At 46.0% G+C, this 1,153,433-nt stretch overlaps 1 protein-coding gene across 1 annotated transcript; it reads right to left on the bottom strand.

The window, feature by feature from the left end:
- Nucleotides 1-325,960: 325,960 nt before the first annotated feature.
- Nucleotides 325,961-808,624, bottom strand: BRINP2 (BMP/retinoic acid inducible neural specific 2). The gene is made up of 8 exons (XM_075320160.1): nucleotides 807,923-808,624; nucleotides 775,886-776,181; nucleotides 728,999-729,183; nucleotides 621,870-622,051; nucleotides 414,241-414,346; nucleotides 395,009-395,245; nucleotides 366,875-367,097; nucleotides 325,961-328,372 (listed from the first exon to the last, which is right to left on the bottom strand). Exons 2-8 carry the CDS (start codon nucleotides 776,128-776,130, stop codon nucleotides 327,253-327,255), a joined length of 2,298 nt encoding a protein of 765 aa, XP_075176275.1. The 5' UTR covers nucleotides 776,131-776,181; nucleotides 807,923-808,624; the 3' UTR covers nucleotides 325,961-327,252.
- Nucleotides 808,625-1,153,433: the final 344,809 nt, after the last annotated feature.

The raw sequence follows: 1,153,433 nt of genomic DNA, 5'->3' as shown, positions 1-1,153,433 counted from the left end.
CACCACACCCCACACTCCAGGTAGGCACATCACAGCTAACCACAAATCCTTGTTGCCTTCCTCCAGAGGTTGATGATGCACACCAGGGGGTGGGCCAGGCGGTTGGCTCCGCCCACCAAGGAGCTCACAGCTCTGGAGGCAGGAAGTAACCAGGCAGATAGCCCAGGCAGGGCAAGTGAGAAGAGCTCAGGGAGAGCTGGAGTGAGGAGACAGCTCAGGGAGGAGCAGGAGTGAGGAGCTAAGTGAGAAAGTAAACAACTAAGTGAAAGTGAAGGGAGGAAAGTAGAAAAGGAGGAAAAGCAAGTAAAGTGACAGAAGAGAAAGACAGCCTGAAGGGTCCAGCTTTGTGAGGGCCAGAACAGCAAGGTCAGCAACGGCGGTGACTGTCTGGAGGGGGACCGTTTGGAAGTTCCTGGAAGGACCCCGTTGGCTGTGTGCCCGGTGGTCTGGAGCAGTGTTCCGAAGGACAGTCAGCACCAGGGCAGGGGCCTCTCGGACCCCGGCAAGGCTAGGAGTCGCCAGATTTGCCAAATCCGTCAGTGATGGGGACGCAGATCCCCCAACAACCAAGTCCCGATTGAAGGCAACAGCCCAACCCGTATTGGAGAGACACCGCCACCGCCACGGCACCAGTTTCTCAGGGCCAGTGCCTGCGGGCAAAGTGTAGAGCTCCTCCGGCCCAGATTGCAGCCGGGGAGCGGGTAACCGGAGGGAATCCACCGCTACCATCAGTCAACACAGGTGCAAGGAAGAGGGACATCACCGTCACCTACCGGGAGTGCAGGTGCAGCCGTCTGTGGGACTGTCCTACCAGCCGTTGGTTTACCGTACAAACTGTGTCCGTGTGTCAGGCTGAGTGAGTACCATAGTGCCGCAAGGCACAGCGCTGCCCCCGCGTCCCTGCGCCCTCCAGGCCCTACACTTTACATCTCATCACCGGGCCCCGGGATCACCAACCCCTACCGACAGAGGGGCAACACAACACCTGGCTGCTCCGCATCACCATCCCCGGGACCCCCCACACTGAGCAGCGGTGGTGCAATCACCACAACCGTGGGTGGCGTCACGAACTATAACAATCCCTTCACCCAACAAACACCCCCTTTCACTCACGGGCGAGGAGTGTCGCTCGAGAAACCCCGGGATCCGGCCCACAGCTCGAGCCACCAGGAGCAGCTGCCGGACCCGAACAGAAGGGGTGAGCGCGGTGTGCTGACACCCTCCTCCCCGCCCGCGACAACTTGGCATCACGAACAGGATCTTACCGCTCTGCCGTCAGGTAGAGGTGCGCCTTGTTACCGCCGGAGGTATCCGGCAGAAAAATTTCAGAAGCCGCCATCTTTGGCGCGAAAAGTTCCCGCTCGAGCGTCTTCTCGAGCAGTAGAAGCGCGAAGGCCAAAACTCCGCCCCGAGAGAGGAGGGGCCGGAAAGAGCTAAGGGGGACGAAATGGCGGCTGGCCGCATGTAAGCGCGGCTGGCCGCATGTAAGCGCGGCTATGGAAGCAGGGACGCCAGGACCCTGCGGCCATTTACTGGTTCCTGGAAGAGTCCGCTGCTAAAGATGCTGAGTCCGACCAACAACACCGTGGTCCCCGCGCCTGGCATGGCGGCGTGGGTGGAAGTCAGGACCGTCCAGCAAAGCAGCCGTCTGCAGGTCAAGATGCAGCTCCTCATGGAGGAGTGGGAGGCCGACATGGCAGAAGTGGTGGCGGCCATACGGAGACGCGAGGTGGAGGGAGTCTTGGAAGGGAGGGTAAGTGACCCACGCCCCTGTGCCCCTAGTGGGTCGGTCATCGCGGCTGAGGGACCCGGTCCATACCCGCTCGCCCTGCTACCTCCCCCGCTACCCGTGTTGGCTGCTGCTGCCCCGCCACTAGGCCCGCTACCACCACCACCGGTAGCGGTACCCTGCCAATCCACCCCGGCGGACCGACCTGCAGCAGAAGCTCGTGACCACCCTGATCCGCTTCCATGGAAGGAGCCGAAGGCTGAAGCCGTCAGCAAAGATGCACCGGAGGCATGGCGGGGATGCTGCTGCCAGGAGGCAGAGCAGGCCATGTCACAGCGGGGTCCCTCATTGCTGACGGTGCCGGTCGTAGCCGACACGGTGGGACTCTGGCTGGGCCCGTTCCCCGCACACGCTGAACCGGAGCAAACAGAAAGTGCTCCCGGCTGGGAGCGACGGCAACAGCAGCTGCGCAGGGAGATCGATGCCCGAGAGGGGTGTAGAGCGGATGTGCATGCCCGCATGAATATGGAAGAAGATCGCCTGCAGCAAGCTACCATTGGGGTCCAGAGCGGTGCACCATGTGAAGGTGACACTAGGGTCCCACGAATGAGAATGGACTGTTGAGCCGCAAAAGGGCAGCGGATGCCCACTGCAGCAGTCCCCGTTGGGACCACCATTTTGTTTGTTGGAAAGTTTGAAAATGATAAGGAAAATGAAAATTACCGAGTTTTTCATCTGATTTGCTTGTGATTGAACCGGCAGGAGCTGGCACCGTTGTCCCCGTGGGGACCGTTTAAAGTTTTGCATGGGAACTATCCATGGACAAGCCCGTGAACTTGCAGGGCACCACAAACGTTAAGTGGCTTGTAAATATGTTGGGTACCGTTACCGTTTCCGCTATACCGCCTCCGGAGAGGCAGGTTGGAGGGAGGGCCCTGAGCAGAGCAGGCTAGGGTCCAGCCACCAAAGGAACCGGTGGCCACCCTCTGGAGGGGAAGGACAGATCCCGCTCGGGTAACTTGTGCTGGACTGTGGGTCAAGGGGTGCTGCCTGGGTTTTAGGGGCAGCATCAGGGCCAGGTTGCTTGGGTGGGAGAGAGCGGAAACCGTGACCGTATACCGTTGCAACGTTAAAAGTAAAATGTGCCTCCCGTCTTGGGAAGAGTTTTTGATTAAAAATGTATTTATGTTTGCTTAACCCTGTTATCCCCTTTTTGCAGAAAAATAAAACCGGTGTAGGACGGCAGCCCGCGGACGGTCTGCATTTTGCTAAGGGGGAATGTGTCGCCCTGGGCAAGCCAGGGGACACAGGTCACACACCACCACACCCCACACTCCAGGTAGGCACATCACAGCTAACCACAAATCCTTGTTGCCTTCCTCCAGAGGTTGATGATGCACACCAGGGGGTGGGCCAGGCGGTTGGCTCCGCCCACCAAGGAGCTCACAGCTCTGGAGGCAGGAAGTAACCAGGCAGATAGCCCAGGCAGGGCAAGTGAGAAGAGCTCAGGGAGAGCTGGAGTGAGGAGACAGCTCAGGGAGGAGCAGGAGTGAGGAGCTAAGTGAGAAAGTAAACAACTAAGTGAAAGTGAAGGAAGGAAAGTAGAAAAGGAGGAAAAGCAAGTAAAGTGACAGAAGAGAAAGACAGCCTGAAGGGTCCAGCTTTGTGAGGGCCAGAACAGCAAGGTCAGCAACGGCGGTGACTGTCTGGAGGGGGACCGTTTGGAAGTTCCTGGAAGGACCCCGTTGGCTGTGTGCCCGGTGGTCTGGAGCAGTGTTCCGAAGGACAGTCAGCACCAGGGCAGGGGCCTCTCGGACCCCGGCAAGGCTAGGAGTCGCCAGATTTGCCAAATCCGTCAGTGACGGGGACGCAGATCCCCCAACAACCAAGTCCCGATTGAAGGCAACAGCCCAACCCGTATTGGAGAGACACCGCCACCGCCACGGCACCAGTTTCTCAGGGCCAGCGCCTGCGGGCAAAGTGTAGAGCTCCTCCGGCCCAGATTGCAGCCGGGGAGTGGGTAACCGGAGGGAATCCACCGCTACCATCAGTCAACACAGGTGCAAGGAAGAGGGACATCACCGTCACCTACCGGGAGTGCAGCTGCAGCCGTCTGTGGGACTGTCCTACCAGCCGTTGGTTTACCGTACAAACTGTGTCCGTGTGTCAGGCTGAGTGAGTACCATAGTGCCGCAAGGCACAGCGCTGCCCCCGCGTCCCTGCGCCCTCCAGGCCCTACACTTTACATCTCATCACCGGGCCCCGGGATCACCAACCCCTACCCACGGAGGGGCAACACAACACCTGGCTGCTCCGCATCACCATCCCCGGGACCCCCCACACTGAGCAGCGGTGGTGCAATCACCACAACCGTGGGTGGCGTCACGAACTATAACAATCCCTTCACCCAACAAACACCCCCTTTCACTCACGGGCGAGGAGTGTCGCTCGAGAAACCCCGGGATCCGGCCCACAGCTCGAGCCACCAGGAGCAGCTGCCGGACCCGAACAGAAGGGGTGAGCGCGGTGTGCTGACACCCTCCTCCCCGCCCGCGACACTTATATGCTTCCTCTCCCATGTGTTTTCCTGACTCATGTGCAGTACTTCTATGCTTCCTGTCCCATGTGTTTTCCTGACTCATGTACAGTACGTCTATGCTTCCTCTCCCATGTGTTTTCCTGACTCATGTGCAGTACTTCTATGCTTCCTGCCCCAGATGTTTTCCGGACTCATGTGCAGTACTTCTAGGCTTCCTGTCCTATGTGTTTTCCTGACTCATGTGCATTACTTCTAGGCTTCCTGTCCTATGTGTTTTCCTGACTCATGTGCAGTACTTCTAGGCTTCCTGTCCCATGTGTTTTCCTGACTCATGCACAGTACTTCTATGCTTCCTGTCCCAGATGTTTTCCTGACTCATGTGCAGTACTTCTAGGCTTCCTGTCCTATGTGTTTTCCTGACTCATGTACAGTACTTCTATGCTTCCTATCCCAGATGTTTTCCTGCCTCATGTGTAGTACTTCTATGCTTCCTGTTCCATGTGTTTTCCTGACTCATGTGCATTACTTCTAGGCTTCCTGTCCCATGTGTTTTCCTGACTTATGCACAGTACTTCTATGCTCCCTCACAGATAGGCCCCCACACAACACCTTCCCTCACACAGGTAACACACAGCCGACCTGAAACCCTAGAAACACTCCCCCTTAGTGAAAGATAGGCATACCAGTGGGCGGGACCAGGCGGTTGGACATGCCCACCCCGGGGTCTAGACAGCCCGGGGCGGGAAAACAAACAGATCAGTTTAGTAGTTCAAGTTGAGAGAAGAGTGGGCTGGAGCTAGGTGTAGCTCCAGCAGAGGAGGTTCAAGTTGAATGGTGCCAGGGTCGGAGCCCTGGTGCCCTTGGCTAGGTGGCAGATGGGAAGACGGCTCAGCAGATCCGAGGTGGACCGGGACAGGGTTGTAGCCCGCCGGTACCGACACAGGGAACTAACCCAGAAACCGTAGCACAGAGTGGGTACTCGGACCCTGAAGCCAGGACTGAAACCAGCGGCCTAACTAATTAATTGATTGAGGGAAGGATTATAGGTCCTGTCCCACCTAAAGTCCCTCAAAGAAGACAACAGCCCACTGATAGGGATAAGGCCACCGCCAGGGCCTATAGATCCCACGGGCCAGCGTCTGCGGGCACGGCTCCTTAGGCCACATCCAGCCGGGAGCGGACTCCTGAGTTCCAGACCAGGCAGTCCACCATACACGAAACAAGTGCAGAGGAAAGGACAGTGACCACCAGCCTGGATGGGGGACCTGAATGCAACCGGCCGCGGTGGCCGGCCACGAGCATCTTTGTTTACCAAAAGACTCCTGTGATTCATTTACTGTGAGTAACCAGACATTCCCCCGCACGCCCGGGTGTCCTGGCCCTTGCTATCGCTAACCCTGCACAAAGACACTGGGTCCTGGTGCAACCATCCCTACCCACAGAGGGGTTAACATCCAGCTGCCACTACATCTCCCCCGGTGCGGTGGTGTCCCACCTCACCGCACACCATGGGTGGCGTCTCGAACTTAATACGGCCTAGCCCGTACATCTATGTCCCCCCTTTTATTCGGCGTGTCCGTAAGACCCCCGGGTCCGGAGACCCTCGAGCCACCCCCAGAAGGTCCAGGCAAGAGCAGCGGCGGCTGCTGGCACGGGGGCGGCACATTATATATATATATATATATATATATATATATATATATAAAAATACTTGTGCTAGAAGGGGAGGGTAGAAGACAAAGAGGAACTATGTGTTTGACTTTCCCTTTTTAGATGGGAGGAGCCTTCAACACCTGGCAATACACACCCCCATGACATCACTGTTTAAAGCCAATGATAGGGGAAATGAATCATATAAATAAAGTTATTCGCCAAAAAACCATGATAGTCAATGGAGCTGGGAGCGGATCTGTTGTTATTATAGACTCCTATTATGGACAGAGAAAGAGACACACAAAGAGACCCACACACACAGAAAGAGACACACAAAAAAGAGACACACACAGCTCTGCTTCTGTTTGGCTACAGGTCATTAATAGGAGCTGTGATTGGTTGCTATAGGCAACAAAGGACATTCTTAGTATAAGAAGCTTATGTGTCAGTTAATATGATTTTGGTGGAGAGACGGATGGAGATGTAGGGAGACAGACAGAGAGAGACAGAGAGAGAGACGGATAGAGAGGCACAGAGAGCGACAGATAGACAGACAGAGATAGAGAGATAAAGAGAGCAACAGAGAGCCAGACAGAGAGGCCGACAGGGAAAGAGGCAGAGAGAGACAGACAGCGAGACAGAGAGACAGAGAGAGAGACAGAGAGAAACAGACAGAGAAACAGAGATATAGAGAGATAGACAGATAGACAGAGAGAGAAACATAGAGACAGACAGAGAGACACAAACAGACAGAGAAAAAGAGATAGAGAGAGACACTCATACAGGAAGAGAGACAAACAGAGAGTGGGAGAGAGACAGAGACAGTTACTATCTTGGGCAACGCCGGGTACTACAGCTAATCTTCTATATTAGCTGACCTCATAACCTGTGAGGTCCCTTCCTCTCTTCCTTTTCTTCACTTCTCTCTTACTGGCCGCCCTCATGGAGCAGCATGGCTTGTGACCAACATGGCTGAGTATCATCTCATAAAGGGATAATGTTAACTTGATGGGTGGGCTGTGATATGGTGTGAGTGCTATAGTCAAAGTGGGTGGTATGTAATTATGGGTTTAATGGTGGACTTGTCATGATATTATTTACTGATATTTTCCTGTATTGTAATGTGTATATAATTTAGTATATGGTTTTCATAGTGGTTACATGTGCTAGTATTATATAGTGTATTAAGTGTAGTCTTGTTAGCAAATAAACTTGTTATATTTCATTAATATAACAAAGTGTCTTGAGTCTGCACATGTTTGGGATACACCAGGTAGATAAGGCAAAGCAGTAATAGTAACAGAGAAATTATATCCTTGGGAATATACAGTGCCTACAAGTAGTATTCAACCCCCTGCAGATTTAGCAGGTTTACACATTCGGAATTAACTTGGCATTGTGACATTTGGACTGTAGATCAGCCTGGAAGTGTGAAATGCACTGCAGCAAAAAAGAATGTTATTTCTTTTTTTTTTTTTTTCTTTAAATTGTGAAAAGTTTATTCAGAGGGTCATTTATTATTCAACCCCTCAAACCACAAGAATTCTGTTTGGTTCCCCTAAAGTATTAAGAAATATTTCAGGCACAAAGAACAATGAGCTTCACATGTTTGGATTAATTATCTCTTTTTCCAGCCTTTTCTGACTAATTAAGACCCTCCCCAAACTTGGGAACAGCACTCATACTTGGTCAACATGGGAAAGACAAAGGAGCATTCCAAGGCCATCAGAGACAAGATCGTGGAGGGTCACAAGGCTGGCAAGGGGTACAAAACCCTTTCCAAGGAGTTGGGCCTACCTGTCGCCACTGTTGGGAGCATCATCCGGAAGTGGAAGGCTTATGGAACTACTGTTAGCCTTCCACGGCCTGGACAGCCTTTGAAAGTTTCCACCCGTGCCGAGGCCAGGCTTGTCCGAAGAGTCAAGGCTAACCCAAGGACAACAAGGTAGGAGCTCCGGGAAGATCTCATGGCAGTGGGGACATTGGTTTCAGTCAACACCATAAGTAACGTACTCCACCGCAATGGTCTCCGTTCCAGACGAGCCCGTAAGGTACCTTTACTTTCAAAGCGTCATGTCAAGGCTCGTCTACAGTTTGCTCTGCTCATGATCACTTGGAGGACTCTGAGACAGACTGGTTCAAGGTTCTCTGGTCTGATGAGACCAAGATCGAGATCTTTGGTGCCAACCACACACGCGACTTTTGGAGACTGGATGGCACTGCATATGACCCCAAGAATACCATCCCTACAGTCAAGCATGGTGGTGGCAGCATCATGCTGTGGGGCTGTTTCTCAGCCAAGGGGCCTGGCCATCTGGTCCGCATCCATGGGAAGATGGATAGCACGGCCTACCTGGAGATTTTGGCCAAGAACCTCCGCTCCTCCATCAAGGATCTTAAGATGGGTCGTCATTTCATCTTCCAACAAGACAACGACCCAAAGCACACAGCCAAGAAAACCAAGGCCTGGTTCAAGAGGGAAAAAATCAAGGTGTTGCAGTGGCCTAGTCAGTCTCCTGACCTTAACCCAATTAAAAACTTGTGGAAGGAGCTCAAGATTAAAGTCCACATGAGACACCCAAAGAACCTAGATAACTTGGAGAAGATCTGCATGGAGGAGTGGGCCAAGATAACTCCAGAGACTTGTGCCGGCCTGATCAGGTCTTATAAAAGACGATTATTAGCTGTAATTGCAAACAAGGGTTATTCCACAAAATATTAAACCTAGGGGTTGAATAATAATTGACCCACACTTTTATGTTGAAAATGTATTAAAATTTAACTGAGCAACATAACTTGTTGGTTTGTAAGATTTATGCATCTGTTAATACATCCTGCTCTTGTTTGAAGTTTGCAGGCTCTAACTTATTTGCATCTTATCAAACCTGCTAAATCTGCAGGGGGTTGAATACTACTTGTAGGCACTGTATACAGTATATCTGTGGTGTGGGAATAGCCATCCCTTTTACAAGGTAGCTGTGGTATTTCCCCTTTTACAAAAGCGAGGGTTTCTATAACCCTTTAATAATTTGTAAAAATCACGAGTGGAGCAATTAGAAGAAAAGTATACTTGAAACATGGACACGACCTCTGCATTTTTCACCCACTCCTGGTTTTGTCTTGCAAATACTGATGTAAAATACTGACTGAATGTGGCCTAAGGGGTACTTTGCACACTACGACATCGCAGGTGCGATGCCGGTGGGGTCAAATCGAAAGTGACGCACATCCGGCGTCGCTGTCGACATCGGAGTATGTGAATCCTTTTTACTACGATTAACGAGCGCAAAAGGGTCGAAATCGTATGATCGGTGTAGCGTCGGTCATTTCCATAATTTCGGAAGGACCGATGTTACAATGTTGTTCCTCGTTCCTGCGGCAGCACAGATCGCTGTGTGTGAAGCCGCAGGAGCGAGGAACATCGCCTTACCTGCGTCCCGCCTGCAATGAGGAAGGAAAGAGGTGGGCGGGATGTTTACGTCCCGCTCATCTCTGCCCCTCTGCTTCTATTGGCCGCCTGCCGTGTAACGTCGATGTGACGCCACATGACCCGCCCCCTTAGGAAGGAGGCGGGTCGCCGGCCAGTGTGACGTCGCAGGGCAGGTAAGTGCATGTGAAGCTGCCGTAGCGATAATGTTCGCTACAGCAGCTATCACAAGATATCGCAGCTGCGAAGGGTGCGGGGACTATCGCGCTCGGCATCGCTACCATCGGCTTGCGATGTCGTAGTGTGCAAAGTACCCCTAAAGGTAGCCAGATCCCTGGGCAGTTTAGAATGGTTGGGCCCCTCCTGTGCCTGACAGTTCAGGTGTCATGACACATACTGCGGGTGGAAGAAGTCATGTCGTAGGTAATATGATGAACACACAGGCACTGTAGTTAGCAATGATGAGGAGGGTAGAGAAATCAGTTTGCATAGAAGATTTTTTTTTTATAGACTGCGCTATACATGATAATGGAGGGCACTATTTAATATTGGATGCTGAACATACTAAAGATAACATTATGTAGATTTTAAGAGATTAAATTATGTAATGTGGGAGGCTATACATATCAAGTTTGGATACTACATAATTTGTAACGCTATATATAATAAGGGAGGACCCTACGAAATTCGTAAAGCTATATTTAATAAGTGAGGAACCTATGTAATTTTGTAACTCTATATATAATAAGGGAGGACCCTACGTCATTCGTAAAGCTATATATAATAAGGGAGGACCCTACGTAATTCGCCACACTATATATAAGGGAGGACAATACGTAATTTGTAACGCTATATATAATAAGGGAGGACCCTACATAATTTGTAATGCTATATATAATAAGGGAGGACCTTACGCAATTCGTAAAGCTATATATAATAAGGGAGGACCCTACGTAATTTGTATCGCTATATATAATAAGGTAGGACCCTATGTAATTTTGTAACTCTATATATAATAAGGGAGGACCCTATGTAATTCATAATACTATATATAATAAGGGAGGACCCTACGTAATTCGTAATACTATATATAATAAGGGAGGACCCTATGTAATTCATAACACTATATATAATAAGGGAGGACCCTACGTAATTTGTAACACTATATATAATAAGAGAGGACCCTACGTATTTCATAAAGCTATATATAATAAGGGAGGACCCTATGTAATTCATAACACTATATATAATAAGGGAGGACCCTACGTAATTTGTAATGCTATATATAATAAGGGAGGACCCTACGTATTTCGTAAAGCTATATATAATAAAGGAGGACCCTACGTAATTTGTAACACTATATATAATAAGGGAGGACCCTACGTAATTTGTAACGCTATATATAATAAAAGATGACGCTCTAATTTCCTCAGTACATATAACATTGTGGGTTATAGATAATTTAGTGACAAAATTATATAGTTGGTGGAAGAAGGTTGAACTAAATGGACCGAGGTCTTTTTTTAACCCATGCAGCTATGTAATGAAGTAGTATCTTCATCTTTCCCATACCTTAGGCCGGTGTCACATGCTACGATGTATCGGGCGATATGTCGTCGGGGTCACGTCGTTAGTGACGCACATCCGGCATCGTTAGAGATATCGTAGCGTGTGATAGCTACGAACGACTGTGAATGAGCAAAAATACTCACCTTATCGTTGCTCGTTGACACGTTGTTCATTTTCATAAAGTCGTTCCTCCTTCTGCGCGCCGGTTGCTCATCGTTCCCGAGGCAGCACACATCGCTTCATGTGACACCCCGGGAGCGACGAACACAGCTTACCTGCGTCCCACCGGCAATGCGGAAGGAAGGAGGTGGGTGGGATGTTACGTCCCGCTCATCTCCGCCCCTCCATTTCTATTGGGCGGCCGCTGTGTGACGTCGCTGTGACGCCGAACATCCCTCCCCCTTCAGGAAGAGGATGTTCGCCACCCACAGCGAGGTCGTTCGGAAGGTAAGTACGTGTGACGGGGGTAAACTACTTTGTGCGCCACGGGCAACAAATTGCCCGTGACGCACAAACGACGGGGGCGGGTGCGATCGCTCATGCGATCGCACGATATATCGTCCCGTGTGACGCCGGCCTTTATCTATATTATTGCTTGTGTTTATGCTGTTCTCATTCTCTATGAAGTATCAGATCTGGAATATATTTCCTATACTCTGCACTATTGTGAACTTCTTTACATAGTGCTCTTATCCTATTGTGCCTAACATAAATATGTAACCTTCTGCACACTGTGTTCTAATGTATTGGAGTGAGCTTAGAATTTATTACATACACTTAACAGATACTCTTGAGTAAGGTCCAGATCAGCATCAAAATGTAGCTGGTTGCAATGTCTGCATATCTACATAAGTTGGAATAAATATATCACTATTGTTGAAGCAACAAATCCATTATACACATTTTATATTGTGTGCCGTGAGCGCATGATTGAAATTATGTGGTCCTTCACCTTCTCTATAGCAATAAATCTCTATGCAGTGTGCGGAGTTATAACCTCTTTAATCTGGAGGAAAAAGAAATATCGGGATTAGTTTAGATGGAAGTCAAATTATTGGAGTATTCAGGCTAAAAATACGGTCATGATTTACTGGTTTGAAGAGGGTATGGGTGGAGATGGGAGTGCATAATAGTACCAATGTAATCAATATATAGTATGTCAACTATTTAATCCTTTTTTTAGGAGTTTAAAGGGAGTATTTTAGGAATAAACTAGTTTAAGCCATTGCTGCCCAAGCCAGCGTCACTTTCCTGACAAAACCCAATTTTTTTAAATCTGACATGTTTCCCTTTATGGGATCATTTTTACGCACGGACTTGGGGAAGGTCCAGCATGAGGCAAGACACACAACAATAAGGGGTCCACCAACAACAAAGAAAGGGGTACCTCGGGGACACTTTAACAAAGGTGGGCCCTGGTGCCAGTGAGAGGTAAAGATGGACACCTCCTGCAGTCCTAGCCAGTCCCTATACATGTTCATACCTGTCGCTGAGCAGGAACCTGAAGCCCTGAAACACCCTGCAATAGCCCTTGCTATTGAGTTGGAAGGATCACTAGTCCCACTGCTGCACTAAAATAACAAGCAGGAACGGTGCAACAGACAGGGCAAAGGATAAGCCCAGCTTCCCAGCTGCAGTCAGACACCAGGACTTCAACCTACACCGCTTCACTGCATCAAGGGCTCAGCAGCTCCTTCCACCTTGAGGCCAAGGATCAAAATGGATTCAGAATAAACGGCACCCTCTACTGGAATATGTGATCATATATAGGGGAAGGGAGTGGTCACCAATCGGAAACCAGGAATCAGAAGCTGCTGGAAAGCAAAACTGACATTAACCCTTTCAGTGCCAAAGGAAAGGGAATATGTTTAATGTGAGGAGTCTCAGATGGCAAAGAGAGACTCTGGCCCAGATCCTGTCTCTAGTGACAGAGAGACGGCTGTGACAATAATAACTCTGAAATATTGATTCTGACATTAATTTTTCATGACACATTATACTTTCTGTAAATTTAGATCAATAAGTTATGTGTTTTTTTTTTATGAAAATATCAGTTGATGAAAATGTTGAGAAACTAGCAATTTTCAAACTTTTCATTATTAAGCCCTCTAACCGATATTGATATTATGCAAAATAGTTAATAAAGAACATTTGCTGCGTGTCTTCTGAACGTCGGCATAATTTCTTAAACACTTTATTGTTTTGTTAGGTTCTTAGAAGTACAGGTGAACGGATCTGCGAGATTCAAATCTGACAAATCAAGCGGATTTTACAGGGAAAATCCATTCACTGTGGATTTATTTAATGTGAATTGAATTTTCCTTATGCTGTAGGGTCTTCCCAGACCACAAAGCATATTAATGTGGTATGTAAAGAAAAAAGAAAGAATACAAACCTAACAACTCACCTGTCCGATCATCTCCGCAGCCTGCTATCTAGTCCCTCTCTTATCCCATTACATATATTCCCTTCAGCCGTTTTAGTCCAGGCCCGATGCACCGTGCCATCCGTGCCATCATTCAGACAACGTGTGCCATAATATCAGAAATGACATGAAAATGTTTTGACTACTTAGTTCTTGTTCACAGAGCTAATATGGAGTATAGTGCACAGGATTATATACTAGATCTTAGTAGTGCCCTGCAGATGCCATCTTTTACCATATACACAACAGGTCTGCTCTTGTGCCATGCAAGGTCTCCTAGCTTATCTCACGCTTGATGTGCTGTGGAGTACTGCTCCACAGCAGCTTAAACCTGACATACGCTAGCTGTTTTTAGGCTGAGGGGGCCCAATAAGCATGGATCTCCCCACCCTGGGAATACGAGCCCCCAGCTGACGGCTTTATCATGGCTGGGTATCAAAATAGGGGGGACTGCGTTTATTTTTAAATATTTATTTTAAATCATTTTCTAAATAGCTGCATGTGGTTCTTCTTATTTTGATACACAGCCAAGATAAGCACACAGCTGGGGGCTGCAGCCAGTAGCCGTATGCTTTATCTATTCTGGGTATCATAATATGAGGGAACCCAACGCCAATTTTTCTTCATTTATTTTTAGACAAATATAGACACATAGACGGCGTCTCTGATTGAAAGCAGTCATATACGATGTCGCACAGGGTGGGGGGATGCCTGACTGCAACCAATCACAGACATAGGAACCGCCAGTGGGCAGGGGAAGCAGTGCATATACATGAAGGATAATGAGCGGCCCTGGAAGTAGCGTTACAGCCGCACAGAGACTGGTAAGTATAAAGCTCTTGCTCCGATTCCCCTTTCCCTTCTATCACCATTTTTAAGCACCTGATTTGGGTACCCCTAGACTTATATGGGGACCGATATCCAGCCAGATATCCAGCATCAGTTCTGGGCCCAATCCGGGGTTTGTTTTTTTTAAACCCAGTTGGACCTGCCAATCCTGGGTATCTGTGAGTCTGCCCATCACTAGTTAGAATACTTAAAATGTTTAGCAGTTTCAATGAAATTTACAAAACTTATTTTTTAAGGAGACTTCAATGTTACAGAGGCTTTAAGGTGCTTATAGCTTATAAAACCCAAAACAAGACCTTATTTTAAAAACTAAACCTCTCAAAATATTCAAAACATTCAGAAAGTTTTTTAACCCTTAGGTGGGCTTTGCACGCTGCGACATCGGTAACAATGTGTTACCGACGCTGCAGCGATAGTCCCCGCCTCCGTCGCAGCAGCGATATCTTGTGATTGCTGCCGTAGCGAACATTATCGCTACGGCAGCTTCACATGCACTCACCTGCCCTGCGACGTCGCTCTGGCTGGCGAACCGCCTCCTTACTAAGGGGGCGGGTCGTGCGGTGTCATAACGACGTCACACGGCAGCCGGACAAAAGAAGCGGAGGGGCGGAGATGAGCGAGACGTAAACATCCCGCCCACCTCCTTCCTTCCGCATAGCCGGCCGGGATGCAGGTAAGGCGATGGTCCTTGCTCCTGCAACTTCATACACAGCGATATGTGCTGCCGCAGGAACGAGGAACAACATCGTACCGTCGCAGCAGCGGCATTATGGAAATGTCGGACCCTACACCGATCATACGATAACGACGCTTTTGCGCTGGTTAATTGTATGTAGAAGGCTTTACACACTACGATGTCGACAGCGACGCCGGATGTGCGTCACTTTCGATTTGACCCCACCGACATCGCACCTGCGATATCGTAGTGTGCAAAGCCCGCCTTAAGCTGCTTTACAGCAATTAATATAAAGTGAAAAGAAAACAGTTGGAAATTACTTTCTTTCCACTTACATTTTTGTAGCCTCAATTTTTTTTATTTTCACAAGTGGTAAAGGGAGCAATGGACCCACACAATGTGTTACACAATTTCTCCTAAATGCCATACATGTGGTTAGAAACTACTTTCTGGGTACACAGAAGAGAAAAAGAAGACCTAGCATCACCTTAATCAGGTGCTCAGGAGAAAAGAGGGAAGTACAAAACAAAAATTCACACACGCACCACCAGAAGCAATCGTCTGTAATTATCCGAGGAGGTTTCCCCTACCATTTTCCACTATGAGGACCTTCCCATTCAGCCCAGTCTCCAGACATATCTGATTTTCTCCCCCTATTGATGTAAGCCCTGGAATTGCTATCCGTTCTCTCCACTTATCTGTGTATTTTGACAGATGTGATCCTAGAGGACTTCTGGCCTCTTGTGTCAGCCCCTCACCAGGCTGACACCCCCACCAGATATAAATTACCATATAACGAGTACACGATATGAGCAAGATTTCAGCCTGTTCCCTACCTATAGTTACCTAAAACCTGCCATTGAATTAGTTTTTGAACCTGTAGGTCCACGTTGACTCCTAATAAATAGGTAGAGAACATACACGTGACCACCTTCCCACCAATTTACTGGGACTCCTGCTCATATTGGATTCTCCGACGCAAGGAAGGCCAATAGGCCGAAACGTTGAGTTCTGGCGGACTCTCTGTTATTGTACAGCACCTTTTTTTTCTACACTAATAAAGAAAAAGATCAAGATTAAATGAACTTGTGTCCGTAAATCCTTCTTGGGAAATTATACAGTGTGCCAGAGTTAAATTTTTCTTGGGTAAACAGAAGGGCTTAGAATGGAAGGAATACTGTTTGATTTTTGGCTCACAAATTTGGTTGAAATTTATTATGGACTCCACGTCACATTCGCAGTGTCCTTGTGGTGGCAAAAAAGCAGAAAGCTCCTAAAAATCGCCAGATTTTTGAAACTACGCCTCCTATTTTGGGATGCACTAACTATTTTGAAACCAAAGGTGCTTCACAGTATCTTATATCTGTTATTAGCTAACCTGGTGAAATGAATTTTCTTAGCTGTGGGTTACGGTATGTCGCAAGGACTAGAAGTAATAATGCAATGTAAAAAGACCTGCCAGACAGCATATGGATCAACATGAACTAGGACAGAAGGGTTTGCAAGATGGCAGATTGGCAAATGATTCTGCAGGAGCAGTAGCAATTTATAAAGTAATTAAGTATCCTATTACTCACAGGAAGCATAGAAATTGCAAAGATTAATATCAGGTAACTTGCTTGCAGAGGCAAAGGCGTGAACAACAACAACAACAAATATAAATGTGTAACTTGTGGCTCGTCCAAGCAAAATTAGAAAGTAGAGAAGAGATTGTAATTTGAAGTTGAACAAAACAAAGCTGGCCTCCCATCCAGTGGGCACAGATTAATGACCTGATCGATGGACCACAGTTCTGCAAATCAATTCTTCCATCTCTAATGATCAATTAAGAAGTTCCCAACATCCCCATTAAGTGGGTTCTCCCCTCTATAGCAATTCTGTACCTATTAGCTTTAATGGCATTATAACCACATTACAAGGATGAAAAAGGGGCCTCATTTCACTTTAGGACTGTGGATTTTTCTGTATTATTTTATGGGAACTACATTGCTTTTTCCATGCCTTAGAGATCACAATAACCTCCTATGTTTTCATGGAGAGATGGTTGATGTAAGTGTGCAAGTAGGTGTTTGTTTATTGCAGGATGAGTTGAAATATTCTTTGGTACCAATTTGGGCTCAATAATTCTCATCTTTGGGTGGCAGAATGAACAAAAAACAACAATTGAGCAATTTTATATTTTTTTTTGTCATTCAACATGTGGTACATAGTGGTAAGACAACTTTGTTCATCAGGTCAGTACAATTAAAGCTATACCAAATTTATAATATTTTATATGTTTTGCTACTTGTGCACACTATAAAATTATTCTTTACCTAATATAATTTATTTTTGCATCGCCATATTCTAGGTCCTTTTTTTATTTTTTAACTACAAATTTCTTTGAGTCTGTTTTTTGTGGAATGAGTTGATATTTTCACTAATTACAATTTTTTTTGTTACATATCATTTTTTGGTCACTTTTTATTACATTTTGCTGATTTTATTATTTATTCATTTTTTTACAGTACTTACCGTCAAAATTCAATAATGTGATAATTTTACAGCTTGCATCATTATCAATTATCTGTACTTTATTTTCTTTATGTTTTGTTTTGAAATAAGATATTTTTGTTGGTGAAACATTTTATTAACTTTTTCATATTTTCTTTTTGTATATTTTTACAAACTTTATTACACTTTTTTTTTACTATTTTACTTAGTCCCACTATGGGATCTATGGGATTTGAAGTGTCACTGGTTTGACCACCCGACTAATATGACGCACTACTTTTGTATTCCAGCGTATTGGACCTTTCAATTTTATATGGACAAGACACCAAGTAGACTCTGCTTATGAAAGGGCCTATAGCTGGCATACCCAGAGGTCACTGGTTGGCCTATGGCAGCAGTAGCAACTATCGGCACTCTGATATTGGATTATGTGAATGGAGGCAATGTGATGAAAGACAAAGCCCCCTCACTCTCATAACCATCTAGATGTGGCACTTGCTATTCACTATGGCATCTAAAGGGTTAAACAGCTGACATTGATTCCAGCACAGATTATAGACATTGCAGAAGGGTGTCAGCTATAATATACAGTTGAAACCTGCTATTGATGGTCCCAGCTTTGTTTTGCCTTGTTTGCCCACCGCACTGCGCATGTACTGCAGATGTCAGGAAGGGGTTAAGTCAAGCTTATGTAATTCATCTGCTTTGAAACTGTTTTTAAGATTTATTTTTTAAAATATTTACGGTATGTTATAAAATCTGCCACTAAGCTTTTTATTGGGTTCAGATTTCATGATCTGTGGCAATAACATTTTAGCAGTTTTTTAGCAGTTATCTCAGTATAAATAAAGGCAGGCAATTAATAGTTAACAACTAACATGGCCATTGACCGTTTCTACAGATGTCTCTATGTACCAGCACTCACACAAAGAACTTCAAGAACTTTTTAACTCGTCCACATTTGCCACATATGAGGATTCCACAAGAAAGTTTACTTTTCAGCTGGATTCTTGTAGTTATGAACAGATACTATAACACTGGTAGATGTGGACCCACTTCTTACCATGAAGGGCCCTAAGTAAGTGTCTACCGGATCTTCACTTGAGCCTCTAGTGGTGAGGATGGCCTGGGCTGCCAGTTGACACCAGGTACCACTTGCAGGGCAGTTCCTGGGACTGCAGTAGTTACTGTAACACTGGGAGATGTGGACCCACTGTTTACCCTGAAGGGGCCTAACTTAGTGTCTACTGAGTCTTCATTAAAGCCTCTGGTGGCGAGGATGGCCTAGGCTGCCAGTAGACACTAGGTGTCTCTCACGGGGCAGTTCCCAGAACTAGATCAGTTGACTGATGGGTCAAGGCAGATGTACAAGGTACAAGGGGGTTAGACAGTGGGGTAGTCAAATGGTCCAAGGTTGGGGCAGACAGCTAAGGTTCAGAAGATGAGCGGAGAGAAAAGACAGGAAGAGAAAACAAGCCTAATCGGTAACATGAGTTCAACACTAAAGACACCTTACAGGAAACTTGAGAGATAACTGAACAAGAACCTAGATCAGGCAAGGAATAATGGATGAGGCTGCCTCATAAAGCACGTATTAGAAGGGGATTGGCCTTGGAAGCAGAACTCTGCTGGACAATTTGGATATAAATTCTTTCACAGTCTGGCTGTGCCTCCCTATAGCAGGAAAAACCCACCAGCCACAGGTGAGTTGCATGAAGCCGCTCAGAGGATAGTTCAGACTTAGGGGTGAGCTGTGAGTATAGTGGTGCCAAAAGCTGTGTGAGTCACAGGTGTGAGAATTACAGAAGGCAAAAAGACAATTCTGAACTAGAGCGGAGTATAAAAAATGCTTGTGTAGTGACCCAGCGTAGCCACTACTAGATATCCTCTGAAGGGCCATATGTTTTTTATAATGTTGGACATTATCTGTGCCTTCTGAAGCCTTGCTCTGAGAGTTGTAGCATCCACACTGACCTCTGCTGGCCGTTCTCAAAACTACCTTTGCCTTATATGATAAAAGGAAGTGAAGCAGCAGTGGGGAAATTTCCCGTTCCTCTTCTAACAGGAAAAATGAGAAAGATGTCTGTGGCTGAGGACTCAGGAGGTGAGGACTGAGTTTGGTGGGAGAGGTGTATGAACGCTGGGGTTGGTGGCTACTTCCAGTCACTTATATCCTCAAGTGACTGTCTAGTAAGGAGAAGGAGACTCTCTGTGGAAAGGGAAAATCCAGGCTGCCATTTATTCCAAATCAAGGTTGGCCCCGAACAATAGCAAGATCCAGAAAGCCACAAACTGCAAAAAGCCAAAACAGGTGTAGATGCCTGATGGTAAGATGCTCTCAGAGCTTGGATGAGGGAGAGTTAATCCTTCTGATAAGGAAAGAACTGTAATATAGGGTGTGGAAACTGTTATATGGACCAGCTTATAGTGTGAATTGTCATCATTGCAAGTTATAGGAGTAAAAGTTCCCTCACTTTGTTAATGAAATCTCCAGTGTCTGTGTTTCTTGTGTAATTGCATTCACCCCGGCTTCTTCCTCATGGTATATCATCTAGGTGTCTGCACATGCCAGGAACCCCATGAAAGTCACACCAGACCCGGGAGCGTAGCCACTACCCGTAGCTAGATTGTGGAATCAGCCCCTGTGACCACCTACTTACCTTCCCCTATTACTGAATACGGAATCAATCCCTGCGACCACCTACTTACCTTCCCCTATTACTGAATACGGAATCAATCCCTGCGACCACCTACTTACCTTCCCCTACTCCTGTATTCCCTTTTACATTTGCCTACCAACCTGTGGATTGCTGGAGCCGTTAGAGGCACCGTGACAAGATTAGGCTCCGAGTTCTGAGGCCCGGCATTCCTGCTGGAGGTTGTGGCACTAGCAAGATGCATGATAAACACAATTTGGGGAAGAAAGGCGTAGTTACTGATCTCAGCTAGGCTACAGGGAGAGAGACAGGACAAACTTCTAAAAGGCAAACTGATTACATAGCAGTGCAATAGAAACCATACTATGATAATACAATACAGTATGGATCCCAAGTGGTTGGACATGAGAACTTCAATATACAATAGAAAACACAGAATTGCACTATTCACAATAGGAGACTGACAAAAATCGCCTCCTCCATGACCCTGCATAATGACCTTTGACCAGAGAAGAGTCAATTTCTGTTTACTGGTGACTGTGGTCCATGATATAGTTGTAAAGCACATCGGTAATTGCAGTTAAAGTAAGCTCAGGCAAGACGACCACTCCTATAATCATGTTCAGAATTTTTTTTTAAAAAAAAAACTACAAAAAAACAGACAAAAAATTGTTTCCCTGTCTAATTTTTACTATGAAAATGACTGTAGTTGATACATTCCCTTTAAACATATTTAAAACCCATGGATAGAACATAAGTAATTACGGTTACTTTTTCAAAAACTAAATTTAAGATGTGCAACAATAGTGCTGATGTACGATGCATTAACATTTCATAAATGGTCCCTATTTATTTTTATGGGGACCGACAGATAACGTGCATTGTAAAAACCTCATCCCTAAAGTGCTTCTTTATAGCCCTCTAAGAAGGTAAGAGTCAAAGAGGAGAACAGTGATTAACCTCTCCAATCCAGAGAAAGAAAACAATTCAGCATGACATAGAATACAATGGATTTTAGCCAACTTTGTAGAGAAGTAAAAAAAAAATCCTTATATTAATTTTCTTTGGAAGAGACATTGTTGGAAAAAATGCTGAAATCTTTCAAAATCACAAGGTTTATTTGTGAAAAAAATCCACATCTTTACCATTACATAAAAAAGTAATGAAAATTCCGCTCACATTGACACCATGGGATCCATTATTAACTGTTTTTTGACGGAGCCTTTTTAATCCAGTATTAGTTTTTTCTCTTTCTTATTGTAGAATGGATTAGCATGATTTTGCATTCAACCACTTAAAGTGAATCTGTCAGCAGGCTTTTGCTATGTAAGCAGAAGACAGCATTTTGCAAGGGTTAAAACAGAATTCAGGGATGACTGTCTTGTCATGGGCCGATCTGTTGTTTATTTGCTATGTTTGTTTAACTAGCAGGGCTTCTCATTACTCGGACTACAATGTCTACAATGTCCCGCTCACAGCAGTCTGGCAGGCTCCCTCCTTTGATTCGCAGCTCACTTTCAAGGTATAATCTCTATAGAGAGCTTGGTGTGGACAGAGGCAGCTCTCTCTCAGCTCTGCTACTATCATGGCTCTGTCACGGCTGGGTGACAATCCAGTAGAAGTGAGTTCTAGAAATTCCCAGAGATTGGCAGCACGTGTTGTTATCTGACAGTTTCCTGTTTCTGCAGCTGCGAACTCTATGACCCCGGGAAACTGTCAGTTTTTCCTCTCAGTTGCCAGCCTTTCACTTCCTTTATTAGCCTCACTCTGGGGTGGTTTGGGTGCCTTTTATAATTTGTTCATTGCTGAGCTCTGGAAAGGTAATCTTCTGTTTCTCCAGAATTCTGTGATCAGCTTAGTGTTTTGTCTTTTGCTATTTACCAGGGATCTGGTGATTGCAGCTGTGTTTCCCCTGTATTGCTGGTCCCTTGTGTCTTTCTTTAGTGACAGTGGTGTTGACGAAGAGCTCATACCCTCCATCCTTAGTTAGGGCCCTTTTGCCAGAGTAAGGGAGTGCCCCAGGTACTCTGTTCCAGTGACAGGTGCAGAATCTGTATTGGGTTGGTGAGGGCAGTGAGGGTGAGCTGAAGGTTGTTGTCAGGGGGTCACCATTTTCCCCATTTCCCTAGCTTTAAGACTTTCCTTCACCCTTTTGGTGTGTTGTCCTGTATGGCAGGTATAGTCTTCTTCTGCCATGACAGCTACATGACTTCATCTAAAAATTCTGATTGTGTCAGAACAGCTGAACCCAGTAATCTAAGTGATACATTATTGGATTCAAGCTCTTTTTGCCTATATCATGCTGCTCTCAGATAAGGTAGCAAATACCTGGAGACAGATTTCCTTTAAAGGGGCATTCTCAAAATTGCAAGATATGCAGAAATCACACCCTCCTCTATCCACAGGGTAATGGATAACTTGATCACTGGATGTCCGACGGCTGATACTGGTGTATCATGAAAACCATCCTGTCAACAGGTGTCTTGAAATGAGCGGAGATTCTCATGCTTGGTTTCCACTCCATTCATTGGAAATGATATTTCCAGAAATAGAAAAATTCTAAAAATGAATGGAGTGGAAGGCGAGGATACTCAACTTTGCTGTCTTCCAGACGTGTCTCTGCAGGTCTATTCTCTGGATCATTGGGGTTTCCAGGCGTTCATTTCCAAACGATATGCAGTTATCATTTTTTCTATGAATAGGGGATAATTAGCAATTTTTGTAAAGTAACAGGAACAGTAGACACCAGTTTAGATTTTAAACACAATAACTAAATTACCAAAGTGGCAAAACAGAAAATCACTTAAAAGCTTTTCTCATTTTATTTGTAGCGCTGGTAAATTTGGAATTGGTGCCACATAAGCACAAATTGATTTTGAAACCATTAGCGCATGCAAATAATCTCCGGACGTCTAATTCATGCATAGAGAAATTAACAAATTACAGATGGGTCCACGCTTATCTTAGTAGTGGGACGCTCTCCGGAGACACATTCACCATTCTACCTCATATACCTCTGTCTGAAATTGCTGAGTGCAGGGTCTAAAGGTGATGGAAGAAACAGCTGCTTTGAAAAGATGTTTGGTTTATTGCATATTATACCTCGATTTGGAACATTACTGTTACTAAATTTCCAAATTGGATTGTAATTTGGCACATGTCGAAAAATATTAGAAAAGTGTTCTCTTTTTTCCTAATGCCGGCGTCACACAGTACGATATACCGGGCGATATGTCGTTGGGGTCACGGATTCTGTGACGCACATCCGGCATCATCAGATATATCGTAGCGTGTGACATCTCCGAACGACTGTGAACGAGCAAAAATACTCACCTTATCGTTGCTCGTTGGAACGTCGTTCATTTTCAAAAAGTTTGTCCTCCTTCTGTGCTCCGGTTGTTCATCGTTCCCGAGGCAGCACACATTGCTCCGTGTGACACCCCGGGAACGACGAACGGCAGCTTACCTGCGTCCCGCCTGTAATGTGGAAGGAAAGGGGTGGGCGGGATGTTACGTCCCGCTCATCTCCGCCCCTCCGCTTCTATTCGGCGGCCGCTGTGTGACGTCGCTGTGACGCCGAACGTCCCTCCCCCTTTAGGAAGAGGATGTTTGCCGCCCACAGCGAGGTCGTCCGGGAGGTAAGTACGTGTGACGGGTGTTAACGACTTTGTGCGCCATGGGCAACTAATTGCCCGTGATGCACAAACGACGGGGGCAGATACGATCGCACATAGATCATACCGTGTGACATCGGCCTAAGGCTTGTCCAAGCCTTAGGCATTTTTGAGTGCCAGTGTTTATTTTGAGTGCCTTTTTTAGTTTGTTTTTTTTTGTTGCGTCTTTTATACTGCCGTTTTTAGGGCATCTTTGGTGTCTTGCCATTGACTTGTATTGTGAAGAATAGAATATGCCTGAAAAAAATCAAGCCATTGAAGTAAATTCGGCGGCAAGTTTACGACAGAAAAAAGTCAAGTTTTTCTATTTCTGGACATGTCCTTTAAAGCACAACTCCATCTTTTTTTATTGCACTGCTAGAGTGGTGCTTTAAATGTAAGTCCCCTAGTCCGTTATTATACTCACCTACCGGCAGCTTCACTTTCGATCAGCAGTGTTCTGGTCCGATTCTGGTGATTTGGGATCTGCTGGCAACTCCAGGGTTTCTCGGAGTGCACTGGAGCTCACAACTCAATACAAGTCTATGAGAGCCTCGTTCTGGCCTCATTCTGGATCTCATAGACTTGTATTGAGAGCTTGTGATGTAACTTCTGACTTCTAGCCAGTCAGAAGGCACAGGATCGGAGCATTCCCAAAAAAGCATGAAAATGCCTGAGGGTGACCCAGGGGCAGGGGGCTAAGATGTAGGGTAGGATTCCACTGGCAAGAGACTCGCACGTATCTCGGATCACATCACCCGTCATCGCCTGCCTCTCTTTTGGCAGGAGCGGGTCGGCTGCATCTATTTCTATGCAGCTGAGATGCTACCGTCGGGAAAGAGGCAGGCCATGCTAGGTGATGCGATGCGAGATACGCAAGTGGAAAAGAGCCATTAAAGAGCCACTCCAGTGCTGGAAACAAAACGCTGACTGCAGCCAAAACTGCACCTTGTCAGAGAGAGCCTGGAAATGTCACAAAAATCGCATGTAATTTTAGGTGCGTTTTTGCTGCTTTTTCGGTGCGTTTTTGGTGCGTTTTTCACACCCTGCGTTTTTGCTGCGTTTTTGTGACAAATGTTGACAAAAACGCAGGAAGAATGAACATGCTGCATTTTATTTGTCACAAACCTTTGACAAATAAAACGCTGACAAATAAACTGCAATGTGCGCATGACAAATCTGACTTCTCATAGACTTGGCTGGGAAGTCAAATGTCAGAAAGTTCTGACAACAAAACTGCAGCCAAAAAAGCAGGAAAAAAAGCAGGAAAAAAAGCAGCGTGCGCATGTAGCCAAGCGAGAATAAACACAAATTATGTCAGAATTCTGGTGCCTTCATGCTAAAACTCTCCTCCAGATTTCTTTTCTGGCCTTTTAAGATTTTGTGAAAAAAAATTTGAAAAATTTTAAAACACCAAATTTAAATCAGAAAATTTATATGGTGCTTTTAAAAATATTTTTTTCTCTAATATAGAAGAAATACATGATATACACATTTAACCCTTTCATTCATAGGCACCACATATTAAAGGGATTGTCTGCCTTATCTTTATGTTACCAAATGTATTGGGTACATATATTGTGGCACTTACGAATATATAAGTATTGCATGTTCTACTCCTGAACTTAAAGAGAACCTGTTCACCAGATTTTTCCCTATTAAACTAAAAGAATCCCCTTCTGCAGCTCCTGGGCTGCGTTCTATGAAGGTGCACTTTGGCCCTGACTCCCCTTAGACCCCAAAAATAACTTTATAAAACCTGGCCGTTAGGTATGCTAATTACCTGTGTTGGCCAGATGGGCGGGCTCATTTTCTGCTCCTTTCCCCCTCCTGCCGCTGATCGCCATTATCCTTTCCTGATTGACGTGATGACGCCTCCATTATCATCCTTGTTGCATTTTTAAATCTCGCGCCTGTGGGTACGAGGATGGCGCTGGGAGGTCATGCACAGCGCCGACCATAATCTTGTGCCTGCGCATTTAGCTCACCGGCACGAGCGAGGGCAGCTATATTTTCTGTTCTGCCCGCGATATGGCAGAGCGAACTGCGCCTGCACGAGCCGACATAACTGCACAGGTGCGAGATTTGAAAATGCAACAAGGATGATGACTGAGGCGTCATCATGTTACTCAAGAAAGGAGGACAGCGATCAGCGGCAGGAGGTGGGACAGGAGCAGAAAATGAGCCCGCCCATCTGGCCAACAGAGGTAATTAGCATACCTAAGGGCCACATTTTATAAAGTTATTTTTGGGGCATGGAAGAGGAGTCATGGCCAAGGTGCACCTTCATAGAACGCAGCCCAGGAGCTGCAGAAGGGGATTCTTTTAGTTTAATAGGGAAAAATCTGGTGACAGGTTCCCTTTAATAATACAGCCTTACATAGACTGCACTGTTCTCCTATTTTCAAAATGGCCGACATGGAGGAGCATGTGACCAAAATGTGACCAGCCTCCTCCAATTAAAAATCACTATATTGGAAAGAAATTTTTAATTCAAAACAGGAACAATTATTTCCATTGCTGTGTACGACATAACGCTCTATGATTTCCAGTAGCTGAACTTGGTTCTGTGGTTCTGATCCAATTACTTGAACTGAGTAATGCTGTAATACTAGAAGTACAGAACAGTGCTCTTATGGGTGATAAGTCTCAATAATAAAAAAAAAGTGGCATAATAACACAATAACAATGGTGGGCCCTAGCTGTAGGGAGAGGGGTAAATGGGACACCTCTTATCCTCACCTGCAGCTCTTACTATACTCCTAGCCAGGCCCTATACAGTCTGCGCAACTGTCACCAAGCAGGAATCTGAGACCCTGAGAAAAGCCCTGTAGTTGCACTGGCTAGTGCGTTGGCAGGTGGGAGACGCTAGTTCACCTGCATTAAAGCCATGGCGGCAGACAACAGCCCCGTACACCACCGTATAAGACGATACCCCCGTATAAGACGACCCCCGACTTTTGAGATTTTAAGGGGTTAAACAGTTGTCTTATACACCGGAAAATACGGTAGTAAATATCATAAAAGATAATAGCAAAATGATAAAACAGTATCAAATGAAAATGAGGAATTCTGCGTCCTTATGGAAAATGCCCTCTTTTGCTCTGAAGTACAGAGAAGTTACATCCAATAACCGAGAACGGCAAATAATTCACAAAACAGGGCACATATGAAAGAGAAAATTACAGCCGACTACTTAAGGCAGTGTAAAACAGTAAATAGGATTATAGGAACATTTCATCTCTTTTGAACCTAGCAGGATCTTATATAGGTGACAGTGCCATTAAAATAGTCACACATTTGCATTTTTATGAATCGTACCCAGTGCATCAAAGAGAATCAGTAGTGAAAGCGATAGGGAATTTGCCCCCATGTGTCGCCGTCGTATTTGATTAATTGGGCGAGTTATAAGGGATGAACCAATGCAATTATTAAAATCTAAACTTTCAAATCCTATCTCTCGCCTTCCCTGCTGACGTTCTGCATAAAATACGGCAAGCGCGCTTCATTAGTCGGTCACAATTGATGCAGCCGCAAGCAAAAAAAAAATATATATCGTACTTTTTCTCCTTTCCCTTTTTAATTTTCGTGTGTCGGAGAATACTTTGATACACATACCCAAGAGATTTCTACATCTACCTCCCCAATAATGAAGTAATCAGGGTCCCTTTGTAAGAGAGCAGAATTGCTGGATCTGCGACCGCTCGCTCTCATCTGCAGTGTTTGCATTTTTGTGGACAATTATCTGGTATCTACAATCTTGCTTGTTCCACTGGTTTTATTAATTACAGGGGCTCCTATCATCTGCTAAATATTTCCTTCCCCGACATCTCTCGGCTGTCTGCGATTTTCGTTGCATGACCGTAATGTAATTCGTAGGAAATGTTATCAAAGTCAATGGAACTCTTGACTTACCAAAGTGGGTTAGACATGACTAATGGTAGATGAGGCCAAGATGTGAGGAAGCGGCTACCTCGAGAGACAACTAATAGACTTGCTAACATGCATGTCTCTTCTTGTTTAGCCAATAACTACCCCTGATTATCTTTTTGCCCCAAGGCTCTTCCATGGCATTGAGTCTACCTGTATTTAATCTGCGGCTGCCAAGGAATAGCCGTTGATCTTGCTCGGAATGTTTCATGTCTACTTGTAATTAGGCCTTTAGGACACGAGCTCATTCCTTGACAGAATAATTCCTCTTGGAGATTTCTTTGCTACTTATTTGCTTCATTTTTCCATTATTTACCTCCAACTCTGTTTGCTTATATTGCTTTTCTCTGTAAATTGTGTATACTCCGAGCTTGACACGACTGACCATAAGAAGCAGTGATTCTACAGAAACACGGTAATAAGGACAAAGCAAATGTGCACACAATTCCTCAGCATAATCTTATTTTTCCATTCACTGTACATTGGATGTGAATATTTGCAGACAAAAAATTAGGAACTTAATTTAAGGGATATTATGTGGGTATTTGGGGCGTGGATTCTGTTGATGGACTCAAATAATCCCCACACTCATTTTCAGGGTTCCAATAAATGGGCATGCTCTGTCCTAAAGGGTGCTTTACACGAGACGATCTATCGTGCGATAGATTGTCGGGGTCACGATTTTTGTGACACACATCCGTCATCGCTTGCGAGTCGCGACGTCGAGCTGTGTGACACCTCCGAGCGACGCAGTATTGCTCACAAATCGTGAGTCGTGTACTCGGCGCTCGGTTTCATAATCTCATTTAATTAAAATGGCGCCGGTTGCTCATCGTTCCCAGGGTAGCACACGCCGCTCCATGTGACACCCCGGGAACGATGAACAGCAGCTTACCTCCATCCCGCGGCACCCGCCGGCTATGCGGAAGGAAGGAGGTGGGCGGGATGTTTACGTCCCGCTCATCTCCGCCCCTCCGCTTCTATTGGCCGGCGGCTGGGTGACGTCGCTGTGACGCCGAACGTCCCTCCCACTTCAGGAAGAAGACGTTCGCCGCCCACAGCGAGGTCATCCAGAAGGTAAGTACGTGTGACGGGGGTAAAACGAGTTTGTGCGCCACGGGCAGCGATTTGCCCGTGACGCAAAAACGACGGGGGCGGGTACGATTGATTGTGAAATCGCACAATCGGTCGTCCCGTGTAAAGCAGGCTTTATTCTTAAGAAAAAGGAGGAACAGCAGAGTTTTAAAGGTACAAAGGTTAAAATACAATTTTATTATGGCATATATTTTTAAAAAGGATTACATAATAAAGTGCAATTTGAACATGACATGACAATTTGTTAATATATAGATTAAAGGGTGCTTTTACATGCTGCGACATCGCTACCGATATATCGTCGGGGTTACGTCGTTAGTGACGCACATCCGGTGCTGGTAGAGACATCACAGCGTGTGACACCAAGGAGCGACGATCAACGGTCGCAAAATCGTTCAAAACCAGTGATCGTTGACACGTCGCTCCTTATCTTAATATCGCTGCTGCCACAGGTACGATGTTGTTTGTCGTTCCTGCGGCATCACACATCACTATGTGTGACACCGCAGGAGCGACGAACATCTCCTTACCTGCGTCCACCAGCAATGAGGAAAGAAGGAGGTGGGCGGCATGTTACGTCCTGCTCATCTCCGCCCCTCAGCTTCTATTGGTCGGCCACTTAGTGACACCACAGTGACGTCGCTATGATGCTGAACGCACCTCCCCCTTGAGGGAGGGATTGTTCGGCGGCCGCAGCGACGTCGCTGACAAGGTATGTGCGTGTGACGCTGCCGTAGCAATAATGTTCGCTACGGCAGCGAGCACCAAATGTCGCACGAACAACAGGGGCGGGTGCTATCACGTTCGACATCACTAGCAATCGCTATCGATGTCGCAGCTTGTAAAGCACCCTAAAGTATACAAAAGTATGGAAGTACAGTGGGTGGGCAAAGAGTAGTGGCTGGATATACACCCTATCCTGGCACAACCCGTATCAGAGAGATCCCCGGGTTTAAGAGCGACTAGCATTGAATACTGGGAGGGGGTTGGAGGCAGCAGGATTATTACCTAAGGCGCCAGTTCACACAGCTTGCCGGTGGAAGAGGAGCTCCGCGTGGAGGACCCGACGTACGTTTCACAGGATTATGGTCGCTTATTCATGGGTAAGTGACACATAAGCGACCTTTGTGCCAGGATAGGGTGTATATCCAGCCACTACTCTTTGCTCACCCACTGTACTTCCATACTTTTGTACACTTAATCTATATATTAAGTAATTGTCGTGTCATGTTCAAATTGCACTTTATTAGGTAATCCTTTTTAAGAATATATCCCATAATAAAATTATATTTTAACCTTTGTACCTTTAAAACGCCGTTGTTCCTCCTTTTTCTTATATATATTGAAGTAGGTATGGGTCCAACACCCTTATACATCATTGTGGTTGGCCCTACACTTTGAGTAAAAATGTGCCGCAGGTTTTTTTGTTTAGCATTAATCTGTCCTTACTCTTGCAGCAATTTATGTTAAAGGGTTTTTCCAGGCTTAAAGGGGTGGTCCACTAAGACCTCACGGTCGAAACCGATCAACAGGGTTTGTCCCCATACTGACGGTTTATTTTATGGATTGATTTTCAATAAAAATATTTTTTTATCCTATGAAATCACTGAAAAATATTTCCTTTTTCAATGTGGTTCACTACACAGCATAGTGGCCACATTGATGTAAAGCTCATAAAGAAGGCTTTATTCAAATACCTTGTTTAGTCAATTGTGCCTCTGAGTGGCGCTATTGTGGACCGCTCATCCCCATCACATAACTCCTGGCCTCTGTGACCTCGGAGATCCAGTGATATGACGTCAACTTCCAGTTGACCCAACATCGCCGAGGCCATCCCCAGTCTCCCTGAGTGACTGGTCTGTGGGTGGAGTTTCACCGCTCGTCACAGCCCAGGGTCTTTCTGCTCTCTCCTTTGCTGTAGAGCACCGCAAGCAGGAGCGATGCTAGGCTATGCTGTGTGGGGAAATGCAGCCCACAGCCCAGTCACTCAGGGAGACTGGGGCCGCCTCGATGATGTCAGGTCAACTGGCAGTTGACGTGACATCACCGGATCTCAGAGGTCACGGAGCCCAGGGGGTCACGTGATGCGGATGAGAGGACCACGATAGCGCCACTCAGAGGCAGAATGTACTACACAAGGTATTTGACAAAGGCCTTCTTTATGAGCTTTACATCTATATGGCCACTATACTCTGTAGTGGACCACCTCTTTAACACTAGAACTACTGGACTCGTGACACCTAATAGAACTACATAGTGCGAAGTAGTCAAAATCACTACCTCAGTAGTTCTAGTGTTAATATATCAATGACTTATTCTTAGTATTGAGAACATAGAAAGACATAAAACAGCACCCTATTAAGGGTTGCCTCAAAAAAATGTTTTAGTGTCTTTTTTGCAAATTCACTTTACAATCACACTCTGTTTATTGTGGCTAATGTACATGTATTAATTGTGGTTAATTTGCATGTGTTCATTGTGGTTTATGTACATGTATAATTTCTTGAAAGAACAGGAAGCTAAAGTCTAAAATAGTCCCAGTGTGCCAGTGTGATAGATGTGTATCAGGTAACCATCGCGACCGATACACATCGATTGGCCAGCGTGCTGCCTTTGAGTAGCATCTGACAGAGGAAGTTCCTCCCAGACGCTACTCAAAGGCAGCGCGCTGGCTAATCAGAGGCAAGCGGCTCCTGCCTTTGACGTCAACGCTCTGGCAGTGGAAGTTCCGGCATCGGTCACGATGGTTACCCGATAGACATCTTGTACCGGTGAACTGCAAGACCCAGGAGTCTGGCGATGGAACGGAAGGTAAGGTGAGCATAATGTGTGTGCTTTCGTGTTTGTGCATGTTTGTATGTGTTTGTGTTTGCCTACCATTGTTTTCAACGGTGTTCAAAGGTGTTCGAAAGTGTTCGACGAACGTTCGGCGAACGTTCGACGAACACACCCCAAGTTCGACGAACCGAACTCGAACACTAGGGTAGTGGCTCATCTCTACTCCTCTGTCCTTCACTCATTACCTGTAGTAATGGCACCTGTATGAACTTGTTATCAGTATAAAACACACTTGTCCACAACCTCAAACAATCCACTATGGTGAAGACTACAGAGCTGTCGAAGGACACCAGAAACAAAATTGTAGCCTTGCACCAGGCTGGGAGGACTGAAATTGCAATAGGCAAGCAGCTTGGTGTAATAAAATCAACTGTGGGAGCAATAATAAGAAAATGGAAGACATACAAGACCACTGATAATCTCCCTCGATTTATGGCTCCACGCAAGATCACAAGAACGGTGAGCAAAAATCCCAGAACCACACGGGTGGACCACCGTAACAAAGGCTGCCATCAGTAGCACACAACACCGCCAGGGACTCAGATCCTGCAGTGCCATGTATTCCCCTGCTTAAGCCAGTATATGTCCGAGCCTGTCTGAAGTTTGCTAGAGAGCATTTGGATTATCCAGGAAAGTATTGGGAGAATGTCATATGGTCTGATGAAACCAAAATAGAACTGTTTGGTAGAAACACAGCTCGTCGTGTTTGGAGGAGACAGAATGCTGAGTTGCATACAAAGAACACCATACCTACTGTGAAGCATGGGGGTGGCAACATCATGCTATGGGGCTGTTTCTCTGCATTGGGATGAGGACGACTGATCCGTATACATGAAAGAATGAATGAGGCCATGTATCATGAGATTTTGAGGGCAAACCTCCTTCCATCAGCAAGGGCATTGAAGATGAAAGGTGGATGGGTGCTTTAGCATAATAATGATCCCAAGCACACCACCAGGGCAATGAAGGAGTGGCTTTGTAAGAAGCATATGACGGTCCTGGAGTGGCCTAGCCAGTCTCCAGATCTCAACCCCATAGAAAACATTTGGAGGGAGTTGAAAGTCCGTGGTGCCCAGCGACAGGCCCAAAACAACTGTGCTAGCTACATGGAGGAATGGGCCAACACCACCAATAGTGTGTGCCAACCTTGTGAAGACTGACAGAAAACGTTTGACTTCTGTCATTGCCAACAAAGGATATATAACAAAATATTGAGATGAACTTTTGTTATTGACCAAATCCTTATTTTCCACTATTATTTTCAAAAACAAATCCTGCCAAATCAGACGCGGTGATTTTCTGGATTTGTTTTCTCATTTTGCCTCTCATAGATGTGGTCACCTATGATGTCAATTACAGGCCGACCTCATCTTCTTAAGTGGGAAAACTTGCACAATTGGTGGCTGACTAAATACTTTTTTCCCCACTGTAAATGCAAAAAGCCTTTAAGTAGTTAGCTAAGGGCATAGTATAGATGTTAGTTATATTTGGAATAATGGGCTACTGTAATTATGGAAATCATTTGTAACTTGGACCTTGTGTGGTTCTTGTATTCTCCCAAAACAATCTGTGCAATAGGAATGGCATGGATTAGCAAAGGGTGATGGAATCTGAGATGATGAAGTGACAAGAAGATAAAGCCCTGGCCAAAGGAACTGTTTTAGCTTGTCTACGTCTGTATTAATAAGAAGTCATGTTATACAGACAACGAGAGGCATCATTTATTCAGTTTAAGACTTCATAGGTTACACTTCTCCTCCGGTTGATTGTGTAATATTTCTACAGTTATGCTCATTTTTTCTCATGGTATGTAAACTGATCTCAAGATTTGCTGAACACAAACTGGAGCACGTCAAGTTTCATTCAAGATATTCCTATTAAGCAGCAGCAATCTGAGTAAATTCTGTTAGTGAGAATGGCAAGGAGACAGATTGTCTCTGAGGACTTAGGACATGCCATCTGCCTGTCTCTGACTGGTCTAGCGTCCTTCTGCATTAGGGAAAGAAAAGATATGGAATTAGGAAACACTTTTCTTATTTAAGGAAACTCTTTGGAGTTATCTATGTATCTGTGTGTGTGTGGTCAGAGGCCAGCTTAATCTAAAGCGGGCTTTACACGCTACGACATCGCTACAGCGATCTCATTGGGGTCACGGAATTTCTGACGCACATCCGGTCGCTTTAGCGATGCCGTTGCGTGTGACACCTATGAGGGATTTTGTATCGTCGCAAAAACATGCAATATGGCTCATCAGTGACATGGAGGTCCATTCTTAAATATCGTTACTGCAGCAGTAACAAAGTTGTTCCTCGTTCCTGCGGCAGCACACATCGCTCCGTGTGACACCGCAGGAACGAGGAAGCTCTCCTTACCTGCCTCCCGGCCACAATGTGGAAGGAAGGAGGTGGGCGGGATGTTCGTCCCGCTCATCTTCGCCCCTCCGCTTCTATTGGGCGGCAGTTCAGTGACGCTGCTATGACGTCGCTGTGACGCTGAACGAACCGCCCCCTTAGAAAGGAGGCGGTTCGCCGGTCACAGCGATGTCGCAGGGCAGGTAAGTAGTGTGACGGGTCCGGGCGATGTTGTGCGACACGGGCAGCGATTTGCCTGTGTCACACAACCGATGGGGGCGGGTACGCACGCTGGCGATATCGGTACCGATATCGCAGTGTGTAAAGTACCCTATACATTTGTTGTAGGACCAATTCTTCATTACATTCATTGACTGCACGCAAGAAATATTTAGTAGGTATCCATCATGACATCACCCTGTATATACACATCCATTAAATGTATCCAACAGGCACAGGATGGAACAGAGGACTCCCTATTTCATCTATGATATCAGTTAGATTTCTATTTCTATTATCATGTAGAAGACTATGCTGTTTCACTCACCATAAACATTGGACCCAGGATGAATCCAGAGCCATCAAAAGCTAACTAATCATCTTCACCATCAGAAAAAAAACATTGCTATTAGTGATGGACAAGCGTGCCCGCCACTGCTCAGTCCTCCATTGAGGATCCGGGTGCTCGAGAAGTTCAATACTCAATCGAGTATGCTGGTACTTGGGCGCCATGCTCGAGACCCCGCCCTGCATGTTTGACGGATGAGTTTCAGCCACTAATCATGCGGGGATTGCCTGCCAATCACAGTAATGCCGTAGCCATGTTGGCTACTGGCGTTATTGTGACTGGCTGGCATCGGGTCTTTATAAGATCTGGTGATGCAATGCTTGGAGCACTGTACCCAGAAATAGTGTAGGGAGCTTCTCCTGGAGAAGGGACAGTATGTTATTGTGGCACCCCTGAGGCTTCAGTTGCCACAGAGGTACTGCACCTCAGCCAGAGGTATGGTATTCCATCCTGGGTAAGGAGCTGGTCAATGCCGGTTCATGCAAAAGCACAGCACACTCACTCAGCAACACATAACCAAACATGGTAAGGGAGTTATTATACCCGAACTAAACTGGGGGGTGAAGTCAGCTGAGCGGGAACAGAGGTGTTGTGTGGAGAGAGTTAGTAGTTGGAAGTAGGAGAGGAGGAGTGGAGGAGATAAGACCCGCGGTCTGGAGCTTTTAGGCTATGTGCGCACGTTGCGTAAAAACATGCAGTTACGCTGCGCTTTGTAGCGCAGCGTAACTGCATGCGTCCTGCGGCCCCTGCACAGTCTATGGAGATTGTGCAGGGGCCGTGCGCACGTGGCGTCTAAGAGCGCAGCGCTTCGGCTACTGCCGAAGCGCTGCGCAAAAAGAAGTGACATGTCACTTCTTTCCTGCGCTTTGTCGGCAGCTCCTGCTCTGTCTATGGCAGGAGCTGCAGGCAGAGCGCATGGAATCGGCGCTCACTACGGACATTTCTGCAGCGATCTAAAGCGCACATGTGCTCTTCAGATTGCTGCAGAAATTTCTGCAGGGCTTGTACGCAACGTGCGCACATAGCCTTACCGGTCGGCCCGGGCATAAATAGAAGGGTCCCAGAGCTCACGGTAATTCCTTCACTACCCCATGGTCTCATTCCATATATAATCAACGAGTGGAGGGACATGGTCTCAACACGGGGACTGGTCACCAGGCTAGAGAAGATTAAACCCACAGACTCCCTAGTAAAACCAATGGCTGAGGAGTCTTCAAGCACCGAAGCTACCACCGCACACAAATTCACTGGAAAGTGACCCAAAAAGGACCAACAGGGATAGAGCTTCACACCACCCAATAGGATTCACGGGCACTGGAAAGGGTTCAGTGAGCGAGGGCGCAAGGCAGGAGGGCGAAGCCAGCACAGAAGTCGGCCAGGGAAAGAGTACACTACAGAAAGTTCCACCGGACTCGACCTCCGAACTACCTGGGATCTGCTGGAGCCCATCACGGTGAATCCAGGCACTCCACAGGTGGAACACGGCATGTGTGTAACCAGCTACAGTGAGTAAACATCTATTGACTGCACCCCTGAGTCACTCCATTATTCACCTGCACCCGCCATAATAGACTACTACTACTACCCCCATCCACCCTGGGGCCCAGCTCTACCTGTGGAGAGCTACACCATCTAAGCTACATCACCATGAGCCCCAGAGGTCCCTATCCCGCAGCGGCGGCACCAAACTTGCCGCATACCACAGGTGGTGTCACGAAGCAACCATCATCCCTTATATAAATATTAAATGACACCGCTGGGTTCACGGAACCGGGCCTAGCCACCGCGGCATCCCAACAGCAGCAAAACCAGAACCGCGGCCTTGTAATGACTCACCCCAGGCCCCGGTGCGGCATTATAGCATCACAGTACCTGCTGATGCAACATTAAACCAATAGTCCTTTTCAGGGCTAATTTCAATAGATTCTATTCTAGTTCTATACTAATACTCATAGCTATATTTAGTGTAGGGTTAGTTTCTGGAGTAGGTATATGTATTAGAGGCATTTAGGCAGGGGGTTCAATGCCTTGCATTCCTTGCTGTCACAGACAACCAACAGTCCTTTTCATGGCTAGTTTACATACATTCTGTTCTTTAATAATACAGATCTGAGCTGTAATTAGTGTAGGGTTAGTTTCTGGAGTAGGGATATTGTATTATAGGCATTTAAGCAGGCTTCATTGTCTTGCAGACCTTGCTGTCATGTACAACCAAAAGTCCTTTTCATGGCTAGTGTACATACATTCCATTCTTTAATAATACAGATCTTAGCTGTAATTAGTGTAGGGTTAGTTTCTAGAATAGGAATAGTGTATTAGAGGCATTTAGGCAGTGTTCATTGTAGTACAGTCCTTGGTGCTGCAGCATACATGCAAAGGTTCTTTCAGGTTCAATTTTAATAGATTTTAATCTCTAAAGCCAGCTTTACACGCTGCAATGTATCTTACGATGTGTCGTCGGGGTCACGTCGTAAGTGACGCACATCCGGCATCGTAAGGTACATTGCAGTGTGTAACAGCTACGTGCGATTGCAATTGAACATTAAAACGTTCATCGCACGCACGTCGTTCATTCCTCATGGATTGAACGTCAGATTGTTCATCGTACCCGGGATAGCACACATCACAGTGTGTGACACCCCGGGAACAATGAACAGATCTTACCTGCATCTTGCGGCTCCCGGCCCACAATGCGGAAGGAAGGAGGTAGGCGGGATGTTTACGTCCCGCTCAGCTCTGCCCCTCCGCATCTATTGGACGGCTGCTGCGTGACGTCGATGTGACGTCGAACGTCCCTCCTACTCCAGGAAGTGGACATTCGCCGCCCACATCGAGGTCGTATGGACGGGTAAGAATGTGTGACGGGGGTTAATCGTTTGTGTGGCACGTTCAACAAATTGAACGTGCCGCACATACGATGAGGGCGGTTACGAACACATACGATATCGTATGCAGAATCGTAACATGTAAAGCTGGCTTTACAACACTGCTCTGAGTATGCAAGTAGTCTTTAGGATCTCCCCAAAAAGAAGTACGGGTGTGCACTACCGTCGTGTACCTTGTGCTGGTGCCCGGGAGGAGTGAGACTAGGACGTTCAGAGTCAGCCACTGCGCTGGTTCCTGGGTACTCATGGAGACGAGGTAAGAATCCCAAAGAAGAAATGAGATCACGGCACTCACAGGGAAAATCCAAGCTGTTCTTTATTCAAACCATGAAGTGGAGTAAAACAGTGGTACGAGAGCCGGGTGCTAGCTCCCTCAGAACGACGGCCATTTTGTACCTCCTGGTACTTCTACAGGAGGAAGTACCAGAAGGTACGAAACGGCCGTCGTCCTGAGGGACCTGGCACCCGGCTCTCTTACCTCTGTTTTACTCCACTTCATGGTTTGAATAAAGAACAGCTTAGATTTTCCCTGTGAGTGCCGTGATCACATTTCTTCTTTGGAATAAGTGTTTTGGATCTCCTTCCGCAAGCTTCTCACAATAGTTTCTTGGCTTCCATTTGTAATGTATACCATGATGTTCTGCAAAGCTGACAGACGCCACCAATGTTCAATGTACCCTATTGATTTCCAGTGGGTCCTGTGGTGGTTGTATCACGGTATCCATCATTTTGACGGCTAGAACAAAGCTGCATTCTATTTTTGTTGTAAAATCTGACCGACGTTCCTATGCAAATATGAGTTTGAACATCAACAGTTGATTGTACTTTCCCAATGAATATTGGTGAATTATTTTATCTTCTATGATTCCGAAAATACAACACATTTTACCAATTAATTTTCTCGATCACATCAGGAACGTCCATTAACTGTCACATCAAGTAGATAGATAGTCTGCAGCTCAAAGATGGTCTTAATATGGGGGATATAATCTTGTTTCAAGTGCCCACTCATTAATATGATATTTTATGTCTAATGGCTTTTGTTCAGCAACCTGCGAATTTTCATCAATTACCCTAATTACAAGATTTCAGAATTAATTTTGCAATAGTTAATTCTTGTGCCATACAGATGAAAATGCATGCGAAAGACGAATTAACCTCAATTTAATCAATTCAATTATTTTGTTATATTAAGCATTCACAAAAAGCATTAATGTGCACAGAAAACTGAAAAAATTAATGCTAAAATACAAATTCTACATCAAAGAGATTTGTATGTATTTTTCCGCTATAGTTGAACATTTTCATTAATTTTAAAGGGAATCTGTCAGCAGGTTGTTTCTATGTAATCTGAGAGCAGTATACTGTAGAGACCCTGAATACAATATGTCACTTACTGAGCTGTTGGCTTTAATTTTTATAACATTCCTGTTTTCCTTGCTGCTGATCTAGCAGCACTCTGAATGCTGAGCCCTGTTGTCACGAATCCTATGTGCAGAACATTCTGTATTGTTCTACTATGTTCTCCTGCAGAGCCGGTATATGTTGCCTATGCTGCAGAGTGTTTTGCAGGATGAATGCTCTGCTGGTTGTTTCACAGCAAGGGGTTTCACGCTGTCTTGTGAGGTGCTCTCACAGATGATTCTCGTTTCCGGTGATTACTCTGCTTCATTAGAGAGCATATTAGCTTAGGATGCCGTCAGTCGCACATCATATTTACAGTTGAGCTGTTGGCTCCCATGGTGCTCAGTGTTCAAATCTTGGTCTCTCGACTCTAGACTGCTGTTTCGCCGTCTCTGCTTGTCCTCCCCTGTTTCTGTTGTGACTTGCCGGCTTCTGACCTCGGACTTCATCCTGATCACGTCTTCGCCTGCTCCCTGTATTTTGTATGTATGTATCTCCTAGAACCCGGACCTTCGGCTTGTATCTTGACCTTATCTCTTTCTTGCCCCCCCCCAGGTACTGTCGTGCCCTCCTGGTTTATGATCTCGGTCTGTCTGACTACCGCTCAATTTACTGCATACAAGTAGTGTTTAGCGCCACCTTGTGACAGTCATCATATCTGCCCACAACACTGATTGGTAGCTTTCTGTTTACATTGTAAATTTGCACAAAAGGTGCTAATCAGTGGTAGAGGTATTTACACACAGCAAGATGACTAGGAGGGACAAGTCAACTTGTCCTGCAGTGATAATCTCTAGCTGATAAAACACCTTTAATTAAAACAAAGACAGACAGACTAGTAAGTGACACATTGCTGTAATCAAGGTTTTAGCCCCTATATTCTGCTGTTCTCTGATTACATAACAAAAACCTGCTAACAGATTCCCTCAAAAGGAATCGCAGGCATTTATGGCATATGTAGGGGATATTCACTTCTATGGAAGTTTCTAAAATTGATAAGCAGTCATAGGTTATGCCCCCACAATGATTTCCAGCAAGTGGGTGGGATTTAAAGAAATGTCCTGTTCCCTGTGTCTTTTTTGTTACTCAGCATAAACTGACCTGCGGTGCTTGTTTCAATCCGCAACATGTCAATTTCTCTTGTGGTTACGCTGAGTTTTCAGGGCAGATTTGTCCCATAGACATTCATTATTCGTGGAAAATCCGCAGGTAAAAAAAAATGCAAATGCGTATCTGCTGTTTCAACCGCGTAAATGCATAAAAAGCACATGTAATTTGCACATGACTGTATCAAAAAAAGTTTTGTCAAAGTTAAATTACAGGAAGCATCAAAAACAAAGCTTCATTTAAAGCATGACATATCAACAAAGCCCAAACAAAACCCAGACAAAAGCCACAGCATCAAAGACGCAATAAAAATGCATGTAAAATAAACTAATTTATATAGTAGGTGCAGACTTGCTGCAGAAAGTTTGCACCCACAAAAACGTACCAAAAGCTCATGATGGGAATGTTGCCTAAGTGGTTGCATTGTTTGTGTATTTTGAATTAAAGGGTTCCTCCACAATTTTTATATTGATGACCTATACAGTGGATAGGTGTTAAATATTATGGGGGTCTGACAACCTGCACCTCCACCGATCAGCCATTATCATTGTCAACACTGGTGAATGTTATTGTAGCGCCTCACGAGACCTCAGGGGTTACTCGTCACCGGGCCAGTGGTTTTGTGGGATTGCTGTGCCTGGCCTGACCCAGCTCCGTGGCCCCATCAGCTACATGTAAAGGACAAACGAACGGGTGTCCAGTGTAGAGGAAAATGGAAGGAGGGTGAAGGGTCCCTGGGAAGTGGATCACCGGTTGCAGTGGTGACGGGGGCCCCGGCCTCTTCCGCCGCGGACCCCTCCCGCGAGTTTTACTCTTCCAGGAGCGGTGTTTGGATGGGAATGGGGGATGCTTTGCAGCGCCACCCATGGTGCGCAGCCAGGAATCGGCTGCCGCTGCGAGATAAGCTGGGGGTAAAGTGTGCGGTGGAGTCGGTGTGGTTCGGTTATCTGAGGGCCAGGTACTTCTAGGCTGTCAGCCCACTGCTGCTGGTCCAGGGCACATTCTGCAGGTTTACTTCCATAGGAATAAATCACACTTGGGCCAGCTGTAAAACACTTGAAGTTTACTGCAAACAGTTTCCGCATACCGACATACTTCTCCAGCAGAGAGGCACATATGTGCCGCCCCCGTGGAAGCAGTCGAGCTTCTCGGTGTCTCGAGTGATCCGGGTTCTCAGTGGCTCAAAGGTCTCTGGACCCTGGGGTCGTGCGGCCTCTCAAATGAAAGGGGGTATTTACAAAGGATTATAGAGTTTGTGATGCCACCCATGGTGCGCCGTACCTGGGGTGAATACCGCCGCTAGCGTTGGGGAGTACCCGGGGTGATGACGGGGGAAGCCAGGTGTTGTAACCCTCCACGGGTAGGGGGAATGCCCCGGGACTCAGTGTGGGGGTAAGACCGTGGGAGGCAGGGGTCACTCTTGTACTCACTCAGTCCATTAAGCAGACACCAACAACTGGGTAAACTAAGTCTCTGGACACCGCTGCCGCTGAGGGGAGCTAGTTCAGGTCCCGTCCTTAATGGTGCTGCCTGGTGATCCGTGACCTGCCTCCGGGCACTAAGTTTACCTCTCTGGTGGTCCCAGTAGTGTGAAACTTGCCGGGTCCCGCTCCCCACTATGGTAATTGTGGGAACTTGCTCTCAGGGCTCACGCTTGGGATTTTCTGGCCCGTTTTGGATGGAAAGTCCTATCCCCCTCGTTGTGCTAGTGCCCCAATTCTGGAGTGGTTGGGAACGAATCTTGAAGGCTCCGTTCTCCACGGGTAAATTATCGGGTTGCCTGCAGCTACTCCCTGACCTAGGGTCCATGTACCCCGTCGTGCCTCGGTCCCGGCCCGGTGATGGTGCAAGGCCGCCGGCTGTCCTGCTCGACAGATCCGAGCCCCTTGCCACGATCCCCTGTGACCGGGGGTCCGACTCCTCTAGGCCCAGACCACCGTCTGCAACCTAGAGAGCTTTCGTATGGAAGTCCCCGCTCCTGAACTCCTCAGAGCTCCTCACAGCTCAAAGGCTACTTTCTCACTCCACTGCTACACCACACACACACTGACTACACTACTCACCTCCCCTCCCTGACCCCCCCAGGTGGGCGACTCTATTCCACTCAAGCCGTCCACTAGTGTGTCTGGTGGATGCGGTGCAGGGTGTATCTAGGATTTGATTTGCTCTTGGAGGCAACACCATTTGGTTAGGGACCCATAACCAAGAGAGAGGTGGATACTGCACGGGAGGGTAGATTGTGCAATACCCTGTAATGGCCTGATAGTCCAGGGGCAGCACATATACACTTTACAGGCTTGGTTTCACAGCACAATACAGCTCTTCCTATAACGGCTGTACACAGAGTCCCACCGGCTACCATGGAGCATGACAGTTTTTTTTACTCCAGGTCTAGGCACTTCACTATTCCCTGAAAGGCTATCTTACACCAGGTTGCATCCGAGGATCTCAATCCCACAGTGACAGTGGCTGTCCGAAGGCTAAGCCCCTTACAATAACCACACTCTTCTCTTTAGCCTGCTTGCCATGGGGGTGCTCTTCTGGTTTACTCTCTCCACTTCCAGGTCAGTGCTCTGCTACAGACTGCTTCAGGTCACCAGCTTCTGTCTTCCTCTTGCCCAATCTTCTGCCTAGTACTCTATCCCCTCACCACTCTTTCCACTATGCTACGTTCTTCACTCCTTCTCTAATACTAACTAAAAACCCAGGAACTCCCATCCCCTATACTCTGGGCTGGGCTTCCTTCACTATTCCCTCCTAGCAGACAGCCTAATGCCATCTTGTGGCAGCCTGCAGGACTGTGGCACAACTCACATAAAACTTACACAAATTACTTTACACAATAAATATACATTTGCAATACTACCATTGAAGTCTTTAGGGGAGTACTGACCATAGGTCACCCTCTTACATCTGTGCACTGTTTACCCCTCCTGTATGCTATGTCTGCCCCACTGTGTGCCGTCTCCCCTGCTGTGCTGTGTACCCTTTGTGCTCTGTATTTCCCCCCTGTCCACTCTGTCTCCTCCCGGACATTGTTTACCCCTGTGCGCTGTGTCTGCCCTCTGTGTGATGTATCTTTCTCCTATGCTCTATGTCTCACCACTGTGCACTGTCTCTCCCCCTGTGCGCTCTTTCCCCCCATGCACTGTATCCCCCCATACACTTTCGGCAGCAGAGCAGTGTCACTATACCGATGTGGAGCTCAGCACTGTTGCACAGCTTCTAGCTTCCCAGTTGCAGAAGAAAGTTCCCAGAGCAGATTACAGGGGATAAAAAGCTTTTTACTTCTGAGAACATGAGGTAAAAATATGCAGTCATACAGCATTGCATCAGGAAGAGAAAACAAAACCAGGAAGAACAAAAGACTTTTACAATACAGTGAGTAAGGAAACTTTACACAACATCGCCATCTACTGTTAGATCAGCATAAAGTCGTGCTTCACAGAAAAAAATAAGTCCTCATCTGTTGCATATACCAACAAGCACCATCCACAAGTGACATCACTGGTACTCTGCCGGGGATAGTGACAATGCTCTTCTGCAGGCTTATCATTATTCATAAGCTGGTGACAGTCAGACTCCAGAGGCTGCACTCATCGCACAGGGCATGGAGGGAGGCACTGCACTATGAAGACAGTTACCCCAGGCCCCATACACCAGTAAGTTCTGGGGATGGTGCGTGGATGGTGTCCCCAATGGCGAGGTACCTCTCCCATTTGTCCAGGGCCTTGGAGTGAAGCATGGCACAGATTTTTATACCCCCTCAAGCTCCGTCTTAGGAAAAAAATTGTGCACCACTTTTGTCTGTAGCGATGAAATTTCTACATGTGTGAAAGGTGTTTTGTATTGAATGAAACCATTAATTTTGCTTCTTCAAATTGACGTTCCTGCGGTGCATTTTCTATTTATTCAAGGATATGATAATATGCATTAGAAGCCATACATTAAAACCATATCACTGCGCTGAAGAATATTGATTATCTGGTAATAATGGCACCTGTCAAAGGGTAGAATATATTAGGCAGTAAATGATCAGTCAGTTTTTGACATTGATGTGTTTAAAGCAGGAAAACTGCATTCATAAGGATATGAGCGAATAGTGATGGCTAGACGCCTGGATCATAGCAGCTCCAAAACGGCAGGTATTGTGTTGTACTCCTGGTATATACGTAGAAAGGACAAACATGGACACATGGTTAAGGGAAAGCAATCAAGGTGCCTTTCTCATGTGGATTCCGCCCAGAACCTGCCTACAATACCGCTCAATAATCATTAAAAATCCAGAACAAAGAACAAATACACAGCTATGTCAAAACGACTTGCTGTCCACCTGTTTCATGTTTCTTAACGTACTTTATTCACATCCACCTTCAAAAGCCATAAAACGGCTAAATGAAGTGACCTAGAGGCTATTTTATATATTAAAAAAAGAAGTAAAACAGCCATCCACAAAGCCACTTGAGAAAGTTGTAAAAACGTGACAAAGAAGACACCAGCGTTTTCCTGGAGCATCTTCTGTTTCAAAAACGTTTTGGCTATGGCAGTGACTATAAGACATCATGTACACCTACCTTAATTGGTGCACAAAGGTCACTGATGTACGTAAGGAGTGACAGCTAACCCGTTAAGACCAGTCCTACAGAGGGTTGACTGCTGAAAATGTAAATGGTGGATATGTACTTATACATATATGACATGCTATGTCAGAAGCAAGGGTGCTGACAAAGAGTTACTCCAGTAAAGCACAGCCAGTGGCAAACGGGGTCCCGGTCCCTAGACTAGGAAAAGACTCCAGGACTTTCTAGTAACACCGGAGGCCAGGGTGACTGTGCGCACCTTTGGGCCACAAACAGCACACGACTCAACTGGAAGAGGGCAAGAATAGGATCAGGACGCCAGACAGGCGAAGATCCCTTTGAAGGTCCGTAGGGAGTCAGCACAATCGAGATGACCAGGAAAGGCACATCGGAGGGGTGCACCAGTAATCACCTCTGACCTGCCCGGGATCGGCAGAGGCCCATCACCAGGAATCCCAGCATACCGTGGGAGGATTAAGCTGGCTGTCAACTTGGAACTGGTGCAGTGAGTAAAGGACTGCTGTTGAAAAGTCCCTTGTGTCATCTCCATTCCTCCCGCGTCTCCCCTATCATCATAGACGTTTGATAATTGAATGGTTGCCCCTGTGGTCCTGCTCTACCTGTGGGGAGCAAGATCACCTTAGCTGCGTCATCATCATCTACCCCGGGGAACACGCAGCGCAGCGGCGGCCCACATAGCCGCAAAACCACAGGTGGCGTCACGAACTTTGATTATCTTTAACTACAACCCCCAACATAATCATCATTCCCATAATTGAGAGACACCGCCAGGGTCACGGAGTCGGGCCCCGCCACCGCTGACATCCCCGGACTAGTCCGGCCTGGTTCCGAGTATCACCTAAGGCTCTGGCCGTGTCACTTGCAGATGCTGTCCTTGGTGGGATTCGAACCCAGGACCCCAGCTCTGCAAGACTGAAGTGCTAACCATTGAACCACAGACTGAAGTACTAACCACTGAACCACCATGCCATGCAGTTTCTGTTCAGAAACCTGAAGTTTCCTGATGCAAAGTGAATTAGAATCCTGAAGTCTCATGCACGCGTTGCTTATTTGTGACTTGAAGATTTAGTGTAGATTTTAATCTGCAGCATATCAATTCTTTGAGCATTTTTGTTGCAGAATTAACCCATACTAATGAATGGGGAAACATCAAAACCAATAATGCATGTAAACAAAGTTTCAAAAATGGCCTTCTCACTAGCCAGGGTAAGTTTAGGGCAAGCAAGGGCCTAGGCATGTGATCGGAATTGAGAGTAAGGATCCGTGTAGGGATGTTAGGGAGTGCAGGGATTAGTCTTGGGTGAATAGCAAGAAGTGCCCCGCTTCCCTCTCCCTAGCGCAAGGGCCCACCATTGTACTGTGTTCCCGGTATACACTGTGTTTTGCAGCATTTTCCGGGAGTTCACTTTTACCTGGCGGGACTCAAGTAGTAGAGTAAGAAAGGAAAAGAGAAAGAATGACAGAGAGAGGCAATGAAATGGGGTAGAGAGGAAGGGAGAGAGAAAGAAAGAAAGAAAGAGAGTAAGAAATGAAAAGAGAGTAAAAGAGGAAAAAAGAAAGAAAAAGAGTAAGAAAGGAAAAGAGAAAGAAAAAGAGTAAGAAGAGAAAGAAAGAGTAAGAAACGAAAAGAGAAAGACTGAGAGAGAGGCAGTGAGAGGGGCAGAGAAAGAAAGAGAAAAAGAAAGAGAAAAAGAAAGAATGAGAGAAAGAAAGAAAAGAGAGTAACAAGGAAAGAAAGAAGAAAGAAAGTAACAAATGAAAAGAGAAAAAAAGTAAGAAAGGAAAAGAGAAAGAAATAAATAAAGAAAGAAAAGAGAGTAAGAAGGAAAGAGAGAAAGAAAGTAAAAAAGGAAACAAGAAAAAGAGTAAGAAAGGAAAAGAGAAAGAATGAGAGAGGCAATGAGATTCAGAGAGAGAAAGAAAGAAAGAAAGGAAAAAGGAAAGAAGAAAAGAAAGAAAGAAAAGAGAGCAAGGAGGAGAAAGAAGGAAAGAAGAAAGAAAAATAAATAAAAGAGAGAGAGTAAGAAAGCAAAAGAAAGAATGAGAGGGGCAGAGAGAGCAAGCGAGAAAGAAAGAAAGAGAAAGAAAGAAAGACAACTAGAGTGAGAGGCTTTTGTTGTAGCTCTGGTAATATAGATGCCCCCACTGTCACATTTCAGCATTGTGGTCTCACAAGTGGAGATGACAGTCCCGTCCTCTGTATATGGTGCCCCAGAATAATACAAGCCATTCCATGATACAAATGAATATCCTATTGCCACTGTCTTGACATAATGCCATGTCACAGAGCGGGTCACCTGCCGCACAGCAATTGTTCTGCTTCTGTTGTGCCTTTCTCTTAGCCCACATACCAATTTATTCTCTCCCCTAATTACTCCTTTTTCTCATTCATCCCCTACTTTCTATCATCTTGTTCTCTCTTTATCTTTCCTTCTTTTTCTGATTCTCTTCTTGTATAATGCCTAAGCCGCGCGTTCTCCTTTGTGCAAGACAATTATGTTTCTCTGCTTTTATTTTCTTTCAAAACGCATTATTTACCAAGAAGACAAAAAAAAAGCCACACAAATAAATTAATGGAATGTAGTGGGTAGAATTCACAATGCAGCGGGATTGTGGGGTCGATGTCATGAGACTCATAATGCATAATGCGCTGTTACATTATCTCTGAACGACTGCTCAGTTCAAATAGATGCAATTGAGAATTGACATTTCAAATAGAAGATTGCTGAGTTGCCGCCCTCAAGACAGGGCCAGAAGACTTTGAGTAATTTGTTGCCAGCAACCTGGAGAATTACTATTATGACTTTCAATTAATAGATTAAGTGTATGTTGTTTTTGTGACCCAGCGGGTACAGCTATCTTATGTTGTATGTTTTGCTCTCGTAACAGCAGCATAGGTAAGATGAGGCGGAAAATACAGCAAAGAAAGTCTTTTCGAGTCGACCAAAGGGGCTTTTATTTTTCAAATTCATTATTGCCTTAATCTTTTTACTAATATTTAAAAAAATACCATATTGTGTAATTTAGATGTACATTGAGTTATACCCTATAATATATTGTCCAACTGAATAGTGCAAAATAACAGAGGTTGTAAGAAACTAGATGAGAACAACAAAGATGAGGGGTATTTAAAGGGAATCTGTCACCAGGATTTATACCCTATAAGCTGCGGCCACCACCAGTAAGCTCCTATATACAGCATTCTAGAATACTGTATATAAGAGCCCAGGCCACTGTGTATAATGTAAAAAACACCTTTATTATACTCACCTATGGGGCAGTCCGGTCCAATGGGTGTTGCTGCTCTTGGTCCGGCGCCTCCTCCCCTTGTAGGATCGCCGTCCTCTTGCCCAGCCCCATATGCATGACACGTTCTATGTCATTCACACAGAGGCCTCTGTTGCGCTCCTGCGCATGCACACTTTGATCTGCCATGCCAAAGACAAAACAAAGTACAGTAGTGTGCATGCGCCTGCGGTCTTTGACCTTTACTCGCGCCTGCGCATTGCAGTACATTGCTCTGCCCTCAGCTGGGCAGATCAAAGTGCGCATGAGCAAGAGTGCAATGGAGGCCTCTCTGTGAATGACGCAAAACTCGTCATGCACACAGGGCTGGGCAAACGGATGGTAATCTTACAAGATGTAGGAGGCGCTGGATTGACAGCAGAGACACCAATTGGACTGGACCATCTCCTAGGTGAGTATTATAAAGATCTTTTTTACATTGTACAGCGGGGCCTGGGCTCTTATATATAGTATTCTGGATCGCTGTATAAGAGGGCTCACTGGTGGTGGTCGCAGATTATAGGGGAAAATTTTTTTGACAGGTTCCCTTTAAGCTTTAAGATGGCTGGTGGGAAGGGGCATAGAGTTGGCCATTTATAGTAGGCAACTGTCAGCCTAGTGATGAATTGTCTGACAACTATTTCCTCCGACTTCCCCATAAACAGAAACCTTTGCCTGAAAAGGTTTTTCTCTTTGTTGGAGAGCTGCTTATGGGTCTACCCATAAGCTTGGTCATAAGAGCCCTATTTAGACCTGTCTGGATACCTCACATGGAGCCCTCGTGACAGTTCTTTAAAGGCAACCTGACAGCTCACACATGCTGCCTGATCCATGGTTTGAGTGTATCATACAGTGAGTGAATGATTTAAACCATGAATATGGGACTCTATAATGCTGTAGCGTTTCATAGCAAGACATACTTTAAAAGTTACTGGGGACCAAGTCACACAGGAGACTAGTAGAAAAGGCAGGTCCCACCCCAAGGGGACAAAGACACAGGGGAGACAAGTTGTAAGGGTGTTCCCTGGAGGCTTCTCTCCACCCTTTGCCAGTGACTGACAGGTATCTTCTTGAGTGTGTATAGGCTTGGAACTTGTGAGTCACTAGCAAATGCCGGGGAGAAGCCACCAGGGAACCACCTATTTGACTAGCCTCCCATGTGACTTTGTCCCCGGTGGCTTTTAAAGTATGTCTTTATCTGAAACAGCTTTTTACTATAAAAATGTTGGCATTGTTTCATTGAAGAAAATGGGAGCTTATATTGAGTTAGATCCACCAGCTCTTCTAGATGGAACAACGAGTCTGAGGGGGCCCGGCTTTATTTGCCATTTAGCCCCTGACTGGCCAGCCCGGTTGTGGCATGTTTTTGCCCTCTTTTCCTAGCATATGGGAAAGGGTTAATGATCTTGTTTAATAACCATCCTTCCCTTTTAGTTACGCCTATCTGTTGCAGATATGCCTCCTGGATCCGGACGTGCATTTTCTCCTCCCCTCTCCCCTCCTTGGGGGGTATACATAGCTGTGCCCGAGGCTCTTCCGGCTTTTTTTATCCTGGGTCGAGAGCTTCTCACCCTCCCTCTCTTCTAATTCTTGGTTTGTTTGGTGGTTAATGGTGTTAATGAAATTATGTAATGTACCAATGTAGGTTAAAAATAAACATAAAATAAATGCTTATTTGCAAAAAGTAACTCTAAACACAGTGAGAATGTGAGAAGTAATAAGATGGTTTCTTCCAATCACAGATTTCAACCCCATGATGTTCTAGTAATTCACACTTGTTCTTATGGACTTGTATGTAACTGAAAGGTAGTGTCAATTGTAACGAAAGTCATAATGAGCACCATTTTGTGTTCAAGACAGTAGTAATTTTCCTTCAAAGGCACAAAGTCAATAAGAGGGAGCAAGACACAGAATGATACCACCATTTCAGTTTGCTATTGTATTTTACACTGTGTGCAGAATTATTAAGCAAATGAGTATTTTGATCACATGATACTTTTTATACATGTTGTCCTACTCCAAGCTGTATAGGCTTGAGAGCCAGCTACCAATTAAGTAAATCAGGTGATGTGCACCTCTGTAATGAGGAGGGGTGCGGTGTAATGACATCAACACCCTATATAAGGTGTGCTTAATTATTAGACAACTTCCTTTCCTTTGGCAAGATGGGTCAGAAGAGAGATTTGACGGGCTCTGAAAAGTCTAAAATTGTGAGATGTCTTGCAGAGGGATGCAGCAGTCTTAAAATTGCCAAACTTTTAAAGCGTGATCACCGAAAAAAATCAAGAGTTTCATTGCAAATAGCCAACAGGGTCACAAGCGGCGTGTTTGGCAAAAAAGGTGCAAAATAACTGCCCAGGAATTGAGGAAAATCAAGCGTGAAGCTGCCAAGATGACATTTGCCACCAGTTTGGCCATATTTCAGAGCTGCAACATCACTGGAGTATCAAAAAGCACAAGGTGTGCTATACTCAGGGACATGGCCAAGGTAAGGAAGGCTGAAAAACCACCACCTTTGAACAAGAAACATAAGATAAAACACCAAGACTGGGCCAAGAAATATCTTAAGACTGATTTTTCAAAGGTTTTATGGACTGATCGAATGAGAGTGACTCTTGATGGGCCAGATGGATGGGCCAGAGGCTGGATCAGTAAAGGAGTAAAGGGTAGAGAGCTCCACTCCGACTCAGACGCCAGCAAGGTGGAGGTGGGATTCCAGTATGGGCTGGTATCATCAAAGATGAACTTGTGGGACCTTTTCGGGTTGAGGATGGAGGAAGCTCAACTCCCAGACCTACTGCCAGTTTCTGGAAGACAACTTCTTCAAGCAGTGGTACAGGAAGAAGTCAGTATCGTTCAAGAAAAACACGATTTTCATGCAGGACAATGCTCCATCACATGCATCCAACTACTCCACAGCATGGCTGGCCAGTAAAGGTCTAAAAGATGAAAAAATAATGACATAGCCACATGGTTCACCTGATCTGAATCTCATAGAGAACCTGTGGTCCCTCATAAAATGTGAGATCTACAGGGAGGGAAAACAGTACACCTCTCGGAACAGTGTCTGGAGGCTTTGGTGGCTGTTGCACATAATGTTGATCGTAAATAGATCAAGCAACTGACAGAATCTATGGATGGTCGGCTGCTGAGTGTCATCATAAAGAAAGGTGGCTATATTGGTCACTAATTTTTTTGGGTTTTGTTTTTGCATGTCAGAAATGTTTATTTCTAAATTTAGTGCAGTTATATTGGTTTACCTGGTGAAAATAAACAGTGAGATGAAAATATATTTGGTTCTTATTAAGTTGCCTAATAATTCTGCACAGTAATAGTTACCTGCACAAACATATATCCTCCTAAGATAGCCAAATGTAAAAAAAACCACTCCAACTTCCAAAAATATTAAGCTTTGATATTTCTGAGTCTTTTGGGCTGATTGAGAACATAGTTGTTGATCGATAATAAAAAAAATCCTCTAAAATACAACTTGCCTAATAATTCTGCACATGGTGTATTGCTAAAAAATGCTAATCAGAGAGGTAAATGCTATTTAATCTTTGTCAGATGCTGAGGAGAATGCAGAGTATTTAGGCCCCTTTCATATTGTGTTGTGACCTTCGTTCAGTGGTCCTGCTGGGACTTCCATCCGAACCCCCCACAAAACAAGTTTGTTCCTTCGAATGCTGGTACACAGTGGCACTGCAGTCCGGCAATCCGGCAGCTGGGTCACGGGAGCTCACAGTTTGGGGCTCCCCCGATGCTCTTACTGAACTCAGTTGAACCCGCTGAGCGCACAGCAGTCCCAATAACCATGAACCTTCCCAGTCTGAATATACTAGACCCCAGCTATCTACTTTACCTATCACAAAAAGGTGGGGGACCACACATTTGTTTTTTTTCACTCTGACTGCCAATCACAGTAATGCCAGAAGCAAAGATGGCTACAGCATTACTGTGATTGGCAAGCAATCCCTGCATGTTTAGTGGCTGAAAATCAGGCGTCAAACATGCCGGAAGGGGACTTGAAGCTCATGAGGTGAATTCCAAACTACTCGATTGTAACACCTGCCTGGATCAACAGACTCAGACGGGCTGTAATGGACAGGCTAGAGGGAAGCCACTAACCAAGCAGGACCCCTAGAACCCTGAAACCCTTTAACCCCTATACAGGGAGTTTGAATTGCACAGGGCCCCGGTGATCACTACCTGTGGAAGGCAGCAGTCCGATGAGAGTAGTAGTCAGGAAGGGTCGAACCTGGAAATGCAAAACAGGGACAGAATCACGCAGGCAAGAACGTAATCAGAAAACAAATCAGAGGTGAAAACCGGATCAGGCAGCGAGGTACATAAACAGCAGGCAGGAGGGTAGTCAGGAAAGAAGCAGGAGTCAGAACACCAAAATCACTAAACAGAACAGGGCAGGACAGGAACCAGGAATACAGAACTATCTCTGGCAGTGGTCAGCAGACAGGAGGGGAAATAAGAAGGGTGTGGTGTCTTCCCATTGGTTGTAGCTGAATGATGGTAAATTCACCTGGAAGACACACGCCACCTACAGTCAGTCAGTGGTACAGCCCAGTGGATGTGCGGAGCCTGCACCCACCAGTGCCGCTGGCATTGACTCCTCTCCCATCACCAGCACCATCCACGGCAAGAACACGGCGTCGCCTGGCGATCGGAGTAGAAGTCGCTGGAGTGGACTCCGGTGGTGACGTAACATCGATGAGTAACGAATGTCCCGAATACCTTCATAATTGTGCGAGTAACGAATGGTGCCGAATATATTTTAGATTCGAGATACTGGAAATACTATGCGTTCTGTGCATCGTATGTATGAAAATAAAGTCAGCGGTATATGCCACATATGACAAAATTCGATCAAATAGAAATTGATAAAAATGTAATTGCCTTTATGTAAATACTGATACATTGAATACGGGGAAGGTTAGGAGAGCAAAGTATCAGTGTTCCAATATGAGCTTCCCGCAAAGTATCACTTAAATTAAATATTTATTGTTTAGAAGACATGTAGTGATGCTTAAAACGAAAATGCTACCTCTGAGATCTCATTGCAGTACATTACCTCTTACCAGTTTGTTTTGTGTTCTGACATGACAACATTTCGCTGATGGCACTATTCCAACAGACAAGAGCACTATGAAATGTTACCTTTGGAAGTAATAAGGACAACTACAATAGAAATGTTCTTTTTAAGGAGACCATTTGTCAACTGTTTTATGTAACATATTAGATTTTTTTTATGATGGTCTCCCTTTAGAAAAACTAATTTAAAATGAATGACTTGAAATACATTTAGGATACAAACAATTACATTAGTGAAAGTTGCTGCCTCAAGTAAAAAAATGCACTTCTTCTGCTCGGCTGGACTACATAAAGAGCAGGAACACTGCAAATCAGTGCACCTTAAGGGGGCTTTACACGCTACGATATCGCTAGTGATATCGCTACGAGTGTACCTGCCCCCGTCGTGTGTGCGTCACGGTCAAATCGCTGCCCATGGCGCACAATATCGCTAACACCCGTCACACATACTTGCCTTCCTAGCGACGTCGCTATGTGCGGCGAACAATCTCTTTGTTAAGGGGGAGGTTTGTGCGCCGTCACAGCGACGTCACACAGCAGCCGACCAATAGAAGCGGAGGGGCGGAGACCAGCCGCATTATCGACACACCCACCTCGTTGCTGGAGGACACAGGTAAGCTGTTGTTCGTTGTTCCTGGGGTGTCACACGTAGCGATGTGTGCTGCCTCAGGAACGATGAACAACCTGCGTCTACAACGACCAATGAGATTTTGAAAATGAACGACGTGTCAACGATCAACAATTAGGTGAGCATTTTTGATCGTTAACAGTCGCTCCTAGCTGTTACACGCAACGACGTCGCTAACGACTCTGGATGTGCGTCACGAATTCCGTGACCCCGACGACATATCGTTAGATATGTCGTTGCGTGTAACGGGGCCTTAAGTCATCTATTGGGGTACATGGAATACTTATAAGTAGTGATGAGTAAATAGTAATTATTTGGGTTTGGAATATTTGTAACAAATCTCAAAGCGCTATTCCAGTATCCGTCACGAATAACAAACCTATTGCAAATCAATGGAGATTCCGAGCATTTTTCATCAAGATTTCCCAGAAAAATGCTCCATTTCCCCCATTTGACTTGCAGTACCATCGTTATTCATGAAGAATACTGGAATAGTAGTTTGGGATTCGTTACAAATAATCCAAACACAAATAGTTACTATTCGTCCATCACCATCTATAAGTCTTTATTGGGGACCCATGCACACTCTGTGATGACCCTTTTTTGGCCAAGTTGTGAAGTTATTCCCTATCAATATGATGGGGGATGACTGCTCGATTGCCGTGGCCAGACCACTACAACACCCACTTACCCCCAAAAGGGTTCTGAAGAATATGGTGCTCAGCTAACTCCAGGGGACCCATAGAGAATGAGTGAAACAAAGTTGCAAACACTGTACCCCCATTCCATTCAGACAAGGTTCTTCAGATCTCTTTTCTTAGGATTGATGAGTGTCCCAGCCACTGAATGGAGCTGGGGTGGGATAGGGGTCATGACGGGATGTGGAAACCCTAACTCGTAAAAATGTTTTGCTGACTAGTGGTGTTCCTGTCACAGGGACCTTCTCCGATAACACTCAGTCAACAGAGCGAGAGATGAGTGAACAATCCAAAGAACATTTATTCCAAGTCAATCAGAAGGTCCATAAAATAATCCCCCACAAGGAGGGTAAAATCATCCAGGAATGTAAATGTCCCAGGGATGAGTTACAATCCTCCAGCAGTCCTTTTTTAGGGAAATCGGGGTTTCTCAAGGTCTCTCTGAGGTGCAGGCCACAGCCTCAGCTTCTCCCACAGAGGATAAATCTTACTCCTTCTCTCTTGTCCTTCTCAGCCTGACTGAATAATCTCCCAGGTAAGCAGAGAGGTTGGGTGGATTCTAGGCCCATCTCCCCCAGACCTAAGCTGGGTTCACACATAGCGACAGCAACAACGACGTCGCTGTTACGTCACCATTTTCTGTGACGCAACAGCGACCGTGTAAGTCACTGTTATGATCGCTGCTTAGCTGTCAAACACAGCAAAAGCAGCAGCGATCATAACGACACACGTCGCTGTGCTACATGTGCAGAGAGCAGGGAGCCGCGCACACCGCTTAGCGCTGGCTCCCTGCACTCCTAGCCACAGTACACATCGGGTTAATTACCCGATGTGTACTGCAGCTACATGTGCAGAGAGCAGGGAGCCGCGCACACTGCTTAGCGCTGGCTCCCTGCACTCCTAGCTACAGTACACATCGGGTTAATTACCCGATGTGTACTGCAGCTACATGTGCAGAGAGCAGGAAGCCGGCACTGACAGCTAGAGCAGCGGATGCTGGTAACGAAGGTAAATATCGGGTAACCAGGGAAAGGTCTTCCCTTGGTTACCCGATGTTTACCCTGGTTACAGCTTACCGCAGCTGCCAGATGCCGGCTCCTGCTCCCTGATCGCTTCATTTCGTCGCTCTCTCGCTGTCACACACAGCGATTTGTGCGTCACAGCGGGAGAGCGACGACCAAAAAATGAAGCTGGACATTCAGCAACGACCGGAGACCTCACAGCAAGGGCCAGGTCGTTGCTGGATGTCACACACAGCGTCGGGACGTTGCTGCAACGTCACAGAAAATGGTGACGTAGCAGCGACGTCGTTGTCGTCGTCGCTGTGTGTGACACCACCCCTAGGGACAGAAGCACTGCAGGGGGTAATTAAACTGCAGATAGGACAATGTACACACAAGGCAACACTCCCAACATCTGAACATATACAACCCACCATAACTCACCATCACAGTTCCTTACACTAAAAATATTAGTTCAGTCAATGCAGGGACTCAAGTAAGATTTGTGAGAAGGCAAACTTGGAGGTGCACGCCACTTTGCTCCTCACTTGCTTCATAAAGAGACAAGCACCTTGTAATGACTAAGTTGCCTCAGAGTCTACCCTGTCCCCTCATCAAGGCATGGGAAACACAAAGTTTTGATGTATTGATGCTATTGTTTTACTTTAAAATTCTGCAGCATTTCAGAGAAGACATAAAGTCATGACCAAAAGTGTTGTTACCCTTGAAATTGTTCCATATAAGGAGGAATCTCTCCCAGAAAATTATTGCTGTTACACACAGTTTGTTATACGCATGTTTATTTCCTTTCTGTATATTGGAACAAAACAGAAATGAAAAAAAAGCAAAAAAAAAAAGCAACTTGAACATAATTTCACACAAAACTGCAAAAATGAGCTGGACAAAATTGGTTGCAACCATTTAAAAAAATGTGGGTAAACAACTTTGTTTCAAGCATGTGATTCTCGTTGAAACTCATCTGTGGCAAGTAACAGGTGTGGGCAATATGAAAATCACACCTGAAACCAAATAAAAAGGGAAGAAGTTGACAGTTATTGCATTGTGTGCATCTGTGTGCTACACTAAGCATTGAGAACGGAAAGAGGAGAAGAAAAATGAGGACTTGAGAACCAAAATAGTTTAAAAATTTCAACAATCTCAAGGTTACAGAGATCTTGATGTTCCTTTGTCTACGGAGCGCAACATGCTCAAGAAATTTACAACTCATGGCACTGTAGCTAATCTCCCTGGAGGTGGACGGCAGCTAAAAATTGATGAAAGTTTTCAACGCAGGATAGTCTGGATAGTGAATAAGCAGCCCCAAGCAAATTCCAAAGGAATTCAAGCTGTACCGCAGACTCAGGGTGCATCAGTGTAAGCGCTAACTTATCCGTCAGCATTTTGAATGAAATGAAATGTTATGAAGGAGACCCAGGAGGACCCTACTGGTGACACAGATGCATTAAAAAGATAAATTGCAGTTTGCCAAAATGTATGTGAATTACTAAAATCCTGCTGGGAAAGGATTTTATGTACAGATGAGACCAATATATAGCTTTTTGGTAAAGCACATCATTCTACTGTTTACCTAAAATGGAATGAAAAGAACACAGTACCTATAGTCAAATATGGTGGAGGTTCAAAAATAGTTAGGCGTTATTTTGCTTCGTCTGGCACTGGGTGCTCTTGACTATGTGCAAGGCATCCTGAAATCTGAAGATTACCAAATTATTTTGGGCAGCAATGTAGCACCCAGTGTCAGAAAGATGAGTTTGCATCCTAGGTCATGGGTCTTCCAGCAGGACAATGACCCCAAACATACTTCAAAAAGCTGCAAGAAATGGATGGAAACAAGCACTGGAGAGTTCTGTAGTGGCAGCAATGAGTCCGGATCTAAATCTCATTGAACACTTGTGGAGAGATCTTAAAATTGCTGTTGAGAGAAGACGACTTCAAATATGAGAGACCTGGAGCTGTTTATAAAGAAAAGTCCAAAATTCCAGGTGAGAAGTGTAAGAAGCTTGATGATGGTTATAGGAAGTGATTGATTGCAGTTATTTATTCCAAAGGGTGGGCAACCAAATATTAAGTTGAGGGGGACAATTCTTGGCGTTTTGTGTGAAATTAAGCTCTTCACCTTTTTTCTCTGTATTTTTGTGTTGTTCCAATACACACAAAGGAAATAAACATGTGTAACAATATATGTGTCATTGCAATAATTTTCTGGGAGTAATACTTCATTTTCTGGAACAATTTCTAGGGTGCCAACACTTTGGCTATGACCGTAGCCTGAAGGTGAGCAGGGAATGAGGAGAGAGTCCACTGGGCGTCTCCCTCTGGCTTCTTGCCACTTGATTGACAGGACGTTATTATATATATGTGACGTCCTAGAGCTATGGGGTACTCGGTCCCGGGCCGTATATGTACGGGGATACTGTGTCACAGTTGTGTAATGGCCGATGCCCGGTTCCGTGACCCTGGGGTTCGCTTTTTAAAGGGTGTTATATAAAGGGGATTAAAGAGTTTATATCGTAACGCCACTTGCGGTTATGGTGATGGAACTGCCGCTGCACAGTATTTTACCACTGGGGCTGATGGTGATGGCAGCCTAGATTGTAGGCCCTCCGCAAGTAGGGCCGGGCCCCAGGGTGTGGATGGTGGGATCCAGTGCAAAAAGAAAGCAGACCACACGATGGGGATGCAGTACAGCTGTTGTTTTACTCACGGAGTTGTTGATGCTGCGCGCTGAGGATGGCTGGTTCAGACCCCTGGTTCCTTTTGTTGCAATGCCAGTATGGTAACCAGGTGGCTTCTTTCCCCAGCACCTCTCACTGGTTGGTGGAACTCTGTAGCTTGGACAGTCTGTGGGTCCCCTACTGTCTGTCGGCAGTCTCTCGTCGGCGGGCAGTGTGAACCCTGTAGGATCGGTGTTCTGTTCCAGTCCATGACTCTATCTTTACTGCTGGTGCCCCCAGATTCTTGGGTCAGTGAGGTCCTGGATGATCCCCTCACGGTGCAGGTACTTGTCAGGTAGCCTGAAGCATTCGCCTGACCTAGGGCCCTCTGCCCCGTCGGTGCTCTGGTTCCAGCGGTACCTGGCTGTACCCTCACTGGCAACCACTCTCCTACGCCACCTAGGTCACTGTTACACGACACCGTCTTGAGACACTTCCGTTCCCTTCAACTGTCACTACCGGACTTCCTCTTCTGTCTGTCTGTCCCCTCCCACCTGGACGTCGGCTAGTGGACTGGACTGGCTCCACCCCTGGGTGGCCATCCATTTGGTCCCGGACTAGTCAGTTACCCATGGATGGGAGAGGGAACTGGGGATAATTATGTGTTTTGGTGGTACCGGCACTGGTCTTCGAGGTCCCTGGGGGTAGACCCTGAATCTTTGTCAGGATGCAGTACCTCGTAGTACCCTGATGGGTTCAGGGGTGCTACATATATGCACAGAAGGAACGACCAGTCAATTATGCTGACCTGGGCAGGGACTCGGGAGAGTAGAGGCCTCTATTTCCAGCAACCGGGCTTGTTTTTCAAGCTATATTTTCTCTATAAAACACTGCAGCATTTCAGAGTAAAACATAGCTTTCTGTAATGAGGGAGCCTGTCTAGATTTCATGCAGCCCATGGTTCGGATAACATGATAAGGCTGACAGGCTCCCTTTAAATCTTTTCATACTTTGTTGCAAGAGATATTTATACTGTAACCGGTGATTTAGGTTTGTGGAGCTTTGAACAATAGCAGCCATTTAATTTATGTGCTACGGTTAAATTTGATGCCATTTTTACAACCATCCTGTAATTACACAACATGTGTGCTTTGCTGCGCGGAGTACTAGTCATGTTAAGTATATGAGCTAATTTGATAATTAGTGAGGGGTAAAAAAAAAGGAAATCACTTTCTATGTAAATGTTGGTGTCACCATCTGGGGGTCATTTACAAACTACAGCACATTATCCCCTCTAAAATAATCATTTAGAAAGTTATTGGAGAAGTCCTACCTAATATTGTCACTGGCAAATGAGACATCATGATCTAGTGAGCGCTTGTCAATTCTTTTTAGCTGATTCTTAAGTATTAGATCAGTTTTGGGGAAAATATTTATCCAATTTAGGATTTGATGTGAAATCAGTATATTCAAAGAGATAAGAATAAAAATGCGGATTCTTCCCGTAAGAGATAATTAATAGGGATGATCGAATACCGCAAATATTCGGCAACACCCATATTCATCTAATAGGTCGCCACTATTCGACGATTTGCGAATATTCGCAATGTTAGGGGTACTTTGCACGCTGCGACTTCGCAAGCCGATGCTGCGATGCCGAGCGCGATAGTCCCCGCCCCCGTCGCAGCTGTGATATCCTTGTGATAGCTGCCGTAGCAAACATTATCGTTACGGCAGCTTCACATGGACTCACCCGCTCTGCGACGTCGCTCTGGCTGGCGACCCGCCTCCTTATTAAGGGGGCGGGTCGTGCGGCGTCATAGCGACGTCACACGGCAGGCGGCCAATAGGAGCGGAGGGGCGGAGATGAGCGGGACATAAACATCCCGCCCACCTCCTTCCTTCCGCATATCCTACGGGAGCCGCGGTGACACCGGTAGGAGATGTTCCTCGCTCCTGCGGCTTCACACACAGTGATGTATGCTGCCGCAGGAGCGAGGAACAACATCGGACCGTTGCGTCAGCGTAATTATGGATTACGCCGACGCTACACCGATGATACGATTACGACACTTTTGCGCTCGTTAATCGTATCATCTAGGCTTTACACACTACGATGTCGCATGCGATGCTGGATGTGCGTCACTTTCAATTTGACCCCACCGACATCGCACCTGCGATGTCGTAGTGTGCAAAGCCCGCCTAAGTGTAGGGGAAACCCGAATAGTTGCCGAATAGCAACTATTCGGGCTTCCCATAGACTTACATTGCGCATCGAATATTCACATAGCGGCAAACTATTCGTCAGATATTCGCGAAGCCGAATATTACCGAATATTTGTGATATTCGATCATCCCTAATAATTAAGTTTATGTTTAGGATTTTTTTTTTCTGTATGACTTTTGATTACAAAAAAAAAAGAAGAATGGAGTCAAGAAGAGTAGAGGTAATGTCAAGCTGCCGCTAGGAGGCGCTGGGGTAGAAAGAGCACTCCTGAATGCAGTAAGACAGAAACCCACTAGAGGTCACTAATAGGGATGATCGAATACCTCAATTATTCGGCTTCGTGAATGTTCGACGAATAGGTCGCCGCTCTGCGAATGTTCGATGCACAATGTAAGTCTATGGGAAGCCCGAATAGCTCCAAATAGTTGTTATTAGGGTTTCCCAAAGACTTACATTGCGCATCGAATATTCGCGAATAGTCGAATAGCGGCGACCTATTCGTAAAATATTCGCGCAGCCAAATGTTTGAGGTATTCGATCATCCCTAGTTGCTAACACAAGAGCAGGGATAGTCGATCAGTCAGGGTCTATGCCGGGATGACACGTTTGAACCGAGGAGAAAACAAGCCAAAGTCAAAGAACAGAGCCGAGGTCGGATACCGGGAGAGCAAGTAAGCACAGGGAAGGGGTGCAGGACAGGGAGGAATGGAGGTAAGGTTGTGAAGGAGGAATGGGCAGGAGGGACAGAGGTCAGGACAGGCCAAGTAAATGGAGGTCATTTCAGATTGGGAAAACAAAGATCAGGTCAGGTCAGGCAGGAGGGACTATAATCATGCTTTGCCCCCACTGCACCCCCACATCTGGGGGTCTTACCCTCAGACCCCGCTTCGATTATAATCAACTCTATGCCCACGTGGACTTAGAGAAAGAATGTTTATTCCCTCTGGAAACGTCGGGCTGGAAACATCAAGCTGAATTTTGAACACGCCCCATCACATGACAAGTTACGTTTTACCAGGCAGGAGCCCGTACACTCTAGCTTCTACCCAATCTTCTTCTATAATGGAATTAGCATAAATAACAGATAGGGGAGGACGGATAGGCATGGGTGCGGGCAGCACTATGAATACCCGCCCCAGCTATCAGCTGATCGGCAGCTGCTGCCAATCACAAAGCTGCTCATTTTACAAACTTTACTTGCTTGTGTTTCAAAACCTATACATACGATCTCACAACTACAGGTATGTATAGAATCAGCCTGATAGTCCCAATAGATCACTGACATTAGATTATATATGAAAATCCTGGTGATTGGTGTGCTTTAAGTTCAACAAATGGCCCCTATATAGCCTCTATTCCCAGTTTGCCCACATAATCAAAATTGGCAGAGTTCCCCAACGTATCAACAATTTTAACAAAAGGCCCCTATATATTCCTAGTTCACACAGACAGCCAAGATTGGCAGAGTTCCTGCCCTAGGAACAAAATGATTGTAGTTAACCCATTCTATATGATCTGTATTACAGACAAGTATGTTTAAGTCAAAAGTTGTATAAAGTCACAGAAGAGCCCATAGTTAAACACAATAAGCACTGGCAGATTCCTATCTGTTGGAAAGGAACCACCCCAGACTAAACGCAGGCAAAAACATACAAAGCCACATGAGGTTGCTCATTCCTGGTCTTATGCCACCTTCAAAGGCCATGTTCACACATTACAATTTTGCAGCTTTTTTCTGCAGCTGAAACCTTTTCTCTTGGCAGTAAAAAAGCTGCTTCCAAAAAGGAGCAAAAATGCAGCGTGTGAATGTAGCACCCAGGGATATGGGGTACTCGGTTCCGGGCAGTGCCTCTATTGGGAATGTCACGGTGGTGGCCATTACCCGGTTCCGTGCCCTGGGCCCTTTTTGTAATGGGGATATTTACAGGGGATTGTTGAATAAAGTTTATACATGACGCTACTTGCGGTATTGTGGCTAAATATAGGGAGCCGCTGCTGCAGAATGTCACTACTGGGGCTGATGTTATTGGCAGTATCGTAGTATGGTAGTCCCACCGCAAGTAGGGTTTTGCCCCAGCGTCGGAAGAAGGTAGCCCACACAGATGTTCTGTGCAACTGGTTTACTCACTTTCTGAAGATGTTAACTGTTTGCCTGAGGCCGGCTGGTTTCGCCTCCAGGTCCCCTTCGTCCCAGTGCCAGTTTGGTTCTCTGGTACCTTCTTCCCCTGCACCTGTCTCTGGTAAGTGGGTCCCCGTGGTATAGAACACTGGGGGTCCCCGTTCTGTGGTTTGTCCACTTCTGTCTGCCTGATGGTAGCGTGAACCCTGTGGGGTTGGAGTTTCTGGTCCTGTCCCCGGTTCTCCCTTTGCTATTGAGTCTTCGGATTCTTTGGGGTCAGCAAGGTCCTTGATGGTCCCTTTGCTGTGCAGGTGTTAACAGGTCGGCTTGAAGCTCTTTCCTGTCTTAGGGTCCTGCACCCCGTCGGTGCGTAGTTCCGGCAGTACTCCACCATACTCCACCGGCAACCACTTCTCCTGGGTACCAGGTCATCGTTAACCCGAGTCATGATGTCACTTCTCTTCCACTTTCACACTCCTGCTGTCAACTCTCGTCTCACTACTCTCCACAGTCTGTCCCTCCCACCTGGTCAACTGGTGGACTCTAGGCGACAATCGACTGGTCCCACCCTAGCTGGGTACCATTGTATGGGGGATTGTTGGGGAAAAACTGGGAATACCTGGGATTTTGTTGGAACCGGCACTGGGGTTCTGGGTCCCCAAGGGGGTAGGCCCTGCATCCTTGTAGGGATGCAGAGCCTTGTAGCACCCTGATGGGTTCAGGGGCCCTACATGAACATAGCCAAACAGTAATTTGGGGTAGATGTGGTTGGTGATCATGAACCCTAAACTAAGGCTTTTTCTATAAAGAAGTTATAAAATGAAGTATCCCAAACTTTCTTGCAGCATTTCTGGTAAGTGGAGGCTTTCTCAGATATGAGGAGAATGAAAGTTGCAATCGTTTTATCCTCTGCAATTTCTCTTGCAAGTACAAAAGAACACAAAGCACTCGATTTAAGAGCTCTACTGCTCTGCAGTTTCATCAAAATGTCCCATAGGTCCAGTAAATACAGACATGTTGATTTGTCTTTTCCTTTCTTTTAACTGGTGCTTTTCCCAGAGGTCTCTATGCCTTGCCCTCCTTTGTTATACTTTTTTTTTCCTTTCAGCATAAAAGTTCAATCACTAGTAAAAAAAATAATATAAAATGCAGTGCGGATCATTACACCAAAATCTTTCCTCCCGTCCCACAAAAAAAAAAACAAAAAAAAAAGAACACACAGTTGCATTGTTTTATTCACACTGTACAAGCAAAGTAACAAGAATTTAAAGGGCCACTGGCACTAATATAACGCTAGCTCAACAAACATAAAGTAACTAGTGAAAAAAAAATCTTCCCTTCCCCTCTTTCCTAACCCCTTTTTTTTTCTTTTTTTCTTCTCCTTCCCACTCTGATATACATACTATATATATATATATATATATATATATATATATACTGTATATATCTATATATATATATATATATATATATATATATATATATACAGTATATATATATATATATATATATATATATATATATCTATCCCAATAAAATAATTTGAAAAAAATAAAAAATCTGAAGTCAGTGTGCAGATGAAGTTTTACACTACTGTCCCACGAGGGAATTTTGGTGAGATTTCGATACTGTGCATTTTCGCGGCTTCAATAAATATCAGGAAGTATCAAAAATAAAGCAGCTTTATGTAAAGCATGACATACCAAAAAAGATCCAAAAACGGTAGAGTCAAAAATGCCATAAAAATGAATGTAAAAAAAATGCACACAAAAACGCAATGAAAAAACACAAGCAAAATCATTTACATAATAATGCAGCAATGGTGCAGAAATTCTGCAACATCAAAAGCTTGTGGTGAGAACGTAGGCTTATGGTATGCTCTATTGCTACGAAAAGGCATTTTGCTCCATCGGTATTGAACATAAGATTGTAAATAAATATAATGCACACGTTGGAAAAAACATCCATAGCATGAGTTGACCAGGTCTATCCATCGCGTAAATTGAAATTCACTGAGTGTCAATTTGAACTGCTGATGTCAGCGCACATTTCACTTTTTGCAATGCCGTTCCAAAGGGTTTTCCAATTTTAGAAACCCCCTGTCCCAACTACTTCCTGTCCCAACTTCCCCCTGTCCCAACTGCCTACAGTTGGCTTGAAAAAAGCAAACTGTGCTTTACTTGCCCAGATATCAGTCCTACATCAAACAACACATGTTATAAAGACAATTGTGTTGTGGATTATTCTTTCTTTTATGTGAGGACCTATTGCATCTCCTCCTTTTTCTTGTGATCCATGAGCCCCTCTTTTGGTCTGGGTGTTAGATCGTTCTTAAATTTCTTGGGGTTCACTGTGGGCCAATGCAAGACAGATGGGACGTAAATGGCGTTTCTCCAGAGATGCTGCATTGGCACAATGAATCGAGGCTTGCTGTGGAATAGGATAATGAGAGAATTGCACTTTCATATTACGTTGGATAGGTTTCTGGATCTTTTGGTGCTGGACATGGGTTGGAATGATTTGGGCACTAGAGCTTCAAGCAAGCTAAATTGTGTTAACTAGTACAATTGCCTGAGACTTCCTACCCATTGTCACAGTTCTGATCCATGGTGCTCTGCTCTCCAGCAGGGCCGGTGTTCTGTTTTGCATTTTGCACCAGTCGATGGGTGATTTCCCATTCTCGGTTCCTGCACTGGTGTTGGGATGGGCCTCTCTTCAGGTGCCTTGTAATTGCTTTGCTTCGTTAGGGAGCAACCTTACCTGGAACACTGGCAGTCGTAGTTCCTATCTGCAGTAAGTCATCTGGCTTCCGTTTGTGCTTTGATCTTGTCCTCCTACCCCAGACCAGTTGTTACCCCCATCCTCCTGTGTCCCTGACTCTGATGTTGCTCTCCGGCTCCTGACCTCTGGCTTGAACTTGGCTCCACTTTTTCCCAGTGTACCTTACGTGACTTTTTGGCTTCTGACCTCTGGCTTGTACCCTAACCTTGGCTTTGCTTCTCGCCAGTGTACCTTACATGACTTCCTGGCTTGTGATGTCTGGCTTGTGCTCTGACCTTGGCTTTGCTTCATCCCTGTGTTTCATACGTGACCTCATGGCTCCTGACCTCCGGTTTGTTTGACTTCCCCATCACTAGTTGCATCTGGTGACACCTAGTGGTAGTTCATCACACCCATGTTTGATACTTGTTTGATCAGACATTGTCTTGTGCCTCTCATGTAAACATGCGAGGTCGGTCAAAAGAATTAATAAAGCCCACAGCAAAGTCAAGGTCCGACACTGTGATTTGTAAGTTTCTTCCTAGGAATTTCTTAGGTCTTATGGGGAATCTATTTAACTACAATTGCTATTGATATTTGGGCTTTGGCAGTAATGGAAGGGGTTGAGAAGGCTTTGAGAAGGCAAACTAACAAAGTCAAATAAGAAAACTTGGAATATAATAGAAAAAATATTCATGAAACCTAGCATCACCCTCCACCTTCCAAGTAACATCACAGCTCTCTTAAAGAATCCAAATAATCAAAACACTTGGAAAACCAAATATATCTACCAAATTTATAACGAAGACACAAATCTCCGTAACTTAAAACACTTGGAAAAGTGGAAAATCGAGTTAAAAATCCCAGAAAATCAATTTGAAGAAAGATTTCAAAAGTCATTGGCCACAGTCTACAAAAATATACCTTGCGTTGCTCTTATAGAAACCAATTATAAGATAATAATCCGCTGGTATTACACACCCCATAAATTGCATTTAATTAACCCAGACACCTCAAACAAATGCTGGAGAAACTGTGGAAATTCAGGCAACATAACTCACATATTTTGGTCGTGTCCAAAAATTAAGAAATTCTGGAGAGACATTCAATCACTTATAAGGTCCGTTACACAGCTATAAGGCCCATTACACAGCTAGATGTAACTCTAACTCCAGAATTAGTTCTTCTTCTCTTAAACATTGAAGCGATACCTAAACATTTTAGGCCCATAGTAATACATATTCTACTAGTGTCCACTAGTCTCATTGCATCCAAATGGAAAAGTGAGAAAGCTCCTAATATTCAAGAAGCTAAGGAGAAACTAACTCTACATAAAACTTTAGAGTACTACTATGCCATAAAAAATAATACTCAAACAAAGTACCTCACCAAATGGGACCCATGGCCAGAGCCCAATCACCGACAGACTATATAGCCCAACTGACGTTAAGAAAACACTAACTATATTCGAGAAACACAAGCTCACTAATAATTCCAGGCTTGAAGCTCTAGTCTTTGATACCTCCCTGATCTAAAACTCACTAGAATTATATGTTTCTGATCTTGCAAATTTGCTGGACTGTCTACAGAATCCATGTCAGGAAGTTGTTAATTTTATTTGTTGTTTAGTTATGTTTTGCAAAAACTTAATTCATAAGCAATTCATTTGACCAACAAAATATACTGATTGATGTATCAACACTAACAAACTGGAGGGTCAAAATATGTGCATTTTCTTAACCTTGCTTTACTATCTATACAGTTAGGTCCAGAAATATTTGGACAGTGACACAAGTTTTGTTATTTTAGCTGTTTACAAAAACATGTTCAGAAATACAATTATATATATAATATGGGCTGAAAGTGCACACTCCCAGCTGCAATATGAGAGTTTTCACATCCAAATCGGAGAAAGGGTTTAGGAATCATAGCTCTGTAATGCATAGCCTCCTCTTTTTAAAGGGACCAAAAGTAATTGGACAAGGGACTCTAAGGGCTGCAATTAACTCTGAAGGCGTCTATCTCTCGTTAACCTGTAATCAATGAAGCAGTTAAAAGGTCTGGGGTTGATTACAGGTGTGTCGTTTTGCATTTGGAAGCTGTTGCTGTGACCAGACAACATGTGGTCTAAGGAACTCTCAATTGAGGTGAAGCAGAACATCCTGAGGCTGAAAAAAAAGAAAAAATCCATCAGAGAGATAGTAGACATGCTTGGAGTAGCAAAATCAACACTCGGGTACATTCTGAGAAAAAAGGAATTGACTGGTGAGCTTGGGAACTCAAAAAGGCCTGGGCGTCCACGGATGACAACAGTGGTGGATGATCGCCGCATACTTTCATTGGTGAAGAAGAACCCGTTCACAACATCAACTGAAGTCCAGAACACTCTCAGTGAAGTAGGTGTATCTGTCTCTAAGTCAACAGTAAAGAGAAGACTCCATGAAAGTAAATACAAAGGGTTCACATCTAGATGCAAACCATTCATCAATTCCAAAAATAGACAGGCCAGAGTTAAATTTGCTGAAAAACACCTCATGAAGTCAGCTCAGTTCTGGAAAAGTATTCTATGGACAGATAAGACAAAGATCAACCTGTACCAGAATGATGGGAAGAAAAAAGTTTGGAGAAGAAAGGGAACGGCACATGATCCAAGGCACACCACATCCTCTGTAAAACATGGTGGAGGCAACGTGATGGCATGGGCATGCATGGCTTTCAATGGCACTGGGTCACTTGTGTTTATTGATGACATAACAGCAGACAAGAGGAGCCGGATGAATTCTGAAGTGTACCGGGATATACTTTCAGCCAGATTCGGCCAAATGCCGCAAAGTTGATCGGACGGCACTTCATAGTACAGATGGACAATGACCCCAAGCATACAGCCAAAGCTACCCAGGAGTTCATGAGTGCAAAAAAGTGGAACATTCTGCAATGGCCAAGTCAATCACCAGATCTTAACCCAATTGAGCATGCATTTCACTTGCTCAAATCCAGACTTAAGACGGAAAGACCCACAAACAAGCAAGACCTGAAGGCTGCGGCTGTAAAGGCCTGGCAAAGCATTAAGAAGGAGGAAACCCAGCGTTTGGTGATGTCCATGGGTTCCAGACTTAAGGCAGTGATTGCCTCCAAAGGATTCGCAACAAAATATTGAAAATAAAAATATTTTGTTTGGGTTTGGTTTATTTGTCCAATTACTTTTGACCTCCTAAAATGTGGAGTGTTTGTAAAGAAATGTGTACAATTCCTACAATTTCTATCAGATATTTTTGTTCAAACCTTCAAATTAAACGTTACAATCTGCACTTGAATTCTGTTGTAGAGATTTCATTTCAAATCCAATGTGGTGGCATGCAGAGCCCAACTCGCGAAAATTGTGTCACTGTCCAAATATTTCTGGACCTAACTGTATGTCCTTAAATTTTGTAACGCATGATTTCAAGATTTGTTAACTAGAAAATCTAATAAAAATCATTTGAATAGAGAAGGCTTTGTGCTTGTGTGACGGGCGGGGAGGACGCCACTGCGCTGCGCTCGCTAACGCTCGGGTCCGGCGCTGCTGCAATGACTGCTCGGTGACTCGAGCGGTGGGCCGGATCCGGGGACTCGAGCGGCGCTCTTCGCCCGTGAGGGAAAGGGGTGGTTGGTTTGGGGGATTTTAGTCCGTGACGCCACCCACGGGTTGTGGTGAGGTTGGGCACCACTGCTGCTGGTGACGGGGATCCCGGGAGCAATGGTAGGGATCAGCTGGAATGTTATTTTCCCCCCTCCATGGGTAGGGGTTGGTGGTTCCGGGGCCCGGCTGAGGTGACGGGGAGGCAGGGCTGGCAAGGTGCAGGGCGCCTGGACTGCGCAGTGCGGTGCCGGATGGCACGATGGTACTCACTCAGCCACAAATGTACGCAAAGTCTCTGGTAAACCAAACGGCTGGATGGACGGGTCCCGCAGCCGGCTGCTGTGGTTTCTCCCGGACGGTTGGTGGTGGCTGCCTTTCCCTGCATCTTTGTGTATGTTCGGTCCCGATGGCTTCCCAACGGTAACCCGCTCCCCAGCGTGTATATGTGCCGGAAGAGCCCTTTTGCCCGCAGGCTCTGGCCCTTGGAACTCTAGCTGTGGCGGTAGCTGTATTTCCTTCTACTGGTCGGACGTTTGCCTTCTATCGGGTCTTGGATGTTAGGAAATCCCTGGGGGTCCGGTCACTAATGGATTTGACCTCTTAACGGCGACTCCAAGCCTGGTCGGGGTCCGCAGGCCCTGCCGGTGTGTGCTGGCTTCACTTCGCTCCCCGGTTCGGTACCGGCGGGCCACCGCCAAACCTCGGTCCTACGGTTCCGCGTTGATCTGCCTCTCCTGCAGACAGCCACCACCGTCTGCCAACCTTGCTCTTAGTGCCTGGGCCACACACCCGGACACCGTCAGTTTACTCCTCCACTACTACTTCACTCCTTTCACTTGCACTTCCCTAACTCCTCTGACTTCCTTTTCCCGCCTCCAGGACTGTGAACTCCTCAGTGGGTGGGGCCAACTGCCTGGCTCCACCCCACCTGGTGTGGACATCAGCCCCTGGAGGGAGGCAACAAGGATTTTGTGTCTGGCTGGGGGTGTGTGTTGTAGTACCTGTGACGACCTGGCTAGTCTAGGGTGCCACACTTGTGGCGGGACTCACATGCATAAGCAGTCATGCCTGCTTGCTGTAGTGGAAAAGGAGTGACGTTTTGAAGGAGGTTGAATGCACTGAAGGTTGGGGGAGTTCAGTGCAGGGATTAGTGACTCCCATGTCTTACAAGATTCTTACAGAATTGTAAATGCCTCTGTATTGGGCTAGGTCTTAGTGGCACATTTTGGCAACTTATGGGCAACATTCAATTGGGTGCTGGTGCGGTGTGGCTGGAGGTGGTGTGGAGGAGCTTTTTTGTTGGGGTTAAAAAATGGTTTTGAACCTTTCTGATGATCATATTGATAGGTAATTAATGCGGTTTAATGTTTATATGATGTTTGTTCAATAAATGAGGCTGCTGTGGCCAGTATATCTACCGCAAAGTGTGGTCTTAAGAGTTGGGGCAGAATGGGTCTGCAGATTATTTATGCAAGGCCTTAAAACGGCGTCACACGGTACGATATATCGTGCGATCGCATGAGAGATCGCACCCGCCCCCGTCGTTTGTGAGTCACGGGCAGTTGCCCATGGCGCACAATGTCGTTAATCCCTGTCACACGTACTTACCTCCCTAACGACGTCGCTGTGGGCGGCAAACATCCTCTTCTTGAAGGGGGAGAGACGTTCGACGTCACAGCGACGTCACACAGCGGCCATCCAATAGAAGCGGAGGGGCGGAGATGAGCGCGACGTAACATCCCGCCCACCTCCTTCCTTCCTCATTGCTGGCGGCCGCAGGTAAGATGTGTTCGTCGTTCCCGGGGTGTCATACATAGCGATGTGTGCTTCCTCGGGAACGACGAACAACCGGCGCGCAGAAGAAGGACGACATTATGAAAATGAACAACGTGTCAACAAGCAACGATAAGGTGAATATTTTTGCTCGTTAACAGACGTTCGGAAGTGTCACACGGTACGACATCTTTAACGATGCCAGATGTGCGTCACAAACTCCGTGACCCCGGCGACATATCGTTAGATATATCGTAGCATGTGACGCCGGCCTTTATAGTCAAACATTATAAAGTCATGCAAAAAAAGATGGAAAGTTTGAATAAGACATTCATCCCTGACATACATCTAAAATGATGAATTTGTTAAAGTTTTGTACTGATGTGGGTAGAAATGGTGCCGGTAGATTTGCATGCCTAGCAGTTGTGTTTACTCTGAACTAGAAATTCTCAATCAATATTAGTCTACAAGTCTCTTTTTAGATAATTCAAACACCTAAATAAAACGAAAAGTGTACATCTACTGAAAACAGGCCACAAGCAAGCACCCTGTCGGTTTATTCAATATGGTATGAGTAAGCAGGGCTGCAATCATTGTCTTAATAAGATTGCATTTACAATTTATGGATCACACTACAAAATAAACAACTTGTACAAAAATAAATATGGAAATTAAACTTTTAAACTTAACTCTATAGCTTCATAAAGACCATTTAAAGGGAACCTGTTGTGTAAAAAAAAACACTATTAACTTGCAGACATGGGGTTAATCTGCAGGTTAATAACATTGTAAAACTGCCCAGCTGCTGCACTGATAGGTCGGCTACAGGGAGGAAATGAACTTTACTCCTCTCAGCAGCCTATTGCGTTCATTCATAGAGGCACGGCTGGAGCAGTTTGTAACTTTTATCATAGGTACACTTCAACTGTGATAGACAAAATAAAGAATAAAACTCAAAATACATTCTATTAATTTGCATTTTATTGCATAAAATAAGTATGTTATACAATAGAAAACAGAACTTAATATTTGGTAGAAACCTTTGTTTGCAGTTACAGAGGTCAGATGTTTCCTGTAGCTCTTGACCAGGTTTGCACATGCTGCAGCAGGGTTGTGGCCCACTTCTCCATACAGATCTTCTCCAGATCTTTCAGGTTTCAGGGTTGTTGCTGGGTAATTATCATGCTGTACAAAGGGCTGGTAAGACGTATTACAGCGTATTCCCCACTAGGTGGCAGCAGAGTAGTGAAGGAGAGTCAAAGTAACACTGTAACAGAAACGAGGCTGAAGTACAGCAGAGTAACTTCAGCAGGCAATTCACAGGCAAACCACCACGGGGCAATAGAGTAGTCAAACAGTCAGGGTCTAGCCAGGAAAGTCAAGTAACTACAAAGGGAGGATCAAAATCAGGTCAGAAAACAAAACCAAAGTTGGATGCCGGGAGATCAGGTATGCAGAGGGAAACACAAAGGGCACAGGGAACAGAAGACAAGACCAGAGGATGAGGAGACACAAGCATGGGAAGGAGGATGAACCAGGATGGGTAAACAACTGACAGGAGCGGGAAGTCAGGAACTAGGACAGACGGATGAACGGGGGAGGTAACAGGTCAGGGCACGGTAACAAGGAGTCAGATCAAACAGGAAATCTCACCAGAGCCAGTCACAGGCTGCAGAATAAAACTATAACCAGCACAGGAATGCAAGTGCAGAGGCCATATATAGTGTCTCCTGAAACCAGAATGAGGCTGATGGGAGTTAACCCCTAACATGATTAGGCCGGGTCTGGGAAACTTTGGAGCAGAGAATACTGGTCCTGGATCATGACAGTAACATTGACCTTCAGCTCCATCCAAACATTTGCTTTTGGGTTCAGGTCTGGAGACTGGCTAGGCCACTCCAGGACCTTGAAATGCTTCTTACAGAGCTTCTCCTTAGTTGCACTGCCTGTGTGCTTTGGGTCATTGTCATGATGGAAGACCCAGCCACAACCCATCATCAATGCTCTTACTGAGGGAAGGAGATCGTTGATCAAAATCTCGCGAAACATGGCCCCCATCCATCCTCCCTTCAATATGGTGCAGCACTCCTGTCCCCTTTGGAGAAAAGCATCTCCAAAGTATGATGTTTCTGTGACGCCCTGGAGTAGCCAGGTAGTCACAAACACAACATCACACACACAACCTCCCCTGGTTAGGCAACAACAGTCAAACAAAATCCTTGTTGCCATCCTCCAGGCTTGATGTCCACACCAGGTGGGGCGGAGCCAGGCAGTTGGCCCCACCCACCAAGGAGTTCACAGGCCTGGAGGCTGGAAAAAGCAGTTTTTTTAAGTTTGGAGTTGAAAGTGACAGGAGAGAAACTGTTGGTGTCTGGGTAGGAGCCCAGGCATGTACAGCAAGGTCGGCAGACGGTGGCGGCCATCTGCAGGAGTCGGCGCAGGTCAGCGGAACCGTAGGAGCGAGGACGGGCGGTGGCCCGCCAGTACCGAGCCGGGGAACAGATCTGTACCAAGCACAAAGGCAGGGCCATCAGACCCCGACCAGGCTAGGAGCCGCCGAAAATGGTCAAATCCAACAGTGACCGGGACCCCAGGGGTTCCCTCACACCCAAGACCCGACAGAAGGCAACAGTCCACACAGGATAAAAAGTCACCGCCATAGGCTAGAGATCCAAGGGCCAGCGCCAGCGGTCAAAACGGGCTCCTTCAGTACATACACTCCGGGGAGCGGACTACCAGTGGGAAACCATCAGAGTCAATACATACACAGCGGTGCAGGGAAAGACAGCCACCATCAACCTGTCCGGGGAGAGCAAATACATTGCAGCCGGCTGCGGGACCCGTCCATCCAGCCGTTTGGTTTACCAGAGACTCTGTGAATCTATGCCTGAGTGAGTACAACAATGCCATCCGGCACCGCGCCGCGCTGCCCTGCAACCCTGCACCACGACCCTACTGCCTCCCCGTACCACCACCGGGCCCCGGGATCACCAACCCCTACCCACGGAGGGGGAACCAACACCTAGCTGCTCCCCGCCATCGTTCCCGGGAATCCCCGTCACGAGAAGTGGTGGTGTCCACTGTCACCATGACCCGTGGGTGGCGTCACAAACTATCTCCCCAAAACCACCCAACATCCCTTTTCACTCGGGGGCGAGGAGCGCTGCTCGAGTCTCCGGGTCCGGCCCACCGCTCAAGCCACCGAGCAGCAGCAGCTCCGGACCCGAGCGTAGCGAGCACGGCCCCTCCGCCCGCGACATTTCCACCCCCATGTTTCATGGTTGGGACGGTGTTCTTGGTTTGTTCAAGATTATACAGTCATTCTAACATGTATATACAAAGTAAGTAAATCAGCATGAATGCATCGAAGAGATTTATTCAGCAATCTATACATTTGTATTAATAAATCTGCAGTGGTGTAACTAGAGTGCTATGGGCCCCAATGCAAAATTTGTGAATCAGTGAATCCCACCATGATGTTTTTAAACTTTATCCCTGTAGTAATGTCCCCATTCTGCAATAATGTCTCCTGTCCTGTAGTAATGGTTCCCATTCTGTAATAATGGCCACTATCCTGGCCTCGTTATTTAATAATGTCCTCTATTTTGGTCTCTACCTGTAGTAAGGTGACCCGTCCTGTCATAATGTCCCCATCCTGTAAAAAGGTCCCTAACCCTGGCCCCATCCTTTAATAAAGTTCCCCATAATGGCCCCATCCTTTAATAAATTACCTCATCCTTTAATAAAGTACCCCATTCCTGGCCTTGATTCTTTAATAATGTCCCCATCCTGTTAAAAGGTCCCCAGCCTAGAAGGGCCATTCGCAGTAGTACTGTCTTCCCCGTGATAGTTATGCCACTAGAAATCTGGTGACAAATCCTCTTTGACCCAGCTAGCCTTTTAAGTCTAGATTCACACACACACACTCTCCACTGAGCCCTTTGTTGGGGAATCCCTCCTCAAAGGTGGTTTTGATTGAAACCACAATAGAACCTTGATGGAGCCAATCATTTCAATGAAGCCAACTGAGCAGCTTCACATGCACTTACCTGCCCTGCGACGTCGCTCTGGCCGGCGACCCGCCTCCTTCCTAAGGGGGCGGGCCGTGCGGCTGCCTAAGGGGGCGGGTCGTGCGGCGTCACAGCGACGTCACACGGCTGGCGGCCAATAGAAGCGGAGGGGCGGAGATGAGCAGGACGTAAACATCCCGCCCACCTCCTTCCTTCCGCATTACAGGCGGTACGCAGGTAAGGAGATGTTCCTCATTCCTGCGGCTTCATACATAGCGATGTGTGCTGCCGCCGGAACGAAGAACAACATCGTACCTATCGTTGCAGCGAAATTATGGAAATGACCGACACTACACAGATCACCGATTTTCGACGCTTTTGCGATCGTTTATCGGTGCTTCTAGGCTTTATACGTTGCGACGTCGTTACCGGCACCGGATGTGCGTCACCTTCGATTTGACCCCGACGAGATCGCAGTAGCAATGTCGCAACGTGCAAAGTACCCCTTTACACTTTTTGCGACAGGCACAAAAATGTGATTTGCCACATTTTTCTGATTGCTTGATAAAATAGAAAACTGACAAGCCAGAGGCCAAAGGTTAAAAATGGTGAAAGAGACAGTAAGCGCAAATAGGGTCATATCCCAAAACACTGTCAGCAAAGGAGGGTAGACTTACCCTCACCTGGTGTGGTTGTGAGAGTCACAGCCAATGCAATGGCGTAAATACGGCTGCAAGTGGAGAGGCAGTTCAAATTTGGAGAAAAAAGGGTGAATAGACCGCGCTGTCGTAGAAAGGAGGATCCATGTAAAAGAAATTATTTTTTTTGTCTACGCGTTTCAAAAGCCTTATGGCTTCTTCCTCAGGAAAAATCATATACAACATATACAGTATATATGATTTGTCCTGAGGAAGAAGCCATAAGTCTTTGAAATGCGTAGACAAAATTATTTCTTCTATGGATCTATGGATCCTCTTTTCTACGACAGCATGGTCTATTAACCCTTTTTTTTCAAAATTTCAATTGCATACCAGAGGCAGTGACTCCATCAGCTTCAGTCAAAGGCTCCATCGGGGCTTTAGGCTATGTGCGCACTAGAAAGTGCCTTTTTCTTATGAAAAAAACTGACCCTCTTAAAGAATCCCGCACCCGCGGGAAAAAAACAGCACCAAAACCACAGCGGATTTTGTGCGGATTTACCGCAAGTTGGTCCCCGATGATTTTTACCATTATCTATGGCAAAAACCGCAGGTACCTAGGGAAAAGAAGTAACATGCTCATTAATTCTGCAGCGGAAAATCCACTGATAAATCTTCAGGTATAAAAACAATGTAGTGTGCGCACAGCATTTTTTAAAACCCGTAATATTTGCTGGGGAATGACTGCAGCAATGTTAGGCACATTTTCTGCAGCAAATCCGCGGAAAATCTGCGGCAAAATCCGTGTACGCACATAGCCTTAACGGGGTTTCCATCGGAATACAAGTTTTCATGGATTCCGACACAGACCCTGACGTAGCGCTCAGCAGAGAGCACTGCATGTGAGTGAATCTAGCCGAAAAATACTCTGCAGACTACAGCTGCAATCTCTATAATGTAATTGCGTTGTGGAACACAAATCAATGTATCAGGCGACACTATAGTAAATAATGATACAAAATGACGGAGCAGAGCATTTGACTATAATTGCACCATTAGTACTTGATCTTTGCACCATTGTACATCCCTTTGTGCTTTTAATCCAAAGCTAGAATGGCTCACTAAGCAATCCTTAAAATATCGGCATGTAAAAAACATTTCACTGGCTTCATTTCCCAGCGCCTCCCACGTGGCATAAATGTAATGCAGACGAGAAGCATTGGCAGGCATTCAGTTTTGGTACAGGAGATATTAATTATTTGCATGGGTGGCACGGACAACTGGAAAAGTTTGGAGAGCTCATCAGAATGAAGAGGAGGGTTATGCTGTTTGTGAAAGGCTGCCAGTTCTGCAGTGCCCGCTCTCCTCTAACACTTTACTTGACGGCTGTAAGAGACAGGCAGTGGGAAATAGCTGGGCCTTTTAACCTGAGCATACGGAGGGACCTGACGGGGCGTGAAAATGGCTTCAAGAAACAACTTCTTTTGTGAGAAGTGCGTCATGGTCACTCCAGTTCGTAGACATTTCCCGGCATTCCGCCGTCCTCCTTTGTATTTATATTCTCATCATTTTTTATTATGCATCTCTGATATATACAGTACAGACCAAAAGTTTGGACACACCTTCTCATCTCTAGAACAACTGTTAAGAGGAGACTTTGTGCAGCAGGCCTTCATGGTAAAATAGCTGCTAGGAAACCACTGCTAAGGACAGGCAACAAGCAGAAGAGACTTGTTTGGGCTAAAGAACACAAGGAATGGACATTAGACCAGTGGAAATCTGTGCTTTGGTCTGATGAGTCCAAATTTGAGATCTTTGGATCCAACCACCGTGTCTTTGTAGAAAAGGTGAACGGATGGACTCTACATGGCTGGTTCCCACCGTGAAGCATGGAGGAGGAGGTGTGATGGTGTGGGGGAGCTTTGCTGGTGACACTGTTGGGGATTTATGCAAAATTGAAGGCATACAGAACCAGCATGGCTACCACAGCATCTTGCAGTGGCATGCTATTCCATCCGGTTTGTGTTTAGTTGGACCATCATTTATTTTTCAACAGGACAATGACGCCAAAAACACCTCCAGGCTGTGTAACGGCTATTTGACTAAGAAGGAGAGTGATGGGGTGCTACGCCAGATGACCTGGTCTCCACAGGCACCAGACCTGAACCCAATCGAGATGGTTTGGGGTGAGCTGGACCGCAGAGTGAAGGCAAAAGGGCCAACAAGTGCTAAGCATCTCTGGGAACTCCTTCAAGACTGTTGGAAAACCATTTCCGGTGACTACCTCTTGAAGCTCATCAAGAGAATGCCAAGAGTGTGCAAAGCAGTAATCAAAGCAAAAGGTGGCTACTTTGAAGAACCTAGAATTTAACACATATTATCAGTTGTTTCACACTTTTTTGTTAATTATTTCATTCCACATGTGTTAATTCATAGTTTTGATGCCTTCAATGTGAATATACAATTTTCATAGTCATGAAAATAAAGAATACTCTTTGAATGAGAAGGTGTGTGCAAACTTTTGGTCTGTACTGTATTTTTTTTTTTTTTTATGCCGTAATCTGGTTATAAAGAGTACATGAGGGTACATTCAGTCTTCTTTAATCCGTGCTCCTTAGAAGGGAAGTTCCTCTAATGGAGTTGCAAGAGCTATATTCAGAAATATTATCCCTGCCGAGTAGTATAATCAAATGTCTGTAAAGTCTAGCTCAAGCTGCGTATGTATTTTAATATCTAATTCCTGGAGAATTCCTTATGTAGTGAATTGGGGCATTAGGCAGTATCATGCAGAGGATTTTAATAACCTCCAATCTAGAACCTACAGTTCCTGCCGCTGAGTACTTATCTTGAGAAGCTAAGGTCTTGTTGGATGGAGTATTCGGCTCTCTACGCATTTTTTTTCATGAGTCCTCAGAGTATTAATATCCGAGCCAGTTTCCAAGACACATTACTATTGACCACAGCCATTTTTCCTAAACCTTGTTCCCCAACCGGCTTATGTATGGTTTCTGCAGCCCTATCTAATCTTCTCCATTGTGAAGTTTCTTTTGCAAGTCTCTCTGTAATCTTTTCCTATCCTTATCCAATACTTTTATAAATTCCAGCACCAACTTGTAATGCTTTTTATTCTTACAGTGGAAATATTTCAGCACAAACACATATATGTATTTTTTTTTCATCGAATATGCTGGAAGAGACGTAAATCCTGTTTTCTGTATATAAGCTTGTTACATTGAAAAGTGTTGCATAAACAGGCGCGGGGCTGATTTTTTGCTAATCTTTTTTGGGGATCATATGTTTTGCAATATGCCTTCAATGAATTCTATTTCAATAAAAGAAATCTATGAATTTCTCAGCTGAAGTCTACATGAGAGGAGCATGTATTGTTAATAAATAAAACCGCCATACCGAGCCTAAATAGTGCCTCTATACAAATCCATATATGACTACCATAAAAGTTGTTATGTACCCCACTCCTGGACAGCAGGACTGGAAAGATTTACTCTTGAGAGCACTATATTCTAAGAATGAGGGGCTCCAGCAAACAGGGACCCTTTGCTATCCTCTAAAACAAACCCTACTATGTTACAAAGCAAATTTCATATTGAGGCGGTCCTTCAAGAATGAGATAAAATAGTGTCCTTTGTGTAATGCAAACTGCAGCCCATCCTAATCATGCGTCATTACGGCTGCATTCTGAAGATATATAGCGCCTGAGAACTGTGCATCAATCATAAGAGCTGTATAACACATACCTCAGTTGGAGGCCAAAGCATGGCTCTCAAGTGAAGAAATGTTTTAATCTATGTTGTGCATATAAAGGAAATATTTAGCTTCATCCTCCACTGTTTAATGTAAACTGCAACCCATCCTAATCATGCATCATTACTGCTGCATTCTGAAGATATATAGCTCCTGAGACCTGTGCGTCAATCATAAGAGCTGTATCACACATACCTCAGTTGGAGGCCGAAGCATGGCTCTCAAGTGAAGAAATGTTTTAATCCGTGTTGTGCATGATAAGGAGATCTTTAGCTTCATCCTCCACTGTGTAATGCAAATTGCAGCCCATCCTAATCATGCGTCATTACGGCTGCATTCTGAAGATATATAGCTCCAGAGACCTGTGCGTCAATCATAAGAGCTGTATCACCCATACCTCAGTTGGAGGCCGAAGCATGGCTCTCAAGTGAAGAAATGTTTTAATCCATGTTGTGCATGATAAGGAGATCTTTAACTTCATCCTCCACTGTGTAATGCAAATTGCAGCCCATCCTAATCATGCATCATTACGGCTGCATTCTGAAGATATATAGCTCCAGAGACCTGTGTGTCACTCATAAGAGCTGTAAAAAAGATACTGCTCATTAAGTCAGGGGCACACCTATTGAATTTCAATGTAAAAAAAAAACACCTTTATTAAGTACAAATTGGAACAAGTTAAAAACATTTTCTTAAGAGCTGTATCACACATACCTCCATACCTCAGTTGGAGGCTGAAGCATGGCTCTCAAGTGAAGAAATGTTCTAATCCATGTTATGCATGATAAGGAGATCTTCAGCTTCATCCTCTACTGTGTAATGCAAACTGCAGCCCATCCAAATCATGCATCATTACGGATGCCTTCTGTAGATATATAGCTCCTGAGACCTGTGTGTCAATAATAAGAGCTGTATCACACATACCTCAGTTGGAGGCTAAAGCATGACACTCAAGTGAAGAACTGTTTTAATCCATGTTATGCATGATAAGAAGATCTTTACCTTCATCATCCACCATCAGTCTGATAGCTTTATAGCAGTACATGGACAATGAATACATCCAACTAGAAAACAAATGTTTCCCTTAGTGGTCAACAAGGAAGAGATATATTTCTTCACATATGACAGCTTGTGCTCCCAGCCATTGACTGAGGTATGTTTGATACAGCTCTTAAGAGTTGACACACAGGTCTTAGAAGATATATACGTATTTTCACACTGCAGCCATACTGATACATGACTGGGACAGGCTGCAGTTTGAATTATACCAAGGTTGTAATTTTATCTTCTTCTCGGAGAACCCTTTTGTGGGAAAATATTTTAGCTTTTATAGTGATCATCTCACTTTAACCTGTTTATTTTAGAATTTAAATATTCAGTAAAACAATTGACCATACAAAAGTATTAAAATGTGGTGTCACCAAGTAATTATAATATCCCTGTTCATGGAAAAAGCACAAAAAGAACTATTAAAAACAAATACAAATCTGAAAATGAAAAATGATCAGTACCGGTGGCGGTCATTTTCTCATTGACCTCTTCTGCTTGCATGCTTCCAAATATGTCACAGTGCCTTTCTTTTTTTCCAAAAAGGCAGCTGACTTAAAGGGGTTTTCCCACAAGCAAAGTACAATTTAATTAATAGATCTTGGAATAAAAATAAGTTCCTTAATTAAATATGGTAACAAATAATGTTCCTGTGCTGAGATATTCTTATAAATGTGCCCCTGATATGTGCTGTGTAATGGTTTTGTCTGGCTATGTAGGAACATGGTTGGCACATACTACAGCTCCTGGCCAGGGGTGGAAGCAAAAGAGAATACAGACAGGACAGGACAGCATGGGATTGCTGCTTAATCTTTAATTGAGGTAAAATACTACTCTCCCTGTTTTTAACCCCTTAACGACCGCGGGCAGTAATATTACGTCCTAGCGGTCCTAGTGTTACTGCCTACAGTCTGCTGCCGGCAGCATGCCGCGATCGGCACACATCTCAGCTGATTTTCACAGCTAGATATGTGCCTGCTAGGCACATGCAGAATCGTTATCTGCTCGTGCTGTTTAACCCCTAAATGACGCTGTCAATATGTGACAGTGCCATTATAATCGTGATTGCGGTAAACTTTTACTTACTGCCCGATACCGGAAGTCACATGACGTGATCACGGGACGTCCGGTGGTTGTCATGGTAGCACAGGGTCATATGATGACTCCTGTGCTAGACATATACTACTTTCAGTTTCACTCGGCCCGGAGCCCAGTGAAGCAGAAAGTGAGCGTATCTGCTGATTACAGCTGTGTAGCTGTGATCAGCAGATATGGCAGAGCAATCGGATTGCTGATCGCTATAGCCCCATAGGGGGACTAGTAAAATAAAAAAAAAGTAAAAAAAAGTTTTTAAAAATTAAAAAAAACAAAAAAACCTAAAAGTTCAAATCACCCCCCTTTCGCCCCATTGAAAATTAAAGGGTTAAAAAAAATAAAAAATATACACACATTTGGTATCACCGCATTCAGAAACGCCCGATCTATCAAAATATAAAATCAATTAATCTGATCAGTAAACGGCGTAGCGGCAAAAAAAATCGAAACGCCAAAATAACTTTTTGTGTCGCCACAACTTTTGCGCAAAATGCAATAACAGGTGATCAAAATGTAGCATCTGCGCAAAAATGGTAAATCGTCAGCTCGAGACGCAAAAAATAAGCTGTCACTGAGCCATAGATCCTGAAAAATAAGAACACTATGGGTCACGGAATATGGTGTATAATGTGCACCACTTTTTTCGGACAAACTTCCGATTTTTTTTAACCCCTTATATAAAAGTAAACCTATATATGTTTGGTGTCTACGAACTCGCACTGACCTGAGGCATCACACCCACACATCAGGTCTACCATATAGTGAACACAGTGAATAAAATATCTAAAAAACAATAGTGCTATCACACTTTTTTTGCAATTTTTCTGCATTTGGAATTTTGTTGCCTTTTTCCAGTACACTATATGGTAAAACGTATAGTTTTATTTAAAAGTACAGCTCGTTACGCAAACAATGAGCCCCGACATGACCATATTGACTGAAAAATAAAAAATTATCACCAAAAAAATATAAATGTATGAGAAAACATCCATAAAGGGATATAAATCACCAACAAGAAAAGAAAGGAGGTCCAATAAAAATTCCTGGATAAAGCGCTATACAGCGCGAAACGTGCGTCGGAGAGGGTGCGGGACATCATTCACTTTCATGTAAGATTCCGTAGGTATACCGATTGCTACTCTGTTTCAACTGACTTGGTTGAGCCTTGTATTTTTACAAACACCTTGTGTTATATTACATATATACTTATAGCTGCAGGAATACTGGTATATCTTCATGGTTATTATCATTGCTATGTGAAATTATGGTGTTCCCAAACGTGATTTTGTGAGTTACATTTGACCCAATTATGGGGTTTGGTCTTCCTGAAGACATCCTTGTCTATGTTTTTATATTTTATTAATAAAAGTTAATTTTTATTGGACCTCCTTTCTTTCTTGTTGGTGATTTGAAAAATAAAAAAGTTACGTCTCTCAGAGGAAGAATGGCGAAAAAAAACCGGAAAGCGAAAAATCGGCCAGTCGTGAAGGGATTAAACATGTTTTACCTCACAGATAGCAGCAGCTGCGATCCCATGTCCTAATATCTGTACACTCCCTTTTATCCTCCCCTTGGATAGGAGCTGTGGTATGTGCCATGTTCCGGTGGTATAGTCAGACACAGCCATTACACAGTAGATAAAACGGACACATTTATAAGATTATCTCAGGACAGGAAGATTTAACAGATCCAATTGTCGAACTTAGTTTTATTGACAGATCTATGATAAAAAAGTATTTTGTTCATGGGACAACCTCTTTAAGGCCCATGGGTCTCTTCAGCCCCAGTGGACAAGTGCTTCTGTTATATTACTGTGATAATTTGGTAATGTGTATTCTTAACATGCACTCCTAACAATTTTGGATCCTGATTCTCTGGTGAATACCACTAAACTTTTCCTAGCAGTTGGCAACGAGAGTGTTCCACAAACAACGATATCTCACGGCTAGAGATGAGCTAACCCAAACTGTAAAGTTTGGGGTTCAAACCAAACATGGATTTTAAAAAAAAAAATAGTGTCCGTTTTTGGAGTTCAGGTGCTGTACGTATGCTAACCACTCGATGAGTATTGGGGTGCTCAGATACTCAGATACACTTGGTGCTTGGCCCAGTGAAAGCCGCTTGCAGTCGCTGAATGTCTCAACGTTTTTCGATATAGTGTGTTCAACAAAAAAAAAAGCCAACCCACCCCACCGCCCTTTCTTCTCTGGAAGTGCTCCATTTATGGCTGGTTGTATGTGGTTGAAGAACCGAACTGCCCGATCATTGATGTCCATTGGGGTTCAGGTCAAGTTCGGGTCCCAAACTGGACTTTATCTAAAGCCCAGCCAAACCCGGTGAACCCAAATTTTCAAGAGTCCGCTCATCTCTACTCACGACGCTACTCTACTCATGAATGCCATATAAACAATAAACATTATTCCCTACTTCATTTCTCCCAATGGAATCCACAAAATGAAAAATTTTGAGCAGATTTGACTAGTAAAGAGAATAACATGAGACTTTTTCATCATTTGAATGATGTTTGTCTCCACCTCAATTAATCTTCCCTCCATACAAGGTGAAAGATAACGGATGTGGCGTAGAACTAAGGGGACTCTTGGCCATTTCAATGTGTGGGGCCCATATGTTGAAATGGAGGACACCAGTTATAGTATTAATATAACTAGCAAGTGAGCCTCAGGGCCCAACCATGGGCTGTATATGACTGCAACCTCTATAGCAGTACCCCTATTTATAGGTCAAGCAAAACCGAAAATCTGTATGTCAATTGTAATGACTTCCTTTAGTAGCCAAAATCTGGCTTTACGCTGGCTGGGAGGAAGGGGGAGTTGGTGCAGTCTTGTGTGATTGACAGTTCAGACCAGCAACATTGTTGCACCAATCTTGGTGGATTTTAGTGCAGTGCTTACAAGCTCAATAGGTAAGAACTTGTAAGCACTGATGCAACGCACAAATAAATAAGATACAAATTGACCTCCATCCTTGCAAACGAAGAGGAAGATTAACAACCAGCAGAAAGCCAAGATACTTGTGTGATGCTAGTCACTACTTACGAATAGTATAGACGGAAGGTTAGTCAGACAAACCAGGGTGAGGAAACAGTAGGACACAACAGGGACACAGGGAGTAAGCAAAAACGCAGTCAAGTCACAGGCCGAGGGTCAGAATTCCAGGAGAGTATGTATTAGATTCAGGGAGCAGACAGAGACGTGGTCAGGTAACGGTCCGAGGTCAGAAGCCAGGAGGTAATGGCAAGAACAGGAGCAGGCAGAAAGGAGTTAACCCTAGAATGCGCAACCATAGAAATCAACCAAAAAACAAGTAACCTAGCAGGCCTGCGAGGCCCCAGGTATGCGTTCTGGGGGTTAAATAACGGTCGAGGAACAAGAAACTTAGATCAGAACACAAGCACAAACACAAGCTAACAAGTACAAGTGTAGAACCAGAGAGTACGACTGGCGAGGTTCTGGGAGAGCATGCTCAGTAATGAAACAGAGCAATTACCAGGAAGGTGGAACACCTGCGTTAAAGCACCTTCCAAAACCTACATAGAATCCTGTGCTGTCAAACAACCTGTCAGCTAGTGCTCAAAGAAACACAGCAGAGCATCTTCAAATGCAAGATGCTCTGCAGAAAGGAAACATGTCATTGCTGGCTCTGTAGTTCAGGAAGGTGTGGCAGACCATCACCTGTGTGCAAGATGCTCTGCACAGAGGATTAATGATACTGCAGGCTCTGTATGTCAGCAAAGGCGCAGCACAGCATCACCTGTGTGCAAGATGCTCTGCACAGAGGAATAATGATACTGCAGGCTCTGTAAGTCAAGAAGGCGCAGCAGATCATTACCTGTGTGCAAGATGCTCTGCACAGAGGAATAGTGATACTGCAGGCTCTGTAAGTCAAGAAGGCGCAGCAGATCATTACCTGTGTGCAAGATGCTCTGCACAGAGGAATAATGTTACTGCAGGCTCTGTAAGTCAAGAAGGCGCAGCAGATCATTACCTGTGTGCAAGATGCTCTGCACAGAGGAATAATGATACTGCAGGCTCTGTAAGTCAGGAAGACGCAGCACAGCACCACCTGTGTGCAAGATGCTCTGCACAGAGGAATAATGTTACTGTCTGCAGGCTCTTATCACCTGTGTGCAAGATGCTCTGCACAGAGGAATCCTGACAGCTTGTTTTTCTAAACACCTTGCAATTTTACCCATCTAAGGAGATGAAGAAAAATCGTTTACAGAGCAAATGCATCAAAATAAGTGGAAAAATATTACTATTGGTAAGTAAATTGTAATTAACGTTAATAAAAATCCTGAAAGTACATATAGAAGGATCGTTAAGGCTCCATTTAGAATGACAGCTTCAATTCTGTCACGGAAGTATAGACACAACCACTTAAACTAACCTCATATAAGTAATGACGCATTGTCAATAAGGGCAATCAATAGCTACAGCTCTATTCCATCTTATTGTGTGCACGAAAAAAAACATCCATTATATTTAATATACAAAAATTATGTTGTCATTAAATTTTCAGCTTACACTTAGAAAAAAAAATATCCACTGCAGAAAAGAACCATTCTGTTCCCGTTCACCACAATAAAAGAAGTACCATTGAAACAGCAGTGGCATTGACCTTGTTATGTGCGCTCAATCTGAGCTCTAAACAAAGGGACAAAGATCCCTCCACAGACAATAAGATTACTCTAGACATGAAACATTATTGATATAGCTCTCTCGTAACTACCGGCTGCTTTCTCTGCCTTTACTGATGTAACCCTTTAAGTGCTAAAAAGATAGCATCAGAGCTTGAGACTATATGAAGAGAACTGATGGAGACGACAGAGGGAGAACTGGAGAGAAAAAAATGATTTAGCCATATTGAATTTCTTTTCCATGAATATATATGAATTTCTAAAGTGCAAGCTGGTAATTTAGACGCGCTGCCAGCCGTTATCTAGGGGAGCAGCCGCAGTAGGCGCAGAGAAGTCGAAATCTAGACCATGGTATCGGAGAGGGCCCCTCAGTCACATAAATGACACCAATTGTTTAATTGTCATATGGCAGGACATAATTTATCGAAACTGTTTAACGCACCACTCCAGCAATTATTTTTTACTTCACAGCTGAAGTGGTGCTTTAACGACGAGGGGCTGCTGATAAGTTTTTGGCATACCTCCCAACTTTTAAAGAAGGAAAAGAGGGACAAAGTTTGCGGCGCGCGTAGCGCGCTGCGGCAAATTTTTAGGCCACGCCCCCTAACCACACCCATTTCACAGTCACGCCCATATCCACTCCCCATCCACACCCATTCAGCACAAACACGCAGGCAGCCGGCGGGCCTCCAGCACGGACACGCAGGCAGCCAGCGGGCCTCCAGCACGGACACGCAGGCAGCCGGCGGGCCTCCAGCACGGACACGCAGGCAGCCGGCGGGCCTCCAGCACGGACACGCAGGCAGCCGGCGGGCCTCCAGCACGGACACGCAGGCAGCCGGCGGGCCTCCAGCACGGACACGCAGGCAGCCGGCGGGCCTCCAGCACGGACACGCAGGCAGCCGGCGGGCCTCCAGCACGGACACGCAGGCAGCCGGCGGGCCTCCAGCACGGACACGCAGGCAGCCAGCGGGCCTCCAGCACGGACACGCAGGCAGCCGGCGGGCCTCCAGCACGGACACGCAGGCAGCCGGCGGGCCTCCAGCACGGACACGCAGGCAGCCGGCGGGCCTCCAGCACGGACACGCAGGCAGCCGGCGGGCCTCCAGCACGGACACGCAGGCAGCCGGCGGGCCTCCAGCACGGACACGCAGGCAGCCGGCGGGCCTCCAGCACGGACACGCAGGCAGCCACAGTGAGGCGGCCGGTCGCCTTCACAGACAGGCGGCCGGCCGCCTTCACAGACAGGCGGCGGGCCGCCCGCACAGAGAGGTGGCCAGCCGCCCGCAGAGAGAGGCGGCCGGCCGCCCGCACAATGAGGCGGCGGGCCGCCCGCACAGACAGGCGGCGGGGGGCGCCCGCACAGACAGGCGGCAGGGGGGCGCCCGCACAGACAGGCGGCAGGGGGGCGCCCGCACAGACAGGCGGCAGGGGGGCGCCCGCACAGACAGGCGGCAGGGGGCGCCCGCACAGACAGGCGGCAGGGGGGCGCCCGCACAGACAGGCGGCAGGGGGGCGCCCGCACAGACAGGCGGCAGGGGGGCGCCCGCACAGACAGGCGGCAGGGGGGCGCCCGCACAGACAGGCGGCAGGGGGGCGCCCGCACAGACAGGCGGCGGGGGGCGCCCGCACAGACAGGCGGCGGGGGGCGCCCGCACAGACAGGCGGCGGGCCGACCGCACAGACAGGCTCCGGCCGGGGGTGAGGGGGGAGGGAGGGAAATCAGCGCTGGGGAGATTAGTTTACTGTACCAGCAGCAGCACAGGCAGCGCTCCTCTCTATGCAAGTCTACTAGGATGGTAGGAGGGAAAAGCAGGGAGGCGGAGAGAGAGTGGGTGGGCGGAGCCCGGGAGCCGGCCGTCCCGCCCGTGGCAACGGGACAAACAACGTAAAGCGTGAAAGTCCCGCTGTATCCGGGACGGTTGGGAGGTATGCAGCATGTTAGAATGTGTACATAAGATCCCGCTGGTGGTGGCCGCAGCTTATAGGCCCCAAATCTGGTGACAGGTTCCCTTTAAAGTGAACCTGTCAGGTGCAATATGCACTCAGAGCCAGGAGCAGTTCTGGGTACATATTGCTAACCCCTGCCTAACCGTCCCTGTATACACTAGCATAGATAAAGAGATCAAGAACAAATATTTTTAAAGATCTTATATCTTATGCTAATGAGCGCGGGGACTAATCACAAGGGCGTTACTTCACTTGGCTAGTCGGCTCGCATAGCATGTTAGCATGTTATTACGCCCCTGTGTGAGTACTAACACGCTATATGAGCCGACTAGCCAAGTGAAGTAACGCCCTTGGGACTAGTCCCCGCGCTAATTAGCATAAGATATAAGCTCTTTAAAAATACTTTTTCTATAGATGCCTTTATCTATGCTAGTGTATACAGGGACAGTTAGGGAGGGATTAGCAATATACACCCAGAACTGCTCCTGGCTCTGAGTGCATATTGCACCTGATAGGTTCCCTTTAAAGGGAAACTGTCACCAGAAATTTAGCAAAAAAAATAAAAGATTCCCCTCTGCAGCTCCTGGGATGAATTCTGGAAAGGTTCCTGTTGCTATTGTGCCCCCTTTGAGACCTAAAATAATACTTTATGAAGTCTTACCTTTTTGTATGCAAATCTGTTTTTATGGTCACGGGGGCGGGCTGCCTGGCGTCCGTTATTCCCCCTCCTACCGCTGTACGCCGTCCCCCATTGCTCATTTCCATACATGAGGACGCCTTCCTCATGTAACTGTCCTCCTGAAGTTTTGTGCATGCCCAGTGCCACTCTCGCGGGAGTGAGCACTGTGCAAAGTGTGAACGCTTTTGAGGTGATTGCGCAGGCACGAGATTATGGGCGGCGCTGTGATTGTCATCAGCAGCGTCATCCAAGTACCCACCCATAATCTCGTGCCCACGCTTCTCACTCTGCCTCCACCGTTATGCGCAAGCACTGTCCATATGAACCACGTTACCTATTACCATGGGCGCGAGATTATGGGCGGCGCTGTGATTGTCATCAGCAAAGTCATCCAAGTACCTGCCCATAATCTCGTGCCCGCGCTTCTCACTCTGCCTTCACCGTTATGCGCAAGCACTGGCCATATGAACCATGTTACCTATTACCGTGGGCACGAGATTATGGGCGGCGCTGTGATTGTCATCAGCAAAGTCATCCAAGTACCCGCCCATAATCTCGTGCAAGCAGTAATAGGTAACATGGTTCATATGGCCAGCACTTGCGCATAACGGTGGAGTCAGAGTGAGAAGCGCGGGCACGAGATTATGGGCGGGTACTTGGTTAACGCTGCTGATGACAATCACAGCGCCGCCCATAATCTCGTGCCTGCGCAATCACCTGAAAAAGCGTTCACATGCGCAAAACTTCGGGAGGACAGTTACATGAGGAAGGCGTCCTTGTGTATGTAAATGAGCAATGGGGGACTGCGTAAAGCGGCAGGAGGGGGAATAACGGACGCCAGACAGCCCGCCCCCGTGACCATAAAAACACATTTGCATACAAAAAGGTAAGACTTCATAAAGTATTTTTGTAGGTCTCAAAGGGGGCACAATAACAACAGGAACCTTTCTAGAAGCAGCCCAGGAGCTGCAGAGGGGAATCTTTTATTTTTATTGTGAAATTTCTGCTGACATGTTCCCTTTAACTGGTAGGGGAGCCAGGATAAAGCAGAGCTGAAGCTGTTGGGAAGCTAGGACCCAGCAGCTCTACAGGCAGGAGACCACTGATCGGTAAGCTAATAGAAGCCTGCAGATGCCACTCTGCATAGGTTATTGTCACTGCTATCTGCAGGAGAGAGAAGTGCTGATTGCACGGTCTCCTCAGCTTCCTGACTCCCCGCGTGTCTGCAGCAGTGAGAAGCCGCACACGGGGAATCAGAGAACAGCTGCAGACAAACGCAGGCTCCGGGACTGGGGGGGGTCGGCTCTGGTGCAGGGGGGGGGGGGCTCTGCTGCAGGGGGGTCGCTCTGCTGCAGGGGGTGATTCATACCTCAGCAGCAGTCACAGGAGTAGGTGCGCGCTCGGCTCTGTAATGAATAGTAGAAGGGAGAAACAGCGAGGCGGGGCTACAGTGGGTGGGTGGAGCCGGGACAAACAGCCTCACGGGCGGGACCCGGGATCAAAGGCTCAGAAGAGGGACTGTCCCGCTGTATCCGGGACGGTTGGGAGGTATGGTTTTTGGCTTTGTGATCTTTTTTGGTTCTATGGTAATGAATGTTACATCACATGAAAGCCTTACGTGTCTAATATATGTTTTCAAAATTTTGTGTTTGTTGCTTATGGCAACAGTGTTCTACGCATGCCTCAACTCGTAAAAGTCCTTTTCCCCTAGTGTTATATTCATTTACGGTATTTTCGGCACTGCTATGGTTGGTCTTCTTCAGTCTGTGACCTGCCGGCTGCTCTGGTGTTTCATGGAGCACACCAGAGGTCACAACTCAATACAAGTCTATGAGAGCCTCATTCTGAACTCGTTCTGGCTCTCATAGACTTGCTGTCACTGGTGAGAGACAGTCATGTGGTTTGTGGCTATAGAAAGTCACAGTGTTTGGCTGTGCAAAATGATCTCTGACGTTCTATTGTTCCTGCTGTCAGAATTCATTGTAATAGGTAGCTTTCCTGCTGGATATATATCTCTCCTACTTTAGGACCAGCAGGAGCTCACCTTTCACCCAGCTGCTGATCATCTGTATTCTCTTGGTGCTTAAATACTCCCTTCTCCCCAGAACTGGTTCTGGCGATATTATTCAGTTCATTCTCTCTCTGGTTTCAAGCAGATGCCTTGCTCTCACCTGTAGTATCGTTGCTAAAGCTTGCTGAACTTCTACCTGTGTCATCTATAGATATATATCCTGAGTCATATTGCAAAGGATTGTTGAAAATCCACTTGTGACTTTTAGGATCGCTACTTCCAATAGGTGGCGCTGCGCTAGAGTTTGTCTCCTTTACTGGAGAGACAATTTGAATATTTCTTAGAGGGGCGTGGCAGCTATAAGTCCCCTTACCTGGCAGCCAGACTGGCTTGCAAAGTCTCCTTAAGGAGAATAGTGTTCCCCCGTGGTCCCCACATAGCTTTCTCATGAGCCAGATCAGACACCCCCATACTTTGCACTGACGAGGGGCAAGCACCCCGAAACACCGTGTCTGCAAATTGGGATTCTGATGTGGCTTATATATCCTGAGTCATATTGCAAAGGATTGTTGAAAATCCACTTGTGACTTTTAGGATCGCTACTTCCAATAGGTGGCGCTGTGCTAGAGTTTGTCTCCTTTACTGGAGAGACAATTTGAATCTATAGATAAGTAATTCATGCTTTTCCCCCTGTGTGTCCTCCTTGTGTTTTCCTTCAGTTTTAAGTGGGGTTGACGAGGAGCTCATCACATCCGTTCCCTATTTAGGATCCAGCACTAGGGATACCTAGGGTCAGGTATCCAGCTCAGCGAAAAAGGTGTGAAACCTATCTATTGTGGTGAGGGACTCCAGGGACCAGCTGTAGGTTTGGTCAGGATTCACCATCTCCCCCTTCCCTAGATGCAGGGGTCTCCTTCCCTTACTTTTCGCCGCTTGCTTGGTACTTCCCTGCACCTAGCGTGACACCTGTATTCAAAGCATATAATGTAACTTCTGACTTCTGACCAGTCAGAAGTTAGGATCACAAGATGGCGCAATCCAGAAAAAAGGTGAAGATGCAGAAGAAGGCGTATGCGATAGGGGGCTGTCCACTCTAGTCGTGAACTTGTAAGAGGCTGAACCTATGGTCATGTACCCTTCTGAAAATATCAATAGTTTTATTGCAAAGATGTGATGTAGGACTATTATATGTTAAGTGGTTGTAAGTAATGTTTTAATTCCTGTGGCCGCAAGACTGTCAACGGCACCAGAGGTCGGCATTCTCCTGTTCACTCCAGTATAGCACTAAGTGAGGTTTTAGGTTTGTTCAGCAGACAGCAGGGAAGGAACAGTTATGACATGGTTAACTGCAGAGGCGGCCAACAGTGGGGTGGAGTAAGGGGATTTATAGGAAAAACACAGTGGGGTGGAGTAAGGGGATTTATAGGAAAAACACAGTGGGGTGGAGTAAGGGGATTTATAGGAAAAAACACAGTGGATGGAGTAAGAGGATGTATAGAAAAAACACAGTGGGATGGAGTAAGGTGGATTTATAGGAAAAAAACACAGTGGGGTGGAGTAAGGGGATTTATAGGAAAAACACAGGGTGGTGGAGTAAGGGGATTTATAGGAAAAACATAGTGGGGTGGAGTAAGGAGATTTATAGGAAAAACACAGTGGGTGGAGTAAGGGGATTTATAGGAAAAAACAGTGGGTGGAGTAAGGGGATTTATAGGAAAAACACAGTGGGGTGGAGTAAGGGAATTTATAGGAAAAACACTGTGGGGTGGAGTAAAGGGAGTTATAGGAAAAACATAGTGGGGTAGAGTAAGGGGATTTATGGGAAAAACACAGTGGGTGGACTAAGGGGATTAATAGGAAAAACACAGTGGGGTGGAGTAATGGAATTTATAGGAAAAAAAGTTGGGTGGAGCAAGGTGATTTATAGGAAAAAAACAGTGGAGTGAAGTAAGGGGATTTATAGGAAAAACAAAGTGGGGTGGAGTAAGGGGATTTATAGGAAAAACACAGAGGGGTGGCCTAAGGGGATTTATAGGAAAAGCCGTTGGGTGGAGCAAGGGGATTTATAGAAAAACAGAGTGGGTGGAGTAAGAGGATTTATAGGAAAAACACAGAGGGGTGGCCTAAGGGGATTTATAGGAAAAACACAGGGGGGTGGCCTAAGGGGATTTATAGGAAAAACAAACGGGGGGTGGAGTAAGGGGATTTATAGGAAAAACATAGAGGGGTAGAGTAAGGGGATTTACAGGAAAAAGTAGTTTCCTGTTTGTTGGTTGTTGTGTAGATAGCAATTTATTTATTTTTCTTTTTTTCTTTCTTTTTTTTATGGGCAAATGGGAGTCACTTAAATGCTTATATTTTTAAATATATTTATTATTCAATTTTCGCTTTATTTTTTAATTCCTTTGGTACAGTACTACAGTAAATAATAAGATTGATGATCTTCTATGAAGCCCAACAAGAAGCTAAGCTTCACAGGGATATCAAAATGCCAACTAAGGAGAATTCAGACAGCTACGAGAGCTCATCGATCCTGTGATCGCACACCGGCTGCACCCAAACTATTTCAATGCCACTGTCCGTCATTGACAGTGTGACGCCCTGGGCAAGCCAGGGGTCACAGGTCACAACTCCACCACACCCCACACTCCAGGTAGGCACATCACAGCTAAACTACAAATCCTTGTTGCCTTCCTCCAGAGGCTGATGATTCACACCAGGGGGTGGGCCAGGCGGTTGGCTCCGCCCACCAAGGAGATCACAGCTCTGGAGGCGGGAAGGACCAGGCAGATTAGCCCAGGCAGGGCAAGAGTGAAGTCTAGCTGAGGGCTAGAAAAGAGTAAACAAGCAGTGAAAGTAGAAAAGTGGTAAAGGAGGAAAGCAAGTGAGGTGACAAGCAGGAAGGAAAGCCTGAAGGGTCCAGCTTTGTGCAGGGCCAGAACAGCAAGGTCAGCGACGGCGGTGACCGTCTGGAGTGGGACCGTTTGGAAGTTCCTGGAAGGACCCCGTTGGCTGTGTGCCCGGTGGTCTGGAGCAGTGTTCCGAAAGACAGTCAGCACCAGGGCAGGGGCCTCTCGGACCCCGGCAAGGCTAGGAGTCGCCGAATTTGCCGAATCCGTCAGTGAAGGGGACGTAGATCCCCCAGCAACCAAGTCCCGATTGAAGGCAACAGCTCAACCTGAAGCAGAGAGACATCGCCACCGCCAAGGCACCAGTTTCTCAGGGCCAGCGCCTGCGGGCAAAGTGTAGAGCTCCTCCGGCCCAGATTGTAGTCGGGGAGCGGGTAACTGGAGGGAATCCACCGCTACCACAAGTCAACCATAGGTGCAAGGAAGAGGGACATCACCGTCACCTACCGGGAGTGCAGGTGCAGCCGTCTGTGGGACCGTCCTACCAGCCGTTTGGTTTACCGTACAAACTGTGTCCGTGTCTCAGGCTGAGTGAGTACCCCAGTGCCGCAAGGCACAGCGCTGCCCCCGCGTCCCTGCGCCCACCAGGCCCCGCACCTCACAAACCATCACCGGGCCCCGGGATCACCAACCCCTGCCCACGGAGGGGCAACACAACACCTGGCTGCTCCGCATCACCATCCCCGGGACCCCCGCATTGAGCAGCGGTGGTGAAATCACCACAACCGTGGGTGGCGTCACGAACTATCACAATCCCCGCACCCAACAAACCCCTTTCACTCACGGGCGAGGAGTGCCGCTCGAGAAACCCCCGGGATCCGGCCTACGGCTCGAGCCACCACTGAGCAGCGGCCGCCGGACCCGAGCAGAAGGGGGCGAGCGCGGTGTGCTGACACCCTCCTCCCCGCCCGCGACAACTTGGCGTCACGAACAGGATCTTACCGCTCTGCCGTCTGGTAGAGGTGCGCCTTGTTACCGCGGAGGTATCCGGCAGAAAAATTGCAGAAGCCGCCATCTTTGGCGCGAAAAGTTCCCGCTCGAGCGTCTTCTCGAGCAGTAGAGGCGCGAAGGCCAAGACCCCGCCCCGAGGGAGGAGGGGCCGGAAAGAGCTAAGGGGGACGGAAACAAGATGTCTGCGCCCGACGGAGCCGCTGGAGGAGCGGTGGTCACAGCCGCAGCGGCACCCGCGGATGGGAATGGGCCTGCCCAGGTCCCGGCCGTACCGGCGGGAGGTGCCGCGGCCCCCACGCTCGCTCAGGTCATGCCGTTCTCCTTGCCCTATGCGCCCGGAGCTGCCTGGCTACTGCAGTATGACGGGAAACCGGATGCCCTACAGGCCTTCCGGAAAAAGCTTAACCCGTTGCTAGAGCTGTACCCCCTGACTGATAAGCAACGTGCAGCGATAGTGCTAGGCCAGCTAACCGGTGCGGCGGAGCAGGAAGCGGAGACCTGGGCCGAGGGGGACCGGCTCTCTGTAGCCACCATCTTTGAGAAGCTACAGACTGCCTTCGAGACCCGGACTGAAGCTGAGCTGAGGATGCAGTTTTACCAGTGCCGGCAACGAGCTGGGGATAGCATTCGGGACTATGCTCTACGTCTGCAGACCGCCCTCCGCACGCTGAAGCGGGTGAACCCTATTAATGAGGCGGATAGCAACAAGATGTTAGTGGAGCAATTTGCGCAGGGGATGAGGTCCCCTGAGGATCGTAAACAACTCCGGCTGTGGGCCCTGGAACACCCTGATGTGGACTTTGCTGTGTTAAAGGAGCGGGCCATTAAAGCACTACAGCCCCCAGCTGCCGAAGTTATGGAACCCGCCCCGTGGCCCGTTGAGACGGCTCCCGTTGTGGCGGCCTCAGCCAAACCAACCTCTCCAATACCTGCAGCCCCGAGCAGCACGGTGGAAGAACTGGCAGCCCAAGTCCGTCGTATGGACGGAGACCTTGCCAAAATCCTTGCTGCACTACAACCTCTGACTAGATCTCAGCCTTCAGCACAGATACAGCTTGCTGACAGCCCTGAGGATGTACCCTGGATGCAGCGGAGAGGTGCTAATCCCCCGCGGAGCAGGCCTCCAATCTGCTACAAGTGCCGTAAGCCGGGGCATTACTATCGAGAGTGCCCGTTAAACGAGCAACCCCTGGGGCCCCGGGCCAATCCTCAGGAGTAGAACCCCGTAGCCCCTCGGACTGGCGGGATCGGTATATCGGAGCTCGACCCATCATTCCCGTGGTTGTGGACGGTATACCGGTGATGGCTCTCTTGGACACTGGATCCCAGGTAACCACCATACCATACACATTGTACCAGTGGTATTGGGGGATGGACGAGTTGGCACCCCCAGATACTAGTATAACGCTGATTGCTGCCAATGGACTCCCTTTGACCCAAGTGGGGTATAAGCAGGTGGCCATGACAGTGGGACAAGCTGAACTGCAACACCAGGGTATGATTGTGATCATGAATGAGCCCAGTGATCATAACCCGAAGATAGTGCTGGGAAGCAATGTGATGGAGCACTGTATGGGTGATGTGTTGGCCCTATTGCAACAACTAGCCGCCACGGCGGCAGGGAGCCGACAGAGAGCTGTGCAGCGTGAAATTCGTGCCTTGATGTACCGCCAGCATGTAAATTCAACAGGAGGAGAGATTGGTGGCGTGAGAGTGATGGATGCGGCCCCGTTGCTTGTGCCCCCCAGAAGTGAGATGATGATTTGGTGTAGGGCAGCCGTAGGGCCTCAGGGGCGTGACTACCCTGCCATGATGGAGCCCATACCCTCCGAGCACTGGCCCACCGTAATAGCCGCCCGAGGGGTGGTAGACGTGAAAAAGGGGAGGGTGCCCATGAGGGTGTTGAATTGTGGGGAGGAAGAGGTCAGGCTCCCCCGGTATGCTACCATCGCCAAACTGCTCACCCTAGATCCTCACACCATCCATGAAACCAGTCCCTCAGTTTCCCCACCTGCTACCAGCACTTCCCCACCGCAGGGGGAGGTGAAAGAGTGGCACCAACAGCTACATGTGGGCACTGACGATACCCCTACACATCACAAAGCGGGGGTATACAGGGTGGTGCAGGAGTATGAACAGGTATTCAGTAAGCACCCACTAGACTTCGGGCAGATCAAAGGGGTCCAACATCACATCCCCACTGGTGAACACCCCCCTATCAAAGAGAGGTACCGGCCTATTCCCCCTGCACATTACCAGTGTGCCAAAGATATGTTGAGGAATATGAAGGAGGCAGGGGTCATTCGGGATAGCTGTAGACCCTGGGCCGCTCCGTTGGTACTGGTCAAGAAGAAGGATGGTACCATGCGGATGTGTGTGGACTACCGGAAGATTAATCAGATAACCCACAAAGATGCCTACCCGCTGCCCCGTATTGAAGAATCGTTGGCCGCGCTGCGGACGGCAAATTATTTCTCTACCCTAGACCTCACCAGTGGGTACTGGCAAGTGGCCGTGGCCCCAGAAGACCGGGAGAAGACCGCCTTCACCACCCCGATGGGGCTTTGCGAATTCAATAGCATGCCGTTTGGGCTGTGCAATGCCCCTGGGACCTTCCAACGGCTGATGGAGTGCTGTTTGGGACATTTAAACTTCGAGACCGTCCTGTTGTACTTGGACGATGTGATTGTTTATTCCCAGACGTATGAAGCCCATCTGGAGCACCTGGCCGAGGTGTTCGCGTCCCTTGCCAAGTACGGGATGAAATTGAAGCCCTCTAAATGCCACCTGCTGAAGCCCAGGGTGCAGTATCTCGGGCATGTGGTGAGTGCGGATGGTGTCGCTCCTGACCCTGAGAAGATCACTGCCATCCAGAGCTGGCCGAGACCAACTACAGTAAGAGAAGTAAGGCAGTTCCTGGGTCTGGTGGGGTACTACCGGCGCTTCATCAAGGGGTACACGAAGATGGCTGCCTCCATGCAAGACCTCCTCGTGGGACAGACCAAAGGGGGGAGACCAGCCCCACTGATGTGGGAGGACAGGCATGAGGAGTCCTTCCGTCAGCTGAAGGAGGCTTTGACCGGAGAAGAGGTCCTGGCGTATCCGGACTACGGCTGCCCATTCATTCTCCACACTGATGCCAGCAATGTGGGTTTGGGGGCAGTCCTATCCCAGGTCCAGGAAGGCAAAGAGAAAGTGATTGCCTATGCTAGTCGAAAACTCCGGCCGACCGAAAGGAACCCTGAGAACTATAGCTCTTTCAAACTTGAGCTCCTGGCACTGGTGTGGGCTATCACCGAGCGGTTCCGCCACTACCTGGCCGCCGCAAAGTTCACCGCTTTTACGGATAACAATCCGTTGACCCACCTGGACACGGCCAAACTGGGTGCATTAGAACAGCGGTGGGTAGCCAGACTAGCCAACTACGACTTCACCATCAAATATAGGGCTGGTCGTGTCAACATCAATGCTGATGCCCTCTCTCGAATGCCCCACTTGTCAGAAGGCGAGTGCAAAGATGATGACCTCGAGGAGATCGAGTTGCCTGCATTCCACCGGCCATCAGGTGAGAAGATCCATGTCCATCAACAACGGGTGAATCTGGATCCGCTACCTAGTCAGAAGTGGCAAGAAGCTCAAAATCAGGCGCCTGCGGTCCGCTTGGTCAAGAACCTGGTAGAGCAAGGCGCCGCCGGGATGGACCCTGCCGCCCCAGCGGAGGCCCAACGCTTGTGGAAAGAACGGGCCCGACTGTGCCTGCATCAGGGGAGGCTGTACCGGGAGCTGATTAACCCGAAGACCCACGAGAGGACCCGCCAGCTGGTTATTCCCCAGGCTGATGTGCCCACCGTTCTGCAGGCGTACCATGATGGAGCCGGCCACTTCGGATGGAAGAAGCTGGAGATGCTGTTAAGAGAGCGGTTCTATTGGAGTGGGATGCGGGAATCGGTAGAAGCCTGGTGTCGAGAATGTGGTCCTTGCACGCTGAGGAGGAAGGATGAAGCTAGCCAGAAGGCCCCCCTGCATCCCATCGTTACACACCAACCGTTGGAGCTGGTCGCCTTGGACCATGTGAAGCTCACCCCCAGCCGAAGTGGGTATACCTACGCTCTGACCATAGTGGACCATTATTCTCGGTTCATGGTGGTTGTCCCGGTCAAGGACTTAACCGGCCGTACCGCTGCGAGAGCGTTCCAGGCGTACTTCTGTCGGCCCCATGGATACCCCGAGAGGGTGCTCACCGACCAAGGTCCAGCCTTTGAAGCGGAGGTATTCCATGAGTTTTGTCAGCTGTATGGTTGCAAGAAGATCCGGACCACTCCTTACCATGCCCAGACCAACGGTATGTGTGAGAAGATGAACCATCTAGTCCTGGGTCTCCTCAAGACGTTGCCACTAGAGGAACGGAACCTGTGGCCGGAGAAGCTGCCTGACTTGGTCGATATATACAATAATATCCCGTCCAGCTCGACAAAGTGCACCCCAGCGTATCTGATGAGAGCTCGGCCTGGCCGGCTGCCAGTGGATTTGTAAAATGGGATTGGAAGCCCCAGAGACGCTCCCCGCAACGGCTGAATGGGATGCCCGGCGGAGGGTGCAGTACCGACAGATTCAGGAGTATGTGGAGAAGAACCTGGGTCAGAGTCGAAAACAGCAGGAGCGGCACTTCAATCAGAGAGCGGCTGCCGGGCCTTTCCAGCCTGGAGATGTGGTGTTGAAGCGGAAGAGAAAAACCCACAAGCTGGATGATCAGTGGGAACAAACCCCCTACGTCATTCAGCCCACCGGATGGGAAAATGGAAAGACTTACCAGATCAGTCGCGACCAAGGGGGCACTTTAGCCACGGTTTCTCGGGACCATTTGAAAAGGTGCCCACCAGCCTTGAGGACCATGCCGGAGGTGCCAGCTCCTCCCCCAGCGGAAAAGGAAAAAGAGGTGATCCACACGGTGATGGGTGACTTCCCCGCAGACTGGCCTATGCAGAACGGCGCGGTGATTCTTCCAGTGATACTGTTCCCACAACCTGTGGATGAAGAAGTAGTGGAAGCGGTCAACCGTGAGCCAGAACCGATGCCAGCGCCCAGGGATGAACCTATGCCCAGCTCCCCTATGCCTCCACCTGTCCCACACGAAAGCCGGGAGGTGGAACCAGTTGTTCCCTCTACCCCACTGCCCAGCACCACTGACACCGGGCCCCGAAGGTCCACCCGTTCCAACCTAGGTAGACCCCCACTTAGGTACAGGGAGACCGTTCTGTGATAAAAGGGGTCAGGGAATGTGTAGAGTGAGTTGTGTGTTTGTTTAAAAGTTGAGAATGAAAATGATTGATCCAAGAAGAAGTTACCTGATTGTCTATAGTGATTGAACCGGCCGGAGCCGGCACCGTCGTCCCCGTGGGGACCGTTTAAAAATGCATGGGAATTATCCATGGACAAGCCCGTGAACTTGCAGGGCAACCACAGACGTTAGTGGCTTGTAAATATGTTGGTTACCGTTACTGTTTTCTGCAGGCCGCCTCCGGAGAGGCAGGTTGGAGGGAGGGCCCTCAGCAGAGCAGGCTAGGGCCCAGCCACCAAAGGAACCGGTGGCTACCCTCTGGAGGGCAGGACAGATCCCGCTCGGGTACCGTGTGCTGGACTGTGGGTCAAGGGGTGCTGCTTGGGTTTTAGGGGCAGCATCAGGGCCAGGTTGCTTGGGTGGGAGAGAGCGGAAACCGTAACCGTAAACCGTTGCAACGTTTAAGAAATGTGCCTCCCGTCTTGGGAAGAGTATTAAAAATGTTATATGTTGATTATTCCAAATGTTATCTTTTTCAGAAAAATAAAACCGATGTAGGACGGCAGCCCGCGGACGGTCTGCATTTTGCTAAGGGGGAATGTGACGCCCTGGGCAAGCCAGGGGTCACAGGTCACAACTCCACCACACCCCACACTCCAGGTAGGCACATCACAGCTAAACTACAAATCCTTGTTGCCTTCCTCCAGAGGCTGATGATTCACACCAGGGGGTGGGCCAGGCGGTTGGCTCCGCCCACCAAGGAGATCACAGCTCTGGAGGCGGGAAGGACCAGGCAGATTAGCCCAGGCAGGGCAAGAGTGAAGTCTAGCTGAGGGCTAGAAAAGAGTAAACAAGCAGTGAAAGTAGAAAAGTGGTAAAGGAGGAAAGCAAGTGAGGTGACAAGCAGGAAGGAAAGCCTGAAGGGTCCAGCTTTGTGCAGGGACAGAACAGCAAGGTCAGCGACGGCGGTGACCGTCTGGAGTGGGACCGTTTAGAAGTTCCTGGAAGGACCCCGTTGGCTGTGTGCCCGGTGGTCTGGAGCAGTGTTCCGAAAGACAGTCAGCACCAGGGCAGGGGCCTCTCGGACCCCGGCAAGGCTAGGAGTCGCCGAATTTGCCGAATCCATCAGTGAAGGGGACGTAGATCCCCCAGCAACCAAGTCCCGATTGAAGAAAAAACAAAAAAGCAGCACCAAATGTGCACTACAGCACTAAACATTCCAAACTGTACTTATTTTAAACATTTTGAGATTTTTGGCAAAAAATTGCAATTTCTTGAGCTGCTTCGCCACGTCACGGCAAATCTCATTTGAAGCAGTCCTACACTAAAATATTTTTATAAAATGTGCCATACGGCCTCACATATGAATAGTAGAACTGCTCTTAGCAGCACTCACCTGGTCTATTTCAATCCCGTACCCATGACTGAGTCATGGCTGTGGGCGGGACAGGTCCAAGCAAATGCTGCATGAAGTAAATAGCCTGTGGACAAAGCCTGATGACTTAATGTGATCCTCTCGGACCCCGGCAAGGCTAGGAGTCGCCGAATTTGCCGAATCCGTCAGTGAAGGGGACGTAGATCCCCCAGCAACCAAGTCCCGATTGAAGGCAACAGCTCAACCTGAAGCAGAGAGACATCGCCACCGCCAAGGCACCAGTTTCTCAGGGCCAGCGCCTGCGGGCAAAGTGTAGAGCTCCTCCGGCCCAGATTGTAGTCGGGGAGCGGGTAACCGGAGGGAATCCACCGCTACCACAAGTCAACCATAGGTGCAAGGAAGAGGGACATCACCGTCACCTACCGGGAGTGCAGGTGCAACCGTCTGTGGGACCGTCCTACCAGCCGTTTGGTTTACCGTACAAACTGTGTCCGTGTCTCAGGCTGAGTGAGTACCCCAGTGCCGCAAGGCACAGCGCTGCCCCTGCGCCCACCAGGCCCCGCACCTCACAAACCATCACCGGGCCCCGGGATCACCAACCCCTGCCCACGGAGGGGCAACACAACACCTGGCTGCTCCGCATCACCATCCCCGGGACCCCCGCATTGAGCAGCGGTGGTGAAATCACCACAACCGTGGGTGGCGTCACGAACTATCACAATCCCCGCACCCAACAAACCCCTTTCACTCACGGGCGAGGAGTGCCGCTCGAGAAACCCCCGGGATCCGGCCTACGGCTCGAGCCACCACTGAGCAGCGGCCGCCGGACCCGAGCAGAAGGGGGCGAGCGCGGTGTGCTGACACCCTCCTCCCCGCCCGCGACAACAGTGGCACCTAAATGGTTAAACAGCAGTGATTGGAGCTAACTGTTGTGACTGCTGTTTGATGCAGTTGTCAGCTGTTTCACACAGCAGTCATCTACCCCATACATTCCCCATACATTCATGGCTGAAAGTGTTGGCACCTTTGAAATTATTCCAGAAAATAAGGTACTGCATTTCTCCCAGAAAATTATTGCAATTACACATGTTTGTTTTACACATGTTGATTTCCTTTGCGTGTATTGGAACAACAAAACAAAAAACGAAAAAAAGGCATATTGGACATAATTTCACACAAAAGTCCAAAAATGAGCTCGACAAATTTGTTGGCACCTTTCCAAAATTAAGGGGTAAACAACTTTTGTTTCAAGCATGCGATGCTCGTTCTAACTCAGTTTGATAAATCTGTCCCCAAATTTTCCAAATTAACTGAGCCTTAACAGCAAATTTGTAGACTAGTCAACCTAAATTGCAGATGATTTGTTTTGTGATGTTGCTTGGTGGATATTAATGGGAAACCAAGAAAATTTTGTCTTTGCTTACAGTTTTCGAACTAGTACCTTAGGCCACATGCACTCACCGAGTATTTGGGGAGTTTTTACCTCAATATTTGTAAGGCCATGTGCACACGTTGAGTATTTGGGGAGTTTTTTACCTCAGTATTTGTAAGGCCATGTGCAGACGTTGAGTATTTGGGGAGTTTTTTACCTCAGTATTTGTAAGGCCATGTGCACACGTTGAGTATTTGGGGAGTTTTTTACCTCAGTATTTGTAGCCAAAACCAGGAGTGGAACAATCAGAGGAAAAGTATAATAGAAACTCGTCCACCATTTCTGAATTTTTTTACCCACTCCTGGCTTTGGCTACAAATACTGAGGTAAAAAAAACTCCCCAAATACTCAAGATGTGCACATGGCCTTACAGATACTGAGGTAAAAACCTCCCTAAATACTCAAAGTGTGCACTTCGCCTTTATACTGAGGTGAAAAACTCCCCAAATTCTCAACATATACCACACATTTCCTTACAAATACTGAGGTAAAAAACTCACCAAATACTGAAAATGTGGACGTGGCCCTACAGTGGATGTCTGATATTTGCAAAAACAAGACACTTTGTAATTTATTTCTTTTTAAAAATCCTCACAATTCTCAAGAATAGAGCAATTTTTTATTTTTTATTTTACAGATCGTTGCTTACGTGACTGGCCATCTCTGCAGTTGCAGGTGACTTAACTAAGAAGCACGCACTTGCAAGCTGTTTGGTAAACACCTTGTAAGTGCTGCTTAAGATTGCACAATTCGGGGAGGCAGCTGAACCATGTTGATGGCCTGAAGTGTTAAGCTGGGTTCACACATAGCGACAGCGACAACGACGTCGCTGTTATGTCACCATTTTCTGTGACGCAACAGCGACCTTGTAAGTTGCTGTTATGATCGCTGCGTAGCTGTCAAACACAGCAGAAGCAGCAGCGATCATAACGACACGTGACGCTGTGCTACATGTGTAGAGAGCAGGGAGCCGCGCGCATCGCTTAGCGCTGGCTCCCTGCACTCCTAGCTACAGTACACATCGGGTTAATTACCCGATGTGTACTGCAGCTACATGTGCAGAGAGCAGGGAACCGGCACTGGCAGCGAGCGCGGCGGACGCTGGTAACGAAGGTAAATATCGGGTAACCAGGGAAAGGTCTTCCCTTGGTTACCCGATGTTTACCTTGGTTACAGCTTACCGCAGCTGCCAGACGCCGGCTCCTGCTCCCTGCTCGCTTCATTTCGTCGCTCTCTCGCTGTCATACATAGCGATGTGTGTGTCACAGCGGGAGAGCGACGACCAAAAAATGAAGCTGGACATTCAGCAACGACCGGCGACCTCACAGCAGGGGCCAGGTCATTGCTGGATGTCACACACAGCGATGGGACGTCGCTGCAACGTCACAGAAAATGGTGACGTAGCAGCGACGTCGTTGTCGTCGTCGCTGTGTGTGACACCACCCTTAATCTTCAGCATCAATTCCCCTCTTCTTCTTCAGAATAGGCACCAAGATTTTGGTGCCTATTCTGAAGAAGAAGCAGGAGGGAATCACTTTGAAACGTGTCAATAAAGCACACGGATTTGACCATTATCTTATTCACAGCAGCGCAGATTGAGCCACGTTTGACCAGGTTCCTGTTTGTTTCGTTCAGCCTTCGTTCGTAGACCTTGCGGCAGCTGATAACATTTTTGCACTGGTTGTGGATCACACGACCACATAAGGTGAGCGGCCTGCTTTTTCACCTTTTTCCCTTTCATATTGGGTAAGACCAGCGTCAGACTGGCTACCGCAGGAATCTCCAGTAATGCCAGGCCTGGATTCAGATACCTGCACTGCACTTTGGAGCTCTCACCTGAGCTCCAGCGTGCATCCTAGACTGTACCGCGAGCGCCGAGTGATTGATTCCCCGGCGCTTGCGGTTCAGGACAGCTGCAGACAGGCTGATCTCCGGAGTTCAGGTGAGAGCACCGGAAATCAGCCCGGCCTGTCTGCTGCTGACATGAACTGAACCGCAAGCGCCGGGGAATCAATCACTCGGTGCTCACCGTACAGTCTAGGCTGCACTCTGGAGCTCAGGTGAGAGCTCCGGAGTGCAATGCAGGTACCTGAATCCAGGCCTGGCATTACTGGAGATTCATCCGGTAGCCAGTCCGACGCTGGGTAAGACCCTATTGCGCTTGTTTTTATACACAGATTTATAATCTTCAGAAGTGCACTACCATTCAGCAGGCAGGAAGGCCGGGGTGTGGTGCACATCTGAAGAACAAACAGTACACAACTCCTGTAAGTTTGGTCCACACAAGGTGGATTTCACTACAAATTTATTTTTAAACCAAAGCAAAATGTGCAATGCACCTGTATATTATATCACGTTATCGCAGTGCTTTTCACTCCCTCTACATCGAGAGGGGAGAAAAATTGCACTGAGCATGTTGAGCATTTTAAAATCAACAGCATAGCTAATTTTCTGTGTAGAAAATGCCTCCAGCATGAATGATATTTGTCTAATCTCATCCACTTGTACTGTAATCTGTTTCAGATGTTATCTGCACAATTCCAATGTGTCACAAGGAGATTTTTGCAGGGATTGTCAACTGTCATGGCGGCGTAGGAATCTGTGGAAACTACATTCTACATTCTGGCACTTTGACTGCTAACTTGTCTGCTGTCTGTGATCAGCGCAAAGAGACTTGTGTGTGGACCCTCAAACTTAGGCAATCTAGCAAGTTTTAGTCTCTGCTGGACTGCTTGTTAGTCTCTTTGATCACATGCTGTGGAGGAGCCAGTCACATTTACTCCCCTCCTATACAGTGTGTCCACCCATATCCTGTCCACTGCCATTAACCTGAGAATAGCGGCAGCTATAGGCATAGAAGTGGTGTCTAGGTATAGTAAAGTAGTCATGCGCTACGCAATGAAACCACCTATAGCGCCACTTGGTGGAAAACAACGGAGTTAGCATTTTTATTTTGAAAACGGAACAAGATAGAGAAAAAAATGAATTACAAAGTTGTAGGGCATCATCAATTCAATACGAATCGACACTTTGCATACAGAAATGCTGTGATTAGAACGTGTAAAACTCACAAGGCTGCGGACGTGAAGCGATACCTCATGGAGACCTTCCTACAAGTCATTGGGTATGGTGGCTGCGTGGAGTGGCCTCCACGCTCACCTGACCTGACCCCATTGGACTTCTTTCTGTGAGGTCACATCAAACAGCAGGTGTATGCGACCCCTCCACCAACATTGCAGGACCTACGACGACGTATCACAGATGCTCGTGCAAACGTGTCACCTACCATATTGCACAACGTGCAGCAAGATACAGTATGCTGTGCAGAGTCCAGATGTGCATTGCAGCTGACGGGGGCCACTTTGGGCATCAAAGATAAATGAGTGCCATATGCGTGACCAGCATTTAATGTTTTGGGGGGGTTATGGGTTTCATATCATAGCATTTCTGTATGCAAGGTGTCGATTCGTATTGAATTGATGACGCCCTGCAACTTTGTAATTCACTTTTTTCTCTATCTTGTTCCGTTTTCGAGATAAAAACACTAACTCTGTTGTTATCCACCATGTGGCACTATAGGTGGTTTCATTGCGTAGCACATGGCTTCTTTACTATACCTAGACACCACTTCTATGCCTATAGCTGCCGCCGTTCTCAAGTTAATGGCGGTGGACAGGATATGGGTGGACACACTGTATATGCTAGTTTAACTACTCTATTAATGCCAGTTAGAAGTTACCTGTACTGATCTGGTGAGATGTTGTGGTCCAGACTTATTGGTGGTTGTTGTGCGTTATTGCTGTGATCAGTTTGGTGTTAACCCTTGTTGTCTTTTTGTTGCTGCCTTCCTGCTCTTGCTTTTCTTTTCAGTCTCTTATTGCTTGTTCCCGTGAGTTTGCAGTATGTCTGAGTTTTGGTTTTACCCTTTCTGTTTTAATCTATGTTTCCTGCCCCTTCCTTCCCTGGGTGGGAGGTAGCATATTAGATCTGGTCAGGATGTCGGAGTCTCATACCTTACTATTCTCCTGACCAGAGCTAATATGCTACCTCCCACCCAGGAAGTCTGAGAAGGTGAGAGAGCCAACGTCCCCACCGGCGGAGGGAGGCAAGACAGCACGGGAGTTCCGGTATGGGCACTAAACGAATTCACGAATTCTCAACATCAGAAGCCAGTTCTGACCACGACCGGGCTAACTCAGCAGAGAATGCTTGGGATGAGAATATGCTTGGGTGAACAGGCCAATACCGAAACGGATGTGAAATTGTGGAAGGTAGTCCTGTCCGGTGGTGCTGTCACTTCGCATATGGCGACTCCCTGTAGGTGGGAGGATGAGGAACCAAAGGGGATAGTAATGACTTTTACGCTTGGTACCATGATGGTAGGCCGGGTGGTAGTAAAGGGACAAAACAGCTGTTGAGGAGAAGCAGGAATATATGAGTCTAATGGGGTTCTATACTATAGAATCGTACCACATGATGTGGGCCTGCTGTCTCACATGTGAAGCTGAATGTGTTGGACTTATTGAAAAAGAACTGTTTGCCTCGTTGTCTATCTTCACCTCTAATGGGATCTGGGACATCGGCGATATGCAACCGCCCCAAAGGTATGATCTGCACCTCTCGAACTCTCACATCTAACCAGGTCCATCACACACAATATCCTGGACCATGTGGGGATGGATGGGTCATCTGAAGACCAAGCCTTGACCACACCTACCACCCCGGGCCACTCTCAAATTCGTAGTATCCAGTCTGTTTCGAATCCGCTTGCACAGCTCAATGTGTGGATATCGGCTTGAGAAAACTAAAATGCTATACATCCCTATCTCGTGTTCACTAATTACATTTTTCTGAAATATATTTTGGTTCAGAGCCTCATTAATGCTTTTTCTGCAGGGAAGCTATTATTTATCAGTTCCATTTCTCAGCACAGCATGCTTGCTCTAATCAAATGGACATTACACCCAAAGACTACCTTATCTACATTTACTGTGAAGTTCAGTGCAGCCTATTGTTCCTTACACCCAGGAGCCTCAGCCTGCAGAGTCTGACCATTGTTTATTGAAAGAAGGGCAGTGAACCCCATAGGGGTGAACGGACCCCATGACGATCGGGAGGGTGCCAGGTTAGGAAGGGGTTAATTTGGTTTACATGGATAGGGGATATATGGGGCTATAGGATTGGTGGAAGGGAGCTGTAAGGGGATTGGGAGGGGAGCAAGGAAGGGGTGGGGAGTTTGGGGAGGTATAAGAGAGGGGGTGTACTGTTTACCTCCCCTTTTGTCGCCGGAAAGTTGTGTCCCCAGGACGTATTGCTGCCTGCTGCCATGGCTGCCTTAGCTGAGCTGCTTGAGATGGTGCGTGGGGCCTCCGAGGTAGTCGGGGTGGATGCTCTGCGGCAGCAGCTGGCGGCGGTCTGTGGCCCTGGAGCGGCGCTGCCTGCTGCTCCTGCGCCCGGCCCGTTGCTACGTGCTCGGCGGGCGCGACCGCCGGAGCGCTACTCCCCCAGCTGGAGGGGGAGAATGAGATCAAGGAGCCCCTGCGGGGACCCTCCGGGGAGGCGGAGCCCTTCTACTCACCCAGGGGAGCTGCCGGCCACCGGGAGGAATCCTCGTCGGAATTCCCGCGGGTCGGGGGTGGGCGGAGCCTCGGCGAGGCCCACTTCCGGTCCGCGGCCTGCCCAGCCGCAGACCGGAGCGATGATCACAGCAGCCCCCAGTGATGTGCCGGCTGGGGGTGGCGCTCGGCGTTCCAGACGGTCGGATGAGACTCCCTGCAGGCCGCAGGGGAGAGACACAGGACGGAGGGCTGGAGCGGATGGGAGCGGCGACATGGGGAGATCAGAGGAGGGTTACAGTGGCCCGCAGACGGCGATGAGATCTGTAATCACGGTCCCCCCCAGCGAGGATCGGGCTGGGGGGCGTTCCCAGCGAAGGTCAAGTTCTGCACGGCCTTCCTGCAGTCGGCAGGGAGGGAGCCCACTGAGAGCGACAGGAGAGGTAGCGGCGCAGCAGTCTGTCATGATGTCAGCAAGGAAGGACGGCGGCAGGGCGCCACGGCGGGCAAAGAGGAAGAGGTCCAGCAGGAGTCGCCCGGACGAGCAGGGTGCGGTGACCGTGGGGGTTGATGGCCGCCAGGTGCGTGCTGTCCCCTCGCTGGTCCCCCCTGAGGATTTCGCCAGCTCGTCGGAATCCGGCGAGGAAGAAGGAGCAGCTGCAGCGGCAGGACGGACAGAGCGGCAGCAGGAAGATCGTGGCACGGCTGGTCCGGAGTCGGTGCAACGGCAGCCTGGTGAGCGGACGTCAGAAATGTTGTATTCTGTGGGTAGCGCGGGCGGGGGCGGGGGTTCCGTTGCGGGACGCGTCGCGCAGGGAGTGGGGGCGGTCGGTCAGTCTGGTTTGCCGGGCCCGGAGTTTTGGGGGGAGCTTTTGGGGGTGTTGCAGGGGTTGTCTGCGGAACGGGTTAGTCGGTCTGGGCCTGGGGCCCCGGTGGGGACGTGGGTGGGCCCCACGGAGGTGGTGCAGACGGAGGCGACGGTGCGCGAGGTTGCGACACGGGATCCTACCTCGGCGGTAGGTACGGGACAGGCGGCTGGAGGGGCAGCTGACGTGGGTGCGAGTAAGGAGGTGGAAAAGGAAAAAGAAAAGGAGGATGAGGTTGTGCGTTTGGATGATAGGGCGCGTAGTGAAATTTATGTGTGTTTTGAAGGTCAGTTAGGGGTTCATTTAAAAAAGGAGGTGAGGGAAAAGATTTGGAAAGGGGAGTATGTGGAAATTTTTTCCCTGCTTCCTTTGGAAAAGTTTAATTTGGATAAGGTGAAACCCAGTGACACAAAAAAGGAGAAAGAGGATGAGGAAAAACGGAGGTATCGGTTGATCCCGAGGACGTTTACTAACTGGCTACAGGCCTTTGCGATCTTAGCCAGCGTGATCGGGGAAAAGGAGCCGGAGCATTGTTCCGCCCTATTTGGATATATGGACGCGATAGGAGAAGCGTATAGAGTGTATGGCGGTTTAGGGTGGTTGAGATATGATGAGCAGTTCCGGCAACGGAAGGCTCTGCGGCCGGGTGTCCAGTGGGGCCACAAGGACATTTCTTTGTGGATGCGGTTAATGACGGCTCCGGCTCAGCCCTTTCGAGGGGGTGCCGGGAGCCCGGGTGCGAGTGGCGGGTCCTCGGCTGGACAGAAAAAAGGGGCTTGTTGGCAATATAACGAGGGACAGTGTAAGTTCGGGGCCTCTTGTCGGTTCAAACATGAGTGTTCCGGATGTGGAGGGTCCCACCCTCTGGCCAGGTGCTTCAAGAAAGGAAAAGGAAAGGCGGGGGAGGGGTCTGGAAAAAGGGAGGACGCCAGTGAGGGTAGAGGCGATGCTTCCCTATTTAAATAGATACCCGGATGTTAGGGCGGCGGAGTTGTTGGAACGTGGTTTTACGGAGGGCTTTCGGATTCCGTTTGAATCTGAGGCGCCGGTGTTTCGCCCGGGAAACTTGAGGTCCGCAAAGGAACATCCGGCGGTGGTGAAGGAAAAGCTGCAGAAGGAGATGGAGTTGGGGAGGATGGCGGGCCCCTTCCAGGACCCGCCATTCTCCAACTTACGGATTTCCCCCCTAGGGGTGGTACCTAAGAAGGAGCCGAACAAATTTCGGCTCATTCATCATTTATCTTATCCGGCGGGATTGTCGGTAAATGATGGGATCTCACCAGAGTTGTCGGCGGTATGTTATGTATCGTTCGATAGGGCCTTGGAGCTGGTAAGGGTTGCGGGGCGGGGGGCGCTGATGGCAAAGGCGGATGTAGAAGCAGCTTTTCGTTTACTCCCGGTGCATCCAGAGAGCCTTCATCTCTTAGGGTGTATGTGGGATGGTGAATACTATGTGGATCGTTGCCTGCCGATGGGCTGTTCCATTTCGTGTGCTTATTTTGAGGCATTCAGTACGTTTGTGGAATGGGTAGTCAAGGAGGTGGCAGGAGTCCATTCAGTGATTCACTATTTGGATGACTTCTTTTGCGTGGGTCCGGCGGGCTCTTCGGTTTGCTCCTTGTTGTTGTTTACGTTAGAGCGGATCGCGCGGAGTCTGGGTATTCCGTTGGCAAAAGAAAAAACAGAAGGGCCGGTGACGGCCCTATGTTTCTTAGGTATCGAAATTGATACACTGGCGATGGAATGCCGGTTGCCGGAGGGGAAGCTTTTGGATTTGAAGGCGTCGGTGCGGTTTTTGTCGCAGGCCAAGAAGGTGCGGTTGCGGGATTTGCAGTCAGTGCTCGGAAAATTGAATTTCGCTTGTCGCATTATGCCGATGGGGCGGATATTTAATAGGAGACTGGCGAGCGCAACCGCGGGGGTAAAAGCTCCAAATCACTTTGTCAGAGTGACCAAAGTGATGAAAGGGGATTTGTTGGTTTGGGAGGAGTTCTTGGACCGGTACAACGGTCGGACCCTTTGGATGAGCGAGGCATTGTCCAATAGCCAGTTGGAATTGTATACTGATGCGGCTGGAGCGACAGGTTTTGGGGCAATTTTTCAGACGCGCTGGTGTGTGGGAAAGTGGCCACGGCTTTGGGTGGAAGCAGGTTTGGTGAGGAATTTGGCGCTCCTGGAATTGTTTCCCATCATTGTGGCAATCGAGTTGTGGGGCCCCGTTTTTTCCGGAAGAAGGGTTTGCTTGCATTGTGACAACATGGCGGTGGTGCATTCCATCAATGCACTGTCGGCAAAATCCCCACCGGTTGTGGGGTATTTAAGGCACCTGGTGTTGCGATGCTTGGAGTTGAACATTTGCGTGGTGGCTCGGCATGTGCCAGGGATTCGGAATGAGGTGGCTGATGCGCTATCTCGGTTTCAGTTTTGCAGGTTCAGGAAGCTGGTGCCGGGAGCGGACGCGGATGGAGAACCTTGTCCGGAATGGCTGTGGGACCTGGCATCGGTATAGCATTTGAGGGAATTAGGAGATCGGTGTCTGAGGCTACTTGGTGCCGATATCAGGCGGTGTGGCAAGCTTGGGCAGAGTTGGAGAGAGGGGAATTTTTGGAGTCGGGTTACAAGGGCCGAGTGTTGGGGGTCCTGATGTTAATTAGTGGGGATTTTTCGGCAGGTCGGTCCGTTTCGGTGATTGGTGGCAAGTTGGCGGCATTGGCCTTCTTGTTTCAGATGCAAGGGGTTCGGGACGCGACTAAGGATTTTCTGGTGCGGCAGGCAATGAAAGGTTTTCGAAAGGGGGCCCAGTCGCGTGACATGAGGCGGCCGGTGTCATTGCCATTGTTGGTTCGTTTAGTGGGGTGTTTGGGGGAATTGTGTTCGTCTTCTTATGAGAGGGTGTTGTTTTCAGTAGCTTTTGTATTGGCGTTTTTTGGGGCCTTTCGCATTGGTGAATTGGTCAGCCAGACCAAGCAAGCGATGGGTGGGTTGCTGTTAGAGGATGTAATGCTGGGGGAGGACAGAGTGGAATGTCGCCTTCGCTTTTCGAAGACGGATCAGAGGGGTCGGGGGCGCTTAATAGTGTTGTTTGCTTTACCGGGGCACCAGTTGTGCCCAGTGGCACAAGTGTCTGAGTTTTTAAAGGTGCGGGGCGGTTTTCCTGGCGTTTTTCTTAGACATGTGGACGGATTGGCTTTGTCGAGGTACCAATTCAATGCGGTGCTGAAGATGGCTTTAGCAAGGGTGGGGGAGGAGCCACGTGAGTACGGGTCTCACTCCTTTCGGATAGGGGCGGCGACGGAAGCCGCCAGGTGGGGTTTGAGTGAGGATTGTATCCGGCGGATTGAGAGGTGGGAGTCTTCCAGGTTTCGTTTGTACATTAGGCCTCACTTGGTCAGGTGAGGGTCAGGGGTGGGGGATTCCTGGTTTGTGTTTGATGCTGGTTTGTGGTAATTTTTCTTGTGCTGTTGCTGTTTTTATTCGTGGTTTTTGTATTTTGTAGGTCCGTGCCTTGTGTGGATCCTCGGGCACTCCTATGTGTATTGGGGAGCGTTGCGGGCGGATGTGCGTCGTGACGGTCGGCAGCTTGGAGTGTCGGTGTCGGAAGCCCGAGTAAAGTGGCTCGGAATTCGGGGCATGACTTGGGGTAGAGTGCGCCCAGAGGTGGCTTATTATAGCCGTATGGATCGTGACCCTGATGTGTTAATTTTGCACGTGGGTGGGAACGATTTGGGAGTAAGGTCGGCAAGGGAGTTGAAAAGGGACATAAAGCTGGACCTGTTACATTTGTGGAGGGCGTTCCCGGGCATAGTTATTGTGTGGTCGGACATCATAGCTCGGATGCAGTGGCGTTTTGGTAGGTCGGTGGACCGTATTAATAGGGCTCGGAGCAAGCTGAACCGGGCAATTGGTAGGTTTGTGGCGAGGAATGGAGGGTTGGTGGTACGGCATAGAGAATTGGAGGAGTCCACGGAGCAGTATCTGAGGAGAGATGGGGTTCATCTGACTGATGTGGGTCTGGATTTATGGATGTTGGGTTTGAGGGATGGCCTGGAGCAAGCACTAGGGGTGTGGGGGGCCCGGGCCAAGTAAGGGTGTCACTTGGCCGGTCTGTGGCGGGGTGATAGGTCCGTCTGAGAGGTTGGGAGTACCGACAGTCGGTTTGTTGGTACGAAGTCGCTCAAGGGGAGTGGCTTCGGACTGGATGGGAACTTGTGGGCGGAGGGCCCGCAGGTTCTGGGTAGGGGTAATCAACGATGGAACGTTGTTACCCCTCACCTTGGGCCGGGTGGTCACGGCCGAGGTGGTCCTCTGGGCCGGTTTGGAGGTTACGGCCGGGGGGTTAGGAATGATGGTTGGCCTCTCGGATGGATCTATCGGGGTTTCTGGTTATACGGGTATATATGTATAAGGTTAAGTTAACAATTGAGTGGCATGTTGGGCCACGAGTTTTTGGTATACATATATACGTTTAAATAAAAACTGTGGCCATTCCTGCAATAAAGTCGTGGTTCTCGTCTTTATTTAGGTAGATTGGTATGGGGGTGTTAGCATGGTAACCTGCTTATCCCTTATAGATACGTCAAGAAGGGCAGTGAACCCCATAGGGGTGAACGGACCCCATGACGATCGGGAGGGTGCCAGGTTAGGAAGGGGTTAATTTGGTTTACATGGATAGGGGATATATGGGGCTATAGGATTGGTGGAAGGGAGCTGTAAGGGGATTGGGAGGGGAGCAAGGAAGGGGTGGGGAGTTTGGGGAGGTATAAGAGAGGGGGTGTACGGTTTACCTCCCCTTTTGTCGCCGGAAAGTTGTGTCCCACCCGCCCGCCCTGATATATGTATATGTATATGTTTATAAAAAAAAAAAAAAATAATGATGAAAAGTGATGGTTTTTTCAAAAAAAAAAAAAAAAAATTAAAAAATTAAAAAAAAAAAAAAAAAGAGAACAAAGAAAAGAGGAATAAATGAGAATGCAAGGTTGATTTGCCAATTTTGTTGTTGTCACAGCGGGGTGATAGGTCCGTCTGAGAGGTTGGGAGTACCGACAGTCGGTTTGTTGGTACGAAGTCGCTCAAGGGGAGTGGCTTCGGACTGGATGGGAACTTGTGGGCGGAGGGCCCGCAGGTTCTGGGTAGGGGTAATCAACGATGGAACGTTGTTACCCCTCACCTTGGGCCGGGTGGTCACGGCCGAGGTGGTCCTCTGGGCCGGTTTGGAGGTTACGGCCGGGGGGTTAGGAATGATGGTTGGCCTCTCGGATGGATCTATCGGGGTTTCTGGTTATACGGGTATATATGTATAAGGTTAAGTTAACAATTGAGTGGCATGTTGGGCCACGAGTTTTTGGTATACATATATACGTTTAAATAAAAACTGTGGCCATTCCTGCAATAAAGTCGTGGTTCTCGTCTTTATTTAGGTAGATTGGTATGGGGGTGTTAGCATGGTAACCTGCTTATCCCTTATAGATACGTCAAGCCACGAACAAAAAATATCTTCCTCCATGATCACTCATTTATCTCTGCTATATCCTTCCTGAGAACGGTTCAAAAACATTTACATACATTCATGTGAACATTATTTGTAATTTATTTTATAAGTTCCTTTAAAGAGCATTTTGACCCTCAAAATTAAAGTTTTGACAGCATGGTCCCCCAATAACACAGAGAAAGTTTGACTTTTAGTTTTCGATAGTGTATTTAAAAGGGGCATAGCTACAAGAAGTGCAGAGGTAGTAGACAAATCTGGTACCTATAGCAGCACAATGACCCCTATATCACGAGAAAACATCAGTATCATAAATAGCATATATGCTGGAAGCCTTATTTCAGATTTGCATAGGGACTAAGGATCTTTAACTTACAATGCATACGGCTTACTGTGTCCTACAGCATTCACACAGAGATCTCCGTTGCACTCCTGCATATACGCACTTCTCTCTCCTCGGATAAGTGCAGATCAAAGAATTTTAGTGCGCATGCGCCGGCGGTATTTGACCTTTCTCCGCGCATGCACATTACAATACTTTGCTCTGCAACCAGCAAGGCAGATGAAAGTGCACAGGAGCATAATAGAGACCTCTGTGTGGATCACGTAGAACGCATCATCCACACGGAGCTGAGAAGGAGGACTGCAGTGGAAGGAAGACAGGAGGAGCTGGACCAAGACCATCAACACCCATCGGACCCCACCGCCCCACAGGTGAGTATAATAAAAGATGTTTTTTACATTATACAGAGTAATCTGGGCACTTATATACAGTATTCTAGAATGCTGTATACAGTGTGTCCACCCATATCCTGTCCACCGCCATTAACCTGAGAATGGCAGCAGCTAATGGCATAGAAGTGGTGTCTAGGTATAGTAAAGTATCCATGCACTACGCAATGAAACCACCTATAGCGCCACCTGGTGGAAAACAACGGAGTTAGCATTTTTTTTTTTTTAAAACGGAACGAGATAGAGAAAAAAAGGGAGTTACAAAGTTGTAGGGCATCATCAATTCAATGCGAATCGACACCTTGCATACAGAAATGCTATGATTAGAACATTTAAAACTCACAAGGCTGCGGACATGAAGCTATACCTCACGGAGACCTTCCTACAAGTCATTGGGTATGGTGGCTGTGTGGAGTGGCCTCTACGCTCACCTGACCTGACCCCACTGGTTTTTTTTCTGTGAGGTCACATCAAACAGCAGGTGTTTGCGACCCCTCCGCCAACATTGCAGGACCTACAACGACGTATCACAAATGCTTGTGCAAACGTGTCACCTACCATATTGCACAACGTGCAGCAAGATACAGTATGCTGTCCAGAGTCCAGATGTGCATTGCAGCTGACGGTGGCCACTTTGAGCATCAAAGTTAAATGAGTGCCATATGCGTGACCAGCATTCAAAGTTTTGGGGGGGTCATGGGTTTCATATCATAGCATTTCTGTATGCAAGGTGTCGATTCGTATTAAATTGATGATGCCATGCAACTTTCTAATTCACTTTTTTTTCTGTATCTCATTCCGTTATCGAGATAAAAATGCTAACTCCGTTGTTTTCCACCAGGTGGCGCTATAGGGGGTTTCATTGCGTAGCACATGGCTACTTTACTATACCTAGACACCACTTCTATGCCTATAGCTGCCGCCGTTCTTAAGTGAATGGCGATGGACAGGATATGGGTGGAAACACTGTATAAGGACTGACTATTGGTGGCCACAGCTTATAATGGACAAAGCTGGTGGCAGATTTCCTTTAATAACAGGGTTTGGTAAGGGGATACAACCTCATACACATGGATATACAAATGATGTCTCCAGTTTTATGGAACAGTAATATGGCCCACTATAGACGTCTAATGGTACAACACATTTAATATTTGATTGCAGAAATTTCTGCACCGTTTCTGCATCTCTTGGTAGCAACGTGTGCACACAGCCTAAAGGCCAGTACTTTACCAACTGTATAGAAAAAATACCTCACCACCTTGTAACTTCATTACTGCTTCTAGCATCTTATTCAGGAGACCGGAAAAACCCATCAGCCACAACTGGGTAATAGTATAAGGGGTACTTTGCATGCTGCGACATCGCAAGCTGATGCTGCGATGCCGAGCGCGATAGTCCCCGCCCCTGCTGCGATATCCTTGTGATCGCTGCCATAGCGAACATTATCGCTATGGCAGCTTCACATGGACTCACCTGTCCTGGGACGTCGCTCTGGCCGGCGACCCGCCTCCTTATTAAGGGGGCGGGTCGTACGGCGTCACTGCGACGTCACACGGCAGGCGGCCAATAGGAGCGGAGGGGCGGAGATATATCCTACGGAAGCTGCGGTGACGCCGGTAGCAGATGTTCCTCGCTCCTGCGGCTTCATACACAGCGATGTGTGCTGCTGCTGGAGCGAGGAACAACATCGGACCGTCGCGTCAGCGTAATTATGGATAACGCCGACGCTACACCGATGATACGATTACGACGCTTTTGCGCTCATTAATCGTATCATCTAGGCTTTACACACTACGATGTCGTCTGCGATGCCGGATGTGCGTCACTTTCAATTTGACCCCACCGACATCGCACCTTCGATGTCGTAGTGTGCAAAGTACCCCTAAGTCCAAGAAAAAGAAAAAAACAAATACATTCCAGAATTCCTTAAAATCCCACTTACTTCAAATTCATAAAAACATCTTTACAGGTCAAAGTGAGCAGTCCATGGTGACGTGTTTTAATCTGACGATCTTAATCGTATCATTGTCAGATTGAAACGTGTCAACATGGACTTCTCTCCTTGACCTGTAAAGATGTTTTTATGAATTTGAAAAAAATGGGATTTTACAGAAAGCTGGAAATTATTTTTTTTTAATTTTCTTGGATTTATACTTTACCCACTGTATGCCTATGTATGAATTCCAGTAGAGCAGAGAATTAAAAATTCAGGAAAATGTCAGGAATTTGCCAACCTAAAGGCCGTTTCACACATCCGGCATTTTGCCGTATTGACGGATCCGGCACACTCCAGTACAGTGTTAATACTGTACAATGGCAGCGCGGCAAGCTCCGGTCACATGACAGCATGTGACCAGAGGTTGCCGCGATGCCATTGTACTGTATACACTGTACTGGAGTGCGTCGGATCCGTCAATCCTGGCAAAATGTCGGATGTGTGAAACGGCCCTAACAGGCTTTCATTAGCAGGACCTAGAAAAACCTCTGGTGTTCACCCTTTCATTCATATCCAGGGATCTGGCCTTTGCTGGAGGGACTGCAGGTTCTGTTAGCCAGATGAGCAAATTGAGGGAAGAATGTAGTTAGTATCAAAAAGATAGGGGAAAGGAGCTAAAAGGGTAGCCAAGGGAAAGCAGGATTAAAGTCCAAAAGGCACGGAACTAAAACGAGGCAAAGAGAGGATGCAAAACGTCAAAAATCCAGAGTTTAAAGGGGGTTATTATTAATCTGATGTTGATAATCTATCCTTAGAGTAGGTCCTCATTATCATATTGATGGTGGACTGATACCATACACTCCAACCGAGCAGCTGTAGCAGGTCCAGCATCGGCCGGATGTAAACAGTATGATGGAGCGGAGCATGGATGGCCCATCACACTGTTAAGTGGTCGCTCTCAGGAATTGCAGAACTGCTCCCATTGTTATGAATTGAGCTATTCTAAAGTACATGGTAGTAGCCATTAAACAGAATGATGGAGCAGCCATCCCACTTCATCACAATGTTTACATCTGGCCACTGGCAGATGATCAGTTGGGTGCCATTTGGCGATCTCTCACCAATCTGATAATGATAACCATATCAATAACATTGTTGACCAAAACCCCTTTAAAGGCTATTGCACACAACCGAATTTGTCATCTGAGCGCTATACATGTTTTTCACAGATAGCACTCTGACCTATATCTTATGTGGCTGTTCACATGATCAATTTTTTTTCTTCGAAAAAATTGGTGAGATGTCTGATTTTGATCTGTGTTTTGGATCAAATTCGGGAATCCAAGCCGTCTGCAGAAAACATCGATCTGCACTTGGATGATATCCGAGTGCGGTCCAATTTTCACAGACTGACATAATAATGGAGAAGGTGGAGAAACTTTTTTTATTATCTCCTTCTCCAAGAAAAACTGATCTCTTTGTGATCTGGGATGGATAGTCCTGTCAGTGAGGCGCACTATTGAGCATCAGAGGAGGCACCATCTGTCACGGGTGAGAGACAGTCATGTGGTTTCTGTCCATCGAAGGTCACAGTGTTTGGCTGTGCAAAATGCTCCCTGACTTTCCATTGTTTCTGCTGTCAGTATTCATTGGTATAGGTAGCTTTCCTGATGGATTCATTTCTCTCCTTTTCGTACATAGAAGGAGCTCAATCCCCACCCAGCTGTTGGTTGTCAGTATTCCCTTGGTTTTTAAATGCCCCTTCCTTCCTTTGGACTGTACTGGTGATATTTTCAGTTCCATCAAGCAGGTGGTTTGCTCTTCTCTGTGCTATCGTTGCTGAACGCTCTGCTGTTCTTCTACCTGAGTCTTCTATTGATTAATAGTTCATGCTTTTCCCTCTGTGCCCTCCTTGTGTCTACTATAGTTATTTAGTGGGGTTGACGAAGAGCTCATCGCATCTGTTCCTTATTTAGGGTACAGCACAAGGGATACCTAGGGTCAGGTATCCGGCTTGGCGCATAGGTGCGGAACCTATCTAGGGTGATGAGGGACCCCAGGGACCAGCAGTAAGTTTGGTCAGGGGTCACTATCTTCCCTCTACTTAGACACAGGATTTCCCTTCCCTTCCGCCATACGCTTGGTACTTTCCTGTACCTAGCATGACACCACCCCTACCAATGTTAGTGCTACCAAAAGGAATTGAGAGAGGTGGCATCTAGTAGTGATGACCAGTAATTAAATAAGGCCAAAAATAATTGTTACGGGACCCAGATACTTTTGGTGTCTGAATATTCTCCTTTAGTATATATTTGACTTGCATTTTTGATTCCCTCTATTATTAGATTAGATGCATACAGAGGTCTTGAAGTTTCGATGTACAGGCTTAGCAGCGGTGGTTCTCTGATACTTCGATTGGCCTACAATGCTATTTTGCACGCACAGCACATTTCTCTTAGGAGAGCACATCATCCTTTAGCCATTGACCTTCTATTTGAGACACACACGGTGTATACTATGGTGCACCATACTCTGTACTATCTATTTTAGATTGCTTTTATTTTAGATGTATGAATTCCAACAGAAAAAAAGTATTGTTTTATGTTCCATCAGATAGAAGATTATGGATAGATTTTCTCTTTAGCCTTAAGGCAGAATTCCTCTGTAATATAGAGGAAAAGATGGTGGCAAACACAAGACCTACTGCTCCGTTCAGAGGTGTAACCGAAGGCTTTTAAGTAGTGCAAGTTTAGTGCCTTTGGAACCCCGTCAGACACCAAGGCTCAAATTTCTAGCCATGATTCAGATGGGTACCTTTGAAAAGTTGGCATCCAATGATAAAACTTTCTCTGTGTCCTAAGTGCAAAAATGCCTCAAATGTGTCAGCCAATAACTTTTCACAAGTCTAAACAATTTCCAAAACAGATGTCCTACTAAACTAAAGCCAAAAATTATAAGCTTCTATATTTCTATAGAGCCAAAACATTTTGCGGAACTTCAGACAATTCATGCACAATATTAGACACTAGAAGGTGGCCCGATTCTACGCATCGGGTATTCTAGAATTTACGTATTGTGTAGTTAATGTATGATTTTTGTTATATATATATAGATGTTGTTGTCTGTAGTTCCCAAGTGTTTGTGTAGGGGCTGTACATGTTCTGGGTGTTGTCTGGGTGTGGCGGGGGGTGAGAGCAGTGTTGTATGTGTGTTGCGTTGTGTGTCGTTATTTGTGGAGCGCTGTGTGTCTGTATCGTTGTGTATGTGTGTTGTGCGGTTTGTGTGGGTGTGGGGTGTGTGTGTTTTGGGGGGAGGTATGTTTTGTGCAATGTGTGTGTTGTGCGGTATGTGCGTATATTTGTGTGTGCCGCGGTGTTTGTGTGTTGGGTGTTGTGTGTGTGCAGCGTTGTCTGTGTGTGTGGGTGTCTGTGTAGGGCGGTGTTTGTGGTTCCCAGTGTGTGTGTGGTGTGTTGTGCAGTGCGTGTGTGGCAGTGTGTGTGTGTGTTTTGGGGGGAGGTGTGCACCCCCCATCGTGCTCCATCCCCCATGCTGCGCACCCCCCATCGTGCTCCATCCCCCATGCTGCGCACCCCCCATCGTGCTCCATCCCCACTCCCCATTGTGCTCCATCCCCCATGCTGCGTACTCCCCATCATGCTCCATCCCCCATGCTGCGCATTCCCCATCGTGCTCCATCCCCCATGCTGCGCACCCCCCATCGTGCTCCATCCCCTATGCTGCGCACTCTCCATTGTGCTCCACAGTCACACATCAGACAGTAAACACGCACACATCTGATCGCATACACTCACACACACCCCACTTCTCCCTGTGCCCACCGGTGGGCGGTCCCAGCAGTTGTGCTGCACGCCGTGCTCCTCTGCCGACACTCACAGATCCGATCGCATACACTCACACACACACACTCACACATCAGAACACACTCACACACATCCGATCACATACACTCACACACACACACTCACACATCAGAACACACTCACACACATCCGATCGCATACACTCACACACACACACACTGATGATATCGCACATACGCGCTGACACAATCACAACATCCGGAGATACCACATGCTTCCGGCCATGTGATCCTCTGGCAGGTCCTGGAAGGTCACTGCACAGTATCGCCGCCGAGAAGCAAGCGATATCCCAGGATGTTGTGAGTGTGTGGATGCGATCTGATGTGTGTGTGAGGTGTGTGTGAGAGTGAGTGTGATCTGATGTGTGTGTGTGTGTGTGTCTGTTCTTATGTGTGTGCGTGTGTGTGTGTGTTCCGCCGCTGCAGGACCTTGATGCGCTCACCTCAGGGCGAGAGGCCATTCCGTGTGGGGGGCGGAGCCTGGGCAAGCGGCCAATCCATGCGGGGGGCGGAGCCGAGGCGAGCGGCCAATCCGTGCAGGGGGCGGGGCCATGGCGAATCCGTGAAGCCGAGCGGCCAATCTGTGCGGGGGGGCGGGGCCATGGCAAGCCCAGCGGCCAATCCGCTGTTTGTCACCGTAAGGACATGGCCAATCCGTGCGGGGGGGAATGACCCGAGGCGAGGTGAGCGGCCAATCCGTGCGGGGGGGAGGAGCCGAGGCGAGCGGCCAATCCGCTGTTTGTCACCGTAAGGACATGTGACGGTAAGGACACAATTTTGGAGCAAGACAGACAGACAGACAGACAGAATAAGGCAATTATATATATATAGATTACAGAGCAAAATATAATTCAGCCTTTCTGTCAAGTGTGGAGTATGGAAACCAGATTGTAAAGGGTCAATAGGAGAGTTATCAGAAAGATGGATTCAGAAGAGGATTAGATGACAGTATACCAAGCATTCCAGGAGTTTAGAGATGAAAGGGAGATTAGAGATAGCCCTGTAATTAGCAGGACAGGAATGGTCAAGACTTGGCTTCTTTTTGTAAAGGGATTACAATGGCATTTTTTGAAAGAAGAAGGAAAGATACCAGAGAATAGAGAGAGGTGTCTCTGGAGGAGGTGTGAAGGCATCAGGTCAGAAGGGCATGTAGGATAGTAGTCAAGAATAAGACAGGAGCCAGGAGACTGTCAAAAGCAGAAAGTGAACCGGATGAAATGAGGGCTGGAAGGAGATCTATGCTGTTAGGGGATTGGGAGATAATTGCTAGGGATGATCGAATATCACAAATATTCGGCAATATTCGGCTTCGCGAATATCCGACTAATAGGTTGCCGCTATGCGAATATTCGATGTGCAATGTAAGTCTATGGGAAGCCCGAATAGTTGCTATTCGGCAACTATTCGGGTTTCCCATAGACTTACATTGCGCATTGAATATTCGCAAATAGTCGAATAGCGGCGACCTATTCGGCGAATATGGGTGTTGCTGAATATTTGAGGTATTCGATCATCCCTAATAATTACCTGTTGGATGGTATCAATTTTTTTATGTGGCCAGGTATCTGACAGGGGATTGTACTTTAAAGCCCCTATACACATTAGACTACAGTCAGCCGAACTAGCAGATATTAGTGGGATTAGCCAAAAGCCTAATGTGTATGGGAGCCTCCAAACTTTGCCTTGACAGATAATGTCCAGAAAAAGAAAGGCCAGCATTAGGAATTCTAATGGACAATCCTTATTTGGGAGATAAGCCGCTGCCAAACTCTAATGGAAGTGACTCTCTAAGGCTGGATTCATATGATCGTATGGCATCTGATGCGAGTGGATAGGATGCGATAATAACCTTCAGCTTCCGCTGTGCTGCCAGCGTGAGCCCAGTGTCATGCAACTGTAATTCGATCCTGTGATTGGATCACAGCTGCGGAAGAGAGGGAGGATGTGATTATCGCCCTGCATTCTGGTGTCATCCGAGTGCAGACCGATGTTTCACTCACACCCATAGACTTGTATGGGTGCGAGTGACACGTCTCTCGCTGACAATTGCAGCATGCTGTGACTGTTCACTCATCCAGAATCTGGATGAGAAAAAAGCTGACCATCTGCTCTCCCTCATTGGCTAACATTGGTCCAAGTGCAATGCAAGATTTTCTCGCATTGTACTCATCTGAGTCATACACTGGTGTGATCATAGAGAGAACATAGGAGCACTCAGATGACTTGGGGGTTCCTGTGTATAGTCATTTGACATACAATTACATTAAGTTTAAATTGTATTTATACCCCATGAACTTTTACACTTTTGTTTCACGTTACACTCGCAAACTTTATTTTATGTGATAAATCATCGCAAAGTAGCGCATTATAGTGAAGTGGAAATTAAATGATATATGGTTTTCTAAATACTTAAAATATTAAAAATCAGAAAAATTGTGCTATGCATTTGTATTCACTTCTCCTGAGTCAAATCTTCGTAGGACCATCTTTCACTACAATTACCACTGCAAGTCTTTTCGGGGATGTCTCTACCAGCTTTGCACATCTAGAAGCTGAAATGTTTGCCCGGTCTTCTTTGCAAAATAGTTCTAGCTCAGTGAGATTGGATGGAGGTGTCTATGAACATCAATTTTCAAGTCTTGTGTCAAATGATCAATGAAATTTAGGTCTGGACTGTGACTGGGCCATTCACACACATGAATATGCTTTGATCTAAACTTTTCTAATGTACAGTAGCTCTGCAGTACGTTTAGGGTCATTGTCATGCTGGGAGGTGAATTTACGCCCCAGTCTTTTGTCTTTTGCATGCCTCTAACAGGTTTTCCCCCATGACTGCCATGTATTTAGTTGCATTATTCCACCCATAAACTCTGACTAGTTTTCCTGCCCCTACTGAAGAAAAGCATCCCCACAGCATAATGCTACTACCACCATGTGTGACAGTGGGGATGGTGTTTTCAGAGTGATGTGCAGTGTTTTTTTTCCACCACAAAGTGTTTTGCATTTAGCCCAAAAAGTTTTATTTTGGTCCCATCTGACAAGAGCTCCTTTTTCCACATCCTCGCTGTGTCCCTTACATGAGTTTTTGCAAACTGCAAAAGGGACTTTTATGGCTTGCTTTGAAAAATAACTTTCTCCTGCCATTCTTCCATAAAGGCCAGATTTGTGCAATAATCAACTACCACCTTGCTTGCAACAGTGTATAACATGGACAACTGCTATCCAATATTTTATCAGATAGCCCCCAGACTACAGTTATAGTATGGGGCAGTGCTGACCAGCACTTTATTTCTCAAGCCGATTCAGCATGAGAAAAAAATTGCTGCATGTTGCGATTAGCAGTGTATAGAAAATGGATCACATAACGCATCCAGTTAAGTCTATGGATGTGTGCAAAACATCAGACTACAATCGGATGTCATGCAAGTGCAGTTCGATATATGCCGAAACAAACTGTGGAGAAGATGGAAAAATTAAGTTCTCCATCTTCTCACTTTTGCCCCTATTCTCACATGAGATAGAATCGGATCACAGAATATGAAACTCTGCTCAAACTCTGATAAGAGTTTGAGGCGAGTGATATTAGCATAATCAGGCCAATTATCTCACATGAGAGAATATATGCTTTTGTGACCCCCAACCTAATAGTTATCCTATGGACAGATTCTCCCAATTGGGCTGTAGATCTCTGCGGTTCCTTCAGATGAGCATGGGCCTCTTAGCTACTTCTGTATTTAGTGTTTTCCTTCCTTTGGATGTCATTTTAGGTGGATGACATTGTTTTGGTAGGTTTGCTGATGTGCCATACTCCTCACAATTTTGGATGATGGATTGAGCAGTGGTCTCTAAGATATTAAGAGCCTTGGCTATTTCTTTTTTTTTTTTCTAAAACCTACCATAACTCTGCTTTACTCCTCTCCACAACTTTATCCTTGACCTGTCTGGTGTATTCCTTCATTTTCATGATGCTATTTGATCCATAATATTCTCAAACAAAATTCTTAGGCCTTCACAAGACGGCTGTAGTTATACTGAGAATAAATTACACTCAGGTGGACTCAACTTACTATTTAGATGACTTCTGGAAGCAATTGGTCATTCAGGATTTTATTTTGAGGTATCAGACTAGAGGGGAGCTAAATACAAATGTATGTCACATATTCAGTTTTATGTTTTTAAAATATTTAGAAAACCATATACCATTTCCTTTTCACATGAAATAGACCCACTGAAGTTCGGTTTGGCAGGGTCAGCCAGACTTTAATTTAAATGCAGCTTATGACTCAAACTTGATCTGAACCCCAATGGAAATCACTAAATGGGCTTTTCAGGTCTCCACCCACATGCAGCCAGCCATAAACAGATCACTTCCGGGGGCAGGTGGGTGGGGTTTTTCCCATTTTTATCGGTGCACACTACATTTGATCATACTGTTGTTACCCCAAATGCAAGCCGATCAAACACTGCAAGCGGCTCACACTGGGCTGAGTACCGAGCACACCCAAGCACAGTAATAGTCATGAAAGTGGTGTTCATATGTAAAGCACCCGAACTTCGAACCCAAACTCTGTTTTTTATAAATGTCCGAACACTGAACCTCGGGTGTTCGCTCATCTCTACTTGCTACATTATGTTGGTGTGGTGCCCCTGCGGCTTCAGAAGCCACAGGGTACTGCACCTCACATGAGGTGCGGTATTCATCTCGAATACGGAGGAGGTCATTGCCGGTAAACCACTACAACCCATCCAACACATAGCACGGGAGCTCTCCCACTGGGACTGGGCTATGGTAGGTGCTGGGGTGGCCATCATGAGGTATGGGACCTCTTGCTTATTAGTTGAGCAACCGATGAGGCGGGGCTCCAGCAGGGGAAGTGAGGAGCCAACACACACACTTAGGCATTAGAAAGAAACAGCATCTGCTAAAGGTCGGACTCAGGAACAGTGTCAGGCTACCACCAGAGGGAGCTGGAGCCCTGAGGAAAAGACACTACACAGACCTGAATCAGCATGGAGGTGGACAGGACACACAGTGTGTGTTGGAGCACTGCCCTGCAGAGTCAGCCAGAATACAGAGGCCACGGGGTGTGCGGGGGATGGTCAGGCAGGCCAGGTCATACACAGTACGGTGAGAAAGAAGACTGGAGGAACGAGCAAAAGCGGGGTCGAGGTCAGGACAAGATCAGTACCAAAAGAAGCAACCGAGTGTAGCGGTAGGAGAAGGGGGAACAACTGGGGCTATTGTGGGAAGGAAGGAGGTGGGACGGAACACAGACAGATCACAGGGGAAGGACGGATTAAGAAACACTTAGAGGCACCAACAATCACAGGCAAAGCAGTGCTAAGCTTATAGCCGGCGCTGGTTCACCAGAGATGACAGAATTTAAAGCATCCAAGCTCTGGGAGTGAGGCCCGAGAGAAGGCTCCACCTACTAGCCTTGTGGACGTAAAGGTGGAACCATGACAAATGGAGAAGAAAAGACATGAGTAGCAAGGGGCCCGTGGTCTGGAGCTGGAGGCTCAACCCGGGTTCTTAGGAAGAAGGGGTATCCTAGGGTTCACGGGGAGTGCAACAGGCACCCGGGACCCATTCCATGGCCCAGGAGCTGGGGTGAAGGGAAACCATTGTACAGGACACACAGAAGGAAACACCGGTTTTGACCTCCATACTGTCCAGGATCGACTGGAGCCCATCACAGCAGAGCACAGCACTCCAAGGGCAGAGTGACCTCAGTGAGTAAAAAGAACTTGAACTGCGCCCTTTGTGTCATCCCATCATTGCCAGCACCCTCACCATTGCACCCCTTCTCCATAGGCAACTACTACTCCCACCATCCTCCCTGGGGCCTACCTCGACCTCTGGAGAGCTGCAACACCCAAGCTGCGTCACCATCTGCCTCAGAAGAGAGAAACTTCCAGCAGCGGCGGCTAATAACTGGCCGCATACCACAGGTGGTGTCATGAATAACAACACCCATCATCCCCATCTTTATTGACACCACCAGGGTCACGGAACCGGGCCAGGCCACTGTGACAACCCAAACCTACACCGGCCCGGTGACGAGTAACTCCCCAAGACCCCGTGGGCGCGTCATTGGTATATCACATAAAATTTCAATAAAATACAATTTAGTTTATGGGTATAACATGAAAAAATATGGAAAAGTTCACAAGGTATGAATATTTTTTCAAGGCACCATATTTAATGTGTTTGGGGGCCTTTAGTCTAGGAAGAGAGTGAAAAGTGAAGTGTTGAAGAGTTGTTATATACTGTTGGATAGCAAAGGATGAGGGCCGTGAAATGGGCTTGTTTGGCAAGGTGAAGAACTTAAACATAAATTTGCAGTGAAGGAACTCACTGATGTGACTGATGTGATTTTTCTCTACAGATGTTTAGCACAGGAATATTAAAGGAATGTTAAAATGTTTTGGGGGCAGGCCCAGGGATATTGTTATTTGTGTAATTGTTCTGGGAGTAGGGGGCCCTGCTTCATCTCTGGTACTTTTGAGTATGTTATTGTAAAGCTCTGCATCCAAATTGGGATAGAAAAAGGAGGAGAATGAGGATAAGTACTGTAAATTTTGTCATGGTAGTGGCAAGGTAACTGGAGCAGAGACCTTTAAACTGTCCCACAGACTGGGGTCCCTGCATTGTCCATTATCCTAGAGGTAGGTTTGATAGTACTTAGGTCAGGACCACCAACATAGCCCTAACTCCTGAGTAGCCCTGGTCTTAGAAGCATCCATTTGCCTGCCAGACTCTGCAATGTGAACAGAGCATGGAGTCGCCATGACACCTAGAGAGTAAGGGGCAGAACACCGCATTACAATTTTTCACAAAGACAGATATATACAAATTGTTACGTAGCAGTGAACATCCGGGAGTGGACCCACTGGGCCATACACCAGACTCCACTAGAGGAGCTAACCTCAAGCTAATCCCTATACAGGGGTTGTCAGGCGCAGCCCTAGGGTGCCTAAATGCACGACTGCAAGGACCAGTGATGTCAGCTCATATGGACAGGAGAGACTCTGAAGTCCAAAGTCCATTACGGATGTGGTGGCATAAATGTGGTGGCTCAAAGGTAGTGGAAGCTCAGATGTGACATCACGGACGTGGTGGTAGCTCAGATGTGGCAGCACGGAGATGGTGGTAGCTCAGATGTGGCAGCACCGAGGTGGTGGTAGCAGACTCTAGAAAGAGACACAGATAGCAGGTACAGGACTAGACACAGTGACAAATACGAAACCTGAGAACTAGCAATGCACTACGAATAGGCAATGTTGTTCAGGCACCTCCCCAAAGGGGAGACAGTCTTAATTATCTTCAGACTGATAGCTGACCTCAAGGATCACTTCCAGGTAATGGGATGCTGGCCCTTTAAGAAAGGGGCGTAGCTGCACGCGCACCCTATGGTCACTCCCAGAAGGCCTGCGTGTGGCCTGGAAGCAGGAGGAGGCCACAACAGACCCCGGGGCAGGAGCAATGCGCATGGGTCTGGTGGGCAGGTGAGTAGAGCGGCACCCTCGCCGCGGCCTGGGAGCAGGAGTATGGAGCATGGGGGTGTGCCGTGCCGAGCTGCACAAATTATTTACAGACACAAATATCTAAAATTAAAAACTTACAAACTTTCTTTTCATGATTTATGCATTTTACCTGGGTGATGACCTCTATATTTATCATTTGCATATTTTATCAGGTTTGAGAGAACGTATGGACTTCAAATAGTCCCAATGCAATGTTTTAAAAAACCACAGGTAGTTTTATCTCCCCAAACGAAGCAAAAGATCTTAGTAATCGCTAAGTGCATTTTAACACTGCTTGAATAGTGTGCTTGTGTGGGTGTAAGGGTGATTTATGATGGAGAAGAAGAAGTTCATTGTCTATTAGTACAGAACCGCTAATTGATATCCGATACCATTACATGGATGTCTCCTGGCTAAATTACCCACCAATATACTCGCTTAGAGTATACCTCAGCTCTTAGAACATCATTATCTATAACTGGGGTAGTTATATTGGCATTTACAGAATAGTCACCTATTCTCATTCCCAACCATCTGAATGCAGACAGCCTAGTCGCTTAATCTTCCTGTCTTTCAATGTTCACATAAATGTCACTTCATTCCTGAATCCTTCCATTCCACGGGTTTGCATATTTGATGTATTTTGTTCCATTCCCAAGAGGAAATTAAATACAATATTTATTCAGGAAGAAAAAAGGAGGAAGCTTCCAATGCCTTCTACATAGATCCTGAGCTGAATTGGTCCATTGAATCTGTATATAAAGAAGATCCTTCACAGAACAATGTGGGAGGTGAAAGATTGTAAAACTATTGTCTGCATTAGTATATTCTGCTCTATGGGGGTTCTATGAAAGGTCACGGTTGGGTTTAGTCATATATTGGTAGCGAAAAATATAAAATAGTATGGATACATCTGGCATGAACATATTAGATTGAGGACATTCGAAAGATACGGTCATGAAATTTCCAATTTAAAAATGGAAAACAGATTATAAACATTATAGATGTTCTCATCAGTGAAAAGGGAACCACAAATGTCTTGACACTGGGGTAAATAGTCTAAGGAATCCTGTTCTTCACCCTAGGATTCTGCTCTTAATCTTGTCCCAGTCTGTACAGTAATAGCCAATTGATAGCACATGGTCTGTAGGATTATTTAGAAAGGTGGAGCAAAGTTATGGTTTAAGGAAATACAGAGGATGAGATTAAGAAGGCTAATGTCATGGCACAGACTTTGGAAGATACTGCAGGAGCCAAAACACACAACAACAGGGGGTACACCACGACAAACAAGGGTTACACTTGGGATACTTTAACAACGGAGAGCCCTAGGGCTAGTGAGACCCTGACAAGGTTCCCCATAGCATCTGTCACAATGCCCAAGTTACATGCTGACTGCTTCCCTGGCACTTGAGTCTCCGAGAAGACCTCTAAGCCCCTCATCTCTTCTAAGGACATCACAGTACGTGGCAGGCTCATCCTCTGCTCTCACATTCGGTTCCCACTCTCTCTTTAGAGTCATACTAACCATCAGTCTCTTGAGAGGGTTGTTTGGGTATTCCTTGCAGGGAAACGGATGCCAAACAGACCACATAGACTAAACCCTCTTCTAGGGACGCAGTTGTGGTGCCCCTGAGGCTTCAGTCGCCACAGGGTATTGCATCTCACTTAAGGTGCAGTGCTCATCCCGGGTAAGGAAGAGGTTAACCGCTGGTGTTTATCACATTCACACAACACACACACTTTAGGTGCTTTCCCAGCATAGAAGCCAGCCACTGGGACTTTCCCAGTTGCTAGGACAACTGTCTGGGGAGCAGGGCAGCACTGGGGAAGTAAGGGAACACAGACTTTCACCTCAGAACAGTTACAGACTCAGAACAGTCTGGGACTCGGAAGAACCACGTCACAGGGATTCATCAACACTAATGCGCAGAAAGGAAGGTCTCACAGTCCACAACACCGGTGGTAGCCTCCAAACTATCCAGAATGAACTGGGGCCCATCGCGGCGGAAACCGGCACTCCAAGGGCGATGACTGAACAGTGAGTAAAAGAACTTTAACCACAGCCCTTGTGTCTTCCCTGTCATTGCCAGCGCTGTCGCTCCGGCGCCATCAGCCACTACTACCACCTCCATCATCCTCCCAGGGGCCTAGCTCCACCTTTGGGGAGCTGAAACACCCGAGCTGCGTTACCATCTACCCTGGAAGAGAGCAACATCCTGCAACGGCGGCTACCTCCTCATAGCTGCATACAACAGGTGGCATCACGAGACAACTATTCCCAACTTCTTCCCTGCCATCAACCCCCTTCCTTTATCCCTCCTTCCTTTCATGGACACCTCAGGGCCACAAAGCCGGGCCATGCCGTTGTGACATCCCCAAAGCCCCCTTCATCACCGGCCCGGTGACGAGTAAAGAAACCCTGGCCCCATGGGGTGCTTCACAGTTACACTCAGTCCTTTCTCGCTCAGGACCCTGTGTGTCCGGTGTCCGAGTCTGACCCCGAAGGTATGGCCAAATTACTTCTAATGGGCTTCTGGCCTATTAGGCCTTCTGCAGCCTCAGCTACCCTTCACTTTCTCCTCACTGGGGACTCTCCTGTCCTCTTCCTATTATTTGTCCTTTTTATCTACTACACCCCTTCCTGCAATTAACCCTTTCCTACCCAGAGGATACAAGGGAAGCAGACTGTAGAACATTTCAGTCTAGTGGCCATACAACACATAACATACTCCTTTAATGTACATACACACAGCGCTTTTACCTCTGCGGGGGTGGCAGAGCTTTAGACCCCCTTACAGTTCCATACAAGGACCTGCACAGAAATGGATTTCCGACTTTACATTCTTTAAAGAATGATGACAGCAAACTAAACAGCACAATGTGTCATTGTACAATCAGTTCTATCTCACCAAGTCATGGTCATCTTATCTTCCGGTAGGACATGATACAGGATCTCAAACTGCCATCAGAAAGATCTTGTAACGTAGAATTACAGTGAAGAAAAAAAAAAAAGAAAAAAGGAGCGAAAAAGGTTTTTTTTCACCTTGTTTTACTTAGATGAAATGTTGTTGGGGTTCTTTACAGGTGTCTTTACAAAGAATGTGTATTGTAAAGAGACATAGAAAATGGTGGTCAGCAGAAGACCCCAACTTAATAAACTTTTGGCTCTCAATTGACCAGTTAAGTAAGTGTGATGCCCTGGCCTATCAGGTCGTCACAGGGTATTGTGCAATCTGCCCTTCTGCACAGTATCCAAATCCTCCTTGGTTACGGATCCCTGTCCTTCGGTGTTACTAACAGCAGAGACAGTCAAAACCCTAGGAACACTCTGCTCCACACCCACCAGACACACCGTTGGGGGGCCTGAAGGGAATAGGGCCACCCACTTGGGGGGTTGGTAGGGGAGGTGTTAGAAGAGTGTGCGGTGACTCTCGAGAGGAGAGGTCACAAGTAGATCGAGGAGGTGAGAAGTGTGAGGAGCAAGAGAGAGGAGGTTAGGAGCAGGGCTTCCTCTAGATTACTAGGTGGCAGACGTTGGTCTGGGCCTGGTAGAAGCTGGAACCCTGGTCGCAGGGGATCGTGTCAAGGGGCATGGATCTACCGAGGAGGACAGCCGGCGGCCTTGAGCCATCTCCGGGCAGGGGCCAGGGCACGACGGAGTATGTGGACCTTAGGCCGGGAAGTAGCTTCACACAGCCCGGTAATTTACCCAACGAGGGTGAAGTCTTCAAGATTCATCCTCCACCCGCTCAAAAATCGGGGTACTAGCGCAACGAGGGGATAGGACTTTCCCAAAACATAGTCCAGAAAATCCCAAGCGTGAACCCTGAGAGCAAGCTTACTCCGTTAGCTATACAGGTGAGCGGGACCCGACTAGTTCCACACTACAGGGTCCAAATAGTGAAGAAAGTGCCACGGAAAAGGTCACAGGCTAACAAGCAACACCAAGGGCACGGATCCACGCGTGCTCCCTCACTGCTGCAGCGGTGCTCAGAATTCTGGTTTACAAGGTGTCGGTGTCAGTATTCTTGGACTGAGTGAGTACGCAGAAAACCCTTTCCTCCCCAATGACACCATCATCGGGCCCAAGGGCAAACCCCCTACCCACGGAAGGGTTAAACACCTTGCTGCCATACCACCGCCACCGGGCGCTTCCAAAAGCAGCGGTGGTACTCCATCTTACCATGCACCGTGGGTGGCGTCACAAACTTCTAACTCCCCAGTACATATCTCCCCTTTTAAATTCGAGTGTCCGCACGACCCCTCCCCGGGTCCGGAGACCCCTCGAGCCACTGCGGTCCCGGATCCGAGCGGCTCGGCCGCTGACAGGGGGGCGGTACATAAGCGCCTCACTGTTCCTGGCCCTGAGATGTCACTTGCCTCAGACTAGTGAGATTAAGTTGAATTTCTGAAATTTGCGTCTTCGAGAAAATTTGATTTGCGATTCACAAAAATATAAAAAAAAACTTTGCCTGGCTTCATTCGCCACCCTGGTGAAACATCAGAGAGCGGGCTAATGTCTTTTTGTGTGGTCACGTGGGCCTCCCCATAATGCCCTGTAGCTACAGTATTACGTCTAGCAGATGCTCATACCTTGTACAGTGGTGGTTAGTACCTGAGCCATCACAGACCAGTGTTTCTCAGTGGTGCACAGGTTGTATGGCAGAGTTGTTTTCCATCTTCAGAGTTACAAAGTCTCTGCCTTCCGTAGAGTATAAGCTATTTTGGTTATTGAGGTCCTCTCTCTCTCTTCTGTAGAGTTTAAACTCTTATGGTTAGCATGGTCCTCTCTCTCTCCTGTAGAGTGTATTCTCATATGGTAAGTGGGATACTCTATCTCTTTTATCTGTAGGGTGTAAGCTCCAAGCAGGGTACTCTCTCATATAGAGTGTAAGCTCTTACGGTCAGCGGGATCCTCTCTCTTCTGTAGAGTGTAAGCTCTTATGGTTAGCAAGGTCTTCTCTCCTTTGCTGTAGAGTGTAAGCTCTTATGGTCAGAAAGGTCTTCTCTCCTTTGCTGTAGAGTGTAAGCTCTTATGGTCAGCTAGGTCCTCTCTCTCTCTCTCTCTCTCTAAATTCAGTAGAGTGTAATCTCTTGTGGTCAGGGGGGTCCTCTATCTCTCTTTTCTTTAGAATGTAAGCTGTTATGGTCAACAGGTTCATTTCTCTCTCCTGTAGAGTGAAAGCTCATATGGTCAGGGAGATCCTCTCTCTCTTCTGTAGCGTGTAAGATCTAAAGCCCGCTTTACATGCTTCAATATATCTCACAATCCGTCGTTGGGGTCAAGTTGTAAGTGACGCACATCAACAACGTTAGTGAGGTATGTGCGTGTGACACATACGTGCGATCAGGATTGAACGCAAAACCGTTGATCGCAAACACATCGTATCTTTGTCTAGAATTGAACGTTTTGTTGCACGAACCTAGTCAATTGAAACGTGTGACATCCCTCATACGATTTTGATGTCTGAGGCTATGTGCGCAGGTGTGTGCTCTGCACCACAGCTTAAAAAAGGTCCGCTTCAGAGCGCAGCTGAAAAGCTGCGTTCTGAAGCGCCTCACAATGTCTGTCATTCACTAATCTCTGTCAGTCGGTCACTATCTCTGTCCCTCTCTCTCTGTCCATGTCAGTCTATCCCTCTTACCCCCTCTCTCATACTCACCGATCCCCAGCGCAGCGCTGCACGGCATTCACACTGCTCCGGCGGCTTGTACTATTTTGAAAAAGCCGGCCGCTCATTAAACAATCTCGTATTCCCTGCTTTCCCCGCCCACCGGCGCCTATGATTGGTTGCAGTGAGACACGCCCCCACGCTGAGTGACAGGTGTCTCACTGCACCCAATCACAGCAGCCGGTGGGCGTGTCTATACTGTGCAGTGAAATAAATAATTAAATAATTTAAAAAAACGGCGTGCGGTCCCCCCCAATTTTAAAACCAGCCAGATAAAGCCATAAGGCTGAAGGCTGGTATTCTCAGGATGGGGAGCTCCACGTTATGGGGAGCCCCCCAGCCTAACAATATCAGCCAGCAGCCACCCAGAATTGCCGCATACATTAGATGCGACAGTTCTGGAACTGTACCCGGCTCTTCCCAATTTACCCTGGTGCTTTGGCAAATCAAGGTAATAAGGAGTTATTGGCAGCCCATAGCTGCCAATAAGTCCTAGATTAATCATGTCAGGCGTCTCCCCGAGATACCTTCCATGATTAATCTGTAAGTGACAGTAAATAAACACACACACCCGAAAAAATCCTTTATTAGAAATAAAAAACACAAACATATACCCTCGTTCACCACTTTAATCAGCCCCAAAAAGCCCTCCATGTCCGGCGTAATTCAGGATGCTCCAGCGTTGCTTCCAGCTCTGCTGCATGGAGGTGACCAGAGCTGCAGAAGACACATCCGCTCCTGTCACCTCCACGCAGCAACTGAAGACAGCCGCGCGATCATCTGAGCTGTCACTGAGGTTACCCGCTGTCACTGGATACAGCGGTGGCCGCGGGTAACCTCAGTGACAGCTCAGCTGATCGCGCGGCTGTCTTCAGTTGCTGCGTGGAGGTGACAGGAGCGGATGTGTCTTCTGCAGCGCCGGTCACCTCCATGCAGAAGAGCTGGAAGTGACGCTGGAGCATCCTGGATTACGCCGGACATGGAGGGCTTTTTCAAGCTTATTAAAGTGGTGAACGAGGGTATATGTTTGTGTTTTTTATTTCTAATAAAGGATTTTTTCGGGTGTGTGTGTGTTTATTTACTGTCACTTACAGATTAATCATGGAAGGTATCTCGGGGAGACGCCTGACATGATTAATCTAGGACTTATTGGCAGCTATGGGCTGCCAATAACTCCTTATTACCCCGATTTTCCAAAGCACCAGTGCAAATCGGGAAGAGCCGTTTGGCTTTATCTGGCTGGTTTTAAAATTGGGGGGGACCGAACGCCGTTTTTTTTAATTATTTAATTATTTATTTCACTGCACAGTATAGACACGCCCACCGGCTGCTGTGATTGGGTGCAGTGAGACACCTGTCACTCAGCGTGGGGACGTGTCTCACTGCAACCAATCATAGGCACTGGTGGGTGGGGAAAGCAGGGAATACGAGATTGTTTAATGAGCGGCTGGCTTTTTCAAAATAGTACAAGCCGCCGGAGCAGTGTGAATGCCGTGCAGCACCGGGGATCGGGGATCGGTGAGTATATGAGAGAGGGCTGCTCACTTCAGTCACTTAGGGGATTATCGGTCACCGGTGAGTCATTCACAGGTGACCGCTAATCAGGACGCGACACAGACAGAGCCGCAGCATGACAATGAAGTCGGGTGAAGTTAACCCGAGTTAATTCTGACAGTGCGGCTCTTTCTGTGTCTGCTGTCATCTGCCATTCAGCTCTGCTACATGGCTGTCTGTGTCTGCTGTCAGCGGCCATGTAGCAGAGCTGAATGGCAGATGACATAGTAAAAACGCATCCCTACACATTACACACGCTTGGCAAGTCAATAAATAAAAAAAAAAAAAAGGTGCCCAATGCATACGTCACAGAACACATGATCTAAAGGATCGCACACAAAATTGATCAATTTAACAGACTACTAACGCACGTGTGACAGCAAATGAACGACCAACGTGTGATCTCATAAGATCCCGTATGCAACCTGGGCGTGTCACATCGCAAATGCGATTGTACAACAAATTGCAACGTGTAAAGCAGGCTTTATTGTCAGCAAGGTCCTCTATCTCTCTCAAGTAGAGTGTAAGCTCTTTTGGTCAGTGGTGTCCTTTCTCTTTCTCCTGTACAGTGTAAGCTCTTATTGTTAGCAGGGTCCTCTCTCTCTCTCTCTCTCTCCTGTAGAGTGAAAGCTCATATGGTCGGTGGGATCCTCTCTTTCTCCTGTAGAGTGTAAGCTCTTATTGTCAGCAGGGTGTGCTCTCTCTCCTGTAGAGTGTAAGCTCTTATGGAAGGCAGGGTCCTCTCTCCCCCCTGTAGAGTCTAAGCTCTTATGGTCAGTGGGGTTCTCTATCTCGCCTTTCCCCCACGTGTATTTTCTGAGCAATTTTGAGCTTTCCAGTATCAGGATTCACGCAAATATATTCACTGCAAATTAAATTTGGGGGGAAAATTCAGCAAAACCATCATATTAAATTTTGAAAAGATCCGCTCATCTCTAATTATGATACAATAAAACCTTATTTGAAATTCATGTGTAAATCCCGAACGTTTCTGCTGACCATATAATGTGAATATTGCATAAGAAGACTTTATTATTTAGAACAGAAACTATAAATTCTAACAATGGAATTTGCTCAGAATGGGTTAATCAATTATTCTGTTGTACAGTGTGTATGCAATGTCCTGTGTGGTGAGCATTATACGTCTATCATACAGAGCTATCTGTTATTACTGTATGCCATGTTTTCTTTTGTCTATGAAAATATGTTTTCAGGGCATTGTGTTGAAGGATGGCAGTTGTATTATTATTGCTACAAGGAGGATTAGATGAGATTCAGCTTATATGTCATGTGTAAAGATGAAAATACAAATTGGAATGTGCCTGAATGGTGATCACTTCAGGAGAGGGGGAAACATTGTGATACAGTCTCAAGCTTTGGTCAGGTAATGGTAAAAAAGCATTTATGCTGTAGAGGATACACACTTGCACTACTGTATATTGTTGTCAGGGTGGGTGTGTAATGGATGGCAAGGGAACACAGAAAACCCTATGCAGACCCTAATGTTGGGGTCCCTGAGCTCACCCACACACCCGGAGGTACCCTTGATGGTAGGGAGGTCCGGACCCCCATCCTGGTGCTGACTCCTGTCCTGGCCCTGATTACAAAGTCCCCACCATACCCACCATCGAGGGGACTGACCAGGACGGCGATTCCAAACACCCCACCAACAATGAACAACTGACGGGTAAATCAAAACTGATGCACACCTAAAACCTACACGAAAAAGCAACCAAAGGTGTACAGGAAGGGGTAACAAAAGAAAGGTGAAAGTAGCAAAAACAGACTACTTTCAACAAACCATAACCGACAGCAAACAGCAGCAGCAAGCACCACATCCTCTTTGATCCAGGCTAGCTCCAAACTGAATTGAATAACCACCACACTCTCCAGGAAACAGAGGGCTTATATCCAGGCCGAAAGTGATTAACCGCTGACAGCTGAGCAAGATTGTTGCTACACCAGAAGAAGAGTTAACACTTCAAGTGTCTGAAGGAAAAACACGTTTACAGTGCAAGGTCTCAGATGGTAAGGAAAAAGCTAGGCCTGAGCCTGTCCTAGACATGTGACACATTGTTATGCTACAATTAGAGATGAGCAAATCTACTGAATTTTAAATTCACCACATGTTCCCCCAAAATTTGATTTATGGCGAACAAATTTGTGTGAATGTCAATAGTAGCAAAGGAGAAGGAGAACACAATTTCTCCATCTTGTCCATTCTGTGAGTCTGTGTAAATTGGATTATACGCAGATATGACCCGAGTGAAGACCGATGACTTCCAGCCGCCCATAGACTTGAATGAGTGCGCGCCATCTGATTTGCGCTGTTACTCGCAGCATGCGGCACTTTTTATCTCATCAAGAGCCAGCATCAGAAAAAAAAATTGCTGGTTGGCACTGCCATATAGCATAATATTGGACTTGGTGCTATCCGATAAAACATCAGTTAGCACTCATTCGATAAATACGCTAGTGTGAGCAAGCCCTTAAAGGGAACCTGCCAGGTGTAATATGCACCTAGAACCACGAGCAGGTCTTGGTGCAATTGCTAATCCCTGCCTAACTGTCCCTGTATACACTAGCATAGATAAAGAGATATTTAGAAAAAGTATTTCTAAAGCTCCTTTATGATATGCTAATGAGGCCAGGAACTAGTCACAAGGATGTTAGTTCCTGCGTTCATTCTGCCCTCTTAGCCTGTTACCACGCCCACAGGGGTATGCTAACATGTTATTCAATGCCCACTGCCAAATGTCATCATCGGCAGTGATGCATGTACCTGTGACCATTGCACTGCCTCAGAACGCTGCGCATAAGATCAGGGCACATCTTCAGAATGACCACAGGCACTTTCGGAAGTCCGGGGATAATGTGCACTGAGCCGAAATACAGCGTCGGACGTGGTAGCAGCAGAGGTTAGCATGAGCATACCTCTGACTCTGCGCACTCATTAGCATTTTAGCATACCCACAGTTTACATGCTAAGGGATCCGACTAGCCAAGGGAACTAACGCCCTTGTGACTAGTCCCTGCACTCATTAGCATATAATGAAGGATCTTTAGAAATACTTTTTCTAAAGATCTCCTTATCTATGCTACTAGATACGGGGACAGTTATCCAGGGATTAGCAATATACACCCAGAACTGCTCATGGTTCTGGGTGCACATTACACCTGACAGGTTCCCTTTAAAGAAAATCTGTCAGCAGAACATGACTGTTCAAACCAAACACAAGCATTTAGTGCACCCTTGACCAAGCAGTTCCCACCTACTTTATATCCAACTATCTCTTCCTCTCTTTTTCTTGACTGACAAAAGCCAGAGAAGGGTGAGATAATGAGAAGACAAGTAGGCAGGTAGGTGCACTGAACTGTTTGCCCATGTGAATAATGCAACAAATGCTCATGCTTGGTTTGAACAGTCATTTTTTATTTAGGCTAGTTTCACACTTGCGTTGAACGGCATCCGTTGCATTGCGTTGTGTGACGGATGCAACGGATGCGTTGCATATAGTGGCACAACGGATGCAATTGATCGTACAAAAGAACGCAATCCGTTATAGGTTTTTTTTTCTGACTTTACACATCTGGGCATGCGCAGTTGTGTAAACACGGATGCGTTAACGGAATCCGTCAAATGTCGGATTCTAACGGAATCCATCACCATTGGCATCCATTATGAAAACAACGGACGCCGACGGAATCTGCCGCTCTGTGTCATTTTAACGCACGAATAAACGTTACATGCTTCGTTCCTTCCGCCCAGCATAAGCAACGCAGCATCGGCCAGCGGAAGCAACTCAGGTCCATCAGTCGCAATTCGTCGTCCATACAAGTCTATGGGAAGCAGCGGAATCCGTTAACGGATTCCACTGTTTTCCAAAATGGCGGATTGCGACTGAAGGAAAAAAAAGCAAGTGTGAAACTAGCCTTACAGACTCCATTTAAGGAGTCATATTTTTTTACCTCCACATTCCAAAAGCCCTAACTTTTTTTATAACTTGTTATAGAGTCAGTAGTCTCCCAGATTGTCTATTGTGAATGGGGGCTTAAAGCTGAGAAACTGCTGGTGTCATGTCCCACGACTTGGGAATTGTTCACTCTTTTGCATTACTGGTTATTGTATTTCTGTTCCTAGGTAGCTTTGACTTTCCTTGTATTTTGTCCCTACTTTCTCCCTGTAGCTCTGTGATGTCAGTTTCACGCCCTTCTTCTCCATGTAGTGTTAGTACCAGACATCTTATGTACATGTTGTGTGCTTTCTGGAGAAGAATTACTCTTTGTACCTGTCATCAATACAAGATTTTCAGTTAAAATCATCCCTCTTTTCCTGGAGTCTTCTTGCAATGAGATTGTGGCCGAGTTAACCTATCTGAGGAACTTATATGAACGTGAGTACAGGTCAATACGAAGGTTTCAGTTCATTCACTACCACATTCTACATATCCATGAGTCAGAATAGTTGGAATCCAATGATCCATTTCGTACCAAGCACAATGAGTAAAAATTATATAACTGTATATGATAATGTACATAGGTTGTCGAGGTTGTAGTCACAGTCAAGCACTGGTGCCTGAGGCACTTCCTCATGAATATACAGAGTAAGGCGGGCTTCACATCCGCGGTATTCTGCCGCAATGGATCCAGCACAAATGCGTTTCACTTCCATGCATTTTCTATTGACTCGAGGCAAGTTCCGGTCACATGTGGTTGTGTATGACGCACGCATCCACATGTGACCGGGACTTGCCGCAAGTCCATAGGTAATGCATTGAAGTGAAACACATTTCTGCTGGATCCGGCATTGTGGCAGAATACCGTTGATGTGAAGCCCGCCTAAGAAGACTTTTTTTTTATCATTCAGGCATTGAAAAGTTATGAATAGTGCCCATCTGAAGTGTAAAGTGCTGAGAAATATGACAAGTCTAAAGTCATAAAAATTATTATTTGAATTATTATTGCTTCTTACCTTGTTTTACTTCCTTCTCTGCCAAACCCCATGCTGCAGCACTGTTTCAATGCCCAATTCATGCTCATTTAGAAGCAGCTTTCAACTGCTGCTCAGCAAAGCTCCATATACTATATTTAAGCAGTCTGGGTGTAGGAAGTTTCCTTTCTGCCTCATACACTGTTTCCATACACAAACTGTTTGAACATACTGTAGTGGACAGATCTTGCCGGGCAGCAGTTGAAGGCAGCTTTTAAAGGAGCATAAAATAGACAATGAAACAGCATTACAGTTTAGGAGAGATGGAAGCAAAACAGTATAATTAACTGTATTAAAAAAAATATGTAACTTTGCAAAACCAGAGGATAATTAAATACAAAAAAAATGTAGTTACTGTTTGTGGTCATGAGGGTCTCTTACATATTTTGCATTTGGATTCTGTAATTACTCCTTTGCTTTGTATTCACCTTATGCTCTATTGATAATTGTCTTTCCTTTTGTTTGCATTAATAAAACCCATATTTGTTTACTGATGTTCTGAATAAATGAAATCAACATACTTTTCATGCCGGTGTCTTTCATGTCTGTGATCCTTTTGTTTTGTTTTTTAGTTTTAGAAATTTTTAATAAACTTTGCTTTTAGCATTTCAATTGCACTTAACTTACTGATAAAACATACCGACTGTCATTATGTTTGAAGTTGCCTTGACCTTTGCCTAGAATGAAGTTTGTCTCTAGTCGTTGCCATTTACGCTCCGTGCGACATAGACGTATGCTGCTGGAATAATGCTGCTCATTGAATGGGAAACTTTATTATGAAAACCTGTTTCGTGTAGTGGACACGAGATAATGCAGCGTTTGATGATCTGAGCACTTCAGTGTACCTGCTCTATATATAAATGATTTAAACCCTAATTCATCAAGACTGGCATTGTATAGAACTTTCTTAATGAGGGGCATAAAGGAATAAGATGCACCAAATTCATTAAGGAGTGCATATCATTTATTGCATGTGGTGCATCTTGTCCATGGCACCCGTCTCTCTAGCAGTGTTGTTCCAGTCAGAGACTGGAGTAACATCTATTCCTTAAAGGGAATCTGTCAGCAGATTTTGCTATATAATCTGAAGACAGCATGCTGTAGGGGTTAAGAAACAAAAATCAACTGTGCCTCTCTTATCAGGCTCCGTTATTTTGTTTACTTAAATTAAAGGCTATATCACTGAGTGATTATCACAGATAAGTCTAGCTGGCATGTGCGGGGTAGTCCGGCACCCCCTCCTGTGATTGACACCTCACTGTCAATGCACAATCTCTATAGAGAGCCTGGTGTGGGCAGGACAGCCCCCTTGGCTTAGCTACATGACTAAAGCTTAATATTCTGATTGTATCAAAACGGCTGCAGTCAGTAATCTAAGTGATACATAGTTGGATTCAGAATCTTCTTGCGTACACCATGCTGCTCTCAGATAAGGTAGCAAAAACTTGCTGATAGATTCCTTTTACGCCTGCACTTTTGAAGAATTTGATGGGCGGGTGTAGCCACGCTCTATTCAGCACAGCTTCTCACATAATTTAGCAGAGCTGCCCAAAATTGCAACTTTTTAATTTGTGATTGTTCTGATGAAGGAGTTTTAATCACGTTGAATAAACCACATTTGAGGACTTTGCTCATCTCATTCTTCACACGGCAGTGCAGGCAGATTCACCACCTTGCATTGGTAGCTGTCTATACCCGGGCCTGTAGCTGCTGTGTCCATGCTCTTCTAGTGGTTTGTCTCACACAACCTGGCCAGGTGAGAAGATCGCTGTATGCCATATCACCATCATTTCATAGATAAGACCCTATTATGATTTTGTCTCTCGTGATTCAACATTTTACTTTCAGGAGGATCAAAAAAGATCTTCATTGGCACTGTTAAATCCATTACATCACAACTTCTTCCAAAATATATCAGGGGACCACCCTTGTTTTCTAGAGTTATAACTGCAGACAATAGCAATGCTTAGAAACAAAATCACAAACTGATTAAAGCAATAGAAAGAAACTTTCACCACTTGTCAATAAATTCAATGTTCTTTCTTTATTCTCCAACACTGCAAATGTGATGCCCTGGCCTACCAGGTCGTCACAAGGGTGCCGTGCAATCTGCCCTTCTGCATGGTACCCGCTCCTCCTTGGTTATGGGTCCTTAACCTGACCAAGGACCCATTTAAGTTTCCAGGGGTAACAGGTTATTTGGGTGGGGGTTGTTGGGATCCAGGACATTGGGACTGGACTGTCGCAGGAAGGGACCGCAACGTGGAAGGTTGGGTCCCCGCTGCCATCACAACCGGTGGCGTCCCCCTCCTGACAGATGAACTCTAAGTTTAGTAATGTTAAAGCATAAGTACCTCCCTAATGTGGAATGAACCTATTGAATAAATGTTATTAATGTTAACCTTTCTTTTACCAGTTCAATAAATACTTGGCGTCCTGTAGCTTGCAGACGAGCTACGCTTAACCAAGGGGGAATGTGAAGCACTGGCCTATCAGGTCATCACAAGGGTGCCGTGCAATCTGCCCTTCTGCATGGTACCCGCTCCTCCTTGGTTACGGGTTCTGTCCCTTTGGTGTTGCTAAGAACAGGTATACACAAATCCTGAGGAACACCCTGCACCACACCCGCCAGACACACATTGGGTAGCCTAAGGGGAATAGGGCCGCCCATATGTAGGGATGGTAGAAGGAGGGCCAGAAGTGTCAGGGGAGAGAGAGAGAGGAGTAGTTGGAGTGAAGTGTCAGTGAGCAGTGACAGGAAAGGTCACGCTGCGGAGCTGGGCTCCTGTAACCGTCCCAGGTGCCAGACGTTGGTCTGGCCTGGAAGGAGCTGGAACCACGGTCACAGGGGGTAGTGACAGGGGGCACGGTTCTGCCATGGAGGGCAGACCGGCGGCTGTTACGAACCGGCGCCGCTATAGCCGCAAACAGCCTGCTGCGGTTCCTGTTGCGCCCAGGCGCCGGCTGCCGTTCTTGGCCGTGCCTTGGGTCATCCAGTTGGCTGCTTCTTCCACCACGTCTAAGTGTTGGAGAGGCGGCTAGTGCGCATGCGCGTGCCAATTTACCCCAGCCAGAGTCTAAGCCTGGTGTTTTGCCTAGTGAGCATGCTCAGCCTGATTGTTTCATTTCTGAGACTAAGTCCTCAGTTCAGGCTACTGAGCATGCTCCCACAATTAATCCTAACAGCCTCTTTGCACAGGTACTTAGACTTCGTGCTGTGTCTAAGTTCTGGGATGTGCCTACTGAGCATGCTCAGGCAGATAGTCTGATTTCTGAGTCTGTTGTTCAGGCTACTGAGCATGCTCAGGCACTTAGTGCATCAGAGGCTAGGTCCGGTAAGGACCTCACTGAGCATGTCCGTGAGGTGGCAGGCCCTGATAGGGCACAGGGTGTCAGGTGTCCTGATGACGTGGCCACTCCGGACTGGCTCGCAGAGGCCCGCCCCTATGATCTGACACCTCACTATCGGTCGTCAGACGATGACTGGTGAAGTGTTTGGGGCGTGGCTGCCATGAGGTCATCAGTGACGTGGCAGTTCCGGATAGGCCGCTGGTGACGTCGCTGATGATATGGCACTCTGCTATTGGACCTTGGTGGTTCCAACCTGGGTTTGGGGCAGATCTAGGTTATAAGAGGGGCTGGAGACAACATGGAGGTGCGCAGTCTTCACTCATATTCACTTAGAATTCATGGTGGCATAAGCCTTGTTGGAAGCGGTAGGTAGGGCTAGGCGAACGGTGCCTGTCACGCCAAGATTCGTGGCTCAGCACATGAGGGTCAGGCACCGTGCTTCCTTGCTACCATTCCTGTGGTGCTATAGCAGTCCAGTGGTGTTAACTGGGCTGCGGCTGCTGCATCACCTGTCCAGTTGGGCCTCCTACGCACACGGACAGCATACCTGCTGCGTCACCTGTCCAGTTGTGTCTCCTACGCGCACGGACCGCATACCCCAGGACCCCTGTGGAGTTAACAGGGTGTTCCAGGATTGGGTATGTGAACCTATTATCCTCCTTGGCTTCCCAGTCAACGCTACTGGTGTGATCCCTTGGCCTCACGTGTCCTCTACACACGTGGCCATTCGCGTAGTGACCAGAAACGCTAATCGAAGGACCGCTCCGCCTGTCGTGTCTGACACACATGGCTGACAGGGCGCTGTCGCAGCGGTCTTCTCAGTCAACGCTACCTGGTCACCATCCGGCCTGATGTGTTCCCTGCACACGTGGTCGGGGTTGCGCCAATTCCACCGAAACGCTAACTGGGTTGTCGTCCGGTCTGATGTGTCTCTACACACGTGACCGGTTCCCTGGGTTATCTCAGAGCTATCCAGCTCTATAGTCTCCGCCTAGCCCACAGGGTGCCAGCAGCTCCATTACCATCTGGAGCATGGTGGGCCCTGACTGGCGATTGGGATATATACCCCCTGATCCTAATCTGCCAGTTCCCCCGTAACAGTGGCCTTCTGCTACAACTGGGCAGGGGCCAGGGCACGACGGGGTCCACGGACCCTAGGCTGGGAAGCAGCTTCATGCAGCCCAGTAATTCACCCGATGGGAACGGAATCTTCATGATCCGCTCTCCACCTGCTCCAAAATCGGGGTACTAGCGCAACGATAGGGATAGAACTTCCCAAAACTGTCCAGAAAATCCCACGCGTGAACCCTGAGGGCAAGCTAACTCTGCTAGCCACGCAGGTGAGTGGGGCCCGAGTAGTTCTAGGCGAAAGGGATCCAACAAGTGTAAACACGGTGCCAAGGGACAAGGCTTCAGACCAACCAGCAATGCCAAATAGTGCACGGACCCAATGTGCTTGGACTAATGCCAGCGTCACACGGTACGATCTATCATGCGATCGCACGAGTGATCGTATCCGCCCCCGTCTCATTTGTGCGTCACGGGCAATTAGTTGCCCGTGGCGCACAAAGTCGTTAACCCCCTGTCACATGCACTACCTCCCGGACGACATGGCTGTGGGTGGCGAACATCCTCTTCCTGAAGAGGGAGGGACATTCGGCGTCACAGCGACGTCACACAGCAGCCGGCCAATAGAAGCGGAGGGGCGGAGATGAGCGGGACGTAACATCCCGCGCACCTCCTTCCTTCCGCATTGCCGGCAGTATGCAGGTAAGCTGTGTTCGTCATTCCCGGGGTGTCACACGGAGCGATGTGTGCTGCCTCGGGAACGATGAACAACCGGAGCACAGAAGGAGGACCGACATTTTGAATATGAATGACATGCCAACGAACAACGATAAGATGAGTATTTTTGCTCGTTCACAGTCGTTCGGAGGTGTCACACGGTACGATATGTCACACGATGCTGGATGTGCGTCACTAAGGATGTGACCCCAACGACATATCGCCCGATATATCATACCGTGTGACGCCGGCATAAGGCTGCAGGACGTTCAAGACTTTGGTTTACCTGGTGTCAGTGTCAGCATCTCTGCACTGTGTGAGTACGTCGTGCCCCTTTGCTCCCAAAGGATCCCCAGCCTACCATCACTGAGCCCCGGGACACCTTCCCCTGCCCACGGAGGGGTTAACATCAATTGCTGCCATTCCATCGCTCCTGGTCTCTCCCCTCTCCTATAAAGGCAGCAGCTGTGGTATCCCCATTTTTACCACAAACCGTGGGTGGCGTCACGAACATTATCCAATCCATCCTTTCTACCCCCGTTTTATTTTCGAGAGGCCGCATGACCCCGCCTCGGGTCTGGAGACCCGTCGAGCCACTGCGGATACGGATCCGAGCAGCCCATCGGCTGTCGCGGGGGCGGCACACAAATATGTGGGCTTTCATTGCTAGAATCCTGGAGGGAAATTATATTTTGATATGCAAAATTTTAGTAGCAGCCATTCTCATTTTCTTCTATCATGTCCTTTACACCCACTCACAGGTCTCTACAAGCCCCTTTTTCTATCATACAAATGAAAACCCACAGGTTAGATAATTTTTGGCTGGATTGATAGTACCCATTTTATTTTAGGAACCTGCCAGACATTATCAAAGAATAGGCAAGTCGGATCAATAGGGTGTGCAAATGGCCCTCGTGCCTTAGAGAGATCAAAGACTACTCTACCACATAAAAGTCTTACTGATCTGTCTGAGCCTGGCTGCATGTGGGTGGAGACCCGAACTGCCCATTTAGTGACTTCTATTGGGGTTCAGGTCCAGTCTGGGTCCCAAACCTAACTTTATCTAAAGTCCGGCTGAACCCACCAAACCGACCTTCCACGGGTCCACTCATCTCTACGATTGAGTGAAAGCAGATGAAGAATGAGCAGTTTAAGTTGTGTATAAATCCCATCAACCAGAGATGTCAACCTGGGAGAGGTCTTCACAACATATTCAATGAATAGCAGGTCATGGAAAAAATGGAAGTAGCGTTTTTGAAGGTTGTGGTTAGGACCCCCAACATACTTTAGACCCCAGACCAGACTTTCTATTTACCCTCCACATTCCCATCTTTCACGTCATCTATTTCACCCATAGGCATTCATCACTTTATATCTAAAATAGCTATCAAACTTTTATAGAAGTCATGCGGTTTTACCATTTTTCTGAATTGAAGTGCGACACAAGGTGAAAAGCTGATATGAGCCTATATAAGAGTATATAAGCTCTTTGGGTCCGTAGGGTTATCTCTCCTCTCCCCAACTTGTATTTTCTGAGCAATTTCCAGTATTGAGATTCATGGAAATTTATGAAAACCGAATCACATTTTTCAAAGATATCAAATGCGAATGTAAAAATCTGCTCATCTCTAGTGAAGGGAGTCATAGGCATGAATTTGGCATATAATATGGCAACAAAAGCTAAACAGATAATAGAAAAAGGGGATCTCCAGGAATATAAAAATGGCAACCAATCCTAGTCACATGTAGGATGGGCTGCTTCTTGAAAAAACATTGCTCCCGAGACCTGTGTCTTGACTGATGGGAGTTGCAGTATAAGCATACATCTTGATCTGGGAGAGAAGTGTGTGACAGGAAAAAATTAATCTTTGACTTGGCTGACTGAACATGGAAGACTAAAGGGTGCTTTACACGCTGCGACATCGCTAGCGAACAATATCGCTTACGGCAGCATCACACGCAATTACCTCTTCACCGAAGTCGCTGTGGCCGCCAAACAATCTCTCCTTTACGGGGGAAGTTCGTTAGGCGTCACAGCGGCATCACTAAGCGGCTGCCCAATAGAAGCGGAGGGGCAGAAATGAGCGGCCGTAACATCTCGCCCACCACCTTCCTTCCTCATTGCCAGCGGCCGCAGGTACGGTGATGTTCCTCGTTCCTGCGATGTCACACATAGCGATGTGTGCTGCCGCAGAAACGACGAACAGCCTGCATCCTGCAACAGCAACGATATTTGGGATTAGAATGACGTGTCAATGATCAACGATTATGTGAGTAATTTTGATCGTTAACGGTCTTCCTGCGTTTCACATGCAACGACGTCGTTAACGAGGTCGGATGTGCGTCACGAATTCCGTGACCCCAATGAAATCTCATTAGCAATGTCGTTGCGTGTAAAGCAGCCTTAATGTGGGAGAAAAAAATAATTTGTGCTCGGTCAGCTGAGTAGATTTATTTCTTCTCCTATCACAGCCCTTTTCCTGCAGCTACGGTATGACTGCTTATGACACAGTCAGTTGAAACACAGATCTCAAGAGCATTGTATTTTAGACTGCAGATTGTCTTAACACGTGACTAGGACAGGCTGCCATTTGAAATATGTTATGGAAGCCATTTTATTGCATTCTTGTAGAACCCCTTAAATCATCTTCTACTTCTGTTGTCAAATTACAAGTGACAGCATGCCCTGTTTAGATCAGGAATTGGCATTCTTTGAATTATACAGTCATGGCCAAAAGGTTTGAGAATGACACCAAAATTATGTTTTCACATGATCTGTTGCCCTCTGGTTTTTAATAGTGTTTGTCTGATGTTTACATCACATACAGAAATATAATTGGAATCATATTATGAGAACCAAAAGGTTATATTGACAGTTAGAATGAGTTAATGCAGCAAGTCAATATTTGCAGTGTTGACCCTTCTTCTTCAGGACCTCTGCAGTTCTCCCTGGCATGCTCTCAATCAACTTCTGGACCAAATCCTGACTGATAGCTGTCCATTCTTGCATAAGCAATGCTTGCATTTTGCCAGAATTTGTTGGTTTTTGTTTGTCCACCCGTCTCTTGATGATTGCCCACAAGTTCTTAATGGGATTAAGATCTGGGGAGTTTCCAGGCCATGGACCCAAAATCTCTATGTCTTGTTCCATGAGCCATTTAGTGATCACCTTTGCTTTATGGCAAGGTGCTCCATTATGCTGGAAAAGGCATTGTTGGGCGCCAAACTGCTCTTGGACAGTTGGAAGAAGTTGCTCTTGGAGGACATTCTGGTACCATTCTTTATTCATGGCTGTGTTTTTAGGCAAGACTGTGAGTGAGCCGATTCCCTTGGCTGAGAAGCAACCCCACACATGAATCGTTTCAGGATGCTTAACAGTTGGCATGAGACAAGACTGGTGCTAGCGCTCACCTCTTCTTCTCCTAATAAGCTGTTTTCCAGATGTCCCAAGCAATCGAAAAGGGGATTCATCTGAGAAAATGACTTTACCCCAGTCCTCAGCAGTCCACTCCCTGTACCTTTTGAAGAATATCAGTCGGTCCCTGATGTTTTTTCTGGAGAGAAGGGGCTTCTTTGCCACCCTCCTTGAAACCAGTCTCCGCCTCACAGTGCGTGCAGAAGCACTCACACCAGCCTGCTGCCATTGCTGAGCTAGCTCGGCACTGCTGGTAGTCCGATCCCGCAGCTGAAACAGTTTTAAGATACGGTCCTGGCGTTTGCTGGTCCTTCTTGGGCGCCCTGGAGCCTTTCTGGCAACAATGGAAGCTCTCTCCTTGAAGTTCTTGATGATGCGATAGATTGTTGACTGAGGTGCAATCTTTGTAGCTGCGATACTCTTCCCTGTTAGGCCATTTTTGTGCAGAGCAATGATGGTTGCACGTGTTTCTTTAGAGATAACCATGGTTAACTGAAGAGAAACAATGATACCAAGCACCAGCCTCCTTTTAAAGTGTCCAGTGGTGTCATTCTTACTTAATCATGACTGATTGATCGCCAGCCCTGTCCTCATCAACACCCACACCTGTGTTAATGGAACAATCACTAAAACAATGTTAGCTGCTCCTTTTAAGGCAGGAATGCAATGATGTTGAAATGTATTTTGGGGGTTAAAGTTCATTTTCTTAGCCAGTATTGACTTTGCAAGTAATTGCTGTTAAGCTGATCACTCTTTATGACATTCTGGAGTATATGCAAATTGCCATTAGAAAAACTTAAGCAGTAGACTTTGTAAAAATTAATATTTGTAGCATTCTCAAAACTTTTGGCCATGACGGTAGGTCTACAACTATAAACTAATCTGATAGTCTGAGTCCTATATTTGAAATAGAACAATTATGATACCACTTATATACAGTGCCTACAAGTAGTATTGAACCCCCTGCAGATTTAGCAGGTTTGATAAGATGCAAATAAGTTAGAGCCTGCAAACTTCAAACAAGAGCAGGATTTATTAACAGATGCATAAATCTTACAAACCAACAAGTTATGTTGCTCAGTTAAATTTAATACATTTTCAACATAAAAGTGTGGGTCAATTATTATTCAACCCCTAGGTTTAATATTTTGTGGAATAACCCTTGTTTGCAATTACAGCTAATAATCGTCTTTTATAAGACCTGATCAGGCTGGCACAGGTCTCTGGAGTTATCTTGGCCCACTCCTCCATGCAGATCTTCTCCAAGTTATCTAGGTTCTTTGGGTGTCTCATGTGGACTTTAATCTTGAGCTCCTTCCACAAGTTTTCAATTGGGTTAAGATCAGGAGATTGACTAGGCCACTGCAACACCTTGATTTTTTCCCTCTTGAACCAGGCCTTGGTTTTCTTGGCTGTGTGCTTTGGGTCGTTGTCTTGTTGGAAGATGAAATGATGACCCATCTTAAGATCCTTGATGGAGGAGCGGAGGTTCTTGGCCAAAATCTCCACGTAAGCCGTGCTATCCATCTTCCCATGGATGCGGACCAGATGGCCAGGCCCCTTCGCTGAGAAACAGCCCCACAGCATGATGCTTCCACCACCATGCTTGACTGTAGGGATGGTACTCTTGGGGTCATATGCAGTGCCATCCAGTCTCCAAACATCACGTGTGTGGTTGGCACCAAAGATCTCGATCTTGGTCTCATCAGACCAGAGAACCTTGAACCAGTCTGTCTCAGAGTCCTCCAAGTGATCATGAGCAAACTGTAGACGAGCCTTGACATGACACTTTGAAAGTAAAGGTAACTTACGGGCTCGTCTGGAATGGAGACCATTGCGGTGGAGTACGTTACTTATGGTATTGACTGAAACCAATGTCCCCACTGCCATGAGATCTTCCCGAAGCTCCTTCCTTGTTGTCCTTGGGTTAGCCTTGACTCTTCGGACATGCCTGGCCTCGGCACGGGTGGAAACTTTCAAAGGCTGTCCAGGCCGTGGAAGGCTAACAGTAGTTCCATAAGCCTTCCACTTCCGGATGATGCTCCCAACAGTGGAGACAGGTAGGCCCAACTCCTTGGAAAGGGTTTTGTACCCCTTGCCAGCCTTGTGACCCTCCACGATCTTGTCTCTGATGGCCTAGGAATGCTCCTTTGTCTTTCCCATGTTGACCAAATATGAGTGCTGTTCACAAGTTTGTGGAGTGTCTTAATTAGTCAGAAAAGGCTGGAAAAAGAGATAATTAATCCAAACATGTGAAGCTCATTGTTCTTTGTGCCTGAAATACTTCTTAACACTTTAGGGGAACCAAACAGAATTCTTGTGGTTTGAGGGGTTGAATAATAAATGACCCTCTGAATAAACTTTTCACAATTTAAAAAAAAAAAAAAAAAAAGAAATAACATTCATTTTTGCTGCAGTGCATTTCACACTTCCAGGCTGATCTACAGTCCAAATGTCACAATGCCAAGTTAATTCCGAATGTGTAAACCTGCTAAATCTGCAGGGGGTTGAATACTACTTGTAGGCACTGTGAGATATTATGCAACTTACTTACTGGAGTCCTTACCCTAAAAACGTCTCCTCCCTGTCAAGTATCTACAATATGTCCTGTACGCACAACTGTCTGTGTATCATCCTGAACAAGAAGCTGCAAACAACATTCCACCATTGCACTGACCTTCATAGGTTTATCACGATCTATAAATTAGTGCATCTCAATAAATTAAAATATCACTAAAAAGTTAATTTATTTCAGTGATTCGATACAAAAATGGAAACACATACAGTATATTATATAGAGTCATTACACACAGTGGAATCTATTTCTATATATTATATAGAGTCATTACACACAGTGGAATCTATTTCTATATATTATATAAAGTCAGTACACACAGAGGGCTTTATTCCTATATATTCTATAGAGTCATTACACACAGAGGAATCTATCTCTATATATTATATAGTCATTATACACAGAGGGATCTATCTCTATATATTATATAGTCATTACACACAGAGGGATCTATTCCTATATATTATATAGAGTCATTACACACAGAGGGATCTATTCTTATAATTATATAGAGTCATTACACACAGAGGGATCTATTTCTATATTTTATATAGAGTCATTACACACAGAGGGATCTATTCCTATATATTATATAGAGTCATTACACACAGAGTAATCTATTTCAAGTGTTTATTTCTGTTAATGTTGATGATTATGGCTAACAGCCAATGAAAACCCAAATGTCATTATCTCAGAAAATTAGAATAATTACCACAAAACACCTGGAAAGGCTTCCTAAGCATTTAAAATGGTCCCTTAGTCTGGTTCAGTAGGCTACACAATCATGGGGAAGACTGCTGACATGACAGATGTCCAGAAGGCAGTCATTGACACAATCCACAAGGAGGGTAAGCCACAAAATGTCATTTCTAAAGATGCTGGCTGTTCACAGAGTGCTGTATCCAAGCATATTAATGGAAAGTTGAGTGGACGGAAAAAGTGTGGTAGAAAAAGGTGCACAAGCAACCGGGATAACCGCAGCCTTGATAGGATTGTTAAGAAAAGGATATTCACATTCCAAAATTTGGGGGAGATTCACAAGGAGTGGACCGCTGCTGGAGTCAGTGCTTCAAGAGGCACCACAAACAGGCGTATCCAGGACATGGGGTACAAGTGTCGCATTCCTTGTGTCAAGCCAGTCATGACAGGTTCCTGATTTTGTGATATTCCCTGTTCGGCCTACTATGCTCTGTTTACCCACCTTTTGTACCCCCCAAATATTAACCAATTTGTTTTTGCAATTTTTATTATTTTGCAGTTGCGTTTCTTTACGTGGGAATACCGTCATCTGAGGCTAAGATCCTCATCCAATGTGTTCCTTTGTGTAAGCACAGACGAATTGCTCATTTATAAAACCTCTATATAAAAAAATAGAAAAAAATGAAAATATTACTGTGCTATCAGGTTTAGACTGTGAGAAAGCTTTTAGAATCTATGTTTATTTCAAAAGGTGACTCTGACAATACCAAGTACCATAATGTTTAAAGAAATAGTGAGCCGGTCACCACAGCCAACATGTATTTTAACACCTCCGCAAAGTCTGAAAATGTTAATGGTGACAAATGTTCTATTCATTTTAAAATGCATTCATATTTACGTGCATATTTCTGTTGCAGTGGCGGTTTGTAAGGGATTGTGGGGCTAGAAGAAAGAGACAAGGCTTCTTAGCCGTTCTGAAGAATAAATATACTGTGGTCATAGAAAGGGAGGCAATTGTGGCAATTTCCTATTGTGAAGAAGCAGAAAGACTGAACTCATACTGAACTGTATGTTCTCTTTTGTATAGTATTTTTCACTTTACCTACAGCGTTAATCTACAGTCGCAATCAAAATTATTCAAACCCCGTTGAAAATTAGGTTTATTAGCAACATTTCCCAATTTCTGCTGTTTGCAATAAGTCAATTAAATATAAACACTGTCAAGATTGCCTAGATATTGCAGAAAGAGCTATGATTGACTGCCGCCAGTGTTCTGGAGGAGGCATGTGATCAAAAACCATCAAATGACTACAAAAGACCTACAGCAGTTTACACAGTAAGGCCTGTTTCACTTGTCACATAGACAACGTGGGTTGTCCATGTGCAATCCGTGATCCGTTATACATAATTACACATGGAGATAAAATCACCTGTCCCTGCTCCTGCTGTCTATGGTGCTGAAGAGTCCCGACCGTTGCTGTCTGACCTCTGCAGCTACTTCTGGGTCGACTGTGCCTGCATAAATGAATATGCATGTCAGTAATTGGCTGGGCAGGAAGCTGCAGAGAGCAGAGGCAGAACACAGCATCACTGGAGAAGGTGAGTTTAAAAAGATTTTTATTTTAAATGTTCGTGTTTTTCTGGTACGTTTTTCACAGATCACACCATAGTGTGGTCCGTGGGATATCAGTGATGCCAGAAAAAAATGGACATGTCTCCTTGCAGAGCACACGGACACGCGTGTATATTGCACCGAGACACGGTCAATGAAAAATAAAGAATAAAGAATAAATTCTCTGGGGTTTCTGAGCTACACAGGCAGGTTTGGGTGTCGATCAGCTATATGCTCATTAATGGTCAGGCTAGCAAGCGTTAAACAATGCTAGCCTGCTAGTTACCTCTAGTATCACATGTTGTAGGAAACCTATCACAGTTAGTCCCCTCCTTTATAAGATGGTGTGTCTTCCCACACCAACTATTGTCTTATGCTGTGTTGGTCTGTGTGCTGTTGTGTTAAGGCCACTTTACACGCTGCAATCTCGCTAGCGAGATCGCTGTCGTGCGTACCCAGCCCCATCGTTTGTGCATCAGGGGCAAATCGCTGCCCGTGGCGCACAAAATCGCGCGGACCCGTCACACTACTTATCTGCCTAGCGACGTCGCTGTGACCGGCGAACCGCCTCCTTTCTAAGGGGGCAGTTCGTTCGGCGTCATAGCGACGTCACTAAGCGGGCGCCCAATAGAAGCGAAGGGGCGGAGATGAGCGGGATGTAACATCCTGTCCACCTCCTTCCTTCCGCATTGCCGGCGGCCGCAGGTAAGGTGAGGTTCCTTGTTCCTGTGGTGTCACACATAGCGATGTGTGCTGCCACAGAAACGACAAACTACATCGTACAAGCAGCAGCAACGATAATTGGAAATAGGGAGGCATGTCACCAATTAGCGATTTTGAACGTTTTTGCAACGATTCAAAATCACTCATAGGTGTCACACGCAACGACATTGCTACAGCGGCCGGATGTGCGTCACAAATTCCGTGACCCCAACGAGATCGCTTGAGCGATATCGTAGCGCGTAAAGCGGCCTTTACAGTCCCGCTGGTGATTGTGTTGCTTTGAACTTGGTGTTGTTGTGGAGCAACCCGTTGTCTTATTTCCTTCCTCCTCTTATTTTCCCCCTATGCTCTTATTGCCTTAAACCTCTGTGTGAATGTGCTGTGAGATAGTGTTTTGGATTTCCCTGTTTGTCTATCTCTATTAATGTTATCAGACTACTATTCTAGCCCTCCCCTGGGGTTGGGGGAGGTGGGTATAAGATCAGGGCTGGTCAGGAGCAGGGTCAGGGAGGCAGCTTAGATATCGTCACCTTCAGAGAGAACTCTTAGATAAGGTATAGGAAGAGACTCCCTAGTCTGAGTCCCGTCCCTTGTGCTCTCCGCTTCACCATAACGGAAGCTTGGTGGCTACTCAATGATGCTCTAGGACTGCTTTACTTCTTCAGGTACTGGGGAAACTTGCAGTATGTGGAGGCAAGATGGATTCAACCTAGTATCAAGAAAACATAGGAGAAAACATCATGCTATGTGATGAAGCTGAAGCTTGGACATCCTTGGACCTCCCAACAGAAGAATGTTCCCAATCATACTTCAAACGCCACCAAGGCTTGGATTCATTAGGCCTTCTAGAGGATTCTGATGTGAACTTCACAGTCACAAAGCTTGAACCCCATAGAAAATCTTTATTTGGATTTTAAGAAGGTGGCTACACCACATCAAGCCAAGAATATTAGTGGAAGCCATTGCCCATGAGAAGTGTGCTAAGAGGCCCCATACACAACAAATGGCTGAACAATGGTTTGGCTGATCATGGAGCCAACAGCTATCTCTCCTCCCTACTCGATACAAAAATGTATTTACTCCTTGGTAGCAGATTATATCACCAAGAACACAAATATTGGCAGTCTGAAATCAAACAAGCTGGAGCCTTATCTCTCTTAACATTGCCATTTGGGGAAGAGCTTCTAATGCCCACACACACTTTGGACTGTCGGCTGCGCCGGCCAATGTTGGTAGGTACGGCCAATGTTAGTGAAATATGTATGAGGGGCTTCAGATTCCTCAGGAACACTGCCAGAAAATGGTGTCTGGCTATAAAGCACATTTCAAGCAAGGCATAATAGCCAAAGGTGTAATACTAAGTTATAGAAGTCAAGCTTACGCTGACGTGTAATAGCACAGTAGCATACTTAACACCTGTGATGTCTTAACTGTTTACCTGGCAGCAATAGTATATCACCAATGGCAGCATACTGTACAATTGCTATGGGGCCATGAGCTTACAGGACAAGAGCTGAATGCCCTTGCCCCCTGCCTGGTGTCCTCTCCCAACAACCATAATATATGTGTGGTGAAGTCAAGGGGATTTGTAAGGAACGGGCTCACACACTAACTCTGCTGCACACCTTGCACATGCTCGCTGTTTTATATAGCAGACAGACATTGGGTACTCCTGTGAATAGAGGTACCTCTTCATATAGCAGTTATTCTTAGATCCCTGACCATAACATCTAAATGGTTAGACTGGTGGCTGTCACTGCAAATCTGATTGGTTATTTAATGACAACTAGAGATCCATAGGGGGCCCGAATTAAGATCTTAGCCATTGAGCCCCTGGATTTCTATGTATATCCCTGCCTCATGGACGCAATATAACGTATTTTTTCGTTTTATAAGATGCACCAGATTATGACGCACCCCAAATTGAGAGAAAAAAATATGGGGTTGGTCTTCTAACCTGGTGGTATCTGTTACTGGGGAGGCGTCAGTGGTGGTAGAGTGGGGGTCACAGGAGGTAAGGGTGGTCATGGAGCATGGCATTGCGGCAGGTGTCTCAAATGCTCCACAATGCTGTAAGGCAGAGAAAAGCTTCAGGAACTGTCAGTGGTGCGGGCTTCAAACAAATTGTGCCCGGAGTTAGCACTTGCGCAGATTGAGGTATCGGCTGAATGACGAGCCAAGATCTTATCTGTGCACGTGCCACTTCCGGGCGCCATTTTCATTAAGTCAATATCTAAATTTTATATGCTGGTGCTGGATTTTTTATCTCTATTTTTTGCCATTTTCCTTAAGTCCACTGGTGGGATATCAATGGGTCAGAGGCAGCGCATGCGCAGATGAGATGCAGCCAAGAGCTCCATTTGCGCACGTGCCGACTCCAGGTGCCATTATAGGAAGCCCGCACCACCTGTGTCTTCAGGATGGCCCCTGCCTCACTACCTGTTGCACATAGCAGCGCCGTCCGCCGCAGAGAGCAGCACTGACAGCCACATAGAGCAGGGCCTGCTGCACAGCACCCGCAGCACACAGCCCACAGTATCGCCCCTGCCTCCTGTCACCCTTCTCCACCACCCCCCGGTAAACTACATTTGGATTATAAGACGCACACCTCATCTCCTTCCAAATTTTTGGAAGAAAAAGTGCGTCTTATAATCTGAAAAATACGGTATATAATGTCACTTTGGATGTCATTGTGGCTTAAATTACTGAATCCCACCTATAATGTCCCAGCAGTTCATGCCTAAAAACCACATTTACACAAATGAAGGTGTTATGTCTAACAACAGAATTGTATTTGCAAAAATTGTATCTGGAGCATCATAGTAGTGGGAGTGCAGAGACAATGAGCCAGGAAACATTCTTCCCTTCATCTGAATTTATTATGTAGTGAGTGGCGGTACATGTGTACTTAGTGAATGTGTGTGCATAGGATTTGTGTAGAGATGTATCCATGATCAGCTTGGTCCTCTGTGCTATTTGTGTAAAGCAGCTGTTCTCATTAACTATCTCGGTATCATATTGCAGCCCTCTCGTTGATGGCTACTCTATCTGTACATTGCACACATCTAGCATGTACGCAAAATTCATCTTTATGTTGCTTCTTTAAAGGAAATCTGCCAGCAGGTTTTTGCTACTTCATCTGACAGCAGCATAATGTAGGCAAAGAGATCCTGAATCCAACAATATATCACTTAGATTACGGGGTGCAGCCATTATGCCACAATCCGAATTTTTAGATTTGGCCATGTAGCAGAGCTGAGAGAGCTGTCCTTGCCCAAACCAGGCTCTCTTTAGAGATGACAAGTCCTGCTGCTTAATCAAACATAGCAAATTAAACTGCTTACCCTGCCTTCTGTTAGTTATAACACCTATCTGCAGCAACCACTGAGTGCAACCCAGTGGTGATTACGGATTTTTATTTAATAACTCAGTGTAAGCAAGAAACGTTGATCAACGTATATGAAAAAGTCAGCTATGATCGCTACGATAATATACTGTATAATAATAACATTATTTTCTGCGATCTCCATGGAGGTGGGCCCTTTAAAATTTTAAATGGGGGGTGTTGTGTCCCATGAATGGGAACAACCTGTTGTTTATATTTCTTGCATTGCATATTTTGCCTCCTATCAGGAAATTCCATTTTGTTACTAGGTAGATTAGACTGTACGAAGTTTGTCCCTATGTTCCTCCCTTAGTTGGCTTCTGTATAGAATGCTCCTCCCTTCTCCTTCAGTTTAGTCTAGAGGAACTATTGCTGAAGACACATGTCTACAACCCTGTACAGATTATTTCTTTTCACCTGCCTTTACTTTGTATTTAATACAAGATTCTAGAAGAAAACTACAGCGTTTCTCCTGGTCTTCCTACAAGTCATCGTTGGGCTGAGTTAAAACTATCTGTTGATGCTTTGAGGAGTGAGTACAATCATACAGTTATCTAAGGGACTGATAATTAGAGCGGTTGGGATTCACAGCTTCTAGGAAGAGACAGAATAGGGGGCAAGATGAATTTTGTTTTGGTCGTATATTAAAGGCATTGTCCACCTCCACGGTTGGCACATTTCCAGGGCTCACGTGAGGTTGTGTCATCACGCAACCTAACACCAAATCACCGCCGGCTTCTCTCCCCACCTTTGGACATATGAGTAGTCACTAGGAAGTGAGCCGGCCAGCCACAGCCCTTTCTTCCCATTATGAGGAAGATAGAACCGACAGTTATTTGACAAGGGACTTGTGTAGTCACAGCCTCACATGGTCTAAGGAATGTGAGCACCAACACCACTGGCTCCGCGCCGGCAGCGGAGGTGGATATAAGCTCTTTTATTTTAATGGGGCCAGACATGGGGAATGAGAAGTGCTTGTCATCGTAATGGACAGCACCTTTATAGGAGTTGTACGGGACTATTTATTTTTTTTACTATGGACCTTGATAAGGACATGGTTATGGACTGTTATGAGTATTAAGAATTATATGAAGATATCCAAAAACCAGACTCAAAAATGGCATTTGAACTGTACTCAGATATGGGACTTTCTGGTCAAAAGTGATTCATGCTGACGTACAGACCAAAAGTTTGGACACACCTTCTCATCTCTAGAACAACTATTAAGAGGAGACTTTGTGCAGCAGGCCTTCATTGTAAAATAGCTGCTAGGAAACCACTGCTAAGGACAGGCAACAAGCAGAAGAGACTTGTATGGGCTAAAGAACACAAGGAATGGACATTAGCCCCCGTTGTACGTGCGATATTGTGTGATCGCTGCCGTAGCGAACATTATCTCTACGGCAGCATCACACGCACTCACCTGCTCTGCGACGTCGCTCTGGCCGGCGATCCGCCTCCTTTCTAAGGGGGCAGGTTGTGCAGCGTCACAGCAACGTCACACGGCATCCGTCCAATAGAAGCGGAGGGGCGGAGATGAGCGGCCGGAACATGTCGCCCACCTCCTTCCTTCCACATTGCCGGTGATGTTTGTCGCTCCTGCGGTGTCATATAGCGTGTGTGCTGCTGCAGGAACGACAAACAACATCATACCTGTCGCAGCAGCGATATTAAGGAAATGAGCGATGTGTCAACGAGTTATCACGTTTTTGTGCTCTTGTGTTACACGCTGTGATGTCGGTAACGGCGCCGGATGTGCGTCACTACCGACGTGACCCCGACGATATATCGTTACCGATATCGCAGCGTGAAATGCACCCTTTAGACAACTGGAAGTCTGCAGTCAATGAGCAAAACATCGGCAGTCCAAACACCATCAACAGAGCAGAGCGGAAGAGAAGAAGCTGCCCTGTTGAGTAGACTTTGGCAGAAGGCGCAGAACCACCGGCAGACAACTTTATGCTGGCAGAGATCTACAACAGGCAGAGGTAGAATGGGTAGGTAGTTAGCCACTACCTGCCTGTAATATGGGCTTCACACGGTACAATCTATCGTGCGATTTCATGAGCGGTCATATCCGCCTCCATTGTTTGTGTGTCACGGGCAATTAGTTGCCCGTGGCGCACTAAGTCGTTAAATCCCCGTCACACGTACTTACCTGCTGAGCAACTTCGCTGTGGGCGGCGAACATCCTCTTCCTGAAGGGGGAGGGACGTTCGGCGTCACAGCTACGTCACACAGCCGCCGGCCAATAGAAGCGGAGGGGCGGAGATGAGCGGGACGTAAACATCCCGCCCACCTCCTTCCTTCCGCATAGCCGGCGGGAGCCGCGGGACGCAAGTGAGCTGTTTTCATCGTTCCCGGGGTGTCACACGGAGCGATGTGTGCTGTCCCGGGTACGATGAACAACCGGCGCCATTAAAAATAAACAATTTTTTAAAAATAAGCGACGAGTACACGACTCACGATTTGTGAGCAATTCTGTGTCGCTCGGAGGTGTCACACCAGACGATGTCGTGAACGATGCCGGATGTGCGTCACGAAAACTGCGACCCCGACGATGCATCGGGCGATAGCTCGTCTCGTGTGGCCCATTGTAAAAAAAAATATATAGTCCCATTTAACCCCTTCAACCAAGTTCTTAAAGTTTAGATCATTTAGTTTATACTAGATTTGTTCTATTGTAAAGTGTTAAATAATGTTGAAAGGTCAGGACGTGCATATTATTATTTATGGGTGTAATATATTTGCTTGCTCGTTAATTTACAGCACAATACTATTGTATTTTGAATGACTTTCAAGTCACCTTGTTACGTATCACTATGCCGCTTGATTCTTTCACTTGTTTGGCTTTTTTTTTTACAGTCTCTCTCTTTTTATATATATTTTTTTTTTTTGTAGATGTTCTTACCCCTCCTTCTGAGGGTCCCAGGACCCCTCCAGCAATCTTCTTCCTGCTGCTGCCTCATGCTGTGGATCTCACTCACTGCTTTGATGCACCCACCTTCTGTGTTTCCATGGCAACGGCCTTCATTTTACCAGTCTACCACGCGGTGAAGTTGCAAGATGCTCCCTAAGCTGAGAGTCTGTTCTTCGCAGTCAGTGCTGGAAAGCCTGAAGGGGGGGGGGGGGTGGGGAGACGAACGAATAAAAGGGGGTTACGGAGAAAGTTGAACTAACATACGGAAAGTCAGGGCAAAAGTGTCCGGATACTGCAGTGAGAAAGGCGGAGGTGTGCATTGCAGGCTTCAGGATGCAAAGTATGGGATAAAATACCTGCGATTATGCATCTATATACAGCATTTGTCCTTTAGATTGTTAGCTCTGGTGGACAAGGTTCTTCCTTCACTTGTGTAACCATTGCAAAATGCTGAACTGATTGTGTTCCAGTGCATATAAATGATTATATTTGTCTTATTTTATATTTGCAGACCATTAAAGCACCACTCCAGAGTTTTTTTCAATTCCAGCTCTGGGGTGGTGCTTTAAATGTAAGACTTTGCCCCCCGCCTTATACTCACTGTCCGGTGTCTTCATCTTTTTCTAGTGCCACTCCGGTTGGTCTTAAACGATTTGTGACCTGCCGGCAGCTACAGTGTTTCATAGGGCGCACCAGAGGTAACAACTCAATAAAAGTCTATGAGGGCATCATTCTGGCCTCATTCTGGCTCTCATAGAGTTGAATTGAGCATTTTTGATGTACTTTCTGACTTCCAGCCAGTCAGAAGATACGGGGCCAGAATATGTGCCCTTCCGGCAGCTCCAGAGTGTCAAAGGGCGCATCGGAGGTCACAACTCAATACAAGTCTATGAGAGCCTCATTCTGGCCTTATTCTGGCTCTCATAGAGTTGCAATGAGCATTTGTGATGAAACTTCTGACTTCCAGCCAGTCAGAAGTTACGGGACCAGAATTTGTGATCTGTCGGCAGCTCCATTGTTTCATAGGGTGCACCAGCAGTCACAACTCAATACAAGTATATGAGAGCCTTGTTCTCTTCTTGTTCTGGCTCTCATAGAGTTGCATTAACCATTTGTGATGTACCTTCTGGCTTTCAGCCAGTCAGAAATCACGGGACCAGAATTTGTGACCTGCCAGCAGCTCCAGTGTTGCATAGGGCACACCGGAGGTCACAATTCAAAACAAGTCTATAAGAGCCTCATTCTGGCCTCGTTCCGGCTCTCATAGAGTTGCATTGAGCATTTCTGCTTAAACTTTTGACTTCCAGCCAGTCAGAAGTTACCGGACCAGTATTTGTGACCTCCCGGTAGCTCCAGTGTTTCATAGGGTACACCAGCGGTCACAACTCAATACAAGTGTATGAAAGCCTTGCTCTCTTCTTCTGGCTCTCATAGAGTTGCATTGAGCATTTGTGATGTAACTTCTGACTTACAACTAGTCAGAAGTTATGGAACCAGAGCGACCCCAAAAAAGGTTAAAGCCACCGGAGGGTAATAATCTAATATAATAAGCTCAGTGTATGTGTGTATGTGTATGTGTGTATGTATGTATGTCCGCTAAAGGAATTCGCACTGTCGCATTTACAATCACAAAATTTTGCACAGACACGCCATGTGACTCAGGGAACGTCATAGACTATGTTTTGACCGGAAAATTTAACCCCGCACTTTACAGTTACTCTTCAATAATCCTGCCTCCATTAGAGTCAATGGGGCTGGTTATTATTAGCAGCTCTGATTGGTTGCTATAGGAAATAAAGATATTCATAGTATAAGAAGCTTATGTGTGAGGTACTATGATGTCAGTGGGGAGACAGATAGAGACAGACAAACAAAGAGACAGAGGCAGACAGACACAGACAGGGAAAGAGACAGGCACAGACAGCCAGGGAAAGAGACAGAGAGACAGACAGACAGGGAAACAGACAAACAGACAGACAAACAGAGATAGACAGAGACAGACAGGGAAAGAGACAAACGGGGAAAGAGACAAACTGGGAAAGAGACAGACGATCAAAGAGACAGACGGGCAAAGAGACAGATGGGCAAAGAGACAGACAGAGACAGGCAGACAGGGAAAGAGACAGGCAGAAAGACAGGGAAAGAGACAAACCTGGAAAGAGACAGACAAGGAAAGAGACACAGAGACAGAGAGATGGAGACAAACAGAGACAGACAAACAGGGAAAGAGATAGGCAGCAAAAGAGACAGAGAGAGAAAGACAGATGGGGAAAGAGACAGATGGGAAAGGGACAGACAGGCAGATAGGGAAAGAGACAGATAGGGAAAGAGATAGAGAGACAGACAGACACAGATAGAGAGAGACAAACAGACAGAGAAAGAGACAAACATACACAGAGATAGAGAGACTAATACAGAGACAGACAGAGAGATAGACACAGACAGACAGGGAAAGAGACAGACAGACAGAGAGCTAGTAATAATATATAAGAATAATAATATTTATTAATTTATATAGTGCTATTAATTCCATGGTGCTTTACATACAACAGCAACACTTTCCCCATTGAGGCTCACAATCTGCACTCCCTATCTGTATGTCTTTGGGGTGTGGAGGGAAACTGGAGAACCAGGAGGAAACCCACACAAATACGGGGAGAACATACAAACTCCTTGCAGATGTTGTCCTTGGTGGGACTTGATCCAAGGACCCCAGTGCTGCAAGACTGCAGTGCTAACCACTGAGCCACCGTGCCACCCACGCTAGGTCTAATGCAGGGGACCTAGATTTAAAGCACCACTCCAGCGGTGGAAAAAAAAACCAGCTGAAGTGTTGCTTTAAGTAACTTATAAGAGTACAGAAGGACAAAGCTGTAAACATTGCTAAAACAAAAGATAGCATAGCCTTCAATATAAATATTCAAAAAATCTGCCTTATATCACCCAAATACCTGCTTAATATATTTATTTTGCACGTACAAAGATAAATAAGCAATAATAACTGCATATCCTAGCTCATATATGGAATTTTAGTGCAAAAATCATGGTTATGGTGGTTCTATGGGAATACAAAAAAATAATGAACTGTCTTTATTAATATATAATTCAATACCATTAATTAGTATGTTACACTTGTTTTTATTTAGAATGGTGAATGAAAATGTGTGTTGATAAACTGATAGAAACCTGTTCTAGAATAGGGCAGGTGACTGTGAACATGTGCAGTAGGAATCTCTGCTGCTCTGACCTAGGCAACCTACACCACCTACTGTCAAATGATTTCCCAGTCACAGCATTTAGCATTTAGCATGAGCAGCCTCTTCTTGCCTCAGTCCCCCTATTATCTCCAGAATTAGATCAGACAAAGTGAACAGCAGTGTGAGCAGCCTCTTCTTACCACAGCACCCCTGTTATCTCCAGAATTAGATCAGAAAATCAGGTGGGCAACAGGGTGGGCAGCCTCTTCTTGCCTCGGCCCCCCTGTTATCTCCAGAATTAGATCAGACAAGGTGAACAGCAGTGTGAGCAGACTCTGCTTACCACACTGCCTTTGTAATCTCCAGAATTAGATCAGATAGATAGGGTGGGCAGCAGTTTCAGCAGCCTCTTCTTACCTCATCACTCATGATATCTCCAGAATTAGATCAGACAAGGGGAAAAGCAGTGTGAGCAGCCTCTTCTTGCCTCAGCCCCCCTGTTATCCCCTGAATTAGATCAGACAAGGTGAACAGCAGTGTGAGCAGCCTCTTCTTGCCTCAGCCCCCCTGTTATCCCCTGAATTAGATCAGACAAGGTGAACAGCAGTGTGAGCAGCCTCTTCTTGCCTCAGCCCCCGTTATCCCCTGAATTAGATCAGATAAGGTGAACAGCAGTGTGAGCAGCCTCTTCTTGCCTCAGCCCCCCTGTTATCCCCTGAATTAGATCAGACAAGGTGAACAGCAGTGTGAACAGCCTCTTCTTGCCTCAGCCCCCCTGTTATCCCCTGAATTAGATCAGACAAGGTGAACAGCAGTGTGAGCAGTCTCTTCTTACCACAGCACCCTGGTTATTTCCTGAATTAAATCAGATAGATAGGGTGGATAGCAGTGTGAGCAGTCTCTTCTTACCTCATCACCCATGATATCTCCAGTATTAGATCAGATAGATATGGTGGACAGCTGCATGAGAAACCTCTTCTGACCTCCACACCACTAATAAATCCAGTCTTATATCAGAAAGGCAGCCAACATCATTTTAATTCACAGATGGCTCCCCCAGTTAGGCAGTGGGGAGCCAGCTGTCATTCAGCATGATGTCGGCTGTCCTGCCCCTATCTACAGAGCAGAGCGAAAAAGAAGTTTCTGTTCTGTTGATGAAGCTACTATGTCGCTGGCAGCAGCCGTCTGTGCTGGCGAAGAACGGCGCCGGGCACAACAGGCAGATAGGTTGCAACTACCTGCCTGTTAGTGCACTTTTTTTTTAAAGCTGGGAATAAACCCTTTAACAAGTCTTGTCATATGACTTAAGATAAAAGCCAAACCAGAATCTCAGTTTGCATGTACGGTGTTTCAGGGTATTGTCCTTTGCCAGTGAAAATTATGAGATCTGATTTGGCTAGATAAGAGACTCAAGACTGGGATCTAAGGGATATGTTTCGCCCCAGTCTTACATAGTTACTTAGGTTGAAAAAAGACCTAGGTCCATCTAGTTCAACCTTTTTCCACCAGTTCTACATTTTGTCCTTAAGTCACTTAAAACGAACAATGTTGTGTGTAGTGAGGAAATCATCCAGCCCTGATATAAAAGCTGTTATAGTATTTGCCATTACTACCTCTTGTGGTCGGCATTCCACAGTCTAACTGCTCTAACTGTAAAGAACCCTTTCCTATTTAGCTGCCGGAATCGCTTTTCTTCCATTCACAGTGAGTGCCCCTGGTCCTTAGTACTGTCTTTGGAAGAAATAAACAATAGGATAAAGAGTTGCGCACCAGTCACAATTTATAGGGGAATAATGAAAAGCAGAACTGCTATGGGAATACTAGACTGAAAAATACAATGGACTATCTGAAAAAAGTGAAATACATGAACATGGAATATGCATAACTGCTATGAATAATAGGAATGAGAGATGTTTAGCCATTGTATTGATCAATGTAAAGGAGCCCCAAAACCAACGCCAAGGTAATCTCTATTTTTGGCGTCCCTAACCTACGTGTAACCTCACCAAGCTATATATGTGAAATAAGACACATAGCTATGGGTGGGGCAGGGTTCTCAGACAGAAAATGCTTGGTCCTTTGCTTCCCATACAGAGCAAGTTTTTTAACTGCAGGTGAGGTTACACGTAGGTTAGGGACCCCAAAAATAGAGATTACCTTGGTGTTGGTTTTGGGGCTCCTTTGCATTGATCAATACAATGGCTAAACATCTCTTATATTCCTATTATTCATAGCAGTTATGTACATTCCATTTTCATGTTTTTCACTTTTTTCAGATAGTCCATTGTATTTTTCAGTCTAGTATTCCCATAGCAGTTTTGCTTTTCATTATTCCCCTATACATTGTGATTGGCGTGCAACTCTTTATCCTATTGTTTAGTTGTATATTTTTGAGTCTTGCACCTTGTTCACACCATTGGTGTTCCAGATGCACATTTTTTAATTTGGAAGAAATAAGTCATGTGCCAGTCCTTAAGCCGCTCACCTAGCAAAACCTAGCACCTAGCAGATCTAATACTTTGCACTGATAAGCGGTAATTCCCGGAAACACTGCATCTGCAAATTGAGAAATACATGATTACTTTTGAATTGTAGACATTAAGCTAACTTTCTGCTATGTCTACTTGGCATAATTGTGCATCGGTATCCATGACATCTGTACAAGAGCTTTCTCATCAGTCTCACTTGGCAACAGTTATCTGTTTCAGGGGTGTTCATGCCACGAGGTGAGAGCCAAATTGCGGAGTGGCAGCAAGAAGTGTGGTGAGATTGGCTTTGATAATGAAGCAGGAGTGTGTAGTGACAGTAGGTGATACTCGGGTGTTGGGTCGGAGCAAAGCAACAACAGGCACTAAATATAATTCTCGTATGTCGCTGTGTTACCGTCTGTTCTTCAGTAGTGAGCAGAGCAACACTAAAGGAGAAAACCTGCAATAGTGAGACGTGCGCAAGGAGCTGCAAACACACTGTATATTAAACTGGTATATATATATATATATATATATATATATATATATATATATATATATATATATAAAACACACATATATATGCAGTACAGACCAAAAGTTTGGACACATTCTCATTCAAAGAGTTTTCTTTATTTTCATGAATCTGAAAATTGTACATTTACATTGAAGGCAACAAAACTGTGAATTAGCACATGTGGAATGAAATACTTAACAAAAAAGTGTGCAACAACTAAAAATATGTCTTATATTGTAGGTTCTTCAAAGTAGCCACCTTTTGCTTTGATTACTGCTTTGCACACTCTTGGCATTCTCTTGATGAGCTTCAAGAGGTAGTCACCGGAAATGGTTTTCACTTCACAGGTGTGCCCTGTCAGGTTTAATAAGTGGGATTTCTTGCCTTATAAATGGGGTTGGGACCATCAGTTGTGTTGTGCAGAAGTCTGGTGGATACACAGCTGATAGTCCTACTGAATAGACTGTTAGAATTTGTTTTATGGCAAGAAAAAAGCAGCTAAGTAAAGAAAAACGAGTGGCTATCTTTACTTTAAGAAATGAAGGTCAGTCAGTCCGAAAAATTGGGAAAACTTTGAAAGTGTTCCCAAGTGCAGTGGCAAAAACCATCAAACACTAGAAAGAAACTGGCTCACATGAAGACTGCCCCAGGAATGGAAGATTAAGAGTCACCTCTGCTGCGGAGGATAAGTTTATCCAAATCACCAGCCTCAGAAATCGCAGGTTAACAGCAGCTCAGATTAGAGACTAGGTCAATGCCACACAGAGTTCGTTCTAGCAGCAGACACATCTCTAGAACAACTATTAAGAGGAGACTTTGTGCAGTAGGCCTTCATGGTAAATAGCTGCTAGGAAACCATTGATAAGGACAGGCAACAAGCAGAAGAGACTTGTTTGGGCTAAAGAACAAAAGGAATGGGCATTAGACCAGTGGAAATCTGTGGTTTGGTCTGATGAGTTCAAATTTGAGACCTTTGGATCCAACCACCGTGTCTTTGTGCGACACAGAAAAGGTAAATGGATGGACTCGACATGCCTTGTTCCCACCATGAAGCATGGAGGAGGAGGTGTGATGGTGTGGGGGTGCTTTGCTGGTGACACTCTTGGGGATTTATTCAAAATTGAAGGCATACTAAACCAGCATGGCTACCACAGCATCTTGCAGCGGCATGCTATTCCATTTGGCTTGCGTTTAGTTGGACCATCATTTATTGTTCAAAAGGACAATGACCCCAAACACACCTCCAGGCTGTGTAAGGGCTATTTGACTAAGAAGGAGAGTGATGGGGTGCTACGCCAGTTGACCTGACCTCCACAGTCACCAGACCTGAACCCAATCGAGATGGTTTGGGGTGAGCTGGACCACAGAGTAAGGGCAAAAGGGTCAGCAAGTGCTAAGCATCTCTGGGAACTCCTTCAAGACTGTTGGAAGACCATTTCTGGTGACTACTTCTTGAAGCTCATCAAGAGAATGCCAAGAGTGTGCAAAGCAATAATCAAAGCAAAAGGTGGACTTTGAAGAACCTAGAATATATGACATATTTTCAGTTGTTTCCACAATGTTTTGTTAAGTATTTCATTCCACATGTTTTCACTCATAGTTTTGATGCCTTCAATGTGAATCTACAATTTTCAGAGTCATGAAAATAAAGAAAACTCTTTGAATGAGAAGGTGTATCCAAACTTTTGGTCTGTACTGTATGTACATATACCGTATATATACAGTATGCTGTATATATACAGGGGGGTCCAAAAGTAGGTGGACAGTATGAGCAATAGGGTTATTAAACAGTGTATAAAGTGAAACTGACTCAATTGCCCTTAGCAACCAATCAGATTCCACCTTTCATTTTTCAAAGAGTCTGTGAAGAATGCAAAGTGTAATCTGATTGGTTGGTCAGTTTCCCTTTACACCATGTTTGATAACCCTATTACACATACTGTCCACCTACTTTTGGAACATCCTGTATATATATATATATATATATATATATATATACCGTGTTTCCCCGAAAGTAAGGCCCTGTCTTACATTAATTTTACCCCCAAAAGTCCCACCCTGCCTTACTTTCGGGGGAGGCCTTACATTGGAAAAAAAAATAATTTTTTTTAACAATAAAATTAACATTTATTAACAGGCCGGCAGCCTCCCCATTGTTTCACAGTCTGGCATCCACCCCATCCTCCCCCCTGCAGCCTCCCCATTGTTTGAGAGTCCGGCATCCACCCCATCCTCCCCCCTGCAGCCTCCCCATTGTTTGAGAGTCCGGCATCCACCCCATCCTCCCCCCTGCAGCCTCCCCATTGTTTGAGAGTCCGGCATCCACCCCATCCTCCCCCCTGCAGCCTCCCCATACAGTGGTTCTGCCCCCCACTCTGCCACCACACACACTGACACATACGGTACCGGTACAGCCCCACACGGCACCCACACACATATCGTACCGGTACCGTACACACACACACACACTGACACATACAGCCCCATACAGCCCCATACGGCACCCATACACATACCGTACACACACACACACAGAGAGAGAGAGTTTCGGAACTTACCGTTACTTTCCTTCTGTTCCGATCTCATCTGCGGTGCCGGGCTGACGATTCGGATGCCGGGGACGCTGGACCAATCGGAGCGAGCCTGCAGGCGGTGACGTCGCGGCTGATTCGGCCAATCAGCTGCGAGCCGGCTGACTGGCCAATCACAGCTCGAGCTGATGGCCAGCAGGGAGCCTGTGACGAACAGGCTGATCGGCCAATCAGCATCGAGCAGGAAGGTATCGAGCAGCATCGAGCGGTAAGTTCCTGTACTTTCCCCAGGGACCCCACCCATATGCGGCCATACTGTCCCCAGTGACCCCACCCATAGGCGGCCTTACATTCCCCGGGCCCCCCCGCTACCCTGCCTTACAATCAGGGGGTGCCCTACATTGGCGGACCCCCCCGAAACCCCCACCCTGCCTTACTTTCGGGGGGGTCCTACTTTCGGGGAAACAGGGTATATATATATATATATATATATATATACAAAAATAAAGGGAACACTAAAATACCATTTTGTTGTCTAAGTGCTCCTTTTATTTTTTTTGAGCAATATATATATAGAGGGAGATGTATTATTTTTACAGTATATATAGAGTCATGGCTGAAAGTGTTGGCACAATCGATGTTACTTCAGAAAATACAGTATTTCTACCAGAAAATTATTGCTATTGCACATGTTTTGTTATACACGTTTCTTTCCTTTCTGTGTATTGGAACAATGTGTATTGTAACAATTAAAAAGAAGCAGACACAAAACTCTAAAAATGGGACAGACAAAATTGTTGTCCCCCTCAACTTAATATTTGGTTGCACACCCTTTGGAATAAACAATTGCAATCAATCTCTTCCTATAACCATCCACAAGCTTCTTACGCCTCTCAATTGGAATTTTGGTCTCTTCTTTTGCTCCAGGTCTCTCATATTTGAAGGCGTCTTCTCCCAATAGCAACTTTAAGATCTCTCCACAGGTGTTCAATAGAATTTAGATCCGGACTCATTGCTGCGACTTCAGAGCTCTCCAGCACTTTGCTTCCATCCCTTTCTGAGGAATTCTTGAAGTATGTTTGGGGTCATTGTCATGGTGGAACTTGTGTGATGCCCTGGACCCCAGGGGTCACAGGTAACAACAACACCACACCACACACACACCCCCATCCCTTGTGAGGACACACCCGTCACCCGAGAGGGAGACCTGATGCCTCCCTCAGGGACAGTAGGGCACACCAGGTGGGCGGAGTCAGGCGGAAAGGCGCGCCCACTGAGGAGACTACTGTCCTGAGGCAGGAACTACAAGCAGTTAGTTTTGAGGAGAGTCTGAAGAGAGTTGGAGTTGACAGGAGGTGTGAGGAGAAAAGCTGTCAGGGTCCCAGGTTGGAGCCTGGGATCCCCGTAATGTCAGGCAGGCAGAAGGTGGTGGCCGCCTGCAGGAGTACCGGTATAGTGACCGGCGGAACCGTAGGGACCGGGCTAGGGATGGAGCCCGCTGGCCCTGAACCGGGGAGTCAACCGTTTGCCGGAGCACCAGAAACCGGGTACTCAGACCCCATCCTAGCTTAGAAGCCACTGAGTTTAGGCAAATTCACTGATTGCAGTCTGGACCTCATGGGTTCATCCTCACCCAAAGTCCCGAAAGAAGGCAACAGCCCACCGATACCGAGTGAGAGCCACCGCCAAGGGCCAAACATCCGACGGGCCAGCGCCTGCGGGCAACCGAGGGCTGTTCCAGCAGCTAAACGCCAGGGAGCAGGCTACCACTGCCCAGGCAGGGGAGCCAAAGATCACAACAGAAGGTGCAAGGGAAAGGGGCCACCATCAGCCTCACAAGGGACATAAGCAGCCGGCTGCGGGACCCGACCATACCCGAACCTTGGTTTACCAGTGACTCTGAGTGTGAATTAATAGTGAGTACACCAGTGCCATCCGGGCACAACCCCGCACCGCAGCACAGCACCCTGCACCCCGACAACATCATCGCCCATCCCGCCGGGCGCCGGGACACACCGCCCCTACCCACGGAGGGGCTAACATCCAGGCTGCGCCTTCAACACCGATCCCGGGAGCCCCCTTCACTCCAGCCGCAGCAGTGGTGCATCCCGTCACCACGACCCGTGGGTGGCGTCACGACCCGTACAAAGACAACGCGGCCCCCGGCTGCGAACCTCGTCCCACACCACCACCCCACTGCCTCCCCTTAACAGAGCGACGTGGCCCCCGGTCCGGAGGCGCTCGAGCCACCGACAACCCGAACCCGGACCTCGAGCGACTCGGCCCGGCAAAGGAGCAGCCGAGCCCCTCTCAGGGCGGTACACTTGCATCACATGGTGCCTGCATGGACATTTGTGATCTTACTATTTTAACAGCATACAAGCCTCCTCCACTGCCGTGCAAATTAATAAACCTTGTGATGACATGTTGAGTCCAATATTTTGCCTGGACGTCACCTCTTGGCTTTTGAATGGATGGGCAGATTTCATTTTGTGTTCTTCCAACTGTCATGGCACTCACATGACGCAGTTTGGCAATTTTTGTGGCCGAGAGACCACTGGATAATGGATAATACTGTTTCTCTTTTCTTTGGAAATCTTCTTCATGGTTGCGCCTCAATTCGAACCATTGACGTTTTGCTTGGTAATCAACCTAATAGCACACTGAGCTACTAGGAAATGTGAGGACCAGTTGTAACTTGTAGTATACAGTAAACCAAAAAAAAACCATTTTAATCACCAAGAGCAAAACAGTAACAATGCAATAACATGGCAAGACTATACATGTTAACCAATCATGCACTAAATAGTTGAAAGTCAAATTTATGTATGGCCTCTTTTACATGTTTGTGAAAAGCCACGCACGTTTTTCACGGAAGTGTCAGAGGTGCGTTTTGCCCTTCGTGAGCCGTGTTTATGGGCTACGTGTGTTCTCCGTGTGTTATCCGTCATAACACACGGAGAACGGGAACTTTCTACTCACCTGTCCCTGGCGTCACTGTCTGTGGTGCTGATCTTCGGTCTCCGGTCCTGCCGACTCCCCGTTGCTGCTGCTTCCGGCCGCAGTGAAGCGAATATTCAATTAGCATAATGAGCGGCGGTCGGCAGCAAGTGACAGCAGCGGCAGAGACTGCAGGGCTGGAGAAGGTGAGTAAAGTTTTGTTTTTTTTTCTCACAGACATGTCTTCTCTCCGGTGCGTGTCACATGGAACACATCCGTGTGGTCCGTTTGCATTACGTGTGACACGTTTGCGTTCCGTGTGACACCCGTGATGCCGGAGAGAAAACGGACATGTCGGCGTAAGTACGGAACGGACACACGTTCCGTGCGCAAATACTTACGTGTGTCCAAAACCATAGGAATACCTAGGTCTACGTGTGTACGTGTCTCCGGTCCGTGAGAAAACTGCCAAACACGTACCGGAGGCACGTACGTGTGAAAGAGGCCTATGAGACAGCCAAGATGATTGTCTATAAAATGAAGGGAGTCTCACGTTTGACGCTGTAGTGGATGGTGAGATATGGAGCCTCAAATTCAAAAGTTTAAAACATTGTTACCCTTTTGATCGTCATTGCACAATCATCACTAATGTGTGCGAGTGTATATATATACATATATATATATATATATATATATAGTATATATATATATATATATTATATATCTAATATATAAAGCTCAGTGTGTGTATGTATGTGTGTATGTATGTATCAGAAAGCACAAGAGAGAGGTGTTTAATGCCGCGCCAATGGATCACTTCAGAAGATGTTCAGATCAGTGTCACTTTATTGTCATTCAGGTCGACGCGTTTCTGGAGCATCTGCCCCCTTCATCAGGACCACCAGGAATAGAAATAACATCCAATCTCTTTTCTATTCCTGGTGGTCCTGATGAAGGGGGCAGATGCTCCAGAAACGCGTCGACCTGAATGACAATAAAGTGACACTGATCTGAACATCTTCTGAAGTGATCCATTGGCGCGGCATTAAACACCTCTCTCTTGTGCTTTCTGTTATCTACCGGTTTTTGGTGGCTGCAGCCCTGGATATTTTGATATATGCGATTATAGTAGTTGTGGCTTCTCACAACTACAATTGGTGAGTAGGTTTACTCCCCCCTCCCCACCCCTTACATATTGGGGTAAGACCCTATTGCGCTTGTTTTTTCCACAGCTGTTTTCTCTGTGTATGTATGTATGTAAGTCCGCTAAAGGAATTTGCACCATCGCATTTACAATCACAAAATTTTGCACAGATGCCCTAAGTGACCCAGGGAACGTCATAGACTATGTTTTGACGGGAAAATGTTACCCCATGCTTTACAGTTACTCTCCAAAAATTTGCCTCCATTAAACTGAATGGAGGTGGGAGCTACAGGCTATTAATAGCAACTGTCAGTTGTTGCTATAGGAACAAAATAAACTGTTAGTATAAGAAGCTTATGTGTGAGGTAATATGAGTGGGGAGATAGATAAAAAAAGAGACAGACAGACAGAGACAGATGGGGAAAGAGACAGATGGGCAAAGAGACAGACGAGCAAAGAAACAGATGGGCAAAGAGAAAGCCATGCAAAGAGACAGACCTGGAAAGAGACAGACCTGGAAAGAGACAGACCTGGAAAAAGACAGACGGGGAAAGAGACAGACCTGGAAAGAGACAGACCTGGAAAGATACAGACCTGGAAAGAGACAGACGGGGAAAGAGATAGCCCTGGAAAGAGACAGATGGGCAAAGAGACAAACCTGGAAAGAGACAGATGGGGAAAGACACAGCCCTGGAAAGAGACAGACCTGGAAAAAGACAGCCGGGGAAAGAATCAGCCAGGCAAAGAGACAGCCGAGCAAAGAGACAGCCAGGCAAAGAGACAGATGGTGAAAGAGACAGATGGGCAAAGAGACAGTCCTGGAAAGAGACAGCCCTGGAAAAAGACAGCCCTGGAAAGAGACAGCCCTGGAAAGAGAGAGACGGGCAAAGAGACAGACGGGGAAAGAGACAGACGGGAAAAGAGACAGACAGGAAGAGAAACAGCCCTGGAAAGAGACAGACCTGGAAAGAGACAGACTTGGAAAGAGACAGACGGGGAAAGAGACAGACGGGGAAAGAGACAGATGGAAAAAGAGACAGACAAAGAGACAGATGGGGAAACAGACAGACTGGTTAAGAGAGAGAAAGACAGACACACATAGAGAGACAGACAGAGAGATAGAGAGAGACAAATAGACACAGAAATGAAGACAGATAGACTGATACAAATACAGACAGAGAGATAAAAACAGACAGACAGACAGACATAGACACAGACAGACAAAGAAAGACACAGACAGAGAGACAGACAGCGACTGGGAGAGAGACAGAGAGACAGTTTCTATCCCGGGCAACGCCGGGTACTACAGCTAATTAATATATATATATATATATATATATATATATATATATATATATATGCTCACTGCTGCTACATTCAGAGAGGGATCAGTTTAAACCTAAAAAAAGTGCCCAGTCCTGCCAATCGTTGCACTTTAGTGCTTTGATGCTCTCACCCTCACTGATGTAGACGTTATTGTCTAGCCTGTGGACTCTTGACAACTTATTGGTTCTGAAATATCCTCTAAAATGTTTTACATGGCTGCTGAGGGAGTGTGGGATCAAATATGTTGTAGACCAAAATGTGTACATTGTTTATGCTAGAAAACTGGCTTAAATTGTTAATAAATTCTTACCTACTCCCCAAATGTTTGCCTTTTATTTAAAACCAGGAAACATCTTTTTTTTAAACCTGGCTCAAATGACTCCAATGATCTTTTCTTTGTAGACTGGCATAAGAAACACCAGTCAATAAACGTGGGCCAAAGCCTTTAAAACTTGCTGTGGCTACTGATGCAGATAACGGAATCACTGCTTCTAATCCTGTCTGTTGTTCTATTCCCCTATTGATTTCTTCTTTTCCTACTGTGCTCTACATTAACAAATCCTATTTGTTTTCAGATTACTCTTTGTATAGAGAGAGCCCATCTGTAAATGTCTGCTCTACAATTTGAAGGTTTGGGAGTTTTCCAGTCAAACCGAAACAGTGTTAATTACAGATGATTGCCACCTAAACTATATTTGTATAGTTATTTAAAGGAGTATGGATGTAGAACAGCCGGAAACTAACTGGAACTAAATTGTTCAGACTTGTCCTGGCTCCAGCGCTGAGCACCACATCCTCCGCCTGCCTCGGTTCAGGCAGCTTGACACCACCTGAGTATTTAGGTAGTTGGCACTACCATGGACTGCATCAGAGTACTACGATAACAAAACCACCACTATTTTATCACTGGGCAACTCTGCTATTCATTGTCCAGTTTTGCCTAGACTCTGGGACAAACCTGTCTCTGCCATAACACAGCTTCACAGGCCAGCTCTGCCTGAACTCTTTGGCAAACCAAGCCCTGCTATGGGGGTTACTCCATAAACCACTGTGCCAGTGCCAATTTAGACTATATTAAAACATTAGCTCTGCTACTTTGCCAAGATAACTCTGTTATACTATTGGACCGGTTTTGTATCAGAGTTTCTTTTGTCATTTAGCTCTGCTGCTCTGTATCCTAGTTTCTGAGTCAACCTGCTATATCTCTGTCCACTAACGACCATGACTTCCACTCTGCTTTACTAGTTCCAACAGATTAGTTCTGCTCTTCAAGTTGCCATCGTGATACATCTGCCTCCACTGTTCAAACTTGACCGCTTTTGGCAAGTATCCTAGTTGTGAACTACCTGCATGTTCTGCCTGATGCCAATCTCTGTTGTCTCAGAGCGGTCAAAGATTGCTCAGGCCAGCAATTGTTCGGCTCCATTTGACCTCACGTTAATAGAGCAGCTCTTCATTTTTGAGCTTCTCTTTTGATGGACCATGACTGTTGACGTCATCCTGACTGACCTTGCAAAGAAAAATTAAGAGGGAGTGCTTGTGTAAAGATTCTTACTGACTGTTGGGAATTACTTGGGTGCTTGCACTCACTTGTGCACAACTCTGATAAGATCATATGTCTGCAGATGGAGGGTCTTCACGGTGAGCTGGAGTCACTGGTGCCATCCGGCAATATCAGTTGATAGAGTGGGAACACTGTTTCTTCTGAACGGACAATTGTCTTTGAAGTCACCCGGTGGTGCGGACTGGAGAAGAGCGTCCCTCAGTCTGCAGCGTAGGTGAAGATATCTGCTGCCACGCTATATTCACTCAGAGAACATGGGATTGGTGACTCAACACCACCCGGTAGGGCAACACAGACCTAGATAACTCTGCTTCTGATAGCCTCCAGGTCATGCTGAATGCTGCTGTCAGGGGCTAGGCGTACAACCCACCACCGGTGGAGAATGGTGACCAATAACCTCTGGGATGTCAGTCTGATCGCTTCAGCATCACCGCTCACTCACATAGGATGTAAGTGTATGAGAGGTAGGAGAAAGAGGAAAAAATAGCAGATTAAGGTGAGCAGAAATTACTGACAAGAAGCTAATAGAAAAATAGATTTATTATTATAACGTTACAAAAAAAAACGGACACTACGCATTTCTGGGACAATATGTCCACTTCCTCAGGTGTCTGTCAGCGCCAGGAGTGGTCCATGACCCCAGCCGGCAGAGATCGGCTCCGGGCACAACAGACAGTTAGTTAGCAACCATCGGCCTGTAAGTTCTTTGACTCAATCAAAATCACCAACAAATTATGAGATTCGCATAAAAATAACTTTTATTAAATATAAAACATTAAAAAACAAAGACAGGATGTCTCAAGCAGACAGACCCCTCAAAGGGTAAATACGTATCAACAAATTATTATGTTGGGAACACCAAGTCAACAAATCATGTGAAAATCACCCTGTATAGACAAATTATTATGATGTATATATGAATTAAAGGTATAAATAATGACACGTGTGTGATTATAAAGATATCATGGTTACAATGAACCATAAAAGACTGCTAATTACAATAACAATATACCTACAGGGGAATCGTAGACAAAAGTAATGGCGTCCCACACTCTCTCCAACGCACGTTTCGCACTTGTAGCGCTTCTTCCGGTTTTGGGCACAACAAGCAGGTAGTTAGCAACTATCGGCCTGTAAGTTCTTTGACTCAATAGAAAAATGTAAAATAGTTCTGGATAACCTCTTTAATAATATATAAAAATATAAAATAGTTCCGGATAACCTCTTTAATAATATATAAAAATATAAAATTGTTCCGGATAACCTCTTTAATTATATATAGTATATATGGGATATAGCACTTTAGTTACGTCGACTACCTTTACATACTGTATAAAAGTTGTCGCAACCACAGCAGAAAAGAAAATATAAAACGTCAATGGATAAAAAACTGCATAGGGCAAAAAAATGGGAGAACCATCAAGGTTTCACTTACATTTCCAAAGCTAAATTATATATTCGCAGCTGCTATTTTATACCATGATCCATGAAGGAGAAAGCATTTCATAGGCTGCGAATGCTGATGGAAGATAGAGAAATAATAACAGTGAAGAGTTTCAACAAGTAATAGAGCAGATTGATGGAGGACTATCAAAAGAAGCCTTCACATTAACAGCATTGTGCTGCGCTCTTATAAGACGTTCCTCTGCGTCATGGAATAAAATATTGACAGGAAATATATAGTTCAAAAACAAATTGAATAAGGCCAGGATCCTTCATTTCCAGCATAAAGAACATTTTAGTCATTACCTTCTCACATAGTCTGTATTTCTTTGTTTTTATTTGGTTGCCTAGCGATGGATAGGTTTGTGTTTCCTCTTCTATTTACCTTGGTTTATATTTTTTAAGTACCCGCAGAACTTTTTGATGAGTCACGTTTTCTTCTTCTACATACCTGTTTGCTTATATGGATCCATCTACTTTACAAGTTACTATATGACTTGGACCTTAAAGGGAACCTGTCAGCAGAAATTTTGCACTAAACCTAAAAGATTCCCCTTCTGTAGCTCGCGGGCTGCATTCTAGAAAGGTTCCTATTGGTATTGTGCCTCCTTTTAGACCAAAATAAATACTTTATAAAGTGGTACCTTTTCCTATGCAAATCTTGTTAATCGTACACGGGGGCGGGCTGTCTGGTGTCCGTTATTCTGCCTCCTGCTGCTTTACGCCATCCCCCATCGCTCAATTTCATACTTCAGGACGCCGCCCAGTGCGCCTGAGGTCTTGCGCATGCGCCGTGCCACTCTAGCGGGACTGTGCACTGTGCACAGTGTGACCGCTGGTGACGTGTTGCGCAGACATGAGATTATGGGCGGCGCTGTGATTTTCATCAGCAAGTACCCGCCCATAATCTCGAGCCCGCGCTTTCTCCTCTGCCTCCACCGTTCTGCGCAAGCACTGGCCAGATGACCCCACGTCACCTCTTTCCCATTTTGGTAAGAACAATCCCGCTAGAGTGGCACGGCGCATGCGTGAGACCTCGGGCGCACTGGGCGGCATCCTGGAGTATGTAATTGAGCGATGGGGGACGGCGTAAAGTAGCAGGAGGCATAATAACGGACACCAGACAGCCCGCCCCGTGTACAATTAACAAGATTTGCATAGGAAAAGGTACCACTACATAAAGTAGTTATTTTGGTCTAAAAGGGGGCACAATAACAATAGGAACCTTGCTAGAATGCAGCCCAGGAGCTGCAGAAGGGGAATCTTTTAGGTTTAGTGCCAAATTTCTGCTGACAGGTCCCCTTTAAGTGGTTACTAGAGTTGAGCGAGTTTGCTATACTCATAATGAGTATGAATACTCACGTACTTGCGTATTCAGTCCGAATAGCGTGTGCAATGCAAGTTAGTGGCGAAAACTCGTAAAGTAACGAGTAACTGGAATTCCGCACCATTCGGTACTCGCACGAATAGTACAGCATTCAGGTTACTCATTACTTTGCGAGTTTTTCCCCATTAACTTGCATTGCATATGCTATTCGTAACGAATACGCGAGTATTAGACAGTACTCGTTACGAGTATAGCGAGTACGAATAGCTAGGTACTCGCTCAACTCTAGTGCTTACAAAAGATTTTTGGTGTGGTACAGATATTTTGGACATGATCAAAAGTGTGGTCACAATTCAAAGGTTGGCCATTTTAGAACTGATATTAAAAATGGTGCCATATGGTAATAAATATGTTCTTACCGATATATTATTGTATGAAGGTCTTTGACATTAAAGGGGTAGTTCAATGGTAAAATATTGTTTTTAGACAAGGATTGATTGGAAGTGATAAAGTAAGCTAAATTTACCTTCCAGTGCTCCTGCGGATCCGCTGGCGGAGGTCTGCACTTGCTACGGAACAATGTCTACCCTGTTCATCACACCACCTGATGAAGCTAGCTCTGACTATTGAAACACGTTGTGGCCTGCTAGAGGGATAATAAAAAAGTTTGTTTATTTTATTCTTTACTCAAGTATTTATCTTGCCCCAGCGCTCCACTCGACCGTTTTTACTGCCTTATCTATATGTCTATATCCCACCTGAGGGATTAGCGGCAAGAGCAGCTCCGGGACTTCTTTATCGCCGGCACTCAGCTGAAGGACCTGTGGTTGCCTAGAAACCAGGGAGCCGCATGCCAGGACCTGTGGTGACACACATTTGGTTAAGTCCGGTCACATGACACCACCCGGAAGCACTGCTGGAGCGGCGGCCACGGGGGCCAGTGGAGAACGGATCCCTACAGCACTTACTTTCCACCCTACAAGTCTTACAACCCCAATAGGTGAGCAGCCATTTGGCCTATTTGTGTTTATTTCTCCCATCACCAGGTACTTTCACAGCGCATCCCCTATATATATATTTTTTTTTTCTATACCCCATTCGGAAGTCACAACACCGCATCAATCAGGTGACTAGAAGAGGGTGCAATTGGAGAAGTAATAGATAATGAGCTTTTTTATTCATCTGACCTTGTTGTGACTTCTGAACTAGGCAGATATTGCATCTACAACTGGGGCAGACCTATGGAGCAGCTTGAGTTGTTGCTTAAAGGTAAGTATGCCTATTTACTATTTTTAACCAATCCATGCCTTAAGAATATATTTTACTGCTGAACTATGCCTTACTGGTTGGGCTAGATTTTTGTGGAATAGTTTGCAGCAGACAGACTCATAAGAAACATTGAAGCAAGCAGCACACTCGCTCTGCTTTTGCTCCTTTGGGAATATAATGTTGGTGCAGTGAGGTGTGAAGTGACTCCTACCCAGTCCCTATGAAGGTTCCTCACCTGTCGCCGAGCCGGAATCTGAAGCTCTGAGTCGACCCTACAATAGTCCCTGGCTAGTGAGTGGGTAGGTGACGGACGCTAGCCTCACCGCTGCACAGAAACAACACACTAGGAAAGGAAGACAGGCAGGGGAAAAACACCAAAACAGACTGCTGCAGTCAGCACCAAGACTGCATCTACACCAGAAACTCTAAGAGAGGGTTTCCAGCAGCTCCTTCCTCCTCCAAGACCAGAATCCAAGTGAATCAAGAATAACCAGCACCCTCTGCTGGTAGCCGAGGATATACATTACCTGGGAGTGGTCCCATTTTGGAAACACCTGACCAGGAGTCTGAGGCTGCTAGAAAGCAAGTTGACATTAATCCTCTCTATGCCGAAGGAAAGAAAAGCACATTTAGGCCTCTGCCACACTTACGTGACAAAACGTAATGTTTTTGTCACGTACATGTTAAAGGGGTGGTTTTGTCCCCGTGTGCCGTGTTTATGGTACGTACGTGTTCTCCGTGTGTTATACATAATAACACACGGAAAACGGAAAGTCCCGCCTTACCTGCATCATCCGGCGCTGTCTGTGGTGCTGAATGACAGCGTCCGGCCAAAGCCACGCCCCGCTGACGCTGCTTCCGGCCCCCAGTGAAGGAGAAGTGTTGTTCAAATTCACTGGGGGACGGATGCAGGGGACAGCCATGGCAGAGACTGCAGGTATGGTGGAGGTGAGTATGTGTTTTTATTATTGTTACACTGACACATGTCTTTTTCCGGCGCGTGTCACACGGGCCCGCATCCACACTACATCCGTGTGGTACGGGTGCGGGCCGTGTGACACCCGTGCTTCCAGAGCAACACAGACATGTCAGTGTTTTTTAAAAACGGACACACGTAAGTATGGAACGGACACACGTTCCATTCCTTAATACTTACGTGTGTCCAAAACAATAACAATACATAGGACCACGTGGGCCCGTGTCTCCGGTACGTGAAAAAAAAGGCACACACGTATCGGAGGCATGGATGTGTGTCGCAGGCCTTAAAAAGTAGAGTCTCACCAGGTAAAATGAGACTCAGACTCGGAACCTGTCACTAATCTGTAAAGTAGAAAGACGACCGTGACATAGTCTTTAGGTACCAAACTCCTTTAAACAGGTCTTAAATCTATTTATCTAATTAGCAATCTAAGTAATTTCACAATTTCAGATTGACAATAATATGCCAAGCTGACATTTTCCAAATGTACGGTGCCTACAGTGAAACATGGTGGTAGCAGTGTCCTGATGTGGGGCTGTATGAGCGCTGCTGGAGCTGGAGAGATAAATCTCATTGATGGTATCATGAATTTATAGATGAACTGCTCTATTTAGCAAGAGAAGATGCTACTATCACTCTGTGCCCTTGGTAGATGTGCACTTTTGCAACATGACAATGATCCAAAACAACACGTCTGTTGCATTTCTGAATAACAACAAGGTGAAAGTGATTCAATGTCAAAGTATGTCTTCTGATCTGAACCCAACCGAAACACCTAAATGGAATTCTGAAGAGATGAGTGGAGCATCACCCTCCATCCAGCATCCAGGCTCTAAAAGACATCGTTCTTTAAGAATGCAAAAAGGTAGGCATTGCAATTATGTCGCCAACTTGTTCAGTCCACGTCTGAAAGATTTTGTGTTGTCCTTTATATATATATATATATATATATATATATACACGTATATATATGGGACAACACTGCAGTTATGACACTTTGATACAATGTACAGTGTCAGTGTGCAGCTTGTATAACAGTGTAAATTTGGTGCCCTCTAAATACCTCAACACACAGCCATTAGTGTCTAAACCGCTGGCAACAAAAGTCAGTACACCCCTAAGTGAAAATTACTAAATTGTGCTGAAAAATGTCAATATTTTGTGTGGCCACCATCCTTTTCAAGCACTGCCTTAAAGACGTTATCCACTACCCTAACGCATTTCATATTTTATTCATCAATCGGACTATTGTGTGCCACTTAATGCATCCATACTCTTATTATAGTAATATAAGCCTTTTATCATGCAGATAACATCATTTGGTGTCTATCTGCTGTAGCTCTGATGTTTACAGTCATCATTTCCTCTTTCCAGGCTTACTGTATGCTATTACTACAAGTTCCATCATTTATTGCAGTGGCCCATGAGAGAGCACTTAGCAAACCCCCTCCATTCTCCACCCTGCATTGCTGAAGATATTAACAGATACCAAGTGTCCGAGTGGCCCAGGGTAGGTACCAGCCCATTGCCAGGTGACCAGTACAGGCTAAGCACCATGTTTGTTACCCAAATTTTGTCACCTTATATCTGTCCATGTCAGTGATTAGATTACCTAAATCCTTTGCTTTTGAAATGCAGATCACAGCACTTCACTAGCAAAGGTGTCAGCCACTGCTCTTACTGCCGAATCAAACTGTCAGCTCAGCTTGTGTGAGGTAGACTAATTATCGTTCACTCCAAAACTTTTACACCCACTATCAGGAGCCCATTGACAACTTTCATGTGGCCTGATTTCTGTGCCAGAAAAAGGAAGTATCAGAGGAGGAAAAATAATCTGCATAACGATCCAGTACTATGTGATCCCTGCTGAGATGCACTCATAGAAGCTATGCATCCAATACAAGTATATAACAAAGGGTATTGTTTTTTAGATCTATTATATATGGAAAGGGGGTGAAAAAAATGCCATTGATCATTTATGGGCTTCTAAGTAGTTAAGGTATCATGACCTGTTGCATAACTTGAACACATCTGTATATACTTTATCTAGTAAGAACAAATTACCATCTTGAAATTGGCATGATATAAATGACTGAGAGAAATTTTTCCACCCAACTTGGAGACCCATAGTGTCCCCCCAACATCTTGAAAAGGACTGAAGGTTCAGATTATGCAGTATTCATTAAAAATTTACATCGGCTCATTAATGATTTATCCTGTAACGGTATATACAGCCCTGGCATTTTTATGGTGTCATGTACTAGAAAACTGCACAAGATAGATTGTATGCTGTTCTAGTGCTTGATCTCTGTTCATGCGGTAGGCGGCTCATAGCTGTTCATTACACAAATGGGTCATTTACAGTAGTTCACAATATTGATTGCAGTCAATGAATGCATTAGCCCATTTCAGTTGTGTAAAATTGCCAATTTCTCCATAGCATTTTTCTCTTCATCTTGTGACAGCTTGTCATATATTGTTTTATCTTGAGCACGGCTCCAATGACTGAGGTGTATAAATAGAACGACAATATAAAAACAGAAATCAGTTCTGGGTTTAAAAAAACAATCGCAACTTGAAAAACTCATGGAAGAAGGTGTTAGAATGAAGACATTTGGGGACAATTAGTTTGCTTCAGCTTCGTTCTTCAGGAGCACACGGCTCTCCAGCCTCCCGAACTCCTGCTTGCCAAGAGAGGTGCACTCCTGATGAGAGACAATTCAGACCAGCCCCTAATCCAAGCAGTGCTTTTTCCAATCCGGTAAGAAAAGGCATTTTGCACCATAGAAGAAGACCAGGTTCTCTGAAGCTTGCTAAATTTAGCAACTTTACCAGCTTCAGTGTATAGGGGGCTTTACACGCAGCGTGAAAGCACACGCCCCCGTCGTTTCTGCGTCACGGGCAAATCGCTGCCCGTGGTGCACAATATCGTTCAGAGCCGTCACACGGACTTACCTGCCTAGCGATGTCGCTGTTGCAGGCGAACCGCCTCCTTTCTCAGGGAGGTGGTTCATGCGGCATCACAGCGGTGTCACTAAGCGACCGCCCAATAGAAGCGGAGGGGTGCAGATGAGTGGCATTAAAACATCCCGCCCACCTCCTTCCTTCCTTATTGCCGGCGGCCGCAGGTAAGCTGTAGTTCGTCGTTCCCGAGGTGTAACACGTAGCGATGTGTGCTGCCTCGGGAACGACGAACAACCTGCGTCCTCAACAATCAGCTATTTTTTGAAAATGAAAGACGTGTCAACGATCAACGATAAGGTGAGTATTTTTGATTGTTCACAGTCGTTCATTGGTGTCACATGCAACGACGTCGCTAACGATCCCAGATGTGTGTCACGGAATCTGTGACCCCGGCAATATATTGTTAGATAAGGCCCCGTTACACGCAATGACGTAACGCTGGAGTAACACTTGCTAGTGATTCTTGCGAGAATTGCATTGCATCACCCGGACCTGCCGGCGGCTCTCTTGACTGGAGCAGATCAGCTTCATGTTTGTCTATTCAGCTGCATGCTCCTGCCCAGAGAGCCAACGGCCGGTCCAGGCAGTGCAATGCGATTCTTGCAGATGTGATCCCAGCCTAAGGGGTACTTTACTCGCTGCGACATCGCTACCGATATATCGTTGGGGTCACGTCGTCATCCGGCGCCGGTACGACATCGCAGCGTGTAACATTAATGAGCGACGATCAACGATCGCAAAATCGTTCCAAAAAGGTGATCGTTGACACATTGTTCATTTCCTTAATATCGCTGCTGCCACCGGTACGATGTTGTTCAACGTTCCAGCGGAATCACACATCGCTATGTGCGACACCGCAGGAACGACGAACATCTCCTTACCTGCGTCCACCGGCAATGCGGAAGGATGGAGGTGGGCAGCATGTTACGTCCTGCTCATCTCCGCCCCTCCGCTTCTATTGGCCGGCCGCTTAGTGACGCGGCAGTGACGTCGCTATGACGCCGAACGCCCCTCCCCCTTGAAAGAGGGATTGTTCGGGGGTCATAGCGACGTCGCTGACAAGGTATGTGCGTGTGACGCTGCCATAGCGATAATGTTCGCTACTGCGGCGATCACACAATATTGCACACACGAAGAGGGGGTGGGTGCTATCGCGCTCGGCATCGCTAGCAATGTCGCTGCGTGTAAAGTACCCCTTAGGCCTCAGTTCCACTTGCGCATGGCTTCCAATGCAAAAACATCTGAAGCAATATGCTAATGACCCTCGTCAGCCGAGGGTCATGCAACTGTGATGTGATCTTATGATCGGATTACAGCTGAGAAGAGGAGAGGTGGAGCACTTTCTTCCTCTCCTCAGTGGCTTGTCTCTGCATATATCGCTGTTCGGTCGGATGAGATGCGAGTGCAGTGCGATGCTTCACACTCTCCTATAGACTTGTATGGGGGTGCGTGACCAGAGAATCACTGCCAAACACAGCACGGGGCCATTGACTATAATGGAGCGGTCGGAGTCAGTGTGGGCTCAGTCTTGCACCATTTTCGGGTGTATACATTTTCTGCAGGCGGACACCTAGACGTAGTAGACTGCGGCTCGGTGTCCACCTGCAGAAAACATATACGGTATGCCCAAAAATGGTGCAAGACAGAGCACACGCTGACTCCGACCGCTCCATTATAGTCAATGGCCCCGTCGGCGAATGTGTCCAAAACAGTTTTTTCGGACGGATGCCCCGATGGGATCAGAGAGCATAGGTAAAAGCGCAATGCCTTAATTTGCTGGTTTGGTGGTGGTCTGGTGACTTTGGGGGAATCTCCGGCAATGGAATGTCAGAACCCATTATTTGTTATTGGTATATATCCCTCCCCCTTTTATATTTGAGCTCCCGAGCTGGTGGTTATGGTTGGGAGTAAGTGTCGTTCAGGGGGAGGTTACTGTTATTATTTGTAATCACCAGATTTATGAGGACCCCAGCCAATCTAAGTTATTTCTCAATGTTTTATGTTGTTAAATAAAAGTCTTCTGTGGCCATTTTATCCAACTTGTTGTTAGTGTCTTATGTCTTAAGCCTGCTTTACACGTTACGATTAAGCATACGATATCGTATGCGATCCTAACCGCCCCCATCGTATGTGTGGCACATTCAATTTGTTGAACGCGTCGCACAAACGATTATTTGCCGTCACATGTACTTACCCCTCCATATGACCTCGATGTGGGCGGCGAACGTCCACTTCCTGGAGTGGGTGGGACGTTCAGCGTCACATCGACGTCACGCGGCAGCCGGCCAATAGAAGCGGAGGGGCGGAGATGAGCGGGACGTAAACATCCCGCCCACCTCTTTCCTTCCGCATTGCCGGCGGGAGCCGCGGGACGCAGGTAAGATCTGTTCATCATTCCCGGGGTGTCACACACTGCGATGTGTGCTACCTCGGGAACATTGAACAACCTCACGTTCAATTTTTAGCAATTGAACGACGTGCATGTGATGAACATTTTAATGTTCAATCGCAATCGCACATAGCTGTCACATGCTACAATATAACTTACGATGCCGGATGTGCGTCACTTACGACGTGACCACCACTGACACATCGTAAGATATATTGTAGCGTGTAAAGCCCGCTTTAGTCATGGGTTGGATTTCTGTGGCGGTGTGGGTTAATAACAGAATATATCAGGGTAATGTCACTGTAGCATTAACTATACCAAAGTCATGCCTATGGTTTTGTGAAATGGACCCGTGGGGACTTTGTGTACCGTCATACAAATACTGTGCAGTTGGCTTTGTCTTTTGCATTACCTAGACTTACAGATATTGCAAATCAACTCTAAAGGATCCGGTCTAAGGACCAGGCCAGACATCTGTTGACAAAAGATGGGAGCCCTGTGAACTCCCTCCTAAATTCCAGCATCCGGGGCTCTTTTTTTCATTAGCCAGCTTGCACCGTGTCACATGTGGATCACGCTGAAACTATGACATTGTGCAAGGACAGAGAGTCAACAGAGGAGCCGGGGTTGGTGTCAGGTAAGGGGCGATTAGCAAGGCTCCCGTCACATAGCACCAGATTATTGACTTGACCTCTAGACTGGATCCTGTCAATCAATTAGGAGCATCTCTAGCTAGCACTAGATATGAGCAGACCGGTGGACATTCGGGTGGACATTAGATAAGGTTCAAGTGGAAAGGAATCCGCAGCACTCACTGGTAAAAAAAAACATCCTCCCAAGAGACTGTACAGGGTGGGCCATAAGTATGGATACACTCTGATAAAATGGAAGTGGCTGCTGATATCACCTTGCCGTTTGTGGCATAGTAGTACATGGGAGGGGCCAAACATTTGAGGCCGGGTGACGCCATGGCGGACATCTGCAAAGTCACCATTTTGCATTCAACATTAATATTTTCAATGGGAAGGGGGTCATGTGACACATCAAACAGATAATTGCACAAGAAAAACAATGGTGTGCTCATTTCTAATGTAGCTTTATTCATTATCGAGTTATTGACACATTTGGGACATGGAACAACGACAGTAACCCACTAAAGAATGTGCTCAAAGTTCTGCCCATTGTGTTGAATTGTCAACGCAATTCTCTTCTCCCACTCTTGACACACAGAGAGCAATACCACAGAATAAATGCTACCACAGGCCTGCTGTATCCATTGTTTCAAGTGCCCCACATCCTGGATCCTGGATCTGTCCATTGCTGCAGCCTCAGACACCAGGCACTGTGCATGATCAAGTCACTGCACTTCCGGTTATGCACACTATGAAGCCGGGTGTATGCATCCCAGCTTCAGAGTGGTCTAGTGCGCAAGACCGGAAGTACCGGGACTTCTGATCATGCACATAGCCCAGCATCTAAGGCTGCAGCAACGGACAGGTACGGGTGTCACCGCTGGTAATGACGCTGGAAGTGGGCATTGAATAGCATGTTAGTATACCCCTGTGGGCGTGCTAACATGCTAAGAGGGTGAAATGAGCACAGGAACTATCACCCTTGTGACTAGACCCTGCACTCATTAGCATATCATAAAGGATCTTTAGAAATACTTTTTCTAAAGTTCTCTTTATCTATGTTACTAGATACAGGGACAGTTAGGCAGGGATTAGTTTTATGCACCCAGAACTGCTCGTGGCTCTAGGTACATATTGCATCTGACAGGTTCCCTTTAAGAACTGCACTAAAATAGCTCTTTGTGAGTAAGGGCAAAATATAGCCGGCAGGTTAAATTCTTTATCATAGAAGATTTTCTAAACTTTTAAAACATTGTATATTATGAAAATACAATTCATGTGACAAATGTAAGAAAAATAAGAGGAATTATTTTATTTTATTTTTTTCAATATATTTCCATGGTTTTAAATACCCATGTTTTGTAAAGTGCACCTGGAGACTCGCTTTTTTGAGCACCTGTTATGTCGGTTACTAAGACACCATGAATACATGAGATTATGTATTATTGTTAGGAGGAAAATTTCTAGTATTCAATATGTAAAAAAATATCCAAAAATGAATAAAGTAACCTATGTGCAGGCTAAAGTTTAATTTCATTTTTTTCATTATTATTATTATAATTATTATAATAATAATAATAATAATAATAATAATAATGGATTACAATAATATAACTAAAATGCAGAAAACAGAAAGACTCACATTAATTAATCAACTTGTTCAACAGTTTTCAGGGAGCGGGTGTGGACGTTTTTTTTTTACATAGGTGTAAAAACACCCTACTCTTCTGCCTTGCAAAATATTCACCCTCCTTGGCAGTTTTCATGTTTTCCTATCCCAAAACCTGGAATTTCATTGTTTTTTTTGGGAGGATTTGCACCAGTTCATGTCTACAGGTATGAACATTTGTTTTTCTTTTGATTTTGAAGCAAACATAAGCAAACAACAAATAGGACAAAATAACTCAAAACTTCAGTGTGCATAACTACTCACGCCCCTACAGTTAGTACTTTATAGAGCCACCTTTAGCATCAATTACAGCTGCAAGTCCCTTTGAATAAATTTCTATGAGCGTTCCACATCTTACCACTGGAATTTTTACCCATTCCTTAAGGCAAAACTGCTCCAGCTGCATCACATTGATGGTCGATTTGATGGTGCTCGGGGATCATCAGAGATTGGGATATTTTTTTTATTTTTTTAGAACCCAACCTTGACTTGTACTTCTCAACAACATTGTCTCTGACTTGTTTGGATATCTCCTTCCTCTTCATGGTGTTGTTTGGAGATCTCCTTGGTCTTCAAGGTGTCGTTTGGAGATCTCCTTGGTCTTCAAGGTGTTGTTTGGAGATCTCCTTGGTCTTCAAGGTGTTGTTTGGAGATTTCCTTGGTCTTCATGGTGTTGTTTGGAAATCTCCTTGGTCTTCATGGTGTTGATAGCTACATCCATCTTCCCATCAACTCTGACCAGCTTCCCTGTCTCTGCTGAAGAAAAGCTTCCCAACAACATAATACTGGACGAAGACTCCATAGTGAAACGCGCGTCGAGTGCTGTAGGTTCCTGCATATATACTCTGTTTCTTACTCCTAATGGGTATTATTATTATTGCTTTTTCCCCTTTCCTTTTAAGGCCGGCGTCACACGGGACGATATATTGTGCGATCGCATGATCAATTGCACCCGCCCCCATTGTTTGTGCGTCACGGGCAATTTGTTGCCCGTGGCGCACAAAGTCGTTAAACCCCTGTCACACGCACTTACCTCCCGAACGACTTCGCTGTGGGCAGCAAACATCCTCTTCCTGAAGGGGGAGGGACGTTCGGCGTCACAGCGATGTCACACAGCGGCCGCCCAATAGAAGCGGAGGGGCAGAGATGAGCGGGGCGTAACATCCCATCCACCTCCTTCCTTCCACATTGTGGCGGGACACAGGTAAGCTGTGTTTGTCATTCCCGGGGTGTCATACCGAGCGATGTGTGCTACCTCGGGAACTGCGAACTACCGGCGCGCAGAAGGAGGAACGACTTTATGAAAATGAACGACGTGTAAACGAGCAACGATAAGGTGAGTATTTTTGCTCGTTCACAGTTGTTCGTAGCTGTCACACGCTACGATATCTCTAACGATTCCAGATGTGCGTCACAGAATCCATGACCCCGACGACATATCGCCCGATATATCGTAGCGTGTGACGCCGCCCTGAGGGGGCTTTACACGTTGCGACATCGCTACCGATATATCGACGAGGGTCACATCGTTAGTGACGCACATCCGGCGCTGGTAGCGACATCGCAACGTGTAAATCCTAGGTGCGACGATGAACGAGCACAGAAGCGTACAATATCACTGATCTGTGTAACGTCGTTCATTTCCATAATGACGGTTCGACCGCAGGTACGATGTTGTTTGTCGTTCCTGCAGCTCCACACATCGCTATGTGTAAACCTGCAGGAGCGACAAACATCTCCTTACCTGCGTCCCGATGGCAATGCAGAAGGGAGAAGGTGGGCGGGATGTTACGTCCCGCTCATCTCCGCCCCTCCGTTTCTATTGGCCGGCCGATTAGTGACGTCGCTGTGACGCCGATTGCACCTCCCCCTTGAAGGAGGGATTGTTCAGCAGTCACAGCGACGTTGCCAACCAGGTATGTGTGTGTGAAGCTGTCGTAGTGATAATGTTTGCTACGGCAGCAATCACCACATATCGCATGTGCGACGGGGGCCGGTGCTATCGCGCTGGACATCACTAGCAATTGCTAGCGATGTCGCAACGTGTAAATCCCGCCTAAGTCTTCCACATTGGTGACAATCTGTATAGGACTAGTATCCTCTCTTACATCTTATCGAGTTATCTTAGTGGGCATGAAATCCCTTTATGCCTATTACCTATATATATATATATATATATATTTATATAGTTGAAACCAGAAGTTTAGATACACTATCTTAAAATACACATCTGCATGTTTGTCTCACTATCCGACATGAAATCAGAATAAACCCTTCCCATTTTAGGGGAATTAGGAACCAAAATTATGTATATTTGTCGAATGCCAGAATAATGAGAGGGAGAGAATGTTTTAAGGCATTTTTATTACTTTCTGCAAAGTCAAAAGTTTACATACAGTAAGAGTACTATGCATTGAAACAATATGGGACAGCCCATATGATGATGTTATGTCTTTGGAAGCTTCTGATAGGTTTATTGGCAACATCTGAGTTACTTAGAGACTCACCTGTGGATTTATTTTAATGCACACCTGAAATACACTGCTTCTTTGTGTAACATCATGGGAAAGTCAAAAGAAATCAGCCAAGATCTAAGGAAGAGAATTCTGGACTTGCACAAGTCTGGTTCATTCGTGGCTGCAATTTCCAGATACCTGAAGGTGCCTCATTCATCTGTATAAACAATTATACGCAAGTACAAATTGGATGGGAATGTCCAGCCATCATACCACTCAGGAAGGAGACAGGGTCTGTGTACCAGAGATGAACGTGCTTTGGTCAGCCATGTGCAAATCAACCCAAGAACAAAAGCAAAAGACCTTGTGAAGATGCTGACGAAAGCTGGTAAGATTGTGTCATTTTGCACAGTGAAACGAGTACAGTATCAACATGGGCTGAAAGGCCACTCTGCCAGGAAGAAGCCATTACTCCAAAAGAAACATAAAATAAAACATACCTTTAGTTGGCTTTTAGTAAACACTGACTAATTTTTAGTTTTCAGAGTATTTATTTTCCCTGCGGTTCTTAAAAATTCTATGCACATTCTTTTGATTTTGGTTTAATCAAATCAGCAACAGTTGCTATTTTATATCATAGTTAGCCTTGTATTTATTGTTTTGTTTTGAGACCTTTACAATTATACGTAATTAAAACTAATGCATACTAGGATTTTCTGCTTATTTTTCCCTGTGCTTGTGATTTTTATTCATTTGCATTTTCATAGGTATAATTTACAGGCCCCATTTCAAAGCCTGAAACTGCGCCTCCTCCTACCTTGTGTCACTTAGAAGACTAATTTTGCAGAATAATTTTGGGCTACTTCTGCACCCCCTATAGTCACATCCCAATTCAGACGATATGTAGCAGGAGAGGTTTTTGTAAAGCCATTGGCGGGTGTGATAAGACCTGTGTTCTTGGGGGAATCCGCACCACTTTATTGGTTGATACATAATTTACAAAGATGCAAAGAGACATGAAATTACTTGACAGCCTTGGCATAGCCAACTGGAAATGAACTAGCCATGTGTGAAATGCCTCCATAGAGTCACTGGTGTTCAGACATGCAACATGTGTTCCATTATTGTGGAATTAGCCTTCATCTCACATTCTGGTGACTAATTCTCACTGCAGATGGAATATGATTAATTACTTCAGTCAATTTAGATCTAATAAAAAAAATTAAATGAATTAAATTGATTAATAAGTTGACTGGGATTTAGTTAGTACTGGCAAACTATGAAAGGCATCCTCATTCAAGTTTTGTTTTTATCTTGGAGAAGCTAATGAGGATCTGTTGGCCCCCTATGGCATGTCTGTATGAGTAAATACTGGGATTCCTTTTGAAAGAACAATTTTGTAGAATCTTTTTTTGTTACAATACACTACATTGTGCCATTTCTCTATTACTCCTTCTGGATTTATGTCATTGAAAAAAATTAGTAGATAAAAAAGTCCATAGGAATAATAATAAATTAATAATAAATAATAGGACATGTGATGCATGTGTTTGGTTTTGTTCCGCAACAAACCCCATTTGTCCTGGCTCTTCATGCATCAACATTAGTGGGATGTCCACTTCCTCATCCTTTACTGCACCCATTTTGCATTTTAAATGATATGCGCAGCTAATAGCAGTATTATTAGAGAATAGAATCTATTTAAATTGGACTTTTGGTTGTACGTGTCTGCACCAAGAATTGTAAGGCAATAATCCCTGACTAGATGCCTCTAATATTCTATCCCAACTCCAGCAGCTAACCCTACACTAATTACAGCTAAGAATGATATTATTGTAGAATATAATCTATTGGAATTAGCCCTAGAGAGGACTGTAAGGGGTACTTTGCACGTTGCGACTTCGCTACCAAAATATCGTCGGGGTCACGGTTGTTGTGACGCCATCCGGCACCAGTAGCGACATCGCAATGTGTAAATCCTAGGAGCGACGATGAACGAGCGTGAAACAGTCAAAAATTGCTGATCTGTGTCACGTCGTTCATTTCCATAATGTCACTACATCAGGAGATACGATGTTGTTTGTCGCTCCAGCGGCGTCACACATCGCTATGTGTGAAGCCGCTGGAATGACAAACATCTCCTTACCTGCGTCCCGCCGGCAACGCGGAAAGAAGAAGGTGGGCGGGATGTTACGTCCCGCTCATCTCCGCCCCTCCACTTCTATTGGCCGGTTGCTTAGTGACGTTGCGGTGACGCCGAACGCTCCTCCCCCTTGAAGGAGGGATTGTTCGGCGGTCACCGCGACGTCGCCGAATAGGTGCTGCTGCGATAATGTTCGCTACGGCAGCAATCACAAGATATCGCATGTGCGACGGGGGCGGGTACTATCGCGCTGGACATCGCTAGCCAATGCTAGCAATGTCGCAACGTGCAAAGTACTCCTAAGTTTAATGTTGCGTCAGCAGGTACTGTAACGTTACAACACACTGTCCCTTCTCCGGGAGAAACTTCCTACACTATTTCCGGGTACAGTGCACCGAGCATGACATTACTAGGTCTTATAAAGACCTGATGACACTATGTGGCTGGACATTCATAGCATAGTAATGCCAGTAGAGAACATGGCTACAGCATTACCGTGATTGGCAGGCAATCACAGCATGTTTAGTGGGTGAAAATCAGCTGTAAAAGGTGCGGACGGGGAATCAAGCATGGCACTCAACTACCAGGATACTCAATCTAATACCAAATGTTGAACACCAGGATGCTCGATCATGTGCCGGGCACACTCGTCCATTACAAAACTATATTTATAAATAACATAATTTTCACATTTTCTATTTATCCCATTATCTGTCAAATGGGACCAAGTTTTCTGAAAGTACATTGACCATTTTATGGGAATACCCTAATTCTGGCATCCTGAAACCAACACTAGAGATGGCTTACCCATCCTTATTATACATGGAATTCAACAATAAACCTGCATACTCCGAATAAATGCGAAACCATTAGGAAATATCTATCATTTGTCATGGTTCCTGTAAGACTGTAAGTCATTACACCAGTATGAACCTCGGATAAACCTTACTCTTACCGAGCTGTGAGCTTCATTAGATAGGGTAACCATGTCTATAGAAAAAACCTGTATACCTTGGGATATAATCGTTTCTATTCTTTTGCAGGAATATTATTATCTATGAAGCAACAGATCATGCAGCACAGACTTTACCTTCTATATATTGCTTTTTCCTGTGTGTGAACACAGTCATTTCTATTTAGTGCACATTCTACCATGTCTGTATTTTGTCTGTATATTGTTTGTTAACACGCGTGAAGGAGAGTCCTGAGTACAACTGCCGGCTCGTCATTTAGATTAAATCAGCGTGAATATAGTTGTATAGATACTGCACCTAGACTCCATATTCTTCTATCTATCTATCTATCTATCTATCTATCTATCTATCTATCTATCTATCTATCCCTCTATCTATCTATCCCTCTATCTATCTATCTCTCTATCTATCTATCCATTCTTCTTCTATCTACAGTTACGGTATATGAAAAGTTTGGGCACCCCTACTAATGTTAACCTTTTTTCTTTATAACAATTTGGGTTTTTGCAACAGCTATTTCAGTTTCATATATCTAATAACTGATGGACTGAGTAATATTTCTGGATTGAAATGAGGTTTATTGTACTAACAGAAAATGTGCAATCCGCATATAAACAAAATTTGACTGGTGCAAAAGTATGGGCACCTCAACATAAAAGTGACATTAATATTTTGTAGATCCTCCTTTTGCAAAAATAACAGCCTCTAGTTGCTTCCTGTAGCAGTTAATGAGTTCCTGGATCCTGGATGAAGGTATATTTGACCATTCCTGTTTACAGAACAATTCCAGTTCAGTTAAGTTTGATGGTCGCCGAGCATGGACAGCCGCTTCACGTCATCCCACAGATGTTCAATGATATTCAGGTCTGGGGACTGGGATGGCCATTCCAGAACATTGTAATTGTTCCTCTGCATGAATGCCTGAGTCGATTTGGAGCAGTGTTTTGGATCATTGTCTTGCTGAAATATCCATCCCCTGCGTAACTTCAACTTCGTCACTGATTCTTGCACATTATTGTCAAGAATCTGCTGATACTGATTTGAATCCATGCGACCCTCAACTTTAACAAGATTCCCGGTGTTGGCATTGGCCATACAGCCCCAAAGCATGATGGAACCTCCACCAAATTTTACTGTTTTTTGCCTGAATGCATAACGCCTTTTTGTATGATCAAACAACTCAATCTTTGTTTCATCAGTCCACAGGACCTTCTTCCAAAATGTAACTGGCTTGTCCAAATGTGCTTTTGCATACCTCAGGCGACTCTGTTTGTGGCGTGCTTGCAGAAACGTCTTCTTTCGCATCACTCTCCCATACAGCTTCTCCTTGTGCAACGTGCGCTGTATTGTTGACCGATGCACATTGACACCATCTGCAGCAAGATGATGCTGCAGGTCTTTGGAGGTGGTCTGTGGATTGTCCTTGACTGTTCTCACCATTCTTCTCTGCCTTTCTGATATTTTTCTTGGCCTGCCACTTCTGGACTTAACAAGAACTGTACCTGTGTTCTTCCATTTCCTTACTATGTTCCGCACAGTGAAAACTGACAGTTTAAATCTCTAAGACAACTGTGTTTATGTAGCTATTATGTAAGCAATGTGTTTATGCGTAAAGTATAAGTGTGGCCATCTAGTCGCCGGGTTTTAGGTACTGCTCCCTGGTATAGAGAATAGGTTCTGCCTAGCGACAGGAGTACTATAAGCAGGGAACAGTTAATCTCTGTGGGCCGCCCACAGGAGGAGGATCCAGCTGCAGGGAACAGCCTGACTCCATTCTGGTTTACAAAAATATTTACAGCAGCACTCTAAAAAGCTAAAATATGCAAACATTGAATATAGGATTTTTAGTACTGCATTACTGCTATTGGAAAATATGAGATACTTGGTTTACAAATTGGCCAATACATGTAAATCCGACCGCCAGCGACAAGGTGTATCTCTCTTTGTTGGGATCTTATCCTAATACGCCTCTAAATAATAATAAAATATGATTTTCCCACAAGAGGGGATCTAATGTAAGACATACAGGTATGATTATTTCAGTACTATATTAAGTGTATACTCATATTGATAGGTTAGATATGTCAAAAAGGGTGACAGATTGCCTTTAAAAATGGCAGTTGACTGGTCATTATTTTACTGGTTAGAGAAAATTGAATTTCCCAAAATTTGGATTTGCAACAATCTGCAAATATTAGGCAGTTCTAATGATTACCCCATCCTTACTATCTATTTCTCTGTGCTATCAATGTATCAATTTTGTTATGCATCTATAATCTATTTATATATCTATCTAACATTCAATGTGGAAGGAGAAATGGGCAAGTCCAAGGATGTATTCATCCTTGACAAAGGCCAAATTAGGTTTGCTGATTGTCTCTAAAAACAGCAAGTCTTGTGGTATGTTGTTGGTTGTCGTGGTCAGTACCAACCAAAAGTGGTCCGAGAAAGGACAACATAGATTCACAGGTGTTCAAAACTCATTGATGCTTGTGTGGAGCAAAGGCTAGTCTATCTGGTTGACTCCTACAGAAGAGCTACGGTAGCACAAATTACTGAAAGAGTTGTTGGCTGTGATAGAAAATTCGATTGGTTTCTTTTCCTTCTGGGTTTTCCGTCAAGCGCAGCCACTTCTGACTAGACAATACAATCAAGGTGTCAAGATATATATGGGACGACCAAGGAGAGGTGAGAACATAAGTTTATGAATATTTTTATTCCTTCTTGTTCCTTAGAATCTAGTAAACTGACCAGCCGCTATTTTACTAGATTTGTGCCCGAAATTTGGATTCTCCTGAATCCACAAATTTTGGGAAATCCTAATTGAATTCAGTTTTCTTAAAACTGATTGACTTATCTCCAACATTTAGCTCTGCTACATCTGAATAGGTGCTGCACCTCGATGAATACCACTCACACTATTCCAGATAGAAACCTGTGACAATTTAGGGGTTTCGGTCCCAGTTGAAGTCCTTTACACAAGTTAGGCACTTTGGCACCTGTTAAGGGATCAGAAACTGGATTATATTGTGCAGCAGTCCACTGAGGATTCTAGGATTCGGCTTGAAGAAACCCAGGTTGGGATGATTCGGTTACCCGGCTACGGACCTTGCTGTGCTAGTGAAGGTTTTTACGCTTGTCACTATCCTGTTCCCTGTGGGTGCCTGCCAAAAGCAGAGTGCTGCTGGTTTGAGGTATGTGGCGCTGGAAGCTCCGAAGGCCCAAATATTCTAATCCCTGGTGAGCCAGCAGAAGCGTGAGACTCTGTTGACTGTTACATCGTGTGATTTGCATGGTTTTGTGTTATATGCCTTTGACTGTTTGGGATCCAATAAAGTCTAATTATTGTGGTTCCTGTACCCTGTGTTGTCTGAGTAGAGTTCTGCCCACGGGGAAGGCGTTTAGGTGTTCAGTTGGGATGAGCCCTGGTCCATGCGGTCTTTCTAAAGGGGGCCGGGCCAGAGGACGAGACCACCCACTAACCTCAGTGTCTCCACATGAGAGAACCCACTGACCCCAGTGTCTCCACAAGAGAGCACCCACTGACCCCAGTGTCTCCTCAGGAGACAACCGACTGACCCCAGTGTCTCCACAGGAGAGCACCCATTGACCCCAGTGTCTCCACAGGAGGGCACCCACTGACCCCAGTGTCTCTGCAAAACCGATTGCCTTATCTCCAACATTTAACTCTGCAACATCTGAATAGGTCCTGTGCCTCGATGAATACCATTCACACTATTCAAGAAAGAAACTTGTGACACATTGACACCAACTGCGCACGTGCTCGATTCCTGTTATTAAAGGCGAACATATATTTATAGCGATGGGGAGACAACACCCTGTGTTGTCTGATTAGTGTTCTGCCCACGGGTATGGAGTTCAGGCGTTCAGTTGGGATGAGCCCTGGTCCATGTGGTCTTTCTGGAGGTGGACGGGCTAGCGGATAAGAGCACTCACTGACCCCAGTGTCTCCACAGGAGACCATCCACTGACCCCAGTGTCTCCACAGGAGAGCACTTACTGACCCCAGTGTCTCCTCAGGAGACCATCCACTGGCCCCAATGTCTCCTCAGGAGACCATCCACTGACCCCAATGTCTCCACAGGAGAGCACTTACTGACCCCAGTGTCTCCTCAGGAGACCATGTGGCGCCCCTGACCTGGTCAGGCACCACTGAGTACTGCACCCATGCTGGGGACAGTACAATACAGGTAATCCAGAAGGCTGACCGAGGTGTGACTACACAGGCGCATAGTGATCAGGTCTCACACATGTACTTTTGAGAGGACCCCTGGGGATCCCAGGAGGGGGCAAAGCCTTCACCTCCACTGGAATAGTGGAGGGGGCCAAAAGCCTCCATCTCCACTCAAGGGGTGTGGTAAGAGAGCCTGGTTGCTAGGTGGCGTAGGCAAGAACAGGAGAGGAGGGGTAGTGAGCCGGTTTAGTGCAGAGTCCAGGGAGCTCGGAGCAGAGCAGACCCCCTGGGGCTGTTGCAGTCTAACAGCGCCCGCGCAGTGGCTACCGACGGGGGAGAACGGTCACCTAGAAGTGCTACCCGAAATCCATCTTCAGCTAGAGAGAGAGCAACGGAGTGGGAAGTAAGGAGACTGCTAGGGAGTACCAGGCCCAAACGGGCGGCAGATCCCGGAGCGGGGATAGATCCACCTTTCCTTGCTAAACCTGCCGGTGTGGGGCCCTCAAAGCCCACACCACAACACTACAGAGTCCGCAGCCACGTAGCCACAGTTAGGGCCCATAGTTCACAGGAGGCAAGCAGCCGGAGTGTCCTGGTCCAGGCTACAAGCAAACGGGCCAAAACGAAGGGGAGAGAGGCTTCAGCAACTTCCCTGGGTGACCCCCATAGGGACTAAAAGTCGGGGTTACCCCAAACCACCAAGGGCTAAGGAAGGCGAGTCGGTAGTCACCCTCATCAGTCAGCCTGAAGGACACCTGGTTCCAGCCTGGTTCATCCCAGCTACGCCCGGGTACTCACTCTGCCACCTTCTGTGAGTAAAACCCCTGAAAGACATTCTGTTTGTGTGGAGTTATTCTGCGCCTTGTGGTTCTACACACCTACACAGGGCCCTGGGGCTTGCCTCACTCTCAGGAGGCTATTACAACCGACTGCACCCACCATCAGCCCCAGGCATCCCTTAATCTGCAGTGGCGGTCCCCACTGACCGCAATTCTGAGAGTGGCGTCACGACAAATAGAAGATTTCCTACCGGTGACAGGATCCAGCTGCATGGAGTCCCTGAAGGTAATGCACCGACACAACACCTCTGGGGCTTCACATCTGGCGCTGTGAACAGGATAAGGACTAGACCTGTTCAGACAGGTGACCATGTGCCTGGGCGGTCCGCTTGAAAAATTGGAAGCGCCGCCATATTGCCACCATGAAAAGCGCGCTGAAAAACAACAGCAGCCCGCGCTGGGAGAAGTTACCGCCCACGAAGAGGTGTGGCTACCCAGAGATCCCCTGCAGAGTTCTGACCTCGCAAGTGAAGAGAGCGGAAGCGTTCAGAGACGTCGGGACAGAAAGGGAGCCAGAAGCCTGCTGTGGAAGGAAATGGAGTCTGAACACAGAGACCCAGAGCCAGGCTCCGCTGCCTGGTGGTGTCGGGAGCTTGCCGAGTTCTGCGATCAACTGGAAGCCAGGATCGGAAGGCAGATCAGAGACGGACGTATGGAGTTCCTGGGGATGACCGCGGCGGTTCAGGCCTACGAGGAGAGGGCCACGCGACGAGTGCCAGACCGAGCGGCGACGACTCAGACCCCGATGCTGCTACCGATGGGTGAGTCCAGTGTTGCCCCTGCAAGCACGAGTGCCCCGACCCCTGCTGCCACGCCCGCGGTCCCTGAAGAGGCGCCCGGCACGGCGACGCCGAACCAGGCCGCAGCCACGTCAGGTGCGGCCCGCCAAGCCCAGGCCGCCGCAACGATGCCTTGCCCGGCCCGCAAAGAACCGGCTGCCACCGCGACCCTCATCCGCGCCGCAGGTGTGACGCTGACCCAGGCCGCCGCCATGCTAGGCCCGGCCCGCCGAGACCCCACCGCAGCAGCAACGCTCGTCCGCGCCGCAAGTGAGGTGCTGAACCAGGCCGCAGCCACGTCCGGTGCGGCCCGCCAAGCCCAGATCGCTGCAGCGACGCCCAGCCCAGCCTGCACAGATCCCATCGCAGCTGCGACGCCAATCCAGGCCGCGACAGCGACGCCGATCCAGGCCGCGACAGCGACGCCGATCCAGGCCGCCGCAGCGATGCCCTGCCCGGCCCGCCAAGAACCGGCCATAGTAGCGATGCCCGCTAAGACGCCAGCTGCAACAGCGACGCTGATCCAGGCCGCCGCCATGCCAGGCGCGGCCCGCCAAGACCAGGCCGCCGCCATGCCAGGCGCGGCCCGCCAAGATAAGATTGTATCACCATTTACCCCGGCCTGCAAGGCCAGAGCAGACACCGCTCCCCAGTCCAAGGAGGTCCCTGCTAGGCAGTCTACGCTGGGGGAGGACCCCGACTACCAGAAGCTGAAGGCTGACCTAGAGGCCCAGTTCCCAAAGGAGATGGTGGACCGGTATCTGCTCCCTCCGCATACCCCTCAGAAGACTCCGGCAATGTCCACACCAAAAAGTCCACCGCCCGGGCCAGCTGATGAACACCCATCCCCAGCGCTGCCACAGCAGGAGTGCTCAGAAGAACTAAGGGGGAGAGGAGGCCAGGAAGCTGAGGAGCTGACCCCGGAGCCATCAGCAGTGGATCCATGCCCAGAGCCAGAGATGCTGCCATATTCCCGCTGGGATGAAGAAGACCCGATACCGTCTGCTGAAGAAGATCTGCCCAAAAGCCTCACCTGGGAGTTTGTAAGCTGTACTCTGCAGAATCCAGCCCGCAAGACACGGCGCCGTAGCAGAACACAGTTTTCCCCTGCACCACAGTCTCCAGAGAAGAAAGATGAAATAACGGCCAGAGACTTGAAGGAGAAACGGTTCCTGAGAAGGTCCAACGCCCAGGTCAGAGGACCCCTTTGTCGAGGAGTAGTGGAAGATTTCAGCCTAAAATCAGGATACGGCTTCATAGTAGCACCTGGTATGAAGGAGGGCATTTTTGTCAACAGAAGAGACGTTAGAGCTCATCTGCCCAGAGGACATCCTGGAAGGAACCTAAGGATGGGAGATTCAGTGCAATTTACAATGCATCAAGGAGAAAGAGGCTGGTATGCACTCGATGTGACACCATGTCCTAAAGAAAAAGCAACAGACACAGAAGAAGAAAGGAAAGACAGAGATAGAGAAAGAACAGATAAGGAACCTACTGATGAGACCACCACGGACGATGAAAGAGGTCAAGGAAGCAACAGGTGCCGCAGCCCTACAGGCCCAAGCCCTGGTATGGAGGAATCCACATAAAGTAAAGAAAGAAGTACAGAAGTTACCAGTTTGACAAGTTTGAAGTTTTGCAACGTTAAATGTTCAAGAATGTGCCCACATAAACTAATGTGAGAAATAAACCTTAAGGCTATGAACTGGCTATAGCCACAAACTCTCGCAGTGTAAATAGTTACACCAGAGGGTACCACCACCAGAGCCAGCCTGTTTAGGGGCTTGGCTCGCCTGCAACCAGGGAGCACGTCCGTTTATGGGGCCTTGGCTCGCCTGCAACCAGAGAGCATGCCTGTTTATGGGGCCTGGCTCTCCACCACAAAGAGGGTACCTGGTCAGCACCAACTGTGGAGGCCGCCTCTACATCCTGCCAGAAGAGGCTGAAGGCGCGGCTCCACCATGCCAGGTATACCCTGAAACCACCAGCCCATGAAAGCCGCCTCTACATCCTGCCAGAAGTGGCTGAAGGCGCGGCCAACAAGAGAGGCAGATTGGAGGAAAGGTCTGGGGAAACGGATGGCCCATACCTGGTTACCAAAAGAAACCGGTGACCTGCCTCCTGAGAGGGTTTTGGGTGGGTGAACGGACTTGTGGGTGGAGGGTGGTGATGTATGGTACCTGGTGGTTTTAAAAATGTTTTACATGTTTTAACGTTTTATGTATGCATTTTAAAATGTTGTCTTGCAGCCCGAGGACGTGCTGGTGATAACTAAGGGGGAATGTGGCGCCCCTGACCTGGTCAGGCACCACTGAGTACTGCACCCATGCTGGGGACAGTACAATACAGGTAATCCAGAAGGCTGACCGAGGTGTGACTACACAGGCGCATAGTGATCAGGTCTCACACATGTACCTTTGAGAGGACCCCTGGGGATCCCAGGAGGGGGCAAAGCCTTCACCTCCACTGGAATAGTGGAGGGGGCCAAAAGCCTCCATCTCCACTCAAGGGGTGTGGTAAGAGAGCCTGGTTGCTAGGTGGCGTAGGCAAGAACAGGAGAGGAGGGGTAGTGAGCCGGTTTAGTGCAGAGTCCAGGGAGCTCGGAGCAGAGCAGACCCCCTGGGGCTGTTGCAGTCTAACAGCGCCCGCGCAGTGGCTACCGACGGGGGAGAACGGTCACCTAGGAGTGCTACCCGAAATCCATCTTCAGCTAGAGAGAGAGCAACGGAGTGGGAAGTAAGGAGACTGCTAGGGAGTACCAGGCCCAAACGGGCGGCAGATCCCGGAGCGGGGATAGATCCACCTTTCCTTGCTAAACCTGCCGGTGTGGGGCCCTCAAAGCCCACACCACAACACTACAGAGTCCGCAGCCACGTAGCCACAGTTAGGGCCCATAGTTCACAGGAGGCAAGCAGCCGGAGTGTCCTGGTCCAGGCTACAAGCAAACGGGCCAAAACGAAGGGGAGAGAGGCTTCAGCAACTTCCCTGGGTGACCCCCATAGGGACTAAAAGTCGGGGTTACCCCAAACCACCAAGGGCTAAGGAAGGCGAGTCGGTAGTCACCCTCATCAGTCAGCCTGAAGGACACCTGGTTCCAGCCTGGTTCATCCCAGCTACGCCCGGGTACTCACTCTGCCACCTTCTGTGAGTAAAACCCCTGAAAGACATTCTGTTTGTGTGGAGTTATTCTGCGCCTTGTGGTTCTACACACCTACACAGGGCCCTGGGGCTTGCCTCACTCTCAGGAGGCTATTACAACCGACTGCACCCACCATCAGCCCCAGGCATCCCTTAATCTGCAGTGGCGGTCCCCACTGACCGCAATTCTGAGAGTGGCGTCACGACAAATAGAAGATTTCCTACCGGTGACAGGATCCAGCTGCATGGAGTCCCTGAAGGTAATGCACCGACACAACACCTCTGGGGCTTCACAACCACCCACTGACTCCAGTGTCTCCCCAGGAGACCATCCACTGACCCCAATGTCTCCTCAGGAGACCATCCACTGACCCCAGTGTCTCCACAGGAGAGCACCCACTGACCCCAGTGTCTCCGCAAAATCGATTGCCTTATCTCCAACATTTAACTCTGCTACATCTGAATAGGTCCTGTGCCTCGATGAATACTATTCACACTATTCCAGAAAGAAACTTCTGACACATTGACACCAACTGTGCACGTGCTCGCTTCCTGTCATTAAAGGCGAACATATATTTATAGCGATGGGGAGAGAAGAGATTATTGAGATAGCAGTGGGTGTTAGAAAGTGAAAATGAACTGTATTGTGTAATTCCCTGAGATCAAGGCTACCAGCGGAGCACGAGGTTGATGTCTCAGTTGGTATAAGTTAATTGGAAGCTCTGTGTGTAAGAACAGTCAGGAATGATATGGCGAGATCTGCAGTCTTGCATTATTAAAGTTCACAGTCCGGTATCTGCGCCTGGCTATGAGAACGGCAGGAGGAGCTGTACGGCAGGGTTAAGGTGAATGCGATGAGCTGAGTTTCAGAAATCAGGGCCCAGGAGAGCGATAGGCTGAGCGTTCCCAATGTAATGTTGTATCTCCAGCAAGATTGCAGCATCTGTTGTGTATCAGGAATATACTAACAAGCATTAGGCAAATCAGGCGCTGGCCTTAGGGTGCCTAGAAGTTTGGCGAGCGCCAGACTTGTATCTGCCACTGCTAAATGCTGAAATGTAAATATGTTTCCAGTAAATTGCTCAAGTGTCGTGGGTTTGTGTTGATCTGGCTGGGTTTCCTTTAACTCGATTAAAGTAAAGTTTGTACATTAATCTTCTTTTTTTCCTATTATTTTTACTTCCATTAAAGGAATTTTCCACTTTTTCAAAAGTGGTGCTGAAATGATAGCATAGTAGCAAAGCAACAGAGACTGTGTTCACTCTCCCGGACCCCAGCGCCCACTGTCTGCTGATGCTCTGGTCTCTGTGTTTTTGGCTTCAATAGCTATGAAAAGGTGCCCAGAAAAAGAAAACATCTTGAAATCATTAATCCCCTTCCCAATGCTGTCCATTAGATGATATGTGTAGGGGAGTGCAGCCCCTACTAATGATGTTGCTTTACTGTGGCTCTACGACTTTGTTTTACTGTGGCTTTAAGAGCATAGTTGAGCAAAAAAAGATCGGCACTCGCACAAAATTGTTGCTATTTCTTTTCCTTTTTGTTTTATTCCATTAATCCAAATAATGTGATGCAGTGACGCATTTCGGTCATAAATGCAGACATTTCTCAAACCATGAACATGAAAGGTCTGATTTATGACCAAAACGTGTCACTGTATCGCATTATTTGGATTAATGGAATAAAACAAAAAGGAAATAGCAACAATTTTGTGTGAGTGCCGATCTTTTTTGCTCGATTGATGAGGAGTCCATCCTGGGATTCGAGCACCGCAACATAAGAGTGCCCATCTGTTCTGTGATTATACTGCAGAGCACAATAGAATGGCCCACGTCTCCCCTGCTGTTTTGTGTTTGCTTTGTCTGCCCCGAGGGAAAAGTGCCTGAAGAAGAAGGAAGTGACAGAGAGTTCCGGTAGGCCGAGAAGCAGGCACACCTCAGAGAGTCAGTGTCTGGCCTAGGAGAAGACCTTGCCTGATGAGCCCAACTGCCCGATGGATCGAGGGAAGAAAAGTCTGGCCTCATCCTCCCCGAGTTAAGTGCGCACCACCGCATCATCAAGCCCTAGAGCAGACTGGTCATGCGGACAGTGCTGTGAGTGTATGCCTGGGTGCTACGGTAAGGGAACTATATTAGGCCTCCATAGTCAGAGTGTGGTATCCGCACAGTTCCTTTTGGGGAGACCAGTTAGGATTTAATGTTGAATATATGCATATCGCTATACTGCTGTTAAAACTATACTTTATGTTGTTCTAGTTTGGGCGACCTGGGTAGACACTTCAGCTAAAGAGTATACCTTTGTACTGTGGGTTGTTTTCCTGCCTTTAATTCTTTTCCTCCTCTGCTCAACATCTTGTGTTTGTTATCCCCTGTAAATAAACATTCACCCTGGTTTATCTGCCAATCCGTCTAATCCCGTGACTTACTCTGCATAGCGGTGGGCACTCGGTTCATCGCTTCATATGCACTTGTCCTAATGTTTTTCCACAGTTTGAAGTGCTTTTTATATTCTTCTGAACTAATGCTGAAAAGTGCCTCCAGCTATTTTTCTTAACCTTTTCTACAATCCAAAAATGCTTTCCCTTTAGGTTTTTCTTAATTTCGTGGAATAAGAAGTCAGAAGGTGACAGGTCGGGCATGTAAGGGGGGGGGGGGGGGTTGAGAAACCATTGTCTTGCTGTTTTTCACCAAAAACATGTTGATTTTCATCGCTGTGTAGGCAGGCACATTGTCATGATGAAGCAACCAGTGCCCTAATCGCCTCAATTCAGGTTGTTTTCTTCTCACTGCCTCAAGGAATTGCTTCAGTACTTGCAAATAGCAATTTTGGTTCACTGTGGTGCCTTGAGGAACAAATTCAACATGAGCTACTGCTTTCATGTCAAAAAAACAAACCCTCATGGACTTTCCTTGGCCATGCTTTTTTTGGTCTGGGCAGTGAAGATGTCCTCCACTGGCTGGACTGCTGTTTTGTTTCGGTATCATATCCAAGAGCATTTGGAGGGGGGTATAAAATATAATCACTCTGTCTGCTAGAATAGTTTCTCATGAACGCTACTTGGTCAACTGCACAGGGAGAGTGTCTAGTAAACATACCTAGTGGGATAGGGCAGCACTGCCAACCCACTTGCCTACAGAAAAAAATCCCATTTTTTGGAAGTACCCACTCATATGCAACAACTAGAGAGCATATCACTGCTGCAGCTAATCAATGAATTCAGCAGACGGTACAAGCTGTTGAGCTCAGTGATTGGCTGCAGTGGTGATATGTCCTGTATTTGGGGCTTTACAGCTACAGCTAAAGTAAAAAGACCAGAACAGTGATTGAGAGCCAGCACTTGACCCAGGGAGGGTTAGGACCTGCTGTGTTGGTTACATAACAACTATGCATTCATTTTTGCACCACTATTGTGACAGTGGAAAACACCTTCAGCCTATATTTGCCGCACAAGTGACAGAAAGGGGTGACTAGATGGGAACTCCTGCACTGGCCCTCAGACTAAGTGTACCCTAGGCTATCGGCTATCCCTCAACTCAGAGGTACACTTGAAGGTAGCAAGGTCTGAGCCCCCAGCATCTCCCTTTGTCCTGTCCTTGACACTGATGGTAAGACCCCCACCATAACCCACCACCTAAGGGGAAGGTCTAGGACAGAAGTCAAAAACCCCACCAACAAATACAGACAGACAGAAGTAACAACTAGACTCACACACACCTAAAACAAGCACCAGGTAACTACAAAAGGTGTACAGAGAGGGGTAACAAAGGAAGGAGAAAAAAACAAGACTGGCTACTTTCAGACAGCACAGCAGATAGCAGATCCTCACAGCTCCAGGCCTAGCTCCAGACTAAACTGAATAACCAGCACCCTCTGCTGGGAGCAGAAGGTTTTTATCCAGACCGGAATTGGTCAAAAGAGAAAATAACTGGGTCGGTGTAATGAGCTTACTGCTTGCAAGGAGAACTGACATTAACCCTGCAACTGCCAAAGCAAAAACACACAGTTAATGTGTATGGCCTATGATGATAAACAAGAGTCCAACCTGTCACTAATCTCAAAATGAGAAGACAGTGACAATATTCTATAGAAAGCTTATTTTTATAGTGCTAATAACACACAGCAATGGCCGATGCTTGAAATGTTGTAGTGCTCATATTTTCTTGGAAAGGGTTTTCCCAAAAGTAAAATAAACAATTTTTTTTCCCGAAACAGCACCACTCCAGTGGAAGGGTTGTGTCTGGCATTGCACTACATCTAAATTTTCACAAAACCGGTAGTACTACATACAGCCCATAGACAGAAGTGGTGCTTTTAAAGAAAACAAAACAAAAAAAAAATCATTTTTTTCCTGGACAACCCCTTTGAATGAAAATTTTATATGACAAGACACTATACAGATGAACCATTACTGTTTCCTTAATCTGATTAAGGACTCAAATGTATTATGAAGGAAAAATGTATTGTGACGTAACAAAACTCTAGGCGGGCTGCAATTCACATCACCACCTCTAGGTGGCCATAGAATGGCACATATAGTGTAAGCATCCCCTGACAGAGCACACATAAATCATATTTCTTTGTTTGTTTTAAAGCTGGAAAACTTATGCCACATATCTAGGGTAATGTAGCGTGAAACAAAAAATTAAGGAACTGCACACCTATATATTACGCTCCAGTCTCATAATCTAACTCTACTTAGGTAAGCTGCAGAGAGAGATGAAACCGCGTATTACAACACTGTATCCTGACATGTTGCCTCCAGGCTATACCTGACAGATAAACACACATTATCCTGCCGTACAGCTACCATGGGATCACCCGAAACAAATTCACTAAATATCTTTTTGAGACAACCACCCAAAATTGCATTAAAGCATTATTTTGTCTACTCACCAGTTTCCTGGTGCTCTCCTTATGATTGACAGTTTTGACCACCAGCATGAAGTAGCCAATGGTGCAAAATGTGCTCTCTCAGCTGCCGCAGGCAGAGGCAGCTTTGCCTCTGCAATTTCGGGGGACCACAAGGGCACTGAAGCTGGTCAGATTTAGCAGTCTAGCCACATTCAGATCAGAACTTGCAAGATGCATAGCAAACAGCTTGTAAGCACTGCATTCCTTGTCTAAGAAACCAGCCATCTGTGATAGACTACAGTGCTAGCCAGTAAAGGCAGACAGTAGCGATGAGTGACCACCAGGGGCTGAATGATCATGGTCGCAGGGATCACGACTGCATCCGGTCCCGGAGGGCACAAGTAGCCTGCTGGCCTCAGTCCCTGCTTCAGCTCAATGTGTGTCTGAGGGCTCACATCCAGCTGAAACACACTGCGGTGCAGAGACCTGTCTGGTCCCTGCATTGAGATACATTGTGCTAGCAAACAGAAGGTGGCAGCTTTCAGCGGCTTTGCACTGACTGATGTGGCGCATGACAATAATGACATGCGTTGCCATAGCACAGACGTCGGCTATAGAGGAGGATGCCACATGACGTGGCAGCCGGGCGGGGTGAGTATAGTATATACAAGGAGGGGCCCAGGAGAGGAACATATATACAAGGAGGGGGACAATATATACCAAGAGGGTCCCATGAGGGGGACAGTATATACCAGGATGGGGGACATATATATCAGGATGGGAAAGATACCAAACTGGGGAGCATATATACCAGGATGGGGACATATTTACCAGGAAGTAGCCCAGGATGGGGTATAATAGAACAGGATAGGGGACATTACTACATAATGGGGGGGAACGGCGACACGTATATCTTTATAGGATTTAGAAGCCTAAATGTATACATACATATACATCTGACCAACATGAGTGGATGGGGGGCAGGTCCAAATTTTGCACTGGGGCCCATTGAACTCTAGTTACACCACTGGTGACCACTAAGATGCTTGAGTGCTCTGTACTGGAAACAAGGAGGTTGGACGCTCAGACTGTCTTGACTCGGTTACCGAGTATAATGGAAATTAATGTGGAATTCAAACTTTTTTTCATAGAAGTCTTCCGGAAAAAATTCTTGAGTTTCCCATTGACTTCCATTGTACTCTGTAATCTAGTCAAGCCTGTCTGAGCATCCGATTACTTGTTTTGAGTACTGTGTATGCGAGCATCTTAGTGCTCACTAACAAGCATTAAACAATAGAATTAATCCCTACTGTTGTGAATGTCAGTTATGCTTTTGCTGCTGTGAGGCTCCCACTTGTGGCCGGGGGTGGTTTGGACAGAGACCAGGTGTGTTGAGCAATGGGGGTTTCCATTGCTGACTCTCTGCCTATTTAAACCCTGGTCTGCTGGCAGGCTATGCCGGATGTCAGTTGTTCTTTGTTCACCAGCCTGCTTCATCCTGCTCTAGACCACATCTACCCCAGATAAGTGCTTGGCTCTTTATTTGATGTTTGGTTCTTTTTGCTCTTATCTGAGTTTGTCATTTGCTGTGGTTATTGTCAGTTTATTTGCATGCAGGAATCTTCCCTCTCTGTTGCTTTGCTGGGAAGCTCCCTGCAGCTATGTTTGGAGTATTGCTCCTATAAGTCCATGTGTTTGTTGCTTCTTGAATTTGTATGTTTCCTGCTTTCTGTTCATTGGTAAGACAAGAGCACCTGGTATTAGACGGAGTTCAGATCTAGCGATCTGAGGGCTTTTTGTACTATCAGGTTTTTGGATTTTTGTAGGGTTTTTCTCTGGCCACAATCAGTCCCTTTCCTATCCTGTCCTATTTAGTCAGTAGGGCCTCACCTTTTGCTAATCCTATCATCTATCTGTGTATTGTGTTTTCCTATATCACCACAGTCTTTGAATGTGGGGAGCTTGCTATTCTTTGGCAATCTATTTTCTGAGGCAGAGAGTTATTCCTTCCTTTAGGATAGCTAGTTCTCCGGCTGGGTTCGTGGTGCACAGGATGTTAGTTCACCCCTCGGCTACTTCTAGTGTTAATGGTTAGTAAGGGGATGGCAGCCAGATTAGTTGCCAATGCTCTTGTCACCTTTTACCAATGATTTATGGTGGTCTTCCATGGTTCCAGATCATAACACCCTCCCTTCTAGGGGGCATGGCACTGATGGATACAAAAGTCAGAGGGCCCCTGTGCAAGAACAGTAATTGGGCCCTTTGCAGTGCAATAGCTCATCCTAATTCACAATTATACCTACTTTAGAGGTGGAAATGGGTCCCCTTACCACTTGGGCCCTTGTGTGGCTGCATAGGTTGCACCAAGGACATGTCCACCCCTGGGACACAGGAGCATTTGAATGAGCAGGTCTCAATTGGCCCCCATCGCAATGTAATCGTGGCCCACCGATGGCTAACTATCGCAGCAGGAGGCCTGCTGAAGGCCCCCATTGCTACCATCTTGGTCATCCGGTAAAGCTCACGCATGGACTGAACTTCAAAGAAGAGTGCAATTAATACTGTATATTGCAGTAGGATTAATGCAGTATTTCAGTATATAGTAAAAGAGATTAGACAGGTTCAAGTCCCTTATGGGACCTAAAAAGTTTATAAAACAATGAATTTAAGAAATGTAGGTATTAATTTGAATCATCCACTTTTTGCCCCATTTAAACTAAAGAGTAAAGACATTAAAAGAAACATATTTGCCATCATTGCATCTCTAAAATTCTAGTAAAGATATAAAATTAATTAACCCTTATCATAAACCATGAGAATTATGATTTTTTGGATACTGAGGTACTCTAAAGAAATGCAATATAATCAATATGTCATTTATACATAACTTTTTGGCAGCAACTTGTCCATGAAGTCCACATTTGGCTAAACTTTCAGTAGATGGGTTCCACTGGTTGCTGCCAGTTTTGAGCTGCAGGACATTTTCCGATTTCGAAGAGAAAAAAGTATTATGTATCTTTCATCTGATGCACTAAGCTTTCAAACCGATCACTGCATCTACCATCCTTAACTATGTCTATTTTTTAAAGGGTGGTCTGAAATTAATATTGCTAATATTTAATCCTAAAGGAGCATCTGGAAATCCCCAGTCTGCATTAACATTTTTAACTTGGGACAGACCTTAATGATGCAGTATAACTACCTTGTGACTTGTAGCTGTCTTCAGTGTTGCCATTTTTACGGGGGGACCGGCAGATTAGGACCAGGGGGTATATATCCCAATCGCCAGTCGGGGCCCACCGTGCTCGAGATGGTAATGGAGCTGCTGGCACCCTGTGGGTTAGGCGGAGACTATAGAGCTGGATGGCTCTGAGATAACTCAAGGAACCGGTCACGTGTGTAGGGACACGTCAGACCGGACGACAACTCAGTTAGCGTTTCGGTGGAGCGGATGTTACTCCGACCACGTGTGTAGGAACATGTCAGGCCGGATGGTAACCAGTTAGCGTTGACCGAGAAGACCGCTGCGACAGCGCCCTGTCGGCCACATGTGTAAGACACATCAGGCCGAGCGGTCCTCCGATTAGCATTTCTGGCCACCACTCGACTGGCCACGTGTGTAAAGGACACGTCAGACCAGGTAGTCACACCAGTAGCATTTGACTGGGAAGCCGAGGAGGATAATAGGGTTCACACACCCAATCCAGGAACACCCTGTTAACTTCACAGGGGTTCTGGGGTGCGCTGTCCGTGCGTGTAGAGGGCACAAACGGACAGGTGGCGCAGCAGGTACACTGTCCGTGTGCATAGAGGGTACTCTCGGACAGGTGACGCAACAGGTATTCGGTCCGTGTGCGTAGGAGGCACAACTGAACAGGTGACGCAGCAGCCGCAGCCCAGTTAACGCCACTAGACTGCTCTAGCACAACAGGAATGGTAGCAAGGAAGCACGGCGCCTTGACCCTCATGTGCTGAGCCACGAATCTTGGCGTGACAGGCACCGTTCGCCTAGCCCTACCTACCGCTTCCAACAAGGCTTATGCCACCAAGAACTCTAAATGAAGACTGCGCACCTCCATGTTGTCTCCAGCCCCTTTTATAACCTGGGTCCACCCCAAACCCAGGGTGGAACCACCAAGGTCCAATAGCAGGGTGCCATGTCATCAGTGACGTCACATGCGACCTATCCGGAACCGCCACGTCATTGATGACCTCATGGCAGCCACAACCCAAACACTTCACCAGTCATCGTCTGATGACCAATGGTGAGGTGCCAGATCATAGGGGCGGGCCTCTGCGAGCCAGTCTGGAGGTACCATGTCATCAGGACACCTGACACCCTCTGCCCTATCAGGGCCTGCCACCTCACGGACATGCTCAGTGAGGTCCTTACCGGACCTAGCCTCTGATGCACTAAGTGCCTGAGCATGCTCAGTGGCCTGAGCAACAGGCTCAGAAAGCAGACTATCAGTTTGAGCATGCTCAGTAGGCACATCCCAGAACTTAGACACAGCACGAAGTCCAAGTACCTGTGCAAGGAGGCTGTTAGGGTTAATTGTGGGAGCATGCTCAGTAGCCTGAACTGAAGAAGACTTAGTCTCAGACATAACACAATCAGGCTGAGCATGCTCACTAGGCAAAACACCGGGCTTAGACTCTGGCTGGGGTAAATCTGCGCACGCATGCGCACTAGCCGCCTCTCCACACTTAGACGTGGTGGAAGGAGCAGCCAACTGGACGACCCAAGGCACGACCAAGAACGGCAGCCGGCGCCTGGGCACAACAGGAACCGCAGCAGGCTGCTTGCGGCTATGGCGGCGCCGATTCATAACAGCCATAATGTATAACAAAAAAAGACATTTGCACTCTGAAATGCTAAAGTATCCAAACAACGAATGCATGAATATAGATATGTATTACTGCTTAAAGAAATCTAGGAAAAATTGATTTATTTAGCATACAAAAATGGTAATTTCTATACCTGCCCAGTATCCACGTCAAGGCATATCTCGTATACTGGGAACCTACAGTGAACTGAAGCCTCTCTCTGGGTTCTAATTTTTTTCTCCAGCAGCAGGTTCCCACATGCCCATACACATGAAGGTTTGTAACCCAGAGAGAGGCTTCAGCGCAGTGTAGGTTCCCGGTATATAAAATATGCCTTGACGTGGCTACTGGGCAGATATAGAAATGGCCATTTTTGTATGCTAAATATCTCAATTTTTCTTAGACTTCCTTAAGCACTAATGCATATCTATATTCTTGCATTCAATGTTTACAGGCTTCAGCATTTCAGAGTGCATCTGTTTTTTTTTCTTGTTTTTATACGTCATGTTCAGTTTTGCAGCAATTCAGACTGCATTTTGGGAGTACCGCCAGTCTTTTTGCCATGATATATGACTTGTGATATGTAACTATCTACCACATCTTGACCTTTCTAGCAGAATTTGGCTATCCCTTAGCCAATTTAAAGCCTCCTACACATCCGTTTCTGTTTCAGTTAATGACTGTGGTTCAATCTACATATGAAAATATGATCGTTATCAGCCATGACTATGATTTTATGCAAATATACCTAGAAAAATGTATGCTGTTTTGATATATTGGTTTGATTTAAATTTCACTTTTATGTGTTTACTTTGCATTGTGTTCATTAACAAAAATAAACTATTAAGACTTCTATTTTTTAAAGTATTTCTACTTTGCACGATTTTCTCTACACCTACCTAAAATTTTTGCACAGCATCGTAAATTTAGATACAAATTTGTATGTCAAAATTGCAAGATGGCCACCATCATGGTCAAAAGCATTTACATTTCCTGTATCTCTATAGTTTAAATAATCCCCGAAAATAATCTGATACATCAGTACACTAATATCTTATTAAATACAGCATTTTTTTATTTTTAGATCCCCGTTAGTCACTAATTATTGTTTGAAAATTGGTATTTTAGGATTATTTTTCTCAAAATCTTTTCTATACCAGTATTCTTTAAGTGACTCAGTTTCAGAAATATTGTTTCAATTGCTTCGTACATTAATCCAACCCGTCAATCACATACAGTTCTCTGTATTAAGAGCCTTAGGTTCTGACAGAAAACTCATAACCCCTCATGCTTTCTTCATACCTTAGGTCACCTATATCGCAGTAGGTTCATTTCAAATAGATTTTTCCTATTATTTCCCTTAGCATTTGGCATCATAACCTGAGCTCCAGCTCTTTTCTTCATGTACAAACGTAATTGTGTCATACATGATACATGAAGTGCCGCTAGTGGGATGATAAGCCTCATTGGTGAATTTTCAATAATCATCCGTACAGTATACAGTGCCTACAAGTAGTATTCAACCCCCTGCAGATTTAGCAGGTTTGATAAGATGCAAATAAGTTACATCCTGCAAACTTCAAACAAGAGCAGGATTTATTAACAGATGCATAAATCTTACAAACCAACAAGTTATGTTGCTCAGTTAAATTTTAATACATTTTCAACATAAAAGTGTGGGTCAATTATTATTCAACCCCTAGGTTCAATATTTTGTGGAATAACCCTTGTTTGCAATTACAGCTAATAATCGTCTTTTATAAGACCTGATCAGGCCGGCACAGGTCTCTGGAGTTATCTTGGCCCACTCCTCCATGCAGATCTTCTCCAAGTTATCTAGGTTCTTTGGGTGTCTCATGTGGACTTTAATCTTGAGCTCCTTCCACAAGTTTTCAATTGGGTTAAGGTCAGGAGACTGACTAGGCCACTGCAACACCTTGATTTTTTCCCTCTTGAACCAGGCCTTGGTTTTCTTGGCTGTGCTTTGGGTCGTTGTCTTGTTGGAAGATGAAATGACGACCCATCTTAAGATCCTTGATGGAGGAGCGGAGGTTCTTGGCCAAAATCTCCAGGTAGGCCGTGCTATCCATCTTCCCATGGATGTGGACCAGATGGCCAGGCCCCTTGGCTGAGAAACAGCCCCACAGCATGATGCTGCCACCACCATGCTTGACTGTAGGGATGGTATTCTTGGGGTCGTATGCAGTGCCATCCAGTCTCCAAACGTCACGTGTGTGGTTGGCACCAAAGATCTCGATCTTGGTCTCATCAGACCAGAGAACCTTGAACCAGTCTGTCTCAGAGTCCTCCAAGTGATCATGAGCAAACTGTAGACGAGTCTTGACATGACGCTTTGAAAGTAAAGGTACCTTACGGGCTCGTCTGGAATGGAGACCACTGCGGTGGAGTACGTTACTTATGGTATTGACTGAAACCAATGTCCCCACTGCCATGAGATCTTCCCGGAGCTCCTTCCTTGTTGTCCTTGGATTAGCCTTGACTCTTCGGACAAGCCTGGCCTCGGCAGGCTGTCCAGGCCGTGGAAGGCTAACAGTAGTTCCATAAGCCTTCCCCTTCCGTATGATGCTCCCAACAGTGGAGACAGGTAGGCCCAACTCCTTGGAAAGGGTTTTGGACCCCTTGCCAGCCTTGTGACCCTCCATAATCTTGTCTCTGATGGCCTTGGAATGCTCCTTTGTCTTTACCATGTTGACCAGGTATGAGTGCTGTTCACAAGTTTGGGAAGGGTCTTAATTAGTCAAAAAAGGCTGGAAAAAGAGATAATTAATCCAAACATGTGAAGCTCATTGTTCTTTGTGCCTGAAATACTTCTTAAAACTTTAGGGGAACCAAACAGAATTCTTGTGGTTTGAGGGGTTGAATAATAAATGACCCTCTGAATAAACTTTTCACAATTTAAAAAAAAAAAAAAAGAAATAACATTCTTTTTTGCTGCAGTGCATTTCACACTTCCAGGCTGATCTACAGTCCAAATGTCACAATGCCAAGTTAATTCCGAATGTGTAAACCTGCTAAATCTGCAGGGGGTTGAATACTACTTGTAGGCACTGTAATGATTAATAGAAAAAGCAATATAAAAACAAAAAAAACAACTCCAAAGTCAATATATAGAGTTGAGCGAACCCAAGGTTTGGTGTTCGTACCAAATATAGACTTCACAAAAAAAACAGAGTTTGAAGTTTGGGTGCTCTACGTATGCAAACCACTCGTGAGAGCATTGCTGTGCTCGGGTACGCTCGGTTCTCAACCCAGTGCGTGCCGCTATAACGTCTGCCCTTGACCACAAACTAAAGATGACTGTCACGGACCGACTAGGGCTAGCCACCAAGTCGGCAGGACCTCAAGAACCCTTAAACCCTTTAACCCCAAAACAGAGATTTGGAATTACACAAGGTCCAGGAGATCGCTGCCTATGGAAGGCTGCACTCCTGGAAAGAGTGGTCATCAGGCAGGGTCCAAACCAGGAGGCACAAAGAGGGACAAACTCAGAAGGCAGGAGCCTTCTGAGTTTGTCCCTCTCATGATCATGATCATGAAATCATGATCATGAAATCAGGCAGAGGTCAAAACCGGAGATGGCAGTGAGGTACATAAACAGCAGTCAGGAGGGTAGTCAGGAAAAAAGCACAAGTCAGAACACCAGAATCACTAAACAGAACAGGGCGGGAAAGGAACCAAGAATACAGGACTATCTCTGGCAGTGGTCAGGAGGGAGAATAATAAGGGTGTGGTGTCTTCACATTGAGTATATCTGAATGATGATAACTTCAGCTGGAAGACACACGCCACCTACAATCAGCCAGTGGTACTGCAGGTCCCAGGGAAACCCAGCTTAGTGGATGAGAGAAGCCTTCGCCCACCAGAGCCACTCCTCTCCCATCCCCATCACTATCCATGGTGGGAACATGGGGTTGTCTGGCGATCGGACAGAAGTCGCAGGAGTGGACTCTGGTGGGGACATGACAGCCACTTGCAGTCTCTGAATGGCTCTCACTGGGGGTAACAACAGCATGATCGGATATAGTGTGTAGAAAAAAAAATGGGAAAACCCCCACTGATCCGCCCCTGGAAGTGATCTGTTTATGGCTGGTTGCATGTGGGCGGAGACCTGAACTGTCCAATCAGTGACTTCCATTAGGGTTCAGGTCAAGTCCAGGTCCCAAACCGGATTTTATCTAAAGTCTAGCTGAACACGCCGAACCGAACTTCCATGAGTTCGCTCATCTCTATTCAATAATATAATTAAAAAATAACTTTTATTAAAAATGCAATAAAGTGTAGGTATGCAGACAGAGAGCGGGTTGTATAGATCACAAAGTCAAGTACATAACTAAGAACGATGGTATACAGGATACTGTAATCCCATAAGATGCAGTATTATAGGCACAAAAAAATACCGTGAAGTACTGTATGCAATATACATCATAGTGATGAGCCATATAAGGACAACAGTAGAGTATAAATATATATATATATATACAGTGTGTGTATATATATATATTTGTATATATATATATATATATCTATATATATATGTATATATATATATATATATATAGACACACACACAATATATAGATAGACAGAGAGATATATAAATAATTGCTGTGAGTGTGTATATATTCCTGTGACAAAATATAAAGTCAAAATAGTTGAGTATCATAGACATTATACATAAATATAGTCATGGCTGAAAGTGTTCCTGAAAATGAAGTGTTTCTACCAGAAAATTACTGCAATTACATGTTTTGTTATACACATGTTTATTTCCTTTGTGTGTATTGGAACAACATAAAAAACAGAGGGGAAAAAAAGGCAAATTGAACATAATTTCACACAAAACTCCAAAAATGGGCTGGACAATATTGTTGGCACCATCAACATTATATTTAGTTCCGCAGCCTTTGGAATAAACTGCTATCAATCACTTTCTATAGCCATCAACAAGCTTATTACAACTCTCAACTGGAATTTTTCACTTTTCTTTTGCAAACTGCACCAGGTCTCTCAGATTTGAAGGCGCCTTCTCCCAACAGTAATTCTAAGATCTCACCACAGATGTTAAATGGGATTTAGATCCGGACTCACTGGTACCACTTAAGAACTGTCCAACATTTTGTTTCCATCCATTTCTGGGGGTTTCCTGAAGTATATTTGGGGTCATTGTCTTGTTGGAAGTTCCGTGATCTGGAACATAAACAAAACTTTCTGACTCTGGGCATTACATTGCAAACAAAAATCCTTGAGTAATCTTCAGATTTCATGATATCTTGCACCCAGTGCCAGAGGCAACAAAACAACCCCAAAACTTCCTTGAACCTCCACCATATTTGACTGTAGGTGCTGTGCTCTTTTCTTTGTAGGTCTCATTCCATTTTCAGTAAACAGTAGAATGATGTGCTTCGCAAAAAGTTGTATCTTGGTCTCATTTGTCCATAACATGCATTCTTAGAAGGATTTTAGTTTACCCTCATACAATCTGGCAATTTGAAGTCTAGCTTTTTGATGCCCCTGTCTCAGCAGTGGGGTCCTCATTGGTCTCCTGCTATAGCATTTTATTTCATTCAAATATTGATGGATACTTAACACTGACACTGATGCCCCTGAACCTACAGGACAGCTTGAAATTCTTTGGAACCTGATTGCGGCGGCTTATTCACCATCCGGACTATCCTGCATTGCAACCGTTCGACAATGTTTCTCTGCCATCTATGTCCAGGGAGATTAGCTAAAGTGCCATGTAAGCCTCTTGATTGTGTAGTGCACTGTGGACAAAAGAACATAATTAACCCTGGAAATGAATTGTTACCTTGAGATTATAAATATATATCAACAATTTTGGTTCTCAAGTCCTCAGACAGTTGTCTTCTCCTCTTTCTGTTCTCCATGCTTAGTGTGGCACACACAGACACACACACACACACTCACTCACTCACTCACACAATGCAAATATTGAGTCTACTTCTCCCCTTTTTATCGGGTTTCTGAGGTGATTTTCATATTGCCCACACTTGTTACTTGCCACAGGTGAGTTTGAATGAAGGTCATATGATTGAAACAAAGTTATTTATTCATAATTTTGGAAAAGTGCCAACAATTTTGTCTGGCCCATTGTTGGGGTTTTGTATGAAAACATGTCCAATATGTCTTTTTTTTCTGTTTTTTTATTGAGTTGTTCCAATACACACAAAGATAATAAACATATGTATAACAAAATGTGTAATTGCAATAATCCTTTGGGAGAAATAATTATTTTTCTAAAAGTTTCAAGGATGCCAACACTTTCAGCCTTGACTGTATAAAGAGCATGAGTTATTTATAGCATAAGATATATACTTAAAGGGAACCTGTCATCAGAAATTTGGCTTTCTACCTAAATGTTTCCCCCTCTGCAGCTCGTGGGCTGCATTCTAGCAAGGTTTCTATACTTTTTGTGCCCCCTTTTAAACCAAAATAAATACTTTATAAAACTGTACCTTTTGGTTTGAAAATCTTGTAAATTATCCATGGGGGCGGGCCGTGTGGCGTCCGTTGCTGTATCTTATGCCGTCCCCCATGCTCCAAATCATCCCTCAGGACGACGCCCACTGCGCCCGAGGTCCCGTGCACGCCGGGACACTTGGTGAAGTGGTCGCACGCACGAGAGTATGGGCGGTGCTGTGATTGCATCGCAAGTGCGCGCCCATACTCTCGTGGGCGCGCTCTACCCTCTGTACGTCGCTCAGATCCTCTCCGCTTCTCCTGTAGTGGCCTGCTCCGCTCCTCCCATCTATTTTTTGCTGCAGGGTACGATGGGAAGGAGGTGACATCGGGCCGGCGCAGAACGCTGGAGGCAGTGGGGAAAGGGCGGGCACGAGAGTATGGGCGGGCACTTGCGATGCAATCACAGCGCCGCCCATACTCTCATGCCTGCGACCACGTCACCAGCTGTCCCGGCGTGCACGGGACCTCGGGTGCAGTGGGCGGCGTCCTGAGGGATGATTTGGAGTATGGGGGACGGCGTAAGATACAGCAACGGACGCCACACGGCCCGCCCACATGGACGATTTACAAGATTTTCAAACCGAAAGGTACAGTTTTATAAAGTATTTATCTTGGTTTAAATGGGGGCACAAAAAGTATAGAAACCTTACTAGAATGCAGCCCACGAGCTGCAGAGGGGGAAACATTTAGGTTGAAAGCCAAATTTCTGATGACAGGTTCCCTTTAAGAAATAGATTTCCCTGTCTGTAAGACTCCTGCCGAGACTCGTGTTTTGGCACTATCCTTCTCTGGGGGGTGGCGGCATCCATGGGATGGCAATTTTGAAACAAAGGGGGAATCCAGCTTCCATAATAAAATCTTCAAAATTTATTCCATAAAATCACACGTTTTTTCAATGTAAATCGCCATAATGAAAAGGGTCAGGGATCTCAGGAATCGGCAACACGTTTCGAACTCTAACTGCGTTCTTTGTCAAGCCCTGATGATGGCAATTTATGTAGTGAGTACATCCAATGGTTGCGGCCAAACAGGATTAGGAACATGTTCCATTCAGGAGGACCTGGAAGCATCCCTCAGCCCATATCATGGAGATCAAAATGACATGTGCATATGACTGGGTTGTATGGTCAAGGATCATGCCAATCACAGAGATATGAGCTCCAGAAAAGACCAGGACACTGGGGTCATATGTGTACTGTCCGACCGCTAAACACCAACACATACATAGTAATATGGTGTTACACCACGTTTTTCTTAATTTGTTTAGCTTTTTCTTTTGTTCCAATTATACTGACCTGTGTTGGTGTTTCTACCGTCCAATATATACACATAACTTCCATGCATGACGGCTTTATATACAACATTTATTTTATTTCTCTGTTTGACGAGTACAATCAACGAAAACCATAACCTTAGTAAACAGGTACCTTTATTATAAAGAATATATATGAAAGTGTATTTTCTAAACTGATCAATCCCTTAGGCCATGTGCCCACAGGGCAATGCACCCATGGACTTTGCCGCAGGTTTACCGCAGCTGCTCCCCGGAATCCTCAGCTATCCATTGCTGTGGGATTCAAGCTTTTTGTTGCGGTAAACCTGGGAGACAAGTGCGGAAATATCTGCGGACGCCCCGCCCTCTATCCCCATAGTGGAAAGGTGGGACATCCGCAGATATTTCCATATGAATAATTTACATACATGTGTCACCCCAGGGGTGATGATCCTATTCGGGGACGCCACAGGGCTTCTTTAGTACGGCAACAGGTACTGTCAGTTTTTGTATATGTGTCGTGACGCCACTCACGGTTTGCGGTCAGGGATGTGGATGACCGCCGCTGCAGGTTTTATGAGCATCTGGGGCTGATGGGGTCTGCAGCCAGTGATAGAGCCTCCCGTGAGTGAGGCAGGCCACAGGGGCTTGGGTGAGAAGAGTAGCAGGTCCCGGAATAACTCAGGCTGAGTCCAAAAGTCTTTCAACTGCTTTTTACTCACTTTGATGTTGCTGTGAGCTGACCCGGGCGACGCTTTGATAAACCAGGTAAGAACCAGGGGCTCCTTTGGGCCAGTCTGAGGGTAACCAGTTAGCTCGCCTTCCTAGCACTCTGTGTTCGGATAACCCCCTGACTTGAAGTACCATGGGGGTCTATCCAGGCAGTTGCAACTGCCTTTTCTCCCCTGTGTTTGGCCCATTTGCCGGCAGCGTGGACCAGGTGAGACGGCTTCCAGCTCTGTCTCCTTATGGGTCACTGCGTTGCTGCTGAGGCTCGGACTCTGTATGGTTGGTGAGGTACCTGTAGTTCGGTTCTAGGAAGTTTCGCCCCCAGCATTTCGCCCCCAGCATTTCGCCCCCAGGTACACTTCGCCCCCGAACATTTCGCCCCCAGCATTTCGCCCTCAGGATGTTTCGCCCCCGCACATTTCGCCCCCAGCAGTTTGCCCCGGATATTTCGCCCCCAGACATTTTGCCCCCAGCAGTTCGCCCCCGGATGTTTCGCCACCAGCAGGTTCGCCCCCGGACGTATCGCCCCCGGATGTTTCGCCCCTAGCAGTTTGCCCCCAGATGTTTCGCCCCCAGCAGTTTGCCCCCGGACGTTTCGCCCCCGGATGTTTCACCCCCAGCAGTTTTGCCCCCGGATGTTTCGCCCCCAGCAGTTCGCCCCCGGACGTTTTGCCCCCGGATGTTTCGCCCTCAGCAGTTCGCCCCCGGATGTTTCGCCCCCAGCAGTTCGCCCCCGGACATTTTCCCCCGGATGTTTCGCCACAAGCAGTTCGCCCCCGGATGTTTCGCCCCCAGACATTTTGCCCCGGATGTTTTGCCCCCAGCAGTTCGCCCCCGGATGTTTCGCCACCAGCAGGTTCGCCCCCGGACGTTTCGCCCCCGGATGTTTCGCTCCCAGCAGTTCGCCCCCGGATGTTTCGCCTCCAGGAGTTCGCCCCCGGACGTTTTCCCCCAGATGTTTCGCCCCCAGTAGTTCGCCCCCGGATGTTTCGCCCCCAGCAGTTCGCCCCCAGGACGTTTCGCCCCTGGATGTTTCGCCCCCAGCAGTTTGCCCCCGGATGTTTCGCCCCCCAGCAGTTCGCCCCCGGACATTTTCCCCTGGATGTTTCGCCACCAGCAGTTCGCCCCCGGACGTTTCGCCCCCGGAAATTTGGCCCCAGATGTTTCGCCCCCAGCAGTTCGCTCCCGGATGTTTTGCCCCCAGCAGTTCGCCCCCGGATGTTTCGCCACCAGCAGGTTCGCCCCCGGACGTTTCGCCCCCAGCAGTTTGCCCCCGGATGTTTCGCCCCCAGCAGTTTGCCCCCGGACGTTTCGCCCCCGGATGTTTCACCCCCAGCAGTTCGCCCCCGGATGTTTCGCCCCCAGCAGTTTGCCCCCGGACGTTTTGCCCCCGGATGTTTCGCCCCCCAGCAGTTCGCCCCCGGAAATTTTCCCCCGGATGTTTCGCCACCAGCAGTTCGCCCCCGGACGTTTCGCCCCCGGATGTTTCGCCCCCAGCAGTTTGCCCCGGATGTTTCGCCCCCAGCAGTTCGCCCCCAGCCATTTTGCCCTGGATGTTTTGCCCCCAGCAGTTTGACCCCGGATGTTTCGCCCCCAGCAGTTCGCCCCCGGACATTTTCCCCTGGATGTTTCGCCACCAGCAGTTCGCCCCCGGACGTTTCGCCCCCGGATGTTTCGCCCCCGGACATTTTGCCCCCAGATGTTTCGCCCCCAGCAGTTCGCTCCCGGATGTTTTACCCCCAGCAGTTCGCCCCCGGACGTTTCGCCCCGGATGTTTCGCCCCCAGCAGTTTGCCCTGGATGTTTCGCCCCCAGCAGTTCGCCCCCGGACATTTTGCCCCGGATGTTTTGCCCCAGCAGTTCGCCCCCGGATGTTTCGCCCCCAGCAGTTCGCCCCCGAACGTTTCGCCCCCGGATGTTTCGCCCCCAGCAGTTTGCCTTGGATGTTTCGCCCCCAGCAGTTCGCCCCCGGACATTTTCCCCCTTATGTTTTGCCCCCAGAAGTTCGCCCCCGGATGTTTCGCCACCAGCAGGTTCGCCCCGGACGTTTCGCCCCCGGATGTTTCGCCCCCGCAGTTCGCCCCCGGATGTTTCGCCCCCAGCAGCTCGCCCCTGGACGTTTTCAGATGTTTCGCCCCCAGCAGTTCGCCCCCGGACGTTTAGCCCCCGGATGTTTCGCCCCCAGCAGTTCGCCCCCGGATGTTTCGCCCCCAGCAGTTCGCCCCCGGATGTTTCACCACCAGCAGGTTCGCCCCCGGACGTTTCGCCCCCGGATGTTTCGCCCCCAGCAGTTTGCCCCCGGATGTTTCGCCCCCAGCAGTTTGCCCCCGGATGTTTCGCCCCCAGCAGTTCGCCCCCGGACATTTTCCCCTGGATGTTTCGACACCAGCAGTTCGCCCCCGGACGTTTCGCCCCCGGATGTTTCGCCCCCGGACATTTCGACCCTGGATGTTTCGCCCCCAGCAGTTCGCTCCCGGATGTTTTGCCCCCAGCAGTTCGCCCCCGGACGTTTCGCCCCGGATGTTTCGCCCCCACCAGTTTGCCCCGGATGTTTCGCCCCCAGCAGTTCGCCCCCGGATGTTTTGCCCCAGCAGTTCGCCCCTGGATGTTTCGCCCCCCAGCAGTTCGCCCCCAGACGTTTCGCCCCCGGATGTTTCGCCCCCGCAGTTCGCCCCTGGATGTTTCGCCCCCAGCAGTTCGCCCCTGGACGTTTTCCCCCAGATGTTTCGCCCCCAGCAGTTTGCCCCCGGACGTTTCGCCCCCGGATGTTTCACCCCCGGACGTTTTGCCCCCGGATGTTTCGCCCCCAGCAGTTCGCCCCCGGACATTTTCCCCTGGATGTTTCGACACCAGCAGTTCGCCCAGGACGTTTCGCCCCCGGATGTTTCGCCCCCGGACATTTCGACCCCGGATGTTTCGCCCCCAGCAGTTCGCTCCCGGATGTTTTGCCCCCAGCAGTTCGCCCCCGGACGTTTCGCCCCGGATGTTTCGCCCCCACCAGTTTGCCCCGGATGTTTCGCCCCCAGCAGTTCGCCCCCGGATGTTTTGCCCCAGCAGTTCGCCCCTGGATGTTTCGCCCCCCAGCAGTTCGCCCCCGGACGTTTCGCCCCCGGATGTTTCGCCCCCGCAGTTTGCCCCTGGATGTTTCGCCCCCAGCAGTTCGCCCCTGGACGTTTTCCCCCAGATGTTTCGGCCCCAGCAGTTCGCCCCCGGACGTTTCGCCCCCGGATGTTTCGCCCCCAGCAGTTCGCCCCCGGACATTTTCCCCAGGATGTTTCGCCCCCAGCAGTTCGCCCCCGGATGTTTCGCTCCCAGCAGTTCGCCCCCGGATGTTTCGCCCCCAGCAGTTCGCCCCCGGATGTTTCGCCCCCAGCAGTTCGCCTCCAGGATGTTTTGCCCATTTCGCCTCCGCACATTTCGCCAACAGCAGTTCGCCCACGGATATTTCGCCCCCAGCTTTTTGCCCCCAGATGTTTCGGCCTCAAATTAGGCAGGGAATTTTTGCCTTGTGTTTTAGCCCTAAGACCTCTTTCACAGTAGGCACTTACCCAAGTGCTAAGCACTGGAAAATCGCTAAGAAGATTGCCAATTTTGAATATATAAGTCAATGGCTGGAAAAGCGAGGTGTTGTTTCGGCCAGCTCTTTTTATTTTATTACAGGAGCTATTTTTGAGCACTTAGCGTTCATCAATAGCCTGTATCTTATGGGTCATTACCGAGAGCGCTCACAAAAGCGCTCTCAAAAATGCCAGTAAAGCAAGTGCTTTGGAGTTCTAAAACAGTGGCAGCATAAGGGTGCTTTCACACTTCCGCTACATATGCACTACAGGCCGCCCATTCGCTTCTGTAATGCCGTCGTTCCACTAACCTGCAGCGGAACGAAAAGAAGAAAATGCTCTTCTTTTTGTTCTGACACTGATAGCGCAATGCGGCATTACGAAAGCGAACGGGCGGCTGCAGATCGCGGAACCCAGCCGTTCACTTCTATGGGCAATGCAAGCGGAATGCAAGTATTCCACCAGCATTACCCCGGGGTCAGCTGGATGTCAGATCCAGAGCGGATTGACCTCTGGAGATTTCAGAGATTCTACATACAGATGGAATAAAAGCTAGTCTAATGTAACTTGCAGGACATCTGACCTGCTACTTGTTACATCTGCAACAAAACTTGCAACAAAGCAGGTCAGTGCTGAGTCAGGTAAGGGTAGTTTCACACTTGCATTGGCTTGAATCCGCTGGGTCCGTTGCTGACACATCCGTTATTTTTGTGTTGTCAACGGATGCAACAGGTCCGTTATTTCACAGGAATCCATTAGCTGATTCCTGTGAAATAACGGACCCGTTGCATCCGTTTGGCGTCCGTTAGGCGTCTGTCTAACGGAATGCGTCAGCTCTATTTTTTTATTTTTTTTTTTTTCATTCTGGGCATGCTCAGTAGAAATTAGCGGAATCCAGCGGCGGATTCCGTTATAAAGCACTTTGCATAGTTTGTGGCAAAAACCATGTGTTCAAAGAAGCAGCATGTCAATTGTTTTTGCCATTTTAGGTGCGTTTTGCTAACATTTGAGTCAATGAGAAATGGCAAAAACCAAGAAACTTCAAATTTCCTGCGTTTTACCTGCTTTTTATGTGCAGAAAACATGCGTATTGAACTACCAAAACGCATGCTTTTTGAACATTATAATAATGATTTCATATGTCCCTTTGCACACACACATAGTCTGACAATTAAATTTATGAAAATTACTAATTTTTAGCTATTTTTCTAATAAATAGTATATTACCGCTATAATTTCATTAAATATTTCTATTTCTTAAATTATTTCTAAAATTCTATATCTGTTCCTTTTTTCATTGGGTTTGACTCTTTAATCTTTATTTAGCAGTGTCTTGATGTTCAAAGCGCATGTGAAAAAGCAGGTAAAAAGCGCTGAAAACGCATCTAAAACGCGATAAATATGCATGCGTTTTCAGCGCTAAAATTCAGAAAAAGGCAACTTTGGTCAAATCAATTAAGCCCAAAATGTGCGTTCTGAACTGCAAGTAGGAGAACACAAAGTACGGTCGCAGCCTTAGGGCTAAAACACAAGGCCAAAATTTCCTGCCTAATTTGGGGCTGAAACATCTGGGGGCAAAAAGCTGGGGGCGAAATATCCATGGGCGAACTGCTGTTGGCGAAATGTGCGGGGGCGAAATGGGCAAAACATCCTGGGGGCGAACTGCTGGGGGTGAAACATCCGGGGGCAAACTGCTGGGGGCAAAACATCCAAGGGCGAAACGTCCGGGGGCGAACTGCTGGGGGCGAAACATCCGGGGGCGAACTGCTCGGGGCAAAACATCCGGGGGCAAAACGTCCGGGGGCGAACTCCTGGGGGCGAAACATCCGGAGGCGAACTGCTGGGGGCGAAACATCTTCTTAGCGATTTTCCAGTGCTTAGCACTTGGGTAAGTGCCTACTGTGAAAGAGGTCTTAAGGCTAAAACATCTGGGGGTGAAATATCCGTGGGAAAACTGCTGTTGGCGAAATGTGCGGAGACGAAACATCCGGGTGCGAACTGCTGGGGGCGAAACATCCGGGGGCGAACTTCTGGGGGTGAAACATCCGGGGGCGAACTGCTGGGGGCGAAACATCCGGGGGCGAAACATCCGGGGGCGAACTGCTGAGGGCAAAATGTGCGGGGGCGATATGTGCGGGGGCGAAGTGTACCTGGGGGCGAACTGCTGGGGGCAAAATGCTGGGGGCGAACTGCTGGGGGCGAACTGCTGGGGGCGAAACATCCGGGGGCGAAACATCCGGGGGCGAACTGCTGAGGGCAAAATGTGCGGGGGCGAAGTGTACCTGGGGGGAAACTGCTGGGGGCAAAATGCTGGGGGCGAACTGCTGGGGGCGAACTGCTGGGGGCGAAACTTCCAACTCCCCTGTAGTTCTCCTCACCGGCAGGTTTAGCAGGTAGTTAAAACCGAAGTCTGCTCTAGGGACCTGTTCCCCGTACGTGCCTAGTCACCAGGAGCACCTCTTTACTCTGACTACCAGGTGACCGTTCTCCCCCACCAACTGTCACTACACTGCGCAGGGTCTGACTAGTGGCCACGCGCGTATCCCGTAGCAACCGCCACGCTCCACTAACAGACTGGCTCCCTCCACTCCTTTCCTGACAACCTCTGCACTTTAGCTCCCAGCCCCTCCGCTACACCCATTGATAAGAATTGAAGGCTAGCCCCCTCCGGAGATTACCCAAGGGTCCCATCTAATGGTATGGGGGAACTGGTTGCTATGTGTTTGTGCGTACACACCTCGTTCTGGCCCTTAGGATTACCTGGAAGTACTGTCCCAGCATGGGTGCAGTTTTCAGTGGTGCGTGACCAGGTCAGGGGCGCCACATACAGATATGTGCGGCTGTGGGAAATCCGCAGCATTTACCGCGGCTGCACATACCGCAGCATTGATACAGCACTCCCCAAATCCCATAGGATAACATGGGGAGTGTCTGTACTTGCGTAAACCTGCGGATGTATCTGGAAAATCCAGATAAATTTGCAGGTTTTCCACGGCAAAATCCGCAGGTACGTTGTCCCGTGGGCACATAACCTTAAGGCCGCTTTACACGCTGCGATATCGTGACCGATATCGCTAGCGTGCGTACCCGCCCCCATCGGTTGTGCGACACGGGCAAATCGCTGCCCGTGGCGCACAAAATTTCGCAGACCTGTCACACTACTTACCTGCCTAGCGACATCACTGTGACCGGCGAACCACCTCCTTTCTAAGGGGGCGGATTGTTCGGCGTCATAGCAACGTCACTAAGCGGCCACCCAATAGAAGCGGAGGGGCGGAGATGAGCGGGATGTAACATCCCGCCCACTTCCTTCCTTTCTCATTGCCGGCGGTTGCAGATACGGTGAGGCTCCTCGTTTCTGCGGTGTCACACGGAGCGATGTGTGCTGCCGCAGGAGCGAAGAACTACATCATAGCTGCAGCAGCAACGATAATCGAGATTAGGGGGCCATGTCACCGATTAGCGATTTTGAACGTTTTTGCGACGATTCAAAATCGCTCATAGGTGTCACACGCTACGACGTCACTAACGCGGCCGGATGTGCGTCACAAATTCCGTGACCCCAACAAGATCGCTTGAGCGATGTCGTAGCGTGTAAAGCGGCCTTTACAGTGTACTTTTTGTCTTATTAATTTGGTATATTAGCTACTAAATCAATGACTCTTGATTAATATTCTTAAGCTTTGTGTGTGTTTAAATCATTTCATTTGTATTGCCAAAATGCATCTAAAAAATGAAGTAACAGTAACAGCTCGCGTTCAACCCTTTCGTGACCACTTAAAAAAATAAGTTTGTAAATTTCTTTGAAAAAAATGAAAAATGACTGCTAAAATTTTAAAGCTCCTAACATCCTAACAAAATAAAAGAATATGGTGCTGATGTAAATGAGGTAAATGTTATTTAGTAACTAATTTGTGTGGTTTGACTACCTGAATGAAAAGGATAATCAGATTGAAGGTTTGAAAACTGCTAATTTGTAGATAATGTCAAATTTCTGATATTTTTTTATAAATAAACAGATAAATATTTAGACCTTTGTATACCATGATCATAAAATATAATTTGTCAATAAAAAAACTCTCAAAATCACTGGGTTATATTGAAACACTGCAGAGTTACTGCCAGATAAAGTGACACATGGCCTGGTAACTACAGGGTCAAACCTTTGTCATATAAAGTCTTATATATCTCCACAGTAACAGACTACAGACAGTGTAGTCAGATCCTGCTATCATGTTTTACTTAAAGGGAACCTGTCACCAGATTTGGGGCCTATAAGCTGCGGCCACCACCAGTGAGCTCTTATATACAGCATTCTAACATGCTGTATATAAGAGCCCAGGCCGCTGTGTAGAGCGTAAAAATGACTTTATAATGCTCACCTAAATGGTCGGTATGGTGCAGATGGGTGTTTCTGTTCTCCGGGTGCAGCGCCTACTCTTTCGGCCATCTTTGTCCTCCTTCTTCTGAAGCCTGGGTGCATGACGCGTCCTACATCATCCACACTAGCCGGCATTGAGGTCCTGTGCAGGTGCACTTTGATCTGCCCTGAGTAGGACAGATCAAAGTATTGCAGTGTGCATGAGCAGGACCTCAATGACGGCTAGTGTGTATGACGTAGGACGCGTCATGCACCCAGGCTTCAGAAGAAGGAAGACAAAGATGGCCAAAACAGAAGGCGCCGCACCCGGAGAACTGAGATACCCATCTGACCTATCTGCACCGTACCGACCATTTAGGTGAGTATTATAAACATGCTCTACACAGCGGCCTGGGCTCTTATATACAGTATGTTACTGGTGGTGGCCACATTTTATAGTCACGAAGTCTTCAACTTACAGGATTCTTCATCCCCTTCTCTTCAGTGTCCCAGAAATCCCGTGTGGTGGCTCCTGCGCACAGCAAAATTGAAGACTGTACTCACAGAAGAGCGGAACAGCGCAGGTCCACTAGGGAAGAGAAGGAGATGAGGAATCTTGTATAATGAAGACCGGCTTTTCTTCGGGGCAGCACACGCCCCATAGCCTGGACGACAGAAGATATAAAAGATGATTTTTGCAATACGACCCATCATCCAGGAGGCATATGTGTCGCCCTGGGCAAGCCAGGGGACACGGGTCACAACACCACCACACCCCACACTCCAGGTAGGAACATCACAGCTAACTTACAAATCCTTGTTGCCTTCCTCCAGGAGTTTGATGATGCACACCAGGGGGTGGGCCAGGCGGTTGGCTCCGCCCACCGAGGAGCTCACAACACTGGAGGCAGGAAGTAACCAGGCAGATAAGCCCAGGCAGGGCAAGTGTGAGGAGCAAAAGTGAGAGTCAACAAGCAGTGAAAGTAGTGAAAGTGAAAAAGGAGGAAAGCAAGTGAAGTAACAGAAGAGAAAGAAAGCCTGAAGGGTCCAGCTTTGTGAGGGCCAGAACAGCAAGGTCAGCAACGGCGGTGACTGTCTGGAGGGGGACCGTTTGGAAGTTCCTGGAAGGACCCCGTTGGCTGTGTGCCCGGTGGTCTGGAGCAGTGTTCCGAAGGACAGTCAGCACCAGGGCAGGGGCCTCTCGGACCCCGGCAAGGCTAGGAGTCGCCGAATTTGCCGAATCCGTCAGTGACGGGGACGCAGATCCCCCAACAACCAAGTCCCGATTGAAGGCAACAGCCCAACCTGAACCGGGGAGACACCGCCACCGCCAGGGCACCAGTTTCCCCAGGGCCAGCGCCTGCGGGCAAAGTGTAGAGCTCCTCCGGCCCAGATTGCAGTCGGGGAGCGGGTAACCGGAGGGAATCCACCGCTACCACAAGTCAACATAGGTGCAAGGAAGAGGGACATCACCGTCACCTACCGGGAGTGCAGGTGCAGCCGTCTGTGGGACCGTCCTACCAGCCGTTTGGTTTACCGTACAAACTGTGTCCACGTCTCAGGCTGAGTGAGTACCACAGTGCCGCAAGGCACCGCGCTGCCCCCGCGTCCCTGCGCCCTCCAGGCCCTACACTTCACATCTCATCACCGGGCCCCGGGATCACCACCCCTACCCACGGAGGGGCAACACAACACCTGGCTGCTCCGCATCACCATCCCCGGGAGCCCCGTACAGAGCAGCGGTGGTGAAATCACCACAACCGTGGGTGGCGTCACGAACTATAACAATCCCCACACCCAACAAACACCCCCTTTCACTCACGGGCGAGGAGTGTCGCTCGAGAAACCCCGGGATCCGGCCTACAGCTCGAGCCACCAGGAGCAGCTGCCGGACCCGAGCAGAAGGGGTGAGCGCGGTGTGCTGACACCCTCCTCCCCGCCCGCGACACATACAGGTATGGCTAATTTCACCTTTGTGCTACCTGTATGCCCATATTAATAGCTAAAAAAAACTGAAAAGGGTGACAGATTCCCTTAAAGCTCTCCATGCTTTATGACTGCGGTTTCAGACCACCACACTTCATTTCCTGGTATTGGAATACATTCTTTTCCATCAATAAAGATAACCTAGAGCGTGTTAACCTTTGTAATAAGATTAACCTTTGCTGATCCTCACAAGAATTAGAGATCGCTTTATATAAAATAGAGGAAACTACTGTTACAAGGTGACTTTTATAAATATATCCTCAACAACACTAAGGGGTACTTTACACGTTGCGACATCGCTACTACTATATCGTCGGGGGTCACGTCATTAGTGACGCACATCCGGCGCCGGTAGCGACATCGCAGCGTGTAAGTCCTAGATGGAACAATGAACAAGCACAGAAGCGTACAATCTCGCTGATCTGTGTAACTTCGTTCATTTCTATTATGTCAGATCAACCGTAGGTATGATGTTGTTTGTCGCTCCAGCGGCAGCACACATCGCTGTGTGTAAACCCGCAGGAGCGACAAACATCTCCTTACCTGCATCCCGATGGCAATGCGGAATGAAGGAGGTGGGCGGGATGTTATGTCCCGCTCATCTCCGCCCCTCCGCTTCTATTGGCCAGCCGATTAGTGACGTCGCGGTGACATCGCTGTGACGCCAAACGCACCTCCCCCTTGAAGGAGGGATAGTTCGGCAGTCACAGCGATGTCGCTGAGCAGGTATTTGCGTGTGAAGCTGCCGTAGCTATAATGTTCGCTACGGCAGCAATCAACACATATCGCATGTGCGACAGGGGCGGGTACTAGCCGATGCTAGCGATGTCGCAGCATGTAAAGTACCCGTTATTGTCATTTTCGACAAAATTGCTGCCCAAAATGAAAACATAATGCAACAAAATGTTTAATTATTCATTTACATATGGTACTTTGCGGAACGCGTTGGGGTTTACCTGCCGTAGATGGAGCCGAGTGATAAGAATAGGAGAAATTTCAAAAAAAGAAAATATTCGGTGACATTGTAGCACAATCTGAGTTGAAAGGAAAGTACAAGGTCAGCTAATGCAGAATCGGGGAAACAAATGGAAAATTACGGAGATGTTGCGTTTCACAGAGGTGTAATCAAAGGCCTTACATACGGTAATGTGTCATAAAGCCGGCTCCTAAATGCAGTCCTTTGTTCATTGAATCAAAGGTTATCAGGAGTTTGTACTGTTCGAATTCGCTTTATTTTTGCGATTAATGTTTCCTTTGATAAGAATAATGTGTGCGCTGAATACTGTGGTTTGGGTTACAGAGGAGCAAGTCAACGGAGCCACTTTATTATTTTTTTATGGAAACGCATTTTAAGTTCATTCATATTTGTACCACTTGGGATGGATGTAACAGCTATAGGCCCATTGTGTTCGAGCTGCAATCTCTATAGTGCTTTCTATAATGCGTTTTAGGCCGTAGCTTAGGCTGAAAATCTTATTCTGTACGCCAAAGAATACTTTTACACAATTGTGACAGTTTTATTTTCTGCATAATAGAGTTTTCTTCTAGTTATGATGATTTTTTTTCTATAAGCTTCCTTTTAAAGAATTCAATCCTAGAATTTTTATTTAAAAATAAATGCATATATACTGTATTTTATATGAACTATATTTGAATGCAGATCTAATTTAATATTTTATTTATGTCTGTTGTAAGTGAAAAGCATTTACTGCAATGGGATTCACAAAATGAACTAGATGACCCAAAAAAGCAAAAAAAAATAATACAATTTTTTAGGTGTTTTGCATATCAAAATGGTCATTTTTACACTTGCCCAGTAGCCACGTCATGGCAACCTCATTGTACTGGGTCCTAATGTATATTACTATGTCTCTCTGGGTTTTAAAACCTACATACAGTGCAGACCAAAGGTTTGGACACACCTTCTCATCTCTAGAACAACTGTTAAGAGGAGACTTTGTGCAGCAGGCCTTCATGGTAAAATAGCTGCTCGGAAACCACTGCTAAGGACAGGCAACAAGCAGAAGAGACTTGTTTGGGCTAAAGAACACAAGGAAAGGACATTAGACCAGTGGAAATCTGCGCTTTGGTTTGATGAGTCCAAATTTGAGATCTTTGGATCCCACCACCGTGTCTTTGTAGAAAAGGTGATTCTACATGGCTGGTTCCCACTGTGAAGCATGGAGGAGGAGATGTGATGGTGTGGGGGTGCTTTGCTGGTGACACTGTTGGAGATTTATTCAAAATTGAAGGCATACTTGTGAGGGCCAGGGAGGACTGGTAGGCCCAGGAGGTGGATCCACTGGACCAAGCACCCCACCTGGAGGGCAGGGTACACGGTAGCTGGAGCACTAACGTGGCAGGAACGGGTGCAGGTATCAGGAAGCAAAGACAGGACCAGGTCACTAAGGTCACAGCATACTTTAAGGCAGTAATAGGAAACAGGAACAAAGACCTGAGCACCTAGCTCACAAGACAAGGCATAGAAACACAAGCGATGATCAGGCCCCGCCCACATGGAGAGGCCAGTCTTATATACCCAGCACAGCCTCAGGTCATTTCCTGTTGCAGCAGCGCTGGGGCTATAAGACCAGGTGAGTGGGCGCGGCCCGGTCCTATACAGAACATTAGTCAGAATCAGACTCCTGAGACCAGGAACAGGACTCTGGGGAGCAAGAGTGGCAGCCATGACCGGTGGACACGTGGACTGGATCAGTGGGTAAGGAGTGGTGCTGGGACACGGGGAGCGTGACAGTACCCCCCCTTGAAGCCCCCCTCTCCTCCGCCGAGACAGGAAGGCACACTGAAGAGGGGCAGCAACGTACTTCCGGGACAACCAGGACCAGGCCTCAGGACCGCAATCCACCCAATCGACCAGGAAGGACTGCTTACCCCAGACCGTTTTCATGGCCACTATGTCCCGTATCGGGGAACCCATGTCAGTGGCAAGGGAGGCAACGGAAAGGGAAGGACAGTCAGAAGCAGGACTGGAATCTTGGACGACCGGATCGGGCGTCTCGGACCGGGTATCAGACAATGTCTCATCCTGGGCAGCCGGTGGAGTCAAAGTCTCAACTCTAGAAGACGGTGAAATCAAAGTCTCATCTCCAGAAGATGGTAGAATCAAGGTCTCGGATGCCTGGGACGGTGGAACGTCACTAGATAGCGTAGTCTCTTCTTCAGGATCCTGCAGCTTGACTGAGTCAAGTGCCAGGGGCTGAGGAACAGGCTGCAAGCAGGTTTCGTGGCACAAGGGACTCCAGCAGGTAATCGCGCCAGAGCGCCAACTAATAACAGGGTCATGGAGTTTCAGCCAGGGCAGGCCCAACAGGAGCTCAGGAGCCATCCTCGGGATCACATAGAAGGCGATGGTCTCCGTATACGAAGTGCCAACCTGGAGGTTCACGGGCTCGGTGGTAAACCGGACAGGTTCGTAGAGCGGTTTGCCGTCCACTGAGGCGAACCAGAGAGGCTTCTTCAGTGGGATGACAGGGACCTGGTATTTGTCTACCGTGGCCTGGTGGATAAAGTTGCCTGCTGCCCCAGAATCGATGTGGGCCTCTGATGAAAACCGAGTCCCCTCTGTCGTCACCTGAACCGTCTGTTTAACTGGGACTGAAGGGATTCCGGTGGCAAGGGTGGTGGTTCCCACCATCCCTTGGACCTGGGGTCAACCAGGTTTCTTAGGGCATGTTCGAAGCATATATGAACCGTCTCCGCAATAGAAGCACAGGCCCCGGGCGAGCCGTTCTGCACGGCGTTGCTTGGCTTGGGTCAGACGGTCCACTTGCATGGGTTCTGGCGATAAGTCACGGAAAGGCAGGGACGAGGGAGCGGCAGACCTCTGTGGGGGCAAGATGTGGCAAGGTGGACGCTTCTCCCGGACTATCTCTTTGGTATGCTCCTGAAAACGGAGGTCAATCTGAGTGGCCAGGGAAATCAAAGCGTCCAAGGTTCGTGGAACGTCACGGCCGGCTAGTTAGTCTTTGATGCATCCATAGAGACCCTCCCAAAAGGCGGCCGTTAAGGCCTCATTGTTCCAGCCCAGCTCCGAAGCGAGCGTGCGGAACTGTATGGCATACTGGCTGACTGTTTGGGTCCCTTGGCGTAGCCGGAGGAGCGTAGAGGTCACTGCGGTAGTTCGTCCGGGTTCGTTGAAGGTGCCCCTGAAGGCTTGCAGGAACTCCTGGATGTCGGTGATCATCGGGTCCTCGTTCTCCCACAGGGGGTTAATCCAGGCCAGGTCTTCACCTTCCAGGTGTGACATAAGGAACGCCACTTTAGCCTGGTCTGAGGTGAACAAGTGCGGGAGCAACTGGAAGTGCAAGGAGCACTGGTTCAGGAAGCCTCGGCAGGACTTGTGATCCTCTGCGTAGCGAGGCGGAGCAGCAAGGCGAAGTTGCGATGCTGTAGAGGAACCTGGTTCAGACCTGGAGACTGGTTGCTGCGTGGACGAGGCGGCGGTCTGCAGCGTATATAACTGGTGGTCCACGGACGCCAGGAATTTCAACATCCGGTTCAGGGTTTCACACTGTTGTGCCAGCTCCTGGCGCAGCTCAGCCAGCTCTGATGTTTGCGCTCCAGTGGGATCCATGGCCTGATCATACTGTGAGGGCCAGGGAGGACTGGTAGGCCCAGGAGGTGGATCCACTGGACCAAGCACCCCACCTGGAGGGCAGGGTACACGGTAGCTGGAGCACTAACGTGGCAGGAACGGGTGCAGGTATCAGGAAGCAAAGACAGGACCAGGTCACTAAGGTCACAGCATACTTTAAGGCAGTAATAGGAAACAGGAACAAAGACCTGAGCACCTAGCTCACAAGACAAGGCATAGAAACACAAGCGATGATCAGGCCCCGCCCACATGGAGAGGCCAGTCTTATATACCCAGCACAGCCTCAGGTCATTTCCTGTTGCAGCAGCGCTGGGGCTATAAGACCAGGTGAGTGGGCGCGGCCCGGTCCTATACAGAACATTAGTCAGAATCAGACTCCTGAGACCAGGAACAGGACTCTGGGGAGCAAGAGCGGCAGCCATGACCGGTGGACACGTGGACTGGATCAGTGGGTAAGGAGTGGTGCTGGGACACGGGGAGCGTGACAATACTGAACCAGCATGGCTACCACAGCATCTTGCAGCGGCGTGCTATTCCATCCGGTTTGCGTTTAGTTGGACCATCATTTATTTTGCAACAATGACCCCAAACACACCTCCAGGCTGTGTAAGGGCTATTTGACTAATAAGGTTAGTGATAGGGTGCTACGCCAGATGACCTGGCCTCCACAGTCACCAGACCTGAACCCAATCGAGATGGTTTGGTGTAAAAACATTAAAATTAATACATCTAGTTACCAAATATTTTATAGAAGGACATATAAGTTCACAGTTCTGTTTATGTTGGAGGGCATAGTTTATTAATTAAGTTTTTATAAGGGATAAGTATTAAAATATCTATATTGAGTATACTTGAGTACTGGCATGGAAGGATATTTATATATTCTTCCCGAAGCTTCCCGAAGCTTCCAGAAGGTTACGTAATATGGAACTATATTCAACTATGTTCCACTAGAACACCCTATATGGACTAAACAGCTTTTATATAATACACGATGGAGGGGGCTATTGGTTCGCTCCTCCACATTGCCTGCTGTGAGAAGACTCCTGTGAAAGATGAAGACACGCTGTCCAAGAGATGACACCCCCTGCATTGCCATTCAGGACCCAAAGAAAGATGGGTAAAGACTTCCCATTGATCATTATGGACTAAATGAACTCTTTGTGTAAGCTATCAAAGTATATTATTTTTCCTTCCTGTAACTGAACCCTGGCAACCATTTTTAAATAGATAAAATACATTTATTTTTACATTTTTGAGGTCTTTTCATTCATGCACCTTTACGTATTTGAAGAAAAATATATTTAAGAGTATATTTTTTTTAACATTTGGTGAGCCACCCATTCGTAATTTTTTTGCATTTTTTGTTGTTCCTTCACTTTGCATAAGGGGGGTCAAGTATCTCCTGCAAAGGATCAGGAATCGACAATTTATAAAAAATCACGCAGAACCTAGGAAATACGTATAAGTCAAGTTGCATGAAAGTTTTTTTGAATGAACTTTAAAGTTTTTACAAAGCTACAAGAAGTTAACTTTTGACGTATTTTTGAGCAAGAAAGATAAAGTCAGTCCATAAGAAGTATTGGACGTGCTGAGTAAGGTGAATCAAGTCGTACAGGATCATCCATCAGATCATCTGATCATTTCAGGTAAGAAAATGGATTTTATCTCTTCATATGTTAAGCAAAGTAAAATTCAGTTCACTTATTCAGATATTTCTAATGTGGAAGAGATTTGGTTACGCTTTTATGGGGAATGTGAACTTGAGAATTCACGTATAGAATGTGCAAGGTCTTTTAATAGAGAGAAACAGAAAATCAGAAATGTCTGTCATTTAGTCTATGATTTTCACAAGTTAATCGTAGAAAAGTGTAAAAATGGTGGAAATAGACAACCTGAATTGTCAGGAGAGTCAGTGACAGAGAAATCCGAAGACTGCTTAGAACTTGGAATGTCAGTCAGTGATATTGTGAATTCTGACTGTAATGTTGGCTGTAATTTTGTAAATCAGAATTTTGATAATGGCGGCAGACATGTGCTACGTAATCAATGTCATTTTCAGAATACTGGGAAAGAAGCAGGAAATGACGTAGAGAAGCCAGAAGGGGGAGGAGCCAGAGTGGGAGACGTGCAGAAAGGACACGTGGAGAGAGAAAATGGCGACGATCAGTTTCTAAAAATAGAACAGACAAATTTAGGAATTAGACTTAGAAAGAGTCTATTGGACATATGCAAATTAATTCCCGCATATAATCCTAAAATACATGTTTGCAGAAATTCAGAGATATTTGAAAGTTCCGTTGAGAAGTTAAATTTAACCAATAGTGAGACGAATTCAGTTATTCCGTATGTGGTTACCTCAGCATTTCTTTAGACAATTGGCATTAAAAAAGTCTTCTGACAATGAGACATTTGATTGTTCAAATGATAACGATATCATAAGGCTGAAAAATCTCATCTTCTGTGCAAGGAATGAATCTGATCCAAACTATGAGATGTTGAAGGAATTACAAATTGAACAGAATGAGAGTACGTTCTCATTTATGTCCGTTTTTGAACGTTTGTATAGGGCAGTCATTCCAAATGTCAGATTGGATGGAATGATACGTTTATTCATCAAGAAATTTCATTTCCTTGATAATGCAGCCAGTGCGGTGGCATTAAATAAAAAGTCCCTATTCGAATGTACGACATTTATCGATTTTGTTAGAAAAAGTCAGTCAAAACAGAAATTAATTAGTTCTGAAAAACCAACACGAAAAAGGGAGAGTTTTTGTGAAAAACCAACAGTGTCTCCCAGATCCAAATATTTCTGTGACAAGATGTATGAAATTCGCAGGAAATTTCATGTGAATTATAAATCATACACCCCCCCTCTTTCCTTGTCACCTTCAATGAAAGAGAAAATTGTCACAAAATCTGATACCGATTATCTCAGACAAGCGATTTTTAAAAGCCCTGAAAGACAGAAACAGGTGTCTTGTGCAGATTCTCTCCCCTGGTCACTAGTGAAAGAAAAAAGGTCATCCAGAGAATTTGACAGCCAGCGACAGCTGGGTGGTTTTTCAGAGAAAGACATTTTTTCTCATTTAAGGACAAAAATTGAGTTACAAAATAATTTCAATTCCAATATTCTGGAAATTACTGTAATAAATCGAATCTTGCAAAAATTGAGGTTTGGTCTTTAGCTGGATAAAATGGGATTTCTGGATAAATTAATTTTGCTATTTGATAATCATAATTTTTCATATACAGTGAATATATATATATATATATATATATATATATTAAAAGTAGTGATAGTAAATCAAGGTCATATTTTCATTTAGTCAAATGATAGTTTAATGTTATAAATTAAATAATTTGATCTCTGTATATGAATAATAATATTTAAAATAAAATAATAAGAGAAAGTAACAGATTCTAAGTGTTTCATTTTTATCATAAATATGATAATAATTTTATTCTTTTATTTCCCTCAGAATTTATCAGTAAAGCAGATTGATGAAGTATTAACTTTTTATTTACACATTTGTTCTTGTCCTCAATCAGGTAACATATATTTTATTGGGTAAGGTTAATCGCGAAAGCACGATTAATATTATTATTTTCTCAGGTACCAATTGCCAGAGTATTATTGCTTTAACGTTTCTTTTATGAATATATATATCTTCTATAGAGTTATTAGAAATGTAATCTGAGCTTTGGAGTGTAGTAAAACTGCTTGCTGTTTTGGAATGGTGTTCTTTGCACGTATCAGAGCATGTGACTCGCCACTAAAGCTAATAATAAATGTCTGTCGGTTCCATGGTCAAATGTACAGAAGGTAATACATTGGAATTTGTTTTTTTCGAGAAGTACTTCAAATTAGTAACATAATTTTTGAAATGCGCATAGAATATTGGGAAAAAAAGGGATATGTGTTTGTCAGTTTCTATGTAGAAGTATATGTTAAAGAATATGACAGTCTTGTGTGCATAGATGTGTCTATGAATGATTGATTGTCTGAGCAGCTGCTAAAGTCAAAGTACTTGGATCCAGAGAAAGGAAAAAAAAAAAAAAAAAAAAAAGGGAATTTTTGTTTTAACTTCGAGGTTATAATATATGTATGTATACTATTAGATAATAAGTTATAGTACATAAGTATAAATGAAGGAATTTATACCGGATATATATATCTTATTCTTAGACATTTCTTTAGTATAGAGATATTAGGTTTTTTTATTAAGGGTTTATTCTGAAGCATTTATATACTAAGAGAAGTGTATTATTTGCAAGGTTACATGACTTAATTATTTTTTATTGGTTACTGATAGGTTTGGTAATCTTATAAGATACTGGTAATATTAAGGTTATCTGGTAACATTAAGGTTATGTATTATTAAAGACATAGGTGTTATATACATAGAAGGCTTTATTTTTATTTCAATTTTTTATTTTTATTCCGATTTTCATTTTTCCTTTTATTCCTATTTTTTTATATTAATTATTTTAATATTCACATTTTTAATCAAAATCTAAATTCTACAATTTTTATTTTTTCTTCAGATTTTAAATATCTCAATTGAGAAAACACTTCAATATTTAGTTCAGTAATATCTAATATAAGAATATTACTTTATTAAATATGAATCATATTAAAAGGGAAAAGTTCCACTTTTTTGGAAGAAAAGATACTTCCTTCATCATATATACAATTGTTTACTTTCTGGTAATACATTATTTTTATATTAGTATGTTAACACAATAAGGATGAAGTATTACTTATAGTTACACATTTCCTTATAGTAGGTTATTTAATAAATAATAGACAAATCAAATAAATTAAATTAGAGTAATAAAGATGGAAGATTAAGGTACATCTAGGTTTACCTTCCTATATTTACAAATAATATATATTATATTTTTAATCAATAATAATTTATAATGGGTATTATTGTGTTTTGATGATATCATCCAGTCTTTTTCAAAAGGTTATTTGCTTTGGTTTATAATTTTACAAATGATCTAACTAAAAAGCCACATTGTTGCCTTTCATATTTATAATATGATACATGTTATAGGTACACATTATATTGTTTCATATCTTATATTATATTTTGGTTACATTCAACACATTGCCACCTATGGGTTTGGAAGGGTAATACACCAATGAAAAAAAAAAAAGGTCATTACAAGAGAATACTATTGTCTATACCATTATGCAGTATTTTATCATTCTGAGTATCAATTATATCAATACTTCTACGATAATAATAATGACATGGTATTATAGTATTAGAGTTATGGTACGCTGTGACATTTATTAGTGATAGTTATTGCCATATTTGGTATTTAGATTAGGGAATGAATCAGTCTTCAATCAAGATTATAGAAGATAAAAAGACTTTATAATTATCCTAAAGTTAAAAGGGATTCTGCAAAAAGGTCCAAAAGGTAACGTCTCAAATAAGACTGTGAAACATACAAAATACACTTACCGCGTTTGCACTTCAGAAACACAATAGTCCTATGATTCCAGGATGGACAATGACACATGGTCTGTGCATTAAGACCTCCCTAAAGTTACTAAGAAGAGCAATGACGTGTTAAAGTTAACCCCTGTCGTGCTGACCAAGAACGTCTTAACATCTGTTCCAGGATCTGACACCAGGCAGCATGAGGGAAATTACACTGCACAGACATCAAAGACTTTTGCTATTCTTCTACACTCATGAACTGTGGTTTATCAACATTGGCTATGGACTTTGTAATAAAGAATAAAGTTTATGGACTTTGATCTAACAATGATAAACGCAATATGGGACTGTAAATTGGTAACCATTCATTTTATCAAAGGATTTATTTCTAAGAGACTGTGTTTATGCCGGATTACATCGGAGATAAGAAGACATCAACTCAGAGGACATCTTATGGTGACCGGATTTGTTTTTGCATTTCTTTTTAGGTCTAGCGAAGTATAGTTATATACATTTTTATATGATTGATCAGTCACGGCCTGTCATAACATGAATTCACATTATTATATTATTGAACTTACAACATGAATAATGCAAATTAATTATTATTCATCATTATTATTGATATTAATCCGTTATTGCCAAACAAGGAAAGAAGATTTGTTATTTTATTGATGTATTAATTAATTTTCGGGGTTATTCTACCCGCTTCAAGGGGGAATTGTAAAAACATTAAAATTAATACATCTAGTTATCAAATATTTTATAGAAGGACATATAAGTTCACAGTTCTGTTTATGTTGGAGGGCATAGTTTATTAATTAAGTTTTTATAAGGGATAAGTATTAAAATATCTATATTGAGTATACTTGAGTACTGGCATGGAAGGATATTTATATATTCTTCCCGAAGCTTCCCGAAGCTTCCAGAAGGTTACGTAATATGGAACTATATTCAACTATGTTCCACTAGAACACCCTATATGGACTAAACAGCTGGTATATAATACACGATGGAGGGGGCTATTGGTTCGCTCCTCCACATTGCCTGCTGTGAGAAGACTCGAGGCTGCAAAGATGAAGACACGCTGTCCAAGAGATGACACCCCCTGCATTGCCATTCAGGACCCAAAGAAAGATGGGTAAAGACTTCCCATTGATCATTATGGACTAAATGAACTCTTTGTGTAAGCTATCAAAGTATATTATTTTTCCTTCCTGTAACTGAACCCTGGCAACCATTTTTAAATAGATAAAATACATTTATTTTTACATTTTTGAGGTCTTTTCATTCATGCGCCTTTACGTATTTGAAGAAAAATATATTTAAGAGTATATTTTTTTTAACATTTGGGGTGAGCTGGACCGCAGAGTGAAGGCAAAAGGGCCAACAAGTGCTAAGCATCTCTAGGAACTCCTTCAAGACTGTTGGAAAACCATTTCCGGTGACTACCTCTTGAAGCTCATCAAGAGAATGCCAAGAGTGTGCAAAGTAGTAATGTAAGGAAAAGGTGGCTACTTTGAAGAACCTAGAATATAAGACATATTTTCAGTTGTGTCACACTTATTTAAGTATTTCATTCCACATCTGTTAATTCATAGTTTTGCTGCCTTCAATGTGACTCTACAATTTTCAGAGTCCTGAAAATAAAGAAAACTCTTTGAATGAGAAGGTCTGTCCAAACTTTTGGTCTATACTGTATATGGGCAAAGAGAGACCCACCATTACAGGATAAAAACACATGTGGCTAATGGGGGAGGGGTTCTTTCTATTTTGTCTGTTTGTAATGTGTGTGGATTATGTCCATTTGACTGACCGTGCTTCCAGGTCCCCCTCCCTCATTAGCTACTGGTATTTTTATCCTCACATAATTTATTCTTGATGAGCTGAGCATTTCCCGTGACTGAATATGCCCATTACCTAACCTTGATGTACTGTATATAAAGTCTCTTCATACCACTTGAGTCTGTATCTTGAGATTTGTAATATTTTATGTTGTTGAATAATGTTTCACTACTAGAGATGAGCGAACCGGTCGCGGTTCGGCTCGAGGTGGTTCGCCGAACGGAGGTCTCGTTCGAGTTCAGTTCGTCGAACGTTCGACGAACCGAACTCGAACGTATAGGCTATAATGGGAGGCAATCATAAACACATAAAAATGCATTATAAATGTACACAAACAGTTAATAAACATTGCCATAACACTTACCGGTCCTCGCGATCCCTTCTGCACTCTGTCTCCTGCCGCTATTCCATCCGATGATCGCTGAATCCTCCCGGTGACCTGCACTGCCAGCAGAGATGCAGGACCTATCGTGACGTCAAAATAGCCATGTGACCAGTCACGTGGCTATTATCTCATTGGCTACAGACTGGTCACATGACTATGACACGTCATGTAGGACCTGCGAGTGCATCTCTCCGGTACACGGTGCACATATGTGTATCGCCGTGTACCGGCGACATGCTCTAGCACACGGTCGACTCCCCGTTCCGTTAGGGACCGGCTGACACAGCCGGTCATTAACGGAGATCACCGTTGCCATAGCAACGCAGTTAGCGGTGACGTCACCGCTAACCGCGGCTCCGAGAGCACCGTTGCTATGGTAACACGTCTGTCAGCGTTACCGCTAGCAGCCAGCAGTGATCACTCACGGAGTGAAGGCTGCACGCTGCTGCACGATTGTAGTGAGCATTGTAGTGAGGATGGAGGTTCCCCAGCCCCAAGTGATGAGCGGGTGAATCTCATCCTTCCTCACTACAATCGTCACTACTACTACACTAGAAAGAAAGAAGACAGAAGAGCAGGATCGTGGAGGGCTGACAGGGGGTAATAAAGATGGAGTCTCTAATGTGTCTGTGTATTTATTTCTATTAAAGTATTTTTTCTCTGTGTGGTGTCTTTTTTTTAACCCTTTATTGGAGATTCTTAATGGCCGGGTCAAACGTGCCTGACATTAAGAATCTCTGGCTTAATACTGGCTGGTAAAACAAAGCCAGTATTAACTCATGATTACCCAACAAGCCGCCCGGCTCCAGGGCTGTTGGAAGAGTTGGATACAGCGCCAGATGATGGCGCTTCTATGAGAGCGCCATTTTCTGGGATGGCTGCGGACTGAAATCTGCAGCAGAGGCGCCCACAAACCTCGGGCTAACCTGTGCTGCGGATTCCAATCCCCAGCTGCCTAGTTGTACCCGGCTGGACACAAAAATGGGGCGAAGCCCACGTCATTTGTTTTTTAATTATTTCATGAAATAAGTGAAATAATTAAAAAAAACGGGCTTCCCTATATTTTTGGTTCCCAGCCGGGTACAAATAGGCAACTGGGGGTTGGAGGCAGCCCGTGGCTGCCAGCTGTACCTGGCTAGCATACAAAAATATGGCGAAGCCCACGTCATTTTTTTGGTGGGCAAAAAACTTCTGCATTCAGTCCTGGATGGAGTATGCTGAGCCTTGTAGTTCTGCAGCTGCTGTCTGCTCTTCTCCATACAGACAGACAGCAGCTGCAGAACTACAAGGCAGCCTGCAACCACCCAGAATTGTCACATCCATTAGATGCAACAATGCCGGCACTTTACCCGGCTCTTTCTTATTGCTCTGGTGCAGTGGTACCCTTCTCAAGCTAACTCTAATTTACTGGTTGTGCCACCTACTCATTTGATACAAGATGTCACATAGTGAGGTTTACATAAAAACTAGAAAGCTCTGGCTGCTACAACTATCAATGAATAAACAAAAAACAAATCCATAGATCCCAACTAGAGATCGATTCATTGGACTGCGGTACAGCATCCAGCAACATGGTTTACAGATGACGTGACACCAGTCCTGGCTAATAAAAACCATGCTGGAGATGCCAGAAGGTGGGCAATTTGAAGGCCTCCTGTCCAGCCAACGGGTACCACTGACTTTGATGATGGACTGGAGTTCCATGAATCATTTGACTCATCTCTAGTACCAACAGTCCAGTCCTGGTTATAGAGAGACAGATCTGGATTTGGATCTACATCTTGCATTCTTGGATATCTGCTGAATGTCCCTCACTGCTATCACCCTTCCGACATCTCCTCTTGCTAGGGTTCAAAGAAATTTGGAATGAGTGTGACTGGAGGTCAAAAATTGCCATGGTGCATAGCAAGCCGCATGGTTTGTGCCTCTTTCTCTTTGGTAAAAAGTTGGATGGTATGATTAACTCCATACCTACAGGTTAATAATGTTTTTTACTTGATAGGTTCCCTTAAAGAAGTGGGTCACTCCTTTTCATTACTGGCCACATCAATGTTATATTGAGAAACAAGGTTTTTCTCAAATACCTTGTGTTGCTAATTGTGCCTCTGAGCGGTGCTGTTCTGCCACATCACTCTGTGACCTCTGATGTCTGTTAATGTTGGCCATAAATTTACTTTGATGCAATCTAGTCATGCATCCCTCTTAAACTGTCTGCAGTCCAAATTATGAGTCACTTGTGGTAGCATGCATACCACTCTCTATCACACACACCAGAGACGTACTCGGATATGAATAGAAAGTAAGACTGATTTATTCCGGAAGTTGCACAAACATTTAAACTGACTTATTGGCTAGGTGCCAAGAATACGTAACACGTCTCCTATTGGATAAAATAGAACAGCTTATTCTGTGATATACAATATACTGTAATGTGCTTGCTTCCTCATTTATATTAAGCAATGTCAGCATGATTCACTTGTCACAAGACTCTGTCTGTCTGAGTCCTATGCCAAGAGATATATGTGTGGTACAGTTCAAACACCATCTTAAATCCTGTTCTTTATGGATATCTCCATATAACTCTTATATACTCATAATAGTTCATAATCTTGCCCATAACAATGTCCACTGATGTCACGTCAACTTCCTGTTGACCAGACATCACCTTGGCTGGCCCCAGTCTCCATGAATCACTGAGCTGTGGGCGGTGTTTCACTGCTTGTCACAGCCCAGCATTTCTCCTGCTTGCACACTCTGCAGTGAAGGAGGGAGTGGGCAGAGGCTGGGCTGTGACAAGCGGTAAAACGAAGCCCACAGCCCAGTCACTCATGAAGTCTGCAGCCTGCTTCATTTGATTTGACATCACCGGACATCAGAGGTCACGGAGCCCGGGGGTCACACGATGGGGGCGAGCGTATCGCGATAGCACTGCTGACAGGCACTATTGGCAACACAAGGTATTTGAGAGAAACCTTGTTTCTCAACACAATATCGCTGTGGCCAGTAATGATAAGGGGTGAACCACCGGTTTAATATAAACATTCTTCAAAGTGTGAGTTTGCTCTGTTTTTGGCGTCATTCAGGCAAGAGTTAAAGTTCTATGCCAAGACAGCAACGACTTGTTGTTGAATTTGGTTGTAAATCGGGAAAGAAAAAAAAAATCCAATGAAAGCGAGTATAGTGTATGGGAGATGGGTAGGGGGAGAGTTGGACGCCTTGACGGTGCACACAAAGTAAATGTTTGTGACCGTGCCAGTGCAATTCTCAAATGGCCTGCATTAGTGATAGGTCAGGGATGAAACGTTCTGCAAAAGTCTCTGAAAGAAAAATGACTTGTGGGGTAATCAGTGTGTTTCACTTGCGGACAATACATCTTCTTTTAGGGCACAACTCCAAGATGACAGGCAGCCAGAAATCGCTAACAGGCCCCCCTCGCAATTAACCCTATCCTCGTTTAAAGGACCCGCGTTATCATTTTTTATCCCAGCCGCATGTATAATTAATGTTCGGTTGGAGTGACCTATTAAACATTAAAGCGCTGATAGTGGGAAATATTACGGAGCCAAGGCTCGCTACGGTGCATGATAAATATGTGAAACAGAGACGACTTGGTCAGGAGCCGGAATTGATTGTGCAGTCAGGTGGGAAAATGAAAAAGTGTGCATAAACCTGAACAATTAGTGCATGACCTGCTATGCTGAGGTCTCACGGATAGAAAGTCAGAGGATCACTGAGCCCCAACCATCAGCAAACAAGCCAAGCAGATGAGAGAAAATGCATCAGAAGCTGGCAGAAGCCCTGTGCTCAACGTTACTGACTCTTTATATCATTCACTTTTTAAAAAAAAAAACAAAACAAAAAAAGCAAAAAAAAAAAACAGAATAAGTTAATACAATGATACAGCAGATGTCTCCGGCAGTGAAGGAAGCGGGAATCTGCAAATATTCCTACACAATTACATAGAATAACACATCCAGTTATTCTTATTTACTTCTCTAGATACATTTATAGACATTCAATGAGATTATTTACCTCCTATAAAAAAAAAATACATTTCCAAAAACAACATTTTTTTTTCCTTAAATTTAATGTTTATTTTTAGATTTATTTTTTATTTATTTTTTTAAAAGAGATATATAAAATGTTATGTTAATTTTCTTCTTAATATATTTTTAGATGTGTTCATTGTGTGCCGCCCCCATGCCAGCAGCTGGCGCTGCTCAGATCCGGGCCTTCAGGGGTGGTGGTTCGAGGGTCTCCGGACCCGGGGGTCTCGCAGACACACCGAATAAATGGGGGGACGTAGATGTACAGGCTAGGCCGTAGTAAGTTCGTGACACCACCCACGGTGTGTGGTAAGGTGGGACACCCGGGGGAGATGTTGTGCAGCAAGTTGTTAACGCCCCCGTGTGCAGGGATGATGGCCCCGGGACACGGTGCAGGGGATAGTGACCGCAAGGAGTGTTGGTGTACTCACTGTTAATAAACCACACAAGTCTCTGGTAAACTAAGGTGATGGTGGCCGGTGCCGCAGTCGGTTGCATTCGGGTCCCCCACCCGGCTGGTGGTCTCTATCCTTTTCCTCTGCACTGTTTGTGTAAGGTGGATTTTCCTAGTATGAAACTCAGGAGTCCGCTCCCGGCTGGATGTGGCCTAAGGAGTCGTGCCCGCAGACGCTGCCCCATGGGATCTATGGGCCCTGGCAGTGACCTCTAGTCCTGGCCTCAATCGGTTAATTAACCAGTCCATTTGGTTCCGGGTTATGGCTTCAGGGTCCGAGTACCCCCCTTTGTGCTACGGTTTCCGTGTCGGTTCCCCGTGTCAGTACCGGCAGGCTACAACCCTGTCCCGGTCCACCTCGGTTCCGCTGAGCCGGCTTCTCGTCTCCTGCTGACGGAGACCACCGTCTGTCTCCTAGCCAGTGGCACCAGGGCTCCTACCCTGGTACCGTTCAACTTGAACTTTCCTGCTGGAGCTACACTTCGCTCCAGCCCACACTCCTCTCCAAACTAAACTTCAGACTCAACTCCTCTACTTTCCCGCCCCGGGCTGTCTGGACCCCTGGGTGGGCGTGTCCCAACCACCTGGTCACGCCCACTGGTGTGTCTATCTTTCCCTAAGGGGGGGGTGACTAGGGTTTCTGGTTGGCTGTATGTTTCCTAGTGAGGGAACGGTGTAATGCGGAGGCCTATTTGTGACTACCTTGTTTTGCCAGGGCGTCACATTTGCATAGACAAATAGATAGAGGTTAAGAAATAAAATTCTGGCTGTTTTCCTCCACCACTTGGGAGCTTAGATTTTAGTACAGATTTTATTGTGTGTATATATCTTTATATACTGCTCAAAAAAATAAAGGGAACACTAAAATACCATTTTGTTGTTTAAGTGTTCCCTTTATTTTTTGAGCAGTATATATATGACTGTCATTGTCACGAGTGGCCTAGCTCGGCTCTGTTGCCCCGAGGCGTACAGAAGATGGCTGGGGAAGGATGATGGGGTAGTGGTGAGGTGTTTGTCGTGACGCAAACTGTGGTATGCGGCCAGGGAATGGGTTATCGCTGCTGTCGCTGTCCTCCAGGGCACATGGTAGTAGCAGCCAGGGATGGTATTGTTCTCCACAGGTAGAGCGGGCCCCAAGGAAGATGATGAGCAGAGTAGTAATGGCGTCTCGGAGCAGCAGTACTGGTAATAAAGAGTCAGGTCTATAGCTGCGGTTTCACGTTGTTTACTCACTTTTGTACGATGACGCTCACCCAGGTAATACCGGTCACTTGCTATGATGGGCTCCGTCGAACCCGAATCCATTTAGAGATCAGTCCGGTTTGGTGTTCGGCGGGTTTCTTCTTGTAACGCCTGTCTGTGGATCCTCTGGCTTGAAGCTATGAAGGGACCCTGGGTTTCACGAGATGTACTCTTATTCCTATCTGCAGGTGCCGCGGTCCGATGTGGGACCTGGCTTGAAGCGAGACCCTGGATCCTATATGGCACTGTGCTGTCGGGTGCTGTGTGGTCAGTGAAGCTTGAAACTTTCCCCGTCCAGGCAGATTCTGGAAAACCAATATGAAATATGATTTTCCCTAGGGCCCTGCCGCTCTACATGGTGTCAGTTCCGTGGGGAACAGAGATCCCTTTTGCCACCGCAACCGTGTGAACTTTCTCCTCCTTACCACCGGAGCACCTGTAAGGCACGTCTGCTCCGCTGCTCTCCTGTTGGAGAACTCACTTAACTGCTGTGTTGGCTCCTGGCTCCCCCTGCTGGCTGCTCCTCCCCCCTCCCAGGTCCTAAGCTAGTGGGACTGGGGCCCCTGTTGAGGGCATCCTGTAAATGCCACTCTGTTGGCGACCCCTTTATTACCCGACTCTAGCCCAGTCCCCAGTGGGAACAGGGCAACCTGGTGTGTATTTGAGTGTGTAATGTGGTGAAACCGGGACTGACCTCCTCAGGAAACGGGTTTAGCATTACACCCAATGTTGGGTGCAATACTCTGTGGCGACACATTTATTATACTTTCGGTTAGGAAGACCTCAGAGCATATCATATATTTTTTTATGACAATGGCTCACGGCAATTAAATTTGATGCAAATTGAATTTCCCAGATGATTGGATGATTGTGAGCAAATCCACTGAATTCAAATTCCATCACATACTGTAATCTCTAATAACAATATGAAGATAGCTTTTCTGTTTTGCACGAGATTACTTATGCCCTATCCTCCTCCTCACTGTCCTCTGTGTGGCTGTAAAACAGCTGAGTGCAGCAGAAGCCTCCCTGGGGTGCACTGTATTCCCTAGATTATTAAGCTCAGCCACAGTTTGTAAACCAAACCCCTTATCGGTACTTAGGAGTCGACTTCTGTCAAAAATTGAACAAATCAGTAAAAAAAATAATCCTTGTGTTTCCTCCAAACTGACTGTTTCAGAACTGTGCAGAAAAGTTTAGACTGACAAACAGCAAGGGCACACATTTTTGTGTTTGCTTTTATAACACTGCTCTACATCAATTTTGCTGACTATAAGATAACACGTGATCTCTGTAAATTTAGGCGTGCTGAATCCAAAAATCACATTAGTTTCCTCCAGTCTCGTTCAGTTTTTCCGCAAAGTGCTGTTTACTAAGAAACTGTTACAGTAATAAGGTAATATTATATATAATTTTAATTATCTAATATATAAAGCTGAATGTGTGTATGTATGTATCTATGTGTGTGTGTGTGTGTGTGTGTGTGTGTGTATGTATGTGTGTGTGTGTATGTCCGGGATTGACATCTGCACCGTCACAGCTACAGCCACAAAATTTTGCACACTCACATGTCTGGACCCCAAGAGCGTCATAGGCTATGTTTCAAGGGGAAATTTTAACCCCGCGCTTTACAGTTATTCGCCAAAAAACTTGCCTCCATTAAAGCGAATGGAGCTGGGAGCCAAAGTGCAGCCAGAACTTCAGAAGAATGCACAGCCACGTCCTTATATGAAATGTTGGCGTGTCACAATGCAGCTGGGGAAAGAGACAGACACAGACAGGGAAAGAGGCAGACACAGACAGGGTAAGAAACAGACACAAAGAGACAGACACAGACAAAGAGACTGACAGGGAAAGAGACAGACACAAAGAGACAGAAAGAGATACAGGGAAACAGACAAACAGGGAAAGAAAGGGAAAGAGACAGATAGGGTAAGAGACAGACAAAGACAGGTAAAGAGACAGACAAAGAGACAGACACAGGGAAAGAGACAGAGGGAAAGAGACAGACAGGGAAAGAGAGGGAAAGAGACAGACAGGGAAAGTGACAGAGATAGATAGACAGACAGGGAAAGAGATAGATAGACAGACAGGGAAAGAGATTGAGACAGATGGAGAAAGAGACAGAGACTGTCAGAGACAGACAGCGAAAGAGACAGACAGACAAAGAGATAGAGAGAGACAGAGAGATATATACAGAGGGGGAGACAGACATAATTACATTTATATCTATTTGTTTTGTGTTTTTTGTGTGCAGAATACATTTTTGTTAATACATTCTATTTTGTTAACAGCAGTTATTAATCCGGGCGAAGCTGGGTAGTACGGCTAGTATTATATAAATATGCTGAATATGCTTATACAAATGCTGAATATGCAATTGGTATAACTGATAGGAAGACTGCTGAAAAAGCAGTTAAAAACTGCCGACGTCAGAATCTTATGGCAACTTAAGCGGCGTGAAAACTGATGGCAGCATTCAGTTGTTCAAGAGGCTTACAAGTCGCAGCAATTTCTCTCTGTTAAAAAGGTTTCTTTCGAACATGTCCTTCAACACTTGAACAGTTTGTGGACGTACATGAATGAACCTGATATATTCTGCTACATTTGTGATTATTTTACAACACCCAAACAAAGGACAGAATTATGTGACTTTGTGCTTGAAGCTTATCATACATATTTCAGGATTAAGCTCGGTGACCATAGACACCACATAAAGTGTGTAGGACGTGTCTTGAAAACCTGAGACAATGGACTAAGGGTCAGAGAAAACGTCTCAGCTTTGGCGTTCCAAAGGTGAGTTGAGCGCCTCATAACCATGTTGATGACTGCTACTTCACCCTAAAAAATGTCTCCCTAACAATTAAAATCTATAGAACTATTGCTCTCTTGGTTGGACAATAGATTGTTTTTTTTTTGTATAAAACAAATATATTAAGTGCTATCGCTTCTTCAGAATTACTTAATACTCCTTATATACAACTTTAAAGTCTTTACGCAAACAATTCACAATTTCCCATATTGCATTTTTTTTTTACTTTATACTTCATTTTCCATCACGCCTTTCATTTGGGTAAAATCAGCAAAAAAAATACTTAGGTTAGTAAAAAAAAATGTATACAAATGTAAACCAGTGTAATTTATTTTCATAATTCTATCAAGTACAACCTTTCTTCACCAGTTAAACATTTTCTATAGCTAAATTTCTTATCTCCCACAATACTAGCTTTCTCATTTCCTTTTAATATTTGTTGCCCAAAACTGGATATTATATTCTGGATGTGGAAAAATAATACAATGTGATCACAACATTTTCTCTTTCGCTTTATAGTCACTAAACTCTTATTTGTGTCATGGTTCTGATGCACGGATCATCTTGTGGTGTTATGTTCTGCCATGCTCTCCTGGAGAGTCGGTACTTGCTGTTCCATTATGCAGAGCCTTTTCCAGGTTTGGATGCTCTGCTGTTTGTCTTGAACACCTAAGTACAGGTTGTCTCTTAGCTCTGGGTTTGCTGATCCTGGGAGGTGCCTACGCAGATGCTCCTCATTCCTGGTGATTGCTCTGCTTCATTACGGAGCATGCTCACCTGGAACATCACCAGTTGTACTTCCTGGTTACAGTAGTGCTCTCGGCTCCCGTAGAGTTAGTGATCTGATCTTGACTCTCAACTCTGGACTGTTCTTGACTCTTCTCTGTCTCCCTGCTCTTGTCGTTACCTCCTCTCTTCTGACCTCAAACCTCCTCCTGACCATGTCCCCGTCTGCTCCCTGTATCCTGTATGTACTCTCCTGAAATACTGACCCTCCCTTGGCTTGTATCTTGACCTTGTCTCTGTCTGCTCCCAGTGTTCTCTCGCGACCGCATGTCCTCTGACCTCGGCTTATCTGACTATCTCTCCATACACATTCACGCAAGTAGTGTTTAACACCACTGGGCATCTCAGTTTGCTTTTGCAGCTGCTGCCTGACATTGAGCGCTGCTGCTCAGCTTACTTCTAACCAGAATCCCCAAGTCCTTCGCCTGTTCTTTAATCCTAAGTATGTTTTAATTCAAGGGTAACCTGATTGCGAATACATGTTGCCTGATCCACTTGCAGCACGTATCAGTCGCTGGCTGTATGATTTCAGCCAGGTATCTTTGACTCTCAAACGCTGCCGCATTACAGAGAAAAACACTTTGAAAGCCGCCAGGAAACAAGCCACATGAATGACAAGTTAAAAAAGTGCTGTTTAAAGTATGTTTTTCCTCTAACATCACAATATAACAGAGCTACATAAATCTGGCTAAAATCATACAGATAGTGCCTGATACAGTCTGCATGTATCAGCTGTCAAGTTCCCTTTAAAGTATATGGAGCAATACAATTTCTCTGGCCATGGTGCATTACTCTGCATTTATCAACATTATGCCTCATCTGCCATGTGTTTGCCCATGCAGATATCTTATCTAGATTGTTCTGTAAATTTATACAATCAAGCTCAGTTTTTATTATCCTATAATGTTTTGTGTCATCAGTAAAGACTGGCCTTTTTCTTTTAATCCCATCCACAAAGTTATTAGTAAAGAGATTTAGAAGAGTAGGATCTAAGGCTATGTGCGCACGCTGCGTTTTTTTGACGCTGCGTTTTTGTGCGTTTTTGGCCACTAAAAACGCACAAAAACGCACCCGCGTTGAAAAACCGCATAAAAAAACGCATGCGTTTTTACCGCAATTTGGTGCGTTTTTGGCTGCGTTTTGCTGCATTTTTGATCTCTGCGTTTTGCTGCATTTTTCCAATGCATTGCATGGAGGGAAAACGCAGAAAAACGCAGAAAAGAATTGACATGTCCATTTTTTTTTTCAAGCTCAAAAACGCAGCTTAAAAAAAAAGTTGTGTGCGGACAGCAAAAATGAAAACTCATAGACTTTGCTGGGGAAGCAAAGTCATGCAGTTTTGAGGCCAAAAACGCACCCGAAAGACGCGCAAAAACGCCGCGAAAAACGCACTGTGCGCACATACCAAGAACAAGAAGAGAAAACGACCAAAGAGCCCAAAATGCAATCAGTGAATCTTTATTCAGGTATTGGTGAGTGGCACACTTAGCAAGAGGAACGCTAACAACAGGGTCTCCCAGAAGAAGTGATAATACACTATTATAAATATGGGTATAATATACACAGTATAGAAAATGGTGATACACTATTCCTATGAGGATGATTACAATAGATATGCACAGTGTAGAGAGAGGGTACAACAATAATATCTAGTAAGGACTAAATTGTCATTACCATCCGTTCAAAGGAAAAAAATAGCCAGGGAGATCACAATTATAATCTCAGAAAGTAGATGGAAAGGAGTAATGTGTCAAGAGGACCAACAGTGGCTGGTGTATAAAGTACCCATAATACTGGAATCATATAAAGTCCGAGGGGCAAATGCCCATCACACGGTATACATACCACAAAAGTCCGGGAGACCGAGTAGCAGCGTCCACCCTAGCTGCTACTTGGTCTCCCGGCCAAAAACGCACAAAAACGCAGCGTCAAAAAGACGCAGTGTGCGATCCTAGCCTAATAATGATCCTTGTGGCCTCCACGACTCCCAGCTCAGATCTTTGTGGTCTCCAATGTTGACTTTATCCCTTTTATGGCTCGTTTCTTGTCCCTTATCCAGTTTTTTACCCAAATGTAAATAATGCCCCCTAGTCCCTGCTTCATTGAAAGGCTGTTATGTGATTCAGTATCAAATGTCTTTACAAAGTCCACATATACAATCAGCTACATGACCAACATCCAAATTTGCACTTATCTCCTCATAGACGTGACTTATTTTTCATGAATTCATGCTGGTTGTCCCTTATTATATTGTCTACAATATATTTTTGTAGGAGATGTCTTATAAAGCCTTTAAAAATGTTGCACACCACTCATGTCAAACTAACTGAAGGGTAGTAAGTTGGATCCATCTTCTTACCCTTCTTAAATATCTGTATCACATCAGCCATCTTCCAATCTTGTGGCATCGACAAGAGAGTCTAAGAAGATGAGATACAGTGGTCTGTCAATTACTGAACTCAACTCCCTCAATATCAGTGGATAAATGCCATCTGGCATGGGGGCTTTGTCTATATTTAGTTTGCTTCAGTTACTACTTTCTGAAGGGCAGTAGGTTGGATTCACCTTCTTAGTATTCTTAAATATCGGTATCACAACAGCCATCTTCCAATCTTGTGGCATCGACAAGAGAGTCTAAGAAGATGAGACACAGTGGTCTGTCAATTACTGAACTCAACTCCCTCAGTATTAGTGGATGAATGCCATCTGGCCTGAGGGCTTTGTCTATATTTAATTTGCTCAGTTATGGTATAGTTCAGACTACAAGACTCACTGGACTATAATGTGCATCTAAGTTTTGGAGGAGGAAAAAAAGGAAAGAAAAAATTTGAAGCGAAAAATGTGTTCACAATGCACTGTTATGGGGGATAATCTGCTGCTAACACTGTTATAGGAGTAAAGTCACCCAATTCTGTACTAATGTCCCCCATCCAGGGCCTCTTCTAGGTATATGTGTACCACATCCTGGGCCCCTTCCCAGTATATGTGTCCCCTTTTCTGGTGTATATGTTCCCAATTCTTTACCCACCTGGTATATATGATCCCCATCTTCTACCCCTCCTGGTATATATGTCCCTCACCCTGGTATATATGGTCCTCACCCTGGGCCCTTCCTGGTATATATGATCCCCATCCTGGTATATATGCAACCCACCCTGGACTATCCTGATATATATTTCCCCCATAATTGTATACATGTCCCTCATCCTGTTATATATGATCCCCCTCCTGGTATGCATGACACCCATCCTGGTATATATGTCCTTCATCCTGATATATATACTGTATTTCCCCCATCATGAGCCCATCCTGGTGCATATGCCTCTCATTACACCGCACTGTTAAATAATTCCTCTGATACCCTAATGCTGGCAGCTGACTTCAGCGTGTAAGCGACGGGCAGCGTATGACGTCAATGCCTTGTGCCTCCATTTACATGCTGACGTCAGATGCCAGAATATTCACTTTTCCCCATAACCAAGATTATGCATGTGGGGAGGAAGCCGATGGCTGGGTGATCACATGTGCATGCTATTTAAGAGAATGAATATTCACTGCTCCTCATGCCCATAATCCCACCCACCTCTCCGGATTCAGGGCCGAGATGAGGGTGGGATTATGGGCTTGTGGAGCAGTGAATATTCCTTTTCTTTATTTGCGGGTACACTGTTAGCCCAATCACCGACTCCTGCCTGTTTTGATCCTGCTCCTGCCTCTTGTGACCCGCTCATCCCACTTTCCTCCAAAATTTGTGGGAAAAAATGCGTCTTACAGTCCGAAAAATACGATACTTGTTCTTGTGTTACATGAGTGATATTAGGCGGTAGATCTTGATTACTGCCTTGCTGAATAATGTTTGACACAGGCAGCTTAGGCTGCTTTCACACCTCCGGTTTCTGCAATGCGGCACACTCCGGCACTTTGCAGGAAAATCGCAACCAGTTTTTTTTGCTGCCGGTTGCGATTTTCCTGCATAGATTTTAATTAGTGCCGCATTGTGCCGCATGGCCTTGCGTTCCATCCGGTTTTTGCCGCATGCGGCAGATTTAGCCGATGCGGCGGCCGGATGGAACGTTGCCTGGCACGTTTTTTCGTGCGGCAAAAAAACCCGCATCGCGCCGCATTCGGCCAATGCGGCGCATTTTTCAATGCATGCCTATGGCGGCCGGATGCGGCGCGATGCGGCAATAACCGCATCCGGCCGCCGCATGCGGTTTTTGCCACTGCGCATGCTCAGTAGCATGCTGCAAGCGGAAAAAACCGGACTGGCCGCGAAGGAAAAACTTATGCAAAGGATGCGGTGTTTTCACCGCATCCGTTGCATAGCTTGCACAGCCGGATTGAGCCGCAGAGCTCAAGCCGGATGTGTGAAAGCAGCCTTACTGGTGAAAGTGTGACAAAGCATGTAAGTGCATGTATATCTCATGGTGCTTATACTTGATACTGAATAATGACATAAGTTTTCAAAAAGCTTATTTCCTTTTTTTTTTCATTATTTTCATATCATTAACATTTCCATCAATCCTGCGATTTCCAAAATTCCACAACTTTTGCTTCTTAGGGGTACTTTGCACGTTGCGACATCGCTACTGCGATCTCGTCGGGGTCAAATCGAAAGTGACGCACATCCGGCGCCGGTAACGACGTCGCAACGTGTAAAGCCTAGAAGCACTGATAAACGATCGCAAAAGTGTCGAAAATCGGCGATCTGTGTAGTGTCGGTCATTTCCATAATTTCGCTGCAGCGACAGGTACGATGTTGTTCCTCGTTCCTGCGGCAGCACACATCGCTGTGTATGAAGCCGCAGCAGGAGCGAGGAGCATCTCCTTACCTGCGTCCCGCCTGCAATGAGGAAGGAAGGAGGTGGGCAGGATGTTTACGTCCCGCTCATCTCCACCACTCCGCTTCTATTGGCCGCCTGCCGTGTGATGTCGCTGTGACGCCGCACGACCCGCCCCCTTAGGAAGGATGCCGGTCGCCGGCCAGCGACGTCGCAGGGCAGGTAAGTGCGTGTGAAGCTGCCGTAGCGATAATGTTCGCTGCGGCAGCTATCACAAGATATTGCATCTGCGACGGGGGCGGGAACTATCGCGCTCGGCATCGCTACACTCGGCTAGCAATGTCGCAGCATGCAAAGTACCCCATAGTGTTGAAATTTCAATATTGACGCGTGTATTGTATCTACTTAAAAAACATCCATTTTGTGACTTTTGATGTTTTTTATGTTTTCATTCCAAAATGAGTGGAAACAATCAAAACAAGACAAATACTGTATTTTAAACATTGCTTTCTTCGCACTGTTTATGTTATATGTACTGTATCTGTTTGAGACTAAATCAAATATCTATTGGGAGAAATTGAAGTGTTTCAGATATTTATAAAAATGTAAAGGTGGTGTGACGCAGTAAAGGGTATGGTGGTAGATGGGAGTTATGTTCCTCCTAACATGTGCCTTTGCACTGGTGAGCAGCAGGGAAGAGGTCAATCTCTGTCCTGGATCTTCTCTGCTAATTCAGGTTTTTGAGGCAATGCCCAATGTGCACAGATTAGCACAGCGTAAATAGACAGCCAGAACTTCTCAGTGAGAAGGTGGTTGGGCTGAAGAACTGAAGCAGTCTGTCTGTTGTGTAGGGGAAAAAAAAATATATCAGGGTACGAACCGGAGGTCAGAAGCCAGGAAGTTGAGTAAGGTACACATGGAGAAAGCAGAGTCGAGGTCAGGAAATGAGCCAAAGGTCATAAGCCAGGTGGAATAGTCTAAGCCAGGGGCAGGGAATGAGGAAGGTAACAAACGATCGGGTAGAAAGACAAGATCAGAACAAAGCACATACAGGATCCAGAAAACTCACTGCAGAGCAGGAGCTACAACTAGCGGCATTCCGGGTAAGGTTTCTCCCTAATAAAGCAGAGCAATAACCCGGAATGAGGCGACTGTGAACAGGCCCCTTCCAACACTAGCGCAGGACCCGAAGCCGGGAACAACTAGTCCACCGGAGCACAATACAAAACAGAACATTGGCTCTGCTGGAGAGCAGAGCAACGCGGATCAGAACTATGGCACCTTAGACCACAACCAAGACAAGTAATTTTGGATGATTCACTACCATAGAATTATTAGATTATCCCATCTTAATGTTATGTTACTTGTAGAACTCTGAACATTTGGAAAACTAGTGGGTGGCATACATGAAGTTTACATATGATGATATGAAGAGGTTTGACAATTTAAAGCTTTTAGAATTCTAAATTCTTTATATTCTCATGCACATAAGGGCAAAACAACGGGACAACAAGGACCATATTACACATTCTTCTGTGATACAATTATACAATTACATTTTGAGGTTACTGTGCCAGTAATGACTGTTTCTTGTAAATGGAACAGGTGTTTTGATCAAATTAAAATAGACAGGATCATCCATCGCTGTCATTCTCATACCAGTAAGGTACAGAACAATGTGGCTGATTCATGATAAAAATGCTTTAAAACTGGTGGGAGAAGTTCAGGTGTTATGTTATGATGATGGATGGTGGTAACACGTTCTGCACATGAGTGGATTATAAATCTACGACATTAAGGGGACACGGGGCACTTTGTTCCTTTGGCTGCTATCAGCGGGAATCTGTATGTTCATAAATATAATGTACAAAATATAAATCTGTGCAAAGTTGGCAATTTTCCAAATTTATGATAGACCACCTCCGCCAGATGCTTGTGGCTTATTGCACAGTGGGGGCACATTTGCATTGTTAATTAAAGCAACCAACCATATTTTCAGTTGCACATATCATCAACTGCACCATGGGTTGTTTTAGGTCATTGGTCCCCAACCTCTGGTTTCCTCGCTGTTGCTTGAAGTATCTGTAGCATGAAGATGGTGAAGGAGAACTGTGCTCATTACATGGCAGGCAGGGGTTAAAATGTAAAAGAAATGAAGCAAGATATTGAGGCGTGGACACTAGGTTTGAGCAACATGACTCAACAAATATCAGTATCCATTTTAAATTATTAGAAATTAACTGAATCTGGTGAATTCTAAGAATTTGCAATTGGTTTTGAGTGAATTTCCTTCAGTATAATAGGACCTTTGAAGCAGCCAGGTGAGCTTTCCCATAATGTCTTACAGCTGTCACATCAATTGGTATTACCCAGCCAATCACTAAGGGCTTTGGGCTGTATAAAAGCTGAAGGAGGGAATGCAGCAGCCATTTTTTAGTGAATTTGAATAGTGACACGATGTGAAAGCACACCACATAATAACTACAAACTACAGTCATATGAAAAAGTTTGGGCACCCCTATTAATGTTAACCTTTTTTCTTTATAACAATTTGGGTTTTTGCAACAGCTATTTCAGTTTCATATATCTAATAACTGATGGACTGAGTAATATTTCTGGATTGCAATCCGCATTTAAACAAAATTTGACCGGTGCAAAAGTATGGGCACCATTATCAATTTCTTGATTTGAACCCTCCTAACTACTTTTTACTGACTTACTAAAGCACTAAATTGGTTTTGTAACCTCACTGAGCTTTGAACTTCATAGGCAGGTGTATCCAATCATGAGAAAAGATATTTAAGGTGGCCACTTGCAAGTTGTTCTCCTATTTGAATCTCCTATGAAGAGTGGCATCATGGGCTCCTCAAAACAACTCTCAAATGATCTGAAAACAAAGATTATTCAACATAGTTGTTCAGGGGAAGGATACAAAAAGTTGTCTCAGAGATTTAAACTGTCAGTTTCCACTGTGAGGAACATAGTAAGGAAATGGAAGAACACAGGTACAGTTTTTGTTAAGCCCAGAAGTGGCAGGCCAAGAAAAATAGCAGAAAGGCAGAGAAGAAGAATGGTGAGAACAGTCAAGGACAGTCCACAGACCACCTCCAAAGACCTGCAGCTTCATCTTGCTGCAGATGGTGTCAATATGCATCGGTCAACAATACAGCGCACTTTGCACAAGGAGAAGCTGTATGGGAGAGTGATGCGAAAGAAGCTGTTTCTGCAAGCACACCACAAACAGAATCGCCTGAGGTATGCAAAAGCATATTTGGACAAGCCAGTTACATTTTGGAAGAAGGTCCTGTGGACTGATGAAACAAAGATTGAGTTGTTTGGTCATACAAAAAGGCGTTATGCATGGAGACAAAAAAAACACGGCATTCAAAGAAAAGCACTTGCTACCCACAGTAAAATTTGGTGGAGGTTCCATCATGCTTTGGGGCTGTGTGGCCAATGCCGGCACCGGGAATCTTGTTAAAGTTGAGGGTCGCATGGATTCAACTCAGTATCAGCAGATTCTTGACAATAATGTGCAAGAATCAGTGACGAAGTTGAAGTTACGCAGGGGATGGATATTTCAGCAAGACAATGATCCAAAACACCGCTCCAAATCTACTCAGGCATTCATGCAGAGGAACAATTACAATGTTCTGGAATGGCCATCCCAGTCCCCAAACCTGAATATCATTGAAAATCTGTGGGATGATTTGAAGCGTGCTGTCCATGCTCGGCGACCATCAAACGTAACTGAACTGGAATTGTTTTGTAAACAGGAATGGTCAAATATACCTTCATCCAGGATCCAGGAACTCATTAAAAGCTACAGGAAGTGACTAGAGGCTGTGATTTTTGCAAAAGGAGGATCTACAAAATATTAATATCACTTTTATGTTCAGGTGCCCATACTGAAATAGCTGTTGCAAAAACCCAAATTGTTATAAAGATAAAAGGTTAACATTAATAGGGGTGCCCAAACTTTTTCATATGACTGTACATACAGTTGCACTCTAGAATGCTAACAATGAATAAGGGAACTTTGGTATTGCATTACTGCTATTGGAATATTTTTAAAAAATAGATGCTTAGCTTATGTATTGGCCAATGCATGTGAGCCCAGCCACCAACGACAAGGTGATCTCTAATATATCGGGACCCTTTGCATTACTGCTATAGATATATTTGAAAAAAAGTCAAACTTAGCTTATGTATTGGCCAATACATGTGAGCCCGGTACCAATGACAAGGTGATCTCTAATAACCCAGGATCTTTTGCATTACTGTTATAGGAATATTTGGAAAAAAAGAGATACTCAGCTTATGTATTGGCCAATGCATATGAGCCTGGTAACCAACGACAAGGTGATCTCTAATATACCAAAAAGCCCACCACTTAGCCATAGAGATAACAAAGAAAGACCATAAAACACAGAAAAAACTTTACAGATAGTGAAGAACAATTATCATCAGTTTATCAATTGCCATACAATATACGGTGAGGTTACTTTGACATAACTAAGGCACTGTTTGTGTTAAAAGGTTTGGATATTGTCCTAGGAGACCTTAGAGCATTACATATGTCTTTTCAGGGCAGTTGCAGGTTCCCAGTACTTTTGATTCGCAGTCGATTTACCACAAACCAAATTTTCAGGGAAAATTTTTGGCAAAGCTAGCAAATTTGACTTTGAAAAGATCGGCTTATCTCTGAAGGACACATGTAGTTGCAACATGATAGTTGTATATATGAGGGTGGCAAAAGGGGATGGTTATTTCTTTGGATTCTGGACGGTATGCAATTTTGTAGATAGGGATGAAAACAATTCCAGTATCATGGATCACAAGGGTGGTGACCTAGGGTAATCTGGAGCTTTAGACTTTGGAGAAAACTCTCCACTTGTTTGCCATTTCAATGAAAGTAAAGTGTTTGACGTGCAGAAGAGCCCTAGAGAACGTCAGGAGCTGCATGGTTGGAGAGGTGAGGGCTGCGAAGACGTAACAGTCATAATTTCAGTTTTAACCCTTTGTTTATTATGTTCTTAGATCTGGAGAGACCTCAGAGCCTAATACATTTCATGGCAAATTGGATTTTCTTTGACTAACTTTGATGTGAATCAAATTTTCCATCCGAATTCGAGTGAGTTTGCCAAATTCGATTTTCGACACATTTGTTGATCTCAACCATTTGGCTTTAGTTAGTAAAACTATAGTTGATATATTCCCTTTACTACATGAAGGTTATCATTTTGTTTTCTAGCCGTGGTCTGTGTTACATTTGTTGTTGAAAATTCAGTAGACTCCCCGCAGACTCCAGTCTCCAGCACAAATCCTCTCTCGTCACTCTATCGGTTTTATCGCATTGTATCTATAAATATACGAAGGTACGTAATATAAATTCGATGTACATATCATACGCTCATTTTCATCTGTTGATTTGAAAAGCTTTTGTAGGACGTTCCTATTGTTCCTGCCGAGTTGTGAAACATCTCAATAATGGGAGATTGAATTGTTTTCAGATTCCTCCTCCTATGTATTTATCACATTTTCCATTTAAATCGCAGACGGTGTAGGCAATAGGCCTTCTTCTGATTGTCAGATGCATCTTGGTGTCTACCGTCTCGACTCGTTCCTGCTACGATGCTCAGGGCTGTGATTTGAATTGTCTGGAGCTCGGAATCTTGGGCTAATTAGAGCAAGCTGGAGATTGATGACATGCGTAGAGTGTATATAAATCACATCTAAACATAGTTGGTCTGATAAATGTTTTTTATCACAAAGAATTTATCATCATCCATTACCATGTACGGTACAACTGTGTATTGTGTACTGAAGTGAGAAGGAAAGCGTAATCTGAAAGGAAATATGGGCTACCTAAGGGTTAATTAGTATGAGTGTTCCTCGAGGATTACGTAAGCCATGGGTATTCCCTGCGGTAATCTTTCTTACAGTGGCTCTCCATCACAACCCCAGATATAACCAGAGCTGACCTCCTGACCCATTTCACATGAGATATTTGTCTACTCCTGAACTTCGCACCGACTTGCTGACTAAATTAACCTAAGCGCAATTAGTGATCTGATATAAAACAGCCATTTACATAGATTAGGTCTTTAATGCTATATCAATTCAACCTGAACATTGAGGCTAAACGTAATTACAGAGAAATTTAGCCTTAAAGGAACAGTTTGGACAAAACCCATATATTGTGTATTGTGTAGAGCATGGCCCAAAGGAATGGTGCGTGACCAAGAAACAGTCTATTTCAATCCATGTGTTATGGATTTCCCAGAGAACAGCTTTTCTGAAAGAGTCAGGTGGGAAGGTTTTAAGATAAAGAAAAGTATTGGTGATAACAGCTGTGAAGGCCACCATACATAATAGGAAGCTGACGGTCCATAGAATCATTACCAACAGCTATCTATCTCAAGTCCCCCATAGACAGGAACACTCAGCTCTACTGAGGGCTCCTCTGTTCTCTTTGCGAGAGCCACTGGCAGACTCCTCTGTCCTCTCTCCTTTAGCCTCCTCTGTCCTCCCTTCTTCTGCTTCATGTTTCCTCCCTCCTTCAGATTCCTCTGTCCTCCTTCCTCCAAACTCCTCTTTCCTCTTTCCTCCAGTTTCCTCTGTCCTAGCTCCATTAGTCTCCTCTGTCCTCCTTCCTCCAAACTCCTCTTTCCGCCCTACTCCAGTATCCTCTGTCCTCACCTTTCCTACCTTATCAGTGCTCCCTGATCAAGTCTCCTCTGTCCTCCCTCCTCCAATCTCCTCTGTCCTCCCTTGCATCATCAGTGCCAGACACCTCTGTCCTACTTCCTCCAACTTCTCGGTCCTCCCTCCTACCAACTACTCTGTTCTCCCTCCTACAGACTATTCTATCTTCACTCCTACAAACTATCTTGCCCTCCCTCCATCTTCCTTCTTTGTTCGTTCTCCTACAGACTACTCTCTCCTCCCATTTTCCTCCACCGATCTCTCTCCTACAGACTACTCTGTCTTCCCTACTTCTGCCTCCTTTGTCCTTCCTACTCCTGTCCCCTCCATCTTTCCTCTTTCAGACTCCTCTTTCTTCTCTATTCCTGTCCTCTGTCCGCCCTTCTCTTGACTTGTATGTCTACTCTCCTCCAGACTTCTCTGTCCTCCTTCCTCCTAACTATTCATGCATCAGCTTATTTCCTGGGTGGACAAAACAATTAGCTGCATAAATTCTGCAGCATGGAACCTTCTTCTTCCTGACATCGGGACCACCATACTAATGAAACTATTGGATCCCGTTGATATTGGTGGGTTCAACTTACTTTTGCCTAAAGTGTATGGGGCCCTATAAGCTCTGATTTCCCATCATATTACATAATAATGGAAGGACCAGAAGTTCTGATGGACTGCTGTTATCACATTTCTCTGGTCCAAAATAGTTTTTTTGCAAGGAAAGTGTGAGCAATGCCACCTATCCAAGGCTGCTGAAGGGCTGCAGTGCTTACAAGACAACAATGTCACAGGAGCGCTGGTACACAACGCACCATCATTGCTGGAACTGCGCCAGTCCAGCAAATGATTATATTAGGCTTTTATTTACATGGGCCCCTGTTGCATATAAGAATAGGTTGTCCAAGTAGTTAGCAATCGTTTTATCAGACCATTGTGTTTAGTAGGGTTATAATAAAAGCTGTTATTTAATTGTGATCTACAGAAGTACAAGTTTTAAGGATTAACAATGCAGAAGAGACATAGATTGTGTCTCTCCTGCTGCTCTTTTTGTGTTGAGCATTTGTAACAGTTGGCTAGGAATAAACTAACGAGCATAGGGTAACAACGTTTTGAACTTTTGACTTTCAGGCTCCAAATCTCACCATCCACTACAGCTTAGAATGTGAGACTACCATCATTTTATATTCAAAATAACAGTTGCACTTAAGTAAAGAGAAGGAGAAAAAGCAAGAATGTATATGGTCAACATTGGAATATAAATATGCATTACTGTCTATTTTTGAAAAAATATGAGTTACTTAGCAAATAAAGGTGGCCACATATACTTGTGCCCAGTTACCACGTCAAGGTGTAACTCTCATCTGGGTCCTACTCTAATTTCTATGCCTCTCTTGTCCAATCTGGTATCACATGGTGAGAGCATTTTGCTACTGGCAGATCTACTGCTGTTACTCGAATAACATATTTTTGCTAATAGTGTTGTAAGGGTTAAGCACCCTTTCCTGTCTGGCTGCTGTAGTTTTCAATCTCAGGTGCGGCTCTTTGAGCTCCCTCCCCTTCATTAATTAATGTCATGTGCCTGATCAGCTGATGCCAGTGATAGAAACTTTGTCCTGATTTCTATATGGTCCACTTTAGAAGGAGCCTGTTCTGGACGCGGTGGTATTTGCTGCATTGAAGCTCCCTGGAGTGTTTTCGCTTTTCATGTCTATTTATCCTGTCTGTTTTCCTACCCTTGTGTTTCTGTATTGTAGAGGCGTGACTAGTGATCTTGTCAGCCTACTCACTAGCCAGGGTGAGTTTAGGGCAAAGGAAGACTAAAGGGTGCTTTACACGAGACGATCTATCATGCGATAGATCGTCGGGGTCACGGTTTTTGTGTCGCACATCCGGCATCGCTTGCGACGTCGGGCTGTGTGACACCTCCGAGCGACGCAGTACCGCTCACAAATCGTGAGTCGTGTACTCGTCACTCGGTTTCATAATCTCGTTTAATTAAAATGGCGCTGGTTGCTCATCGTTCCCGGGGTAGCACACGAAGCTCCGTGTGACACCCCGGGAATGATGACCAGCAGCTTACCTCCGTCCCGCGGCACCCGCCAGCTATGCGGAAGGAAGGAGGTGGGCGGGATGTTTACGTCCCGCTCATCTCCGCCCCTCCGCTTCTATTGGCCGGTGGCTGTGTGACGTCGCTGTGACGCCGAACGTCCCTCCCACTTCAGGAAGTGGACGTTCGTCACCCGCAGCAAGGTCGTCCAGAAGTTAAGTACGTGTAACAGGGGTTAAACGAGTTTGTGCGCCACGGGCAGCGATTTGCCCGTGAGGCAAAAACGACAGGGGCGGGTACGATCGATTGTGAAATCGCACAATCGGTCGTCCCGTGTAAAGCAGGCTTTAGGAACGGGATTGGCGATGGGTTGAAAGAACCCTTATAGGGACGTCAAGGAGTGTAGGGTTCAGCCACAGGTGAGTGCAGGTGGTTACCCCACTCCCATCCACATGGCACAAGGTACATCTGTTGTATCATGATCCCTGTGTGCCCTGTGTGTAGTGACACCTACTGGGGGACTTTGGTATCTGGTTTAACCTTGTTAGTCATGTCTATGACAGCAAGGAGCAGTTGCATTCGGCTGTTTTCTTAACCTCGGCTCTGGAGACTAGCATTTACTAGCAGTAGAGATAAGTGGATCGATCTGCGAAGGATCAAGTTCAACTTGTATTTCCTGAAATGCGAATTCCAGTGCTTTGAGATTGGATTTGACTACAGTGACCTGATGGGCCAAGCGGTAAGTTGCCGGTGGAGTACTCACGGAGCCACACACCAACGGGGTACTGAATCTTAGGTCAGGCAGACGCTCCAGGCAGACCTGATAAAATCTGCACAGTAAAGGGACCATCAAGGACCTCACTGACCTTGAAGTTCGAGACACAGTAGCAATGGGAGAACCAGGGACCAGGACCAGAGACTCCGACCCCACAGGGTTCATGCTACCGTCATACGGACTACTGTTAAGAGACTACCAGGAGGGGACCCCCAGCCGCTGCAAGCCACAAGGACCCACCAATCAAAGACAGGTGCAGGGGAAAGAAGCCACCAGGTCAGTAAACCGGCACTGGGATAAAGGGGACCTGCGGTTGAGACCAGCCTTTCGCGGGTGACCAGTTTCCATCTTACTGTGAGTAACGGAACCAGTTACACTGCATCCCCTTGTGTGGCCTACCTTCTTTCAACACCCATCTACCTCAGCCATCCTCTGGGGCCCGACCCTGCTTGTGGAGGGCCTAACATCCAGGCTGCCACTAACATCAGCCCCAGCAGTGAGAACTGTGCAGCGGCGACTCCATTTCCATAGCCGCAAACCGCAAGTGGCGTCACGTGATAACATTTCATTTCATTCCCCTGTAAATATACCCCCTTTTAAAAATGACCCAGGGCCCAGAACCGAGCATTGGCCACCAAGTGACATTCCCCAGTTATACACCGCCCGGGACCAAGAACCCCATAACCTTGGGCGACACAACTGCAGCTGTAACTATTGAATGGCCATCAAGGCTATGGATCCAGACGCTTTTACCACTTTCACTTTTTAATTGTTGGGTGAAGAAATAATTTTGTCATTGCTCTGAATAAGGGTTTGATTGGACCATGAAGCAACAAGAGGGACGTAATTTTAACATTTGAGTGAACTATAACTGGTCCAACTATGGAAAGTTTCTTTGACAAATATAGATAATATTACAATCCAATAAGAAGCGCAGTGTTCACACAGTTCACACTGTACATTTGCTGTTTACTTTTTTGCCTTTGCGCAAGCTGGAAACATGTTACATAAAATTCTCTGGTTTGCTTTTGGCTTTTAAATCTCAAAACAATCCAAAACATCAAACACCCCATGTCAAAGAGATCAGCCGGATCACAAAGCTCATGTACAGAGCTCTTGGAAAATTCCACGCTTCCACAAAACATTCGGAACAATACAATGGACAGGTTTCGTCATAGAATTTGCAGACATTTTTTTTGCAATTTTTGCAACCCTCCTTTGTTTGAAATATTGAATTTTATGGTCAACAATACCAAATGTACTATTTCTCTGCAACCTCTCACAGTTTAAACCCTACTGTACTTTCTTCCATTTTGCACTAGCATACATTAAAAATACACACCTGTTCTTTTATAAAAAAAAAAAAAAAAAAAAAAAAATTGTTGAAAAGTTTTTGCTAATTCAACTTTTAAAAATATAATGTAAACTGTAATTGATGCTGTCACAGAATATGTAATGACAGAACAGGGTCTTCTAGGCTGGTCCTCAGACTCGAGACCCTGCGTCGTCCCCTATCTCAGAGGTAGGCTTGATGGTAGCCAGGCCTGAGCCCCCAGCATGACCCTAACTCCTATCGGAGCCCTGATCTTACTCCCCCTCTCCCCCACCCTTGGGGTGAGCCGTAAACACAATAACAAAAACCCACAGAAACGAAACAGACATGGGAGAATGAAAACTCGTACACAGGGCACTCAAAACAGGAGAGACAATATGTGTACAGGGTTATAAAGAAAAGGGAAGGAAGTAACACACACATCAGGTGAATTACTACACCACGCAAAATAGCAACTACAAATGACCATAAACAGGATCGCCTCAAAGACCAGAATCGCTGGAGCAATGCTGAAGCTATTATCCGCACTGACTGGAAGAAACCAATACCCTAAATAAGAAGGAGTCAACTGCATGAGGCAATTAGCAACCTAAGCTCCTAGTTGCTGCTCACAAGTCCTGCAGGACTGAACACTAGGGAACCTGAATCAGCCGACACCCGACTGTGGCTGAACAATTCAGAAGCCTCAGGTTGCTTGCCAGACTATGTAGTGTGAACTGTGTCCGACAACGACGTGCCACCAAGTACGTGCAGAGCAGAATATCGCATGACAGATACACATACCAGTCTGATAGGTCTAGTAACTTTTCCGATTGCCATGTTGTATTGGCACCCTCTCTTTTTCTGTGAAAAATTCCTCTTCGTTAGCATTCTGGCAGCACTTTATGAGCTGGAACTTCCTTTCACTTAATTCACGGCAGCATTGAAGCTCTATTGTCCAATGGCTTGCATGGCCTGAACTGCAAGTGGGTCTCTTTATTGTGCCTGTTTGCAGGTGTAGGAGCATAAAGATAAAGTTCTGCCCTGTTTTCTAGAGACAGATTATGCTTGACAACATGCAGTGCACAGCAAGTTTCACAAACGGGAAAAATGTAGTCGCCTACATTTTGGAACTACCGTATTTCTCGGACTATAAGACGCAATGGATCATAAGACGCACCCTGGTTTTAGAGAAGGAAAATAGGAAAATAAAATTTTAAGGAAAAAATGAGGTCATGACACACTGTTATGGGGAGAGGATCTGCTGCTCACACTGTTATGGGGGTAATGTCCCCAAATTCTCTACTAAGGTACCCCATCCTGGTAATGATCCTCCTGCCTTGTATATATATGTTCCTCATCCTGGTATAGCCCCCATCCTGCTATATACTGCCAACCTGGTATGTGCTCCCATCCTGCTATATACCCCATCCTGGCATATGGCCGCATCCTGCTATTTACCCCATCCTTGTATATGGCCGCATCCTGCTATATACCCCCATCCTGGTATATGGCCACATCCTGCTATATACCCCCATCCTGGTGTATGGCCGCATCCTGCTATATACCCCATCCTGGTGTATGGCCACATCCTGCTATATACCCCATCCTGGTGTATGGCCGCATCCTGCTATATACCCCATCCTGGTATATGGCCGCATCCTGCTATATACCCCATCCTGGTGTATGGCCGCATCCTGCTATATACCCCATCCTGGTGTATGGCCACATCCTGCTATATACCCCATCCTGGTGTATGGCCGCATCCTGCTATATACCCCATCCTGGTGTATGGCCGCATCCTGCTATATACCCCATCCTGGTGTATGGCCGCATCCTGCTATATACCCAATCTTGGTATATGGCCGCATCCTGTGGCGCACAAAAAAATAAACGTTCATACTCACCTTTCCCCGCTCCACGCAGCATCGCTCGTCCTCCTGTCTGTGCCAGCCACGGCTGTGTGTGGACACGTGCACATAGCGATGACATCTTTGCTGTGCGCACCGCTAGTCTCCACACACAGCCACGGCCGGCAGACAGGAGGACGAGCGATGCTGCAGGGATCGTGGCTGGTGAGTGTACTAATTCACTGCACCCCGCACTGATGATGATGCGCAGGGGGCAGTGACTATAGCCACACATGATCACTCCAGGCTGTAGTTACCAGGGGTGATCACGCGGGCCGGCTCTTTACTATGCGCGCATCCCCCGCCCATCATCCCGCCCACCTCTCAGCGCCGGCTTCACTGCTGAGAGATGATGGGTGGGATGATGGGCGTGCATATGAAATGAGCGGGTCCCAAGTGGTCACGGTAGGCTGCTACAGCATGCTCATTCCCCCGATGACCCGCTCCACCACAACACCCTCATTCCCCGCAGTCCTACATTCAGACCATAAGACGCACCCCCCACTTTCCCCCAACATTTTACAGTCCGAAAAATACGGTATGCTTTTTAAGGGAAGATAACATATTTTATAAAAAGAATGATTTGCAGATTGTCTATTTAGCATCACATTGTTTGTCAAATACGATAAACAATAGATATAATAGATAGATAGATGATAGATTTATCTATGATAGATCAAATTGTTTGAAAAAAAACAGATGAGCAATTTCACTCTAAAAATAAAATTTGCTTTGTATTTTACAATGAAAATTGGACTCACAATTTTTTTTGAGATTTGTTTTGGATAAATGTATCAAACTGGAGATTCAACAATTTTTTAACCTATTTATTATGCTCATGTGTCTAGAACCCAGACTGCAGAAAATAATACTGCACATTCGATTTGGCATTTTATAAATTCGATGTTAAAGGGAATCTGTCACCAGGATTTTGCTCCCCCATCTGAGAGCAGAATAATGTAGGGACAGAGACCCTGATTCCAGCGATGTGTCACTTACTGAGCTGTTTGCTGTCATTTTGATAAAATCATTATTTTCTTTGCTGCAGATCTAACAGTTATACAAAGCTCATGAATATGCTGGACTACCTGGCAGCAGGACAAATAGTCCTGCAATGATAATCTGTTGCTAATTAACAGTGATTTTTATGAAAACTACACTAAGTAGCCCATTAAGTGACTCGTACTGAGCTGTTTGCTGTCATTTTGATAAAATCACTATTTTCTTTGCTGCAGATCTAAGGGGCTCTTTGCACACTACGACATCGCAGGTGCGATGTCGGTGGGGTCAAATCGAAAGTGACGCACTTCCGGTGTCACTCTCAACATCAGTAGAGTGTAAATTGTTTTAACTACGATAACCAAGCGCAAAAGCGTCGGTATCGTATGATCGGTGTAGTGTCGGTCGTCTTAATTATTTTGGCTGCTGCGACGGTACGATGTTGTTCCTCGTTCCTGCGGCAGCACACATCGCTGTGTATGAAGTCGCAGGAGCGAGGAACATCTCCTTACCTGCGTCCCGTCTGCAATGCGGAAGGAAAGAGGTGCGCGGGATGTTTACGTCCCGCTCATCTCCGCCCCTCCGCTTCTATTGGCCGCCTGCCGTGTGACGTCGCTGTGACGCCGCACGACCCGCCCCCTTAGGAAGGAGGCGGGTCACCGGCCAGAGCGACGTCGCAGGGAAGGTAAGTGCATGTGAAGCTGCGGTAGCGATAATCTTCGCTACGGCAGCTCTCACCATGATATCGCAGCTACGACGGGGGCGGGGACTATCGCGCTCGGCATCGCAGCATCAGCTTGCGATGTCGTAGTGTGCAAAGGGCCCCTAACAGTCATACAGAGCTCATTAATTTGCTGGACTACCTGGCAGCAGGATAAGTAGTCCTGCAATGATAATCTGCTGCTGATTAACAGTAATTTTTATCAAAACTACACTAACCAGCCTAGTAAGTGACACATCGGTGGATTCAGGGTCTCTGTCCCAATGTTATGCTGCTTTCAAATGAGGTGGCGAAAACCTGGTGACAGATTCCCTATAATCAAACATATCTATCTATCTATCTATATATATATATATATATATATATATATATATATTTGTATATAAATTGGAGGGAATTAACCAATTTGCCTTTTTTGACGATTCACTCATCTATGTGACTTTTTAATCTTATTGGTCTTCTGATTTCTCCCACGATTTAGGGTTTCTATACGTTTCATCACTTTTCTCAAGATCCATGTGACCCTTTTTAATCCTATTGGTATTCTGATTTCTCCCACGGTTTAGTGTTTTCCATACGTTTCGTCACTTTTTTTTTAAGCTTGTTCCTTTGTGCCGTGGATTCTAGTAGGAACAATCGTATTGTAAGTTGATAATATTCTCCAAGTGTCTGTATCCTCTTTGTATGCTGGAAACAACGTGTACATGAGAAAAAACGAAGCGTAAAGCAGCAGAATAAGGATTCTTCTATAGACTTAATAAATAATAATAAACAAGGAAAATAAAAAATACATCACGCCCTATCTCCGACAAAACTCACAGTCCACAGCAGGTGGGAAATGCCCCCCAGGAAATGAATTGCTTCATTTTTCATGAGTTTTTCATCCACTTTTCATGCATTTATGGCATATATCTATAAGACAAGGAGTAGGACGCAGTCGCATAACACGAGGGACCTGCAAGACAACAAAGCTGGGTTTGCCTCTCCTTATGTCTTGTTCTCGTCATCTCCCAGAGGTCTACATGCTTTCCTCTCCTTAGAGTTTTGTTTTCAAGCTGCTGTTTATTTGCAGGATGTGGAATCAGTCGCTGACAAGAACTCGCCTCCTCCCGCTGACACATTACACTATCTATCATTATGCTAATGTCTTTATGTTAAAGCCACCTGCATCAAGATGTATTGAGGCCTGTTTCCCGCATCAAAGCTATAAATTATTTTGCAATCCGTGGTTGTATCAGTGACATTTTTTTTCTTCTTTTTCTTGTATTTTTTTTTTAGGAGCAGAAATAGCAGCCAACTTGAATGGCAGGTGGCTCAGATTCACGTTTGTCGTTGGGCCGGATGTGATATGTCTTTAGTACTGATCTGGGAGTCTATTCGGTCTCTTAGGAAAAATATGATCCATTGCCCAGGAAAAAAGAAGTATCTAATTACATAATAAAATCCATGGAAGATTGTTCATTGTCAGGCATTGAGGTTGTGAGCCATGCTCGACCCACTGTCTAGTCATGATTGAGGGCTCCTTCAGATGTCTCTCCACAATGGTCCAATCTCAGACTGTGCAATTGTGCAACCTGGGGCACAAGAGATAAGGGACTGTCACGGTCCTCTCTCCTAGAGATTTGTGACAGACTCAGGCTTGGTGTTTCTCTTACACCATCTGAGACCATATAGTTTTCCTTTTGGCGGTGTCAGGGTTAATATCAGTTTTACCTTGCCTGCTGCAAGCTCATTACCCCGGCCCAGGTGTTTTCTCTGATTACCACTTCCAGCCTGGTTAAATACCCCCTGCTTCCTGCATGGGTTGTCGGTTATTCAGATCATTCTGGAGCTTGGCTTGGAGTGGTAAGGAGGTTGAGGTTGAGGTTGAGGTTGAGGTTGAGGTTGAGGTTGAGGTTGAGGTTGAGGTTGAGGTTGAGGTCTGCTGCTGCATATGAAAGTACACTGTGTAGTTACTTTCCCCTTTGCTTTGTTACCTTTCCCTGTGCACCTTTTCTAGTTCCCTGGTGTGGGTCATTGGTGTGCATGTGTTTCTGTTAGAACCCCCTGTCTGTTGTTTTTTGTTGGTGGGGCTTTTGGTTATCTCCGTCCCAGTCTGTCCCCTTGGGTGGTGGGTGTGGATGGGACATTATCATCAGGGCCAGAACAGGTGATAGGGAGAGGCTGGGGGCTCAGACATTGCTACCTTCAAGCATAATTTTCGGTTGACGGTAAGCCCAGGGCACGTCGTTAGCTTGAGGGTAAGCACAGGGACCCCTGTTCAGTCACTCTCCCAACCGGTCATGGACTGCATGATAAGGGGCCCGTTACCACCTCCAAAGTAGGTAAAATTGTATTACGAGGAGCTATTAGACTGCAAAGGGCCCATATTATGTTCTTGCACAGGTGCCCTTTTTGGTCTCTATCCATAAGGGGACTGGCTGCTGCTCTCCCGACCCGAGTGTGACAGCCTCAAACAGATTCATGAAGCTTTCACTCACCGATCAGGAGACCCGCGGCCGGTCTGGGCATTAAGGTCTAAGATCGGACCAGTGTGGATGGAGGTCTGAGCTAGCCCTAAAAGGAAGTGTGGCACCCCTGAGGCTTCAGTCGCTACAGAGGTACTGCACCTCAGCCAGAGGTGTGGTATTCCATCTCGGGTTGTCAAGGGAGAAATTTGGGTAAGACTGCTAATGGAGTCTTCATACAGGGTATCCAGAGACTGGTGCTGTATTAGCTGTATATCAGTGCCGATATTAATGTATCAGACCATGATCACACAAGACATGTTCTCTCTTTGAGCCAGTGTCTCCAACTGAAACTCGTGTATTGGATAGATTCAATTATACAGTATGCATCATTAACCTTGGGACTAAAACACAGAGTTTAGGGAGGATTCCACTCCCTAATTTCTCCCAGCATGTTATGAAATACATCTCTTGTTCATTATACATTCTTTCTGTGTGAAAACTACTGATAAGACTTTTGCTTATTATTATAAAAACTTCCATGTTTGTACATCTGTTCACTTATCCTTGGTAACCCCTTCATGACTATACAGCTTAGAATTATATTATAGGTCTGTGCAATTGCTACATAGACACACAGATAATTATACAACTACATTTACATTTTGATTATTTACATACACAGATATTCTTATTACGTTTGAACAGGCGACCTCCACAGGGTAAGGAGGAGGTCAATCCCGGTTCACAGAAAAGCACAACACCCAGGCTCAGAAACACCACATCAGACATAGCAGAGGGCATGATTATACCCGAAGCCAAGTTGTGTGGTGGAGTCTGCGGATTGGGAACACAGTAACACAAGTGAAAACATTCAGTTAGTTGAAGTGTGGAGAGAGAAAGAGGAGGTAAGTACCGCTCGGCCCGGGCACCAACAGAAAGGGTCCTAGAGACCACAGAATCTCATCTTCCGTGGCCTTGTTCCACACATAATCAACAGGTGGAAGGAATGGGTCACACCACAGGAATTGGGCTCTAGGTTAGAGGAGGATAACCTACGGGCTCTGCTAGCAAAACCAACGGCTGAGGTGTCCTCACGCACCAACGCTACCACCGCCACAAATTCACTGGAAGTTGAGCCTCAAGAACCAGCGGGATAGAGCTTTACGCCATCCCACAGGGTTCATGGGCACTGATACAGGGTTCAGTGAGCGAGGGTGCAAGTTAGGAGGGCGATGCAAGCGCAGAGACGACCAGGAAAGTTACACTTTAAAAAGGTGCACCAGACTCGACCTCCGAACCACCCGGATTGGCTGGAGCACATCCCAGTGCATCCCTGTGTCACTCCGTTATTCGCCTGCGCCCACCATCATAGACTACTACTACTCCCCTCATCCTCCCTGGGGCCCAGCTCTACCTGTGGAGAGCTACACCATGCAAGCTGCGTCACCATCTGCCCCAGAGGTCCCCATCCCACAGCGGCAGCACCTAACTTGCCGCATATCACAGGTGGCGTCACGAATAACTCCCATCATCCCCTACATCTTTATTAAATGACACCGCTGGGGTCACGGAGTCAGGCCTGGCCACCACGGCATCCCAGCAACAGAACTGCGGCCCGGTAACGAGTTGCGTAAGAAGCAATCATCAGAAAATAACCTAATGTTTTTATCATGTCTTTAGCACCGTGTTTTTTTTGTCTCTTTTAGTTATGTCATGTTTTAAATAAAGCTGCTGTGTTTTTGATACTTCCTGGTATAAAACTTTACTGATAGTCATGCGCGGGTTACATGTTTTTACTGTGTTTCCGCAGCACATGTGCTTTTTTTACCTGTGGATTTTCCACATCTAATACAATCCTATGGAGAAAATCTGCACATAAATCTCAGCATATCTGGAAAAGAAATTGATGTTTTGCGGATTTCAAAAGTCTTTGCTGGAACTGTAATACGCAGCATTTTATCTGCAGCGATAACCCACAGCATCAAAAACTCATCTTATGAACGTAGCCTTAGGCCACTTGCACATGTAAGAAGATGGACATACTGCCACGTTCCTCCTTGAAGACATTAGTATTGTTATGGTCTATAACGTCTATCGCAATATGCTTTATCAGAGAAAGATTGTATGCTACTTGATAGTAGGGAGAGTTAAAGTTAATATCTGGGAGTAACCCAGAGTGGGAGGGGCTAAAGTAAAGGGACAGAGACAGTTTCCTGTCAGCAGGATAGATAGGGCCCAGTGTGCCATGGAAACAGACTTAAGGTCGGGTCAGTGAGCAGAGCCACAGGATGTGGGTGTTCTTGATGTGAGTGGAGACCGAAACAGTGGATAGCGTGATCCTGAGTAAAGATAGAGATTTGACCAAAAGACATCTACTGGAAACGGGTCCTGGGATAGGAGTCCAAGCAGTGCGGCCCTGAGTTTATAACTCACAGAGATAACGGGCGAGGATGGAACAGAATGTGAGAAGCAGAGAGTGCCCTGAGCGAGCGTTCTAAGGGGTCAGAAGTAGAAAAGACGGACATATTTACAAAACCAGTTCCTTTAAGAGGGAAGATGCAGAACCACAGGGAGAGAATAGGACTCTCACTAACTGGACTGTAGTAAGGAGCTGGGTTAGGGTGAAGGAAGACGAACCAGTGGAAAAAGAGTATAAGCCAGTTAAGAGAGAGGATTTGAGACTGTGTGTGGAAATGATCCATATTGTGAAGGAAACATTCTATAAGCTGTGTACCCACTATTTACAGTATATAATATACACCAAGTTACTGTCAAGTAAAAACTTTATGTTCAAGTGGTGGCCTCTCTCATTGAATTGTTCAACATCTGGTCCTGGCCAGCCAAAGTCATAGCAAAGCCCCCATAGCACAAGTCCACACACCCAGCCCAGACCCCCACCTTCATGTCACGTGCCAGGGTGTAAGAGACAAGTTCCTCGGCCACGGCTACCATTCTGCACCACGTTACACACACGTTGAGTATTTCGTGAGATTTTTACCTCAGTATTTGTAACCCAAAAGCAGGAGTGGAACAATCAGAGGAAAAGTATAATAGAAACACGGTCACCACTTCTGGATTTATTACCCAGTACTCATTTTTGGCCTACAGTTCCTGAGGTAAAAAACTCACCAAACGTGTGCACGTTCCTTAAGGCTAAATTTCCACCATGAGATTTTGATGCTGTGCTTCTTTTTTATGCTATGTAAAGTGACTGTCACTCTAGGGACTGGGAAGTACCAAGTGAGCGAAGAAAGGGAAGGGGACCCCTGCATCTAGGAAAGGGGGAGATAGTGACCCCTACCAAACCTACAGTTGGTCCCTGGGGTCCTTCACCACCCTAGATAGGATCCGCACCTATGCGCTGACCTGGATACCTGACATTAAGTATCCATAGTGCTGGACCCTAAATTGGAAACTGGTGGAATGAGTTTTTCGTCAACCACCCTAAATGCTAAAAGAAGACACAAGGAGAACACACAGGAGAAAAAGCATGAACATCTTATCCACAGATGACACGGGCAGGAGTTCAGAAATCTTCAGTTACTATAGTACAGATGAAAGCAAACCACCTGCTTGCAATTAGAGCTATAATGAAGTGAATAATATCACCAGCACCAGTCCAGGGAAAAAGGGAGTATTTAAGCACCAAGAAAATACTGATAATCAGCAGCTGGGTGGAAGGCGAGCTCCTGCTGGGTCCAAAAGGGGGAGACATGAAAATCCAGCAGGAAAGCTACCTATACCAATGAATACTAACAACAAGAACAATAGAAAGTCAGGGAGCATTCTGCGCAGCCAAATGCTGTGACCTTCTATTGCCAGAAAGCACATGATCCTCTGTCACCCGTGACACACCCGTGATAGTGACCTGTGGTGCATTTGTAAAATCCACAGCATGTCAATTTTTCTTACACTGTTTTCTCTGCAGATTTTCCCCATAGACTTGCATTGGTTGAAAAAAAAAATCCATAGGTAAAAAATGTACATGAGTTTTTTTGTGCAATTTCGCTGCAGAAATGCATAAAAAATGCATGTACTCCGCATCTAAGAATGTCAATGAAATCCAAATATTAGGAAGTTTAAAGAACAAAGGGGCTTTGGAAGGATCAGACGAATGAGCGGATGATGGGGGTTCAACCTTCTTTTCGTGTCCATTACCGTAATGGCTGCCAACAGATATTTTTCCAAATCGGCCATAAAGTCCCTTATCCGTAGAGGTTAATACGCATTTTGCTACTTTATTTACAATGTATGACGTAAGGAACAATAGCATAATGTGAGATACGCTTGTTCCTTACCGCAATTGAGACTGGCACAGAGACATAATGGGTGCCCTGGTGGCTCTAACTTCCCCTTTAACATTGCCTTCCATCTCTTACTCCGGGTCACAGAGGTAATTTATAAGATTGCCAATAAAGCATCCGTCCCAGAGTAAATGCTCTCGAGAAAGCGGTTTAATCTACAATCAACTCATTGCTGCCGTTAAGGGGCATTGTGTGAATAAACAGGTTATTAAGCAGCAGCAGCGAACACGTGTTCCCCTCCGTGGAGTGACAGGATTCATTGCAGCAGTCATCAGTCATTGACATCCAGACTGATATTTTATTGGCTCTTTGATGGGAGTGATATCTGACTGTATGGATTCAGATGCGCCTCTCGTAGCATCAACATCGAGGAATATTCAGTGTTTTACATAATGACACAGAGTGCAAGGAAAAACATCAGTACGAATATCCGAGGGCTGCGGGAGAGGATTTTACAACTTAATGATTCCATTCCAAGGGTTTTGAGAATATTTTGCATCTGATTGATCAAACATTTTTCACTAGAGCGGAGCGGACCCTTGGACGTTCTGTTCTTTAGATAAAGTTTGGTGTGGGACCCGAACTTGACCGGAACCTCAATGGGAATGACCAACTGGGCAGTTCTTGTCTCCGCCCGTATGCCCAAACATGGAGGTTTGTAGTCCAAATAGTAGCATTTTGCCCAGACACGGATGTTTTTAACCTAGATAGTGGCATTTTAGTAAGGTTCCCGGATTACAGAGATATACCTTGCCGTTGGTTTTCGGGCTTACGTGCATTGGCCAATACATAAACTAAAAATCTCTTTTTCAGTAATGCATTGCCATATTTTCCCTTGTAGATTTTTGGCTTTTTAGTGTGCAGCTGTATGCATTTTATAGTTACTATGTATTTTCGGCTAGCACCTGTTCACATTTGTTGGATGTGCGGGTCAGTTTTTTGGATATTTGTAGTTACCTCTAGTGTGACTTGCGGCTCATATTGGGCTGAGCTCCAAGCATTCCCAACCACAGAAATACTCATGTGAGTGGTGTGAATACGTAAAGCACCCACACTCCAAACTCCAACTCTGTTATTTTGGCAAAGTCTGTACTTGGTATGTACGGGGTGTAACCCCTACGAGAGACTTGAATGTACTGTCTTTAAGGGAACAGGGCTCCCCTGCTGTGTATAATGGACTGACCCACACCTCCATTCTGTTTCTGTGTGCGTGGTTTAGCCCTGAAGTAACACTGAGGGAAAATAGGCCTGAGGGGGAGGGCTGTGAAAAAGCAGTGGTTGTGCCACAGGTATAGAGAGACAAGCCAGGATGTTGCCCAAGGAGAATCCGTTGAACTCAGGATGCTGGAGAAATACAGCGCCAGCTGTGAGAGTTCAGTGAATCGGACCGTAAAAAACTCCAGAGTAGCTCAGTCGGTACCTGACCGAGGAGAAGACGTCACCCAGATGAGTCCAGCTACCCAGTGACACAAGAGAAGAAAAGCTGCTTCGGTTCTGACCCAGAGAAGTGCGCTCCAATGGACTTCATACCCCGAGAGAGAACCAGTTCCCTTGATGGTACTGTGAGTTTTTACTTGTGCGTGCTGGTTAAGATTTTGTGTAGGCCTCCGTAGTTAGAGTACGGTGTCCACACGGTCCCATTACTTAAGGCCAGTTATGTTAGAACACAGAGTAGTGAAGTACAGTATAAGTGTGTATTGTCTACAGTTGTTTGTACTCCCGGGTTTAGGCATCTGCTATCATCCTCTACTCCACCACATCATATCTCGGCCATTTTCAGGGAGAAACTGGCTGACTTACTCTGGTGGGTAGAAGAACTTCTTCCTCTGATCCGTTGTCCTACTCCTCTGGCTGGCTCCATCAGACTGGCATCAAGGGGGGCATTTCAGAGAGGTCCTCGGAGCCTTCAGTGGTTGAATCGGTCCCCGCAGATACCGGATCCACTTCAGGAAGCTCCTCTCACATCTGGTGCTGTACCGTTCCCCACGATATACAGTATATATGGGGATGCATTCTCCATGCCCGCTGCTCCAGGGGCATGATGGTCACTTGCGGCCCAAGGGGTCATCAACCGGATGATGTCCTCCAGCTCTGCCTCACTTCCAGCACAATTCATCTTCTCTAGTAATACGTCTGCACTCAGGTGATGAGGGCACCAAGCTGCTACTTTTCCTGCGTCTGACACCAAAATGGCCCCGACCCATGATGTGACACTATCTTCCGGTGAGTGTGCCCCGTACTCCACTCTCAGTGCTCGAGTAACCAAACACAGAGGGTGGGCGGGGAAAGCAGTGAATATTCATAAAGTTTAATAAGCGGGTCCGGAGAGAGTCTGACTGCAATGATTTCCCTGGCCAATCACAGCCATGATAATAATTGACATGGCTGTGATGGGGCCGGGAGTGGATGGTTTCTGCAAACCAAACAGTTACTGAACAAAACCGAACATTGTTGACTTTAGAGAGATGTGTTTGAGTGTCCAAGCCTGAGTCAAACGGGCCAAGGCTCATACCAAATTTAATATTGGTGAATCTTTTCCGAACAGGTTCGCTCATCCCTGCCCATCATTGGAATCAGACTCTCTGCCCCTACATTATACTGCTCTTAGATTAATTAGCATGATCCTGCTGACAGATTCCCTTTAAAGGGAACCTGTCAGGTCCCATAGGCATTCTAACCTACAAGCAGGGTGATATGTGGCCTAGTAACCCCTTCCTACCCATCCATGTGTTGTAATATTGTGCAATATGATTTTATAAAAAAAGTTTTATAACTTACATGTTCCCTATGTAAATAGGAGAGATCTAGTCCCATGGGCGTTTGCATACTTTGTCTGGTATCACGCCCCTGAGAGAATGATACCATGGATTTACATGAGCAATTTCATCGTTAGTTCCTGGAGATACCGCACGTACACGCTTGCTATTCGCGCAGCTTTCATATCTGGGTGTTTACTTGCCGGCTTTGGACGCGCTCTGCGCATGGTCGAAACCGCAGGTGTCTTCTGACCATTGCGCAGTGCGCTTGTGAAGATGGCAAGTAGACACCCGGATATGAATGCTGCGCGAATGGCAAGCGCACACCCATGGGATCTTCAGGAGCTGACCTGTAAATCCATGGTATCACGCCCACAGGGGCGTGATACCACGGAAAGCTCCTGGAGATACCGCGTGTGCGCGCTTGCCGTTCGCGCAGCCTTCATATCCGGGTGTTTACTTGCTGACATCACAAGCGCACATCGCTCATGTAAATCCATGGTATCACGCCAACAGGGGCGTGATACCACGGAAAGCATGCAAACACCCACAGGGCAATGCGACGTCCAGGGGACTAGTGTACCTCCTACTTACATAGGGAACATGTAGGTTATAAAACTTTTTTTATACATTCATATTACACAATATTACAACACAGGGATGGGTAGTAAGGGGTTTCTAGGCCACACATCACCCTGCTTGTAGGTTAGAACACATATGGGACCTGACAGGTTCTCTTTAAGCTGAATTTGAATTTCAGAAAGTTCTCCGACCACATATATCTAAAGCCTGCTTTACACGAGTCGATCTATCGTGCGATAGCATGAGCGATCGTACCCGCCCCCGTCATTTTTGCGTCACGGGCAAATCGCTGCCCGTGGCGCACAAACTCGTTTAACCTGCATCACACGCACTTACCTTCCGGACGACCTTGCTGTGGGCAACGAACGTCCACTTCCTGAAGTGGGAGGGACGTTCGGCGTCACACGGCAGCCGGCTAATAGAAGCGGAGGGGCGAAGATGAGCGGGATGTAAACATCCCGCCCACCTCCTTCCTTCCATTAAGCCAGCGGGTGCCGTGGGACGCAGGTACGCTGTGTTCATTGTTCCCGTAGTGTCACACGGAGCAACGTGTGATGCCACGAAAACGATGAACAACCGGCACCCATGAAAATAAACGAGATTATGAAAGTTAACGACGAGTACACGATTTGTGAGCGATACTGTGTCGCTCAGAGGTGTCACACGAGACGACGTCGTGCGCCATGCCGGATGTGCGTCACGAAAACCGTGACCCCGACGACATATCGCACAATCTATCGTCTCGTGTAAAGCTTGCATTAGCCAATATTAATAATAGCAATCTAACAAAGAGAAGTTATATGTTGCCCTTATCTTTGCATGTATTACCAGGTGTATGATATTAATGAGGACTTGGAAACAATGTGTTTCGCAGGGTAATCACATTTAAATATGGAGCATGTAATCAATGGGAATAGGATCGCTGATTCTACACAATATACGCTGGATATAGGATACGGCAGCCTATTTTTTTCCGGTGGTGTGGAAGGTACTGACAGCATCACCTGGGAGCTTCTGATGCAGTGGCTGGAGCCTATTTGCCGAGAGATCCCAACACTTCTCATGACTGATGAGTCTCCGCTAACAGCGCTTTGATTTTCTGCCTCATGTTGTTGATGAAATTGAGGCTGACACCTTGTAGTCCATCTAGTTTCCTTTTTCACATCTGCGCCATGGGACCAGTTAAGAAACAAAATGAGCGCCGGTTAAGTAATAAAATGAATATATCCCAGACTGAGTTCCCTTGTGCTTCGAGGAAATTGAGGGGTTAAAATAGCCGGTTCACCAAATGAATACTGCATTTGTTATTTCTTACCTCCCGATAGGGGCCCGCAACAAATTTTTTTTTTATATCCCCATAAATTGAATTTGTATTGGTGAAGGAATGGATTTTAGCGAAATGAATTTGTCTATTTGTAGTAGTAATTAGTGGTTAATCTGTCTCCACCGCCGCACACAAATGCTCAGAATATTTCATCTCTCATTAACAAATACGCTGTGACGTGAATGGGAGAACGCGGATTTGATGAACAATGGCTTTATTACACAACCTTTATTGGAAAACAGCTGGATCATAGCAAGTGTGACATTTTCTGTAAATACTACCTGCTAAGCTTTTGCATTGTGACAAATGATGTTACTGACTGCGGACATGTATAGATTCCAAGTAGCTGTATTTTCCTGGTAACTATAGTTGAATAGATGTGATCTAAATGATGTGGTGGCTTGAGACTGATGAATATAGGCGAATGGAATTGAATTCTATTAGAATTTTAAGAAAAATCTACATTCTAAAAAATGCAAATTTTTGAATAATTAGTTCTGTGCAAATTCTGCAAAATGTTGACTATGCCTTTTTCCGAGCCTAAATGGCCATCAAATGGTTTTTTAAAAGAATCCTTCTACACATCTCACCGTTCATTCTACACATCTCACCGTTCGTTCTACTCATCTTGCCGTTCATTCCGCTCATCTCACCGTTCAGTCTACTTATCTCACCATTCATTCTGCTCATCTCAATGTTCATTCCACTCATCTCACCGTTCATTCTACCCACCTCACAGTTCATTCTACTCATCTCACCATTCATTCTGCGCATCTCACCATTCATTCTGCTCATCTCACCATTCATTCTGCGCATCTCATCGGTCATTCCAGCAGCCCCTGCAAGTGTGACGCCCTGGCTAAACCAGGTAGTCACACACACATATGCTCCGCATAACACCTTCCCTCACAGGGTTACATCAGCCGACCTGAAACCCTAGTCACCACCGTCAGGGAAAGATAGCACACCAGTGGGCAGGACCAAGCGGATGGAGAATGTCCACCTAGGGGTCTAGAGAGCCCACGGCGGAAAAAACAGGGAGTCTAAGTCTGCAGTGAGAGTTGGAGTTCAAGGGTAGAGCTCAAGTTGAGTGGAGTGAGGAGGTGAAACTCTAGTGCAGAGGTGCCGGGGTTGGAGCCCTGGTGCATTGGCTAGGTGGCAGACGACGGTCCGTGTCTAGCAGGAGACAGGAAGACGGCTGTAGGAGATTCAAGATGGCCTGGGAAAGGGTTGGAGCCCGCCGATACCGACACCGGAGAAACGACCCGGAAACCGTGCACAGAGGGGGTACTTGGACTCTGAAGCCAGGACGTGAACCAACGGCCTAGCTAATTAACCAATTGAGGGCAGGATTATAGGTCCTGTCCCAACCAAAGTCCCAAAAGCAGACAACCACCCACTGAGAGGGATAGGGTATCCGCAACACCCATTGAGATCCCACGGGTCAGCGTCAGCGGGCACGGCTCCCAACACTGTTCCACACTGGGAAGTCCAACACAACACAACACAGTGCAGAGGAAAGTGACACAGACCACCAGCCCGGGTGGGGGACCAAAGTACACCCGGCCATGGTGGCCGGCCACCAGCACCTTGGTTAAGTACTGGACTTGTCTGATTTCTTTAACCGTGAGTAAGCTGAAACGCCCTGGTCTAACCAGGCATGCCGGCCCCTGCCATCACCGTCCCCTGCACAAAGCCACCGGGTCCCGGGGCAACCATCCCTACCCACAGAGGGGTTAACAACCAGCTGCCATTCCATCACCCCGGGTGTCCCACAGTGGCAGCAGTGGTGCCATACTTCACCACACACCGTGGGTGGCGTCACGAACTGACTCCGGCAAATTCCGTATAAATACGTCCCCCTTTTATTTGGAGTGTCCGCGTGACCCCCGGGTCCGGAGAGTCCCTCGAAACACACTGCGGGTCCGGATCCGAGCAACCCGGCTGCTTGCCCACAAGCATGGACAGGGAGATGGCCCACATCCTCCAGGAGCAAGAATGTGATATGCACCCTACAAAGAGAAGCAGGCAAAGCCAGGGGACTGTTGACTAGGGAGTGTGGTGCCCGAGCAGCCCAGCACCCCCAGCCTCATTAATGCCCTTGATATGTCCCCTTTAAGTCTTCTTTAGTTCCCCTAAAAAAGTAATGATAGCACCTTCCAAAAGTATTAGTGCCATCTTTGTGAAACCCTCTGCAAAATAATAGTTTATACTTTCCTAATTCGAGCAACAGACTCCCCTTATGTTACATGCTGCAATGTAGTGACAACGTTGTCCCGCTTGAATCAGGATACCGAGGGCTCTTGACTGTAGGGATACACCAGCCTATAGCCAACATGAAGGAAAGCGGTTGGGAGATCTGGCAATCCGGTCACAAGTCTTCGGAGCTACTAACACAACATCATTTCAAACATAAAAGGCAATAATATTCCTTTTTTAGTTTTATACTTTTAATTGTTTGCCCCTAAGAAGTTTTAACCAAGTGCAAAAAGTCTTGTAGCTCCCCGATGAGTCTACTCGTCTATTACACAACACAGTCTTAGACTTTCCAAACTGTACCGATAATGTCAGGTAATAGGGGAACGGTAAATTCCCAGTAGTTAATTTATACATTCATTTATAACAGAAGAAGGACTTGGCACGAAGTTGTAAGCCAATAAACGCCAACATTGCTATTCATGAGAAATATAATTATTTACTAAAACATGTCATGATTACCGCTCCTCTTTAAATACTTTGCAGTGCCCACCGGAGGCACGCTGTCACCTTTGTCGCTCTACCTCAGCAGGGCATACATTTTATTGTACTTTGCGGCACACATCATAAAATTATCCTTAAATTGAGCTTTAAAAAATGTCTTCGGTTATTGTGTTTAACAATACAGTATATTGTATATTTTTATATTATTATTCATGCTGTATTTTTTTTTTTTTAGATATTTTGTGTGATTTTTATTTAATACAATAGGTGAAAAGTCGAGTGTAATTATGTTATTGTGCTGCAGCCTTACAGTACCATGTTACCGGTACTAACCATAAGCCTCCTTTCCATGTGATACACTTACTGCGGCATGACCTCTTCTTTCCACTGAAAGCTCCTTGATTCAATTGTTACTGAATGATACAGAAAGCCCATAATTTGTTCTTGGTGACATTTGTCTTGGTGGCAGCTGAGCGCTAATGGCACAGGGTTGATTTATTAAGGTTTGATCAGCTTTTACTACTGGGCACTCATGCATACACATACACAGCAATGACTGCCTACCGCAATAACTACCTCTAAGAAAGGCTTTTAATGTTCTTATGTTCCATTTGTATGGGTAGATAAGTAAACCTCCGGTTTCAGATGAGTCCAGGTAATGGTTCTTCGTGCTTTCACACTTTGGGGTCAAGATGAGCAATCGTTGTTATAGTAATATGGATGCCGGCCGTGACCCTTTTGACCCAGTTCCCCGGCTTGTCACTCTCTTTTTGTTTTGTAGCAGTCACCTCTTTCCTGCCGTCACAATTCCTTATTCTACAAAGAATTTCATCATGGAACAGCAAAGAAAAAAAGTGATATCTTGGGATCTAACTTTTTTTTTAAAAAAAAAAGTTTCACATTATTGAGAGACACCAATTAGAATAAAATATTTACTGTAGCCAAAAAGTCTTCCAAAAACAAATCTAATTTCTACGTGCACCTAGGAACTCTAGGAGATCTCATTACTGGGTGGCAGAGGAATACGAGATGTGTACTTCTATATTTACCACCAGGGACATGATGGCCGCCCGTCACGGTAGTGTCATGAGCTGTCCAGTTCCACACACATGGATTAATACTTATTAATTAACGTGATTGGTGTCTTCAGGGGGAAAAAGTGACATGTCCAGCTCCTTCCAGCACCACTTCAGCTTTCTTTTTTCAGTGCAACAATGGCGCTCCTACTCTAACAACCCTGAATGTAATATTATACTCACCTTAGTAGGAGGAACATAGTAGTGAAGTGAGAGATATTAAGAACTTTTAATAACTATTGATTAAAAATGGTAGTATCAACAAATCTGAAAAATCCAATCTCATGCACACCTATTGATCAAATCTGCATTACAAATTAAAACACTGCTATGTATGCATGTAGTGGATATCTATCTGGGGATAGTCACAATCAATGAATAAGACAATGGTCGTACTTAAAATCAGAAGAAAATTTCCAATGTATCTACTATATAAAATTAGTGTTGGAAAAGATGATACCCAACAGTGGTTAAAGTGTCTTTCAGTGTTATTATATGGCACACATTAATCCATTTAATCGAAAATATCCCATATTTGTGCAGACATAACTGGAACGATCTTATAGGTGGGTAGAGTTGGCACCAATCACGTTGTAGGTATCCAAGGCACTAGGAAGCCCTAAAAATCCCTCAAACCAAGTGAGATCTGTCTCTTAGGTCTTATAACTCCCACTTTTACAAGGCAGTCCATAGCTATCCCTGTACGCGACCCTACGAGTTTTCTATATGTTTTTCCCAAACTGCCAAAGTCATGCGTTTGGCAATTTTCGGCTGTCCCACAGAGAATGAATGGTGCGCTGCACATGATCAACCTTCACTTCATATACAGCCCTGTTACTACGGTAAGATTGATATGGGGTCCCGGCGATCAGATCCTCAGACAGTTATCTCACATCCTATATATAGGGGATAACTTGTATACTTATGACAATACCTTGAAATGCTGTGTGGTCTAAGGGGAAAACTTGTCTCCTTGCGGAGACCTGACAAACTAGTCTGGCTGCCAGTGAGGAGTCTTATAGCTGCAATGTTCCTCTAGGAAATACATTTCCCAGAGGAGCATTGCAGTTATAAGACTCGTCACTGGCAGCCAGACTGGTTTGTCAGGTCTCCGCTAGTCCCCACTTTAGCTTCTCATACCGCCAGATCAGATCTCATACTTTGCACTGTCGAGGAGCAATCACCCTGAAATACTGTGTCCACAAATTGAAGTTCTGATCTGGCATAAATCCTAAGTCTTATGAGAAGGCTTGTTAAAGGGTCACTTTTGACTTTTAGGATTGCTACTTCCAATAGGTGGCACTAGAGTTCGTCTCCTTCCTCCCTGAAGAGACAATTTTAAATGATATGGACATCATTGGGAACATTTTTTTAATGTCAAGTACCACTTGAATGTTTTTTTTTTCACTACGGGAGTGGTCCTGCTAATCTAAGGTCCATGCCCTTAAAATTATACTCACCCTCCAACATCTTCACCTTCCTTCGGCGTTACTCTGGTGCGGTGGCACCATCCTGTGACCACAACTTTTGACTGGCCAGAAGTCAGACGTTTCATCACAAGATCTCTATGCATCTGTATGAGAGTCAGAATGAGCCCAGGAGGAGGCTCTCATAGACTTACGTTAAGTTGAACCTTAGGCATGCTCCATGAAACACTGAAGCAGCCAGCAAGCCACAAACTACTGGAAACTGACGGGTGCAGCACTAATACAAGGTGAAGATGGCGCCTGTGACTATAACGATAGGGTCAGGGAACTTAGATTATAAGCAACACTTTAGCTAGAAAATAAAAATGCTGGAATGATGTTTTATATGCACTAATTTTGGGGGAAAATATTAATTCTTGGAATAAGTTTTTGTTAAGATGGACTGGTTCACGTTTGCACTTCTGTGTATCACAGTACATACAGTCATATAAAAAAGTTTGGGCACCCCTATTAATGTTAACCTTTTTTCTTCATATTAATTTGGGTTTTTGCAACAGCTATTTCAGTTTCATATATCTAATAACTGATGGACTGAGTAATATTTCTGGATTGAAATGAGGTTTATTGTACTAACAGAAAATGTGCAATCCGCATTTAAATAAAATTTGACCGGTGCAAAAGTATGGGCACCTCAACATAAAAGTGACATTAATCTTTTGTAGATTCTCCTTTTGCAAAAATCACAGCCTCTAGTCGCTTCCTGTAGCTTTTAATGAGTTCCTGGATCCTGGATGAAGGTATATTTGACCATTCCTGTTTACAAAACAATTCCAGTTCAGTTAAGTTTGATGGTCGCCGAGCATGGACAGCCGCTTCAAATCATCCCATAGATGTTCAATGATATTCAGGTCTGGGGACTGGGATGGCCTTTCCAGAACATTGTAATTGTTCCTCTGCATGAATGCCTGAGTAGATTAGGAGCGGTGTTTTGGATCATTGTCTTGCTGAAATATCCATCCCCTGCGTAACTTCAACTTCGTCACTGATTCTTGCACATTATTGTCAAGAATCTGCTGATACTGAGTTGAATCCATGCGACCCTCAACTTTAACAAGATTCCCGGTGCCGGCATTGGTCACACAGCCCCAAAGCATGATGGAACCTACACCAAATTTTACTGTGGGTAGCAAGTGCTTTTCTTGGAATGCCGTGTTTTTTTGCCTCCATGCATAACGCCTTTATGTATGACCAAACAACTCAATCTTTGTTTCATCAGTCCACAGGACCTCCTTCCAAAATGTAACTGGCTTGTCCAAATGTGCTTTTGCATACCTCAGGCGACTCTGTTTGTGGCGTGCTTTCAGAAACGGCTTCTTTCGCATCACTCTCCCATACAGCTTCTCCTTGTGCAAAGTGCGCTGTATTGTTGACCGATGCACATTGACACCATCTGCAGCAAGATGATGCTGCAGGTCTTTGGAGGTGGTCTGTGGATTGTCCTTGACTGTTCTCACCATTCTTCTTCTCTGCTTTTCTGATATTTTTCTTGGCCTGCCACTTCTGGGCTTAACAAAAACTGTACCTGTGTTCTTCCATTTCCTTACTATGTTCCTCACAGTGGAAACTGACAGTTTAAATCTCTGAGACAACTTTCTGTACCTTCCCCTGAACAACTATGTTGAATAATTTTTGTTTTCAGATCATTTGAGAGTTGTTTTAAGGAGCCCATGATGCCACTCTTCATAGGAGATTTAAATAGGAGAACAACTTGCAAGTGGCCACCTTAAATACCTTTTCTCATGATTGGATACACCTGCCTATGAAGTTCAAAGCTCAATGAGGTTACAAAACCAATTTAGTGCTTTAGTAAGTCAGTAAAAAGTAGTTAGGAGTGTTCAAATCAAGAAATTGATAAGGGTGCCCATACTTTTGCACCGGTCAAATTTTTTTTAAATGCGGATTGCACATTTTCTGTTAGTACAATAAACCTCATTTCAATCCAGAAATATTACTCAGTCCATCAGTTATTAGATATATGAAACTGAAATAGCTGTTGCAAAAACCCAAATTATTATAAAGAAAAAAGGTTAACATTAATAGGGGTGCCCAAGCTTTTTCATATGACTGTAGCACTTTGTGTTTGTCTCTGCCTCAGCTTCTAGTCCTCCATTTTATACGATACATTTGTTAGGTAATCTGATCCTTCAGTGAGCTATAGACAGATTTTATCAAGTAATTTAGAGAAGGTTGATAATGTACAAGCATTGATAAATTCCATATTCCTTGATATCTTTTTTCCATAGCCAAAATATCTTGGTGAAATCTCTCACCGTGCTCATCGCTCACGCCTCTGCAGTTTGGTGGAAAAATATAGTCTAGAAGCGAATGTAAGAAATTACCCTTTAAGGACTTTAAGGACATGTTACAGCTAAGATTCTTATATGTTTTGAGGAGAATTTCCACCAACTCTTCATAGTTATTTGCTTTTCAGTTTCCCCAAAAATTAGTTACCACTAATGTGAATGGTACCCATGCAGCCTTACCCTTGCCTTTCAACAAACAGAGAAACTCCTTCTTATCTGTGTGTCCCGCCGGGGGGAAAACCTCAGGCGAATCTGGAATCAGGTCACAACCTCTGAATGACATATTCTTGCTAGTAGTGCTGTAAGGGTTAAGCACCATAGAAGGAAGAACCCACAAATGTTCGGGTCCGGTAGATCCAGCCTGACTTTAAAAAAAAAAGTCCGGTTCAGGACTAGACTTGCACCTGAACATCTGTACAAATGCCGAACCCCATGTGTCTATGGGGACCCGAATATTACTTGTAATGTAAAAGGGTTAAAGCAGGAGAATATACTTATGGAGCCTGTGGTTATAACGTTACTTTTATGTCTGCTCATCAGTCCTTATATATATTCCCTGCTTTCCCCACCCACCGGCGGCTTTGATTTGCTACCGGTAGACCACGCCCCCACCCTCTCTAACAGCACCTGTGATTGGTTGGAATCACAGGCACTGTCTGCGTGCTTATAGTGGAGTGTAAAAACAATAAATGAAAAAATAGTATATGGTCCCCCCCATAGTGATACCAGCACAGATAAAGCCACAACTTCAGGCTGCCGCCCCCAGCCATGGGCTTATCATGGCTGTGTATCAAAACAAGAGGAACCACATGCAGCTTTTTTTAAAAAATAAATAAATAAATAATTAAAAAAACAATGACATGCTGTCCCCCTAATTTTGATACCCAGCGAAGATAAAGCCGACAGGTGGGGGCTAGTATTCTCAGGCTGGAGAAGCTTGATTATTGGGACCCACCAGCCTAAATATAGCAGCCTGCAGCCGCCAAAGAATTACAACATCCATTAGAGGCAACAATCCCGCGCTTTACCTGGCTCTTCCCAATTGCCCTGGTGTGGTGGCAATTGAGTTAATAAAGGGTTAATGACAGCATACAACTGTTATCAAGCACAGAATTAGTGATGGGTAGGGGTTTATGAGACCCCCCCATCACTAATCCTATAAGTTAAAATAAATAAATACAAACACCGAGAAAAATCCATTAATTGAAATAAAATACAGCACCCTCCTTCCACTCTTTATTAACCCCAAACAAAACCTTGACATTCCACCGTAATCCACACAACGTCCCACCACGGTGCTGGCTTTGCTACATTTAGCATGGAAAGACTGAAAACATGTTCGATCTCACCAGGCTCCGGGAAACACTTAAAAGGGGGACCTGGCTGGCAGCAGTGATGTCACTCACTTTACCAGAGGTCATACCCAGGTTCCTATGGTATGACCACTGGTGACCTGAGTACCACACTCTGACTTAAAGTGCAGGGCCATGCCCACACCCCACCAGCTCTTTAACACTGATGGTGCCGGCTGGGGGTCGGAGAGTGCAGGGCAGCCCTGCATCCCCCTCCACCCAGGCCGGTATTGTTAGTGTTAAAGGGGTCTTAAGATAGCGGTAAGGAATAAGGCCTCTTAGTGACCCCCGTTTTAATGTGTATAGGTAATCATTTGCCCCTAAGTCGAAACCCTCATTAACTACGCCTCTGATGGATCTTAACTATGCAAATTGATATCCTTGAAGGTTATTTGACTTTTGGTTTTACTGTTATACTATAGTGTTCCCGTATTGCTTTGAGCCATACATTTTCCTTCTATATTTTGCAGGCCATGATGGACACTTGACTTAAGGGGGCTTTACACACTACGACATCGCTAATGCAAACTCATTGGGGTCACGGAATTGGTGACGCACATCCGGCCGCATTAGCGATGCCGTTGGGTGTGACACCGATGAGCGATTTTGCATTGTTGCAAAAACTTGCAAAATCGCTCATCGGTGACATGGGGGTCCATTCTCAAAAATCGTTACTGCAGCAGTAACGAGGTTGTTCCTCGTTCCTGCGGCAGCACACATCGCTCCGTGTGACACCGCAGGAACGAGGAACCTCTCCTTACCTGCCTCCCGGCCGCTATGCGGAAGGAAGGAGGTGGGCGGGATGTTACGTCCCGCTCAGCTCCGTCCCTCCGCTGCTATTGGGCGGCCGCTCAGTGACGTCGCTGTGACGCCGCACGGACCGCCCCCTTAGAAAGGAGGCGGTTCGCCGGTCACAGCGACGTCGCCGGGCAGGTAAGTATGTGTGACGGGTCTGGGCGATGTTGTGCGGCACGGGCAGCGATTTGCCCGTGTTGCGCAACAGATGGGGGCGGGTACCCACACTAGCGATATCGGGACCGATATCGCAGTGTGTAAAGCCCGCTTTAGGTGTAATGGATAATTTCATTTGGAAGCATTTACATTGTCTTTCTGAACAGTGATTTTTATACGATATGCCTTCTTTGCATTGTCATTGGTACATGGGTTAAAGAGATCATTCACATGTACAGGCAGAATTTTGTGCAATTAAAAAAAATAATCTATGTTTGCTTGTGAATCCTTCTATGCCTATTTTTACTCCAAAATGAACCCACAACCCAGGTAAGGAAATGTATGAACACTAAGAAAATCATAGACAATTATGCAAATGTATTCCTCCGTAGCACAGCAATTATCGTGGATACAGTCTTAGGTCAATTTATACCAAGGTTTATAATCTGAACATGTGCAGTATAATGTATGGTGTTTATCCTGTTTAACATTTCTGCCAACACAATGAAAGACTAAAACCTTCATTGTTACTGACAAAGTAATTGAATTGCCTATGTGTGTCACATAATCACCACCCAAAAAAAACAACCCTATTTTTTTCTTTTCCCCGTGATTTTGTTACATTTGAGTGAGGTTGTATTTTTCATCATCAGTAAATCCCATGATATTACAATACCTGAATCTGCAAAGAGAGTGATATCAGCATAAAGATATAGCATATGTGTACTGAACGTACTAACCACCCCGTGGTCTATCAGACATGTTGGTAAACATACACAAACACGCATTATATATATATATATATATATATATATATATATATATATATATATATATATACACTTATACACACACATACAGTACAGACCAAAAGTTTGGACACACCTTCTCATTCAAAGAATTTTCTTTATTTTCATGACTCTAAAAATTGTAGATTCACATTGAAGGCATCAAAACATGTGGAATGAAATACTTAAAAAAGTGTGAAACAACTGAAATATGTCTTATATTCTAGGTTCTTCAAAGTAACCCCCTATTGCTTTCATTACTGCTTTGCACACTCTTGGCATTCTCTTGATGAGCTTCAAGAGGTAGTCACCGGAAATGGTCTTCCAACAGTCTTGAAGGAGTTCCCAGAGATGCTTAGCACTTGTTGGCTCTTTTGCCTTCACTCTGCGGTCCAGGTCACCCCAAACCATCTCGATTGGGTTGAGGTCTGGTGACTGGAGACCAGGTCATCTGGCGTAGCCCCCCCCCCCCATCACTTTCCTTCTTAGTCCAATAGCCCTTACACAGCCTGGAGGTGTGTTTGGGGTCATTGTCCTATTGAAAAATAAATTATGCTCCAACTAAACGCAAACCGGATGGAATAGCACGCCTCTGCAAGATGCTGTGGTAGCCATGCTGGTTCAGTATGCCTTCAATTTTGAATAAATCCCCAACAGTGTCACCAGCAAAGCACCCCCACACCATCACACCTCCTCCATACTTCACGGTAGGAACCAGCCATGTAGAGTCCATCTGTTCACTTTTTTCTACAAAGAGACGGTGGTTGGATCCAAAGATCTCAAATTTGGACTCATCAGACCAAAGCACAGATTTCCACTGGTCTAATCTTCTTAAGCCCAAACAAGTCTCTTCTGCTTGTTGCCTGTCCTTAGCAGTGGTTTCCTAGCAGCTATTTTACCATGAAGGCTGCTGCACAAAGTCTCCTCTTAATAGTTGTTCTAGGGATGAGAAGGTGTGTCCAAACTTTTGGTCTGTGGTGTATGTATTATAGCAATATGTATATATATATATACACTATATATATATATATATATATATATATATATATATATATATATACAGGTTGGGCCATTTACATGCATACACCTAAATAAGATGGAAGTGGTTGGTGATATCAACTTCCTGTTTGTGGCTCATTAGTATATGTGAGGGGGGAAACTTTTCAAAATGGGTGGTGACCATGGCGGCCATTTTGAAGTCAGACATTTTGGAAGGTGCACTATCACATTCTGGGTGTCAGGTCTGAGCATTCCTACAGTGTCCTGGAAAGTGGATTGGTCATCGTGGGCCAGTTGAATGGCCACCAAGGTTTCCCATTCAATAAGCCCCCCTTAGACTTGTATCTTCACAGTATAGACAATTGCCTTCAGATGACCCCAAAGATAAAAGATGTGCAGCATCTGAAAAAAAGGATACAGGAGACCTGTGCTATCATTTCTTCTGCGGTGTTGCTATCTGTGTCAAGAGTGGGAGAAGAGGGTTGCATTGACAATCCAACACAATGGGCAGCACATTGAACACATTTTTATAAGTGGTCATAAAATTGTAAATACATAATGAACGAATAATGTTACATTAAAACCAGGCACTCCATTGTTTTTCTTGTGAAATTCTCAATAAGTTTGATGTGTTACATGACCCTCTTCTCATTGGAAAAAATAAAGTTGGATCCAAAATGTCCGACTTCAAAATGGCCCCCATGGTCACCACCCATCTTGAAAGTTTTCCCCCTCCTGTGAACTCCTCGGTGGGTGGGGCCAACTACCTGGCTCCGCCCCACCTGGTGTGGACATCAGACCCTGGAGGGAGGCAACAAGGGTTTTTGTTTGGCTGGTGTGAACTATCCAGGGGAGGGGGTGTGTGTGTTGTTATGTCTGTGACTACCTGGCTAGTCCAGGGTGTCACACATGCTGTTGTTTGCAACATCATTGGGTGGCACCTGGAACCAAGGAGGAGATGGATACTGCACGGAAAGGAAAATTGTGCAATACCCTGTGACGACCTTATAGTCCAGGAGCGTCACAGATGGATGCGGCAGCAGCGGCCGGCATGGATACTTGCAACAACTTTTATCATAGCAGACATATATTAATGAGCCACAAACAGGAAATTTATATCACCAACAATTCCTATTTTATTTAGGTGTATCCATATAAAGTGCCCACCTTGTATATGTATATAGTGGGGTAAATAAATACAAATGGTTCTGGACAACTGCTCGCTTGAGTAGTGGGACCTTGCGTGCCCTGTAAGATTTAAATACATGACTGCTTAGTGTGTTACTAACTGTAATCTTTGAGACTGTTGTCCTAGCTTTCATCAGGTCATTGACCAGGTCCTCCATGTAATTCTTTGCTCATTCCTAACCTTTTGCAGAATCATCCTTACACCACAAGGCGAGATCTTGCATGGAGCCCCATACAGAGTAAGATTGATAGAAATTGCGTTTTTTCCATTTTCTAATTATTACACCAACAGTTGTTGCCTTCACACCAAGCTGCTTGCCTATTGTCATGTAGCCCATCCCAGCTAGTGCAGGTCTACAATTTTGTCCCTAGTGTCCTTAAACAGCTGTTTGGTCTTGGCCATGGTGAAGAGGTTGGAGTGTCATTGATTGAGCGTGTAAACAGGTATCTTTTATAGAGGAAACAAGTTCAAACAGATGCAATTAATACAGGTAATGTGTGCAGAGTTGGAGGACTTCTTAAAGATAATATAACAGGTCTGTGAGAGTCAGAATTCTTGCTGGCTGGAAGGTGATCAAATAATTATTTCATGCAATAAATGCAAATTAATTATTTAAAAATCATACCATGTGATTTTTCTGGATTTTTTTTTTACTGGGGGGGGTCTGTCTGTCACAGCTGATATGTACCTACAGCAAAAATTACAGACTTCTCCATTGCAATTGTACACTTTTTGTCATACAGATATTCAGCCAGAAGCACCAAACCCAAACATTTGCGGGTTCGCCCATCTCCCACTCACTTATCCTATGTCCTCAACTGTCGTATGCCACCATGTGTCAGCGTCCCTATCACAAGTGAGAAAGCACCAGAAGAACTGAAGGCTGACTCGGGGGGTTGAGGGACTGCAGCGGAGATGGCGGAACACAGCTGAGGGTGTAAGATAGCGGAGTATTATTATTTGAAGCCCTTTCCAGATTGCAAAAAATGTCTAACAAAATTGCAGTTGGCTATCATTTTCCTGCACAGAAGTTACAGATCAATTTATTAAACTTTACTCTGTATTATACTGTTGTGATGCCCTGGCCTATCAGGTCGTCACAGGGTATTGTGCAATCTGCCCTTCTGTGCAATATCCACCTCCTCCTTGGTTGCGGGTCCCTAACCTTTGGTGTTGCCAAGAACAGGCTAATCAAAATCCTAGGAACACTCTGCACCACACCCACCAGACACACCAGTGGACGGCCTGAGTGGAATAGGGTCGCCCACTTGAGGGGTGGTAAAGGGGAGGTGTCAGGAGTGTCAGGAGACAATCAGTGAAGCAGTGATTCTCAAGAGGAGAGGTCAGGAGCTGGGCTCCTTGAAACTACTAGGTGGCAGACGTTGGTCTAGGCCTGGTAAGAGCTGGACCCCGGTCGCAGGGGATCGTGACAATGGGCACGGACTGTCGAGGAGGACAGCCGGCGGTCTTGTGCCATCACCGGGCAGGGGGCAGGGCACAACGGGGTACGTGGACCCTAGGTCAGGGAGTAGCTTCAAGTGTCCTGACAATTTACCCGATGAGGACGGAGCCTTCAAGATCCGTTCTCCACCCACTCCAAAATCGGGGTACTAGCGCAATGAGGAGGATAGGACTTTCCACTACACGGTCCAGAAAATCCCAAGCTTGAACCCTGAGAGCAAGCTCACCCAGTTAGCCATACTGGGGAGCAGGACCCGATTAGTTTCACTCTAAAGGGACCAACTAGAAGACAAGGTGCCACAGGAAAAGGTCACAGGCCAACAGGCAACACCAACGGGCACGGGACCCAGGTGTGCTCCCTCTAAACAGCAGCGGTCTCCAGAACTTTGGTTTACTACAGTTGTCGGTGTCAGCGTTATTGGACTGAGTGAGTACGCAAGTGACCCCTTACTGTCCCAACGGCACATCCCCGTCACCTTCCCCGAGTCCCGGGGCATCCCCCTACCCGTGGAGGGGTTAAACACCTGGCTGCCGACACCATCGCCACCGGGTACTCCCAATTGCAGCGGTGGTGCTCCACCTTACCACGCACCACGGGTGGCATAATGAACTTTCCACACCATCCCTTGTACATAACCCCCCTTGGTTTGAGGAGCCGCACGCCCCCCGGATCCGGAGCCCTCTCGACCCACCGCGGATCCGGATCCGAGCAGCCTGGCTGCTGACGCGGAGGCGACACACTGTAGCTTGCAGATTGACAGCATATCCAAAGGTTTATACCTTACTACGATACGTGGCATGTGCCACATCAATCTATTTTTTATACTCAGAAAGGTTATCTGAACTATTTCAAACCTGTGTCATTCTCTTTATCTATATCTATAGCCATGGCCAAAAGTGTTGGCAGCCTTGAAATTGTTCGAGAAAATTAAGTATTTCTCCAAGAAAAATATTGCATTGCACATGTGTAGTCATACAATTGTTTATTTCCTTTGTATTTGTTGGAAAAATACAAAATACCAGAGAAAAAAATACAAATTGGACATAATTTTACACAAAATTCTAAAAATGGGCCAGACAAATAATGTTGTCCGCCTCAACTTAATATCTGCTTGCACACTCTTTGGAATAAATAACTGCAATCAATTGCTTCCTATAACCATTTACAAGCTTCTAAAGGGGGCTTTACACGCTGCAACATCGCTAGCGTTCGCACCCGCCCCCGTCGTTTGTGCGTCACGAGCAAATCGCTGCCCGTGGCGTACAAAATCACTAGTACCTGTCACACATACTTACCTTCCTAGCGACGTCGCTGTGGGAGGCGTACCTCCTCCTTTTTAAGGGGGTGGTTCGTGCGGCATCACAGCGACATCACACGGCAGGCATCCAATAGAAGCGGAGGGGCGGAGAGCAGCCACATGAAAGTCACGCCCACCTCGTTGCTGGCTGGACGTAGGTACGTTGCTGTTCGTCGTTCCTGGGATGTCACACGCAGCGATGTGTGCTGCCTCAGGAACGACGAACAACCTGCGTCGACTCCTGAACCAGCAACGATTTTATGAAAATGAACGACGTGTCAACAATCAACAATAAGGTATTTTTTATCATTAGCGGTCGCTCGTACGTGTCACACGCAACAACGTCGCTAACGAGGCCGGATGTGCGTCACGAATTCCGTGACCCAAACGACATCTCGTTAGCGATGTCGTTGCGTGTAAAGACCCCTTAACCCCCTCACCTGGAATTTTGGACTCTTCTTTATAATCTGCTCCAGGTCTCTCACATTTGAAGGCATCTTCTTCCAACAGCAATTTTAGGATCTCTTCACAGGTGTTCAATAGGATTTAGATCTGGATTTTGTCTTACATTTTGGCAACCTGCAGGCTAGCTTTATGTCTCGCTGTCATCAGGGGGTTCCTCCTTGGTCGCCTGCCATAGTGTTTAATTTCATTGAAATGTAAATGGATGACACTGAAGCGCCCTGAGTCTGCAGCACAGCTTGAATTTCTTTGCAACTTTGATTCGGGAAGATTAACCACCAGCCGGACTATCCTGAGCTGCAATATGTCATCAATTTTTTTTTCTCTGTCAACGTCCAGGAAGATTAGCTACAGTGCTATGGGTTGTAAACTTCTTGATTATGTTGCGCACAGTGGATAAAGGAACATCAGTATCTCTGTAAATAGACTTGTAACCTAGAGATTATTGATATTTTTTAAGAATTTTAGTTCTCAAGTCCTCAGACAGTTCTCCATTCCTCTTTCTATTCTCCAGTCTAAGGGGTACTTTGCACGTTGCGACATCGCTAGCATTTGCTGGCGATGCCTAGCGCGATATTACCCGCCCCCGTCGCGGATGCGATTTCTTGTGATAGATGCCGTAGCGAACATTATCGCTACGGCAGCTTCACACGCACTTACCTGCCCTGCGACGTCGCTCTGGCCGGCGACCCGCCTCCTTCCTAAGGGGGCAGGTCGTGCGGCGTCACAGCGACGTCACACGGCAGGTGGCCAATAGAAGTGGAGGGGCGGAGATGAGCAGGATGTAAACATCCCGCCCACCTCCTTCCTTCTGCATAGCCGGTGGAGGCAGGTAAGGAGATGTTCCTCGCTCCTGTGGCTTCACACACAGCGATTTGTGCTGCCGCAGGAACGAGGAACAACATCGTATCTCCTATTGGTGCGACATTATGAAAATGACCGACGCTACACAGATCACCGATTTTCAATACTTTTGCGATCGTTTATCGGCGCATCTAGGCTTTACACGTTGTGACGTCGTTAACGGCGGCGGATGTGCGTCACTTTCGATTTGACCCAGACGATATCGCAGTAGCGATGTCACAGCGTGCAAAGTATCCTTAAGTTGTTGTGCACGGTGCGGATCCACGTTTATGGATCACTACTACACAACCTACTATGTGTTGCTTGGATCGACACCCGCAGTTTGCTATTACTTGTTTGGAATCCGTACACACTTCCAACAAGAAACCAGATTTATCTAAGTAGCTCTGTTCTGTTGGGCGTTGATTGTTTTATTCATCTTTGCTTCTTTAGGAGTTAATGCTGCCTGGAGCAGTGGCTAGCTTCTCAGTGAACCAGGTTTGCTAATCACTTTTTCCAGCTAGTCTCCTCCTACTTAAGTCTGGGGAGTTTTCTGTACCAACGCCGAAGATAGTTTCTGCTTGCAGTTACGAAATCCCGGCGTCCCATGCATTCCTCTATTTGGTGACCTTCTAATCATTGTTTGCGCTGTTTGAGAGTTCCCTGGTGTGAATTACTCCTACCCCTTTTGGATTATTCCCTCCAGTGTCGTATTATTTCTCCTCTGTGGTTATTTGTGGTGTGAGTGTGTTTCAGTTTTATCCCCTTGTCTGTGTCTTTGGGAGGTTATTCCTTTGTGTCCTGCCCATTCCAGGGTTGGTGGTCCAGGGAGAGGTATTACGACATGGCTGGACAGGAGACAGGGCCAGGGTGGTGACCTGGACCTCCCTACAATCAAGGATACCTCCAGGGTAAGGGTGAGCACAGGGCCCACAGTTTAGAGCCAGCTTAGCACCCCTTGGCATGTGTGGCACACAAACACATAATGCAAAGACTGAGTCAACTTTTCCCCTTTTTATCTGGTCTCAGGTGTGATTTTCATATTGCCCACATCTGTTACTTGCCACAGTTGAGTTTGAAAGAGCATCACATGTTGTTTACCCATAATTTTGGAAAGGTGCCAACAATTCCATCAAGCCCATATTTGGGGTTTTGTGCAAAATTATGTATAATTTTGCCTTTTTTGTCCTTTGATCTTTTGTATTGTTTCAATATGCATAAAGGAAATAAATAGGTGTATAACAAAACATCTGCAACTGCAACAATATTTCCTTTTCTGGAACAATTGCAAGGGTGCCAACATTATATATACTGTATATATAAAACCTAAACTGAAAAACAAGTGTTTTATTTGTAGTCTTACTGAAGGTCAGTTCTTCCTCTTCACTCCCCCTCGTTTCTCTTCTCTCTCCGGTTACATATTGCTGGTTGTGTACACGTTGGTGATGGCTTAACCGGTACAATTGACTGGGGATCATTCTGTTGACTTACAGTAATTATCAATTTGATATTAAGCTCTCTTTGTTTCACAAATGGAAATAATATGGATTTTTTTAAAGAACACAGCACACAGTTATGAGAAACAGAGGAAGGTGTATTGCTGGCTGAACATGAGAGGTTTTTGGGAATGCCTCGATCTTTCTAGACAAAGAACAAAAATCAGTTTATAAAAGCAAGGGTGAAAGAACAAGTAATAGACTAAAGGGCACTTTACACGCAGCGATATCGCTAGCGAGCGTACCCGCCCCTATCGGTTGTGCGTGATGGGCAAATCGCTGCCCGTGGTGCACAACATTGCTTACACCCATCACGCATATTTACCTGCCTAGCGACGTCGCTGTGGCCGGTGAACCGCCTCCTTTCTACTAAGTGGCCGCCCAATAGAAGTGGAGGGGCGGAGATGAGCGGGACGAACATCCTGCCCACCTCCTTCCTTCCTCATTGCGGGCGGCCGCAGGTACGGTGATGTTCCTCGTTCCTGCGGTGTCACACGTAGCGATGTGTGCTGTCTCAGGAACAACGAACAACCTGAGTCCTACAACAACACAACAGCAACGATAATCGGGAAAGGAACGACGTGTCAATGATCAACGATTAGGTGAGTAATTTTGATCGTTAACAGTCGTTTGTGCGTTTCACACGCAACGACGTCACGAATTCTGTGACCCCAACGACATCTCGTTAGCGATGTCGTTGCATGTAAAGCGGCCTTAACTTTGCAGATATATTATAGCTCTGAAGGGCTGAGGTTCGATCTTGTAAAGTGGATATTTCACAAAATTTCCCAATACAAACTACATGCATTATTTAATTCAACATTTAGACCTCATGAGGCTGGTGTACTTCCTAAAAAATTATGGCAGAATGACAATATAATCCTTTATGAATGTTTACACTTAGAATATGCCTACTTAGTTGACAGCTCTTCACTGTATCTCCACCTGTTGAAGCCTCTCACTGCTCAGTATAAGCTGCAGCTGTCAGTTAAGCTAGGGGGGCGTAATATAAATATATTTGTAATCATGAGCTTTCCCCCTTTTTCCTAGACTCCAAAAATATTAATTTTAATATCAGAGTAACACAGCCATTCTGATATAGATTTTAAACGCAAGTACGCCAGCCTCATTAGAGCTAAAAGACTGATTTAGGGTCTTTCTTCGCAAGGAACCTGCAAAATATTACTCTATACTCAGGGTTTCTATCATAGAAAGTCACATGATGTGACTCACGCATCAGAAAAAAAAAAAAAAATTAAACACCAGGCCAACGCATTTCCAACCGTTCACTTGTTCTTAATCATAGCAGTATAAAAACAGTAAAGAACAATGTAAATAGGTAAGCTCAGTACCAGGTATAAATAGCACAGGGGCTCAATGAGGCTCAAGATTAAAGGGAATATGTCATCGAGGTGTAAGCAGCAGCCAATTATGTTTTTCTGTGAAACGCTGCAGGGTTTCAGAAAAGGAACATTTTGAACAGCCAGTTGGGGACTATCACAGCATTTTTCACTTTGATCTAGATGCGGAGGAGTGCTGGAGTTAGACTCTCCTGATTTATTTAGAAGTGGATGCTTTTTAATAAGTCTGATATGCTTGACAAAAGGGCAAACTCCTTCTCCGTGAATGCTTCATCACAAATCTTACTCCAGTCCCAGACTGGAGTAAGATTTCTGGTATATGGAATGATGCCACTTGTCCTGAGTGGACAGAGATGGAGTTGCAACACCCCTGTCCAGCCTCAGCTTTACCCACTTTTTCAGAGCTGGGCAAAAATTAGTGTAAGACCATCGAAACTCATAAAAATTTAGAGCAGCCTGGCGTTGTGCCAAAATGTTGCCACTTGAAACTTTTTACATTAGAATGTTTAGGCGTCTCAGCTGACAGGTCTGAACCTTCTCCCTGCCCTGCTCCAGATGACTCACAAATCGCTTTGTGTGTGTGTGTGTGTGTATATGTGTATGTGTATGTGTATGTGTATGTGTATGTGTATGTGTGTGTGTGTGTGTGTGTGTGTGTGTGTGTGTGTGTGTGTGTGTGTGTGTGTGTGTGTGTGTGTGTAGGGAGAGACCTGCCAGTCAAAAAACGGATTGGTTAAGAAGTATTGGGGTACAGAGAAATGGCCTCGGATAAGTCAGCTGAGACACAAAGTAGGTCCCACGTTATCATTATTCTAACCCATTTTTTGCAGTAAATATGGTACCAATAGTGATTTTTTTATTTGTGCCTTATTCATTATTTAATTTCTGCATTTTTTAAGTTAACTTAGCTTCATCTGTTTATTTTTTTTTTCCTTTCCATTATTTTCCTCATACAGATGTTTTACACTTAATCATCACTTATGTCTTTCCAAATTGTCACAATATTATTGTAACACCCACAACGGCATCCCCGTACTGTCTTGCCCCCCTGTCCTGGCAGAGACATCGACTCTCTCACCTGTCTGACCATCCTGCGGTGGTTGCCCCCTCCCTGGTCCATGCTGCTGTCTCCCGGAAGCTGTGCACATCTCACAGGCTTCCTGGTTCTGCCCTAAAGCAACTGGCCACACCCCTTTTCTTAAAGGGTCAGCATACCGTAACCCGGAAGTGCCTCTCAGGTCAGTTGCAGGTACTTAAAGCATCTCTACCCTATGGTAGGTGCCTTGGCAACGCGTTAGAAACATTGCTAGTCCTCAGGACCTTAGTGCTGCAGCTGATATTGTGTTTCCTTCTGCTGCTGATTTGTACCTCTGTTGCATTGTACTCCTTATTTACTGTTGCTGCTGCTACGACTACCTACGCCGGCTGTCTCCTATGATAAAAGTTGCCGCAAGTATCCATGCCGGCCGCTGCTGCCGCATCCATCTGTGACGCTCCTGGACTATCAGGTCGTCACAGGGTATTCCACAATTTTCCTTTTTGTGCAGTATCCATCTCCTCCTTGGTTCCAGGTGCCACCCTATGATGTTGCAAACACCAGCATGCAAATCAGTCACACACACACACACCATTGGGTAGGTCACGTGGAGAAAAGGCCGCCCACCTAAGAGTCAGGCAGACTGGTGGGAGGTGACTGGGCAGTCGTCGGCAGGGCAGCAAGGAGAGTAGTAGCTCTCAAGTAGCTCTAAGGGGGAAGAGCAGGCTGGGGAGTTGGAGCTCCCAGGACAGCAAGGCAGCATCCCTCAGAGTGTGAGGGGCTGAGGGGTAGAAGCTCCAGGAAGGTCGGACTAGACTGGAACACAGCAGAGCAATATCATTGGGAACGGTCACCTGGACGGGCTCCCCTTCTGAGCGGCAGCGATACTCCAGGACTTTTGGATTAACTACATTCTGTGTGTTTACTGGCCTTCCAAAACAGCAAAAACCTCATCCAGCACCACGACTACCAACCGTGAGTTCCCTGCTCCCTGCCTCCCAAACATACATCCCACGGCTTCGCCCACCGTCAACAAGCCCCGGGGCATTCCCCCTACCTGTGGAGGGGTCTAACACTTGGCTGCCCACTCCATCGCCCCCGGGTACTCACAACTGCAGCGGTGGTACTCCACCTTACCACACACCACGGGTGGCACCACAAACTTTAGACACTATCCCCGTTAAATACCCCCTTAATTTGAGTTGACGCAGGACCCCCGGGTCCGGAGACCCCTAGAGCCACCGCGGATCCAGATCCGAGCAGCCCGGCTGCTGCACGGGGGCGGCACACCTCCATCCATCCTGGACGGATCCACTACTCTGCCTGCTGCTTCTTCCAGAGACTGTACTGTGTCTGTGATGCTAGCTGCCAGGGTACCACAGATCCCCTGGGGCTGACCTCTGCTGGCTGCTTACCAACATGTGTACCTGCTGCCACCTTTAGTGGCAGTAGTGAAGATTCGACGGCCGATTCAGTTCGCTCCCCCAAGCAAGTGAACGCTACCTTCGGTCCAGTAGACCCACTAATATAGTCTTCACCATGCAAGCGTAACACATATATACATACTGTATATCCTATACACCACAAGGTTCCAGTGAGTCTTGCATGTCCATAACCGTTTACCCAAGACGCCTCCTTAGGTGGCCTACATAAAACACTTTTGTTGCTAAGTCTTTTTTATGTTTTTACTTCGTTATTTCCATCTTGTCTCTGTGTAAGAAATCTTTAATTGATTAATCTTGAGCCTCATTAAACTCATCTGTGCTGTGACATACCTAGCAATTGAGTGTGCTTACTTATTTATGCTGCTCTTTAATATTTTTTGCACTGCTGTGATTAAGAACCTGTGAAGGGTTTGAAGCGCGTTGGCTCATGTTTCATTTTTTTTTTTTTTTTTTGTGTATAATTTTAATATGGATATAATAAACTAGATGTTTTTATCTCGGAGTGATGCTGGAGAATCTTTCCTTCTACTACTTATAATAAAATGAATGCCATACATGACCCTATTATACCTTTAATATTTCTGATAATATAACCTTATATTGTTACTAATCTTCATTATAACAACTTTTTTGCATCCATTCCTGGCCAAAATTCTCATCAGCTATTGTGCCGCCCTGGCAAAACCAGGGTGTCACAGAGGTCTGCATACATCTTTATGGTGCAGAGCTCACTCTCCCTTGGGGAGTTTTCCACACCAATACACACCAGCCAATCAGGCCCCACTCGCCCCCTCCTCAGGAAAATGGGAGGGGGAGAGAGGAGCTAGGGGAGAGCAGAGTGTAATTTCAGTCAGTCTGCAGGAGGAGAGAGGTCTGGAAGCAACCCCTGCGTGAGGCTAGGAGAAGTGGCAGTGAGGGCCTCAGGAATAGGCCAGCCGCTTCCTGTGTACGGAGCAGACACAGACACAGACACCAGGCAGGAGAAAAACACCCGAATTACACACACGGGTGTGGGACCCGTCCTCACAGAAGCCGTGGGCACCAGTTACCAGCAACTTAGTTAATTCTTGGACTTGTGTCAGTTATTGCCTTATACTGTGAATACTCCTGCACCACCCAGTCTAAGCCGTGGACTGCACCCGTTACTCCCCAATCCATCACACTGGGGTCCCGGGACATCAACACCCTATCCATGGAGGGAAAATCACCACCTTGCTGCCCATTACCATCCCCAGGATCCTGTGACCGGCAGCGGCGGTGCTCCATTACCTCACCGCACACCACGGGTAGCGTCACGGAACATAGACTACCAAATCTCCCCTGTATCTAATGCCCCTTTTGTTGTGGTGCCTGGGATCACAGACCTGGTCACGCCACCGTGATACCTTCAGAAGCAACCCCTTGGCCCAGATCTGAGTACCCCCTATCCCTGAGCGACACACTATTATTCAGTCCTTGTGCGTGGGGTTTTCGGAACCCTGTTCACAACTACTGATCAATGCAATTCATGTAGGAAGGAGTGAAAAAAAATTTCTTCTGAATTCCGCACAGAAAACTGGATGAATTACCCGTACACTGATTAGACCCAGTGATCTGGGCTAAAGATGAAATATAAATTTGCCTGTTCACCCAGATTTTCCCAGAAAATCTTATTCACTGTGAAAATATTCTTTATGGATTTCATGTCCCTTATTTTGCAGTATGGGAAAAAAATGCTAAAAAGGAACGGAGACAGACGGCGCTTTTCTGGGTGCCGTATTTTGTGATCACAAGAAGTGCTTGAATCGTAACGCACTCAACCTGGGGTAAAATGGATCGTTCTCGTAATTCGGGTTGATGGTGGCTGGTTAGCCCACTGCATTGGATTCCTTCTCTGGGCTCTGAGCAGAAAGCAATGAGACAAAAGGAGGAGGGAGCAATGAGGCTGGATTGAGCGCGGACCGCCCGCCTCCTTTTGTCTCAATGTCCCTTATTTTGCTTTCGGGACCCCAGAGCATAATAAATGTAGTATGTATAAAAAAAAACAACAATAAACCTTATACTAACCTCATCACTCATCTCTTTGGCCCCTACGCTCCTCACCATTATTTGTCCTGTCCTCACCGCATCTTAAGATTGTCACTGTTCAAGCTGAAATCCATGCCATGATCTATCACATGCTTGCACAGAATTCTCCCAACGGTCATCAAAGGCTGAAGATTTCAGCTCAAGCTGCGACATTCTGAAAATGTGACAATGTTACGTGCGTGACGAGCAGGGTACACCCGGTACCTGGTAAACCCCCAGAAGATGTAACAACATACAGGAAACATCGGGGTTACAATTCAACGGAGGTCCCTGCCGCTAGAGAGAGAGTTGAGGGGGAACCTCATGAACTCAACTCAAGCTGAATCCTGAGCTCCCTAGCATCCCTATACAGGTTCTCGTAACCTGTCGCTGAGCCAGATACCTTAGGCCCTCAGCTAGCTATCCACTCACCCTGGCTAAGGAGCAGGTTGACAAGAGCACTAGACTTGCCCCTACAATACAGAAAGATAACACCAGCAATACAAACAGGGGACAAAAAAAAGGAAAAATGCTCCAGGCGGCTTCAGTGCAGCAAACACCACAGCTACACACAACATGACAAACTTCTTCTAGAGCAGGCTCCTTACAAAGTGGACTACATAGAAATGAGGATTTAGTTTGTATCACAGACATTATGTGATCAGATCACATGACTTAAATATGGAAGGTGAGTGATCCCAAAGAGCCACACCTGAGATAGGAAGTTACAGCCAGCAGCCAGACAGGGTAGGGTGTTTAACCCAAAAGCACCACAAGCAAAGAGATGTTTATCAAATAACAATAGTGGACCTGCCAGTGGCAAGGCGCTGTGAACTTCTGACACCAGATTCACCCGGGGTCTCCCCCCGGACAGATACACTCATGGCAGACTAGGACCAGACAGGTGACATAGACGAGCTAGAGAATTGGACACCACATTCACCGAATCACCTGGGGTCTCTCGCAGGAGGGATACACTCATAGCAGACGAGGACTGGACAGGTGACAGTCATGCCCGATAATTGGACACCACATTCATCCAGGGTTTCCCCCAGGAGGGATACACTCGGCACAGACGAGGACTGGACAGGTGACAGACGAGCCAGAAAATTAGACACCAGATTCACCCGGGGTCTCCCCCGGATGGATACACTCATGGCAAACTAGGACCAGACAGGTGACATAGATGAGCCAGAAAATTGGACACCACATTCAACCAGGGTTTCTCCTGGGAAAGATACACTTATGAAAGACGAGGAACGGGCAGGTGACATAGACGAGCCAGAGAATTGAACACCACATTCACCTGGGGTCTCTCTCCCAGGAGGGATACATTCATGACAGACGAGGACCGGACAGTTGACACAGATGAGCCAGAGAATTTGACACTACATTCACCAAAGGTCTCTCCCAGGAGAGCTACACTCATGACAGACGAGAAATTGACAGGTGACATAGAAGAGCTAAAGAATTGGACACTACATTCACCTGGAGTCTCCCTCAGGAGAGTTACACTCATGACAGACAAGGAATGGGCAGGTGACGTAGACGAGCCAGAGAATTGAACACTACATTCACCCGGGGTCTCTCCCAGGAGGGATACATTCATGACAGACGAGGATCGGACAGTTGACAGACGAGCCACAAAATTTGACACGACATTCACACAAGGTCTCTCCCGGGAGAGATACACTCATGACAGACGAGGAATTGACAGGTGACATAGACGAGCTAGAGAATTGGACACTACATTCACCCGGGGTCTCTCCCAGGAGGGATACATTCATGACAGACGAGGATCGGACAGGTGACAGACGAGCCACAGAATTTGACACGACATTCACACAAGGTCTCTCCCGGGAGAGATACACTCATTTCAGACAAGGAACGGACAGGTGACATAGACGAGCCAGGGAATTGGACACCACATTCACCCATGGTCTCCCCCGGTAGGGATACATTCAGGACAGACGAGGACCGGACAGGTGACATAGACAAGACAGAGAATTGAGAGATGAAGAGAGTATAAGGATTTTTTTTTAATTCTTAGCATCTTCATGAACTTTTTAGGTCTAAAAAATGGATTCCAGCAGCCGACACTCTACTGAATCCACGCGGAAGTGGATTACAACAAAAGTCTGAATTTTGGCGAATGCAGATATTTGTAACATTCTAGTAGAATTCAATACCTCATTTTTAATCAGGGTAAATCCTCACGCAATAAAATCTGCACATCCACGGAAGAAATCTGAATGTCAGCCCCAGTCTTCTCCCATCAATACATGTAGATTTGCCATAGGCAAATTCGTGAAATGTGAACACACGTAATAAATTTTAACGTGTGCGTTTTGACATTTAACATCTACACTGACATTTATTAGGCTACGACATTAGTCAGAACATGTATTCCTAGTACATAAATGCCACTTTGCCATTGATCAGGAACCGGATAAAACCCCCGGTGTATCAGATTTTATGTTCAGACATTTCCCGTGATTGAATGGACAAAAAATGCGTGAAATCCCAGTTCTGCTGAATAACGTTCACAGATGTTTATTTTTAACAAAGGCTTAGAAGAATAACACCAGGTGCTTCCATATAGCAGAATCTTGTGTAGCCAAAATTATTCACACCCCTGTAATCAGCACCTTCCGTAGCCAACTTTTGCTTGATAATAGAGAAAAGATGCTTCCCATAGTGTTTCATAAGGCTGAGTGTTTAGGGACCGTGTGTAGCGTTTCTGCTGGTACATGCGGTTTAGAATAAATGTGGACTAAATCAGTAATTGGTCAATTGCAAACTCCGGCTGCACAGCTCACTACCTATCCCTACATAGCGCGGAATGCATAAGCAGCAGCTGGAAGGGACCTATTAAAGAACAAAAATGCTAGGAAGTCATTATTATGCGGATTTGTGCTGTCCAGTGTCGGAGTAAATATAGCCCTGTTTTTATTAAGAGTGGAATGAAATCCACACAATGAGAACACTGCTCTCAGAATTGTAACTAAGAGCATTGACTTTAGCATATGAATGCAGAAAAAAAAATCATTGTTTTATACAAAATGCCGGGGGATGCATTATCTCCATTTTTTGCTAAGTGGATGGAAGGGGTTCCATGATGGAAAGTACGGTTTGTAGCCTGGGCTATTTATAATTATTCTTACAGTTCCATATACGATGATTCCATTAGGAGAATGAAGACAATTCCATGTTAGGAGTAAATAGTGAATTGCCATGGGGTCTGGAACATAAAACAAAGCTTAAAACTTGCTTACGTAGGTCAATTGGGTCAAGTGTCTCCATCTCCCTGTAGCTTCTCCATCCCTGGTGTCCTCTGATCAAGTCCCGCTACCCAGTACCATTCTCCCTGACATCCATCCCTCCTGTCTGGTCTGACCTCCATGTCCACCTGCCCCTGGTCCCATTCTGTGTCCTCACCTCCACTCCCTCCTCTGTGCGTACCTGTTCTACCTGACCTCTGTACCTCCTTCCTGATCTGTTCCTGACCATGGTCCCTTTCCATGTCCCATCCTCCGCTCATTCCTCTGTGCGTACCTGTTCTCCCTGACCTCCGTACCTCCTTCCCGATCTGTTCCTGACCATGGTCCCTTTCCATGTCCCGTCCTCCGCTCCCTCCTCTGTGCGTACCTGTCCTCCCTGACCATGGTCCCTTTCCATGTCCCGTCCTCCGCTCCATGCTCTGTTCTTACTTGTTCTCGTGGTCTCCGACCTCGGTTTTGTTCTTTCACTTTTGCTTGCTTACTCCTCCGTACAAAAGTGACATCCCGGCACAGACCTTGGCTGACGGACTATCCCAGCGCTTGTATTAGCGACCTCCGGTGGGCCTCTAGATTCCTGTACTCAGAAGCTCTTTCTCCACCTGAGTCCCAGCACCTCCTGGTGATAGCTTTACATTGTGTCAGCCAATACATAGAGAAGAAGGCGATCTGCCATTAAACAAAGAATTTAGCTGACCCCTATTGCACACTGTTCTGATCATATACCAACACAAGAAATGCTGGTCCGTATTGAGCAGAAGATGAGAAGTGAAAAGATTGAGATGTTGTAGGACAATGACAGTACCCAGCCTAAAGGTTTAAACTGCAAGATTATTGGTAGCGGGCATTTCTAGGATTGCTCTTTTCGCAATAACCGTGCAGTCTAAACTGCCTTCTGGTAGATGAGACTGAAAAGGCGAAAGGCGCAAACCTGACGTCTTATCCTATTGGAACCAGTATAAGAGGGTAGAGGGAATCGCTCACCTGGGTAAGTTGTGTGTCACAACTTTGGTATTATAATATGCTTAGTTAGTGTATATCCAGCTGTTGCAAACCCACAAGTTTAAGTGTCGATCAATAAAGCAAAAGTGAAGGGTTTCACTGCCGCGCTGCCGTAGAAACTCAGGCGGATCATCAATGGCGATCAGTATATTTTATTGTTCATAGTTCTATGCGTTTCAGAGCCAACATTCTCCTTCTTCAGGAACAAACAATAACAATGTATATTATTATTGTTCTTTCCTGAAGGAGAATGTTGGCTCTGAAACACGTGTGATTTGTATATTACCCACATCTGTTATTTGCCACATTTAGTTTAAACAAGCATCACATACTTGAAACAAAGTTGTTTACCCACTATTTTGAAAAGATGCCAACATTTCTGTTAGACCAGTTTTTGGGATTTTGTGTGAAATTATGTAAAATTTGTCAATTTTTCTGTTGTCCCAATAAACACAAAGAAACTAAACATGTGTATAATAAAAAGTGTAGTCACAATAGTTTTCTGGGAGAAATACTTCATTTGCTAGAACAATTTGAAGGGTACCAGCACTTTCGACCAAGACATAATATTTTAGTTTTATTATTTAGATATGCTGAACAGGCAAAAACAAAATACCAAATATGCAATAGGTATGACTAATACGAAGACTGCACTTTTTGGTGTTACTTCTTGTAAAAGTGAGAAAGTTGGTGCTAAAAAAACATCTTTTTGAAAAAAAAACATTTTCAATATGACGACCTAATATTATCAAATACTATGAAATAAAAACCTTAAGGGGTCTAATTTCCAGAATATGGTCACTTGAGGGGGTTCCTACTGTTTAAGTACCTTAGGGGCCCTGCAAATACAACATGGTGCTGGCAATCTATTTGAGACAAATTTACTTTCCAAAATTCAAATATTGCTCCTTTCGTCCGCGCCCTCCTGTTTGTCCAAACAGAGGTTTCTGACTACATGTGGGGTACCACCGCGCTCGTAAGAATTTGGTTAAACTATGGTGTTTAATTTTGGTGTTGCCCTTTGAAAAAGTGAGAAATTTGGTGCTAAAGCAACATTTTTGTGAAAAAAACCCAAAACATTTTCAACATGATGACCTAATGTTATCAAATACTGTGAAGTACCTGTGGGTTTAAAATGCTCAATATACCCCTAAATAAAATCTTTGAGGGGTCTAGTTTCCAGAATGAGGTCACTTGAGGGGGTTCTTGCTGTTTAAGTACCTTACCTTGCCGGCAATCTATTTCAGCCAGATTTGTGTTCCAAAATTCAAATGGTCCTCTTCCGTTCCAAGCCCTCCCATTTGTCCAGAGCATTCTGACCACATGTGGGGTATCAGCGCACTCATACGAAAGTGGGTAACAGATTTTGGTGTCCAATTTGTCATGTCATCCTTTGTAAAAGTCAATAAATGAAGACTAAAGCAACATTTCTAAGTAAAATGTAAATTTATGTATTTTTTCATCCCACTTTGCACCACCTTACTTTGATTTGGAGCATCTGAAGGGTTATTAAACATCTTGTATGGGGATTTTGAGCACTTTGAGGGGTGCAGTTTTTAGAATGGGGTCACTTTTGGGTATTTTCTGTAATCTAGGCCTCTCAAAATCACTTCAAATGTGATGTGGTCCCTACAAAAATGTTTTTTTTAAATTTTGTTGGAAAAATGAAAAATTGTTGATAAACTTTGAACCCTCCTAACAAAAATTATGTTTCAAAATTTGTACTGATGTAAAGTAGAGATGTAGGAATGTAATTTATTAACTATCCTATGTGATATAACTCTCTGGTTTAAGGGCATAAGAATTAAAAGTGTGAAAATTGCAAAATTTAAAAAAAACAAGTGCTAAATGTCCGTTTTTTTCACATGTAAATGCAAAAGATATTGTACTAAATCTACCACTATCATGAACTAAAATATGTCATAAAAAAATAGTCTCAGAATCAATAGGATTCATTGAAGCTTTCCAGAGTTATAACCTCATAAATTGACACTGGTCAGAACTGAAAAAAATGAACTGGTCATTAAGGTCAGAATTGGCTCCGTCACTAATTGGTTAATCAACATTCCTTAATTGTGACAAAATTTGGCATATTGCATTATGTTTTAGTTCATATCTGCAATCAGCATGTCTCATTTGGGTGAAATCAGCAAAGATATTTACAAGTGAATCTCAATATATTAGAATATCAGCAATAGGTTAATTTATTGCAGTAATTCAATATAAAAAGGGAAACATTATATAGAGTCATTACACACAGAGGGATCTATTCCTATATATTATATATAGAGTCATTACACACAGAGGGATCTATTCCTATATATTATATAGAGTCATTACACACAGAGGGATCTATTCCTATATATTATATATAGAGTCATTACACACAGAGGGATCTATTCCTATATATTATATAGAGTCATTACACACAGAGGGATCTATTTCAAGTGTTTATTTCTGGTAATGTTGATGATTATGGCTTACAGCCAATGAAAACCCAAAAGTCATTATCTCAGAAAATTAGAATAATTACCACAAAACACCTGCAAAGGCTTCCTAAGTGTTTAAAATGGTTCCTTAGTCTGGTTCAGTCGGCTACACATTCATGGGTAAAAGGGGTTTTACACGCTGCGACATCGCTATGTTGCGAGCGATAGCACCCGCCCCCGTCGTTGGTGCGATATGTGGTGATCGCAGCCGTAGCGAACATTATCGCTACAGCTGCTTCACACACACATATCTGCTGTGCGACGTCGCTGTGACCGCCGAACAAGCCCTCCTTCAAGGGGGAGGTGCGTTCGGCGTCATAGTGACGTCACTGCGGCATCACTAAGCGGCCACCCAATAGCAGAGGAGGGGCGGAGATGAGCAGCCGGAACATGCCGCCCACCTCCTTCTTTCCTCATTGCCGGCGGCCGCAGGTAATGAGATGTTCGTTGTTCCTGCGGTGTCACACATAGCGATGTGTGCTGCTGCAGGAACGACGAACAACATCGTACTTGCAGCAGCAACGATATTAAGGAAATGAATGACGTGTCAACGAGCAAAGATTTTTCACGTTTTTGCGCTCGTTGATCGTCGGTCATTGGTTTTACACGCTGCGATGTCGCTAACAGCGCCGGATGTGCGTCACTAACGACGATATAGCATTAGTGATGTCGCAACATGTAAAGCCCCCTTAAAACTGCTGACTTGAGAGATGTCCAGAAGGCAGTCATTAACACACTCCACAAGGAGGGTAATCCACAAAAGGTCATTACTAAAGATGCAGGCTGTTCACAGAGTGTTGGATCCAAGTATATTAATGGACAGTTGAGTGGAAGGAAAAAGGTGCACAAGCAACCGGGATAACAATAACCTTGATAGGATTATTAAGAAAAAAATGTTAAAAAAATTGAGGGAGATTCACAAAGAGTGGACGCTGCTGGAGTCAGTGCTTCAAGAGCCACCACACACAGACGTATCCAGGACAGGGGCTACAACTGTCACATTCCTTGCATAAAGCCACTCATGACCAACAAATAATGCCAGAAGTGTCTTACCTGGGCAAAGGAGAAAAAGAACTGGACTGTTGCTCAGTGGTCTAAGGTGTTGTTTTCAGATGAAAGTAAATTTTGGATTCCATTTGGAAATTGCGGTCCTAGAATCTGGAGGAAGAGTGGATAGGCACTGACCTTTTGCGGCTTACCCTCCTTGTGGAATGTGTCAGTCACTGCCTTCTGGACATCTGTCAAGTCAGCAGTCTTCGCCATGATTGTGTAGCCTACTGAACCAGACTAAGGGACCATTTTAAATGCTTAGGAAGCCTTTGCAGGTGTTTTGTGGAAATAATTCTAATTTACTGAGATAATGACTTCTGGGTTTCATTGGCTGTAAGCCATAATCATCAACATTAACAGAAATAAACACTTGAATTAGATCCCTCTGTAATGACTATATAATATATGCGTTTCCCCTTTTTGTATTGAACTAATTAACTTTTTTCAGATATTCTAGATTATTGAGATCCACTTGTAGGTCAGCAGAATTTTTTTTTCAAATATAGAACAGTGAAATAGATGAAAATTTAATCCATAGCATTATTTAAAAAGTTCAGTTTTTTCCTCGTGTCCAAAAAAATTATACGGATGTCCGAGTAAGGCCTAATATTATTATTAATTCTTTATTATTACAGCGTCATTTATTCCATGGTGCTTTACAAGTGTAATATGGTGCTTAGTGTACGTCAGCCCCATTGGGGAATATAGTATAACATAGGTGGAAATCGGGTATATACCGCGCTGATACTCAATAGTGTATAAATATGATTCCTATATTGTTTATACAGGTCTACGCGTTTCAGAGACATCCATCTCCTTCCTCAGGACATCAAAGGAATAATATCATTGTATTGTTCATTTCATGTCCCGAGGAAGGAGACGGATGTCTCTGAAACGCGTAGACCTGTACGAACAATAAAGGAATCGTATTAATAGACTATTGAGTATCAGCGCGGTATATACCCGATTTCCACCTACGTTATACAATATACTCTATACCTCGGGGCTGTGGCTGATACCACTACTGAATGTGTTGCATAGGGGTTGTGACTTTCAAAACCTGAAAAGGTGAGTGTACCGTAATCCCTTTGTGGCTGATATCATTACTGGGTAAGACCTCTCTTCCACAGTAACATCTTCCATTGGAGAATGACATATCTATGAGAGCTAAGCATAGGACATGAATTCCTAGTATGTAAACTGGGCTTGGCATAATACAAATCTAATAAGTTTGTACATGCCAATGAAGGCCGAACTGAAGAACAAGATGAGGTCACATTTCCCAAATGGCGATTCTGATATAAATAGAAGTTATTATAGTAATCTCCGATGTTGGATTACCTTCTATAGCAAACTTTAAGTATTCACTAAACTACCTGCTACTATACAAAATGGAAAGTCATATCCTACACATTCCTTCCTTTTATTGGAAATAAAAGAGACTTTATCATAAAAAATAAGTTCTCTATAGCAAAGGTCATTCTAACTACAATTCAGTGTGTCTGCACTAAAGTGGTCACAGCTGGCCATGGCTTATATAATATGCTTTCAATTCACACAATGTATATGTGAAATAACCATTTTTTTGTATTATATCTAGTATAATACCATAGAATTTAAAGAAATAAAGCATTCCGAATTAGAACTTCTTATAAACGATCTTGGGAAAGTTTTATCCTCAGAGACATATTGTCCCATTGTCCCATTTCTTTACACCCTCAAGAATCCCTTTGTAGTACGAGTACATCAGTTTTGGCTCGTCATTATTTTATTATTTTTTCACGGCCTTCTCTCTTTGCCCATTGTGTTTGAAGTAATAACATTTTGAGCAAATTTCAATTTAATTTTATAATTTTAAATTTTAAACATTTAAATTTTTACATTTTAAATTTAAATTTTTACATTTTAAACAGTGCAAAAATGACTTGGCTAAAGGGTGCTTTACACAGCATGATAGCACCCGCCCACGTCGCTGTTTCGTCATGGGGGTGATCGCTGGCGTAGCGAACAATATCGCTACGGCAGCGTCACACGCACATACCTGCTTAGCGATGATGCTGGAGACACCGAACAATCTCTCCTTTAAGGGGGTGGTTTGTTCGGCGTCACAGCAGCGTCACTAAGCGGCCGCCCAACAGCAGAGGAGGGGCGGAGATGAGTGGCCATACCATGCCGCCCACCACCTTCCTTCCTCTTTGCCAGTGGACGCAGGTAAGGAGATGTTCGTCATTCCTGCAGTGTCACACAGCGATGTGTGATGCCGCAAGAACGACGAACAACCAGCGGCATGCACCACCAACGATATTATTAAAAGGAGTGACGAGTCAACGATCAACGATTTTTGATGTTTTTGCGATCGTTGATTGTCGTTCCTTTTAGTCACACACGATATCGATAACGGCGCTGGATGTGCATCAGTAACGACGTGACCCCGACGATATATTGTTAGCGATATCGTTGTGTGTAAAGTACCCTTTAGAGCAGTAGAGGAATGGAAGGTTCTTAGAAGATGTTGTCATTTTAAGGGTATGTGAACCTCAAGTTGTTTTGCAAGATTTGTCAGAGCAGAACTGGAGAGAACCTCCAAGTTTTTAAGGAGTTTTGAATGTGTGGGGAGGATGTCGAGAGTTTCCGCTTAATTTCTTCTACAAATTCTTTTCGAAAAACTCTGTTCGCGCATACCCAATATACATTTTTACAGAATTTTGAATTATTAGATGGTGTTTGGAATTTGAGACTCCATCCATCAGAGGGGAGCAACAGAGGTGTCTTCTGGAACTGTAGAATCCAACATAGTCCGGTATGACATCGGCAGCATATTAATTCACTATAAATGATACAGTAATACTTTATTCTTGCTGTGGTGGAGGTTCAGGGAAATTGGGAAGTTCTTAATAAGTTCAAAGAGGACTTGTCAGGTTCTCCAAGAAATCAAACTAAAAACTTTGTATACATCCCTGATCCCGGATTCTGGGATGATTTTCTACTATATCCCTGCATTGCGGAGATATTCATATACAGTTAGGTCCAGAAATATTTGGACAGTGACACAATTTTCGCGAGTTGGGCTCTGCATGCCACCACATTGGATTTGAAATGAAACCTCTACAACAGAATTCAAGTGCAGATTGTAACGTTTAATTTGAAGGTTTGAACAAAAATATCTGATAGAAATTGTAGGAATTGTACACATTTCTTTACAAACACTCCACATTTTAGGAGGTCAAAAGTAATTGGACAAATAAACCAAACCCAAACAAAATATTTTTATTTTCAATATTTTGTTGCGAATCCTTTGGAGGCAATCACTGCCTTAAGTCTGGAACCCATGGACATGACCAAACGCTGGGTTTCCTCCTTCTTAATGCTTTGCCAGGCCTTTACAGCCGCAGCCTTCAGGTCTTGCTTGTTTGTGGGTCTTTCCGTCTTAAGTCTGGATTTGAGCAAGTGAAATGCATGCTCAATTGGGTTAAGATCTGGTGATTGACTTGGCCATTGCAGAATGTTCCACTTTTTTGCACTCATGAACTCCTGGGTAGCTTTGGCTGTATGCTTGGGGTCATTGTCCATCTGTACTATGAAGCGCCGTCCGATCAACTTTGCGGCATTTGGCTGAATCTGGGCTGAAAGTATATCCCGGTACACTTCAGAATTCATCCGGCTACTCTTGTCTGCTGTTATGTCATCAATAAACACAAGTGACCCAGTGCCATTGAAAGCCATGCATGGCCATGCCATCACGTTGCCTCCACCATGTTTTACAGAGGATGTGGTGTGCCTTGGATCATGTGCTGTTCCCTTTCTTCTCCAAACTTTTTTCTTCCCATCATTCTGGTACAGGTTGATCTTGGTCTCATCTGTCCATAGAATACTTTTCCAGAACTGAGCTGGCTTCATGAGGTGTTTTTCAGCAAATTTAACTCTGGCCTGTCTATTTTTGGAATTGATGAATGGTTTGCATCTAGATGTGAACCTTTTGTATTTACTTTCATGGAGTCTTCTCTTTACTGTTGACTTAGAGACAGATACACCTACTTCACTGAGAGTGTTCTGGACTTCAGTTGATATTGTGAACGGGTTCTTCTTCACCAAAGAAAGTATGCGGCGATCATCCACCACTGTTGTCATCCGTGGACGCCCAGGCCTTTTTGAGTTCCCAAGCTCACCAGTCAATTCCTTTTTTCTCAGAATGTACCCGACTGTTGATTTTGCTACTCCAAGCATGTCTGCTATCTCTCTGATGGATTTTTTCTTTTTTTTCAGCCTCAGGATGTTCTGCTTCACCTCAATTGAGAGTTCCTTAGACCGCATGTTGTCTGGTCACAGCAACAGCTTCCAAATGCAAAACCAAACACCTGTAATCAACCCCAGACCTTTTAACTACTTAATTGATTACAGGTTAACGAGGGAGACACCTTCAGAGTTAATTGCAGCCCTTAGAGTCCCTTGTCCAATTACTTTTGGTCCCTTGAAAAAGAGGAGGCTATGCATTACAGAGCTATGATTCCTAAACCCTTTCTCCGATTTAGATGTGAAAACTCTCATATTGCAGCTGGGAGTGTGCACTTTCAGCCCATATTATATATATAATTGTATTTCTGAACATGTTTTTGTAAACAGCTAAAATAACAAAACTTGTGTCACTGTCCAAATATTTCTGGACCTAACTGTATGTTGCCTTTGCAGTGTAGTATGTGAAATCTCCACTTGCAGATCAACTAGGCTTTACTTTAGAGTCTTCCGGGGTATTGTGTGTTCCCTTCACAGCTCGGCAGCAGATCTAGCAGTCTCAAAAAGTGTGATTGGCATTGTCTGGAAGGGAGGTAAAGGCATATGAAACACCCAGTTGAACTACAAGCAGAGATTTGACAAACTGGGCTTGAATAGCAACAAATGTGAATATCTCTGCAATGGAGTAGCGCCACGCAAAACAAAAAAGAGAGGAAAAATCAAGGGTCATCAGGGAGTTTTGCAAGATATTTCACTCAAATTTTTTTTAGAAAGTCACAGGTCCTCTTTAATGAGCCCCTAATAGCAAAAATAGAACTGCCCCTTAACAAGATGTCACTTACCATAATTACGTAACTTTTTTACATGTGATTTTTATGATTAAGATGTTTGTCTGGCTCCTGAGACTCTCGATTTCTGAGACATACTTCATTCTTCCCAGTCTCAGTCTTTTAAACCCAGTGAGTGTGGTCCTTAATGGAGATGAATGGACCTGTGGAAGTTTGGGTTCTGCGGGTCCAGCTGAACTTTATTAAAGTTCAGTTCTGAACCCGGCCTTGACCTGAACTTCATTTAGTCACTGATTGGCAGTTTGGGTCTCTGCCCATATGCAGCCAGGCATAAACAGATCCGGGGGAGAGTGGGCGAGTTTTATCAATTTTTTTGGTGTACACTACATCCGAACACGCTGTTGTTACCCTCCATGTGAGCCGATCAAACACTACAAGCGTCTCGCACAGGGCTGAGCACAGAGCATGGCTGAGCACAGAGCATACCCGAGCACAGCGATGCTCGCATGAGTGGTTTGCATGTGTAAAGTACCCGAACTCTGTTCTCTTTTGAAAAGTCTGTGTTTGCTCATCTCTACTCTTTAACTCTTCTCTATGGAAGTCTTTTGTTGACTTCACCAAGTTGTCTAAAAAGACCAGATTTACATACCCGGAAGAGGAGTCTATATCTCAGGAATGGAGAGACACAAGATCAAAAGAAAAACAACTCTGGATTCAGGAGAAAAATTACATTTACACCAAGTAAATTAATACATATATGTGGTGACATGTTCCCTTTAGAGTAAAAATGCAAGTTTTTGTCTAAGATAGGCCTGATTAGACATTGGTTTGGCAAGAGAAGGGGTTAGGGTTCAACCACCTCTGTGTATAAATATGCTGAGTGTAATGTTGTAAAAAAAATACACATTGCCTTCGCACCAATGTTAATCAATGAGTCGGTGCTGATCTGTGAGATTTTCCTCATCTGGCATCTGGCTGAGGAAAGAAATTGCAGCATGCTATGTGTGTGGTTGTGTAAAATGGCCAAGACTCACCAACGCAAGTCAATGGGTGCGAAAGACAAAACAGACGGCACATGGACTATGCATATGCAGTCTGATTGTGACAGATAAATTACGATTAAGTACAGTAGCATAGAACACTGTAAATGGTTCTGTAAATGGTGGAATAATAGTTGCTGAGAACAAATAATGCATTGCATTCGGATGGCATGCACATGTCATATGGATCCTATGTGAAAAAAAAAACCAAAAAAACACTCGCAATGTACTTGCATGACGTAATGAATACCAAATGGTTTTCACTCGCCCTTTTTCTGGATGAAAATTGGTGCTATTTTTTACACGCAGATTTGGGCAAACCCTTTGACAGGCTATTTAACACTAGAACTACTGGACTCGTGACACCTATATAGAAATACATGGTGCAAAGTAGTCAAAATTACTACCTCAGTAGTTCTAGTGTTAAGAAAGGATTGGAAGAGGCCTCATTGGTTACTCAATTCTTGTCTTCATCCCACTACCTCCTTGGGGACTGGTTCCTTATCTTGTGGTATAATCAGAACTGTTCATAAATAGTCCTGGTGGAACATTTGGAAAGAAGAAATCCAATTTTTATAGTGTGTAAATTCAGTATAATTTTGCTGCCATCTGTCGTAGATACACGTAAAAGTTTTTAGTGGTAAAGTCTTATTTTGGATATGCTATAACTGATGACTGATAAAGAAGAGGATCTATCAGGAAGACAGTCCCCTTTAACAACCAATAGAAATACCCTTTAACTATTCCAAAGTGTAAAAAATGTTATTTTCTTATTGACTTACCTTTTGAAAAGCCCAGAAAATTATGGCATCAAGCGAGACAACTCGAATATTTGGCGTTCTTGCACATCTTTTTCCAATTGCTAAAATTTTGATTTTCAGATGTGAATTAGGTTATATGTGTAATAGGAACAGCTCTAGAGAGGGTTACCAAGAATAAGCCTGGCCCAAGCTACTCCGTATCCCAGATCACAGGATTTACCCTGGCCTTCACCCTTTATCTCCTATTCAGGGATCTGGACTTAACAGGGACCTCCGGGTTGGAGCCAAGGACATAGCTGCTGTTCAGGTGGTGTGAGCTGGAAAGAAGAATGGTACTGTAGCCGAGTCAGAACCAGAAGCTCAATTCAGGAACAAAATCTCAAGGCAGAAGATTAGTAAAAAAAAAAAAAAAGCTGTGGTCAGGAATCTTGACAGGAAGCCATAAAGAAGATACTGAGCCTCTCAAGGAGCAAGTCAAACTATAACTGGCAGTGGACAGCAAGACTTCAGGATCTTAAATAGCCAGCAGCCCCACCCCAAAAAAACATCAATTACCGTAACTCTATATTTCCCTTTATGAATGGGACTACATGTCCCAGAGAAGACAAAGCTACAACTGTCGCACCACGTCACTGGCGATGAGAGTTCGGCGCCACCTGGCGACAGATGCAGGAAGGGCAGGCACTGATACCGATGTCACCATAAGAACTTTTGATTCCTAAGTGCTGGAATACTAATTTGATTTTGGATCAACTTTGGTAATGATGCCATTTTTATTTTTTCAATTTTTTTTTAATTTGTAAAAAAAAAAAAAGTTAATAGCACACGATGAATTTCTTCCATAACCTATTTTCTTCAATATGCATATTTTCAGAAAACAAATATTAATATATTGAGGCACCCTATGTATAAACAGATGGTTAATCTAATGTACCTCTTCATGTCAAAACTTGTTCAGCTCCTAAATGGCTAAATTTGTAGTAAAGCAACAGATGCTCCGATGCCCACCTGAGCTATAGGTCACCTCTACTGTCTAACCAAACACACAAGAACCAGATGTAAATAAGGTGGCCTTCAGAAAATAATGGTGGTCATTTATAAAAGCCAGGATATAGCAGAGATAAAACAGATGGAATTTTTTTTTACTGAACTTTAATTATTTTCTTTCCTGTAAAGGACACATAAAAATGTCAGGCAGGGTCTATGTGGCATCTATGTTTCTTTTTAAAGGTCTTTCGTGTCTGTCTTACACATGTGGGAGTTCGATCGGGCTGAGGGCAGAGAAAGTCGATTTTAGAGTGGCTGTCAACATTGGGAAGAATTTCTCAGACTTCTGTAAAAACCAAGTTTGCTCCATATACTAAAGATGTAAAAGCTATAACTAGGTATTTTGTGTAGTGTGACGCCCACCGGACCTCTTCTCATGATGTCATTTGTGTACCGTACATAATGGCAATGCGAGGTCTACTAATCAAAAGAGGCACAAGTAATAGGAGGTTAGCAATGCTCATGTTTGGGGGCCACTGACAACCAACATGGTAGATAGACCAGGGTCCTCCAAATCTTTAGGTTCAACTCAAGTCAGATTGGTGGGATCTTGACACCTCCACTGTCTAGCTGATTGAAGGGTCCGGTACAGCTCTGTACATTGCATAGTGGCTGTGAACAATTCTGTAAGTTGTCTCCATAACATGGAAGCAAAGGAGAGAGAGCTTGCAGTGCCATTCATGGCCACTGAACAGTGTCATGTGGAGGTGTTAATCGGACGAGTGCCAATTTGATAGTAATAACCAATAGTGATGAGCGAATAGTAACTATTCGTGTTCGGATTATTTGTAACGAATCCCACAGTTCTATTCTAGTATTCATCATGAATAACGAATCTAATCCAAGTCAGTGGGGAACCCGAGCATTTTTCTTGCTGTGACAAATACTGGAATAGTACTCAGTGTTCGGTAAGCCTTATCCAAACACGAATAGTTACTATTTGTCCATCTCTTATGAGCAATACTAATTAAAAGTCATCAATTTTAAAGCCCAGGGAAAGGAAAACTCCCTTAAGGAATTCAGTGCTGTCCTATGCAGGCTTTCATGTGTCCCATTAATTTCTGCATAAAGTTTTTGTCAATGTGGGGTGAGGGGCTGTCAAGCTCATTACGGTCTTACTTTTACGGTTTCTTGGCGTTTAGTACTCTTTCCATCCATAGACACTTTTCATAATACATAATTCCTTGGTAAGGTAAGGAGTAATGTAAGGATTTTTCTTTTGATTGACCTCTCCAGAGCAAAGGTGCATTTACACTGAAAAATTCCCATGCATTAGTGTTCTTAAGAACACTCGGATCACAATAATCTTTCAGTGTAAACAGGCTACCAATCGCCTGATAAATGAGCAAAACTCTTGTCCATCAGATGTTATGATCTTTTGGGCAGTACAAAAGATCATCATTCTCGGCATTGCATTGGCTTGTGTTCATGACATTCGCACTGTCGGGAAGAATCGCAGCCAAGGTGCCCTTATCGGTCTATTACAGATCCCTCAGTGTGCATCATTTATTTTGATCTTCCTGTGTAAACAGGCTATTAGACACCCGCCAATGAATAACAGTTTACCAATCGGTGGTCATTGGAGTAGGTCTGTGGAAATGGATCCTTAATTAATCCTGAATAATCTTTTAGTTGGCACCATTCAAGGCTACTGTATATATGGTTGAAATAAATCCATCTTAGCAAATTAGGCTACTCTTGTGTCGACAACACTTCTCAATATAATATAAACTGTATGTTCATAAATCATTAGACACTCTGGTGTGTAGAAATATAGACCTTCTTAAGAAAAAATGACTACAACTATGGATTAAAAAATGCACCAAGAACTTCCCTAAATGCCCTAATTCATTAATGACTAGTAGCGAGTGGGAAATGTCAATTGGACAACATAAAGGCCTACAAAGCTTCCTTTTCTTTATTGAGCCCTGTTTGAGATACAAATATTTGAAAACACATGGCCACAGGTAGCTTATAAATCACCTTATGGCACATTCAAACAAAAAAAGGACTTTACGTGCCGAATGGCTTAGAAAATAACCAATAATCTTTTGTCATGCTCAACAGTGCATAATTAGTTCAACCTGCGTCCATTGATAGAATGTATTTACTATATGCCAATACTGGCTTCTCTTGACCATATTTTCTCTTTTCTAGGCTTCAGACACTTATTTTTAACATAGGCTGTATTCTTGAGAGTCACTCAATGGGCCTCTGTTCCACCGGTACAAATCTGCATTCATTACCAGGTCTACATACAAATTAAATATCACTAAATTGCTTCGGGGACTACAATGCTCCCTTCTTGTGTTGTCTTAAGCCCATACACACGATAAGACCTGGATATTCATAATCACACACTAAACCTTGTGTCCACACAGACACGCTCAGATTGTGTACTTATTCAAAACATCAACACACAATGGTCACTGAAAAGTCTTATATTTTCTTGTGCTTTTTTTGTCAGTTTTTGCAAATTTATGACCTTTATAATGAATGACTAGGCTCCATTAACCCCCTTTTGTACCAGACGAAGCACACTCTTGTAAATGTCACTGGTGACAGTAATAAGGCTTTTTAGGAGATAGTTGTACTGTTAGGTTACACTAACAGTAAGGTATATATGTACCCAGAATTTTTACTTTCTTTCTGAGTAGGTCATATACATTTACATTTGACACTTTTCGAAAATAAAAAAATCCTTATACTACATTTTTTGTGTTCTTTTTATGTGATTTTTTATGTTTGGGCCATCTTGATAAACTGTAAATCCATAAGTGGTCTTCGATATCCATAGACGTAGGGGAATCAAGATGTTTTTCATTTGTTGGTCCATCGGAATATGGCTTTGGCTGTGATATTCTCTAGAGTTTTGTCATCTTGGTGAACTATCACAGCTTGCCCTACTGAGCTCCACACACCAGAATTCATCAAGCCACTGGACATCATTCAATTTGTAGTTTTCACTAGGGTCGTAGTTGAATATTTTTTCTTGACTTCCTTTTTTTTTTTTTTTTACAGTTAACAATTTGTAGTAACTTTTTTTTTACTTTTTCAAAATAACATGAGATGGCAGACCCAGAGAATACAGATGTGGTTTCCAGAATTGACTTCTCAAAAGGAAGACATTGTCCATACGGTAACTTGATGGGCCATATATATCGAAGGAGCAAAAAAAAAAATCCAAGTGGAACCTTTAGCTGCAAAGCTTTGTTGTCTCATATGTAGAGCCATTGGGAAGTTGAGGGCTGAATAAAGCAAGTTGGGCTTGTATTCTTCCCACCTCGTTGCTGCTCATCTTCAGCCGATGTCGCAGCAGGCAGCTAAATAGATCCAATTTACGGGCACCTGGAGGTGATAAGAAATTCACTCGCTTCCTCAGCTCTTGCATTTCAAGCAATGCTATTTCTCTGGACCCAGGTTGGTCAATTTGCTGCGCTAAGCCCCTGATGGCTTCTGGGTCAAAGGGTACACTGTAACCAAAGGCATGAAGACCATCAATACGAACATACTCAGGATCTTCTAATTTATCATCCAAAGTCTGTCTGTCAGTCCATTCTGCTGAATCCTCCTCTCCTTCTTCTTCTTCTTCCAAAGGATTGCTTCTCATGTAAAAGTGAACGGTTTCAAAAAATGACCGCCAGCGGTGGCCTAGTATCAAAGTCCAATTCTGGCAACGGTCTCCTCCCTCCATGTCCCAAGTTTTCTCCCAACTTGGATAACCTTGCTCTCCTGCAGGCAGCAACCAGCTTTCTGAGTGGCTCCCTCCAAATGGATTCACATAAACGGTTACTTGGGGGTCTCTTGTGCCATTTCCGGCAAGACAGAGACGCATTGACAGTCCTAGAAGTAGATGCAGCTGCCTGGGCCAGTGTTTGTTGCTTTTGCAGGTCAGGAGCATACGCTTCCTGCCACCCATTTGAAACCACATGCCAAGCCGCAAATCTCCAGATATAAAGAAAGCTGGAGCTCTTAAGCGACCATCCCGTTTAAGAAGCAAGTATTTCACTTCTAAGTCCTGCAAAGTGCCTTCTGTCCCAAGGTAAGGTTCTGAGGACTCAGGCACTGAAGGCACACACAGGCCTTGAGCTATTAATGTGTATCCAGGGTTGCAACTGGCACACTGGGCAGGGTGAATTGTTGAGCAGAGGGAACACAAGGGTCCAGGTCCTTGGATGCATGGAATGTTTTCCTGGCAGTTGGGATGCTGGAGAGTACAGGTACAGCTATGAGACGCCTCCAAAAACGTGCCAGGGACAAGAGATGCACTGCAGTAGACAAGGGACTGGATGTGGTGCCACCAATAAGAAACCGATCTGGAAAAAAAAACAAAAAGAAAAAAAGTATGTTAATGATATGAAACCAAAAAAACTAAATTATATTATTATTATTTGCGAAGATTGTTTTAAGGTAGCCTGTCAGCTGATTCATGATGCCCAAACATTAATCAGACCCATGCTGTGCGATTGCAGCAATGGATAGTTTTCTTTGAAACGTTCCAGCGTTTTAGAGAGCCAGACAAGACCAACGCCAGAGACACAGTGCAGAGGGAACCACCCTATTCTCATTAGCACAAGGAAGTACAAGAAGCAATTGGAGGAAACTTAAAGGAAGGAGATTCAGATTAGACATTAGGAAAAACTTTCTGACAGTGAGGGCGGTCAGGGAGTGAAACAGGTTACCACAGGAGGCAGTGAGGGCTGTCAGAGAGTGGAACAGGCCACCACAGGAGGCAGTGAGGGCAGTCCAAGAGTGGAACAGGCTACTACGGGATGTAGTGAGCTCTCCATCAATGGAAATCTTCAAGCAGAAGCTGGATAAACATATAGCTGGGATGATTTAGGAAAGCCTGTACTCACAGGGGGGTTGGACCCGATGGCCCTGGAGGTCCCTTCCAACTCTACCATTCTATGATTCGATGCTTCTCCCAGCACCACTTCAGTTGATTGACAGGTCCCTCCCATATTAAGACACCTGTCAATACCCAGTGGAAAGAGCTTGCCGAATCTTCTCACTATAATTTTTTTCTGAAATGCTGAATCGTTTCATACAAAAATGGCTCCAATAGTTCAGCCAGGCCCTGATACATGCTGCCCTTGAAGGTCACTTCAAATATAGCAAGATCATTGGCACTTATAGAGGTTAGATGTCTGGCAACCAAAAGGCACCTAATTGCTTCAATTCAAGATTTCTTCTATTTTAATTTTTTTTCTTAATTTGCTTTGATTTTTTACAATTACCATGTCTGTATCTTATCAGTAGTCATCTCATTATCATTTCTAGCAGGATTACAAAGAAAGCAAACATGTGTATATGTAGATAACAGAAGAACACACTATTGGCAAGAGGTTATGGTTACAGTTCTGAATATGTTGTGCTAGGGTCCGTGGGTGTGAAGCATACTCAGGAACTGAGCCGAATCCACATATGGCACACTCCGGCAGTCTACCATTGCATCTGTGTTACACAGCCGGCATCAACCTTTAAGAAAAGTGACCCGGCGTTAGTGCCAATTACATCTATTTAATTATTTAGATACTGCTATCATTCAGTGACTGACATTCAAACGGAGCAACCAAGACATGATTGCAGGGTGCCGAAGGGTTACAAAGGAAGTCAGGGGTCTGCTCAAGGTTCCCATGGCTGCTATCTTGGTACTCTTGGAAAAGCGGGCTACAGAATACTCTTATAGGTGTCCATCATTTACACTATATATTTCTATATCTTGACTTTTTCTTGCTACGATCCTTCCTTGTTTATGAACATTTTAATATTTTCAGTATTAATAAAATTAAAACTATTTTATACCACTCTTTTGTGTATCAGGTTTCTAGATTTTTACTGTTACTGGATAGGACCACCTTTGCCAGTACTACCTATTTTGCTACCAAAACATAAAAGTAATTAATCTGTAAAATGAACACCGAAAAGAGGAAAAAAAGGCAGAATTACTACTTTTAATCGCTGATAATATCAAAATAGGAGGACAAGGAGTATACATGCCAGAATTTGTTTTTTTAAGAATATAGTTTTTATTTATATATCAAATACATATAATAAAATATATGTGGTAATATGTAGATAAATAGCATAAGGTGCAATAGTGACAAAATATATCCATACACTATGAAAATATGAGGATTATAAGCAGGGTATATGATAAATAAAAAAAAGACCTCCCACAATAAGCTATTAGAGATCCAAGTGGCCCAAGATAGAACAGTTCCCTCAGTGGTGCTGAGGCAAAAGTATTGTTTAAAATATTACATACCAATTTAATGACTAGAAGGGCTACAGGAAAACTGAATTGCTGCTGTCAGGTACCCGACGCGCGTTTCGCCGATCTGGCATGTAACTTTCTCAAAGGGTTATTGTACAATAGCACCATCTACAAATGACCACATACGTGTGCCCGATATATTTGTGTAGAATTTGTTCCATCATTCCAGTCTGACCCCTTACACCACACTATGCAGTGGTCATTCATATGCTGAAACTAATTCTGTCTGGATATTGGATTTAGTATCTGTTATTTTGCCTTCCATTTTCTTTACTAATTATTATATGTACTTGGTATATAAATAACTATACCTATATATAATAAAATAGCTATTTTCTTAAAAAAAATTCTGGCATGTATACTCCTTGTCCTACCATTGTCATATGTTGCTTCGGAGTAGTTGTGCACACTCATCGGGTCATCATTGTATGTTACCCTGGGGCATATTTTGTTTATTATTCTTGGTTTATTTAATTTAATATTTTTAAATCGCTGCAGCAATTAAATTGTGGAATGAAAAAAACATACAAAATAAATATGATAGTGTAAAAACAAAAAAAAATCTAGGAGTGAAAGAGTTAAGCTCGAAAATCATAACCAGAAGAGAAGTGAACCATTTCAATGATTTTATAATGCACTGGCATTATCAAAATATTAATTTCAGAATTTAATACATATATGTGTCTGGAATTATACACATGTCTTGGCTTATCAGATTTTGAGCCTCGGGGCCTGTAATTAAAGAGAAATGATGTTAGACCAGGCGCTTACGCTTTGAGACCAGATGCTTGTGTCCACTTTTCTCCGAACTCGTACAGAGAGCTTTATTCATGAAAGTTGTCGAGAAAAGACATACGCCGCTCGCCAAAAGTGGATTTATGTGTTTACGCCAGTAATTAAAGTAGCTATGCCTCTTTAAAGGTCAGTTTTGAGATAAATATAGCAGCCTGGCTAATTAAATATAACAATGTTAACAGGAAAGGTTGCATTTCATTTAATTTCTTTGCAAATAAGGTGCATATTCCGTTTTTCAAAGCTGTCTCAAATGGAAAGGTTGAAAAGCATTTAGATTGTAAAGCTTAAAAAAAGTCATAAATTATAGTGCCTGGTCCCTAGTGGCTTCTAAAAGGTGGCATGTAATATATCAATGAAATCTAAATATTACAATTCATAGGACGATGAATCACAGAGCCACTTTATTGTTTATAATGTTAGAAGTATTACGAAAGGTCGGCAACACTTCTGTAGAGAGTCCGTGCCTGAGGAAAGGACAGTATTCCTATCACATCACAACCAACCTCAACAGAGAGAGGCAAACACCTTAATTTATACTCAAGAGTGTACTTATTTGGATCCGCTATATAAAGAACAAATATTGTCCAATGTTTAGACTACTCGCGCCATGCCTGACCGTGTTAGACTAGTCTTTGTGTTCAGCGCTCATGTTCTACCTTGGAAAATAAAACACTAATTGGGTCAAAATGTGGAACAAAATCTGTTCTTCAAATTGTGACCCTCGAGGAAGCCCACACAAAACGCGCGTAGGGGTTGCAATAGTACCACCTGTCAACAGGGTATATCATGGGTAAAGGCCCTGTCACACACAGAGATAAATCTGCGGCAGATCTGTGGTTGCAGGGAAATTGTGGACAATCAGTGCCAGCTTTGTGGCTGTGTACAAATGGAACAATATGTCCATGATTTCACTGTAACCACAGATCTGCCAAAGATTTATCTCTGTGTGTGACAGGGCCTTAAGTGCTTTGATGGAACTGTGCTCTATTGACTGTTTATAGGAATGCTTTACTTTTAACTATACACATACAGCACAGTGTCTATGCACATCCCATTGGAAAGATTGTTTCATCTCCCCCTTAGTATTTTTTAACTTATGGTACTATAATTAGTTTGTTTTCTGCACCATGCACTTTGATTTTTTTATGTACTGTTTGTCTTCTGTGCATATATGTTAATATAATTTGTATCATTTTTTTAAATTTTACTTTGTGATTTATTGGCTCCAACTCTGTATAGGTGTAAAATATGCCTGTAATTGCAGCAACCAGAGCTTGCTCTGATCACTGCAGGTTAAAAGGACTCTGTGAGCCAGCACTAAGCACTGGTACATCATGTTGCCGCCAAACACTTAACTGGATCTTCACATATTCTTGTTTTCCATCTATTTCTGGATTTCTTGGGCTCTACGAGGCCAGAGCTATCAAAGAGAGGGAAGGCTGGAGATAGACAGAAAATAAGTAGGTGAGAAGGTGTATTTAACCCCTTCACAACCAAGGATGTACTGTATGTCCTTGTTCGTATTCCTGACTTTGATGCAAACTTAAGAGCTGAGCTCACATCTTTCTCTGTACATGTCAGCTAATCTGATCATTAGATATGTGAAGCTAACGGGCGCAGGTGGATCGGAGTTCCACCCATGCCTGTTAACTACTTAGATCGTGTTGTCACACATTGACAGTGGAGGGGTTGTGGGGGCATCACACTAAGTGAGAGCTGTGGGAACATCATAATGATGGGCCATCATACTATGTCAACAGCTGTGAGGGCCATGGTACCCTGTGTTGGGGGATGTGAAATAGGGGCCATCACACTGAGTGGGAGCCATGATACTATATGTGTGGTAACTATAGTAATATAACTCTGTGGGGAGGCTCTTTAGGGACATCATGATGTGGGGATATACTTTTTTGTTGGCACTATGGGGGTATCATATTGTACATGAGAGGACTGTTGGATGAAATTCTGGGAAGAGGATTTGCTGAGGGGATATCATACTCTGTGTGCGTGGGTGGGGGCATTTTTGGAAGTATCATAGTCTACAATGGCCATGAAAGGATATTGTGGATAACAACACTAAGGGGCATAAGGGTTTTAAAAGGGGCATAATTACTGTGTACATGTCCCAATACCTGTCCCCTCCACTTTTTATAAAAGTTGAGATGTGACCCTGCAAAATATTTCCTGGGGGGGGCGGGGCAAATAGAACTTTTTATTTGGGGCCCTATGATTTCTATGTATGCCTCTGGAGACAGGTAAAAGCGGGGTGAGTATATATATATTTTGTGTTATATGCTGTATGTATTTATATATTTTTTAAAAATGTGTTCCTCCTATACTCAGGGTTCAGCAGAGACCTCAAAGCATAAAATACACAATCGATCCACAACCAGTAATGCAAAACAAATTTGTTGGCCTAACTCGAGCAAATCCGCATAATTCAAACTTATGTAGATCGACTAAGTAATATTTGGTCATATCATCAAGTGACCTATTATACCAAGCAACTATATAGCAAAGAGATATTCAGGAGTAGGTATTATTTTTCCATTAACATCGCCACCTTTGCTTATAGACTGTGTATGGTATTGCAGTTCAGCCTCAAACGTAAAGTGCAATAGAATATGCTGGAGTAATAGAAATAAAAAAAATATTCTTCTTCTTAGTCTTCTTTTTCTTATTTTTTTTTATTATTATTATTATTATGGTTATCAATATTTATTATTATTATTATTATTATTAAGAAATATTGATAACCATAATAAGAATTATGGCTATCAATATTTAATCTTTTTATTTTTAGTCTTATTCTTAATATTATTATTATTATTAATAATAATAAGACTAATAATAACAAGATTAAATATTGATAACCATAATTATTATGGTTATCAATATTTATTATGGTTATTAATATTTATTAATATTATTATCATTTTTATTATTATTGAAAATAATAATAATAATAATAATAATAATAATAATAATATTGATAACCATAATAATAATTATGGTTATCAATATTTAATCTTATTATTAGTCAGTCTTAATAATAATAAATAATAATAATAATAATTTTATTACACAAGTGAAAGCTGCAATGTCAACTTTTTTTTTTCTAATCTATAGAATCTAATTTTATGATTTACAATTAATCATTAGAAAAGTCTGCATTTTATTCGAGGAAAACATTTTTATTTCCGCATTTTGTAATTTTCCATATAGCTGTGCCAGCTCTTATTCTACTGACCTTACATGTTTAGCTTTTATTCTACTCTGTGTTTTCAGATTTTATTTCTTCTTCCGTGCCTTTATGGGTCTGTTCATTCCATTTTAAGCCTGATATTCTTTCTCCAATCTCCCAGGCTCAGTATCCATGAAAATACTAATAAAAAAGTAATATTTCTCAGACAGCTTTAAAGGGCATAAATTCGCCTCTTTTATCTTGTGCCACAGAACGCATGGAATTAGTGACCTCACTGGTGTCAGCATTTTCCACAAAAGCTCAGAGTTAAACATTCTAAGCTCAAAATCAACCCATGACTTTTACTGACACTGGAAAGATGACAGCAACAAATAGACAGGGACTTAGTTGTATTATCCACAGTAACAGAGATTTAGCTGCAAAAAATGTGCTGCTGTATCTTTTTCTAAAGAGCCATTAAAGTGTGAAACAGCCATCTTTTGATAAAGCCGCATATATATTCAAAATGATCCTCTCATATCAGTATTATCCTGACATGGAAACTTAAATGTTGGGATCAGAGAAGTTATTTCTGTTAGAGGTCGACCACTCAACTTTTCAATAGTACTAGATAGTCACAGTCACTCAACTTTTCTCCTACATAGATAGTCACCATGGGTCAATAAGACTTCTGAACTAGTTCACTTGTGTGTAAAGATTTTTGCAGACCATGTATTATGACTGTGTGGGATCTGTCAGTTGTACAAAATCATTATATGTCATCCTATATATATAATATACAGGGGCCCAACTGTACCTCTGAATGTGTTATGGAACATTGATCATCTTAGTCCCAACAGAATGATGTTACCTCTGGCAGCGACACTATTGGTATGAGTCAGTCTTCTGCACAAAATGGTCTGCATGATCAAAAATGGTTATTTTTGGATCAATTTTTAAAAGTCCTTCCTCCCCCTGTAATAATAGAGACAGGGAGATGAAGGACAGGCAGCAGACAGGGGTGGGAATAGCTAGCAAAACCCGACCCACCTATTAGATATTCTGCAGCACCTATCAAACAGATAACAGTGCATTTCACAAACTTTACTAGCCTGTATTTCAGAAACTATACATCCGATCTCACAACTAAAGGTATGTATAGAATCAGCATCATAGCGCCAGTATAGCAGTTTATTTTATATTTTTAAAAAAGCTTGAAAGGAGTTGGCTACAGACCAAGGAGACCTCAGAGCATTAGATATGTCTTTTCATGGAAATTGGAGGCATTACAGTGTTGTGTTTCATGGTGTACCGATTTGCTACTAATCAAATTTTGTGGAAAAAATTGTCAAACTTGATTGATTCAATTTTCAAAAGATTCGACGTTCTCTAATAATATCAACTACAGAATGGCATGGATTAACGTTGTCCATGCATCATGGCCACACATTGGATCATGCCAAGAGTTTATATGACTGCTAGAGTTAATAAATCTCAAGGCACAGAAATAGAGAATCCAACAGAGGAAGAAGTCCAAGGTCCATACTACTGGCAGAAACTGAATAGCAAAATTAATGGAGCTCTTTTATCCTCTCATGATCCACTCGTCATCATAAATGCACTTAGCACGCAATCACCTCCTGTGTCTTGAATCACTTATATGTGGCTCTAAGAGAAGCAATTGAGGTAAATCAGATGAAAGGCATCAAAAATCCGACAAACTGTTTTGAAGATCTTGCCCAGTGATGGTATGATGTTTCATTATAGGCTTTAATGATTGCAATTTCGCATTTATATATAGGATCGGATACTTTAAATGCTAGGAAAGAATGAGCAACATCCAATAATTTATTTATCAACTTTTCTAAAAGAATTTCCCTGATGAAACAAATTTTTACGAACCCAAAGTTATTGGATCATTATTACCCCCCTTCACCCCTGGGGTAATTTTCTATTTTTCATTTTTGTTTTTTGTGCCCCTTCTCCCGAAAGCCATAACTTTTTTATTTTTCCGTCAACCTTGCCATATCAGGTCTTGTTTTTTGCGGGACGAGTTGTACTTTTAAGTGAAACTATAATTTTTACCACATGGTGTACTGGAAGATGGCAAACAATTCCAAGTGCGTAAAATGGCAAAAAACGTGCGATTGCACGATTGTTTTGGGGGTATTTTATTCAGTGTTCACTATATGGTAAAACCGATGCATGAGTGTGATGTCTCAGGTCGGTATGAGTTCGTAGATTCCAAAAATGTATAGGTTTACTTTTATCTAAGGGGTTAAAAAAATTCAGACGTTTGTCCAAAAAAAGTGGTGCACTTTTTGTGCCATTTTCTGCAGCCCTTAGCGTTCTCATTTTTCGGGATATGGGCCTCAGACATGGCTTATTTTTTGCGTCTCGAGCTGATGTTTTTAGCATTACTATTTTTGTACAGATGCTATGTTTTGATCGCCTGTTACTGCATTTTGTGCAAATTTTGCAATGACCAAAGAACGTAATTTTGGAGTTTGGAATCTTTTTGCCGCTACGCTGTTTTCCAATTCGATTTATTGACTTTATATTTTGATAGATTGGGCTTTCTGAACATGCCAGTGATTACCCTTTTGTGATGGTGGAATATGGGGGGGTTGTGTATAATTTTGTGTAGGTTCGTATAGTAGGCGTGGTGCTCTGTCCATTCTATATATTCCTTGCGTGTACATTGTCCTGAATGCAGGTTCATCACCCACTGCCGAGCTTTTGTCCCTAGGTCTGCAGGAGGGGGTTTGGGATCCACCTAAACTCTCTGCTTACCTGGGGGATTTTTCATTCTGGCTGAGAAAGACAAGAGAGAATGAGTTAAGGCCCCATTGCACCTAACGATATATCACCGGGGTCACGGATTCCATGACGCACATCCGGCATCGTTAGCGACGTCGTTGCGTGTGACAACAACGAACGACCGTTAACGATGGAAAATACTCACCTTATCATCCATTGTTGACACGTCGTTCCTTTTAAAAAAATCATTGATTGCTGTGCATGCAGGTTGTTCGTCGATCCCGAGGCAGCACAAATCGCTACGTGTGACGCCTCGGGAGCGACAAACTACAGTTTACCTGCGGCCGCCGGCAATGAGGAAGGAAGGAGGTGGGTGGGATGTTACGTCCCGCTCATCTGTGCCCCTCCGCTTCTATTGGGAGGCCGTTTAGGGACGCCGCTGTCACGCCGAACGAACCGCCCCCTTAGAAAGGACGCGTTTGGCGGACACAGCGACATCGCTAGGCAAGTAAGTAGGTGTGACGGCTCCTAACGATTTTGTGCGCCACGGGCAGCGATTCGCTCGTGACGCACAAACGATGGGGGCGGGTGCCTTCACCAGCGATATCGCTAGCAATATTGCTGCGTGTAACACCCCCTTAAGATTGATCCTCTGAGGGAGAAGCTGACACGCAAGAGAGACTGTGAGAAACCCCAATTTCCCTGGAAAAGGACTGCTGGAGGATTGTGACTCATTTCTGGGACATTTATGCCATTACTGGACTATTTTACCCTCTGTGTGGTGGATTATTTTATGGCCCATCTGATTTTGCTTGGAATAAATGTTTTTTTGATTTTGCACTTATCTCTCGCTCTGTTGATTGTGTGATACTGGAGAAGGACCCCATGACACCCTTTATAATTTAGGACATATCGGTACATCCTCGGTCGTGAAGGGTTTACACAATTGGCTGCTATGGGGTACTTAGAGAGAGGTAGCCTAGTTTTGACTGATCCGATCACTTCTGCTACAGAGCAGCATTACTTCCTTGAGAGGAATGGCAGGGTTTAGCAAACAAGGAGCCAAAGTATTAAAACGAGGATCAAGGAAAGCAGGCGAAACGGGAAACAAGCAGCCGCCCCTTATGTCTTCATTGGACAAATCTTGCATTTCCATTTAGGCCTCTCCTTTTTTTTTTATAGGCATCACGACGAGGATTAATAAAAATGTCCTCAAATCTCACCAAAATTGACTGAGTTTGCGAGAAAGTTGGCAATAAGAAATGCAGGAGGAGAACCTGTAATATCCATATATTAGTGCGTGCCCCCAAATCACGTCCACAACACATTTATTAAAAAAAAAATAAAAAAAATAAATAAAAAAATAAATATAAAGTAGACAACCCCTTTAAAGCATATTTGTGCCTTATATATACGTTATTTGCTGTATGAACTTCACTTTATCTAAAAAGCTGTGCTGAAGTAATACAATTATAGTGACTAAACAGTTAAGTTTACGATATATACTGTTACCGTGATATGTGCCTGTTACTGGTGATTATTGATTTCACATCCAGGCTGATTCATGAATCTCCCAGCCGAGGACACCATCGTGTTTACGATACCATTAAGGTATGTGGTCCTAAGGCATGGCAAGGAGCACCATGTAATGAGGCTGTGAGCCGTAAATTAACCCTTTAGGTATCCACAAAAGTTATATCTTTGACCGTTTTATACGCTGAGATCAATGTTAGTTTCTAATACATTGGCTCGGGATTATTTCTTACTTTTTTTATTCTCTGTTGCAGAAAAGTTTAAAAAAAATGCAAGCAAGATAGGAAAATTTCACAGATTATACAGTATATTATGGCGCTACTCATGGCGCATACAGACTATAGGCCGCTTCACACGCTGAGATATCGTGACCGATATCGCTAGCGTGCGTACCCGACCCCCATCGGTTGTGCGACACGGGAAAAACGCTGCCCGTAGCGCACAACATCGCGCGGACCCGTCACACTACTTACCTGCCTAGCGATGTTGCTGTGACCGGCGAACCGCCTCCTTTCTAAGGGGGTGGTTCGTTCAGCGTCACAGCGACGTCACAGCAGCGTCACCGAACCGCCGCCCAATAGAAGCGGAGTGGCGGAGATGAGCGGGACGTAACATCCCTCCCACCTGCTTCCTTCCTCATTGCGGGCGGCCGCCGGTAAGGTGAGGTTCATCGTTCCTGCGGTGTCACACATAGCGATGTGTGCTGCTACGGGAACAACAAACTACTTCGTACACCGAGCAGCAGTGATATTCGAGAATAGAGGGGCATGTCACCGATGAGCGATTTTGACCGTTTTTGCGACGATTCAAAATCGCTCATGCGGGTCACAAATTCCATGACCCCAACAAGATCGCTTGAGCGATGTAGCAGCGTGTAAAGCGGCCTTATGTCCTGTATTCAGTGTCAGACTGGTATGTCAAGGATCACTCATAACATTGACTTTGAGGGCCTAATGTTCAGCTACATGCATACTGTATATTACATTTCCCTTATTTACAGATTTACTGTCATGCTAGGTACAGGGAAGTACCAAGAGCACAACAAAAGACAAGGGAAGAGAAACCCTGTGTCTAGGGAAAGGGAAGATGGTGACCCATGACTGAACCTAGTGATGGTCCCTGGGGTCCCTCACCACCCCAGATAGGTTCTGCATCAATGCGCCGAGCTAGATACCTGACCCTAGGTATCCCAGTGCTGGGCCCTAAATAGAAAACAGATGGGATGAGCTCTTTATGAACACCACTAAACAACTATAGAAGACACAAGGGGGCACACAGGGAAAAAAGCATGAACTACTTATCTACAACTCAGGTAGGAGTACAACAACGATACCACAGAGGAGTACAAGCCACCTGCTTGCAACCTCAGTTTGAAAGAACTGAAAATATCAACAGCACAGTCCAAGGAAGGAAGAGCTATATAAGCGCCAATACTGATAATCAGCAGCTGGGTGGAAGTTGAGCTCCTGCTGGTTCCAAAAGGTAGAGAGGTTAATCCAGCCAGAAAACTACCTATACCAATGAATACCGACAGCAGGAACAATGGACAGTCAGGGAGCATTTTACGCAGCCAAACATTGTGACCTTCTACGGCCACAAACCACATGACTGTCTGTCACTCGTGACACACTTGTGACACTTACCTGTGCTTCTATATAATAATACACTGGGCAGTTTGGTAAGTGGGTGATCATGAGTAAGCGGAAACTTCTCTAAACACGTAGGTCAGCGATGCTTATGTTTTTTTAATGGTTGAAATAAAAAAAATGTTTTTAATATAAGAAGTCCGGAATGCCATTATATACTACTACTGCAGGAGCTGGATTTTTTTCTTCTTCTCTTGAAGTGCACCATACAGGAACGGAGACCCTAGTTTACAAGGTCTACATTAAAGGGCCTGGCTGCATCCTGTATAAAAATATAATGTGCAGAAAAATGTATATAAAATATATATATATATATGCGGTATTGGTAAATATTTTGGCCAAAATACACAAGCTCACAACCCAAACGTCAAGGGTCCTCATGACCAGCTGAGGGAGGATTCTCCGGTCATGATGTCTGTGTAACCAAACCCCCTTATCCTCTAAAATTAAACACACGGACTGCATGCGACTTGGTTCAAATGGCCACAGCAGCCTTTTTATTGCCTATTGTTTTACAGACTAGTACCTTAGGGACGCCGTCCAACGGGCGACCCAAAACAACCACATAACGGTAACAATAGACAATAACATTTACAATACCCCCCGGGGTAGGCCCAGTCCACTACTACTACTCCCCCTGTCCCCGGCCGCAACACACCGACCCAGAGACGAGGTGCCAATCACCCACGGATTGACCCCCACACTTTGGCAGAACCCCGTGCCTGCCACATCCCGGAAACCGAGAGCCACCATACCAAGACAATGACTCCCGGTCCAGCCACCAATCACTTCCAAACCTCTGGACCAGACCTACCCCCACCGCTACTGTGACAAAAGGTATCCCAATTACCCAAAAACATCTCCCACATGACAACACAAAGGGAGGGTGGGCGGGGATCGTTCGGCGTCCGGAAACAGAAGAGGAGGTAACTCCTTCCTCTCCCAGCTAACCCTTTCCCTGCTCCTCCTCTTCCTCCCCGGCTAAAACCATCCCCCAAAGCCATATTAGGCATATACCACTGTCCCTATTAACCCATCACTCCCTACCTCCCCCTTGGTCATGTCGCCCCTCCCCCCAAGTGGGTCCGTGGCTTTCTTGACCAGCTGAGGGAGGATTCTCCGGTCATGATGTCTGTGTAACCAAACCCCCTTATCCTCTAAAATTAAACACACGGACTGCATGCGACTTGGTTCAAATGGCCACAGCAGCCTTTTTATTGCCTATTGTTTTACAGACTAGTACCTTAGGGACGCCGTCCAACGGGCGACCCAAAACAACCACATAACGGTAACAATAGACAATAACATTTACAATACCCCCCGGGGTAGGCCCAGTCCACTACTACTACTCCCCCTGTCCCCGGCCGCAACACACCGACCCAGAGACGAGGTGCCAATCACCCACGGATTGACCCCCACACTTTGGCAGAACCCCGTGCCTGCCACATCCCGGAAACCGAGAGCCACCATACCAAGACAATGACTCCCGGTCCAGCCACCAATCACTTCCAAACCTCTGGACCAGACCTACCCCCACCGCCACAGGACAGACCACGTGACACCTTACGTGGCCTGGACCCGCCACACACCAAAAGCACGCTCCACACCATCCTGCAGACCCAACGCCCATAAATCCAGACCGACCTCGTTGAGGTGCACACCATCACCCCTCCGAAATCGCCAATCAGCCGGCTCCAAATCCCTGTGCCGTACCACAATCCCACCATTCCTGGTCACAAACCTAGCCACTACCCTATTCACCTGGGCCCTGGCCTTATTAACCTTCTCCACCGACCGAGCCCCTCTCCATGCCAACCTGGTCACTATGTCAGACCATACGACCAGCAAACCAGGATACCGCTTCCACAACTGCAGTAAATCAATCTTTATGTCTCGGATCAAATCCCGCGACGCCCTGGCACCAAGATCATTACCCCCCACATGCAATACCAGCACATCCGGGGGCCGCTCAACTTTACAATGGAAACGAAATTCCGGGACCACCCTGCCCCACTCCATGCCCCGAACTCCGATCCATCGAACAGTCGCCTGCACACGATCCAAACCCAGCTGTCGACCATTCGGGCGGACCTCCGCCCGACGGGCACCCCAAAATACGAAGGAGTGCCCCAAGATCCAGATCAGGCACTTCCCTATAACAAATAAAACAAAACGAAAATATCAAAACCAATAACAGCACAACCACCAACACATCAAAAAACACCCCTTTCCTCAAACCTTCCGCACGTAACCAAAGTCCCATGATGCTACAACAACTGCGGTCTCACATACCGCCGAAAACAAGAAGATTCCCATCTACCAATACGCTTTACCACCTCATCTCCAAGCCCCCAACGGGCTGCCTCCGTTGCTGCACCAATTCGGAATGAATGCGACCCGAATTCCTCCGGGCGCTCCCCCGCGTTACGTAGACTTAGCCGCAGCACCGCCACAAACTGAAACCTCGACAAAAACGACCCATTCAAATGCCGCAACAACGGGCCAGGTAAGCCTCCCCTCACGGCCATAAATCTCTCGACTAAACGCACAGGGCACAATTCCTCTCCTGGAACCGCATATAACACCACCAATCTACCACGGCCCAGCTGATCCATTTTTGACCGGCGAATCCGGCACTCCACCTGACTACTGCTCACTTGCACGTCCTCAAACATCAAACCACCACCCGTCACCCTGGACGGGCTCACCAGCTCGCCTATCCGGAACGCCCCATAAAAAGCGAGACCGAAAGCCGTTGTAAATAGAACCGTCTCGTACACAGACTCACAAATGCCGCTCAGGCCACCCACCATCCGTCTCAACAAACCAAACGATACAGGGCGCCTCTTGTCCCTCTCCCGTACGCCACGGCGAAAGCCCCGCAAAGCCTGACGAACCCGAAAATCCTGTGAAACATCACGCTCCCCTCTCATTTTTAACCAAAATGCCACTGCCGACACCCGATGTGCCACAGCCGATGCCGATCGCCCGGCTGAAAAATCCGTACTCACCAATGACAACAAAGCCACCAAGTAATCCACGCTTTCCCCACCAAACATCAGACGCAACAACTCCTCCCATTCAGCCCACACCTTATCATACCGGCACCAAGTCACCTCGGTCACCGAGTTCCGAATCAAGTCTGAGATCACCGCCTCACCAGATGCCACAAATCCTCGGGGCACTCCACTCCAACTTCGTCCGCCCACGGCAACAGCGCCCGAAACCTGCTGAACTGAAAACGAGACAAAGCATCAGCCACCTCGTTGTCAACACCCGGAACGTGCCTTGCCACTACCTGCACATTCAACTGCAGACATCTCAACACTAAATGCCGCAAATACACCACCACCGGCTCCGACTTAGCAGACAAGTTGTTAATCGCGTGCACCACCGCCTGGTTATCACAATGAAAACACACTTTCCTTCCGGCAAAGTGCGACCCCCATAGCTCCACTGCCACTACAATGGGGAATAGCTCTAACAGAGCCAAATTCCTAACCAAGCCGCTCTCCCGCCACGCCTGTGGCCACTGCCCGACACACCAATGACCTCTGAAGACAGCCCCAAACCCGGCCGACCCCGCCGCATCCGTAAACAGCTGCAACGCCCCGTTAGACGCCACCCTCTCCATCACCAGCGTCCGGCCGTTGAAATGCTGCAAAAATTGATCCCATACTTCCAAATCGTCCCTGATCGCCTTTGTGATCCGCACAAAATGCGCCGGCAACCGTACCCCGGCCGTCGCCGTCGCCAAACGCCTCGCAAACACTCTCCCCATTGGCACAATTCTGCAAGCAAAATTCAATTTTCCAAGCAAAGACTGCACCGCCTTAAGCCGCACCTTCTTCGCCGCTTTTACCCCTGACACTGCGGACCTCAAATCACGGACCTTCTCCGCCGGCAACCTGCATTCCATAGCAATGGTGTCAATTTCAATTCCCAGAAAACACATCACCGGCGCCGGGCCTTCCGTCTTATCCGGCGCCAAAGGAATCCCGAAACTGGCCGCAACTTTTTGCAACGCAAATAGCAAACCCGCACAAACCATCGAACCCGCCGGCCCGACACACAGGAAATCATCCAAGTAATGAATGATGGACGTAAGCCCGGACACGTCCCGAACCACCCACTCAACAAACGAACTAAATGCCTCAAAGTACGAACACGAAATGGAACAGCCCATTGGCAAACAACGATCAACATAATAACTGCCATCCCACCAGCAACCCAACAAATGCTGACTATCTGGATGAACCGGTAACAACCGAAACGCTGCTTCCACATCCGCCTTTGCCATCAATGCACCCCGCCCCGCCGCCCTAACCAGGTCCAACGCCTTATCGAACGACACATAATATACCGCCGACAACTCCGGCGCAATGCCATCATTCACCGATAACCCTTCCGGGTAAGACAAATGATGAATCAGCCGAAATTTATTCCGCTCCTTCTTTGGTACCACCCCCAACGGTGACACCACCAAATTCCCGCACGGCGGGGCGACATAAGGGCCGCCCATCCTGCCCAAAGCCACCTCCCTTTCCAGCTTCTCATCCACCACTTCCGGGTGATCCCGAGCGGAACGCAAATTACGATACGGCGGAACCGATGCATTAACAACCGACGGAATATGAAAACCATCCGAAAAACCAGAACTTAACAACGCCGCCGCCTCCTTGTCCGGATACCTATTTAAAAACGGAACCATCACTTCTACCTTCACCGGCGTCGTCCCTCTTACCAGCCCCATCACCAGCCTTTCCTTTTCCTTTTTTAAAACATTTGGACAAGCTATGTCCCCCCCCACATCCGGAGCATTCATGCTTAAAACGGCACGCCGCTCCAAACCTGCACTGCCCTTCATTGTACTGCCAACACAAACCTTTCTTGAAACTTGCCGGGGACCCGGCCCCCCCCGAACCCCCGGCGCCCCCCCGAAAGGGCTGAGCCGGTGCCGACATCAATCGCATCCATAAGGAAATATCCTTATGGTCCCAACGCATATCTGGCCGCAATGCCTTCCGCTGCCTAAATTGCTCGTCGTAGCGCAGCCACGCCAGTCCGCCATAAACTCGATAAGCCTCCCCTATCGCATCCATGTAGCCGAACAAAGCCGAACAATGCTCCGGCTCCTTCTCCCCGACCACGCTCGCCAAAATCGCAAATGCCTGTAGCCAGTTGGCAAAAGTCCGAGGAATAAGCCTATAACGGCGCTTTTCCTCCTCGTCCTTCTCCTTTTTTGGAATCACTCGGCTTAACCCTATCCAAATTAAATTTCTCCAGGGGAAGCAGAGAAATATCTCCACATATTCCCCTTTCCAAATTTTTTCCCGCACCTCCTTCTTTAAATGGGCCCCCAGCGGGCCCTCAAAACAAACATAAACTTCGCTTTTAGCCCTATCATCTAAGCGCACCACCTCATCCTCCTTCTCCTTTTCCTTCTCCTTTTCCTTCTCCTTTTCCTTCTCCTTTCCCCCCCCCGTCTCACTCCCCCCTTCGCCCCCCCCTCTACTCGCACCCGCTCCGTCACCCCCCGTCGCCGCCGAGGCCCCTAAACCGGCTGCACCCACCCACGCCGCCACCGGCGCCTGGGCCCCCTCCCCCCCCGCTCCCGAAGCCGCCGCCAGCCCCTGCAACAGCCCCAACAATTGACTCCACACTGCGAAACCAGCGGGCGCTGCCGTAGCCGCAGCCGCCCCCCCCCCGAAGCCCCCCGCCAGCGCAGCCCCTGCCGCCTCCGCGGCCGTCTCACCCGACCGCCGCTCGGCGTCTCCCGAGACCGCCGCCTCGCTGTCCTCCGTCTGTCGTCCATCCGACTCCTCCGAACCGAAAGCCTCTTCCCCCTCCTCGCCGCTGGCCTCATCTTCCATCCGACATCCGGGGGGCGCCGCCGCAGCACCCCCCCCACCACGGCCGCCAGACAGGGCCGCCGCGTGGGCAGAGTCATCCCCGCTCCATCTCTTGCCCCGGGGTGACAACCCAGGAGACCGTCCTGTCCCCCGCGCCGGCACCCCGGGCCTCGACCTCTTGCGCCCGCCCCCCTGCCGACTGCAAGGGGCCTCTGGGCCCGGACGACCAGACGCCCGGCTCCGGATCTCAGCCGACGTCGCCTCTGGCCCTCCTGGGCTATTGCAGGCCTCCATCCGCCGAGTCCTCCCGCTCCCACGGGAGACTGCCACATCCGGGGGCTGCACAGCGGTACTGAGTGACCCGGCGGTTGCCGCAGGGCTCCCGCCGTCACTCCTTCTCTCAGCCGCACCGGGGTCAGGCACCGCAGACCCCCCCCCGGCGCCGGACCTACCGCCACGTGCAGCCCCGCGGTCCCCCCGCCGACTGCAGGGGGATCTGCTGGCCTCTCTCCTGCGCCGAGCGCGCTCCCGGCCTGGAGCCGCTGCAGTCTCAGTAACTCCAGCCCGGAGGCCGGGACCGGAAGCAGGCCCCGTGCTGGCCACTCCCACCTCCCGACCGCCGCGGCTGGAACGAAGATTCCTCCCGCCGGCCTCTGCAGCAGCCAGACGCTGCTGCTGCGCTGCACTCTGCGGAGGGTCCCTGGAGGGGCTCTTACATCTCCTCCTCGCCCCCCCCGCGCCCGGGGAATACCTGCGGGGGGGCCGCGACTGGCGCCCGCCGCTGCTGGGGGGACGAGGGGCAAGCGCCGACGGGTTAACCCCGGCAGCCCTGATGTGGGTCTGCACTGCCAGGGGCCCATGCGCTGCGACCGCCGCCTGAATCAGACGCTGGAGCTCCTGAAGATCTGCCATGGAGGTGCACGTGCAGATCGTTCGGCGTCCGGAAACAGAAGAGGAGGTAACTCCTTCCTCTCCCAGCTAACCCTTTCCCTGCTCCTCCTCTTCCTCCCCGGCTAAAACCATCCCCCAAAGCCATATTAGGCATATACCACTGTCCCTATTAACCCATCACTCCCTACCTCCCCCTTGGTCATGTCGCCCCTCCCCCCAAGTGGGTCCGTGGCTTTCTTGTCTTGCCAGACACTGTGCACCTACATGTGAGAATGGTGCCCCATACAAGTCTATTTTGTGTGCAATTTTATCACCAATCATCACTTCCATGTATTGGTAGTTTGTGAGTGGTTGCTCCATTAGTGTTTTGCACCCATGTAGATGTAAGGGGTGGGCAGACCCCTTACAAGGAGGTGCAGTTTCCCCGGAATGTTAATGTGATTTAATAAAAATGTTTTATTGTTAAATGCTTTTACTGTTTTAGGGGATCCCCTAGTGGCCGGGTGGGACGGCTGTCACCACAGAAACAGGGCAGAGGAAAGGAGGAGCCGGCAGCAGAAAGGGGAGGGAGAAGGAGAGTTGAGAAGGAAAAAGTAGAACTAGCAGGCAGTTGTGTCCGGGACGGGAGAGAAGAAGCAGAGAAGGGGCAGAGTGTGGGAGCTGGGTGTATAGGAAAGCCGGAGAGAAGAGGAGAAGGCGGAACCTCAAGTGCGAAGCAGACCGGTGTGGGTCCGGTCTGTGGGTAGCCATAGTGGGAGCCAGGTGAAGCGGATTAGCCGGGCACATCCCCACTGGAGGAGACGTCAGGACAGGTTTTCCCCCCCAGCTAAAGGAAGCGTGAAGCCATCTGTAACTGCCGGTTGTGTGAAGAACTGTGTAATAAAGAATGCCTTTTGTTTGCACCGAATCATGCCTGGAAAGTGTTTGTACGACGGACAACATTTGCACCACCACACTCTGCCCCACCAAGACATCTCCTGTCCCGATAGTGACGGTGGAGCCAGGGGTAAGCCCGAGAGAAAAAGGGGCCATGACTACAACCCCCGAGGCGCCCCTGGCACCCCGTTACATAGACTCCATTTATTAAGGGGTTCTGCTGCATCCTGTTAGTGCATTAGATTCTTTGGCCTGGGCATGTTAAAGGGAACCAATTACCAGGATTTTTGTAAATAACCTAAAGTCAGTGCTATACTGGCACTATCAGGCTGATTCTATACATACCTGTAGTGGTCAGCTCGGATGTTTAGGTTTTGAAACCCAAGAAAGTAAAATTTATAAAATCATAAGCTTCTTGAGTGACAGCAGCTGAGGATCAGATAATATATTCATAGTTATCCCCTCCCTCTGTTAGAATTAACATAAGTATTACACAATCGATTTAGGACCTGTGGTGAGGTCATACCCATGTGACCAGAAGGGGTGGGGCCTCAGCCAACAAAGCTGATACCACGAAGCAACATTTTTCCGTTGGCCGAGAACCCGCCCCTTCTGGTCACATGGGTATGACCTCACACAGGTCCTGCAAGTGAAAAAGTGAATCGATTGTATAATACTTATGCTAATTCTAACAGGGGGAGGGGATAACTACGAATACCCCCCAGATATTATCTGATCCTCAGCTGCTGTCACTCAAGAAGCTGCTGATTTTATAAACTTTACTTTCTTGGATTTGAAAACCTAAACATCCAAGCTGACCCCTACAGGTATGTATAGAATCAGCCTGATAGTGCCAATATAGCACTGGTTTTGGGTTAAATACGGAAATTCTGGTGATTGGTGCACTTTTAGACTGCTGCCTTCTTGTTGCTCCTGCCATGGTAGATGGAGATTGAGATACACGAATAATAAGAAGGTATGACAGTAAACTAAACCGTGCGGTCACATCAAGTGTGCACCACGCACCTAAATAGGATAGGAGGGTGTGACGCTCTGGCCGGGCCAGGTAGTCACAAATAGGGCCCTGCATTACACCTGTTCCTCATAGGTAACATACAGCCAAACATTTAAACCCTAGTCACTCCCCTCAGGGCTTGATGGACACACCAGGGGGCGGAACCAGGCGGTTGGAAGATGCCCACCGAGAAGTTCAGAGAGCCTGAGGCGGGAAAGTAAACAGAACAAGTCTAGAGTTCAAGTTGGAGAGGTGTGTGGGCTGGAGCTGTGTGCAGCTCCAGCAGAGGAGAGAACCCAATTTGAGCAGGTTCCGGGGTAGGAGCCCTGGTACCTTTGGCTAGGAGGCAGACGGCGGTCTCCATCTGCAGGAGACGGGAAGACGGCTCGGAGGAACCGAGGTGGACCGGGACAGGGTTGTAGCCCGCCTGTACCGACCCGGAGAACCATATAGGAAAAAGAAGTCCAGCACAGTCCTCAGAGTGTAGATTTTAAAATCATCGGCGTTTATTCAAGAAAATCCAATAAAAAGATAATGTACAAAGCGGTCAGCAGAAAAATACAAGGGATTACAGGTTATAGCGACCCCATCGAACCGATGGAGTCCCTATAACCTGTAATCCCTTGTATTTTTCTGCTGACCGCTTTGTACATTATCTTTTTATTGGATTTTCTTGAATAAACGCCGATGATTTTAATATCTACACTCTGAGGACTGCGCTGGACTTCTTTTTCCTATATCGTATATTTGGCAGCCAAGCCTTCCATGCGCTGGGTCCATACAGATAGCGGTGAACAGCAACTCGGTGAGCTGAACTTTTTCTTTTTTTTTGGACCCGGAGAACCGACTCGGAAAACGGAGCACAAAATGGGACTACTCAGACCCTGCAGCTAGGTCCAGAAGCTACTGGGGGCTAGCTAATTAACTGATTGCGGCCAGGACTAGAGGTCCTGTCCCACTCAAAGTCCCGACTGAAGTTAGCAGCCCAACGAGGGGGATAAGCAGCCACCGCCACGGCTCAGAGATCCCACAGGCCAGCGTCTGCAGGCAAAGGGCTCCTTAGGCAACCACAAGCCGGGAGCGGACTCCTGAAGTTGCAAGCACAGGCAGTCCACCATCTAACAAAGGTGCGGGAGAAAGACAGAGACCACCAGTCGGGTGGGGGACCAGACTACAGCCGACTGCGGGCACCGACCACCATCACCTTGGTTTACCAGAGACTCGTGTGTTTACTAATAGTGAGTACAACAGCACCCTCCGGTCGCCCATCTCCCTGCACCGCCAAACACTCCCAATGGGTCCCGGGGCCACCATCCCTGCCCACGGAGGGGTTAACAACTTGCTGACGAACATCTCCCCCGGGTGCCTCGTAACTTCAGCGGTGGTGTCCACCTTCACCACATCCAGTGGGTGGCGTCACGAACTTAACACGGCTCCGGCCGTACATCTACGTCCCCAAACCGCAACCCCTCTTTTAGTTGAAGTGACCACGAGACCCCCGGGTCCAGAGACCCTCGAGCCACCCACTGAAGGTCCGGATCCGAGCGGCTCGGCTGCCGAGCACGGGGCGGTACAAGTGTATTATTATTATTATTATTAATTATTATAGCGCCATTTATTCCATGGCTCTTTACAAGTGAAAGAGGGTATACATACAACAATCATTAACAGTACAAAACAGACTGGTATAGGAGGAGACAGGACCCTGCCCGCGAGGGATCACAGTCTACAGGGAATGGGTGATGGTACAATAGGTGAGGACAGAGCAGGTAGCGCAGTGGTGTACTGGACTGAGGGCTATTGTAGGTTGTAGGCTTGGTGGAAGAGGTGGGTCTTGAGGTTCCTCTTGAAGCTTTTCACGGTAGGGGAGAGTCTGATATGCTGAGGTAGAGCATAAAGAATGGTAAAGAGGGTAAAGAATGTTTTCCAAACGAATTAACACATTCTAATAATAATAAATGCGTTTTCGTGGGGTACAGTCCCCTACATTGTACTGTGGTTAGTGTGACCACCGGTTATGGGGCTGACGGACTGCATTTTAGTTTGATAACCAGGTATCTCATAATGAACTGAGCAATTACTCTCTGCATGGGGGAATCTGGATTGCAATGAAATGAAAGGACGCAAAAACATTTACTTTTTATGCCAAGATGAATACATGTTGTAAAAATACAATCTAATTATCATCCGTAATCAATGCGCCATCTCCGGGGCTGATGGAGTAGCTCGGTAATGAGCACTAGGCTGACTCACCGACTTCAAATAAATATGCCATGTGTCTGTCTGTATTGTGTCCGTGACATCTGTCTCTCCGCAGTTAATTGACTTTGTTGTCAACACTCTCTCGAATCCATGGGGTGAGCGCTCGCATTACACCCGGAATTCACTTGTTGTCTTGCTCCGCTCTTTGCCGGCTCCTCTTTTAAAGGTGATGGTGATTACATAATTAAGCTGTAATTAAACCGGAATCTAATTGTGTCTGCCATGATGATGTATCCCATACAGTAGGGGCATCTCAAGGGAAATGCCTCCTCCTCAGAAAGGTCAAAGGGATTTCTGTTTTTCTTGAAAAAAAAAGCATTCGGAGAGCAATTAGGTGCAGAAGACATTGAAGAGCAACAAACCGGCAATGTGCTGCGCTAAACGGAATGTGCCGTATACTGAACATATGCTTAAAGGTGAGATCTTGTTATTGGCATCTGCCTAACAAAACTCTACGGCTACGTAAAACTTAAGGTCTATGTTTTTCTATCTTCCCGGTGTTGTACCTGTGTTCTCGGTAAAAAGCCATTTCCTCTATTAAAAAAAAAAGACTGCAATTATATGTGTTCCAAGAAAAAAAGAGGTCACTGATGAAAACCGACTTCCCTCCACCAGCCACCATTACGGCACTTACTACTTTGTGGTACTAGTGAACAGTTACTTTGAAAGTCATTCTAACAACCGCTCTAACAACAGTAAATTGAGACGTGGGAGTCACTTCTTTTTTTGGTTCCATTTCTCTTTGTGTGTTTTTTGTCTTTTCTGTGCTATTTCATGTCGAATATCCTCCCCCCCCGCTTGTCCTCTTATCTTATTTTTATAGTAGCAATTTTAGCATAGACATTTACAATTCACTATTTTACTGATGTACAGGAAGATTTTTCGTTCATCATCTCTATATCTACTATGCAATATTATATGATTCTCCTGCCCACATATACCTTAAAGGGACCATGTAATATGGAAAAAATGCTATTAACCTGGACTCCTGGAGATATGGGATTAATCTATGGGTTAATAGCATTCTAAACCTGCCTAGTGCTTGCACATGAAACCCTGCTGTTGGGAGGAAATTAACTTTATTCCTCAAGGCAGCTTTTCAAGTTTCAGTCAAGGGGGCGGTGCCAGTGTGAGTTCAGTCACTGCTCTGTGGCTGTCACCACACCACACCCCCGCACTGATTGACAGCAGGTTCTAATGTTGAGCGACTGTCAGTCAGTGTGGGGGACGTGTTTACAGCTACCGCTCTCCATACACAGAGTGGTGACTGAGAATGCACCAGCTCTGCCCCCTTGACTGCCAGGAAGACTAAAGCTAATTTCCTCCTGGCAGCGTAGTTTAATGTGCAGGCGCCAGGTAGGATCAGAATGCTATTAACCTTAAGATTAACCCACATCTGCAGGTTAATAGCAGTTTTCCATGTGACGTTCCTTTTAAATAATAATAAAATAATAATAATAATCTTTATTTCTATAGCGCCAACATATTCTGCAGCGCTTTACAATTCAGGATGATCATATACAAAACAAGTAACAGTTATAGAAAATACAATATTTAGAGGGAAAAAAAGACAACCCTGCTCATGAGAGCTTACAATCTACAATGAGATGAGGGGGGGGGCAAGGTACAAGTGCTTATTTACTATGACAATCCAGCCATCTCATGGGGGATAGATAATGGCTGCCTGGACCAGTTGGCCTGAACCTTGAGATGCATTTGGGTGCCGTGGAGTTTGACGTGGGGTTATGTTCTGAGAAGTTGTGGAAGGACTATGAATTTAGTTCGGGTAGGGAGTGTGATAGACCGCCCTAAAATGATGCGTTTTTAGGGAGCGTCTGAAGCTGAGTAAGTTGTCATTCGGCCTAACGTCTTGGGAAAGAGCATTCCAGAGGATTGGTGCAGCTCGGAAGAAGTCTTGAATCCGGGAGTGGAAGGTTCGAATTAGTGCTGATGTTTGTCGAAAGTCATTTGCAGAGAGTAGAGAACATGTGGGGTGATAGACAGAGACGAGGGCGGAGAACAAGCAGTTTGAATTGGATCCTGTGATATATGGGCAGCCAATGCAATGACTGGCACAGAGCAGAGGCATCCGAGTAGCGATTAGCCAGATAGGTGACCCTGGCTGCTGCATTAAGGATGGACTGTAGAGGAGAGAGTCTAGTTAGGGGGAGACCAATTAATAGAGAGTTACAGTAGTCAAGGCGAGAGTGGATCAGGGCCACGGTGAGGGTTTTAGTCGTTTCCATTGTGACAAAGGGGCGGATTCTAGAGGTGTTCTTGAGGTGCAAGCGGCAGGAGCGGGCAAGAGATTATATGTACCCTTAGGGTGAGCAAACACTGGCGTATAGCCAGCATATAACATGGCTGAGTGCTATCTTATGTTTTAACGAATAGCACTCGGCCCACTGTTATGCTATAGAGCATTGGCAATCAGCCTTTTTTTTCTCATGCCGACTCTGCATAAGCAAAAATATTGCAGCATGCGGCTATTAGCAGCATGCCTCAGATTACTCGCACCCATACAAGTCTATGGGTGCATTCAAAACATCACACTACACTCGGATGACATCCTGTGCAGATACCCTTACTAAAACCTTAAAGGACCTGTACAGTCGAAATCCATAAGTCTGCAGTCGCGCTATATGTCACTCAATGTGACTACATATGTTACGGTTGCTGCGAGCACTGGAGACTAAGTCCAGATTTCTTACTACTGCACATGTGCGAGCGCTGGAGACTAAGTCCAGATTTCTTGCTACTGCACATGTGCGGGTGACATCATCGCTGACACGAGGTCACATGTCTCTGACACCTTCTATGCCGATTGGTCGCTGGTCATGTGCTTGTGATGCCTTGCTCGGTGATAGGCCAGCATGACGTCACTCCTGTCGTTCTGGCAGCGGATTGGCTCTGGTGTCCTCCATCTTGGATGAGGCACAGAGTCTATATAAGACCCTGACACACGCCGCATGGCGCTCAGTCCTCTTGGTTCATGCATAAGAGTAGACGCTCTGTGCGCGTTCCTCTAGGCATTCCTCTGTCTATGCTAGGTGAGCGCTACCGGCAGGGTAGCGTTCTTATACCTTACAGCTTCGGCTGCTGTCCGTATCCTTACCTCTTAGGGGAGCGGACATAGGCAGGTGCCTGAGGCACATGGTCTGGCTGGGCCTTGTGGTTCGACTCGTAGGTGGACGTTGCCGCTAGAGTAACGTTCCTTATACTGCGTCTGGCAGTTGTTCGTATCCTCGCACACTAGGGGAGCGAACAGAGGTAGGAGCTTTGTGCGGCTTACGCTGCTGTTCGTCTCTTTTGCACCACTAGAAGAGCGGACCTAGGCAGGTGCCATATCTAGTGGTTCGTGTCCTCGCACACTAGTGGAGCGAACGCAGGTAGGAGCTTTGTGCGGCTTACGCTGCTGTTCGTCTCTTTTGCACCACTAGAAGAGCGGACCTAGGTAGGTGCCATTTCGCACACATTGCCTTTGTCTCTGTGATTATTAACAGAGATCATTCCACACACCCTCCAAGTAAGGGAGGAATTGCTTTACTTACTTATTATATCCTTCTGTGAGTTAACAGAGGTATTGCACTCTGCCATAGTCTGCAGCAGAGTCTTTGCACGGTGGACCCTGACTGTCTGATACTCCTTTAGGTTATCAGACAGCCCCCCGTAACATTAGGACTGAGCCAAGGGTCTGGCAGTTATGGCAGAATATCAGCAGTTACACCGTTACATACAAGTACTTGAGTCACGGCTCAAGAGTATAGAGGATAAACCTCAGACCATGGTGACATCTGCACATGATCCTCGACTTGCTCTGCCAAACAGATATTCTGGCGATGCCAGATCATGTCGTGGTTTCATTAGTCAGTGTCAGATACACCTAGAGGTCAACTCTTCTCGCTTCTCTACGGAGAGGTCCAGAGTAGGCTTTATCATCTCCTTACTTCAGGACAAAGCCTTAGAATGGGCGACTCCCCCATGGGAGCGCTCTGATGTGGTTACTCTGAGACATCAAGACTTTCTTGATGCTCTTAAGGCGGTATTCATGGGTCCGCAGGTTACCCATGATGCGGCCCTGAGACTGTTAGATCTATCTCAGGGTTCGTTATCCACTAGTTCTTATGCCATTGCTTTTAGAACTCTGGTGGCAGAACTAGATTGGCCAGAGAAGGTGTTGATTCCTATCTTCTGGAGAGGGTTGGCAGGCTATGTCAAGGATGCTCTTGCTACTCGTGAGGTCCCTGCTTCTCTGGAGGACTTGATCACAGTAGCAACGAGGATCGATGTACGCCATAAGGAACGTAGACTCGAGGTCTCTTCCTCACGCCCTAAGCATCGGGCTATTCCAGTTGTTGAGGGTCCACTACCATCTTCCTCAGCATCTGAAACATCTCCCACTCCTATGGAGTTAGGTCATACGTCTTCCAGACTACGCAAGTCTGGTCCTCCTATATGTTACGTATGTCGTCAGGCTGGGCACTATGCTAACAAGTGTCCTAGTCGTCAGGGAAACTCCCTGGCCTAGTAACCATTAGAGGGGGGTTACTAGAGACGTCTTCTGCACCCTCTAAGTGTTGTATCCCAGGTCAGCTCTCGTTATCTGAGAATACATGGCCTATTATGGCTTTTGTGGATTCCGGAGCTGACGGGACTTTTGTGTCCTCAGGATTTGTAAAGGGACACAATATTCCCTCTATCATGTTAGAGGCGCCTATTCCTGTCCGTGTTGTTAATGGAACTATGTTGTCTGACTCCATTACATTGAGGACAGTTCCCTTGCGCCTTTCCCTCTCTCAGGGTCACATAGAGGAGATTTCTTTTCTTGTTTTGCCTGAGGGTATAGACGACATCCTTCTGGGTCTCCCATGGCTTCGGACTCATGCTCCTCACATTGACTGGGAGTCTGACAGCATTATTAGTTGGGGTTCGAAATGTCAGTCCCGATGTCTTCCCTTACCACCTAAGGTCATTGCGGTTGCATCTACTGATCTCTCTCCCATACCTACACCCTATCTGGATTTCGCTGACGTGTTCTCCAAACAGGGTGCTGAGGTTCTTCCACCCCATAGGCCGTATGACTGTGCCATAGACCTTATCCCAGGTTCGGTTCCACCTAAAGGCAGGGTTTACCCCCTGTCGATACCTGAGTCGGAGGCCATGTCGACCTATATAAGAGAGAGTTTAGAGAAGGGGTTCATTCGTAAGTCTGTCTCTCCCGCGGGAGCTGGGTTTTTCTTTGTTCGGAAGAAAGAGGGTGATTTGCGTCCCTGCATAGATTACAGGGGTCTCAACGCAATCACAATAAAGAACAAATACCCATTACCTTTAATTTCGGAGCTCTTTGACAGATTGAGAGGAGCTCAAGTTTTTACAAAGTTGGATCTGCGGGGTGCGTATAACTTGGTACGAATTCGAAAGGGTGACGAATGGAAGACCGCTTTTAACACCCGAGACGGTCACTATGAATACCTCGTCATGCCTTTTGGGTTATGTAATGCACCCGCAGTATTTCAGGACTTCGTAAACGATGTGTTCAGGGATTTACTGTTATCCTCAGTAGTGGTGTATCTGGACGACATCCTGATTTTTTCTCCTGATCTGGAGACTCATCGTCCGGATGTCGTTCGTGTCCTTTCCCGTTTAAGGGAGCACTCATTGTTTGCTAAACTCGAGAAATGTGTATTCGAGCAGTCCTCATTGCCTTTTTTGGGTTACATTATCTCCCAAGAGGGCCTGGCTATGGATCCTGCGAAGCTCTCTGCTGTCCTGCAATGGTCCGAACCTCATTCCTTGAAGGCGGTGCAACGCTTCTTAGGATTCATAAATTATTACAGGCAGTTCATACCCCATTTTTCTACTTTGGTGGCCCCTTTGGTGGCCTTGACTAAGAAAGGTGCTAATCCCAAAGCCTGGTCTACTGAGACATCTCAGGCTTTTGAGGCAGTAAAAAGACACTTTTCAACTGCTCCCGTTCTTCAAAGACCCGATGAGAGTAAGCCCTTCCTCTTAGAGGTTGATGCCTCTTCAGTGGGTGCTGGTGCGGTCTTGTATCAAAAGAACGGTGCAGGTAGAAAAAGGCCGTGTTTCTTCTTTGCGAAAACCTTTTCACCGGCAGAGAGAAACTATACCATTGGGGATAGGGAACTGCTCGCCTTGAGATTAGCCTTGGAGGAGTGGCGTCACTTGCTGGAAGGAGCGAAACATCCTTTCCAGGTCTATACAGACCATAAGAATCTGACGTACTTACAAACCGCTCAGCGTCTGAATCCTCGCCAAGCCCGCTGGTCCTTGTTTTTCTCCCGCTTTCACTTCTCCATCAACTATCTGTCTGGGAGTAAGAATAACAAGGCAGACGCCCTGTCTCGCTCTATGCTTTCTACCCAGGAGGAGATTGACGAACCTCGTCTTATCCTTCCCTCCAGGGTTTTTCATACGCTCTCCCCTGTGACGTTAGACCAAATCCCACCGGGCAAGACCTTTGTTCCGCCTGATCGACAGAATGATATACTGTCATGGGCCCACACCTCAAAGGTGGGTGGGCATTTTGGTATTAGGCGGACACGAGAGTTACTGGAGAGGTGGTATTGGTGGCCACACTTAGCCAGCCACGTCAAGAGATATGTCGGTTCCTGCTACTCGTGTGCTCGCAACCGTCCATTACGGCAGAGACCGGCTGGACTCTTGCATCCTTTACCAGTGCCAGATAGACCATGGGAGGTGGTAGGCATGGACTTTGTGGGTGATCTTCCATGTTCACAGGGACATAGATTTGTGTGGGTCATTACGGACCATTTCTCCCGGATGGTTCATCTCGTACCGTTATCGAGAATCCCATCTTCCAGGGTACTAGCCAAACTATTCCTCAAGCATGTCTTTAGGCTTCACGGGATGCCAGATCGTATCATTTGTGATAGAGGCCCGCAATTTACTTCCCGTTTCTGGCGAGATCTTTGTAGCCTTCTGCAAATTGAGTTGAATCTCTCTTCGGCATACCATCCGGAGACCAATGGTTTGGTTGAGCGTACCAATCAATCTATTATTATATACCTTCGACACTTTGTTGCTGAGAACCACGATAACTGGTCCTCCCTCCTACCCTGGGCAGAATTTGCCCTTAACAATTCGCTGGCTGAGGCCACTGGGCAGACACCGTTCGTACTCAATAATGGGCAACACCCTAGGGTACCGGTACCGTTTCCTGCTGCTGCACCTCCTCCTCTTGTGGCCGACTGGGCAACTAATGCCAGAGAGGTTTGGGATCAGACTCAAGAGTCGATCCAAGCAGCTCAAGACCGTATGAAGACGATGTCCGATCGGTTTCGTCGCCCGGCTCCTGTCTTTTCTCCAGGGGACTTTGTGTGGCTCTCTGCAAAACACGTGAGACTTAGAGTGAGCTCTGTCAAATTTGCTCCTCGCTTCCTGGGTCCTTATGAGGTTCTTCGACAGGTAAATCCTCTAGTCTACCAATTGAAGTTACCCGTCCATCTTAAGATTCATGACAAATTCCATGTCTCACTGCTAAAGCCGGCTATTTTACCTCACGCTCGTGAAGTGCACTCTCCTGCCTCTGATTCCTCTCGCTCTAGCTATGAGGTACGAGCCATAGTTGGTTCTAAGATGGTTAGAGGGCGCAGGTTCTTCTTGATAGATTGGGAGGGTTACGGCCCGGAACATCGCTCTTGGGAGCCTGAGGAGGCTGTCCATGCTCCCGACTTAGTTGCCGATTACCTGCGTCGCCGGGAGGGGGGTCCTTGAGGGGGAGGTACTGTTACGGTTGCTGCGAGCACTGGAGACTAAGTCCAGATTTCTTACTACTGCACATGTGCGAGCGCTGGAGACTAAGTCCAGATTTCTTGCTACTGCACATGTGCGGGTGACATCATCGCTGACACGAGGTCACATGTCTCTGACACCTTCTATGCCGATTGGTCGCTGGTCATGTGCTTGTGATGCCTTGCTCGGTGATAGGCCAGCATGACGTCACTCCTGTCGTTCTGGCAGCGGATTGGCTCTGGTGTCCTCCATCTTGGATGAGGCACAGAGTCTATATAAGACCCTGACACACGCCGCATGGCGCTCAGTCCTTTTGGTTCATGCATAAGAGTAGACGCTCTGTGCGCGTTCCTCTAGGCATTCCTCTGTCTATGCTAGGTGAGCGCTACCGGCAGGGTAGCGTTCTTATACCTTACAGCTTCGGCTGCTGTCCGTATCCTTACCTCTTAGGGGAGCGGACATAGGCAGGTGCCTGAGGCACATGGTCTGGCTGGGCCTTGTGGTTCGACTCGTAGGTGGACGTTGCCGCTAGAGTAACGTTCCTTATACTGCGTCTGGCAGTTGTTCGTATCCTCGCACACTAGGGGAGCGAACAGAGGTAGGAGCTTTGTGCGGCTTACGCTGCTGTTCGTCTCTTTTGCACCACTAGAAGAGCGGACCTAGGCAGGTGCCATATCTAGTGGTTCGTGTCCTCGCACACTAGTGGAGCGAACGCAGGTAGGAGCTTTGTGCGGCTTACGCTGCTGTTCGTCTCTTTTGCACCACTCAAAGAGCGGACCTAGGTAGGTGCCATTTCGCACACATTGCCTTTGTCTCTGTGATTATTAACAGAGATCATTCCACACACCCTCCAAGTAAGGGAGGAATTGCTTTACTTACTTATTATATCCTTCTGTGAGTTAACAGAGGTATTGCACTCTGCCATAGTCTGCAGCAGAGTCTTTGCACGGTGGACCCTGACTGTCTGATACTCCTTTAGGTTATCAGACAGCCCCCCGTAACAACATACTTGTGAATCCTCACATCACGCATACTGTTCACTGTGAGGATTCGCCAGTGTCAGAGCTGGGAACATGTCCCTAAGTATACGTTATGCAGACTACTGGCCAGCATCTGACTAGATGGGAGCAGCCTCGCTCAATGCAAGTGTATTCACGGAGGCTGGAAACAGTCTAGTTGAAGTCTGCATATCACAAATTCACGGCCATGTGACTTCCGCTCCTGCCACTTATACCTGCATATCCTCACAGTGCACAGTGCGTGTGGTGTGAGGATGCACAAGTCTGCACTCACATGGAGTGACACATGAATTATGGATTTACACCAGACAACCTCTAACAGGGCATTGTAGGTAAATTGGAAGTCTAATGTTGGATCACCATTAATTGGTGAGAGCTAAAAGCATCAAACAACAATGTAATTGCCACATTATGCTGCAAAGGTAAGTTAGTTTGAGATTTTGATTTGCATAGAGTAGGCGCTGATGCACTTTGTAATAAAACCTCCATGCTATGCAAATTATGCAGAAATAGTAATTAGTTTAACACATTCTACATCCATAGAGGGCCATTTCTATCTCTGAAAGATCTTGCACATCCATACATTACACCGTAACACTGCTGATTTTAATAGGCATCATGAACTACATTTAATGTGGAGTTACGGAGCAGCCGGGTTCTGCTGTAGGTCACAGCTGCTACATGTTCCAGCATGACAATGTTTGACCAGCTAGTTTTCATAAATTTTTCTATTTAGTAGACCCTTCTAGTTTTATTTTGGTAGACTCTTCTAGTTTAGTTTTAGTAGACTCTTCTAGTTCACTTTTGGTAGACTCTTCTAGTTCACTTTTGGTAGACTCTTCTAGTTCACTTTTGGTAGACTCTTCTAGTTCACTTTTGGTAGACTCTTCTAGTTCACTTTTGGTAGACTCTTCTAGTTCACTTTTAGTAGACTCTTCTAGTTTACTTTTGGTACATCCTTCTAGTTCAGTTTTGGTAGACCCTTCTAGTTTAGTTTTGGAAGACTCTTCTATTTTAGTTTTGGTAGACACTTCTAGTTCAAGGACTCTTCTACTGTAAGGTCAAAATATGAACATAACAATCCACATGCACCGTCTTAGCTATCACTGTAGACGACTTCTCAGATTCCTCAGTAATTACATATGGTCATATTATGTAAAGATTTGTTCACCTTTACCTTGACCTCATTTCACATCACAACCTCCAAGAGTCCACATGAAGAAACTTCTATGATAAACATCTCCAAACAGATTATCTCAAAATCATGTTTATTTTCTAAGCAGGTCTTTTCGAGATGGGACAAGTCAGTAGAAAAAGGAAGGAACCTATGCAAGTGTTCTAAGGAGCTACAATAGCCTATAAAACCAATACAGGCTATGCTGCACTTAAAGGGAATATGTCTCCAGGAAATATGATATCACTTACTGGACTTCTCGGTATAGTTTGCTAGAATACTTGTTTGTCTGATGTATTTGTAGTCGAGCTAAAACCTTTGGACTGTGTATAACCCCACCCATGCCCCTGACTGGCAGCACCCTGTGTACATTGTGAGCAAGCTGCCAATCAATTTGGAGGTGGAGTTATACAGATTAGTATGACTGGTCTGCATGTATGTTCTAGTCTTCTAGTGATAATCTCCTTCTGATAAAATACTGAGTGTACAAAAACTATCGCACACAGCCTAGTAAGTGACACATCTGGAATCAGAGTATCTGTGACGCCCCTGGACTATCAGGTCGTCACAGGGTATTGCACAATCTGCCCTCCAGTGCAGTATCCACCTCCCTCTTGATTATGGGTCCCTAACAAAATGGTGTTGCCTACATCAGCTAATCAAATCCTAGATACACCCTGCACCACACCGACCAGACACACCAGTGTACGGCTTCAGTGGAATAGAGTCGCCCACCTGGGGGGTCAGGGAGGGGAGGTGAGGAGTGTAGTCAGTAGGTCAGGAGAGAGTAGAGAGAGGTCCTCGAGCTGTGAGGAGCTCTGAGGAGGTCGGGAGCGGGGTCTCCCATAAGGAAACTGTCTAGGTTGCAGACGGTGGTCTGGGCCTAGAGGGGTTGGACCCCCGGTCGCAGGGAATCATGGCAAGGGGCTCGGGTCTGTCAAGCAGGACAGCCGGTGGCCTTGCACCATCACTGGGCTGGGACTAAAGCACGACGGGGTACGTGGACCCTAGGTCGGGGAGTAGCTGCATACAACCCGATAATTTACCCGTGGAGAACGGAGCCTTCAAGATTCGTTCCCAACCGCTCCAAAATTGGGGCACTAGCGCAACGATGGGGATAGGTCTTTTCATTCAAAACGGTCCAGAAAATCTCAAGCGTGAGCCCTGAGAGCAAGCTCCCACACTTAGCCACAGTGGAGAGCGGGACCCGACAAGTTCCATACTACCGGGACCACCAGAGAAGTAAACTTAGTGCCAGGAAGCAGGTCACGGATCACCACGCAGCACCATCGGGGACGGGACCCGAACTAGCTCCCCTCAGTGGCAGCAGTGTCCAGAGATTTGGTTTACTCAGTTGTCGGTGTCTGCTTAATGGACTGAGTGAGTACAAGAGTGATCCCTGCATCCCACGGTCTTATTCCCACTCACCGAGTCCCGGGGCATTCCCCCTACCCATGGAGAGTTCTAACACCTCCCCGTTCCATAATCCCCGGGTACTCCCAACTGCAGCGGTGGTACTCCTAATTACCACACACCACGGATGGCGTCACAAACTATATAATCCCTTGTAAATACCCCCTTTATTTGAGCAGCCGCATGACCCCCGGGTCCGAAGACCCTCGAGCCACTGAGAACCCGGATCCGAGCAGCTCGGCTGCTGCCACGGGGGCGGCACATATCAATGCCTATATTATTCTGCTCTTAGAATAAAAAATGGCAACCTGCTAAAAGATTCTCTTAAAGTGGATTTAAAAAAAAAAGAAAAAATAAAGGAATACCGCATCACATGCCACTTTACAGAGGTATTCTTCCCTATTAGTATTGATAGCAGAGGTCCAACTCTGTGACAGGTACCGGAGTTAATTTGAGCTCTTTTCTACACACAATTGACTTTTTCTAGAAGCACTAGGGACCATGTGACATTTATAATACAGGTGTCTCCAGATGTGGCAAGGTGGCCTTTGGACCCTCCAAGATAACAGGGCCCCGATGCGACCGTTGCTTAGGTACCTCTTGTTGTACCATCATTTTGTAAGCAATCTGTAGCCAAAATATTAGCTACTTCTACAGGAACATCTATGGAAACAAGATGGCGTTGCCTCCCACAATTAAATTTTGTCTTTCCAATGGTCTCGAAAATAGGTTAATGGAGGCTTTTTCTCCTCGAGCTTTAAATTCCGCCTTGATGAATTAACACTTTGATTCTGAAATGCAATTTTGTACATTCATTTTAAATTAGGAGCTATAGATTGGCGAGACCTAGAAACATACTGAAATAAAGGAGATAAAACATGTTCCCAAGTGATCTGCTCCCACCACAATGTATAAATCTAATTTACTGTAAAGAAACATCTTTATAGGACCCGGGACTCCCTGGCCATTAATAAAAGCCTTGGATTAGTCAGTTTTTGCTTTCCTGAATTATTACTGGTCAGGTTCTATTGTAAGAACTATATTAGCGGCCTTGGCTCATTTACTTTTAATTATTACATTTTTTTTTAATTTAAATGTTAACATGTACTTTAATATAATAAAATGTTATGTATGCCAAGACGATTAATACCGCGAAGCCGAGAACCTGAGCAATGGATGAGGTTAAGAGTACAGGTAGGGATGTTAAGGTTGCTATAATTATCCTCTTGAAAAAACATTATGGGAACGGAAATTTAACCTTGTTATCTGTAAATCACTAATGAACACATCGCCTTTTCTAATAATACACGAAGGCCGGTCTTCAGTTTATATATTTTAGCCGCGACTATGAGAATCCTTATTTTTCTACTGAACTAAATTAGATAATTAGAAGGTTGTGTGATTTAAGTTCAGCACATGTGGTACAATATTGAAGAACTTTTTTTCCCGCTCGGAACATTTCTCCTTTGTAGTATGGTGCTACGTGGAAGAACCAGAGACTGTCGAATGGACTGTCTATTCTCTATAGTTGGTGTCCCCAACCTGTAGCTCGGGAGCATTGTCGGACTGGCTACCGGAGGAACCCTCCTGGCTGCGGTTACCTGCATTGAACTCCGGAGTACTCACCTGAGCTACGGAGTGCAGCCTGGACTGAACTCAGGTTTGCAGGACTGAACTGCGAGCGCCAACTGATTCCCCGGCGATTGCAGTTCAGTTCATGTCACGACTGCGGACAGGCCGGGCTGAACTCCGGAGCTCAGTTGAGAGCTTTGGAGTTCAGCCTGGCCTGTCCACAGCTGTCATGAACTGAACCGCAATCGCCGAGGATTCAGTCGGCGCTCGCCGTTCAGTCCTGCAAACCCTAAGTTCAGTCCAGGCTGAACTCCGGAGCTCAGGTGAGAGTTCAGGAGTTCAATGCAGGTAACCGCGGCTAGGCCTGATATTACTGGCAATTTTTCCGGTAACCAGTTAGATACTGCACGGGAGCCACATGTCTCGAGGGTCCATGATATGTGGTCGTCTGCCAGCTAGGTGCATTTGCACCAGGTCTTGTAAACAGCTATGAAGAACAGGTCTACAGATGGTGACATTTATGAGTAGCCCCACAAAGAAGAGCTGATCTGAATGGAGGTAGGAACCTCTGGATCTTGGTATACTGCCTCGGTGTGGTGATTTCTGTGGAAAAGCTTTGGCTTTTTATTATGCTTGCTATGGTGGCTCTGGGTGTCAATATTGTGAAGAGAATGAAGCTACGAGGGTAGGAAGGCTAACAACCTTCAGCTGTACAGGTGACCGTTAAATGTCCAGGGTGCTCTGATAAGAAGTTTGCCAAGTGAACTAGAGCATAGCAAAAGAAGATTATCGGCCCTCCTCCCCAAAAATTTTTAAAACGTTTTTCTTCTTTATTTGAACATGGTTAAAAATGCAAAGCCACAGGTTATGTCAACATTGCACCCTTATTCATAGGATGATGTAAGAGGTGGGAACTAAATGGGCCTCGCAACCCTCTCTGAGAGCCCAATATGGCTCTCAAGGTCGGAAAGGTTGAGGACCACTACTCTATAGAACACTTGCCAACTATTGGGAATGCCAGTCCGGGAGACTTGTTGAGCAAAATTTAAATGACCCTGACATTTTTCAAACCATTTCCTTCACTCGTTTTATTGCCCCAATTTCTCACCCTTTGAATGTGTCTTTCAGAGCTAGGCCTACATTCAATGATGGAGCAATCCAAAGTCTTGCACATGAAGCACTGGATGGACGTTTTGGCAGAGCCACAAGATCTGACAATTCTTTATGAAGTCAGGTGGTTCTCCTTTTTTTAAATAGGAGTCTATGACATACTGACAGAGCTCTCAAGCACCCTAATAAATTGAATTTGTTAAAAAATGTCCCAAAAATTTCAGATTCTAGTAAATCTGATCTTTTTGCGGTTCAATTAGAATGAATACTGTAAAATGCCAGACAAACAAATGGTTGCCATTCTTCTTTTGAGGGTCAAGAAGGGATCACAATAAAATAATACATTGTCTTAGGCTATTACCAGTCTGTACACAACTGCTGCTCCACTGTCCTCATTGGTCTTAGGTTAGTTGAGTGCTGAGGACAGTGATTGCCCTCAAGGGGTCTAGTGGCAGATGACACATGTCACTGATGTGAATTACATAGATCATATGGAGGCAGTGTAGGGACAGATGAGGTCTGTCTTCATGACTTTAGGATACCGGGGAACTAAGACTCCTAAGCTGTCCCTCAAGCTAGGGGACGCTATGCTATCCCTAATCTCAGGGATACTCCCATTAGTGGAGACAACTAATTCTCCTTCCTGGCCCTGCTCCTGACCAGTCCTGATCTGATTCCCCTTCCTTTTACCCACAGTGAGGGATGGGACAGGAGTGTGTATAAACCCACACATTAAGGCAGACAAAGGAAAACCAAAACTCTCACACCGCACACCCAGCACACACACCCAGCACACACACCCACCCACAAAGATAAAGACAATAAGAGATTCAGGAGGAAAAACAAGAGCAGGAATGAAGTATAAACAGCAGGGGTAAACTCCACAAACACTCCAAGCAATAAACACAACTTAAGCACAACTTTCACCAAAGAGTTTGGGACACCACACCTCACGGACCAACAGAGAATAAACTATAGCTGGCATAGATAGAAGGATTTCACCAACATAAATAGGAGGGAAGCAGACGTGATAGGTATAACCAAAATACGTGATTAAAGGAGAACGCAAACTAGAAGAAATTAACTCTTACAAGCCTGCTTATGAATTAGCACACATCAGGTGAACACTCAAGTCTGCCTCTGTTGATCCCAGCTACCAGAGACACCATCAGGTAGAGTGTTAGAATCTGCAATTTGAACAGACCCCAATGCCGCCATGACAGTCGGCAAAGTTTGTGCAAAACTCTGTATGACATGGTCCCAGGACAGATAAGTAAAACATTTTTTTTGTATTATTTTTTAACCTCTTCCCTCCTTTCTGTTTTTTAATGCTTTGAAGTTTGAAGGAATGAATTTGTTCCTTTCTCTCATTACAACACTCTGGATATTTGGGAGTTTCTATCAGAAAATAAATAGAAGCCAAATTCTTATAAAGAAATACATTAAAATCATTAGTAGAAATTTTAGACCTTGTCATTAAAAGTGAACCTTCATTCTATATACACATCTCAATACCCAACCTTCAATACAGTTTTTAAATGTCTGATATATGCAAACTTTCACATAACCTAAAGTATGTTAAAAAACAACAAAAAGTCCTTTGTAAGTATGACATTGAGCTTTGATGAACATATACTAGAAAACAATTGCAAGAACTAACCTCTCCCGCAGTAATGTGTACTGAGGCTGGCGAAGGCAGTGTTTGCTCAGATTTATCAAGCGTCGCATTTGGCGTTGAGACTTGGACAGAAGCTGCTTGAAACCCGCTCTTAGCTGCTCGTAGCGCCGGGTGAGGTGGAGGTCTGTGTTCCAAAGTCTTGAAATAGTTGAGATGTTGAGGAAACGGTCTGTGGGCAAACTCTTCAAAAAAGCCCGGAACTCTGCTGTAAAGACAGAAATCATGAAGGTGTTTATTCAAATATCTTCGTGGATTTTTTCAGACTTTTGTATTTATACATTGGATGGTAATTGTACTGAAAGTCAATCTGTGATCAACGAGGATTATCAAAATAAATGACCCACATAAGAATATTCCAGGGGCTGTGTCATCATGATGACAACCCATAATCAAATTGAAGCGGTTGTTGTAGCTGCAGAAAACCCTTGTGGTTGACTGTTATAGACAATGGATGTAGTAGATAGTCATATCTGTTGCACTGTTAAGGGTGCTTTACACGCTGCGACATCGCTAGCCATTCCTAGCGATGTCGACCGTGATAGCACCCGCCCCCGTCGTTCGTGTGACATTTGGTGCTCGCAGCTGTAGCGAACATTATCGCTATGGCAGCGTCACACGAACATACCTTGTCAGCGACGTCGCTGTGACCGCCGAACAATCCCTCCCTCAAGGGGGAGGTGTGTTTAGCGTCATAGCAACGTCATTAAGCGGCCGGCCAATAGAAGCGGAGGGGCGGAGATGAGCGGGACGTAACATCCCGCCCACCTCCTTCCTTCCGCATTGCTGGTGGACGCAGGTAAGGAGATGTTCATCGTTCCTGCGGTGTCACACATAGCAATGTGTGATGCCAAAGGGACGACGAACAACATCGTATCTGCAGCAGCAACGATAGTAAGGAAAGGAGCAACGTGTCAATGATCACCGTTTTTGAACGATTTTGCGATCGTTGATAGTCGCTCCTTGGTGTCACATGCTGCGATGTTGCTACCGGCGCCGGATGTGCGTGACTAACGACGTGACCCCGACGATATATCGGTAGCGATGTCGCAGTGTGTAATGCACCCTTTAGTTGCTCTACTCAAGTTCATAGAGAAGGGACCTTGATGGGAATCCTCCTCTATGACATCCATATTGCCACCTTATGGTATGAGAAAAAGAGGTGCTTACGTCACGTTGAGAGAACCCAAATGAATGGCCTAATCTCATTCAACTTCTAAAAGCCTTAAAGGGGATGCCCACCTGTTCCTTTATTTCAATAAATGTTTTGGGGACCAATTTGTGTGGCACATACTAATATACAGTGGGTACAGAAAGTATTCAGACCCCTTTAAATTTTTTACTCTTTGTTTCGTTGCAGACATTTGGTAAATTCAAAAAAGTTCATTTTTTTTCTCTCAATGTACACTCTGCACCACATACCCCATCTTGACAGAAAAAAATAGAAATTTAGAAATTTTTGCACATTTTTTAAACAAGAAAAACTGAAATATAACATGGTAATAAGTATTCAGACCCTGTGCTCAGACACTCATATTTACGTCACATGCTGTCAATTCCTTGTAATCCTCCTTGAGATGGTTCTACTCCTTCATTCCAGTCCAGCTGTGTTTAATTAAATTGATAGGACTTGATTTGGAAAGGCGCACACCTGTCTATATAAGACCTAACAACTCACTGTGCATGTCAGACCAAATGAGAATCATGAGGTTAAAGGAACTGCCCAAGGAGCTCAGAGACAGAATTGTGGCAAGGCACAGATCTGGCCAAGATTACAAAAGAATTTCTGCAGTACTCAAGGGCCCTAAGAGCACAGTGGCCTCCATAATCCTTAAATGGAAGAAGTTTGGGACCACCAGAACTCTTCCTTGACCTGGCCGTCCAGCCAAACTGAGCAATTGTGGGAGAAGAGCCTTGGTGAGAGAGGTAAGGAAGAACCCAAAGATCACTGTGTCTGAGCTCCATAGATGTTGTAGGGAGAGAAGAGAAAGTTGCACAAAGTCAATTATCACTGCAGCCCTGGACCAGTTGGGCCTTTATAGCAAAGTGGTTGACGGAAGCCTCTCCTCAGTGCAAGACATATAAAGGCCTGCATAGAGTTTGCAAAAAAACACAAAGGACTCCCAGACTATGAGAAATAAGATTCTCTGGTCTGATGAGACAAAGATAGAACTTTTTGCTGATATTTTTTAGCGGTATGTTTGGAGAAAACCAGGTACCTCATCACAGTGAAACATGGTGGTGGCAGCATCATGCCAGTGGGGTATTTTTCAGCTACAAGGACAGGACAACTGGTTGCAATTGAAGGAAAGATGAATGTGGCCAAGTACAGAGATATCCTGGAAGAAAACCTCTTCCAGAGTGCTCTGGACCTCAAACTTGGCCGAAGGTTCACCTTCCAACAAGACAATGACCCTAAGCACACAGCTAAAATAACAAAGGAGTGGCTTGAGAACGACTCTGTGACCATTCTTGACTGGCCCAGCCAGAGCCCTGACCTAAACCCAATTGAGCATCTCTGGAGAGATCTGAAAATGGCTGTCCACCAACGTTCACCATCCAACCTGATGGAACTGGAGAGGATCTGCAAGGAAGAATGGCAGAGGATCCCCAAATCCAGGTGTGAAAAACATGTGCTTGTCCTACAAGTTCTTCACAATAAAATCCACTATCCACATTGATCTTGAGTGCCAAGTTTCTACATCTACTTCAGACAATTTTGGACCCTACTTGAGCACCACCCCAGAAGTGCCGTGTGTATCAACTCAATTGCAGGAGGACAACCTGTGATAATTTTATATTAGAAAGTGCCAAAAATTCATGTCCCCAATACATATATTAAAATAATGATAGATTAGCCATCCCTCCTAGGAACCGGGTGAATTTTCATTTTAGTGAAACTTTTTTGGAAAAAAAATAAATAAAATTTGGTTTGTGTCATCCATTTTTGAGGCTCAAAACATTTTTATTCTTCTGTGGACAGTGTTTGAGGGTTTGTATTTTGTGTGTTGACCTCATTCTAGGGGGAAAGGTTGGGTGATTTAGACTTTAATCATTTTAATTTTTGTGTAATGATCCTTATAGGGGAGTATAAACTGTGAACGCTTAATCGTCTATGCAATACACGGCCGTATTACAGGACTGCAATACATTGTGAAACTGACAATTTCCTATGAAACCCAACCATAGGCTGGTTTTTACGGGAGATTGATCTCACATGGCAAACATGAAGGCCTTCAGAAGACTGGCTGCCATGGCAGAATTGATGGCTGCCATGATAAATCCTGTTCAATGGTGCAGTCACAGTTGACAGTGACATTTAAGAGGTTGTACTGATGCTATATCCAATCATATCAGGTACTGTAGGGAGCGAGTTGAACTTCTAAGCCTGGTAATGCTCGGATTCGGTGGGAACAACTGTAATGAAATAATCAGAGGAAGAACAATAATCCAGCGTAGTCCTTGGATATCCAGATATAATAAAATGTAGCTTTTAATTATAGGTTAAAAATGCATACATGATGCAACATTTGTCACTGCGCATGAAATGTAGTAGGTACAGACCTACGCGTTTCAGCATGCTGTATTAGTTGTGGTCTGACCATGGTGAGACCGACAATAACTAAGGAAGCATGTTGAAATACGTAAGTCTGTACCCAAAGCAATTTATACTGTACAAGAAATATATTAGACCTACGCGTTTCGGTGCGCTGCCTTAGTTGTGGTCTGAGCCCATGGTCAGACTGACAATGACTAACGAAGCATACCAAAATGCTTAGGTATGTAGCTACAGCAATTTACACTATACAACAAATGTAGGAGGTACAGACCTACGCGTTTCAGCGTGCTGCCTTAATTGTGGTCTGAGACCATGGTCAGACAGACCATGACTAAGGAAGCATATTGAAATGCTTAGAAAAAATAAAGTTCAGCTCACCGAGTTGCTGTGATCCGCTGTCTGTCTGGACCCGCGCACGGAAAGTTAGGCTGCCAGATTCACGATCAAAAGGAAAAAAGTCCAGCGCAGTCCTTAGGGTGTAGGTTAAAAATTGTCACATTTATTTAGTAAATTCATTAAAAATGAGTGATATACAGAGCGGTCAGCTGGAAAGGTATATGGGACATTAGATGGACCCCACAGAACTACGCGTTTCAACACATAGTCTTAATCATGTTCAGAACATGATTAAGACTATGTGTTGAAACGCGTAGTTCTGTGGGGTCCATCTAATGTCCCATATACCTTTCCAGCTGACCGCTCTGTATATCACTCATTTTTAATGGATTGAAATGCTTAGGTCTGTACCTACAGAAATTTACAATGTACAAGAAATGTAGGAGGTACAGACCTATGCATTTCAGTGTGCTGCCTTAGTCATGGTCTGAGACCATGGTCAGACAGACCATGACTAAAGGCCGCTTTACACGCTGCGATATCGGTACCGATATCGCCAGCGTGCATTCCCGCCCCCATCGGTTGTGCGACACCGGCAAATCGCTGCCCGTGTCGCACAAAATCGCCCAGACCTGTCACACATACTTACCTGCGTAGCGACGTCGCTGTGACTGGCGAACCGCCTCCTTTCTAAGGGGGCGGTTCGTTCAGCGTCACAGCGACGTCACAGCAGTGTCACTAAACCGCCGCCCAATAGAAGCGGAGGGGCGGAGATGAGTGGGACGTAACATCCCGCCCACCTCCTTCCTTCCGCATTGTGGCCGGGAGGCAGGTAAGGAGAGCTTCCTCGTTCCTGCGGTGTCACACGGAGCGATGTGTGCTGCCGCAAGAACGAGGAACAACTTCATTACTGCTGCAGTAACGATATTTGAGAATGGACCCCCATGTCACCGATGAGCGATTTTGCACGTTTTTGCGACGATGCAAAATCGCTCATAGGTGTCTCACGCAATGGCATTGCTAATGCGGCCGGATGTGCGTCACCAAATCCGTGACCCCAACGACTTCGCATTAGCGATGTCGTAGCGTGTAAAGCCCGCTTAAGGCAGCATGCCAAAATGCTTAGATATGTACCTACAGCAATTTGCACTGTACATGAAATGTAGGAGGTACAGTCCTACGCCTTTCATTTTTCTGCCTTAGTTGTGGTCTGAGACCATGGTCAGACAGACCATGACTAAGGAAGCATGTCGAAATGTATAGGTCTGTACCTACAACAATTTACTCTCTACAAGAAATATAGTATGTACATACCTACACATTTCGACATGCTCCCTTAGTCATGGTCAGTCTGACCATGGTCTCAGACCACAACTAAGGCAGCACGCTGAAAAACGTAGGTCTAATACATTTCTTGTACAGTGTATATTGCTGTAGGTACAGACCTCCACATTTCAACATGCTTCCCTTAGTCATGGTTTGTCTTACCATGGTCTCAGACCATGACTAAGGAAGCACGCGAAAACGCGTAGGTCTATACCTACTACATTTCTTGTGCAGTGTTAATTGTTGTAGGTGCGGACCTATGCGTTTTGGTGTGTTTCCCTAGTCATGGTCAGTTTAACCGTGGTCTCAGATCATGACTATGGAAGCAGGCCAAAACATGTAGGTCTATACCTACTAAATTTCTTGTGCAGTGTCAATTGTTGTATCATGTACTAATTTTTAACCTACAGTTAAAAAATATATTTTATTATATCCAGATATCCAAGGACTACTCCGGATCATTTTTTCTTCCTCTGACTATTTTTCTTCAATTTGACTTTCTCCTTTTTAAGCACCATGACTAAAGCTGGTGTCACACTAAACGACAGCGACAACGACGTCGCTGTTACGTCACCATTTTCGGTGACGTAACAGCGACCTTGTAAGTCGCTGTTATGATCGCTGCTTAGCTGTCAAACACAGCAGAAGCAGCGATCATAAGGTCGCTGTGCTACATGTTCAGAGAGCAGGGAGCCGCGCTTAGCGCTGGCTCCTTGCTCTCCTGCAGCACACATCGGGTTAATTAACCCGATGTGTGCTGCAGCTACATGTCACAGTTCAGAGAGCAGGGAGCCGCGCTTAGCGCTGGCTCCTTGCTCTCCTGCAGCACACATCGAGTTAATTAACCCGATGTGTGCTGCAGCTACATGTCACAGTTCAGAGAGCAGGGAGCCGCGCTTAGCGCTGGCTCCTTGCTCTCCTGCAGCACACATCGGGTTAATTAACCCGATGTGTGCTGCAGCTACATGTCACAGTGCAGAGAGCAAGGAGCCGCGCGCACTGCTTAGCGCTGGCTCCTTGCTCTCCTTGCTACAGTATGCATCGGGTTAATTACCCAATGCGTACTGCAGCCACATGTCACAGTGCAGGAGCCGGCGCTGGCAGCAAGAGCGGAGGCTGGTAACCAGCGTAAACATCGGGTAACCAGGGAAAGGTCTTCCCTTGGTTACCCGATGTTTACGCTGGTTACAGCTTACCGCAGCTGCCAGTGCCGGCTCCTGATCGCTTCATTTCGTCGCTCTCTCGCTGTCACACACAGCGATGTGTGTGTCACAGCGGGAGAGTGACGACCAAAAAATGAAGCTGGACATTCAGCAACGACCGGCGACCTCACAGCAGGGGCCAGGTCGTTGCTGGATGTCACACACAGCGACAGCGACGGGACGTCGCTGCAACGTCACAGAAAATGGTGACGTAGCAGCGACGTCGTTGTCGTCGTCGTTATGTGTGACACCAGCTTAAATTGCCATTGATATAATCAACAGTGACTAGGACTGGGGCAATTGTTCTCTAACCATGAGACTTTCCATGCTGCTCGCCCTGCTCTGGCTTGTTATCACAGACAGAAGGATTAGCAGGTTTGCATCTGCTAATGAATGGGAATAGTCATTTTTGCTGAAATAACAAGGAAAAACAGATGGGTTTACTGCTCTGTTCAGCTCTTCATTGTAGCGGGTTTCTCCTTTAAGTATATGGCGCGTGTCATTTACTCAAAGTAAAAGCAACCATCGTAGGATTTTAACCAATAGGTGGAAATAAACAGATTTATGGAAGCTCACTGACAAGCAAAACAGCCCATTACTACAGAACCCCAAAACCGAAAATAAACTCACTAACATATATTTGTTTTTAAATGTCAGGTGAAGTGAGAGGGTTTCCCATTATTGGATCCCATGAGATCCCATAAAGGATTCATCAATACAGCGACTGAGGATCAGCATTGCCCTTAGGGATACTTTGCACGCTGCGACATCGCTACTGCGATATCGTCGGGGTCAAATCGAAAGTGACGCACATCCGGCGCCAGTAACGTCGTCGCAACGTGTAAAGCCTAGATGCGCCGATAAACGATCGCAAAAGCGTCGAAAATCGGTGATCTGTGTAGCGTCGGTCATTTTCATAATGTCGCACCATTAGGAGATACGATGTTGTTCCTCGTTCTTGCGGCAGCACACATCGCTGTGTGTGAAGCCACAGGAGCGAGGAACATCTGCTTACCTGCCTCCACCGGCAATGCGGAAGGAAGGAGGTGGGCGGGATGTTTACGTCCCACTTATCTCTGCCCCTCCGCTTCTATTGGCCGCCTGCCGTGTGACGTCACTGTGACACTGCACGACCCGCCCCCTTAGCAAGGAGGCGGGTCGCCGGCCAGAGCGACGTCGCAGGGCAGGTAAGTGCATGTGAAGCTGCCGTAGCGATAATGTTCGCTACGGCAGCTATCACAAGATATCGCATGTGCGACGGGGGCGGGTACTATCGCGCTCGGCATCGCTATCATCGGCTAGCGATGTTGCAGCGTGCAAAGTACCCCTTCGTTTCTAGTAGACTCTGTATCCTATATTGGTACAAATTAGAGATAAGGAGATAGATCCACAGAGAATCAACTTCAAATTGGATTCCTTGAAGTTTGAGAGTTGAACATGTACTGCAGCAAAAGCACCTTAATAACAGCCTATTCTTTATTCTTCACATTACAAACAAGGGGGGCAATATTAAAGAGGACCAACCACCAGGATTTTTATATATAAACTAAAGCCAGTGCTATACTGGCGCTATCATGCTGATTCTATACATACAGTCAGGGCCAGAAATATTTGGACAGTGACACAAGTTTTGTTATTTTAGCTGTTTACAAAAACATGTTCAGAAATACAATTATATATATAATATGGGCTGAAAGTGCACACTCCCAGCTGCAATATGAGAGTTTTCACATCCAAATCGGAGAAAGGGTTTAGGAATCATAGCTCTGTAATGCATAGCCTCCTCTTTTTCAAGGGACCAAAAGTAATTGGACAAGGGACTCTAAGGGCTGCAATTAACTCTGAAGGCGTCTCCCTCGTTAACCTGTAATCAATGAAGTAGTTAAAAGGTCTGGGGTTGATTACAGGTGCGTGGTTTTGCATTTGGAAGCTGTTGCTGTGACCAGACAACATGCGGTCTAAGGAACTCTCAATTGAGGTGAAGCAGAACATCCTGAGGCTGAAAAAAAAGATAAAATCCATCAGAGAGATAGCAGACATGCTTGGAGTAGCAAAATCAACAGTCGGGTACATTATGAGAAAAAAGGAATTGACTGGTGAGCTTGGGAACTCAAAAAGGCCTGGGCGTCCACGGATGACAACAGTGGTGGATGATCGCCGCATACTTTCTTTGGTGAAGAAGAACCCGTTCACAACATCAACTGAAGTCCACAACACTCTCAGTGAAGTAGGTGTATCTGTCTCTAAGTCAACAGTAAAGAGAAGACTCCATGAAAGTAAATACAAAGGGTTCACATCTAGATGCAAACCATTCATCAATTCCAAAAATAGACAGGCCAGAGTTAAATTTGCTGAAAAACACCTCATGAAGCCAGCTCAGTTCTGGAAAAGTATTCTATGGACAGATGAGACAAAGATCAACCTGTACCAGAATGATGGGAAGAAAAAAGTTTGGAGAAGAAAGGGAACGGCACATGATCCAAGGCACACCACATCCTCTGTAAAACATGGTGGAGGCAACGTGATGGCATGGGCATGCATGGCTTTCAATGGCACTGGGTCACTTGTGTTTATTGATGACATAACAGCAGACAAGAGTAGCCGGATGAATTCTGAAGTGTACCGGGATATACTTTCAGCCCAGATTCAGCCAAATGCCGCAAAGTTGATCGGACGGCGCTTCATAGTACAGATGGACAATGACCCCAAGCATACAGCCAAAGCTACCCAGGAGTTCATGAGTGCAAAAAAGTGGAACATTCTGCAATGGCCAAGTCAATCACCAGATCTTAACCCAATTGAGCATGCATTTCACTTGCTCAAATCCAGACTTAAGACGGAAAGACCCACAAACAAGCAAGACCTGAAGGCTGCGGCTGTAAAGGCCTGGCAAAGCATTAAGAAGGAGGAAACCCAGCGTTTGGTGATGTCCATGGGTTCCAGACTTAAGGCAGTGATTGCCTCCAAAGGATTCGCAACAAAATATTGAAAATAAAAATATTTTGTTTGGGTTTGGTTTATATGTCCAATTACTTTTGACCTCCTAAAATGTGGAGTGTTTGTAAAGAAATGTGTACAATTCCTACAATTTCTATCAGATATTTTTGTTCAAACCTTCAAATTAAACGTTACAATCTGCACTTGAATTCTGTTGTAGAGGTTTCATTTCAAATCCAATGTGGTGGCATGCAGAGCCCAACTCGCGAAAATTGTGTCACTGTCCAAATATTTCTGGACCTAACTGTACCTTTAGATGTGAGATCGGATGTATACTTTCTGAAATACAGGCAAGTAAAGTTTGTGAAATGCAATGTTATTTGATTGATAGAAGCTACAGAATATGTAATAGGTGGGTCGGGTTTTGCTAGTTATTCCCATCCTTGTCTGTCCTTCCTCCTCCCTCTTTCTTCCTTGTGTAATAATAGAGACAGGGGGAGGAAGGACAGGCAGACAGGGGTGGGAATAACTAGCAAAACCCGATCCACCTATTAGATATTCTGTAGCTGCTATCAATCAAATAACAGTGCATTTCACAAACTTTACTTGCCTATACTTCAGAAAGTATACATCCGATCTCACAACTAAAGGTAAGTATAGAATCAACATGATAGCATCAGTATAGCACTGGATTTTGTTTATATAGGAAAATCCTGGTGGTTGGTCGTCTTTAAACCCCTCATTGCTAATTTAGTATCTCTGATATTTCTCTCTTTCTGTACCGCTCTCTCCAGACAAAGACATTTCAGTATTGTGATTCGTATCAAATGCAATGCAAGTCTAATGCACATTATTATGCTTTGTGATTAGTCTCTCCTTAGAGCGTGATAAACATATATAAAAATATATATTTCCACAAACCTCCCCTGTCCCACCGCACAGCTAAACAACAACAGTACAGGTCAACTTCTTAACGCTCACCTTCTTTGGTCTAGTAACTGGTGAATTACTGGACCACATGTTTCATGTTCGTGACGGGTGTGTCAGGGGTGACAGACAGTCATGTGGTTTATGGCAATAGAAGGTCACAGCGTTTGACTGTGCAAAATGCTTCCTTACTTAATATTGTTCCTGCTGTCAGTATTTATTGTAATAGGTAGTTTCCTGCTGGATTTTCATCTCTTCCCCTTTTGGACCCAGCAGGAGCTCGCCTTCCAACCAGCTGTTGATTATCAGTATTCTCATTGTGCCTAAATACTCCCTTATTCCCTGGATTGGTGCTAGTGATATTGTTAAGTTCATTCTAGCTCTGGTTTTAGGCAACTGGCTTGCTATCATCTGTAGTATCATTGCTGACGCTTACTGAACTCCTGCCTGTGTCATCTGTGGATAAGTATTTCATGCTTTCCCCCCCATTTGTCCCCCTTGTGTCTTCCTTTAGTATTTAGTGGGGTTTACGAAGAGCTCATCCCACCCATTTTCTATATAGGATCCAGCAGTAGGGATCCCTAGGGTCAGGTACCCGGCTTGGTGCATAGGGTGGTGAGGGACCCCAGGGACCAGCTGTAGCTTTGGTCAGGGGTCACCATCTCCCCCTTTCCTACATGCAGGGGTCCCCTTACCTTACCTTTCTCCGCTCGTTTGGTATTTCCGTGACAACTTTTTGTTGGCAGCTTTGGTGGTTTCTAGTGCTGACTAGGAAGCAACGTTACGGCGTTGGCCAACCATCAAGATCATGGCATGGTACAATGTCAGCACAGGAGACACCAAATATGCTGACTGCTGGAGATGCCAAAGTTGGCCAGTGAGGACCACACCGGTCACCGGTCCGGAGAAAACAGGTCAGGGCTTGGTGAATATATATTTTTTTAAATTTATAACCCCCTCTCAAGCATATTTCGATCCAGCAACATGGCCCAATATTGCTTGATTAAAATGGTAGTAAAAAAAAAAAAATCTAAATTTTGGCAAATCCAAAATCTGAGTGAAATTCAAGGTGAATTTGATTTACCTCGAAGCTTTTCGCTTGTCTGTAGTTACAATAATTATGGTAGAAGGTTAATAATTATAGGTTCCTTTATTATCTTTCCGCAATAACAATCCTGGCATGAGAAAGGCTCTGTTATATTTCTATAGAAGTCCTCGTTCCTTGGGGCAGCATAGTAGACATGTTATTCTATAATGAGGTAGTGCTCACTTTTCTTTTTAAAGGAGAAGCCTGGGGGACGTCATGGTAAATTATCCTCCTGTAACTATTTCAATAAGTTTCCCCAGGATATCGGCTGGTCACCTTCACCGTATTCTCAGGCAGGAGATATGAGAAGACATCGTCCTAGACACTTCTAATGTTCTATTCACGCTGTCCCATGCAGCATCCACACGTCTTTAGTCCAAGGCCTTTCCCGAATTGTAGCTGTCAGCTGTCTCCTCGCCATCCCTACGATTTGAGGCACATCGGCATGCTACTGTTGCCGTAGCAACAACTTCCACATTATTAACGGGACAGATGCTAAATGCAGAACCTGTCAGATGCTCTGGGCCCTTATGCTGAACAACAAGAAACTGTTGGAGATAGGTTATCCCCGGAGAGCCTCACAGACATAATGCAAACATGTTCAAAAGGAAATAATGTAAATCTAAATTGCTTAGTTCTCTATTTAAATGATTTCTTTCAAGGTCAAACTCGAAACTAAAACTATGCATGGCTTTCAGCTACCACAGGCTTAAAGTGGATGTCTACTTTGGACAATCCCTACATTTAATAAGGTTCCTTCACAAGCGTTGATCACAAAAGTCTCCCTGTTGAGTATCCAAATGACTAAAGGCCGCTTTATGTGCTGCGACATCGCTAGCGATGTCGCTAGTGATCGCACCCGCCCCCGTCGTGCGTCCGTCACGGGCAAATCGCTGCCCATGGCGGACAATATCGGTATTGCGCGTCACACACATACTTTACTAACGACGTCGCTGTGGCCGGTGAACAAACTTTTTTCTAAGGGGGAGGTTCGTGCGGCTTCACAGCGACGTCACACAGCGGGGCCACCAATTCATAGTATCATAGTATCATAGTTTTTAAGGTTGAAGGGAGACTCTAAGTCCATCTAGTTCAACCCGTAGCCTAACATGTTGATCCAGAGGAAGGCAAAAAAAGTTCAATGGGTGTGGCAAACAAGTTCCAATGGGGAAAAAATTTCCTTCCTGACTCCACATCCGGCAATCAGACTAGTTCCCTGGATCAACACCCTGTCATAAAATCTAATATACATAACTGGTAATATTAAATTTTTCAAGAAAGGCGTCCAGGCTCTGCTTAAATGTTAGTAGTGAATCACTCATTACAACATCATGCGGCAGAGAGTTCCATAGTCTCACTGCTCGTACAGTAAAGAATCCTCGTCTGTGATTATGATTAAACCTTCTTTCCTCAAGACGTAGCGGATGCCCCCGTGTTCCAGTCGCAGGCCTAGGTGTAAAAAGATCTTTGGAAAGGTCTCTGTACGGTCCCCTCATATATTTATACATTGTGATTAGATCCCTCTAAGCCTTCGTTTTTCCAGACTAAATAACCCCAAGTTTAATAACCTGTCTTGGTATTGCAGCCCACCCATTCCTCTAATAATCTTGGTCGCTCTTCTCTGCACCCTCTCCAGTTCAGCTATGTCCTTCTTATATATCGGTGACCAGAATTGTACACAGTATTCTAAGTGCGGTCGCACTAGTGACTTGTACAGAGGTAGAACTATATTTTTTTCATGAACACTTATACCTCTTTTAATACTTCCCATTATTTTATTAGCCCTGGCAGCAGTTGCCTGACACTGTCCACTAAAGTGAAGTTTACCATCCACCCATACACCCAAGTCTTTTTCTGTGTCTGTTTTACCCAGTGTTCTACAATTAAGTACATAATCATAAATGTTATTTCCTCTACCCAAGTGCATGACCTTACATTTATCTACATTAAACTTCAATTGCCACTTCTCAGCCCAATCCTCCAATTTACATAAATCTCCCTGTAATATAAAATTATCCTCCTCTGTATTGATTACCCTGCAGAGTTTAGTATCATCTGCAAATATTGAAATTCTACTCCGCATGCCCCCAACAAGGTCATTTATAAATATGTTGAAAAGAGGCGGGCCCAATACTGACCCCTGTGGTACCCCACTATGAACTGAGACCCAGTCCGAGTACGTACCATTAATAACCACCCTTTGTTTCCTATCACTGAGCCAGTTTTTAACCCAGTTACACATATTTTCCCCTATCCCCATTATTCTCATTTTATGTACCAACCTTTTGTGTTGCACCGTATCAAAAGCTTTTGAAAAGTCCATATACACAACATCCACTGCATTTCCCTGGTCCAGGCTTGAACTTACCTCTTCATAGAAGCTGATCAAATTAGTTTGACAGGATCGATCCCTCATAAACCCATGTTGATACTCTGTCATAAGGTTATTTTTCTTGAGATACTCCAGTATAGCATCTCCCAAGAAACCCTCAAGGATTTTACCAACCGTAGAGGTTAAACTTACCGGCCTATAATTTCCCGGCTCAGTTTTTGTCCCCTTTTTGAATATTGGCACCACATTTGCTATGCGCCAGTCCTGCGGTACCGACCCTGTTATTAAGGAATCTGAGAAGATTAAAAATAATGGTCTATCTATCACAGAACTCAATTCCTGTAGTACTCTGGGGTGTATGCCATCCGGGTCAGGAGATTTGTCAACCTTAGTGATTTCGAGGCGGCGGCGTACTTCCTGCTGGGTTAAGCAGGTAATATTCAAGGGTGAATTTATGGTATCACTGGTCATGTCATCTGCCATGGCATTTTCTTGTATAAAAACCGTAGAAAAAAAAGTCATTCAGCAGGTTGGCTTTACCCTCATCCCCTTCCACCATTTCACCAAGACTATTTTTAAGGGGGCCAACACTATCACTTTTCAGTTTTTTACTGTTAATGTAGTTAAAGAATATTGTAGGATTATTTTTACTTTCTCTCGCAATGAGTCTCTCTGTCTCAAACTTAGCTAACTTAATTTGCTTTTTACATATTTTATTTAATTTTCTATAATTATATAATGCCTCATCACTACCTACCCTCTTTAATTCTTTTAAGGCTTTCTGTTTTTCTTTTATTGCTTCCCTTACAGCTCTATTTAGCCATAGGGGTTTCCTCCTATTTCTAGCATGTTTGTTCCCATAGGGTATATTTTCTGCACAAGCCCTATTCAGGATGTTCATAAAAGTCTCCCATTTGCTTTCTGTACTTTTATTACTTAGTACATCATCCCAGTTTATTGCACTAAGATCATCTCTCAACCGTTTAAAATTTGCTTTCCTGAAGTTTAGTGTCCTTGTAGCCCCTCTACTAGACATCTTACTAAAGAATACATGAAAACTTATTATTTTGTGATCACTATTCCCCAAGTAACCCCCAACTTGTATATTTGATATGCGGTCTGGCCTATTGGTTAGTACAAGGTCTAGTAGTGCTCCCCCTCTTGTGGGGTCCTGTACCATTTGTGAAAGGTAATTATCTTTCATTGTTATCAAAAATCTATTTCCTTTGCTGGAACTGCAAGTTTCTGTTCCCCAATTTATATCAGGATAGTTAAAGTCCCCCATAATAATTACCTCTCCGAGACTCGCTGCTTTATCAATTTGCTTTATGAGGAGATTCTCTACCTCTTCCATAATATTCGGCGTCTTATAACACACCCCTATCAGTATTTTATTATTCATTCTCCCCCCCCTTATCTCCACCCATAGGGACTCTACATTCTCAGTACCCTCACATATGTTGTCACGCAGGATGGGTTTTAAGGATGATTTTACATATAGACACACACCTCCCCCTCGCTTATTTGTACGGTCATTCCTGAATAGGCTATAACCCTGTAAATTAACAGCCCAGTCATAGCTCTCATCCAGCCATGTCTCTGATATCCCCACTATATCATAATTTTCTTCCAACAATATTAATTCTAATTCCTCCACCTTATTTGTGAGGCTTCGGGCATTAGTGTACATGCACGTTACGTATGACTCTGTACCTGTATTCCTGCTTACTGTATTGACTGTCCTAACCCTTCCCCCCGTACCACCCCCAATTTCATTACTTGTGCCCTGGTCACTATCTGCACTACATTCCCCTTCTATAAAGTGAATACCCTCGCCCCCCATTCCTAGTTTAAACACTCCACCAACCTTCTAGCCATTTTCTGCCCCAGCAGAGCTGCACCCTCCCCATTAAGATGCAGCCCATCCCTAGCATAGAATCTGTAGCCAACTGAAAAGTCAACCCAATTCTCCAGGAACCCAAAACCCTCTTTCCTACACCAATTCCTGAGCCACCTGTTAACCTCCCTGATCTCTCTTTGCCTCTTTGGTGTGGCTCGTGGCACAGGTAGTATTTCCGAAAATACCACCTTTGAGGTCCATGCTTTAAGCTTACAACCTAATTCCCTGAAATCATCTTTAAGGACCTTCCACCTACCTCTAACTTTGTCATTTGTGCCAATGTGTACAATGACCGCTGGGTCCTCCCCAGCCCCTCCCAGTAATCTGTCAACCCGATCAGCGATGTGCCGAACTCCAGCGCCAGGAAGACAACACACTGTTCGGCGATCCCTGTCTTTGTGACAGATTGCCCTATCTGTCCCCCTAATAATTGAGTCCCCCACTACCAGTACCTGTCTTGCCTGCCCTGCACTCCTATTCCCCCCCTTACTGGAGCAGACACTCCTCTGGCATTCAGAGGTCATGCCTTGCTGCAGCAATGCTACCCCTGTAATGACATCCCCCTCATCTGCCAAGTTTGCAAACCTATTGGGGTGTGTCAGTTCAGGACTAGCCTTCCTAGCACTTTTCCCTTTACCCCCCTTTCTAACTGTCACCCAGCTACCTACCTCACCGTCCTGCCGCTCCCTACTACGATCCTCCCCCACATTTGACCCAGCAAGCTGCTGCTCAGTGAGCAGCACACTCCTTTCCATATTGCTAAGGCATCTCAGAGTTGCCAGCTGCTCATTTAGATCCAGTATCTGGGCTTCCAAACGTGCAACGTGCGCACATCTCGAACAACAGTATGCACCCTCGAACGGCTTTTCAAGGACTGCATACATGAGACAAGATGTACACTGGATCGCATTAGCAATAGTGGAGCACATTTTCTAATGGGGATAGCACTAAACAAATGTTAAGTAATTAAACAACTAAATACAAACAATTCTACTCACACTTACTTTTGCTCACACTTTGCTCACTCACGCTCACAATGAAGAAGACAGGCTAAAATTTGCGCGCCTAGCGGCACGCGGTTTTCAGAAATCTTCCTTCTGGCTGTAACGGCCAAAACCTGGTTCTCCTTGAGCTCGCGGTGACTCTTCTCTTATCCCAGAAGGCACTGGGAATATGCAAATTATCCTCGCAAGACTCCTTCCCTGGCTTTCAGAAGTCTTCCTTCCGGCTGTAACGGCCAAAACCCGGTTCTCCTTGAGCTCGCGGGGACTCTTCACTTATCCCAGAAGGCACTGGGAATATGCAAATTATCCTCGCAAGACTCCTTCCCTGGCTTTCAGACGTCTTCCTTCCAGCTGTAACGGCCAAAACCCGGTTCTCCTTGAGCTCGCGGTGACTCTTCACTTATCCCAGAAGGCACTGGGAATATGCCAATTATCCTCGCAAGACTGCAAGCAAAAAAATTGAACCGGAGGGGCGGAGAGCAGCCGCAATATCAACACTCCCACCTCGTTGCCGGAGGACGCAGGAACGCTGTTGTTCATCGTTCTCGGGGTGTCACACGCAGCAATGTGTTCTGCCTCAGGAACGACGAACAACCTGCGTCCCAGATGTTCAACGACATTTGGTAAAGGAACGTAGTGTCAACGATATTTGAAGTAAGTGAGATCGTTATCGGTCGTTCGTAAGTGTAACACACAACGACGTCGCTAACGACGCCGGATGTGCATCACGATTTCCATGACCCCAGCGATATCTCGTTAGCGATGTCGTTGCGTGTAACGGGGCCTTTAGTGTAATCTGTGGGTAATTTCAATTTCCCTGCAGCACCCCTACAGGGGAAATAAAACATTACACTATGCCCACTTAAATCAATGGGTTGTTTGTGTAATGCAGGGCAGGAGAGGTCCTCCAGAGTGAAGGCTCCACTCTTTGTACACCTTGTCATAGTGTGGATGGCTTTTACACTTTTTTGATAAAAAATAGTTAAACATTCTGTTCTTTATATTTACTTTTACTATTTAATATTTACTTACAACAGTGTATCTGCTTATTTTGTTTTTATATTACGCTTTGTCTGTCAAATGACCACAGTGTGAACGTGCACCTACACTTTGCCCTTATATCAACATTTGGTCCATCTCATTTCTTTGGTATCAGTTTAGTTTCTTGTACTTTGTACGGACAGGGGCATGGCTCCTGCTTTTTGAGCTAGGTATTTAGTCCATATAGCCTTTTATAGGCAAATGTCTGATCAGATGAGCCTGAGTCTTGCTCTACCCTTGTAAATAGGATTCAAGGATGCAACAGCACAGAAAATAAAGCTCACAGCTGGAGGCTGCAGCCTGCTGCTGCTGTTTTACCCACGCTGGCTATCAATATATGATTGGAGCCTACGTCTCTTTTTTTTAAATATTTTTTTATTTTTAAGCTACTATACAGCAATCTGATTGCAAACAATCACAGACGTGGACACAAGGTGGGGACGTGTATAGCAGTCTGCAACCAATCACAAACACTGGCACAGAGGGAGGGTGAGGGAAGCATTGAATATTCATGAACCTTAACTAATGGGCCCAAAAGAGAGACTGACTGCAGCATGATCCTCCAGGAAGCACAGTATGTATAAGTATCCTTCTCTTACTACCACTTAACTTCCACCACAGCACCCTAGCGCTTACTAAGGCCATTTTACAGCCTTAAATGTCTCGTCACCATTGACTTGTGTGGAGTTTGTAGTTCGGGGTTCAGTTCATCGTCGTTTGCTCGGTGATCCAGATTTTTTTTTACAGTGCTTGTTTGGCAAACCCAAATTCCCACGGGTTCGCTCATCACTAGTGTGATGGTGGGATATGGGGGGCTATGTACCATTTTGCACGGGTTAATGTTTAGGCGTGGTTCACTGTCCATTATTTGTATTGCTTGTGTGTACATTGTATTGTCTGTAGGTAATCACTCCCTGTAGTGTTTGTCCCTAGGTGTGGGGGGAGGTGGGCCTGGAATCCATCTAACCTCTTTGCTTATCTAGAGCTTGGGCAGTCTGTTTGAGAACTTCAAGAGTGAAGCAGGAAGATTGAACTTATGAGGGAAAAGCTGCGGCTCCCTAAAGAGACCTGGACATTTATCGCTTATTGGATTATATTCATATTTCGGGACTAATTTTACCCTCTGTATGGTGGATTATCTTATGGACCGTTTGATTTTCTTAGAATAAATGCTTATTGGATTGTACAGCCATCTCTCGCTCTGTTGATTTGTGTGATATGGGAGAAGGACCCCGTCACAACTAGTTATCAGCAAAGTTCAAATTTTTGATGACTTCTAAGAGCCTATAGATGATTTCTACCCTCTCCAGGATGTGTAGATCTGTGTACATCCCTCCCTGCTGCTATCTCTAACACTGACAAAAGAGACGAGAGAGCAGAAAGTCATCAGAACCAAGAGTAGGGCTTTAATTTGGTAATATTTTTGCAGATCACCTAGCTAGATAAAGGACTTATAGACGCTCTGCCGCAGTAAAATGGTAGACATTTTTAATGAAGGCTAGTTCGATAGCTGCTTCACTTTGTAGTTATAAGTGAATGACTGCAGCGTGTAAAGCAGGCTTTAATGTATCTTACAATGTGTCGGCGGGGTCACGTCGTAAGTGACGCACATCCGGCATCGTAAGGTACATTGCAGTGGGTGACAGGTACGTGCGATTGTGGTTGAACATTAAAACGTTCATCGCATACACATCGTACCTTTCTCTAGAATTGCACGTCAGATTGTTCATCGTACCCGGGGTAGCACACATTGCAGTGTGTGACACCACGGGAATGATGAACAGATCTTACATGCATCCTGCAGCTCCCGGCCCACAATGCGGAAGGAAGGAGGTGGGCGGGATGTTTACGTCCCGCTCAGCTCTGCCCCTCCGCTTCTATTGGCTGGCTGCTGCGTGACGTCGATGTGACGCCGAACGTCCCTCCCACTCCAGGAAGTGGACGTTCGCCGCCCACATCGAGGTCGTATGGAAGGTAAGTACGTGTGAAAGGGGTTAATCGTTTGTGTGGCACGTTCAACAAATTGAACGTGCCACAAATACGATGGGGTCAATGCAAATCGCATGTGATATCATATGCGAAATTGCAATGTGTAAAGCAGGCTTTAGAAAAAACTATATGGAAACATGTACATAGCCTTCAGGTAAACCTCAGGTGTGTTTAGATGCATATTTAATATCCCAGGAGTTCAGGTTTCCTATTAAACTAGGTCAAATTGCACTCCATGTCCACCCTCGGCTGACTGGCTGTATACATTTCTTGTTGTAATGGTGTCACTTGGAAGTGCTATCTCTTGATGCAAAACTGTTTTTGATTCAATCGATCACAGTACAGGTTCCATTTTTCAAGAACAGAATACAAAGGCTGCAGTGTAAAAAGAATTTCTTAGATAGTTTCATAAAGCTCTGATGATATTTTTAGCTGCATGTAGGTACAAGTGATGGGTTATTCGTGAACGATACGGCAAAAGAAGCCGATACCTTTATGTGAATGTTAGAATACGGTACGCTAGCGAGAGCCACTTGCTGTTTTTAAATGTCTCTCACTGGCGGTAAAAGTAAATGTTCTGGCTGTTGATGTGGTCGAAACAATGACCACCAAGAAAAATGCTCTAACATTGCCTATCGGCAATGGGGTGGGGTTGCATCGGGATAGGCATGATTTTTATCATAAATATGTGTTGACGTGCGTATGAACACAAATTTAATAGAGATATGTTTGGGACCCAAAAGAGACGGCTCATTTTTGTGAATGGGGCCATTTGCTCCACATCACCATGGAGTGCTGGACTACCTATGTAATGGTTAATTGTAAAAGGAAAAAAGGACTGAAAAATGTGGGGAGAGGAGAGATCTGAGAGATAACAAGAGGGATTTCATAGGTGATGATGTCATTGTCCGATTCACAGGAAGTCAAAGATTGACTTCCTGTTTATGCTTAAGACCATGTACTGGATTAGTGGTCAGACTGGTGATCAGATGACACAGCTACCAATAATTAAGGGATGTATACATCCATGCAAAAGAGGATGAAATAAATTACACACCTAGAATGATCCTATTGAGATAGAAGTATTTGTAAAAATACAATACGATTCACTTAGAATACTACGTTAAGAAATCTAATAGATGCTGTGGCTGTCTTTTTAAACTCTTGTTAGTTGAATATATGTGAAGATGTTTAAAGAGGTTGTCCAAACCCAAAATTATTTTTTAAGCTAATTTGTGCTGAATTGTAATATAAAACATACCTATAAGTTTTGTTTTTCTGTCTCTGTTTTTCGTTCCTCCTGAATTTCACATCATTCCCTACACTTACTTTGTTTATCTGCAGTTCTACTAAACTTGGCAGCTCCCTGGGTTTGTTTTTCTAGCCTCAAAGACAGAACTGGCACCGTATTCTGCCTATTCACTACATACTCATTGGCTGTCAGTAATCTGCCCCAGCTCTGAGACATTATAAAATTGCACCCTTTAGTGCATGGCATATGGAGCTTATTGTCCAGATTTTTATTAAATCAAACAAATAATTAAATAAGAAGAACATTGTGTGCTCTATCCTTTTTTTGGATGCCAGCCACGATACAGCAAACATCTGGGGGCTGGTATTATCAGGTTGGGAAGTTCCATGGTTATTTGGCCCTTCCCAGCCTAAAAATAGCAGCCTGCAACTTCCTCAGAAAAGGAGTATTACAAATTGCTGCAATTCTGGCATTTCATATTAGCTCTTCCTGATTTCCTTGATGCTTTAATAATCAAAGTAATGGTAGTTGGGGTTGACATCAGCTGTGTAGTGTCCAAAACACAGCTGACATTAAGCCTGGTGTTAGTAATGGAGAGGTGTGTATTAGACACCTCCATTACTAACCCAGTAATAAAAGGAAAAACACACTTATAAATAGTTTATTGAAATAAACACTTTATTTGACCACTATTTAAAAATCCCACGCAGGTCCGATGTAGTCCAGCGAATCCAATAAACAAAGCCTATGGAGCCTCAGTCTAACACTCAATAAACTTTGCAGACAGGCACTTCGAGTCATACTGTGCGAGACCTGGCAAAGCTGAAAAGCGGTGACATCAGTAACAATATCACTCTTCAGACATTGCGGGTCACAATGCATTGTGCGTGTCTCAAACTCTAGACTAGATAACAGATAGATTGGAGGTTTGATTCGTCGAATCAGTTAAGTCATTCCCATTGTGCCTTGCACTGTGGAGTGCACAAGAGGCTGAAGCAGGAGGCAGAGGGCATGTCTGGCAGAGAATAGTTGTAGCTTCATGGGCGGGTCTGGCAGATCCTGGATGCGGCTGCTTCAGAGGCTTCTCTAGCAGAGACTGGGCATGGCTTCAAGGGGTGGATCTTGTAGAGACAAAGTGTGTCTTCAAGGGGTGAACCTTGTAGAGAATGGGTGTGGCTTCAGGGGTAGGTCTGGGAGAGACTGGGCATGGCTTCAGGGGTGGAATCCAGAATCAGGAGCGAGCTGGTCACATGACTAAGGGCGGCATCACACGCTACGATATATCGGGCGATATGTTGTCGGGGTCACGGATTCCGTGACGCACATCTGGCATCGTTAGAGATATCGTAGCGTGTGACAGCTACGAACGACTGTGAACGAGCAAAAATACTCACCTTATCGTTGCTCGTTGACACGTCGTTCATTTTCATAATGTCGTTCCTCCTTCTGTGCTCCGATTGTTCATTGTTCCCGAGGAAGCACACATCGCTCCGTGTGACACCCCGGGAACGACGAACACAGCTTACCTGCGTCCCGCCGGCAATGCGGAAGGAGGTGGGCGGGATGTTATGTCCCGCTCATCTCCGCCCCTCCGCTTCTATTGGGCGGCCGCTGTGTGACGTCGCTGTGACGCTGAACGTCCCTCCCCCTTCAGGAAGAGGATGTTCGCCGGCCACAGCGAGGTCGTTAGGGAGGTAAGTACGTGTGACGGGGGTTTAACGACTTTGTGCGACACGGGCAATAAATTGCCCGTGTCGCACAAACGACGGGGGCGGGTGCAATCACTCATGCGATCGCACGATATATCGTCTCATGTAACGCCACCCTAAGTGTAGTATCTAGGCAATGGTGCAGAATGCTGACTAGGAGTATATCACAAACTGTCAGCATTCTGCAGCCTAGGTGCAAACATAAATTACAGAGAAATCCCAGACAACCACTTTCAATTTCTTCTAATCTACTTTTCATAATCTTTTTATTTCTTTCCGCAAATTACACGAAAGATTGAACTAAGCAAGAAAGTGAAGGCGAGACTTGAGCTTAAATTTTGTAATTAGCAAGTTGTCATTTTTTCTGACACTTGTGGAGCAATTAACTATTGTGTATATGGACAATATTCTGAAATGATTCCGAGTCTGTGCATAATCCCCTTACATAATTCCACTTTCATGTTCGCTAATGCTAATATTCAGGTCTTTCGCGCTGTATCTTCGTCCTTTCTGTGTCGTAAAACTCGCGTGACAATTTGAATGTTTTCGCCAAACTGATCACCACCACGTCAGACCTTTGTCGGGAAATTTATAAACTCGATTTTCTAGTTTCAGCTTTTGTCGCAAACAATTTAGAGTTCACATTTGCCGAGTTCGTATCCCACCCACGGAGCCTAGAAAGTCTCCGGTGTGGCATATACCGCTATGTATATTGCTTTTGACAAGTTCGATATTTTGGTACAAACAAATTCGTGCAGCAAATTCTAACGGTGGGAATTGAAATCAAGGTGTATGTCTCCAATTTAATGCTCTAGCGGACCATTGCCTTGTATGCAAAATATAAAGAGACATACTCACAAAGCGGCCCCGTGCCTGAATTCTACTCCGCCGAGCGTATTAATCAAACGGTGCCATATTTCTACTTGTTTGTGAAATACCCACTGGAAGAGCATAAAAGGACGACTTCAATGTCTGCCTGTTGTCTTCTGAATCGAAAAGCCCCTTTGGTAAATATTTAAAGTTTATTTCAATAAATGTGGCAGTAATTGAAACACTTGCAAAATGAATCAGAGAAGTATATACAGTATTTGGTCGTTTGCATCAATTATCAAGTACAATTGTTTGAAGATAAAGGTGCGTAGTCATAAAAGATTCTCGGATAAATAAGTATCATCTGTTTGCACAAAGCTGATTTATTGCCGTCTAGAGACTCATCTGGTTGATTATCGCTGCATTAAAGGGACCCTGAACCTAAATACTATCTTGTCTCCATGTGCGGGGTGGCTGAATGCAATCCATTGTTCTCAGGCTTGGAAGAAGCCTCTTAAGTTAAGAAAAACATCTGCTTTCTTCCTCCAGATCCTCACCTGACAGATGAAGATTAGAAAAGTGTCTTAAAACCACCCCAATCAGTAAATGTAGCTATAGAATTCTAACGCCATGTCCCCATATTTAAAGGGAACCTGTCACCGCTTTTTTGGACTATAAGCTGCGGCCACCACCACCGGGTTCTTATATTCAGTATTCTAACATGCTGTATATAAGAGACCAGGCCACTGTGTAGAGCATAAACACTTTATAATACTCACCTAAACCGGTCGCTTCGGTGGAGTTGGCTCAGATGGGCGTCTTCGTCCTCCGGTGCCGGAGCCTCCTCTTTCGGCCATCTTCGTCCTCTTTCTGAAGCGTGTGTGCATGACGCATCTACGTCATCCACACTCGCTAGTCCCGTTCATGCGCACTACAATACTTTGATCTGCCCTGCTCAAGACCTGTATGCTGGTGAGTGTGTATGATGTAGACACGTCATGCAACCCGGCTTCAGAAGATGGAGGATGAAGATGGCTGAAACAGACGGCGTCGGCACCGGACGACGAAGATGCCCATTTGAGCCACATTCACTGCAGCGACCAGTTTGGGTGATTATTATAAAGTGCTTTTTTACGTTCTACACAGTGGCCTGGGCTCTTATATACAGCATGTTAGAATGCTGTATATAAGAGCCCGGTGGTGGTGGCCGCAGCTTATAGGGCAAAAAAGTGGTGACAGGTTCCCTTTAAAAAGCTCTTCTCTGTTGCCTTTATTTTTACTTAAATGCATATATTTTGGGCTGATAATTTTTGTAATTCAGTTATATTAAAAATTTTGCACCGTTTGGTATCTGTAGGCTCTTTGTATCTCTAAACACTTAACTTTGATGTGGTCATAAATCAGCTGAGAGGAGCTTAGAAAATGGTAAATAAAGGAGTTACACACTCTGCCATTGGACTGTCAAAACGAGCTCGCTGAGAGATTATCAGTTAGCTCATTCTTCAGCCACAAACAGTGCAACATAGAGGCTATAGAAGGCAAACTTTATAACACACCTAGGGGGCTGTCCGGTTGGTGCACTCGATTCGGCGCCACCTCTATTTTGTGTGATTGCCATGCTCCTGCCCATTCCCGTGTGGATGACACTCCCTATGTCATCCACACAGAGGCCGCCATTGTGCTCCTGCGCATGCGCACTTTGATCTGTCCTGCTGAGGCCAGAGCAAAGTCCTGTAATGTAAACAGGGCCTTATGTGTTTGGGGTTGCCTCAACCCTCTGTAATGGCAATTTTGGGGGAAAAGGAGGATAGTCATGATGAATTTCAAAGCTTTATTATCAAAATTACCAGAGCTTTCTGGCAGCAGTTAATCTATTCCTCCACATCAAAAAGAAACTTTTTCCTGAGTTTCGGGTGAATGAAAAGTATATGGCGTGGCGTGGCAAATAATGAAGAACATATTCAGAGGACGGCTGTTGTACACTTAGGGCACCTTTTTGGTCTGATGTTTGTCAAATCATGGAGGTAAAAGGTTATAAAATGTGCTTAAATCCCTGACAACAAAAAGGCCAACCATATTGGGACTGTGACCACATGTATGAGATTTATATATATGCGGTCACACGCCGACTAGACGTGCACGGCCTCCATCAATATAAGTGAATTGAGTGAGGCCAGACACGTCTAGTCAGAATGTGGCGGGTAGTATGAAAATCACAAATTTGTGGCCACATGACTGCCTGCTCTCAGCTCTAGCATCAGAGAATCCTGACAGTGTGCACACTGCGAGCTGTGACGATTCACAAGTCTGCAGTCACATAAAGTGACTGCAGACGTGTGCCCCAAGGCCGGACAATCCCTTTAACGTTCAAACATTCATTTTTGAAGCTTGTAGCTTCATTATTTACTGTCAGGAACACATGCAAGATATAAGTTTACATGATTGCTGTTACTAATATATACGGGATTAGGCCCATCATCTCGTACATATAGTGGCACTTTAGGTGAGATAATAAGCAAGTGCACATGTAATCACATCCTGTGCCTAATCAGGTCATTCATCAGCTCTGTGACTTGCATGTTTACCTGCCCACATCTGGAGCCCGGAGACTCTGGAACTCTTCAGTTTTGATTTTTTAAAGATGTGAGAATCCAGTAAAAGATATAAGTGAGTTTTATTTTTAGGAGCTCTTGTGCTTCTAAGACTCTACGTCTGATACAGTCATAGTCACTTGTAAAGAAAATGCTTATGTACTTTTGGTTTTCATTATACTGTATTATGCTTTAATGCAAAACTGCATGAAGGCGTCTATAACTGTAAACTGTTGTTGGTGGTGGGAGGACATATCATAATTGTGCCAGATTGTATAATGGGAGAGAGAGAAAGAGAGAGAGAAAGAGAGAAAGAGAGAAAGAGAAAAAGAGAGAGTGAGAAAGAGAGAGAAAGAGAGAGAGAGAAAGAGAGAGAAAGAGAAAAAGAGAAAAAGAGAGAGAAAGAGAGAGAGTGAGAAAGAGAGAGAGAGAGAGAAAGAGAGAAAGAGAGAAAGAAAAAGAAAAGAAAGAGAGAGAAAGAGAGAAAAAGAGAGAAAAAGAGAGAGAGAAAAAGAGAGAAAGAAAGAAAGAAAGAGAGTGAGCAAGAAAGAGAAAGAGAGAGAAAGAGAGAGAGAGAGAGTGAGAAAGAGAAAGAAAGAGAGAGAGAAAGAGAGAGAAAGAGAGAAAGAAAAAGAAAAGAAAGAGAGAGAGAGAAAGAGAGAAAGAGAGAGAGAGAAAGAGAGAGAAAGAGAGAGAAAGAGAAAAAGAGAGAAAGAGAGAGAGAAAGAGAGAAATAGAGAGAAAGAGAAAGAGAGAGCAAGAGAGAGCAAGAGAAAGAAAGAGAGAAAGAGAGAGCAAGAGAGCAAGAGAGAGAAAGAGAGAAAGAGAAAAAGAGAGAAAGAGAGAAAGAGAAAGAGAGAGCAAGAGAAAGAAAGAGAGAAAGAGAGAGAAAGAGAGAGAAAGAGAGAGAAAGAGAGAGAGAGAGAAATAGAGAAATAGAGAAAGAGAAAGAGAGAGAGAAAGAGAGAAAGAGAGAGAGAGAGACAAAGAGAAAGAGAGAGAAAGAGAAAGAAAAGAAAGAGAAAGAAAGAAAGAGAAAGAAAGAAAGAGAAAGAAAGAAAAAGAGAAAGAAAGAAAGAAAGAGAAAGAAAGAGAAAGAAAGAAAGAGAAAAAGAAAAAGAGAAAGAAAGAAAGAGAAAGAAAGAGAAAGAAAGAGAAAGAAAGAAAGAGAAAGAAAGAGAAAGAAAGAGAAAGAGAAAGAAAGAAAGAGAAAGAGAGAAAGAGAAAGAAAGAAAGAGAAAGAAAGAAACAAAAAGAGAAAGAAAGAAAGAAAGAAAGAGAGAAAGAAAGAAAAAATATATGAAAAAGAAAGAGTAGGGAGGGAGGAAGAGAGAAAAGGAAGAAGAAGTGAGTAAGAAATAAAAGGAAGAAAAATCAAATTAAAGAAAGTAAGCGAGAAAAAAAAATAGAAAAAGGAGGAAAGAAATGAAGGTAGGAAAGAAAGAAGGAAGAAAGGAAAGTTGAAAAAGAAAGAAGGAAGAATGATAGATGAGTAAGAAATAAAGGAAGAAAGATCAAATGACGGAAAGTGAGAAAAAGAAAGATAGCAAAGGAAGAAAGAAAGGAAGGAAGGTTGAAAAAAAAATTAAAGAAAGAAAGGAAGGAATAAGGGGAGAAGAAAGAAAGAGATAGAGAATGAAAGCAAGGAATGATAAAGAAAGAATGGAAAGAAGGAAGGAGAGATTAGAGAGAAATAAAGGTAGAAAGCTTAAATGAAAGAAAGTGAGTAAAAGAAAAAGAGAGAAGGAAGGAAGGTAGGAAGGAAAAAAAGAAGCAAGGAAGAAAGGAAGCAAGGAAGGAAACTTGAAAAATAAAGGAAGGAAGAAGTGGAGATGAGAGAAAGAGAATGAAAGGAAGGAGAGATAAAAAAAAGAAAAAGGAAGGAAGGAAGGACGGACGGATGGATGGATGGATGGATGGGAGATTAAAACAATAGCATGACAGAAAGAATTAAAGTGATGAAAAATAGAGATAGGAAGGAAAGAAGGAAAAAAAAGAAAGCAAGAGAAAGTAGGAAAGAAAGAAAGTAGGAAAGAAAGAAAGAAAGAAAGAAAGAGTGCAATAACTCATTATTTCAACATACTCTTTATTGAGAGGGCTCTGATTTTGTCCCCTACCTGACTCCTCAAACTCTTTGTTCTGGCCGGTGGCCTGCTCCTGGGTCTGGGTCAGGCTCTTCTCCAGGATGTGGATGTCTTCCGCTGGACAGTTGCACTGCGGGTAGGCGGCGTCGCAGTGGCACCAGCATTCTCCCGCCTGGCACTCCATCCATCCCTGGGAGTTGCATGAAATGTAGGACAATGCAGCTCTCACAAATCGCACTCGTAAATACTGGGGAAGCAGCGCCTGTAACCCTGGGGATAGAAACACATATTCCCAATTAGTACCGCGATGCACAGACAATGAATTTCTCTGATGTCTTAAAGGTATACATATCAGTGTGGGTGCATTTATCTCTATAGAGCGGACGGGGCATTCATCTCCATATAAACCCTGCTGATATTATTCCTGCGGTTCTTGGAAATAGTGTATGATTTTGGTCCCACAGCCATTGCTAATTAGCAGGCAGTGTAACTATTATTTATGGCCATCACCTATTAAAACCAGGTGCACTCTTTGTACCTATTTCTGTCGACATATTAGAGCAATGGAGAACTCAATAGCTTGTCTGCGATTGGCTGCGGACCAGAAACTTCGGTTAATTACAGCAGCTTGAACATCAATGTCGGATCTAACAAAGCGACCCGGGGAATATCTCCTTTGGTTCTATTTTAAATATAAATAATAAATGCAAAAAGTACAAGTATTTTATTGGTAAACAGCCGCGCATACAATAAATTGGATGCGATTGTGCATTCCTATCAGGTCCGCACTTGCCTGCAAGCAGCTCTGACAGAACTAAATTGTGCTGTGCCTATTTCCCAGTGCCCAGTGTCGGAGAGCGAAGGTGTAAAATAAGCGACTGAGAGAACACAAAGTTTGGAGGGTGTTTTGGGTTAGAGGTCTCATATCGCAGGACCTCTGATTGCAGGCGGGAGTAACAATGCAAAAAGTCCGACATCACTACAAGTTTCATTAATTTTTCAGAGTCTTGTATCCCGGAATCACATCTTGTTCTCTATCTCACAAGAGAGCTCTGTGTTCTGGTTTGCAAACATTTCCTATTTTGTAAAAAAATCCTTTTTAGGCCCCAATCAAAAACTAAGTGGGGGTCATCTACAGATGGTAGCTAGGCGTCTGTGCCAACCTGTTGAAATTGCCTTTTACTGAGGCATTGAACATCTGGAAAAAAAAAACCCTATACCGTTCGAATTGGTCATAAGCCTGGGCCACATGACCGTATTTTTCCGATCCGAAAAAAACGGTCCGATCAGACTCTGACCTGTCATGATCCGAGCCGGAATCTGCCTTGGTAGTGTCACAGCCCCAGCCTGATCATATCAAGGCTTATCCTCTCTCTGTCTCGTTCCTGCTTCTGGCATGCTTTATCTTGGTGCTGCATCTCTTGTGCAGTGCCAGTTATAGTCTATGCCTACAGTGTGTATAGCTGGCTCTGGTGAGTTCCCTGATCCATCCTACCGCATTCCCCTGACTCCCTATCCGTGTCTGTCAGCCCACTCCCGGCCCAGTTCCTCCTACTTTATACCCTTGTGTATTCTGACTTCCTGGTACTTGACTTACGTTCCATCCATGTCTTGGTTCTGTCTCTCCTCTGATATCTCCGTGACTGACCAGCTCCTGACCCTGTGGCTTACTTTTGATGCTGAGTTAGTTCTCCCTTGTAGTTTGTTTGACCTCTGGTTACCGACCCGGCTCTCTGGCTAATCTACTGCCACGTTGTGGTTAGTTTCAGGTACTACTCCTCGTCTGCTATTACTGCAGGGTTACTTGGCTTTATTACCACTCTGCTGCTTCCTAGTGGAGTTTGCGCTGTACTGCTTCAGGACACCACGTAGAACAGCATAACATGACAATTCTTCTTGAACGTGGAGAAGAATGAAAAAAAAACTAATTCTCTATCTTCTACAGTCTGTCAATCCTTGAAAATTAAAGATAGGAAAAAAAGGGGGAAAACCAAGAATTTTTTATTCAGCTAGGTAGCAGTCCCAGTGCATATAGGTGAAGACGTTTCAGTCATGAAGAAATTACCTTCATCAGTTCACGTGCTACTGGATAGGTAACTGCCTGGATGGTAGCGTAGGGTGTAACATTGGTATCCACATAGGGTATCCACATAGGGCACTTACATAGCGTTGGATACCGCTTTTACAACCTACACCACTTCTCCAGGCGGGTCCCTATCCAGTAGGACAGGAATTGATAAACTGATGAAGGTCATTTCTTCATGAACGAAACATCTTGCAACAAAATGCATTGGAACTGCTGCCTAGCGCAATAAAAAAAAAATACATTCTTTTTCACCATTGGGAGTGCCATTTTTTTTCTACTCTTGATTACGGATTTGGTTCCTTCCGTGACACCCCATGAAGGCGCCAGAAGTGCCGTGCTTACAAATTGATGTTAGCCTATAAAAATTATATCACACTCGTGACTCGGATATCATTCAAGTGCGGTCCAATATTCTCAAGGACCCATAGATTTCATTGGCTCAATGCGATCCATTTTTACAGAAGCAAATCACACATGCTGAGATTATTTCCCTCAGACCCTTTATTCAGAAGAAAAAAATGGATATATGCAATACCTTACTATATAACATTGGTCCAAGTGCAATTCAATGTTTTGTTAGAATGCATTCGAACCGAAAATATGGTCATCTATGCAAGTCCTTAAAGGGACTGTCAGCACAGAATTACCTTTCAAGCCAAGTACAAGTGCTTGGTGTCACTCTCCGAATACACACACGAGACACGTGTTCAGACCAATGGACATCTAACGCATGGCAGAAAACACCACAAACCACAACACAAACAAAAGGGGACACTATAACAATGGTGGGCTCCGGTGCTATTAAGAGGGTAAGATGGGACGCCTCTTGCACTCACCTGCAGCTGTCCCTACTCTCCTAGCCAGTCCCTATATAGGTTCTCTCAACCTGACGCCAAGCCAGATACCTGTGGCCCTTAGGGATCCTGTAGACACCAGAGCTAGTGAGCTGGCGGGTGAGGATCGCTAGTCCCACCACTGCACTAATACAACACATGGTTAGGTAAGACAAACGGATGAGAGCAACAAAAAGGATAAAGTCAAACTTTGGGTCAATTAGTCAGCAGAACCTTCTACCAAGGCAGCCAGAATACATATAGATTGTATCATCAGCAAGGATTGCTGGGAAACCTCACTGCTAAACCTAACGGGGCAGGGCTACAAAGCAGCTGCAGCTGACATGCACTCCAATGAGCTGCTGGCAACAAAACTGACATTAACTCATTAAGCACCAAAAGAAGGAAAACTGTGTTTAAATGTAGAGTCCCAGATGGAAATGAGAGACTCATGTCCTAAAACTGTCTCTAAAAAACAGGGAGACGACGGTGACACTCAATTCATCATGATGTGGCCAAACATTTAAGTGCAACTTCCCACCTATTTTTTTTTCCCTCTACCTAACCATCACCCCCTCTTCTTAGATCAACAGCTTTGGCTTTATAGAGCTGGAGAAAGGCACAGAACTGATAGACTCCCTTCATTTCCGCGCATCCACAAATGACCATCACAATTCTTTATTGTATAGCTGTATATTTTAAACTTTGTATTAGTAGTATACTCTTTGTATGGAAGTATCATGTGGCCATTGTAAGTTGATATTATTTGAGCAAACTAAGATTTGTTGCAGTGTGCAACAGCTGCAGACTTATGCCGTGGAGGGACTATCTTGAGCAGGCAGTAGATGGCGCCGTGATAATTTTACTGTTATGTGTGACCTCTTTGTTTTACTTGTGTCACTTCTTCATTGTGTTGTCAATGATAAAGATTATGGTTTTTCTATGTCCCCTGTAAAACAATTAATTCTTCCGCCATGTCTGAGTGCTGAGAATTCTGCTGAAAGCTAAAATCTACAACAGTGTTTGACAAGATGAGGGACTGCATTTTTTACACTGTACTGTTGATGCTTTGCCCCAGGCAAAATCAGAATATAATCCTCTGTGCTTCAATGCAATGAATAGTAAGTAACTGACTGATGTGCCTTTTACAATACTATTAACTACAGAAGTCATATAATTTCCCTATTAGGACTATTAGTGCACAGCAATATCTGCAAACAGCTAAAGCTCAATACTTGGATAAGCAATGAGGAGCTCGGATATACTCGTTACTCGATTGAGCACCGCGGGTGCTCAAGCGCCATGCTCAAGACCCTGTCCCGCTTGTTTTGCAACTGTTTAACAGCCAACCAACATGCGGGGATTGCCTGCCATACGCGGTAATGCTGTAGCCATGTTGTCTACTGGCATTACTGAGATTGGCCAGCCACATCGCGTCATCGGGTCTTATATGAGACCTGGGGGCACTATGCTCGGCACACTGTCCTCTGGAAGCAGTTTAGGGAGAGTTCATCTAGGAGGGAGAGATTAGAATTGATCAGGGATATAGGCAGTGTTTAATAGCTATTGCAGTACATTGTATATTGTACACTTGCACCCTTTAGTGCCTTTTATGTGGCACGAAAGGGTGTTTTTAGCCTTTTTTAGCTGAATAAATAAATAATTTTAAAAAATGGCGTGGGGTCCCCCCTATATTTGATAACCAGTCAAGTTAAAGCAGGCAGCTGGGGGCTGGTATTAGGAGGCTGGGAAGGTCCATGGTTATTTGGCTCTTCCCAGACTAAAAAAAGCAGCCCACAGTTTCCCCAGAATTGGCACATCCATTAGATGGGTCAATTCTGCCACTTTGCCTGGCTCTTACTGATTGCCTTGGTGCGGTGGCAATTGGCTTAATATTTTTGGGAGTTGATGTCAGCTGTGTAATGTCAGCTGCAATCAAGCCCAGGGGTTAGTAACGGAGAGGCATCGATCAGACACTGCCATTACTAATTTACTAATAAAGAAAAACACACACACACAGGAAACATAGTTTTTTTGAATAAAGACTCAACCACCTCATTCACCAATTTATTATCAAAAATGTTTCCACAATATTCCTACGTCATAGTCCATGTTTCCCGAATGCAGCGCCAACTACTGCGAATAGTAGTAATGTACATATTCACCAGCCCTGGGAAGTAACAACAACTCATCAGAGCCGCTGGGTCTCACCAGAGTGTTTTAGTGCTTGCTCATCACTACTAAAGAACCACAAGTGGGAAACGTGAGAGCCACAATTATTATGTATTGCTTACATAGCGCCAACATATTCCTCAGCGCTTTAGAGATGGGATCATCTCTGTCCCCATTGGGGCTCACAATCTAAATTCCATATCAGGATGTATTTGGAGTCTGGGAAAAAACTGGAGAACATACAGAAACCCATGCAAACACGGGGAGAACATACAAATCCTTGAAGATGTTGACCTTGGTGGTATTTGAACCCAGGACCCCAGTGCAGCAAAGCAACTTTGGTAACCCCTGAGCCATCACATCTGTCCAACAAGTCACTGGTTGGGGACTTCAGCTCTATAGCAATCTTCATAACCATTCCAGTTCTGTTAGTATTATCCTTCAAAGGCGATCCTTAAAGGAACTGTCCACTATTTGGACAACCCCTTCTTAAATGCCTGAGTCCTCCAAGTAAAAAAAAGAAAACCTTATGCTCACCTTTACAGCACCATTCCAGAGAAGTCTGCATCACATTTCCGACACTCATGTGACATTGTTATGTCATGTGAGCATTACTTTTGATCAACTGCTGTCTTGACCGTTTAGTCAGCCCTGAAGTCCGCTTTGACGGAACATCGATGAGCAGCAGCTGGTCAGTGACTGCTGAGTGGCTCCAGCGGTCAGATGACATGTATTCTTATGTATTATATAGAGTCATTGTCGCGGGTGGAGGAGGGGACGCCGCGCTCTTTCACTGCTCGGGTCCGGCTGGCACTGCGGCCTGCTGCTGCTGCTCAGTGGCTCAAGCGATGGGCCGGATCCCGGGGACTCGAGCGGCGCTCCTCGCCCGTGAGTGAAAGGGGATTGGGTTTCGGGATAGTTTATTGTCCGTGACGCCACCCACGGTTGTGGTGATTTGTTGACACCACCGCTGCTCTGTATGGGGATCCCGGGGACTGATGACAGGGAGCAGCAAAGTTGTTGGTTCTCCCCTCCGTGGGTAGGGGGTAGTTGTCCCGGGGCCCAGTGATGAGGTGGGTGATGCAGGGCTTGGTGGGGTGCAGGGACGCGGGGGCAGCGCTGTGCCTTGCGGCACTGTGGTACTCACTCAGCCTGAGACGATGACACAGTTCTCGGTAAAACACACGGCTGGAAAGACGGTTCCCACGGACAGCTGCACTTGCTTTTCCCCAGTAGTTGACGGTGACGGTCCCTTTTCCTGCACCTAAGATGATGATGGTTGCGATGGGTTCCCACCGGTAACCCGCTCCCCGACTTGGTTATGGGCCGGAGGAGCCCTACTTTGCCCGCAGGCGCTGGCCCTGAGAAACTGGTGCCCTGGCGGTGGCGGTGTCTCTCTCTAACGGTCGGACTGTTGCCTTCAATCGGGACTTGGTTGTTGGGAGACCCAGAGGTCCCCTTCACTAACGGATTTGGCAAATTCACGGCGACTCCTAGCCTTGCCGGGATCCGAAAGGCCCCTGCCACTGGTGCTGACTGCTCTTCGTATACCGCTCCGGTACCGCCGGGCCACCACCCGTCCGCGGTCCTTCCAGCAACCTCCGAGCAGTCTCCCCTGCAGACAGTCACCGCCGTCTGCTGACCTTGCTGTCTCAGTCCGGGGCACACACCCGGACCAACTTCAGGCTTTCTTAACTGTTGCTTTTTCTGTCACAACTCTTACTGTCCTCCTTTACCACTTCCTTCTCCTTCACTTCCCTGACTTAACTCTCACTCTAACTGCCTGGTTTTCCCGCCTCCAGGGCTGTGAACTCCTCGGTGGGCGGAGCCAACTGCCTGGCCCACCCCCTGGTGTGGACATCAGCCCCTGGAGGAAGGCAACAAGGATTTTTGGTTAGCTTTGGTGTTCCTAACTGGGGTGTAGGGTGTGGTGGTGTTGTGACCTGTGACCCCTGGCTTGCCCAGGGCATCACATTCCCCCTTAGCAAAATGCAGACCGTCCGCGGGCTGCCCGTCCAACACCGGTTTTATTTTCTGAAAAGATAGGGAAAACGGTAACATATATACAATTTATGGCATCATCCCACATCGGGAGGTTCAGTGCTTAAACGTTACAAACATTAACACGGTTAACGGTTACGGTCTCCGCTCTCTCCCACCCAAGTAACCTGGCCCTGATGCTGCCCCTAAAACCCAGGCAGCACCCCTTGACCCCAGTCCTGAACCAGTTACCCGAGCGGGATCTGTCCTTCCCCTCCAGAGGGTAGCCACCGGTTCCTGTGGTGGCTGGGCCCCAGCCTGCTCTGCTGTGGGCCCTCCCTCCAACCTGCCTCTCCGGAGGCGGTAACGGTTGCTGCAACAAACATATTTATTTACAAGCCACTAACGTCTGTGGTTGCCCTGCAAGTTCACGGGCTTGTCCATAGGAGTTCCTATGCAGCTAGATGGTCCCCTCGGGGACAACAGTGCCGGCAACGGCCGGTTCCCAATCACGGTAGACAATCAGGTTACTTTCACGGTAATCATTTTCTCATTTTTGCAAAACTTTTTAAAACTTTCAAAACACACACAGACTGGTGGTCCCTACGGGGACGGTGCAACAGTGCTCCGCTGCCCTTATTCAGAGTCCTCGACATCACCTGAGGGAGGGGGCGCGGCGCTCACACGGGCCTCCTGACTGCCCCTTAACTTCGCATCCAGCGCGAACCACCCCCTCTCCCCACAGTGCCGGGTGTACTGCACGATGTCGCCCGGCATCAGGTTACGGCCAGGGTGCTCTTCAGGCAGGTGGGCATTCACATCCCGCCGGGCTATAAACACTTCGGCCTCCAGGCCCGGTTCATATATAAATCCATAGCCCGGGCGGACATCAAACCGCCTCTCCTGCCCTTCGTACAGCGGGCCCCGGACACGGAAGGTAGCTTGTCTCAGGCTCTCCTTCTCCCGGATCGTACGGGCCACCATCTCCGCCTTCTGTCTCTCTCTTTCACCGATTTCCAGGCCCAGCGGTACCGGCTCCCTGTCCCAGTACGGCGCTGCTGCGAGCTCCGGCGCACGGGTCGGGCCCCGTGGGACATTTTGAACGCTGCCCACTGTTAGGGATCTGGGCGTCAAGTCCTGCGGTGTCTTGGCCTTAGACGCTGCTTTGCATCGGCAACCCGGCGCAACCTCAGCCGAGGTGTGGGGGATGGGCACAGGGGCTTTCCGCGGTTGAGCCTTCGGCACGGAGCGGGTCATCGGCTCCGGCTCGGGGACTTTCTTGGGGGACGCCTCCGGTTCAGTTTTCGGGGCTTTCCAGGGCAGCACCTCCGGTCGACTACTGGCTCCGGCTGCGGGTCGGTCCGCCTGGGCGGAGATGCTGGGTATCGCTACCGGTTGCGGTGGTAGCGGGCCTAGTGGCGGGGTCACGGCTTCCGAGACGGGTGGCGAGGGAGGTAACAAGGCGAGAGGGTTTAGACCGGGTCCCGCAGCCGTGATGACCGGCCCTTCAAGGGCATCGGGGCGTGGGTCACTCACCCTCCCTTCTACAGCTTCCTCCTCGCGTCTCCGCACGGTCGCTATGACATCCGCCATGTCGGTCTCCCACTCCTCCATGAGGAGCTGCATCTTGACCTGCAGCCTTTGGTAGAGCTGCGCGGTCCGGATCTCCACCCACGCCGCGGTTCCCGGCGCGGGGGCTACGGTGCTTCGGGACGGCATCCACATGCTGCTGGCGGCTTCTTCCAGGAACAGGGTGGCTGCAGAGTCCTGGCGTCTCTGCTTTTATAGCCGCGGCTACATGCGTCCAGTCGCCATTCGTTCCCCTTAGCCTCTTTCCGGCCCCTCCTCTATCGGGGCGGGGTCTTGGCCTTCGCGCCTCCACTACTCGAGAAGACGCTCGAGCGGGAACTTTTCGCGCCAAAGATGGCGGCTTCTGAAATTTTTCAGCCGGACATCTCCGGCGGTAACAAGGCGCACCTCTACCCAACGGCAGAGCGGTAAGATCCTGTTCGTGATGCCAAGTTGTCGCGGGCGGAGGAGGGGACGCCGCGCTCTTTCACTGCTCGGGTCCGGCTGGCACTGCGGCCTGCTGCTGCTGCTCGGTGGCTCAAGCGATGGGCCGGATCCCGGGGACTCGAGCGGCGCTCCTCGCCCGTGAGTGAAAGGGGATTGGGTTTCGGGATAGTTTATTGTCCGTGACGCCACCCACGGTTGTGGTGATTTGTTGACACCACCGCTGCTCTGTATGGGGATCCCGGGGACTGATGACAGGGAGCAGCAAAGTTGTTGGTTCTCCCCTCCGTGGGTAGGGGGTAGTTGTCCCGGGGCCCAGTGATGAGGTGGGTGATGCAGGGCTTGGTGGGGTGCAGGGACGCGGGGGCAGCGCTGTGCCTTGCGGCACTGTGGTACTCACTCAGCCTGAGACGATGACACAGTTCTCGGTAAAACACACGGCTGGAAAGACGGTTCCCACGGACGGCTGCACTTGCTTTTCCCCAGTAGTTGACGGTCCCTTTTCCTGCACCTAAGATGATGATGGTTGCGATGGGTTCCCACCGGTAACCCGCTCCCCAACTTGGTTATAGGCCAGAGGAGCCCTACTTTGCCCGCAGGCGCTGGCCCTGAGAAACTGGTGCCCTGGCGGTGGCGGTGTCTCTCTCTAACGGTCGGACTGTTGCCTTTAATCGGGACTTGGTTGTTGGGAGACCCAGAGGTCCCCTTCACTAACGGATTTGGCAAATTCACGGCGACTCCTAGCCTTGCCGGGATCCGAAAGGCCCCTGCCACTGGTGCTAACTGCTCTTCGTATACCGCTCCGGTACCGCCGGGCCACCACCCGTCCGCGGTCCTTCCAGCAACCTCCGAGCAGTCTCCCCTGCAAACAGTCACCGCCGTCTGCTGACCTTGCTGTCTCAGTCCGGGGCACACACCTGGACCAACTTCAGGCTTTCTTAACTGTTGCTTTTTCTGTCACAACTCTTACTGTCCTCCTTTACCACTTCCTTCTCCTTCACTTCCCTGACTTAACTCTCACTCTAACTGCCTGGTTTTCCCGCCTCCAAGGCTGTGAACTCCTCGGTGGGTGGAGCCAACCGCCTGGCCCACCCCCTGGTGTGGACATCAGCCCCTGGAGGAAGGCAACAAGGATTTTTGGTTAGCTTTGGTGTTCCTAACTGGGGTGTAGGGTGTGGTGGTGTTGTGACCTGTGACCCCTGGCTTGCCCAGGGCGTCACATCATTACACACAGAGGGATCTATTCCTATATATTATATAGAGTCATTACACACAGAGGGATCTATTCCTATATATTATATAGAGCCATTACACACAGAGGGATCTATTTCTATATATTATATAGAGTCATTACACACAGAGGAAACTATTTCTATATATTATACAGAGTCATTACACAAAGAGCGATCTATTTCTATATATTATATAGAGTCATTGCACAAAGAGGGATCTATTTCTATATATTTTATAGAGTTATTACACACAGAGGGATCTATTTCTATATATTATATAGAGTCATTACACACAGAGGGATCTATTCCTATATATTATATAGAGTCATTACACACAGAGGGATCTATTCCTATATATTCAATAGTCATTACACACAGAGGGATCTATTTCTATATATTCAATAGTCATTACACACAGAGGGATCTATTTCTTTATATTATATAGTCATTACACACAGAGGGATCTATTTCTATATATTATATAGTCATTACACACAGAGCGATCTATTCATATATATTATATAGAGTCATTACACACAGAAGGATCTATTCCTATATATTATATAGAGTCATTACACACAGAGGGATCTATTCCTATATATTATATAGAGCCATTACACACAGAGGGATCTATTTCTATATATTATATAGAGTCATTACACACAGAGGAAACTATTTCTATATATTATACAGAGTCATTACACAAAGAGCGATCTATTTCTATATATTATATAGAGTCATTGCACAAAGAGGGATCTATTTCTATATATTTTATAGAGTTATTACACACAGAGGGATCTATTTCTATATATTATATAGAGTCATTACACACAGAGGGATCTATTCCTATATATTATATAGAGTCATTACACACAGAGGGATCTATTCCTATATATTCAATAGTCATTACACACAGAGGGATCTATTTCTATATATTCAATAGTCATTACACACAGAGGGATCTATTTCTTTATATTATATAGTCATTACACACAGAGGGATCTATTTCTATATATTATATAGTCATTACACACAGAGCGATCTATTCATATATATTATATAGAGTCATTACACACAGAAGGATCTATTCCTATATATTATATAGAGTCATTACACACAGAAGGATATATTTCACGTGTTAATTTCTGTTAATGTTGATGATTATGGCTTACAGCCAATGAAAACCCAAAAGTCATTATCTCTGAAAATTTGAATAATTACCACAAAACACCTGCAAAGGCTTCCTAAGCGTTTAAAATCGTAAATCTTAAAGCACTGACTCCAGCAGCGTCCACTCCTTGTGAATCTCCCCCAAATTTTTGAAAGGTCTTTTCTTAACAATCCTATCAAGGCTGTGGTTATCCCGGTTGCTTGTGCACCTTTTTCTACCGCACTTGTTCCTCCCACTCAACTGTCCATTAATATTTTTGGATCTAGCACTCTGTGAACAGCCAGCTTCTTTAGCAATACCTTTTGTGCTTACCGTCCTTGTGGAGTGTGTCAATGACTGCCTTCTGGACATCTGTCATGTCAGCAGTCTTCCCCATGATTGTGTAGCCTACTGAACCAGACTAAGGGACAATTTTAAACGCTTAGGAAGGCTTTGCAGGTGTTTTGTGGTAATTATTCTAATTTTCTGAGATAATGACTTTAGGGTTTTCATTGGCTGTAAGCCATAATCATCAACATTAACAGAAATATACACTTGAAATAGATCCCTTTGTGTGTAATGACTCTAAATAATATATAGAATTAGATCACCCTGTGTGTAGTGACTCTATATAATATATAGGAATAGATCCCTCTGTGTGTAGTGACTCTATATAATATATAGGAATAGATCCCTCTGTGTGTAATGACTCTATATAATATATAGGAATAGATCCCTCTGTGTGTAATGACTCTATATAATATATAGGAATAGATCCCTCTGTGTGTAGTGACTCTATATAATATATAGTAATAGATCCCTCTGTGTGTAGTGACTCTATATAATATATAGGAATAGATCCCTCTGTGTGTAGTGACTCTATATAATATATAGGAATAGATCCCTCTGTGTGTAATGACTATATAATATATGTGTTTCCTTTTTGTATTGATTTACTGAAATAAATTTACTTTTTGATGACATTCTGATATATTGAGATGCACTTGTATACCAGCTAAATACAATATTATACATAAATGTCTGATGACTGGGGGTCTAACTAATGGGAACTCCACCGATAACAAGAACAGATGTAGCGCCCTACGGGGTCTAAGGGGTTACTCGTCATTGGGCCAGTGGTTTTCTGGGGTTGCTGTGACTGGCCTGACCCGGCTCCATGGCCCTGTCGGCTACATGTAAAAGACAAACAAGCGAGTGCAAGGTGTAAAGGGGGATGGAAGGAGGGCGAAGGGTCCCTGGGAAGCGTGTCACCGGTTGCAGTGGTGACTGGGGTCTTGGCCCCCTCCGCCGCAGACCCTTCCTGCGACTTTTCCTCTTCCAGGAGCGGTGTTGGATGGGAATGAGGGGTGCTTTGCAGTGCTACCCGTGGTGTGCGACCAGGGATTAGCCACCGCTGTGAGATGTTGCTCTCCTCCGGGGCTGATGTTAATGCAGCCCAGATAGTCCAGCTTCCCAAAGGTGGAGTGAGCCCCAGGGAGGATGAGGACGATGGGGATGGTTGATAGCGCCGAAGTGCGGGGCGGCGGCACCGGCAATGACAAGGACAACAGCGGGGCTGCGGTTCAAAGTTCTTTTGACTCACAGTTCTTAAAGTTCCCCGGAGATGCCACTTTCCGCCACCATGGCTAGACTCCAGCCGGTCCCGGGTGAATCAGAGGCAATCACTGATGCCTGTGAAAATGTGTGAGACCTTCCTCCTTGCACTTGGTTGTGGATTCCCGTGGATTGAAGCAACATGGGGACCTTGCTGTCCATGTTAAGTGTCCCGTCCTGTATGTAGGTGACGCGGGTCCTCGCCGTGGGGCCTGGCTGTAAACCCGACCCCGGATCCTATAAGTCACTGTGCTCCGGGAAAGTGGGTGGTGGGCAATGGGACATGAAATTCCCTACCCCTGCAGATTTGTTAGAGTCCATGAAGGTTCCCCAACCAAGGGCTCTGCACCCAGACTGCGCTGGCACTGTGGGAATGATTAGACTCGACCTCAGCTACCAGGGTCTCCTCTGTCTCACCATCTCCACCGGTCGCCTCTTGCCCTATTCCAGTCTCATTGTTGCAGACTCCGTGCGGTGTTGTGGCCCCTGGTTCTGGGACAACGTCCACCAGTCTCCCGTCCCCGGGACCAGTCTTGCTCGCCTTCCTCTCTTAGGCCCTGTGCGCACTTGCCGGTTTTTGCCGCGGATTTCCTGCAGTTTTGCTGCATGTTTCACTGCATGTTATGTTCATAATATCTCTGCAGTGATTCACCAGCAAAACCTATGGGAAAAAAAATGCTGTGCGCACTATGCGGATTTTGATAGCTGCATGTTTTGCTGCGGGATTCCCGCAGCAAAAACAATTGCATGTCACTTCTTTTCCGCACGTCGCTGCGGGATTTTACTCCATTGATTGCAATGTAATCGTGAAATCTCGCAGGGAATAACGCAGGCAGCAAATTCTGTGCGGTTCATTGCGTTTTCCTGCGTTATTCCCTCCGGTATTTCGCAGTTTACCTGCGGTAATGTTCATCGCTGCCTGCGGTTTGCAGGGAAGTGATGTCATTGTGACAGGAAGAGGAAGCTGAGCCGAGAGTAAATACACACAGATCACAGACACAGAGACATATAGAATACACATAGAAAGCAAACGGACATATAGAAAAAAGAAAACACGTGGGCTCCGCCGTATTTTTACCGTCCAGCCGAGGTAAGCACACAGAGGCGGCCCGGTATTCTCAGGCTGGGGAGGGCGAGGGGCAGGGTTAATGTCCCCCCTCCCGCAGCCGAGAATATTAGCCCGCAGCTGCCCCGGGACTGTCGCATCCATTATGCGGCAGTACCGGAGTGTCCCCAACTCTTCCTGTTGCCGTGATGCGGTGGCAATCAGGGTAATATAAGGAGTTAATGTTGGCGGATCGCCGCCATTAAGTCCAGGGTTGATCATGGCAGCGTCTATGAGACAGCTGACATGATCAACCCGTAAGTAAAGTGAATAAACACACCGAAAAATCCTTTATTTTAAATAAAGCACAAAAGCGCCTGGTTCACCCGTTTATTAACCCCCCCGAAACACACAGCTCCGGCGTAATCCACGTCCTCCGATGCTTGCATCCAGCCGCGACTGACACATACTGAATGCAGCCTCGCAACGAGACAGAGAGGTAACCACAGGGCATTTCCCATGGCCGGTAATGTGAACAAAATATTACCGCTCGGGAGAAATGCAGCGTGTGCTCACAGGCACTCTATCTATTCTTCTATCTATCCCTCTATCTATCCCTCTATCTATTCTTCTATCTATCTGTCTATTTATCTATTTATCTGTCTGCTATCTATCTCAAAAGGAAATTACTTTTTTTTCCCAATGTGCTTTATTGCATTGAATGCATTAAAGCACATGTATCAACCCGCACGCGGCAAAACCGCGGCAATACCGCGAACAATACCGCGGTAAAACCGCAGCAAACCGCATGCGGTTTTTGGGTGCGGTTTGCCGCGTTTTTTTACCGCGGGTGCAGTAATCTTTCAGACCCTGCGGAATTTTCTTAAGAAAATTCCGTTTTCCAGTGCGCACAGGGCCTTAAGGCTGTCTGCTCTCTCCGGCTTCCAGACTGAACTCCAGTTTTTTCACTGTGTCTCTCTTACTCACTCAGTGCCCCCACCCTTGGGATGACTCTTAGTGGCTGTTGCCCTGGTAACCTGGAATCCCCCAGATTGCCTGGCTTCCTGTCCAAGTGGTGACTCATAGCTGGATGTTTTGTAAGTGAGAAAACAACACCAGTGATTAACTCCTTCATCACCCGAGTCCAAGCATCGCACTTCAAATGAAATGCAATGCCCTGTGGCGACTTAAGCCTCAGGGGCGCCACACAGACACGTCATTCATACAGTGGATTTTGGGACCCCCCCATCTATCACACATATATCATCTATCTTATTAATGAGACAATACTTTTATTAAAAAGTGGATCAGAAGACATATACTATTCGCTAGGTTCTACCTTGTCACCAAGCTTTCTTCTTATAGCCATCGTACTAAGTCATCGTTCTGCCAGGGAAAGCTTTGCATACGGTATAAGTTTGGTAGCGTGAAAAATAGCTCGTACTGACTGTCGGGCTACCTTATTACAAGAACTGGACTTTTATTCCCTTGTGTTACTAAATTTTCATTTATCTGCACCTGAATTTTATTAGGAAACTCCTGATATAGCTCCATGTCAACTCTCATAAAACATCATCTTCTCCAGCACCTTCTTATGTTCATAGAATCTCATTACATGGGATTCTGTTGAACAGTTTCCATTTTTTATGATGCTCTCTGGTCGAGCAGTAATTATGCTGTTGTTGGATATCCCGGTATTGATTTCAGCCTGGGTTTTATAATGGAACCTGTGGATATGATCATGGCTGGCTGTGACCTGTGCTATCATTTATGACAAATCCGAGTGGTTTTAGCAACACGAAGAGAACTGCTCCCGGATTTGCCTCCCTCTTTTTTTTTTTTAGAGGGTCAAAATATAGATTCTTTATATACTAGCAAGTACCATAAGAAAATAAGAATGCAATAAAGAAGTGAAATAATAAACAAATACCTTTATAATGGTAATTATAGGATGATGCATTTATAATGTAAACTCCATTAGTGTCAACTGCACTTCATATAACGAGCAGAAAATTGGATGTTCAATAAGCCATAGGATAAAAGCAGACATTACATTAAATGAACCGCAATGGGGGAGCTAGTAAAGAACTAGTATACACCTACAGTATGTCTCACACATATAAAGGCATCATATTGCTTGTCTACAGCAATGACTCAGTGGTGGCTTAGTAGCATAATATAAATTTTATATATATATATATATATATATATATATATATATAAAATTTATATTATGCTACTAAGCCACCACTGAGTCATTGCTGTAGACAAGCAATATGATATATATATATATATATAAGACATATGTGTAATGTGTGTGTGTGTATATATATATATATATATATATATATATATATATATATATATATATATATATATATATATATATATATATATATACACACACACACATTACACATATGTCTTCAACCCTCAACATTGAAATTGCAACAATATATGGACAATTTTGATGACAGGTTTCCTTTAAAACGCACCAATCACCAGGATTTTACTATATAACCTAAAGCCAGTGCTATGCTGGTACTATCATGCTGATTCTATACCTACCTTTAGTTGTCAGCTTGCATGTATAGGTTTTGAAACACAAGCAAGTAAAGTTTGTAAAATCAGCAGCTTGTTGAGTGACAGCAGGACCTTTGACTAAAAGGACCTGTGACTCAGCCAACATAGGAAGCATCATTTTTCTGTTGGCTGAGGCCCCTCCCCTTCTGGTCACATGGGTATGACATCAACACAGGTCCTTTTAGTCACAAAGTAAAACGATTGTATAATTGAATTAGCATAAGTAACAGGGGGAGGGGATAACGATGACTACCCCCCCCCGTATATTATATGATCATCAGCTGCTGTCACCCAACAAGCTGCTGATTTTACAAACTTTACTTGCTTCTGTATCAAAACCTAAACTTCTGAGCTGACCACTAAAGGTATGTATAGAATGAGCCTGATCGTGTCAGTATAGCACTGGTTTTAGGTTATGCACAAAAATCCTGGTGATTGGTGCGCTTTAAAGGGTTATTCCCAACGATTCATGCATGTGGTGAACCAGAGGAGGCACAGTCTGTTATGTGCATGTGCCATTCTTAAAGAGGTATTCCAATCTCAAAGATCCTATCCCAATATGTAGTAGGTGTAATAATAATAATATTAGCAAATACCTTTAATTAGAAATGTAGTATAGTTCTCCTGATATATACTCCTTACCTAATGTGCATGTCATTGCAACTTAGATATCCATGGGTACTACCACGAGCAAATAACTGTCACTATACAAGTGGTCATTACCATGGATACCTAAGCTACAATGCCCTGCACATGAGGTAAGATACATGGCTATATCAGGAGAACTATGCTACATTTCTAATTGGAGGCATCTGCTAATCTTATAATTATTACACCTACTACATATTCAGTGGTGGAGAGTAGAAGTGGGGTTAATGCCATGCTGTCACCAAAAAGGAGGATATGTACAGATATATTGTTGATTTTTTTTTTTTTTTTTGATCCGGAAGAAGGGGACTTGATCCCTGAAACACGTTGACCTATGAAATAAAACACTTAGGGGTACTTTACACGCTGTGACATCGCTAGCATCGGCTAGCGATGTCGAGCGCGATAGCAACCGCCCCCGTCGCACATGCGATATGTGTTGATTGCTGCCATAGCGAACATTATCGCTACAGCAGCTTTCCACGCACATACCTGCTCGGCGACGTCGCTGTGACCGCCGAACAATCCCTCCTTCAAGGGAGAGGTGCGTTCGGCATCACTGCAACGTCACCGCGATGTCACTAAGCGGACGGCCAATAGAAGCGGAGGGGCGTAGATGAGCGGGAGATAACATCCCGCCCATCTTCTCCCTTCCGCACTGCCGTCAGGACGCAGGTAAGGAGATGTTTGTCGCTCCTGCGGGTTTACACACAGTGATGTGTGGTGCTGCAGGAACGAGAAACAACATCGTACCTGCGGTCGATCCGACATTATGAAAATGACCGACGCTACACAGATCACCGATTTTCGACGCTTTTGCGATCGTTTATCGGCGCATCTAGGATTTACACGTTGCAATGTTGTTATCGGCGCCGGATGTGCGTCACTAACGATGTGACCCCGACGATATTTCGGATGCGATGTCGCAATGTGTAAAGTACCCCTTATTCTTGAATCAACAATTTTCATCCTTTTGGCGACAACGCAGCATTAACCCCACTTCTCCTCTCCAGCACTGAAGATTCTTAAACATGGCGCTGCGGCAGCCACCATTGTCTTTATGCATGATTGGTGGTTGTGACTTTCACAACCCTATAAAGGTGAGTTTAATCTCTTGCACACCACATATTTAATATCTGGTAAGACCTTATTTGTCCTCAGCTTTTATCTACTACATATTGGGATAGGATCATGGCGATTGGAATACTCCTTTAAGAATGGCACATGCACATCGTAGACCGTGCCTCCCCTGGTTCACCTCCTGCATGAATCCATGGATTCTTTTCATGTACATTTGGTCAGTTCTTAATCAACAAAATGGTAAATTCAATCGTCGGTAATTAAAGGTAACCTGTCACCGGATGTTTATAATACTTACCTAACGGTTGGTGTGGAGCAGACTGGTCAGATGGTGGGCGTCTCCGGGTCCCGCGCCTCCTCTTTCAGCCATCTTTTTTCTCCTTCTTCTGAAGCTAGTGTGGATGATGCATTCTACATCATCTACACTAGCCGACATTGAGGTCTCGCGCAGGCGCACTACAATACTTTGAAATGCCCTACTCAGGACAGATCAAAGTGCACCTGCGTAGGACCTCAATGTCGGCTAGTGTGAATGACGTAGAACGCGTCATCTGCCCTAGCTTCAGAAGAAGGAGGACAAAGATGGCCAAAAGAGGCGGCACGGACCCGGAGAACGGAGACACCCATCCGACCAGTCTGCTTCGCACCGACCGTTAGGGGAGTATTATAAACAATCGGTGACAGGTTCCCTTTAAATGTAAATTTGGCGTTCTCATAAAGATTCACATTTTCTTTCTGCTATCTTCAGATCTCCTCGCGTTCCCCGATGACAGCCGTTATCAGGTAAGTAACACGGATAATTCAGAAGCCAATATAATGTTATTCTTACCAAGAAGCTGCACTTTGCTCTCAGGACCCATCACTAAAACGGAACTGACAGAGTCCAGGTTGTCGTAGTTACTGCATCCGAGGGGACCGGTCCTCGTCTCCGTTACCTATATAAATGGACATAGGCGTTACAAGCTGACAATTATAAAATTCAATTATTTTTCTGCCATTAAGGACATCAATGATTTGCTTTATCATCCAAATCCCTGACTATTTCACTTGTCTGGTGCCGGTGGCTGACATTGCTTTGACCTAAACACAAATTATGTATGCTTTTCCCAATAGATAAATCAAAGCCGTGGAAAATAAATGACTAATTTCCTTATTCATTTTCGGATTGTTGTGCAATGATGCCTTTTAATGGACTAGCTAGAATTTTTTTTCCACGTATTAAGATGTGGCGGACATCTCCGAGTCTGCATACGGCGCTCCGGATAGTAATGATTAGTAATGTCACAAATAACAGTAAACAACGACGCCAAGTGATACAAAAGGTGAAACGAGTTCCTCTTTTAAGAGGTCACGACGGTGATGAATTATAGGAATTCAATGCCGCTTCGCTAAACCTTCACTGCGCGGCTATGTTACTTTCCGTCAATCACATTGTAACATTATCAGAAATGGATTTTACTTTCTGATTGCTAACCTACCGAAAAGTCAAAGATAAAACATGTTGTTATTTTAAGTCATACAAGGTAAATGAATTTCACAATGCTCCAACATCACTAAACAACTTGGGGAATGTAAGCAAACTTTTAGCCATTTAGTATCAAATTCCCAATAGAAAATTCAACAAGAAAGAGACGTATAAAGAAATTGTGGTTCTAGTGTAAGGAATAAAGCAGGGGCGTTATACTTACCGAGTCTCCCATGCGGCTGTAACTCAACTTCTGGGTCCGCTCATTAACCCTCATGCATATGCACTGCTTTCCCCGCCCACCATTAGTCCTGGCGTCTGTGATTGGTTGCAGTCAGATTGCTGGCCATATCTGTCTTGGGCATGGAGTTCACTAGAGCTACACAGGCGCAGTGGGATGCTCTTCCTCTTCCTCTTCTGTTAGAGAACTTGGGCTTCTCCATCTTCTGTTTCAGGAGGCCCACAGATGCTCCATAGGGTTTAAGTCTGACGACACATGGTCAGTCGAGCACCGTTCTCTCAGTTTCTTTAGCAAGATAGTAGTGGTCTCAGATTTGTGTTAGAAGTTATTATCATTAGGGATGATCGAATACCTTAAATATTCGGCTTCGCGAATATTTGCCGAATAAGTCGGTGCTATTCGACTATTCGCGAATATTCGACGCGCAATGTAAGTCTATGGTAAAACCGAATAACAACTATTGGTACTATTCGGGCTGCCCATAGACTTACATTGCGCATCGATAGCGACGATCTATTCGTCGGATATTTGCGAAGCCGAATATTTGAGGTATTCGATCATCCCTAATTATCATGTTGGAATACAAAAGGGATGTGGTCATGCTCTGCTTCAGTGGGTCACAGAACATGTTGGCATTCATGGTTCCCTCAATGAATTGTAGTTCTTCAAAGCCAGCCGCACTCATGCAGCCCTAAACCATGACACTCCCACCACCTTGCTTGACTGTAGGCAGGACACACTTGTCTTTGTGCTCCTCACCTGGTTAATGCCACACATACACGCAACACCATCTGAACCAAATAAGTTTATCTTGGTCTCATCAGACCACAGGACATGGTTCCAGTAATCTATATCCTTACTCTGCTTGCCTTCAACAAACTGTTTGCATGCTTTCTTGTGCATCATCTTTAGAAGAGGCTTCCATCTGGGGTGACAACCATGAAATGACGTCCAATCAACCTTGCTGCATTTGGTTAAATCTGAGCAGAAAGTATCACCCTGTACACTTCAGAATTCATCCAGCTGCTTCTGTCTTCAGTCAAATCATCAATAACCACTAGTGACCTGGGGCCATTGGGATCCATGCATCCTCAGCCATCACACTGTTTCTGCCATGTGTTACAGTTGATGTAACACATGGCATGCATTAAACCTTGAGCATTTCCAAGTCTATTCTATACTTTCTTCTTACCATCATTCTAGTACAGGTTGATCTTAGTTTCATCTGCCCAAAGAAGTATTTTCCAGAACTAGGCGGCTTCTTTAGATGTGTTTTGGCAAAGTCTAATATGGCCATTATATTTTTAAGGCCGATTAATGGTTTGCACCTCTGTATTTGCTCTCATTAAGTCTTCTCTTTGTGGTAGACATATACTGAAACACTTACTTCAAGGAGAGTGGTCTTCACTTGGGTGTATGTTGTGAAGGGGTTTCTCTTCACCATAGAAGGATTCTGTGACCATTCATCACTGTAGTCTTCAGTGGACATCCAGGCCTTTTGGAGATTCCAAGCTCACTAGTTCACTCTTTGTTTGCAGAATGTACCAAACGGTTGATTTGTCCATTTTTTTACATTTCTACTATCTCTCTGATGGATTTTTTTTCAGCCTAATGATGGTTTGTTTCTCTTCCTTTGAGAGCTTCTTTGACCACATGATGTGAGTTCACAACAACAGCTTCCAAATGCAAATGCCACACCTGGAATCAGTTCCAGACCTTTTACCTGCTTAACACTAGAACTACTGGACTCGTGACACCTATATAGAAATACATAGTGCAAAGTAGTCAAAATGACTACCTCAGTAGTTCTAGTGTTAATTGATGATGGATTAACAAGGGACTAGCCCCTGAATCCAATTAAGGAGCTTCTGAGATAAGTATCCTAAAAACGTTTGGTCCCTTGAAAATTATTTTAACATATTAAAGAGCTATAATTCTTAAACCCTTACTCTAATTAAGACGTGAATACCCTCAAATTAAAACTGAGCTTCTGCACATTAAGTGTGACACCCTGGACTAGCCAGGTAGTCACATACATACCAACATACACACCCCCCACCCTAGACAGTTACAACAGTCAGACAAAAACCCTTGTTGCCTCCCTCCAGGGTCTGATGTCCACAAAAGGTGGGGCAGAGCCAGGCAGTTGGCCCCACCCACCGAGGAGTTCACAGGCCTGGAGGCGGGAAAAGGAGACAGATCAGTCTTGGAGGTGAAAGTGAGAGGAGTAAACACTTGAGGTGTCTAGGTCGGAGCCCAGGCACTGACAGGAAGGTTGGCAGATGGTGGTGGCCGTCTGCAGGAGTTGGTGGAACTCCGCAGAGCCGTAAGGACCGGGGTCGGGCGTCGGCCCGCCGGTACCGGACTGGGGAATGGAGTGAAGCTAAGCACACAGGCAGGGCCATCGGACCCCGACCAGGCTTGGAGCCGCCGTCAATAGTCAAATCCGAATGTGACAGGAACCCCAGGGGTTTCCTAACAACCAAGTCCCGATTGAAGGCAACCGTCCACCCAGAGAGGATATACAGCCACCGCCACAGGCTAGAGATCCAAGGGCCAGCGCCTGCGGGCAAAACGGGCTCCTACGGCACCTATATGCCGGGGAGCGGACTACCGGTGGGCAACCACAGGAGTCAGAACATTTCTAAAAGGTGCAGGGAAAGACAGCCACCATCAGCCGTCCGGGGAGAGCACAACAACAGTCCATCCGGCCGTTTTGCTTTACCAACGACTCTGTCAGTGATTGTCTGAGTGAGTACACCAGTGCCATCCGGCACCGCGCTGCCTCTGCACCCTGCACCCCAGCCCCGTCACTACCACCGGGCCCCGGGATCACCAACCCCCCTACCCATGGAGGGGACAACATCTCAGCTGCACCCTACCATCTCTCCCGGGATCCCCGTTATCAGCAGCGGTGGTGCCATCATCACCACGTCCCGTGGGTGGCGTCACGAACAATCTCCCTAAACAAACTGCCCCCTTTTCACTCGCGGGTAAGGAGCGCTGCTCGAGTCCCCGGGTCCGGTCCACCGCTCGAGCCACAGAGCAGCAGCAGCAGAAGCCCCGGACCCGAGCGTGGCGAGCGCGTCCCCTCCGCCCGCGACATAAGCCAACATTGATTATATAACTGTATCTTGAATATGTTTTTTTACACAGCTAAATGCTCTTTTGCAAAGCCAATACAGTATATGTAGCGCCTCTGAAGCCATCAGGAGCTACAACATACTGCATCCTCACCAGGATACAGGGCCTACCCCCAGGGGTCAAGAATATCAGTGCTGGTAACAACAAAAATTCAAATTAATCCCTGTTTTTCCCCATTCCCAAAGGCTGGTGACAGACTAGCGTAGGACACAGCGGATGGCGACCTAGGGGTGGAGCCGATCCAGTCCACTAGACGACAACCAGGTGGGAGGGTTCAGACAGTGAGTAAGTGGAAGTGAAAGGAGACGTACGCAACCGCACTGACAAGAAAGTGTAACGGTGACCTGAGGGCCCAGGCGGTTGGTTGCCGGTGGAGTACTCCTGGAACCATAGTACCAACGCGGTACAGAGCCCAAGGTCAGGCAAACACTCCAGGAAGACCTTATAAATTCTGCACAATGAGGGGACCATCCAGGACCTCACTGACTGTAAAGTTCGAGACACAGTAGCAACGGGAGAACCGGGGAAAAGGACCAGAGAATCTGACCCCACAGGGTTGAAGCTACCTGTTATACGGACTGAGACTGAAAGACTACCAGGAGGGGACCCCCAGACGCTCCAAGCCACAGGGACCCACCAACCAGAGACAGGTGCAGGGGAAAAGAAGCCACCAGGTCACCACACCAGCACTGGGACTAAAGGGACCTGCGGTCAAGACCAGCATTCCTCGGGTTACAAGCTACAATCTTACTGTGAGTAATGGAACCAGTTACACTGCAATCCCTGGTGTGGTCTACCTTCTTTCCGTGCCCAACAACATCATCTATCCCCTGGGGCCTAGCCCTACTTGCGGAGGACCCAATATCCAGGCTGCCATCAACACCAGCCCCAGTAGTGATAACTGTGCAGCAGCAGCTCCACTAAATAGCCGCAACCCGCAAGTGGCGTCACGACAAAAACATTTACTTCAAATCCCCTGTAAATTTTTCCCCCCAGGGTCACGGAACCGGGCAACGGCCACCCAGTGACATCCCCCCAGGAATACATCGCCCGGGACCCAGTACCCCATAGCCCTGGGAGATACATATATACATATTGTTTGCCATAGGTCATTGATTGGTGACGGAATTTATCTGCAGGAGGTACGTACTCCAGTCCACATATTATGATGTCATATCTAATGCACAGGACGCCAATTGTTTAACGCTGGATAATATTCATTTTCATTACACTTAGGAAATGCTAGGTTGAAATGAGAAAAAAATATAAACCAGCTTGGCATAAATTAGCTTTGTTCACACCTATTCAGACCTGTTCATTCCTACTGTTATTCCAGTTGGAGCGTGCAACAGCTGCAGACTTATATTAGGCAAAATGGAAATGTGTTGCGCAGACAGCAGATGGTGCTGCGCTAATTGTTGTCTGTTAATACTGTACTGGGTGACCTCTCAGGATTGTTTGTGTCTATTCCTAAAATGTAATCCTCCATATTGTGATGATGGAGATGACGGGTGATGAATGTCCCACGTAGAACAGTTAATTCTCCCTAAACGTCTGACTGCTGAATGCTTCTGCCGATATCTGAAATTCCGCAAGATGTCTTGTGCTCAGCTCCAAGACACACAAGAAGACCACAGCAAACAAAAGAGGTACGAACGACTGATACAATGAAGCAATCTATCGTAATATAAGCAGAATAAATGCGGAAAGTAGTGGATATGGAAACTTCTTGGGCCCAAGTAACAATGGACAGAATTTAAACCATACCAGTAAAAGATGTGTTGTAGGTTTCCAGTCTACAAGGAGGAGTGTAATCAATATTGTATAAAGGATTCAGTGTAAAATATTCAAGGTGACAAGGTTGTTATATTGGTTGCAAACAAAGTGATAGCCATTGCCAAAGCGGATAAGGTTTCTGTAAACTCAACACAGTTAAAAGGAACCTGTCACAGCCTTCTAAACTAAAACTAGCTCCTTAAGCAGCGCCTGTGCTGCATTTGTGACGCCCTGGACTAGTCAGGTCATCACAGGGTTCTGCACAATCTTTCTCTCCCAGTGCAGGACTCAACCCCCATGGTTCTGGGTCCCCATCTTGCAGTACTGCCTCCACCAGCATTCACAAATCCTAGTTACACCTCGCACCACACCTGTCAGGCACACCAGTGGGCTGCTTAAGCTGGGATAGGGCCGCAGGGGTCAGGCAGGGAGGTGGGAGGTGACAAGTCAGTTCAGTGGTAGCCCTGGAGTTGTGAGGAGCTCAAGGAAGCTGGGGGTTGGAGCTCCCAGGGGAGAAACAGACTAGATCGCTGACGGTGGTCTGGACCCGGAGGAGTCGGAGACCCGGTCGCGGGAGATTGGGACTGGGTCCTTGGCTAGTCTTGGATAGCCAACAGCCATAGTTCAATAGCCGGGCTGGGACCGAAGGCACGTTACGGTACATGGACCCTAGGTCGGGGAGAAGCTTCAAGCAACACGGCAATTAACCTGCGGAGGACAGGGCCTATATGGACTTTTCCACGAAGCTCAGAGATCGGGGGCACTAGCACAACGAGGGGGATAGGGCTTTCCAAGCAAAGCAGCCCACTGAAATCCCAAGCATGAGCTCCTGAAAGCAAGCTCTTCTGCTACCATTAGTAGTGAGCTGAGCCCGGAACGCTCCAAGTTAACGGGCCATCTGAACACTCTAAAACACGGTGCCAGGAGGCAGGCCACAGACCACCAGGCAGTGCTGCAGGGTACAGGACCCGAACGAGCTCCCCCAAGAGGGCAGCGGCACCCAGAGACTTGGAATACCATGTTGTCAGCGTCTGCTTTCGTGCTGAGTGAGTGTCCCGGGCTTGGAGGACGCCGTCGCTGCTGCGCTCTCGCTAGCGGTCGGGTCCGGCGCTGTTGCGATGGCTGCTTGGTGGCTCGAGCGGTGGGCCGGATCCGGGGACTCAAGCGGCGCTCCTCGCCCGTGAGTGAAAAGGGGTGGTTTGGTTTGGGGATGTAGTCCGTGATGCCACCCACGGGTTGTGGTGAGGTTGGGCACCACCGCTGCTGGTGACGGGGATCCCGGAAGCAATGGTAGGGAGCAGCTGGGATGTTGTTTTCCCCCTCCGTGGGTAGGGGTTAGTGGTCCTGGGGCCCGGTGAGGTGACGGGGAGGCAGGGTTGGTGAGGTGCAGGGTCGCAGGGACAGTGCAGTGCGGTGCCGGATGGCACTGGTGTACTCACTCAGCAACAGATGCACGCAAAGTCTCTGGTAAACCAAACGGCTGGATGGACGGGTCCCGCAGCCGGCTGCTGTGGCTTCTCCCGGACAGTTGGTGGTGGCTGACTTTCCCTGCACCTTTGTGTATGTTCGGTCCCGATGGCTTCCCACCGGTAACCCGCTCCCCAGCGTGTATATGTGCTGGATGAGCCATTTTGCCTGCAGGCTCTGGCCCTTGGAACTCTAGCTGTGGCGGTAGCTGTATTTCCTTCTACTGGTCGGACGGTTTACGCCTCACACTTGCACTTCCCTCACTGATCTGTCTTCCTTTTCCCGCCTCCAGGACTGTGAACTCCTCAGTGGGTGGGGCCAACCGCCTGGCTCCACCCCACCTGGTGTGGACATCAGCCCCTGGAGGGAGGCAACAAGGATTTTGTGTCTGGCTGATGTGCCTGTCTCGGGGTGGGGGTGTGTGTTGCAGTACCTGTGACGACCTGGCTAGTCCAGGGCGCCACATGAGCAGCTATGTTTTCAGTTCAGTTCAGTTGTTTTCTTATATACAGCGTTCTAACATGCTGTATATATATATATATATATATATATATATATATATATATATATGAGCCCAGGCCTGTGTAGAATGTAAAAATGACTTTATAATACTCACCTAAGGGGTGGTGCGGTGCAGACTGGTCAGATGAGTGGCGCCATTCTCAGACTTTCTGAACAGGGCAGATCAAAGTATTTTAGTACGCCTGGTGGTCCGATGAAGAAGCCGGTGGGGGCTTTGAAATGCGTTGAAACAAACCACAGTTGCTAATATTTCTCTTGTTCGTACACATCTAGGGAAGACATATCTGATCTCTGAGAGGGAGGAACCTATCCACAGATAAAGGCTGCATGGGACAAAAAGCTGAAATGATGCAATTATTCCCAACTCTATGCAGCACTCATTGACCAGTATAAAAGACACAGGCAATACTGATCAATGCATACACCATAAGGGCCATTATTTTTGGCATTTTATCCTATTATGATCTGTGCACTGTCTATGAAATATCACTCCTGCATCGAGTCAAATATATTTTTCTTTTTGCTATTAGATTTTTCAGACACAAGTATACCACTGTCATATAGATCCATCTTATTTGGATTCACAGTGTGATGCCCATAGACTGCTGTGGACTCAAACTGACCCATACCATACTTCCATTTACCTCTAATTATTTATTTAGGCATATGTTTTATTTTTTTTTATGGATCGTCAGATCGAAACGCGTCAACATGGACTGCGCTCTCTGACCTGTAAAGATGCTTTTCATGAATTTCAAATAAATGGGATTGTAAGAAATACCACAAAAATGTGTTTTGGGTGTTTTTTTATTTATTTTTTTTTGGGGGGGGATTTATACTATTACCCAGCTGTGGCCGATAGGTTTTTCCGGTCTCCTGAACAAGATGCTAGGAGCGGTAAGGAAGTAACAAGGTAATGAGTTGTTTAATTTTCTGGACTTTGTCTGATTAGCATAGTTGGACAGTTTTCTCAAAGGGACACAAAATGGTAGTGTGCACCTAACCTAACAGTTGGACCTCAGAAATTATATTTTTGTCTGGGCTTGAGTTACATTTCGGCACTGATTCTATGGGACTAAAGGTTAGCAAATCCTGACCGTGGACATTACGTACGCTACCAAGATCGCCCTCAATTGCCAGACCTAGCGAATAGTTTTGTGACCACTAGTGATGAGCGAGCATGCTTGTCACTACTCGGTACTCGCACGAGTATCACTGTACTCGGGCTGCTCGGCGGGGACCGAGTAATCTCGCGATACTCGTGCTTTACTCGTGGTCTTCATTTCTGCATGTTGGCGCTCTTTTGAGAGCCAGCCCTCATGCAGGGATTGGCTGGCAGACCACTGCAATGCCACAGCCCTGTTAGTTGTGGAATTGCAGTGATTGGCCGGCCTGCACAGCGTCACCGAGCCTTTATATAGGCCGGCGCGCTGTGCTCTGCTCACAGCTATTCTGACAGTGAGTGTAGGGAGAGTGTCGCTGATTCAGGGAAAGCTTTGCGGCCCTTTATAGCTTTTTCAGTTGCAGGGCTGCAAACAGTGTGACCAAAAGTCCTTCTCAGGACTATTCTAGTTGTATACAGGCAGGCAGGGTATAGCCAGGTCGGCGTACAGTAGCAGAGTCCTTCTCAGGACTATTGTTGCTATATACAGGCAGGGTATAGCCAGGTCTGAATACAGGCTAGTGACCAAAAGAGTCCTTGTCAGGACTATTGTAGCAGTATACAGGCAGGCAGGCAGGCAGGGTAGTGGTGACCGTATACCAGCCTTCATATCTGGGGCTGGTGTACACAGTGTAAAACAGTCCAGATAGTGTCTGACTTGTCTGTACTGTAATTGTCGCTCCCCAAAAAAACCTGTTAGGTTATTATTGCGTCCGTGCTTGGTTTTTAAAACCGCACGTGTGTGCCTGTTGGTGGCAGCGTACAGGTGCACTGGTGTGCGTTTTTACCAAACTATTATATAACGCACAAGTGTAGTGTATAATACACGTCAGTCAGCAGTGGCTGATAGTGTCAGAGTTCTTAATTTTTGCTCCTAAAACCTGTGTTAGGTTATTATTGCGTCCGTGCTTGGTTTTTAAAACCGCACGTGTGTGCCTGTTGGTGGCAGCGTACAGGTGCACTGGTGTGCGTTTTTACCAAACTATTATATAACGCACAAGTGTAGTGTATAATACACGTCAGTCAGCAGTGGCTGATAGTGTCAGAGTTCTTAATTTTTGCTCCTAAAACCTGTGTTAGGTTATTATTGCGTCCGTGCTTGGTTTTTAAAACCGCACGTGTGTGCCTGTTGGTGGCAGCGTACAGGTGCACTGGTGTGCGTTTTTACCAAACTATTATATAACGCACAAGTGTAGTGTATAATACACGTCAGTCAGCAGTGGCTGATAGTGTCAGAGTTCTTAATTTTTGCTCCTAAAACCTGTGTTAGGTTATTATTGCGTCCGTGCTTGGTTTTTAAAACCGCACGTGTGTGCCTGTTGGTGGCAGCGTACAGGTGCACTGGTGTGCGTTTTTACCAAACTATTATATAACGCACAAGTGTAGTGTATAATACACGTCAGTCAGCAGTGGCTGATAGTGTCAGAGTTCTTAATTTTTGCTCCTAAAACCTGTGTTAGGTTCTTAGTGCGTCCGTGCTTGCATTTAAAAACCGCACGTGTGTGCCTGTCGGTGGCAGCGTACAGGTGCACTTGTGTGCAATTTCCAGAAACTTTGATATAACGCACAAGTAGTGAATATACACGTCAGCAGTGCACAGCATTGCAAAATGCGCAAGGGCATTGGCAAGGAACAAGGAAGTGGACGTGATGGTGGTGCAGGCAGAGGCCGAGGTCGTGGGCAAGCTCTAATTTCGCCACAACAAAGGGCCACATCTAGTCGCTCGCACGTCCTGTCCCAAATTCTTGGGGACCGCAGCAGTACACCGCTCTTGAACCAAGACCAGTGTCAACAGGTTGTTAGTTGGATAGCGGATAATGCTTCCAGTCAGATTGGCACCACCACAAACACTCTGTCTTCCACACGGTCAAGTGTCAGTAGCCGTGATACTGCACCGCACATTTCTGAACCTGATCCTCCTTCCTACCACCAGGCTGAGTACACGTCCTCCTCGGACATTAATGATCCCACACTTGGACACTCGGAAGAGCTGTTCACGTTTCCATTCACACATTCTGGCCTCTCGCCAGCTCATATTGAAGTGGGTCATGAGGAGATCGTCTGTACAGATGGCCAAATATTTGAGCAGCCACGTTCTCACGAAGTTGGCAACGTGTCTCAACAAGTGGTGGACGATGATGAGACACAATTGTCAGCAAGTCAGGAGGAGGAGCAGGGTGCGGAAGAGGAAGACGACGTGGTGGATGATCCAGTAACTGACCCAACCTGGCAGGAGGATATGCAGAGCGAGGACAGCAGTGCACAGGGGGAGGGAGGCGTAGCATCACAACAGGCAGTAAGAAGCAGGGTGGTGGCCCCAGGCAGAAGTCAGGCAACCGTTCCCCGGAACAACACGACGACACAAGGTGCCTGTACAAATGTTAGGTCTTCACGAGTCTGGCAGTTTTTTAAGTTGGATCCAGATGATTCAAAAAAGGCCATTTGCAACACCTGCCGTGCCAGCATCAGCAGGGGTACCAAAACTAGCAGCCTGACCACCACCAGCATGATCAGGCACATGTCAGCCAAGCACCCGACTTTGTGGGAAGTACAACAGAGTCGAGGAGCAGTGCTTGCTGATGTCACTGCTACGTCTTCGCTGGTTGTGCATGCGAGCCAATCCTCTGTCCATGCTGCCTGCGAACAAGCCTCCTCCACTCCTGCACCTGCAGTTGCCTACGCAGAAAGAACACCATCATCAAGCACGTCCTTGTCCCAGCGCAGCGTTCAGTTATCCATTCAGCAAACCTTTGAACGCAGGCGCAAATACACTGCCAACACCCCACATGCCACAGTTCTAAATGCTAACATTTCGCGACTGCTTGCGCTGGAAATGTTGCCTTTTAGGCTGGTGGAGACAGAAGCATTCCGTGACCTGATGGCGGCAGCTGTCCCACGTTACTCGGTCCCCAGCCGCCACTATTTCTCCCGGTGTGCCGTCCCCGCGTTGCATAACCACGTGTCACAAAACATCACACGTGCCCTGAACAACGCTGTTTCACCCAAGGTCCACCTAACCACAGACACGTGGACAAGTGCTTGTGGGCAAGGCCGCTACATCTCGTTGACGGCACACTGGGTTAATATTGTGGAAGCTGGGACCCAGTCTGAGCGAGGGACGGAACACGTCCTTCCCACACCAAGGTTTGCAGGCCCTACCTCAGTCAGTGTTTCACCCACACTCTACAGCTCCGGAATGTCATGCTCTTCAGCCTCCTCCTCCTCCTGCGCATCCTCATCCACTGTGCCCTCCACACCAGTCACAAGCTGGAAGCACTGCAGCACTGCCTCGGCGAAGCGGCAACAGGCTGTGCTGAAGCTAATCTGCATAGGTGACAAACCCCACAATGCAGAAGAGCTGTGGACAGCTCTGAAACAGCAGGCAGATCACTGGCTCACACCTCTGAACCTAAAGCCAGGAAAGGTCGTTTGTGACAATGGCCGGAACCTGGTGGCGGCTTTGAGGCGAGGCCAGCTGACACATGTTCCATGCGTGGCCCATGTGCTCAACCTCGTGGTTCAGCGGTTTATAAAGTCATACCCAGAGCTGTCTGATCTGCTGGTAAAAGTTCGCCGCCTGTCTGCACATTTTCGAAAGTCACCTACTGCTTCAGCCGGCCTTGCCGGCTTTCAGCGCCGTTTGCATCTTCCGGCTCACAGACTGGTGTGTGATGTCCCCACGCGTTGGAATTCAACTCTGCACATGTTGGTCAGGATATGTGAGCAGAAGAGGGCAGTTGTTGAGTACCTGCATCACCTAAGCCGTCGGGAAATGGGTCAAACTCCACACATAACACCTGAGGAGTGGAGATGGATGTCAGACCTATGTACCATCCTCCAAAACTTTGAGGACTCCACCAAGATGGTGAGTGGTGATGACGCCATTATTAGCGTCACCATACCGCTACTCTGCCTTCTAAAACGGTCCCTGCTGAAAAACAAACATGATGCATTGCAGGCGGAGCGCGATGAGTTGCAGCAAGAAACAGTAGTGGGTGTGGGTGATAACACACAGCCCAGCCTCGTCTCATCACAACGTGCAGTGGAGGACTATGACGAGGAGGAGGATGAAGACATGGAGCAACTCTCCGGCCAAATTGAGGATATGACATGCACACCAGTCATATCCTCGATTCAGCGTGGCTGGCCAGAGGACAGGGTAGATGAGGAGGAGGAGGAGGAGGAGGAGGAGGAGGACAGCATGTTCAGTCATCTTGTTGGTCAGGCTACTGAAGTCCTGGCTGTTAAGAGTCTGGCGCACATGGCTGACTTTATGGTAAGCTGCCTGTCTCGTGACCCTCGCGTTAAGAACATCTTGGCCGACAATCATTACTGGTTGGTAACACTGTTAGACCCACGCTACAAGGAGAACTTTTTGTCTCTTATTCCCGTGGAGGAGAGGTCAACCAAAATGCAGCAGTTTCGGAAGGCCATACTCACGGAAGTAGGCAAAGCATTCCCCTCACAAAACGCTAGCGGCATAGGTCAGGAATCAGTGGACAACCGAGGCGTACAGCCGAGAGAGGCACAAGTCCAATCCGCCAGAGGTAGGGGAACAGTCTTTAAGATGTGGGACAGTTTTCTCAGCCCCTCACGTACCACAGCCCCTGAGGTGCGGGGTAGTGCCACAAGAAATCCTAAGTTTGCCCAGATGCTGAAGGAGTACCTTGCAGATCGAACAACTGTACTCCGACATTCCTCTGTGCCTTACAATTATTGGGTATCCAAGCTGGACACGTGGCATGAATTGGCTCTCTACGCCTTGGAAGTCCTGGCCTGCCCTGCTGCTAGCGTTTTGTCAGAGCGTGTTTTTAGTGCCGCAGGTGGAATCATTACAGATAAACGCACCCGCCTGTCAACTGAAAATGCTGACAGGCTGACTCTGATAAAGATGAACAAGGGTTGGATTGGGCCAGACTTCACCACACCACCAGCAAATGAGAGCGGAATTTAAAGTTTGCCATGTACCTCCACTCACCCATGGGTACACTTCTCGACTTTGGATAATCGCTGGACTGCTCCTCCTTCTCCTCATGCGCCATCATGATGACCGTTACAATAGTTAGGTCTTTGTTTCAGGTATACCCCCAGTGGTAAATTTTTTCGCCCATTCTTTGCAGAATGGACATTACAACGACAGGAGACCCGCTCCTTTGCAATGGGAACAATGTTTTGAGGCCCTCATGCACGTCTCTACCCAGGGACAACGTGGAGCCTCCCAATTTTTGGCTGCCCTGCCTAAGGGCTATACTGAAATACACCCACTTCCTTAAAATGGACACTTAATGTTTTGAGGCCCTCATGCACGTCTCTACCCAGGGACAATGTGGAGCCTCCCAATTTTTGGCTGCCCTGCCTAAGGGCTATACTGAAATAGACCCACTTCCTTAAAATGGACACTTAATGTTTTGAGGCCCTCATGCACGTCTCTACCCAGGGACAATGTGGAGCCTCCCAATTTTTGGCTGCCCTGCCTAAGGGCTATACTGAAATACACCCACTTCCTTAAAATGGACACTTAATGTTTTGAGGCCATCATGCACGTCTCTACCCAGGGACAATGTGGAGCCTCCCAATTTTTGGCTGCCCTGGCAAAGGGCTATACTGAAATACACCCACTTCCTTAAAATGGACACTTAATGTTTTGAGGCCCTCATGCACGTCTCTACCCAGGGACAATGTGGAGCCTCCCAATTTTTGGCTGCCCTGCCTAAGGGCTATACTGAAATACACCCACTTCCTTAAAATGGACACTTAATGTTTTGAGGCCATCATGCACGTCTCTACCCAGGGACAACGTGGAGCCTCCCAATTTTTGGCTGCCCTGGCAAAGGGCTATACTGAAATAGACCCACTTCCTTACAATGGGCACTTCAGGTTTACAGGCCATAATGCACGGCTCTATCCAGGGACAATGTGGAGCCTCCCAATTTTTGGCTGCCCTGGCAAAGGGCTATACTGAAATAGACCCACTTCCTTAAAATGGACACTTAATGTTTTGAGGCCCTCATGCACGTCTCTACCCAGGGACAATGTGGAGCCTCCCAATTTTTGGCTGCCCTGCCTAAGGGCTATACTGAAATACACCCACTTCCTTAAAATGGACACTTAATGTTTTGAGGCCATCATGCACGTCTCTACCCAGGGACAATGTGGAGCCTCCCAATTTTTGGCTGCCCTGGCAAAGGGCTATACTGAAATACACCCACTTCCTTAAAATGGACACTTAATGTTTTGAGGCCATCATGCACGTCTCTACCCAGGGACAACGTGGAGCCTCCCAATTTTTGGCTGCCCTGGCAAAGGGCTATACTGAAATAGACCCACTTCCTTACAATGGGCACTTCAGGTTTAAAGGCCATCATGCACGTCTCTATCCAGGGACAATGTGGAGCCTCCCAATTTTTGGCTGCCCTGCCTAAGGGCTATACTATAATACACCCACTTCCTGACAATGGACACTTAATGTTTTGAGGCCCTCATGCACGTCTGTATGCAGGGGCATTGGTGAACCTCACAATTTTGGACTGCCCTGGCAAAGGAAAATACTACAAAGACTCACTTCCTCAAAATGGGCACATTAGACTCAAGAGGCCTTCATGTACGTCTCTTCTCAGGGACATCGGAGTGCCACACAATGTTTTCACGTAAAATCTTTCATGTATTAATCTCAAAAAGTAACATACACCAGATCTATCTCACTATTGGGTATGTGCCCTTAACATTTCCGCCATGAAAAATCATTTTGGGGTCATTTTGGAAGGTTTTCTGGTGAGTCCGTAAAAATGGCGTAAAACGCGGACAAAATTGTTCACAGCTGTGACTTTTGAGTGATAAATGCTTCAAGGGGTCTTCCCCATGCTGTTGCCATGTCATTTGAGCACTCTTCTGAGACTTTTGTGCCATTTTTAGGGTTTCTCCATGCTGCCGGGAGGTCATTTCACAAAAATACTCGGGTCTCCCATAGGATAACATTGGGCTCGTTGCTCGGGCCGAGTACACGAGTATCTTGGGAGGCTCGGCCCGAGCTTCGAGCACCCGAGCTTTTTAGTACTCGCTCATCACTAGTGACCACCAGTATGTTCATGGTCATGTGCCATCTACATTCTCATCCCTTTTAATCAATGTTCTAGAAAAGAATCAGTGTCAAAATGTAGCTCTGAAAGGCCTTGGTGGTATCAAGCGATGGCCTTTGATTAAGTAATGTGTACATGCAAGCGAGGCCACCGCTCTATTCCACCATTTCAGAGCCTCGTTGTTGGAATTGGTGGTGGTCTAAGCAGTAGGACCTCCAACAATCATCAAGTTATCCCCGATCCTGTGGGTAGACATCTTGCGAAGGTGATAACATTTTATTGGCGAGAAGTTCTAAGTTATGTCTAGATTACGTTGGTGAAAAATTTCAGAAGACTACCGGCTTTTCTGCCGTTGAGTAGCGGTAAATACAGTTGCGAATTAGATGTTCGCTCGCAACTTTGTGATAGACATATACTGAAAAACTTACTTCAAGGAGAGTGGTCTTCACTTGGGTGTATGTTGTGAAGGGGTTTCTCTTCACCATAGAAGGATTCTGTGACCATTCATCACTGTAGTCTTCAGTGGACATCCAGGCCTTTTGGAGATTCCAAGCTCACCAGTGTAGTGCAGAATGTACCAAACGGTTGATTTGTCCATTTCTTACATTTCTACTATCTCTCTGATTGATTTTTTTTCAGCCTAATGATGGTTGGTTTCTCTTCCTTTGAGAGCTTCTTTGACCACATGATGGGAGTTCACAACAACAGCTTCCAAATGCAAATGCCACACCTGGAATCAGTTCCAGACCTTTTACCTGCTTAACACTAGAACTACTGGACTCGTGACACCTATATAGAAATACATAGTGCAAAGTAGTCAAAATGACTACCTCAGTAGTTCTAGTGTTAATTGATGATGGATTAACAAGGGAATAGCCCCTGAATCCAATTAAGGAGCTTCTGAGATAAGTATCCTAAAAACTTTTGGTCCCTTGAAAATTATTTTAACATATTAAAGAGCTATAATTCTTAAACCCTTACTCTAATTAAGACGTGAATACCCTCAAATTAAAACTGAGCTTCTGCACATTAAGTGTGACGCCCTGGACTAGCCAGGTAGTCACATACATACCAACATACACACCCCCCACCCTAGACAGTTACAACAGTCAGAAAAAAACCCTTGTTGCCTCCCTCCAGGGTCTGATGTCCACAAAAGGTGGGGCAGAGCCAGGCAGTTGGCCCCACCCACCGAGGAGTTCACAGGCCTGGAGGCGGGAAAAGGAGACAGATCAGTCTTGGAGGTGAAAGTGAGAGGAGTAAACACTTGAGGTGTCTGGGTCGGAGCCCAGGCACTGACAGGAAGGTTGACAGATGGTGGTGGCCGTCTGCAGGAGTTGGTGGAACTCCACAGAGCCGTAAGGACCGGGGTCGGGCGTCGGCCCGCCGGTACCGGACTGGGGAACGGAGTGAAGCTAAGCACACAGGCAGGGCCATCGGACCCCGACCAGGCTTGGAGCCGCCGTCAATAGTCAAATCCGAATGTGACAGGAACCCCAGGGGTTTCCTAACAACCAAGTCCCGATTGAAGGCAATCGTCCACCCAGAGAGGATATACAGCCACCGCCACAGGCTAGAAATCCAAGGGCCAGCGCCTGCGGGCAAAACGGGCTCCTACGGCACCTATACGCCGGGGAGCGGACTACCGGTGGGCAACAACAGGAGTCAGAACATTTCTAAAAGGTGCAGGGAAAGACAGCCACCATCAGCCGTCCGGGGAGAGCACAACAACAACACTGCAGCCGGCTGCATGACTCGTCCATCCGGCCGTTTTGCTTTACCAACGACTCTGTCAGTGATTGTCTGAGTGAGTACACCAGTGCCATCCGGCACCGCGCTGCCCCTACACCCTGCACCCCAGCCCCGTCACTACCACCGGGCCCCGGGATCACCAACCCCCCTACCCACGGAGGGGACAACATCTCAGCTGCACCCTACCATCTCTCCCGGGATCCCCGTTATCAGCAGCGGTGGTGCCATCATCACCATGTCCCGTGGGTGGCGTCACGAACAATCTCCCTAAACAAACTGCCCCTTTTCACTCGCGGGTAAGGAGCGCTGCTCGAGTCCCCGGGTCCGGTCCACCGCTCGAGCCACAGAGCAGCAGCAGCAGCAGAAGCCCCGGACCCGAGCGTGGCGAGCGCGTCCCCTCCGCCCGCGACATAAGCCAACATTGATTATATAACTGTATCTTGAACATGTTTTTTTACACAGCTAAATGCTCTTTTGCAAAGCCAATACAGTATATGTAGCGCCTCTGAAGCCATCAGGAGCTACAACATACTGCATCCTCACCAGGATACAGGGCCTACCCCCAGGGGTCAAGAATATCAGTGCTGTTAACAACAAAACATTCAAATTAATCCCTGTTTTTCCCCATTCCCAAAGGCTGGTGACAGACTAGCGTAGGACACAGCGGATGGCAACCTAGGGGTGGAGCCGATCCAGTCCACTAGACGACAACCAGGTGGGAGGGTTCAGACAGTGAGTAAGTGGAAGTGAAAGGAGACGTACGCAACCGCACTGACAAGAAAGTGTAACAGTGACCTGAGGGCCCAGGCGGTTGGTTGCCGGTGGAGTACTCCTGGAACCATAGTACCAACGCGGTACAGAGCCCAAGGTCAGGCAAACACTCCAGGAACACCTTATAAATTCTGCACAATGAGGGGACCATCCAGGACCTCACTGACTGTAAAGTTCGAGACACAGTAGCAACGGGAGAACCGGGAAAAAGGACCAGAGAATCTGACCCCACAGGGTTGAAGCTACCTGTTATACGGACTGAGACTGAAAGACTACCAGGAGGGGACCCCCAGACGCTCCAAGCCACAGGGACCCACCAACCAGAGACAGGTGCAGGGGAAAAGAAGCCACCAGGTCACCACACCAGCACTGGGACTAAGGGGACCTGCGGTCAAGACCAGCATTCCTCGGGTTACAAGCTACAATCTTACTGTGAGTAATGGAACCAGTTACACTGCAATCCCTGGTGTGGTTTACCTTCTTCCGTGCCCAACAACATCATCTATCCCCTGGGGCCTAGCCCTACTTGGGGAGGACCCAATATCCAGGCTGCCATCAACACCAGCCCCAGTAGTGATAACTGTGCAGCAGCAGCTCCACTAAATAGCCGCAACCCGCAAGTGGCGTCACGACAAAAACATTTACTTCAAATCCCCTGTAAATTTTTCCCCCCAAGGTCACGGAACCGGGCAACGGCCACCCAGTGACATCCCCCCAGGAATACATCGCCCGGGACCCAGTACCCCATAGCCCTGGGAGATACATATATACATATTGTTTGCCATAGGTCATTGATTGGTGACGGAATTTATCTGCAGGAGGTACGTACTCCAGTCCACATATTATGATGTCATATCTAATGCACAGGACGCCAATTGTTTAACGCTGGATAATATTCATTTTCATTACACTTAGGAAATGCTAGGTTGAAATGAGAAAAAAAAATAAACCAGCTTGGCATAAATTAGCTTTGTTCACACCTATTCAGACCTTTTCATTCCTACTGTTATTCCAGTTGGAGCGTGCAACAGCTGCAGACTTATATTAGGCAAAATGGAAATGTGTTGCGCAGACAGCAGATGGTGCTGTGCTAATTGTTGTCTGTTAATACTGTACTGGGTGACCTCTCAGGTTTGTGTCTATTCCTAAAATGTAATCCTCCATATTGTGATGATGGAGATGACGGTTGATGAATGTCCCACGTAGAACAGTTAATTCTCCCTAAACGTCTGACTGCTGAATGCTTCTGCCGATATCTGAAATTCCGCAAGATGTTTTGTGCTCAGCTCCAAGACACACAAGAAGACCACAGCAAACAAAAGAGGTACGAACGACTGATACAATGAAGCAATCTATCGTAATATAAGCAGAATAAATGCGGAAAGAAGTGGACATGGAAACTTCTTGGGCCCAAGTAACAATGGACAGAATTTAAACCATACCAGTAAAAGATGTGTTGTAGGTTTCCACCAGTCTAGAAGAAGGAGTGTTATCAATATTGTATAAAGGATTCAGCGTAAAATATACAGCGCCTGTGCTGTATTTGTGATGCCCTGGACTAGTCAGGTCATTACAGGGTTCTACACAATCTTTCTCTCCCAGTGCAGGACTCAACCCCCATGGTTCTGGGTCCCCATCTTGCAGTACTGCCTCCACCAGCATTCACAAATCCTAGTTACACCTCGCACCACACCTGTCAGGCACACCAGTGGGCTGCTTAAGCTGGAATAGGGCCGCCGGGGTCAGGCAGGGAGGTGGGAGGTGACAAGTCAGTTCAGTGGTAGCCCTTGAGCTGTGAGGAGCTCGAGGAAGCTGGGGGTTGGAGCTCCCAGGGGAGAAACAGACTAGATCGCGGATGGTGGTCTGGACCCGGAGGAGTCGGAGACCCGGTCGCGGGAGATTGGGACTGGGTCCTTGGCTAGTCTTGGATAGCCAACAGCCACAGTTCAATAGCCGGGCTGGGACCGAATGCACGTTGCGGTACATGGACCCTAGGTCGGGGAGAAGCTTCAAGCAACACGGCAATTAACCTGCGGAGGACAGGGCCTATATGGACTTTTCCACGAAGCTCAGAGATCGGGGGCACTAGCACAACGAGGGGGATAGGGCTTTCCAAGCAAAGCAGCCCACTGAAATCCCAAGCATGAGCTCCTGAAAGCAAGCTCTTCTGCTACCATTAGTAGTGAGCTGAGCCCGGAACGCTCCAAGTTAACGGGCCATCTGAACACTCTAAAACACGGTGCCAGGAGGCAGGCCACAGACCACCAGGCAGTGCTGCAGGGTACAGGACCCGAACGAGCTCCCCCAAGAGGGCAGCGGCACCCAGAGACTTGGAATACCATGTTGTCAGCGTCTGCTTTCGTGCTGAGTGAGTGTCCCGGGCTTGGAGGACGCCGTCGCTGCTGCGCTCTCGCTAGCGCTCGGGTCCGGCGCTGTTGCGATGGCTGCTTGGTGGCTCGAGCGGTGGGCCGGATCCGGGGACTCAAGCGGCGCTCCTCGCCCGTGAGTGAAAAGGGGTGGTTTGGTTTGGGGATGTAGTCCGTGATGCCACCCACGGGTTGTGGTGAGGTTGGGCACCACCGCTGCTGGTGACGGGGATCCCGGAAGCAATGGTAGGGAGCAGCTGGGATGTTGTTTTCCCCCTCCGTGGGTAGGGGTTAGTGGTCCTGGGGCCCGGTGAGGTGACGGGGAGGCAGGGTTGGTGAGGTGCAGGGTCGCAGGGACAGTGCAGTGCGGTGCCGGATGGCACTGGTGTACTCACTCAGCAACAGATGCACGCAAAGTCTCTGGTAAACCAAACGGCTGGATGGACGGGTCCCGCAGCCGGCTGCTGTGGCTTCTCCCGGACAGTTGGTGGTGGCTGACTTTCCCTGCACCTTTGTGTATGTTCGGTCCCGATGGCTTCCCACCGGTAACCCGCTCCCCAGCGTGTATATGTGCTGGATGAGCCATTTTGCCTGCAGGCTCTGGCCCTTGGAACTCTAGCTGTGGCGGTAGCTGTATTTCCTTCTACTGGTCGGACGGTTTACGCCTCACACTTGCACTTCCCTCACTGATCTGTCTTCCTTTTCCCGCCTCCAGGACTGTGAACTCCTCAGTGGGTGGGGCCAACCGCCTGGCTCCACCCCACCTGGTGTGGACATCAGCCCCTGGAGGGAGGCAACAAGGATTTTGTGTCTGGCTGATGTGCCTGTCTCGGGGTGGGGGTGTGTGTTGCAGTACCTGTGACGACCTGGCTAGTCCAGGGCGCCACATGAGCAGCTATGTTTTCAGTTCAGTTCAGTTGTTTTCTTATATACAGCGTTCTAACATGCTGTATATATATATATATATATATATATATATATATATATGAGCCCAGGCCTGTGTAGAATGTAAAAATGACTTTATAATACTCACCTAAGGGGTGGTGCGGTGCAGACTGGTCAGATGAGTGGCGCCATTCTCAGACTTTCTGAACAGGGCAGATCAAAGTATTTTAGTACGCCTGGTGGTCCGATGAAGAAGCCGGTGGGGGCTTTGAAATGCGTTGAAACAAACCACAGCTGCTAATATTTCTCTTGTTCGTACACATCTAGGGAAGACATATCTGATCTCTGAGAGGGAGGAACCTATCCAGAGATAAAGGCTGCATGGGACAAAAAGCTGAAATGATGCAATTATTCCCAACTCTATGCAGCACTCATTGACCAGTATAAAAGACACAGGCAATACTGATCAATGCATACACCATAAGGGCCATTATTTTTGGCATTTTATCCTATTATGATCTGTGCACTGTCTATGAAATATCACTCCTGCATCGAGTCAAATATATTTTTCTTTTTGCTATTAGATTTTTCAGACACAAGTATACCACTGTCATATAGATCCATCTTATTTGGATTCACAGTGTGATGCCCATAGACTGCTGTGGACTCAAACTGACCCATACCATACTTCCATTTACCTCTAATTATTTATTTAGGCATATGTTTTATTTTTTTTTATGGATCGTCAGATCGAAACGCGTCAACATGGACTGCGCTCTCTGACCTGTAAAGATGCTTTTCATGAATTTCAAATAAATGGGATTTTAAGAAATACCAGAAAAATGTGTTTTGGGTTTTTTTTATTTATTTATTTTTTTGGGGGGATTTATACTATTACCCAGCTGTGGCCGATAGGTTTTTCCGGTCTCCTGAACAAGATGCTAGGAGCGGTAAGGAAGTAACAAGGTAATGAGTTGTTTAATTGTCTGGACTTTGTCTGATTAGCATAGTTGGACAGTTTTCTCAAAGGGACACAAAATGGTAGTGTGCACCTAACCTAACAGTTGGACCTCAGAAATTATATTTTTGTCTGGGCTTGAGTTACATTTCGGCACTGATTCTATGGGACTAAAGGTTAGCAAATCCTGACCGTGGACATTACGTACGCTACCAAGATCGCCCTCAATTGCCAGACCTAGCGAATAGTTTTGTGACCACCAGTATGTTCATGGTCATGTGCCATCTACATTCTCATCCCTTTTAATCAATGTTCTAGAAAAGAATCAGTGTCAAAATGTAGCTCTGAAAGGCCTTGGTGGTATCAAGCGATGGCCTTTGATTAAGTAATGTGTACATGCAAGCGAGGCCACCGCTCTATTCCACCATTTCAGAGCCTCGTTGTTGGAATTGGTGGTGGTCTAAGCAGTAGGACCTCCAACAATCATCAAGTTATCCCCGATCCTGTGGGTAGACATCTTGCGAAGGTGATAACATTTTATTGGCGAGAAGTTCTAAGTTATGTCTAGATTACGTTGGTGAAAAATTTCAGAAGACTACCGGCTTTTCTGCCGTTGAGTAGCGGTAAATACAGTTGCGAATTAGATGTTCGCTCGCAACTTGAAAGACAAGAAGAATAAGGTGTAAAATAAGACGATGCCATTCACCTCCCTGCAATACATATTTACAGTAGTACTAGGCTCAAGACAACACTTAGTCAAAGTGCACCATTAAGAACGATGATGAAACTGACTTATTGTCATCATTAAATGTAGTAAGACATTCATGTTTACACTGAACAATAAGATATAAGAATTCACGGTTTAAGCTTTTGTTCTCCTTCTATTTATACAGTTTACAGAACAGAAAGAGTAATACCCATCACTCATATCGCCATGGAAATCTATGTGATGATTGAAAATGATGGAAGCACTAATCCGGTTGCTATGGAACTTGTACAAATTATGCTTTTAGTTTAGGGATGTGAGCAAAGGAGAAGCTTATGAAAATAGGAGAATTTTGTAAAGTTGTGAGACTTTTGCGAAAGTGTGATAAGTGCCCCATCCTACTGAAAGTCTGGAGGCTCAGTGAGGATGAGGGTCAAATATTATTAAAGAGGTAAAACTTTATCTTTGTATGGAAAAATATAGGAAGGTTGTGATCTACATCCACTCCCAAATCTTACTTTTTTGGGTCACCGGCATAGATTTGTGTAAGACTTCTTTCTTTTCCCTCTATAAGGCTGACCCTTAAAGTCAGCTAAATAGGAAAGGATTCTTTACAGTTAGGGGCACTTTGCACGTTGCAACATCGCTACCGAAATATCGTCGGGGTCAAGGTTGTTGTGGCGCACATCCGGCGCCGGTAGCCACATCGCAATGTGTAAATCCTAGGAGCGACGATGAACGAGCGTGAAACAGTCAAAAATCGCTGATCTGTGTCACATCGTTCATTTTTATAATGCCGCTCCAGCTGCAAGTACGATGTTGTTTGTCGCTCCAGTGGCGTCACACATCGCTGTGTGTGACGCCGCTGGAACGACAAACATATCCTTACCTGCCTCCAGTGACAATGCAGAAGGAAGAAGTGGGCGGGATGGTACGTCCTGCTCATCTCTGCCCCTCAGCTTCTATTGACCGGCCGCTTAGCAACGTCGCGGTGAAGCCGAACGCACCTCCCCCTTGAAGGATGGATTGTTCGGCGGTCACTGTGACGTCACCGACCAGGTATGTGCGTGTGAAGCTGCCGTAGCGATAATGTTCGCTACGGCAGCAATCACAAGATATCGCATGTGCGACGGGGGCGGTTGCTATCGCGCTGGACATCGCTAGCCAATGCTAGCGATGTCGCAGCGTGTAAAGTACCCCTTAGAGTAGTAAGATTGTGGAATGCCCTACCACAAGAGGTAATAATGGCTGACACTCTAATTTTTAAAAATAGGGCTGGATGATTTCCTCAGAAAACACAATATTGACGGTTATAAAGGATTTAGTGAAAAAATGTATAATTGGTGGAGAAAGGTTGAACTAGATGAACCTAGGTCTTTTTTCAACCTATGTAACTTTATAAAGTGGGTTTCCAGGGATTAGGATAAATCATCAATATCTATCAGATCAGGAGGCTTACAACCCTCTAGTCCCACCAATCAGCACTATTCAAGCTTCCCGCGTAAGTAAAAGGAATGAAAACAGATCTGCATTACACAAGAACACTCACTAGATGGCGTACTATGTCCCGCCTCTGTGCTGCCCAGTAGCGGATCGAACCGCTCGGGTTCGTGTCGCAGCTTGAGGGTCTCCGGACCCGGGGGCTTGGGGCCACTTCTAAAACATAAGGGGGTATGTACAGGGGAGGTATAGTTCGTGACGCCACCCGTGGTGTGCGGTAAGGAAAGGATACCGCCGCTGCCCTTGGGAGCACCCGGGGTGATGGAGTGGGGCAGCAAGGTGTCGTTGCCCTCCATGGGTAGGGGAAGGCCCCGGGACTCGGTGTGGTGCCGTGGGATGCAGGGGTCACTCAGGTACTCACTCAGTCAATAAGCAGACGCTGACAACCGGGTAAACCAATTCTCGGGGTATTGCTGCCGCTTGACGGGAGCTCGTCCGGGTCCCGTCCCCTATAGTGTCGCCTGGTGATCCGTGAACTGCCTCCTGGCACTAAGTTTAACTTCAACATGGTGTGTGGGAGCCTGCTCTCAGGGCTCACACTTGGGATTTTCTGGACTGTATGGTTGGTAGGTCTTATCCCCCTCGTTGAGCTAGTGCCCCGATTCTGGAGCGGGTGGGAACAGATCATAAAGGCTCCGTTCTCCTCAGGTTAATTGCCGGGTTGCCTGAAGTTTCTCCCCGACCTAGGGTCCGTGTACCCCGCTGTGCATTCGGTCCCGGACCGCTGATAGTGCAAGGCTGCTCACCGTCCTCCTAGACAGGTCCAGGCACCTTGCCTCAATCTCCGGCGACCGGGGGTCCGACTCGTCTAGGTCCAGACCACCGTCTGAAACCTAGGCAGCTTCTTTTGGGAGCCACCATTCCCAACCTCCTCTGAGCTCCTCACAGGTCGAGGGCTACTTCCTCCTCTAATTTCACTGACCAACTCCTCACTCGACTGACTACACTCCTCACCTCCCCTCCCTGACCCCCCAGGTGGGCAACTCTATTCCACTCAAGCCGTCCACTGGTGTGCCTGGTGGGTGTGTTGCAGTGTGTATCTAGGATTTGATTTGCTGTTGGAGGCGACACTATAGGTTAGGGAACCAGAACCATGAGGGACATTGAATACTGCATGGGAGGACAGGTTGTGCAGTACCCTGTGACGACCTGATAATCCAGGGGCATTACACCTCTGTACTTCTGACCTCCACAGGATTTGATGTTGATAACCTATTCTAATGGCCACTCTAGTCAAGAGATAAAAGTAGACCCAACCTGCCAATTTTGGTAAGATCAGCCAACCATGCAATGTTCATAGGGTTTTCTGACTTCTCCCCTACAGATGATGTCAAGGGCAAGCAAACTGAATTTTAATGGCTAATATTTTTGTATTGCACAGAGATTAGGGGCTTCCTAATACGGTAGATAACACAGGTAGAGTCATTGTTGGAAGTGTTGGCACCCTTGAAATTATTCCAAAAATTCGGAAATTAAAGTTTTTCTCACAAAAAAATTATTGCAATTAAATATTTTGTTATAAACACATTTATTTTATTTGTATTGAAGCAAGAAAAAAAAACAAAGGCAAATTAGAGATTATTTCACAAAAAAAAATAGTCTGGACAAAAATGTCACTTTTCTAAAATGGGAAGTAAACTACTTTGTATCAGGCATGTGATGCTCGTTCAAACTCACCCGTGGCAAGTAACAGGTGTGGGCAATATGAAAATCCCACCTGAAACCAGATAAAAAGAGGAGAAGTTGACTCAGTCTATACTACTGTAAGCATACAGAAAGAGAAGAAGAGAACTATCTGAGGACTTGAAAACCAAAATAGTTGAAAAATATCAACAATCTCAAGGTTACAAGTCCATCTCCAGAGATCTTGATATTCCTTTATCCATGGTGCACAACATAATTAAGAAGTTTACAACCCATGACACTGTCGCTAATCTCCCTGGTTGTGGACAGCAGAGAAAAATTGATGAAAGCTTACAACGCAGGATAGTCTGGATGGTCCAATAGCCCCAATCAGGTTCCAAAGAAATCCAAGCCATCCTGCAGGCTCAGGGTGCATCAGTGACAGCGCAAACTAATTGTCCATATTTTTATTCAATTAATTGCTATGGTATGAGACCTAGTAGGACCACGCTGCTGAAACAGACATAAAAAAGCTAGCCTACAATTTGACAAAATGTATTAGAGTAACCAAAATTCTTTTGGGAAAGTATGTTGTGGACAGATGAGACCAATATATAGCTTTTTGGTAAAGCACATCATTCTACTATTTACTGAAAACAGAATGAGGCCTACAAATAGAACACAAGACCTACAGTCAAATATGGTGGAGGTTCAAAGATGTTTTGGGGCTGCTTTGCTACTTCTGGCACTGGGTGCCTTGGCTGTGTGCAAGACATCATGATATCTGAAGACTACCAAAAGATTTTGGGTGGCAATGTAATTCCCAGTGTCAAAGTTAGGTTTGCATTCAAGGTCATGGGTCTTTCACCAGGACAATTAATTGGGGTTACACAGATTAGCCCGGTCTTGTGTGCAACCCGTGTAATCCCTAATTACTTAAAAAACACAACTGTGGGCCTAAAAGCCGACTTGCAGCAACCAGTCGGAAATGGCTTATTAAATTATATTCAGGGGTGGACATATCATTGGTGCAACAAGTTCAGCCACACATGGACTCAATAGGTAAAGGAGCCCATTTACACTCCCAAAACAGGTGGTATTGTGCATTATGAGGAGCTATTGGACGGCAAAGGTTCCATATATTGGTCTTGCACAGTAGTTTTCTTCTGTCTGAGCCCATCAGTGATTATCGCTGTATACTCGTGCAGTATATCTATGAAATGCTCACCCTTAAGGGTGCTTTACATGCTGCGACATTGCTACCGATATATCATCGGGGTCACGTCATTAGTGACGCACATCCGGCGCTGGTAGCGATGTCGCAGCGCGTGACACCAAGGAGCGACGATCAACGATCGCAAAATCATCCAAAAACGGTGATCGGTGACACGTCGCTCCTTTCCTTAATATCGTTGCTGCTGCAGGTACGATGTTGTTCGTCGTTCCTATGTGTGACACCGCAGGAACGACAAACATCTCCTTACCTGCGTCCACCGGCAATGAGGAAGGAAGGAGGTGGGCGGCATGTTCTGGCCGCTCATCTCCGCCCCTTCGCTTCTATTGGCTGGCCGTTTAGTGACGTCGCGGTGACGCCGAACGCACCTCCCCCTTGAAGGAGAGATTGTTCGGCGGTCACAGCGACGTCGCCGACCAGGTATGTGCGTGTGACGCTGCCGTAGCGATAATGTTCACTACAGCAGCGATCACCACATATCGGCCGTACGACGGGGGCGTGTGCTAACGCGCTTGACATCGATTGCAATCGCTAGCGATATCGCAGCATGTAAAGTACCCCTTAGAGTTTAGCTCCTTCCTCAAATCCTTGACATAACACTGCAGGCTGTGCACAATGTAACTAGACATAAGAATTTTTATTTTTTTTTTATATAAAAAAAGGTCGTCCATATAAATTAATTCCTTTCCGGGCACATTTTACTTTTTATTCTAAACAAGGTTCTCAATCATTTTCAGTAACTTACATTTAGAAAATAACAGAGGCATAAAATGAAATTAATATTAGGGCACGGCGGCGATGCCTACCCTACAGGGCCGCGGTGGAAACAGCAGCTTTGTGTTTTATGGAGGAGAAGGTGATCTTTCTCATTGGAGTAGTTAAATACACAAGGAAACAAGTGTAGTTATTATTTGTGCGCATTAGGGATTGCAGCATTAGCAGCATGAATAATTTAATGAAAGTAATAAACACAATAAAAAATGCACCGAGAACCTAATATTAAAATACTTAAACGGTTCTCTATCTAAAACTGAAAAATTAACCATGTACTGGCTGTGGGCAATAAACAAATGATGTGTTAGCCCTATCTGATATGATTTGTACTCCCATTCGTTTTAAAATAAAAATTGCGGACCAATTTTCTTTTTCTTTGACCTTCACATCGTAGTGTCCCTCTGTTATTCCCACTGGAAATGTATAAATTAACTTGGTGCTATTGCTCCTCTTGTCAATGGGGGCGTGGCCAGACACACTGACACTGTCCAATCCGAGGTGACCATGTATTCAACAGAAGCAGCTGGCAGTATATTACTAAGGCCTCCTTCACACATCTGTGTGTCCAGTAAATGTGGCGTGCATTTTCACATGTACTAGAGACAAGTTCACACGTATACTCATGAAAATAGGTGTTAATTTTCACACTTCTTGATTATCATGGGAACCGTGTGTTCCTGTGAGCCACACATGTGATCCATAGGGAGACATGTCCGTTTTTCCAGCATCACAGATGACAAGGGTCAATAGAAATGTATGGGTCCATGAAAAACACATACAGCACATGGAAGGCATCAGTGTAACATCCGTTTGACATGGACCAGAATCAAAGAATTACTGTCAAGTAAGTGACAGAAAGGGGTGACTGGATGGGAGCCCCTGCACTGGTCCTCAACCGAAGCATAACCTAGGCTATCCCTAAACCCAGACGTATGCTTGAAGGTAGCAAGGTCTGAGCCCCCACCGTCTCCCTATCTCCTGTCCTTGACCTTGATGGTAAGAACCCCACCACAACCCACCACCCAAGGGGAAGAGCAAGGACAGAAGTCAAAAACCCAACCAACAAATACAGACAGACAGAAGTAACAACAAGACTCACGCACACCTAAAACCGGCACTAGGAAGCTACAAAAGGTGTACAGGGAGGTATAACAAAGGAAGGAGAAAGTAACAAAATTGGCTACTTTCACAGACCACAGCAGCAGCAGACAGCAAAAGCCAGATCCTAACAGCTCCAGGCCTAGCGCCAGACTAAGCTGAATAACCGGCACCCTCTGCTTGGAGCAGAGGTTTTTTTTATCCAGACTGAAAGGGCTCATAAGAGAAAACCCCTGGGCAGGTTTAATGAGCTTGCTGCTTACAAGGAAAATTGACATTAATCCTGCAACTGACAAAAGAAAAATACACGTTTAATGTGTTTGGCCTCAGAAGATAAACGAAAGTCTAATGCTGAGCCTGTCACTAATCTCAAAATGAGAAGACTGTGACAATTACTGACTTTTAAGTGTTAAAGATAGAGTGAAATAATAGATCAATTTTACAGCTATTAACCAAAAAAATAAATGTCCATGATTAATTGGCCCTCCCCATCCTAAAAATAGCAGCATGTGTGTGTGCGTGTGTGTGTGTGTTTTTGTAGAACAGTTACTGGGCTAGTAATGGGGTGTCTGATAGTTGCCTCTCCATTACTAACCCCTGGGATTGATGCCTGCTGACACTACACAGCTGACATCAACCCCATAAATCAATATCCCGATTCCCACTGTACCAGGGTAATTGGGAAGAGGCAGTCAAAGGACAAGAATTGGCACCTTTAATGTGTTGTGCCACATCTGGGGATGCTGCGGGCTGCTATTTTTAGGCTGGGAAAGACCAAATAACCGTGGACCTTCCCAGCCTGATAATATTAGCCCCCAGCTGTCTGCTTTACCTTTGCCGCTTATTAAAAAATGGAGGGAATCTCTCGCCATTTTTTTCATTTACTATTTATTTGGCTAAAACCTGTAAAATCTATTATTTATCTATCATCTACTTATATTTGAACATTTTTAAACACATAAAAAAAACATTTAGTTCAGCGTCATGTATTCTTTTCTGGTACGTGTCACACGAATGGTCAAAACGGAACATGCCACATGTGTTTTTTTTAAAATAGACATGTAAAGGGAGCCTGAGGGTTCGGTTACACTTGCGTTTTGTACGGACGTGTGCAATCCAATAAAACATTGGATTGCTCTCCCTCTAGTGCAAAACTATGGGGCAGTGTCCATCTGTGATTGATTTCTCATACCATAGCAGCATGCGGAATGAATCGCAGCATGCTGCGTTTGACAGTGATTCTCGGCTCACGCGCCCCCATGCAAGTCTATGGGAGCACGTTATAACATCGCACTGCACTCGCATGTCATCCAACCGCAGTGCGATGTACCCAGAGACAGGCCGGGGTGGAGATGGGGAAAAAGTGCTCCCTCCCTCTTCTCCGCATCTGTGATCCGATCGCAAGATCACATCACAGTCGCATGACCCTCGGCTAATGCTGGAAGCAGAGGGTCATTAGCATATCGCTTCCGATGATCTCGCATGAGAAGCTATGCACAAGTGGAACCAAGGCCTAAGAAGAATGCTCACATTGCGATGCTACTAATTGTTTCACCACAATCCTGTAATGGGATTTACCCCTTTGTGACATTGTTACAGTGTAGGGTGATGCAGTGTAAGGTTAAGGGCTCATTCAGATATCAAATTTCTATGTATGAGAGCTATACATGGTTTTCACAGATTGATAGTCTATGAGGTCATTCACATGTGAGTGATTTTTTTTTTCCCCCGGACCGTGTGAAAAATTGCAGGGACATGTCCAATTTTGATCCCAATCCGCAATACAAGTCTAAAGGCCCCGTCACACGAAGCGATATCGATAACGATATCGCTAGCGAGCGTACCCGCAACTCGCTGCCCATGGCGCACAAAATCGTTAGGAGCCGTCACACATACTTACCTGAATAGTGACGTCGCTGTTGCCGGCGAACCGCCTACTTTCTAAGGGGGCAGTTCGTGCGGCGTCACAGCGGCGTCACTAAGCGGCCGCCCAATAGAAGTGGAGGGGCGGAGATGAGCGGCCGTAACATCCCGCCCACCTCCTTCCTTACTCATTGCCGGCGGCCGCAGGTAAGCTGTAGTTTGTCGTTCCCGAGGTGTCACACGTAGCGATGTGTGCTGCTGCAGGAACGACGAACAACCTGCGTCCTCAACAATCAACGATTTTATGAAAATGAACAACGTGTCAATGATCAACGATAAGGTGAGTATTTTTGATCATTAACGGCCGCTCGTTGGTGTCACACGCAACGACGTTGCTAACGAAGCCGGAAGTGCGGCACGAAATCCGTGACCCCGGCGATATATCGTTAGATACGTCACTGCGTGTGACGGGGCCTTTAGGCTCCAGTTTTCTCGCACTGTCAAAAAGGAGACGTTGGATAACATTTTTTATTTTTATTTTTTTTCTCCATATATGAGAAAAAGTGATGACACTTGGACCATACTGTGATTCAGTCTGTTTTTCTCGTACGTAGAAAAATCAAACATCATGATGGCGTTTAAAAAAAAAAAATAAAATAAATAATAATATACAGTGTGTGTATATATTTATATATATATATATATATATATATATATATATAATCATTTATTTATTTTTTTTTGGTCTCTTTGGGCTGCTGTAGCAATGGGTGGAATGTTGCGAGCTGCTAATTAACACATTAGTGTTGCAATTTCTCAAGTTGTAATGATTTTACTTGTAGGATTGTTATTTACTAGGTTGGTTTACAGATTAATATATTGTAAAACTATAGAATTTACAGTGGATCTGTCCTGTTGGACATTCTGCCTCGGCGATGATCGACAGGTTGTAAATCAGAAGACGCTGAGCAGATCGATATAAAGCTTTATGGAAAAGATTCATTATAATTAATCATTGAAATCTATAAACCATTACATGTTGTGTAGAATCAATGAATACGAAAAAAATATTATTGTTTTTTATTATTGAAAAAACATGGAGAAAGTAAAAAATATATCTACCCAGTTATAAAATTTGCCCACAAATTGGGAAGCCATTTTTAATTTGACAAATCTGCAAATGTTTTAGGCCCCCTTCACACGTCAGTGATTCCGGTACTCATAACGCCATTTTCATACCATAATCATGGAAATACGTAAACCTATTAAAATCAATGGGTCTGCACACACATTAGTTTTTTCACTTGCTTCCAGGACCACTCATTATGCTCATGAATATCACTGCACCACAGAACCGGAGACAGCAGCGCCAAGGACAGATGAGTAAAAAGTTCCAGCTCTCTGTGTGCTATCAGGGATAGCACACGGAGAACATACATGTGAAAAAATCATGGAACATGGAGGGCCAAAAGTACCTTTAACACGGTCCGTGAAACACACTTTTGTGTTTCACGAACTTGTGAAACAGGCCATAGATAGAAATTATGTTGTGAAGTTCACAATCAATGCCTATTACTCTTGCTGTTTTTGTCTCTTATTAAGAACTGACTAGTGATGAGCGAGTACTAAAATGCTCGGGAGCTCGAGGCTCGGGCCGAGCATCCCAAGATACTCGTGTACTCGGCCCGAGCACCGAGCCCAATGTTATCCTATGGGAGACCCGAGTATTATTCTGAAATGACCCCGGCAGCATGTAGAAACCATAAAACTGTAAATTAAAAAAAAAAACGTGCGTTTGTGTGTAAGCGTGCATATATATATACACGTGGAGTGGAGTGCGGGAGGGGCCGTAGCCGAGCGGGGAAGTGTCGGGCTAAAGGCACGGTCATGCTGTGAGGGCCGGCCAATCACTGCAATTCCACAAGTAACAGGGCTGTGGCATTGCAGTGGTCTGCCAGCCAATCCCTGCATAAGGGCTGGCTCTAAAAAGAGCGCCAACATGAAGACCACGAGTACAGCACGAGTATTGCGAGATTACTCGGTGCCCGCCGAGTAGCCCGAGTACAGTGATACTCGTGCGAGTACCGAGTACTGACAAGCATACTCGCTCATCACTAGAACTGACATTTAATTGTACATACAGTAATTAACCACTTTAAGGCCTTGAGGTCAAAGTTACTTATTTTTCTTTTTTTATATATTTTTTTTTTTGTTTTGGTTTGATTTTTTTTCCTGAACAAGTTGCATTTTAATAGCACCCATTTGGGATAACTATATTGTGCCAAAAAATGTGGCTATTTTTTTGGGAAGGGGGCATCACAAGAACAACAGTTGTCCAATTTTATTGTATTTTTACAATGTTTAATGTGAGGGATAAGTGTCAAGTAAAAGTCATAACGGTTCAGGTGACATGCAGATAGGTCCCGGCCCTATCTGCCTGAGTGTCCTTCCTCCTCTCTCCTTCTTCCCCCTGGAATAACAGAGACAGTGGGGAGGAAGGGCAGGCAGCAGACAGGGGCGGGAATAACTAGCAAAACCCGATCCACCTATTAGATATTCAGTAGCTGCTATCAATCAAACAACAGTGCATTTCACAAACTTTACTTGCCTATACTTCCGAAAGTATACATCCGATCTCACAACTAAAGGTATGTATAGAATCAGCATGATAGCGCCAGTATAGCACTGGCTTTAGTTTATATAGGAAAATCCTGGTGGTTGGTCCTGCTTAAATAGCTATCTGAGACCTAATGAGATGGGTGTACTTCCTTTTAAAATCTATGTAAGAATGCCTTTGTAATCCTGACATTCAAAAAAGTGTGTTCAAATCTGATGAGAAAATGTTTACAAAGCATTATACAGTCATTTGGACATTAATTTTCCAAGTAAGTACACGAGGTTCACCAGGTCTAAGAGATCTATTTAGTAATGTATACAGTCGGTATTGTGAATTTTGGTAAAAATAAACACTTAATGAAATAATAGGAACCAAAGATGCCTATTATGAAGCATAAGTATTGCCTGTTACCACTTTTATGCTAAAACACTTTATTTTAGGTTGGAGTCATAGTTGTGTGTGACTCACATGAAGATCGCGTTGCATTGCCCGGACCGGCCAGCGGCTCTCATGACAGGAGTGGCTCGGCTTCATATATTTCTATGCAATTGACATGGTCCTTTCAGAGGAGCTGCCAGGCGAGGCGAGGCAAGGCGAGGCGATGCGATGCGATGCGATGCGATGCGATCCTCGCGCGAGTCTCAAACAAGACTGACTTCAGATGACAATTCTGTACTTGAAAATTTTGCCATTGAAACAAATACACATCCAGGCCAAAAGTATCAATCATAGCTGTCTGTTAATTACTGTATGGATAGGTAATTTGCTTTCACTTGGTAAATAGCTATAGAGAAGACAAAGGAGTATTTCTAATCTCTAAGATCCTATCCCAATAATATAAGCAAATACCTCCAATTAGAAATGTTATATAGCTCTCCTGATAGAGCCATGTCTCTTACCTCATGTGCAGGACATTGCAGCTTAGGTATCCATGGTTACATCCAATCAAATAGTGAGTTAGTTAGTTGTGGTCATAACCATGGAAACCTAAGCTGCAATGTACTGCAGATGAGGTAAGATACATGGCTATATCAGGAGACCTATACAACATTTCTAATTGGAGGTATTTGCTAATATTATTATTATTACACCTACTACATATTGGGATAGGATCTTGGAGATGGGAATTCCCCTTTAAGTTTCAGTCATACATGGTCCCTGGTGCCACATATGAAGACACCAAGAACATAACTTGCACATGGTCGGTCAATTTGCATCTGGGCTTGTGAGTTTGACATGTGATGAGATATTTTCAACTCAGTTTTGAACCCTATGAAAGTTGCACAACAGTAATGTAAAACTGTAACGAGATGTGGTATGACAACTCATAAAGAACAATGATAAAGACAACAGATGGTAAATTACCGGAATGATAGACTCTACTAAAGACGATGCATGGAGAGGGCTTTGTGCTTTGATGCTTTTCTATCAAACCATAAGAATGTGAGACGCCAGCAAATTCTTGACAGCGCAGATAAAGACGTCAAGATTTTGGATTGTGCCCAAAGGTGACAGAAGATGAACTCAAGTGTCCATCACACCTGAAGAAGAGCATGTCCTCTGTAAGAGGTCCTCGGAGGTTATAGAGAGGTGTTCTGATGAGGCAGAGGAACATGGCTGATACTGTAAAATTAGAAATTCTTGGCATAAGGTGGTAAATAACGTTTAGATTTCATTGTCGTGGGTCTTGTAGCTCCTAGTTCCTTGTGTACAAAAAACATTGAAGAAAACTTACCTGACAAGGATTGATTGCAATAAGTTGAATATATAGCTCTCATCTTCTCTGTTCACGGGAAAGAACAATAGGAACTCTAAGGACAGTCTGGTTTATTATATATCTCCATAAGAGGTAAGCTCGAAATTACAAGTCTACAGACAAAGCATTGATAGCAATGGGATTTGTTGGAAGGTCAACTCTGCTGAATTGTTGATGAGATCAGTGTATGGAATCTTAAGGAAGGGTCAAGAGTACAAAGAGGATGTAAGGGCGACAGAAATAAGATGAGATTTTTAAGAAGTGTGGATGATTCAGAACATTGCAAGTCAAATATCGGAGATTTTTTAAACAAAAAAGAACAAACTTCGGCTAACCTAGAGACCAAGATAGGATGGCACACCTAGAAACCAGGATAGGACAGCACACCAAGAGACCAGGATAGGACGGCACACTGAGAGACCAGGATAGGACAGCACACCGACACCCCAGGATAGGACGGTACACCTAGAGACCAGGATAGGACGGCACACCTAGAAACCAGGATAGGACAGCACACCAAGAGACCAGGATAGGACGGCACACCGACACCCCAGGATAGGACGGCACACCTAGAGACCAGGATAGGACGGCACACCTAGAAACCAGGATAGGACGGCACACCTAGAAACCAGGATAGGACGGCACACCTAGAAACCAGGATAGGATGGCACACCTAGAAACCAGGATAGGATGGCACACCAAGAAACCAGGATAGGACGGTGCACCTAGAAACCAGGATAGGATGGCACACCAAGAAACCAGGATAGGACGGCACACTGAGAGACCAGGATAGGACAGCACACCAAGAAACCAGGATAGGACGGCACACTGAGAGACCAGGATAGGACAGCACACCGACACCCCAGGATAGGACGGTACACCTAGAGACCAGGATAGGACGGCACACCTAGAAACCAGGATAGGACGGCACACCTAGAAACCAGGATAGGATGGCATACCTAGAAACCAGGATAGGACAGCACACCAAGAAACTAGGATAGGACGGTGCACCTAGAAACCAGGATAGGACGGCACACTGAGAGACCAGGATAGGACAGCACACCGACACCCCAGGATAGGACGGTACACCTAGAGACCAGGATAGGACGGCACACCTAGAAACCAGGATAGGATGGCACACCTAGAAACCAGGATAGGATGGCACACCTAGAAACCAGGATAGGATGGCACACCTAGAAACCAGGATAGGACAGCACACCAAGAAACCAGGATAGGACGGTGCACCTAGAAACCAGGATAGGATGGCACACCTAGAAACCAGGATAGGATGGCACACCTAGAAACCAGGATAGGACAGCACACCAAGAAACCAGGATAGGACAGTGCACCTAGAGACCAGGATAGGACGGCACACCTAGAAACCAGGATAGGACGGCACACCTAGAGACCAGGATAGGACGGCACACCTAGAAACCAGGATAGGACGGCACACCTAGAAACCAGGATAGGATGGCACACCTAGAGACCAGGGTAGGACGGCACACCTAGAAACCAGGATAGGACGGCACACCTAGAGACCAGGATAGGACGGCACACCTAGAGACCGGGATAGGATGGCACACCTAGAGACCAGGATAGGACGGCACACCTAGAGACCAGGATAGGACGGTACACCTAGAGACCAGGATAGGACGACACACCTAGAAACCAGGATAGGATGGCACACCTAGAGACCAGGATAGGACGGCACACCTAGAGACCAGGATAGGATGGCACACCTAGAGACCAGGATAGGACGGCACACCTAGAAACCAGGATAGGACGGCACACCTAGAGACCAGGATAGGACGGCACACCTAGAAACCAGGATAGGATGGCACACCTAGAAACCAGGATAGGACGGCACACCTAGAAACCAGGATAGGACGGCACACCTAGAGACCAGGATAGGATGGCACACCTAGAGACCGGGATAGGACGGTACACCTAGAGACCAGGATAGGACAGCACACCTAGAGACCAGGATAGGACGGCACACCTAGAGACCAGGATAGGACGGCACACCTAGAGACCAGGATAGGACGGCACACCTAGAAAACAGGATAGGACGGCACACCTAGAAAACAGGATAGGATGGTACACCTAGAGACCGGGATAGGATGGCACACCTAGAGTCCGGGATAGGACAGCACACCTAGAGACCAGGATAGGACGGCACACCTAGAGTCAAAGAGAGGATGGCACACCTAGAGACCGGAATAGGATGGCACACCTAGAGACCACGATAGGATGGCAAACCTAGAAACCAGGATAGGACATAGAGCTTCACACAGACCAATATGGCATTGGTGGTGCCCACTGTGCAAGTGTAAACGTGGTTTAAGATAAGAAAGAAAAAAATATCAGCACGCACTATCCCCGGAACTAGATTTATTGCGGCATAATTTACAATGAGGGAGGGAATAAGGAAAAATAGGATGATCATTTCGCATGGGCCATACGCTTCAAAACAAGCCACGTTCAAATGTGTGGACCATGCAAAATGGCCTTCATCCTCTTGTTCCCAACCCCATCCCTTCTTGTATTTTATGGGGCAATAAATCTAGTTCTTGGGACGGTGAGCTCAAGCTAAATTTCGGGTTTTGCATAACAAAAAAATTTAATACATAGAAAATGTCAGCCAACAAGTCATGGCACCATGGTGGATACAAAAGAGCACATGTAATTCAACTTCCTGCCATATAAACCTTTCTGCAAAAATATAATTTTACCTAAATTACTAGCCACACACAGTTGACAGCACAGACAGTCTATCCTTGGCTCGACACAGAGACATAATAAACCTTTGTGCCCCAATTCAAAATTTTTTACAGGCCTCCACCTGCCATGTGCCATTTATAATGATGTCTTTTCACACGTCAGAGGAACATTTTTGACTACTCAGCCCCCAGGGCTTGGGTGTAAATGATTCGGAGGCAGTGAACTCTCCATCAATAGAAATCTTCAAGCAGAAGCTGGATAAACATATAGCTAGGATGATTTAAGAAAACCTGCACTCGCAGAGGGTTGGCTGCGATGGCTCGTGAGCGAAATTCACTCCATTTATGCCATTGGAACGCCAAATTAATAAGATTTGTTTTACAAGCGCTTGGAGAAATCAATACAGCGCAGCAAAGTATGGCGTACTGAGAGTTTCTGTTAAATTACATCATGTGACCAGTTTATATAGTATCCCAAACAAAGAAATTACCATGAACCAATAAGAGTCGCAGGGGTGTGTATAGAAATGTGAAACTTCCCCGCCCATCAGTGTTAGCTGAGCCCTATGACATCATTCAGATATAAGACAAGATGTTTTCTATAGAATACAAAATGGCTTGTATTCTCTCACAGCCCTTGAGGTCCCTTCCAACTCTACCATTCTATGATTCCCTGGCACCTTATATAACTATACCCCTGGTTTGGCCTCTATTTCTCCTATGGACAAGGTTAAACTTGCCAATTTTTGCAACTGTAATTTGGGAGATGCATGCCCCTGCATATTGTTTTTTACAGCAACCAAGCACATTTTGGAGCCCATGTGCTCCACACGTTCCTGCGCTTCTCCACCTTTTGCAAACTTTTCTAAGAATTTGAGAGGTCTCTCCTTTTTTTACTGACATTATCAGAGGGTTGTTAATATGGAGAAACTTCTAGACCTACTATCATCCCCTACTCTTTCTCTTCCCCCCCCAAAAAAAACAGAAAAGGCCCCATCCTATCCATGGTCTAAAACATTGTTTTCCAGTGTTTGGAGTGACACAATGGGGACAAGTGCAGATTTAGCCTTATTCCCAGTGGTAGATATTAGAACTTGGCCACTTTCTAAATCTAATTTATTATTGGACACAATAAAAAGAATTGAGGAAAAATTATTTATATATATTATATGACCAAATGAGAGGGGATACATAAAGCGTATGAGGAAACTATGGATGGATAAAAGACCTGAATGTCCATTGACTGAGAAACAACTAGTCACCCAATGCTTCAATATCATAAAGAGAAAGCTATTATCACAACTTGAGATAGATCAACTGCACTGTATATCCACACCAGAAGAACAAGATGTGCAGCCCACTGAAAATCCTGATCCAATTCTGCAACTAGAGGGTACGACAGCTGATCTGAAACAGAAAATCATAGAGAAACTGAATACCATGAACCCCAGAGACCGATTGCCAAGGCTCAGCAGAGAAATACCACCAGAAAGTATGCTAGAAGACGCTAATAGAGCACTCGCATCAATACCTACCACCACCATAACACAAACTAATAAACTGATCTATGCCACTGCCTCAGTAATTCTGGAAAAGACGGCCAGAGAGCCCCATAGGGGTGAACAGGCCCATGACGATCGGGAGGGTTAGGGTAGGAAAGAGTTAAGTGCTAAGGTTGGAGGCACATAGGGGCTGCCTGATTGGTGGGAGAGTCGGGAAAAGGGATTGGGTGAGGGACAAGATATGGGAGGGTTGGTGTGTGGGTATAAAGGGGGCTGTGCAGAGGTCACTGCCCCTTTTGACCTACAGACAGCGTGTCCCCCCTGCGCTGCTGCCTCCCTGACTGAAGAATGGTGGCGGTGCTGGAGCTGGGGGGGGGCATCTGAGGACATTGGCGAGGACGCGTCTGCAGGGCTGGAGCGGCTTCTCTGCTCCTGCGCCCGGACCTGCGCTGCACGCTCGGCGGGCGCGACCGCCGGAGCGTTACTCCCCCGTCGGGGGGGGAGAAGACAGATTTAGGAGCCCCTTCGGGGACCCTCCGGGGCAGCGGAGTGCACCTCACCTTCGGACGTGTCTCCGGCCGCCGGGAGGAATCCTCGTCGGAGATTCCGCGGGCCGGGGGTGGGCGGAGCTTATGCGAGGCCTACTTCCGGTCTGCGGCCTGCACGGCCAAGGACCAGAGCAGCGGCAGCCCCCAGTGAGGTGCGGGCTGGGGGTGGCGCCCGGCACCACAGAGCGGACGGGGAGACTCCCTGCAGACGGCAGGGGAGAGAGCATGGATGGAGGGACGGATCGGAGCGGTAGTCGGAGGGGGCTGGTGGCAGGGTCATGCGGTCGGCAGGGCCCTTGCGGCGGTCTGTTATTACGGTACCTCCCAGCAGGGATCAGGCTGGGGGGTGTTCCTGGCATCCGGACAGAGAGGCACGGCCTTCCTGCAGTCGGCAGGGAGGGGGACCACCGGGAGCTACAGAGATTACAGCGGTGCAGCAGGAGGGGGCAGCAAAGAAGGATGGCGGCAGGACGCCGCGCCGCGGCATGAAACAGAGGACAAATAGGAGGTGCACGGAGGAGCAGGGTGCGGTGACCGTGGGGGTTGACGGCCGCAAGGTGCGGGCTGTCCCCTCGCTGGTCCCCCCAGCAGACTTCAGCAGCTCCTCTTATTCGGGCGAGGAAGAAGGACCGGAGGAGGTGGCAGGACGGATGAACGGCTGCAGGATGTTCGCGGTACGGCTGCTCCGGATTCGGTTCAGAGGCAGCCCGGTGAGAGAACAACCAATATGTTTAATGTTGTGGGTAGTGTTAGCGGGGACGGGGGTTCCACCGCGGGGAGTGGTTTGCCGGGGGTTTAGTGCGGTCGGTCAGTCGGGGTTACCCGGGGCGGAGTTTTGGGGGCAGCTGCTAAGGGTGTTGTAGGGATTGTCGGCTGAGCGGTCAGGTCGAAGCGGGCCTGGGTCCCTGGCGGGGGGCGTGGGTGGGTCCCACGGTCGGGGTGGCTGCCGGTGGTACCGGTGCGCGAGGTAGAGACTTAGGAGGTTGTGCCGGCGGTCGTTGCGGGTCAGGCGGACGGCGCGGCGGCCGTGGCGTTGGTTAGCGAGGACGTGGAAAAGGGTGATGAGGTTGTGCGTTTGGATGATAGGGCACGGAGCGAAGTTACGGGTGCTTTGGGAGTCCGTTAGGGGGGCATTTAAAAAAGGAGGTGAGGGAGTAGATAAGGAAAGGGGAGTATGGGGAAATATTTTCACTGCTTCCCTTGGAAAAGTTTAATTTGGATACAGTGAAGGCAAGTGAATCTAAAAGATAAGGAGGATTAAAAAAAAAAAAAAAAAAAAAAAGGGGGAGGTGTAGGTTGATCCCGAGGACGCTTATTAACTGGCATTGGAAGACTATGCGGCCGGGCATCTGGTGGGAACACAAAGATATATGTTTTGGGGATGCGTTTGATAACGGCTCCGGCGCAGCCCCTTTTGAGGTGGTGCCAGGGGCCCGGGTGCAAGTGGCGGGTCTTTGGCTCGAAAAAAAAAAAAAAAAAAAAGGGGCGTGTTGAAAATTTAGTGAGGGGCAATGTAAGTTTGGCGGCAGCGTGTCAGTTCAAACACGAGTGTTCCGGTTGTGGAGGTTTCCCACTCTTTGGCCAGGTGTTTCAAAGGGGGAAAGAAAAGTCGGGGGAAGGTTTTGGTAACAGGGAGGACGCTAGTGAGGGTCGAGGGATGCGTCCCTATTTAAATAGATATCCGGATGACCGGGCGGCGGAGCTGTTTGCTACGGGTTTTATGGTAGGTTTCCGGGTTCCGTTTGATTTTGGGGCGCCGGTGTTTTGCCCGGGTAATTCGGGGTCCGAAAAAGGACATCCGGAGGTGGTGACGGAAAGGCTGCAGAAGGAGGTGGAGCGGGATGGATGGCGGGTTCTGGTCCAGGACCCGTCACTCCCCAACTTGAGGGTTTTTTCGCTGCTGGGAGTGGTACCCAAGAAGGAGTCGAACGAGTATCGGCTCCTTCATCATCTCTCTTACCCGGCTGGGTTGTTGGTGAACGGCGGGATTTCACCCGAGTGCCGGCGGTCTGTTATGTATCATTTGACAAGGCGTTGGAGTTACTGTGGGTAGTGGGCAAGGGGCCCCGATGACCAAGGCGGACGTGGAAGCAGCTTTACGGTTACTTCCGGTGCACCCGGAGAGTTTTTTCACCTTTGTGTGCAGGTGGGATGGGCAATACTATGTGGATCACTGCCTGCCCATGGGTTGTTCTATTTCGTGCGCTGAGTTTGAAGCGTCAGTTCGTTTGTGGAATGGGTAGTCAGGGATGTGGCGGGTGTCCACTCAGTGATACACTATTTGGATGATTTCTTTTGCGTGGGCCCAGTGGGCTCCTCGGTTTGTTCCTTGCTGTTATTTACATGAGAACGCATTGCAGGAAGCCTGGGGATTCGGTGGCACGGGGGAAGACAGAAGGGCCAGTGACGTCCCTGTGTTTCTTGGGCATTGAAATTGACACGGTGGCTATGGTATGCTGATTGCCGGAGGACGAGCTGTGTGTTTTGAAGGAATCGGTGCAGTTGTTGCACTGGGCTAAGAAGGTGCGGTTACAGGATTTCAGTCGGTCCTTGGGAAGTTGAATTTTGCCGGTCGCACTAGGCCTATGGGGCGAATATTTAACAGGCGTCTGGCGAGCGCAATGGCAGGGGTGATTGCTACGAATTATTTGTCAGAGTGACAATGACAATGAAAGAAGGTTTGCTGGTGTGGGGCTGCATTCCTTGAATGATACAACGGACGGACGTTATGGGTGAGCAGGGCAGTATCGGATAGCCAGCTGGAACTGTTTATTGATGCGGCGGGGGCATCAGGTTTTGGGGCAATTTTAGGACGCATTGGTGTGTGGGCTAATGGCCACGGCTTTGGGTGGAAAAAGGGGTTTGTGACATATTTGGCGCTGGGGGAAATGTTCCCCCATCATAGTGGCGATGGAGTTTTGGGGCCCAGAATTTGCGGGCAAGAAGCTTGGTGTGCATTGTAATGACATGGCAGTGGTGTATTTCGATCAATTCATGGTCATCAAAATCGCCCCCGGTGGTGTGCTACTTGAGACATCTGGTGTTGGGTTGCTTAGAACTCAACAGGTGCGTGGTGGCGCAGCATGTGCCCGGAGTGCAAAGTGAAGTGGCTGATGCGCTCTCGGTTTTCAGTTCCACAGGTTCAGGCGAATGGTGCCAGGAGCGGACAAGGTGGGAGAACTATGCCCGGCATGGCTGTGTTACCTGGCGTCGGGTAGCATTTGAGGGAATCATGAGACCGGTGACTGAGGCTACTTGTGCCGATACCAGGCTGTGTGGCGAGAATGGGAGGAATTGGAGAAGGCGGATTTTATGGAGCTTGGTTAGACAGGCCGAGTGCTGGGGGTTTTGTCAGTGGTTAGCTGGGATTTTTTCAGCAGGCCGGTCCGTTCCGGTGATGATTACAAGTTGGGCGGTGTTGGCCTTCTTGTTAAAATGCAAGGGGTTCGGGACGTGGCAAAGGATTTTCTGGTGCGGTAGGGGATAAAGGGCTTTCAAAGGGCGCGTGGTCGCGAGACAGGAGACGGCCACTATTGTTTCCGTCGTTGATTGGTTGGTGATGTGTTTGGGGGATATATGCTCGTCCGATTAGGTACGAGGCTGTTTAAGGTTGCCTTCGTATTGGCAATTTTCGGGGCTTTCTGCATCAGAGAATTTGGTAGCCCTGCCAGGCATGCGGTAGGCGGGCTGTTATTAGAGGTTGTTACGCTTGGTAAGGATGGCGCGAGTGCCGGTATGGTTTTCGATAGACAGACCAAATAGGTGGGGGACGTCTGGTGACATTGTTTGAATTGCCAGGGCACCACCTATGCCCAGTGGTTCAGGTGGCGGAATTCTTGCAGGTGTGGGGTGGCTACCCCGGTGTTTCTTTAGACATGTGGATGGATATGCCTTATCGTGATTCCAGTATGGCAGTGTTGAAGAAGGCTTTAGTAAGGGCCGGGGGAGTAGCCAAGGGATTATGGGTCCCACTCCTTTCGGATTGGGGCAGCGACCGAAGCGGCTAAGTGGGGGGGCTGAGTGAGGATTGGACCCGGTGGATTGGGAGCTGGGATTCCTCCAGGTTTCGTTTGTATATTAGACCACATCTGATTAGGTGATGTTTGGTGACAGGGGGGGTCCTTTATTGAGGATGGTTTGGTGGGCAGTCTCTTCGTACGGAGCGGCGATGTAGGAAGCCCGTGTGAAATGGCTCGGAGTTCGGGGCATGACTTGGAGTAGAGTTCGCCCTGAATTGGTGTATTATAGCCGGATTGACAAGGAAACTGTGGTTTTAATGCTGCATGTGGGGGGGGGAATGACTTTGGAGTGTGGACGGCGTGAGAGTTAAAAGGGAGAGCAAGTTGGACTTACTTCATTTGTGGAGGGCGTTCCATGGCATTGTGATTGTGAGGTCCGATATGGTAGCCCGAAGGCAGTGGCGTTTTAGGAGTGGATCGGATTAACAGGGCCTGGGAAAAAATGGAACCGGGCGATTGGCAGGTTTGGAGCGTGGAACGGAGGTTGGTGGTTCGATTCGAGGAGTTGGAGAAGTCCACCGAGCAGTATTTGAGGCGTGATGGGGTCCATTCTCACGGATGGCGGTTGGATTTGTGGACGTTGTGTTTGAAGGATGGAAAGGAACGAGCATTGGGGGTGTGGGGGGCCCGGGCCAAGTAAAGTGTCACTTGGCCGGTCTGTGGCGGGGTGATAGGTCCGTTCAGAGAGGTTTGGTGTACCGACAGTAGGTTTGTTGGTATGAAGCCACTCAGGGGGAGTGGCTTTGAGTTGGATGGGAACTTGTAGGCGGAGGTCCTGCAGGTTCTGGGGAGGGGTAATTAACGATGGAACGTTAATTACCCTACACCTCGGGTCGGTTGGTCACGGCCGAGGTGGTCCCCTGGGCCGGTTGGAGGTTACGGCCGGGGGATAGGAATGATGGTTTGGCTCTCGGATGGACCTATCAGGTGTCATTTTGTGGAGAATATGTATATATGTACAGGTTCAGGTGTTAATGGGGTGGCATGTTGAGCCACAAGTTTGGTACATATATACTGTTGAATAAAGCTGTGGCCATTCGGCAATAAAGTTGGAGTCTGTGTCGTTACTAATAGGTTTAAATTAAGGGGAAGTTTGTCACTGGAGACCCGTTTATCCCTTATAGATACGTCAAGACGGCCAGAGAGCCCCATAGGGGTGAACAGGCCCATGACGATCGGGAGGGTTAGGGTAGGAAAGAGTTAAGTGCTAAGGTTGGAGGCACATAGGGGCTGCCTGATTGGTGGGAGAGTCGGGAAAAGGGATTGGGTGAGGGACAAGATATGGGAGGGTTGGTGTGTGGGTATAAAGGGGGATGTGCAGAGGTCACTGCCCCTTTTGACCTACAGACAGCGTGTCCCGCCCACCCGCCCTGCAATAATGTAAAAAAAAAAAAATATATAAATAAATAAATAAATAAAAATGATAATAATAATAATAAAAAGAATAACGAGTATATATAAAAAAAAAAAAAAAAAAAAAAGAAATTAATAAAAAATGGAAAATAAATGTGAAATATATATAAAAAAAAAAAAAAAAAACAAAACAAACAGGGATGTTGTTTTCTTTTGAGTTGTTGTCACAGCGGGGTGATAGGTCCGTTCAGAGAGGTTTGGTGTACCGACAGTAGGTTTGTTGGTATGAAGCCACTCAGGGGGAGTGGCTTTGAGTTGGATGGGAACTTGTAGGCGGAGGTCCTGCAGGTTCTGGGGAGGGGTAATTAACGATGGAACGTTAATTACCCTACACCTCGGGTCGGTTGGTCACGGCCGAGGTGGTCCCCTGGGCCGGTTGGAGGTTACGGCCGGGGGATAGGAATGATGGTTTGGCTCTCGGATGGACCTATCAGGTGTCATTTTGTGGAGAATATGTATATATGTACAGGTTCAGGTGTTAATGGGGTGGCATGTTGAGCCACAAGTTTGGTACATATATACTGTTGAATAAAGCTGTGGCCATTCGGCAATAAAGTTGGAGTCTGTGTCGTTACTAATAGGTTTAAATTAAGGGGAAGTTTGTCACTGGAGACCCGTTTATCCCTTATAGATACGTCATGCTTGGCTATACTAACAAGAACAATAGAAGCACGTGCCCACCATGGAAAAGAAGACTGGAGGCAAAAATCAAGGTGACACGAAGAGAAGTCAGCCAACTAACAGAAGCACAGAAGGGTGTAAAGATCAAGAATAAGACCAAGCTGAACAAGTACAAAGGCCTGACTCCATCTGAAGCCCTAGAGACTGCAAAACAAAGGCTTACAGCACTGGCTGCAAGACTAGGGAGATACACTAGAGAAGCTGAGGCCAAGAGGATAAATGCCTTGTTCTCCAAAGAACCATCCAAGGTGTATTCCCAGCTGCAGAATAACAGCACAATAGCAGCAATTCCACCGATAGCAGAGACTGAACAATACTGGAGGGACATATGGGAGAAGGAAAAAACACACAACACCACTGCAAAGTGGCTGCAAGATCTGAGAATGAAACACAATAACCACCCAGAACAAAAACCAGTCACCATCACAGAAGTAGACATCCAAAAGCGCATCAAGAACATGAAGAGCTGGACAGCACCTGGCCCAGACATGATCCACACTGTGAGACTGTGACCGGGGTTATCTATGACGGCCGGTATGTCTCGCCCCGGTTGTGCTCACTCCATGATAGAAAGTAAATCCACTCTAGGGTTAATGCTGTTTCCCTACAGGCTGAAGGAAGGGTTAAATGGAAACAGGAACAAGGGCAGGTGTGCCGGGTGTGAGGGAGTGAACACAACTCCCTGAGTTCTCTGCTGGAGAGGCACATGTATATTGGTGTGGACTTTTGTTTGGACATTAAACCGTGTGCTGTGAAACTTAATGCCTGGATCCCGTGTCTTCTGCTGCGCAGCCGACCACGCTACCTCACATATGGTGGAGAATCGGCGGGCATCCCAGTCGGTGAGGTGTGGCTTCCTTTTCTGGTGACCCGGTAGCACATGTCCTGGATTCAAGCGGCTATACTACGGCCCAAACCCAGCGACGCCATGGAGGACATACTAAAGCATTTGGCTCAGGCTAATGCACAGCAGCAACAGACCAATGCACACCTGCTCCAATCCTTGAAATCGCAGGACCAAAGACACCAGGAACAGCTGGTTCAGGCCAATGCACGTCAGCAGCAAGCCTTGCAATTGCAGGAACAAAGACATCAAGAACAGATGGTTCTCCTGGCTAAGTCGATCCGTGCCGGACCGGCAGCAACAACCCCGGGACCGGGTGATGACGGCAGCGTCCGGAAAGCGGTGAGACAAGCGTTGCAAAAGATGACCCCGGGGGATGATGTGGAAGCGTTCCTGGCGGTGTTTGAGCGGGTGGCCGAGCGGGAAAAGCTGCCGACCCCCCAGTGGGCTGAGGTTTGTCGCCCTATCTGACGGGGGAACCCCAAAAAGCGTCCCTGGACCTCTGTACCGAGGACGCCATTGACTATGTGACCCTTAAAGCCGAAATACTGGCACGGTTGGGGGTGAATACCTATGTACGGGCTCAGCGGGTAAATCAGTGGTTCTATGAGGAAGCCAAACCCGTACGCTCCCAGGCTTATGACTTATTGCATCTTGTAAAAAAGTGGTTGCAGCCTGACACTCTGAGCCCGGCGCAGATGGTGGAAAGGGTAGTAGTGGATCGTTTTGTGCGCACTTTACCCGTCACCGTTCAACGGTGGGTAGGACAGGGTGACCCGAGTACCCTGGACCAATTAGTGTCCCTGGTAGAGCGGCATGTGGCTACGCAGGACTTGATACGGGACACTGAGACTTTGCGTACCGCCCGTCGGTCCGGCCCCTCCAAGCCTAGGGCCAAGGACCCACCGCTGACAACGGTGCAGGAGTCCCCTACCGTCCCGTCTGAGGCCGCGGCCGCCAATCCTGAGGTCCGGAAGGTTCTGTACCCTAAACGACAACCCGTCAAGGGGGTTTCCGTCCCCATTAGATGTTGGCGGTGCCAGCGGGTGGGACATATGGAAGCCCAGTGTCAACTCACCACGGAGCCCATGGATTGTGGGGTTACCCGGCGGGGTTCAATGTATGCTCAGGTGGTGTGTACCGCTGACCTGGTCTCCCCAGAGACGGAGCCCCACTTGTGCCAAATACAGGTGAATGGATGTCCGGTTACAGGATTGTTGGATTCCGGAAGCTTAGTGACCCTTGTGCGATCCACCTTGAGGGCTAAAGTAAAGGCCACAGGACGTACCGTGGGGGTGGTTTGCATACATGGGGACCGCCGAGACTATCCCACAGGGATTGTCACCATCACAGCACCTTGCGGTCAGGTGCAACATGAGGTGGGACTTCTTAACACTCTTCCCTATGATGTGATCCTAGGAAGGGATCTGCCCTATTTTTGGACTTTATGGAAGGGACCCCCTAAGTCTCCTCAGATATTGGTCAGTCCGGGACCTGAGCCCTACAATCCTGAATCCGGGACACCTGCCGTAGGGGTCCCCATGATAGGGACAGAATGTGAACCCGATAGGTCGCCCCTAGAGGTATTGGCAGGAGAGGCTGAGACGGTCGAACCCATCCTGGAGTTGGAGGCGTCCCCGGATACGTTTGGGACTGCCCAACTCCAGGACCCTACATTAATACATGCCCGGAGTCGGGTGACAGTAATTGACGGGGTGGCACAGCTGCCCGGTGCCCAGGTAAGGTACCCCCATTTCGCTCTTAAGCAGGATTTACTCTACCGGGTAGATGAAATACGGGGCGTGGGGGTAGAGCAGTTGGTGGTGCCCCAGCTGCATCGTCGGCGGGTCCTCGACTTGGCTCATAAACACCTGATGAGTGGCCACCTAGGGGTCAAGAAAACGCAGGAGCGAATATTGCAAAGGTTCTATTGGCCCGGAGTCTTTGGGGAGGTAAAACGGTTCTGCGAAACCTGCCCGGAGTGTCAGCTTACCGCACCCCTGACCCATTTTCGCAGTCCGTTGGTACCGTTACCCATTATAGAAGTCCCTTTTGAACGGATAGGGATGGATCTGGTGGGGCCCCTCGTAAAGTCCGCTCGAGGGCACCAACACATCCTAGTGATCGTTGACTATGCCACCCGGTATCCCGAGGCGATACCTCTCAGACATACTGCAGCAAAGCTTATAGCTCGGGAGTTGTTTGCTGTGTTCTGCCGGGTGGGGTTGCCCAAGGAGATCCTTACGGATCAGGGGACCCCATTCATGTCTAAAGTGACCAAAGAGCTATGCCGGCTACTCCAGATCAAGCAGTTGCGTACGTCTGTGTATCATCCTCAAACGGACGGTTTAGTCGAGCGTTTCAATAAAACCCTGAAAACCATGCTCAAAAGGGTAATTTCAAAAGACGGGAAAGACTGGGATATGATGCTTCCCTATTTGATGTTTGCCATCCGTGAGGTGCCACAGGCATCCACGGGGTTTTCGCCTTTTGAATTGTTATACGGGCGACATCCCCGGGGATTGTTGGACCTGGCAAAGGAAACATGGGAGCAAGAGCCCACCCCCCATAAAAGTGTGATTGAACACATTTTGGGTATGCAGAACCGCATAAGCGCGGTCATGCCAATTGTGAAGGAGCATTTACAGGAGGCTCAGGCCGCGCAAAGCGGCCGCTACAATAGACAAGCCACCGTGCGGACCTTTAAACCCGGGGATCGGGTGTTGGTATTAATCCCCACGGCGGAGAGTAAATTCCTGGCTCAGTGGCAAGGCCCCTACGAGATAAAGGAAAGAGTCGGGGTGGTTAACTATAAAGTATTGCAGCCCGGTAGGCGGAAACCTGAACAAATATACCATGTCAACCTATTAAAACCTTGGCAGGAACGGGAAAGCCTGATGGCTGTTTTTTCCCCATCTCCCTCCTCTTCGGGTCGTTCACCTCCGGCTCCAGCGATCTCCGGAGAGGACGAACCGGAAGTAAGGATTGGAGAAGCCCTCACCAAGACTCAGAGGCGAGAGGCCAGACGGTTGGTTCAGCAGAACCCCGATGTCTTCTCCGAGCTGCCCGGTAGGACCAGTCTGATACGACATGATATTGTCACCGAGCCCCACCTGAAGGTACGCCTGAAGTCATACCGGGTAACGGAGGCTCGACGACAAGCCATATCGGAGGAAGTAAAGACAATGTTACGCCTGGGGGTCATCAAAAAATCCCGGAGTGAATGGGCTAGTCCGATTGTCCTAATACCAAAACCCGATGGCTCCTTAAGGTTCTGCAATGACTTTAGGAGATTGAACGAAATATCCAAGTTCGATCTCTACCCCATGCCCCGGGTGGATGAGCTGATTGATAGGCTGGGACAGGCGCGATATTTTACCACGCTCGACCTGACCAAGGGGTACTGGCAGGTGCCACTGACGGAGTCCGCCAAGGAGAAAACCGCTTTTGTTACGCCGGAGGGTCTCTTCCACTATGTTGTCTTGCCTTTTGGGTTACATGGCGCTCCGGCCACGTTCCAGAGGTTGATGGACTTGGTGCTGGAACCCCACCAGGCGTATGCATCAGCGTACCTTGATGACATCATTATTTACAGCTCCGATTGGCAGACCCACTTGGAACAGGTACAAGCGGTGGTGGACGCGCTTCGAACAGCCGGATTGACAGCCAATCCCAAGAAATGTGCGTTGGGACTCACAGAAGCCCGCTACTTGGGCTACGTGATAGGCCAAGGAGTGATTAAGCCCCAAATTAACAAGGTTGAGGCGATCCAGAAGTGGCCTAGACCCCTGACCACGAAGCAGGTTAGGGCCTTCCTGGGTATCGAGGGGTACTACAGGAGGTTTATAAAGGATTTTGCGGGACTATCAGCCCCCTTGACGGACCTTCTCAAAGGCAAGAAGTCCGTCATGGTGCGCTGGACTCCGCAGGCCGAGGACTCCTTCCGGGCCCTGAAGGGGGTCCTGTGCGGACAGCCCGTTCTCGTACACCCTGATTTCCGGAAGGAGTTCATAGTACAGACTGACGCCTCAGAGGTCGGCCTGGGGGCAGTGTTGTCTCAGGTGGTTCAGGAGGAGGAACACCCCGTCACCTTCTTAAGTAGGAAGCTCACCCCTCCCGAGCGGAATTATAGCGTAGTGGAGAAGGAGTGCCTGGCGATCAAGTGGGCCTTGGAGTCCCTACGCTATTACCTGCTGGGACGGCAGTTTCGCTTGGTGACGGATCACTCTCCACTGGTCTGGATGAGGTCCGCCAAGGAACGGAATGCCCGGGTTACCCGGTGATTCCTTTCTCTGCAGAACTTCCGGTTTACGGTTGAACATAGGGCCGGTGGGTTGCAGGGCAACGCCGATGTCTTGTCCCGCGGCCCGTGTTTGATGGCGGGATTTCAACCCCGCACGCTTGAACTGAGGGGGGGGGGTATGTGAGACTGTGACCGGGGTTATCTATGACGGCCGGTATGTCTCGCCCCGGTTGTGCTCACTCCATGATAGAAAGTAAATCCACTCTAGGGTTAATGCTGTTTCCCTACAGGCTGAAGGAAGGGTTAAATGGAAACAGGAACAAGGGCAGGTGTGCCGGGTGTGAGGGAGTGAACACAACTCCCTGAGTTCTCTGCTGGAGAGGCACATGTATATTGGCATGGACTTTTGTTTGGACATTAAACCGTGTGCTGTGAAACTTAATGCCTGGATCCCGTGTCTTCTGCTGCGCAGCCGACCACGCTACCTCACAACACCTACTAGCTAAAGAAATGGACAGCAGTACATGAACGGCTGGCAAAACAGATGAACCAACTGCTAGAAGCAGGCCACCACCCAGCTTGGCTAACACAAGGAAGAACAGTGCTGATCATGAAGGACCCTTGTAAAGGAACAATTCCATCCAACTATCGTCCAATAACCTGCCTTACAACGACATGGAAACTCCTGGCAGTCATCATAGCCACCAAGCTACAGAACCATATGAATCGGTGCATGAATCCAGCTCAGAAAGGCATTGGGAACAACACCAGAGGCTCTAAGCACCAGCTGCTAGTGGATAGAGCAGTCACTCAAGACTCAAGATCCAGACAGACCAATCTCAGCACAGCCTGGAATGACTATAGGAAAGCCTATGACTCAATGCCACACACATGGATCTGTGAATGCTTGGCTCTCTACAATGTCAATAGGAAATTAAGAACCTTCCTCAGCAACTCAATGGGGCTATGGAGGACAACACTGGAAATCAACTCAAGGCAACTAGCACAAGTGTCCATCAAATGTGGCATATACCAAGGTGATGCACTATCCCCATTGCTGTTCTGCATAGGCTTAAATCCCCTCAGTCAGATAATAGCAGAGTCTGGCTATGGATACAAGTTCAAGAGTGGAAGCATCATCAGCCACCTACTTTACATGGATGACATCAAGCTGTATGCGAAAAATGAACGAGACATCAGTTCACTGATCCACCTGACCAGGATATACAGCGAAGACATCGGGATGTCCTTCGGATTGGAGAAGTGTGGCCGGCTGGTCATAAAGAGAGGCAAGATAGTAAAGACTGATGGAGTAGAACTACCGGCAGGGCACATAGCAGATGTACAAACCTGCTACAAGTACCATGGCATCCCACAGGGATACGGTAACCACGATGAGGAGGCAAGAAAAGCAGCAACATCCAAATACCATCAAAGGGTAAGACAGGTCCTTAAGAGCCAGCTCAATGGGAAGAATAAGATCCGCGCCATCAATACATACGCTCTGCCAGTTATCAGATACCCTGCTGGCAGAGTGTGCTGGCCAAAAGAAGAAATGGAAGCTGCAGATGTGAAGACCCGGAAGCTCCTCACAATGCATGGTGGTCTCCACCCCAAGTCAAACACCCAAAAATTGTATACCAACAGAAAGGAGGGTGGTCGAGGCTTGATAGGTGTCCAAGCCACCATCATGGATGAAACAAGAAGTATCCAGGAATACATCAGAAAAATGGCACCAAAAGATGAAATGCTGAAGGAGAGCCTAAGACAGCAACAACAACAGTCCGAGAAGGAAGAACAAGAACATGAAGTGCCATGGCAAGACAAGCCGCTGCATGGGATGTACCATAGACAGATAATGGAGGTGGCTGACATGAAGAAATCCTACCAATGGCTGGAGAAAGCTGGACTCCAGGACAGCACAGAGGCACTAATCATAGCAGCACAAGAGCAGGCGCTAAGTACCAGATCCATAGAAGCAGGGATCTACCACACAAGACAAGACCCAAGGTGTAGACTATGTAAAGAAACCACGGAAACAATCCAACATATAGTGGCAGGATGCAAAATGCAAGCAGGAACAGCGTACACCGAACGCCACAACCAAGTAGCGGGAATTGTATACAGGAATATCTGTACAGTGTATGGGCTAAGTCCCCCTACGTCCAGGTGGGAGACCCCAGAAAAAGTGGTGGAGAATGAAAGGGCTAAAATCCTGTGGGACTTCAAGATCCAGACGGATAAGCAAGTGGTAGCTAACCAACCAGATATCGTGATAGTAGACAAGGTTTAGAAGACAGCAATGATAGATGTGGCAGTGCCTAACGACAGTAACATCAGAAAGAAGGAATATGAGAAGCTGGAGAAGTACCGGGGCCTTAAAGAACAACTGGAGAAGATGTGGAAGGTGAAGGTAACAGTGATTCCAGTGGTGATAGGAGCACTTGGAGCAGTGACCCCTAAGTTGGAAAAATGGCTGCAACAGATTCCAGGAGCAACATCTGAGCTCTCTGTCCAGAAAAGCGCAGTGCTGGGAACAACTACGATCCTGCGCAGAACCGTCAAACTCCCAGGCCTCTGGTAGAGGACCCGAGAATGAGGAAGGACAAATAATAACCACCCACAGGGGGTGAGAAGGTAATTTATATATACTAAAAATAATTTTATATATATTTATATATATATATCTAAAATAAATTATAATTATATATAATTATTATATAAATATATAATAAAAAAGATTTTTATAATATATATAATAAAAACATTTTTACATTTTTGTTTGTAAAGTCTCCTGCTAAACTGTAAAGTAGGTTCCCATGTACAGTAGCTTCCCTTTCGATATCAGTAGTGATTTTCTGGTAACGGTTAGAGAATAATTGCAGCGTTCTGGCTCCTATGGGCATCTTGTCCGCCATGTCTGCACTAGTTTATATTAAAAAGGCCCAGTGTCTCCAGAGCTTGGGATGTCCTTGCGTTGTTATGCAGTTTTTCTTCTGTTCACCTTCTGCTTGACATTGCATAACTCAGGCTGTACACTTGGAATCATTATGCTTAAAATTGTTATGCACGCCCGATTCCCAGAGCCAAACTATACCAAGACTGATGCTACGGGGCCAAGCGGTCAAATGATGTAAATCTGAGCACTTACTGCCACGTAGATGGCGTGAACTATCAAAAACACAGATTAACCTTTTTTTTGCTAGTTATATGATTAAGCATTAATTATAAAAAATAGCAGTAGACAGTGCTGGGATGGCACGTAATCTATCTGCGCAGAGGGTTGCATTGGTGCCAGCAAAAGTTCCTTACTTAATACTCAATATATACTCACAATTGCTTCAAAGTTTTCTTAACCCTACACAACCTCACGGCACGTTAGAACTGTTTCACGTGTGACTAGGGGACACAGGAAGACCTATGCTGGCCCTAAGACTGTCCGGCTCTGACCTAACACCCCCGCATCCCCCACCCAGGGGTGGGCTGCACACAAAGTAATAAACCTCTCAAAAGACTGAAAAACTAAAACTCACGCAAATTGCAAATGTCCACAGAGGGGAGACAAAAAGACACCAGAAGGGATAAACCAAAGAGGAAGGAGAAAGTCACACCAAGGAACTTTCATAAAGCGTAGACAACAAGTCACTGGTCACCAAAAGGAAGATCGCCACAGACACCGGGTTATCGCAACAGCTAAGCAGATTCTACCTTCGACGATAACTGAGAAAACTCCCCAGACTTAAGTAGGAGGAGACCAGCTAAGGCTGAGGCCACAAGGAGATTTGTGCGAGTCCTTGCATGACACTCGGCTCACGCTCGCAGCACAGCGGAAGCCGAGTGTTATGCGAGTGTCATGTGACTGTGGTCCGATTGTGCGATCAGACCACAGTTGCGGAGGGAAGGGCCAATTCTTTGGAGGAGAGGGCTGGTGCTGCGGAGGGGAGGGCCAATTCTGTGGAGGGGAGGCCCGGAACTGCGGAGGGGAGGGAGGGATTTATCTCCCTATCTCCTCTGTTGCCAGCTGATGCCAGAGTCACATTGCACTCGCGTTACATCGGTGAAATGCTTTGTTTCTCTCACCCCCATAGACTTGAATGGGTGCGAGTGAAACAAGCTCGCTTTGCACTCGCAGCATGCGGCGACTGTTTTCTCGGTCCGATTATGGCTGAGAAAATAATTGCTCATGGGAGTGGGCCCATAGAGTAATATTGGTCCGAGTGGAATGTGATTTTTATCGCATGCCACTTGCACCATTTTTCTCGCCGTTGGTGCTGACACGAAGGGGTAATTTGCTTGCTGCGACATCGCTAGCCGATGCAAGCGATGCCGAGCGCGATAGTACCCGCCCCCATCGCACATGTGATATCTTGTGATAGCTGCCGTAGCGAACATTATCGCTACGGCAGCTTCACATGCACTTACCTGCCCTGCGACGTCGCTCTGGCCGGCGATCCGCCTCCTTCCTAAGGGGGCGTGTCGTGTGGCGTCACAGCGATGTCACACGGCAGGCGGCCAATAGAAGCGGAGGGGCGGAGATGAGCGGGACGTAAACATCGCGCCCACCTCCTTTCTTCCGCATTTCCAGCGGGACGCAGATAAGGAGATGTTCCTCGCTCCTGCGGCTTCATACACAGCGATTGGTGCAACATTATGAAAATGTCCGCCGCTACACAGATCACCGATTTACGACACTTTTGCGATCATTTATCGGCGCATCTAGGCTTTACACGTTGCGACATCGTTACTGGCGCCGGATGTGGGTCACTTTCGATTTAACCCCGAAGATATCGCAGTAGCGATGTCACAGCGTGCAAAGTACCCCTAAAAGTGACGATTAGCAACCTGGTTCTCTGAGAAGCCACACACTGCTCCAGGAAGCATTAACTCCTAATGTGCCTAAAGCAACGGTAATAAAACAACCGACGCCCGGCAGAGCAGAGCTCCTCCAAAGAAGCCAAGTTTCTTGTTGGATTCTGAAGTGTGTACAGAGACTAACCTGGTGGTAGCAAACTGCGGGTGCTGATCCAGGTAGCACTTGATACGTTGTTTGTCAGACTCCATAGTCAGGAGAGAGTCCGACATGATAATAGCAATCCACAAACGTAGATCCGGACGGCAAATGACCAACTGTCACTGTCATGAAATAGAGTATTAAAAATGTACACATTTGAGAATCTTCTGATATGTCATTGAGGAGATGTCAACAAGAAAAAGGACCGGCACTGACATTTTTTGTTATTTTTTCTTTATTCCATAGTAGTTATTCCATAGTGTCCACATTCATGTGACCATGATGTTACCAAAGGTCCTTTACCCTGCAAGTTTGTGTGTATCTGTGTATGTGCTTAGAGTATATATATGTGTGTGTAAATGCGGTGCGTATATACCCGTGTGTACATGTGTGTATGTGCTTGGGGTATATATGTGTGTGTGTGAGCAAATGTTGTGTATATATATGCATGTGCGTATGTGCTGTGTATATACAGTATATGTACAGTGTGAAAAATAAGTATTTGATATATTGACGATTTTCCAAGTTTATGCAAATTAGTTATTTAAAAATCATACAAATGTGATGTTCTGGATTGTTTGGGGGGATTCTGTCTGTCAAAGCAGTGTACCTATTATAAAAATTACAGACCTCCCCTGTCTTTGTAGGCGGGAAAACGTGCAAAGTCAGCAGCGTAACAAATACTTATTTTCCCCACTGTGTGTGCACTTTGTGTATATATATATATATATTTATATATATATATATATATATATATATATATATATATATATATATATATATATATATATATATATATATATATATATATATATATATTTTATATTATATAAAGCTGAATGTGTGTATGTATGTGTGTGTGTGTGTGTGTGTGTGTGTGTGTCCGGGATTGGCATCCGCACCGTTGCAGCTATAGCCACAAAATTTTGCACACTCACACTTCTGGACCCCAAGAGCGTCATAGGCTATGTTGTGAGGTGAAATTTTAACCACGCGTTCCAATTTACCAATCAATTTTGCCCCTATCTACATAATGGGGAAAAATTGAAACGAAAAGTGTATCCGCACCGTCGCATTTACAATCACAAAATTTTGCACAGACACCTCATGTGACCCAGGGAACGTCATAGACTATGTTTTGACAGGAAAATGTAACCCCGCACTTTATAGTTACTCTCCAAAAAACATGGCTTCATTAAAGTAAATGGAGCCTGGAACTACAGGTTATTAGTAGGAGCTGTGAGTGGTTGCTATAGGAACAAAAGACATTCATAGTATAAGAAGCTTATATGTGAGGTAATAAGATGTCGGTGGGGAGACGGATAGAGAGAGACAGAGAGTGACAGACAGAGAGAGAGACAGACAGTGAAAGAGACAGACAGAGACAGACGGGGAAAGAGACGGAAAGAGACAGACCTGGAAAGAGACAGATGAGGAAAGAGACAGACAGACGTGCAGACAGAGACAGGCAGACAGGGAAGGAGGAGACAGCCAGAGAGACACAGATAGATGGGAAAAGACACAGACCTTGATAAAGAGAGACGGGGAAAGAGACAGAGAAATAGAGACAGACAAAGACAGGCAGACAGGGAAAGAGACAGACAGGAAAAGACAAAGACAAAGAGACGGGGAGACAGAACTGGACAGAGACAGATGGGGAAAGAAACAGAGAGATAGAGACAGACAAAGAAGGACAGGCAGACTGAGAAAGAGACAGACTGGGAAAGAAGCAGACGAGGAAAGAGGCAGACGGGGAAAGAGGCAGACGGGGAAAGAGGCAGACGGGGAAAGAGGCAGACGGGGAAAGAGGCAGACGAGGAAAGAGGCAGACGAGGAAAGAGGCAGACGAGGAAAGAGGCAGACGGGGAAAGAGGCAGACGGGGAAAGAGGCAGACGGGGAAAGAGACAGATCTGGAAAGAGACAGATCTGGAAAGAAACAGATGGAGTACACTACTTGGCCAATTTAGTTAAATCTGTGTGGAATATCTGTGGTGTTGAAATATATGTTGTGAAATGCTTCTATTAGCTTAGTTTTTGCCTTTTAAGAATTACATTTCTATTTGTTTTGTGATTTTTGTGTGCAGAATACATTTTTGTTAATACATTCTATTTTAACAGCAGTTATTAACCCGGGCGAAGCCGGGTAGTACAGCTAGTATATATATATATATATATATATATATATATATATATATATATATATATATATATATATACATACACACACACATACGCACATGTGTAGCTTACGTGCTGTGTGTATATATGTGATGTGATTATGTACGGGTTTTTCCTTTATAAGCTGCAGCCACCACCAGTGAGATCTACAACATTCTAGAATACTGTATATAAGAGCCCAGGCCAATCTGTAGAACGTAAAAAAGACCTTTATTATACTCCCCTAGGGAGCAGCCAGGTCCAATGGGCGTTACTGCTCTCAGGTCTGGCGCTCCTCCATCTTGTGTAAGCGCCGACCTCCTTCCCAACCTTCTGTGGATAGCGTGTCCTACGTCATCTACACAAAGGCCTCAATCCTGCGCATGCGCACTTTGATCTGCAATACTGAGGGCAGATGTGTATTGTAGTACACATCCGCAGGCGATCTTTGACCTTTCCTTGTGCCTGCACATTACAATACGTTGTTCTGCCCTCGGCATAGCAGATCAGAGTGCGCATGCGCAGGAGCACAATGGAGAACGCTTTGTGGATGACGTAGGATGTGCCATCCATGTGGGGCTGGGAAGGAGAACGCCGAATGCAAAAGACTGAGGAGGAGGGGGCAGACCCGATAGCAGTGACGCCCATTGAACCCAACAGGTGACCTTTTTTTACATTATAAAGAATGGCCTGGGCTCTTATATACCACATTCCAGAATACTGTATATAAGAGCTCACTGGTGGTTGCCGAAGCTTATGAGAAAAAACTCGGTGACAGTTTCCCTTTAAACTTTTGCCCAGGGTCCCCATTAACTAAAACCGGCCCTGTTCGCAATGTCCCTTTAAATTATGACAATATATGAAGGTTGTTTTTGATGGGTTAAAAAGTAGTGGCTCCAGTGTAACCTAAAAATATTCCAATCCTATCTGACTGAATGTGAAATTCATGCCTCAATACTAAAACATTAAGCGTGTTTCAGCTCAATCCCTCTAAATAAGCAGAATAATTTTTCACTATGTATATTTGCAATAGAACCAACATAAACTGCTGTAAATAGCTGTACACTGTGTCTCTGATAATCCATTATGGAAATTACTCACAAATAACCCTAAATCACTGCACACCCACTCTGACACACAACTGTATTATTTCACATCAGTTTGCACGGCAATGTGTATTATGCCGGTGCTCTAATGGGTTTGCAATTTATTATGTATTATTTTCCATGTGTCACTCCGGCATCTTATTAGAATACAAAATTCTTCATCTGAATAGAGATCAATCATAATAACAATAAATGACACGCAGGTAAGTTACATGCTGATTAATTGTCTGTCGCTGTCTTTTACCTTAACACTTTGATTTCGAGATTGGCGTGAAAAACACACATCAATATGGTGCTATATGCTCTATCACCTCCTGATCCAATGTGTAAAGAATAAAAAGCATCTCCTGGCATGGCATTGTTTCTCTTAAAAAAATGTCTCAGCCATGCTTAAAAATGTCTGAAGATGTATTTGTTGTCGTACAACAAGACCTTTTTGATATTGAAGCCGGTCTATCAATGAGAGCTCCCTTTGGCTGTGCCATTGTAGGACTTGGATAGGTGGGGTGTGCCGGAGAGAGATCCAGCTGTGAAAAAAGGTTCTCTTTTGCTCAAAAAATAAAGGAAACACTTAAACAATACAATTTAACTCCCAGTCAATCACACTTCTGTGAAATCCACCTGTCCAGTTATGAAGCACCACTGATTGTAATCAATTTCTCCAGCTGTTTTCCAGATGTTGTGCAAATGGATCAGACAACAGGTAGAAATGATCGGCAATTAGCAAGACAACCCCTATAAAGAAGTAGCTATGCAGGTGGTGTCCACAGATCATATCTCTGTTCTCGTTTTTGGCTGTTGTTTTGGTCACTTTTGCATGTTGTCATTGTTCTCACCCTAAAGGCCGCTTTACACACAACGACATCGCTAACGAAATGGCGTTGGGGTCATGGAATTCGTGACGCACATCCGGCCTTATTAGCGACATCGTTGCGTGTGAAACGAAAGAACGACCAATAACGATCAAAATTACTTACCTAATCGCTGATCGTTGACGCGTCGTTCCTTTCCCGATTATCGTTGCTGTTGCAGGACGCAGGTTGTTCGTCGTTCCTGCGGCAGCACACATCGCTACGTGTGACACCGCAGGAACGAGGAACATCACCTTACCTGTGGCCGCCCGAAATGAGGAAGGAAGGAGGTGGGCGGGATGTTCGGTCCGCTCATCTCCGCCCCTCCGCTTCTATTGAGCGGCTGCTTAATGATGCCACTGTGACGCCGAACGAACCGCCCCCCTTAGAAAGGAGGCGGTTCGCCGGCCACAGCAACGTCGCTAGGCAGGTAAGTATGTGTGACGGGGACTAACGATATTGTGTGCCACGGGCAGCGATTTGCCCGTGACGCACAAACGACGGGGGTGGGTGCGATCGGCAGCGACATCGCTAGCGATGTCACTGTGTGTAAAGTGGCCTTTAGAGGTAGCATGAGGCGGTTTCTACAACCTACAGAAGTTGCTCGGATAGTGCAGCTCATTCGGGATGCCCCATAATGCTATCTGTGGCAAGAATGTTAGCTATGGCTGTCAGTTTAGTGTCCAAAGCATGGAGGAGATACCAGGAGACGTGGGGGGGTTGTAGGAGGACAACAACCAAGCAGCAAGACTACTACCTTCTCCTTTGTGCAAGAAGGAACAGGAAAAGCAGTGTTAGAGCCTGCAAATTGACTTCCAATAGACCACAAATATCGTCATGTCTGCTCAAACTGTCATAACAGACTCTATGAGGGTGGTATGAAGGCCCGACGTACACAAGTAGGTGTTGTTCTTACAGCCAAACATCGTATAGGATGATGTAATTTACCAGAGAACACCAAGATTGGCAAATTCGACATTGGCGTGCTGTACTCTTTACGGATGAGAGTAGGTTCACACTGAGCACATGTGACAGACATGACAGAGTCTGGAGACAACTTGGAGAATGTTCTGCTGCCTGCAAAATTCTCCAAGATGACCAGTTTGTCAGTGGGACAGTAATGCTATGGGGAGACATTTCTTTGGAGGGCTGCACAACCCTCTATGTGCTATACTAAGGTACCCTAACTGCCATAACTGCCATTAGGTACCGGGTTGAGCTCCTCAGACCCATTGTGAGGCCACATGCAGGATCAGTGGGCCCTGGGTTCCTTCTGATGTATGACAATGGTAGGCCTCGTGTGGCTCAAGTGTGTCATTAGTTCCTGCATGATGAAGGAATTGATCCCCAGACCTGAATACAATTGAGCACATCTGGGACATCATGTCTTGTTCCATCCACCAATATCACGTTGCACCCACACTGTCCAGGAGTTGAGAACATCAGCCACCAAAATCTTCCGAAAAAATGCTCTAGTTTCCCATTGACCTCCATTATACTCAGGTACTTGAGTTATGCCCATTTGAGTACCGAGCACCCAAACATGGTAGTGCTCATTCATCACTAATGAACATTGATACTCTTGATGATATCACCCCTTTACGGCCACTTTTTTGCACTTTTACCTCTCTGTTTATGCTTATGTCACACACGGGAACCAGTCAATATGAACGTGACATCTGAACTTTAGACATTTTTTTATAAACCAATACACCAAGGAGAGATAAGTAGATTGAATTAGAGTTTTTAGGAAACTAATTTATATGACGTAATATATAATTATTAGTGATGAGCGAGCATGCTTGTCACTACTCGGTACTCGCACGAGTATCGCTGTACTCGGGCTGCTCGGCGGGGACCGAGTAATCTCGCGATACTCGTGCTGTACTCGTGGTCTTCATTTCTGCATGTTGGCGCTCTTTTGAGAGCCAGCCCTCATGCAGGGATTGGCTGGCAGACCACTGCAATGCCACAGCCCTGTTAGTTGTGGAATTGCAGTGATTGGCCGGCCTGCACAGCGTGACCGAGCCTTTATATCGGCCGGCGCGCTGTGCTCTGCTCACAACTATCCAGACAGTGAGTGCAGGGAGAGTGTCGCTGATTCAGGGAAAGCTTTGCGGCCCTTTATAGTTAGTTCCGGAGCAGGGCTGCAAACAGTGTGACCAGAAGTCCTTCTCAGGACTATTCTAGTTGTATACAGGCAGGCAGGGTATAGCCAGGTCGGAGTACAGTAGCAGAGTCCTTCTCAGGACTATTGTTGCTATATACAGGCAGGGTATAGCCAGGTCGGAATACAGGCTAGTGACCAGAAGAGTCCTTGTCAGGACTATTGTAGCAGTATACAGGCAGGCAGGCAGGGTATATAGCCATTCCTAGTGGTGACCGTATACCAGCCTTCATCATATCTGGGGCTGGTGTACACAGTGTAAAACAGTCCAGATAGTGTCAGACTTCTCAGTAATTGTCGCTCCTAAAAACCAGTTAGGTTCTTATTGCGTCCGTGCTTGCATTTAAAAACAGCACGTGTGTGGCAGTCGGTGGCAGCGTACAGGTGCGCGTTTTGCACAAACTATTATATAACGCACAAGTCTAGTGTATAATACACGTCAGTCAGCAGTGTCTGATAGTGTCAGACTTCTCAGTAATTGTCGCTCCTAAAAACCAGTTAGGTTCTTATTGTGTCCGTGCTTGCATTTAAAAACAGCACGTGTGTGGCAGTCGGTGGCAGGGTACAGGTGCGCGTTTTGCACAAACTATTATATAACGCACAAGTCTAGTGTATAATACACGTCAGTCAGCAGTGTCTGATAGTGTCAGACTTCTCAGTAATTGTCGCTCCTAAAAACCAGTTAGGTTCTTATTGCGTCCGTGCTTGCATTTAAAAACAGCACGTGTGTGGCAGTCGGTGGCAGGGTACAGGTGCGCGTTTTGCACAAACTATTATATAACGCACAAGTCTAGTGTATAATACACGTCAGTCAGCAGTGTCTGATAGTGTCAGACTTCTCAGTAATTGTCGCTCCTAAAAACCAGTTAGGTTCTTATTGCGTCCGTGCTTGCATTTAAAAACAGCACGTGTGTGGCAGTCGGTGGCAGCGTACAGGTGCGCGTTTTGCACAAACTATTATATAACGCACAAGTCTAGTGTATAATACACGTCAGTCAGCAGTGTCTGATAGTGTCAGACTTCTCAGTAATTGTCGCTCCTAAAAACCAGTTAGGTTCTTATTGCGTCCGTGCTTGCATTTAAAAACAGCACGTGTGTGGCAGTCGGTGGCAGGGTACAGGTGCGCGTTTTGCACAAACTATTATATAACGCACAAGTCTAGTGTATAATACACGTCAGTCAGCAGTGTCTGATAGTGTCAGACTTCTCAGTAATTGTCGCTCCTAAAAACCAGTTAGGTTCTTATTGCGTCCGTGCTTGCATTTAAAAACAGCACGTGTGTGGCAGTCGGTGGCAGCGTACAGGTGCGCGTTTTGCACAAACTATTATATAACGCACAAGTCTAGTGTATAATACACGTCAGTCAGCAGTGTCTGATAGTGTCAGACTTCTCAGTAATTGTCGCTCCTAAAAACCAGTTAGGTTCTTATTGCGTCCGTGCTTGCATTTAAAAACAGCACGTGTGTGGCAGTCGGTGGCAGGGTACAGGTGCGCGTTTTGCACAAACTATTACATAACGCACAAGTCTAGTGTATAATACACGTCAGTCAGCAGTGTCTGATAGTGTCAGACTTCTCAGTAATTGTCGCTCCTAAAAACCAGTTAGGTTCTTATTGCGTCCGTGCTTGCATTTAAAAACAGCACGTGTGTGGCAGTCGGTGGCAGGGTACAGGTGCGCGTTTTGCACAAACTATTATATAACGCACAAGTCTAGTGTATAATACACGTCAGTCAGCAGTGTCTGATAGTGTCAGACTTCTCAGTAATTGTCGCTCCTAAAAACCAGTTAGGTTCTTATTGCGTCCGTGCTTGCATTTAAAAACAGCACGTGTGTGGCAGTCGGTGGCAGCGTCAGGCTCCATATTGTCCCTGGATAGAGACGTGCATGATGGCCTGTAAACATGAAGTGCCCATTGTAAGGAAGTGGGTCTATTGTAGTATAGCCCTTAGGCAGGGCAGCCAAAAATTGGGAGGCTCCATATTGTCCCTGGATAGAGACGTGCATGATGGCCTGTAAACATGAAGTGCCCATTGTAAGGAAGTGGGTCTATTGTAGTATAGCCCTTAGGCAGGGCAGCCAAAAATTGGGAGGCTCCATATTGTCCCTGGATAGAGACGTGCATGATGGCCTGTAAACATGAAGTGCCCATTGTAAGGAAGTGGGTCTATTGTAGTATAGCCCTTAGGCAGGGCAGCCAAAAATTGGGAGGCTCCATATTGTCCCTGGATAGAGACGTGCATGATGGCCTGTAAACATGAAGTGCCCATTGTAAGGAAGTGGGTCTATTGTAGTATAGCCCTTAGGCAGGGCAGCCAAAAATTGGGAGGCTCCATATTGTCCCTGGATAGAGACGTGCATGATGGCCTGTAAACATGAAGTGCCCATTGTAAGGAAGTGGGTCTATTGTAGTATAGCCCTTAGGCAGGGCAGCCAAAAATTGGGAGGCTCCACATTGTCCCTGGATAGAGATGTGCATGAGGGCCTCAAAACATTGTTCCCATTGCAAAGGAGCGGGTCTCCTGTCGTTGTAATGCCCATTCAGAAAGAATGGGCGAAAAAATTTACCACTGGGGGTATACCTGAAACAACGGCTTAACTATTGTAACGGTCACCATGATGGCGCATGAGGAGAAGGAGGAGCAGTCCAGCGATTAGCCAAAGTCCAGAAGTGTGTTACCATGGGTGAGTGGAGGTACATGGCAAATTCCCGTTACAAACTTTAAATTCCGCTGTAATTTGCTGTTGGTGTGTGTGGTGAAGTCTGGCCAAATCCAACCCTTGTTCATCTTGATCAGAGTCAGCCTGTCAGCATTTACAGTTGACAGGCGGGTGCGTTTATCTGTAATGATTCCACCTGCGGCACTAAAAACACGCTCTGACAAAACGCTAGCGGCAGGGCAGGCCAGGACTTCCAAGGCGTAGAGAGCCAATTCATGCCACGTGTCCAGCTTGGATACACATTAATTGTAAGGCACAGAGGAATGTCGGAGTACAGTTGTTTGATCTGCAAGGTACTCCTTGAGCATCTGGGCAAACTTAGGATTTCTTGTGGCACTACCCCTCACCTCAGGGGCTGTGGTATGTGAGGGGCTGAGAAAACTGTCCCACATCTTAAAGACTGTTCCCCTACCTCTGGCGGATTGGACTTGTGCCCCTCTCGGCTGTACGCCTTGGTTGTCCACTGATTCCTGACCTATGCCGCTAGCGTTTTGTGAGGGGAATGCTTTGCCTACTTCCGTGACTATGGCCTTCTGGAACTGCTGCATTTTGCCTGACCTCTCCGCCTCGGGAATAAGAGACATAAAGTTGTCCTTTTAGCGTGGGTCTAACAGTGTTACCAACCAGTAATGATTGTCGGCCAAGATGTTCTTAACGCGAGGGTCACGAGACAGGCAGCTTACCATAAAGTCAGCCATGTGTGCCAGACTCTTAACAGCCATCACTTCAGTATCCTGACCAACACGATGACTGAACATGCTGTCCTCCTCCTCCTCCTCCTCCTCATCATCTACCCTGTCCTCTGGCCAGCCACGCTGAACCGAGGATATGACTGCATGTCATATCCTCAATTTGGCCAGAGAGTTGCTCCATGTCTTCATCCTCCTCCTCGTCATAGTCCTCCACTGCACGTTGTGATGAGACGAGGCTGGGCTGTGTGTTATCATCACCCACACCCACTACTGTTTCTTGCTCAAACTCATCGCGCTCCGCCTGCAATGCATCATGGTTGTTTTTTGAGCAGAGACCATTTTAGAAGGCAGAGAAGCGGTATGGTGACGCTAATAATGTCGTCATCGCCGCTCACCATCTTGGTGGAGTCCTCAAAGTTTTGGCGGATGGTGCATAGGTCGGACATCCCTCTCCACTCCTCAGGTGTTATGTGTGGAGTTTGACCCATTTCCCGACGGCTTAGGTGATGCAGGTACTCAACAACTGCCCTCTTCTGCTCACATATCCTGACCAACATGTGCAGAGTTGAATTCCAAAGCGTGGGGACATCACACACCAGTCTGTGTGCCGGAAGATGCAAACGGCGTCTTAAGCCGGCAAGGCCGGCTGAAGCAGTAGGTGACTTTCGAAAATGTGCAGACAGGCGGCGAACTTTTACCAGCAGATCAGACAGCTCTGAGTATGACTTTAGAAACCGCTGAACCACGAGGTTGAGCACATGGGCCACGCATGGAACATGTGTCAGCTGGCCTCGCCTCAAAGCCGCCACCAGGTTCCGGCCATTGTCACACACGACCTTTCCTGGCTTTAGGTTCAGAGTTGTGAGCCAGTGATCTGCCTGCTGTTTCAGAGCTGTCCACACCTCTTCTGCATTGTGGGGTTTGTCACCTATGCAGATTAGCTTCAGCACTGCCTGTTGCCGCTTCGCCGAGGCAGTGCTGCAGTGCTTCTGTGTCGCCCTGGACAAGCCAGGGGCCACAGAGCACAACACTTAAACACCCCACACTCCCTGCAGGCATATCATAGTCAAAACATAAAATCCTAGTTGCCTTCCCCAGGGGCTGTTGTCCACACCAGGGTGTGGAGCCAGGCGGTTGGTCTCCACCCACCGAGGAGGAGGGAAAACACAGGCAGTGAGAGTTAAGCTAAGGAAGTGGAAGGAGGAAAGTAGTAGAGAGGAGAAAAGTGACAGCAAAGAGCCTGAAGTTGGTCCGGGTGTGTGGACCGGACAGGACAGCAAGGTTGGCAGGATGTGGTGACCGTCTGCAGTTGAGGCCGATTGGAGTCTGCCGTAAGGACCGTGGACGGGTGGTGACCCGGCCGTACCGGACCGGTATACAAAGAGAAGCCAGCACCATTGGCAGAGGACTTTCGGATCCCGGCAAGGCTTGGTGTCGCCGTGAATTTGCCAAATCCGTTAGTGAAGGGAACCTCAGGGTTTCCAAACAGCCAAGTCCAGATAGAAGGCAACCGTACAACCGTGAAGGGGAGACACCGCCACCGCCAAGGGCAACCGTCTCCCAGGGCCAGCGCCTGTGGGCAAAAGGGGCTCCTCCGGCCCATATCCAGGTCGGGGAGCGGGTTACCGTTGGGAAACCATCACTACCAACACTTAACTTAGGTGCAGGGAGAGACAGTCATCACTAACCTGCAGGGAGGAACAACCGCAGCCGTCCGAGTGACCCGTCCATCCAGCCACTTGTTTTACCGTGAACTGTGTCATCATCATTGGGCTGAGTGAGTACCTCCATGCCGTGCAGCACAGCGCTGCCCCTGCGACCCTGCACCTCATCAGGCCCCGCAACCCGCCTGTCATCCATCTCTACCCCATCACCAGGCCCCGGGACAACCAACCCCCCTACCCACGGAGGGGAGAAATAACAACAAAGCTGCTCCCTGTCACAGGCTCCCGGGATCCCCGTCCAGAGCAGCGGTGGTGTCCACACAATCACCACAACCGTGGGTGGCGTCACGGACAATATCCCCAAAACCCAAACCACCCCTTTTCACTCACGGGCGAGTAGCGCCGCTCGAGTCCCCGGGATCCGGCCATCGCTCGAGCCAACGAGCGATAGCAGCAGCCGTAGAGCAGCGTCAGCCGGACCCGAGCAGTGGGAGAGCGCACCGTCCCCTCCTCCGCCCGCGACACTTCCAGCTTGGGACTGGTGTGGAGGGTAAAGTGGATGAGGATGCGCAGGAGGAGGAGGAGGCTGAGGAGCATGACATTCCGGAGCTGTAGAGTGTGTGTGAAACCCTGACTGAGGTAGGGCCTGCAAAACTTGGTGTGTGAAGGACGTGTTCCGTCCCTCGCTCAGACTGGGTCCCAGCTTGCACAATATTAACCCAGTGTGACGTCAACGAGATGTAGCGGCCTTGCCCACATGCACTTGTCCACGTGTCTGTGGTTAGGTGGACTTTGGCTGAAACAGCGTTGTTCAGGGCACGTGTGATGTTTTGTGACACGTGGTGGTTATGCAATGCGGGGACGGCACACCGGGAGAAATAGTGGCGGCTGTGGACCGAGTAACGTGGGACAGCTGCCACCATCATGTCGCGGAATGCTTCTGTCTCAACCAGCCTAAAAGGCAACATTTCCAGCGCAAGCAGTCGCGAAATGTTAGCATTTAGAACTGTGGCATGTGGGGTGTTGGCAGTGTATTTGCGCCTGCGTTCAAAGGTTTGCTGAATGGATAACTGAACGCTGCGCTGGGACAAGGATGTGCTTGATGATGGTGTTCTTTCTGCGTAGGCAACTGCAGGTGCAGGAGTGGAGGAGGCTTGTTCTCAGGCAGCATGGACAGGGGATTGGCTCGCATGCACAACCAGCGAAGACGTAGCAGTGACATCAGCAAGCACTGCTCCTCGACTCTGTTGTACTTCCCACAAAGTCGGGTGCTTGGCTGACATGTGCCTGATCATGCTGGTGGTGGTCAGGCTGCTAGTTTTGGTACCCCTGCTGATGCTGGCATGGCAGGTGTTGCAAATGGCCTTTTTAGAATCATCTGGAGCCAACTTAAAAAACTGCCAGTGTCAGAGTTCCGGGTTTTCCAGTTTTCTTTTGAAAGAGCTTGCCCTTTGTTAACATGGAGTTTTCTGTTCTGTTGCCCTACTTCCTGTCCATCTGTTTAAAAGCCGCCCCTAAAGCTTAGTCCAGTGCCTGAGTATACTGCTTCCTGTGTGCTCCTGCCCTGCTGCTTTTGGTTCCTGATTGTTATTCGGATCCTCTTGGAAAACAACCGACACCGACTCTGGACTTCATCTGGTATCATCTAGCTGTGCCCGGACTCCGTTTGCCGTCTTTGGTCGGCACTTCTGCCCGGTTCCTTCCGTTTAATACCACTCTGGACTCACATCACGTACGGACATTTTTGGACTTACCTATTGCCCTTTTGTGTCCCGGCTGCTGCGCATTTAGGGCTTCTGGGGTGATTGCCAGACAGTCCCTGTATAGGGGTTCGCTCTTGGTGGTCTCCCTGGGGGAGTCCGGTGCGCGGTCCCGGGAATTCCCTTTCGCTCCGTCCCTGGAAGGTATTTCCTGTATTTATGTTCTACTTTGTTATTGTTCCGTTTATGTACATATTTGCTGGTTGCATATTATAAACGTCTTGCACCAAGAACTCGTCTCTGGTTGTCATTGCCCTAACGCAATCGAAATCCTCAATACATACAATAGTATTACAGCCAGACTCGGGAAGACCTAACATTTGTACAGGCACCTTGTGTCGTGTTGTTCCGGGGAACAGTTGCCTGACGTCTGCCTGGGGCCACCACTCTGCTTCTTACTGCCTGTTGGGATGCTACGCCTCCCTCCCCCTGTGCACTGCTGTCCTCGCTCTGCATATCCTCCTGCCAGGTTGGGTCAGTTACTGGATCATCCACCACGTCGTCTTCCTCTTCCGCACCCTGCTCCTCCTCCTGACTTCCTGACAATTGTGTCTCATCATCGTCCACCCCTTGTTGAGACACGTTGCCAACTTCGTGAGAACGTGGCTGCTCAAATATTTGGGCATCTGTACATACAATCTCGTCATGGCCCACTTCAACAGGAGCTGGCGAGAGGCCAGAATTTGTGAATGGAAACGTGAACGAACAGCTCTTCCGAGTGTACAAGTGTGGGATCAGTAATGTCCGTGGACGTGTACTCGGCCTGGTGGTAGGAAGGAGGATCAGGTTCTGAAATGTGCGGTGCAGTATCACGGCTACTGACACTTGACCGTGTGGAAGACAGAGTGTTTGTGGTGGTGCCAATCTGACTAGAAGCATTATCCGCTATCCAACTAACAACCTGTTGACACTGGTCTTGGTTCAAGAGCGGTGTACTGCTGCGGTCCCCAAGAATTTGGGACAGGACGTGCGAGCGACTAGATGTGGCCCTTTGTTGTGGCGAAATTAGAGCTTGCACACAACCTCGGTCTCTGCCTGCACCACCATCACGTCCACTTCCTTGTTCGTTGACAACGCCCTTGCGCATTTTGCAATGCTGTGCTGATGTGTATTATTCACTAGACTTGTGCGTTATATCCAAGTGTTTGCAAAACTCACACAAATGCAGCGGAAAGCTGCCACCAACAGGCACACACGTGCGGTTTTTAAATGCAAGCACGGAGGCTCTAAGAACCTAACAGGTCTCTATCCAGGGACAACGTGGAGCCTCCCAATTTTTGGCTGCCCTGCCTAAGGGCTATACTACAATAGACCCACTTCCTTCCAATGGGCACTTCAGGTTTACAGGCCCTCATGCACGTCTCTATCCAGGGACAACGTGGAGCCTCCCAATTTTTGGCTGCCCTGCCTAAGGGCTATACTATAATACACCCACTTCCTTCCAATGGGCACTTCAGGTTTACAGGCCCTCATGCACGTCTCTATCCAGGGACAACGTGGAGCCTCCCAATTTTTGGCTGCCCTGCCTAAGGGCTATACTACAATAGACCCACTTCCTTCCAATGGGCACTTCAGGTTTACAGGCCCTCATGCACGTCTCTATCCAGGGACAACGTGGAGCCTCCCAATTTTTGGCTGCCCTGCCTAAGGGCTATACTACAATAGACCCACTTCCTTCCAATGGGCACTTCAGGTTTACAGGCCCTCATGCACGTCTCTATCCAGGGACAACGTGGAGCCTCCCAATTTTTGGCTGCCCTGCCTAAGGGCTATACTATAATACACCCACTTCCTTCCAATGGGCACTTCAGGTTTACAGGCCCTCATGCACGTCTCTATCCAGGGACAACGTGGAGCCTCCCAATTTTTGGCTGCCCTGCCTAAGGGCTATACTACAATAGACCCACTTCCTTCCAATGGGCACTTCAGGTTTACAGGCCCTCATGCACGTCTCTATCCAGGGACAACGTGGAGCCTCCCAATTTTTGGCTGCCCTGCCTAAGGGCTATACTACAATAGACCCACTTCCTTCCAATGGGCACTTCAGGTTTACAGGCCCTCATGCACGTCTCTATCCAGGGACAACGTGGAGCCTCCCAATTTTTGGCTGCCCTGCCTAAGGGCTATACTATAATACACCCACTTCCTTCCAATGGGCACTTCAGGTTTACAGGCCCTCATGCACGTCTCTATCCAGGGACAACGTGGAGCCTCCCAATTTTTGGCTGCCCTGCCTAAGGGCTATACTACAATAGACCCACTTCCTTCCAATGGGCACTTCAGGTTTACAGGCCCTCATGCACGTCTCTATCCAGGGACAACGTGGAGCCTCCCAATTTTTGGCTGCCCTGCCTAAGGGCTATACTATAATACACCCACTTCCTTCCAATGGGCACTTCAGGTTTACAGGCCCTCATGCACGTCTCTATCCAGGGACAACGTGGAGCCTCCCAATTTTTGGCTGCCCTGCCTAAGGGCTATACTACAATAGACCCACTTCCTTCCAATGGGCACTTCAGGTTTACAGGCCCTCATGCACGTCTCTATCCAGGGACAACGTGGAGCCTCCCAATTTTTGGCTGCCCTGCATAAGGGCTATACTACAATAGACCCACTTCCTTCCAATGGGCACTTCAGGTTTACAGGCCCTCATGCACGTCTCTATCCAGGGACAACGTGGAGCCTCCCAATTTTTGTCTGCCCTGCCTAAGGGCTATACTATAATACACCCACTTCCTTCCAATGGGCACTTCAGGTTTACAGGCCCTCATGCACGTCTCTATCCAGGGACAACGTGGAGCCTCCCAATTTTTGGCTGCCCTGCCTAAGGGCTATACTACAATAGACCCACTTCCTTCCAATGGGCACTTCAGGTTTACAGGCCCTCATGCACGTATGTATGCAGGGGCATTGGTGAACCTCACAATTTTGGACTGCCCTGGCAAAGGAAAATACTACAAAGACTCACTTCCTCAAAATGGGCACATTAGACTCAAGAGGCCTTCATGTACGTCTCTTCTCAGGGACATCGGAGTGCCACACAATGTTTTCACGTAAAATCTTTCATGTATTAATCTCAAAAAGTAACATACACCAGCTCTATCTCACTATTGCGTATGTGCCCTTAACATTTCTGCCATGAAAAATCATTTTGGGGTCATTTTGGAAGGTTTTCTGGTGAGTCCGTAAAAATGGCGTGAAACGCGGACAAAATTGTTCACAGCTGTGACTTTTGAGTGATAAATGCTTCAAGGGTTCTTCCCCATGCTGTTGCCATGTCATTTGAGCACTCTTCTGAGACTTTTGTGCCATTTTTAGGGTTTCTCCATGCTGCCGGGGGGTCATTTCACAAAAATACTCGGGTCTCCCATAGGATAACATTGGGCTCGTTGCTCGGCCCGAGTACACGAGTATCTTGGGATGCTCGGCCCGAGCTTCGAGCACCCGAGCTTTTTAGTACTCGCTCATCACTAATAATTATTTAAATCCCTATTAATGTATGGTTTAGGAGTAGGTGATCAAATTTGTGACTGGCAGCTTTACCTGTATAAAGTAGAGAAAAAGACGGCACCATGGACTCCTAAATCCCAAATAAGCAGCAATTTAAGTGAAAAAAAGGTAAAATTTATATAAAATCTATGGAGATCAATCTCTGCAACTCTTCCTACTTTATTTGATTTTGGCTGCTTTGGTTCCTTTAAAGTGTAACTATCATTTCAAGGGAATTTTTAGAATATGCTGTCATGTTTATGTAGGTATTACCCAATTTCAGGCCATTATATGACTTTTATTCTGCATTTTTCACCTTTTTTTCCTCATCTGAAAGCTCCAATTCTAATTTCCAGTTGTGTCTGAGCTAGTGAGTGGTGACTAGCTGCCAGAATGTTTTCATACACTGCACACACATGAAGGATTTCTACTTTTTCTTCTCTGTAGTGCACAGACAAGCAGCAGAATAGAAGACTTGTCACGATTCCTCTGTGCAGAGCATTTCACACAACTAGGAGATGCTCTGCTGTGTTTTCCTGGGCTGGCAGGTTGATTGACAGTGCAGGGTTACCTGCTAGTTCTAGGAGATGCTGATTTCTCAGGTATTTCATCTTTTGGGTAATTGCTCTGCTTCTTTACTGAGGATGCTCTCCCAGAAACTTGCCAGTTGTACATTCTGGTTCTGTAGTTGTGCTGTTGGCCTGTGTTTCTGCATCTGTTCTGATCTGATCTTTGTTTCTTGACCCTGGACCGTTGTTTGACTTCTCTCTGCTCGCTCCCTGTTCCTGTCGCGTCCTCCTGGCTTTTGACCTCGGACTATTACCTGACCAATTCTCAGTTTACTCCCTGAATTTATTACGTGCTTTCCCTGAAATCATGACCTGACTACACCTCTGTATACTCCTTGTGTCCATAAATGTCCTCCTGTTTCCAGACACCGGTTTTCCTGACTACTCTACCATTTGTACTACTCGTAAGTAGTGACCAGCATCACAACACTATACAACATCACTAAGCTGTATGGCTGTGAATCCAGCACTGAAGTAAACATACATTTATGGAAAGCTGCAGCACAATCCGCTTGGGTCTGCCTGGTCTCTCTATGTTTAGTGCTTCTCTCGTCTACCCTTTACCTCTATATAGACTTTAATATGCTGTGTAACTTGGCTTTTGACTGACGGCAGCCCATCTTTAAGTCCATCCATCTTTTTTTAGATTGAATGTTGAATTCTTGAGGCCATTGGGAAGAGCAGCCCATAAATGTATAAAGAAGCACATTTTGCCAATAAGATATATTACAAAGTTTCTTATATGTGCTTTTGAAATTAATTTATGCGGTCTGTTGAAATAGTGTTCAAGAAAGTATGCAAGACTGTTTAAGAAAGTATGCAATTTTAAAAAGTAAAAAGAATAAAGCAAATATCTCCCCTTTTAAAGAATTTGTATAATGAACCGGTGTACTCTGCATCATACACTGTATAAGAATGCCTTAGGGTCAGGCTCAAAGGGTTACGATAGAAAAAATAGCCGTACGTACTGTATATTACTTTTTCATTTATATTATGTTGAATTGCAATGTTCATTGGAATATACCAACTTTATATGAGGATGATTATGAATGCAAGATACAAAATTGAATGTGAAATTGATTCAGACTTTTTTTTTTTAAGACACAATCCTCCATTTTAATTCCCAGAGTAGCTGTATTATGCAAAAACACAATAAGTGACCCACTTTTCTTGGCCAAGTTTGCATATATTAAGTCTTAAATGGTGCAAGGTCCAGACACCTCCAGTACAACTCAATGTGAAATCATAGAGAACGAGCCAAAAACTCAACACGGGCAGTTTAGTGAGAATGTGTAATCAGGAAATGACCTACTGTGCAAATCAGGTTTTAATGTTAAATTTATTTTTTTTGTTAAATTTGGAAATGTTTTTTGTTCCACATCACAATTTATAGTAAAATATAAAATTAGATCCTCAGGTTTTCTGTTCTTTTAGGAAATGCACATGTAAATTAGACTGGTTTAAACCTTTTTTTAATAATGCATCTAATGAGCATGTGAAAAAGTCATTGTGAAGGGAGGACATTGTGATGAGCTGTGACATCGCCTAATTGTGAGTGTTGGATCTTGTGTTCTCAGATTGATACCGTATGTTTCGGATTATAAGGGTACTTTCACACTTCCATTTTTTTTTTGTGGAAATCAGCGGAATCCATTGACGGATTCCGCTGTTTCCCACAGACTTGCATTGATGACGGATTGTGCCAAAAGTACCTGCATTGCTTCAGTTGGCCGACGCTCCGTTGCTTCCGCTGAGTGGAAGCAACGCTGAATGTAACATTATTTGTTGCGTCAAAATGACGCCGACCAGCGGATTCCGTTGCTTCCGTTAAAATTTATAATGGCTCCCTATGGTAGCGGATTCCGTTGCAAAGTGCTTTACAACGGAATCCGCTGCTGGATTCCGCTAATTTCTACTGAGCATGCCCAAAATTAAAAAAAAAACAAAACAGAGCCGACGCATTCCGTTAAATGGACGCCTAACGGACTCCAAACGGATGCAACGGGTCTGTTATATCGCAGGAATCAGCTAACGGATTCCTGTGAAATAACGGATCCGTTGCATCCGTTGACACCACAAAAATAACGGATGCATCAAAACGACGCAGCAACGGACCCAGCGGATTTCACCCAACGCAAGTGTGAAACTAGCCTTAGATGCACTTTTTTCCCAAAAAAATTGGGAGGAAAATGGGGGTGCATCTTATAGGCTGAATGTATCTTACCGCTGGGCCACAGGGGCAGTGGAGTGAGGTCACAGATGGGAGGGCTGCCACTGCAGGAAGCTGGCGGCGGCACAAGTGCAGCAGTTTTACGGGGCCCGAGCTGGTAGTAGGGTGTAATGGTGGCATGAGGTAGGCACCATTGATCTCCCGACGAGTGATGCGATTGACTTCAGGAAAATGGTGCTGGAGTTGGCGTATGCGCAGATTGAGATCTTGGCTCTGACCATGCATCACCTCCGGCGTCATTTTCTTGAAGTCAATCGTGTCTGTCGCCGGGAGATCAATGGTGCCTGTATCACGTCGCCTCGACACCCCCTCCTTCCAGCATTGCCCCACTCGTGACGCCACCGGATTCCTATGATCCCGCCACCTCACCAGTAATCTACATTTGGCCTATAAGATGGACCATAAGACTACAAAGACAAACCCTCATTTTAATCTTAAAATTATTTTTTTTCCTATTTTCCTCCTGCAAATTTGTGGTGCGTCTTATAGTCCAAAAATACAGTATATAGGTGCTACCTAATAGCATAATCCTGTCTCTGATGACAATGAGACTTCAGAAAAGTCTTCTGTGAAGAACGGGAAGTACAAGTCTAAAATATACCCAGCGGTCAGAGGGAAAATTTCAATACTTCTATTTTTTTTTATACAAGTTGTGATATATATAAAAAAAAATAAATAAAAATAATTGCCTAAAATATTTAAAATGTGTAACACAAAAAAACCTGATATAAACAACTGGTCAATTTCTAATTACATATTCCCCTCAAATTGTCATCAAGCTTTATTGGAATTTATCAACTTGAGATTATAGGTTGATTAAGCCTAACGAATGATTTGGTATTTTCTTAAAGAATGAAATAAAAGGTGTTTTGAAGTTAAAGGGGTTGTCGAGGTTTAGGGTTAAAGTCTGCAGCCACTCTATGTGACTGTAGACTTGTGAGTCCCCACAGCACACAGTCAGGATTCTCCAGTGCAGCTACTGGGACAGGATGGGTGCGTGACCACAAGTATGTGATTTGCATTACATACGGGCACGTGCCGACTACACGTGTGCAGTCAATTGAATTGAGAGAATCTAGACACATCTAGTTGGAATGTGGTTGTATGTATGTAAATCACATACTTGCCGTTATTTGAATGCCAGTCACCAGCAGTGGAGAATCCTGACAGCATGCACTGTGCGCACTATGAGGATTAACAAGTCTGGAGTTAGGGGTATTTCTCACATAGCGAGGTCGCTAGCGAGTCACGTTTTTGTGATGCACCGGTGACCTCATTAGCGATCTCGCTGTGTGTGACACTGAGCAGCGATCTGGCCCCTGCTGTGAGATCACTGCTCGTTACACAGAGTGCTGGTTCATTTTTTGGACGTTGCTCTCCCGCTGTGAAGCACACATCGCTGTGTTTGACAGCGAGAGAGCAACGATCTGAATGTGCAGGGAGCAGAGAGCCGGCGTCCGGCAGCCTGTGGTAAGCTGTAACTAAGGTAAACATCGGGTAACCAAGCGAAGCCCTTTGCTGGGTTACCCGATATTTACCTTGGTTACTAGCATCCGCCGCTCTCACGCTGTCAGTGCCGGCTCCCTGCTCCCTGCACAAGTAGTCGGAGTACACATCTGGTAAATAAGCAAAGCAGTTTGCTTATTAACCCGATGTGTACTCTGGCTAGGAGTGCAGGGAGCCAGCGCTAAGCGATGTGCGCTGGTAACCAAGGTAAATATTGGGTAACCAAGCACTTGGTTACCTGATATTTACCTTAGTTACCAAGCGCAGCATCGCTTCCACGCGTCACTGCTGGCTGGGGGCTGGTCACTGGTCGCTGGTGAGATCTGCATGATTGACAACTCACCAGCGACCATGTATCGACGCACCAGTGATCCTGACCAGGTAAGATCGCTGGTGGGATCGCTTGAGCGTCGCTAAAGTGTGACGGTACCCTTACATAGAATGACTGCAGACTTTAACCCCAAACCCGGACAACCCCTTTAATTGAAAATGTTATATTTGTCTTACTCAATCTATAATCTAAGGTTCGTAGTTTCCAATACACCCCCCGATTTCCCCTCCATCCTCTGCATGTTGGTTTCTGTACAACTCATGGAAGACTTTGATGAAAGGTATTAGCAGGAGAAAATTATCCACATTCTGCATTACAGCCGAGTAACAGCCTCTAGGAAAACATACTGTTATGATTAATACATATATCACTATTTTTTCATACCGCTTCCCAAAGGTGCCACAGAAAACCCCTTCAAGACAATACATCAAGGAAATGCTGCAGATTTTTTTTTTTCAGTTTATAAGTACTTAAACCAGTAAACACAAAAGCAGACTCCCTCTGGGCTCATATCTCCGTGTCCTCAGATCACCACCTCTTTCTTTATGACCCATTGTGGCGGCTTGCTGTAACTCAGGCCGAGATCAAACATGGGAGGGCAATCTGCTCGCGACTGCATAGCGATGCTACTAACCATGATCAAATTAGCCCTCTCAGACTTCAGTGCACTCACTCCACAGTCTCTTTTAAGACCCGCATGCTATTATTGACGAGGCCCAACTGGAGTTCATTAGCCTGGGGCTTCATAAGTTTAACTGTTCTCTTCCAAGGAGCCTTAATCAGCACAGCGCTAATATAAACTCCACTACTTCAATGATTATATCTGCTAGGACTGAATCATTAATGACTGTCACTCATCACTTCTTCCTCCTGTGCTTCATTTCACATCAAGGAAGATCTACGTCTTTGTAGTGCCGGCTCCCATATTCCGCATTAGGACGTAGACCCCCGGCAGGCTTTCCTACGTGCGTCTGCGATATGGCATCCCTTTAAGGTGCCGAACATCTCATCCACAGTCCTCATATTACAGTTTCCTTTTTAGAAGCCATTGATCTTTTTTTATACATAGCAAATCATCTTTTTCTCGTTTTTATCAAGCCTTAATCCAAGACTCTACTTTATAAAATTATTGGCTTATTTCTACCCAAACATATGTATAGTGAGACCATCTTTGACTACGTTAGAGGTTCTGTATCACCAACATGTCATTACTGCTTAAAGCACACCAATCACCAGGATTTTCCTATATAACCTAAAGCCAGTGCTATACCGGCACTATCCTTTAGTTGTCAGCTCGGATGTATAGGTTTTGAAACACAAGCAAGGAAAGTTTGTAAAATGAGCAGATTTTTGAGTGACAGCAGCTGCCGATCAGCTGATAGCTGGGATGGGTTTTCATAATGATTCACACCCCCCTGCCTGTCCGTCCTCCCTAATTCTGTTATAGATTTGTTTTACTAAATGACTAGAAGGACCTGTGCTGATGTCATACCCATGTGACCAGAAAGGGCGGGGCCTCAGCCAACATACTGTAGCTGATACCAGGAAACAATGTTATTTTTCTGTTGGCTGAAACCCCACCCCTTCTGGTCACATGGGTATGACATCAGCACAGGTCCTTCTAGTCACTTAGTAAAACAATTCTGTAATAGAATTAGCATAAATAACAGGGGAAGAACGGACACGCAGGAGGATGGGAATCACTATGAAAATACCCACCCCAGCTGTCAAGTTGATCGGCAGCTCAAGCTCAGAGGTAACTGAAAATTAAAGATAAATGTTGCGAAGAGGAAAGCTATCAAAAAATGCAAGATGCAAGTCATATAGTTCCCCATTAAGAACTGTCAACTCTAATACTGGGTTTTTTGTCCATGGTATAAATAGAAGGTGCTAACCTTGTAACCCATAGGATTATTTTAATATGTGTACATTTATCTAGCTTTGTGGCATTCAGAAAATGGGGTAGCAATAGCAAGATTAAAACTTGAGCTACTTTAAGGGTTACTTTGCACACTACGACATCGCAAGCTGATGGTAGCGATGCCGAGCGAGATAGTCCCCGCCCCTGTCGCAGCTGCGATATCTTGTGATAGCTGCCGTAGCGAACATTATCGCTACGGCAGCTTCACATGCACTTACCTGCCCTGCGACGTCGCTCTGGTCGGCGAACTGCCTCCTTCCTAAGGGGGCGGGTCGTGCGGCGTCACAGCGACGTCACACGGCAGGCGGACAATAGAAGCAGAGGGGCGGAGATGAGTGGAACGTAAACATCCCGCCCACCTCCGTCCTTCCGCATAGCCAGCGTGAGCCGCAGGACGCAGGTAAGGAGATGTTCCTCGCTCCTGCGGCTTCTTACACAGCGATGTGTGATGCCACAGGAACGAGGAACAACATCGTACCTTGCTGCCGCGACATTATGGAAATGACCGACACTACACCGATGATACGATTTCGACGCTTTTGCGCTCATCAATCGTATCAAAAACGATTTGCACACTCCGATGCCGACAGCGATGCCGGAAGTGCGTCACTTTCGATTTGACCCCACAGACATCGCAGCTGCGATGTCGTAGTGTGCAAAGTACCCCTAAGAGACTGCTTAACACAAATACTCTTTTAAACACCCGGAGTCATTGTCTTCGGACCATTTTCCAGTTCTTTGCTAACTTTGCAGAACCTCATATCTGAGCAGATCCTTACGATCCATTAACCTCATAACGACGGCCGTACGACTTAAAGCGGCGGCAAAACAGGGTACTTATTCTGTTCCGCCGCTTTAAAGCGGCGGCCCGAAAAAACCCTGTAGCGCCCCCCAGCGACCGAAAATCTCGGGGGTTTCAGCTACCGGGGGTAGCTGAGACCCCCCAGATTATGAATCGGGGTGTTTTTTTTGGACCCCGATCATGTGATCGGCGGTATACACTGTATACCGACGAACACATGAAAAAAAAAGAAATGGCCGGTAAAACTGATTTCTTTTTCATCTGACATGATCAAACATGTCAGATGAGAAAGAAATCTAACCCCCTAGTGCCCCCAAAGCCCCCGGTACCGGAGAGTCCCCCCACCCCCACCCCTACCCCCACCGGACATCCAAAATGGCGCCGAAGCGCACAGAAAACTGCCGCCGGCGCCGGCTCTGCAGTCATTTCCCTCCGATCTGAAATGATCAAACATTTCAGATCAGAGGGAAATGTCCTCCCCCTGACCCCTCCTCCGGTCCACCGGAGCCCTCTGGTCACCGGAGCCCCCTCCGGTTCTCCAGAGCCACCACCCCCCTCCCCCCTCCGGAGCGTGGAAGATGGCGGCGCACAGCGCGCGGCCGCCTTCATTCTGCTCTTTCTGCCGCATGTGACACGTCACATGCGGCAGAAAGGTGTCCCCAGGTCCCACTAGGTCACCCCCCGTCACCCCCCCCCCCAAGCCCCCGGTTATACGTTACCTGTCTGCCGCTCCGGGCCCGCGATCGCCGCCTCCTTCTTCAATGCTGGCGGCGCATGCGCAGACAGCGGCTGTCAGCTGGATCCCTGCAAGCAGGGATCCTGCTGACGTCGCAACTGCACAGGCTACTCCACTGTGGACCGGGGGAGGGTGAGTGCAGTGATCTGCAGCCACACTCCTCACATGGAGAGGCTGCTGTTCCAGAAAATGGGGGGTACGTTCTGTGAGCGTGCCCCTCATATTCTGGAATGAGGTTACTGCAGGTCACTCTGCCCTAGGTTGGACCGGGGCAGTGTGAGTGCAGTATTCTCAGATTACTGCACCCACACTGCTCATGGAGAGCTTGCTCTTCCAGAAAATGGGGGATACGTTCCCTGAACGTGCCCCCCATATTCTAGAAGATCCAGAGCCGGCGTGGGACCTCCAAAATGGATTACAGCGACCGGAATTTCTTTATTTTCAATAAATTGGTAAAAGAGGAATGTTTCGGGGAGTGTTTTTTCAAATAATTTTTTTTTTTGTCTTTTTTTTTTCTATTACTGACTGTGTTAGTGATGTCGGGTATCTGTTCAGATGCCGTGACATCACTAACCCCAGGGCTTGATGCCAGGTGACATTACAGCTGGTATCAACCCCATATATTACCCCGTCTGCCACCGCACCAGGGCGCGGGATGAGCTGGGGCGAAGCGCCAGGATTGGCGCATCTAATGGATGCGCCACTACTGGGGCGGCTGCGGCCTGCTATTTTTAGGCTGGGAAGAGTCCAATAACCATGGCTCTTCCCACCCTGAGAATACCAGACCCCAGCTGTCCGCTTCACCTTGGCTGGTGATCTAATTTGGGGGGGACCCCACGTTTTTTTTTTTTTTTTAAAAAAACGCCTGGGGAGCCCTCCAAATTGATCACCAGCCAAGGTGAAGCTGTCAGCTGTGGTTTGCAGGCTACAGCTGTCTGCTTTACCCTAGCTGGCTATCAAAAATAGGGGGGACCCCACGTCGTTTATTTTAATTATTAATTTTTTGGGGGGCTAAATACAAGGCTAGGCACCCTTTAGTGCCACATGAAAGGCACTAAAGGGCGCCAGCTTAGAATATGCAGGGGAATGGGACGTTATATTTGTTTGACATCTATCCATTCATCCATTGTAGCATTTTACGCTGTGTGCCCACAATCAGGGTTTGCAGCGTTTTGGGCGCAGAGTGTTTTCCCTGCGTCCATAACGCTGCGTTGTGCAGTAGAAGCACAGTGGAAGGATTTTTAGAAATCCCATGCCCAATGTGCTTCTTTTCTCCGCAGCATAAACCGACCTGTGGCGCAGCTTCCCGAGCCTCAGCATGTCAATTTATGCTGCGGAGATGAGTGTTCTCTGCAGGTAGCATAGAGCTCCACAGCGGCCTGAACCCAAATCGTGGGCTTGGGCAGCTGCGTTCTCCCGTGGACAACACTCACATCTCTGCAGGAAGGCTGACACTGTGTACTAGACGCCGTGTCGCTGGATCATGGCCACATAGCCTAACAGTGAGACATTTGTTGCTACAGCAACATTTTTGTGAAGTACCTGTGGATTCAAAATGCTTACTATACCCCTGAATAAAATCCAGTTTCCAAAATGGAGTCACTTGTGGGGGGTTTCTGCTGTATAGGTACCCAAGGGGCCCTGCTAATGTGACATGGTGCGCGCAATTTATTTCAACTTTTCCAGAATTCAAATGGTGCTCCTTCCATTCCAAGCCCTCCCATTTATCCAAACAGAGGTTTTTGGCCACATGTGGGGTATCCCTGTGCTCATAAGACATTGGATAACAACCTGTGGGGTCCACGGTTTGTTGTTGTCTCTTGAAAAAGTGAGAAATTTGATGCTAAAGCAACAGTTTTGTGAAAAAAATCAAAATTTTCAATATGGCAACCTAAGCTTATCAAATTCTGTGAAGTATTCGTGGATTCAAACTGCTCACTATACACCTAGATAAAAGCCTTGAGGTGTCTTGTTTCCAGAATGGAGTCACTTGTGGGGGACCGCCACTGTTTAGGCACCTCAGGGGCTCTCCAAATGCAACCTGGCGTCCGCTATTGATTCCAGCCAATTTTGCAGTCAAATGGCACTCCTTCCCTTCCGAGCCCTGCCATGCGCCCAAACAGTTGATTTCCACCACATATAAGGTATCGCCAAACTCAGGAGAAATTGCACAATAAATTTTATGCTGAATTTTTTCCTTTTACTCTTGTAAAAAAAAAAGCTACCTGGTTGAAATAACAATTTTGTGGTAAAATTTTATTTTTTTTTTTTCATGGCTCAACGTTATAAAATTCTGTGAAGCACCTGAGGGTTCAGGGTACTCACCAAACATCTAGATAAATTCCTTGAGGGGCCTAGTTTCCAAAATGGGGCCACTTGTGTGGGGTTTCTGCTGTTTAGGTACCTTAGGGGACCTCCAAATGCGACATGGTGCCCGCAATCTTTTTCAGACAAATTTCCTTTCTAAAATTCAAATATTGCTCCTTTCGTTCCAAGCCCTCCCATTTGTCCAAACAAAGGTTTCAGACCACATGTGAGGTATCACCGCGCTCATAAAAAAGTGGTTAACAAACCTTGAGGTCAAATTTTTGGAATTACCTCTTGAAAAAGTGAGAAAATTGATGCTAAAGCAACATTTTTGAGAAAATTATTAAAATTTTCAATATGACAACGTAACGTTAACAAAATCTGTGAAGTACCTGTGGATCTAAAATGCTCACTATACCCCTAGATAGAAGCCTTGAGGGGTCTAGTTTCCAAAATGGTGTCACTTGTGAGGGATTTCTTCTGTTTAGGTACCTTAGCGGACCTGTAAATGCAACATGGTGCCCGCAATCTATTTCAGCCAAATTTGCTTTCCAAAATTCAAATATTGCTCCTTCTGTTCCGAGCCCTCCCATTTGTCCAAACAGAGGTTTCTGACCACATGTGGGGTATCGGCGCGCTCATAAGAAAGTGGGGAACAAGTTTTGAGGTCCATTTTGTTGTGTTATTTCTTCTAAAAGTGAATAAATTTGGGTTAGAGCAACATTTTTAGGTAAAATTTAATTTTTGCTTTTTTTCATTCCACGTTGCTTTTGTTCACGTGAAGCACCTGAAGGGTTAATAAACTTCTTGAATGTGGTTTTGAGTACTTTGGGGGGTGCAGTTTTTAGAATGGTGTCACTTTTGGGTATTTTCTGTCATCTAGGCCTATTGAAGTCACTTCAAATGTGATGTGGTCCCTAAAAAACTGGTTTTGTAAATTTTGATGTAAAAATGAGAAATTGCTGATAAACTTTGAACCCCTCTAACTTCCTAACAAAAAAAAATTTTGTTTCCAAAATTGTGCTGATGTAAAGTAGACATGTGGGAAATGTTATTTATTAACTATTTTGTGTCACAGAAATCTCTGGTTTAACGGTATAAAAATTCAAAAGTTGAAAATTGCTAAATTTTCAAAATTTTTGCCAATATTCAATTTTTTTCATAAATAAACACAAAAAATATTGTCCTAAATTTGGTACTAACATGAAGTCCAATATGTGACGAAAAAACAATCTCAGAATCACCGGGATCCGTTGAAGCGTTCCAGAGTTATAACCTCATGAAGTGACACTGGTCAGAATTGCAAAATTTGGTCTGGTCATTAAGGTGAAAATTAGCTCCGTCACTAAAGGGTTAAAATAGTGATTAGACTAGCAGGATCCTTTATTGGCCTAATAGCCAAGATATATACAATACCCCTATTGCTCTGACAAATGTAATGGGACAGCCTGAATACACACTTCCACATTCTTCCAACATCAAGTGACTGTACAGTGTTCCATGATTGTCTATGTTCTACTGTAGACGGCCAAGTTTATGTGAACGGACTTTATTGACTTTGACATAGATTGAGATTGTCTTTCATTGAATTGCACAGACATTTACATGTAACCAATCAATGTATTGCAAGGCATACGGAAAAGCTGACCATACACAGCACATGGATACCCTTATCACCGAAGATCCTACAGATCCACATATATAGCCCAAATTTAGCTGGAGTTTAAGATCCCCACTGATTGCTCAAACCACTGTGCAGAAGTACATATCTGTGACGCCCTGGCCTATCAGGTCGTCACAGGGTATTGTGTAATCTGCCCTTCTGTGCAATATCCACCTCCTCCTTGGTTACGGGTTCCTAACCAAATGGTGTTGCCAAAGACCATCTAATCAAAATCCTAGGAACACTCTGCACCACACCCACCAGACACACCAGTGGACGGCCTGAATGGAATAGGGTCGCCCACTTGAGGGGTTAGCTAAGGGGGGGTCAGGAGCAGTTCAGTTGAAGTCAGACAAAGAGTAGTGTTGGAGGTGAAAGAGAGAGGAGGTCAGGAGCTGGGCTCCTTTGAACTACTAGGTAGCAGACGTTGGTCTGAGCCTGGCAGGAGCTGGACCCCCGGTCGCAGGGGATCATGACAAGGGGCACGGCATTGTCATGGAGGACAGCCGGCGGCCTTGTACCATCACCGGGCTGGGACCAGGGCACGACGGGGTACGTGGATCCTAGGTCAGGAACCTGACAATTTACCCGACGAGAACGGAGCCTTCAAGATCCGCTCTCCACCCGCTCCAAAATTGGGGTACTAGCGCAACGAGAGGGATATGACTTTCCACAAATACGGTCCAAGAAATCCCAAGTGTGAACCCTGAGAGCAAGCTCCCTCATTTAGCCATACTGGGGAGCGGGACCCGACTAGTTTCAGGCTACAGGGACCAACCATTGAGAAACAAGGTGCCAAGGGAAAGGTCACAGATCAACAGGCAACACCAACGGAAACGGGACCCAGGCGTGCTCCCCCTCAGTGGCAGTGATGTCCAGAACTTTGGTTTACTACAGTTGTCGGGGTCAGCGTTATTGGACTGAGTGAGTATGCAAATGGCCCTTTGTTCACCAACGGCATCTCCCTGTCACCATAACCGAATCCCGAGGCATTCCCCCTACCCATGGAGGGGTTAAACACCTGGCTGCCCACTCCATTGCCACGGGTACTCCCAGCTGCAGCGGTGGTACTCCACGTTACCACACACCATGGATGGTGTCACGAACTATTCAATACAGTACCCCCTGTAAATACCCCCCTTTTTCTATTCGAGTGGCCGCGAGACCCCCGGGTCTGGACGCCCCTCGAGCTACCGCAGATCCGGATATGAGCAGCAGCGGTAGCCCGGCTGCTGGCATGGGGGCGGTACACATCCAGGAGGTGAACACTTCTACTCAGTGGTTTGAGTAATTGGTGGGGTCTCAGAACTCAGATTCCCACCGATCCACAGGGTGTCTGATCATTCAAATGTGTCAAGTTTTTTTTTTCAATCTCTGGTCACTTTTAATAGTAATAATAATAATAATAATAGTAATAATATTTTTTTATTTCTATAGCGTCAACATATTCCGAAGCACGTTACAATTCAGATGAGACATGTACAGGCAAAGTAAGATATTACAGAGTAACACAATTCAACAGATACCAAGAGGAGAGAGGTTCCTGCTCGTAAACTCCAATCTATGAGGAAATGCGGGGAAACAAAAGGTCAATGGTGAAAGAGTGCTTGTATTGTATGGTCCGACCAGCAATATAATCAATAGGGGATTCTCAACATGTTTCAGGCAAACGTGCCCTCTTGATCTCAGTGACTAACGGCACGTTTGCCTGAAACATGTTGAGACTATAATTCAACCATCATGATCTTTTAATAATTGCCGAATAAAGATGAAGATTTTAATTATGGGACTCGCCACTTTATCCTTTTACATAGCAGGGGCACATCTATAAGACTATCTCAGAACTTTATTAAGAACACATCCAATTGTGGAAATTATTATTATTCCAAGAGCTATTGATTAAAAATGAACTTTGTTCTTGGGAAAACCCCTTTAAACTTAATTGGCGCCAATGCAAAGTCCTCAATTGGACCATCAATATTGCTTGAGCTATTTATAATACTATGACTTCTTGCATTTCAAAGTGGCACCGGGACTTCAGTGCAACGATGTATCTAACGATATATCGCCGGGGTCACGGATTCCGTGACGCACATCCAGCATTGATAGCGACGTCGTTGCGTGTGACAGCAAGGAGCGACCGTTAACGATGGCAAAGACTCACCTTATCGTCCATCGTTGACACGTTGTTCCTTTTCAAAAAAATCGTTGATAGTTGAGCATGCAGGTTCTTCGTCATTCCCGAGGCAGCACACATCGCTACGTGCGACACCCCGAGAACGACAAACAACAGCTTACTTGCGGCCGCCGGCAATGCGGAAGGAAGGAGGTGGGCGGGATGTTATGTCCCGCTCATCTCCGCTTCTATTGGGCGGCCGCTTAGTGATGCCGAACAAACCGCCCCCTTAGAAAGGTGGCGGTTTGCCGGACAAAGCGACGTTGCTAGGCAGGTAAGTCCGTGTGATGGGTGTTAGCGATGTTGTGCGCCACGGGCAGTGAGTTGCCCGTGATGCACAAATGACAGGGGCGGGTGCTTTCCTCAGCGATATCGCTAGTGTGTAACACCCCCTTAAGGGTTGCACACAAAAACCTATTGGCAGCAATATGGAGTCTGTACTGCAGGGTGCTCATAGCGGTGCATTATGAGATTGAGTTACTTGTGTTGTGTCCAAAGCTTCCATCCCAGCAGGTTCCGTTTGATCCCCCAGCAGTGACTTTGATACTGGATACAGGAGTCGAGGAGCAGGGTTTCTTGCCCAGTAATTCACAGCTATGAGCCGCCTGCAGTACCGAACTCGGACAACCAATGTAACTAAATAGAAGAGGAATCTCCTACACAAGTAATTTAGAGAAACAATTATTGTGCACAGTCCTGCACGATATTCATTTTTTATAATGAAGCTACACATTAACCCTGTTAGTCGGATACTGTAAAGATCAACCCTTTAAAAATGCCGATTCCCGTTCTATAGGCATTGTAGAAGTATAATATTTTCTTCCCATTACATAGAGCCTTTCAGTCCGTTGTTCCATTATAAATAACTGTTGATTATAACACTACAGCGAGCCGGGAGCTTTTACATTTCTTCTGCATTTTCTATTCCTCGAATTGAAATACAGTTTTATATTTGACATTTAAATGAGCATCATGAGGGGGTGTAATTTACAGCAATAGATTCTAGTGATAGTTAAAGGTCTTCCACTTAAGTGGATAAAAAGCCCACACGATGCTTTGGAATCTTTTCTACTTTTCTTACAACTCAACTACTTCTCCATTTAAGATCCCGTTTTGATTGACAACAGACATGATTGTCCTCTAATGGCCGTAAATGCTGCTTGAGTCAAATTCTGGAAGATATTCCTGCATAATGATCCAACTTTCAATAACTTCCATTTGCGGGTTCACTCGCCTTTTTTTTCGAATTCCATTATGGTTTTATGCAAATGTAGCAGACATGAGTAGGTTAATAAGCAATGTAGAGTTTGTCATTGGGCATGCTGCGCCATGATATAATGTAATGTCTGTGATTTTATATAGGGAAGCACACAGTTCACTTTATGTCCAATGATAAACAAGTACATGATGAATCAGCTCATCTATATCTGTAATTTCATCCTGAAATTGAGGAAAAATTAATCTATCAATCCATCTATCTATTCATTCATCTGTCCATCCATCCATCCATCCAGCCATCTATCCAGCCATCCATCCATTCATTCATTCATCCATCCAGCCAGCCAGCCAGCCATCCATGCAGCCAGCCAGCCATCCATCCAGCCAGCCATCCATCCAGCCAGCCCTCCAGCCATCCATCCATCCAGCCAGCCATCCAGCCAGCCATCCAGCCAGCCATCCAGCCAGCCATCCATCCAGCCAGCCAGCCATCCAGTCAGCCCTCCAGCCATCCCTCCATCCATCCATCCAGCCATCCATCCAGCCATCCAGCCAGCCATCCAGCCAGCCATCCATCCAGCCATCCATCCAGCCAGCCATCCATCCAGCTATCCATCCATCCATCCAGCCATCCATCCATCCAGCCATCCATCCAGCCATCCAGCAATCCATCCAGCCATCCACCCAGCCATCAGTCCAGCCATCCATCCATCAATATATCCATCTATCTATAGACAGAAAAGTGCCCCTGTGAAAGTACAATATTTGGGCCCTTTGCAGCCCAAGAGCTCATAACATATAAAACTACACCTGATTTGGAGATAGAAATAGGCCCCCTTACCTTTTGGGTCCCTGTGCGGCCGCACAGGATGCACCAATGATGTGTCCGTTTCTGGTCAGTGAGTGTCCCGGTGATTGTGGAGTTCTGTGATGGTCACTTTTTTTGGTCTTGTAACTCTTGCTATTTGTGAGTCTGCACCTCTCACTGTTACCCAAGGTTTTGTGGCTGTTATTAAGAGGTGTTTGATGAAATCACCAATATTATTAGTCTTAGAGATCTTATTGATTTCTTATAGGAATTTTGGGAGCTGCTGAATCTCATCTTAACCCTAGAACGCATACCTGGGGCCTCGCAGGCCGCTAGGTTACTTGTTTTCTATTGTAGATTTCTATGGTTGCGCGTTCTAGGGTTAATTCACTGATTCCGTAATTGACAGTCAAGATTCCATGAAAGGCCTACTGTAGACCTTCTCCACGTGCTATTTTCAGGCACTGAAACAAAGGAGTATGGTTGTTGGATGGATAGAAAACACGTTCTCATTCTTGTTATATCTTGACGTATATTGAATATGTGGAATCTAATCCTATATAGACACCTCTTTATAAGAAATCATAGATCGATATGCAATAAAGCTCCAATGCGCTGAAAACTCAGCTTGAAGTTTATATTACTTCTATAAATAAAGTAATATAATAATATATTGTAAGTTAGACAGCTATTATCCCACCATCGTTTGGCTGACAGCTATTTTTCTCTTCTCCTTTATACACGGGAACGTTCGGCCAAGTGCACTTGTGTTTTCTATACCAGAACCACTGCTAGACTTGACATTTGTCTTTTGAAGATCAAAAGGATTACCCATTGGAAATCTAATGTCCTGGAACTTTCTCTCACCCAACATCATCTGTCGGGGAAAATATGTGAGGCCCTCTTATTGTCATGGCAGGCATGACCGATTGGGAGAGTTGACAGGACGGGGGGCCCCTACTCTTACCCTCAAGCTAAAGGGGTGCCCTAGTCTTACCCTTTACCCAGAACTAAGCTTGAAGGTAGCAACGTCTGAGCCCCCCGGCCTCTCTATCTCCTGTCCTGGCCATGATAACTATGTCCCCACCACTTCCACCACTGACAGGGACAGACCGGGATGGAGATACCCAAAACCCCAGCAACAAAAGCAACAGACAGGGGATATAAACTTAAACAATTAAACACGTTCACACCAATAACACGCACCAGGGGAACTACAGGAAGGTGTATAGGGGGGAAATAAGGTTAGAGGTAGGTAACCAAACAACTGAAGATGACAGAAGCAGCAGAAAACACCTCCTTGCAGCTCAAGACCAAGCTCCAGAATGAATTCTAAATAACCCACTACCTCTGCCAAGAGCAGAGGGTATTTATCCAGTTTGGGAGTGGTCATCAGTGGAAACACCTGATCTGAGGTAATGAGCTTGCTGCTATGAAGAAAACTGGCATTAACCCTGTGCATGCCAAAAGGAAAAAAACACATTTAATGTGTAAAGTCTCAGATGATAATAGTTGACTCTTAGCCTGAATGTCAGAGAAGAGAACAGCAGCACCCTAAAGAATATTTGGAGGGTGCGGTGCTGGGAATTCCTGGTCCGGCTTCAGGTGAAGCACAAAAAAAAACAAAACAAAAAAAAAAAAAGAATCGAGAAAATCCAGCACCAGCATAAATGAAATGAAAAGGTTGATTACCAAAATTAAAAGCCCATTACACATACATGTTTAGGGCATAATAAGAACATGGAATTATCAATGCGTTCCAAACAGAAAAAAAGCTCTTATTCATGACCAGACTGACTATTAGCCTGAGCTTGTGAAAGGGACATGACCATGACCATGACACATATACATAGAATGTTGACCTATCCCACCAATATTGTTGGTTTGACGATATGCCACTAGGTGTCACTAGAAGCTACTAGAGACAGGGAAGTCAAACATGCCGGTGGTCAGAAGCCAGGAAGTCAGATAAGGTACACAGGGAACGAGCAGAGCCGAGGTTACGGTACAAGACGGAGGTCAGAAGCCAGAAAATCAGATAAGGTACACAGGAAGTGAGCAGAGCCGAGGTCAGAAAAACAAAAAGGGGGAGGGCACCACTACACTCCTGGGATCACCCCTGGCACTGAAAGGAGTCAAAGCACATAAAGAAAGAGGTATACCAAAGCTGAGGTCAGGGTACAAGCCAGAGATCAGAAGCCAGAGGGATAACGTCAGAGTCAGGGGCACGGGCAGAGAAGGGTAACAAATGTCCGGGATAGGAAGGCAAGATCAGAACAACAAAACTCACGTGAGCCAAAGAACTCACTGCAGAGCAGGAACTTCAACTGGCAGTGTTCCAGGTGAAGTTGCTCTCTACTGAAGCCGAGCACTCACCCGGAATGAGGCGCCTGAACACAGGCCACTCCCCGCCCCAGCACAGCACCCGAAGGCTGAAAAAAAACTCATCGCCTGGAGCATAATACACTTTAGTCTAATGTGTATGGGACCTTTAGATGGATGGGAGCTATTATACTATTTCATTCTAGTGATTTTTGTAAGAGGTTTACAGGATAGTAGCTAGGATAGCAAGAATAAGGCCATCATCTTGTGCTTGTTGTCCTTCAGTGCCTGATATAATACTTATGTTCCTCAGAAAGTCATTTGATTGCACAGAGAAAAATATTTTACAGTTGTCCTATCTATCCATCTCTCTATCTATCTCTCTATCTATCTCTCTATCTATCTCTCTATCTATCTCTCTATCTATCTATCCATCTATCTATCATTGGACCCTAGAACATTGCAAGCACTGGCAATAGGAATGCTGGACTTGTCCGAAGCATAGCAATAATTCAGATATTATAAAACTTACCCTGGCAACTTTGATGGCGCCTGAAGGCAAGCAAAGTCTTCGCGCCTCTTACTTATTCTTGGCTGCTGACTAATTTCATTATTAAATAAAAACCTACACTCAGCAATTTTTGGAATTCTTATGCAAAACTAAATCCATGTACAGTATATCTGTAATAATGAACTGGAATAGGAAGAAACTATGAATTAATAAATCTACTTTTCCGAAGCCTATCATAGGGCATTGGCACTAACTTGAAGCCTGTAGGGCATTAAATGGTGTAACCTGAATATAATGGGTCCCAGTGCAAATGTGTATCTGGGCTTCCATCTACCAGGTGACATTTTTACTGCTGGTACCTTCCTATACGCAAAGGAGCCTTTATGCTCAGTTGCTAAAGTTCGACTACTACCTCTGCTCCCCTATAGCTATGCCCCCTTCTATTTCTATGTACCATGCTAGCACAATTGTCACCATATGATCGCTCCATAAGTAACTATAATATCCTTTAGCAGCAATGCACTTAGGTATTCATGGTTATAAAGGCACATATAACAACAGTTAGTTGCTGTTGGTCATAACCATAGATACTAAAAATGCTGCAATGCCCTGCACATGAGGTAAGTGACATAAATAATCAGGAGAACTATACTACATTTCTACCTCGAGGTATTTGGTAATATTATTATTATTATTATTATTACATCTACTAAATATTGGGATAGGATCTTGGAGTTGGGGTTACCCTTTTAATTAAACGTACCAATATAGTTCAATTATTAATACTCTCTCTGAACCAGACCTGGAGTCCAGGGAGAGGAAGCTTCATTTCTGAAATTGTTGTGACACAGACAGAGCGCTTCTTTCCCCTGTCTCTATGTCGGAGATAGAAATTGAACTGATCAAGACAGCCCGTTATAAGTTAACTCCCTTTTCTATCATGGCTGATCTAGTGGCAGAGAAGGGGGCTGACTTAGCTCATGAATAAAGCCAAAACAACAGCACCTTTCAGCACAAGGGTATCACAATGTGACTGTAGGAAAGCAAGGGACAGGGCTCATATGCTGTCTCTTACGTTAGGTGTCACTAGGCTATACCTAACCTCAGGGTTACACCTAATGGTGAAGATGCCTGAGTCACATGCCTAGCTATGCTCCTGACCAAAACTAATTTAATGATTAGGAAACAGACCAGCAGACATAAACTCTTTCTAGCTCACCTACGAACTACCAATCATCGCTCGAGTCTGCCTTCTATGCTGTCCCTCACGCTAGGGGTCGCTAGGCTATTCCTAATCTCAGGGTTACCCCTAATAGTGGAGATGCCTGAGTCATGTGTCTGGCTGTGCTCCTGACCAGAACTAATCTGATTCCCTCCTCCCACCAAGGAAGGAGGAGGCAATAATAAGATGGAAACACAGATAAAGACGAACGGGGGGAAAACCAAAACTCTGACACACTGCAAACTCACAGGAACAAACAACAAGAGACTCAGGAGGAAAGCAGGAGCAGGAAGGTAGCAACAAAAAGACATCAAGGGTTAACTTCACAACCACTCATAGCAACAAGTACTACAACCACCAGTTAGTCTGGATCACAATATCTCAACAGACCAGCTTAGATAAACTATAGCTGGCATAGAAGGAAGGATCTAGCAAGCACATATAGGAGGGGAGCAGATGTGATTGGCTCCCCCACAACATGTGATCAAAGGAGATAAACAAGCAGACCAGCAAAGATTAACTCTTGCTAGCCCACCTACGAACTACCAATCTGTTGGTCATCGCCAGAGTCTGCCTTCCATGCTGTCCCTCATGCTAAGGGTCGCTAGGCTATCCCTAACCTCAGGGTTACCCTTAATGGTGGAGATGCTTGAGCCCTGGCTGTGCTCCTGACCATAACTAACCTAATCCCCCCCCTCCTACCAGGAAAGGAAGAGGCAGGCATGGGATGGAAACTCAGATAAAGACAGATGGGGGGAAACCAAAACTCTGACACACTGCAAACTCACAGGAACAAACAATGACATACTCAGGAGAAAAGCAAGAGCAGGAAGGTACTAACAAAAAGACAACAAGGGTTACCTCAGCAACTGCACACAGAAACAAGTACTACAACAACCACTTAGTCAGGATCAGAACACCTCACCAGACCAGCTTAGATAAACTATAGCTGGTATTGAATGAAGGATCTAGCCAACATATATAGGAGGGGAGCAGATATGATTGGCTTCCATACAACATCTAAATCAAAGGAGACTAACAAGCAGACCAGCAGTTATTAACTCTTACTAGCCTGCCTATTAACTACCAATCTGTTGTTCGTCAGCCGAGTCTGCCTGCTGGGATCTCAGACATCCGAAAAGTTATCAGCTGGAGTGTCAGAAACTGTAGTCTGATCCCGATGCCGCCATGATAGCTGGCAAGGTTTGTAAACAACTCCGTAACAAAGGGGCAAAATGACCTTTCTACGTCTCTGGACAAAACCCTCATAGATCAATATATTTTGGTAATTTAACCCTTTTTTAGTTTACTTTAAATGTTATTGGGCTAAAAAACCCAGTCAGTGCTAATAAAGGAATTGTGGTTTTGTATAATGTGTTAACTATCTTATGGAAAGTTATCCTCTACTGTATAAAATATCCATAGACTAAAATGGCCCTGGGCAGTCATGATCCCCAACGGGCATGTGTATATTTTTATACACCGGTGAATATATTTTGCGTCTCTTCCGTTTTAGTATGATAGCCAACGCATTTTTTTAGTGTTTTACTACAGCCATAGGGACTGCAGATTGTGCGCTTCACCCTATACTGGATAAATTAATGTTTAGCTCCATTAAGGAAGGCATTTCTCAATTTAACAGTTGAGCGTTGCAGGCCTCCGCATGTTCTATACCACCGCACAATGGTGACAAGAGAATTTCCCTCTGAACACATTCGTAAGTAAGATAAATGTTACTAAGGAAATTCGCATTTTCCTTTGGAAGGAAACATATAATTAATAAAGCATTTTGGGGGGGGACACCGCTAGCGGAGCCTCGAGTGATGGGATTTAAACTTCTGGAGGTTTTATAGTTAGAGAAAACCGGAGAAGACAAAGTGAGAAAAACCAGACTCTTAATAATCAGTATTAAAAATAATTAGCCCCGAAAAAAGAAATGCAAAAATGTGACTGGGTCATAAACAGCCTTGTAAAATAATCTCAACACTCTAGGACTAATTAAAAGGGAAAGGTGGCGAAGTCCAACACCGGCGTTCCCGTCACTGGCCAAACGCGGAAAAATGTAATTGATTTTACAATTTCACGCTCATGTTTTTTTTTTCTTTTTGTGGATTACGAAAAAAAGGAGAAAAGGAAAAGAACAAGAGAAGGACTAAAAAAACCACCGGATTTTGTATTTGAAAAGTGTTCGGTGTGACCCCGGCTAGCAAGAGTCTGAATATAGACAAATGCTCATTATAAAATACCATACGTGATCGCTGTTTCCAGTAATGAATATCTATTTTGTACAGAGATGTAGAACAAAAAATATGAAATAGGATGTCAGAAGAGGTAGAGTTGGGCAAATTTATAGCTATTTGAGTGAAATTGAATTCTACATGAATTTTACAAAAATCCAAACTCTTAAAGGGAACCTGTCACCAGTTTTTGGGCCTATAAGCTGCGGCCACCACCAGTGGACTCTTATATACAGCGTTCTAATATTCTGTATATAAGAGCCCAGGCCGCTGTGTAGAACATAAAAAACACTTTATAATACTCACCTAGAAGGTCGCTCCGGTGCACAACAGTCAGATGGGTGGCGTCGTTCTCGGGGACCGGCGCCTCCCCTTTTGGGCATCTTTGTCTTCCTTATTCTGTAGCTGCGGTGCATGATGCGTTTATGTCATTCACCCCCGCCAGCATTGAGGTCCTGTGCAGGCTCAGGGCAGATCAAAGTATTGTAGTACGCCTGTGCAGGACCTCAATGCCTGTGCATGTGCATGATGTAGGTGCATCAGGCACCACAGCTTCAGTATAAGGAAGACCAAGATGGCCGAAAGGGGAGACGCCGGTCCCGTAGAACAGCATCACCCATCCGACTGTTGTGCACCGGAGCAACCTTCTAGGTGAGTATTATAAAGGGTTTTTTATGTTCTACATAGCGGCTTGGGCTCTTATATACAGCATGTTAGAATGTTGTATATAAGAGCCCACTGGTGTTGGCCACAGCTTATAGGCCCAAAAACTGGTGACAGGTTCCCTTTAACCTGTGAAGTGCAATATGCACCCAGAACCACAGGCAGTTCTGGGTGCATATTGCTAATCCCCCACCTTTAGAATCCAGCAAATTGGCGCCATTTTGCTGAGTTTGTGCACAATAAATCATAAAAAAAATCCCCATTCTTAAAGTGAACCTGTCAGGTCCAATATGCACCCAGAACCACAAGCAGTTCTGGGTGTATATTGCTAATCCCTGCCTAACAGTCCCTGTATCTAGTAACATAGATAGAGAGATCTTTAGAAAAAGTATTTGAAAAGATTCTTTATGATATGCTAATGAGCGCGGGGACTAGTCACAAGGGCGTTAGTTCCTGTGCTCATTCCGCTGTTATCACTTCAGACGCTGGGCAGTGCGCATGATCAGAAGTCTCCGCCACTTTTGGTCATGCGCACTATGAAGCCGGGTGTACGTGTCCCGACTTCAGAGAGGTGCGCATGACTGGAAGCGCCGGGACTTCTGATCATGCGCACTGCCCAGCGTCTGAAGCGATGAGAGGAGACACAGGTACGTGCGTCACCACTGATGATGACGCTGAGCAATGGGCATTGAATAACATGTTAGCACGACCTTGTGTGTCGTGAGACTAGTCTAGACTAGACTAGAGACTAGTCCCTGCTCTTATTAGCATATCATAAAAGATCTTTAGAAATACTTTGTCTAAAGATCTCTTTATCTATGCTACTATATACAGGGACGGTTAGGCAGGGATTAGCAATATGCACCCAGAACTGCTCGCGGTCCTGGGTCCATATTGCACCTGACAGGTTCCCTTTAAGAATGGAATTTTTTTTATGATTTGTTGTGCGCCAATTTGCTGAACTCTAGAGGCCTCACAAAAGATTACAAAAACAACTGATGGAACAGCAACTTTAAAGGTTGAAAAAGCAGAAATATCCCTGGCATAGTCACAGTTGAAGGTCCTGACCTACCAAGAAGAAGTCTGGGTTTTCAACAAGGGAGAGTAGGCATCGAGGACTGTAACACGCTGCGACATCGCTAATGCGGAGTCGTTGGGGTCACGGAATTTGTGACGCACAAATCCGGCCGCATTAGCGATGTCGTTGCGTGTGACACCGATAAGCGATTTTGCATCGTTGCAAAAGCGTGCAAAATCGCTAATCGGCGACATGGGGGTCCATTCTTAAAAATCGTTACTGCAGCAGTAACTAAGTTGTTCCTTGTTCCTGCGGCAGCACACATCGCTGTGTGTGACGCCACAGGAACGAGGAAGCTCCCCTTACCTGCCTCCCGGCTGCTATGAGGAAGGAAGGAGGTGGGCGGGATGTTACGTCCCGCTCATCTCCGCCCCTCCGCTGCTATTGGGCGGCGGTTCAGTGACGCTTCAGTGACGTCGCTGTGACGCCGCACGGACCGTCCCCTTAGAAAGGAGGCGGTTCGCCGGTCACAGCGACGTCGCCGGACAGGTAAGTATGTGTGACGGGTCTGGGCGATGTTGTGCGGCACGGGCAGCGATATGCCCGTGTCGCGCAACAGATGGGGGCGGGTACCCACACTAGCGATATCGGGACCGATATCGCAGTGTGTAAAGTAGCCTTAAGGGAACAGTGAGGTGATTGGTGAGGTGAGTATTTGGTTGTTCTTTTTGTTTTTGTCTACATCTTATGTTTATTTTTCCCTAGAGTCTATGTAGACCTGTTAAGAGTTTTGCTTCCATATCATAATATTGAAAACCTAATTGTATGATGAGAAATTAAAATCCCTTTGCTGAAAGTTAAGGGAGTTTTTTGATTTTGGAAAACCCCGCTTCTTGGCTTCAGTTTCTTTAGAAAAAGAAACACTGTGCTTTATTCACCCTCCCCGGGTCAAGCACTGAGTTTCTGTTGCTGCTTTCCATGTCTACAATGTTGATTTCACGTCCACAACGTTGCAGCCAATCAGTGGCTAACAGCAACTCATGCCAGCAATTTTGTCTGCAGCGGTGTCAATGGTTCAGACAATAAAAGACACTGGGAGAAGCGACAAGATACTCAGCATTTGACCTAAAGATGGCGAGTAAAGCGCAGGTTTTTTTGTTTGGGTTTTTTTAAGCAAACCTCAGCTAAGGAACATGGGGTTTCTAAAACTGGAAAACCCTTTGAAGGATTGAAAAGTCTATTGCTCTAATAGAAAAGAAAAAAGGTCGGTGGAGGGTGAAATTTGCAAGAAATTGTACTATATGTATTTCTAGCATTGCATAGGCCACATCTAATGGTTAAGCATAAGGGATGATCGAATACTTCGATTATTCAGCTTCGCAAATATTTTCCGCATACCTCGCCGCTATTCGAAAATTCAATGTGCAATGTAGGTCTATGGGAAGCCCGAATAGTTGTTATTCGGGTTTCCCATAGACTTACATTGCGCATCGAATATTCGCGAATAGCGGCAAGGTATGTGGAAAATATTTGCGAAGCCGAATAATTGAAGTATTCGATCATCCCTATTAAGCATGCTATGACTTTAACAGACAGTGCTCTCCTGTGTTCTGTGGACTATCCGGCAGATTCGGTGCTCCCCTCTGAACTGGGCAGTTAGACTACCTCTACCCAAAAAGAGTGGGAAGCTGAGAAAGAGTGGGAGAGGAGCTTAGGGCGGGAACAAGAGAAGTTTGGAAGCCAGAGAGTGTGAACGTGAGGAGACGCTACCTTAGAGACTGTCCAAAAATGGCGGTTTGGAGAAAGGCACAGTCTGAGAGAGACTAAGAGGCGGACTGTGACAGAGTTCCAGTATCCACCAAGCCATTACCGAATTTCAAAGCTCCTGAGGTTGACAATCCTGAAGAAGTGCTGCTATCCGGAGGAGTCAAGCAATCCCGAGCCTGTGGAAGAGGAGAGGTTCCCCCCTGCCCCGGAAGGAAAGTGTGCATTGATGAGCCACTCGAGCATAGCAGTATAGAGTTCTCAGGAACGGACCTGGTCCTCGATAGCATTACCGTGAGTTCTTTATCGGTGTGCACACTCAATAGAGTTTAACGTAGGTCTCATAAGTCAGAGTGGGGTAGCTGCACAACACAGATAGCGGACACCAGTCAGGTTGTTATTGTACTGTAGTTGCAAAACTAGTTTGTTCTGCAATGTTTACACAAAGCTGTTCCGATATTTGTAATATTTGGGACGAACCTACAGCGTTGATAACTTTATTGTTGATGTCTTATACTTTACCATTACCTTACAGATAGATATTTTTCTGTCCGTTAATACAGCTGTTCCCTTGTTTTTGCAACCTCGACTTGTGTACCGTAATTGAACTCTGCCTGGAGATGGTTCTTTTTTATCTGCTACATATACCATATTTTTCATTTTATAAGACGCATCGAATTATAAGATGCACCCCAAATTTAGAGAAAAAAAAGATAAATCAAGAAAAATGGGTGGTGGCGCAGGGTCACAGGAGGCAGGGGCGGCGGTGGAGTAGGGCAATGCTGCAGGCGATGCGACAGGTGTCCCAGATGTTTTGTCGGCAGTGCGAGCTCTAAAGACATGGCACCCGGATTCAACGCATGCGCAGACTGAGTCATCAGCTCAATCACAAGCTGAGATCTCATCTGCGCACGCGCCACCTCCTGGTGCCATTTTCCTTAAGTCGCCTTCTGGGAGATCGATGGGCCGGAGGTAGCACGTGCGTAGATGAGATCTTGAGCCAAGAGCTACATCTGCGCACGTGCTGACTCCAGGCACCATTATTTGAATCCTGCCCCGCTGAAAGAGCATCTGGGACACCCACTACACCACCTGCAGCACTGGCTTACTCCACACAGCTAGCACAGCCCCTGCAGCCAGCACAGCGCCCGCAGCCAGCACATCCCCTGCAGCCAGCACAGCGCCCGCAGCCAGCACAGCCCCTGCAGCCAGCACAGCCCCTGCAGCCAGCACAGCCTCTGCAGCCAGCACAGCCTCTGCAGCCAGCACAGCCCCTGCAGCCAGCACAGCCCCCGCAGCCAGCACAGCCCCCGCAGCCAGCACAGCCCCCGCAGCCAGCACAGCCCCCGCAGCCAGCACAGCCCCCGCAGCCAGCACAGCCCCCGCAGCCAGCACAGCCCCTGCAGCCAGCACAGCGCCCGCAGCCAGCACAGCCCCTGCAGCCAGCACAGCGCCCGCAGCCAGCACAGCCCCTGCAGCCAGCACAGTGCCCGCAGCCAGCACAGCCCCTGCAGCCAGCACAGCCCCTGCAGCCAGCACAGCGCCCGCAGCCAGCACAGCCCCTGCAGCCAGCACAGCCCCTGCAGCCAGCACAGCGCCCGCAGCCAGCACAGCCCCTGCAGCCAGCACAGCGCCTGCAGCCAGCACAGCGCCCGCAGCCAGCACAGCCCCTGCAGCCAGCACAGCACCTGCAGACAGCACAGCGCCCGCAGCCAGCACAGCCCCTGCAGCCAGCACAGCCCCTGCAGCCAGCACAGCCTCTGCAGCCAGCACAGCCTCTGCAGCCAGCACAGCACAGCCTCCACAACCAGCACAGCCCCTGCAGCCAGCACAGCCCTTGCAGCCAGCACAGCCCCTGCAGCCAGCACAGCCCCTGCAGCCAGCACAGCCCCTGCAGCCAGCACAGCACCTGCAGCCAGCACAGCCCCTGCAGCCAGCACAGCCCCTGCAGCCAGCACAGCCCTTGCAGCCAGCACAGCCCCTGCAGCCAGCACAGCCCCCATTCTCCACCTCCCAGTAAGCTATATTTGGATTATAAGACACACCCCTCATTTTCCCCCCAAATTTTTGGCAGGAAAAGTGAGTCTTATAATACGAAAAATACAGTTTATAAAATTTATTTTTTACATTTTAGTGATAGCTTCACCGTTTCAATTGTCTATTGCATGTAATATAGTGGTTTTATGGTTCAGTACTGATGCCTTGTTAGCAGCATGTACTAACCCACTGGAAGATTGACCTGTATTAAGATGATTATTCGGCTTTCAGACCATAGTGACCATTTTGTTTGAGAATTGCATCAAGTGGTCATTCCATGTTGGAAGTGTAGAGATCTATATACAAAGCAGAAGAGAGCTGTATTATTTATTATCACGTCCGGCTGGTATTAGCAATACCTTCATAAAGTGCTCTACATGAAACAAACACAGATTGAGAGACTCAGCGGCAACCCGAGAGATGAAATTTGTTTTCCAATGCTGGTAAATATGCCTTCATGCTTCATATATGACATTTTCAATTTTTGCCTTTTATCTATGCTTTAAATAATCCTAAAAAGTCTCATTAATGCAAAGCTGTTGCAATAAATACAACCGAAAAATGCAAATTCCTCCTTTTGCAATTATGACGATTAGACGTTTGAATTACGCATATTTTATTAAATAAGGTTTTATGGCGCAAATACTTTTTGCAACCGTTCGCGACTGCATGCTGTGAAGCGAGAATGATTTCATTAGAGGATATTACTCATCTTTGCTGTCTTATCATGTTATGCAAATTCGCATACCTTCGCGTTTTGCCCCTTGGCAATTGACGGGTTAATGAAAATGGCAGTGGAAGGCTTATCCACTGGAGATTGTGCAGCTCCAGTGGATACCAAGGGACGGGATTAGCATTCCGCGTGAGGAGCCGGAATTGCAAAGAGTTGCTTTTTATAATTAGCAGCTAGTTTTGGCAGTTGGGTGCATGCGAGGATGGTAAGTTATACAGCCTGAGTAATAAATATTAAATCAATACATACATACTTAGAGGCAGAATCATTCTATGTACAATGCACAATCTGTTCCTAATGGAAATACGTTCTCGGCTGTGAAGCTTTAAATCTTTTCTGCGCTTGTGTATCTGTGTGCGGACACAAACTAAAACAAATAAAATATTAAAGCGAACATAAATGCTTATGTAGAAATTCAAATTCGGCAGATCAGAGGGCATAAATGTTCAGAATTTGCCACGCAGATCAAAAGAATGACTACGGCATCGGAGACAGATATAGAATAATTTATCAGCCGGCACATTATGTCGAATACCGGGGCCAAATATCTAATAGAAGAGCAGGTGAAGGGAGAAAAAGCAATTTATATCACAAAAACCGTAGAACATAGGAAGACAGAGCTACCGGAAGGACCATGGTGAAGCCTACGCAGGTCAAAGTCCTACCGGTCTTCTCCAATGGTCAACCCAGTGTCGAAAAGTAATCAAAAGGAGCCATAGGTGCCTTCTAAAACCTGTTCCGGCAATTAGCGGCCACCAAAACCAAGAGCCATATCAGCTTTTACCCTCCTGACAGCTCTTCCTTAATACGCCGCCTTGTTTTCTTATTTAATTGCTTGACATCGGCAATGACTTGTTCTTTGAGCTCACACAAATAGGATGACAACAGGAGAGAGAGGTAATGGTATCAAAAGACGCATCTATAAATCGACCAATTAGCTTATATAAAAAATGCCGGAAAAAAGTCGAAATGAACGTCGGGTCCCAAATCATGATGGATTTACATAAGAAACCGGAATATTAGGAGGTGAGAGCCCGGCGCGGAGGCCTCTCTAGCGGTAAATTTACAACACATTACTATCTCATTACATGTAATTTCACTGGCTGGTTTATATCTGGAGATGATCCTCTCTCCGCGACACTTCTCGAACAAAAACATGTTGGGCTGTAAAGATATATTAATGGAATTATTTAACACCCGATATTAGAGAGAACGTGGATGCTATTCTTCTGGTGCAGGATTCAAGAACGCGCATAAATTGCTTTAAAGGAAAAAAAAAAATCACCATTTGCTTTTTACTCAGAAGAAAATAGGACATTTTTGGGGTTGTTCTATGGATTTTTATTACCTTAATGGGAGCATGAGTTAAGTTTAATTAGTATCTCTATTGAAGTAGAAGCTTTTTATCTTGTATAGCTATGTACGGCTTCACTGGGATTTTTTTATTGTGTATTTGCTGCCTAAATGCAAAGGTAAGCAACTTTCTAAACAGTCTTCATAAATTTTTTTTTTACCATTTTGCTGCTTTGACTTTGGTCTAGCTGAGTGCTTTTGTAAAACGAGCTCCTGATTCTGGTTCTGATATCTGTTTCTGCTCTCCCATATTTTCTCTTAGGGGTACTTTGCACACTACGACATCGCAAGCAGATGGAAGCGATGCCGAGCGCGATAGTATCCGCCCCCGTCGCAGCTGCGATATCTTGTGATAGCTGCCGTAGCGAAAATTATCACTACGGCAGCTTCACATGCATTCACCTGCCCTGCTACGTCGCTCTGGCCGGCGAACCGCCTCCTTCCTAATGGGGCGGGTCGTGCGGCGTCACAGCGATGTCACACGGCAGGTCGGCCAATAGAAGCAGGGGGCGGAGATGAGCGGGACGTAAACATCCCGCCCACCTCCTTCCTTCCTCATTGCAGCCGGGACGCAGGTAAGGAGAAGTTCCTTGCTCCTGCGGCTTCACACACTGTGATCTGTGCTGCCGCAGGAACGAGGAACAACATCGTAACATCGGTCCTTCCGAAATTATGGAGATGACCGACGCTACACCGATCATACGATTTCGATGCTTTTGCGCTCGTTAATCGTAGTAAAAAGGATTCACATACTCAGATGTCGACAGCGACGCCGGATGTACGTCACTTTCGATTTGACCCCACCGACATCGTACCTGCAATGTCATAGTGTGCAAAGTACCCCTTAGTGTTAGAGCTCCTGTAGACATGTGTGCAAATCAGTCCAACCTCGGACCATAATGCATGGACTGGCAACAGCTCTTTGGGCACGAGTGTCAGTCTTAGAAATATATGTCTGTCATGCCCTGAGCAGGAGACCTATGGCTAGCCAGTGCATTGTGGACTGTACACTAGAGAGGGGAGAAAGTACCTCAAAGATGGCAGAGAAAACAAATAGTGATGAGCGGGCACTACCATGCTCGGGTGTTCAGTACATGTAACTAGTGATGAGTAAGCACTACCATGCTCGGGTACTCGGTACTCGTAACTAGTGATGAGTGGGCACTACCATGCTTGGGTGCTCAGTACTCGTAACTAGTGATGAGCGAGCACTACCATGCTCGGGTGCTCAGTACTTGTAACTAGTGATGAGCGGGCACTACCATGCTCAGGTGCTCAGTACTGGTAATTAGTGATGAGCGGGCACTACCATGCTCGGGTGCTCAGTACTTATAATGAGCAGTTGGACACTCAGACGGGCTTGAACTCAAGCATTTTTATGGAAAATCCTCTGTAAAATGTTCGAGTTTCCCATTGACTTCCATTTTACTCGGCACACAAGTTGAGCCCATCCGATCGTCCGACTGCTCTTTACAAGTACCGAGCACCTGAGTATGGTATTGCATGCTCATCACTAAAAACAATCTCTACAATGGTAGGAAAGTACAGTATTGTGGTAATTCATGAAAGTGAATACAGCAGCATTCTGGATACATGCAAAAATCTAATCCAGCCTATATTACTGGGAGAGACACTACAACAAAAAAAAAAAAAATAATAAAACTTATATGAAGCAACACCATGATTTTTGCCTCAATCACATGTATTTAAGTAAAAAATAAAAAAAAAAAATAAAGAAAAGAATGTTCCATCCCCCATAAAAGAGTAAGAGTAAGAATAGTAGATATTAATACTCATTATGTTGATGGAAGTAATTCCTAAGTCTGGACATGTCTCTGTACGGTTCTATGGAGTCTGTGGCACTAAATAAATAGCAAGACACAAACGTATAATTTTTAGTCGGAAATTGTTAACGGAACTGACCATTGACATATCTAGCAAGTGGTAAAACTCCGTATCTTGCCGTATCGGAGAGACACATTCCTTATTGATAGGGTACATAGCACCTTCACTTTATCTTTGTCAGTTTATCATGATTATTTTAAGTCTTGCTTCTCGTTACTTCTTCGAAAATCACACTAAATAAATAGCAATTTTAAGTGAATCTACGGCCGAGAGAATATTGAGTAAAAAGGAGGAGGAGGAGGAGGAGGAGGTGGTAGGGTGCTGCTAAACCGACAGGAGATTTATGAACTCTAAGTGCACATTCTGTTGTTTAACCAGCTAGCATTTAGCAATTTTAGTTATTTCCCTATACTGTAAAAAAAAATAGATTAAAGATTAGGCACTTTTAAAACATGCTGATTCTGAATGTGGCAAGAAAGGAAATAAAAAGTTTAGCAGTGGTTAAGTGCAGATCGGCAAAAGCTTAGTTTCTTTTTTCGAACAAATCGGCATGATATTATGACACATCATCTGATATAATCTTGAAAGGATAGTCTGACAAGTCTGGCATGTTCACAGATATACATGGCTGTAAGGGGTACTTTGCACGTTGCAACATCGCTACTGCGATATCGTCGGGGTCAAATCGAAAGCGACGCACATCCGGCGCCGGTAATGACGTCGCAACGTGTAAAGCCTAGGAGAGAAGGTGAACGAGCGTGAAACAGTCAAAAATCGCTGATCTGTGTCACGTCGTTCATTTTCATAACGATCGTTCCTGCAGCTCCACACATCGCTGTGTGTAAACCCGCAGGAGCGACAAACATCTCCTTACCTGCGCCTGCCGTCCAAAGGCAATGCGGAAGGGAGAAGGTGGGCGGGATGTGTACATCCCGCTCATCTCTGCCCCTCCGCTTCTATTGGCCGCCTGCCGTGTGATGTCGCACGACCCGCCCCCTTAGGAAGGAGGCGGGTTGCCGGCCAGAGCGACGTCGCAGAGCAGATATGTGCGTGTGAAGCTGCCGTAGCAATAATGTTCGCTACGGCAGCTATCATAAGATATCGCATGTGCGACGGGGCGGGGACTATCGCGTTTGGCATCGCCATCATCGGCTAGTGATGTCGCAGTGTGCAAAGTACCTTAGAGTATATCCCTCTAGAACCCACACCTTCAGTATCTTTAGGATTCAGATCCTCCGGATGAGGAGTAATTGAAAAAGTAGTTGTGCATGTGCAATTATGATTACCTACTTCTATAATTATCCCCTCTAGAACCCACACCTTCAGTGTCCTTAGGATTCAGATCCTCCAGATGAGGAGTGATTGAAAAAGTAGTTGCGCATGCGCTACTTTGATCCCCTACTTCGATGATTATCTCCTCTAGAACCTGCAGCTTCCACCTTCAGTGTCCTTAGGGTTCAGATTCCCAGGATATGGAAATGGAAAAAGTAGTTGCGCATGTACAACTGTCCCCACCTACTTCTATGACAATTCCAGAAATAGATGAGCAGGAGAGTCCATTAAAAGCAGAGCCTCCTTTGTTGTCCATGTTGCTCTTGTATGACCCCTGAGTGGTATCCCATTCTGTTTTTATGCAATTGAAAAAGATCCCAGAATTGTGATTTCGTTCTATTAGCTCAGATTGCCTTAAATATATGTGAAGTTGATTTTTCCATTCTGATTCTATTTAATCCAGTGAGTAATCATGGTGTACTCAAAAAAGTGAAATAGGCTTTTTTGTATCTCAAGTAAAATAGCAGAAGCAATGAATTCCCGCCGTACGTGAAGAATTTACCGTCATTCAGCGCATGCGTCAAACTACACTTAGTTAAGCCTGTACATATTGCAATGCAATCAACCAAAGTTGAATGTATAACGATTAAGACAAACCATCCTTCCTTCAATTGATATATATTTACAACTACTTTGGAGAGACGCCTCTTGGCTTTTAGGGTTTTTTGGACTTCAGTTCGGTTGTGTTTTTGGGACAAAAACCCAACGCAAATTGGTCCAGTATGAAATCTGGTGACGGGTGCCCTTTAAAGCCACTGATTTACATGCACTCATACTGAAATTGTAACATCAAGAAAGAAAAGTTGTGAAATCACAGGATGGGTAGACTTGTTGCTGACATGCAAATCATGAAAAAATGGAAACATTTTCAAAATATCTGAAATTATTCAGTATAAGGTATGAGCACCACATGCAGAAATCCCTGCACTTACATGCCTTGGCTGCTTACAGGTTAATGGTTCTCTGAGGAATGTTCTGCCACGCTGAATGTACTTATGCAAGTCATCAAGATCCGCTGCTGGCAGCTACTATTAACCAACCAATAACCAGATGTTCTCGATGGGAGACATGTCTAGAAACATCACAAGCCATAGTAGCACTTTTAGGCCCTGAAGGGTGTTCATAGTAGCACGAGCATCATGCAGCCTAGTTTTGCCGTGTTGACACTTTGGAGAAATGTCTCTACCACTGGTTCCTCTATTGGTCCATTATATATTACAAGTGAAAATAGAAGTTCAAAAAGAGAGCTTGCCACTCAAAAGTCTATAAAAATATGAAAGAACTTATTAATCCATAAAACCAAGGACAAAAAATAGGCTAAAAAGGTACAAAGGCATAGAATGAGCAAAAGGCAACGCTTTTCTAACCTACATTCTGTCCAAGTACGACAGAAACACGTTGACTTTTGCTCTATGTCTTTGTACCTTTTAGCCTTTTCCCCTTTGTTTTATGGACTAATATAGTCTTTTCCATTTTTATGGACTTTTGAGTGCCGATCTCTTATTTTGGACTTCTAATTTCACTTGAAGTATAAATTGTATCAATCGTGGTATGTACATGTCTCCAAAATGTCAACACGACAAAACCAGGTCGAATGATGATCATGCTACTATAAACAACCTTCATGGTCTAAAAGTGCTACTGTAGGCTATGATGTTATTAGCGATGTCTCCCACCGAGCACCTCTGGTCATTGGTTAGACTTTCGAATGTCGATCTCACTTTTTGGACTTTTGGAGCATTTGGATCTTGCACCTGGCGGGAGAGAGGAGTACGTCTCCCTTTCTTCAAGTGCAATTAGAGGTCCCTTACCAGGTTTAAGGCAATAAGCAGTTTTTGCATAAACTATCGGAGCGCATTTACATGACATCGGACTACAAGCCAGATGCCCAGGTATAGGTGTTCCATAGACATCATGTCATGGCTTTCAAAGGCAGTCATGGGGCAGAGAAACTCAGCAATGGTGGCTGGTTTGGCAGTCTTTTCTTTTTATCAATGAGTCCTACATGGGTAATGGCATGAGAAGGCCTTCACGATGGTCATACCTGCCCTACTCTTGGGATTTCAGTGTATAGTTGCATAATGTATAGAAGTAAGATCCTTCTAGTCTTCATTCCAGGTCCACTAACAGCTCAGTGTCACATTGATTTGGTTGTGCAACTAGTGGAACGGCCAATTCTCCAAAAATGTTCCATGAGCTGTTTTTGGTCACATGTTGCACGAGCTGCCATGGACGGTGTTCATTTTAGATACTGAAAAACATCAAGATACTTTGAAAATTTTGTTTCTATGTCATCACCATTTGCAAATCATTAACATGTCTATCAGTTCTGTGATTTCCATAATTCCATGATTTTTCCATCTTGGTTAGGCAATTTCAATGTTGATGAAGATGATGGCAAGCATGAGGTCAAAGATTGGCCATCAGGTCACATTTGCTTCCGCTGTTAAAATTCTTCTTTAAAAACCTCTATTAAGGGACTTACATGGCAACTTGTCATATATCAGAACTCTGACCCATCAGATAAATAGTCTTCACCTTTGATTTAATACAACACAAAATCCGTGTTGTGAAGGATTTGATGCATTAATTGTGACGCTTGTCAATACGTCTTGGGAATCATTTTAATAATACAGAGTATTGCACGGGAAAAATGGTCATCAATCATTGTGTGTCTGTATATGTCAAATACCCAGACACATTGTAAAAGTTATTATCACTGAGTCAGGTAGGCCATTTGCATAATACAAAATTGCAGAACAAATGCTCTTTTAGTGACACCATGTGTCTTCTGGTATACCGAGGTGCCAGAGCTAGCGGGAAGGCTAATGGAGTATTTGCAAGTCATGAATGTTTTCTCAAGTGGTACGTTTAATGGAAGGAGAAGGATGAAGTCAGCATATTGCAAGCATCCACATTGTGTGAGTACACATACAAATAATCGTGGGTAGGTTCGCTCTTCTGCAAAAACAATATACATACGCTCACAACAAAAAATAATAATAGGTAGAATTTTGTGTAGAGCAAAAATAAAATTGCAAAAAAAAAATAATTTTTCAACTAAACACCATCTTAAAGGGAACCTGTCACCAGATTTGGCATCTATAAGCTGCGGCCACCACCACTGGACTCTTATATACAAAATTCTGGATTGCTGTATATAAGAGCCCAGGATGTAAAAAACACTTTTATAATATTCAACTAAAGGGTGGTCTGGTCCGATGAGAGTCACTGCTCTCTGGCTTGGCGCCTCCTCTCTCCGGTCCGGCACCTCCACTCTCCCTGGTCCGGCACCTCCACTCTCCCTGGTCTGGAACCTCCTCTCTCCCTTGACCGGCACCTCCTCTCTCTGGTCTGGCACCTCCTCTCTCCCTGGTCCGCCACCTCCTCTCTCCCTGGTCCGGCACCTCCTCTCTCCCTGGTCCACCACCTCCTCTCTCCCTGGTCCGGCACCTCCTCTCTCCCTGGTCCGCCACCTCCTCTCTCCCTGGTCCGGCACCTCCTCTCTCCCTGGTCCGGCACCTCCTCTCTCCCTGGTCCGGCACCTCCTCTCTCCCTGGTCCGGCACCTCCTCTCTGTGGCGATTACCATCCTCCTTCTTCTGAGGCCCGTGTGCATGACATGTCCTATGTCATGCACACTCGCCAGCATTGAGGTCCTGGGCAGGCGCACTTTGCTCGGGGCAGATCAAAGTATTGTAGTGCGCATACACGGTCGGTCTATAACCTTTCCTTGCGCCTGCACATTACAGTACTTTGATCTGCCTTCAGCAGGACAGATCAAAGTGCGCTAGCGCAGGACCTCAATGCCGGCCTGTGTGGATGACGTAGACGCGTCATTCACACTGGGCTGGGAATAAGGAGGACAGAGAATGCAGCAGAGAGGAGGCACCGGACCAGAGAAAGGAGGCACCAGACTGCAGAGAGGAGGTGCCAGACCGGAGAGCAGCGACACCCATCAGATTGGACCACCCCCCTAGTTGAATATTATAAAAGTGTTTTTTACGTTATACAGTTATAGGTTATACGTCATGTGCTCTTATATACAGAATTCTGGAATGCTGTATATAAGAGCTCACTGGTGGTAGCCGCAGCTTATAGTCACCAAATCTGGTGACAGGCTCCCCTTAAGCATATGTTTCCCACCGTGTATTTATATTGTGAATTTGTAACATGCCCTTAAATCTGCAGCTAAAATATTAGCATGGAAAAAATAACACTTGAGCATGAATTCACTACAGCATGAATAATCTTTAGAGCAGAATACAAATAATACAAATGTTTTCCTATTCATCATACTTCTAACATCAGTATATTTATACAATGATAATGCTATCAGTCCTGCTGATACTACTAGTTCCACAAGCAATCGTCTTAGACAATGCGGTCACAGGTTTTCCTTGAAGAACAACAGGACATACAGCAGCATTGCAATATTTTTATTATTATTAACAGCACCATTTATTCCATGGCGTTTTACAAGTGAAAAGGGGAATACATAATAAGTACAACTACAATAATCATAAACAAAACAAGGCACAGACTGCTACAGGAGGAGAGAGGTCCCTGCCCACGAGGGCTCACAATCTACAAGGGATGGGTGAGGATAAAAAAAATTATATTTACATGGATTAATGAGTTAAAAACAAATAAAAATGTCAAACAAGCTGAACCCAGGAAGAAGCCTACAGGCGAAACCCAGAGTCATATAGAATCTAAATTGCCATGTATTTGCCAAATGTTGTATATGTTTTTCCTAATTTATTTTTGTTAAGGGAAATTTGTCACATATTGTTAAAATGATTACTTGTGGAACTATTGTCTCAGCAGTACTGACAGAAACATCGCTGGATGAACACACTAATATTGAAAGTGTGATGAAGAAGGAGGATTTCGGATGGTGTGGATCTTTCTTGTAAAGAATGTTGATGTGGTAAAGTTATGTTCTGTCTGTTTTTACTGTGAAGTGTGTCGGACCGTTGTATGTCTGGATCTGATCTCAATCGCATTGTTATTCTTGCCGTGCGAAGGGAGCGCAGTTAAATAATAATGGTGATATAAAAATGTTCCCATGCTTATTACATAAAAGACAATGGCACCGTAAAAAGTTATTCCCTTCAATGTAAGTCATCACCTTCCCACTAGGAAAAAAAGCCAGCTTCAGGTGGTTTCACCAATGGGAACCAATCCTAAGAGCAGGACATTTGAATGAAGCCATGACTGTGAATATCCACCATTCATTCTCTATTGGATGGCAGGGAATAGCCAAGCATTGTACTTGGAAATCAATTGTTGCCCCATACAGGGAAAATGGAGAGGAGGAATGCACTGTGGAGCCATCACTCAATACAAAAATGTTGATTTGCAGACCTATTCACGTGACTGGAGGAGTCCCAATCAGAAAGTTGTCACCTATTAAAGCACCACTCCAGTGTTTTTTCTTTTTCATCACTAGAGTGGAGCTTTAAATCGAAGCCTCTTCCCCCTGTCTCATACTCACCCTCAAGCAATTTCATCCTTTTTCAGTGAGTCTATGGTCCCGAAGTACAATTTTGTGTCCTTTACTTCTGGCTGGCCAGTAGACAGAACTTACAACACAAACACTTAGTACAAGTCTATGAGAGCCAGAACGAGGTCCTCATAGACTTGTATTGAGTTGTGACCGTGTGAAGGCCTAGGCTGTGAATCGTTTGTCCAGTATAATAATAAGATAATCTGTCCTTTGAATGCTTTATGTATGGCTTATCCATATATACCTAATTGAAATATTAACGGAATGTATAACCAAAATAAAGTATGCTTAGGGCTAAGTAGAATACGTTTTAGTTCATGAATAAGTAACTGACATTCATGAATGGAAGAGATACTTATCTATGGTTTCAGATAGGTAACTAGCATTCTTCTATTCATAGAAGAGATACTTATCTGTAGTTTCAACTAAGTAACTGACATTCATGAATAGAAGAGAATAAGTAACTGACATTGTTCCATTCATAGACTATCGTCTATGCCGAGACACACCTGAAATGCTTTACTAAAGAATGTTGAACTATGCCCGGCTAGCTGGTTGGTTAATAGATAACGTGGATATATTGGAGTAATCTGTATATATATATATGCTATGTTTTGAATACAAGGGTCAGAAGAGCATTGAGCTTCTCCCGGATAGAGACATGTCTAAGTGTGGTCATTTCTCCTGATTCATCTGTGCAGTTCTGATTTGGAATCCTCCTCCGAGTCCCTGAGAGACCCCTAGAGGTCTCCCCCAACAACTGCAGCCTCCAAGAAACACTGGAGCTGCCGGAAAGTCACAAATCACAGAGCTTGACCAAAGAAGCAGGTGAGAATAAGACTGTCACATGTATAGGGAAAGGCTCAGGGCTAGCTCTCACCTTACCATCTAGACCATGCTCTTTAACACTAGAAGTCCCAAGAATTTCGAGCTCCATAGGGTTTCAGTGGTAGAAATGTCAAATGACCCCTCTCTGGGACTTCTAGTGTTAAACAGGTTTATTCCTTTAGGCACTTGTGGGGTTTATGCACATTCTGTTGCAGCAGCAGACTGGTTCAGCTGTCACCAGTTTGTTCACTATGAAACCAAAAGTGTCACCCTTCTGCAGCTCCTGGGCTGCATTCTATGAAGGTGCACCTTGTGCCCTGACTCCCCTTGCAGACCCCGAATATAACTTTATAAAACCTGACCGTTAGGTATGCTAATGACCTGTGGGGTTGGTGTGCTCATTTTCGTATTCTGTCCCTCCTTGTAGCCTTCTTCACCATCCTCCTTTCATGATTGACGTGATGACGCCGCCGTCATCATGCACGCTGCTCGGCCAAATCTTGCGTCTGTGCAGTCATTCCCCCAGCTTGCGCAGGTGCATTTCGCCCTCATGCAAGCTGGTGCTGTGTTTGCGAATGCGCTAGATTATGGTCGGGAACGAGGATGACGCAGGGGACGTCATACACATTGCCGACCATAATCTTGCGCATGCGCAAACACTGCACTGGCTTGTGCGAGGGTGAACTGTACCAGCACGAGCCGGGGGAATGACTGCACAGACGCGAGATTTGGCCGAGCAGCTGCATGATGACGGTGGAGTCATCATGTCAATCAAGAAAGGACGATGGCAAAGAAGGCCACAAGGAGGGACAGGAGATGAAAATGAGCATGCCCATCTGAACCCCACAGGTCATTAGCATATCTAACGGTCAGGTTTTATAAAGTTATATTCGGGGTCTGCAGGGGAATCAGGGCACAAGATACACCTTCATAGAATGCAGCCCAGGAGCCGCAGAAGGTGACAGGTTTTTTTTTTTCAATAGTGAAAAAACTGGTGACAGGTTCCCTTTAATCAATTGCCGACTGGGATTTAAGCCCTCTGCTTCCTGGACTTGTTGCTGGTTATTCTATTCAGTTAGGAGCTAGCCAGGGAGCTAGTTTGTTGTAAGTTGTTCTCCTACCTCCTTTTATTTTTACCCTTACCGGTACACCTTCTTGTATGTTTGTTATTATCCCTGTCCATTGTTCTGTGTTGGTGGGTTGTTGGGCTCTATACGGGTCAATCCTTTGGTTAGTGGGTACACAGTTGTTAGGGCCTGGATAAGAGACAGGGTGATGTTGGAGGCTCGACCCTGACTACCATTAAGTCTACTGTTGGAATAAGGGACAGCGCAGGGTGCCTAGTTGTAGGGTCATCTTATGAGCCCTGTACCATCCTATCACTCCGCCTTTACAAAGACAGGGGACTTGCATTTAATGCTCCCTCCAGCTCTAAAATAGAAAAAAATACTTTAATGTGATAGCTTGCTTAGATGGCAATACTCCTTTAGTTAAATATGTTATTTTAGTTCCTACTATCTTAAACAACATTAATCACCTTCCTTTAAGGAATATTACAATCTCAGCATATAAATGTTGTTTTCTTAAAACTGAAAAATTAGAACTTTTCAATAATTTGATTTTTCGGTCTTCTAACTGACATTCAATAGCAAACAAGGTACCGTATGTGGTCGGCTCCTATAACTGTATCTTGGTATCTGAAATTGCTAAGAAAATATATAGCAGCATTTCCGAACCTAAAATTGTCCAAAATACTTCCACGTAGAGCTGGTAAATACAACTCGCCTGATGAGATTTGCAAAGAAATTCTCAATTTGGAGGATAAGTAGGTAATAGAATTTTTGATCAAGATTTACAGAGAAATGCTGTGCAAGGGAAATGCACCATAATGAGTCACTTGTCATTCACTTAATCCCGGCAATCACTCATGTCTGCTCAGTACAAGTTGTAAAGATACTAGTAAAATGATATCATAGTGATGCAGCGGGATCTGATAGCAGATCAGGTAATCCCACATTTCTTCAATGAAGATGTATTTAGGGAGGATGTGAGAGTGATGCCGCAAATCTGAGAATATGGCAACGTACTGATTACGGGTAGAAAGATGCTGGGATAGTGTCAGGACTATACGGAGAGTAGACATGTAATGCTTGTCACTACCTTACGGGGGTCGCATGAAGGGAAGGGTAGTCAGGTGAGCCGGGGTCTGGTAACAAGAGGTCACGTATATTCATAAGGGGTAAACAGAGACGTAGTCAGGGCACAATCCAAAGGTCACAGAAGAGCACATAGTACTAAAAGGGAGTAAGCAGAGACGTGGTCAGATAACGGTCCAGGGTCCAAAACAGGAATAGGGAGTGTACAAAGGGAAGTCCAATAACAGTCCAGACTGAGAATACCAAGATCTGAATACTAGCAGACACACAAACTATGGCAAATAGCAGGGCCAGAGAATACAACTGGCAGAGTTCTGGGGGAGCATGCTCAGTAAAGAAGCCTGAGCAATTACCCGGAAGATGGAACAGCTGAGTAACCAGCACCTCCCAGAACCAACCTGGACTCCAGTATAGTGACCAAGCTGCTAGTTCATTAACAAGGACAGCGCCAAAGATCATCTCCAAGGGCAAGATGCTCTGCACAAAGAATAGACACACTGCCAGATGTGTAAGTGCCGCAGAGCATCTCCAAAGGCAAGATGCTCTGCGCAAGGAATGAACACACTGTCAGATCTGGAAGCACTGCAGAGCATCTCCAGGTCTGTGAGATGCTCTGCACAAAGTATTGTGACAATACAACAATGGAGTAACAATACTGTCAATGCTACATTTATTATACTGAATTGAGAAGCTGGAGCTCAATGGACGTCTGTAGCTTTCAATAGGAGTAGACATAGACCGGGTGATGAACATTTTTCACTTTTATCAGCCGTATCGATTGCAATGGGATTTCCGTACTGGCAAATGCCCTCAGCTTCCGCTATGACCTGTTTCGCTAAGCCTTACCCTTAGGTGTTAACATTGGCCGGTACACTTGAAATGATAGTCAGCTACACTTAGCAGTCAAGGCTTTCTTCACATCGCATTTAATCCTCCCAAACATCAATATACAGTATGTCAAGAATATTTCCTGGAGCTGTCTCCAACGTACGCCACTATATAGGAAAATGCAAGAAAAGCCAAGACACCGAAAAATCCTCTCAGTTTAGAAAACTTTATTTGTCTCAGCATAAAAAGAAAAAAAAATGTAATAGCGACGTTTTGGCCGACAAAGGGCCTTTATCAAGTCATAAAAATTATATACAATGGCTTGATGAAGGCCCTGTGTTGGCCGAAACTTTGCTATTGCATTTTTTTTTCTTTGAATGGTGGTACAAAAAAAAAACAAAAATCCTCTCCGCTTAGAAAACTTTATTTTTCCCAGCATACAAAGAAAAAAATGCAATAACGACGTTTCGGCTGACAAAGGGCCTTTATCAAGCCATAAAATTTATATACAATGGCTTGATGAAGGACCTGTGTTGATCGAAACGTCACCATTGCATTTTTTTCTTTGTATGCTGGGACAAAAGTTTTCTAAGCAGAGAGGATTTTTCGGTGCCTTGGATTTTCTTGCATTTTCCTCGGAAAGATGCAGCTAATGGAGAGCTGTACCAAGCAGTACGAATAATGGAGTGGTGCAAGGGACATTATTGATTCAAGTACCCCACTATTTAGGCAGGTAGAGACATGAGTGTTGTTGACTACACAATTTCGTAAAGCAAAAAAAAAAAAAAAAAAGTATGCCGGCTGGCGCATATGACATAAGGAAGCTGTCTTGGCATACACCTGGTGAATGGGATACTATGGAAATAGAAGTCCCAGTGCAGATACTCAGCATAAAATTAATCTCCCACATGACCAGAGCTTTAGGAAATAGTGTCCAGACATGTATCGGGAGAAGAAAAGTGGAAACACGCCCTTCCGGCAGACTTTGGTATAAAAATCTATGAGAGAAATGGTGTATACCTTCGGAGATAGTCTAACTATGACCAATCAGTTGCAGCAGCAATGAGTAATGTGACACCGGAAGAGGAAAGAAAGGAACCGCCATGAAACCCAGGCATCAAGTCAAAGGAGCGGTAGTGGACTGGTAACCGGAAGAGGAAACAAATCAACCGGCATCAAACTCAATCATCAATTCAGAGGAGCGGTAGTAGCCCATAACTAGGGATGATCGAATACTTTGATTATTCGGCTTTGCGAATATTTTTTGAATACCTCGCCGCTATTCGACTATTCGGGAATATTCGATGTGCAATATAAGTCTATGGGAAACCCGAATAACAACTATTCGGGCTTCCCATAGACTTACATTGCGCATTGAATAGTTGCATAGCGGCGAGGTATTCGGAAAATATTCGCGAAGCCGAATAGTCGAAGTATTCGATCATCCCTACTCGTAACCAAATATTTTTTATGTTTTTAAGAAAGCAGAGTGGATAATCCCTGTATGATACCACGGTTTATTAACCAACACTAAAAATAATATCTAAAACTAAAGGCAAAATGGTACTCTATATCATTACATATGTGCCATCAATTAAATAATTGTGTGATCACTATGGGTCTGGCTTTGGATGATATTCCTAGCGTAAGTTGTAATAGCCATGCAACAGTACAAAAATAGTATTACAGGATATTCATTAAAATTAATGGTTGACCAAGTATATGTGGCTGAATGAGTTTTCCAGAGCCAGATCCACCATTTGTTAGAGGCTTTCTATAATGATGAAAGGTGTCAACATGTTGCAGATAGCTGTTGAACGATTATCTGTTTTTTCTCACTTCCATCATAATCATGAGAAAAGCCAGATGTATATCTTTTCTCTATACTCAATCCTTACCCCACATCATCATCAGGGCTCAGGAGGCACACACTAGTTTATTGGCTGGTCCCACTGAATTTGGTTGGTTGTTGACATCTTTAATTTAATTTAATTTGGGCCTTAAAGTGTTATTATAATGTTATTTAATTGCTTTAGTTACTTATCATGAAACTAAGTAAGTTTGCAATTGACTTTGTTTTTCCATCTACTGTACAACTCCTGCAATGAGAACTTTTATCTTACACAGTGTACAGCTTGTTTCCGTGGAGCTCAGCCACTAAAGCATGGTCCAGTATGAGCAGTGGCTACATTTTAGAAGAGAAGTTAATTCCTAACATTTCAGTCTGCTCTCTCCAGCCAACTGATTTATATGTAGCAGATTGATGCTAAACTCACTCCTCCTCTCTCTCACCTCCTTATCAGTCTTATTCATGCATACTTGTAATAAGTTAAAAATCTCTTCTGCACGGTTACATCTGAACCCAAAGATCCCTTCTCCAGTCTGACATCTCCTTATCAGTCTTGTAGAATCAAAGTTCACCGTCCACACAAAGGCACACCCTTGCCACCCAGCACTGGCAGCTTCCAGAGCAGTTCTCCTAATCATGGCTCTCACTTTCCTGAGTTATGTGCTTAGTTAAAGGCACTGTTATTGTCATATGCCCTTCTCCACCCCCTGCCCAGCTACTAGGAAGTAAGGAGACTCCCGAGCTATGAGCTGTTCAAGAGACAACTTGAGAATACCCCTTAAAAGTAGAGCAAAAGTCTTGATTGGAGGACCTTCTTCAATGATGAGAGGGTTTGTCTTCATTGTTCCTTTAAGACTTACCAACATATATCAAAGAGTTAAGGCCGCTTTACACGCTACAACATCGCTCAAGCGATGTCGTTGGGGTCACGGAATTCGTGACGCACATCCTGATGCATTAGCGATATCGTTGTGTGTGACACCTATGAGCGATCGAAAATCATCGCAACTACGTGCAAAATCGCTAATCGCTGACATGCACCCCTATTCCCAATTATCGTTGCTGCTGCAGCTACGAAGTAGTTTGTCGTTCCTGTGGCAGCAAACATCGCTGTGTGTGACACCGCAGGAATGAGGAACCTCACCTTACCTGCGTCCGCCAGCAATGCGGAAGGAAAGAGGTGGGCGGGATGTTACGTCCCTCTCATCTCCGCCCCTCAGCTTGTATTGGGTGCCCGCTTAGTGACGTCGCTGTGACACCGAACGGACCACCCCCTTAGAAAGGAGGCGGTTTGCCAGTCCCAGTGACGTCGCTAGGCAGGTAAGTATGTGTGACAGGTCCGCGCGATTTTGTGCGCCACGGTCAGCGATTTGCCCGTAACGCACAAACAATAGGGGCGGGTACGCTCGCTAGCGATATTGATAGCAATATCACAGCGTGTAAAGCGGCCTTTATGGAGCAGCTAACAACCCAGGAACCTATTTTATTTTGTATTTCTAGCCAGTATCAGTCTGGAGTGGTAGGCACCCACCAGTAACATTGATTTTGATGATGATCAACTATATGCAAATATTACATTCACAAATTTACCTATGTTTCTATAAAATAATATACTGGGTACTTTGTAAAATGAATGATGAGATGTTTCCTTTGCACATAGTGAATCAAGTGTATTGTTGGAAGGAACTACTGATTATGATGGGGAGTAAGTGACGTATTACTGCATAGGGCCCACCAGAGGATTCTCCTGCTCGCCTGTGGGCCAGTCCAAGGTTGCTTCTAGCTACACTGATGGGTTGGACCTTAGTAATGAAGCTAAATTTCAATATGTAGACACAGAACACTTGAACCGCTCACCACAGTGGAAGTCAAACTGATTAGTTCATCCAGATAAGTATCCTCAGTCCCAGCACGGTTCACAGCAGCCAGCCGTATATAGACAAGAAGCAAGTAGGGGAAGGATCCACCTCAGACTCCAAGGATTTGAATAAAAGGCATTTCTTTATTTCAACTTTGTTAAAAAGAATATATCCAAAAAGGTATAATAACACCAGATGGTAGATTATAAAAAAACTACGCGTTTCGGCGGTACGTCTTCATCACGTCAATGACCTGATGAAGGCGTACTGCCGAAACGCGTAGTTTTTTTTATCATCTACCATCTGTCAGTGTTATCAGCCGGTGTTATTATACCTTTTTAGATATAGTCTTTTTAACAAAGTTGAAACAAAAATGCCTTTTATTCAAATCCTTGGAGTCTGAGCTGGATCCTTCCCCTGCTTGCTTCTAAATCTCAGTATGATACAACAATACTGACTGTTATAGAAGACGGCATGGGATAGAAATTACCTACACAACATAAATGTCCATGTCTTCTGCTGACAATTTCTCCAACACAACGACACTAGTAGCGAAGAAGGATATGCAAATAATCTCCTAGTACTCAGGCGCAATGAATTTTATAATATGCTAATGCTATAGTCTACCATGTATATATTTTACTGTGATTAATATTACAGCTATGGGCACTTCTTATCTTATTATTTACGCCCCTAAAATTTCTGGAAAAATGTAAACATACCTTCTCCTTATTATTCAAAGCCTAGCAGAACACTCCAGAGAATTAATGTTTTCTTTCATAATGAAGAAAAACCCATAAGCAAACCCGAGCCCAACCTTTCATGCATTTCGTTAATGGAAATAATGAAAAATAACATTATGCAGTTTCAAGTGTGATTAGATTAGTATAATTTGTTTGCAAATAAATGCAAAAAGCTCTTTATTCACCCCCGATGTCACCCTCAGCGGAGCAAGTTAAAGATATATCTATTACACATTATTCTACTGATGGACGAGAGAACGCGAAAGGGCCCCAGAGAGGTGATAAAAGTTAACTCACGACCCGCAAGAAATCCTCGAATAGCCACCGGTAATTAGCCCGAGTGCAAGCCATGAAGAAGGAATAATACATTGTGACACCCGGTAAAGATTAAGGGGCATTTCAAGTAAAAAATTAGGCAATTGCTCATATAGTGATTCCCAAAAATGTGGAATGTTAGAATGAGCCATAAGCAAAGCACTTTGTAACTTTTCTAAATTCCCATAAATTTTTTTAAGTAGATGCTGATTATATATTAAAATAGTTTATAGGGTATACCGCAGGAATTGTAAAAGCCTTTGTCCTTAATTGCATCCATGGCCAAATTAAAGGGAATCTGTCACCAGTTTTTTGCTTCCCCATCTGAGAGCAGCATAATGTAGAGACAGAGACCCTGATTCCAGCGATGTGTCACTTACTGAGCTATTTGTTGTCATTTTGATAACATCAATGTTCTCTCTGCTGCAGATCTAGCAGTTATACAGAACGCATGAAAATGCTGGACTATCTGGCAGCATGCCAAGTAGTCCTGTAAGGGCGCTTTTCCATCTGCGATTTTCTTGTGCAAGTGCGATCCGATAAAAAAATCAGATTGCACCAGTGTTAATCAATGAGACAGTTTCATCTGTCCCGTTTCTTCTTCACACGAAACAGGCTCTTGGCGCATGCTGCGATTTGCACAAAGTCTCGGCTGTGTAAAATCGCACTGCACTTGCACGTTAAGCGACTGCAGTGCGGTGCATGCAGAGACAGACAACGAAGGAGATGGGAGAAAGTGCTCCCTCCCTCTTCTCCATTCCTGGGAAGCGATCGCAAGATCGCATCACAGTCGCATGACCCTTGGCTGACACCCGCAGCAGAGGGTCATTAGCATATCGCTCCCAATGCTCCCACATCGGAAGCGGTATGCAAGTGGAAAAGAGCCCTAATGATAATCTACTGATGTTATGGAGAGGAGCAGTGTGGAGGGATATAATGAAGAAGGGCAGTGTGGGGGTTATGGCATTATGGAGAGGAGCAGTGTGGGGGATATTATGGAGAGGGGCAATGTGTGGGGGATGACTTTATGGAGATGGTCAGTGTGAGGGGACAATATGGAGAGGAGTAGGGTGGGGGTATATTATGGAGAGCAGCAGCATGGGGAAGGGATAATTTGTGCAGGAAGCATAGTAAGGAGCATTATTTATTTAGGGGTGCAGAATGTGAGATATTTTTATTTATGGGCAGTATAATGATACTTTTATTTTTAAGGAAATTGTGTTTGAAAGTGCTGCTGAAGGCGAAAAGAGGGAAATCTGCAAAGATGAGAACTAAGGCGGGCTTTGCACACTACGATATCGCAGGTGCGATGTCGGTGGGGTCAAATCAAATGTGACGCACATCCGGCGTCGCAGTCGATATCGTAGTGTGCAAATCCTTTTTGATACGATTAATGAGCGCAAAAGCGTCGTTATCGTATCATCGGTGTAGGGTCCGACATTTCCATAATGACGGTGCAGCAACAGGTACGATGTAGTTCCTCGTTCCTGCGGCAGCACACATCGCTGTGTGTGAAGCCGCAGGAGCGAGGAACATCTCCTACCTGCGTCCTGGCTGCAATGTGGAAGGATGAAGGTGGGCGGGATGTTTACATCCCGCTCATGTCCTCCCCTCCGCTGCTATTGGCCGTCTGCCGTGTGATGTCGCTGTGACGCCACACGACCCGCCCCCTTAGGAAGGTGGGGGTTGCCGGCCAGAGCGACGCCGCAGGACAGGTAAGTGCATGTGAAGCTGGCGTAGCGATAATGTTCACTACGCCAGCAATCACAAGGTATCACTGCTGCGACGGGGGCGGGGGCTATCACGCTCGACATCGCAGCATCGGCTTCCGATGTCGTAATGTGCAAAGTACCTCTAAGAATGAAATCTCATCATGGCATCTGTACTATGTGGAATCAAAAGGGAAGAGTATGACTGCAATCAGAGAAGTTGTCACGTACAAGTTACCTGGATGTAAATGTTTATTTGTCATATTGACTATCTTGCCAATGCTGAGGTTCCTTATGGTCAGCTGTCTAATGATGGCTGGTAGCAACAATTCCCAAAATCTCTTTAACATTGTAAGGGAATTATGGGAATTATAGGTTCAAGTGATACAATTGTATATGGGGCTGACCTGACATTACAGTTGATCGCTGCACTATACTTGGTGCTGTATACATGTACTGATGGTGGTTTTGATCTTCTACACACAATCCATAACATGCTTCATGGATATGTTGAAACATAATAACAAATCTCTAAGTTTTGAGTATCTTTACGAGGAGGCTTTCTTGAGTTTCTGCTCCAAAAACTCAGTTTAAATTAGTGCATGTTCACACTCATTTTTTTGATCTTCTGGTGATGTATTAATGTACTAATGATGGTTCTGGTGATGTATTCATGTAAGTACCCATTAAATTGTTTTGGACAGCCCATGTGATTGATTCATTATAGCAATGTGGCCTATGGACAAAAAAAATGTTGTGCACCCCTAGGTTAGATCATTAGGCATAAAAAAGGTAATCCAATCCTTGGCAATGGTGTTGTGACTTACTGCAAAAAATTTTTGCTGTCATGTTACAGGTTGTGAATCTGAATCTCAGGAAAGTCCAAACTTCAAGAAAAGCAAATACTTTATTACTTATATATGAAGGAATCTTTTGAACACAGAAATATGTCTTAAGGGCCCTTCTTAATGTCTTGAGTTAAGGGAGGAGAATCTATATGGGGAGAAAATAGAAATATCACAGCAGCATCCTAAGACAGAAAAAATTCAATGTGACTTGTCCTTCTTGAGCCCTTGTGCCACTGAATGGTCAGCACAAGTAGTATGTCTGCCCCTGCTCAAGGATCCACTTAGACTGCGATCCCCAATGGGCACAGTGATGATGTCTGGAAAGCGCTGTGCAATTGATGGTGCTATATAAGCAAAGCATAATAAATAAACAATTACATTTTCAGTTTCTTCAGTTGTACCTGCCCCTATCAATCTGTAGATTTTCTTTACAAGCTCTGGCAGACATATTTGCAGGTATGGAATATACTTCTTAAGTCCCCTTCACAGGTCTGTGCAAAAAACGAACGTTGTCCATGGTCCGTGGTGTAGGTATGTATGTCTGTCCATGTGCTGTTTGTGTGCTGTGTGACGTCCAGATAGCACACAGACACCACGAACTTGTATACTTATCTGTCTCTGGCGCTGCTATCATACTTGCTTCCGGGTCCGCAGTCAGTACAGTGAACATTCCTGAGCATAATGAGCAGGAACCGGAAGTAACAGCAGTGCCGGAGACAGGTAAGTATAAAAATCCATTTATTTCTCAGTGACACGTGTTTCCTCCGGTACATGTTGCATACAGTGTTAACTTTTTTACTTGCCTGTCTGTGGTGCTGCTGTAACACTTGCTTCCGGGTCTGCGTGCAGTGAATATTCATGAACATAATGAGCAGGACCCGGAAGTGACAGCAGTGCCGGAGAGAGGTAAGTATAAAAATTCATTTCTCGGTGACATGTGCTTCCTCCAGTACATCACATTGATGTCACACGGATCACATCAGTGTACGGTCCGTGTGATATGCATGCTGCCTGCAGAAAACGGTAATGTCACCGTGAGGAGCACACGGACATGGCGACATGGACAATAAGGTGAAAATATTTACATACATGTTTACTAGGTTTGTAGTAAAGGCACTAGAATGTCAGGCATCGTCAGCACTTCCTATGAGGCTGCCATGATGAGTTTATAATGAGGCTGTAGAACGGACACTATTAGGCCTATGAAAATTTGTCTTCTTCCTTCCAATCTCCGAGTTGTGGCGAAAATGAGTGTTCTCTTTGATTTGCACAGAAAGGCTAAAATTCCTTCTGTGCATGTATAATAATTATCCATTATAGTTATCAATGACGCGGTCGATACCAACAGTTATTGCTTTCACCCTCTGTCATTGTTTAATGACTATATAAATATCAGCAACTTGGAAAATCCGAAAACTACAGACCTAAAGAATGATAAAAAGTGGATTTATCTTTTAATAACTTTTGGAAGCATTGCAATCGATATCACTAAGCTTGAAATTCTTTTCAATACCCTTTAATTTCTATGATTCATTGCCTGTTGATTCTTTTTCTTTCGGCTTTTCTCTTATTATTTACATTTATTTTTTTTAACATATTTCATTTTAGAAAGTTTGCAGTTATGTTATAACATTAGTAATTCCCGTGAAATGGCTCCCATACCAGTAAAAAGAGGGCACTGAGTTTGTTAGTTCAGTGAGTGTATTCTGTTCTCATCCAAGAATTGAGGGATGTACATGAGGAGTACGGTTAGAAAAACCATGTGCCATGATCCGCGGTGCTCTGCTCTACAGCAGAGCCACTGTTCTGTATTATGCTCCAGGTAACGGGTTGCTCCTCAGCTTTCAGGTCCTGCGCTGGTGCAGGGAGGGGCCTGTGTTCAGGAGCCTCGCTCCGGGTGAGTGCTTGGCTTCATTAGAGAGCAACTTCACCCGAAACGCTGCTAGTAGTAGTTCCTGCTCTGCAGTGTATTTTCTGGCTCCCGTGAGTTTTGTTCCGATCTTGCCTCCCTACCCCGGACCTCTGTTACCCTTCTTTGCCCATGCCCCTGACTCTGACGTTGTCCCTCTGGCTTCTGACCTCCGGCTTGTACCCTGACCTCTGCTCTACTCGCTCCCTGTGTACCTTATCTGACTTCCTGGCTTCTGAGGTCCGGCTTGTACCCTGATCTCGGCTCAGCTCGCTCCCTGCGTACCTTATCTGAATTCCTGGCTTATGATTTCCGGTTTGTACTTTGACCTCAGCTCAGCTCACTCACTGTGTACCTTATCTGACTTCCTGGCTTCTGACCACCAGTGGTTTTGATTTCCATGTCTTTTGTAGCTTCTAGTGACACCTAGTGGCGTATCATCACATTATGTAAATGGATTTTTCTCATGTCAATCTATAGGATGATTATGCCAAGCTGTGATTATTTCAGGTGGGGGTGAAATTTGGCTGACTACAACAGTAGATGGCAAAGAAAAGCTCAGCAAAAAGATCAACTGCAAAAACCATATACCATAACAGCCAGTATTTAATATTGCAATGGTTCCTTATAATGGGACAGATGCTTCAGCAATTTAGTATCCTTCCAGACTGTGGCTACTGGCCAAAAGTTATCTCATGGAGGTTTATGCCTGACAGTAGGCTCACACGCTATGTGTACTTAGCTTCAGAGGCTTAGATATGTTCTAACATTGTTTATATGTCAAAACGGTGATTGGCTCTTAACTCACCGAATGCTATAGTAGCATTAAAAACTGTTCAGACTACAGACCCTGACACTCCACACTATGGTTTCTCTGGTGCTTCTGAGTTGCACAGGCAGGCTCGAGTGTCGACCAGCTGTGTGCTCATTAGTGATTGGACTAGCAGAAGTTAATTTCTGCTAGTATGCTGGTTACCTCTTGGATCACATGTTGAGTGAAACCTATCACAGTTAGGGCTAAGCCACACGGCGAGAAAATCGGTGCGAGTGGAGTGCGATAAAACATCGCATTCCCCTCGGACCAATTCTAGCCTGTGTGTCAGCACACATGGGCGATTATTTTCTCAGCCCTAATCGGACTGAGAAAACAATCGCAGCATGCTGCGATTGTAATCCGAGACTCTTTCTCTCGCACCCATTCAAGTGAATGGGGCGAGAGAAAAATCGCACTGCACTCGCAGTACACCGGTGTACTGCCAGTGCAATGCGAGAATGGCTATAGCTGACTATGCAGGAGAGAGGGAGAGAAATCCCTCCCTCCCCTCCTGAGTGCCGGCCCGCCCCCCGCAGCTGAGGTCTGCTCGCACGAACGGACCTCAGTTGCAAGGACACACGCATGACACTCGGCTCTGCTGTACTGCCAGCACGAGCCGAGTCTCATGCAAGGGGATCGCAGTAATCCCCGTGTGGCCCCAGCCTTACTCCCCGCCTTTTTAAGTTGGAGGAACCTGTCTTCTCATGCCGACTATAGCTTTTTGCTTATCAGTTTTGTGTGCTGTTGTGTTCCAGTAACTGCTGATTTACTGCATGTTAGAGTTTTGGTTTCCCCTGTTTGTCCATATCTGTGGGTTCTACCACTTCTGTCCCGGTCTTCCCCTTGGTTGGAGGAGAGGGGATATTAGATCAGGGCTGGCCAGGAGCAGGGCAAGAAAGGTGGCCCGGACATCATCACCATTAGATGTATCTCTGCGAGTAGGGGAAGCTAGGGTTCTTTAGCCTGGGGGCCAGTCTAGGACCCCGGGTCCCCTGTTATCCGCTCAGAACCCATGACATTATGTAAGAAAATGACAATCTTCCCCACTGTTTGACAAAAATTAAGCTAAAATAATGCCGTCATACAGTGTCTTACACCATGTAGCATAATTTCAACTTAAGTTCTTGAATCTGGATTCCTGCCTGACTTATTGAAGATAATAGAGTCCTCCAGGCAATTGACCCTTCCATACTATGGCATGGGAGACTTCATGATCCAGATTGTATAGAGATGTGTATTTCCCTGCATCTCCTCTACCCTCAAAATATCCTGAGATCCCAGCCAATCAACTGATTTCATGATACTTACAAATGGATAAAATTAAGAGTATACCCTGTATATTTTAAGATTTAACTTTTAATAATTTATTAAGAATGGGATGTCCCTTTTTTTAATAAATTATTAAAAGTTATATCTTAAAATATACAGGGTATACTCTTGATTTTAGCATTTATGACTGCTTACATATGGCTCATAAATATGGCTCTATGTGTCTTTATGTGACCAACCACAAGTTGGGATGTGAATGGATGTCTGTCAAAGGATTTTGCTACTATGTCCGATAATGGATTGTATTTGCACAGAGGCAAGCTACAACCCAACAACTCTAGGAATATTAGAAGTCGACACAATATTTAAGAAAGTAAACACCAAAAAAATACACTTCGGTATTACCATTAGAGACAAGCAAACTAGAAAAGTACCCAATATGGACTTGAAAAAAAAGTCAGTGTTCCAGTTTGGAGTTCGGGTGTTTTTCGTATGCTGACGACTTGATCGAGCATTGCTGTGCTCGGGTACCCTCGGTGCTTGCCCCGGTGCAAGCTGCTTCCAGTGTTTGAATGGCTCTTACTGAGGGTAACAACAACGATATTGGATCTAGTGTGCACCAAACAAAAAATGGAAATGCCCTGTCCTCCCTCCTCTGGAAGTGATCTGCTTCTGGATGCCTGTATGTGGGCAGAGACCTGAACTGCCCAATTAGTCACTTCCATTGGGGTTCAGGTCAAGTCCGAATCCCAAACCAAACTTTATATAAAGTTCATCTGAATTCGCCGAACCTGAACGTCAACAAGTCCGCTCATTTCTAATTACCACGTCTGAAATGGCCCAAGATATTAAACTTTACCATAATCCATATGATCAACAGAGTGAAGAAAAAAAAAAAAAAAAAGTCCTATGGAAAAAATGGTATCACTAAAAACATTATCTCATCCAGCAGGGAATTCGCCCTGTCAATTACATTTTTTTCTGTCTTTTTCGATCTACCTGTCCAAGTTTGAGTCCCTGTCACGAGGGCAAATGACAGGAGCAGGACACCTAAGCTGACCTTCAGACTGTGTACCATGCACTCTCCTTCAGCTCAGATGTACACTTGATGGTAGCGACGTCTGAGTCACCAGCATGTCCCTGACTCCTGTCCTAGCCCTGATGTGATGGGAGTGGAATATCTCCCCCCGAGGGGTAAGCCTGTAAACATAAACCCCACAACCAGACACGGACAGGGGAAACGACAACTTGTACATGCGGCAATCATGCACAAAGGAGCCACTAAAAGTGCACAAGGGGAAATAACATAAAAGGGGAAAAGAAAAACAGACTACTGAGAAACTTCCATACCGTACAACCAGCACACCACGAGCTGCTGCAGCCTGCACCAATGCTGCAGCCAACAGAGCTAAACAGAGAGAGGGTTTCTTCAGCTCCTTTCTCCTTCTGGCCAAGCTTCCAAATGAATGAAAGTAACCGACACCCTCTGCTGGAAGGAGAGGGTACATATAGGACCTGGGAAAGGTCCAAAATGGAAACACTTGACATTAACCCTTTCCTCACCAATGGAAAGGGAATTAATTTAATCAGCAGAGTCTCATATGGTAAAGTGAGACTCTGACTTAGAACCTGTCACAAATCTCCACAACAAAGAGAAGACCGTGACAGACCCTTGCTATAGCATATGTCTTGGCTATGGTGGAACTTGGCAAACAATGTTCAGACCTGCTTTGTTCCTTTCTGTACATTACTTACATCTGCCCACTGCCAAAGCAGATATCAGCTGTCCGGTGGAGGTGCTAGGTGTCGTACCCCAACCAATCTCATGTTCATAACTTATCTGATGGATGGGTCATCAATATCTGAGTCGAGTACAAACCCCTTTAATGAAATTCACAGAAAGGTGAGAGTGGACACATCCATAGATCTTGTGAATCCATCTTGGATATGATTTGAGTATTTTCTAACTTTTTCAACTGTTGGCATGATTCTTCTCCCTGCTTCAGCCATTGGGAGTAAATCCAAAGTCAACAGCCAAGGGATGACATTTCCATATACATCCCTAAGCAGCACAAGCTGTCCATACTGCTAATAAGCAAATAGAAATAATTAATTCATGCCGTGCAGATCCAATAAATTATGCTAAACCAAATAGTAGGATGTGTAATATTTGCAAATTTCGGTTGTACAAGTTTACTTTATTTACAAGAAAGTACAGTAATATTCGACCTTTATATTTTGCCTTTTTGAGCAAAATTACATACAAGTTCTGGATATTTGTATTTCTGTAACTCTAAAATCTAGAATAAGAAAATGTCATCGATGTAATGTCAGCGATGTCTCTGATTTCATTTTATGTATTTCCATTGTCAAGCTAAAAATTTTACAATAGACGACAAACTGATGCCATCAACAAATCATGAAAGAGTCTTTAGTGCGACACCAACTCGACTGTACGTAATCAACTTAGAGACTTGCATCAAGAGCTGACAGCAATCAATTTACACGCAATTAGTACAATTATAAAAAATCTTTACTGCCCAGTGGGCAGAAAATAAATCAATGCAAGACATTCAACCATATGTAGAAAAAAGAAAAGAACGCTGCCATCAACATATATTATGCACTGGCCATGAGAGCCAAGACCAATATACCAGCAGAAGATGATATCCCGTTATAACTGCGCTGCAAATGAGAAGCCTTTAATGTTCCAAAATGGTTCTTTATTAACGCAACATGTTTTTCGTTGGATCAGTAAAAAAAAACAAATATGTAACGTGATATCGACCTCCTCTACTAATACTGTATGCACCTGGAAAATTTTCTCCCCCAGCCATGGCACTGTGTCGAAAGATGTTGTGCCTTCACACACCACCAGGTGAGCGCATACTCCTGCCTTTTCCTATCGTTACCAGGCGATACTGCTCTATGTTTGCGTGCTTTTGTCCCCAAACGATTCTCCAAGACAAATATACCGTATCCTATTAAACATTATTTGGGTTCACTGGGGTTCCTGTATATTTGATGAAAATAATAACTGTAGAGTGTACTATACTTGTCATTACAGCTACTGTAAGGCATGATGGAATCACTATTGACACCTGTGTAAACAAAGGCCAATAAACTGATCATGAAATGATGGCTGATTTTGAACTGCATTACTGAAATATAGACAATGGCCTTATTCATCCAGATTGGTGTGTAACAGGGTGGCAGGGGATGCTGTAGTTGTGGATTGGCTTCTGTTTGGGTGCAACCCCCAGCCCTGTTACAGTCAGTTTGTAGGCCCAGTGAACGTGTGGGGTGCGTTCACTTACTTACTGTAGGGGATGCTTTAGTTCCTTCACTGTTCCAGAGGTCCGTTCCAAGAAAGGAGACAACGCAAAAGGATTTCTCTTAACGTAACTTTACTTCTCTTTGACGGGTTTTCCTTACACAAGTCACAATAAATGCAGACTCTCCCTCTCTCGTCTTCTTGTCTGCTGACACCTGCACTGTATTGGTTCCTCTCTTGTGGCTGCATTTTCTATTAGCAGACCGGTGTAGCGCTAACCATTTTCATAGGGTCCCAGATCTATACTTCTTCTATCAAGGTCCCACATACCCCTACATTCGGCCAGCAGTCCCGTCATCCAATAGGGATCTGCCTGCAAGGGGACCGGTCTGACCCCAGCACATTACACCTCTTCCCTCTGAGACAGCCATCTTCATCTCCTTAGCCTTTTCCTATCTCAGGACTTAACTCTCTAAGACACCTTTCAGGGGTTAAACCTTTCGTTAACCCCTGGTGTCCCAACCCATGATATGGCTTAGGTACCTAGCCCAGCATCCTAACCTTTACCTAATAACACTTCTACCCTTTATTCTATATACATTCTTATATATCTTACATTCTGTATATACACGACTAAAAAGATTCACACATACCCATATAATAGAGTCCTGCCAGGACTCAGCGTTAGGTGGCGTCGTTCGTCACACTACTTGAGTTCTGCTACATTGCATGCAGCACTGACCAAATACCCAACATCAAATACAGTACTATAACATTCCAATAAAGCAATATGGTTGATGTCTTCAGAGGGGAGTCTTCATGCGCCGACCACCTTCTTACATGTGTAGTGTCGGGGTCAGAAGAACATATAGCATCTGATAAGAGAGAATTGGATGCAATTTGCAAATGACACTTGGGTCAGGCTCTGAAGCGAGTTTGAGCCAAGTGTCATCTACTGTGATCCAAATTTCTTGCATGTGGGAATCGATTACTGGTGCGGAGAAGAAGGAGAGATTAATTTCTCCATCTTCTCCACTGCCTGTCTTTGCGTACATAGGACTGGATGACATCCTAGTGCAATTTGATGTTTTACATGCACTTATAGACTTGTATGGAGCATGTGATCCAATTTGAGGAGGCACTAGCAGCATGCCAAATCGGCATGAGGAAAAAAGAAAAAAAAAAAATCGCAGATCTGCTCTACCTCATTGAGTAACATTAGCCCGAGTGCGATGTGAGATTTTCTCGCATTCCATTTGTCCAATTTTAATGCGACGACTGGGGCCACACGAATGTATGGCATCCGATGCGAGTGCATTGGATGTGATATGCTAATGACCCTCGGCTCCAGCTGTGCTGCGAGTGTAAGCCAAGTTTCCTGCCACAGTGATTTGACCCTGCGATCGGATCACAGCTGCGGAAGAGGGGGCAGGCACTGTGGAGGAGAGGGAGGGATTAACTTCCCCATCTCCTCCATTATCAGCGATTATGGCATTGCATTCAATGTCATCTGAGTGGAGTGCGATGTTTCACTCGCACCCATAAGGGTGCTTTACACGCTGCGACATCGCTAACGATATATCGTCGGGGTCACGTCGTTAGTGACGCACATCCGGCGCCGTTAGTGACATCGCAGCGTGTGACACCAAGGAGCGACGATCAATGATCGCAAAAACGTCAAAAATCCTTGATCATTGACACGTCGCTCCTTTTCATAATATCGTTGGTGGTGCATGCCGATGGTTGTTCGTCATTCCTGCGGCGTCACACATCGCTATGTGTAACACAGCAGGAACGACGAACATCTCCTTACCTGCGTCCACCGGCAATGAGGAAGGAAAGAGGTGGGCGGGATGGCCGCTCATCTCCGCCCCTCCTCTGCTATTGGGCAGCCTCTTAGTGACGCCGCAGTGATGTCGCTATGACGCCGAATGCACCTCCCCCTTGAAGGAGCTATTGTTCGGCGGTCACAGCGACGTCACTGAAAAGGTATATACGTGTGACGCTGCCGTAGCGATGTTCACTACGGTAGCGATCACCAAATGTCGCACAAATGACTGGGGCTGGTGCTATCGCGCACAACATCACTAGCCATCACTAGTGATGTCGTAGCGTGAAAAGCACCCTATAGACTTGTATGGGTGCGAGTGAACATGAATCGGATTCCACTGGCAGCATACTGTGATTGTATTCTCGGTCTAATTAGGGATTGAGAAAATTGTAGATGGGAATGGACCCATATGATAACATTCGTCTGAGTGGAATTCAATTTTTTATTGCATTACACTGGGGCCATTTTACTCGCAGTGTGTCCTAGCCCTAACCCTAAGGGGTACTTTGCACACTACGACATCGCAGGTGCAATGTCGGTGGTGTCAAATCGAAAGTGACGCACATCCGGCGTCGCTGTCGACATCGCAGTATGTGAATCCTTTTACATACGATTAACGAGCGCAAAAGCGTCGTTATCGTATGATCGGTGTAGGGTCCGACATTTCCATAATTTAGCAGCAGCGACGGTACGATGTTGTTCCTTGTTCCAGCAGGCAGCACACATCGCTGTGTGTGAAGCCGTAGGAGCGAGGAACATCTCCTACCTGCGTCCACCGGATATGCGGAAGGAAGGAGGTGGGCGGGATGTTTACGTCCTGCTCATCTCCGCCCCTCCACTCCTGTTGGCCGCCTGCCGTGTGACGTTGCTGTGACGCCGCACGACTCGCCCCCTTAGGAAGGAGGCGGATCGCCGGCCAGAGCGACGTCACAGGGCAGGTGAGTGTGTGTGAAGCTGCCGTAGCGATAATATTCGCTATGGCAGCAATCACAAGATATCGCTGCTGCGACGGGGGCGGGGACTATCGCGCTTGGTATCGCAGCATCGGCTTGCGATGTCGTAGTGTGCAAAGTACCCCTAAATCTGGTAATGCAGAAGAAAAAGAAGAAAACAGAAAACTATGATCTCATCCTTGGTTATATACTGTTGTAATAACACGACACTCTTCCAGTACCTGCTTTACAGCTTTCATGGTATGATTTACAGATTCTGCCGAGCTATACTTCGGCGCTGTATTGCCGGAGACCTGTGTTGGAGTTCTATCCTATGTCTTCTTGAATTATTCTCCATTTGAGTGCTGACTGCTGAGCTCTCTAGTTAAGATGAGCGGAGGGGAGGGAGGGCACGACCATATCCATATGCATAAATCTGATTACGAAGATCTTTGGGCCATTTCCCATGTACTGAACGCTGTGAGATTTCTATACATCCTCTTATACACCTGTCCTATTACATTTTTGGTTGGCATCTGACCTGCTGGTCTGACTTATTCATAATTCATATGCTAATGTTTTTGTTCTTTGATGCTTTGGATTTAAATCATAGGTTCTGAATATTTATGCTGTCCGACCTTGTGAATTTCCAATTTTACGAAACCTTTTATATTTTGCTTCAATTATATTTTAACTAATTTATGACGCTTTTTACTTCAATTGGAGATGAGAAAAAAAACTGCTCAGGGTATGATATTTACAGAAGGGCAGTATTAAGATTCAGAATGTAGTCTACGATAAATGAATGTATTCTTAACTCAGGAGAACATTCCTGGCACTGAGAAATATGCCAATTTGTCACTTATCACTGACCCATTTAGCTTAATCTATCAGGTAATGAGATGCCTGTGGCTGTATATACAATAGTTGGTTAGTTATAAAAACTGCGTAAGGATTATTCCCGTCTCAATATGTGACGGCATTTTGCTAAGACATGACATCAATTATTGACCACTTGTGGTCCAACCTTTGGGGCCACCAGTGATTCTGAGATTTGATTCAAGAGGACACAGTTCTCATTCATTGTATTAGCCCCTTTCTAGTCTCTCCCTGTATAGCGTCTGTACCGGTTACCCCACTATGTAAAGGTGGCAGGATGGACACTGTGTTGAGAAAGCCTAGAAAGGGGTAAAACAATGAATAAGAACTGTGTCCTCTTGAATCTCAGAATCAGTTATGGTCAGAGAGGCTTGACCACCAGTGATCATTACTAATGATGGTCGAGCATGCTCTCCAAACCTCATTACTCGATCGAGCCTCGAGCATCTGAGTTTGAAAATGCTTCAGTTTCCCATTCAAATTGTCTCTTTAGGGAGGAAGGAGATGAACTCTAGCGCCACCTATTGGAAGTATTAATCCTAAAAGTCAAAAGTGACCCTTTAATGAGCCTTTTCATATTACTTAGAATTTATGACACACCAGAACCTCAATTTTTTCAGACACGATGTTTCGGGGTGATTGCCCCTTGTCAGTGCAAAGTATAAGATCTGATCTGGCTGTATGAGAAACTATAGTGGGTTCAAAGGGGAAAACTCTTCTCATTGCAGAGACTGACAAACCAATAAGACTCCTCACTGGCAGTCAGATTGGTTTGTCAGTCTCCACAAGGAGAAATGTTTTCCCCTTAGACCTCAGTTTCCCATTGATTTCTATTATACTCAATACTCGAGTCACTAACTATTAACCGATAAGTGTTTTTTAGCAATATGTCATCACGTATTGAGATGGCAACATGGCAATAATGCTTTAGGGTTACTTGAATAGAGCTCTACATTAGTGTGTGGCCAGGGATGTCTCTGCGCAAAGCATGAACTGTAAAAGGAGTCGTACCACATTTAGACAAAGATTCTCCAATTTCTAGTCCCCTGTTAATTTCTGGAAAATAGCTACCAATTACCCAAGTTTATCATGCACATTAAAGGTCCCCATAAACATTAGCCTGATGGTTATTCCAACTGATATTGATGGGTGCGGCCAACTTTAATGTAAATTGTGGTCTTCATATTACTTAGACTCTCTGCTTGTCACACTAGCTATAAGGAAGTGCCACATGTACGGCGACAGGGAAGGAAAACTCTGTGTCTAGGGAAGAGGAGATAGTGACGCCTGACCATACCTTCCACTGGCCCGTTGGCTGAAGTCCTAAGTACCAGCTCCCAAGAGCACAGCTGCACTTTATAAGGGTAGCGGGGCCCTAACCGCTTCAAGCCGAGGGGTCACAGACAGATTAAAAATGTGCACGGAGGTGGGCTCCGGGACCATCAAGTGACACCAGTGGGAGCGGACACCTGGATGGGGCTCCCCTGTAGCAACTGTGACATACAGAGAACTTGGTTTATCTGCAGTGTGTATGTCTACTTTATAATCCTTATCCTGCACCACGACTACCCACAGTGAGTACCCTGCTTCCCCTGCACCCTGCGCTCTCAAATAATCACCAACACCCCTGAGCCCGGGGCCATTCCTACCTGTGGAGGAACTAACATTAGGCTGCTTCACTGCATCTGCCCCGTTACTCCCTACAGCAAAGGCAGTACTCCTATTACCGCGACCCAGAGGTGGCGTCACGAACTTACCCCCTGTAAATACCCCCTTTCACGGATACAAGTGTCCGCCGAGCCGGGTCTGGGCCCCTCAAGCCACCACGATCCCGGATTCCGAGCAGGTCGACCAACACCAGGGCGGTACAAATACAAGCCAACCACTTGCATCCAATGTCTATATAGGAATATAACTCAATCACCAGCCAACACCAAGGGGAAATGTGGGTATTTAATGGCACAAAGGGAAGTGATAATGATTAACAGCTAAAAGGCGAGGATATCTTCAGTGTCTGAAAAGAAAAGGGATTAATCCCAAGCAGAGGAGATACATATGATACCATTAAAGCTGGGTTTACACACTGAGACTTTCTAGCGATCCAACCTGCGATCTCAACCTAGCCGGGATCGCTACAAAGTCTATGGTGAGCTGTCAAACAGGCAAACCTGGCCAACGACGCAACAGCGATCCGGACCTGCAGAACGACCTAGCTGGTTGTTGGGGACGTGTCAAAGCTGCTATTTGAAAGGGAAGTCGCTGTAAAGTCCCCTTTACACACTGAAACTTTCTAGCGATGCATGCTGCACAGCGGGAAACAAAGGACCTAGGAATGGTCCTGAACGATTTGTAGCGATCACAACTTCACAGCAGGGGCCAGGTCGCTGATAGGTTTCACACACTGCAATGTCGCTGGGGAGGTCGCTATTACGTCACAAAACCGGTGACGTTACAGCGATGTCGTTTGCGATGTTGCAGTGTGTAAAGCCACCTTTACACCACAGCAGGAAGAATAGAAGGTCAGGGAGTAATTTGTGTAGTAAAACGCTGCGACCTTCTACAGCCAGAAACCTCAGGACTGTCTGTCAACCGTGAAATGCCCGTGACACTTCTTTTGGCTTGTCAATGCAAGGGTAGAAGGAGTATCACAGACTACAAAAGCACCTGAGACACTTTCCCTGGATAAAAGAAGACAGGACTAGAAATCTGAAGAACAGTAAGATGAAAAAGTAGAGCGCTAGATATTTTAATTATGCATTTTGCATTTATTGTGATGTTTTTATTATATGCTAGAAGGTTCCTTTTATTATGAGTGTTAATGTAGAAACCGTATACAGCAAACTCCTTAGCTCCCTCTAGTGGTGGCTGCAAGTGGGCAGATTATTTTGTTTCTAACTGAGGCTCCTGGAGTAAAATGCATTAAATTCATTAAGGGGTATATACTTTTTTAAGGAATGTAACACACTTTTTCAGCTACCTTGCATTTTCACAATGACTGGAGTACATTTCTGTTTTAACTTATACTACATTTTTGGCAGTAATTATGATTAATTTATTGATCACACTTGACTAGTGTCCAATCTCGGTGAAGCCACTGCCACGAATCTAAATAGTGCTGGTCCGTACTAGCATAAAAATGACAACCATTGCAAACTACGAGTTGCATAAAAAAAATTAAACAGTTTTACGTCAGAAACCACCCAAAACCATTTGATGAATCGGAGCCTTAAGCGGGATTTACACGCTGCGACATCACTAGCCGATGCTAGCGATGTCGAGCGCGATAGCTCCCGCCCCCGTCGTACATGCGATATTGTGTGATCGCTGCCTTAGCGAACATTATCGCTACGGCAGTGTCACACGCACATACCTGCTCTGCGATGTCATTCTGGCCGGTGACCCGCCTCCTTTCTAAGGGGGCGGTTGGTGCGGCGTCACAGCGACGTCCAATAGAAGCGGAGGGGCGGAGATGAGCGGGACACAACATCCCGCCCACCTCCTTCCTTCCGCATTGCAGCCGGCGGCAGGTAAGGAGATGTTCGTCGCTCCTGCGGTGTCACACACAGCGATGTGTGCTGCCGCAGGAACGAGGAACAACATCGCTAAAAAGATTAAAAAGATTTTTTGTTTCAGGACGACCTCTCCGCAGCAAACGATTTTGAGTGTTTTTGCGATCGTTTAAGGACGCTCAAAATTGTCACACGCTGCGATATCGTTAATGACGCCGTATGTGCGTCACAAACAACGTGACCCCGACGATAATTCATTAACGATATCGTAGCGTGTAAAGCTCGTTTACGTTCTAGGTCTACTTAGGGGAGTTGGAAAACTGTGTCGGATCAACGGAGCTCCAGAGGACATACATATAAATTATAAAGTGAACTTACATTTCGTTATTCACCAATTTGATTATCAAAACACGTTTTCTTTAAGGTTTTAAAACTTTTGAAACAATTCATAGTTGCCCAATATGCTGACAATCAGTCCATTAGAAAACATGTTTCAGCGATTTGTACATTAAGGTTGACTTCTGTTTAGTAATTCAGCTCCAGGTACACATTGTGCCTAAGGGTGGGAATAGCTGCAAATAGCTATCCCAGAGTGATTTTCCATCTGCTTTTACATAGACTTAGGTAAGCTTTCTGATTCTGTCTGTGGCACATTGCAGTATGATGCGGGATTTTAGAATTAAAAAGAAATCTAAGTTCGTTCACCTTCCTCCAAAATCTTGAATCAATGGCTGAACGTCTAGAACATGAGTTACATAAGTCACCCTGCTACACTACTGCCACAATGTAATGAGCGGCATTCTTATCTCAGCATGACGGCACATCAATGTATCGAACACATGCTCTGCTCTTATGGCCCAGACTGTGCGGTTTGTGCCTACAGAGGACTGCCTGCAAGATGCTCGGAGATACTGCCCTACATGCAATCATGAGTGTAACGGGGAAATGGAAAGTTCCATTCAATTGTCTTTAGTTATTAGCTCGAACCTTCCAACTACCGTGTTTTCCGATTGCTTCTGGCTGGCAGAGAATCGTGGGACGCAGTTTAGTGGAGCGCAAGGAGCTACGGGTGGAACCCATGGATGACCTGCGGTTGGAATACATCGCTGTGTTCCAGCCGCAAGTTCTCTATGTGTTCCACTCGAAGGTCCTCGCGCTCCACTCGCAGGTTCTCATGCTCCACTGCACTGCGTCCCAAGTCCTTATGCCAGCCTGAAGCAATCGATATCGCTTGATGTGGGGAGGGTGTGTGCGCGCAATGTGATGGGCCTGTGTGCGCGCGCAATCCGATGTGCATGGGTGCGCGCGCAATCCGATGTGCATGGGTGTGCGTTCCGTTGTAGGTTCGGCATCTGGGTATAATGATCAAGGGGTCTTCTCTCTTCTTTATGATCGCTGGATCTTCTCACTTCTTTCTTTTCTCTTTTGGGGGTGTCCGCTTTCTATAATGAAGTGTCCTGCAGTATTCTTTAACTTTTTTAGCTGCATGGACATTTTATTGAACTGCGACCAGGGCTTATATTTGGGGTAGGGTTTATATTTGAGCTTTGCGCCAAAAATGCTGAAAACTGCTGCTAGGGCTTATTTTTGGGGAAACACTGTAGTAGAAATATACATTTTACTGAACACTTGAATGCAAACATTTGTTCCTTGCTATCTGTCATTTCATACTAGAGAGATGCTATCTTTAATGCCCTAAAAGGGAATTTAACAGCATAGCTTCATACCCCAAACATCTTATATGTGCATGTAGCTCTTTCAAACACAAGTCCGGCAATACTATAACATGGCTGGTTCTTTCATTCATTTCTGAGAGCTCAGTATTTGATTTCATATGTAAATGAGGCTAAAGTGCTATGGTAGATCTGAAGCCTCCATCACTTCTGCTATTATTCCAGCCCAGTGCCTCCTCCTCCTGCTTGACTGACGGCCTCTATGCTTTGTGACTTCAGGTATGGTACCCGTGAGTCAAGAAGGAGGAGGCAACGTTGATTTATGCAAAGTTTGATGCAAGCACAGAGATAATTTACGATGTTATGATATTGTGACACAGGAAACCTTTTAAATGGCTTGTGCAGTATTTCTTGCAAGTTAGGCAGTGCTCACATCAGCGATATTTTGCGGCAAAACCGGATCCGTCACAAATGCATTTCAGTTCCATTCATTTCCAATGGACTCGCGGCAAGATGCAGTTACATGTGGTGGTGTATGACGCACGCAACCGCATGTGACCACATCTTGCCGTGAGTCCATTGGAAATGAATGGAACTGAAATGCTTTTGTGACGGATCCGTTTTTGCGGCAAAATACTGCTGATGTGAACGCTGCCTTAAATTGTTTTTGCAACAAACAAATTATTTCTATATAGCACAGTAAAAGCATACTTATTGTTAATATACAGATCAAGGTCAACATATTTTCTCTCGTACCTTTATATCTTTTTTTCTTCTTTAGCCATCTGTCTATGCAGCACAGGTCAACTGTTCTGCACTTAACTTAGGTCTATCTCTGCAATAGCGCTTGTAATAAGAATAAAAGTACTGCACACCTAAGACCTGCAAAGCATAGTTATGTTGGATGCCAACAGACTGATCAACAATGCATAACTGGAAATACCTATCTATCGATGCATAAGGCAGAAGATAATCTTTTGACATATGTATCAACAGAGCCACATTTGTAGTTTAAAATTATTGATTTGTCAACAGGCAGCATTAAAACAGAGTTCAGCTATACTGGTATCATCTTTGCTAGTCTCCGCTTTCTTAGGCTTCTAAAGTAATTATTATAAGCTTTGTTATGGAGGCAGAGCAGAGTGCAGAACTGTTAATCCTTGCTGGAAACCAGATAACAAAACAATAGTGTAAAAGCCACACAAGCTATTTTGTCGTGTATGGCAGAAAATAAAATTGTTGTAGTAGACTAGTTTACTGAATGATACATTGAACATAAAAATAGAATGTATTCTAAACATAAAATACATTATGTAAGTATATAAGTGCTGGAGGCACAACACTCCTGTGCTGGAAGAGAGCTGAGAAATACTGTACTGTATAGATAGAGGATGGATTCAATAGTAAATTGTGTACAATTCCAGGCACTCGATGCACCCTTTTCATGGCCAAATATTTAAGTGCACTTTCCCACCTACTTGATTTCCCTTTATCTTGGAACCCGGCAGATCAAAAATTGATGACCTATCATAAAGGATAGGCCAGCAATGTAAAAGTATTGGACAACCCCTTTAAAGGGAACCTGTCACCAGTTTAGGGGCCTATAAGCTGCGGCCACCACCACTGGGCTCTTATATACAGCACATGCTGTATATAAGAGCCCAGGCCACTATGTAGAACATAAAAAAATACTTTTTAGTACTCAGCTAGGATGGGTAGTACCATTCTCCGGGAACTGTGCCTCCTCTTTTGGCCATCTTGGTCTTACTTCTTCTAAATCAGTGTTTCTCAACTCCAGTCCTCAAGACCCAGCAGCAGATCATGTTTTCAGGTTTTCCTTAATCAGGTTTTCAGGCTTTCATTAATGTTGCACAGGTGATGGACTTATTCCTTGTCTAATTTTGAGGAAAACCTGAAAACATGATCTGTTGATGGGTCTTGAGGACTGGAGTTGAGAAACACTGATCTTAAGCCTGGGTGCACTAGGTGTCCTATGTCATACATATTCGGTATTTAGGTCCTGCGCAGGCGCACTACAATACTTTGTTCTGCCCTGAGCAGGGTAGATCAAAGTGTGCCTGCGCAGGACCTCAGTGCCGGCGAGTGTGTATGACGTAGGACGCATCATGCACGCAGGCTTTAGAAGAAGGAAGACCAAGATGGCCAAAAGAGGAGGCGCCGGTCCCGGAGAACGGAGACACCCATTCGACTGTTGTGCATCGGAGCGACATTCTAGGTGAGTATTATAAAGTGTTTTTATGTTTTACACAGCGGCCCGGGCTCTTCTATACAGCATGTTAGAAAGCTGTATATAAGAGCCCACTGGTTTTGGCCGCAGCTTATAGGACCCAAAATTGGTGACCGGTTCCCTTTAAGGCTTGGCCGAATTATGTTATGTAATGCATTACTTATCAAGCTAGCATTTGCTACTTCTGTAGGTGCAAGGAAAAAAAAAAACTTTCCTAGGCAATGGTAAGATTTAGTTAGTAAAAGAAGGTACAGTATACAAACAGCTCTGTTGCTCTGTTATTGACTTGACCTGAATGGACCATTAAAGCAATTCTATAGAAAATGTATTTATAAGCTTCCAAAGGAGGAAACGGTCCAGACTGTAATTATCATGCACAGCACTGTTCTCCTATCATCACGGGTTGCTGTGCTTGCAGTAAACATGGTGCTTCTTGTATACCATGGGACACTGACTTGTGCTTTGCTCTCCAGGCAAAAATTACAAGCTCTTCCCCAGAATCCATGTTTTGAGTCAATGTCTATGCATTATTTATATGCATCAGTTATCTTATATAATTCTGGGCAATCTTGAATTTTTATTTGGTTGCAATGTACTTTTTATAAGAGGCTTTGGAGAGAACATTATTCCAGCAACATTAAATCTGCAGTATTTTTGTTGCATTTTAGGGACTCTTCAATTCTTTCTGCCTGTATTTGAACACTAACAAGGATCCTATTAGAGATGCATTATGCAAATAATGAAAGTCACTTTTTCAATGATTCCGTTTGATCGATACAGATCAGAGATTTTCGTTGCTTCCCTGCTCTTTTTTTATGCACATATTTTTGGTAATCCTGGTTTTATCGCTGCATATGGCTAACACTAACTGTATCAGTTACAGACTTCATTATCCTGCAAGTTTTGTAGGTTTGAAAAGTATCAGTGGTGCAATGTGATATAGGGACATTATATTTGTCTGCCTGCCTGTCCTTCCTCCCCCTGTCCTTCCTCTTTCCTTCCTCCCCCTGTAACAACAGCGAAATGGGGAGGAAGCACAGGCAGCAGACAGAGGCAAGAATAACTAGCAAAACCCAACCCACCTATTAGATATTCTGTAGCTGCTATCAATCAAATAACAGTGCATTTCACAAACTTTACTTGCCTGTATTTCAGAAAGTATACATCCGATCTCACAACTAAAGGCATGTATAGAATCCGCATGATAGTTCCAGTATAGCACTGGCTTTAGTTTATATAGGAAAATCCTAGTAGTTGGTCCTCTTTAAGTTCTCTGAAGGGACCACCATCTCAGTCATCAATATTGCCTGTATCGCTGAAGTTCTACACAGGAAGGGAGTTGAACCTTCTATCACAGTTACTGATGATGATTATACTCCTCCCTATAATGTGGGAATATCTCAATTCAACCTCCTGTTTGTATAATATTATCTCTTAGCTTATTTATATGAATATAGATTGAAATATAATCTAAGTGTCCCTACAGCAGGCATGAGTTGGTATTGGTTCCAGCTACCTATGTGATGCTGTATTGCAGTTTCTTGAGACTGATAGACGATGATAAAAAAATAAAACACATCTCAGTCACCAATATTGCCTGTACCACTTAAGTTCTACACAGAAAGAGAATTGAACCTTCTATCACAGTTACTGATGATGATTATACCCCTCCCCCCACACAGTTATAATGTGGAAAATCGCAATTCAACCTCCTGGTTGTGTAATATCTCTTAGCTTATTTATGACAATATAGATTGCAATTAAGTGTCCCTACAGCAGGCATGAGATGGTATTGGCTCCAGCTACCCATGTGATGCTGTATTGATGTTTCTTGAGACTGATACAAAAAAAATCATAAAAAATAAAATACAAGGTGAAATCTGGGAATCATAATGGAGGCTCAAAATCATGGAGAAGTACAGTAAATGTAGACCCTGCCATAACAACAAGCTCATTAAATATATTCATTGGTTACATATTTACATAGGTTGAAAAAAGACCTAGGTCCTTCTAGTTCAACCTTCTTCCACCAATTATATATTTTGTCATTAAATGATTTATAACCAACAATGTTGTGTGTACTGAGGAAATCATCCAGCCCTTTAACCCTTTCACGACCGGCCGATTTTTCGCTTTCCGTTTTTTTTTTTCGCCATTCTTTTTCTGAGAGACGTAACTTTTTTATTTTTCAGTCAATATGGTCATGTGAGGGCTCATTTTTTGCGGAACGAGCTGTACTTTTAAATGAAACCATCAGTTTTACCATATTGTGTACTAGAAAATGGCAAAAAAATTCCAAATGCTGAAAAATTGCAAAAAAAGTGCGATAGCACTATGGTTTTTGAGATATTTTATTCACTGTGTTCACTATATGGTAAAACTGATGTGTGGGTGTGATGCCTCAGGTCAGTGCGAGTTCGTAGACACCAAACATGTATAGGTTTACTTTTATATAAGGGGTTAAAAAAAAATCGGAAGTTTGTCCGAAAAAAGTGGCGCACGTTTTACGCCATATTCCGTGACCCGTAGCGTTCTCATTTTTCGGGATCTTAGGCTCAATGACGGCTTATTTTTTGCGTCTCGAGCTGACGTTTTTAACGGTACCATTTTTGCGCAGATGCTACGTTTTGATCGCCTCTTATTGCATTTTGCGCAAAAGTTGTGGCGACAAAAAAAGTCGTTTTGGCGTTTGGAATTTTTTTGCCGCTACGCCGTTTACTGATCAGATTAATTGATTTTATATTTTGATAGATCGGGCGTTTCTGAACGCGGCGATACCAAATGTGTGTATATTTTTTATTTTTTTAACCCTTTAATTTTCAATGGGGCGAATGGGGGGTGATTTGAACTTTTAGGTTTTTTTGTTTTTTTTTAATTTTTTAAAACTTATTTTTTTACTTTTTTTTTTTATTTTACTAGTCCCCCTAGGGGGCTATTGCGATCAGCATTCCGATCGCTCTGCAGTATCTGCTGATCACAGCTGGAAGGCTGTAAACAGCAGATACGCTGTCTTTCTCTTTTGCTGTGCCCCGGGCACAGCGAAAGTGAAACCAATTCATGTGTAGTACAGGAGTCATCACATGACCCTGTACTACCATGACAACTATCGGGAGTCACGTGATCGCGTCACGTGACTTCCGGTTTCGGCGGTAAGTAAAACTTTACCGCGATTGCGCTTATAATGGCGCTGTCATGTATTGACAGCGCCATATAAGGGGTTAATCGGCACGAGCAGATAACGATTCTGCTCGTGCCTAGCAGGCACACATCTCAGCTGTGAAAATCAGCTGAGATGTGTGCCAATCGCGGCATGCTGCCGCCGGAGGACCGCGGGCAGTAAGATTATGTCATTTAGGACGTAATTTTACGGCCCGCGGTCGTTAAGGGGTTAAGTCGTTATAATGTCTGCCATTACTACCTGTTGTGGTAGAGTAGTCAGATTGTGGAATGCCCTAACTGTAAAGAGCCCTTTCCTTTTTAGCTGCCGAAATCACCTTTCTTCCACTCTCAGTGAATGCCCTGTGGTCTTTGGAAGGAATAAGTCATGCGCTGTCCTATGTATTGACCACACATGTACTTATACATATACATGAGATCTCCTCTGAGATATCTTTTTTTCTAAGCTAAACAAATCATCTTTTCCAACCTTTCATCAGATGGTTGGCCTCCATTCCTTGTAATAGTCTAGTTGCCCAACTTTGAACAGACTCTATCTTCCTAATATCTTTTTTTAAAATGTGGAGCCGAAAACTGAATCCCATATTCTAGATTTGGCCTTACAAGTGATTTATAGAGGGGTAACAATACGTTGGGATCATGGCATCTAATTTCTCTTTTTATACACCCTAAAATCTAGTTTGCTTTTGTAGCTGCTGCTTGACATTGAGTGCTGCTGCTCAGCTTATTTGTAACCAGAATACCCAAGTCTTTCTCCTATTTTGCAGTCCCGAGATTACTTCCATTTAATGTATATGTTACACGCAATGTATGAAAACCCGGCATTCTATAGAATACCTAGGCAATATATACAATCCCTGTCATTTTCAGGCAAGGTATGAAATATCTGCGTTGTTTTATACTTTCCCTAGGCATTATATAAAATGTCTAGGTATTATAAAGAATGACAAGAACTGCTCAGGGCAAAGTCTGATATAATGCCCAGATTGGAAAAGTTTTTAGTAACAAACAGTCAAAAAAACTAATGAAAGAAGTAACAAACAGTCAAAAAACTAACGGAAGAAGAAATCCTAAATGAACAACAGGATATCTTTACTGGGAAAAACACAAAGAAACAGAAGTGTCATTCCTGACTATTGGTCTTTAGTAACAAACAGTCAAAAACATGAAAAAAGAAATGCAAAATGAACAACAGGATATCTTTGCTGGGAGAAAAAAAGGAATCAGAAGTGTCATTCCTGAGTATTTGTTGCAGCACGGGAGGCTAGAATGGCATTTTAATGCTAAGGGCAACTGAGCCAATTTCACAGATCTGCTGCTGCCTGCGCTGTCCACCTACTTTTGGACGGACCACCCCTGTAGTATTCTACACTCCGCCTGTTTGTCATTTAGGTATTCTATAGAATGACTAGGAAATGTATAAACCTCTGATGTATTTCATACTTTGACGACCCATTTCCAGCATCCTATACATTGCCTAGGTATTCTATAGAATGCTTGTTTTTACACATTGCTGATAACATATACGCAACTATAGGATTACTCCGTCCTAGGTGAATTACTTTACATTTATCAACAGTAAATCTCATTTGCCAAGTGTCTGCCCATTCTGACATCTTATCCAGATCATTTTGTAATATTGTACTATCAAGGTCAGTTTTTAATATCCTACATAGTTTGGTGTCGTCAGCAAAGACTAAAGGGTGCTTTACACGCTGCAACATCGCTAGCGATTGCTAGCAATGTCGTGCGCGATAGCACCCGCCCCCGTCATTGGTGCGATATGTGGTGATCGCTGCCGTAGCGAACATTATCGCTACGGCAGCGTCACACGAACATACCTTGTCAGCGACGTCGCTGTGACCGCCGAACAATCCCTACCTCAAGGGGAAGGCGCGTTCGGCGTCATAGCGATGTCACTGCAGCATCACCGGCCAATAGAAGCGGAGGGGCGGAGATGAGCGGCCAGAACATGGTGCCCACCTCCTTCCTTCCGCATTGCCGGTGGACGCAGGTAAGGAGAGGTTTGTTGTTCCTGTGGTGTCACACATAACGATGTGTGGTGCCGCAGGAACGACGAACAACATCGTACCAACAGCAGCAGTGTTATTAAGGAAAGGAGCGACGTGTCAACGATCACCGTTTTTGGACGATTTTGCGATTGTTGATCGTCGGTCCTTGGTGTCACACGCTGCGATGTCGCTACCGGTGCCGGATGTGCGTCATTAACGCCGTGACACCGACGATATATCGGTAGCGATGTCGCAGCATGTAAAGTACCCTTAACACTTTATTAATGACCTATTGGATGGAATTGCTAGTAAAGAGATTAAAAATAATTGGTCCTAGCACAGATCCCTGTGGTCCCCACTGCTGGGATCACCGGTAAGTCATTCTATAATCTGCTATGGACTGTGATATATAGAGGCTGCTGAATTCAAGTATTACAAAATTTTCAGTGCAATTAAAGTGCAATAATGTATCAGTTTTGCTTGAAATTAATGGAGTTATTTCATTAGAGACAACATCTCTCAGAATGTGGCCCCGTGGGGTAATTAGCCGATTGCCCCAGGTTCTACTCCTGGCGAACAGCAAACAGCTGATTTTACCAGCAGAAGACAGGGCTCATCAGGTATTTTCCCTGCAGCAAACCTGTACGGTTGCCAAATAATGGCTCAGAGGTAGTATAAAGCCGTAATACGGTACTTGACATATCGCGAGGGCATTAGCATCTGTATCAAACTTTAATGCCGTAAAATATACATACTTGGAATTTTTTTCTTAGCTAGAAAATAAAATGTATGTTGCGGTGTGGTGAGAGGTAAAGGCTTGATGTAGAATCTTCTGTGATATAGATGATATTATGGCTGCAGTGCGAGAAAGTAAAACCGCTAATACCCAAGAGACTTCTCTATAGGATTGTCACTGCGAGAGTTCATCTCCTTTTCAGTGCGCCCGCAGTCTATTGTGGAGTGTTCCTATAGAGATACTGGAGTAAACACGGCAAGTTATATAAACCCTGACCTGAAGATGAATCGTGAATATCTCATTATTGGCACAATATCTTCCAGCGTCTCTTCCACAGTCAGGGATGCTCAATATTTCACACTGCTACTCACCTTTGCATTTATTATAGGAATTTACAAGCTTTTTTTTATATGCTTGGAGATATAGTTAAATAAAAAAAAAAGCTTGTGTGCTAGATCAGAACTACTGTAAAATAATACCAACTAATCTCATTAAAACATTTAAAATTTACGCCTTAGGTGGAAAGAGAATTATATCTCCTTAACAAAATTACCAGTAAATATAATTCCTTTGGTTGAAATCTTTTGTGATTTTTTTTTTATCCTTTAATGATTTGTAGCTTAGAGCAAAGCAACAAACAGAGTAAGAGCTTCATCGAAAAATCTAAGCGGTTAACCAGTAATCGGTGCCGGCCCCGGTGCTTGAAGCTAGGGGTGGGTTCTGGCTTAACCTCCATCACACATTGGATACCCAGCATATATACATCCTGTAATGGTGAGTTAATCCCTGTGCATATGCTTTTTTAGGGTTTATAGATATCACAGAAGGGGGTCTATTGCGTAAATTAATCCCTGTGCATATGCTTTTTTTTAGGCTATATGGATTTCACAGAAGGGGGGTCTACTGCTTTGAACCCTCTTCTGTTTCTCATATTCAAATCAAAAAGGTCCGTGGAGCCTCTGTTAGGAGCCTCGACACGGAAAATAGCTAGATATCCCTCCGGGAAGGACCTAGCCAAGGAGTGGCTCTTTTTAGGAGACCACCATAACCACCATATTAAGTGGCCCTTTTAGTCAATATCCAGCTCTTGACAAGTTTAAAGCTATAACAAGGGAAATACCAAGGCTAGGTATCCATCCACAGACAGCTGTGGGAGCAATGCAGAGTAGACCAGCAAGACAAACTAGGATTTCACTGTGTTGAGCGCCCTCGTTGGCTTCTGGCAGTGTTTTCTCTGGCTGGTCTCCTCGAGATCAGTGATTGTTTTGTCTTGCTGGTCTACTAAGCATTGTTCCCACCTGGCCAGAATCCTACTCCCCACTGATGAGGGGCAATACCCCAAAACAGCTGTCTGTGAATGGATACCTGGCCTTGGTATTTCCCTGGTCATATCTTTAAACTCGTCAGGAGCTGGATATTGACTAAAAGGGCCACTTAATATGGTGGTTATGGTGGTCTCCTAAAAAGAGCCACTCCTTGAATAGGTACTTCCCAGAGGGATATCTGGCTAGTTTCTGTGTCAAGACTCTTAACAGAAGCTCCACGGACCTTTTTGATTTGCATACTTCCCAGGGGGCAATGCACCTAGTATTTCACTGTGTTGAGCGCCTTTGCTGGCTGCCGGCAGTGTTTTCTCTGGCTGGTCTCCCCGAGATCAGTGATTGTTTTGACTTGTTTCTCAGATTCGAAAATATCGCTCATTCTCGTAGACTTCTCATGCAAGAAAAATGCTTGGCTGGCCATGTCATCTGTGACAAATTAGGGTGTTGTACATATGGGGAAGCAGTATAGGCATTTCAGTGGGATAAGCCCTGGTCTGTGTGATCTTTCTAACAGCAAGGCCCAAGGACAAGTGCACGCATAACCCTCATGTCAACCCTAACCCCTGCACTTAGCCAATGATGTCCTTGAAGTTGGGCACATGGGAGTCAAAAAGACCAGAGCCCACCTGATGCATAGGTTTTTTTTGCCAAGGGTCCCTCAAGAGGTGCGCAAATACTGAACCTCTTTTCTTTTTAGCCGTACACTTTGCGGGTTAGTAAAGGGGTTATCTGACAGACACCTCTCCATTACTAACCACTGGGCTTGATGCAAGCTGTTCATTTACAGCTGACATCAACCTCCAAAAATATTACTCTAATTGCCACCGCACCAAGGCAATTGGGAAGAGCAGGGTAAAGCACCAGAACTGGTGCATCTAATGGTTGCACCACTTCTGGAGCGACTAAGGGGTACTTTGCACGCTGCAACATCGCTAGCCGATGCTAGCGATGCCGAGCGCGATAGTACCCACCCCCGTCGCACATGCGATATCTTGTGATAGCTGCCGTAGCGAACATTATCGCTACGGCAGCTTCACACGGACTTACCTGCCTTGCGACGTCGCTCTGGCCGGTGACCCGCCTTCTACCTAAGGGGGCAGGTCGTGCGGTGTCACAGCGACGTCACACGGCAGGCGGCCAATAGAAGTGGAGGGGCGGAGATGAGTGTGACGTAAACATCCTGCCCACCTCCTTCCTTCCGCATAGCCGGTGGAGGCAGGTAAGGAGATGTTCCTCGCTCCTGCGGCTTCACACACAGCGATGTGTGCTGCCGCAGGAACAAGGAACAACATCGTATCTCCTAATGGTGCGACATTATGAAAATGTCCGACGCTACACAGATCACCGATTTACGACTCTTTTGCGATAGTTTATGGGCACATCTAGGCTTTACACGTTGCGACGTTGTTACTGGTGCCGGATGTGTGTCACTTTCGATTTGACCCTGACGATATCGCAGTAGTGATGCCACAACGTGCAAAGTACCCCTAAGAGTTGCTATTTTTAGGCTGGGTAGGGCCAAATAACCATGGACCTTCCCAGGCTGATAATAGTAGCCCCCAGCTGTCTGCTTTACTTTGGTTGGTTATCAAAAATAGGGGGACCTTACGCCATTTTTTAAAAAAATATTTAAATAATTTAAAAAATAAATCAGCGTGGGGACCCCTCTCTTTTTCATAACCAGCCAAAATAAAGCTGACAGCTGAGGGCTGCAGCCTGCGGTTGTCTGCTTTACCAGGGCTGGTTATCAAAAATAGACAGGACCGCACATCACTTTTTAAAACATTTATTCCCTATCCACATTTGTGTGTAGGGTAATTGTCCTGCTCTTACCCTCATTTTGTTTACTTTTGCACTCCCCTAGCCCTTACGTCAACATTACATAGTTACTTAGGTTGAAAAAAAGACCTAGGTCCATCTAGGTCAACCTTCCATTACATTACACATCATACAGCCATTTTACAGAACCAAAGTTTGGGTACCCATTAAGGGGTGCTTCACACATAGCGAGATCGCTACCGAAATCGCTGCTACGGCACGGTTTTGGTGACGCAACAGTGACCTCATTAGCGATCTCGCTGTGTGTGACACTGAGCAGCGATCTGGCCCCTGCTGCGAGATCGCTGCTCGTTACACACAGCCCTGGTTCGTTTTCTTCAAAGCCGCTCTCCCGCTGTGACACACAGATCGCTGTGTGTGACAGCGAGAGAGCGACGAAATGAAGCGAGCAGGGAGCAGGAGCCGGCATCTGGCAGCTGTGGTAAGCTGTAACCAGGGTAAACATCGGGTAACCAAGGTGGTTACCCGATATTTACCTTAGTTACCAGCCTCCGCAGCTCTCACGCTGCCTGTGCTGTCGGCTCCGGCTCTCTGCACATGTAGCTGCAGTACACATCGGGTTAATTAACCCGATGTGTACTGTAGCTAGGAGAGCAAGGAGCCAGCGCTAAGCAGTGTGCGCGGCTCCATGCTCTCGCGGTTATGATCGCTGCTTCGGCTGCTGTGTTTGACAGCTAAAGCAGCGATCATAACAGCGACTTACAAGGTCGCTGTTACGTCACAGAAAATGGTGACGTAACAGCGACCTCGTTGTCGCTGTCGCTTAGTGTGAACCAGCCATACTTATTTAGGGTTTGAGGTCCGGTGTCAAGTTAGGATCAAGTCCTAGTCTCGAACCGAACATTTAGCTAAAGTCCAACTGAATCCAGTGAACCTGAACTTCCACAGGTCCGCTGATCCCTATTGGTAAATTACATAATATCCCAATGAAAAAATAACATTAAAAGTTTGTGGGTGCAATCTGAAAAAATGTTGAAAGTTTACAGGTATGAATAGTTTTTCAAGTCAGTTTACTCTTGAGTTGGAGAAATAAAGTCATCACTCGAATTACCTCTTTCTCCTTGAAAGTCTGGGAAGCACACTCTAAGGAAACGAGGAAGATACTGTGAGCCCCTTGGTGCCTTTTGCCCCCAGGCACTGCCCTGAAAACTCCTAATAGCCAGTATTCCCTTCTCTTATGTGGTGCAATGAATCAGGCCTAATCATTTTCCACTATGTAAGAAGTGAGAACCCTTTTGCAGCTTGAGCATTTTTAGGAGTTAAATTCTCATCGCAGACAATTAAAGTATGTCATTCGTGTAATTAATTTTGTCTAGTAAAGTGCGTCTGACACCTTCTTTGGATGAACAGTTTCATCTTTAATAGGAGAACCGTACCCCACAGCGACTTCGTCTGGACAAAGTCTGCTCTTCAACGTGGGCAGTAAATTAGGCTGCTTTTAGCAACCCTCAATAAACCCTTTAGCTGCCGTAGCTCGGATGACTTCAAATGCCTCCGTTATGTAATGTATCATCTACTGAAAAAGTGATCTTGACAGCTGACGCTTCACCTTTGTAGCTGAAACAATATTCAGGTTGTTTGTAAATTTATATATACTTTTAATTAACAGTTATTATATTCCTGCAAACAAAAAAAAAATGGGTAAATGTATCAAAGCTGTAAAAAAAAAGGAAAGCAAAAGTCTAAAAAAAGCCAAGTGATGCTGTGCTCGCTATGAGAATGTCATCGGCTGACATGTCAGCTGGCAGCTTATCTCCGGGAGAAAATGAGATTGACAGTACAAAATTGGACATGCCCGATCAGCATCTTCCTCAATAATTAGTCAACCGGCGGCCCCATACTCATTAGATCATTGGCCAAAACTATCGATATTGATGGGTTCTGACGACATCAGTGTATAAATGTCATGAAAGTGACAGAAAAAGGGGGGGTGATTGGAAGGGAGCCCCTGCGCTGGCTGCCAGACTAAGGAGCACTTTGCACGCTGTGACATCGCAGGCCGATGCTGCGATGCCGAGCGCGATAGTGCCCGCCCCCGTCGCAACTGCGATATCCTTGTGATAGCTGCGGTAGCGAACATTATCGCTACGGCAGCTTCACATGGACTCACCTGTCCTGCGACCGTCGCTCCGCCTCCTTATTAGGGGGCGGGTCGTGCAGCGTCACTGCGACGTCACACGGCAGGCAGCCAATAGGAGCGGAGGGGCGGAGATGAGCAGAATGTAAACATCCCGCCCATCTCCTTCCTTACGCATATCCTACGGAAGCCGCGGTGACACCGGTAGGAGATGTTCCTCGCTCCTTCGACTTCACACACAGCGATGTGTGCTGCCGCAGGAGCGAGGAACAACATCGGACCGTCGCGTCAGCGTAATCATGGATTACGCCGATGCTGCACCGATGATGCGATTACGACGCTTTTGCGCTCATTAATCGTATCATCGAGCCTTTACACACTACGATGTCGCATGCGATGCCGGAAGTACGTCATTTTCAATTTGACCCCACCGACATCGCACCTGCGATGTCGTAGTCTGCAAAGCCCGCCTAAGTGTACGCTACGCTATCCCTCAACCCAGAGGTATGCTTAAAGGGAACCTGTCACCAGTTTTTGGGCCTATAAGCTGTGGCCACCACCACTGGGCTCTTATATACAGCATTCTAACATGCTGTATATAACAGCCCAGGCCACTGTGTAGAACATAAAATACACTTTAAAATACTCACCTAGAAGGTCGCTCCGGTACACAACAGATGGATGGGTGTCTCCGTTCTCCGGGACCGGTACCTCCTCTTTCGGCCATCTTGGTCTTCCTTATTCTAAAGGCGGGGTGCATGATGCATCCAATATCATACACACGCGCCGGCATTGATCTCAGGGCAGATCAAAGTATTGTACTGCACCTACGCAGGACCTCAATGCCGGCTAGTGTAGATGACGTAGACGCGTCAAGCCCTGTGGCTTCAGAATAAGAAATACCAAGATGGCTGAAAGGGGAGGAGCCGGTTCCGGAGAACGGCAGCACCCATCTGACTGTTGTGGACCAGAGCGACCATCTAGGTGAGTATTATAAAGTGTTTTTTATGTTTTACACAGTGGCCTGCGCTCTTATATACAGCATGTTAGAATACTGTATATAAGAGCCCAGTGGTGGTGGGCGCAGCTTATAGGCCCAAAAACTAGTGGCAGGTTCCATTTAAAAGTAGCAAGGTCTGAGCCCCCAGCATTTCCCTTCCTTTCTTTGACCCTGATGGCAAGACCCTACTACAACTGACCACCCAAAGGGAAGAGCAAGAACAGAAGTAAAAAATCCAACCAACAAATACTGACAGACAGGGGTAACAACAAAAACTTACGCACATCTTAAACCGACACCAGGAATCTACATAAGGTGTACAGGAAGGGGTAACAAAAGAAAGGAGAAAGTAACAAAATAGGTTCCGTTCACACATCACAGCAGACAGCACCAGTAAAAACCACATCCTCACAGCTCCAGACCTAGCTCCAGAATGATTTGAATAACCGGCGTTTTTTCTCCAGAACGGAAGTGGAAAACATCTGGGCAGGGTTAATGATCTTGCTGTTAGCAAGGAGAACTAACATTAACTCTGCAGCTGTCAAAAGAAAAACACACGTTTAATGTGTATGAGTCCAACACTGAGCCTGTCACTAATCTCAAAAATGGGAGACCGTAACATGAAGAGTCTTTAGTGATCAAGTCACTAAGTCCATATAGGTTGTCCTGCTTCTTTATCAGCTATTATTTGGGCTTACTTTGGGCCATGAAACCCTGCGCAAATGTCTGTCTTTCAATTCATTCTTTGAGCCTCTGTACCCATACATGCTTGTTGCATATGTCATTTATATGCATGATTGAAAGAAATCATGTAGCATGGCTTAAAAATGTTCTGGTTCTATAGGCTAATGATGTATCCCATTGACACTGTTTGGAAAAGTTTATTTGAAGAAAGCACCATGCTGTGTTTTATACAGTTGTCATACTAATGATGCTCATGTTTTCACAATGCAATATATATATTCAGTACAATACTTAGGTTTATTGTGACAGCTAATAGACATACAGAAAAGCGACGCTTTAGTATGTCTTCAAAAAAAGTTCTGGTTTCCTAGGCTGACGATATATCCCATTCACAGCATGTTGGGGGAATGTTTATTAGATGAATACAATACTCAGATTTTATACAGTTGTTATTTTTGTTATTTTAATAATACTCATATTTTCAAAATGCAAATTGTTAGAAAATGCTTCCGCATTGCGGCTGCCTGAACGAGGCCTTTATAAGTTTAATATGATGGTTAATTAAGGACGGTGGTGATACACGAGTTCCCGCTAAGCCAAAGATTCATCAGCTTACATAATTCTGAAGGATCCTAATACATTAAATCACAAGTGTTTGACAAATGCAAAAATAAATCTAAATTACCGTATTTTTTGGATCATAAGACACACTTTTCCTCCCAAAAATTTAGGAGGAAAATGAGCGGTGCGTCTTATAATCTGAATGTAGTTTAATTGAGGGAGGTAGAGAAGGGTCACAGGAGATCCTACGGGCGGTACACTGTGTTGCGGGTTTTGCTGCAGGCTGTGAGACAGGGTCCGCTATTCTGAAAATGTCAGAGGTGTGGGTTTCAGATACTGGTACCCGGAGTCGGCGAATACGCAGATGGGGCTCTTGGCTCAAGGTTTCATCTGCGCATGTGCCGCCTCCAGCCTATTAATTTCCCTGCAGCAATCTTAAAAGGAAAATGGCGCCCAGAGGTGGCGCGTGCGCAGATGAGATCTTAGCTTGTCATTGTTTTAGTTTTTCCACACACCATTTCTTTGAAGACCACAACACCGACAGTTTCTGGATGCTCCTCCTCCCTCACAGTGCCCGCAACGAGCATCTGGTACACTGTGCTGCACCGCTTACAGCATTGCCCTACTCTAGCACCACCCCTGCATCCTGTGACCTCGCTCTACCACCGCTACCGCCCCCCTCCAGTAAGACATCAACAGATTATAAAACGGATCCCATATTCCCCCCACCCCCCTTTTTTCCCTAAATTTGGGGTGCGTCTTATAATCCAGTGCGTCTCTCTCTCCCGTACAGTGTAATCTCTTCTAGTCAGTTAGGTCCTCTCTCCTATAGAGTGTAAGCTCTTATGGTCAGCTAGGGTCTTCTCTCTCTCCTGTAGACTGTAAGCTCCTATGGTCAGCAGGGTCCTCTCTCTCTCTCCTGTAGAGTGTATGCTCATATGGTCAGCAGGGTCCTCTCTCTCCTGTAGAGTGTAAGCTCTTATGGTCAGCTTCATCCTCTCTTTTTCCCTCCTGTAGCATATAAGCTCTTATGACCAACGTAGTCCTCTCTCTTCTCTACTGTGTAAACTTTTATGATCAATTGGAATCCATCCCGCTCTCTCTCGTCTCCTTAACGAGCATTTTCCGAGCAATTACAAGCTTTCCAGTATTGAGATTCTTGATAATTTAGTCACAAGGAACCAAATTATTTTGGAAAATTCATCAAAGCTGGCAAATTTTGATTTAATTAATGATCCTTAATATTAGATCAGTGGAGGTCTAACTTTTGGCCGTTCTTGCCGATCAGCTCTTCTACCCTGGTTCCTACACACAACTTGTGCTTCAGCGAGTCAGACTTCTAGCAATGTGAAGGCTGAGGGGAAAAAAAAAACGCAATAGGGTCGTACCCAACGGACATATAAAAGTGATAAGGGAATGTTATTGGTGGATTTCCTGATGTCGAAGTGGGGAGACACTTCAAAACGTATTGAATAAAGCCCCCGTTATTCAATATTCCTGGATTTATGCCGTATCTTCAGCAACGCGGTAACAGTTCCACACCAACTTTGTTCCTGATCTGTTTAGACTTCCATCAATCAAATATTGATAACATCCTTAGGATGTGCCATCAATTTAGGCAAATTTCTGTTTATTTATAGACTTATTCAATGGCTTACAGACTAACCAACTCATTATATCTCATTATGAAGTATGTCCCTGTCATGATGCAAGAGTTTTAATGGATATTGACCCTCGTATGGCACTTTGGATCTTTAGACTTTCTTCAAGTGACTAACAGCCATGAATAAAGTTGGTCGCCTGATATTTTATGCCATAATTACTCATTAGACAGCCATACTTGTCAATAGAACATCATTTGAAATAATTAATGACTCACTACAGTTTGTGTAGAGAATTCTAGAACCTTGTGGTTCATTTCTAGCAAGGTCTTGAAGGACCCAAAAGATCTCGATAGAAAAGATAGAAACCTTGCGTATGGGAACATTTTAGCAGAGACGTCCATATTGACCCTACTGTCTGGTCAACCATAAGAATAACTTTGCTGCAAGGAAAAAGGGATTCTTTGACAAGATTGGGAGTAATAGAAAACATAGCAGCATGAGTTAGAAAATCTCTTGAGGAAGAGCAATGGAACAAAAGAAAAATGTACATGACAGTTAATGTGTTATTAAGGACCTGTTAGAAGAAATGGCCTTAGGACTATTCTTCAGGATTTGTAGCAATATGGAAGATTAGAAAATAAATATCTACAACCAATTTTGTGGGATACAGTAGATCTATATCAATGGAAAAAGGAATGATTGGTTCAAGAAGGATAGAAAAGTCCCATCTACTACATGTAGATCCTTTTGAATGACTGATTGCCAGAAGCTACAAGGACTGTTTGACTGTAAATCTCTTAGGATTGGCTGTAAAAAAATAAAGGATATAAAAAGATAAAGGCCATAAATCTTGACACTGAGACAGTGGCATTGCCATGAAATATTATCAGTGTACATATAAATTTGATATCTGCTAGCTGCTTACGGGCAGTTTACCGCGCCCATTAAAATCCGGCTTTGTAAGTTTAGTCTGTTGTTATATCGAGTACTTGCCTTATATCTGCGGAGTCAATGACAACATCACTTCTCCATTTATCCCATTCAAAGCTAGAGAAATCACTAAGTGCTTCACAACTGGTAAATTGGAATTCAGCTGCTTCATAAATATTGATTCAGCACCTAAAAATGGCTGCCTGAGTTCGGGAAAGGGTGCCATGAGTATTATTGATGGTGAACACATCAAAGGCCAACGACTGGTATCACGGCACAGGTTGGAGAGCAAATCAGTTCAGATTTTTTTTTTATAATGAAGACAGCACATGGTCTCCGCTCTTTATAGATCTTATGGCCTTGTCTTTTATGTGGTTAAAACTAAAAGCTTCACAAACTAGGCCACATTTATAATAAGGCACATGCTGTAAAGGGTGCCTGGGGCAGACTGGCCGGTCTACTTTACGAATAGCTTTTATTCTGAATGATGCCCATATGCCTAATCACTGCACAGATCCTATCTCCCTTGTCTTCTTCGCTGTGGCGGTATCTAAAGTCTCTATCGAATAATCAGAGTGAGTGACAATATATTGCCTAAGGCTTCCTACGGCGTGAACCCTGACTTACTAACTGCAAATACTGTGATCATATAAAATCTCATCGCCCCGCAGCAGTTGGTTCGACAGATCCCGGTTTCTTTTGGTCATCACTTTTTTCCACTCTGCCAACGTGAACCTTTTTTTGTTTTTGCGCAACGTGGTTCTCGTGATTAAATAAATGCAAATTGCACTTTACAATTAATTCACTAATTTACCCCGGCTTCTTCTGCCACAGCTGTTGCACAAATATTACCATGCAGAATATAAAGTACAGAGGATAAACAGATACACGGCATATGTATGAGATAAGAGGGGAAACCATGGCATGCATTACGTTGCGAATTGCATACTCTTCTGTTTTTTCTTTGTGGTGTGACCTGAAATAAGAAGGAAAACCATGGCATTCCTTACGTTGCGAATTGCGTACTCTTCTATTTTCTCTTTGTGATGTGACCTGAAATCTGTCCCAATACTTTATATGTCCACTCAGATAAAAGAACTATCAAAGGAAAGGTTTGACATGTCACCAAGAAGTCTGTGCACTGTGACACCTAATGATCACTAAAACTAAGGGAGTTTGTATGCTCCTTTGAACATCGCACCGTCTTGTCTTCTCACTTGGAGGTCTTTGGATTTCTTCCCGTTCACTACAGTAGGACTGTAATGCGCATTTCTGATGAAGGAGCTTTCCCAGCTTGCCCACTGAGAGCAATAATAACTCTTCGACCCGGCATGACAGGGGAATTTTTTTTGGAGAATTGAATCTTTTTAAGCCCTGGAAACTTTTACTTTCCAACAAATACGATTTTCATGAAACTCCTTTCATTGAAACTTTTCTTCTTTTAATTTTCCATGATTAAGACTTATTAGAGGTCATGTAACAAAACAACTTGATCAAGATGAACTTAAAGGGGTATTCCCATTGCCAACATTCTATCCCAATATATAGTAGGTGTAATAATAATATTAGCAAATACCTTCAATTAGAAATGTAGTATAATTCTCCTGATATAGCCATGTCTCTTGCCTCATGTGCAGGGCATTGCAGGACCTTAGGTATCCATTATGACAACGCATATAGTGACAGTTAAGGCTGCTTTACACATTGCGACATCGCTAGCGATTGCTAGCGATGTTGCGTGTGATAGCACCCGCCCCCGTCGGTGGCACGATATGTGGTGATTGCTGCCGTAGCGAACATTATCGCTATGACAGCGTCACACGCACATACCTGTGCAGCGACGTCACTGTGACGGCCAAACAATCCCTCCCTCAAGGGTGAGGTGCGTTCGGCGTCACAGCGACGTCATCGCGATGTCACTAAGCGGACAGCCAATAGAAGCGAAGGGGCGGAGATGAGCAGGTCGTAACATCCCTCCCACCTCCTTCCTTCCGCATTGTCGGTGGATGCAGGTAAGGAGATGTTCGTCGTTCCAGCGGTGTCACACACAGCGATGTGTGATGCCGCAGGAGTGACGAACAACATCGTACCTGCTGCAGCAACGATATTAAGGAAATGAGCGACGTGTCAACGAGCAACGATTTTTCACGTTTTTGTGCTCGTTGATCGTCGCTCATTTGTGTTATACGCTGCGATGTCGTTAACGGCGCCGGATGTGCGTCACTAACGACGTGTACTCGATGATATATCATTACCGATATTGCAGCGTGTAAAGCCCCCTTTAGTTGCTACTGGTCGTAAGTAGAGATGAGCGAACCTGAAGTTCGGTTTTGGTACCGAAAACCAACTAAAAAACACAGGACTCTGGTTCAGAGGCCGAATGCTTTATGTGCGAACTTAACTTGCGCAAGCAACACTGTACTCGGGTATGCTCAGTGCGAGCTGCTTGCACTGTTTGAACGGCTCGCACTGGGGGTAATAACAGCATGATTACATGTAGTGTACATCTCCTCGCCAAAAAAAAAAAAATGAAAATGCCTGCCTGCCCTCCCCCGGAAGTGATCTGCTTATGGCTGACTAAGTGGGCAGAGACTCAAACTTCCAATCAGTGTTTCCTAAGCTCCTCGTGCAAGGTTCAGTCATGTAGAGGTTTGGTTTGTTTGTTGCCAGTAAACGAAATCTCCACAAGTTCGCTCATCTTTAGTCGTAACTATGGATACCTAAGGACCTGAAATGCCCTGCACATGAGGTAAGTGACATAGCGAATCAGAAGAACTATACTACATTTCTAATTGAAGGTATTTGCTAATACTGTTATTATTACACCTTCTGCGTACTAAGATAGGATCTTGGAGATGGGAATAACCCTTTAATATGTATGAAAGTTTCTTTGGATACTTGGCATATTAATTTGACCAGGGGTGGGTTTGATAGTGAGGAGTGAAGAGCACCTGTGCAGAACTTGTCCGCCTCCCCCCCATCAGGCAAACCTGGGTTTAAGTGAGAAAGAAAATACAATTTTTCTTAGATCACTTACTGATCACTATAAATAATTTGTTCACTGTATAATACGGATTGTTATGATTGCAATGATACTAAATATATACAAATATATATATATATATATATATATATATATATATATATATATATATTATATATATATATATATATATATATATTTTGATGTTATTTTCAGCTTGCGATTTCTAATTTTAAATAGTCTACAAAAGAGTTATTCGGGGATTGAGACAAATTTCTGCAGTCACTATGTGCACATTCCACTTTTTTCCCTGCATGAGTTGGTGGTGGTCATGTGCCGACTAAATTCTCATTTGTTTTTCCCAAAAGAACATTGCAATGGATGAGAATCTACCCTTCGCAAGAACATCCACTTCCCCTGGGAATACTATGACTTGACTGCAAACTTTGTGTAGAGCCGTTTAAAATGTTAATATTGTAATTGTTTTTCAAATTTTTTTTTTAGTAATTTTAAAGGAAAAAAAATCTGTGATTTTAATTTTTCTAATATAAAAGGTATATAGAGATGTACTGGTATATAAATAAACATCTTTACATACCAGTACATTATGCCTGTAATGAAGAAGAATCACATTCAGAGCTTTAGGCAGAGAAAATCATACCATGCACAGCTATTATTAGTAATGTTCTGAGCCTATTCTATGTATATATTAAATAAAATCTCATTTAGATTGGCAATCACGTAGGAAAACTGGAGATCAAACTACAACTGAAGAAAGTAGATTTATGTTTTATGAACCTTAAAGGGAACCTGTCACTAGTAGAGATTAGCGAACGCATTAAAGTTTGGTTCGGTGGGGTCAACTGAACTTTCTAATCCATAGTCAGATGCGTTATCCATTCTGCCACTGGCCCGTGCTTCAACTGAACTTTAAATAAAACGTCAATTTGGGACCTGAACTCCAATGGAAGTCACTAATTGGGCAGTTCTGGTCTCCAACCACATGTAGCCATTCATAAACAGATCAATTCCATGGGCAAGGTTTTTCCATTTATTTGGGGGTGCACACTACATCACACTGTTGTTATCCTCAGTGAAAGTCATTCAAACACTGCAAGAGGCTTGCACTGGGCTGAGCAGTGAACGTACCTGAGCACATCGATGGTAGCGCAAGTGACGTTCATATGTAAAGAACCAGAACTTCGAACCCATACTCAGTTTTTTAATAAAAGTTCGAGCACCAAACACCAAAATTTGGGTTAGCTCATCTCTAGTCACCAGTTTTTTTTGCTTATAAACTATGTCCATTTTTAAGATCATGCAACCCCTTCATGTCTTTAGACATGCACCTTCATACTTCAAAAATAGTATTTTATACTTGCCTCACGTTGCATGTAAATTGTGCAATCTGGTCAGATGGTGTCTCCAGATTGCGATCAGATTCCCCTTTGTCCCCTCAAAGGCCACCTCTAGTGATGAGCGAACCTGGACTTTTATTAAAAACACAGTTCAGGCTGCGTGTGGGTGGAGACACAAACTGCCCAATTAGTGACAATTAGTAACAATTAGTGACTTTTATTAGGGTTTAGGTCAAGTCCGGGTCCCAAACCAAACTTAATTTAAAGTTCGGCTGAACCTGCCGAACCAAACTTCGAGTCCACTTATCTCTACTGATGACAGGTTCCATTTAAGGTTGGAAGACTTCCGCCCCCGGGAGTGATTTGTTTATGGCTGACTGCATGTGGGTGGAGACCTAAACTGCCCAATTAGTGACTTCCATTGGGGCTTAGGTCAAGTTCGGGTCCCAAGCTAAACCTAATTTAAAGTTTGGCTGACCCTATTGAAACGAACTTCCACGAATCTGCTCATCTCTTGCCACCTCTTCTAACGTCATGTAAGTGGATGACGTCTCTACGTAAACCACAATCTGCCCAAAGTATTACTCCTTGGCTTTCTTACCAACAAAATTCTTAATAGAGTCTGGTCCATGTGCTTAATGTCTGATTTTTAAACTTCACAACCCTTGAAAATTGAGACTTCCATACCTGGAATTTGACTTTTTTTATTCTGCATTTTATCTTCTTTATGGATATATACTTGAATTATTATAAAAGTTCTCCATTGTTTCTTACCCTTTCACACTCCCTTCCCTCTTTTCCTCCCCTGCCCAATAAAATGTTCTTTCCTTCATCCCATCCCTTCCATTTCTCCCTACCCTTTCCCTTCGGTATGATGGTTTACTCACTTGATACGTTATTGTCTACATATATTGCTATGTATTGAGTATCCTGTATTAAGTTACTGTTTGTTTTGCATTGATTGTTTGTTTGAAAATTCTTTAATAAAACATTATTGCAATCCCAAAGTATTGCACCTGGAATCACTTGTTATTCAATAGAGAACAGTGAGGCGCACTTGCTCAAGTCTCTGATTCCGCTGCGCAGGCACATTATGGATGATGCACAGACATCATTAACTTATATCCACCTGACCATTTGCCTGGAAATTCTATTTGCAAGGATGTTGTCACTTTTGAATTTTCAAAATGTTATTTTTTAAAAAATGAAAAAAAAATTTAAATAAAAAAAAAATAAAAATACAACCAGCAAGTGCGAATCCAATTTTTTTTTCCTGTTTTTGTAAGTTAAAAAATATAGAAAATATTAATTACAATTAAACATGCAATGTAATTTTTTTTCACCACAATTCCCAGTGCTGTCATAAGAAATTAGTACAAAAGAGCAGTCCCAATCTTCTGCCTCATCACAAAGACAAAGACCCCATTTCAGATTTGGGCCAAATGTAATGCTTTCACTGGTGCCAGAAGACAAGCCGCATTACAGTGCTGGTTCTATAAAACTGCGCAGAACATGAACATAACTGTTAATGAGGTCAAGGAATCCTGGCAGCCTATAGCTTAAATCAGACTACACAGGATTTACGGAGAACGTTTCCAGATCGAAAACCACTGCACTATGCAGAAAGAAAAAATGTGTTATCTGTTTCTTTTTACCGAAAATCTTTTTTTCGTCATTTCTTCGGGTTTATTAAAAATGTATAAACATGTAATTGTTTGTTATGATATTTTATCTCCTCTACAAAATAAAATAAAATTTCAAATTCCTTTCTTATCGGTTTCTCTGGGGTTTTTTTTTCTTTGTACTTTGCTAATTTGTCTTGTCAACACAAGCATGGATAAAAGAAGGAGCGACAAAATGAAAAAGACTCACTAGGATGAAATAAAAGGCTAATGGACAGTCAGACATACTTTACACCTCAATGCATCATTGATAGAACGTTTCTTCTCTTAACTTTTACAAATGAGACTTAATGCTGAGCAAAACTGCAAAACTAACTGACCACCAAGGAATACCGGAAAGTTGTTGTTTATAATTAGAAGGAACGGTTGGACTTTTCTAGAAGTAGCGACGCTCTAGTTTCTCGGCTGCCTCTGACATTACTGCTCATCTTCATTAAAGAGAATAGGTTTGAATTAAATATTCGAGAGTTGAGCTGTCCTACTCGAGTCTAGCCTGGCTTCCATCTGGTTCTTCGTGGCACCCGGAACCAAGTATAGTATAGTAGCGTGGTGAGCAGCGTAGCTGGGTGTGACGCTGTATGTAGTGTGGGCTGTGTGAAGATGCAGGCCACATCTTGCCACTATTCTCCATTGACCAGGACTCAAACGTAACTCAAGAGACCAACAGTTCTTTTTCAGACACGGTTCTTTTTTACACAGGTTCAACACTTTTTCAGTTAAAAAGTTACACAGGAGATAACAAGACTAAAGGGGGCTTTACACGGTAGCGATATCGCTAGCAATTTGTAGCGATAGCGACCGTGTAAGTACCCGCCCCCATCGTGCATGCGATTGTTTGTGATCGCTGCCGTAGCGAACATTATCGCTACGCAGCGTCACACATACTTACCTGGTCGGCGGCATCGCTGTGACTGCCGAACAATCCCTCCTTCAAGGGGGAGGGACGTTCGGCATCACAGCGACGTCACCGCAACGTCACTAAGCGGCCGGCCAATCAAAGCAGAGGGGCGGAGATGAGCAGGACGTAACATCCCGCCCACCTCCTTCCTTCCTCATTGGGGCCGGCAGCAGGTAAGGAGACGTTCCTCGCTCATGCGGTGTCACACATAGCGATGTGTGCTGCCGCATGAGCGATGAACCACAACGCTAAACAACCCTTACCGATTTTTGACTTTGGGACGACCTCTCCATGGTGAACGATTTTCACCATTTTTGAGGTCGCCTAAGGTCGCTGGTAAGTATACATGCTGTGATATAGTTAATGACGCCGGATGTGCGTCACTAACAACTTGACCCCGGCGACCAAACATTAACGATATCGTAGCGTGTAAAGCCCCCTTAACACTTCCATAAATTTTCTGTTCCAGCATACAATATCGGACAAGTATCAAACTTCCAGATTTGCCTTCATTATTTCTAGTCATGAAAGGCCCAGTGCAATCCAATCCAGCACACCAGTACAGTAGTAATGTTCCCTTTCCCTACAACAGCTCCACGTCCAGTCTCTAGATGGGTTCACTTCTCTCCAGAAAGTGAAGGCCACTTTACACACAGAGATAAATCTGCGGCAGATCTGTGGTTGCAGTGAAATTGTGGACAATCAGTGCCAGGTTTGAAAGATACGTCAGAAAAACTCTTTTGGTCTGACCACCATGGGGACTGGACACCAAACAAGACCAGCACAAATATTTTCCCCCAAATTTTAATAAATATTGTTTATATTCTTAAAGGCACTGTTTTCCTTGAAAAAGCAGATTTTTTTAATTACTGGACAGCCATTGTTTGTCCCACAAACACATACAATTATATTCTATGTAGTAAAAGGTATTGGCAGATATAGGGAAGGATTGTTGGGTTTCGTTTCTTAACACTAATATTAGATGTTAGTCATCTTTTCTACTAACTGTTCAAGAAAGGAAACAGAAGGGTATAACAGGAAGATGTATATGAATGTTGATGAAAACTGATTACGAAGGTCCAGGACAAGAAATTACTGAGGAGTGAGGACAAAATTCTACTTGTAGGCAGATACCAAGAAAACACCATGGCCTCCTCTTCTTCTGGGGCCTCTCTTAATGGCAGACAACGGCAAAATAAAGAAAAGAAGACTTGGAATCAATGGGAATCAGAATGAGGCATGACAAAACTGAATGCCAGTGCCCGGGGTCTTAGAGATGGTTCACTACTCTGCAATAGTGGCCACATCTCTGTAAAACTGATAGGGAAGGCTTTTTCTAACTACCTTGTTCAGCCAATTTTGCCTGTAAGCGGCGCTATTGAGGTCCGCTCATCCCCATGAAGTGAGCCCCCTGGGCTCCGTGACCACTGAGATCCAGTGATGTCACGTCAACTTCCAGTTGACCCGACATCACTGAGCCCGGCCCCAGTCTTTCTGAGTCAGTGGTCTGTGGGCGGAGTTTTGCCGCTCATCACAGCCAAGCATCGTTCCGGTGACACTAGACAGTGATGAGCGGTGAAACGACGCACACAGCCCCAGTCACTCAGGAAGACTGAGGCAGCCTCGATGATGTCAGGTCAACTGGAAGTTGACATGGTATCACAGGATCCCCAGGTCATGGAGCCTGAGGATCAATTCTTGGGGATGAGCGGACTGCAATAGCGCCACTCAGAGGCAGAATTAGCAAAATAAGTTATATGAAAAAATCCTTCCCTGTCAGTTTTACAGGGATGTGGCCATTACTGCGGAGAAGTGAACCACCTCCTTAAAATTCCAGGAATAAGGAAACCACTGAACACAAGGGACTAGGACACTAAGCAACTTGATAGGTGTAAAATCAACACTAGAGAAGAAATGCAAAATGTATACCAAGAATTAATATATATCTGTTGCATATTAGATCCTGGATCTGATAAATGCCAGGAAATGCTATCATGCCAACCCATGTCATAAGTCTTATTGGCTACAATTCATACAAGTAAATGCACTTATGTGTTTATGGCTCAAATTTGATATCTGACTACTATGCAATCCCAAACCGTCTTTACACCAAGAAGAACCTATAAAAAGCCCCACAAAGTGCAATTCTGTGGCTATTCTATAATTTAGCCACATGATGATCAGTTCCCACTCTCATGGTGCCTTAAGTGAATTCTAGCAGCAAGAGATCAATACACAAGAAGCAATTAGACACCAGCAAGTGCACTATTTATTTCTAATTGGTGCATATATCCTGGAGGTCAAAGAAAACTCTCCCGCTACCTGCTCTTCCTGTAAAATGGATCGTTTTCCTTCTCCACCTACGCCGTGGTTTCTTCCACAATCTCATAGTCTCCTGAGGTTAGAGCTGGCATCTGCGGTTCTGGCAGGGTCTTCTATTGGCCAGTGCTCAATACTAATGCCGGTGTGGCCAATAAAGGTAATTAATTTAGAATTGCGCTGTTTTCATCTATGGTTTAATAGAGAAATTGATTGCCAAAGACTGAAACCTCCATTATCAGGTTATGTGCAAAGATTGTTGTCTTGTGTGTGTAGTGGTGGTGAATTGTATACAAAATAGCTAGAATAGACCTCTATAAATGAAAGTATTTCCCATGGTGAGCCGTTGGTTACATATACACTTGGTAATATCTTCCTGGGGCTCAGAAACTCAACCGTGGATGTGGAGGTCTTTGGAAAAAAAAATAATGCGGGGCATTATTTGACATATTGTCAAAATGATAAACGATAATGCCATATGTCATCTAATTAAAGGGAACCTGTCACTAGATTTGGGGCCTATAAGCTGCGGCCACCACCAGTGGGCTCTTATATACAGCATTCTAACATGCTGTATATAACAGCCCAGGCCGCTGTGTAGAATGTAAAAATCGCTTTATAATATTAATTTAAACAGTCGCTGCGGTGGAGTTGGGTCATATGGGCGTTTCCGTTCTCCGGTGCCAGCGCCTCCTCTTTCAGCCATCTTCTTCCTCCTTCTGAAGCCTGTGTGCATGATGCATCCTACGTCATACACACTCGCCGGTCCCGTGCAGGTGCACTACAATACTTTGATCTGCTCAGGACCTGAATGACGGCTAGTTTGTATGACTTCGGACGCGTCATGCACCCCGGCTTCAGAAGAAGGATGACAAAGATGGCCAAAAGAGGAGGCGCCGGCACCAGAGTACGAAGACGCCCATATGACCCAACTCCACCGCACCGACATTCTACACAGCAGCCTGGGCTCTTATACAGTGTGTCCACCCATATCCTGTCCACTGCCATTAACATGAGAATGGCGGCAGCTATAGGCATAGAAGTGGTGTCTAGGTATAGTAATGAAAACACCTATAGCGCCACCTGTTGGAAAACAATGGAGTTAGCATTTTTATCTCGAAAACGGAAAGAGATGGAGAAAAAAAGTGAATTACAAAGTTGTAGGGCATCATCAATTCAATACGAATCGACACCTTGCATACAGAAATTCTATGATTAGAACATGTAAAACTCACAAGGCTGCGGACGTGAAGCGATACCTCATGGAGACCTTCCTACAAGTCATTGGGTATGGTGGCTGTGTGGACTGGCCTCCACGCTCACCTGTCCTGACCCCATTGGACTTCTTTCTGTGAGGTCACATCAAACAGCAGGTGTATGCGACCCCTCCACCAACATTGCAGGACCTACGGCGACGTATCATAGATGCTTGTGCAAACGTGTCACCTACCATATTGCACAACGTGCAGCAAGATACAGTATGCTGTCCAGAGTCCAGATGTGCACTGCAGCTGATGGGGGCCACTTTGAGCATCAAAGTTAAATGAGCGCCATATGCGTGACCAGCATTCAATGTTTTGGGGGGGGGTTGTGGGTTTCATATCATAGCATTTCTGTATGCAAGGTGTTGATTCGTATTTAATTGATGATGCCCTACAATTTTTTAATTCACTTTTTTTCTCTATCTCGTTCCGTTTTCGAGATACAAATGCTAACTCCGTTGTTTTCCACCAGGTGGCGCTATAGGTAGTTTCATTGCGTAGCGCATGGCTTCTTTACTATACCTAGACACCACTTCTATGCCTATAGCTGCCGCCGTTCTCAAGTTAATGGCGGTGGACAGGATATGGGTGGACACACTGTATATAGCATGCTAGAATGCTGTATATCAGAGCCCACTGGTGGTGGCCGCAGCTTATAGTCACCAAATCTGGTGCAGGTTCCCATTAATACCCTCATACATTGCAAAATAAGACCAAATGTTCCCCATATATTACTGCTATGTACAGATAAGCGAACCCGAACTGTAAAGTACCGAAAACGGACTTTTAAAATACTCATTGTCCAAGTTCGATGTTTTGGCTATACATATGCTAATCACTTGATGACCATTGGGATGCTCGGGTACACTTGATGCATGGCCATTCAGAGACTTTCACTGGGGATAAAAACATTTTCGGATGGAGGGTACACAAAAAAAAAAAAGCTGCCCATCCCTCCCATGGGCATGCTTTGTTTACGGCTGGCTGTATGTAGGTGGAGAGGCGAACTGCCCAATCATTGCCTTCCAATGAGGTTCGGGCTCCCGGATCAAGTTCAGGTCAAGTCCAGGTCTCAAACTGAACTTTACGTAAAAGTGCGGCGGAACCCGTCAATGCTGTAACCAGACCATATAATGGTACCAAAAACAAAAAATGCTAATAATCTGGATGTAAGTCTTATAATGGCCAGAAATAATTTTATTCCTTATGCACACACATGACAGCTTATTCTGAAGAGTCACCAGCAATGATAGATACATTTGTAAGAGTTTTGGGCAAACTATTAGATTTGGAGGGCACAGCCTTGTTAGGGCTCTAAAAAAATTCTGATCACACTATAATCGGCAATCAGCAATCAGCTGGGATTTGTAAGAGAACCAGGCAGCAAATTTTTGATACTTCTACAGTGCCATCATAGGAGAAAGGAAGTATTAGATGGTATAAATTGAATTTAATGTAATAAGGTCACCAGATTTTTGCCACCTAATCTGATAGTAACATACTGTAGAGACAGATACCCTGATTCCAGCGATGTGTCACTCACTGGGCTTCTTAGTGATGTTTAAAAAACATTGCTTTATCAGTAGGAGGTTATCATTAAAGGACTAGTAATGCTGCTGCCAGGTAGTCCATCCCCGCCCCCACTTCTGATTGGCCGCTTTCTGTGTACAATTTACATGGGCAGAAAACTACTATTCAGTGGTGTAGGCGGAGATTTACAGAGCTCAGAGTTCAGAAAAATGGTAGATAAAACAGTAATTTTATCAAAACTACAGCAAGCAGCCTAGTAAGTGATACATCACTGGAATCAGGGTCTCTTTCTAGAGACATCATGCTGCTCTCAGATGGAGATTGATTCCATTGACTGGCATATCTGTACAACATTGAAATATGCGGACTCCTCATAGGAGGGCAACTAAGTTTTGGCTGCTCTGCGATCTGGCTAGCTAGTGGAGGTTTTATTAATTCAGAGAAGAAAAGAAAAAACTAGCAACTACAAGAAATACTGCATGAAAGTTTAGATTTTTTTTTTAAAGCCAAATTTATAAAACCATTTAAAATATTAAATTAAAAACAAAAACAGTATAGACACTCATGGTGCCGCTGACGCCTTTCGGACTCACAAAATATGATCTCTTATTCATAGGTTCTAATTCAGAAAAACAAAGCAAAAATACTTATCAGCCACTCCACTACTGACTGCAGCTACTGGTATAGGGAAGGGGATGCACAGATCAGAGTCCAGATGGTCACTGGAAGAAGCAATCCAAAAAAAAAAAAATCCCCCAAAAAATCCAGCAGTCAAAAATGATAAAAAGTTCCCAAACTTCAATTCACATTCCATGCTTTACATTCCATGAAAAAGGAAAACAAATGACGCGTTTCGGGTCCACCAGATCCTTACTGATCCGATGGATCCGAAACGCGTCATCCAATTTTTCCATGGAGTGTAAATCATGGAATTTTAAAATGTGAAATAAAGTTTTGGAATTATTTATTGTTAGGTATTTTTTTTTTTTTGGACTAATTCAGAAAAACCTAATAATGTATTTAAAATGTTAATTGTTTCCTTAATTTCTATTTAGCACAATTTATGTGTTACTAAATTTTCATTTAAAAACTGGGTGATGTATTCAGTTGAATACAACAAAGCTCAAACTGAGGTATAGGTGATAAGGTAAAAAAAAAAACAGTATATCATTATTTCTGGTGGCCGGACTACTCTATTCAATAGCTGATGATATACAGATGGAGCACCATGCAACACATTGCTAAAATTAATGTATTTTTCCTACATCTCGGTTTTGTCTTATTGCGCAGCCTGGTTAGGTTTAGTGACTGTCTACATGTTTATCTTGTCTATAGAAAACCTCTGCATTGGAAACGGCTTCATGTCTGAGGAGCAAATATAATACAAGATACCTATTATGCAAATAGACTTCTCCTAACAAAATATGACAGCACCTTTCTATTGCCAAATGTTATGTTCTGTTGTGTTGCTTCTTATTACGGGAGATGCGGCTTACAGAAAATATGGCAAATTTGCATTGGAAATCAACACGTTGACATATTAGAACCGCGATTTCTTAAGGGAAGGAGAAATCTCATAAATATATTTGGCTTCTTACCTTCAAACAAAAGAGCATTTCCTTTTAATATGCAGAAGAGTAATCATCGGCTTGTTAATGCCAAAGTCAATGACTGCAGGGGGCAGTCACGATACTTCACCGGAGACCTCAATCAAGGGAGCGTGTTAAGTTTCAAAATCCTGATGAGTGCAAGAATTCTCCAAAGTATCTCATTCTTTTTTTTTTTAAATAATATTTTATAGAAAAAAAAAAAAGAAATAAAATAATAATTTAAGAGAAAATTACAAGCTCTCTTCATTTTCCATTTCGGTAATTGAGACATTTTGAGGGCCGAAATTGCTAACGAATATAAACTAAAAAAAAAACCTCAACGGTATTTGATGTGTCTAGTTAATTACCGTTACTTTTTTAAAGTCAACCATTATGGTACATTTCAGTCGTTTCTGGAAGTAAGGATTGAAGCAAAATAAAAATAAAAATCTAGTATTTTTGGAGAATATTTATGTCATGATTCGTGCATGGTTCTACCGTTCCTGAGTATGTCCATGTATCTTGCCTCTAGGATTTAGGTCTCTTGGGACAGGCCTGTTTGTTCTGGCTTCGTTCTGGGTGTCATGCCGCCATATCTTGGTGCTCCTGCCTCCAGGATGCCTCCAGTGATACTTCCGGCTGTGCTGTATGGACCATTCCTGTGAGAAGTTCTCTGTTTCTTGTCCTGCTACCTGATACTGTTTGTCCTTTCCTCCGTTCCCCTTGCCCAACCTGACTGCCGTCCCTCCTGCCCAACCTAACCTGACCTCTGTCCCCCCGACATGACCTGACCTCCATTTCCCCGGCCTGTCTTGATCTCTGTTCCTCCTGTCCAACCTTTCCTCCATACCTCCCTGTCCTCTGGTCTCCTGACCTGTCACGTGTTCCCCACGTCGTCCTTGTGCTTATTTGCTCTCCCAGTATCCGACCTCGGCTCTGTACTTTGACTTTGGATACTGTTTTCCTCGGTACAGACGTGACATCCTGGTATAGGCCCTGACTGATTGACTCTCCCTGGTCTAGTGTTAGCGACCTCTTGTGGGCTTCTGTTTAACCACACTCAGGAGTTCTTTTCCTACCAGAGTCCCTGCTCCCCTAGTGGTAGCTTGACAAATTTATTTTTGAGGGTCAGATAAAAGTGAGGCAATTGTATGATTGATTAAATGCCTGTATTTATTTCTGTGCCATTTGCATGCTGGTCATAAGTAGTGATAGTCGGGACATGGAGATAACCGGAACAGGTGGACCGAAATGGATTAAAAAAAATAAAATCTGGCTCCTGCCCAGAATTAATTCCGGATATCTAGCCGTATGCCAGTCCCCATATAAGTCTATGGGGACCAAAATATGGTGCTTAAAAATGGTGGTAGAAGAGATAGGAGAATTGGAGCAAGGGCTTTATACTTATCGAGACTCCAACGCAGCTGTAACTGCTTCCGGGCCGCTCATTACTGCTCATCCATATTCACTGCTTTCCCCGCCCACTGGCCGTCCTGACATCTGTGATTGGTTGCAGTCAGACGTGGTCACACAGGTTGGGGGCGTGTCTGACTGCAACCAATCACAGACTGTCTGTAGGTCACAGTAGATTGGAGCAAAAGTAAATAAATAAATAAACGTAAGTTTGAATCCACGTGGATTCGGGACTATTACAGTCATAAGCAGTTATAGGTGCAGAAGTTTTACTCTATCAAATGCAATGGAAAATGACAAAATTGTGCGATATTCGATATCCTTCACATTTACTTGGTAAGGGGTTATAATTATATTATTAAAAATAATAATTTAAAAAAAAAATAAAAATCTCAATTTAGACCATAAAAAGCCTTTGGTCAAAAATGGTGAAGTTCTTTCATTTTCCAAAAACCTATATTGCATATTTTGAGGAGAGATTTTCTGTGTCAGAGGTAAGGTCATATGTTTTCTTCTTTCAACGTTTCGACTTTTTCTTGCAATTTTTCCTTGTGAAGATGAGATGATTTTGAAACTTACACAGGTACACCTGAAAAGTGACTTCAAAATTTTGTGATCATGCATTCCCGAAACATCTTACAACATTTTTCTTTTTTCTACTGGTACATATATATTTTTGGGTAAAAATAATTTTTTCGTTTGGGTTTCTTTAAACATTTTGCACGGTTTGTTTTGTACAGCTTCTGTGTTCGGCTGATCGGCTAGGATCCGTCACCGCGCACCTCCGTGAATGAGCTGTTCTCGGTTCCGGCGGTGACAGCAGGTAGCCAGAAATGGTCAGTTCCGCCGCTGCTCAGTCTTCTTAAACTGACCGTGACCGGGTACAGCACATCCGCCTCCCATTCTAATCAATAGGAAGTGGATGTGCAGTACCCGGCAACGACTGCTATCAGAAGATGGAGCAGTGCTGGAAGTGAGCATTGCCAACTGCCTACTGCCGCTGCCAGGACCAAGAATAGCTGATCGGTGGGGTTGCGGGGTGTCAGAACCCAGCCAATCAGACATTGATGGCCTATCCTAAGGATAAGCCATCAATGTAAAAGTAGTGGACAACCTCCTTAATCCCTCAATTAACTAGTTCTGATGGGAGAAATTACAACTAGGGATGGGCGAGCGTGATCGCCACTGATCGTTATTCGATTGAGCATTGAGGTGCTCCAATGTGACTCCGACTTTAATGAAAGTCAATGGGAAACTCGAGCATTTTGAAACTCTGATACTTGAGGCTCAATTGAGTAACGAGCGGTGGAGAGCACGCTCGCTCATCACTAAATACAACCATTTTCTTTGTTCTTCTGAATTACTCTCAGTTGTTTTATGGCCACAAAGTTTAGTTTATCTTTCGTGTGGTTATAAATTGGCACAGAAGAAAGAAAGAGAGAGAGGGCATCACAGTGACTCATTCTTGCAGAATTGAGGTCTTGGGTCCAAATCCCACCAAGGGCACTATTTTCAAGGAGTTTGTATATTCTCCCAGTGCTTGTGTGGGTTTCCTCCCAGTTCTCCGGTTTCCTCCCACACTCCAAGACATAGGGATAAGGAATTTAGACTGTGAGCACCAATAGAGACAGTGATGATGTCTGTAAAGCGCTGTGGAATTAATGGTGCTATATGAATGAATAAAATAATAATAATAAATTAATAATAATAATAATAATAATAATAATAAAAAATAATAATAATAATATAAATTTCCCGGTCAAAACCAGGTCACTGATAGATTCTCAGTTCATTTGCTCTGCAGCTTTAACTCGTGGCTATAAAAGTCAATCGGTGTGATATTTCTTTCTCGCTCTGGAGGGAGGGTCTGCCTCAAAAATGCTTGAACTTCCCATTGACTTCCATTATGCTCCTTACACGAGACGAGCACCCAAGCATTAGAAACTGTTCGTCTCAAGTAACACCCGAACATTTTAGTGTTCGCCTGTCACTATTCTTAACCAAGAATAGCTGCATTAAAATAAAAATAAGAAGGATGCGTAGTCATTTTTGGTCTCCAGGTGCCATTGGGGAGAGGTAATGTGTAGCTAGTAAAGTTCTCTATCTGGTCAAAATTATTAAGAGCTGATTTTTAAAGATCGTATATATATTGATATACACACACACACACACACACACACACACACATACATACACACATATAATATAAAATACCATCAAGAGGTAGCAGCACATGTCCTCCGTCTCGAATAACCAATAGTGATTAAAGAGTTATTCCAATATCCAAGATCCTATCCCAATATTAAGGTGTAATAATATTAATACCTCCAATTAGAAATATATTATAGTTCTCCTTGAATAGCCATATGTTTTTCCTCGTGTGCAGGGAATTGCAGCTTAGGTATCCATGGTTCTTACCATGAACAACTAATTGTCACTATATGAGTGCTTGTGTCACGTTCATAAGGACAGGCTCAGGGTCAGCTATCTCCTTTACTATCTGGATCCTGCACTTTAAATGTAGTTTTTATTCTTTGGGCACATTAAGGGTTAATTCCTTTACTGGTGCAGCAGCAGACTTGCTCTGCTGTCAGCACTTAATCACTTCCATCTGGGGTATAAGCCCTCTGCTTCCTGGGTATTATGCTGGTTATTCTATTCAGTTAGGAGCTAGCCTGGGAGCAGAGAGGATGTGGTGGTTGTTGCTGTTCTATCTGCTGCGGTTTGTGCAAGTTAAGTGGCTTTGTTCTATCTCCTTTCCCTTATTATTCCTCACCCGTATTTCCTTTATTGTTCCTGGTGTATGTTTTTTGTGTGTATGAGGTTTTTTAATTATTGAATGTTCTCAGTGAGAGGAACAAAAAGGTTGTTTGAGGTTTTTTGTTACCCCCGTCTGTTCATCTTTGTTGGTGGGTTGTTAGGCTCCATCTGGGTCTATTCCCCCTGGGTGGTGGGGACACAGTTGTTAGGGCCTGGACAGGAGATTGGAACACATTGGAGGATCGACCCCTGACAACCACTAAGTCTACCATCAAGATAAGGGCTAGCTCAGGGTCCCTACTTGTAGGGTCAGCTTAGGATCCCTGTACTATCCTATCCCCCTGTAAATACCCTTTACAGGTTGTTACCATGGATACCTAACCTGCAATGCCCTGCACATGAGATAAGAGACATGGCTATATCAGGAGAACTATACAACATTTCTAATTGGCAGTATTTGCCAATATTAATATTATTACATCTTCTACAGATAGGGATAGGATCTTGAAGATAGTATATTGTATTAAAGGGGTATTCCTATCATTGTGACCACGGCACCTTGAGCGTTGCCCACAATCAGACTCAGCTGGGTTTACATAGACCCAAATATCATAGACACAGTGTGCGGAGCATGTTTTACAGTTTGGTAAATGACCTTTATTGCCTTGTGCTTGATAAAGTATCATCTTTTTATTTATTTAATTCTCTCGTTCTCACTGGAAGCACAAATTGTGCCGCTATTCTTCCTCGCAGCTCCAGCCTGCAGGTCACATTTATCCATTGCTCTCCTACAGAGTTTTTATGTGTTTGCAACCTGTTGACATTCACAAGCTCCTTGGCTTTGAGTTTCTTCTCTTTTTTTCTTTGCCCGTCGTGGCCTCTTTGCGCCACATGATGCTCTGAGTATCACAGGCCCTTTGTCGAAAAAAAGCCATTGATAGATGCTGTAAATCCCGCTGCGGATCGCCTTGTCTTGCTCCGGTTCATAGATGACCCATTACTTGCTCCTCACCAGTGCCCACGGTTGTGCTTTTCTCCTCTGTATTCCTCATAGAGGTAATTTTGTACTGCACCTCGATAACCAATCCAGATTTTTTTTAGTTATTTCATAAATCCGTGTACCTGCTATGAAGAAGTGGAATCACACGGCTCATTTCATAGGAAGGCTTTAGCCTACTGTACAGAAGCGAGTATTGTGCACTGCTTCTGAGGAGAACTGTATAAAATCCATTTCTTAGGTTATAATAAGAATTTCATACATTTTTCACTTTATTGTTAGTTCCCATATGGTCTGCAACTTGGTGCTTCCTTGACACTTCTCTCATTTTATAGTACTCCTCCAGCCTCCTGCTTAGCTCTACCAGACAACTGTTCGGGGCGCTCCCTTACTGCCTCTATTACTTTGGAGATGTATCGGGCTGATTGAGTCCATGCCGAGTATCTTCCAGCAGGTTTTTTTTTTTTATATTCTCAATGCATTCATCCAGGAGTTGCTCTCGATGTCCTAGGGCTCGTATATAGACAGCGTTTAAACTATTTATACTGTGTGTGTGCAACAAAAATGGAAAAATCCAATGTTCTTCAATTCTTTTTATACCATAGATTGTATATCATAACTCCGAAAGTAGAGACTATCAAGCTTTAAAAAGGCTTTTAGATACTGAGGAACAAAATCAGTCAATATACTGTATATAGAGAAAAAATATATACAAAAACATATGTTCTTACAATATACGGTAACATTATTCAGCATTATTGAAAATAGTATATAATACTAATAAGGGTACGTGCTCATGATCAGGACCCGCTGCATCTTGGACGCGGTGGGTCTTGACCTACGGGGCCACAAGTCTTCTCCGTGTGACGCCCCTGGACTATCAAGTAGTCACAGGGTACTGCACAAACTATCCTCCTGTGCAGTATTCAAATCCCTCATGGTTCTGGGTCCCCATCTTAGAGTGCTGCCTCCAACAGCAAATCAAATCCTAGATACACCCTGCACCACATCCACCAGGCACACCAATGGACGGCTTAAGTGGAATAGGGTCACCCACCTAGGGGTCAGGAAGGGGAGGTGAGGAATGTTGAAGTGTAGAAGTGAAGTGGAAGAGGAGAAGGGAGGTAGGCCTCAAGCTGAGAGGAGCTCAGAGGAAGCTGGGAGTAGTGGCTCCCAGAAGAAACTGACTAGCTTGCAGACGGTGGTCTGGACCTAGAGGAGTCGGACCGCCAGTCGCAGGGGATTGAAGCTAGGTGCCTGGAACTGTCAAAAAGGATGGTCAGCAGCCTGGTCCTATCACCGGTCCGGGACCGAAGACAAGGCGGGGTACACAGACCCTAGGTCGGGGAGAAGCTTCAGGCAACCTGCCAATTAACCTGCAGAGAACAGAGCCTTTATGCACTGTTCCCACTCACTCCAGAATCGAGGCACTAGCGCAACAAGGGGGATAGGGTCTTCCACACAAGCAGCCCACTAAAATCCCAAGTGTGAGCCCTGAGAGCAGGCTCCCACACTTAGCCACAGTGGGGAGCGGGGCCCGGCAAGTTTGGAATCTACTGGGCCACTATGGTGAATTTAAACTTTGTGCCAGGAGGCAGGTGACGGATCACCAGGCAGCACTGCAGGGGACGGGACCCGGACGAGCTCCCCTTTGAGAGGCAGCGACACCCAGAGACTTTGTTTACCCGGTTGTCAGCGTCTGCTTATTTGCTGAGTGAGTACCCGAGTGATTTCCCCTTTCACGGCACCGAGTAGCATCATCCAGAGTTCCGGGGCCTACCCCTCCCCATGGAGGGCAACGTCACCTAGCTGCCCCACTCCATCACCCCGGGTACTCCCAACAGCAGCAGCGGTACTCCCAATTACTGCACACCACAGGTGGTGTCACGAACTATAACTCCCCTGTAAATATCCCCCTTTTACTTTAGAGTATGGCCCCTAAGCCCACGGGTCCAGAGACCCACGAGCCACGAACGGACACTACCCCCGGATCCGAGCGGTTCAATCCGCTGCTGGGGTGACACATTCGCAGCTGCCCATGCCTATGATCAAGGTTCGGGCAGGTTCAGTCTCTCTGTTCTGTTCTCCCTATGGCGGACACTTGCAAGTCCGCAGCAAAGAATTGACATGCTGCGGCTCGGAAAGCCGCACCACAGGTCAGTTTACGCTGCGGGCCGTACACACACAATGGACATGAGATTTCTATAAATCTCATCCATTGTGCTTGTACTGTACAACACAGCGTTTTGGACACAGTGCAAACAACCTGCATCCAAAACGCTGCAAACACTCATTGAGGGCACGCACCATAATAATAATATTCACCATTAGGCCACATTCACACCTTCAGCATTTGGTCTGTATTTTACATCAGTTTTTCAGAGCCAAAACCAGGAGTGGAACAATCCGAGGGAAAATATAATAGAAACACGGGCACCACTTCTGTATATTTACCCACTCCTGGTTTTGGCTTCCAAACACTGACCAAATATTGAACTTCTGAATGTGCCCCTAATCTGAGGTGTCTTCACCTGTGGTGCTATCTTGCCGGAAGTCAGAAGTTAAATCACAAGCTCTCAATACAAGTCTATGAGAGCCAGAATGAGGCTCTCAAAGACTTATACTGGGTTTTGACTTCAAGCTTGCTCTATAAAAATCAAACGCTGGAGTGATCCAGCAGGTCACAAACTGGGGAAGACTGACTGGAGTGATGGTGATAACAGATAAAGACTCGGAAAGGTGAGTATTAGACAGGGGGCCAGGGGACTTCGATTAGAAGCGCCACTCTAGTGGTGCTTTAAAGACTTTAGCGTTCGGTTCACATTCCCATCTGAGCTATTTTGTCAGGACAAGTACTGGATACATGAAGTTAGACAAACCCCATTACTTCAGTGAAGTCTATCTTCCAGCATTGGTGTCGGGCATGCTAGGGGTCCTGCATTTAAAGTGAACATGTCATCAGGTTTTCCCCATATAAAGTACAACAACCATTATTAAGGCCTCTTTACTGCATACCAGGCTGTTGTAAAAAAAAAATAGTCCCCAATCATCTCTGCAGATCTGAAAAATAACCTTTTATTATACCCATAGAGGGAGCAGTTTGGTCCAATGGGTGTCTCTGGTCTTGCTCCCACACCTCATCTATTTCTACAATGGCCGTCTTCCTCCTCTGCTAAGTGTGAATGACACGTCCTACGTTATCCACACAGTGTGCCCTAATCACATTCCATTGCAGGCGTACTTTGCTCTGCCTTGCTAAGAGCAATGTAATGTACTGTAGTGCACATGCGCCAGGTGAGGCCAAAGAGCGCCGATGACCAGGAAGTAAAGCAGGCGCATGTGCACTACAGTAATTTGTTTGTCCCTCAGCAAGGCAGAGTGAATTATGCCTGCACAGGAGCGTGACTGGGGGACACTATGGATAACGTAGGATCCCTCATCAATATGAAGCAAGTTGGAGGGTATCCATTGTAGGAAGAGAGAAGGCACAGAATCAAAAGCAAAGACGCCCATTGGACTGGACTGCACCGTCTGTGGGTATAATAAAAGCTCTATTTTGGGATCTGCAGAGCCGATTGGAGACTTTTTTTTTTTTTTACAGCATTCTTAAAAGGGAACCAGTCAGGTCCAATATGCCCCCAGAACCACGAGCAGTTCTGGGAGCATATTACTTATTCCTGCCTAACTGTCCCTGTATCTAGTAGCATAGAGAAAGAGATCTTTAGAAAAAGTATTTCTAAAGATCTTTTATGATATGCTAATGAGGCCAGGGCATTAATTCATGTTCTCTTTCTGCCTTCTTAGCATGGTAGCATGCCTACAGGGACGTGCTAACATACTATTCAAAGCCCACTGTCCAGCGTCATCAGCAGTGCCGCGCGTACCTGTGCCCGTTGTCTGTATTTCAGAATGCCGGTCATAGGGTCAGTGCACATGATCAGAAGTCCTGGCACTTCCGGTCATGCACAATAGACCTCTCTGAAGCTCGGACATGTACACCCAGCTTCATAGTGCACATGACCGGAAGTGCGTTGACTTCTGATAATGCGCACTGCCCGGCGATGATGTTAGGCAATGGGCATTGAATAGCATGTTGGTATGTCCCTGTAGGCGTGCTAACATGCTAAGACGGCAGATTAGTTTTGAGGATATAATTGCCTTGTGACTAGTCCCTGCGCTCATTAGCATATCAGAAAGGATCTTTAGAAATACTTTTTCTACAGATCCCTTTATCTATGCTACTAGATACAGGGACGGTTAGGCAGGGATTAGCAATATGTACCCAGAACTGCTTGTGGTTCTGGGTACATATTGCACCTGACCAGTTCCTTTAAAGGTGGTGGCCATATTTTATATGGCTAACACCTTTTGACAGGTTCCCTTTAATTAAAAGCTCAGATGTGAACAAAGCCCCACTCGGGTCTAGTTCTAGCATATTACATTGTACCTGGTACACCTAAAGGCACGCACATTGAAACTGTGCTTTCTAGAAATTCCTTGGGAAATTTTAGCTATAGCTCTCGTCAACCTTCAGTTGCCCATTACTCAAAATAGGGACTATCATTTTATTGCATCCTTTAATGATATGTATTTGGACCCAAACCGAGTTCTTGTAATCCAATCAGTCCCAATTAAAGGCCTCAGAAAATGCATAATTGATATTAGATGTTGGCCGGTTAAACTTGAAAATGTGAGCGCAGTCACAAAAACTGATTTTCTTATTTGCACAATGAAACAGAGCACCATTATATTTCCTCCTATGCAGAGTTAATTGTGAAAGGCTTTTCTTCTGGGAGCCATCACAAATGACGGAGCTGTACAGTTTCTCCGGGGAGACCACGGCATAACTGCCCATCCACGGCAAAAAATAGAATTCTATAGAGCCATACAATTTGCAGGGATGGACTTTCATCGGTCTTAGTCTTCTGATTTCTGTGCCTGAAGTGGCTTTTTAAATCCTTAGACATGAACCGGAGCTTAGAAGGATCAAAAATATGTCAGAATATATAATGTACTCTGTATTGTAATTGCTCACACAAGCAAAGGAGACATAGAAATAAAAACAGAGTCTACGCTGCCCCATGGTTCTAATAATTCAAATACACAAATTGCTTAAACTAGTGAGTTTGAGCAATGTTATTGTAAAGGCTATGTGATTTAAAAGCAATGTGCTCATGTGAAATTATTTTTGCAGGGTCTGACTACACAGGATTTTACTGTAGTCTGTTACCATGGAAATACGTAGACTCATGCCTGCGATCGGTGGAAACAACTGGAAACGTTTCTGCAATTATTATTTTAAGGGGGACCTGTCACTTGTAAAAATGCTATTAACCTGCACATATGGGGTTAATCTGCAGGTTAGTAGCATTTGAAACCTACTCAGTGCCTGTAGATTGAACCCTGTTGCCAAGAGGAAAAGAACTTTATTCCTCCCGCCGGCACTCCATGGGGCATGACTATTGTTGGGAGTATATAGTGCCCTGGTGCCTAAAGGGGTCCAAAAGATCTCAGGAACAGTGATGGTGAACTGGTCTGTTATAGATCTTGCCCAAGCAGTTGAAGTTACTGTTCAACCTTGATGGATATGTGGCACCCCAGTGTCCAGGAGGCACAGTAGCGTTGCCCTCTTCACCAGGGGTGATGCTATTCCTGGAAGCAAGGAAGGGAGTCTCCCATGTTAGGTATACCAACATTAAACATTTCCTAACTCTAGGCCAGTAGGGGGAGCTCAAGGACCTGTTTTGAGGGCAGATTCCATAAGGATACTAGTCTGGAGAAGGGGTTACACACACACACACACACACACGAACAGAAAGTGAAACACTTCAGACGATCTGAGGTGAACAGACGCACGGTCGCTGAAAGAGAGCTGTATCACCTAGCTCTCCCAGGACCAGACGCAGCAAGCAGGATACCAGGGCCCTAGACTGTTGGGTGCTAAAGTCCCATCAGTAAAGCCCGGAGGGCAGGAGATTTCAAGTCCCCTGTCCCACAAGAACACGGTGAAGAGCAAGATAGAGCCCGGGGCCGCAGCTACACAGGCGGTACCCGTGACCGGCTCATGCTGCGCGCCATAAGGGAAAGGACAAAAGACGACTAGGAAGTGGGTCACTGTGCGGCTCAAAGCCACAGAGACTCACACACATAGCGCCACAAGGAAGGCCTCCAAACCACTTGGCAAGCTGAATCCCCTCATTGCTTCCAGGCTGACCGGACCCTCATTATCTTCTGGACTAGACTCCCGGGCCTGTAATAACAACTACCAAGTAAAGGTAAAGGAAACTACAGCCCCTGTGTTGTCCTGTTATTACTGGCATCCTCAGTCCTGCACCCCAACATTAAACCACCCAAACTACTACTCCCAACATCCTCCCTGGGCCATAGCTCTGCTTGTGGAGAGCTGAACCATCCGAGCTGCATTATCATCCACCCCAGAGAAGACCTCCCACAGCGGCATCTCCTATATTAGCCGCATACCACCGGTGGAGTCACGAATACAAACTCTCTCCCCTGTAAATACACCTCATACCCCCTATTATTGACACCGCCGGGGTAATGGAACCGGGCCAGGCCGCTGTGACATCCCAAACCTACACCGGCCCGGTGACGAGTAACCACACCAGACCCCGTGGGTGCGTCAGATACAACATACAACGCAGGATATGGTGTGAATACCCAACAAGACGTATTATATTGTGGAAATCAGCATCTTGCATCCGATTCAGCAGCTGTTTATTGTAGACAAACATTTGCTTATATTAAAAGCGATTGTCTTGCATTGTCTGTCCGTATTCCTGGTATTAGCCGCCATCGGTACAAGCCTCCTTTCACTGTTCCATGTAGCCTTGCATTAGATCTTGTGTATTCGGAGCCATCTGTTCAGCACTAATGCAGGAAGGCTCAGTTTACCATCTCTACACAGTAACTTCATTATCAGAGAATATGGGATGATCACAATTGAGCTCAGATGTAGCCCCACGAGTTTCGACTGAGATTTTTTTTTTCTCTCCCGAGCTGCTGAAATGCCCTTGGAAATGTTTTTCGTTAACCCTTTCACAGTAGGCTCACCATATCTAGATAAATAATTACATTTCTTTCTTTTTTTCGCTCCTTGGGGGTGGGGGTAGGGAAGATATTATTATGACTCGAAGGTAATTTTTCCATGAACCTTTGTAATTGATAAAGAGTTTATAAATGTGGCTCCTGAGTTTTCGCAGCATACTTGTCTTCTGTTGCTAGGATCCCGCGCTACGTTCGGATCTACTTGAAGCTTTTATAATTGCTGGTCCTTTAATTAAGCCATAGAATCTTTTCAATGTCACTTATGAATCACAATGTTTTAATACAGAGATCTTTATAGAAGGAAAAAAAAAAAAGAAAAAATAATGTACAAAAATCTAAAAAAAAATAATCTTATTACCGACCCTAAATCTGTACGGTGAATCATAAATTACAACATCCCAACACTCGGAATGTTTGGCAAAAAAACCCGTAAAAATCAACTTCCAAGAGATGACACATAAGAAAATGTATTCTTGTATATCTAGCTAGGAATAGTCATGCATATAAACCTACACATAGATTTAGCTATAAATACAGTATGATATCATAAAAACATATGTATGGAATGTGCGGAAGATCTCAACTGGAGATATGTGACCATGGGGGTAGAGATCTTCTGTTAAGGACTAGGGATGATCGTGTACCTCAAATATTCGGCTTCGCGAATATTTTCCGAATAGGCCGCCGCTATTCGACTATTCACGAATATTTGATGCGCAATGTAAGTCTATAGGGTGCTTTACATGCTACAATATATCTTACGATGTGTCGGCGGGGTCACGTCGTAAGTGACGCATATCCGGCATCGTAAGTATGATTGTAGCGTGTAAAATCTCCGTGCAATTGCGATTGAACGAAAATCCGTTCATCGCATGCACGTCGTTCATTCCTCAAAAATTGAACGTGCAGTTGTTCAATGTTCCCGAGGCAGCACACATCGCAGTGTGTGACACCCCGGGAACATTGAATGACAGCTTACCTCCATCAGCGGCTCAACCCGACAATGCGGAAGGAAGGAGGTGGGCGGGTTGTTTACGTCCCGCTCATCTCCGCCCCTTCGCTTCTATTGGCCAGCTGCCGCATGGCGTCGATGTGACGCCGAACGTCCCTCCCACTCCAGGAAGTGGACGTTCGCCGCCCACATCGAGGTCGTATGGACGGGTAAGTACGTGTGATGGGGGGTTAATCGTTTGTGCGACACATTCAACAAATTGAACGTGCCGCACATATGATGGGGGCGGTTATGATCGCATACGATATCGTATGTGAAATCGTAACATGTAAAGCAGGCTTATGGGAAACCCGAATAACAACTATTCGGAACTATTCGGGCTTCCCATAGACTTAAGGCCACTTTACACGCAACAATATCGCTAACGAGATATCGCTAGGGTCACGGAATTCGTGACGCGCATCTTGCCTCGTTAGCGACGTCGCGTGTGACACCTACGAGCATCCGCTAACGATGATAAATACTCACCAAATCGTTGATCGTTGACACGTCGTTCATTTCCCAAATGGTTGTTGGTCGTTCCTGAGGCAGCACACATTGCTACGTGTGACACCCCGGGAACAACTAACAACAGCTTACCTGCGTCTTCCGGCAACAAGTTGGCTGCTCTCCGCCCCTCCGCTTCTATTGGTGGGCCGCTGTGTGACGTCGCTGTGACGCCGTATGAACCTCCCCCTTAAAAAAGAGGTTGTTTGCCGGCCACAGCGACATCGTTAGGAAGGTAAGTTGGTGTGACCGCTAATGGCGATATTGTTCGCCACGGGCAGAGATTTGCCCGTGATGCACAAACGACGGGGGCGGGTGCGATCGCTAGTGGCATCACAAGCGATGTCGCAGCGTGTAAAGTGGCCTTTATATTGCGCATCGAATATTCGCATAGTGGCAATCTATTCGTCAAATATTCGCGAAGCCGAATAATTGAGGTATTTGATCATCCCTATTAAGGGCCCTTTTGAAGAACATCTCAAATGGTTTGCTTACAATGAACAGTAGATTTCATTCAATGGTACACAATTGTAGCTATACTTTAGTTTTAATTTCCCCAGTGAAGATAAACTTAATATGTAAATCTGCCCTCATTTATCATTTTAATCCAATTGTAATCTATTGTAAATCCATATAATTTGTCTCCAGTCTTGAACTTTGTAGAAAAGTCCCCGGTGCCATGTGCAGGGTTCATCCAAGCGACACATGAAGAATGGCTACAACAGCTGGGGCATTTACAAGTACATCTGACTGGCCCCGAGTGGACTTGATTGCCTTTTATAACGTAAGTCGATAAGAATAACAAAGGGTGAGAAATATTGCCATCAAGGAATGTATATAATAATGGAAAAACAGAATGGGCAGTGAGTAGAGATGGGAAAATTTGTGAATTTACTTGAGAGAAGTTGAATTGGACTTAAAATTTAACAAAAATCCATTGTTACCTGATTTTATTGGTAATTCGCTCAACACAAATTCGACCACATGGCATCTCGACAAGCTCTGCGACCATACAGCGTGCATGTGCAAGGGTTGTCCTGAGCCTCGTCGCGGCAGAAGTCCTGACTTAGCAGCATGACACAGGGGTAAGAAGATGTGCCAAGGACCGGGGAGCAGCAGAGGTGAGAGGGAAGGTGAATATTAATTACTGTTGAGTTTTCTACATTTTTCTAGGCCCCAGAGCATAATAAGGAATATTCAGTTTGAGAATAAGGCCGGAGTCACAGTTGCGCGAGTCTTGCATCGCATCACCCGTTACAGCCACACACACACACGTGTCGGCTGCATGTATTTCTATGCAGCTGAGACGCTCCTGTTCGGAGAATGGCAGGCCATGCCGGGTTATGAGAGGCGAGACTCACGCGAGTCTCTTGCAAGTGTGACTCCGGCCTAACACCGAAAGTTGAATTTCCCGGTAAATTTTACACAATTTGGCAAATTTGAATCTTGTCAAATCCACTCAGCTCGAGCAGTAAGTTTTATTTCTGTTAACTTGAAAACCACATTCCCAACATTGTGCGTTATCATTAGAGATGAGCAATTCGATAAAAAACAAATCAGATGTGTCAAAAATTCCTGAAAAATTCAGTCCTATGGGGCATGATGCAGAGCATAACATCTGTCACACACTTTATCTGCATACCATGATGACTTTTGAGCACTGGAAAGGCCTGGACAAAAGACCGAAGATCAGAAGACATGAAGACCAAAAGTATCAAGAATGAAGACCGAAGATGAGAAGACTGGAAGACCAAAAGGTATCAAGAATGAAGACTGAAGATGAGAAGACTGGAAGACCAAAAGGTTTCAAGAATGAAGACTGAAGATGAGAAGACTGGAAGACCAAAAGGTATCAAGAATGAAGACTGAAGATGAGAAGACTGGAAGACCAAAAGGTATCAAGAATGAAGACTGAAGATGAGAAGACTGGAAGACCAAAAGGTATCAAGAATGAAGGCTGAAGATGAGAAGACTGGAAGACCAAAGGTATCAAGAAAGAAGTCTGAAGATGAGAAGACTGGAAGACCAAAGTTATCAAGAATGAAGACCGAAGATGAGAAAACTGGAAGACCAAAAGGTATCAAGAATGAAGACCAAAGATGAGAAGAATGAAGGCAAGAAGACCTAAGACCTCAAGTGAGTAGAGAACCAGACAGGGAAAAAGTAGAAGCATCACAGGTGAGGGGTGGGCCTAGTTAGGTTAACATATGTCTAATCGAAGAAAATCTGTCTAAAACTAATGTTGGGGGATTTACTTATCTTTGGCTTTTACCTATGATCAGGAGATATGATAACTTGCTGATCGTGGGGGACCAACTGCTGGATTGAACCTTTCTCAAGAACAGAGTCCTGAAATGCCCTGTTAAAAATGGACCTGTGAACCTTCATTACACTGGGGAACAAATGAAAAAAAAAATGCTTTTTGCTAGAGTTGTAGTATATGTGCCCCTGCTGGGTATTGTGTAATGGCAGTGTCTGACCATACAGGGACATATTATTATTATTATTATTATTATTATTATTATTATTAATACTAATTTATTCACTTATACAGCACTATTAATTCCAAAACACTTTTCATACATTGGCAACATTGTCCATCACAGTTTACATTCCCTATCAGTATGTTTTTGGAGTGTGGGAGGAAACTGGAGAACCCAGAGGAAACCCAAAAATATTCCTTGCAGATGGTGTCCTTGGTGGGATTTGAACCCAGGATCCCAGCGCTGCAAGACTGCAGTGCTAACCACTCAACCACCATGTCGCCCATGAGCCACTGTGCCGCCCATCTAATCATACCACATATGCTTGGCAGGGAGAAGTAAAAAACTACACTGACATTACAGCACACAATCACAAATTATACTTTCTTTTAGGTAAAACATTTACTAAAAATAAACTGTCAAGGAAATGTTTTACCTCACAAAAAGAATCAGCTATGATCCCGTGCTGTAATATCTGTATACTTTCTTACTCCCTCCCTTGCCCAGGAGATGTGGTATGATCAGACGATGTCCCTGTACAGTCAGACACAGCCATTACACAGTACATAGCAGAGACACATATATAAGATTATCTCAGCACAGAAACATTATTTTTAAACACATCCAATTGTAGAACTTACAGGGACATGGTCTGATCATACCACATCTTCTGTGCAGGGGAGGAAGTAAGAGTATATAGATATTAAAGCACGGGATCATAACTGATTCTTTTTGTGAGATAAAACATTTCCCTGCCAATTTTTTTTCAAAATGTTTTACCTAAAAGAATAATTTGTGATTGTGTGCTCTAATGTCTGTTTTCTTTTTTACCTTCCCTCCCAGGCCCAGGAGCTATGGTATGATCAAACCATGTTCCTGTACGGTCAGACACAGCTATTACACAGTACACAGCAGGGACACATATATAAGATTGCTAGCTGTACTACCCGGCTTTGCCCGCGTTAATAACTGCTGTTAACAAAATAGAATGTATTAACAAAAATTTATTCTGCACAAAATATCCGCTGCCCGGGATAGTAGCTGTCTCTCTGTTTCTCTCCCATTCTCTGTCTGTCTCCCCCTCTGTATATATCTCTCTGTCTCTCTCTCTCTTTGTCTGTCTGTCTCTTTCCCTGTCTCTGACTGTCCCTGACTCTTTCTCCGTCTGTCTCAATCTCTTTCCCTGTCTGTCTATATTTGTCACTTTCCCTGTCTGTCTCTTTCCCTGTCTGTCTCTTTCCCTGTCTGTCTCTTTCCCTCTCTTTCCCTGTCTGTTTCTTTCCCTCTGTCTCTTTCCCTGTGTCTGTCTCTTTGTCTGTCTCTTACCCTGTCTTTGTCTGTCTCTTACCCTGTCTGTCTCTTTTCCTCTCTTTCCCTGTCTGTTTCCCTGTGTCTGTCTGTCTCTTTACCTGTGTCTGTCTCTTAACCTGTCTCTCTCTTACCCTCTTTCCCTGTCTGTCTCTTTCCCTGTCAGTCTCTTTGTGTCTCTTACCCTGTCTATGTCTGTTTCTTACCCTGTCTGTGTCTGCCTCTTTCCCTGTCTGTGTCTGTCTCTTTCCCTGGCTGCATTGTGACACGCCAACATTCCATATAAGGGTGTGGCTGCGCATTCTTCTGAAGTTCTGGCTGCACTGTGGCTACCAGCTCCATTCGCTTTAATGGAGGCAGGTTTTTTGGTGAATAACTGTAAAGCGCGGGGTTAAAATCTCCCCTCAAACATAGCCTATGACGCTCCCGGGGTCCAGAAGTATGAGTGTGCAAAATTTTTTGGCTGTAGCTGCGACGGTGCAGATGCCAATCCCGGACACACACACACACACACACACACACACACACACACAGCTTTAGATATTAGATCTCAGCACAGGAACATTATTTTTAAACACATCCAATTGTGGAAATTATTATTATTCCAAGATCTATTGATTAAAATTTATTTTAAAATTAAATTTATTTGTGGGAAAATCCCTTTAAAAGGAGTAATTGCTGAAATATTTTTTGTGCAAGTTTAATACTATATCAATAAGTCTTCTTCTTAATCAGAAGGGTTATAATACCTTTGACAAATATATCCTGCTTGATCTGTTGATCGTGTGTGAATCTGACTCCATAGGGAAAAGATTTCCAAGTGCTTCTGACAATCAATGGTAAACGCTTCTATGGTATCAAGTTATACAAGGATTGCTGAAAACCTTTATGTGTTATTTGATCTATTTCTTGTTTCAGGATCAGACGTCATTGATGCTGGTAGAGTATACAGTGTGTAAGAACTGTATTGGAGGTACATTGGCCACCTTAGAGATACAGTGGGGAAAAAAAAGTATTTAGTCAGCCACCAATTGTGCAAGTTCTCCCACTTATAAAGATGAGATTTGCCTGTAATTGACATCATAGGTGACCACAACTATGAGAGACAAAATGAGAAAACAAATCCAGAAAATCACCTTGTCTGATTTGTCAAGATTTTATTTGCAAATTATGGTGGAAAATAAGTATTTAGTCATCTAAAAACATGCAAGATTTCTGGCTCTCACAGACCTGTAACTTCTTCTTTAAGAGGCTCCTCTGTCCTCCACTCATTACCTGTAGTAATGGCACCTGTTTGATCTTATCAGTATAAAAGACACTTGTCCACAACCTCAAACAGTCACATTCCAAACTCTACTATGGTGAAGACCAAAGAGCTGTCGAAGGACACCAGAAACAAAATTGTAGCCCTGCACCAGGCTGGGAAGACTGAATCTGCAATAGGCAAGCAGCTTGGTGTGATGAAATTAACTGTGGGAGCAATAATAAGAAAATGAAAGACACAAGACCACTGATAATCTCTCTCGATCTGGGGCTCCATGCAAGATCTCACCCCGTGGGGTCAAAATGATCACAAGAACGGTGAACAAAAATCCCAGAACCACAAGGGGGGGACCTAGTGAATGACCTGCATAGATCTGGGACCACTGTAACAAAGGATACCATCGGTAAGACACTACATTGCCAGGGACTCAGATCTTGCAGTGCTAGACATGTTCCCCTGCTTAAGCCAATATATGTTCGGGCCGATCTGAAGTTTGCTAGAGAGCATTTGGATTATCCAGAAGAGTATTGAAAGAATGTCACATGGTCTGATGAAACCAAAGTAGAACTGTTTGGTAGAAACACAATTCGTCATGTTGGGAGGAGGAAGAATGCTGAGTTGCATCCAAAGAACACCATACCTACTGTGAAGCATGGAGGTGGCAACATCATGCTTTGGGGCTGTTTCTCTGCAAAGGGACCAGGACGACTGATCTGTGTACATGAAAGAATGAATAGGGCCATGTATCGTGAGATTTTGAGTGCAAATCTCCTTCCATCAGCAAGGGCATTGAAGATGCAACGTGGCTGAGTCTTTCAGCATGACAATGAACCCAAACACACTGCCAGGGCAACGGAGTGGCTTCGTAAGAAGCATATGAAGATCCTGGAGTGGCCTAGCCAGTCTCCAGATCTCAACCCTATAGAAAACCTTTGGAGGGAGTTGAAAGTCCGTGTTGCCCAACGACAGGCCCAAAACATCACTGCTCTAGAGGAGATCTGCATGGAGGAATGGGCCAACACCACCAACAGTGTGTGCCAACCTTGTGAAGACTTCCAGAAAACGATTCACCTCTGTCATTGCCAACAAAGGATATAGAACAAAATATTGAGATGAACTTTTTGTTATTGACCAAATATTTCTTTTCCACCATAATTTTCAAAAAAAATCTTCCCAAATCAGATGCGGTGATTTTCTGGATTTGTTTTCTCATTTTGTCTCTTATAGTTGTGGTCACCTATGATGTCAATGACAGGTCGACCTCATCTTTATAATAGGAGAGCTTGCACAATTGGTGGCTGACTGCATACTTTTTTCAAGTCAACAGGTTTAAGCTGCAATACCGCAAATGGCCTGTAAACAAAAGTGGCGCTGTTTCTAGTTAGAAAAAAAAAATCTTTATCCTCAGATGATCTCTTTAACTTAGTAATGATTATGTTAATTATATGACACTCTTGCTGTACTTACTGTTTATACATCACATTTATACAATACATTGGCAGGTACTATTACATTTTGTCACCATTGCGATTTTTTTCCAAGAAATTACACAAGGAAAGGACAATAAAGATGATGGCGGGCGCACAGACTATTCAATGCTTCCATTATACATCAAGAATAACATATGCCGGAGTTGGCCATGAAATTACAAAGTAACATAATTAGTGCCGCTAAAATGGCATATGCAAATCTGGTCTGTGGTAATTATGTCCCAGTGTATCTCTGCATGATCTTTACATGAGGTAAAGAGGAACATCTATCATATTGTCCATGGCGGCATGTGTGATAACTGTTATCTTCTCTTCTGAATCTCAGAAGTATTCTCGTCTGGAAGTCTTAAAGGGGCTGCAATTAATTTGCAGCTAGTTAGAAGGGAATTGGCAGGATCCACATCATTGTTTAGAACAATAGAAGAATATTCCCCTTCTACGGCCTTACTAAAGACCCCAAAAGGACCGCACGGATGGCAGGAGCGGAACTGGGACAAGATTGATTTACAAATATGGTAAATAGATAGGAGGGACAGGTGAGCGGGCGGTGGTGGGACAGGTGAGCGGGCGGTGGTGGGACAAGTGAGCGGGCGGTGGTGGGACAGGTGAGCGGGCGGTGGTGGGACAGGTGAGCGGGCGGTGGTGGGACAGGTGAGCGGGCGGTGTCGGGACAGGTGAGCAGGCGGTGTCAGGACAGGTGAGCAGGCGGTGTCAGGACAGGTGAGCAGGTGGTGTCAGGACAGGTGAGCAGCCGGTGTCAGGACAGGTGAGCAGCCGGTGTCAGGACAGGTGAGCAGCCGGTGTCAGGACAGGTGAGCAGCCGGTGTCAGGACAGGTGAGCAACCGGTGTCAGGACAGGTGAGCAGGCGGTGTCAGGACAGGTGAGCAGCCGGTGTCAGGACAGGTGAGTAGCCGGTGTCAGGACAGGTGAGCAGCCGGTGTCAGGACAGGTGAGCAGCCGGTGTCAGGACAGGTGAGCAGGCGGTGTCAGGACAGGTGAGCAGGCGGTGTCAGCACAGGTGAGCAGGCAGTGTCAGGATAGGTAAGCAGGCGGTGTCAGGACAGGTGAGCAGGCAGTGGTGGGACAGGCGAACAGACCATGTCAGGACAAGTAAGCGGGTGGTACCAGGATAAGTGAGTGGGCAATGTCGGGACAGATGAGCAGTCAGTGTCAGGATAGATGAGTGGACAATGTCGGGACAGATGAAAGGTCTGTGTCAGGATAGGTGAGCGAGTGGTGTCAGGATAGGTGAGCGGGCAGTGTCAGGACAGATGAGCGGGCAGTGTCAAGACAGATGAGCGGGTGGTATTCGGACAGGTGAGCGGGTGGGACAGGTGAGCGGGTGGGACAGGTGAGCGGGTGGGACAGGTGAGCGGGTAGAACAGGTGAGCGGGTAGGACAGGTGAGCGGGTAGAACAGGTGAGCGGGTAGAACAGGTGAGCGGGTGGGACAGGTGAGCGGGTGGGACAGGTGAGCGGGCAGTGTCAGGATAGGTGATCAGGTGGTGTCAGGACAGGTGAGCAGGCAGTGTCAGAACAGATGAGCAAGTGGGGTCAGGATAGGTGATCGTGTGGTGTCAGGACAGGTGAGCAAATGGGACAGGTGAGCGGGCAGGGGTGGGACAGGTGAGCAGGCGGTGTTATGACAGGTAAGAGGACAGTGGTGGGATAGGTGAGCGGGCGGTGGCGGGAAATGGGAGCAAGCTGCATCCCGACTAGTGAGAGCACCATGTCGGGACAGGTCAATGGGCAGTGTTAGGACAGGTAAGCAGGTGGTATTCGGACAGATTAGCAGGCAGTGGCAGAATAAGTGAGCAAGCAGTTGTGGGAAAAGTGAGCAGGCAGTGTCGGGACAGGTGAGTGTTGAGGTGAGAATTCTTTTCACAGTATATCAGGAACTTTTGATTCAGAACAAATTCATGAGTTGACAAACTCACTAATAAGTACAAGTCTAATAACTAAGCAAATATTATCACCTTCTATATGTGTAGTTCCTGTTTCTGTAGGTGCGGTTATAGCAGCTTATATTTCATGAACCCTACAATGTCTGTCAGCGCAAGAAATTAGCGTGAAAGTAAAACGTCACGCTAAGTCTACCGGATCATCGACTATTGCCATCCCAATGAGCCATTTTCTCTGCTTGCTTTCAGTTATAGATCAATCCTTAGCGGTCTAGATTGGCTTCTAAATCTCAGCGCTAATGTCAGGTCTGTCCATGAATATCTTCCAAGGTTTCTACTGAGGCTTTGAAAACAAATTGCTCTCTCCGAAAGCCCCAGCCAAACTTTTTTTTATGTTCCCACTTATGTTCTAATGTACATATAATGATTGGAGCCATTTCATAGCCTATTGGGCAAAACAAATTGTCATCCCCCGAGAACCCTTGTTCTTTCATCAGTTCAGCTCAATTGGTTGAGGGTTTGGAAGTTCTGCTCCGACAACAGATAACTTTAAGACACCTACAGACACTTTACTCCCTCAATTTACTGTAATTAGGAAAATTCCAAGCCCAAGTTACATTCAATTTAATTAGACAGAGAAACCATAGTAAAAAGAAGTTCTCTAATTCAATGGTTAAAGCTTGGTCAGAAAAATCAGCTGCGTCCAGATTCTGAAACCCTGAGCAATCAGCTGATACCGTATCACCAAAGAAAGTTGCCATTAGTCACATTAGGCTGCTTTTACACATCAGTTTTTTGCCATCAGGCACAATCCGGCAAAAACATGAAAAATCGGATATGGCGTCTGTTGCCGCCGGATCCTTTTTTTCCCCCATAGACTTCTATTAGTGCCGGATTGTGCCGGATGGTCTTGCATTCCATCCGGCAAAATTTGCTTGTCCGGCGGCCGGATGGAATGTTGAATGGAACGTTTGTATCCGGCGAAAAACCATATCACGCCAGATCCGGCGCCATACGGTGTGTCTTATAATGGAAGCCTATGGACGCCGGATCCGGAATAATACGGCATATGACTGAATCCAACGACGGATCCGGTTGTTTGAACTGAGCATGCTCAGTATCACAACAGAAGAAACACATGGAAAAACTGATTCGATGGTCTGTTTTTTTGCTGGATCCATCGCATCAGTTTTTTCGATGGATCGTGCATGATGGCAAAAAACTGATGTGTGAAAGCAGCCTTAGGCAGAATAATTGAACTGACAGGCAACTATTGAAATAAATACATTTTGGTAATGGTGTGAGGACACCACGGTTACATGATGTAGTTCATTGTGGTGCAAGGCTCAACTGGTTCCACTGTCCAGAACCAAGGACGAAATCCGACTACTGAAATAAGAAGGACTTCACACACTTATTCCTATGTAACAATGAGTGCTTATTAATTAATATTCTGGTGTCCTACTGCGTCAATGTTTCAGGTCTGAAAACTGTTTATCAAGCCAAAGAAGAAAAGAAATGGCACCTAATTATTATATTCACCTGGTGAGGTGGATCCTCCAAGCCCAGGTTCTAGGTGGGCACACGTGCCCCTGGTGTCAGTGCAATAGGTAGATGAGGCACGCCGGAAATGTGTAGCAGAGGTACTGGAAGCCACAGGCAGATAGAAGACCTGCAGTAGAGGTACTTAAAGCTGCAGGCAGCCAGAACACCAGTAGCAAAAGGTATTTCAAGCTGTAGGAAGACAGGAAACTAGTAGCAGAGGTGCTGAATACTGTAGATAGACAGGAAACCAGTAGCAGAGGTATTGGATGCCACAGGTAGACCGAAATCCAATAGCAGAGGTACTGAAAGACGCAGGTGAACAGCAGCCCAGTAGCAGCAGTACTGAAAGCCGCGAGCAGACAGGAGACTGGTTGCAGAGGTAATGGAAGAGACAGGAAGACAGGAGACTGTTAGCAGAAGTAGTGGAAGGCACAAGCAGACTGGAGACTGGTAGCAGAGATACTGTAAGCTGCAGGCAGACAGGAGACGGTAGCAAGGGTTTTGGAAGCCACAGGCAGACAGGATTCATAAGTACTTAAAGTTTTAAAGCCAAGAAGACACAAGGGTATGTCTTAGAGAATCTAATATAGCCTCAGGCAGATTATCCTATGGGAGCACGCTTGTCACCTGACAAAGGGCACAACAGAGTTCAGTGGACCAGGGTGATCGGAGCAAATCCTGGATCCAGGACAGATGTGCAACATCTACATCACCATGTGCATATGACCAGTAAGAAAAAAAATATAGTTTGCTACTAGTAAAATATCGCTTTTCATTCTGTCTTCTAGAGGCATAAAGGGCATATTACAAGAGGTTGGCTGATTGAGACAACCCCTACAAATTACTCTATGCAACCAACTGCTATTGAAGATGGCCACCACTAATGGCAGCCATTACATTACCCATAAGGGGTCTTTACCTGCCTTCACAGTCTACTACATGGTAAAAAAAAAACAACACAAAAATGTTATTGACTGCATTCAAGTATTCCTTTACTATGAAACTCATAATATCCAGATTTCAAGATACAGTGATCCCTCAGCAATCGTGGGGTTACATTCCAGAGACCCCCGCGATAGGTGAAAATCCACAAAGCAGCAGAGTTATATTTACTTTATTATTTACCCATATTTTTCGGTTTATACGACATTTTTTTCCTGACAAAAATGTGGGAGGAAAATGTGGGGTGCGTTTAATAAGTCTAATTTAGCATACCGGGTGTTGGTGGAGAAAGATGACAGGTACAATGCTCCAGACTGTGGACTGTGTGCTGTGAGCGGTGAGGCAGGGACCATACTGAAAATGTTGACGGTGCCGGCTTCAAATAATTTTGTGCGGAGTCGGCACGTGCGCAGATTGAGCTATCAGCTCAAGGACAAACCGAGATCTCGTCTGCGCATGCGCCGCCTCCAGCCCATTGATATCTCACCAGAATACTTAAGGAAAATGGTGCCCAGCAGTGGCGCGTGTGCAAATGAGATCTCAGTTTGTCTTTGAGTGGAAAGCTCAATCTTTGCATGTGCCGACTCCGGGCACCATATCTTTGATGCTTGCACCGCTGACAGTTTCTGGATGTTCCTGCCAGTGCCCGCAGCAAGCATCTTGGACACCCGACACACCGCCAGCAGCATCACCCTGCTCCACCACCGCCCCTGCCCCCTATGATCACATTGCACCACTTTTGCTGCCACCCCACCCCTGGTACCTGCGATACATTGAAGCCGCAACAAGTGAACCGCGGTATAGCAGGGGGACAACATAACTGTATCTCAGAAAATTATATTTTGGAAGCACGGAGAATTTAATTATTTTTTTATTTTAATGTTGACCAAAATATATTTCCTAATGGGGAAATTTTAAAGTGCCCTCTGTCATCGTTGTACACATTAGCGATGTACATCAGACGCTTAGCCTACCTAACAAGATACTGGTTTTGGATCTTGCCTTCTAAGCCACATAATAATTATATACGGTACTTCTGAAAAATAAACAGTCCTAGCAAAAAAAAGTAAGCTTTAAAGATGAGATATAGATGGATGAGTTTTGCTATGTGAGACGTATAAAAGTTTTTTTAATGTGGTGCACAGGGAGTACAGATGCCTAATTAAGGTGCCTGCTGCACTTTGGCCAAAATGTTCTGTACTTTTTATGAGAAGAAATAAGAACAATTTAGAGAGAAAATAAGGGTCTATGTCTCACAACATCCGGAGGGGAATATTTAATATGGTCAATTTAAACTTATTCCACTCCTGATCCCAAACTGAATAATTTGCTTTTCCCTCCACAATAGAAACAACAATTCATTTTTCGTGTCTTCATTATAAGGAATTGTTTTTGGTGTGAGCCGTGCGATTTAAGGTTTGTTGAAATATCTCCTTTTTCTAAAGGAAAACAACAATTTTGAAGAATCACAACTTGTCACTTTCACTCTTTCATAGAAAATGTATTAGTATTTCACCAATGACATCGACCATTCACGGGACATGCTTAAATAAACACGTTCATTTATGAATGGTTGGTGCTTTTCTATTTAAAGTCTATTGGACTGATGTAGATACTGAGAGTATATTCGTTAACTTTTAGACAGTTTTATTAAGCTGTATTGCAGAAGTAGTAAGATGGCTTATATGCTTTTTTGATAAAAATAAGTGTTTACTAAGTACCTGACAATTTATATTCAGGATGAAAAAAAGTCCAGCGCAGTCCTCAAGTTGCAATTAAATTTTTTTCTTTCTTTTATTTGATAAATCCATTAAAAATAAGTGGTGTACAAAGCGGTCAGCTAGAAGAGTATAGGGGACATAGAGAGGAACCCCACAGAACTACGCGTTTCGACACATAGTCTTAATCATGTTCGGACAATTTATATGTACTATTACTATTCACTTACTGCAGGGTTTTTGTTAATTTTCTTTCTTGGGGTTTGTCTGTCAAATGTCCACAGTGTGAACAAGCTCCTACATGTTGCGTGCATACCAACTCATGCTCCACCTCAATTCTTTGGTTTTGCTGTAGTCTCTTGTATTTTCTACAAACAGGGTTTGGTTTCCCATTTTAGAACTAAGCATGTCATCTATATATCTCCCATAGGCAGCCGTCTTATCAGTCTGGCCTTAGTCCTGCTCCTACATGTTGCATGTATACCAACTCATGCTCCACCTCAACTCTTTGGTTTTGCTGTAGTCTCTTGTATTTTCTACAAACAGGGTGTGGTTTCCCATTTTAGAACTAAGCACGTCATCTATATATCTCCCATAGGCAGGCGTCTTATCAGTCTGGCCTTAGTCCTGCTCCTACATGTTGCATGTATACCAACTCATGCTCCACCTCAATTCTTTGGTTTTGCTGTAGTCTCTTGAATTTTCTACAAACAGGGTGTGGTTGCCTATTTTAGAACTAAGCACGTCATCTATATATCTCCCATAGGCAGGTGTCTGATCAGTATATTGAGGTTGGTTGAGACAAGCTGAGGTTTTCATACAAGAGGGATATAAATAATTGACTAGTGCACATCTCGTGTTTTATCATATGCCACTCCATACTAAACTTGAGAAAAGCAAACAATAAGGGAGCATTCAAAGGCTGATTTATAAAATTGTAACAACTTTATTAAATACAAAAGTTTATAAAAGAATCTAGATTTTTCAACATTACAAAATGGTGGTGCTAGATGTTACAATGGGTGAAACCCACATGTTAATGGGGGGCTCAGGCAAACATCACATGGCAATGGGAAGTCCAAAACAGGGGGCTCTATCTAAATATAATATGGCTGACAATGAAGCCTGTAGTAATTATAAATTCCAAAAGGAATTGCAGCTTAATGCATTTATTTCATTATAACTGGCCAGTGTCAGTCCAAGTGAGTCTAGAGTACAACACATAGCGTCAGCCAGAAATAAATCATCCTAAGACTTACCCATAACTCAGGTGGTCGCCCAGAGGTTCCACATCAATATAAGAGACCCACTGTAACATCTAGCACCCCCATTTTGTAATTTAGAAAAATCTAGATTCTTTTTATAAACTTTTGTATTTAATAAAGTTGTTACAATTTTATAAATCAGCCTTTGAATGCTCCCTTATTTTTTTGCTTTTCTTCATACAAGAGGGTAGCACTGTCCGCATGGGTACACCTTGGTGTGGTAAGATGACTTTTAGATCTTTAGATTCTTTTTAGATCACAAATTGTGGCTACTAAGTATCCTATATTATTTATGTGGTCTATTACTAGTTATTTACTGCTGGTTATATACTTATTTTGTTCTTTCTTAGGAGTGTTTGTTTTTTTAAATACAGAAAGCCTTGCGAATTTTGGTGCCGAAACCAGAGGTGTGGATTTCATTTTGAGGGCTGAGTTTATTCCAAACACTGCTTGGTAAAAGTTGGCATGGGTATGGAGTAAAATCTTGTTGAGACAAAAATCTGGTATTACTGTGAACAATTTCTTTAAGTAGGGTAGTACTCTCAAAATAGAAGGATAATATATACAGTATAGGAAAAACTGGTCTACATCAAGGATCGTCTTCTCAAATAAGTGGTCTTTTCGAGAGGTATTGAATATTAATGCATGGATACTACATTTTCCACTAATTAATTGTTTGAGTTTTTTTCGTTACTGTAAATCTTGGAGATATTCCATCTGAATCCAAGGTTGATTGGTCAGATAGTAAAGACTAAATTGTTGGTTTCTCAAATGCCAGCTTATAGAAGTGTAGTTGCCACCAGAGACCATTCTTCATGAAGTCCTGGACCTGTCGTAGTAATCATACGCCAGGTGGTGATATCATTAGCTTACAACAACATCTGTTGTGAGGTTTGTGCGGGACCCGGTAATCAAACACTCATGTGCGTCAGGTTAGATTCTAATAAAGGATCTACATGGACCACACGATATTCAAAAGAACATATTGTAAACCACTAATCATTTAACCACGAGGATGTGCGAAAAGTGAAGAAAGAGAAATTGCAGAAAATTGGAACTATGGAAAAAAAACTAAAGTAGCTCATTTTCGGAACAGAAGGGAACTGGCTGCCTTTTAATGAGTGGCAAGTTCATTAACGGGGCCAATGTTCCATTAATAATGTCGCTACAGCAGCTTTTCCCTTTGCTGATACACTGCTCCATTAACCCATTCCATTCGCAATACAAAGTCAATTCTGCTCCATTAACTTTTCCATACATATGCAAACCAAAAGGAATCTTCTGAAATATCATTGCATAAAAATAAATATTGTTGTTGTTTGCTGCACCCATTAATATAAAAAATGGTTTGTAAAAAGTGATTCTTAAAGGCGAAATCCATTCAAATGGTTTTGTGACATTGCATGGCGTTGCTACATTCGACAAGATCATTTGCAAGGGCTGTAGAGATGCCAAGAAGAGGATCGGACACTTGCCATTAACATCTAAATTTTACTACATCTAATTGGTGCTGTTCTCCTGAATTTATGTTTTTTTGAGGGGTTTTTTCCTGCACCTCTCCATTCATGAGAAATGTCTCCCTCTTCCCTGTATATGAAATTAATGGATTTCTCCACTACTTCAACACTGATGACCTATCCTTATGATAGGTCATCATTGTCTGGTAGCTGGGGTTGGGACAACCAGCACCCCTGACAAATAGATATTCCCAGTGCCGGACTCAATTGCGGAAGAGCTGTACAGTACTTCTTCGTTAACTTTATAGTGGCGGCATCAGGCTCATTTCTGCCACCTATTTTTATCAATAAGGGGTGGATGTGAGGTGTCTGCCTATGTCCTCTACTCAGTTCATGGAGCTGTGTTGTGTAGTTTCGAAACAGTAGTTCTGGTTGCGGCGGCACCGGAGACAGCTGATCGGCAGGGGTGCTGGATGTGGCACACCCTCCAATCAAACATTAATGACCTAACCTAAGAATAGGTCATCAATAGAGATGAGTAGACCTGTTGACATTTGATGAGGCAGGTTTAGCCGGTTTGGTTCTGCACCCAGACTTGACTTGCATCCCAATGGAAGTCACTGATTGGGCAGTTTGAGTCTCTGCCCACATGTGGCCAGCCATAAACAAAACCCTTCCGAGGGCGGGTGAGCATGGGTTTTCCAAAATTTTTTTTGGTACATACTACATTCAATCACGCTGTTGTTACCCCCATTGTGAGATGATCAAACACTGTTGCAGCTCATAAAATCATAAATTGGTAGAGTTGGAAGGGACCTCAAGGGCCATCGAGTCCAACCCCTTGCAAGTGCAGGTTTGCTTAAATCATGCCAGCTATAGAATTATAGAATGGTAGAGTTGGATTGGACCTCAAGGACCTCACACCGATGCTCGAGTGAGTGCTCTGAATTCATAAAGCATCAAAACTCTGAACTCGAACACTGTTTTTTTAGAATAAAATATCCATGTTCGATATGAACACTAAACTTTTTTTTTCAGCTTCGCTAGTCATCAATTTTAAAGTAGTAGACAGACCCTTTAAACTAGTTAGACAAGAGGTGTATTCCTCATGAAGACGCCCAAGAAGAAGCGTTAAAAACCCCACTCCATTGACTAAGAAGACCAGTTTTAAATATAAGGAAGATGCCTCCTGGTTTTACATGGTTGGCCTTTTTTTTTTAATAGTCATCAAATAATACTACTTTACATTTACTATTAGAAATGTATGTCTAAGTGCAGACGTCTTCATGTATGACAATGTTGACTAGGGACAAACTAGCTGATATTTTGAAGGAGCCATCTTTATAAGACAACTATATTTAGTGTTTTATTACACTAATACATTCTAGAAAGTAGGGGTGGTTTGAAAATCCGCAGATCGTAGACTTTACTAATGCCATCGCCATCCCATTTTAATCTATGACATATCGGAAAATCATTTTATGGGGATTAAAGCTTCTTTAAAACAGAGGCTGGTGATTAAATTTGCCCACTGCTGTATCGATCTTGGTCTTTACCACTATTTTCACACATTGGGTGAATTAATTTGACATTTTTATTGCTTCTTTTTGGCAAATCTGAGCAAATAATTGGCCAACCAATTGGTCCATAATATTTTAAAGGCTGGATTATGGATTGAGCAGGCAAATGGAAAATGTGCTTCACTCAGCTCTTATGTATAGTTCTAATGGATTACTTCCAGAAAAACAACTAGAACTGTTAATGTGAGACCTTTTCACCCAATGTTCCATGAAAGTTGTTCTACCGCTTTGACGTTAGCTATTATAACACTATCATCTACTTGCACAGAAGGTAAATATCATGTTTTTGCTTTACCACTAATACACAACAGTAGAGTTATTATACTCTGAGCTCTAGATGTCTGGAAATTGGAGTTCTAAAGGCAATTTCAACTATTTCAGTGAAACAAACTCTACTGAGGTTTGTAGACCTGATTTTTCATCATAGACTAGAAATGCCCCCAAAAAAATAGCCTTCTGACCATTCGGAATGGGTCGTTTTTTGACCAATCAAGGGAAAGGGTGTTAGATATTTTAGGCAATATGTTCTAAATAGCTGAAGTTTAGGATTTGCTCAGTTATGTCTCTTTCAATGCTGATTAGATCCCCTCTAGAAAGAAGAAACCTGCCTATGTACTGCCACCCATGTAGCTACCCTGTAAGTTCAACCTATTAAAGGGCCTTGAAACATGACTAGCTGTATCAGGTGTACCAATCGATAAATACATTGTAAGTCAATATTCAACCCATTAACCAGCCTTGAAACACGTATAGGGATATCAGCTACATCAACAACCAGCCATCATCATCTCTGGTTTTAATTACATCTGTAAAGTTCTAAAAATATATATATAATATATATATCCTGAGTCATATTGCAAAGGATTGTTGAAAATCCACTTGTGACTTTTAGGATCGCTACTTCCAATAGGTGGCGCTGTGCTAGAGTTTGTCTCCTTTACTGGAGAGACAATTTGAATATTTCCCAGAGGGGCATTGCAGCTATAAGTCCCCTTACCTGGCAGCCAGACTGGCTTGCAAAGTCTCCTTAAGGAGAATAGTGTTCCCCCGTGGTCCCCACATAGCTTTCTCATGAGCCAGATCAGACACCCCCATACTTTGCACTGACGAGGGGCAAGCACCCCGAAACACCGTGTCTGCAAATTGGGATTCTGATCTGGCTTATATATCCTGAGTCATATTGCAAAGGATTGTTGAAAATCCACTTGTGACTTTTAGGATCGCTACTTCCAATAGGTGGCGCTGTGCTAGAGTTTGTCTCCTTTACTGGAGAGACAATTTGAAGTTCTAAAAAGACACTCATCACTGAATTGTTTAGTACCCTGCTCTTAGATTTCTTGTATGTGGACATCGGAAGCCCATCAGCCACCAATGGGCAATAATAAGTTCAAAAGAAAAAAAGTTATACGGTAATTCCATAAAATCTTCAGTTTATTACAAATTCATAAAATCCCTGTTAACAGTCAAGGGAGGCAGTACTAGTTAACGTATTTCGACCTGTTGTGGTCAAAACGCGCTAACTGGGACTGCCTCCCTTGATAATCTTAATGGATTTTATGAATTTGTAATAAACTGAAGATTTTATGGAATTACCGGATAACTTTTTTCTTTTGGACTTTTTTACTTTTTAACATTCTGCATTGGGCATGACGGTACATAAAGGATATCTACCAATTCATAGCACTAGAGACAGTTTTCTCTTTTCTTTAGGTCAGTTAACTTTGCACACTTTTCCCCAGGGAGCATTGTCTGTAAAACTACCCCCTCCATCCTGCTCTCCAGAAGGAAAACCAATACCTTCGAAGAACCATACTAATAGAAAGTTTTTGCTCACATACTGTATGGCCACCTTTTTGTCACAAATGTGGCCATTCCAATGGGACAATCACTGATCATCAAAGATATAACCTTTTCATATACTTTATATTTTTATAATAAAAAAAATTCCTTAGCATGTGTCGTAATGTTATATCATGTGTGATATGAGGAAATACATGCTTTCTAAGGAGCTGCAGAATATGCTTTAAATAACAGACTATGACCTAGAACAGTGTTTCCCAAACTCCAGTCCTCACGACCTCCAACTGGTCATGATTTCAGGATTTCCTTAGCATTAAACAGGTTACATAATCACTAGGAAATACTAAGGAAATCCTGAAGACATGACCTGTTGTGGGCCGTGAGGACCAGAGATTGGGAACCACTCACCTATAAGGTTTATAGCTAAAACTAATTATGGGGGAGCCAATCACTGAGTCAGGAACCACATTTGGTTCTTCTCAGAAGTTCTGTATGTAGCCTTTCAACCAGTGCCAGCTAAGGATGTAGTTACGGCTTTAAAAGTAGACGTTTACACTGGGGTCAAAGTCATAAAACTATCAGTGAACCCTTGGCTAAGGGCCCCCATACATTTTAGTCTAAAGTCAGCTGAACCTGTTGATATCTGCTGATAGTGTAATTTGGATGGGGTCCTCTTGACCCTTTCCTGACAAATGATGTTAGAGAACATAAGAGTTGGGCAGTTTGAATTTTAATGCCCAATCCTATTGTCTAAAAGTATATAATCCACTTCTAGAGATATTTGTAAGCAGATTTCTCGTCTCTGCCCTTTAAAAACGCAGGAACATTCAGTTGGTAAAACATTCAGTCTACGAGGGTGTCATGAGAGATAGCTGATGACTGAAGTATCGGTTGACTGTCAACTATCATATGTATATAGCCGACCTAAGAGAAGGATAGAAGCTTTGGTACACTCTTACCATTTACCAATTTTGGAGGTGTCTTGTGGGAAAAGATTGGTCCCCTTTTAAAGGAGTCTAGCCTTTTCCTAGGTCTTAAGGAGACATCTGTTCTGATTGAACCAGACTGTAACAAAGACCATGTGGACGTATAGAGCATACTCTGCATGGTTTCTGCAGACTCATCCATTTTGAAGGTTCTACTTTTATTGGACATCCATGCAAATAAATGTATTGGATACAATCTGATTAATACAAAGTCTTTAGATAAATTATTGACTCCTAAATTTTCAAGATAGTAGATTAAAGGGAACCTCTCACCAGATTTGGTGACTATAAACGGTGGCCACCACCACTGAGCTCTTATATACAGCGTTCCAGAATACTGTGTATAAGAGCCCAGGCTGCGCTGTATAATGTAAAAAAAAATCACTTTTATAATACTCACTTATGGGGTGGTTCGGTGTGATGGGTGTCATGGCTCTCTGGCCCAGCGCTTCCTTTCTCCAGTCCCGCACCTCCTCTCTGCAGTGATCGACATCCTTCTTCATCTGAGGCCCATGTACAAGACACGTCCTACGTCATGCATACTATCAGGCATTGCGATCCTGCGTAGGCGCACTTTGATCTGCTCTGCTTAGGGCAGATCAAAGTATTGTAGTGCGCATGCGGTCTTTAACCTTTCCTCACATCTGCGCATTACAGTACTTTGATATGCTGTCCGCATGGCAGATCAAAGTGCACCTGCTCAGGACCGCAGTGCCGGAATGGGCTGGATAGAAGGAGGACAAAGATCGCAGTAGAGAGGAGGCACCGGACCGGAGAGCAGCAACACCTATTGCACCAGACCACCCCCCTTGGTGAGTATTAAAAAACTGGTTTTAAAGTTATACAGAGCAGCCTGGGCTCTTATATACAGTATTTTGGAATGCTGTTTATAAGAGCTCAGTGATGGTGGCTGCAGCTTATAGTCGCCAAATGTGGTAACAAGTTCCCTTTAAGATAAGATTGTGCATTCATTACTCTGCAAATACTAAATTTGAAATTGGTCCCCTTTGGGCTTTTTAGGTTTCCCCATATAATAGAAAATGGATCACTGCGGCATGCTGTCAAAGACGGATATCACAAAGAGGAAATCTATGTCCAACATCGCTGGGTTCAATTTCAGTTGATACAAATCCAAAGTGTTTGTCTCTCCCGTGACACGAAGCCTTATGTTATTTCTCATTATGCCCCAGGCAACCAAAAATAGCTAGTTAGCCCTGCAAGAACGAAGAAAACACCTGAACGTGTTATGTATGTGGATAGCAGAGATGGCAAGCACTTGTATATGTGGCGCCCCTGACCTGGTCAGGCACCACTGAGTACTGCACCCATGCTGGGGACAGTACAACACAGGTAATCCAGAAGGCTGACCGGGGTGTGGAACACAGGCGCATAGTGATCAGGTCTCACACATGTACCCATGAGAGGACCCCTGGGGATCCCAGGAGGGGGCAAGCCTTCACCTTCACTGGAATAGTGGAGGGGGTAGAGCCTCCATCTCCTCTCAAGGGGTGTGGTGGAGAGTCTGGTTGCTAGGTGGCGTAGGCAAGAACAGGAGAGGAGGAGCAGTGAGCCAGTTCAGTGTAGAGTCCAGGGAGCTCAAGTGAGGAGCAGATCCCTGGAGCTGTGCAATCTGACAGCGTCCGCGCAGTGGCTACAGACGGGGGAGAACGGTCAACTAGGAGTGCTACCTGAAAGCCAGCTTCAGCTAGGGAGTGCAACGGAGTGGGAAGTAAGGAGACTGCTAGAGAGCACCAGGCCCAACCGGGCGGCAGATCCCGAAGCGAGGATAGATCCACCTTTCCCTGCTAAACCTGCCGGCGTGGGGCTCTCAAAGCCCACACCACAACACCACAAAAGCCGCAGCCACGTAACCACAGTGAGGGCCCATAGGTCACAGGAGGCAAGCAGCTGGAGTGGCCTGGTCCGGGGAACAAGCAAACGGCAAACAAAAGGGGGAGAGAGGCTGCAGCATCTTCCCTGGGCGACCCCCATAGGGACTCAAAGTCGGGGTCACCCCAAACCACCAAGGGCTAAGGAAGGCGAGTCAGTAGTCACCCTCATAAAGTCAGCCTGAAGGATACCTGGTTCCCATCTGGTTCATCCCAGCTACGCCCGGGTGACTCACCCTGCCATCAAATGTGAGTAAAAACCCTAAAAGACATCCTGCCTGTGTGGTCATTCTGCGACTTGTGGTACTACGCACCTACACCGGGCCCTGGGGCTTGCCTCACTCTCAGGAGGCTATTCCAACTAACTGCACACACCATCAGCCCCAGGCGACCCTCAACCTGCAGTGGCGGTCCCTACTGGCCGCAATACTGAGAGTGGCGTCACGATCAAAACAGAAGATTTCCTACCAGTGACGGAGATCCAGCAACGTGGAGTCCCTGAAGGTAACGCACCGACACCGACACAACACCTGCGGGGCTTCACATATAATCATCAGATCTGGAGAATATTGCATTCCATTACATTAACTTCCTGATTCTATCTAAAAACATTGTCAAGGGATTGCTTGGATAATGAACTTCCTTCAGATAATCAACCAAAGGCAATTTTCCTACCGCCAAACCCCTCGCAGAGCAAAGAGATCAAACATCTTTCCATTGACAGGACTGTCTGATCCAGTCCTGTAAATCCTTAGCTCGCTGCATTCTGGGCATTGTGCACTTACCCTACAAAGCATATCTTAATGAAACTCTAAGATGCAACTCAGGGCTCCTCTCATGGCAGAGGTGTTAATCACTGCTATTGTACAGAGGCTATTGCTTCATTAACCCCTGCACTTGTACCTTAATGGCTCCCGTGGTGATCTGAATATGGTGCAGCTGCCGTAGCGCACTCTCCCGGTCCATGAAATATGAAGCTGCCAGCTGGTGTAGAGTATCCAACGTGGGGGCCGAAGTGTTCCCACGCACTCCGGCTTCTCGCTTCAGCCTTCCCTTATCCACAAACATAGTGAGCGACTCTTCACCTGAGAAGATAAGCAAATATATGATTAATTGCCGGTTACAAACAAAAGGTTAGCCATATTGTTACAATTACTAATTAAATCATTTTAAAATGATAGTCTGCCCGAAACATAAAAAAAAATACAAAGACTGATAAAAACACATTGGGACTGTTAGTTCCAGAATTATTTGGACACTGGCATGTTTAAGATACAATTCGAAATATTCAAGGTACAATTATATAATCAACATGGGCTCAAAATGCAGACTCTGAACTTTAATTTGAGGGTATTCACATCCTAAATCAGAGTAAAGTCTGTTTACACGCAGCGACATCGCTAGTGATGTCGCTGGTGAAAGCACCCGCCCCCGTCGGTTGTCCGTCACGGGCAAATCGCTGCCCATGGCGCACAATATCACTAAAATCCGTCACACGGACTTACCTGTCTAGCGACGTCGCTGTGGCCGGCGAACCACTTCCTTTCTAAGGGGGCGGTTCGTTCAGCATCACTAAGCGGCCACCCAATAGAAGCGGTGGGCGGAGATGAACAGGCCGAAATCCCACCCACCTCCTTCCTTCCTCATTGCGGGCGGCCGCAGGTACGATGTTGTTCCTCATTCCTACGGTGTCACACGTAGCGATGTGTGCTGCCTCAGGAACGACGAACAACCTGTGTCCTGCAACAGCAACGACATTTAGGATTAGAACGACGTGTCAACGATCAACGATTATGTAAGTAATTTTGATCGTTAACGGTCATTCGTGCGTTTCACACGCAACGACGTCGCTAACGAGGCCGAATGTGCGTCACGTATTCCGTGACCCCAATGACATCTCATTAGTGATGTCGTTGCGTGTAAACACAACACCTCTCAGCCCTGTATAGACTAGCTATAGCTGGCATTAATGGAATTGTCCAGCCAGCATATGTAGGAGGGGAGAGAATGTGACTGACGTCCCCACAGCATGTGACCAAAGGAGACTAACAAGCAGCCCATCAGGGTTAACTCTTGCCAACCTGCCTATGAGCTATAAGTCTGTGGGTCGATGCCAGAGTCTCCATCACAGACATCAGAGAAGCTAACAGGCAGCGTGCCAGAATCTGTAGTCCCCACCGATGCTGACGCCTTCATGACAGTTGATATGCCGGGTGGCTAGTCCTGTGTTAAGTGTCAGGTTACAGGTGCATCTAAGAAGTTTTCTGCATTTGGGTACTTTGTTTCTTAAAATTAAAAAAATGCTAGATCTGTCATTCTACAAAATTAATGATAAATGCATTACTGCAGATCCTAAACAGTTTGCGTATTAGTTGTCTGCAACCAATCAACTTTGCACACATAGGTCTGCATAGGATAGGTGCTGTATACTTCCAATGTTGGGGCATTTTTTATATAAAAAAGTCATTAAATTTATAGAATCATAATAAAAGGTGCAGACAGCTTTTGCATTGGCCTTTAGACTTCCATGACATTGCTGCTGTGATTTTTGCATCTAACATATGTTACAGGTATTTCTAAAGTATGGTGTGCAAAATATATATGTAGCAGCAGCCGAGCCGCTCGGATCCAGAGCAGCAGTGGCTCGAGGGATCTCCGGACCCAGGGGGTCCACGCGGACACACAAATTAAAAAGGAGTGGGGGAGTATATACACGGGATTAGGAAAGTTTGTGACGCCACCCACGGTGCGTGGTAAATAAGAGTACCACCGCTGCTGTTGGAGATGCCAGGTGGAAATGGTATGGCAGCAAGGTGTTTTAACCCCTCCGTGGGTAAGGGGTGTTTGCCCCGGGAGCCTGGTGATTGTGATGTAAGGATGCCGTTGGGGTAGGAAAAGGTTTTTTTCAGTGTACTCACTCAGTCCCGAAATAATCACACCGACAGCTTGTAAACCAGAGTTCCGAGCACCACTGTAGCTGGGAGGGAGCACGCTTGCGTCCGTGCCCTTGGTGTTGCGGTTAGTCTGTGACCCTTTCCTTGGCACCTGTGTTTTCTTCTTTGGACCTTCAAGCCTGAAACTTTTTGGGTCCTGCTCACCCATTTGGCTAACGGAGTGAGCTTGCTCTCAGGGTTCACCCGTAGGATTTCTTTGGACTGTATTGGGAAAGTCCTATCCCATCGGTGGGCTAGTACCCCGATTTTGGAGCGGGTTGGGGATGAATCTTGAAGTCTTCACCTCCATCGGGTAAATTGCCAGGACGCCTGAAGCTACTTCCTGGCCTAGGGTCCACATACACCATCGTGCCCTGGCCCCTGCCCGTTGATAGCTCAGGGCCGCCGGCTGCCCTCTTCAGCAGTCCATGCCCCCTGACACTATCCCCTGCGACTGGGGTTCCAGCTCCTACCAGGCCCAGACCAACGTCTGCCACCTAGTACTCAGGAGCCCTGCTCCGTGACCTCTCCTCCCGAGAGTCACTTCACCTCCTTCCTCTACCACCTCACTTCTCCACTCTTTCTGCTCAACTGTCCCTTTCCTCACTTTCCCCTACCAACCCCCCATGTGGGCGGCCCTATTCCCTTCAGGCCCCCCAATGTTGTGTCTGGTGGGTTTAGTGTAAAGTGTTTCTAGGGTTTTGATTGGCTCAGCTGTTAGCAACAACAAAGGACCAGGACCCGAAACCAAGGAGGGTGGATACCATGCTGAAGGGCAGATTGCACAATACCCAGGGTGTCACATATACACACACACATACAGTGTGTCCACCGCCATTAACTTGTGAACGGTGGCAGCTATAGGCATAGAAGTGGTGTCTAGGTATAGTAACGTAGCCATGCGCTGTGCAATGAAACCACCTATAGCGCCACCTGGTGGAAAACAACGGAGTTATCATTTTTATCTTGAAAACGGAACGAGATAGAGAAAAAAAGTCAATTACAAAGTTGTAGTGCATCATCAATTCAATACAAAATCGACACCTTGCATACAAAAATGCTATGATTAGAATGTGTAAAACACTCGTACGTATGGTAGCGATCTCCAAAACGGAGACATTGCGAGACGCAGAATAATGGAGCACTTAACCGTCACTAAGCTGACTAATGGGAATCACGACCAAGGGAAATGGAGAGGAAAGACATGTCCCCCCAATAATTACAACGGATGGGAAATTAAAACGGTCGGCTTAAACATGGATGAGTCGCGCTCAACAAAACAGTGTAACAGCGAGGTCTATTGGGCAACCCCTTGAACAATCCCATTTATTGTACAGTATGTACTATTAGCAGTCTACAATATTTCGTCAGGTATGACGTTGCACACTTATTTGCATAACAGGGTAATTCCCCGTTTTACACATTCTAATGATAGCATTTCTGTATGCAAGGTACCGATTCGTATTGAATTGATGATGCCCTACAACTTTGTAATTCACTTTTTTTCTGTATCTCGTTCCATTTTCGAAATAAAAATGCTAACTCCGTTGTTGTCCACCAGGTGGCGCTATAGATGGTTTTATTGCGTAGCGCATGGCTACTTTACTATACCTAGACACCACTTCTATGCCTATAGCTGCCGCCGTTCTCAAGTTAATGGCGGTGGACAGGATATGGGTGGACACTGTAATATCTTATATATATTCAATATATGTAATATTATATATAATATATATATATATATATATATATATATATATATATATATATGAGTTTTCTTTATTTTCATGACTCTGAAAATGGTAGATTCCCATTGAAGGCATCAAAACTATGAATTAACACATGTGGAATGAAATACTTAAAATATGTCTTATATTCTAGGCTCTTCAAAGTAGCCACCTTTTGCTTTGATTACTGCTTTGCACACTCTTGGCATTCTCTTGATGAGCTTCAAGAGGTAGTCACCGGAAATGGTTTTCACTTCACAGGTGTGCCTTGTCAGGTTTAATAAGTGGGATTTATAGCCTTATAAATGGGGTTGGGATCATCAGTTGTGTTGTGCAGAAGTCTGGTGGATACACAGCTGATAGCCCTACTGAATAGACTGTTAGAATTTGTATTATGGCAAGAAAAAAGAAGCTAAGTAAAGAAAAACGAGTGGCTATCATTACTTTAAGAAATGAAAGTCAGTCAGTCTGAAAAATTGGGAAAACTTTGAAAGTGTCCCCAAGTGCAGTGGCAAAAACTATCAAACGCTACAAAGAAACTGGCTTACATGAGGACCGCCCCAGGAAAGGAAGACCAAGAGTCACCTCTACTGCAGAGGATAAGTTTATCTGAGTCACCAGCCTCAGAAATCGCAGGTTAACAGCAGCTCAGATTAGAGACCAGGTCAAAGCCACACAGAGTTCTAGCAGCAGACACATCTCTAAAACAAATGTTAAGAGGAGACTTTGCGCAGCAGGCCTTCATGGCAAAATAGCTGCTAGGAAACCACTGCCTTCAATTTTGAATAAATCCCCAACAGTGTCACCAGCAAAGCACCCCCACACCATCACACCTCCTCCTCCATGCTTCATGGTGGGAACCAGCCATGTAGAGTCCATCCGTTCACCTTTTCTACAAAGACACGATGGATGGATCCAAAGATCTCAAATTTGGACTCATCAGACCAAAGCACAGATTTCCACTGGTCTAATGTCCATTCCTTGTGTTCTTTAGCCCAAACAAGTCTCTTCTGCTTGTTGCCTGTCCTTAACAGTTGTTCCCTAGCAGCTATTTTACCATGAAGGCCTGCTGCACAAAGTCTCCTCTTAACAGTTGTTCTAGAGATGAGAAGGTGTGTCCAAACTTTTGGTCTGCACTATATATATATATATATATATATATATATATATATATATATATATATATATATATGGTCCAAAAAAAGAATAAAGAAAAGAGAACAATAGCGGTACCTGTAAATCCACTGATGTCAGCATCCTTTTTGCCAGAAAAATGTTTCCTTAGCTAGGTTTTTAATGAAAGCAGCTCCATGTAGCGGTGGACGCAGGGGAAGAGGTAAATTTTATTAGGCTTCTGTAAAATATGTAGTACGTTACATTTTCGTGTATCGGCCCTTAAATCATCATTAGTTCGGTGCACAAGTTATGTGTCTCTAATTTACAGTGAGAAAATTATTATTTTGCAATTAACTGGCTTAATTTTTCTGCTTTCCAAACTGCTGCTTGAGGCATCCACTTCATGATGCCAAATTACAGTGGCACCTCTGTGTATAGCCTTATTGCTTTTATGGTTTTGTGTAATAAGCTGTGATTTATGTTAATCTCCTCCTGAATATCAGTTGAGCTGTGCTCACCTCTGCGTGACTTGAACACGGCAAGGGTGTATGTGTGAAGACCGTATGCAATGTCTCACTATGAGCCTCTGAAACTCTTAAGGGTATGTGCACACGTAGCAGATTTGCGTGCCAATTTTCTAAACACAAAACCGCATGTTTTGCCAGGAAAAATGCAGCAGAAAATACACGCATTTCTTATCACGTTTGCACGTTTTTTCATGCTTTGTTTTTTAAGTCATGGCGATCGCGGTGGTTCCTGCGCTGTACCCCCGCAATCATCACCGGGTCTCCAGCTGATGTGACAGACCACCAGGACCCGGCTCTCACTGCCAAGAGCGGTGCCCATGTTGCTTTTGGTAGTTTAACTCCCTGAATGCTGTGATCAATGTGATTGCAGCATTCAGGAGGCAAGAAGAGAGGGATCTCTTACCTAAACCCTTGTGATCAAGTCCTTGTAATGAGATCACAGGGATCCGATTGCTGCCATGGCAACCCTGGATCATCACCATGAAGACCCCGGGTTACTGCGCTACGGATCGCCACACAGACCATGCCGGATGCATGGCGTGTGAGGTGAAGTGTCAATGCTGACAGATATAATCCACTGTAGTGATCAAGCACTGCACTGGATTATATAAATACAGGGTAAAAAGCAGAAAGAATTGACATGCTGCTTCTTTTTTCTATAACAAAGTGTGCAAGTAAAAAAGAAGCAGTGTGTGCACAGCAATTCAGGAATCTCATAGACTTTGCTGGGATGTGTTCTTGATTAAAATCTGCAAGGAAAAAATGCATGAAAAAAAATCAGAAAAAAAGCAACGTGTACATGTGGCGCCCCAGGACCTGGTCGCCACAACAGCATTGCCCCTCCAAAGGGTTAATGCTGAGCCTGGAGGTAATTGGGGGAATCATTGGCCAGTAAGTTCAACAGCCAACGCAGTTTCTCCCTCAGGCCAGCAGGGGGAGCGCTGAACCTGGAGTTCCAGGGAGCATTCCTTAAGTCTGACCTGAGGGAGGAGTTAGTGTTCAGTCTGTAGAGAGAAAGCAGACGCAGAGTGTGCTGTCTTGTGGAACTGGGGCCTGGAGCTGGAATAGCTTGGCCCAGTGAAGCAAGATTTGCAGAGAGGCACAGAAGAGACTCGGACATCGGAGTCTGTGGTTGCCAGGGTATAAAATCCTTCCCTGGTGGCCGAATCCGGAGGGCAGGAGAGCTGCAAGCCCCCTGGCCTATCAGCAATCTGAAGGTACAGCCGCATTCCAAGGGCCCGGTGTGGACTCCAGCAGAGAAGCACCAGAGAGGGCCTGCACAGCCTACCACACAGAAAAAGGGACGAACCACAGGTCCCAGCAGCAAGAGGGCCATTGCTAAATTCAGAGTGCAGGGTCCTGTAGAAGAAAAGAAAGATCAGGGAGTAGGCCTCATACTCAACTGGCCAAAGAGATCACCCCCAGGCACTTCTAGGCTGGCCGGATCATCTTTACCACCTGTGACGGGCTCCCTGGACTAAACTGTTGCTAAGTAAAAGAGGAGAAGGTAAAGAGACTACTGGTTGTGCCTGTTTCTTTCACTGCCTGTCGGCCCTGCACCGTATTATTTACACAACATCACACCATAGACTCTCACGAGCACCAACTGTTGCCCCGGGGTACCGCTCCACCTGTGGGGAGCAGGACCATCCAAGCTGCCATTCCATCAGCCCTGGAGGCCCCATACAGCAGTGGCAGCTTAACAGCCGCAAACCACAGGTGGCGTCACGACAACCATAAACTTTATTCACCAGCCATATTTAACTGACACCCACCAGGGCCACGGAGTCGGGCCCCGCCACCACTGACGACCCCCGGACTAGTCCGGCCTGGCACCGGGTGTCCCATAGCCCTGGGGTGGGCGAGTCATACACTGTAAGGATTGGCTTAAGTAGGCATAGGCAGGGTCACAGTATCGTTATAAAAAATCCAGCCATTTATTAAAACACTTGTCATAAACGGCAAACATTAAACATAACAGACCTCTCCTGGCTTAAAAGGAAAACAGGTACTGCCACCTACCTTGGGCTTATAGTCCGTTAACGTCCATAGGAAGGTATGGCAGCCCACTTACACCGGCCCCTGCCAGTATATTCTCCTCCAGGAGAGGTTTGTCCCTGTGGCCACCTCACTGACCAGCCTGGCTGCAGTCTCCTTCCAGACTGATTTCCATAAACCTGTGTTCAGCCTCTGTGATGCCCTGGGCAAGCCAGGGGTCACAGGTCACAACACCACCACACCCTACACCCCAGTTAGGAACACCAAGGCTAACCAAAAATCCTTGTTGCCTTCCTCCAGGGGCTGATGTCCACACCAGGGGGTGGACCAGGCAGTTGGCTCCGCCCACCGAGGCGTTCACAGCCCTGGAGGCGGGAAAACCAGGCAGTTAAGCTAGGGAAGTGAAAGTGAGAGGAAGCAAGTCAAGCTTGAGAGAGAAGCAGTAAAAAGTGACAGTTTGTAAAGCCTGAAGCTGGTCCGGGTGTGTGCCCCGGACAGAGACAGCAAGGTCAGCAGACGGCGGTGACTGTCTGCAGGGGTGACTGCTTGGAGGTTGCTGGAAGGACCGCGGACGGGTGGTGGCCCGGCGGTACCGGAGCGGTATACGAAGAGCAGTCAGCACCAGTGGCAGGGGCCTTTCGGATCCCGGCAAGGCTAGGAGTCGCCGTGAATTTGCCAAATCCGTTAGTGAAGGGGACCTCTGGGTCTCCCAACAAGCAAGTCCCGATTGAAGGCAACAGTCCAACCGTTACAGAGAAACACCGCCACCGCCAGGGCACCAGTTTCTCAGGGCCAGCGCCTGCGGGCAAAGTAGGGCTCCTCCGGCCCATATCCAAGCCGGGGAGCGGGTTACCGGTGGGAACCCATCGCAACCATCATCATCTTAGGTGCAGGAAAAAGGGACCGTCACCGTCAACTACTGGGGAAAGCAAGTTCAGCCGTCCGTGGGAACCGTCTTTCCAGCCGTGTGTTTTACCGAGAACTGTGTCATCGTCTCAGGCTGAGTGAGTACCACGGTGCCGCAAGGCACAGCGCTGCCCCCGCGTCCCTGCACCCCACCAAGCCCTGCATCACCCACTTCATCACTGGGCCCCGGGACAACTACCCCCTACCCACGGAGGGGAGAACCAACAACTTTGCTGCTCCCTGTCATCAGTCCCCGGGATCCCCATACAGAGCAGCGGTGGTGTCAACAAATCACCACAACCGTGGGTGGCGTCACGGACAATAAACTATCCCAAATCCCAATCCCCTTTCACTCACGGGCGAGGAGCGCTGCTCGAGTCCCCGGGATCCGGCCCATCGCTCGAGCCACCGAGCAGCAGCAGGCCGCAGCAGCCGCGGCAGCCGGACCCGAGCAGAGGGAGAGCGCGGCGTCCCCTCCTCCGCCCGCGACACCTCCACACAGACTGACACACCCTGCTCTGCAGCTTGCAAACCAAACTCTCTCTCTCTCTTGTGCCAAACATCAGACTCCATTTTGCAAGACAGCAGTGACCTCCAACACACCCATGGGCAGGGTATGTGGATGGCCACCCATCTCTCTGGCCATCCATAATTCTGGTTCCTATGAACACCATGACAAGAACCTATGGCACTACAGGTACCAGCACGGAGTTCCGTGGTACATACCGACCATTCACAATCAGGTCAGTCGCCATCTTACAACACATAGCCTAAATCAGTTTTCCATGTTTATAATACTGATAGGATATCAATAATTTAAGCAGGGGGCTGACACCAAACAACCCCCCACAAGTGAAGCTCTGGCAGAGGCTAGATTTAGACAGTGAATGGGGTCAGAAGAGCACCGCTCCATTCATTTTTAGCGACTAAAGATGAGAGGACCTATTGAAGCTCAGGTCCACCGGGTTCAGCTGTACTTTAGGCCTCCTTCACACGTCCATGTCTCCGGTACGTGTTTGGTCCGTTTCCTCACGTGCCGGAGACACGAGCACACAGTAGTATAGGAGTAGACTTATTAAAATCAATGCGTGTTTTGCCATGGACCGTGTGTCCATGTGGAGCATACGTGTGCCCATGTGCTCCACACATAGACATGTCCATTTTCCTCCGGCATCACGGGTGTCAAACCGGCCGCATAGATGTGATCCATGTGACATGCACCAGAGAAAACTCACTTGCCTACCAAAAAAGAATTTCTGAACTCACCTTCTCCAGCCCTGCTGTCTCTGCCGCTGCTGTCACTTGCTTCCGACCGCCGCTCATTGCATATTCACTTCACTGCGGCCGGAAGCAGCAGCAGCGGGGAGTCGGCAGGACCGGACACCGAAAATAAGCAACACGGACAGCAACGCCAGGGACAGGAGAGCAGAATGAGCAGAAAGTTCCCGTTCTCTGTGTCTTATCACGGATAACACATGGAGAACACACGTGTGCCATAAACACGGCACACAGGGGGCAATACGCAGCTTTGACACGTCCGTGAAAAACGTGCGTGATTTTCACGAACGTGTGACGGAGGCCTTAGATAAAGCATAGTTCCAGGACCTGGACTTGATCTGAACTTTATCCTGGAGCCCAAACCCCATTGGATAAATGTTGTTTTCTCACCCCCTTTGAGAGCCATTTGGAGACTGCAAGTGTACCGCCCCGCCGAGCCACTCGGATCCGTGCTCGCATTCTACGGGTGGTGGCTTGAGCCTCTCACGGCCCCGGGGTCACGTCGCTCTGCAAGGAGGTTGGCGTTACACACGGGGGAATGCGGGTATTTGGTTTTGGGATGATTGTTCGTGACGCCACCCACGGGTTGTGGTGATGGTGGACACCACCACTGTGGTGAAGGTACGGGGACTCCTGGGAGCAGTGTAGTGGCGCAGCTAGGTGTTGACCCATCCGTGGGTAGCGGGTGTTGGTCTCGGGGCCCGGTGGTGCAAGGGCCGGGGTGCAGGGCGCAGGGTTGCGGTGCAGCGCGGTGCGGTGCCTGATGGCACTGGTATACTCACGATTAAACCACACAGAATCACTGGTAAACCAAACGAAGGTATGAACGGGGCCCGCAGCCGGCTGCAGCTTCCTAGTCGGGTTGGCAATGTCCACCTTTCTCCTGCACCTATGTTGTAGTTTGACGACTGTGCCTGAGCACTGGTAGTCTGCTCCCCGGCGTGTAGATGTCGGAGGAGCTCCTTTGCCTGCAGGCGCTGGCCCTTGGATCTCTGGCCTTTGCCGGTGGCTACTATCCGGACGGGTTGGGCTGTTGCCGTCAAACGGGACTTTGGTGGGAATGAACCCCTGAGGTCCAGACCGCAATCAGTTAATTCGACTATGGTGGTGGCATATAGCCTAGTTCGGGGTCTGAGTACCCTGCCTGGTGCTCCGGTATCCTGTTAGCTCCCCGGTTCGGTTCCGGTGGGCCACTACCCTGTCCCAGTCCATTACGGTTCCGCTGGTTGTATTCCCGGTCTCCTGCAGGCGGTCACTGCCGTCTGCCTGCCTGACTGTTCTAGACCAACTCTTCACTCCACTGTCCTGCACTCAACTCCTCTGAACTCTTCTGCTCACTGTTTTCCTGCCTCAGGCCAGCAGACTCCTCGGTGGGCATGTCTTTCCACCTGACTCCGCCCACCTAATGTGCCTGTCTAACACTGAGGGAGGCAATCAGGTCTTTGTGGTTGACTGATGGTACCTTTCTAGTGTGGGGGGGTGTATTTGGTGATGTTGTGACCTGTGACCCCTGGGGTCCAGGGCGTCACATTCCCCCTTGGTTTAATGCAGACCGTCCGCGGGCTGCCCGTCAACACTGGTTTATTTTGTTGTTAACTGCAAAAAGATAAATAACAGGTAAAAACATTCAAAAAGCATTTTCATTTCTTCCCTTACGGGAGGCACATCACTTGAACCGTTGCAAACGGGAAAACATTTTTAATAACATTAACGGGTCCTTCCGCTTTCCCACCCAAGCAACCTGAACCTTGATGCTGCCCCTAAGAAACAGGCAGCACCCCTTTTCCCTAGTCCAGAAAACGGGAACTGGCCCAGGCCACCCAAGCAGGAACGGTTACGGTGCTACGCACCCGGCAGTCCTTCAGAGGCCCCACGTCCAAGGGGACCCCTGACCCGGAGGATGGTCACCGGTCCTGGTGGTGACCGGACCCTAGCCTGCTCTGCTGCGGGTCCTTCCTCCAACCAGCCTCTCCGAAGACTGGCAGTGGAGACTATATACAAACCCAATAGTTTTTTGGGTGGTTTGCAAGTTCTCAGCCTTGTCTTTGGGGGAAATGGTGACAACAATAGTCCCAACGGGGACGGGCACTTCAGCAGCCAACGGGCTACCACAAACACTTTAGGTCCCAACGGGGACCTTAACATGGTAGCCGGGAACCGCTACCTTTCCACACTCTTCTCTTTAAACAGCAATCTCGTGGCGCAGTTGCCATAGCTGCCGCATCTTCAACCTGCTCCGGGTCAGCTTGTGTGGGGGACGGGCCCAGCTGGAATACCTCCGTGCCGGCTACGACCAGCACCTTCGGTAACGAGGGATCCCGCTGTGACGTGGCCTGTTCTGCCGCTTGGCAGCTACATCCCCGCCGTGCCTCAGCTGAGGCCAGGTGTCTGGGAGCGGGCATCGGGACTGCGGTGCTGGCTTCGGGTCGAAGATTGCCTCCGTTGCGGCCAGGCGGACTGCCGGGGCCGTCGTCATCTTCGTCGCAACCGGGATGGAAGCCGGGATGGGTGCCAGGGCGGTGACAAAGGTAAGGCCCGGGGGCCCCAGGTCTGGGCCCTCTCCCACAGACGCTGCGGGCTTCACTACCGGTGACAGGGGTAACGGGTCGATCGGAGCGGTGGCCGTGGGCATAGGCAGTGAGGGAGGTGGCGTGGTGGATGGCAGCAGGCCGGGCCCCTCAGCCGCAGCGGCTGTTCCCTCGGGGACATAGGGGCGTGGGTCGCTTACCCGCTCCTCGGAGACCACCTCCACTTCATATGCCCACACGGTTGCAACCAGGCCCTTCATCTCCGACATCCACTCCGCCATCATGGAGTGGACTGTGGCCTGTGCTCCTGGCACATCTTGCTGCTGGGACCAGGAACGGGTTTCGGCAGAGTCCTGGCGTCCCTGCACTTTGCAGCACTAGTTACATTCCGCCATTCTTCACCCGCTGCATCCACGGGACGTCCTCCGGGCTGTCGGAGAGCTGAATCTTCTCTTGAGGCTTGACTCTCGTCGGGAGCTGGAGTGCGGCGAGGATCCGGGTAAGATCTTCATTCATACGCTGGACCTGCGAGGCCAGCGCTTCTATTGTCCTGACAGCAGTAGCAGGGACCGGTAGAGCCAAGGGAGGGGGCACCACTGAGACGGGAGCGGTTTCAGCCGGCCAAGGGGCCGCGTCAGGAGCACCACCAGTTGATGTTTGCAGGGCCTTGATGGCCCGCTCCTTTAGTACCGTAAAGTCTAAACGGTACTTTACATGCTGCGACATCGCTAGCGATCTCATTAGCGATGTGAAATTCTAGATCGCAAGTTCGATCTTTCGAGATCGCACATAGGTCATTTTACGCATATGAGATCTCAAAAGATCGCACTTGCGATCTAGAATTTCACATCGCTAATGAGATCGCTAGCGATGTCGCAGCGTGTAAAGTACCCTTTAGTCAGCAGGCTCCAGAGTCCATAATCGCAGCTGTTTGCGATCTTCCGCAGACCCCAATCCCTGCAGAAACTGCTCCAAAAACATCTTGTTACTGTCGGCGTCGCTGATGGTGTCCACCCACCTCAGGGTCCGGAGGGCCGTCTGCAAGCGCAGGGCATAGTCTCTAATACTGTCTGCGGGCCGCTGTTGACATTGGTAGAACTGCATCCGCAACTCAGCCTCGGTCTGGGTCTCAAAGGCAGCCTGGAGTGTCTCAAAAATAGTGACTACTGAGGCCCAATCTGCGTCAGTCCAGGTCTCCGTCTCCTGCTCGGCTGCGCCGGTCAGCTGCCCGAGAACCACCGTCACCCGCTGTCTGCCAGTCATGGCATACAGGTCAAGAATTGGGTTTATCTTTTTCCGGAACACCTGTAAGTCGTCCGGCTTCCCATCGTACTGGGATAGCCAAGTAGCACCGGGCACGTACGGCAGGGAGATTAGCATTACCTGGGTGACCACTGGACCTGCGGCCTCCCCTGCTCTTGCGACCGGAGCAAGGGCCGCCACGTTCCCCTCTTCGGGCGCTCCTGCTGCTGACATTTCTCCGCCGTCTCCGGTAGGGGCGGACATCTTCTTCCCACCCCCCCTTGGTTTTTCTACAGCACTTCTCTCTTTGGGGGCGGGGCTTCACTTTCGTGCCTCCACTGCTCGGGGAAGACGACTTGAGCGGGAAACCTTCGCGCCCAAGAAGGCGGATCTTCAGATTTTTCAGCGGGAGGCCGCTGACGGGGATCCCAAGGCGCACGTCTACCGGTAAGTAGACTGGTTCTATCCTGTTCGTGACGCCAGAAGAGTCGATGTGTACCGCCCCGCGGCCTCGGCTGTGGCCGCCGAGCCGCTCGGATCCGAGCTCGCGTTCTACGGGTGGTGGCTTGAGCCTCTCACGGACCCGGGGTCACGTCGCTCTGCAAGGGGGTTGGCGTTACACACGGGGAATGCGGGTATTTGGTTTTGGGGTGATTGTTCGTAACGCCACCCACGGGTTGTGGTGATGGTGGACACCACCGCTGCGGTGAAGGTACGGGGACTCCCGAGAGCGGTGTAGTGGCGCAGCTAGGTGTTGACCCCTCCGTGGGTAGGGGGTGTTGGTCCCGGGGCCTATATATATATATAAATATATATATATATATATATATATATATACTAGCTGTAGTACCCGGGATAGTAACTGTCTCTCTCCCAGTCTTTGTCTGTGTGTCGCTGTCTGTCTCTCTTTCCTTGTCTGTCTGTTTCTATCTCTCTGTATTTGCATCAGTCTATCTGTCTCAATCTCTGTATCTGTCTCTCTGTCTTTTTGCCCGGGCTGTCTCTTTGCCCGGGCTGTCTCTTTCCCAGGCTGTCTCTTTCTGTCTCTTTCCAGGGCTGTCTCTTTCCTGGGCTGTCTCTTTCCCGGGCTGTCTCTTTCCCGGGCTGTCTCTTTCCAGGGCTGTCTCTTTCCAGGGCTGTCTCTTTGGGCATCTGTCTCTTTGCCCGGCTGCCTCTTTTCAGGGCTGTCTCTTTCCCGGGTTGTCTCTTTCCAGGGCTGTCTTTTTTCCAGGGCAGTCTCTTTGCCCGGCTGTCTCTTTGCCCAGCTGTCTCTTTTCCAGGACTGTCTCTTTCCCGGGCTGTCTCTTTCCCGGGCTGTCTCTTTCCCGGGCTGTCTCTTTCCTGGGCTGTCTCTTTCCAGGGCTGTCTCTTTCCAGGGCTGTCTTTTTTCCAGGGCAGTCTCTTTGCCCGGCTGTCTCTTTGCCCGGCTGTCTCTTTTCCAGGGCTGTCTCTTTTCCAGGGCTGTCTCTTTCCAGGGCTGTCTCTTTCCAGGGCTGTCTCTTTCCCAGGCTGTCTATTTCCCGGGCTGTCTCTTTCCCGGGCTGTCTCTTTCCCGGGCTGTCTCTTTGGGCATCTGTCTCTTTGCCCGGCTGCCTCTTTTCAGGGCTGTCTCTTTCCCGGGTTGTCTCTTTCCAGGGCTGTCTTTTTTCCAGGGCTGTCTCTTTCCAGGGCTGTTTATTTCCAGGGCAGTCTCTTTGCCCGGCTGTCTCTTTGCCTGGTTGTCTCTTTGCAGGGCTGTCACTTTCCCGGGCTGTCTCTTTTCCAGGACTGTCTCTTTGGGCATCTGTCTCTTTGCCTGGTTGTCTCTTTGCAGGGCTGTCACTTTCCCGGGCTGTCTCTTTCCAGGGCTGTCTCTTTCCAGGGCTGTGTCTTTGCAGGGCTGTCTCTTTCCCGGGCTGTCTCTTTCCTGGGCTGTCTCTTTCCCGGGCTGTCTCTTTCCTGGGCTGTCTCTTTCCAGGGCTGTCTCTTTGCCTATCTGTCTCTTTGAGCATCTGTCTCTTTGGGCATCTGTCTCTTTGAGCATCTGTCTCTTTGCCCGGCTGTTTCTTTGCCCGGCTGTCTCTTTGCCTGGTCTGTCTCTTTGCCTGGTCTGTCTCTTTCCAGGGCTGTCTCTTTGCCCGCCTGTCTCTTTCCAGGGCTGTCTCTTTGCCCGCCTGTCTCTTTCCAGGGCTGTCTCTTTCTCCGGCTGTCTCTTTCCCAGTCTGTCTCTCTCTGTCTGTCTTTTTCTGTCTCTCTCTATCCGTCTATCCTATCCTTTACTAACAGTTTATTTTGTTCCTATAGCAACCACTGACAGTTGCTATTTATAGCCTATAGCTCCCAGCCCCATTCAGTTTAATGGCTGTAGGATTTTGTAGAGTAACTGGAAAGCACGGGGTTAAATTTTCCCGCCCAAACATAGTCTATGACGTTCCCTGAGTCACATGGGGTGTCTGTGCAAAATTTCGTGATTGTAAATGCGACGGTGCGGATTCCTTTAGTGGACATACACACATACACACATACACTGAGCTTTATATATTAGATATATCTATATATATAATTGCCTTATTCTGTCTGTCTGTCTGTCTGTCTGTCTGTCTATCTGTCTGTCTGTCATGCTCCAAAATTGTGTCCTTACGGTGACACAAAGCTGATTGGCCGCTGGGCTCGCCATGGCCCCGCCCCCCCCACACGGATTGGCCGCTCGCCCAGGCTGCGCCCCCACACGGATTGGCCAGCCGCTCGCCCAGGCTCCGCCCCCCCCACAGATTGGCCTCTCGCCCCGGCACCCTGCAGGCATTGGCAATTCGGCCACGCCACGCCCCGCCCCCCTCACGCAATGCACGTTAGCTCTGGCCCCACCCCCTCCCTCCTCCCGCGCATTTCTCGAACTGACACGGCTGTCACGGAGGTGAGTACGGTACTCCCTGCCCACCCCCTCCCCCCCGCCCCCGCCCCCGCCCCCGCCCCCGCCCCCGCTTGCACAGGACTGGTGTGGATACGTTGCTAACCATGCTCGCATGGTTACAAGCGCTGTCACGGAGGTGAGTACTGTACTCCCTCCCCCCCCCCCTCCCCCCCCCCGGCCCCCGCTCGCACGGCAGTGGTGGGAGTGGTGTGGATACGTTGGTATCAAGCCCATCAAGGTCCTGCTGCGCCAGAAGATCCACACGCACACACACAAACATACACACACATCAGATCACACTCACACTCACTCTTACACACACCTCACACACACCTCACATCGCATCCACATACTCACAACATCCTGGGATATCGCTTGCTTCTCGGCGGCGATACTGTGCTGTTGTGATCTTCCAGGACCTGACGGAGGATCACATGGCCAGAAGCATGTGATATCCCCGGATGTTGTCAGTATGAGCGCGTAAGTGCGATATCGTCAGTGTCTGTGTGTGTGAGTGGATGCGATCGGGTGTGTGTGTGAGTGGATGCGATCGGGTGTGTGTGTGAGTGGATGCGATCGGGTGTGTGTGTGAGTGGATGCGATCGGGTGTGTGTGAGTGGATGCGATCGGGTGTGTGTGAGTGGATGCGATCGGGTGTGTGTGAGTGGATGCGATCGGGTGTGTGTGAGTGTATGCGATCGGGTGTGTGTGAGTGGATGCGATCGGGTGTGTGTGAGTGTATGCGATCGGGTGTGTGTGAGTGTATGCGATCGGGTGTGTGTGAGTGTATGCGATCGGGTGTGTGTGTGAGTGGATGCGATCGGGTGTGTGTGAGTGGATGCGATCGGGTGTGTGTGAGTGGATGCGATCGGGTGTGTGTGTGAGTTGATGCGATCGGGTGTGTGTGTGAGTGGATGCGATCGGGTGTGTGTGTGAGTGGATGCGATCGGGTGTGTGTGTGAGTGGATGCGATCGGGTGTGTGTGTGAGTGGATGCGATCGGGTGTGTGAGTGTCGGCAGAGGACCAGGCCGTGCTGGAGGAGGCTGGGAGCAGAGAGGCTGATCATGGGGAAGAGGGGAATGCTGATGCTGAAGGAGGCTGGGATGGGAAGGCTGGGAGGAAGGAGGCTGGGACGAGAGAGGCTGATCCTCAGGAAGGCTGAGGAGGGGAGGCTGATGCTGAGGGAGGCTGGAAGGAGAGAGGCTGAGCAAACGTGCTCCATCCGCCATACTGCGCACTCCCCATCGTGCTGCATCCCCCATGCTGCGCACTCCCAAACGTGGTCCATCCGCCATGCTGCGCACTCCCAAACGTGGTCCATCCGCCATGCTGCGCACTCCCAAACGTGCTCCATCCGCCATGCTGCGCACTCCCAAACGTGCTCCATCCGCCATACTGCGCACTGGAGCACGTTTGGGAGTGCGCAGCATGGCGGATGGAGCACGTTTGAGAATGCGCAGCATGGCGGATGGAGCACGTTTGGGAGTGCGCAGCATGGCGGATGGAGCACGTTTAGGAGTGCGCAGCATGCCGGATGGTGCACGATCGGGAGTGCGCAGTATGGCGGATGGAGCACGTTTGGGAGTGCGCAGCATGGCGGATGGAGCACGTTTAGAAGTGCGCAGCATGGCGGATGGACCACGTTTGGGAGTGCGCAGCATGGCGGATGGAGCACGTTTAGGAGTGCGCAGCATGGCGGATGGAGCACGTTTGCAAGTGCGCAGCATGGCGGGTGGAGCACGATGGGAGGTGCACACCTCCCCCCAACACACACACACACGCGCACTGCACAACACACACACACTAGGAATCACAAACAACGCCCTACACAGACACCCACACAGACAACGCTGCACACACAAATATACGCACATACTGCACAACACACACATTGCTCAAAACATACCTCCCCCCAAAACACACCACACCCACACAAACCGCACAACACACACACACACACACAACGCTACAGACACACAGCGCTCCACAAACAACGCAACACACGCAACACACATACAACACCGCTCTCACCCCCCGCGACACTCAGAACATGTACAGCGCCCTACACAAACACTTAGTAACTACACACAACAACATCTATATATATATATAACAAAAATCATACATGAACTACACAATACGTAAATTCTAGAATACCCGATGCGTAGAATCGGGCCACCTTCTAGTATATATATATATATACTAGTATATATATATATATACTAGAAGGTGGCCCGATTCTACGCATCGGGTATTCTAGAATTTACGTATTGTGTAGTTCATGTATGATTTTTGTTATATATATATATAGATGTTGTTGTGTGTAGTTACTAAGTGTTTGTGTAGGGCGCTGTACATGTTCTGAGTGTCGCGGGGGGTGAGAGCGGTGTTGTATGTGTGTTGCGTGTGTTGCGTTGTTTGTGGAGCGCTGTGTGTCTGTAGCGTTGTGTGTGTGTGTGTGTGTTGTGCGGTTTGTGTGGGTGTGGTGTGTTTTGGGGGGAGGTATGTTTTGAGCAATGTGTGTGTTGTGCAGTATGTGCGTATATTTGTGTGTGCAGCGTTGTCTGTGTGGGTGTCTGTGTAGGGCGTTGTTTGTGATTCCTAGTGTGTGTGTGTTGTGCAGTGCGCGTGTGTGTGTGTGTTGGGGGGAGGTGTGCACCTCCCATCGTGCTCCACCCGCCATGCTGCGCACTTGCAAACGTGCTCCATCCGCCATGCTGCGCACTCCTAAACGTGCTCCATCCGCCATGCTGCGCACTCCCAAACGTGGTCCATCCGCCATGCTGCGCACTTCTAAACGTGCTCCATCCGCCATGCTGCGCACTCCCAAACGTGCTCCATCCGCCATACTGCGCACTCCCGATCGTGCACCATCCGGCATGCTGCGCACTCCTAAACGTGCTCCATCCGCCATGCTGCGCACTCCCAAACGTGCTCCATCCGCCATGCTGCGCATTCTCAAACGTGCTCCATCCGCCATGCTGCGCACTCCCAAACGTGCTCCAGTGCGCAGTATGGCGGATGGAGCACGTTTGGGAGTGCGCAGCATGGCGGATGGAGCACGTTTGGGAGTGCGCAGCATGGCGGATGGACCACGTTTGGGAGTGCGCAGCATGGCGGATGGACCACGTTTGGGAGTGCGCAGCATGGGGGATGCAGCACGATGGGGAGTGCGCAGTATGGCGGATGGAGCACGTTTGCTCAGCCTCTCTCCTTCCAGCCTCCCTCAGCATCAGCCTCCCCTCCTCAGCCTTCCTGAGGATCAGCCTCTCTCGTCCCAGCCTCCTTCCTCCCAGCCTTCCCATCCCAGCCTCCTTCAGCATCAGCATTCCCCTCTTCCCCATGATCAGCCTCTCTGCTCCCAGCCTCCTCCAGCACGGCCTGGTCCTCTGCCGACACTCACACACCCGATCGCATCCACTCACACACACACCCGATCGCATCCACTCACACACACACCCGATCGCATCCACTCACACACACACCCGATCGCATCCACTCACACACACACCCGATCGCATCAACTCACACACACACCCGATCGCATCCACTCACACACACCCGATCGCATCCACTCACACACACCCGATCGCATCCACTCACACACACACCCGATCGCATACACTCACACACACCCGATCGCATACACTCACACACACCCGATCGCATACACTCACACACACCCGATCGCATCCACTCACACACACCCGATCGCATACACTCACACACACCCGATCGCATCCACTCACACACACCCGATCGCATCCACTCACACACACCCGATCGCATCCACTCACACACACCCGATCGCATCCACTCACACACACACCCGATCGCATCCACTCACACACACACCCGATCGCATCCACTCACACACACAGACACTGACGATATCGCACTTACGCGCTCATACTGACAACATCCGGGGATATCACATGCTTCTGGCCATGTGATCCTCCGTCAGGTCCTGGAAGATCACAACAGCACAGTATCGCCGCCGAGAAGCAAGCGATATCCCAGGATGTTGTGAGTATGTGGATGCGATGTGAGGTGTGTGTGAGGTGTGTGTAAGAGTGAGTGTGAGTGTGATCTGATGTGTGTGTATGTTTGTGTGTGTGCGTGTGGATCTTCTGGCGCAGCAGGACCTTGATGGGCTTGATACCAACATATCCACACCACTCCCACCACTGCCGTGCGAGCGGGGGCCGGGGGGGGGGAGGGGGGGGGGGAGGGAGTACAGTACTCACCTCCGTGACAGCGCTTGTAACCATGCGAGCATGGTTAGCAACGTATCCACACCAGTCCTGTGCGAGCGGGGGCGGGGGCGGGGGCGGGGGGCGGGGGGGAGGGGGTGGTCAGGGAGTACCGTACTCACCTCCGTGACAGCCGTGTCAGTTCGAGAAATGCGCGGGAGGAGGGAGGGGGTGGGGCCAGAGCTAACGTGCATTGCGTGAGGGGGGCGGGGCGTGGCGTGGCCGAATTGCCAATGCCTGCAGGGTGCCGGGGCGAGAGGCCAATCTGTGGGGGGGGCGGAGCCTGGGCGAGCGGCTGGCCAATCCGTGTGGGGGCGCAGCCTGGGCGAGCGGCCAATCCGTGTGGGGGGGCGGGGCCATGGCGAGCCCAGCGGCCAATCAGCTTTGTGTCACCGTAAGGACACAATTTTGGAGCATGACAGACAGACAGACAGATAGACAGACAGACAGACAGACAGACAGACAGAATAAGGCAATTATATATATAGATAAAGCTTCCTATATCGATACATCATATGCAACCATCTAGGATGCTAGGAGTATTAATTATTTTACTGCATGCTCCTTTTGTTACAGGTCACTGGCTAGTTATGGTATCATCACATTTTTCTATCAATGTATTGATTCTTCTTCTTTCTGTAATTGTAAAGCACCTGTTGAGGTAAACAAGCAATTAGTTTTCCATGTAATAATTTCAATGATCTTTTCACAGTGAGCACTCTATATGACTGTGATAGCTTAGAAGTCAGACATTGCATATCAACTCCTCCGCCGCCGTAGAAATTCTGATAAGTGTAGAGCTGATGATGTGCCGTCCGCTGAGCTCTATTCACATCTTGTGTAGACATGTGCCAATTCTCCACTGAAGGTAAATTGAGGCAAAAGGGAGGAGGGAGACGAAAGTTAAGAAGGGGCTAAAGGTGAAAAATGATGAAAAGGAAATTAGAGGATTAAAGTAGGGGAGAAAGAGACAAGTAGGCAGCAGGTGGGTACCAAAAATAACACGACGGATGTAAGGTTCTGCTAAAATCATCAAAATTTCGTATAAATTATATCTGGAAGGTATTTGTTAAGCAGGCCACAATGGATACATGAAGAGATGCTGAATTCAATGATATTTAGTTGTCTATGGTCCTTTTTCCTTCACATACATGTAAAGTGGCGTGGAGTGGCAATTGTGGGCGTTGGATTGACTCCAGACACCCTGTCGCGCTACGTGAATGACATGGTCTTAGCTGGGTGTGTGGACTAGAATTGTGTGCGCTGTACGCTCGTGTAGCCATATGTTACTGTGACGCCCTGGGCAAGCCAGGGGTCACAGGTCATGACACCACCACACCCTACACCCCGGATAGGTACACCGAAGCTACACCGAAAATCCTTGTTGCCTTCCTCCAGGGGCTGATGTTCACACCAGGGGGTGGGCCAGGCGGTTGGCTCCGCCCACCGAGGAGTTCACAGTCCTGGAGGAGGGAAAACAGGCAGTTAAGCTAGGGAAGTGAAGGAGAGAGGAGTGAAGTTGAGTTTGGAGTTTGAAGAGAGAAGGAAGTGGTAGAGGAGCAAGTGAGAGGAGTAAAAGTGGAAGAGAAAGTGACAGTTGAGGAAGCCTGAAGTTGGTCCGGGTGTGTGCCCCGGACTGAGACAGCAAGGTCAGCAGACGGCGGTGACCGTCTGCAGGAGAGGCTGATCGGAGGTTGCCGAAAGGACCGTGGACGGGTGGTGGCCCGGCGGTACCGGAACGGTATACGAAGAGAAGCCAGCACCATTGGCAGGGGCCTTTCGGATCCCGGCAAGGCTAGGAGTCGCCATGAATTTTTCAAATCCGTCAGTGAAGGGTACCTCCTGGGTCTCCCAACAGCTAAGTCCCGATTGAAGGCAACAGTCCAACCATAGGAGAGAGACACCGCCACCGCCAAGGCACCAGTTTCTCAGGGCCAGCGCCTGCGGGCAAAGAGGGGCTCCTCTGGCCCATATCCAAGCCGGGGAGCGGGTTACCGGTGGGAACCCATCGCTACCAACATAGGCTTAGGTGCAGGAAAAGGGACAGTCACCGTCAACTACTGAGGAAAAGCAACAGCAGCCGTCCGTGGGAACCGTCTTTCCAGCCGTGTGTTCTACCGAGAACTGTGTCCCCGTCTCAGGCTGAGTGAGTACCACAGTGCCGTGAGGCACAGCGCTGCCCCCGCGTCCCTGCACCCCACCAAGCCCTGCACCGGCCCCGCCATCCCTCATCCCTCACCTCATCACTGGGCCCCGGGACTGCACCGGCCCCGCCATCCCTCATCCCCCACCTCATCACTGGGCCCCGGGACTGCACCGGCCCCGCCATCCCTCATCCCCCACCTCATCACTGGGCCCCAGGACAACCACCCCCCACCCACGGAGGGGAGAACCAACAACTTTGCTGCTCCCTGTCACCGCTCCCGGGATCCCCATACAGAGCAGCGGTGGTGTCCACACAATCACCACAACCGTGGGTGGCGTCACAGACAATAAACAATCCCAAAAACCAACCCCCTTTCACTCACGGGCGAGGAGCGCCGCTCGAGTCCCCGGGATCCGGCCCATCGCTTGAGCCACCGAGCAGCAGCAGGCCGCAGCAGCAGCGGCAGCCGGATCCGAGCAGTGGGAGAGCGTAGCGTCCCCTCCTCCGCCCGCGACATTACCATTGGCTTTGGCTGACCAGGCCAAGATGACAATACGATTTTGCAAGGAGACCATCAGTTCACTTTCAACAACAGCTTTTTGCGTAACGGTTCTTCCATAACAACTTTACATGTGAGATAGCGGGCACATGATTTCCAGGTCATTCCAGATTTACAACAGATCTTCAGATACATTCTAAGCTCCCTCTGGGTTGTTCCTGATCTTACTCGTCCTGTGAATCCAGCACAACCCAGCACAACCGCCCAATCCATGACAGTCACTTTTGTGTCTCCATGTCTATTCTCTTCATAGAGGAGGAAGTAGGTGGAATTTTGATCACCATGGCCAGAGAAGAAATTTATACTCCCAGACGCTTCGGTATCCATGTCTCTTCTCCTCATAGAGGAGGTGATAGGGGGTTTGCGAGTAGTGTCAGAGAAGAGCCTTCTGCCCTGAGATGCTTTAGGAGACTCTGCCTAGGAAGGTCGACTCCGTTCTCGTACCAGTCCATCCTTACCCGTTACCTTTTAGGCATGGGGCCTTGTCACTGTAGTCCCGTCTTCTGGACCATTCTGTTTGTGTCCACTTTGATAGAAAATAGGTCTCTTGCCTCAGGATTGTATTACTTTCTGTGTCTCAATCAACACTTCAGGATCATGCTATCTCAATTTGGTCTCCTTTCTCCTTTTTCTGCCACAGGTCACCCACTGCATATGGCATTGACGACCTACAGTCTATACATCCGTTTCTCTCCCAGACTGGGTCTTCACTAACTTTCTAGAAGAGAACCGTCTCTTTCCCTTTGAACTAACCCCTCTCATTACGAGTTAGTCCAAACATCTAACTACTTCTTTCTGTATAGTCCAACAACCACATATAATACTGCTATGCAATATACATGAAAACATGTAACATATTACATTACATCACAATCCACATAGCACAATATTTACCGAAGACAAAGAAGACAATTCACATTATACTACATGACAATACAGTACACAATTGGTGTCTTCAGGGAAAGGAACGCAACAGCCACAGTCCACCTCCTTACAATCACACATGGAGATATGCAGCATCTCCTCTATCCTACCTCACTTTCTACATCAAGTGTGGAGGTTTCTCTAGCGATGGCCGTCAGACCACAGCGGTGCAGAGTATACTACGACACACAAGATGAGATCGCAAAAACAAGGGTTTTCTTTATTTACAGGCAAGACACACAACTGTAATAGCAGTCAGGGGAATATTGCTCATGGAACGATATGTTTTACAAGCTTCGGCTACTAGCTGGGGCCAGCTAATCGCACAGTTCCCCAACTATCACAAATGCAAGATTATGAATAAAGAGAGAGAGGGCGCTCCTGTGTGGGATCTTAATGTACCGAGGTATGTACAATGTGAGGTGCGCACTCACCTGATAGTGTTGTACTTCAGGTACAACACTGTTAGTGGTATTGAAGGGGGATCGCAAGTTCACCGCTCCTTGTCAGCAGGGATCCCGTCCTCCTGACTCCGCAGGACTCTGCTCACACGATCGGGGTTTCCACGTGCAGTGTGCAGCCGCCGGACCGGCGTCTGATAGCAGCTCCTCCTCCGGGTCGGAATGTCCTGTGATCACAGATGCGGTGATTCCCCAGCCCCTGGTGTTAGATTCAAACGGATAGTACGATCCTGGTTCTGGCTGCAGCAGCACCGTGAGCTCCCATAGGGAGATAATGATGCAGGGAATAAAAAGGGGAAAAAAGCACGGTTTCGCTGCGCTGCTCAGAAAGGTAGTGATCACTACCTTTCTGAGCAGCGCAGCGAAACCGTGCTTTTTTCCCCTTTTTATTCCCTAAATGCAAGATTATAATTGCGGAGCACACACAAACAATATGATTGCTATGCTACACTACAACCTAACTAGCCTCCACTAACAGGACTGCGCTGATACTGTGCTCTAACTGATGAGGCCTACACTAAGCCCTGTAGAGTGTGCACCTAGTACTGACTCACAGCACCGCTGAATGGAAATCAGTCCAGCTGCTAGAGTTTCAGTCAAGGTGTCAGGCTGGGAACACACTTATCTAAACGTGGCAACGTTCTGCTCCTCTGTCGCAGACTTGTTCTCCCTTCTTGGCTCCTAGTTTGGACTTCACTGGCCTTGGGGGTTTCTTCTACTCGCTTTGGCTCAACACCACTGCACTCAGGGGCTACCCACGGTCTAGCTACGGTAAGTCTCTCACACAGGTCCCATAATTTCTCTGACGGAGTAGTTTTCCAAGCTTTTCCACCGGATGGTTCCTCTCTTTTTCACGTTCTGCAACACACACTAACCACTTATCTCGGCCCACGAACCACTCACCCCTCTCTTCCTTTTTCTCACTCTTTCAGCAGGCTGAGCCAAGAGTTCAACCACACAGAGGGGAAAACAAAAAGCACTGGCTAATCTGGCAAGTCCAAGACAACTGAAACAGGGGTACTGCCTCTTAAAGGCAACGCAAACCCCTTGTTGGGATACCCCATAAATTTCCATATTGGGATATAACGAGTGGCCATTTAAATTGTCACTATCTCCATGTTCTGAATTTTTTTAAGCTATTAAATTATTTTCAAAAATTGACAGTTAATTAAAAAAAGTACTTGTTGCCACGTCATTTTTACCATACGATGAATGCTCTCAAAACGAAACTCAATCAAAGCAATTTTGGAATCTCATTTATTTTTTTGCCTTTTTACCTAAGTTGGAATTTTTTTTCTACATCTAATCCCACAAAACACTTCCTTCCCACAACTCGTCCCTCAATATGTTCTACAACTCGTCCCAATATGTCAACAGTAAAGTATAAAAGGACTTTTTATGACTTTATGAAGAAGGTATTAGAAAAAATAGTGTAAAAATGATCATCAAGGGGTTAAAACAAAACACTAATGCGGGCTTCACACGGTAATTAGTTGCCCGTGGCGCACAAAGTCGTTAACCCCCTGTCACATGCACTTACCTCCCGGGCAACGTCGCTGTGGGCGGCGAACATCCACTTCCTGAAAGGGGAGGTACGTTCGGCGTCACAGCGACGTCACACAGCGGCCGCCCAATAGAAGCGGAGGGGGGGAGATGAGCGGGACGTAACATCCCACCCACCTCCTTCCTTCCGCATTGCCGGCGGGACGCAGGTAAGCTATGTTCACCGCTCCCGAGGTATCACATGGATGGATATCACATGTGTGCTGCCTCAGGAACAATGAACAACCTGACGGGCGATTTTTTAAAAGTGAGCGACGTGTCAACGATGAACGAGAAGGTGAGTATTTCTGCTCGTTCACCGCTGTCACACGCTATGATATATCAGACGATGCCGGAAGTGCGTCACTACCGACGTGACCCCGACGACATATTGCCCAATATATCTTACCGTGTGACGCCCGCATAACCAGAAAATGCAGATTGTGACTACCCTATAATTAGTTTTTTTGTTAAATAGTTGTCTGAAGTGGGGGGGGGGGCTTAAAAGGGATGGGCTGTTTGTAGGTGTATAAATAATATTGTGAACCTTGATATATAATATATTGGGATGATGCCATGATCTGTTATGACTATATTGTGCCTAATAAAATTGGTTTGATTTAAAAAAAAATTGTCCGAAAATCATAAAAATTATATTTCCTAAATTTACGTAGATTTAGTCTAGCATTTGAGACGCACAAGAAAAAGATTGCAGTGAACTTTAGAAGGTTTCTAGGTGAAAATCAACCAAAACCCATGATCATTACTTTATCAGGCACATTTTTAGTTATAGATATGAATAAATGAAATAAACAATTTTTTAAGAACGGCTTTTTAATTCTCTTTTCTTGTCCTCGTTGTGCCCTGTTTTCATCTCTTCGCAGACATCACAGCTCAGTCCCCCACCCAGTCTTGTTCTTCATCTCCTCGTCTTCCTGTCCTCCTGCAGCCTGTCTCAATTACTGCTAGACGTCATCTTGACTGGAAAGCGGTTTTGTTTGAACTGAAGGAGAATTTGCATCAGCTTTGTGAGGGCAAACGTGACCGAGAAGCTCTGGCTGAGGATTGTCCGTAGTAACTGTCAGGAAATGCGCATTCATGTCCCAGGGAGGCTGGAAAATGACCCTTTCTTCTCATAAGGACACAAGTCTCATTTTAAGCTCTTCACTGGAAGGTCCCTGTTTTTCCAGATGATTATCTCACTCTGAATGTGAGAATCCACTACAAAAAAAGGAAATTAATGAAACGTAATGAAATGTATGTCACCGAGGTAGACTAAAGGTGGCTTTACACGCTACGACATCGCTAAAGCAATCTCATTGGGGTCACGGATTTTGTGACGCACATCCGACCGCTTTAGCGAGGTCGTTGGGTGTGACACCTATGAGCGATTTTGAATCGTCGCAAAAACGTTCAAAATCGCTCATCGGTGACATCCCCCCCTCTTCCCAATTATCGTTGCTGCTGCAGTAACGATGTTGTTTGTTGTTCCTGCGGCAGCACACATCGCTATGTGTGACGCCGCTGGAACGACAAACATCTCCTTACCTGCGTCCACCGGAAAAGGAGGAAGGCGGCATGTTCCGGCCACTCATCTTCGCCCCTCCTTTTCTATTGGGCGGCGGATCAGTGACGCTTCTGTGACGTCGCTGTGACGCTGAACGAACCGCCACCTTAGAAAGGAGGCGGTTCGCCGGTCACAGCGACGTCGCTGCACAGGTATGAGCGTGTGACGCTGCCGTAGCGATAATGTTCGCTACGGCAGCGATCACCACATATCGTGCCACCGACGGGGGTGGGTGCAATCGCACGCGACATCGCTAGCCGTTAATAGCGATGTCGCAGTGTGTAAAGCAGCCTTTACATAAAACGTCTGCTATTAGAATTAGGATTTTCTTTAATTGTTAAAGAGATTGTCCACTAATTGGACAACCCCTTCTCATTCCCGTTGTTCACCTCAGAAAAATAAAAAAGCCTATACTCACCTCCAGTGCAGCCACAGATCCATTGATATCTGAAGTCACATTCCCGAGGCTCACGTGACATTGTTATGATATGCAAGTCCCTCGATCAATCAGCGCCAGCTTCCTTCTCCCCGCCTTCGCACATTTGAGCAGAAAGTTAGCGCAGCACTCACATCCTGCTCAAATGCAAATCAAAAAAGTCCATGGAGCCTCTGTTAGGAGTCTCGACACAGACTTGTCATATCTTTAAACTCGTCAAGAGTTGGATATTGACTAAAAGGGCCACTTAATATGGTGGTTATAGTGGTCTCCTAAAAAGAGCCACTCCTTAGCTAGGTGCTTCCCGGAGGAATATGTGGCTATTTTCCGTGTTGAGACTCCTAATAGAGGCTTCATGGACTTTTTTGATTGGCATACTTCCCAGGGGGCAATTCACTGTGTTGAGAGCCTTTGCTGGCTGTCGGCAGTGTTTTTTCCGGCTGGTCTCCCCGAGATCAGTGATTGTTTTATCCTGCTCAAATGTTAGACGCCGAGTGCTGATTGGTCGTGGGGCACATGTGTCATTATTATGACATGTAACCGCGTGACTAATCAGTGCCGGCCTCCTTCTCTCCACCTTCGGAAATTTAAACAAGAAGTCATTGCTGCACTCACATCCTGCTGAAATGTCCAAAGGTGAGGAGACACAGGGCCAGCGTCAGGACTCGGCATACCCGGGCAAATGTCGGGGCCCTGGTCAGCCGGTGGGGCCCACTTAAGAGTTCTGGGGACCGCAGTCCTCGGCAGTAAACTGCGGCTGCTGTCCCTTTAAGGCACGCTGTCCACAGAGTTCGCTGTGAACTCCTTGTTTGAAGTTGATCTGTAGGCGGAGCTACCGCGGGCATCCTGCTCCAGTCACTGTCCCACAGATGAAGATAAGGAGTGTGCCAGCCAGCGAGCTGTGTGGGGCCCCTCTCCACCAGTGATTTGAGCGATAAGTTCTACACCCCTCCCCCCACCTGATCTGTATGTGCCATCCCCGCCCCCCCCGATTTATGGGCCCCAGTGAGCTGGATGGGCTTCTCCCCCCCCCTGGAGATGTATGTATGTACTTGCTCCCACCCCCCGGAGATGTATGTCCTGGCCCCCAGAGCTGTGTGTTTGCCCCCCCCAGAGCCATGTGTGTGGGCCTCAGAGCCGTGTGTGTGGGCCCCCAGAGCCGCATATGCACATTTCTCAGATGTCCCATCATAAGCTACAACCCCCTGCATTAAAAGGAGGTAACTACAACAGTGTGTGTGTGTGTCTGGGTGCAGCAGAGCCGAGTGTGTGTCTGGGTGCAGCAGGTCCAAGTATGTGTCTGGGTGCAGAAGAGCCGAGTGCGTGTCTAGGTGCAGCAAAGCCGAGTGCATGTCTGGGTGCAGCAAAGCCGAGTGTGTGTCTGGGTGCAGCAGGTCCGAGTGCGTGTCTGGGTACAGCAGAGCTGAGTGCATGTCTGGGTGCAGCAGAGCCAAGTGCATGTCTGGGTGCAGCAGAGCCGAGTGCGTGTCTGGGTGCAGCAGAGCCGAGTGCGTGTCTGGGTGCAACAGAGCCGAGTGTGTGTCTGGGTGCAGCAGAGCTGAGTGTTTGTGTGTAAAAGAGCTGTGTATGTCTGTCTGCAGCAGAGCTGTGTGTGTTTGTGTGCAGTAGAGATGTGTGTAGTAGAGCTGTGTGTATATATACTCTTTGGGCAGCAGAGTGTGTATTTACTCTTGGCAGCAGAGCTTTGTGAATATGTGCTGTTTGGGCAGCGCAGCAGAGATGTGTGCAGCAAAGCTGTGTGTATATATAGTCTTCGGACAGCAGAGATGTATATATATATATATATCTATTCAGCAGAGTGTGTAACAGTGCTATGAAGGGGGGTGTGTGTGTGTGTGTGTGTGGTGTGTGTGTGTGTGTGTGTAGCAGAGCTGTGAGTGTGTATGTATGGATCAGAGCTGTGCGTGTGGCCCCCCCAATAGCCATCTATGTCTATGCCCCTCCTGCCCCTCCTGTGATGTATTTATTGTAGCCCCCAGCCTCTCCTGTGATGTATATATTGTAGCTCCCAGCCTCTCCTGTGATGTATATATTGTAGCCCCAGCCCCTCCTGTAATGTATATATTGTAGCCCCCAGCGTCTCCTGTGATGTATATATTGTAGCCCCCAGCCCCTCCTGTGATGTATATATTGTAGCCCTCAGCCTCTCCTGTGATGTAAATATTGTAGCCCCCAGCCCCTCCTGTGATGTATATATTGTAGCCCCCAGCCCCTCCTGTGATGTATATATTGTAGCCCCCAGCCCCTCTTGTGATGTATATATTGTGGCCCCCAGCCCATCCTGTGATGCATATATTGTAGCCCCAGCCCCTCTTGTGATGTATATATTGTAGCCACCAGCTCCTCCTGTGACCTATATACAGCAGTGTCAGTGTGCACTATGAGCGTCCATGTCTGTTAGTGATGGCCATCATGCAGCACAGCCACATGCCCAGGAGGAGCTGGATGGAGACAAACGGGAATGTGTCTGTATGCATGTATGATGTGTTTCTATGTATGTCTCTGTAAATGATTCTGTATAGATTTGTCTGTTTATAAGTATTTTTATGAGTGTGTCTTCAGATATGTATATGTACGTATGACTGTATGTGTACGTATCTGTGTATTTGTGTCTGGATGTGGATGGGGCCCAGCGAGACTCTTCCGCCCGGGGTCCACAAAAACCTGGAGCCGGCCCTGAGGAGACAGATGCTGGGCACTGATTGGTCGCGGGGCTCAGATGTTAAAACAATGTCATGTGGGCCCCTGGAACGTGACTTCAGACATTGCTGGCCCAAGGCCGCACCAAAGGTGAGTATAGGCTTATCTATATTTACAGGGGCAAACAAGGGGAATGAGAGCGGGTTGTCCTAGTAGTGGACACTAGTGATGAGCGAGTACTAAAAAGCTCGGGTGCTCGAAGCTCGGGCCGAGCCTCCCAAGATACTCGTGTACTCGGCCCGAGCAACGAGCCCAATGTTATCCTATGGGAGACCTGAGTATTTTTGTGAAATGACCACCGGCAGCATGTAGAAACCCTAAAAATGGCACAAAAGTCTCCGAAGAGTGCTCAAATGACATGGCAACAGCATGGGGAAGACCCCTTGAAGCATTTATCACTCAAAAGTCACAGCTGTGAACAATTTTGTCCGCGTTTTACGCCATTTTTACGGACTCACCAGAAAACCTTCCAAAATGACACCAAAATGAATTTTCATGGCGGAAATGTTAAGGGCACATACCCAATAGTGAGATGTTGTTACTTTTTGAGATCAATACATGAAAGATTTTACGTAAAACATTGTGTGGCACTCCGATGTCCCTGAGAAGAGACGTACATAAAGGCCTCTGAGTCTAATGTGCCCATTTTGAGGAACTGAGTCTTTGTAGTATTTTCCTTTGCCAGGGCAGTCCAAAATTTTGAGGTTCACCAATGACCCTGCATACAGACGTGCATGAGGGCCTGTAAACCTGAAGTGCCCATTGGAAGGAAGTGGGTCTTTTGTAGTATAGCCCTTTGGCAGGGCAGCCAAAAATTGGGAGGCTCCACGTTGTCCCTGGATAGAGACGTGCATGAGGGCCTCAAAACATTGTTCCCATTGCAAAGGAGCGGGTCTCCTGTCGTTGTAATGTCCATTCTGCAAAGAATGGGCGAAAAAATTTACCACTGGGGGTATACCTGAAACAAAGACCTAACTCTTGTAACGGTCATCATGGTGGCGCATGAGGAGAAGGAGGAGCAGTCCAGCGATTATCCAAAGTCCAGAAGTGTGTACCCATGGGTGATTGGAGGTACATGGCAAATTCCCGTTACAAACTTTAAATTCCGCTCTCATTTGCTGGTGGTGTGGTGAAGTCTGGCCCAATCCAACCCTTGTTCATCTTGATCAGAGTCAGCCTGTCAGCATTTTCAGTTGAAAGGCGGGTGCGTTTATCTGTAATGATTCCACCTGCGGCACTAAAAACACGCTCTGACAAAACGCTAGCGGCAGGGCAGGCCAGGACTTCCAAGGCGTAGAGAGCCAATTCATGCCACGTGTCCACCTTGGATACCCAATAATTGTAAGGCACAGAGGAATGTCGGAGTACAGTTGTTCGATCTGCAAGGTACTCCTTGAGCATCTGGGCAAACTTAGGATTTCTTGTGGCACTACCCCGCACCTCAGGGGCTGTGGTACGTGAGGGGCTGAGAAAACTGTCCCACATCTTAAAGACTGTTCCCCTACCTCTGGCGGATTGGACTTGTGCCTCTCTCGGCTGTACGCCTTGGTTGTCCACTGATTCCTGACCTATGCCGCTAGCGTTTTGTGAGGGGAATGCTTTGCCTACTTCCGTGACTATGGCCTTCCGGAACTGCTGCATTTTGGTTGACCTCTCCGCCTCGGGAATAAGAGACATAAAGTTCTCCTTGTAGCGTGGGTCTAACAGTGTTACCAACCAGTAATGATTGTCGGCCAAGATGTTCTTAACGCGAGGGTCACGAGACAGGCAGCTTACCATAAAGTCAGCCATGTGCGCCAGACTCTTAACAGCCAAGACTTCAGTAGCCTGACCAACACGTTTACTGAACATGCTGTCCTCCTCCTCCTCCTCCTCCTCCTCATCTACCCTGTCCTCAATTTGGCCGGAGATTTGCTCCATGTCTTCATCCTCCTCCTCGTTATAGTCCTCCACTGCACGTTGTGATGAGACGAGGCTGGGCTGTGTGTTATCACCCACACCCACTACTGTTTCTTGCTGCAACTCATCGTGCTCCGCCTGCAATGCATCATGTTTGGTTTTGAGCAGAGACCGTTTTAGAAGGCAGAGTAGCGGTATGGTGACGCTAATAATGGCGTCATCACCACTCACCATCTTGGTGGAGTCCTCAAAGTTTTGGAGGATGGAACATAGGTCGGACATCCATCTCCACTCCTCAGGTGTTATGTGTGGAGTTTGACCCATTTCCTTAGGCTTAGGTGATGCAGGTACTCAACAACTGCCCTCTTCTGCTCACATATCCTGACCAACATGTGCAGAGTTGAATTCCAACGCGTGGGGACATCACACACCAGTCTGTGAGCCGGAAGATGCAAACTGCGCTGAAAGCCGGCAAGGCCGGCTGAAGCAGTAGGTGACTTTCGAAAATGTGCAGACAGGCGGCGAACTTTTACCAGCAGATCAGACAGCTCTGGGTATGACTTTAGAAACCGCTGAACCACGAGGTTGAGCACATGGGCCACGCATGGAACATGTGTCAGCTGGCCTCGCCTCAAAGCCGCCACCAGGTTCCGGCCATTGTCACACACGACCTTTCCTGGCTTTAGGTTCAGAGGTGTGAGCCAGTGATCTGCCTGCTGTTTCAGAGCTGTCCACAGCTCTTCTGCATTGTGGGGTTTGTCACCTATGCAGATTAGCTTCAGCACAGCCTGTTGCCGCTTCGCCGAGGCAGTGCTGCAGTGCTTCCAGCTTGTGACTGGTGTGGAGGGTACAGTGGATGAGGATGCGCAGGAGGAGGAGGAGGCTGAAGAGCATGACATTCCGGAGCTGTAGAGTGTGGGTGAAACACTGACTGAGGTAGGGCCTGCAAACCTTGGTGTGGGAAGGACGTGTTCCGTCCCTCGCTCAGACTGGGTCCCAGCTTCCACAATATTAACCCAGTGTGCCGTCAACGAGATGTAGCGGCCTTGCCCACAAGCACTTGTCCACGTGTCTGTGGTTAGGTGGACTTTGGGTGAAACAGCGTTGTTCAGGGCACGTGTGATGTTTTGTGACACGTGGTTATGCAACGCGGGGACGGCACACCGGGAGAAATAGTGGCGGCTGGGGACCGAGTAACGTGGGACAGCTGCCGCCATCAGGTCGCGGAATGCTTCTGTCTCCACCAGCCTAAAAGGCAACATTTCCAGCGCAAGCAGTCGCGAAATGTTAGCATTTAGAACTGTGGCATGTGGGGTGTTGGCAGTGTATTTGCGCCTGCGTTCAAAGGTTTGCTGAATGGATAACTGAACGCTGCGCTGGGACAAGGACGTGCTTGATGATGGTGTTATTTCTGCGTAGGCAACTGCAGGACCGGAGGAGGCTTGTTCGCAGGCAGCATGGACAGGGGATTGGCTCGCATGCACAACCAGCGAAGACGTAGCAGTGACATTAGCAAGCACTGCTCCTCGACTCTGTTGTACTTCCCACAAAGTCGGGTGCTTGGCTGACATGTGCCTGATCATGCTGGTGGTGGTCAGGCTGCTAGTTTTGGTACCCCTGCTGATGCTGGCATGGCAGGTGTTGCAAATGGCCTTTTTAGAATCATCTGGATCCAACTTAAAAAACTGCCAGACTCGGGAAGACCTAACATTTGTACAGGCACCTTGTGTCGTGTTGTTGTTCCGGGGAACGGTTGCCTGACTTCTGCCTGGAGCCACCACCCTGCTTCTTACTGCCTGTTGGGATGCTACGCCTCCCTCCCCCTGTGCACTGCTGTCCTCGCTCTGCATATCCTCCTGCCAGGTTGGGTCAGTTACTGGATCATCCACCACGTCGTCTTCCTCTTCCGCACCCTGCTCCTCCTCCTGACTTCCTGACAATTGTGTCTCATCATCGTCCACCCCTTGTTGAGACACGTTGCCAACTTCGTGAGAACGTGGCTGCTCAAATATTTGGCCATCTGTACATACGATCTCCTCATGACCCACTTCAACATGAGCTGGCGAGAGGCCAGAATGTGCGAATGGAAACGTGAACAGCTCTTCCGAGTGTCCAAGTGTGGGATCATTAATGTCCAAGGACGTGTACTCAGCCTTGTGGTAGGAAGGAGGATCAGGTTCTGAAATGTGCGGTGCAGTATCACGGCTACTGACACTTGACCGTGTGGAAGACAGTGTTTGTGATGGTGCCAATCTGACTGGAAGCATTATCCGCTATCCAACTAACAACCTGTTGACACTGGTCTTGGTTCAAGAGCGGTGTACTGCTGCGGTCCCCAAGAATTTGGGACAGGACGTGCGAGCGACTAGATGTGGCCCTTTGTTGTGGCGAAATTAGAGCTTGCCCACGACCTCGGCCTCTGCCTGCACCACCATCACGTCCACTTCCTTGTTCCTTGCCAACGCCCTTGCGCATTTTGCAATGCTGTGCTGACGTGTATTCACTAGACTTGGGCGTTATATCAAAGTTTGTGCAAATCATGCACCTGTACGCTGCCACCGACAGGCACACACGTGCGGTTTTTAAATGCAAGCACGGACGCACTAAGAACCTAACACAGGTTTTAGGAGCAAAAATTAAGAACTCTGAAACTATCAGCCACTGCTGACTGACGTGTATTATACACTACACTTGTGCGTTATATAATAGTTTGGTAAAAACGCACACAAGTGCACCTGTATGCTGCCACCGACAGGCACACACGTGCGGTTTTTAAATGCAAGCACGGACGCACTAAGAACCTAACACAGGTTTTAGGAGCAAAAATTAAGAACTCTGACACTATCAGCCACTGCTGACTGACGTGTATTATACACTCCACTTGTGCGTTATATAATAGTTTGGTAAAAACGCACACAAGTGCACCTGTACGCTGCCACCGACAGGCACACACGTGCGGTTTTTAAATGCAAGCACGGACGCACTAAGAACCTAACACAGGTTTTAGGAGCAAAAATTAAGAACTCTGACACTATCAGCCACTGCTGACTGACGTGTATTATACACTACACTTGTGCGTTATATAATAGTTTGGTAAAAACGCACACAAGTGCACCTGTACGCTGCCACCGACAGGCACACACGTGCGGTTTTTAAATGCAAGCACGGACGCACTAAGAACCTAACAGGTTTTAGGAGCGACAATTGCTGAGAAGTCTGACACTATCAGGACTGTTTTAGACTGTGTACACCAGCCCCAGATATGATGAAGGCTGGTATACGGTCACCACTAGGAATGGCTATATACCCTGCCTGCCTGCCTGCCTGTATACTGCTACAATAGTCCTGACAAGGACTCTTTTGGTCACTAGCCTGTATTCCAACCTGGCTATACCCTGCCTGTATATAGCAACAATAGTCCTGAGAAGGACTCTGCTACTGTACTCCGACCTGGCTATACCCTGCCTGCCTGTATACAACTAGAATAGTCCTGAGAAGGACTTTTGGTCACACTGTTTGCAGCCCTGCTACGGAAATAGCTATAAAGGGCCGCAAACCTTTCCCTGAAGCAGCGACCCTCTCCCTGCACTGACTGTCTGAATGGCTGTGAGCAGAGCACAGCGCGCTGGCCGGTATAAAGGCTCGGTCACGCTGTGCGGGCCGGCCAATCACTGCAATTCCACAACTAACAGGGCTGTGGCATTGCAGTGGTCTGCCAGCCAATCCCTGCATGAGGGCTGGCTCTCAAAAGAGCGCCAACATGCAGAAATTGAAGACCACGAGTACAGCACGAGTATCGCGAGATTACTCGGTCCCCGCCGAGTAGACCGAGTACAGTGATACTCGTGCGAGTACCGAGTAGTAACAAGCATGCTCGCTCATCACTAGTGGACACAACTAAAAAGTTAAGTGAAGCTGCAGAGCGTCTGTAAATCCTTTATCAACCTAAATATTTTGTAAGACTATGTTCACACGTTCCGTTTTTGCTGCGTTATTTCTGCAGCCAAAACCTGCTCTCTAGGCAATAAAGAAGCTGCATCCAAAAACAGGCTTTGCTGCATTTTTGCAGCGTTTTTGTTTTGTTTTTGGTGTGTCATTTGTCTACAGTACATGTTTAACTAAAGCTAGGTTCACTTTCTCATTGCTTTCATTGGTGAAAAAAAAGTTGCAAAAATATTGCACATATGCTGAAAAAATTGACAGGCTGATGCTTTAAAAAAAATGCAGCAGTTTTTCATTTCAGTAAAAAAAATAAAAAAAAATATTATAAAAATAAAAAGCAATTGGGTGCATAAGAGTTCTGGAATCTCAAAAAATGTACTAAAGTATATTTTAGGTTGCATAAAAGTCATGAAAAATAGTGTAAAAAAATCTGCAGCATGTGAACATAGGCTTAAAGAGATACAAATCTGCCTAAAGCCTGCTTTACACGTTACGATTAAGCATACGGTATCGTATGCGATCGTACCAGCCCCCATCGTATGTGCGGCACGTTCAGTTTGTTGAACGTGTTGCGCAAACAATTATTTGCTGTCACACGTACTTACCCTTCCATACGACCTCGATGTGGGCGGCGAACATCCACTTCCTGGAGCGGGAGGGACGTTCGGTGTCACAGTGACATCACGCGGCAGCCAGCCAATAGAAGCGGAGGGGCGGAGATGAGCGGGACATAAACATCCCGCCCACCTCCTTCCTTCCTCATTGCCGGCGGGAGCCGCAGGACGCAGGTAAGATCTGTTCATCGTTCCCGGGGTGTCACACACTGCGATGTGTGCTACCCCGGGTCCGACGAACAACCTGACGTTCAATTTTTAGCAATTGAACGACGTGTATGCGATGAACGTTTTAACGTTCAATCGCAATCGCTCGTAGCTGTCACACGCTACAACAACACTAACGATGACGGATGTGCGTCACTTACGACTTGACCCCGCCAACACACCGTAAGATATATTGTAGCGTGTAAAGCCCGATTAAGCTCTGCTTCCTCCTCCCTTCTCTCAGTATTAGGGCATCATTCACACAGGTGTATATTCTCTTAGATTTTATTATTGACACTTGTCTCATAGTTGCCAACTTGACTTTTTATTTTTTCTGGATGGTTTATCAGAAAATCACGGACAGACAATATGTTTTACGGACACATTGGAAAACCAAAATAAATCATTATGAGAAGTGATCCATGTCTACATCCCATAATTCTGATATGAAGACATTAGCTACATTCACTGTAAAATGATAATTACAGTCAAAATATTCTATACAAGTTTCTTCAGCTCCAAAAATTCATGGACACCTTACATTTTTTTCACAGACAAAGCAAAAAAGCGCCCTCGAATATCTGGACGGTCGGCAACCCAGACTCTGATCCAAGTTTGAGCCGATTCATCGGAGCACAGGTGAGAAGATTGAGAGATTAAAGGGGATTTTCCACCAACAAAGTTTATTGGAAAGTTGATTTTATTCATTAGATCTTGGAATAATAATAATTTCCACAGTTGGATGGGTTTAATAAAAATGTTCCTGTGCTGAGATAATCTTATATATGTGTCCCTGCTGTGTACTGTGTAATGGCTGTGTTGGACTGTACAAGAACATAGTCTGATCATATTACTAGGCTAAGCCATCACTTTTATGATCGTTGGGGGGGGGTCGAACCTTTGAGATCCAAAAAAATCCTAAAAATGAAGGTCCATTCCCTGTGTGTTTTCCTTATGCTCTAGCCACCTTCTGTATTGTAAGCATACTATAGTGATATTGCAATTTCCCCCTACACAGTCAGTGACTAAGACACCGCTTTAGAGGGAAGATTTTCACTAAGGCCGAATTGTAATAAATAGTTATGAGTGAGCACAAAAGTGGTCGAGTGCTCAATATTCGAATCAATAGTGTCGGACGCTCAGAAATGCTCAACTCGAGCAGAACTAACCACACAGTTACTTTCGCCTGGGGAGAACATTTGGACAGCGCACATGGAACGGAAGTTACATGGCGATGCCTGCTTCTCCAGAATGATGGGAACTGTGGAAACCAGGATGACAGAATAGAGGTTGCCGGGTGATTTCTGCTGCCTGCTGCAAGCGAATGATGGGAACTTGGGTGGTCGGGGCCGTGTCAGAGCAGGTAACAGAACGAGGAATTGAGTGAGCATTTAGTTAGAGCAGCCACAGTACTCAATCAAACACCGAGCGTTCCGAGCAACTCAATGCTCAATTGAGCACTGAGCATTTCGAGCACCCCATAGCTCAATTGAGTACCGAGCATTCCGAGCACCCTGGTGCTCAATCGAGTACTGAGCGTTCTGAGCAACCCGATGCTCAATTGAGCACCGAGTGTTCCGAGCACCCCAATGCTCAATTGAGCACCGAGCATCAGTAGGCACCCTGATGCTCAATAGAGTACCAAGCGTTCTGAGCACCCCAATGCTCAATCAAGCACTGAGCGTTCCGAGCACTCCAATGCTCAATCGAGCACCGAGCATTCGTAGGCACCCCGATGCTCAATAGAGTACAGAGCGTTCCGAGCACCCCAATGCTCAGTCGAGTACCAATTGTTCTGGGCACCCCAATGCTCAATCAAGCACCGAGCGTTGCAAGCACCCTAATGCTCAATTGAGTACCAAGCATTTTGAGCACCCGGATGCTAAATCGAGCACCGAGCATTCCAAGCACCCCAATGCCCAATCAAGTATCAAGCAATGCTGAGCACGCTCGCTCAACACTACTAATACAATTACTCACCTTTTGGAAATCATTAAAGTCACCATCTTTTTTAGTGCTAAGGTTATCTTTTATGATATGTCAAGACCACCATCTTTTCCTACAAAGCATGGAGCCATTATAGCGGTATTGCCGATCCCCTAACAATTTTTGCATGTAGAAGAACAGATACATGGGGCAGAGAGGGACCGGAACGGTGCTGGAAACGGAACTGCGGAAGTTGGCAATCAGTCATTATTTTAATACATTTCCACAACATTACATACATAAATTAGGAAGGTTTAACAAAAAGAAAATGTACTGAGATATCTTCTTTAACTAATAGAACCAGCAGGGGAAAAGACAACATCAGCCGCGCTCCGTTTGTGTGCCTACTGGTTTACATTTCAATATCAATCACTTCCAACATGCTGTACGCAGAAGACAAGACATAAATCCCAGTTATGAGCGTCCAACTATAATAATAGAAAACTGACAAAAAAAACAACAAAGTTTGATAACATAGATTTTGTGGAACATAAAAAAAAAAGTTCAGCTATGCAAAACTGCAAATGACAATCACAAGGGGATCTATTTGTCAAGGTTGGAAAAACATGTTCATTTTCATTGCAAGTGCATGCGAGTATTTGTTCCAATTTACCATATTCGTCAGAGCTCTCATGAGAGGCTTGTGAATGTTTGTCTGAAAATCAATGTGCAAATAATCAGAGTTTATGGCGGATCAATGTTATTTTTCTACTCATTTGTATAACCTCTCAACCTCTATTTGTACGCGGGCGCCATCTTGGAATCCAAATATCCCGAAGCAACAAGAAACAAAAGAAAAATCCATCTCTTTTTCCTGACTGCGATATTCCACGTAGGCACGGGTCGGGATCTTAGAGAATACCTTTACGTGTATCAACAATACTTTTTCATATTTTGTCTAAAAATTCCGAGTCATCCGTGGAATGTTCTAGAACTGTCAAGTGTCTGGGTAGATACAGGGGAGAAAATACGCTTCCCTGTGCGCATAATTATACTCATTTTCCTCCAACATGACTTTGATGTATCAACCAGTGATATACATTACCATACTACAAAAGGTGACTAAGAAAAATGAGAAGCAAATTATTCAGGGGATCTTACCAAGTGCAAATTTCTGCTTGCACGGAAAGAAAAAGCCGAAAAACAAAGCTCATGTTCTGCAATAGATGGAAATCTAAGTATACAGACTGCGTAATCAAAGCGCAGGATATCAGTGCATATTATTTCTATAATCCTTTGATTATGTATAGGTAATATACTCTGCATGCCCTATACTGATAGCAGAATGTTTTATTCAAGGGACAGATTTCTCCGCAAGGAAATCTACAATTTACATGTCTTTTATGTTAATAAACTATAGGAAATAACTGTAAGAATGAGCGCCCTCCACATAGCTGCTTGGTTAGGAATCAAATGCAAGAATGCCACAAGATTAGCAAGGAGTAGAGATGACCGAATCAGTGAACGTTCGGTTCAGCGTATGCAGCTGAACCGTATCTCCACGAGTTCGGACTTAGCCTGAACCACAATGGGAGTCACTGATTGGCAGTGTGTATCTCCGCTCACATGCTGCCAGCCATAAGCTGATCACTTCCGGGGGCAGGTGGCCAGGTTTTTTCCAGAATTTGGAGGGGTTGCACACTACATCTGATTACGCTGTTGTTAACTCCAGTGCAAGCCATTCAGACACTGCAATGGGTTGAGCACCGAGTGTACCTGATTCCAGCGATGCTCGCATGAGTGAAGTTCATACGTAAAACATCCAAACCCCAAACATAAACTGTTTTGTTTGTTTGTTTGTTTGTTTTTTTAAAAAGTCAGTGTTTGGCTAAAAACTGAACTTTAGGTTAAGTCATCTCTAGCGAGGAGGAACAAGTCAGAATATTCCAAAGGCTGCGTTCACACAGTGAAAAACATACATTTTTCACTGACGTGTTAAAGGCACATATGTCCCTCCATGTGCCATGATTTTGGCACATGTGTGTTCTCCGTGTGCTATCTGTAACAGCACAAGGAGATCAGGCATGTACACTCACCTGTCCATGCTCCTGCTGTTCGTGGTGCTGAAGTCTCCAACTCTCCTCTCTCTGGCCGCTGCGGTCTCACCACTGCTGTTACTTCCAGGTCACGGTGCAGTGCATATGCATGAGCATAATTAGCCGGACTGGAAACAGGAGACAGCAGCGTCCGGAGACAGCATCGCTGAAGACAGGTGAGTATAAAAATCATTTTATTTCAAAGATACGTGTTTTTTCTGGTAAAGCCCACTTTACACGCTGCGATATCGGTATCAATATCGCTGGTGAAAATACTCGTCCCGTCGGTTGTGCGTCACGGGCAAATCGCTGCCTGTGGTGCACAACATCATTAGTCCCCGTCACACATACTTACCTGCCTAGCGACGTCGCTGTGGCCGGCGATCCGCCTCCTTTCTAAGGTGGTGGTTCGTTCGGCATCACAGCGACGTCACTAAGCGGCCGCCCAATAGAAGTGGAGGGGCGGAGATGAGTGGGACGAACATCCCGCCCACCTCCTTCCTTCCTCATTGCGTGCAGCCGCAGGTACGATGTAGTTCCTCGTTCCTGCGGTGTCACACATAGCGATGTGTGATGCCGCAGGAGCGACGAACAACCTACGTCCTGCAACAACAATGATAATCGGGAAAGGAACGACGTGTTAACGAACAACGATTAGGTAAGTAATTTTGATCGTTAACGGTCGTTCCTGCGTTTCACATGCAAGGACGTCGGTAACGAGGCCGGATGTGCGTCACGAATTCCGTGACCCCAACGACATCTCGTTAGCGATGTCGTTGCGTGTAAAGTAGCCTTAAGTGTCACACTGATCACACCACTGTATGGTCCGTGTGACATCAATGATGCCGGAGAAGAAGGACTTGTCTCCGTGCGGAGTACATAGACTCGCGTGTGCGCCACATGGAAGCATGGTCAGTGAGAAATCACTAACGTGTGCGAAGACCCATTGATTTTAATGGGTTTGTATATTGTTCGTGATTCTGGCACATATAAAAACAGTAACATACGTACCAGACTCACTGACGTGTGAAGGCGGTCTAACACAGATCCTACTCTTTCCCAAGGAGCTCGACTAAACTTCTTGGTGCATATTTCCACGACTTCTATTTTCAAAATGAAATTCATTCTCTGTCGCCCTAAACTCTATGGATACGTGGACATTTATTGTTTTTGGTTTTTTTTCCTTCTTGACTTTAAAGATGATGTTTTTAAAGTACTAGCACAAGTTGTAAGTTTGAACAACACTATTTATTTTTTACCAATTAATGTAAAGAAAAATTAGGTAACAGTTACAATAGGGGTGGAATTGGAGACCTCCCCCCCCTTCCAGTAATTTTAGTTTTTAGTTTTTTGGGTTTACAGCACTCCTTTTGCTGTAAAATGATCTGGTGACTTCATTCTATGGATCAGTACATTTATGATATTGAATATAGACTATTTTGTTTTTTCTTTTCGTTTTGCTACATAAAAAGAAAATTATCTTCAGTCACCATAATCTGAGAGTCAGATATTTGTTCATTTTTTGGATCAGAGTTTTTTAAGGGCTTATTTATTTGGTAATGATGGGTCATTTTAATTGGTACAATTTTGTGATAAATACAACTTTCTGATCTCTTTTTTTTTTTTAACATTTGGAGGGGAGATGACTTGACCAAAAAACAGTTCACTGTACTGACAGAACTGTAAAGGCTGCAGTCCATCAATGGCCACTGATAGGCTGAGCTGCTCATGTGACCTAAGCATTGTCAACACTGCACTTATGCGGGCGTCACACGAGACGAGCTATCGTGCGATGCATCGTCGGGGTCACGGTTTTCGTGACGCACATCCGGCATTGTTTGCGACGTCGTTTCGTGTGACACCGCTGAGCGACGCTGAATCGGTCACAAATCGTGAGTCCTTTTCCACGTCGCTTATTTTTAAAAAATCGTTTATTTTTCATGGCGCCGGTTGTTCATCGTACCCGAGGCAGCACACATCGCTCCGTGTGACACCCCGGGAACGATGAACATAGCTTACCTGCGTCCCGCGGCACCCGCCGGCTATGCGGAGGAAGGAGGTGGGCGGGATGTTTACGTCCCACTCATTTCCGCCGTTCCGCTTCTATTGGCCAGCGGTTGTGTGACGTCGCTGTGACGCCGAACGTCCCTCCCACTCCAGGAAGAGGATGTTCGCCGCCCACATCAAAGTCGCTCAGCAGGTAAGTACGTGTGACGGCGGTTTAACAACTTTGTGCAACACGGGCAGCGATTTGCCCATGACGCACAAATGATGGGGGCCGGTACGATCGCTCATGCGATCGCACGATATATCGTACCGTGTGACGCCCGCATTAGAGCGGTGAAGCAGTGCTGGCCAGACAGACAACTACTTTTTTTTTTAATTATTCAGCACATTGGAGCCATTCAATTGGCGCTGTCCAGGAATGAACAAATGCTTTAAAGTACTACGGCAGTGTTTTTTTATTTTTTTTTTAAGTTCTGGAGTGGCGCTTTAAATGTAGGTCCCCTGCTTCAATCTCATACTCAACCTTGGGCGTTTTCATCTTTTTCGGTGCTGCTCTGGTCCTCTGACACCCTTTTGTGCCTGTAACTTCTGACTGGTCCAAAGTCAGAAGTTCCGTCACAAGGTCGCAATACAAGTCTATGAGAGACAAAACTAGGCTCTCATACACTTGTATTGTGTTGGGACTTCCAGCGTGTCCCATGACACCCTGGAGCTGCCAGCAGAACACAAATTTCCAAAGACTGACCAGAGCGATGTTGGAAAAAGATGAAGATGTTGGCAAGTGAATATAAGACAGAGAACTTATGTGAGGGTGGTCTGGGGTGGTAGTCACGGGTGAGGGGCTCAGTCATCTGGCGGTCCGCACTTGTACACCTCCACAGAGCAGGGGGAAGGGATTGGTCACAGTGATCCTGGTTTGGTGTGTGCAAGCCATACCTGTGTTTCGGCCCTTATACAGGCCAGAGTTCTTCTGCTGGGGAGTCACAGATACGGATATTGGTTTCTTTCTGAACAGTCTCTTACTTAACATTTCGCACAGTACTTTCATCACATCGATACTGCGAGCACAACACTTGAACAATTATTTACAACACACAGTGGTGTAGCAAAAGGGGGCGGACGGGACGGTCTACCCCGGGCGGCACGTGTCAGGGGGGCGGCATTTTGGGAGTAAAAAATAAAAAATAGAAAGCTTATAGAAAAGGCCATCCGCAGCTGCATTCCTGAACATAAGGGTTAACCTCTTAACGACCCATGACGTACCCAGTACGTCAAGGCGAAATCATGGCCCCGGAGCCCCGGAGGCTGCGATCGGTGTGCAAAAACCTTAGATTCGGGGAGGAGGGGACCTCTGCCTAACCTCAGGAGGGGTGGTGTCTCCCCCCCCCAGACCTACAGAGGCTGTGATTGGCTGACAAACGCCGCTCAGCCAATCACAGCCACTGCTGTTTCAGCCATTGAAAATGGCTGAAATATTGAAATCCAGCCATGATCAGTGCAACTGTAGCACTGATCATTGGCTGGAGCTGGGTGAACTTTGTTTCACCCGCCCCCAACTCTGATTGGAGAGATCGGCCTTGTGAACGATCTCTCCAATCACCTTGGATCAGGGGCCGGTGACCTGTAGGTGACCGCTCTCCTCAGCTTCACTCCATCTGTGAAAGCTGAGGAGAGTGATCCATGCAAGTGCCATTTGGTAAGTGCCCCTGATCCACCACTGCGCCCGATCAGCCCCCGCAGCAGCTGCAGCAGCAGTCACCTTCCCCGATCCACCGCTACTGCCTCCGATCTGACACTGCCCTCCTCCATCTGCTGCCCCCCTTCCATCTGCCACCACTCTCCCCATCAGCCGCTGACCCCCTCCATCTGCCACCGCTCTCCCCATCAGCCGCTGCCCCCTCCCCATCTGCTGCCCACTCTTCCCACCTCTTACCCTCCTCCATCTCCTGCCTCCTCCATCTGCTTTGATCCTGCCGTCTAGATCCATGTAAGGTAGCTATCCCCAATCTCACCTTCCACCCTCCCCCCCCCACCCCTCGCCAACGGAGGTGGCGGCAATTTCGACAACCGCCACGGGCAGGAAAAGCAGTTGCTACGCCTTTGACAACACAGTTCATATTACAATAATACAACAGCGATCGATGTCTTCAGGGCAGGAGAACATGGGCCGAGTCCACCCTCTTACACTAAAAGCACCACTCCAGTGCTTGAATGAAAAAAACAAAAGCACTGGAGGGGTACTTTAATAAATCGGTCCCTTTATCTTTAAAAAGCCACAGAAAACTCATCATGATATTCCAAAGACAAACCTGTGCTTCATTAAAAATACTCAGCATTACCACATTAGTATTCAGTGCAGCTGAGAACAGAAATAAGAAGAGGATGTAAGAACAATGGGGAAAATTAATAATAATGAAAACAAAAACATATTGCTTGGTACTAAATCCTGTATAAACCCTATTCATGGGACATGAGAGGGTCACCACTTGTTAATGCAGGATAATTTTGGACTAGCGATAACACAGACGACACAAGTGATGGGCCTGCAATCTACAAGGACACCGGTGCGCTCTGTGCAGATTATGGATTTACATAGGACAGTATGCTGACGGCAGATAACGACCCGGTGGTCCATCTAGACCGGCTTTCTAATTAATGGCATATTCTCAGGACAGCTCAGTGTATATCCTCTGCACACCGAAAGTGGTCAACTGATATAAATTGCAGGACATCTGATGGAAATGTGTTCTGGGCATGTACAACTTATTCAGACAAATCTACTGTGGCTTCCACCTTCCTAAGGCCTCAGTCATACCGGTGCTTTTCTTATTATAGAACAGATCATTTTTCATCATGTAAGATCCAATTCTTATTTAATATTTCTTCCATCAGTGTAGCATACAGTTTTCTTGTATGTGTGACGCCCCAGGAGCTGTGGGGTACTCGGTCCCGGGCGCGCTGTGTGCAGTGGGGATACAGTCGTGGTCGCGGCCGATGCCCGGTTCCCTTACCCTGGGGGTTGGTCCGATAAAAAAGGGGTGAAAAATAAAAGGGAATAAAAATAAAAGAGTTCTCGACTACGCCACTTGCGGTGTGCGGCCAGGTTATTGAGGCCGCCGCTGCAGGGTCCTGCTGGGGCTGGTGAAGTAGTGCACGTTTGCTGTTTTTGGCCCTCCGCAAGCAGAGCAGTGGGTGGTGAAGGGGCAATGATAGGGGACAGTCAGTATATGTGCAGAGGCACAAAGGAAACAGTCCACACCGGTATTTGCAGTTTCAACTTGCCTTTACTGGAGGCTGGTACATGGACCCGTTGGTGCCGGTTACAGGTGTTTCCCGCTCCCTTGTTCTCCGTGCCTGCTGTGACCTGGGTTGGCTGTCCTCTGTGCACACTTGTTGTTGAAGGGCTCCCATGGCCTAAAACTGCTTGGGAGTCCCTTTTCCTCAGTCTTGGTCCTATTGCAGGCAGCCTGGACTATTTAAGGAGTTGAGTCCCCGGTCCCCTCTTCGCTGCTGATGCTTCAGACTCTTTGGGTTGGCGATGGACCCTGGAGATCTTCTCGACTGGCAGATTTAACAGTTGACCATAAAGTGTCTTGCTGTCCTAGGGTCTGCACCTCGCCTTGTGCTGAGTCCTGTGAGTCTTGGTTCCAAACTTCCACAGGCGTCCCACGGTTCCTGGAGTCCTAGTTCCGTACTTCACAGTCCCTCACTCCTATTACAGCACTCCGGTGTTACTTCAGGTCTTTCTGTACTTTTGCTGTCGCTCCCTCTCTCTCCTCTTTCCTTCACACTCTCTTAACTCCACTACTTCTCCTAACTGACTACTTCCTCCCGCCAAGTTCCCAACTGACCACTGGCCCCTCCCCCTTGCTGGGTCTCTCCCTATAGATTGGGTGGCAACAATCCAATCATTGCCCATCCCTTTTACCTGTTGCTAGGCAGTCTCCCAGTCTGGTGTTGGGGTTGTGTATGTGGCCTGAAGGTTCCACGTTCACATTTTGTGGTACCTGGTACCACAGGGGTGCTACATATGCAAAAAAAAGAATTTCCGACACTTTCCTACCCATCAAATAGTGCAAAATTGGGCAACACTCATTTGACTCACGTGCTGTCCATTTTTTGTTCGTGAACCCATTAATTTGATTGGTTGAGTTTTATCCATGATTTAGATAAAAATTAACCTGGTTCTATTTTTTTTCTTTCAAACACGTGGTCCACAAAAAACCACAGACGTGGAAACAGGCCCATTCACTATAATGGATAAGTACAGTATTCTGTCCATAAAAAACACACATTAATCATGGATCTGAAAAACTGAAGTCTGAATGAAGCTTTTGGGTTTGACCTTTCACCGTTTCACTCTGTCATATCCTACCCTCCATTACTGTTGTATATTCTCAGTCCCTTTAATCACATTTAATCATCTGAGAGCAACATGATGTAGGAAAAGAGATTCTGAATCCAAGGATGCATCGCTTTGTTTACTGGGTGCAGCAGTTTTGACACAACCAGAGGTTTTAGATTTAGAAATGCAGCAGAGCTCAGAAAGCTGCCACCACACCACTAAGCTCTCTATGGACAAAGTCTATACACAGTGAGCTGCTAACCACAGCATGGGGCGTGCTGGACTAGCTGACCTCTAGCTTACCTAGTCCAGCAATAATCTCCTGAAGCTAAAACAAGCATTGCAGTTAAACAACAACACAGACTTTGATAAAAGAGGGATCAATGAAATCTGTGTGTTACCTCCAATAGCCTGCTGTCTTAAGAATACATAGCTAAAACCTGCTGACGGATTCCCTTTAAGGATGTTGGTGGCTTTGGACGATTTCGCAGTGTGCGTTAAAACTAGCCCAGTTGAGTAACCGACAAAGGGCACTCAACCATCGTATATCAGAATGGCATATTTCATATATCTGGTATTCATAGTGACCAGTGCTTTAAAGGTAACTTGTCACTTAAATATATATACAGTTTACATGGTGTAAATGCAGCTGACCTCCTGAATCCAACGTTGGTTTTCTTTTGTTCCTGCGTCCCTTCATTCCAGAGATATAGCCCTCTCTTTCTTGTATGTAAATCTAGTCTTTGTCGTTTATACAAGTAGACGTGGCAATCAACTCTGTGGATTTGTTCTTGTGGGCCACACCCAGTTGGATAAAAATACAAGGTTTATATTCAAGGGTTTGCTCCCCTGGATAGGTTGTCTAAGATACAGCCACCAGAATAGCACAATTAACAGTGGCAGCAGCCCCAACAACCTAGAAGGCAGGCAATGGGGAAAAAAAGGGTTATCAACCTCTCCTCCATTGAAGGAAGATGAATGTAGGATCCTAGAAAGTGACTTGTTCAAAGTGTTTTGGAGTGGATACTACTTCATCAGAACAATCACATTGTCATGTCCTGATGGAGAATCCACTCCAAAATGCATTGAATAAATGATTGTCCGGACAAGGAGTATCCACTCCGAAATGCATTGAATAAACAATTGTCTTGAAGAAGGCGTATCCACTCCGAAACGCACTGAATAAACGATAGTCCTGATGAAGGAGTATCCAATAAATGATTGTCCTGATGAAGGACTATCCACTATGAAACGCCTTGAATAAATAATTGTCCTGATGAAGGAGAATGCACTATGAAACATGTTGAATAAATTAAATCTCCTGATGAAGGAGTATCCACTCTGAAGCACGTTAAATAAATTGTTGTCCTAATGAAGGAGTATCCACTCCGAAATGCATTGAATAAATGATTGTCCTGATGAAGGAGTATCCACTATGAAACACATTGAATAAATGACTGTCCTGATGAAGGAGTATCCACTCCGAAACACATTGAATGAATGATTGTCCTGATGAGGGAGTATCCACTCTGAAACGTGTTGAATAAACAATTGTCCTGATGAAGGCATATCCACTCCGAAATGCAATGAATGATTGTCCTGATGAAGGAGTAATCACCATGAAATGCACTGAATAAACAATTGTCCTGATGAAGAAGTATGCACTATGAAACACGTTGAATAAATGAATTCCCGATGAAGGAGTATCCACTCTGAAGCACGTTAAATAAATTATTGTCCTGATGAAGGAGTATCCACTATGAAACGTGTTAAATAAATGATTGTCCTGATGTAGGAGTATCCACTCCGAAACGCACTGAATAAATTATTTTCCTGATGAAGGAGTATCCACTATGAAACACATTGAATAAATGATTGTCCAGATGATGAAGTATCCACTCCGAAACACGTTGAGTGACTGAATGATTGTCCTGATGCAGGAGTATCCACTCCAAAACGTGTTGAATAACCGATTGCCCTGATGAAGGAGTATCCACTCCTAAACACATTGAATAATTCACATTCCAGGATCCTATATTCATCTTCTTTCAATGGCAGTGCAGCTTTGAACCCTTTTTCCTTGAAGATTTGTATACATGGAAGATAGTAATATGTAATAGTTTGGGCACCCCTATTAATGTTAACCTTTTTTCTTTATAACAATTTGGGTTTTTGCAACAGCTATTTCAGTTTCATATATCTAATAACTGATGGACTGAGTAATATTTCTGGATTGAAATGAGGTTTATTCTACTAACAGAAAATGTGCAATCTGCATTTAAACGAAATTTGACAGGTGCATAAGTATGGGCACCCTTATCAATTTCTTGATTTGAACACTCCTAACTACTTTTTACTGACTTACTAAAGCACTAAATTGGTTTTGTAACCTCATTGAGCTTTGAACTTCATAGGCAGGTGTATCCAATCATGAGAAAAGGTATTTAAGGTGGCCATCTGCAAGTTGTTCTATTTGAATCTCCTATGAAGAGTGGCATCATGGGCTCCTCAAAACAACTCTCAAATGATCTGAAAACAAAGATTATTCAACATAGTTGTTCAGTGGAAGGATACAAAAAGTTGTCTCAGAGATTTAAACTGTCAGTTTCCACTGTGAGGAACATAGTAAGGAAATGGAAGAACACAAGTACAGTTCTTGTTAAGCCCAGAAGTGGCAGGCCAAGAAAAATATCAGAAAGGCAGAGAAGAAGAATGGTGAGAACAGTCAAGGACAATCCACAGACCACCTCCAAAGACCTGCAGCATCATCTTGCTGCAGATGGTGTCAATGTGCATCGGTCAACAATACAGCGCACGTTGCACAAGGAGAAGCTGTATGGGAGAGTGATGCGAAAGAAGCCGTTTCTGCAAGTACGCCACAAACAGTCGCCTGAGGTATGCAAAAGCACATTTGGACAAGCCAGTTACATTTTGGAAGAAGGTCCTGTGGACTGATGAAACAAACATTGAGTTGTTTGGACATACAAAAAGGCGTTATGCATGGAGGCAAAAAAACACGGCATTCCAAGAAAAGCACTTGCTACCCACAGTAAAATTTGGTGGAGGTTCCATCATGCTTTGGGGCTGTGTGGCCAATGCCGGCACCGGGAATCTTGTTAAAGTTGAGCGTTGCATGGATTCAACTCAGTATCAGCAGATTCTTGACAATAATGTGCAAGAATCAGTGACGAAGTTGAAGTTACGCAGGGGATGGATATTTCAGCAAGACAATGATCCAAAACACCGCTCCAAATCTACTCAGGCATTCATGCAGAGGAACAATTACAATGTTCTGGAATGGCCATCCCAGTCCCCAGACCTGAATATCATTGAAAATGTGTGGGATGATTTGAAGTGTGCTGTCCATGCTCGGCGACCATCAAACTTAACTGAACTGGAATTGTTTTGTAAACAAGAATGGTCAAACATACCTTCATCCAGGATCCAGGTACTCATTAAAAGCTACAGGAAGCGACTAGAGGCTGTTGTTTTTGCAAAAGGAGAATCTACAAAATATTAATGTCACTTTTATGTTGAGGTGCCCATACTTATGCACCTGTCAAATTTAGTTTAAATGCGGATTGCACATTTTCTGTTAGTACAATAAACCTCAATGCAATCCAGAAATATTACTCAGTCCATCAGTTATTAGATATATGAAACTGAAATAGCTGCTGCAAAAACCCAAATTGTTATAAAGAAAAAAGGTTAACTTTAATAGGGGTGCCCAAACTTTTTCATATGACTGTATGGCCATATCTCAGGTATTGAGAGGCATAGGAACAAAAGAAAAACGTTGGATTCAAAAAAACAGCGGCATTTACACCCAGTAAACACAATTTCATATTTATGGCAGGTGACAGGTCCTCTTTAAGCACAATGTCTATCAGTTTGGAGATGTAAGGTCTGATGCACGGTTGAGGGTGAGCAGTCAGGCAGAAAACAAACAACTCCGCAGATATTAGACCAGAAGTACGGAGTGTCAGTAACAGCCGGCTGCTGTCACCGAGTTAAAAACAATGAAGAGGAAAAACTGCATCCCGCATTCAAATCTAAACTAACAGCCCTATTAGATTTTTCACAGGATTTAGAAACACACATTAAAATAATTTTGAGAGTTTAGTTATCCTTTGAACGTTTTCTTTGTTTGCCATTTAAGGTAATTACAGCGTTAGAATTCGAGACGTGGACTCTATAGTGATAATCTTCCGACTTCTCTTACATCTGTCACAATCCCATTTATTCTGTCATGTTCCTATTATTTTATACACCGCACTCCAAGCTTGTGTTCCACAAACAATTTCTCCCCAGCTACAATAACCATTTCTCTGACACTGTGTATAAGTCAGGCAATTTTGTCAATTTGTACAATTCTTTCCCGTCCTTTTCTCCTTCTCCTTTTTCATTTTAACCTTCATCGTGGATGATAGAACAAACTATCCTGAGCTCCTGCGATGAAACCTCATTGTTCTGTCCCTGACTACTTATTAAAGCGATAGGTTGTTTTGCACATAAGGGGTTCTTGGATATAAGTAGAAACCAGGATGCCTAAATTTGATCTAGCTGTATGAAAAATAAAGATGGACTTATGCTTCAACGCTCACAATACAGGCACCGATACGGTTAAATATGAAGACAAGTCACGAACGATTAGCGGGTTCTCATCGTGTTTGCGATTTGGATATTGCTGGGTCAAAGATGTTGTAGCGCCCCTAAAGCCATCAGAGAGCTACAAGGTACTGCATCCCCACCAGAATGCAGGGCCTACCCCCAGGGACCCAGGAGACCAGTGCCGGTAACAACAAAAAAACATTCCCTTTAATCTCTGTTTTTCCCTAAATTCCCCGTCAGACTGGTACCAGAATAGGGTTGGACCATGGATGGCCACTTAGAGGTGGAGCCGATCCAGTCCAGTAGACGACCAGGTGAGAGGGGCAGACAGTGGACAGTCAGAGACAGTCAGTCTGAGAAGTCGGTGACAGAGAGAGAGAGAGAGAGTGTGACAGTGACCTGAGGGCCAAGGTAGTTGGTTGCCGGTGGAGTACGGTGGAGTACTCCCGGAACCACAGCATCGACGGGGTACAGAATCCTAGGTCAGGCAAACGCTCCAGGCAGACCTGATAAAATCTGCACAGTGAGGGAACATCAACGACCTCACTGACCTTGAAGATCTGGACACAGTAGCAACGGAAGAACTAGGGAACAGGACCAGAGACTCCGACCCCACAGGGCTCATGCTACCGTCATACGGACTACCGTTAAGAGACTACCAGGAGGGGGACCCCCAGCCACTCCAAGCCACTGGGACCCACCAATCAAAGAGAGGTGCAGGGGAAAGAGGCCAATAGGTCACTAAACCGACACTGGGACGAAGGTGACCTGCAGTCAGCACCAGCCTTCCTTGGGTGACCAGTTTCTACCTTGCTGTAAACTTTCAATTAATTCCCCTGTAAATATTCCCCCCTTTTAAAAAGCACCCAGGGCACAGAACCGGGCAACGGCCACCAAGTGACGTTTCCCCAGTTATACCCCATAACCCTGGGTGACACAATGTTATGATGACCTGTTCTATAAAGCTATGTTCACATATCGGACTAAAACCCAACGCGTTTCAAAGGCATCTCCGCCTTCTTCATCAGGACAAAGATCTTTGTCCTGATGAAGAAGGCGGAGATGCCTTTGAAACGCGTTGACCTGTGAAAAATAAAGAAAGGAATTCATTTTATCTCCTGAATTTGTGGTTTTCTAGCGCAGCATTAAGCCCGTTTTCTTCCGTACACTTTGTGTCTTCTATTGCTATATCGGGGCTGCGGCTGACCACTGTATGCATTAAATTGCTTCATGCTTACATAGGAGTTGTGCCTGTCACAACCGAAAGAGGTGAGTACCTGTCTCACCATTTATATCTACCTGTCTATCAGATAAGACCCTATTTGCGCTTTTCTTCCACAGTTTTTTCGTCTGATATCTACGGCTCACCCTGAGCAGGCTTAGGGAAGTCGTTTCACTAGACAGCCCAAAATCGGATAGCGGTGAGACAAGAGTGGAGGCACAAGCCCGGCAATAGGGATGATAGAATACCAAAATATTTGTTTCAACGAATATCCGACAAATAGGTTGCCGCTATTCGCGAATATTCGACGCCCAATGTAAGTCTATGGGAAACCCGAATAATTTCACGTTGGACCTAACGGTGAGCTGTGGTGACTGAGGAAAAGGCTGAAATGGATGGGAAAAGGCAGAAACAGTATGGGCACAGTCTCTCTCTCTCTCTGAGAAGCCGCAAGAACAGTGTGACAACTGTGCAGCGCTGTGCCAGTGATTGGTGAGTATGAAAGAGCGAGGGAGACCGACTGACCAGAATGCCCGCTGGCTTATATAGCCCCTATGACGCTGTGCGGCCAAGCCAATCACAGTAACACCCCAACAAAGATGGCTACGGCGTTAGTGTGAGGGCAAGCAACATCAGATGTGTTCATTGGCTAGAAATCAGGCGCCAGTAAGTCAGAAATTAAAATGAAAGTATCGGAGTGGATATTGTTTTATTTGTTGGATAGCAAATAGTGCGAATATCCCATTATCCGTCGGATACCAAATAGTGGTGAATACATTTGCTCATCCTTACCCGGCAACTCTAGAACGACATGTCCAAGATAGCGGGGCTAGTCAGATAGGTAGTACCCCAGAGAATAACAGAAGTGTAGTACCGCCCCGCGCTTGGCCGCAGCTGAGCCGTTCAGATCCGTGCTCGTGTGTCGGTGGCTCGAGCGCCTCCGGACCTGGGGTCACGTCGCTCTGGAAAGGGGGCTGGCGTGTTGAAAGGGGGTTTTTGTTTAGATTAGAGTTCGTGACGCCACCCACGGGTTGTGGTGAATGTAGGCACCCCGCGCCATGCTGCCAACGGGGGTGAACACTGACATCTCCCATCCGCTCCCCCTTGGTCTTTTCCCAGCACTCCTTCTGCACTGCTTCTTTTTCAGCCGCTCGCTCTCTGACACGCTCTGTTCCCAGGGGGCGGGGCTTCGCTTTTGCGCTCTTTCTTCAGGGAAGACGGCTTAGGCGGGAATCTTTGCGCCACAATATGGCGGCAAGATGGCGGATTTCGCAATTTTTGCAACGGATCACCACTGACTTCAAGGCGCACTTTCACAGGTACGTGGACTGGTTCAATCCTGTTCATGACGCCAGAAGAGTCGATGTGTACTGCCCTGCGCTCGGCCGCAGCCGAGCCGCTCGGATCTGGGCTCGTGTGTTGGTGGCTCGAGCGCCTCCAGACCGGGGGTCACGTCACTCTGGAAAGGGGGCTGGCGTGTTGAAAGGGGGTTTTTGTTTAGATTAGAGTTCGTGACGCCACCCACGGGTTGTGGTGAATGTAGGCACCCCCGCTGCCGGTTACTGGGCACCCCGGGGGAGATGTTGGGGGGCAGCTTGTGATGTTAACCCCTCCGTGGGCAGGGGATGGTGGCCCCGGGACCCGGTTGATGTGGTGTAGTTTTGGTGCACGGCCCGCAGGCACAGTGGTACTCACTCGGACAAACACACTGGAGTCTCTGGTAAACCAAACGGAGGATGGTCGGTGCCCGCAGCCGGTCGCTTCGGTCCCCAAAATGGTTGATGTTGTCCGTCTTCTCCTGCACCTGTTTTGTAGAATTGGACAACCTCGCTTCAGTGACAGGAGTCCCGCTCCCTGGTGTGTATGTTGGGAGAGCCCGTTGCCCGCAGGCGCTGGCCCGTTGGATCTCTTGGCCCTTGGCGGTGGCCGTTATCCGAAATCGGTGGGCTGTTGCCTTCTTTCGGGACTTTGGGTGGGAAAGGACCTAAAGTCCAGACCTCAATCAATAATTAACGGGGTCCGGTAGATTCGGGACTGCGTTTCAGGGTCTGAGTACCCCCATTTGTGCTCCGGTTTCCAGCTGGTTCCCCAGTTCGGTACTGGCGGGCCACTACCCTGTCCCGGCTACCTACGGTTCCACCAGGACTGTCTTCCTGGCTCCTGCAGATGGCCAAAACTGTCTGCCTCCTAGCCAAAGTGCCCAGGCGCCTACCAAGGACACTGCCAGATTTTACTCCTCCTAACTCCTCTCCTAAAACTTATCTGAACGTGTTTTCCTGCCTCTGGGCATGTGAACTCCTGGGGGGCGTGGCCAGCTGCCTGGCTCTGCCCCCATGGTGTGGACATCAAACCCAGAGGGAGGTGACCAGGGTTTAATAGGTTGGCTGCTGTCACCTTATATGGGGATGGTGTAGTGCAAGGGCCTAACTGTGACTACCTGGCTAGTCCAGGGCGTCACAGAAGCAGAACTGTAGGAGTGAGGCCATGTCTGTCATATTGGTAAGAAGGAATAGAAACTCTTCAAGTTATGTTTGCTAAAACAACTCCCTTGTCAAGTGTTGAACTACTGTTTCTACGACAGGGACCGGCTGCCGGGTGATGGACACCACTCTGAAGACAATAGTGTCACACATCCCACCCAATGTGATACACACACGGACTCTTTCCGGCGAAGGAGTGTGGAGTCTGTCCTTCATATACACATTTATTTTCCTGGAACAACCAAACACATTAATTTATTGCCTTCTTGTTTTGCACAGCATCACATTTAGTTTTTTGCTCTAGAAATTTACAGCAGAGATCCGCAGAGCATGGCCAAGCTCCAATTACCTCCATGCACATACATATTGATATATTTACAGACCTCTTTGGTGTTCTGAAAGCAGGAAAATTAACTTTGACTTCATAATCGTTACAAAAATTGAAATATTTGCTTTTCGCAAAGAAATACTAACAGGAGATGGGAACTCTATTTCTGAACAGAAGCAATATGACATTCCCAATCTGCCAAAATCAATTTAGTAATGTGTTTAATGGAAGAGATATGAAGATGTCTGACAAGTTTTTTTTCGGATTCAGAATGACTAAATCAGGATTTAGGGCTATTTGTTTCTATGTTCAATCAATTTGACAATCTTTAATGGCTACCTACACATTCGCACTGAATTTTTTTCATTGTTAATTTGATTTAAAAATGTAAAGTTAGGCAATTTTCTAAATAGTCTGGATTAAAAAAATCTTCCACCACTGCAGAGTATCCATGAATCCTTTATCTAGCTGTTTTCGTAAAGCTGATACCAATACATCAAACGAGCAGCCCCTGTTATGGCTTTTTTCCTCCTGGGAGGGTTTGGCTTTCAGTCATAGCGGTATGGCTGTGAGTGGTGGCTGTAACCGTGCACCGGCAGTGACTGACAGCCGGCTCAGCATTAGAAGTCATCATTAGAGCTGGCTGTCAGGCAATGCTGGTGCACGGTTATGACCACCACTCACTGCCGTACCCATATGACTGAAAGCCATCACACTCCTTTTAATGAAAGCCTGAGGCTGCCGGAAGGAATAGAGATAATTTCCTCCCGGCAGCAGGGCTCTCAGTGTGGGCATCGGGTAGTTTCAGATTTCTATTAACCTGCAGATTAACCCCATATCTGCGAGTTGTGTTACTTTTATATGACAGGTTCCCTTTAAGATACTAGCAAAATCCAGAAGGAAAACCGACCGCACTCAACCGCTGTGCCGAAAATCTTGTCCTTTGTGAGGAACCTGCATCTGGATCTGCTCCTGCCTTTTAACCTGCACAAGTCCCAATAAAAGATTTTCGGCACAGCGGTTGAGTGCGGTCGGTTTTCCTTCTGGATTTTGCTTGAACCTAATCTTTGTTGTACAGACGGGCACCCCGCAGCCGGGATATATTTTACATCAGAGCTGCACTCTGGACGCACGTGCGATTCCGCAAGGTAACACTCAGTGGTGCAGGACCTTTTTCCTTTTTTACTGTGTTCCCTTTAAGATACTATATGTCCCAATTGTATTTATGAAAATAGGCTATTTTCATTAGAATTTTTGGGACCTAACTAAAAGTTGCACAAATGTGGCACGTTTTACTAGAGATGTGTGAATTTGCCAAAATTTGATTAGCCAGGTTTAATAAAATTTGACAGGGAGATTCGATGCCTCAAATTTATCAAATGGTTGGTAAAGTGAATTTATATGCCTTGAGGTCAGTTCAGACCCCAAAACAGGGGTGGACATACTATTGGTGCAGGCTATGTCTAACGCCTGCCTGAATCAACAGACTCAGGTGGGATGTAATGGACAGACTAGAGGGAAGCCACTCACCAAGCAGGACCCCCAGAACCTTGAAACCCTTTAACCCCTATACAGGGATTTGGAATTACACAGGAAAATGGAGATCACTACCTGTGGATGGCTGCAGTCCGATGAGAGTAGTCGTCAGGCAGGGTCAAACCAGGAACAGCAGAACAGGGACACAATCGGCAGACAAGGACGTAATCAGAAACAAGCAAGCAGAGGTCAAAACCGGATCGGGCAGCGAGGTACAAAAACAGCAGGCAGGAGGGTAGTCAGAAAACACGCAGAAGTCAGCACACAGGAATCACAAAACAGAATAGGGCGGACCAGGAGGCAGGAAATCAGAACTATCTCTGGCAGAGGTCAGCAGACAGGAGGGGAACTAAGATGGGTGTGGTGTCTTCCCATTGGCTGTAGCTGAACGCTGGCAACTTCAGCTGGAAGACACATGCCACCCACAGTCAGCCAGTGGTACTGCAGATCCCAAGATAACCCAGCCCAGTGGATGATCGGAGCCTGCGCCCACCGATGCCGCTTGCATCGACTCCTATCCCACTACCAGCACCATCCACAGCAGGAACACGGCGTCACCTGGCGATCGGAGCAGAAGTTGCTGGAGCCGACTCCGGTGGTGATGTAACACTATGCAGACGCACAAGCACCAAAAAGGTACGTGGTCCATTTCTACCTCCAAAGGAGGTGGAATTTTACATGACTCCAGAAAGTCTGACTGACAGCCTTACCTGCCGTACCAACTCTAATCCAAAAAACCCTTTTCCCAACTTCTTAACCTAAAATAAGACAAAGACTGCGTGACATTGGATGTAAAAGGCCAGAGCAGCCTCGTTTATTATCCCCAAAATAAGCAATAACATATTATCCATAAACATAGTAATAACTCCATAAAACATAACCAAAAGCAAAGGAGGGGGGGAGTAATTGAAGAGTACTGTTGTACATGATTGCAACACCAGCTCCACCATGTTCCCTCAGCCGCATCACACTGACTCGAGGACACCCAGCCAAGTGTTGTGACTCGCCCACCCCAGGGCTATGGGACACCCGGTGCCGGGCCGGACTAGTCCGGTGGTAGTCAGTGGTGGCTGGGCCCGGCTCCGTGGCCCTGGTGGGTGTCAGTAGAATGTGTGGCTTGGTTGTTAAAGGGTGTTCGTGACGCCACCTGTGGTATGCGGCTATTAAGCCGCCGCTGCTGTGTGATGCCTCCGGGATGATGTTATGGCAGCAGTGTTGGTACTGCTCCCCACAGGTGGAGCAATGCCCGGGGCACAGTTGGTGCTTGTAAGTGTCTATGTATGTAGAATAACAGAGACGAGTCCAAGGTGCAGTTCCAGTTCTTTTACTCACTGTTTCTGTCACACTTGCAAGGACCCTCAGACTGCTGGGACCACTGTCAGGGACCTCCGCCTTCTGGGTGATTCCGAGCGTGAAATCCGGTTCCCTCTCTTTAGTGTCCCTTTTTCTGCTGACTTCACTAGCCTTGCCTTAGGTAGATGGACTTGGCTTGGCCTCCATTACAGCCTCCAGGCTGGGGGGTCACCTGTCGGCTGATTTCCCCTTTTTTGAAGATCTGCTCTGGGTTCTGGCCCTGGGAGCTTGCAATTCCCTGGGCCTCGGTTTTCACTGTCTGGAGACTGTCTTTTCACTCCTTCAGTATCTAGGGACCGTCCCCTGTCGCAGCTGATCGCTCCACTGATGTCGCTGTGGAACGGGCCACCGTAGCCTGTAGCTACCCGTAGCGCCTCTGGGCCCTCGGCAGCGGTACCCAACAAGGACTGCTCGTGGCACCTTCCAGGACTACCCGTGGCCCTGCGATCCTTTCTTCTCTTCTACATGCTCACTCCTCACTCTCCCACTCCCTGAGCGAACTGACTAAACTTCACCTTCCTGTCTCTGTCTGCTCTCTGGTGGCTCCTCCCACCTCCCCAGTTGCTAAGCTACCACCCTATGGGAGCAGGGATGGGTCTTACAGCCCCTCTCAGCATGCAGCATGGGAGGGTTGCCTGCCACTTTCCCTGGTCCTGTGTGTCCCTAGCAATGGGTGTAGTGTGAATTTACCAGGAAACCGGAGTTCACCCTCTTCCTCTCCCAGAATGGGGCATCACACCGCAGATGGGGTGCAATGACCTGTGGCGACGGAAGCCTCAGGGGCGCCACACTCCCCCACAGCAAATCCCAGCACGTCCTCGGGCTGAAAAACAACAAAAACAAATGGGAGACACTGCAAAAACATAAACAGTAAAACATTTCTTCCCTTTATGGGAGGCACATATCAGTAAACGTTGCGAACTTCTTATAAAGAAACTATGTGTGCACTTTCAGTTCATTGCACAGTTTGGGCACTTCCCCCATAATTCTGGTAGGGGGCACAACGGGTGCAACTAATTACATTTTTGGCTACTACAAGTCCAGTAGCCCGTCAGTTCGTTTCAAACAATCAAAGTAACATCTTCGACCAGCCATTAAGTCCAATGGCCTGGTTGCATCAGACATAACACCGACATACCAGCCATTAAGTCCAATGGCCTGGTAAAACATAAAACACATACTTCACACACCAGCCACCAAGTCCAGTGGCCTGGCATGACATGACATCTAACCATTCACCGGGGCCCACACTCCAGTTCAGTGGCCCGGTAGCACATAACAGGGGGGTGACATCTTCAAAAAGCATCAGGGGCAGTACATGAGGGACTTCTTCGAAAAGAATGAGGGGCTATGTACAGTTCAGCATCTCTTCATCTTTACTTGTAGGGATTCTTCTCCGGCTCCCCACCTGGCAGCAGGTAGACAGCGGTCAGCACAGTCTGCGTCTCCTGCGTGGCTGTAGCAGGCCTGCTGCAAGATGCTGCGGCCTGGGCCTGCTCTGAGGTAGTGCTGCTGGCTTGCATAGGGTTACTGGCTGGCGCGAGGCTGCTGGCTTGCAGGGGGTTACCAGCCATACGGCGCCACTCTGGCTCTTCTGGGGCTGCCTCCTTGTCTTGGCGGGCCACGCCTGGCATGGCGGCGGCCTGGGTTGGAGTCGCTGCTGCGGTGAGATCTTGGCGGGCCGCACCTGGCGTAGCTGCGGCCCGGATCGGCGTCGCCGTGTCGGGCGTCTCTCCAGGGACCGCGGGCATGGCAGCGGGGGTTGGGGCTCTCGCGCCGGCAGGGGCATTGAATGACTCACCCCTCAGTTGCATCTCCGGTGTTCTGGTGGTCGCTGTCTTGCTGCAGGGTGCTGGTATCGGAGCTGCGGTCGTGGCACGCGCGCCTGCAGGAGGACCGGGCAGGAACCCCACCGGGCAATCCGGGCTCCGCCGGCTGGGGGTGTCACTCTCTTTACCCGGCTCTGCAGCGGCGGCTGGATCTTCTCCGCTCTCCAGGACGCAGGACACAACCCGGTTCTGAGGTGCGTGTCCCGGCTCGGCCACTCCTCCTCTGGCCGCTCGTTGCTCGGCGTCCATCCTTTTAGCTTCTTCACGCGCCATCTTTTCTTCCTCCGCCTTCTATGGCGGGCACCTGTGGCGACGGAAGCCTCAGGGGCGCCACAGTTGCCCAACCACTGCCCTGCTGGGACCCACATTAACATGTCCCACTGTAACCCAGCACAGCAGAGACCCACATTAACCAACTATACCATTACACCACCAGGGGTAACCCGTTCCTGCACTGGGTTCCCCCCCGCTCTTTGTGCAATCCACCGACTTCAAATACCCCCCTCCTTTCCGACGACTGCTGCGACAAAGTTAAATCCTCTTCTCTCCACATTGATCTCCAGAAATCTCGAAAATAGTGCGGGTGGGTGGGACGATTCCGGACATCTTCCAGGTACCGAACGACCAGCCCCCCATAGCTCTGCCATATATAAACTACCCCACACTGACCTCCTCCTGACCAATCAAATGACCTTATAACTCATTTAACACCACCGATTTCCCACCGAAAAAGGCTCACAGTTTAACCCTTTGCTATACCCTCTGGCCTAGCATCCCTACTTAATCATGTCACTCTTCCTTGAGACCCTTTCCGGCAGCAGCTCGGGCTCTCTTTCTAGATACTTATTGGACTGCAAAGGGTCCTCTTCTGTCTGTGTTCGTTCCAAAGTGCTTCAAATCATGGCAAATGGAGGACATTATATATATATACATATATTTATATATATATATATATATATATATATATATATATATATATATATATATACACACTCGCTAGATACTACACTTGCTCTGATTCCATGGCTCCCTATCCTGTTCTTTACCGGTTCATGCCCTCCTTTTCGTTCCATTTCCATTTTTCTCTGGCACTTTTAATCTCCTTACACTTCGCTGTCTCTGGCATTAACTGGACTTGTTGAGACAGAGTAATAGGCATCACTTTGACACAACATGACATCAGTTGGGGCCTAGCTAGTGCTGGAGGCACAAAAGAAGGAATCCCGAAGAGAAGTCTGGAGCCATAGGGAGAGAGCATGCTAGGAGAGGATTAGGTGGGGAGCTGTGGAATGAGCACAGGTAAATATGATGGGTAAAATCTGTATTCAATGAAGACAGACATTACTGAGACAGCAGATGACAGTTGGTGCTCATGACATTCTATGGAAAGCGGGAGGAGGAGAGAGGAGCTAGAGAAAGACACAGACCTTCTACTGCAAGTTCTCCTGAATCAACAGTTACATTTTAGCTTTTATTAAGTGGAAAGGGAAGATTATAAAAATTGAAGCTGAGCAACCTATCGGTACCCAGCATCTTATGGCAGTGCTTCAACTTATTAAACTAGAAAACAAAAACAGCCTTTCTGCCCTAAGGAGAATAAAACAACAATGGAATAGTCCATATAGCTGTGGGGTTCGAATACAGGGTTCCACTCTTTACCCAAGAACACAACTATGGAGGTCTGCTACCTCCATACACAGAACTCCTAATGGATCCAGAGGCCTTCATTTTACCTCCTGGAACAGTTTCCGATATATGGGAACATCCATTCCATCCATCACGAATAACCTACCCTTGTCATGGTCGATTAACCCTTTCAGCACCATATTAATGCCAGAACTTACGTTTCGGGTTTCACATCACTAAAGCTACTAACCTCAGTGAAAAATATCTCACCTCCAGCATTTTACCATTGACCATCTTACACATATTACAATTTGTTTGTCTTTTCGGAAATTTTGCCTGAAAAATAATTTCAGCAAGCGTTCAGCACTCATCATTAATAGATCTAAAATTCTCTTATTCCCATGCAATCTGCCACATTTACATAAATATACATTCCTACATGCATAAAACATTGACTGAGAATACAGTATGTTAACAAAAACATCTTATTTACCACTTATATATTTAGTCAATATTTTATGAATTTAGTCCATCAAACGTGCTAATTAGTGAAATACATTATTTCGTCGTCCACACAGCTAAGATCTTAAGAATATCATCTGAAGCCACCGAGCACAAGCAAGCGAATAGAAAATATATATGCACAAATAAAATATAATTAGGATATAAGTCTTCTGCGAGAAATGTAAATCTCGTGCTTTGCAATGTAAGCAGTACGACACCAGAGGAGATTTTTGAAATAATGTTTAAATTATACCCCTGGTGGGCCTGATTCAATTAATATAATTATGTCATACAACAATGATTATGGAGTTGTCAAAAAACTGAGAAGTGCACAGAAAGTCGCGTTATCCTTCGACTTCTAGATTAACAGCAATCTAAATTTACCTGTCGCCTACGCACATTAGAAGCCATTTTGTCCTTCAGACCTAATCAATTTCCCTTTTTATTTTGGATTAATTACACTTTTGGAAATGTATTTTTAGCAGCCCAATCAAGATCTGTTAAACGTTTTACAAGTTTTACCATAACCAGAAACCATACGATATAGCAGTGATCTCCAACCTACGAGTCTCCAGCAATTTCACAAGTATAACTCCCAACTAGTGCTGGGCGAACTATCAGATATCCGGGATCAGCAAGTCTAACTGGGTTTAAAAAAAAACCAAAAAAAAAAAACCAATATCTGGTCCGATATTTGGCGCCTGAAATGGTGGTGTAGAAGGGATAGGAGGATTGGAATAGGCACATGATACTTGCCAGTCTTCGGCGCAGCTCTAACGTTACTTCCAGGGCCACTTATTATCGCTCATACATATTCACTGCTTTCCCCGCCCACCAACAGTCCTGGCATCTGTGATTGGTTGCAGGCAGATGCACACCCAGCCTGTGTGACAGCGTGTCTGCTTGCAATCACAGACCCTGTCTACACCTCCTGCCAAAAAAAAAATGCATCAAAACCGCACGAGGTATGATGCGGTAGTGATGCGATTTTTTTTGCCAGGAGGTGTAGATTGGATGCAGGAATATGCTGTAAAAATTTCAGCACCAGATCTGTATCTCTTGGCAAAAAAAATCCTGTGTTTTTTTTTCCAGGAGATGCAAGTCTGTGAATTCAGAAACCTCACATGCACCAGAAAGATTTGGGGAGTACGTAATGCCACATCTTGTTACAAACTAAATGAGTTGTGGCATCCCACCCTCTAACGTGCCCTGTCTCACTCCTGCTCCTACTATTTTCAGAGCTGGGACAAACTGGCATGAAATTGTTAAAAGTCTTAAACTTTAGGAGCAACTCTATGACCAGTCAATGGCTGTGTGGCGCCCCTGACCTGGTCAGGCACCACAAAGTATTGCACCCATGCTGGGGCAGTGCTTCCAGGTAATCTCCAAGGGCCAGGATGAGATGTGCATGCACAAACACATAGTGACCAGGTCTCCCACACCATTAGAAGGGACCCTTGGGTAGCCAGAAGGGGTTAACTTTCAACCACAGCTGCAGCTGAGACCATTCCATCCAAATCAGAAAAGATAGTCTACTAGCTCTCTTCTCTGGCTCGGAAAGAACATCACTGCTGTAGCCAGTTAGCGTTTCCTAACTGGCTGCAGTGGTCACATGATGTCTCCCACCAGAAGAAAAAGGGAGGAGACCGGTGGGCTACAAGGACAGCAGTGCAGAGGAAGGGTGCAGATACAGTAGGTAAGTATGTGTTGCGCCCCTTAGGCTTCACTTGCCACAGAGGTACTGCACCTCATCCAGGGGTGTGGTATTCCATCCTGGGTACGGAGAAGGTCATCCACCGGTATGCACACGAGACACACACAACACCTCAGTTAGCAGCTCTCCACTGGATCAGAGTTATGGCTTGGTTCCATTAATGCTAAGTATAGCCACCACACTGCTGGTGATGGTTCCTCCCTTCCCCTAATCCCACAGGGCCTGGAGGTGGAGTCTAGTGAGCTGAGGAGACTGTAGTGGCAGAGAGTTGGATAGGAGCAGTGGAGAAGGAAAGACCTGTGGTCTGGAGCTGGTGCATTTAGTACCAAAGCCAACTCTGCACACGAATCTGCTGGAAGGTGACCACGTATGGCCATGTTATAGAGCTTCAAGCCACCCCGAAAGGGCCTGCGGACACCAGCTCATGGCCCTGTGTGCATAGTCGCGAGACAGGCGGGAGAGAAGTCAGCGCAGGAAGATGACCAGAGAAGGAACATTAGAAGGGTGAACCGGTCTTGACCTCTGAACTATCCGGTATTGGCTGGAGACCATCACAGTGAAACCCCAGCACTCCATAGGCGGTCACTGACATGTTGTGTTACCTTGGAACCTGCTACAGTGAGTAAACACCTTGAAACTGCATCCCTGCGTCGCTCAGCTATTCACCTGCGCCTCCAGCCCTGCACCTCTGTCATCACCTATTACTACCCCCATCCGCCCTGGGGCCAAGCTCTGCCTGTGGAGAGCTGCACCATCTAAGCTGCGTCACAATCTGCCCCAGAGGTCCCCTCCCGCAGCAGCAGCACCTAACTGGCTGCATACCACAGGTGGCATCACAAATAAACTGTCATCATCCCTTTCATATTTAAACGACACCGCAGGGGTCACGGAACCAGTTCTCGCCACCGCGGCATCCCAGCAACAGAACCGTGGCCTGGTAACGAGTGCCCAACAGCCCCGGAGCGGGCTATTCATATGTGTTTGTTAAAAAATAGCGCTGATCCTTGTTGGTTGTTGTGTATAGGGCTGCAGCGGTAACGTCACATGACTGCTGCAGTCAATCATTTGCCTTAGCAATAAAAAAATCTAACAAACATATAAAATAAATAAAAATATAAAATGCATAGCAAAAGGTAACAAACAAGCAAAAGTACATCATCACATACTCAATAATGCCCAGGCATAGCTAATCTGAACACTGGTTAGTGAAGCCTGGATTTAGAGAAAGGAGCTAATAAGTCAATGTCAGAGAAAGCAAATACCAGAGCGGGGACACATCTTACTAACCTTGGTGGAAGTGTGCACAAACTGCAAAAATGAATGCAAATGGGTTTGCACACACAATAAAGTAATCATAAACAGACAGCAACGCTCGGTGGCGTGATACTGACAGGTTTACACAGGGTGAAGGTGATCTGATCACACAAGAATATGATATCTCAGTGCGCATGCAAATACTCAGAGGACTCCTTAGGGTTTCCAATATACAAGATGGAACGTTCCCTCACAAACACTGGGTGACAATTATTGATGGGCCGAGCAGATTCCTCCTCCTCCTCGTAGTGTTTAAGGCTCATACATTTTCTATGAGTTTTCTACATCATACACCGGTGAGTATCAATTTACCTTATGTGTATAAATATATTTATGGTTTTTTAGAATGTATTAGGATGGAACCTTGTTTTTTTGCATTCAAGGATTGTTATGCATAAATGTTGCATGCTTTATTTCTTCCACGTAGGAGGGATAGTTAAAGAACCAAGGCCACTATTGCAAAAAAAAAAAAGATATAGGCTTCTGTAATCCCAACGGCTGATTTATCAAACCATGGATTATTTTGTTCTAGTAATCTATGGACATGCAAGTTAGGTTGTCAGGGTATATATATATATATATAATTTTCTGGCAGTAATAACACTAGTGGAGATGGGCAAATTGATTAGATGGGAATCTAATCTGTGTCGAATTCAAGCAATTAGCAATTCGTACTGCAAGAATTGTCAAAAAAATGCCCTTTACCATTTTACATGAGACAGAGAAGGTTCACATGACCTCATTTGTGACCTCAAGGACTTCCCCATAATGCCTTGCAGCTATCACATCACACGGTATATCACAGCCAATCATAAGGGACAATCGTAGCCAGTGTAAAAGCAGAGGCAGAGAAGGAAGCAGCCACTTTGTAGTGAATTTAGATAGTGAGACAGATTCACAGCTCTCAACTGAGCCATAGGGATAAGGAAGGAAAGCTTTAAGATACTGAATAAATATTACAGATATTGCAGGACCAGTGAAAAGTATTAAAGAGCTATAAAATTGTTCAATACAGCTCTAGGGACCTCAGGGTGTTACACATGTTTCCAGGTCAATTGGAGGATTTAATGTTTTTACAAATTATGGCAAATTGATTCTTTTCAAATCATGTTTCAAAGAAAAATTTGAAGAATCTGGCGATTTTGTATTCCAAAAGAGTCACTCATTCCTAAACACTTTGCCTTCCTGCAGCTGTGGGAGGTGATAACTGCAAGAAATACTCTGTTTAAATGACAGGGAACCTTTCATCAGGATTTACCCCTAGAAGGTATTAGGAGCTCTACATCAGCTGTGAGAGGGCGACTGGCTACATTATTAATGGATGGTATGTACCATATAAGTGCTGTGATCCTCAGGAGAGCTTGTACTTTTAGTGCCACATGTTTTGCTGTAGTATTCACAGGGTGAGGACCACAGGTGGCTGGAGAGATGGGTGGGTCTGGCCACTTACATACCCCATTCATGGGTGTGTTTGACATGTGTCTGACAGGTCAAATGAGAGATTTAATGGAGTCTGTTGTTTGGCACATATAACTGAATAGGATAACTGAAGTGAGCACTAATATATATATTATGAGTGCAAGCCAAAAATTACATACTATATACGGATAAGGCTGCACATCAAACTTAGATAATAGTATAATGCCTCAAGCATATGGACAAATATTGGAATATACAATGAAAAATGCTACTTGCTAATTTGAACATGTGAATAATGAATTGCATACCTGCTATGAATATTAGGAAAAAGGAGATATTTAGCAATCGCATTGATCAATGTAACTGAGCCCAAAGGCCTCGTCAAGGCATATCTCTATATTGGGGTCCCTAGCTCTGTGACCCTAACTGTGTGTCATCTCATTGCAATTAAAAACTGCTATGGGTGGAGAGGGGTAACAAAGGACTTTCTTATATAGGAGATGGAAAAAACATGGCCGAAAGGGGCGGAGCTGTGTTCACATTCAGAAAAAAACTACATATAACTGAATAGGATAACTGAAGTGAGCACTAATATATATATTATGAGTGCAAGCCAAAAATTACATACTATATACGGATAAGGCTGCACATCAAACTTAGATAATAGTATAATGCCTCAAGCATATGGACAAATATTGGAATATACAATGAAAAATGCTACTTGCTAATTTGAACATGTGAATAATGAATTGCATACCTGCCATGAATATTAGGAAAAAGGAGATATTTAGCAATCGCATTGATCAATGTAACTGAGCCCCAAGGCCTCGTCAAGGCATATCTCTATATTGGGGTCCCTAGCTCTGTGACCCTAACTGTGTGTCATCTCATTGCAATTAAAAACTGCTATGGGTAAAGAGGGGTAACTAAGGACTTTCTTATATAGGAGATGGAAAAAACATGGCCGAAAGGGGCGGAGCTGTGTTCACATTCAGAAAAAAACTACATATAACTGTAGTTTTTTTCTGAATGTGAACACAGCTCCGCCCCTTTCGGCCATGTTTTTTCCATCTCCTATATAAGAAAGTCCTTAGTTACCCCTCTCCACCCATAGCAGTTTTTAATTGCAATGAGATGACACACAGTTAGGGTCACAGAGCTAGGGACCCCAATATAGAGATATGCCTTGACGAGGCCTTGGGGCTCAGTTACATTGATCAATGCGATTGCTAAATATCTCCTTTTTCCTAATATTCATGGCAGGTATGCAATTCATTATTCACATGTTCAAATTAGCAAGTAGCATTTTTCATTGTATATTCCAATATTTGTCCATATGCTTGAGGCATTATACTATTATCTAAGTTTGATGTGCAGCCTTATCCGTATATAGTATGTAATTTTTGGCTTGCACTCATAATATATATATTAGTGCTCACTTCAGTTATCCTATTCAGTTATATGTAGTTTTTTTCTGAATGTGAACACAGCTCCGCCCCTTTCGGCCATGTTTTTTCCATCTCCTATATAAGAAAGTCCTTAGTTACCCCTCTCCACCCATAGCAGTTTTTAATTGCAATGAGATGACACACAGTTAGGGTCACAGAGCTAGGGACCCCAATATAGAGATATGCCTTGACGAGGCCTTGGGGCTCAGTTACATTGATCAATGCGATTGCTAAATATCTCCTTTTTCCTAATATTCATGGCAGGTATGCAATTCATTATTCACATGTTCAAATTAGCAAGTAGCATTTTTCATTGTATATTCCAATATTTGTCCATATGCTTGAGGCATTATACTATTATCTAAGTTTGATGTGCAGCCTTATCCGTATATAGTATGTAATTTTTGGCTTGCACTCATAATATATATATTAGTGCTCACTTCAGTTATCCTATTCAGTTATATGTAGTTTTTTTCTGAATGTGAACACAGCTCCGCCCCTTTCGGCCATGTTTTTTCCAACTCCTATATAAGAAAGTCCTTAGTTACCCCTCTCCACCCATAGCAGTTTTTAATTGCAATGAGATGACACACAGTTAGGGTCACAGAGCTAGGGACCCCAATATAGAGATATGCCTTGACGAGGCCTTGGGGCTTAGTTACATTGATCAATGCGATTGCTAAATATCTCCTTTTTCCTAATATTCATGGCAGGTATGCAATTCATTATTCACATGTTCAAATTAGCAAGTAGCATTTTTCATTGTATATTCCAATATTTGTCCATATGCTTGAGGCATTATACTATTATCTAAGTTTGATGTGCAGCCTTATCCGTATATAGTATGTAATTTTTGGCTTGCACTCATAATATATATATTAGTGCTCACTTCAGTTATCCTATTCAGTTATATGTAGTTTTTTTCTGAATGTGAACACAGCTCCGCCCCTTTCGGCCATGTTTTTTCCATCTCCTATATAAGAAAGTCCTTAGTTACCCCTCTCCACCCATAGCAGTTTTTAATTGCAATGAGATGACACACAGTTAGGGTCACAGAGCTAGGGACCCCAATATAGAGATATGCCTTGACGAGGCCTTGGGGCTCAGTTACATTGATCAATGCGATTGCTAAATATCTCCTTTTTCCTAATATTCATGGCAGGTATGCAATTCATTATTCACATGTTCAAATTAGCAAGTAGCATTTTTCATTGTATATTCCAAGATTTGTCCATATGCTTGAGGCATTATACTATTATCTAAGTTTGATGTGCAGCCTTATCCGTATATAGTATGTAATTTTTGGCTTGCACTCATAATATATATATTAGTGCTCACTTCAGTTATCCTATTCAGTTATATGTAGTTTTTTTCTGAATGTGAACACAGCTCCGCCCCTTTCGGCCATGTTTTTTCCATCTCCTATATAAGAAAGTCCTTAGTTACCCCTCTCCACCCATAGCAGTTTTTAATTGCAATGAGATGACACACAGTTAGGGTCACAGAGCTAGGGACCCCAATATAGAGATATGCCTTGACGAGGCCTTGGGGCTCAGTTACATTGATCAATGCGATTGCTAAATATCTCCTTTTTCCTAATATTCATGGCAGGTATGCAATTCATTATTCACATGTTCAAATTAGCAAGTAGCATTTTTCATTGTATATTCCAATATTTGTCCATATGCTTGAGGCATTATACTATTATCTAAGTTTGATGCGCAGCCTTATCCGTATATAGTATGTAATTTTTGGCTTGCACTCATAATATATATATTAGTGCTCACTTCAGTTATCCTATTCAGTTATATGTAGTTTTTTTCTGAATGTGAACACAGCTCCGCCCCTTTCGGCCATGTTTTTTCCATCTCCTATATAAGAAAGTCCTTAGTTACCCCTCTCCACCCATAGCAGTTTTTAATTGCAATGAGATGACACACAGTTAGGGTCACAGAGCTAGGGACCCCAATATAGAGATATGCCTTGACGAGGCCTTGGGGCTCAGTTACATTGATCAATGCGATTGCTAAATATCTCCTTTTTCCTAATATTCATGGCAGGTATGCAATTCATTATTCACATGTTCAAATTAGCAAGTAGCATTTTTCATTGTATATTCCAATATTTGTCCATATGCTTGAGGCATTATACTATTATCTAAGTTTGATGTGCAGCCTTATCCGTATATAGTATGTAATTTTTGGCTTGCACTCATAATATATATATTAGTGCTCACTTCAGTTATCCTATTCAGTTATATGTAGTTTTTTTCTGAATGTGAACACAGCTCCGCCCCTTTCGGCCATGTTTTTTCCATCTCCTATATAAGAAAGTCCTTATTTACCCCTCTCCACCCATAGCAGTTTTTAATTGCAATGAGATGACACACAGTTAGGGTCACAGAGCTAGGGACCCCAATATAGAGATATGCCTTGACGAGGCCTTGGGGCTCAGTTACATTGATCAATGCGATTGCTAAATATCTCCTTTTTCCTAATATTCATGGCAGGTATGCAATTCATTATTCACATGTTCAAATTAGCAAGTAGCATTTTTCATTGTATATTCCAATATTTGTCCATATGCTTGAGGCATTATACTATTATCTAAGTTTGATGTGCAGCCTTATCCGTATATAGTATGTAATTTTTGGCTTGCACTCATAATATATATATATTAGTGCTCACTTCAGTTATCCTATTCAGTTATATGTAGTTTTTTTCTGAATGTGAACACAGCTCCGCCCCTTTCGGCCATGTTTTTTCCATCTCCTATATAAGAAAGTCCTTAGTTACCCCTCTCCACCCATAGCAGTTTTTAATTGCAATGAGATGACACACAGTTAGGGTCACAGAGCTAGGGACCCCAATATAGAGATATGCCTTGACGAGGCCTTGGGGCTCAGTTACATTGATCAATGCGATTGCTAAATATCTCCTTTTTCCTAATATTCATGGCAGGTATGCAATTCATTATTCACATGTTCAAATTAGCAAGTAGCATTTTTCATTGTATATTCCAATATTTGTCCATATGCTTGAGGCATTATACTATTATCTAAGTTTGATGTTGTTTGGCACATGGCAGAGTGAGTGTGAGGCTGACAGGAGTCAGTGTGCAGAAGCTGCCAGGCCTCCATGCTTCTCAGCCTTCGGGTCCTGCGCTGGTGCAGGGAGAGGCCTGTGTTCAGGCACCTCATTCTCCGGGTGAGTGCTTGGCTTCATTAGAGAGCAATTTCACCTGGAATGCTGCTAGTTGTCGTTACTGCTCTCTATTGAGTTCTCTGGCTTCCGTGAGTTGTTTTGTTCTGATCTTGAATCCCTACTCCGGACATTTGTTACCCCTCTCTGCCCTTGCCTCTGACATTATCCTTCAGGCTAGTGGATGAAGAAAATAGGAAAAATGATCCGGCACTGATTCTCCTTTTAAGATAAAATCTCCAAAGTCTTATCTTATGATTAAGGACTCTAGTTGTTTTTATGGTGTAGTCCGAAACGCGTAAAGTTTCCATGTAAAGATTCATACTCGGCCTTCACGATGTTTTTAATATTTCTAATAAAGACTTTGGAGATTTTATCTTAAAAGGAGAATCAGTGCCGGATCATTTTTCCTATTTTCTTCATCCACTAACCGGTTGGGACTCACCGACAGATCCTAGGCACCCGCAAGGTCCAGCAGTCCGGGCAACAGGTGAGCTGAAGAATTTTTCTTTCCTTCATCTGATTATCCTTCAGGCTTCTGACCTCTGGCGTGTACCGTGACCTTGGCTCTACTCGATCCCTGTGTACCTTATCTGACTTCCTAGCTTCTGACCTTCGGCTTGTACCTTGACCTCGGCTCCACTCGCTACCTGTTTACCTTATCTGGCTTTCTGGCTTCTGATCTCTGGCTTGTACCCGGACCCCAGCTCTGCTTACTCTCTGTGTACCTTATTTGAATTCCTGGATTTTGACCTTCGGCTTGTACCCTGACCCCAGCTCTGCTTACTCCCTGTGTACCTTATTTAAATTCCTGGCTTTTGACCTTTGGCTTGTACCCTGACACCAGCTCTGCTTACTCCCTGTTTACCTTATCTGACTTCCTGGCTTCTGACCTCTCGCTTTTACCCTGACTCCAGCTCTGCTTACTCCCTGTGTACCTTATTTGAATTTCTGGCTTCTGACCATCGCCGTGTTTGACTTCCCTGTCTCTAGTAGCTTCTAGTGACACCTAGTGGTGTATCGCCACACTTTAGTGTCAAGTACGTTAGAAATTTAGTGACAATTCATTATATTTTGCATGTCATTTCTTAAATAAAAAATTTTGACTACTCCCAAGAAGTTTAATCCTATTTTACTCTATTAATAATGAAGCATCTTTATATTCCAAGAAACAGATGATTATCTTGATTTCTACAGGATGGATAGTCTGTAGCTATATAAGTCAGTACTAGTGATGAGCGAGCATGCTTGTCACTACTCGGTACTCGCACGAGTATCACTGTACTCGGGCTGCTCGGCGGGGACCGAGTAATCTCGCGATACTCGTGCTTTACTCGTGGTCTTCATTTCTGCATGTTGGCGCTCTTTTGAGAGCCAGCCCTCATGCAGGGATTGGCTGGCAGACCACTGCAATGCCACAGCCCTGTTAGTTGTGGAATTGCAGTGATTGGCCGGCCTGCACAGCGTCACCGAGCCTTTATATAGGCCGGCGCGCTGTGCTCTGCTCACAGCTATTCTGACAGTGAGTGTAGGGAGAGTGTCGCTGATTCAGGGAAAGCTTTGCGGCCCTTTATAGCTTTTTCAGTTGCAGGGCTGCAAACAGTGTGACCAAAAGTCCTTCTCAGGACTATTCTAGTTGTATACAGGCAGGCAGGGTATAGCCAGGTCGGCGTACAGTAGCAGAGTCCTTCTCAGGACTATTGTTGCTATATACAGGCAGGGTATAGCCAGGTCTGAATACAGGCTAGTGACCAAAAGAGTCCTTGTCAGGACTATTGTAGCAGTATACAGGCAGGCAGGCAGGCAGGGTAGTGGTGACCGTATACCAGCCTTCATATCTGGGGCTGGTGTACACAGTGTAAAACAGTCCAGATAGTGTCTGACTTGTCTGTACTGTAATTGTCGCTCCCCAAAAAAACCTGTTAGGTTATTATTGCGTCCGTGCTTGGTTTTTAAAACCGCACGTGTGTGCCTGTTGGTGGCAGCGTACAGGTGCACTGGTGTGCGTTTTTACCAAACTATTATATAACGCACAAGTGTAGTGTATAATACACGTCAGTCAGCAGTGGCTGATAGTGTCAGAGTTCTTAATTTTTGCTCCTAAAACCTGTGTTAGGTTATTATTGCGTCCGTGCTTGGTTTTTAAAACCGCACGTGTGTGCCTGTTGGTGGCAGCGTACAGGTGCACTGGTGTGCGTTTACCAAACTATTATATAACGCACAAGTGTAGTGTATAATACACGTCAGTCAGCAGTGGCTGATAGTGTCAGAGTTCTTAATTTTTGCTCCTAAAACCTGTGTTAGGTTATTATTGCGTCCGTGCTTGGTTTTTAAAACCGCACGTGTGTGCCTGTTGGTGGCAGCGTACAGGTGCACTGGTGTGCGTTTTTACCAAACTATTATATAACGCACAAGTGTAGTGTATAATACACGTCAGTCAGCAGTGGCTGATAGTGTCAGAGTTCTTAATTTTTGCTCCTAAAACCTGTGTTAGGTTATTATTGCGTCCGTGCTTGGTTTTTAAAACCGCACGTGTGTGCCTGTTGGTGGCAGCGTACAGGTGCACTGGTGTGCGTTTTTACCAAACTATTATATAACGCACAAGTGTAGTGTATAATACACGTCAGTCAGCAGTGGCTGATAGTGTCAGAGTTCTTAATTTTTGCTCCTAAAACCTGTGTTAGGTTCTTAGTGCGTCCGTGCTTGGTTTTTAAAACCGCACGTGTGTGCCTGTTGGTGGCAGCGTACAGGTGCACTGGTGTGCGTTTTTACCAAACTATTATATAACGCACAAGTGTAGTGTATAATACACGTCAGTCAGCAGTGGCTGATAGTGTCAGAGTTCTTAATTTTTGCTCCTAAAACCTGTGTTAGGTTATTATTGCGTCCGTGCTTGGTTTTTAAAACCGCACGTGTGTGCCTGTTGGTGGCAGCGTACAGGTGCACTGGTGTGCGTTTTTACCAAACTATTATATAACGCACAAGTGTAGTGTATAATACACGTCAGTCAGCAGTGGCTGATAGTGTCAGAGTTCTTAATTTTTGCTCCTAAAACCTGTGTTAGGTTATTATTGCGTCCGTGCTTGGTTTTTAAAACCGCACGTGTGTGCCTGTTGGTGGCAGCGTACAGGTGCACTGGTGTGCGTTTTTACCAAACTATTATATAACGCACAAGTGTAGTGTATAATACACGTCAGTCAGCAGTGGCTGATAGTGTCAGAGTTCTTAATTTTTGCTCCTAAAACCTGTGTTAGGTTCTTAGTGCGTCCGTGCTTGCATTTAAAAACCGCACGTGTGTGCCTGTCGGTGGCAGCGTACAGGTGCACTTGTGTGCAATTTCCAGAAACTTTGATATAACGCACAAGTAGTGAATATACACGTCAGCAGTGCACAGCATTGCAAAATGCGCAAGGGCATTGGCAAGGAACAAGGAAGTGGACGTGATGGTGGTGCAGGCAGAGGCCGAGGTCGTGGGCAAGCTCTAATTTCGCCACAACAAAGGGCCACATCTAGTCGCTCGCACGTCCTGTCCCAAATTCTTGGGGACCGCAGCAGTACACCGCTCTTGAACCAAGACCAGTGTCAACAGGTTGTTAGTTGGATAGCGGATAATGCTTCCAGTCAGATTGGCACCACCACAAACACTCTGTCTTCCACACGGTCAAGTGTCAGTAGCCGTGATACTGCACCGCACATTTCTGAACCTGATCCTCCTTCCTACCACCAGGCTGAGTACACGTCCTCCTCGGACATTAATGATCCCACACTTGGACACTCGGAAGAGCTGTTCACGTTTCCATTCACACATTCTGGCCTCTCGCCAGCTCATATTGAAGTGGGTCATGAGGAGATCGTCTGTACAGATGGCCAAATATTTGAGCAGCCACGTTCTCACGAAGTTGGCAACGTGTCTCAACAAGTGGTGGACGATGATGAGACACAATTGTCAGCAAGTCAGGAGGAGGAGCAGGGTGCGGAAGAGGAAGACGACGTGGTGGATGATCCAGTAACTGACCCAACCTGGCAGGAGGATATGCAGAGCGAGGACAGCAGTGCACAGGGGGAGGGAGGCGTAGCATCACAACAGGCAGTAAGAAGCAGGGTGGTGGCCCCAGGCAGAAGTCAGGCAACCGTTCCCCGGAACAACACGACGACACAAGGTGCCTGTACAAATGTTAGGTCTTCACGAGTCTGGCAGTTTTTTAAGTTGGATCCAGATGATTCAAAAAAGGCCATTTGCAACACCTGCCGTGCCAGCATCAGCAGGGGTACCAAAACTAGCAGCCTGACCACCACCAGCATGATCAGGCACATGTCAGCCAAGCACCCGACTTTGTGGGAAGTACAACAGAGTCGAGGAGCAGTGCTTGCTGATGTCACTGCTACGTCTTCGCTGGTTGTGCATGCGAGCCAATCCTCTGTCCATGCTGCCTGCGAACAAGCCTCCTCCACTCCTGCACCTGCAGTTGCCTACGCAGAAAGAACACCATCATCAAGCACGTCCTTGTCCCAGCGCAGCGTTCAGTTATCCATTCAGCAAACCTTTGAACGCAGGCGCAAATACACTGCCAACACCCCACATGCCACAGTTCTAAATGCTAACATTTCGCGACTGCTTGCGCTGGAAATGTTGCCTTTTAGGCTGGTGGAGACAGAAGCATTCCGTGACCTGATGGCGGCAGCTGTCCCACGTTACTCGGTCCCCAGCCGCCACTATTTCTCCCGGTGTGCCGTCCCCGCGTTGCATAACCACGTGTCACAAAACATCACACGTGCCCTGAACAACGCTGTTTCACCCAAGGTCCACCTAACCACAGACACGTGGACAAGTGCTTGTGGGCAAGGCCGCTACATCTCGTTGACGGCACACTGGGTTAATATTGTGGAAGCTGGGACCCAGTCTGAGCGAGGGACGGAACACGTCCTTCCCACACCAAGGTTTGCAGGCCCTACCTCAGTCAGTGTTTCACCCACACTCTACAGCTCCGGAATGTCATGCTCTTCAGCCTCCTCCTCCTCCTGCGCATCCTCATCCACTGTGCCCTCCACACCAGTCACAAGCTGGAAGCACTGCAGCACTGCCTCGGCGAAGCGGCAACAGGCTGTGCTGAAGCTAATCTGCATAGGTGACAAACCCCACAATGCAGAAGAGCTGTGGACAGCTCTGAAACAGCAGGCAGATCACTGGCTCACACCTCTGAACCTAAAGCCAGGAAAGGTCGTTTGTGACAATGGCCGGAACCTGGTGGCGGCTTTGAGGCGAGGCCAGCTGACACATGTTCCATGCGTGGCCCATGTGCTCAACCTCGTGGTTCAGCGGTTTATAAAGTCATACCCAGAGCTGTCTGATCTGCTGGTAAAAGTTCGCCGCCTGTCTGCACATTTTCGAAAGTCACCTACTGCTTCAGCCGGCCTTGCCGGCTTTCAGCGCCGTTTGCATCTTCCGGCTCACAGACTGGTGTGTGATGTCCCCACGCGTTGGAATTCAACTCTGCACATGTTGGTCAGGATATGTGAGCAGAAGAGGGCAGTTGTTGAGTACCTGCATCACCTAAGCCGTCGGGAAATGGGTCAAACTCCACACATAACACCTGAGGAGTGGAGATGGATGTCAGACCTATGTACCATCCTCCAAAACTTTGAGGACTCCACCAAGATGGTGAGTGGTGATGACGCCATTATTAGCGTCACCATACCGCTACTCTGCCTTCTAAAACGGTCCCTGCTGAAAAACAAACATGATGCATTGCAGGCGGAGCGCGATGAGTTGCAGCAAGAAACAGTAGTGGGTGTGGGTGATAACACACAGCCCAGCCTCGTCTCATCACAACGTGCAGTGGAGGACTATGACGAGGAGGAGGATGAAGACATGGAGCAACTCTCCGGCCAAATTGAGGATATGACATGCACACCAGTCATATCCTCGATTCAGCGTGGCTGGCCAGAGGACAGGGTAGATGAGGAGGAGGAGGAGGAGGAGGAGGAGGAGGAGGACAGCATGTTCAGTCATCTTGTTGGTCAGGCTACTGAAGTCCTGGCTGTTAAGAGTCTGGCGCACATGGCTGACTTTATGGTAAGCTGCCTGTCTCGTGACCCTCGCGTTAAGAACATCTTGGCCGACAATCATTACTGGTTGGTAACACTGTTAGACCCACGCTACAAGGAGAACTTTTTGTCTCTTATTCCCGTGGAGGAGAGGTCAACCAAAATGCAGCAGTTTCGGAAGGCCATACTCACGGAAGTAGGCAAAGCATTCCCCTCACAAAACGCTAGCGGCATAGGTCAGGAATCAGTGGACAACCGAGGCGTACAGCCGAGAGAGGCACAAGTCCAATCCGCCAGAGGTAGGGGAACAGTCTTTAAGATGTGGGACAGTTTTCTCAGCCCCTCACGTACCACAGCCCCTGAGGTGCGGGGTAGTGCCACAAGAAATCCTAAGTTTGCCCAGATGCTGAAGGAGTACCTTGCAGATCGAACAACTGTACTCCGACATTCCTCTGTGCCTTACAATTATTGGGTATCCAAGCTGGACACGTGGCATGAATTGGCTCTCTACGCCTTGGAAGTCCTGGCCTGCCCTGCTGCTAGCGTTTTGTCAGAGCGTGTTTTTAGTGCCGCAGGTGGAATCATTACAGATAAACGCACCCGCCTGTCAACTGAAAATGCTGACAGGCTGACTCTGATAAAGATGAACAAGGGTTGGATTGGGCCAGACTTCACCACACCACCAGCAAATGAGAGCGGAGTTTAAAGTTTGCCATGTACCTCCACTCACCCATGGGTACACTTCTCGACTTTGGATAATCGCTGGACTGCTCCTCCTTCTCCTCATGCGCCATCATGATGACCGTTACAATAGTTAGGTCTTTGTTTCAGGTATACCCCCAGTGGTAAATTTTTTCGCCCATTCTTTGCAGAATGGACATTACAACGACAGGAGACCCGCTCCTTTGCAATGGGAACAATGTTTTGAGGCCCTCATGCACGTCTCTACCCAGGGACAACGTGGAGCCTCCCAATTTTTGGCTGCCCTGCCTAAGGGCTATACTGAAATACACCCACTTCCTTACAATGGGCACTTCAGGTTTACAGGCCATCATGCACGTCTCTATCCAGGGACAATGTGGAGCCTCCCAATTTTTGGCTGCCCTGGCAAAGGGCTATACTGAAATAGACCCACTTCCTTAAAATGGACACTTAATGTTTTGAGGCCATCATGCACGTCTCTACCCAGGGACAATGTGGAGCCTCCCAATTTTTGGCTGCCCTGGCAAAGGGCTATACTGAAATAGACCCACTTCCTTACAATGGGCACTTCAGGTTTACAGGCCATCATGCACGTCTCTATCCAGGGACAATGTGGAGCCTCCCAATTTTTGGCTGCCCTGGCAAAGGGCTATACTGAAATAGACCCACTTCCTTACAATGGGCACTTCAGGTTTACAGGCCATCATGCACGTCTCTATCCAGGGACAATGTGGAGCCTCCCAATTTTTGGCTGCCCTGGCAAAGGGCTATACTAAAATAGACCCACTTCCTTACAATGGGCACTTCAGGTTTACAGGCCATCATGCACGTCTCTATCCAGGGACAATGTGGAGCCTCCCAATTTTTGGCTGCCCTGGCAAAGGGCTATACTGAAATAGACCCACTTCCTTACAATGGGCACTTCAGGTTTACAGGCCATCATGCACGTCTCTATCCAGGGACAATGTGGAGCCTCCCAATTTTTGGCTGCCCTGGCAAAGGGCTATACTGAAATAGACCCACTTCCTTACAATGGGCACTTCAGGTTTACAGGCCATCATGCACGTCTCTATCCAGGGACAATGTGGAGCCTCCCAATTTTTGGCTGCCCTGGCAAAGGGCTATACTGAAATAGACCCACTTCCTTACAATGGGCACTTCAGGTTTACAGGCCATCATGCACGTCTCTATCCAGGGACAATGTGGAGCCTCCCAATTTTTGGCTGCCCTGGCAAAGGGCTATACTGAAATAGACCCACTTCCTTACAATGGGCACTTCAGGTTTACAGGCCATCATGCACGTCTCTATCCAGGGACAATGTGGAGCCTCCCAATTTTTGGCTGCCCTGGCAAAGGGCTATACTGAAATAGACCCACTTCCTTACAATGGGCACTTCAGGTTTACAGGCCATCATGCACGTCTCTATCCAGGGACAATGTGGAGCCTCCCAATTTTTGGCTGCCCTGGCAAAGGGCTATACTGAAATAGACCCACTTCCTTACAATGGGCACTTCAGGTTTACAGGCCATCATGCACGTCTCTATCCAGGGACAATGTGGAGCCTCCCAATTTTTGGCTGCCCTGGCAAAGGGCTATACTGAAATAGACCCACTTCCTTACAATGGGCACTTCAGGTTTACAGGCCATCATGCACGTCTCTATCCAGGGACAATGTGGAGCCTCCCAATTTTTGGCTGCCCTGGCAAAGGGCTATACTGAAATAGACCCACTTCCTTACAATGGGCACTTCAGGTTTACAGGCCATCATGCACGTCTCTATCCAGGGACAATGTGGAGCCTCCCAATTTTTGGCTGCCCTGGCAAAGGGCTATACTGAAATAGACCCACTTCCTTACAATGGGCACTTCAGGTTTACAGGCCATCATGCACGTCTCTATCCAGGGACATTGGTGAACCTCACAATTTTGGACTGCCCTGGCAAAGGAAAATACTACAAAGACTCACTTCCTCAAAATGGGCACATTAGACTCAAGAGGCCTTCATGTACGTCTCTTCTCAGGGACATCGGAGTGCCACACAATGTTTTCACGTAAAATCTTTCATGTATTAATCTCAAAAAGTAACATACACCAGCTCTATCTCACTATTGGGTATGTGCCCTTAACATTTCTGCCATGAAAAATCATTTTGGGGTCATTTTGGAAGGTTTTCTGGTGAGTCCGTAAAAATGGCGTAAAACGCGGACAAAATTGTTCACAGCTGTGACTTTTGAGTGATAAATGCTTCAAGGGGTCTTCCCCATGCTGTTGCCATGTCATTTGAGCACTCTTCTGAGACTTTTGTGCCATTTTTAGGGTTTCTCCATGCTGCCGGGAGGTCATTTCACAAAAATACTCGGGTCTCCCATAGGATAACATTGGGCTCGTTGCTCGGGCCGAGTACACGAGTATCTTGGGAGGCTCGGCCCGAGCTTCGAGCACCCGAGCTTTTTAGTACTCGCTCATCACTAGTCAGTACTACATAACCACAAAAAGTAACAAATTCAAAAAAGAAAAGTCTTGCTCCATAAATTACAGACTATTCAATAAGTCATTTTTCAAGGAGGTTTAATGTATGCGGTTCCCATATGGCTACCATCAACCCCGCACAAGCACAGCTTAGTTTTCCAGCAAAGCTCTTCTCATGGGCTTTTTTGAACCTGTGTTGAAAATGTCTACTTTCTCTGTCCTTACCTGCTGAGTGGTCAACCTTTTGCTAGTGTGATGCTATTTTTGTACTGACCCCATCCTCCCTCTCACAGCATGCAGTCCAAAAGACAGCAAGAGAGATGAACTCCAGCTGCATCCCCCTCCTCCCTCTCTCCTGCTACATTACGGTGTAGGCATCTTATAAAGACTGTGAATGTTTCTGAACATTTTTACGAGAGCCTAGAGACTGGGAAAGGGGAAGTTGAAGAAATTGTTATTATTTCCCTTACAATATAAATGACTCAGTTTCCATTTAATCTTTTCCTACTGAGCTGATAAATAATGTGTTAATATAATAAATCTTATATATTTTTCTTAATAGATATCCCCAAGAAGATAATTCTAGAACATTATAGAAGATCATCCGCTTTAAAATTATCAAAATATTATTTTTTTTAAATGTTGTAGCAGCTTCTATTGTGCTGGGGGTCCAGATCGTGAGTGGTTCATATACCTATTATAGCGATGTCGCTGGTGAAAGCGCCTGCCCCCGTCAGTTGTGTGTCACGGGCACATTGCTGCCCATGGCGCACAACATCACTAGGACCCGTTACATGTACTTACCTGCCTAGCGATGACGCTGTGGCCAGCGAACTGCCTCCTTTCTAAGGGGGCAGTTCGTCGGCGTCACAGCGGCGTCACTAAGCGGCCGCCCAATAGAAGCGGAGGGGTGGAGATGAGCAGCCGTAACATCCCGCCCACCTCCTTCCTTCCTCATTGCCGGTGGCCGCAGGTACGGTGATGTTCCTCGTTCCTGCGGTGTCACACATAGCGATGTGTGCTGCCGCAGGAACGACGAACAACCTGCGTCCTGCAACAGCAACGATGTTCGGGAAAGGAACAACTGGACAACGATCAACGATTAGGTGAGTAATTTTGATCGTTAACGTTCGTTCCTGCGATTCACACGCAACGAGGCCGGATGTGCGTCACGAATTCCGTGACCCCAACGACATCTCGTTAGCGATGTTGTTGCGTGTAAAGCCCGCTTTACTATTGATCATCTACACCTCTCTGAGCGCACATCTCATCCAGAAACTGTGCACTTTATTGCCATGACCGAACAGGACCAGGAACCCACCAATAGGCAGAACAAAACATCAAATATAATATATAAAACAATGTTTTAAATGATTGGGAGCCTTTAAATCACACACATAGAATCTATTAAGCCCATATAAAACTAAGGTACATTGCCCATCATAGAAAATTTGTTGGCAAATGCTAAATACTGCAGTAAATAACACAATATATTACCCTATATAATAACTGTAACAATTTCTTAGAAAAGAAATCCAAATCTCATTTTGGGTGTAGCACCATTTGCCAACAACCACTAAAGCGATACCGTACCAACAGGTTGAGACCTAGGTGCCCCCCAGCACTCGCGATGAAGACAAAGCTGCCACAGCTCCATGTCACACCAGCCCACAGGCACAGCACCTGTACAACAATGGCCTCCACACAGCATCAACACCAAAACTTATTTTTTTCTACAGTTATAGGATAATAGAATTTATGGTGTGTACATGGACGCAAGTGGATCATTGAGAACACTTACAGTTGAAAGCATAAGTGAACATCCACTATCTAAAAAGACACATCTGTAGGTTTTTCTCACTATCTGACATGAAACCAGACTAAACCTTCTCCATTTTTTGTCAATTAGGAACCAGAATCTAATATATAAAGCTGAGTGTGTGTGTGTGTGTGTGTGTGTGTGTGTGTGTGTGTGTGTGTGTGTGTGTGTGTGTGTGTGTGTGTGTGTGTGTGCATGTCCATTAAAGGAATCCACACCTTCACATTTACAATCACAAAATTTTGCACAAACGCCTCATTTGACTCAGGGAACGTCATAGAATATGTTTTGACGGGAAAATGTAACCCCGCGCTTTAAAGTTACTCTCCAAAAAAACTGCCTCCATTAAAGCAAAAGGAGCAAAAGGAGGTCATTAATAGGAGCTGTGATTGGTTGCTATAGGTAACGAAGGACATTATTAGTATAAGAAGCTTATGTGTGAGGTAATATGATGTCGGTGGAGAGACAGAGACAGATTGAGAGACAGACAGACAGACACAGATAGATAGGCACAGACAGACAGACACAGATAGATAGGCACAGACAGACAGACAGAGAAAGAGGCAAGCAGGGAAAGAGACAGAGACAAAGACAAAGAGAGAGAGACAGGGAAAAAAGTCAGACAGACAGAGACAGACAGACAGGGAAAGATACACAGGGAAAGAGACAGACAGAGGCAGACAGACAGGGAAAGAGGCAGACAGTTATGTGATTGATATATATATATATATATATATATATATATATATATATAAAAACTGTTACAAGGTTGTTTGTGTTATAAGGGTGTGTTTTTTCTGCATCAGTTAGATCTTAGAGAAAAACAGTGACCTTGACATGTTTTTTTATTCTCAATTTACACAAGTGGTGCTTAAAATGGAAAAAACATGAAAAATCACAAATGTCAACACCGACTAAATTCACGATGTGTTGCCTGATTATATGTAGGGCAGCGAGTCTTGAAATGCAGCTCTTAATGTGCCGTAAGTAAATTTCAAGTTTCCGTCAGATGTTCGGCATCAATTATTTAACTCCCTTAAAGTATAAAATAAACAAGTAACAACATAAAAGCCGCAACCTGCGGTGAAATAATTTTCCTCCGGTCTTATTTAGTTGCTTTTGTTGTACACCAGAATAATGTAACAATCACTAATAAAATAATCACAAAAGAACAAGACCCTTTTCCATCAAAGTAGCTTTTTATGCATAGGATCCGTGCCTCGTATCGAACTGCCCCCCCCTTACCATCAAGCGCAACCAGGAATTCTACTTTGAGCTATATGCCTTGAATAAGCCACATTTACTGCATCAGTTCTATTGAATTTTGCACATTATTATTTAAAAGAACAATATAAAAATTCATCAAAAACTCCAGAGCTCCACGTATAAGTAAATAATGCTCTAGGATCAATGACTGTTTTGTAAATTTCGTTTTTTCCCTTCCATTCGTCGCACTGAATTACATCTCACGTAATTACTTTGCAGATTGAGGGAAGTTTTCTGTAACGTTGTTAACATACCGGAGGTTCTCTTTACTCATTTAGAAATATGATCGATTTGCTTCCGCGGGTCTCGTCGGCCAATTATGGTCTGGGTTATGTTTTTTGTTTTACCGGAAAAGTCTCCATATTTATTTTGGTTTCGAGACTTGTAAAATCTGACCCCCTTCTTGTAAAGGTTGCGTAATTAGTTGCGGCACAGTCGGGAGATAAGTGTTCATCTATGTTTCTCGGAGTGTGGTAATTATAGGGTGCAATGAAGGTTTTTTTTTTCCTGGAAACTTAATAACAACCTAGCTTGCCACGTCCAACGGAATTAGGTCTCTGAATCTGCCCCAAAAATTGGATTCATCAAGTGAGGATTTGAAATTGAAAATAATATAGTGTTGTGGCTGTGAATCTAAATTAAGTCAGTTCAATAAGTTTCTATCAATCCAAAACTTTTCACTTCACTGAAAGTCTATCCTTAGAGAATCCTATCCTTAGAACAGACCATCAAAGTGGGTGCTGGACCTATGGGACCCAGATCAGCACAATGAAGATCCTTGTTGGTAGTATTATTATTATTATTATAGCGCCATTTATTCCATAGCGCTTTACATGTGAAAAAGGGTCATACATAGACAAGTACTATACCTGTGAATATTTCAAGTCACAGACTGGTACAGGAGGAGAGAGAACCCTGCCCACAAAGGCTCATAGTCTACAGGGAAGGTGTTGACGATACAGTAGGTGAGGGTAGAGTAGGTCATGGGATACTATGGTGGACTGAGGGTTACTGTAGGTTGTAGGCTTGTCGGAAGAGGTGGGTCTTCAGGTACCTTTTGAAGTTTTCCACGGAATTCGAGAGTTTGATGAGTTAGGGTAGACTTCCAGAGTATGGAGGAAGCCCGGGAGGAATCTTGTATGTGATTGTGGAAAAAGGAGATAAGAGGGGAGTAGAGAAGGAGATCTTGTCAAAATCGGAGGTTGTTTCCAGATAAGTAGCGGGAAACTAGGTCACAGATGTATAGAAGAGACAGGTTGCGGGTGGCTTTGTAGGTCATGGTTAGTGTTTTGAAACAGAGTCATTGGGCCATGGGAAGCCAGTAAAGAGATTGGCAATGAAAATAGGCCAGGGAATAGTGGGGGAGAGATGGATTAGTCGGGCAGTAGAGTTTAGGATAGATTGGAGGGGTGTAAGATTGTTAGAAGGGAGGCCACAGAGCAGGAGGTTACAGTAGTCCAAGTTGGAGATGATGAGGGCATGCACTAGTGTTTTTGCAGATTCTTGGTCAAGGAATGTACAGATCCGAGAAATATTTTTGAGTTGGAGTCAGCAAGCATTGGAAAGGGCTTGGATATGTGGCTTGAAGGAGAGTGCAGAATCAAGGGTTACCCCAAGCAGCGCACGCGCATGACTGGGGAGAGTGAACAGCCATTGACTTTGATGGATAGGTCTGGTGAAGTGGTAGAGTGAGGCGGGGGAAAGATGATGAATTCTGTTTTGTCCATGTTTATTTTAGAAATTGAGCAGAAAAGAAAAATTAAATAGCAGACAGACACTATGGGATTTTGGTTAGTAAGGAGCTGATATCAGGCCAAGAGAGGTACTGTAGATCTGCATATCATCAGCGTAAAGATGATACTGAAAGCCGTGGGACTCTATGAGTTGTCCCAGGTCGAGGGTGTAGATGAGAACAAAACGGGTCCAAGAACTGAACCTTGGGGCACATCGACAGATAGGGGCTGAGATGAGGAGGTGGTGTGTGAGAGAGAGATGCTGAAAGTCCTGTCCATTAGATATGAAGTGACAACACTTTATGGTTTACATAGGCAGAAGCTCATTTTTACAAGCGACTGTGCCTGGTATTATAGCTATCCCAATTTAAGTTCACCATATACATTAGATGTCTGATGGATTGACGATGATTTTGCCGATCATTCAGTTTGCACACTTCCACACACATGAGCGTCAACTTGGCCAAGAGCTCCTGTATTCTCTGTGAGATGGAACAAAAGGATTGTCAGTTCAAAATCTGACATATCAAGTCATAAACTCCCCCGACAATCAATTGTTCGGTGTCCCAGTATACATTACACTCTTGGCCAAACATGGCAATATCGGTGGGTTTGGCCATCATTAGTCTAAGGCCTTTTTCACACGTCAGTGAAAAACACACACGCTTTTCACTGATGTGTTGAAGGTGCATATGGTCCTCCGTCTGCCGTGATTTTCGCACACGTGTTTTCTGTGTGCTATCCATGATAGCACACGGAGAGCAAGAACTTTATACTCACCAGTCCACGCTGCTCCTGTCCATGGTGCTGATGTCTCCGGTGCTTCTGCTGCTTCCGGGTCCACGGTGCATTGAATATTCATGAGCATAATTAGAAGCAAGTAACAGCAGCGCCGAAGACAGCAGCGCTAGAGACAGGTGAGTATAGAAAATCATTTTATTTCATGGACATATATTTTCTCCAGAACATATCACACAGATTACACCACTGTGTGGTCCATGTGACATCAGTGGTGCCAGAAAAAAAATGGACTTGACACATGTTTGTGCCACATGGACACACGATCAGTGAGAAATCACTGATGTTTCCGCAGACCCATTGATTTTAATGGGTCTGCATATATCCGTGATTCCGGTTCGTATAAAATTGGCGACATACACACCATAATCATTAACGTGTGTAGGGGGACTTATGTGCGGGAGGAATTATTTGTATGTGGTGAGATGCAGTAGTATTAAAAAGACCAGAAAAACCCTTTAAAGTTACTTCTAGTGTTTTTACCATTAAAGGGGCTCTCTAAATTTACATTCTTTAGTTTGCTTTGTGTAAAATTAATAAAACCGACCTTACTTAACCCCATGCTGCTCCAGTTATGAGTTTTGCATATGACTAGGTCATGGGTCTCCCAGTAGGACAATCCTTCAAGAAGCCCCCAGAAATGGATGGAAACAAAGCCCTGGAGAGTTCATATAATCATAGAATGATAGAGTTGGAAGGGACCTCAAGGGCCATTGGGTCCAATCCCCTGCGAGTGCAGGCTTTCCTAAACCATCCCAGCTGTATGGTTTATCCATAGAATCATAGAATGGTAGAGTTCGAAGGGACCTCAAGGGCCATCGGGTCCAGCCCCCTGCGAGTGCAGGCTTTCCTAAATCATCCCAGCTATATGTTTATCCATAGACTCATAGAATGGTAGAGTTGGAAGGGACCTCAAGGGCCATCGGGTCCAACCCCCTGCGAGTGCAGGCTTTCCTAAATCATCCCAGCTATATGTTTATCCACAGAATCATAGAATGGTAGAGTTGGAAGGGATATCAAGGGCCATCGGGTCCAACCCCCTGTGAGTGCAGGCTTTCCTAAATCATCCCAGCTATATGTTTATCCATAGAATCATAGAATGGTAAAATTGGAAGGGATCTCAAAGGCCACCGGGTCCAACCCCATGCGAGAGCAGGAAAACATTTGCTCTCCTCTGTCGAAACCTGGGATCAAACGAGGGACCTTTGGATCTTCAGTCTAAGGCTATGTGCACACGCTGCGTTTTTTTGACGCTGCGTTTTTGTGCGTTTTTGGCCGCTAAAAACGCACAAAAACGCACCTGCGTCGAAAAAATGCGGCAAAAAACGCACGCGTTTTGCTGCGATTTGGTGCGTTTTTTTGCTGCGTTTTGCTGCGTTTTTGCTCACTGCGTCCTTATGCGTTTTTTATCAGTGAACAAAAAAAAAAAGGTCTGATGTCATTTCCTTCTTCAATGTGTTCTTCATTCTCCACTAGTGTATGCAGAAGAGCAGACAGCTGCAGAACTACAAGGCTCAGCATCCTCGATCCAATAGTGTATGCAGGAGAGCAGACAGCAGCTGTCGAACTACAAGGCTCAGCATCCTCCATCCAATAGTGTATGCAGGAGAGCAGACAGCAGCTGTCGAACTACAAGGCTCAGCATCCTCCATCCAATAGTGTATGCAGGAGAGCAGACAGCAGCTGTCGAACTACAAGGCTCAGCATCCTCCTTCCAGGACTGTATGCAGGATTTCTTTGCCCCCCCAAAAAAAAAAAATGACGTGGGCTTCGCCATATTTTTGTATGCTAGCCGGGTACAGCAGGCAGGTACGGGCTGCCCCCAACCCCCAGCTGCCTATTTGTACCCGGCTGGGAACCAAAAATATAGGGAAGCCCTTTTTTTTTAAATTATTTCATGAATTTCATGAAATAATTTAAAAAAAAAATGACGTGGGCTTCGCCCCATTTTTGAGTCCAGCCGGGTACAACTAGGCAGCTGGGGATTGGAATCCACAGTGCAGAGTGCCCATGCTTTCTGGGCACCCCCGCTGTGAATTGCAGTCCCGCAGCCACCCCAGAAAATGGCGCTTTCATAGAAGCGCCATCTTCTGGCGCTGTATCCAACTCTTCCGGCTGCCCTGATGCCGGGTGGCTCGCCAGGTAATAATGGGGTTAGGGCTAGCTGTATATTATCAGCTGGCCCTAAGCCCGAAATTCATGGTGTCACGCCAATATTAGACATGGCCACCATGAATTTCTAGTAAAGATAAAAAAAAACACAACACAGAAAAATATTTTTATTAGAAATAAAACACAACACAATTAGTGACTCCATCTTTATTGAAATAAACCCCCCTCCGCAGTAATCCTGGGTCAGGGTGCCGCGCCGTCCAATCCGGATCCAATATCATCTGATCGGTTTGCTGGAAGGCAGAGCGATCAGATGATGTGTCAGGATCAAGTGCCTGAATCCCATCACACATCAGCTGATTGTATAAAAGCCGATTATACAATCAGCAGATGCATCGGTGCGAAAAAAAAAAAAAAAAAAATAATACTCACTTATGTGCTGATTACCGGCAGCTCCTGGAGCGATGGGGCGGGAGTCTGATCCTGTCCGATCGCTGCAGCAGCTGTCGGTAATCAGGGATGAAGTCTCCTGACGCATCCGCTGATACCGGCCGGGCGCCCGCATCAGCCCGAGACTCGATCAGCTGATGCGTCAGGTGACTGCATCAGGTGATCCATCGTCAGGTCCTGCATCCATCGGAGCTTTCCCGGCCGTCTGCACACAGCCGGAGCGGGGGTGGCGATACCGTGAGAGGAGCTGGGAGCGGGCATGGCACCGGGAGGCTGCAGACAGGTGAGTATAACTTTTTTTTTTTTTTCTACTGTTCACTTTTGATTTCGCAGCCGCTTCCACCTCCCGCCCAGACATGGCGCCGCACGGCAGCATACATGCACAGGACGGGAGGTGGAAGCGACGGTGACGATACCGGGAGGATTCACGCTTCTGTGTATACTGACAGAAGGAATCCTCTTCCTGTACACGTCACTTTACTACCCACCTCCTGCGTTTATAGCTGCGTTTTTGGTCTTAAGAAACGCACCAAAACGCAGCTATTTGCGTTTCTCATTGCGTCTTTCAACATCCCATTGAACTCAATGGATGAAAAGCGCAGTGAAAAACGCGGGAATAATTGACATGCTGCGTTTTTGTGGTCACCACAAAAACGCAGCTGAAAAAAAACGCTGTGTGGGGACAGCAAAAATGAAAACTCATAGACTTTGCTGGGGAAGCAAAGTCATGCAGTTTTGAGGCCAAAAACGCACCCGAAAAACGCGCAAAAACGCCGAGAAAAACGTACCGTGTGCACATAGCCTAACGCTCTCCCAACTGAGCTATTTCTGCTACTTCTGAAGTGGCACCAATGAATAAGGATCTAAATCCCACTGATCACCTGTGGAGAGATCTTAAAATTGCTGTTGGGAGCAGGTGCCTTCAAGTATGAGACCTGGAGCAGTTTACAAAAGAAGAGTCCAAAATGCCAGGTGAGAGCTGTAAGAAGCTTGTTAATGATTATAGGAAGAGATTGATTCCAAAGGGTGTGCAACCAAATATTAAGTTGAGGGGGGGGCAACAATTTTATCTGGCCGATATTTGGAGTTTCGTGTGAAATTATGTCCAATTTCAATTTTTTGTCTTGTTCCAATACACACAAAGGAAATAAACATGTGTATAACAAAAAAAAGTGTAATTGCTATATTTTTCTGGGAGAAATACTTCATTATCCGGAATAATTTGAAGGCTACCAACACTTTCGGCCATGACTGTACGTTGAACCCCTCTTGGAGTTTTAGAAATATATTTGCAGCTTACGACGAGGTGCTGAGGTGCTCTAGGGGTTTTGCATTTTGTTTTACTCCCGCTATTATCCATGTTAAATTAGGTTTAACAAAAGTCTCCACATCCTTCCGAGGAGCCGGTATCTTTATTTATAGCGTATTATAGCTTAGCAGAGTTAATGCTGCTTTAGTCAAATAGCAGTGGGTGTCTCTTTGTTACCTAACAGTACATGGTATCAAAAGCTCATTAGAACAATCTTTGGACTGACTTTGAATACATTGGTTTATACAGAAGGTCAGCCGAGCACAATGGAGCTTATTCTCCAATATAAACCCAGGGTGCAGAGTTTTCTTTACAATTAGAATGCTCCATTAGCTTTAATGTGGGAAACTAAAAGTTGGAAATAAGTTTTGCATACGTGTGTGTTTGAGCGAAACCTTCTATGACCATTGTGCTGAAAGAAAAGCGGAGAGGAGTTTACTATTATTCAGCAACATTTTATAGGATGCATCTAGTAATGGGATAAGTAATCTGATTTCCCGTGACCTATATAGCACCCGAAAAGCTATAGTACTGCACAGCGACTGTAAACTTTCAATAATGGGGCTCGCGAGATATAGTCATTTCATTCTCACATTAATACTAGGGGCTAAAGCGGGCTTTACACGCTGCGACATCGCTAATGCGGAGTCGTTGGGGTCACGGAATTCGTGACGCACATCCGGCCGCATTAGCGATGCCGTTGCGTGTGACACCGATAAGCGATTTTGCATCGTTGCAAAAACGTGCAAAATCGCTAATCGGCGACATGGGGGTCCATTCTCAAATCTCGTTACTGCAGCAGTAACGAGGTTGTTCCTCGTTCCTGCGGCAGCACACATTGCTGCGTGTGACGCCGCAGGAACGAGGAAGCTCCCCTTACCTGCCTCCCGGCCGCTATGAGGAAGGAAGGAGGTGGGCGGGATGTTACTCAGCTCCGCCCCTCCGCTGCTATTGGGCGGCGGTTCAGTGACGTCGCTGTGACGCCGCACGGACCGCCCCCTTAGAAAGGAGGCGGTTCGCCCGTCACAGCGACGTCGCCGGACAGGTATGTATGTGTGACGGCTGTTGTGCGGCACGGGCAGCGATTTGCCCGTGTCGCGCAACAGATGGGGGCGGGTACCCACACTAGCGATATCGGGACCGATATCGCAGTGTGTAAAGTAGCCTTTAGTTAATTAATAAAAAAAAAATCAGTATCAGTATTTTTGGATTGTAGGAAGAACACAAAGTACAGAAGGGAAACCCACACCCAAGCAAACATGGGAAACTAAACCACCAATGGATACCTTTATCCCCTCCAGGGTTGGGTCGTCCTTGTCCATATAGGACAGTCATGATTAGGTACTCTTAGGTCAGCCATACACATTATATGGGTTTCGCCGGACGATGCTTTGGCCAGTTAAAGAATGTACGTCTGGAACACCAATGGTGTGAACAAGGTGCAAGACTCAAAAATATACAACTACACAATAGGATAAAGAGTTGCACACTAGTCACAATGTATAGGGGAATAATGAAAAGCAGAACTGCTATGCGAATACTAGACTGAAAAATACAATGGACTATCTGATAAAAGTGGAAAACATGAAATTACTATATGCATAACTGCTATGAATAATAGGAATGAGAGATGTTTAGCCATTGTATTGATCAATGCAAATGAGGCCCAAACCAAACGCCAAGGTAATCTCTATTTTTGGGGTCCCTAACCTACAGTATGTGTAACCTCACCTGCAGTTAAAATACTTGCTCTGTATGGGAAGCAAAGGACCAAGTTATATATGTGAAACAAAACACATGGCTATGGTTGGCGCAGGGTTCTCAGACAGAAAATGCATACTAATTAAAGAATGATGCTTTGGCCAGTGTCACGTTGGGTGTGGGGAGAGACACCCAGCAAGTGGACTCCAGGGAATAAGGAAGGCTGTAACACAAAGATGGGGGGTGAACCAAGGGCTCCTGCGCTGACCCAGACACTGGGGGGCCCTGCGCTTACCCTCAAACCACTGGAATCTTTAATGGTTAGGAGGTGTGGCCCACCAACGTGCCCCTGTCTCCTAGCCAGACCCTAGGACTAAATCCCCCCACCCACCAATCCACAGGGGAAAACAAAAACAGAAAAGTAACCAGCAAAAGGGGAAAAAGGAAAAACAACAACTTATCTTTAAGAGGGAATCTTCAGAAAACATAGCTACAGAAGTGTGAAGTAACGAGCACACCAGGGCAAGCAACTTCAAGAGTATAACTGTCATGTCCCCACCGGAGTCCGCTCCTGCGACTTCTGCTCCGATCACCAGGTGACGCCGTGTTCCCAGTGTGGATAGTGCTGGTGATGGGAGAGGAGTCGGTGCCCGTGGCTCTGGTGAGCGCAGGCTCCGCTCATCCACTAGGCTGGGTTTCCCTAGAACCTGCAGTACCACTGGCTGACTGGCGGTGGCATGTATCTTCCAGCTGAAATTGCCATCATTCACCTGCAGCCAATGGGAAGGCACCACACCCTTCTTATTCCCCCTCCTGTCTGCTGACCACTGCCAGAGATAGTTCTATTCCTGGTTCCTGTGTTATTTGTATAGTGATTCCTGTGTGCTGATCTCTGCTTGTTTCCTGACTACCCTTCTGCCTGCTGTTTTTGTATCTCGCTGCCCGATCTGGATTTGACCTCTGCTTGTGTACCGCCGCGCTCGGCTGTAGCCGAGCCACTCGGATCCGGGCTCGTTGGTGAGTGGCTCGAGCGCCTCCGGACCCGGGGTCACTTCGCTCTGAAAGGGTGCTGGCGCTACTTAGGGGGGGTGGTAGGTAGGTGTACGGCCGGAGCTGTGTTTGAGTTTGTGACGACACCCACGGGATGTGGTGAAGGTGTAGACACCACCGCTGCGGTTTCTAGGCACCCGGGGGAGATGGTGATGCAGCAAGATGTTAACCCCTCCATGGGTAGGGATGATGGCCCCGGGACCCGTTGGGGAGAAGTAGCTGGGCGGTACGCGGCCAGACAGGACTGTTGTACTCACTGTTATTGACACACACAAGTCTCTGGTAAACAAAGTTGATGGTGGTCGGTGCCCGCAGCCGGCTGCGTCTGGTTCCCCACCCGCTTTGGTGGTCTTTGCCTTTCTCCTGCACCGTGTAGTGTATGTGTAGACAGCCTGTGCTTTAGTGACAGGAGTCCGCTCTCCGGCTGTGTATATGTCGAAGGAGCCCGTTTGCAAGCAGACGCTCACCCGTGGGATCTCTCTGCCTGTGCGGTGGCTTTCTATCCCCCTCGGTGGGCTGTTGTCTTCAGTCGGGACTTGGGTGGGAAAGGACCTATATTCCAGACCGCAATCAGTGAATTAACTCAGTCCAGTGAATTCTGGACCTCGTTTCAGGGTCTGAGTACCCCCTGTGTGCTCCGGTTTTCAGTCGGTTCCCCGGGTCGGTACCGGCGGGCCACTACCCTGTCCCGGTCCACCACGGTTCCACTGAGCCGTCTTCCCGGCTCCTGCAGGCTAAGGCCACCGTATGCCTCCTAGCCAAGGTGTGCGGGCTACGACCCTCACACCTGTCAGTCTGTCACAGGCCTGTACCACAGGCCTGTCCTCCTCCACTGCTCAACACTCAAACTCAACTCAACTCAACTGACTGTTTCCTGCCTCAGGCCCTCTGATTTCCTCGGTGGGCATGGCCAACCACCTAGCTCCACCCCCCTGGTGTGTCCATTAAGCTCTGAGGGAGGTGACTAGAGTTTATGGTTTGGCTGGTGTTACCTTGTGTGAGACTGGTGTTGTGCGGGACGCTATCTGTGACTACCTGGCTAGTCCAGGGCGTCACACTTGTTTTCTGATTATGTCCTTGCCTGCTGATTCTGTCCCTGTTCTGCAATTTCTGGTTTGACCCTGCCTGATGACTACTCTCTCGGACTGCAGCCTTCCACAGTTAGTGATCACCGGGGCCCTGTGTAATTCCAAATCCCTGTATAGGGGTTAAAAGGTTTCAGGGTACTAGGGGTCCTGCTTGGTGAGTGGCTCCCGTTTTGCTTTTCCATTACAGCCCGTCTGAGTCTGTGGATCCAGACAGGCATTACAATAACCCGCACTGGAGAATTGAGAGACCTAACCTTAAAAAGGCCCTTAATTACCAGCTGGAGGAAAGGCTCCTCCAACCTAGCAAGGAACATAAAAAAAAACCTAAATTCAGCTCTTAAAGGGATAGCGTCCATTAATATCTGGACGATTGCCGGGCCGTTATTCACCTGGTCCCAGTAACAGTACCTGAAGGTCCAGACACATCCGTGACAGCCAGTGGTTTAGCCGATAGCAATCTCAGCCAATACTCCCATAAACAGGAGCAATTGCTCGGTTCAGCACTCCTGTGTTATCTATTAGGCTCCCTTCCCATGTCAGTGATTCCGGTACGTATGACACCATTTTCATACGTAACACGAACATATGCAGACACATTAAAATCAATGGGTCTGCGCACACATCGATGTTTTCACAAGGACCGTGTGTCCGTGTGTTCCACATGGAGACAAGTCCGTTTTTTTCCAGCAGCACTGATGTCACATCGACCACACAATGGTGTGATCCGTGTGACACATTCCGGAGAAAACACGTGTCTTTGAAATAACATGAATTTCTATACTCACCTGTCTTCAGCGCTACTGTCCCTTGCTTCCAGGCCATATCATTATGCTCATTGCATATTCACTACACCGTGGACCCGGAAGCAAGTGGGACCGCAGCACCGGAGAAATCAGCATCACGGACAGCAGCCCCGGGGACAGGTGAGTGAAAGGTTCCTGATCTCCGTGTGCTATCCGTGATAGCACACGGAGAACACACGTGTGCCAAAATCACGGCACACAAAAGGCCATACGCACGTTTAACAAGTGTTTTCCACGGACGTGTGAAAGAGGCCTTAGAAAGCCGCCAACTAATGCGTCGGATGGCAGCTTATATCATTGAGAGCAATACGATCAACAGGCCAAAGGTACACAAAAATGATCGACATCTCTCCCGAGGATCAGTCGGACGGTGCCCTTAAACACATTAGACCATTGGCCAAACTCATCAAGAACCGCGGGTTCAGCTTACTTTATTCTAATGTGTATAGGAGCCTATAGATGTTGTTCCTGATCACATTTGAACCTAGGAGCTCAGCGCTGTAAGAAAACCATTGAGCTAGATCGATAAACAATAAATAATCAATATGTATGATCCACTGATTTTTCTATGCTGTAAATAAGGGATCTATATGGCAAATTCCCCAGAAAATGCACAGACAATATCACAGAAGCATTGGATAATAAATTTGGTGGATCTTTATTCCACCTCTCAGTTGACTTACTGTTAGAGCACTTTTATGCTTATAATTTGGGAACACATTGGTACATCCTAAGCTATCTAACATTCCCATGTCAAAGCCATACACCTTTTTTTAGGTGAGGCACAAGCAAAGCCATACACCTTTTTTTAGGTGAGGCACAATGAAAGCCTTAGGCTATGTGCGCACGTTGCGTACAGTTCACTGCAGAACTTTCTGCAGCGATCTGAAGAGCACATGTGCGCTTTAAATCGCTGCAGAAATGTCCGTAGTGAAGCCGATTCCATGCGCTCTGCCTGCAGCTCCTCCCATAGACAGAGCAGGAGCTGCCGGCAAAGCGCACGGAAGAAGTGACATGCCACTTCTTTTTACGCAGCGCTTCGGCAGTAGCTGAAGCGCTGCGCTCTAAAACGCCACGTGCGCACGGCCCCTGCACAATCTCCATAGACTGTGCAGGGGACGCAGGACGCATGCAGTTACGCTGCGCTACAAAGCGCAGCGTAACTGCATGTATTTACGCAACGTGTGCACATAGCCATACTCTTTTTTTTAGGTGAGGCACAAGCAAAGCCATACACCTTTTTTAGGTGACGCACAAGCAAAGCCATACTCCTTTTTTAGGTGAGGCAAAGGAAAGCCATACTCCTTTTTTAGGTGAGGCACAAGCAAAGCTATACACCTTTTTTTTAGGTGAGGCACAAGGAAAGCCATACACCTTTTTAGGTAAGGCAGAAACAAAGCCATACACCTTTTTTAGGTGAGGCACAAGGAAAGCCATTCACCTTTTTTTAGGTGAGGCACAAGCAAAGCCATACACTTTTTTTAGGTGAGGCACAAGCAAAGCCATGCACCTTTTTTTAGGTGAGGCACAAGCAAAGCCATACACTTTTTTTAGGTGAGGCACAAGCAAAGCCATGCACCTTTTTTTACGTGAGGCACAAGAAAAGCCATACACCTTTTTTTAGGTGAGGCAAAAGCAAAGCCATACACCTTTTTTAGGTGAGGCACAAGGAAAGCCATACACCTTTTTTAGGTGAGGCACAAGGAAAGCCATACACCTTTTTTTAGATGAGGCACAAGCAAAGCCATACACCTTTTTTTACGTGAGGCACAAGCAAAGCCATACACCTTTTTTTTAGGAGAGGCACAAGCAAAGCCATACACCTTTTTTAGGTGAGGCACAAGCAAAGCCATACACCTTTTTTAGGTGAGGCACAAGCAAAGCCATACACCTTTTTTTAGGTGAGGCAAAATCAAAGCCATACACCTTTTTTAGGTGAGGCAAAAGCAAAGCCATACACCTTTTTTTTAGGAGAGGCACAAGCAAAGCCATACACCTTTTTTATGTGAGGCACAAGGAGTCATTTAGACAAACAATAAAAAGGTCTAAAAGGAAATATTGAAAATTGTACTAAAATGAGCCAAACGTTGGTGCCCTTTCTGTCAAGGTTAAGTCACAATTACAACCTCTCCCACTTTCAACCTTATATAATATATATATATATATGCGTATATAATCTGTAATTTACAAAGTAAGTTCGCTGCTATGATGGCTTGTAGCAGATTGTCAGCACCTCATGATAAACACATATGCCATGTACAGTATATCTGGCTAAATTGTATTGTTAGCAGCAGAGCTTCAATTTAAAGGGGTGTATGTCATGGGTGGGCTGGATTGCAGGGGGGACCTGAACTGGCTCTCAGATTGGGATCCCTGCATTGACCCTTATCCCAGAGGTACACTTTGAGGTGGTGAGGTTTGGGCCCCCAGCGTGTCCCTGTCTCCTCACCATACCTTGGCCTAACTCCCCCACAGCCCTCACCCCAAAATAACCCCCCTATCTGAAAAGACATGAACAGAGACTTGCTCACTCAGCTGACAACCACAAAGGGAAGACAGTAAAGGCACAGGAGGAAATAAAATATAAGTGAAGAAGTAAGGCATACCAACTGACACTTCCACACCACACAAACAGCAGATCACAGGTCACTAAAAGAGGATCGCAAGGACACCAGCGTTTCACAAGAACATAAGCAGATGCTGTCTTTGGCTATCTCCTGACAAACCCCCCAGCCTTATACATCAGAAGAGTTACACACTGCTCCATATAGGATTAACTCCTGCACGGCTGGGAGCAGAGAAAACAACTCAGCCGACGCCCGGCAGAGCTGAGCAATTTAAGAGAAACCAGGTTGCCTATTGGATTCTGTAATGTGAACAGGGTCCGATGCAGTTGCTGTAATCCGCATGTGCGGATTCAGACAGTGTATCATGATGACCTATTAAATGGGAGCTAAAGTGCAGTACTCGAAGTGTCCACTATGCGATGTAAATGTCCAATGTGATTCTTTCCATTCGTTCCTTAGTTTTGGCCATTGCAGAATCATCTCTCAAGTGATTGGTGAGGGGACTGGGTACCAAACGCCAAGTGATTTATGTCAAATGAATGACCTTTCTTTATGGATAGGTCATGAATGATAAATATTTTGGTTCTGGACAATCCCTATAACTGTAGTTTCTTCTCCTTTGGGACTATCCAAGTTAAAGAAAAAATAGATTTAATTTCTAATCTACAATTGGATTGCTAAAATATATTATCTTACCTTTCTGTCCTGTCCTACATAATAAAATACAAATTCTTACCTCCGTCTCACTATTTGTACAGAGGTAGATTGGTGAAGTGGAAATCTTCCATAACTGCAAACCCGTCCCACCCCCAACAATTCTTACTAAAAAATGGAGAATATCTAAACGATCGGGACTGCTGTATCCGATTCACATTTCTGAAAGTCCAATCACGTTGGGACAACCAGTTAGCATTCTTTTTTTATTTTAGGTGGAATGCCCCTTTAAGCCTAATAAGTAAAATCTATGTACTGATACCTGATCTTCATACATTATGTATATGATAACATTTAATCTTTTCTTACACACCACATTACCATCTGATTGAATGTGTGAGTTTACGGGGTGTATACAAGCTTCACACCTGCGGCTGGTAAGTGTGAAGCTATATACACAAGTGATGATGATGTCACGGCCAGCTGTTCTGTATATAGGCTACACAACACTGATCATAATCCGAGCTAAAAATATTCATATACCTATAACTTGTGCAATAATGCGCTGTAAACTGCATCTGTCATGGTGGAGAACCTTCCAAGGGAAGAACGTCTTTAATTTTGTACCCATGCTATATGCCAATGACCACTAATATGTCAGATCTTTGGTATCTATTCGTGGCACGGGTAAGATTAAGGTCCAGGAATCCACGTTTCCGCACAACTTGCCAAATTTTCACAAGGAATATGTACCGCCCCAGCGTCAGCAGCCGGGCTGCTCGGATCCGGATCGAGGGGTCTCTGGACCCTGGGGGGGATCGTGCGGCTCCTCGAACAAAGGGGGTTATTTACAGGGGATGTGTTAGAGTTCGTGACGCCACCTGTGGTTTGTGGTAATTTTGGGACTAGCACCGCTGCAGTTGGGAGTACCCGGAGATGATGGAGTGGGGCAGCCAGGTGTTTGGACCCTCCACGGATAGGGGGGATGCCCCGAGACTTGGTGATGGCATTGGGGAGGTGCCGTGGGAGGCGCAGGGGCCAACTCTGTACTCACTCAGTCCATACAGCTGACACCGACAACTGGGTAAACCAAAGTTCTGGACACCGCTGCCACTGAGGGGAGCTAGTTCGTGTCCTGTCCCCGATGGTGTTGCCTGGTGATCAGTGACCTGCCTCCTGGCACTAAGTTACGTCTTTGTCGGTCCCGGTAGTACGGCACTAGTCGGGTCCCGCTCCCCAGTATGGCTAACTGTGGGAGCTTGCTCTCAGGGTTCACGCTTGGGATTTTCTGGACCGTATTTGTGGAAAAGTCCTATCCCCCTCGTTGCGCTAGTATCCCGATTTTGGAGCGGGTGGAGAGCGGATCTTGAAGGCTCCATCCTCGTCGGGTAAATTGTCAGGTTGCCTGACGCTACTCCCTGACCTAGGGTCCACGTACCCCGTCGTGCCCTGGTCCCAGTCCGGTGATGGTGCAAGGCCGCCGGCTGTCCTCCTCGACAGTTCTGTGCCCCTTGCCACGATCCCCTGCGACCGGGGGTCCAGCTCCTACTAGGTCCAGACCACCATCTGTCACCTAGTTTCCTCCAAGGAGCCCGGATTCTGACTTCAACCTCCCACTTCAACTCCCTAACTCCAAATGAACTGCTCCGGACACTCCTGACCTCCCCTTACCAACCCCCCAAGTGGGCGACCCTATTCCACTCAGGCCGTCCACTGGCATGTCTGGTGGGTGTGGTGCAGAGTGTACCTAGGACTTTAACTGACTGCTGTTGGCAACACCGTTAGTTGGGGACCCGTAACCAATGAGGATGTGGATACTGTGCAGAAGGGCAGATTGTGCAATACCCTGTGATGACCTGTTAGGCCCGGGCGTCACAAATATTCCATCACTCTACATACTCCATGTTCCATATCGTTTAGCATCATCACAGTTTCAGAAGTCGGTCTTTTTATGCGTACAGTCCAATTTTCATCAATATTCAGTCATTTTTTTTTAGATTTGACGATCAAAGTTACAGCGTTGAAAAAAAAATTAAAAGCTAATTGCAATGTTAAAAATGGCCGGCACAAAGATGGCGTCCATGTTCTGGCTGTAATCCTCTTGCACCTATAGACTTGCATGAGTAATTTTGGTCCTTAAAAGGAATCTGAGTTTTTGGTATGTAATCTGAGAACAGCATGATGTAGGGGCAGAGACCCTGATTCTTGCGATGTGTAGTCAAGAACTGTTACGACTGTTACGTCTCCATCTGCCAGAGGAAATGCTCAATGTACAGGACAGTTCAATAGAATCTGTCAGCAGGTTTTTGCTATGTAATCTGAGTGCAGCATGATGTAGGGGCAAAGACTCTGATTCCAGCAGTGTGTCACTTACTGACTGAGTAGTCGAGAACTGCTACGACTCTACGGGGGAAAGCAAATGCTCATTGCACAGGACAGTTTAAGTAAATTTATCAGCATGTTTTGCTATGTAATCTGAGAGCAGCTTGATGTAGGGGCAGAGACCCTGATTCTTGCAATGTGTCACTTGCTGGCTGTGTAGTCGAGAACTGGTACGACTTCACTTGGCACAGGAAATATTCAATGCACAGGACAGTTCAAGGAAATCTATCAGCAGGTTCTTGTTATGTAATCTGAAACCAGCATGATGTAGGGGCAGAGATCCTGATTCCAGCAGTGTATCACTTGCTGACTGTGTAGTTGAAAACTGTTACAACTCCACGGGGTAAAAGAAATGCTCATTGCACAGGACAGTTCAAGGAAATCTATCAGCAGTTTTTGCTATGTAATCTAAGAGCAGTATGATGTAGGGGCAAAGTACCTGATTCCAGCAGTGTGTAACTTGCTGTGTGTGTAGTCAAAAACTGTTACGACTCCATGTGCCACAGAAAATGCTCAATGTGCAGGACAATTCAAGTGAATATGTCAGCAGGTTTTTGCTATGTAATCTGAGAACAGCATGATGTAGGGGCAGAGATCCTGATTCTAACAATGTGTCACTTGCTGGCTGTGCAGTCGAGAACTGTTGAGAATCCACTTGGCACAGAAAAATGCTCTATGCACAGGACCGTTCAAGGAAATCTGTCAGCATGTTTTTGCTATGTAATCTGAGAGCAGTATGATGTAAGGGCAGAGATACTGATTCTAGCAGTTTGTCATTTGCTGGCTGTGTATTCGAGAACTATTACAACTCCATCTGCCACAGGAAATGCTCAATGCACAGGACAGTTCAAGGAAATCTATCAGCAGCTTTTTGCCATGTAATCAGAGAGGAGCATGTTTCCCGCATTGTGTCACTAACTGGTTTACATGCTGTCATTTTGCTACAATCATTGCTTTCTTTGCTGCAGATCGAGCATAGATCACAGAGTTAAGCCCAATATAACGCGCCCACACCACTGATTAGCAGCATTCTGTCAATGTACATCAGTGTTCCCCAACTCCAATCCCCAAGAGCCACCAACACTGCAATTTTTCAGGATCTCCTTAGTATTACACAGGGAATAATTTAATTATCTGCACAGAGGATGAATCCAAAACCTGTGCAATGCTAACAAATCTGGAAAACCTGCACTGTTGGTGGCTCTTGAGGACTGGAGTTGGATAATTGCTGCTAATCAGTGGTGGGGGTGTGGTTACACATATTAGCCTGACTGGTCTGCGCGTGAGACCTAGTCCTCTAGTGATAATCACCTGCTGATAAAATACAGATTTTTTTGAAACAGTAACTATCTGTCATGTTGCAGGAATCAGGGTCTCAGCCCCTACATCATTTGTTCTAGCAAAAATCTGCTGCCAGATACTTTTTTACTCGGGTCAAAATTGGACATGTATTGATGATTTTCGCGGTGAAAAATGATGTACACGTCAGCCACTCCTATAATGGGTACATGTTGTATCTGTGAACATGGATAGGACACGTACGTGAAAAACAGAAGTCTGAATGAGGCTTAATCGTCAATTTACTTCTTCTCAATTGATCTCTTTAATGTTGACCAAAAAGCCGTAAAAGCTGGTAAAGAATGTAGTCTTTTATGTTAAAGAAAAAAAAAAAGTAGCTCATGGCGGAGAAAGGAGAAGGGACAAAAGAGAGAAAACATATTGTTACACATCTGTCATAACTGGATGTTGTTACCTGTGTGATTTGTTACCATAGCAACAAAGTAATGTGCTTTTAATCTGATATAAGCGTCTATACACACTCGTCTTTAAGGGATTTATTCACCTTTGTATAACTTTTTGCATTTACGTCGGGAAAGTTTCGCAGTGGAGGGGGCGGCCATGACACTTTTATTCCCATACAACATCACTAGAGTAAAGCCAAGCAAGCCACATACAGGGGTTTATCATTAAAAAGAAACTCATTTTGCAATTTAAGCTTGTCTCCACCAACAATCAAAAATTTAGAATTTTGGAAATACCTCTGAAAATTCCCTTCAAATGTGTTATGTGTTAGGCCTCCTTCACATGTCCATGCAAAATGCTAATGTTTTCCATGGTTCGTGATGAAGGTGGGTATGTGTGTGTCCGTGTGTGTGTCTTTGTGTGTGTTTGTGTGTGTCCGTGTGTGTGTCTGTGTGTGTGTGTCTTTGTGTGTGTTTGTGTGTGTCTTTTTGTGTGTTTGTGTGTGTCTGTGTGTGTGTCCATGTGTGTGTCCGTGTGTATGTGTGTGTGTCCGTATGTGTGTGTGTCCGTGTGTGTGTGTGTGTGTCCGTGTGTGTGTGTATCTGTGTGTGTGTCCGTGTGTGTGTCCGTGTGTGTCCGTATGTGTGTGTGTCCGTATGTGTGTGTGTCCATGTGTGTGTCTGTGTGTCCGTGTGTGTCCGTGTGTGTGTGTCCATGTATGGGTGTCCGTGTGTGTGTGTGTGTGTCCGTGTGTGTCAGTGTGTATGTGTGTGTGTGTGTGTGTCCGTATGTATGTGTATGTGTGTCCATGTGTGCAGCGTCAGACTTGCTACTGGAGAAACCATCAGTAATACCAGGCCTGGCTGCGGTTACCTGCATTGAACTCTGGAGCTCTCACCAGGTAAGTATACCAGCTTATGCTGTCCGTGTGATATCCGAATATCTTACGGATAGCACAGGGACAGCGCACACAACACACACACGCAGTGTCGGACTGGCTACCAGTCTGGACTAAACTCGGGGTTTTCAGGACTGAACCGTGAGCGCCGACTGATTCCACAGCGATGGCGGTTCAGTTCATGACAGCTGCGGACAGGCCGGGTTGAACTCCGAAGCTTAGGTGAGGGTGAGAGCTTAGGTGAGAGCTTCAGAGTTCACCCCGGCCTGTCCGCAGTTGCCATGAACTGAACCGCAATCGCTGTGGAATCAGTCGGCGCTCACGGTTCAGTCCTGCAAACCCCGAGTTCAGTCCAGGCTGCACTCCGGAGCTCAGGTGAGAGCTGCGGAGTTCAGTGCAGGTAACCGCAGCCAGGACTGGTATTACTTGAGGTTTCTCCGGTAGCCAGTCCGACTCTACGTGTGTGTGTTGTGTGCGCTGTCCCTGTGCTATCCGTAAGACATTCGGATAGCACACGGACAGCATGAGCTGGTATACTTAACTGGCTCCAGTGCTGCTGCCTCCTGCGCTGTTGTTACTTCCTGGTAAAGTGAATATGCATGAGGTATAATGAGCTGCCTGGAAGTAAGAGCAGAGACAGCAGCTCCGGAGGCAGGTAAGGATAAGAATTGTTTACTTTTATGTCAATTGTGTTTTCTCTGGTACATGTCACATGGATCACATCAGTGTGCGGTCCGTTTGACACCTATGCTGCCGGCAGAAAACGGACATGTTGCCATGTGAAGCACACGGACACGCGTGTGCAAGATCGTATGCGCAGACCCATTGATTTGAATGGGTCTTCGTGTGTCCGTGTGTCCAGTACATGTGATAACGGACGTCATACGTACCGGAGACACAGATGTAATCCACCCCCAAGGTGAATATTATAAAAGGGTTTCTTTATGTTAAAAAGTGCGGCCTGGGTTCTTGTATACAGCATTTTAAAATGGTGCATATAAGAGCCCGGTGGTGGTGACCGCAGCTTATAGTCGCCAAATCTGGTGATAGGTTCCCTTTAAATGGAACCTGTCAGATCATTTATGAGTTCTAATCTACAAGCAGGGGGATGTGTGGCCTAGTAACCCCTTCCTACCCATCCCTGTGTTGTAATGTGTAATGTGAATGTATAAAATGTGTTTTATTACTTATGTGTACCCTATGTAAATGAGCAGGGGCTCTAGCCCCATGGGCGTCGCATCACATTTGCATGTTTTCCATGGTATCAAGCCCCTGTGGGCATGATACCATGGATTTACATCAGCGACATAACCGCCGCTACTTGAGTCCCGCGCATGCGCACTTACCATTCCCACAGCCTTGTTATCTGGGTGCTTGCTTCTCGTCTTCAGAGCGCTCTATGCATGACCGGAACCGCAGGAGTATTCTGAGCATGCGCAGAGCACGTCTGAAGACGAGAAGCAAGCAAGGCTGCGGAAATGATAAGTGCGCATGCACGTGATCTGAAGTAGTGATGGTCATGTCGCTGATGTAAATCCATGGTATCATGCCCACAGGGGCGTGATACCACAGAAAACATGCAAACACCCACAGGGCGATGCGACACTCATGGAGCTAGATTCCCTGCTCATTTACATAGGGTACACATAAGTAATAAAACTCATATTTATACATGCACATTACACATTATTACAATACAGGGATGGGTAGGAAGGGGTTACTAGGCCACACATCACCCTGCCACTAGGTTAGAACACGTAAATGACCTGACAGGTTCCCTTTAACTCCATCTAATATCTCTTCCTTGGCTTTCATTGACTCTATTTACATTTACTCTACCAATCTAACAATCACTGCATTCTTGTGCATGAGCCGTGTGTATAGGGGCCAAATCTGGTGACGGAATCATGTGCTCTGGAACACTTTCCACATCTACTGCATAATCAATCAATAATCAAAGATAATGTTCTCTTCAAACTTATCTTCAGTCACACTGATATATTTGAACTAGGGATGATCGAATACTTCGATTATTCGGCTTCGCGAATATTTTCCGAATACCTCGCCGCTATTCGACTATTCGCGAATATTCGATGCGCAATGTAAGTCTATGGGAAACCCGAATAACAACTATTCGGAACTATTCAGGCTTCCCATAGACTTAAGCGGGCTTTACACGCTGCGACATCGCTCAAGTGATCTCGTTGGGGTCACGGAATTTGTGACGCACATCCGGTTGCTTTAGCGATGCCGTTGCGTGTGACACCTATGAGCGATTTTGCATCATCGCAAAAACGTGCAAAATCGCTCATCGGTGACATAGGGGTCCATTCTCAAATATCGTTACTGCAGCAGTAACGAGGTTGTTCCTCGTTCCTGCGGCAGCACACATCGCTCCGTGTGACACAGGAGGAACCTTTCCTTACCTGCCTCCCGGCCGCTATGCGGAAGGAAGGAGGTGGGCGGGATGTTACGTCCCATTCATCTCCACAACTCCGCTTCTACTGGGCGGGGGTCCAGTGACGTCGCTGTGACGCTGAATGAACTGCCCCCTTAGAAAGGAGGTGGTTCGCAGGTCACAGCAACGTCGCAGGGAAGGTAAGTCCGTGTGACGGGTCCGGGCGATGTTGTGCGACACGGGCAGCGATTTGCCCATGTCGCACAACAGATGGGGGCGGGTACGTACGCTGGCGATATCGGTACCGATATCGCAGTGTGTAAAGTGGCCTTTACACTGCGCATCGAATAGTCGAATAGCGGTGAGGTATTCGGAAAATATTCGCGAAGCCGAATAATTGAACTATTCGATCATCCCTAATTTGAACATGTCCCTACCTGGTGACGTAGATGGTTAAGTAAACTACTTAGTATAAAAACTGAATGTCTAAATCACTAAATATTAAGAAATCTATGATTAGAACATGATCAACTGGTCAGAAACTAAGGACATTGGCACGTGAGTGGCAAGGTCCATGTAGATAACATTGCTTAGCCCAACGAGCTTGTCTTATCACTGCTTTCTACGCATCAGAGACATTAGGTTTAGGTTATAATTTTCTTAAACTCACCTCCCAGCACAGCAGACAGTAGAATATGAGTGCCATACTTCTTTATCAAGTTCTCTGTGATTTGCGCTGAGGATGGTCTTCTCCCCAACTGACGGATGTTCCGGACAAATTCTGGAGCGAGGGTTAGGTTAGGAAATTCCTTACTTTCCAGTGCCATATTCTTCACTTTCCAGCGACCAAACTCCCTGGGAAGAATATTCAAGAGTAAATGCATCTAATAAAAAGAAATTACATTTCATTCACTCTACATAAAGCTGATTGTTCTTCCTATTTGCATTATCTAACAGATGGAAGAGCCATACCATTTCCCAGCAGTAGACGCTGATGGAGCGGTGCCTCTAATGGACCATTATTACGGAGGACTTTAATGTGTTTTTAAACCAATTTTCCAACTAATATGCATTTTCTTATTAACCTAAAATGTAGCTACAATTTCATGCCCTCATATCATAAAGCAGCATAGACTTTACATACAAGCACTCACCTGCAATTAGACACAGCAGGAAAATTCACGGTGAAGTGCCAAGATGGCCACCGGAAAATCAAAGTGTGCAGTATCGAAAAGTACATCGTGTTTCATAAGTATTGGTTCATTAAATATGATCAAATTATAATGCCTGAGAAAATGACCACGAGGTGATGCCAAAGATTTGCCTTTCTTGGCCTTCAACATTTTAATGACTGTTCGTACAATGGTCAAACTAATTTAAGGGAACCTGTCACCAGATTTGTCCCTTATAAGTTGCGGCCACCACCAGTAGGACCTTATATACAGTATTCTAGAAAGCTGTACCAGGTACTTATGGGCACTTATATTTTATTATACTCACCTGCCGGGTGGTCGGGTCTGTTGGGCATCGCTGGCCTAGGTCCGGCACCTCCTGTCTTCCTTTCATTGCCGTCCTCCTTCCCAGCTCTGTGTGGATGATGCATCCTACATCATCCACACAGAGGTCTCCACTGCGCGCCTGTGCGTATGCAATTCTCTCTGCCCTGCTGAGGGCAGATCAAAGTATTGTAGTGCGCATGCGCAGGCGGTCTTTGACCTTCCCCCACACCTGCACATTACAATACTTTGCTCTGCCCACAGCAGTGCAGAGAAAAGTGTGTGTGTGCAGGAGCGCAATGGAGACCTATGTGTGGATGATGTAGCATATGTCATTGTTACGGCTGTCTGCATTATGAGACTAGTCTTTTAGCAGTTGTAGGGTTACTGTCAGCATTCCTTGTCAGCAAGCAAGCTAATTACCAGCTCTGGTGTTTCTGGTTTGGGACCACTCACAGTCCCTTGATATACCCTCTCTTCCAGCAGAGAGGGACAGTTATTCTCTTTGCCATTTGGATGCTTGGTCAGGAGGTGTAAGGCGCTGCTGATAATCATTTGTTAAAGTTGCTGTAGTGGCTGAAGTCTTGGTGCTAACTGCAGCAGTCTATTGTTATGTTCCCCCCTGTGTGTCTTCCTTTCCTGGTGTGTTGTTTCAGTACAGTCGTAGGACTAGTGATCCTTACCTACCCGCACTCTAGCCAGTGACCATGGTAGGGAATTTTCAGGGCTTCATATTTCTGCTCGGCAACAGGTGAGGAACCTGTATAGCAGGGGTCAGGAACCTATCGCTCATGAGCCAGATGTGGTTGTTTGATGGCTGCATCTGGCTCGCAAACAAAATCTTACGGTTTGTAAAATGCACTTTTTTCCCCCAAAACTGGGGGGAAATGGGGGTGCATCTTACAAACCGCATATGGCTTACCAGGGCGGCAGTAGTGACGCAGGGTCCGTGATACTGGGGGCTCGTGGGGTGTTGCGGTGGGCACCATTGATCTATGGGCTGCAATGAATCTCCCACTGTTGACAAGATCGACTTCAAGAAAATAGCTGTGGAGGAGGTGCATGCACAGAAGGGACTCCGCGGCCATTTTCTTGAAGTCCATCGCATCGATCTGCACATGCGCCCGCCATTTTCTTGAAGACGATCTGGTCAACTTGCAGGAGATTGAAAGCAACACGCTGACAGATCAATGGCACCCACCGCCGTGACACTTCACGAGCCCGTTGCAGTATCGCCGACATTCCACACACTGACCCTCCTGAGTCCCGACACACCCTGTTCCGTGCCCGCAGCATTGCTCACCCTGTCTCTTGTAACCTTCTGAGCTGCTCCACCACCTCCGCTCCCCCCCTGGTGAGTATGGCTCTCACGGAATTGTATTTTAAAATATGTAGCGTTCATGGCTCTCTCAGCCAAAAAAGTTCCCAGAATGGCCTGGGCTCTTATATACAGTGTTCTGGAATGCTGTATATAAGGGTTCACTGGTGGTGGCCGCAGCTTTTAAGGGTCACATCTAGTGACAGGATCCCTTTAAGAGGGATCTGAAGTGTCATCAAACTTTCCTTAGAAATCTTCTATGACCTTTTATAAAGTAAAAATAAAAATGATGCTACTTTCTGTCTCCTTCCAGTTGTTGATGTGACTAAAGAAAAAGTGCAAAGTTTAGGTCAGGAGAGACGGATGGTTTCCCACTGTGCTTACTAAAGTATTTTTTTGCCACCTACTGTAAAAAAATGCAGCCGCTATGGGAATAATTGATCTCTATGACAACCTTTACTTTCTGCCCACACAGCGCTGTACTAGAAAGTACAAACATCTTTTGACATGTTTATTTTCTGGCCCAAAAAAAGTTATTGCCATGACATGTCACAAGTAACCCCATATATTGGGATCGACTTGAAAAAAACATTACTGGTTCCAGTAATTTATGGAGTGATGAGTTCATGTGGCACCAAGTTAGACCCTTGACCCCAAAAGTGGAATGTCATACTGCTCATGATCAGACACCCCATACTTTGCACTGACGAGGGGCAAGCACCCCGAAACACCTTGTCTGCAAATTGGGATTCTGATCTGGCATATATATCCTAAGTTATATGTAAAGGATTGTTAAAAATCCACATTTAACTTTTAGGATCGCTACTTCCAATAGGTGGCGCTGCGCTAGAGTTTGTCTCCTGTCCAGGAGAGACAATTTGAATACTGCTCATGAGTGTTGGAATGCATCGCCTATCCAAAATGCCATCAATCTCCTCTTACTCCTCAACATATTAGCGCAAGGAAACTTGAAAGCCATGCTACTTGCATTTTTTAAATTTCCAGAGAAGCATTGCATGGCTTATAAGTCTCCTTACGCCAATATGACAGTCCCAACAAGAACAAATGGTACCCAATAATCACTCTGGAAGAGGACTTTTACCTTTTTGTCTGATTTGGCAGGGTGAAAGTCCTCTTACAGGGTTATTAATGGGTACCATTTTTACTTGTGGGGACTGTCATATAGTCATGAAGAGACTTATAAGCCATGCAATGCTCCTCTGAGAATTTCAAGTTTCCTTGAGCCAATAAGTTAAGGATTAAGAGGAGATTGATGTTTTCTGGTTGACCGCGCTGTTGTTCCACACTATGGTAGTATGTAATAGTAGCTTTATTATTACACTAGACTACATACAATTTTTTTTAAAAGGAGTTTGGTACTTGAAGCACATAATAAAGTTATTATTAACTCCTTCACCCCAAGACGATTTTCCGTTTTTCATTTTCATTTTTTCCTCCCCTTCTTTCGAGAGCCATAACTTTTTTATTTTTTTCCATCAACATAGCCATATGAGGGCTTATTCTTTTGCGGAACGAGTTGTACTTTTGAATGACACCATTCATGTTACCATATAGTGTAGTGGAAAATGGGAAGAGCCAGGGTAAAGTGCCAAAATTGGTGCATCTAACGTGATGCGCTATTTTGGTGTGGCTGCTGACTGATATTTGTAGGCTGGGGAGGGCCAAATAACCATGCACCTTCCAAGCCTGACAATACCAGCCCCCAGCTGTCTGCTTTATCTTGGTGATTATGAAACATAAGGGGGACCTTACGCCATTTTTTTTAAATGATTTATTTTTTATGTTGAACAAGGCAAAAAACACCCTTTAGTTCCACATGAAAGGCACTATAGCATGTAAGTGTAAAAACCCTACTCTAATATAAGCTGTCACCCCCATCAGCTCTTCCTGAACTGAATCTAGAGGACAGTGGGCCGAGTATCACGTTACCGGGTCGTATATATGACCCCATGATGTGATGCGGCCGGCCAACAAAAGTAATGCAATTTCAAACATGGCTATGGCATTAGTGTGTATGGCAGGCAAATCGCCACATGCTTATTGGCTAACAGCCGCAAAATATGCGGGGCAGGGACTCGAGCATCCCACTTGAGCACTTACAATATTCAATCAAATATCAATCATCTCGAGCACCCCACTGCTCAATCGAGTAATGAGCAGTGGCAAGCACGCTCGCTCATCACTAACAGAAAACCTGATACAGCGATGTGTCACTTACTGGGCTGTTTGTTGCAGTTTTGATAAAACGATAGTTTTATCACCAAGAGATTATCACTGTAGGACTAGTAAACCTGCTGCAATGTAGTCCTCCATGTTCATGAGCTCTGTATAACCCTGCCCCACCACATTTCTGACTATGCACAGCGTATGCAAAAAACTGTCAGTGTGTCATGATGGGAGAGTTCAGCGTGAGCCAAAACACTCAAGAGGGGTAGCACCATGACAAACAAGGAGTACACCGGGGACACTTTAATGCTAGTGAGAGGGAAGATGGATACCTCCTCAACTTACCTGCTGCTGTACCCTACACTACTAGCCAGTCCATATACAGGTTCCTCACATGTCACATACCGAGCAGAAACCTGAAGCTCTGAGATGACCCTACAATAGTACCTGGCTAGAGAGTAGACAGATGAAGGACGCTAGTCCCACTGCTGCACTGAAATAACAAACCATGGAAGGAAGACAGACGGGGGGAACACAACAACAGACTGCTGCAGTCAGCACCAAGACTGAAGCCACCACAGCAACTACAACAGACTGTTATCAGCAGCTCCTTCCACCTCCAAGACCAGCATCCAAATGGCAAAGAGAATATCCGGCACCCTCTGGTGGTAGCAGAGGGTATATAAAGGGACTGGGAGTGGTCCCAAACTGGAAACACCAGAACAGGTAAATAGCCTGCTTGCTGGCAAGGAATATTAACCTTAACCCCACAACTGCCAAAAGAAAGGAACACATGTTTAATATTGAGAGTCAAGAATGGAAAATGACTCTCATGTCCTGAATATCTCACTAGTCTCATAATGCAGAGAGACAACCGTGACACATCGTGGGGATGGGGCTGCACAGAGCTCAGCATTCATAGAACTAGCAGAAGTGCAGCAAAGGAAAGTATTTAGTCAAAACTTTAGCAACCTTTAAAGTAAGTGATACAACCCTGCAATCAGGGTCTCTGCCTCTACATCATGCTGCTGTGAAATGAAGTAGTAAAAACCTTGTGACAGATTCCATTTACAAGTGTTGCCCTGCCATGTGCTGATCTTTGTATTCAATCATTTAATTCACATTGGCTATGAAGGTAACATTTATTATATCTTCAAGGACCTTTGGAAACTGGAATTTGTACAAATAAATGTTTTCTCAGTATGTATTATGTAGATATGTGTCTTTATTTACATAGTCTAGACTAAGGCGGAGAGCAAAACATGGCAAGAAAGAGAAGAGGCACTCAAGATGAGACCTCGAGTGACTACTCACAAAGACAATGCCTGCTGAAAATAAAATCACACCGAGGGTTCGCACACATCTGCGTGGAAAAAACACATTGCACTCACATCAATGTTAATCAATGAGTCAGATAGATATAGATAGATAGATGGATGGATGGATGGATGGATGGATGGATGGATGGATGGATGGATGGATGGATGGATGGATGGATGGATGGATGGATGGATGGATGGATGGATAGATGGATGGATAGATAGATAGATAGATAGATAGAGGGATAGATAGATAGATAGATAGATAGATAGATAGAGGGATAGATAGATAGATAGATAGATAGATAGATAGATAGATAGATAATAGATAGATAGATAGATAGATAGATAGATAGAGGGATAGATAGATAGATAGATAGATAGATAGAGGGATAGATAGATAGATAGATAGATAGATAGATAGATAGATAGATAGATAGATAGAGGGATAGATAGATAGATAGATAGATAGATAGATAGATAGATAGATAGATAGATAGATAGATAGATAGAGGGATAGATAGATAGATAGATAGATAGATAATAGATAGATAGATAGATAGATAGAGGGATAGATAGATAGAGGGATATATAGATAGATAGATAGATAGATAGATAGATAATAGATATAGATAGATAGATAGATAGATAGATAGATAGATAATAGATAGATAGATAGATAGATAGATAGATAGAGGGATAGATAGATAGATAGATAGATAGAGGGATATATAGATAGATAGATAGATAGATAGATAGATAGATAGATAGATAGATGGATGGATGGATGAATGGATGGATGGATAGATAGTTAGATAGATAATATAGATAGATAGCTAGATAGGTATAGAGGGATAGATAGACAGACAGATATAGATAGATAGATAGATAGATAGATAGATAGATAGATAGATAGATAGATACATAGATAGATAGAGGGATATATAGATAGATAGATAGATAGATAGATAATATAGATAGATAGATAGATAGATAGATAGATAGATAGATAGATAGATAGATGGATAGATAGAGGGATAGATAGATAGATAGATAGACAGATATAGATGGATAGATAGATAGATAGATAGATAGATAGGTAGATAGATAGATAGATAGATAGATAGGTAGATAGATAGATAATAGATAGATAGATAGAGGGATAGATAGGTGGATAGATAGATAAATAGATAGATAGATAATAGATAGATAGATAGATACATGGATAGATAGATAGATAGAGATAGATAGATAGATAGATAGATAGATAGATAGATAATAGATAGATAGATAGATAAATAATAGATAGATAGATAGATAATAGATAGATAGATAGATAGATACAAACAGTTGAAACCAGGTTTTTCCCTCCGCTCTCTATAAAGTCACATCTGCAGGTTTTTCTCACTATGACATGAAATCAGAATAAACCTTTCCCGTTTTCGGTCAATTAGGAACCAAAATTATTTATATTTACCAAATGTCAAAATGATGAGAGCGAGAGAATGTTTTAAGGCATTTTTATTTCTTTTTAACAGAAATCCCCAAAAAACTCTATTCTAATAGAAACCTTGTAAGAAGATGGACATACTCCTCCTTGAAGACATGAGTATTTTTGAAGTGTATAATGTACATTGTGACATGTGTTGTTACTGACAGATTGTATCCAGCTTTACAGTAGGGAGAGTTAGAGTTAATGTTTGGGATTAGCCCAGAGTGGGAGGGGCTATAGTGAAGGGACAGAGACAGTTTCCTGTTATCCTGTCAGGAGGTTAGAGAGGGCCTAGTGTGAAGTAAGAGCAGACCTGTGGTCTGACTAGTGAGCGGAGCCGCATGACGTGGGTGTCCCTAATGTGAGAGGAGACTTGGACAATAGATCCAAAGGGAAAGAGAGAGAATGGACTAAAAGGCAGAGTGATTTACTGGAGACGGGTCCTGGAATGAGACATCTAGCAGTATGGCCCCGAGTTTATAACTAAGGGAGGTAATGGGCCAGGGCGGAAGAGAAAACATCAGATGGAGAGAGTGTGCTGGGAGAGAGTTCCGTAAGCATGAGAAATACAGAACTTAAGTACCGGCCATATTGGCAAACCTGGTCCTTTTAGAAGGAAGATGAAGGGGAACCGCAAGTTGAGAATAGAACTCTCACTAACTGGATTGTATTATCTTGCTGGGGTGTGGTTGTAGGGGGGTGCAACCACTACTAAGGATGTTCCTTTACTGTGACTTTAAGACTTTGTTGTACTGCAGAGCACAATGGAATGGCCTGCATCTCCCCTGCTGTTGTGTGATTGTTTGGTCTGTCCCGAGAAAAATGCAGGGAGAAGGAGAAAGTGGCAGACAGTGTGAGAGAGTTCCAGGACGTGCAGAGGGATGCACACAGGAGAGTCAGTATCCGGCCTGCTAGAAGACCTCGCCTGATGAGCCCAGCTGCCCGGTGAATCCTCCAGTCCTGCGGACAGTGTTGTGAGTGTACGCCTGGTGGTAATGGTTAGGGAACCATAATAGGCCTCTGTAGTCATAGTGTGTTATGGCACGGTCCCTTTAGGGGAGGAGACCAGTTAGGATAAAGGACAGAGCAGGATTGTTTAATGTTGAATATATCATATCGCTGTACTGCTGTTAAAACTATATTGTATGTTGTACTAGCTGTGGCAACCTACGATAACACTTACCCAGCTATATGATTCTCCATGTTAATACGAGTGTGTAGATAACAAAGACGTATAGTTTTCTTCTTATTTAAGTGGCGGAAAAAAAAAATCGGTAATGTGTAAAAAAATGTAAATTTGTTTTTGCGAATCAACATCAAAGGCAGGAACACAACATAAGACGTAGCAGTACCCCATATGTCGTGCAGCGGTTAAATATACATTTCTAAGGGTGAAGTTTAAGCGATGAATGAATGATTGATCATACAACCAGTAATACATGATGTCGTCATCTGGGAGACGTCCGCCATGTTTTATACAATGATCTTTCTGTTAATGACCCTTCTCAAGACATTCCCAGAAAGATCCTTCATCTTCCTCCCAATTGTTATGACAATGTATAGGCAAGTTCAATGACTGTAAGGGCCAAACTGTGTATTGCAGCATCGGTAATATGAAGATTCAGTCTTTGGTTGCGCAAACAAAAATTTACAGGAGAAAACACCATGTCATGGGAATATTCTTCCCTCCAAGCATTCGGAAGGAAACATGGGTAATACAATTCCATACGGAGACACCATCTGGCAGCACATGGAGTGTCTACAGCTGTGCAGTTGAGAATTGTTGAGGCTCCATGTGACGCAGGACATGCTCAATGCATGGGAGAGTTCATGGCAATTTGTCACCAGGTTTTTTCTATGGAAACTAAGAACAGTATGGTGTAGAGGCTGAGACCTTTAATCTGGAGATGTGTCACTTTGTCATTTTGATACAAACACTGTTTTCTCTGCTCTGAATGCTGACCTCTGTATAACCCCACCCATACCACTGATTGGCAGCTTTATGTGTACACTGTGCCTAGGCAGAAAGCTGCCAATCAGTGGTGGAAATGGTGTTATACAGAATATGACTAGGACGCACGAGACTTCCAGTCCGGTAGCGATAATCTTCTGCTGATAAAAAACTGATTTTACTGAAACAGCAACACACAGACCAGTAAACCTCAGCCTCTACAACAGGGGTCGGGAACCTTTTTGGCTGAGAGAGCCATGAACACCACATATTTTAAAATGTAATTCCATGAGAGCCATACTCCCCAGGGGGGAGCGGCGGTGGTGAAGTGGTTCAGAAGGACCTAGGAGGCAGGGTAAGCAATGCTGCGGGCACGGAGGAGGGGGTATCACGGCTCAAGAGGGTCAGTGTGTTAAGGGTCGGTGATACTGCTGCGGGCTCATAGGGTGTCACGCCAACGGGCGCCATTGCTCTGCCGGCGTGCTGCTTTGAATCTCCCGCAGTTGACAAGATCGACTTCAAGAAAATGGCTGCGGTGGATGCGCAGATCGATGCGATGGACTTCAAGAAAATGGCCGCGGAGTCCTATCTGCACATGCACCACTTCAGTGGCCATTTTCTTGAAGCCGATCCCATCAAATGCGGGCGATTCAATGCAATCCACAGTCTGCCGCGGCACGAGCCCGCAGTATCGCCGACTCTGCGCCACCACTGTTGCCCTGGTAGGCCATATGCAGTTTATAAGACGCACCACCATTTTCCCCCAGTTTTCGGGGAAAAAAAGTGTGTCTTACAAACTGGAAAATAGGTTATTTTTTTTAATGAAGATTTGTCTGCGAACCAGATGCAGCCATCAAAAGAGCATCTGGCGCGCGAGTGATAGGTTCCCGGCCCCTGCTCTACATCTAGCTGCTCACAGATTACAATAGATAGTAAACACCTGCTCTCAAATTCCCTATCAGGCATAATTATGCATAGGTTGGTGAGTCGTACCCCTCTTTGTTGGGTGGCTACTTAACTTATGAATTACCAATAGCCGGTCGTGAGTTACCTCACTGTTACTCTTCTTTGCAAATGATCAATGTGTTTATTTATTAAAGGGAACCTGTCAAGTCCAATATGCACCCAGGACCACGAGCAGTTCTAGATGTATATTGCTAATCCCTGCCTAACTGTCCCTGTATCTAGTAGCATAGATAAAGAAATCTTTAGAAAAAGTATTTCTAAAGATCCTTTATGCTCGTACCCGCCCATAATCTTGCGACCGGCGCAACTACATCGCCGCAGGCGCAAGATTATGGGCGGGTACAAGGATGACGCTGGTGAGATCATACACAACGCTGCCCGTAATCTTGCGCCTGCGCAACTTCATCACCGGCGCTCGTGCTAGGGAAAATTTATGCTCAGCCCCGCGATAGGGGCACAGAGAAATGCACCTGCGCGAGACTCCAGCAGCGTGATCCATGTAAATCATGACTGGGGGACGGCGAACAGCGGCAGGAGGGGGGACAGGAGCCGAATTAGGCTATGTGCCCACAGGAGCTTGCTCCTGCAGATTTTGCCGCAGAAAACCTGCGGCTTTATCTGGATTTTCTAGATAAATCCGCAGGTTTTAGCAAGTACAGACACTCCCCATGTTATCTTATTGGACATGGGGAGTGTCTGTGTCCACGCTGCGGATACGTGCGGCTGGAGAATATGCTGCGAATGTCCCGCAGCCGCACATAACTGCATGTCAACTATTCTTGCGGATTTACCTGCGGAAATCTGCCTTGGTCCCATACTTATCTACCTTGATAGCAGACACCCGAGTCACTTTCTTCCCGTGCAGAGGCCGGCAGTGGAGCTAGGAGCAGGAAGGAGGAGGTGGGCGGGGCCTGCACAAGCTCCGGTCACGTGACAGCTGGAGCTAGTTCAGGCCCGCCCACCTTCTCCTGCACAGTGCAGACACGGCCGGAGACGGAGAGAAGTGCTGCATGATGCAGGACATTCCGCAATAAAACCGCAGCATTGAAACAGACAAAGTTGTGCTGCGGTTTTCTGGGAGCTCCTGCGGATATAACCGCAGGACACTTTCCCCGTGGGCACATAGCCTTAGAGCCCATCCATCTGGCCAACCAAACTCATTTGCATAGGAAATGGTAAGATTTTATAAAGTTCTTTTAGGGGACTACAAGGGGGGCCAGCAACAAGGTGCACCTTCCTACAATGCCGCCCAGGAGCTGCAGAAGGAGATATTTTTAGTTTAATAGGGAAAAATCTAGTGACAGGTTCCCTTTAAAGGGTTATCTATCAATAGTGAAGAAGGACTCCAGATGGCAAAGAACCAATAAAGAACAAATCAACACAGGAATGCACAAAATCCTCATCATTATTGTTAATACGCTATGCTGCATTTCTGGAATGTTGCTCTAAAGGAGTTCTTCGTTGTTGAGGACACAGCCTTAGGGGCACTTTGCACACTATGACATCGCAAGCCGATGCTTGGGATGCTGAGCGCGATAGTCCCCGCCCCCGTCGCAGTTGCGATATCTTGGTGATAGCTGCCGTAGCGAACATTATCGCTACGGCCGCTTCACATGTACTCACCTGCCCTGCGACGTCGTTCTGGCCGGCGACCCGCTTCCATATTAAGGGGTATTAAGGGGGCGGGTCGTGCGGCGTCATAGCGATGTCACACGGCAGGCGGCCAATAAAAGCGGAGGGGTAGAGATGAGCGGGACGTAAACATCCCGCCCACCTCCTTCCTTCCGCATAGCCGGCATGAGCCGCAGGACGCAGGTAGGAGATGTTCCTCGCTCCTGCGGCTTCACACACAGCGATGTTTGCTGACGCAGGAACGAGGAACAACATCGTAAGATCGGTCATTTCCAAATTATGGAAATTACTGACGCTACACCGATAATAGGATTACGATGATTTTGCGCTCGTTAATTGTATCAAAAAGGGTTTGTGTGACGCCCTGGGCAAGCCAGGGGTCACAGGTAATGACATCACCACACCCTACACCCCGGTTAGGTACACCTAAGCTAGACCAGAAACCCTTGTTGCCTTCCTCCAGGGGCTGATGTCCACACCAGGGGGTGGAGCCAGGCGGTTGGTCTCCACCCACCAAGGAGTTCACAGTCCTGGAGGAGGGAAAACTGGCAGATTAGTGTTGGAGGAGGAAGTGAGAGGAGTTGAGTGGTAGAGGAGCAAGTGGAAGGAGAAAAAGTGACAGTTTGAGAGCCTGAAGTTAGTCCGGGTGTGTGCCCCGGACTGAGACAGCAAGGTTAGCAAACAGCGGTGACCGTCTGCAGGAGTGGCCTATCGGAGTTGCCGTGAGGACCGTGGACGGGTGGTGGCCCGGCGGTACCGGACCGGTATACAAGGAGAAGCCAGCACAATTGGCAGGGGCCTTTCGGATCCCGGCAAGGCTAGGAGTCGCCGTGAATTTGCCAAATCCGTCAGTGAAGGGGACCCCCGGGTCTCCAAACAACTAAGTCCCGATTGAAGGCAACAGTCCAACCGTATGAGAGAGACACCGCCACCGCCAAGGCACCAGTTTCTCAGGGCCAGCGCCTGCGGGCAAAGAGGGGCTCCTCCGGCCCATATCCAAGTTGGGGAGCGGGTTACCGGTGGGAATCCATCGCTACCAACATTGAACACAGGTGCAGGGAAAGAGACAGTCACCGTTAACTACCGGAGAAAAGCAACAGCAGCCGTCCGTGGGAATCGTCTTTCCAGCCGTGTGTTTTACCGAGAACTGTGTCAACGTCTCAGGCTGAGTGAGTACCACCGTGCTGTGCGGCACAGCGCTGCCCCCGCGACCCTGCACCTCACCAGGCCCCGCACCCGGCCTGCCATCCATCCCTACCCCATCACTGGGCCCCGGGACAATCAATCCCCTACCCACGGAGGGGAGAAATAACAACAAAGCTGCTCCCTGTCACCGCTCCCGGGATCCCCATACAGAGCAGCGGTGGTGTCCACATAATCACCACAACCGTGGGTGGCGTCACGGACAATAAATCCCCAAAACCAATCCCCCTTTTCACTCACGGGCGAGGAGCGCCGCTCGAGTCCCTGGGATCCGGCACATCGCTCGAGCCACCGAGCAGCAGAGGCCGCAGCAGCAGCGGCAGCCGGATCCGAGCAGAGAGAGCGCAGCGTCCCCTCCTCCGCCCGCGACATTTGCACACTACGATATCGACTGCGACGCCGGATGTGCATCACTTTCAATTTGACCCCACCGACATCGCACCTGCAATGTCGTAGTGTGCAAAGTACCCCTTAGGTTAGGTCATTATCAGATTGGTGGTGTTCACTGTCTGAGGGTGATCCGTTGTGGTACCGTGTGCTGGACCTCACTGAGCTGATACTGATGACATAACTGAAGGCTATGTCATAAATATCATATGACCAGAGAACCCCTTTACGTTCCACACTTGCGCATAAAGACACAGTTTCCGTTATGCTCCATACAGTGGTGTAACTTGAAGCTCGTGGGCCCCATTACAAAAGCTCTACAATATTAATGGTCTTTTGGGCCTCCAAGGCTCCAGGGTCCAGCTGCAATTGCAACCCCTGCACCTATTATAGTTATGCCCCGGGCTCCATAGTATAGATCCCTTCAATGATCACTTAAATATGACTCATCCAACATTCACAATCAGATTGTAGGGCAAATTTCAATCTTTGACGTTGATAAAACGAAATGATAATCACGGATGATATAGATTTATAACATATAGGAGAGATTGATTGATAAGGAAGATGGGCAATGACATTTCAAAAGACTGATTGATAAGAAAAGAAGGAACATTGATTATGAGACATGAATGAGATTGATTAGCTGATAAGGAAATTTTAAAATATTTGTAGCCATCCTGCAGATAGATTCATACATTATACACATGCATTGATTCACTGGCGGACACAGACAGAAAAGGGCCCCTGTGCAAGAACAGTATATGGGCCCTTTGCAGCCTTTTAGCTCATCATAATGCACAATTCCACCTACCTTGAAGAGGAAATTGGGCCCCCTTACCTCTTGGGCCCCTGTGCTGCTGCACCAATGATATGGGCGCCCCTGCATGGATTTGAAGAGCAATTGCAGCAGGGATGAGTTGCCGCCGCAGAAAATCACAAGTGTGGCGCCCCTGAGACACCAGGTTGCCACAGGGTAATGCATCTCCTGGAGGTGTGATACCCATCCTGGATTCTAAGGACTCCTGTGTCGGTAAAAGCCACTAATAACACACCAGCACCATCAGGTAGACAATACACCCCGACATCAGACTGGGAGACTGCCTAGCAACAGATGACAGGGATGGGCACTCATTGGTTAAATGGGGCATCCAATCTGTGGGGGGAGACCCAGCAGGGAACAGTGGTGTGGTAGATGGGAGCTGGCAGGGCTCGAAGCTGCTTGAGTACCTGTGTGAAGCTTGGGGCTGGTAACTGAGTTCAGCCCAGGTTCTGTCTGTTAACCGCTGGTGAAACTAAAGGTGCAGGAAGGGTTCATCTCACACGGTACCGGCACGGGAGTCTGAGAAGAAGGGATTCCCTGGAGTCCACCTTGGTAGAAGACAGTAACAGGCGGCTAAGGGTACTTTCACACTTGCGTTATTTACCTTTTGGTGCAATCCACTCTTTTGGAAAACAGCGGAATCCGTTAACGGATTCCGCTGTTTCCCATAGACTTGTATGGATGACAGATTGTGCCAAAAGTATCTGCGTTGCTTCCGCTGGCCGACGCTGCGTTGCTTCCGCCGGGCGGAAGGAACGCAGCATGTAACGTTTTTTTGAGCAGCGGAAACCTTTATTTTTCACTGCGCATGCTCATTTTTTTTTTTATTTTTTTTTTTAATCACAGAAACTTTATTTTGTCTCTCGGCGGCCGAACGTTCAGCTGATCGGCCGGCAGCCGGCTATTGAGAGCGCTCACCTGAGCGTCCGGCTATTGAGAGCGATCAGCTGATCGCCCGGCGGCCAGCTATTGAGAGCGCTCAGCTGATCGCCTGGCAGCCGGCTATTGAGAGCGCTCAGCTGATCGCCTGGCGGCTGGTTATTGAGCGCTCAGCTGATCGCCCGGCGGCCGGTTATTGAGAATGCTCAGCTGATCACCCGGCAGCTGGCTATTGAGAGCGCTCAGCTGATCGCCTGGCAGCCGGCTATTGAGAGCGCTCAGCTGATCGCCTGGCGGCCGGTTATTGAGCGCTCAGCTGATCGCCTGGCGGCCGGTTATTGAGAATGCTCAGCTGATCGCCCGGCAGCTGGCTATTGAGAGCGCTCAGCTGATCGCCCGGCAGCCGGCTATTGAGACTGCTCAGCTGATCGCCTGGTGGCCGGTTATTGAGAGCGCTCAGCTGATCGCCCGGCAGCTGGCTATTGAGACCGCTCAGCTGATCGGCCGGCAGCCGGCTATTGAGAGCGCTCAGCTGATTGAGAGCCGCCGGGTGATCAGCTGAGCGCTCTCACATGCCGGCTTAATGATGTAAGTGCTATAATAACGGAGTATGATGACTCATCCACGAAACACACTGAACACAATTCGCAACAGCTTCATCTGGGGTTAAGAAAAAAAAAATGTGCCCCAAAATAATGGAATAAAAAGATAAGGTAAATCATATGAACCCCAAAATAGTGATGAGAAAAAACTTGTACCACCTAAAAACCAGCTGATGCAACTCTATCGAGATAGCACTTGGAAGGTGAGGAGGAGAAATTGAAAGTCTCAAGAGGGATCACTGGGGTCTCTGTTGGCCATTGGCCTGCATAAATCTGGACTATCACTGATCTCAAGAACATGACTATGTAATTGACTCGTCCACCCCAGGGCTATGGGACACCCGGTGCCGAGCCGGACTAGTCCGGTGGTGGTCAGTGGTGGCTGGGCCCGGCTCCGTGGCCCTGGTGGGTGTCAGTAAAATATGTGGCTTGAATTAAAGTTTGTGTTCGTGACGCCACCTGTGGTATGCGGCTATTAAGCTGCCGCTGCTGTGTGAGGCCACCGGGATGATGTTATGGCAGCAATGGTGGGACTGCTCCCCACAGGTGGAGCAATGCCCGGGGCACAGTTGGTGCTTGTGAATGTCTATGCAGCTGAAATAACAGAGACCACTTCAAGGGTGCAGTTCAAGTTCTTTACTCACACTTCTTGTCACAGCGCTGTAGGGACCCTTGGACTGCTGGGACCACTGTCAGGGACCTCCGCCGTTTCTGGGTGATTCAGAGAGTAAAAGCCGGTGCCCTTCTCTTAGTGTCTCTTTCTTCTGCTGTCTTCCTTAGCCTTGCCTTTGTTAGGATGGACCTGGCTTGGCCTCCACTACAGCCTCCAGGCTGGGGGGTCACCTGTCGGCTGATTACCCCTTTTCTGGAAGTTCTGCTATGGGTTCTGGCCCTGGGAGTATACAACCTTCCCTGGACCTCGGTTTTTACTGTTTGGAGATTGTCTTTGCACTCCTCCAGTCTCTAGGGACCGTCCCCTGTCGCAGCTTAATCACTCCACCGATGTCAACGTGGAACAGGCCACCGCAGCCTGCAACTACCCGTGGCGCCTCTAGGCCCTCGCTTCGGTACCTATCAAGGACTGCTCGTGGTACCTCCAGGACTACCCGCGGCCCTGCGACTCCTGCTGTTCCTACGTGGTGTCACCTGGACCTCTGGGTCCCAGGGTCTTCACCAGGAAGCGTCTCTTTCAGTTCCTCTGCTCCTGGCTGACTTGGAGCTTTCTTTCCTTCTTTCTTTTCTTTCTCCTCCTTGCCTGCCTCCAGCAGGCCTCCTCCTCCCTCCTTTCTCTCGTTCTTCTCCTCCAACTACATGCTGCTTCTCTCACTCCCTGAGGTAAACTGAAACTAACTTGACCTTCCTTTCTCTATCTGCTCTCTGGTGGCTCCTCCCACCTCCCCAGTTGCTAAGCTACCACCCTATGGGAGCAGGGATGGGTCTTACAGCCCCTCTCAGCATGCAGCATGGGAGGGTTGCCTGCCACTTTCCCTGGTCCTGTGTGTCCCTAGCAATGGGTGTAGTGTGGATTTACCAGGGGACCGGAGTTCACTCTCTTCCTCTCCCAGAATGGGGCATCACACCGCTGATGGGGTGCAATGACCTGTGGCGACGGAAGCCTCAGGGGCGCCACACTCCCCCACAGCAAATCCCAGCACGTCCTCGGGCTGAAAAACAACAAAAACATGTGGAGAAACTGCAAAAACATTTTTGTATGCAATAACATAAAACAGTAAAACATTTCTTCCCTTTATGGGAGGCACATATCATAAACGTTGCAAACTTCTTATAAAGAAAACTCTAAGTGTGCACTTCCAGTCCATTGCACGGTTCAGGCAAATCCCCCATAATTCTGGTAGGGGGCACAACGGGTGCAACTAATTACATTTTTGGCTACTACAAGTCCAGTAGCCCGGCAGTTCGTTTCTTTCAATCAAACAAGATGACATAATCAACCAGCCATTAAGTCCAATGGCCTGGTTACATAAGACATATAAACAACATACCAGCCACTAAGTCCAGTGGCCTGGTAGGACATCACACATACACTTCCACCGGGGCCCACATTCCAGTTCAGTGGCCCGGTAACACATAACATGGGGGTGACGTCTTCAAAAAGAATCAGGGGCAGTACAGTAGGAAAGGGTGTCATCTTCGAAAAGAATCAGGGGCAAAACACAAGGGACTTCTTCAAAAAGAATGAGGGGCTATGTACAGTTTGGCAGCTCTTCATCTTTACTTGTAGGGATTCTTCTCCGGCTCCCCACCTGGCAGCAGGTAGACAGCGGTCAGCACAGTCTGCGTCTCCTGCGTGGCTGTAGCAGGCCTGCTGCAAGATGCTGCGGCCTGGGCCTGCTCTGAGGTAGTGCTGCTGGCTTGCATAGGGTTACTGGCTGGCGCGAGGCTGCTGGCTTGCAGGGGGTTACCAGCCATACGGCGCCACTCTGGCTCTTCTGGGGCTGCTTCGTGACAATTGGCTGTAGGGGAGACCTTTGGCTGGCATCATCCTTCCGCCTCAGGTTACACGGGCCACAGTCTCGGCACCACTTCTCGATCATCTTTCTCATGTGCACCCAATAGAACCGATCACGGAGTAGGGCCTCCAACTTCTTCCACCCGAAGTGTCCTGCGTTATCATGATACGCTGCTAGGACCATTGGAGCATCCCTCTGCGGAACCACTATCTGCCAGACAAGTTCATTTGTTCGCCAGTTGACATATCTCTTGCAGAGCTTGCCTTGGTAGGTGAACAGTCGTCCCCTCTCCTTCCACAGCTGCTGGGCTTCCTCTGGAGCGTCTGGGCCAAGATGGGTCTCAGCTTGCGCTAGCTTCTCTTTGACCAATCGCACGGCCGGGTCACCGTTCTGTGTCTCTTCCCAATTATGGTGGAGTAATGGGTTGACCGAGACCTCGTGCTGGCTTGAGCGCTTCACTCCCACAGCATGCTCACACTGGGAAACACCTTGGTGATGGAAAGCCGGTAACTCTATCTCTTCGAGTTCATCCAGGTCTTCTCCAGACTCGGGTAAGTGAGGCATTCTGGACAGCGCATCAGCATTGTTATTCTTCTTGCCAGCCCGATACTTGATGGTAAAGTCAAAGTTAGACAGCCGGGCCATCCATCGCTGTTCCATCGCACCTAACTTGGCTGTTGCCAGGTGTGTCAACGGATTGTTGTCCGTGAAGATGGTGAACTTGGCCGATGCCAGATAGTGCTTGAAGCGTTCAGTCACTGCCCAAACAATAGCGAGGAACTCCAGCTTGAAGGAACTGTAGTTTTCTGGATTCCTTTCTGTGGGCCGAAGCTTCCTACTGGCGTACGCTATCACCCTCTCTCTGCCTCCCTGTACCTGGGACAGAACTGCTCCCAGTCCCACGTTGCTGGCGTCTGTATACAGTACAAACGGTTGGCTGTAGTCAGGGTAGGCCAGAATTTCTTCTCCCGTGAGAGCCCCTTTCAGCCGGACAAAGGATGCTTCTAGTTGGCTGCTCCATTCAAATGGAGGGCTCTGCTTCTTAGCCTGCTTTGGCTGGCCCACCAGGAGATCTTGAAGGGGCGCTGCTATCTTGGTGAAACCATCAATGAACCTTCGGTAGTAGCCCACCAGTCCAAGGAACTGCCGCACCTCCTTCACTGTGGTGGGTCTTGGCCAGTCCTTGATTACAGTGACTTTCTCCGGATCAGGTGCCACACCTTCTGCGCTGACCACATGACCCAGGTACTGTACCTTTGGCTTCAAGAGGTGACATTTGGACGGCTTGATCTTCAGGCCATATTTCGACAAGGACTCAAACACTTCTGCTAAGTGCTTCAGGTGGTCCTCATAAGTCTTGGAGTAGACTATGACGTCATCCAGGTACAACAGCACGGTTTCAAAGTTGTGGTGGCCCAAGCAGCACTCCATCAACCTTTGGAATGTCCCTGGGGCGTTGCAGAGCCCGAATGGCATACAATTGAACTCACAGAGGCCCATTGGTGTCGTGAATGCAGTCTTCTCCTTGTCCGCCTCTGCCACGGGAACCTGCCAATACCCACTGGTGAGATCCAAGGTGGAGAAATAGTTAGCTGACTTTAAGGCTGTTAGTGACTCCTCTATTCTGGGCAGTGGATAAGCATCTTTATGTGTAATGCGGTTAATTTGCCTGTAATCTACACACATTCTCATTGTACCATCTTTTTTCTTTACGAGCACTAGTGGAGCTGCCCAGGGGCTACAACTATCTCTGATAACCCCAGCCTCCTTCATTTCTCGTAACATTTCCTTGGCACACTGATACTGTGCGGGGGGTACAGGGCGGTATCTCTCTTTAATGGGATGATGATCACCCGTGGGGATTTGATGTCTAACCCCTTTCACCTGCCCAAAATCTAGGGGGTGTTTGCTGAAGACCCGCTCGTACTCCTGTACCACCCGGTAAACCCCATGCTTTTGGTGTGAGGGGGTGGAGTCGGTGCCTACATGTAATTTTTGGCACCAGTCTTCCAGCTGCCCCTTGGAGCCATTGTCTTCCGCCTGGTCGGACGGGATCAAGGGTTCCACTGCTTTAATGGTATTGTTGCTGACAGTGTACAGTTTTGCTACAGTGGCGTACCGGGGCAATTTGGCCTCCTCCTCCCCACAATTCAAGACACGGACGGGCACTCTCCCCTTGCGGACGTCCGCTACCCCTCTGGCTATCAGGACTCCAGGCCTACTGTCTGAATACACCGGTTCTACCAAGGCATGGTAATCCTGACCCTTGAGGCCTATTGCTGCCCGACACCATATCAACATTTCACTTCTTGGGGGTATTGCAATGGGGAGGGGGTCACTTACCCTCACACTGCCAATTTCTCCTCCGGCCAGCTCTACCTGCTGCCTCCTCATCAGGGCTCTGATCTCCCTCTGTAGGGCACGCTGCTGCCCGGAGCTGGCAGTTTCAGACGCCTGTTGCAACAAAATTATCACTTCGGCAATACAATTTTCTATCACATTTGTACCAATGGTTAGCAGTGGGTCAGATTCTTTGCGATCAATATCTACAATTATCATCCCCTGACATGGCAATTCCACCCGCCCCACTTTAATGGTTACTTCTTTGTACCCAATTTGAGGTAAGGGCTGACCATTACTGGCCACAATTGTTAAATCATCATCTGGGCCATGGTCAATGTCTGAATCAGCCCAATATCTTTTGTACAGTTTGCGGGGGATGGTTGTTACCTGGGACCCCGTATCCAGGAGGGCATTCAAAGGGATCCCATCCAGCACAATGGGAAGGACCGGTCGTCCTCCCACATACTTGCTGCGGCTGGGGTTTGAGCCGGGCTTCCTTACACCTGGGGGTTGGCTCCTGGCCCCAGGCTCAGCCCATTTAAAGGACAGCGTCGTGTAATGTGGCCCGCCTGGCTGCAGCGGCGGCAGATCGGTTGTCCTGTTGAATCATACCGGTCTGTGTCTCTGCCTCGGGTCGGCGGAATCCTCCTCTGTCGCATCCATGGGACGTCATCTGGGCTGGAGGCCAACTCGATTTTTGCAGGCGAGGGGGTCATTTGTAGAGACTGCACGGTCTTGGCAAGGGCAGCCACAGTCCTGGTCAGCTCCTGGAACTGCTGTCTGAGCTCTGCAGTGGGATCCTTATCCAGGGACTGCGCCTCAGCCCCCGCAGCGGCTCGTGTTGCAGGCACCACCCCGGGGTACGTGATAGCAAGAGGCCGGAGGGGTACTGGGTCATTCGGTGTAGATTCTCTCAGTACCCTGATGGCCTGGTCCTTAAACTTTGCAAAGTCCAGAGCAGGGTTCTGCAGGACCAGGATACGCAGCTGGGTCCTGTGGGCATCTGACAGGAGCCCCTCTATGAACTGCTCAGTTAGGAGTTTGTCTTCTTCACGTACACTCTCTGGGTCCACCTGTTTAACTGCTTTCAGGGCCTCTTGCAGGTTTAAGGCATAGTCCCTTATGCTGTCTGTGGCCCGCTGCTTGCACCCAAAGAATCTCATCTTTATCTCTGCTGCGGTGCGGGTGTCAAAAGTACTCTTTAGCTTGGCCAGTATCTGGGTTACTGTCCCTTTATCTGTATCAGGCCAGGACTTCACTTCACGCTGGGCTGCGCCGGCTAGCTGTCCCATTAATATGCCCACCTTCTGGCTCTCAGTCAGCGGATACACCCGGAATAAGCTGTGCAGGCTTTCTCTGAAGTCACTCAAGGTATGGGACTCCCCGGAGTACTGCGGCAGCCATTCTGCTCCCGGTATGTACGGCATGGTGATCGGCATTACCGGCGCTACAGTGGGGGCTGGGGCGACGGCGACTGGGACTGCTTCGGCCGGTGCTGCGGCGCCTTGGGCGATGGCAGCCACCTGCTCTCCCTCTGAGTCGGACATCTTCCTCCCCCTTAGTGAACCTTACCAGGCTCCGTTCACTTTTCAAATTTTCTTCTGGGTCGCGCGGGGTTAACAGCGCTCTGCTCTGATGGCGCGCTCCCTTCGCGCTCTTTGTCAGGCACGCCCCCCTTCTTCCTGCGCTCGGCGCGGCTAATGGCGGCGGCAATTTACAACCAGTACACAATCTTTTAAGCACAATTCCTACAGGCGCACAGTACCCGGTGGGACCGGGCACGAAATCCTGTTCACAGCGCCAAAAGTTGACTCGTCCACCCCAGGGCTATGGGACACCCGGTGCCGAGCCGGACTAGTCCGGTGGTGGTCAGTGGTGGCTGGGCCCGGCTCCGTGGCCCTGGTGGGTGTCAGTAAAATATGTGGCTTGAATTAAAGTTTGTGTTCGTGACTCCACCTGTGGTATGCGGCTATTAAGCCGCCGCTGCTGTGTGAGGCCACCGGGATGATGTTATGGCAGCAATGGTGGGACTGCTCCCCACAGGTGGAGCAATGCCCGGGGCACAGTTGGTGCTTGTGAATGTCTATGCAGCTGAAATAACAGAGACCACTTCAAGGGTGCAGTTCAAGTTCTTTACTCACACTTCTTGTCACAGCGCTGTAGGGACCCTTGGACTGCTGGGACCACTGTCAGGGACCTCCGCCGTTTCTGGGTGATTCAGAGAGTAAAAGCCGGTGCCCTTCTCTTAGTGTCTCTTTCTTCTGCTGTCTTCCTTAGCCTTGCCTTTGTTAGGATGGACCTGGCTTGGCCTCCACTACAGCCTCCAGGCTGGGGGGTCACCTGTCGGCTGATTACCCCTTTTCTGGAAGTTCTGCTATGGGTTCTGGCCCTGGGAGTATACAACCTTCCCTGGACCTCGGTTTTTACTGTTTGGAGATTGTCTTTGCACTTCTCCAGTCTCTAGGGACCGTCCCCTGTCGCAGCTTAATCACTCCACCGATGTCAACGTGGAACAGGCCACCGCAGCCTGCAACTACCCGTGGCGCCTCTAGGCCCTCGCTTCGGTACCTATCAAGGACTGCTCGTGGTACCTCCAGGACTACCCGCGGCCCTGCGACTCCTGCTGTTCCTACGTGGTGTCACCTGGACCTCTGGGTCCCAGGGTCTTCACCAGGAAGCGTCTCTTTCAGTTCCTCTGCTCCTGGCTGACTTGGAGCTTTCTTTCCTTCTTTCTTTTCTTTCTCCTCCTTGCCTGCCTCCAGCAGGCCTCCTCCTCCCTCCTTTCTCTCGTTCTTCTCCTCCAACTACATGCTGCTTCTCTCACTCCCTGAGGTAAACTGAAACTAACTTGACCTTCCTTTCTCTATCTGCTCTCTGGTGGCTCCTCCCACCTCCCCAGTTGCTAAGCTACCACCCTATGGGAGCAGGGATGGGTCTTACAGCCCCTCTCAGCATGCAGCATGGGAGGGTTGCCTGCCACTTTCCCTGGTCCTGTGTGTCCCTAGCAATGGGTGTAGTGTGGATTTACCAGGGGACCGGAGTTCACTCTCTTCCTCTCCCAGAATGGGGCATCACACCGCTGATGGGGTGCAATGACCTGTGGCGACGGAAGCCTCAGGGGCGCCACATAATGCCTTGTTGACATGGAACGGTAACCACTGATACGCATTATGAATGCTTTCATTTCTATAGTACTGCAGGAGGAAGTCGACCACTGTACTTTGTAGGAAGAACCCAAGCCACTATAATCCAATTGGGCATTTCAGTGACCTGTTATTGGGAATGTTGGGAGTCCCAATGGTTAGATCTCCATCAATCAAAAAGTTAGCACCTACCCAGTACATTGATGATGACTTTTAATGTTGGCAATAACCCTTTAATTGGCAACATGGGGCAAATCTGTAGTAGATTTATGAGACTCATTCATTTCTTTTTTTCGTGATTTCCTTTAGGCCTCTTTCACACGTCCGTGTCTCCGGTACGTGTTTGGTCCTTTTCCTCACGTACCGGAGACACGGGCACATGTAGACCCATTAAAATCAATGGGTCTGCGCTCACGTGCGTGTTCTGCCATAGACCATATGTACGTGTGGAGCATACGTGTGCCCGTGTGCACCACATGTCAACATGTCCGTTTTTCTCCGGCATCATGGGTGTCACATGGAACGCAAACAGACCACACAGAGGTGTTCCGTGTGACACGCACCGGAGAAAACACACGTGTTTGAGAAAATAAAATAAAACTTTACTCACCTTGTCCAGCCCTGCTGTCTCTGCTGCTGCTGTCACTTGCTACCAACCGCCGCTCATTATGCTCATTGAATATTCACTTCACTGCGGCCGGAAGCAGCAGCAGCGGGGAGTCGGCAGGGCCGGAGACCGAAGATCAGCACCACAGACAGCGACGCCAAGGACAGGTGAGCAGAAAGTTCCCGTTCTCCGTGTGTTATCAAGGATAACACACGGAGAACACACGTAGTCCATGCACACAGCACACGGAAGGGCAAAATGCACCTTTGACACGTCCGTAAAAACATGCGTGATTTTCATGGACGTGTGAAAGATGCCTTAGAAATGGAAAATCCCCAGACAGTGCTGAATCCACCATATAGACAGACACAGGCACTGACCGTCACACCCTTTTGAAATGTAGGGGGACTTGTTAGGGTGTTCCTCAGTGTACATTGTTTTGAGGGGCTGAAATCAATACCTGACTATTCTGCTCCATTCATGGCACACTTGCGGACACAGAGACCGCTTTCCCATCGCACAACCCAAGATAATATATGGTAAGCAACTATATACTGGGGATTGTGACATGCAAGGATGGCACTTTTGTCTTTTAGTGCTTATGCTTGGGAATCTAATATATAAAGCTGAGTGTATGTGTGTATGTATGTATGTATGTATGTGTGTGTATGTCTGCTAAAGGAATCTGCACCGTCGCATTTACAATCATGAAATTTTACACAACCAGCTCATTTGACTCAGGGAACGTCATAGACTATGTTTTGAGGGCAAAATTTAACCCTTCACTTTACAGTTATTTGCAAAAAAAATCTGCTTACATTAAAGTCAATGGAGCTGGGAACTGATCTGTTATTATAGACTCCTATTATGGACAGAAAAAAATGACACACAGATAGACCCAGACACACAGAAAGAGACACACACACACAGAAAAAGACACAAACAGAAACACACACACAGAAACACACACACACATACAGAAAGAGACACACACACACACAAAAAAAGACACACAGAAACAGACACACACACACAGAAAGGGACACTCAGAAAGAGACACACAGAAAGAGACACAGAAAGAGACAAACAGAAAGATACACATAAGCAGAAAAAGACACACAACCACACAGGAAGAGACACACACACAGAAAGACATAAGTAGAAAGAGACACACACCCACACAGGAAGAGACACACACATAGAAAGAGACACACAGACAGAAAGAGGCACACACACCGAAAGACACACATAGAAAGAGACACACAAAAAGAGACACACAGACAGAAAGAGACAAACACATGCAGAAAGAGACAGACAGAAAGAGACACATATGTGACACCCTGGCAAAACCTGGTAGTCACACATAGGCCCCCGCATAACACCTTCCCTCACCTAGGTAACACACAGCCAACCTGAAACCCTAATCACCCCCCCTTAGGGCAAGACAGGCACACCAGTGGGCGGGACCAAGTGGTTAGGGAACGCCCACCTAAGGGCCTAGACAGCCCGGGACGGGAATACAGTTAGTTTAAGCAAACAGTTCAAGTTGAGAGGAGTGTGGGCTGGAGCTAGGTGTAGCTCCAGCAGAGGAAGTTCAAGTTGAACAGTGCCAGGGTCGGAGCCCTGGTACCTTGGCTAGGTGGCAGACGGTGGTCTCCATCAGCAGGAGACGGGAAGATGGCTCGGTAGATGCGAGGAGGACCGGAGAAGGGTTGGAGCCCACCGGTACCGACACTGGAGACCCGACCAGAAAACGTGCACAGAGGGGGTACTCGGACCCTGAAGCCAGGACCGAAACCAGCGGCCTAGCTAAGTAACCGATTGAGGGCAGGATTATAGGTCCTGTCCCAACCTAAGTCCTGAAAAGTAGACAACCACCCACAGAGAGGGATAGGGCAACCGCCAGGGCCCATAGATCCCACGGGTCAGCGTCAGACGGGCACGGCTCCTCAGGCCCACAGAAAGCCGGGAGCGGACTCCTGAGTTCCACACCAGGCAGTCCACAATACACAAAACAGTGCAGAGGAAAGGACAGCGACCACCAGCCCGGGTGAGCGGACCAGAGTACAATCGGCCGCGAGGCCGGCCATCAGCACCTTGGTTTACCAAAAGACTCATGTGATTTATTCAATAGTGAGTAACCACAAGCCCCCTGCCGTCGCCAAGCCCTGTACAGAGACACTGGGCCCCGGGGCAACCATCCCTACCTACGGAGGGGTTAACATCCGGCTGCCATTACATCTCCCCCGGGTATCCTACAACGGCAGCGGTGGTGTCCCACCTCACCACACACCGTGGGTGGCATCACAGATAATCTACAATCAGTCCCATACAAATACGTCCCCCCTTTTTATTCGGAGTGTCCGCGAGACCCCCGGTCCGGGGAACCCCTTGAGCCGTACCGTAGGCCGCGGATCCGAGCAGCGCCGGCTGCTGGCACAGGGGCGGAACATATACACAGAAAGAAACATAAACAGAAAGAGACACAGACAGAGACACACAGACAGAAAGAGACACACTGAAAGAGGCACTGACACAAAAAGAGATATATTTCTGTCTGTTTAGTTTGAAACTTCTATGTGCAAAATAATTTTTTGTTAACGCATTTTATTTTGTTATAGTTAAGAATAGTTAGTTACTATCCTGGGAAATGGCAGGTAATACAGCTATTATCCATTAATATCATAAAACATTATACTAGGTAAAGAAGTCTTCTGAAACATGGTATACATTGCAGTATGATACAAAGCAGAATGATCTAGGGAGCATGCTCGGGAAGGTGACTGAGTATTTTGTACCACACAAAAAAGGGGCAAGTAAGAGGCAAAGACTGTAATAAAAATGCAGCTGTTATTTTTTTTTTTAGCTATTTTGATAAAAGTTTAAAGCCTAAAGGCATCAAATCGCTGCCGCTAATGTCACCATGGAAACCTTTAATATGATAGGGAATGAAAATAGCCAAAGAAAAAAAAAAAAACTCGACATTTTTCCCCGTGTCGCTCTCGCTGGCAGAGTTCTGAAATGCGAAAAAAAGGGGGGGTGGGGCAGAAAAAGTCGCCTTCCATTTAGGTCCTTACATATTTATGGAGGATGCTTAAACCACATAAAAGAAAGTCGAAGCCGATGCATCTTTCAGGAAATATTTATTTTCTTAATACGAGTAATGAGAAGCGGGAGCTCAGGAAGAACTCGCGGAATGAGGATTGAATAATGTATTGTGGCTGAGGAAGATGTACTTCGGTAATATTGCTTTCTTATTTTTGTCTTTCATCTCCATTCCTTTGTTTTTTTGTTTTTTTTTATCCTCATCTCATCTTTTTTTTTTTATGGCTTTATCTTCCCTGTTTCGATCCTATCTGCAGCCTCCTGGCTGGAGCTTGTGTGGAAGTAGCTGCTGCCCCCCGGGGAGCGCCCCTTCCCTTCCTGTCCCTCCTCCGTCACTCCACTGTCTCTGGAGACCCTCCTGGCACAAAGGTGGAAAGATTATACCTCATCCTTCCCTCCTCTCATCTCTCTATGGCACCGAGGTGCTATGGCAACAGGTGTGGTGGTAGGATTGATGGCTCCAGATGCTCATCAGGCCCGATGCTCAGCTGGCACCATATTAGTTTTAGTGGTTGCTCCAATAAGAAGGTACCTGCCATAAAGCTTATGGAGCAGAAAAACAGCTCATTGTCAGCCTGTTTATTGCTGGAGTCATCATGGATTCTGAATGCCAACTTGAATGCCACCGACGGATCCAAGACTTTGTGCTTTGACATTTGGCGGCCACAAACCTGTGTGTAGTGTTCTATGCCGGTGGCTGTGACCTTCCTACCCTATCCGCATGGCACTTGAGCTACTCATAAATGCCCATGAGTAATGCCTATACCCAGCACTGGCATGGGACGCCCAGTGATGGAGAACGCTCCTGTGTGCGCTGATCTATGATAATGCGCTCACTGTGTGCCGGTCTGGGACTCCGAGCTCCCTTTGTGCACTGATCTGATTATCTGCTCCCTCCGTGCACCGCTCGCTGTATGTTCTCATTTACAGCTGTAGCCTCGCTGTGGGCAGCTCTGCTTTGTGACTATTACTTTGCTGTGAATATTCAGACTAGAAGATTTGTTTGCACGCCGCTCTGTGATTACGGAGCCCTTTACGTACCAATGTGACAGTGCCGCTTGTTCGGAGAGTGATTGGTCGCTATACGCACTCTATATAATCACCGCTGCAAGATATAGCATTCCACATATGTAGCATACTGATGTAGCAGAGCTGAATTGGCAGTTGGGCATAGCACATTTTGCTGTCACGCTGCGTTATCTGCAAAAATGTACTCAATTATCACTTCCATGTCAGCGGTGGTAATTACAGAAAGTGCTATTTATGCTTATATTACTGCCCGTACATAATGGCATCCATATAGATGTAGCAGAGTTGAATCTATCATATAAAACTGCATTAGGGAAAATATAGTTCAGCCTTTTTGTGTAAATTGACACCAGATTATTTTAGAAAAATTGGGACAATTCCGATAAATCAGGTTGCAACGAGTTTGCAATCGCGTTGGGGGAGAATTCATCGTGAGATTAATTTTTGAAGTCAGCTTTCCTTGTGTCTGTGTTGACTTTACATTATGCGTAGTGTTGAGCGAGTAGTTAACTATTTGTACTCACTATGCTGTTAGTGAGCACTGTCTGCTACTCGCATATTCGTTATGAGTAACGGGTGCAATGTAAGTCAATGGGAGATACTCACTAAGTAGCAAGTAACCCGAGAGCCGTACTTTTCGTGTGAGTAGCGAATAGTTAAGCTTTCAGGTTACTCGCTACTTAGCGAGTATTTCCCATTGACCTACGAGTACATTGCGCCCGCTACTTGTAACGAATATGCAAGTAGCGGACAGTACTCACTAACAGTTTAGCGAGTACAAATAGCTAACTACTCGCTCAACACTAATTATGCGCCAAATTTATCAACGTATCGTATGATGGTAAGTGTGTGAGTGGTTGTTTCATCAGTTTTGTATGAGTACTTTCTCCACTTTTATCACAGGGCATTAAAGGGGTCGTTCACTTCTCTACAGTAGTGGCCGCATTCCTGTAAAACTGATAGGGAAGGATTTTTTCAAATACCTTGTTTAGCCAATTCTGCCTCTGAGTGGCTTAGTGGCTCTATTGTGGTCCACTCATCCCCGTCACGTGGCTCACAGGCTCTGTGACCTCTGAGATCCAGTGATGTCACGTCAATTTCCTGTTGACCTGACATCACTTAGGCTGCCCCAGTCTCCGTGAGTGACTGAGCTGTGGGTGGAGTTTCACCGCTCATCACAGCGCACAGTATTCACAGACAGATAGTATACACAGACAGTATATACAGACAGACAGTATACACCCAGACAGTATACACAGACAGATAGTGTACTGTAGACAGCCAGTATATACAGACAGACAGTATACACCCAGACAGTATACACAGACAGACAGACAGTATTCACAGACAGATAGTGTACTGTAGACAGCCAGTATATACAGACAGACAGTATACACCCAGACAGTATACACAGACAGACAGACAGTATTCACAGACAGATAGTGTACTGTAGACAGACAGTATATACAGACAGACAGTATACACCCAGACAGTATACACAGACAGACAGACAGTATTCACAGACAGATAGTGTACTGTAGACAGACAGTATATACAGACAGACAGTATTCACAGACAGATAGTGTACTGTAGACAGACAGTATATACAGACAGACAGTATACACAGACAGACAGATAGTATACACAGATGATTAAGAACGCTCCGTTCGAAACGCGTCTTTTTTGTTCATTGATGGACTTTTTTATGGAATTTTAAAACTTTATTGAAATAAAGACGAAGTTTTACTTTATACAGACATGAATGCTGGAGTTTTCTCTCTATACAGACAGACAAACAGTATACACAGACAGACAGTATACACAGACAGACAAACAGTATACACAGACAGTATACACAGACAGACAAACAGTATACACAGACAGACAGTATACACAGACAGACAAACAGTATACACAGACAGATAGTATACACAGACAGTATACACAGACAGACAGTATACACAGACAGTATAGATAGACAGTATAGACAGACAGTATTCACAGACAGATAGTATACTGTACAGACCTAATACACAGGTATTATAGACAGATAGACAAACAGTATACACAGACAGTATACACAGACAGACAAACAGTATATACAAACAGTATACACAGACAGACAGTATACACAGACAGTATCCACAGACAGATAGTATACTGTAGACAAAGAGTATACACAGACAAACAGTATACACAGACAGTATACACAGATAGACAGATAATAAACACAGACAGACAGTATACACAGACAGACAGTATAAACAGACAGCATAGACACACAGATAGTATACACACACAGTATACACAGACAGACAGTATAGACACACAGATAGTATACACAGACAGACAGTATACACAGACAGACAGTATAAACAGACAGTATAGACACACAGATAGTATACACAGACAGTATACACAGACAGACAGTATACACAGACAGACAGTATACACAGACAGACAGTATAAACAGACAGTATAGACACACAGATAGTATACACAGACAGACAGTATAGACACACAGATAGTATACACAGACAGATAGTACACACAGACAGACAGTATACACAGACAGACAGTATACACAGACAGACAGTATACACAGATGGACAGCAACATATTGCACACTAAACAGGACACACATCTTATGCATAACACATACAGGCAGCACATAACACATGATTCACATTATACTCACCTCCTTCTTGGCCTCCTGGAGTTCAGATAAGCAACTTCTACGGCCACAGCAGTGCAGGCACCCCCCCCCCCTCTGTGTGGTGAAGTCGGGAGCAGACAAAACACACAGGAGGGGAGGGTGCCCTGTGCTGGAGCCTGTGCACCGCAGGAGCAGCAAATGACAGTGAACTGCTGCTCCCTACGGCGCCCCATCTGCTGTTTTCCTAAAGGTGCCCTGTGTGAATGGTGGCCATGGTACTCACTTACCCTAAACTCCCCCAGCATCCTCCTGCGACGCTGGGAACTGACCAGCATGTAAGCGGCGCAGGGCATGATGTCAGTGTCATGCGCGGCCATTTACAGTGGCGTCAACTGTCAGCGTATTCTCTGCTCCCCATGTCCAGGATCGTGTGCATGGGGAGCAATATCGGTGGCCGATACATCTACGTGCTGCGATGTATTAAACTTGGATGCGCACGCAGCCTCCAACACACATCTATCTGAATGAGGGCTTGGAGCCAATGGGTCCCCTGCACCCCGGGCCCGGTCGCAGTGGTGACTGTGGCCCCTGGCGGAGGCCATGTCACGTTTCCAGAGGCACTGATGTGCCTAAACAGTGACAAATCCCCCAAGTGATCCCATTTTGGAAACAGCATTCCTCTAGGAATTTATCTAGGGATGTGCTTGGCACCTTGGACCTCCAGGTGCTTCACAGAATTTTATAATGTTGAGCCGTGAAAATAAGAAATTACATTTTTTCCAGAACATTTTTTCTTTAACCCCCAAATTTTAATTTTCACAAAGGTAACAACAGTAAAAAGCACCATACAATTTGTTCTGCACTTTCTCCTGAGTACACCAATACTCAAGTGGGGTGGAAAACTACTGTTTGGGCACAAAGCATGGCTCGAAAAGGAAGAAGCTGCATTCAAATTTTGGAGCGCAAAATTGTCTGAAATAGATAGTGGATGCCATGTCGCATTTGCAGAGCCACCAATGTGCCTATGCAGTGAAAAACCCCCACAAGTAACCCCGTTTTAAATGCTACACCTCTCAAGGAATTTTATCTGGAGTTGTGGTGAGTGCATTTAACCCGCAGGTGCTTTATAGATTTCACATAAGTAAGGTAGGATGTGCCATCAGTCTGTTTCTTATATATGATATATAGTATCCATGTACACAATCGAAGTTAAATACGCACATACACGTACCACATGGATATACACATTAATATTTTTGTTATGCACTTGTTCAAATGACCAGATTATTTTTTGTTGTTCCTTCATTCATTGATTCATTCATACATTCATAATTGTACAGCCACAACGTTTTTAGTTTTGTAAAGCTTCACTATATTTTTTATGGATTTAATGGAGGGAAAACATTTTTTTTTTTACGTAATCGTACCAATCAACATAAATAATTTGTTCACTGTACTGTATGGGTTGTTACAATTACAGAGATACCTAATATTTCCATGCTGCTTACTGGTCTATGAAATTTATTTTTAAAAAGTGTATTAAAAATATGATTATTCTAACTCTTTTTTTATTATTATTTTTAAGTTATTTTATAGTAGAAACAAATCTGTATTATTTTTCACTTAATATACAGGTATATAGAGTTGTTCTTATATAGAGATGTTTTTATGTACCAGTGTAAAATGCCTGTAAAGAAGAAGAATAGTATTTATATCTTCACGCAGACAAAATCCTTTTATACTTGGTAATGCAGCCTGTAGCTCCTGCCTGCCGTGCTAGAGGTTAAGAGCTTGAATTTTGCAAAGACCACACATCAAGAAAAGCAATTAATTAAATATATTGGTGAAGACAGACAGTCAGATGCTGGGGTTCTTCCCACAATGTTGATGGACAGGAATCTACTCAGGTGCACAAATCTGTTACTGTTCCCTCTCTGTGTATAGTAATTTATGACTACCTTATGATTTGTCCAATAAACTCAGATGATCACCTCTAAAGGGGGCTTTACATGCAGCGATATCGCTAGCGAGCGTACACGGCCCCGTCATTTGTGCGTCACGGGCAAATCGCTGCCCGTGGCGCACAATATCGTTAGGAGCCGTCACACGGACTTACCTGCCTAGCAACGTCGCTGTGGCCGGCAAACCGCCTCCTTATTAAAGGAGGCAGTTCGTGCGGCGTCACAGCGGCATCACTAAGCGGCTGCCCAATAGAAGCAGAGGGGTGGAGATGAGCGGCCGTAACATCCCGCCCACCTCCTTCCTTCCTCATTGCCGGCGGCCGCAGTTAAGCTGTAGTTCGTCGTTTCCGAGGTGTTAACATAGTGATGTGTGCTGCCGCAGGAACGACGAACAACCTGCGTCCTCAACAAAATTAACGACGTGTCAACGATGGACAATTTAGTGAGTATTTTCCATCATTAACGGCCGCTCGTTGGTGTCACACGCAACAACGTTGCTAACGATGCTGGATGTGCGTCACGGAATCCGTGACCCCGGCGATATATCGTTAGATACGTCGTTGCGTGTAACGGGGCCTTAAGAGTGCAATGGTCTATGACTATGTTCATCATTTGTGCAAAGATTTGTGACTATCCTGTTTCTTTGGGTAGTGATCTGTTAGTATTTCCTTCTTGTTTGCACTGATTGGTGATTGTTACTAGAGATGAGCGAATCCAATGTTCGTTTTTCTTCCCGAACACCAACTTAAAAAAAAAAAACAGTTTGGGTGCATTACCTATGCTGTGTTTGAATGGCTCACACTACAACAGTGTGATCAGATGTAGTATGCAAACCCCCCCAAAAGAGGAAAAACCCAACCACCCTCCCCTAGAAGTGTTCTGTTTATGGCTGACTGTATGTGGGCAGAGACCCAAACTGCCAATATGTGACTTCCATTAGAGCTCGGGTCAAGTTCAAACCTATGAAGGGTCAGTACAGCTGTACCCTCCGAACTGAATGTCCACAGACTTTCTCATCTCTAATTGTTACCTCTCTATGTGCATCGATTTGTGATTTTTACTGTACCTCTCTGTATATACTGTTCTATGACTATCACCTCCCCATGTGCACTGAGCTATGACTATCACCTCCCTATGTGCACTGATCTGTGACTATCACCTCCCCATGTGCACTGGGCTGTCACTATCACGGCCCCATGTGCATTGATCTGTGACAATTACCTCCCTGTCTGCCTCCCTATAATCATTTAGGATGCAATAGTCTATAAAGATCACCTCCATATGTGCACTGATCTGTGATTATCACCTCCCCATCTGCACTGAGCTGTGACTATTACCTCCCTATGTGCACTGAGCTGTGACTATTACCTCCCTATGTGCACTGAGCTGTGACTATCACCTCCCTATGTGCACTGAGCTGTGACTATTACCTCCCTATGTGCACTGAGCTGTGACTATCACCTCCCTATGTGCACTGAGCTGTGATTATCACCTCCCTATGTGCTCTGAGCTGTGACTATCACCTCCCTATGTGCACTGAGCTGTGACTATCACCTCCCTATGTGCACTGAGCTGTGACTATCACCTCCCTATGTGCACTGAGCTGTGACTATCACCTCCCTATGTGCACTGAGCTGTGACTATCACCTCCCTATGTGCACTGAGCTGTGACTATCACCTCCCTATGTGCACTGAGCTGTGACTATCACCTCCCTATGTGCACTGAGCTGTGACTATCACCTCCCTATGTGCACTGAGCTGTGACTATCACCTCCCTATGTGCACTGAGCTGTGACTATCACCTCCCTATGTGCACTGAGCTGTGACTATCACCTCCCTTGGTGCACTGATCTGTGACTATCACCTCCCTTGGTGCACTGATCTGTGATTATCACCTCCCTATGTGCACTGATCTGTGATTATCACCTCCCTATGTGCACTGAGCTGTGACTATTACCTCCCTGGGTGCACTGAGCTGTGACTATCACCTCCCTGTTAACTGCCTCCCTATAATCATTCAGGATTCAGTAGTCTATGAAGATCACCTCCTTCGGTGCACTGATCTGTGACTATCTGTGATTTGTTCACTGATCTGTGACTATCACCTCCTTAGGTGCAGTGATCTATGCGCTGATCGGGGCACATCAGCAGTCTGCATGCACTGATCTGTAATCACCAGCTCCTTATATACATTAACATTTGCTCCCAATCCTATGTGTGCACTGAGCTCTGTTAATTGCAGTTCCTGTCCTTGTCATTGCCAGTTCTCTAATTTCAGTCTTTCATTGTATACGGCTCCTGTGCCCTGTCCCCTTCTCTGCAGCTGCAAATCCCCCATGCGTACAATTCTGTAAATACTCTGTTCCTGCACACACAGCTTCACTTTCATGCTATTTGTTATCCGCAGCTTATCAGAATGCAGCGCATGATTCACTATTCCAAATCTAGAAAATATCCGATAGGTTGATCCCAGTAAACGCTGCTCAGTGATTTCTGACTTCCGCTGTTCCTTGCTGTATGCAGTAACACTACTGACACCTGTCGATGTTGCAACAAGCTTGTCAGTGAACCCTTTTTTTCCCTTGACCCCTTGTTACATCCACACGGTTAAGTAATTTTCCTTTTTTTTTCTTTTATTTTGTGTATTTCTCAAAAAGAATCGTCTACAAAATGGCCATATTTCACATACACAAAGCGCCACGGCAAGATTCATATGTGAGAGTATTTTAAAGGGAACTTGTCATCTGATTCATGCTACCCGATCCACAGACAACATGAGTCAGAGTTCGGCTAGTTTCACACTTGCGTTGAACGGTATCCGTTGCATTGCGTTGTGTGACGGATGCAACGGATGTGTTGCATATAGTGGCACAACAGATGCAACGGATGCTGCAAAACAACGCAATTCATTTTTGTTTTGTTTTTTTACAGTTTTACCGTCGGCAGACTACTGTGAACGATCAGCTGATCACTAACAGTAGCCGGCTGCCGGGTGATCAGCCGATCACTCACAGTAGTCGGCCGCCGGGTGATCAGCCAATCACTCACAGTAGCCGGCCGCCGGGTGATCAGCTGATCACTAACAGTAGTCGGCCGCCGGGTGATCAGCCGATCACTCACAGTAGCCGGCCGCCGGGTGATCAGCCGATCACTCACAGTAGCCGGCCGCCGGGTGATCAGCCGATCACTCACAGTAGCCGGCCGCCGGGTGATCAGCTAATCGTTCAGTCGCCGACAATGTGTGCGGGGGGCGGGGGCGGAGTGCGAAGTGGGTGGAGCCGAGCGGGGCCATGGCTGAGGATGTCAGTGTCGCGGGGACGGCATCGCTGGGGGACAGGTGAGAGTGTGTGTGTGTGTGTGTGTGTGCGCGATTGTGTGTGTGTGTGTGTGTTTTGTATGTGTGTGTTTTGTGTGTGTTGTGTGTGAGGGAGGGAGGGAGCGGAGCCGAGCGGGGAAGTGTCGGGCTCCTGGCACACGTAACCAGGGTTCCTTGGTCACCCGATGTGTACCCTGGTTACGGGTGGAGGGAGCCAGAGAGAGCATGCGCAGTGAAATCCAAAGGATTCCGCTGCTCAAAAAAACGTTACATGCTGCGTTCCTTCCGCCCGACGCAGCGTCAAAATAACGATGCTGCGTCGTCCGGCGGATGCAACGCTGACACTTGCATTACAGTGCATCATCCATACAAGTCTATGGAGAATAGCGCAGTGAGTTAACGGACTGCGCTATTCTCCATAGTGACGGACTCTGCTGAACGCAAGTGTGAAACTAGCCTTCCTCTGCAGAGTTTTTGAGGAACCATATTTGAAAAGGTGACCGGAGATCATGAATCTCGAATGACTAGTCAGAGGCCAGTCCCCAACATCTTCTCCCTGCCCTGGTCCCTTTGCCTCACAGGTCTCTCCGTATGCATACATATATAGAGAGGCATGACAATTTAGGGGAATGCGGAAGGAGAAGCCACTGGGGACCTGTCTAGGACTAGACAGTCGAAACTCATAGAAAGCCATTCCTCAAAATGTCAAATGTCAAATGTAAAACAGTTTGAAAAGTTGCAACATTATTGTGCCATGCAGTTTTGCCAAAATATTGCGAATTTTGGCATTTTCATGCCATTTTCAAGGAGCTGGGGGTAATCTGGGGTTGAACAGAGCATGGCTACACCTGTCACTCAAATTAACCATTAGTGCCAGTGTTTCTTAAGCCAGAAATGTTATTGTAATCCCCACTTGAGTAAGGTTTTTGGCGACGCACACCCCACTAATAAGAAGAGTTGAATTACTAGGACAACCCATTCTGATTAGACTTGTTGCCCCCAGATAAAAAAAGACCCTGTATTCACCTCTGATTCTGGCGCTGTTCCAGCGCTGTCGGTAATCGTGGCCGGGGCTCACATGACATTGTGATGTCACTTGAGCCCTGCATCGAATCACCGCCACCTTCTCTCCCTACGCCTTTGGACCAAATGAGTTAATCAACAGGAAGTGATGCTGCGGCTGCCACTCACTTCCTGGCGATTACTCATTTGCTCCAAAGGCGGGGGATAGAGAAGCCAGCGGTGATTGGACGCAGGGTTCCCGTGACGTCACAATGTCACATGAGCCTGAACCATGATTACCGACAGCACTGGAACGGCGCCAGAATCAGGTGAGTACAGGGTCTTTTATTTTAACTGGGGAATACAAGTGGAATTAGAAGGGGTGGTCCTACTAGTTGACAACTCCTTTAAATGGCGTGAGATTCTTAATAAACTTGACGCATCTTATTCCTCATAGCCATAGTCTCCAGCCGACTCTTCAAAGTAAAACACACTTGGCTGCAATGATGTTGCCAGACTCGGATTCATGCTGCATGTGGTTCGTTCAGGATGAATCAGGGGAACGTTTCCCTTTAAGGCTGAGGTCACACGATTGTTTTAAAATGACAGATGTTCATGAAGAAGAGATGGAAAATTGAAATCCGTTAGGTATTTCATATGTTATGCGAGCCCTATGTGATTGTGTGAATTTTTTCTGGCCTAGCATCAGCATGACATGCGTTTTTTATCACTTTTTAGGCTTTCTTTTTGGAGGATGGTTGAACAAAGCCAAGTGAAGTGAACCACCGATGAGGTGAGGGATGAAGCCTCCTTCTAACTGCTATCTACGTAGATGCCATAGTGATGAGTGAGCACTACCATGCTCGGATGCTCAGTTCTCGAAATGCTCAGATCAGCTCATCTCGAGTACCAAGCATAATGAAAGTCATTGAGAAACTCGAGCATTTTTCTGGAATATCTTCTGGAAAAATGCTCGACTTTCCCACAAACTTCCATTATACTCGGGAAGATGAGTCTAGCCATTCCAAGAGTGTGGCTGCTCTTTACGAGTACTGGGCACCCGAGCATGGTATTGCTTGATCATCACTAGTTCTGAGTAACGAGCTCCAGATCATGGTAGTGCTCGCTCATCACCAGTTACGAGTACTGAGCACCCGATCATGGTAGTGCCCGCTCATCACTAGTTACGAGTACTGAGCACCCGATCATGGTAGTGGTCGCTCAGCAATAGTTACGACGCGTACTCAGCACCCGAGCATGGTAGTGCTCACTCATCAATAGTTACGACGCGTACTCAGCACCCGAGCATGGTAGTGCTCGCTCATCACTAATTACGACTACTGAGCACTCAAGCATGGTAGTGCTCACTCATCACTAGTTACGAGTACCGAACACTCAAGCATGGTAGTGCTCACTCATCACTAGTTACGAGTAATGAGCCCCTGAGCATGTTAGTTAAGAGTACTGACTACCCGAGCATGGTAGTGCTCACTCATCACTAGTTACGAGTATCGAGATCCCAAGCATGGTAGTGCCCGCTCATCAGTAATTACAAGTACCGAGCACCCAAACATTGTAGTTGTCGCTCATCACTAGTTACGAGTACTCAGCACCCGACCATGGTAGTGCTCTCTCATTACTAGCTACGGGTACAGAGCACCCGAGCATGGTTGTGCTCACTCATCACCAATTACGAGCACCCGAGCATGGTAGTACCCGCTTATCACTAGTTATGAGTATTGAGCACCCAAGCATGGTAGTGCCCGCTCATCACTAGTTATGAGTACTGAGCACCCTAGCATCGTAGTGCTTGCTCATCACTAGTTACGAGCACCCGAACATGGTAGTGCTTGCTCACCAGTAGTTACGAGCCCACAAGCAGCCGAGCATGGTAGTGTTCACTTATCACTAGTTACGACTACCGAGCACCCGAGTATGGTAGAGCTCGCTCATCACTAGTTACGAGTATCGAGCACCCAAGCATGGTAGTGCTTGCTCATCACTAATTACGAGTAACGAGCTCCCAAGCATGGTAGTGCTCACTCATCACTAATTACCAGTACCGAGCACCTGAGCATGGTAGTGCCCGCTCATCACTAGTTACGAGTACCGAGCACCTGAGCATGGTAGTGCCCGCTCATCACTAGTTATGAGTACCGAGCACCCGAGTATGGTAGTGCCCACTCATTACTAATAACAGCATCTCAGGTGTTCAGTATATTGGACTGCATCTAGCCCCAATGTCAGATTTTGCAGCAGATTGTCAGCTATATATTACAGTCGAGCCTTGCTCCAGACGGCATTTCAGATCCAAGTGCCAGAACCATAAATATGTGGAGAAGGGTAGGAAGAGGTTAAGAAAAGCTGAGAACAAATTTATTTATGATGCTGTGTGAGCAATGAAAAATCCTGAAAATCTTTCACAATATGTCATATTTTTGAGTAGTTGTGGAACGTCGGCCTCATTCCAGTAGTGTAGCTCGGAGGCTACTAGTGGGGCATGAGCTCTAGGTGCTGGTTGTCATCGAAAGTACCAACAAGTCTCAACCCTGAGCGCTCAGATAAAGCGCTAGGTCAGCAAACTGACTCTTTACCCTCGGGGGCTCCAGAAAGTCTGTGTATGTGTTGTAAAATAACCACACTGCGTTCTTGAATTATAATTAAAAGGATAATCCCCATCATTTATTTATTGAAGAGCCTGATCCAGTCATTTAAAGATGATTTGCATATAGGGGCTTATCTAAAATGTCATAGCAAAATTGTGATGGGGCTCCCAGGTCTCCAAACACAGTAATACAATCAAACCCTCCACAAAGGAATGCTACCCAGGAAGTCATTTGTTGTGTCCCGTTGTCCTTAGAGGGGTCCGTTGGTATATAAAGATGATATAAGTAGGCACCAGCATTTACATACTCGTGACTTTTTTACTTGTCTTTTTTTGTATAATGCTTTAAATTTGCTTAAAAATGGCAAAAAAATATCCACTTTCATCTCTACATTTTAGATAAAAGATCACACAACATATCAAGCAAAGCAACTTTTCAAATACATCGGAAACCTCTATTCATGTTTCTGCTGGCGTCAGAGCTGAAATTTGCAATAATCCCAGAAGATTCAGTATCTACACAAAGTTTGAAGTAGTGCTTGCTTTAGGAAAAAAAGAAGCATGTAAACTGGATAATATACAGTAATCTGATCCGATGCCAGCAGCATCGCAGAATCTCAGCTAATCTCTTCGAGAAGTGTCTGATAACAAGATTGTTGACTGTTTCCAACAACCTGCAGAACTATGAATGCAGCTCTAGACTGGGGGGTTTTAACATACAAAAAGTTGCAAATCAGGGTGTATTATTTTCTCCCTGAAGGATTTATTAAAACTTGAGTCAGGACTTAACTCAATTATTAGTGCACATTTATGACAGGTATAGATTTCAATTTCTGGCCAAGAACAGGCAATGATGCTCCAAATTTAAAGGATATAAGTTCTTCTTAAACAAAACCTGTCACTTGCCATAAGAATGTCATTTTTTTTACCTGATATAAATGTTCTTTTGAATTTATCAATGTTTTACCTTTGTTCCTGCTCCTTTCTGTTCCTCAGATATGGCCTGCTCTTCCCTGTATATAAAGCTAGTCATTTTAGCCAACTCGGAATAGTGCAGAAGACCACAACTACTAGGTTCAGAAGACCACATCAATCAATATTGAAGGCCACATCCACTTGATGCAGACCACATCAATCAATGTTGAAGACCACTCCCACTTGAGGCAGAAGACTGCATCAATCAATGTTGAAGACCACTCCCACTACATGCAGGAGACCACATCAATCAATGTTGAAGACCACACCCACTTTATGCAGAAGACGACATCAATCAATGTTGAAGAGCACACCCACTTTATGCAGAAGAACACATCAATCAATCAATGTTGAAGACCCCACCCACTTGGGATAGAAGACCACATCAATCCATGTTGAAGGCCATAACAACTTGATTCACAAGACCAGATCAATCAGTGTTGAAGGCCACACCCACTTGGTGCAGAAGACCACATCATTTAATGTTGAAGACCACACCCACTTGATGCAGAAGACCACATCAATCAATGTTGAAGACCACACCCACTTTATGCTGAAGGCCACATCAATCAATGTTGCAGACCACACCCACTTTATGCTGAAGACCACATAACTCAATGTTGAAGACCACTCCCACAAATGGCAGAAGACTACATCAATCAATGTTGAAAGCCACACCCACTTGATGCAGAAGACCACATCAATCAATGTTGAACACCCCAACCACTTGGGGCAGAAGACCACATCGATCAATGTTGAAGACCACACCCACTTGATGCAGACGACCACATCAATCAATGTTGAAGACCATACCCACTTGGGGAAGAAGACCACATCAATCAATGTTGAAGACCACACCCACTTGATGCAGACGACCACATCAATCAATGTTGAAGACCATACCCACTTGGGGAAGAAAACCCCATCAATCAATGTTGAGGGCCACACCCACTTGATACAGAAGACCACATCAATCAATGTTGAAGACCACGCCCATTTGGGGCAGAAGAACACATCACTCAATGTTGAAGACCATACCCACTTTGCCTAAAAATAGTAGATATTTATAAAGGGAAGAAGGAGTCATATCTCAGAAATGGAGAAGTACAGTCACAAAAGAACAGATTAAAAAACACAGCTGTTTTTACAAGAGATAGAAAAATACCTATTTATGGCAGGTGACAGATCGTGTTTAAAAATATTTGCTCATTTTAGTCCAGTGCATGAGTTTAAGCCTGTCTATGAAATGCCAGTCTGAGTAAACCTCCTCCATTGTGTATATACCGAATAATACATGCTTTCTTCTCAAACTATGGTCTTAGGCTATGTGCGCACAGTGCATTTTTCGCGGCGTTTTTGCGCGTTTTTCGGGTGCGGTTTTGGCCTCAAAACTGCAGGACTTTGCTTCCCCAGCAAAGTCTATGAGTTTTCATTTTTGCTGTCCGCACACATCTGTTTTTTTTACCTGCGTTTTTGAGTTAAAAAAAAAAATGGACATGTCAGTTCTTTCCTGCGTTTTTCTGCGTTTTCCCCCCATGCAATGCATTGGAAAAACGCAGCAAAACGCAGAGATCAAAAACGCAGCAAAACGCAGCCAAAAACGCACCAAATCGCTGTGTGACTGCAGACTTGTGAGTTCTCACATAACGTGTACTGTGCACTGTGAGGATTCACCAGTGTCAGAGCTATGAATGGTGAACATATGGCTGCGAGTATAGGATATGCATATGCCCGGTCAGAATCTGACTGGATGGGTGCAGCCTCGCTCAGTACACTTTCATTAAGTAGTAACCTCGCCTACTTTGTCGGATTCTTGCCAGGAGTAAACATATTGCATATTTGTGGCCATGTGACATCAGTAAATCCTCACAATGCACAGTGCACACGATGTGAGGATTCACAAGTCTGCAGTCACATACAATCACTGCAGATTTGTAAATTTAGACTGGACAACCTCTTTAAAAAAACAGTGGATGTAGTATTTATACTGTATATGGGCATCTCATTCTTGTATATATAGACATAAAGTTTTGTACAATACAACCTAGCAATGGTCCTTGACATCTGAACTTGGGAACTGAATGCCAATGAGCACTAAATGTAGGCTTTCTATTTAGAAATGAAGGTAGAGTGCTGAGTTTGCAAGTATAGTTAAAGGGGTTCTCCAAGAATGTACCAAAATGGCCTCCATCATGTAATTCAAACAGCGGCCTGTCCTACGGATGGTTCAGAATGGGCTGTAGTCTGAAGATATATGTGGTGCCCCTAAATACATCAGGGTGCCACAGGGTACTGCATCCTTACCCAGGGTGCAGGGCCCACCCCCCCATGGTTCCAGGTGCCCAAGAAGCCGATGTCACTCCCATCTGCACCACAAAACCCAATCATCTCACAGCAGTCACTGCCAGACACACCAGGGGGGTGGACAAACTGGAAATGAGCTGGCCACTGGGGGACTGAGCAGACTGTGAGAGGGAGACAGGGAAAAGGAAGTAGTCTTCAAAGAGAGAGGAGCTGGGAGAGTGAGCCCCTGGGGAGCTAGGGACACTGGTTGGGTCGCAAGCAGTGATCCGGGTCCAGAGACGTCAGGTACCGGTAGCAGGGGCATTGGACAAGGGTGTGACGGACATAGTCTTGGAGGACTGTTGGCACCAGAAGGCCCAAAGGAACTGACCGGTACCGAGCACGACGGGGTACAGGACCTTAGGTCAGGAGCCGATTCAACGTCCTGACAATTCACCTGTAAAGGAGAGGACCTCCAAGGACTTCCCTACGAGCTCAGAGGTTGAGGGCATCAGCACAACGAGGGGGACAGGTGTATTCAGACATAGTAATCCACTAAAGTCCCACGTGCCAGCCCTCAAGACCACAGCTACACTACAAATAGAGAGCAGGGCCCTCAACAGCTTCAAGCCACGGGAACCACCAACGGACCACAAATTGTGCATGGAGGCAGGCTCTGGATCACTAAGTGACATCGGTGGGACTGGGTACTTGGACAGACTCCCGGCAGCGGCAGCTGTGCACAGAGACTTTGGTTTACCTGCATTGGGTGTGTGTCTCCTTTATAAACCTCATCCAGCAACACGATTACCCACAGTGAGTACCCTGGTCCCCTGCACCCTGTCCACCCAAAGCACCAACACCGTGAGTCCGGGGCCGTCCCTGCCTGCGGAGGGACTGACACCTTGCTGCCCAACACCATCTGCCCCGGTACTTCTTCCACCAGTGGCGGTACTCCCATTAATGCAACCCACAGGTGGCATCACAAACTAGTCCCCTGTAAATACCCCCCTTTCACGGATCAAAGTGTCCGCCAAGCCGGGTCCGGGCCCCTCGAGGCACCACGATCCCGGATCCGAGCAGTCCGACCAACACCGGGGCGGTACATATACATCTCCTGAGACCTATGTCTTAACTGACAGAGGAGCTGTATTGTAAGCACACATACTGGAGCTGGAGAAGGGCTGAGACAGGAAATAAATCAATCTTCTCAATTGGATGTACATGGGCTGAGGCTGGAGAGAAAAAAATCCTTTGTGCTTAGTCAGCCTATGAGAAGATTTATTTCTTCTCCCGTCAGAGCCCTTCTCCTTGACATATGATACTCTTCTTCTGTGATTTTAGATAGAAGTCTCGGGAGTTGTGTTTCTTTGGACTGCAGCCGGTCACGACAATTTACTAGAACTGGCTGCCATTTGAATCCTATGATAGGGTTATTCTTTTAGCTTCTTGGAAAACCCCTTTAGGGAGATTCTCTAAGAAGAGAGCTAATTTGCATAACTTATTTTCATCAATAGTTGTTTGTCCTTATACCAGCCGGCAGTCACCCCAAGTAGAAACAGTATCCCCTAGATATTTGCAAAGTCCAATTTAAAGGGCTATTCCTATCTCCCTCAAAGCTCCTATCGCAATATGTAATAGGCATAATAATAATAATATTAGCAAATTCCTCTAATTAGCAATGTAGCATAGTTCTTATGATTCACTACGTCGCTTACCTCATGTGCAGGACATTGCAGGACCTTAAAGGGGTATTCCAATCTCCAAATTCCTATCCCAATATGTAAGAGATGTAATAATAATAATAATAATAATAATAATAATATTAGCAAATACCTCCAAATAGAAATGTAGTATAGTTCTCCTGATATAGCCATGTCTCTTATCTCATGTGCAGGGCATTGCAGCTTAGGTATCCTTAGTTATGACCAATGATATAATGACAGTTAGTGAGTCGCTAGTGGTCATAACCATGGCTATCTAAGCTGCAGTGCCCTGTGCATGAGGTAAGCGGCATAGTTATTCAGGAGAACTATACTATATTTCTAATTGGAGGTATTTGCTAATATAATTATTATTATTATTATTACATCTAGTACACATTGGGATAGGATCTTGGAGATGGGAATGCCCCTTTAAGTATCCATGATTATGACGATAACCAAATAACTAACTCTGAAAATATGCATGGTCGTAACCATGGCTCCCTAAGCTGCAATGTCCTGCACATGAGGTAAGCGACATAGCTAATCAGGAGGACTATACTACTTTCTAAATGGAGGTATTTGATAATATTATTAAAATTATTATTACTACACCTACAGTACTACATATTGGGATGGGATCTTGGAGATGGGAATATCCCTTAAAGTATCCATGGTTATGACCACGACCAACTATCTAACTGTGACTATATTAGTTGTTGTAACTAGTGTTGAGCGAGTAGTTGACTATTCATACTCGCTATGCTGTTTGTACTCTTCGCTACTCGCATATTCGTTACGAGTAGTGGGTGCAACATAAGTCAATGGGAAATACTCGCTAAGTAGATAGTAACCAGAAAGCGGTACTATTCGCTACTCGCACGAAAAGTACAGCTTTCGGGTTACTCGCTACTTAGCGAATATTTTCCATTGACTTACATTGTGCCCACTACTCGTAACAAATATGCGAGTAGCGGACAGTATTCGCTAACACCATAGTGAGTGTGAATAGTCAACTACTCGCTCAACACTAGTCATAACCATGGATACCTAAGGCCCTGCAATGCCCTGAACATGAGGTAAGTGACATAGTGATCAGAACTATACTACATTGCTAATTGGAGGTATTTGCTAATATTATTATTATTATTATTATTATTATTATTATTATTACTACTATTATTATTACACCTACTACATATTGAGATAGGATCCTGGAGATGGGAATACCCTTTTAATAACCAGTTGACCCATACCCTACTACTGCTAATGAGTGACACCTTGTTTTCTTTCTCCTGGAAAGTTCTTAGAGCTTAGATTAAATAAGTTTGCATTATATCTATAATTCAAGAATATGAAAGTACAGCATGACTCTGAATATAATAGTATTCTGAATATAATATAATAGTCAGTTGTAAAGTGCTGCGGAATATATTATTATGATTATTATTAATAATAATAATATTTTGTTTTATTGAGCCACAATATTTTTATTATTATTATTATTATTATTATTATTAATAATAATAATAATAATAACATGGCTCTATAAAAACAAAATTATTATTATTATAATTATTATTAATAATAATAATAATAATAATAACAATTTTGTTTTTATAGAGCCATCTTATGTATTATTATTATTTATTATTATTAATAAAAATAATAATAATAATAATAATAATAATAATAATAATAATAATAATAATAAATATGTTGGCTCAATAAAAAAGATTATTATTATTATTATTATTATTATTAGTTTTTTTATTATTATTATTATTATTAATAATAATAATAATAATAATAATAATACATAAAATGTCTCTATCAAAACAAAAGATCATTATTATTATTATTATTATTACTATTATTATTATTATTATTAATAATAATAATACTAATAATAATAATAATAATAATAATAATAATAATAATAATAATAATAATAATAATAATATAAAACATTGATGGCTCTATGAAAACAAAAGATTACTATTATTATTATTAATAATAATAACAATAATAACAATAATAATAATAGTATATAAACATAAAAACAAAAACTTTTCATCATAAAAGTAATCCATGAGCTCTCACCTGTGAACGCGGTACCTGGTGGTATATCCTTGTTGGTACCTCTCGGCAAAGTCCATGTATTGCTGGGCCCCATGGAAAGGGCCCCTGTTACTAAGCAACCAGTCCAGCGATGCCTGACCAGATGAAGCGGCCGAGCCATGTTGCCTAGAAAGTGTGGCTGTAGCGGTTGCCAAACACAGCATTACAGACAACCAAGTCAGCACCAGCCATGCCCAGTCAGAGCGGGTGTACGGGTGCCACCTCATGCTTCTCGGACGCAGCGAAATGCTTCATTCTCCCCCTCACGCCCTGTCTCCCTGTGAGGAAACAAACAACAAAAAAAACATAGTCAGGCGCGAGAAAAACACGGTTATCAAAAGTCAGCTTCCATCCTCCCTATTTCCATCTTTATATACTGAACAGTCTGTTGTGTTTACTTTCCGTAATCAAAAATTGACAATACCAATAGCTCAGAATTTGCTTTTCCTGGGAAGTTAAAATGCCCGCCATTAACACTCATTAAATCAGCCGCTCGGTTACCATGACAACTGTTGATAGCGGCCACAAAACTAGTCCGCGTGAAGAAAATTCAGAGTTTTTTTTATTCCAGAAAATGTAATGTAATTAGCTTTCTTATGAGCATTCAGTCACCTTTAAATTAAAAAATTCACTTAATTGCTTACTGCGCTTGGCGCACACACGAAAAAATAAAAAATAAGTATTTTACTGTGTTCTTTGGGTTCATTAAGTTTCCGTTCCGTCAGAATACAGGTCTAGACGATGTGAAATTAAAGATTTGGCGTAGGCGGCCATATTCGCGCGTTTATATAGTAATCCTCATCGGTTTTCACTTTGGATCTCAACTATATAAATTTGAAAGCTTTAATGGGCTGTCGTTCTATCTATGAAGTATCCTATTTCCATCCGGTGTTATTGTACTTATCCCTTTGTCTGGGTATCACATAATTAGACAATTACGTGAACAAAAAAAGAAAAAAAAGCGAAAGGGCAGGAAAAATCAATTTACTTATAGGTAATGCGCCTCTCAATGAAACGGGCATTAGGTAAACAGAATGATACTATTACACTTTTGGATATTGAGTGTTTTGTTTTTATTCATCCTGTTGTTTCTCATTAATAGGTCGAAGGCATTAGTAGACGCGAAAAGGTACTTAGAGGAGAAAAAAAAATCAACAAGTGTGATTTTCTATGTAATATTGTGCCTGACAAACACAGCAATTACTAAATATGAGCCGTAAATTATAGGTATCAGAATTTTTCCGATTAGAAAAAAAAAGGTCTGCTCCGTCTGGGGTAAAAAAAAATAATTAAATTCTAATTTCACTTAACACTTTTAGGAATCTCTCACACCAACTTATAGGCAGTGTGCACACACTGCGTTTTTGATGCATTTTTTGGTGCAGTTTTTGCCAGCAAGGTCAATGAGAAGTGTTGTGTGCATGTTGCTTATTTTTTCTGTGATGAACTACCACTAGGTGTCACCAGATGCAACTACTGACGGGGAAGTGAAATAAACTGGAAGTCAGGAGCAAAAAGGTTATTTATGGAACACAGGGATGAAACAAAGCTGAGGTCAGAGTATAAGCCGGAGGTCAGAAGCCAGGAAGTCACGTAAGGTACACTGGGGGAAGTGGAGCCGAGGTCAGGGTACAAGCCAGATGTTAGAAACCAGGAAGTCACGTAAGGTACCCTGGGGGAAGTGGAGCCGTGGTCAGTGTACAATCCAGAGGTTAGAAGCCAGGAAGTCACGTAAGGTACCCTGGGGGGAAGTGGAGCCGAGGTCAGTGTACAAGCCTGAGGTCAGAAGCCAAGAACATGTGATCATGAACACTAATGTGTTGGAAACGCGTCTTGTGAGTCACGTTTTTATTGGAGATGGTGTATCCCCCTTTTTTCCTCTGATTTTAAATAATGAAATAAAGAAGAAACTCTGAATTTTATATGGTGCTGGATCTTCACCTTTTTTCTGAGAAACCAGGAAGTTACATAAGGTACACTGGGGAAAAGCAGAGCCAAGTTCAGGGTACAAGCTGGAGGTCATGAGCCAGGGAACAACATCAGAGCCAGGGACACAGGAGGAGAGGGGTAACAACAGGTTTGGGGTAGGAGGACAAAATTAAAGCACAAACAGGAGCCAGAGCACTTACTGCAGGCAGAAACTATGACTGGTGGTGTTTCGGTTGAGGTTGCTCTCTAATGAAGCAGAGCAATCACCATGAACGAGGCGCCTGGAGAGAGGCCCCTCCCAACACCAGCGCAGGAACCAAGCACATGAAACCACCCGTCCACCCGTGCTAAATACAAAACAGAACACCGATTCTGCTGCAAAGCAGAGCACCACAGATCAGAACCATGACTTTTTCCTTGCAAATTTGGTGCAGAAAATAATCAATTCTTGGTGCGTTTTGCCTGGGTTTTCAGCCCTTACATCCATTGACTTCATTATGAAAAACGCACCAAAAATACACCAAAAACGCAGCAAAAATTAATGTGTTTTTTGGTGTGTTTTTCTGTCAGAAGGTGCACATTTGATGTAGAAAATTTCTGCACCAAATACTCAGCGTGTGCAAATAGACTATATCGGAAGAGTGTTATCCTATTTTTTATAGCACTCAGAGTCAGACCCATGTTATTCATTGGGGCAGTGCTGCTGATACCCGCTCTTTTTTCACTGACAGAATCTGCACTCTGAAATCGGATGACACTCACCCATTCAGGTCTATGGGTGTGTAGAAAACATCTGACTGCACCCGGATGACATCTGAGTACAGTCTGATTTCCGTGAGCTGACACAATGGAGAAGATGGAGAAATTTTGTTCTCCATCTTCTCCTTACAGATTGTTCTGAATCTTTCATCCAATGGAATCTGATCACACGAAGCTGACACTCTGATCAACTGGGATCAGACTTTGATCAGAGTGTCATTAGCATAATCTGCCCGATTCTCTCAGATGAGAGAATCTATGGTGGTGTGACCCTGGCGTTAGAATGAATCTAGATGGCGACTTTGGCTGCAATATAAAGATCGATAGCTACACGTTGCTTCTATATTGCAGTGTAATGCAGGTGATTACAGTCTCGCAGTCGCCATGAGACCCTAATTATAAGTTACAAGAAATCCAACTGGGTCCAATGCTTTACAACTTGCTTGTCGTGGTTAAAGGGGCATTCCCATTTCCAAGATCCTATCCCAATATGTAGTAGGCAGAATAATATTACCTCCAATTAGAAATGTAGTATAGTTCTCTTGATAAAGCTACTTAATGTCTCTTACCTCATGTGCAGGGCATTGCAGCTTACGTATCCATGGTTACAATCTCGAGCAACTAATTAACTTACTTTCTCTCACTAAATGAGTAGACATAACCATGGTACCTAAGATACAATGCCCTGCACATGAGGTAAGAGGCATAGCTAAGCTGGAGAACTATCCTACATTTCTAATTGGAGTCATTTGCTATTATTATTATAATTATTATTACTAGCTGTAGTATCAGTCTCTCTCTATCTCTGTGTCTGTTTAGCTCTATCTCTGTGTCTGTCTGTGTCTGTCTCTCTCTATCTGTCTGTCAGTCTCTTTCCCTGTCTGTCTCATTCCAGGTCTATCTCGTTCAAGGTCTGTCTCGTTCAATGTCTGTCTCGTTCAAGGTCTGTCTCTTTCCCCATCTGTCTCTTTCCCCATCTGTCTCTTTCCCCGTCTGTCTGTTTCCCCGTCTGTCTGTTTCCCCATCTGTCTTTTTCCCTATCTGTCTCTTTCTCCGCCTGTCTCTTTCTCCGTCTCTTTACTTGTCTCTGTCTCTTTCCCCGTCTGTCTCTTTCTCCATCTCTTTACTTGTCTCTGTCTCTTTCCCTGTCTCTTTACTTGTCTGTCTCTTTCCCTGTCTCTTTCCTTGTCTCTGTCTCTTTCCCATCTGTCTCGTTCTAGGTCTGTCTCTTTCCCCATTTGTCTCTTTCCCCATCTGTCTTTCTCTGTCTGTCTCTTTCCCCGTCTGTCTCTTTCCCCATCTGTCTCGTTCCCTGTCTGTCTTGTTCCAGGTCTGTCTCGTTCCTCGTCTGTCTCGTTCCAGGTCTATCTCTTTCCTCATCTGTCTATTTCCCCGTCTGTCTCTTTCCAGGTCTTTCTCTTTCCTTGTCTGTCTCTGACTGTCTCTCTGTCTGTTTACCTATCTGCCTATCTCTTTCCCTGTCTGCCTCTGTCTGTCTTTTTGACTGTCTGTTTCTGTCTCTCTCTGTCTCACCACTGACATCTTATTACCTCACACATAAGTTTCTTATACTAACAATTTATTTTGTTCCTATAGCAACCAATCACAGCTCTTATTAATAACCTAATATCTCGGAGCTCCATTGACTTTAATGGAGGCAGGTTTTTTGGAGAGTAACTGTAAAGCACGGGGTTAAATTTTCCCGTCCAAACATAGTTCCCTGAGGCACATGGGGTGTCTGTGCAAGTTCGTGATTATAAATGCGACAGTGCGGATTCCTTTAGCGGACACACACACAGACACACACGCATACATAAATACACTCAGCTTTATATATTAGATTATTATTATTACACCTACCATAAATTGAAAAAGGATCTTGGAGATTAGACTAACCCTTTAAGGTACTCTAGTTTTCCCAATGCAACCCCATCCACTTGTATTACAGTGTCGTCAAGCTGCATGACCTGTTTCGCGTCCAGTCGTTGTCTAGCTCCTGCTATAAGAGAGAATTCCATCTTTTCTAACATTTCTACAAGGGAACATTCTTGGCTCTATGTTAAACATATGGAACCAAGACTCCAAGGAATTCAGTACTGTTTCCGAGATTCCATTGTGTTGGAGATTATGAGCTCTGGATTCTCCTGCTTGTGCCAGTGGGTGTTATCTTTGGTGGTTGAGCTCATGGAATAACACAAAAGTATCTTCTGCCATGTGAAGGTTCTTGTACAAGAACAGATAATCTGCATTTAACAAGTGTTGACCGCCAACATAGCAAGCCAGTTGACCTTCATAAACCAAACAGTTACATGCCGCTGCCTAGTGTCGAACTGAGATGCCAATGGCTTCAAGTAACATTGACTCTGGCGGCCTACTGTTCAACTACATGCAAATATTACATGACCCCCAATGCAAAAAATTACTTATTCTTCTATAAAATACACTGGCTAGTTTGTTAAATGAATGCTGAGATGTTGTCTGTACATGATGAATCAACTACTGCCTCATATATGTTGGAGGGGACCATACCTTTTAAGGGCTCCAAGGGGATTCACATGTTCCCCTGTGGGTTAAATGTTCTTGTAGTTTTTAAAGGGAACCTGACACCAGATTTGGTGACTGTAAGCTGCGGCCACCTTTATAATACTCACCTAAACGGTCGGTTTAGTGCAGAATGGTCAGATGGGTGTCTCCATTCTCCGGTGCCGGCACCTCCTCTTTCAGCCATCTTTGTCCTCCTTCTTCTGAAGCTGGGATGCATAACGCATCCTACGTCCTCCACACTCGCCGGCATTGAGAGGGCAGATCAAAGTATTGTAGTGCACCTGCACTGGACCGGTGAGTGTGTATGATGTAGGACGCATCATGCACCCAGGCTTCAGAAGGAGGACGAAGATGGCCAAAAGAGGAGGCGCCGGCACCGGACAACGGAGATGCCCATCTGAACCACATCCACCGCACCGACCGTTTAGGTAAGTATTATAGAGTTATTTTTACGTTCTACACAGCAGCCTGGGCTCTTATATACAGCATGTTAGATTGCTGTATATAAGAGCCTGGTGGTGGTGGCCGCAGCTTATAGGCCTCAGAACTGGTGGTGACAGGTTCCCTTTAATATGAGAGAAGAAGCAAGCAGGTAGGCTCAGATTAACTTAGATGAAAAAGCATTGCTATGAAAACACATGGGGAAGAGGACATCAATGGAGTTAGTTTATTTTAACTATTTATTTTCTGGTCTCAATGCATTAATGTCTGTGTCTTTACCATAAGGTCGGTGGAATGGTTTACCTGTAATCTGGCAATGGCATCACCAATCTCCCCAGGGCAAACCCCCTGCATCTGTTTTCACATTATTTTATTTCTTTCTACGGTATGAAAAAGGTTTGAAGTAAGACACTGGTGGTAATATGTGGCTTTTATTAATATTATTTAACTTGGCCCAAATTAAATTCAGTGAGAAGCGAGCAACGCATTAGCTTCCGGTTACACGAGCCCGGTGGAATGTAATATGCATTAGTAATGGTCCTGTATTATGGCCTGCAGCTTATAATTATCCTGGACCAAGGCAGCTCACAATAATAATTATAAATAAATAATAGACTGGCATTAGGCGGAACAAAAGAAATACATTCTACAAGATTACTTAAATAATTCAAACTCCAGATTAAAGCCCACCAATACAAGATATTTTTCAAAAAAGAGGTTTTGCATACTTTAGTGCTGGATTATTTTTTTCTTTCTGTGCAATGATGTTTTCAAAGGAATATTAAGCCTAATGATGCCTATAAATATTGGTAATCCAGCCCTGACAATTTCAGTGTGACTGTCCTATTATTTTATGTGTATGAAGACCATCCTGATTCACCCCCGACAGAAGATGTAAGGAGACACTTGGATCAGGCATGAACTTTCAAGTATGGGGCTGGAGCCCCCACCCCCGGTGTGGGTGGAGGCCGGCATGACTTTGGTTAGGGGAGGAGATGACTCCAGAAGAGGGAGGTGAGGACTAGGGGACCGTTGGGGTTTATATAGGGCAGTCTGGGGGTGAAGGATCTCTTTGGCCAGTGGTTCCCTGAAATTGTCCCGCCCACTCTGCCTATTTGAGTAGTTGCAGGGTCATGGTGGCAATTGGCAGTTGGGGTGGGACCTCGAAGTTGGTGTTAATTGTTATTGGCGGTCCATCGAGATATGGATGTCTTTAATTTGCCGGTTTGGGTTGGTGGTCTGATGATTTTGGGGGACCATTGACAATGGAATGTCTGGTCCCGTGTTTGTTATTTACCCTTCACCTTCCCCTTTCCTTTGGTTGTTACGGCTAGGAGTAAATGTGGTTCAGGGGGAAGGTAGTATGAATAAGGTTCATCACCAGATTTATGAGCTTGGAGGACCCCACCCCCTATCAATGTTTACTTTATGTATATAAGTTAAATAAAAGGCTGCTGTGGCCATTTCATCCAACTTTGTCATCTGTGTTTATTTCTTAGCCATTTTGGTTAAGGGGTTTAGGTAAAAAAGTATGTTTAGGGGGGGGTCACCGGAACTCGACTATACCAAAGTCAAGGCATATTAATAGAGATAAGTCTCTGAAGTGTCTGGAATATATTCCCTATTAAAATACGCTCAACCAAACCAAGTGTGCATGTGTTTGGGCCGGTCAGGAGAAATAATTCTCATTTGATAGCTATTGAGGGTATTTAGCCAACTTTAAGTTTATCTAAACTTACAGTTGGCCATTTAAAGACCCGTCATCAAGTCAACATGGCCAGTTTTCCTCTTTCCTGCTGCTCCCCTAAATTTTTCATTTTGTTTTTAGTTTTTTTTTTCCGTTTTTTTTTTTTTAAATCCTGCATTAGTGCACCCAAGATGCTACAAAGAAGGCATTGCTCTCAGGTTTCTCTGGGGTAAGTCTATGGGCTGCTCAAAATTATTACCCTGTGCGTAACGCCCCCTTGCGGACATGAAAATTACCATTAAATATAATGGCCCATCTTATGAATTGTATGGCATATGTTGTTCTTATTGTATGGCATATTAAAAACTCCCCAAAACCAAAATATGTCAGATAGCAGGAGAGAAGCAGGTTTAAATACCGCGCCAAAACACAGGAATCCAGATGATGTAATAAAATTCTTCCCTTTATTTTCACAGGTCTACGCGTTTCGAGGACATGTCCGTCCTCTTCCTCAGGACAATGTGCAGAGAATACTATTAGTATTACTAATAATAATAATACTAGTATAATAATAGTAATACTAATTACTAATAGTATTCTCTGCACATTGTCCTGAGGAAGAGGACGGACATGTCCTCGAAACGCGTAGACCTGTGAATATAAAGGGAAGAATTTTATTACATCATCTGGATTCCTGTGTTTTGGCGCGGTATTTAAACCTGCTTCTCTCCTGCTATCTGACATATCTCCACGCTGCAGGACTGCTGCCTTCCACGCTACATACATGCTTGCTAAGGAATTGTGACTGGCACAACCCTACCAGGTGAGTGCTTTCATTTGCATTTACCCCCTTGTGTCATACCGGGTAAGACCCTATTGCGCCTTCTCTCTCCACAGCTCCTTTTGCAAAACCAAAATACTCAGGGGATGCACGGGAATCAAATAAGATCAATAATGGCCTACTGTTGACCTGGTGACAAGGCCTCTTTAAAGGCATCTAATGAGCTCCGGCTTCCTTCTCCCCGCTTTGGAAGAAGGGGAAGAAATAAATTAAAACGATAATTGGATAATCGCCGGGTGGTGAAGGGGTTAATTAAAACTCCTCAATTAAGCTGAGACACGTTCTTTTCAATCTTTTCGTCTTGTCTGTGTAACACCCCTGCGGTACCAGGTGCCAAAAAATGTCAACGTGGAAACCCAAACCCCGGAATATCCGTCAGCCAGTCAGTACACCAAAACCTTCAGGCCACATACACAACCCCAACACCAGACTTGGAGACTGCCTAGCAACAGGTAAAAGGAATGGGCACTGATTGCATAGTCGCCACTCAATCTGTAGGAAGAGACCTAGCGAGGAGGAGGGGCCAGTGGTCGGTTGGGAAGTTGGCGGGAGGAAGTAGTTAGTTGGGAGAAGTTGCTAGTGGGTGAAGTTTAGTCGAGGAGTGTGAAGAAAGGAGTAGAGGAGTTGTGAGGAGAGAGAGAGAAGGAGCAAGAGCAAAAGTACAGAAAGACCTGAAGTATCACCGGAGTGCTGTAATAGGAGTGTGGGCTGTGGAGTACGGAACCAGGACTCCAGGCACCGTGGGTTACCTGTGAAAGTGTAAGACTCCAGGAACCGCGGGACGCCTGTGGAAGTCTGGAACCAAGGCTCACAAGACTCAGCAAAAGGTGGGGTGCAGACCCTAGGACAGCAGGACACTTTATGGTCAGCTGTTAAATCTGCCAGGCGAGAAGATCTCCAGGGTCCTTCGCCAACCCAAAGAGTCTGAAGCATCAGCAGCAAAGAGGGGACCGGGGACTGAACCCCTTAAATAGTCCAGGCTGCCTGAAATAGGACTAAGACTGAGGAGAAGGGACTCCCAAGCAGCTCTAGGCCATGGGAGCCCATCAACAACAAGTGTGCACGGAGGACAACCTACCCAGGTCACAGCTGGCATGGAGAACAAAGGGAGCGGGAACACCTGTAACCGGCACCAACGGGTCCAGGTACCAGCGTCCAGTAAAGGCAAGTTGAAACTGCAATACCGGTGTGGACTGTTTCCTTCTCGTCTCTGCACACATATACTGGCTGTCCCTTACCATTGCCCCCTTCACCATCCACTGCTGGGGCCTGTCCCTGCATGTGGAGGGCCTAAAACACCTAATCTGCACCAGTCTATCGGCCCCAGCAGTACCCTGCAGCGGCAGTCCCAATAACCTGACCGCACACCGCAAGTGGCGTAGTCGAGAACTCTATTATTTTTATTCCCTTTTTATTTTTCACCCCTTTTTTATTGGACCGACCCCCAGGGTCACGGAAACGGGCCTCGGCCGTGACAACGACTGTTCCCCCCTGAGCACCGCACACCCGGGACCGAGTACACCACAGCCCCTGGGGCGTCATGTCTGCTTCTAGTAAAGCCAGGCGGCCATATTTGCCAATGGTTCTAATTTTCATAGGACACTCAAGAATCCCAGATCACAAATGGACAGGATTGGTGTTCGTATACATTAAAGGGGAAGTCCATAATTAGAAAAACTTAGTTGACTTTTTTTTGCAAAACTAAGTCATCCTTCAGAGAAGTGAAACGTGCAAGGTTGTAATAGCACACACAAACTATGGACAGATGTGGCGCTGTTTTACAGAGAAAAAAAAATCATCCATGTTTTTGAAATTGTGAAAAGACCGTTTAAAATCTTGATAAGTTTAGAATCTATATATATAATTGCCTTATTCTGTCTGTCTGTCTTGCTCCAAAATTGTGTCCTTACGGTGACAAACAGCGGATTGGCCGCTCGCCTCGGCTCCGCCCCCCCGCACAGGTTGGCCGTTCGCCTCGCCTCGGCTCCGCCCCCCGCACGGATTGGCCGCTCGCCCAGGCTCTGCCCCCCACACGGATTGGCCTCTCGCCCCGGCCCCCTGCACGCATTGGCAACTCGGCCACGCCACGCCCCCTCACGCATTGCACGCTCGCTCTGGCACCCGGCACGCATTCCCCGAAACGACACGGAGCCCCGACTCCGAGGTGAGTGCTGTACCCCCGGGAGCCCACACCAGCATACGACGCCAACACAGCCGACACATACCCTCGCATTGCTGGGGTTGCCGGCGTACGCTGGTGTGGGCTCCTGTGCGAGCGGGGGGCAGGGTACGCTGGTAACCATGTAATATTGTGTAGCATGGTTACCAGCGTACACTGGCTCCCAGGTGAGCCCATAAAGGTCCTGCAGCGGCGGAACACACACACACGCACACACACAAGAACAGACACACACACACACACACACCTCACACACACATCAGATCGCATCCACACACACCTCACACACACATCAGATCGCATCCACACACTCACATCATCCCGTGATATCGCTTGCTTCTCGGCGGCGATACTGTGCATGCAGTGACCTTCCAGGACCTGCCGGAGGATCACATGGCCAGAAGCATGTGGTATCTCCGGATGTTGTGAGTGTGTGAGCGCGTATATGCGATATCGTCAGTGTGTGTGTGTGTGTATGCGATCGGATGTGTGCGTGTATGCGATCGGATGTGTGCGTGTCGGCAGAAGGCAGAGGAGCACTGCGTGCAGCGCAGCTGCTGGGACCGCACACCGGAGGGCACAGGCAGAAGTGGGGTGTGAGTGTATGCTGTCTGATGTGTGATTGTGGAGCACGATGGGGGGTGCACAGCATGGGGGATGGAGCACGATGGGGAGTGCGCAGCATGGGGGATGGAGCACGATGGGGAGTGCGCAGCATGGGGGATGGAGCACGATGGGGAGTGCGCAGCATAGGGGATGGAGCACGATGGGGAATGCGCAGCATGGGAGATGGAGCACGATGGGGAGTGCGCAGCATGGGGGATGGAGCACGATGGGGAATGCGCAGCATGGGGGATGGAGCACGATGGGGAGTGCGCAGCATGGGGGATGGAGCACGTTTGGGAGTGCGCAGCATGGGGGATGGAGCACGTTTGGGAGTGTGCAGCATGGGGGATGGAGCACGATGGGGAATGCGCAGCATGGGGATGGAGCACGATGGGGAGTGCGCAGCATGGGGGATGCAGCACGATGGGGAGTGCGCAGCAAGGGGGATGGAGCACGTTTGGGAGTGCGCAGCATGGGGGATGGAGCACGTTTGGGAGTGCGCAGCATGGGGGATGGAGCACAATGGGGAATGCGCAGCATGGGGGATGGAGCACAATGGGGAGTGCGCAGCATGGGGATGGAGCACGTTTGGGAGTGCGCAGCATGGGAGATGGAGCACGGTGGGGAATGCGCAGCATGGGGGATGGAGCACGATGGGGAGTGCGCAGCATGGGGGATGGAGCACAATGGGGAGTGTGCAGCATGGGGGATGGAGCATGATGGGGGGTGCGCAGCATGGGGGATGGAGCACGATGGGGGGTACGCAGCATGGGGGATGGAGCACAATGGGGGGTATGCAGCATGGGGGATGGAGCACGATGGGGGGTACGCAGCATGGGGGATGGAGCATGATGGGGGGTATGCAGCATGGGGGATGGAGCACGATGGGGGTTCGCAGCATGAGGGATGGAGCATGATGGGGGGTGCGCAGCATGGGGGATGAAGCACGATGGGGGGTGCACACCTCCCCCCAAAACACACACACACACACCGCCACACACGCACTGCACAACACACCACACACACACTGGGAACCACAAACACCACCCTACACAGACACCCACACACACAGACAACGCCGCACACACACAACACCCAACACACAAACACAGCGGCACACACAAATATACGCACATGCCACACAACACACACATTGCACAAAACATACCTCCCACCAAAACACACACACACCCCCCACACCCACACAAACCGCGCAACACACACACACAACACTGCAGACACACAGCGCTCCACAAACAATGCAACACACACAACGCAACACACAAACAACACCGCTCTCACCCCCCCACACCCAGACAACACCCAGAACATGTACAGCGCCCTACACAAACACTTGGTAACTACACACAACAACATCTATATATATTGTGAGACTCATGTGGGATTAGTCGATGAGGGCAGGTATATCTCACCCCGGTATCGGTCCTATGTGATTTAGCCTGGCCAGGATCACCTGGCTACTAATGGATTAATGGGAGGTGAAGGACGGAGGTAAAAGGAATCTGGGAAGTTGGGGGAGGGTCTCCATCTGGGAACACAGTAAGCCTGTCTGTGTAGGAGACACTTGTGAGGAGCAGTGCCTGATGTTTGTATGGTTTAGCTGGAAGGGAGAAGCCCTCCAGTTGGTAGTTAGGATATCATCCTGTATAGTTAGTGCCGGACAGGCAAGGATTTATTTTGTTGGTGTTTTTTTTTCTTTTTGTTTATGCTTCACTGCAATAAACCTGACCAAGCGTCAGTTACACCTTGAATTCGGCTGTCTGCCTGAGGTGAATACGTGCCCTTTGAACCCAGCAAAGGCGATCCCGGAGCGTGTTATCACATTGTGGTGGAGAACGCGGGCAGCACGTTACAGCGCATCATAATGGAGGACGTGGTGAAAGCGCTGGTACAATCCGCAGCTGTGCAGCAGGAAGCTAATCGCTTGATGTCGGCACAGTTGAAGGAACTGGTGGAATCGACGGTTAGAGACCGCCAACTTTTGCAGCAGGTGGCGCAGCGTCTGGCGACCGTACCGGAGAGTAATGCAGAGGCTGACCAAAGGGTGATTCATGTGAGTCGGTGCTGGCAGAAACTAACCACAGATGACGATGTGGAAGCTTACCTGACCACGTTTGAACGGACGGCGGAGCGGGAAAAGTGGCCAAAGGAGCGATGGGCCGACTTGCTTGCACCGTTTCTGGCAGGTGAGGCCCAAAAAGCCTACTTTGATCTTGAGCCTGAAGCAGCGCATGACTTTGATAAACTAAAAGCCGAGATCCTTGCCCGGCTGGGAGTGACGACGGCCGTGCGAGCACAGAGAGTTCATCAATGGACTTATCAGCCCGATAAACCACCGCGGTCACAGATGTTTGACCTCATTCACTTGACCAAGAAATGGCTACAGCCTGAGGTTTTGACGGCGCCAGAGATGGTACAAAGAATCGTTCTTGATAAATACCTAAGAGCTCTACCGCCATCTCTGAAGAGGTGGGTAAGCCATGGAAACCCCACGACAGCAGATCAGCTAGTGGATCTAGTGGAGCGTTATTCCTTGGCAGAAGGACTTATGGACGATGCTACACATCCTCACTCTTCCCCTTCTCGACGAGGATCTGGTAAGACTGTTCCAGGGTCATGGGGAGGAGGAAAATATCCTAAGGCAGTGGAGGAGGAAAACAGGACTGCTGGCCCTGTGAGGGCTAAGGTGCCAAACTATGGTCTTAGCAAGGGGCCCGTGAGGTGTTTCCGCTGCCAGGAGGCGGGCCACATTGCTGCAAACTGTCCAGTAACTGCAGAACCGATGCAGTGCGATGTCAAGGACTTTGAAAAACGCAGGGCTATGGTTGCACGGGTAGTGTGTGTTGCTGCATGTCAAGGCGATATGAAAAAACACCTGTGTGAAGTGTCCATTGATGGCAATACTGTTGTTGCACTATTAGACTCGGGAAGTGTGGTGACTCTGGTAAAGGCCAGTCTGGTAGCAGTCCCGATGCGACCGTCAGATAAATTTTCTGTGACATGTGTGCATGGAGACACCTGCTCGTACCTCACAACGGTCTCCTGCATTACTACGCCCTATGGGTCTGTGCATCATAAGGTGGGACTAGTACCAGCACTATTGCATGATATCATTTTGGGCAGGGATTTTCCCCACTTCTGGCAGTTGTGGGAGAACCAATTAGTACCCCAGGGTAGCCGCACGGATGATCCTTCTCCCACACCTTGTGTGGGCCCGGAGCCACTAGAGGATGCCCCACAAGAGGGTTCAGAGGAGGAATCCGCTGAAAACAACCCCCAGTTCCCCTTTTCAGTTCTGGCGGGTGATTCCGATGAACCCGGGGCAGAGGCGGACACGGGTGGCTGTCCCCCTTCCTCTTGGCTGAATTTGAAAGTCCAGAAAGATGACTTCCAAAGTGAGCAAATGAGAGATCCTACCCTTTCTCAGGCTATAAAAAATGTTAAAATGATAAACGGGGTGCAGGTGGATGCAGGTACTAGGCTGTCTTACCCCTACATGGCACTGGAGAATGACTTTCTCTATCAGATAGAGAAGAAGGGGGATGACACAGTACAACGATTGGTTGTGCCGAGAGCCTACAGGCGGAGAGTGCTGGACCTGGCACACGGACACATGATGGGGGGACACCTGGGGGTCCAGAAAACTACCGAAAGGATATTACACTGTTTTGTTTGGCCCGGCATGCATCACGATATTCGCACCTATTGTGAGTCTTGTCCTGACTGCCAATTGTCTGCACCTAGGCCCCGTTTCTGTAGCCCCTTAGTACCTCTGCCTATCATCGAGATCCCATTTGAGAGAATTGGGATGGATTTAGTTGGACCCCTCCCCAAGTCTGCACGAGGACACCAGCACATCCTTGTCATCTTGGATTATGCCACTCGTTACCCCGAGGCCATCCCTTTGCGTAACACGGCCACCAAGACCATTGCCAAGGAGCTGGTCCATGTGTTTAGTCGGGTTGGTGTCCCAAAACAAATACTCACAGACCAAGGAACCCCCTTTATGTCTAAAGTAATGAAAGAACTCTGCAGGCTGTTACAAATAGCACAGTTACGCACCTCCGTGTATCACCCTCAAACGGACGGACTGGTCGAACGGTTTAACAAAACTTTGAAACAGATGCTCCGTAAGGCGATAGACAAGGACGGGAAGAACTGGGACTACTTACTCCCGTATTTGCTTTTTGCCATCCGGGAGGTGCCCCAGTCTTCCACCGGGTTCTCTCCTTTCGAGCTTCTGTACGCCCGACGTCCCCGTGGACTGTTAGATGTCGCTAAAGAAACCTGGGAGGGACAGGTCACCCCGTTCAAAAGCGTAATAGACCATGTAACCCAAATGCAGGACCGTATTGCGGCGGTGATGCCCATAGTTAAAGAGCATATGATACAGGCTCAAGGAGCACAGAAAAGGATTTATGATAGGGGGGCCAAGATCCGTACTTTTGCACCCGGAGATAGGGTGTTGATCCTGGTCCCCACGGCAGAAAGCAAATTTCTGGCAAAGTGGCAAGGCCCCTTTGAAATTAAGGAACGGGTGGGTGAGGTAAACTACAAAGTGTACCAGGCTGGTAAAAGGAAGCCTGAACAGATTTATCACGTGAATCTGATAAAACCCTGGAAGGACCGTCCAGCTCTGTCAGCAGGTCTGGCCCTTCCGGTCTGCAAGCAGACCATACCGGATGTCGGGATTGCGGAGACGCTGTCAGAGCGGCAAAAGACAGACGTCAAGCAGTTTGTAATCAACAATCACGAGTTTTTCTCGGAAAAGCCCGGGCAGACCACTCTCATTAAACATGACATCATAACAGAGCCTGGAGTAACAGTTCAGGTAAAGCCCTACCGAATACCGGAAGCTCGGCGGGAAGCTGTCTCCCGAGAAGTGAAGACCATGTTAGAGTTAGGTGTAATCGAGGAATCGCATAGCGCCTGGTCGAGTCCGATTGTGTTAATACCGAAACCAGACGGCTCCATTAGATTCTGCAATGACTTCAGGAGATTAAATGCGGTCTCCAAATTTGATGCATACCCTATGCCACGGGTCGATGAATTAATAGATCGGCTTGGAAAAGCCCGGTATATCACGACCCTAGACTTAACGAAGGGCTATTGGCAGATCCCGCTAACAGAGGCCGCTAAAGAGAAAACTGCGTTTTCTACACCGGAAGGTTTATACCAGTATGTGTATATGCCGTTTGGACTACACGGGGCACCGGCAACCTTTCAAAGGTTGATGGACCGAGTCCTGAGGCCCCATAGGCAGTATGCTTCTGCGTATTTGGATGACATAGTCATTTACAGCCTGGACTGGGAGACGCACCTCCAGAAACTAGAGGCCGTGATTGAGGACCTGCGGGAGGCGGGTCTAACAGCAAACCCCAAGAAATGTCATATCGGGCTGGAAGAAGCCCGGTATTTGGGATACGTAATTGGGAGGGGAATTGTTAAACCCCAGATTGACAAGATACAAGCCATTCAGAAATGGCCGCAACCAGTCAACAAGAAGCAGGTGAGAGCGTTTTTAGGAATAGCCGGCTACTACCGACGGTTCATTCCCAATTTTGCGGCTACCGCTGTTCCCCTGACGGACCTTACCAAAGGGAAAGACTCTGTCATGATCAAATGGACCACGGCAGCCGAAGAAGCCTTCCATAACTTAAAACTAGCTCTTTGCTCTCAACCTGTGCTCATGACTCCTGACTTCCGCAGCGAGTTCGTGGTCCAAACGGACGCTTCTGATGCCGGTATAGGGGCTGTATTGTCACAACTGAAGGACGGAGAGGAACATCCGGTCCTTTATCTTAGTCGGAAACTTAATAAGCATGAACGCAACTATGCCATAGTGGAAAAAGAATGCTTAGCCATTAAGTGGGCTCTAGAGTCCCTTAAATATTACTTGATTGGAAGGAAGTTCCGGCTGATCACTGACCATGCCCCTCTCAAGTGGATGCACTTGAATAGGGAACGGAATGGCCGAGTGACCCGGTGGTTCCTTGCACTTCAGGCCTACCGTTTTACAGTGGAGCACCGCCCGGGGGTGCGGATGGGGAATGCTGATGCCCTGTCTCGTGTGCACTGTTTTGTGGGTGCTGTTGCTCAGCTGCAGTGGTCTGAGCAGAGGGGGGGGATATGTGAGACTCATGTGGGATTAGTCGATGAGGGCAGGTATATCTCACCCCGGTATCGGTCCTATGTGATTTAGCCTGGCCAGGATCACCTGGCTACTAATGGATTAATGGGAGGTGAAGGACGGAGGTAAAAGGAATCTGGGAAGTTGGGGGAGGGTCTCCATCTGGGAACACAGTAAGCCTGTCTGTGTAGGAGACACTTGTGAGGAGCAGTGCCTGATGTTTGTATGGTTTAGCTGGAAGGGAGAAGCCCTCCAGTTGGTAGTTAGGATATCATCCTGTATAGTTAGTGCCGGACAGGCAAGGATTTATTTTGTTGGTGTTTTTTTTTCTTTTTGTTTATGCTTCACTGCAATAAACCTGACCAAGCGTCAGTTACACCTTGAATTCGGCTGTCTGCCTGAGGTGAATACGTGCCCTTTGAACCCAGCAAAGGCGATCCCGGAGCGTGTTATCACAATATATATATATATATATATATATAACAAAAATCATACATTAACTACACAATACGTAAATTCTAGAATACCCGATGCGTAGAATCGGGCCACCTTCTAGTCAGATATAACTAGGATGAACATGGTTAAAGCAGTATATAGAGTATGTTATAGTTGCGACTATAGAGTTCAGATAACCCGCACAAGATATTAAGAAGGAAAATAAACCGTAGAATATTATTTCAGCACACATTTAATTAATTTGTGACTACAATGCTCCTCATTTTTATTTACCTTCTGTGTAGTAGGTGATTTGGCGCCCTGGACTAGCCAGGTCGTCACAGGTACTACAGCATACACCCCCACCCTGAGACAGGCACATCAGCCAGACACAAAATCCTTGTTGCCTCCCTCCAGGGGCTGATGTCCACACCAGGTGGGGTGGAGCCAGGTGGTTGGCCCCACCCACTGAGGAGTTAACAGTCCTGGAGGCGGGAAAAGGAAGTCAGTCAGTTAGGGAAGTACAAGAGAGAGGAGTGAAGTAGTAGTGGAGGATTAAACTGACGGTGTCCGGGTATGTGGCCCGGGCACTAAGAGCAAGGTTGGCAGACGGTGGTGGCCGTCTGCAGGAGAGGCCGATCAACGCGGAACCGTAGGACCGGGGATGGGCGGTGGCCTGCCGGTACCGAACCAGGGAGCGAAGTGAAGCCAGCACACACAGGCAGGGCCTACGGACCCCGACCAGGCTTGGAGTCGCCATTAGAGGTTAAATCCGTCAGTGACCGGAACCCCAGGGGTTTCTTAACAGCCAAGACCCGATTGAAGGCAACTGTCCGACTAGCAAAAGGAAATACAGCTACCGCCACAGCTAGAGTTCCAAGGGCCAGAGCCTGCGGGCAAAAGGGCTCCTCCGGCACATACACACGCTGGGGAGCGGGTTACCGGTGGGAATCCATCGGGACCGAACATACACAAAAGGTGCAGGGAAAGGCAGCCACCACTAACCGTACAGGAGAAGCCACAGCAGCCGGCTGCGGGACCCGTCCATCCAGCCGTTTGGTTTGGTTTGCTGAGAGAGTACACCCGTGCCATCCGGCACCGCGCCGCGCTGTCCCTGCAACCCTGCACCTCACCGACCCTGCCTCCCCGTCACACCACCGGGCCCCGGGACCACCAACCCCTACCCACGGAGGGGGAAAACAACATCCCAGCCACCGCTCCCGGGATCCCCGTCACCAGCAGCGGTGGTGCCCAACCTCACCACAACTCGTGGGTGGCGTCACGGACCAAATCCCCAAACCAAACTACCCCCTTTCACTCACGGGCAAGGAGCGCCGCTCAAGTCCCCGGATCCGGCCCATCGCTCGAGCCACCGAGCAGCCATCGCAGCAGTGCCGGACCCGAGCGTTAGCGAGCGCAGCGCAGCGGCGTCCTTCCCCGCCCGCGACAGTGATGTTCCCATTACCCGCTATTTGCGAATCAGTGACAGACAACCCTTATTAGTCTACACACAAATTTTGTTTCTGATGTACTGTATGTTGAGCCTATACGATGGGTCTGTAAGCTAAAAAGTGTCCATGTGTCCTTTGTCTTACCGGTATATGTCAATAAACCACATAATACTGGTATGGATTAGTAGATTTTCCATAGTCTGGTATCTATCCATTATAAAACAGGCATACCACTCAGTATACAGTATGTTTCTTTACCATGGCTCATGGGACTAGCGTTGAGCAAAAAGATTTGCTTCACTTGGGTCCAGGTGCCATGTTGGTAGTCTGTGGCTGCTGTACCAGAACCATCCAAACCTTCACCCACCTGCTGGCATCCCAAGTGTCTCTTTGGAAGAGGCACCGGGGATGCCAGCAATTAGGAGGATATTTAGAGGTCTCTGGTTTGTCAGCCATGGATTACCGACTTGGCACTTAGACCAAAGTAGGATACAGAATAAGTAGTAGGAGGTTTGCAAGGGTGTGGTGCAGCACTCACGAACTACCAATGTGGCACTTGGACTAGATGATGCTGAAAGGTAGGAGGAGGTTCACAGGTCTCTGGTGCGGCAGCCATAGACTACTATTGGGGTACGTGGACCAGAGTAGGATGGCAACAGGTAGAAGAAGGTGTACAGGTCACTGGTGTACCAGCTATAGACAACCGTTGTGATACTTGGATCAGAGTAGGACGTGAACAGGTAGGAGGAGGTTTGCAAGGCTTTGGTGTGTCGGTCATGGGCTAAAAATGTGGAAATTAGATTAGGGTAGGATGTCAATAGGCAGGAGGAGGTTTAGAGGTCACTCATGCGGCAGCTATAGACTACTGTTGTGGTGCTTGGATTAGAGTAGGATGTAAACAGGTAGGAGGAGGATTACAGGTCTCTGGTGTGTTAGCCATGGATTACCAACTTGACACTCAGACCAAAGTAGGATGCAGACTGAGTAGAAAGAGGTTTGCAAAGCTCTGGTTCAGCAATCACAAACTACAAATGTGACACTTGGACCAAAATATGATGTCACAAGGTAGGAGGAGGTTCACAGGTCTTTAATGCGGCAGCCATAAACTATCAACATGGTATTTGGACCAGAGTTGGATGTTAACAGGTAAGAGGAGGTTTACAAGTCACAGGTGTAGCAGCCATAGATTACCGTTGTCATACTTGGATCACAGTAGGATGTCAACAGGTAGAAGGAGGTCCACAGGTCCCAGGGGTAGCAGCTACAAACTATCAACATGGTATCTGGACCAGAGTAGGGTGTCAACAGGTAGGCTCTGGTGTGTCAGTCATGGATTAGAAATGTGGTACTTGGGCCAGAGTAGAATGTCAATAGGTATAAGGGGGTATGCAGGGCACTGGTGTACCAGCTATAGACTACCGTTGTGGTACTTGGATCAGAGTAGGATGTCAACAGGTAGAGGTGGTTTTGCAAGGCTCTGGTCTGTCAGTCATGAACTACAAATGTGGCACATGAGCCAGAGTAGGATGTCAAAAGGTAGAAAGAGCTTTACAAGTCTTTGGTGTCCCAGCTATAGACTACCGTTGTGATACCTGGATGACAGTAGGATTTCAACAGGTAGGAGAAGGTTTTGCAAGGCTCTGGTCTGTCAGTCATGGATTAGAAATGGGGCAATTGGATCAGAGTAGGATGTCAACAGGTAGGAGAAGATTTACAGTCACTTATCGCAGCAGCTATAGACTACTGTTGGTGCTTGGATCAGTGTAGGATGTCAACAGGTAAGAGGAGGTTCGCAGGTCTCTGGTGTGGCAGCGATAAACTACTGTTGTGGTACTTGGACCAGATTAGGTTGTCAAAATGTAGGAGGTTTGCAAGGATCTGGTGTGTCAGTCATGGACTAAAAATGTGGCATTTGGATCAGAGTAGAATGGGAACAGATAGGAGGAGGTTTGTATGTCTGGTGCAGCAGCCATAGACTATCGTTGTGGTACTTGGACCAGATCAGGATGTGAACAAGTAGGAAAAGGTTTCCAGGTTTCTGGTGTGGTAGCCATAGACTACTGATGTGATAGTTTGACAAGTGTAGGATGCTAACAGGTTGAAGGAGGTTCACAGGGCTCTACCATGGCAGACAAAGTCTAATGATGTGGCTGCTGAATCAGCATCCTGTGAATCTTTTTGCTTTTTGCTTAACTCTAAATGGTATCCTATGGTTGACATTAGAGGAATGCAAATGTATCAGTGTAGAAAAAACATAAATGTGACATATATAAAACCTTAGTTTTCAAACTGACAGTAGGAAGTTATATTACTATACGTTGAAGTTGTCAGTCGAGCCTTCTTTACTACAATACTCCTGTCTTTGTGTCCTCCCTTGGTTTGTTTCCCCCTTGCTTGTCTGATATAATTGTTATGATTTTAGAGAGAGAATTGAGTCCAGGTTTAAAGGAAGATGAAGTCAGAATGATCTGGACCCCTTCTCCTCATGGCCCAGTAGCAGTTGTGTTTGGGCTACCTCCATGGTAGAAGTGCCCTTGGAAATGAGCATTATCCCTTACAAATGGTGAAAGATACAATGGCATCACTGTTAATAAACCATGACAATGACATCATCAACATTCATTTACTATATAGAAGACTGTATATACAATCTCGTAATCTATCCACCCTATCCGCCATGGGGTCAACATGCAGAGAAACATGAAATAACATGAAATGTCTACTACAAATTATTATAGAGTAAAGTGTGTATTGGAATAGATGGAGTAATATGAAGGTCTCTTCTGATCGTCCGGGCTCACGCATTTCATGGTGTAATCTGTTCATATGAATGTGAGCCAGGTGGTAAGTTTAATGTATGATGAAGGCACTTTTGTTTTATGAGTCTATGAGAACGTTCCCGTGTATAAATGGAGCATCTGCCGATACAGTACGGTATGGCACAGAGGTTAGCGCTTTATAAAAGCACAAGGTTAGGCAGAGGGCGAAAGCAAACATTGTATATTCCTCACCGCTGGAGGATACACTTTTAATCTTGATGGGGCCTGCAGTGATTTACAATGCAATAGACCGCTGACCCCTATGGCATAGAAACTGATAAGAGCACAAGTCCCTACTCAAAGACATGACTATATATTTACCTCAATCTCTATCTACCTCAGGCTTTCAATGGGCGGACATGATATGAACACTCCGCAGCAGAGGTGCCTGTGGATAGTGTAATATTAATGATGGTAGCAAAGGGTGAGAACATCTAATTTGATGAAATGTGAAATAGACTTTTTCACAATCCCAGAGCCTTAAAGTCGTTGCCTGCCCGTGAGATTACCACTATAAATGTGTATGTGATGGGAAGGCGTCATGTGCGGTATGTAGCCTAAGGTGAGGACAGAATTACCATACTCCATGAATAATCGTCATATTGTAATTCCATGCATGAGACTGTTCTGTCTAATTTTCTTTTTGACTATTAGCTTTAAAAAGTTTAAGTTATCCTTTATACTATGCTTAGGGAAGAATATGCAAGTTGCTCGAGGTTTGGCTGCAGGGCTCCTAAATGGGGCTCCTGAAACCCGAGAATGGGTCTTTGTAGATCCATGACATACATGGAGATGTTGACCTACTCTCCATTCATTGCCATGGGACTGCAGGAATAGCTGAACATGTATAATTTATCTCAGGGTACAAGAGCCCCGTTCTTAGTATCACTGGGGATCCCAGCACTTGGACCTTCATCGATTAGTAAGCTATCGCCTATCCTATAGAAAAAAGAAAACTTTCAAGCTTGGGAGAAACCCTTTATCAGGAGATGAGAAGCTTAAAAAAGTTGGCAAACAGGTGGCACACTGTTTTTTTCATGGTGCTTCAGTGACTAGTATATGTTTATGGTTGATATATGCATCCAAATTGTATGTTGTCCTGATATTTTAGTGGGTTGCCCAAGGGATGAGTCATTTTGATCTCCCACAGGTATACTGGAATACTGTGTACAGTTCTGGGCACGCCAATTCAAGAAGGACATCAATATATTGGAGCAAGTCCAGAGAAGAGCAACCAAGATGGTAGAAGGTCTGCAAACCATGTCCTATGAAGAACGGCTAAAAGAACTAGGGATCTTTAGTTAGCAAAAGAGAAGGCTGATTAATAGTGGTCTACAAATATCTGAAAGGTCAAAGTGCAGATCGAACCACCCTATTCTCGTTAGCACAAGGAAGTACAAGAAGCAATGGGATGAAACTAAAAGGAAGGAAATACAGATTAGACATTAGGAAAAACTTTCTGACAGTGAGGGGAACAGGTGACCACAGGAGGTATTGAGGGCAGTCAGAGAGTGGAACAGGCGACCACGGGAGGTGGTGAGGGCAGTCAGACAGTAGAAGAGGTGACCACAGGAGGTAGTGAGGGCAGTCAGAGAGTGTAACTGGTGGCCACAGGAGGTAGTGAGGGCAGTCAGAGAGTGGAAGAGGCTACCATAGGAGGTAGTGAAGGCCATCAGAGAGTGGAAGAGGCGACCACAGGAGGTAGATAGCTCTCCACCAGTCCAAATCTTCAAGTGGAAACTGGATAAACATATAGTTGGTATGATCTAGGAAATCCTGCACTCACAGGGGGTTGGATCTGGTGGCCCTTGAGGTCCCTTCCAACCCTACCGTTCTATGATTCTATGACTAGACTAAGGGGTACTTTGCACACTACGACATCGCAAGCTGATGCTGCGATGCCGAGTGCGATAGTCCCCGCCCTTGTCGCAGCAGCGATATGTGGTGATAGCTGGCGTAGCGAACATTATCGCTACGCCAGCTTCACATGCACTCACCTGTCCTGCGACGTCACACTGGCCGGCGACCCGCCTCCTTATTAAGGGGGCGGGCCGTGCGGCGTCATAGAGATGTCACACGGCAGGCGGCCAAGAGAAGCAAAGGGGCAGAGATGAGCAGGACGTAAACTTCCCGCCCACCTCCTTCCTTCCGCATAGCCTATAGGAACCGCGGTGAAGCAGGTAGGAGATGTTCATTGCTCTTGCGACTTTACACACAGCGATGTGTGCTGCTGCAGGAACAAGGAACAACATCGGACCGTTGCAGCAAGGTAATTATGGTTTTCACCGATGCTACACCGATGATACGATTACGACGCTTTTGTGCTCGTTAATCGTATCATCTAGGTTTTACACACTACGATGTCGAGAGTAACGCAGGAAGTGCGTCACTTTTGACATGACCCCACCGACATCGCACCTGCAATGTCATAGTGTGCAAAGTACCCCTAATTGTCTTTCTTTAAAATTGTCCTCAATTTGTCTAAGTTGGAGAAATTGCGTTGCAGTCTCAAGTAGAACTGATTTCTTCCTGTGATCTATTGGGTTACCCATGGGGAGTCCATCTCTTCCTATACTCATACCAACAAATTCCCTTTCTTCCTATCAAATTGGACCTTGCATGTATACAATAGAGAATTATTGGCAAAAAGAGGTAGATGTGAGAAATTACAGCTTGTGTACAGCGCTACTGAATATGTTGCTGCCTTACAGAGCAATAAATAAGAAGGCTTTGCCTATTTACTGCTTACTGAATAGGTAATCTGGTCATACACATGAGATATTTATCTGCAGACCAATGGCGGATTTGGGTGCCAATAAACATTAGAGCAGGGTTGTCGACATCTGACGAGAGGGGAAAGAAAGATCAGACAAGTAAAATTTCAATGTCTGATCCATTGTTCTCAGGGGACGTAAACCACTGCCACTAGTGTCTGGCAGCAGCCTACTCCTCCCTCTTAGGCTACTTTCACACATCCGGTTTGAGCACTGCGGCTCAATCCGGCTGTGCAAGCTATGCAACGGATGCGGTGAAAACACTGCATCCTTTGCATAAGTTTTTCCTTTGCGGCCAGTCCGTTTTTTGCCGCTTGCGGCATGCTACTGAGCATGCGCAGTGGCAAAAACCGCATGCGGCGGCCGGATGCGGTTATTGCTGCATCGCGCCGCATCCGGCCGCCATAGGCATGCATTGAAAAATGCGCCGCATCGGCCGAATGCGGCGCGATGCGTTTTTTTTTTGCCGCACGAAAAAACGTGCCAGGCAACGTTCCATCCGGCCGCCGCATCGGCTAAATCTGCTGCATGCGGCAAAAACCGGATGGAACGCAAGGCCATGCGGCACAATGCGGCACTAATTAAAGTCTATGCAGGAAAATCGCAACCGGCAGCAAAAAAAACCGGTTGCGATTTTTCTGCAAAGTGCCGGAGTGTGCCGCATTGCAGAAACCGGAGGTGTGAAAGCAGTCTGAATCTGTAACACACGCATGCTCAGACAACCTGAGAGTGCACGGGTATGAGTGAGTCTTTCTGCTATTCTGCACCTTAAATTTCAGGAGGATTTCATGACTGCTCTGGTCATACAGATATTGCTGAAGTAAAACGAATTACTAAAATTAGCTAGATCTGCCAATGATCTACTGATTTAATATCTGATGTATATGACTCATTGGTCAGCACTGGTCATTTGCAACTTGGTTCAAATCCCACCAAGGACAACATTTGCCAAGAGTTTGTATGTTCTCCCCGTGTTTGTGTGAGTATCCTCCTGGTTTTCCGGTTTCCTTCCACACTGCAAAGACCTAATGATAGGGAATTTAGATTGTAAGCCCCAATGGGGACACATATGGAATATGTTGGCTCAATATAAGCAATGCATAATATATAAATAAATAGTGTAACTGTATATAGTGCCATAAGTTTGTATGAAGATGATATGCACCCACAATCACATTCAAGCAATATCAAAACCAACCAGCATTCACAAGATTGGGTAGGACCTCTAGATATATTTACTATATACAACCCAAATAATTGACAAAGTAATCCTATCTCGTAAATGTATCAGCAGAATATGCTATAAATATACTGTATATCAGATACTAATCCCACCAATTGGATCTGAACCTTTCTTGAGTATGGGTCCCTGAAGACCACCGCTGCCAGTTGAGAAGTCATCAGAAAACCCTTTCATTTCTATAGGACTTCTGACCATATATCTACTGAAAGCAGAGTGTGATGGATCCTCCTTCTCAGATGCAGGTCCATCGGTGGGACATACATCTACTATAAATTTATACCCCATTAATATACCATACATTTATGAGATGGGAAAGTCCCTTGAAGTTATAACCGTATTATAACTCATTCCTTTTCTGTGCTTTAAGTACAATCTGTTATTCCCTGTTATCAACCTATCTGGGTGATTGTACTATACTTGATTGGAATTACTGAAAGAAGTCCAGAAAAACACCTCCTCCCATGTTCTCTACTTTTTTCCAGTTCTGAGAACCTCCGAAAACATTTAGAAACCATCGCACTTTATATTATTACAGGCTTACCAAATTTCTCCACAACACTATGTGGAGATGAATGTTTTATCGGCAGAATGCTTATTCATGTAACTTCTATCTCTTCCGACCACCCACATAGACATGCATTGTTGATTTGGCCTTGTGCCCATGTTTTTAGAAGTGGGAGAGTGGAACAATTCAGTACCAAACACCCTGGGCGGAGGCCAATCTTGCAGAAGAAGGGGGGGGAAATCATTCTATTCAACTAAATTAGTCAGCAAAGAGTGAGGCGGTCTCCATACCTCCATACACATTAGATAGTTGGTCAATCCCACTGACGATGATGAATTGCCGGTCAATCCCACTGAAAATCATGAGTTGTCAGTCAATCCCACAGAAGATCATGATTTGTCGGTCATTCCCACTGAAGATCATGGATTGTCAGTCAATCCCACTGAAAATCATTAGTTGTCAGTCAATCCCACTGAAGATCATGAATTGTCGGTCAATCCCACTGACGATCATGAATTATCGGTCAATCCCACTGACAATGATGGATGGTTGGTCAATCCCACTGAAGATCATGGATTATCAGTCAATCCCACTGAAAATCATTAGTTGTCAGTCAATCCCACTGAAGATCATGAATTGTCAGTCAATCCCACTGACGATCATGAATTATCGGTCAATCCCACTGACAATGATGGATGGTTGGTCAATCCCACTGAAGATCATGGATTATCAGTCAATCCCACTGAAGATCATGAATTGTCAGTCAATCCCAGTGAAGATCATGGATTGTTGGTCAATCCCACTGAAGATCATGAGTTGACGGTCAATCCCACTGAAGATCATGGATTGTCGGTCAATCCCACTGAAGATCATGAAATGTCGGTCAATCCCAGTGAAGATCATGGATTGTCGGTCAATCCCACTGAATTTCATGGATTGTCGGTCAATCCCACTGAAGATCATGGATTGTTGGTCAATCCCACTGAAGATCATGAGTTGACGGTCAATCCCACTGAAGATCATGGATTGTCGGTCAATCCCACTGAAGATCATGAAATGTCGGTCAATCCCACTGAAGATCATGGATTGTTGGTCAATCCCACTGAAGATCATGAGTTGACGGTCAATCCCACTGAAGATCATGGATTGTCGGTCAATCCCACTGAAGATCATTTGTTGTCGGTCATCTCACTAAAGATCATGAAATGTCGGTCAATCCTACTGAAGATCTTGAGTTGTCTATGAAGGTCTTAACTTAGTCTTGAAGTCACGTGACTACCTTTGTCACTATATTATATTATGTTTTCGACCACAGTTGTGGATCCATAACCGTAATGCCAAAGCAGTTAGTCCATGGTGTGTGGAAGAGGTTTCTGCAACTTGTACAGGTCAATATTTATCATAACATAAGGGAGCATATTATTAGAAAGGACCATGGAGCTTCTGTACCTCTAAGAGTTCTTTACTTGGACCTAACAATTTTTCCTGTCACTCACAAGGGGCTATCTATTCCAGAGTATAACCAAGTGGTCATGTTATATATACACTAACTATAAATATGTATATATATATAAGATATGAAACCTGATGGGAGTGTACCTTAGGCTAAGATCAGCTGAGATAAGGGTCAACTAAGAAGGTTATGCAGTGATACCAGCTGTTTACATCCAGGCCTACTGGTGGCAAGGTTGGCATGAAGAACAGAGTGATTGCTTTGCATTCAGAGGCGTTTCCTTTTGGCACACAACACAATTGATAAATTTTACCATCTCCGAGCTACATGCCAGAGCATAGAACGAAGAAGAAGAACGCTGATCACCGCACTAAATGTACAGGGAGAATAAGTACAGAAGCAGCGGCAATGTCAGCTATGGGACAGGAAAGCCCGATGAGGGAGAACTGACAGACAGGCAGGCAGGGAGGCAGGCAAGCAAGCAAACAAGCAGTCTGCTACTGAACTGCAGGAGACAGTGAGAATATGAGCAAGGCAGGTATAGAAGGCGAGAGAGAAGACGTCTGGCTCAAAGATATACCATCTTTAATAATTCCCCCATCAGAATTCGCAGCTTGTTGGCTGTTTGTTTTCCTTGCTTAGTATTGACAAGGTGAATCCTGCCTTGGCATGAGAAATTTTATTAGTGCCAACGAGCCGACAGAAAACCTGCTACATTAATGACTGTTATCGGTATATTGATGCCAACACAGTCAATCAAAATTGGATCTTCAAAAATTTCCACCCCCGAGAAAAATATGAAAAAAAGCAAGAAAACTTTCCAGCGAACGTTCTGCATTTCTCACCCACGGTTGTCACTTAGCTTTCATGGCATGTTTACTAGAAGCTCGCAGACAGACCGAGGATGGATATGGTGTATTATGTCATAGGCGTAGAGTTCAGCCCTTTACTGGAAACGCGAGGGTTAGTGAAAGCATATGGGCCAGTATCAATCATGTCTCCAAGTCAAAAAGATGACACGCCATGTATAATAACTACTGCTTGGAAGAGCTGTGACTTTCTCCGCATCTCGCAGTCAAGCTCTTTGCTTTTGGATAAATGGAGCCTTTGCCTGGCAGATACATCATTGTTTTAATGCAATCAATAAAGCTAAAGGGGGAAAAAAAAAGAAAAGCGAGCATCGCGGATTGTGCCTACACTGCACCTCCCGAATCCGCGGCTCACACAGCTGAGGACCAACGGATCGTTCTAACGTTCTAACGCAAAATGTGCCATCAAAACCAGGCTCCAAAACTGCTGCCCATAATGTACCCGGAGCTCCCGGCTGATACTGCAGCTGCTCTCCCCACCAATGGAAATTTCCAGTGATTTAAAGGAAAAGGAAGTATAATTAAAAGCCGGTAGTCATGCCGGAATATTTATAACAATATTTTGCATTATACAGCGGGATCCCTCAGCCCCCAGATGCACGGCAGGACTTAACTGCGGCATTTAAGTGGGCCCCGGTGCTTTTATAATTTTCCATAAACAACCTGTTATGAGGCCAGAGGGCATGAGGGGAACTCTAATTTGCCTAAAGGAGCGTGACAGCACAGCTGTGGTTCCATACAGTGTGCCATTCATAGCCACCGTTAACTCATCTCAATTATTTCCTACGGGTTTTTTATACCTTTTTTTTTTTCCAGAATGGTCCATAATGCCCTAAGGGACCTTGAGCTAAGAAGAATTTTCATGTCTTGGTTTAGAATTTTTTTTTTAACAATATGAAGACTCTATATTCATATTTGAAGGTATTTTCTACTGGGCATTATGTTCCTTTTCCAAAAAGGAGCATTATTTTTCCCAACCAAAATGGTCATTGTCAAAGGGTGTTCACCCTTCTAAGACCCTTCTAAGATTCTAAGAATGTTTCTATCTTGAAAAGATATTTGGAAGCAAAAAACTTCCTTGGAGTGATGGCACTAAGTAGCCATATTAGCGTCAGAAATTACTTACTGCTTAAACTTAGAGTTGGGCTCTGATGGGGCAGTATTAAAGTTGGGCTCTGGTGGGGCAGTATTATAGTTAGGTTTTGGTGGGGCAGTATTAGAGTTGGGTTCTGGTGGGGCAGTATTAGAGTTGGGTTCTGGTGGGGAAGTATTAAAGTTGGGCTCTGGTGGGGAAGTATTAGAGTTGGGTTCTGGTGTTGGCAGTATAAGAGTTGGGCTCTGTGGGATAGTAGTAGAGTTGGGCTCCGGTGGGGCAGCATTAGAGTTGGGCTCTGGTGGGGCAGAATTAGAGTTTGGCTCTGGTGGGAAAGTATTAAAGTTGGGCTCTGGTGGGGAGGTATTAGAGTTGGGCTCTGATGTTGGCAGTATAAGAGTTGGGCTCTGTGGGATAGTAGTAGAGTTGGGCTCCGGTGGGGCAGCATTAGAGTTGGGCTCTGGTGGGGCAGAATTAGAGTTGGGGTCTGTTGGGGTAGTAGTAGAGTTGGCTTTTGATGGGGCAGTATTTGAGTTGGGCTCTGGTGGGGTAGTATTACAGTTGGGGTCTGGTGGGGCAGTATTAGGGTTGGGGTTTGGTGGGGAAGTATTTGAGCTGGCCTCTGGTGGGGCAGTATTAACTTGGGCTCTGGTGGGGTAGTATTTGAGTTGAGCTCTGGTGGGGTAGTATTACAGTTGGGGTCTGGTGGGGCAGTATTAGAGTTGGGGTCTGGTGGGGAAGTATTTGAGTTGGCTCTGGTGGGGTAGTATTACAGTTGGGGTCTGGTGGGGCAGTATTAGAGTTGGGGTCTGGTGGGGAAGTATTTAAGTTGGCTCTGGTGGGGTAGTATTACAGTTGGGGTCCGGTGGGGCAGTATTAGAGTTGGGCTCTGGTGGAGCAGTATTATAATTAGGCTCTGCTCTGGTGGGGCAGTATTTGAGTTGGCTCTGGTGGGGTAGTATTACAGTTGGGGTCTGGTGGGGCAGTATTAGAGTTGGGCTCTGGTGGGGCAGTATTTGAGTTGGCTCCGGTGGGGTAGTATTACAGTTGGGGTCTGGTGGGGCAGTATTAGATTTGGGCTCTGGTGGGGCACTATTACAGGTGGGCTCTGGTGGGGCAGTATTATAATTAGGCTCTGCTCTGGTGGGGCAGTATTAGAGTTGGGCTCTGGTGTGCCAGTATTAGAGTTGGGCTCTGGTGGGGCAGTATTATAATTAGGCTCTGCTCTGGTGGGGCAGTATTACAGTTGGGCTCTGGTGGGCCAGTATTAGAGTTGGGCTCTGGTGGGGCAGTATTATAATTAGGCTCTGCTATGGTGGGGCAGTAATAGAGTTGGGCTCTGGTGGGGCAGTATTAGAATTAGGCTCTGCTCTGGTGGGGCAGTTGGGCTCTGGTGGGGCAGTATTAGAGTTAGGCTCTGCTCTGGTCGGGCAGTATTTTAGAGTTGGGCTCTGGTGGGGCAGTATTAGAGTTGGGCTCTGGTGGGGCAGTATTATAGTTGGGCTCTGGTGGGGCAGTATTAAAGTTGGGCTCTGGTGGGGCAGTTTCTTCACTTCCATATATTATGAGTAATGGATAACTGGGGAGGGGTTGTTTAACATTCAGATTACTGTTTTTTTTAGGGCTGCTGCGGAACCTCTTTACAGCATTGCCAAGTTATTGCGAATTCTATTCTGCTACTGCCATCTTTTGCTTTGCGTACATCTAAAATTGAAGTAGCATTGATGCCTATGGCCTGCAAACTGAGCTCGGAGATGGATCTTCACTAAGTGAGTGCAGCTATACCAGGCGGACGCTGCACTGCCGGCCCCTCTAGCAGTTATGGGGTAACACAACCTCTATTCAGGAGGGTTATTAGATTTTCTGCAGTGCACTGAGAACATAAAACCCAGCGATAAAGTGATTAATGGAGCAATGCCTTGTGGGTCTCTTTAGCAAGGAACAGGTCAATGGAGTGGTGCCCTACAGCATTATTGCAGGGGAAAGAAGTTTAACCCATTCAAGGTCCTGATAATAAGCACAGGGCTGGGGAATAATCTATACAGTTCCGTCTGCTTTTTAGAATACCCATGCAGTGGCGCACAAACATAATGAATATATACATGACTGTGTCTTCCTACGGAGCATTCGTCCACTTCACTTCCAGCAATTAATGCTCATACATCTCCCATCCCTTTGCAAGATCATTTCAATGTCTTCCCTAGACTAAGCTGTCAAAAAAAAGAGAAGAAAATGCTTACCCAAAGGGCAATATCAAAGGGGGGCCCCCACACACCACCTTGGCGCTGCCAATCAAATGTCCACACCAGCTTGAAAAAAAAAAAAAAAAATGGGATCCAGCTCAATGTATGTAAGACGCTGCCTGGTCCTTATAGTTTCCAGACGGAAAGTTGGGTAACTGCAGATTAGCTGCTGGGCTTAAATCCAAAATGTAGACATCAGATCAATCCCAACAAAGGTGGATCTCCAGGTCAAAAAGTCACCTGGGGACAGAGGATGATGTGCACAGCAACCCTGCACCCCCTGCAAGGCGAAAAGCTGCGTGATTGCAATTGACTGTCTATAGCTTGGCATGTCCTATGTCTGGCGAGGCGTCAATCATTCTGTGCAATGTATGGAGCCCAGCATGCCATCCTTCTATAAGGTCACGCTGAACATCCTGCTTTTCTTTGGCTTTTTTTTTTTACCCTGGATCAAGGTCTGTCTGCTTCCCATTGTCTTGCCATGGAAATGATCAGTCACCGATGTGCGGCACACTCTTGAAATTTCGGTGTCAATCCTTCGCAGCCTCCTTTTTCCTTAAAATCCCTTCTCCTTTCTTTTTTTTCCTTCTCCTCTGTCTCGTTCTCTCCGTTCCTAAGTGTGTTGTTACCTGCAGGATTCACCAGCACCAGTTCAGCACCAAGTCAGTGTGAAAACTCTCTCCCATCCTTTTCCCCCATTCCATGCCTGTCCCAACGCAGCCAATGGCACCGAAAGCTACGCCTCCGCCGCGCGACAATTGGATAAATCCGTCCCTGGGGCGACACTTGATTGGATGACTACGAGCTCTGTGCCTTAACCCCCTACGTGCCTTATGGAGCATCAAACGTTGAACAATATCTTCTAGAGAATTGCAGCAAGGGGGGGTGTTGGGATTCGGGGGGTGGTGGTGGGAGTTCGGGCTGCAGCTGCCTGAATTTACAAATCTATTAAGTCTCTTATTTCCACTTAAAGTAGCCGAGTTTGAAACCAATTGTTCTACAATCCCTGATCCTTAATGTAATAAGACACCCAGGAGATAGTATATCATGTAATAACAATTCAGAGCAGCAATTTCTGCTCAACACAGGTTGTAGCGTAAAAGGCAAAAAAAAAAAGAAAGGACAGGAGCGGTAAAGTGGAATTACAATTATTTCTGTAATACCCTACCGGATGAAATATTGATGCAAAAACTGAGTGATCTGTCTGGCTGTCATGTACCGAGATTATAAAGTGTTTATTCCCTGGATGATTCCTTCCACACCGGGCGGAGGTGCTTGTAAGGCCAAATTTAGATTTTAGAGCCCCTTACTTCCTTACAATCCGAATAATTGGCTATGCCATACCCCAAACTGAAAACTCCTGTAAATTTATATTTTGGAGCCTATCCCCTACTTCCTTATAATCCGAATAATTGGCTATGCCATACCCCAAACTGAAAACTCCTGTAAATTTATATTTTGGAGCCTATCCCCTACTTCCTTACAATCCGAATAATTGGCTATGCCATACCCCAAACTGAAAACTCCTGTGAATTTATATTTTGGAGCCTATCCCTTACTTCCTTACAATCCGAATAATTGGCTATGCCATACCCCAAACTGAAAACTCCTGTGAATTTATATTTTGGAGCCTATCCCTTACTTCCTTATAATCCGGATAATTGGCTATGCCATACCCCAAACTGAAAACTCCTGTAAATTTATATTTGGTGCCTATCCCTTACTTCCTTATAATCCGAATAATTGGCTATGCCATACCCCATTCTAAAAAAACTCCTGTGAATTTATATTTTGGAGCCTATCCCCTACTTCCTTATAATCCGGATAATTGGCTATGCCATACCCCAAACTGAAAAACTCCTGTAAATTGATATTTTGGAGCCTATCCCTTACTTCCTTATAATCCGGATAATTGGCTATGCCATACCCCAAACTGAAAAACTCCTGTAAATTGATATTTTGGAGCCTATCCCTTACTTCCTTACAATCCGAATAATTGGCTATGCCATACCCCAAACTGAAAACTGCTGTAAATTTATATTTTGGAGCCTATCCCTTACTTCCTTATAATCCGGATAATTGGCTATGCCATACCCCAAACTAAAAACTGCTGTAAATTTATATTTTGGAGCCTATCCCTTACTTCCTTATAATCCGGATAATTGGCTATGCCATACCCCAAACTAAAAACTGCTGTAAATTTATATTTTGGAGCCTATCCCTTACTTCCTTATAATCCGAATAATTGGCTATGCCATACCCCAAACTGAAAACTCCTGTAAATTTATATTTGGTGCCTATCCCTTACTTCCTTATAATCCGAATAATTGGCTATGCCATACCCCATACTAAAAAAACTCCTGTGAATTTATATTTTGGAGCCTATCCCCTACTTCCTTATAATCCGGATAATTGGTTATGCCATACCCCAAACTGAAAAACTCCTGTAAATTGATATTTTGGAGCCTATCCCTTACTTCCTTATAATCTGGATAATTGGCTATGCCATACCTCAAACTGAAAACTGCTGTAAATTTATATTCTTTTTTTTTTGCCAGTCACTTGTGCCATGCAAAGTACATTTGCTTAAACTCCCGGTATGTAAGTGCATTTCCTTACAGTATGCAAAATATTAGTCATTTCGTTCTAGCTGTTGAATTGCTGGAGTTTTGTTTTTTTTATGGAAAAGTACTTAAGCTGCGAGGGAAAAGAACAGACAATAAGCATTTCCTTTGGGTTTAAGACAGCTGCCTCCATTATGTAGTTCTCTCCTCTATTCTCTCTCTCGCTTTTCAGCATGGTAAACATGCAGTTTTAGGATAATTATACTGCCCATCATGTAATGTCTCCAAATTGGGTTGTCTCATGTTTTTTTTTTTTTTTGAGCTAATGTGTTATAGTGCCGTGGTAAGACATGGCAGCATTAGGCTATGTGTGCAAATTTTCTGCATGAAATCTGCACCTTGTTGCAGAAAAACGCACCAAAAAAGCATATGTTTGGTGCATTTTTAGTGCTTTTTGGTGCATTTTTGTGCCATGCATTTTTTTTATGAAGTTATTGGCTGGAAGGGTTAAAATTAAAAACGCTTAAAAAAATGCACCAGCAATTGACAAGCTGCAGATTATTTTCTGCACCAAATCTGCAAGGAAAAAAATAAGCAACGTGCACACAACCCTTCAGAATTCTTGTTGACTTTGCTGGGATAAGGACAGATATGCAGATTTGTGCCACAATCTGCTCCAAATCTGCACCAAATCTGCATAAAAAAAGCACCAACAATTGACATGCTGCAGATTATTTTCTGCACCAAATCTGCAAGGAAAAAATAAGCAATGTACACACAGCACTTCGGAATTCTCATTGACTTTGCAGATATAAGGATAGACATGCAGATTTGTTCCACAATCTGCACCAAATCTGCATAAAAAAGCACCAACAATTGACATGCTGCAGATTATTTTCTGCACCAAATCTGCAAGTAAAAAATAAACAATGTGTACAAAGCAGTTCAGAATTCTCATTGGCTTTGCTGGCATAAGGATAGGCATGCAGATTTGTGTCACAATCTGCACCAAATCTGCATCAAAAAAGCACCAACAATTGACATGTTGCTTCTTTTTTTCTGCACCAAATCTGCAAGTAAAAAATAAGCCATGTGCACACGACACTTCAGAATTCTCATTGACTTTCCTGACATAAGGGTAGGCATGCAGAGCTGTGCCACAATCTGCACCAAATCTGCATAATAAAGCACCAACAATTGACACGCTGCAGATTATTTTCTGCACCAAATCTGCAAGTAAAAAAATAAGCAATGTGCGCAAAGCAGTTCAGAATTCTCATTGGCTTTGCTGGCATAAGGATAGGCATGCAGATTTGTGTCACAATCTGCACCAAATCTGCATAAAAAAATGAATAAAAAAGCAGCAATAGCTGACATGCTGCTACAGATTACTTTCTGCACCAAAATCTGCAAGTAAAAAATAAGCAACATGCGCTCAAGACTTCCGAAATTCTCATTGACTTTGCTGACATAAGAATAGACGTGCAGATTTGTGCCACAATCTGCACCAAATCTGCATCAAAAAAAGCATCAACAATTGACAAGCTGCAGGTTTTTTTTGCACCAAATCAGCAAGTAAAAAAAAATAAGCAATGTGAGCACAACACTTCAGAACTCTCATTGACTTTGCTGGTAGAGCTGGTATGAAGATAGACATTCAGATTTTAGCCAGAAACTGCATCAAAATCGCACAGTGCGCACACCGCCTTATAATGCCTTGCACAGGATCTAATTCAATGCCCTTTAATTGGTAAAAGAAAATATTCTAAGGCTGATAATTCCATAAAGTTCCTCACCCGGAGCACCTTGTCACGTAACCTACATCAGTATGGTGGGTGGGGGGGTTAGAATAAATTTAGACTGAAAACAAATATTTTTTTCCGAAATGCGTATTGATTTTTCAGCGCATAATTAGACAGATGCTCCGCCGGTGAAAAATGAGACGGGTCAAAACTCACATTTCCTCCAACTCCATATTTTCTTTTATATGCATTCAATGCATGGGACCATTTATATCAGTAATATTCTCAGGGCAATGTCAGATCCTGGGAGACGATAAAAAAAAGTGAAAAACATTTTTCATGCATTCTCTAACATGTGAGTGTGAGAATATTTGCTAAGGCTCGGGAACATATATAAAGATATATGTAAGAGTCCTGTAAAGGCACCTGATATGCGCTGGATTATCAAATGTTCCATATTATCAGATGGTCATAGAATTCTATAAAGAATTTTTAAAAGTTGATAAAATGTGAAAAACTGGTACAAGACTGGGTGCTGGAGGATGTTGTGCACAAGTCAGTGTGTTTATATAGGGCTAGGGCAATAAAATGTCCTGCAAAACAAATACTGAATTTTGTGGCTTTCAGCTTTCCGGATTATTCCAATGAGGACCTAAAGGAATTTTTAAGCAATGCATTGTTTAGCGGACCCTATTGTTTTCATTGATATTTAAATACCACTGAGTGAAAAAGCCCCTAGGGCCCAGCCAGTCACTAATGGCCTTTGTAGTCCTTTCTTAAATGCAAGGACACATTCCATAATACCCAAGATGACCTGTCACCATGAGCTGCCACCCAGCTTTCCACAGCCCCTCAATGACATGTAGATAAGACTTGTTGCAAGTTTACGCACTCTGTTCTGTTTTATTGTACTGTTCTGTTGATGTATCGATAAGAGCGCTTGCTCCTATCCTCCTATCCCGTCTACCACCATTTTTAATCGCCAGATTCTGGTCCCCATAGAATTATATGGGTACCAGCATCAAGCCTGGAACTGGATTTTAAATACCAGATAACCAGGATCGTCTGGTCACGGTTATCTGTGAGTCTGCCCATCACTAGTAGTGTGGCGCCCTGGACTAGCCAGGTAGCCACAGACAAAACACACACACACCCCCACCCCCGGAGAGTAACATTAGTCAGACACAAAAACCCTTGTTGCCTCCCTCCAGGGTCTGATGTCCACACCAGGTGGGGCGGAGTCAGGCAGTTGGCCCCACCCACTGAGGAGTTTACAGGCCTGGAGGCGGGAAAAGCAGTAGATCAGATCAGTTCAGGAGGTGAAAGTGAGAGGTCACGTACTGCGAGTGTCTGGGTTGGAGCCCAGGCACTGAGAGCAAGGTTGGCAGACGGTGGTGGCCGTCTGCAAGAGTTGGTGGAACTCCGCAGAGCCGTAAGGACCGGGGCTGGGCGGTGGCCCACCGGTACCGGACCGAGGAACGGAGTGAAGCTAGCACACCCAGGCAGGGCCTTTGGACCCCGACCAGGCTTGGAGCCGCCATCAATAGTCAAATCCAAATGTGACAGAAACCCCCGGGGTTCCCTAACAACCAAGTCCTGATTGAAGGCAACCGCTCACACCGTGAGGATATACAGCCACCGCCACCAGCTAGAAATCCGAGGGCCAGCGCCTGCGGGCAGAACGGGCTCCTCCGGTATCTATACACCGGGGAGCGGACTACCGTTGGGAAGCCATTAGAGTCAACTCAGTACACAAAGGTGCAGGGAGAGACAGCCACCATCACCTGTCTGGGGAGAGACACTGCAGCCGGCTGTGGGACCCATCCATCCAGCCGTTTGGTTTACCGGAGACTTTGTGCATCTCTTGCTGAGTGAGTACACCCGTGCCATCCGTCACCGCGCCGCGCTGTCCCTGCAACCCTGCACCTCACCGACCCTGCCTCCCCGTCACACCACCGGGCCCCGGGACCACCAACCCCTACCCACGGAGGGGGAAAACAACATCCCAGCTGCTCCCTACCATCGCTCCCGGGATCCCCGTCACAAGCAGCGGTGGTGCCCATCTTCACCACAACCCATGGGTTGCGTCACGGACTAAATCCCCAAACAAAACCACCCCCTTTTCACTCACGGGCGAGGAGCACCGCTCGAGTCCCCGGATCCGGCCCACCGCTCGAGCCACCGAGCAGCAGCCGCAGTGCCGGACCCGAGCGTTAGCGAGCGCAGCGCCCCGGCGCCCGCGACAGTAGCATTATAGTTATGAAACAGGTAGCTCAGGATGAACAGTATTGTGGGATATACTTTAATAAAGGTAAAGGATGCAGTCTATGGGATTGTACAGAAAGGCATCATAGCGATCAGTCAGAAGTTTGGGTTGTCTGTGATAAGACCCCCACTCAGTGACAGATACAGATAGAAGAGGCCAGAGGGTCTCTGTGCAAGAACAGTATCTGGCACCCTTTTTGTGTCAATGACAAGAGTTTACTCCTATGGAGGTGGTAGTGGCCCCCTTACCTCTTGGGCCCCCTTGCAGCTGCACTAGTTGCACCAATGGTACAGTATTTCCGCCGGTGTCTCCACTGATTGCTGAAATGAAGGGGAAGAAACACAGCTGAGCACTTTTTAAAGAGGTTGTCCACTACTTTTACATTGATGGCCTATCCTTAGGATAGGTCATCAATGTCTGATCGGTCGTGGTCCGATATCCCACACCCCCCGCTGATCAGCTGCTGTCAATCCTGGCAGCAGCAGCAGGCAGTCGGAAATGCTCAGTTTCGGCACTGCTCTGTCTTCTGATAGTGGCCGCTGCCAGGTACTGTACATCTACCTCCTGTTGATTAGAATGGGAGGCAGATGGGCAGTACCTGGCCCCAGCCACTATCAGATGATGGAGCAGCTCCGGAACTGAGCATTTCCAGCTGCCTGCTGCCTCCACTGGGGCCGAGAACAGCTGATCGACGGGGTTGCAGGGTGTCCAACCCCGGCCAAGCAGACATTGATGACCTATCCTAAGGATAGGCTGTCAAGCTACCACTAGGGGGCGTTGGGACTCAGGTAGAGATAGATTTCTGAGTGCAGTAATACACAGACCCACTAGAGGTCACTAACAAGCACAGGGATAGTGGATCAGCTAAAGTCTATGCCTGGATGACACGTCTGTACAGAAGAGTAAGCAAGCCAAGGTCAGATAACAGAGCCGAGGTCAGATGCCGGGAAGACAAGTAAGCACTGGGGAGGGAAAAGGAGAGTACATGGAACATGACCCGAGACAGGAGGACAGGGAGGTACAGAGGTCAGGTTGGGCAGGAGGAACGGAGGTCAGGTCGGGGAGGAGGGACGGAGGTCAGGTCAGGCAGGAGGGACGGAGGTCAGGTCAGGCAGGAGGGATGGTCAGGTCAGGCAGGAGGGACGGAGGTCAAGTCGGGCAGGAAGGATGGAGGTCAGGTCAGGCAGGAGGGACGGAGGTCAAGTCAGGCAGGATGGACGGAGGTCAAGTCAGGCAGAAGGGACGGAGATCAGGTCGGGCAGGAAGGACGGAGATCAGGTCGGGCAGGAGGGATGGAGGTCAGGTTGGGCAGGAGGGATGGTCAGGTCAGGCAGGAGGGACGGAGGTCAAGTCGGGCAGGAAGGATGGAGGTCAGGTCAGGCAGGAGGGACGGAGGTCAAGTCAGGCAGGATGGACGGAGGTCAAGTCAGGCAGGAGGGACAGAGATCAGGTCGGGCAGGAAGGACGGAGATCAGGTCGGGCAGGAGGGATGGAGGTCAGGTTGGGCAGGAGGGAAGGAGGTCAGGTTGGGCAGGAGGGATGGCGGTCAAGTCGGGCAGGAGGGATGGAGATCAGGTCGGGCAGAAAGGACGGAGGTCAGGTCAGGAAGAAAGGACGGAGGTCAGGTCAGGTAGGAGGGATGGAGGTCAAGTCAGGCAGAAGGGACGGAGGTCAGGTCGGGCAGGAGGGACAGAGGTCAGGGCGGGCAGGAGGGACGGAGATCAGGTCAGGCAGGAGGGACAGAGGTCAGGTCAGACAGGAGGAATGGAGGTTAGGTCGGGCAGGAGGAACTACGGGGTAGCAGTACTAGAACAGAGAACTCTCACGGGAACAGTGGCACGCAGCAGAGCTAGATATAGTACTGGCAGTATTCCGGTGGAGTCCACACCATAATAAAGCGGTGTGAGTCCCAGAACGAAACACCACTGAGCTAGCCCCTCCCACAAGACTTAACCCCATCGGGGTCCCGTTACAGTCATGATATAGGCCATCAAAGTAGTGGACAACCCCTTTAAAGACTTTCAGATAACTCTTCTGCCATTTTATGTTACCAATTATTCTGACTCCCGCCCATCCAAATCTCTGAAACAATGTAAAAATATTTTTGGAAATACAGATAAGAAGGTGTGGGTTTCAAAAATTGTTGATTAAATGAGGGTAATACATAATTTTTTGAATTGGTCAATTACTATCTATAAGCGAATGAAACAACTTTCTACATAGTGTATATTAATCTTGACGCATCTATAAGGGATAAGCAGGTTATCCTGTAAAACACCCCCCCCGTACCATATCTACCTAAATGAAGACGAGAACCACGACTTTATTGCAGGAATGGCCACAGTTTTATTTTACCGTATATATGTATACCAAACTTGTGGCCCAACATGCCACTCAATTGTTAAACTTAACCTTATACATATATATACCCGTATAACCAGAAACACCGATAGATCCGTCCGAGAGGCAAACCATCATTCCTAACCCCCCGGCCGTAACCTCCAAACCGGCCCAGAGGACCACCTCGGCCGTGACCACCCGGCCCGAGGTGAGGGGTAACAACGTTCCATCGTTAATTACCCCTACCCAGAACCTGCGGGACCTCCGCCCACAAGTTCCCATCCACTCCGAAGCCACTCCCCTTGAGCGACTTCGTACCAACAAGCCGACTGTCGGTACTCCCAACCTCTCAGACGGACCTATCACCCCGCCACAGGCCGGCCAAGTGACACCCTTACTTGGCCCGGGCCCCCCACACCCCCAGTGCTTGCTCTAGGCCATCCCTCAAACCCAACATCCATAAATCCAGACCCACATCAGTCAGGTGAACCCCATCTCTCCTTAGATACTGCTCCGTGGACTCCTCCAATTCTCTATGCCGCACCACCAACCCACCATTTCTCGCCACAAACCTGCCAATAGCCCGGTTCAGCTTGCTCCGAGCCCTATTAATATGGTCCACCGACCTCCCAAAACGCCACTGCGTCCGAGCTATAATGTCCGACCAAACGATAACTATGCCCGGGAACGCCCTCCACAAATGTAACAGGTCCAGCTTTATATCCCTTTTCAATTCCCTCGCCGACCTTACTCCCAAATCGTTCCCTCCCACATGCAAAATTAACACATCAGGGACACGATCCATACGGCTATAATAAGCCACCTCAGGGCGCACCCTACCCCAGGTCATGCCCCGAATTCCGAGCCACTTTACTCGAGCTTCCGACACCGACACTCCGAGCTGCCGACCGTCACGCCGCACATCCGCCCGCAACGCTCCCCAATACACATAGGAGTGCCCGAGGATCCACACAAGGCATGGACCTATAAAATACAAAGACCACGAATAAAAACAGCAACAGCACAAGAAATTGCCCACAAACCGGCATCTAACACCAACCTTGAATCCCCCACCCCTGACCATCACCTGACCAAGTGAGGCCTAATGTACAAACGGAACCTGGAAGACTCCCACCTCCCAATCCGCCGGATACAATCCTCACTCAAGCCCCACCTGGCGGCCTCCGTTGCCGCCCCAATCCGGAAGGAGTGAGACCCGTACTCACGTGGCTCCTCCCCCACCCTTGCTAGAGCCATCTTCAGCACCGCATTGAATTGATACCGCGACAAAGCCAATCCGTCCGTATGTCTAAGAAAAACACCAGGGTAACCGCCGCGCACCTTTAAAAACTCTGACACATGTAACACTGGGCACAACTGGTGCCCCGGTAAAGCGTACAACACTACTAAGCGCCCCCGGCCCCTCTGATCCGTCTTAGAAAAACGAAGCCGACATTCCACTCTATCCTCCCCCAGCATCACATCACCCAACAGCAAACCACCCATCGCTTGCTTAGTCGGGCTGACCAATTCACCAATACGAAAGGCCCCAAAAAACGCCAGTACAAAAGCTACCGAGAACAACACCCGCTCATAAGGAGACGAACACAACTCCCCTAAACACCCCACCAAACGCACCAACAATGGCAATGACACCGGCCGCCTACAGTCACGCGACTGAGCCCCTTTTCGAAAACCCTTCATCGCCTGTCGCACCAGAAAATCCTTAGTCGCGTCCCGAACCCCTTGCATCTGGAACAAAAAGGCCAACGCCGCCAACTTGCAACCAATCACCGAAACAGACCTGCCTTCCGAAAAATCCCCACTTATTAACATCAGTACCCCCAACACTCGACCCTGGTAACCCGACTCCATGAACTCCCTACTTTCCAACTTTGCCCATTCCTGCCACACCGCCTGATATCGGCACCAAGTAGCCTCAGACACCGATCTCCGAATTCCCTCAAAAGCTACACCGATGCCAGGTCCCACAGCCAGTTTGGGCAAGGTTCCCTCTCCGCGTCCGCTTCCGGCACCAGCTTCCTGAACCTGCAAAACTGGAACCGTGATAGCGCATCAGCCACCTCGTTGCGAATCCCAGGCACATGCCGAGCCACCACGCAAATGTTTAACTCCAAACAACGCAACACTAGATGCCTTAAATACCCCACAACCGGCGGGGATTTTGCCGACAGTGCGTTGATGGAATGCACCACCGCCATGTTGTCACAATGCATGCAAACCCTTCTTCCAGCAAAAACAGGGCCCCACAACTCCACCGCCACAATAATGGGAAACAATTCCAACAGCGCCAAATTCCTCACCAAACCTGCTTCCACCCACCGCCGCGGCCACTTTCCCACGCACCAGCGCGTTTGAAAAATTGCTCCAAAACCTGTCGCCCCAGCCGCATCCGTGTACAATTCCTGCTGGCTATTGGACACCGCCTCGCTCATCCAAAGGGTCCGACCGTTGTACCGGTCCAAGAACTCCTCCCACACCAACAAATCCCCTTGCATCATTTATGTCACTCTGACAAAGTGATTTGGAGCTTTTACCCCTGCGGTTGCGCTCGCCAGTCTCCTATTAAATATCCGCCCCATCGGCATAATGCGACAAGCGAAATTCAATTTTCCGAGCACTGACTGCAACTCGCGCAACCGCACCTTCTTGGCCTGAGACAAAAACCGCACCGACGCCTTCAAATCCAACAGCTTTCCCTCCGGCAACCGGCATTCCATTGCCAGTGTATCAATTTCGATACCTAAGAAACATAATACCGTCACCGGCCCTTCTGTTTTGTCTTTTGCCAACGGAATACCCAGGCTCCGCGCGATCCGCTCTAACGTAAACAACAACAAGGAGCAAATCGAAGAGCCCGCCGGACCCACGCAAAAGAAGTCATCCAAATAGTGAATCACCGAATGGACTCCTGCCACCTCCTTGACTACCCATTCCACAAACGTACTGAATGCCTCAAAATAAGCACACGAAATGGAACAGCCCATCGGCAGGCAACGATCCACATAGTATTCACCATCCCACATACACCCTAAGAGATGAAAGCTCTCTGGATGCACCGGGAGTAAACGAAAAGCTGCTTCCACATCCGCCTTTGCCATCAGGGCCCCCCGCCCCGCTACCCTTACCAGCTCCAAGGCCCTATCGAACGATACATAACATACCGCCGACAATTCCGGTGATATCCCATCATTCACCGACAATCCCGCCGCATAAGATAAATGATGAATGAGCCGAAATTTGTTCGGCTCCTTCTTAGGTACCACCCCAAGGGGGGAAATCCGTAAATTAGAGAATGGCGGGTCCTGGAATGGGCCCGCCATCCTCCCCAACTCCACCTCCTTCTGCAGCTTTTCCTTCACCACCGCCGGATGTTCTTTTGCGGACCGCAAGTTTCCCGGGCGAAACACCGGCGCCTCAGATTCAAACGGAATCCGAAAGCCCTCTGTAAAACCACGTTCCAACAACTCCGCCGCCCGCACATCCGGGTATCTACTTAAATAGGGAAGCCTCGCCTCTAACCTCACTGGCGTCCTCCCTTTTTCCAGACCCCTCCCCCGCCTTTCCTTTGCCTTTCTTGAAGCACCTGGCCAGAGGGTGGGACCCTCCACATCCGGAACACTCGTGTCTGAACCGACAAGAGGCCCCGAACTTACACTGTCCCTCGTTATACTGCCAACAAGCTCCCTTTTTCTGTCCAGCCGAGGACCCGCCACTCGCACCCGGGCTCCCGGCACCCCCTCGAAAGGGCTGAGCCGGCGCCGTCATTAACCGCATCCACAAAGAAATATCCTTGTGGCCCCACTGGACTCCCGGCCGCAGAGCCTTCCGCTGCCGGAACTGCTCATCATATCTCAACCACCCCAAACCGCCGTATACTCTATACGCTTCCCCTATCGCGTCCATATATCCAAATAGGGCGGAACAATGCTCCGGCTCCTTTTCCCCGATCACACTGGCTAAGATAGCAAAGGCCTGCAACCAATTGGTAAACGTCCTCGGGATCAACCTATACCGCCGTTTTTCCTCATCCTCCTTCTCCTTTTTTGTATCACTAGGTTTCACCTTATCCAAATTAAACTTTTCCAAGGGAAGCAGGGAAAAAATTTCCACATACTCCCCCTTCCAAATCTTTTCCCTCACCTCCTTTTTCAAATGAACCCCTAACTGCCCTTCAAAGCACACATAAATTTCACTCCGTGCCCTATCATCCAAACGCACTACCTCATCCTCCTTTTCTTTTTCCTTTTCCGCCTCCTTACTCGCACCCACGGAAGCCGCCCCACCAGCCTCCTGTCCCGTACCTGCCGCCGAGGTCGTGTCCCCCGCAGCAACATCGCGCACCGGCGCTTCTGTCCGCACCACCTCCGTGGGGCCCACCCACGCCCCCACCGGAGCCCCAGGCCCAGTCCGACTAACCCGTTCCGCAGACAACCCCTGCAACACCCCCAAAAGCTGCCCCCAAAACTCCGGACCCGGTAAACCAGACTGCCCGACCGCACTCGCCCCCAGCGCAACGCGTCCCGCGACGGAACCCCCGCCCTCGCCCGCGCTACCCACAGCATGTAACATTTCTGTTGTCTGCTCACCAGGCTGCCGTTGAGCCGACGCCGGAACAGCCGTGCCACGATCTTCCAGCTGCCGCTCCGTCCGACCTGCCGCTGCTCCTTCTTCCTCGCTGGAGTCTGATGCGCTGCCGAAATCCTCAGGGGGGACCAGCGAGGGGACAGCCCGCACCTGGCGGCCGTCGACCCCCACGGTCACCGCACCCCGCTCGTCCGGGCGACTCCTGCTTGACCTCTTCCTTTTCTCCCGCCGTGGCGCCCTGCCGCCGTCTCTTCCCGCTGTAATCGTGATATCCTGCTGCGCCGCCCCTTGTCCTGTCGTCCTCAGTGGGCTCCCTCCCTGCCGACTGCCGGAAGGCCGTGCCGAGCTTGCTCCTCGCCGGGACCCACCCCCAGCACGCTCCTCGCCGGGGGGGACCGTGACTACCGATCTCCTCTGTGCCTGCGGGCCACCGTACCCCTCCTCCGATCTCCTGACCTCGCCGCTCACATCCGCTCCCATCCCCCGTCCTGTTGCTCTCCCCTGCGGCCTGCAGGGAGTCTCCTCCGGCAATCCGGCACGCCGAGCGCCACACCCAGCCGGCACATCACTGGGGGCTGCCGTCATCCATGCTCCGGTCTGGTGCTGCGCAGGCCGCGGACCGGAAGTGGGCCTCGCAGAGGCTCCGCCCACCCCCGACCCACGGGATCTCCGTCGCGGATTCCTCCCGGTGGCCGGCTGCTCCCCTAGGTTAGTTGTAGGGCTCCGCCGCTGCTCCGGAGGGTCCCCGCAGGGGCTCCTTGATCTGATTCTCCCCCTCCAGCTGGGGGAGTAGCGCTCTGGCGGTCGCGCCCGCCGAGCACGTAGCCACGGCCCGGGCGCTGGAACAGCAGGCGGCGCCGCTCCAGCCCCACAGACCGCTGCCAGCTGCTGCCTCAGGGAATCCACTCCCATGACCTCGGATGCCCCCCGCACCATCTCCAGGAGTTCAGCAAGGGCAGCCATGGCAGGAAGCAGCAGCAGCACTACGTCCTGGGACACAAAGATCAATCGACGAAAGGGGAGGTAAACAGCACACCCCCCTCTCTTATACCTCTCCCAACACCCCACCCCTTCCTTGCTCCCCCCCAATCCCCTTACAGCTCCCTACTACCAATCCTGTACTCCCACACATCCCCCATCCCATGCAAACCTATTAACCCTTTCCTAACCTTGCACCCTCCCGATCGTCATGGGGTCCATTCACCCCTATGGGGCTCACTGCCCTTCTTTTTCTACCATTTTCCTGCAGTAGAACGTCTTCATGTCCTCTGTGTCCTGGCGGCTTTACCTGCTCCTTTATCTCTGAGTCAATGCCCCCATTCACATTAGAGTAAAGTCTGCCTGGAGATAATCTGCTGCTAAAAAAGTTTCGCAAAATCTCTGATATCAAACACAAGAGATTGCGCTGATCATTCCTGTGCATGGGGAAGTCAGACAGATAGCTGTCAGACAATCCATTATAAAGCCTTTTGGTATAGCAGCGGTGAGGTGCGGAGGGTTACACACAGATCTGCAGTGGAGAGAGGGGAATGTTTTACGGAGAGAAGAGAAAACAAGCTAAAACCAAAGGGGAAAGTACAGAATTAGAGATCTAGCTCCATAGTGGAGAGGGAAGAAAGTTTCTCAGGGAGAGCAGAGAACACAGGCTATAAAAAATGGACTAAAGCACATGTGGAGGAAATAAGTGCAGGATAGAAGCTGTGTTGTTATTTGAAAACAAGAGATGGCTGCATCAGATTGGATACACAAAGAGCTCAAATCCATCCTATATTACTGAAAGAGACGCTCCCACAAAACAAAAAAAAATCTGAAACCTGGATAAGGCTATAAAAATGGACTAGAGCACATAGGGAGGAAATGAGTGCAATGTAGAAGGTGTGCTGTTATTTGAAAACAAGAGACGGCTGCAACAGATTGGATACACACAAAGCTCAAATCCAGCCTATATTACTAAACAGGACGATCCCACAAAAGAAAAAAAATCTGAAACCTGGATCAGGCTATAAAAACGGACTAGAGCACATGGGGAAGAAATAAGTGCAGGATAGAAGCTGTGCTGTTATTTGAAAACAAGATACAGCTGCAGCAGATTGGCTACATACAGAGCTTAAATCCAACCTATATTACTAAACGACACGCTCCCACAAAAGAAACAATTCTGAAACTTGGATCAGGCTATAAAAAAGGACTAGGCACATGGGGAGGAAATAAGTGCAGGATAGAAGCTCTACTGTTATTTGAAAACAAGAGACGGCTGCAGCAGATTGGATACACACAGAGCTCAAATCCAGCCTATATTACTGAAAGAGACGCTCCCACAAAAGGAAAAAATATGAAATTTGGATCAGGCTGTAAAAAAGGACTAGCGCACATGGGGAGGAAATAAGTGCAGGATAGAAGCTCTACTGTTATTTGAAAAAAAGAGACGGCTGCAGCAGATTGGATACACACAGAGCTCAAATCCAGACTATATTACTGAAAGAGACGCTCCCACAAAAGAAAACAATCTGAAACTTGGATCAGGCTGTGAAAAAGGACTAGAGCACATGGGGAGGAAAAAAGTGCAGGATAGAAGCTGTGCTGTTATTTGAAAACAAGAAACGGCTGCAGCAGATTGGGTACACACAGAGATCAAATCCAGCCTATATTACTGAAAGAGATGCTCCCACAAAAGAAAACAATCTGAAACTTGGATCAGGCTGTGAAAAAGGACTAGAGCACATGGGGAGGAAAAAAGTGCAGGATAGAAGCTGTGCTGTTATTTGAAAACAAGAAACGGCTGCAGGAGATTGGATACACAAAGAGCTCAAATCCATCCTATATTACTGGAAGATAATCCCACTCCCACAAGATAAAAATCTGAAACTTGGGTCAGACTGCAAAAAGCATATTAGGTGGACTGATAATAAATGAAGCAACAAAGATTGCAGAACTTTTAGTTACTATATTTATCCACTAACATATGAAAATATTTTTTTTCTGCGCTAAGTTGTCCATAAACTATAAAGTCTTAAAAATAAATCATACTCATTCTTCCCAATCCTCCGTAGATCAAAATGCTTGTTTGTGCATTTTGGCTTTGTTGTCGTCAACAAAACATAAATGGCTTCTCAATCAATCAATTTAAGTTTAAAGGGAATCTGTCAGCAGGTTTTTACTCCCCTATGTTAGAGCAGCATAATGTAGAGACAGAGACCCTGATTCCAGTGATGTGTCACTTACTGAGCTGTTTGCTGTCCTTTTCATACAATCAATGTTTTTTTCTGCTGCAGATCTAGCAGTTATACAGAGTGCATGAATATGCTGGACTACCTGCAGCACGCCAAGTAGTCCTGTAATGATAATCTACTATTGCTTAAACGGTGATTTTATCAGAACTATACTAAACAGCCCAGTAAGTGACATCGCTGGCTGGAATTAGGATCTCTGCCTCTACGTTACGCTGCTCTCACATTAGGTGGCAATACCCTGTTGACTACTACCCTTTAAAGGGAGCCTGATATGACTACGGGCAGCATGTATTTAGCACTGTCTTTACGATCAGCTATATTCCTGATACATTCTTTAAAAGCCAGCCGGGGACCAAGCAGCACAGGCGACTAGCTGGTCCTTCTCAGCATCTGTCCGCCCTCTGCCAATGATTGACAGGTCTCTACTCTCTACCTGTACATGTATGAACCAATCACTGGATGCCATGCTGACTTGCCTTTAAGTGTAAAGGAAATCTAATATAGACCATTGGCTCCAGAGAAAAACCTATTTTAAAAACTGTCCTGGGTCTAAGCTGCACAAGTGACTCACTGAAAATGAAGGATGGTGTGAATGCCGGGCTGTGGGGGCTCTGCACTCCTTTGCCTGAGAGAGTCAGTGTGTTATATGACTTCAGATTGGTGTCCATCACCCCTCAGCCGATCTCCGTCATAGACACAGTAGACAATCATGTACTTACTCTTGGCAAGCCACAACTTGAACAGTTTATTCTTTCTACACTATGACAGACATGGCCTCACTCCTGATGGGTCTGTGGTAATTCTGTTTTCGCGGTACTCTCACTCAACCTATTCCTGCTATCTTGGATCTCATCCTCAAGCTGCCGGGCACCTGTGTCTCTGTTCTCCCACACTTTTTCATCCCTGTCCACTTCTGGGCCCCTGTGTTCAAGGAGATATATAGAAGGGGTTAACGCCGCGCATCAGCCAACAGGAAACTGAAGAGAGGTTGATGAAGGATAACTTTCTTTTTATTTCATCGGTCTATGCGTTTCGAGGACAGAGACCTCTTCTTCAGGACCAGGTACATCAACATCAATGTTTTTTGTTGATGTACCTGGTCCTGAAGAAGAGGTCTCTGACCTCGAAACGCGTAGACCGATGAAATAAACAGAAAGTTATCCTTCATCAACGTCTCTTCAGTTTCATGTTGGCTGATGCGCGGCGTAAACCCCTTCTATATATCTCCTTGAACACTCTTCCACGTGGGGCTGCAGCAGATGCCATTATCCCATGCGTTATCAGTAGTTGTGACTTTCACAACTATACTAGGTGAGTGTATATCTCGTATATACTACACTTTTCTATCTGGTGTTACACTATCAGCGCTTCTTTTTCTTAGATACACTTCTGGACCCTGACAGCTGTCTAGTCTCATGACTTCCCTGAGCCCATCGGGGTGAGCCATAGGCTCCAGACCTATATGAGGTTACCTCAGGGTTCCCTGGTTCCTGACACCGTGCAGCATCTTTACTCCTCCAACCCTTCTATAGAACTCCCCTTACAAGACTTGTCTCTCTAAACAGACCACTGGCCATCTGTCACTACCCCTATATATCAAATCCACCGCTGCTATTGGCCAACCGCTAGGTATTGCTAGCTGCTACACAGCCCCGACTCTGCTACTTCAGGGACCTGCTGTCACGGTTGTCTCCCTACTGCTTTGAGACTGGTGACAGCCTTAGGACTGGAGCCTCCCATCTCCATCTTGACTCCTCATTTAATTGAAGTTTACTTTCCTTTGGCATCTCATGAGTTAATTTCAGGTTTTGTTGCCAGCAGCTTGGCAGGGTAGGTCAGCTGTTGTTGCTTTGGGTCCACGCCCATATAGGTTAAATACTGGAGCCTTCCCAGCAGTCCTTGCTGCTGTTAGAATCACTTCTACTTTGGCCAGCCTGGTGGAAGGATCTACTCATGTATTCTCCTGTGCCCATCCATTTGCAACTTTAGAGTTTGTCTGCTATGTAGAAGTTTGGTGTTTTGTATCCTTCTGTTTATTCCCTCCATCTGTCTTGCCTTTCCCTCTGTGTTTATTAGTATAGTGTCGAGTCTAGTGTACTTGTGACGCCCTGGGCAAGCCAGGGGTCACAGGTCATTACACCACCACACCCTACACCCCAGTTAGGAACACCAAAGCTACTAAAATCCTTGTTGTCTTCCTCCAGAGGCTGATGTTCACACCAGGGGGTGGGCCAGGCGGTTGGCTCTGCCCACCGAGGAGTTCACAGCTCTGGAGGCGGGAAGAACCAGGCAGTTTAGCTCAGGGAAGAGCTTGAGAGCAGACAAGCTAGGGCAGTGAAAGTGAAAGGAAGCAAAGTGAAGTGGTAAAGGAGGAAAGTAAGAGCAGTGACAGTAAGAAAGCCTGAAGTCGGTCCGGCTGTGTGCCCGGATCGTGACAGCAAGGTCAGCAGACGACAGTGACGGTCTGGAGGGGTGACTGTTCGGGAGTTCCTGGAAGGACCGTGGACGGGTGGTGACCCGGCGGTCTGGAGCAGCGTACAAAGGACAGTCAGCACCAGGGCAGGGGCCTCTCGGACCCCGGCAAGGCTAGGAGTCGCCATAAGTTGCCAAATCCGTCAGTGAAGGGGACGCAGATTCCCCCAACAACCAAGTCCCGATTGAAGGCAAGAGCCCAACCATTACAGTAGAGACACCGCCACCGCCATTGCACCAGTTTCTAAGGGCCAGCGCCTGCGGGCAAAGAGTAGAGCTCCTCCGGTCCAGCTTGAAGCCGGGGAGCGGGTTACCGGTGGGGACCCATCGAAACCATCAACAACATTAGGTGCAGGAAAAGGGACATCACCGTCACCTACTGGGGAAGCAAGTGCAGCCGTCCGTGGGAACCGTCTTCCCAGCCGTGTGGTTTACCGAGAAACTGTGTCATCGTCTCAGGCTGAGTGAGTACCACAGTGCCGCAAGGCACCGCGCTGCCCCCGCGTCCCTGCGCCCACCAGGCCCTGCATCTCACATCTCATCACCGGGCCCCGGGATCACCAACCCCTACCCACGGAGGGGCAACACAACAACTCGCTGCTATATACCATCACTCCGGGGACCCCCATATAGAGCAGCGGTGGTGAAATCACCACAACCGTGGGTGGCGTCACGGACAATAGACAATATCCCAACACCCAATCCCCTTTCACTCACGGGCGAGGAGCGCCGCTCGAGAACCCCCAGGATCCGGCCCACAGCTCGAGCCACCACTGAGCAGCAGCCGCCGGACCCGAGCAGAGGGGTGAGTGCAGTGCTGACACCCTCCTCCCCGCCCGCGACATACTCATAGACCTACTCACTAGACAGAGTGAGTTTGGGGCCAGCTGAGGGACCAAGGTATCCTGCTTGCCGACAGGCTGAAAGAACCTGTATAGGGACGCTAGGGAGCTCAGGAGTCAGCTTGAGGTGAGTGCAGAAGGTGCACCAAAATCCCTCTCCCTAGCAGCAGGGACCTCGGTTGTATCACTACCCTGGTGTTTCCCCCTTTTGTGGTATATTTTGGTTGTGCGTCAAATGCCCGTTGGTCTGATCGAATGTGTCACGCGTTATATATGTATACAGCCCCGTGCTCGGCAGCCGAGACGCTCGGATCCTTCAGTGGGTGGCTCGAGGGTCTCCGGACCCGGGGGTCTCGCTGTCACTTCAACTGAAAGGGTGGTTGTGGTTTGGGGACGTAGATGTACGGCCGGAGCCGTGTTTAGTTCGTGATGCCACCCATGGGATGTGGTGAAGGTGGACACCACCGCTGCAGTTATGAGGCACCCGGGGAAGATGTTTGGCAGCAAGTTGTTAACCCCTCCGTGGGCAGGGATGGTGGCCCCGGGACCCGTTGGGGGAGAGATGTTTGGCGGTGCAGGGAGATGGGTGACCGGAGAGTGCTGATGTACTCACTATTAGTAAACACACGAGTCTCTGGTAAACCAAGGTGATGGTGGTCGGTGCCCGCAGCCGGCTGCAGTCTGGTCCCCCACCCGGCTGGTGGTCTCTGTCTTTCTACTGCACCTGTGTAAGATGGTGGACTGCCTGTGCTTGCAACTTCAGGAGTCCACTCCCGGCTTGTGGTTGCCTAATGAGCCCTTTGCCCGCAGACGCTGGCCCGTGGGATCTTTGAGCCGTGGTGGTGGCCGCTTATCCCCCTCGTTGGGCTGTTGCCTTCAGTCGGGACTTTGGGTGGGACAGGACCTCTAGTCCTGGCCGCAATCAGTTAATTAGCTAGCCCTCAGTAGCTTCTGGACCTAGCTTCAGGGTCTGAGTACCCCCCTTTGTGCTCCAGTTTCCAAGTCGGTTCCCCGGGTCGGTACTGGCGGGCCACTACCCTGTCTCGGTCCACCTCAGTTCCACCGACCCGTCTTCCCGGCTCCTGCAGACGGAGACCACCGTCTGCCTCCTAGCCAAAGGTACCATGGCTCCTACCCCGGCACCTGCTCAAATTGGTTTCTCTCCTCTGCTGGAGCTGCACACAGCTCCAGCCCACACACCTCTCCAACTTGAACTCTGAAAGTGTACTGTTTACTTTCCCGCCTCAGGCTGTCTGAGACTCCTCGGTGGGCGTCTTCAAACTGCCTGGTTCCGCCCCCTGGTGTGTCCATCAAGCCCTGAGGGGGGGTGACTAGGGTTTAAGTGTTTGGCTGTATGTTACCTATGAGGGACAGGTGTAATGCGGGGCCCTATCTGTGACTACCTGGCCCGACCAGGGTGTCACACTGCCCCTAGGTTAACCACAGACCGTCCACGGGCTGTACGACCACCACCGGTTTATTTTGCTTTTTGAACTGAAAAAGATAAAACATGTTTACAAGTATAATAACTTTTGTACAATTAAGCATATTTTGGTTTTCTTCCTTTGCGGGAGGCAGTTTACTTAAACGTTGCATTAAAACATTTTTATTAACCGGGAACGGGACAGGACCGGGCTGTCCATTTTTCCACTGTTTCCATTTTTGCCCACCCAAGCAAACCTAGCCCTGATGCTGACTCTAAAAACCAGGTCAGCACCCCTTTTCTCCAGTCCAGGAAACGGGTTCAGGTCCGGGTGTTGCCCACACGGGCCGGGTAATAAGTTCCTTACCCGGCAGTCTCTCCAGAGGCCCCACGTCCAGGGGACCCCTGACCCAGAGGGTCGTCACCGGTCTCACTAGTGGTAGGACCTCGGCCTACAATTTCCCGCAGGCCCTTCCTCCAACCAGCCTCTCCGGAGACTGCAGGACTATGAAAAAGGGTGGTCATGGACTATTTTCACGGCCCAATAGTTTTTGGGTTGGCCTGCAAGTTCTCAGCCATGTCACTATTTAACTTATAGAACGGGAACGTCAACTTGGTCCCAACGGGGACGGGCAGAAAGGTAGCCGGGAACCGCTACCTCATCAGTATTCTTCTTCCTCAGGGCTGGAGAGTGGCAGAGAGGGGCGGACGTGCAGCTGAGCGCCCATGGTTACCCTTCTTCTCACATCCAGGTCAAACTACCCCCTCTCCCCACAGTGCCGGGTGTATGTTACCAACTCCCCGGATTCCAGGTCCTGGTCGGGATGACCCATAGGGAGGTGAGGGTAGACGTCCCTCAGGGACACGAAGATCTCTACGTCCAGGCCCGGCTCGAAGATAAAACCCCAACCTCGTTGGGGTTTGAAGTGCCGGACCTGGCCTTCGTGCGTCGGGCTCCTTACCCGAAAGGTGGCATTGCGGAGGTTGTCCTTCTCCTGGATGGTCTGGGACAGCACCTCCGCCTTCCTCTTTTCGCGGGCAGCGATCTCCCAGCCCAGCTGGTGCTGCTGCCGCTCCCAGAATCGAGCGTCTGCCTGCTCCGATTCGCTCCACGCAGGGGTCGGGCCCAGCCGGAGTTCCCCCGTGTCGGCTACGACTGACACTCTCTGCACTGGGGAACACCGCTGTGTCGCGACCTGCTCAGCTGCCTGACAGCGGCAACCCCACGGTGCCTCAGCCGAGGTCTGAGTTTTGGGAGCGGCCATTATTACCTTCGGTGCTGGCTTCTGGTCGGGGACCGCCTCCGCTTTGGCCAGGCAGACTGCCGGGGCCGTTGTCATCTGTGGCGCGGCCTCTTTCGGGATCGGTGGTACGTCCAAGTCAGGTTGGGGCACTTTCCAGACGCTGGTGCGACGTGGAGCCGGTACGGATGCCGGAGCGACGACAGGCTTGCTGCAGGCGGCTTCCTCGGGCTGGTCCCCCTGGGTTGGTGGGACGGATGATTCCACTGCCGGTGGTAGCGGCGGTGGTCCGAGCGGGGTGTCAGCGGCAACCGATACAGGCGGCGAGGAAGGCAATATGGCGGGCAGGGGCAGACCGGGTCCCTCAGCCGCGTCGGCCGGTCCCTGTGGGACATAGGGGCGTGGATCGCTCTCCTGCCCCCGGAAGGTTGCCTCCATTTCACGAGCCCGCACGGCTGCAACCAGTTCCTCCATCTTGGCCACCCACCGCTCCAGGATAAAGCGTGCCTGTGCCTGAACCCAGTGGCACATTTTCTGTGTCTGTGCTTCTACCCAGGCGGCGGTTCCGGGCACGGGCTTGCCAGTCGGGTCGGCCATGTTGCTCCTATGGTATCCAGGAATGGGAAGGTTGGCAGGGTCCTGGAGTCCCTGCCCTTTATCTGCTTGGTCACATGTCGCAGAATTTTCACCCGCCCCTACCCTGGTCTTTTTGTGGCACTCCACTAGCCGGCCGGTAAGTTTCGTTTTCCGACCTCCGGCTTTTCGTTATGGCCATGTTCCCAGGGGGCAGGGCTTCAGTTTTGCGCCCTTTCTTGGGGATGGAGACCTTGGGCGGGAACTTTCGCGCCAACAAGATGGCGACAAGATGGCAGATTCTGAAAATTTTCACAACGGATCACCGCTGACTTCACTACAAGGCGCACTTCCACAAGGTAAGTGAATGGGTAAGTATCCTGTTTGTGACGCCAGAAATTGAGGTGTACCGCCCCGTGCTCGGCAGCCGAGCCGCTCAGATCCGGACCTTCAGTGGATGGCTCGAGGGTCTCCGGACCCGGGGGTCTCGCGGTCACTTCAACTGAAAGGGGGGTTGTGGTTTGGGGACGTAGATGTACGGCCGGAGCCTTGTTTAGTTTGTGACGCCACCCACGGGATGTGGTGAAGGTGGACACCACCGCTGCAGTTACGGGGCACCCGGGGGAGATATTTGGCAGCAAGTTGTTAACCCCTCCATGGGCAGGGATGGTGGCCCCAGGACCCGTTGGGGGGAGAGATGTTTGGCGGTGCAGGGAGATGGGCGACCGGAGGATGCTGATGTACTCACTATTAGGCTATGTGCCCACGTGTGCGCTCTGCACCGCAGCGTACAAGGTCCGCTTCAGAGCGCAGCTGAAAAGCTCCGTTCTGAAGCGCCTGGTGCCTGCAGAATTCGTGCGCTCTGAAAGCTGCCTCTCCCTATAGACAGCATGCAAAGCGCACGAAAGGAGTGACATGTCACTTCTTAGAACGCAGCGATTTGGCAGCAGCCAAATCGCTGCGTTCTAATACGCCACGTGGACATGGGTTAGGCACAATCTTCATAGATTGTGCTGGGGACACAGGACGCATGCAGTTACGCTGCGGTGCAGATCGCAGCGTAACTGCATGAAAATACGCTACGTGGGCACATAGCCTTAGTAAACACACGAGTCTCTGGTAAACCAAGGTGATGGAGGTCGGTGCCCGCAGCCGGCTGCAGTCTGGTCCCCCACCTGGCTGGTGGTCTCTGTCTTTCTCCTGTACCTGTGTAAGATAGTGAACTTCCTGTGCTTGCAACTTCAGGAGTCCGCTCCCGGCTTGTGGTTGCCTAAGGAGCCCTTTGCCCGCCGACGCTGGCCCGTGAGATCTCTGAGCCGTGGCGGTGGCCACTTATTCCCCTCGTTGGGCTGTTGCCTTCAGTTAGGACTTTGGGTGGGACAGGACCTCTAGTCCTGGCCGCAATCAGTTAATTAGCTAGCCCCCAGTAGCTTATGGACCTAGCTTCAGGGTCTGAGTACCCCCCTTTGTGCTCCGGTTTCCGAGTCAGTTACCCGGGTCGGTACTGGGAGGCCACTACCCTGTCACGGTCCACCTCGGTTCCACCGAGCCGTCTTCCCGACTCCTGCAGATAGAGGCCTCCGTCTGCCTCCTAGCCAAAGGTACCAGGGCTTCTACCCCGACACCTGCTCAAATTGGTTTCTCTCCTCTGCTGGAGCTGCACACAGCTCCAGCCCACACACCTCTCCAACTTGAACTCTGAAAGTGTACTGTTTACTTTCCCGCCTCAGGCTGTCTGAGACTCCTCGTGGGCGTCTTCCAACAGCCTGGTTCCGCCCCCTGGTGTGTCCATCAAGCCCTGAGGGGGGCGGTAACTAGGGTTTAAGCGTTTGGCTGTATGTTACTTATGAGGGACAGGTGTAATGCGGAGCCCTATCTGCGACTACCTGGCCTGGCCATGGCGTCACATATGGACATCTCCTACTCCGTGTGTGGTACCCGCACTTCATTAGCGGCAGTTAGGTATTTTAGATACCTAAACACATTATCTTCACAACACAGACAAATAGCATAAAACAGTGTGGGGGGGGGGGGGGGAGGCGCAACTGCCTATTACAAAAAGGCCGGTCCCTGTCAGCTTCTCTCTACCTTCTGCCGTTGATTGACAGGTCTTTCCCTATACATAGATGCATCGAAAGACCCATTACGCAAGAAGTGTGAGCAGGTAGAAGTCACCAGTGACCCTCCTTGTAGACTTGGCTTAGTCCTTGGCAGCTTTTAAACAATATTTTTCTCTAAAACGTCACAGCATTTCTAAGGGTACGGTTCCACTTGCGCATAGCTGCCGATGCGAGACCATTGGAAGTGATATGCAAATGACCCTATGCTGCGAGTGTCAGCCACGGGTCTTGTGACTGTGAAGCGTTTTTGTGATCGCATCACAGCTGCAGAGAAGAGGGAGGGAGCACTTTCTCCCCATCTCCTCCGCTGCCTATCTCTGCGTACATCCCACTGCACTTGGATGACATGCGAGTGCAGTGTGATGTTTCACACACTCCCATAGACCTTGTATGGGGGTGCGTGAACCGAGACTCGCTGCCAAATGCAGCATGCTGCGATTCATTTCTCAGGCCGATATGGCAGGAGAAATCAATTGCAGATGGACACTGCCCCATAGTTTTGCACTGGTGCGAGTGCAGTCCGATGTTTTATCAGATTGCACTAATCCATGCAAAACGTAAGTGGAACCATACCCTAAGACGGGCTTTGCACGTTGCGACATCGCAAGCCGATGCTGCGATGTCGCACGCGATAGTCCCCGCCCCCGTCGCAGGTACGATATCGTGTGATAGCTGGCGTAGCGAAAATTATCGCTACGCCAGCTTCACATGCACTCACCTGCCCTGCGACCGTCGCTCTGGGCGGCGACCCACCTCCTTCCTAAGGGGGCGGGTCGTACGGCGTCATAGCGACGTCACACGGCAGGCGGCCAATAGCGGCGGAGGGGCGGACATAAGCAGGATGTAAACATCCCGCCAACCTCCTTCCTCCGTATAGCCGCCGGCGGCAGGTAAGGAGATGTTCCTCGCTCCTACGGCTTCATACACAGCGATGTGTGCTGCCGCAGGAACGAGGAACAACATCGTACCTATCGCGGGACCGGCATTATGGAAATGTCGGTGAATGCAACGATGATACGATGACGACGTTTTTGCGCTTGTTCATCGTATCATCTAGCATTTACACAGTACGATGTCGAAAGTGACGCCGGATGTGCGTCACTTTCGATTTGACCCCACCGACATCGCACGTGCGATGTCGCAACGTGCAAAGCCGCCCTAAGTGAAACATACATGGTTGAGATCATGCAGCCAGTGTCTGATACATGGTGCCATTGGTTCGGGCAGCATGTATCAGCTTTCATGTTTAATTTAATAGGGCATTAACTTTTTCACATGCGAGATATGGATGTCTGATGACTTTCTCATTATGTAATCATAGATTTATATATCTCCATATTTCATTTTACTAGGGCTACTCGTCCCCAGTGCTTTGTGGGAGGCCGCTTCCTTCCATTGTGGTTGTGTCAGAGCCTGCCACAAAATTTAGCCCCTTTACTTGCAATCAATTACTTTTAATAATGAGGCCTGAAAACCGCACAGGTCTTTGATATCCGAGCTTTAATGAGAGCAGCTCCACCATATACATATAGCAAATAATTATGTATCTTTTTATGTTGGAGGATGGGGGAGGGTTCGGATTTTCCATTAAATGGTAGCAATGTCCCCTTATGAGCGAATAACATGGAGTGTCGGTGCAGTCTTATTTCTAGAGTAGAACTAATAAAGGCACTAGGGAGTTTTAATGTGCGTCCAATGCAATTTTATTGCTTAACAGCACAGCAGGTGAATCAGTCCATCAAGGGCAAATTAGAAAAAAAAGTCTGCTAGATATATAATTCCTTCTATTCCTCCACATCGGTTCCTCTTTTTGGACTATTATCTACAGTAACATTTAATAAATACTTTCAAAACTAAAGCCTCAGGCACAGTCATATAATGAATCTGTGCTGGATCTGTATTATGCACCTATAACTTGCTATGGACCATATGGCATCTTTATGTGACTCAAATGTATAGGGGTTTTCTCATAAACTTCTACGAAATCCGTAAAAATAATTCTGCCATGTTTCATCACATGCCATATTGTAACGTCCCGGAGGTGGATTCACTGGGCCGTGCACCGGACTCCTCCAGTGAGGCAACCCGGAGCTAACCCCTATACAGGGACTGTCCGATCACCCCACCAGTGGGCCTAGATGCACGGTAGCTGGAACATTAGGGGTACAGGATCAGAGTTTTTCAGGGATCTTGTACGGGAATGTCTCTGAGTCCAACGAGCATCAGAGGCCGGACGGATGACTGGAACCAGGTTCAGGTGCCGGGTAAGAACCGCAGACGGGGTCCAGGTCCAGCGAGACGTGAAGGCTGGTGTTGCCAGGTGAAGTTGGGGATCGGTGATGGGTTCAGGCTGATGGGAGATGGCGGGATCCTCAGCAGACGGTCACCGGGAGACTTTCTGGGGAATCAGCAGTCAGGACCAGGTTAATGTGGCAGGACGGGTTCTGCGGAAGAGACAGAGTTAAACGGAGGCAAGGCACAAAGGGACCTGAACACCTAGCTATGAGAACACGTTGATCAGGCACCGCCCACATGGAAAGGAAGTCCTAATATACCCTGTACCTGTAATTGGCAATATCCTGTTTCCGGGACGCTGGCCCTTTAAGAAGAGGTGAGTGAACGCGCGCCCTAAAGCGCATGCGCGAGGCTCGTGTGCCGGAGACCAGAGCAGGAAGCTGCAGGAGGACCAGACAGTGTGTCCTGGGTCGCAGGGAGACGCTAGGACCGGCGAATAGGAGGCATGGAGGGCGCAGAGGAGGGAGAGTGAGAGAGGCAGCCGCGGGCAGGGGAACCGGGAACCGGAGCGGTGAGTGACAGGCGGCGCCGGGACCCGGGGAGCGTGACACATATATTGGAATATATTTCCTTATAAACGTTATTGCTACTCGGAAACAACATAAAGCAGCGAATTGTTCAATATACAGTATGTTCATAGAGACGTATTACTGTAGTCAAACAATCGCATGTGTGGCGCCCCTGTGGCTCCAGTCGCCACAGAGTATTGCACCTCAATTAAGGTGCGGTAAGAAGGGGGTCAATCACCGGTCTTCCACATCCACACTTTACATATAGCTTAGGAGTCAGCTCACTGGGGAGCTGGACTAGGGTAGGCAGGGGGTTGGCCACCATGAAGCAGGGACTTTCTCAGTCACTAGGACAACCACCTTGGGGGCGGGATCCACATGGTGTAGAAGTAGGAACATCACACACAATCACCAGTCAGTCTTCTTGGGACATTAGTTCTGGCGACACGACATCACCATCATCTTCTCTTTTCCTTCCACGGAGCCTGCAGCTAGGAGCGGAGCGCTGAGCCTGGGTTCCTCACTACTGGAGGGGCAACTCTTAGAACATTTTCCAGACACCGGTGGCTTCTTCCAATTTAACCAAGATCGACGGGGCCCATTACAGCGGTGACCAGTGCTACTGCAGCAGCAATCAGGTTTCTTAAAAGAACTGTGAGTAAAGACACCTGGAACCACAGCAGCCGTCTCGGACTGTTATTACCAGCGCCCCGCTTCTCGGTGTCAACGGTCACTGCCACTACCGGCTACTCCCCTCCTCATCCTCCCCGAGGCCCGCTCCACCTGTGGAGAGCGACACCATCTTGGCTGCTATTCCATCTGCCTCGGAGGGACAGCGACAGCAATGGCAGCTATTACCTGGCCACCTACCACAGGTGGCATCACGACAAACATCCATCTATCCTATCCCCCTTCTATTGGTGTACACCTCGGGGCACAAAACCTGTCAGGCCACCACGACATCCCAGACCCTCCGCACCGGCCCGGTGACGAGTACAACAGGTACGAGACCTGACCTGGACCCCCTGACTCCTGGGTGCTACACATGTATGAGGGCTTCTCAACGTCAACCTCCTTCCGATTGATAATACCAAGAAAAAAAAGAATAAGGCATGTTGCATTTCAACTCATGATGCAATTATTCTCCAAGGAAATAAGTTGCCTTCTTATTCTCCTCTACCCTGTTGAAAACATATGCATGCTCTGTTGAGTTGAGTGTGTGTGATGACTGTCACAAGGTGGCGCTAAACAATACTTGTATGCAGTAAATTGGGCAGTAGTCAGGCAGGCTGAGATCATAAACCAGAGGACACGACAGTATACAGGGGAGCAGACAGAGACAAGGTCAAGATACAAGCCAAAGGTCAGGGTTCCAGGAGAGTGCATACAAAATACAGGAAGCAGGCGGGGTCATGGTCAGGAGGATGTCCAAAGTCAGAAACTGGGAAGTCACAACAGAAACAGGGAAATACAGGCAGAGACAGGTAAACAGCAGTCCGGAATTCAGAGACCAAAATCTGAACACTGAGCTCCATGGGAGTAAATAGGATGTGCGACTGGCGTCGTCCTGGGCTAACACGCTCCCTAAGGCCCGCAACACACATCCGTGCCTCCGGTACGTGTTTGGTACGTTTTTGCACTTACCAGAGACACAGAGACACGTTGACCAATGTTACCCTATGGGTGATGGCACACATGCGTAAAATCACAATTGTAAAATTGTCAAATGTCCTGATGTTTCAATTGGTGATGCACAAGGCCAAGTATGTTGTCAAAGGACGTTATGGTTATATGGCAGTATGCTTGAAATTTAGGTAGAAATTTGCGCATTTCTCCATATTTCGCTCTCGACGTCGTAGTGTGTAAAGCATTTTTGATACGAATAACGAGCGTAAAAGCGTCGTAATCGTATCATTGGGGTAGCGTCGGTCATTTCCATGAATTGGGAAAGACCGATGTTACGATGTTGTTCCTCGTTCCTGCGGCAGCACACATCGCTGTGTGTGAAGCCGCAGGAGCGATGAACATCTCCAACCTGCGTCTCGCTGCCAATGCGGAAGGAAGGATGTGGGCGGGATGTTTACGTCCCGCTCATCTCCGCCCCTCCTCTTCTATTGGCCGCCTGCCGTGTGACGTCGCTGTGACGCCGCATGACCCGCCCCCTTAGGAAGGAGGCGGGTCGCCGGACAGAGCGACGTCGCAGGGCAGGTGAGTGCATGTGAAGCTGCCGTAGCGATAATGTTCGCTACGTCAGATATCACCATGATATCGCAGCTGCGACGGGGGCGGGGACTATCGCGCTCGGCATCGCAAGCATCGGCTTGCGATGTCGTAGTGTGCAAAGTACCCCTTACACTTGCAAATACAAGAATTCCCTTGTGCCTCCTCTCTCTTCTGAGTTTTGCTCGTTTTGTACAGCCAACATTGTCCACTACAACAGACCTTCATGCTAGCAAGCACACAGCATGGTCACCATTGTTTTTCCAACCCCAAAATGTTGATTCCATTCCCTGACCTCTTGTATCAACTCCTCATTCCCTATAAATTGTAAGATCATATGTGCAGGCCATGTGTCCATACAACGCTGTCCTTCATGATTGTTCCATTGTTTCACCTAGTTGTGTGTTATGGAGGTTGATAACACCATGTAAATACTGTGAGGTAGCGTGGTCGGCTGCGCAGCAGAAGACACGGGATCCAGGCATTAAGGTTCACAGCACACGGTTTAATGTCCAAACAAAAGTCCACAACAATATACATGTGCCTCTCCAGCAGAGAACTCAGGGAGTTCTGTTCACTCCCTCACACCCGGCACACCTGCCCTTGTTCCTGTTTCCATTTAACCCTTCCTTCAACCTGTAGGGAAACAGCATTAACCCTAGAGTGGATTTACTTTCTATCATGGAGTGAGCACAACCGGGGCGAGACATACCGGCCGTCATAGATAACCCCGGTCACAGTCTCACATACCCCCCCCCTCAGTTCAAGCGTGCGGGGTTGAACTCCCGCCATCAAACACGGGCTGCGGGACAAGGCATCGGCGTTGCCCTGCAACCTACCGGCCCTATGTTCAACCGCAAACCGGTAGTTCTGCAGTGAAAGGAACCACCGGGTAACCCGGGCATTCCGTTCCTTGGCGGACCTCATCCAGACCAGTGGAGAGTGATCCGTCACCAAGCGAAACTGCCGTCCCAGCAGGTAATAGCGTAGGGACTCCAAGGCCCACTTGATCGCCAGGCACTCCTTCTCCACTACGCTATAATTCCGCTCAGGAGGGGTGAGCTTCCTACTTAAGAAGGTGACGGGGTGTTCCTCCCCCTGAACCACCTGAGACAGCACTGCGCCCAGGCCGACCTCTGAGGCGTCAGTCTGTACTATGAACTCCTTCCGGAAATCAGGGTGTACAAGAACGGGCTGTCCGCACAGGACCCCCTTCAGGGCCCGGAAGGAGTCCTCGGCCTGCGGAGTCCAGCGCACCATGACGGACTTCTTGCCTTTGAGAAGTTCCGTCAAGGGGGCTGATAATCCCGCAAAATCCTTTACAAACCTCCTGTAGTATCCCACGATACCCAGGAAGGCCCTAACCTGCTTCGTGGTCAGGGGTCTAGGCCACTTCTGGATCGCCTCAACCTTGTTAATTTGGGGCTTAATCACTCCTTGGCCTATCACGTAGCCCAAGTAGCGGGCTTCCGTGAGCCCCAATGCACATTTCTTGGGATTGGCTGTCAATCCGGCTGTTTGAAGCGCGTCCACCACCGCTTGTACCTGTTCCAAGTGGGTCTGCCACTCGGAGCTGTAAATAATGATGTCATCAAGGTACGCTGATGCATACGCCTGGTGGGGTTCCAGCACTAAGTCCATCAACCTCTGGAACGTGGCCGGAGCGCCATGTAACCCAAAAGGCAAGACAACATAGTGGAAGAGACCCTCTGGCGTAACAAAAGCGGTTTTCTCCTTGGCGGACTCCGTCAGTGGCACCTGCCAGTACCCCTTGGTCAGGTCGAGCGTGGTAAAATATCGCGCCTGTCCCAGCCTATCAATCAGCTCATCCACCCGGGGCATGGGGTAGAGATCGAACTTGGATATTTCGTTCAATCTCCTAAAGTCATTGCAGAACCTTAAGGAGCCATCGGGTTTTGGTATTAGGACAATCGGACTAGCCCATTCACTCCGGGATTTTTCGATGACCCCCAGGCGTAACATTGTCTTTACTTCCTCCGATATGGCTTGTCGTCGAGCCTCCGGTACCCGGTATGACTTCAGGCGTACCTTCAGGTGGGGCTCGGTGACAAAATCATGTCGTATCAGACTGGTCCTACCGGGCAGCTCAGAGAAGACATCGGGGTTCTGCTGAACCAACCGTCTGGCCTCTCGCCTCTGAGTCTTGGTGAGGGCTTCTCCAATCCTTACTTCCGGTTCGTCCTCTCCGGAGGTCGCTGGAGCCGGATGTGAACGACCCGAAGAGGAGGGAGATGGGGAGAAAACAGCCATCAGGTTTTCCCGTTCCTGCCAAGGTTTTAATAGGTTGACATGGTATATTTGTTCAGGTTTCCGCCTACCGGGCTGCAACACTTTATAGTTAACCACCCCGACTCTTTCCTTTATCTCGTAGGGGCCTTGCCACTGAGCCAGGAATTTACTCTCCGCCGTGGGGATTAATACCAACACCCGATCCCCGGGTTTAAAGGTCCGCACGGTGGCTTGTCTATTGTAGCGGCCGCTTTGCGCGGCCTGAGCCTCCTGTAAATGCTCCTTCACAATTGGCATGACCGCGCTTATGCGGTTCTGCATACCCAAAATGTGTTCAATCACACTTTTATGGGGGGTGGGCTCTTGCTCCCATGTTTCCTTTGCCAGGTCCAACAATCCCCGGGGATGTCGCCCGTATAACAATTCAAAAGGCGAAAACCCCGTGGATGCCTGTGGCACCTCACGGATGGCAAACATCAAATAGGGAAGCATCATATCCCAGTCTTTCCCGTCTTTTGAAATCACCCTTTTTAGCATGGTTTTCAGGGTTTTATTGAAACGCTCGACTAAACCGTCCGTTTGAGGATGATACACAGACGTACGCAACTGCTTGATCTGGAGTAGCCGGCATAGCTCTTTGGTCACTTTAGACATGAATGGGGTCCCCTGATCCGTAAGGATCTCCTTGGGCAACCCCACCCGGCAGAACACAGCAAACAACTCCCGAGCTATAAGCTTTGCTGCAGTATGTCTGAGAGGTATCGCCTCGGGATACCGGGTGGCATAGTCAACGATCACTAGGATGTGTTGGTGCCCTCGAGCGGACTTTACGAGGGGCCCCACCAGATCCATCCCTATCCGTTCAAAAGGGACTTCTATAATGGGTAACGGTACCAACGGACTGCGAAAATGGGTCAGGGGTGCGGTAAGATGACACTCCGGGCAGGTTTCGCAGAACCGTTTTACCTCCCCAAAGACCCCGGGCCAATAGAACCTTTGCAATATTCGCTCCTGCGTTTTCTTGACCCCTAGGTGGCCACTCATCAGGTGTTTATGAGCCAAGTCGAGGACCCGCCGGCGATACGGCTGGGGCACCACCAATTGTTCTACCCCCACGCCCCGTATTTCATCTACCCGGTAGAGTAAATCTTGCTTAAGAGCGAAATGGGGGTACCTTACCTGGGCACCGGGCAGCTGTGCCACCCCGTCAACTACTGTCACCTGACTCCGGGCATGTATTAACGTAGGGTCCTGGAGTTGGGCTGTCCCAAACGTATCCGGGGATGCCTCCAACTCCGGGATGGGTTCGACCGTCTCAGCCTCTCCTGCCAATACCTCTAGGGGCGACCTATCGGGTTCACATTCTGTCCCTATCATGGGGACCCCTACGGCAGGCGTCCCGGATTCAGGATTGTAGGGCTCAGGTCCCGGACTGACCAATATCTGAGGAGACTTAGGGGGTCCCTTCCATAAAGTCCAAAAATAGGGCAGATCCCTTCCTAGGATCACGTCATAAGGAAGAGTGTTAAGAAGTCCCACCTCATGTTGCACCTGACCGCAAGGTGCTGTGATGGTGACAATCCCGGTGGGATAGTCTCGGCGGTCCCCATGTATGCAAACCACCCCCACGGTACGTCCTGTGGCCTTTACTTTAGCCCTCAAGGTGGATCGCACAAGGGTCACTAAGCTTCCGGAATCCAACAATCCTGTAACCGGACATCCATTCACCTGTATTTGGCACAAGTGGGGCTCCGTCTCTGGGGAGACCAGGTCAGCGGTACACACCACCTGAGCATACATTGAACCCCGCCGGGTAACCCCACAATCCATGGGCTCCGTGGTGAGTGGACACTGGGCTTCCATATGTCCCACCCGCTGGCACCGCCAACATCTAATGGGGACGGAAACCCCCTTGACAGGTTGTCGTTTAGGGTACAGAACCTTCCGGACCTCAGGAATGGCGGCCACGGCCTCAGACGGGACGGTAGGGGACTCCTGCACCGTTGTCAGCGGTGGGTCCTTGGCCCTAGGCTTGGAGGGGCCGGACCGACGGGCGGTACGCAAAGTCTCAGTGTCCCGTATCAAGTCCTGCGTAGCCACATGCCGCTCTACCAGGGACACTAATTGGTCCAGGGTACTCGGGTCACCCTGTCCTACCCACCATTGAACGGTGACGGGTAAAGTGCGCACAAAACGATCCACTACTACCCTTTCCACCATTTGCGCCGGGCTCAGAGTGTCAGGCTGCAACCACTTTTTTACAAGATGCAACAAGTCATAGGCCTGGGAGCGTACGGGTTTGGCTTCCTCATGTAACCACTGATTTACCCGCTGGGCCCGTACATAGGTATTCACCCCCAACTGAGCCAGTATTTCGGCTTTCAGGGTCACATAGTCAATGGCGTCCTCGGTACAGAGGTCCAGGTACGCTTTTTGGGGTTCCCCCGTCAGATAGGGCGACAATACCTCAGCCCACTGGGGGGTCGGCAGCTTTTCCCGCTCGGCCACCCGCTCAAACACCGCCAGGAACGCTTCCACATCATCCCCCGGGGTCATCTTTTGCAACGCTTGTCTCACCGCTTTCCGGACGCTGCCGTCGTCACCCGGTCCTGGGGTTGTTGCTGCTGGTCCGGCACGGATCGACTTGGCCAGGAGAACCATCTGTTCTTGGTGCCTTTTTTCCTGCGCTTGTAAGGATTGCTGCTGACGTTCCAACGCCCGGAGCAGGTGTGCATTGGTCTGTTGCTGCTGTGCATTAGCCTCTTGTAGCTGTGCATTAGCCTGTTGTTGCTGTGCATTAGCCTGTTGTTGCTGTGCATTAGCCTGAGCCAGCTGCTTTAGTATGTCCTCCATGGCGTCACCGGGTTTGGGCTGTAGTATAGCCGCTCGAATCCAGGACATGTGCTACTGGGTCACCAGGGATGGATGCTACACCTCACCGGCTGGCATGCCCGCCGATTCTCCACCATATGTGAGGTAGCGTGGTCGGCTGCGCAGCAGAAGACACGGGATCCAGGCATTAAGGTTCACAGCAGACGGTTTAATATCCAAACAAAAGTCCACAACAATATACATGTGCCTCTCCAGCAGAGAACTCAGGGAGTTCTGTTCACTCCCTCACACCCGGCACACCTGCCCTTGTTCCTGTTTCCATTTAACCCTTCCTTCAGCCTGTAGGGAAACAGCATTAACCCTGGAGTGGATTTACTTTCTATCATGGAGTGAGCACAACCGGGGCGAGACATACCGGCCGTCATAGATAACCCCGGTCACAGTCTCACAATACATAATGATTCCCAACATGCCCCTTGTTATAGGAGTTGCGTCTTTTGTTATTTTTTATACATGCGTGATCATTGTACTCTTGATTTTAGATTCTTCATGTTTTTGGAAAGCGTTTCTTCGCAAGATTGAACAAGCATATTCATGACATCTGTTGTCTAGATAACAAACAGCTACGAGTCGCTGTGCAATTTCTTTTCTCATATTGTACTTAACATTTTTCCTTGCAACAAAAAGCAAAAGTGTTATAATCAAGTTCTCCTGTTCTCATGATTGTTCTCCCACCGAGGTGACAGGGTCGATCTCAACAGATATGTTGGTAAATAGAGAAAAGCATAAACATTCATTGACATCAGCATCCACTCCAGCACATCCCACGTAAATCACAGAGCAGAGCGCAGAGTACAGAAAAGAAAAATCACCGGTATATACCCTTATGTTTATATACTGTATAACCAAAGATGCTGAATTTCAATGTCCATGGTCAGCAAAGAAATAGAAAAACCCTATGGATAAAAAAATATCTAAAAAACCCCTCAATAATATTTAACCCGTATAAGACATGCACCGTACATATACACCATGTACAGAATTATTAGGCAAATGAGTACGGTATTTTGATCACATGATGCTTTTTATACATGTTGTCCTACTCCAAGCTGTATAGACTCAAGAGCCAACAACCAATTAAGTAAATCAGGTGATGTGCATCTCTGTAATGAGGAGGGGTGTGGTGTAATGACATCAACACCCTATATCAGGGGTGCTTAATTATTGGGCAACTTCCTTTCCTTTGGCAAAATGGGTCAGAAGAGAGCTTTGACGGGCTCTGAAAAGTCCACAATTGTGAGATGTCTTGCAGAGGGATGCAGCAGTCTAGAAATTGCCAAACTTTTAAAGCGTGATCACCGAACAATTAAGTGTTTCATGGCAAATAGCCAACAGGGGCGCAAGAAGCGTGTTGGGCAAAAAAGGCGCAAAATAACTGCCCATGAATTGAGGAGAATCAAGAATGAAGCTGCCAAGATGCCATTTGCCACCAGTTTGGCCATATTTCAGAACTGCAACATTTCTGGAGTATCAAAAAGCACAAGGTGTGCCATACTCAGGGACATGGCCAAGGTAAGGAAGGCTGAAAAACCACCACCTTTGAACAAGAAACATAAGATAAAACGTCAAGACCGGGCCAAGAAATATCTTAAGACTGATTTTGCAAAGGTTTTATGGACTGATGAAATGAGAGTGACTCTTGATGGGCCAGATGGATGGGCCAGAGGCTGGATCAGTAAAGGGCAGAGAGCTCCACTCCGACTCAGACGCCACCAGGGTGGAGGTGGGGTACTGGTATGGGCTGGTATCATCAAAGATGAACTTGTGGGACCTTTTCAGCTTGCGGATGTAGTGAAGCTCAACTCCCAGACCTACTGCCAGTTTCTGGAAGACAACTTCTTCAAGCAGTGGTACAGGAAGAAGTCGGTATCGTTAAAGAAAAACATGATTTTCATGCAGGACAATGCTCCATCATATGCATCCAACTACTCCACAGTGTGGCTGGCCAGTAAAGGTCTAAAAGATGAAAATGGCCCCCTTGTTCACCTGATCTGAACCCCATAAAGAACCTGTGGTCCCTCATAAATTGTGAGATCTACAGGGAGGGAAAACAGTTCACCTCTCGGAACAGTGTCTGGAGGCTGTGGTGGCTGCTGCACGCAATGCTGATCGTAAACAGAATCTATGGATGGTCGGCTGCTGAGTGTCATCAGAAAGAAAGATGGCTATATTGGTCAGTAATTTTTTGGGGTTTTGTTTTTGCATGTCAGAAATGTTTATTTCTAAATTTTGTACAGTTATATTGGTTTACCTGGTGAAAATAAACAAGTGAGATGGGAATATATTTAGTTTTTATTAAGTTGCCTAATAATTCTGCACAGTAATAGTTACCTGCACAAATAGATATCCTCCTAAGATAGCCAAAGCTAAAAAAAAAACACTCCAACTTCCAAAAATATTAAGCTTTGATATTTATGAGTCTTTTGGGTTGATTGAGAGCATAGTTGTTGATCAATAATAAAGAAAATCCTCTAAAATACAACTTGCCTAATAATTCTGTACACGGTGTACGTTGCAAGTTGGTAGTGGGTGTATGGAGCGGGCTCACGAGGTGTGTGTTACAGCCAGGACCTACCTCTAATAATCTCAGTGGAACAAAGCTTTGGCCATGATTGTTAACTTGTTACATGATGCTGACAGCTGCATTAACAGCGCATTGACATGGGGTGCACCATTCTGTGACGTGGTCATGGGTCACAGCCTTAGGTCTGTTCAAGACCTCCATGTTTCTCATTATGGAGCTCCCTTTAAAAACAGCTTGTGGCCAGGCATTAACGGAGACCATGATATTTGCTATATACAGCCTTATGGTACGCTCACACGAGCGTATGACTCGGATGAGTGCAATGAGAGAAAATCTCGCATTGCACTCGGACCAATGGTATTTAATGAGGGCGAGCACATGGTCAGCATTTTTCTCATCCAGATGCACTCACATCGGATGCCATACGATCGTATGAATCCAGTCTTACTCCACTATCGCTGTATATAACACAAGTGATTACATAAGAACAAGTTCAAGTCCTCTAAGGAAACTAATAAATACAGGAAACATAAAAAAATAAAAAAACATAAAAGTTCAAACATAAAAGTACTGTCCGATTTTTTTTCACTGTCCCATAGGCTTGCATTGGTGAGAGGGAGTTTGGATCGAAATCAGATAAAACTTTTACATAACTTGTACTTGAAAGACTGATGTCTGAATGAGTTTGAACTGTGATAAAAAAAATAATAATGTGTGTGACATTCTGTAAATCACTCTGATCTCCTGCTAAACCTTGTGAATTAAATCTTTTATCTCTACAAAATACTGTTGGGTTGTGCTAAAAAAGAATTTACAGATCCTCTTGACTAGATATACCCACTCTATAAGTGTATACTTACAGCAGTTCTTATTTTGTTGAGACTTTTCTGATAAAAAAACCAGGATTTTTTGGGTGTTTGTGTTTAATCCTTTTCCCCTACAGATTAGTAATGGGGTGTCTCATAGAGGCTTCCCACTACTAATCTAGTTCTTAGTGGCAGCTGTGAGCTGTCATTGACCCCTTATTACCCCAATTACCACCTTACCAGGGCAATCAGGAACAGCCAGGTAAAGTGCCGGGACTTTTGCAATCTTGGACAGCTGCAGGCTGCTATTTTTAGGCTAGGGGGGCCCAATAAGCACGGATTTCCTCAGCTTGAGAATACCAGCCCCCAGCTGTTGGGTTTTAACATAGCTGGGTATCAAAATTGGGACACCCACACACAGTTTATTTAAATGATTTATTTAAACAATTAAAAGAAAATCTGCATGCAGTTCCTCTTTTTTGATACACAGCCAAGATAAGCGCATGGCTGGGGGCTGCAGCCCGTAGCTGTATGCTTTATCTGTGCTGGGTATCATAATATGGGGGGATCCTACATCAACTTTGTTATTTAATTATTAATTTTTACTCCAGTCTACAGTGACCTGCAGCTAGGGTCTGTGATTGCTAGCAGTCAGATGCTGTCACACAGGCTGGGGGCGCATCTTTCTGCAACCAATTACAGATGCCAGGACTGTCGATGGGTGAGGGAAGCAGTGCATATGGAGGAGTGATAATGAGCGGCCCCAGAAGACGAATGAGCTGCCTGGAAGCAGTTACAACCGCACCGAACCGCACTTGCTCAAATCCCCTTATCCCTTCTACCACCATTTTTAAGCGCCTGATTCTGGTCCCCATAAACTTGTAATAGGACCGGTTTCCAGCCAGATATGTGGGAACACATCGTTTTTTAATCCGGTTAGATCCGCTGGTCCCGGTTATCTGCAAGTTTGCCCATCACTGGTCCTAATTGCTATTTTGGGCTGTCTAGGGGGCAGGGTTTAAAACTCTTGATTTGGGACATTGAAATGTTATTTAGCATCTTTGGCGTCAGCTCCTTTAATTGTTGATGAGGCTGCTGTGTATAGTAAGTTCAATGCTCAGCTTTCTCCGACAGTCCCTTATTCTGTGAATGGAGTGGAGGTTGAGCACGTACATCTCTGCTCCATTGAGGATGGAACTGTCAAAAAACACTTTTAGAGCCCCGATCTCTGGATTAGACTCCCGATCTCTAGATTAGACTCCCGATCTCTGGATTAGACTCCCGATCTCTGGATTAGACCCCCAATCTCCAGGTTAGACCCCCGATCTCCGGATTAGACCCCCAATCTCCAGATTAGACCCCTGATCTCCAGATTAGACCCCGATCTCCAGATCAGACCCCCGATCTCCAGATCAGACCCCCGATCTCCGGATTAGATCCCGATCTCCAGATTAGACCCCTGATCTCCGGATTAGACCCCCAATCTCCAGATTAGACCCCCGATCTCCGGATTAGAAACCCAATCTCCGGATTAGTCCCCAATCTCCGGATTAGACCCCCAATCTCTGGATTACACCCCCAATCTCTGGATTAGACCCCTGATCTCTGGATTTGTCCCCCAATCTCCGGATTAGATCCCCATTCTCTGGATTAGTCCCCCAATCTCCGGATTAGACCCTGATCTCGAGATTAGACCCCCGATCTCCAGATTAGACCCCCGATCTCCGGATTAGTCCCCCAATCTCCGAATTAGACCCTCGATCTCCAGATTAGTCCCCCAATCTCCATATTAGACCCCCGATCTCCAGATCAGACCCCCGATCTCCAGATCAGACCCCCGATCTCCGGATTAGACCCCTGATCTCCGGATTAGACCCCCAATCTCCAGATTAGACCCCCGATCTCCGGATTAGAAACCCGATCTCTGGATTAGTCCCCCAATCTCCGGATTAGACCCCCAATCTCTGGATTACACCCCCAATCTCTGGATTAGATCCCTGATCTCCGATGTGTCCCCCAATCTCCGGATTAGACCCTGATCTCGAGATTAGACCCCCGATCTCCAGATTAGTACCCCAATCTCCAGATTAGACCCCCGATCTCCGGATTAGTCCCTCAATCTCCGAATTAGACCCTCGATCTCCAGATTAGTCCCCCAATTTCTGGATTAGACCCCCGATCTCCGGATTAGACCCTCGATCTCCGGATTAGTCCCCCAATTTCCGGATTAGATCCCCGATCTCTGGATTAGTCCCCCAATCTCCGGATTAGTCCCCCAATCTCTGGATTATACCCCCAATCTCCGGGTTAGTCCCCCAATCTCTGGATTAGACCCCCGATCTCCGGATTAGTCCCCCAATCTCTGGATTCGATCCCCGATCTCTCGATTAGACCCTCGATCTCTGGAATAGACCCCCGATTTCCGGAATAGTCCCCCAATTTCCGGATTAGACCCCCGATCTCCGGATTAGACCCCAATCTCTGTATTAGTCCCCCAATCTCCAGATTAGTCCCCTAATCTCCGGATTAGACCCGCGATCTCTGGATTAGACCCCCGATCTCTGGATTAGACCCCTGATCTCCGGATTAGACCCCCGATCTCCAGATTAGACCCCCGATCTCCAGATTAGACCCCCGATCTCTGGATTAGACCCCCAAGAATCAGTTTATGACTTTGTGTTTAGCCCTTTATGTAATAAAGTCTCCATTATAACTCAAAGTTCTGTAAGTTTGTAAGAAAAAGTTAAACATTTTTCGTACTTGTACAATTATTCATTCCCAGACGTCTGTGTAAACTAAATGCCGAGATATATATTAATCTCTCTATTCTTACAATATCAAGCAAATATTGCACCTGCGATCTGCAATATAAGATCCGATGCCTTGAGTCTGGCACAGAAGTAATAACAAGTACAATGGAAAGAAAGTTAAATTGTCTTGCAAAAAAAAGGAAATAAATTCATTCAAGTGCAGACAAAATAAATCAATAAAAAAGAATTACAGTGTATCAGGTGGTGATTTTAACCACCACAATAATTTACAGCACACATTATCTGTGAACCATAAAATGAGCAAAAAATGAAGTCAAATTTATTTTTCGTTTAAATATATTTAACTTAATTATTTTTATTGATTTATGTTATATTTATTACCGCCTGATAGTTATTTATACACGTAGTATAGCTGTAAGGGTCATTTGCAAGTAAGTCTATTTATTTGGCACTTCCCATAAATAAGCAAAAAAGAATACAAAATCATCAATACAAATTATATACAAGAGGCCAGGGACGTAAAGGTGACAAACTCATAGACATCATGATATAGCGCCCATTAGTCTTGACATAAATAACTGGTCTTATGTAGAAATCTATGGAATTCTAAGAAAAATACATCCTGCAAACCTATTTATTGAAATCAGTTTAGAATTTGTCAATTTGCTAACCTGGAACAGAAAAAAAATCATTATATGCTGATTTTTTTTTTCCATTTGTATAAAATGATCTTAATTTATATTATCATTTTATTCTGTGTTGTGATACTTTGTGCTGCGTATATCCATTTTAATCGGTCATAGTTTGACTGAATTATTTGATCACTATACAACAGTATTATTTATGTACTTTGGGACATAATTATATGAATGCAGCATTATTTATACATGATATGCAGATATTATTTATGCACCGTTTATTTGGCCTTGTGTGTAGCAATGGTGGCATTCATGTATTTATTAATTGAGTGATGTTGTATAGTGTGTGCATATATATATATATATATATATATATATATATATATATAGATATATATATATATATATATATATATATATATATAAATAAATATATATATATTTATTTATATATATATATTTTTACATATATATATATATATATATATATATATTTATATATATATATTTTTTATATATATATATATATATATATATATATACGGTATATATATATATATATATATATATATATATTTTATATACAGTTAGGTCCAGAAATATTTGGACAGTGACACAATTTTCGCGAGTTGGTCTCTGCATGCCACCACATTGGATTTGAAATGAAACCTCTACAACAGAATTCAAGTGCAGATTGTAACGTTTAATTTGAAGGTTTGAACAAAAATATCTGATAGAAATTGTAGGAATTGTACACATTTCTTTACAAACACTCCACATTTTAGGAGGTCAAAAGTAATTGGACAAATAAACCAAACCCAAACAAAATATTTTTATTTTCAATATTTTGTTGCGAATCCTTTGGAGGTAATAACTGCCTTAAGTCTGGAACCCATGGACATCACCAAACGCTGGGTTTCCTCCTTGTTAATGCTTTTCCAGGCCTTTACAGCCGCAGCCTTCAGGTCTTGCTTGTTTGTGGGTCTTTCCTTCTTAAGTCTGGATTTGAGCAAGTGAAATGTATGCTCAATTGGGTTAAGATCTGGTGATCGACTTGGCCATTGCAGAATGTTCCACTTTTTTGCACTCATGAACTCCTGGGTAGCTTTGGCTGTATGCTTGGGGTCATTGTCCATCTGTACTATGAAGCGCCGTCCGATCAACTTTGCGGCATTTGGCTGAATCTGGGCTGAAAGTATATCCCGTTACACTTCAGAATTCATCCGGCTACTCTTGTCTGCTGTTATGTCATCAATAAACATAAGTGACCCAGTGCCATTGAAAGCCATGCATGCCCATGCCATCACGTTGCCTCCACCATGTTTTACAGAGGATGTGGTGTGCCTTGGATCATGTGCCGTTCCCTTTCTTCTCCAAAATTTTTTCTTCCCATCATTCTGGTACAGGTTGATCTTTGTCTCATCTGTCCATAGAATACTTTTCCAGAACTGAGCTGGCTTCATGAGGTGTTTTTCAGCAAATTTAACTCTGGCCTGTCTATTTTTGGAATTGATGAATGGTTTGCATCTAGATGTGAACCCTTTGTATTTACTTTCATGGAGTCTTCTCTTTACTGTTGACTTAGAGACAGATACACCTACTTCACTGAGAGTGTTCTGGACTTCAGTTGATGTTGTGAACGGGTTCTTCTTCACCAAAGAAAGTATGCAGCGATCATCCACCACTGTTGTCATCCGTGTACGCCCAGGTCTTTTTGAGTTCCCAAGCTCACCAGTCAATTCCTTTTTTCTCAGAATGTACCCGACTGTTGATTTTGCTACTCCAAGCATGTCTGCTATCTCTCTGATGGATTTTTTCTTTTTTTTCAGCCTCAGGATGTTCTGCTTCACCTCAATTGAGAGTTCCTTAGACCGCATGTTGTCTGGTCACAGCAACAGCTTCCAAATGCAAAACCACACACCTGTAATCAACCCCAGACCTTTTAACTACTTCATTGATTATAGGTTAACGAGGGAGACGCCTTCAGAGTTAATTGCAGCCCTTAGAGTCCCTTGTCCAATTACTTTTGGTCCCTTTAAAAAGAGGAGGTTATGCATTACAGAGCTATGATTCCTAAACCCTTTCTCCGATTTGGATGTGAAAACTCTCATATTGCAGCTGGGAGTGTGCACTTTCAGCCCATATTATATATATAATTGTATTTCTGAACATGTTTTTGTAAACAGCTAAAATAACAAAACTTGTGTCACTGTCCAAATATTTCTGGACCTAACTGTATATATTTATATTTTTTTTTATATATATATATATATATATATATTTATATATACTGACATGTATACTATATGTATATATATATATATATGTATACTATATGTATATATATATATATATATATATATATATATATAAAAATCTATTATATATATATATATATATATATATATATATATATTTATTTTTATATATATATATATATATATATATATAAAAAAAAATAAAAAAATTATATATATATATATATATATGTAAATACATATAAAAAAAAAATATATATAAATATATATATATGCATACGGTATATATTCATTCACCCCTTCACCCCAGGGCGATTTTCCGTTTTTCGTTTTGTTTTTTGCTCCCCTTCTTCCGAGAGCCATAACTTTTTTTTATTTTTCCATCAGTCTTGTCATATGAGGGCTTGTTTTTTGCGGGACGAGTTGGACTTTTAAATGAAACCATGAGTTTTACCATATAGTGTACTGGAAAAGGACAAAAAAAATTGCAAGTGCAGAAAAATTGCAAAAAAAAAAGTACAATTGCATGATTGTTTTGGGGGTATTTTATTCACCGTGTTCACTATATGGTAAAACTGATGTGTGTGTGTGATGCCTCAGGTCAATACGAGTTTGTGAACACCAAACATGTATAGGTTTACTTTTAGCTAAGGAGATAAAAAAAATTCAGAAGTTTGTCCAAAAAAGTGGTGCACTTTTTGCGCCATTTTCTGCGACCCGTAGCGTTCTCATTTTTTGGGATATGGGGCTCAGTGATGACTCATTTTTTGCATTTTGAAGTGATGTTTTTAATGGTACCGTGGTTGTCCAGATGCTACATTTTGATCGCCTGTTATCGCATTTTGCACAAAATTTGCGACGACCAAAAAAACGTTATTTTGGTGTTTGGAATTATTTTGCCACTACGCCATTTACCGATCAGATTAATTGATTTTATATTTTGATAGATTGAGCATTTCTGAATGCGACAATATCAAATATGTGAATATTTTTTAATTTATTTAATACATTTTAATTTTCAATGGGGCGAATGGGGAGTGATAGGTTTTTTATTTTTTAAAACTTTTTTTATTTTTTATTTTACTAGTCCCCCTAGGGGACTATAAGTATCAGCAGTGTGATTACTCATTTGTTTCTGCTGATCAAAGCAGCACAGTTCTGATCAGCAGAAATGCTGCATTCTTGTAACAGCCGCTGCTTTGCCGGCTGTAACAGGAACTACATCTTGATAGCGACAGGAGTTATCACATGACCTGTCGCTACCATGACAATCATCGGCTTCCCGTGATCGCGTCATTCCCGCTGCGGCTATATAAATCTCACTGTCACATTTTGACAACACGATTTAAGGGGTTAACAAGTGCGGATGGATCGTGGATCAACCCACGCCTGCGAGGCACACATGTCTGCTGTTCAAATCAGCAGACATGTGTGGGGATAACCCCTTGCTCACCGCAGCAGCCAGCAGTGATCACCTCTTCATGATTTAAGATGTACCTTTACGTCTTAGGTCGTGAAGGGGTTAAAGGAAATCTGTCATCATGTTTTTGCTTACTGAACTGTTTGCTGTCATTTTGATAAAATCACTGTTTTCTCTGCTGCACATCTAGCACTTGTACAGAGATCATGAATATGCTGGACTACCTGGCAGCACACCAAGTAGTCCTGTAGTGATAATCTACTTCTGAGTAGAGTTGAGCGCGGTTCGCGGTTCGAGGTTCTCCAGTTCTAGGCTCGAGTGATTTTGGGGCCTGTTCTAGATCGAACTAGAACTCGAGCTTTTTGCAAAAGCTCGATAGTTCTAGAAACGTTCGAGAACGGTTCTAGCAGCAAAAAGACAAGCTAATTCCCAGCTGGCTTTCCACTGTAATAGTGTAAGTCACTCTGTGAATCACACTATTATGACATTTCAGTGTATAGTGTGCGGGAACAGCGCCTTCAGATCACTGCTGTTTGTATAATGGCGATCGCCATTTTTTATTTTTTTTTCCTTGTCTTCCTTCCCTAAGCGCGTGCGTCTTGTGGGGCGGGCCAGCATGTCAGCCAATCCCAGACACACACACAGCTAAGTGGACTTTTAGCCAGAGAAGCAACGGCATGTGTGATAGGATGTCCATGTCACATGTCCCTGCATTATAAAAACGAGTATCTGCCCGTCCGGACGCCATTATCTCTTCTGCGTCCTTGGTGTCAGACATCACTGGCGCAGCTCCGTCCTTTGTCCTATCGCCGATACTGCTGTATGCGCTCCATACACAGCGCTGGACAGCTTAGGGATAGCACTTTCTATCAGTCCTTTTAAGGGCTCGTACCGGCAGGGTCAGAGCCATAGGTGACAGGTCCTGAAAACAGAGACAGCGTCTGTGTAGCCAAGGTCAGGGATTTCCTCGCTGCATTTATCCATTAGGAGGGAATAGAAAGGCAGGCTTCCATTCCTCTACCCAGAGCCCCACAATCCTGGCACTGTACCCTCCTGTCCTCTGCACACTCCAACTCATTATAACTAAGCCATTATACTAGCAAACAGTCAGTGTACCTAGTGGCATCCTAAACGTGGCTATTGGACTTTTGTCTAGTCACACTAGTGCAAATCTATGTGCAGCACCTCTGCATGACACCCTCCTGCTCTGTTTTTAATAAGCTATAATGATAGCAAAAAATACTGCCATTTAGTGGCATCATAGAACTGGCTGTTGTATTCCATTAGTGCCCCACTGGTGCCAAGCTATTTATAGCACCTCTACATGACACCCTCATGCACATTTTGCTACGCTAATGTTATAGCAAACTCATGGAATTCATTGCTGCATTTGATAATTCGGAGGGATAGAAAGTGAGGCTTCCTTTAGCTTTTCCTTCTGTTCATAGATAGCATCTCCAAGTTCACACCCGAAGAGCAATTTCTCCTCCACGTCTAAGTGTGGAGAGGCAGCTAGTGCGCATGCGTGTGCCGATTTACCCCAGCTGCAGCCTAACTACAGTGTTTCGACTAGTGAGTATGCTCAGCCTGACTGTGCCATTCCTGACGTTAAGTCTTCATTTCGGGATACAGCGCATGCTCCCACACTAAGTGTGAAAAGCCTCTTTGCACAGGTACTTGTGTCGCGGGCGGGGAGGAGGGTGTCGGCCCACTACGCTCACCCCTTCTGCTCGGGTCCGTCGGCTGCTGCTCAGTGGTGGCTCGAGCTGTGGGCCGGATCCCGGGGTTTCTTGAGCGACACTCCTCGCCCGTGAGTGAAAGGGGGTTTGTTGGGTGTAGGGATGATTATTGTCCGTGACGCCACCCACGGTTGTGGTGATTTCACCACCGCTGCTCTATACGGGGCTCCCGGGGATGGTGATGCGGAGCAGCCAGGTGTTGTGTTGCCCCTCCGTGGGTAGGGGTTGGTGATCCCGGGGCCCGGTGATGGTGAGGGAGGTGCAGGGCCTGGTGGGCGCAGGGACGCGGGGGCAGCGCTGTGCCTTGCGGCACTGTGGTACTCACTCAGCCTGAGACGTGACACAGTTTTTACGGTAAACCAATCGGCTGGATAGACGGTCCCACGGACGGCTGCACTTGCTCTCCCGGTAGTTGACGGTGATGTCCCTTTTCCTTGCACCTTGATGTACTTGTTGGTTGCGATGGGTCCCCACCGGTAACCCGCTCCCCGGCTTCAAGCTGGACCGGGGAGCTCTACTCTTTGCCCGCAGGCGCTGGCCCTAAGAAACTGGTGCCTTGGCGGTGGCGGTGTCTCTTCTATACTGGCTGGGCTGTTGCCTTCAATCGGGACTTTGTTGTTGGGGGATCTACGTCCCCTTCACTGACGGATTCGGCAAATTTGGCGACTCCTAGCCTTGCCGGGGTCCGAGAGGCCCCTGCCCTGGTGCTGACTGTCCTTCGGAACACTGCTCCAGACCGCCGGGCACACAGCCAACGGGGTCCTTCCAGGAACTTCCAAACGGTCCCCCTCCAGACAGTCACCGCCGTTGCTGACCTTGCTGACCTGGCCCTACACAAAGCTGGACCCTTCAGGCTTTCCTTCCTTCTTGTCACCTCACTTGCTTTCCTCCTTTACCACTTTGCTACTTTCACTACTTTCACTCAGTTGTTTACTCAAGCTGGTCCCTGAGCTATCTCTGTTGTTTACTCAAGCCCTGCCTGGGCTAATCTGCCTGGTTTTCCCGCCTCCAGAGCTGTGAGCTCCTCGGTGGGCGGAGCCAACCGCCTGGCCCACCCCCTGGTGTGCATCATCAGACTCCTGGAGGAAGGCAACAAGGATTTGTGGTTAGCTTTGTTGTTCCTACCTGGGATGTGGGGTGTGGTGGTGTGTGACCCGTGTCCCCTGGCTTGCCCAGGGCGACACATTCCCCCTTAGCAAAATGCAGACCGTCCGCGGGCTGCCGTCCAACACCGGTTTTATTTTTCTGTAAAAGATAACATTTGGAAATTAACACATATACATTTTTAATAACTCTTCCCAAGACGGGAGGCACATTTCTTTTAATGTTGCAAACGGTTTACGGTTACGGTTTCCGCTCTCTCCCACCCAAGCAACCTGGCCCTGATGCTGCCCCTAAAACCCAGGCAGCACCCCTTGACCCACAGTCCAGCACACGGTACCCGAGCGGGATCTGTCCTTCCCTCCAGAGGGTGGCCACCGGTTCCTTTGGTGGCTGGGCCCTAGCCTGCTCCGCTCAGGGCCCTCCCTCCAACCTGCCTCTCCGGAGGCGGCATTGCGGAAAACGGTAACGGTAAACAACATATTTACAAGCCACTAACGTTTGTGGTTGCCCTGCAAGTTCACGGGCTTGTCCATGGATAGTTCCCATGCAAACAACTTTTAAACGGTCCCCACGGGGACAACGGTGCCGGCTCCAGCCGGTTGTAATCACAAAGCAAATCTGGTTACTGTTCGGTAATCATTTTTCATCATCATACCTTTCAACTTTTTTTAAACAACAAAATGGGGGTCCCAACGGGGACGGTGCAGCGGGCATCTGTTGCCCTACTCCGGACTTTCAGGTGCTTCTTCCCAGGGAGGGGGCGCGGCGCTCGCTCGGGCCTCTGGGCTGCCCCTCAGTTTAGCGTCCAGCGCAAACCACCCCCGCTCCCCAAAGAACCGGGTGTATTGCACGAGATCTCCCGGCATCAGATTACGGCCGGGATGCTCCTCGGGCAGGTGGGCATTCACATCCCGCCGGGCTATGCTATAAACACTTCGGCCTCCAGGCCCGGCTCGTAGATGAACCCATAGCCCTGGCGGACATCAAACCGCCTCACCTGCCCCTCGTACAACGGTCCCCGGGCACGGGCGGTTGCCTGCCGGAGGTGTTCCTTCTCTCGGATCGCTCGGGCCACCAGTTCGGCCTTCTTTCGTTCTCTCTCGGCGATCTCCGGGCCCAGCGGTACCGGCTCCCTATCCCAATACGGTGCTGCCGCCAGCGCCGGCGGACGGGTCGGGCCCCGCGAGACATCCAGGACGTTGCCCACTGTCAGGACTCTGGGCGGCATGTCCCGCGGTGTCTTGGCCTTGGGCGCTGCCTTGCAGCTACAACCCGGCGCTACCTCAGCCGAGGTGTGGGGGATGGGCATAGGGGCTTTCCGCTGCTGGGCCTTCGGCTCGGAGCGGGTCATCGGCTCCGGCTCGGGGAACTTCTTAGGGGATGCCTCCGGTTCCACTTTCGGAGTCTTCCACGGTAACACCTCCGAGGTGCCGCGGGCTCCGGCTACAGGTCGGCCCGCTTGGGCGGGGACGCTGGGTACTGCTACCGGTTGCGGTGGTAGCAGGCCTAGTGGCGGGGTCACGGCCTCCGGGACGGGTGGCGAGGGAGGCAACGGGGGGAGAGGGCTTGGACCGGGCCCCACAGCCGCGATGACCGGCCCTTCAAGGGCATCGGGACGTGGGTCACTCACCCTCCCTTTCTCCGCTTCCTCCTTGCGTCTCCGCACGGTGGCTACAACGTCCGCCATGTCGGCCTCCCACTCCTCCATGAGGAGCTGCATCCTGACCTGCAGCCTTTGGTAGAGCTGCGCGGTTCGGATCTCCACCCACGCCGCGGTTCCAGGCGCGGGGGCTACGGTGTCACGGGACGGCATCCACATGATGGCTTCTCTTTCCAGGAACGGTATGTTTGCAGAGTCCTGGCGTCCCTGCCTTTATAGCCGCAGCTACATGCGTCCAGCCGCCATCGCGTCCCCCTTAGCTCTTTCCGGCCCCTCCTCTCTCGGGGCGGGGTTTTGGCCTTCGCGCCTCTACTGCTCGAGAAGACGCTCGAGCGGGAACTTTTCGCGCCAAAGATGGCGGCTTCTGAAATTTTTCTGCCGGATACTTCCGGCGGTAACAAGGCGCACCTCTACCAGACGGCAGAGCGGTAAGATCCTGTTCGTGATGCCAAGTTGTCGCGGGCGGGGAGGAGGGTGTCGGCACACCACGCTCACCCCTTCTGCTCGGGTCCGGCGGCTGCTGCTCAGTGGTGGCTCGAGCTGTGGGCCGGATCCCGGGGTTTCTCGAGCGACACTCCTCGCCCGTGAGTGAAAGGGGGTTTGTTGGGTGTAGGGATGATTATTGTCCGTGACGTCACCCACGGTTGTGGTGATTTCACCACCGCTGCTCTATACGGGGCTCCCGGGGATGGTGATGCGGAGCAGCCAGGTGTTGTGTTGCCCCTCCGTGGGTAGGGGTTGGTGATCCCGGGGCCCGGTGATGGTGAGGGAGGTGCAGGGCCTGGTGGGCGCAGGGACGCGGGGGCAGCGCTGTGCCTTGCGGCACTGTGGTACTCACTCAGCCTGAGACGTGACACAGTTTTTACGGTAAACCAATCGGCTTGATAGACGGTCCCACGGACGGCTGCACTTGCTCTCCCGGTAGTTGACGGTGATGTCCCTTTTCCTTGCACCTTGATGTACTTGTTGGTTGCGATGGGTCCCCACCGGTAACCCGCTCCCCGGCTTCAAGCTGGACCGGGGGAGCTCTACTCTTTGCCCGCAGGCGCTGGCCCTAAGAAACTGGTGCCTTGGCGGTGGCGGTGTCTCTTCTATACTGGCTGGGCTGTTGCCTTCAATCGGGACTTTGTTGTTGGGGGATCTACGTCCCCTTCACTGACGGATTCGGCAAATTTGGCGACTCCTAGCCTTGCCGGGGTCCGAGAGGCCCCTGCCCTGGTGCTGACTGTCCTTCGGAACACTGCTCCAGACCGCCGGGCACACAGCCAACGGGGTCCTTCCAGGAACTTCCAAACGGTCCCCCTCCAGACAGTCACCGCCGTTGCTGACCTTGCTGACCTGGCCCTACACAAAGCTGGACCCTTCAGGCTTTCCTTCCTTCTTGTCACCTCACTTGCTTTCCTCCTTTACCACTTTGCTACTTTCACTACTTTCACTCAGTTGTTTACTCATGCTCGTCCCTGAGCTATCTCTGTTGTTTACTCAAGCCCTGCCTGGGCTAATCTGCCTGGTTTTCCCGCCTCCAGAGCTGTGAGCTCCTCAGTGGGCGGAGCCAACCGCCTGGCCCACCCCCTGGTGTGCATCATCAGACTCCTGGAGGAAGGCAACAAGGATTTGTGGTTAGCTTTGTTGTTCCTACCTGGGATGTGGGGTGTGGTGGTGTGTGACCCGTGTCTCCTGGCTTGCCCAGGGCGACACACTTGCATTCCGTGCCGGGTCTAAGTCCTGTTTTGTGCCTAGACACCATGCTAAAGCTGATAGTCTTTTTTCAGAGACTGTATTTCATGCTACTGAGCATGCTCAGGTACTTACTGCATCAGAGACTAGGTCCGGTAATGAACTCTTTGGCCCTGCCCCTGATGTGGGGGTCCCATATAGACCACAGGGCATCAGGTGTCCTCCCAAATGGCTTGCAGAGGCCCACCCCTATGACTTGTCACCGCATTATTGATGGTCAGACGATGACTGGTGAGGTGTTTGGGTCATGGCAGCCATGAGGTCATCATTGAAGTTGCGGTTCCAAATAGGACGCTAGTTATGCCACTCATGACGTGTCACTCTGCTTTTGTCTCCAGGAGGTTCATTGTGGTTCACCCTGGTTTGGGGCGGACCCAGGTTATAAAAGGGGCTTGAGCCAACAAGGAGGTGCGCAGTCTTCTATTATACTCCGAAAGAGCACACCTCCATGTGTTGAACCCATTGCGGCTTTAGGCCAGAGGTAGGCAGGGATAGGGTGTCGATGCAGGCCACCACCACAGTTGGTAACGCAGAACGGTTAAGACCAGCTCCTGTCCTACCAGTCCTGCTTGTGCAGCCCAGTGGCATTAACAGGCCTGCTGCTGCTGATGCGCCTGCTGTCCACAGGTGTGGCCCCTACGCACACGGTCAGCGTACTCAATGGCCCCTGTGTTGTTAACAGGGAGTTCCTGGGCTGGGTGGGCATGTGGACCCTGTGACGCTAACAGGGCTCCCAGTCTCCAGATCCGAATGGCGTCTAACTCGGTTCAGGCTACTATTAGTTTCATAGCCACACAGATCTGTATCCTCCACCAAACCTTCCAGTTGCCAACCTCTCCTTTTCCAACTGGGAGCACGGTGCACACTGACTGCTGATGGGGATATATACCTTTCTCTTTCTTTTCTTATTTATTTTTGTTATATAGCGGTAATATAGTATATACCACCTTATCCAAATCTGCCAGTCCCACTGTAACAGAAGGTGTTTCTTCAGCAAATGTTACTTGACTGCCCTACTGCAGAGGCTTTCTTCATATTGTCAGCAGAATCCCCCACCCCAAACCCCCCTTTTTCCCAACCGCTAATAAAAACACAACACCCTTCTTTGGATAAATTGGCCAAATCGGCCCGGTTTATTAACAAACATTATAACAGATAATAAATAACCATTTTACCAATGCAAGGGCGGTTCTTGGAGCCCCAAAACCTGGCGGACACCAAATATTGTTACCAAACCATCCGGCATATTTTGCCCCCAGCCGCGCCTACAAGCTCGGGGGCACCACCTTTGCCAGAAAACAGTGTCCCTAACCGACTCTCAGGGGACCCCACCCCTGGAGAGCCCCCCCAAGTCCGCCAGGCAATTACCATACCAGAATAAACAAAGGGGGGTGGTCCCCCATCTATCCGATGTACCACCCCCCACCCCGAATTTCCACCGACTCCAAGAACCCCCCTCGCCACCGCTCGCCGAAATGACTCGAACCCCAATATAAAATTAAATGAACCTCGACTCCACCGTCTTCTCCGACAAAGATTAAACATATATGTATAGGGCGGGAGGGCGGGACCTTCTCTAATGGTACCTCGCGCCGAAGTAGTGCCCCCCCCCCTTTCTCCCTGGACATATATACAGCCCCCACCCTGTCCCCTCCCCTAGCCCTATAGATCCACCCCCCCTAAACTCTTGACCCCGCACAAGCCCGCTTTTTCTACAGAAAAACATTAACCCCTTGCTGCCCTGCAAAGGTGAGTCATGGGTCACTACGCCCATGGCTCTGCCCTGGCTCCGTTCAGCCTTGACTGCCCTACTGCAGAGGCTTTCTTCATATTGTCAGCAGAATCCCCCACACCAAACACCCCCTTTTTCCCAACCGCTAATAAAAACACAACACCCTTCTTTGGATAAATTGGCCAAATCGGCCCGGTTTATTAACAAACATTATAACAGATAATAAATAACCATTTTACCAATGCAAGGGCGGTTCTTGGAGCCCCAAAACCTGGCGGACACCAAATATTGTTACCAAACCATCCGGCATATTTTGCCCCCAGCCGCGCCTACAAACTCGGGGGCACCACCTTTGCCGGAAAACAGTGTCCCTAACCGACTCTCAGGGGACCCCACCCCTGGAGAGCCCCCCCAAGTCCGCCAGGCAATTACCATACCAGAATAAACAAAGGGGGGTGGTCCCCCATCTATCCGATGTACCACCCCCCACCCCGAATTTCCACCGACTCCAAGAACCCCCCTCGCCACCGCCACCACGAGCATTACCTGACACCTCATAATGCGAGTCACCCCACCAAAATGAGTGCCCGCTCCACTCCTTCCTGAATGCTCAAGGCCCATAAATCAATACCCACGGCAGTCAGGTGCACACCATGTGATCGCCAAAAATTCCCCTCCCCCGACTCCAAGTCCCTGTGCCGAACCACAACTCCTCCATTCCTGGCCACAAAATTCCCAACCACCCTGTTGACCTTTATTCTGGTCTTGTCGATCCCCTCCAGGGACCGAGCCCCCCGCCAAACCTTTCTGGGAACAATGTCCGACCAAACCACCCTCAGGTTAGGGCAAACTGACCAAAGGCGGAGCAGGTCATACCGTATATCCCGAATCAACTCCCGACAGGGGCGGGCCCCTAAATCGTTTCCCCCAATGTGCAACACCAGCACATCCGGGGTGCGATCCAATCGAGCGAACCGGTGAAAATTAACCAACACCTGCCGCCAGCGCATGCCCCTCACCCCGATCCAACGTACGATTACCTCGTCTCTGGACCAACCCAACTGCCGACCATTGCGCCGCACATCAGCTCTCAGTGCCCCCCAATAAACAAATGAATGGCCGAAAATCCAGACCAGGGGCGCACCACCTATAAAAGGAAACAAAAACCAGAAAAGAGGGGGGGGGGGGGTACAACAACCACAAGTCAGACACACTCCAGGAACTGCCATTAACTTGAGAACAACATTACAAATTTTTTTTTTTTTTTTCTTCTTATAAATACACCACTACACCAGACTAGCCACGACTTTTACAACAAATGGGGGCGGACGTACAGCCTGAACCTCCTCGACTCCCACCTGCCTATCCTCTTCACTGTCTCCGCTGGAAGCCCCCACCTATCTGCCTCCGTCGCCGCCCCAATGCGAAAAGAGTGGGCTGAAAACTTGTCCGCCTCCAACCCCAACCTCTCCAGGCATTTCCGAAAGACTGCCACAAACTGGTACCTGGACAAAAACGATCCGTCCTGATGCTTCAACAACGGGCCCATACGGCCAGGCCCCAATTCTAAGTACTGTTTAAAACAAGAGACAGGGCACATCAAGGCCCCCGCCAATGCCCATAAAGTGACCCTTCTTCCCCGACCAAGTTGATCCGTCTTAGACCGCCGGATCCAAAATTCCACAGAGTCTCCCAAATCAACTGTGTCTTCTCCCAAAACACCCCCCCCACGGGACGACGCTGGGGACACCAATTCGCCTATCCTTGTAGCTCCGAAGAAAGCCCAGGAAAATGCCAACCGAAACAAAACCAATTCAAAATAGGAAACACACACTCGCTCCAGCTGCGCACCCAGCTCTTCCAGCAGCTGGAATGACACCGGCCTCCGACTGTCCAGTCTATGAAGCCCCTTCCTCAAGCCCCTCACAGCTTGTCGAACCAAAAAATTCTTTGTTATGTCAACCATCCCCCGCAATTTACAACCAAACGCAACCCCTGCCATAAACCGATTAACCCTGGAAAAAGACCACTTACCGGAAGCCATCCGGCACATCCAACAAAGCAAAGCGCCTACAGAATCCTCGGCAGACTCCCCCGCCCCAAATTCCTGCCTCCAATTTGTCCATTCCATCCAAGCTGCTTCATACGCAGCCCACGTGCCAGGGGCCAATAATGCTCTGATCAACGAACTCGCCTCTCGAACACCAATTCCAAGAGCTCCGCCGGCCAGATGCTGCCAGCGGACTCCGCTTCCGGTGCCAGGCTCCAAAAACGATCCCACTGCAAGCGAGAAAGGGAATCAGCAATGGCGTTCTCAACCCCCGGTACATGCACTGCCACAACCCACGCATTAAGACAAAGGCACCGCAACACAAAGTACCGCAACAAGCGGACCACCGGAGGAGACGCGCCCGACAGGTTATTAATTGCCATGACTACTGACATATTGTCACAGTGAAAACGAATTTTTCTGTTGCTGAAATGCTCTCCCCAAACGGACACCGCCACCACAATTGGAAAAAACTCCAACAAAGTCAAATTCCGTGTAAACCCTGCTTCATGCCAAGCCGCGGGCCACTCTCCCACGCACCATCTGCCGCCGAAGTAAGCTCCAAAGCTCTTACCCCCCGCGGCATCGGTGAAGAGCTCACAATCAAAATCATCTAAGACTTCCGCAATCATTAGCGACCGGCCATTGTACTTCTCTAAAAAACTGCCCCATACCGCCAAATCCTCCCTAAGGTCCCGAGTCAACCTTATGTAATGCCTTGGGGAGCGCACTCCAGCGGTCGCCGACGCCAACCTTCTTGAGAAAACGCGGCCCATGGGCATGATGCGGCAAGCAAAATTAAGCTTGCCCAACAAAGACTGGAGGTCCCTCAACTGGATTTTTCTAAGACGCGCAGCCGATCCCACCTCTGCCCGCAAAGCTGAGATCTTTTCTTCAGGCAGCCTGCACTCCATCAACACAGTATCAATAGTGATACCCAAAAAATTCAGACAAGTACACGGGCCTTCCGTCTTATCCTGAGCCATGGGGACCCCGAACCGGCCAGACAACCACTCCATAGTCCCCAACAACGTCTGACACACTGCCGACCCAGCGGGGCCGATAAACAAAAAATCGTCAAGATAATGGATCGCCGACGAGAGCTGCGCCACATCACACACTGCCCATTCTAAAAAGGAACTAAACGCTTCAAAATAAGCGCAAGAAATGGAACACCCCATTGGTAAGCAACGATCAACAAAATAGGAACCGTCCCAAAAACAACCCAACAGTCGCATACTCTCAGGATGCACCGGCAGCAAGCGGAATGCCGACTCGATGTCCGTCTTCGCTAACAATGCTCCCCGACCACATTTCCGAACCCAGCTGACGTCTGCGTCAAACGAGGTATAAACCACCGCACAGAGGTCTGGGTCAATACCATCATTCACCGACAAACCCTTGGGGAACGACAAATGCTGAATGAGCCGAAATTTGTTCGGCTCCTTCTTTGGGACGACCCCTAACGGAGATACTACCAAATTGGGGATGGGGGGGGATGCAAACGGACCCGCCATCCGCCCACAAGCAACCTCCCCAAAAAGCTTTTTAGCCACAACCTCTGGGTGTCGCCGCGCCGACAACAAATTCTTTAACTGAAACGGAACAACATGAGGAGGGGGGGGGGGATACTGAAACCAACACGAAAACCATCCTCCAACAATACCGCCTTATCCCGCTTGGGGTATCTATCTAGATAAGGGGCCATCTCGTGAAGCCTCACCGGGCTCACCCCCTTTTCCCAAATCTCCCCCTGCCTTGGGCCTACCCTTCTTAAAGCAACGAGCTGCTCCATGGGAGGACCCTCCACAACCTGAGCACTGATGCTTAAACTTGCAGGAGTTTCCAAACTTGCACTGGCTGTCGTTAAACTGCCAGCACACACCTGCCTTTGCTCCAACACCCCCTGCCTGGGTCCCCGCACCCCCAGCAGTAGTGTGGCCGGCCGACCCGGCCCCCCCCGTGAAAGGGCTGACCATAACGAGCCGGAGCCATGACTTTTAACCATAAACCAATATCCTTCTGATCCCAACGGATACTGGGTCGCACGGCTTTCCGCTGCCTAAATTGTTCATCGTACCGCAACCACGTCTGCCCACCATAAATCCTATGAGCTTCCGCTATAGCATCCATGTAGCAGAATAGCCCAGAACAATTATCCGGCGCCTTTTCGCCAATGACGCTAGCTAGGATCGCAAAAGCCTGCAACCAGTTAACAAACGTTTGAGGGATCAGCCGCCACCTCCGCTTTTCTTCCTCCTCCTTCTTGCTATCATCCTTCTTTTTCTTATCCAAATTAAACTTCTCCAAAGGAAGGAGGGAAAAAATTTCCACGTATTCATCCTTCCAAATCTTCTCCTTCACTTCCTTCTTTAAATGCGCCCCCAGGGGGCCCTCAAAGCAAACGTACACCTCCCCTCTGGCCCTATCATCCAAAATAATCCTATCTCCCTCCTTATCCTTCTCCTTCTCCTTTTGCCCGGGATCCGCCACACTATCCCCAGCAACCACCTCGCTTCCCGTCGGTACCACAACCACAGCCGATGCTGCCGCCCCAGAATCCGGCACCCACGCTGGGACAGGAGACCCGGACGCCCCCTGACTCGTCCTATCCAACTGCGCCAACAAATCACGCACACCCTTCAAAACATTGGTCAGACTACCGACATCAAACCCCGCCGCGCTTGGCCCCGCGACCCCCAGACCCCCTATGACGCCCTGCGCCTGGCCCCTGCTCACTCCCGGGGAAACTAAACTAGGTGAGGACGCACACAACATAGAGGAGTACTCACCAAGCTGCGTCGGTACAAGAGACCCACCAGCCGAAAATCCTGACTCCAGACGACGATCTCCTCCAGAATGGGCCAGCACGGAAACGTCTTCGGCAGCTCGACCAGGGGGGACCTGGGAACCCGCCGCGCTCGACCTTGGTCGGCTGACCCGGGAGCGAACCGGATAATGAGATGCAGGATGACTCCCCTCAGATGCCGACCGTGAAGGCGACCTCCTCCTGGATCGCGACCTCGATCGGGATGGCGCAGGCCCCTGCCGTGCGGGCGAATTTCTCCCCGTCGCTGACCTCCCTGATGGCGACCCGCTCCTCCGCGTCGAAGGGGACCGAAACCTGGACCGCGACCTCCTCTCTGGCGATGATCTCCGCAGCTGCAATGCCCCACTCCTGGCAGTATCCTCGAACCCAGTGCGCGCTGTCATCCTGGAAGCTGCATCCATCCTGGGCTCGGCAGGTGACGTTCCTTGCAGGGTCGTACTCCACACTCCCGGCCCCGGAGGCCCCGCAGAAACTCCATCTCCATGCTGTCTAGCAGTCCCCCCGACAGGAGCATCGCCAGGGAGGACCGCCGCCATTTTGTCGTAGCCTGAAGCAGTAGAGGCAGCTGAGCCGGTCACATGACCCCTGGAGGGACCGCCCACCGCCGCAGGTCCTGAACGCCGAGCAGGATTCCTCCCTCGCCTGCTCCTGCTAGCTGCTGCAGGTGGATTCTTCTGGTGAGGAGGGTCCCCGGAGGGGCTCCTACGGCGCCGCTGAGGACCAGGAGCAGCATCAGGCGAGAACCTCTCCGGTGCCCTCGCCCTGCGCCCACTCCGGAGCGGTGGGGGGTCAGCTTCAGACACCGCATCCGGACCTCCCAGGATCTCCCTCAACGCTGTCCTGATCGCCGCTCCATCTGCGCCGCCGGCAGCAGCCCGAAGCTGCTCCAGGAGTCCTGCAACCGATGCCATCAGATCAGGGGGAGACAAGGTGAGGTGACACGGGGACCTTCTCTAATGGTACCTCGCGCCGAAGTAGTGCCCCCCCCTTTCTCCCTGGACATATATACAGCCCCCACCCTGTCCCCTCCCCTGGCCCTATAGATCCACCCCCCCCTAAACTCTTGACCCCGCACAAGCCCGCTCTTTCTACAGAAAAACATTAACCCCTTGCTGCCCTGCAAAGGTGAGTCATGGGTCACTACGCCCATGGCTCTGCCCTGGCTCCGTTCAGCCTGTTGCTTAACCACCAAATCCACGGACAAAAACTTTTTTCCCCTTTCCAACACACCTGTTCCCCTTTCCACCAGCATCTGTCCTTTTTCAACTCATTTTGGTATATGACCAAAAGTGCAACTCTGCAGGGACACCGTACTCAACGCCATCTCAGCCCAGCAGCCAGCCCTCGGTCCCTCAGATGTGGACAAGTAAAAGACCATTTCCTCCTATCCATGACAAAGCGTTGAGGTGTTTACTGGAAAAGCAGATCTAAGAATCCGTACCACCTTCTGCAGATACTCCTGTATACGTGCGTCCCTTTCTATGGCAGGAATTATTTCGCCAAATTTTGTCTTGTACCGGGGATCTAACAGTGTGGCAACCCAGTAGTCAGGATTACTTTGAATTCGTACAATCCGAGGGTCATGTTGTAGGTAGTGCAGCAAGAAGGCGCTCATGTGTCTTGTGCATCCAGGAGGACCAAGTCCTTGGTGTGTTGGTGGCAGAGAGGTGAGAATCGTGCCTCCTTCCTCTGCCCTCTCCCCACAACCTCGCACAACCGAAATGTGTGCAAGCTCTCACTCATCTGCTGAGTCTTCCATGCCCATCGCCAGTTCGTCCTCCATTTCTTCATGGGCTCCTGCACCTTCCTCAACACTTTTTGCTGATACTATGCGCCCTTGTTAATCCCTCTCCCTCACCATGACTGCCGCCTAGGTGCCACTGACCATCTGGACCTCGTAGATCTTGTTATCCCTTCCGCATATGACTCCTCCTGTACTTCCTCCCCTTCCTCTTGTCCCAACACCTGACTTCGAATAATAATTAGGCTATGTGTCCACGGTAGAATGTACCTGCTGATTTTTCTGCCTGAAAATCCGCGACTTTCGCGTCAAATCCGCACCCGCGGATTTGCCGCGGATTTGCCGCGGATTTACCGCGGATTTGCCGCGGATTTTGATGCGGATTTTTTTTTTTTTCCCCATTCAAAACCAAAAATCCGCACCAAATCTGCACCAAACAATTGACATGCTGCAGATTTTTCCGGATCAAAATCCGCGGCAAATCTGCAGCGGAAAAATCCGCAGCATGGACACAGCATTTCCAAAATGCCATTGAAATGGCTTGGAAGTGCCGCTGCTGCAGATTTTCGGGAAATCCGCGGCAAATCCGCGGCAAAATCCGCGCAAAATCCGCGCAAAATCCGCAGCGTGGGCACATAGCCTTACAGTGTGCTCCATCATGTAGATGACCAGAATTGTCACGCTGAGAATGACATTGCCAGTGCTAAACATCTTCGTCGACATTTGTAAACTGTGTAGCAGGGTGCATAGGTCCTTGATCTGACACCACTCCAGCAGCGTGATCTGCACCACCTCTGGATCAAGTTATCCCAGGCTATATGTCATAACGTATTGCAGCAGGGTTCGGCGGTGCTGCCACAAACGCTGCAACATGTGCAGATTCAAATTCCTGCGTGTGGGCACATCGCATTTCAGGCGTTTAACCACCAGACCTAAAGACTTCTGTAGCGACGAAAGTTGTTGAGCTGCTGTGTGCGCACGATGGAAGTGAGCACATAGCGAGCGTGCCCGCTGCACAAGGCCATGTAGGTCGGGATGGTGTTTTAAAAATTGCTGGAGAATTAGGTTCAACACGTGAGCCATAAAAGGCACGTGTGTCACATTGCCCTGACGATGGCCCGCAGCCAGGTTTGCATCATTGCCGCACACTGCGGTTAAGTCATCAACGGAGTACGCTCCGTCAATTTGTACTCCGGTCGCCAGGTGACAACGTGTTCCTTTCATGCTTAGTGCTGATGATGGGAGAGGAGTCGATGCCAGCGGCGCAGGTGGACGCAGGTTATGCTCACCCACTGGGCTGCATTACCTTGACAGATACAGAACCACAGGCTGAATGTAGCTGGTGGGTATCTCACAGATGAAATACCATCATTCAGCTACAACCAATGGGAAGACACCACACCCTTTTTTATGCCCATCCTGTCTGCAGACCACTGCCAGACATAGCTATGAACCTCTGGTTACTTTTACCCCCAGTTCAGTTTTATGATTTTGTGTGCTTGTTACCTGACTACTTTTCCTGCTTGCTGTTTATGTACCTTGTTGGCCGATCCGCATTTCACCTCTGCTTGATTTCTGATTAAGTCCTGGCCGTCCCATTCTGTTCCTGTTCCTCAATTAATGTTTTGACCCTGCCTGACTACTATTCTATGGAACTGCAGCCTTCCACAGGTATTAATCACCTTGGGCCCTGTGTAATTCCTAATCCCTGTATAGGGGTTAAAGGGTTTCAGGGTTCTAGGGGTCCTGCTTGGTGAGTGGCTTCCCTCTAGCCTATCATTTACAGCCCATCTGAGTGTGTGGATCAAGGAAGGCGTTACACCGTGCTCTCTGCAGAAGGCCATGTGGGCCAGGATAGTGCTTTAAAAATTGCTGGACAACCAGGTTCAACACGTGAACCACACAAGGCACGTGTGTCACATTGTCACAGCGAAGGGCCGCACCCATGTTTGCATCATTGTCGCACCCGGCCTTCCCTGGCTGCTGGTTGAGTGGAGACAACCATTGATGAAACTCGGTCTCCAGAGCTAACCGTCCACAACTTCTCAGCGGTGTGACTCACATTACCCATACATTTCAAAGTAAACCTTTGACCGCCTGATGGCATTGAGCTCTGCTGCCAGCATAGTAAGGAGATGTGTGGTATTCCTTGTGCGCAGTTACAAGGAAGGGTGGACTGACCACACAGGGTTTGCGCCAAGGTGGAGGACCCACACGAGGTTGAAGAGGCAGAAGCAGTGTATTAACTTCTACATACAGAAGAAGGATTGAAACAACTCGTGGGGACGGCAAGACTTGTACAGCAGACCCTTCTCCATCTCTCCCCACAGTAACCCATTGCCCAGTCAGCGACATGTAACGCCCCTGTCCATGCTTACTGGGCCAATTATCTGTGGTGAAATGCACCCTGTCACACAGAGTTTCTCAAGGAATCAGTGATGTTTAGTGCGACATGCTGGTGTAGCGCGTGCACGCCTTTGTTGGAGAAGGAGTGGCGCCTGGGCATCGGCTCTTGGGGCACTGCGATGGGCATAAGGTCTCGAAAATCCTCGGTTAAAAAGGTTGGAAAGGCAGCATTTTGGTAGCCAACAGTTTCCAGATGCTGAAAGTCAACCTCTAAGCCATGTCATGCCGTTCTAAAAGCATGTAAAACACAGTAAGGGGACTCCAACCACAGTCTCCCTTGTTTCCAAAAATTGGGCCACACACACCCCACTTGACTGGCATCGGTTGAGCCCCCTTTTGAAAAAGAAAAAGATGCTTTGCATGAAGCACTCTCAAAAATACGCATGCCTTTCCCGTCCCCTGGCTGACCCAGGGGAAGAAAAGTCCTCTGAGAGCCATGACTTGTTCATCTTGGTTCTTTTAGAAACACAGCGAGGGGACTCCAACCACAGTATCCCTCGTTTCCACTAACTGGGCCACACACACCCCACTTGACTGGCATCGGTTGAGCCCCCTTTTGAAAAAGAAAAAGATGCTTTGCATGAAGCACTCTCAAAAATACGCGTGCCTTTCCCGTCCCCTGGCTGACCCAGGGGAAGAAAAGTCCTCTGAGAGCCATGACTTGTTCATCTTGGTTCTTTTAGAAACACAGCGAGGGGACTCCAACCACAGTCTCCCTCGTTTCCACTAACTGGGCCACACACACCCCACTTGACTGGCATCGGTTGAGCCCCCTTTTGAAAAAGAAAAAGATGCTTTGCATGAAGCACTCTCAAAAATACGCATGCCTTTCCCGTCCCCTGGCTGACCCAGGGGAAGAAAAGTCCTCTGAGAGCCATGACTTGTTCATCTTGGTTCTTTTAGAAACACAGCGAGGGGACTCCAACCACAGTCTCCCTCGTTTCCACTAACTGGGCCACACACACCCCACTTGACTGACATCGGTTGAGCCCCCTTTTGAAAAAGAAAAAGATGCTTTGCATGAAGCATTCTCAAAAATACGCGTGCCTTTCCCGTCCCCTGGCTGACCCAGGGGAAGAAAAGTCCTCTGAGAGCCATGACTTGTTCATCTTGGTTCTTTTAGAAACACAGCGAGGGGACTCCAACCACAGTCTCCCTCGTTGCCACTAATTGGGCCACACACACCCCACTTGACTGGCATCAGATGACCCCCCTTTGGAAAAAGAAAAAGATGCTTTGCATGAAGCACTCTCAAAAATACGCGTGCCTTTCCCATCCCCTGGCTGACCCAGGGGAAGAAAAGTCCTCTGAGAGCCATGACTTGTTCATCTTGGTTCTTTTAGAAACACAGCGAGGGGACTCCAACCACAGTCTCCCTCGTTTCCACTAACTGGGCCACACACACCCCACTTGACTGGCATCGGTTGAGCCCCCTTTTGAAAAAGAAAAAGATGCTTTGCATGAAGCACTCTCAAAAATACGCGTGCCTTTCCCGTCCCCTGGCTGACCCAGGGGAAGAAAAGTCCTCTGAGAGCCATGACTTGTTCATCTTGGTTCTTTTAGAAACACAGCGAGGGGACTCCAACCACAGTCTCCCTCGTTGCCACTAATTGGGCCACACACCCCACTTGACTGGCATCAGTTGACCCCCCTTTGGAAAAAGAAAAAGATGCTTTGCATGAAGCACTCTCAAAAATACGCGTGCCTTTCCCGTCCCCTGGCTGACCCAGGGGAAGAAAAGTCCTCTGAGAGCCATGACTTGTTCATCTTGGTTCTTTTAGAAACACAGCGAGGGGACTCCAACCACAGTCTCCCTCGTTTCCACTAACTGGGCCACACACACCCCACTTGACTGGCATCGGTTGAGCCCCCTTTTGAAAAAGAAAAAGATGCTTTGCATGAAGCACTCTCAAAAATACGCGTGCCTTTCCCGTCCCCTGGCTGACCCAGGGGAAGAAAAGTCCTCTGAGAGCCATGTCCACATTGTCAGTGGACAGACACGTGTGCTTATCTGCCAGCAGACCCCCAGCAGCACTGAAGACAGGTTCCGAGAGAACGCTGGCTGCAGGACACGACAAGATCCCCAAGGCGTACGTGGCGAGCTCAGGCAATTTATCAAGATTGGAAGCCTAAAATGAGCAGGGCTCAAGTTACACAATAATGGAATCGATGTTTCCTTGCATATACTCATATATCTGTGTGTCCTCCTCTTTTTCCTTGTCCAGCTGTTTTGTTTTCGCATGAGTATATGTCCTTGTCACTTTCCCATGTGTTTGTGTTGTGTTGTGAGTTGTTTGTCACCTTTTGGACACCTTTGAGGGTGTTTTCTAGGTGTTTTTATGTGTTTGTGATTGCCTGCCATTGTTTCCTATGCAGTTCGAGTTCGGTTTGTCGAACGTTCGACGAGCCGAACTCGAACGGGACCTCCGTTCGGTGAACCGACCTCGAGCCGAACCGGGACCGGTTCGCTCATCTCTACTTCTGAGTAAATAATGATTTTATCAAAACTATTCTAAGCAGCCCAGTAAGTGACACATCGCTGGAATCAGGATCTCTACCCCTACATTATGCTGCTCTCAGATTTAGTGGCAAAATCCTGGTGACAGATTCCCTTTAAGAGCATGTACCTTGGCACACACCAATTTTGCTTTAAGTGAACTTTGTTAGAATTTATATTTTTTTGCCATTCTTTACAATATTTTTTTTTCCTTATTTTAAAGGATGCAACACACAAAGTGCAAAGTGTCTTTTTGGTATTTGTCCCAGAAAATGACGCAAATTAAGAGTTTTAATTTTCAATCATGCTTGCAATATTTTATTCAGTGTGGGATAGATGCCAACTTTTACAGAATGTCTTCTCTACAGTAAAACATACGAGACAACAAGGAAACTGCAAATGTAAGGGGAGCAGGTTTAAAGAGGTTCCAAGAGCATATCATTTCGAGGACCCTACCCCAACACAGGTCATCAATATCACATCGATTGTGATCAGTTGTTACTATCTCCGGAGATGACTGCATGTGAACACTATAATTGACCGGTGCGGCTGTATTCAATGTGTAGTGGCAGCTGCTCGGTACTGCAGATCAGCTACTGTTCTCCTGAATAGGAGCTGATCTGCAGAACTCTGTAATGACCATCACACTCTAAACGTAGGTGCACAGTGCAGTTGTGTTCAATATATAAATCCAGTCTCAGTTGGAGATGCTAAAAATGTGTTAGACCCCCAGCGATCTGATATTGATGACATATCCTATGCTCATGTCAAGGTGTAAGGAGTAAGGAGTTGGAAGGTGTAAGGCTAAGGAGTTGGAACTGCTGTCTACACCCCATCAACAACAATGTGACATTTTGCAATATAATGCATTGTTTTGAATGTATTTTATGGTTGACATGTATTTAGTCTGAAATAGTTAAGGGTGAGAATGATTCCCACTGGGAGTAGATATATGGGAAGACACGAGAGTTGCTTCCTTGGAGGTGACAGTTAGTGAGTTAGGGGTACTTTGCACACTACGACATCGCAGGTGCGATGTCGGTGGGGTCAAATTGAAAATGACGCACTTCCGGCATCGCATGCGACATCGTAGTGTGTAAAGGCTCGATGATACGATTAACGAGCGCAAAAGTGTCATTATCGTATCATCGGTGCAGCGTCGGCACAATCCATAATTACGCTGATGCGACGGTCCGATGTTGTTCCTCGCTCCTGTGGCAGCACACATCGCTGTGTGTGAAGCCGCAGGAGCGAGGAATATCTCCTACCGGCGTCACTGCAGCTTCCGTAGGATATGCGGAAGGAAGGAGGTGGGCGGGATGTTTACATCCCGCTCATCTCCGCCCCTCCGCTCCTATTGGCCGCCTGCTGTGTGACGTCGCACGACCCGCCCCCTTAACAAGGAGGCGGGTCGCCGGCCAGAGCAACGGTCGCAGGACGGGTGAGTCCATGTGAAGCTGCCGTAGCGATAATGTTCGCTACGGAAGCTATCACAAGGATATCGCTGCTGCGACGGGGGCGGGGACTATCACGCTCGGCATCGCAGCATCGGCCTGCGATGTCGCAGCGTGCAAAGTACCCCTTAGTAGTGAGATTCAATTTGTGGGTAGTGGACCTTAGATCCGAGAGTTGGCAGGCTGTTGAGTTTTAGGTTTGTCATAACTAGAGTGTCAAGCTACCACTAGCACTAGAAGTCCCAGAAATTTCAAGCTCCCCCCTGAAGTCCCGAAAGAGGGTCAAACTTAGTTCAAACTGAATAGAACTAACTAGAAACTAAATGGCTAAACTCAATGGAAAACAACAACCTCCTGTGGTGCGATAGTAATGGCCTTAATTACAGAACAAAAGACGGTGATTATATGATGTTAGCTAAAATCCTTCAGGTCATTCGACCCATCTCTGGGTTCCAAAGGTGGAAATGTTAAATGACCCCTCTCTGGGACTTCTAGTGCTAGGGGGCGCAGGGACTCAGGAAGAAAAAAAACCCCTGAGTGTGGTTAGACAGAAACCCACTAGAGGTCGCTAAAACAAGAGGAGGGATAGTCGATCAGTCAGGGTTTATGCCGGGAAGTCACGTCTGTACCAAGGAGAAGACTATCCAAAGAACAGAGCCGAGGTCGGATATCGGGAGAGCAAGTAAGCACAGGGGAGGATGTAGGGAACACGGGACAAAACAGGAGACTTGAGGACAGGGAGGTATGGAGGAAAGGATGGGTAGGAGGGAAGGAGGTACAGACGAGCAGGACAGGCCAGGGGAAATGGACGTCTGGTCAGGTCGGGAGGACGGAGGTCTGGTCAGGCAAGAGGGACGGAAGTCAGGTCGGGCAAGGGGAACGTAGGTCAGGACAAACATTACCGGGTAGCAGGACAAGAAACAGAGAACCTCTCATAGGAACAGAGCACACAGCAGAGCTGGAGACAGCAGCACCAAGATATGGTGGCGTGACCAGCAGAACGAGGCCAGAATAAATAGACCCCTCCCAAGAGACCTAAACCAAGCAAGCAGGATACATGCACCGGCTCAGGAACGGCAGAGCCCTGCATGAATCACGACAAAGAGACCACAACAGATAGTAAGATCCGGAGACCAAGGAACTGGCAGAGGAATGTGAAAGTTTGCAGAAACTGATGGACTGGAAAGACCGATAGTCAGGACTGAAGCCAGCCTAAGATCTGCAGCTCCCAAACACTGCTAAATGGATGAGATAGGTTTAATATTAGTTGATTAATTCATTTTTCCTATCATTTAATATTGATGATAGGATGTATGAATATTGTTCCTTTTGACCAGTAGAAATATAATCATATAAACCTACATCAAAAACAAAAGTGTCATAAGCAAATTTTTTGTATAGTTCAGAATACATACAACTCTATGAAGTGGATAGATTATGGTATCTGGTTTAATATTTTTAACACTCATTTACAGGAGTCTTTAAAGTGATGTCCACTTAATGTTGACAGTGAACATCCAGAATTTTATCATTTACCTTTACATCAGTGAATCAGGATAGGTTTTATGAGAGATAAAGAAAATTAAATATTAAGCTCTAGTCCGACCCAAAAATGCTATCGAATAAATCGGAATAGAATTTTGAACTTTGCACTTTTCCTCTTTTTTTGTCCCATGCTAGGTTTATCAATTTAATCTTTATGTGCCCTCTTGGAGTAAACTAAATAGGAAAAGAGATCATGTACAGTGATCCCTCACCTATTGAGGAAGTCACGTTTTAGAGACCCCACGATAAGTGAAAATCTGCAAGTTATATTTATGTGACACCCCAGGGGTACTCGGCCCCAAGCCATTATGTATGGGGATGCTGTGTCAATGTTGTGTAACGGCTGACGCCCGGTACCGTGACCCTGGGGGTTGCTTTTTAAAGGGATTATATTCAGGGGAGATTAAAGAGTTTATATCGTGATGCCACTTGCGGGTTGCGGTTATGGTGATGGAACTGCCGTATCATAGTCTTTTACCACTGGGGCTGATGGTGATGGCAGCCTGGATGGTAGGCCCTCCCCAAGTAGGGCCGGGCCCCGGGGATTGGATGATGGGATCTGGCGCAGAAAGAAGGGTAGACCACACAAGGGTTGCTGTTTAACTGTTTTTCTTTACTCACTGTAGGTGGTAACTTATACCCAGAGGAAGGCTGGTATTCAACTCGGCTTCCCTTAGTCCCAGTGCCAGTGTGGTAACGTTCGCCTGGCCTAGGGCCCTGTGCCCCGTTGGTGCTCTGGTTCCAGGGGTACCTGGCTGTACCCTCTCTGGCAACCACTCTCCTCCGCCACCTAGGTCACTGCTACACGACCCCATCTGGAGACACGTCCGTCCCCTTCAACTGTCATTACCGGACTCCCGTGTCTTTCTATCTGTTCCCTCCCACCTGGTTGGCGTCTAGTGGACTGGACTGGCTCCACCCCTGGGCAGCCATCCATTGGGTACCAGACTAGTCAGTCACCATGATTGGGAGAGGGAAACTGGGGATGTTTATGTGTTTTGCATGTTACCGGCACTGGTCTTCCAGGTCCCTGGGGGTAGGCTCTGCATATTTGATAGGATGCAATACTTAGTAGTGCCCTGAGGGGTTCAGGGGCGCTACATTTACTTTTTTTATTTTTCACATATTACAACGCACTTTTCCTCCCAAAAATTTGGGAGGAAAATGAGGAGTGCGTCTTATAAGCCAAATGTAGCTTACCGTGGAGTGGTTGAGAATGGTCACAAAAAGAGGGGCAATGCTGCGGGTGTCCCTGCGGGCGGTGAGGCAAGGGCCATCCTGAAAATGTCGGCAATGCGGATTCAAATAATGGCGCCCCGAGTCAGCGCATGTGCAGATTGAGCTCCTGGCTCAAGATCTTATCAACACATGCGCCAACTCTGGCCCATTGTTCTCCCACCAGCGAACTTAAGGAAAATGGCACCCAGGTCTCGACTCGTCATTGAGGCGATAGCTCAATCGGCGCACGCGCCGACTACGGGCACCATTTCTTTGAAGCCCGCACCACCAACAATTTCTGAATATTTCTGCCTCACAGCGCCCGTAGCGAACATCCGGGACACCTGCCGCTCCACCTGCAGCATCGCCCAACTCTACCACCGCCCCTGCCTCCCGTGATCCCGCTCCATCACCGCTGTCGCCTCCCTCTGGTACGGTATATTGTTCTTTAAAAACTCACCATACAGTAAAGTCGCAATAAGTGAACCGCAATATAGCAAGGGACAACTGTAAAGGAAATGCAAGTACCTAAAGCAACATCTTCTGTACCCAGCCCTGCAAATACATAATCTTACAATTTCCACTGCTTAGCTCTCTGAGCTTGAGAATTATTAGGAATCCATATAATGTGTTCATATTGTTCAGCATTTGGAATCATAAAGTATTTTTTTAATACTGCCCCTTTAACAGTAAAATTTAAAGCACTGCTACTGACGGCTCTATATATGCAAATAAAAAAATATTAATGGATTAAATTAATTTCTGGAAATATCAGAACCAAAATCTCCTGCAATATAAAAAATGTCCCCTGTGAGATACTAAGGTCATCATCGTACATGGTGTAGAGTGAAGAGTATAGAACGAATCTCTGTAATATTAATGATAGGTGAGATCTCAGGTTTCCATTTTCCTATAGAATTAATTTTATATTAAGTAAAGAAAATCAGAATATTCTTCCTAGAATAAATTCCTGCAGATACTGGATCCTTACAGAGTCAATTTGTGAAGAGGCGGAATATTCACATTTAATATTTAATTCAGTCCGGGAACTGTCAGAATATTTACCTACGCTTTGGAATTGGAATTCCACTGACCCCAGAACCCTGCAGATGAGAAAAAATGGCTGAGGACGCTGGGGGATTATTTTTTTTCTATAGCATTAATTCCTAATGATCTAGTAATATTCCTCTTCTAGGGATTTCTTTTAATTAAATATATTAATGTGAACAATGGAGGAAAACTTTAGGAAGAGAAAATCTTTTATCTTTAGGATCCAGAATTAAAGTCACTCTCACAATATGTGAACAAAGAGTCTTGCAGAGTTTTCGGAGCAGTCGTTTTTGAGAAGTTTTGATGAGGATTTAAAGAATCTTCTACGCAGTATCCACTTAGTTCCTGCTCCAAAAAAATTCACAAGCATGTATTTATACCGTGATATTATATATATATATATATATATATACCTATATTGCGTATATATATACTGTATATATGTATATATATATATATATATATATATATATATGTATATATATCATCATCCATCCATCTATCCATCTATCTATATATAGTATATATATATTTACAAACATTAAATGTTAATGTTAACATATATATATATGTATATATATATATATATATATATATATATATATATATATAAACATTGCATTTTTATGACATTTTTTCTATTATTCAAAAGGATTGGGTTTTTGCAGTGTTTTATTTTATCAGTTTGTTCTAGATGTGGAGACTTTTTTTTTGCATTTTTCCCATAGCCTATATAAAAGAGCAATTCAGCTCACCTGATAAAGTTCACGGTGCAGAGCATTCTCATGGACAATCCAAAAGTATAAATAGTACCATTACAAATCCGTAAAAACGTTTTCATTTTATTCAATGCAAAAAGGCATAAAAACAAGTAAGTAGGTGGATATAAATTCTAAACTGATACAAGACAGGTACAGGTAACGCGTTTCTGGCCCAAAGTGCTCCTTAGTCTCAACCTGCTGAAACTGCAAACTAGGAAGAATGTAGTTAGCTGGTGTACTTTATTGCCTAGATGGGCATTTTTTCTCTCTATATATATTCTTTTTAGTTTGGGGTTTCAGCAGGTTGAGACTAAAGACCACTTTGGGCCAGAAACGCGTTACCTGTACCTGTCTTGTATCAGTTTATAATTTTTATCCACCTACTTTCTGTTTTTATGCCTTTTTGCATTGAATAAAATTGAAAAGTTTTTACGGATTTGTGTTGGTACTATTTATACTTTTGGATTTTTCCCATTGACTTTTACTCAGGCGAAAAAAAAAATTGAGCATAAAAATTTGCCGCCAAAAATGTTTGGAAATATTGTATGAAAACCGTGTTTTTTGGCCAGGAAAAAAGTCCCAAAATATATGAGAAGGAAGACACAGTGTCTTTGCCACGTATGCTCCCTATAGATAAAGAAGCATTTCATGATTAAATGAAATAATAGTAATGATGATCAATTCAATTCACCCTGTTCTGTTCCAACGTCCGACTGTATTTTCTGTGGAAGACTGTTACGAACCAGCGCCGCCATAGCTGCAAGCAGCCTGCTGCGATTCCTGTTGCGCCCAGGCGCTGTCTGCCGTTCTTGGCCGTGCCTCGGGTCATCCAGTTGGCTGCTCCTTCTGTAAGGGTTGGACGGACCCCTAGTGTGGAGAAGACGTTTTTCCCCCCCTGAAGATGCCACAGGAGTATGGTGGCACATTGTACAATGTTGTGTGTTATGTACGGTTCTCCCCCCCCCCCCTAGGTGCCAGTGTAGTGAGTGGTTCCCCTGGTAACAGTGACAGGGAAGGAAGGGGCAGGGCAGCCTAGGAGGGAAGAGAAGGGGGTTGGGCTCTGAATGCAGGGCAGTGTGCTGTGAGATGTAACAGGAGAGAGCTGAGGAGAAGTGCCGGGGCAGAGTGCAGGAGTGGGTGCTGTGGCAGTGGAGCGAAGAAGTTGGAGCTAATCCGGAGCCGGTAGTGAGTACTGGAGCCGTCCCCTAGTTCAATACAAATCCCTGGGAAAGGGCTGGACTAAAATCGGGATAGGAGTACCACTGCTAGGGGGACAACAATTGGCCCCTGCAGGCAAAGGAAAGTGCCCGTAGAGAAAAAGGAAACCGTTTTTGTAGAAAAGGACTTGTAACTTGTAACGTACTAAAGTAAGCCTGCTGCAAACAGAAAGATGGAAGCTTTGTTTAATAAATCAGTGTTTGGTTTATCCGCTGCCTGCAATTGTCTCTTTCCTGAAAGTGAAGAAGGAGCTGGAGAGCACAGAAAGAACGCTGTCATGAATGGGCCCCATGCATCCACACTCTGCCCCAACAACACACCTGCTTTGCAAGTGACGGCCGGGCCGGGGTTTAGCCTGCGGCCCACAAGGCGAGGGGACCCGACTACACCCCCTGAGGCGCCCCCTGCCCCCGTTACACTTCCACCACGTCTAAGTGTGGAGAGTCGGCTAGTGCGCATGCGCACGCCGATTTACCCCAGCCAGAGTCAAAGCCTCTTGTTTTGCCTACTGAGCATGCTCAGCCTGATTGTGTCATTTCTGAGACTAAGGGGTACTTTGCATGTTGCGACATCGCTAGCATCGGCTAGCGATGCCGAGCGTGATAGCACCCGCCCCTGTCACACATGCGATATCTTGTGATAGCTGCCGTAGCGAACATTATCGCTACGGCAGCTTCACACGCACATACCTGCCCTGTGGCGTCGCTCTGGCCGGCGACCCGCCTCCTTCCTAAGGGGGCGGGTTGTGCGGCGTCACAGCGACGTCACACGGCAGGCGGCCAATAGAAGCGGAGGGGCGGAGATGAGCGGGACGTAAACATCCCGCCCACTTTCTTCCTTCTGCATAGCCGGTGGAGGCAGATAAGGAGATGTTCCTCACTCCTGCGGCTTCACACACAGCGATGTGTGCTGCCGCAGGAACTAGGAACAACATTGTATCTCCTATTGGTGCGACATTATGAAAATGACCGACGCTACACAGATCACCGATTTTCGACGCTTTTTCGATCGTTTATCGGCGCATCTAGGCTTTACACGTTGCGATGTCATTACTGGCCCCGGATGTGCGTCACTTTCGATTTGACCCCAACGATATCGCAGTAGCAATGTCGCAGCGTGCTAAGTGCCCCTAAGTCCTCAGTTCAGGCTACTGAGCATGCTCCCACAATTAATCTTAACAGCCTCTTTGCACAGGTACTTGGACTTCGTGCTGTGTCTAAGTTCTGGGATGTGCCTACTGAGCATGCTCAGCCAGATAGTCTGATTTCTGAGTCGGTTGTTCAGGCTACTGAGCATGCTCAGGCACTTAGTGCATCAGAGGCTAGGTCCGGTAGAGACCTCACTGAGCATGTCCGTGAGGTGGCAGGCCCTGATAGAACAGAGGGTGTCAGGTGTCCTGATGACGTGGCCAATCCGGACTGGCTCGCAGAGGCCCGCCCCTATGATCTGGCACCTCACTATTGGTCGTCAGAAGATGACTGGTGAAGTGTTTGAGGCGTGGCTGCCATGAGGTCATCATTGACATGGCGGTTCCGGATAGGCCGCTGGTGACGTCGCTGATGATATGGCACTCTGCTATTGGACCTTGGTGGTTCCACCCTGGGTTTGGGGCGGATCTAGGTTATAAAAGGGGCTGGAGACAACATGGAGGTGCACAGTCTTCACTCATATTCACTTAGAATTCATGGTGGCATAAGCCTTGTTGGAAGCGGTAGGTAGGGCTAGGCGAACGGTGCTTGTCACGCCAAAATTCGTGGCTCAGCACATGAGGGTCAGGTGTGCTTCCTTGCTACCGTTCCTGTTGTGCTATAGCAGTCCAGTGGCGTTAACTGGGCTGCGGCTGCTGCATCACCTGTCCAGTTGTGCCTCCTACGCACACGGACAGCATACCTGCTGCGTCACCTGTCCAAGAGTGCCCTCTACGCACACGGACAACGCACCTGTTGCGCCACCTGTCCGGTTGTGCCTCCTACGCGCACGGACAGCATAACCCAGGACCCCTGTGGAGTTAACAGGGTATGTGAACCTATTATCCTCCTTGGCATCCCAGTTTACGCTACTGGTGTGATCCCTTGGCCTGGTGTGTCCTCTACACACGTGGCAATTCGAGTAGTGACCAGAAACGCTAATCGAAGGACTGCTCGGCCTGTCGTGTCTGACCCACGTGGCCGACAGGACGCTGTTGCAGCGGTCTTCTCGGTCAATGCTATCTGGTCACCATCCAGTCTGACGTGTTCCCTGCACATGTGGTCGGGGTTGCGCCAATTCCACCGACACGCTAACTGGGTTGTCCGGTTTAACGTGTCACTACACATGTGACCGGTTCCCTGGGTTATCTCAGAGCCATCCAGCTCTATAGTCTCCGCCTAACCCACAAGGTGCATTACCATCTGGCGCACGGTGGGCCCCGACTGGCGATTGGGATATATACCCCCTGGTCCTAATCTGCCAGTTTCCCCGTAACAAAGACAGTTTTCAATTGTTTGCCACCATTCATGTAACCTCTGGTGCTTACTAGGCCAGGCAACGTCGTGACATGGTGTGATGCCAAGTGACTTGGCTCTGGTAACATCATGACATTGTGGGGCCGAGTAGAGGACAAAAGCAGCCAAGATCTTTCGCAAAGTATGCTAGATACGGAATGTAAGATTAGCTGCCACCAAGGACCAGAATGGATCCGGAATCAGGGCTGCCCAACTTGAATTGCACATCTCTGGCAATAAGAACTTTCCCTATCATTGACTTCTCTCTTAGCATTGTATGATTAAGATGATATGGTGTTCACCGTTTTGACCGGGCCTTATTATGCATGGAGGCTACTGGTCCTTTTGTCACATTAGGCTTTTAGCTATGCTTGTATACAAGGCCTGTGAGAGTACAAGTGCTAGAAAAACAGCTATTCCTGAGCAGCCACCATGAGCATTGAGATCCTTCACGTACTAGAAACAACTAAATTATGACAGGTCCAAGAATAATCTTGTTGGGTGACAACAGTAAAATATATTTATTGAGACAGGGCAACATGGTTTACGGGCTTGTGACAAAAGAGCACATGACTGGATTCAGAAGTTTAGAAGATAGCTAGAAAGTCTGTTGAGAAGCTTCACGAGTAGCCATGCTAACATTCTCATCAATGTCCAGGATGAGCCATGCTCCTCCCTGTCCAGGGTGGTGGATGCAACTCTTATCAGCATCAGCCTTCATCTTTAGGCATAGTCCATTGCAGTTGAGTTTATTTCTGTCAGAGTATAGTTCATGGGGGGGTTTTCATGCAGCAATTATTTGGGATACATTATAAAAGTCTGTAAGAGATGGTCTTATTGATGCTATCCTTACCAATACTAGAAACAGTTGTGTACTTGAGTTGTCATACTTTAGTAATAAGCTGCAAGATATATCACCACTACAGAGGCTGGATTTTGTTGAGTAAAATATTAATGCTATTTACCTGTAGATATACGGTTAATCTTAAAGAAAATACAATTTAATCCCTTAGTAGCCACCTTACAGTGGCTACAGGGAGAAAGCTAACTTATTTCCTCCTTGTAGCTGCTCACTTCCATTCATTGAGAACACTTATAAATCCCCTCTTTGATTAACAGGCTGCCGTGCATCGTGTGTGCACAGCCGGCTGTAAACCAATGTACTGGGTAGTGATTTCAGCGCATTCTCTGTATAGTGAGTAGTGACTATAACCATTCCCTGCATGCCTCATTGATTGGAAATGAGTGGCTATAGGGAGAATAAATCTTAATTTTCTACCTGCAGCCTCTAATCCAGTAAGTCGGTTACATAAGGTTTAAATGCTGTTTAACTGCAGATATCTGAAAATAAATAGCATTTCTCAAAATGACAGGTCTCTTTCATACCTTACTTTGTACTCTATACATTGTGTTAGTCAGTGTTTAGTGTGGGTACTGACATAAACACATGACAAAGGAGGATCAATTAAATGTATACTACTTTCTAGTTCCGACCCTGAGTGGAGACAGAAGTATCAATTTGTATTAAAGTTACACATAAGGTTGCTTTACACGCTGCAACATCGCTACCGATATATCGTCGGGTTCACGTCGTCAGTGACGCACATCCGGCGCCGTTAGCAACATCGCAGCATGTGACACCAAGGAGCGACGATCAATGAGCGCAAAAACGTGAAAAATCGTTACTCGTTGACACGTCGCTCCTTTCCCAAATATCGTTGCTGCTGCAGGTACGATGTTGTTCGTCGTTCCTGCGGCAGCACACATCGCTATGTGTGACACTATAAACAATGAGGAAAAGAAGAAAATTGGCACAAAATGGAATGTAAAAAGTATCAAATTTTATTAACACCGATATAAAAGTATATAAATATCAGGCTAGTCATAGGAATTGCAAAATCAAGTAAGACAAAAGGGGATGGAGTCACAAAGCTGCAAATGGATACAAGAATTGGTGTAGAACACAATTGATATAAAACAGTCCACCCGCCACTAGGGAAAAACAGGGGGAGGGCCCATAGAAAAAGATAAAAGTGATGTGGAAGAATTGTATGTCAAAGATAAATGGGCCCAGGAAAAAGCCCCTGAACCCCAGCAAGTAACAAGTAGCCGGAAGCCCCAAAACCGCTAAGTATGGACACAGTACAATGGCTATTCAAAAGCTGAAAGGAGGTACCAGAGTGGTATCAAAGGAGAGAAAATTAAAGAATGGGGGACAGGTGTATCAGTGGCAGTCCAGAACTAAAAAATGGGTGTGGGAAAATTTACAATCCAGATGCATAAACCTGTATATAACAGGGAATGCCAAAGGTAAAAGTAGTAAACATAATTGAGTAAATCTGGATGGTAAGGACTGGCAGTGGTACACCTGAACACCAAGAAAATGAATATTAAAGTAGATGAGAACAATAGTCGTGAACAGAGAGATGCAGATAGTAATAGATTAGCATGGACTAGTCGTGGTGCAAAGAGAGGAGACTCTGATGATAAATAAGAAAATCAAGTGTAGTCACAAGGCCGAAAGGTACCATAAGCTAATAGCACAATTACAGCCAGGTCTGAGAAAATGAGGACAGAGAACAGCACAGATAGTAATAGAATAGTATACACTAGTCATGGAGCAAAGAGAGGAGACTCTGATGATAAATAAGGATATCAAGTATAGTCATGGGGCCGAAAGGTGTCATAAGTTAATAGCACAATTACGGCCCGGTATGAGAAAATGAGGACAGGGTGCAGCACAGCTCCTACACTAGTCGTGGAGCAAAGAGAGGAGACTCAAATAGTAGATGAAGTTATCACATGTAGTCATGGGGTCGAGAGGTGCCGTAGCCTGATAGCAAAAATAAAGGCCAAATCTTGAGAGAGTGGGAACAGGGTGCAGCACAGCCCCTAGACTGGAAGAAGTGGACAGGCAAAGAGGAAAGAGGGAAGACAAAAAATATGCCAGCCAAAGATAGTACAACGCTGTATAATGCGTTGCTGGCACATTTAAGTGAGAGTACAAGTATACCTGGTGGGGTAGTGGAGCGTGGCGGCGGATAGACGGTCCCAACAGCCGTTTCGCCTGGACGCTTTTTCGAGGGAAGTAAGATGTCAAGTAGTGCTGACCGCTATATAAAGGGTCAGCACATTTGTTTCTAATCAAAAGTAAGCAGTGTCTGTAGCTGCGCATGCGCCGGAAGCCGAGGCCAGTGGGCGGAGCGGGCCGAGACCACCATGCACAGTGCGCATGCGCGGGAGAACGGACGTCTCCATAATTCCCGCGCATGCGCACAAGGCGGACACGGCCAAGCTACGCCCCCGCAGCAGTCGGCGAACCGGCAGACGCGCACGGACACCAAGTGTAAAGCAAGGAGAGTAAGATGAATAACCATTATAGTGGCACGACAAACCATTATTAAATAAGGCACATGAATATGCATAAAACAGATAAAGAAAAAAAGAGAAAAAGAAGTGAGATGTATAACAAATAGATAGCACAGAGACATTGATAAATAACGTACATAAAAGTGCATAAAAAAATGCAAGTTCCCAATATATTTCAATCCAGGTATTCTGTGCTATCCGAGTTGTCCACCAATGAGAGAAGAATGTAGATGGAATGAAAAGGATTCAAATCCACGGCGACCTAATACCTATATAAAAATCATACACAAAAAAGGAGAAAATTTTAGTAGAAACAAAAACAAAATGGGATTAAAAACAATGGTAAAAAGAAGGACAAACGATTGTGTTCATAGCAAAATTATGCCCCCAAAGACCCAGTGGCGTGGGCCAAGGAAGGGAGAATGTGGACCACGCCACTAAGTGGGCAAAAGCTAAGGGGGGCACTGCAGGAACGACGAACATCTCCTTACCTGCGTCCACCGGCAATGCGGAAGGAAGGAGGTGGGCGGCATGTTCCGGCCGCTCATCTCCGCCCCTCCTCTGCTATTGGACGGCTGCTTAGTGATGCTGCAGTGACGTCGCTGTGACGCCGAATGCACCTCCCCCTTGAAGGAGGAATTGTTCGGCGGTCACAGCGACGTCGCTGAAAAGGAATGTGCGTGTGACGCTGCCGTAGCGATAATGTTCGCTACGGCAGCGATCACCAAATGTCGCACGAACGACGGGGGCGGGTGCTATCGCGCACGACATCGCTAGCTATCGCTAGTGATGTCGTAGCGTGTAAAGCACCCTATACATCTATTCTTAGAAAATTATGTCTAATTTGGCATCACTGTTATAGCCTAGCAAATGTATGTTATCAAAATGATGACTCCAGATAGAAGGGAGCATGATTGCTTATACAGTTGAAAGTAGACATTTACATACACTATCTATAAAGACACATCTGCACGTTTTTCTCACTATCTCCCATGAAATCAGAATAAACCTTTTCCGTTTTTGGTCAATTAGGAACCAAAATTATTTATAAAATGTCAAATGTCAGAATAATGAGAGAGAGAGAATGTTTTAAGGCATTTTATTACTTTCTAAAAAGTCAGAAGCTTACATAAAGTAAGAGTACTATGTCTTTAAACAATATGGGACAGCCCATATGATAATGTAATGTCTTTGGAAGCTTCTGATAAGTTTATTGGCAACATCTGAGTTAATTAGAGACACACATGTGGATGCATTTTAATGCACACCTGAAATACACTTCTTCTTTGTGTAGCATCATGGGAAAGAAATCAGCCAAGAACTCAGCAAGAGAATTGTGGACTTGCACAAGTCTGGTTCATCATTTGGGGCAATTTCCAGATACCTGAAAGTCCCTCATTCATCTGTACAAACAATTATACGCAAGTACAAACAAGATGAGAATGTCCAGCCATCATACCACTCAGGAAGGAGACGGGTTCTGCTTTGGTCAGACATGTCTATATCAACTGAAGAACAAAAGCAAATGACCTTGTGAAGATGCTGGCGAAAGCTGGTAAGATTGTGTCATTATCCACAGTGAAACGAGCACTGTATCAACATCGTCTGAAAGGCCATTCTGCCAGGAAGAAGCCATTACTCCAAAAGAAATATAAAAAGCCAGATTAATTTTTGCAAATGCGCACAGGAACAAAGCCATTAATTTTTGGAGACATGTCTTGTGGTCTGATAAAACTAAAATGTAACTGTTTGGCCATAATGACCATTGTTATGTTTGGAGGAAAAGGGAGAAGGCTTGAAGCCTAAGAACATCATGCCAACTGTGAAACACAGGGGTGGCAGCATCCTATTGTGGGGTTGTTTTGCTGCAGGAGGGACTGCTGCACGTCACAAAATAGATGGCATCATGAGTAAAGAAGATTATGTGGCAATACTGAAGCAACATCTCAAAACATCAGGCAGACCTATAGTTTGGGCAGAAATGGGCCTTCCAAACGAACAATGACCCAAAGCATAGTGCCAAACTGGTTACAAAGTGGCTTAAGGATAACAAAGTCAATATTTTGGAGTGGCCATCACAAAGCCCTGATCTCAATAATGTTGAATATTTTTGGGCAAAGCTGAAAAGGCCAGTGAGACAAGGCAACCTACAAACATGGCTCATTTACACCAGTTCTGTCAGGAGGAATGGGTCCAAATTCCTACCAACTATTGTGAGAAGCTTGTGGAAGGAGATCCAAAATGTTTCAGCCAAGTCATACAGTTTAAGGGCAATGGTACCAAACACTAATGAAATGTATGGAAACTTTTGACATTGCAGAAAGTAATAAAAATGCCATTAAAACATTCTCTCTCTGATTATTCTGGCATTTGTCAAATATAAATAATTTTGGCTCCAATTGACCTAAAACGGGAAAAGTTTAATCTGATTTTATGTCAGATAGTGAGAAAAACCTGCAGATGTGTCTTTATAGATAGTGGAGGGAAAAACCTGCAGATGTGTCTTTATAGATAGTGGATGGAAACTTCTGGTTTTAAAGGGAACCTGTCACCGGATGGTCATAGTACTTACCTAATGGTCGGTGCGGAGCAGACGGGTCGAAGCAGGTAAGATCAAAGTGGGCCTGCGCAGGACCTCACGGACGGCTAGTGTAGATGATATAGAGTGCGTCATCCACACTAGCTTTAGAAAGAGGACAAAGATGGCCGAGAGACGAGGCGCGCGACCCGGAGAACGGAGACGCCCATCCGACCAGTCTGGTCCGCACCGACAGGTAAGTATTATGAACATCCGGTGACAGGTTGCCTTTAACTGTATCTGACTACAGTTTGTTTATATTGTAGTCCTTAACACTAGAAGTCCCAGAGAGGGGTCATTTAACATTTCTACCTTTGGAACCCAGAGACGGGTCGAATCACCTGAAGGATTTTAACTAACTTCCTATAATCACCGTCTTTTGTTCTGTAATTAAGGCCATTACTGTCGCACCACAGGAGGTTCTTGTTTTCCATTGAGTTTAGCCATTTAGTATCTAGTTAGTTAGGTCAGTTTGATCTAAAGCTGGTGTCACACTAAACGACAGCGACAACGACGTCGCTGTTACGTCACCATTTTCGGTGACGTAACAGCGACCTTGTAAGTCGCTGTTATGATCGCTGCTTAGCTGTCAAACACAGCAGAAGCAGCGATCATAAGGTCGCTGTGCTACATGTTCAGAGAGCAGGGAGCCGCGCTTAGCGCTGGCTCCTTGCTCTCCTGCAGCACACATCGGGTTAATTAACCCGATGTGTGCTGCAGCTACATGTCACAGTTCAGAGAGCAGGGAGCCGCGCTTAGCGCTGGCTCCTTGCTCTCCTGCAGCACACATCGGGTTAATTAACCCGATGTGTGCTGCAGCTACATGTCACAGTTCAGAGAGCAGGGAGCCGCGCTTAGCGCTGGCTCCTTGCTCTCCTGCAGCACACATCGGGTTAATTAACCCGATGTGTGCTGCAGCTACATGTCACAGTTCAGAGAGCAGGGAGCCGCGCACACTGCTTAGCGCTGGCTCCTTGCTCTCCTTGCTACAGTATGCATCGGGTTAATTACCCGATGCATACTGCAGCCACATGTCACAGTGCAGGAGCCGGCACTGGCAGCAAGAGCGTAGGCTGGTAACCAGCGTAAACATCGGGTAACCAGGGAAAGGTCTTCCCTTGGTTACCCGATGTTTACGCTGGTTACAGCTTACCGCAGCTGCCAGTGCCGGCTCCTGATCGCTTCATTTCGTCGCTCTCTCGCTGTCACACACAGCGATGTGTGTGTCACAGCGGGAGAGTGACGACCAAAAAATGAAGCTGGACATTCAGCAACGACCGGCGACCTCACAGCAGGGGCCAGGTCGTTGCTGGATGTCACACACAGCGACAGCGACGGGACGTCGCTGCAACGTCACAGAAAATGGTGACGTAGCAGCGACGTCGTTGTCGTCGTCGTTATGTGTGACACCAGCTTAAGGGTACCGTCACACTTTAGTGACGCTCCAGCGATCCCACCAGCGATCTTACCTGGTCAGGATCGCTGGTGCGTCGCTACATGGTCGCTGGTGAGCTGTCAATCAGGCAGATCTCAATAGCGACCAGTGACCAGCCCCCAGCCATCAGCGACGCGTGGAAGCGATGCTGCGCTTGGAACCTAAGGTAAATATCGGGTAACCAAGCGCTTGGTTACCTGATATTTACTTTGGTTACCAGCGCACACCGCTTAGCGCTGGCTCTCTGCACTCCTAGCCAGAGTACATATCGGGTTAATATGCAAACCACTTTGCTTATTTACCCGATCTGTACTCCATCTACGTGTGCAGGGAGCAGGGAGCCGGCACTGACAGCCTGAGAGCGGCGGACGCTAGTAACCAAGGTAAATATCGGGTAACCAAGCAAAGGGCTTCGCTTGGTTACCCGATATTTACCTTGGTTACAGCTTACCGCAGGCTGCCAGAAGCTGGTTCCCTGCTCCCTGCACATTCAGATTGTTGCTCTCTCGCTGTCAAACACAGCGATGTGTGCTTCACAGCGGGAGAGCAACGTCCAAAAAATGAACCAGCACTGTGTGTAACGATCAGCTATCTCACAGCAGGGGCCAGATCGCTGCTCAGTGTCACACACAGCGAGATCGCTAATGAGGTCACTGCTGCGTCACAAAAACCGTGACTCAGCAGTGATCTCGCTATGTGAGAAGTACCCCTAAGAGTCATTTGACTCTCTTTCGGGACTTCAGGGGGGAGCTCGAAATTTCTGGGACTTCTAGTGTTAATGATGGAGACAAATAAGTCAGCATAGGAGCTGTATATACAAAGTTTTACAACTATATTTTCCATGAAAACTTTGTACAAAGTCTTTTATGTTTTTTCTTTATTGATTGTAAGAAGACACATTCCCAGTGTTTTTTTTCTTAGCACAATATAAAGTTCTGTATTGATTTATTCATTTAAAAGTGCAATTTTTACTAGATATTTCCCACTATCGATACTTCAGCCCCTTGATGTATTAGATATTGTTCGTAGCAGCTTTGCTTGATCCTAACAGAGAAACTTTTATTGAAATTTGGAGAAGAAAAATAGTTCTGTCCCAGAAGGTGTAATGGACAAGGATTGAACAGGCACTTGGCCTTCTAAAAAGCGTTCACTGAGTTACAGCAGTCATTCCGGCATCCCAAATATTACCCATTGATTTTCGACAACTGCGCCACTTGAGGTTCACAAGTATAAATGTAGGGAGATGATAGATTGTTTTTTAGTGAAGTTCAGGCTCGAAATGTTTCCCTCTTTCGTTTCATCTATTTGTTAATCCTGTCCCTTGGAATGAGTAAATCTTTTATAGAAGCCATGCGGCACTTCATAGCTATGGAGGAATTATACAAAAGGCATAATACAATTTACAATAGGTGACATGGCCTGGTAAATCTGAAGCCGCTTATGCATTAGGAAAAAAGTAACTCAGAATTAATAGTGTTGCCATCAGCATAATTAAAGAAACACTAATTCATGAGAAAAATCACATTGCCTTAGGAATAATAGTGTACTCATGAGCCTCTCTTTACCTAGCGAAGAAGGATGTAATACCCAGATCAACTGATATAACAGTTAATACATGCTCCCCCCCCCGTAAAAATTTTTTTTCAGCTATGCAACAATTATTCGTAGGCAACACCATTTGTATGACCTGAATTAAAAGTTCTTGACACTATTAATTCTCGGAGATAAGTAAATCCTCTTCAGAAGTTTTCAGTTTCTAAAAATGTCAGTGTTTTATCCTTTTCTGATGAATTAGTTCACAAAGGTCATTCATTCTGGAAAATACCGGAATTTTGACAAAATAATCTTTTAACCTGTTTGTTATGAAGAAAACAACAGACGAAATGTAGTTTTTGAACAAAAAAATAGATAATTTCATGAGAAGAGAAGTTATTACTATACATAGGCAGCAAACTCTACTTTATTTTTTCTTTTAATGGTCTTCAGCTTTATCTCAAGTCATGGCGACTTGATAAATGGATGCTTTGTTGGAAGATCGATCTTGTGCAAGCTTAGAGAGGTCCATCAGGGTCTTCTTCACCGTTTGCTTCATTGCATCAAGTCATTGGGTTGATGGTCTTCCTCTTCACCGTGTTCCTTCTATTCTTCCGACCCTGGTGTCCCTCTCCAGTGATTGCTCTTTTCGTATGATGTGTCCAAAGTAGGCAAGTTGTAGCTTGGTGATCTTACTTTGAGTGACAAGTCTGGCTGCATTTGTTCCATTTCACCTTGTACCTTTTATTTTTCCGACCATGATGTCCTTCTCTAGTGAGTGCTCTCTTCATACGATGTGTCCAAAGTAGGTAAGTTGTAGATTGGTGATCATACTTTGAGTGACAAGTCTGACTTGATTTGTTCCATTTCGCCGTGTTCCTTTTATTTTTCCGACCATGATGTCCTTCTCCAGTGATTGCGCTCTTCGTATGATTTGTCCAAATTAGGCAAGTCGTAGCTTTGTGATCCGTGCTTTGAGTACCATTTCTGGCTTGATTTGTTCTAAAATTGATTGTTTGTTCCTCTTGTCAGCTATGGTATTGATAACATCCTTCTCAAGCATCACATCTCAAGGGCGTTGATTCTACTTCTGTCTTGTTTCTTTATCATTCAGGTTTTGCATCCCTCTGTGACTACAGAACAAACCAGACTATGTATGAGCTGAGACCAGACTATGTACGAGCTGTGTTTTTTTACTACTGGTTAACAAATTCCCATTCCATCAATAAAGGCAAAAGTCTATCAAGTTCATCCTAGAACCTAACAGTAATAATCAGGTAGTTCCTAATTCTCCATTTTATCAAAGAAAATTCCTTTCTGATTTCAAAAGTGGGAAATCAACAATAAAAAATAATTCTATGCAAAGATGTGTGGAACCTTTAAATTGGAGCTGTGACTGGGTTTCATGATGGTCACTATAAACGTTCTGAGAAAAAGAAGGAAAAAGATGGCAGTCATCGTCCCATATAAATCTTTTATTCATCAATAGAGTAAAAACATGGAGACAGGAGAATCCGGGAAGCATTGCAGATGACGTCCATTTCACTTTGACACATCCTAGTACACTGTAAACAATATTATATAAATCTCTTAGGCCTGATGAGAAAGGTGTACATTCTGTGAAACAAAATCCACATTAGGAGGGATGTATAACTTTTTTGGAAAGTTTTTCTGCCTGATATTGCAGGATTCGTAAAATGCTCATTGTAATTCCAAGTTATAAAGCAATTCTGACATTGATTTTCAAGGTAAGCTCACCAGCTTCATTAAGCTTAAGAGACTTATTTAATAAGATATGCATTGTATTTTGTAAAGTCTGTTCACAGTTCCACTTTACGAGGTATGGCAAGAAACCATGGAGTCTCATTGCAAAAAGAGGAAGCAGGTCCCACTTAACTATGTCCCTATGAGCTTTGAGTAAAGCCAACCATACACATTTGATGGCTGTCAGCCCAATAATGGTTAGGCCAATTTACTTGTCCATCTCTCCTGTACATGGGAGTGCTCATTCGGCTGAGCAATCCTGTGTTATCTATAAGAGGAGTAGACTTATCTACGAGAACTAATGATCGGTAGCCTGAAATTGGACATGGTAGATCCTTAACTCTCTTGACATTCATTTGTCTTGGCCACCCGTACACATTAAAGATAAAATGGATACAGCCGCACACTAAATGCCATCAATGTATAAGGGAACTCTGGTACTGCATTACTGCTATATGAAAAAATGAGATTTTTAGTTTATGAATTGGCCAATGCATGTAAGCCCGGAAACCAAACGGCAAGGTAAATCTCAATATTCCGGGTCCCTAACTAAAATGCCACTATCTAGGTTAAAAACATCCATGCCTGGGCAGCTAGACTAAAAATCTAACTTGAAATGCCACTATCTGGACTAACCTCCATGTCTGGGCAGCTAGGACTCCTGGTATAAGGATTGTGAACACAGCCTGGTTTATAGGGCGGAGTGCTCAGTCAGAAAAAAACTCACTGCAAATATTTCAAAAGACTGACCTGCACATCCTACAAGTGTGTATAGGTGCCAGCTGAAAAAACCTAGCAAATACAAAATGGATACAGCCGCACACTAAATGCCATCAATGTATAAGGGAACTCTGGTACTGCATTACTGCTATATGAAAAAATGAGATTTTTAGTCTATGAATTGGCCAATGCATGTAAGCTCGGAAGCCAAACGGCAAGGTAAATCTCAATATTCCGGGTCCCTAACTAAAATGCCACTATCTAGGTTAAAAACATCCATGCCTGGGCAGCTAGACTAAAAATCTAACTTGAAATGCCACTATCTGGACTAACCTCCATGTCTGGGCAGCTAGGACTCCTGGTATAAGGATTGTGAACACAGCCTGGTTTATAGGGCGGAGTGCTCAGTCAGAAAAAAACTCACTGCAAATATTTCAAAAGACTGACCTGCACATCCTACAAGTGTGTATAGGTGCCAGCTGAAAAAACCTAGCAAATACAAAATGGATACAGCCGCACACTAAATGCCATCAATGTATAAGGGAACTCTGGTACTGCATTACTGCTATATGAAAAAATGAGATTTTTAGTTTCTGAATTGGCCAATGCATGTAAGCCCGGACACCAAACGGCAAGGTAAATCTCAATATTCCGGGTCCATAACTAAAATGCCACTATCTAGGTTAAAAACAGGTTTAGTGTGCGGCTGTATCCATTTTGTATTTGCTAGGTTTTTTCAGCTGGCACCTATACACACTTGTAGGATGTGCAGGTCAGTCTTTTGAAATATTTACCCGTACACATTAGACTGACATATTTTCAGACACTGAATGCTACCTTTTCTCTTTTTTTCAGGTGTCATCTTTGTATATCCCCTGATGATCCCCTTTTTATTGCGTTAGGAGGGGGGGGAAACAAGGCGTGAGAGTTAAGGGTACCCATTTGGTTAAGTGGGCTCATTGACTCTTATCCTAAAATTATATCTATTTGCTCTAACTAGGAATTTAGCACTAGTTAGAAACCATATTATATTTAACCCAATTGTTGTATTGTGTGTATGTGGTTTGTCTCTCACTTTTTCTTTACATCTGATTTGGTGGTGGATACTTTGCGAGGTAGTTATAGGGAGAGTAAGGGGTGCTTTACACGCTGCGACATCGCTGCCGATATATCGTCAAGGTCACGTCGGTAGTGACGCAGATCCAGCACCGGTAGCGACATCGCAGCGTGTAACACAAATGAGCGATGATCAACGAGCGCAAAAACGTGCAAAATCGTTGCTCGTTGACATGTCGCTATTTCCATAATATCGGTGCTGCTGCAGGTACGATGTTGTTTGTTGTTCCTGCGGCAGCACACATCGCTATGTGTGACGCCGTTGGAACGACAAACATCCTTACCTGCGTCCACTGGAAAAGGAGGAAGGAAGGAGGGGGGGCGGCATGTTCTGTCCGCTCATCTCCTCCCCTCCTTTTCTATTGGGCGGCGGTTCAGTGACGCTGCTGTGACGTCTCTATGACGCTAAACTAACCTCCCCCTTAGAAAGGAGGCGGTTCGACGGTCATAGCGACGTCGCCTAGCAGGTATGTGTGTGTGATGCTGCCGTAGCGATAATGTTCGCTACGGCAGCGATCACCACATATCGGCCGTGCGACCGGGGCAGGTGCAATCGCGCTCGGCATTTGCTAGCGATGTCACAGCGTGTAAAGTACCCCTAAGGGTCAGCCACCTGGAACGGGGGATGCCCAAAAAATTATGACATCCTCCGTCGGTAGGAAGGGCAATTTAGGGTGTGTCTTAGCATCATTAAGCCTACTTCGAAACTATTGATATCTCATTAATTCCTCACTACATCGATCCTATACCTACCTAGCACTCCCTGGCACAATTCTTCGTCTATGTTCTATGTTGTTTGAAAGGACGCTCTATGTGTCTATTTTAATTAGATAAATAATAAAAGTATTTTTTAGAGGTAATTATGTAATTATATACATATGATGGTTTCTACTGTCGGCCAAACCCAAGCTAATGTGCATGGGGGGGCTTAACCTTGGGCCCCCAGAATTAATGGCTTGACCAAATCACCCCTTATAGGGGAAATAGTCAGCAGATCTTCAGGAGCTGCTATGATGCTTGCTCATGGGAATCATGTCATCATGCCCACAGGGGCAAAACACGGAAAGAAAGCCGACTAGTCTAGGGAAACAACATCTCAAACTGGCAGGTTCTCTTTAAAAACTACATCTTTTCAAGGAAAAAATAAGACCTAATATGGCTCCATTGAAGGAGGATTGTAAAACATATAGCTCTCATAATATAACAGCACAAAAACTAAGAACATTTTTTGCCAGAGTACAAAAGTAGTAAAACATAACTAAAGCTATATACATTTAGGATCACCATAATCAAACTGATCCACTGAGTAAAGTTAACGCTTTATTTGTGAACTACAAGAATAGCGTATACTTTAAAAGCAACAGTAGAATTGCCGTTTTTTATTTCTTCTCATAAAAAAATTTACAAAAAAAATTTAGTAAACTGTTATATGCACCCCAAAATGGTGCAACTAAAGCTGCTTTCACACTTGCGTTGTTTTGCATCCGTTGCAATCCGCCGCCTTGAGGAATTACGGTAACCGTTGCAGGAATCCATTTATTCTTCATAGACATCTATTAGGGGCGGATTGCAACGGATAGTTTTGCGTTGCATCCACCCTGCGGTGCATCAGTCGTTTAGCGATTGTGCGTTGGTCGGGAGGAACGCGCAATGTAACGTTTTTTTGTTTGTGTAAAAAAACACAGTCCGCACGATTCCGTGGGGATCCGTTAAAAGGCATAATGAATGTCTATGGTGCTGGATTCCGTCGTCATGCATCTGGTGACGGATTCCAGTGCAGGATTTCGTCATGTTCTACTGAGCATGCTCAGCATGTCCAGCAGAACGTTCTAAATAGTCTAAAAGCACTCCCCTCTCTCTCTTTCTCCTATAGAATACATTAAAAAAAAATCACAAACGCAAAGCGTTATTTCACGGGAATCCGTTGCCTTTATTATCACAATATTTACAACGCATCACTCACATGCGTCACACAACGCATTGTGACGGATGCCAAACAACGCAAGTGTGAAAGTTGCCTAACTAATACAACTCATCCTTGATGGAAAACAAGAATAAAAACACCTTTGCCTTAAAGTCCCAAAATGGGCCAGTCTTTAGGGGGTTAAAGACTCGGTATAGACTTATGATTTGTACTGTAATATCCCAAAAGCTGACAATAACTTGTATTACTTCAAATGGTAAATACATTTTGTCAAGCAACTACTTAGTCTCTGAATCATCCTTAAAGGGGTTGTCCACTACTTTTACATTGATGACCTATCCTTAGGATAGGTCTGATCTGCCGGGATCTAATACCCTGCACTCCCGCCTACCAGCTGTTCTTGGACCTAGCGGTGGCAGAAGGTGGGCAGAAATGCTCAGTTCTGGCACTTCTCTGTCTTCTGATAGTGGCTACAGCTGGGTACTGTACATCCACCTCTTATTGATTAGAATGGGAGACGGATGTGCAGTACTCGGCCTTGGCCGCTATCAGAAGATAAAGCAGTGCCGGAACTGAGCATTTCTGGCTGCCTGCTGCCAAGACCAAGAACAACTGATCAGAGGGGGTGTCGAGTCTCAGACCCTGGCCGATCAGACATTCATGACCTATCGTAAGCATAGGCAACAAATGTAAAAGTAGTGGACAACCTCTTTAAACCATGAGAATTTGCATGCTTAAAGATCTCTCTTGCCTTCTTCAAAATCCCCTCTTAGGTCACCTCATCCAAAAAGATGACAACAGTGGGTCCTCTACTGAAAGTCTGTGACGTCTATGAGTCTTTTCTTTCTGAAACACGAATAAACTCAACATAATCTCACTAGTATGAGAAGGCAAAATCCGACTCTCAAACTATATCGTGAAAACTGAAACACATTTGGCTGTTTTAAGATTTTCATTCTTAGGAATGCTTTCAAAATTCCCTTTAATAATTCCAGTGGACAGTTATAAACGATTCACAATCAAAAGGTCAGTTTTAAGATTTTATTTATTAGGAATGCTTTTAAAATTCCTTTTTATTATTTTAGTGGATACTTATAAACTATTTACTTACCAGAAGGTAAAAACTATTTTTTTAACCTAATATGGAGTTCACCAACCAAAAATAAGGGGTACTTTACACACTGCGACATCGCATCTGAAATATCGTCGGGGTCACGTCGTTAGTGACGCACATCCGGCGCCGGTAACGACATCGCAACGTGTAAAGCCTAGATGCGCCAATAAACGATCACAAAAGCGTTGAAAATTGGTGATCTGTGTAGCGTCGGTCATTTTCATAATGTCGGTTCGACCGCAGGTACGATGTTGTTTGTCGTTCCTGCAGCTCCACACATCGCTGTGTGTAAACCCGCAGGAGCAACAAACCTCTCCTTACCTGTGTCCACCAGCAATGCGGAAGGGAGAAGGTGGGCGGGATGTTATGTCCCGCTCATCTCCGCCCCTCCGCTTCTATTGGTCAGCCGATTAGTGACGTCGCGGTGATGTCGCTGTGATGCCGAACGCACCTCCCCCTTGAAGGAGGGATATTTCGGCAGTCACAGCGACGTCGCCGAGCAGGTATGTGCGTGTGAATCTGCCGTAGCGATAATGTTCGCTACGGCAGCAATCACCACATATTGCATGTGTGACGGGGGTGGGTAATATCGCGCTTGGCATTGCTAGCCGATGCTAGTGATGTCGCAACGTGTAAAGTACCCCTAAGTCCTTATTACAAAAAGTGGACAAGCACCACACCATGGATACCAAATATTCCCCAATCTTGGTTCTTCCAATGTTGTGTAGATAATGAATTTTAAACCCATGTGATGACCTCTGGCCATAAGTTTTCTTGAAATGACTTCCCTAAGATTATGTGCCCATGATTAGGACCCGCTGCATCCTGGAAGCGGCAGGTCCTGACCTGCAGGGCTGTGAGCTGCCTCCGCAGGAGACGGCAGCTGCTCATACCCATGATCCGAGCTCAAGCAGTTGCGGTCTCACGCTGTGTTCTCTCTATGGAGAATGCTTGCGTCTCTGCAGCAAAGAATTAACATCCTGTGGCTCAGGAAGCTGCACTGCAGGTAAGTTTTCGCTGCGTGAAAAACAAGCACAGTGGGCACGGGATTTCTAGAAATTCCATCCACTGTGTCTTGTACTGTAGAACGCAGCATGAACCCTGATCGCTTACATGCAGCCTAATAACAATGTTATTTTATGCATGACCTACCTAAGGTGGGCTATATATTTGATAATTATAGGAAAGGAGTGCTACACCTTCCTAGAATGCTGACATTTTTAATCATAATGAGGAAGTCTCCCAGGTACAGAAATACATCAAAGCTTCTTGGTTTTTAGGCGTTTTCCAGCTTCTCTCTTTTAACCCACCAGTGTCCTTTATGGTGACTAACTTGGGCCAGACATCTGGCCAATCTGACAAAAGGTTCTACAGAACCTTTCATTGACACAGCTCAAATCAATCCCACCAATATGAGTTGCAGTGTAACACTCCTGGAGCCATAATTGCCATCTTCAAGTCAGACTGATGGAATCAGCATTGGCTTTTTCTGAATGCTACCTCCACCACATGCACAGAGGCATCAAGAAACAATATTTTTGTTGTCATCAACTAACACAGCAATTTTAATACTGTTGATGCTGGTGCACTGGCTCCTATACCACATGGACATGTGGACTCTGCGAGATTCATTCCTTTCCCAAGAAGTTACAAAAACACTAGTGCATGCCCTTATTATCTCCTTCCGGGACTAATCCAACCCCCGGCTCTGTGGCCTCCCTTCTAACAGTCTCGCACCCCTACAATCTATTCTAAACTATGGTGCCAGAATAATCCACCTGTCCCCCTCTGCTCCCCAACCTTTCCTCTCTGCCAATCCCTTCACTGACTTCCCATTGCCCATTGACTCCAGTTCAAAACCTTAGAGATGAAATACAAAGCCATACACAACCTGTCTCCTCCTTACATCTATAACTATAACCTAGTCTATTGGTACTTACCTGCACACAACCTCAGATCCTCACAAGATCTCCTTCTCTTTCCTACTCTTATCTCCTCTTCCCACAATCGCATCCAAGATGTCTCCCGTGCCTCCCCCATACTCTGGAACTCTCTGCCACAACATATCAGATTCTCACCTCTCTTGAAAAGCTTCAAAAGGAATCTGAAAACCCACCTCTTCTGACAAGCCTACAACCTGCCGTAACCCTCAGTCCGCTATAGCGCCGCACGGCCATCTCCACCCTCACCTACTGTATCCTCACCCATCCCCTGTAGATTGTGAGCCCTCGTGGGCAGGGACCTCTCTCCTCCTGTACCTGTATGTGCCTTGTATGGTTTATGATTATTGTACTTCCCTACAAACCCTATAAACGCGTCCCTATAAACGCTACTTTACACACTGCGATATTGGTACCGATATCGCCAGCGTGCGTACCTGCCCCCATCGGTTGTGCGACACGGGCAAATCGCTGCCCGTGTTGTACAACATCGCCCGGACCCGTCACACGGACTTACCTTCCCTGCGACGTCGCTGTGACCGGCGAGCCGCCTCCTTTCTAAGGGGGGCGGTTCGTTCAGCGTCACAGCGACATCACAGAAGCGTCACTGAACCACCGCCCAATAGAAGCGGAGGGGCGGAGATGAGCGGGACGTAACATCCCGCCCACCTCCTTCCTTCCGCATTGTGGCCGGGAGGCAGGTAAGGAGAGCTTCCTCGTTCCTGCGGTGTCACACGGAGCGATGTGTGCTGCCGCAGGAATGAGGAACAACTTCGTTACTGCTGCAGTAACGATATTTGAACATAGACCCCCATGTCACGATGAGCGATTTTGCACGTTTTTGCGACGATGCAAAATCGCTCATAGGTGTCACACGCAACGGCATCGCTAATGCGGCCGGATGTGCGTCACAAATTCCGTGACCCCAACGAGATCGCATTAGCGATGTCGCAGCGTGTAAAGCCCCATTTATGGAATAAATGGTGCTATAATAATAAATAATAATAATAATAATATTGGCAATAATACACTCTCAACATGATAACACTAAAGACAAATTGAGTTTCCATTATTATACAGCATAACATTATCATTTAGTAAAGGAGTGGGTGTAAGTGATTTCAGTTTACCCCCTTACATGTTGTTCCCACATCCTATTGATGTCATCTTAATCTTATTACATTATACCGTACACTGGAGATCAAAATTAGAGAACAACACACAATTTCTTAAATGATAAGGTCATTATGTAGTCCTATGTGATTATAGCCTTATATGAGTGAACTCGCAGTATTTTAAGCTTATTTCATACACTTAATTTATTCTTAAGCACATAATAAAAATATCAATGAGAGAAATGAAAAAGAAGACTGATCAAAATTAGAGAACACTTTCAGATACCTGCAAGTTATTGATGTTAATCTGGCACCTGGTGCTAATTTCCATAAATATCTGACAAATCCTATGTAACTAGCAGCCTAACTTAACAGTTTGCACTGACTTTTCAAAAATGGTGTGACGTTCCAAAGTGACTGAAAACCTCAGGCAGCAGGTTGTCCAGATGAAGGCCAAAGGGGTGACACTATCAGCCATAGCAAGAGAAGTTGGTTGCTTCAAGTCTGTGATTTCGAGAATATTGCTTCTTTACAACATCAAAAACTCTTATAAGTCCCGCAAAAAGGCTGGTCGCCCTTGAAACACAAATGCAGAGAGGATGGGATAAAGCGGAGAATCTCCATGGGTAATCGTTTCAACATTGGAATTGCTCTCCAGTTTACCTCTGAACAGGGTAAGGATATGTCTCGTCATACAGTGTCACGGCATCTACGAGCATTTGGACTGAAAGCCCTCTCTGCAGTGACCATTAGCAGAAAGAATCAAAAGGCTAGACTCACCTTTGGTGAGGAGCATGTTGTGCGGACAGAGGAGAAGTGGTCAACAGTTCATTTTAGTCTTGAAAGCAAGTTTAATTTATTTGGGTCTGATGGGAAACATTATGCTCCTTGACAAACTGGGGAAAGACTGAACCCAAAGTGTGTTAAGAAGTCAGTGAAAGGTGGTGGAAGAAGTGTAGTTTGGGGAATGTTTTCTGCAGAAAGAGTTGGACCTCTCATACAGCTACATGGCAGAGTGAATGCAAGTGTGGGTCAGAACCCTTCATCAACAAAACATGTTTCCTTACTTGTGTTCATCACTCAATCAGCCAGGAATCTTCATGCAGGACAATGCCCTCTGTCACACAGCAAAATGGGTAAAGCAGTTCCTTGAAACAGAAAACAGTGAAACAATGAAATGGCCACCCAGAGTCCTGATCTAAACCCAATAGAAAACCTCTGGAAAATCCTTGGTGACAAAGTTATGGCCAAGAAACCTCAACAGTCATAGAACTTTGGAAAAGACTGGAAGAAGAGTGGACCAAAATCACACCAGAGCAGTGTGAGAGACTAATAATGTCCTGTGGACGCAGATGTGCTGAAGTAATTCACAGTGATGGCCTGTACAAGTGCTACTGATTAGTGACTGTTGTTACCTGCAGAAATGTAGTTATATAATCTTTCTCTGTGCTACAGTCATTGCTATTCTGTATTTATGGTGAAATATTTTGGCCAAATAAAGGTTTTATGTTGATAAACTTTGGATCTTTTACAAAAAAAACCCTTCAAATGTAGATCCATGTAGATTACATTTTTCTGAGAATGCAAGTGATCATACATTGTTCTCTAATTTTGATCTCCAGTGTATACAGGGATAGTGATAAGAGATTCTATTGGAATTTTTTTAAAAAAATTCCAGGAAAATTCGATTGACAGCTTTCTGATGAATCAAAAGTGCTACAAAAGCCTCCAATTGCCCAGAAAAGACACATATGTGATTGAATTGCAGCAGCTATTACCAAACTGATTAAGCAAGCAGCAGCTGTCAGCCATGTGTCTCTGCCTCATGGACACAATGAGTCTCATTTCTCTCATTCACTTCCAATTAAATCTGTTCTCATTTCTTTACATGCTAATCTTCTCTGTTATGCGTTCGCATACTATATGTATTGTTTCTTCAGTATTTTATGCAATTCTTTTCTTATTTCTATGGCTATGCTGTGAGCTGTGATATCCTCTATCCATCCAGATTCACCACAATATGGCAGCTGCATTCCTTCCATCTGCTTTTATATGGCTATATACATATAGACAGCACCTTATTATTGGCTGTGCTACAGTATGTGATATGATTGTTATAAAAGATTATGGGGAACCCCTTCCAGGGGTGCCTGAGATTATGTGAATTTTATGACTTGTGCAAATTGTTCGAATTAGCCGACTTCAGCAAATTCCTAAAAACCTTACTTTGATTCAATTTGCTCATAAACACAGTTATCTTTAGTATGATGATATATCTACTGTCCCTTTAGGCCCTCAAACATATTACACTAAAGGTGTCTGAACCCACCGATATCTACATATCTGGCTGACACTGTGTATGGAAGCACTGGTCAACTGATCGACTAGGAAGATCTTGATCGGTTTTGGATTGCAGACCACTTTGTTCATCTCCAGATGATCTGCCACCAGACATGCCTCTCAGCATTTTCTCATAATATAAAGTTGGGAAGAAAGACAACAGGAGGTCAAATAGGGTCTTATGTGGGGGAGGTGTAGGGTTTTGGATAAAGATGAGAGGCTCACCTAGGGTAGTTGTCTTAGCCACTACTACTGTAAGAGCATAGCCATGGCTGGAGTATAGACACCCCTGTAGAACGATGTGGAAGCTGTAGAAAGAGATGGGGCAAATGCTGTGCCACCGTGAGGAACTTCTCCAATCCAAGTATTAAAATAGTGATTTTTTTATTCGTCAACTCGTTTCTGCGAATATTTTCACCTTCTTCAGGACAAAAATCCCACCATGTGATTTTATATCCTGAAGAAGGCGAAAGTATTCGCAGAAATGAGTTGTCGAATTAAAAATCACTATTTTAATACTTGGATTGGAGAAGTTCATTGCGGTGGGATGGCGTGTGTCCCATCTTTTCCTTCAGCTTCCACAGCATTTCCTCATAGAAAACCTAGGAGCTCTGAGCCAAATGAGTGCTCCTATGTATAGGGAAGACGACCAAGATGGGTGTTGGTGAAACGATTGGTTTAACCGTCACTAAGCTGACAGCCAACTAATGTTTATGGACGGCTTTAGTGTCTGCTAATTAAAGGAAAAACATAACTTTGGTATGTTGATATAGCATCTTCCTTTGTTCTACCAGGAGAAAAAAAATCTACCCTATGTTCTTTAGCCTAGACTATCAAGATAGTTTTAACTTTCATGTGGTAGAGACATCTGAATAATTGACTCTTTTCTACTGTAAGGTGAGGGCCAACTTGGTTCCTAATTGCGCATCATTCAGTTGGGTAGAATATAAAGTCTCGTTGAAATATAACTTAAGGCCGCTTTACACGCTGCGATATCATGACCGATATCGCCCCCATCGGTTGTGCGACACGGGCAAATCGCTGCCCATGGCGCACAACATCGCCCAGACCCGTCACACATACTTACCTGCCCTGCGGCGTCGCTGTGACCGGCGAACCGCTTCCTTTCTAAGGGGGCGGTTCGTTCAGCGTCACAGCGACGTCACAGCAGCGTCACTGAACCGCCGCCCAATAAAAGCGGAGGGGCGGAGAAGAGCGGGATGAACATTCTGCCCACCTCCTTCCTTCCTCATTGCGGGCGGGATGCAGGTAAGGAGAAGTTCCTCATTCCTGCGGTGTCACACGGAGCGATGTGTGCTGCCGCAGGAACGACGAACTACATCGTTCCTGCAGCAGCAACGATATTCGAGAATGGACCCCCATGTCACCGATGAGCAATTTTGCACGTTTTTGCGATGATGCAAAATCGCTCATTGGTGTCATATGCAACGGCATCGCTAAAGCGACCAGATGTGCGTCACAAATTCCGTGACCCCAACGAGATCACTTGAGCGATGTCGCATCGTGTAAAGAAAGCCATGGACCCCATAGGGGGGAGGGGCGACATGACCAGAGGGAAGGGAGGGAGTGAGGGGTTAATAAAGTTATAATGAGGGGCATTATGGGAAGATATAGGGGATTGGTGGAGAAAGGATCCCTGTAGGGGAGGGGGGGAGTATAAAAGTGATGAGGGAGGGTCTTACCTCCCCTTTTGGACTCTGGACGGCGACAGATTCCCGCCCACCCTCCCTTTTTGGTGTTTGTGAGTTTGTTTTAACTATGTTCAAAAAAAAAAAAAAAAGAAATTATCATGAAAGGGATGTATGTTTTGTCGCAGCAGCGGGGGTAGGTCTGGTCCAGAAGCGGTTGTAAGGGATTGGTAGCTGGACCGAGAGGCACTGTCTTGGTATGGTGTCTCTGGGTTCCGGGAAATTGCAGGCACGGGGTTCTGCAAAGTTTGGGGGGTATTAATCCGTGGGGTGATTAATACCTCATCTCTGGGTCGGAGTGTTGCGGCCAGGGATATTGGTGTAGGAAAGGGTTTCTGGACCGGGCCTACATATGGTTTCATGTACCGTTTATTATTATTATGTGTTACCTATTATTGTGTGTTTGGGGTCGCCCGTTGGACGGCGCCCCCTTTGTGTCAGTATGTTAATAATAGGTAATAAAGGCTGCTGTGGCCAATTTGTTTAACCAAGTCGCATGCAGTCGGTGTGTTATTTTTAGGTTAAGTTTGGGGGGTATAGTAACCATCACGACCGGAGAATCCTTCCTCAGTGGTCAAGCGGCCTTAACACTGTGGTTAATGCTGCTTAGTTAAAGGGACAACCGCTCCACTTTATTAACGTAAATCCAGTATTGGATCATTGATCCTCAGACCCACCATAGGAAATGATTAAGAGGACTCATCACTCATTTATAAAGAATATAAACACACCTGTTTTAAAGGGCTATTGCATTTTAAGAAAAGTCATCTCTAAATACTTTTACACTTGTAAAATGTAAAAACAAAACGGGTACTTACCACTCCTGGGTCCAAAATCGACTGACCATCACTGTGAAGTCACACTGCAGACAATCACTAAGCTCTGCAGCTCAGTCAATGTAGCTCAGTGATTGGTTTCAGCTTGACCTCCATTATGTATGCGGAGCGAGCACGGTATTAGTGGGTCCACTGAACCAAAAGTACCATTCACTTGGCTGGAGGAGCAAACTGGACTGACGAGCCTTCACTACTGGCCCCGGAGGTGGCCATAGGTTAACATGCTGCTAAGCAGCCAGCAGAGGGCAACCCCAGGGGATCTGTGGTACCTCGGCAGCTGGCGCCACAGATACTATACAGTCTCTGATTGTAGCAACAGCAGTAGCATGGGGACGCCAGTATGGACGTTACAACCTCATTTGTGAAATCAAAACAAAGGGACAACAGTAGTGGTGGCAGTAGGCTGTGGAGCCTAGAATCGAGACTGCATGCTATTTTTGTTATTTAACAAGAATTAAGAACATTTAGGGACCAATTTTCTTAAAGTGGAGAAACCCTTTATTTCATTGTAGATTTGTTGTTATTGTATACACAGAAATAATATATAATCAGTAATTTCTAAAGGGTTTTTGTACATCAACCCATAAGAAATAGACCTTAGTAGGTTGACCTTCAGAGGGGCTTTTTGGTTTAAGGTGCATGAGAGCTAAATCATTTTTGTTATGTCTAATATGTCTGGAAATATTTTGAAGAATGTAGTACAGAAAATGTGCGCTGAAGCTTTTTCTCCCTAACAGTAGAAGCGCCACTGGTTATTTGCAGTCTCCGAACAACCCAGGAGACCACACAAGACTTCAAGCTCATCTGCAGAACCGAGATTATAGGCACTTCAGCGTGGACTTCCATTATGAGAATCCGGCTTCTGTCTGTTAAAACTGCCCATTATTTTCTTTTGGCTTTCAAATGCAATAAAGCAAAATCAATCAAGAGAACATAAACATTCCTGATTACCAATGCAGAAACAAGTATCATGGGAATAATTGTACACAGATCCGCTGCACAGTATCTGTGGCTGGAGTGTATTACTGTCTGCAGTGATAGTGAGTGCTTCTTTATAAGACGTACCCAATGCTGATAAACACTGATACCCCTAGTAATACACAAGATAGTCACTATTATATGGCATGATTAGGTCATAATAAATAATTGCAGACTCAAACTGTATATCCAAAAAGAATACCCTTATTGAGAACAACTATAGAAATATAAAGTCCAAAGGTGCTCACACCTCGTGGGCATGCATCCAATGCCACCATATTTAATGTCTCCTTGTCTGCACTTTTTTCCAATTCTTACACACATTGTCTCATTTGGGTCCACCAGTTACAGATGGTTATCTAGCACAATGTCTGTAGCGCTAAGAAACGACTTAAAGATCAGAGCAATTCACTTAGGCCGGTGTCACACTTACGATTGCCTCGCGTGTATCTCGCTCGAGTCTCGCGGTGCATCACCTGGCATGGACTCACACTCTCTTCACAGGAGCGTCTCAGCTGCATAGAGATGCATGCAACTGACCCGCTCCTGTGAGGAGAGTGTGAGTCTGTGCCGGGTGATGCACCGCGAGACTCATGCGAGATACACGCCAGGCAATCGCAAGTGTGACACCGGCCTTAAGGGTATTTTACACACTGCGATATCAGTATCGCTAGCGAGCGTACCCGCCCCCGCCGGTTGTGCGACATGGGCAAATTGCTGCCCGTGGTGCACAACATGGCTAACACCCGTCACACGGACTTACCTTCCCTGCGACGTCGCTCTGGCCGGCGATCCGCCTCCTTTCTAAGGGGGCGGTTCGTGCGGCGTCACAGCGACGTCACACGGCGGCCGTCCAATAGCAGAGGAGGGGCGGAGATGAGCGTCCGGAACATGCCACCCACCTGATTCCTTCCTCATTGCCGGTGGACGTAGGTAAGGAGATGTTCGTCGTTACTGCGGTGTCACACATAGCGATGTGTGCTGCCGCAGGAACGACGAACAACATCGTACCCGCAGCAGCAACGATATTATGAAAAGGAGCAACGTGTCAACGAGCAACGATTTTTCATGTTTTTGCGCTCGTTGATTGTCGCTCATTGGTGTCACACGCTGCGATGTCGCCGGATGTGCGTCACTAATGACGTGACCCCGACGATATATCGTTAGCGATGTCGCAGCATGTAAAGCATCCTGTAGAGAACCTGCCAGCAGCAATTTAGGAAGAGCAACAAGAAGTAATAAAGTATTAAACACTCCTCATCAATTAAAATCATACCTATGTAAACTTGATTCGGTCTTTCATTGCGGGTGATATTTGAATTAAGTCCTAGGCTGCTGCATAGTAAAGGGGTTCACATACCCATCAAGCAGAACTATAAAAAAATTAAGCATCTTCCCTGGCACCTGTGAATAGCTGTACTTTAATGCTATTCACAATCGCCAGAGCTGCATTCGGGGAACGTGGATTATGATGGAGGAGCTTCGTGGAAACATTTTTCATAATACATCGGTGAACAATGAACAGTGTGGAAGAATCTTTATTCAAATAAACTATTTTTTCTGTGTGTGTTTTTTTTTTTACTTTCTGGGTTAGTAATGGGAGTGTCTCTCCATTACTAACAGCAGGATTGATGCCAGCTGACATTACACAGCTGACATCAACCCCCCAAAATATTACCCGGATTGCCACCGCACCAGGGCAATCGGGAAGAGTCGGGCAGTGTCAGAATTGGCGCATCTAATGAATATGCTCATTCTGGGGCAGCTGTGGGCTAATATTTTTAGGCTGGGAAGGGTCCAATATCCATTAACCTTCAACTTCCCAAAATATTACCCCAATTGCCACTGCACCAGGGCAATCGGGAAGAGTAGAGCAAAGTGTCAGAATTGGCGCATCTAATGAATATGCCCATTCTGGGTCAGCTGCAGGCTAATATTTTTAGGCTGGGAAGGGTCCAATATCCATTGACCTTCAACTTTACAAAATATTACCCCGATTGCCACCGCACCAGGGCAATCGGGAAGAGTCAGGCAAAGTATCAGAATTGGCGCTTCTAATGAATATGCCCATTCTGGGGCAGCTGCGGGCTAATATTTTTAGGCTGGGAAGGGTCCAATAGCCATTGACCTTCAACTTCCCAAAATATTACCCTGATTTCCACCGCACCAGGGCAATCGGAAAGAAACGGGCAAAGTGTCAGAAATGGCGCATCTAATGAATATGCCATTCTGCGGCATCTGTGGGCTAATATATTTAGGCTGGGAAGGGTCCAATAACCATTGACCTTCCCACCCTAATAATATCAGCCCACAGCTGTCTGCTTTACCTTGGGTGGATATTAAAAATAGGGGGACTCTATATTATTTTTTTCATTTATGTATTTATTTATTAACAAGTACAGTAAACTACACATGCAAGGCACTAATTGTATATCTGATAGATATCTATGTGCCTTGCATGCGCAGTTTACCGTACTTGATAAATAAATAAATGAAAATAAAGTGAAGTCTCATCTATTTTTTATAAGCAGCCAAGGTAAAGCAGACAGCTGGAGCTAATGTTTACAGGCTAGGAAGGTCTATGGATATTGGCCCCCTACCAGCCTAAAAATAGCAACCTGCAGCCTCCTCAGAATTGGTGCATCCATTAGATGTGCCAATGCTGACACTTTGCCTCGCTCGCCCCAATTCCCCCGGTGCGGTGGCAATCTGGGTAATATTTTTAGAGTTGATGTCAGCTGTGTAATGTCAGCTTGGGTCAAGCCCATGGATTTGTAATGGAGAGGCATCTATTAGACACCTCCATTACTATCCCAGTAATCCAAAAGAAAAACACACACACACACACACACACACACACACACATACACACACACACACATACACACCCAGGAAAAAATAGCTTATTTGAATAAAGACACCCCCACACTATTAATCGGTCATCAATTTATGATCAAATACAAGCTAAATATCTGGTTTCAACTGCTTATACATTAGATCTCTAAGGTCTGAGTTATACATAACTATTTTTTTTATCAGTATTTCTTCAGTATTTCTATGCCAAAGCCAGGAGTGTCTCCAAAACAGAGAACAGGTGTCAATTTTTCAGTTATCATTTTCCTCTGTAAGCTCCACTCCTGAGTTTGGCATACGTGCACTGATGCAAAATAGTAGCTGTTGTGTGAAGGAGGCCTTAAACCTGATGAGATATTTACTTTAAAAATCCATAACAGAATGCTGTCTTAATTCTGATATTGAGATGAGTATTTTATGAGTGCAGCTACAGAATGAAATATCTCATGAGTCCAAATGTATTCAGTATTCAGTCTCTACTCAGCTTTTACTAAGCAGTGTGAGAGCTCAGCGGGGAGAAGGGACACTGAGGAGCTGTCACTCAAGGTATGTAGGAAGAGAATTAGTTAAACTTTCATAAGGAACTATACTGTCGATCTGACATGGTTCTTTACATTTTTATTAGATATTGGAGATCTTTATAGTACTGTATGAAATTTGTATTGTGAAATCTGGTGACAGATCCACTTTAAGTTATGACCATACTTGCTAACAGTGTAACGTTTTTGCCAGAATATTTGCAAATTTTTGGAGGTGGGATTTATTCTACACTAGCTGTAGTACCCGGCATTGCCCGGGATAGTAACTAAGTGTCTCTCTCCCACTCTCCGTCTCTGTCTGTCTCTCTTTCGGTCTATCTCCCTCTCTGTCTGTCTATCTCCCTCTCTGGACAAAACAATCACTGATCTCGGGGAGACCAGCCAGAGAAAACACTGCTGACAGCTAGCAAAAACACTCAACACAGTGAAATCCTAGGTGCATTGCCCCCTGGGAAGTATACAAATCAAAAAAGGTCCGTGAAGCCTCTGTTAGGAGTCTCGACATAGAAAATAGCCAGATATCCCTCTGGGAAGAACCTAGCCAAAGAGTGGCCCTTTTTAAGTACACCACCTTAACCACCATATTAAGTGGCCCTTTTAGTCAATATCCAACTCTTTGACGAGTTTAAAGATATGACAAGGGAAATACCAAAGCCAGGTATCCATCCACAGACAGCTGTTTCGGGGTATTGCCCCTCATCAGTGTGGAATAGGATTCTGGCTAGGTGAGAGCAATGACTAGTAGACCAGCAAGACAAAACAATCACTGATCTCGGGGAGACCAGCCAGAGAAAACACTGCCAGCAGCCAGCAAAGGCACTCAACACAGTGAAATCCTAGGTGCATTGCCCCCTGGGAAGTATACAAATTAAAAAAGGTCCGTGGAGCATCAGTGTGGAGTAGGATTCTGACTAGGTGGGAGCAATGCCCAGTAGACTGTCTCTCTATCTATCTGTTGTCTTTCTCTGTCTGTCTTTATCTGTCTCTCTCTATCTGTCTCTCTGTCTCTGTGTCTCTCTCTTTTTCAACCGATATCATATTACCTCACACATAGGCTTCTTATACTAAGAATGTTCTTTGTTGCCTATAGCAACCAATCACAGCTCCTATTAATGACCTGTAGCTCCCAGCTCCATTGACTTTAATGTAAGTAGTTTTTTTGGCGAATAACTGTAAAGTGAGGGGTTAAATTTTCCCCTCAAAACATAGTCTATGACGTTTTCTGAGTCAAATGAGGCAGCTGTGCAAAATATTGTGATTGTAAATGCGACGTTGCAGATTCCTTTAGTGGACACACACACACACACACACACACACACACACACACACACACACACTACATTCAGCTTTATATATTGGATCTCCATATTCAAGGGCTTTAATATAGAAGGGGAAAAGAGAGCAGTTGCACTGAGAAAATATTGTCCTTGGAGGACTAAAAGGTACTTTTGCTACATAAGATAATGTTATTGAAAAAATGCCACCTTTTACAGGTTATGTTTCCACCAGTATCAAGAAAGATAGATTCTACGATGCAGGACACTAGGGCGCATCATTCATTTATTACTATGCACTCCTGTTCTTACTGCTTGTCCTTGTCTTGATGATATCAGTATTGCTTGTGGACATGACTATAGATGAGTTCACCGTTCCAGCAGCGTCATCCATGCCCACTTTTTCTAATATATATTTGCAATATTCATAGTGGGTACATCCACCTCTTCTGTGCATTCCTATAGATCCTAACGACAGGACTTGTTACCGACAATTATTGCAGCCACGTTCATGGGGAGGGTTTGGCACGACGGCAAAATCTAAAAGGAGTTGATTGTGAATTCAAGTAGACCTGTCAAGGGATGAAGTGTTAATTCCAAGATGGGAATGATGAATGAATTATTCCCCACTACGTAAGAAGGGTTCGTAAATAAAGAATGCACAATATGAGTTTTGTGTTTTTAATGGATTTCTAGCTCCGGTGCTGTAACGTGGTTCTCATAGCACAACTGGCAGCCAATGGCAGATCATGTCGATGATGGAGAAATAGTCCGCTTTTCATCATACAAGTCGTGTAGCCAAGAAAGAGCTAACTGGCCTGGAGCCAGCAAACAGGGTGAAAGGTTGCTCAGTGTAAAAGGGACACGTTGATGCCTGTCAGCCTTTATTTCTTCTTTATTTCCGGCTTCTCCTGGGATTTGTAGATTCCTTTGTTCTGCATAAAAAGGACATGAAATTAGAATGGATGAACACAATCCGACAACCTTGGTTTAGCGAGCAGTGCAAAAATGATACAATGCAAGGAAAAAAAAAGTTTATTCAATGCAGACGGGTTCTAACACTAAGCTTGTGTAGATCTGTAGTGTGCTATAATGCTGGTGAATGCTTTATTGCTGTGAAAGTGCAGGTGAAGATATCTGAGCGCTACTCATGACCCGGTTTTGCATGATAAGGCATGTTTATTATGCATATCCGTCCTGGTGAAAATTCTCGGTAGGACCCAATGAGCCAGAGCCAGAGTTACTGTGAATATTTTATTTTGGAAGCAGTTGGACGTTGAAAACATGCAACCAAATTGTAAAATGGTTGAAAAATATAGAAAAACATATATACATACCGTACATACTGTATATATATATATATATATATATATATATATATATATATATATATATATATATATATTATCTAATATATAAAGTAAGTGTATGTACAGTATGTGTGTATGTCCACTAAAGGAATAAGATCCGAGAACGGGAGAGATGGAGAGTGGGAGAAAGGAAAAGGGGGAGAGTGGGAAATTGGGAGAGAGGGAGAGAGGAAAAGAGGGAGAGTGGAAAATTGGGAGAGAGGGAGAGAAGGAGAGAGATTGAGAGTGGGAGAGAGGGAGAGTGGGAGAGAGGGAGAGTGGGAGAGAGGGAGGGTGGGAGAGAGGGAGAAAGGAAAAGAGGGATAGTGGGAAATTAGGAGAGAGGGAGAGAAGGAGAGAGAGGGAGAGTAGGAGAGAGTGTAATACTATTGTATGAACTGAGGATTTCGATTGCGTTAGGGCAATGACAACCAGAGACGGGTTCTTGGTGCAAAGACGTTTATAATATGCAACCAACAATATGTACACAGAAAAGAACATAAACACAGTAAATACCTGCCAGGTTCAGAGCAAAGGGGAATTCCCGGGGCCGCGCACCGGACTCCCCCAGGGAGACCACCAGGAGCGAACCCCTATACAGGGACTGTCTGGCGATCACCCCAGAAGGCCTAAATGCGCAGCAGCCGGGACACGAAAGGGCAACAGGTATAGTCCAAAAATGTCCGTACGTGATGTGAGTCCTAGGGTGGATATGAAACGGAAGGAACCGGGCAGAAGTGCCGACCAGAGACGGCAGATGGAGTCCGGGCACAGCTTGATGAGACCAGGTGAAGTCCAGAGCCGGTGTTGGGTGTTTCAACAGGATCCAAATAGCAATCAGGAACCAAGAGCAGCAAGGCAGGAGTAGACAGGAAGCAGTATACTCAAGCAACTAGACTAAGCTTAGGGGCGGGCTTTTAAACAGATGAACAGGAAGGAGGGCAACAGAACAGAAAACTCCATGTTAACAAAGGGCAAGATCCTTCAGAAGAAAACTGGAAATCCCGGAACTCTGACAGAGAGATTGAGAGTGGGAGAGAGGAAGAGTAGGAGAGAGGGAGAGTAGAGAGAGGAAGAGTAGGAGAGAGGGAGGGTGGGAGAGAGGGAGGGTGGGAGAGAGGTAGAGAGGGAAATTGGGAGAGTGGGAGAGAAGGAGAGAGATGGAGAGTGGGAGAGAGGGACGGTGGAAGAGAGGGACAGAGGGAAAGGGGAAGAGTAGGAGAGAGGAAGAGTGGGAGAGAGGGAGAGTGGGAAAGACAGAGAGAGAGAGACTTAGTTAATAACGCTGGGTACTACAGATAGTATGTATATATATATATAGCTCTGGCAAAAAGTAAGAGACCATTTCCAAAATTTCAGAGATGCTGGAGTGTGATTGATTGAGTGTGTAGACAGGTGTCTTTTATGCAGGTAAAGAATGCAGGATATGGGGAGTTTCTTAAGGAAAAAATAACAGGTCTGTGAGAGCCAAAATTCTTGCTGGTTGGTAGGCGATAAAATACTTATTCCATGCAATAAAGTGCAAATTAATTATTTAAAAATCATACAATGTGATTTTCTGAATTAATCCTTTTTATCTGTCACAGTTGAACTGTACCTACGATAAATATTACAGACCTCTCCATTTTTTGTAGGTGGGAAAAGTTGCAAAATCGCAGTGTATCAAATACTTACTTTCCCCACTGTATCTGTTTCCCTGATTTCAAATATTTCATGGATATGCCTCATATTTTTATTTAGCAGATGAAAATGTGAAAATAACACAAATACAGTTTTCTTTGCTAATTCATAAGACTCTTAGATGAAAAAAACCTTCAAGAACATCATGTAATTTGCATATACTTTACACACCCAGTCAGTTGGTACAGTCCAATTAATCTATATAATAGACCCAAGAAATAATGTATGAAAACGGACGAGCAGCATCTATAAATGTCCAATAACTCTATAAGTTATCCTTATTATTGGATGTACTAAGCAACAATGAAGACATTTTTTTCCCCAGCAATGAAAACATTATCAGCAGTCCCAGCAGTATTTATGCAAATGATCACTAACGAGCTATTGCACATTCATTTGTCCTCTACTTACCGTGTGGATCATTAAATGATACTTAAATGAGCTTTTATCATCTTCTTATATATTCTGATAGTATGCACTAAGCACCGATTCTTGCTAGAAATCATTGGCCACCAGTGAAAAGACACGCTGCTTTGGTAAATGAGAAAATGAAAAAAAACCATAAAATTATAAATGATCAAATTGCAAAATATCTACCCCGGCATGCTATAAACCTGGATCAATACTTGGTGAGGAGATCTAAAAAAAATTTTCCTATACTACAGAAAAGTTTACATTTAGAGTCTAGTTTAGTGCCACTCTGGAGGTTAGTAAAGTTTTATTAAATCCATTTGAAGTGAATCAAATTTTCTAATTTTACCAAAATGTTGGTTGCAAATGGTTAATGATCAAATTTACAATTCACAGGAAACCAGTGGAATGGTAAAAAATAAATAAATAAATAAATAAAAAAAAATAAAATAAAAAATAAATAAATATATATATATATATATATATATATGTATATATGTATGCATATATATATATATATATATATATATATATATATATATATATATTTATTTATTATATTCACCTCCACTGTCCTTATACTGAAGCTTTCCATCAGTCCTCTGCTCACTCCCTCTGATCTTCCACTCATCAGGCAAGTCTTATGATGAGAAGACCACATGCAAGTCATTGACATATATAATCTATGTTGTAATCTGGTTCTGACTCCAAAGCCTCCAGCATTCTCACTCTGTCTAGCCACGTACATTCTAGTCAATGTGGGACTTACCAGAGTCCTAGTAGTCAGTTCCGGAAGATTGTTACAAGGCTACACGACGGAGAGTGGTCCCTCTGATTTCTGGTGCAGGGCTTCATGCACATTTGCTCAGGTTACTACTGCTGGCTGTGCAGATTTTTCTTTATCCAGTGCTGCTAGGGTTAAGTAGATCCTCTGGTTCCTGAAACTCTGAATGAAAGGTATAGCCAGCTGTCCTATATTGCTAATTAGCTCTGCTATATAGACTTCTCTCCCAGCCCAGGTAATCACTGGTGATAGTTTCTGCTTCTAGAGGGAATCTGGGAACTATGGACCAAGAAGCCATTCAGAGAACATTTGCTGTTTGAAAGCTGTGTTGAGTTTTTCCCTTCCTTAGTCCCTTTGGTTTTTACCCTCTTATCCATTCCTCATATTACCTCTGGTTGTTTGGAGTGCTTTGTATGATTGCTGTTTATTTTACCCTTGACTGTCTAATCCTCTCTGTGTCTTTAATCTAGAGCAAGATCAATGTTCCTGGTGCCCTGCGCACTATACAGGGCTGAGTGTAGGGAAAGACAGGGATAGGCATGGGATTGGCGACATGTTGAAAGAACCCATATAGAGACATTAAGGAGTGCAGAGATCAGTCTCAGGTAAGTTTAGGAGGTGACCCTACTCCTCTTTCCCTAGCGCAAGGGCCCACCGTTGTATCATGTACTCTGTGTGTTGTGGCGCTCGCTGGAGGTTCCCGTGTACCTGGCAGAACCCCGGTAGTCACTGCGTGACAGAGACCAGAAGGCGTGAGTAGAAGACCAGAAAAGTAGCTGCGGTAGCAGGGAAGTGAGTATATTGTTTTAATACTTTTTAACACTTTCTCGTCCTCCATTTAATATTCTTTGGGGTCTGGAGAAACCTTACAGCATAATAAATGTCTTTTAATGGAAATCATGGAGATTTTTTAGTTTGCATCAAATAAATTCGATGAGAGTTAAATCTGTCAGACGAATTTAAACTATTCTCCAAAATTAAAGTTTTAGTAGTTTTAGTAAAAAAAATTGTTTAAAAGAACAGAGAGTCCTCAGTGGTTGATACCTTTTAATGGCTAACTGAAAAGATGGTAATAATTGCAAGCTTTCGAGACTACTCAGGTCTCTTCATCAGGCATGGTATAACACAAAATCTGAAGAGTCACGTATTTATACACAACAGGACTTAGAATAGTGCAGTAAAAAAAAAAAAAAAAAAAAATAAAAAAAAAAAAGAACAGGTTATATGAAACAGAACTATCTCTATGGCAGGGGGACAAGCTGTTCTAGCCATAAATACTGCTGCAGTTCAGTGTGAAAGTTTTATTGTCCTTTGATAAGGGTCTGGTCCAGGGCTGTGACACGCTCGGATGGTCAGAGGAGCACATCTTTTAACTGATGTAAAAAGACATGAATCCATGAGACACATTCATTCCTTCTCTGAATGTGTCAAAGGTCATCATAAGTTTGTACTCCCATAGTCTCCTGTCTCTCTGGGACTTGAAGTTTCCTTTCAATACCAGCAATTTCATGTCCATGATGCTGTGGTCTGGGTTACAAAAATGTTTGGCCACAGGTAGATCCATCCTTTTTTCTCTAATTGTGTGGCGGTGAGAATTCATCCTTGTCCTGAGCTGTTGTCCTGTCTCCCCTACATACAGACCCCCAGTTGGACATTTGGTACATATAATTAAGTACACCACATTGGTTGTGGTGCAGCTGAACGTACCTGGGATCTTGTAGTCCTGATGTGATCTGGGAATCTTTATCTTGTCCGTTGTCAATATTAATGGACAGGTCTTGCATTTTTTCTGGTTGCAGGGAAATGTTCCTGTTGGTGTTGGAGAGGACAGGGAGCTTCTGACAATGATGCTTCTTAGATTTGGGGGCTGTCTAAAACACAGAAGTGGGGGGTCTGGAAAAATAGATTTTAACCGGGCATCTTTTTGCAGTAATGGTTGTAGTTTCCGTGCAGCTCCTCTAAACACCTCCAGATGTGGATTGTAGGTGACTACAAGAGGGACCCGGTTGTTCTCTTCTTTGGTTTTATAATGTAGAAGATGGTTTCTTGATATTCTGGTGGCTCTTATAATCTGGTTTTGAAGGAAGACGGATCTTGACAACCAGGAAAAGATCAGATTGGACACCTCCACCAGGACGCAACCCTCATCTGGATAACTATATAGACACTTTCAGACATTTGGTAAAATCCACTTTCCTAGACACACACAGGAGGCAACCATCCAACATCAGTGCCCAGGAGAGAAGGGCCATAAAATCTTTGAAAACCAACAAAGAAATCATCATTAAACCTGCAGACAAGGGGGGTGCAATAGTCATGATGAACAAATCAGACTACATGAAGGAAGCACACAGACAACTGATGGACACACGCTACTATAAGAAATTGGAGTCTGACCCTACACAGGACTATTACAAGGAACTTAACAAGTTGGCCTCTTGTCTGCCTGACATATCCATAAGAACTGATGAACTGATACCGGTGAGTCCAAGAATAGGCACATTCTACATGCTTCCCAAAATTCACAAATCTGGAAACCCAGGAAGACCCATCATTTCATGTGTGGGCACCCTCACTGAACAAGTCTCTGGATGGGTAGAGGGTATCCTTAAACCCTTGGTAAGGGATACAACCAGCTACATCCAGGACACTACTGACCTATTGAAAAAACTATCAGCAATAGGTCCTCTTCCAGAGGGAACCATCCTTGCCACCATGGATGTGGAATCCTTGTACTCGAATATTCCACACCAGGATGGATTAAATGCTTGCAAAATTTTCCTGGAAAATACAGGAACTGATGCCAATTCTGTGGTGAAGCTTACAAAATTTATCCTCACCCATAATTACTTTGAATTTGACAATGACATATATCTACAGGAGACTGGGACTGCAATGGGAAGCAAAATGGCACCACAATATGCAAATCTTTTCATGGCCAAGCTTGAGAGTGACTTTTTATCCTCTTGTCCTATCAGGCCTCTGGCCTACTACCGTTACATTGATGATATTTTAATCATCTGGACAGAGTCTGAGGAGCAGCTGAAGACCTTCCATGAACACTTTAATCAGTTTCATCCCACCATCAACCTAACACTCAACTACTCCTGCACGGAAATCAACTTCTTGGACACCATCATTAAACTACGGAACAATGAAATACAGACATCCCTGTACAAGAAGCCAATTGACCGTCCAACATACCTGAAATGGGACAGTTTTCATCCAAAACACATAAAAAACTCTATTGTATACAGCCAGGCTATCAGGTACAATCGGATATGTTCCAACAGTACAGATAGAGACAATCACCTTGAGGGCCTCAGAAAGACCTTTTTGAATCAAGGCTACCACCCAAGAACAATTGAAAACCAGATTATAAGAGCCACCAGAATATCAAGAAACCATCTTCTACATTATAAAACCAAAGAAGAGAACAACCGGGTCCCTCTTGTAGTCACCTACAATCCACATCTGGAGGTGTTTAGAGGAGCTGCACGGAAACTACAACCATTACTGCAAAAAGATGCCCGGTTAAAATCTATTTTTCCAGACCCCCCACTTCTGTGTTTTAGACAGCCCCCAAATCTAAGAAGCATCATTGTCAGAAGCTCCCTGTCCTCTCCAACACCAACAGGAACATTTCCCTGCAACCAGAAAAAATGCAAGACCTGTCCATTAATATTGACAACGGACAAGATAAAGATTCCCAGATCACATCAGGACTACAAGATCCCAGGTACGTTCAGCTGCACCACAACCAATGTGGTGTACTTAATTATATGTACCAAATGTCCAACTGGGGGTCTGTATGTAGGGGAGACAGGACAACAGCTCAGGACAAGGATGAATTCTCACCGCCACACAATTAGAGAAAAAAGGATGGATCTACCTGTGGCCAAACATTTTTGTAACCCAGACCACAGCATCATGGACATGAAATTGCTGGTATTGAAAGGAAACTTCAAGTCCCAGAGAGACAGGAGACTATGGGAGTACAAACTTATGATGACCTTTGACACATTCAGAGAAGGAATGAATGTGTCTCATGGATTCATGTCTTTTTACATCAGTTAAAAGATGTGCTCCTCTGACCATCCGAGCGTGTCCCAGCCCTGGACCAGACCCTTATCAAAGGACAATAAAACTTTCACACTGAACTGCAGCAGTATTTATGGCTAGAACAGCTTGTCCCCCTGCCATAGAGATAGTTCTGTTTCATATAACCTGTTCTTTTTTTTTTTTATTTTTTTTTTTTTTTTTTTACTGCACTATTCTAAGTCCTGTTGTGTATAAATACGTGACTCTTCAGATTTTGTGTTATACCATGCCTGATGAAGAGACCTGAGTAGTCTCGAAAGCTTGCAATTATTACCATCTTTTCAGTTAGCCATTAAAAGGTATCAACCACTGAGGACTCTCTGTTCTTTTAAACAATTTTTTTTATCTCTACTGGCTAACACGGTACAAAGATATATTTTACTTGTATCAAAATGGAGGATACCAGAATGTACCGCATCTTTATGGAACTAAAGACACTTCTGAAGAAACGCGCACAACTGGACAGCGACATATTTTTCTTATCCAAATGCAAAAAGGAGAATCTGATCCCCAAAGGACTCTGGATTACAAACCCAATTCTACATACCTACAATACCCATTATGCACAAAACCTTTGTCACAGGACTTCTGAGAGACTAAGGAATCACCTTTTGCATGTCTTCTACAGCATCAAGAGTAAAATCCAGAGGGAATTTGAAACACAAAGGAAGACACTTCCAGAAAGCACAGAACAAGAAGTACAACAATACTACTACAGACTACGAACCCTTCTGATCCACAACAAGGAAAAGAAGCTACACAGACTGCGCCTCAATTCAGGACTTAATACAAACAGGTGGAGAACAAAGCCAAAACCTGACAACTTGGAAACCAAGTCCATTCAAGGCACAAAAGCATCTAACTGTGTTATCAATCTCTCGGATTACAAACCAAACAAAATGGAAGTTGCTGTGCTTTCTAGAGGACTCTCATTTTGTCCGACTAAAGCTCTAGACAAAATTGAACTCTGCAGCGACATGGAAGATTACTTCAGGAGACTACGTCTGAGGGAATATTTTAGCGATGCAGATGTTTCAGAATCCTCCCAGACTGAAGGAAGACGGATCTTGACAACCAGGAAAAGATCAGATTGGACACCTCCACCAGGACGCAACCCTCATCTGGATAACTATATAGACACTTTCAGACATTTGGTAAAATCCACTTTCCTAGACACACACAGGAGGCAACCATCCAACATCAGTGCCCAGGAGAGAAGGGCCATAAAATCTTTGAAAACCAACAAAGAAATCATCATTAAACCTGCAGACAAGGGGGGTGCAATAGTCATGATGAACAAATCAGACTACATGAAGGAAGCACACAGACAACTGATGGACACACGCTACTATAAGAAATTGGAGTCTGACCCTACACAGGACTATTACAAGGAACTTAACAAGTTGGCCTCTTGTCTGCCTGACATATCCATAAGAACTGATGAACTGATACCGGTGAGTCCAAGAATAGGCACATTCTACATGCTTCCCAAAATTCACAAATCTGGAAACCCAGGAAGACCCATCATTTCATGTGTGGGCACCCTCACTGAACAAGTCTCTGGATGGGTAGAGGGTATCCTTAAACCCTTGGTAAGGGATACAACCAGCTACATCCAGGACACTACTGACCTATTGAAAAAACTATCAGCAATAGGTCCTCTTCCAGAGGGAACCATCCTTGCCACCATGGATGTGGAATCCTTGTACTCGAATATTCCACACCAGGATGGATTAAATGCTTGCAAAATTTTCCTGGAAAATACAGGAACTGATGCCAATTCTGTGGTGAAGCTTACAAAATTTATCCTCACCCATAATTACTTTGAATTTGACAATGACATATATCTACAGGAGACTGGGACTGCAATGGGAAGCAAAATGGCACCACAATATGCAAATCTTTTCATGGCCAAGCTTGAGAGTGACTTTTTATCCTCTTGTCCTATCAGGCCTCTGGCCTACTACCGTTACATTGATGATATTTTAATCATCTGGACAGAGTCTGAGGAGCAGCTGAAGACCTTCCATGAACACTTTAATCAGTTTCATCCCACCATCAACCTAACACTCAACTACTCCTGCACGGAAATCAACTTCTTGGACACCATCATTAAACTACGGAACAATGAAATACAGACATCCCTGTACAAGAAGCCAATTGACCGTCCAACATACCTGAAATGGGACAGTTTTCATCCAAAACACATAAAAAACTCTATTGTATACAGCCAGGCTATCAGGTACAATCGGATATGTTCCAACAGTACAGATAGAGACAATCACCTTGAGGGCCTCAGAAAGACCTTTTTGAATCAAGGCTACCACCCAAGAACAATTGAAAACCAGATTATAAGAGCCACCAGAATATCAAGAAACCATCTTCTACATTATAAAACCAAAGAAGAGAACAACCGGGTCCCTCTTGTAGTCACCTACAATCCACATCTGGAGGTGTTTAGAGGAGCTGCACGGAAACTACAACCATTACTGCAAAAAGATGCCCGGTTAAAATCTATTTTTCCAGACCCCCCACTTCTGTGTTTTAGACAGCCCCCAAATCTAAGAAGCATCATTGTCAGAAGCTCCCTGTCCTCTCCAACACCAACAGGAACATTTCCCTGCAACCAGAAAAAATGCAAGACCTGTCCATTAATATTGACAACGGACAAGATAAAGATTCCCAGATCACATCAGGACTACAAGATCCCAGGTACGTTCAGCTGCACCACAACCAATGTGGTGTACTTAATTATATGTACCAAATGTCCAACTGGGGGTCTGTATGTAGGGGAGACAGGACAACAGCTCAGGACAAGGATGAATTCTCACCGCCACACAATTAGAGAAAAAAGGATGGATCTACCTGTGGCCAAACATTTTTGTAACCCAGACCACAGCATCATGGACATGAAATTGCTGGTATTGAAAGGAAACTTCAAGTCCCAGAGAGACAGGAGACTATGGGAGTACAAACTTATGATGACCTTTGACACATTCAGAGAAGGAATGAATGTGTCTCATGGATTCATGTCTTTTTACATCAGTTAAAAGATGTGCTCCTCTGACCATCCGAGCGTGTCCCAGCCCTGGACCAGACCCTTATCAAAGGACAATAAAACTTTCACACTGAACTGCATCAGTATTTATGGCTAGAACAGCTTGTCCCCCTGCCATAGAGATAGTTCTGTTTCATATAACCTGTTCTTTTTTTTTTTTTTATTTTTTTTTTTTTTTTTTTTACTGCACTATTCTAAGTCCTGTTGTGTATAAATACGTGACTCTTCAGATTTTGTGTTATACCATGCCTGATGAAGAGACCTGAGTAGTCTCGAAAGCTTGCAATTATTACCATCTTTTCAGTTAGCCATTAAAAGGTATCAACCACTGAGGACTCTCTGTTCTTTTAAACAATTTTTTTTATCTCTACTGGCTAACACGGTACAAAGATATATTTTAGTAGTTTTAGTAATCATCTTTAGATGTCACTTCACACACAGGTACAGAATGCCAACGTTTTTGTACATAGCTGTCAGTGGGCTGGTACTATATTTCCATATATTTTGCATGGTGACCAATCTCAAAATCAACTCACTTATTTCTATTGGAGACATTTCTCAAACTCCTTTTGTATAAAATATCGGTCCCATTCTCATTTAGAAAAGTTGGACGAGCAAAATCCGTTTGGCATCTCGCTACTATTTTCTCGCCTAGCATGCCTTTTTTTCTCAGCAGATATACCCGTGATGCAGAACCGACGGGGGCGGGTACGATCGCTAGCGATATCGATAGCGATTACGCAGCGTGTAAAGCACCTTTTACTGTTTGATGGTACTTCTGGATTTCTTGATCCTGGTTTTCTAGATCAGAGCTTATTATCTCAGGGTTTTCCACCTGCTTTATCCTGTATATGTGACAATGTTATTCACCTCTGTGGAAGAGGCACATCAGCTGAGTCTATATCAGCTGTACACGTTGCTTTTTCACACAGTTGCACATGTCTGCAAGGTAAGCATATTTTATCACCTTGATATGTGCCCTACTGTTTATTTCAGTGATCTCTACTCTATGGAACACTATTTTATTTTTGTCTCTCTCTATACAGTTCTCATCTTCTTTGAGACAACAACCCCTCAAGGAGATCTTGATGTTCCCAAAGAGGTCTCATTGTAGTTAAAAAAAAATTTGGCTTTCCAAATGTCAGAATTGTTGACAGCTATTTCTTGTAATATCTCATGTCTTTCTGGCTCAGTATAGAACTAAACCAAGCACCTATTTTCCAAGTTTTGAAAGGTCAAACCCATTCATCAGTTAACTTTACAATCTTTTTGGATGTAAATTTTTATATGTCCACTATTGAATATTCTGGAATTTGGTTAAAGTGTAAATAAACCATTTTATTGACTTTCCTTCTTATAATGTAATTTGGGTACTTTTTGTAATAGGGTTCATTACACTATTTTGATGCCTCCATGGACAAAATACGGTAGGTGCTAAAGTGTGCTAGGACAAAGTGCGTAAATTCGTTCTCCACTTTTGGAGTGCAAATCTCCCAAGTGTGTTTTGCGTGGGCACATTTTCTCTTTTTAAATATTAGCTACATTGAGAAGATTACAGGAGATGGACCTGCACATTGATGTCACTGTGACTGCACGATGGAGGCTGGAAAATTTGTTCAAGTGCAATCGAATTCTACTCAAAATTTTACCAAAATACACATGCTGGAGAATACAGATTTTCTTTTTTAAACAAATTCTGTGAGAAGTCAGAAAAATAAGTCAACCAGATGCTGCTGTCATCTTGTTAATCAATAGAAGACCTGTCAAAGGTTAAAAAGTAAAAAAGCAATGTCATTGCTCACCTCTTTCCAGCCAACCTCTCTGCTCCCTCTCCGCAGTCACGTTCTCCGCACCTCTGTCATTGTGATCAGATACTAGAGGTCACTTATACATGCAGATGTCCCAACAAAGAGTTGACACCGGGTTGGAGAAAAAATGAGGCAGAGGCTCAGAAAATCAGCCAGCACGAAGCAGCAATGGCGGCTAAAAAGGTGAGCGCTGATATGAGTATGAACCTTTTTGGGGCAGTTTTAGTAGACACCTTGACAGAATATGGGACATCCAAGTCACAGAAAACGACTTTGCTGCAAATTTCCTGGTAAAATCCAAGTGGTTTGGTAAATTTGTATTTTGTGAGATCAGCTCATTTCCACTGCAGAGATTATATGCTACAATCATACTTGTATAAGGTCCAGGGTTTTCATAGAACTTGTTGTGTCGTTTTGCCCTCATCTAAGATGAAGTCTGTTGCCTCGTCTTGCCCTTGAACTTCCTGTTTACCCTACTTATAAGTCCCGGTCTAGCATTTATTCCTTGCCTGAGTATTTTGTGCTGCTGGCTCCTGATTCACTTCTGGTTTGTTTCTGAACTTCTTGCTACTGCTTGTTAGTTCTGTGCTCTGCCTCATTACTGCTCAGCTGCCTGCAGTCTATGGTGAATTATACTGATCCTGGCCGTGCTTCCCTCCCTTCAAAAGTTATACGAGAAGAGCTTACTGCTGGACTTCCTTGATCTGAAAGAACTTAGTTTCTCTGTTCAGTGATCAGTGTACTTAATCCAGGACTCAATCTGTATGGGCTGTGTGCTGGACTTCCATGGGACTTTGGCAGCCCTAGGAAGTACACTGGTTGCATGTCTGCATATTGTTTCTGGACATTCACATATTAGTGCTGGTCACACTCCTTCATATTATTTCTGGACATTCATATGTTAGTGCTGGTCGCACTCTCATTTATTATTTCTACACATTCACATATTAGTGCTGGTCGCACTCTTGTTTATTACTTCTGGACATTCATGTATTAGTGCTTGTCGCACTCTCGTTTATTTCTGGACATCCACATATTAGTGTGGTTTTCACTTGCATTTAATTTTTTGCTGCCTACTGTAATTCTCTATTATTTATACTGTGTGTTTATTATTTGTTAATGCAGAGTATGTATCCAACCCTTGTCTCAGTTTCATTATATTCCACGCTATCAGATTCCAGAGTATCTACCGTACATAAGTGTTACAGCTTGCCATTGAGGCCATAGACTTTCTGTGTGTTGTTTTTTCATACAAGCTCTTCGGGATCCTCACTCCTGCATACTAGAGTCACAGTGAGAGTGCTGTGCAAGAATGAGGATCGCTCATAGGGAAAGCAAACAGGCAGAATGTGGCTCAGTGAGAAGTGTGATTGTAGTGTGTTCTCTCCTATACAAGGATGTATACAAGGACGTATAGTTTAGATTATATTGGAGTCACATTGAGAGCGCCGTGCAGATCCAGGTCCTGCACTTCTCTCACGACACTATGAAGGTTCTGCTCTTCCCACAGTCATAGTTAGGTGATCCATACTCCAGCTATAGATTATCTTAACTTAACTTTTTATAGCACACTTTACCACCTATTTTTGCCGTGAATACAACAAAATAGGGTAATCATCAATCATAATACAAAATGTATTGGAATTGCATTTCTAATTACAAAAAAAGTTTAGTTATTCTTGAAGAATCCAATTGTTATAAAACAACTTCAATACATTTTTCCAACAGCAACATCCTAGAAAAACCATTTACAGGCTGCAACCCACGTCCCAACTATTGGGTGAGCACAGATAGACACGTGCAGCATAAACAATTCTTGACAAAGTATTAAAAAATCTTTTTTTTTTTTAAGTTGTTCATTTTGTGACACTCATCTGGGGATACATTGAGACATAACCAAGGGTAAGGAAGGACACATCTGTATGAATTGGTGAAAATGTATTTTTATGAAGTATCTACATGAGTCATGTATTCTCCTGTATCCAGTAATCAGATGACAATGTCATTGATGATCACCACCTCGAGAGATCGCAAGACGCAGATACTGATGGAGATGTGACATCTGATTCTTAACAATGAGCCTTGCATTTAAACTCTTAATGACGACGATATATGAAACATAAATTATAAAAAAAAAAATCTAATCTCCCTTTTTGCACATCTTTGGTAATGTAGTGCAGCTTACTGTCTTATCATGGTGCCAGTTTCCATACATTTCTGTTTTATTATACAATGAACTGGGGTTAATGAGCCTTTTATGGAACATTTCTGGATGCAATGAGAATGTGAAAGAAAGTTATGTTTGCAAAATCCATTCAGAAATCATTCATTTCATGTTGCTTTGGAAGCTGATTGAAAATGCACAAATTGGTAGCCAAAAATCGGAACTGGTAAAGTGTAATGCACATCTGAATATTAGTCCTCATGCATATGGCTGTATTACATCCTTATATAGAGGAAGATAGAGATTTTTTTTCATAGTGTCCATGAGAATACTAAACAAAAACATAAAGTGTCTCACGACATTGTTAGGGAGCTCAAGGGAATATCACAGACGCTGGAGAATGGAGGAACGTCATTATCGGGCGGTGGGGCCCCATACTCGTAATTGATGCTATCGCAGTGATATTGGTTCATGTCACACTGTATAAAAAATGCTCTTAGGCTGCTTTCACACATCAGTTTTTTGGCATCAGGCACGATCCGGCGAAACAACTGATGCGACGGATCCGGCGAAAAAACGGATCAGTTGCATCAGTTTTTTTCCATCAGTTCCTTCAGTTTTTTGACAGATCCGGTGTGATTCTGAGCATGCTCAGTTCAAAAAAACGGATCCGGCGGCCGGATCCGTTTTTTGCCGCATAACGCTGGATCCGGCATCCATAGGCTTCCATTATAAAAGACGCCGTACGCCGCCGGATCCTGCGCGATCCATTTTTGCCGGACACAAAAACGTTCACTTCAACGCTTCATCCGGCCGCCGGGCAAGTAAATTTTGCCAGATCCGGCAAAAAAACGGATGAAACGCAAGGCCATCCGGCACAATCCAGCGCTAATGAAAGTCTATGGGGGGAAAAAACAGATCCGGCGGCAACAGACGCCGAATCTGTTTTTTCATGTTTTTGCCGGATTGTGCCTGATGGCAAAAAACTGGTGTGTGAAAGCAGCCTTACACAGGTGAAGAGCAAAACAGTTTGAAAAATCATTGATATTTTCATATTGTGCTCAAGATGCCTAACAGCTTACACCCATACCAACAGTGCCACTATGTCTCTAAAGACCGTCATGTAAGACAGTGGAAGGATGATCAGCACCCCCCGAAGATCATATAACAAATGTAATGTGTTAAGTTGATGCATTTTTCAGTTGCTGCCATGATTTATAAACGTAATGTGAAAACTATTGCTAAATGAAGGAATTTTGGGTAACAAAGGGTTATCAATTAGTGGGGAGCTTCAAGAAAGGCTTCAGCTTAATAAGGATCTGTTGAGGCCTAGTATGTCAGAGAGTGTCTATAGTTACAGCACAGTGAGCATCGGCCAGACTGAAAGCCGTTTCTACCAACCCTGAACTGTACACAGTATACAGGTGGGGTCTGACCAGGTGTCACGGATGTGTCTGGACCTTCAGGTGCTGCTGCTGGGACCAGGTGCAGAAGGGCCCGGTGATCGTCCAGACATTAATGGACGCTGTCCCTTTAAGGGCTTGATTTAGTTTTTTTTTCTGTTTCATTGCCAGGTTGGAGGAGCCGTTCCTCCACCTGGTAATTCAGGACCTTTCTAACGTGGGGCCTCTCAGTCCTCCAGTGCGGGTTATACTCTTCACTTGGGGAAGTTGCTTGCTCCGGTGTGCATGTGGCTTCATACTACAGTTGCTGTATATTCTGTAGATTCCCTCTCAAAATAAGTTGTCATTTTACCTTTTTCCCCTTTTGGCTGTTTATTTTTGTGTTTGTTTTTTCCTCCGTGGATAGGTGGGTGGTGGGATTTAGTCCTAGGGTCTGGTTAGGAGACAGGGGCATGTTGGCGGGCCACACATCCTAACCCTTATAGGTACCTGTGGTTTGAGGGCTAGCGCAGGGCCCTCCAGTGTCAGGGTCAGCGCAGGAGCCCCCTGTTACCCCCCCCCCTTGTGTTTCAGCCTCCTTGTGGAGGGAGTCCATTTGCTGGGTGTTTCTCCCCACACCCAGCGTGACACCAGGGCAGAGTATAGGCAAATAATAACCTCTCTTGGTCTAAATTCAATGCTTGTGATCTAGATTCAATGCTTGTCTTGATGCATCGCAAAGTTTTGTTGGCCTTTTTAGCTGCTGCACGGCACTGTTGGCTCATGTTGAATCTGGGATCTACGATTATGCCCAAGTCCTTTTCCCCGATGCTATCTCCTAGTTCTATTCCTCCCATACTATATATGCTTTTTACATTTATTTTGCTTTTTACATTGGTGTTCATAGTTTCCAACTCACACTCCGCCAAACAAAACCTTTCACAAATTAGATTCAATATCAACGAAATTGGGTGACCATGTAATGTACTGTATATGAGTGTCTCTCTACTGTCCCCCGACAGATTATGTAGGGGAGTATAAGGATCTTGTGTTTGGATTTGATCCCTTTGTTCTGCTGTTACCAAATGATGATTTTGATAACAGCATTCTCATAGAAAACCTTGGAACGCTCATTCGAGCTGAACGGTTTGGTGTGTGGGGGAATTGTGAGAAATAGCTGTCAGCCGAATGATCATTATGCTGACAGTTAAAGTAGCAAAGAGATAAGCGCCAGCACTGCTTAGCACAAAATAAATTGCACAGGGGGGTTGACCAGTGAATCAACGTGCTTGTCCACGTTCAGATCTCGAGGAGCTCAGCTTATGTGCAAACTTGTAACTTGTAAAGTTGAAGTAAAGAGAAGTAGAAAGCGCTCACCACTGGCATTTCCATAAAAGTCAGTTTATTCGATCATCACTTGTATTACACAGATCATGTTGACAGTTACGGTATTTAATGTGTATGGCCTGTTTAAAAAGAGGCTACTCCCCCTAGTATTCAAATGGGAAAAAAACGCACTCAACACTGTATTGTGGGGGTCCGTTGTAATTCAATTAGAGGCTTCCAGCTAATCCCACCGGCTCATGGTTAATAGAAGTCCATAGAAAAGAGTGACCGTTAACGCGTTTTGAGTTGACTTGTCCGAGTCTCAATTGTAACAACAATTAAGACTCGGATGAGTTGAAATGCATTAATGGTCACTTTGTGTGACATCCGATTTTATGGATTACCAAGAATCAAAGAAGTTATACGTTAACAGATGATCCAGTTTATATTTTCCCTTTTCTTTGGGCTACCACCATTTACCTTGGCTTAAGGCCGCTTTACACGCTACGACATCGCATTAGCGATGGGGTCACGGAATTTGTGACGCACATCCGGTCGTTTTAGCGATGTCTTTGCGTGTGACACCTATGAGCGATTTTGAATCGTCGCAAAAACGTTCAAAATTGCTCATCGGTGACATGGGGGTCCCTTCTCAAATATCGCTGCTGCAGCGTGTACGATGTAGTTCATCGCTCCTGCGGCAGCACACATCGCTCCGTGTGATGCCGCAGGAACGAGGAACCTCACCTTATCTGCCGCCGCCCGCAATGCGGAAGGAAGTAGGTGGGCGGGATGTTACGTCCCGCTCATCTCCGCCCCTCCGCTTTGATTGGGTGGCCGCTTAGTGACATCGCTGTGACGCCGCACGGACCACCCCCTTAGAACGGAGGCATTTCGCCGGTCACAGCGACGTCGCAGGGAAGGTAAGTAGTGTGATGGGTCCGAGCGATGTTGTGCACCATGGGCAGCGATGTGCCCGTGTCGCACAACCGATGGGGGCGGGTACCCACGCTAGCAATATTAGTACCGATATCGCAGCGTGTAAAGTGGCCTTTAGTTAACTGGTGCATTGCTTGAAAGGTTGCACCAAAAATTTGTACAGAATGACAATGGTGCCTCCATAAGTGCGGATAAAACTAAGGCCTCTGCTATTTTCTGGAATTACTCTGATCACACACAATTGGGAAATCAATTTGAGAGCAGTCCTAATAGGAATGAGCTGACCCATGGATGTTCGGGTTTGCCAGGTTTGGCCAAACTTTAGTTAAAAGTTTGAAGATATAAGGAAATGCTCCAGCTCACCCTTTTTCACTCCTGAGTCCTGAATGCACGGAAAATGCCCTGACCTGGGCGGGAACAGCAAATTCAAAAGGAGGGATCCAGCGTCTCAAGGAGAATGGAAGACGTTTAAAAAATTGAAAACTTTATTGTATACATTAAAATGTCCAAAAAATCAACACACAGGAGGCACATAGGAACAGGACAGAGGATATTTCCTAGGCTTTCAACCCATTAAGGTCTTAATCATGGAATAATTAAAAGTTTGGTTCGGATCCCAGACCCTGAACCCCACAGACGTTAATGTGCTGCAAAATAGTAAGTGTTATGGGGCTGCAAAAGGAAGCCAAATAGGGGTAAGACAGGACTATTGCTCTGCAAACAAATGTGGATAGGGAATAAATTAATAATTAAATAAAAAGGTTTGAGGTCACCCCTATTTTTGATTACCAGCCAAGGTAAAGCAGACAGCTGGGGACTGGTATTATCAGGTTGGAAGAGCCCAAGGCCCTTCCCAGCCTTAACATAGCATCCCGCAGCTGCCCCAGAAGTGGCGCATTCATTAGATGTGCCAATTCTGACGCTTCTCTTCCCATTTGCTCTCATGCGGTGGCAAATGAGGTAATGTTTTATGGTGTTGATGTCAGCTGTGTAATGCCAGCTGGTATCAAGCCCAGTGTTTAGTAACGGAGAGGTGTCTATTAAACCCCCTCATTACTAACACGTTAAGTGTAAAGTAAAAAAAAAATACACAGTAAGAAATAGTTTATTTGAATAAAGAGTCCCCCACACTCCCTCTTTCACCAATTTATTAATTGAAAAAATCCTCAAAGTTCCGACATAATCCAATGGTGTAATGTCCCACAATGTCCATCAAATCCTATGGAGTTTCATTTTCAGAACGCAGCTTCATAGGTCTCTTGCGGTCAGCGCCAGACACGGACTTTGTGAGAAATTCCATACCTGCTGGTGACTGCAAGTGACCTATGGAGACGTGTCCATGTCCAGTTTGTTGATTGGCTGCCCTTCAACCTTTCAACAAACTTTATTCCGCATACGCACAGCATCAGAATTCAGAACTCGACCATGGACTTCTGTGAGAAGTCCATGTTCGAGCACCAGACACTAAGCGTCCAGTGTGGACTCATAACTTTAAAGTTTAAGTTTGCTTATGTCTAGTCCCCGTTCCTAACAATACAGTTTAAGTAAACAGTCTATGACAAAGGTGCTGCTTCTTAGGAATACCTCCTTAACTCTAGGTGCAGAAGCACAGTTAATTTAACAAGAACACTATTTGCAATTTTGCATAAAGTTGAACTTTCAGTATCAATTGCACCACTGTCACATTGCATGAGGTGGATTAATACATATTTCAGAATCTTTACAGCTTCCCAGTGTTATCTACAGTAATTTTCCCTATCCACTACTCACAACATACACACACTTCCAGTCTTCATTTGTTTCTCGCTGTTTGTCTAGTGACCTTAGCAACCTGTCCTTATTATTATGCTGAACTTGTTTGGTTGCCTCATTATTCTCCTTGCTTGCCTATTTAGGTCCGAACCTCCGCTCAAACTTTCAGCATGCCTGACAATAGTCTTATCTCAAAATATTGTGGAGCAACACTTTGGCATCGCAACGCCAACTGTTAAGCCAAAGGGCACAAAGGTAATGGCCACTTCTAACTGCCACCTCCTTGGGCAGGATGACATCCAACAATGTGTTTCTTGATATCATCTACCGGATTCGGTGACACCGTTGAGACCACAGCTCCTATTACAACAATGCAGTGCAAAAAAACAACAGCACCTTCTTATTAATGATATTTCATACTAAATGAAAAATTCCTATGTGACAAGGAGCGATTGGAAAACAAAACTAATGTGGGTGAAATCAAGTAAATGTTGTTTTTACGACCATAACACAGACTGCAATTAATTTGAAGGTGGTCATTGATTTTTACAGTCACGGTCTACTACCCACTCACCTCTAACCCTAATTCACTTCCTTTTTTTTGCCCTAAGCCATCTCCTTTTATTATTTAGTATGTCAGACCTGCTTAGATTTAGCGGTATGAATTCATTGCCAATTTCTGGCTGCTCTTCTTAGTTTTCTGTTGATATTTTGGCCTGTTTACTATTTCTTATACCAGTATATCTTTGTATGAGTTGATCTGATTTTGGAATATGTTCTATAACCTTTATACCTCCAGCTGTCTAGATTTCATGTAGTGATCCATCTCAATCTACTTGACTTCTACTAAAACGTTGCAGAAGTTTGCATCGGCGTTAATTAACAATTTTACTTGTTGGTATCTAGTCTTTGTATTTCCATCGTTATGTTTGTCGGGCGAGCAGTGATGCTAGTGAACTTACTGGGCCGCAACACACAGAAAACCCAGAGGGGTTTGATTACGGCCCTGAGCCTAGTATTCTCCAGATTCCCTGATGGTGAGGGTGTTGCGCTGCAGGTATGGGTCCGGGTGCTACTTGGAAAGACTGGTGTTGTGTCGGCAGCCGCCAGGGGTATGAGAGCAACAGTCTCTGGTATTAGGTTGCGGGAGCAGCGGGTGTAGAGAATCCATCCGGGGTGGATGGATGGACACATGGATGAATGCGACAGTAGCTGATGGAGATGCTTTTGGCACCCATACTTGTGGCTGGCGTGGCAGCTTGCGGCAGGATAGGTAATAGCGGCCAGTAGGGCAGCTTGCAGCAGATTTAAGTGATGGCAGCAGCACTCTGTAATGCAAACAGGTGTAAGTGACAGAATTAGCACAGACACAGCGGCAGCGGCACATTGCTAGGGAACTTGACTACAGCAATGAGTCTAAAGGCCCCGTCACACACAATGACATATCTAACTATATATCGCCGGGGTCACGGATTCCTTGACACACATCCGGCATCGTTAGCGACGTCGTAGCGTGTGACACCAACGAACTACTGTTAACGATAGGAAATACTCACCAAATCGTCCATCGTTGACACGTCGTTCATTTTCAAAAAATCGTTGATTGTTGAGGTTGCAGGTTGTTTGTTGTTCCCAAGGCAGCACACATCGCTATGTGTGACACCGCGAGAACGACGAACTACAGCTTACCTGCGGCCACCGGCAATGAGGAAGGAAGGAGGTGGGCGGGATGTTACGGCCGCTCATCTCCTCCCCTCCGCTTCTATTGGGCGGCCACTTAGTGACGCCGCTGTGACGCCGCACGAAACGCCCCCTTAGAAAGGAGGTGGTTCGCCGGCCACAGTGATATCGCTAGGCAGGTAAGTACGTGTGACGGCTCCGAACTATATTGTGCTCAACAGGCAGCGATTTGCCCGTGACACACAAACGACGGGGACGGGTATGCTCGCTAGCAATATTGCTGCGTGTGACGGGGCCTTAACTCTAACTCATTGCCCAGGCAAAAAAAGGGTGCGTGGCCGCAGGCATGCCCTACGGGCAGAAGCCTAGAGCCTATCAGGAGTACAGATGCTCTGGGAGGCTGCAGCATGGGATGAGGATGGGACCACCGCCCCAGGATGCCTGGACAGGTGAGGGAATCAACATTCTCACGGGGGAGGGGGACAGCAGAGTGTGAAGATGCCAGCATGGGTGTTACATCCATCCATTGAACACCCTTCTATGAACTAAGCACTATTGACAAAGCTCATTTATTGATTCTCCATATCTGAGTTCATCGATCTAAATGACTGCTATTGGAATCTATTTTCCTTCATAATTGGAGAGTAACAAATGTTCAGAAAAGTAAAAATGTAGCAAACTGCAAAAAATATATTCATGAGAATTAATTACCTTTTTAGAAACTGGAAAATTAATTAAAAAAGTAACACTTTTAAACAACATAAGACAGTAAATGTTATATAATTATTTGTTTTCTTTTAACAATTTGTTGTAAACTACATAATAACCAATATGGCCACTAAGCCACCAATACAGGTATTGCATGGTTAATATGGCCTTGGTTAATATGACCAATATAACCACCAATCCAGGTATTACATGGTTAATATGGCCATGGTTAATATGACCAATATGGCCACCAATCCACCAATACAGGTATCACATGGTTAATATATCCTTGGTTAATATGACCAATATGGCCACCAATCCAGGTATTACATGGGTTCTCACTCACACTCCTAAATGCCAAACCTGAAAACATATGTAGTGATTATCCCCCTCCTCTTAAGTCAAAGCATAATGAGTCTACTTTGCTAGATCAGAGAAAACTCTTATGAAGTAATATCAAAGAAGAGAATCCGACTATGACAATGGAGCCATTGTAGGGACATAAAAAGTACTTGCTTTTAATAGGTCCAAAATATAAAATCAACAAACAGTGACATCCAAATTCAGTCAAAATGACAATCTCCACCCCTAAAACCAACGTGTTTCGGCAGTGCCAATGGCAATGCCTAATGATGGCTTTACACGCTACGACATCGCTCAAGCGATCTCGTTGGGGGTCATGGAATTTGTGACGCACATCCGGCCGCTTTAGCGATGTCGTTGCGTGTGACACCTATGAGCGATTTTGAATCGACGCAAAATCGCTCATCGGGGACATCACCCCCTCTTCCCAATTATCGTTGCTGCTGCTTGTACGATGTAGTTCGTCGTTCCTGCGGCAGCACACATTGCTATGTGTGACACCGCAGGAACGAGGAACCTCACCTTACCTGCCGCCGCCCGCAATGCGGAAAGAAGGAGGTGGGCGGGTTGTTACATCCCGCTCATCTCCGCCCCTCCGCTTTGATTGGGCGGCCGCTTAGTGCCATCGCTGTGACGCCGAACGAACCACCCCCTTAGAAAGGAGGCGGTTCTCAGGTCACAGCGACGTCGCTAGGCAGGTAAGTAGTGTGACGGGTCCGCGCAATTTTGTGCACCACGGGCAGCGATTTACCTGTGTCGCACAAACGATGGGGGCGGGTACGCTCGCTAGCGATATCGGTAACTATATCGCAGCGTGTAAAGCGGGCCTTAGTCATGGTTATAGCCAAATAAATAAATAATTAAAAAAAATTAGATCCACCCTATTCTTGATTACCAGCCAAGGTAAAGCAGAAAGCTGCTGGCTGATATTACTAGACTGGGAAGGTCCATGGATAATGGGCTTTCCAGCTAAAAAAAAAAAGCCCACAGCCGCCCCAGCATTGCAGGCGCTGGGTAGTCAAGACATCAGAGCCGCTGGTTCAACACTGCACTCAGTGAGACCACGGTTGCAGTGCGATGTTTTTAGGCTGGGAAAGACCAAATAACCATGGACCTGCCCAGACTGATAATATCAGCCTCCAGCTGTCTGCTTTACCTTGGCTGGTAATAAAAAAAATGGGATGGACCCTGTGACATTTCTTAAATTATCCATTTATTTAGTTCCCAGCAGCAGCCTGTGACTCAGAGATGCAGCCAGGCATCTTCCCCATGCTGCTTCCATCCATTTCAGCAATTCTCCAACCTCCCATTCCCTCCTGTTAGGGTCTTCCTGAAAAATGCTCAAATTTCCCATTATACTTGTTATTCAAGTCGAGCCCCTCCGAGCATCTATCCTGCTTGATGTGTGATTTATTAATTCTATCATACAATATGTCTTATTTTCTAAGTTAATTACTAGCACTGGGGTCCCAGATGAACTTGTGCAGTACTTACAAGCTCTTTCCAATAGAGCTTGTATGTGCTGCTGTGAAGCTGGCTGGGAACTGGAGTGCACTTTTAGCTCCAAATCCTAGTCAACATCAGTACTTAGGATGTTGCAGAAAGAAAGTAGCCTCCTATAGCAGAATGGGAAAGCGCACAATTTGGACCACTAGTCCAACAATGCTGCTGGTCCAAACTGTCAGGAAAATGGGAGGCAATAAAGAGGAAAAAGAGGAAAAAATCACTCTAAAATTTGGGGAGAACTGGAGTGCACTTTTAGCTTCAAATCCCAGTCAACTTCTGTTGCGAAAAGATGCCGCCTAATCCTAAAGCAGAATGGGAAAATGCACAAATTGGGCCACTAGTCCAACAATGCTGCTGGTCCAAACTGTCAGGAGACTGGGAGGCAATAAAGGGGAAAAAAATGAAAAATCACTCTAAAATTTGATAAACTGTTAATTATAAAGCTCATTAATTCCTCCTCCTTTCTCTATTGGATAGTGGTGCGCTCCATCTCTCTTTTCTCTATTTGATAGTGAGAGAGGGGAGCCAGCACGATCTGAAATTGGCATGCATAATATAAAAAGTAAAAATTCACAGATTTATTCCAACTGTACTACAATAAAAAAAATGAGATTTTTAGCAAATAATTGATCAATTTTTTGAGCCACCCCTGCCAACGTCACGGCAAATCTCAATAGGGGGGTCCTACTCTACATTCTGTATTTCATGTGCCATGCGGCCTCCTAGATAAAGTTAAAAGCAGAACCATAATAGAGCACACATACCTGTAACCTGTATATAACCGCTTCTATGTTGCAAAAAAGGCACTTGTGGATAGAGACCAGCCCAGGTCCCAGCATGTGGAGCAAGCTCTGCACCATACCAGGACTATATCAGAACTGATCCTCCCAGTGCCAGAGAGCAACCATTGATAAAGGCGGACCAGATCCAAGATGGTGCTTAATTAGCATTGCCTGTGGAAAGGGGTGAGGTAACTGAATCTGAACAGCTACCATGAAATACAGAATGTAGAGTAGGACCCCCCTATTGAGATTTGCCGTGACGTTGGCAGGGGTGGCTCAAAAAATTGATCAATTATTTGCTAAAAATCTCTTTTTTTTTTATTATAGTACAGTTGGAATAAATTTGTGAATTTTCACTTTTTATATGATGCATGCCAATTTCAGATCGTGCTGGTTCCCTTTTTTTCTCTGTTTTGACCGTAGTTATGCTACAAATCTGGTGTCTGACCAACACCATACCATGCACGCCTGATTTTGGCTTGCAATATATTCCTCCTGTTGGTAGCTGTTCAGACTCAGTTACCTCACCCCTTTCCACAGGCAATGCTAATTAAGCACCATTCTTGGATCTGGTCCGCCTTTATCAATGGTTGCTTTTTGACACTGGGAGGATCAGTTCTGATATAGTCCTGGTATGTGTAGGGCTTGCTCCACATGCTGGGACCTGGGCTGGTCTCTATCCACAAGTGCCTTTTTTGCAACATGGAAGCGGCTATATACAGGTTGCAGGTATGTGTGCTCCATTATGGTTCTGCTTTTAACTTTATCTAGGAGGCCGCATGGCACATGAAATACAGAATGTAGAGTAGGACCCCCCTATTGAGATTTGCCGTGACGTTGGCAGGGGTGGCTCAAAAAATTGATCAATTATTTGCTAAAAATCTCTTTTTTTTATTATAGTACAGTTGGAATAAATTTGTGAATTTTCACTTTTTATATGATGCATGCCAATTTCAGATCGTGCTGGTTCCCTTTTTTTCTCTTTTTTTTTTTTCTTTTTTTTTTCTCTATTTGATAGTGGTGTGCTCCATCTCTCTTTTCTCTATGTGATAGTGGTGCGCTCCATCTCGCTTTTCTGTATGTGATAGTGGTGCGCTCCATCTCGCTTTTCTGTATGTGATAGTGGTGCGCTCCATCTTTCTTTTCTCTATTGGATAGTGGTGCGCTCCATCTCTCTTTTCTCTATTGATGATAGTGGTGCGCTCCATCTCTCTTTTTTCTATTGATGATAGTGGTGCGCTCCTTCTCTCTTTTCTCTATCATCTCTCTTTTCTCTATTGAGATAGTAGTGCGCTCCAGCTCACTTTACTCTATTGGATAGTGGTGTGCTCCATCTCTCTTTTCTCTATTGAGATAGTGGTGCACTCCATCTCTGTTTTCTCTATTGAGATAGTGGTGCGCTCCATCTCTCTTTTCTCCATTGAGATAGTGGTGCGCTCCATCTCTCTTTTCTCTATTGAGATAGTGGTGCGCTCCATCTCTCTTTTCTCTATTGAGATAGTGGTGCGCTCCGTCTTTCTTTTCTCTATTGGATAGTGGTGCACTCCATCTCTCTTTTCTCTATTAATGATAGTGGTGCGCTCCATCTTTCTTTTCTCTATTGGATAGTGGTGCGCTCCATCTCTCTTTTCTCTATTGATGATAGTGGTGCGCTCCATCTCTCTTTTTTCTATTGAGATAGTGGTGCGCTCCATCTCTCTTTTCTCTATTGAGATAGTGGTGCGCTCCGTCTTTCTTTTCTCTATTGAGATAGTGGTGCGCTCCATCTCTCTTTTCTCTATTGAGATAGTGGTGCGCTCCGTCTTTCTTTTCTCTATTGGATAGTGGTGCACTCCATCTCTCTTTTCTCTATTAATGATAGTGGTGCGCTTCATCTCTCTTTTCTCTATTGAGATAGTGGTGCGCTCCATCTCTCTTTTCTCTATTGAGATAGTGGTGCGCTCCGTCTTTCTTTTCTCTATTGGATAGTGGTGCACTCCATTTCTCTTTTCTCTATTTGATAGTAGTGCGCTCCATCTATCTTTTCTCTGTTGGATAGTGGTGCGCTCCATCTCTCTTTTCTCTATTGAGATAGTAGTGCGCTCCATCTCTCTTTTCTCTATTAATTCCTCCCAAAATACATTTCTCAATACTAAACAGATCTATGATGTATATTTCTATGCTCACAGTGGCCACCAAGAAGATAAATAGAAGAAGTCCTGGCTGCTTTTAAGTCACTTCATCGTCTTTTAGCGCTCTACACCTCAGTAGCAAACACCTTCCTAGGAAAAACAAACTGAATTGATTGATTATATTTTTTCCCTATTGCTCCAGGGATGCTTGTCTAGCTCTCGCTCTATCTGAGAATCAGGCCGTCAATGACAAAACTACAATGTCCTTCTTGGAACACATAATGTCTAATTCAAATCAGCCCTGACTTATATTCCATCTTTTCATCTGGAAAGCGAATAATCTCTTTATTTACCATACCTTTTCCGACAACGGTTTCTTTTTTATACAGTAATTAAATTGTTATAATTTGATATTGCGCAGTATCTGCTGAGATTTTCTATAGCAGTTTTCCTTACGATTTGCATAATATGCAGGATTTAACTCTTCTGGGATATAATAGATGATCACAATTTTGGCGAGCCAGCCAGGATGGTTCTCAGTGGGTTAACTCCACTATCTCCACTGCTGTGTGACTGCTGTAATGTGCTACCGGCCCCACTGTGGTTAAATGAGCTTGTCCGAGCTCTGAGTCTCCTTTATGCTCTTGATTTCCTGAAGGACTTACTAAGACCTTGCATTGCAAAATACCAACATTCATTCTTGAACCAAGGGGGTTAATCCACACTCGGCTTTAGGAAGAAAAAAAAAATATTCCTGGCATGAAATGGGATTTGAAGGTAAAACAAACAGAGTCCTCATTTGCATGTCTGCACCCAGAATCTCACTACGGTACATGAATTTTATGTTCCGTATGATGTTCAAGACTAAAATAGGCTGATGGCTGCTTTGCCAGGACAGTATAATTTTTTCTTCTTCGTCCTTTCCGTTTATCATTAAACAGATGGGTACTTACGACCCCCTTTTGACCAGTTTACCAAATCATGATCACCATTCCAATTTACAATGAAAATAAAGTATCCTTAATGTCGCTCCTGAAAGCAACAGTTGACCATATGGGGGATTTTTTTTTTTATTTCCCTTAAAGCATTTATTTATTTAATTAGGTTTAATCCACAAAGTCCAATTATTTTTCAGATTCTGGAAACACTTGGATGAATTTGAAACAATATTTTTTCTAAAGATGTAAACAGAAGGAAGATCGAGAACAAAGACTATTATTCACAGACAGTGTTTTATGCTAATAATACTAATACTAATAATACCTTGAAAAGCTTCAAAAGGAACCTGAAGACCCACCTCTTCCAACAAGCCTACAACCTGCCGTAACCCTCAGTCCGCTATAGCACCGCACAATCAGCTCTACCCTAACCTACTGTATCCTCACCCATCCCTAATAGACTGTGAGCCCTCGTAGGCAGGGACCTCTTACCTCCTGTATCCTCACCCATCCCATGTAGACTTTGAGCCCTCGTGGGCAGGGTCCTCTCTCCTCCTGTGTCCTCACCCATCCCTTGTAGACTGTGAGCCCTCGCGGGCAGGGACCTCCCCCTCCTGTATCCTCACCCATCTTTTGTAGACTGTGAGCTCTCGCGGGCAGGGACCTCTCTCCTCCTGTATGCTCACCCATCCCTTGTAGACTGTGAGCCTTCGCAGGCAGGGTCCTTTCTCCTCCTGTGTCCTCACCCATCCCTTGCAGACCGTGAGCCCTTGCGGGCAGGGTCCTCTCTTCTCCTGTATCCTCACTCATCCCCTGTAGACTGTGAGCCCTCGCGGGCAGGGTCCTCTCTCCACCTGTATCCTCACCCATCCCTTGTAGACTGTGAGCCCTCGTGGGCAGGGTCTTCTCTCCTGCTGTATCCTCACCCATCCCTTGTAGACTGTGAGCCCTCGTGGGCAGGGTCTTCTCTCCTGCTGTATCCTCACCCATCCCTTGTAGACTGTGAGCCCTCGTGGGCAGGGTCTTCTCTCCTGCTGTATCCTCACCCATCCCTTGTAGACTGTGAGTCCTCGTGGGCAGGGTCTTCTCTCCTGCTGTATCCTGACCCATCCCTTGTAGACTGTGAGCCCTCGGGTCAGAGTCCTCTCTCCTCCTGTACCAGTCTGTGCCTTGTATTGTATGATTATTGTACTTGTCCCTATTATGTATACCCCTTTCACATGTAAAGCGCCATGAAATAAATGGCTCTATAATAAAAATAATAATAATAATAATTATTATTATTATTAAATATTTTTTTCTCGTATTGGTCCATGGTTAGCCCCTGACACCTGTCACTTTTTACTTACTTCAAAGTAAAGTAATATTCCAATATATTGTGGAATGATTTACATTGAGTTATTATTTTACAAAATCTTACCTTTTTAGTTTAAAAGACTTGGTAAGAGCAGAAACCCTTATACATATTAATTAGCCACTATCTTGAATATTATGTGTAAATTAAAGGGAACCTGTCAGGTGCAATATGCCCCTAGGAGCACGAGCAGTTCTGGGTGCAAATTTCTAATCCTTGCCTAACAGTCCCTGTATACACTAGCATAGATAAAGGGATCTTTAGAAAAGTATATCTAATGATCTTATATTGTATGCTAATGAGCGAGGGGACTAGTCCCCTGGGCGTTAGTTCCCCTGGCTAGTCGGCTCCATTAGCATGTTACTACTCCCCTGTGGGCTCCTGTGGGCGTACTAACATGCTAATGAATGTGCAGCGTCAGAGAATGATCTCATTCACCTCTCAATCGAGTTCAAGTCAAATTTTTGAATTCGAACACTTTGAAATTTGATTTGCGGGTCCTCCCACACCCTAAAGAAATGTACCCAGCACCACTTCCCACATTTATAAAGTATCAGAGAGTGGGTTACTGTGTTTTTATGTGGCCATGCGGGCTTCCCCAAAGTGACCTGCAGCTATAACATTACAGATTATCATACTTTGTACAGTGGTGGCCAGTACCTGCGTCATCACAGACCAGTGGTTCCCAGTAGAGCATAATTTGAATGAGACATTTTCCATCTCCAGAGTCACCGGGTAAGTCTCTCTTCCGTAGAGTGTAAGCTCTTATGGTCAGCAGTCTCCTCTCTCTTCTGTAGAGTGTAAGCTCTTATGGACAGCAGAGCCCACTCTTTCCTGTAGAGTGTAAGCTCTGTTGGTCAGTGGGGCCCTCTCTCTCCTGTAGAGTGTAAGCTTTTATGGTCAGAAGGGACTACTCTCTCATGTAGGGTGTAAGCTCTTTTGGTCAGTGGGGTCTGCTCTCTCACCTGTAGAGTGTAAGCTCTTATGGACAGCAGAGCCCACTCTTTCCTGTAGAGTGTAAGCTCTGTTGGTCAGTGGGGCCCTCTCTGACCTGTAGAGTGCAAGCTCTTATGGATAGTGGGGTCCACTCTTTCTTGTAGCGTGTAAGCTCTTTAGGTCAGTGGGGCCCGCTCTCTCTTTGTTTCTCCTGTAGAGTGTAAGTTCTTATGCTCAGCGAGGTTCTCTCTCTCTTGTAGAGTGTAAGCTCTTTTGGTCAGTGGGGTCTACTCTTTCCTGTAGAGTGTAAGCTGTTATGGTCAGAGGGATCCACTCTCTCATGTAGGATGTAAGCTCTTTTGGTCAGTGGGGTCATCTCTGTCCTGTAGAGTGTAAGCTCTTATGGACAGCGGGGTCCACTCTTTCCTGTAGCGTGTAAGCTATTTAGGGCAGTGGGGCCCTCTCTCTCCTGTAGAGTATAAGCTCGTATGGTCAGAAGGGTTCTCTCTCTCTCTCCTGTAGAGTATAAGCTCTTATGGTCAGCAGAGTCTCTCTCCTGTAGAGTTTAAGTGCTTATGGTCAGAAGAGTCCTCTCTCTTTTTCTCTCCTGTAGAATGTAAGTGCTTATGGTCAGAAGGGTCCTCTCTCTCCTGTAGAATATAAGCTCTTATGGTCAGAAGGGTCCTCCCTCTCTCCTGTAGAGTGTAAGTGCTTATGGTCAGAAGGGTCCTCTCTCTCCTGTAGAGTATAAGCTCTTATGGTCAGAAGGGTCCTCTCTCTCCTGTAGAGTATAAGTTCTTATGGTCAGAAGGGCCCTCTCTCTCCTGTAGAGTATAAGCTCTTATTGTCAGAAGGGTCCTCTCTCTCCTGTAGAGTATAAGTTCTTATGGTCAGAAGAGTCCTCTCTCTTTTTCTCTCCTGTAGAATGTAAGTGCTTATGGTCAGAAGGGTCCTCTCTCTCCTGTAGAGTATAAGTTCTTATGGTCAGAAGGGCCCTCTCTCTCTCTCACTCTCTCTCCTGTAGACAGTAATCTCTTTTGGTCAGTGGGGTCCTCTCTCTTCTTTAGAGTGTAAGCTCTTATGCTCAGCAGGTTCCTCTCTCACTCGCTTCTTTTCCTCATGTCTATTTTCTGAGCAATTACAAGCTTTCCAATATTGAAATATATTTTCCACAGACCAAATTTTTGGGAGAAATTTGTCATAGCTGGCGTGCTCAAATATCAGGACATCCTCTCACCTCTACTTGCAATAGCTGTTAGCTATATGCTTTTGCTGTAAACAGTTATTGAAACTGATCTCCTCATTCACATGCAAGCTCTGTTCATCCAAGCACATATGTGCTCCTAATTGAGAGACGCTGTCAGACACTTCAAGCCTTGTCTTATCTGTTATCTCTCCTGACTATGACCCCAGCTAGACTCAGTCTGCTTTGATTGACCTACTGGTATCTGACCCCTGCTTATTCTCCGACTACAGTTTTGGAGACTGTGTTTGTTCCCGGTTTTGTCTCTCTCGTTACTAACCTGACTTTGTTTTACCCTCCTTGCTGTAGATTTCAACTCCAGTAATTTATCGTAAGGTGACTGACCCCAAACCATACAATAGTGTATAGAAAAATTAAATAAGGACAAATGAATCGCGTAAAAAGTATAGTACCCCTGATGTTATGCAAAAATAATTACATGTTAATTATAAGGCCAATATCCGAATATTAAGGCTCACCCACCATACGACACGCATTTCACATACTGGTTTGTCAAGGGCGATTGATGAGTATTAATGTCTAAATGACCTTACCCAAACATACATATATCTAGGATATATCAATAAGTGATTGGCCCAAATTCATTATGGGACAACTGAACTGATATATCCGGGTTTTGGAATCATTTACAGATCATTGAGTTCTGTATATTTAAAATAGTTCTCATCATTGTGATTAAACAGAAATCTCATGCAAATACTAGATTTCTATTCTACATTAATTCTCCAGTGTGTAAATCACTTCAATTCACGTTGACTTTTAATCAATTTCGCCATCTGTAGTGATATTCAATATGGTTTCCTAAAGGAGGTTCCACTCAGCTGCATCATATTCCTGAACATTAAGCCTATTGTACCTTATCTACTGTATGTTCAGGATTGAGCTGGACAAGGAGACTACCAGTAGGACCAGACTAGACGATCCTCTGGTAGTCTCCTTGTCCGGCTCAATCCTGAACATACAGTACATTTTCTTCTGACACGTTATCTACAAGATATGCCTTGAATATCTGATAGATGTGGGTAACAGCCATATGACTTTCACTGATCTCAAGGACAGAGGAAAAGTAGGCAATAGACTTTTGGAGATTATGCTGTAGACCTGCCCTAAATGTCTAAGATGGGAATTGTCTTTAAAGAGGACCACTCACCAGGATTTTCCCATATAAACTAAAGCCAGGGCTATACTGGTGCTATCATGCTGATTCTATTCATACCTGTAGTTGTGAGATCGGATGTATACTTTCTGAAATATAGACAAGTAAAGTTTGTGAAATGCACTGTTATTTGATTGATAGGTGCAACAGAATATCTAATTAGTGGGTCAGGTTTTGCTACTTATCCCCGCCCCTGTCTGCCTGTCTGCCTGTCCTTCCTCCCCCTGTCTCTTTTATTTATGCTAATTACTATATATCACAGATTTACTAAATCTCTTCACTAAGATGGCGTCTGAGTTGTCGCGTACGCAAAGAACTTTTCTCGGATGCCATCTTTGTGAAGACAATGTGACATCATTTATTTATTTGTGGTCTATGCTAAAGTAGCACATCCTCTACTCTTGTTGTGACTCCAAGAACGCATGCGCCACCACATTTTACAGTTAATAATGTTTCCTAACATTTTTGGCCGTAAAATCCATTTTATCTTCAGTTTCCTAAATTTTATTGTCACTCAATAAAAGTGGCATAATATTCCAGCAACGTTGTTGTTCCTACCAGCGACCTGTAAGGCAGAGATGATCCACGCATCTTCCACATGTTGATCTCATTCCTGAGCCCTGTCTTCATCCATTTCAGTGATTTTTCTGCCCCTCCTCCAGACCACCTGGGATGGTCTTCCAAAAAAATGCTTGAGTTCCTCATTGACTTCTATGATACTCGTTACTTGAGTTGAGTCCATCCGAGCATCCAAACTCGTTACTCGAGTCGAGTCCTTATGAGCATCCAAATTTGTTAATTGAGTCAAGTCAGTCTGAGCATCCGAATTCGTTACTCGAGTCGCGTCCGTCCGAGCATCCAAACTAGTTACTCGAGTCGCGTCCATCCGAGCATCCAAACTCGTTACTCGAGTTGAGTCCTTCTGAGCATCCGAATTCGTTACTCGAGTCGAGCCCATCCGAGCATCCGAACTAGTTACTTTAGCCCGTCTGAGCATCCGAACTCATTACTCGATTCGAGTCTGTCCGAGCATCTGAACTTGTTACTCGATGTGCTTGATTCCAGTAATGAGCACCTGAACATTTTAGTGCCCGCTCATCACTACAAGTAAGCACTTAGCTCCTTTTCTAGGAGACCGGCCACTATTGATAGACTGTGCAGATAGCCGGAACCCTAGACAATGGGCAATAAACAATAGAATTAAAAATGTCTACATTCTCGAGAATAAAGAAGATTTTTCATCAGTAATTTTCAAAGTTTTTAAAAGCACTTTGTTATTTTAGCCATTTATAATAATGAGTTACTCTTCAAGGAAAAAATAAATCCTGTACACCAATTTATAACTATAACTGTAAAGCTATAATTAAGAGTATCGAGAAAAGTGGAAATTATTTGATAGCTGTTGACTATAATGGTTTCTATAAATGTTCCACACTGTAATGATTCATTAGTCTCATTAGTACACAACATACCAGACTATAAAGTTTTCAGAACTGAGACTGTACTCTCTTTGGAACGGAACTTTATATTGTTTTTATTTCTTGGCCTCTTTGAGTAATGTAAAGGTACTGTCCCCGCTCGATACTGAGCTTGAATGATGGAGTGTTAGAATCTGAAATAACGATACCAACTGGGCCCAGTGAGTTCTAATCCTCATTACTAATATATAACCAATGTACCTGAAAAACTACCAAAACAAACACAAAAAGGCAATAAAACAAACATGGATTAGCTCATTGTTCATCCAACATTTCATAGTACTGCAATTTAGCCAAGACAATGTCTCCCTTGGAGCCCCTGATGGAGCAGGCCAAGGATAGTATTTGATCAAATTGCAGTTGTAAAGAGAAATTGAGAAAAAAGGAGACTCTCCGGTGAGGTTTGTGGACTATCTGCATCTATTTTGAAGAGCAAGTGACAAATTAACAGAACATTTGTGTGTAAATTGTCCTACTGTTCTCTGCTTTGGGCAATACCAAGCAATGCAAACTGAAAAATTATGTTTATTTTATTCTGATGTAGATACCTAAAGCCGAACAGAACCTGGAGCAGATGTAATAGTTCGCGTATCTCCGAGCTCTGGCACTTATGAAGAAATACTTGTGAACATTACCTCTTCAGTTATTGTTGCTGCCTTAAACTTTGTTCTACATTTGCTTTAAATCCAAATGTGTAACTCTAGGTACAAATTAAAATTTCTTTTGCACCTTGGTCAGTTCCATGTCATGGCCCTGGCTCCTGCGCTGGGACTTTCTTTTAGGTTCTCCTGCATGCAGTCACATGTTATTCTCTGCCCTGTGACGGGCCGTTCCCTGTACCGGGTTGTTCACCGGCTGTGGAAGGGGCTTAAGGCCTCTTTACACGCAACGACATCGCTAACGAGATGTCGTTGGGGTCACGGAATTCGTGGTGCACATCCGGCCTCGTTAGCGACGTTGTTGTGTGTGAAACGCAGGAACGACTGTTAACGATCAAAACTACTTACCTAATTGTTGATCGTTGACGCGTCGTTCCTTTCCCAATTATCGTTGCTGCAGCAGGTACGATGCTATTCATCGTTTCTGTGGCAGTACACATCGCTATGTGTGACACCACAGGAACGAGGAACGTCACCGTACCTGCGGCCGCCCGCAATAAGGAAGGAAGGAGGTGGGCGGGATGTTCGTCCCACTCATCTCCGCCCCTCCGCTTCTATTGGGCCGCCGCTTAGTGACGCCGCAGTGATGCCGCACAAACTGCCCCCTTAGAAAGGAGGCGGTTTGCCGGCCACAACGACGTCGCTAGGCAGGTAAGTAGTGTGACGGGTATAAGCGATGTTGTGCGCCACGGGCAGCGATTTGCCCGTGATGCACAACCGACGGTGGCGGGTGCTTTCACCAGCGATATCGATAACGATATCGCTGCTTGTAAAGTGCGCTTTACTCACATGTGCTGCTACTGGGTGGTTGCTCTCCTTCATCCAGGAGAGTTCATGTCCTGAGCAGAGCCAGTCATGTTCTCTGGCTAAGTAGTGGTAAACACCTGTCTCCTGGTTATAGTAACTGATTTTGGTACTCAACCCCGGGCTGACTCCCTGACTTACCTCTGTCTACTCCTCTCTGACTTCTCTTTTCCCGTCTGGCTCCTGACCTCAGATTTCTCCCCTGACTACTCTTCTGCCTGACCCTTGTGTTTATACTTACTCTCCTGGTACACGACCCGACCTCCTCCGACTTGTCTGACGACCTCTCTCCTGTCTGCTCCCTGTGTCTCTTCATGCCCTCTTGGTTCTGACTCCAGCTGGCCCGACTTCCATCAGCAACTAGGTATCCCCAGTGCCACCTACTGTCCTGCCGGAATACAGCATCTCTCGTTACTCTGTGAGAGGAACTTTAAATTCGCATTTTGCATTCTTTCCCCATGCAAAAAAAAAAAGTTTTTTTGTGATCTCTTCTTTATATACAGAAGAATGTGTATGGAGACTGTCCGGCAGTGTGTGGTGGTCTGACCACATGCAAGTATGGAGCTGCACCACATTAGTATGCTGCCATTTTGGTTATTATGCTGCTGTGGGAAAATATCTAAAAAAAACCCATCTTTTGCATCCATGTAGTTTGCATGGTACTTCTTTTAACTGCTTTATTTTTTCTAAACCATTAAAGGGAACCTGTCAGGTGCAATATGCACCTAGAACCACGAGCAGTTCTGGGGGCATATTGCTAATCCCTGCCTAACTGCCCTTTATCTAGTAGCATAGATAAAGAGATCTTTAGAAAAAGTATTTCTAAAGATTCTTTATATTATGCTAATGAGCACGGGGACTAGTCCCAAGGTCATTAATTCCCTTAACTAGTCAGGCCCCTTAGCAAGTGAGCAGGTCCACCGGGGCATACTAACATGCTAAAGAATGCGCAGCGTCAGAGGCAAGGTTGCTCTCACCTCAGCTGCTACCGCTAGTTTTCGGCTCAGTGCACACGATCAGAACATGCACGGACTTCCGGTCATGTGCACTACACCAGTTTGAAGCCGAGACGCGTACACCCGACTTCATAGCACACATGACGGGAAGTCCAGGACTTCAGATCATGTACACTGAGACGAAATCCAGCGTCGGGGGCGGTGGCAACAGATGAGTGAGATCGACCATACCTCTGACGCTGTGCATTCATTAGCATGTTAGCACGACCACAGGGGCGTGCTTCCATACTAAGGAGGCTGACTAGCCAACGGAGCTAACGCACTTGCGACTAGTCGCTGGCCTCATTAGCATATCATAAAAGATCTTTATAAATAGCTTTTTCTAAAGATCTCTTTATCTATGCTACTAGATACAGGGACAGTTAGGCAGGAATCACTAATATGCACTCAGAACTGCTCGTGGTTATGGGTGCTTATTTCACCTGACAGGTTCCCTTTAAGCGGCTTAGAAAAAGATGAGATACAAGACAGAACATGTGTAAAGGAGTGTTCATTTCTTGCAGTGGTGGTGTGGTATTTTCTCCGACAAATTTCAAGCAGAAATGGACAGCCCAGACTGCCACTCCAAAGAGGCTCAAGGGAGGGCAGCATGACTGGAGGGATGCTAGGCCTTAGGTTCAGTTAAGGGGTTAATTTCAGCATGCACTTTTGTGTTGGAAAAGTGTGTGGTGGAGCTATAGGGGCAGTTGGGATGTGAGTCCTTGTGATTGGTTAGGGGGTGGTGTTTATAGGATAGTATATAGGTCAGGGTCTTGGGGGGGTTTGTCATTCCTACATGGAAGGTATCCAGAATCGTTCCCACCCACCCACCTTGTTACAGGTTTGGTCAGCCGACGCGGAGAAAAGGATGCGAGTAGTCTCTGTTGCAGCAGTGGGGGAAAGGAGGAGGGTATTTGAAGGTGGGGTTTTCACAAAAGAGCGAAGGGCGGGAACCCAGTGAAGGAACAGGTTACCCCGTGTGGTGCAATTATTTGGTTTACAATGGGTCCTAGCTGGGTTGAGTATCAGCGGGACATTAGTTGGGCAACATTTGGCTAGGTGCCCTCAAGCTGGTGTGGTGCAGCTGAGGGCAGGTGGGGGAGCATATGCTGCAATCAAGTGGTTTTTGGGAACCTTCATTTACCCCTCTTCCTTTCGGGTTCTATTCATGGATGTTGGTATTAAAATGTTATTGTTTGATGTTTTGTTTGTCGTTATTTAATACACAGGGCAGCTGTGGCCTTTTATATCCAATTGACACGCAGTCTTTGTGTCTTTTTTAGGTAATAACCCGGGAAATGGGTGGGTGTGGTGGTCGGATGGGCAAGGTAACGACTTGAATATTGGGAGTGCCTTGTGTCTATACTTAGGATGGGCAAGGTAAGACCACATTTAGTCAGACTTTCCGGAGTCATGTGCATACATGGTCAAAATTGTTGGTATCCCTCGTTTAATGATAGAAAAACCCACAATGTTTACAGAAATAACTTGAATCTGACAAAAGTAATAATAAATAAAAAATCTATGAAAATGAACAGATGAAAGTCAGACATTGCTTTTCAACCATACTTCCACAGAATTTTTTAAAAAATAAAACTCATGAACCAGGCCTGGACAGAAATGATGGTACCCCTGAAATAATGTGACAAAAAGGACATGTTAAATCAAGGTGTGTCCACTAATTAGCATCACAGGTGTCTACAATCTTCTAATCAGTCAGTGGGCCTGTATATAGGGCTACAGATACTCACTGTGCAGTCTGGTGACATGGTGTGTACCACACTCAACATGGACCAGAGGAAGGAAAGGAAAGAGTTCTCTCAGGAGATTAGAAAGAAAATTATAGACAAGCATGTTAAAGGTAAAGGTTATAAGACCTTCTCCAAGCAGCTTGATGTTCTTGTGAGTACAGTTGCACATATTATTCAGAAATGTAAGACCCATGGGACTGTAGGCAACCTCCCTGGACGTGGCTGCAGGAGGAAAATTGATGACAAATCAAAGAGACGGATAAAACAAATGGTAAAAGAGCCCAGAAAAACTTCTAAACAGATTAACGGTGAACTTCAAGCTCAAGGAACATGAGTGTCAGATCGCACCATCCATCGTTGTTTGAGCCAAAGTGGACTTCATGGGAGACGACCAAGGAGGACACCATTGTTGAAAAAAAAATCATAAAAATGCCAGACTGGAATTTGCCAAACTACATGTGGATCTGAAAAAGTTGACGCGTGCATCTAACGTAAGTGTGCCGCCCACGTGGAAGTAGTCGAGCTGCTCGGATTTGAGTTCTCAGTGGCTCGAGGGTCGCCGCACCCGGGGGTCGTGCGGCCACTCAAATGAAGGGGGGATTTACAAGGGATTATAGAGTTTGTAATGCCACCTGTGGTGCATGGTAACTGTGGTGGTTACTGCCGCTGCCGTTGGGGAGTACCCGGGTGATAACGGGGGCAGCCAGGTGTTGTGACCCTCCACGGGTAGTGGGGAATGCCCCAGGACTCGGTGTGGGGATAAGGCCGGGGGATGCAGGGGTCACTCTTGTATTCACTCAGTCCATTAAGCAGACACCGACAACCGGGTAAACCAAGTCTCTGGACACCGCTGCCGCTGAGGGGAGCTAGTTTGGGTCTCGTCCCCAATGATGCTGCCTGGTGATCCGTGACTTACCTCCTGGTACTAAGTTTACTTCTCTGGTGGTCTCAGTAGTGTGGAACTTGCCGAGTGCTGCTCCCCACAATGGCTAAGTGTGGGAGCTTGCTCTCAGGGCTCATGCTTGGGATTTTCTGGACTGTTTTGGATGGAAAGTCATATCCCCCTCGTTGCGCTAGTGCCCCGATTTTGGAACGGTTGGGAACGAATCTTGAAGGCTCCGTTCTCCACGGATAAATTATCGGGTTGCATGCAGCTACTCCCCAACCTAGGGTCCACGTACCCCGTCATGCCTCGGTCCCGGATTGGTGATGGTGCAAGGCCGCCGGCTGTCCTGCTCGACAGATCCGAGCCCCTTGCCACGATCCCCTGTGACCGGGGGTCCGACTCCTCTAGGCCCAGACCACCGTCTGCAACCTAGACATTTTCCTTATTTCCTTATGGGAGTCAACACTCCTGACCTCCTCAGAGCTCCTCACAGCTTGAGGGCTACTCTCTTACCACCACTCGCTAACTTACTCCTCAACTACTGACTACACTCCTCACCTCCCCTCCGTGACCCCCCACTTGGGCGACTCTATTCCACTCAAGTCGTCCACATGTGTGTTTGGTGGGTGTGGTGCAGGGTGTATCTCGGGTTTGATAAGCCGTTGTGTAAAACACCATTTGGTTAGGGACCCATAACCAAGAGGGAGGTGGATACTGCACGGGAGGGTAGGTTGTGCAATACCCTGTGACGACCTGATAGGCCAGGGGCATCACATAAGCGTCTTTCAAGTGTTTGGGTTTTTTTTTTTTTAGAACTTTATGTGGATGTCTTTTGAAGCAGACCTGCTCCAAAACACTCCTCAAAAATTGCTGTCTGAACATACCCTAACACATTCTGATTTGAGATTTTGGGATGATTTGCGCCACATACTACTGAATGCAAAGTGCTGTTTGTTGTTTTTTCCTAAAACAGAAGAGCGTTTACATTGATTTCCATTGGTCAGGTCACTTTCTAGATGTTTGGGCAGATCTTCGCCAGTAGAAACAGGACAGATCATCCGCATTCCGACTAATACAAATGCTATTATATGATTTATTATTGTCATACATTATTTATTTTACTTTCTAATACACAATATAATGTATTTGTAATGAATACATTGTATCATGGGACAAAGCATTATACAGGAATACGACTGCGCTGATTTGTATCGTGGTGCACTCTTGTAACAGACAGTACGTTTAATGGTTTATGACATTTTATAGCCATGGGGAACCCCGACAGGTTGGAGTGCAGGCCTAAATATTTGTCTTTGAAGTATAGATGGAGAAGACATGTAATTGGTTAATTACCTGTAGCAGGCCCTTGTGCTTGGACGTGTGCACTCCAGGGTTGTGCAACATTGCCAAGGAAATACAGCAACTTGCAGTGTCTTTCTCTCCTTAACAAGCAAACGGTATATGCTCATTAAAGCGGTATAGTCTTTGAGATCCATGTGCTTCTCTGTCCAAAAGAGAGATAACACACTTTATGCTTCTCTAATACAGAGGTCTATTCTCTGTACCTACCGCTAATGAGCTCCATCTTCAATAGCTAATAGGTTCAGGATTCATACTTCCCAAAAAGATGGCACTAGATGCTGAATGATTGCACACAAGCATCTTTTTGGCAAAGCTGTGTATAATGTTCAAGAAAAGAATATGTTTCAAAATCTAAAATGTTTTTCTCTTTTCAGAAATGTTAGGTTCTCTCGACTGCAACAACATTCTCCTTAGACCTCAGCTCCATTTGCGCATAGATCTCGATGCGAGAACATTGGAAGCGATATGCTAATGACCCTCTACTGCAAGCGTCAGCTGAGGGTCATCCAATCTTTCGATCATATCACAGTAATGCCGGCATCACACGGTACGATATATTGGCCGATATGATGGCGGGGTCACGGATTCCATGACGCACATTCGGCATCGTTAGAGATGTCGTACCGTGTGACACCTCCGAACGACTGTGAACGAGCAAAAATACTCACCTTATCGTTGCTTGTTGACACGTCGTTCATTTTCATAATCTCGTTCCGCCTTCTGCGCGCCGGTTATTCGTCGCTCCCGTGGCAGCACACATCGCTCCGTGTGACACCCCATGAGAGACAAACACAGCTTACCTGCGTCCTGCCGGCAATGCAGAAGGAAGGAGGTGGGCGGGATGTTGACGTCCCGCTCATCTCCGCCCCTACGCTTCGATTGGCCGGCCGCTGTGTGACGTCGCTGTGACGCCGAACGTCCCTCCCCCTTCAGGAAGTGGATGTTCGCCGCCCACAGCGAGATCGTCAAGGAAGTAAGTACGTGTGACGGGGGGTTAACGACTTTGTGCAACAGGGGCAACAAATTGCCCGTGACGCACAAACGACGGGGGCGGGTATGATCGCTCATGCGATCGCACGATAGATCGTCCCGTGTGACGCTGGCATAGCACTTTCTCCCCTTCTCTTCTGCTGCCTATCTCTGCGTACATCACACTCCAGTCGGATGACATGCAGGTGCAGTGCGATGTTTCACACTCTCCCATAGACTTGTATAGGGGCACGTGAACCGAGACTCGCTGCCAAACGCAGCATGCTGCGATTCTTTTCTCAGGCCGATATGGCATGAGAAATCAATCACAGATGGACACTGCCCCATAGTTTTACACTGGTGTGAGTGCAGTCCGATGTTTTATTGGAATGTACTCGCCCATGCAAAACGCAAGTGAAACTGTACCCTAAGTTCAGGCGAGTATATAAAAAAAATCTCTTGACCTTCATCCACAAAAAAATTAAACTATTCTTTATCTGTATGGTTATCCATATGGCATTGCTTTTTTCCCAAGTTTTTTATATCTGCTATTATTATTTATTAACATCTACAAGGCCAAAAACTGTTTCTTATGTTAAAGGGAACCGGTCAGGTTCAATATGCCCCCAGAACCACGAGCAGTTCTGGGCACATAGTGCTAATCCATACCTAACCGTCCCTGTATACGCTACCATAGATAAAGAGTTGTTTTGAAAAAGTATTTCTAAAGATCCTTTATGATATGCTAATGAGGCCAGCAACTAGTCGCAAGGGCGTTAGTTCCAAGTCTGCCCTCTTAGCATGTTAGTGGCACTAACATGCTATTCAATGCCCATTTCCCAGTGTGATCAGCGGTGATGCGCGTACCTGTGTCCATTGTCACTGCCTCAGTCGCCAGGTTTAGGCTCAGTGTGCCTGATCAGAAGTCACCGCACTTCCGGTCATGCGCACTAGACATCTCTGTAGCTGCACTCTTGACAAAAATGTAAAATAGACATCAAAAACATAGCAAATAACTTGCTTCTTAGTTATCACCATCACCAACACAAGTAATAACTACAAGTAGGCAGTTACATATTTATTGCCAACCTAATTTATTGCTGAGAATCTGAAGTAATTGAATAGCAAGTGCCACTTTTATTTTCTTGGTTAACTCTGGACTTCAACTTGGCCATAATATCAAAGTTTTTAATCTGGCTATTTTCAATGTACAGGAATTCTATATGTAGATGTGCAAATCAATGCACAGGATCACGGTCAATTTGCCAGATTAGATTTCCATGGCTACTAGAAAGGAGCCCTAAAAAGCGCCTCCTACCTGACAGCATTCTTTGCACCCCTGTGGATATCCAGCCTGGCATAATACACACATGACATCAATACAGGTTGACTTGTCAAAAGATGAACCATGGATTATGGATCATTAGTAGAGATGAGTGATCTTGATCGTCAAAGGTCGGAAAATATTCAAATTGTACAATCTTTGGCTGGATTGGATCAGGATCGGACATCCAAGCATTTACCGCAAAAGTCGGCGATTTTGCCAAGGATTGGTAAATGTTTGGATGGTAAAAACCATCCTCTACCTGCCCATCACAGCCATGTCAAGTATTGGCATGGCTGTGATTCGCCATCGTAAAAAAAAAAGGAAGCAAAAGTTAAAGCAGTGCATACTTACTGAGTCTCCCGGGGCTGCATCGATACTTCCGGTGCCGATAATTATCCCTCATACATATTCACTGCTTTCCCCACCCACCTGCTTTAAGCCTTTTTTTTTTAATTTTCTTTCTTTTACAGTCCCCCTTACCTCATTTTACAACACAGCACTTTTTCCTCCCATTGAATGCATTGAATTCGGCTAGTATCAGCAATTGGATTGGCTAGGATCGCTAATAAGAACGGCGATCTCAGGCGGGTTCGGCAGTCCTGAACTGATCCAAACCTTGGCAGGATTGCTCATCTCTAGTCATCAGGTAGGAGACGGGTTTAAGGGTCTTCATCCAGCGGCCAAAAAATACCGAACTAGCCACTAGATGAGTGTCCTATTAATTAATTCTGTCATCACCAGTTATAGATGATAGTTCTACTGTTATATGCACACACACTACAGGTTTTAGGTTGTAGAGGTTAGACTTGACCATCTGCTTTAGAAAGTTTCATACTTTATATAGTCCATGGATCTGGCAAATCATCCAGATTGAGTATCCAAAAATATAACATAATGATTGAGATTAGAAAAGGGTCTGGTTTTGAAAGGACCGAGAAAAATGTACATAAAAACACTCTAAATACAGTAGTAAGCTAAGTTAACGAGATGTTGAGGTACAACACTCCAGTCCCAATTTTTTTTACATGTGGTATTATATCGGAAAGCAAATCACCAGGAGTTCTAGAACATTGGATACTAGAATATACATTATTTGTGTTCCTCGTTGACTGTGACCTTACTGGTGGACACTATATCCAGTTCTGACACTTATGATTTGCATTTTGACCACATATTCAGCTCCTCAATCACGAGTGCTGACAATCAACTTAGTTTCAATTTGCACTACAATACCAACCGAATGGTTGTGAAGAGCCGGTAATAAGATGTAGCTTAGAATCTAATGTTACTCAAGTGGTTTCAAGTGGGCAGCTGCTTGCATATTCTATACTCTATGTAGCATAGTCCTTTAAAGATCAGGTACTACATTGCAGAAGAACTTGATAGTCACTGCATACCTTCTTTCTGGATTGATTACTAGTAATAATATCCTAATGCTCATAAAATTATTTTTCTGATCAACCTCTATGAAAAGTGAGTAGAGCAGCAGAGTACTTCACCTTCAAAACTGCTAACTACAACTAGACATTTCCTGGAATTATTGGTTTGGCTTCTCGGAACTTTTATAAAATTCTCTTTAAGATGTTTTGCCAAACAGATTTACTGCTGAGAAATTAAAGCAATTAAGTTGCAGGATTGCCAACCTACTGTTCAAGTTTTCTTAGACAACTAAACCAAAATTATAGGACGGTACAATTTTTGACGGACATTTGCCAAACCCTTTAATATAGCCATGATAAAAACCACACCCACTGATAAAATTACACTCCCTGAGATGTGCCCACCAGGTCCTTGGGGCACTCGGGTCCGGGCCAGTTCTGTTGGGGAGTCATGGCGGCAGGACCCGACTCCGTGACCCTGGCGGTGTTGTTTAAATGAGGGTTATTTACAGAGGATGAGTCGTGATCCCACCGGTGGTATTCAGCAATGTATGGCCGACGCTGCAGGATGGGACCGCTGGGGCAGATAGTGATGCAGCAATGATGGTACAGCTCCCCACAGGTGGAGCAGGGCCACAGGGCAACCGGTATAGTCTATGATGGAGGAATTAACAATGGGGTGCAGGACCGAAGACGCAGCAAATAACTGGACAACATAGGGACTGTAGTTTCCTTTACCTTTTTACTTGATAGTGGATGGTGCAGGCCAGGGAAACTAGTTCAGATGGTAACGGAGGTCCGGGCAACTTGGAAGCAATTGGGGGATCCACCTAACCAGGTGGGTTCAGAGGCCTTCCTTCTGCGCTGTCCTGTGTAGGTCCCTGCTGCTTAAAGGGAACCAAACATCAGGTTTTTCATGTATAAGGTGCAGCCAGTGCAGTACTGGCACTATCGGGCACAGTGTGTACATACCATTAGTGGGCAGCTCGGGTGTTTAGTCAGTGAAATCCAACTTTATAAAGTTTGAAAATTCGTGCACTTTTTGATTGACGCGTGCACCTCGCTCCTAATGTCCGGGCGTGTTATGGACGTTTATCCCCGCCCCCCCCCGCCCCCTGTTCCTCCCTCTCACTAGCCGTGTGTAAATTTCTCTCTTCAGAAACATGGCGCCGGGGTTGGCGCATGCATATAGCGCTTATCTCCGGCGCCATGTTTCTGAAGCCCGCTGTACTTAGTATTTTGCAGGAGAAGGCGGCGCATGCGCCCTCGCTTCTTCAGATCCCGTTGTGACCGCGGGAGCGCGCGTGATCACAACAGGACTGCAGAACAGCTGATGAGAGGACGCGATTACCTGCAGCTATTCGCGCCCTGTCATCAGCTGTTCTGCAGTCCTGTTGTGACCACGCGCGCTCCTGCGGTCACAACGGGATCTGAAGAAGCGAGGGCGCATGCACCGCCTTCTCCTGCAAAATAGTAAGTACAGCGGGCTTCAGAAACATGGCGCCGGAAATAAGCACTATGCACAGGCGCCAACCTCGGCGCCATGTTTCTGAAGAGAGAAATTTACATACGGCTAGTGAGAGGGAGGAACAGGGGGCAGCGGGGGGGGGATGAACGTCCATAACACGCCCGGACATTAGCAGCAGAGGTGCACACGTCAATCAAAAAGTGCACGAATTTTCAAACTTTATAAAGTTGGATTTCACAGCCTAAACATCCGAGCTGCCCCCTAATGGTATGTATACACTGTGCCTGATAGTGCCAGTACTGCACTGGCTGCACCTTATACATGAAAATCCTGATGTTTGGTTCCCTTTAAAGCTATGCTGTGGCCCTATTCCTAGTGTTGGTACAGTTTCTCATATGGCAAACGGCGCAAGCCTTTTACAGGTGCCATTTCTCTGGCAGTGGCTTCGGGCTCTTGTATGCTGCTGTGCCACTTGGCGTCTGGTGTGGCCAGAAGACATGCAGTCTCCTGCCCTCTGGATTCAGCTGCCGGGACTTCAGTATCCGAACATCCAAGGACTGCGGCGTCCTGTCTCTAGCACTCTGCTCTGGGGTGAGCTCTGTCACTTCTCCGGTCCCCAGACTCTTCTTGACTTCCTCTCTCTCCTGTTCCCTTTCACTCATTAACCCCTTCCCCAGGCCAGATATGGAAGCTCCCTTTAAACCGGGTGTTAGAGCTCCCTCTTCTAGTCTGGAGTCAGGAAAGCGTTGGCAGCTGGTGATATCTAGCCAGGGGCACCCCCTGCTTGCTTCCAGGCATAACATCACCCTTGTGAGGAGGGCAATGCTACTGTGGCAACCGGACCACTGGGGTGCCACAATTCAAAGCAGTGCAATATGGCACACAGGTCCTGCATGGAGGCCCACTCATTGGTAATGAAGTGGTGTTGGTCAACAAAGTGATTCTGCCATGCGTGCTGTAGCTGAAACTCCCCTTATTGCCTGCTGCTTGCTCGCACAGTCTCCCCACCATATCCAAGGTGGAATTCCATCTTGTTGGTACGTCACATATCCGGTTGTGAGAGTGAAAAAAAAAACCAGCCTGAGACCTGCCTGCGGCAGAGGAAGTGTTTAAGTTTGGAGCGTAGCAGGCACAAATCAAACACATCCTCACCTTGAAGCAGCTACACCACCAGTAGCACCACCACGGCCACATTTTCTCCTCATCCTTTGGCATACAAACAAGGTCAGATTAATAGATGCCGTGTATACTGAGAATGATTATAATAAAGCCTGTATGCAGATGTTTTTGACCGTTACGCAAAGCCCCATGATACAACGCACTGTAAGGTTTCAGAGATATTCACACAGCAAAGCACACTGGAAAAAACTGTCTTTTTGCTAGATTGAGCTAATAGATTACACTGCCTGTACGCTGCTGTTTTGTACCGCAACACAAATCTGCGCAATGTAGAGCTGTATTTGAGTTAGAATTAGGGGTACTTTGCACACTACGACATCGCAGGTGCAATGTCGGTGGGGTCAAATCGAAAGTGACACACATCCGGCGTCGCTGTCGACATTGGAGTATGTGAATCGTTTTTACTACGATTAAAGAGAGCAAAAGCGTCAAAATCGTATGATCGGTGTAGCGTCGGTCATTTCCATAATTTCGGAAGGACCGATGTTACGATGTTGTTCCTCGTTCCTGCGGCAGCACACATCGCTGTGTGTGAAGCCGCAGGAGCGAGGAACATCGCCTTACCTGCGTCCCAGCTACAATGAGGAAGGAAGGAGGTGGGCGGGATGTTTACGTCCCGCTCATCTCCGCCCCCCTGCTTCTTTTGGCCACCTGCCGTGTGACGTCACTGTGACGCCACACGACCCGCACCCTTAGGAAGGAGGCGGTTTGCCGGCCAGAGCGACATCGCAGGGCAGGTAATTGCATGTGAAGCTGCCGTAGCGATAATGTTCGCTACGGCAACTATCACAAGATATTGCAGCTGCAACGTGGGCGTGGACTATCGCGCTCGGCATCGCTACCATCGGCTTGCGATGTCGTAGTGTGCAAAGTACCCCTTACATCCACCTATCATTGTTCCTAAGTCCAACAGCCTACTCTCCATATTCTAGTGAACGCAAAATGGTACCTCGGCCCGTGATCAAGCCTTTATACAGGCCGAGCCACTTGTTGTGCCGACCAATCACAGCCATGCCAATAATTGGCACGACTGTAATGGCTTCAGAAGTGCCCACAGCCTAAAAGCTTGCTGATTGGCTGCTCTGCAACCTTTCAACAAGCTTTATTTGGGTAAAAACCCTCAACAGGAACTGGACGTACAGTCGAAAGTCTGAGTTTCAGTTTCAGCATTGGACACAAGTTGTCCGGTACGGACCCCAAAATTTACAGTTCAAGTTCACTCATTCCTACTGGGCAATCAAACAGAACAGGGTGTACCTGGAAAACACAGAACCTCCTAGTCTCAGATTGGATGGCCGAGCTGTCTCTAACCACATCAACAGGTCAGCACAGCACAGCCCTGCACTAGCTTGGACAACTGAGCTGCTAGTCAGTTCCAACAGCTCAGTACAGCCGGAATCTACAGTGCAGCAAAGAGTCATCTATTGCATCAAAGACGCACATTAGGAATCGTGACAGCAATATATAAGATACTGTGCAATGTAGTAATCTATTGGCCTCATATAGTAATGCATCTCAATAAATTAGAACATTATTTCAATAACTCAATACAAAAAGGGAAACACACATTATATAAAGTCATTACACACAGAGGGATCTATTCCTATATATTATAGAGTTATCATTACACACAGAGGGATCTATTCCTATATATTCTATAGAGTCATTACACACAGAGGGATCTATTCCTATATATTATATAGAGTCATCATTACACACAGAGGGATCTATTCCTATATATTCTATAGAGTCATTACACACAGAGGGATCTATTCCTATATATTATATAGAGTCATCATTACACACAGAGAGATCTATTCCTATATATTATATAGAGTCATCATTACACACAGAGTGATCTATTTCTATATATTATATAGAGTCATCATTACACACAGAGTGATCTATTCTTATATATTATATAGAGTCATTACACACAGAGGGATCTATTTCTATATATATTATATAGTCATTACACACAGAGGGATCTATTCCTATATATTATATAGAGTCATTACGTACAGAGGGATCTATTTCTATATATTATATAGAGTCATCATTACACACAGTGATCTATTCTTATATATTATATAGAGTCATTACACACAGAGGGATCTATTTCTATATATTATATAGTCATTGCACACAGAGGGATCTATTCCTATATATTCTATAGAGTCATCATTACACACAGAGGGATCTATTTCTATATATTATATAGAGTCATCATTACACACAGAGTGATCTATTCCTATATATTATATAGAGTCATTACACACAGAGGGATCTATTTCTATATATTATATAGAGTCATCATTACACACAGTGATCTATTCTTATATATTATATAGAGTCATTACACACAGAGGGATCTATTCCTATATATTCTATAGAGTCATCATTACACACAGAGGGATCTATTTCTATATATTATATAGAGTCATCATTACACACAGAGTGATCTATTCTTATATATTATATAGAGTCATTACACACAGAGTGATCTATTCCTATATATTATATAGAGTCATTACACACAGAGGGATCTATTCCTATATATTATATAGAGTCATTACACACAGAGGGATCTATTTCTATATTTTATATAGTCATTACACACAGAGGTATCTACTCCTATATATTATATAGAGTCATTACACACAGAGGGATCTATGTCAAGTGTTTATTTCTGTTAATGGTGATGATTATGGCTTACAGCCAAGGAAAACCCAAAAGTCATTATCTCAGAAAATTAGAATATTATAAAAGACCTACTGAAAAAATTATTTTTTTACTCAGAAATGTTGGCGCTTCCTGCAAAGTCTGTACAGTAAATGCCTCAATACTTGGTCGGGGCTCCTCTTGCATGAATTACTGCATCAATGCAGCAATGTGGCATGGAGGCGTCAGCCTGTGGCACTGCTGAGGTGTTATGGAAGCCCAGGTTGCTTTGATAGCAGCCTTCAGCTTGTCTGCATTGTTGAGTCTGGTGTCTCTCATCTTCCTCTTGACAATACTTCATAGATTCTCTATGGGGTTTAGGTCAGGTGAGTTTGCTGGCCAATCAAACACAGTGATACTGTGGTTATTAAACCAGATATTGGTACTTTTGCAGTGTGGACAGGGGCCAAGTCCTAGTGGAAAATGAAATTTCCATCTCCAAAAAGTTTGTCGGCAGAGGAAAGCATGAAGTGCTCTAAAATTTCCTAATAGACGGCTGCACTGACTTTGGTCTTGATAAAACCCAGTGGACCTACACCAACAGATGACATGGCTCCCCAAACCATCACTGATTGTGGAAACCTCACACTAGACCTCAAGCAGCTTGGATTGTGGCCTCTCCACTCTTCCTCCAGACTCTGGGACCGCGATTTCCAAATGAAATTCAAAATTTACTTTCATCTGAAAACAACACCTTGGACACTGAGCAACAGTTCAGTTCTTTTTCTCCTTGGGTCAGGTAAGACACTTCTGGTGTTATCTATTGGTCATGAGTGGCTTTATACAAGGAATGCGACACTTGTAGCCCATGTCCTGGAGACATCTGTTTGTGGTGTCTCTTGAAGCACTGACTCCAGCAGCGTCCACTCCTTGTGAATCTCCCCCAAATTTTTGAATGGCCTTTTTCTTAACAATCCTATCAAGGCTGCAGTTATCCCGGTTGCTTGTGCACCTTTTTCTACCACACTTTTTCCTTCCACTCAACCTTCCATTAATATGCTTGGATACAGCACTTTGTGAACAGCCATCTTCTTTAGCAATGACCTTTTGTGTCTTACCCTCCTTATGGAGTCTGTCAATGACTGCCTTCTGGATATCTGTCAAGTCAGCAGTCTTCCCCATGATTGTGTAGCCTACTGAACAAGACTAAGGGACCATTTTAAATGCTTAGGAAGCCTTTGTAGGTGTTTTGTGGCAATTATTCTAATTAGACTTTTGGGTTTTCATTGGCTGTAAGCCATAATCATCAACATTAACAGAAATAAACACGTGAATTAGATCCCTCTGACTCTAATAATGACTCTATATAATATATAGGAATAGATCCCTCTGTGTGTAATGACTCTATAAAATATATAGGAATAGATCCCTCCGTGTGTAATGACTCTATATAATATATAGGAATAGATCCCTCTGTGTGTAATGACTCTATATAATATATAGGAATAGATCCCTCTGTGTGTAATGACTCTATATAATATATAGGAATAGATCCCTCTGTGTGTAATGACTCTATATAATATATAGGAATAGATCCCTCTGTGTGTAATGACTCTATATAATATATAGGAATAGATCCCTCTGTGTGTAATGACTCTATATAATATATAGGAATAGATCCCTCTGTGTGTAATGACTCTATATAATATATAGAAATAGATCCCTCTGTGTGTAATGACTCTATATAATATATAAAAATACATCCCTCTGTGTGTAATGACTCTATATAATATTTAGGAATAGATCCCTCTGTGTGTAATGACTCTATATAATATATAGGAATAGATCCCTCTGTGTGTAATGACTCTATATAATATATAGGAATAGATCCCTCTGTGTGTAATGACTCTATATAATATATAGGAATAGATCCCTCTGTGTGTAATGACTCTATATAATATATAGGAATAGATCCCTCTGTGTGTAATGACTCTATATAATATATAGAAATAGATCCCTGTGTGTAATGACTCTATATAATATATAGGAAAAGATCCCTCTGTGTGTAATGACTCTATATAATATATAGAAATAGATCCCTCTGTGTGTAATGACTTTATATAATATATAGAAATAGATCCCTCTGTGTGTAATGACTCTATTTGATATATGTGTTTCCATTTTTATATTGAATTACTGAAATGAATTAATTTTTGATGATATTCTAATTTATTGAGATGCACTTGTATTTACTGAGCTCATATGCTTTCAACTAATTTTAACTAAAGCATGACAAATGCCACAATTATACAATGTACGATTATTTATCATTTTCTATGTTTTAATTTTTTGCCTGTTCTAATATTCTCCCTCGAATATATCAGCAATACCCTTCTCTCCTTATTTTATTTCATTATGCCGGCATTGGACAGGTATAATGTGTTAAAACCGAACAAAGGAAACTATTTTCCAATGAGTTCTGTTTGGTAAAACAGTACAGTATTAATATTTAATTGGTAATAAAATTATTTTAATGGCTATTAATTAAATATGCTTTACTGAAACGCCATTTAATACTACAAAAACCTTAATAAAACTAATATATAGCAAAATCCCGAGGTGATTATTTTTTTTAATTTTTGAAGTAAATGGAAATTCAATATAATAATCTAGCATTCATTTTTATAATTACATGGATGTATTAACTCTTGTTTTAAACACCTAAACTACCAGTATCAAATATTCGCTGACTTTTTTGCAATATAACACAGCAGTGCTAGAGTCTTAGAGCGCTGTTCTTCAATGATAGACCAAAACAGACCAATAATGTTGTTCATTAATGCCAGCTATAGCTTATGTATATTGGTCTGGTGAAGTATTGTGATCCAGACTTACTGGTTGTATAGTATGTAAGGAGAAAAGCAAGAGCAGTAAGGCAGCAACAAAAAGACAACAAGGGTTATCACCGCAGCTGCTCACAGCAATAAACCACTACATCACCAGTAAGTCTGGATCACAACATCTCACCAGATCAGTATTTGTTTGAATATGGGGAGAGTGAGGTGGCCTCTGATTGGTTGCTGGGTTCCTGTGACGTCCCACTGGTACGCCAGCCCGGCAGAGACAGTGAGGACACCACTGGGGGATGGCGCCAGCACTGGCACCGGAGATGAGTATAAGCTTTATTATTTTAAAAAAGGGGAAAAATTCAGATTGAGAAGGTGTTCTCCACTACTTGGCCAACATTATGATATAGATAATTAGAAGAGGACTTCTTTTTTATTCCTTTTGGTGGTATCCATGAAACAAATGGATGCCACACGTAAGGAAACATTGACATGTGTGAAAGGGACCTAAGACATACATGTTGGTGTGATATTACCATAAAGACTCAGTCTCGATATACAGTGGCACATTCAGGGGTGTAAAGAGGGTGTAGATGTCTCCTGCCAAAAAGGGATGTGGTTATCTAAATAAAAATTCAAAAGCCCATCTCTCCAAAAAGTTTGGAAAGTATTATTTACATGTGTATTCTAGCTGAAAATTGCATCATTATATCATTGTTTACTTAAAGGGAACCTGTCACCAAGATTTTCGCTTATAAGCTGTGGCCCCCACCAGTGAGCCCTTATATACAGAGTTCTAGAATACTGTATATAAGAGCCCAGGCCGCTCCTTATAACATCTTTTATTATACTCACTTGAGGGGTGGTTGGATCTGATGTGCGTTGCTGGTTTCGGTATGGCACCTCCTGTTTTCCTTCAATCGCCTTTCTCCTTCAAAGCTCCATATGGATGATGCATCCTACGTTATCCAGACAGAGGCCTCTATTGTGGTCCTGCGCATGCGCACTTTGATCTGCCCTGCTGCGGCCAGAGCAAAGTACTGTAATCGCAGGCACGGGGAAAGGTCAAATACCGCTTGCGCATGCGCACTACAATACTGTTATCTGCCCTCAGCCGGGCAGATCAAAGTGCGCATGCGCAGGAGCGCAATGGACCCTTCTTTGTGGATGATGTAGGACACGTTATCCACACGGAGCTATGAAGGAGGACAGCGACTGCACAGGATGGAGGAGATGCTGGACTCGAAACCAGTGACTCCCATTAGACTGGACCTCCCCACAGGTGAGTACTGTATAATAAAGGTGTTTTTTTACTTTATACAGAGTGGCCTGGGATCTTATATACAGTATTCTAGAAAACTATATATAAGGGCTCACTGGTGGTGGCTGCAGCTTATAGGGGACAAATCTGGTGACAGGTTCCCTTTAATGTAGTTGCTCCTCAACTCATTTACAACTTTGGCAAAGTACACGTTCTCATCATGTAACTAAATACTTTCGATATATTGAGCCTAAAATGTACAATTAAAATATAAAGTAGCTTAGGGTTCGCAAACATAAAGCGACAACATTACACTGCGTGTTATCTCTAGGGAAAACAATTACACATAGGACCACAGTCGGAGAACAGATTGACAGATAGAATGTGAAATAGTCCGGCCGGCCATGGTAATACAGTAATGACTGGACGCCTGTAATCAGGAGTGATTTCTACAGATGGTTTCTCAAGGACAATAAGCTGAAAGTGTCCAACGTGACACCGACGCATAATTCATGTAAATGGTGCAAGGCCTAGAACCACAACCCTCCCCGTTCACTTCCCAGGCAGTAGACTCCTATTCAAGCCTTTAGTGAAGAGGTTTAGCTGATGAACGAATTCTCTCGGGAAATCAGCTGAGATTTAACATAAAACAAAAGCGGCTATTGATCATTTGTAAATGTAAGACAGTGTTTAGTGTAGTAATGCTTCATATATATCATGTCATCAATAATGAGTCAGCGGGTTAAAATCTCACACTAACCTTGGGAAATCCTTCAAATTCTATTTTAAGGGAGTATTCTCAATTTCATAACCATGGTGTATTGAAACATTTCTCAAAAATGTAACATATTTTTTAATTTATCTATTTATTATGTATTACTAATCATGCTGCTCATTTACGTGTTAGCACCACTTGGGACTGCACCAAGGACTGGCGGGCCACCGGAGCCTCAAATCATTTTTTTTCTAAAAATATTAGGCACATATGTTTTATTGGGAATTGCGAAGTTGGTGTAATGGGATCAACAATTCAGACTGCATCATTAATGTAGAAATGGATCTGAATACTGTTTCAGCAATTGCCCACAAGGGGGCAGTGTCAGACTGTGCAATCACAAACACAGAGCTGGGAAATCCCCTACTGCAGCTTGTGTGTGAAAACCAGGAAGAAAAAAAAGTGCGGGAAGGTTGTTCAGCTCCAGAGCTCAGCCAGAGGAGAGCTGCGTGTGGTCTCCCTGAACAGAGGGCTCTTTTGCCACCGGAGTCTTGGAGAAATCACCCTGTGGAAGTGGTTTCTGCCATTCCCGGTCTGCAGGACTTTGTTTTCACCAAGGATCTAACCGGACTGCAGAGCATCGCGACCAGAGTGTAAGTGCAGGGGCTGTGACCTCCCTTCTTCTGCTCGGCGTGCCCCGGGACTAAAAGACTGATTAGAATCCGTTACCAGCGGGGGAAGATCAAAGGAAAAGACCGAGGAGCTGCATCCCTTCAGCGCTGCACCGGGACCCATCATCGTGAGACTCCAGGCCTGCGACGTGGGAGCGGCATCTTCTTCCGGGATAGACTGGTACGTGATTGTAGGGAAAGTTAGGGAAAGTTGCCGCCATTTCTTTGTTGTTGTTTTTCCTTTCTTCTTGCTGCGTACCCGGAAGGAGTGAAAATCCAGGGACTCCACTATACTCATGTGCGCAGATAGTTCGGTTGATTGTATTATAAATATGTTTCCTAGTAAAGAAATGTTACTACCGGTAAAATCTGAGTATGGGGATTTTGTTGGAATAGAGCATACACACACACCCACGGCCCTACCCCGGGCAGCTTCATTGGTAAACTGCATTATCTTCCTCATTGTGACTGTACTAGGTGAGGAACGTATATGGGAAATCTGGCTCTAAATTGACCTATGCCATGTGCTATGAAGTCTCAGAACGCCTCTTTTCTCGGTATGTGTGTGGCATTGTGATAGAGCCATACGGGCCTGGAAGGTCGGTGCGTGTAGAAGTAGAGACCATGTTGTAAATGTTATGACAGTGTATGGCTCAATTTCCTCCATTCCATACCTTTTTCTTTTATGTTCACTCACCCATAACCCCCCTTCGCCACTTATACGAGATAAATAACCACACTACACCTTCTTTGGGTAAGTTTGGCCTTTTTATTAATATAAATCAACAATAAGAATATAAAGAACCACAAATTGGGGGGAGGTCCTTGAAGCTACCAGATCTGGCACATACCACCAAATTACAAGGTATCTCTATTTTACCCTCAGCCCTGAACCCCCAGCTCAAGGGCACCATACCACAATACGTGGCCCAACATGTGTAACTACCAGCTCCCAGGGCACATCCCCATCCAGAGCCTGTTAAGTGCCAAATCACCAACACCTCAATTCCATCCGGGATGGAATTATCCATATAAATCCACCCCAACACCAACTTTACCAACTCCAAGGACCTCACCCCACCGCCACAACCACTGTGACATGAAGTACCCCAAAAACAACCCTCCAACTGTGACTAAGGAACTCTCACACCTCTTTTTTCTTTCTATAACCACCAAAAGAGGGTGGGTAGGTGGAAATCCAGTCTTTGGGCACCCCAAAATGGCCACTTTTCCCGCACTTTTCCTTTTTATATCCCCATGTCCTGCACCCCTCCCCTAAACACCTTTTGCCCTGTCCCCTACTACTCCCCTTACATTCCCTCATGGACCTGTAAGGGGTGGACGGACCCCTAGTGTGGAGAAGACGTTTTTCCCCCCCTGAAGACGCCACGGGAGTATGGTGGCACATTGTGCAATGTTGTGTGTTATGTACGGTTCTCCCCCCCTAGGTGCCAGTGTAGAGCAGTGGTTCCCCTGGTAACAGTGGCAGGGAAGGAAGGGGCAGGTCAGCCTAGGTGGGGAAGGAAGGGTTCTGAATGCAGAGTCCAGTGTGTAGTGAGATGTGAGAGGCGAGCAAGCTCGGTCTGAGGTGACGGGGCAGAGTGTGGGAGTGAGACGAGGCAGTCAGCCTGAGTGAGTACTCTTGGCTAGAAAGCAGAGGAAACCCATGAGAAACGGTGGAAGAGTTGGGACTAGTCCGGAGCCGGTGGTGTGTACTAGAGTGGAGTGCAGCTATCAGGGGGATAACAAGTGGCCCCTGCAGGCGAAGGTTAGTGCCCTGACAAAGAAGTGGAGAGGTGAGAACTTATCCAGAGCCGGTAGTGTGTGCTGGATCTGCCCTACAGTAAATCCGGGTTAGAGCGCAGCTACTAGGGGGTTAACGTATGTCCCCTGCAGGCAAAGGAAAGTGACCGTAGAGAAAAGGAAACCGTTTTTGTAGAAAAGGACCTGTAACTTGTAACGTACTAAAGTAAGCCTGCTGCAAACAAAAAGATGGAAGCTTTGTTTAATAAATCGGTGTTTGGTTTATCTGCTGCCTGCAATTGTCTCTTTCCTGAAAGTGAAGAAGGAGCTGGAGAGCACAGAAAGAACGCTGTCATGAATGGGCCCCATGCATCCACACTCTGCCCCAACAACACACCTGTTTTGCAAGTAACGGCCGGGCCGGGGTTCAGCCTGCGGCCCACAAGGCGAGGGGACCCGACTACACCCCCTGAGGCGCCCCCTGCCCCCGTTACAGACCAACCCCTGTCATGTGGCCTTTGCTCATTTTTTTTAGCTCTGGCCCTTTTTTTGTATGCTGAGTGTTACGCTGTACAGCGTATTCCTCACTAGATGGCAGCAGAAAAGTGAAAGAGAGTCAAAGTTGCACTGGAACAGAAAGGCAGCTAAAGTACAGCAGAGTAACAGACGAAACACCGAGGGCAATAGAGTAATAAAGCAGTCAGGGTCTAGCCAGGAATGTCAAGTCACTGCAAAGGGAGGATCAAAATCAAGTCAGAAAACAGAACCGAGTCGGAAGTCGGGAGATCAGGTATGCAGAGGGAAACACAAACATCAGACAGGAGCAGGAAGTCAGGGCCTGGGATAGACAGACGAGCAGGGGAGGGTACAGGTCAGGGCACAGTAACAAGGAGTCAGATCAAACAGGAAATCTCCCCAGAGCCAGTCACAGGCTGCAGAGCGAAACTATAACCAGCACAGGAATGCAAGTGCAGAGGCCAGATATAGTGGCTCCTGAAACCAGAATGAGGATGATGGGAGTTAACCCCTCACATGACCAGGCCGGGTCTGGGAAACTCTGGAGCGGAGAATACTGGTCCTGGATCATGACACTGCGATGGATGATCCATTGATATGTCAACGTGGAGTATTACCCTATACAGCTGATCATCATATTATGAAGTTGTGATACTGAAACTGAGATGAGTCCAAAAACAGAATGTCAGGTCTGATTTCTCTATATTCTTTGCTGCTTTACATCTTGGGACTTGTGCACATGACCGTGAAAATCACACAAATGCTCTCCGTCGTTCTGATGGATAGCACCTATCCGCATATTATTTTATAGTGTCGTACACATGTCCAATTTTTTCCTTGATAGAGTCTGTCCAAGGAAGAAATCACAGCATGCACAATTTACCTTTGTAAATCGGGTCGCACTTGGCCATAAAAGCTAATGGGTCGGTGAAAAAAAAAATCGGAGACATCCAAGTGCGGTCCAATTTTTACCGACTGCAGAATGGAGATGGGGTGGGGGCATTTTTTTTCAATCTTCTCCACACCCGAAAAAATCAGATCACACTCTGATCAAACTCTAATCACACTTTGATTACACTCTGATCACAGATCGGACTGTTTTCTTGAATCAGAGGAAATCAGTAGTGTGACCGTAGCCTTACTATGAAATTTATTTGAGAATTGTTGTCAAAAGCTCAAGAGTGGAAGCTCAAGTGATCATAAACTTCTTAAGGCCTCTGCCACACTCACGTGAATTTCACGCACGTGCCGAGAGACACGTATTTCCCCTGCGTGTTGCGTGCAGGTAAGTACGTGTCTCTGGTACGTGCGTGACACGTGTGTTCTACGTGTGCTATCCGCGATAGCACACGTAGAATCAGTAATTATTATACTCACCTGGTCCTTCCTGATGTCCGCGCTGCTGTCCGTGGTGCTGATCCTCGGTCTCCAGCCCTCCCGTCTCCCCGCTGCTGCTGCTGCCAGGCAGTGAAGTGAATATTCAATGAGAATAATGAGCGGCGGTCGGCAGCAAGAGGCAGCAGCGGCAGAGACAGGAGGGCTGGAGAAGGTGAGTTAATGTTTTTTATTTTTTTCCCTGACATGTGTGTTTTCTCCGGCGCGTGTCACACGGGACCGCATCCACACTACACCCGTGTGGTACGGGTGCGGGCCGTGTAACACCCGTGCTGCGGGAGAAAACACTGACATGTCAGCGCTTTGAAAATCGCACACACGTACAAACGCACACGGACACACGTTCCGTGTGGTTTTACGTGTGTGTGCCTGCTACCATAGGGTAGCATTGCTGTACATGTCTCCGTGCCGCCGGTACGTGTAAAAAATGACAAACACGTGCCGGAGGCACGGATGTGTGGCGCAGGCCTAAAGGGAATATGTCATTAGACAATGAACTATTGTTCAAATCTTGGTTTATTGTTAAATACAATTTATTTTTGTTATTTTTTTTTCACAATGCTTTCTTTTCCATATCACAATCTATATTAAAAATAAAACTCAGAAATCTTGTGATTTTCTCACTGGCCACTGGGACTTCTTTAGACTAACTTCCTGTTATTTCAGGAAATTCACATGAACATTAGCTACAATTAATAGAATGACCCTATATTTTTTATTGAAGCATCTAATGAGCGTGTACAAGGTTACTGTGAAGGGAGGGGGAGGAGGGGAGCTGTGATATCACCTATTGTGATTGGTGGATCTTGTATATTTAGCTGTGTATAGAGAAGTCATATCTCATTGCAATCCTGTCTCTGCTGATAAGGAGACTGCTGAAATGACAAGAAGCATAATTCTAAAATAGCTCCAGTGGTCAATGTGAATTTCTTTGATACTGAAAGAAAAATTCTTTAAGCCACGTTTCTATGAATTCAGTAGGATTTCTTCCCTCTACTTTTTCTGGGAAGCCCACCAGTCTTATATTGTTCCTCCTGGAATGGTTCTCCAAGTCATCCATTTTTGCAGACAACTCAGATGTCTGCTGCTGGAACTTTTTCTCTGCTTTTTGCAGTGTAGCTATATGATCCTCAGCTGCCCCCACTCTTTCCTCCACAGCACTGGTTCTCATATCAGTTTTCTTATGATCTTGTTTGAGAGTAGCTATATCTCCCTGTATTCCCAGCACCTGCTGGGTTAAGGTTGTGAGGGCCTGTTTGCAGAAGGAGACCACCTGAAACACATCCTTAATAGTGGGGTTCTCCTGTATTTTCTCTGCTGCCTGCTGCTCTCCTGAATCCTCCTCCTGTTTGTCTTCTGGTTTTCCCTCTATTCCTTCAGCCTCCTCCAGATCTTTCTCCTCCTCCCCGTTCTCCTCCACCATCTTACCGGGCTCCTCCAGAGATTCCTCTGATTGTCTTGCAAACTGTGCAAGCTTTGCAGCCGCTTCCATGCGACGCCGGCAGGCTGTGTTTGCTTTCTCCGCCTCCTCTCTTACCTCAGTGCCATTTTGAGATCCAGGCCCTATGCCTGCTCCCACTTCCCTCTGTCGCCGCCTGGACATGTTGCCGATTCAGGAGCTGAGACTTTTCCTGCTGGATGCCGGTACCTTCCCCTGCCCTCCGGTGTCACTATGATCGTCGGCAGTGCGGCGGCTACAGCAGTATCACGGTGAGTCAGCAGGAGAGTGTCTCCCTGCGTGTGCTCACATCCTGGTCCAGGCTCCACCTCCACTGAAAATTCTGATCAAATTATTGCTCAAATCATTAACCTCTTCACTACACAAGACATACTGGGTACATCATGGATCATGTCAGTGTAATCCCTGCCGGCTGTTTCGGGAAACCGACAGAGATTCCCGTACATGTTAGCTGATTTCAATAGCTGACATGCATGCCTTGCAGGCGTGAGTAGATCCGTGATCCCCCAGTGCCTGTTAACCCCTTAGATCGCACTGTCAAAATGCCGGCCGCGGTAAACGTTCACTCACCCACCGCCATTGGAAGTCACATGACGTAATCACGTGGAGCCAATGGTTTCCCATGATAACACAGGGTCATGTGATAACTCCTGTAGCTATCATGAGTCACTTACTCTGACACCCAGCAGAGGGCCGTGTGTCAGAGGAAAGCAGCATTTCAGCAGATCAGAGCTGTGCAGCAGTGATCTACAGAAACGCACAAGTGATCAGACTGTTGATCCTTATAGCCCCCTAGAGGGACTAGTAAAATAAAAAAAACAGTTAGAAAGTTTTAAAAAAATGAAAAAAAATTAAAAAACCTAAAATTTCAAATCACCCTCTATTTGCCCCATTGAAAGTCAAAGGGTTAAAAAAATAAAAAATATACACATGTTTAGTATCATAAAAAGAGGAGAACAAGAGCAAAATTGCTGAAAACAATTCATAAGTTTTATTATATAGAAATATCAAAGTGCAAGTGCAATAAATCACATTAATGATAATACACAATTGAGGGAGGAGGGGGGAGACAGATGGTAATAAGCAGAACAATGGCCTGGTGCGGACAACAGGAGAATGGAAGTGTTCACAAATAGATTATAATAATATAGCCTAAATCACTAGCATATAAGCATCAGAATGGGTAAAAAGGTATATCTCTGATAGGGATACATGTCTCCAAATCACTGGCATGTAAGCAAAAGAGAACTTTAATAAAAAATCAGATCTCGATTAAGAAAAGTGGGCATTATGACCATGATAGGGAAAAGACTTAACCCGAGTCTGCATTGGCCAGATACAGACAAACAGGAGAAGAAAATTCACCAAACAACGGTACAAATCCCAGGTTTTATAGTATATGAGTGTAACAAAAAAAACAAAAAAACCTGAGAGAATCCCTAGCAGAGATAAGGAGCCCAAATCACTGGCCAGTAAGCAAAGGGGTTTTAATAATTGTAGCAAGGTAAATACATAAGAAAAAACAGGAGAAAAAGGCCTGTACAGATGGAAGACAGCTACAGTTTGTGTTAATATAGTATATTAAGGAAATACACATAGATCGTGCAGCCCCATCAACAAGTATTACGAGTCAAACAAAAAACCCATTGGATAAGTAAAAGAGGGGGGTGCCGAAATTCAGCGGTATCCATAAACACACTGTGGCAGAAATCAGGGTATGGATATTAACCTAGATTAGAGTACAGGCAAATTCCTAAAGCCAGATCAAAAAAACCCATATAGAAAAAGGGGGGCTTGATAATTTAAGCCCTGGTAGAGGAACACATTGTACCTGAGTCCGGTAGTAGGAGGAGGCCCGACGTACGTTTCGCGGCTTAAAAGAACGTCGCTTGCCGCTTCATCATGGGGGAAGGTGAAGAGTGATCACTCTTCAAGCCCCCCTTTTTCTATATGGGTTTTTTTTGATCTGGCTTTAGGAATGTGACACTTACCAGCGACCTTAAGCGACCTCAAAAATGGTGAAAATCGTTCACCATGGAGAGGTCGTCCCAAAACCAAAAATCGGTAATGGTTGATTATGGATGTTCGTCGCTCCTGTGGCAGCACACATCGCTGTGTGTGACACCGCAGGAGCGAGGAACGTCTCCTTACCTGCCGCCGGCCGCAATGAGGAAGGAGGGGGTGGGCGGGATGTAACGTCCCGCTTATCTCCGCCCCTCCGCTTTGATTAGCCGGCCGCTTAGTGATGTCGCCGTGATGTCGCTGTGATGCCGAACGTCCCTCCCCCTTGAGGGAGGGATTGTTCGGCAGTCACAGCGACGACGACGACCAGGTAAGTGCGTGTGACGCTGCCGTAGCGATAATGTTCGCTGCGGCAGCGATCACACGATATCGCACACACGACGGGGGCAGGGGCTTACACGCTCAATATCGCTAGCAATTGCTAGCGATGTCGTAGCGTGTAAAGCCTACTTTAGGGTTCTGTGAAACATAGGTACCCTAGCAATAGAGCAACTGATTAATCAATCCTAACTCTGACCAGACAACAATGGAATATTGTTGGGTGATGCCATAGTTTTTGGTGGCACCGGCAGATGATCTAATGTTGATAGACTTGTCCTCGCCAATATTGGTGGTCAAGGGATAAGGCTGATGGATATTTGTTCCTTTTCGACTGAAGAGAGGGATAAGAAGCTTCCAGAGATATTTTTCAGCAGTTTGCTCCACTCCCTCCCAAAATTCAGAACACACGCTCGGTCAGCCAAAGTAAGAAGGTGCGTGAATGGATTGTCGGGAGGGAGATCTTTTGGATAAAGGAGTGTTCAGCAAATGTGTAGCGCCAGGTTCTGAAGTAATGACTACAACCAGACATTTTCTATAATTATTGGGTTGATCTCTCGAAGCTCTTTGAATTCTTCTTATGGTTTCTGCTTTACTCCTGAGAGATTAAGGTAATTGAGCGGCAAGTGCTGCTTTTATTCACTTATGGAGTTATGGATTATTTTTTCTTTTCAGTGATGTACATGAACTACAGATTTCAGCTGGTAGTTTTAAGACTTGACCTTCCCCTATAGAACATTTCTTACAGGACACACAATTTATGGGTTTGGTAAATCAAGTCAAAACCTGTAAAGTGTGTCTATAATAAATATCAGGAAATTGAGTAGACAGTCTAAGAACGCTATTTGATCCGGCAAAGGTTTCTTTTGTGAGCTTCTTTTCTTGTTTTTAAGTGTACAACCACCAAGAGACTAAAAGGGAATCTCTCAGTAGGATTAACCCCGCTAAGCCGTCTACATGGACGTGCAAATCATAGAAAGTTTATTAAAATTATACCTTCAGATCTGAAGTCAGATGTCTTATTCTAAAGAATTCCATGTTTTTATTATTATTATTATTATTATTATTATTATTATTAGTATTATTTATTATTACTATAGCACCATCTATTCCATGGCGCTTTACATGTGAAAGTGGTATACATAATAGGGACAAGTACAATAATCATAAACAATACAAGGCACAGACTGGTACAGGAGGAGAGAGGTCCCTGCCCGCGAGCGCTCACAGTCTACAGGGGATGGGTGAGGGTACAGTAGGTGAGGGTAGACCTGGTTGTGCGGTGCTATATCAGACTGAGGGTTATTGTAGGTTGTAGGCTTGTTGGAAGAGGGGAGTCTTCAGGTTCCTTTTGAAGCTTGTCAAGGTAGGCGAGAGTCTGATATGTTGTGGCAGAGCATTCCAGAGTATAGGGGAGGCACGGGAGAAATCTTCGATGCGATGGTGGGAAGAGGAGATGAGAGGGAAGTAGAGAAGGAGATCTTGTGAGGATTGAAGGTTATTTATTATGTAAATAAACTGTTAAGCTATATGGGCGGGACATAGATCTCCCTGAAAATCTGCCTCCAAGGAGGTCAAACCTGGACAGAGATTACTTTAAATGAATGGGGATGTTACCAGTGTGAGATATATAGATCAGAAGAGCGGACTGTTAGTTATTACATGTCTCATACTGTTAAAGGGAACTTGTCACCAGGTTTTCCCTTGTGAGCCGCGGCCACAACAAGTGAGCTCTTATATACAGCATTCTAATATGCTGTATATAAGAGCCCAGACCACTGAGTAGAACGTAAAAAACAGTTTTATAATATTCATCTAGAGTGCAGTCCGGTCCGTTGGGTGTTACTGCTCTCCGGTCCGGCGCCTCCTCTTTGCAGTGATCTCCGTCCTCCTTCTTTTGAGGCCCATGTGTATGACATGTCCTATGTCATCCACACTAGCCGGCATTGAGGTCTTGTGCAGGTGCACTTGATCTGCCCTACTCAGAGCAGATCAAAGTATTGTAGTGCACATGCGCTGGCGGTCTTTAACCTTTCCTCGTGCCTGTGCTTTACAGTACTTTGATCTACCCTCAGCAGAGCAGATAAAAGTGCACCTCCGCAGGATCGCAATGTCAGCCTGGGCTGGATAGAAGGAGGATGGAGTCGCAACAGAGAGAAGGCGCCGCACCCAAGAGCAGCGACACCCATCGGACAAGGCCGCCCCCCCAGGTGAGTATTATAAAAGTGTTTTTTTACATTCTACACAGCGGCCTGGGCTCTTATATACAGCATTCTGGATTACTGTATAAAAGAGCTCACTGGTGATGGCCGCAGCTTATAGTTGCCAAATCTGGTGACAGGTTCCCTTTGATGCACCCTATCATTTAAAATAGGCTCTGGAGTCATATTCTCAGGCAGATCTGTGTCCTACCGTATGTGGATTACTTTGAAATGAGACATCAGATCACAGATTCCCTTTAATGAAATCAATATTTGGGAGCACTGATTACTTTCAAAAACTCCAAAAGCTAAAGATTTTAGGAAAGACTTTGGAAATTTGACATAGCTTATTAATGCTGTAGATGATCATTTCATCGCCATAATGAAAAATTCAATTAAAACACCAGAAATGTGTTTTTCAGTTTTTCAGTTACTCCTTCTACCTAGAAAATGCAATAAAAACAGATCAAAACGTTGTAATTTTGCCAAAAGTGGTAGCAATAAAAAAGTCAGCTAACCTCAGCTGCACGTTCTCTTCCTGAGGTCATGTCGTCTTTCAGTTACTGATAGAATTTACTGCAATGCGTAAAACAGAAGCGGGAATTTTTTATGATTTGCGCAAATCAAATCGCAAATTCTTCAACTTTGCTAGAATCTACAAATTTCTACGTTAATTTGATTTACATCAACTTATTCACCGCATTTTTCGCTTTATAAGATGCACCTGATTATAAGATGCACCCCCAAATTTGGTGAAGGAAAAGAGAATTTTTTTTTAATGCTAAATGGGGTCCGTCTTATAATGCCAGTGTTCGTCAAACAAATCATATAGGGTATATGTCCCTCATAGCCCCCCATCCTAAAATTAGCCCCCTTAATCTGGATATGGCCCCCTTATATTGAATATAGCTCCCTTGTGCTGGCACACGTACCCCAGTGATGCCATGTGTCCCCTATTGCTGGCACACATCCCCTATTGCTGGCACACGTCCCCTATTGCTGACACACGTTCCCTATTGCTGGCACACATCCCCTATTGCTGGCACATGTCCCCTATTTATGGCACACATCCCCTATTTATGACACATATCCCCCTGTGCTGACACACGCCCCCTATTGCTGGCACAAGTCTCCTATTGCTGGCACAAGTCTCCTATTGCTGGCACACGTCTCCTATAGATGGCACACGTCTCCTACAGCTGGCGCAGGTCTCCTATGGATGGCAAACGTCCCCCTGTGCTGCCCATGGCCCCCTATGGATGGCAAACATCCCCCTGTGTTTGAAATGGTCCCCTATGGATGGCACATGTCCCCCTATGCTGCTCATGGCCCCCCTATGGATGGCACACGTTCCCCTGTGTTTCATATGGCCCCCATGCTGCTGCCCATAGTAAAATAAAAAACTCTTTCCTTACCGTCTCCAGCGCTGTCCTCCCTCGTGTCTCCCTCCATGCTGCTGAGCTCCTGCACTTCCTGGTTCTCGGTGCCGTTCATGTGATTGGCACAGCAGAGTGACATCATCTCTGTGTGCCTGATCACAGCGGCAGCAGGGAGACCGGGAAGACACGCTGGAGGAGGTAAGTAAAGAGTTTTTTATTTTACTATGGTCAGCAGCATGGGGGCCATATCTAACACAGGGGAGGGGACATGTGCCATCAAAGGGGGGCGCAGGTACATATAATTTGCGCCGCTCCCCCAGCCCATCACAACGGTGCGGTTTCAACACCACGGTGATGGACAGCAGCAGTGCATATATTATATGAGCGAGAGCAGGAGAACTTCCGCTGCCTCCTGCAGCCTTCACCAGCCTCCATCAGCCTGCCTTAGCCTCCATCACCGCTCCAGAGCTGCCCCCACCTCCCCTGGGCCCTGCAGTATATAATCCGTATATTCGGATTATAAGACGCACCCCCTACTTTCCCCCAAAATTTGGGGGAACAAAAGTGCATCTTATAAAGCAAAAAATATGGTAATTAATCTCTAATTGATAAGCAACCAGATTTTATTTAGAAATCTCCATGAAAGTAATATTCCAACAGTTCCATATTTTTAGTAATTGCTTTCTAGATTTATTCTGTAATGCCTGTCTGGAACCACAAACTCAGACTGGCTGGAACGGACAGGCTAGAGGAAAGTCGCTCACATAACAGGACCCCGAGAACCCTGAAACCTTTTAACCCATTTACAGGGATTTGGAATTACACAGGACCATGGAGATCGCTAACTGTGGTAGGCTGCAGTCTGATGTGAGTAGTAGTCAGGCAGGGTCAAACCAAGAATTGCAGAACAGGGACACAATCAGGCAGGCAAGGACATAATCAGAAAACCAGGCAGAGGTCAAATCGGGATCGGGTAGCGAGGTACAAAAATGTCAAGCAGGAGAGTAGTTAATGAGTAGGCAGAGGTCAAAACACAGGAATTACAATAAAGAACAGGACGAGAGCCAGGAAGCAGGAACTCATAACTATCTCTGGCAGAGACCAGCAGACAGGAGGAGGAATAAGAAGGGTATGGTGTCTTCCCATTGGCTGTAGCTGAATGGTGGTAACTAAAGCTGAAAGACCCACACCACCAACAGTCAGCCAATGGTACTGCAAGTCCCAGGGAAACCCAGCTTAGTCGATGAGTGGAGCCTGCACTCACCAGTAGAGATGAGCGAACCGGTCCCGGTTCGGCTCGAGGCGGTTCGCCGAACGGGGGGTCTGGCTCGAGTTCGGCTCGTCGAACGTTCGACGAACCGAACTCGAGCCCATAGGAAACAATGGCAGGCAATCACAAACACAGTAAAACACCTAGAAAACACCCTGAAAGGTGTCCAAAAGGTGACAAACAACTCACAACATAACACAAACACATGGGAAAGTGACAAGGACATATACTCATGTGAAAACAAAACAGCTGGACAAGGAAAAAGAGGGAGACACACAGATATATGAGTATATGCAAAGAAACATCGATTCCATTATTGTGCAACTTGAGCCCTGCTCATTTTAGGCTTCCAATCTGGATAAATTGCCTGAGCTCGCCACGTACGCCTTGAGGATCTTGTCGTGTCCTGCAGCCAGCGTTCTCTCGGAACCTGTCTTCAGTGCTGCTGGGGGTCTGCTGGCAGATAAGCACACGTGTCTGTCCACTGACAATGTGGACCTGGCTCTCAGAGGACTTTTCTTCCCCTGGGTCAGCCAGGGGAGGCGAAAGGCACGCGTATTTTTGAGAGTGCTTCATGCAAAGCATCTTTTTCTTTGTCAAAAGGGGGGCTCAACCGATGCCAGTCAAGTGGGGTGTGTGTGGCCCAGTTAGTGGCAACGAGGGAGACTGTGGTTGGAGTCCCCTCGCTGTGTCTCTAAAAGAACCAAGATGAACAAGTCATGGCTCTCAGAGGACTTTTCTTCCCCTGGGTCAGCCAGGGGACGGGAAAGGCACGCGTATTTTTGAGAGTGCTTCATGCAAAGCATCTTTTTCTTTTTCAAAAGGGGGCTCAACCGATGCCAGTCAAGTGGGGTGTGTGTGGCCCAGTTAGTGGCAACGAGGGAGACTGTGGTTGGAGTCCCCTCGCTGTGTCTCTAAAAGAACCAAGATGAACAAGTCATGGCTCTCAGAGGACTTTTCTTCCCCTGGGTCAGCCAGGGGACGGGAAAGGCACGCGTATTTTTGAGAGTGCTTCATGCAAAGCATCTTTTTCTTTTTCAAAAGGGGGCTCAACCGATGCCAGTCAAGTGGGGTGTGTGTGGCCCAGTTAGTGGCAACGAGGGAGACTGTGGTTGGAGTCCCCTCGCTGTGTCTCTAAAAGAACCAAGATGAACAAGTCATGGCTCTCAGAGGACTTTTCTTCCCCTGGGTCAGCCAGGGGACGGGAAAGGCACGCGTATTTTTGAGAGTGCTTCATGCAAAGCATCTTTTTCTTTGTCAAAAGGGGGGGTCAACCGATGCCAGTCAAGTGGGGTGTGTGTGGCCCAGTTAGTGGCAACGAGGGAGACTGTGGTTGGAGTCCCCTCGCTGTGTCTCTAAAAGAACCAAGATGAACAAGTCATGGCTCTCAGAGGACTTTTCTTCCCCTGGGTCAGCCAGGGGACGGGAAAGGCACGCGTATTTTTGAGAGTGCTTCATGCAAAGCATCTTTTTCTTTTTCAAAAGGGGGCTCAACCGATGCCAGTCAAGTGGGGTGTGTGTGGCCCAGTTAGTGGCAACGAGGGAGACTGTGGTTGGAGTCCCCTCGCTGTGTCTCTAAAAGAACCAAGATGAACAAGTCATGGCTCTCAGAGGACTTTTCTTCCCCTGGGTCAGCCAGGGGACGGGAAAGGCACGCGTATTTTTGAGAGTGCTTCATGAAAAGCATCTTTTTCTTTGTCAAAAGGGGGGGTCAACCGATGCCAGTCAAGTGGGGTGTGTGTGGCCCAGTTAGTGGCAACGAGGGAGACTGTGGTTGGAGTCCCCTCGCTGTGTCTCTAAAAGAACCAAGATGAACAAGTCATGGCTCTCAGAGGACTTTTCTTCCCCTGGGTCAGCCAGGGGACGGGAAAGGCACGCGTATTTTTGAGAGTGCTTCATGCAAAGCATCTTTTTCTTTGTCAAAAGGGGGGGTCAACCGATGCCAGTCAAGTGGGGTGTGTGTGGCCCAGTTAGTGGCAACGAGGGAGACTGTGGTTGGAGTCCCCTCGCTGTGTCTCTAAAAGAACCAAGATGAACAAGTCATGGCTCTCAGAGGACTTTTCTTCCCCTGGGTCAGCCAGGGGACGGGAAAGGCACGCGTATTTTTGAGAGTGCTTCATGCAAAGCATCTTTTTCTTTTTCAAAAGGGGGCTCAACCGATGCCAGTCAAGTGGGGTGTGTGTGGCCCAGTGAGTGGCAACGAGGGAGACTGTGGTTGGAGTCCCCTCGCTGTGTCTCTAAAAGAACCAAGATGAACAAGTCATGGCTCTCAGAGGACTTTTCTTCCCCTGGGTCAGCCAGGGGACGGGAAAGGCACGCGTATTTTTGAGAGTGCTTCATGCAAAGCATCTTTTTCTTTGTCAAAAGGGGGGGTCAACCGATGCCAGTCAAGTGGGGTGTGTGTGGCCCAGTTAGTGGCAACGAGGGAGACTGTGGTTGGAGTCCCCTCGCTGTGTCTCTAAAAGAACCAAGATGAACAAGTCATGGCTCTCAGAGGACTTTTCTTCCCCTGGGTCAGCCAGGGGACGGGAAAGGCACGCGTATTTTTGAGAGTGCTTCATGCAAAGCATCTTTTTCTTTTTCAAAAGGGGGCTCAACCGATGCCAGTCAAGTGGGGTGTGTGTGGCCCAGTTAGTGGCAACGAGGGAGACTGTGGTTGGAGTCCCCTCGCTGTGTCTCTAAAAGAACCAAGATGAACAAGTCATGGCTCTCAGAGGACTTTTCTTCCCCTGGGTCAGCCAGGGGACGGGAAAGGCACGCGTATTTTTGAGAGTGCTTCATGCAAAGCATCTTTTTCTTTGTCAAAAGGGGGGGTCAACCGATGCCAGTCAAGTGGGGTGTGTGTGGCCCAGTTAGTGGCAACGAGGGAGACTGTGGTTGGAGTCCCCTCGCTGTGTCTCTAAAAGAACCAAGATGAACAAGTCATGGCTCTCAGAGGACTTTTCTTCCCCTGGGTCAGCCAGGGGACGGGAAAGGCACGCGTATTTTTGAGAGTGCTTCATGCAAAGCATCTTTTTCTTTGTCAAAAGGGGGGGTCAACCGATGCCAGTCAAGTGGGGTGTGTGTGGCCCAGTTAGTGGCAACGAGGGAGACTGTGGTTGGAGTCCCCTCGCTGTGTCTCTAAAAGAACCAAGATGAACAAGTCATGGCTCTCAGAGGACTTTTCTTCCCCTGGGTCAGCCAGGGGACGGGAAAGGCACGCGTATTTTTGAGAGTGCTTCATGCAAAGCATCTTTTTCTTTTTCAAAAGGGGGCTCAACCGATGCCAGTCAAGTGGGGTGTGTGTGGCCCAGTTAGTGGCAACGAGGGAGACTGTGGTTGGAGTCCCCTCGCTGTGTCTCTAAAAGAACCAAGATGAACAAGTCATGGCTCTCAGAGGACTTTTCTTCCCCTGGGTCAGCCAGGGGACGGGAAAGGCACGCGTATTTTTGAGAGTGCTTCATGCAAAGCATCTTTTTCTTTTTCAAAAGGGGGCTCAACCGATGCCAGTCAAGTGGGGTGTGTGTGGCCCAGTTAGTGGCAACGAGGGAGACTGTGGTTGGAGTCCCCTCGCTGTGTTTTACATGCTTTTAGAAGGGCATGAAATGGCTTGGAGGTTGACTTTCATCATATGCAAACTGTTGGCTACCAAAATGCTGCCTTTCCAACAACTGTGGTTATAGGCAATGAGGAACATACTGATGAAGATGAGACGCAGATACCCGATTGGGATGACAACTTAAATATTCGGTCAGGGCAAGAAGAAACTCGGTCTGAGGGGTAGGGGAGTGCAAACACAACAATTGATGATTAAGTTCTAGATCACACCTACTGTCAACCCACAGTCAGACACTCGAGGAGGTCAACAGAGGCGGTGGAGGAGGATGCAACCGACGTCGAAGTAACCTGGCGCCTTCCTGGACACAGTCGGAGCACTGGTAGCACGTCTACAACTGCATCCTCAGCCACCACTCTGCCTCTGAGCATTATTCGGGGTGGATCAACAGGTCGCATGGCCTCTAAGCCTTGCCTAGCCAGGTCCTTTTTTGACATAGAAAAAGATCGCCCAAATTATGTGATCTGTAAAATTTGTCATGGTTCTCTTAGTAGAGGTCAAAACCTCAGCAGTTTGACAACTTCTTCCATGAATCGTCACATGAATAAATATCATATGGCCCGATGGGAAGCTCACCGTGCTGCAATGCGGCCTAGCGGAGCGAACCATCCACCGCCTGCCCCTTCCAGTGCATCCGCGCGCTCGTCATCTTCTAGGACTGTGGGGACAGCTGTCACACCTGTTTTTCCACCCACAACTTCCACCACTGTAACCGCAACAGGCAGTTTGCTTGGTAGGTCGTCAGTTGGTTTGGAAGGGGAAACAAGTGAGTGTGTACAGCTCTCTCAGACATCGATAGCACCAACTTTGGATGAAGGCAACATCATGTCTCCGCCTGCACTTTCCTCACAAAGCTGCATTTTTCCAGGGACACCCGACTCAACACCGTCTACACACAGCAGCCAGATCTCTGTCCCTCAGATGTGGTCAAATAAAAGGCCACTTCCTGCGACCCATGACAAAGCGAAGAGGTTGACTCTATCCCTCTGTAAGCTGTTGACTACAGAAATGCTGCCTTTCCGCCTAGTGGACACACAGGATTTTAGAGACCTTATGTCTGTCGCTGTGCCCCAGTACCAGATGCCTAGTCGCCACTACTTCTCTAAGAAAGGTGTGCCCGCGCTACACCAGCATGTCGCACACAACATCACCGCTTCCTTGAGAAACTCTGTGTGTGAACGGGTGCATTTCACCACCGATACTTGGACCAGTAAGCATGGACAGGGACGTTACATGTCGCTGACTGGCCACTGGGTAACTATGGTGATAGATGGTGAAGGGTCTGCTGCACAAGTCTTGCCGTCCCCACGACTTGTGTGTCAATCCTCTGTCTGTCCAAGTTCCGCCACTGCTTCTGCATCCTCCACCTCATCTGGGTCCTCCACCTCCGCCCCAAGCCTGCCTGGTCAGGCCACCAGCGTTCTCACTGCGCAGAAGGAATCACGCACCCCTCATTACTATGCTGGTAGCAGAGCGCAACGGCATCAGGCGGTCTTTAGCTTGACATGTCTTTGAAATAGGAGTCACACAGCGACTGAGTTGTGGGCAGCTCTGGAGACTGATTTTGATAAATGGTTGTCTCCACTCAACCTGCAGCCTGGTAAGGCCGTGTGCGACAATGCTGCAAACCTGGGTGCGGCCCTTCGCCTGGGCAAGGTGACACACGTGCCTTGTATGGCTCACGTGTTTAACCTTGTTGTCCAGCAATTTTTAACACACTATCCCGGCCTAGATGGCCTTCTGACCAGGGCACGGAAACTGTCTGCAGTGCTCACTTCCGCCGTTCAACCGCCGCACCTGAGCGACTTGCATCGCTCCAGAAGTCTTTCGGCCTGCCGGTTCATCGCCTGAAATGCGATGTGGCGACACGCTGGAATTCAACTCTCCACATGTTACAGCGACTGTGGCAGCACCGGCGAGCCCTGGTGCAATACGTCATGATGTATAGCCTGGGCCAACGAGATGCAGAAGTGGGGCAGATCACCCTGATGGAGTGATCTCAGATCAAGGACCTATGCACCCTTCTGCACAGTTTCGACATGGCGACGAATATGTTTAGCGCTGACAATGCCATTATCAGCATGACGATTACAGTCATTTACATGCTGGAGCACACGCTAAACACTATTCGTAGTCAGGGGGTGGGACAACAGGAAGGGGAGGAACTACAGGAGGATTCATATGCGCAAGACACAACAACATCACCAAGGTCCAGACGTTCATCATCACCAACGCGGCAGGCATGGGACCATGGGGGACAGGGATCAACAAGGGCGCATGGTAGCAGGTGAGATGTTGAGGAAGGTGCAGGAGGACATGAAGATATGGAGGACGAACTGTCCATGGACATGGAAGACTCAGCAGATGAGGGGGACCTTGGTCAAATTTCAGTTGAAAGAGGTTGGGGGGAGATGACAGAGGAAGAAAGAACGGTTAGCACCTCTATGCCACAAACACAGCGTGGACTTGGTGCGCATGGCTGCGCAAGACACATGAGTGCCTTCTTGTTGCACTACCTCCAACATGACCCTCGTATTGTCAAAATTAGAAGTGATGATGACTACTGGCTTGCCACACTATTAGATCCCCGGGACAAGTCCAAATTTTGTGACATAATTCCACCCATAGAAAGGGACGCACGTATGCAGGAGTATCAGCAGAAGCTGTTACTCGATCTTAGCTCGGCTTTTCCACCAAACAACCGTGCAGGTGAAGGGAGTGATTCTCCCAGTTGTAACTTGACAAACATGGGACGGCCTCGTCATCTTCAACAGTCTACCCGTACCAGTAGGACCGTATCTGGTGCTGGTAACAGCAATTTTATGGAATCTTTTCATAATTTTTTTAGACCCTCCTTTGCAAGGCCACCAGAGACAACAAGTCTGACACATAGTCAACGGATGGAGAGGATGATACAGGAGTATCTCCAAATGAACATCGATGCAATGACTTTGCAAATGGAGCCTTGCTCCTTTTGTGCTTCAAATCTAGAAAAATGTCAAGAGCTCTCCAGTTACGCCTCGAAGATTTTGTCGTGTCCAGCTGCCAGCGTTGTCTCTGAACGTGTCTTCAGTGCTGCTGGGTGTGTGCTGACAGATAAGCGCACGCGTCTGTCCAGTGACAATGTGGACAGACTGACGTTCATCAAAATGAACAAGTCATGGATCCAGAAGGAATTTACTACCCCTGTGTCATCCTGGGGAGAGTAAATGCTTGTGGATTTGGAATGTGCTTGATGCAAATCAAAACATCCTGTTTGCAACTAGGGCACAAGTGCTGCCACTGATAAGGTGTCTGTGTGGGGCCCAATTTTTGGAAAAAAAGGGAGACTCCGCTTGGAGTAACCCTTGCTTGCTGTGTTTTTTAAAAATGATACAAGATGAACAGATCTGAAGGCAAGATGAAGCCAACATCATGTCTCCGCCTGCACTTTTCTCACAAACCTGCATTTTTCCAGGGACACCCTACTCAACACCGTCTACAGACAGCAGCCAGATCTCTGTCCCTCAGATGTGGTCAAATAAAAGGCCACTTACTGCGACCCATGACAAAGCTAAGTGGTTGACTCTATCCCTCTGTAAGCTGTTGGCTACCGAAATGCTGCCTTTACGCGTAGTGGACACACAGGATTTTACAGACCTTATGTCTGTCGCTGTGCCCCAGTACCAGATGCCCAATCACCACTGCTTCTCCAAGAAAAGCATGCCCGCGCTACACCGGCATGTCGCACACAACATCACCACTTCCTTGAGAAAATCTGTGTGCGACAGGGTGCATTTCAACACAGATACTTGGACCAGTAAGCATAGACAGGGTCATTACATGTCACTGACTGGGCACTGGCAAACTATGGTGAGAGATGGAGAAGGGTCTGCTGTACAAGTCTTGCCGTCCCCACGAGTTGTTTCAATCCTTGTTCTGTATGTAGAAGTTAATACACTGCTTCTGCCTCTTCAACCTCGTGTGGGTCCTCTACCTTTGCGCAAACCCTGTGTGGTCAGGCCACCCTTCCTTGCAACTGCGCACAAGGACTACCACACACCTCCTTACTATGCTGGCAGCAGAGCTCAATGCCATCAGGCGGTCAAAGTTTTACTTTGAAATGTATGGGAAATGTGAGTCACACCGCTATTACAGAGAATAGTAGTCAGGCAGGGTCAAAACATTAATTGAGGAACAGGAACAGAATGGGACGGCCAGGACTTAATCAGAAAACAAGCAGAGGTGAAATGCGTATCGGCCAACAAGGTACATAAACAGCAAGCAGGAAAAGTAGTCAGGTAACAAGCACACAAAATCATAAAACTGAACTGGGGGTAAAATTAACCAGAGGTTCATAGCTATGTCTGGCAGTGGTCTGCAGACAGGATGGGCATAAAAAAGGGTGTGGTGTCTTCCCATTGGTTGTAGCTGAATGATGGTATTTCATCTGTGAGATACCCACCAGCTACATTCAGCCAGAGATTCTGCATCTGTCAAGGTAATGCAGCCCAGTGGGTGAGCATAACCTGCGTCCACCTGCGCCGCTGGCATCGACTACTCTCCCATCATCAGCACTATTCATGAAAGGAACACGTTGTCACCTGGCGACCGGAGTACAAATTGACGGAGCGGACTCCGTTGGTGACTTAACAGCCGTGTGCGGCAATGATGCAAACCTGGCTGCGGGCCATCCTCAGGGCAATGTGACACACGTGCCTTTTATGGCTCACGTGTTGATCCGAATTCTCCAGCAATTTTTAAAACACCATCACGGCCTACATGGCCTTGTGCAGCGGGCACGCTCGCTATGTGCTCACTTCCATCGTGCGCACACAGCAGCTCAACAACTTTCATCACTCCGGAAGTCTTAGGGTCTGGCAGTTAAACGCTGGAAATGCGATGTTCCGACACGCAGGAATTGGAATCTGCACATGTTGCAGCGTGTGTGGCAGCACCGCAGAGCCCTGCTGAAATACGGTAAGACATATAGCCTGGGATAAGTTGATCCAGAGGTGGTGCAGATCACGCTGCTGGAGTGGTGTCAGATCAAGGACCTATGCACCCTGCTACACAGTTTTGAAATGTCGACGAAGATGTTTAGCACTGGCAATGTCATTCTCAGCGTGACAATTCTGGTCATCTACATGATGGAGCACACTGTAATTATTATTCGGAGTCAGGTGTTGGGACAAGAGGAAGGGGAGGAAGTACAGGAGGAGTCATATGCGGAAGGGATAACAAGATCTACGAGGTCCAGATGGTCAGCGGCACCTATGCGGCAGTCATGGTGAGGGAGAGGGATTAACAAGGGCGCATAGTATCAGCAAAAAGTGTTGATGAAAGTGCAGGAGCCCATGAAGAAATGGAGGACGAACTGGCGATGGGCATGGAAGACTCAGCAGATGAGTGAGAGCTTGCTCACATTTCGGTTGTGCGAGGTTGTGGGTAGAGGGCAGAGGAAGGATGCACGATTCTCACCTCTCTGCCACCAACACACCAAGGACTTGGTCCTCCTGGATGCACAAGACACATGAGCGCCTTCTTGCTGCACTACCTACATGACCCTCGGATTGTATGAATTTGAAGTAATCCTGAATACTGGGTTGCCACACTGTTAGATCCCCGGTACAAGACAAAATTTGGCGAACTAATTCCTGCCATAGAAATAGACGCACGTATACAGGAGTATCTGCAGAATGTGGTACGCAATCTTAGATCTACTTTTCCACTAAACACCAGTGCTGCACAGAGTGAATCTCAACACTTTGTCATGGATAGGAGGAAATGGTCTTTTACTTGTCCACATCGGAGGGACCGAGGGATGGCTGCTGTGCTGAGATGGCGTTGAGTACGGTGTCCCTGCACAGTTGCACTTTTGGTCATATCCCAAAATGAGTTGAAAAAGGACAGATGCTGTTGGAAAGGGGAACAGGTGTGTTGGAAAGGGGAAAAAAATTTTGGTCCGTGGATTTGGTGGTTAAACAACTGTAACATTTGCTGAAGAAACAACATCTGTTACAGTGGGACTGGCAGATTTGGATAAAGTGGTATATAATCTGTGACCGCTATATAACAAAAATTAATAAGAAAAGAAAGAGAAAGGTATATATCACCTTCAGCAGTCAGTGTCCACCGTGCTCCCAGTTGGAAAAGGAGAGGTTGGCAACTTGAAGGTTTGGTGGAGGATACAGAGCTGTGTGGCTATGAAACTAATAGTAGCCTGAACCGAGTTAGACGCCATTCGGATCTGGAGACTGTGAGCCCTGTTAGCGTCACAGGGTCCACATGCCCACCCAGCCCAGGAACTCCCTGTTAACAACACAGGGGCCATTGAGTACGCTGACCGTGTGCGTAGGGGCCACACCTGTGGACAGCAGGCGCATCAGCAGCAGCAGGCCTGTTAATGCCACTGGGCTGCACAAGCAGGACTGTTAGGACAGGAGCTGGTCTTAACCGTTCTGCGTTACCAACTGTGGTGGTGGCCTGCATCCACCACCCTATCCCTGCCTACCTCTGGCCTAAAGCCGCAATGGGTTCAACACATGGAGGTGTGCTCTTTCGGAGCATAATAGAAGACTGCGCACCTCCTTGTTGGCTCCAGCCCCTTTTATAACCTGGGTCCGCCCCAAACCAGGGTGAACCACAATGCACCTCCTGGAGACAAAAGCAGAGTGACACGTCATGAGTGGCATAACTAGCGTCCTATTTGGAAACGCAACTTCAATGATGACCTCATGGCTGCCATGACCCAAACACCTCACCAGTCATCGTCTGACCATCAATAATGCGGTGACAAGTCATAGGTGTGGGCCTCTGCAAGCCATTTGGGAGGACACCTGATGCCCTGTGGTCTATATGGGACCCCCACATCAGGGCCAGGGCCAAAGAGTTCATTACCGGACCTAGTCTCTGATGCAGGAAGTGCCTGAGCATGCTCAGTAGCATGAAATACAGTCTCTGAAAAAAGACTATCAGCTTTAGCATGGTGTCTAGGCACAAAACAGGACTTAGACCCGGCACAGAATGCAAGCACCTGTGCAAAGAGGCTTTTCACACTTAGTGTGGGAGCATGCGCTGTATCCCGAAATGAAGACTTAGCGTCAGGAATGGCACAGTCAGGCTGAGCATACTCACTAGGCGAAACACTGTAATTATGCTGCAGCTGGGGTACATCGGCACACGCATGCGCACTAGCTGCCTCTCCACACTTAGACGTGGAGGGGAAATTTGTCTTGGAGATGCTGTCTATGAACAGAAGGAAAAGCTAAAGGAAGCCTGACTTTCTATCCCTCCGAATTATGAAATGCAGCAATGAATTCCATGAGTTTGCTATAACATTAGCGTAGCAAAATGTGCATGAGGGTGTGATGTAGAGGTGCTAGAAATAGCTTGTCACCAGTGGGGCACTAATGGAATACAACAGCCAGTTCTATGATGCCACAAAATGGCAGTATTTTGTGCTATCATTATAGCTTATTAAAAACAGAGCACGAGGTTGTCATGCAGAGGTGCTGCACATAGATTTGCAGTAGTGTGAATAGACAAAAGTACAATAGCCACGTTTAGGATACAACTAGGTACAGTGAGTGTTTGCTAGTATAATGGCTGAGTTTAAAAAAGTTTGAGTGTGCAATGCAGGCAGATGTCCTGCAAATATCGTTCCAATACTGTGAATTGACAAAAGTACAATAGCCACGTTTAGGATACAACTAGGTACAGTGAGTGTTTGCTAGTATAATGGCTGAGTTTAAAAAAGTTTGAGTGTGCAATGCAGGCAGACGTGCTGCAAATAACGTTCCAATACTGTGAATAGACAAAAGTACAATAGCCACGTTTAGGATACAACTAGGTACACTGAGTGTTTGCTACTATAAATGGCTGAGTTTAAAAAAGTTTGAGTGTGCAATGCAGGCAGACGTGCTGCAAATAACGTTCCAATACTGTGAATTGACAAAAGTACAATAGCCACGTTTAGGATACAACTAGGTACAGTGAGTGTTTGCTAGTATAATGGCTGAGTTTAAAAAAGTTTGAGTGTGCAATGCAGGCAGACGTGCTGCAAATAACGTTCCAATACTGTGAATTGACAAAAGTACAATAGCCACGTTTAGGATACAACTAGGTACAGTGAGTGTTTGCTAGTATAATGGCTGAGTTTAAAAAAGTTTGAGTGTGCAATGCAGGCAGACGTGCTGCAAATAACGTTCCAATACTGTGAATAGACAAAAGTACAATAGCCACGTTTAGGATACAACTAGGTACAGTGAGTGTTTGCTAGTATAATGGCTGAGTTTAAAAAAGTTTGAGTGTGCAATGCAGGCAGACGTGCTGCAAATAACGTTCCAATACTGTGAATTGACAAAAGTACAATAGCCACGTTTAGGATACAACTAGGTACACTGAGTGTTTGCTAGTATAATGGCTGAGTTTAAAAAAGTTTGAGTGTGCAATGCAGGCAGACGTGCTGCAAATAACGTTCCAATACTGTGAATTGACAAAAGTACAATAGCCACGTTTAGGATACAACTAGGTACACTGAGTGTTTGCTACTATAAATGGCTGAGTTTAAAAAAGTTTGAGTGTGCAATGCAGGCAGACGTGCTGCAAATATCGTTCCAATACTGTGAATAGACAAAAGTACAATAGCCACGTTTAGGATACAACTAGGTACACTGAGTGTTTGCTACTATAAATGGCTGAGTTTAAAAAAGTTTGAGTGTGCAATGCAGGCAGACGTGCTGCAAATAACGTTCCAATACTGTGAATTAACAAAAGTACAATAGCCACGTTTAGGATACAACTAGGTACACTGAGTGTTTGCTACTATAAATGGCTGAGTTTAAAAAAGTTAGAGTGTGCAATGCAGGCAGACGTGCTGCAAATATCGTTCCAATACTGTGAATAGACAAAAGTACAATAGCCACGTTTAGGATACAACTAGGTACACTGAGTGTTTGCTAGTATAATGGCTTAGTAACAATGAGTTGTAGTGTGCAATGCAGGCAGACGTGCTCTGCAAATGTCTTTGCACTAGTGGGACTATAGCAAAGTCCAATAGCCACGTTTAGGATGCCACTAGGTACACTGAGTGTTTGCTAGTAAAATTGCTTAGTTTAAAAAAGTTGGAGTGTGCAATGCAGGCAGATGTGCTCTGCTAATATCTTTGCACTAGTGGGACTATATCAAAGTCCAATAGCCACGTATAGGATGCCACTAGGTACACTGAGTGTTTGCTAGTATAATGGCTTAGTTAAAATGAGTTTGAGTGTGCAATGCAGGCAGACGCGCTATGCAAATGTCTTTGCACTAGTGGGACTATAGCAAAGTCCAATAGCCACGTATAGGATGCCACTAGGTACACTGAGTGTTTGCTAGTATAATGGCTTGGTTTTAATGAGTTGGAGTGTGCAATGCAGGCAGACGCGCTCTGCAAATGTCTTTGCACTAGTGGGACTATAGCAAAGTCCAATAGCCACGTATAGGATGCCACTAGGTACACTGAGTGTTTGCTAGTATAATGGCTTGGTTAGAATGAGTTGTAGTGTGCAATGCAGGCAGATGTGCTCTGCTAATGTCTTTGCACTAGTGGGACTATAGCAAAGTCCAATAGCCACGTATAGGATGCCACTAGGTACACTGAGTGTTTGCTAGTATAATGGCTTAGTTAAAATGAGTTTGAGTGTGCAATGCAGGCAGACGCGCTATGCAAATGTCTTTGCACTAGTGGGACTATAGCAAAGTCCAATAGCCACGTTTAGGATGCCACTAGGTACACTGAGTGTTTGCTAGTATAATGGCTTGGTTAGAATGAGTTGTAGTGTGCAATGCAGGCAGATGTGCTCTGCTAATGTCTTTGCACTAGTGGGACTATAGCAAAGTCCAATAGCCACGTATAGGATGCCACTAGGTACACTGAGTGTTTGCTAGTATAATGGCTTAGTTAAAATGAGTTTGAGTGTGCAATGCCGGCAGACGCGCTATGCAAATGTCTTTGCACTAGTGGGACTATAGCAAAGTCCAATAGCCACGTATAGGATGCCACTAGGTACACTGAGTGTTTGCTAGTATAATGGCTTGGTTTTAATGAGTTGGAGTGTGCAATGCAGGCAGACGCGCTCTGCAAATGTCTTTGCACTAGTGGGACTATAGCAAAGTCCAATAGCCACGTATAGGATGCCACTAGGTACACTGAGTGTTTGCTAGTATAATGGCTTGGTTAGAATGAGTTGTAGTGTGCAATGCAGGCAGACGCGCTCTGCAAATGTCTTTGCACTAGTGGGACTATAGCAAAGTCCAATAGCCACGTATAGGATGCCACTAGGTACACTGAGTGTTTGCTAGTATAATGGCTTGGTTAGAATGAGTTGTAGTGTGCAATGCAGGCAGACGCGCTCTGCAAATGTCTTTGCACTAGTGGGACTATAGCAAAGTCCAATAGCCACGTATAGGATGCCACTAGGTACACTGAGTGTTTGCTAGTATAATGGCTTAGTTATCAGTTGGAGTGTGCAGAGGACAAGAGGGTACAGTGGCAGGATTGTGGTGCTCTGGGTAGAGGAATGGAAGCCTGCCTTTCTATTCCCTCCTAATGGTGAAATGCAGGTAGGAAATCCCTGACCTGGGCTACACAGACGCTGTTGCTGTTTGCAGGACCTGTCACCTATGGCTCTCTGACCCTGCCGGTTGGAGCCCTTAAAAGGACTGCTATAAAGTGCTCTCCCTAAGCTGTCTAACGCTGTGTATGCAGCGCATACAGCTGTATCGGCTATAGGACTCAGGAAGACGGAGCTGCGACAGTGATGTCTGACACCAAAGACGCAGAAGGCAGATAATGGCGTCCGTGAAGAAAATGTCCGGTTTTATAATGCAGGGACATGTGACATGCAGATCCTATCACACATGCCGTTGCTTCTCTGGCTCAAAGTCCACTTAGCTGTGTGTGTGTCTGGGATTGGCTGACATGCTGGCCCGCCCCACAAGACGCGCGCGCTTAGGGAAGGAAGACAAGAAAAAAAAAAAAAAAAAATGGCGATCGCCATTATAGAAACAGCAGTGATCTGAAGGCGCTGTTCACGCACACTATACACTGAAATGTGATAATAGTTTGATTCACAGAGTGACTTACACTATTACAGCAGAAACCAAGCTATGATTTAGCTGTTTTTTGGCTGCTAGAACCGTTCTCGAACGTTTCTAGAACTACCGAGCTTTTGCAAAAAGCTCGAGTTCTAGTTCGATCTAGAACATGCCCCAAAATCACTCGAGCCGCGAACTGGAGAACCACGAACCACGAACCGCGCTCAACTCTACTCACCAGAGCCACTGGTACCAACTTCTCTCCTATCACCTGCACTATCCACATCGGGAAGACAGCGCTGCCTGGTGATCGAAGCAGAAGTTGCAGGAGCGGACTCTAGTGGGGACATGACATATTCTTGGTCAGATGTTAAGAGCTGAATTGTTGACATTCTTGCTCTTCCAAACTCCAAAAGAACTCTGAAAAGCCATCATTCCAGAACTTTAGCCTTTGCAGAAAACAACTTAACTCTTATAGGGTGTAATTGTACCTCATGCTACATGAGATTATTAGAAATGGTACATGGTACGTGGGAGCCCAATTACAAATATTACATTGGAGCCAAGGAGCTTCAAGTTATACATAAAAAATATTCTCCTTTATACTGCTTTTTGAGAGGACGATTCGCTTAGTAGACTATTTTTCTGTGGTTTTAAAATTTTACATGCTTATCTTAGAGATGTGTCATGGTAGTAACAGAGTGACTGAGAATCGGGATTCCTGAACTGACCCTCAGGCTAGCGGATCTCCTAACTGTCCCTCATCCCAGAGGTACGCCTGACGGTGGCGAGGTCTGGATCTCCAGCATAACCCTAACTCCTGAGAAGCCCCGGTCTTATACCCCTTACCTCCACCGAGGGAGGAGGCTAGGACTCAAATAGACAGGGAGGAACTAAACCTCACACTCACAGCAGTCACTCACAGAGGTATAGACAATATGTGCACGGGGTAAGTAAAGATATGGAAGGAAACACACAACAACAAGGGTATCGTCACAATATACAATGATAACACACAACAGTGCTCCAGCAGCTGAGTCACCATGCACCAAGACCGGTATCACTTTCGGTATATTCAGCATGGAGGACCATATTTTAAAGGACACAGGCTGCTGTGATAGGTCTTCAGTAACTTGTGACCCCAGCAGCAAGACACAGGCTAGCAGGAATTAACTCCTGCCAGACCGATCAACTGGGGGGAACAAAAGTGGTTGACGCCCAACTCTGGCTAAACAACCCAGAAGCACCAGGTGGCGTGTCAGACTCTGCAGTGTGAACAGAGTCCAAATTTGCCATGACACCTGGTGCGTACAGAGCAGCACACAACATGACAAGTGTCGCGATTGAAAGAAGGCTAATAGTCAGACACCCAGCAATCAGCAAATTGCCTTTTATTCTATGGATAGAAGATGTTATTTTTTTAATTTTTTAAGGATAACCATTTGTCATGTTCTGAAACTTTGATTGCAAACGTCATTGCCCTATTCATGTAACTTCAGTGAATCCCCAAGACACAGAACAGTGAATATATAGATGACTAATCTTTTTTCGCATCTTTTCAATAGAATGTACTTTGCACAAAACAATTGTTTTAAAGACTCCCTCAGTTAACTTACAACCTTTGTCTATTTTAGCTATTATTTCTCAAGTATTTTATAGACAGTGACGCTTGTTAATGATAAATAGTGTATTTACTTGTACTGTTATGTGGAGTAATTCATCAGTGACTACAGTTACAAACCCATTAGAGTTCATCGTCAATGTTCCTTATTGTTTGCATATGTCAGCCAAGGAGTAGTTACAAAATTACAGGTATCTACATTGCCTAAGAGACTTTCTATATTGTATAAAATAGAAAAATAACCATTTGCAGAGATCTTGAGTATATATATATATTCAACATAAGGGATGGATCCAGCAAAGACGTCAGAACTTCAGAGAGATGATTAAAAATTCTTCAGATTTATTGGTAAATTCTTAAAATACAAAGGTCCAATCGTCTTAGGTACAAAGGATTAATGCAGGAACTGAACGTAGATAGGACTACGCGTTTCGGCAATGTTGTCCGCCTTCCTCACGGTCCAACTATATATATGTCAATGTTGCATTAAAAGCTAAAGCAAAATGAAAAATAAAGGAATGATTGATCCCCATATCTCCATATCTCATCTTTATGAACCTGGTATGCTATAGGTGCATCTCGATAGTTTAGAATATCATCAAAAAGTTAATTTATTTCAGAAATTCAATACAAAAAGGGTAACGCATATATTATATAGTCATTACACACAGAGTGATCTATTCCTATATATTATATAGAGTCATTACACACAGAGGGATCTATTTCTATATATTATATAGAGTCATTACACACAGAGGGATCTATTCCTATATATTATATAGAGTCATTACACACAGAGGGATCTATTTGAAGTGTATATTTCTGTTATTGTTGATGATTGTGGCTTACAGCCAATGAAAACCCAAAAGTCATTATCTCAGAAAACTAGAATAATTACCACAAAACACCTGCAAAGGCTTTGTAAGCATTTGAAATGGTCCCTTAGTCTGGTTCAGTAGGTTACACAATCATGGGGAAGACTGCTGACTTGACAGATGTCCAGAAGGCAGTCAATGACACACTTCACAAGGAGGGTAAGCCGCAAAAGATCATTGCTAAAGAAGCTGGCTGTTCACAGAGTGCTGTATCCAAGCATATTAGTGGAAGGTTGAGTTGAAGGAAAAATTGTGGTAGAAAGGGATTGTTAAGAAAACGCCATTAAAAAATTTGGGGGAGATTCACAAGGAATGGCTGCTGCTGGAGTCAGTGCTTTAAGAGTCACCACACACAGACATATCCAGGACATGGGATACAAGTGTCGCATTCCTTGTGTCAGCCACTCATGACCAATAGACAACGCCAGAGGCAGCTTACCTGGGCCAAGGCGAAAAAGAACTGGATTGTTGCTCAGTGGTCCAAGGTGTTGTTTTCAGATGAAAGTAAATTTTGAATTTCATTTGGAAATCGCGGTCCCAGAGTCTGGAGGAAGAGGGGAGATAGCACAATCCAAGCTGCTTGAGGTCTAGTGTGAAGTTTCCACAATCAGTGATGGTTTGTGGAGCCATGTCATCTGCTGGTGTAGCTCCACTGGGTTTTATCAAGACCAAAGTCAGTGCAGCCGTCTACTAGGAAATTTTAGAGCACTTCATGCTTCCCTCTGCCGACAAGCTTTTTGCAGATGGAAATTTCATTTTCCAGCAGGACTTGGCACCTGTCCAACTACTACTACCAACATTACTAATACCTGGTTTAATAACCACAGTATCACTGTGCTTGATTAGCCAGCAAACTCTCCTGACCTAAACCCCATAGAGAATGTATGGGATAGTGTCAAGAGGAAGATGAGAGACACCATACCCAACAATGCAGACAAGCTGAAGGCTGCTATCAACGCAACCTGGGCTTCCATAACATCCCAGCAGTGCCACAGGCTGAGCGCCTCCATGCCACGCCGCATTGATGCAGTAATTCATGCAAAAGGAGCCCTGACCAAATATTGAGGCATTTACTGTACAGACTTTTCAGTAGATGCCAACATTTCTGAGTGTAAAATAATTTTTTCAGTTGGTCTTAAATAATATTGTAATTTTCTGAGATAATGACTTTTGGGTTTTCATTGGCTGTAAGCCATAATCATCAACATTAACAGAAATAAACACTTGAAATAGATCACTCTGTGCGTAATGACGCTATATAATATATAGGAATATATCCCTCTGTGTGTAATGACTCTATATAATATATAGGAATAGATCCCTCTGTGTGTAATGACTCTATATAATATACAGTTAGGTCCAGAAATATTTGGACAGTGACACAAGTTTTGTTATTTTAGCTGTTTACAAAAACATGTCCAGAAATACAATTATAGATATAATATGGGCTGAAAGTGCACACTCCCAGCTGCAATATGAGAGTTTTCACATCCAAATCGGAGAAAGGGTTTAGGAATCATAGCTCTGTAATGCATAGCCTCCTCTTTTTCAAGGGACCAAAAGTAATTGGACAAGGGACTCTAAGGGCTGCAATTAACTCTGAAGGCATCTCCCTCGTTAACCTGTAATCAATGAAGTAGTTAAAAGGTCTGGGGTTGATTACAGGTGTGTGGTTTTGCATTTGGAAGCTGTTGCTGTGACCAGACAACATGCGGTTTAAGGAACTCTCAATTGAGGTGAAGCAGAACATCCTGAGGCTGAAAAAAAAGACAAAATACATCAGAGAGATAGCAGACATGCTTGGAGTAGCAAAATCAACAGTCGGGTAGATTCTGAGAAAAAAGGAATTGACTGGTGAGCTTGGGAACTCAAAAAGGCCTGGGCGTCCACGGATGACAACAGTGGTGGATGATCGCTGCATACTTTCTTTGGTGAAGAAGAACCCATTCACAACATCAACTGAAGTCCAGAACACTCTCAGTGAAGTAGGTGTATCTGTCTCTAAGTCAACAGTAAAGAGAAGACTCCATGAAAGTAAATACAAAGGGTTCACATCTAGATGCAAACCATTCATCAATTCCAAAAATAGACAGGCCAGAGTTACATTTGCTGAAAAACACCTCATGAAGCCAGCTCAGTTCTGGAAAAGTATTCTATGGACAGGTGAGACAAAGATCAACCTGTACCAGAATGATGGGAAGAAAAAAGTTTGGAGAAGAAAGGGAACGGCACATGATCCAAGGCACACCACATCCTCTGTAAAACATGGTGGAGGCAATGTGATGGCATGGGCATGCATGGCTTTCAATGGCACTGGGTCACTTGTGTTTATTGATGACATAACAGCAGACAAGAGTAGCCGGATGAATTCTGAAGTGTACCGGGATATACTTTCAGCCCAGATTCAGCCAAATGCCACAAAGTTGATCGGACGGCGCTTCATTGTACAGATGGACAATGACCCCAAGCATACAGCCAAAGCTACCCAGGAGTTCATGAGTATAAAAAAGTGGAACATTCTGCAATGGCTAAGTCAATCACCAGATCTTAACCCAATTGAGCATGCATTTCACTTGCTCAAATCCAGACTTAAGACGGAAAGACCCACAAACAAGCAAGACCTGAAGGCTGCGGCTGTAAAGGCCTGGCAATGCATTAAGAAGGCGGAAACCCAGCGTTTGGTGATGTCCATGGGTTCCAGACTTAAGGCAGTGATTGCCTCCAAAGGATTCGCAACAAAATATTGAAAATAAAAATATTTTTTTTTGGGTTTGGTTTATTTGTCCAATTACTTTTGACCTCCTAAAATGTGGAGTGTTTGTAAAGAAATGTGTACAATTCCTACAATTTCTATCAGATATTTTTGTTCAAACCTTCAAATTAAACGTTACAATCTGCACTTGAATTCTGTTGTAGAGGTTTCATTTCAAATCCAATGTGGTGGCATGCAGAGCCCAACTCGCGAAAATTGTGTCACTGTCCAAATATTTCTGGACCTAACTGTATAGGAATAGATCACTCTGTGTGTAATGACTCTATATAATATATAGAAATAGATCCCTCTGTATGTAATGACTCTATATAATATATAGGAATAGATCCCTCTGTGTGTAATGACGCTATATAATATAAAGGAATAGATCGGTCTGTGTGTAATGACTCTATATAATATATAGAAATAGATCCCTGTGTGTAATGAATCTATATAATATATAGAAGTAGATCCCTCTGTGTGTAATGACTCTATATAATATATGGAAATAGATCCCTCTGTGTGTAATGACTCTATATAATATACCGTATGCGATTCCCGTTTAGTATTGAATTACTGAAATTAATTAACTTTTTGAGGTTATTCTAATTTATTGAGGAGCACCTGTATATGATGTAAATTGCAGTCTGTGGAAGGAATACCTACTTGTATTATTATATATTCTGGATATTATTTTTTTTTTTTTTAATTTTGGACAGCTAACATTTCTTACGAACACAATGAAAAGCCACAATACATAACTACGATTGCTATACATGTCTCCAGCTCATTATTCTGATATGAAGACATGAGCTGCATTCATGGGGAAATGTAAAATGATGATAATTACAGTCATAATAATCTTTACAAGTTTCTCCAGCTTCAAAAATAATCAGGTTGCATTAATTTTTATTTTTTTATGGATAGTTGAAAAAAAGGTCAGAGTTTTATGTACTGTGCAGGAGTTGGAAACTCTGAACATGTCACAATAAGTTATATTATTAGTATTTTAAGTCATCAGACATTTTTTGGTGGAAAGGTAAGAGTTGGATGTGGCGCCCTGGACTAGCCAGGGGCCACAGGTAACAACACACACACACCCCCACCCCCACCCCCAGCAGTTCACAGCAGTCATTTCCAGTGAGACCTGATTTCCTCCCTCGGGTTCAGACAGATACACCAGGTGGGCGGAGTCAGGCAGATGGACACGCCCACTGAGAAGTCTAGCTGGTCTGAGGCAGGAAACAACAGAGTCAAGTCCAGGCAGAGGAAGAGAGAGGAGGTCTGCAGAGAGGCAGACGCAAACTGGGGCCTAGGTTTTAGCCTAAGGCCCTCGTGTAGACAGTCAGGCAGACGGTAGTGGCCGTCTGCGGGAGCCGGGAAGACAGTCTTGGTGGAACCGTAGGTAGCCGGGGTTGGGCGGTGGCCCACCGGTACCGAACCGAGGAGCCAGCTGGAAACCGGCGCGCAGGAGGAGCGTACAAGAGGGTACAGGAAAGGACTTACACTACCAAACTGGGGTCAGGGGAAAACCACCGCAGCCGCTTGTGGGACCCGTCCATCCAGCCGCTTGTTTCACCAAAGACTCCGTGTGCATTACTGGCTGAGTGAGTACCACTGTGCCATCTGGTACTGCGCTGCCCCGCGACCCTGCACCCCGCCAAGCCCTGCTAATCACTCCCCCATCAACATCACCGGGCCCCGGGACTACCAACCCCCTACCCATGGAGGGAAGAGAAACATCTCAGCTGCTCCCTGTCATCGCTCCCGGGATCCCCGTACAGAGCAGCGGTGGTGTCCCAACCTCACCACATACCGTGGGTGGCGTCACAAACCGACATCCCAAACTCCAACAAACCACCCCTTTCGCTCACGGGCGAGGAGCGCCGCTCGAGTCCCCGGATCTGGCCCACCGCTCGAGCCACCGAGCAGCAGCAGCAGCAGCACCGGACCCGAGCATGGTGAGCGCAGCGCCCCGCCGCTCGCGACAACTTGGCGTCACGAACAGGATCTTACCGTTCTACCGCCTGGTAGAAGTGCGCCTTGTGTCCCGCCGGAGGTGTCCGGCCGAAAATTTTCAGAAGCCGCCATCTTGGGCGCGAAAAGTTCCCCACTCGAGCGTCTTCCCGAGCAGTGGAGGCGCGAAAGCTGAAGCTCTGCCCCTGAAGAGGAGGTGCCGGAAAGAAACCAAGGGGGCATGGATGGCGTCCGGCCGCATGTGAACCGCGGCTGTGGAAGCAGGGACACCAGGACTCTGCAAGTATTTGGTTCCTGGAGCATCGCTGCACGAGATGTCCCGTCCGTCCGGCACCGCTGAAACCTCAGTGCCCATGCCTGCGGCCAACGCCCCGACCGACCCATTACCCCTGTCACCGGTAGCGGAGCTCGCAGCGTCTGTGAGGGAGGGCCCAGACCTGGGGTCCCCAGGCCTTACCTTTGTCACCGCCCTGCCACCGGTCCCGGCTTCCATCCCGGCCGCACCGCTGATGATGACGGCCCCGACAGTCCGCCCGGCCGCAAAGGCAGCGAAGTACCCGTCCCGTTAACAAATCTGGGCCCGTTCCTGGACTGGGGTCAAGGGGTGCTGCCCACTTCTTAGGGGCAGCATCAGGGCCAGGTTGTTTGGGTGGGTGACTGAAGGACCCGTTCCGTTGTTCTTATTAAAAGTGTTTTATTGTTGTTGCAACGGTTGAAGTGATATGCCTCCCGTAAGGGAAGATTTCTGAACATGCTTGTTTATTTTCTTTTTCAGTTGTGAAAATAAAACCTGTGATGGACGGGCAGCCCGCGGACGGTCTGCATTTAACCAAGGGGGAATGTGGCGCCCTGGACTAGCCAGGGGCCACAGGTAACAACACACACACACACCCACCCCCAGCAGGTCACAGCAGTCATCTCCAGTGAGACCTGATTTCCTCCCTCGGGTTCAGACAGACACACCAGGTAGGCGGAGTCAGGCAGATGGACACGCCCACCGAGGAGTCTAGCTGGTCTGAGGCAGGAAACAACAGAGTCAAGTCCAGGCAGAGGAAGAGAGAGGAGGTCTGCAGAGAGGCAGATGCAAACTGGGGCCTAGGTTGGAGCCTAGGGCCCTCGTGTAGACAGTCAGGCAGACGGTAGTGGCCGTCTGCGGGAACCGGGAAGACAGTCTTGGTGGAACCGTAGGTAGCCGGGGTTGGGCGATGGCCCACCGGTACCGAACCGGGGAGCCAGCTGGAAACCGGCGCGCAGGAGGAGCGTACAAGAGGGTGCAGGAAAGGACTTACACTACCAAACTGGGGTCAGGGGAAAACCACCGCAGCCGCCTGTGGGACCCGTCGATCCAGCTGCTTGTTTCACCAGAGACTCCGTGTGCATTACTGGCTGAGTGAGTACCACCGTGCCGTCTGGCACTGTGCTGCCCCGCGACCCTGCACCCCGCCAAGCCCTGCTAATCACTCCCCCATCAACATCACCGGGCCCCGGGACCACCAACCCCCTACCCACGGAGGGAAGAGAAACATCTCAGCTGCTCCCTGTCATCGCTCTCAGGATCCCCGTACAGAGCAGCGGTGGTGTCCCAACCTCACCACATATCATGGGTGGCATCACAAACCGACATCCCAAACTCCAACAAACCACCCCTTTCACTCACGGGCGAGGAGCGCCGCTCGAGCCACCGAGCAGCAGCAGCAGTGCCGGACCCGAGCGTGGTGAGCGCAGCGCCCCACCGCCCGTGATATTGGACACATGAATAGTTCTATATCATGACATTATGATCAGTAGAGGCTGACTGTCATGCGAAGTTCGGCTTTGCACACACCTGCTGGCACTGTGGCATCAGACTCTGTTCACACCACAGAGTCTGACAAGCAACCTGAGGCTTCTGCATTGTTCAGCCACAGCCGGGTGTCGTCCGATTCAGGTTCACTCATCTTCAGCTCTGCAGGAGTTAATTCCTGCAGACTGCTGAGTAGGACCTAAATTTACAGATTGCTGATTGCCAAGTGCAACTGTCACTTCCCTATTTAAGGCACTGCCTCCTTCTACAAAGTGCTGATGATAGTTTCAGTTTTTACTCCAGCAATCTTGGTCTTAGTGCTCTTCCGTCAGGGGGTCCTCTCCTGGTAGTCTCTCAACGGTAGTCTGTATGACGGTAGCGTGAACCCTGTGGGGTCGAAGTCTCTGGTCCTGTTTCCCGGTTTTCCCGTTGCTACTGAGTCCAGAACTTCTAAGGTCAATGAGGTCCTTGATGGTCCCCTCACTGTGCAGATTTTATCAAGTCTGCCTGAAGCGTTTGCCTGACCTAGGATTCTGTACCCTGTTGGTGCTATGGTTCCAGGAGCACTCCACCGGCAACTAACCGCCTGGGCCCTCAGGTCACCGTCACACTCCTGTCAGTGCTTCGCTCAATCTCCGTTCATCCGTCACTGACGACTCACTACTTTCTCTGACTGTCCATTGTCTGCCTCTCCCACCTGGTTCTCTAGTGGACTGGATTGGCTCCACCTCTAAGCGGCCATCCATTAGGTCCAACCCTTACGTACCAGTCTATGGTGAATTTGGGGATAAAGCAGGGATTATTTGGAATGTTTTTCTTGTTACCGACACTGGTCTTCTGGGTCCCTGGGGTAGGCCCTGCATCCTGGTTGGGGATGCAGTACCTTGTAGCTCCCTGTTGGCTTCAGAGGCGCTACATTACCATCAAACCTACCTCCGAGATAAGGGACAGCGCAGGGTCACAAGTCTAAGGGCGGCGTCACACGCTACGATATATTGGGCGATATGTCATTGGGGTCTGTGACGCACATCCGGCATCGCTAGAAATATTGTAGCGTGTGACAGCTACGAGCAACTGTTAACAAGCAAAAATACTCACCTTATCGTTGCTCGTTGACACGTCGCTCATTTTCATAATGTCGTTCCTCCTTCAGCGTGATGGTTGTTCATTGTTCCCGAGGCAGCACACATCGCTACGTGTGACACCCTGGGAACGACTAACACAGCTTACTTGCGTCCCGCCGGCAATGCGGAAGGAAGGAGGTGGGCGGGGTGTTACGTCCAGCTCATCTCCGCCCCTCCGCTTCTATTGGGCGGCCGCTGTACGCCGAACATCCCTCCCCCTTCAGGAAGAGGATATTCGACGCCCACAGCGAGGTCGTGCGGGAGGTAAGCACTTGTGATGGCGGTTACCAACTTTGTGTGCCACAGGCAATGAATTGCCCTTGACGCACAAACGACGGAGGCGGGTGCGATCGCTCATGTGATCGCACGATATATCGTCCCGTGAAACGCCGGCCTAAGGGCCAGCCTAGGGGCGCCTATCCGGTCTCCATTTACCCCGTGACACTGACATTCGGGACCTCCAGTGACCAGGAAAACTAAGCTCCTTCAGGCTCATTCCTGGACTTATATTATTACTACAAATTCATCCTAATTCCATTTGAACTCAGAATATGCTTATCACGCAAAATGCAACCAAAAAGAGAAAAAATGCATAGTATCTAATCTATATGAACAAGCCTTCAGCAAGCCTGCACCATTAAATTACACAATAATGGCATAACACATTACCATCTTCAACATCCATTTCATTTATCAACATGCAGTGCCCTGAATATCATACAAGTCATTATGTTTTATTGCAGGCTGATTTCACTGTCCTTTATATTGCCCTCAATTATCAATATCTCACTTACTCCAAATAATGTTAATAAACTCTATGTGAAAACGGACTTGTGTGAAGTAATATGACTCATGAGATAGAAGTGGATAGAGCGGGCCATGGAGAGATAGCAAATTACTCCTTGAAGTTGTGTGGGAAATAATATTACAAATAGCCTTTTCAGATTGGAGAATAATTGCATCAACATTTTTTGTGATTTTTTTTTGTCTGGTGACATATGATCAAGTCAAATGAGCAACATAACTTTCTAATCTTCCATTTTTGTCTCCAAGGTTCAGACCGCACTTTGCGTTTCCACCTGCATTTCAGGTGCTTTTTAGGTCCGTTTTGAGAAGCACCTTTTTCATGCAAAAAGGCACGCGTTTTGATTTTCCAGCAAAGTCAATGGAAAATGGTGATTTTCAGACCGCAATTTGCGTTTCTAAACGCTGCGTTTAATTTGCCTATTTTGTGGCAAAAACCATGCGTTCAAAAAAGCAGGAGGTCAGTTGTTTTTGCCATTTTGGATGCGTTCTACACCCATTGAAATCAATGAGTTGTAGAAAATCGCAGCCAAAATGTGAAGCAGTGCGCTTGCATTGCATTATTATTGCGATCCACATGGTTTTTTTTTAACATAACAAAGGCAGTTCTTTCGTCTTTCTCTCTCTGTCGGTCGGTCTGTCGGTTGGTCTCTATCTCTATGTCTCTATCTATCTCTCTGTCCATGTCTGTCTCTCCCTCCCACCCCCTCTCTCATACTTACCGATCCACGATCACTGGCGCGGCACTGCACGGCGTTCTCACTGTGGCGGCTTCTTCTCTTTTGAAAATGCCGGCCGCTCATTAATCCATCACCTATTCCCTGCTTTCCCCAACCACCGGCGCCTATGATTGGTTGCAGTCAGACACGCCCCCACGCTGAGTGACAGCTGTCTCACTGCAACTAATCACAGCCGCCGGTGGGCGTGTCTATATCAAGCAGTAAAAAAATAAATAAATAAGTGAAAAAAAACGACCTGCAGCCGCCCGGTATTGCCGCATGCATTAGATACGACAGTCCCGGGACTTTACCGGCTCATCCCGAATTGCCCTGATGCGGTGGCAAACGGGGTAATAAGGAGTTAATGGCAGCAGCCCATAGCTGCCACTAAGTCCTAGGTTAATCATGGCAGGCGTCTCCCTGAGATACCTTCCATGATGAACCTGTAAGCTAAAGTAAATAAACACACACATCCAAAAAAATCATTTATTTGTAATGAAAGACAAAAAAACACCCTCTTTCACCACTTTATTAACCCCTCAAAAACACCTCCAGGTCCGACGTAATCCATGCAAGGTCCCCCGACGCTTCCAGCTCTGCTACATCGGAAGCTGACAGGAGCGGCAGTAGAACACCGCCGCTCCTGTCAGCTCCATGCAGCAACTGAAGTGAGCCGCGCGGTCAGCTGTGCTGTCACTGAGGTTACTCACGGCCACCGCTCTCCGGTGGAGGACTGCAGCTGTGGCCGCGAGTAACCTGAGGGAAAGCACAGCTGATCGCGTGGCTCACTGCAGTCACTCAGGGGATTTGCGATCACAGGTGAGTCCTTCACATGTGACCGCAAATCAAGCCGCGGCACACGCACAGAGCCGCGCGATCACAATGAAGTCGGGTGAAGTTCATCCGAGTTCATTCTGATCACGCGGCACTGTCCGCAGCCAGCCATGACAGTGACAGTGCGGTCCCAGTCGGCTCTGCTGCAAGTCTATGGGGATGCTGCAGAGCCAAGTGGGTTCGTTCTGTGAAAAATGTGCGTTCTGGATGCTTTTCCCACTCTGTCTATGGTAGAAAAAGCATCCAGAACACATTAATTCTCTCCAGGAATGTCCGCACTTTGCGTTCTGCAGAATGCATCTCAGAATGCAGCTTTTTCGGCTGCGCTCTGAGACGCACACGCAGTGACTTACACGCTGCAGAATAGAATGCAAAGTGTGGTCTCAGCCCAAGACATCCCTCATGCTGCACCAGTTTTCTGGAATGCACTACCCCAGACAATCCAATTAATTCCTAGTCCCCACATGTAAAACCAGGTGTGGGTGAAAAATGCAGAAGTGGTGCCCATGTTTCTATTATACTTGTCCTCTAATTGTTCCGCACCTCATTTTGGCTTACAAATAGTGATGTAAAATACTGACCAAATACTGAGAATCTGAATGTGGCCTTTGCCTTCAACTCATTAAAGTATATGTATCATTTGGATGAGTGTATGTATGTATGTATGTGTGTATGTATGTCCATTAAAGGAATTTTCACCGTCGCATTTACAATCACGACATTTTGCACAGACGCCCCATGTGACTCAGGGAACGTCGTAGACTATGTTTTGACAGGAAAATTTAACCCAGCCCAGTTACTCTCCAAAAAGCTGCCGCCATTAAACTGAATGCAGGTGGGCGTTACAGGCTATTAATAGCAACTGTCAGTGGTTGCTATAGGAACAAAATAAACTGTTAGTATAAGAAGCTTATGTGTGAGGTAATAAGGTGTCAGTGGGGAGATGGATAGAGAGAGACAGAAAGACAGACAGACAGAGACAGACATGGAAAGAGACAGAGATAGACGTGGAAAGAGACAGATGGGCAAAGAGACAGATGGTCAAAGAGGCAGACGGGGAAAGAGACAGATGGGCAAAGAGACAGGCGGGCAAAGAGACAGATGGGCATAGAGACAGCCCTGGAAAGAGACAGCCCTGGAAAGAGACAGCCCTGGAAAGAGACAGACTGGGAAAGAGACAGACCGGGAAAGAGACAGACCGGGAAAGAGACAGACTGGGAAAGAGACAGCTGGGCAAAGAGACAGATGGGCAAAGAGACAGCCCTGGAAAGAGACAGATGGGCAAAGAGACAGACGGGCAAAGAGATAGAGGGGCAAAAAGACAGGCCTGAAAAGAGACAGACCTGGAAAGAGACAGACGGGGAAAGAGAGAGACAAAGACAGAAGGCGAAAGAGAGGGACAGACAGACACACACATAGAGACAGACACAGAGATAGAGAGAGAAAGACAGACACAGAGATGGAGACAGATAGACTGATACAAATACAGACAGAGAGATGGAAACAGACAGACAGAGACATAGACACAGACAGACAAAGAAAGACACAGACAGAGAGACAGACAGACAGCGACTGGGAGAGAGACAGAGAGACAGTTACTATCCCAGGCAACACCCGGGTACTACAGTTAGTAATATATAAATGCACCATCCTTTATAATGCATGATACTTTTGCTATTCTTCCATCTTTTGATCCTCCCAAATGTTCTGATGCCTCCTCAGTTTCCTTCATTTTTCCAAAGAGTAGGCAATGCTTATGGGACTGGCTGAAGTGCTGGCCGCATGTACACTTGTCTTTCTTTACCTTATTTTTCTCAGGGAATTGCATTATATTAATACACATATACTGCATGCGGAAACCATTGCTAGTCTAGTTTTTTATATACAAATGCACACCAGGATGCAGCAGGTTTCACGGGTGTGTCACGGGTGACAGACAGTGCTGTCGTGTCCGGCAATAGAAGGTCACAGCGTTTGGCTGTGCAAAATGCTCCCTGATTTTCTATTATTCCTGCTGTCAGTATTCAGTATCTCCTCTGCAGGGTTTCATCCATTTCCATTTAGTACCCTGCAGAGCTTCTCTTCCCTTCAGCTGCTAATCATCTGTATTTCCCCTTGGGTTTAAATACTCTAATTTTCCCTGAAATTGTGTGCTGTTGATATTCATTATCTTCACAAGCTCTGGATGAAAGTAGGCGGCTTGCTCTCACCAGTAGGATTGTTGATGAACTTCTTGCTGAGTCGTCTAGAGATAAGTTGTTTGTTGTTATCTCCTTGTTTGTTATTCCTGTGTGTCCTTTAGCACTAGAAGTCCCAGAGAGGGGTCATTTAACATTTCTACCATTGGAACCCTATGGAGCTCGAAATACCTGGGACTTCTAGTGTTAGTGCCTAGTGGGGTTGACGAAGAGCTCATCCAATCTGCTCCCTACCTAGGATCCAGATCAGGGTCAGCCTAGGATCAGGTATCCGGCTCAGCGAATAGGTGCGGAACCTATCTAGTATGGTGAGGGAACCCAAGGCCCAGCGGTAGGCCTGGTCAGTGGTCACAATCTCTCCCTTCCCTTAGAAACAGGGTTTTCCTTCCCTTGCCTTTCACCATTTGCTTAGTACTTTCCCTGTACCTAGCGTGACAGCAGCGGTAGACTTAGTAAGTGGTCACCATCTTCTCCTTCCCTAGACACAGGGTTTCCCTTCCTTTCGGTGTTTGCTTGGTACTTCCCCATATCTAGCATGGCAGCAGGTCCTCATGATAAAGGTAACGGCACCACATGTGAAAAATACTAATGAAACAAGCACTTACTAACCCAATAAACATTAGGGCGGTCGCTGCCTAGTATTCCAAATGCAAGCAGGCTTGCATAGGGTGCCAGTCACACTACTAAGTGAGATGCACCTTTGTCTGGATAACAGCCCATTACCAGTGCCCCTACTATTAATTCAGGTGGGCTACCCACTACTATATGTACATCCACAGGACAGACACCCCACATTACCCAGAAACCACTGAAGGGCCCGGTCTGCAACCTCCATAAGAATGAAAAAAATGTGCAAAAATGATGTATATAACGTATAAGGTATTGATTATGCTGCCCTCCGCCTTTATCATAGTGGTCTCCTGTATCCTGGTGTGCATTTGTGTCCTGACATAATATTGATAAGTATGGCTTTCCATTATTCTGTGATGTTTTTTCAATTTTTGTCCCTTTCAGTGAATTGTTTTGAGTTTAGTAAAGGGAGTCGCAAGATATTGAGGACCCTTAACGTGAGTTGCGAGCTTGTGTATTTTTGGTTAAAATATTGACCAATACCTTATCTAATATATAAAGCTGAATGTGTGTATGTGTGTATGTGTGTATGTATGTGTGTGTGTGTGTGTATGTATGTATGTATGTATGTGTGTGTGTGTGTGTGTGTGTGTGTGTGTGTGTGTGTGTGTCCGGGATTGGCATCTGCACCATCGCAGCTACAGCCACAAAAGTTTGCACACTCACACATCTAGACCCCGATAGCGTCATAGGCTATGTTGTGAGGTGAAATTTGAACCCCGCGCGTTCCAATTTACCAATCAATTTTTTCCCCTCTCTACATAATGGGGAAAAAGTGAAACGAAAAGTGTATCCGCACCGTCGCATTTACAATCACGAAAGTTTGCACAGACACCTCATGTGACCCAGGGAACGTCGTAGACTATGTTTTGACAGGAAAATGTAACCCCGCACTTTACAGTTACTCTCCAAAAGACATGCCTCCATTAAAGTAAATGGAGCCTGGAACTACAGGTTATTAGTAGGAGCTGTGATTGGTTGCTATAGGAACAAAAGACATTCTTAGTATAAGAAGCTTATGTGTGAGGTAATAAGATGTCGGTGGGGAGACGGATAGAGAGAGACAGACAGAGAAAGACAGAGAGAGAGACAGAGACAGACAGACAGAGAGACAGACAGAGAAAGAGACAGAGAGATAGAGACAGACAGGGAAAGTGACAGACAGAGACAAACGGTGAAACAGACAGACAGAGACAGATGGTGAAAGAGACAGACAGAGACAGACGGGGAAAGAGACAGACAGAGACAGACGAAGAAAGAGACAGATGAAAAATATGTGGAGAGTGGATGTTTAAAAACCGCGCCAAGGACCACTCATGAAGGAGATGAATTTAACGTGACTTTATTCCATGTTCAGGTCTACGCGTTTCAGGAGCGTCCGCTCCCTTCCTCAGGACAATACAGGCACAAGCACATCAGGTTTTTGATGTGCTTGTGCCTGTATTGTCCTGAGGAAGGGAGCGGACGCTCCTGAAACGCGTAGACCTGAACATGGAATAAAGTCACGTTAAATTCATCTCCTTCATGAGTGGTCCTTGGCGCGGTTTTTAAACATCCACTCTCCACATATTTTTCACCGATTACAGGGATGACTGCTGCCTTTGACCTATTTCAGATGCCTGCAGAGTGGTTGTGACTTTCACAACCACACTTGGTGAGTAACCTCTTGTTATCACACCCCAATTGTTTGTCGGGTAAGACCCTATTGCGCTCCTTTTCCACAGTGTTTGCACGAAGAAAGAGACAGAGACAGACCTGGAAAGAGACAGACCTGGAAAGAGACAGATGGGGAAAGAGACAGACAGAGACAGATGGGGAAAGAGACAGAGACAGACCTGGAAAGAGACAGACCTGGAAAGAGACAGATGGGGAAAGAGACAGATGGGGAAAGAGACAGATGGAGAAAGAGACAGATGAAGAAAGAGACAGACAGACATGCAGACAGGGACAGGGACAGGCAGACAGGGAAGGAGGAGACAGCCAGAGAGACAAACAAAAATAGATGGGGAAAGACACAGACCTTTATAGATACAGACGGAGAAAGAGGCAGAGACAATGAAAGAGACAGAGACAGTCAGACAGGGAAATAGACAGACAGGAAAAGACACAAACAAAGAGGCGGGGAGACAGACGGGGAAAGAGACAGACCTGGGAAAGAGACAGACCTAGAAAGAGACAGATGGGGAAAGAAACAGAGAGACAGAGACAGACAAAAAAAGAGACAGACAGAGACAGGCAGACGGGGAAAGAGACGGACGGGGAAAGAGACTGACGGGAAAGAAACAGACGGGGAAAGAGACAGATGGGGAAAGAGACAGACCTGGAAAGAGACAGACCTGGAAAGAGACCGACGGGGCACATTACTTGGCCAATTTAGTTAAATCTGTGTGGAATATCTGTGGTGTTGAAATATATGTTGTGAAATGCTTCTATTAGTTTAGTTTTTGCCTTTTAATAATTACATTTCTATCTATTTGTTTTGTGGTGTTTGTGTGCAGAATACATTTTTGTTAATACATTCTATTTTGTTAACAACAGTTATTAACCCAGGCGAAGCCGGGTAGTACAGCTAGTTAATTATATAGATGGGAGTTTTAGGCTTTTTTATTTGATCATATAGGTGGTATATCTGACAGTGCTTCGTAATATATTGACTTTTAATTTGTATACTTTATACCAAGCACATTATTTATATTCCTAAATCCTATTGCAAATTTTGCACTTGTTATATTTTCTAGCACTCCATTTGGATTTCATTCTTAAATGCTGGTCTAAGTGGCCTGTCTGCTTGCTGCGGATCCCAACGCGCGTTTCGTCTGCTCATGACTTCCTCAGGGGAGCTCCTTTGCACTTTGTTATATTTTCAAGCACTACATTTGGATTTCATTCTTAAATCATTTATAATTATTTATGTAATTTATATCAATTGGTCTTTTTAACACTGTACCTTGGTCATGCTTTGCTGCTAATAGGGAATATCTCTGTCTTTTATTAAATATTGCACGATTTGTTTTTATACTGGTTCTAATAAAGTATAGTATTTTATGTATTTTGCTCTTTGGTTACTGTGATGGTATGATATTGTGGGTTGTGTATCATTTTGTGTAGGTTTGTATTTTAGGCATGGTGCTCTGTCTATTCTATGTATTTTTTGTCCTGTCTGCAGTTTAATAACCCCTTGCAGTGGCTTCTGTCCCTAGGTGAGGCGGAAGGGGCCTGGAATCCACCCAAACTTTCTGTTTACCTGGGGGATTATTTAGTCAGGATGGGAAGGACAAGAGACAAGCAGGAAGATTCATCCTCTGGGGGAGAAGCTGCGGCTACAGGCAGCACCCCAGAGAGCCCTTGAGAAACCCTGATTTCCCTGGAAAAGGACTGCTGGAGGATTTTGACTGATCCTTGGGACATTTATCCGATTACTGGATTACTTTACCCTCTGTGTGGTGGATTATTTGATTGACCTTCTGACTTGCTTGGAATACATGTTCTATAGACTGTTCAATTATCTCTCGCTCTGTTGATTGTGTGATATGGGAGAAGGACCCCGTGACAGTTACTTTTTCCCTTTCATAGTGATTCTGCCTACACCTTGCTTGCAAGGAGATTATCAGATTCCCATCACTAGTTAGCAGCTTGCTCACAATGTATACAGAGGAGGCTGCCAATCAGAAGTGTGGATGGGGTTATACAAGGCTAAGCATTCATAGCACTGCTAGTTCTACAGCACAAAAAACTGGGATTCTATAAAAAAATGCACCAAGCAGCCTCGTAAGTCATATATCACTGGAATCAGGCTCTCAGCCCCCTACATCATGCTGCTATCAAATTACATAGCAAAAACCTGCTGACAGATTCCTTTTTCACATCCTCCTCCTTTTGTCTTTATGCTTTTAAAGTACATAAAATATCCAACTTCTCTTAACAAATGCCAACTAAACAAATACCGGATAAATGACAACTTCAAAAACAATAGTATCCTTTGTATTTATAGTCTTTTGATGTGCCACATAAATATTGAAGGTTATCAACCATGTAAAATGATAGTATTAATACATTTCTATTCCCCCAAAAATGAAAAAATTACTATAATTTCAAACAACATCTTTGCGGTTTGATGATAACCGATGAATTGTAATATTTAATAACTATTTTAGAAGAAATTTGTGCTTGATTGACTAGTGTTTAATCAGTTTGACAGTGAAAATGACAAAACAGGCGCTTGTTATTTCTTTTCACAAAAATCCATAGAATTAAACTACAATTTTTTATTGTTCTCCGGCATAGACCATGAACTGTCCTACTGTTATTATTAAAGAGAGCTGCAAGGGCACAAAAAGCTAAGACCACACTGCATAAAGATGCGAGGCACCATCAGACACTTTGATAAATAGGCGTATTTTAATACTGCTAAGTCTAAGGGACCACTTTTTAGAGCAATTTAAGCCATTTTTTAATCTAAGATCCCTGTCCCTGGTCTTCTACTCACCACACACCACCACACCACACACTTATACTTCACCTTTTTTCAGTGTCACTTCGGACCTGAATTGAAGTTTTGTTATTACGACTTCTGACTGGCTGGAAGTCAGAAGTTACGTCATGAGCGCTCAGTGCCACTCTATGAGAGCCATAACAAGGCCATAACGAGGCCAGGACGAGGCCAGAACAAAACTCTCATAGACTTGCATTCAAAAGTGTTCCAAGAAACTCGGAAGCGATCTGGCAGGTCAAAAACTGATGGAGACCAACAAGAGCATTGGTGATAGAGGTTAAAGATGTCAGAAGGTGAGTGTCATGATCCAGGACCAGTATTCTCCTCTCCAGAGTTTCCCAGACACGGCCTGGTCAGGTCAGGAGTTAACTGCCATCAGCCTCGTTCTGGTTTCAAGAGACACTATATATGATCTCTGAACCTGGATTCCTGCTGGTTATAGTTTTGCTCTGCAGCCTGTGGCTGGCTCTGGTGAGAATTCCTGTTTGACCGCCCTCCTTGTTACTGTGCCCTGACCTGTTCCCTCCCCTGCTCGTTTGTCTGTCGCAGCCCCTAACTTCCCGCTCCTGTCTGTTGTTTGTGTTTCCCTCTGCATACCTGATCTCCCGGCTTCCGACTCGGTTCCATTTTCTGACTTGATTTTGATCCTCCCTTTGCAGTGACTTGACTCCTGGCTAGACTCTGACTGTCTGACTACCCTTTTGCCCCCTGGTGGTTTGCCTGTTAACTGCCTGCTGAAGATACTCTGCTGTACTTCAGCTGCCTTTCTGTTACTGTGTTACTTTGTCTCTCCTTCACTACTCTGCTGCCACCTAGTGGGGAATACACTGTACTACATCCTACCAACCCTTTGTACAGTGTGACAGTGAGTATAAGGGCTCACTCACATGAATGTATAACACGGCTATCCGGTGTTTTGTCAGATTGCCCTTGGCCCAATGTTATACTTGGGAGCAGTGCCGAGTGGCGACAAGCATTTTTTTTTTTCTGATGCCGATTCGGCATTAGACAAAAATCACCGTGTCCTGCGATTTGTAGCGTATATTGGACGGCATGCACCAATACAAGTCTATGGGTGCATGCAAAACATTGGACTGGGAGAATAGAAGGTGCATATAACATAACTAAAAAAAATCCTTCCTAAAAACATTACTTTATTGATTGCATTTAAAAACATAAATAGACAAAACAGATTATTTACTAAGATCCAATATCCAAAAATTTGATGGTGAGGCAGACTCACTAGAGCACAGGAAATGGAGGAGCATTAATAACACTCTAAGATAAATCCTCCCCCCTGTATACTACCTAACAGCGGAGGTCGGCACCCTAAAAAGTCGATATGGTGCCCCCACTTATTGTTGACTATCCCTAACCTCCTCTGACTCACCCTACCTTAATTTAAAAAAGTGTTCATGAGAAAAGGCACTAGTACTTTTTTCAATTAAGGTAGGGTGAGCCTTTACTTAATGGTAGAGTATACAGGCACAGGAGGCTGGCCCAGTAGGTAACAGAGGTCCGGTCAGCCTGGAAACAATTGAGGAGATCCACCTAGCCAGGTTGGTTGGAGGCCTTACTTCTAGCGCTGTAGTGTGTGGGTCCCAGTGGTTTGGAGCTACACTGTGGTCCCTTCTTCTCGTGTTGGTAATGATTCTCAACTGTATGGCAGCCAGCGTGAGTCCTTTACTGGTGCCGCTCTTTGGTCAAGGCTCCTGGCTCTACTATGCTGCTGTGGGTCAGGAGACTTGCAATCTTCTACCCTCCGGATTCTGCTGGTGGGACTAGCGCCCGGTGCCCTGTTCTCTGTACTTAATCCTGAGAGAGCTTAGTTACAGCTTCCTTCTCAGAGACCGTCTCCACTGTTCTGCTTAGTTTAGTTTCACTTTCCTGTGTCAGTGAGTTCCTAACTCCTCCTCCAGGCCAGAATGTATAGAAAAGGTCCCCTCAAACCGGGTTCTCGAGCTCCCCCTTCTGGTCTGGAGTAGGAAGTGTTGAGTGCTGGTCACCTAGCATGGGAAACCCCCCTTCTTGTTTCCAGGCATAGCATCACCCCCTGTGGGGAGGGCAGTGTTACTGTGGCAACAGAACCACTGGGGTGCCACATTTGCCTGTTGTTTGGTGTCTTACAGGTCCAAACATGGTCGGGGATGGCCATGTTCAAGAGGGGAAGAGTGTAAGATGGTGGTCGAGTTGCTAACCCTGAAGAGCCTAAATGTGTTGTTGAAAATATATATATATATATATATATATATATATATCCACATACAGTATATGTGAGACAGCTGTGAGCTGCTATTAACCCCTTATTACCCTGATTACCACCACAAAAGGGCAATCGGGAAGAGCCAGGTAAAGTGCTGGGATTGTTGCATCTAATGGATACAGCAGTCTTGGGTGGCAGCAGGCTGCTGTTTTTAGACTGGAGCCCCAATTAGCATGGGTGTCCCCAGCCTGAGAATACCAGCCTCCAGCTGTCAGGCTTTTTCATGGCTGGGTATCGAAATTGTGGGGACCGCACCTCATTTCTTAAAATTATTTATTTAAATAATTAAAAAAACCTGAATGCAGTTCCTCTTATTTTGATACACAGCTAAGATAAGTGCATGGCTGGGGGCTGCAGCCTGTAGCCGTATGCTTTATCTGTGCTGGGTAATATGAGAGGACCCTACGCCAAATTTGTTTTTATTGATTTATTTTTATACCATGATAGACCCACATAGCATCTGTGATAGGAAGCAGTCAACTGCCACGCTGACACTTAGGATGGGGGTGTCTCTGACTGCAACCAATCACAGACTCCGGGGAGGGGGGGAAACAGTGCATATCCATTGAAGGTAATGAGCAGCCCCTGAAGTGAATGAGCGGCTGCGGGAGCAGTTGAGGCCATGCCAGAGCCTCAATAAATACAGCCCACTTCCTCCTATCCCCCCTATACCTTCTACCATCATTGTTAATCGCCAGATTCTAGTCCCCATAGTTTTATTTGGGGACAGACATCTGGTCAGATACCGGGATGAATTCCACGCTGGAACCGGATTTTTTTAAAATCCAGTTAGGTTCACTGGTCCTGGTTATCTGCAAGTCCGCATATCACTATTAATAAGAAAAAACATATTTTCCAATTGTGAACTTTTATTCACATGCGTCACAATTTTACTTTTGTTTGCGTCATTTTAAATCATCTCTGCCAAATCCTAATGCTCCATTTGATATCTCTATAATATAGCCCTATATGATCTCTACTTCTGGTGCAAAGCTTATAACAAGTAAAACAATGCTACAAGAAATATTCATGGAGATATGTAATTCTTCACTTGCAGTTGAGCTTTTCTAATAATATCATCCAATACTTCCCTGAGAGCCCCGTGATGTCAACAGATTTATTCAACCCAGACATGCTAATTGCTTTGCTCGAAAGTACAAAGTGATGAATGGGAGGACTAGGGACGTTGCAGAATTGATCAGTTCATGGGTTGGTTTCGGTGATGTCTTTTACATCTATAAAAGTCTGAAGTTGACTTTACACTTCCTGATTATCGTTTTCGCAGAAATGCTCATCATTCCCTAATAACTGAGCAGTGAAAACAGACTGTTGATCGCCCAACAAACTAGCAAGCAAAGCTTATTTGTCTGTTGTAAAGCAAGCAAAACTCAATGTTTTTGGCAGCACATCATCTTGCGTAAACAGGGCATGTGCTGCCGAGAACAATGACAGTCTTTGTGCACAGCACAATCAATTACTGATCGCTCTGTGAAAAAAGGAAATGGAGTGTGGTTGTCTAAAAAGTCTATTGAACAACTGGCAATAAGCAAACAAGTAGTAGGAGGTCAGCATGATAAACTAATTTCAGTGATGTGTCACTCATTAGAGTGGGTGCTTTTGGTTCAATAGAATCAGTGTTTTATCAGCAGGAGATTATCTCTGCAGGAGTAGGTCTCCCATGTCTCGTGGTCCAACCACTCCCACAGCATCAATTAGCAGCTCACTGTGACTATACAGTGTACATAAAGAACTGTGGTGTGTCAGAGATCATAAAGGGTTTGTTAGGCAGGTTATTTAGTAATAAATATACAAATGCTGGTTAGTTGGAGGGTTGGGGGACCTGTCAGGTTCTTTTTAAGGCTGGAGTTCCACTTACTTGTGACTCGTCCGAGTCTCGCATCGGCATCACCTGGCACAACCTGATGCTCTCCGGACATGAGCACCTCAGCTGCATGGAAATACATGCAGCTGACCCGCTCCTGTCAGTTGAGTTTGTGGCCGTGCTGGGTGATACCGATGCGAGACTCGCACAAGTCATACGTAAGTGGAACTGTACCCTAAGGGCAGCTTTGCACACTACGACATCGCAGGTGCGATGTCGATGGGGTCAAATCGAAAGTAACGCACATGGGCGTCACTTGCGATGTCGTAGTGTGTAAATCATAGATGATACGATAAACGAGCGCAAAAGCGTCGTTATCGTATTATCAGTGCAGGCTCCAACATTTCCATAATGCCGGTGCCGCGACAGGTACGATGTAGTTCCTCGTTCCTGCGGCAGCACACATCGCTGTGTGTGAAGCAGCAGGAACGAGGAACATCTCCTTACCTGCCGCCAGCGGCTATACGGAAGGAAGGAGGTGGGCGGGATGTTAACATCCTGCTCATCTCCGCCCCTCCGCCGCTATTGGCCGCCAGCCGTGTGACATCGCTATGACGCCGCACGACCCGCCCCCTTAGGAAGGAGGCCGGTCGCCGGCCAGAGCAACGGTCGCAGGGCAGGTGAGTGCATGTGAAGCTGGCGTAGCGATAATTATCGCTATGCCAGCTATCACAAGATATCGTACCCGCGACAGGGGCGGGGACTATCGCGTGCGACATCGCAGCATCGGCTTGCGATGTCGCAACGTGCAAAGCCCGCCTAAGGGAAAAAGGAGACAAGGTGCTGCTTTCTGTGTTTAAAAGAGAGAGATTAAAATCTAAAACAGGGAATTTGTTCACGTGAGTGAGTTGTGCACATTTGGGTACAGCTCCTAAAAATCCTTAAGTAAATCCAATAGGTTCTGCCAGTGTCGGATTGGGGTGTTAAGGGCCCACCCGTAAAATTAACTCTGGTGCCCACTGTTCACCTATAAGCAAATCTGACATTTCCCTCATTCACAAAGATGTGTATTAATAATAAACTGGGCAGTTTAGTTGAATGATGAGATGATGTTTTTGTACAAAGGGAATCAAGTGTGCCAATTCCTGTTCATGTAGGAGGGAGGGGCCACTCCTGCATACGGGCCCACCTGGGGATTCCCCTGTCTCCCGGTGGGCCAGTCCAAGCCTAGTTGAAACCAACCTGGTGTTCTGATGGTATTTCCTTCAGGGGAGCTCTGGCAGTGCATGATGAGAGTGAAGTTACCAGGTGAAGGGTGATCCCAGGATAGCAGGTGTGATCCAGTGGAAAAACTACTGAAAAAAGTACTAGAAGAATAAAATAAAATAAAATATTTAAAAAAAAAAAAGAAAACAATGTGTTTCCGCTGCTTCCTGAAAAAAGATGGATGCAGCCAAAAAGCATTGGCTCCACTATTACCTGAGGATTTAAAACTTAAACCTGAAAATCTCTTTAAACAGTACATAACTGCTTGGCAAGAAATGTCCCTGATAGTATGGCACTATATAAATTTGTAAAATATAATAAAATATTTTGCTCCTTTTCCCTGAACGTGATATTCTCTTTTCACTGGAGATGAGTGAATAAATTTGAGTGGAATTAAATTCTACTCAATTTTGACTAAATACAGATTTTTTGGAATTCACTTCTACATGGATTCAGCAAATTTCCGGACTCATAAAAGGCCATTAAAAGGTTACCCAAAAAATATTTATACTTTCTTCACCCGTTCAATCCTCACAGCATCTTCATATTGCCTAGGATTATACTGATATTCCAACAAGTAGAAAGAATTTTCCCTTCATAGGGAAAAAGAAGGTCCTTTATTTCACTGGGACAGTACGAAGCAGAGGGAGGATGCAGGAAACGAGGAAGGCGGCTGCCGTTTCACGCTTAGAGTAGCGTTTCAAGGGGTCCACCAGTGGACCCGTTGAGCGGTGTCAATCTTGAGATGCGTTGAGGACCAGACAGGTGACAGTGAAGAACAGAGAGGTCAGAGAGTTTAGTGATACCTTTGTGGCACCCTGTGCCTAGTTGCCACAAATAATAGCTACATGTGTATGTCACTCTGTATAACATGTATTGTCAGCTTTAATGAAATATGGTTTTCTCTGCGGTACACCACAAGCACATAATTGCCCACACTACCTTACTGGGTCTGTTCACTTGAGGTAAAACCAACGCTTGAGTGTGAGCCCTAGAAGGAGAAAGGGGAGGAGCTGAGTTCTGATGTAATTGCAGTTGGAGTCTGTAGCAGCCCAGGTGGAGAGAAGAGTGGAATATGGAGACAGTCCTGTACTGAGATAACTAGTAAAACCTATGGAGTGGCCAGCTACACATTGGCAGGGTATCAGTCCCTAGGCCACCAGGACTTCCAAGGTCAGTGGCAAACTGAGAGACTGCTATTAACCTTTCTATCAGGAGCAGGGAATTTCCTGGGAGCACAGTGGCACAGTTAAGTCTGAAAACGTCTGGAAGAAATAGTGAGTTTTCCTTCAAGATTCAAGTCAAATTCTCACCAGAAGGGACTATCAATCCAGATTGATTTTATCTTGGAAATCCCAGTATACCAAGATGCCTATTCCCAGGTAGGGAAATAGTAGCAGCAGGAAGAGTACATTACCACCATCCAGCAGAGAAGCCAACTCTCATCAGGGCAGGAAGAACCACCATCATTGTTAATGCCATGAGAAAAGTTCTGCAGAGCTCCAGTAAAAGGTAAAAGCTCCCTGTCCTGTCTCTGGCTGAATTATTCTCTGCTGCACCATCCCTACCTCAACATCCACAGGAACCAGCCCTAGTTAAGGGGGTGAGAGGACAACCCTCCAGCACTGTGTATCACCACCTAACTCCTGGGGATCTCCAGCAGTGCCCGGCCATACCAAAGCCGAACATCCCAACTGGTGTCACAAACTCTTTATTTATTTATTTATTTTCCTCCTTTTTTTTAAACATGATTTTCAACCCCCCCCCAATACAAAAGCTTGTTGCTTGCACCCAGTACGGCCACATCGCCACTCGGCCTCACCACCGTGACATCCAGAGGTCTACCGGGGGCGGCACAACTTGAGTATAAGGTTGTTTTTTTTATTTTGTACATATTTAATTTTTTTATGCTTTTGGGTCTGGTGAGATCTGCGAGCACATTAAGGAACATTCAATTCATGGAGAATAATTTTTCCGCAAATTGAATTTACGAGGGAAAAAAACACGCAAACAGGCGAATTTTAATTTTGCATGTTGCGCTCATCTCTACTGTTCACTCTTATTCTAGTGATAAACTTTGAAAAATTATAAAAAGTTCTATGGTAAATTATGACCCATCCACACATTACGATTACGATATCACAAATATTCGGTAATATTCAGCTTTGCGAATATTGGACGAATAGTTTGCCGCTATGCGAATATTCGATGCGCAATGTAAGTCTATGTGAAGCCCAAGTAGTTGCTATTCGGCAACTATTCGGGTTTCCCATAGACTTACATTGCGCATCGAATATTTGCAAATAGTCGAATAGTGGCTACCTATTCAGCGAATATGGCCGTTGCCGAATATTTGCGGTATTCGATCATCTCTAATTACGATGCCTTTTGGGCTTCCATTCTTTCTTTTATTTATGCCGGTCTTGCTGGTCACTTGCTTTTTTTTCCCCTTGTTTCCAGACTGATTCAGTCACAACTCAACAAGCTTCTCCTTACCACATATAACTAATGTTGTATTTTTCAGAAGCCGAGCTACAAATGACCATATTCATTGCCATAAACATGTCTTCATTGTGGCTTCAATTATGTCCCGGAGAGGCTGTATTTCCCGAGACTGGAAAACATGTCTGTTCTGCCCTATACAAATGGGCTCACCATCTCGCCCCGGGATGTTTGATCTGCAAGGTCATGCTCTTATTAGCAAAACCTTGTAAGACAAAAACACACTGGAGCTCCACGGAGGAGCTTTAATACGACTCGATATATCCTTAGATCATTTCTTAAGAAAGGATCCCATTATACAAGAGATTTTATTAGGCGTTCAGATGTTATATATATGAAATTATATATTTTTTTAGAACATTGAGGCCTTGAGGACCTGTTGTTATAAGTGGGCAGAGAGAACATTTCCACCATTGGGGAACATTCCTGTATAACTTGCATCCCAGTTTTTATATTTTCCGTAGCTAAGACTATCATTGAGGTTTGGAGATTTTCGGCTCGTGAGGGAGTCATCAAATAATAAGAATTATTTCTTTAGGGAACATTGTAGCTAGGTGAATTTTTTTCCTTGTAAGAAGGATTTGCAGAGATATTTTGTAGAAGATGGAGCAGTGTGGCTACCAGAAGACACTCTTGGAAAGTAAGCTTTTTAATAACTGTAATTACTCCTTAGGTGAAAGCACATTAGAGCTTTGAGGCTTAGTTCTCATACAGACAGATTTCCTCTAATTGTAATCTTTTTTTTGTTTCTGCTGGATAATACCATAATTCTTTCAAGGTCCAACCCCATTTGGGCAACAGTTTTTCTTTTTATCTTTATAACTAATGTAATAACGTATTTTCAATGTGTTACAACCTATTTAAAGTTGAGCAGTCATTGGAGAACCTTGTTCTTTCCTTCTCTCCCACAACTTCCACTTTATCTCGGACATGGTCATGTTCTCTACATTATATTTATTTCTCAGTAGGGTATAAGGGGTACTTTGCACACTACGACATCGCAGGTGGGATGTCGGTGGGGTCAAATCGAAAGTGACACACATCCGGTGTCGCTGTCGACTTTGGAGTATGTGAATCGTTTTTACTACGATTAAAGAGAGCAAAAGCGTCGAAATCGTATGATCGGTGTAGCGTCGGTCATTTCCATAATTTCGGAAGGACCGATGTTACGATGTTGTTCCTCGTTCCTGCGGCAGCACACATCGCTGTGTGTGAAGTCGCAGGAGCGAGGAACATTGCCTTACCTGCGTCCCGGCTACAATGAGGAAGGAAGGAGGTGGGCGGGATGTTTACAGCCCGCTCATCTCCGCCCCCCTGCTTCTATTGGCCACCTGCCGTGTGACGTCGCTGTGACGCCACACGACCCGCCCCCTTAGGAAGGAGGCGGTTCGCCGGCCAGAGCGACGTCGCAGGGCAGGTACGTGCATGTGAAGCTGCCGTAGCGATAATTTTCGCTACAGTAACTATCACAAGATATCACAGCTGCGACGGGGGCGGGGACTATCGCGCTCGGCATCACTATCATTGGCTAGCGATGTCGCAGCGTGCAAAGTACCCCTAAGTCTCTAACTCTGTGCTAACAAAAGGCCATAGAGATTGGTGCTCTTTAATTTAGGATCTACATTTTTATTTCTTTTTTTTTGCCTGCTTCAGTTCTTGGACTAATCATTTATCTCCATAGACCTAAGGTGCATAACAATTAGAGGGAACCTGTCACCAGATTTGGTGACTATAAACTGTGGCCACCACCATTGGAATCTTATATACAGCATTCCAGAATGCTGTATATAAGAGCCCAGGCTGATCTGTATAACGTAAAAAACACTTTTCTAATACTCCCCTATGGGGGTCGGTCCAGTCCGATGGGTATCGCTGCTCTTTGGTCCGGCACCTCCTCTCTGCTGCAATATCCATCCTCCTGCTACCCAGCTCAGTGTACATGACGCGTCCTACGTCATACACACAGGCCAACATTGAGATCCTGCGCAGGCGCACTTTGATCTGCCCTGCTGAGGGCAGATCAAAGTATTGTAAGGCGTAAGCGTGAGGAAAGCTTAAAGACTGCCCGTGCATGCTCACTACAATACTTTGATCTGCCCTGAGTAGGACAGATCAAAGTGCAACTGCGCAGGACCTCCATGCTGGCTAGTGTGGATGACGTGAGATACGTCATGCACATGGGCCTCAGAAGAAGGAAAGCAGACATTACCACAGAGAGGAGGCGCCGGACCGGAGAGCAGTGACACCCATCGGACCGGACAACCCCTTGGTGAGTATTATAAAAGTGATCATTGATAAAACTAAAAATAAGTGGATCAAGCAAAATTCTAAATTTCCTTTTTGCATGGATTTTTCCTGGAAATTCAATGTGCAGAGAAGTTGGAGGTATGGGCAGCCTCGTGGTCTGGCTGGGCTCTCCTCCCATCAGCCCCAGGGTGGTTTAATTACTTAATACCAGACCCTACCGGCCCATGTCTTTGTAGACTTTTAGTCTAGGAGAGCATGAAATTAGGAGAGGGTCCCAACAAAGAAAGGTCACCTTGCCGTGGTTTATAGGCACACAGAATTGGACAATCCATGTGCAAAGTACCTTCATAAGTAGATTCCATATAGCATTAATTCACTTTAAATTTCATATATTCTATATTTGGATATACAGTGCTGGTCAAAAGTATTGGCACCCCTGCAATTCTGTCAGATAATACTCAGTTTCTTCTTGAAAATGATTGCAATCACAAATTCTTTGGTGTTATTATCTTCATTTATTTTGCTTGCAATGAAAAAACACAAAAGAGAATGAAACAAAAATCAAATCATTGATCATTTCACACAAAACTCCAAAAATGGGCAGACAAATGTATTGGCACCCTTAGCCTAATACTTGGTTGCACAACCTTTAGCCAAAATAACTGCAAACAACTGCTTCTGGTAACCATCAGTGAGTTTCTTACAATGCTTTGCTGGAATTTTAGACCATTCTTCTTTGGCAAACTGCTCCAGGTCCCTGAGATTTGAAGGGGGCCTTCTCCAAACTGCCATTTTGAGATCTCTCCACAGGTGTTCTATGGGATTCAGGTCTGGACTCATTGCTGGCCACTTTAGTAGTCTCCAGTGCTTTCTATCAAACCATTTTCTAGTGCTTTTTGAAGTGTGTTTTGGGTCATTGTCATGCTGGAAGACCCATAACCTCTGAGAAAGACCCCGCTTTCTCACACTGGGCCCTACATTATGCTGCAAAATTTGTTAATAGTCTTCAGACTTCATAATGCCATGCACATGGTCAAGCAGTCCAGTGCCAGAGGCAGAAAAGCAACCCCAAAACATCAGGGAACCTCTGCCATGTTTGACTGTAGGGACCGTGTTCTTTTCTTTGAATGCTTCTTTTTTTCCTGTAAACTCTATGTTGATGGCGTTTTCCAAAAAGTTCTACTTTTGTCTCATCTGAACAGAGAACATTCTTCCAAAACGTTTTAGGCTTTCTCAAGAAAGTTTTGGCAAACTCCAAAACTCAAACTTTGGCAAACTTTTTTATGTCTCGGGGTAAAAAGTGGGGTCTTCCTGGGTATCCTACCATACAGTCCCTTTTAAATCAGACGCCGACGAATAGTACAGGTTGACACTGTTGTACCCTCGGACTGCATGGCAGCTTGAACTTGTTTGGATGTTAGTCGAGGTTCTTTATCCACCATCCGCACAATCTTGCGTTGAAATCTCTCGTCAATTTTTCTTTTCCTTCCACATCTAGGGAGGTTAGCCACAGTGCCATGGGCTTTACACTTCTTGATGGCACTGCGCACCGTAGACACAGGAACTTTCAGGTCTTTGTGTCGCGGGCGGAGGAGGGGACGCCGCGCTCCCCCACTGCTCGGGTCCGGCTGCCGCTGCGGCTGCTGCGGCCTGCCGCTGCTCGGTGGCTTGAGCGATGGGCCGGATCCCAGGGACTCGAGCGGCGCTCCTCGCCCGTGAGTGAAAAGGGGAATTGGTGTTTTGGGATAGTTTATTGTCCATGACGCCACCCACGGTTGTGGGGATTGAATGTACACCACCGCTGCTCTGGCTGGGGATCCCGGGAGTGATGGTGTTGAGCAGCCAGTTGTTGTGTTGCCCCTCCGTGGGTAGGGGTTGGTGATCCCGGGGCCCAGTGATGGGGTTGGGATGGTGGACAGGCGGGTCTGGGGCCTGTGGAGGTGCAGGGGCGCAGGGGCAGCGCTGTGCCGCACGGCACGGAGGTACTCACTCAGCCAGTAAACACGACACAGTTCTCGGTAAACAAACGGCTGGTTGGACGGGTCCCTCAGACGGCTCACGGTGCTGACTTCCCTTGCAGTTGACGGTGACGGTCTCTTCCCTGCAGCTATGTGTTGTTGTTTGGTAGCGATGGGTTCCCACCGGTAACCCGCTCCCCAGCTTGGATATGAGCCGGAGGAGCTCCACTCTTGCCCGCAGGCGCTGGCCCTGGGAAACTGGTGCCTTGGCGGTGGCAGTGTCTCCCCTCAACGGTTGGACTGTTGCCTTCAACGGGACTTGGTTGTTGGGAGACAGTCGTCCCCTTCACTGACGGATTTGGCAAATTCGGTGACTCCTAGCCTTGCCGGAATCCGAAAGGCCCCTGCCCTGGTGCTGACTAATCTTCGTATACCGCTCCGGTACCGCCGGGTCACCACCCGTCCACGGTCCTTTCGGCAACCTCCAATCAGTCTCGCCTGCAGACAGTCACCGCCGTCTGCCAACCTTGCTGTCTCAGTCCGGGGCACACACCCGGACCAACTTCAGGCTTCTTTCTGTCACTTTCTCTGTTGCTCTTACTTTAGCTGCACTACTACTTCACTTCCTTCTCCTTTCACTTCCTAAACTTCACTCCTTCTCAGACTCTAGTCTGACTTCAACTCTCTTCTAGCCCTCAGCTAGACTTCAACTCTATTCTAGCCCTCAGCTAGACTTCAACTGCCTGGTTCTCCCGCCTCCAGGGCTGTGAACTCCTCGGTGGGCGGAGCCAACCGACTGGCCCACCCCCTGGTGTGGACACCAGCCCCTGGAGGAAGGCAACAAGGATTTTAGTTTTGACTTTGTGTGTACCTGCAGGGAATGTGGGGTGCGTGTGATGTTGTGACCTGTGCCCCCTGGCTTGCCCAGGGCGTCACATTCCCCCTTAGCAAAACGCAGACCGTCCGCGGGCTGCCCGTCCAACACCGGTTTTATTTTCCTTTTTGTTTTCTGTGAAAATATGAAAAACGGTAACATATTTACAACTTATGGCATCATCCCACAGCGGGAGGTTCAATTCTTAAACGTTGCAAACAGTGTATGGTTACGGTTTCTGCTCTCTCCCACCCAAGCAACCTGGCCCTGATGCTGCCCCTAAAGCCCAGGCAGCACCCCTTGACCCCAGTCCAGCACAAGTTACCCGAGCGGGATCTGTCCTTCCCTCCAGAGGGTAGTAACCGGTTCCTGTGGTGGCTGGGCCCCAGCCTGCTCTGCTGTGGACCCTCCCTCCAACCTGCCTCTCCGGAGGCGGTAAATGCAGAAACGGTAACGGTAACACAACTTATTTACAAGCCACTAACATCTGTGGTTGCCCTGCAAGTTCACGGGCTTGTCCATAAGGAGTCCCTTATGCAACCTTTTGAACGGTCCCCACGGGGACAACGGTGCCGGCACCGGCCGGTTTCCAAATCACGGAATCAGGTGACTGTTCGGTTATCATCTTATCATCATCTTTTTCAAACTTGCAAACAAAACTCAGTGGTGGTCCCAACGGGGACTGGACAACGGTGCTCCGCTGCCTTACTCAGATTCCTCTGCTGAGGCGGACCCATCCTCTGCCACCAGCATATCAAACATGCACTGACATGCCTGCTGTGACAGGGGTACCCGGTACCCATTTCCACTGGTACGCGGGGTATGGAAAACAACGGGGTCTCCCACATAGCGGGAACGCTCACTCGCCTCTTCAAACTCAGCAGCGGACCCGGGGCTGGGACCGGAGTCATCATCTCTTGTTCCTGCGCCAGGCGGGTTACCGCCAGCTGCCGCAGCCTCCTGGCCTCCAACATCCAGCACATGAGAGCCCTCTGCAGCAGCATGGGGCAGCAGGTCAGGCGAGTTTACACTGAGGCACCCCAGAAGTAACGGCAAGGATGATGCATAGGTCGAGACTAGGCCGGGCCCCTCAGCCGCAGCGGCCGGTCCTGGTAGGACATTAGGGATGTGGGTCACTAGTCAGTTCTGCTACATCTGTTCCCCCTCCGTACATCGGGGCAGTCGCAATCAGCATCTCCACCTCGTTGGTCCACTGCTCCATCATCCTGAAGATCTGATCCTGCTGACGCTGGTGGAATTGAATCACCCGGGCTTTCATCCAGGCCACGGTCCCGGGCTCGGGGTCTGGCACAATCACTGCCGGGACTTATAGCACCATGCTGCTAAGGGGCCGCGGTCCTAGCGGTTCCCCCGGTGCACTTCAGGGATGTCCTGGACGTCTGCAGCCGGCTCGCCCGCCGAGGCGGCTTGGCAGGGTATCGCTACCGGGTGGACAGGTAGCGGGCCTAATGGCGGGGCGGCAGCAGCTATCACGGGTAGCGGGGAGAGAGGCAGGGTGAGCGGAAGCCGGCCGGGCCCCTCAGCTCCAATGGCCGATCCCTCAAGAATACAGGGGCGTGGGTCGCTTACCCGCTCCTCCAAATCCTCTTCTACCTCGCTTCTCCACATAGCAGCCACCACGTCCGCCATGTCGGTCTCCCACTCCTCCAGGAGGAGTTGCATATGGGCCTGCAGACGATTACTCAGCGGGACGGTCCGGTCCCTCAACCACGTCGCTGTGCCGGGCGCAGGGGTCTCGCTGTTATTGATTGGAGCGGACATCTCGGCAGTCGTGCTTTCCAGGAACTAGCAACAAGATGGCCACAGGGTCCTGGCGTCCCTGCTTTTATAGCCACCTGACATGCATCCAGCCGCCATCGCGTCCCCCTTAGCTTCTTTCCGGCCCCTCCTCTATTGGGGCGGGGTTTTGGCCTTCGCGCCTCTGCTACTCGAGAAGACGCTCGAGCGGGAACTTTTCGCGCCAAAGATGGCGACTACTGAAATTTTTCGGACGGATACCTCCGGCGGTCACAAGGCGCACCTCTACCCAATGGCAGAGCGGTAAGATCCTGTTCGTGACGCCAAGTTGTCGTGGGCGGAGGAGGGGACGCCGCGCTCCCTCACTGCTCGGGTCCGGCTGCCGCTGCGGCTGCTGCGGCCTGCCGCTGCCGCTGCTCGGTGGCTCGAGCGATGGGCCGGATCCCGGGGACTCGAGCGGCGCTCCTCGCCCGTGAGTGAAAAGGGGAATTGGTGTTTTGGGATAGTTTATTGTCCGTGACGCCACCCACGGTTGTGGGGATTGAATGTACACCACCGCTGCTCTGGCTGGGGATCCCGGGAGTGATGGTGTGGAGCAGCCAGTTGTTGTGTTGCCCCTCCGTGGGTAGGGGTTGGTGATCCGGGGCCCAGTGATGGGGTTGGGATGGTGGACAGGCGGGTCTGGGGCCTGTGGAGGTGCAGGGGCGCAGGGGCAGCGCTGTGCCGCACGGCACGGAGGTACTCACTCAGCCAGTAAACACGACACAGTTCTCGGTAAACAAACGGCTGGTTGGACGGGTCCCTCGGACGGCTCACGGTGCTGACTTCCCTTGCAGTTGACGGTGACGGTCTCTTCCCTGCACCTATGTGTTGTTGTTTGGTAGCGATGGGTTCCCACCGGTAACCCGCTCCCCAGCTTGGATATGAGCCGGAGGAGCTCCACTCTTGCCCGCAGGCGCTGGCCCTGGGAAACTGGTGCCTTGGCGGTGTCTCCCCTCAATGGTTGGACTGTTGCCTTCAACGGGACTTGGTTGTTGGGAGACAGTCGTCCCCTTCACTGACGGATTTGGCAAATGTGGCGACTCCTAGCCTTGCCGGGATCCGAAAGGCCCCTGCCCTGGTGCTGACTAATCTTCGTATACCGCTTCAGTACCGCCGGGTCACCACCCGTCCACGGTCCTTTCGGCAACCTCCAATCAGTCTGGCCTGCAGACAGTCACCGCCGTCTGCCAACCTTGCTGTCTCAGTCCGGGGCACACACCCGGACCAACTTCAGGCTTCTTTCTGTCACTTTCTCTGTTGCTCTTACTTTAGCTGCACTACTACTTCACTTCCTTCTCCTTTCACTTCCTAAACTTCACTCCTTCTCAGACTCTAGTCTGACTTCAACTCTCTTCTAGCCCTCAGCTAGACTTCAACTCTATTCTAGCCCTCAGCTAGACTTCAACTGCCTGGTTCTCCCGCCTCCAGGGCTGTGAACTCCTCGGTGGGCGGAGCCAACCAACTGGCCCACCCCCTGGTGTGGACACCAGCCCCTGGAGGAAGGCAACAAGGATTTTAGTTTTGACTTTGTGTGTACCTGCAGGGAATGTGGGGTGCGTGTGATGTTGTGACCTGTGACCCCTGGCTTGCCCAGGGCGTCACATTTGGAGATGGACTTGTAGCCTTGAGATTGCTCATGCTTCCTCACAATTTGGATTCTCAAGTCCTCAGACAGTTCTTTGGTCTTCTTTCTTTTCTCCATGCTCAATGTGGTACACACAAGGACACAGGACAGAGGTTGAGTCAACTTTAATCCATGTCAACTGCTGCAAGTGTGATTTAGTTATTGCCAACACCTGTTAGGTGCCACAGGTAAGTTACAGGTGCTGTTAATTACACAAATTAAAGAAGCATCACATGATTTTTCAATTAGTGCCAATACTTTTGTCCACCCCCTTTTTTATGCTTGGTTTGGAATTATATCCAATTTGGCTTTATGACATTTTTTTTAATTTTTAATTGAAGGCAAATTAAATGAAGATAATAATTCCAAAGAATTTGTGATTGCAATCATTTTCAAGAAGAAACTGAGTATTATCTGACAGAATTGCAGGGGTGCCAATACTTTTGGCCAGCACTGTATCTTGTCAATTACTGAGTGCTTCTGTATTCATTTGTTTGAATTTGCCTTTTTGCACGGATTTTCCTTGGAAATTCAATTTGCAGAGAAGGTGTTCTTCATAAATTAAATGTAACATTTTATGCTCTGGGGTCTCACCAGAATCCAGAACAGCATAAGCTAAGATTTTAAAAGTAAAAAAAAATACTTATACTCTCCTTTCTACTCACCTCTCCCATCCTTACCATCACCCATCCCATCCTCATTGCATTTCGTCATCAATGTTGCTTGAGCTGATCCCTGGGCCTCATCACACTGAGCTCAGATTTATGGCTTTGATGATGCCCATAAGGTCATTGTCATGAAGTATAAAGTTTAATCTGCCAAATTTCTAGAGTAAGGTAATCTTCTCTGATGAGTCTAATTTTCAGCTTTGCCCAACACCTGGTCGTCTAATGGTGAGACAAAGACCTGGAGAGGTGTACAAGCCACAGAGTCTGCACCCACTGTGAAATTTGGTGGAGGATCGGTGATGATCTGGGGATGCTTCAGCAAGGCTGGAATTGGGCAGATTAAACTTTGCCAAGGATGTATGAATCAAACCACAGACAAGCTTATCCTGGAAAAACAGTTGCTTCCTTCTGCTCAGGCAATGTTCCCCAACTCTGTGGACTGGTTTTTCCAGCAGGACAATGCACCGTGCCACACAGCTAGGTCAATCAGTGTGTGGATGAAGGACCACCACATCAAAACCCTGTCATGGCCAGCCCAATCTCCAGACCTGAACCCCATTCAAAACCTCTGGAATATAATCAAGAGGAAGATGGATAGTCACAAGCCATCAAAGAAGAACTGCTTACATTTTAGCACCAGGAGTGGCATAAGGTCACCCAAAAGCAGTGTGAAAGACTGGTGGAAAGCAGCCAAGACGCATGAAAGCTGGGATTAAAAATCATGGTTATTCCACAAAATATTGATTTCTGAATCTTCCTGAGGTAAAACATTATTAGTATTGTTGTTTCTAAATGATTATGAACTTGTTTTCGTTGCATTATTTGAGGTCTGAAACCAATGCATGGTTTTGTTATTTTGACCATTTCTCATTTTCAGAAAATAAATACAAAATTTATTGCTTGGAAATTCGGAGCTGTTGTCAGTAGTTTATAGAATAAAAAAAAAATTACATTTTACTCAAAAATATAAAGAGAAAAATTAGAAAAATTGACAATTTTGCAGTGGGGTCTTAATTTTTGCCAGAGCTGTATATTCGCTCATAACTCATTGCTAACAAAAGGCCATACAGAACGGTACTCATAGTATAGGTTTTGACTTTTCTTTTTCCTGGTCAGGTTTCGAGCAAGTCAATTATCTCCATAGGCCAAAAGTGCCAAAAAAATGAGACTGTCATTTTTATCTGGCAATGACTTGTGTCTCAAAGATGGTATGTTTAGCCACGCCACCGGGTGTATAAAATGTGTGATAGTCATGTAGTAATTCTCATGGTTAGCATTGATAATTACTGTTAAGGGTGCTTTACATGCTGCGACATCGCTAGTGATAGCTAGTGATGTCGTGCGCGATAGCACCCGCCCACATCACTGTTTCGTCATGGGGGTGATCGCTGCCGTAGCGAACAATATCGCTACGGCAGCGTCACACGTACTTACCTGCTTAGCGATGTCGCTGGAGACACCGAACAATCTCTCCTTTAAGGGGGCGGTTAGTTTGGCGTCACTAAGGGGCCGCCCGATAGCAGAGAAGGGGTGGAGATGAGGGGCCAGAACATGCCACCCACCTTCTTCCTTCCGCATAGCCGGTGGACGCAGGTAAGGAGATGTTCGTCGTTCCTGCGGTGTCACACATAGCGATGTGTGATGCCGCAGGAACGGCGAACAACCAGCGGCATGCACCACCGACGATATTATGAAAAGGAGCGACGTGTCAACGATCAACGATTTTTGACGTTTTTGCGATCGTTGATCGTCGCTCCTTTTAGTCACACACAACGATATCGCTAACGGCGCCAGATGTGCGTCACTAACGACGTGAACCCGACGATATATTGTTAGCGATATCGTTGTGTGTAAAGTACCCTTAATTCCACGGTCCTTAAACAATGGCTGTTATCATCATCATCATCGTAGGTCAGGTCTGGAATTCTTCAGCAGCTTTATAAATAATTTATATCAGCTGGATTGAACATCAAATTCTCCGGATGGCAGGTATGGGGATTTTTTTTTCCAATTGTATGTTTTTCTGTCTCATGATTTATTTAGAATGTTTCGGGATTATGTTTCATAAACCGTGTTGGAACTCTCTGCAGCGTCTCCTATCAATTTTCCATAAAAAATGATAATACTTCAGACCGAAGAAGGAATATCGGAGCCGGTGTCCTTATTAGAATCCGTGTTCTGCTGAGACTTTATATTTATGTTTAGAAAAGGAGGTTGTTACAACAATTATTACCTTCGGAAGCGCACTGATGCCATTGGGCGATAAGGTTGTTTTTTTCCTGTAAGAATTGTACTCGTAGCAAAGCGTTGCCATCTGTCATGTTTGACAGCCAGGTGTAGGAAGCTCCAGAATGCTTTATATTTGTGAAAATGCTAAGAGGCACAAGGAGGTGATATAAGCCCAGGGATTCAGCCGTAGTTTTCTGCTTAAACTAACACATCGATTTTTGAGCACAGTTCATAAAAAAAAACTAGTTCAATTCACATCTGCCCCTCTGAACATGCAGATTTATTTAAGTCTTCGGGTCCCAAGTCAACTCCATTTAGGCTATGTTCCTTGCACATACAAGGAGAAAGAGTTTCCCCTCGGGGCATATAAATGCCACCGAGAAAGATCCTGTTGGTCGGCACTCGGAGAACAATAAATCATACATGACAATACACAAAATATGCATGAGAGAGAAGGCAAAAGTTGAACACGATCTTATTAATGGCTAAGGTGACACAGTCAAATTTTTATTCCTCCCGAACATTTTTTATTCATTGTTTTTAGATTTTGCCTTTTTAATTTGTATAATTATTATTTATTTTCTTTTTTTATGGATATTTATTTTTTGAGAAGTGAGAGGAGGCAACACATAATTGTAGTGGTATTCAGGATGTGGCTTTTGGCCATCCAGTTATTTTACATTTTTTACATTTTTTAAAACCTGCAAATCAAAAAAGTCCATGGAGCCTCTGTTAGGAGTCTCGACACAGAAAACTCGACACAGAAAATTCCTCCGGGAAGAACCTAGCCAAGGAGTGGCTCTTTTTAGGAAGCCACCATAACCACCATATTAAGTGGCTCTTTTAGTCAATATCCAACTTTTTGACAAGTTTAAAGATATGACAAGGGAAATACCAAGGCCAGGTAGACAGACAGCTGTTTCGCGGTATTGCCCCTCATCAGTGTGGCTTAGGATTTCGGCCAGGTGGGAGCAATGCCTAGTAGACCAACAAGACAAAACAATCACTGATCTCAGGGAGACCAGCCAGAGAAAACACTGCCGGCAGCCAACGAGGGTGCTCAATACAGTGAAATCCTAGGTGCATTGCCCCCTGGGAAATATGCAAATCAAAAAAGTCCATGGAGCCTCTGTTAGGCGTCTCGACACAGAAAACTAGCCAGATATTCCTCCGGGAAGGATCTAGCCAAGGAGTGGCTCTTTTTAGGAAACCACCATAACCACCATATTAGGCCCCTTTCACACGTCAGTGATTCTGGTACAATTACGATTGTGCTTTTTTTTAAACGTAGCAGAATCACTGACATACGCAGACCCATTATAATGAATGGGTCTGCTCACACATCAGTGATTTTTCACTGCACGTGTCTCCGTGCGGCGTACCTGCGTATTCGTGATAGCCGCATGGAGACATGTCCATTTTTTTCTGGCATCACTGATGTCCCACGGACCACGCAGTGGTGTGGTCCGTGAAACACGTGCCAGAAAAAAACATGCTTTTAAAATAAAAATCATTTTTACTCACCCGGCTCCAGCGATGAACTCTGCAGCCCGTGCAGCCTGCTGCTTCTGAGCCGGCTCATTACTGTCGCGCATATTCATGATGCACGACACAGCCGACCCGGAAGCAGCTGCTGCGGGGGTCAGCGCCGGCCGGATGCTGCACCGCGGGAGCGATCAGCACCAAGGACAGCGGGCACAGGTGAGTTGATCTCTAAGTGCAATCACGGGCCACGGAGAACGGAGCCCGGATTGCACTTAGACAACCCACGTGTGCCGTAATTCACGGCACACGGAGGGACATGTGGGTGTTTTACACGCCAGTGAAAAAGTCAGTGTTTTTCACTGACGTGTGAAACGGGCCTTAAGTGGCCCTTTTAGTCAATATCCAACGCTTTGACAAGTTTAAAGATATGACAAGGGAAATACCAAAGCCAGGTATCCATCCACAGACAGCTGTTTCGGGGTATTACCCCTCATCAGTGTGGTGTAGGATTTCGGCCAGGTGGGAACAATGCCTAGTAGACCAACAAGACAAAATAATCACTCATCTCGGGGAGACCAGCCAGAGAAAACACTGCCGGCAGCCAACGAGGGCGCTCAACACAGTGAAATCCTAGGTGCATTGCCCCCTGGGAAATATGCAGATCAAAAAAGTCCATGGAGCCTCTGTTAGGAGTCTCGACACAGAAAACTTGCCAGATCTTGTCTTGTTGGTCTACTAGGCATTGCTCCCACCTGACCAGAATCCTACTTCCCACTGATGAGGGGCAATACCCAGAAACAGCTGTCTGTGGATGGATACCTGGCCTTGGTATTTCCCTTGTCATATCTTTAAACTTATCAAAGAGTTGGATATTGACTAAAAGGGCCACTTAATAAGGTGGTTATGGTGGTTTCCTAAAAAGAGACACTCCTTGGCTAGGTTCTTCCCAGAGGGATATCTGGCTAGTTTTCTGTGCCGAGACTCCTAACAGAGGCTCCATGGACTTTTTTGATTTGCATATTTCCCAGGGAACAATGCACCTAGGATTTCACTGTGTTGAGCGCCCTCGTTGGCTGCCGGCAGTGTTTTCTCTGGCTGGTCTCCCCGAGATCAGTGATTGTTTTATTTTTTTAAAACCTACATTAGAAAAAAACTACAAAAAGTGCTATATGAGGAAAATGCATGTGGAAACGTTTTTGATCACATCAACTACTACATATGGCGTTAGGATAAGGCTATGGGCCCACATAGCTTTTTTTTGTGCTTTTCTGTACACAAAAAAGCATGTTTTGGTAGGAAAAAAGCAGCTGAAATAAAGTGCCTTTTTTATGGTATTTCTGCATTTTTTCCTGCTTCTTTTTGTGTTTTTTTTTTAGTCATGGTGATCACGGGGGTTTAGGTGTGACACCCTCACAATCGCCACTGGGTCTCCGGCTGATGTTAGAGCCGGGACCCGGTTCTCACTGCAAGAGACCTCGGGCCGTAATGGTATTTCCTAACCTATATAGCTGTAATCACCTGCGGCTGCTGCGGGCAGCTGCCTATGATCCACGCACATGTCAGCTGATTTGAACAGCTGACATGTGTGCCTCTCAGGCACGAGTGGATTTTGACTTCTAATGCTTGCATATAAGAGAATCCCAAGTTTTACTCTTTGGAAATATTGAAAAATTCATACTTCTGGATCCAATACTATAACAAAGGTGCATTAAATAAAACAAAATATCACATTTAGATATGGCAGTATACAATATATTACAAAACATGTCTAGCTGTTGAAGCTATACATATAACTTGCTTTATTTATAGGGCAAAGTTCTATGTGTGAATAATCCAATCTTTTATGCATTTCCATACATATCCATGTTCTTCAGCAGTTCTTTATTATTAGGTAATCAGCTCAATATACAGGCTTACAGGCAGTAATGAGCGCTAAGGCTGGGTGTACATGGAGTGATAATGGCTCCAATCAGACTGATGTCTAGATAATTAGTTATCGGGACGTCAATCTAAGTTGCACATGTAGAGATTATTTTCTTAAAAGGGAATGGGATATATTGTTTCCATTATAACATTAGTAAATCCTGGTTATTCCAATCCTCATTTTAGGAACTTTATAGAAAAAAGATTATTATAATATTTTTTTTTTTTTAAAAAAAAAGGTAAAACTCTCACTTTGATATTCCATTTTTTAGCCATTTTTTTCAGCATACCTGAATCTTCAAGTCTGATTGTTAAAGATGAGCGAATTGATTTGATGTAAATTAATATTGTGTCAAATCTTTAAGAATTTGTTCAGTTCGAACAACGTGAAACTTCCTTCATCACCAAAAAGGTCTTTCCCTATTTTACACATTGTGTTAGTGAGAGAAGTATCTTTGACGCTAGGTGCGGGGAAATACCAAGCGAGTGGCGAAAGGTAATGGAATGGGACCATGGGTCTATGAAAGGGGGAGATGGTGACCCCTGACCAAACTTACAGCTGGTCCCTGGGGTCCCTCACCACCCTAGTTAGGTTCCACACCTATGTGTCGAGCCACATACCTGACCCTAGGAATCAATAGTGCTGGACTGAATAGGGAATGGGTGGGATGAGCTCTTTATCAACCCCACTAAATGCTAAAGGAAGACACAAGGTGGACACATGGGGGAAAAAGCATGAAATACTTATCCACAGATGACACAGGCAGGAGTTCAGCAAGGTTCAGCCACAATACTACAGATAAGAGCAAGCCACCTGTGTGCAACCAGAGCTAAAATAAACTGAATAATATCACCAGCACCAGTCCAGGGATGAAGGAAATATTTAAGCACTGAGAGAATACTGATGATCAGCAGCTGGATGGAAGGCGAGCTTCTGCTGGATCCTACAGGGCGTGAGATGAAAATCTAGCAGGAAAGCTACCTATTACAATGAATACTGACAGCAAGAACAATAGAAAGTTAAGGAGCATTTTGCACAGCCAAACACTGTGACCTTCTATAGCCGGAAACCTCATGACTGTCTGTCTCCTGTCACACACCCGTGACAATATCAAATGTCCTCTGGCAGGCTTCTTCATAATGCCTTGCAGCTATCATATCACATGGTATAGTACAGGGAATGAAGAAGGACTATCATAGCCTGTATAAAAGCATAGACAGGAAATGCAGTGGCCACTTTTTCGTGAATCTGTATATTTAAAGGATAGATTGTGGGACCTGGAAAGACAAAAGGCACAGGTAGGGTCTTACCCGGGTGGGGGTAAAAATGACATTAGGGGGAGTATCGTTCACCTGAGGTAGTTGTGAGAGTCACAACTACTAAATGCGCATGGATGGAGAGATTCCAGCTGCAGCAGTCCCTATAGCAAATAAACAGGATCACTTATAGAAATTAAAGGGTTAAGACCGCGCTGCCTTACAGGAACAAAACTTCAAAGGTTCCTGAAAGATCATAAGTGATTTTTATTCACGCGTTTCAGAGCAGAAAAACTCCTTCTTCAGGATAAATCACAGATGTACCTGAAGAAGGAACTTTCTTCAGGTACATCTTCAGGTACATCTGTGATTATTTTTTCCTGAAGAAGGAGCTTTCCTGCTCCGAAACGCGTAGAATAAAAATCACTTTTGATCCTCAATGAGCCTTTGAAGTTTTTTTCCTGGACACAGCTCATGTTAACCCTTTCATTTCTATAAGTGATCCTATATTTAAAGGTTGACACAGCTCATAGCTTAACCATACCGTTAGGGACAGAAAGCCATGAAACAATGAAGAAACTGTAAGGTTACGTTCATACAAATTTTGATGAAATCTTTTGAAAATCAAGGCAAAAACATTGCATTTCTACTGGAATCATATCAATAAGCTGCAACGTGTAATCGCAGCTTACAGATAGTGTGTGACAGTGAATTTTAGGTATGAGGAAAACAGAATAGTGTCATAAATGCTTTTCAGTAATTTTGGAGTATTGATGATTGCTGCATATCAAATTTCCAAGGAAAGTTCGGCAAATTCGGATTAAAAGATTTGCTCCTCTCTAGAAATACTGCAAACCCCAATATTGCATCCACATCCCTTATTGTACATAAAAAGGTTCAATACTTTCACAATAAATGATTGTTTGGTGCTGCTATGCCTGTCCATTTATTTTATCTTTTTATGCCTTTGTGAGTTAGATATGTCAGGGTCTTAGAGGCATGCTTTACAGAAAGCACAAAAAAATCTACGCAGACCATGCAATTTTCTTACCTAATGTTTGGAGTTCAGACAACTAATAAAATAAGAAATCATTCATAAAATATATTAAAAAATGTACCCTGCCAAGTGCTGCAAACACGCTTTAAAGGTCATACTGGTAGTAGAACTGCTGACTTCTTTTACTAATCTTGAGAATGACATAGTCCAGTCTGTAAAGGCATTTTCCAAGATATTCAACTAATGGCTAATGTATGATAGATAGAGGTCACACTACCAGAGTGGAGCTCAGCTGCAATACTAAGCACACCGATAGTGCATAAACCCTGAAGAAGTCCTGCCACCTTAAAGCCTTGGCTGATCGCCTTCATATTTTTTTCATCAGTTGGGACCAAGAAGTTGCACCCCCATTATTCTTACATTCATGGTCTATCTTATTAATAAATCATCAACTTAAAACCAATGAGGTCTGACTGTTTTGAGATGGAAGTCAGTCCTTTAAATATTAGATGATAAAGTGAGTTTTTCAAAATGACTGGAATTTTAGTGGCAGCAATGTCAATGATAACAATATTTTAAACCCATATATAGTGTCTTGAAAAAGTATTCATATCCTGTGAAATTTTCTACACCTTTTCACGGTAGATCCACAAATTTATTTGGAAAAGCTTCTGCAGAACATGATGCAGCCTCCACCATGTTTGACGGTGGGGATGGTGTTTTTAGGGTGTGATGTGCAGTGCTATTTTTCCGCCACACATAGTGCTTTGTGTTTAAGGCAAAAAGTTCTACTTTTGTCTGATCTGATCGGAGCACCTTTTTCCAAATGCTCGAATTATCCTGTACATTGCTTTTTGCAAACTGCAAACGGGATTTCTTATGGCTGCTTTCAAAAATGGTTTTATTCTTGCTACTCTTCCATAAAGGCCATATTTGCAAAGTATACAACTAATATTTCTCCTGTGGACAGATTCTTACACCTGAACTATGATCTCTGCAGCTCCTCCAGAGTGACCATGGGCTCTTGGCTGCTTTTCTATATAGCGCCCTCCTTGCTTGAGATGTCAGTATAAGTGGACTGTCTTGGTAGGTTTCAAGTTGTGTCATACTCTTTCCATTTTAACATGATGGCTTGAAGAGTGCTTTGTGAGATATCCAGAGCTTGGTCTATTTTGTTTATAATCTAACCCTGAATTACTCTCCTCCAAAATCCCTGACCTGTCTGATGTGTTCCTTGGACTTCATCATGCTGTTTGAATTCTAATGTTCTAAAACAAACCTTTAAGGCCTTCACAGGACCGCTGTAGTTATACTGAGAATAAATTACACACACGTGGACTCAAATTACTAATTAGATGACTTCTTGAGGCAATTTGTCACTCAGTATTTTATTTAGTGGTATCAGTCTATAGGGGGAGCTGAATGCAAATACACAACGCAATTTTTCAGATTTATATTTTTAAAATCATGTAAAATTTAATTTTACACTTCACAAATGTTTGCTACTTTCTGTTCGTATATCACATTAAAGCTCAATAAAATACATTCAAGTTTGTGGGTTTAACAAAAAAATGCGTAAAAGTTTACCATGTATGAATACATTTTCAAGGCACTGTACATATAAAAATATATATATATATATATATATATATATATATATATATATATATACACAGTATATGTACACAGTGCTTATATATACTGTATATAAATATATATGTAATATAAATGACCTCCATTAACAAAACAACGTATCACTAAATGTACATTGTTAAAGTCCTCGCTGCACTCTGTGAGTACAATAATTTTAAAATTGAAGGGGTTAATTAGCAGAAAATAAAAAGTACCGTATTTTCCACACGTTATCCCCAAAAAACAGGGGGTAAAATGGGGGGCATCTTATAATCCAGATATGGCTTACCAGAGCGGTGATAGTTTAGTGAGGTCACAGGAGGCAGGGTCGGTGATACTGAGGGCTCAAAGGAGGGGATGTCACTGCAGTGGAGCTGCTCAGGAGGGTCACAGGACAGAGGGTTGGTGATGCGGCGGGCACCATTGAGCTGACAGCGGGCTGTGGTTGCCATTGAATTGCCCATGGTTGACACTCTGGAGTTCAAGAAAATAGCCGTGGAGGCAGTGCATGCACAGATTGACACAATGGACTTCAAGAAAATGGCTGCAGAGGCCTATCTGCGCACACGCCTTCTCCTCGGCCATTTTCTTGAAGTCAATCTTGTCAACCGCTGGTGATGCGATGGAGCCCGCAGTCCGCCAGCAGATCAATGGCGCCTGCCACTTTGACACCCCCAAGCTGGCAGTATCGCCGACCCTCCTGAGTCACAATACCCCCTCTTCCAAGCCAGCAGCATTACTGACCCTACCTTCTGTAACCTTCTTGAGCTGCTCCACCACCATCTCTCCCCCTGGTGAGATATTATAAGACGGACTAGGATTATAAGATAGACCCTCATTTTAACTTTAAAAATTATTTTTTCCTATTTTTCTTCTCTAAATTTTTGGTGCGTCTTATAATTCAGTGCATCTTATAAAACAAATAATACGGTATGCATTTTTATAAGGGCTCAGAGTGTTTAAAAAATCAAGCAACAAATACTCTCCTTTATGGTCAACCACTTTTCTCATACCAGTACTTACTTGGCCCCGACTGTTGTCTATGTGCCAGCCCAGGGCTATGGGGCAATGTATTGCTAGGGAGATGTCCCTGGGTGGCCATTACCGGGTTCCCTGACCCTTGGGGTTGCTTTTAAAAGGGGTATATATTTACATGGGAGACGAAATAAATGTTTTTGTCGTGACGCCACCTGCGTTGCGGCTATTTAGTGGAGCCGCCGCTGTACAGTTCTCACTACTGGGGCTGGTGTTGGTGGCAGCCTGGATGTTAGGCCCTCCGCAAGTAGGGCCAGACCCCAGGGGGTAGATAATGTTGTTAGGCATGGAAAGAAGGTAGACCACACCAGGGATTGCAGTGTAACTGGTTTCTTTACTCACAGCGTTGTTATGGCTGGCAACCCACTGATAGCTGGTCTTGACCGCTGGTCCCCTTAGTCCCAGTGCTGGTGTGGTGACCTGGTTGCTTCTTTCCTCTGCACCTGTCTCTGGTTGGTGGGTCCCCATGGCTTAGAGCGTCTGGTGGTCCCTTCCTGGTAATCTTTCAGTCTTAGTCTGTATAACAGGTGGCTTGAACCCTCTTCGGTCGGTTCCTCTGGTCCTGTTCCCCAGTTCTCCCGTTGCTACTGTGTCCTGAACTTCAAGGTTAGTGAGATCCTGGATGGTCCCCTCACTATGCAGATTTTATCAGGTCGGCCTGGAGCGTTTGCCTGAACTAGGATTCTGAACCCCGTTGGTGCTATGGTCCCGGGAGTACTCCACCGGCAACCACACTCCTGGGCCCTCAGATCACCGTTACACACTCCTGTCAGTACGGACATCCAACTCCTCTTACTTCCACTCACTCTCACTGTCACTGACTGTCTGTCTGACCCCTCCCACCTGGTTGTTGTCTAGTGGACTGGATCAGCTCCACCCCTAGGTGACCATCCACTGGGTCTAACCCTAGTCTGTCACCAGTCATTGGGAATGGGGAAAAAAAGGGATTCAATTGTGTTTTGCTGTTACCGGCACTGGTCTTCTGGGTACCTGGGGGAAGGTCTTGCATCACTGTGACAGGATGCAGTACCTTGTAGCTCCCTGATGGCTTCAGGGGTGCTACATCTACTTCCTGGTCCCTTCTTAATATGTAAATAGGAAATAATCAATCATTGGCCACCAGTCCCACCTGGTAATTGACTGTACAAGCAGTTCCTCCAATTTCCTACATGTTAAAGACTAGATCAAGAAGTAGAAACTGGATAAGTACCGGGACGGAAGCAGTGTGATATCGGTTTGGAGTGAGGTTTTTTTCTTTTATTTATGTAAAAAAAAACTTTAAAATTTTGCAAAGAATGTTTTTACCATTGGACAACCCCATTAGGGAGTAAATGGGCTGACAAATAAGTCTTAGAGGCGATGATTTAACTTTACACTATAGAAGATAGAAAATGCTTACTGGAGAATTTTTCGTGACATTTACTCCTGGCTGATTTATGAGAAGGTTACAAATGACGTCTTGATTGGGATATTAGGGTATGTAAGAAGTAGAAGATACTTGTGACCAGATGTATGTGACTCACAGTTATTAAGACTGAAAAAAAGACATGGCTTAATCAAACAAAATTTCTCCTTAATGAACCCATTGTTGATCCAAAGAAGAAATGTAAGGGAGGGAAGGGCAGGGATTCATCTCTACTCCAGAAGTAGCAATTAGCTATACTGCGAGTATAATATTATGCTATAGACAAGTGCATAATCACCCTTTACCCCGGCTTCAATGAGACAAAATGAGCCTGTCTTGTTGGTTGATAGGTTGTATGTTCTGGACGATTAAAGTGCAAGTTCACCTTTGTTGAGTTTTTACATTGAAAATGTTGAAAGTTGGAGATAAATATCTGACAACGCAGAATGACAAACTGGCGGAACGTGGAGAGATCCTTAGGTTCTATTTTTAAAATTTGGAATGACAAATGGTAAGAGCATTGCAGGGGGATTTTTTTATACAAAGAACAGCCTAGCAATCAGATACAATGGGAAAGGACCACTTTTACGTTGGATTACATCGTTCCTGAGGAAACTGAACAATACTCAAAGCTTCTCCAACTCATATTACGTTTAAGATTAGCTAAGTAGAGAGGAGACACTTCTGAAGTACTATTGTCACACGTACACTGTTAGAAGTTACCTGGCAGCTCCAAAATTGATACCATGAACAGACTTGGTGCAAGCTGCTTCATTTCCTAGAACCCAGGGGTGACGCTGGCCTTCAATATTAAACTCCTGTACAGGGATCTTGACATAAACAAAGGTCCCTGGGCAGCTTCGGACTGGCTACCGGAGGAATCTCCAGTAATGCCAGGTCTGGATTCAGTTACCCGCATTGCACTCCGGAGCTCTCACCTGAGCTCCGGAGTGCAGCCTAGACTGAACCGTGAGTGCCGAGTGATTGATTCCCTGGCGATTGCGGTTCAGTTCATGACAGCTGCAGACATCCCGGGCTGATCTCTGGTGCTCTCACCTGAACTCCGGAGATCAGCCTGGCCTTTCCGCAGCTGTCATGAACTTAACCGCAATCGCCGGGGAATCAATCACTCGGCGCACGTGGCTCAGTCCTGCAAACTCTGAGATCAGTCCAGGCTGCAGGGGAGAGCTCCGGAGTGCAAAGCAGGTAACTGAATCCAGGCCTGGCATTACTGGAGATTCCTCTGGTAGCCAGTTCAACACAGTCCCTGGTTAAGGGCTGCAAATTAAGCTGCTGTCCGGTGGTGCAAGCTATCAAGAAGGATAGTAAGGAAGCCGGGTCAGATCCAAGAGGTCACGTCAGGAACAGAATAAAAAAAATAAGCAGGTAGTCAAATAACAAACTGAGGTCAATGAACGGTAATTAAAAGGTCAAAACACAGGACAGAGGGACAAATCAGGATAGAATCTCTATTGATTGGTAGTTGGAGCTGGCTCTCTGGGGTTTCTTTAGCATACAAATCAGAGTGAAGAGGGGGTTAATGCCGCGCATCAGCCAAAATGAAGATGTAGCACGTTGATGTTATAAACGTATTTTTTTATTCCATCGGTCTACGCGTTTCGAGGATATACCTCTTCTTCAGGACCAGTGCATCAACATATACATTACACTATCAGCACTCCTTATTTTTCAGTTTTTGGGGTTTCTTTAGAACAGTCCCACCCAGTGCTGACAGCAGACAGAAGCCAAGACAATAGATTAACCCCGTAGCTTCCAGACTAGACAGAACCACAAATCCAGGAATAAAATTGGATTAATACTACCAAGCATCACCCACAACAACAGTGTGGTGCTGACTAATAATAGTAAAATGTATCTTCATAAAACCACTCATTAATTTAAGTTAGATTAAATGATGAATCAGGACATACGCGCTCCACCATGTTGATCATCCTGCCCCGAAATTATGTAAGTAGAACGCATTATGCGTTCCACCCAGCTAAACAGGACACTGGGAAACCGGAAATGCCGTTACAGGAAATTACGTGCTTGGCTCCTGATAATGGAGTTGTGTCTATGGAACGCACCAGGCCTTTGTGTCTATGGAACGCACCAGGCCTTTGTGTCTATGGAACGCACCAGGCATTCCATGTACTGGGAGGAATCGATCAGTGCATGAAGTGGAATGTAAATACATTTCATATAAAGGCGTCCCACTTATTAGGGTTTTTTTTATCTTTGTAGATAAATACATACGGTATATTTTTATCCTGAATAGTAATATCTGTATAGGGGGAGAATATATACTTAAAAATCTTAGCCAGGCATAGATTCCATAAATGAGAGCCCACATTATCAAGGCATTCCCCATATATACCCTCCTATTTTCTTCTTTAGAAATTCAAATGTAGGTGGAACACCTACATGTTATAAAAAAAATAGAGAAAATGGAAATAATAATAGAACACCAATGTAAGAAACGTTTATTTTGAGTTTGGCCCATACGTTTTGATTAGCACTTCTTAAGTGAACAAGTGTGTTATTAGTAAATTCAATATGCATCAAATTTTTGGGGTTAAATTTGAGTCAGATTTTAGCAGATTTTGCCAACTCCAATCCGGACCACCGGTCAAAACTTTAGTCAGCAAGTGGTCAATAATGATGAGTGAGTTTCAAAATACTTGGATTCGCGATACTCGTAACGAGTACTGTCTAATACTCGCGTATGCGTTCCGAATACCGTGTGCAATGCAAGTTAATGGGAAATATTCGCAATGTAATGAGTAACCTGAATGCCGTACTATTCGCTATTCACGCGAGTAGCATGGCATTCGGGTTACTCATTACTTTGCGAGTATTTAACATTGACTTGCATTGCACAAGCTATATGGAATGAATACGCAAGTATTAGACAGTACTCGTTACGAGTATTGCAAATCCGAGTATTTCGAAACTCTCATTATTAGTGGTCAACTGTGACTCTAATCCATGATGGAAAATAATGGGGGACCCCATGTCATTTTTTTTTTGTATTTTAATATTTTTAAACCAAATGTTGTGCATTTTCCAGTTGGACACACAAAGATGCAAAAATGAAGGTCTTGGCCATTATAATGATCTTTGCTCCTTTTCCTGAATATCATTTGCTCTAGGGGGACTTCCATAGCCATAAATATTAGAATTTCTTAATTCCTGCCGCTCTTTCCTCTGGATGTAAATGCTGAGTTGAGCTGCTCGCCTATATTCTACACTAATCTAGATGTATTGCCATTTTGTCATTCTGTAAATGTGCTCCCGGGACCTCATTGCCTACATAACACCTCATTACTATGACTCCGCTCTTCTCTGCATTATTGCATGCTATAGATAATGCCAGATTTTGCGTGATAAGATCGACGTGTATGTGTTCATTTACTCCGGTATTGAACCGTGGTTATTTCTGTAATAAAAATCAGATATCGCGTAAAGGCACTATTGATAGGGCAGTCTTGGGGTTAATAAAACCTATATTATATACTACAATATAAAGCGAAGTATAGTGTGATCAATACAGAAAATAAAATGAAGTTATATTTAAAGGTGGTTATATAAAAAAAAAACCCTGGCCAATTTCATTTATGTTAGTAATACCATTATATCCAACCAGATGATACCCGAGTAGTTTGACACTTTGCGGATTGTAATTGTCAGGGGGCAAATTGAACACGTTGGTTGTGAATTCTCCCAAAGGGGAAACTATCAAGTGTTGTGAATCCATAACAGCGCAGATATTATCCTATTGAGGTTTCTGTAGCTCTAGATTTTTTTTATTTGCCTTCTCCATTAGATGTCACGTGTAGTCAATTTTCTTCCATAGGGACAGAAAATTTTGATCTGGGTATAAGGTTCTTCCTGATGGGTGATGTCAGAACACAGAGCATTTGAGAAGAAGAACATGAAAAAATTAGTATAGAAAAAAATGAAAAAAAATTGGTTTACTTAGTATAGGGGCCAACTTGCAGTTTAGGGGGTGTCTGTGAGCTGGAAAATGTAAAATTCAAAAGTGTAACCCATAGAGGTGACGGGGCAATAGTGATAAGTAAATCTGCTGAAATTCAAAGTTATCGCATCTGCTTAAATTTGACCAAGTTACATTGAGTTTATTTAATACAAAGCAAATGAGATTTATCCAGACTCCGTAGTAGAATAAACTTTGCTTAATATACAAATATATATATGTATATATATATATATATATATATATATATATACACACCATATACAATGCTCAAAAAAGTAGAGGGAACACTTAAAGGAGGATTTTGTATTTTTGTGTACCCTTTTTCTTTTTTTCTTTATTTTCATGACTGAAAATTGTAGATACACATTGAAGGCATCAAAATTATGAATTAACACATGTGGAATAAAATACTTGACAAAGAAATGTAAAACAACTGAAAATATGTCTTATATTCTAGGTTCTTCAAAGTATCCACCTTTTGCTTTGATTACTGCTTTGCACACTCTTGGCATTCTCTTGATGAGCTTCAAGAGGTAGTCACCGGAAATGGTCTTCCAACAGTCTTGAAGGAGTTCCCAGAGATGCTTAGCACTTGTTGGCCCTTTTGCCTTCACTCTGCGGTCCAGCTCACCCCAAACCATCTCGATTGAGTTCAGGTCTGGTGACTGTGGAGGCCAGGTCATCTGGTGCAGCACCCCATAACTCTCTTTCCTAGTCAAATAGCCCTTACACAGCCTGGAGGTGTGTTTGGGGTCATTGTCCTGTTGAAAAATAAATGATGGTCCAACTAAATGCAAACCGGATGGAATACCATGCCACTGCATGATGCTGTGGTAGCCATGCTGGTTTAGTATGCCTTCAATTTTGAATAAATCCCCAATAGCAAAGCACACCCACACCATCACACCTCCTCCTCCATGCTTCTCGGTGGGAACCAGGCATGTAGAGTCCATCCGTTCACCTTTTCTACAAAGACACGGTGGTTGGATCCAAAGATCTCAAATTTGGACTCATCAGACCAAAGCACAGATTTCCACTTGTCCATTCCTTATATTCTTAGCCCAAACAAGTCTCTTCTGTTTGTTGCCTGTCCTTAGCAGTTGTTTCCTAGCAGTTATATTACCATGAAGGCCTGCTGCACAAAGTCTCCTCTTAACAGTTGTTCTAGAGATGTGTCTGCTACTAGAATTCTGTGTGGCATTGACCTGGTCTCTAATCTGAGCTGCTGTTTACCTGCGATTTCTGAGGCTGATGATTCGAATAAACTTATCCTCCACAGCAGAGGTGACTCTTGGTCTTCCTTTCCTGGGGCGATCCTTATGTGAGCCAGTTTTTTAGTAGCGTTTGATGGTTTTTGCCACTGCACTTGGGAACACTTTCAAAGTTTTCCCAATTTTTCAAACTGACTGACCTTCATTACTTAAAGTAATGATGGCCACTCGTTTTTCTTTACTTAGAATTTGTATTATGGCAAGAAAAAAGCAGCTAACAGTCTATTCAGTAGGACTATCAGCTGTGTATCCACCAGACTTCTACACAACACAACTGATGGTCCCAACCCCATTTATAAGGCAAGAAATCCCACTTATTAAACCTGACCAGGCCCACCTGTGAAGTGAAAAACATTTCCGGTGACTACCTCTTGAAGCTCATCAAGAGAATGCCAAGAGTGTGCAAAGCAGTAATCAAAGCAAAAGGGGGCTACTTTGAAGAACCGAGAATATAAAACATATTTTCAGTTGTTTCAAACTTTTTTAAGTATTTCATTCCACATGTGTTAATTCATAGTTTTGATGCCTTTAATGTGAATCTACAATTTTCAGACTCATGAAAATAAAGAAAACTTTTGAATGAGAAGGTGTGTCCAATCTTTTGGTCTGTACTGTATATTCTTACATCTTCCTGGCCTTCACCTGTCCCCACACTTGTTTTGGATCTTCACTGGCATCTCCGCTTCAGTGCCATTTTCATCAGTCTTCAATGCTCTCCACTGGCATCTTCAGCATCTCTTCTCCAGTGTTCACTTTTCTTCTTTAGCATCTTTGGCACCTCTACTCCGATCTTCTATCTTCTACATTAGCATCATCAGTGCTTCTTTTTCAGAATTCTGTCTTGTACACTAGCATCTTCAGTGTCTCTTTTCTGACCTTATATCTTTTACACTAGCATCTTCACTGCCTCTTTTCCGCCCTTATATATTCTTATATTCTACACTAGCATCTTCTGTGCCTCTTTTCCGGCCTTCTATCTTCTACAATAGCATCTTCAGTGCCTCTTTTCCAGCGTTCTAGCTTTAACACTAGCATTTTCAGTGCCTTTATTCCGGCCTTCTATCTTCAACACTAACATCTTCAGTGCCTCTTTTCCGGCCTTTTATCTTCTACACTAGCATGTTCAGTGCCTCTTTTCCTGCCTTCCTATCTTTTACTCTAACATCATCAGTGCCTGCTTTCTGACCTTCTATCTTTTATACTAGCATCTTCAGTGCCTGTTTTCTGACCTTCTATCTTCTACCCTAGCATCTTAAGTATCTCTTTTCCATCGTTCTATCGTCTACACTAGCATCTTCAATGCCTCTTTTCTGACTTTCTTCTACACTGGCATCTTCACTTCCTCTTTTTTGACCTTCTATCTTCTACACTGGCATCTTCACTTCCTCTTTTTTGACCTTCTATCTTCTACACTAGCATCTTCAGTGTCACTTTTTCATCGTTCTATCTTCTACACTAGCATCTTCAGTACCTCTTTTCCACCCTTCTATCTTATACTCTAGCTTTTTCAGTGCCCCTTTTCTGGCCTTCTATCTTCTTCACTGACTTTATAAGTGCCTCTCCCCAAATCTGCTATCTTCTTCACTGGTATTTTCACTGCATCTTTTCAAGTTTTCTATCTTCTTTACTCCCATCTTCAGCACTTTTTATCCAGTCTTCTATCTTTTTTACTGACATGTTCAATTCCTCTTTACTGGTCTTCCATTATTTTCATTGGCATCTTCAGCGTCTCTTCTCCATTCTTCTATTTTCTTCATTAACATCTTCTGTATCTCTTCTACAGTCTTCTCTTTTTCACTGGCATCTTCTGCACCTCTTCTCTTGTCTTCCATCTTCTTCACTGTTATCTTTGACATCTCGCATGCTGACCAGGCCCATCAACATCATGATTTTGTGGCGTGTCATATGCCATGACATCACATATGGCCTACCAGGCCAATGGGAGTCTTGTTGACCCATTGGCAATCTGTAAAAACATTGAGCTTGTACTTGGCTATCTTACGTTACTTCATCCTGATGGGTCATTTCAAAGTCTCATTCTCAGGATCTGTTCAGGTCTCATAGTGGAGAGGAGAAGACACTAGTACGAATGCAACATGGTAGGTGGAGGCTTGCATGTAGATGTTGTATTACGGTCCATAAGCCTCAGTTTACACCCTTGTTGTACCTAGTGCATTTCCTTGATTACAGAATACACTTCATATATGAATTTTTCTATCCTGTTCTTACACTGTACAGTCGGCACACAACCAGTATTTTATACTGTATGAAAATAGAAAATGAAGACGGAGGCAAGTGAAATGGACATCCCGTTGAGTTAAGGATCTACATTATTAAAGCTGTGTACCTCTGTGAGTATAATACTTTAATATTCCTCCTGCTACATATTCACCCACGCTCAGAGTTCGCTACAGCCGGCGGTGCTTGTCCCTCTCAAAATCATTGCAAAGATCCCCTGAAGAGAAATAGGTGAGTGTCATGCATATTCATACATATGTTCACGGAATTGCAGCATTTAGAGAGGCCCCAGTGCTTAAACCATAGGATGTAGCATAGAAAAATGAAAAGGTCAGCGCCCAAGTGGGGCTCCAATGTTGAATGATTAATAAACCTGCGCTTTTTGTAATCTCCAGACCAGGGTCTTGTCATTAATTTATAGCCCTACTACTATATATACATACATATATAAATATATATACTGCTTGTGTTGCCATATTATGAATGCCTTCACACACAATGTATACGGAATGTATAATGTATGTTATGCAATATTTATATTAAGGTTACTTATTAATTGTTGTCTAAACAAATGGCCATAAATGATGAAATAGGTAATATCGGCAATCTATATCGCTGCTTCAAACCGATGATAAACTGTTCCATTTGGCGAAACATTCATCGGAAAGTGTCCTTAGCTATTATTAATACAATCCTGCATTTTAATAAAATGAACTTGGAATTTCCCATAAATGTCTACACAAAAATGCAAATACTATGATAGTTTTACAGTTAACTTTATGTTCACACCATGTTTTTAATGACAGATTAGCATATATATATATACTGTGTATACACTGCTCAAAAAATTAAAGGGAACACAACCAACCGAATATATCTCCAAGTTAATCAGTGCTGGTACGGTTGGCCATGGGTTCCTCCTAATGCAGGACAATGTCAGACCTCATGTGGCTGTAGTGTGTCATCAATTCCTGCAAGGTGAAGGCATTGAAGCTATGGACTGGCTCACCCGTTCCCCAGACCTAAATCCGATTGAGCACATCTGGGACATCATGTCTCGCTCCATCCACTAACGTCACATTGCACCACAGACTGTCCAGGAGTTGGAGGATGCTTTAGTCCAGGTCTGGGAGGAGATCCCTCAGGAGACCATCCGCAACCTCATCAGGAGCATGCCCAGGTGTTGTAGAGAGGTCATACAGGCACGTGGAGGTCACACACAATATTGAGCCCCATTTTGACTTGTTTCACTTTCATTTTGACTTGTTTCCACTTTCATTTTGTGTGTGTCTTCAAATCCAGGCCTCCATTGGTTAAAACATTTGATTTTCATTGATGATTTTTGTGTGATTTTGATGTCAGCGCATTCAACTTTGTACAGAACAAAGTATTCATTGAGATATTTCATTCATTCAGATCTAGAATGTGTTATTTGAGTGTTTCCTTTAATTTTTTGAGCAGTGTATATATATAGATATATATATCTATATATATACTGTGAAAATTATTTTTGGCTGGCCCTTCAGATTAAATCAGATGAAATCTGTAGAGAATGTAGTGTTTATGGTAATTTCCCCCAGGTTATGAGCAGGGCTACCTAGTAATGGAATAACATCCCCTTTTGACTAGGTTGTATGAGCGCTCTACTATACTTTTCCATGCCTTAAATGTTATACATAGGTTTTTTCGATTAAAAAATTATGGAATCCAACTGAAAAAAATGGTGGTATGCTCCAAATCACTTTTTCAAAAATTAGGTTAGACAACATTTAAATATGACCCTGCTACCACTCAATAGGGAGGGCGGGCAGGACTATCCCAAGGGAATACAAGCCAAAAGAGGATCCTCCACCTCCAGGCTGACCTATATAAACCCGAACGGACCCCTAGTTATCACGCTACTTTTTGTGTCACCTCCCCCTAACCAAAGTCATGCCGGCTTCCACCCACCCCAGGAGTGCGGTTCTGGCCTTATACTTTCCACTGTTCATTTGTGAAAGGACAGGTAAACTTTTTAATTATCTTGAGTTTTTACTATTCAAGAATCCAAATGTTATTATCTCGTCTTCAAGAATCCTTAACAAGTAGAAATGTAAAACTCGATCAGCACCTGATACAGCTCAGCGGATATCAAGATCTTCCTGCTCACTGGTATATACTGCTGCATTTTCTGCCTCGGGTGGTGTTACTTGTATGTTGTAAGTAAGTGACATTATTAATTATGTATGGAGCCTGCAAAAGTGTAGAATTATGATAGCAGAAAAACACACAATTTCCCAGTGTCATGAATTGGAGCTTTTTCTCTTGAATATTTCATTGTCAGTAACTATGATTTACATGATGTCTCTCACACATAAGCAGTGATATAAGGATTTATGTGTGTACTTATTGTGCAGTGATTTTTAAACTCTTCCTTCATCTCAATGTAGAAGCGCAATCTGGTTCTGCAATAGTCAGGCAGCGGGCGCAGTTCACAGGAACCATTCAGATCAATAAGATTTCTTTATGCCATCTTTATTAATGGTGCACTGTGAGTTTTAACAGCATAGTCTGTCAATCAAACCAACCGGCACAGTACAGTGACCTGGATGAAAGATGAATTGGCCCCTTAGGTCTAGTTCAGACTTGGTGGTTCTTTTATTTTGTTTTATTTCATTTTTTTCTCCCATACTACTATAACAGGGTTGCTAATAACACATTAGCTGTTCACATCATTACCAGTAGGACTGAGTGAGCCCATAAAGAATGAAATAGTGCAGTTGATCTCTTTCAGTCTTTAGTGGCCCATAATAGTAAAAAAACCACAATATATTGCGGCTTTGGTTAAGTAGTTCCCGGGGGTGTCTAATCTTTGTTGGCGCTGTGTGTGTCGAAGGAAGGAACCATGTCCCATATGAGGTGGTCTTGCCCGATCCTGAGAGCCTTCTTGGAGTGGGTGCTCAAAGTGGTGAAGGCTGTCACAGATGTCTTAGTGCATAACTCACCGGTAGCAGTGCTCCTGTTCATGTTTCCATAGTCCAAGACCGCCTATAAATAAATCTTTGCTGTGACATACTGTAGGCTCCAAGCAGCCAAGACAATAAATCCCCAACACTGGAGATCCATTGACCCTCCTTATCTACAAGAATAGTTCACTGAGATTTCCTTTTCTTCTATGGAGATCTTGGTCGCCCAGTCCCATCAAGAGCAGTCTAATGTTGCCACCAAATGGTTCCACTGGGAGCTCTTCTTCTCTTCTTCCCTTTATCAGACTATTCTGAAGAAATATGGTGGCCCATGGTGTTATTCCCTCTGTGCCCACTATCCTCATTGCTTTTCTCTTCTGCCTCAGCGATTCACCGTGTTCAGAGTTTTAATAACCCTGGCTCTCTACTCTTGTGGGTGGGTCCCTCCTTTCTTTTTTCTGCTCTTCTCTCCACTACTAGGTCTTTTCCTGCTAATTTCTTTCTTACAGTTTATGGATTAGCACTCAGTTAACTATATGGTCTTTCTTGTCCCTTTGCTGTTGAGTGTTGCTTGTTTTTCTTTGAAAATTAATAAAATTGTATTAAATGAAAAAAAAAATATATAAATATACTCTACCCTTTTTACAAACTAACGCTCATCTGCCTCCACTCTTCTGTTTTCTACAATCCTCCGCCATGTCATGCATGAAGACTTGATAGATATCACATAACTACAAGACTAAATAAGGTCTCCAGAGGACTAAAAAGACTAGAATGTTTTCATACAGCCATGAAACATGGATTATGTTTGGATTGGAAGACCAAGCCTAACTGCCGGGTCTCCCAACTGGAACTAATTACTTCATATATAGCTATTAAGCCATTATCTAGGGTCAGGAGATCCAATGGTCCAGTAGGGTCTGCTGGTCGAAACGGGGCTTATTTTGCAGACTTTTGCTGAATCCACAAAAAAAAATGAATCTATCAAGAATAGATTTGGCACAAATTGATTATGAAGGGTCCAGTCCATCAGCCACATCATTGATCTGTAGCCGTTGGGTAAGAGCTCTGAGAATAACCTTCTTCCTACCACCATTCATTCCTCTTTATTTGTGTGGATGACCTGGCGTAACATCAGATTTTGAGCATGGATGCACATCTGAAATTGTGCCAGGCCAGGCAAAGAAGACAAGAATGGTTTCATACATCTGTGAAACATGGACTATGTTTGGATTTGAAGACCAAGCCTGACGACCGGGTCTCCCCACCAGAGCTAGCTACTTTACATATAGCTATTAAGCCATTATCTAGGGTCAGCAGATCCATTGGCCACTGGGTCTTTTGGTTGAAATGGGGCTTGTTAAGTAGACTTTTACTGAATCCACAAAAAAATTAATCTATCAAGAACAGATTTAGCAATCAATAGGAAGGGTCCAGTTTATCAGCCACATCATCAGTAGCAATTGGGTAAGAGCAGGGCCGTATTTGCCAATATGGCACCCGTGGTCCCGTGCCTAGGGCGGCACGTTGCGGGGGGCGGCACTTTCTGGCAGCAAAAAAAAAAAAAAAAAAAATATATATAAATTTTTTTATTTTTTTTTACAATCCCCGCCCCCCGTCCCTCCCTCCGTTACACTCGGCTGTGTTCGGGGGGGGGGGATGAGAGGGAGGAGAGGCGCCAGGCATAGTGAGCTGATTAACCCCGGAAGTTCCATCGTCTTAACTTCCGGGGTCAGAGGCGCGCGGGCGCGACAATCAGCTGACTGCCCCGTGCTGCAGCGTCCAATGCTGCAGACGACACACGCCGCGGAGGAGGACGCGTCTGAAGCTGGAGCCAGCCAGAGCAGGGCGGCGGGCACAGGAGCAGGTAAGGCAGAGGCAGAGCCTAGAATGTATGGGCTCCTTACAGGTTAGTTGATGATCGTGGCGATGCCTCTTTTTGTCCACTATAATCATGCAAGGGGAGGCTAGGGGAAGAGAGGCTGAGGCTGGGGGAGGCTGGGAAGAGAGTGAGGCTGGGAAGAGAAAGAGGCGGAGGCTGGGAAGAGAGAGAGGCTTAGGCTGGGGGGAGGCTGTGAAGAGAGTCTGAGGCTGGGGGGAGAGAGGCTGAGGCTGGGGGAGAGGGAGGCTGGGGGGAAAGACGCTGAGGCTCGGGGGAGAGAGAGGCTGAGGCTGGGGGGAGAGAGGCTGAGGCTGGGAGGAGAGAGAGGCTGAAGCTGGGGGGGAGGCTGGGGGGAGAGAGAGGCTGGGGGGAGGGAGGCTGAGGCTGGGAGAAGAGAGAGGCTGAAGCTGGGGGGGAGGCTGGGGGGAGAGAGAGGCTGAGAGGAGAGAGGCTGATGCTGGGGGGAGAGGGAGGCTGGGGGGAGAGAGAGAGGCTGGGGCTGGGGGGGAGGCTGGGGAGAGGCTGAGGCTGGGGGGGAGGCTGGGGAGAGAGAGAGGCTGAGGCTGTGGGGGAGGCTGGGGAGAGAGAGGCTGAGGCTGGGGGGAGGCTGGGGGGGAGAGAGAGGCTGAGAGGCTGAGGCTGGGAGGAGAGAGGCAGATGCTGGGGGAGGCTGGGAGGAGAGAGGCTGATGCTGAGGGAGGCTGATGCTGGGGGAGGCTGGGAGGAAGGAGGCTGATGCTGGGGGAGGCTGGGAGGAAGGAGGCTGATGCTGGGGGAGCCTGGGAGGAAGGAGGCTGATGCTGGGGGAGCCTGGGAGGAGGGAGGCTGATGCTGGGGGAGGCTGATGCTGGGGGAGGCTGATGCTGGGGGAGGCTGATGCTGGGGGAGGCTGGGAGGGGGAGGATGAGGCTTGGAGAAGGGAAGCTGATGCTGAGGGAGACTTGGAGGGGGGAGGCTGAGGGAGGAGGGATGCTGATGCTGGGAGGAGGGAGGCTGATGCTGGGAGGAGGGAGGCTGATGCTGGGAGGAGGGAGGCTGATGCTGGGGGAGGCTAGGAGGAGGGAGGCTGATGATGGGAGGAGGGAGGCTGATGCTGGGGGAGGCTAGGAGGAGGGAGGCTGATGCTGGGAGGAGGGAGGCTGATGCTGGGGAGGCTGGGAGGAGGGAGGCTGATGCTGAGGAAGGCTGGGAGCAGGGAGGCTGATGCTGGGGGAGGCTGATGCTGAGGGAGGTTGATGCTGAGGGAGGCTGATGCTGGGGGAGGCTGGGAGGGGGAGGGGGAGGCTTGGAGGAGGGAAGCTGATGCTGAGGGAGACTTGGAGGAGGGAGGCTGAGGGAGGAGGGATGCTGATGCTGGGAGGAGGGAGGCTGATGCTGGGGGAGGCTAGGAGGAGGGAGGCTGATGCTGGGAGGAGGGAGGCTGATGCTGGGGGAGGCTGATGCTGAGGGAGGCTGATGCTGAGGGAGGCTGATGCTGAGGGAGGCTGGGAGGAGGGAGGCTGATGCTGGGGGAGCCTGGGAGGAGGGAGGCTGATGCTGGGGGAGGCTGGGAGAAGGGAGGCGGAGGCTGGGGGAGGCTGGGAGTAGGGAGGCTGAGGCTGGGGGAGGCTGATGCTGGGGGAGGCTGGGAAGAGAGAGGCTGATGCTGGGAGGGGGAAGATGAGGCTTGGAGGAGGGAGGCTGATGCTGAGGGAGGCTGGGAGGAGGGAAGCTGATGCTGGTGGAAGCTGGGAGGGTGAGGCTTGGAGGAGGGAGGCTGATGCTGAGGGAGGCTGATGCTGGGGGAGGCTGGGAGGAGGGAGGCTGATGCTGGGGGAGCCTGGGAGGGGGGAGGCTGATGCTGGGGGAGCCTGGGAGGAGGGAGGCTGGGAGCAGGGAGGCTGAGGCTGGGAGCAGGGAGGCTTGGAGGAGAGAGGCTGATGCTGGGGGAGGCTGGGAGGGGGAGGAGGGAGGCTGATGCTCTGGGAGGCTGATGCTGGGGGAGGCTTAGAGGAGGGGGGCTGGGAGGAGGGAGGCTGATGCTGGGGGAGGCTGGGAGGAGGGAGGCTGATGTTGGGGGAGGCTAGGAGGAGGGAGGCTGATGCTGGGGGAGGCTGGGAGGAGGGAGGCTGATGCTGGAGGGAAGCTGGGTGCAGGGAGGCTGATGCTGGGGGAGGCTGGGAGGAGAGAGGCTGATGCTGGAGGAGGCTCATGCGGGGGGAGGCTGGGAGGAGAGAGGCTGATGCTGGAGGAGTCTCATGCTGGGGGAGGATGGGAGGAGAGAGGCTGATGCTGGGGTAAGTTGGGAGCAGGGAGGCTGATGCTGAGGGAGGCTGGGGGGAGAGAGGCTGATGCTGGGGGAGAGAGGCTGATGCTGGGGGAGAGGCTGCTGCTGGAGGCGGGGGGAGAGAGGCTGCTGCTGGGGGAATGGAAGAGAGGGGCCAATGCTAGAGACAGAGGACAAGGGTTGAGGGATAGAGCAATGACAATATCGATGGGGGGGGAGTGTAAGGACTCAGAATAGAAGGGGGGCAGCATTGGGAGCTCATTATGGAGAAGGGGCAGCATGTGTGGGCTCAGTATGGAGTGGAACAATGTAGGGGAGTCAATATCAAGAGTGGGGTAGTGTGTGTGTGTGTGTGTGTGTGTGTGTGTGGGGGGGGGGGGGGGGGTGTCTCAGCATAAGCGCTAGTGTGGTGGTCTTAGTATGATGAGTGGGGCAGCATGGAGATGTCATTATGGAAAAGAGGAAGGCAGCATTAGGAGCTCATGGAAAGGGGAAGCATGCATGGGACATTGTGAGGAGGGGGCAGCATGCATGGGATATTGTGAGGAGGGGGCAGCAAGCATGGGACACTGTCAGGAGGGGGCAGCATGCATGGGACACTGTCAGGAGGGGGCAGCATGCATGGGACACTGAGGAGGGGGCAACATGCATGGGACATTGTGAGGAGGGAGCAGCATGCATGGGACACTGTGAGGAGGGGGCAGCATGCATGGGACACTGTCAGGAGGGGGCAGCATGCATGGGACACTGTAAGGAGGGGGCAGCATGCATGGGACACTGTGAGGAGGGGGCAGCATGCATGGGACATTGTGAGGAGGGGGCAGCATGCATGGGACATTGTGAGGAGGGGGCAGCATGCATGGGACACTGTCAGGAGGGGGCAGCATGCATGGGACACTGTCAGGAGGGGGCAGCATGCATGGGACACTGTGAGGAGGGGGCAGCATGCATGGGACACTGAGGAGAGGGCAGCATGCATGGGACACTGTGAGGAGGGGGCAGCATGCATGGGACACTGTGAGGAGGGGGCAGCATGCATGGGACACTGTGAGGAGAGGGCAGCATGCATGGGACACTGTGAAGAGGGGGCAGCATGCATGGGACACTGTGAGGAGGGGGCAGCATGCATGGGACACTGTGAGGAGGGGGCAGCATGCATGGGACATTGTGAGGAGGGGGCAGCATGCATGGGACATTGTGAGGAGGGGGCAGCATGCATGGGACATTGTGAGGAGGGGGCAGCATGCATGGGACATTGTGAGGAGGGGGCAGCATGCATGGGACATTGTGAGGAGGGGGCAGCATGCATGGGACATTGTGAGGAGGGGGCAGCATGCATGGGACATTGTGAGGAGGGGGCAGCATGCATGGGACATTGTGAGGAGGGGGCAGCATGCATGGGACATTGTGAGGAGAGGGCAGCATGCATGGGACACTGTGAGGAGGGGGCAGCATGCATGGGACACTGAGGAGGGGGCAGCATGATGTGAGGTCAATGTGCAGATCATATTTCATAATTGAGGAAGGTGTGGTGGGTATAAATTATAAGGGAGGGCAGTGTGTAGTTTATTAGGGGCAGTGTGACAGTCACAGTATATAAGTGGGGACGGTGTGGTGGGAATATTTTATACTCATGCTATGTTTTGATGTGCCTGTGGTGATCCCCATTGGGGGGGGGGGGTTAGTGCCCTTCGTTTCTCATTGATACTTTTTAAAGTGTTTTACAGAGTAGATCTGCCTTAAACAGATGTCGTGTGCGAAAACTCAGTTTTACGTTGTCACTAAGGGGCGCGACCACTTAAAGTGCCTAGGGCAGCACAAAGGCAAAATACAGCCCTGGGTAAGAGGTCTGCTAATAATCTCCTGCCTTCCAGCATTCGTTGCTCTTTATTTGTGTAGATGACCAGGTGTGGCATCAGGATTTGAGGATGAATGCACATATGAAGTTGCTCCAGTCCGGCTAAAATTAAAAGAAGAGCAATCGATGCTGGCAGGTAAGAGGTGGTTCTCAGGATTCCCATCCAGTGACCGAATATTATAACACTACCAATGGACCAGGTCCTGTGACTTGATTTAGAACAACTTTCACTGGGAATGTTAGACAACGTTCTGAGATTATTTTCTTATGATTGTTTGGATATTTTCTATATTTAAACAATTATTTTTAAGTAATTCTCCATATTACTGTATTTTTAGAAAACCCCTTGTACCAAATGGTCATAAAAGAAAAGACTAAACTATTAAAAAAATTCAATCAGACAGGTTTAATAAATTGGTCCCATCAAGACCTTAGCTAAGCCTACTGGGAATTAAAGTTCAAAAAGAAAGAATGTGATGTACAATGTACATGTTGATTTGATGAAACTTTTATGGTCTTGAGTAATTCCCCAGTTTGATGCAGACTTGTTGCTGTTTGGCTTGTCTAAGATGTCAGACATACATTGATTACATGGTAGAACAAGTGGAATAGTTTTTAGGTCTTAACCCAGATGTATCTGATATTATTTTTAGATCGCACTAAAGCTATTAAAAAATATTCATCTTTGGTTGCGACAACTCTTAAAAAATATGCACCACCAGTTACACTAATGTTTTTTATTGCTGCTCGTAATGACAGATCATTGATAAGGATTTGCAAATTGTTTGACAAATAAAAAAATATCCTAAACCCCAGCCAGAAGTGGTCCTCTCCACTGCAAACCTCATATCCATTAGCCCAATGATGTAATAGGCTCTTTTTGAAGAGAACTTGTTCCTACCAGTGGATCATCTGTTCATCCAGAGATCCTGTTTTACCCATAATCCATTTATTTAGACACTTAATTTGTGGATAGTTCAGTAATTTAATATTTTTTACCATTTGCACATGATCAAGTTTGAGTTGGTATATGATGCAAAAGATATAGGGGTTGTCAACTACTCAGATAACCCTTTCTCAAACACTATGTTTTCCCCGAGTAAAATAGTAACACCTATAGTCATCTCCGATGCCGGCACCATTCCACCGATGTGGGCTCTGGATCTCCCTGGGCTCACATGAAATTGGCAGCAGGGATTGTTTTACCTAACCACCTTTAACTTCCCCTCCTTCTAACGGAAAGCTGTGGCTATTCTCTGACTTCATCCAGATTCGTCTTCCTTTGATTTGTCCAAAGGATAGGAGAGTGAAATGGCTGTTGATTAGCCACAGTAATCACGTAACATAACAGTGTCACACAATTCCTGGTAGAGCCAATGCCGACACTATTAGAACATCGCTAGCAACTGGTGAGTATAGGTGATATTTTGTTACTTGGGGAAACATAGCGATTTCGGTGGGGTTGTCCGAGAAGTGGATAACTCCTTTAATCACAGCATTTGTCATCATCTGTATTTGAAGATTGACCCCAGAAATAATATTTTCTCTACTAATTTAGATCCATATTGCTGTACGAAAATAAAGTAGCAGCTCTAGAATAGTAGGAGTCATGATGTGTTTTCCAACCACTTTAATCCATTGATGTCCCCTTTGCAGTTCTCCGCCTAAATCACACTACTTTGATAGTACGTCATACACATGCTCCAATTCTTGATAAGTGCCTCTGACTTCAACAAATGCCCAATAGTGTAATGGAGGAGAAATCAGTTGTATGCCGCGCTATCATCAAGGAATCCAATGTTAATTATTTAATCTCTTTATTCTTTGTACAGGTCAACATGTTTCAGAGATCGCTGTCTCCTTCATCAGGGCTTCAAAGGACAGATACTGTCTAAATATCCTTTATGATATGCTAATGAGCACAGGGACTATTCAAAAGTGCGTTAGTTCCTGCGCTCATTCAACCCTAATAACATGTTAGCACACCAACTGGGACGTGCTAACATGTTATTTAATGCCAGTGTCATCAGTGTGACGCACGCACCTTGTGTCCATTGTCACCACTGATGACTCTGGCTTTAGGCTCAGTGCGCATGGTCAGAAGTCCTTGGCACTTCCGGTCATGCGCACTAGACCTCTATGAAGCCGGGATATGTACACTCGGCTTCATAGTGCACATCACTGGAAGTGACTTCTGATCATGCGCACTGACCCTTAGCATGGTGTTCTAAAGCGGTAACAGTGGACACAGGTATGCACGTCACCGCTGATGACGCTAGCATTGAATAGCATGTTCGCACGCCCCTGTGGGTGTGCTAACATGCTATGAGGGCGGAATGAGCGCAGGAACTAACGCCCCTGTGACTAGTCCCTGGCCTCATTAGCATATTAAAAAGGATCTTTAGAAATACTTTTTCTAAAGATCTCTTTATCTATGCTACTAGATACAGGGACAGTTAGGCAGGGTTTAGCAATATACACCCAGAGCTGTTCGTGGTACTGGGTGCATATTACACCTGACAGGTTCCCTTTAAAACTAAAATGGATAATTAAAAAATCAATTTCTAGCTCTTTTTGCTCACCCTTTGATTTAGCACTGTAATGCTAATATCAAAGGCAATAAGAACTTCTCACCCATTTTTTGGGATCACTTTGGGTTTTTCTAATTGACATAACACTGGTCCAGTCTTGCTTACTCTACCACCATATTATTCAGAGGGGATCCATTCATTATTTGGAGAGAAGGTCTTTCTTTCCCAGTTGGGCTTAAAGCCTCACCCAACCCTGTAGAGATACTCATTATTCCTTTGAGGCATGGAGAGCCTGACTTGACTAAAATACTGAAGTGTTGACTAATGATTTTCTCCTTGGCCGTCCGTCCTAAATGGAAAAAAAACAATAACTTCCCTCTCATTTTCTTCCAGTCTGTGTTGATGCATACCATCTCCGACTAATCAATAGTCCGCACCTACTTCTAGCTTAGCTTTGATCTGTCCATATATAAGTTGTCACCTTCAGCTCAATCATGCCTGTCTCCTATTATTGACATATATTCACATCCACAGCGGGCTGAGATCTAAAGCCCTTCTCTATGAGAATTACATGACTCGGAAATACATTAGTCTCAATCTTCATCAATCTTAAAGCCTATCTGGGAAGTCACTTACATATGGAAAATATTCAATATCTGAAAAATGACTCTCTTCCTAGTCAATCAATGCTGGTGGTAAAGATTGTTTACATAGATTAAATGGTGTCCGCTGTCCAGTATGATATACATTTCATGCTATCCTACAAGAATGGAGAAGAAAATTACAGCCTAAGAGCAAAAATGCTCACAAACATGTCCACAAGGTGAGCCCTGTCCATACATAGTATACATAATGTATATATTTATATACTGCTTCGATGACTACAAAAACTGTCTATTTAGGCTCTTTGCACACTATCAGTGGCCTATGCTTAGAGCGTAAACTGGAGAAAGATCCCAACATACAGTATATTTTACATCTAGTATAGGGTTCCATATTCACAATTTCAATGGACACTATGCCCTCAATTTTAGGTTGATACTCGAGTGCGATAACTACCGTACTACTGAATTAATTGATGCCCTAATTATCATGAATGCATCTGACAATGTAACGCCAAGACCCCATATCAAACTTTGAATTGACCCCCCACTGCACATCTCTATCGGCCCTCCTGCTCACCTGCAACTAGTGATGGGCGAACCTGAACTGTAAAATTCGGGGTCCGTACCACACACATAGTTTTCGTGTACACGATCCCGAACATGAGCTTTCCTGGGCAGCTCTGTTACAGTTCGGGTCCAGGGGCTGTAAAAACAAGCACATTATTAAAAAACATTATGATTGTACTTACGGGTCCCACAACGCGTCCTACAGACTCTGTCTCCCGACCGCTTCTGCTTCTGGGTCTAAGTGTAACATGAAATGGGGTGGTAGTTGTGGGCGAGGTATCTGTCTGCCGCACCCTTGCTCGCTACATAAAAATTGAGGTCCTGCCTGGGTGTGTGGTGTTTCACTCCAGAGGCTATTTGCATTTGCAGACCGCATGTTGCCAGTTGGTTTGGCCAGCCATGAATAGATGGTACACAGTTCATTGAGGGAGACCACAAGTTTATAAAAAAAACCTTAGTTTTACTGAACATTTACTTGGTAACAACAACAATGTTCCCTTAGTGTATAAATACCCCTTCCTTCCTTTGGACTGTGCTGGTGATATTTTCAGTTCCTTCAAGCCAAGGTTGCAAGCAGCTGATTTGTTTTCCTCTGTGATATGATTGCTGAAAGCTCTGCTAAAGTTTTACCTGAGTCATCTAATGATAAGTAGTTCATGCTTTTCCCCCGTGTGTCCCCTTGTGTCTTCTATAGTTGTTTAGCGAGGTTGCCGTATAGCTCATGCTACCAGTTCCCTACTGAGGGCCCAGCACTAGGGATACCTAGGGTCAGGTATCTGACTTGGTGCATAGTACAGAAACTATCCAGAGTGGTTAGAGACCCCAGGGACCAGCAGTAGGTTTGGTCAGGGGGTCACCATCTTCCCTTTCCCTAGACAAAGGGTTTCCCTTCCCTTTCACTGTGTGCGTGGTACTTCCCCATACCTAGTGTGACAGAGGAGTTGCGGGTGGAATTGGGGTGTGCGGAATCCTGCTCATCAATTTCATGTCAAGTGGTGCAATTCACTAATCCACAAATCTTACTCAAACAGTGGCTGGAGTAGGATTTGTGGTGGAGCACACATAGCGGCACCACTACGCGCCTCACCCAACGTATTAAGAGGTGTGCACTTCTTAATGAATCACGAGCATTGGCTCCAATGCACTACTTATCAAGACCAGCTAGAGAATCACTGGTCTTGATGAAGAGCCCCCCAGAGTCTTTTCTAGCTAACAGGATAGCCTGATTACTACATTTTAAGCAAAATGTTCATGATCATTTTAGTTCGTGAATGTGAAATGCAACATTGCTAAAAAGTTCTGTGCTCAAAAGTTAGATGTTGGATACGATATATAGAGTTAAAAGGATTTTCAAAACTTTTTTAGATTATTTTTCCTCTGCAAACTTGGACATTTCCTAATATACTCAGAAAACACATAGAAAGTTCCGAATGTTCATGAAATGAAGGCATTTTATATATCTCAGTGACCCCGGCTGTCTTACAAGCTGCCCAGTGACCTCCAAGGCTGCCCTCTGCCAACAAGAAATTCACGATGATTCTGTTTACTTAGCTCCAATGTTTGATTGCTTCTATTTTGTAAGTGTTTTTAGACTGTAGAAAAATCCTTCAGCGCACATTGCTAGGAAAATACAAATCCTAGCAATAGTATCAGGAGACCAGACATGTTCAGAGCTTGCAGTCCCACGGGAAGAAGAGTGATTATACTGCATTGCATCTAGAGAGTCGGGGTGAGGACATGTGCTTGGTCTGAAGACTCATTAGTAGCTCGAAACCTCATACTGACAAGATCCGTCGAGGTCAGAAAACCTGTCTGTAAGTATGTTTTCTCTCGTTATACCCTGAGGACTTCATATTAACATGATGTAAAGTATAAAATAGAGAAAAATCAGGACAATTAGTTGCTTATTTGTCAATTAGAAGAAAACACAAAGTAACCAGTAGGGATCTTTCTTTTAATTAGCTTGATATACGCCGGATTGATCAAAGTAAATATTGGAATGGTTGCTATAGATTACTTTTTCTTCCTAAGACAAGGAAAGGTTTGTCACCGGTTTCATTTGCAATTATTTTCGCAGAAAATTAAAAGAACGTGTCTTACGAGTCACCGAGTCATGAGTGATACGTCTACAGGAAATTCCATGGTTGGTAAATTAGAGACCGAGCTCTTGGATGTCATCCTAATAATATGTGAGATTAGCTCTCCATTGAAGACATTTAATGAGGGAAGGATTTCTTAGCAAGTGAAATGAGTAAGTCAAAAATTTGAAGAAAGTCCATTTGCTAGAGAAAATGCACCTTGCAGTTACAAATAATATACCCCAAGGTCGAAAAGGTTGGGAGCCACTGACATAAATGTACCTTATACCACCTTGCCATGATAATAACTGTTCACCTGTCCAAAGGATAGCAATTGGGCCACCATGGATCCCAACATTAAGGTTATGGAGTAGCCCATGTGCATCACCACTCTACTATCATACCTGTGTTAAGCAACACCCACAGATGGGAACACCAGAGAAGATGATAACAGAAAGCCTTGGTGTTAGGGAGAGAGGGCGAGGGATCACCTGCTAACACTCGGTTGGGCTAAGCCCTGTGCTCCCCTAACTTCCCTATGTGGGTCCTAACCCCCGTCGCCATCATGTGCCTCAGCCCTTGCTAGCTATGGAGTAGCCCATGTGCATCACCACTCTACTGACATGCCCATGTTAAGCAACACCCACAGATGGGAACACCAGAGAAGATGATAACAGAAAGCCTTGGTGTTAGGGAGAGAGGGCGAGGGATCACCTGCTAACACTCAGTTGGGCTAAGCCCTTTGCTCCCCTAACTTTCCTATGTGGGTCCTAACCCCCGTTGCCATCATGTGCCTCGGCCCTTGCTAGCTATGGAGTAGCCCATGTGCATCACCACTCTACTATCATGCCCATGTTAAGCAACTCCCACAGATGGGAACACCAGAGAAGATGATAACAGAAGGCCCTGGTGTTAGGGAGAGAGGGCGAGGGGGTCACCTGCTAACACTCAGTTGGGCTAAGCCCTGTGCTTCCCTAACTTCCCTATATGGGTCCTTCCCCGCGTCGCCACCATGTGCCTCGGCCCTTGCTAGCCCTGGACTCACCCTTGCTAGTGTGCAGGCCAGCAAGACACTAGTCTAGCTACTATAACAAGATAACATGAGTGTTAGCAACATCTGAACAAAAGGAAAGGGCCATAATGGTGACGTAGTAAGTGGGTCAAGGCACCCAAAAAGTTAAAGAAGCATAGGACTATGAAAAGTAATAGGTAATGACTCAAAAGCAATACCAACCTATAAATGAATAGAGTCATAAATCCACCAATATGAATATATTCAATTAATTTATTAGAGATATATCATAAAAAGGACACCTAACTATACAATACAACATCAGGTGCACAACGAGGAAAACAAGTGGGGAGATCACTGCATTACAAATCAATGTCAATAAGAGAACATGAGGTAGGTAAGATAGACAGATGGGGAATACACAACAAACAAGCATCTTTAGATGTTTCAGCAGGAACTTCTCTGCAGCAACAGCAACAAACTCCTAAGCTTCTCCAGACACAGGCGCCTTTAAAGTGGTCAGTATAAGAATGTAACAGGCACTGGAAGGCAGTCAGGAGTGAGTATATATTGCGTAAGGGAGTGACCCAAAAAAAGCTACAGCTGAGTTAAAGGCAACAAGTTCTCAGCCAGAAGGGAATGAGTCATTAACCCTAAAGGAAAGTAAAATCTCTCCAATACATGAAAATAGTTATGCGGGCAAGAGTGAGGATCTGCGGTCAATTATGCGTTGTGACCTCAGATTTTCCAGAGGTCACATCGGGATGTGACATACCCATGACATCTACTCGTTGTCTATGGGGCCGACGGAGATAACCAAAAGAATACCATACCTTTGTTTTATTTAGTTATTTTTATTAAAAAACATAAAGATTGGAGAAGACGGTAAAGGTGGCTTTACACACTGCAACATCGCAAACGACATCGCTGTAACGTCACCGGTTTTGTGACGTTACAGCGACCTCCCCAGCGACATTGCAGTGTGTGAAACACATCAGCGACCTGGCCCCTGCTGTGAAGTTGTGATCGCTACAAATCGTTCAGGACCATTCTCAGGTCCTTTGTTTCCCGCTGTGCAGCATGCATCGCTAGAAAGTTTCAGTGTGTAAAGGGGACTTTACAGCGACTTCCCTTTCAAAAAGCTGCTTTACAACATCCCCAACAACCAGCTAGGTCGCTCTGCAGGTCCGGATCGCTGTTGCGTCGTTGGCCAGATCTGCCTGTTTGACAGCTCACCAGCGACTCACCAGAGACTTGGGGAGGTCGCTATAACGTCACAAAACCGGTGACGTTACAGCGATGTCCTTTGCGATGTTGCAGTGTGTAAACCCAGCTTTAGTCAAATTTTCTAAACTTGATACCAGACAAGAGGTTGTGTAAAGGTCTCCAGTAGATGAAGGACACTAGTTTGGCTTCCCTCCACAAAACGTGAGTGGCCTTCCATTCATGGGTAGTGCTGCTGTATATTCTTATGTTGGATCTAGTAGGCTGGTGCTTCATTTTTTCTTTATATAGAGCGGAGAATCTTGTTCTTAGGATCATAGAGGGTCCATGGGGTGAGACCCCTACAACTAATCGGCTAACATGTGGATAGATGATAAGGTGGTATGGTACACCAAGCCCTTTAACTTCTCACTTTTGACAGACAGCACATTTTTCTTGTATATTCATTCCATAATATTTACCAATAGATATTTACTTGCCCTTTTTAGCATTAGCCTAAATAATTTTACCTGTCTCTAAACATGAGCATAAACGCCATTTTAAATCATCCTTAAAGGTGTCAAACAGGCAATGGGAGGTTGCAGGCGTCTAAGAGATAGATGATACCTAATAGAACAGCTAAAGGTAAACTTTTATTAATGTATTAATCCTTAAGGCCTTATGTTTAAGAAGTCTTGAATAATGTTGGAAAAATAACACAGCAATACTGGGAACTATTGAAATATTTACTTTCTTCCAGTTAAAGTAACTCATATCCTAATGACCCAAAAAGATTCCCAATCAGGTCCCCAAACTATTAGCAACACTGAAAAGATAAATTTCTTTCTGTGTCTTACTGGATTACCCAGTATATCCATTTATAGTAAAGACGTCCCATTGATTTTAATTAGCAGTGTGTAATACTTAAATTGCCCTGCGGGGGTGCTGTAGGGAAATCAGTTCCTTCATAGATAATGGCTGATCTCTTGTGTTTCTAAGAGGAGACATCCTCTGGCTAATCATTTTTTTTAGGAACCTTTAAAAAGAGTTTAAAGGGAAACCATCATCAAGATTTCATCCCCCAACTATTTGTATATTTATAATGCTGAGAAATTGGCATTAGAATTGATACGCAACTATCTTTTTGAGGATCTGAAGCCTCTTACACTCCAGCTATATTCTCCGCCCAGCGCTGCCTCCTCCAGCTTGACTGATGACTTCCTTGCCTGAAGTCACACTATAGAGAAGCTGTCAGTCAAGGAGGCAGCGCTGGGCAGGGAATAGATCTGGAGTGACAGAGGCTTTAGATCTACCATAGCTTCTCAGCCACATTTGCATATTAATTCAAATGCTGATTTCTCAGTAATGCAGGAGTAGTGTCACAAGTGTGTCTGGTCCGCATGTTTCATCTTGCATTGTAGTGTCTCAGATTACCCATAGCCTTAATTACAGCTGCAGCATCTTCTCATCACTCCTTTCCTCTATATTTACCCACTTCTGGCTTCACTCCATTCTGGTTTTATATCTTCTATACTGACCACTTTGAAGGAGCTTGTCTCTGGAGAAGCTGAGGTGTTCGTTTCAGTTGCAGCTATGAAGTTTACTGCTGGAGAAGCCAAGAAGTGCTATTTGTAGTGTCTTTCCTCACCTATCTGTTTTACCTTCCTTATCTTCTTTTATTGCAGTAGTGAGACTAGCATCTCACTGGCCTACACACTAGTCAGGGTAAGTTCAAGGCCAGTGAGGGCCTAGGCACGTGATGGTGCATGAGAGGAAAGACCTGTCTTGGGATGTCAGGGAGCATGTTATGAATTGACCCTTCTTCTCTCTACCCATTGCCAGGGCTTTCTATTGTAACTCTTCCGTGGTATTCCCCTTGTGTTGCGCCACTCGATGGGTGTCTTTTCACACTTGGCGTGACAAGTAGATTGGCCATGTAAATGTATTGCTGGACTTGTCTTTGAAAGCTACATGTGAATATAAATATTTTGGGCGGAGAAACCCTGCTGACAAAAACAACCCCTTTATTATTATTATTATTATTATTATTACTTTTTACCATAATATAATTAAAATATCATTATAAGGGTAGTAGAAAGACAAGCATACTTTAATAATATTTCAGCCAGATTATATATACAATGCAGAAAAAGTGAGATCAAATTTGAAATTATTCTCAGGAACGGAAGTTATTTTTGCACCATCCACTTCTGCAAAGTTTGGGCCAAGTTCCAGATAACAACTGCGATATAAATTTGCATTATCACCTTCAATTGGATATAGGGCACAGCGACATCACCCCTCAAGCTGGATGATTAACTTTGCATAGAAATGAATTATATAAGCCGTCGCCAAAATATGTGTCCATAAATTTGTAGCAAAAAATACGTCTTGCAGTTTGCTCCCCTTTTAATGTGACCGTTTCACATTCAAGTGGCAGAACACCAGGCATAAATAATAAAAAAGCAAAAAAAAAGTACAAAAGACATAAAGAGAACACAAAAAAAGAGAAAATTTCATAACATGCTGTTTGGGTGATAAAAATGTTTATTAGGCAATATGCCTCCAGCATATAGGGCAATATAAATCTTTTATCTCTTCTCTTGTACGCCGTGAAATTCTTCTCCACTTTTTCTTTGTCCTCTGGTGTTGTCCAAACGTTCTCCATCATTCCTAGGAGAGAAACCTGCCCTCTTTATATCATTGTGCATGATAACTAAGCAGACATTTAATAATTATTCACATAAGCCAGGGACAATTTATCTTATTTCTTATAGTAAATATTTAAGATTTCATGCACCAGATTCTGCAATGTATGAACACAGGTAAAGAACGGTATGCAAATGCTTAAATATATAATATGTATATATATATATATATACTAGAAGGTGGCCCGATTCTACGCATCGGGTATTCTAGAATTTACGTATTGTGTAGTTCATGTATGATTTTTGTTATATATATAGATGTTGTTGTGTGTAGTTACCAAGTGTTTGTGTAGGGCGCTGTACATGTTCTGAGTGTCGCGGGGGGTGAGAGCGGTGTTGTATGTGTGTTGCGTGTGTTGCGTTGTTTGTGGAGCGCTGTGTGTCTGTAGCGTTGTGTGTGTGTGTGTGTTGTGCGGTTTGTGTGGGTGTGGTGTGTTTTGGGGGGAGGTATGTTTTGAGCAATGTGTGTGTTGTGCAGTATGTGCGTATATTTGTGTGTGCAGCGTTGCCTGTGTGTGTGGGTGTCTGTGTAGGGCGTTGTTTGTGATTCCTAGTGTGTGTGTGTTGTGCAGTGCGCGTGTGTGTGTGTGTGTTGGGGGGAGGTGTGCACCTCCCATCGTGCTCCATCCCCCATGCTGCGCACCCCCCATCGTGCTGCATCCCCCATGCTGCGCACTCCCAAACGTGCTCCATCCGCCATGCTGCGCACTCCCAAACGTGGTCCATCCGCCATGCTGCGCACTCCCAAACGTGCTCCATCCGCCATACTGCGCACTCCCCATCGTGCTGCATCCCCCATGCTGCGCACTCCCAAACGTGCTCCATCCGCCATGCTGCGCACTCCCCATCGTGCTCTATCCGCCATGCTGCACACTCCCAAACGTGCTCCATCCGCCATGCTGCGCACTCCCAAACGTGCTCCATCCGCCATGCTGCGCACCCCCTATCATGCTCCATCCGCCATGCTGCGCACTCCCAAACGTGCTCCACCCGCCATGCTGCGCACTCCCAAACGTGCTCCATCCGCCATGCTGCGCACTCCCAAACGTGCTCCATCCGCCATGCTGCGCACTCCCAAACGTGGTCCATCCGCCATGCTGCGCACTCCCAAACGTGCTCCATCCGCCATGCTGCGCACTCCCAAACGTGCTCCATCCGCCATACTGCGCACTCCCCATCGTGCACCATCCGGCATGCTGCGCACTCCCAAACGTGCTCCATCCGCCATGCTGCGCACTCCCAAACGTGCTCCATCCGCCATGCTGCGCACTCCCAAACGTGCTCCATCCGCCATGCTGCGCACTCCCAAACGTGCTCCATCCGCCATGCTGCGCGCTCCCAAACGTGGTCCATCCGCCATGCTGCGCACTCCCAAACGTGCTCCATCCGCCATGCTGCGCACTCCGAAACGTGCTCCATCCGCCATACTGCGCACTCCCAAACGTGCTCCATCCGCCATACTGCGCACTCCCCATCGTGCACCATCCGGCATGCTGCGCACTCCCAAACATGCTCCATCCGTCATGCTGCGCACTCCCAAACGTGCTCCATCCGTCATGCTGCGCACTCCCAAACGTGCTCCATCCGCCATGCTGCGCACTCCCAAACGTGCTCCATCCGCCATGCTGCGCACCCCCCATCATGCTCCATCCGCTTAGGAGTGCGCAGCATGCCGGATGGTGCACGATGGGGAGTGCGCAGTATGGCGGATGGAGCACGTTTGGGAGTGCGCAGCATGGCGGATGGAGCACGTTTGGGAGTGCGCAGCATGGCGGATGGACCACGTTTGGGAGTGCGCAGCATGGCGGATGGACCACGTTTGGGAGTGCGCAGCATGGCGGATGGACCACGTTTGGGAGTGCGCAGCATGGGGGATGCAGCACGATGGGGAGTGCGCAGTATGGCGGATGGAGCACGTTTGCTCAGCCTCTCTCCTTCCAGCCTCCCTGAGCATCAGCCCCCCCCTCCCAGCCTTCCCCAAGATCAGCCTCTCTGCTCCCAGCCTCCTCCAGCACGCCGTGCTCCTCTGCCGACACTCACCCACACCCGATCGCATCCACTCACCCACACAACCGATCGCATCCACTCACCCACACAACCGATCGCATCCACTCACACACACAACCGATCGCATCCACTCACACACACAACCGATCGCATCCACTCACACACACACCCGATCGCATCCACTCACACACACCCGATCGCATACACTCACACACACAGACACTGACGATATTGCACATACGCGCTGATACTCACAACATCCGGGGATATCACATGCTTCTGGCCATGTGATCCTCCCGGCAGGTCCTGGAAGCTCACAACAGCACAGTATCGCTGCCGAGAAGCAAGTGATATCCCAGGATGTTGTGAGTATGTGGATGCAATGTGATGTGTGTGTGTGAGTGAGTGTGATCTGATTTGTGTGTGTGTGTGTGTGTGTGTGCTGTTATGTTATGTATGTTCTGCAGCTGCAGGACCTTGATGTGTGGATGCGATGTGATGTGTGTGTGAGGTGTGTGTGAGAGTGAGTGTGAGCCGGTGTACACTGGTAACTATGATACACATCGGGTAACTAAGGGACCTTAGTTACCCGATGTGTATAATGGTTACCAGCTTTCACGGCCTCCGTTAAGATCCCAGCATCGCAAGGTTATGTGTGGCGCTGCCGGGATCCTGACGGAGCCGGTATAGAAGCAAGCGATATCCCAGCATGTTGTGATTAGAGTTGAGCGCGGTTCGTGGTTCGTGGTTCTCCAGTTCGCGGCTCGAGTGATTTTGGGGCATGTTCTAGATCGAACTAGAACTCGAGCTTTTTGCAAAAGCTCGGTAGTTCTAGAAACGTTCGAGAACGGTTCTAGCAGCCAAAAAACAGCTAAATCATAGCTTGGTTTCTGCTGTAATAGTGTAAGTCACTCTGTGAATCAAACTATTATCACATTTCAGTGTATAGTGTGCGTGAACAGCGCCTTCAGATCACTGCTGTTTCTATAATGGCGATCGCCATTTTTTTTTTTTTTTTTTCTTGTCTTCCTTCCCTAAGTGCGCGCGTCTTGTGGGGCGGGCCAGCATGTCAGCCAATCCCAGACACACACACAGCTAAGTGGACTTTGAGCCAGAGAAGCAACGGCATGTGTGATAGGATCTGCATGTCACATGTCCCTGCATTATAAAACCGGACATTTTCTTCACGGACGCCATTATCTGCCTTCTGCGTCTTTGGTGTCAGACATCACTGTCGCAGCTCCGTCTTCCTGAGTCCTATAGCCGATACAGCTGTATGCGCTGCATACACAGCGTTAGACAGCTTAGGGAGAGCACTTTATAGCAGTCCTTTTAAGGGCTCCAACCGGCAGGGTCAGAGCCATAGGTGACAGGTCCTGCAAACAGCAACAGCATCTGTGTAGCCAAGGTCAGGGATTTCCTACCTGCATTTCACCATTAGGAGGGAATAGAAAGGCAGGCTTCCATTCCTCTACCCAGAGCACCACAATCCTGCCACTGTACCCTCTTGTCCTCTGCACACTCCAACTGATAACTAAGCCATTATACTAGCAAACACTCAGTGTACCTAGTGGCATCCTATACGTGGCTATTGGACTTTGCTATAGTCCCACTAGTGCAAAGACATTTGCAGAGCGCGTCTGCCTGCATTGCACACTACAACTCATTCTAACCAAGCCATTATACTAGCAAACACTCAGTGTACCTAGTGGCATCCTATACGTGGCTATTGGACTTTGCTATAGTCCCACTAGTGCAAAGACATTTGCAGAGCGCGTCTGCCTGCATTGCACACTACAACTCATTCTAACCAAGCCATTATACTAGCAAACACTCAGTGTACCTAGTGGCATCCTATACGTGGCTATTGGACTTTGCTATAGTCCCACTAGTGCAAAGACATTTGCAGAGCGCGTCTGCCTGCATTGCACACTACAACTCATTCTAACCAAGCCATTATACTAGCAAACACTCAGTGTACCTAGTGGCATCCTATACGTGGCTATTGGACTTTGCTATAGTCCCACTAGTGCAAAGACATTTGCAGAGCGCGTCTGCCTGCATTGCACACTCCAACTCATTAAAACCAAGCCATTATACTAGCAAACACTCAGTGTACCTAGTGGCATCCTATACGTGGCTATTGGACTTTGCTATAGTCCCACTAGTGCAAAGACATTTGCATAGCGCGTCTGCCGGCATTGCACACTCAAACTCATTTTAACTAAGCCATTATACTAGCAAACACTCAGTGTACCTAGTGGCATCCTATACGTGGCTATTGGACTTTGCTATAGTCCCACTAGTGCAAAGACATTAGCAGAGCACATCTGCCTGCATTGCACACTACAACTCATTCTAACCAAGCCATTATACTAGCAAACACTCAGTGTACCTAGTGGCATCCTATACGTGGCTATTGGACTTTGCTATAGTCCCACTAGTGCAAAGACATTTGCATAGCGCGTCTGCCTGCATTGCACACTCAAACTCATTTTAACTAAGCCATTATACTAGCAAACACTCAGTGTACCTAGTGGCATCCTATACGTGGCTATTGGACTTTGCTATAGTCCCACTAGTGCAAAGACATTAGCAGAGCACATCTGCCTGCATTGCACACTACAACTCATTCTAACCAAGCCATTATACTAGCAAACACTCAGTGTACCTAGTGGCATCCTATACGTGGCTATTGGACTTTGCTATAGTCCCACTAGTGCAAAGACATTTGCAGAGCGCGTCTGCCTGCATTGCACACTCCAACTCATTAAAACCAAGCCATTATACTAGCAAACACTCAGTGTACCTAGTGGCATCCTATACGTGGCTATTGGACTTTGCTATAGTCCCACTAGTGCAAAGACATTTGCATAGCGCGTCTGCCGGCATTGCACACTCAAACTCATTTTAACTAAGCCATTATACTAGCAAACACTCAGTGTACCTAGTGGCATCCTATACGTGGCTATTGGACTTTGCTATAGTCCCACTAGTGCAAAGACATTAGCAGAGCACATCTGCCTGCATTGCACACTACAACTCATTCTAACCAAGCCATTATACTAGCAAACACTCAGTGTACCTAGTGGCATCCTATACGTGGCTATTGGACTTTGCTATAGTCCCACTAGTGCAAAGACATTTGCATAGCGCGTCTGCCTGCATTGCACACTCAAACTCATTTTAACTAAGCCATTATACTAGCAAACACTCAGTGTACCTAGTGGCATCCTATACGTGGCTATTGGACTTTGCTATAGTCCCACTAGTGCAAAGACATTAGCAGAGCACATCTGCCTGCATTGCACACTACAACTCATTCTAACCAAGCCATTATACTAGCAAACACTCAGTGTACCTAGTGGCATCCTATACGTGGCTATTGGACTTTGCTATAGTCCCACTAGTGCAAAGACATTTGCAGAGCGCGTCTGCCTGCATTGCACACTCCAACTCATTAAAACCAAGCCATTATACTAGCAAACACTCAGTGTACCTAGTGGCATCCTATACGTGGCTATTGGACTTTGCTATAGTCCCACTAGTGCAAAGACATTTGCATAGCGCGTCTGCCGGCATTGCACACTCAAACTCATTTTAACTAAGCCATTATACTAGCAAACACTCAGTGTACCTAGTGGCATCCTATACGTGGCTATTGGACTTTGCTATAGTCCCACTAGTGCAAAGACATTAGCAGAGCACATCTGCCTGCATTGCACACTACAACTCATTCTAACCAAGCCATTATACTAGCAAACACTCAGTGTACCTAGTGGCATCCTATACGTGGCTATTGGACTTTGCTATAGTCCCACTAGTGCAAAGACATTTGCATAGCGCGTCTGCCTGCATTGCACACTCAAACTCATTTTAACTAAGCCATTATACTAGCAAACACTCAGTGTACCTAGTGGCATCCTATACGTGGCTATTGGACTTTGCTATAGTCCCACTAGTGCAAAGACATTAGCAGAGCACATCTGCCTGCATTGCACACTACAACTCATTCTAACCAAGCCATTATACTAGCAAACACTCAGTGTACCTAGTGGCATCCTATACGTGGCTATTGGACTTTGCTATAGTCCCACTAGTGCAAAGACATTTGCAGAGCGCGTCTGCCTGCATTGCACACTCCAACTCATTAAAACCAAGCCATTATACTAGCAAACACTCAGTGTACCTAGTGGCATCCTATACGTGGCTATTGGACTTTGCTATAGTCCCACTAGTGCAAAGACATTTGCATAGCGCGTCTGCCTGCATTGCACACTCAAACTCATTTTAACTAAGCCATTATACTAGCAAACACTCAGTGTACCTAGTGGCATCCTATACGTGGCTATTGGACTTTGCTATAGTCCCACTAGTGCAAAGATATTAGCAGAGCACATCTGCCTGCATTGCACACTCCAACTTTTTTAAACTAAGCAATTTTACTAGCAAACACTCAGTGTACCTAGTGGCATCCTAAACGTGGCTATTGGACTTTGCTATAGTCCCACTAGTGCAAAGACATTTGCAGAGCACGTCTGCCTGCATTGCACACTACAACTCATTGTTACTAAGCCATTATACTAGCAAACACTCAGTGTACCTAGTTGTATCCTAAACGTGGCTATTGTACTTTTGTCTATTCACAGTATTGGAACGATATTTGCAGCACGTCTGCCTGCATTGCACACTCTAACTTTGTTAAACTCAGCCATTTATAGTAGCAAACACTCAGTGTACCTAGTTGTATCCTAAACGTGGCTATTGTACTTTTGTCAATTCACAGTATTGGAACGTTATTTGCAGCACGTCTGCCTGCATTGCACACTCAAACTTTTTTAAACTCAGCCATTTATAGTAGCAAACACTCAGTGTACCTAGTTGTATCCTAAACGTGGCTATTGTACTTTTGTCTATTCACAGTATTGGAACGATATTTGCAGCACGTCTGCCTGCATTGCACACTCTAACTTTTTTAAACTCAGCCATTATACTAGCAAACACTCAGTGTACCTAGTTGTATCCTAAACGTGGCTATTGTACTTTTGTCAATTCACAGTATTGGAACGTTATTTGCAGCACGTCTGCCTGCATTGCACACTCAAACTTTTTTAAACTCAGCCATTTATAGTAGCAAACACTCAGTGTACCTAGTTGTATCCTAAACGTGGCTATTGTACTTTTGTCTATTCACAGTATTGGAACGATATTTGCAGCACGTCTGCCTGCATTGCACACTCTAACTTTTTTAAACTCAGCCATTATACTAGCAAACACTCAGTGTACCTAGTTGTATCCTAAACGTGGCTATTGTACTTTTGTCAATTCACAGTATTGGAACGTTATTTGCAGCACGTCTGCCTGCATTGCACACTCAAACTTTTTTAAACTCAGCCATTTATAGTAGCAAACACTCAGTGTACCTAGTTGTATCCTAAACGTGGCTATTGTACTTTTGTCAATTCACAGTATTGGAACGTTATTTGCAGCACGTCTGCCTGCATTGCACACTCAAACTTTTTTAAACTCAGCCATTTATAGTAGCAAACACTCAGTGTACCTAGTTGTATCCTAAACGTGGCTATTGTACTTTTGTCTATTCACAGTATTGGAACGTTATTTGCAGCACGTCTGCCTGCATTGCACACTCTAACTTTTTTAAACTCAGCCATTATACTAGCAAACACTCAGTGTACCTAGTTGTATCCTAAACGTGGCTATTTTACTTTTGTCTATTCACAGTATTGGAACGATATTTGCAGCACGTCTGCCTGCATTGCACACTCTAACTTTTTTAAACTCAGCCATTATACTAGCAAACACTCACTGTACCTAGTTGTATCCTAAACGTGGCTATTGTACTTTTGTCAATTCACAGTATTGGAACGTTATTTGCAGCACGTCTGCCTGCATTGCACACTCAAACTTTTTTAAACTCAGCCATTATACTAGCAAACACTCACTGTACCTAGTTGTATCCTAAACGTGGCTATTGTACTTTTGTCAATTCACAGTATTGGAACGTTATTTGCAGCACGTCTGCCTGCATTGCACACTCTAACTTTTTTAAACTCAGCCATTATACTAGCAAACACTCACTGTACCTAGTTGTATCCTAAACGTGGCTATTGTACTTTTGTCTATTCACACTACTGCAAATCTATGTGCAGCACCTCTGCATGACAACCTCGTGCTCTGTTTTTAATAAGCTATAATGATAGCACAAAATACTGCCATTTTGTGGCATCATAGAACTGGCTGTTGTATTCCATTAGTGCCCCACTGGTGACAAGCTATTTCTAGCACCTCTACATCACACCCTCATGCACATTTAGCTACGCTAATGTTATAGCAAACTCATGGAATTCATTGCTGCATTTCATAATTCGGAGGGATAGAAAGTCAGGCTTCCTTTAGCTTTTCCTTCTGTTCATAGACAGCATCTCCAAGACAAATTTCCCCTCCACGTCTAAGTGTGGAGAGGCAGCTAGTGCGCATGCGTGTGCCGATGTACCCCAGCTGCAGCATAATTACAGTGTTTCGCCTAGTGAGTATGCTCAGCCTGACTGTGCCATTCCTGACGCTAAGTCTTCATTTCGGGATACAGCGCATGCTCCCACACTAAGTGTGAAAAGCCTCTTTGCACAGGTGCTTGCATTCTGTGCCGGGTCTAAGTCCTGTTTTGTGCCTAGACACCATGCTAAAGCTGATAGTCTTTTTTCAGAGACTGTATTTCATGCTACTGAGCATGCTCAGGCACTTCCTGCATCAGAGACTAGGTCCGGTAATGAACTCTTTGGCCCTGGCCCTGATGTGGGGGTCCCATATAGACCACAGGGCATCAGGTGTCCTCCCAAATGGCTTGCAGAGGCCCACACCTATGACTTGTCACCGCATTATTGATGGTCAGACGATGACTGGTGAGGTGTTTGGGTCATGGCAGCCATGAGGTCATCATTGAAGTTGCGTTTCCAAATAGGACGCTAGTTATGCCACTCATGACGTGTCACTCTGCTTTTGTCTCCAGGAGGTGCATTGTGGTTCACCCTGGTTTGGGGCGGACCCAGGTTATAAAAGGGGCTGGAGCCAACAAGGAGGTGCGCAGTCTTCTATTATGCTCCGAAAGAGCACACCTCCATGTGTTGAACCCATTGCGGCTTTAGGCCAGAGGTAGGCAGGGATAGGGTGGTGGATGCAGGCCACCACCACAGTTGGTAACGCAGAACGGTTAAGACCAGCTCCTGTCCTAACAGTCCTGCTTGTGCAGCCCAGTGGCATTAACAGGCCTGCTGCTGCTGATGCGCCTGCTGTCCACAGGTGTGGCCCCTACGCACACGGTCAGCGTACTCAATGGCCCCTGTGTTGTTAACAGGGAGTTCCTGGGCTGGGTGGGCATGTGGACCCTGTGACGCTAACAGGGCTCACAGTCTCCAGATCCGAATGGCGTCTAACTCGGTTCAGGCTACTATTAGTTTCATAGCCACACAGCTCTGTATCCTCCACCAAACCTTCAAGTTGCCAACCTCTCCTTTTCCAACTGGGAGCACGGTGGACACTGACTGCTGAAGGTGATATATACCTTTCTCTTTCTTTTCTTATTAATTTTTGTTATATAGCGGTCACAGATTATATACCACTTTATCCAAATCTGCCAGTCCCACTGTAACAGATGTTGTTTCTTCAGCAAATGTTACAGTTGTTTAACCACCAAATCCACGGACCAAAATTTTTTTCCCCTTTCCAACACACCTGTTCCCCTTTCCAACAGCATCTGTCCTTTTTCAACTCATTTTGGGATATGACCAAAAGTGCAACTGTGCAGGGACACCGTACTCAACGCCATCTCAGCACAGCAGCCATCCCTCGGTCCCTCCGATGTGGACAAGTAAAAGACCATTTCCTCCTATCCATGACAAAGTGTTGAGATTCACTCTGTGCAGCACTGGTGTTTAGTGGAAAAGTAGATCTAAGATTGCGTACCACATTCTGCAGATACTCCTGTATACGTGCGTCTATTTCTATGGCAGGAATTAGTTCGCCAAATTTTGTCTTGTACCGGGGATCTAACAGTGTGGCAACCCAGTATTCAGGATTACTTCAAATTCATACAATCCGAGGGTCATGTAGGTAGTGCAGCAAGAAGGCGCTCATGTGTCTTGTGCATCCAGGAGGACCAAGTCCTTGGTGTGTTGGTGGCAGAGAGGTGAGAATCGTGCATCCTTCCTCTGCCCTCTACCCACAACCTCGCACAACCGAAATGTGAGCAAGCTCTCACTCATCTGCTGAGTCTTCCATGCCCATCGCCAGTTCGTCCTCCATTTCTTCATGGGCTCCTGCACTTTCATCAACACTTTTTGCTGATACTATGCGCCCTTGTTAATCCCTCTCCCTCACCATGACTGCCGCATAGGTGCCGCTGACCATCTGGACCTCGTAGATCTTGTTATCCCTTCCGCATATGACTCCTCCTGTACTTCCTCCCCTTCCTCTTGTCCCAACACCTGACTCCGAATAATAATTACAGTGTGCTCCATCATGTAGATGACCAGAATTGTCACGCTGAGAATGACATTGCCAGTGCTAAACATCTTCGTCGACATTTCAAAACTGTGTAGCAGGGTGCATAGGTCCTTGATCTGACACCACTCCAGCAGCGTGATCTGCACCACCTCTGGATCAACTTATCCCAGGCTATATGTCTTACCGTATTTCAGCAGGGCTCTGCGGTGCTGCCACACACGCTGCAACATGTGCAGATTCCAATTCCTGCGTGTCGGAACATCGCATTTCCGGCGTTTAACTGCCAGACCCTAAGACTTCCGGAGTGATGAAAGTTGTTGAGCTGCTGTGTGCGCACGATGGAAGTGAGCACATAGCGAGCGTGCCCGCTGCACAAGGCCATGTAGGCCGTGATGGTGTTTTAAAAATTGCTGGAGAATTCGGATCAACACGTGAGCCATAAAAGGCACGTGTGTCACATTGCCCTGAGGATGGCCCGCAGCCAGGTTTGCATCATTGCCGCACACGGCTGTTAAGTCACCAACGGAGTCCGCTCCGTCAATTTGTACTCCGGTCGCCAGGTGACAACGTGTTCCTTTCATGAATAGTGCTGATGATGGGAGAGTAGTCGATGCCAGCGGCGCAGGTGGACGCAGGTTATGCTCACCCACTGGGCTGCATTACCTTGACAGATGCAGAATCTCTGGCTGAATGTAGCTGGTGGGTATCTCACAGATGAAATACCATCATTCAGCTACAACCAATGGGAAGACACCACACCCTTTTTTATGCCCATCCTGTCTGCAGACCACTGCCAGACATAGCTATGAACCTCTGGTTAATTTTACCCCCAGTTCAGTTTTATGATTTTGTGTGCTTGTTACCTGACTACTTTTCCTGCTTGCTGTTTATGTACCTTGTTGGCCGATACGCATTTCACCTCTGCTTGTTTTCTGATTAAGTCCTGGCCGTCCCATTCTGTTCCTGTTCCTCAATTAATGTTTTGACCCTGCCTGACTACTATTCTCTGTAATAGCGGTGTGACTCACATTTCCCATACATTTCAAAGTAAAACTTTGACCGCCTGATGGCATTGAGCTCTGCTGCCAGCATAGTAAGGAGGTGTGTGGTAGTCCTTGTGCGCAGTTGCAAGGAAGGGTGGCCTGACCACACAGGGTTTGCGCAAAGGTAGAGGACCCACACGAGGTTGAAGAGGCAGAAGCAGTGTATTAACTTCTACATACAGAACAAGGATTGAAACAACTCGTGGGGACGGCAAGACTTGTACAGCAGACCCTTCTCCATCTCTCACCATAGTTTGCCAGTGCCCAGTCAGTGACATGTAATGACCCTGTCTATGCTTACTGGTCCAAGTATCTGTGTTGAAATGCACCCTGTCGCACACAGATTTTCTCAAGGAAGTGGTGATGTTGTGTGCGACATGCCGGTGTAGCGCGGGCATGCTTTTCTTGGAGAAGCAGTGGTGATTGGGCATCTGGTACTGGGGCACAGCGACAGACATAAGGTCTGTAAAATCCTGTGTGTCCACTACGCGTAAAGGCAGCATTTCGGTAGCCAACAGCTTAAGAGGGATAGAGTCAACCACTTAGCTTTGTCATGGGTCGCAGTAAGTGGCCTTTTATTTGACCACATCTGAGGGACAGAGATCTGGCTGCTGTCTGTAGACGGTGTTGAGTAGGGTGTCCCTGGAAAAATGCAGGTTTGTGAGAAAAGTGCAGGCGGAGACATGATGTTGGCTTCATCTTGCCTTCAGATCTGTTCATCTTGTATCATTTTTAAAAAACACAGCAAGCAAGGGTTACTCCAAGCGGAGTCTCCCTTTTTTTCCAAAAATTGGGCCCCACACAGACACCTTATCAGTGGCAGCACTTGTGCCCTAGTTGCAAACAGGATGTTTTGATTTGCATCAAGCACATTCCAAATCCACAAGCATTTACTCTCCCCAGGATGACACAGGGGTAGTAAATTCCTTCTGGATCCATGACTTGTTCATTTTGATGAACGTCAGTCTGTCCACATTGTCACTGGACAGACGCGTGCGCTTATCTGTCAGCACACACCCAGCAGCACTGAAGACACGTTCAGAGACAACGCTGGCAGCTGGACACGACAAAATCTTCGAGGCGTAACTGGAGAGCTCTTGACATTTTTCTAGATTTGAAGCACAAAAGGAGCAAGGCTCCATTTGCAAAGTCATTGCATCGATGTTCATTTGGAGATACTCCTGTATCATCCTCTCCATCCGTTGACTATGTGTCAGACTTGTTGTCTCTGGTGGCCTTGCAAAGGAGGGTCTAAAAAAATTATGAAAAGATTCCATAAAATTGCTGTTACCAGCACCAGATACGGTCCTACTGGTACGGGTAGACTGTTGAAGATGACGAGGCCGTCCCATGTTTGTCAAGTTACAACTGGGAGAATCACTCCCTTCACCTGCACGGTTGTTTGGTGGAAAAGCCGAGCTAAGATCGAGTAACAGCTTCTGCTGATACTCCTGCATACGTGCGTCCCTTTCTATGGGTGGAATTATGTCACAAAATTTGGACTTGTCCCGGGGATCTAATAGTGTGGCAAGCCAGTAGTCATCATCACTTCTAATTTTGACAATACGAGGGTCATGTTGGAGGTAGTGCAACAAGAAGGCACTCATGTGTCTTGCGCAGCCATGCGCACCAAGTCCACGCTGTGTTTGTGGCATAGAGGTGCTAACCGTTCTTTCTTCCTCTGTCATCTCCCCCCAACCTCTTTCAACTGAAATTTGACCAAGGTCCCCCTCATCTGCTGAGTCTTCCATGTCCATGGACAGTTCGTCCTCCATATCTTCATGTCCTCCTGCACCTTCCTCAACATCTCACCTGCTACCATGCGCCCTTGTTGATCCCTGTCCCCCATGGTCCCATGCCTGCCGCGTTGGTGATGATGAACGTCTGGACCTTGGTGATGTTGTTGTGTCTTGCGCATATGAATCCTCCTGTAGTTCCTCCCCTTCCTGTTGTCCCACCCCCTGACTACGAATAGTGTTTAGCGTGTGCTCCAGCATGTAAATGACTGTAATCGTCATGCTGATAATGGCATTGTCAGCGCTAAACATATTCGTCGCCATGTCGAAACTGTGCAGAAGGGTGCATAGGTCCTTGATCTGAGATCACTCCATCAGGGTGATCTGCCCCACTTCTGCATCTCGTTGGCCCAGGCTATACATCATGACGTATTGCACCAGGGCTCGCCGGTGCTGCCACAGTCGCTGTAACATGTGGAGAGTTGAATTCCAGCGTGTCGCCACATCGCATTTCAGGCGATGAACCGGCAGGCCGAAAGACTTCTGGAGCGATGCAAGTCGCTCAGGTGCGGCGGTTGAACGGCGGAAGTGAGCACTGCAGACAGTTTCCGTGCCCTGGTCAGAAGGCCATCTAGGCCGGGATAGTGTGTTAAAAATTGCTGGACAACAAGGTTAAACACGTGAGCCATACAAGGCACGTGTGTCACCTTGCCCAGGCGAAGGGCCGCACCCAGGTTTGCAGCATTGTCGCACACGGCCTTACCAGGCTGCAGGTTGAGTGGAGACAACCATTTATCAAAATCAGTCTCCAGAGCTGCCCACAACTCAGTCGCTGTGTGACTCCTATTTCAAAGACATGTCAAGCTAAAGACCGCCTGATGCCGTTGCGCTCTGCTACCAGCATAGTAATGAGGGGTGCGTGATTCCTTCTGCGCAGTGAGAACGCTGGTGGCCTGACCAGGCAGGCTTGGGGCGGAGGTGGAGGACCCAGATGAGGTGGAGGATGCAGAAGCAGTGGCGGAACTTGGACAGACAGAGGATTGACACACAAGTCGTGGGGACGGCAAGACTTGTGCAGCAGACCCTTCACCATCTATCACCATAGTTACCCAGTGGCCAGTCAGCGACATGTAACGTCCCTGTCCATGCTTACTGGTCCAAGTATCGGTGGTGAAATGCACCCGTTCACACACAGAGTTTCTCAAGGAAGCGGTGATGTTGTGTGCGACATGCTGGTGTAGCGCGGGCACACCTTTCTTAGAGAAGTAGTGGCGACTAGGCATCTGGTACTGGGGCACAGCGACAGACATAAGGTCTCTAAAATCCTGTGTGTCCACTAGGCGGAAAGGCAGCATTTCTGTAGTCAACAGCTTACAGAGGGATAGAGTCAACCTCTTCGCTTTGTCATGGGTCGCAGGAAGTGGCCTTTTATTTGACCACATCTGAGGGACAGAGATCTGGCTGCTGTGTGTAGACGGTGTTGAGTCGGGTGTCCCTGGAAAAATGCAGCTTTGTGAGGAAAGTGCAGGCGGAGACATGATGTTGCCTTCATCCAAAGTTGGTGCTATCGATGTCTGAGAGAGCTGTACACACTCACTTGTTTCCCCTTCCAAACCAACTGACGACCTACCAAGCAAACTGCCTGTTGCGGTTACAGTGGTGGAAGTTGTGGGTGGAAAAACAGGTGTGACAGCTGTCCCCACAGTCCTAGAAGATGACGAGCGCGCGGATGCACTGGAAGGGGCAGGCGGTGGATGGTTCGCTCCGCTAGGCCGCATTGCAGCACGGTGAGCTTCCCATCGGGCCATATGATATTTATTCATGTGACGATTCATGGAAGAAGTTGTCAAACTGCTGAGGTTTTGACCTCTACTAAGAGAACCATGACAAATTTTACAGATCACATAATTTGGGCGATCTTTTTCTATGTCAAAAAAGGACCTGGCTAGGCAAGGCTTAGAGGCCATGCGACCTGTTGATCCACCCCGAATAATGCTCAGAGGCAGAGTGGTGGCTGAGGATGCAGTTGTAGACGTGCTACCAGTGCTCCGACTGTGTCCAGGAAGGCGCCAGGTTACTTCGACGTCGGTTGCATCCTCCTCCACCGCCTCTGTTGACCTCCTCGAGTGTCTGACTGTGGGTTGACAGTAGGTGTGATCTAGAACTTAATCATCAATTGTTGTGTTTGCACTCCCCTACCCCTCAGACCGAGTTTCTTCTTGCCCTGACCGAATATTTAAGTTGTCATCCCAATCGGGTATCTGCGTCTCATCTTCATCAGTATGTTCCTCATTGCCTATAACCACAGTTGTTGGAAAGGCAGCATTTTGGTAGCCAACAGTTTGCATATGATGAAAGTCAACCTCCAAGCCATTTCATGCCCTTCTAAAAGCATGTAAAACACAGCGAGGGGACTCCAACCACAGTCTCCCTCGTTGCCACTAACTGGGCCACACACACCCCACTTGACTGGCATCGGTTGAGCCCCCTTTTGAAAAAGAAAAAGATGCTTTGCATGAAGCACTCTCAAAAATACGCGTGCCTTTCCCGTCCCCTGGCTGACCCAGGGGAAGAAAAGTCCTCTGAGAGCCATGACTTGTTCATCTTGGTTCTTTTAGAGACACAGCGAGGGGACTCCAACCACAGTCTCCCTCGTTGCCACTAACTGGGCCACACACACCCCACTTGACTGGCATCGGTTGAGCCCCCTTTTGAAAAAGAAAAAGATGCTTTGCATGAAGCACTCTCAAAAATACGCGTGCCTTTCCCGTCCCCTGGCTGACCCAGGGGAAGAAAAGTCCTCTGAGAGCCATGACTTGTTCATCTTGGTTCTTTTAGAGACACAGCGAGGGGACTCCAACCACAGTCTCCCTCGTTGCCACTAACTGGGCCACACACACCCCACTTGACTGGCATCGGTTGAGCCCCCTTTTGAAAAAGAAAAAGATGCTTTGCATGAAGCACTCTCAAAAATACGCGTGCCTTTCCCGTCCCCTGGCTGACCCAGGGGAAGAAAAGTCCTCTGAGAGCCATGACTTGTTCATCTTGGTTCTTTTAGAGACACAGCGAGGGGACTCCAACCACAGTCTCCCTCGTTGCCACTAACTGGGCCACACACACCCCACTTGACTGGCATCGGTTGAGCCCCCTTTTGAAAAAGAAAAAGATGCTTTGCATGAAGCACTCTCAAAAATACGCGTGCCTTTCCCGTCCCCTGGCTGACCCAGGGGAAGAAAAGTCCTCTGAGAGCCATGACTTGTTCATCTTGGTTCTTTTAGAGACACAGCGAGGGGACTCCAACCACAGTCTCCCTCGTTGCCACTAACTGGGCCACACACACCCCACTTGACTGGCATCGGTTGAGCCCCCTTTTGAAAAAGAAAAAGATGCTTTGCATGAAGCACTCTCAAAAATACGCGTGCCTTTCCCGTCCCCTGGCTGACCCAGGGGAAGAAAAGTCCTCTGAGAGCCATGACTTGTTCATCTTGGTTCTTTTAGAGACACAGCGAGGGGACTCCAACCACAGTCTCCCTCGTTGCCACTAACTGGGCCACACACACCCCACTTGACTGGCATCGGTTGAGCCCCCTTTTGAAAAAGAAAAAGATGCTTTGCATGAAGCACTCTCAAAAATACGCGTGCCTTTCCCGTCCCCTGGCTGACCCAGGGGAAGAAAAGTCCTCTGAGAGCCATGACTTGTTCATCTTGGTTCTTTTAGAGACACAGCGAGGGGACTCCAACCACAGTCTCCCTCGTTGCCACTAACTGGGCCACACACACCCCACTTGACTGGCATCGGTTGAGCCCCCTTTTGAAAAAGAAAAAGATGCTTTGCATGAAGCACTCTCAAAAATACGCGTGCCTTTCCCGTCCCCTGGCTGACCCAGGGGAAGAAAAGTCCTCTGAGAGCCATGACTTGTTCATCTTGGTTCTTTTAGAGACACAGCGAGGGGACTCCAACCACAGTCTCCCTCGTTGCCACTAACTGGGCCACACACACCCCACTTGACTGGCATCGGTTGAGCCCCCTTTTGAAAAAGAAAAAGATGCTTTGCATGAAGCACTCTCAAAAATACGCGTGCCTTTCCCGTCCCCTGGCTGACCCAGGGGAAGAAAAGTCCTCTGAGAGCCATGACTTGTTCATCTTGGTTCTTTTAGAGACACAGCGAGGGGACTCCAACCACAGTCTCCCTCGTTGCCACTAACTGGGCCACACACACCCCACTTGACTGGCATCGGTTGAGCACCCTTTTGAAAAAGAAAAAGATGCTTTGCATGAAGCACTCTCAAAAATACGCGTGCCTTTCCCGTCCCCTGGCTGACCCAGGGGAAGAAAAGTCCTCTGAGAGCCATGACTTGTTCATCTTGGTTCTTTTAGAGACACAGCGAGGGGACTCCAACCACAGTCTCCCTCGTTGCCACTAACTGGGCCACACACACCCCACTTGACTGGCATCGGTTGAGCCCCCTTTTGAAAAAGAAAAAGATGCTTTGCATGAAGCACTCTCAAAAATACGCGTGCCTTTCCCGTCCCCTGGCTGACCCAGGGGAAGAAAAGTCCTCTGAGAGCCATGACTTGTTCATCTTGGTTCTTTTAGAGACACAGCGAGGGGACTCCAACCACAGTCTCCCTCGTTGCCACTAACTGGGCCACACACACCCCACTTGACTGGCATCGGTTGAGCCCCCTTTTGAAAAAGAAAAAGATGCTTTGCATGAAGCACTCTCAAAAATACGCGTGCCTTTCCCGTCCCCTGGCTGACCCAGGGGAAGAAAAGTCCTCTGAGAGCCATGACTTGTTCATCTTGGTTCTTTTAGAGACACAGCGAGGGGACTCCAACCACAGTCTCCCTCGTTGCCACTAACTGGGCCACACACACCCCACTTGACTGGCATCGGTTGAGCCCCCTTTTGAAAAAGAAAAAGATGCTTTGCATGAAGCACTCTCAAAAATACGCGTGCCTTTCCCGTCCCCTGGCTGACCCAGGGGAAGAAAAGTCCTCTGAGAGCCATGACTTGTTCATCTTGGTTCTTTTAGAGACACAGCGAGGGGACTCCAACCACAGTCTCCCTCGTTGCCACTAACTGGGCCACACACACCCCACTTGACTGGCATCGGTTGAGCCCCCTTTTGAAAAAGAAAAAGATGCTTTGCATGAAGCACTCTCAAAAATACGCGTGCCTTTCCCGTCCCCTGGCTGACCCAGGGGAAGAAAAGTCCTCTGAGAGCCATGACTTGTTCATCTTGGTTCTTTTAGAGACACAGCGAGGGGACTCCAACCACAGTCTCCCTCGTTGCCACTAACTGGGCCACACACACCCCACTTGACTGGCATCGGTTGAGCCCCCTTTTGAAAAAGAAAAAGATGCTTTGCATGAAGCACTCTCAAAAATACGCGTGCCTTTCCCGTCCCCTGGCTGACCCAGGGGAAGAAAAGTCCTCTGAGAGCCATGACTTGTTCATCTTGGTTCTTTTAGAGACACAGCGAGGGGACTCCAACCACAGTCTCCCTCGTTGCCACTAACTGGGCCACACACACCCCACTTGACTGGCATCGGTTGACCCCCCCTTTTGACAAAGAAAAAGATGCTTTGCATGAAGCACTCTCAAAAATACGCGTGCCTTTCGCCTCCCCTGGCTGACCCAGGGGAAGAAAAGTCCTCTGAGAGCCAGGTCCACATTGTCAGTGGACAGACACGTGTGCTTATCTGCCAGCAGACCCCCAGCAGCACTGAAGACAGGTTCCGAGAGAACGCTGGCTGCAGGACACGACAAGATCCTCAAGGCGTACGTGGCGAGCTCAGGCAATTTATCCAGATTGGAAGCCTAAAATGAGCAGGGCTCAAGTTGCACAATAATGGAATCGATGTTTCTTTGCATATACTCATATATCTGTGTGTCTCCCTCTTTTTCCTTGTCCAGCTGTTTTGTTTTCACATGAGTATATGTCCTTGTCACTTTCCCATGTGTTTGTGTTATGTTGTGAGTTGTTTGTCACCTTTTGGACACCTTTCAGGGTGTTTTCTAGGTGTTTTACTGTGTTTGTGATTGCCTGCCATTGTTTCCTATGGGCTCGAGTTCGGTTCGTCGAACGTTCGACGAGCCGAACTCGAGCCAGACCCCCCGTTCGGCGAACCGCCTCGAGCCGAACCGGGACCGGTTCGCTCATCTCTAGTTGTGATGTGTGAGGTGTGTGTGAGAGTGAGTGTGAGAGTGAGTGTGATCTGATGTGTGTGTACTCACCTGGGAATCGGAGCCCCGTGTCAGTTGGGCCACAGCGAGCGTGCATTGCGTGAGGGGGCGGGGCCTGCAGAGAGCCGGGGCGAGAGGCCAATCCGTGTGGGGGGGCGGGGCCATGGCGAGCCCAGCGGCCAATCAGCTTTGTGTCACCGTAAGGACACAATTTCGGAGCATGACAGACAGACAGACAGACAGATAGACAGACAGACAGACAGACAGACAGAATAAGGCAATTATATATATAGATATATATATATATATATATATATGTGCTATATAACCAGATATTTAATAATTATTAATCATTTAATTAATAATTCAATCATTGAATCATTTAATTGCTAGTCAATCATTTAATAACCAGACATTTCATAGTTATTCACATATACCAGGGACAATTTATTTTATTTTTTAAATTAATATTTAAGACTCCATGCCCCAGATTCTGCGGTGTATGAATGTATGAACACAGGTAAAGAGCTGTATGAGATGCTTAAATATATATCATACATACATTTTATATATATATATATATATATATATTTCATATATATATATATATATTTTTGTTATATATATATATATTAAAATATATAAAATCTATATATCTATCTATGTATATACTTATATATAAATATATCAAATCCATATATTTATCTATGTATATATATATATATATATATATATATTTATCTCTATATATATATATATATATACACACATCTTCTCCGATTGTTCTTTACTTGGAGCACTTATGGCAGTGACCCCTAAGTTGGAAAAATGGCTGCAACAGATTCCGGGAGCAACATCTGAGCTCTCTGTCCAGAAAAGCGCAGTGCTGGGAACAACTAAGATCCTGCGCAGAACCCTCAAACTCCCAGGCCTCTGGTAGAGGACCCGAGAATGAGGAAACACAAATAACCACCCACAGGGGGTGAGAATGTAGTAGATATATATATATATATATATATATATATATATATATATATAATATATATCTATATCTATAGTACATATTTCCATATATATAAATATACGGTATATGTATATACAGTACAGTATATATATATAGATAGACATATAGATAGATATATGTACTATAGATATATATACTGTATATATTATATATATATATATATATATATACATATATATATATAGATATAGATATATATATATATATATATATAGATATATATATATAGATATATATATATAGATATATATATATAGATATATATATATAGATATATATATAGATATTTGTAAAGATAGGAAACACTAAATTAAGCCTTGTAGGTGACATTTCCATCTTTGTCAGATTTTGCAGTGGCTTTATATGAAGCAGCGCAGAAAACAAAGCAAAAGCATTGAGCGATACAAATTGCATTTAATACTTTTGCCACCAGGTGGCGAACTTTAACATCGAGGTCCCAATGAATCAAAAATGGCGTAAAAGGTTGCATCTTTCGCTAATTAAATGTCGTATTATCTTTCTCGTTCTGATGAAATATTCCTGTTATGTCCCTGTAACAATTTGTATGGACGTTTATATATACGAGGCAAAGGCAAAAGATATACAATGCATATCAAGAGTAATGCAAGCACAGACGAGAGATCCGGGCTGGAATAGAATAACAAAAATTATCTTTAAAGAGGAAAACATATGTTAGGTTATTTTTTTCTGAAAAGCATTTTCAATGAGAAATAAAGTAAGTGGGCAGCCCGGTGGCTCAGTGGTTAGCACTTCAGTCATGTGGTGGCTCAGTGGTTAGCACTGCAGTCGTGCGGTGGCTCAGTGGTTACCACTGCAGTCTTGCAGCGCTGGGGCTCTGGGTTCAAATCCCACCCAGGACACCATCTGCAAGGAGTTTGTATGTTCTCCCCGTGTTTGCGTGGGTTTCCTCACAAAGACATACTGGTGGGGAATTTAGATTGTGAGCCCCAATGGGGACAGTGTTGCCAATGTATATATACACTGCTGTGGAATTAATATCACTAATGTAAATGAATAAATATTAGTATTAGTAAGTCCGGGTTTCCATACCTGTGCCAAAACTCGGCATTCATGTCTCCAAATTGCAGATGTGGCTGACTCAGGTTGCAAAGAACAAAATGTATGAGCCTAAAAACACTCCATTGGCCAGTGTGAAAATTGCAAGATTTTGTTAACCCCTTAACCCCCAGGCGATTTTCCGATTTTACATTGTTCCGTTTTTTGGGGGGGTTTTTTGCTCCCCTTCTTTCAAGAGCCATAACTTTTTTATTTTTCTGACAGTCTTGCCATATGAGGGCTTATTTTTTGCGAGACGAGTTGTACATTTAAATTAAACCATGAGTTTTACCATATAGTGTACTGGAAAATGGCAAAAACATTCCACGTGTGGAAAAATTGCAAAAAAAGCGCGATTGCCCGATGGTTTTTGGAGCATTTTCTTCACTGTGCTCGCGATATGGTAAAACTGATTTGTCAGTGTGATGCTTCAGGTCGGTACAAGTTCGTAGACACCAAACATGTATAGGTTTACTTTTATTTAAGGGGTTAAAAAAATTCAGAAGTTTGTCCAAAAAGAGTGGAGCACTTTATGCGCAATTTTCCGTGACCCATAGCATTCTTACTTTTCGGGATCTGTGGCTCAGTGATGGCTCATTTTTTGTGTATTGAGCTGACTTTTTTAACGGTACCATTTTTGCGCAGAGGCTTCTTTTTTATTGCCTGGTATTGTATTTAAGCAAAATTTGCGACCACCAAAAAACATAATTTTGTCATTTGCAATTTTTTTCACGCTATGCCGTTTACCGATCAGGCTAATTTATTTTATACTTTCATATATCAAGCCTTTCTGAATGTGGCGATACCATATATATGCAAATGTTTTACTTTTTAACCCTTTAATGTTCAATGCGTGAATGGGAGTGTTTTGATCTTTTAGGTTTTTTAAACATTTTTAAAACTTTTTTTTTTACTTTTTTTATTTATCTTACTAGTTCCCCTAGGGAACTATAAGGATCAGCAGTCTGATCACTTGTTCATTTCTCTTGATCAGAGCTGCACAGCTCAGATCAGCTGAAATTATGCTCTCCTCTTACAGCCAGTGCTCTGCTGGCTGTAACAGGAAGTGAGTCATGATAGCGACAGAAGTCATAACATGACCCTGTGCTACCATGGCAACCAATGGCTCCCCATGATTGGTTCACAGGGCCTATCATGGCAGCGGGTAAGTGTACGTTACCCGATTCCACCATTTACATCATGCTGTTACATTTTGCATGATCTAAGGAGTTAACAGGCACGGGGGGATCGCGGATTTTGAATAAAGTGGTGAATGAGGGAGTATGGTGGAGTCTTTATTCAAATAAGATTTTTTTTTCCCAATGTCTGTGTTTTTTAATTGTATATTTGCCCTTTTAGTAATGGGGGTGTCTGATAGATGCCTACCCAATACTAACTCCTAGGCTTGATGTCAGCTGTCAATTCACAGCTGACATCAACCCCAAAAGTATTACCTCAATTGCCAATGCACCAAGGACAATCAAGAAGAGCCAGGCAAAGCACCAAAAAGGCATATCTAATGGATTCATCACTTCTGGGGTGGCTTTATGCTGCTAATTTTAGGCTGGGAAGGGTGAAATAACCATGGACTTTCAGACCCTGATAACAGCAACCTCCAGCTGTCTGCTTTACTTTGGCTGATTATGAAAAATACACTGTCTTTTAAATTACTTCAATAAATCATTTTAAAAAACGGTGTGTGATGTCTTCTATTTTTGAAAATAAGCCAAGGCAAACCTGACAGCAGAGGTTTGCAACCAGAACCTTTCTGCACTGGTTATTAAAAATAGGCGGGAGCCCATGCCGTTTGTTTTTTCTAATCTTCATTGTTCACAGCAGTATACAGCCATCTTCCACATGCAATAAACCTTGTTGATTAGAGATGCTGAACCACGTACATGGACTTTTGAGTGCACGTCCCGTTCCTGCTCAGGTTTGTCAACCAAATAAAGTTTATTGAAAGGGTGCAGAGCAGCCAACCAACAAGCTTTTAGGTTGTGAGCACTTCCGGAGCCATCACAGCCATGCGACTCAGCCTGCATAAAGGCGCAGTTAGGAAAATATCAAGTACGTTGTAGGGATAGGACGCTGTACGAGTGAGAGACAGGAACAGATGCATGTAAGTCTAAATCAAATACAGCGCTACATCACACAGCTTTGCATAGCGGTCAAAAACAGCAGCGTAAAGTCAATGTAATTTATTAGTTCAATAAAAAATAAATAGTGTTTTCTGGCATGCCTTGCTGTGTGAATATCTCTGAAACCTTATACTGATTTGCATTACGCAGGTTTGCGTAACAGTCCAAAACAACAGGGTACAGTCAGTGTAATCTATTAGCCTAACTTTACACGCTGCGACATCGCTCAAGCGATCTCGTTGGGGTCACGGAATTTGTGACGCACATCCGGTCGCTTTAGCAATGCCGTTGTGTGTGACACCTATGAGCGATTTTGCATCGTTGCAAAAACGTGCAAAATCGCTCATCGGGGACATGGGGGTCCATTCTCGAGTATCGTTACTGCAGCAGTAACGAAGTAGTTCCTCGTTCCTGCGGCAGCACACATCGCTCCGTGTGACACCGCAGGAATGAGGAACCTCTCCTTACCTGCCTCCCGCCCGCAATGCGGAAGGAAGGAGGTGGGTGGGATGTTCGTCCCGCTCATCTCCGCCCCTCCGCTTCTATTGGGCGGCGGTTTAGGGACATCGCTGTGATGCTAAACGAACCGCCCCCTTAGAAAGGTGGCGTTTCACCGGTCTCAGCGACGTTGCAGGGCAGGTAAGTAGTGTGACGGGTCTGGGCGATGTTGTGCGCCACGGACAGCAACTTTCCCATGATACACAACCAATGGGGCGGGTACCAACGCTAGCAATATCAGTACCAATATCGCAGCGTGTAAAGTGACCTTTATCTAAAAAAACTCAGATTTTTCCAGTATGCCTTGCTGTGGGAATATCTCTGAAACCTCATACTGTGCTGCATCCCGCAGATTTGCATAATGGTACAAAACAGCAGCGTACAGGCAGTATAATCTATTAGTGGCCCCAGCACCACCAAACTCAAGAATGGAAACAAGAGTCTTAAGGCCACTTTACATACAGAGATAAATCTTTGGCAGATCTGTGGTTGCAGTGAAATCATGGACATATTGTTTCATTTGTACACAGCCACAAACCTGGCACTGATTGTCCACAATTTCACTGCAACCACAGATCTGCCAAAGATTTCTCTCTGTGTGTAAAGTGGCCTTTATTCCATTATTCAAAGCTGCCATATTCAGCTATAGCTGCCTGCATCGAACAATAATTTTTTTTTTCATAATAAATGCTTTGGATACCCGGGATAGACACTGAGCAGCCTGGGTGAGCCGCTTCAAGTGTAAATGGCTGGGACTAGTAGTAGCAAGTCTAGCTGGCGTACCTCAAGCTCGATTCCAAATCCAACTACGAGCTTTTTAAATGCAGCAACTAGACTGTCCACCATTAGAGCAGAAGATTGTCTCCTGTGTGGGAACTGTTAAAACAGGCAGTCTAACAAATCTGAAAGTGTAAAAGTTGGCACCTGAGTTGCATGGACATCTTTCATCAATGTCACCCACTTGAAAACACGCAAAGCAGTGGGAACTTCAACAAGTCAGGTACCTGTCACTTATGGTTTTTGATCACTCTGTTTGATGGGATTCCATGGCCCATCTCTGTTTTAATTGGGTGTTGTGTGGTGGCTTTTGGGCAATGAGAGCTGTGAGGGTCAACCGGCTAAATAGGTTGTTTCAGGGCCTTTTTTACAATTCGGTGGTCTGTGAGGGAACTTTATTAATCTTGGCTGTGTAGGTGAACTGGGAATACAGACTATATAATGAACATTTGTTAAACTTGTTGCTTTGTGGGTAAACAATGCCAATATTTTATGTTTGCTGCTTTGAACAATATGTTTTTCAAAATAAATGCTTTGGATTCCTGGGATAGACGGTGAGAAGCATGGGTGAGCTGCTTCAAGTCTAAATGGCTGGGACTGGCATTAGCAATTCAGCTTGATCACAAATCAAACTAAGAGCTTTTTAACTGCAACTGTGATAATCTACGCAACAAGAGCTGAAAATTAGGTTCTGTAGGGAAAACGTGGAAAACAGGTTCTCTCGGGGCCTTTTTTGAAATGTTGTTCTGTGAGGGTACCCTTCCAAATTTGGCTGTGATGGTGAAATGGGAAAACGGGGTCAGAAGAGTGTAATATAATGTGGGCTGCGCCTTAGGCGTAAACCGTTTTAGCGCATGTCATAACACGACCAAGGATCGGTGTACATTTCTCTGTCCATGTTTCCTTCTTCTACTACTCCGCTTCATCTACCTCCTCCTCATCCGGTGAATGTAACACTTGCATGACCAACCTCAGCTCAGTACAGCCAGGGGGAATCAACATGAGGCTGTTCTGAGACTCAGCTGTTTGGGGTTGAAATTCCTCACCAAGCTGGAACTGTGGACGGACTCAGTATGTGCCTTTTTAGAAATTGCTGCTCTGTGGGGCAACTTTGTCTATCTTGCCTGTGTGGGTGAATCGGAAATGCAGACTACATAGGGCAAATTTGTTAAAGTTATTGCTCCGTGGGGGAAGGCTGGTAATCTTGATTGTATGGGTGAAATGGTAATCCAGGCTCTGTAAGGGCCTTTTGTAAATTGTTGGTCTGCGGAGAATCTCTGAAATGAATCTCTGTGGGGTCAATGTTAAAATTGTAAGTTTCTTCATTTACTTGCTATGAAACCATAATTAATAGGGTGACAGAAGCCCTTTAAGTAATTTACCTATCCACATTTGTTTGCAGGGCAATTGGCATGCTCTTACCCCCATTTAGGTTCCTTTTGCAGCCCCCTAGCACTTACTATGACTATTTTACAGGCAAAACTATGGGCTCCCCTTTGAGTTGTATGGGGCTTGTTGATCGGAGTAAAGTTCGACCCCCAAACTTGTAGCCTTTCAACAAATTTTATTATCACACGAATAGCACCCAACTCCAAATTTGGACACAGAATTTTTTAAAAAGTCTGTGTTTGAGGTCAGGCCACGGTCACCCATTGCCGTTACATACCCCGAACTTTACCTTTTGGGTTTGCTGATCTCTGCTGAACACGTAACGCAAAAACCCGATTTATACAATATATTTTCTGATAGATTTCCTTAAAGTATTTTCTACTTGTCACACTTATAAAGATGTTTTGTTATATTTTGAAGGAATACTACACTTAGAAATAAGTGATAAGATTTAATAAGGAATCTTTTTGTCCTCACTGTCAAGTATGCAACATTTTCTTCAAGCTCCTAAAACAGCCGGTCTTATAGAAATCCCACAGAGAACACAGAATTTGAAAAATTTGAGGTTCTATTTATTGGTTCGCAAAAAATAAATACAATTTTGCCAGACACCATTTCTCTCATAGTTGAAGCATTACAGAGTAGGCTAACTTCATTTTGCATGGCGCCGTGAATCTGCCCATAATGCCCTACAGCTTTGACGTCTAGATGGTCAGTGCCTGGGCCATCACATATCAGCGGTTCCCAATAAAGCACAGTTTGTACAGCAGAGTTGTTGATCATCTCCAGAGTCTTTGGGTAAGTCTCTCTTTTCAGCAGATTACAAGCTCTTATAGTCAGCAGGGTCCTCTCTCTTTCCCCTGTACAGTGTAAGCTCTTATAGTCAGTGGGGTCCTCTTTCTCCTATAGAGAGTTAGCTCTTATGGTCAGAAGGTTCCTCACTCTCTCTCTCTTCTGTAAAGTCCAAGCTCTTGTGGTCAGTGTGTATTCTTTCTCTCTATCCTGTAGAGTGTAAAATCTTATGGTCTTCAGGATCTTCTCTCTCTCTCTCTTTCCTATAGAGTGTAAGCTCTTATGGTCAGGAGGGTCTCTCTCGCTTCTGTAGAGTGTAATCTCTTATGGTTAATGGGGTAAATTCTCTCCTGTTGAGTGTAAGCTCTTATGGTCAGCGGGGTCATCCTTCTCTCTCTCTCGCCAATAGAGTGTAAGCTCTTAAGGTCAGGGGGATCCTCTCTCAGTTCTGTAGAGTGTAAGCTTTTATGGTTAACAGGATCCTCGCTCCTCTAGAGTGTAAGTTCTTATGGTCAGCAGAGTCCTCTTTTCCTCTCTCTCTCTCTCTCTCTCTCTCTCTCTCGCATTCTTTCCTGTGAAGTGTAAGCTGTTTTGGTCTGCAGGGTCTCTCTCTCCTGTAGAGTGTAAGATCTTATGGTCAGAGGGCTCATCCTTCTCTCTCTCTCTCCTATAGAGTTTAAGCTCTTATGGTCAGGGGGATCCTCTTTCTTTCTCTCTCTCCTATAGACTGTAAGCTCTTTTGGTCAGCAGGTTCTCTCTCTTCTGTAGAGTGTAATATCATATGGTCAGTGGGGTCCTCGTTCCTGTAGAGTCTAAGCTCTTATTGTCAATAGGGTCCTCTTTCTCCTGTTGAGAGTAAGCTTTTATGGTCAGCAGGGTCCTCTCTCCTTCTCCCTTCCCATATGTATTTTCCAAGCAATTACAAGCTTTCCAGTTTTGAGGTTTGTGCAAATTTATTCTCCACAAGTTGAATATTTTGGGAAAATTTGACAAAGTCGGAGAATTTCAATTGCAAAAGATCCGCTCTTCTCTTCTTACCACTTCTTATGGGGTAATTGACAATCTAATAACTCTTAGGGGTACTTTGCACCCTGCGACATAGGTAGCCGATGATAGCGATGTCGAGCGCGATAGCACCCGCCCCCGTCGTACATGTGATATCTGGTGCTTACTGCCGTAGCGCACATTATCACTACGGCAGCTTCACACGCACTTACCTGGTCGGCGACGTCGCTGGGACTGCCGAAGAATCCCTCCTTCAAGGAAGTGGTGCGTTCGGCGTCACAGCGACGTCACCGCAATGTCACTAATCGGACGGCCAATAGAAGCGGAGGGGCGGAGATGAGCGGGATGTAAACATCCCGCCCACCTTCTCCCTTACGCATTGCCGGTGGATGGTGGGCGCAGGTAAGGAGATGTTTGTCTCTCCTGCGGCTTCACACACAGCGATGTGTGGAGCTGCAGGAGCGACAAACAACATCGTACCTGCGGACGCACCGACATTATGAAAATGAACGACATGACACAGATCACCGATTTTTGACTGTTTCACGCTCGTTCATCTTCTCTCCTAGGCTTCATACATTGCGACGTCGTTACCGGCGCCGGATGTGCGTCACTTTCGATTTGACCCCAATGATATCGCAGTAGCGATGTCGCAACGTGCAAAGTGCCCCTAACTCATTGTATGTCCCAAGTGTGCAGATTATAATCTAATGGGAAGTACACACATTATATTATATATATGTAATATATATATATATATATATATATATATATATATATGGATAGATATTCGCAACTAGCTTTACTGTATGATGTAATCCTATATATACAGTATCAGCATACTGATATTATATACATATTGTGCTATATTTATGAAAGGAATATAAAATATATTCATATTGGGCTGTGCTTTTTTTTTGCATTTATTCCCCTACGTTCTGACAGTTTTGTGTCTTCGGTTCTAATAATTAAGAGCAGAATGTTATGGAACTTAATGCCGTGCACGTTTGTTGTATAATTGAAAGAACCACTGCTGAGAGGAAGGTCCCCATACAGATACCCTAATGTTAGTAAAAGCCTCACTTTGTGCATAGACTGTGTGTTTTCAGTATCGTAATTAAAATGTATACACAATTGGCTTAATTAAAAAGTTACCTTAAAGCTTCAAATCATAAATTGGAGAAGTAAAAAAAAACCTGGATGTGCCTCATTGATGCATGTTACATACGGAAAATAAAAGTAGATGATTTTGTCCCTTTTGTTTTGGAAAATCAGGATTCTTTGACAATTTTGTGATTGGTGCTTTTTCCCGGCACTGATTGGGGTCCAGTTTAAGCAGCCATAGATCCCTAATCCATCCGTGCCAATGCATGTGAAGTTAAAGAAGTGGTTCACCCATATCCGATATTGGCCACATCGATTTACAGTGCCTACAAGTAGTATTCAACCCCCTGCAGATTTAGCAGGTTTACACATTCGGAATTAACTTGGCATTGTGACATTTGGACTGTAGATCAGCCAGGAAGTGTGAAATGCACTGCAGCAAAAAAGAATGTTATTTCTTTTTTCTTTTTTTTTTTAAATTGTGAAAAGTTTATTCAGAGGGTCATTTATTATTCAACCTCTCAAACCACAAGAATTCTGTTTGGTTCCCCTAAAGTATTAAGAAGTATTTCAGGCACAAAGAACAATGAGCTTCACATGTTTGGATTATTTATCTCTTTTTCCAGCCTTTTGTGACTAATTAAGACCCTCCCCAAACTTGTGAACAGCACTCATACATGGTCAACATGGGAAAGACAAAGGAGCAATCCAAGGCCATCAGAGACAAGATCGTGGAGGGTCACAAGGCTGGCAAGGGGTACAAAACCCTTTCCAAGGAGTTGGGCCTACCTGTCAAAACTGTTGGGAGCATCATCCGGAAGTGGAAGGCTTATGGAACTACTGTTAGCCTTCCACGGCCTGGACAGCCTTTGAAAGTTTCCACCCGTGCCGAGGCCAGGCTTGTCCGAAGAGTCAAGGCTAACCCAAGGACAACAAGAAAGGAGCTCCGGGAAGATCTCATGGCAGTGGGGACATTGGTTTCAGTCAATACCATAAGTAACGTACTCCACCGCAATGGTCTCCGTTCCAGACGAGCCCGTAAGGTACCTTTACTTTCAAAGCGTCATGTCAAGACTCGTCTACAGTTTGCTCATGATCACTTGGAGGACTCTGAGACAGACTGGTTCAAGGTTCTCTGGTCTGATGAGACCAAGATCGAGATCTTTGGTGCCAACCACATACGTGACGTTTGGAGACTGGATGGCACTGCATACGACCCCAAGAATACCATCCCTACAGTCAAGCATGGTGGTGGCAGCATCATGCTGTGGGGCTGTTTCTCAGCCAAGGGGCCTGGCCATCTGGTCCGCATCCATGGGAAGATGGATAGCACGGCCTACCTGGAGATTTTGGCCAAGAACCTCCGCTCCTCCATCAAGGATCTTAAGATGGGTCGTCATTTCATCTTCCAACAAGACAACGACCCAAAGCACACAGCCAAGAAAACCAAGGCCTGGTTCAAGAGGGAAAAAATCAAGGTGTTGCAGTGGCCTAGTTAGTCTCCTGACCTTAACCCAATTGAAAACTTGTGGAAGGAGCTCAAGATTAAAGTCCACATGAGACACCCAAAGAACCTAGATAACTTGGAGAAGATTTGCATGGAGGAGTGGGCCAAGATAACTCCAGAGACCTGTGCCGGCCTGATCAGGTGTTATAGAAGACGATTATTAGCTGTAATTGCAAACAAGTGTTATTCCACAAAATATTAAACCTAGGGGTTGAATAATAATTGACCCACACTTTTATGTTGAAAATTTATTAAAATTTAACTGAGCAACATAACTTGTTGGTTTGTAAGATTTATGCATCTGTTAATAAATCCTGCTCTTGTTTGAAGTTTACAGGCTCTAACTTATTTGCATCTTATCAAACCTGCTAAATCTGCAGGGGGTTGAATACTACTTGTAGGCACTGTAATGTTGAGAAACAAGGTTTCGCTCAAATACCTTGTGTTGCCAATAGTGCCTGTGAGCAGCGCTATTGCAGACCGCTCTTCCTCATCACCTGACCCCCAGGCTCCGTGACCTCGGGGATCCGGTGATGTCACGTCAACTTCCTGTTCACCTGACATCATCGTGAGTCTCTGGGTGGAGTTTCACCACTCATCACAGCCCTGCATCACTCCTGCTTGCGCTCTCTGCAGTGAAGAGGGAACAGGAAGATGCTGGGCTGTGACGCTCGGCTGTGATGAGCGGGGAAACTCCGCCCACAGCCCAGTCACTCATGGAGACTGGAGCCGGCCACGGTGATGTCAGATGAACAGGAAGTTGACTGGATCCCCGAGGTCCCGGAGTCCGGGGGTCAGGCGATGGGGAAGAGCGGTCCACAATAGCGCCGCTCACAAGCAGTATTGGCAACACAAGGTATTTGAGAGAAACCTTGTTCCTAAACATAATACCGATGTGGCCAATAATTAATATGGGTGAACCACCCCTTTAAGCCCACAATGTGAGTGCTCTTTGATCAAAATCATTGCAAATTTCTCCAAAAATTAAGTTTTCTCAGAAATAGAAGCCAGCCAGTCAATATTTTGCTGCATTCATTATAGGGCTGAGTAAGGTTTAAAAAACATTGGAGAATCCTTGCATTTCTTAAGCCTCACCTTCCCTCTATCCTGACGCCACAAGTCTGAGCCCAGTCCCCCACTCGTTTGGTAACTTTGGTCTTCTCATCTTTGGACTCCCATTCTTTTTGTCTTTGATATTCAGTCTTGGATTTTCCAGTACTAACTAGGCCTCACAACATTGTGAGCACTAGTCCAATGTCCTAGCCATCTCTGCATCTAGAGACTTGTGACAAGATCAGGGCCAGAGTCTCTCTTTGCAATCTGAGATTCCTCTGTTGTGAATGTCAGTTATGCTTTGTCTGCTGTGAGGCTCCCTCTTGTGGCCAGGAATGGTTTGGTCAGAGAACAGGTGTGTTGAGCAATGGGCGTTTCCATTGCTAACTCTCTGCCTATTTAAACCCTGATCTGATAGCAGGCTATGCCGGATGTCAGTTGTTCCTTGTTCACCAGCCTGCTTCATCCTGCTCCAGACCACATCTACCTCAGATAAGTGCTTGGCTCTTTATTTGTTGTTTGGTTCTTTTGACTCTTATCTGAGTTTGTCATTTGCTGTGGTTGTTGTCAGTTTATTTGCATGCAGGGATCTCCCCTCTCAGTTGCTTAGCTGGGAAGCTCCCTGCAGCTATGTTTGGAGTATTGCTCCTATAAGTCCATGGGTTTGTTGCTTCTTGAATTTGTAATGATTCCTGCTTTCTGTTCATTGGTATGACAAGAGCGCCTGGTATAGGACGGAGCTCAGATCTAGTGATCTGAGGGCCTTTTTGTATTATCAGGTATTTGGATTTTTGCAGGATTTTTCTCTGGCCACCATCAGTCCCTTTCCTGTCCTTTCCTATTTAGTCAGTAGGGTCTCACCTTTTGCTAATCCTATCATCTATCTGTGTATTGTGTTTTCCTATATCACCGCAGTCTTTGAATGTGGGGTTCTTGCTATTCTTTATCTATTTTCTGAGGCAGAGAGTTATTCATCTTTCTTTCCTTTAGGATAGCTAGCTGCACCGGCTGGGTTCGTGATGCACAAGATGTTAGTTCACCCCTCGGCTACTTCTAGTGTTGATGGTTAGTAAGGGGATGGCGGCCAGATTAGTTGCCAATGCTCTTGTCACCTTTTACCAATGATTTATGGTCGTCTTTTATGGTTCCGGATCATAACACTCCTCACATTAAACGTAATTCCCTTTCCTTTGGTGCTGAAAGGGTTAATATACAGTTTTATTTTACAGCAGCTTCTGACTTCAGGCCTCAGGTGCTTCTGGTTGGTGCCACTCCGCATGGTCACATCTCCCAGTAGAGGGCGCTGGCTATTCTGATTTATTCAGTAGCTAGGTCTTGAAGTGGAAGGAGCTGCTGGAGCCCTAGTTGTGTGAAGCAGTGTAGGCTGCAGTCCTGGTGTCCGAAGTTTGGCTTTATCCTTTGTTTTTTACTTTGTCTTTCGTACCTTTCCTCTTGTATTAATGCAGTGGTGGGAATAGCAATCCTCACCTGCCAGCTCACTAGCCAGTGTTATTACAGGGTCTCTCAGGTATTCAGGTAGGCTAGGAGAGTAGTGTACAGCCGCAGGTGAGTGCAGGAGGTGTACCATCATCCCCTTCCTTAGCATCAGGGCCCACTGTTGTTTAAGTGTCCCCAGTGTACCCCTTATTGGTTTTGGTGAGCCCCTTGTTTGTTGTGTGACTCACCATGCTGCGGAACTTCCCCAAGTTTGTGTGTGACATCCTCACATGACCACTTTGTGAGCATTAGTCAGCGCCAAAAGATTCAGAACTAAGAATTAGAGTAGAATACCAGAAGAATACGTGTGTTGCACTCCATGTGGTAACATCATGAGGCCTAGTCTATGCCAAAAAATGACCAAACATAAGAAGACCGAAGACAAGAAGAACAAAGACACAAAGACAAGGGAGCACCAGACACAACCTAGTGCAGGAAAAAAATAGAGACCACCAGCCGGGTAGGGGACCCCGAATGAAACCGGCTGCAGCACTGACCACCATCACCTTGTTTACCAGAGACTTGTGTGTTTTACTAACAGTGAGTACACCAGCACCCCCTGCAGTCACCATCCCCTGCACCGAGCCACTGGGTCCCGGGTCAACCAACTTGCTGCACAACATCTCCTGCGAGTGCCCCATAACAGCAGCGGTGTTGTCCCACCTCACCACACACTGTGGGTGGCGTCACAAACTTACTACGGCCAAGCCCGTACATCTACGTCCCCCCATTTATTCAGCGTGTCCGCGAGACCCCCGAGTCTGGAGACCCTCGAGCCACCACCCCTGAAGGCACGGATCCGAGCAGTGTCTGCTGCTGGCATGGGGGCGGCATAACCCCGAAACTTGGCATCACGAACAGGATACTTACCTATCCACTTACCTTATGGATGTGCTCCTTGTATTGGACAGTCAGCAAAATTTGCTAAATTTTCAGAAGTCACCATCTTTGCCGCCATTTTGGTGCGAAAAACTACAATCCAGCGTCTTCTTCCCCGAGAAAACGGCACGAAAGCTGCCGCCCCGCCCCCTGAGAACGCGACCGGAAAGCGAGTCCGGAAGTCGAAAAATGAAACTAGTAGGCCGCAGAAAGAAGTGCCGACAAAAGACCAAGGGGGGTGGTTGAAGATTCTGCGACATGTGACCAAGCAGACAAAGGGCAGGGACTCCAGGACCCTGCCACCCTTCTTGTTCCTGGATACCACCGAGAAAGCAGCATGGCCGACCCGTCTGGCAAGCCCGCAGTACAGGAGACCGTGCCCGGAACTGCCGATTGGGTAGAAGCCGAGACGGAGCGAATTTGCCGCCGGATCCAGGCACAGGCGAGCTTTCTGCTCAAAAGATGGACGGCCGAGATGGCGGAGTTGGCCGCGGCCGTTCGGGCCCGTGAAGTGGAGGCAGCCTCGGAGGTAAGCGACCCACGCCCCTATGTCCCCCAGGGACTGGACGACCAGGCTGAGGGGCCCGGCCTGCCCCTGCCCGCCACGCTGCCTCTCTCGCTGCCCGTGCCTGCTGCCGATCCCCCGCTTGGTCCGCTGCCACCCACACCGGCAGCGGTACCCGTTCCGTCGGCCCGCGAAGACCAGCCAGAGGAAGCCGCCAGCAGCCAGCCAGTCACCGCCCCGGCACCCGTACCGGCTCCACGCCAGACCAGCGCCCAGAAGGTGCCCCGTCCTGCCTTGGACCCGACAGCGATCCCGGAAGAGGCCGCGCCCAAGATGACAACGGCCCCGGCAGTCCGCCCGGCCAAAGCGGAGGTGGTTCCCGACCGGAAGCCAACAGAGCGGGCAACGCTGGCCGCTCCCAGATTCCAGGCCTCAGCTGAGGCGCCACGGGGTTGGAGCTGTAAGGCAGCAGAGCAGGCCATGTCACAGCGGGGTCCCCCGTTGCCAAAGGTGGTGGTCGTAGCCGGCACAGAGGGACTCTGGCTGGGCCCAGTCCCCGCGCGGGATGGACTAGAGCAGGCCGCAGACACTCCGTACTGGGAGCAGCAGCGGCGCCAGCTGGGAAAGGAGATTGCTGCCCGGGAGAAGCGGAAGGTGGAGGTCCTGTCCCGGACCTATACCGAAAAAGACAATCTGAGAAATGCCACTTTCCGGGTGAGGGGCCCGACGTATGAAGGCCAGGTCCGGCATTTTAACCCCCAAAAGGGATGGAGTTTTATATACGAACCGGGCATGGAGACCGAGATATTCGTGTCCCGGAGGGACGTGGCCCCTCATCTGCCCGTTGGCCATCCTGACCGGGACCTGGAACCCGGGGAGCTAGTGACCTACACCCGGCACTGCAGCGAGAGGGGGTGGTTTGCCCTTGACATCAGAAGGGGGGTGAGAATGGGAGCCCAGCTGCACGTCTACCCCTCTCCGCCATTCTCCAGTCCTGAGTTTGATGATGCAGAAGATGTTTAGGTAGTTGTTCCTGGCTACCGACAGTTAAAGTCCCCGTTGGGATTGTGTGTCCTTTAAAGTTCCCGGTTGAAAAAAACAATGGCTTAGAACTTGCGAGCCAGCCCATAAATTTTGGGTCTTGTAAATAACCCCCAACCTTCTCACCAAGCCACAGTCTCTGGAGAGGCTGGTTGGAGGATGGGCCTGCGGTAGAGTCGACTGAGGCCCAGTCATCACCAAAACCGGTGACCAACCTCCGGGTCAGGAGTCCCCTGGACGTGGGGCCCTTGAAAGGACTACCGGGTAAGGAACTTTTTACCCGGCCCGTTTGGGCAACACCTGGACCTGTCCTGGACTCAAGGGGTGCGCATCAGTGCTTAGCGGTGGCACCAGGAGGCAGGTTGTTTTGGGTGGGTGAGATGAGAAGGACCTGGTCCATCCCGTCCCGGTTTTAAATGTGTAACTTTCAAGTAACATGCCTCCCGTGAGGGAAGAAAACAAAACATACTTAATTGTAAATATGTTATTATACTTGTAACTGTTTATCTTTTTCAGTTAAATAAACGGTGGTAGTCGGACAGCCCACGGACGGTCTGTGTTTAACCAAGGGGGAGTGTGATGCCCTGGCAAAACCAGGTAGTTACAGTTAGGCCCCCGCATTACACCGTTCCCTCACTAGGAAACACACAGCCAACCAGAAAACCCTAGTCACCCCCTTAGGGACAGACAGACACACCAGTGGGCGTGACCAGGTGGTTGGAACACGCCCACCCAGGGGTCTAGACAGCCCAGGGCAGGAAAACAAGGAGTAGGAGTTCAGACAAGATCAGCTTAGAGTTCATTTTGGAGAGGAGTGTGGGCTGGAGCTAAGTGTAGCTCCAGCAGTGAAGTTCAAGTTGAATGGTACGAGGGTTGGAGCCCTGGTGCCACTGGCTAGGAGGCAGACGGTGGTCTCCGTCAGCAGAAGACAGGAAGACGGCTCGGTGGAACTGAGGTGGACCGGGACAGGTTTGTAGCCCACCGATACCGACACGGGGAACCGACACGGAAACCGTAGCACGAAGGGGGGTACTTGGACCCTGAAGCCAGAAACCGGAACCAAGCGGACTGGTTAATTCACCGATTAAGGCCAGGACTAGAGGTCCTGTCCCACCCAAAGTCCCTCATAGAAGACAACAGCCCACCGATTAGGGATAAGAGGTCACCGCCAGGGCCCATAGATCCCACGGGCCAGCATCTACAGGCACGGCTCCTTAGCCAACATCCAGCCGGGAGCGGACTCCTGAGTTTCACACTAGGAAAGTCCACCTTACACAACAGAGTGCAGGAAAAGGATAGAGACCACCAGCCGGGTGGGGAACCCCGAACGCAACCGGCCGCGGCACCAGCCACCATCACCTTGGTTTACCAGAGACTTGTGTGTTTTACTAACAGTGAGTACACCAGCACCCCCTGTGGTCGCCATCCCCTGCACCGAGCCACCGGGTCCCGGGGCCACCATCCCTGCCCATGGAGGGGTTAACAACTTGCTGCACAACATCTCCCCCGGGTGCCCCATAACAGCAGCGGTGGTGTCCCACCTCACCACACACAGTGGGTGGCATCACAAACTTACTACGGCCTAGCCCGTACATCTACGTCCCCCCATTTATTCGGTGTGTCCGCGAGACCCCCGGGTCCGGAGACCCTCGAGCCACCACCCCTGAAGGCCCGGATCTGAGTAGCGCCAGCTGCTGGCACAGGGGCGGCACATTTCCATTGTTTCCTATGGGAAATTTCGCTTTGATATAAGAGTATCATGGTTTAAGAGCACACTCCTGGAACGAATTATGCTCATAATCCAAGGTTCCACTGTATATATATATATATACATATATATATACTAGAAGGTGGCCCGATTCTACGCATCGGGTATTCTAGAATTTACGTATTGTGTAGTTAATGTATGATTTTTGTTATATATATATATATATATATATATATATATATATATATATATATATATATATATATAGATATATATAGATGTTGTTGTCTGTAGTTACCAAGTGTTTGTGTAGGGGCTGTAAATGTTCTGGGTGTTGTCTGGGTGTGGCGGGGGTGAGAGCGGTGTTGTTTGTGTGTTGCGTGTGTTGCGTTATTTGTGGAGCGTTGTGTGTCTGTAGCGTTGTGTGTGTGTGTTGAGCGGTTTGTGTGGGTGTGGGGTGTGTGTGTGTGTTTTGGGGGGAGGTATGTGCAATGTGTGTGTTGTGCGGTATGTGCGTATATTTGTGTGTTGTGTGTGTGCGGCGTTGTCTGTGTGTGTGGGTGTCTATGTAGGGCGATGTTTGTGGTTCCCAGTGTGTGTGGTGTGTTGTGCAGTGCGTGTGTGTGTTTTGAGGGGAGGTGTGCACCCCCCATCGTGCTCCATCTCCTATGCTGCGCACCCCCCATCGTGCTCCATCCCGCATGCTGCACACTCCCCATCGTGCTCCATCCCCCATGCTGCGCACTCCCCATCGTGCTCCATCCCCCATGCTGCGCACTCCCCATCGTGCTCCATCCCCCATGCTGCGCACTCCCCATCGTGCTCCATCCCCCATGCTGCGCACTCCCCATCGTGCTCTATCCCCCATGCTGCGTACTCCCAAAGGTGCTCCATCCCCCATGCTGCGCACTCCCCATTGTGCTCTATCCCCCATGCTGCGTACTCCCAAACGTGCTCCATCCCCCATGCTGCGCACTCCCCATCGTGCTCCATCCCTCATGCTGCGCACCCCCCATCGTGTTCCATCCCCCATGCTGCGCACTCCCCATCGTGCTCCATCCCCCATGCTGCGCACTTCCCATCGTGCTCCATCCCCCATGCTGCGCACTCCCCATCGTGCTCCATCCCCCATGCTGCGTACTCCCCATCGTGCTCCATCCCCCATGCTGCGCATTCCCCATCGTGCTCCATCCCCCATGCTGCGCACTCCCAAACATGCTCCATCCCCCATGCTGCGCACTCCCAAACGTCCTCCATCCCCCATGCTGCACACTCCCCATCGTGCTCCATCCCCCATGCTGCGCACCCCCCATCGTGCTCCATCCCGCATGCTGCACACTCCCCATCGTGCTCCATCCCCCATGCTGCGCACCCCCCATCGTGCTCCATCCCCCATGCTGTGCACTCCCCATCGTGCTCCATCCCCCATGCTGTGCACTCCCCATCGTGCTCCATCCCCCATGCTGCGCACCCCCCATCGTGCTCCATCCCCCATGCTGCGCACTCCCCATTGTGCTCCATCCCCCATGCTGCGCACTCCCCATCGTGCTCCATCCCCCATGCTGTGCACTCCCCATCGTGCTCCATCCCCCATGCTGTGCACCCCCCATCGTGCTCCACAGTCACACATCAGACAGTATACACGCACACATCTGATCGCATACACTCACACACACACCTCACTTCTCCCTGTGCCCACCGGTGGGCGGTCCCAGCAGCTATGCTGCACGCCGTGCTCCTCTGCCGACACTCACAGATCCGATCGCATACACTCACACACACACACTGACGATATCGCACATACGCGCTCACACAATCACAACATCTGGAGATACCACATGCTTCCGGCCATGTGATCCTCCGGCAGGTCCTGGAAGGTCACTGCACAGTATCGCCGCCGAGAAGCAAGCGATATCATGGGATGTTGTGAGTATGTGGATGCGATCTGATGTGTGTGTGAGGTGTGTGTGTGAGAGTGAGTGTGATCTGATGTGTGTGTGTCTGTTCTCACCTGGGAGTTGGGTCTCCGTATCGGTTCGTGCAATGCGTGCGGGGGGCGGGGCCAGAGCGAGCGTGCAATGCGTGAGGGGGGCGGGGTGTGGCCGAGTTGCCAATGCGTGCAGGGGGCCGGGGCGAGAGGTCAATCCGTGCGGGGGGGCAGAGCCGAGGCGAGGTGAACGGCCAATCCGTGCGGGGGGGGCGGAGGCAGGGCGAGCGGCCAATCCGTGCGGGGGGGCAGAGCCGAGGCGAGGCGAACGGCCAATCCGTGCGGGGGGGCGGAGCCGAGGCGAGGCGAACGGCCAATCCGCTGCTTGTCACCGTAAGGACACAATTTTGGAGCAAGACAGACAGACAGACAGACAGAATAAGGCAATTATATATATTTAAAAATTAACTGTACAAAAAATGTAAAAAAAAAAATACACTTGTTACGCATTTTAAAGCCTAATCCATGGGTTCTTACTCATAGTTCAAATTTTGCCTGGTCCACCCATATCTCACAATAAGACAATTTGACAATTTTTCCGACCTATTTTAACTTGCTATGAATTACCATTATCCAAAAGCGAAATTTTAAAGCGAATCTGTCACCATATTTTGCATTACTAATTGCATACATTTTTATTATTATTATTATTTATTATTATAGCGCCATTTATTCCATGGCGCTTTACAAGTGAGAGAGGGTATACGTACAACAATCATTAACAGTACAAGACAGACTGGTACAGGAGGAGAGAGGACCCTGCCCGCGAGGGCTCACAGTCTACAGGCACAGCCACAGTCATTTTTATGTTTTTGTTTTTGTTTTTTTTTATCTGCTAGACCTGATGAGACTGGGGTACTTACTTTTATAACAATTTTCAAATGTTTTTTTTTTATGTTTATAATGAAGTACTGAAAACATGCTGTATTTTCCCAAAAATGCTAGAATCTATTAGGCTGCTTAGTACACGATAATGTCACTTTACCTATAAAGAAATGGAGGCACAATGTGCCGCTGCTTATATGGTAGAAGTGAGCAGCTCAACATGTAATTTACCACTGCCTCCTTTTCATCATTTGTACTACTTCACACTTCTATCTCATCATAGTCTCCTCATCTCACCTTTCTCCTTTGCCCTCTCTCTTAGAGTTTCATTAATTTTCTCATCTTCCTTTTTTCTTTCTGCCTTTCCGCAGGTGACATAATGTCCATTTCATACACTTTTTGCCTGCTTTTTTTTTCTCTGTGTTACCCGCTGCTGTTTTACAAGTAATGAAGAACCAAAGAGGTATATTTTTTTTTTTCATTTCACTGGTTACTATAATTCAGCAAAAATATCTTTAAAAGTTCAAAAATATTCACGGCTCCATTCTGTAGATAATCTCCACTCTCTATAACCATGTATTAAAAAAAGCCTAAAAGATGACTATACAGAATGAAATGCATACATCATTTATTAATTCAGATAAACATAATAAACTAATTTTACATACATTTATAGTATGATTAAAAAAAAGCAGTGAACTTCATCAATAACAAATAGGAGGGTCTAGAATGGAATGGTCACCCCCATCAACATATTAATCTATTGTTATTACATCTTCTTATATATCCCTTCTTATTGAATGGATATGTTAGATTGTGTTTATGACTACACACTTTATAAATTTGCCATCTTAGTGGCCCCGGTGGCTTTGTGCCAACTTGTTTAGGTTCATATGTACTTTTAAAGCCTAATTTCCACTTCACATCCATATTTCAGGTGGATTTATGTACATATATACAAGTGCATCTCAATAAATTAGAATATCATCAAAAAGTTAATGACTGCCTTCTGAACATCTGTCAAGTCAGCAGTCTTTCCAATGATTGTGTAGCCTACCGAACCAGACTAAAGGACCATTTTAAACGCTTAGGAAGCCTTTGCAGGTGTTTTGTGGTAATTATTCTAATTTTCTGAGATGATGACTTTTGGGTTTTCATTGGTTGTAAATCATAATCATCAACATGAACAGAAATAAATACAAAATACATCACTGTGTGTAATGATTCTATATAATATATATGAATAGATCCCTCTGTGTGTAATGACTCTATATAATATATAGGAATAGATCCCTCTGTGTGTAATGACTCTATATAATATATAGGAATAGATCCCTCTGTGTGTAATGACTATATAATATATAGGAATAGATCCTTCTGTGTGTAATGACTCTATATAATATATAGGAATAGATCCCTCTGTGTGTAATGACTCTATATAATATATAGGAATAGATCCCTCTGTGTGTAATGACTATATAATATATAGAAATAGATCCCTCTGTATGTAATGACTATATAATATATAGAAATAGATCCCTCTGTGTGTAATGACTCTATATAATATATAGAAATAGATCCCTCTGTGTGTAATGACTCTATATAATATATATGAATAGATCCCTCTGTGTGTAATGACTCTATATAATATATAGAAATAGATCCCTCTGTGTGTAATGACTCTATATAATATATAGGAATAGATCCCTCTGTGTGTAATGACTCTATATAATATATATGAATAGATCCCTCTGTGTGTAATGACTCTATATAATATATAGGAATAGATCCCTCTGTGTGTAATGACTCTATATAATATATAGGAATAGATCCCTCTGTGTGTAATGACTATATAATATATAGAAATAGATCCCTCTGTATGTAATGACTCTATATAATATATAGGAATAGATCCCTCTGTGTGTAATGACTCTATATAATATATAGGAATAGATCCCTCTGTGTGTAATGACTCTATATAATATATGTGTTTCCCTTTTTGTATTGAATTACTGAAATAAATTAACTTTTTCATGATATTCTAATTTATTGAGAAGCACTTGCACTTTTAAAACCTAATTCTCACTGCACATCCACATTTCAGGTGGATCTATGTACATATACTGTATATATATTTATATGAGGACCAAGGGGGCAGTGATGGAGGTCTTCAGCAGGCCAGAGGCTATCTTTGTAACAAGAGCAGATTGATCCATGGAGCATCAAGTTTGATCCGAATTTCCTGAAGTTACATGAAAAATTGATCACACTCTCATCCACGTAAATTTTCAGTCAATCAAATGAAGACGGTTGGAGAACTCAATGGCGGACAGCTGGAGTGGTGAATAGCTTTTATGACTCTGTATGGTTTGGCAAATCGGTGGCCATAGCCGTCTCTCTCCACTTTGACAATCTGCCATATCAGGAAGATGATCAGCTCGAAATGTTGTGTCCCAAGTTGTGTTCCAGCAGTTTCCCCAAGAGATGTCTATGCTCTTGCCACCTTTGGCCACTTTCCCCGCTGCTTGTTCAGCAAAGCAGTCTTGGAATCCGCTGAATACAGAAAGTAATGTAACCAGTCGATCGATAATAAGAAAGAATTAACATCACACTTCATATAAAAGAGAAAAATGACTTAATTAAAAATGTAAGTCAAATGAGCCTGGTGGAATGGAGATATATCAAAGTAGATCATATACAAAACTATACGTTGTATATATGAATCCTGCAGGGGTTAGAAGCGGCATGAAAGATAGAGGATGGGGAGGGGTGGTGAAACCGAGAGACAGCTGCGGGGATTCTGTTCCAAGAATAAAGATGACCTGTTACCTTTCATATGGAGATATACCATGCAGCACAGATAACTAATTCAAAGAGGTCCTGGTTTGGCTGCAAGACACAGTAACTCTTCAGTGATTGCAAATTGTCATATTGTCCCTTTCTTGCCCTCTCCCTGATTGGAGTGATGCTTTAGAAATCTGCTGTGCTTTGGGGCTGCATAAAAATTAGCAAGCATATTCTCAGACTGCTGACCTGCCGAACAGAAAGGTGTCTCAGACCCAACTTAAAGAAGAAGAGGAAGGCAGCCAAGAAAAGGAAAGAAGCCAATATGGAGATTTTCAGTAGCAGAAAAGATGCAAACTTGCATCTTTTACAGCTGAGCCAGGGCCCAGTTGAATTTTCGATCAGCGCCGTGTATCATAAGTCTGTGTGCAAAAGTCACAAAGTTCTTTAATATTTCATGTTTGATTCCCTTTAAGAATGAGATGAAGACGTGACGGGAGACTTTGCTGGTTGGTAGCGGACTATGGTTACAATGCTGGTAATATAGGAATTCATGATGAGTTAAAACTGACTGTCAAGAGTTTGATTTCACTGGAGTCTTGTAGACGCAACCACAGGATACAAAGACAAGGGGTCTCGAATTCTCCCCCAGGCAAGTAAGCAAGGTAGACGCAAGGTAAATCTATAGATTCTTTGTTCAGTATGCTTGCGTACAGTGGTTGTAAAATGGGGATAGCAGTAAAGGGATTTCCAGTGAAGATAACACATACTTAAGGCCGAGTCACACACAACGACTTACCAGCGATCCCGATAACTACACGACCTGATAAGGATCGCTGGTAAGTCGCTGGGAGGTCACTGGTGAGGTGTCACACAGTCAGACCTTACCAACGACGCAGTAACAATGAGTGACCTGTATAACGATCTCGGCGGATCGTTATATACGTATAATGAACCTGTTAGGAGGTCGTTGGTAGGCGTCAAACACAGCGATGCATCCTGCCCAGCAGGACATCGCCTTTGAAGAAAATGGTCCGGACCATTCGGCAACGACTAGCGATCTGACAGCAGGGGCCTGATCGCTGGTAGGTGTCACACATAACGGATCGCTGGAGAGATCGTTGATACGTCACAGAAACTGTGACTCAGCAACTATCTCGTTAGCGATCTCGTTGTGTGTGACGGGGCCTTTAGGCAAGAGTTCACACAACCGTATGTTCCCCATCTGAGAAAAACAGTCCAATTATGCTAATCAGACTCTGTTCAGACCCTGATCAGTGGGATGTCACAATGTGACTGCAGCTTTCTTGCCTGGTCATGGGAAGACACCTAGCGAATGGTGCAAAACAGCGAGAACACCAGAGTAGAGTCAAGCCAGGGATGGGAGAACCCCTGGTGAGCGACGCAATACAAAGGGTACACCAGAAAAACAATACAACTGAGTCCACTCATGCTAGGTAGAGGGGAATGTGCTCAATTCCTAGCACTCACTTGAGGCTGAACCCTGCACTCCCTAACGTTCCTAGACAGGTCCTTTCACCCGTATGCCGATCATGTGCCTGAGCCCTTGCTGACCCTAAACTCACAAGACTAGTGAAGGCCAACAAGACGCAAGTCTTGCCACTGCACAATGTAGGTAAGTGTGATACCAATGTGATATGACTGAAAGAATGTGTGATTAGATAGGAATCATAATCAAAAGATAGGAGTGATCCCAGATATTATTTGACCTATCAATAATTCAGTATCAAAGAGATGTCCTTTGGATAATATTTCACTAATGATGACCAAGGAATACGTCACACAGGTTTTTGAAGCAGTTTCAAGATAATGAGGAAGTCACATTTACAGTTCCACTTACCGGAAACTTGTGGTTGGCTTAAAGACAGGTTTAAGGAAGCTTGCATATGAAATTTACGGCTCATTGCAATATTTCACTAACACTATGGTCAAACTGTGGTCGGCCAGTTGTCAACTGGCAGGATGTGCAAGAAATGTGCAGGAAGCTGCCGGTGCTCACAGCAGTTTGTGGTCAAGTTACATGAACATGACTCAGCTGTCACATGCTGGTGACCATTTAAACACAACCTACAAAGTTTTCCTATAAAAATTACACCGGACTCGCTTAATGTTAGGGGAAACCTTCCAGGACATTGAAGTGTACGTACGCACTGTTCCTGTGATGCAAGATGCCATGTTGTTCCCTTATCATTAAATCGAGTTCCCTCCGATGTGAAAGGATTGCTACAACAAACGGTAATGTTGATGCATATTTCTGTTATTGTATAAGATTCTATGACTATAGTTCTAAATGCCTATGTACCATTAACTATTCATGTGCTATTAAAATAAATAGTATCTTGCTATAAAGAATATTAGTATTCGTGCCTGATTAGGATATCAGTGAGCGCTTCGTAAGTACGGGCTTTCAGCCCCCTTTTTAGTAGAATTTAGCAAGACATAAATTGGCGTAGTCGGCAGGATTACTTCTATAAGAAGTAATTAAACTAATTTTTGTAATTTGGAAATTAAAAACATATATTTGGCAAATTTCCAGATATTTTTTCAATCTTTTTGCATAGTGTCAAAATGTTCAGAAAACGTAAGGATAATGTTAAGGAGGTTGTTGTGGAAATCCCATGCATGACTGAGGCTCCCTACAATCTTATAGCACATGAATTGGTCAATTGTGGATTGGCAGAACAATGGCAGAATAAGCTTAAGGGTTGTGTACCTACTGATGTTGTGAATGTACTCAGTGGTGCCCCTGTGAAAGCAGGTGATGTAGTGTCTTTAGCACGACGCAAACAATGGCAGGAGAAGCTTAAGGGTAGTGAAGCTACTGATGTTGTGAATGTATTCGGTAGTGTCCCTGTGAAAGCAGGTGATGTAGTGTCTTTAGCACGACGCAAACAATGGCAGGATAAGCTTAAGGGTAGTGAAGCTACTGATGTTGTGAATGTATTCGGTAGTGTCCCTGTGAAAGCAGGTGATGTAGTGTCTTTAGCACGACGCTAACAATGGCAGGATAAGCTTAAGGGTAGTGAAGCTACTGATGTTGTGAATGTATTCGGTAGTGTCCCTGTGAAAGCAGGTGATGTAGTGTCTTTAGCACGACGCAAACAATGGCAGGATAAGCTTAAGGGTAGTGAAGCTACTGATGTTGTGAATGTATTCGGTAGTGTCCCTGTGAAAGCAGGTGATGTAGTGTCTTTAGCACGGCACATCTGGATTTTGGCAAGTGCATATAGTGTAATGCATGAGCGTAATCTAAAGATGCAGAAGAAAAGTTCCCAGATGGAACAAAAGATGATAGAATTAGGTGGCCTGAAACCAGTTATGGAATGTAATACCAGACTGTTGAAGGATAAATTGGAACATTATCAGAATTTGGCACAAAAAGCTGCCATAAAAATTGCTCAAAATAAGTACAAGAAAAGAAGAGGAAAGGTAAATAAAACCAAAGTACATAAAAGTATCGTCTCAGCTTCTATAAACTGGGATCCCGATACTTGGGATGGGGATGTGTGGGATTCATCTTCATCATCTGATGAGGAGGATTACCATAAAGGGAAGATTCAGGCTAACCCAGTAAGGAGGCGCCTAGAGAGGACAGAGAATGAGATCATCCGGGAACATGTCCGGGATGGTCAGGGGAATCTGCAATATGACGAAGATGGTAATGCCATCACAAATGAGAGAACGATTCCTCATGTAAAAAATTGAGTAACCATTGAAGATTACTCTCAGGGAGAAGTTGATAGCATTTTAACACAGTTTAGACAAAAACCAGGAGAAGGAGAAATTCCCTGGTTGGTCAGGGTGCACGATCTCGGAGGAGGTGGAGTGCACTTTGACGCCGGAGATGTGGCAAAATTTGTCACCATGTCTCGTGACCCAGAAATTCAGAGATCAATAAAAAATTATTTTGTTGATCATAATCAGCATGGTACTGAAAACGTAATCATGATCTTAGCCCATGCTTTTCTGGACAAATACCCATCAGAAGAAGACTTTCCTATTAATGATAAACCTTGGTATACCTTAAAAGATGGTATGGAAAGGCTGAAGGAAGAAGCAATGAGGAATGCTCTTCCTCTTTTGGGAATGGATGATGATTATCTCCAGTACCCATTGACAGCCAGCATAAGAAATAGGCTGGTTAAACATGCTCCTCCAGCATACAAAACAGTTATTTTAACCTTAACTGTAGCGCTGACTGGAGAATCAATCGGTGTAGTTCTAGGGAGGATGAGGGAGTTACAGGATATGGGACAGTGGGATAAATCGTCCCCTGGAGGCCATGTTGGTAACAGTAAGCCAAAAAATCCTGATTGGAAAGAGAAATCAGTAGGGAAGGCCCCACGGGTGTCTCGCAAAGACATGTTCCAGGCTTTGCTTAAAGCCGGGATCAATAAGGAAAGGATTGATGGAAAGGAGGAGACAGGAGAATTATGGAAGTTGTACAAACAGAAAGTTCTATCCGCAAAGAAAGTGACCACTACAAATGTGGAAGGGGGTTCAAAAACCCCCAAGGTAAAGAAATCAGAGGGAAAAGGGGAAAACCCCCAAAGAATGTGTCTTGGGAAGATTTTCAGTCAGTTTATCCATGGGAAGGACTGGCTGCAGCCGTGGCCACAAAGGTCATGGAAGGAAGGGCTAATACACAGACTGAAGTCTGTGTAAATGAGAGTTCAGAAGGAAGTGATTTATCATAGGTAGCCAGCCAAGCCCCCCTATTGATAAAAAGGGACGAACGTCCCTACGTCAATCTTAGCATACATTGGAAAGGGGGAAATGTTCAAAGAGTCCCAGCTTTGATTGACACGGGGGCAGAGGCTACTTTAATTCATGGAAACCCAGAAAAAATAAAAAGACCTCAAGTAAAAATTGCTGGACTAGGTGGTCAAGTGATCACCGGGGTTCAGACACAGGTAGCTTTGAAGATAGGTAATTTACCTATCAAGCAGTATACGGTGCTGGTAGTTCCTATACCAGAATATATTTTGGGAATTGATGTCCTAAAAGGGATGACTCTTAATCTAACAGAAGGAAAATTCTCCTTTGGGGTTATGTCTTGTCATAAGGAAATGCAGATCTCACATTGAATCAATGATATAATGATACAAGGACAAGATGAGCAAAGTGTGAGAGATCAATTGACAAAACTGGTTGCTCATATGAGGAGTAAAGGATGGGAAATCAATGATGCCAAGGTTCAAGGACCGTCTCAGGTGGTAACATTTCTAGGGATTCAGTGGAACAAGGGGCAGAGAGATCTTGCCCAATGGCAGACAGAAAATTATTAATTTTCCGGTCCCTAAATCCAAACAGGAGACTCAGTCTTATATTGGATTGTTTGATTTTTGGAGACAACATATCCCTCATTTGGGACAAATGTTGGCTCATTTGTACAAAATAACGAGGAAAAAATATGAGTTCCACTGGGGAGAGGAACAGCAAAATGTGTTTGAGATGGTCAGGGAAGTGTGGCAAGACATTGAAGGGATTATTCAATCTACCAAGACCACTGTATTTCATGTCGATGCTCATGTCCCTACTAACTCACTTGAACGTTTGTTTAATTCAGAAGCAGATAAAGCAGCAGCCATCAGACAAGTCAGTCCAACAGTTGACAAGGCAAGGTACAGCTGTTTGGGCACACCAGAAAGAGCGACGCCTTATTCAGCAGGTTTAGACCTCAGTACATTGGAAACTGTCGTGGTACCCCCAGGTAAGGTAAAAACAATTTCAACAGGATTGGGTTGCCAGATACCAAAGGATCATTATGGTCAAATAGCCACTCGTTCTAGTTTAGTGTTAAAAGGAGCCATAGTGGTGGGAGGGGTAATAGAGGCAGATTATCAGGGAGAAATCAAGGTACTGATGCTAAATTTTGGAAATGAACCTTTGATCTTGATGAAACACCAGAAGGTGGCTCAGGTGTTGATAATTCCAATAAACTTGTCTGAAATAAGAGAAGGAACTGCCCCGGCAGAATTAACAATACGGGGTACTAAAGGTTTTGGATCCTCTAATATTAAAAATGTAGGAGCAAAAATATGGATTCAAAACCTCCAAGGACCGCCCTCAGAGACAGCGGTAATAGCGGTCGGAAAAGATCGTACTTTCCTGATGAGACCAGGAGTGGGGAAGTGGGAATATGTCCCACAAGAAAAATGTTATTTACGAGAATAATAGTGTATCTTTATTTGCAGAAGGTGTTGTAAATAAGCGGAATCCATGGTATCGGTTACTGGGAAGAGCTCGATAGTGATGAGATGGAGAAATTCCTGTGTTCGATGTTTGCCTCTTTGGTCGTTGGATGGACAAGTCTACATCAGGAGGAACCTGTGGCGAATGAATTTCTGATGCACCATCACATTTTCAACACACAGATTGCTGGATCTGTACACATTCTTCGCTTACAGCCACCAGTATCCCTTATCTGGATGTCCCGGTATCGATGGAGGAAATCTTAAAGTGGAAAAGTTGTTCTGATCATCTTGCTGATAAAGACACTCGGAGTGTTCGTCTATAGAATACTACAGTACCCATTTCCATAGTGGGATGGATCAATCTTCCATGGTGGCAAGGCAATTTGAATGCAACAGTCACCAATTTGCAATATCTGGTTTTTAAGGGAGGAATTTGGATACTAAGATATAAGACTGGACTGACTAACCTGGGATTCATCCCTATAGAGAATATAAAAATAAGTTTTGGGACAGCTATAAATACTGTAGATGCTTTTAAACCCAGCTTAGTGGAAAGGACAATTCATGATATGTTATGGCCTTATGCCAATATGTTCATAAATGGGACTAGTGAAACTTGTAGTAACATATCGGGAAATGTAATGTGTAATGATTCCTTTGAATATCGAGCAAATGCCAAAACACATGATATTCAAGGGAGCTTTTCAGATAATATTGCTTTTAGTTTTAATATACTGTACAAAAGTAGTGAAAGTGATTATATTTGTGATTCAACGTTTATCTAAACAAACCAAGAAAACAAAATTTGTGGCAAACAATATTTCTTGGTCATGGTATGGTATATTCCGAGTGATCTTCTTCTAGTGGAATACTGATGATGGAAAATAATCCCTGGGATCAAGGACCGATTGTGATACCAATGTGATATGACTGAAAGAATGTGTGATTAGATAGGAATCATAATCAAAAGATAGGAGTGATCCCAGATATTATTTGACCTATCAATAATTCAGTATCAAAGAGATGTCCTTTGGATAATATTTCACTAATGATGACCAAGGAATACGTCACACAGGTTTTTGAAGCAGTTTCAAGATAATGAGGAAGTCACATTTACAGTTCCACTTACCGGAAACTTGTGGTTGGCTTAAAGACAGGTTTAAGGAAGCTTGCATATGAAATTTACGGCTCATTGCAATATTTCACTAACACTATGGTCAAACTGTGGTCGGCCAGTTGTCAACTGGCAGGATGTGCAGGAAATGTGCAGGAAGCTGCCGGTGCTCACAGCAGTTTGTGGTCAAGTTACATGAACATGACTCAGCTGTCACATGCTGGTGACCATTTAAACACAACCTACAAAGTTTTCCTATAAAAATTACACCGGACTCGCTTAATGTTAGGGGAAACCTTCCAGGACATTGAAGTGTACGTACGCACTGTTCCTGTGATGCAAGATGCCATGTTGTTCCCTTATCATTAAATCGAGTTCCCTCCGATGTGAAAGGATTGCTACAACAAACGGTAATGTTGATGCATATTTCTGTTATTGTATAAGATTCTATGACTATAGTTCTAAATGCCTATGTACCATTAACTATTCATGTGCTATTAAAATAAATAGTATCTTGCTATAAAGAATATTAGTATTCGTGCCTGATTAGGATATCAGTGAGCGCTTCGTAAGTACGGGCTTTCAGCCCCCTTTTTAGTAGAATTTAGCAAGACAGTTAGACAAACAGGTGGAGAAAGACACAATATCATACACTTTAAGGTTTCTTCAGTAAGAAACCACGGGAGGTGGTGAGCGCTCAATCAATGGAAATCTTCAAGCGGAAAATAGATTAACATATAGATGGGATGATTTAGGAAAACCTGCACTTGCAGGAGTTTGGACCCGATGGTCCTTCAGGTCCCTTCTAACTCTACCATTCTATGATTTTATGAAACTTCGCAGCTACAATAGAAACAACACCACAGCTATGCAGCGACAAGTTCCTTCAACATGGTTAGCTTAAGGTATGAGCTATAGCTGGTATAGGGAGGAGTGAGGAGCGGATATCTATAGCAGAAGGGAGTGGCTGCAGCTGAGGTTACAACAACTGTTAGATCACTGCAGGATAGAAAAGAACTTTAACCTCTTCAGTGCCAGATGGAATTAAATATTCTCCAAGTGAGGGTAAACGACGATTCACAATGCGCTGTGACCTTCTCATCCCAGAATGCCCCGAGATCACATCAGGCCGTGCAATTCCCATTCTCAGATGTAGAGAATTATTTTTTTTTTACATTCTCTATTTTGTCAGTCCATGAAAACTGTGCAGCATTCGGTTGTCAACTTTTTTTGCTCAATGTACAAAGCTGGTCCATATCCATTATTTTCTGAAGATATTGGCTTTTTTGTACTAAACAGTGATGCCGACTACAACAATTTAAAGTGGTACCTTGTGATTGGCACAAGATTGGGAGCTCTCCAGGACAGGCAGTATATAAAAAATCATAGTAAATAATTTTAGTATGACTTTTTCAACAATTTTGTGCACAATAAAATCTCATTAGAATCAATGGAATTTGTTCTTACTTCCTTCACCGTACGTCTTTCGTTCTCTCGGCTATTAAATAATCTTCTGCCTTCTGGTTGAAAGAGAAGACATAAATTAAATTGTCTCCAACCTATTTACAGATATAGCAGATGCTGGATGCTTCAACCACCAGCTGATCAGAACAATATATTTTGTTACCTGTCACTGTACATTGTTTTGCGGTGCTCTTAGATTATATTCCGCAACAGAATGCACAACAAGTGATGGCAAACGGCAACTGTCACATCGACCTATATCTAAATTTGCGAACCGGGGAATTTTACAAGATTACTGGGACACTAAGTACAATTGAGAGGTGGAATAACTATGGAAGTCACAAAACAAGTTGAAAAAATGCACACAGCTGTCAGTCGTATGGTGAAAATAGCTAGAATTAATCAGAGAGATGATAGAATCTTTTGAAATTCAATTTCATGTCGTTTGATGAATTTTTCCCAAAAGTTTGATTTCCATAGATTTGATTTGCCAAGAGTAGCCTCCAATTATCCCGTCTTCTAGAACCTTATAGAAACTCTTTTCAAGCTCTTCAATAGAAAAAAATAGTCTTAAGGCCCCGTTACACATAGCGATATCGTTAGCGAGATCGCTGAAACGTCACTGGTTTTGTGACGCAACAGCGACCTCGCTATGTGTGACACATAGCAGCGACCCCCCCCCCCCCCGCTGCGATATCGCCGATCTTACCTGAACGTCCTGGTTCATTTTTTGATCGTTGGTGTCCCGCTGGGCAGCATGCATTGCTGTGTTTGATACCATAACAACGATGAGCGACCTCGTTGGCATGCCTGGGTGGAAACAATACGCCTCTATCGAGGTCTGAGTTGTCAGAAAAGCTGCTGTGTGACACGGTCCCAACGACCACCGAGGTCATTATACAGATCACCGTATCATTGCTGTGTCATTAATTAGATCTGCCTGTTTGCCAGCTCACTAGCGACCACGTAGCGGCGTACCAGTGATCCTGATCAGGTCGTATCATTGTCGGGATCGCTGGAACATCTCTACATGTAACAGGACCCTTAGTGATGTTAAAGAGACATACTGATGGTAACCTGGATGTAACCAACCGACCATTTAATAACAAGGCACTGACAATTGTTTAATTTTTTTTTTTTAAATTAAACATTAAAATTCAAAATGTTTTCAATTAAAAAAATTAACAGAGTTATATAGGTGGGTAAATTAACAGAGTTTATATAAAAAAATGGTACAAACATTATCCCTCTTAGCAATTTGTGAACAAGCAGACTTTACTGAGCAGAACTCAAACTGATGGTGTCACTGCAAGAGGTAACACAATCTTCGAATTGTTACGACTGAGACCACAACCGGTCGAAACACGTTAACTGGGACTGCCTCCCTTGACAAGTAATATGAATTTTATGAATTTTTAATAAATTGGAGATTTTATGGAATTACCGGACAAATTCTCCTTTTTTTGGACTTACAATCTTCCAATGACTTTGATGAGTGATGTGCATACATTTCATAACGTCCTCCTCTTCCTCCTATTAGGGACAAAGAAGACGAATTGTGACCGAAGTTTTTAGTACGAATGCCTACGTGTTTTATACCAATTGTGGTGGTACTTTTGCTGTTGCTAGCCTCTACCATATTTTTTTTATTTCCTTTATACTATCCCATCCATTGTCATTGACACTTTTTATTGTACTATTAACTTTGTACAAAACTATAATTTACTTTTCACAATCTTTTCAACTCCAAATATTCAACTCGCACGTTCCAAAAAAAGTAATAAGAAATGATAGGTAGATAGGTATACATACAGAGAGAATAATATGGCAGAAGCTGCAGTATAAGTGGTAATATATGATTATCCAATTGGACCAGTAAAACAGGAGTGCAAAAATGTCAATATTTGTTTTTATTTAACAAAATTCAACCCCTTCCCCAAAAATGACGTAAAATGACGTAGTGTTCCTGTGTCCTGTCCTGTGTCCTGTGTAATCCAGTGCTTCTAAAGGATGGTGCATATACCATGTTGTGGGGACTTCGCACTCCTTTGTCAGAGAGAATCAGTGTGTGTATGACTTCGGTCAGAGTGTGCAACACTAACTGCTTTCTTTGGGTTTGTGTCCATCACACCACTGCCGGTCCAGTATACAATCACATGACACTGGAGTACTCTTGGCAAACCAACACTTGAAGAGTTTATTGTTTCCACACTTGGCCTCACTCTTGACGGGTCTGCAGTTGCCGTTTCTATGGTGTACTCGCACTTGACCTATCTTGGAATTAGAGTCCAAGAGAATTCCATCAATCCAGTCCAAAAAATATTTTGTAAAAAATACAAACTTAATTTTTAGATCATATTAAAAAGTCCATATAGGGTCAACACCATCCCACAAAGAGGACGCGTTTCGAACGTATCCTCTTTGTGGGCTGTTGTTGACCCTATATGGATTTTTTAATATGATTTAAAAATAAAGTTTGCATTTTTTATATAATGTTTTTGGACTGGATTGCTGGAATTCTCTTAGACTCTAAGCCTCAAGCCTTGCTGACTTTCTCCTTCCGTGCACAGTCCAAAACCTAATGGTCTCCGTGGAGTAGGTGAGCTGAATAAATCTTTTTTCTCTATCTTGGAATTAGTATGCAAGTTGCCAGACACCTGTGTCTCCATTTCCCCATACTTCTTCTTATCACAATCTGCTTCTGGTCCCTGACGGCTGTCTAGTGGCACAACTTCCTTGAGTCCGCCTGGGTGAGCTATAAGCTCAGGACCTTTAAAAGGTTACTTCAAAATTCCCTGACTGGCTCCTGACACCGTGTCACGTCTTTACTCCTTGAAGCCTTCTGCAGAACTCCCTCTCACCTTGTCAATCTCTCTAACCAACCCAATGGCCATCTGTCACTCCTCTGTTATTGTATCTTATCTAATACTCCGCTGCTCCTTTCTGACTGCTAGATAGTGCCGGGTGCTACATGGTACCAGCTCTGCTACATCAGGGAACCGCAATTCACTAGCAGCAGTGGTCACTTTTATCATACACATTAACAGCATGCTTGGTACCCAAAACACATTATCTTCATAACTCAGACAAATAGCGGAACACAGTAGGGGGGATGCAACCACTTTCTACACTTTTACATCAAATTTCCAACGTGCCTAAGGCGGGCTTTGCACACTACGACATCGCAGGTGCGATGTCGGTGGGGTCAAATTGAAAGTGGCGCACATCCGGCATCGCATGCGACATCGTAGTGTGTAAAGCCTAGATGATACAATTAACGAGCGCAAAATCGTCGTAATCATATCATCGGTGCAGCGTCGGCGTAATCCATGATTACACTGACGCGACGGTCCGATGTTGTTCCTCGCTCCTGCGGCAGCACACATCGCTGTGTGTGAAGTCGCAGGAGCAAGGAACATCTCCTACCGGCGTCACCGTGGCTTCCGTAGGATATGCGGAAGGAAGGAGGTGGGTAAGATGTTTACATCCTGCTCATCTCTGCCCCTCCGCCGCTATTGGCCGCCTGCCGTGTGACGTCACTATGACGCCGCACGACCCGCCCCCTTAGGAAGGAGGCGGGTCGCCGGCCAGAGCGACGGTCGCAGGGCAGGTAAGTGCATGTGTAGCTGGCGTAGCGATAATGTTCACTACACCAGCTATCACACGATATCGTACCTGCGACGGGGGCGGGGACTATCGTGTGCGACATCACAGCACCGGCTTGCGATGTCGCAACGTACAAAGCCGCCCTTACCTGCCTTCTTCATCAACGCCCATGACCCATGTGCCCACCCAGTACTTGGGCTTGGAATATCCAACTCACCAGATGAGCTGAAACCGGTAGACATGACCCTGTCGCAACTGTTTTGAGATATGTTGATACTATCAATTTCAAAATGACTTGATTATTTTAAGTACCATACATAAATAATGTTTGAGTTTCTGATTTGTGTTCTCTTGTGAATAAAATATAGCTATACAAATTTCAAAAACATTGTATTCTGGTTGTCTTATGTTTTACGGAGTGTTCCAACTTTTTTTGGAAATGGGGTTGGAATATCTACAAGTATTTAATTTATATCTTCAACATTAATCTTAGTGGGTTTGATTTTACTCCAGCATACTATTTGTGAGGAAAGATTGCTAATAAGCTGCTATCCACCAATTGTTCCAATTAAGTCTTGAGAACAAGCTGTATCACATAAACAAGACATGAGTGGGTGAGGTTTATAAATGTGCAAAAATAAGAATTAACACCAGACAGTTTACAGGTGATATGGTATGTGATGCTCGGGTGCATTATTATTATTATTATGAATATTATTATAAATCTAAAAATATAAAAACAACAAAACCTTATGATATCAGTACAGTGCTTATAAATTAAAAATCTTTTGAAGGAAAAAATCTATGTTTGCCCATTAGTTCATAACACTCCAGTTAAAATCTACATCAAATACTCAACCCCTTCACCCCCAGGCCATTTTCCGTTTTTTGGTTTTTTTTGCTCCCCTCCTTCCAAGAGCTGTTTTTTATTTTTCCGTCAATCTTTGCTTGTTTCTTCGCGGGACAAGTTGTACTTTCAAATGAAATCACAAGTTTTACCATATAGCAGTCATGGCGAACCTTTTACAGGCCGAGTGCCCAAACTGTAGCCCTGAACCCAATTTTTTTTCCGAAGTGCCAACCAATCCTATCATGTAAATAATTGATTGTAACCTTACCTTTGGCGTCTTCTCTCCAGCAGGGGCATCACGCTCATGCATGCTTACCACAAATTGGAGCTGAGCCCCTGCTCTTTCCAGACACAGCAGTTGGATTGATCTTTCTGGAAAAAAATTGCCGCATATTAGACAGAGATTTTAGCCTGGAATGCAATCAGATGTCACCCTGTAATCCACATCTACATTTCAAAGTCTGACCATCTCGAAATCCCATAAAGACGTACGAGTGGCTACCCTCCCCATCATTGTGTAGTTCTTTCCCCCTTCCTGGGCCACTTCCTGGTAAACATGTCCCCCATCCTGATATATATTTCCTACATTCTGGTATATTTGTCCCTATCACGGCCCCATCCTGGTAAATGTCCTCCATCCTGGTAAACGTACCCCATCCTGACATATTGCCCATCCTGGTAAATGTCCTCCATCCTGGTAAATGTTCCCAATCCTGGTTAATTTACCCCCATCCAGGTAAATGTACCCTATCGTGGCATGTTTCCTCCATCATGGCATGTATGTTTCCCCATCATGGCATGCATGTTTCCCCATCACAGCATGCATGTTTCCCCATCATGGCATGCATGTTTCCTCCATTCTTGCATGCATGTTTCCCCCATCCTGGCATGCATGTTTCCTCCATCATGGCATGCATGTTTCCTCCATCCTTGCATGTATGCTTCCCCATCCTGGCATGCATGTTTCCCCCATCCTGGCATGCATGTTTCCTCCATCCTGGCATGCATTGTTCCCCATCCCGGCATGCATGTTTCCTCCATCATGGCATGCATGTTTCCTCCATCCTTGCATGCATGTTTCCCCATCCTGGCATGCATGTTTCCTCCATCCTGGCATGCATGTTTCCCCATCATGGCATGCATGTTTCCTCCATCCTGGCATGCATGTTTCCTCCATCCTTGCATGTATGCTTCCCCATCCTGGCATGCATGTTTCCTTCATCCTGGCATGCATGTTTCCCCATCATGGCATGCATGTTTCCTCCATCCTGGCATGCATGTTTCCTCCATCCTGGCATGCATGTTTCCCCATCATGGCATGCATGTTTCCCCATCCTGGCATGCATGTTGCCCCATCCTGGCATGCATGTCCCCCCCCCCCATGCTGGCAAGCATGTTTCCCCCCCATCCTGGCATGCATGTCCCCACCCCATGCTGACATGTGCATTCCCCCACCCCATGCTGGCATGTGCGTTCCCCCTCCCCCACCCCATGCTGGCATGGGCGTTCCCCCACCGCCACCCCACTCTGCCAAGTGCGTTCCCCCACCACCACCCCACGCTGCCAAGTGCGTTCCCCCCCACCCCACGCTGCTATGTGCGTTCCCCTCCACCCCACGCTGCCATGTGCGTTCCCCCACCCCATGCTGGCACTGCCCCCTCCATCCCCACCTTGCCACAGCCACACACGAGTTATATATTAAAAAAAAAAAAGCAACACACAACTTACCTGCACACGCTCCCCCGCTGCGCACTGCTGGGTCCTCAGTTCCCACGCGGCCAGCAGATGGCGCCGCTCGCTGACACTCCTCCGTCTCCTAGGCAACACACCTGCAGCCTGGGGGAGGAGGAGTGTCCGAGCGGAGGAGAAATGTCTCCTCCGCTCCAACACAGATTTGATCTGCCGGCGCCACTTCACTAGCAGACCAAAGCTGCAGGGTCGAGCGACAGCACGCGTGCCAACAGAATGGGCTCAGCGTGCCCCTGGTGACACGCGTGCCATAGGTTTGCCATCACTGCCATATAGTGTACTGGAAAACAGCAAAAAAATTTCAAGTGCGGAAAAACTGCAAAAAAAGTGTAATCGCACAATAGTTTTTGGGATATTTTATTCACCGTGTTCACTATATGGTATAAATGATGTGTCGGTGTGATGTCTCAAGTTGGTGCGAGTTTGTAGACACTAAACATGTATAGGTTTACCTTTATCGAAGGGGTTAAAAACAATTCACAAGTTTGTCCAAAAAAAGTGGTGTACTTTTTGTGCTATTTTCCAAAACCAATAGCTTATTTTTGCATCTCGACTCTCGAGCTGATGTTTTTCATGGTACCATTTTTGCGCAGATGCTTTGTTTTGATCGCCTGTTATTGCATTTTGCACAAACATTATGACAACCAAAAAACGTAATTTTGGAGTTTGGAAATTTTTTACTACTGCACCATTTGCCAATCAGATTAATTGATTTTATATTTTGATAGATTGGGCATTTCTGAACGCGGCTATACCAAATATGTGTAGATTTTTATTTTTTTTAACTCTTTAATATTCAATGGGCTGAATGGGGGGTGATTTGAATTTTTATTTTTTTTAATTTTTTTTAACTTTTTTTTACCTTTTTTTTATTTTCCTAGGGGGCGATAAGGATCAGCAGTGTAATCACTCTTCCATTTCTCCAGATCACAGCTACACAAAGCTGCTTTAGGCTGGAATCACACGAGCGTATGGCATCCGATGCGAGAGCATCGGATGTGATATACTAATTACCCCCGGCTCAGGCTCTGCTGCGAGCGTGAGCTGAGTGTCATGCGACTGTAACCCGATCTTGCGATCGGGTCACAGCTGTGAAGCTGAGTGCGGGCGCTGCGGAGGAGAGGGAGGGGTTAATCCCCCCATCTCCTCCATTGTCAGCGTTTGCGTATATCGCACTGCACTGGGATAACATCCGAGTGCAGTCTGATGTATCTCTCGCACCCATTCACTTGAATGGGTGCGAGTGATACGGCTCATGCAGAAAATCGTAGCAGGCTGATACTTTTCTTGCATCCAGAATCTGCACACGAGAAACGCTGCCCAACTGCTCGCCCTCATTGACTAGCATTAGTCACAGTGCAATGCAAGATTTTCTCGCATTGCACTCATCCGATTTCAACGTGTATGTATGAGCATACACTGACTCTCACATACGGCAGTGAGAAAAAGTGACTCATGATAGCTACATGAGTCATCACATAACCCTGTGCTACAAGGGAAACCATCAGAAGTCACGTGATCACGTCACGTGACTTCCAGTGGCGCTAGGTAAGTTAATGCTTACCGCGGCGTGCTGTTACATCTTGCTGTCAGATTTTGACAGCGTGATGTAAGGGGTTAATAGGCGCGGGTGGATCACGATTCCACTCACGCCTGGCAAGCACACGTCAGCTGTTAAAATCAGCTGACATGTGTGCGGATAAACGTGGACTGCCCACGGCAGCCCGCAGGGATTTTAGTGTCAGGAATCATGATGTTCCCAGTACGTCATATGTCGTGAAGAGGTTAATAAAGAGATTGAATTGGCTAAACCAAGCAAAGATTCCGACAATCTTGAGAAATGGAGTTATGATGTACTAAACAACAACACTGCCTGTTGTGCCCTGTATAGTTATTACTGCACAACCCCTTCAAACATTGAGACGTCCATACCATCAGAAGCAATCTCCAAACCTAAACAGACTTTTCCAGAAAAACACCCTAAGGCCATGTGCGCACGTTGCGTTCAATAACTTGCAGAAATGAACGCATACTCTGGCAGAATTTGTCATTGTCAAAATTTGGTTCTGACCACATAAACGCAGGAAATACGCATGCGTTTTTGCCGCATTTTACATGCATTTTCAGTGCTTAAATTGAGATGCGTTTTCTATACAAATACACAACTAAATAAAGTTAGACCATTCAAACAGTAGGAAAAAAAATGGAAAAAAAAAGAAAAAATAATAACCTTTAAATCATACACTATAATGATAATTTACTGAAAATGATTAATGAGATTTAATAATTATGTTCAAAATAAAGTAAAAGTATTATTTAATTCATTTTTTAAAGTCGGAATAGATGTGAGGGCAAATGGAAATCTCTTGACCTCACTATAATGCGAAAAAACGCATGCTTTGATTTTGTCATAAAGCATGCGTTTTGCATCAAAAAGCATGTAAAACGCTAGAAATTTCATTTAAAATGTGTTTGGAGGATTCTGATTGACTCCAATGTTAGCAAAACTCTGCCAAAATGGTAAAAACAATTGACATGCTGCTTCTTCTAAGGGTACTTTCACACTTGTGACTCGCCCACCCCAGGGCTATGGGACACCCGGTGCCGGGCCGGACTAGTCCGGGGGGACGTCAGTGGTGGCTGGGCCCGGCTCCGTGGCCCTGGTGGGTGTCAGTAGAATATGTGGCTTGATGAATAGTTTGTGTTCGTGACGCCACCTGTGGTATGCGGCTAGTAAGCCGCCGCTGCTGTGTAAGGCCTCCGGGGTGATGATATGGCAGCAATGGTGATACTGCTACCCACAGGTGGAGCAATGGCCGGGGCACAGTTGGTGCTTGTGAGTGTCTATGCAGATGAAATAACAGAGGCAACTCCAAGGGTGCAGTTTCAAGTTCTTTACTCACAATTCTTGTCACAGTCCTGCAGGAACCCTTGGACTGCTGAGACCACTGTCAGGGACCTCCGCCGTTTCTGGGTGATTCTTAGAGTAAAACCCGGTACCCTTCTCTTAAGTGTCTCTGTCTTCAGCTGTCTTCCTAAGCCTTGCCTTTTGTAGGATAAACCTGGCTCGGCCTCCACAACAGCCTCCAGGCTGGGGAGTCACCTGTCGGCTGATTACCCCTTTTCTAGAGGTTCTGCTGTGGGCTGTGGCCCGGGGAGTTTACAACTTTCCCTGGGCCTCGGTTTTTACTGTTTGGAGATGATTTTGCACTCCTCCGGTTTCTAGGCACCGTCCCCTGTTGCAGCTTGATCCCTCCACCGATGTTCCTGTGGAACAGGCCACCGCAGCTCTACAGCTACCCGTGGCCCTGGGACCCCTTCTGTTCTCTGCTTGGTGTCACCTGGACCCTCTGAGTCCCAGGATCTTCACCAGGAAGCGTCTCTTTCTTCTTCCCAGCTCCTGACTGACTTGGAGCTCTCTTTCCTTTCACTTCTCCTCCTTGCCTGCCTCCGGCAGGCCTCCTCCTCCTTCCCCACTCTCTCTCCAACTTCAACTGACTAAACTAGACCTTCCTTTCTTTGACTGCTCTCTGATGGCTCCTCCCACCTCCCCAGTTGCTCTGTTCTACCCTATAGGAGCAGGGATGGGTCTTACGGCCCCTCCCAGCATGCATCATGGGAGGTTTTCTGCCACTATCCCTGGTCCCAGTGTGTTCCTAGCAATGGGTGTAGTGTAGATTTACCAGGGGACCGGTGTTCACTCCCTTCCTCACCCAGAATGGGGCATCACACCGCTGATGGGGTGCAATGACCTGTGGCGACGGAAGCCTCAGGGGCGCCACACTCCCCCACAGCGAATCCCAGCACGTCCTCGGGCTGAAAAGACAACAAAACATGTGGGAGAAACTGCAAAAACATTTTTGTTATGCATAACATAAAACAATAAAACATTTCTTCCCGTTATGGGAGGCATATGTAGGTAAACGTTGCAAACTTCTTATAAAGAAACTTCTAAGTGTGCACTTTCAGTCTATTGCACAGTTTGGGCACATCCCCCATAATTCTGGTAGGGGGCACAACGGGTGCAACTAATTACATTTTGGCTACAACAAGTCCAGTAGCCTGGCAGTTTGTTTCTTTTTCAATCAACAAAAGTGCAAAAACTCATCCAGCCACCAAGCCCAGTGGCCTGGTTACACAGGACACATAAGACATCACATTCACCGGGGCCCACATTCCAGTTCCGTGGCCCGGTAACACATATCAACATGGGGGGGTGACATCTTCAAAAAGTACAAGGGGCAGCAAGGCAGGAAAGGGTGTCATCTTCGAAAAGCACATTAGGGCAGAACAAAAGGGACATCTTCACAAAGAATGAGAGGCAGACAGGGGCTATATACAGTTCAGCTTCTTTTCTTACTTCTTTACATGTAGGGATTCTTCTCCGGCTCCCCACCTGGCAGCAGGTAGACAGCGGTCAGCACAGTCTGCGTCTGCTGGTCTTGGCGGGCTGCACCTGGCATGGCGGCGGCCTGTATTGGAGTCGCTGCTGTGACCGATTCTTGACGGGCCGCAGCTGGCGTGGCTGCGGCCTGGGCTTGGCGGGCCGCATCTGCGTCGTGAATTAACGTCGCCGCTGCGGCGGAATCTTGCTTGTCCGAGCGGGGTATCGCTGCTGCGGTGTGGATGGGCGCCGCTCCGGCGGCGAAATCTTGGCGGGCCGCACCTGGCGTGGCTGCGGCCCGGATCGGCGTAGCCGTGCCGGGCGTCTCTCCAGGGACCGCGGGAATGGCAGCGGGGGTTGGGGCACTCGCGCCGGCAGGGGCAGCATGGGACTCACCCAGATCTAGGCCGGAGATGCTCTGCAGCAGGATCGGCATCGCTGGTGTGGACTCTGGATGGACGTGGGCATCACCCCCACGCAGGCCTCGCTGCACAGACTTCTGCAGACTCCTCATGGCCAGCACCATCTCCTTCCCCCACGCGGCTGTCTCCCGTCCGCTCTGCTTCTTCATCCCGTCAGCCATCCTTCCGACCTCAGCCTCCAGCTCAGCGGCGGTCACAGGCCTGATCCAGGTAAGCTCCTCCTGGCCTCCGCTTGCAGGAGCCATTTTCTCTCTCTACTGGTCTCGCATTTAGACTTGTTCTGCCAGCCGGCCAGCTTTTCTAGTCGCCATGTCTTCTTCCTTCGCCTTCCATGGCGGGCACCACTTCGCGCTCTTTTTGGACAAGACCAAGGGGGTGGGGCTTCTCTTCGCGCCCTTTCTTCTGGCACACCCCCCTTCTTCCCGCGCTTTGCAAGCTGTAATGGCGGCGGTTTTCACAATGACACAGTCTTTTTCACGATTCTTCAGGCGCACAGTACCCGGAATGACCGGGCACGTAATCCTGTTCGTGACGCCAAAGTTGACTCGCCCACCCCAGGGCTATGGGACACCCGGTGCCGGGCCGGACTAGTCCGGGGGGACGTCAGTGGTGGCTGGGCCCGGCTCCGTGGCCCTGGTGGGTGTCAGTAGAATATGTGGCTTGATGAATAGTTTGTGTTCGTGACGCCACCTGTGGTATGCGGCTAGTAAGCCGCCGCTGCTGTGTAAGGCCTCCGGGGTGATGATATGGCAGCAATAGTGGTACTGCTCCCCACAGGTGGAGCGGTGCCCCGGGGCACAGTTGGTGCTTGTGAGTGTCTATGCAGATGAAATAACAGAGGCAACTCCAAGGGTGCAGTTTCAAGTTCTTTACTCACAATTCTTGTCACAGTCCTGCAGGAACCCTTGGACTGCTGAGACCACTGTCAGGGACCTCCGCCATTTCTGGGTGATTCTTAGAGTAAAAGCCCGGAATGACCGGGCACGTAATCCTGTTCGTGACGCCAAAGTTGACTCGCCCAACCCAGGGCTATGGGACACCCGGTGCCGGGCCGGACTAGTCCGGGGGGACGTCAGTGGTGGCTGGGCCCGGCTCCGTGGCCCTGGTGGGTGTCAGTAGAATATGTGGCTTGATGAATAGTTTGTGTTCGTGACGCCACCTGTGGTATGCGGCTAGTAAGCCGCCGCTGCTGTGTAAGGCCTCCGGGGTGATGATATGGCAGCAATAGTGGTACTGCTCCCCACAGGTGGAGCGGTGCCCCGGGGCACAGTTGGTGCTTGTGAGTGTCTATGCAGATGAAATAACAGAGGCAACTCCAAGGGTGCAGTTTCAAGTTCTTTACTCACAATTCTTGTCACAGTCCTGCAGGAACCCTTGGACTGCTGAGACCACTGTCAGGGACCTCCGCCATTTCTGGGTGATTCTTAGAGTAAAAGCCGGTACCCTTCTCTTAAGTGTCTCTGTCTTCAGCTGTCTTCCTAAGCCTTGCCTTTTGTAGGATAAACCTGGCTCGGCCTCCACAACAGCCTCCAGGCTGGGGAGTCACCTGTCGGCTGATTACCCCTTTTCTAGAGGTTCTGCTGTGGGCTGTGGCCCGGGGAGTTTACAACTTTCCCTGGGCCTCGGTTTTTACTGTTTGGAGATGATTTTGCACTCCTCCGGTTTCTAGGGACCGTCCCCTGTTGCAGCTTGATCCCTCCACCGATGTTCCTGTGGAACAGGCCACCGCAGCTCTACAGCTACCCGTGGACCTGGGACCCCTTCTGTTCTCTGCTTGGTGTCACCTGGACCCTCTGAGTCCCAGGATCTTCACCAGGAAGCGTCTCTTTCTTCTTCCCAGCTCCTGACTGACTTGGAGCTCTCTTTCCTTTCATTTCTCCTCCTTGCCTGCCTCCGGCAGGCCTCCTCCTCCTTCCCCACTCTCTCTCCAACTTCAACTGACTAAACTAGACCTTCCTTTCTTTGACTGCTCTCTGATGGCTCCTCCCACCTCCCCAGTTGCTCTGTTCTACCCTATAGGAGCAGGGATGGGTCTTACGGCCCCTCCCAGCATGCAGCATGGGAGGTTTTCTGCCACTATCCCTGGTCCCAGTGTGTTCCTAGCAATGGGTGTAGTGTAGATTTACCAGGGGACCGGTGTTCACTCCCTTCCTCACCCAGAATGGGGCATCACACCGCTGATGGGGTGCAATGACCTGTGGCGACGGAAGCCTCAGGGGCGCCACACTTGCGTTTGTTTCCTTCCGTCACAATCCGCCCTTTTGGAAAACAGCGGAATCCATTAATGGACTCTGCTGTTTCCCATAGACTTGTATGGAGGACGGATTGTGCCAAAAGTACTTGCGTTGCTTCCACTGGCCGACGCTGCGTTGCGTCCGCCGGGCCGACGGAACGCAGCATGTAACGTTTTTTGAGCGGCGGAATCCTCTATTTTTCACTGCGCATGCTCATCTTTTTTTTTTTAATCACAGAAACTTTATTTTGTCTCTCGGCGGCCGAACGTTCAGCTGAGCACCTGGCCGCCGGCATGTGAGAGCTCTCAGCTGAGTGCCCGGCAGCCGGTATGTGAGAGCTCTCAGCTGAGTGCCCGGCCGCCGGCATGTGAGAGCGATCAGCTGAGCGCCCGGCCGCCGGCATGTGAGAGCGATCAGCTGAGTGTCCGGCCGCCGGCATGTGAGAGCGATCAGCTGAGCGCCCGGCAGCCGGCATGTGAGAGCGATCAGCTGAGCGCCCGGCAGCCGGCATGTGAGAGCGATCAGCTGAGCGCCCGGCAGCCGGCATGTGAGAGCGATCAGCTGAGCGCCCGGCAGCCGGCATGTGAGAGCGATCAGCTGAGCACCCGGCAGCCGGCATGTGAGAGCTCTCAGCTGAGTGCCCGGCCGCCGGCATGTGAGAGCGATCAGCTGAGCACCCGGCCGCCGGCATGTGAGAGCGATCAGCTGAGCGCCCGGCCGCCGGCATGTGAGAGCGATCAGCTGAGTGCCCGGCAGCCGGCATGTGAGAGCGATCAGCTGAGCGCCCGGCAGCCGGCATGTGAGAGCGATCAGCTGAGTGCCCGGCAGCCGGCATGTGAGAGCGATCAGCTGAGCGCCCGGCAGCCGGCATGTGAGAGCTCTCAGCTGAGTGCCCGGCCGCCGGCATATGAGAGCGCTCAGCTGAGTGCCCGGCAGCCGGGTGATCAGCTGATCGTTCACAATAGTCTGCTGCCGGTAAAACTGTAAAGATGGAAAAAAAAAAGCTTTGCGTTGTTTTGTACGATCCGTTGCATCCATTGTGCCATTATATGCAAAGCATCCGTTGCATCCGTCACACAACACAATGCAACGGATGCCGTTAAACGCAAGTGTGAAAGTAGCCTACCGCAGAGATTTTGACAAATTTTTGTCACCAAAAACGCAGCGTTTTTAAAAGCATTGTGCGCACAAGAAATCCCTATCTCCCATAGACTTTGCCTGGAAATCCAAACGCATGCAATTTTGCATTAAAACGCTGCAGCTCAAAACGCTGCGGAAACGCAAGAAAAAAACGCAACGTGCGCACACAGCCTAATAATCAGTCTTTAAATTGTCTTAAAAGGAAAGGATTGTGTTGAAAAGAGCAGTGACTGGTATAAAAATTCTGAACTTATAATGATTGAATAAATGTAATTGTAAGTACAATTTTCCGTAATTGACCCCTGCAATTAATTTCCTTTCACTACCTAAACAATATATTAAACTAAATAGTAGTAGTACATGTAAATAACATATGGTACTTGGTTGACTCTGTTTGATTATAAAAGCCATTCCACTGCGACAAAGTGTATCCATTCAAGATGGTAACATCGTGTCTCAAATATTAAAACCTTACCTTTTGTTAGTGACATCATTGTGAATAAGTGCAGAGGACGGGGCCAACCTGTCCATCGGGAGCTGAAAATGTACAAAGAGGGGCTCTCTGAGCTGGGCATTTCATCTGTTTGGCTTCCCAAGGCCATGTATATGATGTACAAGAAAGTATAGAAGGGCAGGCCAGGTCACCTTCTTCCGTTGCTCACAAGTTATGCTTACATGCCTTTAGTAGGTGCTTTCACCAGTGGTCAAGGGTCAGCATGACCTTTCTGCAGCTGCACAGCCCTATACATAGCAAACAGTTATGTAATGTGAGTTCCGAATTCTTTCTATCATTGATATCATTACCTTCACATTGCTTATGCTACAGTGCCTCTTAGTGGGATTGGTTCTATGCAACAGTGCCTCTTCTGTGGGATTGGTTCTATGCAACAGTGCCTCTTCTGGGGGTTTGGTTCAATGCTACAGGGCCTCTTCTGTGGGATTGGTTCTATGCAACAGTGCCTCTTCTGTGGGATTGGGTCTATGCAACAGTGACTCTTCTGTGGGATTGGGTCTATGCAACAGTGACTCTTCTGTGGGATTGGTTCTATGCAACAGTGCCTCTTCTATGGAATTGGGTCTATGCAACAGTGCCTCTTCTGTGGGATTGGTTCTATGCAACAGTGTCTCTTCTATGGGATTGGGTGTATGCTACAGTGCCTCTTATGTGGGATTGAATCTATTCTGTAATGCTGTTTTGTGGGATTGGTTCTATGCCACAGTGCCACTTCTGTGGGATTGAATCTATTCTATAATGCTGTTTTGTGGGATTGGTTCTATGCAACAGTGCCTCTTCTGGGGGTTTGGTTCTATGCTACAGGGCCTCTTCTGTGGGATTGGTTCTATGTAACAGTGCCTCTTCTGTGGGATTGGTTCTTTGCTACAGTGCCTCTTCTATGGGATTGGTTCTATGCAACAGTGCCTCTTCTATGGGATTGGGTCTATGCTACAGTGCCTCTTCTGTGGGATTGGGTCTATGCTACAGGGCCTCGTCTATGGGATTGGGTCCATGCAACAGTGCCTCTTCTATGGGATTGGGTCTATGCTACAATATCTTTTTCTGTGAGATTGAATCTATAATATAGTGCTCTTCTGTGGGATTGGTTCTATGCTACAGTGCCTCTTCTGTGTGATTGGTTCCATTCTATAGGCTATAGTGCCTCTTCTGTGGGATTGGTTCCATGCTATAGGCTATAGTGCCTCTTCTGTGGGATTGGTTCCATTCTATAGGCTATAGTGCCTCTTCTGTGGGATTGGTTCCATGCTATAGGCTATAGTGCCTCTTCTGTGGGATTCTTTTTTTCTGATCCTCAGATAATTGTTTGCCATGAGGAGCTATGTTGAACTTCCAGTGACCAGTATGAGAGAGTGTGTGAGAGATAACACCAAATGTAACACACCTGCTCCCTATTCACACCTGAGACCTTGTAACACTCATATGACACTGGGGAGGGAATATGGTTAATTAGGCACAGTTTGGCCATTTTCACTTAGGAGTGTCCTCATTTTTGTTGGCAGTAGTTTGGACATTAATGGCTGTGTGTTGATTTTTTAAGATGACACCAAACTTACACTGTAATACAAGCTGTACACTGACTGCTATACATTGTATAAAAGTATCAGATCTTCATTGTTGTCCCATGAAAATTTATAATAAAATATTTGCAAATTTAGGAGGGGTGTACTCAATTTTATGATATACTGTAAATGGTTCCTCCCATGGCCCAGTTTATTCTTTAAAATCTCGGCATTCCAGATGGCTAAAGTGGGACCGATGAGACTTGATTAATGAAGAGCCCATATTTCTCCAGCTGCACATCTTTTCATGGATCACATAATCTTTTATTATCCTAAAACCGCAAACGATACAAAAATACAAATATGGTAACATCACAAACCTTTAAAAAAATAGTATCACATACTTACTAGTATAGTAGTGATATTCATGCTACAACTGTACGATGGCAGAACTTGCCCTTGCAACTTGACCATTTTAAATAAAGGGTTTTTTTCTACATGAAAAATTGATATTTAACTTATTAAAAATCCTCACATTTCTCAATAATTGAGGTTTTTTTTTCATAGTTTACTGCTCATTGCTTAGGTTACCAGCCACCTCTGCAGTCTACCAGAGGTGAACAGTCTCCTAGTCAATGGGCGCAGGGCTTGCAAGCTCTTTACTGCTTTGAAGCTGGCGAGAGCCCTGGGTTCTACGACCTTCAGTGTCCCCCACTCCTCCAATGTGGCAAATTACAGCGCTGCTTCTGCTCGCAGGAAGGAAGAGCATCCAATTTTGGCCAAGCTGTCATTTTCCAGATTCCATCGCTCTCCAGCAATCAGGAAACCTGCAAGAGGAGGAGTGTTGTGCTCCTAAAGATTGATATTGAGGACATCCGTTAAACAGGTGGTTCACCACTCTACAATGGTAGCCACATCCCTGTAATACTGATAGGGAAGGCTTGTTCTAAATACCTTGTTCAGCCAATTCTGCCTCTGAGCCGCGCTATTGCGGTCCGCTCATCCCCATGACGTGAACCCCCCCCCGGGCTCCATGACCTCTGGGATCTGGTGATGTCAGGTCAACTTCCAGTTGACTTGACATCCCCGACACCGGCCCCAGTCTCCCTGAGTGACTGGGCTGTGAATGGAGTTTCAACGCTCATTACAGCCCAGCATCACTCCTGCTTGCAGCACTCTGCAGCGAAGGAGAGAGCGGGTGTGACAGACTGTAATGAGTGGTGAAACTCCATCCACAATCCAGTCACTCAGGGAAAATGGGGCCCACCTCAGTGGTATCAGGTCAATTGGAAGTTGACTTGACATCACCGGATCCCAAAGGTCTCGGAGCCCGGTGGGGAAAGGGGGGGGGTCACTGCAAGGGGATGAGCGGACCGCAATAGTGCCGCTCAGAGGCAAAATTGGCTGAACAAGGTATTTAGAAAAAGCCTTCCTGATCAGTTTTACAGAGATATGGCCACTATTTCTCTTATCACTATTTCTCTTTCTCTAGAAATTCTAGAAATGTATGAATAAATTAACAAATAGGTAGAACATTTTGGGGAGTGTCTCTGTAGACTTTGCCATTTTCAGTGTTATTGGACAGTGTCAGACTATACAGGGACACGCCCCTTTGACAAGGAGAATGGTAAAGCCTAGTTGTCACTTTAGGAATATATTTTTAGGAGGAAAACAGGAACAGCACAATTCCTAAATCTAAGAAAAAACAGTTCCGAATTGATGTTAATGGGAAATAAAAGTAAATTCAAAAGCAGACATGACCCAAGAGACAAAAACTCTTCAAACTGTACTTAGAAGTATTCATATAGTCCCTGTGACCTAATATATAAAGCTGAGTGTATGTGTGTATGTGTGTGTGTGTGTGTGTGTGTGTGTGTGTGTGTGTGTATGTCCGCTAAAGGAATTCGCACCGTCGCATTTACAATCACGAAATTTTGCACAGACGCCTCATGTGACTCAGAGAATGTCATAGACTATGTTTGGATGGGAAAATGTTACCCCGTGCTTTACAGTTACTCCAAAAACCTGCCTGGATTAAAGTGAATGGAGCTGGGAGCTACAGGTCATTAATAGGAGCTGTGATTGGTTGCTATAGGAACAAAGGAATTTGTTAGTATAGGAAGCTTACGTGTGAGGTAATATGATGTCGGTGGAGAGACAAAGACAGAGACAGACAGACAGAGAGAGACAGACAGGCACAGACAGACAGAGACAGGCAGAGAAAGAGACAGAGACAAACAGACAGAGACAGATAGGAAAAAAAGCCAGACAGACAAAGAGACAGACAGAAAGACACATGGAGAAAGAGACAGACAGAGGCAGACAGGGAAAGAAAAAGAGACAAACAGACAGAGACAGGTAGGCAAAAAAAAGCCAGACAGACAGAGAAAGAGACAGACAGACACATGGGGAAAGAGACAGACAGGGAAAGAGACAGACAGACAGACAGAGGCAGACAGGGAAAGAGACAAACAGACAGAGACAGACAGGGAAAAAGGCAGACAGACAGAGACAGATAGACAGAGAAAGAGACAGAGACATACAGACAGGAAAAAAAAGGCAGACAAACAAGGAAAGACATACAGGGAAAGAGACAAATAGAGGCACACAAACAGAAGCAGACAGGGAAAGAGACAGAGAGACAGAAAGAGAAAGACAGGGAATGAGACAGACAGAGACAGACAGAAAGAGACAGGCAGACAGGGAAAGAGACAGGCAGACAGGGAAAGAGGCAGACAGACAGCGAACGAGACAGACAGGGAAAGAGACAGATAGACAAAGGCAGGCAGGGAAAGAGACAGAGACAAACAGACAGAGGTAAGAGGCAGAGAGAGGCAGACAGGGAAAGAGACAAACAGGGAAAGAGACAGACAGGGAAATAGAGAGACAGATAGAGAAATAGACAGCCACGGAAAGAGACAGACAGAGACAGAGAGACAAACACAAAAAACAGAGAGATAGAGAGAGACAGACAGAGATAGAAAGAGACAGAGAGACTGATACAGAGACAGAGAGATTGAGAGACAGACAGAGACAGACGCTGATAGAGACAGAGACAGAGACAGACACACAGATAGACAGACAGAGATAGACAGGGAAAGAGACAGAGCGAGACAGACAGAGCGAGACAGACAGACAAATAGACAGAGAGAGACAGACAGAGAGACAGACAGAAACAGAGAGAGACAGACAGGCAGATAGACAGAGAGAGAGACAGATAGAGACAGACAAAGAGATACAGAGAAAGACAGTGAAAGAGACAGACAGAGACTGACAGGCCAAGAGACAGACAGAGAGAGAGATAAAGAGACAGACAGAGCCTGGGAGGGAGACAGAGAAACAGTTACTATCCCAGGCAACGCCGGGTATTAATGCTAGTCCTTGATAAAAACTGTGACCATGGCTATGGCATCAAATTTACTCAGGTGAATAAGGATTCTAAAATTACATATTTCATTGTTATTATTAGAACTGTTAATGATATATTCACCATTAACAATGGATGACAGAAAGATGGTAGCAGGAGTACTGTATATGACCTCCTGGGAAAAAAAAATGTGCGTGAAGAACAATGAATTCGAATATCCTCGTGCCCTCTATAGCAGAAACCTCACACTGGCTGACATTCTGTAGAAATAGATGCCATAGGTCTCACAATAGCTTAACAAGCAGTACTGAAAATTACATTCCAGGGCTCCATGGCTGACAACATCGGCTGTATTATTACCTTTTATGCCCTTATGGTTTCTTGCAGAATAGATCTATATATGCCTTACCCTCTATCACACTAATTCATTTGTATAGTTGAATGTAACTGTATAGCATTTGATAAAGAAATATGACAACTTGTGGACAAATGCTGTATCTTTGTGTCCTTTTAGAATAAGGGCTATAATTTTACTTTTATGTAATTAGCATTTTTTTGAAAACACATATATAAGGGGAACAACAGACTAAAAATGTGCCCCATAGCTATCAATCAAAATAAGTACAATTCTTTAACATGCCATCCATCCTGATTACACTTCCTCATGTGCTGCACTTAGGATTTAACAAGGTATATGGGCAGGTGTGTAACGATCATGGTCACGGAGGACACGTCCAGACCTTTGGGTAAAGGGGGCCACTGACACCAGCGCATATTTCAGCTGTATGTGCATCATCAGACACACATTTAGCTGAAGTGTATTGCTGTGCAAAGATCCATCAGGTCCCTGCACAGCAATACAAGCTGCTGGTCAATCAGAGGCCAGCAGCTGATGTCAGTGTGCCCGTTGCTTGCATTCCAAAATTAGTTGTCGGCTTCAGAAGAGAGTGCTGAATGCCAGAGCAGTGAAGGGAAAGTAAGTACAATTTTTCTATACCAGGATGGGAAACATACTTGCATTAAGATGGGACAGTGGGACCAGGATACAACATATATACCAGGATTGGACTAGGGTGGGGGCATATATACCAAGACTGGAAACATACATACCAGAATGACAATGTATGTAAAGTGCTGTGGAATTAATAGCGCTATATAAGTGAATAATTATTATTACATATATAACAGGATGGCGGACATATATACCAGGTTGGGGATCATATATACCAGGATGGGGACAAGAATACCAGGATGGGGGATGTAGACCTGGATGGGGAACATATATACCAGGATGGGGAACATATATACCAGGATGTCACCCGGATGCGGACATAGATACCAAGATGGGGGACATACATACCAGTATGGGGAATTTATATACTAGGATGGGACCGGAATGGGGACATAAATATCAGGATGGGTCATATATATTAGGATTGGGGATATATATACCAGGATGGACCCAAGATGTAGAACATTAGTACAGGATTGGGGACATCTATATATATATAATTGCCTTATTCTGTCTGTCTGTCTTGCTCCAAAATTGTGTCCTTACGGTGACAACCAGCGGATTGGCCGCTGGGCTCGGCATGGCCCCGCCCCCCCAGCACGGATTGGCCGCTCGGCTCGCCCTGGCCCCCCCCCATGGATTGGCCGCTCGCCCCGGCACCCTGCACGCATTGGACGCTTGGCCAGGCCCCGCCCCCTCACGCATTGGATGGTCGCCCTGGCCCCGTCCCCCCGCACGCATTCCCCGAACCCACACGGAGACGCCCGACACCCAGGTGACTGCTGCAGCACCTGAAGCCCACACCGCAAGACAAAGTGGAGAAAAGCCACTAGCACACGTGTGCCGGAGCCGGCGTAGGCTGGTATCCATAGTACACATCGGGTAACTATAGAAACCGCTTTCCTTAGTTACCGATGTGTAAGATGGTTACTAGCTTACCCCGACTCCCGGCACACGTCAGCACTGTCACTTACCTTTTCTCCACTTTGTCGCATCCGGCGCGCTCCCGTGCACTGTGTACACTACAGTTGCCGCGCGACAACCTCCGATCACGTGTTTTCATGTGACCAGGAAGTTGCGGCGCAGCCACTGTCCTGTACAGTGTACGGTTACACACACACACACATAGCAGACACACATGGATACACCGACGCATACACACATAGCACACATGCATGTATACACACACACTGAGCACATATACACACATAGCAGACACACATGGATACACTGGGCGCATACACACAGCGCACATGCATGTATATACACACACACTGAGCACATATACACACATAGCAGACACACATGGATACACTGGGCGCATACACACAGCGCACATGCATGTATATACACACACACACTGAGCACATATACACACATAGCAGACACACATGGATACACTGGGCCCATACACACAGCGCACATGCATGTATATACACACACACACACTGAGCACATATACACACATAGCAGACACATGGATACACTGGGCGCATACACACAGCGCGCATGCATGTATATACACACACACACTGAGCACATATACACACATAGCAGACACACAGATACACTGGGTGCATACACACAGCGCACATGCATGTATATACACACACACACACTGAGCACATATACACACATAGCAGACACACATGGATACACTAGGCGCATACACACAGCGCACATGCATGTATATACACACACACACACTGAGCACATATACACACATAGCAGACACATGGATACACTGGGCGCATACACACAGCGCGCATGCATGTATATACACACACACACTGAGCACATATACACACATAGCAGACACACAGATACACTGGGTGCATACACACAGCGCACATGCATGTATATACACACACACACACTGAGCACATATACACACATAGCAGACACACATGGATACACTAGGCGCATACACACAGCGCACATGCATGTATATACACACACACACACTGAGCACATATACACACATAGCAGACACACATGGATACACTAGGCGCATACACACAGCGCACATGCATGTATATACACACACACACACTGAGCACATATACACACACAGCAGACACATGGATACACCGTGCGCATACACACATAGCGCACATGCATGTACACACACACACACACACACACACACACACATACTCTGCTGTACACTCACCCAGCGATGCGGTCCCCGGCACTGAAGTCCCCAGCGCTGTTCCTGCTTCCAGCTCCTCAGGGCACTGAATATTCAGTGAGTATAATGAGCGGCGATAAGGAGCGGGAGGCAGCAGAGCCGGAGACAACATCGCTGGAGAGAAGTAAATATAGAGAATATTTTTATTAAAAAGACCCATATTTTCTCTGGGGCGCGCAGCATCCGACAAAGTCAAGAAAAGCCAGATGTGTGAAACCACTAGCTTACCCGGCTCCCGGCGTACGCTGGTAACCATGGTACACATCGGGTAACTATAGAAACCGCTTTGCTTAGTTACCCAATGTGTAACATGGTTACTAGCTTACCCCGACTCTCGGCACACATGTGCCGGAGCCAGCGTACGCTGTTAACCAGTGTACACATTGGGTAACTATGGAAACCACTTTGCATAGTTACCCGATGTGTACCATGGTTACTAGCTTACCCCGGCTCTCTGCCCATTCAGATCATTGGTCTCCCACTGTCAAACACGCCGATGCGTGCTGCACAGCAGGAGACCAACAAGCAAAAAATAAACCAGCACTGTCGCTTTGCATAGTTACCCAATGTGTACCATGATTATCAGCTTACCGACGTACGCTGGTAACAAATGGTACACAATCCTGTAACTATGGAAAGCGCTTTCGTTAGTTACCCAATGTGTACCATGGTTACCACCTTACCCCCGGCTCCCGGCACATGTGTGCTTGAGTCGGCGTACGCTGGTAACCATGGTACACATTGGAATATCTAAGCAAAGCGCTTTGCATAGTTACCCAATTGTGTAACATGGTTACCAGTGTACGCCGGCTCCTTGCCCATTCAGATCGTTGGTCTCTCACTGTCAAATACGCCGATGCGTGCTGCACAGCGGGAGACCAACGAGCAAGAAATGAACCATCATTATTCAAGACTTGCTGATTATATTATTATTCAATCTGCTACCCTACATACACATTCTAGACTACCCGATACGTTAGAATCGGGCAACCTTCTAGTTACTATATAATCGGCAAGGGGAGGCAACTCATAGGTCATGATAGCATTTAGAACTCTGCAAGGGCCCATACATTGAGCAACATGCAGAGGGGCAGGTCTAAATTTCACACTGGGGCCCATCAGACTCTTTTTACGCCACTGTATATAAGAGATAATTTCCAGAAAGTGCTTTCCAGTATTTTCTCTACCATCAACAATTATAGAAATGCAAATATAAGTTCTTTGCTTTGTTCCATAACTTGTATACAATCATACCTAGTAACATTTACAAAGTAAGTTGTAGACATTAAAGGAGTTCTCCAGGAATTAAAAAAAAAGAAAATTAAGGAAAGTGTCATCATAAATAAATTCCTAAAACCATTTAATTACCTAATCACATTTGTTTTGTCTATAAAGGTAATCGCTATTATACATTAAAATTGCCACTGTCCTATTACATTGACAGAAATCTGTCCAAGAAGGTTAATAGGAGAGATGGATGTGAGCATGTGCAGTAGGAAGATGTGGTGACTCTTCATTTGTAGAAAGTAGAGATGAGTGGACCAGTGGAAGTTCGGTTCGGTGGGTTCAGCCGGACTTTAGATAAAGTTTGGTTTGGGACCCGAACTTGACGTGAGCCCCAAAGGGAAGTCACTAATTGGGCAGATGGGGTCTCTGCCGACATGCAGCCAACAATAAACAGATCGCTTCTGGGGGAGGGTGGGGGTTTTCCATTTTTGTTTTGGTACACACTACATCCGATCACGCTGTTCCCCCCCAGTGTGAGCTGATCAAACACTACAAGCGTCTCGCACTGAGCTGAGCACCGAGTGTACTCGAGCGCAGCGATGCCCGAACGAGTGGTTTGCTTAAAGAAATCACCTAAACTCTGTTTTTTGGTAAAGTCTGTGTTCGGTACGAACATCGAACGTCTATCTCTCTCATCTCTGCTACAGATGGATAGAGAAAATGTGTTTTAGGCCTGTTTCACACGTCACACGTGGGTTGTCTAAGTGCAATCCGGGCTCCGTTCTCCATGGCCCGTGATTGCACTTAGAAAACAACTCACCTGTGCGCGCTCCCGCTGTCCATGGTGCTGATCGCTCCCGCGGTGCAGCATCCGGCCGGCGGTGACCCCCGCAGCAGCTGCTTCCGGGTCGGCTGTGTCGCGCATAATGAATATGCGCGACAATAATGAGCCGGCTCAGAAGCAGCAGGGAAAACGGGCTGCAGAGGACATCGCTGGACGCCGGGTGAGTTAAAATGTTTTTTATTTTAAAAGCACATTTTTTTCTGGCACGTGTTTCACAGACCACACCACTGCGTGGTCCGTGGGACATCAGTGATGCCAGAAAAAATGGACATGTCTCCGTGCGGCAATCACGCACACGCGGGTACGCCGCACGGAGACACGTGCAGTGAAAAATCACTGAAGTGTGAGCAGACCCATTCATTATAATGGGTCTGCGTATGTCAGTGATTCTGGTACGTTTAAAAAAAAGCACAAACGTACCAGAATCACTGACGTGTGAAAGGGGCCTAAATCGTATTTTATGTAAAACATATTTTAGCAAATTTTGGTTGATTTTTATAATTATCACCATAAAGATTCAGACAAATCCCGAAGTGCAGTTTTAGGGCGGCTTTGCACGTTGCGACATCGCAAGCCGATGCTGCGATGTCGCACGCGATAGTCCCCGCCCCCATCGCAGGTACGATATCGTGTGATAGCTGCCGTAGCGAACATTAACGCTACGCCAGCTTCACATGCACTCACCTGCCCTGCGACCGTCGCTCTGGCCGGCGACCCGCCTCCTTATTAAGGGGGCGGGTTGTGCGGTGTCATAGCGACGTCACACGGCAGGCGGCCAATAGCGGCGGAGGGGCGGAGATGAGCAGGATGTAAACATCCCGCCCACCTCCTTCCTTCCGCATATCCTACGGAAGCCGTGATAACGCCGGTAGGAGATGTTCCTCGCTCCTGCGACTTCACACACAGCGATGTGTGCTGCAACAGGAGTGAGGAACAACATCGGACCGTCGCGTCACCGTAATTATGGATTGCACCGATGATACGATTACGACGATTTTGCGCTCGTTAATTGTATCATCTAGGCTTTACACACTACGATGTCGCATGCGATGCTGGAAGTGCATCACTTTCAATTTGACCCCACCGACATCGCACCTGCGATGTCGTAGTGTGCAAAGCCCACCTTAGTCTGACCACCAAGTCTCATAATATAACAATTTTGGACAATCTTTCCTTAAAATCCTGATGTTCCTCTGTTATCTACACTGGAAATGTATGAAAAAAAATTGTGCAGGTGTTACAATTATCCCCTTAACCATAGAGTGCATCCATAGAGTGCATCCATGGGGTGCTACCATAGAGTGCTATCATAGAGTGCATCCATGGAGTGCATCCATAGAGTGCATCCATAAAGTGCATCCACAGAGTGTATCCACGGAGTGCAGCCATGGAGTGCATCCATAGAGTACCTCCATAGAGTGCATCCATAGAGTGCATCACAACACCCTGACACTGTGCAAATAAGATGGAGTGCATCCATGGAGTGAAACCATGGAGTGCATCCATAAAGTGCATCCATAGAGTGAAACCATGGAGTGCATCCGTAGGGTGCATCTATAGAGTACCTCCATAGAGAACATCCATGGAGTGCATCCATGGAGTGCATCCATGGAGTGCATCCATAGAGTACCTCCATAGAGTGCATCCATAGAGTGCATCACAACACCCTGACACTGTGCAAATAAGATGGAGTGCATCCATGGAGTGAAACCATGGAGTGCATCCATAAAGTGCATCCATAGAGTGAAACCATAGAGTGCATCCGTAGGGTGCATCTATAGAGTACCTCCATAGAGAACATCCATGGAGTGCATCCATGGAGTGCATCCATGGAGTGCATCCATAGAGTGCATCCATAGAGTGCATCCATAGAGTGCATCCATAGAGTGCATCCATAGAGTGCATCCATAGAGTGCATCCATGGAGTGCATCCATGGAGTGCATCAGAAGAGTAGTGCATCACAACACCCTGACACTGTGCAAATAAGTGGTGTCAGACAGCATCATATTGAAACAGAATAGTAACGCTTAGTTGCCAATTTATTCATATATTTTCAGGAGAAATAACAAAGGATGTGTACAACAGAGCGCTCTTAGTGGATATTCCCCAATATATGCATTTTTGGGAGAAAATGCAAGTGCAGGAAATCTGACAGATCCTCTTTAAGTGATATAATCAAGTAGCCTCAGCAGATACCGTGAGAAACTGTTATCGTTACCGGATTCTGGCCGCATTCACACTTCATTACACATGCAGAATATAAATGTTGCTGTTTTGTCGCCCGCGGTAAAATGTCCAAGGAAGTGCGTTCCTGGCCCCGTGGCTGTGACTTCCATTCCTCACATTTTGTGTCGCAGCAGGTGTCAGTATCGGCTGAGCGGTTTCTACTCTGTGTGCGTGCGTTACTTAATTTTATCACATCCTCTTTCTATGAAAAAAACGAGTAATTTTACTGTCTTGCTGTGAAAAGAGAAAAATGGGTGTAACACTGTGATTATTCCTTTTTCTTTTTTTTTCAATTTATTATGAATACCGGGAGATGAAATTGATATCATGATAAAATTCTATTAGACTGACGGAGAAAGGAGACATTTCACAATTCACAAAATTCTTTAGTGGAGAAGTCGTTTTTTAGCTCTTTCCGGAGGAGTGAATAAAATGCGTAATGTGCTGCACAAATTGTTCACCATGTAACTGTATTGATGAATTTTCTCTTTGCTCTATGCTATGATGTGTTTCCAAATTCCCAGTATAGGGGCTGAGCTGTGAGATTTATGTCTGCGCTCATTGTTGGAGCACTTTGTATCACAATGGAATTGCAGCAGCCATCTCTAATAGTGTGTTATATGAGTTTAGTAGCCTTTTTCTGCTTAAAGGGTTATTCCTCTCTTTAGAAGTTACCACTTGTAGACTTGTAGGTTAGACGCGGTTGACCGTATATTCAGTTCATCCAAGAGAATTGGTCCGATCATGCAAATCACACGCTGTGTATGTTCAGAATATAATCAGATTTTCTTGGATGAGAAGATGGAGAAAGAAATTTCTCCATCTTCTCCATCCTTTCAATCCGTGAAAATCAAACTGTACTTCAAAGTCATCTGATTGCAGTCTGATGGCCGAGTACGATCCATATAATTGGATCCAACTAGGACATGCTGTGATTTTTTTCTAGGACAGACCAGGTCTGAATAAAAGATGGGACTTTTGCAGAGCACCGTAGCTTAACATTGGTTTGAGTACAATCCAATGTTTTGGTGTATCATCTTAGAATCATAAAATCATAGAATGGTGGAGTTGGAAGGGACCTCAATGTCCATCGGGTCCAACCCCCTGCGAGTGCAGGCTTTCCTAAATCATCCCAGCTATATGTTTATCCAGCTTCCGCTTGAAGATTTCCATTGATGGAGATCCCACTACGTCCCACAGTCGCCTCTTCTACTCTCTGACTGCCCTCACTACCTCATGTGGTCACCTGTTCCATTCTCTGACTGCCCTCACTACCTCCCGTGGTCACCTGTTCCACCCTCTGACTACCCTCACAACCTCCTGTGTCGCCTGCTCTACTCTCACTGCCTTCACTGTCAGAAAGTTTTTCCTAATGTCTAATCTGAATCTCCTTCCTTTAAGTTTCATCCTGTTGCTCTCTGTACTTCCTTGTGCTAATGAGAATAGGGCGGTTCCCTCTGCACTGTGACCACCTTTCAGATATTTGGAGACCGCTGTTAAGTCTCCTCTCAGCCTTCTCTTTTGCAAACTAAACATTCCTAGTTCTTTTAGCTGGTTTTCATATGACATGGTTTGCAGACCTTCTACCATTTTGGTGGCTCTGCTCTGGACTTGCTCCAATATATCGATGTCTTTCATGAATTGAGGCCCAGAACTGTACACGGTTTTCCAGGTGGGGTCTGACCAGGGCAAAGTATAGGGGAATAATTACCTCTCTTGATCTAGATTCAATGGTTGTCTTGATACATCCCAGAATTTTGTTGGCCTTTTTAGCTGCAGCACCGCACTGTTGGCTCATGTTGAATCAGGGATCTACTATTATGCCCAAGTCCTTTTCCCCGGTGCTATTCCTCCCACACTATATATGCTTTTGTCCCTGCTAAACACCATTCTGTTCTCCTCGGCCCATTGTTCGAGTGTGTCTAGATCCTTTTGAATCTGCTCTCTTTCCTCTCCAGTGTTGGCTATTCCTTCTTAGTATTGTGGCGCCCCTGACCTGGTCAGGCACCACTGTGTACTGCACCCATGCTGGGGACAGTACAATACAGGTAATCCAGAAGGTTGACCGAGGTGTGACTACACAGGCGCATAGTGATCAGGTCTCACACATGTACCTTTGGGAGGACCCCTGGGGATCCCAGGAGGGGGCAAAGCCTTCACCTCCACTGGAATAGTGGAGGGGGTAAAAAGCCTCCATCTCCACTCAAGGGGTGTGGTGGAGAGCCTGGTTGCTAGGTGGCGTAGGCAAGAACAGGAGAGGAGGAGCAGTGAGCCGGTTCAGTGTGCAGTTCAGGGGGAGCAGACGTCAGGAGCAGACCCCTGGGGCTGTTGCAGTCTGACAGCGTCCGCGCAGTGGCTACCGACGGGGGAGAACGGTCACCTAGTAGTGCTACCCGAAATCCAGCTTCAGCTAAAGAGAGAGCAACGGAGTGGGAAGTAAGGAGACTGCTAGGGAGTTACCAGGCCCAAACGGGTAGTAGGTCCCAGTGCAGGGATAGATCCACCTTTCCTTGCCAAACCTGCTTGAGGGGGCACTTCACACCCCCAAGAACACACTAAAACGTCCGCAGCCACGTCGCCACAGTTAGGGCCCATAGTTCACAGGAGGCAAGCAGCCGGAGTGTCCTGGTCCAGGCTACAAGCAAACGGACAAAACGAAGGGGAGAGAGGCTTCAGCAACTTCCCTGGGTGACCCCCATAGGGACTAAAAGTCGGGGTTACCCCAAAACGCAAAGGGCTAAGGAAGGCGAGTCGGTAGTCACCCTCATCAGTCAGCCTGAAGGATACCTGGTTCCAGCCTGGTTCATCCCAGCTACGCCCGGGTTACTCACTCTGCCACCTTCTGTGAGTAAAACCCCTGAAAGACATTCTGCTTGTGTGGAGTTATTCTGCGCCTTGTGGTTCTACACACCTACACAGGGCCGTGGGGCTTGCCTCACTCTCAGGAGGCTACTACAACTGACTGCACCCACCATCAGCCCCAGGCATCCCTTAATCTGCAGTGGCGGTCCCCACTGACCGCAATTCTGAGAGTGGCGTCACGACAAATAGAAGATTTCCTACCTGTGACAAAGATCCAGCCGAGTGGAGTCCCTGAAGGTAATGCACC

This window comes from Anomaloglossus baeobatrachus, chromosome 8 (assembly GCF_048569485.1).
Source record: "Anomaloglossus baeobatrachus isolate aAnoBae1 chromosome 8, aAnoBae1.hap1, whole genome shotgun sequence".
Classification (NCBI taxonomy): Eukaryota; Metazoa; Chordata; class Amphibia; order Anura; family Aromobatidae; genus Anomaloglossus; species Anomaloglossus baeobatrachus.
Note: the sequence above shows the minus strand (reverse complement) of the source record. Positions and strands in the feature narration are given on the sequence as shown.

Coding starts and splice junctions, on each gene's coding strand:
- BRINP2 (XM_075320160.1), bottom strand. CDS start 776,130: ATGAGGTGGCACCCGTACACCCGCTCTGACTGGGCATGGCTGGTGCTG. Junction 622,052..728,998: donor ACTGTCTGCTGTGCTGGGAG/GTGAGTTTAAGA, acceptor TTATCTTCTCAG/GTGAAGAGTCGCTCACTATG. Junction 367,098..395,008: donor CAAAGAGTTTGAGGAGTCAG/GTAGGGGACAAA, acceptor CTGTCTTTACAG/CAGAGTTCCGGGCTTTTTTG.